General features: G+C 43.2%; 14 protein-coding genes and 5 long non-coding RNA genes across 60 annotated transcripts; 10 read left to right on the top strand and 9 right to left on the bottom strand.

Moving 5' to 3' along the window:
- Positions 1-17,853: 17,853 nt before the first annotated feature.
- Positions 17,854-38,830, bottom strand: LOC119841007 (receptor-interacting serine/threonine-protein kinase 2-like). Its single transcript, XM_038367863.2, has 12 exons — positions 38,653-38,830; positions 35,224-35,401; positions 31,540-31,693; positions 31,143-31,298; positions 30,808-30,950; positions 28,963-29,012; positions 25,707-25,868; positions 24,710-24,795; positions 23,289-23,357; positions 22,949-23,108; positions 20,978-21,184; positions 17,854-19,621 (listed from the first exon to the last, which is right to left on the bottom strand). Exons 1-12 carry the CDS (start codon positions 38,774-38,776, stop codon positions 19,350-19,352), a joined length of 1,761 nt encoding a protein of 586 aa, XP_038223791.1. The 5' UTR covers positions 38,777-38,830; the 3' UTR covers positions 17,854-19,349.
- LOC122456304 lies at positions 36,685-54,491 on the top strand. The gene is made up of 3 exons (XR_006275151.1): positions 36,685-36,696; positions 40,902-40,906; positions 54,256-54,491. It is a non-coding gene; the product is annotated as an uncharacterized LOC122456304 (long non-coding RNA).
- A 1,871-nt stretch (positions 54,492-56,362) lies between these two features.
- TMEM30B (transmembrane protein 30B) lies at positions 56,363-59,461 on the top strand. The gene has a single exon (XM_038368905.2). The coding sequence runs from the start codon at positions 56,417-56,419 to the stop codon at positions 57,473-57,475; it is 1,059 nt and encodes a 352-aa protein (XP_038224833.1). The 5' UTR covers positions 56,363-56,416; the 3' UTR covers positions 57,476-59,461.
- Positions 59,462-101,042: 41,581 nt separating this feature from the next.
- LOC122456301 lies at positions 101,043-129,708 on the top strand. Its single transcript, XR_006275146.1, has 4 exons — positions 101,043-101,187; positions 121,274-121,426; positions 128,843-128,955; positions 129,328-129,708. It is a non-coding gene; the product is annotated as an uncharacterized LOC122456301 (long non-coding RNA).
- LOC122456302 lies at positions 115,726-141,477 on the bottom strand. Of its 3 annotated transcripts, none has more exons than XR_006275149.1 (3): positions 141,422-141,477; positions 122,609-122,677; positions 115,726-116,854 (listed from the first exon to the last, which is right to left on the bottom strand). It is a non-coding gene; the product is annotated as an uncharacterized LOC122456302 (long non-coding RNA). The 3 variants fall into 3 exon arrangements; XR_006275148.1 differs by lacking the exons at positions 122,609-122,677; positions 141,422-141,477 and adding exons at positions 119,777-119,899; positions 119,994-121,096; XR_006275147.1 differs by lacking the exon at positions 141,422-141,477 and adding an exon at positions 125,664-126,459 and having other exon boundaries at positions 115,727-116,854.
- Positions 141,478-145,603: 4,126 nt separating this feature from the next.
- On the top strand, positions 145,604-160,688 carry OSGIN1 (oxidative stress induced growth inhibitor 1). The gene is given in 7 exon segments (XM_038368656.2): positions 145,604-145,757; positions 152,091-152,195; positions 156,138-156,274; positions 156,600-156,791; positions 157,144-157,235; positions 157,964-158,954; positions 158,957-160,688. Coding segments are annotated over 6 exon segments (1,506 nt in total). The 5' UTR covers positions 145,604-145,757; positions 152,091-152,128; the 3' UTR covers positions 158,984-160,688.
- A 14,729-nt stretch (positions 160,689-175,417) lies between these two features.
- NECAB2 (N-terminal EF-hand calcium binding protein 2) lies at positions 175,418-569,919 on the top strand. 3 transcript variants are annotated; one of them, XM_043495046.1, is made up of 14 exons: positions 175,418-175,495; positions 176,585-176,720; positions 263,220-263,244; positions 329,877-329,985; positions 388,420-388,445; positions 403,868-403,965; positions 490,971-491,107; positions 512,515-512,633; positions 521,439-521,518; positions 542,313-542,369; positions 554,212-554,324; positions 555,732-555,809; positions 567,199-567,290; positions 568,748-569,919. In XM_043495046.1, the coding sequence occupies exons 2-14, from the start codon at positions 176,640-176,642 to the stop codon at positions 568,774-568,776; spliced, it is 1,044 nt and encodes a 347-aa protein (XP_043350981.1). In that variant the 5' UTR covers positions 175,418-175,495; positions 176,585-176,639; the 3' UTR covers positions 568,777-569,919. The 3 variants fall into 3 exon arrangements, with proteins under 3 accessions (XP_043350981.1, XP_038224734.1, XP_038224735.1); XM_038368806.1 differs by lacking the exons at positions 175,418-175,495; positions 176,585-176,720 and adding an exon at positions 240,538-241,071; XM_038368807.2 differs by lacking the exons at positions 175,418-175,495; positions 176,585-176,720; positions 542,313-542,369 and adding an exon at positions 240,718-241,071.
- LOC122456303 lies at positions 201,490-207,023 on the top strand. Its single transcript, XR_006275150.1, has 3 exons — positions 201,490-204,866; positions 204,998-206,826; positions 206,861-207,023. It is a non-coding gene; the product is annotated as an uncharacterized LOC122456303 (long non-coding RNA).
- SLC38A8 (solute carrier family 38 member 8) lies at positions 569,908-604,450 on the bottom strand. Of its 4 annotated transcripts, none has more exons than XM_038368796.2 (13): positions 603,557-604,169; positions 602,706-602,867; positions 602,159-602,224; positions 591,688-591,878; positions 585,560-585,758; positions 584,007-584,166; positions 582,098-582,202; positions 580,458-580,515; positions 579,327-579,441; positions 578,196-578,343; positions 576,966-577,165; positions 574,374-574,425; positions 569,908-572,259 (listed from the first exon to the last, which is right to left on the bottom strand). In XM_038368796.2, exons 2-13 carry the CDS (start codon positions 602,734-602,736, stop codon positions 572,187-572,189), a joined length of 1,398 nt encoding a protein of 465 aa, XP_038224724.1. In that variant the 5' UTR covers positions 602,737-602,867; positions 603,557-604,169; the 3' UTR covers positions 569,908-572,186. The 4 variants fall into 4 exon arrangements, with proteins under 4 accessions (XP_038224724.1, XP_038224721.1, XP_043350980.1 ...); XM_038368793.2 differs by having other exon boundaries at positions 569,908-570,994; positions 603,557-604,158; XM_043495045.1 differs by lacking the exons at positions 602,159-602,224; positions 603,557-604,169 and adding an exon at positions 604,278-604,450 and having other exon boundaries at positions 569,908-570,994; positions 579,327-579,468.
- A 2,380-nt stretch (positions 604,451-606,830) lies between these two features.
- Positions 606,831-657,489, bottom strand: MBTPS1 (membrane bound transcription factor peptidase, site 1). Of its 6 annotated transcripts, none has more exons than XM_038368562.2 (23): positions 657,386-657,489; positions 649,061-649,560; positions 647,997-648,254; positions 646,177-646,380; positions 643,043-643,153; positions 641,743-641,852; positions 641,166-641,282; positions 638,025-638,092; positions 637,340-637,442; positions 635,358-635,509; positions 631,380-631,541; positions 629,586-629,730; positions 628,691-628,879; positions 627,850-628,022; positions 626,209-626,324; positions 623,556-623,712; positions 622,379-622,503; positions 621,145-621,222; positions 617,059-617,199; positions 610,998-611,129; positions 610,292-610,418; positions 609,402-609,532; positions 606,831-607,663 (listed from the first exon to the last, which is right to left on the bottom strand). In XM_038368562.2, the coding sequence occupies exons 2-23, from the start codon at positions 649,245-649,247 to the stop codon at positions 607,467-607,469; spliced, it is 3,183 nt and encodes a 1,060-aa protein (XP_038224490.1). In that variant the 5' UTR covers positions 649,248-649,560; positions 657,386-657,489; the 3' UTR covers positions 606,831-607,466. The 6 variants fall into 6 exon arrangements, with proteins under 6 accessions (XP_038224490.1, XP_043350976.1, XP_038224493.1 ...); XM_043495041.1 differs by having other exon boundaries at positions 627,820-628,022; positions 657,294-657,437; XM_038368565.2 differs by having other exon boundaries at positions 657,294-657,437.
- Positions 657,490-657,700: 211 nt separating this feature from the next.
- On the top strand, positions 657,701-661,996 carry LOC119841258. 2 transcript variants are annotated; one of them, XR_005288469.2, is made up of 3 exons: positions 657,701-657,779; positions 658,680-658,803; positions 660,574-661,996. It is a non-coding gene; the product is annotated as an uncharacterized LOC119841258 (long non-coding RNA). The 2 variants fall into 2 exon arrangements; XR_005288470.2 differs by having other exon boundaries at positions 657,702-657,779; positions 658,627-658,803.
- An 82-nt stretch (positions 661,997-662,078) lies between these two features.
- On the bottom strand, positions 662,079-680,871 carry HSDL1 (hydroxysteroid dehydrogenase like 1). Its single transcript, XM_038368554.2, has 5 exons — positions 680,752-680,871; positions 667,661-667,893; positions 666,591-667,036; positions 664,268-664,498; positions 662,079-662,812 (listed from the first exon to the last, which is right to left on the bottom strand). The coding sequence occupies exons 2-5, from the start codon at positions 667,878-667,880 to the stop codon at positions 662,711-662,713; spliced, it is 999 nt and encodes a 332-aa protein (XP_038224482.1). The 5' UTR covers positions 667,881-667,893; positions 680,752-680,871; the 3' UTR covers positions 662,079-662,710.
- DNAAF1 (dynein axonemal assembly factor 1) lies at positions 680,861-704,618 on the top strand. 4 transcript variants are annotated; one of them, XM_038368549.2, is made up of 14 exons: positions 680,861-680,958; positions 683,951-684,100; positions 684,552-684,683; positions 685,167-685,305; positions 687,718-687,809; positions 691,724-691,945; positions 692,735-692,901; positions 696,307-696,428; positions 698,250-698,464; positions 700,757-701,014; positions 701,680-701,789; positions 702,680-702,748; positions 703,055-703,436; positions 703,791-704,614. In XM_038368549.2, exons 2-14 carry the CDS (start codon positions 683,959-683,961, stop codon positions 703,892-703,894), a joined length of 2,154 nt encoding a protein of 717 aa, XP_038224477.1. In that variant the 5' UTR covers positions 680,861-680,958; positions 683,951-683,958; the 3' UTR covers positions 703,895-704,614. The 4 variants fall into 4 exon arrangements, with proteins under 4 accessions (XP_038224477.1, XP_043350808.1, XP_038224476.1 ...); XM_038368548.2 differs by having other exon boundaries at positions 680,919-680,958; positions 683,948-684,100; positions 703,791-704,618; XM_043494873.1 differs by lacking the exons at positions 685,167-685,305; positions 687,718-687,809 and having other exon boundaries at positions 703,791-704,613.
- A 19,466-nt stretch (positions 704,619-724,084) lies between these two features.
- HSF4 (heat shock transcription factor 4) lies at positions 724,085-758,669 on the bottom strand. Its single transcript, XM_043495410.1, has 13 exons — positions 757,910-758,669; positions 754,650-754,758; positions 751,282-751,409; positions 750,614-750,738; positions 748,097-748,172; positions 745,590-745,654; positions 741,396-741,495; positions 739,546-739,670; positions 736,249-736,473; positions 732,785-732,890; positions 731,672-731,737; positions 729,400-729,487; positions 724,085-727,422 (listed from the first exon to the last, which is right to left on the bottom strand). Exons 1-13 carry the CDS (start codon positions 758,030-758,032, stop codon positions 727,229-727,231), a joined length of 1,530 nt encoding a protein of 509 aa, XP_043351345.1. The 5' UTR covers positions 758,033-758,669; the 3' UTR covers positions 724,085-727,228.
- Positions 758,670-760,257: 1,588 nt separating this feature from the next.
- Positions 760,258-767,481, bottom strand: FBXL8 (F-box and leucine rich repeat protein 8). Of its 2 annotated transcripts, none has more exons than XM_043495408.1 (3): positions 767,437-767,481; positions 763,131-763,361; positions 760,258-761,262 (listed from the first exon to the last, which is right to left on the bottom strand). In XM_043495408.1, the coding sequence occupies exons 2-3, from the start codon at positions 763,292-763,294 to the stop codon at positions 760,287-760,289; spliced, it is 1,140 nt and encodes a 379-aa protein (XP_043351343.1). In that variant the 5' UTR covers positions 763,295-763,361; positions 767,437-767,481; the 3' UTR covers positions 760,258-760,286. The 2 variants fall into 2 exon arrangements, with proteins under 2 accessions (XP_043351343.1, XP_043351344.1); XM_043495409.1 differs by lacking the exon at positions 767,437-767,481 and adding an exon at positions 766,038-766,475.
- A 7,047-nt stretch (positions 767,482-774,528) lies between these two features.
- TRADD (TNFRSF1A associated via death domain) lies at positions 774,529-793,997 on the top strand. The gene is made up of 5 exons (XM_038367899.2): positions 774,529-774,890; positions 779,003-779,153; positions 784,059-784,336; positions 788,766-788,958; positions 791,876-793,997. Exons 2-5 carry the CDS (start codon positions 779,012-779,014, stop codon positions 792,184-792,186), a joined length of 924 nt encoding a protein of 307 aa, XP_038223827.1. The 5' UTR covers positions 774,529-774,890; positions 779,003-779,011; the 3' UTR covers positions 792,187-793,997.
- A 7,273-nt stretch (positions 793,998-801,270) lies between these two features.
- B3GNT9 (UDP-GlcNAc:betaGal beta-1,3-N-acetylglucosaminyltransferase 9) lies at positions 801,271-833,460 on the top strand. The gene is made up of 2 exons (XM_038367895.2): positions 801,271-801,482; positions 829,910-833,460. Exon 2 carries the CDS (start codon positions 829,978-829,980, stop codon positions 831,253-831,255), a length of 1,278 nt encoding a protein of 425 aa, XP_038223823.1. The 5' UTR covers positions 801,271-801,482; positions 829,910-829,977; the 3' UTR covers positions 831,256-833,460.
- A 9,708-nt stretch (positions 833,461-843,168) lies between these two features.
- Positions 843,169-891,054, bottom strand: PHAF1 (phagosome assembly factor 1). Of its 20 annotated transcripts, none has more exons than XR_006275278.1 (19): positions 890,985-891,027; positions 889,220-889,351; positions 883,563-883,645; positions 878,290-878,373; positions 871,787-871,830; positions 869,304-869,383; positions 864,730-864,824; positions 861,365-861,462; positions 859,364-859,476; positions 856,544-856,677; positions 855,249-855,332; positions 854,389-854,471; positions 853,046-853,089; positions 850,448-850,491; positions 848,850-848,908; positions 846,391-846,463; positions 845,691-845,866; positions 845,421-845,528; positions 843,169-844,006 (listed from the first exon to the last, which is right to left on the bottom strand). XR_006275278.1 is itself a non-coding variant. In XM_043495401.1 (18 exons), exons 3-18 carry the CDS (start codon positions 889,281-889,283, stop codon positions 845,777-845,779), a joined length of 1,272 nt encoding a protein of 423 aa, XP_043351336.1. In that variant the 5' UTR covers positions 889,284-889,346; positions 890,217-890,338; positions 890,728-890,948; the 3' UTR covers positions 844,079-845,776. The 20 variants fall into 20 exon arrangements, 13 of the variants coding, with proteins under 13 accessions (XP_043351336.1, XP_043351334.1, XP_038223819.1 ...); XR_005288384.2 differs by lacking the exon at positions 890,985-891,027 and adding an exon at positions 890,217-890,677; XR_006275279.1 differs by lacking the exon at positions 890,985-891,027 and adding an exon at positions 890,217-890,677 and having other exon boundaries at positions 845,421-845,866.
- A 53,443-nt stretch (positions 891,055-944,497) lies between these two features.
- On the bottom strand, positions 944,498-1,008,999 carry CBFB (core-binding factor subunit beta). 6 transcript variants are annotated; one of them, XM_043494826.1, is made up of 6 exons: positions 1,008,946-1,008,999; positions 1,004,447-1,004,533; positions 997,623-997,739; positions 969,144-969,260; positions 960,987-961,082; positions 944,498-946,750 (listed from the first exon to the last, which is right to left on the bottom strand). In XM_043494826.1, exons 4-6 carry the CDS (start codon positions 969,240-969,242, stop codon positions 946,685-946,687), a joined length of 261 nt encoding a protein of 86 aa, XP_043350761.1. In that variant the 5' UTR covers positions 969,243-969,260; positions 997,623-997,739; positions 1,004,447-1,004,533; positions 1,008,946-1,008,999; the 3' UTR covers positions 944,498-946,684. The 6 variants fall into 6 exon arrangements, with proteins under 6 accessions (XP_043350761.1, XP_038224595.1, XP_043350760.1 ...); XM_038368667.2 differs by lacking the exon at positions 1,008,946-1,008,999 and adding an exon at positions 1,004,730-1,005,008 and having other exon boundaries at positions 960,956-961,082; XM_043494825.1 differs by lacking the exon at positions 1,008,946-1,008,999 and adding an exon at positions 1,004,730-1,005,008.
- Between the last annotated feature and the right edge of the window lie 125,397 nt (positions 1,009,000-1,134,396).

Raw genomic sequence — 1,134,396 nt, 5'->3', positions numbered from 1 at the left:
ACAATGAACCAGACCCAACTCATTCCTATCCTTCTCGCCCATATATCTCTTCAAGAAATATTTCCCTATTAGGCAAATGGGTTACACATCTAAAACCCTTCCTTGTTATAAAGGAGTCCATTTTCATTTTTCTCTAAGCCCCTTTGTAGCATGGGACTGCACTACAGTAGGGATTCTTGTTGGGTTAGTGGTGTTGAGGAGAGCTTTAATTTCTAAACATTTAAAAACCCTCATTTCTACAAGGTCCAAATTTAGGCTGTCTTTAAAAATAAATTTTTACAAAACGTAAGCCCAACAGGCCTTTCTCTAAAGTTCTGACACTGTTTGCAAATCAAAATTTGTAGCATAGTGCTACTGCATGATAACCTGAACATGAAATTATTGGGATTCCTTCTCAGGCATTTTCCCAAGAACTGAGTTTGACTCTAGACTTCATTACCCAGGTATTTTTATTTGGCATACAGCAATGCTACGCTGAGTTGATTAGACTTAAATGCAGGGGGATGGATACAGGGGACATCACAGATTCATAGTTGCACAAATACCAGCTGTTTGTATATACATTTACACATCTCATTGCATTTAAAATACATAAAGCTATGATTTTGTCACGGAGGTTGTGGAAGTCACAGAATCCGTCACTTCCAAAGACCACAGTGACTTCAGCCCCGGCAGCTGGGAGCTGCAAGGTCCTGCTGCCTCCTGCAGTTGCAGGGAGCTGTGAGGTACCTCTGCTGCCTAAGGCAGCAGGCCCCCAAGCTTCCAGCCCCCATGGGCAGCAGGGATAGCCTGCAGCTTCCAGCCGCTGTGGCAGGGCAGGCAGACGCCGGCAGCTCCCTCTACCGCGGAAGGGCAGGGGGACCCTGCAGCTCCCCTACACTGCGGTGAGTAGGATGAGTAGCTAGGGTGAGTAGCTAGGGGTGAGTAGCTACACTGGAGCTCTGAGCTCTACTGGGTGATGGGGGCCCCGGAGTTCCCAGCCACCCTGCAGCTGCCCAGTCCCTTCCCATTTTATCATGGATATTTTTAATAAAAGTCAGGGACAGGTCACGGGATTCTGTGAATTTTTCATTCTTGCCCATAACTTGTCGTGACTTTTACTAAAAATATGCATGACAAAATCTTAGTCTTAACTATATATTGGTTCATTACTCATTTTTGGATTGGCTTGGTAGGGACTAATCCTTGTTCACACACTGTTGACACTGGACCTACTCTTTACTTCATCTTTACATTCCTGATTTATCTTGTCCATTATCTTGTTTGTAGTAAAGAGTTCCCTCAATGTTCCCCCTTTTATCTTGAGAGAACATTACATTCTGTCTCCTAGCTTACTTGCCCATTTACTTATCTTAGCACAAATAGTCCGTTTTCAGCCTGCTAACCAATTTACCTCCCTTCTCCTGTCTTCCAAGAAATGAGGCATCCCCCATGTTTAATTATTTATGCCAGGTCAGGCCTACAATCCTAAAGAAACTAACTACAAACTGAATATAAACAAAAGTGAAACTGACGAGTCTATACTCATCTTCAAAGCTAAATGATATGCAAAAAGTGAGCAAAATGCATAAATAATCTAAAGTCGAGAGTTTGAATTCTAAGTTTTAATAACTTGGGTGTTAATTGTAACATAAGGGAAAGTGTGGGTTTTCACAAATATAGGATTCAATCCTGAAGACTTTTTACTTGGTCCTTACTCAGACAAAGCTCCTCTTGACTTCAAGGAGTCTTGCCTGTGCAAGGATTTGACTTGTAGTGTTTAACCCAACAGTACCCCCTTTAAAACTCAAATGTGTAAGCATTTTGACAGTCTGGAAGATTAAGTAAATTCATTTTTTTAAAACCAGATGAGGATTTGTTGCCGGCCCATGTCATGTGCCCCTGCAGTAGGTAGCACAGTCATGTGAAATGGATCCAAATTTCTGTCTCCAAGCAGACATTTTTGTTCCAACTTCTGTTCTTTGCTAACATTAAAAGGCAGTCAGCCCTAAAGTGATAATTACAGATGACTTTGCTAACTTTCTTAATGTGATTTCCAGAGCTCCCAGCACTCCATTATGTATGGTCTCCCCTTTGCTCCTTTGTCCCACACTTGGCTTTTGGTTGCTTGATGCATACAGTGTGTTCCACTGAGCAAACCACAGTGGACTAATTAAAAACTACCTCAAGCTATGCAAGATCCTCACAAATATGAAAAGCCTTTACAAAGCCATATGGTTGTTTACTGTGAAGTGCCATAAAATTAAACTTTCAAAAACAAAGCTCTGTGCATATACTCCTAAATATATTTTAGTCCAAGAAAAAAGCTGTTACTTCTGTTTTAGGTTGCTACTAATCTTTTTTTCAGTACCTAATGGCCATTACTGAATACTACATAAAAGAGCTTTTTGAATACTGACAATTTGATTCCATCAGATGTGATTACATAAAATGGCAAAACTGGAGACATTTACCCTTAAATTTACTTGATCCAGAAAATATAATTGAAGTATGGAGCCAGCATTAGTGAGTTTATATCACAGTTCAGTCAATGTGACAAGGGAAACCAAACCTCATACCTCTGGATGTAATATGATTGCCTGTGGCGTTCAGGAAGATGTTTTTGTCTCCATATCATAATATAGCATAATTGGGGAACCTTGACCTTCTCTTGAAACTTAATGGCCACCACTGGAAGCAGGAAAATAGTCTAGATAGGCCATCAGAGTGATCCAGTATAACAGCATTTGTGGTCAGAGTCCTGCAAAGTTCAGGATGCTATTGGCTCACTCTGTAGGATCCGGACCTATGCTCTTAAAAGCCCAGACTCTCATGGTCCTCCTTTTAGTGTTTGGCTGTTACTGAAGTGCTTTTGGAACAGTGGGGAACCTCTCTTCCCCTCTTTGGATTCAAGTCAGACAGTCCTACACTGGTGATGATTTTCTGTTTTGTTTACTTTGCCAGTGTGGTTACAGCTCTACGGTTGTTGTTGTTGCCATGCAGCTACATTCAGTACCTATGAGATCTAGCAAACTCAGCCAAAGACAAGAGAGACCAAAAGATTTCATCTCATGTGGCCAAGCTACTCAAAAGTCACAAATTAAGATCAATTCCTGTGTGTCATCGCTTCCACAGCTAGCATAATTGGTACTAGTCAATGCAATCAGTTGACACTGTCACATTCTAAGAACTCTTGTAGCCATGTTGGTCCCAAAGTATTAGAGAGAGAAGGTAGGTGAGGTATAATATCAGAAAAGTATATGTGGAGATTAAGCTCCCCTCCCTTTCTCCCTTCCAGGTGATAATTGTAGGTAATGGGCTGAGCAAGAATGAGAGTTTACATTTCCGGTGCCCACTTTTGATTAATGGACTTTGGCCTCCTAGACTGCCAATCAACTACCTTTTACCAGGACTGAAAATTCATTTTCTTTTGTCTTAAAACCAGACAAAGAATTAGCTATAATTACCAAAGAGATTCCATTTTAAGACATGAAGGAGGGTAGCCAAGACTATTCCTCCCACTGAATTACAATAGTTCATTATCAGCAGTTCAAACAAATAACTACATTATGTATTGCATACAGAAAATTAAATGGCAAATCATCAAATCTTGGCCTAGATTTGTCAAGAAAAAGCCACAGATGCTCATGTTTCATTTACTTAAAGCTCGGTGTCCAAATGTCTGCTCTTCTGACATCTTTCATTTAATCTAAAGCTAAATAAACAAGAGCTTTCCTGATTCAGCTATAGTTCTAAGGTTCAGAATACAGTTCCTTTTCCTTTGGTGAAAAGGGCTTTATTCAGTGCTCAAAGATCTGTGTTTGAATTTGTTTTAGGATTCATGTGATTCAGACTGGGTGGGAGAAGGCAGGCGTACGTGCTTGTTTTTTCAGACAACTTCCATATGTTGAAATCTTTCTTTACCCTTAAAGTCTTCTTTTTCTTGTGAAACTTGCATTAAAATGACGCCATCAACCTAAAAACCACACTTCTGTGTGAGATCTTACCCACTAGAAACAAGTAATACCTAATTAAAGGAGGTTGGAGAAACATTTCTATTTTTTATTGGCTTTTGACAGCACTTCTTATATAATCAGTTTCTCATTTTGTTCATGTGGCTCCATGACACTGCAACAGTGAAGAGAAAAAAAAAATGAGTACTTGTGGCACCTTAGAGACTACCAAATTTATTTGAGCATAAGCTTTCAGCTCACTTCATCAGATGCTCATGAAAGCTTATTCTCAGATAAATTTGTTAGTCTCTAAGGTGCCACAAGTACTCCTTTTCTTTTTGCGAATACAGACTAACACGGCTGCTACTCTGAAACCAGAGAAGAGAAAGTATCTTTAACCCCCACCCCCCACCTCCAAGATACATCTGATTGTAAATCCAGACAAACTGACAGAGAAGTTTGGGGCACCTGCAGACCTGAATTTATTTTTAACTAGGGCTCTCAAGTGATTAAAAAAATTAATTGCAATTAAATATTTAAGTACAGTAACTCATCACATAACTGTGTAGTTATATTCCTGAAAAACGCTACTTAAAGTGAAATGATGTTAAGCTAATCTAATTTCCCCATAAGAATTAATGTAAATGGGGGGGTTAGGTTCCAGGGAAATTTTTTTCACCAGACAAAAGACGTGTGTGTGTGTGTGTGTATATACACACACATATATACACAGTATAAGTTTTAAACAAACAATACTGTACACAGCAATGATGATTGTGAAACTTGGTTAAGGAGGTGGAGTCAGAGGATGGAAGAGGGTGGGATATTTCCCAAGGAATGCCTTACTGCTAAAGATGAACTAGCACTTCTCTGAGCCCTCTAGTATTAACATGTTGTTAACGTAGCCTCACACTCTACAAGGCAGCATCAATGGAGAGAGGAGACACAACATGGCAGAGACAGATACACACACCATGTATGTGTGTGTGTGTGAGAGAGAGAGAGAGAGAGAGAGAGAGACACACACACACCTTGTGTGTGTGAGAGAGAGAGACACACTTTGCCCCTTTAAGTACGCTGACCCAACTGTAAGTACACTGCCTTTTTAAGTAGATCAGCAAGTTGAGACAAAATGAAAAGGAGTACTTGTGGCACCTTAGAGAGTAACAAATTTATATGAGCATAAGCTTTCGTGAACTACAGCTCACTTCATCGGATGCATGCAGTGGAAAATACAGTGGGGAAATTTTATATACACAGAGAACATGAAACAATGGGTGTTATGATACACACTGTAACGAGAGTGATCAGGTAAGGTGAGCTATTACCAGCAGGAGAGAAAAAAAACCTTTTGTAGTGATAATCAAGGTGGGCTATTTCCAGCAGTTGACAAGAACGTGTGAGGAACAGTAGGGAGGGAAAATAAACATGGGGAAATAGTTTTACTTTGTGTAATGACCCATCCACTCCCAATTTTTATTCAAGCCTAAGTTAATGGTGTCCAGTTTGCAAATTAATTACAATTCAGCAGTCTCTCATTGGAGTCTGTTTTTGAAGCTTTTTAGTTGAAGAATTGCCACTTTTCGATCTGTAATCGAGTGACCAAAGAGATTGAAGTGTTCTCCAACTGGTTTTTGAATGTTATAATTCTTGACGTCTGATTTGTGTCCATTCATTCTTTTACGTAGAGACTGTCCAGTTTGGCCAATGTACATGGCAGAGGGGCATTGCTGGCACATGATGGCATATATCACATTGGTAGATGTGCAGGTGAACAATATAGTGTGATATATAGTGATGTGTGTGGCTGATGTGATTAGGCCCTATGATGGTGTCTCTTGAATAGATATGTGGACAGAGTCGGCAACAGGCTTTGTTGCAAGGATAGGTTCCTGGGTTAGTGGTTCTGTTGTATGATTGCTGGTGAGTATTTGCTTCAGGTTGGGGGGCTGTCTGTAAGCAAGAACTGGCCTGTCTCCCAAGATCTGTGAGAGTGATGGGTCGTCCTTCAGGATAGGTTGCAGATCCTTGATGATGCGTTGGAGAGGTTTTTGTTGGGGGCTGAAGGTGATGGCTAGTGTCGTTCTGTTATTTTCTTTGTTGGGCCTGTCCTGGAGTAGGTAACTTCTGGGTACTCTTCTGGCTTTGTCAATCTGTTTCTTCACTTCAGCAGGTGGATATTGTAGTTGTAAGAACGCTTGATAGAAATCTTGTAGGTATTTGTCTCTGTCTAAGGGGTTGGAGCAAATGTGGTTGTATCATAAAGCTTGGCTGTAGACAATGGATCGTGTGGTGTGGTCTGGATGAAAGCTGGAGGCATGTAGGTAGGCATAGCGGTCAGTAGGTTTCTGGTATAGGGTGGTGTTTATGTGACCATCACTTATTAGCACCATAGTGTTCAGGAAGTGAATCTCTTGTGTGGACTGGTCCAGGCTGAGGTTGATGGTGGGATGGAAATTGTTGAAATCATGGTGGAATTCCTCAAGGGCTTCTTTTCCATGGGTCCAGATGATGAAGATGTCATCAATGTAGCTCAAGTAGAGTAGGGGCATTAGGGGACGAGAGCTGAGGAAGTGTTGTTCTAAGTCAGTCATAAAAATGTTGGCATGCTGTGGGGCCATGTGGGTACCCATCACAGTGCCACTGATTTGAAGGTATACATTGTCCCCAAATGTGAAATAGTTATGAGTGAGGACAAAGTCACAAAGATCAGACACCAGGTGGAGAGCCTAGTTCTCAGATTAGATGACAGTTCATACAGTCTCTAACTACAGTCATTCTACTGAGATAGCCACCAAAGGAGATAATTATGCTGCTTATTTACTCATTGCTCATTATGGGCACCCGAGTCCTATCAATAGCATCATGACAATCAGGAAACAGGGTGGGCAGGAGAGTTTTCCTACATGCAATACATTCATAGGGCTAGAGCGTCGACACTAGAGGGAAGTAGCTTTAGGCACTCCCCAGGATAGGGTTACTTTGACTTGGGTCTATGCACTGCAGTGTGGATACCAGAGCCTGAGGTTCAAGCCCAGGTCAGAAAATCCTCAAGCTATGGTTAGAATGCAGTGTAGATTCTCAAGGGTTCCCTGACATAGGTCAGCTGACTTGAGTTCCACTAACCATAGGCTTACATTGCTGTGTAGACATACCCACAGAGCTCTTCTTCAGGTCTGGGAAAGGAACTCCCAGCATCACAGCAAAATGCATGGTGGAATAGAGTGTTATAAGCTAATATAAATCAGATTCCAGTTTGAGAGTAATACACATTTAGACTCCACACTCTGTTATTCCTTGAAGAACAAAGGAAAATATTTCCTACCTATGCAGAGTTGACAAAAGATAAATTGTTAGAAGTAACTATTGCAATGAATTGACCTTTGCATGAGACCTAAACATTCTGTTTTTTTCTGGAGTTTCCAGACTGCTGAACACTTAACTTCTTTACCTTAATGCTATATTAACTCTGAGTAAATTAATCTTGGCTAAATTCTATGGACTAAATGGAAAATGCTAAGGCTAAAGAAAGTGCGTAACTTTGGACTTTGTGCACTATAGAACCCCTAACTGCCCTTCCTCTCTGCTGCTGGAAACCCATGCCCATCCATTAGTCCATTTTCCCTGCTATTGGGTCTTGAATCATGCTTTGGCTGGTAATCAGCATAAGGGCATTGTATCAGAAGCCAAGGGCAAGCAAAAACTAGCTTGTCCAAGCGGAGCTAGCAGAACTGTGAAGTGAGTGAACCCAGGGGAGGAGGCCACACTTGTCATGCAGCAGGGTAGGAGATCTCACCTTCTGTTGAGAGAGGAGGGAGAATCTTCTTCTCTTGGAGAGAACAAGATTTAACTTGGTTCAGATTAGACTGAGTCATAGCCCTGGTCTACACTTGGCGTTGAGGTCAAATTTAGCAGCGTTAAATCTATGTAACCCTGCACCCGTCCACATGACGAAGCCCTTTTTTTCAACTTAAAGGGCTCTTAAAATCGATTTCTTTACTCCACCCCCAACAAGGGGATTAGCGCTGAAATCGTTTTTCCTGGGTCGAATTTGGGGTACTGTGGACACAATTAGATGGTATTGGCCTCTGGGAGCTATCCCAGAGTGCTCCATTGTGACCGCTCTGGACAGCACTCTCAACTCAGATGCACTGATCAGGTAGACAGGAAAAGGCCCACGAACTTTTGAATTTCAATTTCCTGTTTGGCCAGTGTGGCAAGCTGCAGGAGCTCATCAACAGAGGTGACCATGATGGAGTCCCAGAATCGCAAAAGAGCTCCAGCATGGACCGAACGGGAGGTACGGGACCTGATCGCTGTATGGGGAGAGGAATCCGTGCTATCAGAACTACATTCCAGTTTTCGAAATGCCAAAACATTTGTGAAAATCTCCCAGGGCATGAAGGACAGAGGCCATAACAGGGACCCAAAGCAGTGCAGCGTGAAACTTAAGAAGCTGAGGCAAGCCTACCAGAAAACCAGAGAGGCCAACGGCCGCTCCGGATCAGAGCCCCAAACATGCCGCTTCTATGATGAGCTGCATACCATTTTAAGGGGTTCAGCTACCACTACCCCAGCCGTGTTGTTTAATTCCTTCAATGGAGATGGAGGCAACACGGAAGTAGGTTTTGGGGACGAGGAAGATGATAGCTCACAGCAAACAAGCAGAGAAACCAGTTTTCCCAACAGCCAGGAACTGTTTCTCACCCTGGACCTGGAGCCAGTACCCCCCGAACCCACACAAGGCTGCCTCCCGGACCCACCAGATGGAGAAGGGCCTCTGGTGAGTGTACCTTTTAAAATACTATACAAGGTTTAAAAGCCAGCATGTTTAATGATTAATTTGCCCTGGCATTCGTGGCTCTCCTGGATATACTCCCAAAGTCTTTGCAAAAGGTTTCTGGGGAGGGCAGCCTTATTCCATCCACCATGGTAGGACACTTTTTACCACTCCAGGCCAGTAGCACGTACTCAGGAATCATTGTAGAACAAAGCATTGCAGTGTATGTTTGCTGGCATTCAAACACCATCCGTTCTTTATCTCTCTGTGTTATCCTCAGGAGAGTGATATCATTCATGGTCACCTGGTTGAAATAGGGTGCTTTTCTTAAGGGGACATTCAGAGGTGCCCGTTTCTGCTGGGCTGTTTGCCTATGGCTGAACAGAAATCTTTCCCGCTGTTAGCCACATGGTGGGGGGAGGCAAAATGCGACCTTGTAATGAAAGCACATGTATGTAATGTTAACAGCAAGGTTTACCGTGAAAGAGTGTACCCATTGTTCTATAAAATGTGTCTTTTCAAATACCACTGTCCCTTTTTTTTTCTCCACCAGCTGCATGTGTTTCAAGGATCACAGGATCTTCTCCTTCCCAGAGGCTAGCGAAGATTAGAAGGCGAAAAAAACGCACTCGCAATGAAATGTTCTCTGAGCTCATGCTGTCCTCCCACACTGACAGAGCACAGACGAATGCATGGAAGCAGACAATGTTAGAGTGGAGGAAAGCACAAAATGACCGGGAGGAGAGGTGGCGGGCTGAAGAGAGGGCTGAAGCTGAAAGGTGGTGGCAGCGTGATGAGAGGAGGCAGGATTCAATGCTGAGGCTGCTGGAGGATCAAACTAATATGCTCCAGCGTATGGTTGAGCTGCAGGAAAGGCAGCAAGAGCACAGACCGCCACTACAGCCCCTGTGTAACCAACCGCCCTCCTCCCCAAGTTCCATAGCCTCCTCACCCAGATGCCCAAGAACGTGGTGGGGGGGCCTCCGGCCACCCAGCCACTCCACCCCAGAGAATTGCCCCAGTAACAGAAGGCTGACATTCAATAAGTTTTAAACTTTTAAAGTGCTGTGTGGCCTTGTCCTTCCCTCCTCCACCACCTCTCCTGGGCTACGTTGGTAATTATCCCCCTATTTGTGTGATGAATTAATAGAGAATGCATGAATGTGAAGCAACAATGACTTTATTGCCTCTGCAAGCGGTGATCGAAGGGAGGTAGGGAGGGTGGTTAGCTTACAGGGAAGTAGAATGAACCAAGGGGCAGGGGGTTTCATCAAGGAGAAACAAACAGAACTTTCACACTGTAGCAAGTCATGAAACTGGTTTTCAAAGCTTCTCTGATGCGCACCGCACCCTCCTGTGCTCTTCTAACTGCCCTGGTGTCTGGCCGTGCGTAACCAGCAGCCAGGCGATTTGCCTCAACCTCTCACCCCGCCATAAATGTCTCCCCCTTACTCTCACAGATATTGTGGAGTGCACAGCAAGCAGTAATAACAGTGGGAATATTGGTTTCACTGAGGTCTAACCGAGTCAGTAAACTGCGCCAGCGCGCTTTTAAACATCCAAATGCACATTCTATCACCATTCTGTACTTCCTCAGCCTGTAGTTGAACAGCTCCTGACTACTCTCCAGGCTGCCTATGTATGGCTTCATGAGCCATGGCATTAAGGGGTAGGCTGGGTCCCCAAGGATAACTATAGGCATTTCAACATCCCCAATGGTTATTTTCTGGTCTGGGAAGAAAGTCCCTTCCTGCAGCTTTTGAAACAGACCAGAGTTCCTGAAGATGCGAGCGTCATGTACCTTTCCCAGCCATCCCACGTTGATGTTGGTGAAACATCCCTTGTGATCCACCAGTGCTTGCAGCACTATTGAAAAGTACCCCTTGCGGTTTATGTACTCGCTGGCTTGGTGCTCTGGTGCCAAGATAGGGATATGGGTTCCATCTATGGCCCCACCACAGTTAGGGAATCCCATTGCAGCAAAGCCATCCACTATGACCTGCACATTTCCCAGGGTCACTACCCTTGATATCAGCAGATCTTTGATTGCGTTGGTTACTTGCATCACAGCAGCCCCCACAGTAGATTTGCCCACTCCAAATTGATTCCTGACTGACCGGTAGCTGTCTGGTGTTGCAAACTTCCACAGGGCTTTTGCCACTCACTTCTCATCTGTGAGGGCTGCTCTCATCTTGGTATTCTTGTGCCTCAGGGCAGGGGAAAGCAAGTCACAAAGTTCCATGAAAGTGCCCTTACGCATGCTAAAGTTTTGCAGCCACTGGGAATCGTCCCAGACCCGCAACATTATGCGGTCCCACCAGTCTGTGCTTGTTTCCCGGGCCCAGAATCAGTATTCCACCACATGAGCCTGCCCCATTAGCACCATGATGCCCACATTGCCAGGGCCCGTGCTTTGAGAGAAGTCTGTGTCCATGTCCTCATTACTCTCATAACCGCGCTGACGTCGCCTACTCTCCCGGTTTTGCTTTGCCAGATTCTGGTGCTGCATATACTGCTGGATAATGCGTGTGGTGTTTAATGTGCTCCTAATTGCCAAAGTGATCTGAGCGGACTCCATGCTTGCCGTGGTATGGCGTCTGCACAGAAAAAAGGCGCGGAACAATTGTCTGCTGTTGCCCTGACGGAGGGAGGGGCGACTGACGACATGGCTTACAGGGTTGGCTTACAGGGAATTAAAATCAACAAAGGGGGTGGCTTTGCGAGAGACTGAATGGCCGCCTCAAGGATAGAACTCAAAACCTCAAGGATAGAACTCAAAACTGGGTTTAACAGGCCGTTGATTTCACAGAGGGAGGGAGGGAGGAGAAAATGAATACAAAACAGATCTGGTCTATTTCTTGTTTTGAGCCACTTCATCTATCTTTATACATCTTGCTGGCAGTAGACTGTGCAGTACGACCGCTAGCCATCGTCACCTCCTGGGTGCTCGGCAGAAGACGATGCAGTATGACTGCTGGCCATCATCTTCTGCTGGCTGCAGATTAAAAGACAGTTCACTGCCGGTAGGACTCAATCGTCATGAGACGAAACAAGGGAAATGACCTGGCTGAGTCGCTCCCATGTTTGCCCAGGTGCCCGGCTAAAAGAGCACCCAGGACTACGTCGATGACGGCTACCAGTCATACTGCACTGTCTGCTGCCAAAAGGCAATAAACTGCTGCTATGTAGCAATGCAGTACCATATCCGCCAACACCCAGGAGACCTACGGTGACGGTTATCTGAGCAAGCTCCATGTTTGCTGTGGTATGGCGTCTGCACAGATAACTCAAGAAAAAAGGCGCAAAACGATTGTCTGCCCTTGCTTTTACGGAGGGAGGGAGGGAACGGGGGCCTGACGGTATGTACCCAGAACCACCCACGACAATGTTTTAGCGCCATCAGGCACTGGGATTTCTACCCAGAATTCAAATGGGCAGTGGGAACTGTGGGATAGCTACCCACAGTGCAAAGCTCCAGAAGTCAACGGTTGCCTCGGTACTGTGGACACAGTCCGCCGACTACATGCACTTAGAGCATTTGTGTGGGGACACACACACTCGATTGTATAAAAACGCTTTCTACAAAACCGACTTCTATAAATTCGACCTAATTTCGTAAGTAGACATACCCATAGAACCAACCAAAAATTATAGTCAGTATAAAGGAAAAGATGGTTGCTACCAATTGAGCAATGAAACTCCCAATTCTGAACTAGCACACTCTAACTAAATGCAGAGTGCAATGTTTTCCTTTCTCACCTGGGAACTTGGGTATGTATTTGAGCGACTAGCCCATGTTGCCACCTGTGCTGTCGTTGCTTCATTGCTGTTGTTATTTGAGTTAGTTAAATCAAAGCTAGGTCCGGTGTGTCAACATGTGCTGCAGTCACATCTTTGATTACAGTGTGGATATTCCTAACCTCTAAGTGCCACAGAATTGAATTAGTTCATAATTAACCTGCCTGTGTGCAGGGATGGCTCTAGGCACCAGCTAAGCAAGCTGCTGTGCTCTAGAATGTTAATCTTTGCAATCATAAGCCCTATGGAGAAAAGTCAGAGGAAATGTTGAAAATGAGTGCTCCTTAGAACACTTCAGGCCTCAGGTTTCTAAGAGTGAACAGGTTTTTATTCATGTAAATAACTAGCCACCATTTCATTTAATCTCTTCTTTTTTTCCATTAGGCAGGGCCTACCTGAAATCTCAGCAAAGCAAATGGCTGTATGACTCCCCATATCTCTGCAAACTGTGATCTGACTATTTTTGGGTGTGTGACCAAAAGGTAGGAAACAATTCACCACTAGATACCCTTCCCAACCCCACCTCTCATATTGGGACAAGAGTTGGAGGTAAATCATCTGAACCTGATCTCTCCCCCACCATTTTTTGCCATTTTGGGATCTCACAAAGCAAAAGGCTTGGACTGGCAGGAATCTTTTCTTAATAATAACACATACCAAATTTAACTAGATAGTAAATGTACCTGGCTAGTTACACTAACTTTAATATAACACAGATAGCTCATTAACTATTTGCCTTGCAGGCCTGTCAACTAGTTTAATTTATGATGGATTGACCTTCACATTCTAGGAGACTTGTTTAAGTTGGCCTCTGTCCACCTAAGCACATGCTAAGCAAAATGAGTGCATTTCCAGGCAAGGAGCTACTTCCACGGATAAAGAGGAAAGATGAAATAATACTGAGGCTACCTGAGCACCTATATCACTGTTTGCTACCTGAGCACCTATATCACTGTGGAAAAAATAAATAAAGGAATAGAAGGGCAAGATAATAAGACTTAATTGAAGGAGAATGTAACTAATAACTCTAGCGCTATACACATTATTAAATAATAGTAATCCAGTGTGTTAAATCTTTAGAGACAATCCAGCAGAGAAGGACTTTGCCTCACAGTCTAATACTCCCAATCCTGCTAATGCTTACATACATGCTTACCTTTACTCACACAGGTTCTCTCTGACTACTTGCATGCATAAAACTAAGCATTTGTGTAAATATTTACAGGAATTGAGCCTTAGATACTGGGGTGCAGGCTCTGGGAGGGAGTTTGGGGGCAAGAGGGGGTGTGTGGGGAGGGGATGGGGTGCAGGCTCTGGGAGAGGGCCAGCGGGGGCAGCACTTACCTGGGGCTCCAAGGCGGGGTGGGCCAGGGGGCCTCCGTGCGCTGCTGACCCCAGGCACTGCCCCTGCAGCTTCCCATTTGCTGCAGGGAGGGGCCAGCAGACACGTGGAGTGAGCAGGCAGACGCCACTCAGCTCCGCTGTGCTGCAGGGGCCACGGGCCATTTTAAATTGCCGGGGAGGGGAAGCGCGCAGGGGTGGCAGGTGGAGTGAAGGAAGAGACCTGGTCCCAAAACTGCTGGAGCCCCGCGCGCCGCATTGGGGCGGTTCGTGGGCCGCAGATGGCCCATGGACCATGAGTTTGAGATCCCTGCTCTAACGTATTTTGATAGAATATAACTTGGTCCCATGTATACTAGGCTTGTTGGGTCTATGATAACAATGGCTTTTTTGAAATATATGTAAATATTTTATCTTGAAAGTATCTACTTGATGCCTTGCCTAGTTGCACCTAGTGGGTTCTCTGCCTTGTTCTATAAGAGGTTTGCTTCCATAAGGAAAATTGAAGGGTGCAAAGTCATATATTCTGTGCATCAACCAGGAGGCAGATGATGAGAAAGGAGTCCCCTTGTGTGAGAGAGTCCAGCTGAGGAGGAATAGCTGGGCTGGATGTACAAAGGCAGGAAATTGGCAGTAGGTGTGCTGCAGAGAAGTCGTCTGCAATTGCTCCCTGGGGGAAGGGAAGTGTGTTTGGGGCTATAGAGATAGGTAGCCTACAGTTACTCCCTGGGAGGAAGGAGTTTGGGCTGGTAAACCCAGAGAGGGGGAAAGCCAGGATGGTAGGAAAGGCTCTGGGGAAAAGCAGCAAGGTATGGGATAGGGAACCCAGAGTAGGGGGCGGGCCCAGGTTCCCCTATCAGCTACAGGGGATAGGGGACCCAGAGTAGGGGATGGGCCCAGGTTCCCCTACCAGTCACAGGGCAAGTGACATGAAACAGAGAGTAGACTGCCTGGGACAGTTTGCCTTGGAAGACTTTGATACCCTGGAATGGAAGGACCATAGTGAGCTGGCAAGAGGGCCAAGTTGTGAAGCGGAAGCTGCAGTTCCTGGAGAAAAGAGAACCTCAGAGAGAGAGAGAGAGAGAGGACCCAGAATGGAGAGACTGCCAGAGGAGAGTGCAGTTCCTGGAAGGAGCTAATCCCCAGAGCAGCCAGAAGGAGGTGCCCCTAGCAGAGAAAGGATCTTGTGACACTGTCATCAAAAGATTTTGTCACGTTCACATGATATTGGGTGCCAATGTAATCAATTAGATGGCTCCACCACCACAGTTCACCTCCTTGAGTTCTTTGATGATTTTAAATGGCTATTCCCAGGAAGCGTGGAGTATATTCCTCCACACTGACTAGCTGACTTCTGAGCTGTTTATAACTTGTTTTCCTGTCTCTCTTTTTGCTGTTCCCTTCCTGAAAAGACTAAGACTTTTCTCTGTGCTTTTCCTTTCTATGGTACTTGCTTTCACTATTTTTGACACTTTGACAATTCACGCTGTCATAGATCCCACAGATGCTGCCATCATATGCTAGTTTCAAAGTAACTGCACCTGTGGTCCCTCAAGGGCACGCATTTAAAGATTTCTGACTCCCAGCAATCACCTCTTTTGGGTGGAGACACATATCTCATTCCCTCTGTATGGAGATTTTAAGGTTGTACAGCTCCCTGACTTACACTGATATTCCCAACAAGCCAGACTGCCTGAAAACACCAGCACCTGTGCTTTGCTTTCTCTCCGAGGGCTATGAACAGTGTATTGCCGGCAGTTATAAGATACCATATGGCTCTTTTTATTTTTAAGAATAAATGTGGTTGTTCAGAAACAGAGACAACAAATTAAAATAATAACAAAACCTACATGCATACTAAAAAGCTTATCCGAGGTCACTCTCAGTTCTAACTTAGGGCTCTGGTAAATTTCAGTTGTTCAAAACCCACAACATGGGTTTTCTGCATGGACCTGTCTTAGAGCCAGAACCAGAACTAAGGCTGGGTATATCAGCTGTTCCTCATGCAGCTCAGACCTTTGACCCCAGCCTTCTGTAACAAATAATCAGCAGACAATGACCCTCTCCTCAGGGGATAGCTTCCAAAGGCTGGGGTATTACATAACCAGAGTTGGGGAATTTGCATTAACCTCTCCCTAGGAATTCCCCCACTTAACACTTATTGTCCCAGAAGTCCATACATGACCAGCACATTTTGAATATAGTCTTTTGAACTTCCAGGTCTCACATCTACTACATCTTCCCCATAGAGAGGTTACATATAATCTTGGACTTGTACAATACATAAACTTAAAACAATAAGGAATTCCAAGGATATTGCAGGAAATTGCCATATCTGTCACAATACCCTCTTGTACCTGATAATCCCTTTTCCATCTTGGTGTTTAGTATTTACATCCTTCAGGTACCTGTGAACAATTATTTTCCCCCTCTCCCTCAGTCCTCACATCAATCCCTTTAACGTCAGTAGCTCTTCTCTGGACTCCAGGCCACATCTGTCCATTAATTGGATGCCCAGAGCTTAATGTAATATTCCAGTTGTGGTCACGCCAAAACCATATAGAAGGGAATACTACAGTCATACTCCATTACATGAAATCTGTGTACCCAGTCCCAAAATGCACTAGGGCTTCGTTTTGCTATATCAGAAATTCATAGAGCTCCGCAAATACACAGATAGCAGCTTTATATCCATGGAAATCCACATCCGCAGATCATTTTTGTGGATTGCATTCAGATACAAATTTTATATCCATGCAGGGCTCTACAAATTCATGTGCAATTAGGTGTCCACTACTTGGTCACTATTACTGCTTACCTGGTTTCTCCCACATTGCATCTCAGGGGTTCAGATTTTCAGCAGGTATATTAGACAGCATTTTTTAAAGATGAATTCTGTATTATTTTCCGACTATTTCTATCTACTATCTATCTGCTTTATTTCTGAGGACGCTAAACATTTAAAAGACCACTTAGGAAGTAAATCTATTATATTAATAGATATTTATATAATGGATTTCACTTAATATGCAGAAAATACAGTGTTAGTATGGGTTGCTGAGGTTCTCTGTAACTGCATGGAAGTAAATAGAAATGAAAGTTTTGTGCAAATCTGAAATCTTTCAAAAAGAAAAGGAGTACTTGTGGCACCTTAGAGACTAACAAATTTATTAGAGCATAAGCTTTCGTGAGCTACAGCTCACTTCATCGGATGAAGTGCCACAAGTACTCCTTTTCTTTTTGCGAATACAGACTAACACGGCTGCTACTCTGAAACCTGAAATCTTTCAGAAACTGATAGAGGATATGGGTGGACAAAGACTAAGCTATGCATTAAAATTAGGCACTCATTTCAAAATATATCATAAACTAGGGTTGTCTACTGCCCCATCAATGTTATATAGAATTTTAAAAACTCCAGTATAACAGTTGAATGGTTTCAGAGTAGCAGCCGTGTTAGTCTGTATTCACAAAGAGAAAAGGAGTACTTGTGGCACCTTAGAGACTAACAAATTTATTTGAGCATAAGCTTTCGTGAGCTACAGCTCACTTCATCAGATGCATTCAGTAGAAAATACAGTGGGGAGATTTATATACACACACATAGAACATGAAACAATGGGTTTTATCATTCACACTGTAAGGAGAGTGATCACTTAAGATGAGCTATTACCAGCAGGTGGGGGGGGGGAGAGGAAGAAAACCTTTTTTGGTGATAATCAAGGTGGGCCATTTCCAGCAGTTGACAAGAACGTCTGAGGAAGAGTGGGGGGTGGGGGAAATAACATGGGGAAATAGTTTTACTTTGTGTAATGACCCATCCACTCCCAGTCTCTATTCAAGCCCAAGTTAATTGTATCCAGTTTGCAAATTAATTCCAATTCAGCAGTCTCTCATTGGAGTCTGTTTCTGAAGCTTTTTAGTTGAAGAATTTCACTTTTCGGTCTGTAATCGAGTGACCAAAGAGATTGAAGTGTTCTCCGACTGGCTTTTTGTGAACAGTTGAATGGATTCCTGATATTTCAGTCTTGACAATTGTGCTTCCTTTCACAGAAGGAAGGAATACAGCGGAGGGACTCTTTCCTTTTTTGACCAGTGACAACAGTCCTATGTTGTACCAAAAGCTGTTCTATGGTCTGTCGGAGAAATAGAAGTCTCTCATTTAAAATGTAGCATGAAACATTAAACTTCTAGGAGCTAGAAAGTTGGCCCCCTTAATAAAGTAAAAAATGACATTTCTAACACACTTTGACACTGCTTTAAATTTTAGCCATTTTTATAGTCACAAAACAACCTTAGGACAGTTTGACTGAATTTTCTAAAATGTTTATTTTAAAACTTCTAAAGCATTGATTTCAAATTATATCATGTGGAATAAATAATCCCGTGTATAAATATACCTTAAAACACTCTACTGCTGCCTTTAAAATTCCAACACATCAAACCATAGGATTAATTGAACATCTTGGAAAAGAAAAGAACAATTGCAATGTAGTAAAACAAAACAATGTAGCTTGGCATCTGAAATATCTATATATCTTGTAATGATAATGTTCTTGAGCTTATCCAGTGCTGTGAATATTGCAGGCATCCCACTGTGTTTTTGAATGGAGACACCTTGTGCACTTCATTTTCATTTTAACAAAGATAATCTTTGATGTTAGTATCTTTGTTTACAGTTCAATGGAACTGTCCTTCCAAAGTGGTCAGTTTGGCATCTCTTATCTTACAGGTTAACGTCACATTCTATACCTGTAACATTCATAAACTGAACAACGTTAACATGCTGTATCCTGGTAACTTTAACCTGGTTAAGGCCATTTTATTTCAAAAGAGTCTCTGAATTTGCACCTGCTAAAATGTAAGTGTACCAGTTTACAAGGACAAATGAGCATTTGTACAAGAAAAATTTTTTAAAAATGGTTCAATTTGCAAGATGTTAAATGTAAGAAGCTCATTTGAAGAGATCCTGAAAACTTATTCCTTAATGATTTTCACTTTCACTGCAACAGCTTGCTTGGCTGTTCTTGGCTGTTGGCAAAAGCAGCTTATTTCTTCCTTCCCAGGCAACAGCCCATCTTTAAGTGCCTTTCAGACTTGGAAGAGCTTAGCACCAGCCTTCCTCTCGGCCATCCACCAATAAGTCACAATCAATTTACCTCCATTAAGAAACCGGGAAATAATAAGTGACATGTGACTTGAACTAGACTCTGGCATACTCCCATAATCCTACCATCTCAGAGGTCCAAGTTGGAATATATATTGCCAGGCTCTGTTATTTCTGCAGGCAATGGGTGTCTCGAACTCTTAGAGGACTAAAGTCAATGAGCAGTAGAAAAAGGAACAGACTTTTTAGTCAGTGGGTAATGAGAAATGAACATGAATTAATGTCATTCCACGTTACCAGTGCACCGATCCATGAAATAAGTCATGAAAAATAACTTAAGTCACTGCAGTCGTCTATTTAATTTAGCAGGGCTGTCTGTGATGTGGCTGCCTCATACCAGAGGGCTACATTTGCTAGTTGAGAGCACAGTCACTACAATCTGAGCTGCCCCCTCTCCAAGGCAGAGGCAAGTGTCCAACAAAGCACGAGCACGGCTGGTCAGGGTGGGGAAAGAGGTGATCATTTCATAGTCCATTTTAGACAACACTCGCTGGGAGCGAAGGACATCAAGGATGTGGTTGAGGCGCCCTTCTGTCATGCAGCTCAAGATAGTCTGTCGCCCACAGGCTAGGATCTGGCAGCAGTTGCCTTTGCAGCAAGGACCTTGAATAAAAAGGAACAAAATTAGATATGCCAAACTGTCAGACTTTTTCATTAAACTGTTAGCTAGTGGCAGCATTATTGTCAAGAATGAAGTGACTAATAGAAATGTAAATTCAGTGGAGCAACAGGAGCTGATGAAGAGTTCATTTACTTGCAGTCTTTGTTCAAAACTAGCATTGATCATAGATCCAGACCACAGAAAATAATATTTAGTGAGCAAGATGACTTAAGGGGAGGGGATTCCCAGGTCTGATCCTGGTAATCTATCATCTGTATAACTGTTATGTAAAGTAGTTTAGCTATGTCTAGAGAGTATTAGTCTACTCAATAGAGGATGGAAGAGCAGAAGGCACCATAGGCAGATCTGAAGGATTGTACTGTTCAATACTTTCATTGCTTCAGTGGGAGATGGGAGCATCTTAGCAGGTGCATACACCAAAACCAGATCTATGCAGAAACTCTGCATTAGGCTGCCCTTCCAGTAAGGGAAAGGAAATCAGAAAAGGTCACCTGCACCATGCCTCAGTCTTCCTAGTCTGTTACCAATTGGGCCATGGGTTGAATTGTCTTAGTTTGCAGGAAGTCTTTTGTTGGTTTGCCCAGAAACCATGTCCCCAGCATCCAGTAGATCAGAAGAATGTCCAGCTTGTTGGAGATCACCATGGTTCAATTTGTCAAAGTGAAAAACTTGTTTTTTACAAACTTTTTCATTATGGAAAAAAGAGACAGCTTTCAGAGACCAAAAGTCAGCCTTATTCACAGCTGCTCAGTAGGAAGATTGAAGCCTTTTATGTGTCTAGCCCAAAGAAAGTATAAAAACAAGGTGGAGGGGAAGTCTTTTTCCAACTAATCTTTTGCATCCCCAAGAACTAACTTGCTGGAGGTGTGAGAAATTGTCACAATGAAAGGTTAAACTGCATACAATAGATTTCCCCCCCATTTGTTATAAACTCAGTGGGCCTATTTCACCACAAAACTTGCTGTATTTTTGTGAGGTTTTTCTTTAGACCCCTTTCTAGTGAAAGTTGACTTCTGAACAATGTGCCTATTCTGAACAAAAGTTCGCTTTGAAGGCCAAACTCTGAGCTTTTAGTAACACAGGAATTGCCAAACGGAGCAGACTCATGTTCCATCTAGTCCAGTATCCTGTTTCTTACAATGGCAAGTACCAGCTTCAGAGAAGTTACACTAATTACCAGTAAATACACAAGAGTATGGCCAAAGTACAGTTTTTATCTGAGACATTGGGTAAAGTGTGGCAAAGTAGAATATTACTATACCACATTGCTATTAGCTTCTGTTTTTTGGACGAAACTCGACTTTAAGAAAGGATCAGCCTTTTCTTTGGAATCTCACCTGTTAATGTTCGTTCACACTGTGTGCTTTGAAATTGGCTATGATGGGGGCTGTGCTCAGGTGGCAGCAATAACTGTAGTGGCTGCTGCCGCCACACCTTTGGGTCCCTTTGACACTGACCACCATCTTCTCTGCCTACATGTGGATCAGAGGTGCAAGGAGTGGGAAAGGAATGCTGCAGAGCTGATTCTCTACTGCCTGGATGAGCTGTGAACAAATAAAGATGGGTGAGATAAGACTTTTAAACTGGACTAAAGCTGAACATAATAGAGATTCATCAATGGATAGTTCTGGATCTCTAATTAAAACAGAGTTTAGAGGACTAACTTGTCTGTAAATATTACATCCTGTGAACACTTGCTGCTAGATCCTCCCTCTTATGAAGTTTTGACATTTGTTATGTACATACTCCATCTCTCAAACTTTAAGAAAATTGTTTTATGCAAAAGTATGAATGATGAATTCCCAGGAGCGGAGCATCATCTTTTCATGCAGCATACCACCTCTGTTACACTACACATAATGGGACTGTTGTATAATGGCCAAATAATAAATTTTTATTTGTAAAATTAGAAATGTATAAGGGACACTAAATTTAAATCATATATTGCAAAAAGAATTTGCATGGGTTACTGAATTAAAAGTGGAAATTTTTTTTATCTTGTCAATCACTTTTTTTTAGTCAGCTTGTTGGTGCTGCAGTGTTTGGGTCTCATACTTTGTTCCTGCCCCAAAGAGCTACAATCTTTTTTTGTAATATGTTTGTTCAGCATCTAGCACAATGGAGCCCTGGTCCTTGATGAAGCATCCCTGATACAAATAAATTAATAACATTGCAGTCGAATGTCTAGCTCAAATGTTTCAACTGGATTTTAATTCTAGAAACTCTTCTGTGGGTTGTAGATTTTATAAAAGGTTTTTAAAAATGTAAACTTTGGGCTACATCGAAGTTGTGAGTGTCCTTTTAACTTGTTAATTATAGTTGTGGACTTCTGTAAATTTGTGGATGAAGTTGAGGAAAATCCTGTTCTACCCAAAAGGAACAGCCACTAATCTATTTCAGTACTAAGTATTAAGAAACATGTATCATAAGTCCCATGTATTCAGATGTCACCAAAGATAGATAATAGATTTTCTGTGGCTCAGATCTTGTAAACAAAACCATCAAAGAACAAAGAAGAAATGTTTGTCAGCACCTCCAGTCTGCTTATATACATGAAACACACATAGATTTAAATACTTTGTCAAACGTTTGCCAAGACAAGCCCACAGTGGAAAAACAGAAGGCTATGGTTAGGTAGGAATGGCTAACATGAATCATTCATGGACTTCTGAAGAGATGGGACTCTTCCAAAGCAATTACTTTCTAATGTGAAGACATTTGACAGCAGGTATTAGAAAGCAGAGAAAAGTACTGAGGTGATTGAGGGCAATATAAGTACCTTTGTAGAGGGCTAGATTCACTCATGGTGACAAAGACAAAAGAAATTGCACCTCTCTGTTCCAGCAGGGTCCACTAGACCCAGGATGGATTTGCTCTCTGGGGAAGAGCAGGCAGTTCTTGAAATGCCAGGGAAAGGCAGCTTTAAGTTATGGTCAGAGCACCACAGGTGTCTGACTAGTGGAGGGTGTTCAGAGTATACACTAAATCAGCAAATTCTATGGCTGCCTGGTTTAGCCCACTGAACCCAGTGAATGTCCACTCAGGTATGGGAATACACTGGCTAGCTATGAATTCTCCCAATAGAGGAACAGTTGCAAAAATCTTGCACCGCTGCAGTTCTCAAGGTAGACTCTTCAACTGTAGTGGACTCTGTTGCTCTGGTTATATCAAGAGTTATATCACAGTTGCACTCTGAAGAGGGAGACATTTGGCATGTTTTTATGGACACTGAGCCAACAAATAATTGTTTAATATTTTTATAGTACTTAGAGGTAAAAATATCTTAAGATGATCTCAGTCCTGCATACCTCTTTTTTGTGTTGTGTTTAGCACTGTGATATCTGCAAGTGCCATCTGATTAGCCTTCTCTCTTCCTGCAGGCCTGTCAAGAACAGTTGACAATCTCTGTGCTGTTAGAGGGACTCTCTTGTCGATAAGCCGGTTGCTGTTTTTCTGTGCACAGAGGACCTGACAGGGATGAAAATGGATAAGAAATTACTTCTATCTTCTTGATAGAAAAGACCTGCCTTACTAGGCAGCCTCCCTTAGGGAGTCTAAGTGCCTAAGTCACTTTTGATAATGGGACTTAGATACGCTTGGAAAATTTTCCTCCCCAAGTGCATATGTAAGAAAACGCAGTTTGCTTACCTCTAGATTGTGCACATGTGTCTGAAGCACGTGTGGAACTGAGCCTTTGCAGGCATTTACTGCTCTCTCCTGAAACAAAAAAAATACATTAACTTAGTAAAATATACACAACATTCAGTCCAAATGAGACTAAAAAAATCATACATTGAATATTCATGAAAAGAAAAGGAGTACTTGTGGCACCTTAGAGACTAACAAATTTATTAGAGCATAAGCTTTCGTGAGCTACAGCTCACTTCATCGGATGCATCGGATGAAGTGAGCTGTAGCTCACGAAAGCTTATGCTCTAATAAATTTGTTAGTCTCTAAGGTGCCACAAGTACTTCTTTTCTTTTTGCGAATACAGACTAACACGGCTGCTACTCTGAAACCTGTGAATATTCATGGAAGTACTGCCAAAATATCAGGCACATACACCACATGATCTGCAGCTAGGAATAAAATCACCCAGAGTACAGTTCTATTACCTACTGAAACAATATTGGGTTTTTTTGCCTTTCTCTACAGGTATTTATTTCATACTCATAGCTGTGGGCGTTGGGGAAATTAGGGCTTTTTTGGTGCCTTACAAAATCACGTCATAAATGTCATGCCACCACAAAGACCAATGCCTGGGAGCTCCTTCTCCTTTTCTGGGGTATTTCTACATCTGGTCTTCCGCAAATCACACATCCCATTTCTCAAATTGCAGCCTCTACAACTTTGAGTTTGGAAGAGGTATAAAAAAAATCTCCCAAAATCTGGATGTAAAACTATTCTCATCAAGTCAGAATCCAGCCCATATGAGGTAAAACCTGGAGACTTTTTGCATTTTCACTTCACAGACTGTGAGTTTAGTACCATGAGAAATCCCAGCTGCATCAGTATCCTGCGCTACCTTCCCTTCAGGCTGTACTGACAACTGATCTCAATCCTGACATCAGATATTGCTCTGTGGTCCCAGACCTGGACCTGATGTAACTGAGACTAATATTCACTCACAGTTGTGTGGTGGCCTGATTGACCTTGGTAATGGACACTAGGATGAAGCTGCATGTAACCTCAGACAGAAACTGACTTGGAGACTTCAGAGATGAAAGGCTAGTGCACTAACACATCTGGTTAACCTAGAACCATCCTTCTATTTGCTACTGCTGAAAGAACAGTGTAAGGGGGACCTCCAACTGTCTGTGACTCATGCATACTTATCAGTAATACAGTATGGAGAGTCTCACTTTTGAATCCTGTATTAGGCTTTTGAAGCTGAGTTTAACTCTTGTATTGACATATTTTAGCTCTATCTGCTTTTAGGGACTGATCTTGAAATTTTAACTTTTAGCCCTTTGAAGCAATAACAAAGAGACAAATTCATGTTTGATTTCAAAGATGATAATCACAGGCAATGCAATTGTATGGGACCAAATTTGAATTTTGCACTAACCTTTGCATCAATCAAACTGTAGATTGCACTGGAAATCTTCTCCTTGCTAAAAGTGTTCAAAATTCTCTTTAAGAGTTCTGCACATTCTTTGGAAAGAAAAATGCATTTTAAATACAGGATGTATGCGTATCCAAATAAGCAAATATCTATGCACCAATGTGCTTCCACTGATTTTATTATTCTGTTGCAATCATATTAAAATCTTTTAAATCACCTCTAAGTAACTTTGCCTTATATATTTTTATTTTTTGATCTAATATAAACAAATTAGGATCAGATTTTCAGAAATGTGCACACAAAAATCTGTATATTTGTACATAATTTATTCGTGATTGTACAAAGCAATCACTGTAAAAGCATGTGCGGATGACTAGTTGGACACTTCTGTGTACAGGTCTGAAAAATCTTGGCCATAGTTTATCATTCATGTTTCAGGGCTGTCTTTTTAGAAACAGAGGATTAGATCCTCAGCTGGTATAATACAGCTACTCTGTCTTAACCAACAGTGGGATTTGCTCCAGTGGGAATGGTGATTAATTTGAGATGGGACTGTTAAAGGTAAATCAGCCATTCTTCAAATACTGAATTTAGCTGGCAATCTCCAGTAATTTCTAGCCTTTATCTATGCAAAACTTACTACACTATATTTAAACTAAAAATCTTGAAATGACTAAACCACCGTATAGGAGGGCACGGCATCTGTATTAAAAAAACCCAAAACCAAAACACAACAGTATTCTGGTGACAGTGCCCCAACTGTTTCATCCCACGCTGGGGTTACAGCATTCTGTTGTGCCATCATTACTGTAGAATGATCTAGGACATTAAAGAGACAAGGTGGATGATGTAATATCTTTTTATTGGACCAACTTCTGTTGGTGAGAGAGACCAGCCATTGAGCTCACACATAGCTTCAGGTCTACAACAATGCTGCATTAATTAGGACACTCAAACTGTTTGTTATAACAACAAGGGGAGAGCAGATACTGAATGTTACCTGCAGTTTGGGGCCTGTAATCTGGGTCTTGGTGCCAGCACAGTCTGATGAGCTGTAACAGCCTGTTTCTCTGGGGCAAATTGCTCTGTATATACTCTGCTTCAGTCCCAGGCCGCAGGCCTTTACAGACTCCTGTCACAACTTCCAGCAGGTTTTTTTTGCCTGCAAGAGAATGAAAAAATGTTATTTAAAAAACCCTCAGAACTATTTTAAGATGATGTTTAGTACAGGTTATTTTCTGTATTTTAAAACTAAGACTACTCTTTAAAAACAAAAAATAAAAATCCAACAACACACTCTTAAGTAAAGCTGACCAGCTGTGACAACATTCATTTATACCTACTGGCAGCAGTCCATTTATTTCTGGTTAGAAGGGTTGTTTAAGCAATAAGTCACAACTGGGTATGCATGCATAACTGGTAATCTGCATGCACAAATTCCCTATTTGCAGTTATAGTTACTGTGTGAGAAGCCTAACCACACAGTTCTGTATGCAATTCTGCATGCAAATTTAAAAAATTATTCCCTTCATGCACAAAATAATCTAATTCATCTGGGCAGATAAAAAATGGCAGTGAAAAAATATGAAAGCACTGCCTTGCATGAGTATATTGTGCATAATATTTTTAATCTGAGCCTGTAAAGTCTGTTGAAATGAAAGCTGTTACATACATAAAAAACAGAGTAATCTGCTTGGTGACTTGCAATCAGCAAAGCCAAGACACTGGCTTATTCTGAGATCATGTATACATACACAACTCATGAATGTTATTGCAAAATTACAGCATGCTGCCCCCCTCACCTCTCCCTATGGCATATGCCTGCATATTCTGTACTTGAGAGCCAGCCAGTGGTTGAAATATACAAGTATGTAATTCTCATTTTCATCCATACTAGAAAATGAGAAGCTGAACTTGTGAAACATTACATATGGAAAATGAGGTGTACGGGGTATTTGTTGATAAATTTTGCAGGAAATTTTGAGAAAGCACTAGGGAAATCTGATGTAAAATCGTAAAATCATGGCACTCTTTGTAAAAATGAGGATGTTTGCTAGCCTTGATGTAATGGCCAGATTCTTGCTGGGGTAACTGCATTCTGCCTACCTTCATTCCCTGTGCAATTTTAGTTGGATACACTATCCTTCATTTTTTGTCCAAAAGGGTTGTGCAATGTTAGTGTGTGTTGAATAGTTATATGTTCCACTCGAGAGACGGTGAGTGAAGTGATTTTCATAAATAAATGGGTGTGTTAAATTGTAAAGAACCTTAGGGTCCTTTTGGATGAAAGGTGCTATACAAATGTAATGTGACATGTTTTAGAGTAATATTTAATAGAAATAGTCATTAAACCATTGACAGGAAAAGTTCCACATCTTGCTGCTTTCAAAATCCCTAATTCTTGGGTTCTGTAGTGCTTAGTGCACTATAGGCAAGCAGGTAGTTTCCTTTCCTTGGACCATGTAGTGAAAAAGAAAGTCCCATAGGTAGATAGACCTGGAGCCCTTGCCATTTTCCAGATAGAGGAGAGTACTAACTGTAATGTAGTTTGATAATCAAGTACAGAGGCACATACTCCTTCACATATGACAGCTCAAACTGAAATCTCATTGTTAAAGCAATCAGCTGTAAGAGAAGGAGTAAGAAGGATCATATTCAGGAACACGATACAGCACTGTCACTTTCATAGAACTCGAGAGAACAGAAGAAAGCGATCCATCTTTAAAGTATGTTTACTGTAAGTTAAAAGGAGCCATGCTTTAAAGGAATGAGAATGGAACAGGAATCAGCACTCCAGAGTCTAGTTCTCAGCTCTGGCTGTCATGTTAAACAAATCATTTACCACTGCCTCAGTTTCCTTATCGGTAAAATGGGGGTAATTTTCAGTCTATTATACAGTGCTTTAAAGATCTACAACTCTGTAAAATTCCTCATTTTCATTTTCTGGTATAAAATATGCAGAAAGTAGCATATTTTATAGTAATTTAAGTCTAGCAGGAACTAAAAGTTCCCACTTGAGACCTGAAACTCTCACTGATTTTTAAACATGTATAAAAGCTCAATTCTATTCACTGGACAAGTTACTTGCCACTAAGGGCATGTCTACACTGATGTAATTTCCATCTTGAGTAGGCATACCTGCACTAGCTCTGATTGACTGGGATTGTACTTGAGCAGGTAGCCCTTCCCACCACTCATGCTGCCATGGCTACACTTTAATTTTTAGCTTGTTAGTTGGATCAGAGCTAGCATAGGTGTGTCTCTCAAACTGGAAATTATATTCTCCAGCTCCAGTGTAGACATACCCTAAAATGCTGCCTAATGTCAGTATGCTGGATTGTGATCTTTAGTATGCTGGGTGTCACAAGCCAAAGAGCTGTTGCTATTGTAAGGGGCAAGGCCAGATGGCTATAGAAAAGTAGTGGGAGATAGATATACTAGCTTGTCTCTAAAGAGAGAAGGGTTACATGCAGGGTCACAGTGAGCCTCTGAGGCTAGCGAAATCTGCCAGGAAACACGGGACCCATGGAGGCAAGGACAGAGCTTTGTCACACTATGCATTAAAGTTAAGCAGAAAGTTCAAAATAACAATTTAATAGGGTGCTACAGTGAACAGGCTTAGATAGTACGTAGTAATAATTATGCCATTAAAGCTACCCCTGAGAAGGTGTCTGTTTCTTCTACAAAAAGAATCTTCATTTGGGGCTAGGACTCTCTTCAGGAGATGCAGAGCTATGGAACTGTGCATTATTGGGATACACAGTTGGCAGAGTTTGATTTTTTTTATAATTTTGACAGATAATACTGTTTATTTTTAAATTTTTCCCAATGTTCTTGAATTTTTACAGTTGCACAAAATTATGGGAGTGTCAGACAATTATTTAATGACAGTAGATGTTGAGGTTCAAAAAGTTAAAGTTTTAAAACCATTCAAACACAAATTGCCAACATCACATGTCAAAATATACAAAGTAAATATCTTTAAATCAAACTCTAATAAGTTATCAAGCAGCATTTGTCTTACTTTGCCTATCCGTAAATTTCAACTATCATTGGAAATATTTTTGTTTGTTTGTATGTGGACGCTGAAATCAATATTTACTGACACTTACTGATCAAAAATTAATCCTTCCAAGCACCGTAATAGGGACCTCGTAAAAGTGAGGTCTGAAAAGACAGGTCTGTTGGTATCAATGTTGCTTAGAGGAGGATAAATTCAGAAAAAGATAATTAACCATCAAGAGAGAAATACGTACCTTCAAAAGGTTTCTGTCTTCTTAAGCTTTCCCAACATAGCATGCCAAAGCTAGAGGCAAACAATAATGAAATTGTGCTTGTTAATTTGGAATCTGTGTTGGTGTTATGATTACTTACTGAAAAATTGAGTTAATTAGTTCAAGGGAAGGGTATTTTCCATGTTACGCTAAGTCAGGGGAGGGCAAACTATGGCCCGCGGGCCAGATCCAGGGCTCTCAGTTGGGCCGCGGGATTGCCAGCCCTATGGCACAGCTGGGCTAAGGCAGGCTTCCTGCCTGCCCTGGCCCTGCGCCGCTCCTGGAAGCGGCTGGCACCGTGTCCCTGCAGCCCCTGGAGGGAGGTGGGGGAGCAGAGGGCTCTGTACGCTGCCCTCGCCCACAGGCACCGCCCCCTGCAGCTCCCATTGGTCTGGAACGGGGAACTGCGGCCAATGGGAGCTTCGGGGGTGGTACCCAGAGGCAAGGGCAGCGCATGGCGGAGCCGCCTGCCTCACCCCCCCCCCCCCCCAGGAGCCACTGCTGGACATGCTGGCCACTTCCAGGAGCAGCGTGGGGCCAGAGCAGGCAGGGTACCTGCCTTAGCCCCGCTGCGTGCTGCTGCCACCCCAGAGCTGCTCAAGGTAAGTGGCGTTGGGCCAGAGCCCAAACCCCTCCTGCACTCCAACTCCCTGCCTTGAGCCCCTTGCTGCACCCCTCCTGCACCCCAAACCCCTGCCCTGAGCCCCCCCCACACTCCACACTCCCTCCTACACCACAACCCCCTGCCCTGAGCCCCCAACCCCCTGCCCTGAGCTCCTTGCAGCATCCCACACCCCTCCTGGACCCCAAACCCCTGCCCTGAGCCCTCTCCTGCACCCCGCTCCCCCTTCCACACCCTGCACTCCCTCCTGCATCCCAACCCCCAGCCCTACATTCATGGCCCTGCATACAATTTCCCCACCCAGGGAAATTGGCCCAGTAGCCCTTGGGCCAAAAGGTTTGCCCACCCCTGCACTAAGTCCTTCCTTATTGGCAGGATTTCCATTTTTGCATACTGTTATATTTCAGTTTCCAACTGAGCTGTCCTTATACAAAGACCAGCTAGAATTCTGTTTCAGGGGAAAGCCTTGCTCTTAAATTCTGTAGATTATTTTCCAATAATACCTCACCTAATTTCCGTTTATGGGTTTCAAAACTTTTCATTTCCTCCTTTTTTTTTTCCAGTAATTATAAAGTGTTTGGTAGTGTTGAGCATACTGACAAGGGAATGAACTAGTTGACCCACTAAAGCTTGATCCAAAGCCCAATGAATCTTTCTTTACATCAGTGAAATTTGCATCGGGCTCTACATCTTTTTTTTTTCTATTTGTAACTTCTAGATATGTCACTGTAACATTTAAATGTACTTAAATCAACATCAATATTGGTGTAAAAACACTTGGATATATATGCAAAACAAAAATTCAAGATGAGAATATACTTCATAGCATGTCATCGCAGCAGTTTTCTACTTTTTTACTGAAAATTAATATTTTGAAGCTGAAGTTTGGCAATTGCTTAACCTAGAGATATGGCCATAAATCTTAATTTTTAATATAACAAATTGTATTGAAATAATTTCCTTCAAACATTAGGAATTTCAAGTTTAACTAAATGATGCAATATTCCTAGTCTGGAATGTTATGCAGATATGATATGTGTAACAGCTGTTATTTGAATGGAACACTGTGACCGGTAGGTTTGTTTCATTGTAGTACAATTTTACAATATTTTCTTGAAAGAAACATTAAATTCAATTCTATGTGAATTGCTCTCAAGAAGTAGGTCTCCTTTAGCTATAACTTTCCTTTAAAAACCTGTACTAACCTGTAAATATCTCCTTCTTGTGAGGGCACACCTCCTTCAAGTATTTCAGGAGAGAGGTATATCAAATCCCAGCAGCTTCTATTGCAGTTCTGCAGGACTGATCTTTGCTGCTTCCTCCAGGAGGTTAGACCATAATCTGTTATCTGTAGGTAAGGGTGAATGGTGAATTGTAGCAACAATATGGCATTATTGGTATCAAATATTGATCTGATATTTTATGTTAGGATAGATGCCTGATAAATAATCCTATAATCAAGCATACCTTTGGAGAAATTGTTCTGGTTTCATGTCAAGAAAGTAATGAAGACAAAAAGCTAAGTTCAAAACGTCCTCACCTTAGCTCTGTATTGTGTATCCAAAAGGACATTGGAGGGTTTCAGGCTGTAGTGCAGAAGAGGAGGGTCTAGTCTATGGAGATGATATAATCCATCAGCCACATCTGACAAAATCCGCATGAGTAGAGGAAAAGGCAATTCTGGGTACAGGTGGTGCTAAAAATCAACATTCATTTCAGTGTAATATTCCATGATATGTATACATCTTTTAGAATTATAAAGCAGTCATTATTCACACTATCTATTGAGATCTACAAATGAAAAGTATTAGCAACGCTATTGCAAAATTAATACCCATAATTGAGGTACAGTTTGCTCTTTTTATTATTGCCCTAGCTTATAAACAATTTTAACACCCATAAAGGAGCCCCTCTAAAAGATCCCTACTCTTCCTTACCTCATGGATGAGTGAGTGGAGGGATCCATTGCACATCCATTCAGTCACAACCCCCAGAAGTCCCTGAGATTGGTAGATCCCAAGAGAAGGCAGGAGCTGTTCAGACTGAATGCGTTGTGTGTTTGCTACATCTTGGAGTAGCACCTTCAACTCACTGCAAACAGAGAACAAGGGATAAAGAAGTAGCATTTCAGACAGACATGCTGAGTAACAGTCATACTGTGTGATATGGAAAGATGGATGACTTGGTAGAGTTTTCCCACCACTACCATTATCTGGTGCTTAATACCAACAATGTTTTCTTGACTACAAAACATCTTTCACATTAAAACTGTAAAATGTACGAGAAAGAAGCTAGTTTCATTAGTATCAAATATATATTTATCAGGATCTAAAATGCAAGGGCAGGAAGAATGTTTGGGATAGTTAAACTAACTGAAAAAATTACCGCTCTGAACTGATTTTTTTTCCTGCCTTTCCCCTAAAAATATGCTTTCCTTATGCTATCAGTGATGTTCCTTCTACACTGCAAATTCTACCGGCTTCAGTCATAGTCTGTCTTGCCTGTATGGATGGGATCAAACCACATCAGAGAAAAGGTAAAGCCATGAGGCCAAATTCAGACCTAGTGTAAGTGGTAGGTGTAACTTTAGGGACTTCGTGGAGCTGCATATACTTCTACTCAGACTGGATTTATTCTTAAATTCCAGCGGGATGTATTTTAAGAAGTCTAAGGAAACCAGATTTTGCTAATCGGTAGAAGATAGAGACTATTTGAGAACTTCAGACAATAACTTCTTTGTTCAGTTGTACAATGGTAGCACTGATCTGTGGATCAGATCAGAATATTCAGTTTCAAGGAAGATAAATGAACTGGTTCTGCTACAGGATCACTCCTCCCTAACTTGCATTTAACTTTAAAAATATGATCCCATCTGCAATATTTTCTGAATTGCTGATTCTTTGCATGAAATCTTCAGCCCATAGAAATTAATGGTAAAATTCAATGGGACCAGGATTTCAACCCCTGTCATTATTTTAAAGACTAACCCAGTTAGTGTTTCCTGCTGAAAAACAAATCTGTATATTTAGGAAGAGGGTCCAGCTGATAGTTTGGCTTCTGATCCCAACTCTTCCAAAGTCTGGGAACTTAATTCAGTCCCAAACATTGCACACCATATAAATCACAGATTTGCTATTCTGTTCTTTATGTTTTTAGGCTGTAGGATATATTTATTGCAGTAGATACTCTTTGATAAATCTTAAGATCTTAACTTCGATTCCTCATGCTTCAACAAACTTCCATTGAACTCAGTGAAGGCCTCATTGACTTCAGTGAGAGTATACCTAAGTAAAAACTAGTAAAGACATCAGGATTTGGCCTGATGACACTATTGGTAATGCTAACACGCTGGACCCCTGTAGTATTTGCTTCCTAACTGTATGCAATGGCTCCTGGTCCTTGAACAGCCTCAGCAGCATGCAGGAGACTCTTTGATCCCTGAACTGATACCCATTTCCTGGTCTATCCGATGTACTTGTGTAAGAGATTGGGAGATATCTGACAACTCCTCAAACTAGCATCTGTTTTTCAAACGAGCTCCTGTTCCCACTCCCCCCTCCCCCGCAACTGCTAACAGGGGAGGGAGACTCTTAGAAAAATTCTCTAAAAACTATTTTAAGCAGGTGTGGATCAAATTTCTCACCTACCATTACACAGCCCAACACTGCTTGCCTGTGCCCAAGAGGCTGCTGGTAACTTCCCTTCTGCTGGAGCACAATACTGTGAAATACACGGTGGAAATGTAAGACAGGGACTAACTGCTGTAGCCCAGTCCTATCATAGTAAAAGTTGCTTCCTGTATTTTTGCTTTTTGTTGGAATCCTCTCTGGTATTCATGTGATATACAATTCAGGGAAGTATATAAAAATGCAGTTATAGGGAGAAGTGACTAAAAATTACACTGTGGGTTCCATATTTGGGGTCACTAATTTCCAGATCAAATATATTTGTGAATGGATATTGCACGGGCAATGGCAGGAACAGCACACTCAAGTTTAGATGTGCAGCTGTGCAAGCACTTTTCACGAATACAGTTGAACATGCATTGTTTAGAAAAATCAGGTCAGGTAGTCCAAGCTGGGTTCTTTTTTAAAGAAGGAAAACAGCCTTTCCATTGCAAACATAATGGATATTCAGTATGGTAATGCCCATGTTTATAAATAAACTGTGGCTCCAAAGTTTATATACAAATTGTGCTTATTTCTACCTCTTAATATCATTACTAACAATATGGATTTCTACCATTGGAACTAGATTACCAGTTCAAATGATGGGTAGGATAGAATCCATCTTGTTCTCATTGCTGGTTCACTCTACAGTGGTAATAGTGGGGGAAAAAAACCAAACAGAGACCTGACACTTAAAGAGCAGATATGAGTAAGAAGGTTCATTTTTCCATAATCACTTTTATAACTAGAGCAACACTTTAAATCCAGAAAGGAAAAATAAATTATTAGTTTTTGTTGTCTGATTTAACCTTTTTTTTTATTTAAACAAAAGATGGGGGGCACACAGGGGAAAGAGGGCAAGCCTTTTAGAAAAAACTACCAAATAAATATATTTCTTATTTTAGATTAGTAAATTGTTGCACTTCTATTGAATTTAAAAAATAAAAAAGCAGAACACTCAAACTTAATTCATTTTGGGCCTGATCCAACCTCCACAGAAGTCTTTCCATTGAAGTCAGTAGGATTTGGATCTGGGCCCTGAGCCCTATAGAGGTCATCACTAAAGACAGACTAGTTCTTGTTTCAAGATTCAAATTTGAATGCCATAAACGAAAGAATTTAGACTCAAGCACAACCAAAGACCAGACATGGAAACCTTGGATGCAAGCACCCACAGAATTTTAGGGGATGTTTGAAATCCGACTTGGATTAGATAAATTGTTCCTGTCTTTGTTTTGGAAAAACCAACCTCTCCATATACTACTTTAAGATATTTGAAATCTGAATTTTTCAGCTTAAGCATACCTCCTACAAAAAGCAGCTAAGGATCTAGACTTCTCAGATACTAAAAAGGCCATGTTTTGCTCTTGGATGCCCTTTCAAGAAACTGAGAGCCTAATGAGTGCATTCACTAGAATGATTTGGTCCCACACCATTAAAAAAATAGTATGGACTTGACCTCAAAATCCCTATATGCCTGTGACTCCAGTGAAATAAATTGAAGTTATGTGAGTGTTAGGCTGATGTCCATTTGTGACAGAGTCCGTGGTTATGACTAATATATGCACTCAATCCTATCTCTACTGCAATTGTCCATTCTCCCTTTCTTCTTGTATGTGTCCATTTATTCACCTATCATGTTTTGTCTAAAACTTAGATTGTGAGCTTTTTGTGGTGTTTGTTTTGTGCATAGTACAATGGTGCACTGAACCTGGATTGGAGCCCTTTGATGCAATCACAACAGAATTAATAATGACTGCAGGATCAAGCCCCATTGTCATTACATATGTCAAATTGCTCACCTAGTGCAATTCAATGTATTTCTTTCACTTTGTCTCTGTTAATCAGTTGGGATCAATGAAGTGGAAAGGTTAACTGGGGTCAGAAATGCTGGTACCCTCTTTGCACTACTGTCCTGAGCTGTTTATATAGTAAATCAAATATGACACCTACCTCTCTGTTGTATTCTGGCTGCTCAGCAGCTTCAGTGATATGTTAATGTTCTGAGGAGCATGAAAGGCTTTGAGGGCGAAGCCAGAACTTGTCCTGGTGAAGATAAAGTGATCCAGCTCTTCCTGGGCTATTACGGGCATCAGATTGGCCATTTTCTGCCGTTTATTGGGGGAGAGAACTGAAGAAAAACAGACCTCCTTAGATTTGCTTTTGCTGTCATTGCTAAGGTACACTGAAATTACACCACTCTTTGTTCCCCAAACTACTCTTCACCCTCACTCAGAAGGCTTTGTATTACCATGCTCTGGGTCAAATTGTCCTTTAAAGATAGGGAAAAATTTTACTTACCACACAGGGGCATCCTGAGGTTTACTTACCATTTGTAAGTATGAGGTGCTAAGTGCTCAATATTGTGGCCATTTCCCATTATAATCACCTGGAAATATGGGGGCACTATTTACATTAATATAATACAATGCTTGATTTCCCAGGATAATGTTATAATTTGGGGAAACAACAGATTAAAATTCTTATAGTTCCATGCTGGGCAGAAAGATAATTCCCATGAGAAACAGTAATAACGCAGTAATCCATTCCAATCTACCTCCAGAAGCATGCCCTTTACAGATGTGCCATTATTTACTAGGATACTGTATGTCGACAGAACAGCAAAACAAAAGGCCAAATTCACTGCGGCAGTATATTGGCAAAACCCTGCTGATGCCAGTGGAGCTGTGCCCATTTATAGCAGCAGAAAATTTGGCCCATCATTTATATATAGTAGATCTCTAGGGCCACGTGCATATGTGCCTTAATACCCATTGACTAGAGATAACAACCTCCCACACAGCCACTTTGTGTTAATGTCTGAGTCAGGTGTTATTAATAACAGGTGAGGATGTTTTAAAAATATAATGAGCTTAAAGCTCCCCTATACTTAGTGCTGAAAGAAAGCAACAAGAACAGACAGAGCTGAGACAAGGAAAACAGAGAGGGAAGAAAAGGGTCTTCAGAAGTCCGTTTATGAGACTACTGCATGGTTGGAGATCAGAGGGTCATAAGAGCTCAAAATGGAATGCTCCCCTCAGACTCAGCAGATTGCCACAAAGAAAGCCATGAAGGAATTAATGCTGCTTTAAACTGCAGATTTAAGTAGTGAGTAAGGGGTGTAAGTTGAGAACTCTCTTTTTAAGTTGGGGGTTCAGCTAAAGTGTGGTCTTGTGGTTAAGGCATTAAACTGGGATGCAGGAGATCTGGTTCTAGTTCCCAGCTCTGCCATAGAAAGCCTGTGTGATCCTGAGCAAATCACAATCTCTCAGTGACTCAGCCGAGCATCTACAAAATGGGGATAACCACACACCTTTATTTTATCCTTTGTCTATTTTGCCTAATTAAATTGCAAGGTCTTCCGAGCAGGGTGTGGCTGTTACACTGTATATTGATATCACCTAGCTCAGTGGTTCTCAACCAGGGGTCTGGGGTCCTCTCGGGGGCCACAAGCAGGTTTCATGGGGTCCGCCAAGCAGGGCCAGCATTAGACTTGCTAGGGCCCAGGGCTGAAGCCGAAGCCTGAGCAACTTAACTTCACAGGGCCCCCTGTGGCACGGGGCCCCAGGCAATTTCCCTGCTTGCTACCCCCTAACACTGGCCCTTTTATATGCAGAAAAAAACAGTTTTTGTGGTGCAGATGGGCCATGGAATTTTTATAGCATGTTGGTGGGGAGGGAGGGGAGCTGAGAAAGGAAAAGGTTGAGAACCCCTGACCTAAAGCACAATGGGGTCCCAAACTCAATTAATGCCTCCAAGTGCTACCCTAATTCATATAATAATCAGACTAAAATGTCCATTGGTTGATCAATAAAATTTCCCAGTCTAATGTAAGTTTGATGCAACAAGATGAGTTAGACCTTTTGCTTTTTATTTTAAACATCAACATTCTAGACTGAATCCGAAGGCACTAGCTGTAGTTCCTGCAGGAACTATTAGAACAAGGCACTCATTCAGTAGAGCTACATGATGGCCTCTGAGAATGACTTTGTTAGCTCACTTCAGAGGCAGGCAGGGTTGTGACTGATCCTCTCTATGCTGCTGTGAACGAATTATTGAGCTGGATGGCAACAACTATGTGGAAGGAAAGATTTCAGACATATGAGATCTCTGATGCCCAAAATGAAGAGGTTAAGTACATAATCTATTTTTTCAAGCTTCAAGCAGTGTACTTTATAAAGGACACATCCTACATCTGCTTCAAGCAGTGTACTTTGTAAAGGATACATCCAATATGGCATGAGACCAACAGAGCCAGGCTTGTCATTTTATGGGCAAAATTACACAAAGCTCTTCCAAATCAGAGACAGGCAAAAAAAAGAACCATTTATTCCTCAAATATTATGGGGATTGGATAAAGTGGAACCACCCTAAATTTAGTTTTGGTTTCTGTGGAGAAAAATAAACAATCAAAAGGTTTGCAAAACCAAAATTATTTTTCATCTCTAAAAATGTGTAAAACCAGAACCGTTTACTCAGATCTCTAAATGTTCGGGTTCAAAAGAATCTAATAATGACTCGGCTCCAAATCGCTCCTAGTTTTGCTTATTTTTATCTTAAAAAGAAAACTAGGTAAAATTGGAATCAATTATTGAAACTTTGGTGGCACAAATAAAATGAGAACCAGATCTGAATCACCCCCGTATTTTGGTTTTGCAAAATCTAACCCTGACAAAAGAGGTTTTGAAAACCAGAATGACATCAGTTTTCACTCATCTCTGTTCTAAACCACTTGTTGTTTTTATACAAATGAACTACAGCTGGAAGCAGGATTTCCTCCCATACATCTAGAGGTTTGGGCAAGATTCTCAACTCATCTGTAAATTGCCAATTTACATCAAGTGAGGATCTGACCTTAAAATCAAACCCCAGTTTTGCTACCTTTACATACACTGGGAACTAGCTTATTGCAGAAAGAGTCAGTGGGACTAATCACAGATTAAGGTACTATTTAATGTCAGCAAAAGTGGCAGAATCAGTCCCTAAATTGCATGCAAAAGGATTCTTGATTGGGAAAAAAGCTCTTGGTACTGCGCTACCAACAGCTCTGCTCTTCTGGGTAGAGAGATTTAACTCCTTCTTTTAAAATCTAGTATCATTTTACCGCCCACACTACAATGTGGTTTCTAACCACAGCTTCTCAAGGCTGGCAATTTGAATGAAGGGGACTACAGAAAGTTGTCAGAGGCTTTAAATGTCTCATTGAAATGCATTGGAAAATCCTGCATCATAAGAGCTGATCCTTTAAAAACTACCTTTACACTTCATTCACAGTGAAAGTGTTTCCATCCTTATGAGGGAAGTGAGGCTGGGGGTTTATTTTATGTTTCAGTATCCAAATAAAGAAGTAAAAACAAACATACAAAGAATATTGAGACTTACCTCCAGACGTGTGGGCATAGAGACTACAGGAGTGAGCAAGTGCGACTGCAACAAAGAGTGGCGATCTGCCTGGAACAGTGATGCAATCACAGTCTAAGCCTGGCTGGGTATGAGTCAGCTGCATTGTTTATCTCCTCTTTTATTGGCTGCCTACGCACATCCAAAATTTCCCCTAGTTGTGTGTGCAAACTGTAACTCCTTAGTGACTACAGTCATCTAGGTTCTCTTCATGGGCTGGCCAGTTAATTGCTGAAATAGGCAAGAAGAGGTTATAGAAAAGGTTAGAGAGGTTGAGTGGACATTGTGACGGCCACCGCCACCAGTACGAAGAGAAAACGATAAAACTGAGATGTATCAGAAACATCATCCTGGATCCAAGTACCTCCCAAAACACAGGGATGTTCAAATCTGGATCCAGACTTTGCAAACCACGCTTATCTCTACAGTGGGGTGAATCAAAATCCAGACATGTCTAAATAAAGACATGAAAAATCATTCCCTTTTGGGTTACAGTAGAGTGTGCACAGAGGAAATGGATATGTAGTAAGGGCCTGATCTTGCTAGGTGCTGGGCTGCATCTATTCTCATCAAAGTTAATGGAACTGGAGGGTGCTCAGCAACTAGCAGGAGGGGAACTTTAAGGAGAAAACAATCATATTTTTGAGTATCCAGCTTTATTTACAGAGTATAGTGTAAGTGTAGTTTTGTAAATGATACCCTCTAAAGGATCTAATCCAAAGCCTGCTGAAGTTTATGGGAGTTTCTCTGTTATCTTCATTTGGCTTTGGATCAGCCCCTAAACCAGGGGTGGGCAAACTATGGCTCGCAGGCTGGATCTGACCTGCCAGCCATTTTAATCTGGCCCTCGAGCTCCCACTGGGGAGTGGGATCTGGGGCTTGCCTCGCTCCGAAGCTCCAGCCGGGGAGCAGGGTCAGGGACTGCTTCATGTGGCTCCCGGAAGCAGCAGCACGGACCCTCTCTGGCTCCTACGCATAGGGGCAGCCCGGGGACTCCACTCTGCATGCTGCTGCTGCCCCAAGTGCCGCCCCCGCAGCTCTCATTGGCTGGGAACCGCAAGTAAGGGCCTGATCCTGATCCCATTGGCTGGGAACCACAGCCAATGGGAGCAGCAGGGGTGATGCCTGCGGACAGGGCAGCCTCCGAATAGGAGCTGGAGAAGGGACATGCTGCTGCTTCCGGGAACAGCGTGAGGTAAGCGCTGCCTGGAGCCTGCACTCCTGAGCCTCTCCCCATACCCCAACCCCCTACCCCAGGCCTTATCCCCCTCCCGCCCTCCGAACCCCTCAATCCCAGCCCACAGCACGCTCCTGTACCCCAAACCCTCATCCCCAGCCCCACCCCAGAGCCCACACCCCCAGCCAGAGCCTGCACCCCTTCCCACACCCCAACCCCAGCCCTGATCCCCATCCCGCACCCTGACCTCCTCATTTCTGGCCTGACCCCAGAGCCCTCACCCCCTCACACACCCCAACCCCAATTTTGTGAGCCCGCCATACAATTTCTATTCCCAGACGTGGCCCTCGGGCCAAAAAGTTTGCTCACCCCTGCCCTACATGCAGAGAGGAGGCAGAACCACTGAACATACTCCCTTCCCCCTTCCAGTGAGCCTGAAAAGCCTCTCTTCACCAGCATTATGTGGCTTCGGCTCTGTGGTTTCAGAGGAAGAATGCCAAGGATAGGAGGCAGGGAACAGCTCATCACATGATTTCCTCAAAGCTGCATGGCTATCCGAATAGAAATGAGTGTTACTAGAAGCAGCATTAGTATCCAGTCTGTGCCTACGTGCCCCTCAGAGAGTGAGAAATGGCACAGGAGCCTGGAGAGGAGACAATGGCAGCAAGGGTGTGGGCAACAACCATCAGGGATTGAGGAGACTGAATAGAGAGGGGTCAAGTTATTATGAGTACCTCTTCCCTTCACCCCTCCACGTTGATCTCTGTTTAACAATGCCCATGGCCTACATTTCTGTAAGCATGACATCAACAGTATGATAACTGTCTTAGGTATTTATAGACCATTAGTCATTGTCATAGACTCCGTGTTACATTTGTAATCACACATGAAAAAAAAAGAAACCCTTTATAATTAAAAAACCTGTCCTTAAAAATGCCTTTGGAGATTTTTTTTTTGAAGTGCTCACTTTCACAGAAATAGTGAAAAAGGATATGACTCCCTGAAACTCACACATGGTGTACACTCTGATGCACCTATTCAGTTTTCCATGGAGAAATGGTTTGAAATAAATAGGATGAAAAATCAATAAGGACAAATGCAAAGTACTACACTTAGGGGGAATAATCAATAATAGGAGGGAATAATCAATTGCACAAACACAAAATAACTACCTACGAAGGAGTACTGCAGAAAAAGAGTATAGTGGATCACAAATTAAATATGAGTCAACAATGTAATACTGTTGCAAAAAAAAAAGTGAACATCATTCTGGGATTATTAATAGCAGTGTTGTAAGCAAAACACATGAAGTAATTTTTCCAGTCGACTCAGCACTGATAAGACCTCAGCTGGAGTACTAGTCCAGTTCTGGGCACCACACTTTGGGAAAGAGGTGGACAAATTGGAGAAAGTCCAGTGGAGAGCAACAAAAAATGATTAAATGTCTAGAAAACATGATCTATGAGGAAAGATTGAAAAAACTGGATTTGTTTAGTGTGGAGAAGAAAAGACTGAGGAGAGACATAGAGAGACATAACAGTCTTCAGGTACATAAAAGGTTGTTATAAAGAGGAGAATGATAAATTGTTCTTATCCACTGAGAACAAGAGAAGTAATGTGCTTAAATTGCAGCCAGGGAGATTTAAGTTAGACACTAGAAAAAACTTGGTAACTGTAAAGGTAGTTAAGCACTGGAACAAATTACCTAGAGAAGCTGAGGAATCTCAGTCTTTGGAGTTTTTTTACAAACCTCCAACGATTTGACAAACACCTGTCAAGGATGGTCTAGATCTGGGATGGGCAAACTTTTTGGCCTGAGGCCCACACCAGGATTTGGAAACTGTATGGAGGGCTGGGTAGGGAAGGCTGTGCTTCCCCAAACAGCCTGGGCCCCCACACCCTCCCACTTCCTGTCCCCTGACTGCCCCCCTCAGAACCTCCGACCCATACAACCCCCCGGCTCCTTGTCCCCTGACCGCACCCTTCTGGGACCCTCCACCCCAACAGACCCCTGGGACCCCTCCCCCATCCACATCCACCCCCCCTGCTCCCTGTCCCCTGACTGCCCCCTGGGATCCCCGACCCTTATCAACCCCCCCACCCCCCGCTTCCTGTTCCCTTACCATGCCACTCAGAGCAGCAGGACTGGCAGCCGTGCCACCTGGCTGGAGCCAGCCACGCCGCCACGCTGCATGGCAGGAGCTTGCAGCCCTGCCGCCGAGAGCACTGGTGGCACGGTGAGCTGAGGCTGCAGGGGAGGGGGGACAGCAGGGAAGGGGCCAGGGGCTAGCTTCCCCGGCCGGGAGCTCAAGGGCCGGGCAGGATGGTCTCACGGGCTGCCGTAGTTTGCCCACCTCGGGTCTAGATAGTTCCACCTCAGTGTGGGGACTGGACTACATGACCTATCGAAGTCCCTTCCAGACCTACATTTCTATGATTCTACATGCTATGCACAGAGGGTAGCAAAACACTCAGTGTCCTTTGGTTGATGCTATCTTGCTTATTATTTTCAGCTTACATGACACAGTGCCAGCCAAACTATTAAAGCTTAATTTTAGTGCTGTGTTTGATATGACTAAATCATTATTCAATAAACAAATAAATACAACACACCATGGATACTGTTACATACACCAGGGATGGAATTGACCCTGTGTGTCTGACGGTAGTTGCAGGGAGAAATCTAAATGGGCAGCATGTATAATTACTCATACTGAGATTTATCCAGAACACTATAGCTAACACCCCAATTTTTGCAAGAGGTGCCATGGGACTTTTAAAGACTACAGTGATCAACCATTACATCTAACACAAAAGACAGAAGCTCAACAACTGCTAAGGCCACTAAGTTTCCAAGAGGTAAAAAAATTAGTTAAATTTTGAAAAATGACTTTTTCCTAGTCCCATCAAATAAGAACCCATAAAGAACCAAAAATTTGCCTTTTCAGTGCCAATTTACTTATCTGCCACAGCCACATCTCTAAAAATCATCTAAGCTGGGTTGTGTGTACAAAACACGCTAAGAGAAAAGCAATCCAAATACATAGCTAGCTGGTCTTAAATCATCCGTATTATATAAACAATATAGGAATTAAGACAGTAATGTCCAAAGGATGGTGCAGATTAAAGCTCTGGTGTTTTAAAGCTGTTTATAGGACTTCAAACAGGACAACTCTAGGTATGCTTGTATTAAAAAGTTGTATTAAATAATTAACTTGGTCCTACAATTAAGTTCTGATGTGTCTCTATGGCAGCAGTATTCAAGGAAGACCACAGAGTAACAGAGAGAGTATCTGAGCATGTATGAACAATACGAAAAAGTGACGCAGAGTATCAGATGGCAAGGCTCTATGTGCAGAGACATGCAAGTGACCCAAATACCACAGCTTTTGATGTACCGATGTTCAGTGAGCACCTGTGAGAAGTGGTCACATGAATTCTTCTTTGAAGTGTCAAGCTGGTTATTCCAGTTGAGCATCTGAACCTGACTGGCTTTGATGAAGAGTTAGGGCCTGATTTGCTCTTGTCTTGCCCATTGTGGAGTCATCTGTACCTGTGCAAAGTGGGTGTAAAATGCTATCATTCTCATCTGGTGCCAGGCAGTGGAGTTAATGTATGGACGTTTAATGGGTATTGAATATTGTGTTTTGTTATATTTCATGGGAATTGTAATTTATATGTATACATTTCTGTCCTCAGTTGTACCCATGAGACCATATTCATTTAAATGACTGGATACCAGGTAGGCACAAAAATACTCATGAAGTGTTGTTTTAAATGTCTAAATGCGGAATGCTGATGTGCATTTAGGACGGTTGTCCACATTTGAACTAAGGCATCCCATTTATTTTTCCAGGAAAGCATTTCCTCATTCCCAACAAACACCCACACATTGTGATGTTAGAAAATAGCTTTGGCTTGTCATCCTCTCACTAATCAGATGATTAAAAGAAAAGCCTCCTGGAGAATGACAGTGCTGAACAACTCTAATAGTGTAATTAATAACACCATGAATTATTTATTAGATGCTTTACCTAGTTTTTTAAAACTTCTTAATATATAGCACCCAATACATAATTTGAATAAACCTGAATAAATGCAGGGAACTCCTCCTAGACTACTGGAGGCTGAAGGTAGTCTCATAATTTATACAGCGTCCAATAGCATGCTAGATACTTTAAAGAACAAGTAAACCCCTCCCCACCACAGTCCCTGCTCCAAAGAGCTTGCTATCTAGTTTTAGATGCAACAAAAGTAACAAACAATGGAAGAGTGTGAGGAAGGACAAAATCACCAGGTTATTCAGTTATGGCATAATCACAGCTAAATGGTTCCAATAATGGCAAAATGACAAAGTAAGGGCTAGATTATGCCTGGTCCTTATGTGAATGTGCCGGGGGAGTGGGGGGCGATGGCACAGGAAGACATCCCACCCTTGCATGGCCTATGTAAGACCCAGACAAAATTCCAGCCCATGTGTTCAAGAGAATATAGCAGCTGCACCCTCTTTAGTCTTCTGGGAGTGCATGGCACCGCAAAAAGAATTGGGAGGAGGCTAAGCCGTAGCTGCACCCCCATATACACCAGCGAGCAAAACTGGCTGGCCAGGACAAAAGGCAGTAGTCTGCACCCTACAGCATTGTGTAGTACAAGCAACTCCACTGCCTCTATGTCCGCCTTCTCGACTCCCCCTGGGATACTGCAGTTCAGCAATGCCTCTCATTATGGTCAATGCCTAAAACTTGCCTTATGTCATTTGGAAACTGATTCTCCCTCAGGAAAGCAGGGTGAAGCACAGATTATCTAATAGAACTAATAGATGGTTAGTCAAAGCAGAGCTCCTCTCTTCTCCTCAAGTTGGCCTCTTGAAACTCAACCATCACTTTTCCTCAGCTCTCCCACCAATCTCACTTCCTCTTACATCCCTGCTTACCAATGCAAACTTAACTACGGGAGTCGCTACTGATGCCTCCATACTGTAGTAACAAAAACCTTTACAGAGTCTTTGTTTTGGAGTTACATTGTACATCTACTTGGAAATGGGATGGGAAATGATATAATTTCGTATTTTCTAAGAATTTTTGTACAGTGAATGTAGTAGACCAATACCGGTCATTCACTTCTTCTCTGATAGTGTTCAAGAGAAATTTCACTCTCTAACTCTGGAAGCCTCTTCTGCAGGTTCAGAAAGAGAGCATTTTCTTCATTTCAGTGTATTCAAGTAGTTTAATTCAATGACTAGTTCATTCAGAAGTAAGAAGCCAATTGGGAGTGAAAAAGCAGAAAGGCCTGTTTTCCTCTTCCAATCTATGAATAAAAACCAGGTATAAGAGGATGAAATCTACTAATTCTAAAATCTTGAAGGATGTGGTGACCAAAACCAATCAGTCCAATTTACTAACTATAAATAATACTTCCTCTGTTTAATAAAATAGTTGGGGGTTTTAAATGCAAAATATGTTTTGATAATCTTTTTTCCAAGTACCGCTTGACACAAATCAGAAGTAAAAAATATCATCTAGTAAATAAGAAATATATCATTCATCATTTTCTAACATAATAAAAATGTAAAAATTAAGAATCTGAGTAAATGTAAGTCAAGGTATATTTTTGCTTAAATAAATGTGTCCAGACAGTGTACCCTTCTGGTTAGCAAAAAGAAGCACCACATTTAGTGTAAAGGCTATATTTTGTGAAAATCAGCATGTATTAACAGTTACCAACCAATGAGAATCAGTCTTTCTTTAGAAAAATAATTGAAAATTACAAATGCATAACACTACAAAAATTGATGATTTAAATCATGATTACAATCAGTGATTTAAATCTATCCATTGTATCAGGTTCTCTTCCCAGTTCTGCCGCTGAACTGCTGTGTGCCCATGAACAAGTCACTTTACTTCTTTGTGCCTTTGTTTCCTAACTGTAAGCTCTCTGGGATAGGGACAGTTTCTCACTTTGTGTATGTATAGCACTTAGCACATAGGGGCCCTGATCTTGGCAGGAGTCTCTAGGCATTATTATAACATAAATAATAAAATAATAATAATTTGTGTTTTGTCTTTCTACTTTCATCCTTTCCTCTGTCTTCTTTCTCTTCCTCGTTGTGTTTCTTTCCTTCTCCCACCATCCTCTCTCATTTCCTTGCCTTCTGTTTCTCCTCCTCTCCTGTCTCCTCATCTGTTTGATTCTTCATCCCATGCCTCCTTACTCTCTCTTTATTTTGTTTCACACTCAGTCTCTCTCTCTCTTCTCCTCTCCACCTCATCCCTTCTCCCCTTTCCCGCCACTTTATCTATTGAATGTCTTTTCAGGAAGCCTCTGCTGAATTTTTAATGTCTTCTGTACTTTGAAACTCCCATCCCTGTTTTTTTAAAATCTCAGAACAAGGCAGAAATGTGTGAAATCAAAGCTAGGGTTTGAGCTACAAAAAGGCATCTGAACACAGCAAATTGCTTTTGGCTTCCTTTTTAAAATGTTTGTAATGTGGAACCCATTTGTAGGGAATTTGCTTATATGAAAGTGGAGTGAAAGTCCAATGAAATATACTGAAGCAATTAAGGACTTTCACTCTTATAGTAAGCTACTCTCTGCTTATAATTAACTTGATTCCATTAGAATCAAGTTCTGTCAAACTAAGCCTCTGGGAATTTAGCAACTGGTACCTACCAGACAGGAGTTAAATGCAGCATCCCAAAGAGATCATCACTTCCTCTTCTACTCCGCAGAAAAGATACAACTACTTGGGATGAACAAGAAGGAGGTTTCACCTTGCTGTCAGTCTTCCTACAGTTGCTGCTTCCTTGCTTGGTTTTCCAGTGTCCTCTCCCATGACAGTTGTCACTGCCCTCTGTAGGAAGAAAATACAAGTCTCCACACGTCTGCAAAGTTTTTGGACATGTCTACACTTGCAAAGTTACAGCGCCGGCAGTTACAGCACTGCTCAGAGAGCGCAGCAGGGAAACTGCTGTTGTGTGTTCACACTGTCAGCTACCTGCGCAATAGTGTGTTCATACTTGTGGCACTTGCCGCGCTATTCGGAGTGGTGCACTCTAGGCAGCTATTCCACAGAGCACCTCTTCCTCCTCTGCTACTAAGACTTGTGGGAAAGTGGAGGGGGTTGCGGGGCATCCTGGGTCCAGTCCCAATGCCCTGTTATGCATTACTTTGCATCCCATCAATCCCTGTGCTTCCGTCTGCATTTGGTGCCATCTTTCAACAGTTTGTATACTGTGCGCCCTGCCTCTTTTTGGCTGCAGGAATGGATCCTGAACTGTTGACCAACATGCTGCTCACTCTGACCAACACGTCACGAGTTGCAGTGGAGTTATTCCTTAAACTACAAAGGCAAGAGGTGTGCAATATTGATCTCGCCGCACGTAGTAGCTATGACATGAGATTGCTTGTGGCATTTACGGAAGTGCTGACCACAGTGGAACACCATTTTTGGGCTCGGGAAACAAGCACTGAGTGGTGGGATCGAATCATGTTGCACGTCTGGGATGATGAGCAGTGGCTGCAGAATTTTTGCATGAGGAAAGGAATAACTCCACTGCAACTCGATGATGAGCTCGCCCCAGCCCTGCGATACAAGGACATGAGAATGAGAGCTGCCCTGTCACTGGAGAGGCATGTGGCAATTGCACTGTGGAAGCAATTGCCCATTGTGATCCTGGGAGACCCTACCTACTGCTTAATGTTGTGGCTCATGAAGCTATACGTGGGGCAACTTGACAGCAGCAAGGAGCAGTTCAACAACAGGCTGAGCAAGTGCAGAATGACTATGGAGTGTACATTTGGCCATTTAAAGGCCCACTGGCTCTGCCTCTATGGGAAGCTGGACATGGCCAATGTCAATCTATGCTTATAGCCACATGCTGTACACTCCACAATATTTGTGAAGGGAAGGATGAAAGCTTCACTCAGGGCTGGACCACAGAGGCTCAGCGCCTGGAAGCTGACTTTGAATAGCCAGAGACCAGGGCTATTAGAGGGGCAAAGTGCAGGGCCATAAGGATCAGGGATGCCTTGAGGCAGCAATTTTAAGATGAAAGCCACTAATTGTTGTTGCTGTGCTCAGGATTGCAGTGATTGTAAATGCTAGGAGTTGATTGGTGCACATGATGCAAGAAGGGGCTGTGATAGACCCAGGCCAGTTGGGTACAGCAGAGTACTACAAGGCAGATGTACTGGCCACTGGATAAGCAGTTTTCTGTTCCCTGACTGACCAGAGCAAGGGCTGCTCCAGGCTAGGGTGGACACATGAATCCAATTAGCCTGCAAAGAGTCAATTGAAGCCATTAAGCTAATGTGAACATCTGACTCTAATTAAGGCCCTTCTGATACTATAAAAGGGCTCACTCCAATCAGGCCGAGGAGAGCCAGGGGAGAGGAAGTGCCTCTGAAGGACTGGGTAGCGAAGACACCCTCAAGCCACTGGAAAGAGAGCCCTAAGATAAGGGTGAAGAAGGTGTTAAGAGAGAGAAGCGGGGGAGCTGTGCGGAAGTGGCCCAGGGAAAAGTAGCAACTCTGGTAGGGAAAAGTCAGCTGCCAACAGCTGCTACTATTAGAGTCCCTGGGCTGGAAACCGGGGTAGAGGGCGGGCCCGGGTTCCCCCCAACCCACCACTACAGAAACACCTCCTGGGAGGGGAAGACAGGTCCCTGTCAGGACAGGAGGCTAAACTGTTCTGGAATAAGCCCATAGGGACAACAGAGACTATGGGAGTTCTCTCACCAACCTCCTTGCTGGCTTATGATGAAAAGGGCTCAGTAGACTGTAACCCTGACTCTAGAGAGAGAGAAGGGCTACGTGGAGGGTTGAAGTGAGCCTCTGAGCTAGAATAAACTGCCTGGAAGCGTGGGACCCATGGGGACAAGGTCGGAGCTCTGCCACAGGGCCTTAACATTACTGTATGTTGCTTTGCAGTGCTATTTTTGCTTTTGCTTAATAGAATAAAGATTGCTTCCAAACAAACACAATTCTTTTATTAAATGACAACAACTGGAGGAGAGAGTCAAAAGAAAAAAATCATCAGCAGGGAGGGGGAGGGAGTATGGGGGAAGGGAAGTTCTCAAGAGGAGGAGGGGTCCCGGGACAGCTACAGATTTGTGTATGTCCAGGGATCATACCCAACCTTCTCCTTTGGAGTACAGTGCTGTATTTCAGCAGGGCCAAACTGCTGAGGGATGGGTGTTGAGTGCAGTGAGTAGTGGGAGTCCACACTGCCGGACTGTGAGGAGGAAGAAGTGTAATGCTGCAGGTTGAGAGTGGAGCCAGGAGGTTGATAAGAGTGTGTTGGTGGGGTGTGTGTTGCGCATGGGAAAGAGTTTTGCAACAGCCGCTGCAGGGGAGGGTGGGCATGGAGCTGCTTGGTTTGAAGAGCTAGTATCGCCTGGAGCGTATCCACTTGGCGCTCCATAACTATTAGGAGCCGCTCCATGGCTTCTTTCTGGTGTGCCGCGTTCTCCTTTTGGTCCCTCTTCTTGCTGTCCTGCCACTCCTTCAATTCCTGTTTCTTGGCGGCCGAGTGCATCATAACCTCACGCAGAAAGTCCTCCTTAGTTCTTCTTGAACACTTTCTAATTCTGCACAGCCATTCTGTCGCTGATAAGGGAGGCTGGCCTCCCAAGGTCATCTCTGTGAAATTTAAATGCAACGTTTTACAGAAGCAGTATTGTTTGCAACATGGACAACAGTGATTCAATGCTTTAAAACACAGCCAGTACTCATACACCTGTCACTAACTGGCTGACCCCAGGCAAGCACACAGGATCCTCAAGCCCCCCAAAATGGTGAGTAGCCGCAGGGGCAGGGGAAATCACTCTTCCCGGGATCCTGCTATACACTTGGCACATGGCTCTTGGAGAGAGCCAGCACTGTAGGGTAGGCCTGATAATAATTTCAGTCCCCACACTTTCTAAAGGAGGTGATCATTGTGGAAGATAACTTGCTCCTGAGGGTGAGCAGGGAATCAAGGGAGGGTCTTCTCCAAGCCTGCTGCTTTCGCCCTGGCACCTATGCAGCTAGCCGTGTGCAGCAATGGTCACCGCTCCATCACATCAAAGTGGTGCGGGAAAGTTACCGTTAATGAGGCAAGAAACAAAGCAGCTCTGCCGAGGAACCTGCGGCAGCGGATTGCCAAGTATCTCCATGATAGATTCCTGGAGATCTCTGAGGGAGATTTCCGTGAAGTGAGGGAGTCTATCAACAGCCTGTTCCACCACTCTGACTAGGCATGGGGTGGGAGACAAGCCTCCTTCCTGCAACCCTCCTGTCCCCAACAACTCGCTTCATCAATCCCCAAATCAGATCCACTTATCAGGGGCCTCCTCTCCTGTTTGCGCTTCGCCAAGCTCTGACTACTGTGACTGGCTAGGCTAATCCGGGGTAGAAAAGAGCTCCCAACTGCATGCATCTTTGGCCTCCGAGTCATCTTCTGCCTCTGGGTTCCTCTCCCCCTCTTCATCCAAGATTTCCTCCTCCTGGCTTGGTCCACTCTCGACCAGCATGTGGGCCAACAAAGTATCAACAGGGGCCTTTGCAGTGGAGGTGGGGTCGCCACCGAGTATCGCGTCCAGCTCTTTGTATAACCGGCAACTTGTGGGCGCAGCACGGGAGCAGTGGTTTGCCTCCCGCGCCTTGTGGCAGGCATTCCACAGCTCCTTCACTTTTACCCTACACTGCAATGTGTCCCGGTCATGGCCCCTTTCTGTCACGCATCGTGAAATCTGTCCGTAGGTATCATAATTCCTACGGTGGAGTGCAGCTGGGACTGCACAGCTTCCTCTCCCCAAATGCTGATGAGGTGACTTGCCCCAGGTTACCCACAGGCAAACCAGGAATAGAATCAAGGTCCTGAATCTCAGGCCACTGCTTCACCCACTAAGACACACTGCCTTTCTTTTTCCATATAGTGGCTCTCTGTGCAGCAGTGAATTTAATGGATTTTTATCTGAAAACACAACACATTTATAAGAGAGTTCTATCCTATAATTCAAAAATAGACAGACTATTTATTTTTAATACTGTACAACACTGCTATAAACAGTACGTTGTGCAATTGTCTTTCCAGTGTAAGTCTTTGTATTCTAGCTTTCATCCCAGACTGACTTTTACATCCCAGTTATGGCCACTTAAAAACAGAGATCAGGAGCAAAAACACTGACAGTCTTTTAACTAGAGAACTGAACTGGGCTCTTACAACAACTTTCTTTTCAAACATACACTAATTTTCCTTAAAAAAAAAAAAACAAACAAAAAAAACCAACTATTTGAATTGAGTGAACTATATGGGTGTAAGAGGAAGTGACAGGATCTGGACTTTGCCCTGCTATTTTGTTAGCAGGAAGTAACACTGGAACATGATTACTTGTTATTTTATGAAGCATGTCCTACTAAATTCCTTCTTTGTACTGCAAGATTAGTCAATATGGGAAAACACAGGGGTTTACCATTCTTGGAAATGACACATACAGATATGCCCCCTACTTCTCCCAAAATTTTGGTGATAAACTATGATAAAAAGAAAACAAACCTTTAGAAATTATACAAGTGATTTGGTACTCACTGAAACAGCAAAATGCATCTTAAGTGACAGCTTCTAGTGCCCACCAGGATATGTGAATGCAGTACTCACTAGTACATTTAGGGCCCATAATGTGCATGAGAATGGCAGCTGGCAGTGTGTACCCATCAGAGTGTATGACTGCAGTAGCTGGAAGTCTGGTGGTTTTTTTTGGTTTTGTTTTTTGTTTTGTTTTTTTTTTACAGTGAAGTAGTCTGGAAGATGTTTTAAATTGTTTTTTATTTGACAATCAGTGTCCCTAATTTGGTTTTGTTCTGAAAGGGGTTACCTTAATTTAGAAATATAACAGAGTTACCGTTATGACAGAATGAGTGTTTCTTGGCAAAAGATCTATGTCTTTTTTATTACTGGAAGAAAGAACACACGGCAAGGGACCACAAGAACAAGTGGGAAGGACCATGTGGGAAGTAATTCAGAGAGAATGTCAGGTGTGTCTGTTTTGTTGCTTCTCTGAAGCCTTGTCTACAGCAGGGAATTTTTACCAAAAATATCCCATTGTAAATACACAGGTGTGGATAGGACTTAATGTAGATGGCTCTCTGGCATTAGTGATACGGTGCTGAAAAAGGCTGCTGGAGTCAGAAAGCTGTCTATACTGAGTTCCCACCTTTGCAAATGCTAGTGTCACAATCAATTGCAGTGTAGTAACAGCTTGAGAGAGAAAGTGAAAATGTAACCGCAACAGGAACTAAATTGCCTGTGTACTCTCTTTCAGCAATAAAAAGACATAGACCTTTTGTTTAACGAACTGTTGCCTGTACATGCTAGCCCACCAATAAACATACTGTGAGGTCACGAACCGGAGCTTCGTAGCTACCTAAGGGCATGTCTACACAACAATGACATCTGTGTCAGGGGACCCAGGCACTATCTAGCTGCCCTCAACCCAGTTACAACCCAGTTCAAAAAATTGTAAAGAGAGGCAACTTTAACTGTTTCATAAAAGACTAAAATCTTGAATATATCATTGGACATCCTATCATGGACAGGAGACTATCAGTTTCCCCAATGGGCATGTCAGAGACCACCTTAACCTTTCTAATAGACAGAAGTCATACTGCAAACTGCTGCACTTCGGCACCAGGCACATTGCCAGCTGCCACCATCCCCACATTCACTCCCCTCCCTCCCCAAGGATACTACCAGATGCCATGATCAACATCCCCCATGAATAACAGGTATGTGGATTACTTGCACGTAAGTCCTTATGGGTATTTGGTGCTGCTAAGTTGCACCCACATGCTTGAATAGACCTTAAGCCCACTGCTAGCTCCTGTGCTCATGTGTCCTGATGAGGTGTTAACTAGGATATATCCAATAAATTGGAAATGCTTTGTAATCTTATAATTTGATTTGATGTTTGATGATAACTGGTGAGTCCCAGAAGTTAGTTGTATGAAGTTGTATGGCATCTAATTTGTTTATACCTTTTTCCCACTAAGCATGTGAAACATTCCTAGCTGTGAAAAAGTGGAATGTGGAAATGCATTTATATTAAGCATGTTTTTTTCACCCTGAACAGCCCTGCTTGCAGGTAAAGATGGAAACATTTCTTTTGTATACAATAATATCACTGAAACAATAGCTCCCTCAGTAAAAAAAAATTAAGCTATTTTTCCAGATTTGGAAACTATTAGGAACAATCTCATTTTATCCATTGCCAATCATACCTCCTATTTTCCAGGTTGAATGTTGGTAATTTTAGATACAAACATGCCTAATGTTTCTAATTAACAAAAATCATACAATGCCTTTGACATCGTTAGTAGTCAAGGTGTTAAAATACTGGAATTGTGTTTCTATTAGGATTCCTTACCTAGCTATTTGTGGGATTCCCCTTAACTGTTTGCAATATAAGCAGTGCATTCTCAGAGAGTAGTGCCAAAACCTGAAAAACACCTTTTTTGAGCCTTGTATAAAGTCAGCCCTGGATAATCAATATTTGAGTTTGAATGACCTAAGTATTAAGGAAGCAGGCTGTGCTATGTTTGCAAATAGTGAGCAGACTGTCCTACCATGCTGTGCTGGATAGATTTTGGGCTGGACTATTTATAGTCAGTTTGCTATATGTTGTGTGTGTATATGTAGACACTATGCTGGGTTGACCAGATGCCATGCTGGGTGTATATGCATTTGTGTATATTGTGCTAGGCTGGATTGCGTGTGTGTAGATTGTGCATTAGGCTGTTTACATATAATACGTACTTACCTGCGTGTAGATGCTTTGCTGGCTACTGTAGATACTGCATCAGGATGCATCACGAAAGCTTATGCTCTAATAAATTTGTTAGTCTCTAAGGTGCCACAAGTACTCCTTTTCTTTTTGCGAATACAGACTAACACTAACATAGGCTGCTACTCTGAAAAATGCATCAGGATGGGCTCTATGCATTTGTGTGTATGTATCCTGCAGAACTCTGCATGTTTGTAGATACACTGCAGTACTGCACGTGTGTGCATACAGAAGGTCTGCAGGGCTGGTCTGGGTTGTGTGTGTGTGTATATCTTATTGTCTGTGCAGAGATGACTGGCTTGACTGGGCTGTTGTGTGTGTGGACAGCCTGCAGAACTGGGCTGGGGTGTGTGTATCTCGTGCTCTGTGTGTTTGCAGATTTAATCCTGAGGGCATTCTTCAGCAAAAAATTAAAAATTCTGCACCAAAATAATAAAAATTCTGCACACAATATTTTAAAATTTTGCAAAATTCTGCAAATTTTATTTGTCAAATAAATGTGAAGGTTCCAGCATGGCATTGGGGAGCACAGACCACTGGCTGTATAGAGGTGGGAGATCACTGTGGTGCTCCCCCACCGGGATACAGACTCAGCGGTGAGGCAGCATCCAACTCTGATACAGTGCAAGGACTGGGCCTGCCCCAGAAACACCTAAGGGCCCTGCCCCTTTGTGCCAGGTGCACCAGGTGTGGATAGGCAGGCTCAGCCCAACAGGATCCAAGTGTGGCGGGGCTTAGTATGGTGGGATCCAGGTGTGGGTTGAGATGGTTGAGATGTGGGGCAATCTGGGTGCAGGAGGATCTGAATACACAGGAGCTTGTGGGGGTGCAACAATAATGGTACTCTGCAGGGGGGGTCCAGATGAAGGTGGTTGGGGCTCAGCAGGAGAGGTCGGGGGGAACAGAGCTCGGTACAGGAGTCTGGGTGTGGGGGGCTCAGTGAAGGGTCCAGATGCTGGGGGAGTGGGTCTCAGTGGGGTGGGGATCCAGGTGCAGCTGGTTGGGGCTTGGTGGGGTGGTGATCTATGTGTGGGTGGCTTGTCGGGGTAGTCCAGGTGCAGTGGGAGTGGGGCTCATTGAGGGGGGGGGGTTCTGAGCGTGTGTGTGTGTGTGTGGGGTGAGGCTCAGCAGGAGGGTCTGGGTATGAGGGAGTCTGGATGTATGGGGGTTGGGCAGATAGGGGAGCAGCTGCTGGTACAGAGATCCTTCCACCTGCAGCTGCAGAGTGATGGTTGTAGAAAGTGTGTTGGGGGGTGAAAGGGGAGTTTGTAGAGCTTCCTGCACCTGGGGGAGAAATCTGGGGTGTGTCTGACCCGGCCCCAGATGCCGTGCAAGGGAAGAGGAAGTCCTGTGCTCCCTAGCCCAGCTGGGACTAGCAGCTGAGCCTGGCAGAGAGTAGGAGCCACTCTCCAGGTCTTCCCCACCCCCTGCCCCACTGTGATTTACCTCTCTGCCTGCTGCCCAGGGCCCTTGAAACATACTGCTGGGGAGGGGTGCATGACCGCCGCTCTTGTGGTTTCCCTTGACTTCCCCATCAGAAAGTCATTTTTCTGCAGGGAAGCAAAGAAATCTGTGGGGGACATAAATTCTGTGCATGCGCAGTGGCGCAGAATTCCCCCAGGAGTAATAGATGCCGGGTGGGTTGTGTGTGTTGATCACACTGATTTGTGGTTGCACTCCATTTTCTGGTGGTGTTAACCAAATTAAAGTGGGTACAGGTTGGCTCTTCATTCACAAGAAGAAGTTCAGCTGGGCAGGAGACTGGGGCCAACCTCTCCCTTGGCTGGAGGAGACCCTGGCCTGTGGGGCACGTATGGGTGCTGGAGAGCTGGGCTGTAGGGAACGCTGCCATGGGGAGTGTTGTCGAAGAGGTGAGCTCTCCCCGGCCTGCTCGGAGGGGATTGGGGGGCGGCTATTCCCCAGAGCCGGGCTCTCCCTGGGCTGTTTGGGACTATGCCCTGGGGACACGGTTGAAGAGCCAAGCTCTCCCCTGGACTGTCCTGGACCCTGCCTGGGAATGGGGCGGCTATGCCGGCCTCTCCCTGGGCTATGGGACCCGGCCTGGCGGGGGAGGAACGGGGGCAATGACAGAGAGCGGGGCTCTCGCCCGGGGGTGCCGGCTGGGGCCGGCCTGGCGGGGGGCAGCCAGCGAGGCCAGGGCCGGGGTGGGGGAGGCGGTGTCGGGGAGCCCGGGCGGGGCCGGCTGGGGGGGAGGGGGAGCGGGGCTCTCGCCCGGGGGTGCCGGCTGGGGCCGGGCTGGCGGGGGAGGGGAGGGGAGGGGGGGGCAGCCGGCGAGGCCAGGGCCGGGGCCGGGGTGGGGGAGGCGGTGTCGGGGAGCCCGGGCGGGGCCGGCTGGGGGGGAGGGGGAGCGGGGCTCTCGCCCGGGGGTGCCGGCTGGGGCCGGGCTGGCGGGGGAGGGGAGGGGAGGGGAGGGGGGGGCAGCCGGCGAGGCCAGGGCCGGGGCCGGGGTGGGGGAGGCGGTGTCGGGGAGCCCGGGCGGGGCCGGCTGGGGGGGAGGGGGAGCGGGGCTCTCGCCCGGGGGTGCCGGCTGGGGCCGGGCTGGCGGGGGAGGGGAGGGGAGGGGCGGGGGGGCAGCCGGCGAGGCCAGGGCCGGGGCCGGGGCCGGGGTGGGGGAGGCGGTGTCGGGGAGCCCGGGCGCGGGCGGGGCCGGATGCCGGGCCGGCGGCACCGCCCCTCACCTGGCCGGCTCGTCGGGGCGGGAGGCGCGCCTCAGCGGAGCGCGGGCACCATGGCCGCCGCCTCGCCCCGCGCCGAGCCGGCCGGCCGCCGCAAGCCGGACAACACGGCCTTCACGCAGCAGCGCCTGCCGGCCTGGCAGCCGCTGCTGTCGGCGGGCACCGCGCTGCCGCTCTTCTTCTGCGTGGGCCTGGCCTGCCTGGCGCTGGGGCTGGGCCTGCACTTCTCCTCGGGCACCGTCCGCGAGCTGGAGCTCGACTACACCGGGGCGCCGGGCAGCGGCCACAGCTGCTCCCGCTGCGCCAACGCCAGCCGGCCGGCCGGGGCCGGGGGCTGCAGCTGCTCGCTGCGCTTCGAGCTGCCCGAGCGCTTCCCGGGGCCCGTGTGCCTCTACTACCAGCTCTCCAACTACTACCAGAACCACCGGCGCTACAGCGTCTCCCGCGACGACCGGCAGCTCAGCGGCGACGCCGCGGGCCTGCGCCGCCCCGCCGCGGAGTGCAGCCCCTTCCGCACCGGCCCCCGGGGCCTCCCCGTCGCCCCCTGCGGGGCCATCGCCAACAGCCGCTTCAATGACACCTTCGCCCTCCACCACCTGGCCAACGGCACCTTCCACCGCGTGCCCCTGGACAAGCGAGGCATCTCCTGGTGGACCGACTCCAACATCAAGTTCAGCAACCCCGCCCTCATCAATGGCACCCTGGAGGCCAGCTTCGAGGGCACAGCCAAGCCCCCCAACTGGCCCCACGCCGCCTACCTGCTGGACTCCAACCCCAACAACACCGGCTTCATCAACGAGGACTTCATCGTGTGGATGCGCATCGCTGCCCTGCCCACCTTCCGCAAGCTCTACCGCCGCGTGCGTGAGGGCAACTTCTCCTCTGGCCTGCCCCAAGGCACCTACTACCTCAACATCACCTACAACTACCCCGTCCTCTCCTTCCGGGGCACCAAGAAGGTCATCTTCAGCACCGTTTCCTGGATGGGGGGCAAGAACCCCTTCCTGGGCATTGTCTACCTGGTCTTTGGCTCCGCCTGCATCCTCACTGGCTTTGTCATGCTGGCTGTGCATATCAAGTTCCAGCAACAAAACCAGATGGATGTGGAATAGAGAGGTGGAGTCCAAACGCCCCCCAAACTTTGGAGGAAGTTGAGCTTCAGATCCAAACTTTTCTGCTAGCATCCAGGCCTCATCCTTCTCTTTCACTGTTATAATTCTGATCTCAATGGGTTTACTGTTTAACTCTCACCAATGTAAGTGGGAGCAGAATTGGGCCTTCTGTGTCTGTAAGGGGCTGAATGAAACCCCCCTTCTCCTTGCCACAAAACTATGGGAAAGCTCAAATCTGGTTAAAACTCTACAGCTCCAACGTATTCAGACTGAGCGATAAGAGCATCACTTGGTGTATATATCTGTGCACCTAAAGGATCACTGTCAGATTTTCTTTTTGCCTAACAAATTACCAATGTTTCTAATGTCACCACAGACTTTTTTCTTTTTAGGAGTGGAAGAATTTCAACCTGTTTTTCATCTGACACTCTTTTCCTCTGTCTGGGTTTAACTTCTGTTTTTCTAACCTTTTTCTACCAATGAAAGTGAAGCTTGCTAGTCTGTTTATTGATAGATTCTAGTCAATTGCATATTCAGGTTACCATGTATTAGCACAATGACCTGTTGTTTGGATTGCAAACTTTACAGTGGATTGTCTTTAAAATCTAATCATATCATTTAATAATCTTAACATTTCCATTCGGTCTGACAGGATTTTTACAGGGTTTGAGGCCTAAGTTATTGATGCCTTTTTCTTTAAAGTAGTAAAAGGGACATTTGGCAATATCTTAGAAAGACCAAAGATCAGTAAGAGACCGTTTTCACAGTGATGAGCGCTACCATATTGCTCGAGCCCAAGGTGTAAAACACTCCCATAAAGAAGCATCGCTCTGCTGGTGGTTGATAATCCAATTGTCAACTGTTTTAATTTTAAAAATATTTTTCTTTAATTTTTGAAGAGTAGGAATGTATACTAGTCCTTATCGAAATGGAATAAATTGAACTGGAGGTGTCCAAAAGGATAAACTTTAAGCTTGATATTAATCCTTAGTGAGAGACTATCTTGTGAGATACCAGCTGGGTAAGTGGTAACAGTGATCCAAAGCCATTTCTCTTCCCTCTTTCCTTCCTCTCACTTGAGGTCTTGCTGGTAGATGCAGAGTGACTTTACTTATAAGCATCTTCTGAACAAAATTGACTAGTGGCGGTAGAGTCCACCTAATTTCACTTATGGCAAAAGGCTCCTTTCTTTCTCTGCTATAGATTTATCTTCCATTAAAAAGGATAGAAGGATCTTACTTCATCTATATGTTCTTATTCTAAAAGATATTGCTAAGAATGGCATTAAATAACTTAGACTAGAAACACTTATATGGCAATAAAAATTGGTCATCCAACTTGCTTATCTAAAATAAATAACTTCATAATATTTTTAACGAAAACATACCTAATCGTGTGTTCAAAAAAGTGACCCCAGCTAAGAGACTAGTCTGAGTTCTCAAATATGTATTTCCTTAAATGTTTATATTTTGTTTCTGTCCTTTGAGGGGTTTTTTCCCCTCTTAAAGAGTTGGATTGACAAGAAGTTAGTGACGCTACCTTGGGAACCATCACTTGATAGTAGTTGCTTATGAGAGGTAGTCTGGTTAGCCCTGATTAGGATTCCGTATTAGATGTCTGAATGTCTGTGGCATGTAGATGATCTCTAATTCACAATGTAACTGCTCCCCTTGTCACATCTATGTATATTTGAAGTCTTTGGGCAAGTGTGGAACCTCTTTTTAATTTTTCAAGTTGGGTGATTCTTACTCTAGAAAAGTTTCTTCAAACTGAATTATAAATGCAGGCTTATTACGACTTCAGAAGCAGCGTCTTTTATACCAGTGCTGTGAACTACATGTCAGTTGAAACTTGAAAAGTTATGTAAAGCCTTAACCAAATTGCTTTTAGTTCTTTGAAAATGCTTTGAAGTACACGAGTAATTGTCTGTCTGAGAAATGACTTCGCATATTAAATGAACTTTTTTTTTTTTTCAAGCTCACAATGGAACTGGCTCTGTGGAATGCTGTAAGTGCAAGAAAAGGCCTGCATACGAACACATATAATAGCAGTATGTTCGGCCTGTGGACCAAATTCTGCTCTGTTCAACCCATGCAAATACCATTGAGGTTGCAAAGGTGTAAATGATGGCAAACCTTGTCCAACCTTTATGTTGTTGTTAACATTATTCTTGCTAACAATTCTGTCTGAAAAATATATTCGCCCTGCAGTCTGATTCATCTGGGAAGTAGTCTGTAGGATGCGAATATACATAACTTTATTCTTACTTTATACTAACTGTTAGGAATGCTAGCTGTCTGGATTGTGAAATGGGAGCATCACCCCGCAAACTGGTAACGCTGCTGGTTCTGCCAGTATCTCTTTAGCTTAATAACTGATGTGGATCTTCTGGAAGCCAACTTTGAGTGGAAAGGGCAAGCTCAACTTCAGTAGGGATAGTGTAGGGCTTTTTGTGGAAAGAACTCAACTACCTAAACCTGCTGTAGTCCACATGCCTTTCAAAAACATTCACAAAGTGCAGGCCAGTTGAGCAAACCTGCCTTGAGAGGTGGTGACTAGATTATGCCTGCAGATGAAATGGAGGAAGACTTCATTGTAGACTGGAGGCATGATGCTTCTTTTACTTACCCTGGTGTGCATAACTCCATTGAATCCATGGAGTTCTACTCTGATGTAACCAACATAAATTAGAGGAGAATCAGAATCTCACTGATTTACGAGAGGCAAGTCTGCATAATTTTCAGTAACTGTTACTTGTCCACATTTTGTTTCCTCACTAAAGTATGTGTAGTTTTTACTCCTATATTATATATCTCTCCCAGAATTTTAACTGCAGAGAGAATAAAGAAATATTTTTATTTCCCATTACCACCTGATGGATCCTTTCTAGTCTAAAGGAACTGGGGGTGACCCTTCTTTCTCCTCTCCCCGCAGTCCATTTTGATAACTACCTGATTCCCCTATTAATAAAAACAGCTCATTTCCCCCATTGAAGGCATAGTTAAGAGTTTGACAACATGAATGAATATTGAATTACCCTCTAGAAAGAACCCCATTCACTTTGTAAACGTTTTTTAAGCTAAAAGGAGTTTATGGGGAGACTGTCCGTAATTATATTCAGAGTGCTTGGGGGCAGTCCAGGTCCCAATTTCTTAAAAATAGAAAACCAGGATTACTTATTCTATATGACAGCCAGCAGGTGAACTTGTAAAGAATACTTGCGACAGTTTCACTGGGTCACGGTTTAGATCAAAGCTTATAATGAACATTTATGATGCACAATAAAAGGACAATTAAACAATGCTTAACATATATCTCAGAATCTCATAAGGCTTTTCTTCTGTAGTAATGACAACAGGCACACTCAAACTTTCCGAGTACTGCACTGTATAGACTTGGGTGTGTATTAACTCTTAATAAAACACTCTGAATAGAGGTTTCTCTCTCTTTGATAGGATCAGTCTCCCCTGCTTTTGCAATGGAAACTGCAACAAATAGGTGGAAAAGGTCAATGGTATCTCCTTTCACTGTAGTGAAATACCTTTGTTTCCTCTGTTGAAATACTGGTTTTGTGACAAGAAGAAAAGGAGTACTAGTTGTACCTTAGATTAACAAATTTATTTGAGCATAAGCTTTCATGAGCTACAGCTCACTTCATTGGATGCTGTAGTTCACGAAAGCTTATGCTCAAATAAATGTGTTAGTCTCTAAGGTGCCACTAGTACTCCTTTTCTTTTTGCGAATACAGACTAACACAGCTGCTACTCTGAAACCTGGTTTTGTGACAAACATCTTCAGAACAGATGTCACTGCAACTCCTACAAAAGAGTTCCTTCTGGTTTCTTTTATAGCAGAAGCATGCTAGTGTCACAAAGGATTATGTTACACCAGGAACAGGGGTTAAAGTAAGGGGGAGCAGCAAGGAGCACATCTCCTCCTTTGCTAATATCAGAGGGGGAGCAGCCTCCCAACACCTGCCCCCCTCCTACTTGGGCTGGTGCACTGAGAGCCTGTTTTCTGTTTCACTTAACTCTAGCCATTAACCAGGACGTCAGGCCTTCCTCCTATAATGCTAGTAGTCACTGGCTGGGAACATGCACTGGCTTTTTCACTGGTGTCTATATTAAGGCTTGGTATGAAAATATCAATTACTATAATTGACTATTATGGTTCAAGTACTAGGGGCGAGGGGAGTTTATAGCTTTATCAAATTGATCGTACTTCTTAGTTAAGTCAATGTTAATGGAGGGGACAGTGATTCCCAATTGAGTTCACCAAGAGAGGAAGTGTGGAGTCTTGTTATACTTTGATATTTTGAGGCTTGGTTTTGTCCCATCTGTGTAACATTTAAAAACTAATAGCAAAGAAAAATGCATTGATGCTACTAATTTTAAAAATAGAGGGAGAGAGGTGTATGTGTGGGGGAACCTCCAAAAAAGTAATTAATTATTAAATGTTGCTGAGATTAATCAGAATTAAGGTTGAGATGTTCAGACCTCAAAGCCCATAGAGGATCCCTGAACTATATCTGGTAATCTGAACCTCCTCACATGCCTCCTGTACAATCTGTTATCTCAGCCTGCCTTTGAGATGTCCAAGCTACAATATCAATGCAACCTCAAGATCAACATGTTTAAAACTGAATTTATCTTTCTATCCCACCACACTCCTTTCACTACCTTTCCCCCATTCCTCCCACATACTCCTATACACGTTCTTGGCAAGCCTAGTGACATGCTCAATGAAATGCCTCAAATCCTTCCTCCTCTCTACTGCCAGCAGCCTTGCTCATCTTGCCTCAGTTATTGGATCCTCCTTTATGGCCTCTCCCCTCCAGTCTATTCAGAATACTGCTTCTAAGAGCATCTTTCTGTCCCTGCATCTGACTGCATCATGCTCTTCAAATCCTGTCACTGACTACTCCTCTTCCTCCTCCATCAAGCTCAGGCTCATTTTTTCCCTTCAAAGCCTTGAAGTACTCTGGCCACTCTTGCATTCCTGCATACATCTTATACAATATCCCCCCACACATACTTCCCCAACTTCCTTAAGATGCTATTGGACGTGCATATGCAAAGTGAGGGCATAATCAGAAGCTCAAAAAACTTTGCATTGAGTTCAATGGCTTTTTGCTTAAGGTCCGTGATGCATAAATGTAATCACACAACTGGTGTTAATGTTACCTGGTAAGTATGCATAGCTACATGAGCTTGTATCAACAGAGTTTCACTGTGAAGTGATGTCATTTTGAAGTAAAATGGAGGAAAATTAAAACTCTACTTAAAATGGGCTGTTGCCTGGAACTAAAACCTGTTTTGTTTCCTGAAAGGAAGAGGCAAGACTGTCCATTAATGATCAGTATCATATTTGTTTGAAAGGTCAGAAGAATATTAATGTTTTAATCAACGTATCCCTGGCAGATGTCCTTTGAAGACATTGGAGCTCACCTAGAGCATCAGAATAGGTATATAAAAGATGAATTGGATGGCTCAATGGTCATTTCAGCATCCATAACTGGGGAAGCATTTTCATTGTTCAGTAGCTTCTTGAGGTGACTATTAAAATAATTCTCTCCCTTTAGCCCTGCCAGGAAACCCATTCAGGACAGCTACATCTCCATTTAATTTAAGACAACATGCCCACTCAAATGTCTTTTAAAAAGCTTTTTTTTAAAATCTTCCAGGATAAAAAGTTATAGTAAATGACCATAGCTATGGCAGGATTATGGAGTAAATATCTTAGTGCTAAAACTGTGTTCCTCATTAAAGAGGAGATGAATCTATTCAGATGTTAGTAGAAGGAAAAAGTGTCAACGTAATAACAGCCATGAATCGGGGTAGTTGCTGTCTGAAATAGAATGTCAGCATATATTTGGGAAGATATGTTTGAACTACGTACAATTCCCCCAATCTGTAACTCTTGGCTCGAGTTACATCTCATCCAAAAGATGTGTAACTTCTTATAAATGAGGCCTACACCACTTGTGACTATTCAACATTCCATGGGTGAGCCTCATGACCAAATGCCAACATTGAGTAATTCATTTTAGTGGAATATATTATCATTCTTCACTTCCTGTCCTCAACTGTTATGCCACATTCTGAACTGTTCAACCACTGCTGCATTTCACTCTAGCATTTCAGTAACAGGGTAAAGTGATCTGGATACATCCCTTTCCTACTTCACAGGAATGCTGTGAGACTGAATCACGGTTTGCAAAATGTTTTGTGATTTTTGTCTCAAAGGTGGTATGTTCATGAAAATACTGAAACTCAAGGATGTTGCCTACCAAGCCAGGAGCTAAAATACTTTCAGGGGTTGCTGTTTTGTGCCTTCTCAGAATATCAAACCTTCCGATAAGAATATTGATCAGACATATGATTATGCTGAGTTGTTTTGGGAGATGAGCGGTATCTGAGCACAAAGAGTAAAACTGCCAGTTAATTGAACCAATGCTGTAACAATCAATTACAAAATAACACAAACAAATTTTTACTATAACCTGACTATGCTGAAGTTCAGCCATAGCTGCTGAATCACACATTGACAAGCAGCTGCTGAAGACATTTTAATATAAAATAGTAATCCTTCTGGACAATTCTATTTTCCTGCAAAGATCTTTACCCCAGGGATATGTGGTGAGATCGGTCTGACTGGCCCTTTCTGTAAAGAGAAGGAGGAGGGGAGTTCCACAATTGCGTCTGGTGTGTACACACCCACATCCTCCAATAGCAGTGTCTTTAAAACAAAGAAAGCCAAATGTGTTCTGTAATCTTACTCGGCCTTTAATATAAGGTTGGGTCTAATAGCAGGTTTTCATTTACTTTGCCTGTTTCTCTCATGTATTTTTTCTACTGATTATTTGTGACTATCTACTTTAAAATTACACACACAAACTAAATTAAAAGAGCTTTTAGGTTGCAAGGTCAAGCCTTCAAAAGTCAGGAAATGCCTGAATCAAGGTTGCCTGTTCATATCGCTGAGACAAAGGTCTTTGCAATCCCCTGGGCATGATAGAAGTGTCCACTGGGATTTCAGCTTTTTCATATTAAAATGAACTCAGCTGATGATAGTCAGTGTGTGATTCAGCAGGTAACGGACAGGTGAGAGGTCTCAGGAGAAGTGGCTGAACTTTAGCATATTGAGATGAAAATAAATGCATGTTGTTGTTTTGCAATTAGTTGTTACCGCATTCCTTTAATAAACTCTCAGCCTCCAATCATTTGGCTTAGGCCAGCAAGTTCTAGTCCCAGCCGCAGTTTCCCCTTCCAGCTTCTCATCCAATCTCTTTCTCTCCGCCTGCCCGCCCCCCAACGCTGGCCTCCAGTAATACCGCTGCCTACTCTCCCAATTCTCTGTCCCCACTGGCTCGCCATCCCAATCTACCTTACTGGGTTCCTTATCTAATCTCAGGATCCTCATTCTCCCTACCCTCCTGGCTCCTTGTCCCAGTCTTCCTGCCTACCAAATGCCTTCTTTTCGGACCTCCATCTTTCCCCCACCTTCTGGCTCCTAAATCAGTCTTCAACCCCCAGCTTCCAGTTAGTCTTGTCCCCTTCCTTCCAGGCTCCTTGGCTCAGATTAACAAAGGAATTTAGGCGCTGTGATGCTGAGTTTTGCAATGCCTAATTTTTAGGTGCTTAGAAAAAATCACAGGAACAACAACGTGGTCCACAAAGCCTCAGTTAGGCTGTTAAGCTCCTTGTACAATGAATGGGGAGAAACATGCACCCCTTGAATGCGATCCACAAAAGCCAGCATGCAATGCTGGGAGCCACCTAACATAGGCAGTGGGAGATGCTGATGAGAGGGGAGTGTCCTAATTCCTGCCCCTCTCACAGAGGTAAATGCCTAAATCCTGGCTGCAGGGAGACACTGATCTCTGTTTAGAAATCTACAGCCAGAAGAGTAATTGGAGCAGGGGGACTTGGATCCTGGGTCACCCACCTCTCCAATGGGTTCCCTACCCACCAAGCTACAGTCATTATCACATTTTCCCTCGTTGGCTTAATGGCTCTAATTGTTTATCCACAGGAACAGTTTCAACATGAGAGATTGAGGGAGACCCATGTCAGAATATCCAGTGGTTAGAGCACACACACCCCCTACAAAGTGGGAGACCCTAGTTTGAATCCTTTCTCCCTCTCTGGCAGAGATGGGGGGAATTGAGCCTAGGTCTTTCACCTCCCAGGTGAGTGTGCTAACCACTGGGATGAACATTGTAAAGTGGGCACCACCTCCTCCAGCCAGATTTTGAATGGGAACCAAGGCAGTGTGCAGCCTCTTATCACACCTCCTGGCTCAGGTGAATGCCTGCCTTCCCTGCTTCTTGGATTGCTCTGGGGCTTAGATGAGAGAGAGGTACTTGGACACTCAGAGTGAGGCAGCAGTACATATACCTAGAGGCAGAAACTTAGGGGCTGAGGGAACTTTTACACTGAAAATTTAGGCGCTGAATTAGTTTACATGCCTCCGTGATTCTGCAGAGTTTTGTGGATCACAGCAGAGCCTAAAACTGAGATTTAGGCTTATACTGTCCTCTGTCCTCACCCCTTATGCGTTTGAATCAGACAACTTCCTTCTTCATGTTGCCTAGGCTAATCAAGGGGGTCACTGAGAGCTTCCTGCTGTCTGTTCCAATGCCTGGACCTACACCCGTCATGGCTTGCAGCAGCCCAAACCTGCAATTGCAGGGAAAGTCCTGCTTGGTCCTGGGCTGGAGTATCCCAATGCATATAGGGACTTTGGAATTTAGCAGCTGTGACGGGGTCGGGCCAGATGTCTATAGGAGAGTAATAGAAGGCAGATATATTAACCCCAGGCTAAGTAGGTCACTTTTCCCTGGGTAAGGTAACAGGGAAGGTTCCAGAACAATCAGGAACCTTCTGGAGACAATTAAGACAGGCTGATTAGAACACCTGCAGCCAATCAAGAAGCTCTAGAATCAGTTAAGGCAGGCTAATCAGGGCACCTGGGTTTTAAATAGGAGCTCACTTCAGTTTGTGGCGTGCATGTGAGGAGTTGGGAGCAAGAGGCACTAGTAGCTGAGAGTGAGAATTTGGACTGTTGGAGGACTGAGGTGTACAAACATTATCAGGCACCAGGAGGAACGTCCTATGGTGAGAATAAAGAAGGTGTTGGGAGGAGGCCATGGGGAAGTAGCCCAGGGAGTTGTAGCTGTCGCACAGCTGTTCCAGGAGGCACTCTAGACACTGCATTCCACAGGGCCCTGGGCTCCGGAGTAGAGGGCGGGCCCGGGTTCCCCCCAAATCCTCCCAACTCCTGGTCAGACACAGGAGGAGTTGACCTGGACTGTGGGTTCAGAAAAACAGCCAAGCTGAGGGCTGCCGTGAAGCTCCAAAGCGAGCAAATCTGCCAATAAGTGCAAGACCACCAAGGTAGAACAGGAACTTTGTCATACCACTAAAATCTAAGAAGTCTCTATCTAATGAGTTTGAGAATTGCTATTGGTGTTTCAAAGGCTTATAACCTGGCCAAATTTTGAGCAGATTTTCACAGGGATGGCTAATGGCACATCCCTGACACAAAAGCTACTCCCTATCCCCCAAAAATGTCAAGGCCATTCTCCAAAGCATGGGGGTGCTATAACTTTGAAAAGAAAGTCACCAGACTATTAAAACATGGTCAAAACATGATTTTTCCCTACCCTCATTTTCAGACATAGCTGAATGATTTTGGCTGATTTCTGCCCACCCCCAAACAATTCAGCCAGAAGCGGACGGTTGGTATGGAAAATTCCAGCCCAAATGGTTGAAGCTTATAAGCAACTGAAAATAAGAACTTATAATAGGAAGTATCAGGAAACCTTACCGATAGCAATGCTACCAGCCCTGATTATAGTAAACAAACAATTTGTCTTGATTTGTTAACCAAAGTTTAAACATAGCTATAATCCACTGCTGAGAATGAGGAGAGGCTGTGTGAAGTTACAGCTCTCTAGAGCAACTCTTTAATTTCATTTTCTTCCTTGCTAGGAGAGAGCACTTACAACTGTCTATGCTCTGACTATAACAACATAAGATGAGACAGTTAAAATATGGTGGTTCCATAATTCAGCTCCTGTAGTTGTGTTAAAAGTGTAGACTGGTTTTACAGGGACCCTAGTAGGTTCCATCTAGGCTACAAGTCAAAACTGTGTTATAACTGGGTCCCCTAATTCAATTATAGTTGTAGTATAGATAGCGCAGAAAGTGCATTCAAACATGCTGACTATAGTAAAAGGCATAACTAGGTTACTAGATGTGGGACATGTATAATCTCATTAGGGATGAGTGAACATCTCAAACCATATTTTGGGTTCTCAGAGTTTGCAAAACTAATTTGAGGGGTTTTTTTAACCTTTTTTTCCCCTTTGCAATCAAAAGCCATTTTTCATTTTCCCCCAGCGAATCCCACTTCAGGTTGATTCCACCTTTTTCCTTTTATGGATAAGGAAAGAGGAGCCTCCTCTGAAATCTAGACGTCCAAATCTGAGTTTCTTGTATGCAGGCTTCTCCATATTGACTATACATATTTTTCCATTAGAATTTTTTCTTTGCTCTTCTTATTCAGTCTTTCCTGAGTAGAATACAAACTCTAGTATTAGCCAAACTTTTAAACTGCTAGAGCCAAATGTGTCTGTGATATAGCTCCATTGGAATTTCACAAGGGATTAATTTGCTCCAGAATCTGCACATTTAAGTTAGACAACTCATTTTGCCCATCTGTCATAGTCAGTTTATTAGGTTTTTCTCAAGATCCAGTCCTGAATTTCTAACACTGTACTTCTTGGTATTAGCAATTTTTGTCTGCATTTTATTCTAAAACTCTGACACTCTCCTGATTAGGGTCTATGTCAATGAATTATAGGTGTAGCTTTCCATTGCACAATAGGATTCTCTTGACAGAAAAAAATCCAAAATGTTTTGGGTAATTTTGTTTTCCTTCCTCTTCAGTGACGCTTGAGCCAGAAATAGCAGCTTACAACAGACCATGAACAGAGTCTCTCTGAATAAGGGAGATAGTATAAGCTAAGTAAATGTTTCACAAGTTAGGCAAATTTTAATTTCTAGAGGTAATCTGCCAAGAGAAACTTTCTCAATCTATTTATAAAAACATTGTCAGCAAGTAGAGGCGCAGTGGGGAAGTGGCAGCAGTCAGATGAAAAAAGGCTTCTACACACTAGTTCTAGTAGACGGGATTGGGATCCATTAAATAGAGAAATGCAACTACGTCCTTCATAGGCTACAGGGCACAGGGCTGTAATATTCTGTGAAGAAGGATGCATTAGTGTTGTGCAGGAAAATTCTGGTCGCTCCATCTGGGTTCACCACTGTGATGAAAAAGATAGGATGTAGCCTGAGAGTGGTTCCAGAAAATACTTTATATGAACTCTGACTAAAACCAAACCAAAAGCCTCTTTGGTGACTTGATAACTGGAGAAGGATCTTCCTGTGCATTAAGTTTCCCAAGGGTTCACCAAACATAATATGTTAGCTACATCTGTTCAATAATAGTTTGTATGTGTGATTGTAGAAACTACTCTCTCCAAGTGCTGGCAGAGTGAGTGTAGTGAAAGTAGAAAAATGTCGGTCATACAGTGAATGAAACTATCAAAATTGTAGGGCTGAAAGGACCTCAAGATGTCATCAAGTCCAGTGGTCTGTGCTGAGGGAGGACCAAATAAACCTAGACCATCCCTGACAGGTGTTGGTTTTTCCAAAGTGTTCTTAAAAACCTCCAATGATGGGCATTCCACAGCCTCCCTGGGAAGCCTATTCAAGAGCTAAACTACCCCTGCAATTAGAAAGTTTTTCCTTGTATCTAATTTATATCTCCCTTGCTACAGATTAAGCCCCTTACCACTTGTCCTACCTTCAGTGGGCATAGACAACACCATCATCATTATAACATATTTGAAGATATCGGGTTCCCCCTTTGTCGTCTTTTCTCAAGACTAAGCATTCCCAGTTTTTTTAATCTTTCCTCGTAGGTCAGGTTTTCTAAACCTTTTATCATTTTTGTTGCTCTCCTCTGGACTTTCTCCAAATTTTTCCGTGTCTTTCCTAAAGTCTAGCACCCAGAACTGGACACAGTACTCCAACAGAGGCCTTACCAGTGCCAAATAGAGCAGGAGAATTACCTCCTGTGTCTTACATAGCACACTCTTGTTAATTCATCCCAGAATATTAGCTTTTTGTGCAACTGCATCACATCGTTGACCCATTCAATTTGTGATCTACTATAACCCCCAGATCCTTTTGAACAGTACTACCACCTAGCCAGTTATTCACCATTTTGTAGTTGTACATTTGATTTTTCCTTCCTAAGTGAAGTATTTTGCACTTGTCTTTGTTGACTTTAGAGGAATTTGTTAAGGCTGTTTTGAATTCTGATCTTCTCCTCCGAAGTGCTTGAAGCTCCTCCCAGCCTGGGGAAGGAGAGACCACCTCTTACAAGCAACCACTTGTATTAACTCCCATGAATGGTCGTTCTTGGCAGGTTTTACTGTACTTGCCACTCCGTTATCCAAGTCGTTAATGAAAATATTGAGTAGCATCCTTTACCATCTCAAGGACAAGTGAAGATGTTTTAAGATTAGATTCTCCTTGATGTTCCAACAAGATGTAGTGATCCTATCTCACCACATGTATCCGTTAGAAGAGGGAATGACACACTAAATGAAGGGAAAGATCCTATGCAGTATCTTGCAGTGTTTTAAAAAGTCAGTGCGCTTAAGTATTAAGTTGTACGTTTACTGATACTTATGATTTCTGGTGCTGGAGGAGACATTCTTACAGAGTTGAGATAAGGACAAACAGCCATTTATTTTAACTATATTTTAAGGGTTTGGCGCTGGATTGACAGTTCTGAAAACTGAAGTACTCTGTGCATAGAATAGTCACAGCATGAGCAAGCATAGTGCAAGTTTCCCAACACTATCATGCTGCTATACCTAAACAACACTGTTGTTGTGGCACCTCATCTTGTATAGAGAGAATCATTATCTCCATGAACTATTCAGTTCTTAATTTCTCTGCTGAGACTGTCAGAGGTACATATTGGTGCCCATAGCAGATGCGGGTTTTTATTTTTATTTATCATGGTAGTGCCAACTGAGAGAGGGGCCCTGTTGTGCTAGGCACTGTGCAAACAGAATGGGAGAGATCCTGCCACAAAAAGTTTAAAATCAAAATAGATGACAAAGGATAGGCAAAAGGGATAGAACATACAAGCAGAGCAGTGGTTTGCAAATGTAATGTTACGTCCATAATTTTTTTTTTTTTTTTTAAATCCTTGGGAACTGAGAGAGGGTTCTTGTGATATGGATGCCTGTCTATTGGACCCTGCCCTGAAACTCACCAACTTATTTCACGTATGGTAGGGTGACCATATTTCCGTAACCTGAAAATGAGACACAGCTTGGTGTTGCCTTTTGCTCAACCCCCGCCACTCAGGCTGGCCCAAGCCCCGCCAAGCGGGGCCTATACGAGCTGCTTGGCATCGCTGCTCACCCAAGCCCCCCACTCCTCCCTCTGCCATGTGGGGCTGGCCTGAGTTGCCCAGCATCGCTGCTCACCCAAGGTGATGTCACAGCATTTTGGCAAAATTGGGGCTTTGCCCCCATTTGCTTTTGCCCAGAAATTCCTCCATGCTACCCTCGGGCAAGAGCAAATGGGATAAATACTCAGTTTTGCCAAAAAAGTCACGATGTCCAGGACAGAGCTTAAAAAGGGTACTGTCCCAGCCAAAATGGGATGTATGGTCACCCTATCTTTAAAGGAAGAGATGAAGCTAGGATTCCAGGACCTAAACCATTATAGGATTTTACAAATCAGTTCAGTGTCATTCCTTTCTTATAGTCTGCACAGGACATTAACAATACAGTTCAAGTACTGTTAAATTATAAGCATAGTATAGTGGCACCTCACTTATCCTCACTTTGCTGATCCATATGAAACTTGATTCTTTCCCCGACACTGCTTAGCAAAGATCTAATAGTAGAGGTTGTAGTGAGTTCCCATATTGCTAAGGTGTCCTTATTTTTATAAACTATACTACAGGACATTTAAAAATATAGTATGATGTATAAGTAAGACTGAACTAAATTTATCAAAATCAACAAATTGGTGATGTATAATTCAGGGGTTATTTTAATTAAGTTACTAATTCAGTAAGAGCCTGACCCAGTTCTCATTAAAGTCAATTGGATCGGGATCAAAAGTAATCAATTCACAATGAGTCTCCCTATAGATAGATAGATAGATTTTTTTTTTTTTTTTTTTTTTTTTTTTTACGGCCAGAAGGAACCATTAGATCATCTAGTGTGACCTTCTGTATAACATAGATCATATTTCACCCAGGTACCCTTTTATTTAATCTAATAATTTGTTTGGCTAAAGCATGGCTTCCCAAAAGGCATCCCATCTTGATCTGAAGATGTCAAAAGACATAGAACCAACTACTACTTCCCTTGATAGTTTGTTTCATGGTTAATCACCCTTCCTGTTAAAACTATTATTACTGTGAATTAAAATGTAGAAAAAAAGGTTGTTATAAAACCTATTTATATGATTTTTCTCTTCTCTTAACTCTTACTATAGTCCCCAGTTATTTGAACATATTCTTCTCCACTGTTACCTGGCAATTCTTCAGTGCTTTGAAAAGGAGCATCCTCATTAGGAAACTATTTGAACATCTCACAGGTTTAATGCTCAATAATCTCTTCTGAAATCCAGGGAATAAAGTTTATCATCTCTTCCATTCAGGGGCCCCATTATGGTATGTTCTAACTACATGTGCCTAAATCTCTATGGTTATTTCTCAAGGGCAGCACTAATCTTATATCTGCAGAGTTAAGTTCTCTGAGTACTTGAACAGTGGAAGGTGGAAATTCATCTGATGTTTACAGAGGTGACCTGAGAAGTTGTCATGTGAGAGATCTTCCTTTTCGAACTCAAAGAATACTTAAGGGGAAGTGGGAAAACATTTTCTAAAGACTGTTCAGAGACCTAGGAAGGAGACCGATCATAAGCAGGATGGAATGTTGGAGAGACTATTGCCTATCATCCTGATTAGTCTGGGAGTGCCATGAATGTATCTCTTTAATAAAACTATGATCATCTGAAGTAAGGGGGAAGTTGGGAAGAAAAAGGGTTTAACCCCTATTCTGACTATGTAAACGCCATTGACAAAGGGAGAGGACCCTTGGGTATCAAAAGTCATCTTTACATACAGGACCATTTTACTCTGGCAGTCTATTCAGCCTTTCCACAGAGCAAGAATTTCTAGTAACTGCTGTGTAGGATTAATGACAAATTGTCAATATAGGAACTTCAGATATAAATCCTTCCCAAACCCCATTCACTACTTGAAACAATATCTATGCTACACTCATACAAGGTTCCTGGTAATATTGTTAAATACAGGTCCTAGGCTGACACATCTTTCACCCAAGTCTTCAGTTAAATTGCCCTGGCACTGGTTCCTCCCATTCTCCCCAGGAACTCAGAGACACCTCACTCTACTTGTAGCGCTTCTTAGGTTAGCTTCAGTGCGGTCTGGCCTTCCTGGGCCCTTGCAGGACCATTTCTGGTCCTGTATGTTCTCATTATTGGGTGACCCTGGTCTGTTCTAGCTTGCCTCACTTAAAACAGCTGTGGTTTGGATTTGGCCAAGAATGCATAGCAAGTCAGTAACCAAATCAGGATTAGAATTTAGATGTTCCTGACTCTCAGCTTCATTTTCATGGCTCTAGACATTGTTTCTATTAGAGATTAACAACTTCATCTCCATTCATACTGACGTGGGTTGGTTACAAGTCAAAACTCTACAAGTGAACAGCTTCCTAATTCATTATGAATCCCAGAGCCATCCATTCTGTCATTTCAAAGGTTTTGAAAAATTCTGATAAAACACGTGAGTCTTTTTGGAGTTGGGACACCTGTACCACAGTGCTGTTCCTCAAAATGCTGGAAATGGCCATGCCACTGTTATGAAACTGGTACATAATGATAGCCCAGAGCAATATTAAAGCCTAATTGGATAGGATTTATTGCTTGAAGTTTCCTTCCAAATCCCTCTCAACTCTTTGGAAACACCAGACACTCCTCAGAGAATAGCAGAGAACATAATTTGTCAGAAATAATGAAAGTTTTGTTCCTTTTGTTGTTTATTAAACACTCTTGATCCAGCCAAAGCTCCACTGTGGTCTCATACCAACAGCCTTGCAAACCAGCAGCAAATTTCTCTGCTGCTGGCAGGCAGCGCTGCCTTCAGAGCTGACCCCCCTTGTGGCCGGAGAGCAGCGGCTGCTGCCCACTGCGACAGCTCAGAAGGCCGTGCTGACCACCAGTAGCAGTGGAGAAGGTTACATCTCCAGGGCTGGTGGGAGGCATCGCTGCCTGTACAAGTCAGGGAGAAATGCCCAGTTTGGGCAAAAAAGTAGGGACAGCTGGGACAGAGCTGAATAAGGGGACTGTCCCAGCCAAAACGGGATGTGTGGTCGCTCTAATGTAGGGATGGCTATCAGAAAAAGATTTTTAGGCACTCCTGATATCTACTTTTGAACCAGCCAAATAGAGCTGGAGGATCACTCATATTGATCTCTGGAGCCATCCAGTCCCCCCACTTTTACAAATACATTATATACATAGATATAGAAAAAAGCGGTGAATGCTTGAGAAGTGGCCAGCAACTTGCAGGAGGTCAGACTAGATCATCATGATGATCCCTTCTGACCTTAGAGTCTGTGCGTCGGAGTCTGACGCAGGCTCTATTGCATGAGGAGATCCAGGCCAACGTGGCTGCAGAGTTTAAATGCTTAATTTGAGGACCAGAAATAACTGCCAATTTCTAAGAAACTAAGAATTCAAGGGGCTTTATAACTTGAACTTTTAGGGTCTAAAGGAGATTTTTTTTAAGTGCTTTGTTTCATCCTCTTGCACCCATCCTCACTCAAGATAAACTATTTCATTACTACTACTTCTTGATTTTACTTTCTTGGTGTTGAGCTAAACACATTGGAATTATTTTCCTACTATTGCATGTGTGGGACTTTTCTGGCAGGTGTTTTTCTAATTTTACACAAAGCAAAACATCCTCTTTCACTCTGCTTCTAGAGAACCTCAGACTTATTTTTAACTACAATTCAGGGTCAGCAGGGAAAGAACTGTCCCTTTCAAAGTTGGTTAATGGAACACAATACAACGTAATAGCTTTCTCTTTACATAGCTTCTATCCTACAAGCTTTGTCCCGAGGTGCTTTCCAGTTCTGCAAACAGTATATGCTACACATTTACAACAAGAAGTAGCTTCTCCTTTTCCTTCTTCCTCCTGTTTGTTTGCTGTCTCTCATCATTTACTAAGATTGCAAGTTCTTCAGGGCAGCAGCAATCTTTCATGTGTATACTGTGCCTACTGCAATGGGGCCTTGAACTCTCAATGGGCCCTCTAGGTGCTTCTGCAATACAAATAATAACAAATAACTAATAAAGTAAATGATGGGGACAGACAGGAAAGCTGCTTGAGTTTCATCCCATTACTCCTGGCTGTACTCTAGTAACACGATTGCTGATCTGTACATAAGAATGCAAAATTCAAATTTTCAACTAACAGTCCTGTAAGCATCTAGGAATAACAAAAGTAAACTTAGGTTGTGCAATAACCACCATTTCCTTTTTTTAAAACCATGGTGTAATCCTGGGTTATTTCATTTTAATTGCCTTGGTAACAACAGCATGTGATCAGCATGATGATGTTTCCAGCCCCTTCTACTTTATATTCTTCTAAGAATCCCTTCCAGTTTTGTTCGTCTTTCTAGTATTGAACCCTGTAAGCCCCAGGGGTCATTATGACTCTTAGATCCCCAAGGGCCCTCTAGATTTCAGGTCAAGCCCTCAGCCTGCCCCCCAATAGAGCCATCAAGGAAGAACTCCACAAGGGGATTCTCTAGAGCAGAGGTGGGAAAATTAAAGCCCGTGGGCCACATCCGGCCCACGGGACCATCCTGCCTGGCCTCTGAGCTCCTGGCCCGGGAGGCTAGCCCCCAGCCCTTCCACTGCTGTCCTCCCTGCCCCACAGCTATGCCGCCGCGTGGGCAGCGCTCTGGGCAGCGGGGCTGCATGCTCATGCAGCTCTGAGCGTCATGGTAAGGGGGCTGTGGCCAGGGGGGTTGGATAAGGTGTAGGGAGTCTTGGGGGCAGTCAGGGAGTGGTTGGATAGGGGGTGGGGTACCAGGGGAGGCAGTTGGTGTGGAGGGTTGTTAGGGGATTATTCCTTCACCTGCTTACTTCCCTGGTCCTTCTTGCATGAACAGAGAGCAACAATACCTGAAGTCCAAAGGTGCAAACAATTCGATGTTTATTGGGGTGAACTTTCAATAAGCAATGATTCCAGTTTTCTTCCTTAGTGTCCCCCTTCCCAGCTCGGACACCACAGAGCCTTACCTGTGTCCCTGTTCCCCTTCCCCCCCCTTTAGCAAAATATAATTCCAATTTCCTCATCCCCTGTTCCCATTCCCCTCCACTTACTTCCTGATTGACTGCAGACTATATAGTAAAACTTGACTTCTTCTTAGCTATACTGTGACAAAGCTCCGTCTTTGCCGCCGTGGGTCCCGCATTTCCTGGCGGATTTCACTAGCCTCAGAGGCTCACTGTGACCCTCCACGTAACCCTTCTCTCTCTAGAGACAAGGGTCACAGTCTACTGAGCCATTTTCATCATAAGCCAGCGAGGGAGGTGAGGAGAAGTTATCCTCCCTCGCACAGTCTCTGTTGTCTCCCAGTCTGTGATTAATCAGGGGGCAAAGGTGTGTGTGTGTGTGTGTGTGTGGGGGGGGGGGGGGGGGGAAGCCCAGGCCCACCCTCTACTCCAGGCTCCAGACCAGGGATCCTAATAGTATCAGCTATGGTAGCTAACCTTTTAGAAACATGACATGTACAATTCCCTGGGCTGCTTCCCCCTCAGCAGCCCTCACTTCCTCATGCTCCACTTCACCCTTATCTCAGGGCCTCCTTCCTTGTGCCTGATATGGTGTGTACTACTCAGCCTCTCCAACAACACTACTTCCTCCCACAACTCCTGACATGCACCCCCACCTGACTAACTGGGAGGCTTTTAACTAGTTTCAGCCAGCGCCTAATTGGCTTCAGGTGTCCCAATCAACCTAGCCTTCTCCCTGCCTTCTGGAAAGTTCTTAATTGACCCCAGGTATCTTAATTCTGGAGCATCTGCCATTTCACTTATCCTGGTACCCAGGATTTGTTTAGCCTGGAGTGACTCTCTCTCTCTCTCTCCCTCCCACTGCTCTCCCATAGCCTTCCACCTTGGAGGAAGGTGGGAAGCTGCTACTCCTGCTGCTGCTAGGCCCTAAGCTCTCCCTGCTGCTCCAGCTGCTCCCCTGGCTGGGAGAGACACCCCCCCCTTCTCTACTACTTGGCTGCTGGACCCCCCACTCTCAGGTGCTGCTACTGCTCCAACTGCAGCCCTGGGGGGGGCTGCTAGCCCACTCCCCAGAGAGGAGGAGTGAGGGACCCCAGCCACTGCTGTTGTGGATACCACCACCAGCACCACCACCTGAGAGGGGTCCATTCTGCCTGCCTGGACGACCACCTGGAGTTCCTGGAGCTGCTGCTGCTGCAGAGGCTGCTGCCTGGAGCTGCTGAAGCCCGAGGAGGAGAAGAAGAGGATCATCTGCCAGTGGGGCAGCACCTAGAGACTTTGCAGACCACCGTGGAGGGGGCCCTAAGACTGAGTAATTTTCAAACTGTGCTCTTGTGGTGGGGGTTTTGACTGTGTTTGTAGGGACACGGGGGGTGTGGCGTGGAGCTGCCCCCCGATCCATCTGTGTGTCCCCCTCTACCCCCCCACTATTACCACCACTGCTGCCCCCTCCACCACCCCCACTGGCTGTATACCATCTGCCTCAGCTCCTGCCTCTGGACTCAGCTGCTTGCTTGGCTTGCCACGCCCTATTTCCACCCTTTGGGCCAGAAGCAGCAGCCAGCTAAAAAAGACTTGTGCAAGTGCACATGGGCACATGTGCCCCCCCCGGACTGCCTAACCCCCAGCTTTGCCCTTTACTACCTGCCCCATTTGCCACTTGCTTTGCCTCCTCTTTTGCTCCAGGCCCCCTTACTAGCTTCAGTTTGTTTGCCTGCCCCACCCATTTCCTTCTGCAGCCTTTGTTTGTTTGCCCCGCCCCAGCCTCTGAAGCTAGCCCCTTGGTTTCCCTGTTCTACCCCCAGACCGCTTAGCCCCTCGCTCCGTGTGCCCATGCCCCCTCCCATGCGCTTGTGCAATTCCCCTTTTTAGTTGTAACCTTCTTCACTGCACCCTCAATGTTTTTGAATCCTCCCCCCCCCCCCCCCCCGTAGTGCACCAAGAGGAGCCGGAATTTCCACCTTGTGGCGGTGACTGACCCCTAACCCCTGATTGCCCCCCGTCCAGCCCACCCCTTTTGGCGCCCTCCTCCCCTGCCTGCAGCCTAGCGGGGAGGAGTGGTCGACCTGCTTCCCCTCTCCCCTCCTCCTTTTGGTGTCCCCCCTTTTCCTCCTTGCTCATGGTGGTGGGGGATGAGATGGGTGAGACCTCTCCAGTAGCCCAAGCTCCCCCTCCCCCGCCTGCCCCTCCGTCACCCCCCCAAGCTTCTACCTCCGCTGCCAAACCATCTGCCATCGCCCCCGCTGGGGCACCAGCAGCGACAGGCACCGGGGTGACCTCCACTGCTGCCATGTCTCTCCCCCTCTCAGATTTGGGGGGAGTCCCCCCAGCCGGCGGGAAGGGCCAGGGGAAGAAGAAGGGGAAGGGCCCCGCTAAAAAGACCAGGCCCTCCATGGCAGGGGCTGCCCCCGATGCCCCGGCCCCATCTCCAGCTGGGGCGCCCCTCCCCGCTGTTCCCTCCACCAGCTCTGCAGGTGTCCCTCCCCAGGCCCCCAGAGCATACGCCCAGGTGGCGGCAGCCCCTTCGCCTGCCGCTACGTCATTTCTCCAGCCCACCGCCTCCGCTACCATCTATAGCGGCCGGGGCCCCTTTCCCACCATGACCAGGAAGCACGGCGTCCGTTGCCTCCTGGTGCCCGCCTCACCCCACGTGGAGACCTATGTGCGGGTTTTGGCGAGGGTAGTGGGGCTCACGGCCATTGTGGCGGCCTTCAAAATGTATGGCAAGGTCATCTTCTTCTTAGCATCGGAGGCCGCCGCCCAGGAGGCGGTGGAGAAGGGCCTGGCGGTGGGGGACGTGTTCGTCCCTTTAGAGCCGCTAGAGGATCTGGGCGTCCGCCTGGTCCTGACCTCCGTCCCTCCCTTTCTGCCCAATGCCGCCCTGTTACCCGCCCTTTCTGCCTTGGGGAAGCCCATCTCTGTCATCAGCCCTCTCCCGTTGGGCTGCAAAGACCCCGCCCTCCGTCACGTCCTCTCCTTCCGCTGGCAAGTGCAGCTTCAACTGCCGCCGGCGGCGCGCGATGGAGAGGCACTGGAGGGGTCCTTCCTAGTCCCCTACCAGCATTATTCCACGGGGGAGGCCCGGTGCTACCTCTGCCGGGCGATGGGGCACGTCCGGAGGAACTGCCCCCTGGCCCGGGAAGGAGGGGCATCCAGGACCCCCGAGCCCCAGCAGGGCACCGGCCCCGTCATCGCCGACGCCCCTGGCTGCCCGGCACCCGAAACTGCCCCTCCTCCTTCCCAGTCCACCATTGCTCCCGCTCGGGCCCAAGGGGTACCTCCCCCACTATGCCCAGACGAGCGGGAGAACCCCGCCCCCGCTGTTTGCAATCTGCCAGGGCCTGTGGAGGAGGGTGCGGCAGGGGCACCGCCAAGCATGGGAGAGGGCCCGCCCCAAGGGGAATCTTCCCTCCCTTGTGCTGCCCCACCGTTACCTCCCTGAGCCATCGCCTCTGCCCCCTGACACAACCCCTGCTAGCCAGCCCCTGGATGATGCCATGGAGGGCAGGACCCTAGTCCAGGGGAAGCGGGGAAGCGGAAGGCTCGAGCTCCACTCCTCCCATCTGACGCGGAGGCCCCCCGGAAGACCAGGAAGGGGGGCACCGATGCCGAGCCTTCCGCTCTACCCACAGGTGTAGAGCCCCGCCCCCGCTGCTTGCAATCTAGACACCTGTGTATCTAGGTCTTGTGGATCCCCCTTTTAGGCTGGTGGGGATCCTTTAGCGGTGGACAGGCTTCGCCTGCCCACTTCCCGGATCCCAATAAGACTACTTTTCTATCGCCATCTGGCCTTGCCCTGTCACAATACCTTAACCGATCATTTTACTGAAATTTAACTAACCAATCCTAACATATTGTAACATGATTATTTAACCAATTATATCCCACAACCTTAATTAGTTTACACCCGGCAAAATTTATTATGCAGCAGACAGAAACAATCACAGAACCAGACAGAGACCATACAAATAAACAATAGCAAAGTGGGAACTAGAATGATAAAACAATACAGAAGTGAGGATTTCACAACTACATCTATAAAGACATAAGGGTTTCCCCGCTGTGTCTCTTGATAAGTGAGTTCTTACCGAATAGAAAACTATTAAACTAAATTTCCTTTTACAACCTCTAGTCTAGGCTCTTCGTTTTCTCTGGAGGTGATAGATCAATGGGACTAGTTTGGAATATGAGGAGGTGACCGGTCGCTTCCCAGTTTATGGCCACCTCTGTTGCTTAGCCAAAGGCCTTAGCCTAAGAACAGGGCCTCAGACTGTCACGGCGAGAGGAGGCCCTTACACCAGCAGACAGTGATTTTGATTCTTTCTTTCTTTTATACCTCTAGAACTAGCCAAGTGATAAGAATACACCTAAATTAGAGTATAGGCCTTTACAGACAGGCCTGAATATCTATATCGTAACGGGGGTCCTGGGAGGGGGCGGTCAGGGGATGGGAAACAGGAGGTGGTTGGATAGGGCAGAGGTTCTGGGGGGGCAGTCAGGGGTTGGAGAGCGGGGGGAGTTAGATAGGGGAGTCCCGGGGGCAGTTAGGGGGAAGGGTCCTGGGAGGGGGGCGGTCAGGGGACAAGGAGCAGGGGTGGGGGGAGGGGGTTGGATGGGTGGAGGGTTCTGAGGGGGGCAGGAAGTGGGAGGGGTAGATAGCGGGCAGGGGCCAGGCTGTTTGGGGAGGCACAGCCTTCCCTACCCAGCCATCCATACAGTTTTGCACCCTGATGTGGCCCTCAGGCCAAAAAGTTTGCCCAACCCTACTCTAGAGACATCCTCCCCAGAACCCTTTCCTGCAGGTTTTCTACCAAAGGGGATATTCTGAATCCAGGGTTATCCCACTTGTTGAAAGTCTGTATCTTGGATTACCTTTCTACACAGATTTTTTTACCTTTGGTGTAATCTGACTGTATTATTTAAACCCCCTCTGCATTATTTTTTTGGCCTTATTAATGTTTGCCTTCCCACATTAGTAATATTTCCTGTTAGTTTCATTAATATGTTTACCCGTCATTACCACTCTTACCTTGCCAGGCCAATGTCCTGTAGGTCCCTTTCTCTCCCCAGCATCTCCTCAGCTCCTTCCAGTCTGACCCTACACTTGGAGAATCAGAGAAGGGAGGGCATTCCAAGCATCCTCCTCATCTTAATCCCAAACACCTCTTCCACACAGCTGCAAGATAGGACTCCATAATATTGGGTATTGGTAACTATAGAATATGGAGCTGTAGGCAATATGGTGATTCTGTGAAATTACTGCACCTTTAAGATCTGGAGCATTGTGTGTGGCAGAATTTGAAAGGTTGGCTAGTTGCTACTGAGTGGGCTGAAGACAGAACCTGAGAGTGAAATGGTGCTGGATGAAGACACTTACAGAAACTGAGTCAGTACGTATCTCTCTGGGGTTCTGATCTGCAATATATTCTGTGTGGGTACTGGGTTGGGGCCTTGATTACGGAAGATATCAAATCTGACCGACCAATAAGAGAGCTGTTGTAGGAGGGTATAACTCCTTTGAAGTCAAAACATGAGGTATACACCAAGGCCCGGTCTGGCCTTAATATTCTTTGTCATGGGCTAAAATTCAAGGGAAGTACATACATTGACTTCTAGAGCTAGTAATAACCCAGACTAATTTATCTGACAAGTTGTCATTGTGCTTTGAATAAATTATGCACAAATATATTGTTTGTTGTTTGTCCAGCTCTAATACCCGTTTTTTCTTTTTTATATTTCAGCAGCTCTTATAGACTCTGAACTGAATTGTGTGAGACTCTGTACCTACACATAGTAAGAGACAGCCCTTAGCACAAAGCGATTACAATATAAACAAACAACTCAGACAAAGGAAGGGATATTTCCCCCATTTTACAGATGTGGAAACTGAGGCACAGAGCCAAAGTGACTTGCCCAAGGTCACAGAGCTGTCAAATGATTTTAGTTTGCCTGAGTCCCAGACTAGGGCCTTATTTATAAAACCATCCTTCCCCTCTTCCTCACGGTGCTTTCCTTTGGCTGTGCATGCTTACCCCAGACCATTTGTGCGACAGTCTCTTGGGAGACTTATATTATTTTTGTGATTGTTGTTAGCTCAATTAGTAATGCACATTATAGGTATACTAAATAATAAGGTAAGAAATCTGTCACAGAACTCTGTACTCTTACAGTAAGTAAGGGTGGCAGGTGGATGGTAAAAGCCCTATCAGCTGTTATAACTCAGATGCTGTGCACTTGTTTCACCACATGGCAGCAGTGCTGGATTGCAGATCCCTGCCTTCATGCTCCATTCAGTTTATGCTACTGGAATGGACCAATGCACACAGCCCCTTTGCAAACCTCTAAAGGTAGGATGGAGAGGGATGGCTAGGGCTGGATTATCCAATAGGCAGACTAAGCACGTGTTTAGGGCACCAAAAAAAAAGAGATTTTTTTTTTTAAATTTGATATTTCAAAAAAAGCATCGAAGTAGTCATCATGGGAAAAATCAGAACTTTGTTAGACTTCCTTACACTCCACTACACACTCTTCCCCCATTTTTCTGTTCTCTTTTACCACACAACTCAAGCTCTCCAAGAAAAAGAATTGGATTTGAAAACATGTGCAGACCTCTGTCAATCATTAGCAGACCACTTACACACTTTGAGGAATGATTTCAAAATATTTGGAGACATATCAAAAGATATCTTGCCTGATACTAACTACAAAGAAGCCCAGTCCTGCAAGTGAATCAGGAAAAAAACAAGCAAATGATAGTAGTGCAACAGAAACAGCATTGAATCGTAGAGATAAATTTCGTATATCTACTTACTATGCTATAACTGATACACTTGAAGCTCATATGAAGAGGAGAGGTGAAGTGTACAAAGAAGTATCAAGTTTCAGAGTAGCAGCCATGTTAGTCTGTATCCGCAAAAAGAAAAGGAGTACTTGTGGCACCTTAGAGACTAACAAATGTATTTGAGCATAAGCTTTCGTGAGCTACAGCTCACTTCATTGGATGCATGTCAATGAAGTGAGCTGTAGCTCATGAAAGCTTATGCTCAAATACATTTGTTAGTCTCTAAGGTGCCACAAGTACTCCTTTTCCTTTTAAGTATCAAGTAGATTTTCTTTTCTAAACGATATGGACTATCTGACAAACAATATTCACAAGGTTCCCAAAAGCTAGTTGACTCATACCTGTTGAATTGAACGTGAATCTCTGTGGAGAAGTACGGCAGTTCCACTGTTATATGTGCACAAAGTTTAATGAAAGAGGAAAAATGAAATTCAGTCAAATTGATCTTCATGACACAATATTGAAAGACGGAATACAATGTGTATTTCCAAATGTAGAGATTGCAGTACATATTTTTCTAACACTGATGATTACTAACTGCTCTGCAGAACGCTCTTTTTCTCAGCTGAAAAGAATAAAAAACCCTCAGAGAACAACAATGTGTCAGGACCGACTTGATTCACTTTCCCTATTGTGTATGGAAGCGGACATGCTTCGTCGAGTCAGCTTCGATGAATTTATCCAGAATTTTGCAATCAGAAAATCTAGAAAGAAGCTATTTTAATTTTAGCATACATGTAATTTTGTGTCATTTCGAAAAATAAAATTTTATTTTACGGTATAGTATTGTTTTTATTTTGAATTACATATGGGGGAGGGCACCATAATCTTTTCAGTGCTTAGGGCCTCTAAAGGTCTTAATCCGGCCCTGGGGATGGCCTTAACAAAAACTAGGAGTTTGGCATTTTTCCATGACTTGTTTATCTGGATGGGCAAAGAGCAAGGATGAAAAGGTTTGGTTCAGAGAAACTTTCAAAGGTCAGGTTTCAGAGTAGCAGCCGTGTTAGTCTGTATCCGCAAAAAGAAAAGGAGGACTTGTGGCACCTTAGAGACTAACAAATTTATTTGAGCATAAGCATCCGATGAAGTGAGCTGTAGCTCACGAAAGCTTATGCTCAAATAAATTAGTTACTTTCAAACTTATTTCAGTTTATCCAAATTTTGTCAGTCTTCCTGTCCATAATCATCCAGAGAGTGATCTACCCAAGACCACTTAATAGCCCTCAGCGCACTCGGCGAATCTGAATTAGGCAATACCAAAGGCTAACTAGAGAAACTATTGAAAGGTTAGGAGTAGCTACTGGCAGAGAGCCTCAGTCACGTGGGGAGGAGGACAGTGGTAAAAGCGGTCCTTGTGTGATGCTGAAAAAAGTTGGATTCAGATCCAAGGATGGGCAAAGATTTGGCATACTTTTACATTTCCCCAAAGCTGTTTGCTCATGCTTCATCTGGCCACATCTTCTCTGCTTGTAGATAATGGGCCAGATCCTCAACTTGTGTAAATGGGTATGCCTCCATCGAAGTGAGTGAAACTGTGCTGATTTACGTCACCTGAGGATCTGGCCCGATATATTTACACACATGCGCACACACATTCCACGGTTGATAGAGTTTTTTTAAATAACTTAATTTTGTTGTGATCTCTTCTTAAGTGTTGGTTATGGACTTTGGAAGGAATGCAGTCACCCTTGTTCTTGACTGTACTACCTTGCTACAGCAATACAGGGATAATGCTATTGAGTTAACGGAATTACACAAATGTAAAAGTGATGTGAAATCAAAACTGGGAAGAGCAAATCAGTGGACGAGACACTAACTATATATAGTTGCCTCATTGTCAGTCATTCTGCTGATATAGCATAACATGGGAAGGAGAAGGATGATCTTGTGATTAAGGCACAGCACGTGGAATCAGGAGTGCTAGATTCTGTTGGTAAAAGCTGCTGACTCCTCTGTGACTTTGAGCATGTTTCTGAATTGCACTATGCCCCAGTTTACGCATCTGTAAAATGGGGATAATAACTTAAAAGGGTATTTTGAGGCCTATTTAACATCAGCAAATGACTTTGATATCCTCTGAAAGTACTATAGCAAAGATATAGTATTTTTTTTAATTAAAAGAGGAACTCCTTGCAGTTTGAAGGCCTGCTGTTGGTACAGCTGGAGAGGGATAATGTTATTATTTCAGCTTTTATCAAGATGCAATTTTGTTGTTGTTGTTGCTTCTCTGGGAAAATATTAATGACATTTAATTTATGAGAACAAAGATTTATCAGTTTCCTGATCTTTACAGTGAAGGTCATCCCTACATCAGCTATCTGGCAGACATTGCACTAATGTTGCTGGTTTCTCAGGAGAAAAAGTGGGCCATTCATAAAATGTAGCTGTATAGACAGAATCATAGAAATGTAGGGCTGGAAGGGATCTAATCTAACGCCCTGTGCTGAGGCAGGACCAGGGGAAGCAGGTTTGCAATCTGGCGGGGCCTGTGGAGGAGGGTGCAGGCAGGACCAGGTAAACCTAGACCATTCCTGACAATATAGTTGAAGGCTGTTATCATGTCCCCCTTTAGACTTCTTTTCTCAGGACTAAATTTATCCAGTTTTTATAACAAATGTAAATTGTAACTGAAAGATCAATCTTATGCAGGCAGATTTAACAGGTGGGTCTCTTCTTAGATGTTATTTTTTTTGGTTTTGTCCTGTTTTGTTTATAAATCTATGGCAGGAGACCATAGAACTTTGCCATTATTGTATGTAATCTTATCTATATCTTTTTCCTTTTATGAATAAACCTTTAGATTTTAGATTCTAAAGGATTGGCAACAGCGTGATTTGTGGGTAAGATCTGATTTGTATATTGACCTGGGATGGGGGCTTGGTCCTTTGGGATCGAGAGAACCTTTTTTCTTTTACTGGGGTATTGGTTTCCATAACCATTTATCCCCTTAACAAGTGGCACTGGTGGTGATACTGGGAAACTGGAGTGTCCAAGGGAATTGCTTGTGTTAGCAAGTGGGATAAAACCAAAGTCCTCTCTGTGTGGCTGGTTTGGTTTGCCTTAGAGGTGGAAAAACTCCAGCCTTGGGCTGTAACTGCCTGCTTTAAGCAATTTGTCCTGAATTGACACTCTCTCAGTTGGGTCCCACCAGAACCAGCATCATTACAGAATGTCTGTCCAATCGCTCCATATTCCACCCTGTCACAATCCATCAGTCCAGAGATACAGGATCGCTCCCAGGGTTCATTCTTATAGCTGTTTTCCCTGGAAAGTAGTCTGGCAAGTGTTCCCATCACAGTATGGGTCTGTAAATTTTCCATTGTTGAACACAATGACCCATGCTTTGAAGTTAGCAGGCTTCTTCATGCTTACAGTTCTAAGGCTTCAATCCCATTTGATGGGCAATTCAATTACAGAGACATACATAATGCATCTAGTTACAGCCACCCAGACAATCCTTCATTAGTTTTCATGAAGTTTTACAGATTAAGTAAATTCTCATCCTAATGCTAACACATCTTTTGATCTAGGGTTAACTAAGTGTCCAGATACACATAATGTACAACAACAAGTTACAGATAAGTGAAGATAAGTGAAGACAATATAATTTTCTTTTGATCTACACTAACAAGTGAATTGGCCTGGTCACATTACAATGCCTTTTGACACACCTTTAATTTCTATTAGCATGCAAGTGAATTAGCCTGCTGCCTTGCTCTGAGCTGGCAACCTGCTAGACAGTATCACAACCCCATCACAGGGTATGTCTGCATTTAGCGTTGGAGGTGAAATTCCCAGCTTGAGGACACACCCAGACCCTCCCCCACCCAGCTCTGCTGTGGTTTCCTCCCAGCCATGTCCCTGGCTCCCAGCCCTGGCCACTGGCCACGGCTCATTCCTCCATACCCACTGAACACAAAGTGCTCAATACCTTTCATGGTTGAACCTATGAAAACGGGTGGATTCTATCACTAGAATAACGGGTTTCAGAGTAGCAGCCGTGTTAGTCTGTATTCACAAAAAAGAGAAGGAATACTTGTGGCACCTTAGAGACTAACAAATTTATTTGAGCATAAGCTTTTGTGAGCTACAGCTATAGCTCACGAAAGCTTATGCTCAAATAAATTTGTTAGTCTCTAAGGTGCCACAAGTATTCCTTTTCTTTAGAGCTTTAGAGTGGAGCTTTTGGTGCTGTCAGCAAGCAATTCCCACACCCTCCTGCCTCTGGCAAGTTTAACTTTGATTAACTTAGATTTTCAGCAGATAGTGATCAGAAATCACTGTTGTCAATAGGAGAGAATTCCTAGAGTTAATAAACCAGATTGAACTAAGAAATCTTAACATGAGGTCTCTTACTTTCTGTTTTCTGAAGAGGACTAGGCACTTATTTCTGGTGTCAGAAGCTCTTCTTGTCATTGTATGATACTGTAGTCTTCCCTAAAAAAGAAAAGGAGTACTTGTGGCACCTTAGAGACTAACAAATTTATTAGAGCATAAGCTTTCGTGAGCTACAGCTCACATCCAAATGTGTAGTCTTCCCTGAATCCTGAAGGAAACTGGCCCTTTGTGTGACGAGTGGTTTGAGAATTGTTTCTATGAGTCAACACTGCTAATGTCTATTTCCTTTCTGGTACTTATCTAAGAAACACAATTGTTTGTTGTTTTTAATCTGGGGCCTCTCCAGTTTCTATATTACATTTACCTGTTTTGACTAGGGGAAAACAATAATCCATCTTGCTGGAATGTGCTGCTTCCTGTATCAGTACTAAAATGAGTGGAATGCAATGGCTTTTGGTAGCTGTATTTCATTGTTTTAGCAGAACTTTGCAAGTTTCCCAGTCTTCTGCAGCTGACTTCCACTCAGACCTTCATGTTGGACATTCTCCCAAATCCCAATCTATTGCATTCTATTTCTCAACTTCTAGTCTCCCTTCCTCCTGACACTTACTTTTTGTCCTCCTTTGCTGAGTTTTACTATTTTATGGCCTGATCCTATAGGGCACCAACCCACCCACAATTCACATTGAAATCAATGAGGGTGCAGGTTACCAGAACCACCTATGATCAAGTTATAAACTACTCGGGGGCAGTGACCTGTAGTTTGTGGTTTTTGTATTTGTTGGTAAAGTGCTATGCACACCCGTGATACTGAGTCATTAATAACCGGGCAGAACAGACTTGTCTTCAACATGACAGAGTCTGCAGCACCCAATCATCTAGTTCAAGTTCTATAACCTGGCCTAAACAGGTCCTTTGTGTCAATAATACAAATGGTTTAACAGTTTGAATAGCTTTTCTTGAAGTAGAGTGAGGAAATTGTGCTGGACTAGATAACGCCATCATAGCTATCCTAATGTAGAGCTCTGCATGGCAGAAAGTCAAGGACACTCTACTAAAATGTACAGGCCAAAAGAAGTTTTATAAAGACAGTTAGGATGGGGCCTAAAAAGTAGTTCTTAGAACAGAAAAACACATCCTTAACTATAGTCATGACCAGGTTATGAAAAATACAATTGCTTATAATATGCCAGTCATCTCACAGGGACCTCCCAGCACAGTTGATCTTCTGACTTTAGCTGTTGCCTAATCAGGCCCAGATAAAAATAGTGAAGACAGTGAAAGTGGGAATTTTTTTCTTAATCATGTACTCTGTGCGGCAACTTTATACCACACTGGGAGAATACATTCATAAAGGTCAGAAATGTGTGAAGATAATGGAAGTGATGACAAAGCAGAGGAGAAGTTTCCAATGGATTCAAGAAAACAAAAAAGCGATCTGTTAAGGAGTATTTTTTTGTGTCTCATGAAGCCTGCATAAGAATTTTCCTAGGTTCATGCCATAAAAATACAAACCAAACTTGTCTAGAAAAGCATTACAGAATCTGTGGCCCCCTCTTCCTTCAATAATTTATCCTCTTGGAGGCCTCCAACACCTTGGTAAAGTTTGAGGCTGGTATGAGGCTTTGATGTCTTGGGGGATCACTGTGGCAACCATCCTGCACTCTTACTAAGGACCCATGGGTCAAACACGTGCTCTGGCACATGCCATGCCAAGAGTCCTAAACCACTGTAATATCAGAGATAACTCAACCTATCACCACCCTTTCTCTAAAACTAATTTTCATGCAATAAATTCATTGTATGAAGGAGATTGCACAGATGGTGGATTACTTGCCCCACTTGCCACACCCTTACCACCCTCACACATCAATACATCTGCCACCCTCACACATCAATACAAATCTCCCAGTACCACGCCTATAGAAACAAATCAACGCAACCATCCACACAACAACACAACCAGTGTACACAGTAATCCTAAACACACGCTCCTTCATGGCACCAATTGCCCCTCCTTCGCTATCCACTCAAATCCACTAACTCTCCCAGCACAACACAGTCCACACATAACAATACAACCAGCACAGACAATAACCCAAACACACATAACCGCTCTCCGCAGCACACCCCTTCTCATTCTCCATCTGCACAAATCAACATAGATCTCCCAGACAACACAATCCAGGCACAAATCAACACAATCCACACACAACAACAATACAACCAGCACGCATAAAAGCTCCAAACATTACTCTGAAGGTGAGAATGTCTGTTGAGTCAATGTGAAGTGATGGCAACAGCTACAAGCATGGTTGAGAACTCTTTTTGTTTAGAATATCCCCAGGTTCAATCAACACTGGGACTTGTGGTCTGTTACTGTCCAACTGTTAAGTTCCCAGACATTTTTGGCTTTTTTACACATGACTCTGAATTATACCTGGGCAACAGCATTGGTTTTCTGCTACTGGTACAAATATAACAACGAGAAACTGTAATGACTCTTGTAATGGTTTAAAATCAATATTGCACACTGGCAAAGAAAGACCCAATCTGAATAATTTAGATCCACTTCCAAATCAGAGCTTCCCAAAAGATTTAGGGAGTCAAGTGTTGTGTTCTTGGACCAGCCCATCATTATTCATCAGATGATGTTTGGTATGATATCACCATTACTTCCCAGCAATGTGCAGCACTCACAAGGGAATGCCAGGGTTAGATTTACCTGTGCCCTATTCCTTTAAGGATTGAATTTCTGCTGAGATCAAAGGGGGGATGGCTCGGGTTGCAGCAGCAGATTTGTGTGTTGGCTCTGAAAAGACTTAGGCCTTGGCTACACTCGCAAATTGGAGCACATTAAATCAGCCCCAGGTTCCCTAACTCCACACTGGCAAAGCACGTACAGCACCCGGACTCCGCAGCTGCAGGGCCCCTGATAATCCACCTCCACAGGAAGCATAGAGATTGCTGCGCCCCGGCTGGAGCGCCGCAGTGTCAGTGTGGACACCCTGGTCCATTAGTGCACTCTGACTGGTCTCCAGGAAGTGTCCCACAATGCCTGTTCTAGTCACTCTGGTCATCACTTTGAACTCTACTGCCTTGCCCTCAGGTGACCAACCATCAGACCCGCCCTTTAAATTCTCTGAGGATTTTGAAAATCCCCTTCCTGTTTGCTCAGCCAGGCGTGGAGTCCTCTCAGCCAATCTTTCCAGGTGACCAGGTGATCCCCAGTATGGAGCAATGGCGAGGTGCTGGACCTCATCAGTGTTTGGGGGGAAGAAGCTGTCCAGCCCCAGCTGCACTCCAGCTGTAGGAATTATGATACCTAAGGGCAGATATCAAGGGCCATAATAGAAAGGGGCATGACCAGGATGCACTGCAGTGCAGGGTTAAAGTGAAGGAGCTGTGGAGTGCCTACCACAAAGGATGGGAGGCAAAACACTGCTCCGGTGCCACCCCCACGACCTGCCGGTTCTACAAAGAGTTGGACGAGATACTTGGGGGCAACCCCACCTCCACTCCGAAGAGCACCATGGACATTTCAGAGGCTGTGGCAGCCCAGAGTGCAACAAGGCAGGAGGAGTAAAGCAGGAGCGAGGGTGCTGAAGAGGAGGGGGTCCCAGAGCCAGAGGACAGTCTGGCATCCATAGATGCATGCAGCCAGGAGCTGTTTTCAAGCCAGGAGGAAGGTAACCAGTTGCAGCGGATGGTGCTTGCAGAAGAACAAACAGCAGATGAGGTGCCCAGTAAAGCAGCCTTTATTTTGAGAAGGGAGTTGTTGGAATCAGGTTGATGGGGCAAGGAGGGTTGCAGAAAGAAGGGTTAGGGCTGCATTCATGCCTAGATGCGGAATAGGGTGTTGATTTACTCTGTCGCATTGTGGTAATTGGCCTCAATGATCTCCTCGAAGGTCTCATGCAGAAGCTGGGCAATCCACTTGCGCAGGTTCCTTGACAGAGCTACCATGCTCCTTGTCCCAGTAAGGGTAACATACCTGCACCACTGGGCCGTGAGGGGCAGGGGGACCATTGCTGCACACAGACAAGCCGCATAAGGGCCATGTTGTTGTAGAAGACCCTCCCTTGCTTCCCAGGTCACCCTCAGCAGCGAGATATCTTCCTGGACAAACTCATCCTGTGGAAAATGTGAGGACAGTGTTGAATATAGGGGCCCCTGAAGCTGTTGGCTCTCCCCAAGGCACAGAAACCCAGAGGACAGTACAGCCCTGGAAAAAATTGGTCCCCGCAGTCCCTGTGGTTACTCACCATTTTGGGGCTCTTGTGGGTTATGCACACTTGCCTTGGGACAGGCAGTGTGTGCTATTGTGTTCACTGTGCTCATCTATAAGTACGGGGGAATCATTGCTCTGTCTGGTGTTAACAATGCTGCCTCTGTTAAATGTTGCATTTTGGCTTTACAGGTGCAACATTGAGATCCCAGCTGTCCCTGTTATCAATGGCTGAAAGGCTGCAAAGACTCAGGAAGCAGCCACGAAGAAGCAAGGAGGATCTTCTGCATGAAGTCATGCAGCAGTCCCTTACTGAAAATTAAAAAGTACTGGAATGGCAGGAGACCGAAAGGAGGGTTCGCCAGGAGAATGCGGATCGCCGGCACCAAAGCATGGAGCGGCTAATAAGCTTTATGGAGTCCTAGTGGACTTTATGGAGGTGCTCATAGTACTGCAGATGGAGCAGATCCACCCTCGCCCCGCATGCAGCCCTTGTCCCAAAACTTTCCCTTGTGGCCCCATGTCAGCGCCAGCCCACTTTCCCCAACATCCAGTTTCTTATTACCACCAGCTGCCTCCAACACCGGTAGTTTCACCACCCAGCCCTGCAAACTACGACCCTTACCCGCTGCAGTCAACCCCAATCACCATGCATTATAGCCACCCTGAAGTTCAACACTCATTGCACGGCACTCCAGACAGGAAGGCTGAATATGGTAACAGGACATACACAAATCTGTGGTTGTTCTGTTCCCCACCCCGCTCCCTTCCCCCCTCCCACACAGCACAGATGTGTCATGCCATGTGTGTTTCCCCAGCAGTTGTGTTTCTTTTCAATAAATGAATTTTTTGGTTTTGGAAATGTTCTTTATTGCATTAAGTAAAAGATAGCATAGTCCAGGAAAGCAACAGGCACTGCTAGTCAGTGCATCATACGTAGCAAATACAGATGCCTGCTAGCATTGGAACCACTCCCGCGCAGGGCAACAAACATTATTGGTGGCTTTCAGCATCAAATTGCTCCCTCAAGGCATCCATAATCCTTACGGCCCTGTGCAAGGCCCTTCTAATAGCCCCGGTCTCTGGCTTTTCAAATTCAGCCTCCAGGTGTTCAAGCTCAGCAATCCATGCCTGAGTGAAGCTTTTACTCTTCCCTTCACAAATATTATGGAGAGTACAGCACGCAGATGTAACTGTGGGGATGTTGTCATCGGCCAGGTCCAGCTTCCCACACCGACAGTGCCAGCAGCCCTTTAAACGTCCAAAAGCACTCAACAGTCATTCTGCACCGACTCAGCCTGTTGTTGAACTGCTCCTTGCTGCTGTCAAGGCTCCCTGTGTATGGTTTCATAAGCCATGGCATTAAAGGGTAGGCGGGGTCTCCAAGTATCACAATGGGCATTTCAACTTCCTCTATGGTGATCTTCTGGTCTGGGAAGAAGACCCGTCTTGCAGCTTCCTGAACAGGCCTGTGTTCTGAAAGATGTGTACGTTATGCACCTTTCTGGACGAGCCTGCGTTAATGTCCGTGAAATGCCCATGGTGATCCACAAGCGCCTGGAGAACCATAGAGAAATACCCCTTCTGATTTATGTACTCAGAGGCTAGGCAGTCTGGTGCCAGAATTGGAATATGCGTGCCATCTATCACCCCTCCGCAGTTAAGGAAACCCATTTGTGCAAAGCCATTCACAATGTCACTCACGTTGCCCAGAGTCACGGTTCTTCTGAGCAGGATGCAATTAATCACCCTGCACATTTGCATCAACACGATTCCAACGGTCGACTTTCCCACTTCGGACTGGTTAGCGACTGATCAGTAGCTCTCTGGAGTTGCCAGCTTCCAAATTGCAATAGCCACCTACTTCTCCACTGTCAGGGCAGCTCTCAATCTCATGTCCTTGTGCCGCAGGGCTGCGGTCGAACTGTGCGAGCTCAGCACACAGTCCCATAAAAGTGGCTTTTCTCATCCGAAAGTTCTGCAGCCCCTGCTCATCATCCTAGATGTGCATGACGATGTGATTCCACCACTCAGTGCTTGTTTCCCGAGCCCAAAAACAGCGTTCCACTGCGGTGAGCATGTCTGTGAATGCCACAAGCAATCTTGTGTTATGCGAGTCGACATCATCGTCGGACTTCTCACTGTCACTCTGTAGCTTAAGGAGTAACTCGACTGCAATTCGTGATGTGCTGGCGAGACCCATCAGCATATTCTTCATCAGTTTGGGTTCCATTCCCACAGACCGAAAGGGAAGACAGAGCGCGCAGTACAAAAAACATTGAAAGATGGCGCCGAATGTGGACGGAAGCACAGGGATTGCTGGGATGTGAAGCGATGCAACACGGGGCATTGGGACAGGACCCAGGATGCCCCGCGTCCCTTCCCACAAGCCTCAGTGCCAGAGTGGGAAGAGGTGCTCTGTGGGATAGCTGCCCATAATGCACTACTTTGAATCCTGCTGCAAGTGCCACAAATGTGGCCATGTCACTGCGCTTGCAGCTGACAGTGTGAACACATGGCAACACTTTCCCTGCTGCTGTCTCCGAGAGCTGGTTTAACTCCCAGAGCTCTACATCTGCAAGTGTAGACATAGCCTTAGAAGCAATGGGATTGTGCAAGCTATGTGTGTTTGTTTTTTGACATTAAATTTAAAAATACTCCAGAAAAAAATGGATTCTTATCTAGGAGTGTAAAGTGCTCTTTAGAATACACATACCTTGGATAGGTGGAAATGCCATCATGTAGATTGGAGCCCATTGAAAAGTTGCTGATGGTCTCATATCCAGCAATGAACATATTGCTAATAATTGTGAATAATTATTCTTTATTAAAAGGTGATCCTTCATTCTCTGACTGCATTTGTTTCACAGAGGATTTTGAACAGTTAATTTATACTCAGTTAAGTCATCATCTTCCCACATTCCCCCTTTCCACTCTACTTCAGTATCTTTCAGCTCAGGAAATCTGAGATTAAACTTGTTTCTTTTAGACTGTACTCCCCAAGCAGGGCAGCAGATGGGAATAAATTTCACAAATAGGATTTTGCATGTGAAGTTTATATCTAATTTCTACAAAGCAACAATAGCTGGGAGCTAGGCAACTGGGGCTAAATGAAAGACAGACCTGGGAACTGAATTATCTGAAAGAATGAAAGCAGATTTGACCAAATGTACATGTAATTGCTGTCTGTAGAAGGAAGGGTTTGTTGTTCAGATTGTTCTACAAGAACACATACCTATGGAATACTGTGGAACAAGGAGCCCAAGGTATTTTGCTTCAAGATGCCAAAGCAGCTGTTGTTGGATAAGACATATCTACATATGGTTGACCTGCCTGGGCCACTGTTAACATTTCTGGACAGCTGCTTGTTCCAAGATCACTTCTTACCAGTTGACTTTCAGCTCAGATCTACAGTATTTTTATAGGACACTGTTCTTATAAAAAGCTGACTTTAAACCAGAAGACAATGGCAAACTACCTCATTTAGGACAGCACATTGATGTGAAAGCAATTTTGCTACCCTACACTTTTGGATAATATTCTGCAAATGTTATTACTTTAAAAAATTGCACTTGGCTGAAATTTATCCTTGGACTGCATGTAAAGTTCAAATAAAATACCCACATTTACAAAGAGGAAGATGGCAAAAGAGATCACAGCCAATCTGAATTGAGATTGACATGTTAACTAAAGGTATTTAAGTATTTGTCTGCTATGGGAAAATAGCTCATTAAACCTGGCGAGTTTTACTCATCACACAATATTTTGATACACCTTGCCGCAGGATGTCAGATTTAGAATGAGTTTGGAGGTTACGCCTTATCAAAATATTCTGATTTCCCCAACCACTTGGTATTTGTCGGGGAGGCATACATCCTCTGTGTAATACTTAGCAAAAGTCAATATACTAGAGGAGGGGAGAAAATGTTTACAGATTTATTGATTTCAAAGGATAATTAGAAACATTATAGCTTAACTGACAGAGATAGCTTTATTTACTGATAGAATTGTGGATTCAGTACTGATTGAGCCAGGATTGAGGGAAAGGTTATTTAAACTAATTTGAATCCAAAATAGATATAACCCCTCTAAAGTTCAGTGGCTTGTATTAAACCTGTGCCTGTCAATAATGCTGTTCACTAAATTTTGGATATGTGAGCTGGAAGAGGAGAGGGTCACTTGGAAAGAGTTTATCAGCATGAAACCCTTCCTCTCCCTTCACCTATGACACTGGCATGAGAGCCATAGAATCTGAACCCTTTCTCTGTACTGAAATAAGATCATGAGAAGAAATGAGCCGGCAAACCATGACTAACATCCGCTGGGTGTGGTACCTTTTGTTTTTCTTCCAAATACACACCAATGAAGTTTCTTGGATCTCCTGGAACAAGGGTTACCTTATGATCTTTCAATTCCTTTCTGAAGAAACCTAAGTACTTTTCTGTATTCCTGAAGATGTGCCAATGAAGTACAGGAAGTGCTCTCAGTGTGGGCACCTCATTGTACATCTGAAGGCAGGGAATTGTGAAAGAGAAGAGTCAACATTATATTGTGTTTGGCCTTGTCCTCCATGACCAGGCAAAGTTCAAGTGATCAGTCACTAATAGCAAGCTCATGAGGTGGACACGGGTAAACCCATTACTGAAGCATGAGCTAGTAAAGACACGGATGTTCAATTCTGAGATCAGTTTTCACTCAGGTGGTTTGTTTTTGTTTTTTTCAGCTTTAGTCATTAAAGACTAAGAGGTATGAATAGAATGGGTTGAAAATCAAATACATTTCACAATTCTTGAAAGTATTTTCATTTTGAAGTTTTCAAAAAGAACTGAATTTTTGTTTTTCAAAAACATTCAGAATTTTCTCCTTTTGCCCCTCTTCCCTTCTTTGTCATCGAAAAAGAGGAAAGAAATCACAAAAAAGAAAAGACTGAAAAAAATCAGTGTTCACTGGAAAAAAATCCTGGAAAATAAAAGTTTCTATTAAATGTTCATTCTCCCTCCCTCCCCCATTTCAGCCCGCTGTATTTGTGAAGGAGCAATGATAAGGCTTGGGATGAGATACCCTTACTCCGAGTTGAAATGGAAAACATTTCTCAGAGATATATGGTTGGATTGCCAGCCTATTTAAAGATTATGGGCCATCTGCTCCCTTCCACTGCAAGGTGTGAATGAGAGCAAAGAAAAGTTAATCTGGGCAGAAAAGCCCCAAAAGGAGAGGAGAAGAGCAGCATCTCATTGACACAATCCACCCCACTCTCTGGAGTTCCCTCAGAAATCCATCTGATACTCTGCAATATTTGCAAAAAGAAAAGGAGTACTTGTGGCACCTTAGAGACTAACAAATTTATGAGAGCATAAGCTTTCGTGAGCTATAGCTCACTTCATCAGATGCATTCAGTGGAAAATACAGTGGGGAGATTTATATACACACAAAGAGAACATGAAACAATGGGTTTTATCATACACACTGTAAGGAGAGTGATCACTTAAGATGAGCTATTACCAGCAGGAAGGGCGAGGGGGGGAGGAAGAAAACCTTTTGTGGTGATAATCAAGGTTGGCCATTTCCAGCAGTTGACAAGAACGTCTGAGGAACAGTGGGGGATGGGGTTGGGGGGAGAAATAACATGGGGAAATAGTTTTACTTTGTGTAATGACCCATCCACTCCCAGTCTCTATTCAAGCCTAAGTTAATTGTATCCAGTTTGCAAATTAATTCCAATTCAGCAGTCTCTCGTTGGAGTCTGTTTTTGAAGTTTTTTTGTTGAAGGATAGCCACTCTTAGGTCTGTAATCGAGTGACCAGAGAGATTGAAGTGTTCTCCAACTGGTTTTTGAATGTTATAATTCTTGATGTCTGATTTGTGTCCATTCATTCTTTTACGTAGAGACTGTCCAGTTTGACCAATGTACATGGCAGAGGGGCATTGCTGGCACATGATGGCATATATCACATTGGTAGATGCGCAGGTGAACGAGCCTCTGATAGTGTGGCTGATGTGATTAGGCCCTATGATGGTGTCCCATGAATAGATATGTGGACAGTAGTTGGCAACGGGCTTTGTTGCAAGGATAGGTTCCTGGGTTAGTGGTTCTGTTGTGTGATGAGTATTTGCTTCTGGTTGGGGGGCTGTCTGTAAGCAAGGACTGGCCTGTCTCCCAAGATCTGTGAGAGTGATGAGTCGTCCTTCAGGATAGGTTGTAGATCCTTGATGATGCGTTGGGAGGTTTCAGTTGGGGGCTGAAGGTGATGGCTAGTGGTGTCTGTTATTTTCTTTGTTGGGCCTGTCCTGTTGTAGGTGACTTCTGGGTACTCTTCTGGCTCTGTCAATCTGTTTCTTCACTTCTGCAGGTGGGTATTGTAGTTGTAGGAATGCATGATAGAGATCTTGTAGGTGTTTGTCTCTGTCTGAGGGGTTGGAGCAAATGTGGTTATATCGTAGAGCTTGGTTGTAGACAATGGCTCATGTGGTGTGATTTGGATGAAAGCTAGAGGCATGTAGGTAGGAATAGCGGTCAGTAGGTTTCCGGTATAGGGTGGTGTTTGTGACCATCGCTTATTAGCACTGTAGTGTCCAGGAAGTGGATCTCTTGTGTGGACTGGTCCAGGCTGAGGTTGATGGTGGGATGGAAATTGTTGAAATCATGGTGGAATTCTTCAAGGGCTTCTTTTCCATGGGTCCAGATGATGAAGATGTCGTCATCAATGTAGCTCAAGTAGAGCAGGGGCGTTAGGGGATGAGAGCTGAGGAAGCGTTGTTCTAAGTCAGCCATAAAAATGTTGGCATACTGTGGGGCCATGCAGGTACCCATCATCGCTGCTTTGAAGGTATACATTGTCCTCAAATGTGAAATAGTTATGGGTGAGAAAGTAAAACTATTTCCCCATGGTATTTCTCCCTCCCACCCCACCCCCCACTGTTCCTCTGATATTCTTGTTAACTGCTGGAATTAGCCTACCTTGCTTGTCACCATGAAAGGTTTTCCTCCTTTCCACCCCTGCTGCTGGTGATGGCTTATCTTAAGTGATCACTCTCCTTACAGTGTGTATGATAAACCCATTGTTTCATGTTCTCTGTGTGTGTGTATATAAATCTCTCCTCTGTTTTTTCCACCAAATGCATCCGATGAAGTGAGCTGTAGCTCACGAAAGCTTATGCTCTAATAAATTTGTTAGTCTCTAAGGTGCCACCGGTACTCCTTTTCTTTTTGCGAATACAGACTAACACGGCTGCTACTCTGAAACCTGTAGTTATGGGTGAGGACAAAGTCACAAAGTTCAGCCACCAGGTTAGCCGTGACATTATCGGGGATACTGTTCCTGACGGCTTGTAGTCCATCTTTGTGTGGAATGTTGGTGTAGAGGGCTTCTACATCCATAGTGGCTAGGATGGTGTTTTTAGGAAGATCACCGATGGATTGTAGTTTCCTCAGGAAGTCAGTGGAGGCTCGAAGATAGCTGGGAGTGCTGGTAGCGTAGGGCCTGAGTAGGGAGTCTACATAGCCAGACAATCCTGCTGTCAGGGTGCCAATGCCTGAGATGATGGGGCATCCAGGATTTCCAGGTTTATGGATCTTGGGTAGCAGATAGAATACCCCAGGTCGGGGCTCCAGGGGTGTGTCTGTGCGGATTTGTTCTTGTGCTTTTTCAGGGAGTTTCTTGAGCAAATGCTGTAGTTTCTTTTGTTAACTCTCAGTGGGATCAGAAGGTAATGGCTTGTAGAAAGTGGTGTTGGAGAGCTGCCTAGTAGCCTCTTGTTCACATTCCGACCTATTCATGATGACGACAGCACCTCCTTTGTCAGCCTTTTTGATTATGATGTCAGAGTTGTTTCTGAGGCTGTGGATGGCACTGTGTTCTGCACGGCTGAGGTTATGGGGCAAGTGATGCTGGTTTTCCACAATTTCAGCTCGTGCACGTCAGCGGAAGCACTCTATGTAGAAGTCCAGTCTGTTGTTTCGACCTTCAGGATGAGTTCACCCAGAATCCTTCTTTTTGTAGTGTTGGTAGGAAGGTCTCTGTGGGTTAGTATGTTGTTCAGAGGTGTGTTGGAAATATTCCTTGAGTCGGAGACATCGAAAATAGGATTCTAGGTCACCACAGAACCGTATCATGTTTGTGAGGGTGGAGGGGCAGAAGGAGAGGCCCCGAGATAGGACAGATTCTTCTGCTGGCCTAAGAGAATAGTTGGATAGATTAAAAATATTGCTGGGTGGGTTAAGGGAACCACTGTTGTGGCCCCTTGTGGCATGTAGTGGTTTAGATAGTTTAGTGTCCTTTTTCTTTTGAGAGAAGCGAAGTGTGTGTTGTAAATGGCTTGTCTAGTTTTTGTAAAGTCCAACCACGAGGAAGTTTGTGTGGAAGGTTGTTTTTTTATGAGAGTATCCAGTTTTGAGAGCTCATTCTTAATCTTTCCCTGTTTGCTGTAGAGGATGTTGATCAGGTGGTTCTACAGTTTCTTTGAGAGTGTGTGGCACAAGCTGTCAGCATAGTCTGTGTGGTATGTAGATTGTAATGGATTTTTTACCTTCAGTCTTTTGGTATGATGTCCATCTGTTTGCATTTTGAGAGGAAGATGATGACTGTCTGTATCTGTACGAGTTTTTTCATGAAGTTGATAGATTTCCACTCCATACGGATAAATTCGGTGCCTTGCATAATGACAGGTTTCAGAGTAGCAGCCGTGTTAGTCTGTATTTGCAAAAAGAAAAGGAGTACTTGTGGCACCTTAGAGACTAACAAATTTATTTGAGCATAAGCTTTCGTGAGCGGGGGGTGGGGGAGAGGAAGAAAACCTTTTGTAGTGATTCTCTATGTAAAAGAATAAATGGACACAAATCAGACGTCAAGAATTATAACATTAAAAAACCAGTCAGAAAACACTTCAATCTCTCTGGTCACTTGATTACAGACCTAAGAGTGGCTATTCTTCAACAAAAAAACTTCAGAAACAGACTCCAACAAGAGACTGCTGAATTGGAATTAATTTGCAAACTGGATACAATTAACTTAGGTTTGAATAGAGACTGGGAGTGGATGGATCATTACACAAAGTAAAACTATTTCCCCATGGTATTTCCTCCCCACCCCCCACTGTTCCTCAGACGTTCTTGTCAACTGCTGGAAATGGCCCACCTTGATTATCACCACAAAAGGTTTTCTTCCTCTGCCCCACTCCCCGCTGGTAATAGCTCATCTTAAGTGATCACTCTCCTTACAGTGTGTATGATAAAACCCATTGTTTCATGTTCTCTGTGTATATAAATCATCTCCCCACTGTATTTTCCACTGAATGCATCCAATGAAGTGAGCTGTAGCTCATGAAAGCTTATACTCAAATAAATGTGTTAGTCTCTAAGGTGCTACAAGTACTCCTTTTCTTTTTGCGAATACAGACTAACATGGCTGCTACTCTGAAACCTATATTTACTATGTGTCTGATCACTACTCTCTTTATTTCATGTTCTGGTTGATGCTTGTACAAAACGGTGGTTTGTATCCTTGCTGTATTACTTTGTATCCAGGTATCACAGTCTAGTTTTGTTTCACTTTTGTACCGTTATGAAAAGTGCAATGGAGACATTAAATCAAACAGAAAAGGGAGAGGTAAACTGATGTGGGGGGATGGAAAAGAGGCTTGATGGGGTATTCTCAGCCATGATGCACCTTTAGTTGGAGCCCCTGAATTGATGTAATCAAGTGCAACTGAGGATAGTTAGGCTCAAAAGCCTTTTAATGAAGCTGAGCACTCTCATGCTGGCTTGGTCACCTAGAGGATCGGGCAGAGAGCTCTAGAGGTAAAAGAGGTAATATTGAAATTCCCTTGGCAAGCCTAGTGGAAAGGAGTTACCTGCACATTCACGGTAATGATCTATTCAAATACCATGCTGGGCCCGGGAAGGTGGGGGGATTAACAGAGTGCTTTGGATCCAAGAAATTAAATCAAGCTCCAGTCCACAAATCCTGCCACTGTTGTTGTCTGGAAGGAGGGTCTTACAGCTGCAATCAAAATCAACAGAAGGACAGGAAGTAAAAGGGAGGAGGAACACTTAAGGCCAGTAGAGTATGTTTCTAAGCAGCCCAGATGGGAGCCTAGATGGCAAGCACCCCAAAGGTGACAAGCTGGAAGGCAACAGGGGCTTTGATGGGGTGGGGGAAGGTCAGGGTACAGACTGTTTGCACATCTGTTGAGAAGGAGGGTGTAATTAGATCGCTGAGGCAAGGCAAAGCCTGTACTGTACATATATATATTTACTAGTACCAGAATTGTGACTCCACATTGGATGAGGATAAACTGGGTTGAGGTTACTGGGCAGATTAATCAAGAATTACCCCTCCACACAGCCACCCACCATGAGCAGTGGTTCACTCTCTAGCACCTGGAGAGGCTCAGCTGGTGTACTGGCTTTGGCTGCTGCGCACACAATCGTAGAGTAATGTCTGATACTTTTGCACCTCTCTAATCTCTCTTCCCAAGATTTGCTGGAGCACAGTAACAGAATAGGGCATGGGGTTCTATTCTAATTATTATTTACAAAGTCTTATAAGATAAGCAGGCATGAAAAAAATCCTTTTAAAAATTCTTCCCATAGCATTACAATTTCCAGCGGAGTGTGCTGAATAGTTTGTACTGCCTTCTATTGGACTGTAGATGTATGGTTGACCTGCCCAGTGTTTCTGTTCCTTCTGCTGCCTAAGCTATAGCAGCTACTATTTTAATTCTACAGATAGAGGCTTGTGTTTCTAAGCAGTGTTTTCCTCCTACTGTATCATGCATATGGTTAGCTCATTGCAATAGCAGTGTCACCTAAATTAACTTATCCATGTTTTCCTCAAGAGATTGTAGCAAACAGGTAGTCTCATCCAGAATCTTTTCAGCAATAGATTTCTTGCCCAGCCCCAAATTTCTGAGTACCACCAATGAAAATGGATGTTGTATGTTCCATGCTTGGCCATAGGGGACTCAAATTATGCTTACAAGAGGGCAGTGGAGAGCTAAATTCTTACATCAGATCCAGGAGTTAGATCTCAGATGAGTAGTCTAGTGATTGAAGCAGATGACTGACATACCTATTTATTCTTGACTGCTACTGACTTATTCTGTGGCCTAGGCAAGTCACTTAACTTCTCTGAGCCTCAGTTTCCTGCACTATATAATATTTATGAGAATTTTCAAGGAAAGCCCAATGTAAGTACAAAGTTATTTCTATTTTACTTATCTCCTTAACAAAGGGCAGGAACTCTTTCTTGATAGGGAGAAGACCATGCCTTCCTCCTTACCAGTTCCTCCAGAAGTTCCCTCATCCACCAGCATCCCCTCTATCTCGGGGGGAGGGGGGGGCTAGAGCATCAGCCAATGTTCCCTCATCCAGGCTCTGTGACTTAGTCAGATACTGGGAAAGTAATTGGTGCACTGTGACAGTAAGATGAATAAGAGACCTAGAGCTGTATATTGCCAGCAGGGCACAAAAATATTCCATCTCTTAGGTGGAATAGCTGATACATAGCATTCATCTCAGATGCAGAATCTACTAGGGAAATGTGTGGCCATAGGTCTAGTCACACAGTACTACACATAAATTGCTGAATACACTAAAGAGAGAGACTATAAAGTGGTTTGGGATCCTACAGGATAAATATGCTATGTAGAATAAAAAGCAATTAAGTTATCTTTCATTAAAAACTATCCTAAAATTCTTTTGAACATTGTTGTAAATAATACAACTACAGAATTTCTATAATGAACAAGAGCAAAATCAATGAGAAATTGAGAGGTACCGGCAAGGGAGAAAATTTTCAGGTGAGTTTTGAAGCAAAGATTTGGTGGGGCAGAGAGTTGAAGGAAGTCTTTTCCAGATGGAGGATGCTACAAAGAAGGCTTTTGTATCATGACAGTATAAAGGGAGTCAGACAATGTTGATTTAATTAAAAACCATCCGCCCATCGTCACCAAAAATTGAAGACAACACAAAATCTATTGAGAAACTTGTAAGTATTCTTTTGCTAGCTTTTCTTTTAATGACAAATTTGACATGTCAGTTTCAGGTGTGCTAGTAAATTTGACACCTTTTCTGGTTAGGACCTCTTTTGCTGCCGACAATCTATGGATGAAGACAGCAGGCGTCCTTCCCGAGTATAAGTTAAAGATAGCCCTGTATTTTTCTGCCAACTGAAATGATTGTTAATTCTTAGAATTTGCTGCAGTGGGAGTGGCAAGCCCAGCCTACTGTTGATGTTTGTATTATTGAAGTTCCTAGAGGCCAGAAAACCATTGTGCTTGTCACTGTACAAACATAAAACTAAAAGACTGTTCCTTCCCCAAAGAGCTGACCCTCTAATATAAGAGAACAGGTGGATACAGCAAACACCCTCTGCTCCTGACAAGATTATTGTGATCAATGTGATAAGCAGTGGTCTCGGCACACCAGCTGCTTACCCATTCCTGAGTTCTTTGTAGGCATCACAGAGAAGGGTTAAGATTGGATTTAAAAGAGGGCAATGTGGTGGTATAGTGAATTTTTATGGGGAGATGATGGAATTTGTTTGACTATCCATCCTTAACTAGTGGTGAAGTGGAACAGAATATCCGATTTTTATTTATTATAGAGGAAAACCAGGCCAAGGGAAGGTGTTGAGGAAAAAGGAATTTTAAAAAGGAAACCTGGTGAGCTATTTCTGTATTGACAATGGAGGTTTTCTTTGTTTTGTTAGGCTGGCACTTTAAAAAAAAACCCAAACACACTAGGGCTGTCTTTACTGTGAGCCTGATAGGCACAGGCCTGTATTGGAGGCTGTGTTGCTCTATTCTGTCCTAGGGGGAACTCTGAAAGGTATTGTGCTTCAATGAAATATCCTTGAGTTTCCTGGTATAGGAGGTAGACATGGCTACAACCTTCTTCTCCTCTGTCTACACTGTAACATTACAGTGTGATAGGCTAGACGAACTCAGTTGCTAATGTGTCCACCCCACTGCAAAGTCCGACCCACATTACTGTATCTCCACTTTTTCTGAACTTGCTCATATGTGTGGAAATGCTGTAGGATTTTTTCTTAGTTAATTGTGTGTGCTCATTTTGGATGGATTTCTTGTAGGTGTTTAGGAATTTGATTTAGGAATCGAGAGGAAGAGTGTGATCCTGCATTCCAGATGTTCCAGCAATCCAAAACTGACAAAAGGAAATACTTTTCATATTATGAATAATTTAGACTGTGGAGTTTATTGCTTCAGGATGCCATCAAGGCTAAGGATTTAGCAAGAGTCAAAGAGGGACTGAATGTTTTTATGGATAACAAGAATATCCAGACTTACAGTAGTTAATATTTCAAAAATATTCTTATGAAGGGATATAAAACCTCATGCTTAAGGGCTTTAGTCCATCTTCAACTATTTGGGGATTATGATGAGACCTTCATGGGGATGGATTATCCCACATCTGCCTACTGTAATGTTCTCACATCTTCCTCTGAAGCAGCTAATGCTGCCCAGTGTCAGACACTGTGTACCGGACTAGATGGACCATGGGTCTGATCCAGTCTGGCAATTTCTGTGTTTCTAGTAATATTCCTAAACCACCTCCTTTAAAGACTTCCTTCACTCCAATGAATATATATCTCATTCTAATTCCATTGCTGACAACAGGGGACCAACACTGAATCTTGCCTTGGTTTTGCTATATAATAAATAACTGACATGAAATGCACCGATCCCCTCCTCCTCCCGACCATATACATTACGTTAAGTCATTGTTAGACATTGGAAGGCCTATAGGAAATGGAGCCCTTACCCTATCTAAATTCTCATAGGGTTGTTCACATTCATCTGCAACAAGTTTCCAACAAATGGAAGAGCCCAAGGTCCTGTGGGGGAAGTCTGTGGGGTAGACATACAACCAAAGGTGTATTAAGAGTAAGAGAGAAATGGAAGCTTCCATGGTGATCAGAGCAAGAGGGATAAAATAACAGCTTGGATTGAATTTCAGATGCGACGGGCTGAGGAGTGAGCGTGCGCCCACAGATGCAATGCTGTGCTTCCTGCTGTTCTTTTTAAAGATGAACTTTGCACAGGAGAGTTCAACTCTGCAATCAATCTTTTTCAAGACATTTTGTGTGGGGTGAGTGTATGCGTGGGGGGTGTGTGTGTGTGAATCATTTGTAACTTCCTGTCATCGCTATGCGACTAGGAAAGGGAGCCTTCTGTTTCTAAATTAGAACTGGTTAGGCTAGCTGAAAGAATGCCGCCTGTTCCCAGGCCAGTCATGCCAACTGGCAGATGCTTAGGGGTATGCCTGTAGTTCGGAGACTGTACTGGCATAGTGATGTCAGCATAACCCTAGTGTAGCCTCAGCCTACACCAGTAGAAGGAATTTTTCCATTAGTGTCAGAACGCCAGCTCCTATGTCTAACTATATTCTGAGTAGTTTTCAGAGTAGCAGCCGTGTTAGTCTGTATTCGCAAAAAGAAAAGGAGGATTTGTGGCACCTTAGAGACCAACAAATTTATTAGAGCATAAGCTTTTGTGAGCTACAGCTGACTTCATCGGATGCATTTGGTGGAAAATACAGAGGGGAGATTGATATACACACACAGAGAACATGAAACAATGGGTTTATCATACACACTGTAAGGAGAGTGATCACTTAAGATAAGCCATCACCAGCAGCGGGCGGGGGGGGGGGAGGAGGAAAACCTTTCATGGTGACAAGCAAGGTAGGCTATTTCCAGCAGTTAACAAGAATATCTGAGGAACAGTGGGGGGTGGGGTGGGGGGGAGAAATAACATGGGGAAATAGTTTTACTTTGTGTAATGACCCATCCACTCCCAGTCTCTATTCAAGCCTAAGTTAATTGTATCCAGTTTGCAAATTAATTTCAATTCAGCAGTCTCTCGTTGGAGTCTGTTTTTGAAGCTTTTTTGTTGAAGAATAGCCACTCTTAGGTCTGTGATCGAGTGACCAGAGAGATTGAAGTGTTCTCCAACTGGTTTTTGAATGTTATAATTCTTGATGTCTGATTTGTGTCCATTCATTCTTTTACGTAGAGACTGTCCAGTTTGACCAATGTACATGGCAGAGGGGCATTGCTGGCACATGATGGCATATATCACATTGGTAGATGCGCAGGTGAACGAGCCTCTGATAGTGTGGCTGATGTGATTAGGCCCTATGGTGGTGTCCCATGAATAGATATGTGGACAGTAGTTGGCAACGGGCTTTGTTGCAAGGATAGGTTCCTGGGTTAGTGGTTCTGTTGTGTGGTGTGTGGTTGCTGGTGAGTATTTGCTTCAGATTGGGGGGCTGTCTGTAAGCAAGGATTGGCCTGTCTCCCAAGATCTGTGAGAGTGATGGGTCGTCCTTCAGGATAGGTTGTAGATCCTTGATGATGCGTTGGAGAGGTTTTAGTTGGGGGCTGAAGGTGATGGCTAGTGGCGTTCTGTTATTTTCTTTGTTGGGCCTGTCCTGTAGTAGGTGACTTCTGGGTACTCTTCTGGCTCTGTCAATCTGTTTCTTCACTTCAGCAGGTGGGTACTGTAGTTGTAGGAATGCATGATAAAGATCTTGTAGGTATTTGTCTCTGTCTGAGGGGTTGGAGCAAATGCGGTTATATCGTAGAGCTTGGCTGTAGACAATGGATCGTGTGGTATGATCTGGATGAAAGCTAGAGGAATGTAGGTAGGAATAGCGGTCAGTAGGTTTCCGATATAGGGTGGTGTTTATGTGACCATCGCTTATTAGCTGCAGAACAACTGTAGAAATGTGCATTTGGGCTCTTGAAAGGACAAGGGTTATGTGATTTCTCCATCACTGGCAATTTTTTTAGATCAACACGGAAGCATTTTTCTGCCGGCAAAGCTGTGTGTACATTGAGGGTTAGGCTGTTGCAACTATGTTGGTCAGGGGTGTGTTTTTTTCCAACCTAATTTTTAACTGTAGGCCACGCCCCAGGCTGTCCACAAAAGAACAAGCAGGCTTGGTAGAGTGAAACCAAGATGTGGTGACCATTTTGGGAAGGTCAGCCAGTGTTCCACTGGGAATGCTCACTGGGGGGAAATGGACAGAACTGGTAACCATAGTGAATATAGCACACATTCCTAGGGCTGTTAGCTGATGCCCTGTAAATGCAGATGGTTACTTCTGGGGGCATTCTATGCCCCCCCCCAATTCTGCATCAGAAAATTAAAAATTCTGTGCACAATATTTTAAAATTCTGCAAATTTTATTTGTCAAAATAACACTACATAATCACGCCACTTTCATTTATTTTGGTAATTTATTTCAAAACACCTGTCAGCAAGTATGTCTGTAATAATACAGACACACACAAAAATTCCCCCAGGAGTAGAGAGTTAAAGAAACCCCTATGGCAACCCAGTTCTTGTTTCTCTGCACCCTTCCTCCCCTCAGAGCCCAACTGGGAGGCCAGACACCCACAACCCCCTCCCCCCCCAGAGCCCACCTGAAGAGCCCCCCGCAACCAATACACCCAAACCCCCTCCTCCCCAGAGCCCAACTGTGTGACCCTCCCAGCCCAGATACCCACGCCCTGTCCCCCTCCAGAGCCCAGCCACAGGCCCCCGTGGCCCAGATACCTGCACCCCTCCTGCCCAGAATCCAGATTTGGGGCTCCCTTGTCCAGGCATCCATCCCCTTCCTCCCCCCCCACCACCTGAGCCCAGGGATCCAGAGGGAGAAACAGCCTGATGCTCGGTACCAGGCTTGCATGGAGTTTCCTCCATGCCGCCCTCTCCTTTCCTCGGGGCATGCTGGGAACTGCAGCTGCCAGTAACCTTCTAGTTCCCTCCCCCTCCTCCCAGCAGTGTCTTCTATGTTCAAGCTGGGCTTTGCCAAATCCAGTGGCCCGTAGTGGCGGATAGCAGCACTGCAGCCCATTTCTATGGGGGAAAGGAAATTCTGCGTGCAAGTTAATTTCTGCAAAATTCTGCATTGTGCACTGGCGTAGAATTCCCCCAGGAGTAAAATGGGGTGAGATAGAGATGGAGTCCTGCTCATACACACTAAGGAGGCAGACAGCTGTAGAAAACAAGCAATTTCTAAGTATAGGGTTTACCCATCCGTGTTTTGCTAATTGCAGTTTTCCAAGTAGACTTCAGCTAAGCATGTTCCATTGTTAAGCAGGTTTATTCAGTGACTGAGGATTGCTGAGGGCTTCTCTACACTTGAAACTTGCTGTGGGGTTTTTGTGAATCACCCTTAAGTTGTATGTAGGAAGTGTTGTGAGAGCACTGCCCTAAAAAATACATTATCTCGTGGGTAAGGTACTTCTTCTTCATGTCACTGTAGTCACACAGCACAGTGATGTTTTGAAACAAGTATTTTGCATTCTGGTCAGACACCCTATGGTGCATTTCTCTGCCACTATGCTGTATGCATTCTGGGATTTTTCATCCTATGCTTTGTAGTATACCTACTGAAGGCAATGAAATTCTAGGATTCAGGTCAGACTAAATAATTATCTATCTTCATCCCCTCATCAATCTGGATTTGTGAGCCAGCACCATTTTCAAAATGTTTGCAAGGCAGCATGGAGGAAGCATTGGTGAGTGCTGCAATCCCCATGGTGATGAATATAAACAGGCTACTGCAAACATAGCATGCAATGACTTCAGATCTGGGGTGATAAGGACATCTGAGGAGGAGGCTGAAATTGAGCAGATGCTTCCACATCTTTTCTTGGAGCAGCTTCATTTGGCTGACAACATGACTGTATTGTCATCTAACTAGCACTGACTGGTAGGACAGGATAATGCTGCAGACCTGGAATGAACAACCAAGGTGGCAGAATTTCAGGATGTCAGAAGCCACTTTGCTAGAAACCTGAGTGGAGCTCGCCCCAGAGCTGCAGTGGTGGAACACCTACATGAGAGTTCTCTTCAGCATGGAGAAACACATGGCCATCGCTATTTGGAAGCACATCTCCCGCAGTTGTTACTGATCAATAGTTAACCAGTTTATTCTTGGTGCACTGGCTGTTGTCATGGCAATGTGCACTGCTATCAAGAAAGTGCTGTTCCCCCAGGTCATAAGGCTGGGCAACGACCAGGAGGTTATTAATGGGTTTGTGTGGTTGGAGTTCCCAAATGGTATTGGGGACGTCAATGGGACACACCATGCCTCAGAGTTCATCAGGCAAAAGGTTTCAGAGTAGCAGCTGTGTTAGTCTGTATTCGCAAAAAGAAAAGGAGTACTTGTGGTACCTTAGAGACTAACAAATTTATTTGAGCATAAGCTTTAATGCATCTGATGAAGTAAGCTGTAGCTCATGAAAGCTTATGCTCAAATAAATTTGTTAGTCTCTAAGGTGCCACAAGGACTCCTTTTCTTTTTGCGAATACAGACTAACATGGCTGCTACTCTGAAATCAGCCAAAAGGGTTATTTCTCCATGGTGTTACATATGAGGTCTGGAAAAATCCATGAAGGAAGGATCTTTAGAAACTCTGGACTGTTTTTTGTTTTTTGCAAAAAGAAATAGAACATTCGCTCCAATGGTCACTATGGACATTGATGGTGCTGCCATTTCTCGGCCATTATGTGAGAACAAGCTTACCCTATGTTTCCCTGGCTTATAAAGACTTTTACTGGACAATTGGATGGGTGAATGGAACCCTGAGTAGCTGCAGAACAACTGTGGAAATGTGCATTTGGGAGACTGAAAGGACAGGGGTTATAGTGAATTCTCCATCACTAACAATTTTTAGATAAAGATTTGATCATTTTCTGAAAGATATCCCCTAGTTCAAACAGGAATTAATTCAGGGAAACCCCATGGCCTGTGTTATGCAGGAAGTTCAGACTAGATGATCACAGTGATTCCTTCTGCCTTAGAATCTATGAGGAGTCTGATATCCAGGCTGATGAGAAGGAATAGCTCCCTTTTATGATAACAGCTTGTATCTTGCACAACCTTTATGAGAGCGAGCCTGGAAGATAGCTTGGAGGAGAGGGAGGTTGTCAGAATATTTTGACCAGCCGGAGACGGTATCTGCCATGCTGCAACTACTTGGGGTACAGAGTCAGAGATGCACTGAGCTCCTACTCTGAAGCTAGGGGTCACTTGTGAACAATGTATATGCTTTTGCATCAGGATTACTGCACATGTATTAATGTATGTGTGCAGTGCTAAAAAGCTTATGGCCAGGCCATCTGTAGGATTCTAGTATACTTTACAGTGTTAAACTCCCACAGTGTATATCTGGATTTTATTATAGTACAGGTGGAGGTACTCTAGACACAGAGCCATAACTATAAAGACATTTTTAATAAATAGGCCAGTGTAAACATTTTTACCAGTTTAAAACCCTCATAAATAACGATGTGCAAACTGAAAAAAACAATAAAACCTTTCAAGTTATAAACGTGAAGCGTGCAGACAAGTTTCTGCTTCTAAGGTTACAAATGGGTGTATGTAAGGCGCTCAAAATTGTTCTCTGCAACTTGGGATATGGGATATTGGTAGCAGGACATCTCTTTCTTGTAGGTGAAGGAGTTAAGGGGGTCTCCCATTGTCCACTTATTACTCAGTTGTCCAGTGGGTGTAGAATGCCTAGAAAAGGCCCTGTTTCTGGGTGGTATTGCGGTTCATGGTGTGTCCCAGAATGCCAGGTATCAGAGGTAGGGAGCTGCAAGGGACATGTAGGCTGTGGCACAGTCCTTGACCAGAAAACCACCATATTCTCCAGGAGGATTGTTTGCCTCTTCATCATCTCCAGCAGTTGTGCTTGTGAGGACCTTCCATTTCCCTGTCTTTTTCTCCCTCCTCTTTGTCATGCTTCAGGAGTCCTTTCCTCCACACCTCTGTCTTTTTATCCCTTTATCTCTTGGGATGCACACAAAAGGTCTGTGAATGTGACATTCTATGTAGCTTGGACTTCAATGTTAGTAGCTAGTATTTGGTCACTGCAAAATGTCAGCTGCTGGTGTGACCTTGATTGGAGGAGAAAGCCTTGGTGTGGAGTGGGAGGGGAAGAAACTGAGTAATGAATACCTCAGTAGGGGTATGTGGTGGAGGACACAGCAAGCTTAAGTGGTGGTTGTGTGTTAGCATCATTTGAAAAAAGTGCCATAGACTTTGTATGTTCCCTGGTGCAGCAGCCACTTTGAGCAATGGGTGGGGATATTTCAAAGCCCAGGAGACCAAGACAGCATAGGCCAACAAAACAGGGGCTAAAAGAACAGGAGGCAGGGAGAGGGCAAACCAACATGGCAGCACCCTGATGGTATCCTGAACTAGGTGGTTTAATCCCCCACCCGGTACAGTTTTATTTATAATATTGTACAGACTTATTGGAAGTGATCCCATCCCAGGTGTGGGCCTCTGCCTGTGATCCTGGTGGTTCCCCCTGGTCAACATTGGTGGGAGTGTCATTAGTGGTGTCCACAAAGTGCAATGGTGGGATCTCTTGAAAATATACAGTCCAGTTCACAGTAGAAATTGAAGATACTGCCAGCTCTCCAGAGCACTATTATTGTCCTGTAGACTCTTTTAACCCAGCCAGAGATCCTTTCCCTTTTTGTGACACTGGCTTAGGTCCTGGTTTTATCCCCTTTTCTGTATTTGTTCAGACAGCTGCTTTTAGATATGTGCATTTCAGTAGCTAGAATTCAGATGGCTATGTACAGATGCCTCTCCCGCGAGGGCAATGAAGTCCAGGACCTCAGCATGAGACCATGCTTATGCAGGAAGCATGATTGATCAATAATCAGGAGTATAACTCAGGTATCTGAACACCACTTGTTTGGGAATTGCAAAAGACAGCACCTGTCTCTGTGCCAGCATTTAAACAAGGATGTGACATCTGGCCCGGGGAACTCCAGAGGAGTAGAGGGCATACAGCTAAGCAGTGTGGGATTCCAGTATGCAGACTTGGCAAATGCACTGAATTTGTTCCTGAGTGGGGCTCCACTCCTACCTTGTGGCACCTAATCTCATCCTGCATCTCAGTGAACTTTCTTGAATGTGTGTTAAATTGCCAGATGATTTACAACAACAAAAAATTGTTTGTGAACATAAGGCATTTTAATGCAAATTAACCTGTATAAGGATAAGGCCTTTGTCTGCAGCCATATTGTAAGGCCTAAAGCCTTCATCTGCAGCCAAGCAGCAGCCATTAGCTGAGAAGAAGGAAGTCAGATCCTCACATTCCACCTAAATTACATTAAAACAATGTAATATCAGGCTGTTAAGAAGGAGACCCCATCCTAGTGGCACCCACTATCACCAGATAAAGAAACAGATCTTAAGATGGTTAGAGAAAACTTAGTTTGATGGCATCTTGTCTGTCAAAAATCACTTATCAGTAGTTGTAATTGTGAAATCCTCATTTCTTTATTGTTTTATCATTATGGTCCCCACTTCCCTATTGTTTATCTATGTGGTCTCAGTCTGGTTCTTTAATTTTCTGTCTGTTACATAATTAATTTTACTAGGTGTAAATTAATTAAGATGGCGGAGTAGGAATAGTTAAAGAATTTTGTTACACTATGTTAGGATTGGTTAGTAAAATTTTAGTATAACAATTGGTTAAGGGATAGCTAAAAAGGACTCAAATTTCACTATATAAACTGGGATCCAAAAGGAAGTAATGTGACTTTACTTACATCAATTATTTAGCCTGAGCTATGGAAACTGCATTTAACATGACACAGAATTGTCCTTACTAATCATTTATGCTACAGTAGTTCCTAGAAGCCCAAAACAACACAGCTAGCCGACTGTGGTAGGTGCTATACAAACACAGCATAAGGCCCTGTCTACTAGAAAAATTTAAACTGATTTAGTTAATCCAGTGTGAGTGACTAACATAAACCAAATCAGTATAAGCAGGGCTTGTATCAGTTTAACTAGATCGAGTTTTAATTGTTTTAGCTAGACTGATGCAACTTTTCTTGTATAGAAGTGTCCTAAGTAGACAAGATAGGCAAACTGGCAAACACACAAGCCAAAGACTGGGGACTGAGATATAGCAAGAGTCATAGGCGTCAACTCCGTGGGTGCTCCAAAAAAATGAGTGGGAGCTTAGCACCCACCGGCAGCCAGCTCCTCCCCACCCCCACCTGCTGCCATGCTGATCAGTGCGCCCCCCCACTCGCTCCCAGCACCTACCATCCACTGTGATCAGCTGTTTCACAGCGTGCAGGAGGCTCTGGGAGGGAGAGGGAGGAGTGGAGATGGAGCATGCTGGGGAGAGGGGGAGGAACTGGCGGGAAGAGATGGGGCACGGGTGGGGGCTTGAGGGAAGGGGTGGGATGGGATGGGGTCTGGGGTGGAGCAGAGTGTTGAGCACCCCCTGGGCCCAGAGGAAGCCAGCACCTATGGCAAGAGTAAGGGCTTGTCTACACTTAAAACACTACATACCGCTCTCCCATCAGCATAGGTAATCCACCACTCAGAGGCAGTTACTAGGGTCAACAAAATCACTGTCTAACAGGGACTTAGGTCCGCTTAACTATGCCACTCAGGGGTGTGGATTTTTCACACCTCTGACAAATGTAGTTAAACTGAACTATTTTTCTAGCATAGACCAGACCTAAGTAAGTTGTTCAAGGACACGCAAGGAATCTGTGAGAGAGTCAGAACTGAACTCTGATCTCCTGAGGCCCAGTCCAGTGGCCTAACATCAAGACCATCCTTCCTCCCTATTATCATTCAATAATTTTTAAGTGAACAAAAGAAATCATCATGCGCCCTAAATTATGTGTATTCAAGAGCGGAAGAAAAGAACTAAGATGCTGTTCTAAACACTCCAGGCTTGTCTACATCTGAAATTTTTCCAAAATAGCGATTTCAGAATATTTATTTCAGAATAGGTTTTTTGGTTTAAGCCCATGAGTGGACACACTTATTACAGAATAAGAATGCCTTTTTCTGATTGGATTATCAAATATTGTGGAAAAATTATGTCAGAACTTGTCTATACTTGACATTTGTTGCAGGTGTTACCCACACGAAATTCTCTCTTACTCACACACTCTAGGGCACCCACCTTTACCCAGTTCCTAGGGCTCAAGGTATAACCCTCTTAATTTAGGCATTAAAACTCCCTTCAACTACCTCTCCTTAAGTAAAGAACTTTTGGTACATTAATCACCTGAATTCATATAGACTATGGCCCTGAGTCTGAGCTCAGTGAAGCTCAGAATGGGGAGGCAGGGTATTGCTCTCCTCTCTATGAACGCTGGAGGTGGCTGGGAACAGTTCTGCTCCCTGCATAAATTGTTATATAGCTGTTTGTGAAAGCTAACCAAGAGTAAATGGGTGCACAGTGTGATCTAGTCATCTCTTTTCTTCTGGCAGGGCAGTAAACTGTGGGGGTACAAGTGCGTGTATGCGCGCAGCGTGGTGGTGTTTAGGGTTGTTTCACTGGCTCTGCATCACCCCCCAGAAGTCACTTCTTTCAGGAAGATTTCCAGGTGTCCATTTCTGCAGGGTTTACAGCCTCTGTATGCTGGCTTTTCTGGTGGACAGGAAATAGAGGTAATCCAGAATCACAGCTCTTGTCTTAATTGTATGACACATCTTTGTGATTAAACATGGAACCAGGTGAAACTTGATATTTTCAACTGACCTTCATGTTGAGATTTGGGATTTGTTCAGAATGACTCAAGTTTGGTACAAACCTGCACAGGTCAGAACCATTGGGAATAATTCACATGAACGGATACATCATATACTATATGTTATCTCTGTATTAATATTACTTAACAAACACTAGGACCGTGGTGGGCATGCCTACACTTTGGAGCCTATGAATTTCACTTGCAATGGTAGGCTAATTTGTTTTTGAACAAGTGCTGGATTAGGTTTTAACATTTCTTTAATCCTGTACAAAACTTTGCATTGGCTCATCAAAAACAAATTCAATATTGAATGTGAAGTGATCTTTTAAACTGGGGTGGGCCACATCTGGGTATGGAAATTGTATGGTGGGCCATGAATGCTCACAAAACTGGGGGGTGGAGTGCAGGAGGGGATGAGAACTTCAGCTGGGTTTGTGGGTTCTGGGGTGGGGCTGGGGACAAGGGGTTGGGGGTGCAGGATGGTGCTCTGGGCTGAGACCAAGGGGTTTGGAGGGCATGAGGGTTGGGGCAGGGGTTTGGGGCGTAGTTTGCCCACCTCTGTTTTAAACACTACTGTTGTATGTCGGTGACATCATCAGCATCTCCGTTTAATTGGCTGTCCCAAGAAATCTCCTGTTGAGTGTGTGTATGTGTTTTAAGTGTGATACTAAAAACAACAGGCCAAATTCTGCCCCTGATTACAGCCATGAAATCCCATTGAAGCCAATAGGGTTGGATAGCTGTAACTGAGAGGAGTATCTCGCCAAGTGTGACAAATGTACATCTGTTATACTATTTACAACTGCTAATTTTCTACTTTTAAACTTGCTTACATAAGGGAAATCAAATCTCTTGCTCCAGGGTAAAAGGTCAGCTCTGTTAAGGTCTTCCCGCCCCAACACATTCAATATTGCACAAGTGGCCAGCTGCTCTTCAGACAATGGCATCAGGAATATCAGGAATGATGCCCATGCCAGACACAAGATACAGAACTTGATGTACCAATAATACAATCCGGTATGGGAAATACTATTCCTGTTTTTTGTTGTTGTTCATTGTTCTTTTCTTTTGAGAGTAAGATGTTTTCAGAAAAATCTTATTTAAATTCGAGACTTAACTTTTAATGCTAGAAGCCATTTTCTTACTCGCTTATACAGTGTATTCATAGCCTGCCAGTATTGCATATTTAAAAAGAATCATACATGAGATCTAACATAATTTAAAATAAAATGTTGCTTGTTCTCTCAATGTTTAATTTAAATAAACATCAGAAGCACTCCCCACCAAGACTAAGAAACTGAAATGGATTTGAAAGTCACATTCTGAATTACAATTGAAATTTCTGAGCCTCAAGCTGGCCGTGGGCATCTTGCTTACGCAATATATAACATTGTTTGTGGCACTGGCCATGGGGTCACCGGTGAAGTAGAAAACAAGCCTTAAATAATATTTTTATTGTAATAATATGTATGGGTCCCATTGTGCTAGACACTGCACAAATATACAATATATTAATCGTTTCATTGATTAAGATAATGTTAAAATGGGATACAGAATTTGTTTTAAAGAATATCTCCATTTTCCCTATGTCACTTTATAATAAGGGAAGTGTTTTTAGTCGAAGGTTCAGAAATTCTAGCTGTTAGTAATTAAAAATGTAGGCTTCAATTTTTAAATGTGAGTGCCTAAAGATATGCACTTAAATCTGTAGTTAGGCACTTAACTAAATGTGGTCTGATTTTTCAAAGTTTCGGAGCACCCACAGATTCCACTGAAGTGAATGTGGGCTATAAGGGTATAACTTCTGAAAAATCAGGGTACTCTTATTTGGGTGCCTAACTTCAGGCACCCAAGTATGAAAATGTCAATCTTTGACTTCAGCCATATTTTAATGATGTGAAGCTTCTTATGCTCTAGGCTTTCTGATTGCTGAGTTGATCAAATGATTAGAGTTATCCCTGAAAAATACATAATTAATGTAATACATAGTAAGGCAATATATTTGAAATGCAGATTATACAGGTTTACTACAAGTCAATGTGGAATAAACTTTTCAACAGTCTTTGTAGTATCTTTTTTAATAGACACCAGAAAATAATTGGTGGAATCAAAATCTTTGTAAACTAGACTTCCATATTCGAAGCTCGATTATAATAGCATGGGTAAGTGTGTAGCTTTTTTATTTCTTAAGATCTTCTGAGGAGAAAAACAGGTGCAATAACGTAATTGGAACTGGGGTAAGCTGTTCTTTTGTGGAAATCACATTCGTTCGATTACTGTGAAATGTTCTTACCCTCTTTGTATAAAAAGAACTTTGAAACTCCATATTTTTGAAGTCCTCCAGCATATTATTGATTTATTTTCTTGTCACCACCTCTGGATTCTTAGGATTTAAAAAATGCTAAATTCCAAGATCAGATACTGTACCTGTGCAGAGCACCTCTTCCCATTTGTTAGTCTCTAAGGTGCCACAAGTACTCCTTTTCTATTTTTGAAAAGATATGGTTGCTCTTTGTGGTTGGGAGAAAACAATGTGCATGAGCATCTCAGGGCAGAACTAGGCCCTTTGTGTTTACAGATTAAAACTCAGAAATCTGAATGGCAACAATGAACAAAAGATCCTTATCAAAATACATTGTCATAGGAATGGCTTATATTTACTTGGTAAATATTGCAAATTAAGAAGCTAATAGGAGGCAGACTTAATCAAACTTCATGAATCAGTTTTATTACATAATTTCTTGGCTTTTTTATGGTTTATGAAGTACAATAGTGTATATTGTTTGTTTTGTAGGTAATGGACCAAAACCTGCACTGACCTATACCTTGTGAGGCTCAAGTGAACTTACTGATACTGTGTGGTGAGTACATCAATGCAGAATTTGGCCCAATAGATATGTTATGTATGAAACAAACATCTCTTTCATATTACCTTTCATTCTGAAGAATCTGTAAGTGTTTTGTAAATATATAGGTCCAATTCTATTAATTTACATGCAACATATGGGCCCAAAGTGTCAAAGGTGTCAACCTGACCCTGTCACTATCCAAAATTAAAAGATTTTAAATGAGGTTCAGGGTTAGTATACAGCCTGCTTAGGACTATGGCAAACACAACGTCCTTTTAACCTTTTATTAAAGATAAGCATTTGAAATGTAAAATATTAGGTAAATCTTTTATTTTAACCACAACTCTTGTTCCTTTTTTTAAAAAGCTGTAGCATTTTCATAGGGAAAACTCCTTTGTATGACTGTCTTTTAGTCAGTATTAAAGATGGTAATAATTGTTCTTTTTGGGAAAGAGACAAAGTTAGTTGAAGTGGGCTTGAGCTGTCGTTGTTAAAGTCCAGTTCCTTTTCTGGAAGACCAAACAAGACAAACACATGCAAGAGGGGAAAGAGGAGCACAGCAAAGATAGAACATACAGCTTCTACCTCTGGTAGTGACTCTCACTTGCAAACTTACTGCTGGAAATACACAGGCACTCTGAAACCTGACAAACTTGTACCCACATTGAGCTGTTTAGGGCATTGCTGTTAGCTGCCTTTCTGGTCACAGGCTTATAGCAGTGTTGTAAAATATACAGTCTTGGCTGGCTAAACCAGACTCTTACTAAACAGAAAGCAAAAAGAGAGGTATATGAAAGAAGGAACCCCCAGCCCTCCAAAAAAAAACATAAAGTGGGGGAGAAAAAGGACACACACTGGGTTGGGAGGGTGGGAAGCAAAGTTTCATATTCCAGCTGGTGTTTGGGATTCACCCAGAGCCAGTGGAGGTGGTAATGTTATCTGGGTCACTCTCTTGGCCCAGTCTGGTCAAGACCTCATCATCAAAGCTACAGGGCGGGGGGGGGGGGAGGGCTGTGGGGAGGTGGAACGTAACTATCAAAAAGGAATTTTAGCAGCATGGTAGGTCTAATATCCCTACTCTTGCCAAAAGGCCTATGAGGTCTTCAGTGTCCCTACCTAGTCAATAACTTGGTTTGAACATCCATAAGTTGGTACCTCTAACAGCATAGTATTAGGGTACACCATGCTGGAGCACTAACTCACAGGGAAGAGTGATATGTACTAGATCATCTTGGATTTTTATCACTCTGAATTTTTCTTGGTGCTCTCACGCTTGTGTGGCTTAGTTCAGCCCTGCTTTACTTGTGAGGCTGGATGAGATCATAGCCTGAGGGGGTATGGCTTCAAGCCACTGAATACAAAACTTTGGCCAGCAATCTGAGTATCTCAGCTGGGATTAATGCTGATCTCTCTAAATTTACAGATAAGGCAATATTTTATGGACAATAATTTATTTGACTTATTGATTCAGTGAAGATTTAATTGACCATAAAATCAATTTAAACAACTAAAATGTGATTATAATATTCACTACACCTTCTATTTGGTATTTATTAAACCTTTGAGTGCTGGTATTTTCAAGGCTGCTAGACAAATGAGCATTTAGAAGGGTGTGTACTTTACATGCCATGTCTTCTTTGAGGGAGGTGATTGTACACTAATGTTCAAGTGAGATATTAGTTACTATAACTCCATCAGAATAGTTCACTTCACTTATTATTTGTACTACATTACTTCCTAGAAGCTGTAACCAAGATCCCATATCTTCCCATTGTGCTAGACAATGTACAAGCCTATAGCGAGAAATGTTGTATGTCCCTATCATCCCAACAGAATCAAAGGCTAGTAGGGGAACCAGAGCAGTGAAATAACTTAGCTAACGTCATCTGCCAATTCAATGGCAGAGCCAGCAATAGAACCCAGGTCTTCTGACTCCCACTCCAGTTCCCTATCCATTAGGCCACACCCCAGATTTAACTAATGAGCTTCATTAAACCATTTCTTGAAGCACACCAGTTTCCTGGCACTCACCTGATAGATTTGTGCTTATGTTATTTCTGTATGTCTGGTCCACTTGCCATGGAGGTGAGCTAAGCATGCCACAGGTGAGGCTGGACCCATCTCATGTTTAAGTGCCCATCGCTTATGAAAGAGCTATAACAAATTACACAACTGAGTCAATTCATGAGAAAGATGGAAATCTTTTTCTTTCTCTCTTAGGAGCAGGGGTCATTGCCCCATCACTTACCGTTGATCCAGCCTGGGGTGCAATCTAGTTAATAGGAAATAGTATTGCCAAGCAAGACGTGTGCTGTTGTCTGCTGGGTTGCTGTAACTTGTTATCCTGGAAACATAGTAGTGTACATAAACTAATAGAGTTGTGGTTATGCGAAGTGTGGATCATGATATCATCTCTCAAGGGTTTCATAATGTCTCCTCAGGGTATAAACGATTTGTTTGTTAAAATTTAAGATTTGTTTGTAATGGAAACACAATATGGTGATTATCTCTCCACATATGCAGATTATAAATTCTTTCCAAAGAAATGTGGGATTCAGCCTGTGAGGTGATGGGCATTATTGCGTCTATTGAAGTCAGCAACGTACATAATCGGACCCCATTTGTTAGCTTTCTTAAGAATACACTTATCTCTAGCCAAAGCTTCAACTCTGAACTAAACTTCTTTTCACCCCGTACTGAGGTGTTATATGTTGGACTCCCCTCAGGAGGGAGAAATTGGATGTCATAGTTCATCAAAACACACCTCTGACCAGCAGCTCAGTGTGATGGGATGTCACAATTGCAGATGAAGAATTTAAACCCTTTATGTAACCTCCATTATCACAATTGCAGATATTGTGTACAGATGTATTCACATGGGAAATGGCTTGTTATTACTTGCCATGGCAAAAGAACCTTCAATCGTGTATTGTCTCACCCATAGTGTGCTTGTTCAGTGTTTTTGTAGAAAATGCAAATAAAAGCCAGTCTGAAATATAAACAGGCTTCTCCGGACTCTGTTTTGTTTGGGATCCAGCAAAGCTACAGCAATTGCATGAAGAGTCAGCTCTGTGTGTTCTGATCTCACTCTGAATGAGGTAATAGGTGAGAGGGCAAGGTGAACTCAAGATTGGACTGGACTGATGATATGAGTCAGAAAGAAGAGAGGCAAGAATGAACTGAGCAATGAGGAGCGTGGTGAAAACTCCTTGGGTGAGAGTAGGCCTGCAAACAGCATTAATACACTAAAGTTCCTGAACTGAAGGTTGAAAATGTATGTCAACCTCTGACCTGGAACTTTCAAAAATATATATTTTTTTAATGGAGTAAGTATCGGAGGATGTCAGAATGGATGAAGTGAGCTGTAGCTCACGAAAGCTTATGCTCAAATAAATTTGTTAGTCTCTAAGGTGCCACAAGTACTCCTTTTCTTTTTGCGAGCTCCTTAGTGCCACTCTTAGCAACAGCTATTGGGGATTGCAAGAGGTCAATGGGAAACACTATTGACTTTCTGTTCATCCTTTACAGAGCAAAGAAGGACGTGCTCAGAACTCGCACTTGGTGGCCCCATGCAATGAAGTGCTACAAACCAGGCTCCCTTGCACTGAGCTAAACTCACTGAGGCTCATTTATACTGACTCAACTGATGTGTAAGGGAGATGGAAGAAGGGCTGAGAAAGTGTAAGTTAAAGTAGCTGCCATTCTATTTTATAATTCCTTCTACTCCTTATTGCATAACATACACCAGTTTAGGTTGTCTTTCACATGGGGATGTGAGTAGGTCTAAATTAGTCTAAGGTCAGTATTTAGAAGCGTATATACGCTGTAAGTCATTTACCTTTTTGTACTTTTCATTGTTTCTTTATGAAAATCAATAAAAAATTAATCACAACTGTCCCCCCTCAAAGAAACCCCAACAAAAACCAAAACAAAACCTTTTACTATTTAAACTGAATTTGAAAACAAAGGCTTGTTTGCAAAGATTAATGCATATTAACCCTTACACGCCTGGCTGGATCGCCCAATTATGTTGTGTTAATTTTGGAGATATAAATGGGCCCAGAGTCTCAATGGTGTTAACATGACTCTGTCACTGTATTTCAGAGTAGCAGCCGTGTTAGTCTGTATTCGCAAAAAGAAAAGGAGGACTTGTGGCACCTTAGAGACTAACAAATTTATTAGAGCATGAAGTGAGCTGTAGCTCACGAAAGCTTATGCTCTAATAAATTTGTTAGTCTCTAAGGTGCCACAAGTACTCCTTTTCTTTCTGTCACTGTACAGGATGAAAGAGGTTAACGTAATTCAGGGGTACTGATAAAATGAAAGCCTTACTTAATACTTTACACTTCAAATGCTTGAACTGGTTTTCCTCCTTTTTCTGTGCCTTTCATTAGAGGTTCTAAAGATTTTTATTGGTGATTGTTGCTCTGGTATTAAGCATGCTGCGGTCTCTGTGCTCAACCCCCTGAACCTGTGTGGTGGTGAACAGTGAGAGGAATGTTTTAAGACTGCCTCTCTGGGTTCTGGGCCTATTATTCCATTGAAATTAACACATCAAAGGCAATTAGGCCCAGCTCCACAAAGGTACCTAAACCCCAGACTTAGGCCCATGCCCCTTCTCCTGCTGGTTTGTGTGAAGCAAGGCAGGCACCCAACTCATTCTCACAAGAAATGCCCTAGGCACCAAAGCCGCTTGTCTGTCAGCAGCTGGTTCCTATTCACAGATCTCTAAACAGAGAAAGGTGCCTCCTGATGCCCAGACTTGGCCTTATTTTTCTTTTAACTCACACATGGTCTAAGTTATTAATGGTCATAAAACAATTCATCAATTGCAATGTGGTTTGTTGAGGCCCTTATGCTTACTCATGGCAGAACCAGAGAGCTAGGTGTGCCCTCTATCACAGAATGAATGGGATGGCAGATCATGGACGCCTGTTGGTGAAAAGGATTAAACTTCAATGGCCTAAAGATGAAATGACTCATTAGTGTAATTAATATCAGTCTGAAAATAAAGGTGTGGACAATAATTGTAACAAAGGCCAATAAGGAATTGTGAGATTTTAATAGAAATCAAGGTTTAAGGAACATTAGCCCAGCAGATTCAGTGACAGTCTTAGTTTCATTTACAGTGGCTGCCATTGACAAGATCGCCTTTACCAGTGCCGTGATTCCCAATATGAGTCATCAGCAGTGTTTGAACCAGAAACCACTAAAGCATAGACCTCTCCTATCTGAGCTGAGGGAGTAACTTTGTAAGATGGCAGCACTTGTAGGCAGTTGTCCTTTATGTGGACCAGCCACTTAAAGGGGAGGAAACACACTCTGCAGGCCTGTTATGCCAACAGTCACCACACAGAAGTATTTGAGATATTGCAATGTTTGCCTCTTTTTGCAAAATACATTTTCCGTAACCAAAGACAAGTTAAAACAAGAATGAGAGAGAATGAATATGAAGCAGAGCTGCTACACCTTGTATATGTGAGCATATGATGGATGTCTGTGTGAATCTTAATCACTGGTGCTCAGATACCACAGTGTCAGGGGCTATGACAATGATATTGGGACCATCTGGGAAAAATTACACTCAAGAACTCCTCTCTTTCCAGATCTTAGAGCTGCCCTCGTGATTGGGGCCTTGAGTGCTTCTGTAATATAAACAGTAAGGATTCAAGGATTAAACAGGAATGTTTAGCAGCTTAGAAGGTTGAGGCAAGGCTGCTGGACTCTGACTCTTCTTTGTCAGGCCTCTCTCATAGGATGTTGGCAACACTGCTCCAGGGCTAAGTAAATTCGCAAGGGATCTCATTCACATTACAAACTACATCAAATGTATTTAGGACCTTATTGAAGACAATGGAGAGACTCATATTGACTTCAGTGGATCTATCCATTGACTTCAATGGGTTTTGAATTAGGCCAACATGAAACACCCCCATTTCTGTCCAAAAGTGTATTTTCATGAAAACAGATGGGCTCTTCCGCCTACCCCAGACATATGAAGGACCAAAATCTCATTTGTGCAAATGTTCACAGCAAGCAAATAAAAATGGATGAAGTGGATTTGAGATTTGATGGTGTAGTTGTGCCATTTCCCCCCCTCTCACACACTGAGACTCACTGAACATTTAAACAGAACAAAACCAGGAAAGGGAGAATATAGTTAGTTGTGAAAGTGAGGAACTGTCAGCACTGCTTAGAGCTAAATAACCTTCAGGCAGATGCCATGTGAGCTTCCCTCCTACAGCTCTGCCAATTCACCTTTTCTCCATCCTGCTAATCCAGTTAGAGCTGGGGCAATCTCTTGTCATGTACCTGATACTAAGCCAAACACACCTCGCTTGGAATTTTGTTACAAACCTGAAATTCAGGCCAGCTTTGATATTCTACTTGGAACTTTTGTCAAGTCTTGGACCATGTTTGGAATGAACCTAAGCTGCTTTATGGTTCTGAGACAAAATCAAGCAAATCCTTAGTGCTTTGGCTGTGTTCCAGTGGACTTGGGCCGTCCTTTGAATCCCAAGTCTCCTGACTTCCAATCCTGTGCTGTACTCACTAGACAAGCTGGTCCTAAGTATTTTACCTATTGAAGATGCGAGATGGTCTCTAATAGAACATAAGAAGGGCCATACTAAGTCAGACCAGAGGTCCATCTAGCCCAGTATCCTGTCTTCCAACAGTGGCCAATGCCAGGTGCCCCAGAGGAACTGAACAGAAGAGGTAATCATCAAGTGATCCATCTCCTGTCGTCCAGAAGCACAGTGTAACACAACATAGCCCAGGATTTCACAAACTCTGTTTATAGCAACACTTAATGACCAAGATCCTGTGGAAAGGGACACAGCAAAGCTGAAGCTACCTGCTGTTGAAGGTAGCAGGGTACTTCTTAGTAGTCATTAAGGCTACTGTCTCTTCTCTCTCCCCCCAGCCTCCCACTGTGCTGGAAGTAATGAACTCACTGCTGAACTGGCAGTCCAAGTCTATTCAGATTCTTACAGGGAGCCCATCACAGGGGTGTCTGAACAGGTCACAGATGAGGAGGTCTACCTAAGAATTCTGCCTTACTCAAAAGTTCTGCTTGTTTGCTGAGAACCCTGAGTGTCAGCTCCAGGGCAACAGTGGTATGTTGCTTTTGGACTAGCTTCTACCTACACTGAAGTTCCCCCTCCCTTCCAAAAAATCTTTCATTTTCAACTTATGCAAATAATGTATCGTGTGTCTTGGCTAATGCCAGAGAGAACACATGGAAAAAAGAAGGGTGGATAAAATTCTGTATAGTATAGGAAAACGCCTTGGAGGCAATGCAATCACATTGCATGACTTGCCTGAAAGGTACAACATGAATTTTATAGCAAAGCCATCAGCCCGTTCCCATTACATTCAGTTAATAATTATTTCCAGAAGATTAAGAACAGTGGAAGAGATTGGATGGACATTTATGTTTAACAAAGTGACCTTGTAAAGTTCATGTAAGTCATATCACAATAGGGATTATAGATAAGGTCACAGCCCACAGGACAAAAATGGCCCTGGAATCAATGTAAAATATCAAGTTTTAAAACAAGGTAAAACAAAAACCTCATTAATTAAGTCACCTATAGGGCTGCACTCCTTTTACTAACTATTATTCATACATAAGTTTAAGAGTCAGATTTCAATGCACTGAACAAAAATACAAGATGTGTGGAGAGATTGGTTTGGAGAACTGTAAACATCCCCAAGAGCTATGGAAAAGTAAAAATAAAGTATCTTAAGGCTCAAGACAGATATGGGTTGTTCCCATATTTATCTATTACATATAGGGTGCTAGCAACACCCAGAATGAATTAACAAGGCAAGCTATAATTCTCAGTACAGGTTTGTTGACGCTACACTGTTGCTAGAAGCCTGCAGCAATACAAACACAAAGGTTTCTACTTACAAGAGAATGTGTCAGGACAGTGTCCGAGGAGATTATAGAATTCTAGAGCTTGTAAAGAAATTCAAGAATTTACAGAAAGCTTCTACAGGGTGCATATGCTAATTTAGCTCTGGTTCGTCACATGCAGCAATAAGAATAACAAGGCTGGAATTGTAAAGGTGTTTTTTGTTAATACAGTGTATTTGTATTTCTTCAGTCGGATACAGAATACTGTGTGGTCAGATGCAGCAAGGCTTAGCACTTGGCCTGATCCTTTCACTATTAAAAATAAAACAGAAAAGGATAATCTGTGCATAATACTAAGAAGAAGCAGTACAGACAGAGCACAGGACAGGGCATTAGGAGATGGGTTCAATTCCTAACTGTTATTTGCTATTACTCATTGAGCAGGTAAATTCATCTCTTTGTAGCTCAGTTTTCAGCCTTAAAGGTCTGAAACTTGCGCCCCCTTGACATCCAACCCTGCCCAGTTTTAAGTATGTTTTCTTATAATATCTTCTACCCCAAGTTTAAAACTTTTCCTTATGCATTGTGAGATTCCCTTTCTATTTTCTTTTTTTTTAGTTTTATGAGTACGGTTATCATAATATTGTATTTATCCTTTTCTAACATGCTTTTTAAGAACTGCTATGCATTTAGTCCAAGTGCATTGGCAGGAGGGCACTTAATAACATTTATTAATTATTAGTTTATATTTTAAACAATTTTTGATTCCCTTGTCAGGCTCAGAGATTTGATGCGGCATAGTCTTTAAGAATGTTTATCCCATTTCTTGATCTGAAAAAGTAATCTTAAATTATTTCTTTTTTTGATTCATCAAAGCAAAGATGAGTTTATATGTAAATTTATACATTGTCAAGATTTTAAAAAAGTGGATTAAGCAAAGCATTTAAATGTGCTTAATTTCTCTTAAGCATGTGCTTAAATGCATTGTTGAATCAGGGCCTTCTACCAGTATAAATTAGCTCAGCTCACATAGTGCCATGATGTGCAGCAGTATTAAACCCACCTAAAATGGGTAAGATAGGAGTAGCTGCAGGAAATTCAAGTCAATTACACCCATGTTTGGAGCCAGTGTGAGATCAGAATCCAGCCCCATGATTCTAACATAATACTTCTTAGCTGTATTACTTGTACCACCTTTGATTATTACGATAGAAATAATTTCAAAGGTGACATTTGCATTTTCCCCCAAAGAGGCCCATTCCCACAATGTGCTGAACACAACTCCTTTTACAACAGCACATCAGCATCCTCGACACCTTGTAGGATTTGGCCCTTATGGTGCATGTGCTTTGCTTTTTGCATTCTCTCACTTTGCACAATAAAATTTGAGTGAGTTTGTTTATTTATGGGCTTGATCCTACAAACATAGACATTCTGAGTTTGCAGGATCAGGCCCTATATTTAATTTTGGTTGCTTTGATTTCAGAATATAAATTATGGAAGGATACAAATCCTAAGCACTCATGACAGGTATCAAACATGCAGTCCAACAAAGACAGATGACAACCAAAGCAGCCACTTTTCTCTGCACACAAGAAATCAGGGCATAAAACTGTCTCAGCTCTCTTAAAATGCTAATCCTCTCTGGCCACAAATAAAATCCTCATCCAAACCTTCCTTAAATCTCAGTTCTAACCAAACAAATGGGCTTTGCAGCATGCTTTAGAAGTCAGCACACTTGAGCTACTCTAGACCAGGAGATGAAATCCAAAGTGTCACACAGAATGCCCTGCATGCAGGATGCCCAACTTGGGCCTGATTTGGAGAAGGTCCGAGCATCCACAACTGCATATGGCATTTAGATCACAGGTACAGCAAGAGGTGCCAATTAGTATCAGGACTCCATGGTGCTGGGCAACGTACAAACACACAGGGAACTACAGCTCCTCTTCTGGAGAACTTACCATGTAAAAAAGACAAAGCCTGGCGGAAAGGATACCAAGCAGGGTGGTGATGGGTAGGGACCAGGGTGGGAAGGGGGCAAGGCATGAGGGAGAGATGGAGGCAGAATTGACACTGACACCACACAGCAGAGTCAATGGTTCTGTAGTGCCCGCTGGTGTCTTAGGGTACGTTTCTGCTTCAGGCTGGGGGTGTTATTCCCAGCTCAAGGAGCCATCCCCCAGGTGGTTCTGATTGAGCTAGGGTGCTTAAAAATGGAGTGTAGCTGTGGTGGTGCGAGTGGTGGGAGGGGCTTTTCACACTGAGTGTGTACCCAGTGTCTTGGATCAGTATGCACGTGGGGCTAGCTCCTTTTGCTGCCATGGCTACACTCTATATCAGAGGTGGGCAAACTACAGCCCGCGGGCCCCTTGGGACCGTCCTGCCTGGCCCTTGAGCTCCGGCCAGGGAGGTTAGTCCCCTGCCCTCCCCTGCTGTCCCCCCGCCCCCACAGCCTCAGCTCGCCGTGCTGCCAGTGCTCTGGGTGGCGGGGCTGCGAACTCCTGCTGGGCAGTGCAGCTGCGAGAGCCACTGGGTGTATGTATTAAATTGCACCCTGTAGGAATGTGCTTCTGACGGAGCACCAGCACTGGCCGCCCTAAGTAGTACACCATTAGTAGCACATTCCTATGGGGAGCAATTTAATACACTACACCCATGTAGGGAAGGCTTTGCCACCCCAACAGCCTGCCCCCCGCCCCCTCCCACTTCTTGCCCCTGACTGTCCCCCTCAGAACCCACAACCCTTTCAATCTCCCCTGCTCCTTGTCCTCTGACTGCCCCCTCTCAGGACCCCCACCCCTAACCACCCCCAGGACCCCACCCCCTATCCAACCCTCTCTGCTCCCTGTCCCCTGACTGTCCTGATCCCTATCCATACCCCCAGCTCCCCTGGGACTCCCATGCCTATCCAACGCTCCCTGCACCCTGTCCCCTGGCTGCCCCCGGGACCTCCTGCCCCTTATCCAAACCCCCCACTCCCCGCCCCCTTACCATGCCACTCAGAGCACCAGGACTGGCAGCTGTAAGTAGTACACCATAAGTTGCACATTCCTATGGGGAGCAATTTAATACACTACACCCAGCCCTCCATATACTTTTGGAACCCCGATGGCCCTAAGGCCAAAAAGTTTGCCCACCTCTGCTCTATATTGAGTGCGCTAGCTTGATCAGAGTTAGTGCGAGGGTATATTTCCTTGAGCTGGGAATTACCTCTCCAGCTCAAAGTGCAGGTGTACCTTTAGAGCTGTCCATCTGCGGTGGAGGAGTGAAGCAGAGAGAAACACCCAGGTGGTATGCTGTTCCCAGCTACAGGGGCTTTATTACTCCACTCCTGGCAGCACAGGTGGGGACGGAGGTGGGGTGGGAGGGCAGGGCAGTGTCGCTGGACCAGAGCTTAGTGCTGTGGTAGCTGCATGGGTTGGGGACACCTTGCATGTCTTGCCCTCACCTCTGGTGTGTAGTTTCCACTGACTGTATCCTAAGACAGCTCAGGTTCTGGTACACTCGTGTGATACACGTGTACATCTTATTAGCATGTCATACAGACATATGTAACAGACACTGTTTCAAACTTTTAGTGCATGCCAGCAGGATCTTCACGGATTGGGGAGCTTTAGAATCCACACCCCTCTAGTGCACGTTACCACCCTGTGTACACAAGCCCAGCTGTGCCCAAGCCTTTTTAATTATTATTATTGTATGTCTTTTATGACAGACTCTGAGCAGACTTCGATGAATAAAGAAGTGCTGGGAGAGTGAAACCCAGCCAGAGAGCAGGGCTTGAGCTGGCTCTTTTTTCTGTCCAGGTTGTATTAGCAATAGGTCACCACACTTCCAAGGTAAAAAGTGAGAGTGGCACAAGATCTTCTGTCCGACTCCTTGTCTCAGTTAGTGAGTTGTAGGGCCTCTCCGTGGACATTGAATATCCAAACACCTCTAGGGTTTTCTGACAAGGGGACCAATAAACTTATTTCCATTTGTGACCCAAGAGAGGCTTTGAGCACATCTGTAGCTATCTATAAAAATCCACTAAGTAGCTCATGCAAGATGCCACTGCATCTAGCAACATGCCTGATGGGGTTTCCAACAATTGTCAGCTGATGGTTAATAAGCAAATTGTATCTCTGTATATAATAACTAAGCTATCTCCTGAATGAAAGAAAAATAAAACTGAGAACAGGAGCAAAACGATTATATTATTCAAGCACAAAGGGTGTCAATTTAAAGAGTATTAAACTTGACCTGAATGGGGAATGGCTAAGGTCTGGTAAAACAAAAATAGGGCTGAAAACAACACAAAATTTTTGGTAAGAAATTTAACAGTAATGATTTGATTAATTTCTTAGCTGTTTTTGGAGCACAGAAATTTCTCTTATTATGATTTTTTTTGTACTGCAGTAATGCCTGGAGGACCCAACCAAGGTTAAAGGCCTTATTGTGTTAGGTGCTGTGTACTTCTCTCCCAAGAGATTATTTCTATCCCAAAGAGCTTATGATCCATAATTATTTCTCAATGACCTATGCACAGATTTGAAATGGACAACGGCAAATACAAAAATGGATCTCATTTGGAATTATGATATTAATTTTTGTGTTTCTTTAAAAAATAAGCATTTGACTAGAAATTGGATAATTTTTATGCTACTGGATCTGTTTTTGTGTAAAGGTCCTCAGCCTTGCCTGCTTGTTCATACAAACTCAAAATGCCAAGCTTGTGAGATTTCACAGTGACTATTTTGCACATCCCTACACAATAAAATGGCTCAAGAATATATGCATGGATTTCAAAACTACAAAGTGCATTTTGAAAGCAGACTGCAGCCCAGATTTTCAACATCTGTGTAAACTGAATTGGTCCTCTGTTTTATCTCACCCTCCTCAATCCAAAAATCTCTTGTGTTATAGATGGGTCTCTCTTACTATGATATAGATCAGGGGCGGGCAAACGTTTTGGCCTGAGGACCACATCTGGGTATGGAAATTGTATGGTGGGTCATGAATGCTCATGAAATAGGGGCTTGGGGTGCGGGAGTGGGTGAGTGCTTCAGCTGTGGGTGCAGGTTCTGGGGTGCAGTAAGTGGGACCGAGGGGTTTGGAGAGCGGGAGGGGGATCAGGGCTGGGGCAAGGGGTTGGGGCATGGGAGGAGGTCGGGGTACAGGTTCCAGGCGGCGCTTAGCTCAAGCAGCTCCCGGAAGCAGCTGCATGTCTCGCCTCTGGCTTCTATGTGGAGGCGCAGCCAGGTGGCTCTGCATGCTGTCCCGTCCATAGGTGCTGCCCCTGCAGCTCCCATTGGCCCTGTTTGCTGGCCAATAGGAGCTACAGAGGTGGCGCTTGGCAAGGGCCACATAGAGCAAGCCCTGACCCTGCTCCCCAGCAGGAGCTCGAGGGCCGGATTAAAATGTCTGAAGGGCCAGATGCAGCCCCCGGGCTGTAATTTGCCCCCTCCTGATATAGATAGTAGTGGTTTTAATAAATAACTGTAATATGTATGTGACTGGCTATGGAGACTCTGTTCTGGCAAATAAGGTGTTAATGGCAACACAAGTTACAGGTGCTACAGGGAGAGACCATAAAATCAGCTGCCCTGGACAAGAAGGGAAAGACTGCCTATGAGAAAGCTATCCCGAAAATCTTAGAGCTGTGAGTTAGGGTTAAGAAACCCTGATCTGGGGAGTATGTTTGTGTTACTCTTTGATGTATTATCTTTTTTCCCCTATGACTAAGAGATAAGATCCTCTCTGGAAAAGGTGGGATCTGACTGGTTTACCCTCTGGTTTTGTGCTGAGCTGTTCAAATTTCTCTCCTTAGGGCCAGCCTGGCAGTCCAAGTTGCAGCACAAGGCACTGCAATGCCAGGGGAATTGGAATCTGAGTCAAAGCTATATTTGGCTGAATATTTGGCTTTCCTAGCTCTGGAAGTCCATTCCCTGCTAATCCACTTGGCAAATCCCATTCAGATTGTTGGGAGTTTTGTGCACCCATCAGCAGAAGAATAGACCACTTAGAATTTAACAGAAGCTAGAGCTGGCAAAGGTCAACCAAGGGAAAGGAAAAGGTTCAAGTTAGGAACATAGGAATTACCAGACTGAATCAGAACTGTGGTCCATCTCATCCAGTATCCTGTCTCTGAAAGTGGCCAATACCAGTTGCTTCAGAGGAAAATGCAAGAAACCCTTCAGTAGACAATAAGGGGATAGCTCCAAGATAAAGTCTCCTCTCATTCCCATTAGTTAGTGGCTAGAGTACGCCCTGAAGCAGGGAGGTTTATGTCCCTTCCAGAAAATCTGTTTGTTTTTTTTAACATTGACTTTATTATAACTGGGTATTCTTGCTAGTCATATAAATACCTAATCCTGCTAAGGTCTCAATCCCAATGATTTCCTGTGGCAATGAATTCCCAGGCTAATTAAGTAAAAATATTTCCTTTGGTCAGTGTCAAATTTGCTGCCCTCCATTTTATTTGAAAATCTCTTTGTTCTTATAGTCTGAGGAAGGGTAAACAGCAACGCTTAATCTACCTTCCCTATAGTAAATCTATAACTCCTTTGGTTCCACATAATGGTGAAAGGTGTATGTACCTATTGAATCAATTACTTCAGTAAATAAACCAGCATGTTTAACTACCGTAGGTACATTTCTTTCCAAGTAGGCTGCACTGAGTGAGGGTCATCATTTGATGCTGCTGATTTGATTAAATAACCAGGGCTGCCACATGCCATTATAAACAGAGAGAAATGAAGATAATTAAAAACTGAGGACGTGACTATGAAAACCACATTATGTTTTCAAATGATCATGCTTTTGAGCATTGGCCTGCTAAACCCAGGGTTGTGAGTTCAATCCATTTAGGGGGCCATTTAGGGATCTGGGGCAAAAATTGGGGATTGGTCCTGCTTTGAGCAGGGGGTTGGATAGATGACCTCCTGAGGTCCCTTCCAACCCTGATATTCTATAACTCTATGATTCTATGCTACCTTGAACTCAGAATAAATATTTATAGATATGCTGACCTCATGATAAGAGAGGAAAGTTTCTCTCTGGTCTCATTCTTAGTTCAGTCTCTGCCTAGCCATAACCTACAGCTAGTTTGTTTGAAATGAAAGTGTTTTTTTTTTTGGACAACATCAACATTGAGGAAATAGGGGAGACTAGAGCCTGGTGCCTGAGAACTGAACCCAACAAGGCATACTGCAGTTCAGAAATAATGACTCTGCGCACACACGGTTCTCCAGGAGGTGAGCAGGAGTGGCAAATGTGGCACCAGCCCAGTGCTTAATTTGTGCCAGGGCTTGCCAAGGCTGAGCCCTGACACCTCTGGTTTGGCAATTCATAGTCCCAGCACCTACATGTTTGCTGCATCAGTTATGAATGTAAAAAAATTGCTTGAGCTCCAGCACCTAATGTCTTGAGCCCAGGCACCTCCTTCATTACACATTAAGTACTGCACTAGCTTCCTGTGCATTGGGGTTGTACAATTAGCTTAAAACCAAGTGCAGGAGGCTCCCTACTGATTGTTTCTCATTAAAGAGGAGGAAAATATTTATATTTATTTTTAAGCACAAGAGGTGCAGTGAAAGAGGATGACACAGCCTAGCTGTGAGAGTGGCCAAGTAATTTCAGCTCTCTATGCCTGAGTTTACCCATATATAATGGGGCTGTAATACTTGGCTAACTTGCAGGGGGCATTGTGAAGTTTAATTATTTAAAAACAAAAAGGGGGAAAAACCCACCTTCATAGAGCTTTAGCTCAAAGGCACCCTTACTTACTTATCTATGAGGCCAAATTCATTCATATCCACAAAGTGCATTTTGATCATCTGAATGGAGGCATTATAGATTGGCAGAGTACTCTAAGGGTTTCCCTACACTAGGGATTTCAGCCATTGGTGACGCAGCCACTGGTATAGGTGCACTGATGCCAATCCCTCACGCTTGCAACTGGGGTAATTGCAGGGTGAAAACTGCAGTTTATTTCAGCTTTGCTTGTCTACTGGGCTGGAGCAGTTTCACTGATGGCTGTAACTGGGGATATCTCCAGTGTAGACAAGGCCTGTTTTACAGTGATTAGGAGTAAGAGAAAAGCATTACAAATAAAGCCTAAACTTCTCTTTTAGATGCATGAAGGGTGGGGGAACAGGAGGAAAGGGTCAAAGGAAAAACACAGACTCAGGGATTCTGTCTGAAACAGCCACTCTCCGGGTTTTCTCACAAATGAGTCACTTAACTGAGATGGCCTGCCAATCCCAGGGGGAGCTGAACAGTACTTAATACACTAGAAAAGGAGGACTTGTGGCACCTTAGAGACTAACAAATTTATTTGAGCATAAGCTTTCGTGAGCTACAGCTCACTTCATCGGATGCATTTCCACCAAATGCATCCGATGAAGTGAACTGTAGCTCACGAAAGCTTATGCTCAAATAAATTTGTTAGTCTCTAAGGTGCCACAAGTCCTCCTTTTCTTTTTGCGAATACAGACTAACACGGCTGCTACTCTGAAACCTAATACATTAGAGATACTTTGAGGTGCTCAGATAAGAAAGGAGGCCGTCTAATAAGAATGGCCTCTTGTTATAGGTTTCACTGTATGTGGCTGAAGGACAGAACCCAAGTAAAGCGGATGTGATCGCTGAGCCCAGGCAAAGCAATATTAATTTTGCACATGTAATAGTAGTCTAAGCAATAGAAGTAGCCATAGATGTGAGATGCTGGAGAGGTAAGAACGTTGCAGAACGAGAGAGCTTTCTGGCAAAATGGCTAATCTGTACAGCTGGTTAGAAATTTTCTGTCAGTTTTTTAAAAAAAATTTAAATAGCCTCTTTTCTCAAACATTTTTATTTTAGAAAAATTTTATTTCATTTGAAATTTTCCAATATTTGGGCAAACAAAAATGGAAATATATTTAGGTTTTTTGTAAAGAATTTCAGATTTTGTTGCTCTTCATGAGAAATTAGAATATTCCTGTCAACAATTCAAAAAAGAAAACAAACAAACAAAAATTATTTTTAATAAAACGTGAGGAAAATACATAGTGATTTTTGGCCATTAGGATCCGATGGGGCACCTAGATAGAAAAATGGTGGGGGAGGAAGAGTCACTGCATTCACTAGAGCTATGCCATTAGGATTTTTTTTATGAACAGGTTAATGGAAAAGATACTGACATTTTGATTGGTTAAAATAAACTTGTCCATCCCAGAGGAGGTTGCAGAGTAACATCTGCTTTATGTGACATGTGTCAGGGAAGAATCTTAATACCATGTGTAGGGCAATGGATGAGGAGGTTGGAGACCTAGATGCTATTCCTGTCTCTGCCACTGGCCTACTCTGTGACCTTGGGAAAGTCACTCTGCCTTCTTGTGCGTCTGTTTCCTTAGGTATAAAATGGGGGAAATGATACTTGGCTTTCTCTGTAAAGTGCTAAAAGATCTGCAGTTGAAAAGTGCTATGTAAGAGCTATTATGAAGAAGTGCTACTCACAACTGCTCTTGGGGTGGGGGACATCTGGAAAACACTGACTTGAAAAGGATTTAGGCGTCATAGTGGACAAAAACCTCAATATGAGCCCAGCTCCCAGTGCAGTGGTGTAGCAAAAGCTGGAAGCTTTTGACCACAAAACAAAGAAGAAAATGTGATAAACCCCAATAAATGCTCCAATTCCTTAAAAAAAGAGCTGGGTGATGTGGTTTGGTTGTCATTTAGTTTCAGCATTAATGCTGCTGCCCCCCCCCCCCCCCGCCACAGCCCCTTGCCTTTTTTTGTTTTTATTTTAAAGAGACAAACAATAACGGGGAAAACTTTATGATCATGGCAGCAGCAGAACCACCGCGGAACAGTGAAGATTTTAAATGTATCCATTACAACATCTAAATGAATAGGGAGCCCATCTGAATAAGACCAAAGCAAGGAATTCACACTCACTGGGAACTAGCTACAGGATGTGTCTTGGAGTGGCAAGTTGGGCTTAGGACTTTTTTTAAAAATTATTTTATGAAATGCAAAGCAAAGCTTTTCTTTTTTCTCTTTCCCTTCTCAACCATAGAATCATAGAAGTGTAGGACTGGAAATGACCTTGCAAGGTCTTCTAATCCAGTCCCTTGCACTCAAGGCAAGACTAAGCATTATCTAGACCATCCCTGACAGGTGTTTGTCCAACCTGGTCTTAAAAATCTCCAATGACAGAGATTCCACATCCTCCCCAGGCAATTTATTTCAGTGCTTAACCATCCTGACAATTAGGAAGTTTTTCCTAATGTCCAACCTAAACCTCCCTTGCTGCAATTTAAACCTATTGCTTTTTGTCCTGTTCTCAGATGTTAAAGAGAATAATTTTCCTCCCTCCTCCCTGTAACGACCTTTTATGTACTCGAAAACTGTTATGTCCCCTCTCAGTCTTCTCTTCTCCAGACTAAACAAACCCAATTTTTTCAATCTTCCCTCATAGGTCATGTTTTCTAGACCTTTAATCATTTTTATTGCTCTTCTCTGGACTTTCTCCAATTTGTCCACATCTTTCCTGAAATGTGGTGCCCAGAACTGCACACAATACTCCAGCTGAGGCCTTATCAGTGTGGAGTGGAGCGAAAGAATTGTTTCTCATGTCTTGCTTACAACACTCCTGCTAACACATCCCCGAATGAAGTTTGCTTTTTTTTGCAACAGTGTTATACTATTGGCTCATATTTATCTTGTGATTCGCTGTGACCCCCAGATCCCTTTCCAGAGTACTGCTTTCTGGGCAGTCATTTCCTATTTTGTATATGTGCAACTGATTGTTCTTTCCTAAGTGGAGTACTTTGCATTTGTCCTTATTGAATTTCATCCTATTTACTTCAGACTATTTCTCCAGTTTGTCCAGGTCATTTTGAATTTTATTCCTATCCTGCAAAGCACTTGCAATCCCCCCAGCCGGGTATCATCCGCAAACTTTATAAGTGTACTCTCTATGCCATTTTGTAAATCACTGATGAAGATATTGAAGGGAACTTGACCCAGGACCAATCCCTGGATTGGACCAATCCCTGGACCCCACTCGTTATGCCCTTCCATCTTAACTGTGAAGCATTGGTAACTACTTTCTGGGAACGGTTTTCCAGCCAGTTATTCACCCGCCTTATAGTAGCTTAATCTATGTTGTATTTCCCTAGTTTGCTTATGAGAAGGTCATGAGAGACAATATCAAAAGCCTTATTAAAGTCAAGATATGCCACATCTACTGCTTCTCCCCTATCCACAGGGCTAGTTACCCTGTCAAAGAAAGCTGTTAGGTTGGTTTGATATGCTTTGTTCTTGAAAAATCCATGCTTACTGTTACTTATCACCTTATCTTCTAGGTGTCTGCAAACTGATTGCTTAATTATTTGCTCCATTATCTTTCTGGGTACTGAAATTGAGCCGACTGGTCTGTAACTTCCTGGGTTGTCCTTGTTCCCCTTTTTATAGATTGGCACAATATTTGCCCTTTTCTAGTCCTCCAGAATCTCTCCTGTCTACCTTGACTTTTCAAAGATAATTACTAATGGCTCAGATATCTCCTCAGTCAACTCCTTGAGTATTCTAGGTTGTATTTTATCAGGCCCTGATGACTTGAAGACATCTAACTAGTCTAAGTAATTTAGGCAAGCTAGATGTCAGTAATTTAGACAAATTAGATATCAAAGGTTATGGCGCTAAAAACATTTTTATTATTTATCTGAGGGGAAGGGTGGTGCCTTTTTGAATGATGGGTGGGAGGGATAATCCTTTGTGACTCTCCTCTTAGAACCAGTTGCCTAAGGCACTGTGAAAAGAAATATGTACAGTGGCTAGATAAGGCCTTGGCTGGGAGCTTGACATAAGAGCTCATGGAGTCTCAAAACAAACACATAATTCTTCCCTTAGATGCACTCCTGCAACTGCATAGACCTGTGGGGGTGCACTGTTGTACTCTAGAGCAAAACTGGATCCTGTGCTTGCAAAATTCCCTTGGGCTTCTGTTACTGTAAAAGCTCCGTGACTGCGCTTGACTTTACTGGAGCTCTTACGGCTCAGTGATTCAGCACAATGGCTCACATAGCTCTGAGGTCCATCAACCGTCAGCAATAATGAGGCTACAGTCTTCTTGGAAGGATTTGACTCACTGGATGCCTCTGGGGAGTAGATGGTGACATGGAATCTTTCACCTCTAGACCTCAGTGTCCAGACCATGTTTGTGTTAGCAAATGTTGGTCCTGTTTGACCAAAGTGAAATGAGCTGGACGTTATTGTCTTTGTGCTCTGTGCTGCACAATATACAAAAAGAGAGAGTCCCTGGTCCTGAAAGCATTATATTCTTGAAGATTGATACCTAAGAAATGGGACAGAATAGGGTCCCCTGAGGTATGAGTACATTTTCCAGGAACCTTAGAGAAGAAACAGATTTTTTAGGAAGGTGTTGAATAAAGGCAGTGGGAGCTGGGCAAAATTGGGATAGGAAAAGCATTTTCTAAGTTTTAGTGGTCTTCTAGTACATAATAGCCAGGTTACATGTCATGGAAGCGACAACATTTGGCATTTAATTTGGGCTATTGTGAATAGTCTCAGCACAGACACCAAGGACTGATGGCAACTCAACTACTCCCTCACCTTTAGTGATGATATATCCAGGTCAGGGTTGAGCCACATACGCAGGGCACTGGGGGGAGCTTGTCCTGCTGTTGCCCATGTTATGATGCAGGGACCCTTACTTGTGATGCAGGTAGGGGATGTCTCTGGACTATGTCCGGTTCTGCAAATCAGAATGAAGTGCACTGAGTGTTTCCAAAGTCATCAGTTTCAGGCTGCATGTTATCATTCAATAAAAGGATGCAAGCTTTTGCTTTTTAAGTGGCTAAAGCCCATAGTCATGAGCATAAATTAGCCTACGCTATGTGAGGAGGGGAGAGGATGCATTTGGGATAACCAAACTAAAGCTTGGCATTATGTATTGCATAGAGCGGGTGTAGAACCAAGACGCTTGGGTTGGTCTTTGAGAGCTTCAGATGGAACAACAGTCTCAGCTGACTGCTTCCCAGGAGTTGGTGAGAGACATGTCAGCACCAATAAGAAATTTCCCTTGTCCAATAAAACATGCAGCCTTTTTATATTTATTTTTACTGGAATTAGATGAAACACTGAACAATAAAAGCACTGTCCTTGCCTGTGGAATAGATCACTCTGGGCATGTTCCAGTAATTACATAAATGGCAGGAACATGAAGTACTAACTTGTGAAACAGGGCAGAGTGCTTGGAGAGTTTGGCATGGAAGGTTGACCTAAACCTATACCAGAGGCATAGATGGAGGCTATAAAGATGCATATAAAAGTAAAGATTCTCCCCTCCTGTCATGAATGGCATGCAGTGTAAAGAGCAGAGAGAATTCTGACAATGAAGATGATATTTTGTTATTTAGGATCAGAACATAGCAGGACCAAATCCACCTCTCACTGGCTTCAAGCACAAGGCATGCATATAATGAAGAATTTGACCTGAGATTTTCTTTGTTGATGCCATTGAAACCTCTAGCAATAGTAAATAGTTCATGGGTAGGGCAGCAGATTTGTTTAGGACATTCTGCAGTTGTTCCACATGTGGAACATCCATGGATTTTCACTGGGAGCTCTGTGCATGGATTTGTACCCTGAGAAAATATATAAATACCCTGCTGTGCCAGTCCCAAGGAATAAACTGCCCTGAGTGACCAAGGAAAGAAAACATGAAACTGGCAGTGAATGCACTGGGGCTAGCTGAACCACTTTCTAAGAGGAGTGGTGAGGGGAAAAGGAACTACAGCCAGAGCGAAGTCTGTCCCAATTTCATCAGGCCACAGCCTTGTCATTAGTCCCAGGGCAAGACTTCCTTGTGCACTTTGGAGAAGTTTTGCTTAGTCACTGACACAGCATGAAAGGTTTCTTTGCATGGAGCTTTCAGGCTGCATTTAACTTTATGCCCAATATGGATGCCAGTAAGGCAAGAGTTAACCCTTGATGTGCCAAAACATGGTGCTCAAGATCACAAGCCCTTATTTCACAAACAGCTTGTTCTTTACGAAACACAAGCTCTCTAATGCCCCAGTTCTGCAGTGTTGGATTCAAGTGGGCCTCTGATAGATCATGTGCTGTTCTGGAATATTCTGGATTAATTCAGGATGGCATTAAGTCTCACATTCTGTTGTCTGTCTGGGTCTGAACTTTACTGTTAATTCCTTTTTTAATATTGAATTTATTTATTTCTAATAGCAAAATTTTGAAAGAGTTTAAGAGTAAAAAAAGAAGTCCTTGCAATTTACCACCTGCTTAATTACTGGACCTTCACTTTTGGTTTCAGAAATCTGCTTCCATCTGCCATGCTGCACAGAGGCAATCTGATTCTTTAGATGCTACTAAGATTGCATGCCATATGCCTTGCAGCAATGTAAATGGAGGTAATGAATGCCTACCTGTGCAAATGGCCTACAGACTAATAGTTTGTAAAAAATTAAGCTTTGTGCTGGAGAGAGTCTGGAGCTGAGCAAAAAGAGACTTCAGTGTACAGTTCTGGAATGTTTGTGCCAATTCTTAGCACAAAGTGAACTGAAGCTTTGGAGTTAGAGAAACCACCTCAAAACCCTGTTTGCTAGAGAATATGGAAGTCACACTGATGTTCTACACAAGATTTACATGTAAAGTTTTCCTCTGGGGCATATTAATCTGAATCACACTCCTTACAAGATTGTCAACAATGACTAAAAATGAACTGATGATCATAAATGTACTTTCAGACTAGCAGCCGTGTTAGCCGGTATTCGCAAAAAGAAAAGGAGTACTTGTGGCACCTTAGAGACTAACAAATTTATTTGAGCATAAGCTTTCGTGAGCTACAGCTCACTTCACTGTAGCTCACGAAAGCTTATGCTCAAATAAATTTGTTAGTCTCTAAGGTGCCACAAGTACTCCTTTTCTTTTTATAAATGTACTTGTGGTTCAAAGGCTGCTTGACTAACTGCAGATTATGCAATTTCTTCCTCTTCTGGAACATATCAGAAGACACAGACAGACTGCATTAGACTCAGACTGAGATCTGCGTTCAGTTCCACCCTCCCGTTTCCTGTGGGCAGAAGGCTCACAAAAAGAGGAACAGATCAGAACAAAACTTGAATGGAGTCAGTGAAATATTTATATTAGGAAAGTGATAACAAAAGCAAGCCAAAAATAAGCTATTTTCAATGGTCCTGCAGTGGAGGCAAATAAACTAAAAGTGACACTGTGTGCTATTGTAATATTAAGCCATTTTCCAGGGCAGGATCATTTTGTCTGCAAAGATAAAATAACGGTTGTAGATTGGAAAGAAATCCTGGATTTATTTACATGGCATGACATTAAATAAATCTGATTTTCCCTAAATGTAGTAGAAATTGTGTATTGACTCCTCATCTCTCACACAGAGGATGGCCCAAGCAATCTTAGTTTTGCAGATGTGGACACGTATGATATTTCCAAATCTCTTGCTTACTCAGATGGCCCAATAGCCCTGTAGTATCCTTTTGTCTCTCTCTAACAACAACAGGTATTGTCTGGAGGCTCAGTTTTGATGTGTCTTTGCAATATAATATTGTGTGATTTTAAAAATAATTTAAAATATATTTTAAAAAATTAGATATAGGGCAGCTCTGTTTTAATCATCTACCTGAACGATCTTGTTTCTTTGAGAAGTTTCATTTCTCTTAGGTGATTCTGATAGAGGGATTTTTTAGGAGTAAGAAAACCCAGATTTGGAAAATACATGAAAAGGTCTTGACTATTTTACTCTTGTCAAAGATTTAGGATAGTTTTCATACTAGATTTATACAAAATCTCATAATTCTCACCATGCTGGAGAGAGGCAAAGGCAACCTGAAAGAGAAGTACTGAAAAATAATCACTCAGACCTAAGTATTTAGTGAGTCACATTTCAAGAAAGATCATTTGATAGTTTTAATATTTAAAAAAATACAGTGAAACACTGGCTCCATATTTATTAAGCAACTGATTGTGGGTGTTTTAAACCAACGAGTTTGCAGTGTTCTTTTTCGATGCGGCTCCTAGGCAATCTAGAATTCTCCTCTCATGAGCTATCTTCGTCTTGCATTTTTCCTGTCCCCTTATCAGGTTTTTAAAAGCTATGAGCCTTGATTTAGCATCAGGAGTCACTCTTTATTCCCTGGATATCTTTGATCTGAAACAAATTCTTTCAGACTGCAAATAGAAAGTGCTGAATTGATCTCTAACTGAATTGCCTCCTTCATCTGGAAATCTGCTGGTTTTAATTGTGAAGAGAACATTGAGTTCAGAAAAGACCCAGTTCTGCTTGCCTTATGCATGCAAGCTGTCCCATTGACTTGAGAGAGACACTAGGATGAGCAAATTTTGCAAAGGGAAAACGGGACACAGTGTGGGGCTAGCCCAAGGCTCCTCCCATCCCTCCCCACGCAGGGCTGGCCCAAATCCCCCACTCCCTGCCGTGCTGGCCCTCTCATCAGGCTGGAGCTGGTGTCGCTGCAAGTTGCCCAAGCCTCCGCCTGCCCCCTGGCACAAGGCTGGGGCTGGAGTCACTGTTTGCTCAAGCCCTGCCTGCTCCCCACCACACCCCTGCCTCCCACCTTGTGCAGGGCAGGTATCGCCGCTTGCCCCCACCCCCTCCCACATTCCTCTGCACCCCACTTTGACAAAAGTGGCCATTTGTCCCGTTTGTTCTTGCCAACTTTTCCAAAAATGGAGGGACGGCTGGGACAAGGCTTAAAAAAGGGACTGTCCTGGCCAAAAAGGGGTATATGGTCATCCTAGTGAGACCACCCGAGGGCCAGATCTGGCAACCCTAAAGCATGTAAGAAAACTTTACTTTTAAAACTAACTTTTAGTGACTTAATTGTTAGTTTCCACAAGGGTTGCAGGATCTTCCCGTGATTAAGGCAATCAAAATGTGGCCCCACATATTTATAGGCTGGAGAGAAAGTAGTAACTTTCATCCATACACTATGAATACTGTATGAAGGAGACATTGCTTAGCAATGATGTAATTGAATTCTTATGGCAACAATATGTTGGGTAACATTACTATATGGGGAGAAGAGGTCAGAGTGGCAGTCCCAGGAATGGGAAAAGCGCTTCAAATAGCTGTTTAAAATAAATAAACTCTCTACATGAGGAATTAGCAAATCCCTCATTACTGAATAAGTAAAACAGAAATATTGAAAGTGACCATAAAGAGTGAAAATCTCTGTTCAGAGTTATGTAGAAATAAACACAAACCCTACGTTTTAAGAACCATTGAACTATGGGGAAACTCAGATTAGAGCCTAGATTTATATCTGAACTTTGTGACTCAGGTCCAGTTGGTGTTACATGAATCAGCATGGCCTGAAAACAACCTTCCATCCTCTCAAACTTAATTCAGTCACTTTCACTAGGATTTAACTTTATTGTATTTTTATGGCAATAAGTGTCACACATGTCAAGTTAAAGAGGAAAAAAATTCTTATGGGCCTTTGTTGGAGGGTTCAGTGTCTGAGCCTAGCAATATCTCCCAGTGGTGAGAGTCCATGGCAGTGTTGCCCAGCAGCGAGAGTCTACAGCTGGTGTTAGGGGAATCTGGGCCCACCATGCTCTGCTGAGGGCCCTGTGACTGGTCGGTCAGATACACAGCATGCCACCAGGGTCACTGCCTACAACTTTCTTAGTCACCTCCAAAGTTGCAACAAGGGTTGGCTCATGATCTCATGGCAGGCGTTCTCACGGACAGTGATCTGGAGGCTCTTCTCCTTCACTCGTGGCTCTCTGATCCTGGTCTCCATGGGGGCCTTTTGCAGCTGTGCAGCAGGGTCTAGTCCAGGTGGTGTAGAATACCAGCAGCCTGCTCCTGTGCTCTCTCCGCTCTGAGTGAGCTGGGCTGCTTCCTTGTGAGCACCACCTCCATTGTGAACATGCCCAGTAGGTGCAGCTGGATGGGGCCTTCTTGGCTCAGAGCTGCTTGTTAACTTGTGGCTCTCCACTGTGGGACTTATACACCCCCTCACATACCCTTCCCCTAAGGCTAAGACCCAAGAGTGCGTCCAGAAATTGGCATTTCTGTATATCTTTACTGGACAATGGAGTACCTGGAAGTTGTAGGGCTGCAGGGAAAGTTACCATTTCATGATCTGGGTATTGGTGTCCTTCATGGAGTTTAGCTAGTGGAAGGGAGTGTGGTGTGTGACGAGTAGAAAGGAGTTCCCTAGGAGACAATGGCAAAGTGCCTCTATGGCCCATTTCACAGCCAGGGCCTCTTTTTCAATCGTTGAGTAGTTCACCTGCCAAGGGAACAGCTTTCTACTCATGTAAAGGACTGGATGTTTCTCGCTTTGGAGGACTACTTCCGATGCATCTGTTTGCAAAATGAATTGTTTCGTGAAGTCGGGGTGTAAAAAACTGGCCCCTGGATTAGCTGGCTCTTTAAGGTTCTGAAGGCCCTGTCACAGGTCTCCATCCACTGTACCTTCCTGGGACTGGTGCTTTTACCAGGTCAGTGAGTAGGGCAACTACTGTGGCAAATTTAGGTACAAACCACCTGTAAGAGCCCACCAAGCCTAGGAAGTGTCGTACCTACTTTTTGGTTGATGACACTGGACAACCTGTCTGTTCTTGGACCTTGTTCACTGGGAGTGCATCTGAACCCACCCCACAGTATATGCGAGTCACGTCTCTCTGTCCAAAGTGGCATTTGGCAGAGTTTGCCATAAGCCCTGCCTTCTCCCAGCTACTAGTGCTGGACCTGCTGGATGCTTCCGTGGCATGTGCAACGCTGTGTCAGGACAGGCAGGAAGCCTGCCTTAGCCCCACTGCGCCACTGACCGGGAGCCATCTGAGGTAAGCCTGCTCCCGAGCTCCTGCTCCAGCCCTAAGCCCCCCCCCGAAACCTGGAGCCCCCTCCTGCACCCCAAAACCCCTCATCCTTGGCCACACCTCAGACCCCGCACCATCAGCACACAGCCCTCTCCCCCTCCTGTACTGCAACCCCCTGCCCCAGCCCAGAGCCAGCCCAGTGCCTTCACACACTCCTGCACCCCTACCTCTTGCCACAGTCCTGAGACCCCCAAACCCAGAGCCTCCTCCTGCACCCCAAACCCCTCAGTCCCAGCCCCACCCCAGAGACCACACCCCTACCTGGAGCCCTCACCCCCTCCCAAACCCCTGCCCCAGCCCAGTGAAAGTGAGTGAGGGTGGGGGAGAGCGAGCCATCGAGGAAGGGGGAATGTAGTGAGTGGGGGCAGAGCCTTGGGGTAGGGGCGCAGCATCAGGGAGGGGCCAGGGCTAGGGTGTTTAGTTTTGTGCAATTAGAAAGTTGGCAATCCTAATTGTAAATGGTGGTCTTGAGAGCCTTGGTCTTCAGTAGATTGCACAATACCTGCATCAGTTTGGATGAAAAGTTGGACCCTTGGTCTGCCAGGATTTCACTAGGGGACAGTGGTGTGTATATAATATGCACTAGTCAGCTTCTTACAATAAAGTGTGGTTGAAATTCAAACTATCAACCAGAAGGGGAGGACGTTGCAATCCCCCCTCCCCCCATTTTTGTTGATCAGCTGTAATTACAATACTGCTGACTCTACATAGTCCTAAAAGAGCCTTCAGTGTTAATGAAAGCATGCTGTGCTATCCTGCCGCCCTTGTTAATTACAATAATTATTGCTGTGTCAGCTAGGTGTTTTAAATAAGAATAAAACTCCAAACACCACCATAAAACTCAGATTAATTTACACAGGACCCTTAAGCTAAAAATAAAAAAGAATTAAATCTATTGAGTGTTGGATTCTTGTCATATGGGAGCAACAGAGGGATGGTTCCTTCCCGGCTGTTTTTCACCATATTCATTTCCTTTATGCTATCAACTTAACAGCACAAAGTGACTCTGCATCGTTCATTCATAAACAGGGTAAGCTAGGTAGTGTTGCTGACTCATGCTTATGAGCCATTTTCCTAGTCCCTCCCACCCAGGCTTCAACTCCACCTCCTTAAACTAGGAACTGGTTGCCCACTATATTTAACAGCTGCCTTGAAGCTGGGAACAATATACGATCAAGACGCATGGGGTGTTCTGCTTCTCTAGAAATACAGGCACTGACACACAGACTTTCCTTCTCATCAGCTTCATTTCCTGAGGTAAGAGGACTGTAGATGAATAAAGAAACCTTTATTAGCCAGGCATGAGTAGCATATTGCTTTCTAGAATGGTACAAGGGAATGCTTTTAGAAAGAAGGTGTCAGCTTAATGAACCACATAACTGGATTGTTCCTCAGTTGTGTCTATGGCATGCTTCTTATTGGAATCACAAGAATAAGACTGACAAGGAGGGTCAGGTGATATCTTTTGTTGGACCAACTTCTGTTGCTGGGAGACAAGCTTTTGAACTTGCATAGAGAAGAAATGCAAGCAGAAAGATTCTATTAAAACTTTAGAAAGATGCAGTAAAGTTTAAACTGTACTCAACTGTTGGAGTTTCAGTAATTTAAAAAAAAATGAAATTACAAATAGCTGCCTGAAAAATTAACAGAGAAAAAGAAAACAACTGATGGAAAGTACCGTGTTTGTGTGGCTCCTGTTACACCTGAATCTCACAGAAACACCTGCAAGCTGCTACATTATTTATAGCTGCACTGCCCTTCTTAAAATCTCTCCATGTGTTGTACTGGTCTAGTTTTATGGTCCTTACTTAAGTAAGACTCCTGTGCATGACTCTGGGAGCTTTGGTTGCATCAGGGCAGCAGAACTTGGCTCTCGCTACTAAAGTTACTCCAGCTCCGGTGTATTGCTAACAGATCACTGCGCGCTCTCTCTCTCTCTCTCTTATTTGGATTTTTAATTCATTTCAGTTGTGCAATCTGGAAATACTCGAGGTCACGCTTGCTTTACATGAGTGATACCTTTAAGCCCAATGGGAGTACATGTGTAAGGAGAGCAGGATTTGGCCCTAGATGGATAAGTTAGGCACTTCTCCTAGCCAGAACATTACCTAAGCAGTGAGACACATTGGTGGCAATGAGGGGGACGGATTCTGGAGCACAGTAATAATAGAAAAGAAAGCACTTCCAGATTGGGGCAGGAGATGGGTTGCAGGGAGAGGAACATTTAAGGTGGAATCCTAAATTAGAAGCCAATACTATGAACAGAATCATTGAGCTGGCTGAGTTTGAATACTGGGTATTGTGTTTTACATAAAGGAAGGTGAAAAGGAAAACAACCTAGTTTCTTTTATTTGATCAGCTTCTTCCCCCATTACACTTCCATAGCAATTTCAGTATAAACCCTGGGAAAACTCCCATGCACCTCAGTAGCATTGCACAAGTGCCTAAAGGTGAGTAGCATTTGACCTGCATCTGGATTTCAGTGGAGGGAATGAGTTCTCTCAGTTCTGAGAGTGAGCCAAAGGTTTTATCTTTGGCTCTAATGGCATGAGAGAATTTTTCTCCTGTGTCTTCAGCAGTTTCTAGTCGATTATTGAGCTAAATCCTGCTTTCCATTCATTTGCAAAGTTGTAAACTGGTGCAGAACCTAGCCCATTGGTGTTAGCTTTCCTCTTATAAAACAGGTAATTACTATAAACTATACAGGTAACAGCAGTAAAGCAGGGAATACTGCTTTAATCAGTAGAGCTGTGATAGCATAACGATTAACAACTGTGATGGAAAATAAGTTTGCATATTACTCTACACAATAAGAAAATAGTATCCAGAGGTATTCGTCACCTAACTTTAGCTAGATGCACAGCAATGAAATGGAATAAGGAGGTACACTTGGTTTTTATTTCATCTGATTTAGTGCTAGTTTTATCCAATCTGGGTTTGGATCTAAGACATCCCCACAGTATAGCCAGTGGTGCTATTCTTGCCAATAACTCTGGGTATAATTCCCATGAATGTCTCCTTCCTTCTACATATCAAAAGCCATAGAAGGGGGAATCGACTTATCATGGGTAGTCCACAGCTGCTGGGCCTCCGCTGGAGGGGTTGATGACAGCAGAGTAGAACAGCTAGAGGCCAAGGCAACCTGCTACTGACAGAGGCAGAATTACACAGCTGGTTCTGGCCCATCTTGCCCCACCTATGTCCCCTAAAAGAAGCATCTATGATATTATCTTATGCTGTGCTGCTAGTGGCTGGTTCATGGTCCATTGCCCATCTGCAGACAGCATGTGGCCATTTTATCAGCAGTGTTTCTGCAGAGTGTTGGAGAAATATACACTGTTGTCTTTTAGGGACTTTGTATCCCTCCTCTTCCCCTGCTTAATCTAAACGGGTCATTCTAGTCTGAAGGTGCATGGTTTGCTCTGCTAGGAAACATAACACGGACCTGTATGTTGCGTGGAACAGCCATGGAGTCAGAGCTACTGCCACTCTTTAGGCAGGCACTAACCAGGTAAATTGCATTATAATTTATGCTGCCTGAGAGAATATCTTGCTGTATAGAATGGCAGTTCCAACTCCCTGGGCTCGCACAGCCACCCCAACTGCTTAGAGCTGAACTCCTGCAATTGCATCTGGGGAGGTGGGAGAGATGTGGCTGCATAGTAGGGAGTTAACCATGTGCCTGTTTCTGATTAGCTCTGGCACATGGTTGGAATGCCTTATCCTTCAGCAGCAGGTAAAGTAGTTGTGAGTAGGAGGGTAACATGTCTGCATACAGTCCAGTGCTTTTTGTCAAGGCTACAATATGAGACACTGCCTAAAAGCTGCATGCATAGATGTGAAAAGGAAAGACTAAGGTGAGGTATCAAGAAAGGAAGCAATTTAGAGGCAGAGTGGGAGGGAAGATGCGTCCCGTTAGGCAGAAAGTCTCCATAGCTAGATTCCAGGGAAAGTTGTTGTTAGTTTAGTTTAAAAATTCACCATGCCACAGTCTGTGTATTGGTGCTGCCTCTAGGCATACTAGGATCTGAGCAACACCAGCTGTCCTGCAATAGTTAAAGTTACGACTGTTTTTTTTTTTTTTTCTATGACAGTGCCCTATTTATAGAGATTTATAATTTTGGTTATAAAAACAGGCCCTGGGATGATAAGTCTGAGACTTTACACTTGTGTTCCATGATTACTATAGTTAGAACGAGTGGTGAGCTGGAGCTGGTTCACACTGGTTCACGCGAACCAGCTGTTAAATTTTGAAACCGGTTTAGAACCGGTTGTTAAAGGGGTTTGGCAAACTCTGGCCTGCAGGCCACATGCAGCCTGCGGGACTGTCCTGTCCGTCCCGCCTGAGCTCTCGGCTGGGGAGGCTACCCTGAGAATTTCTATTCACCCGGCAGCCCTTCGGTTGCTCCAGGTCTTTGGCAGTGGGCCCTTCAGTGCCGCTGAAGACCCAGAGCAACTGAAGGAACCGTTCTTCAGCTTCTAGCAGCTCATTACTGGTTCGAACCCCTCCCTTTTTTTTTTTTTTTTTTTTTTGCAAATGCAAAATAACCCAAAATTAAACTGAAAAAGTATAAAAAGGGGAAAAACTCGCCTTGCAGCAGTGGCTACTGTGGTTCCTATCCTGCAGGGGTGGGTCTGGCTTCCCACTCTGGCCACTGCAACCTGGTGGCAGAGTGAGCAAGCTGCCCCACACACAATGGCTGGAACTAGTGGGGCTAGGGGTGCTGCTGCACCCCTGGTTTGAACTAGTAATAACTCACATAAATGGTTTCCGCCTTCTGCCCCCCTCCCTCCCCCATAAAAATTGTTCCAACACCAGCTGTCCCGTGAAGCTGGGCCCAGCTCCCTGCTTTGGGCTTTGTGAGTGGGCACCTGGGATTGAAGCATTGCTCAGGTTTGGCCTGGTTGCCCCTCCATCATGACGAGGCTGGGTCAAACCTGTGCAACACTGGAACCCCGTGTGGCAGGAAGCTGGGCCCAGCCATGTGGGATGAGAGCAGCAGGAGCCATCACTGTAGGGTGAATGCATGGCAGGCTCACTCTGCAATCTCTTCCCCCTCCCCCCCCGGGGCAGGACTCAACACTCCCTCTACCCCCAGCAAATACAAAATAAAAATAAATCCCCCCCCCCCCCAAATTATAAAAAATACAGAAGAATTTCACAGGCTGAAACTAGCTGAGCCTTTCCACAGGATCATCTGGTTCACCACTAAATGCTTCATGGTTAACACTCCTACACATTTAGTAGGCCGTGATCAAATGTTACTTAATGTCACAATAAATAATTTAGTTTTTCACCCATAAATTAATAACAGTTAAAGGCCAACAGATATCACTAGAGTTTTGATGCAGAAATATAGATATCTATGTGCTAATTCCTAATGACCAAGTAAGTGTGGACTCTTTGGCATCACTCATTTCCAGGTGGGTGGAATGCTGTCAAAAGAAATGGTACAAAGCAAAGTGTAGCCAGGACTTGATTCCTTCTAGAAGATCCATGATGCTTTTGTTTGCTCAGATGGGAGATGTTACAGGCTAAAACTGCATGTTTGTCTATTTTTCCCTTGCATGAAAACACTTGCTATTTTGTGAACGCTACCCACCAGTGTAACCTTCTTCAAAAAGTTAGTGAAATGCCTACTTTTTGACTTTACCAGTGCCAAAGCTGTCTTGCTTCTTGCCATTGATCTATCTACCTATTGTATTTAAAAACTGGTTTTTGATGCCCAGAAGTAAGATACTAACTTCCCTTCATCTTTCATGCAACATGGCTGAAATTCACTTTTGTGCAGATCTTCACCAGAAAGACTATACACAATTTAAATGGTACATAGGCCTTGCACCTGCTCAGGGGGGAATTTTACCCTTTTGGAATAGTTACCATCTTCTGTTCCAGAGCTGGCTACATTTCAGAGGCAAGTTATTCCAACACCCAGAATATGTGAGAATTAGCAACATGAATTGAGATCCTGCCAGAGGAAAGGCAGTAGGTAAAAGACTAACAATACAGTTCATTTATGGCAAAGGGATATATTGTACAGTACAGGAGTATCAGCTTCTCTAAGACTATAGTCAGAACCTGATTACTAGATTTTTTTTTTTTTTTTTTTTTTTTAAACTTCAAGGTAAAATTTGTGTGGCTTCTCATTCAATCTGTTGGGAATTTAGTAGATTCTTGCATTAAGTAGTGAAGTACACTTCGGTTTAACCGAACAGTTGCACAAGTTGGATGACATTTGTGGTGAGAGGATTATGTCAAACATTATGACCTGCCAAGCTTGTTTGGGAATGTACAACACACTTGCCAAAGATCTTTCTACACTCAATGAAGAGACGAGAATGCCCCACTGAGCCAAGTCATTCCATTCAATGGATTCTGATAGGCTTTCAAAATTATGACAATGTTAATTTATATTTAATTTTCTGGAGGCTAGCTGAAGTCTTCTATTGAGAATGTTTGTCTAGTCTTAGTAACCACAGAGAATTCATAACCCTTTCTGGACTCGGATTAGCAGCACTGAAAGTACAGATGACTAATACAAATTCATTCAAACAACTTTGGAATTATTTATTTACAGTGGAAAAGTCACTGCAGCCTCAAGATAGCAGTGAGTTAGGCATGGCTAGCTTGCACTTAGTGTACATGCTGGGTCACTGTGCTGCTGAATTCAAATTGACAAGTGACAGGACAGGTAAGGGTTTACCAACCAGTCTCACTCCTATTCTCCTACTCAGTCACTAGGAGATTGGATGGTAGGTTTGTTGTTGTTTGTCACTGGATGGCTTAACAAGCTCTGATTCAGAACTCTACATATACATGGGATCTCAGTGCTGCTAAGGACCTATGTCAGATTAACAGATGGACATAAATAGTTTTCCACTCCATGAATGTGACAGTAACACCTGTTGTTGCAAGAGAACAAGAATATTGCTTTTAAAAGAGCTTGTTAACAACTGCACCCAGGGGTTTAGTGCTTTCAAATTACTCAGAAACCTTTAGCATTGTTTTGGGGCTTTTTTTTTTTTTTTTTTTTTTTTTTTTTTTGCAAATGATGCCAACAGCTTTCAAGTCTTCAAGCAGAAGTTTAGACTCAGATGCAAACTCCAATGCTCCATAAATGTGCAAATGTCACAAGAACCTCATTGAAGAAATATTTTGTGTTAGCACAACAGCTTGGAAAATTACCAACTGGCCCTTGAAGTCACTGTAACAAGAACTTAGCCCCTGATATGTAGTGCTGATAGGAGAAGGGAAGATTTTCCTATGACCCATCTGCAACATTCCCCGTTGTTTGAGTCCTTGGCCTGTCTTGAGTAGAGGCTGACACTTGTCATGTGGACCAAAAATGTCCATGAAGGACTAAAATAAGGACATCTTTTGTTTTAAGGTCAAATCCTAATTATGCCATAGGTTTCCAATACAAAATTTACACCTATACTGTATGGGAGTTGAAATTGAACTCCATTGTATGTAAAATGAATGATATTTTAGATCAGCTGCTACTGAGGGCTATGAAGAGGAGAGAGTATTTCTTTTTGTGTTTTAAATAAGTTAATGGTTGCGTGTTTGTCTTTTTTTTGTCATTACAGGTAGATTTTTCTGGTCCTAAACTCTTTCAGATGTGAAGATGTATCCAGTGTTGAACAAAGTCCCAAATAAAAGTTATTCCAAACCACTTCCTGTTGTTGTTATAGGTAAGTAATATTTTGGCAATGCAATCCGTGTTCTCCAGTGCGGTAGTCTTACTAAGACTTGCTATAGCTGACATCCTCATGCATTGTTCCAAAAGCTGTAATTAAATCTAGAAATGTTCTGGGAATGATATCCCCTCAGTTTTTGCTACAGTCAAGAAAGGATAATTTGGCTTAAGAAAATAAGAATATCAAATTATAATTTATTTTTTAAAACAGAATTGTCTGACCTTTAGGACATTCAGTTGAGCCTGTTTGTCTCATGGGTGTTTTGGAGAGGTTTGAAATTTATTGTATTGTCTTTCATCTGGCAAGGAGTCAACTAGTGTTTTTTGTGAAGCTTAGTATTTGTTGAGTGTATGTGTTTAGGGCAGGAGTGGGCACGCTTTTTGGCCTGAGGGCCGCATCAGGTTTCTGAAATTGTATGGAGGGCCGGTTAGGGGAGGCTGTGCCTCCCCAAACAGCCAGGCATTGCCCAGCCCCCGCCCCCATCTGACTCCCCCCCAGCGATCATCCACCCCCCAGCTGCTCTCTGTCCCCTGACCGCACTCATAGCCCTTGCCCTATCCAACCTCTCCTCTCCTTCCTAACTGCCCACCACTGCCCCATCCAACCCCCCTCTCCTTCTTGATTGGCCTTCCCCCCCCGGACCCCTACTCCCATTCAACCCCTCCGTTCCCTACCTTCTGATCGCCCTGACCCCTATCCACACCCCTGGTCTCTGAGAACCCCCCCAAACTCCCCTGCCCTCTATCCAGCCCTTCCCTGCACTCCCTGCCCCCTTACCATGCTGCCCGGAGCACCGGGTCAGGCCAGGCTCTGCAGCTGCACTGCCCCAGGAGCTCGCAGCCCCACTGCCCAGAGCCTGGCACCCTGAGCTGAGGCTGAGGGGAAGGGGGAACAGCGGGGGAGGGACCGGGGGCAAGCCTCCTGGGCCAGGAGCTCAGGCTGGGCAGGATGGTCCTGCGGGCTGGATGTGGCCCGTGGGTTGTAGTTTGGCCCACCTCTGGTTTAGGGTCTGATCCAAAGCTACTGAAGTCTCTGAGACTCTTTACATGGAGTTCGATGGGCTTTGGTTCAGGTTTACACAGTGAAAAATATGTGAAGTAGTTTAATTTTTAAAACAGCTGTTTGTAGGAATGCAAAAGTTACACTTTTCTTTACAGTTTTAGAAAGCCAGTTAGTTTAGTTTGTTTGGTGAGTGAATCAGGAACAGGAGCTTCTCGTTTGCAAATGCCCTCTTGAGGTTAGTTAGACATGCTCACTCTTCATATCCAATGTGTCACTAACCCGATAAGCTATGACCAAGCAGAGGCTTCTCTGGCATAAAGGAGTCATTCCCTTTTCACTCATGCTTGTGCTTAGGTGCCTTGCTAAATTAAGACATTGACTCCCAGGAAAGTCAATGGGGCTCATGTGCTTAAATGCTTTGCTAGTGCTGGGCTTGTTCCATGCCCACCATCTAAACCAGGGCGAAATTCTCCCTGGTGGAGTGAGCCCGTACAAGGTTTATGCACCACAAAAGTTCCACTTAATCCTTTTGTATAGTCGTTTTGTGAGGTGGACTCTTGTCCCAGGGGGCTGAATCCTGAGAGGCATTTTTAGACAGACAATTGAGAAGCTTGTTTTTCTTGGGATGGGATTGGTAAATTCTTGGTACTACCTTTTTAAAAGGGTCCAATTTCAAAACAAGTTTAACTTTAAAGACCACTCTGAGTGTTGCCAGTGCAGAGATTTTCCGCCCCCTGCACAGGAGAAGGGAGGCTCTGATTTTCTGAACAGCTCCAGGAACATTGCCAGCTGGAAATTGCTGGAGAGTACTCCCGGGGTTGGCTGTACTGGTTCTGTGACAGCTGAGAGTTCTCTCATGCCAGGGCAGTCAGCTGATCAGCTCCAGCTGCTGTCTGGTTCCTTGTGCCATTAAAGTGGCATGAAGGGACACAAGGCAGGAGTGTATCTGGCCTACTTTATGGGACTTAAAGATTCATATTTATAACTGCAGCTTTGTCCATAACTCCACCTCATTTAACCAGATGTTTAATACTGGCCAGGAACTCTGATGTAACCCCAACAACAAAAGAGCAAGTTAAGGATGAATTGTATCCTGGTTCTGTTTCAAGTTAATTATTGCGGTTTTATTTCCATCATTATTTACTCTTGGCTTTTTCTCTAATCCTAAGTGAGAACAGTGTTAGGAATAGAATTGAGCAGTGGCCTTGGCTCCCCGCAGTTCATTGCTCCAAGAGCGGGGATTATGTCCACAATGCTATGAAAGTGCACACAGAATGTTACAGGCTGCTGTGTCACCCTGACTGATTTTCTGACACTGCATTATGTAATGGTGGTTAGTCATACTAAAGAGCAACAAAGCTTTGAGCTGTAGAGGCTGACAGCTAGTTTATACAGACACTAAAATGCTGGAAAACAGCCATGTGAAAACTTTCCACACACTACTGCACTGTACACTGACGTAGAGCTATGTATATTCGCTTCTGAAGCCAGTTGTTGGGTGGTCGGTAGGAAAACTTTAGCCATCCAGCTATTTGTTCAAAGTGTCATATTTTGAGGGATGGTGGTGGGGGAGGGAGAGCTCTCTGCCCAACCTCCAGCTCACTGCCTGCTTCCAGTGAATCGAAGGAGAGAACAAAGACAGGAGAGAACTAAAACTATAGGGCTGATTGGAGACCTAGTGTAATCCATAGCAACTCCATTAGCTTCAGTTAAATCAATCAGTCAACAGGTTAGAGAGCGTACAAATTTAAGGTGAGAAATTTGGCCAGTTTCAGAACAGGGTCTTTTGCAGAATCAGTGACCAGTATCCCAGTGACTTGAGAATTGGCATATGAGACATTGTGTGCCCACCCCCTGCTCCACATATCTTCTGTCACATAGTGGTAACTGGGAAGAGTCCAGGTCTGAATTCCTTGGCCCTATGAGGTAATACCCTGAAGTGAGCAATAAAGATCCTACATCTCTTCCTAATAACCTACTTGCTTCAGAATGACTGTAGACAGTGGTGTTGAGCAGTAGGCACCAAGAATTTGATCCTGCTGTCTGATGTAGGGCAGCACCACTTCAGATCTCAGAAATTAGCTATCCCATGTGAATGCACATCATAGCAGTGTCTGATTTTTTTTTTCCTTCAAAATTATGAAGTGATGCAAGTTGCATTTAGGCAGGAAAGAATGAAGTCTAAACTCTTCTTGGGTTTGAGCCCCCCCCCTTCCATCCATATACAAATCACTCTGACTTGGGTCAGCAAGCACTCAAGACGTGGGAATTAGGACCCTGCTAGCGGGTGGGTCAGAGCCGGAGTCCTACTGTGGCTTGGGTCCTGTCATTTTACAGTGTGGACTCAGGTCAAGCTGTCGACCTGAGTTGGAAGCACAGCTGTGATCTGGGTGCAGCAATTGTAAACCCAGGTTTACAATGCAGTGTGAGTGCTCAAACACAGGCTTGGAAACACAGAGCCCACAAGTGTGGGTCCCACAGCTCTGGGTGTAGTGTGTGGATGTACCCTCAAAGTCCAAGAGCAGGTTTAATTCCTGAACATCATCCTTTGAAAAATGCAGCTCTCTTCTGAGCCTGCTATTTTACCAGTGTTTGACAAAGCCCCAGCTTATTAGTGTCAGTACCGCTAGGAGGTCCCAACTGGGATCAGGGCTCCAAGATGCTAGGCTTTGTACATAGACCTTGTAAGAAACAGCCCCTGCCCTGAACAGCTTGTAATACAAATAGATATGACGGACAAAAAGGGAAAAAAAGAAGTGAAGTGATTTGCCCAAGGCCATGCAGCAGGACCATGGTTGACCTGAGACTAGAACCCAGTTCTCCTGAGTTGAAGTATATCCACTGGACCATATTGCATATCTGATGAGATGCTTTACAAAGGACTATTGTTCCAACCACAGTGATGCAATATTAATTTAATTGTGTTTTGTTCAGGGAATGGTCCTTCAGGAATTTGCCTCTCCTACCTGCTGTCTGGTTATATCCCTTACATCAAAAGGGGATCTGTTCATCCTCATCCTATTCTACAGAGGAAACTAGAGGAAACACCAGAAGTCGCCATTATAGACCAGGTTTGTACCAAATGAATTTGCCTTTTACCAGGAAGAAGTAGATAGAACACATCACCACCACCATCATATGCCCAGAGCATGCTGGCAACAGAAGCCTTAAGCATGGGTTAATTTGTTTCCCAAATCATCACGGTATATAGGGCCAGCACAAGGGCTGTGCGCTACTCAAATCATCCAGACAGGACTTGTGTGCCAGATAGGCCTTATTCTGACTAAGTGAAGTTCAGCTCTACTGAGCACCTAATGATATTGCGTTACTGCTGCATTTTGAAGTGATCTCGTGTGTTATATGATGCAGGCTCTAAGTATCTGTCCTGTCTTTTAGGATCTGGAGTACCTGTCTGAAGGTTTGGAGGGACGATCCCAGAGCCCCGTGGCTCTTCTTTTCGATACCCTGCTGCGTCCAGATACAGACTTTAGTGGAACTGCAGAATCTGTCCTCACTTGGTGGCACAAGACCAACAGAGCCATTCCCCATCTGGTCCTTGGCAGAAACTCTCCTGGGGGTGCCTGGCATGTATGTAGACATGAATGCTTAAGTTTATGTAATATGTATTACACAATAGTCAGTATCATGATTAAAGATGCAAAGGGCTGAACAAGCTAATCATCCAGACAAGCAGGATCCAGCAGGGCTCTGCTTTTAACCCACCAAAAAGTGAGCTGGCTTGAATGTGCAGGAGAGATTTGCCCTCCCAGCCCACTACTGCCGTTTATTCCAGCCAAACATCTGGATCAGCTGAGGTCCCTTGGCGACACTAAAGTTTGATTTACTGGAACTTAACAGAACAGTGTTCCTGCTCAATGTCCAGAGTGCTTATTTCCTTTCATTTTCAGTTGCTTAACTCATTCGCTGTTTGTTCTTTCAGTTTATTGAGGGATCTACGATCACTTTGAGCCAAGGGGAATGGATGGGACTTCCAGACCTTCAGCTCAAAGACTGGATGAGGAAAAAGAGAAGGTGAGGAGACTGATGTGACATTACTTATTTCCAAATAGCCAAAGGATTTTTGGGCAATATGGTATGAAGTCCAGCTGGCTAACTATTATGGCCAGTTTCAGTGAGTGGAAGAAATCCCCAAGAAAAATCTGGTATAAATTCAGAGTAACTCTCTCAACCACAGAGCAGTTAATTCTGAATGTACACTGGGGTAACAGATCAGCATGTGACCAGCAGTTGCATTTAAAAATCTGAATTAATAGGTGTGGAAACCATAATTTTTGGATAGTGTAGCCCACTTATATATTGTCCCATATTTACAAGTATTCTAATTGGACAGATGTACAGTGGGACAAAGTACAGTGTAATCATTCAGATGTTAGATTGCAAATACTTAGGCTACTTTTGCTATTGTTTGTTAGGTTTATAGCATGTACATTCTAAGTCTGGAAAAGCTCACGAGAAAAAATAAATTGGAAGTGATAGGGAGGGTAGTAAAGGAGTAAATAGGTTGCTAAAGTTTTTGTGGGGTTTTCATATCCGACCGTATTGCCTCTTCCAGTTATTCCTGATAGTGAGCCTGACTGTTCAGACTTGTGTATTGGGAGTAATTCCACTGAAATCAACAGGGGTAAAACTAGTGAAGAGAATGCAGGCCCAGTTTTTCCATGAGTGCCAGGATAGATAGCCCTTCAATACATGCAACTGAATTTCACTGTTCAACCATCATTTATAATATCCTGTTACAGGGGCCTCAGGAATAACAGAGCCACAGCAGAAGACATTGCTCAGTATTACCAACATTATGTGGCAAAGAAAGGGCTGCAGAAGAATTTTATCTGTGAGACTGTTGTGACATCTGTGAGGAAAGTGAGCCCAGATGTAAACTCCAGCTATGCACAGCAGGATTCTGAGGGGAACAGTGACTCCTTCTGGGATTTCCCTGAGAAAGAGAAGGAAGATGACCAGATTGCTAGTGGAAATCTTTTCCAGGTGGATGGACTCATCAAAAACATTAATGGTGGTCAGCAACCCTTCTCCATCTATGCAGAGAATGTGGTTTTAGCCACTGGAACATACGACAGTCCAACCAAGCTTGGAGTTAAGGGAGAGAACCTTCCTTTTGTCCATCACAAACTCTCTGCCCTTGAAGAAGCAGTGAAGAACAAGAGGGTTAGCATGACATCAGATCCAGTCTTGATTGTAGGTGCCGGGCTGACCGCTGCTGATGCAATTCTCTTTGCTCACCATTGCAATGTCCCAGTGATCCACGCCTTTCGCAGAAGGGTCAACGATCCAGGCCTCATCTTCAATCAACTCCCCAAAATGATGTATCCAGAGTATCACAAAGTCCACCAGATGATGAAAGAACAGTCAGTTGCTTGTCCCGGGCCATATGAATGTTATATCAGCCTTCCTGAACATCATGTCCTGTCCTTCAGAGAGGACAAGAAGTGTGTCTTCCAGGATAAGAGCGGTCACCAGAAAATCTTTAACATTTCTATGGCTTTTGTTCTCATTGGCTCAAACCCCAACCTTTCCTTCCTAGCAAATAATGGCATTGACTTGGCAATTGACAATGAGCAGCCAGTCAACTCCAAAAGGAACCCCATCAACGTTGACCCATTCACCTACGAATGTGTTCAGGAGAAAGGGCTTTATGCTGTGGGGCCATTAGCTGGGGACAACTTTGTGCGTTTTGTGCAGGGAGGGGCTCTGGCTGTTGCCAGCTCTTTGTTTAAAAAAAAGCAAACAAAAATCCTCCTTAACAAACAAATTGCCTTAAGCCAAAAGCATTCAAACAGGTGATTCCTATTCTCTTTGAGAAGTAAGGCATTTGACACGCGCACTTTCCCCTGTGGTACTCTCCAGGGCAGTTCAGAGTGACCAAACTCTCAGTGGGTTCATTTGGGAATAAGTCAGCAAGTACATGGCTTGAAATTTAGATCTCAATGTTGCCAACATTTCTACCTTGCTAAAAGGTTGAATGTAAGTGCAACCAAGGGAACAGCCCCATTCCTGCAGAGCTTTGCACTAAGGGAATGGGGAACTTGCATCCTAGCTTAGAATAGTTGGGGGCAAAGCAGCAGTCGCTTCACCATATAAATGTCTTTCAGGTTGCAGCTGGCTGAAAAGAGTTCTCATCCTTTAACTATTTTCTTGGTGGCCATATTGGCAAGCCCTGTGTTTAGTTAATCTTTTTCAAATGTTACTGGGTAAATACAGGTAATGCTGCACAACACACAGTTGTTGCTGTTTCGTGTGCTTATGTGGCACAGCTCTATGCTGTTCTTGCAATGCAAGTCCATTGAAAGCTGTGCTGCAAGTGTTCTATGCACCTAAACCAGAATTCTGCTATTAGAAATGGTCACAAAAGAATTGCCTAAAGGGCTGCTGTAATAGTCCTCTTCTCCTGCAACGAGCACCACTGCCATGTTCTGTGTGTCACCTCTTTGGATGCAGCACACTTGTGAATCTGTCTTTTTGGAAGACTCCTTTTCAAATAATGGTACAAACGTACTCATGTTGAGTGCACAATCTGTAAAGAGCTAGAAGGCAGAATGATAGAGTGCAACAGTGCTGCATTCTTAGAGACCTCTTTAGGGACACCAAAACCAAAGTATAAAGAATAATTATTGGTTGATGAGAACTGATTAATACTCTGCCCATGTATGATACTCAAATTCATCCTGCTCAGTGGAACTGAATGTTTTACCTTGGGAAGCTTTACATTACATATTGTAGTATGGATTCCCAATATAGGATATTTCTGAAAACGGATTCTGTAAATCAGAAATGGCATTCCACAAATTCTTCTTGAAAGAGAAGAATTGCACAATTGCTTTTAGTTGTTAAATTGCTTTAGTCTATTTACTTTATTTGAATTCTTCATAATGTAGAAGAGATCCTAGATTAATACCGGAAGAAAATGTTCACTATAGACTTCTGGGTAACTGTGTAACAAGATCTACCTGCATTTGAACAATGGCCCTGATCCTGCAAGGCCCCTGAATATAGACTTCAATGGGAGTTCCACATGCAGAGAGATCATAGGGTCAGGGTTGATTGTGTTCTCCGTGTAAGGCCTGACTCCACTCTTAGTGGGGCAAAACTTCCATTGACACAGCAAGATATGCAGAATGAGGCCCAAAGAGACCACTTTACTGTATGTGGAAGTTGATGTGAGCAATCCTTTCACATAGCTGCTTACCTGGAATAGTCAGCCACTTAGCTAAGTGCATACAATGCCAGCAAGTTTTTCAGAAAAGTTACGCACACAGAGAAAGTGTTAGTTTGTAACTGCCTGGTCCCAGAAGTTTTTAAGCAAGGCAGGTGTAAGGAACACATCTGGCCTTTGTGTTGCTGCTGTGTCTTAGCAATGTTGTACAGCACTCTGGAAACTAACTATTTTTGTATTTTCTAAGTTAGCTATATTTTATATGTGGAACATGTTTAAATAAAATTTCAAACTTACTCCAGATGAATTCACTTATTTGAGCTGTAGCTGAATCACTGACCAAGGTGGCATGACCTATAAGTCGGGAGTTATGTGAACCATTCATCACAAGGATTACTGGTAGGGTCCAGGAAACTTACTAAAGAGGATTTACAAACTACAAATTATCAAAAGGGAAGCACTGCTCTTGGTGATTTGACTTCGAGTCTCCCTTGGTCAAAGAGATGAAAAGCAACAAACTGAGAAGGTATTGATGATTTTCATAAGGTTATAAGAACCCTGAAAAGAAAGCAAGCGAGATCTTACCCCTGTGTCAGCCTAGTAAGTCAGCTGTGTACAAAGGAGTTTTGCAGGAGTCTAGCAGACATGGAATCCCTTGCCCGCTTAAAGCTTGACTAGCTGCTCGGTGACCACTACTAGTTCCCTCTTGCGTTTGCCAGTGCATGTATTGATTCACTGGTCTTAACAGTCTCTAGCCAGTTTGCCCTATGGCAGACCTCTGTGGCTGGGGTGGAGGGAGTCCCTACAGAGCACAACATGTGGGCTTCACACACCTTGCTCCCAACCACACACACAGGACTTGCACTTTTGCTGCTACTTTCAGGGCCTTCTAAAAATCAATTTCCACAAATAGATGGTGGCAGGGGGTATGGGGGTGTCATTCTCCACTTCACTGAAGTCTATGGAAATGGACAGGGGAGCTGAGAGCCATTGAACCAAACTGTAAACCCTGTGTATATAATAATTTCAAGCCAGGGGGTGCAGCAGCATCCCTAATTCCAGCACATATGGAAATAGGATGCACAGAAACTCAGAGTATCAGAGGTTAACGTTCTACACCTATCTTCCACAAAGGTATAGTAAAAGTAAACAACACTGTATCCTGTCAGGGTTCCTTCCCCACTCTGAACTCTAGGGTACAGATGTGGGGACCTGTATGAAAGACCCCCTAAACTTATTCTTACCAGCTTAGGTTAAAAACTTCCCCAAGATACATACTTTGCCTTGTCCTTGAACAGTATGCTGCCACCACCAAGTGTCTTAAACAAAGAACAGGGAAAGAGACCACTTGGAGATGTCTTCCCCCAAAATAACCCCCCCCCCCAGTCCTAGGTACCCCCTTTCCTGGGGAGGCTTGAGAATAATATCCTAACCAATTGGTTACAAAATCATCCAAGACCCAAACCCCTGGATCTTGGAACGATGGAAAAATCAGTCAGGTTCTTAAAAGAAGGATTTTTATTTAAAAAAAAGTAAAAATCATCTCTGTAAAATCAAGATGGAAAATACTTAACAGGGTATTCAGATTCAAAACACAGAGGATCCTCCTCTGGGCAAAATTTTAAAGTTACAGAAAACAGGAATAAACCTCCCTCTTAATACAGGGGAAAATTCACATAAAACAAAAGATAAACTAATCTGCCTTGCCTGGTTTACCTATACTGGTTGCAATATTGGAGACTTGGATTAGGATGGGTTGGAGAAGATGGATTTCTGTCTGGCCTCTCTCAGTCCCAAGAGAGAACAACCCCATAAACAAAAGTCTCTTCTCCCCCCCCCCCAAGATTTGAAAGTATCTTGTCCCCTTATTGGTTCTTTGGGTCAGGTGCCAGCCAACTTAGTGGAGCTTCTTAACCCTTTACAGGTAACAGGAGGGACTTTGTAGCACTGTATACAGAAAGGTGGTTACCCTTCCCTTTATATTAATGACCTATCCCAGTTAATGTGTATGGGGCAGAAGGCTCAGGGGTCCTGATGTATCACAGGGCCCAACCCCCAGTGGTCCCCATGGATTTGTGGGGGGCCAAGGCCATCTGTGTATTGGTGTCTCTGCATTGCCCCCTGGAGACCCTGACAGCATAGCTCTGATGAGATTGCACTGGCACAGCATGTTCCCCACCCCCTACTATGGTTTCTTCTGGGACCCTCCTTATATTCTTACCATGCAGGGTATTCTGTGAGGCAGTTAATAGAGCCCTACTCTATGCTTCCTTTTCTGGGCAGTTTCTGTGGGTCATGGCCAAGGAAGTGATAAGTATCTCTCCTGCCCAAGCCACTGCTTCCCACAGTCCCTTGCTCTTCACCCTGCACAGATCAGTAGAGAGGCCTCTGCAGTGTCTAGACAAAAGAGGCCAGAGCCCCGCTCTGCTGGGGGGAAGGTCTGTGCATACTCCCTCGCTGGCTTCTGGAGCCTTTGAACAATTTGACTGTCCTGTCATTGGTTCCTGGCTTCACTTGAATTTCATTGTCTGCACAGAGGTCACAGTGCTGTAAGTTTTCAGTGTCACGCTGTATCTGTGGTCCAGCTGAAAAGATCAATACACTTGGTAGAATGCACCTTTCTTAAAATAGACGTTTTGGCCAAGCCTAGCATTCCTGCATCAGCAGCAAATAGAGCAGAGTCCAAGAACCAATGGGTCATCTAAAAACATTGGCCTGCATGGGCAAGGAGGCTGGGAATAATGAGTATTTATAGGAGTGACGCTAGCTGAAACGCTGCAGCGATGCATGTCATTAAATCCAAGCTCATGGAGTAGTGCTCATACAGTACATTCCAGCCGCAGAGGCCATGTCACTAGGATCTAGTCTAGCATTTACGGGTCAGCTTCTCAGGATCAGGGTAAAAACCACCCCTTTCCAGTTGAGGGGGCTTATTTAAAAAGTATTAGCTGGCTTGCTTTTCCCAGTGGGAATCAATGTATTGCATGCTGTGGAGGATGAGAAAGGGAAGGAGGTTTAGCAACAGGTGCTTAGGGAATATCTTGTGTCCCATCCTGCTACAATACTGAGCAAATAGTCCCCTCTACAAGACAATTTACTGCTCAGTGAGTAACAAATCCCCAGGGGCAGGAGTATGTTGTGTAAATCAAAGCCAATTATCTCCCACTTCTTTCTCTGCAACACAGAAGACCATTGTAAAATACACTTTTACATTAGTCACTGGAGTCAATGGACACGCACCATTGCTGGGTAAAGGTGTTGTTAACCTTTTGTAATGCTGACGGATATCATGTGACAGGAGCCAGGAAACAAAGCTTAGTCTCTTAGCAGTAGAGAAACATTATTTCATCAAAGTTTGATGATTTGGCAAAATCAGAATGTTTTGCAGACAGTCCAAGAGACCCAGGCATGATTTCTTCCCAGCTTGCCTGCCCAGCTCCATGGCAGTCAACCTGCTAACCCAGGGAGCCCAGGGCTTCCAGAGTCCATGGCTCTGTGGTTCCATTCCCTGCTGGAGAACTTGGAAGTGTGTAGGGTTTGCTCCTAAAACAAAATGTCAAAGTATCCCCCATCACAAAACTTCTCTAGTACGTACTGTACAGAAGCCTCAAGTCCAAAATTAAACTACATGAGAAATTCTCCAGCTATCTTATTCTGAAGACCATTTTGCAAGAAATGTTTTTAAGCGTCCATTTCCCTTTCAACACTCAAAACTTGGGTCTCACCCTTTATTATGCTCTGCAATACCAGGGGCTCCTACAGGTCAGTCCGAGAACTACCAAACTGCAGCGCAGTGGCATTCAGTAAGTTTCTAACATTTATTATCTTAATTTAAATAAAGAGATGCCTATCCAAAGCTCCTGGTGCCCTAACACATTGATACAATAAAATCCCAGCAACCTTAAAATGATCCTTTTAAAGGAACTCAGAGTCAGCCCTCTCCAAAAACTCTGACTCATGGAGTGTGCCTGGAACTGCATCTCATGCCGGTTATTTTGGACCAAGATCTCCTTATCCTTATTCTCTAGATCTCTTTAGAGCCAGAGTGGCCGTTTCTATTACCCTAATGAAGTAAGATACAAAAAAAGGGCAAAACCTCTCTTACTTTTCACTTACTCTTAGGCCTAAAAGGTTTTTCTACACGTTTTTAGCTTAAAAGTATCAGGAATGCCACATCTGGTCCTTACTTTGGTGGAGGACCTACTGGGAGTTGCAGCATATTTATTGTGAATGTTTGCTCCTTGACTGAAGAGAGGAGTGTCATCTTTAACAGAAGACCTCCTCTTTTTAAAGTTTTCCTTGGCTTTCTGAGTTTAAATAGGTGTTCGAAAAACAGTTTTGAAATTGGCTGACTAAGAATACCACTCCCTGCTCAATGGCTTAAATTTCACTCTCTTGACTCTTGTCCCACCCACCCTGAGATACATTATGGTGTCTGCAGAACTAATAAAATCATGGCGACCAGTATTTCTATAGTCTTTAAAAGCAGGCACCCTCTCCTATTTAAAGTGGCTCTAGAATATCAACCTGCTTGTTACTGGAGGAAATATTACTTACTTTGGACTCAATCACAGAATCAATTTTATACGTCATTTTTCAACTGGGGCCAGATATGATGGGAGACTTCCATTTAAGCTATATGGCCATCGGTGCAGAAGGGGGATCATAGCATAGCACACCTGCAGAGCATGATAATATACTGATGTAAGCGACCCCCAACTGGATTATATAAAAGGCTTTCAAAAGGGAAGATTAGCAGGAGCACACAATGAGAGTGGGTCACTTACCATAATACAAGAAATAAGAGCTTTCTAGGAGTTAAGCTGCCTCCTTGGTTTGTTTTGACCCACCTCTGCACGCTCCCATTCATTTCAGGGAATTGTTGTTCTGATTTACAGACACTCCACAAGGGGTGGTAAATGATTCATAAAATTAAATGGCATCAGCAGTACAGTGCACATGCAAAGGGAGCGTGGACAATGCTCTGCAATCAACAGCAGCTGGTCAGCCATGCAGTTACACATCACCACAAGATAAAGGTATGAGTTATTTACCCAGGTAGGAAAGTATTAGTTATTTACCCAGATATTTACATCACCACAAGATGAAGTTATTAGTTATTTAAAATGTTTACCCAGGTAGAAATGTCCATCTGGAAATGCATTGTCAATAAAAAATAAAAAGAGGATAAAGTTACAAAGCAGTAACTGCCTCTATATAATCAAATCAACTTTATCACGATACTGTAGGAAAGCTAGCATGCCTCTATCAGATCAGTTGTGTGACTATGAATCCTTAGATCAATTTAAAAATAATCCCACTTAATGTACAACATAGACTTGATTCCCACTTTGCTGGAGTAGCCTAATTTACTTCAGTGGAGCTATATAGATGTAAAAAGCAGCGTAACACCCTAAAGTTTGCAGTGGTCCACTGATTTGGCACCAGTGTGACAGAGCAGAAAATAAGTCCCACACCTGTTTCATTAAAGGAATGCTGGCCAGGTGAGACTCAGTGGGACTCAACAGGACATGGCACGGCTTTGTGCCAGTCTGGTGACAAGTCTGCTGTAAACCTGGCTTCAGGCAGTTAAGCCAGGTTTATGGCCATTTTACATCACCTGGGCAGTGCAAAGCACCCAGAGACTATCAGTAAGCGTAGTCCCATTTTTAAGAGGCAGAGCTTTCTCTGTGTGGCCTGTTACCCTAGCAAACGCTTCTTGCAATGGGCAATATCATGAGTGTTTTCCTCATAGTATTCTGGGCCCTGGACGTATACCATTTACTTGAGAGTCCAACTCCATCATCCCTTGGGCCGGAGGAAATTCCCGTATTGCTCCCAAAGGGATGCATGCTGTTTTTTTTAGGATGTCTTGGTTCCAAGCAGGAAAAGCCATTTTTTTTAAAACTAGTGCTAGAGCCCTCAGGGAAAAGGATTCATTAGCAGCTCAGGTGGTAATTTACCAGATGCTTGTTTTACATACACTAGCGTAAATCTGGATTCATTTCACTAGTCAGTGGAAACAATGCAGATTTATAGAGGGGTTAGTTCAGAACGTGATCCATGGAACCTTCCTCAATAAAGTGCAGGGTGAACATGAGCGGGGCCTAGAAAAGACAGTTCCAAAAATGTCACTGAAAGGGGCTACAGAAGTGTAAAATGGTTCATTATAAATGGGAGGCTTGTGCCCTTAAAATGGATGCATTTGCAAATTTCTGTCATAATTAAGGAGGCCCACTGAAGGTTTTGCCTTGGAAGATGTAAGTTTTAGCCAGTGAGCAAACACAGGGACAGCAAGAAACCCCAATTAGCAATATTAAATAATCCCTTTAACGGGAATAAACTAAAAATGAAATTTAAAATTGGCAAGTTTGGGAGAATTGTTCTCTCACATGAGGCTACAGAACAGCTAAAGTCCTAGCAAGATCATTTGCAATGTCTTGGCATTTATCACACTAGTTATTCTCTATTACCGTAATGCTAAATCAAATGGAAGTCTCAAAGGACCAGATAGTTTTCAGAGTTAATAATGTGCCCATATGTCTTTCAGCTAGGAAAGCCACTGACAGTTTATAAACAACTCCTTGGTGTTGCCATTGAGTAATAGAAGTCCCTAATCAGCCATTATGCAAATTAATGTAAACTCAACCAAAAATTTTGTAATGAAAGTCCAAGTTCTAACACCCATGTGATGCATCTAAGACAAAGGCATCATCAATACATCCTTTCCAACAGCAGAGCACAGAATCATTTCCAAAGTTTATGGAACATGCAAACAGGAGGTTCAGTTCAGAGAGAAAATTCTGGAGTCTTATTTTTAATTTTGGATTAAGTTTGCCTTGCTCTTACATGAGTACAACTCCCATTGATTTCAGTGGGCAAGCACAGGGCTAAGGACTCAGTCGTACACCCACTGGTGTCAGGGGGAGTGTTACTATTAACTTCGGTGGATGCAGAATCAACCCTTACATGAGACAGAAATGTGGCCCTTGGCCCTATCAGTGGCTCCCTGCTGAAATGAAGGACTCCGGCGTACTGCACTGTTCAATGAGGAGAACAGTGTTTCGAAGTGCCTTACAGGATTGAGCTGTTGAACTATACACATGCAGTACAGTTCAGATTTCAATTAAGAAAACCCTGTAATCTGTCATTAGGATGTTTAAATTTCAAATGTGTAAAGTAATTTAACTGTACAGTGAACAAGAAACCCAGCATCACCAAAAAGCAAAAGCGTGTGTTCTTAAGGACATAGGCCCAGACCATGTAATGCAGCTCACTTCCTGAGCCAGCTTTGTGTCTCCCAAATTTGGGGCTCAGTCCAGGTCTGCCTGGTCCCCAGTGTAAGAGAAACTCTTGAGACTGCTCTATTGTATGGCCCAAAGCCTCATATGGGGCACACTGCATCTCAATGCTTTGACTCCATGTTGGGGGCTGTGTGAATGACTGGTATAGAGCTCCCATGTCAGCTTGATACCAGCTGGGGGGCTTCCTGCATGCTGGGGAACTATCTGCCGCTTTTACACCAGCTGGAGTATAATGCCGGAAAACCATGAAGGAGAATCAGGGTCATACCATTTTCGGATAGTAACAGAACTGGAGAGACTGCAAATTCACAATAGTCTATGTAAAGGATACTTGTGGCAAGATAGAGCATTGCAATGCCCAACTTTTAAAATCAACAGCCCCAGGTTAGGCACCCAGGCTCCCTGTACAAGGCATGGGGAGAGACAGGGGCCTAAGGATGGGACTCACAAAAGCCAGCATGCTGAGTGGGAAGCTGCCGAAGCTAACCACTAGGAAACACCAAAGAGAGGAGTATGGCCTAATCCCTGCTCCACAGAGGGAATTAAGGTGCTTCTCACAACTCAGGATTCAGAGCTGTGAACCCTCTCCTGCCGTCAGGCACCTAAGCCAGGTCAGCCCTTACTCTCAAGAAGCAGTAATGCTCCTGCCTGCCATCCACCCCTGCACTTATACTCAACAGTTAGAGCACTTAGGCAGGATGTGGGACACAGGTTCAGATCCACATGCTGTCTGATGTTCCTTGAACCCAGGTTTTTCACTACTACAGGGTATTCAAGGGAGGGGCTATCTTGATCTCTCCTGTTTTATGGGTATAATTCAATGACTTCACTAGAAGTTTTGTTTGTGGCAATGAGGCAGGACTGTAAGTTGAAAATTGAGAAACTGTCATACAACAATTAGCCAAAGGACAAAATAAAGAAGCAGGTAATTAATAGCAAAGACAGACACTTGCAAGAAAGCACCCACAAGAGAAACAAAGGCATCGCCTAAGTAGCACACTTGCTATGAAGTGTGCTTATCATTCTTCCCTGACACAGGATGGAAAAAGTGCTGTGTGTAGAGAGCGTTAGCCTTGTGGTGTTGATTTGTCCCTGCTTCGGACAACGTGAGTGTTCCTGAACCCTTCATTGTCTTTCTTTCCCCTTTACGAGGTAGTTCACCTTCCCTGTTCTTAACTTCTCTCAGGAGGACTAACAGGCTGGTGTGAATCCCTTTTTAGGTGGAGTAATTTGAAAGCTCTTTCTCTTAACAGAAAGACAGCATGCCACTGCATAGTTGCTTATTTTATTATTCCAGTAAAGTATCATATTAGTAATAGGAAAATTAACAAAATAGTCAAAAATAGGTAACCTAAAAAACTTCTCACCAAAGGCTGGCAGGGAAGGAGTTAACTCTCCCCCTCTGGGTAGATGGAGCATAGTTTGTCTTCCCACAGCTGCAGGGATTTGTAGAGTAGCAGAGCTAGGCCAGCTGCAGAGAAGTAATTACTGTGCCCCTCACCCTGCCTGCTATAAAAGGGAGGAGGCGGAGGCAATGGGAAAAGGTCTGCTAGGAGAAGAGTTAAAAGGTAAAGTGGGGGGCCTCCTTTTTAAAGCTGCCCCTACCCTGGTAGGGAGGAAGGTCCTGTTGTATTTGTGGCTGGGTCTGGGAGAAGCTGGCCTTTTCTGTGATTCCAAACTACTGCAGGGTGTTACTCCACCTAGCACCACAGAATCCTCCCTGGCTTTGACTAGGCAGCCATGCACCACAGTGAGGCTACCAGGAAAGCTTCTAGGTTAAGCCTGGTTGCAGGTAGTAGCAGGGGGTGCTCTCAGGCTAGGAATTTAGCTGTGAAATTCCTTATGCAATGCCCCCTACCTTAGACTGTACTCTTCTTTTGTGCCTAATATGCCCTTCTTTTCCTTTAGTGAAGGGATGATCCTGTAAGGTATAGTGTTCTTCCCCCCGCCCCCCCCCCACTGATATGCAACTGATTGTGCGTGCATTGCCTTTAAAGAGGGCCTGGGCAAGTGTGTATTGTGTTAGCTGAGGGTATGCCTACCTGGCAAAGGGAAAATCTGTAGCTAGCCTGTGCCAGCTGGCTTGGGCTGTCTCATTGCTGTGTCGACATCTGTGCTGGGGTGGGAGCTGAGACTGTAGGACCCTGTGCAGTGGGAGGGTCCCAGAGCTTGGACTCTAGCCTAAGCCCAGAAGTCTCCACTGTGGTGAAGTAGCTGGAACCCTGTGAGCCCATGTCAGCAAGCACAGGCTAGTGGTGGCGTGGTCTTACCTGTGTAGACCGAGGGGGATAGCTCTGTCAATACAGCTCAGTGCTGACCTGTGGCAGGCCTGCTATTCTGCTCTGCGGCTTCTTGAGAGGTGACATTGGTAACTGGGGGGGGGGGGGGGGAAGGGATGGTCACAAGGAGGAAGACTAGGATGAAGTCACCCATCTCAGTCCCATTATAGTTAGACCCATCCCTAGAAAACAGGCCTGGTGGAAAAAGGAGATAATCCTAGTGACTCCATGAAAATGTTAGTGTAGAACATACAACAAGGGAGAGACTCCCTGCCCCTTAAGTGTGAGGTAGAAATGTTGCCAAGTCAAAGGAGAGCTCTGCCTTTGCAGAGAGAGAGAGAGAAGAATGGAAAGTAGGTGGTAATTCCACTGTCTCTCAACCTCTTCCTGCCTGTTGCTGGCTAGCTCAGGTGTGTGTGCAGGTGACTCCTGCTGCTGGGCAGGGTAGCTGGCTTTGCCGGTGCTGAATTTCAGGAGGGAAAGTGAGGGGCCTGTTTGAGCTCAAGCCCAACTGTAGCCACCCGTCTCCATAATTATGTCTTAAGATAGGGGGCAAGAGTTCATGATGCAGGACTTGGTGACTGTGGGCTGCCCTTGTGACAGGAGACCCTCTGTTCCCTCTTCAGCCATGCAGTCCCCAGGGGTATGCACAAATCAAGGCTCAGAGAAACAGGGCTGTCTAGAGCCAGTAACTATTCTAGGACTGCAGCCATTTTGCTCAGAATACTTGCACTGTCAAGAAGGAAAGCTGAAAGTATTTGTTTAAAGTTTTAAGTACTCTGGGATCCTGTGTGTAGGGCCCTACCAAATTCATGGTCCATTTTGGTCAATTTCACAGTAAGACTGTTTTAAAAATGGTAAATGTCATGATTTCAGCTATTTAAATCTGAAATTTCAGGGTGCTGTAACTGTAGGGGTCCTGACCCAAAAAGGAATGGGGGGGGGTTGCAGCACTGCTACCCTTACTCTGCACGGCTGCTGGTGGTGATGCTGCCTTCAGAGCTGGAGAGTGGCGGTGGCTGCTGACCAGGAGCCCACCTCTGAAGGCAGAGGCAACACCAGTGCAGAAGTAAGGATGCCATGGTATGGTGTTGCCACCCTTACTTCTGCACTGCTGCCTGCAGAGCTGGGCCCTCAGTCAGCAGCTGCCACTCTCTGGCCGCCAGCTCTGAAAGCAGCAGTGCAGAAGAAAGGGTGGCATGGTATGGTGTTGCCACCCTTTAGCTCTGTGCTGCTGCTGGCGGGGAGCTGTCTTCAGAGCTGGGCACCTGGCCAAACAACCATCACCCTCTGGTCGGCCTGCTCTGAAGGCAGCGCAGAAGTAAGGGTGGCAATACTGCAACCCCCTTAACTCTTTTGGGTCAGGACCCCCAGTTTGAGAAATGCTGGTCTCCCCTGTGAAATCTGCCTAGGATAGGGTAAAAGCACACACAAGACCAGATTTCATGGTCTGTGATGTTTTTCATGGCTGCAAATTTGGTAGGGGCCTACCTATTTGTAAACCAAAAGTTGGGCCTTGACATACTTCTATAGGCTAGGCAGATGTGAGCCCTAATTCTTCCTTCCAGCGAAGCACAGCACAGCATGATGGTGGGGGAAGAGGACAAAATTGATCTATTTCCTTTGCTCTCCCAGAGAGGAAGAATGGGGTTAGGAGCACTCCCTGACCTAAGATATAGCAACCCCAGAGGCTGCTTTGGCGTAGCTTTTGACACAGCCAAAAGGCAATATGGTGTAGTGCATGTACAGGCCTGGATTAAAGGATTTTGGGAAATGGGAGGGAGGGGTCTCCACCTTCCATGAATTGGACAGCAAAGTGCCCCCCTTATCTCCAAATGCCCTGCTCTTCCCATTCCCCACATAGACCCCTGAATGCCACTCCCAACCCACACAACTCTCCTCCAGCCCCTGTATGCATCCCAAGAATGCTCACCACTGCCCCAACATCTCCCATTTCCCTCCCACAGCCCTCACAATTCCCACCACTTGCCCCCAACACTCCCCCCATAACCCACCAACAATTTGTTCCCAGCACCTCCCCCTCTACATCTTCCTGGCCATGCACCGGCGCCCCTCCCGCAAAGCTCAGTGCTCCATTGGTGGGCTAGGGCGGCTCCTCCTGTTCCTGGCCACCCAGCTTCGCTTGCTGTGCATTCACAGGGCCCTGTACCTCTCAGATTTGGCCCAGCCACCCCTCTGTTATGATGAAGTGGCTGGGCCAAATTTGGCATTATGACACCACACTGTTCAGTATTCTTCTCCCTCCCCTCCAGTTGTCTGGCTCCCTCCCTGAAGTGGAGGCTCTGTACAAGTGCACTTTGGCTAATCTGGGCCTGTGGATATAGCACTGATTGGAATCAGGAGGCTGGATCCTGTTTCTTGCACTTTATTTTTGTGCCTCTGTTTCCCCTCCTATCCTTGTCATTTAGACTCCAAGCTCTCAGGGGCAAGTACTGTTTTGGAGTATGCAGAGCACCTAGCACAGAATGGCTCTGATATGATCTAGGGCCTTTGGACACTGCAAATTACCATTATAGCCAGTTTCTCTGAACTGAGATCAGAGCATCTGATCAAAGTTGTAGTTGTGGTGTGAGTGGCTTTTTTTTTTAAAGTCATTAAGAGTATCCACTGATTGCAGCAAAACTCCTGGATTGAAGCTCTGTTATCTGGTTTATCAGATGTTTTTCTGCACATGGTACTGCTGCTTCTGCAGGAAGACTTGGTCAGTTGCCTAGCAAAGCTGTTTTTAATGAGCAATGTGAGACACCAGTGACAGGAACAAGGATGTATGGAACTGGGGACTAAAGAACTGCAAATTGCATTGCTTTGCAGTGACTTGTGTGCAGGGAAACATGGCTTGTTGCTTTCATAGCATCTTCTTGAATTTTAACAGTGGACAAAAATATTTTCAAGAGAATTAATATTCAGTTACAATTTCTTCTGGCTGGTTCATCTCAAGGTGACTGAATAAGGTTTAATTAAAATGGCATGTTAATACACACATTTAAATGCTATAGAGTCATGCTAAAAACAGTCAAAGATGCGTAGTAAGAAGGTGCCCATCACAAGTGTGCTTAGGTGGCACTAAGATGGCTTCCCTGATGAAAGCTTTGGAGATCTTGTATTGGAACAATGAAGACATTTCAGATATGGTGTGTCTGTGTAGTGACTCAGATCTGGCTTAGTTTGACTGCAGAAATTAGTCCCCTTTTTCCCCCTTATCAATCTGCACCAGGGATTAAGCATTGGCCCTGCTAAAGAATAGTCCTGTGTACAGCCCCACAGTCCCAGTTCTCTGGTGTCACTCCAATGGAGCCATGCTGCCTTGGTCAATGGCTGCTTTTAGAATTGAGGAAAGGCTTCCCTGGCAGCAATGTAGAGAACCAGAGCAGTACAGTACAATTGGGACTGGGGTGGGTGGAGAGCTCTAAATGAGAAGCTTAAATGCTAGGAAAAGAGAGGGGAAAGTCAATACAGGAGCTGATACCTTCTGGGCAGCGGGTAGGAAACATGAAAGCTGCTGTATATTTTTGGATGAGATTGAAAGGGGCAGGGATGGGAATTGAAAGCTGGAGGAAAAGGTCTATGGGTGGGAGATGTTCCTTGGCTCTTAAAGGGAGCTGTGAGGCATCTTTGGGCTCAAACATGCAATGTACTTTCTGGGGTAGAAATTTATGGTTTGTTTAGCACTCTGGCCATCTGCCTGGTGGGGATTGTCCACCAAGGACAGTACCTGATTTCCATTGGAGTGTGAATGAAACAGCCTTCACTGACAAAGCTTCTAGATCCAGTCTGCCCATTTTAGCAGGGGGAAACACAAATCATTACTCACCCTGATGGGTTTTGTAATGGTGCAGTGCAAAATGGGTTTCCTGGAAGGCCTTAACAGAGGGTAGGTGGGAAAATCTTTCTATGGCCAGTTGTCTTCTAATGAAGCTAGATTTATTCAAAGTTAAGTGCCCCCACCCTCCCCCCTGAACACTTGATAGTCAAGGTAACCTACAAAAGGGGGCACTGGGCGCTTTTTTTTTTTTGTTTTTTTTTTTGTTTTGTTTTGTTGCTTTGATGCAGCAGAGGTCCAAGGGGCATGGTAGGTGTTTGTCTGCTGTTATCTTAGAAATTTAGCTTTGTCAACCTGGGAAGATTCTGGTCTGCCTATGCTAGAAATTTTCTGAAACACTGACCACTGTCATAGCTTCCTTGGTGACAGCACTAGTGGAAATTCCACACTAGTGCATTAAGTGTCATCAAACCCTGCTCTGATCTCAAGTAGCATCTTTGGTGCATAAGCACTGGGCTCCCCCTTTGGCATTGGATGCCCCAGCAGAGCTCTCCGAACCATAGGCCTCTTGCACACTCTGGTCCCTTCCATAAGCACACCGTATGCCTGCCCACTGCTCACCCTCTTTCCCTGGGGAGCCACTGTGTAGGGGCTGGGGATGAGTAGGGAAGTGAAGTGGTCAGAAAACATTGGCTTTTAGCGTCCGTTTTGCTAAATTCAGATGCCTTAAGTTGTGTACATAAAATGCATCTAAAGCAAACAGTTGTGACTCAACTTGGAAAACTGTTAGTTTTGCCCCTTTCTAATGTAACTTTAGCACCCTCGTGGCCAAGATGGAGTCTGCTCTGCAGGCAGCTCTGACCAAGAGATGGCGCACACAGGAATGCAGCAGGAAAAATTCCCTCCACCCCAGGGGCATCTGTTCCAACCCCCCCAGAGTGAACCAACACACCCACCAGAAAAGTACAATGGGTATAACAAAGGGCGATATTTATTTAGAGGGATGAGAGGAGGAAAAACAATCAGGAAATGTAGGGAGAGCAGTAGAACAGGGCTGCATCCAAACCCAGCCCCCACAGGCCCAGGGGTAGCACAGCCTGAAAGGGCAGGCACCGAGCAATGGGTCTGCACACAGAGTTCAGGATGCCTGAGCCAAGTTCCAGTTCACTGGTGAGTCTTGGGTGCCCCTGGTTGTCTTCAGCGCCAGTGAACTTCCCCCAACAAACCCCTCCAGTGCCCTCTTCTGCCACTCTCGGCAAAGCCACACAGAGCGACCACCTACCTCCCCACTTCACTCGCTAGCTGCCTCCCTCCTTCCCAGTGCAGAGTCACAAGCCCCAGTACTCGCAGCCCCATGCAGCTCTGGGACCCAGTATCACTGCTGCAAGCTCTGGCCTCTCCTTGGCAATTCCTCCCTGGCACAGTGCTCCCCCTGGCCTGGGGTGTCCCCGATCGGCCACCCTGTCCTTCCCAGGCTCCAGGCGGGTGTTCTCTCTCTGTCAGGTTTGGTCCAGGACCTCCCGGCTGCAGCCCTTCTCTCTCCAGACCCACACCCTGCAACTTTGCCTCCTTTCTCTCCCTGCTCCCCCCTCCCCACTAGGAAAAATTTAAAGGGGCCATGCTCTCTAAACCCCAAGGGGTTACACTCTTTCTTCCTTTCATAGGTCTTTCCCTAAACCACATGGATGTTGTAGAGCCCCCTGGAAGCACTGGTCTCTGTTTTCCATTTCCTGACACAGGTAAGCCCTAAGACTAGCATCCAGCTAGCAGTCTCATCAGTGTAACTTAAAATGTATGTTCTATGACAAATGACCAAAATCTGGAATACCTGGAATTTTGCTGTGTATCATCCATAAGCTAACAATTCCCCCCCCCCCCCCCACTATAAAACATATTACAAAGGTTTGGTGTGTGATTTAAATCAAACTCCTTGATTTAACACCAGAGGAAATGTATCTTTTATGTGCAGCTTAGGGACAATGCCTCATGTCCTATGAGCAGGGACAGAAACCTGGACATTCAGCTCATGAAGTAGAAGTCTGTTGGGTGTGAAGGAGCAGCTCCTTACCTAGGTGAACAGCGTGGGGGACAAATCTCCCAGTGGGTTATGCAGCTAGCTTCTAGATAGCAGGAGAATGTTGGGGACCAGGACTGCTGGGCTCTCTTCCTGGCTCTGGAGGGAAGTGTGCTTTGTTGGTTAGACAGGATAACCAACTACATTAGGCAGGGGCAGAGCCTTTTTAGTCTGCCATGTTGGAGATTTGGATTCTGTTCCCAGGTCTGCCAGAAGTGACCTTATGCAGCTTCTCAGTCAGCTTATTTGTGAAGTGGGATGACTACTTGTCAGCCTGCTTTCTAAGATTGGAGAACGCATGGCTTTGCTCTTGAACAAGGCTCTGACATGCCCAGAGATGTAAAGAGACTTGTACTCATCTCCTGGGTCTCAGCCCCATGCACCTTTCCCTAGGGCATTTTGTGGTGGAGGGAGGAGGAGTATCTCTCACTCTTAAGAGAGGCATCAATGAAAACTGGCTTAAGGGGAAAAAGGACATTTCTCTTATTGCCATAGTACAGGTAGGAGTGACTTTGCCTCCTCAGACTTGTCTGTTTATAGATCTGTTAAATCTTAATTCCAAGAGAAACTATACATCGAGAATGCACGTTAGTATAGCAAGTATGCTATGCCCCTTCATGCCAGCTCCATACACTTCAATGTATGCTCCCCTTTCCTGCCCCATGGAGGACAAGTTACACAGAGGGGACTGAGCACTTTAAGGTAAGAGCCACTTACTGAGTTCTGTCCCTATTTCCTTCCCTTCCACTTTAACATACTGCTAATGGATCTCGCTACATAATGGTATTTGCCAGGCTTCAGAATACTTCATGATGGGAGATGTGGAAGGACAAGTTGACACTCCTGTTTTGAGTGGCATTGACTCAAGGGGGTACTCTTTTGCAAGTGAGGTATAGAACAGAGGTAGTCAGTTGAACCTGGTGTCTCTCTGAGTTTTGGCATGAACTCCATCTATTACTCATTCTTTTATGTATGATCCTGGTCACCTACATGCTGCTTTCTGCAAAGCAGCCTCTCTTCAGCATTCCAAGGTTTTGCCTATACCTAAAAGTTGGATCAACATAGCTATGTCAGAGTGTGAAAACCCCCCCCCCGGCCTGATATCTCTATGCTGATGGAAGAGTGCTTCTGTTGATGTAGCTAAGGGTATGTGTACACTATAGAGACTATCCTTGCATAGCTATGCCAGCATAATCCCAGAGTATAGGTGCCGCCTACACTGATGGAGAGGGGTTTCCTGTCTGTGTGTAGGAACAATACCTCCCCAGTCAAAGATGTCTACGTTGATAGAAGCACGTTTCCCCCTCTTCTCCCCGCTTCTTGCCCCGACCAATGTAACTGTCAACCTAACTTAAGTGTAGACCAAGCTTTACTATTTTTTGGGGTTGTGGTGTTCCTACAACAATAGAAATCCCCCCTCCCCCTTCTGTCAGCATAGGCTGTGTCCAAGCTAAGGTGGTTATGCTGGGCTAGCTATACTGGTATAATCATTGTGCTGTAGAGACTGCCTTAGATGTTCCTGAAATGTCCCCTAGCCACAGATTTGGGTTTTCCCCCCCTTGATTGTGATTTCATGGAGGGTGGGCTGAGATATGGCTAACTATTGCTGTATCACCAGGGCAGAGTTGCACATGCATGGCATTTTATAAATTAAGGTTCCTGCCCCAAGGAGGCTAAATAACCCTGTGCCCCTATAAATAGAAATAGTCCATAAATATAGAGTGCACATTTTGGCACCCACATTTCTTACAAATTGAGAATGTATCCAGTTAAAAAGCCAAATCTCATCTCTTGGCAAAGTGGCCTAAGTCTCTGACCAGGTCACATCCAGAACACATTTGGCTAATCAAAAACATGCAGATTAAAATTAGAATCTACTTGTTCCCAGGCTCCTTTTCCCATTAGATTGTCTTTGCCTCTTTTTAGCACAGCCTTTGCCAATGAAAAGCATGTGGGTTATCAAGAAATGAAAGCCCTAATCCTGCAGCCTTTCATGTGAGCATGAAAATCCATGGGGATAAGGACTATGGAAATACCCAGACATTAAGGGGATTACTTGTTTGATTAAGGGATGCAAGACTGGCCCTAAATTCATAGACAAATTGACCTTATGCTGCAGCTTGCTCCTTTCTGTTGGATACAGCTAAACAAGGTGAGAAGCCACTGAAATCGCTATCCAGATAATCTTTTTGTTCTGATTGTGCAGCGCCTAGCACAATAGAGTCCTGGTCTCCAACTCGGGCTCCCTTGTGATACAGTATATGAACAATACCACCCTAGGTCAAAGAATTAATGCCAAACACTTTTTCATATGAAAAAGTATTTCCCACTGTGGTTTTTTTTTTTTTTTTAAAGGAAGTCGTTTCCCACTATCTAGGAGTGGGAGATGAAGTGCCTTTGCAAAACTACATTATACATCCTTATTTTCAAATGATATGAAGTCATCTTGAGACTGAAGTTTGGTAACAATTAAGAACACGATAGGATATTGGTAAGGATGGGAGAGAAGACAAAGGGAAGGGGATAGTTCCTTAAGGAGAACATTATTTTCCAAGGAAGGCAGATAACATGTATTGGTGTGTGGGTTTTTTAAAATATAAACTGCTTTCTTATTATTCATAGGGTTAGTGGTCCTCCTATTTCACAAGCACATTGCAGCTTCCAAAGACTAACTCAGTGAACTTGAAATGTCCCATCAAAATGTGGATTGTAAAAGACGTACTGAAGAGAATCCTTTATTCTCACTTCTACCAAATAATGGATGTTCTGAGGCCCTAAATGAAGAGGCTACTAGCTGTTTTTTTTAATTGCCTTTCAAAACTACTCAGTGCTTCATGCTAATTGTGTTCATGTCAAGCTATTTGTTGAGCTTTCACATGGCTGAAGTTAGCATAATGCCCAAATTTAAATACATGAATGGATCGTTTGCCCTACATTGTTTCCCCTTCTGGAGTGTGGCTATCACTTCTGTGTGCAAGCTAGACTGCATGGTCTCTATTTACTGGCTGTCAAGGGAATGTGGTTTGCTTGGTATGTTAACCTCATGCCAGGTTTTAATTCTACAAATTCGAGGGTTGTCTAATAGACGTATGTATGGAGGAGGAGAACTGAAAAAGCTGTTCCCCAGGGTGTTCTGATTACTTATCCCTCTCTCAGCTGTAGCCTAGGGGACTTGGGCTTCTAGCCTTCAAACTTGGCTTACCACAATCCCTGGCTCTTGAATGAATACTACTAGTTCCCATTAAAATAATCCACACACAGATAGCCAGGTTCTCATCACAGCCTGGCTATCTGGATCACTTGCTATAATCCCCACTCTGTGCTTTCCCTTTTTATGAGAGCTTTTTAACCTCCCTCTTCCCCGCAGGAATTCTACTGACTATAAAAGGCCTTTGCTGTTTTGCCTTATAGGAAACTGGATTGCAAGCCAAACTAGCTCATTAAGCATTAAAGTGGGAGTAAGCAGACACAGGCTTATCTGGGAGATGAGTTTTATGTTTGCATTAATTATGGCCTATATTGGCTTTAACAAACAGCCTGTCTAAGAACAGGACCTCCTGTCAACCTGTGGGAAAATGAGTGGAGGAAGCCAAGGGATCAGAACTTGCTTCTGGGGGGAGAAGTGTGTGTATGTGTGAGAGAGAGAGTTGTTTGTGCAAATCAAGTTTTCCCAACTCTCCTTAAATTGTTGTTCCTGGGGGAATTGTTAGGGCTCTTGCATGGATAATGTACTACTCAACCGTTCACCAGTACTAATCTAGCCCAGACCAATAGCAGCTGAAAGCCATTTCTCCAAAAGCTGCCAGAGACTTGTTTCTAACATGTTCACATTTAAAAGTCACCAACACAGGTACGCCATTAGGTACTTAGGGCCAAGAACTGACTGGGCATTGTTAGCAGCCTGTGTCCTGAGTTGGTTTCTCCAGGTCAGACCTGAGGTGCAATGGCAGGGCTATAGAAATGAGACTATTGGTAGCAATCACTTGGCTACTGCTACTGCTCTTTGCAGAGAGGTCATTCCTCAGGGCTATTTATCCACCATTTATCAGCACCAAGGGGCTTTACCTGGGTGGGTGGGGGGCAGGAGGAGCCACTTGGTCCCTGTTAAATAGTTGCTGATTGAATAAAAGATCAAGAAATAGTATTCATCTTGAAACTGATTTTAAAAACTAACTCAGTCAGACCTTACCAAAGGTGTGTTGTGTTTTTTTTTTTTGAGTCAAAATATCAGTTTCTTTTCAAAGCAGCCTTTCTTTGATGAAAGAGAAGCTTAATTTTACTCTGTCATGAAAGGCATTCACTTATTCTGTTCTTAACAAACAGCTAGACACAAGGTGGAGGAGACAGGATAGAAAAGATGGCCAAAATATGGCGCTTGTTGATGTTTTGGGAACATCTGGACTGCAGATTATTTCCAAGTGGATGCAACTTGACCATGACACCTGCTGCTTGGAGCCAGGTTAATTGTGTTCTGGTCAGGACCATCCTCTGGTTGGACCCTTTCTCCATAGACCAAGCAGGTATGGATGAATGCAGGATGATTTACTTCATGATGGGGGGTGGGGGAACCAGGAGAGTGAGCCAGCTGGCCTTCCTTTTAGGAAGAAAGATCTTTAGATGAGTTGCAGTGCTGGCAGATTGAGGGATGAGCTGGGGGATGAAAATGAACTGGGATGCAGGGTGGGACAGAAGGAAGAGAACTGAAGTGTGGGTTCTCCTTCCACCCCCCAGTCTCTCTCTAAGACCCCTGAAAAGTAGGTGATCTAGTTAATCCCTTTCATTTTGTCCACCAATTAGGTCTAATATTTGTCACTTCAGTTTTGTACTGTTGGCTTCTGGTTCCACATCTTCTGTTTTTTACCAAGCATGATTTCAACAGTCCTTGAATTCTATCAACAAGTCTTTTTGTTTGGCCTAATCCAGCTTTTGTCTGCTTGTCTTACACTTGTTTATAATTGGTTTTTCAGAGTTAACTTCCAAATAGGTAAAAATTATAGGTTATTGTAACCTCTTATGAACTTTCTCCCTTTTTACATTTGAACTTAGAGTAGGGGGTACATTTCTGTAGGCCCAGCTGTCACAACAGTCTTTAGCTCTTAGCTCTAGTTTCAGTACCCTCAACTCTAGTTGTAATGTAAGACTTTTCAATGCAGTAGGTGACTAGAGCTCCCTGTACCAGTCCTGGAATCACAGCACTACACTTGTAGTGGCCTGTTCTAGCTAGAGAAATTGAACTACCTTAGCCAGCTTTCTGGGCTATTTTATCCCTGTAGGGCAACTCCTTAAGAACTTGCATGTAAAAATGTTGTGTTTTTTTAATCTAGTGTTTTTTTTAATCTATTTTATGTATTTATTATTATTATTTATGTACAGATTAGAATCTGAGCACTCAATTGTTAGGGTGATGGAGGGGCCACTCCATCACCGTAACAATTGAGTGCTCAGATTCTAATCTGTGCTTACCACACCCCTGGAGGGTAGATAGAACAGACCCATTGTTGGAGAATAGAGACTGAATGACTCACCCAAGATCACAGGAAGTCTGGGTAGCAATAGATTATTTTTAAAAAAGTCATAATGTTGTTTATTGTGGATGAGCTCCAATATGAGTCTCATGTGACTGCATCTTATCAAACTGCATATTTTAGGGCATTCCTGAATTTAATCACTCAGGATGGGTAATATTTATTGCAGGGGTGGGCAAACTTTTTGGCCCAAGGGCCACATCAGGGTTCCAAAACTATATGGAGGGGCCGGGTAGGGAAGGCTGTGCCTCCCCCAAACAGCCTGGCCCCATCCCCTATCTGCCCCCCTCAGAATCCCTGACCCATCCAACCCCCTGCCGCTCCTTGTCCCCGACTGCCCCCTCCTGGGACCCCACCCATAACTGCCCCCCAGGACCCCACCTCCTATCCAACCCCTACATCTCCCTGTCCCCTGACTGCCCCAACCCCTATCCACACCGTGTCTCCAACAGGCCCCCTGGGACTCCCACACCTATCCCCCCCCCATTCCCCAGCCCCTGACTGCCCCCTGACCATGCCGGAGCCCACCACACTGCCCAGCAAGAGCAGCAGGCCAGAGTGCTGGTGGTATGGCGTGCTGAGGCTGCAGGGGAGGACGTACAGCGGGGGAGAGGCCGGGGGCTAGCCTCCGCAGCTAGGAGCTCAGGATGTGGCCTGCAGGCTGTAGTTTGCCCACCTCTGATTTACTGTGCATCTGAGATTGAGACAACAGTTACAGAAGCTTATCACAACTGCTGGCTTGTTTTTAATAACATTCTGTGGAACCAGGGCCGGCTCTAGGCTTTTTTTTTGCTGCCCTAAGCTCAGGTGGGGCTGGGGCTTGCAGGTGGTGCTGGAAGCGGCAGGAGTGATGTCACCTTCTCCTAGTGTCTGCTGGGGCTTTGTGCGGCCGGGGGGGACGGGGGGACAGAGAGAAGCCCCGATATAAGGGGTGGCACAAGGCAGCACAGCAACCAGCATGCAGATGAGGCAGTGCAGCCCCAGCTCCCCGGCAGGACTCGCCCTCTCCTCCCCAGGGAGCAGCTGGGCCCTGGCAGCTCAGTATCCCAGGGCTGGGGCTTCCCCTTCCTGCTGTGGCCAGGGGCACGGCGCCCTTGCCCCATCTAAGTGGCACAGCTCCAAGGGCACAACTGCCCCAAGAGAAGGGGGGGGAACAAGGGGGCTGGAAAGCCACCCGTGGAAATGTGCCACCCCAAGCACATGCTTGCTTTACTGGTGCCTAGAGCTGGTCCTGGGTGGAACCTTCAAGCACAGATAACAAGCCCTTCAGAAAGAGGGAGGAGAGAATCCAGCTGGAGCAGCACAGCCAGTGTCCTACTATCTCATCTATATCCTGAAATCTCATTGGTATCAATGGGGGGGGGGGGTTTGTAAATGGACCCCATATGGCCAGTGATGAGCTGCCAAAATCTTAACAACCGGTTCCCTCCTCACCCCACGAGGGGGTCGTGGCCCACTCCTGCCCCATCCGCCCTGTCCCCTGACTGCCCCCAGAACCAGGCAGGAGGTCTTGTGGGCCACTGTAGTGGGTGCTCACCCCACCCCTAAGAGCCAGAGGCACCTGCCGGGGGGTGAGGTGGGGAGTCCCGGTGGTGCTTACCAGGGGCAGCTCCCAGGAAGCATCTGGCAGGTCCCTCTGGCTCCTAGGATGGGGGAGCATAGCTGGGGGGAGCGGGGGAGTGGCCACTCCCCCCCGCTGATCAGATCCTAAGTGGTGCCTTAGGCGCAGACTCCATAGGTGCTCCAGGGCTAGAGCACCCACGGGGAAAATTTCATGGGTGTAGAGCACCCACTGGCAGCTCCGTGCCCAGCCCAGCCTCACCTCCGCTCCACCTCCTCCCATGAACACGCCACCCTGCTCTGCTTCTCCACCCCCTCCCCTGGCTTCCTGAAAACCAGCTGTTCGGTGGAAAGTTGGGGAGGGCTGAGAAGCAGGCAGCAGCTTCATGCTCAGGCCCAGGTAGGCAGAGGTGAGCTGGGGCAGGGAGCGGTTCCCCTGCGCCCCCCTGGGTTACCTGCTGCAGTGCAGGCAGCCCTCCTCACGCTGCCCCCCACCCACATCCCAGCTCACCTCCACCTCCCTGGGCCTGAGCACAAAGCCACTGCTTGCTTCTCAGCAGTCCCCCCCGGCTTCCCGTGTGAACAGCTGATTTGCAGGAAGCCCCGGTGGGCAGAGGAGCAGAGCAGGGCAGTGTGCTTGGGGGAGGAGGCAGAGTGGAGGTGAGCTGGGGCAGGGCAAGGAGCTGTCAGTGGGTGCTCTGCACCCATCAAATTTTCCCCATTGGTGCTCCAGCTCCAGAGCACCCACAGAGTTGGCGCCTAAGGCACCACTTTTGGCTGGTTGTTAAATGTAGGGAGGGACAACTGGTTCTAAAAGGGCTTTTAAATTTAACAACCGGTTCTAGCAACCTGGTTCCAGCTCACCACTGCATATGGCTACTAAGTGAGTCAAAACTTAAGGATTCTGCATGGTTTGAAGGCAGCGCGTGTGTGTGTGGTTTTTTTAAACGCATTATAAAGATGCTTGATAGGGTGTACAGGTCTTGGCATGTTCTGAAGGGAACCTTGAAGCACTCCCTATCGACACCTAGTCCTCATGGTGTCCCTACGTGACACCTCCAAGCCAATGGCTTGGAGTTTCAAGAGTTCATTCCCAGATGGAGGTGTTGCGTACTTAATTTTCTTTGTGCCGTTTTCCAAGCAATTAAGTCTAATATGGAAAAACAAGTCCAATCCACACAAGATAGCTCTTATGTTTCCCCGTTACCACCTGGGATCTTACAAGGTGGGACAGTGCCAGTTTAGGCCTAACCTCTCTACAGGATCTGTTACTGACAGAGACACCCCATTGTGCAGCCTACTAAGATGTTGAGTCTGTTTGGGCTAAGCTATATGTTGGCTCCCAACTGGTACTGTAGAAATGCAAGAGCTACCCTGTGTGGATGGCACTTTATTTCTTTTTTTTTTTTCTTTCTCTTAGAGTTAGTTCCTTGGAAAAGTACATGAAGGAAATGAAATCCTGCACCCTGGCAATAAAACCCCAGAGAATGATTTGTCTCCAAACCTGAACCACTAGTGACCCCTCTTCTTTCTGCCCCTGCTATAGGTAGTTGATGCCTGTCCTGTTAAGATGCAACAGTTTGGGAAGTCATATATTGGTACTTCAGCATTTTAGGCTTGCTTAGCTGTTCTGTAAGCATGTCCCCAAGGTGTACAGTCAGTGAGATATTTGCTGAACAGTTTCTGTCTTGAAGGGTATGGGAACCTGAGGCATGGGAAGAATAAAGCTCTGATTTTTTTCAAAAGGGATTTAGGCTTCTAAGTGATTAACTCCCTTTCGAAAATGAGACTTAACCTCCTAAATCAACTAGGCAGGTCAATTGCCTGAATAACTTTCAAAATCTGAGCTAAGTAGCTTACTCTCCCTGTGTAATGTTGGGCATGGTACCACTGGGAACTGAATTCAGAATCTCTCAAGACCCAGTTTTGGGCCTTTGCTTTCTCATGTGAAATCAGGGGAGAGTGTATAGGGTTTCATCAAAACAGATCAAGGGATGCTTCCATAAGGATAAACATGGAGATAATTCCGTACTTTTGGACACCTGTGAAATTCACCCAGGCACGGAGAGCCCATGTAAGACCTGCACATTGTAAATCCTTCATTGCCCAGCTCATAGAGGCCCATGTTTCAGAAGCGCCAAGCACTGCCCTATGGAAAACAGGGCCATTGAGGTCTCACATACAGCACTCTAGATCACGAGGCTTGAGATGTTTCATAGAGTACTGTGCACAGTTTACAACTATTGGCAGTAGTTAACAGCCAAGATGACCAAGCTGGCTCTGCTGTGAAAATCTTCATAAATTACATCAAATCTCCTAGCTCTAGAACAGCAGGCCTCTTGCCCCCTCACAAAGGGCCTGCAGTTAAAAGCATGTGATATGAATAAAATTTCTCAAGAGGATATTTACCCCTTTCATCCCTAAGATACCTTAAAACAGACTTAACTGTTGGGTAGTTTTGGAAAATGGGGGTTCTGCAATTAGTCATTTTCCTCTCGGTGAATAAATGACTCAAAGTTTATCTGAATCTCCATTTAGGACACATACAACCGTGATCAGACACAAACTGCATTCTTCTGTTTAACAAGTGCCCTACTCCCAGAACTCGGAAACACAGCAGAGGAGCGCACAGCTCCCACATCGATGTGGAACTAGGTCTACTGCACCTTAATATTCTAAATCCTTGTTATGCTCACTTTTCTGAGATTCAAAATAATCCATGCAGGGACTACAGAAGACCATCTAAGCCACATCAATGGCCTTGTTCTTCCCCCTCCTGCATGGGAGATTTCACTGAGCTAATTAATTAGCTTCATATGTTTACAACAATCAATTTTGTGTTGCACATTACTCTGGTTTATGGGAGCTGCACAATAGAAAAGCATGGATTAAGGAATTGCTATATTTAATTCATTATAAATTTCTACTGTCTCAGTCCTTATTTTGCGTTGAGTGTCTCCCACCTACCAGAGAGAATAAGAGCCCATATGCTCTTCCAAAGAACAATGTGGTAGCCACCTGTGGTTGGTATGTAGTTTTCCCCCATAGACATGTTTTGTTATGTAATTATCTAGGTACAGCATGTTCAGACATTCTTTCAGTGAAATTACTAGTAATGCTACAAGTACTGTACTGTTCAAGGGTGTGGGTCTTGCATCACTTATCTGGGCTTGCACAGAAAGATAGAAACATGTCCCAGAGAAGCTTTTGGAGGCAGTTTGGGATTCTGAAGGTCTGACTCAAACTCCCCTTAGGAGCAGGAAGTGAAGACCATATGTAATTTGAAATGTAATCTGCAGTGGGTGCAGTCAGACTTCTATGATCTTGCCCTCCAGTAAGAAAGGTGTTGCTGTCTGAGCAAGTATCCTTGTTGGGGAATCTTACTGGAAATCTAGACTACAGTAGGGGAGAGGTTAAAGTGTGTTACACCGGCAATGCCTCAGACTTAGCCTGTGGGAAGGGAATGTGCTCACTCACCTGGCTCTTCTAGAGAAGAGCCTGTACTGCGCGCGCACACAAAAAAAAAAAAATCAAAAAAATCTATAGCTGGTTCTTACTGTGGCTAAACCTTTCCCTATACCAGCTGTAATGCAGGGCATATTCCCACTGGGGGAGGGGCTGTGCTAGCTTTTGTCCTTAGAGTCTGCAGTACAACTAGTGGGCAGTGGGAGGGTTTTCTACCCTGCAGCCCAGAAAGCCAGAGGTGGGAATATACAGGCTTCAGTGGAGGTAGTCCCAGGCAGTATAAGGGCACCTGTAATCCTGTCTCCATTTCTGGAGAAATGGGGCAGAGTGGTGGGTGCCTGGTAGAAGCGGGGGATGACTCTGAACCTAGATGTTTGTTTGGGTGTATCCTGAGCCCAGAGATGTCCATTGAGTGAGTGGATTTGAGCTGTGGGAGAGGATGACTTATCAGCCCAGGCATCAGTGTGGGGGTTGTCTGAGCTGGTGGGGCTGAGCAGGGAGCTGAATGCTTGGATCAAGAGATGCCTTTAGCCTTTTATCTATCAGTAAGATAGCTTACCCTGAACCAGCAATGCAGGGGGAGCTTCTCTGTAGCTTTCTTAAACAGCACTTGCTCAGGTGTTCCAGGAAAGAAATCCTCTAGGAATGCCCTGGAATCTCTAGGAAGTGGGTTTTAGCCCTCAAAAGCTTATGCCCAAATAAATTGGGTCTCTCAGGTGCCACAAGGACTCTTAGTTTTTTCTTTAATTAAAGATTATCATGTGATGAAACCTCAAGGAATATATCCAACCAAAATTGGTAACCCTACTGTTGGTGCTGCTAGGTGGCATTGCAACAAATTGCCCTTCTCTCATTAGAGATGAGCCCTTTTTCTGTACTGAAGACATGCCCCTATGTTGAACCTTCATTTGTGTATTTATTTATTTTATTTTTCTATTTCTGGTAACAGAAGGTGACTAGTCAAACCCACTCTGAAACAAAGCCATACTGTGCAGTAGGACAGTTCCCTCTTGTGACGGCAGAATATACTGCCTGAAGAATATTTTTGGAGACCTTAAAAGGAAAGGATTATAAACTGTCATGAAACAGGTTTCAGAGTAGCAGCCGTGTTAGTCTGTATTCGCAAAAAGAAAAGGAGTACTTGTGGCACCTTAGAGACTAACAAATTTATTAGAGCATAAGCTTTCGTGAGCTCACGAAAGCTTATGCTCTAATAAATTTGTTAGTCTCTAAGGTGCCACAAGTACTCCTTTTCTTTTTGTCATGAAACAAATTCACTTTCTAAATGTGATGCTTCCCTTACGCTTTACAGGGCTCTATTTCCTGCAGGGCAAGGGGCACTGAAAGAACTTTGTGTTGGGATGGGATGGGCAGGGACAATGAGAAGTGAGGCAGAGGGTGTGAAAAAGTAAAACACAATAGGAGAGACAATGAAGGGAATTACTTCTACTCTTTCCCTCTGGTTGTGCACCCAAGATAATGTGCAACCCCGCCAGAGATGCTTCCTGAAGCAGAACCAATGATTTGTCATGAAGGGGTGGCTGCTTCTGAATTTTAGGTAGCTATGGAATTCAGATTTTTTTTTTCAATCTCCCTTGCAATCAAAGCTACTTCCCCAATATTCCTTGGGTCAAAGCCATAGGAGCATGATGAGGGGTAAAAGTAACCACCACCATAGGCTGAAACAGGAGTAACTCTGCGGAATGTACTTGGATTAAGCTGCAGGGGGTTCCTCAGCCATGTCCTAAATTCCAGCAGCAGTGCATTGTTTGTTTCAGACTTGGGATATTGCACTGAGACCTTTCAGGTACCTGTATATGTATCTGATTTAACCACCCACTAGCTACATTTAAAGACTATCCTTATTTCAAAGCATTGATCAAGAATTTCTACTCTCAGTATTACTGGTACACCATCTATCTGAGCAATTGGCTGTGCTGCAGTCACAGAAAATCTTGCAAACATCATAGCCGAAGGTAGCCCATATTCTCAGGAAGTCCCATGAAGCTTTCAGATGTCTTGGAAACCTATAGAAGAAATAGTAATAGTTACTGTAGTTTCAGAGTAGCAGCCGTGTTAGTCTCTATTTGCAAAAAGAAAAGGAGTACTTGTGGCACCTTAAAGAACAAATTTATTTGAGCATAAGCTTTTGTGAGCTGTAGCTCACGAAAGCTTATGCTCAAATAAATTTGTTAGTTACTGTAGTGTTTTGACCCCAGGTATTCAAATCACTTCATCCACCATTAAATGCAACCATCTTCATCTGAAATGGAACATGACTTAACAGCAATGGCACATCAAGTTAGGGACAGAAAGGAAAATTGATATTTCATCTAATTAGAATTTTAGATATGCAGAAGTTGTCTTTAACATCAACATCCCTGAGAGACCCAGCTGCAGTTCCTGCAGAGCTGTATGTCATGAAACATGGTCAGACTCCCAGTGGAAACCTGCCTGTGTTTTGGTAAATGTTTATTCAAATCTGTAACAGATTTGGCAAAACATTTTGCTCCAGTGAATTGGCACCAGCTCTACTGAAATCATCCTTTTATAAGTATTTACATGCCCTGGGCTGACATCAAATTCCTTGCTATGTGTTGAGCACCTTCATTAAACATAAAGGTGCAAAATTGCTCAAAGAGATTAGCCTCAATACTGAATCACAATTAACAGATGCATCTTAATAAGAGCCACATTCTAAATTAAACATTGATGCCTTGCTTTCAACTTATGACCTAGTTTCTGTTTTAGTTTAACTTTCAGAAGCAAATTGCGATTACGTAGTTCTATTTACTTTTATAATGTGGGACTTTGTTTGGAAAGCTCACAGCAGAGCCTTAGTAAAATAAGGCTTAGCACTGGAGGTTATCTGTAGGATCCAAATCTTCACACATTATTAGCATCTACTGTAGTGCATTGCTTAGCTCTTTCCTCCTCCTTCTGAGAGCGAGCTGTAAGGATTCCCATGTTCCATTACAAGCTCTGCTATTGAATTGCCATATCACTTTAGAAGGGGGTGGGGGGAGCAGCTAGGTCTAAATTTTTAGAAGTGTCCACTCATTTTGAATACTCGGCTTAATACACATACTTATTGGATACCCAAAAATTGAGGTACCATCACATTTAGGGGAAGAATTTCAAAAATAGCTCTGGGATTTTAGGAGTAAAAGTTCCACTGACTTTCAAAAGCTGCTTCTGAAAGACTTCTCCTTATAGCTTATGGTCTCCTTGCCTCACTGCACCCTTCTGTAACCCAAGTTGCTATCAGCCTTGGAAGGGGCCTGTGATGCTTACAGTGGTAAAGAAGCTGGAGAGCTTTGGAGGAAAGGGACTATGTAGTCTGAAATGAATTCTTTTCCCTTTATGCTGACAAACTCCACAGGGACAAATTACAAGACATTGCCCCTGTATTTCTGACCTTTTCTTCTTGTGGTTGTTTTGAAAGTGGGGGGGGGGTTGATTTAATCCAGTAGCATCCATATTCTACAACTTGGATAAAAATGGCTTCTGAAAGCAGATATAACCCTGCCTTCCATTTCAGTATCTTTAAGTAGCATGACATTGTGAGCCTATGGAGAGCCTGTTCCCTCTTCAAACATTATCAACCAAACCACCCAATCCAGTGGGAAGCTTTTTTTTTCCCCAGAAACTAGGTTCTGGTCATGGAAGAAAGACGGGGATCTGAGGAATATTTATTTTGTTCATTTCTCTCACTGATTTTGTTCAGAACAGTCTCTTTAGTAGCCTTCTTAAGATATCCCCATTGATTACTCCTCTATCCAAAGCTTATGCTTCACCACTGTCTTACTAATGTAAGAAACCACAGGAACAGATGTTTAAGTAAGGCTCTCTCTGAAGTGATGTCATTCTAGACATAGGCCAAATGGAGAACTAGTTATGGCCCATTGAGCCAGTACCAACCCATCACAGATCAGCTCATTGGTTTTGCACAGTCTGAGCTTTCGGTTTTGAGTTGTTTATCCCCATTCATGGCAGATTAAACCCTTCTGGATGAGAGACCCTAGAGTACCATCTTCCCCAGTGTACAGCCAAGGAGAAACTGTTTAATTTTGGAGGGCATGTGCACTTAATTTAGAATGTTACATTAGATACCCCATGCAGACACCAACCCCTCCCAGGGGTCAGTGAAGAGAGATTGGCCTTCTCTCTAGTAGATGAGAGGTGACCAGTGTTTCTTGAAATGGAGTATTGACAATAATGCCGAATGACAACCCAAGCGTTAAGTAGTTTTCCCTTTTGCTGATTTCAGAAGAAGTGTCCATATATTCTGGGCTTTGGGGCAATTGCCCCTTTTCCTCTCACCTGCCCAGTCTGGAATTGGTTCAAACCCTACCCCTGGACTTCAAAGATCTGGATAAAATAGAACCTGGAGCCAAAACACCATGTGGAGATTTGTGGGCAAACCCAAATGTGAAGTTTTTCCAGCTCAAACCCTCCCCAGTTTGACATCTCAACAAGAAAGTAGCTGGGTCCCAGATCCAGTACCTACTGGAAGAGTAGGCCTGGGGACATATCCATATGGACACCCACCGTATGGCAGCAGAAGGCCCCACAGGCAGCAGAACCCATGTGTTTCTGCTATACAAGGCAGTGGTGGGTAGTATTTTGGGGAGACAGAATTGTGGTTATGCACCCACTGAAGGCTGGGCTTCCATGCCAGTCCCTGAACAGCAAGGTTTGGGGGACTACAGTGGTCTAAAGGAGGAGCAGGACTGGGGGGTTTGTTGGCATGCAGCTCCACCAGTCATTTACTCTGCAAACTATTGGGTAGGTAAAGGATTCCTTCCGTACTCCACACCCCTTCACTCCTACTCTCATCCAGCCTAGCCCCAGGAGAGTGGACCTCTCTTAGAGTAGGGTCCATGTATGGAGGCTGCCTGTTTGAAATAGCAAGGTCACCTAAAATACCCTGAACACAGTAGTGTGTGGTGATCCTGTACTCAAGTGTCCATGCATGTGGTGGCTTTTCAAGTAAGAAATTGTTTATTGGTTGCAGGTACCGGGACAACAGGAGAGGCTGCAGAGTCAGCAACTTTCTAGAGCTGTCATACCTGGCTCCCATTGTCTTCTTTATTCAAAGCATTTTTATTTTTATTTGGAGGAGGAGATGAAACAAATGACAAAATGTTGTGCAGAACAGACACTGTAAGCATCAGGTTTTCCTGCTGTTCGGATGAGGAAGGTAGGAGACTTCAGGTTGAAATGCTGGATGTGTGGAAAGATATAAATATTTTAACGTCAGTATTTGCATGTGAATGTGGCTTCAGCTGAGGATGTTAAACAACTGATATGCTTCAGGTACAAATTTGTGCTAAAGGGAGAAAAATGCACCTCCACTGCAGTTCGTATAACTGGATTTGTTTCCCACTGCAAGTCTGATCCATATTTTTATTTTAAGCCAAAGAGGTTTTGAAACAGAACCAGCTTGACTTATAATTTTAGAAGTGAAATAGCTGCAATGCCCATACAAATGATGGAGTGAATTGGAGTTAAGTGATGACAGACTTGGCAAGAATGCTAAACTTATGTGCAGTGAAGTTTGAAGCAATTCCATAGTCGGTAATACATAGGCTGTGCTCAGAAAATGTGCATTTCACTCGGTGACTGTGTGGAGCAGCTGCTGTCGTTGTACAAGGGTGTGACTGAAGAGACCCTCCATTTTGGAAAGTGGAGTTAGGATGCAGGGGCAGAATAGACTGTTAGGATGCAGTTTACAGCTGGGTGTTATGTTATGTAGCACATCTAGTATGTTAAACAAAAATTAAATCTCTCCAGGCCTTAGCACCACCATGATGACTGGGTGGCACTGGAGTGTCTGAGAGGAGTCATCCTTCAAAACTGTCCTACTTTGGGACAAAGTAGCTTGCTAATCTGCCAATCAAGAAAAGGAAATAGTACCATGTGACCATGGGGACCAATCCCCCCACAAATATATCAGACACTGGCTAGTCTGAAAATAGGGTGAATAAACACTCGAACAAGACACCTTAAAAGTCACAAAAGTATTACCCTGCCATAGAGTCTAACTCTATGATCTCTTCAGTTTTGCTACTGCAGTAGCATTTAAGGACCCTGAACCAGGATCAGGACCCTATTGGACTTAGCATTACACAACCAACATAAATAGTCCCTGGACCTGACTGCTCAATTGAACATTTAGACAATGTGCATCAAGGGACTATACAAAAAGGTTAGGCGGAGCTGAGGGGACAGGTAAGAACATAAGAATGGCCATAGTGGATCAGACCAATGGGCCATCTAGCCCAGTATCCAGTCTTCTGACAGTTGCCGATGCTTGAGGGAATGAACAGGACAATTATTGAGTGATCCATCCCCTGTTATCCAGTCCCAACTTCTGGCAGTCAGAGGCTTACGGACACCCACACCATGGGGTTGTGTCCTTGACCATCTTGGATAATAGCATTGATGGCCTATCCTCCATGAATTTATCTAATTCTTTTTTTAAACCCAGTTATACTTCTGGCCTTCACAACATCCCCTGACAATGAGTTCCACAGGTTGATTGTGCATTGTGTGAAGTATTTCCTTTTTGTTTGTTTTAAAACTGCTGCCTATTAATTTCATTGACTGAACCCTGGTTTGTGTGTGATGTGAATGGGTAAATAACACTTCTCTATTCACTTTCTCCACACCATTCATGATTTTATAGATGTCTATCATATCCTCGCTTAGTCATCTCTTTTTTTTTTTTTTTTTTTTTTTTTTTTTTTTTTTTCCCCCTAAGATGAACAGTCCCAGTCTCCTTTTGATCTCCTCCGGATGCTGTTCCATACCCCAGTCATTTTTGTTGCCCTTCTCTGTGCTTTTTTCTAATAATCTTTTTTGAGATGAGGTGAGCAGAACAAGGTGTGGGGTTTAGATTTTTACTGTAGGATGGATTTACAGCTGCTTATCTAGAGTTAAGCTTGATCACCTACTTGATTGCTTTGAAGTCATTCATATCCTACAGTTGAAAGCTTCCTTAGGTTAGTTGTTAATATCTCAGATTTTATTCAATATATTTATTTTAAGCCCTTGCCCTTCAGGATTTTATAACAAATGCACTATTCACTAGGCCTCCTGGAAAGTGCAAGAGGGTTTTGCTTAGACAGGAATGAACTGAATACTGATTTGAAACTCCAAAACTCAAGTAAATAATATGGTGTGATACACTACCATAAAATCCATCAATGTCACTTAGACTATTTTTTTTTTTAGGGGGGGGTAGACAAGGTCCTAGTCTGAGGGCTTAATTACTATGAATTGAAGCAGTGCTTCTTGAGTTATTGGCAATACTGATGGCTTTGGCAAAGCTATTCCCTGGTCCCATCAGAGTATTACCGGAGAGTTTCTAGAACCTTCTATTGCCAGTCATTTGACTTAGCTCCATATTATGCTCCAGTGCTTAACAGTGATCTGAAAGTGGGAGAATAGTGAGGTAGCAAAGTTTACAGCTGCAGCAGTATTTAGGTTAGTCAAGACTAGAGAAGAGTCATGAACCTTAGAGAGACCTAAGCAAGCTATGCCAACAGACGAGATTCCATATTGAAAAATGTAAGACTCATTGAAAGCAAGAAAGTAAACTACTTGTACACATTGTTGTGTGGTTCATTCTTTAGAACCCAGGAAGGACTTAAGGATCCTTGTGGACAATTCAAAAGCTTCTACTCAATATGAACTTACACTTCTGGACATTGTTCTCATTTGATCATACTAATGCTCTGAAATGAACAGGAGTGAAGCAATTACAGTTTTGTAAAAATTTATGTGATCATAAAAATAACTAGGAGAACATCAAGGACATGGTATTCATCTATTTCTCTACAATATGGCCCATGCAGAGCCCCAAAGAATTTGAGTGGCTTTGTATGTTTGAGCAAATGTAATGGAATTTTGCTGAGCAGCAGAGAAGCCTTTGGCAGAATGGACAGAAGCGTTCAATGGCCCGTTTACCTTGGATTATTAGTACTCCTATATCTTCACTGATGCAAACCTAGTGTAGATATGCTAAACCAGAGCACTACGGGGCTTGCACCAGTACAATTTACAGTTTCAAACCAGGGTAAACACTGTTTCCACTTGTGTGGCACATATATGCTGGTATTTGTACTGGTAGGTACAAATATCGCCATTAGAGACAGGCAGTAAGTCTGAGACTGTTCACACAATGGAATGGAAAGGCTTTTCCTCCCTTTTTTTTTTTTTTTTTTTTTTAAGGGACAGCAATTTATTTTCATTAGTGCTTATGCCAATATTTCATCTTCTGCTGGTTGAAGTTACCCATTTTTCATCTGAAATTGTGCTGTTTGGGGTCCATCTCATCCCCTTCCACATTTGTAAGTTTCAACCTGTCAGTCAGATTTCCCCCCTCCCAATTCCCTTTTGTAGGTTTTGATGAGTTGCAAAATGTTAGTTCCTTGCTTGGTTCAACAGCTGTCAGTAAATATCCCATTGCCCTTTTTTTTTTTTTAATACCCAGAAAGCTTGACTCACTTTGGACTAGACACTCAGCTGACACCAGTAATGCAATGAAAAAAACTTTCCTTTTAAAAGTTTGTTTAGATTTTTTTTGTTACGAGCTCAACAGTAGAAGCAAAAATGATTAAGGGGAAAATAGATCTAATTTCTGAAGGCCCTTTTTTCTTTTTGTTTAGATTTTTCTAAGGGGAAGAAAATGTCAAGTTTCTTCAGGGGTTTCCTTGAATTGATGCACAGAGAACAGTAGAAAAAATATTGTTACAAAAAGGGGTCTAATGGAAAGGTTTCCAAAGCCGCCACGTCCTATAGAAAATCCTAGAGTTGAGCTTCTGGCCAGCTCAATTAGTCATCAGCCATTCTTCAAATTCTGTTTTGAGATAGTATTAAAGCTACGCAAGAGCTATTGTCTGCACAGAGCTGGAAGAAATGTGGTGGTAAAGAGTAGGAAAGGAGTCACATAGAAGGGGATGTCCTTAAATTGCAGATAGCTTTTGTACAAGCACCCATGACCATAACATCAGGTCTCCTGATAGACAGGTAATTGAAATTATGCATTAGTTCCTTGAGGTTATACCCTCCAATTGTAGCCGTCAGTAAGGGCCCAAGTACCAAGCACTTATTGTGGGGTTCTTAATCCTCTCCATGTTCAGTGGCCTTATTGAAAACTGAGAGCAATTGGTACCATGTTGGGTTAGATCCTAGAGAAATACCACTAGCCAGAAAATTGGTAATGGCTCATTCTGCTTCTAGAGTGTTTAAGATGCTCGAAAGCTTTTGTTCAATCCCGAGACGCTGCAGCATATAGGAAGCCAATGAAACAGAAGGTATGGCAGAGAGAATTTTTAGCATGAGAGAGTAACTAGTAGTAATGAACTCTTCTGAAAAATGAACAAAAAGTACTATTTCAAACCAGCCAGGTAAAACTCTAAACAGGAGATAGCAAAACATTCTTTGCGTGCTGGTCCCTATGTGTATTCCACATGTGGGCAGGCATGCATACCATGTGCCTGAGTCTGGAAGTTTTTCCAAGCAGTGTCCATTGACCCACATATGCACAGTATCTTCCCTTGTGCTCTCAACTGAGGGTATAAGGGGTGATGTGGGTTGATGCCACTCTCGTTCCCTCTTACCACCACATGGCCTGAGTCACAACCCTGTCCTCCTTAGCTCTTCTAATCTCTCAAAGAATTATTGCATATGTTTGCTGTAAATAGTTCTATTGTAGTGTAGGAACTCCTTCCTCCACCCTGGTTGGGGGGGGGGGACCCTCTTTATCCCAGGTCCTATGCTTCAAGAACTGTCTCCTGCCCTTGCTCCTTTTCCATCTGCAGCAACCATCAATGATTCCTGTACCATCTGGGACAGACAGATGCTGCACTCTGCAGAGATGCACAAGTCCTTCCTCCCCAGAACCAGAAAGGCCCAAGAGCTCAGGCTGATGGAGGCTTTGAGGCCCCAATCTGACCCTGACATGGGAGACCCTCACGTACATTGGACTCAGCTGGCCAGCAGTATCCCTCTGAACCCCTCTGTCTCAAGTTGCAGTGGGGGAGGTTTAGGTTGGATATTAGGAAAAACTTTTTCACTAGGAGAGTGGTGAAGCACTGGAATGCGTTAATAAGGAGGTGGTGGAATCTCCTTCCTTTTGAAGTTTTTAAGATCAGGCTTGACAAAGCCCTGGCTGGGATGATTTAGTTGAGGATCGGTCCTGCTTTGAGCAGGGAGTTGGACTAGATTACCTCCTGAGGTCCTTTCCAACCCTGATATTCTGTGCTTGTGTGAACACAGACCATGGAGTGGAGCCCAAAGACTCAAGATGCAGGGTTCCCCATGAGAGTAAGAAACACTCTTGTGGCTATAAGGGCAGATGCCTGCAGTGGACTGCCCACAAGAATTGCGTTCTCTCCCCAAGCCATGCCGGGTCGGGTGAGACGTTGTGTACAAATCCTGTGGAACTGGCTTTGAAGGCCCCCAACCTAGAGGGTAAGATGAAGAAAAGGGATCTGCCAACAGTGACCATGGTACCAGGGCGCACAGGTCAATCCTATTCATGAGCACTGGTCTGGATGTACCATTGGTACAGCCTCAGCAATGCAGAAACCGGCTAGCTCCAATGGTAGAAATGGCTCCCTGTAGTGTCTCAATGGGAACCCTGCAGACCCAGGCCACACAGACTTTTCTGACACAGGAGGTCTTTCTCCCCTACCCACAGTCTCCACTTCTGTCAGGCCTGACAGTTTTCAGGGAGGTTCTTGCATCGGAGGATGAACCACTGCTATCATTGCAAGAGAGACCCCTTCCCTATCCATCAGACAGGGGCCTCTCAGTACTGACGGTACCACCGTTTCTGCTGCCGCTCTTGTCTTCCTCGGAAGAGTCAGAGGAGAGAGTGCACCCTGCAATGTGTCTGATGTGGCACAGGAGCCCAGACAGCTGCAGCAACCCTCTCCTCCCAGCTATGGTTCCCCCACCCCCAGGGATGCTTGGTATCACTTTCCATGGGGACCACTGTGACCAATTATGATGGGGGTCCCAGGGGAGCCACACTGAGGTTACTTAATTAGGGCAAATTGCAAAGAATGGGGTGGTCATTCCAGTACTTGGATCCACCAAGCCACCACAAAACAGCTTCTATAATGCCTCACTGGTTACCCAGAAGCCAAAACACAGATCTCTTAAAGCAACCCAGCCTTAGGCCTCCACCTAGACACCCAAGTGAAATATGATAATTACTGAAACTTATCCATCAGATAAGAAAGTTCTACCAATCCCAAAGGATCGGACACATTGCTTCCCAGGTTAATGAATACTCCAGATCTTACCCAAAGACATGCTTACAGCCAATTCTCATTAACTAAACTAAAATTTATTAAAAGAGGGAGTGAGTATTAGTTAAAAGATCCATATACATACATACATACAGACATGAATACCATTCTGAGATCAGTTTTATATTCGCGATGGTGAGCTTTGTAGTTGCAAAGAGTTCTTTCAGAATTAGTCTATAGGTTATAGTCCAGTGTTCAAATTCAAGGTGATCCAGACGGGATTGGAGATCTGTTTTATGACTCAACTTCCCCTGCATAAAGCATCAAGCAGATCTGAGATAAAAAGGATCAGGACCCAAGACACCTTTATACAGTTCCAGGTCTTCTCTTGACAGCATGGAGTCCTTAGGCGAACAATAGGCAATCATTGAGACTTTGAAGTAAACCTATTTCCTAAGCATCACTGGTAATTAACTACATGGATTAACATAAGGTAATTTATCCATTAAGCAGTTTATTGCACACTTTAAAGAGACAATAGAGAATGACATTTTTCCACCCAATAATTCATCTAAATGTTAATATTCCCTTTTGAGCTCTGATTCAATAGCTATAGTGAAAGGAACTATCTGTTTACATGGTTAACATCTAACAAGATATAAGTAACACCTACAATTAATATCATCTCTAAAAATGCAAATCTGTATTGTTAGAAAATTAAAGTTCTAGCCCATCTAACATGGAATAGCCTAATTTCTATTTACATACTTTTCTACCGTCTCTCTAAAGGTTAACCTGGGTCATTTAGTCTGCAAGCTACTTAACCTTTTCTGGCCATGTGTCACACTAATAGATCCCTCCTTCTGGCCATACTGGGGTCCTGGGATCCATCTAGCAGATGCCCAGCACCTTTGCAAGAGACCTACCGCTCTTCCTCCTCTTGTTAGCTGGTTCCATCAGTGTACGAGAAGGAAGACCCTGAGCTGGTACCACCGGTTCTGACCAGAGCCACCTTATCACTGAATGACACTGTCGTCTGTTGTTACCCTCTCTGCTGGATGACCACCAGCAATATCAAGATCACCTTTTAGAACAGGCTAGTGACCTGCAAATCCTGCTGGTGGAGGTCCAGAACCCCCAACGTTGTCTCTTGGACATCTTACAGCCACAGGGACTGTCAAGGGTGGCTCTTCCCATAAACAAGGTCGTACTGTAACCGGTCAGAATGATTTGGCACATGCCCCCATCCCAGAGCGAGCTGAGAGATGTTACTTTGTGCTGGACAGAGGCTCCAATTTTCTCTTTACGCACCCTGCCCCTAATTCACTGGTACTGCAAGTGGCTGCAGAAAGGGCTTGGCAGTACCTGCAGAAATCCACCCCACCAGAGAAAGGGTCAAAGAGGCTGAATCTCCTGGGCAGGAAGGTGGTCATCGCCACAGGCCTCCATTTTCATATAGCCAACTATCAGTCGTTTTTGGCTAAACACGACTTAATACCTACACCAGGCTGGCAGAATTTAAAGACCACTCCCCGTGCAAGACCAGGCTCAGTTCCAGTCGTTGGTGGACGAGTGGAGGCTGGTGGCAAAGGTGGCTCTCCAGGCCATGGTGGGCACTGCTGATACTGCATCCTGGTTCTTGACCACAGGGCTGGTTATGCATAGAGACTCTTGACTCCAGTCATCGGGCTTCCAAAGAGTGGTCCAACATACTATCCATAGCAGAAAGATGAAGGGGCCAAGCTGTAGCCTCACAGAGAATTTCTAAGTGGGTCTCAGAATGCATGCTAGTATGCTATAAGATAGCAAATCTTCCCGATCCCGGGGGGCATAGGCTCTGGCTTCCTCTGGGCCTGGTGTGTGCTTAACCCCCCTGCTCCACCCCAAGCCCTTCCTTCACCCAACCCCTTTCCCCCAAGCCCCTGCCCCGCCTCTTCCTGCCCAGTTCCGGTCCCATCCCCACTCCTCCCCCTCCCCCCCCAACGCCTCCTGCACACCCCAAAACAGCTGATTGCGGTGGGTGGTAGGTGCTGGGAGGGAGGGGTTGATCAGTGGGGGCCACTGGCAGGCAGGAGGCTCTGAGGAGCAGGGGGGAACTGGCCCCCAGTGGGTGCTACGCACTTGCTAATTTTTTTTCCGTGGGTGCTCCAGCCCTGGAACACCCATGGAGTCGGCGCCTATGCCTGGGGGTGTTACAGCTTGCTCCACGCAAGCACAAGCTGCTTCCAGGGGATCCTTATCAGATGCCTTGTTGCAGGAGATTTGCAAAGCCACAACTTGGTGATCTGTCCACATGTTTATGGCACACTACTCAAGTGACAGCTGTGGATGCAGCAGTAGGAATGGCCGTATTACAAACCGCTCTACTACACCCTCCTTGCACTCACCTTCTCCCTGATGACTGCTCGCAAGTCACCCATGTGTGGAGTATACATAGGGACCAGCACTTGAAGAAGAGGAGATTACTTTCTTTAACTGGAGGTTCTTCGAGATGTGTGGTCCCTATCTGGATTCCACTACCTGCCCTCCTTCTCCTTTGCTTTGGACTTGAGGAGGAACTGGAGTGGCGTCAACACACACTGCCCATTATGCCCTCGGTTGGGAGTACGAAGAAAGAAACTGCACATGTGCAGGTCAACAGACACTGCTTGGAAAAACTTCTGGACTTGGGTGCATGCCGCACATGTATGCCCATGTGCAGAATACAGATAGGGACCACATGCCTCAAAGAACTTCTAGTTAGAGTAAATAACCTCCTCTTCCCCAGTCAGGGACACATCACACCACTTCCATGTCCAAGTTAATCTTTCAGGATCCTATGTAGGCATATTCATGCCTTCTGTTCAACCCCACCTTATGTTAATAGGCATTTAGACATTAAACCAAGTGTTTTTGGACTGTTTTCCCGAGTCTTGTCTTAGCAGATGAGGCCAAACCAGGGAAACTCTAGACTGCCTTGATAATAACTAGATGCAGCTGAACCTTATTAGACTCAATCTTAAAGAAGCAGTCTGCCTTTTCAAGCTCTGGGGACTGCTCAGTTTGTCCTACTGCCTGGATCCAGACCCTGTTGCACAGATCGTTTGGTTCTAGAAGGTTCCATGGTCCGCAATCCCCAGGAGCTGACAAAGGAGGAAAGCCAAATATGCATGTTGAAGTCTAGTGAAGAGAGATTTCTCTGTTTTTAATTAGCAGCTGTGACCATCTTATCTTTAAGAGCACAACATGTTGGCATAGTTATAGGGTGCATAAAGCTTTTAAGAGTAACACAAACATTCAGAAATAGCTACTGCAGTGGAGGAGGGATTAAAGGTGACTGTCTGGTAGGTGTTTTTTAAAGTTCAAGCCGCTTGCTTGTGTTTTTTGAGGTTTTTTGTCTATTCTATTGCTGAATTGAGGATCTCTACAGAGAAAGTGCTGTCTCTGAGCTATGGCTGTTGTGCAGGTTGCTATGGAAACAGCAGATTTTCGTAGGCCAGGTTCTTGCCACTTCCAATTGAACCCAACAGGGCATTTTAGAAACCAGATGGTCAGGCACAATATAAAACCCATGCATCAAACTTCTCAAACTATCTGCATTTTAGGCGAGGACCCAGGACTAGAATAAGTTCATCCTATTCACATGCTGGAAGGTTTTTCAATTGGGTGGACAGCTGTACATTTTATCCTTTCTGGTACATACTCTAGTTCCATTGGAATCAGTCCTGGCCATTGTTGTGTTTTGGCACCATGTACTGTTTTGTTTGTTTGCGTGAATATAGACGGGGGGAGGGATAGCTCAGTGGTTTGAGCATTAGCCTGGTAAACCCAGGGTTGTGAGTTCAATCCTGGAGAGGGCCATTTAGGGATCTGGGGCAAAAAAAAATGGGGATTGTTCCTGCTTTGAGCAGGGGGTTGGACTAGATGACCTCCTGAGGTCCCTTCCAACCCTGATATTCTATGATACCTGCATGCATCAGCTCCAACTTGTAAGATGAAGACAGAGAAACCAAGGAAGAAGAGACTTCACTGATGTGCTCAAGATGGAAAACTGCATTACAACTGTACAGAATTCATCCTCTCACCCCACGAGAACTAATATACAAGCTCTGTTGACCTGAAGGCTGTTAAAGCACCGTTTGGTGGCTCCGAATAGTGTTACAGCTGGGACATTTATTGCTGCAAGGAGTCAAACCCAGGAGAAAGATGCTGTCCACAACAATCACTCAGATAAGTCTACTTGTAGTATAGGAGTCAGCAACTAGATGTCCCCGCATACCATGTAGAGTTGCAGACGGGATGCAGAAGTCTAGTCCAGAATTTAAGGGGTGGTAGCACAAGGTAGCTCGGCATGAACACGGACTAAATTGGCCAAGTTTAAAATCTGTTTGTCTAGACCAGACTTGAAATGTGTTAGGACATGTTAATTAATGCATGGTAACTAGGGCAGGCTGGAAACCAGAATTCCATTTTGCAAAATCTTGTGAGGTTTTGACATTTGTTTGCCTTCTGAAGAGGAAAGAAACCAAGACCCTTCCTTTTTTTTTTTTGTTTAAAAAAAAATAGAAAAAGAGAGAGGCCCAGCCCAAAGTAACCAATAGTCCAGTGGTTAGAGCACATCCCTGGATGTGAGAGGCTCAACTTCAAATCCCAGCTCCGCCTGATAAACTCAGGAGAGGCTGAGAGAGACGCACAGACTCTGTAGCCCTGTGCTTAAGGCACTCACCTGGGCTATAGGAGACCTGCAGTCAAATCCCTGCTCTGAATTTGGCAGAACATGGATTTGAACCTGGGACTACCAGCGAATGTCCTCTCAGTGGGTATTGGCTATTCTGAGGTGGGTCTCTCCCCCCACTCTCCTTCATTTTGACCAGAGATTCCATCCTGGACCCTAGAAATCTTTTTGGTGAAAGTTTTATCAAACTGATAAACTGTTTGTTGGTTCTGATGAAGAATTCCTGACTAGCTGTAATGCTGATTACCATCACGCCTTTAAGTCTTTAGTTAGGAAAGGCCTGTGTGACCAACTGACTCCTGGGAGGGGTAGAATGGATATTTTAAAACCATCTTCACAATGATATTGGTCAGATCCTCAGCTGGCATAGCTCAATTTAAATAGTAAATAGAGCTATGATGTTTTACAGAGGCTGAGGATCTGGTCTGTAAAGAGTAATGCTGTGGTTCATACTAGATAACTTTCTTGAGATGAAACAAAGTAACAAGTGTCCAAAGTATGCAGGCTTCGTAGGGCCAGGCTCCCATGGGAAGCCAAAGAGAACTCTGCTCCATTTAAAGCCCTGCCAAATTTGGCTCACAGAAAGGACAAGTATGAAGTCCTCATGAGAGATCAGTGACCCACCAGCATTCTGCATCTGAACTGAAACAAGATGGCAGCTGGCCTGGCAGCAAGCCAGGAGTCTCCTCTTCGTACATTGAAGGGTACCGTACTCCCATTACAGGACAACTCTGTTTTGCATACTGTAGTATCCAGAGCCTTAAAAGCCAAAGTGCAGTTCAGCTCAAATTAGTGTCAAGTTCACTGTAAATCTATTAATTTAGTTACTCTGGATTTACATCAGTAACTGAGCAGAATGTGGCCCATTGTTTGTCCAACATTTTCTGGTTCGCAGTGTATCTCAGCAGCCAGCATACTGTAACTATGTATGTTGCTTTGATATTAACTGGATAAAGAAACAATCATTTAATGTACTGTTTCTCATCATCAAATTGACATATGCTCAACACTCGACTGGTGTGTGTGTGATTATATATGCTAGTTTCACAAAAACTTCAGAAACTGGTCTACTTTTGGCTTTAGCTTTTCCTGTCTGAGCTGCTTTTCTCAGGGGAAGTTATGCACACAATCTGCTCTGCCCATCTTTGTATTCCACATTGAACTAAGTCCTGTGTTCATTTAATTATGCTTTTTTTTAAAATTTGCTGCTACCGTAGTGCATAAGCTTCTCTGTTAACTCTCAGTAACTTCAAAAACAAGACGGTCAGCTTTCAAATTGTAATGGTGCTAGAATTCTATCCAGTTTGATTTCAACAATTCTATACACATGGGAGGCGGGTGAACCACGGGCTCGGGGAGGTTGGCTCGGCCTGCCCCTTCTGCCCGAGGCCCCACCCTGCATGGCTGCTAGCCTCCCTTCCCCAGCTCTGGAGCTCTAGGCAGGTGGGTGGGTGATGTGCTCCTACCCCCCAGCCCCGGAGCACAGGCCAGCCCCCTTTAGCCCAGTTACATTTTATTCACACTCATTAGCATATTGCCATAAAACACATGGAGTGCAACATCACAGGTGGCAAATACAGCAGTATTTTAAAATGGATTTACATTGAGGAAGCCATGCATGTGCTTATAAAGTGAAATCCTTGTGGCTATTGGTAATGACACGCACTCTGGATTGGTGGAAAGCAGTACTGACAGGCCTACTAATGAAGATTTATTTGGGTGGGTTGAGTTAGTCAGATTTTACTAATTTCTGCTATTGATGTCTCTATGAGGGCAGTGAGTATTTAAAAGCAAAATTCTAAGGGACAAATTAAAGTTAATTTGCTCAGTTCTGCACCAATAAGGAGCATTATAAATTATATTGTTAAATGTAATCTTCATTTCATATATATAAAGACCCCATTCTGTCCTCGGAGTTGAGAAGATTAATATCATGTGCTGCTTTAATATAATATGTTTGTGGTAAAAGTCACGAGGTCTGTTCCTTTTGCTCCTTTCAGAATTATAGTGCAAACCTACAAAAATACCAGCCATTCTGAGTTGACCTGTAGAGCGTGTATAGCACAGGACATGCTTATGTCGAGCACTCTGTCCCTGAAACTGTGGGGGAAAACAGCCTGACTCTGTTTATATCTCTCCTTTATAGAATAAAGGATGCAGACAGGCACTGTAGCTAATTTAGCATTAATTTCCAGCTATTTACCTCAGTATCTGATGCATGAAGAGAGATTTAGCCGTGTGACTTCTGTAAGAGTCAGTGAGTCTCATGACTAGACCAGTGCATGATGCTTATACTATAGGAGTGAGAGAGCGATCTGTCTTACAGATTTAGGCAAGTAACAAACCTTTGTCTTCCTGACTACTCTGTTGGGAACAGCTTTGTGACTTCACTGAGCACATTAACCATCTGCACAAACAAAACCCCCAACACCTAGCATAATTGACTTATTCAAGCCCTCAAATTCTAGCTTGAAAGTGTTTCATTCTTATCTCATTAATTCCAAGGTAAAAAGAAAAGGAGTACTTGTGGCACCTTAGAGACTAACAAATTTATTAGAGCATAAGCTTTCGTGAGCTACAGCTCACTTCATCGGATGCATTTGATGGGGGAAAAAAAAGGAAGAAATAATTCCAAGTTAGTAGCAGTATAAAAACCTCAATTATCACAATTCAATTGGAGCAAGAGTCCTTCACTTTGATTTAGAAGCTGACAATTTGAGGCCCTGGCTAAAGTTTGAAATCAGAGTAGAAAATGATGAGAGAGAGTTTTACATTTGATCACAGTAGAATGACAAACCCAATACTACATCTTCAATCACTGAGAATTCAAATTAAAATTAGCTTGGTTTTCAAAGGTGCTGAACACCTGCGTTTCCCTTTGAAGTCCATGGGTTTTGTGGGTGCTCAGCACTTCTGAAAGTGAGGCTTTGGAAGCCTAACTTCAGGCACCAATTTCTGAGTGCTGGTCATGCTGTCATAATACATTCTCCAGTTGAGGTAGTAAGAGCTCTCTGCTGTAGCTGATGCTGGGAGGTTTAGTCCCCAAAACAACCTTATCCTCCATTTCATTAAGGCTTTTTTGTGCTGTTCTGGCAAGTTGTAAAGTAGGTTGAACGATTCTGTGTATGGGATAGTCTCAGAGAGCCTTCCCAGTCAGTGCACAGCTGGCACGTGGGTCTTATGCCCATCCTGCTCCCAGCATGGGTGGATTGAGGTGTGGCTAGAGTATAGTGCACATTTGCTGTTCGCTTCTTTTCATGGATGTTCTAAGGCAGTAGTACTCTGAAGCCCATGAGCCACAAGTGTCTCTTTAATGTGTCTCCTGCAGCTCTTTGTAGCACAGGATATTAAAACACTGTGACTTAATTATTAACCAATCGGGATGCTTTTATTATGTCATTAACCAATTAAGTCATCAACTTGCATTGCATTATTAACTTATTTGCTGTGAGAATACGATACTATTACTATAGTAAATGAAACAATGAATTCACAGTACGGTGGCTCTTTTGGGTAATGTTGAGTGCTAATTTGGCTCCTGAACCACTGAGATCTGAGTATTCCTGCTCTAAGGTTTCTCTGTGCTGCGATTCTAGGTGTGATGGGAGCACAGGAAGACACACCTGCACTTTCTCTGCTAAAAAAGAGTGGTGTCGACATGGTAGCACGGGCTTCAGTGTGGGCTATATAAGCATGCTGGGGGCCCTAGGTATGTTCTCGCATTGCTAGCCTGTGCTGAAGCACCAGCTTTGTTATTTTTAGCGGTGCTAGCATGGGTGAATGGAGCATCGGTATATGTCTGCTTGAGCTGCAATCACACGCTGGACTGAAGCGTAGACATGCCTGAGGTTGACACAGAGACAGGACAGGCCCCTGCACAGCCCCAAATGCAAAAGGTAACTTTATAGCTAAACCCACCAGCCTCTCCACCCAGTGCAGAAGCAGAGTAATTAAGAATCATGCTCCTGAAGTCTGTCAGCAGCAACAGGGATACAAATGCATACTGTGCAGTGATGGATGCAACTCGGGAAATAACCTGCTCTAGTTAAGGGCAAAGGCTCCAGATTTGGATGAGCGGCTGCGTGGCAGTTTGGAAGTCCCACAAGATTGCCCAGATTCCATCAGGGTCAGAAACAGCCTCTCGTCGTATTTCGGCATCTCTGCTTCAAGCCCTTGACTGAGGCAGGAAGTTGGTGTTTGGGGAAATTAAGCATACAGCTGGAAATAGGGCAAGGCACACAAACTGTGATATTTCTTTGGGCAGGAATGTTTGTTTCAGCCATATCCTCTACTCCAGGGGTTCTCAACCTTTTTCTTTCTGAGCCCTCCCTCCCACGTTATATGTGCTGTGCCACAACAACTGGTTTTCTGCATATAAAACCCAGGGCTGGCATTAGGGAGTAGCAAGCAGGACAATTGCCCTGGGTTCCACACCACAGGGGCCCCCTTGAAGCCAAGTTGCTCAGTCTTCGGCTTTAGACCTGAGTGGCAGGGCCCAGGGACCCGGACTTCAGCCCCATGTGGTGGGGCTTCGGCTTTCTGCCCTGCGCCCCAGCGAGTCTAATACTGGCCCTGTTTGGCAGACCCCCTGAAACCTGCTTGCTGCACTGCAGGGGGCCCTGAATCCCTGGTTGAGAACCAATGCTCTACTGCAAGCTGATCAAGGCACCTATCCCCTTGGAGTCTGCACATTAAAGCTTTGTACATCAACATTTATTAGGCTTCCCCTGGTGTACAAAATTCTAGCTCTCCCTCCCTTCACCCCCGCACCTCTCGCCCCCGCACAAACAATGCTGTCAGTTGGATAACTCGCCTCTGCTACACCTCTAAACAAAACACCCATTCATTAATGCAAATCCTAACTAAAGTAACTAGCATTCGCTCTTTCTAAGAGTATCCCGAAAACCTCATTTATCAGTTTTAAATGCATCATTGACTCCTAGCCATTAGGGATCCCCTACAGAAATCAACTGCCTGCCATTATTTAGAATGTATGTACACTAGGAAAAATTTGAGCTCCCTGAAACAGTTTGTCACAGGTGTCCCAAGAGGGTAGATTATATTCATTTGGCAATTGCGCCAGCAATCCATAAGCATGAATATAAAGAGTTCTTTGTCATTTGTAATTTTCATGTTAAACCATTCCTAGAGGCAGTTCACTTTAGTGTCTGGTGTAATGCAATTCAGTCATAGACTCTAAGAGGAGTTTTTCCTTCCAATACCATACAGTCTTCATAGACAGATTATTGTTCGGACAGACGAGTCTAATAAGTGAATAATAATAATATGTGATCTCAGTAGTTTGGGCCAAATTCTGCTGTTATGCCAATGTAAATCCAAAGTAATTCAGTGACTTTATTGGATTTAATCTGGTTTGACTGAAAGCAGGCTCTAGCCTTTTATGTGTAACAGAGGCCATGGTCCTCCTTACCCAGTGCAAACAGTCAGGCACTTATTAGACTCGTCTGTCTGAACAATAATCTGTCCGTGAAGACTGTATGGTATTGGAAGGAAAAACTCCTCTTAGAGTCTATGACTGAATTGCATTACACCAGACACTAAGTGAACTGCCGGGGGCTGAATGCCACAACTTGCCATTCAGTGGCCTAGATTTCAGAGTTTAAGCCCGAAATCTAGGCCACTGCATGGCAAGTTGTGGCCTTCAGCCCCTGGCGCATATTGGGGGCAATGCAAAGCCACTCTCTTGTAAAGAAGGCATTGCAAGCATGGCCCTGTCTCTTGCCTTCCCTCAAGTCAGGTGTGCCCCCCAGCTGTGCAGTGTGGGAGCAATCCCTGCAGCGACTGCTGTTGTCAGTGATACTTATTCAGTGTACTTTGCACATTCACCTGCAGAATGTCAGCTCAGTCTAGCTTCGCTCATTTTGCCTAATAGGGTTTGTTCAAAGAGGTTTGAGATCCTGTAAGTCTGGGGCCCTCGCTTTGCTGAGGACTTATCTTAACAGAGTAAAACATCCACAGCTCCTAGTTCTTGCTTTGTTCTTGCCAGCACTGAGTTCCCCTAGAGAGGCAACATCTGTCCAGTGGGTACAGGGCTGGAGGAACAGGTCAGTCGGTACGCAGAGGGAATGCTGGTAGAAGAGACCTCTGGAAATCAATGCAGGTGTCAAGCATGTGTTTACTGAGCCTTGTCAGATCTCTTGGCAAATGAGGATCATATTATCCATGTCCTCATTTAATATAGCTATAGAACTTGCCATTCGTGTTTTTATTTTGTGAGCAGCATGACAATAATACAGACAATTAGATTGCATAATACTCCCACGTGGCAAAAACTAAGCTGTTTATTACAGTTTTGCAAAAACACTAAATGCTTTCAGTGTTTGCCTTGAATTTTTCTTCTCTGGAAAACAAAGGGCAACACTCCCCACCTTGCATACTGTCGCTAGAAAACTCTTCTCTCCCCAAAATTATTTGGCTCACGTTGGGAGCAAAAAGCTGCTTTCACCAGCAGAGGTTGGCAAAGTTTCATTTGAGGGAGAGGGAGCAGCTTTGTGTCCACTTGGTGTGGTTCCTGGCATGATGGGACCCTGATCCTTGATGAGGCTCCTAGGTACTAACGTAAGGATCAAACTGGCAAATTCTAAGTTTCTGTGCACAGAGTTGTAGCAAAATAGTTTGTCAGGAAAAACCTGAGCCCATCTAATGATTGGTCCAACAGCAGTGCTGCTGTCCCTGTTTAAACAGGTGGTTATGTTTCACCCCAGAGGTGGGAGACACGATTCTCATGCACAAGGCCAGAGTCTACATTGTTCTGGTGAAAATTCAGAATAACTCCACTGGATTTACACTGGCAGAATTTGGCCCCCTTGAAAATATATTTTTTGGCAAGTTTTAAAATACCCCTAACAACTATAGCTGCAGATCCAGAGACAAAGAGCTCTGGGGTAGGTCTGCATTTGGGGTGGGGAGGTGAGGGTGGTTGTTTCTCTTTCTTTAACCATTCTATAACACTTGTCTGGATGGAGCACAGCTAACTAGGAGTTAAATCTGCTTCCCGACTAAACACATCCCAATTCTAACACTTGCCCACTCGCCACATCTTCCCTGCTTGTGCTTTTTCAGCCCAACTCCTTCAACAATCCAGCACCTCCTAAAGTCCTTGGTATGGCAAGCCACCTTGGTGGTGGTATGGGGATGGACTCCCTAGCATGCATAGAACAAGCTCGTTTGTATTTCTACTTTCACCCTATTTTAAAACTTACTATGCAGGTAGGAGATTGATACTATATCAGCCTCTTAAACAGGAGGCAATTATTGAAGAAGATGGCAGCTGACTACAGACAGGGTTCCACAGTTTGTGGTGCAGCTTTATCTTTTGTTTATCATGGACCACACTTTATCTGGAGCTTTTAGCAGTACACAGAGAGAGATCTAGTGCAAGTAAATAGTTGCATAAGCTACCATTTAACCTTATTTTTACAGATACTCAAACAGCACATGAACTACAGACTAAAAGAGGTTGGGCTTTCTGGATGAAAAGTTCTACATAACTGACAGTCACCATTGCTAATTTTTACCGTTTTATAACCCAGTGCCTATAGCAAGTAGTGCTGTCCTCTTTCCATGCTGCCTGTTGCATCTGTTGAGAATGCATCAGACCTCCAGAATGCACTGTTTTGCTTGCTGGTTTTAGGGGGAGCAAGGGGGAAACTTTTCTGACTTTCCTTATTTTAGGTGAATCCTTATTTCATCAAGTTATCCACCTCTCTCAGACTTGTATGTCCCAGTGCAAACTCCTTGCCCGAGTCCATCTGTGAATGAAGAGGACATAAATTTCTTTATTTATAACCTTCAGGAGTCCGCTAAATTGAAACTAGAGCATAATTGTTGTAATCTCCTATCTTGTCATCCAGGACAAACGATGTCCTGCTTTACTCAGTTGTCTTCACTCGGGTTTGAATGGTCTTTGCCCTTGGTTTATATTTAGCTCTCCTATCAAAATAAAACCCCACTCCACCTAGGGAAACAAGAGTCCAAGTCAAATACTTTCTTCATCCAGTCTCTAGATCACAGGTTCTCTAAAAGATGTGTGCAAACCTTCTTCCTTTGGTGCAGTGGAGTGAAGGGGATTTTCTGTTCACTCTTTACTGAAAGGTCCAGGACCGGGTTCTGAAAAAGACATTAAGTGTTCAGTCGGAGCCTCGAGGCCTTTATGCTTCCAAATCCATGGCACTTGCTTCATTCATAGATTCCAGGGCCAGAAGGGATTTTGATCATCTAATCTGACCTCCTTCCTGTACAACACAGGCTAGAGAACCTTCCCAAAGTGATTCCGAGAGCAGATCTCTCAGAGAAATATCCAATCTCGATTTAGAAATGGCCAGTGATGGAGACCCCACCACAAACCTTAGTGAATTGTTCCAAAGGTTGATTAACTCTCTCACTGTTAAAAATGTGCACCTTATTCCAGTCTGAATTTGTCTGGCTTCAACTTCCAGCTCTCCCTACCATATCTCTACCATCTGGGATTCCCAAACAAGTATCTCCAGGCTTTCTGCTCCACCCTTCTGGCTCCCTCTCCGGCTCCTTCCAATGTTCTTACTGGAGAGCATGTCTGCAACTCCTAGTACTTCCCAGCCCAACCTTGTATTGAAGAAAGGCAGCCATATATGTGTATTTGCCCCCTTCCCAGCATACCTTGCCTTGGAGCCTGCAAGACCCATCCGCTCTGGGAGCTACAAATCCCAGCATTCTTCTGATCTGGGCTCAAACTTGGAACAGTAGCACTAGACCTCAAGCATGCCTTAAAAGGCCAGCACATCCTGTAACTGGGGTTACAATCAAATTACTCAATGGCTGGGATTAGTATTAATCTCTGTATTGCCCCAAATCTTAAATTTGGGAAGCTATCAATTTTAAAAAAAGATGAACTATATTAGTGTCTTACAGGAGAGCCCATTAAAATCTAATTACACTCTGTCATAAATATAAAGAGAAGGGTAACTACCTTGCTGTATAAAGTACTATAAAATCCCTCCTGGCCAGAGGCAAAATCTTTTCAACTGTAAAGAGTTAAGAAGCTAAGGTAACCGAGCAGGCACCTGACCAAAATGACCAATGAGAGGACAAGATACTTTCAAATCTGAAGGAGGGGGGGAACAAAGGGTTTTTCTGTCTGTGATGCTTTTGCCAGGAACAGATCAGGAAGGCAGCCTCAGAACTTCTGTTAAGTTAGTAAGTAATCTAGCTAGAAATGCATTAGATTTCCTTTTGTTTAAAGGAAAAGCTGATAAAATAAGCTGTGCTGGATGGAATGTATATTCCTGTTTTTGTGTCTTTTTGTAACTTAAGGTTTTTCCTAGAGGGATTCTCTCTGATTTTTTTGAATCTGATTACCCTGTAAGGTATTTACCATCCTGATTTTACAGAGGTGATTCTTTTACCTTTTTTTAATTAAAATCCTTCTTTTAAGAACCTGATTGATTTTTCACTGTTCTTAAGATCCAAGGGTTTGGGCCTGTGTTCACCGTACAAATTGGTAAGGATTTTTATCAAGCCTTCCTCAGAGAGGGAGTGTAGGCCTTGGGGGGGATATTTTGGGTGAAGACGTCTCCAAGTGGGCTCTTTCCCTGTTCTTTGTTTAAAACACTTGGTGGTGGCGGCGGCATACGGTTCAAGGACAAGGCAAAGTTTGCACCTTGGGAAGGTTTTAACCTAAGATGGTAAGATTAAGCTTAGGGAGTCTTGCATGCAGGTCCCCACAGCTGTACCCTAGAGTTCAGAGTGGGGAAGGAACCTTGACAGACTCTTATTGAAGTAAGACTGACTATTGAATAATTAATAAATTTGGCAATTTTAAAAACCTCTGAACTGGGAGGATTTCGTTAAGATGGAAGTCTTCCCAATTCCAACTTGGTTAAGTCATTTTAGATTAATTTCCCCTCACATTTTCCTCCCTCCAATAGACATATAATATGTCTCCACTTGCACTTTCGCTAGTTATGGGTAATTCACTATAAGAAAACATTTGGCTTAGTGCAACAGGTGATTGAGAACTAGCAAAAGTAGCAATGTCTGTTCTTGGTAGTGTTCACGGGAAGCAATTTAAAGCCTGATCCTGCAATGAGCTCTGCATGGTGAGAACATTGGATTTGCACGGAAGCCCAAGTGTTCCATGCAAGCTCAGGATTTACCATATGGGACAATTTGCAGGACTAGAGTCTAGAGAAGGTAGTTAGTGGGAGCAGTTTCCTGCTGAATGTTGTAGCAACCAGGCAAGGTACTAACAAACAAACTTCAACGGGACTTTATTTTCAAAGTGGAAACCTCTTTACCAAGCTGCTGCTGTGCCCTCAGTAGCTCTCACTCAGCCTCCTCAACTTCCCCCGCCCCATTCCTGTTTTCTGTCCTTTCAGACTCCCAACAGCCAGTGCTCCCAATTCTAATAATTACAAGCAACATCTAAACACCACATTCCCTCCTCTCTTAAGAAACTCACCCAATTAAAATAAACATTGTTGTTCTAACCACAGGAACAAATATGAAACAAGACACTATACTGTTGGCAGAATTATTACACTGAAAACACTGTAGATACTACCTAACATAGTCTCTAGTCCAGACAGGTGGTCGTCTGGGTCTGACAGGCCGTCTCTCAAGCCCCGGTCCCAGTGCAATGTCTTGTTGTGTTGGTACTATGGTGAAGTCATCCAATGCAGACTGGGTGTTGGCATAATCTCCTCTTGGTACGTAGGCAGGTGCAAGATAAGAAGCATTCCATACCCACCCATCAGAAAGTCGATCAGTGTAAGGTCCCTTCTCCTCTATGATTTTAAGAGGAACTGTGAATTTATGGTCCCCTTTGCGTAAAATTCCAGATTTTTGTATTCCAACGAAGGAACCACACTCAAACTTTGGTTCCTTAGCACCCCGGCGCTTGCCTATGAAAGCCTTAGATTTTGCTTGGTTCTGTTCAACTGTTTGTTTGTTTTTTTTCCACATCATCCTCGGTTGGGGCATCAGGTCGTGCCTTTAACAATCCAGCAATGTTCAGTTTAGTATTCATCTGTTTCCCGTGCAGTAACTCTGTGGGTGATCTTTGCGTTGTGGCATGTCATGTAGCCCAGTATGCTTGCAAGAAATCAGTAGTGAAGGGTATCCACAATCGCCCTTCCAGTTTAGCCATTTGCAAACTCTCTTTCAAACTTCTGTGAAACCGTTCGATTTCCCCATGGGCTTGAGGGTAATATAGGGATGACCTTCTGTGTAAAATGTTCCTCTCTGCTAGAAAAGTTTCAAACTCCAGGGAAGTAAATTGACTACCATTATCTGAAACCAGTTCTTTGGCGTTACCTTCCCTGCTAAAAATGAAGAAAGGAACTTAATTACTGTAGCAGAAGAGATTTGCGATGTAAACGCTACCTCAGGCCATTTACTGAAATAGTCTATTAAAATGATGGCATACCGGCAGTCACTTGGAGCAGTATCAAAGGGTCCTACAATGTCAATCGCCACTTTTTCCCAAGCAGATTCAGGAAGAGGAACAGGCTGTAATGGAGGGGTACATGTCACTGCTGTCTTATCATGCATTTGGCAAGTGACACAGGATTTTATGAGTGCTTCAGTTTGAGAGTCCATCCTTGGCCACCAATACAGATCCCGTAGTCGTCGTTTGGTTCTGACAATTCCTTGATGAGTATCGTGTGCCAGGTGTATGAGTTTTGATGGTAATTCTTCTGGCACGAGGAGGCAGCGTGTACCTCGTAGCACACAGCCATCAAACAAAGAAAGTTCATCCCAAACTCTAAAATAAGGCAGCAAAACTGGGTCAAGGTTTTTAGGGTTACTGGGCCATCTCTTCATCAGAAATTCCCATAGTTTTTGTTGAATTGGACACGTTGAACAAGCAGCTTGAAATTTGTTCTCTTGTAACTGCAGTGAGAGTGCTTGTAATAAGCGCAACCACTACATTCTCATCCTCTGGTGGACCATCTGGTGAAGGCAAAGGCAGGTGAGAACGGCGATCAGCTACCACATTTTGGTGTCCAGGCTTATATTCCAGTTCATAATTGAAAGAGAGTCGTCTTCCAGACCATCGAGCAATATGGTATCCTGCTCTTCCCAGTCCTTTCGTGGTGAGCAACGTCGTCAAGGGGCTGGGGTCTGTGCACATCTTGAACGTGCAGCCCCACAGGCAAGTTCTCCATTTTTCAGTAGCCCAGACACAAGCAAGTGCATCTTTTTCGACGGTAGACTATTTTCTCTCAACATTACTTAGTGTCCTTGAAGCAAATGCAACAGTCCTCTCTGTGTTGTCCTCATGAAGTTGTGTGAGGTCAGCCCCAAGCCCATAATCAGAAGCATCAGTAGTTACAATTGTGGGCAATACAGGACTGAACTACGTACAATCAAGTCTTTCACCATTTTGAAACTAGCTTGTGCATCTGTTGTCCACGCTAAGGTTGAACTTCTCCATAGTAATTCTCGTAACAGTTCAATGACAGAAGCATAATTGGGAATGAATTTTGAATACCAGCAGGTAAGACCCAAGAAGGAACGTAAGGTTTGCAAATCCGTTGGAGGAGGAGCATTTGAAATTGCCAGGATATGATCTGGATCGGGTTTTAATCTGGCCTGTGAAATTGTATGCCCCAGAAAGGAGAGTTCAGTTTGTCTTAATTTGCATTTGGACCTATTGAGCTGAAGGCCTGCTTTGCTGATGCAGTTTAGTACAGACTGCAGGTTATTGTCATGCTCCTCAGAAGTATTTCCAAACACGATAATCTCATCGAGATAGCACTGAACTCTATGTTGATTCTTCAGAATCAATTACATGATTTTTTTGGAAGGCACTTGGGGCAAATGTGAGACGATATGGAACACATTTAAATCGAAATATTCCCTCGTGTAATAAATGCTGTGAGGTCTCTGCTATCTTCATGCAACATAACCTGGTGGTATGTGCTCTGCAAATCAAGAGTAGAAAATATCTTTGCTCCATGGAGTTCTGCAAATACTTCTTCTATGTGAGGAAGAGGATCGCTGTCAATCACAATAGCTTTATTTGGCTCTCTTAAGTCCACACAAAGGCGAATGCCTCCACCCTTCTTCTGCATCACTACACAGGTAAAACCCATTCCGAGGAGTCGATCTCTTCAATAATGTTCTTTTGAACACATTTTCTAAGTTCCTCTGAAACAGCTTCCCTAATTGAAAATGGTAAGTGCCGTCACTTCTGTCGTACAGGCATCACATTATTCCACATTTTAACTTTATGCAGAAACCCATACGTTTCTCCTCAACCTGGTGTTGGGTCCCAGCTGAAACTGGTGTGTGTATCGCCAGAGTGCTTTGCTGAGGAAGATCAATTCATCCATTAACTACCCTGAGATTTAAAGCAGCCAATAAATTTCTGCCAAGGATAGGAGTGCCTTTGTGGACAATGTAGAACTCTGCAGTTACACAGCAATCACCAAAAGTAACTATTGCTGGCAGGCAGCCATGTACTGGAATATGATTTTTCAAATAGCACACCAAGTGACGTTTGGGTTCAGTAAGAGGAACATCTTTAAAGTAATGCAGATAGATGGAATTGGGTAGTACAGATACTGCTGAGGCAGTGTCCAACATTAGCTGAATAGAGCGTAAAATATACGCTGCCCTTCTGCTCCAAGGCAGTGGATTAGCAGAGCACGCTTTCTTACTTCAGAAATCTCTGCAGCAGTGATTGCAAGCAGATAAGTCTCAAACATATGGATCCAGGTAGTAAAAGCAATTGGAGGCTCACCTGGGTTTTGCAGAAAGGGTACAAGTGGGTTCAGAGGCAGAAGATCCATCCTCTTCGCCAAAATGTTGTAACAACCAGGCAAGGTACTAACAAACTTCAACAGGACTATATTTTTAAAGTGGAAACCTCTTTACCAAGCTGCTGCTGCACCTTCAGTATCTCTCACTCAGCCTTGTCAACTTTCCCCCACCCTCCTTCCTGTTTCCTGTCCTTTCAGACTCTCAATAGCCAGTGCTCCCAGTTTTAATAATTAGAAGCAGCATCTAAACACCACACTGAAGTACAAAAGCAGACAAGATCGAGAGTTGTGTTGGATGGCATATTTGCTAAAATCCAGAAACAGCTCTCCCAACAGGGGCTTGAGCATTCAAACTGAGATTTGTTTTGTGTTTACTGTACTGTGCAAAATTAACCCCAAATTGCTTAAATTCATGATATGCTTCCAGACTAAAGTGGCTTCTTTTTAACGTTTTAAATATGTTCTATGCGGTCTCGCATCTGCCCCAAGTGCCTTCCAAAAAAATCATGTAATTGATTCTGAAGAATCAACATAGAGTTCAGTGCTATCTCGATGAGATTATCGTGTTTGGAAATACTTCTGAGGAGCATGACAATAACCTGCAGTCTGTACTAAACTGCATCAGCAAAGCAGGCCTCCAGCTCAATAGGTCCAAATGCAAATTAAGACAAACTGAACTCTCCTTTCTGGGGCATACAATTTCACAGGCCAGATTAAAACCCGATCCAGATCATATCCTGGCAATTTCAAATGCTCCTCCTCCAACGGATTTGCAAACCTTACGTTCCTTCTTGGGTCTTACCTGCTGGTATTCAAAATTCATTCCCAATTATGCTTCTGTCATTGAACTGTTACGAGAATTACTATGGAGAAGTTCAACCTTAGCGTGGACAACAGATGCACAAGCTAGTTTCAAAATGGTGAAAGACTTGATTGTACGTAGTTCAGTCCTGTATTGCCCACAATTGTAACTACTGATGCTTCTGATTATGGGCTTGGGGCTGACCTCACACAACTTCATGAGGACAACACAGAGAGGACTGTTGCATTTGCTTCAAGGACACTAAGTAATGTTGAGAGAAAATAGTCTACCGTCGAAAAAGATGCACTTGCTTGTGTCTGGGCTACTGAAAAATGGAGAACTTGCCTGTGGGGCTGCACGTTCAAGATGTGCACAGACCCCAGCCCCTTGACGACGTTGCTCACCACGAAAGGACTGGGAAGAGCAGGATACCATATTGCTCGATGGTCTGGAAGACGACTCTCTTTCAATTATGAACTGGAATATAAGCCTGGACACCAAAATGTGGTAGCTGATCGCCTTTCTCACCTGCCTTTGCCTTCACCAGATGGTCCACCAGAGGATGAGAATGTAGTGGTTGCGCTTATTACAAGCACTCTCACTGCAGTTACAAGAGAACAAATTTCAAGCTGCTTGTTCAACGTGTCCAATTCAACAAAAACTATGGGAATTTCTGATGAAGAGATGGCCCAGTAACCCTAAAAACCTTGACCCAGTTTTGCTGCCTTATTTTAGAGTTTGGGATGAACTTTCTTTGTTTGATGGCTGTGTGCTACGAGGTACACGCTGCCTCCTCGTGCCAGAAGAATTACCATCAAAACTCATACACCTGGCACACGATACTCATCAAGGAATTGTCAGAACCAAACGACGACTACGGGATCTGTATTGGTGGCCAAGGATGGACTCTCAAACTGAAGCACTCATAAAATCCTGTGTCACTTGCCAAATGCATGATAAGACAGCAGTGACATGTACCCCTCCATTACAGCCTGTTCCTCTTCCTGAATCTGCTTGGGAAAAAGTGGCGATTGACATTGTAGGACCCTTTGATACTGCTCCAAGTGACTGCCGGTATGCCATCATTTTAATAGACTATTTCAGTAAATGGCCTGAGGTAGCGTTTACATCGCAAATCTCTTCTGCTACAGTAATTAAGTTCCTTTCTTCATTTTTTAGCAGGGAAGGTAACGCCAAAGAACTGGTTTCAGATAATGGTAGTCAATTTACTTCCCTGGAGTTTGAAACTTTTCTAGCAGAGAGGAACATTTTACACAGAAGGTCATCCCTATATTACCCTCAAGCCCATGGGGAAATCGAACGGTTTCACAGAAGTTTGAAAGAGAGTTTGCAAATGGCTAAACTGGAAGGGCGATTGTGGATACCCTTCACTACTGATTTCTTGCAAGCATACTGGGCTACATGACATGCCACAACGCAAAGATCACCCACAGAGTTACTGCACGGGAAACAGATGAATACTAAACTGAACATTGCTGGATTGTTAAAGGCACGACCTGATGCCCCAACCGAGGATGATGTGGAAAAAAAACAAACAAACAGTTGAACAGAACCAAGCAAAATCTAAGGCTTTCATAGGCAAGCGCCGGGGTGCTAAGGAACCAAAGTTTGAGTGTGGTTCCTTCGTTGGAATACAAAAATCTGGAATTTTACGCAAAGGGGACCATAAATTCACAGTTCCTCTTAAAATCATAGAGGAGAAGGGACCTTACACTGATCGACTTTCTGATGGGTGGGTATGGAATGCTTCTTATCTTGCACCTGCCTACGTACCAAGAGGAGATTATGCCAACACCCAGTCTGCATTGGATGACTTCACCATAGTACCAACACAACAAGACATTGCACTGGGACCGGGGCTTGAGAGACGGCCTGTCAGACCCAGACGACCACCTGTCTGGACTAGAGACTATGTTAGGTAGTATCTACAGTGTTTTCAGTGTAATAATTCTGCCAACAGTATAGTGTCTTGTTTCATATTTGTTCCTGTGGTTAGAACAACAATGTTTATTTTAATTGGGTGAGTTTCTTAAGAGAGGAGGGAATGTGGTGTTTAGATGTTGCTTGTAATTATTAGAATTGGGAGCACTGGCTGTTGGGAGTCTGAAAGGACAGAAAACAGGAATGGGGCGGGGGAAGTTGAGGAGGCTGAGTGAGAGCTACTGAGGGCACAGCAGCAGCTTGGTAAAGAGGTTTCCACTTTGAAAATAAAGTCCCGTTGAAGTTTGTTTGTTAGTACCTTGCCTGGTTGCTACAACATTCAGCAGGAAACTGCTCCCACTAACTACCTTCTCTAGACTCTAGTCCTGCAAATTGTCCCATATGGTAAATCCTGAGCTTGCATGGAACACTTGGGCTTCCGTGCAAATCCAATGTTCTCACCATGCAGAGCTCATTGCAGGATCAGGCTTTAAATTGCTTCCCGTGAACACTACCAAGAACAGACATTGCTACTTTTGCTAGTTCTCAATCACCTGTTGCACTAAGCCAAATGTTTTCTTATAGTGAATTACCCATAACTAGCGAAAGTGCAAGTGGAGACATATTATATGTCTATTGGAGGGAGGAAAATGTGAGGGGAAATTAATCTAAAATGACTTAACCAAGTTGGAATTGGGAAGACTTCCATCTTAACGAAATCCTCCCAGTTCAGAGGTTTTTAAAATTGCCAAATTTATTAATTATTCAATAGTCAGTCTTACTTCAATAAGAGTCTGTCAAGGTTCCTTCCCCACTCTGAACTCTAGGGTACAGCTGTGGGGACCTGCATGCAAGACTCCCTAAGCTTAATCTTACCATCTTAGGTTAAAACCTTCCCAAGGTGCAAACTTTGCCTTGTCCTTGAACCGTATGCCGCCGCCACCACCAAGTGTTTTAAACAAAGAACAGGGAAAGAGCCCACTTGGAGACGTCTTCACCCAAAATATCCCCCCCAAGGCCTACACTCCCTCTCTGAGGAAGGCTTGATAAAAATCCTTACCAATTTGTACGGTGAACACAGGCCCAAACCCTTGGATCTTAAGAACAGTGAAAAATCAATCAGGTTCTTAAAAGAAGGATTTTAATTAAAAAAAAGGTAAAAGAATCACCTCTGTAAAATCAGGATGGTAAATACCTTACAGGGTAATCAGATTCAAAAAAATCAGAGAGAATCCCTCTAGGAAAAACCTTAAGTTACAAAAAGACACAAAAACAGGAATATACATTCCATCCAGCACAGCTTATTTTATCAGCTTTTCCTTTAAACAAAAGGAAATCTAATGCATTTCTAGCTAGATTACTTACTAACTTAACAGAAGTTCTGAGGCTGCCTTCCTGATCTGTTCCTGGCAAAAGCATCACAGACAGAAAAACCCTTTGTTCCCCCCCTCCTTCAGATTTGAAAGTATCTTGTCCTCTCATTGGTCATTTTGGTCAGGTGCCTGCTCGGTTACCTTAGCTTCTTAACTCTTTACAGTTGAAAAGATTTTGCCTCTGGCCAGGAGGGATTTTATAGTACTTTATACAGCAAGGTAGTTACCCTTCTCTTTATATTTATGACAGAGTGTAATTAGATTTTAATGGGCTCTCCTGTAAGACACTAATATAGTTCATCTTTTTTTAAAATTGATAGCTTCCCAAATTTAAGATTTGGGGCAATACAGAGATTAATACTAATCCCAGCCATTGAGTAATTTGATTGTAACCCCAGTTACAGGATGTGCTGGCCTTTTAAGGCATGCTTGAGGTCTAGTGCTACTGTTCCAAGTTTGAGCCCAGATCAGAAGAATGCTGGGATTTGTAGCTCCCAGAGCGGATGGGTCTTGCAGGCTCCAAGGCAAGGTATGCTGGGAAGGGGGCAAAATACACATATATGGCTGCCTTTCTTCAATACAAGGTTGGGCTGGGAAGTACTAGGAGTTGCAGACATGCTCTCCAGTAAGAACATTGGAAGGAGCCGGAGAGGGAGCCAGAAGGGTGGAGCAGAAAGCCTGGAGATACTTGTTTGGGAATCCCAGATGGTAGAGATATGGTAGGGAGAGCTGGAAGTTGAAGCCAGACAAATTCAGACTGGAATAAGGTGCACATTTTTAACAGTGAGAGAGTTAATCAACCTTTGGAACAATTCACTAAGGTTTGTGGTGGGGTCTCCATCACTGGCCATTTCTAAATCGAGATTGGATATTTCTCTGAGAGATCTGCTCTCGGAATCACTTTGGGAAGGTTCTCTAGCCTGTGTTGTACAGGAAGGAGGTCAGATTAGATGATCAAAATCCCTTCTGGCCCTGGAATCTATGAATGAAGCAAGTGCCATGGATTTGGAAGCATAAAGGCCTCGAGGCTCCGACTGAACACTTAATGTCTTTTTCAGAACCCGGTCCTGGACCTTTCAGTAAAGAGTGAACAGAAAATCCCCTTCACTCCACTGCACCAAAGGAAGAAGGTTTGCACACATCTTTTAGAGAACCTGTGATCTAGAGACTGGATGAAGAAGTATTTGACTTGGACTCTTGTTTCCCTAGGTGGAGTGGGGTTTTATTTTGATAGGAGAGCTAAATATAAACCAAGGGCAAAGACCATTCAAACCCGAGTGAAGACAACTGAGTAAAGCAGGACATCGTTTGTCCTGGATGACAAGATAGGAGATTACAACAATTATGCTCTAGTTTCAATTTAGCGGACTCCTGAAGGTTATAAATAAAGAAATTTATGTCCTCTTCATTCACAGATGGACTCGGGCAAGGAGTTTGCACTGGGACATACAAGTCTGAGAGAGGTGGATAACTTGATGAAATAAGGATTCACCTAAAATAAGGAAAGTCAGAAAAGTTTCCCCCTTGCTCCCCCTAAAACCAGCAAGCAAAACAGTGCATTCTGGAGGTCTGATGCATTCTCAACAGATGCAACAGGCAGCATGGAAAGAGGACAGCACTACTTGCTATAGGCACTGGGTTATAAAACGGTAAAAATTAGCAATGGTGACTGTCAGTTATGTAGAACTTTTCATCCAGAAAGCCCAACCTCTTTTAGTCTGTAGTTCATGTGCTGTTTGAGTATCTGTAAAAATAAGGTTAAATGGTAGCTTATGCAACTATTTACTTGCACTAGATCTCTCTCTGTGTACTGCTAAAAGCTCCAGATAAAGTGTGGTCCATGATAAACAAAAGATAAAGCTGCACCACAAACTGTGGAACCCTGTCTGTAGTCAGCTGCCATCTTCTTCAATAATTGCCTCCTGTTTAAGAGGCTGATATAGTATCAATCTCCTACCTGCATAGTAAGTTTTAAAATAGGGTGAAAGTAGAAATACAAACGAGCTTGTTCTATGCATGCTAGGGAGTCCATCCCCATACCACCACCAAGGTGGCTTGCCATACCAAGGACTTTAGGAGGTGCTGGATTGTTGAAGGAGTTGGGCTGAAAAAGCACAAGCAGGGAAGATGTGGCGAGTGGGCAAGTGTTAGAATTGGGATGTGTTTAGTCGGGAAGCAGATTTAACTCCTAGTTAGCTGTGCTCCATCCAGACAAGTGTTATAGAATGGTTAAAGAAAGAGAAACAACCACCCTCACCTCCCCACCCCAAATGCAGACCTACCCCAGAGCTCTTTGTCTCTGGATCTGCAGCTATAGTTGTTAGGGGTATTTTAAAACTTGCCAAAAAATATATTTTCAAGGGGGCCAAATTCTGCCAGTGTAAATCCAGTGGAGTTATTCTGAATTTTCACCAGAACAATGTAGACTCTGGCCTTGTGCATGAGAATCGTGTCTCCCACCTCTGGGGTGAAACATAACCACCTGTTTAAACAGGGACAGCAGCACTGCTGTTGGACCAATCATTAGATGGGCTCAGGTTTTTCCTGACAAACTATTTTGCTACAACTCTGTGCACAGAAACTTAGAATTTGCCAGTTTGATCCTTACGTTAGTACCTAGGAGCCTCATCAAGGATCAGGGTCCCATCATGCCAGGAACCACACCAAGTGGACACAAAGCTGCTCCCTCTCCCTCAAATGAAACTTTGCCAACCTCTGCTGGTGAAAGCAGCTTTTTGCTCCCAACGTGAGCCAAATAATTTTGGGGAGAGAAGAGTTTTCTAGCGACAGTATGCAAGGTGGGGAGTGTTGCCCTTTGTTTTCCAGAGAAGAAAAATTCAAGGCAAACACTGAAAGCATTTAGTGTTTTTGCAAAACTGTAATAAACAGCTTAGTTTTTGCCACGTGGGAGTATTATGCAATCTAATTGTCTGTATTATTGTCATGCTGCTCACAAAATAAAAACACGAATGGCAAGTTCTATAGCTATATTAAATGAGGACATGGATAATATGATCCTCATTTGCCAAGAGATCTGACAAGGCTCAGTAAACACATGCTTGACACCTGCATTGATTTCCAGAGGTCTCTTCTACCAGCATTCCCTCTGCGTACCGACTGACCTGTTCCTCCAGCCCTGTACCCACTGGACAGATGTTGCCTCTCTAGGGGAACTCAGTGCTGGCAAGAACAAAGCAAGAACTAGGAGCTGTGGATGTTTTACTCTGTTAAGATAAGTCCTCAGCAAAGCGAGGGCCCCAGACTTACAGGATCTCAAACCTCTTTGAACAAACCCTATTAGGCAAAATGAGCGAAGCTAGACTGAGCTGACATTCTGCAGGTGAATGTGCAAAGTACACTGAATAAGTATCACTGACAACAGCAGTCGCTGCAGGGATTGCTCCCACACTGCACAGCTGGGGGGCACACCTGACTTGAGGGAAGGCAAGAGACAGGGCCATGCTTGCAATGCCTTCTTTACAAGAGAGTGGCTTTGCATTGCCCCCAATATGCGCCAGGGGCTGAAGGCCACAACTTGCCATGCAGTGGCCTAGATTTCGGGCTTAAACTCTGAAATCTAGGCCACTGAATGGCAAGTTGTGGCATTCAGCCCCCGGCAGTTCACTTAGTGTCTGGTGTAATGCAATTCAGTCATAGACTCTAAGAGGAGTTTTTCCTTCCAATACCATACAGTCTTCACGGACAGATTATTGTTCAGACAGACGAGTCTAATAAGTGCCTGACTGTTTGCACTGGGTAAGGAGGACCATGGCCTCTGTTACACATAAAAGGCTAGAGCCTGCTTTCAGTCAAACCAGATTAAATCCAATAAAGTCACTGAATTACTTTGGATTTACATTGGCATAACAGCAGAATTTGGCCCAAACTACTGAGATCACATATTATTATTATTCACTTATTAGACTCGTCTGTCCGAACAATAATCTGTCTATGAAGACTGTATGGTATTGGAAGGAAAAACTCCTCTTAGAGTCTATGACTGAATTGCATTACACCAGACACTAAAGTGAACTGCCTCTAGGAATGGTTTAACATGAAAATTACAAATGACAAAGAACTCTTTATATTCATGCTTATGGATTGCTGGCGCAATTGCCAAATGAATATAATCTACCCTCTTGGGACACCTGTGACAAACTGTTTCAGGGAGCTCAAATTTTTCCTAGTGTACATACATTCTAAATAATGGCAGGCAGTTGATTTCTGTAGGGGATCCCTAATGGCTAGGAGTCAATGATGCATTTAAAACTGATAAATGAGGTTTTCGGGATACTCTTAGAAAGAGCGAATGCTAGTTACTTTAGTTAGGATTTGCATTAATGAATGGGTGTTTTGTTTAGAGGTGTAGCAGAGGCGAGTTATCCAACTGACAGCATTGTTTGTGCGGGGGGCGAGAGGTGCGGGGGTGAAGGGAGGGAGAGCTAGAATTTTGTACACCAGGGGAAGCCTAATAAATGTTGATGTACAAAGCTTTAATGTGCAGACTCCAAGGGGATAGGTGCCTTGATCAGCTTGCAGTAGAGCATTGGTTCTCAACCAGGGATTCAGGGCCCCCTGCAGTGCAGCAAGCAGGTTTCAGGGGGTCTGCCAAACAGGGCCAGTATTAGACTCGCTGGGGCGCAGGGCAGAAAGCCGAAGCCCCACCACATGGGGCTGAAGTCCGGGTCCCTGGGCCCTGCCACTCAGGTCTAAAGCCGAAGACTGAGCAACTTGGCTTCAAGGGGGCCCCTGTGGTGTGGAACCCAGGGCAATTGTCCTGCTTGCTACTCCCTAATGCCAGCCCTGGGTTTTATATGCAGAAAACCAGTTGTTGTGGCACAGCACATATAACGTGGGAGGGAGGGCTCAGAAAGAAAAAGGTTGAGAACCCCTGGAGTAGAGGATATGGCTGAAACAAACATTCCTGCCCAAAGAAATATCACAGTTTGTGTGCCTTGCCCTATTTCCAGCTGTATGCTTAATTTCCCCAAACACCAACTTCCTGCCTCAGTCAAGGGCTTGAAGCAGAGATACCGAAATACGACGAGAGGCAGCAGAATCTGGCAGCAGAGACATCCCCCACCAAAAAAAAAAAAAAATACAGTACTTTGTTAAATGTAAACTGTTACAAAAAAGAGTTTTTTTTAAAAAAAAAAGATTTGACAAGGTAAGGAAACTGTTTCTGGGCCTGTTTTGTCTAAATTAAGGTGGTTAAAAGTAGCATTTTTCTTCTGCATAATAAACTTTCAAAGCTGAATTAAGTCAAAATGTTCATTTGCAGACTTTTGAAATCACAATCATAACATTTTGTTCAGAGTTATGAACAACCTCAATGCTCATGGTGTTTTTAAGTCTGAGGTTCTACTACACTTTGATCTAATGCTGGTTGTTGGGCTTGGTGGGAGCCGGGAGTAGGTGAAAGTGCTTAAAGTGGTCTGAAAAAATATGTGGGGGTTCTATCATAGTCTGGGAGTAGCAGCTTTGGTAAAACAATGCTTAAAGTTCACCTCTTAGCGACCCAGCTTGAGGGGAATAAATATATATATTTTTTTGGCTGGGTCTCTGACCCCTGGTGGCTCCCAGACCCAATTTTAAGTATTGGGTGCTGTTTGGTGGTATCTTGTAATACACAGGAGATTGGACTGGATGATCTGGTGGTCCCTTATGGCCTCAAACTCTGTGGCTTCATTTCAAAGGAAAAAGCTGCTTAACACTTTAACATCAATTCCATTTTAAATAAGGCCATTCAAATTTAAGTGGGCTATTTTTCTCACACACACCCTCTCCCCCCGCCCCACAACTCACTTTGGAATGAGGGGTTGTGTGATGGGGTATACAACCTGCAAAAAGTGGAAACTAGGTCAAATTACAAAGGATGAATATAAACAAATAACACAAGTATGTAGGGACAATATTAGAAATGCCAAGGCACAAAATGAGCTCTTGCTAGAGACGTAAACGGTAGCAAGAAAACTTTCTACAAATTCATTAGAAGCAAGAGGAAGACCAAGGACAGAGTAGGTTACTCACTGAGTGGGGGAAAACAATAACAGACAATGTGAAAATGGCAGAGGTGCTTAATGACTTTTGTTTTGGTTTTCACCAAGAAGGTTGGCGGTGATGGGACATCTAACATAGTGAATGCCAGTGAAAATGTCGTAGGATCAGAGGCTAAAATAGGGAAAGAACAAGTTAAAAATGACTTAGACGAGTTAGATGTGTTCAAGTCACCAGGGCCTGATGAAATGCATCCTAGAATACTCAAGAAGCTGACCGAGGAGATATCTGAGCCATTGGCGATTATCTTTGAAAAGTCATGGAAGACGGGAGAGATTCCAGAATGCTGGGAAAGGGCAAATATAGTGCCAATCTAAAAAAGGAAAATAAGGACAACCTGGGGAATTAGAGACCAGTCGTCTTAACTTCTGTACCTGGAAAGATAAGGGAGAAAATAACTAAGAAAACAATTTGCAAACATCTAGAGCATAATAAGGTGATAAATAACCTTCAGGATGGATTTGTCAAGAACAAATTGTATCAAACCAGCCTGAGAGCTTTCTTTGACAGGGTAACAAGCCTTGTGGATAGGGGCATAGGCGGTGAGTTATATGTGTCTGTGCTCCACCAATATTTAAGAATGTGGGCCCGGTTCCAATGTTTGGGCTTACCGCGCTTCAGGGAACCCTGTGGTTCAGGTAGATGCAGGGTCCAGGGTGGCCTGGGGAGCTAGTGGGGGCCTGGCACCAGCAGCAGCAAGCGACCCAGTCTGCCCCGCTCCGCTCCGCCAGCTCCTGCGTTGGTTGGGGGAGGAGGTGGAAGCCAGAAAGAGGTGAGAGCGGGGGCTTGAGGGAAGGGTGGAATGGGGACAGAGAAGGGCCGGCTTGGGCTGGGTCACTTGCTGCTGCCAGCACCAGGCCACCCTGGACCCCGCATCCCCCTGAAACACAGGGCCCCCAAAGTGCAGGGTCAGGGGCAGTTGCCCTGGTCTGTCCTATGGACAGGACTGCTCTGGGTTCATATGCCCCAGTCCATCCTATGGATGGAATGGCTCTGCTTGGACCCATTCTGGGCACTACCTAAATTATATAAATCTGGTGCCCATGGATAGGGGGGAAATGGTCTATCTTTACTTCAGTAAAGCTTTTGATACTGTGACCTTCTTGTTAACAAACTAGGGAAATGCAACCTAGATGGAGCTACTATAAGGTGGGTGCATAACTGGTTGGAAAACTGTTCCCAAAGAGTAGTTATCAATGATTCACAGTCATGCTGGAAGGGCATAACGAGTGGGGTCCTGCAGGTTCAGTTCTAGGTCTGGTTCTGTTCAATATCTTCATCATTGGTTTAGATAATGGCATAGAGAGTACACTTATAAAGTTTGCAGATGATACCAAGCTGGGTGGGGTTGCTAGTGCTCTGGAGGATAGGATAGGATATAATTCAAATTATAATTCAAAATGATCTGGACAAACTGGAGAAATGGTCTGAAGTAAATAGGATGAAAATCAATAAGGGCAAATGCAAAGTACTCCACTTAGAAAGGAATAATCAGTTGCAAACATAGAAAATGGGAAACGACTAGGAAGGAGTACTGCGGAAAGGGATTTGGGGATCATAGTGGACCACAAGCTAAACATGAGTCAAGAGTGTGGCGCTGTTGCAAAAAAAGCAAAGATCATTCTGGGATGTATTGGCAGGAGTGTTGTAAGCAAGAGATGAGAAGTAATTCTTCTGCTCTACTCCGCGCTGATTAGGCCTCAACTGGAGTATTGTGTCCAGTTCTGGGCACAACATTTCAGGAAAGATGAGGACAAATTTGAGACAGTCCAGAAAAGAGCAACAAAAATGATTAAAGATCTAGAAAACAGACCTATTTGGGAAGATTGAAAAAATTGGGTTAGTTTAATCTGGAAAAGATTAGACTAAGAGGGGACATAAATTTTCAAGTACATAAAAGGTTGTTACAAGGAGATGGGAGAACAATTGTTCTTGTTAACCTCTGAGGATAGGACAAGAAGTAATGGGCTTAAATTGCAGCAAAGGGGGTTTAGGTTGGACATTAACCACCCTGACAATTAGGAAGTTTTTCCTAAACGCTGAAATAAATTGCCTAGGGAGGATGTGGAATCTCCATATTGGAGATTTTTAAGAACATGTTAGACAAACACCTGTCAGGGATGGTCTAGAAACCTAGTTCTGCCATGAGTGCAGGGGACTGGACTAGATGACTTCTCGAGGTCCCTTCCAGTCCTGTGATTCTATGAAATCCCACGCTGGGCAACACCAGGTTCATGAGCTAGTGTGGGTTCAGTTGGCCCTAACCTACCACCCCTGTGAGAGATGTCAGCCTTGAAGGAGGAACTTAAAAAGGGAAATAAACAGCACAATTGGTGGCAGACCAGAGAGAGAAAAGCAGCCCTCCAGTTTTTGGAGAGAGGTCTGTCTGAAGGCAAGAACTCCTTGTATGATCGGTGCCTGATGGTCCCTTCCTGAAGGAAGGGAGGGCCTGATTCTGATCGAACTTTGATGGCATTATTTCTGCATATTAGCCTGTGAGCCTAGTTATGGACACAGCTTAACAGAAGCTCTCTTTAAAAAGAGGGTCTTAACACCTGTGGGACAACTTATTTGTGTTAAGTTCTTTTAGTTAGTTGACAACCCTGGAAGGGGTGGACTGCCCAGGGCCCAGCCAGTGGGCTGAGTCTCTAACAACTGGGCTGTTGTGGTGGAACACCCCAAAATGGCAGAGTAGAGGCCTCGTGAGTGAAGGGGCTCTGCCCAGGGTCTAGGGGTACCCTGGGGAAGGAATCCAGTGGCAGATTGGTTTTGAATTCTCTCTCTATGTTTCCAGTGATAAATGGATTTTAAAATGTTAAGTATCTTTGGATAGGCTTATCTTTGTTGTGCATACTGTAAAGCTTGCAAAATTGACCTGCAAATACACAAAAATAGGTCATCTTAAGGGAGTTCAGTTTGGGCCAGGAGTATTGTGAACAAACTTTCTTGCAATCTTTTTGTACTTCCAGAGCCACAATTTAAGAAACATTGAGTTGGGGGGGAATAAGAGAACTTTTTTTGTGGAACCTCCATAGTCTATTTTGAGTTCACATCAGGCTTTGAGTGGGAGTTCTGGAGTACTCTTTTTATTGCAACATATTTCCAGTACACTTCTAAAATGTATCCAATTCTGCAGTATCCTGTCAAACTGTACTTGTTCCTCAGCAAGAGGATTTGGGATTGATACTAAAGTTTTCAAGACAAGGCCTAGGGAGGAACAGGATGAGGAAAACTTTGGTGAGCCGCTTGTGTGTGTGTTTTTGAAAAGATAATCTTGTTTTATTTCTGGAGATAGTAAACGTATATAATATACACACAATCTGCCTTCAGACTTCCTGTTTTTTCTCAGTTGCGCAACATAATGATAAATATGACTTAACCTTTGTATTAGTTATAGATTGATATTTTCAAAATTTGGTATTTGAGTAAAATTCTATTCCTTGCGTATGGTGGTTATACTAATGCTACCAACTGTGACATTGTATTAACCCAGGACCTTAAGTAGAATTTGAATCCGAATCTTTAAGCAAACAAACAAAATATTAGCTATAGGCTGTATAAAGAGTATGGCTCCCAATCCTACACACACTTGTGCAGTTGTTTAACTTTATCTCTGTGAGCAGTTCCATTGACATTTGCTAGACTGTTCATGCAAACAAAATAAAACATACAGTTAAGCGTTTGCAGGCTCTAGCCCTATATAGTTGAGTACTAGTTCCACTGTGCTGACAAATGGATCTCTGAAGCAAGAGAGAGAAAAGACATCTTTAATGATAAAATGTCTGTCTCCTAGAAAATGAGCATTTTTTTCAGTCAAATAACCATTTAAGTCTAGATTTTGGTTTTATGGCATCCAGTTTTCTCAGCTTCTTTGTTTTTCAAGGATCAACAGAGTAATTCGTATTAAAGATGTGTGCAAAATAACATTGAGTAACATGCAAGGAATTCCAATGATATAACAAACTGTGGGTCTGGTCCTTCTCCCATTAAAAGGAGTGGCAAAAATTCCATGGACTTCAGTTGGTGCAAGATTGGACCCAAAGTCTTGCTGCTTATTAAATCAATACTGGGCTCACAACCATATGGGACCTTGAATCCCAGTCTTATGTAAAAATCCTTCATGCAAAAGCAGTCTATGTTGTACTCTTTAGGGCAGTGGTTTTCAAACTTTTTGAGCTGAGCTCCCCCTTTGGGCTACAATTTTTGGTTGCAACCTCCTCCGCACCCCACAACCCAGACAAAAATAGACCCATGCAAAAGTATGCTTGATAGCCTACTCATAAACCTACCAGAGACCTTAACACACTTTTAAATTCAATTACCTACATCTGTTACTCTTGGGGGGAATCTGCAAACAATATTTAAAAATTCTGCATGTTTTATTTATCAAAACAACACAATATAATCATGCCAGTTTCAATTATTTTGGTAATTTATTTCAAAATATCTGTCAGCAAGTAAGTCTGTAACAATATAGACAACAAAAAAAGATTGACAAATAGATCCTTACTAGGCATATTAATACAGAAATTTTTAGTAATTTATTTAAATTACAATACAGAAACATATTTTTCGCATGCCTCAGAAGCAGTGCAAAGGCTTATGAGAGTCAGGGGTAATGGAGGAGCTGAATGAGAGAGAAGTAATTGCTGGGAAGGAGCTTGGGAGTGAACCTCTGGAGGGTTGTTGGGTGTGGGTGGGAAAATCATGAAAAGGGTTTTTTTGCAGGGAGGGATTATTAAGGAGTTGGGGAGCCTCCCCTATGCAGATCCTGGCTGACCCCTAGCCTCTCCCATTCAGTCAGGTACGTCTGCCCCATCCCCATGTGTTCCTGCACCCTTCACTCAGCCAACTTCCCCATGTGGCCCTGCACCCGCCACTCAACTGCCCCATTTCCATGTGGCCCTAACCCTGACTCAGCCACTATGTGGCCCTGCACCCCCACTTGCTGCTGGTACCACAGCAACTCCTGGTGGGCAAAAGGCATAACTGCAGAGCCTCTTCAGCAGAACGTATTTTCTGCAGAGAAAAAAAAAAGTCTGCAGGACACATTAATTCTGCACATGCACAGTGGTGCAGAATGTCCACAGGAGTAACCTGTAAGTTTCAAATACACAGATACTTACCAGTGGTACAGCAGCAGGCTTCCTTTGGGGAAGGCACAAGTGACAGTCTCTGGGGGTGGAGCCAGCACTGGGCATGGAGGCTGCCAGTAGTAGAAATCGGTGCGGCTGCAGCGGATGTGGACACTGACCCATAGGCTGGGTGACCCACTGAGGTGAGTTGGGGTGGAGTGGTGTTCCCTCCCTACCCTCTGTAGCGGGGGCTAGCCTGAGCCCTGCCATGCAGGGCTAGCACAAACTGCCTGGCATTGCTGTTTGCTCCCCTAAACGTTCCTCCATGTGCCCTAGGGAGGTGCATTCCACAGTTTTAAATCCTCTGCTTTAGGGAATCAGAGAAAAGTCAGGGAAGTCATGACTTCAGTTGTTTCTTGGTGAAACCCAATGAAGTCCAATTTTTTGTTTAAATAATATGCCTTTTAAAATGGCTGTGTATGAAACAAGTTTCTAGAATTTATTCTTAGTTTTATGGCCCATATTGTGTATAGTGCTTTAGACAGTGATGACGCTAACTTTTGTAGGCAAAAGAAATTGTTTAGGGTAGTCTACAATAAGTGTGGTATTGCCAAACAAGTTAGAGCATCAAACACACATGATTTCGTTCTAGAGATTGAGATCATCCTTGAATGGCTAAAGTTATCACCAGACCAGGTTTCATTAGGTTACCTGTTTTTTGTTTTTTTTAATTCCATCTCTGTGGTTTTGAATGCCTCCATTGCCTTGTGATCATGTTATCAACCAGGTAATGCTACTCATGTTCTCTCTGGCTACAGGTCTGATCTTAAAACACTTTCATGTTTGAGTGTTTGGAAGAGCTGGTCCTTTTTTCTTTTTTTTTTTGGTCAAAATAATTTTTGGTGAAAATGGCTTTTTAGCCAACATGGAAAATTTCAAGGCAAGTTTTATTTTAATCCTAACTTCCCTTTTTTAATGAAAAATAGAAAACTACAAACTTTTTGGGGTTTTGAAATCTGAAGTTTTTGGGTTCACTTTTGCTTTTGAAAAAGGGGCAGAGAATTGTTGTTTTGGGCTTAACCTAAACAATAAAGGGAAACATTTCAAACTAAATGAGATTTTTTTCAAAACTTTTCATAGAAAATAAATAGCTTTTTTTTTCTAATCATCTGTAGTGCTCTGCTTGATATCGTCGTGTTCGTATTCCAGGTTCATTCATTTATCTTCCCACGGGAAAGTCAGCAAAATGCTCACTATAGGCCATACGTGGAACTTAATCATACGATAGGCTTTGAGCTGACTCTGCCCTGGAATGAATTTCACACTCCATGCGGAGCAAGCCTGAAACAGCGTATCTCGGCTCCCTTTCCATCCTCCATCAGTCCAGCCTGATTCCTCTCACCCATTTTGTAGAGATAGGGCTGAAAAATGTCATGCTTGCTGAGTCTCGAAACAACAAGGGCTGGATGTAATTTAGGAGGGGCACAGAAAATGAAACCAAGGTACTATCTTTTCGCAGTCTGTAGATGTAGTCAGACAGTCCCTAAAATTAAGTTCAGACCTGGTCTCAGTTCTCCCATAAACTCTATCCTGAACCTCAAATGTTAATACTCATATTGCTTAGACAAAATAACATTGCATCCGTAGGCCCGTTCTTCCTAATGTGATGGTTGTCTGGTGTTTCTTCTTCTTGATACCAAACACTTGGATTAACCTTAAACTGTCAGTCATTAGCAAATATTAGTAAGTCATCTTTGACATTTTGCTCTAACTGAAACTGTAGGCTTTGCCTGTTGGAAGTTATTAATTAAAAAAACCTCCCTGCTGTGTGGAAGGGGGAAAAAGTATAACTCAAAAGGGGAGATGAAAGTCACCTTCTCTGTGTCTCATGCTGAAATGCAGGCGTTTCTTCTGATCTCTGTCTTGGACCTTTCTCTCTTCAGACAGCATTAGATTCTTCAGATAACCTATTCTTTCCAATTACAGTAAGTGCCCTTTGGGATAGTTTGATATCTGCATAACTTACCCAGGTAACAGCTACCTTGGGAAGTGCAGGGCTTGAACTGAAGGAAACCATTTCGTGCAATTCTTTCCAAGCGAAAAAAGATTTAACTTCTCCTTTTGCAGTACCTGAGGCAGCATTCGATTCATGCTGGAATGGTCCCGAGTGCTGCTCCATCACTTTTTTTGAGGAACCAGAATGGTGTTCTAGTACGTCTGAGAAACTGTGAAGGAAGCCATCCTGTGTGACATCCCAGCATGGTGTGTTTTTTTTTTTAAGGGCTCCAGCACTGAGCCTGGGTAATGTGAGTTTATAACAACGTAAGTGTGTAGGGTGCCGTAGAGTACAATGGGGTTTTCAATCTTTCGTATTTATATGCCCCAATACCATACTACCGGAGTGCCTCTCGATCTGTAGTGTGTTTATCCTCAGAGCACCTCTGCGAGATAGGGCAGTGCTATTATCCCCATTGTACAGGTGGGGTAACTGAGGTGCAGAGAGGCTAAGGGACTTGCCTTAGGGTCACAGAAGAAGTCTGAGAGTGAGAGGTGAATATAGTGCCGCTGACTGCCTCATCTAGGCGGAGTGCTGAAGATTCCACCGTGATATGCTCCCTGCAGGGTGTGGGCTGAATGTGCTAGTTCTGGGGTGGTGCCGCATCATCCATGCTCTGGGACAAAGCTGCTGCTGGGATGATAGTGCCTCTGACCTAGACACTTAGGAGAATGGGAGAGCTACTTCCCGTTACCTCCAGATGCAGTGCAGAGAGAGGAGAGCGCATTCATTTAACTTTGCTACCACTTAGTAATACTGTCAGGAGATATCCCTCTCAGGGACTGGGCATGGTGGTTTAGAGCTGTCTTGGGGACTAGGAGAGAAGTATTGAGTTTCTCCTGGTAGCGATTCTAGCCTAGCCAATGAAGCTAAGAGCTGGCACCTGAGGGAGAGTGCCCAGGGAGTGAAGATTCCATGTGTGCTTTGTCCCTTTTTGATATGTGGTTGGGAAGAAGAAAACAGGAGCTCTTGTTGCCCGGGATATCGGGCAGGACTGCAGCTATTGAGGATGGATGGTGGAAGATTTTCCACAGAAAAAACCTTGTGTGAATGGCCTCACATCTGGTGAAAAAATTGTCTGCTGGTTGCAGATTACAGACACACAATTTGAAGTGGAAACACTTTCTTGAGGATTTTAGGGAAAGCGGGTAAAATTGGGCTCATAATGGGAAAACATGTCTGTCTTAATTACAGAGGGACTACAACCTCTCTAAGGGTTTAGAAAGTCGGTCTGTCCTTGCATTGCCCTATTGTGTATTTTAGGGCTTCTCTTTTTTGGGATTTATTAATTTAATTTTTTAGGGTTTATTTTTAGCAATTTTTGAGTTTTTATGTAACTGTCAAAAATCAGGGTTTTCAAGGGCTTTCTTGTATATACTGTATTAAGTCATGTGTATATATAATATACATTAATCACAGTAGTGCATACTGTAATGAGTAATCTCTTTGTAATATTCTCTTGTGCACTTTGACATAGTACTGTTTCAAACAGCACTACATTAAAGTGCACTAGGGAATCTTTAGTGCCCACCAGCAGGCTTTACATAGACAATTAATGTGCAGCACTTTAGTGTGCATTAGAAATCACACCCCTGTAGTCCACATTGCTGCTCCGGTAGACAAGCCCTTAGACATTTCTGGTGGTTTTTGTTGGTGTTTATTGGATAAGCACAGATTTCTTTTTTTATAGGGCACTTTATCAGTGTTTATCACTTAAAATCTGAAATCGGAAGCCCTATGTATTTGCAATGGTCTGAGATCAGCATGTGATATTTCAGATTATACCATGTGTGTGCCTGGTTAGGGCAATAATAGGGAAGTTACATATAGCAAGTCAGGGAACTGAAAGTGGAGCCCAAACTGTAGCTTTTAAATGTCTTTTTGCTGGTCTGCACCCCTCCTCACCAGCACCCAGTATTTCAGGGTCCTGCTAGCTAAGGAACATGAAAAACAAAATGGCAGTTGATCAATCGGCTAACCTAAAATACTCTTAGAAGCAGAGCTGGCATCGCTATATTTTGATTTTTGCTACTTTTGGTTTACTGCAGGTCCTGTGGTCTCATAATTGATTGCAATAACTTAGAGGATGCTGCAGGAGGGGAATAGCTATTAAAAACCTCCGTGAGGACTCTGAAGTTGGCTGGCGTAAGAGCAGGGTCCATCAGGCTGAAATCAGTTCTGTGCATCTTGCTGGTTCTGCCTAGGTCTATAATTAACATTTGCTAATTTCATTGAAATGCATGCTGGCTACAGGAGGCTGGTCTGTTGGAAGATTTTACCCTGCTTTTTATTCTGTTTTATTTCCAATTAAGTGGTACTCTCCATCCATTAAGCTTTCAAAGCAAGCGGCAGCTGTCAATAATATTGCTCTCTGCTCTTCTGGTGAAAAAACGAAAAGTATGTCAGATACCCCTCTCCTGCATGTTGGTATCCCAAGAGAAAATAAACTGCTTTCTTGTTAAAGTGCCAGGTACTGTAAAGCAGGCAAAATGCACTGTCAGGTGCATTATAGTAGGCACATCAAATATTTGCTGTGAGATCAGATAATTATTGAAACATCAAGGTAATGCTTCCATGACAAAGATATTTGTGTAGGATGCATCAGCAATGAAACAGTTAATAGCTAGGGATGAGGGCAGTTTGTGTTAGGGTTCATTGGCCGTTTTATATTTCTTCTATATTATTCTTCTGACAGCAGCAGGAAGGAAGAAGAGATCACTGCCTAGCGTTCCAAAGAGTATGCAGATGTAGCCACATACCCATGCTAACTTTTATGGGAGCTGTTTGGCTAACTATCCTGCAACCCATTGGGAAATGTAGCTGTCTGGTGTCTAATTTCACTTTGAATTCCCTGCCTTTTGCCATTTAGCCATTGGTTATATACTTTATTTCCCTCCCTAATTCAACGCTCCCATGATCACTCTATGTGAAAAATAAATTGGCCCCCAGCTAAATTTAACTGCCCTGTGAAAATTGCCAGTGTTTTCCTAATGTCACTTCATATCATTGAAATATTTTTTTCTAACATGTTATGTTGGAAATGTTATTTTTCCACATGTATACAGAGCCCAAAGTTTCCAATGTGAATACTGATAACAAATTGCTAGGAAAAGGCGCAGAAAAACATTATTTGTAAATTTATTCATTGAACAATTTTGAATAATAAGTAAATGAGAGACCATCATAAGCTGGAAATGGGAAATAGGATAATGAATTGACTGAATTATTCATATATGTATTTAACAGAGATGGCATTTCTAAGGGATGGCTAAAGGGGAAGGATAAGCATATGAATATTTGGAGCAAATAAATACCAAGGAAAGAATGGAATCATGTAGTGTACAAGGGGGTATAATTAGGTATATGGAGAAATTTCTGGTATTTATCACCACGGCACAATCTAATGAGCTGTGGAATAATCTCTCTCGAGACGTGTCACATCTCTTGGCACATTTTAAAACTAGACTGCCAAAAAAGTGGGACAATTCCTCACTAACAAGGAGGGTTGGATTTGACCAAATAGATCTTTTCCAGCTCCAACTTCCATAATCTGGGTGGAGTTGAGAGTAGATTGAGCGATGCAGCCAATTGAATTCCATACCACAGCTGTTTTCTTTGGGAGAAATTCACTGCTTCGGAGAGAGCCAGGAGAAGGGCTGTGCATCACTTAAGTCCCATTTAAGCCTTGTGCAAAGAAAGTTTAAGATATGAACCTTATGCCTCATCTTCTGGTCTCTTTGCTATAAGGCTTACGTAGGATGTAGGTGGTGGGTGGTGTGTCGGCCTCGTGCTAGTCCTCTCAGAGGAATGAATTACACCATAAGTGAACACAGCCCCGTTAGTACACTGCATGCAGTTTCAATAAACCACCATAAAATCCCTGCAGCTTTTCAACTTTTTAATTAATTTTGAACTGCTGGGGGAAAAAAGTAAATACTGCAGCAAAGTCACTACCCCTCATTTAGGTAGTAGGATGAAAGCAGTATCCCACCGCCAGTCTTTATGTGCACTCTATTTATAACACACTTCCAGAGCCCAGAGCCATTATATGCTTCTTCCAGCAGAGAGAACTGAGCTCGCAATCACTTGTCTTCAAACAGCAGCTGAGCACCTACACTTCTGAAATGAAACAATAAAAAGTTTCTTCCTGGTTCACTCAAACAAAGAAAGATGCAGTAAGAATGAAGTGGAGTTCTGCATGTCTACACCTTGGATTTGCTCTTGGGTAACTGCACTGGTGTAGATAAACTATACAATCCTACATAGGAGCTTCCATTTTAATAATAATAAAGGATAAGGGAGAGAAGGAAAGAGCAATTAATGTGCAGGTCTGATCGGGCCAGTTGTGCAGAGGATGGATCACTTGATGATTACCTGTTCTGTTCATACCCTCTGAAGCAGCTGGCATTGGCTACTGTCAGAAGACAGGATACTGGTCTAGATGGACCCAGTATGGCTGTTCTTATGGTATTTTGGACTATAACACACTGTGACTCTCTAAGTGGGCAGGGGTTCAGGGCTTAGCACGGAAGCTTAGCAATGAAATTTTCACCAGTCTTGCTCCTCGCTGAAGTCCAAGACAGCTGCCGTCTACTTCAGTGGGAGCCTGACTTTAACATAAGGGTTAAGGTTGCACTGATGACCACCTGGAGGATGGCTAGCCAAGTACCTTCAAAGAAAGCTTGACATGTTCATACTATCCTAGTTGCTTAAGGCCAGTGGTTCCAAACAATGGTTTCAAAATCATGCTCTGTGGACTGCTAATGCTCTGCACTCCTTGGCAGTTTATGGAGAACTGGTTAATCATATACTGCTGGGTGGCTTCTTTCCTTCCAGCTACGAAGTTGCATTACAGCTGTTTAAAAATACACACTTTCCTAATATTACTCTTCCACGCAAGCAACTGCAGTAGCTGCCACAAATGTTTAATGTAGGTGGTCCCTGCATATGCAAACTGGAGGGGAGGTGGTCCATGCTATGGAAAAGCATGATATTTCTATTAAGATGTGGTCCATGCTATTAAAAGGTTTTGGAGCTCCCCAGTCTTAGAGGATCATGAAGCAAAACCTAGCTCTGTCTCAACTCAGGCAGCTACAAGCAAGATATCTTGTAATATGGAAGTAGGTAGCCTTGAGGACACCATTAATATTTAAAATATATATGCATATTTATATGATGTATGTATATCTATAATACCAAATCATTTTGAAACTGCATACTGACATATTATTAACCAAATAAAACAAAGTTCACTGGAATTGACATCAAAACACAGTCTGTGCTGCTTTGTGTGCTGACCCAAACAATACATTTCTAATTAGAGATGACTCCCTGAGGTCTACTTTGAGAGGGTCTGGATCTGCACTTTGCTGCTTGGGTCTATCTCAGTCTTAATTTTCTCCATTATTGTCCTTCCAATTTGTGTGCATTTTGTGTGTGTGCAGAGGGTGCTCAGAGGAAAGATAAAGTGGGCTATGGCACTTTGATACAAGGATTTATAAATATTATAAATAATACTCTTGGTCTGTGGATGTAAACAGCACAAAGCATGTCTTTTACAAGATGAATTATAGCATTAGGAATATTTGTCCAGTTGAGCCATGCAATTAGTTCAGCAACTCTAGAAAGAGCCAAATGAAATCAGCTGGCTGGTTTTGTGAGGGCTTTCGATAGGGTGGTGGAGGTAGGTTGTATTCTAGGTTGTCCTACCTAAACAGGGATTCAAATTTTTGGTCTGACATGATAATGATGGTGTGATAAGTGAAGGGGGGAGAGTAGCTCCCTTTTATGGACACCCAGCCAGGCAGTTATCTATGAAGACCCTCCTGGTGGCTGTTCTCTGCTTGCTTTACCTGTAAAGAGCTAACAAAGTCCCCCCAGGTAAAGGAAAGGGAGTAGGCACCTGACCAAAAGAGACAATGGGAAGGCTAGAACTTTTTAAAATGAGGAAAAAACTTCCCCTTTGTGTCTGTTGTTGGATTTTTGGTATCCTAGGAGGTTTGTGCACATGTTGTTTTTTTAGCTGGTGGCAACAGCTAATTTCCTTTGTTTTCTTTCTCAGCTCTTCCCCAGAGGGGAGGGGGTGAAAGGGCTTGAGGGTACCTTACAGGAAGGAATTCCCAAGCACCCTTCCTGGGTTCCAAAAAAAGGGGTTTTGCATTTGGGCGGTGGCGGTGTTTACCAAGCCAAGGTCAGAGAAAAGCTGTAACCTTGGAAGTTTAATACAAGCCTGGAGTGTCAAATATTAATTTTTAAAAATCCTTGTGGGCCCCCACCTTCTGCACTCGAAGTGCCAGGGTGGGGAATCACCCTTGACAGATGGAGACCAAGTAGAGGCGTTTCCAGCAGCTTGTGCCTGAGAAAGGATCTAGCTTCAGCGGCAGGGCCAAACAACCAAAATGGGCCAAATGTGAGTGGCATTGTGATCCTGTGTGCTAAGTCACACTACTATTCAGTCCAATTTGGTCCTGACATGAGTCAGGACCGCTGGGTTCTAATCCTTGTTGTGGCAGAGGAGCGGGGTCTAGTGATCCGAGCTGGGAGCCAGGACTCCTGGGTTCTAACCCTGGTTGTGGAAGGGGAGCGGGGTCAAGTGATCGGAGCTGGAAGCCGGGACTCCTGGGTTATAACCCTGCCTGTGGCAGAGGAGCGGGGTCAAGTGATCGGAGTTGGGAGCCGGGACTCCTGGGTTCTAACCCTGGTTGTGGAAGGGGAGCGGGGTCAAGTGATCGGAGCTGGGAGCCGGGACTCCTGGGTTCTAACCCTGGTTGTGGAAGGGGAGCGGGGTCAAGTGATCGGAGTTGGGAGCCGGGACTCCTGGGTTATAACCCTGCCTGTGGCAGAGGAGCGGGGTCAAGTGATCGGAGTTGGGAGCCGGGACTCCTGGGTTCTAACCCTGCCTGTGGCAGAGGAGCGGGGTCAAATGATCGGAGCTGGGAGCCGGGACTCCTGGGTTCTAACCCTGGTTGTGGAAGGGGAGCGGGGTCAAGTGATCGGAGCTGGGAGCCGGGACTCCTGGGTTCTAACCCTGGTTGTGGAAGGGGAGCGGGGTCAAGTGATCGGAGCTGGGAGCCGGGACTCCTGGGTTATAACCCTGCCTGTGGCAGAGGAGCGGGGTCAAATGATCGGAGCTGGGAGCCGGGACTCCTGGGTTCTAACAGAGTGGGGTTTAGCAGGAGCTGGGGGGCTATAAGCAGAGGGCTGCAGCGTTTATTATTTAGCACCAAGCTGCTCCCCCCCCCCCCACCCTCGCCGCCGCCGCCCGCATCTGGCCCCTTGGATCCGCCCCTGGCTGCTCCCCTCCTGTGAGAGTGTGCAGGGTGGGGTTTGCAGCGGTGCCAGCGAGCAGCTGTCAGGGGTGATGCGCTTGGGTGGGAGGGAAGACCCCCGGCTCCAGCATGAGGACTGTGTGAAAGATGTGTGAGCAGGCAGCGCGCTATTGCAGGGAGAGCGTCCACAAGATCCTCCACAAGCAGCAGCCACAGATCAGGGGACTGGACGGGCTGCTCCGCTGGATAGTCACCAAGATGAGCGACAAGAGCATCCTCTCCGACAGGGAGCTCCTGCAGGAGGGGCCGGCAGGCGCCGGCCAGGGATTCTTCCCCCCGGGGCAGCGGAAAGGCACCTCGGTGATCCTGGATGTGAGTCCGAAGCCCCTGCCCGCGGGGCTCGGGCCCGGGGGGGGGGGTTCGGGGGAGCAGCTGCGTCCGGGGCTCCCAGGTGCTGCACGAGCAGCCTGTGCGACTCTCGCCCGGCCCCCGGGCTGTAAAGGGGGCGCCTGGACTGGTGCAAAGCGCCGCAAAAGTGAGGGCGCTGCGAGTCGCACCCGCAACACCCCCCCCCCCTTTTGCGTGGCCCCGCTGCCTCCTCATGACCCCGCTCTCCCCTTCTCTGGCCCTGCATCAGCCCACGCCGGGGCCATGCCTCCAGCGCCCCCGAGCCGGCCGGGCAGGAAGCCCCCGGGTAGCGGCGGGGTGGGTAGGGTTTGCAGCCTAGGCAAAGAGCAGCTGGAGGCGGGGGGAGGCTCTCGCAGGGTCCCTGCACCCTGACACAGCGGCGCTTCAGCTCCGGCGAGAGTGGCCCCCGGTCTGTGCAGCTTTCAGCGCCCAGGAGAGTTCGGGTTTAAAATGCACCAACTGCGGGGTGATCTGGGGCGGTCTTTCCTCGCAGGGGATCTGCATCTCCAGGGGGAAGGCAGTGGGGGGTCCCTAGGAGCGGCCACGTGAGTGTTTTGGGCAGCCGGGACCCGGGTCTTCAGGGCAGCTTCTGGGAGCTCCGTTCCCTGCTGTCGGTTTCATGCCAGGTGTTGCAGCTGAGCCGCTTCTCTGGGCCATTGGCATCACCCTACAGGGAGAAGCTGAAATCCCCCTGGGCACTGTGCCCATAAGAGTATTCGGTGCCCAAGCCAGCGCAGGTTTACTTGAAAGAACCTCCTCATGCTCCTTTATTTGGTAGCAGTGTCCCCCCCCCACCCCCCTTGTGTGCTGGTACAGTCGCTGCTTTTCCTCTGAAACGCACATGGGACTGTCTTCTGAACTTGAAAAGTATCTGGCGTGTTTGTGTGGATCAGTATTGCCGGGAGAGATGGGAGCCAGAAAGGGCGATACCTATATGGACCGTCCATTTAGAGGAACATTTTAAGGCAAACATCTGCTCCGCAGTTTGAGATTAGATTCAATGGGCTTGTTTGCACTTCAAAACCCGCTGTTTTCTAGATGCATTTTATCCATGCAGTTTGGCTAGGTTTCAGTCAGTAGAAAGCAAATGGCACTTTAACAACACTGAAACGTAAGAATAGTTACAGTGTTCCTAAACCTGGCTCGATATGCTGATTTAGTGGTGTGATGCAATTCCACTTTGATTGTGGGAAATGAGATATCTCTTAATGTACAAGTGAATGGTAGGTATTCTGTGATGATTGTCCAATAGCTATTAACATCCAATATGTATTTAGGTTAAATAAAAAATAAAACACAGTAAATGATATTATTTCAGGCACATTTCCTTAGGTGAAACTGTAAAGCAGTGGCTCTCAACCAGGGTACACGTACCCCTGGGGATACACAGAGGTCTTCCAGGGGGTGCATCAACTCATCTAGATATTTGCCTAATTTTACAACAGGCTACATAAAAAGCACTAGCGAAGCCAGTACAAACTAAAATTTCATATAATGATTGGTTTATACTGCTCTATGTACTATACATTGAAATGTAAGTACAATACTTATATTCCAATTGATTTATTTTATAATTATATGGTACCAATGAGAAATACTGGAAAATTGCTTGACAGTGTGTTGTGGCACATTTTTGTACATTTATCAGATTTTGGAAGCAAGTAGTTTTTAAGTGAGGTGGAACTTTATGATACACAAGACAAATCAGATTCCTGAAAGGGGTATAGTAGTCTGGAAAGGCTGAGAGCCACTACTGTAAAGTGACTGGTTTCAGAGTAGCAGCCGTGTTAGTCTGTATTCGCAAAAAGAAAAGGAGTACTTGTGGCACCTTAGAGACTAACAAATTTACATTTTTTGAATGTTAAGCCTCAAATGAGCTTGATCATTTGGCATTTAAGGCACATTAAACTGGATGTTTCAACCTAAATGAAATCTATATTTGAGACACTTAATTTGAAGTGTGAAAGAAAAGTATGGGGCATATTAATGTAATTAAACCCTGTACGAGAGTATGAGACACATGAAATGAGTTCATTCCAACCTTTGGAGGTAGATTTCTTTTCTCAACTATGCAAGAAATTAGTTTAGCATATTTAAAATTCTTACAAAATTAATCAAAAGTTTTTAAAAAAAGTCCTAGAATAAAATAACTATTAATTCATTGATCTTGCAAGACTCTGGCATGTGAATTTCAGCCAAGAGATACAATTTCACTTGGTAACTAACTAAAGAGCTTGGGGGGAACATAGCCAGCCTGTACCATACACGAGAGAGACTGTGTGTGTCAAAAAGAAAAGGAGTACTTGTGGCACCTTAGAGACTAACAAATTTATTAGAGCATAAGCTTTCGTGAGCTACAGCTCACTTCATCGGATGCATCCAATGTATAAGCTGTAGCTCACGAAAGCTTATGCTCTAATAAATTTGTTAGTCTCTAAGGTACCACAAGTACTCCTTTTCTTTTTGCGAATACAGACTAGCACGGCTGCTACTCTGAAACCTGTGTGTGTCAGGCATGAATGCTGGATTGCTTTGTAAAACAAAGGTGATTAAACAGAATACCTTTTGCTGTGTTCTTTTCTTGAGATGCTAGGACATGCTCTCATTATGTGTGGCACGCTTGTTAATCATAATTAGGCTTGTCAAATTTTCTTCTCTGCTATTCTTATGATTACAATAGTCTCCGTTTTTAATCATAGAAGTCTAGTGAGAAAACTTTGGTAATTTAACAATTTTTACGTCTGATGTTTATCCATAATCCTATTTTGTTAGCTTGCACCTGTAGAGATTTTGCAACTTTTCTTCATAGTATCTTCACAAAAAATATAGAACCCTCTGAAGAGTAGTGAAAAGAATCCCTAAGCTATGCAATAGCTTGCACTGAGCTGTCTTTAGGGCATGCAAGTGATTTGTAACTTTTATGTCAATATTGTTAAGAAATGTGTGTTTAATACTTTATAATATTTACAGTTGGCTATTTTAGTAAATTCTTTGCATTTAGATGGAATTATAAGAGAACAAAGTTTGGGGGGAAGAAACAAACTCTAGCACAGCAACTCCTGAAGAAAATATAGTGCAAACTGTTATAATTACATATTCACTCAGACAGTGGTATCTAACAATTAAAAACATACACATCAGTTTTGCAGTCTTCCATCTTTAAGAAAACAAAACCAAAAAACTGTCGTTATCATAAAAAAATTAGCTACTGATGACACTAACTGGAGTCTGTTAATATCCCTAAGTCCAAACCAGCATTATTTCTTCTATACTAGTCCTTAGATTTCCTGACAAATCTTGTTGAATCATGCTGGAATCTGTGGTAGGCACTGGCACCTGCTAAAGACCACAAAACTCATTTCATTTGTGATCTAAGCCCAATTCTGAGCTCAGACCGAAAGAGGTGATAGGTTTATGAATTAACTAGTTCTTCCAAATTGAGCTTCTTCAGATTGTCTTGGTCCAACTAATACAATTAAATGTTGCTCCCAATCTAAATATTTTGGTGGGAAGAGACATGCTGCTGTTTAGAAATAATTGATGCATAATGAAGACATTGAAAGAGCCTATGTAACTAATGTGTTTTCGTGGATCTGACTCTTGTTTTACCTACTGAAGGTTTAACCAAAGATGGCTGGAACCTATGTTGCCAACATAGATGATACAGTTGTACAAACAGCAATATTTTGGCCTGGCCAGGTGCTCAATAGGTGGAAGATATTGTTATAGTGAAAAACAGCCATATTAATGTTAAGCTCTGTTCAACATGCCAGAATTTTTTTTTAAAATAGGAAAAGGAGAGATTGATATGAGAAAATGTAAAGTATAAACTTGAAAATTATGTAACCATGGGGAAACAAAATAAACTATAATGCACATCACATTCATCTGTATCTGAATCATCCCTTTGCTTTCCAGTTAGATTGTTAAAAATCTTTTTTTTTTTGCATTATCTCTTATGGATTGGAAGCAGAATTGGGTGAATGCTGCAAAATAATTTGAGAATTTTGTGGTTCTTTAAAAGTTTGCTTTACCTTTTTATTTATAACTACAGCAAGAGCTTCAACTGAGATTGTGACTCTGCTGTCTTAGGCTCTTTATAAACACCTACTGAGACAGTTACCAAAGTGCTTACAATCTAGATAAGAGAGACAAAGGGTGGGAGAAAGGAAGTATTATCCCCATTTTACAGATCTGAAACTTAAGGCATAATGAGAGACTTGCCCAAAAAGTCTGTGGCAGAACTGGGAATGCAATTTAGGGCTCCAGAGTCCTTTTCCAATGCCCTAATCACAAGACCATCCTTCCTCTCAACAGTTCATGGGCAGACATGCCAAACCTGTGGGAAAAAACACAGAAATTGGGCTTGTTTTTGGCTTAATTGGCTTGTGAGTTGCTTGTTGGATAGTTTTTGGCTTGTAGCTTGTTGCTGGTTTTTTTTTTTTTTGGATTGGCTCCCGGCAAGCAGGGGTAAGGGGCAGCAAGCGGAGAGGGGAGAGAGTCAGGGGTGCATAGTGGGCCCACTACAATCCCAGACTGCACGCCAAAGGGATTTAGTCACATAGAGTGTTGAAATTCTTAGGAATTGGCTTGTTTTGGCCTTGTTTTGAAATGGAATTAGCTTGATTTTAGGCTTATTGTGAAAGTCAGGGTGCTTATTTACTGCGTGAAAGTTGCCAACGGCCCTTTACGTCATTGCTTTCCATGAACATTTACTCTCAAAAATATTTGCTAAAAGCAAATATAGGATCACTCTCTCAAATTCTCATGGAAGAAACTTATTCTCTTTCCATGAGCATTAGTGCCAGAAACCTGAATGAGTTCCATTAATCCATTCAGGGAATAAAATATACCATGTGACTTATTTGACTAGTCACAACTAAGCAGTTTGAATTCTGGAGAGCAAACTATAGAATAAATGATCTGTGAAAAATTTAATCAAATATATTTGAATACCAAATCCAAGCAAACCACAACCTGTTCCAAGGCAGTTTAACACTCAGAAGAAGGTTAAATCTGTTTAAATTGTTGGTTATGAATTAGTCACTCAGCTCGAATGCCTGTTCTGAAACTTACAAACTATCTATGTTACTTATTTCCATTATCTTTATTCGTTCTCTTGCTCTAAATTTCTTTTGACTCATGCATCCCTAATACCTTTTCTTCAGGTTCAGAACAACTATCTAGGCATTTAAGAAAGAGGTACTGTACAGACAGCAGGATCAAAAAATGCATGTGCAAAATACCTTCCACACAGCATGGTGTTGGAATTTTAGATTTTCCTGCATGATTATTTGAATGAATCTACACATTTAACTTTTACTGTACACATTCACTGGACAATGACTTAAGAAAACCCCTGTCTGGAGTCTGATAGACTAGACAATACCAGTTTGGAAGCTGATATGATTTGTTGGCCTTAGTGGAAGGTCCCTACATAGCTATCCTTGTTAACTGGTTTGTTACCCACTAAAGGCCTCTTTGCTGTGCCAGAGTGACAGGAGTCCTGTAAAGACAATGGGGTAGATAGGGAAGGGGAGAGATGGGGATTGGTAAGTAACGGACAATGGTCCTTTGGTGTGATTAATGAAAAACATTGATGAGTTCTTAAGAAAGTGCTCATCCACAACAGAATAGTGACTCTTGGTCAGACCTTGAGGGTCAAGGAAGGATAAAATGGAGAAGGTAGGATAAGTGAGATCTCATGATCTCCAGGGACATGAGAAACATCATTTAGGGATAGAAACTACTCTGAGTCTAAATTTTCCTTGCACTATTTTTCTGTGTCTTGCACTGGTCTGCAAACAGGCTCATGTACGTTCTTCTGGGTGAGTAAAATAGATGACAAATAATGTTTAAAGGTGCAGTTTAAGATTCTGGTATTCCCGGTGTTAAAATATAACATGTAAAATTGCAGACTAGCTTTTCTGAACCCTATTAATAAATGAATGGAGAATATCTTTAAACACTGGGCACTTCCCAGCATAAATGGGGTTTTAAAATAGTGATTGATAGGTGCTAGGAAAGAGCATTGGTAGGTTATGCTGTGCTGATTTCTTGCACCAAGATACATGGAAAGCATCATTCAGCATTTAAAGCTAATTTGCTGCTATATCAGCAAAATCAGCCTAATGTGCTAGGATCAGACAGGGGTCTATATCTAAATAGTAGTCATCAGCATGGATCTCAATGCATTCCCACATCTTGAAACTCAACTACTTAACATGGCGCTCGTTTGCACACTGGTGCATTACCGCAGAATGCAGCATATCTGAGTTGTTAACTTTGTATAATGTGCCATATTTACAGCACATAATACTCCGTGATCTCTGAGCAGTCTGATTGGGGAGCACCCCTCGTTAACAGACACCAATTTGCATGCAGCTTTCTTGCCCTATGGATCAATTATTTATAGCATTTGACCACGTAGTTTATTAAACTGGTCTTTTTGATTCCCAGCTGGGGTGGTAACTAAATTAAAACTATACTGTAGCGTTCATACTGGCTATCAGTAATTAATCCAGTACTGCTAGACCCAAGCATTCAAAATTCATGAATCAGGCCAACCAATCAATGAAACTTCCTTAAAGATCACGAGATTTTAAAAATAATATATGTTGAGTTATTTTGATTTGCCTTCTGGATTATTTAGAGATGATGAGGACTAAAATGTTTTATCTGGAATTCTCGTATAATCAGGCACTGAGGTGTGTTTTTAAAAAACCCAAAAACCAAAACCACCAAATATTGTGAGACTATTAATAAAACTACAAGAATGGTAACACCATTAAACTGTAAAGACCAAGGGAAATAGTGCAAAGGAACTGTACCAAATCATATAATTTGTGTGTGTATGTGTATGTACACATACAATGTAAAACGTAAATTGCAAGAAACCCTGGGGATGAGAGTAGTAGACGTATCTAGAGAACCATTTATAATTCCATGTGGTCAGATCACAGACATCTATTTGCAGACCATTGCTGTCAATCACTTCCTGCTGCCCCGCTTTTTAATTAAAAGCATAACAGTAGTAGCTGAAATTAACACTGAAACAAAGCTATCTTTTGAATAAATCATATTAATAGCATAGCTTCATTCATAGATAACAGCAACAAAAGGTGATAATCAAGATTAAACTATAGGCAGGTGAGTCCCATTGGTTGAAATACACAGGGTCAGATTTTGATAGGCAGCCATCGCCTGTCTGGCATCCCATTACATGTCCATTTTTCGAAAGTGCTCAGCCAGGTTTCTGAAAAGCTCAGCATCCAAAATACTGAGCCCGCTCGAGAATCTGTCCCAGGAGGCGCATTGACTAGCGGAACACGTTCCTCTCCTTTCTCAAAAAGAAAAGGAGTACTTGTGGCACCTTAGAGACTAACAAATTTATTAGAGCATAAGCTTTCGTGAGCTACCTATGCATAGGTGGTTGAACTTTGTGACTTTGTCCTCACCCATAACTATTTCACATTTGGGGACAATGTATACCTTCAAATCAGCGGCACTGCGATGGGTACCCGCATGGCCCCACAGTATGCCAACATTTTTATGGCTGACTTAGAACAACGTTTCCTCAGCTCTCGTCCCCTAATGCCCCTACTCTACTTGCGCTACATTGATGATATCTTCATCATCTGGACCCATGGAAAAGCAGCCCTTGAGGAATTCCACCATGATTTCAACAATTTCCATCCCACCATCAACCTCAGCCTGGACCAGTCCACACAAGAGATCCACTTCCTGGATACTACGGTGCTAATAAGCGATGGTCACATAAACACCACCCTATATCGGAAACCTACTGACCGCTATTCCTACCTACATGCCTCTAGCTTTCATCCAGATCATACCACTCGATCCATTGTCTACAGCCAAGCTCTACGATATAACCGCATTTGCTCCAACCCCTCAGACAGAGACAAACACCTACAAGATCTCTATCATGCATTCCTACAACTACAGTACCCACCTGCTGAAGTGAAGAAACAGATTGACAGAGCCAGAAGAGTACCCAGAAGTCACCTACTACAGGACAGGCCCAACAAAGAAAATAACAGAATGCCACAAGCCATCACCTTCAGCCCCCAACTAAAACCTCTCCAACGCATCATCAAGGATCTACAACCTATCCTGAAGACGACCCATCACACTCACAGATCTTGGGAGACAGGCCAGTCCTTGCTTAGAGACAGCTCCCCAATCTGAAGCAAATACTCACCAGCAACCACAAACCACACAACAGAACCACTAACCCAGGAACCTATCCTTGCAACAAAGCCCGTTGCCAACTCTGTCCACATATCTATTCAGGGGATACCATCATAGGGCCTAATCACATCCGCCACTCTATCAGAGGCTCGTTCACCTGCGCATCTACCAATGTGATATATGCCATCATGTGCCAGCAATGCCCCTCTGCCATGTACATTGGCCAAACTGGACAGTCTCTACGTAAAAGAATGAATGGACACAAATCAGACGTCAAGAATTATAACATTCAAAAACCAGTTGGAGAACACTTCAATCTCTCTGGTCACTCGATTACAGACCTAAGAGTGGCTATCGTTCAACAAAAAAACTTCAAAAACAGACTCCAACGAGAGACTGCTGAATTGGAATTAATTTGCAAACTGGATACAATTAACTTAGGCTTGAATAGAGACTGGGAATGGATGAGTCATTACACAAAGTAAAACTATTTCCCCATGTTATTTCTCCCCCCCCCACCCCATCCCCCACTGTTCCTCAGATATTCTTGTTAACTGCTGGAAATAGCCTACCTTACTTGTCACCATGAAAGGTTTTCCTCCTTTCCCCCCCTGCTGCTGGTGATGGCTTATCTTAAGTGATCACTCTCCTTACAGTGTGTATGATAAACCCATTGTTTCATGTTCTCTGTGTGTGTATATAAATCTCCCCTCTGTTTTTTTCACCAAATGCATCCGATGAAGTGAGCTGTAGCTCACGAAAGCTTATGCTCTAATAAATTTGTTAGTCTCTAAGGTGCCACAAGTCCTCCTTTTCTTTTTGCGAATACAGACTAACACAGCTGCTACTCTGAAACCTCTCCTTTCTCTAACACTTCTGTTTCGGGGTTGTTGCTCTTCATTCTCCATCCATATTTCCCAGCTCTTTACTAATCTGCCCTGTGGCCAAATTCTACCCTAGATGACTCCTTCACGACTCCTTTTATTGATTTAAATGAGGTTGCGTGGATGTAACTTTGGGAAGAATTTGGCTTGGGTCTGGCAGTGACTTCCCAAATCTAGACCAAAGAACCAACATGTTTAGTAATTCTCTTTGCCTTAGTCTCTGTTCTACGTCTAGCTAGTAAAACAATCACATTTCCAATATTTTCTTCTTACTCCCGTTTTGCCTTACTCCGTTCCCCTCTGCTATTTTTAATGTATTCATTCTTTCTCTCCTCCTCTCCCTTTCGCCCGTGTACCTCTGCTCATTTCTCTCTCAGGATGAAAAATGGAAGACTGGAAATGACCCTTCTCCTCAATCTCCACTTCTAAAATCTAAAAGCTTTCCAGTATCTCAGAACGCCATGACCTCTAGAGTGTTAATATGACTCCAGTGGGGAGCAGAGGTTAGCTAAAGACTGGGCACAATATACATATTTAAGTATTGCTCAACTGCAGGGCCAGTCATGTACTCTGTAGAAATGACTTGCTGATCTCTGGCTAGTTCCTGGTTTACATCTTCCTGCATCACATTTGTCTTGGCTTTCTGGTTGGCTTTCTCGGCAGAGGCCAAGAATTAAAGGGATCTAGAGATTCCACAAGGTCAGAGTAGAAGTTCCAGGCTGGAACGCTATACTGTATGTATATTGGGATGTGGGGAGGAGAGAGAGCTTGCACTACTGTCTATACTGCATCTGTTCTGTGCCGTAATAAAAGGCCATCAGACCTTTACTATAATATTAAAGTAGAAATAAGAGTGCTCCACTAAACGATATAGAAGTTTGACTCCTCTGTATCCTGTCTGAAATTCAGTAAGGCTTCCAAAGCATGATCTAGTCACTTGTGATGACAGCTCCCTTTGAAAATCAATAGGAAGGATGAAGTATAAATGATCCCTTTCTACAGCATATCACCTGCTTTGGTAAAATATTGCCATGGCAAACTAACATTTTACACCGGCAAGTCAGTGAAGTTTGGAGCCGAAGTAGAGATGCTGTTAAACCATAGATATCTATGGGAATATTGTATCCAACAAATCTTTGTGTGGAAGTGGCTTCTTGAAACCTGCACTCCTGTCCAGCTGTAATGAAATTGTGCCTTTTGAAGTGTTACTTAGATCCTTGCATAGGTTGCCTCCCTTCCTCCTACACATCCTCCTCTCCTAAGAAAGAAAGAAAAGAGGATAGCATCCTGTGTAATCCAGCTATTAACATCCCTTTGGCAGATGCTCGTACCTTTGATTTAGCTTTGCCATGTTAGCACCATATCTCTCTCCACTAATAGCGCTTCTTGATACTTATCCTGTAAGATGCACACCCACTCAATACTTCAACAAGTATGAAGGAGACAGAGTTCATAGGTACTAACATTGCTAAGAAGACAACCAGAACTGATTGCAGTGGGAGCAAGAAAGATCTTTTAAAGACTACAGTGGGTGGAAAGTGTCTGTAACTGTATTCATGTAGAAAAACAAATGAGCGAATGCAAAAGAGTGTAAGAATTTCTTTAAGAAGCAAGCAATTGATTGAAGAGACTAGATTTCTAGAGGTCAGATTTCTAACCCTACTAAACCCCTTTGTGCTACTCTGGCTTAACTGGCTTTCTGAAGGTACCCCTGGCATGGGGCTCATAGCGGCATGGCTATCCTTGACTGCCAGAAGCCATAACCATCCAGATGGATCTTAGAGCAGCCCTGAGCCTGCCTTCAGTTGCACCAAAGGCCAAACTTGCCTTTAGCTGGCTCCAAATCATGGTGTACCATCCACCTTTTTATGTCTGCCCTGAGTCCAGGAGTGATCACATACATGTGAAGATCTCATCATCTATCTCTGAAATGTTGCCACTGCCCACCTCTTGTAGCCTTAATATTCCACCTTTCCTTCAAAGGATGTCCTGCCCTAGTGTATGAATTCCATTGATTAACAGTGAGTTCCTATAGAAAACACACTTCCATTCTGAAGGAAAGGTGTCTATTTTATGCTCCAGGATTGTCTCATAACCAGGTGAAACTGAGAGGGGAATATAAGTAAGCAGGGGATAAATACTGAAATAAGAACTTGGCCAGCATACCTTGGTTTGCAAGTTTGGAAGAAAACGAACTCCACTTTCAGGTTGGAAGTAACAAAATTAGAGACAGCTTTATTTGAGCAATTGCAAGGGAAGAATACAGCTGGCAGAAAGCATCCCTGCCTCAGTTTCTCCAAAGTACAAGCCAAATTACACAAGCATTTATACCTCTTTGTGACGTGCATTAATTAAAAAATCTGCATTTTATTTGGGCTATTTACTATTTATTTCAGTATTTTCTTACTTTGTTTTTTTAAAACATTGTTGTCTTAAGGCTAGATCACACTAACTATTCTGCTGTTTCCCACTTGTTTCCAACGTGAGCCCTGCTTCTACAAGTCTCGCAATATTAGGCTAAAGCTTAGCTCAACAGTTGCTCTGTCTCTAAACTTAAATGGCTGCACTTAATCCCTCTCTTTCTTTCCCTGCTTCCACACAAGCCACAGTCTTGTGAAAAGTAGGATCTTCAATGGGGTAAGATCTGCAATGACTTAGGGTCTGTCTACACGGCAGCTGGAAGCATGCTTCCCCATGCAAGTAGACAGACGTGCTACCTCTTTTGGAGCTAGCATGCTAGAAATAGCAGTGTAGTCATGGGTGGTGGCTGAGTCTAGCAGCCTAGGGAGTCCTTTGTGCTCAGGTGGCTAGCCTGACTTGCCACCCATGCTGCCCCTGGCTGAACTGCTATTTTTAGTGCCCTAGCTCTGCTTGAGCTAGTGTCTGTCTACTCACATGGGGAAGCATGCTCCCAGCTGCAGTGTAGATGTTCCCTTAGTAGTTTGATCTGAAAAACAGCATCTCTCCAGACCAGAGCCCCTATTGCCAGGTGGGACAATACTTCAGCACTCTGAGGAAAACATGCTATGTACTGAATCACCACCTCTCTCTCTTCAGTGGAGGTTGATGTTGGCCACCCATCTGAGCAATGACTATGTCCACCCGTGCTTAACTCACGAGAGCTGATGATGGTGGCATAGCTCAAAGCGGTGTGGCTGCAGGTACTTAGATTGTGTTATTGTTTTATATTAATGATGGAAGGAGCATCATCCCTCCCTGCAGTCATGAGACAGTCATTTACTAATGGTGGTCAGGGTTGGGGAGCGAAGGGAAGATTTACTTTGACACACCTAATGTAAGAACAGAACCTCATGGTGCCAGTCTCCATGGATCTGATGGGGAGTCAGGACTCATTTTGTAGGAGAGCCTGGGAAAGGCCTTGTCAGTATCATGTGTGGAGAGGAATTTAGGAATACGGACAACTATTGACCAGACTTTTTTATATAACTGAAAATTTTTGTTTTCCTTTGCCCTCTTCCCTAGAGTCTCCTCCTTCAACAGGCTTTGTCACACCTTGCTTATCCTTCTATTAGCAGCACAGGGAATGAAAACTGCTGTTGAATCATGGTTTTTTTTTTTTTTTAAAACCGTCAAATTAACCTGCGGCAGGAATAATAATAAACCCTACATGAAGTATAACAATTCTTTGACTTAAGGAAGTGATTGTGGGAAATGAGTGAAATTGCCAAGAAAACCACAATTAAGCAGCCTCCAGAGTTGCAGATTTGCATCCGAGAGCTTTGAGGACATCCCAGGAAGCGTTCAGCATTTAGATTATAAACCAGATTTTTCAAGGTTTTTAGTATTGTAGCTGTTTTAAACTGCTTGGGGGCAAATTAAATGAGTGTTTTAAAAAAAAGCTGTCATCCCAAATATTGTTTTAAGAAGCAGCTTTACCTATTTTAACAACAACAAAAAAAACCATTTCATTTCTGTTTCACCTGCGATTTTTTTGGTCAGTCTTTACTTCAAAGGCTAATTTTATTACAAAATAGCTTTTGTTCTCAGTTAATTGCTAAAATGGACTAGTGCCCCATTAGTATGTGGAAACAATTAGCTGGCCATGTTTATTTCTTGTGTTACACCCCTGAAATCAGTGGGTTTACATAATGGATTAACTTGGCTGACATTTTGAAAAACGTGTGTGTAATACATTTAGAAACGTGGATGAGATGCGTGCACTGGAGGTGGTAAGGACAGTATTTTTGGTTCAGGGATAATCTGCTATTTACTTCTTGAAAATGGTAGGTGAGCCTGACAATCAGAGAATCGGAGGTGATGGGATGGAAAGGACATTCCTAGTCATCTGGGTCCATGCCTAAGTAGTAGTGCAAGACTGTGTGCTGTGCAGAGCTCCCAGTGGTCAAACGTCTCCTCAGTCAGTGAGGTGAAGCTAATGGGGGTTGCGTGTCTGGTATTAAGGGCAGAATTTATCCATTAACATTTAATCTCCTCTAGTCTTTATGACCTCCAATGCAGTTGTCTTGACTAAGTCTAGGTGACTTCACTGCCAAATTAAAATGGCACAAACAATGTCGCTGCAAATCCAGAGAGATCACATGTTAGGGTAGATGTAGTTCTGCATTTTGCAGGAACTGACACTGAGGGAAAGGAGCCAGACTTTTCCTGCTTTGTAATATTTCTGGTTGGGTTAGAGTTCAAAATGCTGCTCGGGCTGACGCTCAGACTTTTGGTACTGTGGGAGCTTTGTGTAAAGGGGTTAGAGCTGAGTCTTCTGATCTGTGTCTTCCAGCCTATGACTAGCAAGGGCAGCAGGGCTCAAATACCATCTATAAAAAGCTGCTCAGAGTTCCTCCTTGCATTTTGTGTTCAGCCCGGCAGTTCTGCATTGAGTCAAATGAAGCACTCAGTCCAGCCATACTCCTGGTCTCTTCCCAGGGCTGAATTAAGGCAATCTGGGGCCCTATGCACATCATGACACAGGCCCTCTTTTGGCTCAATCTCTGCCTCCTTGCCCCGGCCCATTTTTGGTAGTGGGGTCCTCCTCCCATCCCAGACAGACTGGGACAATTGCATAGGGGCTCCTTCTCTCCTGAGGCTTGGCAGCAGGGCTCCTCTTCCTTTGGGAGCTGCAGAGGTGGCAGCGGGGCCCCCACAGAGTTTACCCCAGCAGCTGCGCCATATCTGCTTGGATGGCACTTCTCTCCTGTCACACACACTGTTGGGGTGGTGTCGAGCCATCCAAAGCAGTGCATCTTGAAGTTAATACTCCTGTGGTGGTTATGCAGCAGGGTTCCTCCCCTTCTGGGTCCGTGGGGGCCAGTCCACCTCACTACGTCTCTGGTCATCACCTATCACTGCCAGGGGAAGCCGATATCTGTTATCAGCCCTCTCCCGCTGGGCTGCAAGGACCCGGCCCTCCGTCACATCCTATCCTTCCATTGGCAGGTCCTTTTTTGTGTCCTACCATGGAGCCCTCTACTGGGTGCATTACTTCTTGGGGAGGCCCAGTGTTACCTATGCTGGGCAATGGGGCAAGTCCAGAGGGACTGCCCCCTGGCCCGGCATGAAGGGGCGCCTGGGACCCCCAAGACCAAGGATGGTGCTGGCCCTGCCCCCATAGCTGCCCTTTCTTCTTTCTCCATCAATCCTGCTTGGGCCCTGGGGGCAGCCCCCCATCGTGCCCAGATGAGCAGGTGAGCCCTGCCTTCATTGTGTGTAGTCTGGTGGGGCCCGCGGAGGAGAGGGCGGCAGAGCCATTGCCAGGCGAGGGAGAGGTCCTACCCCAGGGGGAGGTTTCCCTTTCCCCTGCTGTCCCTCCTTGCCTCCCAGACCCCCAAATTCATTACCCTTGCCCCCTAACCCCCCCCCCCCCCCCGCTGGCCAGCCTTTCACCTTGGAGGAGTTGTATAGTTGGCTCCACCTCCTGTATATTCTGGTGCTTGTGCTCCACACGTTTCACTTTCTCACCCTTGTGTCCTGATACCAAATGGTGGGACTATTGATCTATCTCACCTATGGAGGGTGAGGAAGCCCCGGTGGGCCAGTCTCTACTCCCGCACGGCCTGCTGGGGATATCTGTTGGCAGTTCCTCCATGGAGCCATGAGCACAGGCGTGTAGCTGGTGCGGTTCACCCCCCTTCCCGATGCCTGCCGCTTTTGCAGCGTGAGGGAGAACCTGGCGCAGGCTTATCTCGAATGCACCAGCTTTCAGCCCCTATTCCGGCTCCTCCAGAATCTCCTGTTGAGGTTGTGGCTGCACTTTCCCCCACACCTGTTTATCTTCTCACACCCTGTCATTGGCCCCATGAAGTCGCGAGACCGCCTTGTCAACCTCCTCCTGGCCCTGGCCAAAGTGGCCATCTTCAGCACCAGCGGGAGGATGCTAGGCGGGGGTGTGTGCTCTGCGACTGTGGGGCCTGTTTCCGTTCCTCCCTGATCTCGCACATCCAGGCAGAGTTCCTCTGGGTGGCATCCGCTGGCTCCCTAGGCGGCTTTGAGGGGTAGTGGGCACTGTCGGGGGTTCTCTACTTGGTGTCCCCCTCTGGATCCCTAGTTTTGAACCTGTGACCTTCACTCCTGACCCTGTTGTTTATTAGTTGTCCCCTGCATTCAGTTGGTTCCTGGGTCCAGTGGTCCCTCCCGCAAGGCTGGGGGAAAGGCCTTTAGATGTGGGCACCCACCTTCCAGGATTTCCAATAAGGACTCACTACAACCCCACTGAGGTGAATGGGGCAGCTCATTGGTTACTCTCTTGTCATATTGTCAAGCTCTTTCTTAACCATGAGGGTAAGGAACTTTCTGTTACAACATATAAAATCTTAACTTCTGATATAATCCCATGACTCCAGGATCTGGGGCCCAATGTGCAGGCCTTTAACCTTAATCCACCCCGATCCTTCTTTTTTGTAGCCATTTCCTTTCAGTCCTGCTCTCCATCTTGATTGTGTGTTTTCCTAAACGTTCTAGCCTGGGCTACTTTAACAGCTAATCCAATTCCACCTTTGGTGACTACTGCAATCAGTGCTGATATAGTGAAGAATTTGCTTGTAATGATATAAGAATCGGAATTGCTGTGTTATGAATCTACAGAGGCACTTCAAAAGCAGTTCTGTGCTATCAATATTTTCTGCAGTGTAGGATTTATGTTTATTTTATAAAAATGAGTGCATTTTCTAAAACCTTAACTCTATTTTGAATGAGTGAGCTGTAGCTCACGAAAGCTTATGCTCTAATAAATTTGTTAGTCTCTAAGGTGCCACAAGTACTCCTTTTCTTTTTGCGAATACAGACTAACACGGCTGCTACTCTGAAATCTATTTTGAATATAATTCCACAGAAAAGCTATAATGAGAATGAACAAATTAAATTAATGTCTATAACTAGTAAAGATGTAATGTATATTAAATTTAAAACCCTAAATCATATAGCGAATAGGTATGTCAAATAGGGTGAAATACATCCTGGTTTGGAGGGCCAGGGCAATACCCTTTCCACCACTTAAGCTCTGCAGTGGGGCTGCTGATGGAGCAGTTATGTGAAGCACTTCCCTCTGTGGGCACCTAGCATGCTTGCTGTTTTGCATCCCCATAGGTTAGCATGGAGAGGGTTAATGGTGGATTTGTGTTTACCAGTAGCACTAATTTACTAGACTTCACTCCAGTCTGCCACCCAGGTTGTGCTGGGGCCAGGGCTCTGAATTACCTCTGTTCCTTATTATACAATTACTTGAGTGTGAGGTGATCCCTCTGAGATGCAGGGGAAGGATGTGGTGCTGGAGAAAAGAGGCCTGCTGGCTTCTACTTCTGGCAGTAATCCAGCCTTGCTATGTGGCTGTGGGTAACTCATCCGAATTCTGAGCCTCAGCTGAGCATGAAAACCTGGGACCAGAAACTACGGTCCTGGTTCTGAAACCGGATCTGTATGCGGGAGCCTCTTTGCAGTCAGTTGGGGTCCCAGGCAGGCCAGTTGGGGTGGACACCATTGCAGTATTTGGGCTATACCTCCTTTGTGCAGGAGTTGGGAAGTTTGCTTAGTTAATGTTTGTAAAGCTCTTTGAAACCCTTGGACCGTCAGTTGCACCAAATTCCATTCATTTGTGACTGAGTGTAACTTAGCCCTATAAGTACAAAAGTGTTGGTTAAACCTCCAGGATGGGATTTGCACAGGGATTTTGGACATCCGTTTCTTGCTGAAATCCATGAGGGCTGGTGTCCAAGTGTTCTAGCTAGGTTTGAAAATTTCAGCCCTGATAGTCAATAGATGCAAGGTGATGGGTTCAAATTTCCATCATCCTGCAGTCTAAATATATCCCTTTCAAAAGATGCCATATCTCTAACTCTGCCATCTTCTCCAAAATTCACAGCCTGGTAACTAAAATAAGAGAATATTGTGGAGTTCCTTAAGAGTTTTTGAAGCCATCCTTTTTCTGCAGCAGAGAGTATTTCACAGGCCTTTATGTAAGCAGGATTCTTGGCAGCACAGCTGAGTAATCATTGTGTTACTTGTGCCTTCATCAGGATCTTGGTGTGCATTCCAGATGTTCATACGTTAACTTGCTTGCTGTCTCTGTTTACCAAGCATTTTATCTTTAATTACAGTCTCTCTTGGAATTACGGTCGGTTTCTATTTTTGAATGGGTCCAATTAAATTGATATAGTAAGTCTTGCTTGCCAGTAATGATGGTGGCACAGCTTGATACTGCTGAATAAATACATTCTAGTTGTATCATGGGTAGCATCTTCCCCAGGTTCACCTGATTCTGATGAGAAGTAAGTTATCAACATGATGTGCTGGCCCACCAGCAAAAACTCCACATAGAAGAAATGCTTGCAGGTTTGAGGATTGAGAAATTCCTTAGTCTGGTGTGTTACTCCCAACTTTATTAATGGCTTTGGCTGTTGACTCTTGATCTCTGTTTAGTGAAAGGAGACCCTCAGTGTTTGTATGTTTTTTCCATTGGCCCTAATAGGAATCTCGCACATTGATCAAGGAGGAATTAGAGCTTTTTAATGAATGAACAGTCTCTGCTCTGGTGACAAATTGCAAAACATAAAAACAAAAAGGAGAAAAGTTAATACATGCCCACGATCTGGGATCCTAGAAGTTCTGGTGCTTGCCAATTTCTAGCAGGGCTATCCAACTTTGCCAGTGTATATGATAGTGCATCATTTTTTCTAAAATTTTGCCACATGAGTGGCTCCTTAAGATACGATCCATAATTCAGCATCCCCCTCCCCTTTTTTTTAAGTTAACTCCTTCAGCTCCTTTGAGTAGTTTCCTTGTTGTTTGACTGAGCTAGGACACATTTTGTGTTTCATCTTGTCCTTGGCCATATTACTACTGTATGATAAGGTCCGTTCTTCTATGATGGGATTTTCCCCCTAGATTATACTCTCAGTAATGCATTTCTCAGGGTAGTAAACTGGAGGAAAATCTTTTCTTGTTAGGCTTTCAGTGAGATAAGAACCGAGCTCCCAAACAGCTCCTTACTTGTCCCAAAACATTGTTAAAAAGCTACATTTCTTACTGCTGATGATTTTCCCCCTCCGACCATCACGCTTTGAGAGCAGAAGGTCTCCGCCAACACGTTAAATAGCTTTTACTGCTTCTGCATTACACTTCGTATAGTGCCTTTCATTCAAAGCACCAGAGAACAATAACAGAAGGATGCAGCAAGGAAACAAAAAATTTGCAGTAATCAGCATTTAAAACAAAAAGATAACATCTGCTGATCCAATGTGAGAGTAAGACGAAAAGAGGAAAGGAAAAATATTGCATACAGAGGCAGCATACCGTGGGTATTGTTTATAGAAGTGTGTCCAATGGCCCTGTGAATGAACCTATTCCAGTCAAACTGAGGACATTAAATGGGGCTCTCTTGATTTATTCTTCCATTGTTTGTTGTGCGGCTCTGTGCTATAACCCAGATGCAAAGCAATGTTGTCCACTTAGCTACATTTAAAACTGAGTGGATTTACAAATAACTACTTCCTGATTGACATGCCCTTGGCAGGCTGTCCATATATGGCCCAGTCCTGCAGCCCTGAACATTTTTCACTGTTCTCATTGGGCTCACGGGGAGCACACAGGAATGGGAGCTGGAGTGCAGGAATTCTCAGGCTTGCTCCTTGTGGAGATCTCTCTTCAATTCACTCCATCTGGGTGTAGGGTTTGCCCCTCCCATTGGACCATTTCCAAGGGATCAATTGGTGTCTAGGTCCATTTACACAGAAACCCAGTGCCAGCTCTGTCCCCAATACACCCTCCCCACAACTGACGAAGTTTTAACAGCCAGCTGCTGTTCCAAGGTGCCCTGTGATGCAGTCTGTCAGGCCTTCTTTGGCCCCTTCTGAAGGCCTTGTCACCCTGACAACCCCTGCTGAAGGAAAGCCTACTCAACCAGGCTACCGACATGACTTCATACTCCAGAGGCCTAGACGGACCAGGCAGAGACACTGACCAATCGGGACCCATCCGGCCAGTTAAGACGACTTGTCTGATTCTTCTCGGGGGCAGTGTGAGGTGTCACTGGATGGGGAGGAATTCCTCAGTACTAGGCCAGAACCCCTAGGCCAGGCCAGGGCCTTGCCCTCAGCACTGCAGCTAAGCACTTGAATTTGAGGTTTATGCTCTTTATTTAAAGTCATAGACAGCCACATTTGGATTTATTTTGTTGATTTAACTGTTTAGAGACTGATGCCAAACGTATGGCAAGGGCCACTATACTCCAAACAGGTGTCCAAAGCTAATGCACGAAGGCAGAGAGCACCTGCGTTACAATGCTTGGTCCCACAGGGGGCACCTCCACCTGCCACACGCTCTCTTTAAGAAGGGTTGCGGGAGTGAAACTCTCTAATGCAGCCTGTATGCCTATCCAAATTATATCTAAACCTTTTCAGGGTTGCAAAAGTGGGTAGCAAACTCTTGTGAACAGGCCTATTTCCAGTATTCTCTGTGTGGTCAGGCTGGGGAGATTGCAAGAAGTGCCTTCTTTCAGTGTTTCACCGTTTTTTCCTGTCCCTTCTAGAAACGGGAATAGCAGGAGAGGTGAAGGGGAAGTTAGTTGAACTTTTGAACGTCTTAACAGCTTGGGTTTGGATTTGGGCTGGGTGTGAGTGAAGAGTTGGGTCCTTTGTTAATGCACACCCATTTGCCAATCACTACGCTTGTCTTGGGGAATGGTCTCTGTGGGTGTGCATACCCCCCCCCAGGTGTGTTATGTTCATTGCAGTGGCTGAACCTCAAAAGAGTAGCTATACTGAGGCTGAATGAACCTCACTGGGTCCAGCTGATGTTGGTTAAATAAGTCAAGCCCTGCAGGATCTGTCTGTAGAGACTGGCAGTGGGCCAACCTCTGTTGTTTTCTCTTGAAGGTCTTGAGTTCTGAGGTTTGTTTGACTTTTCTAATGGGTCTGATTGTATCGGAACTGGGGTGCTCATCCTTAAATATTATAAAATATTGAGTCATTGTCTTTGTACAGTATCCATTTTGAGCCTTATATAGGATAGGTGATACCCTAGGTAGAACATTGATTTAATGTTACTTAATTAAATAGTATTCATTTAAGTAACATATTGTGCAGTTCAATTTGCCTCCTGTGTTCCTTCTTTCATGCAGCATTTTCTCCTTTGATTTTTTTGAATGAATTTATGACCCAGAAAATAAGACTTCAATTTATGACTGATTCTGAGCTGCCTGCTGCAGCTTTTATTCCCTTCCCAATGCAATCTTTCTTTTGTTTAGCCAAATTCTCCTTTCTAGCCCAAAATAATGGGCTCAGGCTTAGAGGCGATGATAATGATGATGATTTCCCTTTTCACACTGAGCATGTGAATTGTACAGCAATATATGGGAAAACCTGTGCTAACAGTTATTTGTCTCAGTTACCTATCAAATCCCAGTCTTCACAAGAGTTCCTCATTATTAATTGTATTGTGCTGTGATGGCCAACTCCTTGGCACAAGCACCTTGTCTCCTCCTCTTTGATCCAGAGCGAAACGCAAAGTTGATGCTTAACAAATAGAAACAGGAACTCCCACATGGATTCTGATCCTGCCCCCACTGAAATGCTAAAGGGTTTTGTGGCAAAAAGTCTATTGACTCTTTAGTGGGGAGTAGGATTGGCTCTGGGTGGCTGGAGAGTCAGCACAAGGGTGTGGTATGGTACTTTGAAGTGAGAGCTGTCATCTTTCCATTTCCTTCTTTGAGCAAATACTTCACTATTGAAGTGGTAGGCTGGATGGCTTAGGACAAAATAGAGTATGTATATGAAGCCTGCTGCCTCTCTCCCTGATAGCAGTGACTGAAGGTTATCATTGCTTGATGCCCTCTAATCATTCTTAATAGAATGAGTTGGTGGGTTTCATTCATTTCTAGAGGATAAATATCTATACTTCAAAATCGGTCCTACTCTTGGATGCATTTTTGTTGGCAATCTCAAGGGAGAGAACAATGATTAGCATGGAAAGAACTTTCTCCCTTAGGCCTGGTCTACCGTAGTCTAGAGGAATTTTGCAAACATTTCACACTGTTAGCTCCAGTGAAGCTTAACTAGTGTTAGCAAATGCAGGAGCCCAGGCATAGACTGGAAACTGGCTGCTACAGTATTTTAAGCACCTGCTCTGAGCAAGGTTGGATGAATATTTTTAAAATACCAGAAGTGTAGAAATGTTTGCACTACTGCTACCTAAGATGTAACTTATTCTGCACATCAATGAAAATTCTAAGTCAGTCCAATAACTTCCTTCTCCAGTAATCATTTAAATTCTGGGGTGTGTGGCCCCTCCTTCATCAGGGAAGGGGAGGGCCTTTTCTAGTGGATGCCTCCCACCGTCCCAGGATTTAAATAGGCCAGTAATTTCTTTTTTCACAGTAAATACCCTCTAAAATCCAAAATAAAAATACCATCAGAAATGAGCTTTGACAGGCTAGAAATCTTGATCACACTGTTTAGGTTTGGAACTGGATATAATCTTGGTATTAATCGTTTAGTAAAAAAGAAATGTAACAAATCACAAAAAATAGTAAAAATGTCTCTCTCTTTTTAATTCTAGATTTTCAGACGCGCTGACAAAAATGGTAAGTCTGTATATTCATATACATTTATTTTGCTTTTCTTTTGACTGAGCCTAGAATGTTCTTGTGGATAATTGTATCTAATTCCTCCCCACCCTGAAGCCTCATACAATCCAGGAGACTTTAAGAAAGCAATACAGGTTAATGCTTTGAGAAGGTCATGTAATTCTATGACTGCGATATTCTTAGAATCAATGTGACACTAACCTGTAACTCTTAACAAGTAAATGTGTTCCTTAAGCAGTTCAGATCTACTCTATGCCTGAAAGCAGTGGTCTGTAAATTACACACATCTTGAAGGAACATAAACCAACTTCCTGAGAAACAGTAACTGACTGACTCTGTTGTAATTGTTCATCTTTGTGACTTAGTTCTGTCCCATTTGCAAAGCCACTTGTTTAGTGGTGTAAAATGGTTGGCGCTCTCATCATCAGGGGAAGAATTCAGAGCCACCCAAATCTCTTGTCAGGTCCTCTCCTCAGGGCGCATTTCACTGCCAAACTCACAAAATAAGGCAAAACAAAAGCTAAGTCCTTAGAGCACCCCGCTGCTAGGGCCAAGAGGCCCATCTATCTGGGGCAGGATGCACCTCTTCCTCCTAAAGCCCCACTGAGTCATGTTACAGACAGGTCTTACCCTTCCTTGGCCATTCCACTGTCACAGGTTCACGAAAGATTAAGAGGCTTTGTATGTGTTGAGGCTTTGGTAGTTTTGTGGAGTCGTGGATTTTGTTGCATTGAAATGGATTTTGCACTTATCCTAATGGGAAGACACACAACTGTAGTGAAGTCCAATATATTGCCACGATGCAATGAATTACAGAGATTATTCTTTCTTGGATGATCTGTTTTGGATTCCTAAAGAGAACTCTTCTGCTTTCTCAGTGAGAATCTCAGATGAGATGGGAGATATTTTACTTTATCCGAACACAGCAATTCATTTTCACTGTTGCTCTTGCCCTGTTTATTCTACAGTCAGTTTCCAGTCTAGAGATGTGTCATCGAATTGCTGTTGTGGGGCTAGGGTTGCAGGTTTAGAGGGGTATTACAGAGGTGACATTTTCAAACTTGGGGAAGATGAGAAGTGGGGCCATTTCCAGGAAACCTGGACCCCCCGCAAAGCAATTTGATTCAGGCACCTAGCTGCAAATTTTAAGATCCAGTGTCCAATCTTCTCCCAACAACACCATGAGATAATCGGTTCCGCACCAACAAGTGGTGTGTTTGTGGAGGAAGTTATTGGCATAATGAGTGGGGTTTCTTATTAAATAGGAGGCTGGAGAAAACCAGTTGTACCCTCTCCAGGGATGGGATTAATAGGGAGATTCATGGGTCCCAAAAGAGAGCTGTAGTGGCAACCACAACTGTGAGCATGAAGAGGTTATACACGCTATTGACCTGCCGGAGTCTGTGCAGTAAAGGTCACACCAGCGTTTCAACCTGTCCCTTATAGGGTAGGACCCTATAGGCTGAGTTACCTGTTTTTCTGTCCCTTGGCACAGAGGGAGATGCCCCAGGCTTGGGAGGAGGCTTTCCACGCTCAGCCAGTTAGATCCGCTCCTGCTGGGGAAGGAAGGCATCCTTTAATGTAGAGGGAACTCTTAAAACCCAGCTATGTATCTGCCAAATACCAGGGGTTGTTGCCTTGAGAGAACAAGTTAACCATTTTTCCTGGGATCAGAGAGGAGGTTGGGTTTGGGTTTGGATTCAAGAGCCCCTTTCTGAAAAAAGAGAATAAAGAAGGGATCAAAAAATGAAATAAAATGCCTGTATTAAAGAGTGAGATCAATAGTAACTTAAGGCCAAACTAGATAAAGAGCAGTACTATTATCTGTGCAGGATCCTGCCTGGGGAGAAACTGGGACAAAGACCTGATAATATCCAACACTGAAGGGGCCAAATTAGTCTCTGTCACTATTGGTTTCAGCAGAGTCACCCCAGAGGTGATTTAACCCTATGTTCTGTCTTCTGTTCTTGCTGGCTCGCTCTAATATTACTGGCAAGCCACCTCCATTTTGATTATGTCCTATCTGTAGCCAAAACACAAAAAACTTCTTGTTTGCATTCACTTTTCTCAAAGAAGAGGGTTTTTTTTTCATGAAATCTTGTGTACAGGGTGCTATGAACTAGAATGCTGTCGGTTCAATGGTATTAATTTATATTTTTCTATTTTCCCTTTAAATTGTCAATATCTTTCTGTTGTTTAAAGATAATAGGCCAAATTCTGAGCTCAATTATGCCTGTGCCAAACTTGTGTAGTTTCACATTACTCCAGATTTAGACTGGTGAAATTACTTCTGTCCACAGCAAATGTTTCATGTCCTCCTCTTCTTAGGATCACTAAAATCACTGGCTAATTTTCCAAGAGAACAAAATGATTACTGTCCTTTATGGAAAGTAATTTAATTATAGAGCAATAGTTACTGCAATAATGTGCAGTATCCTTTTTAAAAAAATCATTTAATCTTGATTTAACATATCTACCTTGATGTTGTCAATTTAAATGATTATTTTTCAGATCTAATCACTTACTTATTTTGCTAAGTGATGTCTTCAGTGCTTTTGTTTTAGTCTCCACCAACAAAATAATCCCAGATTAAGATGTACTAAATTCAATGATTCTGGAAATTTACAAACCATTTTCTTGGCTGATGTGCCAAGATTAATGTCTTTGCTGCTGAATGTGAGTGTAGCATCTGTGTGGTGGCATTCTTTAAACTTTGGTGTTCCACTGCAATTGCAGCATTTCAGAAGGAACATGCCAATCATCTGGAGGGCAGAAAGAGAAGTGCTTCCCTCTCACCCAGCAAATGAGGCAAAACTCTAGACATTTCCTGATTCTAGGTGCTAGGGCTTCAGATCGTGAAGATAAACTTTTGATGCAATTATCATCTCACAGTGGTATAAATAAGGAATAATGCCATAGAAATCAGTGGAGTTCTGCTGGTTAATGAGGAGGGAGCATGAGGTTGTACAGCACGTATTCTGTGCTGCTCATTGCATCCAGTAAACCTGGAGAAATTGTGTTCTGTAGACTTCAGATTCCTATGATTTATTGTGCTGATAAACTGTCTGCAGAGACGGAAGGATTTCATTATGCCAGCTTCAAAAGCTGATGATAGTGCCCATTCAGTAATGTGTCTGATTTATGCACCCTCTAAGACGTTTGGACTGTAAAACATTAGGTGTTGTTGAAGTAAATTTAGAAAGAATGTACTATGCTGATGGGATTTAGTTACTGCACATCAGTTATAGTTGATTTTCTTAAAGGACAAATATTAGTGTCCGGGAGTAAAACCTCTTTCCTCATTTCACATGTCTGATTGACTTAGTTTTTATTATTGAAACCTGCCTGATGCTTGTCTTTTCTCAATCTTATGATGCTCAGTTACTGGTGACAGGCAAGAGCTTGACATCCAATATTTTAATGTTAGTAGCAGACCAAAGGCCACACAAAGTATCTCCATTAGTAAGATTAGGCTGCTACTCTGAAACCTGCCATTAGCAAGAGTAATTCCCTTATTTATCTAATCACTAAAGCCCTGCTCTCCACCTCTGATCAAAATCTTTGCCCAAATCCTCTGCAGGCCTCTCACATGATATTTTATCCCTTAATACAATTAGAACTAGTGACCTGTAAGCTGTATTGATACAGCTGTATCAAGCTGTATCAAGTTGATACATTAAGATTTTGTAGCAAGGGGAAAAGGGCAAGCTGATAGAATGTGGCAGGACGGCTAAAAGCATTTTGATGTTGTGTCCATTTGACTGAAGAGGAGAAAAAAAATGTAAGAAATAGAATGAAGGGTATAGGTAAACTGCACTGAATGGTTTGTTAATGACATCTCTTTGCACAGTGAGCTGGGTTTACAAGTAGAACTCTATGGGTTTAAAGTGTCCATTCCTGATCATTTGCTTTCTGGAATACCAAGGAAGAGCCACTCTACATTGTATGTGGAGGGACAGCTACAGCTGATCAGTGAACTGATTGATATTGCTAATCATTGTGGATCTTTCAGGGAGAGTGCTATAGACCCTTCACACTTGATATCTCTTCCTTTCATGTATGCTGTGGATTTCTCAGGCATTAATGAGGCCAGCTTCTATTAACATCATTGCATTCTAAACATTTCTTGGCATTCAGTTAGAATCAAATCAATGGGACCAGGTTTATGACATTTCTCCAAGATAGGCTGGGACTGCAACATACATTGAATCAAGCATTCAACAGACCATACATACCGATCTCATGAAATTTGAAATGTCATTTTCAATACGCAGTGGCGTATTGTTATAGTTGTTCAGGAGCGGTGCTTTCAGAAGTACCATCCTCAGCCCTACTTTGTGGCTAATGCAGCTAGTCTGACAAGTTACCCTGTGTGCACGGGAAAAGTGAGCACAGACATGATGAAAGGATTTTGTGTTTGTTCTCCCTGGCTCCTAAAAACCCCTGTTTGTCTCCAGCCATCTCACTAAGACTTCTGCCTATCAAGAACACAGTTCTCTCTAGTTGTCACTTCCTCTATGCAGGAAAGAAAAGCTTTATTTTGAAACAAATCACCAACTTTTCCTCTTCTAACCTCTCCCAAGCACCATTTCAGACCCCTTCTGTCAGCACGCGAGGAAGTGCTTGCTGTAAAACCTCCTCTGATGCTCAAAGAAACAGAGGCCTCCTTCCTTTTTATGTCTCCTTTGCCTTTGTCATCCCACATGTTGACTAGTGGAGACTGCGTACACACTGAGACAGCTTTGCTAATCAGCATTTCACACAACATAACAAAACCTGTTAATAATGCCCCGATTTTGAGTGCACTGCTTGCCAGCTGTAACATCTGCTGTGAAAAGATGGATTATGTCACTTAAGGGAGAAGTGGTGCTGGCTTCTTAGATCTCTCATTATGGACTTGTGAGGTTTAATCCTGCAAAGTGCTGAGCATCCTGAGTTCCTACAGAAGTCAATATGAATTAAGGGCACTCACCCTCCCTCAGGAGTTGATCAGCCCATTTTAGGATCAGCCCCTAAATTCTTATTTCTTCCAAATAATCCATCAACATCACAATTGAAATTTAAGATGGAGGGAAACTTCTGATTGCTGTATTCTTACTATCCAAACTACTTGGGTCAGTATCCTTTCCTAACTAACATGTAGCCAAGTCGCTGTAATCCATTCTTTTCTTATTGACTGGTCTGTAATATTGAACTCTTATTGATCTCTGCCTGCCTGTTTCTCTCCAACTCTGAGAGTTAATATGCCAATATCAGTGGATGACCAGTAGCAGCATTCATATGGTTTGTTTTCAACACAGTCCTATTATTTAGGGCCTAATCTTCCAAAGTGACATAACATAGTGTTTAGTACCATGAGTAAGTGCACAATAACCTGGCAGTCTCATGGTACATTTACTGTGTGCTTTTATTAATTTCACTGTAGCCAGTTTTTCCCCTCATGCTCCCAGTGTTGTCCCCTGCTGGTTTCCATTTACTATGACACTCAAGCAGGCATCCTGCTAGGATGTCCTAATTACCATGGAGCCCCAGTGGAGCTGACAACAGGGGCTCAGAAAAGTGACAGTGATAGCTGCATATTTTTGCACTACGTATTTAAATATTAAAAACAACCCCCCACCCCCACCACAGTAGGTGCTGGGGCATGTTAGGCAATGTAATCTAAGGAATACTAGTTATTTAAGCCACTATAGGACAACTCCAGCCTTGGGCCAGAGCTCTGGTGGCTGTAATGTCACAGCATGGTGTATGCTGAAGTTGGAGACATCTGGAGTGACTTCTGAGAAGCTAAGGTGAGGAAAAAATGTTTGGTGGAAAAAATCACCAAATGCATCCGATGAAGTGAGCTATAGCTCACGAAAGCTTATGCTCTAATAAATTTGTTAGTCTCTATGATGTAAAGTGTGTTCAGTACCCACATCAGGCACCATGTCTAAGCACTATTTGTGAAAATAAATAAAGCTGTTAGACAATTCTTTGGGACATGCTTTTTAAGCACCCAATAAGAATACCCTAGTAATCCTTTTGAAGTAATCCTTCATCCGATGAAGTGAGCTGTAGCTCACGAAAGCTTATGCTCTAATAAATTTGTTAGTCTCTAAGGTGCCACAAGTACTCCTTTTCTTTTTGCGAATACAGACTAACACGGCTGCTACTCTGAAACCTTTCAGTAACAGAAATCAGCTTTTTCTTAAACTGATTTCAATGTTACGGACATCCCAAGTCACAATATGGGAATATTTTGCATATCATGTGTTTTAAGCAAACATTTTTTCCTCACCTTAGCTTCTCAGAAGTCACTCCAGATGTCTCCAACTTCAGCATACACCATGCTGTGACATTACAGCCACCAGAGCTCTGGCCCAAGGCTGGAGTTGTCCTATAGTGGCTTAAATAACTAGTATTCCTTAGATTACATTGCCTAACATGCCCCAGCACCTACTGTGGTGGGGGTGGGGGGTTGTTTTTAATATTTAAATACGTAGTGCAAAAATATGCAGCTATCACTGTCACTTTTCTGAGCCCCTGTTGTCAGCTCCACTGGGGCTCCATGGTAATTAGGACATCCTAGCAGGATGCCTGCTTGAGTGTCATAGTAAATGGAAACCAGCAGGGGACAACACTGGGAGCATGAGGGGAAAAACTGGCTACAGTGAAATTAATAAAAGCACACAGTAAATGTACCATGAGACTGCCAGGTTATTGTGCACTTACTCATGGTACTAAACACTATGTTATGTCACTTTGGAAGATTAGGCCCTAAATAATAGGACTGTGTTGAAAACAAACCATATGAATGCTGCTACTGGTCATCCACTGATATTGGCATATTAACTCTCAGAGTTGGAGAGAAACAGGCAGGCAGAGATCAATAAGAGTTCAATATTACAGACCAGTCAATAAGAAAAGAATGGATTACAGCGACTTGGCTACATGTTAGTTAGGAAAGGATACTGACCCAAGTAGTTTGGATAGTAAGAATACAGCAATCAGAAGTTTCCCTCCATCTTAAATTTCAATTGTGATGTTGATGGATTATTTGGAAGAAATAAGAATTTAGGGGCTGATCCTAAAATGGGCTGATCAACTCCTGAGGGAGGGTGAGTGCCCTTAATTCATATTGACTTCTGTAGGAACTCAGGATGCTCAGCACTTTGCAGGATTAAACCTCACAAGTCCATAATGAGAGATCTAAGAAGCCAGCACCACTTCTCCCTTAAGTGACATAATCCATCTTTTCACAGCAGATGTTACAGCTGGCAAGCAGTGCACTCAAAATCGGGGCATTATTAACAGGTTTTGTTATGTTGTGTGAAATGCTGATTAGCAAAGCTGTCTCAGTGTGTACGCAGTCTCCACTAGTCAACATGTGGGATGACAAAGGCAAAGGAGACATAAAAAGGAAGGAGGCCTCTGTTTCTTTGAGCATCAGAGGAGGTTTTACAGCAAGCACTTCCTCGCGTGCTGACAGAAGGGGTCTGAAATGGTGCTTGGGAGAGGTTAGAAGAGGAAAAGTTGGTGATTTGTTTCAAAATAAAGCTTTTCTTTCCTGCATAGAGGAAGTGACAACTAGAGAGAACTGTGTTCTTGATAGGCAGAAGTCTTAGTGAGATGGCTGGAGACAAACAGGGGTTTTTAGGAGCCAGGGAGAACAAACACAAAATCCTTTCATCATGTCTGTGCTCACTTTTCCCGTGCACACAGGGTAACTTGTCAGACTAGCTGCATTAGCCACAAAGTAGGGCTGAGGATGGTACTTCTGAAAGCACCGCTCCTGAACAACTATAACAATACGCCACTGCGTATTGAAAATGACATTTCAAATTTCATGAGATCGGTATGTATGGTCTGTTGAATGCTTGATTCAATGTATGTTGCAGTCCCAGCCTATCTTGGAGAAATGTCATAAACCTGGTCCCATTGATTTGATTCTAACTGAATGCCAAGAAATGTTTCTTTCTGTTACTGAAGTGTCACTTGGACCAACCCAAGAAAACGTACCTGAATGAAAACTTTCATTCTATTGTGACAGCAAGTTACTAAGGTGGCATAGAAATAAACCCTTAAATGAAGGTTTGGTTCAGAACGTCTCATCTTACTTTCTTCCAAGTAGGCGGTTTGGATGCTACCCTAGGACTCAGCCCTGGGTTCAGTTCTCCACTCTGCCAGACACTCCCTGTGTGACCTTTGGCAAATCATTTAGTCTCTCTCTGGCCTCAGTTCCCCATCTCTATAGTGGGGATGATAGCCGTGTCCTGCCTCTCAGGGCATAGATAGATTTGTTAAAGATTGTGAGGTGCTCTGATACTGCAGTAATAAGGGCCAGATAAGTGCCTAAGAGGCTTCAGTGTATAGAACAGTGAAAGGTGAAATTTAGTCTAGAGCAGCAGTTCCCAAACTTTGTTTGCTGTGCCCCAGTCACATAATAGTCCCACCCACCCCAGCTCTCACCCATCTGGGCAGAAAGTGACTCACTGAGGGGAGTTGGTGACTCATACCCTGTGCAGCAGCAGGACCTGGCTGGCTCCTTCGTGGGAGAAGCCCATGCTAGTACCTTCCCCAACCCACCCCTTCCTGACCCAGAGCCTCTTGCTCCTGCAGGCTCCAAAGGGTTTAAAATACAGAGGCTGTGGCTGGCTGGCTGGCTCTCCTGACCCCAGCAAGGCAGTAGCAGGGAGAGCATGCAGGGAGTACCCAGTGGTCGGGGGGGGGGGGGGCGGAGGGGAGACTGCATTGTGTTCCCTGTAGTCCTCTGTCCGTTGCCTACAACCGCTGGGGACTCCCTGCGTTCTGTCCTCACTCCTGCCCTGGCCTGGACACCTGGCTTGCTGCAGCCCTGTGATCTATCTTGTGTGCCCACCATAACCTCATTGTGGCTCTCCAGGGTGCTCCTTGCTGTTTGATCCTAGATGGAGATAAATGGCCTAGATCCTAGATGGAGATAAATGACTCATTTTATATGAAATCACAAGGATAACTTACATTGTCATAAACTTCAAATTTTCATCAAAGTCAGTGGAATTACTCTGGATTTTACATCACTATGACTGAAAGCAAAATCTGGCCTTCTTTCTTCATAGGACAAATAGAACCTGCAGTAACTGCATAGAAGTACAGTAACCCTTTTCCTTTGTAACTGCAATGACACAGGACTAATGGCTTAGCATCAGTTTTGTCACAAATTACTTTGAATTCTAAAGGACGCCTTGTGCCAATTTCAGCTGCAACTAGGTAGGATGGCAGAATGTGCATGACCAGTGTGGTTGTTTTTCAGTGTTTCCCTTATTACTCACTGTCTGTCATTTTTATGGCCGTTGGATGCTTCCTGGTGACTATAGTTTTGTGGCAACACTTCCAGAGCTTTCTCTTTGCCTGTGGTCAGCAGCTTCAGACTCTTGAGGGAACATCTGTCAGTGACTGGCTTTGGCAGACTTTCTGATTCACTTTCCTCATGACAGCTGGCTAGTTTTGTATGGTATGTTTAATAAGAGTGATTTCCTGCACCACTACTGTTCTCCCTGCACTGTACTTTCTGTATTCCTAGCCTTTAATTCAGGCACAGTATGAAATTCAACATCTTCTCTTACCAAGGTTGTATGCTGTTCGCTGTTGCCTGCCATTTTCATGTGTCTTCAAGCATGGGAGTTACCTGCCTTTTCCATTGCCCAGCTGTTCAGGGTGGTGTTTTGTTTTATTTTATTTTATTTTATTTTATTTTATTTTAAGATCTTACTAGTCTTCCTTTATGGGGAAAATTCTCTCTAGAAGCATCCTCTAGAATTTGATTCCATCTTGTCAGGGAGCATTTTAGGAAAATCTAGATCATTCCTGATTATTGTTATAATGTGCACATCAGAAATTCACTGGTGTCTTCAGGAAAGAGCTTTTCTGATGATAATGATCTCTGGTCAAATCTGGAATCCTCCATAGAATATTTGTCAACCTCTGAAAACTGCTCATGCTCCAGGCTCTTCAGAATTTAGTGATTAAGGGCTGGCAATCCACTCTTGGATCCCTGGAAGTAAAAACTTCCTTCCCAGAAGGTATCTTCCATTTTTTGCTTGTGAAGTAAGACTCTTCAGAAGTTCTGCTTCTATTCATGTATTTGCTTGAAGCTGCCTTCATGAAGACAGTTTTGCCCAAATATTCTGTCGTGTTTTTTTCCTCTCCTGCACTAACTTGACTGTAGAAATTATTCATTCTTAATTTTTGGTTTATTTCTCTCACCTTTTTTTAAGTTTGCATGAGTGAAACTGGTGTTGGAAAACTGACCGAGAGCTGGAGTTGCTGTGGGATCTGGGATAGTTGTTCTTTGTATATACAAAAAGCAAATTGCACACTGCCTGATAGTGCTTCGCTTTCTTATAGTGCAGAGACACTTCTGAGGATCCTTTCCAAAGGGAGGGTTTGAGAAGTGGCAATATTGAAGGTGTGGAAATGTGCTGTCATCACTGAATATTTCCAGGGGTTAGTAACTTTGAATTTGAAGATTGTAATTTGTAAGCCTCTTACATACATGACCAGTACTTCATTTAGCAATAGTATCCTCTCACTAACTATAACCAATAGCAGATGTTTCAGAGGAAGGTGCAAGACACCCCGGTGTGGGTAGTTATGGGATAACCACAGGAAGGTTTTCATACTGACCCCCATTCAGCAGAGGTTGGCCTAAGCCCTGAAGCTGGAGGGTTAATGTCTCTTCCAAACTCTTCTTTGTTTTAGTGTTGATGATTTTAATTCTGATTTTACTATTATAGCTCTGCTTATCTCTATTAATGTGAATATGTGGTGGAAGAGGTACATTCTTGGAGATTCTGTGGATGAAGCCATGATAGGCATTTTTAAGATCCCTTTCTTCCTCCATCCTACTCCACACCCATCCAAAGTATTTTAACAGAATTATGCCACTTTGCCAAGAGAACTTAAAATGCTCAGCTACTAAGCATGGTGAGAACTGAAAAAAGAAAGGAAACAGAAATGGCACCTGATGAATCAGCCACCCAAATTCCCAACATTTAAAAAGGCAAATTCTCAGATGGTTAAATTTTGTTTGAATCCCAGGAAGGGACCTAGAAGATTTGAAGTATTGAGAAAGGGAGACTGTTGCACACTAAGGCTAATGCCAAGTACTAGAAGATGTGTCGATTTCATAACTAACATTGCTGCAGTCCCCCAAAGTGTAAATCATTTTATCCCATGATAGAAGCATTTACTCTCTTATGCTGCAGCTTTATTGGTTAGTGAATGGAGACATGTCCTTATGCATGAATTTATTAAAGAAGTTGGGGGAAACAGCTGATGTCTCGTCTCAGGTAGAAAGAGTTCCCTACCAGTCCTAGATGCTGGGAAGAAAGCAATGTAGGTAATTGCTGACTTTCCTAGGTTGTAATACAACTGTTTGCATTGACAAGTGTGACCTATGACATCATTCAGGAACAGAGCAGAAGAAAACTTCAGGTTTTACTTTCTGGTTTAGCTAGGTGGCCAAGTGTGCAATGATCAGCAGATTAAAAGATCACGGAAGTAGTAAAACATGCTGTTGATAGTATCAAAGAAAGTGTCTTTGAAAGATCTGCTACTTAAAATCAGGTAACTATGCACTCCTCCTGACTTAATGACATGAACTGCAGAACATTTGTAAGATTAGGGTTTTTTTTTTTGCAGCTCAGTTATGCTGTTGATGTTGAGACTTTTCAGCTACAGTAAATACACACCATGCTTTTAAAGTTGGAATTCAGAGCATTAATACTTAAGCTACTATCTGGCTTGTACAATACTTAAGGGAATCACCTTATATAATATACAGCTACTTGCTACATTCCTGGCTGTTTCTTATTAGCAAAACACGTCCTGTTAAATCTGGAACCTTGCTCAGTGCCTTGATGCTTAAGCCAAGTAGCAGCAGAGCATCCACACGGACATTATGTAGCTAATGTGGAATGTGAGAAAACCATGGTGTTTGAACATAAGAGTTAAATACCTTCTTCCTCTTCATCCTGCTTCCACAGCTCCTATTGCAGGAACTGTGAACAACTGGAGAATCAGGAGCTCTTGGTGTGAGACTCTAAAATACATGAATGTTACTGCCATATTCAGGCACTAAGACCATGGTGATGAGCATGTGCCTACCAAGAGATTTTAATGGAGGAAATCCTTCCTGACAAGAAATTAAAACAGTAGAGAAAAGGCTTTTGTAGATTTAAGCGGTGAGGGGTGGAGTTGGCTAATTCTATCTCTGACATTCGTTACACCGATGCATCCGATGAAGTGAGCTGTAGCTCATGAAAGCTTATGCTCAAATAAATTTGTTAGTCTCTAAGGTGCCACAAGTACTCCTTTTCTTGTTGCACCAATTGTAGATCATCCTTTTCTCTCTCTCAGTCTCTGTTAGGCTGTTATAGTACCAGATGCAAGATGAAAGACGTGTGTGGCAGCACACTGCCAAATGGATGTGTGCCATTGTCAAGCCAATAACAGTATGGGACCTCCCGTCAGTTTAGAGAATGCCTGCATCAGGGTAAGAAGTTTCTGCCAGCCATTGATGATGCTAAAGGATGACGGTACCAGTTATACAAGCATAAGTAGGATAAAAATTGCTGGTGCTTTCTCATCAAGGGTTCCTTATATGAAAACTGGAATAAGACTGAAAACAACATGTTAACAAACTTCCATTAAACTGGAGCTAAACCCTTAGAAGAAACTCCTCCTCCTTACGTTTCTGATGAACAGTGAGATAAACCCTTTCTCTGATGCACCAAACATCTTTCTTGGCTTCAGTGGGGGTGAAGCAAAAATAAATGAAGGAATAAGATGCACAAAGAGACCAGTGTGACTGCAGCAGAGGTAGTTATTAATTACAGTGGAATCTTGATTTGAAGAACACCAGTCTTATGAACAAAAGTCACATAATGAAAGTGAATGTGTCACATAATGAAAGTGTCAATGAAGAACAAGTCGACATCCCCTCACGCTCTAATGCTTATTATGCATTGGAAGTCACTTTACATTGGTTGAGGGACAAGAAGATAATGACATGCAGTTCACCATACTGCAATCTGTACACTGCAACTACTGTAATTTTGAGATGTTCAGTGTTATGAACTTTTCAATTTATGGTGACAAGTATCAGGGGATAGCCATGTTAGTCTGTATCCACAAAAACAACAAGTAGCCCGGTGGCACCACCGGACTCCTTGTTGTTTTCAATTTATGAACTCCTCTATCCCCAATTAGTTAATAAAATTGGGGTTCTACTCTATCTGAAAGTGACAGTGAGTGTAGTATATCCTAAAGTACCATCCAGGAAAGAATTTAGCTTAAAATATTTATCTCCTCTTGTCTCTGTTTATATCTTTTCTTCATTCTCCTTAGGTTTCTGTGAGTGGAGGGTTTCTCCTCCATGATATGAACATTGCGCAGTATTTGGATGGTACTTGATGCAGATCCAAGCAGTCATTTTCCAAGTAATTTATTTGTGTACTAAGTGCCTGACATCAAGTTCTGGGGCGACCCGCATGGTTGGAATGTTAGCATTGACTTAGCCATGTTTTCAAATACTTATAAGTAACTGGTAAGGCATAATTATATTTCTGTCAAAACCCTTCTCTGGTGGGAAATAAATTGAGCCTTTACTAGTACCATCAAGTTAAGATTAGTAACTTGAGTTTTATATTACCTATTCGTTTTGAGAAGAGAGATCTGGTAATTTTGTTCCTGCTATTCCCTACAAGTTAAATAGAACTTGTCAAAAAGTGATTTGCAAATAACTTCACAGATAAATAAGGAATTGTGCTGTGATTGGTGAGGTTATGTTTGTTACTCGTAAGTATTCTTATGTCTACCAGTTTATACTGCAAGTTTAAATATTCACAGATCTCAAAAGCATCACCATTTTATTTTTTTTAAAATCAGGAATAAAGCTGAAAACTCACACAGGAAGCATAGTGGCTATTTGTTCTAACAGTTCACTGAGATTGTCTTCCAATTAGGGAACAGAAAATACACCCTGTGCCATAGGCCACTAAGCACCCACCATCAATAACAGAGAACAGTTGAAATAACCAGCACACAAACAACCCATAGGCTAAATCTTGTTTGAATAAACTGTTCAGTGAATACCCTTTAAAATGATTCAGATGTTGTAGAAATCGGGATGAGTTCGTAGACAGGAAAAAAAGGTTAAATTTGGGGGATCACTTTTTGGCAATGAATAATTCAAATGGCTCTAGTTGTTCCCCCAAGCCATAGGGGCAGGGTTGTGCTGGTCATTTATTGACACAAGATAAAGGCAATATATATTAATTTTATAGATTTCTAAAACAGACTTGTAGACCCCTGTAAGAGTTATATCCTATGCACTCTAATTTATATACATAAGCCGTTAATAGTTTCCTTTAATATGAGGATTAAATACACCAATATTCATTACGATTAAGAAACAAATTAATTTTTGTATAATAATCATCATAATTTAATTGGACACTGCTTGAAATTTTGCTTCATTAAAACACAAGCTTGATTGTCTGCTTATTAAATCTCAAATCATTGCTGTTAAACTAAATGCCGTAAATGTGAATTAAATCCCTGTTTTAAATACTTAAAAATTGTTTTCAAAGTGGAAAGCCATAAACTGAAAAGCTCTCACCATCTGTAGATAATCTTGCTGCTGTGGATGCACATAGAGAGGAGTACATTCACGGTTCTGCTATGGACCCAGGGTGTGAAGCAGAAACAAGCCATTATTAAACTTTTTTTGTCTGCTTCCCCCTCTCTAAATTGAAGTTAATAATAATTCATTGCCTCACAAGGGCATCTTGTGGACTAATTAATTAGTGGGATATCCCCAGAAGGCCAAGGTTATCTAAAATGACTGCTGACTTTGGACACCCAACTTGACGTATCCTAACGAGGCCTGATTTTAAGAAAGTGCTGAGCACCCCCGACCTCTAAAATTCAGACCCTTTAAGGTGTCTCCAACTGGGCACTCCATATCAAGAACCACTTAAGAAAATCTAAGCCAAAATGGCTGGAAAAGAGGGAAAAATTTCTCTGTTGACTATTTTGTCCATGTACTTTGTGCATTTGACAGCCCTTTCGGTTCCCCCAGCTTATGTGGGTCTTTGATACAAGCAAGGAGAAGAGAAATATTAAAGATTAAATGTGTGTTTTTAAAACTGCAAAAATGGCAGGAGTCGTCGTATGCAGCTGTAGCATCTGAACCTATTTTTAATTAACTTATTTGATAGAGAGGAAAATTTAAGTTGTTGGTATTGTGTGTGTGTGTGTGTGGTTTATAAAACCTTTTCACATTACTGTTACTGGGACTTCATGCCCAGGGTCTCCATATTGCAGAGGCAAGAACTGGTCCAAACTCTGTTGCATTGATCAGTGTTGCCTTATTTACTGTGTCTTGAGAATGCAACCAATTGATGGATTTTAACCAGCTTTATTTCTTCCAAAAAGCAACAATCGGGTTTATGGCTTAATAACAACCTGCAGAGAATACATTCAGAAGGGAAGAAATTGTGTGTCCTTCACTACTGTAACAAAATCTGCTGTGCAATGTGCTGATTTGGCATCTTGCTGCAAACAAGGTCATATCTACACCATTGCCTTGCAATCACATCCTTTTTTTCTCTCTAGCCTGTACTGCCTGGCCTCTTTTGCTGTTAGGAACTTAACAATCACATTATTTCATGCCTGTCCCACAAAGAGCTTCACAAAATTAATATAATCCATTATAAAGCCAATTTCATAGGGGCAATAACATGCTAACTGTAACCAAATACTTTAAAAATCAATGAAGAACCCATAGATTATTTTTTTTAATCCACAAGAACAGAGTAATATGAACACATTTAGGCAGAAGCTTTCCATAGCTGGGTGACTGTAAAACATATCTGATAGGACAAATAAAAATGAAGGCCGTCTCTGGGACCAAGGAGCTTCATTGTACTATTACACATGATGTTCTGGAGCAATACATGGGATAAATAGGACAGTCATCCTTAAGTTAGTCTTTTTTCAGAGATTGTCTGGATATTTGTCTGAGGCTACAGGTATGGACATGAAACTGACACACAGTGCAGTTTCTTGTGTGGTTTATGCTATCAACTCGGTGAAAATACCATGAGATTTGCCTTTCTTGTGATGTTTTGGTGATTCTGCTGCTTCTCAAAGGCTAAACTCCAGTCAAGGCAGAGATGCACCAACATGAATAAAAGGAAAACAGTCACTTTTTGACGCTTCTAACTGATACATTTTGTTTGTGTTTAGGGTGAATGTTGGGTACTTTATCCAAACTAGCTTTTCTATTCTTATCAACAAGGTTAAAAACAAAATGCAAGGATTCATCTAAAGTGCCAGATCCTCAGCTATCAGTTGATGGAGTGCCAATTAAGACAATGTAGCTATGTTAATTTACACCAGTTGAGGATCTGTCCCTTAGCGTTTAAATAGTTAAACACAAGTATCAGCTTGAACTAAAAGTGATGTACGGAATGAGGAGAGGTGTTCTATCCCAATGGTACAAACTTTATAGTAAGCACCTGACAGTTTAAGTGATATGAGTATCTGAAATGCTATTGTTCACAAACAGGTAACATCTTTACTTTGCTATATGTGACAGATATAACAAATCTCATTAGAGAATCTATCTAGACATACAGTACAAACATTCTGCCTATGTGAATCAGGTAACTCTCCATATATGTATATTTTAGTCGGCAAATTATTTTTTTCCTGGTTGCTTGTTTTCTTTTCCTTTCTGCCTCAGCTTCTTTCAGGCTTTTGTAATTTGTCAGTTCCAGGTACCAAGAAAGTACATAGGGCGTTGGTGATACCAGCAAAAAAGCAATTCAAAGTAAATAAAAGCTTCAGGTAAATCTCGCAGCCCAGGGCTCAATTTATTAAGTATCAAAGGTATGTTATAGGAACCTCCTGGATGGAAATTATAGCCTCTTTAATTACCTCGCTGATAAGAGTGAAAATTTGGCAGCTTGTTTTTCCAAGGTAGATTTGTTGATAAAAGTGGATCATGGAAGTTAATGAAAATCTGGCATAATATGCAGGGGCTTGACAGCTGAGTTATATGTATGGATGATGGCATGGCCTTCATCATTCATAAACCAATGCCTCATAGGTAAAAGAAAATTATATTGTACCTCAATTAGATTATTTTTGTGATATATACACCTGGGATAAAGATGTAAGAGTGCAGGCAACAAATGGATTCCTCATGTGGTCGTACAGCCCCTAGTACGATGGGGCCTAACAATAGCGTGTGGTGTAAGTTACCAGTCACATACCATAGACACTCCATGTGACCATCCTTAATTTTAAATGTATTGGTATAAACTATTCCTTTAGGTACGAACTGCAGAGCTAGTAAAAATGTATCCATTTTTGTAATTTTGACAGTTTTCTCACCATCTTTTTTGTGGTCTTTTTTGACTGGCTCTAATGAACTGCAAATAAATTGTAGAGACTGAGATCTGTACATAGATGAACATAAAAAGGGCTCAATTCACACTAATTAGTCATAACTACTTGACCAACGGTTCCCCATTTCTTACACCATGTCATTCCATTCACTAGTTTTTCAGTGTCTTGCTGAATCAAAGTTCTCCTCTTCAAGGCTTTACATATTTTTTTCGCCCAGCTACATCTCTGTTCTGATTTCCTCATCATCCCTATTTCACTCCTCACTTCCTACGCACCACATAATCTTCTCTCCACTGGGTCCACCAATCTATCTTCAGACTATATGGTGGGACCCTCCATCCAGAAATTTGTACAAACTCTGTGGTACAGCATTGGGCATTTCAGGCAGAACTTGCACTTCTGTAGCTGTGCCTTGAGGGAAGAAAGCAGGAGGTGGTGAGAAGTCCTAGAAATGGGTGCCTGGAAGAACAGATGCCTGAAGGTGCTACTCCTTTTGATCTTGAGGCTTGACTGGTACCTCAACGACTTCAGAAAAGATGAGAGCCCCTACAAATGGTTAGATCTAGTCTCCCTGTTTTGAGGATATAAACTCTGGCCAAAGAAACCCATAAAACAGCCACCTGCCAGGTTCTTAGGTGAGTATTACTAGCAGGCTTAACCATCCATCACAGTTTCTTTCGTGATTGATTCTTCTCTCTGTTAAACAAGACCCAATGACAATAAAAGAAACTTAAGAAAGAAGGCGGATTCCAAAGTAAGTTTGTGGCTGTACAAAGTAGTAGGGAAGAGATCACACTCTTGAAGGGGTGATCGCTGTTAATGTTGCGTTAATATGCAAATCAGGTGGAGGAAGCTGATAGGAAGTTTTAAATTCAGAGACTGATAATAAATAGATCTTATGATATATAAGGTCTTGGTTATATAACTTCCAGTCTTGTAATAATCTACATATTAAGAGGGAAGGAAGTACAGGTTGTCTAAATTTAGTGTTAATAGGTAGGTAGTCTTTATTAAGCTGAAATCTTTATTGTTCCTTTTCAACCAAGTCTTTAATGTAGTCATGGGATCTTAAAGAATGGGCTTGTGGTCTAACCTTTGATAAGATCAAAGGCAACTTGGATGATAAAACCAGATTCAATTTGCGTCCAAGATAGAATATTTGGGCCATAAATTCACTGACTAAAGAAATCAAAGGCCAGGTGATACATTTGAAGTTCAGGAATGGTTAAGACTTGAGTCCTGTCAGCCATAGAAAGCAATGTGATAAAGTCAGTACATCACATCACACTTTGTCTCCTTATGCTCTATATGTACCCATACCTATTTTGTACATTCTCTTTTCTGTTGCTTGCTCAGTGTCTTGTCTTGTATGTTTGTTTGCCATAATTTATCTTGAAAACCAAGAAATTAGCACCATCCTCATCTGCATTATAACATAGGGTACAAAAAATTCATTGTATCATTGTTCGGAGTTTAAAAATAGCAGACTTCTACTGCTAATTACACAGATTATTTATTGAAGTACTTTCAGAAAATTGCTTGATTTGAATTTAGTACAGTAATTGTTCTCTAGATAGATTTAAAATTTCAATTGCTGCTTTTTCTAATTTAAGATCCAATTGGAAATGCACTTGTATAGGTCTTCAGTGGTTGTAAGCAGCTGACACTTCACAAAGCAGAAGACAAATGCTGGAATGGAAATGTACCAAGAATATGAAGACTATGGAGAGTCTAGTTTTTTAGATCTTAGTTCTTTTATAGGCCATCTTTACCCAGTATTTGAGCACTGATATCAGAATGTATTTATTGAAAAGGGGCCAATCCAAGACACCGAGGCCACTGTGTTGTAAGTTGCAAATCAAAATTACAAACCACCTGTAGAACACACAGCTCACCACTCTTGTCAAACTGCAAGCCAAAGCTACAGACTCTATTAGACACACCTTGTGGTGTGTCTGGTAGTTCAACAGACCTGGGCTATTTTAGAGCTGTGGAGGAGCTTATTTCAGAGCTGAGCTTCCCTCATGAAGAATATTATACTATCTCAATGCCCAAATGCAGGACTTGGGTGGTTGTTCTGTTTAGGTTCTCACTCTGAGTCCATCACTATGGTATATGAGCATTTTCCGGTAGCACATTAAATGATATGACTAGGTTTTGTCACAGGGGGTTCTGTTTTTTCTCCCCAGGGAGGGAATTGTTTTGTTGGGTTATTAGTAAAGGTAAAAGGACATCTTGTGATTGGAAAAGGAAGTGAGGAGGTCAGTGATGGTTCTTTGTTCCTGTGGGAATTATTGACCTGTTATATTTTATGTTTATATTTTATATTTTATGTGCAAGATTGCTTTTAATAATCTAAAATAGCTGAAATGCAAATATGAGGACATATAATATGAGTATTTAGGCTTGGCAACAGGCTGAGACCTAAGCAAGGCCTAGTAGAAAGCTTAGGACAAGTGATTGACTTGAGGTCATAAGATTTTGCAATATGTAGCATATGATAAACAAGTACAACACAGAAACTTAGAATAACAAATTTTTGGGTATATGTAACCATGGAGAAACCACAATTACAAAACAGAACCGTTAGGAAATGTATAACACAAATAGTTTTTGCTAGCAATTGGAACCTGAATTATGGTCCCCTGGAATGACAAACATGGGTGAAAGGGCTGAGACCTAAATCAAATATGCTCCTGGTTGAGTGGGGGGATGTAAGGAAAAAGGTATATAAAAGATGGTCAGACTGAACCCTAGTTGGGATACCAGGCTACGACCAAATGGTGGAAACCTGAGTAAGAACAATCTTATGGTGATCTCCAAATTTTTTATTCATATTCTATTTTTTCTTCTGTCTTTGTTACCAGTCCCTCTAAGGGTTTAAGTGTGTCAGTGTTGGAGAATTGCTTAATCTTGTGCCAGCCTAATGCTGTAAGTATGCATGATCCAGGGGGTCTTTTGTTATATGTCTCTGTTTCTTGTTCAGTTGCATTAATGCTTTGGTTTACTTGGATGATAAATAAAGCCTTTACGTCTCTATTTCTGTGATTCACCAATCTCCTCTGTTAAATTATGCAGCTGCCAAGAGAGAGAACCTGTTCCTATGACTGGTGCATTTTACACCATAAAATTAATCCGAGGCACAGAGTGCATTTCACTGGCCCCTGAGAAATCTGAGTCTCCTTCACGAACAAGTGTTCTCTTTGTGGCAGAGGGGTTTAACTGTGCCTGAAGAGCAGAGGTATCAACTATGGTGCTCATCTTGGAACTTTAAGTGATCTCTAGATCATTAATCATCTTGGAGATGAGGACCAAGACCTTGAATTTGATGCAATATGGACTATCAAGGCACCCAGATCTGAAAATGATCCACCATACAGTGTGTTGCATAGCTACAGTATAGTGTTATGGTGACAAAAGGGAAGGATAATGAGGTGATAGACAAACACTGCTAACAGGCTGAAATATATGAGAAATATTGGAGTAAAAGGAGGATGGAAAAAGGGTCATCTGCTCTCTTTCATTACAGGTCAGATCCTAAAGTGTGCTGCCTGCTGGCAACTTCTGTTGAAGTTGAGGGGAGTTGTGGATTCTCAGCACTTCATGGGAACAAGCCTTGTATGAGTCCATACCTCCTTGCCTCCAGTCTACACTGTCTGGGTTGAGACAGTTTCTATGACTAATTGTTCCTCTAATTAGTTGAGCTGGTTAAAACTTTTCAAACTTCAATAAAAATTGTAATTGAAATGTCAAGTTTTGACTGGAAAAAAAAGGGGGAGGGGGGAAATGGATGAAAAGTTTTCCCCAAATCCTTCTGTATTTTTAGACTAGCTCCACAAAACAAAGAAAAGGGGATTAACCACTGAATTCGTTTATTACAGCCTGAATGACACATATTTAATATATGCTCTGAAAATGTATGTCTTCAGTTTCTTAGTAGAATAGTCTGGTTCTATGCAAATCAGCATAAAACGTATGTATTTTAAGGAACAGGAGAAAAGGAATAGGAAACATATGTGAACTAGCTTTTCACACACAATACATTCCTACAGCAAGATCCTGTGAGTTAACCCCTGGTTGGCTAAGGAAATTTAAAAAGACATTGATACATGTATATTATGATTTATCCTTGTAGAATCTATTGCCCTTTGTAATCCTACAGGAAAGCAAATCTTGTCTCCTCAAAGATCGAGTCAGTACTTGCCAGAACAGTCATGGCATTAGGTCACAATTATAATTTCTTTGCAGGAAGAGTAGATTGGGAACCAATCAACCAACATACATTTCGATTTTTTTTTTTTTTAGTAAAATGCAACATGTTTTGATATAATCCCCCAGACATTTCAAACTTCCTCTTACCTTGCTAGAGTGTCTGTAATTGCCACAATGTTCCGATACCTGGTGTGTGTTTTCCACCCGTGATACAATTGTGAAAATCCTAGAAGCCTCTAGTTTTCTTGGTTTCTGTAATGAAATACTGCTCAACAACAAAATACATAACTTCCAGAGCAACGCAGTTACCATTCTACTTGGTCATTGCCTCTCACATGTCTGAATCGGTCCAGATTTCCCCCTTTCACTGATGTCTGAGTTGAATCATTAGCCCTAAATAAAACTGTTTAAAATAGTTGTGTTACCCAACCTCCCCCCCCTGCTCCCAGTATTAGCAATCACCCACATAAAGTATAAGTAATGCAGTGATGAATCAGGCCATTTAAACATGCATAAATCCATTAGGACTGATGATTGCACTAGTGCTTCCTCAGTCCCAACCCCATTCTTCTCCTGTCAAAAGCATTATCTACATCTCTTGCTACCTTTTATATCCTTGTTTTTAGCACCGTATGATCAAGTCTAATTCACAGGAGAGTTAACTAACACTACCGGAAAGCGTGTCAGATCTAAAAGCTGGCTACACTAGGACTCCCACTTTTGCCAACACAGCTACAATTGAAACAGTGTTAACTCCAAGCTCTATGATACAACCGCATTTGCTCCAACCCCTCAGACAGAGACAAACGCCTACAAGATCTCTATCAAGCATTCTTGCAATTACAGTATCCACCTGCTGAAGTGAAGAAACAGATTGACAGAGCCAGAAGAGTACCCAGAAGTCACCTACTACAGGACAGGCCCAACAAAGAAAATAACAGACACCACTAGCCATCACCTTCAGCCCCCAACTGAAACCTCCCAACGCATCATCAAGGATCTACAACCTATCCTGAAGGACGACCCATCACTCTCACAGATCTTGGGAGACAGGCCAGTCCTTGCTTACAGACAGCCCCCCAACCTGAAGCAAATACTCACCAGCAACCACACACCACACAACAGAACCACTAACCCAGGAACCTATCCTTGCAACAAAGCCCGTTGCCAACTCTGTCCACATATCTATTCAGGGGACACCATCATAGGGCCTAATCACATCAGCCACACTATCAGAGGCTCGTTCACCTGCGCATCTACCAATGTGATATATGCTATCATGTGCCAGCAATGCCCCTCTGCCATGTACATTGACCAAACCGGACAGTCTCTCTGTAAAAGAATGAATGGACACAAATCAGACGTCAAGAATTATAACATTCAAAAACCAGTCGGAGAACACTTCAATCTCTCTGGTCACTCAATTACAGACCTAAGAGTGGCTATTCTTCAACAACAAAACTTCAAAAACAGACTCCAACGAGAGACTGCTGAATTGGAATTAATTTGCAAACTGGATACAATTAACTTAGGCTTGAATAGAGACTGGGAGTGGATGGTCATTACACAAAGTAAAACTATTTCCCCTTGTTTATTCCCCCCCTCCACTGTTCCTCAGACGTTCTTGTCAATTGCTGGAAATGGCCCACCTTGATTATCGCTACAAAAGGTCCTCCCCCCCCCGCTCTCCTGCTGAGAATAGCTCACCTTAAGTAATCACTCTCGTTACAGTGTGTATGGTAACACCCATTGTTTCATGTTCTCTATGTATATAAATCTCCCCACTGTATTTTCCACTGAATGCATCTGATGAAGTGAGCTGTAGCTCATGTAAGCTTATGCTCCAAATAAATTTGTTAATCTCAAAGGTGCCACAAGTACTCCTTTTCTTTTAGTGTTAACTGTGTGATGTTTCCCTTTAATAGAGCCAGAGAGTGCATACACACAAATAATCCGTTATGTGCACTAAGTGGCACAATATTAGTGGCCGGGAGACACTTTTACAGCCCTGTTTTGGAATAGCTCGCATGGTTCTGCTTAGAGCTTTTGTCTTGGAAAATATGGCAAGTAACATTGCTGTATTTGGTCTGGGGAGGCAGACCCTCTATTGCAGGTTAGGGCTTCGTTGTTAGACATGGTGGAAACACAGCTGTCATGCCTGCCTGTAATCAGCTAGTTGATGAACCAGAGCACTGGTGTGAACACCGGGCTTCACAATGCCCTCAAGCAGCACACACACAAGCATCTTATATACTCTGTATACTCAGTTTTTCATGCATCTCCATTGCCAGGATTTTTGCTCTACTCCGTTCTCTCTGTCCTCCCACCCTCCACTTCTGTCTATCTTCCTCCCTCTTTGATCTATTTTTTGTGGGGGAGTGAACTAAATATGTGAAAACTTGCTAGAAGGAACATTGATCCTTTCTCAGAAACATCGTTCAAATGTTGTTGTTGCCAGCGTCAGTGTCAGTCATTAATGGTCTGGCCAGCATTTGAAATCCTTTAAAACAGGAAAGAGACAGAGACTGACAACCGTGTCTGGATCTCCCCTATAGAACAAGACAGAAAGCGTGGAGCAGAGGTTGTATTTTAGCCCAGCAATTTGGAGCAGGCTATTTGATCTGGGGGCCAGTGGTTTTCAAACATTCCGGATTCACTTTGAAGTACACCAATTAAGGTTCACATATAATGTTAACCCAAAGCATCCAGTTTTTTCTTCCCTGTGTGTTGGTAGAAATGTTTTTTCTTCCCTAGCCCTCATTAGAGACTTCAGGAGCAATGGGAGCGAATGGGACATTGTTATGGCTGGCAAATTTAATGGCCTTGTTACCAGTTGCAGACGATAGGGAGCAAGGGATCATTTTTTCAGTTGGAGGCTTTGAAAAGCCATTTGATTCACAGGGTATGACTTTTAAAGAAATATCCTTTCTGAATGCAGAAGCTGGGCTGCAATGCTTAATTGGGCAATGCATAGCAAGTGTGTCTCCATTGCATGACAACAGGTAACAAAGGGCATTGTGAAACATTTAGGGAGCTGTTAGATACTTCAGATCACAAGCCAAAAAATGTGAGTATTATCACAAGCCATGGGACAAAACTGGTGGTTCTCAGACTGGGTTCCATGAAGCGTGGACTAATCACATGGCACTTGGAAGTGGCTCATGAAGCTACTGTTAATGGTGAAACACATTCTAATTTAAACCCTATAGAATAGCTGGACTGCCATGTGTTTCAACTGCATGTGCATCAATCTTTATGCAAAGCTCCCGTGCATTTCTGTACCTTCTTGGGTTGCTTCACAGGCAGAGATATATGTTAAGATAGTTTTTGTTGTTGGATATTTACACTGCTGCAAAGACTACTCTGATCACATTTGCCTGGGACACCAATAGTAGGGAACAGGAAATATGCAAGAGGACAAAGTTAAACTGCAAGGTGATCTGAAAAGATAATAGACATGAGCATCTCAGGCCAGAGAAGATCTGATATTAATGCTAAAGTCCCTCACTTGGAGAGAGGGAAATAAACGGCACAGGTTCAAGATGGGAGGGAATGTACTAGTACCCAAGCAGCTGCCACACCCATCACACTAAAGTGAGTATTTCATTTTGTCCAATTAACTTTGTCCAGATATTACTCGATGTAACCAAGCCCTCTGGTTGCAGGTGGGGCATGTGCAGTTGGGATTGGAATGTTAGGACAGGAAATGATCCACAGAAGGTTCCCTTTCACGGAGAAGCTGTCTGTGGCATGAAAAAGACTGAAAACTCCTGTTTTAACTGTGTCTCTGGGAATTGATTGACATGGATGGCTTAACCACAAGGCAACTTTTTGAGCTGCCTCATTAGTATCAAATGTGACAGACACATGCAGCATCTGTAGGGACAATTTGACTGGGGGCGGGGGACAAACCTGCTGAAGGGTTGGAAGGATTAGACTGGGGTGGCCAACCTGGGGCTCTGGAGCCACATGGGGCTCTTCAGAAGTTAATATGCGGCTCCTTGTCTAGGCACCAATTCCGGGGCTGGAGCTATGGGCGCCAACTTTTCAGTGTGCTGAGGGGAGCTCATGGCTCAACCCTTGGCTCTGCCACAGGCCCTGCCCCCCCCCAAACCTGCCGTGACCTCACTCCTCCCCCCCGCCCCCAGCCTCCTGCATGCCATGAAACAGCTGATGGGGAGGTGCGGGGAGGGAGGGGGAGGCGCTGATCAGTGGGGCTGCCGGCCGGTGGGAGGTGCTGGGAGTGGGGGGAAGGGAGGAGCTAATGGGGGGGGCTGCTGATGTATTACTGTGGCTCTTTGGCAATGTACATTGGTAAGTTCCAGCTCCTTCTCAGGCTAAGGTTGGCCACCCCTGGATTAGAACCTGTCAGGGTCACCATAGGACTGATGGGGGTGGTGGCTTACTGATGAGCCTAATTATGCATTTAAACCCTTTCATTGTTGTATGTGTTTTTCTGTAATGCTTTTATCTTAAAAGCATTTGATAGAATCTACCACTACAAATTGCTGAATATATTAAGATCTGTAGGGATTGACGGACGCGAACTCCAGCTAATAAAACAAACTAGAATCCAAAGGCAACTTTAAAGGGAGATGAAAATGAAAACCTAATAGAGATCAAGAGAGGAGTGAGACAAGATTGTGTAATGTCAGCAACTTTATTCAATATTTATAGCAAGTGTTTGATTAAGTTAATTAAGGTATTAAGATGAATGGAAAATGAGTGGATAACATTTGCTATGCAGATAACACAGTGCTTTTGACTGAATCAGAAGGCCTGAAGGTAGTGGAGATCATATTCTTTGCCATATCCATATACAGTCTACAGTTGATTGTGGACAAAGCAAAAACTGTGGTGGTATGCAAGGATCCTGAGAACACACACGATATTCCAGTGAATGAAACTGCCATATAGCAAATGAGAAACGATTGCTACTTAGGAAGCATTGTTACAGAAGGTTGAAGATAGGATATTGAGGCTGGCACTAGAACATCAAGAGTGAAAGTGTTTCAGAGTAGCAGCCGTGTTAGTCTGTATCTGCAAAAAGAAAAGGAGGACTTGTGGCACCTTACTTTCGAGACTAAATTAATTTGTTAGTCTCTAAGGTGCCATAAGTTCTCCTTTTCTTTGAGTGAAAGTGGTATTCTGGAAGATGGCAGAAGAATGAGGCAGAAAAAGATCTTGGATGGATGAGATATCCAGGGTGGATCATAAGGGATTATTCATCCACAAAGAGATTAGCAGAGGATCATACAGAATGGGCTACCATGGTTGCAGACCTCTAGTAATGGAGATGCCACATAAGAGAAGCTTTACAGAAAAAACACTTATCTTAAAATAAATGTGCTATTTGGTTCCTTGTAACCATTGGCATACACTGCTTACAGCCCTTGGAGAGAAAACAAAGTAGATTCTTAGTCACATCTGCTGGGACAAACACAGTGAGTACAAGCCTAAACCTATGGTCAGGAGGGAGTGGGTTGTGGGTCCCTGCCTAGAGAGAGGTGATGGCTAGGGACCTTAGATGAGAGAGGGCATTTCTTGAGCAAACCACAGAGTGGGTCAGAGGTATAACTGTGACAGTATCTAACGGCAGTATGTGTGCATTGCATGTGCATTTGAAAGTTTGTTCCTCTAAAAGAAAAGGAGTACTTGTGGCACCTTAGAGACTAACAAATTTATTAGAGCATAAGCTTTCGTGAGCTACAGCTCACTTCATCGGATGCAGTGAGCTGTAGCTCACGAAAGCTTATGCTCTAATAAATTTGTTAGTCTCTAAGTTGCCACAACTACTCCTTTTCTTTTTGCGAATACAGACTAACACGGCTGCTACTCTGAAACCTGTTCCTCTAAAGTGACACCTGTTGCAGAACTTCAGCCTCAAAACACTTTAAAGGGTTTTCATCTTGCTCCCATACTATGAAGGTCTTTTCTTTGCAAGCATTGTGTTATATTCCATACTATGAGCATGAAGTGGTGTGTGGAAAACCAAAGATGGCAGGTGGTCTACTCCTTACAGCTTTATTATACCTGCTGATAATCTGATTTTTTTTTTTAGTGAGCGGCATCAAACAAGCATATCTGTACAGTGCCATGCGACACAGTTAGCTGCCTAAGTACACAATCTCGTCCGACCCCCTGCTTATGTACTTGGGCATCTAGCCCAACGTATCTCAAATGTGGCCACCAGTGGCTTTTCTTACGGCCACAGCCTCCTGGACTATTATGGGGGTGGGGAACAGAGCAGCAGCCCCTTCCCCTCCTGGTACTCCTGGATGCACCACCTTGGTGTTGGTTGCTGGGGCCACCAGCAGGGGTTGCCCACCCCCACTCGTGCCCCTGGAGACACCTAGGACACAATGCTGGAGAAGCAGGCAGCTGGTGAGTTCCCCACCTTCCCAGGAGCGGAAGGGCTGAGGCTTTGGACTTCAGCCTTGAGGTTGCAGTGGGGGCAGGCTCTGGCCATGGGGCTTTGGGCTCCAGCCCTGGGCTCCTGGCTGTGTAGCTTCAGGCTCTGGCCACGGGGCTTCAGGCTGCAGCCCCCTGCTACCTCCCCCGGCCCTCCCCCACCCCGCCCCATTAAGGGCTTAGTTTGTCCCCAGGTTTGCCAGGGCTGAATAAGTCTGCTGTGAAAAGTGCTACTTGTATGTTTAATATCTCGTTTCACAACAGGCTTATTAGCTAGCAATAAATAAATTACAACGATTTGGATGTGTATATATGCATATTTATTTTTTCCTAAAGCTAATTAAGTATTTTGGGGAAAAGTGTGAGAGCGGCCACCAGCACTCCGAAGCCACCAAAAAATGTGTCCTGAGAACCCCTGATTTAGCCTGAGCTGATGTCTGAGCTGCCCTGCCGACACACTGCTATTTGTTGGTGCTAACTCAAGTAGAGCTAGTGCAGGTAAGTCTATGAGAGCTGGGAGGTGTGATGCACACTTTAGGCTTCAGAGGTTGATTTATTCAATACACCAATACACCTGGTGTATTGTTTCTTGCAATTTAACTGGGATCAAAACTGGGGACAGCACCGCCAGTAAAGGGGGACAGCAAACATGGGGGAGAGCAGAGCTAAACTGCAAAGCAAGGATCCCGTACAGAGGGAAAATCACCACCTCAGTGCACTTTCCTCCCCGCCATGTTTGTGAGCAGACAGTCCCCTCTGTTCTCGGATGTGGAAGAGGAGAAGGGGGGCTGTTGATGCAGTTGGAATCTTTTAATGTATGTATCCTGTGTTCATAATTCTTATTGATCAAAGCGCTTTTATTATAGCTGGTAAAAATTAAATAAAGAATAAAACGGAGTCCAGAACAAATAAGCTGCTGCAAATAATCCCTGAAACTCACTAGTAATTAGTGCCAGACAATTGTGGAAGAAATGTGTTCTCGGAGCCTCCATTTAGGAAGTTGGCCAGGAACAGCTATAAATCATCTATGTCTCTGTTTTCCCTCATTATCACTCGGGCCCTTTTCAGATCTGGGGGTTATCAAATAACATACATTGAGGGGATGTGAACAATTGTCCTTTTGAGTCATGTGATTTGTACAGTAGAAGATGAAATGCCAGCAGCTAAAGCAATGACACATCCATTTCTGTGACTTCCTGCAGGGATTAGACATAGGATTCAACTCTATGGTTTTCTGCTCAGTAGCTTAACTTTTCTGCTAAAATGATCATCAGCCTAACAGTTAATATTGATATTTATGGGTAGGATTTTTCAAAAACAACTAAGTGACTTAACTATTGAAAGATAATGGGACTTGTGTTCCTAAATCTCTTATGTGCTTTTGCAAATGTCATCTGATTTTGACATCATTAGCTGCCAAGGTTAATACCACATTGAGATGAATGAGCCACCATGCCCCTCCCAGGGAGGTTTTGTTTCAGGCAATCTGACTGCAGTCTTGGGACAATAGCACTGCAGTGGGTCACATTCAAAAGGTTTTCATTGCTTCCAGAAAGGGTTTTTATACTAAATGTTTAATTTTAAAGTTTTATTTAATTTTCTAAAAAGAAACTTAAAAGCTTAGCTTCTGCAAACCTGATGGAGCCACAGTAGAAGTGTTAGTGTGTCATAATGTCAAATTACTGGTTCAATTAAACCCCAGATCCAAGTCTATATAGACGAAACACAGATAAGAGTGGTTTCAAGCGAAGTAATTTCAGCCCCAAGGAATCAATTTACTGTGACTGGCTTATTAACACTGGTCCCTTCCCCTGGGGATCTAAAAGGAACCACACTTTTGCATACTGTTGTCATCTGTGATCAGAATGGCTGGTTTTCATGCATATCTGATACTGGATAATTTTATGCAGTGTTGCTGTCCCTCAGTACAATCCATTTTATTATAAAACCCCATACTGTACCTGCATCTCTTAAACGCATTGTTTGCTTTGCTTATTCAGTTATGTATTGTCTTCGTGTGGGAAGTGAGACGCAGTTTTGCACCATGTCCACTAATTAATATACCACGTGATTACTTTTCCTTTCTAGAAGGCTTTCTTTTAATCCCTGAAATATATTGCTCATCCAGTTGACTAGTTGTTGGCTCTCAAACATTTTACTGTCCATTAGGGAACGGCAATATCTTACTATGTTTGTTCCTTCTGTATTTCAATACCAAAACTTTGTCCTTTCCCCCGCTACCTCCTTACAATCTTTACAGTACATGAGAAGACCTCCAAGATTTTGAGACATCTGTCAGTCAAGACCAGCATATTTATCATAGTATCTTTGTGATATTAGTAAAACCTTGCTCTCCTGTTCTATATGAGATGTGCCTATCAGGAAACATTATGCATCTTATATTTAATTATGAAATGGTAAAATACCAAGAGACTGCTTCTTCTCCCAATAAGGCAAAAATCCCATTCCCTCCAACAGGGACAAGATCAGGCCTTAAATGTGTTTAACAGCTATAGTTGTCTACAGAGCCAGTTGCCTACATTATTGTTCATTCAATATTACAGTACTAAAAATAGGTCCGATTCTGCAAACTGCGGACTTCAATCGGAATTAAGCATGCATAGCAAGTACTGGGTCCAATAATATGTGGTGCTATCTGAATGCATGAAATAATCATATGCAAGAAATCCACAGATACAGTGCAATAGCAGCTGCTTTTGCTTCTATACCCATCATAGAGTGCTGTAAGCTTCTCCAGCGTTACTATTGTGCTTTTGCTGATAAAGGACAGAATAGTGCAGAAAGTTAAGGTAGCTTTCAAATCATGGAGGAGGACGTGTTGCCAACTTTTGTGATTTTACCACAAGACTAAGGACATTTGGCATTTTTATTTTAAAGCCCCAGCTTCTGGAGCCACGTGATTACACGAGACTCTGAATTTCCATTAAAAATATCTAGCCCCTCATGGTTGTAGCAAGAAGCTGCAAAATATGAATGCTGAAGGCTCAAAATCTAAAGACAAATAAAGATCCCAAATCTTTTAATTTTCAAAATCTCCTGATTTTTTTTTTTTGGGTGGGGATAGGACCCTGACTCATGATTTTTAAATGCTTGGATTTGGCAATAGTGAGCAAGAAAATGCATATGTTATGTGACAGTGGTTCGAGTGGGGTCTAGGACTCAGGACTTATGGATTCTGTTCCTGGATCTGCCACCAAGTGTCCTTAGTTATATCAATTTCTCAATATGCCTAAATTTATCCAGCTGTAAAATGGATGTAATCATATTTTTCTACTTCTGCTGTGATGGTTTGAGGCTTAATTAATGTGAATTAAACACTATACAGGAAAAATGCTTTTTATAATATGTGATAAAAATGGAAAGCATTTGGTAAAACATTGTAAATGTAAAAGATTAACTATTTTTCAGAAAAAAGGAAACAGGCTGTTGTATCTTCCCTGAACTCTATAATCTAGATGATGTAAAAGAGCAGAGTTTAGATCTTACAAAAAGAATTGCAGTCAAAAGTAATTTAATACAATGGCTGAAAACTGGAGGAAAAAGTCTCCCAATATTTAGCTAAAAGGATATTTAAAGTTAAAGAAAATTATAGACTGAGTACATATGGATTAAGAATGTAAGAATGTGGAATGACACACCATGTAATGGGAGCACTTTTAGCGGACAAAAATGATAAATGTTGAGATTTCTGTTGAAATAAAGGTAAAACGGAAACTGAACAGTGGGGGATGCATCTTGCAAATCACTTTGTCTGCATCTCCATTCTATTATATGGCTCAAATATCAAATGAATGCTTAAAACATTTAAAAAAATGCTGTTGCTTTTTAAATGAGAAGTCTGACATTTTAAAGGTCATCCTTTGGGAGTGGGGGTAAATCCCTGGACAAGTAAAGGCAATCAAAGTCCATTGTAACTGGTCTGGAGTGTCCTTCATAATATAGCAAATTATTGCCTAATTGGTTGGAAGTCTATTTCTGTAACCTAATTCCCTAATAAGGCAGGTTTAGAATATGCAGACCTACTAGGAATAATAGGATTTGGTATTTAGTATGGATCATAGTTACAGGGCTAGCTGCACCTTTGTCCCCTTTATGGTCTCTTTTAGTGCACCCCCTCAAACCTTTACCTATTTCAGGGCAGAATCCTCAATTCTTCCCCTCTTAGACCAGGCCCTGGGCTGAAGTAACCTGTGTATGGTCTGTGCTTACCTAGAATGGCTGAGTTTGGCACTGGTGGTTCTTCCCTTTGGGAGTCTGCCCAGTGGTGACTACAGTGATGAAACGGAGATTTATTTTCTTAAATCAAAAATATTGTTTATTTTGCTGTAGGAACAAACCATGAGAGAAAGAGAAATAGTTTTAAAGCAGTAAACGGTCTACACACAGGTCTATCTCACTAAAGCCCTATCATGCCCTGATGGTAACCTAGGCAGGCCTAACTTCTTCAGGCATCCCTATTGTGCTCTGGTTCTCCTGAACAACTACTGCTTCTCTGTAGTGTTTTTTAAACTGCCAGTATTCTTTTGTTCATGGGTTTTGGCTCTTCCGGTCAAAACAAATTCTGTAGGCATAAGGTGGAGTAAAATCAACAAAGCTAATGAAGTTGGTGTTGTCTCTTAACAGCTCTCAGGCTTCTGCTGAGAAGTGGTTTATCTTGAGCCATTCTTTCCTCTTCCCTTTTGCAGCAGACCCCTATTAAATTAAATCAATATATTTATACAGGGAACATCCCAATAACTGAATCAGCATAAAGTATTCCTAAATCATTACAGAACAGCACCAAAATCTGTAAATGTATGAAATGAATGATAGTTTTCTTTTCTCTGCCTACAATCCCCAATGTCTTCTGTGATTTTATTATTCACGGTATGAAAGTGCTATATTGTCTCTTTGATCTGAAATTTGGATACGGGGCCAAATCAGAATTCCTCACATGTAAAATCTCTTGGCACTTGTATAGCACAAGAATGTGTAATGAATGCCTTTACCATTGCAACTGCATCGTTACAGAGAATCCGTGTAGCTGCTGCCACAACACGTGCAGGTTGTTACGTGTCTGTGGAATGGCAGAGGCTAAAAGATCCTCCTTTACTGTGCGTGACCAGCAGAACTGTTCCAGGTGGGGAACCTTCTGACTTGTCATCTTACACTGTCTTTCACAGACAACTGTTTCTCACTGCAAGGAAATCTCAGTATGGTCTGTAGAGAAGATTAATGACATTTGGAATAGCCTCTCTTCAGCTAGGGTGGCAATATCAGGCAGGAACAAACACACACCATCTCTCCGCATGAGGTGGTATCCAATCATGCTATCAGAGGTCTTGTATATACAGAGCATGACTCACACAACCAGCTGTGTATGAAATCCGTGCCATCTTGATTACCAAAACCTCGGAATGCCTAGCCCTTTAATGGAAGGGACTGTTAATTATTTTGTGAAGGGAGGCTAAATTGCCAGCTATCTGCAAACAGGCCCTATTGCTGTGTTGTGATGAAGCATACATTTCTTTATGCTGATCAGAATATTGTGTTTTTTAAGTGGGCGGTACAGGATTTATGCAGCCAGCCTCTCCACATGTTGCAATGAAGTGTCACCCGTTCAGCCTTTCTCCTGAACCCACTTCCCAAATCCTCATGCCAATGTTCCATGGCAACACTCACAAAGCCACCCCTAGTGGTTTCCTAGTGGTCTGCTGCTAGGACAGGTCTTCCACGCTGGAGGCCTCAGAGCCCAGGCTGCACTGACGTGAAGAGGGAATGAGGGAGAGTGCAAAGTGCTACAAGAGTAAAGGAAATTCTCCAGAAATTCTTAACTATCCATGTCCTTGTGCTCGGGTTTTGTAAATGTGGTCAGTGTTGTCCACTTTAGCAATCTTAAGTGATTTTTTTTAAACAACTTTTTTTTTTAAATTTCCTAGATTGTTTTTATATCTTTTTTTTGTGTGTAGGTAAATGCTGACAGGAGACACAAATTTCAAGCCTAGGTATCTAAAGTTAGGCACTTAAGTAAGTCACCTAATTTTGAGAGCTCCTTAGAACTCCCATTAACGTCAATGATAACGGTGTGTATTCAGCCACTTTGAAAATCAATCCACTGCTGTTAAGATGCTGAAATATGGATATAGCTGCCTAAATTTAGGCACCCAGTGTTGGCCAGCAGAGTAGACAAAGAATAAAGGAGGGCCCAGAGGTGGTTATGTTTCCATTTAAACGTTCAATATGGTTCAGTTTAGACACATGTGGCAGTCTAGGTTTGGCTGTTTCCTGAACTGCTTTTCCCATTGTTAGTTTAACTCTGACATGAGAGCAGATAAATCCTCTATACTGGGAGACTTGGAAAAACCTCTATATGAACAGATCCTTTTGTGTAGCAATTAGTCAGTCTTGCTCTTGATGGAGGAACCTACTTCTCCAAAGAAGTCGCATCTCAACATTAATGAATTTCCTGTCCCTAAAAGACAAAGGGTTTGATCCAACATCACACAAAACTAATGCTGCGCTATGGTGTTTAGCATTTCAAGGAAATATTGGTGATGCCACAAGCGGTTCTGTTCTCAAAGCAAATGACCTTAGAGCCACATACACAGAATGAGGCTTGATTTTTTCTTATTTGGTGCAGCACTCGCATTAAACAATGTATCATTAAGGTTTTTGTTAGAAGTCTCTAACAGAGTGTAAGAAAACTCTACTGCAAATGTTCCCCTTCACTGATGGTTCAGCTCTTTGAAAGATAACAGGTTTCAGAGTAGCAGCCGTGTTAGTCTGTATTCGCAAAAAGAAAAGGAGTACCGGTGGCACCTTAGAGACTAATAAATTTATTAGAGCATAAGCTTTCGTGAGCTGTAGCTTATGCTCTAATAAATTTGTTAGTCTCTAAGGTGCCACCGGTACTCCTTTTCTTTTTGAAAGATAACGTGACTAATTCAGATTTCCCTTTAATAAGAAGCTATATTACATTTCTTGCAGAGTAAGCATCCAGCATTCCAGTACGCTGATCAGAAATGCACTTTAGTGAACACAATTTTTACACACACTGCACTTCCCACAACTTGTTTACATCCTTTTAGATTTGTGTGTGTGTGTGTGTGTGTGTGAATAAAAGCATCAGTGATTCCTATGTTCAGATTGCTTGCCTGACTGAAAATTCCTGGAAAATTTGGTTGGTTTTTGAAGGAAGTTTTTCCTTTTGACAGTAGAAAGATTTTAACGATTTTCTTACCAAAGCAGGGGGAAAGGGAACAAAAGGTGCTTTAATTGAGTTTAACTTTTGGCAATTGCAATATCTTCTGTACATTCTAAATGCAGCTGATCTCTGTTAGTTTTGTCCTGATCACAGTCCACATGAAAATCACTTAGTTACCTACTTTACAGGACTATTTTGAAAACTGTACAGACCTTTAAAGAGAAATTCCTTTTTTTCAGATCCCTCCCCAATCTGTTTGTTTTAATATGTGATTATAAGCTTGCAAAGCTTGACTGGAACTGTTTTTCACTGCATTTCAATATGCAGTCCCTAGAGAGACGCATGTTCCCCAGCAGCATCAAGCACTTCTATATAGTGTTAAAAAATCACAGTATAAACTAGGACTTGAGGGAGGAGGTTGCCAGCAAGTGTCAATGGGTCATCATGTCCCTGGTGTTTGCATATAGCTAAATGGGATGGGAGGTATCTGTAGGTCCTGGGTGGAAGGGAGTGATGTCCTGCTATGGAAAAGGTTCAGAATAATTAAATTAGCGTATAGTGGGCATATAGCATACCAATGTCAATTACTTGTAATTTTGCTTCTGAAGAGAGATTCTTTTGATTTGATCACTGCACTAGGCCTTGCTGAGTTCTAAATCCATGAAGAGCTTGAAGATTTTAAAGAAAGATGCTTTGATGTTATCAAATTTTAAAGGAGAAAGCATGGGGGGGGCGGGAAGGAATGGACTGGAGACAGTTATTTCACATGATTAGCTAGTTCAAAACAGAATTTATTCAAACCTTCAAAAAACAGTCTACTGTGGGCTAACAGCCCGAGTTAGTGATCTCGGCCCAAGGGCCAAGGGTTTTGGAAACCTTGTCTTTGCCCTCCCCACAGCCCCTTAAGTCCCCTTGGAACACAGGGAGAGTTGGTGGCCACAATGTCCAGACTTGTATCTCATATGTCAGTTAGTACAAGATCCTTCTGTTTGGCCTTGACAAATACATTCTTGACCTGCTCACATCCATTCAAAATGCTGCTGCAAAGGTAATTTTCCTAACCTGTCGATTTGACTATATTACTCCTCTCCTAGAATCCTTCCACTGCCCCCCCCCCTTCTTTATCACAGCAAATATAAGCTGCTTGTCTTCACTTGCATGGCCCTTATGGCCTAGCCGCATATTGCCTCTCACCTTTCATTCAGTGTCAACATGTCAGCTCCTGCCTCCGCTAGGCCCATGATGCCAGCCTCCATCAACCACTTCTAACATTTTCATACAGGTACCTTTGTGCTTTCTCCCTTGCTGCCCCACTCTTGGGAGGAGCTCATCATAAGTGTCCATGAAGCGACCTCATTATCCACCTTCAAATCCATACTCAAAGCTCTCCTCTGCCATGAATCCTACAAAAAAACTTGACTGCACTAGGCGGTTGGTATGCAGACCGCTGCCAAACATGTTGGCCAATATTGTTTCCTTGTACTCCTCCATCTGTCTGTATCCATCTGTTGTTGCATGTCTTATACTTCACTCTTTGGGGCAGGGACTGTGTTTTTACAGCACATCACACAGTGGAGTCTTGGTCCGCGACTAGGGCTCCTAGGTGCGATGGTAATCAAATAACACCAACAGAGGCTGAGAGAAGGGGGCAGGGACAAGCGAGCATGCAGCCCGAATGGCTCAGTGCTGAGGATGCATGTGATGAGGGGAGGTGAAGTTGGGTGAGATGAGGTGGCAGGCCAGTAGTGTGGGGTTGTTCATAGATTTTTAAGGCCAGAAGGGACCACTCTGATTGTGAAGTCCAACGTGCTGCGTAATACAGGCCACAGAGCCTCACCCTGTAATTCTTGTGAGCATGTTTTCAGACATCCAGTCCTGAGGTGAAGACTTCACGTGATGGAGGATCCATCTTGCTTGATGGGAAGTTTTGAGTGGGCTAAGGAGGCTCACTGAGAGAGGGTGGGGCTGATGCCAGGGTAGCGGGGGGAAAAAGGTTGCTGAAGTCCTGTCCCTGTCCTGTCCTGAGAATTGCTGGAGTGTTTGCGCATGGGGTGGTTAAGGATAAGAGCACTTTTGTGTCACATTAACTACCATAGATGAATTAAGAATAATCGTTCATGGTGACATTTCTATAATCTTCTTTATTTCCTTATTATGTAATGAGTGAGGGGAAGTGTCTAGTGGTCTAGGCACAGAACCAGGTGGCTGGGTTTGTGTATTGACTCTGTCACTGACTCACTATGTGACCTTGAGTAATACCCCACCTACATCTCCAGAATAAGTTCTTAAATAATTCGAGTGTATCGTATGGGGATGTCAAAGGGTCATGACTCACTGGTGTGGCGCCTCCTGTCGGTCGTCCTGGGAATTAGCTCTTCCAGCCAGGAGCGCCCTCTGCAGGCCGGTGTCTCGCCTGCCGCGGGCCCCCGTGTCCCTCCCGGACCCCGGTGCCCTTTACCCAGGGGTTTTGCCCACCACAGCAATCCACAATCTGGGTCTCCCCAATCAGGGGAACCCCCAAACCCCCATCTCCACCTCGTCTCAGTGGCTACTGCCAGTCACCATCTAGCCCCCGCTCAATGAGGCTGACTGCAGTCTGTAAAGGCCACTCATCATCGGCAAGGGGGGTTGGACCTGCTGCCTCTGCCTATCTCTGGGCTGCCCCTCTGCAGCCCCAGTACCCTTTGTGGGCCCTTAACTCAGCCTGCAGCCTGGGGCTTTGCTAGGCTGGAGCTCCCAGCTCCCTCTGCCCTTCCCCAGCCCTGCTCCACCCTAGGTACCCTTCTCAGCTTCCCAAGCAGCCAGGTCCTTCCGTCTCTAGAGCCAGAGAGAGAGTCTCCGTCCTTCTGGCCCACTGCCCTCTTATCAGGGTCAGCTGGGCCCTGATTGCACTGGCTACAGCCGTGACTGCTTTCCCAATTAGCCCAGCTTTCCTTGCTGCAGCCCTCTCCGGGGCTGCTTTATACCCTTCCAGCAGGAGCGGGGTTACCACCCCGCTACAGGGGACATAAAATATTATGGAATAAAAAAAGATTTAGTCTCCACCTTGGCTTAGCCAGAGATAAATGGTTCAGTGAAAAATACCAGTCCCCAAGAATGGCCTGGTGCTGGTGGTGGGCATTTGGCTGCTCGGAGATGGGGGAATACAGAGTGCAGCTGGCAAATAATTTTGGAACACCCCTTCAGAACAAGAGGTTTGGACTCGGCCATACCTTCAATCATGCCTATTTCATGCTCTTCATCCCAAGAGGTGTCCCATTACTCTTGGGGTTAAATCCAAGTACAAAGTACATTTAATGGAAGCGAGGAATTTCAAGCTGCTTCAAGATGGGAAGTCAAAGGAGCTGTAAGACAGGATTCAAATGGAGTCCTGGAGAGGAGATGGTGTGAGTTCTCACTGTGAAAAAAGACTCTCATAGTCACAATGGACCAGTTGGGCAATCGAACTGCTTTTGGGAGAACAAGAGATTGAAATGGGGAAGGGATTCAGGTCCTTAGGGCAGGTGTGAGAGGAGTTTATTTTGTGTAGACATTTGTTTTGTAATACAATAGATTCTGCTTATTAGTAGCCCCTCAGTTCCCAGGACAAAGTTGCGTTATTTAGAAGTTGGCAAAGGCACTGTTTTCAGGGGAATGCATGCAAGCAGGATACGTTGTTTAGTACAGGAGTTGTGAAATTGTTTGTTGACTTTCCATTCGCTACAATGTAGTAAAGAAGAAAACCAAATGTAACACACAGTAATGGATACGCGGTATAGTGTACCACAGTGCTCAGAGCAAATTTAGGAAATCTTGTCTTGCTGTGTCACAAAGACTACAGTGGCATGCACGCGTGCACACATAAGTGTCTGGTGTGCTTTGTTTTATAGTTTGCCACCTCCACCTGTAAATTTTTCTCAGTTTTGCATATGGTGTTGTAACTGTTCTCAAAGCCATGATATTGGCGTATCCTGTGGAAAATATCAACTGCAGATAGCTGTTCTGCAAGTGATGGGTTTTGGGTTTATTGTCCAATACACTATCCTCTTCTGGCTCATCAGCCTGAAGATGCTTTACAGATGCCATTGTCTCCAGAAGGTCAGCATCAGTGAGCTCGCCTTCTGTCGCCAAATGACTGCCAAACTCAACAATTGCCTCAAATTCCTCTGCTGGTAGAGTTTCAGGAATTGAAACAACAGCCAGCACATGGATGGTCCACTAGGTCAGCATTTTCTGTTGGTGCAAACCCTCCCTTTCTAAAGCAATTTAGAACGGTCTTGAGGACAATCATGGCCCATGGCTCCTTAGTGCATCAATCTGTTAGATCTGTTTGGCAACATCCACCACTTATAGGTGTAGGTCAGCATCAAGAGAGGCAATGATTTGTCCATTAAGATGAGCATTGTAGTGACCTTTGACATTTTTGATGACACCCATTTCCATTGGCTGCTTGACTGAAGTCATGTTTGGAGTCAGGAATTTTAAACCAATGGGCAATAGCTCCACATTCTCTGAATATAGAGGTGCATGGGGTTGTCTTGTAGGCGGAGCTTCTTGTTCCATTCTTTAGGCACTTTTCAAACAACAAATTTGTCATCCACGCATTTGCTGAGCTTCTATAGACCACTGGCAGCTCTGAGGAAAACAGAGAGGACACTTGCTCTTTCCGATCACCATAGGAGACCATTTCTTCATCCCATCCACATCTGCACAACACAACAATGTGATGCAGTCTAGAGCTTTTTTCCTACCTACAATCCCTTCTTTCAGCATGTCAGGAAAGCCTTAGTAGAAGAGACCAGTCTCATTAGTGCTGAAGCTGTCATACATCTGAAACTCCTCTAGAATGCTGGGTAGGGTGTACACCCTCCATTCAGTAGCCACCAGAGGGTCAGGATCTTGTTTCTCACCGTACTCCTTATGATGAACAATGTCATGCTGGCCTTTTCACCAACTGAGCCAGCTGTCCAAAGGGTTGACCTCCTTCCCCTGCTCGCTGATGTGCTTTCTGTTTCTCATTGACACAGAGAGTTGAGCACCTTGGCCAAGCTTATGCTGAAACCAGAACCATAGGGCTTCACCAGTGTCTGCTTCCTTTCTGTAGCATTGATGCTTGTGGTCTTCTTGGTGCTCCTCCCATGCTCCTGTTTAATGTCATCACTGTTCGTCAGTATGTGCAAAACAATGCACTTTGAGACCCCAGCTTTCTCAACTATTCACACTTGCTTAGCATCAGGTTCACGTAGCGTCTCCAGAACCAAAACTTTATTGGCAAGAGTCAGGGCCACACATTTGGAAGTCATGGCACACAGAAGAAGTGCTCAGCTGCTCATGCTTGGATCCAGGAAACTCATTACAGGGGGGACCTTTCCTCTAAAAAAGTTGCTGATAAATGGGAAGCCTGGTGCCAAAATGTGAATCCTATTAACATTGATGTTAATAGGATGGGATTAGTTCCTGGCAATGTTGCTATTAACCAGAAGTTGCTACTATCAGAATTGCTATTCAGCAGAATCTACTGTATATTGTAGTAAAATGGCAACTTTGTATGTACCTGCCTACCTCTCCTGCATAGTCAGTACTGCTCAGCTGTATGCCATAGATTATAGACTGCTAAAAGAGGGATTCTTCTTTACCATAAGCGAACCTTGGTTTTTCAAGCAGGTGTATGTGAATTCCCCCCCTGCTTTTGCCACAGAGTACTGAGTGTCTACCATATATAGAAGAGCACTCAGTCTCTAAAGTGAAGTCTGTAAATTTAGCCAGCCTTTTTGAGCACATGAGCAAATAGAGACCTTTTAAAAAGAAAAGTGGACTATGGGCCCGATATTCAGGAGAGCTCAGCACTGAAAATCAGGACCAGCTCCCATTTAGACACCAAAATAGATAGACAGATTTTCAAAAGAGCTCGGCACGTTGTCTCGAAGTGTTGCAGTGGGAACTGTCGCATGCTGAGCATTTCTGAAAGTCTGGCTCTTATTTCAGTGCCTGGATGGGAGCCTGAGCTCTCTTGAAAATTAGGCCCAGTTGTGGGAGTTGAAAATTGGGCTCTGAGAACTGAAGGAAATGCCTGGCAAGAGAAACCCAATATATAGCTACAAAATAAATGTAGTGAGAGTAGAGGGGTAACACAGGCTTTCCTAGTCTGCCTACCTTGACCTGAAGGGAACACATTTAAGAGAAAAGGAGTACTTGTGGCACCTTAGAGACTAACAAATTTATTAGAGCATAAGCTTTCGTGAGCTACAGCTCACTTCATCGGATAATTGGCTACTCAAGTAATTTCTTCTAGTCCTGTCAGTCTCAGTACAAGTAGCTGAATGTCTGATCTTATTTTTTTTATAAATTACAATGCAGTGTATGAACTTTTCCTTGCCTTCTGAGAGAGTTGAGAGATGCTGCTTTGAATAATTTAACTTGCTTTTTTAATCTCTGTACAGCTTTCTATCTGAATTTGAAAAATGTTGACATCTATAGATACAATATGGATACTATTTCATTAGATTGTAATTCTCTAATCCTCCATAGTTTGCTGATGGTCAATATACCCCAATAGTTGCCACATCATAATATCCAATACACCACTATTATTTCCTATCCTCCATTGTTGAAATAATAGTCCCTGCTGGTTTCTAAGCACTTTCAAAAGCAGCATACCACCAGTTTTATGGTTAGGGAAACTGAGGCATCGAGTGAGCCATAGTCACAAAGCAAGTCAGTTGCATATCTGGGAATAGAATCTAGATTTCCTGAGTCCCAGTCTTGTGCCCTGTTCACTGGACCACACACATTGTGGGGAAATCCTGCAGTATCAAAAAAACACTACATTAGTAATTGTTACTATAGGGAACTTTGCTTCTCTTTAATGCTACTAAAGTCTTTTGATTATATTCCGTATTGTAATTTGTTAAAAATTATTTTTGATAACCACTTCCTTTCTCTCCTGCCCCAAAAAGGGGAACAATGAGGGGGATGTTCAACATGGTGAAAAATGAGCAATCAAGTGCTGGGTGAACTTCAGAAAAGCTACTATGCTTGCTGTTTTATGGAGCTTAACACTGTAGTATCTGAGCACCTCAGAAACAATAATGAACGTAGGACGAGATGTCATAGATTATAAGGTCCATTCCTGTTTGATTTAGAGCATATTTTCTAGAAAAATATCTATTCTTGATTTTAGAAATTTGTATTGATGGGGATTCCACCACAACTCTTGGTAAATGGTTCCAAAGGTTACTTACCTTTGCTGTTAAACAATTATGCCCTTTTTCCAGTCTGAATTTGTCCGGCTTCATCTTCCAGCAATTGCATCTTGTAATATCTTTGTTTGCAAGATTTAAGACATTCACATTTTTGTTAGGGAACATATAACCCTCTTTTGGTTAAGTTAAACATATTAAGCTCCTGGAGTCTTTTACTATAAGGCATGTTTTCCAATCCTTTAACCATTCTCATGGCTCTTTTCTGAACTTTCTCCAAGTTATCAACATCCTTCTCGAATTGTGGACATCTGGACACAGTGTTCCAGTAGCAGCTGCACAAGAGCCAAATACAGAGATAATATAACCTCTCTACTCATGGTCCATATTTCCCAGTTTATCCGTCCAACATTCACATTAGCCTTTTTGATCACAGCATTGCACAATGGGCAGTAAGGGCCTAACTCCCACCGATGTCTTGGAAGAAACTTTTCCATGTTGTGAAATAGGGAAGTATTATCCCCATTATACCAATGGGGAAACTCAGGCACAGAACCAGCAATTTTCAAAGGAGGTGCCAAACTCCCTTAGGTTTCTTTGAAAATTCCAGCCTGAGAGGTCAATGGATTTTCCCAGTGATGTGAAGTGAGGAGAAGTACTGTATCCAATTGAAATGTTAGGGGGAATTAAAGTACAAGGAGAAATTACTCAAATTAGTCTTGCTAGGACTAAGGTTATTACTTTGTAGGCCACGCGCAGTCTCATGAACTTTTCCTTTTAAGCAGATAAAAGCTGGCTTTTCCTATCTGTGTTCCTTTACAGCCTGTCCACTTGCAGCCTTCATACAGCTGATATGATACAATTGTTAATTGAAGTTAAAGTAACTTTACTACCCTGCAATAAAAGTTCCCCTCATGCACTCTCTCTTTAAATGCACCTCACGCCCCTTTCCCTTTATACTTATTTAAAGGGTAAATTGTCCATACATTGTATATCTATCTCAATGCTTCCTCTGAGAATCACAGCTGAAGACATTTAGGGATTTAGACACAACTCTTCTACAGGTTTTGTTTGAAGTAGTAATTCTAATTTATCCCAACTTCAGCTCACTGGAGAAGAGGCAGAGCAGTTGCTGTTTATAATGTTACCTGCCAAGGTTATAAATGGACCTTTCACTTCTCACTTCAGAGAGGTGAAAATTATTATATTACAGGATACAGTAAAGAGCCTTCTTCCGCCGATCTCTGGTTCAGTCTCCATTTAGGGAACAACCCTTTTTTTTTCCCATGGATAACAGAGGCTCCCTCTTATAACCAAGAGGAAAAGAAGCCATGTGAACAACCTCAGCCTGTATTAGCTGAATCTGTGTGAACACAGATGAAGGTACACAGCTGCACCGAACCTCTAGCCCTAGGTTAAATTCACGTGGGTTTTAGGATCAGTGTGTATTTCACCCAGCGCTGCTGCTAAAGAATGTGGGACTGTTCTGACACACAGATTCCCAGGGTTTAGTGTGCTGAGTGCTGACCTAAGTGCTGGAACATGGATGTTCCAATCTGGTCTTAATGCTGGGAGGGCTGCACTTCTCAGGATCCTTCTCTCCCCTGGGTTCATAGGGTAGGATTTTCTACAGTGCTCAGTTGTTGGCTTAACTCCACTCCCATTGATGTTAGTGGGTGTAGGGTTAGGCCAACACTGAGCACTTTTGAAAATCCTGCCCTTAAGGAAAACTTTGACTGTCTCCACCAGTAAAATATCATCTTGAAAGATCTTTCCAGCAGCTAGTGATACCAAAGTTGTGTGAATGAGGTTACAGTGTGTTTGGATTGATGTAATTTTAAATTTGCATTGTCTTTCGTATTTGATCTAGGCATGCATAAAACCCGCAGAAATAGAATTTAATCTTAAAACAAAAGCTCTAGCCAGTTATATGGAGCATTCTGATTCTTGTGTTCCTTCATTTGAGAATATGGGGAACAGACTTTTGCAACACTTTTCTGTTTTACTCAATTATGTGCCTCTTCATTACTTACCCACACTTACCCACACTTACTTGTGTGTAATCTGCTGAAAGGGGGCATGTCCCACGCCTTTCATATGAAATATTCATATTCAGACTAAAGAAACAAAGCCCGTGAAATAGGCTGTCTAAGGTATTGCTGGCTGAGACTCTTAAGAAGCTGTATATCATGCTGCTCAATGAACATGAGGCTGCAAGAGGGTTGCCTTCAAGAAATCTGATCATAAACTGGGTATTTACAATGCTGCTGCAGCAACTGAGATTCCCTAATGTACCATATCTGTAGACGGAGCTGGTATTGCTGACTGTACTTAAGGTTACCTGACTCCACTATGCCCTACGCTCAATTTCTGCTGTTTTTTAAACAGACTAAAAACTGTATTGGCGTGTGCCCAAATGCCTATCAGACACTTTATTTATTGGACATTTTTAGAAATGCTACTAGACTTGATGCAAACAACTCTTAAGCTTTCTCTCTCTAAGCTAATTTCGTCCACCCTTTGATGGCATTCCATTGCCACCTCACCTCATAGCATCACAGTTGTACTCTGTGTAGTGTGACTATTCTCAGATCGGTTTGGGCCATTTCAGAGAGAACTTACACCCAAAATTTGATTGGGTGGAAAATGAGGTACATTGGTAGTGTTAGGCACCTACAACCCATGCAATTGCAGGGGGCCCTGAGGCAGTGCCGGGGCCCCCTCACATGGTTGTAGTGAAGCCGGAACGTGCCCTACCTGTACAAAACGACATCTTCCACGTGACATGACTTTGCATGCACCATGTGTGTGAGGTCACGCAGTACAGAGGGCAACATTTTGTAGAGCAAAATGGCATGCCCCACACAGGTAGCGACCCTGGAATTGAGTTTTGCAAAAGAGTTTTGTCCCCCTCTTGGACAAACGCCACCACTACTGCGGTGCAACATAGTCATCAGCATTGCAGCAAGATTATAGTAATGGCTTTCTTTAGTGCCTGACAGCACAAAGGTCTGTTGCACTGTGATCCTCTTACTGGGACCTCATAAGTGTCCACCAGCCAAGCTTGGTTTCTGCCAGTGTCCCACCATTGCCCTCCCAGTATTTCCATTCAGCGAAGGTTCCAGGGATTACAAGACAAAACTAACCATACAAAGAAGTGGAATGCTTTAAATTGTACAGCCACCAGGCTACCCAGATGTATCTGAGCTGTATGTTCATTAATTAGTATAGATGCTTTTATTAGTTCTTACTGTAAATTGTCAGAAGTTCTTCAGCTATTGGCCTGCAAGGGAAGGGTTAATGCCCCTCTCAGCAGAGAAACTGCTGCAGCTTTCTATCCTTGTTGCAGGGGTTGCTAGGAATCCCCAGCCATAAGGAAAATATGGCTAGGCTCAGCTGGAGGAAACTAATACGTCTCAGGGGAGAGTAAGAGGACTGAGCTCTGGAGGGACATTATGTAACGTAGCCTGACACACACACATGACAGCTGCTCCTCTGTCCTCCCCGTTAAGAAGGGAAATCCTTGCCTGTGACATGCCCCTTTTCTCCTGTTTTAGGAGTGAATGGGCCTGCCAGCCCCATTTCAGCTACAATGAAACCTATCTTAAATTACCAACAAAAATCAGCTCTAAAGTAGAGGTGGGTTCTTTTTACTAAACTTGTATTGGAAATCTGGGAGGGGCTTTAAAGCAGTGGGGGAGGACAGGTGTAGATTTTGGCCTTATAATGCAGCAGAGAAATGTAAGGTTTGGCTGCCTTTCACACATTTTACTGAAGTAGGGTCTTCAAAAGTACCTGTTCCAATTACTGGGATGTCTGAGCTCCAGACATGAAATAAACACAGTGAGAGCTGCCTGGGAGAACAGTTGATAGTCCTATTCTAAATTCAGTGTAGTGCCCTTAATTTGACAGGGATGTCAGTTCTGTAGCCCTTTCTTAGAGAATGGTGAAGATGAAAGAGTTATCTTGAAGCATGCCCAGAATAGGTGAGGAACTGTCTAAGATGGTGTGCCAGAGTTTTGGGCCTGCTGTTAAGAAGGCTGTCCTCCTCCCTCCCTCCATCAGGGTTCTGACAGGCCAAGGTTACCAGAAGATGACATCTATTATACCAGATTCCTGAAGAGAAATCTGGGCATTCTTGTGTACTCCTTCGTACATTCATACGAGAACCTCAAAAGGTAGATCAGGGACCATGGGGAGCTAGCATATGATGGAGTGCGAGCATGTGTTCTCTCTGGCTCATCCTATTTAGAAGATGGTCTGCTTTACTGAATACTAGTTGTAGCTTCTTAGTAAATTTTTGTCCAGGCTAAGGAAGAGAGAGCTGCAATAATCTAGCCTGGTCTAACGAATGTGTGAATTATTGTGGGCCCTGTCTTCATCCACGAGGAATGGATGGAGTCACCTTGTTAGCTGGAGATGGGGAAAGAAGTGCTTTTGATTACTGCTATTTGATTCCCCAGAGACAGTGAGGCATCCAGCATAAGCCAGAAGCTAGGAGATGTTGAGTGCAGAAGGGTTTGTGCCCTCAGTCAGGAGTGAGGTATAGTGTTTACCAGTTCCCCAGAGCATGTGCCTCTTCTCATTAGCATCACTTTGTTTTTTCCTTGGTCATTTTCTTGTACTGCTATGTATGAGACAGCAGTACAGCACTGAATGGAAAGGCTACGCAGAATGGTGTAATCAACACGTAGCTGGTATTATAGCTATTATTGTACCCTTAAGCATTGCACTTAGATATCGACTGGGGATGGTCAGAGAACTGAGCTCAGAGATGGTAAGGGAATTCCCTTACCTTAAAGCTCAGAGCAGTTGCCAATCATGACTTCGGGCCTTCTGGACAAGGGTGAATGAAGTCAGCTTTGTCTAACTGCCTGCTCCTGCCAGGATACATGGTCTTTCTGCCACACCTTGAGATGGACTGTGTGTTGAATGAAGCTGATAAATAAAGTAGCATCAGCATGTTCGTCTTACTTCTGTCCATCATGACCCAGTGGTCATACGTCAGTGTAGCCAGCGCTTCATAGGATGCCTGGCCTGAAGCTAAACTTGGAGGATCCAGGATATCTGCACATTATGAAGATGCTGGAGTCAGTTTGCTAAAACCTTTTTAATAATCTAGCCCAGGGAGGTGAGGTTGGAGAGTGGGTTATCATATTATCATGGTAATCATGTTATCATGGTTGTTTGTGTCAGGTGCTCACTAATTGAAGACTGGATGGACTCTTGTGTGTTTCAGGGTATCTGGTGGAATGGTTTACCTAATGGATATGTTGACTTTGTCAGTGGATGGAACCAGGTATCATTTGTTTGCTTTAAGCAGCTGACCGAAGGCATTTTGCTTACATTGCAAGTGGTACCAAAGACTCCTGTTCTCATCTCTGATACTTTCATCTGTTGACCTGGCCAAATCTGACTATGTGGTTTGTGTACAGTGCAGATTTGGGCTCAGGGTCACAGACCATTTTCCCCAAGCAAGATGTTGTGCCACACTTCCAGCAGGGCACATCTGTGAGATGAACCATTTTTGCATTGCGGAAGCAGTAAAATAGCCATGATACAATCTCAGCGCATACTGTAACTTTTGATGCATGGCAATTTTGGGGGAAGTTTCATTAAAAGCTATACTGGAAAAATTGTAGAACTGATGAACAAAATTAAATATGCTTCTGTGATTCCCAGAACTCCTCTGTTTCTGAATATCAATAAATGGCTACCTTTGAGGTGAATTAATTCTAGCCTTAGTGTTTCCTCAACATGTGAGCATGCACACTGTTGCTGTCACTGCTCTGGCATTCAGTACTTTAATGTATCTCTCAAAATGTTAATATATTCCTTCAAAACCTTTCTTTTCCATTTGGTTCACAGGATACAGTACCTCTTATTCAGAATATTAATTGTTGAGTTCCTAAAGGAGAAAAGAAACATACTTTTCTCTTTTAGCTGTGTCCTCATTCTTTTCAGATTTTGCCATCAAAATGAGAGGAAGTTTCTGATATGAAAAGTGCTTACAACCAGGCTTGAGCTGAGATTCTCACTGCTGTAGAATTCAGTGTTCTCTTATTGACCACAAACAGTGTTGTCGTTGTGCTTTATTTCTGCTTTAGAGTAAATATTTATACAGGCTGTCATTAAAGTGTGCAGTTTGAACGGAATTCTGATAATGGTAGGCTCGTTGCTGTTTTTAGATGCTGAGGTTCAGAAATCTGAGAAAAATGAACTGACACAAAAAGGAATTCTGGGACAGAGGAATCAAAAGTCTGAAGTGATGTTCTCATAGTCTTGCTTTAAAACAGGAATCCTAGTTTAGAGTTACAGGAGCAGAACTTCACACACAGTAATTCCTGTATGATGATAAATAGGTAATTTAGGTCTATATAAACCATCCTTTTAAAAAATCCGTTTAAAAAGTCAGAGATTCGTAGATTCCAAGGCCAGATGGGACCACTGTGATCATCTATCTAGTCTGACCTTCTGCGTTACACAGGCCGTAGAACTTCCCCAAAATAATTCCTAGAGCAGATCTTTCAGAACAACATCCAATCTTGAAATGGTCAGGGATGGAGAATCCACCACAACCCTTGGTTAAATTGTTCCAATGGTTAATTATTCTCACCATTGAAAGTATATGCTTTATATGACATAACAGGCTGCAATCCAGACCATTGAGGGGCTGTGTCACCCCTCCCCTGCCACCTTGGGTGTCTTACAATACCTTGCTGGTGGTAGCTCCCACCTGCGACTCCCACAAACAGCCTTGAGCATGCAAGTTGCACGCTGAGTGTCTGTGTGTAACTGCAGCCTCCCAGCCACACTTGGGTTATGCTCTCATTCATCTTGGTTACACTGCATGGTGACCGCTACACATGCCTAGTCTTGGATCTCCCCCCCCCCCGCAAATTGTATGTCTAGTAATGCCCATCCCTCTCCTGGACAGTCCAAAGATATTAAGTCCATTGTTCCTTTAAGGGAATAATATACACCAGTTTACCACCTTAAATGTAGTTACTCAGACACTTTAATTTAAACAACCTGGATTAGATAAAACAATAAAACAAGTTTATTAACTTCAAAGAGAGATTTTAAGTGAATACAAGTTTCAGTCCCTCTTTGGGTAAGTATTTCCAGCTGAGAACCAAATGACAGGGGGTCTGGTGGAGGAAGGAGACTTCATTCTGTTTCTTTGCTGAGAAAAGGATCTCATTGTCCCTGTCCCGCTTTTTTGCCAAAGAATGGCCACTTGTTAGGTGATGGCCCATCAGCTTTGTGGATACCTGGCTGGGCATCAGCTTGCCCTTTGTCTTTGAGTAACTAGTTTAACCACTTCCCAGATGTATCTGGGAAACACCCTTTAGCCATGATTTCAGCTTATGTTCATAACTTTATACATAAAGTTGCTACATGCATTTTACCTTGATATTGATCAGCAAGTTATGAGTTTTCAAATGATACCTCACAAAGCATGCCTTGTATAAAGATTATTACAGTAGTGTGTGAATACAGGGGTGCATTCTGTCACATCTTATTTCCAGTATCAATTTTTCTAGCTTCAGCTTCCAGCCATTACATTGTTATACCTTTCTTGGCTAGATTGAAGTGCCCATTATTAAATAATTTCCCCCCAAATAGATTTTTATAAACAGCAATAAAATCACCCCTTTTAACCTCCTGTTTGTTGAGCTAAATAGATTGAGGTTTTTGAGTCTATCACTATAAGGCATGTTTTCTAATTCTTTAATCATTCTCGTGGCTCTTCTCTGAATCTTCTTCCTGTATCAGCATCCTTCATGAATTGTGGGCACCAGAACTGGACACAGTTTTCCAGCAGTGGTCACACCAGTGCCAGATACTGAGGTAAAATAGCCTCTTTACTTCTACTTGACATTCCCCTATTTCTACATCCCAGGACTGCATTAGCCCTTTTGGCCACACATCACACTCAATATCACAGCTCATGTTCAGCTGATTATCTGCCATGATCCTCAAATATTTTTCAGAGTCATTGCTTCCCAAGGTAGAGTCCTCCCATCCTATAAGTATGGCTTGCACTCTTTGTGCCTAGATGTATACATTTACATTTAGCCATGTTAAAAGGCATATTGTTTGCTTGAGTGCAGGTTACTAAGCAATCTAGATTGCCTTGAATCAGTGACCTGTCCTCTTCACTATTTCCCACTCCAATTTTTATATCATCTGCAGCTTTATCAGTGATGATTTTATGATTTCTTCTAGGTCATTGACAATAATGTTAAATAGCATAGGGCCAAGAACCAATCTGCGGGACTCCACTGGAAATACACCTGCTCAGTGATGATTCCCCATTTACAGTTACATTTTGAGATCTATCAGTTAACTATTTTTTAATCCATTTAATGTGTGCCATGTTAATTTTATTTCATTCTAGTTTTTAATCTAAATATTGTGTGGTACCATGTCAAAGACCTTATAGAAGTCTAAATATATTATATCAACACTATTGTTTTTAAAACAAAACTTGTAATCTTATAAAAAAAGATATCAAGTTAGCATGACAGGATCTATTTTTCATAAACTCATGTTGATTTGTATTAACTACATTACTCTCTGTAATTCTTTATTAATCAAATCTCCTAACACCCCCTCCATTATGTGGCCCAGAATTGGTGTCAGGTTGTCAGGCTTATAATTACCTGTGTCATCCCATTTATCCTTTTTAAAAATTGGCACATTAGCTTTCTTCCAAACTTATGGAACTTCCCCAGTGCTACAAGACTTATTGAAAAATAGCCTTCATGAGCCAGTGAGCTCTTCGGCCAGCTCTCTTACAACTCTTGGATGCAAGTTATCTGGACATAAATAAAATGTCTGTCTTTAGTAGCTGATGTTTAACATACTCCAGATATAGTAATGGAATGGAAAGAGTGTTACCACCATAAGATGAGACTATATCACATGGTTTTCCCCCAACTGCAGAACAGAAATGTTTATTGAGCACTTCTGCCTTTTCTATATTATTAAGACTACCATTCCCATCTGTGATGGTTGTTGGGGTACTCGGAACTCTGAGTTACCTTCTGCCTCCAGTGTGAGGGAGTCTTGCCTGTGCCTGTCTGGGTGTCAGTTTCCTAACACGGCCAGCCTGTCAGTCAGTTACCTACCTATGGTACCTATCTATATGCATTATTAAAAATAACTCTAGATCACTTATAATTCTGGGAAGATATGGGGATAAAAGTTGAGAAGCAATGTAAAGATGTAGGAATGTTAACAGACATTGCCGGATGCTCAAACTATTTCCAGTGAGAGCCAAGAATAGTTTGCCAATTACAATGGAATTATTCACTTTCCCCAGATGAAGCCTTAAAATATGGACTGCCAGCCATGTGCTCTTGGTATATGAAGTATTACTAAGAATGCTAGATGAGAACTGGGGCTTAAATCAGTCTTCACCATCTAGACTGACTGATGGGGTAATTATTAACTGAAAGTTGCTTTCTTTCCATTTTTTGGAGGGAGGAAAAGTGTTAACTCTTGACTGAAAGGGATGAATTTGTATGTTCTGAGTGAATTCCTCATTTTATCAATTCTAGGAGTGGTTTTAATTGTCTATAAATCCAGTCTTGCACAACACAATTCTATATCCTGTGCTGTTTCTACAATTTTAGACACAAACACCTTCCCAGAAAAAGGTATTACAGTAGCAAAATAGGCCCTGCAGACTCCGCTTTGTTTGATCAGCTCTGTATTTATATAACAAGAGCAGTGCCTTAGAAATACTGAATACAGACCATCCTTGATTAACTACGGTATTCTGCTAGAAATGGATTTTAAAAAAAACCCCTTTCATTTGCCATATGCATCTTATTTCTTCACAAGCCCAGGACTGAATGCATGGTGGAGGGAGGACAGATGTTTCTCCTGTAAAGGGAAAAATCCTCAGGCATTGTAGTAAAGAATATGTATGGAACTGAATAGCTGCACACTTCCCCACGTGGCATGTTGGTGTTCTTTTCCATCATATGTTTATACCCATTACCACAGAATGATTCATTGGAGGATATATTGATAGCCTTTGTGACAGGTATTGCAATTTCCTGCAATATCTTTGAAAAATCTTAATGAATTAAGTGTATGTATGTTTGGGGTCCCTTGTATTAAATGAATGGTTTATGTATAATTGTGGGCTGGAGTTGTATGTAACCTCTCTCCAGGGGGGAGATGAGATGTAACTGTTGGGAAGTGTTATGAACTTGAAAGGACTATATAGAATAATGTCAAGCCAGGAATGGACTTTTGTTACAACCAGTGTGAAGTGGTTTGCCTGGGGAATCTCTAGGGGGAGGTGAATGCAAATTCCTCAGTTCTGGTTATGCAAAAACCCAGGCTTTTGAAGCTACGCCCAGAGGAGGAGACCATTGTCTGCTGATCATCTGTTCCTGGAGTCTGAAGACCAAAGGGCCAAGTGTACAAAGGAAAAACTAACCCATTCATAGAGTGCCAGTTCTGAGTTGAGTCTGTTATGAACTTGTAACCAGAGGAAAAACCCCTTTGTGGAGTTTGAAGGACTGACTCCTATTAGATCCCTTGTTGGAGCTGGGAGGTGATCTCTGGTAAGCTTATTAACATGTGTGTTTTTATTGTTAATGTTTTCCCTGTAATGCTTTCACCTTAAGAATAAATGTGCTTGCATAAAAAGGGCTGTGGGGTAACTCATAACTGCTGGCGACTACTCTGCTCATAAGCCTTCAGGGAGACAGCAAAGCACAAGTTGTTTAGGTAGTCTGGCTTGCTGGGAGCATCGTAGTGCAGGTAGGGGAACTGTGCAGCCTGGAAAAATCCTGGTCAGGAGGGAGAGAGATGTGGGTCACTGCCCAAGAAAGGTGATGGCTGATGAGCTCGGATTCTAAAGGGGGTGCCTTTGGTGGACCCCAAGCGGGAAATACAAGTACAGTTGCCCTGAGCTGTGACGGCCTTGTCTCACGCTGCAGAAATTCAAAGAGATGCTTGGAGATAGGTAATTCGGTACATGGCAGGCAGAAAAATCAGTTGGAGGTATCCTGAAGAAAGAATTATTGCATGAGGACAGCGGTATACTATACAGTATGAAACAGAAAGCAGTTCTGCCCTCCAAACACCTTAATTATGAAATAGGGGAAGTAGTATAGCAAAGAGTTTGATGTAGCTCCAAGAACACAAAACAGTTCTCAGTCTGGATGGACCATCAAAATGCTGTGCTAACAGCAACAAAGGAAAGACTCTTTTACAAAGAAGATAATACTAAATATAGACATTTAGTTTTAAATGTGAATGCTTGCATTGTCCATCAGCTATTATCCAGGGAAGGGAAAAGTTTAGCATTGATCTGAATAGAGCTAAAGCCCAACTCATGACAAACTGATTATGAATCTGTCCTTCTAGGAAACTTCAATTCTAGAGAACAAGATACTTTGATTTCAAACATTCAGATCAACACATCAATTCAATTAGTGGCAGTGAACCCATGCAACATTAAGAGAAGCACATGAGCATACTAGGGCTCTCAACCAATTAAAAACATTAATCGCGATTAGCTGAGCTGTTAAACAATAATAGAATACCATTTATTTAAATATTTTGGATGTTTTCTACATTTTCAAATATATTGATTTCAATTACAAAAAATAATGCAACATGTATAGTGCTCACTTTAATTTTGATTACAAACATTTACACTGTAAAAAACAAAATAAATAGTATTTTTCAATTTCCCCATTATAAGTACTATAGTGCAATCTCTTTAACATGAAAGTTAAACTTACAAATGTAGAATTATGTACCAAAAATTGCATTAAAAAATAAAACAATGTAAAACATTAGAGCCCACAAGTCCACTCAGTCCTACTTCTTGTTCAGACAGTTGCTCAGACAAGTTTGTTTACGTTTTCAGGAGATAATGCTGCCTGCTTTTTGTTTACAATGTCACTTGAAAGTGAGAACAGATGTTCACATGGCACTGTTGTAGCTGGCCTCGTAAGATATTTACATGCCAGATGTACTAAAGATTCATATGTCCCTTCGTGCTTCAACCACCATTCCAGGGGACATGCGTACATGCTGATGATGGGTTCTGCTCAATAACAATCCAAAGCAGTGCAGACTGACACATGTTCATTTTCATCATCTGAGTCAGATGCCAACAGCAGAAGGTTGATTTTCTTTTTTTGTGCTTTGGGTTCTGAAGTTTCTGTCTCCGAGTGTTGCTCTTTTGAGACTTCTAAAAGCATGCTCCACACCTTGTCTCAGGTCGTCTCTCAGGCCTGGTCTACAGTACAAGGTTATTTCAGAATTAGCTGAGTTACTTCGAAATAAAACTGATTCCATCCACACGACCAAACCAGTTTTTTCAATTTAAAGGGCTTTTTAATCCAATTTCTGTACTCCACCTCAGCAAGTGGAGTCGCGCTAAAATCGAGATCGCAGTTCTGGGTTACAGGTACTGCGGATGCAATTCGACAATATTGGCCTCCGTGAGCTATCCCAGAATGCTCCCTTGTGACGGCTCTGGACAACACTCTGAACTCTAGTGCACTAGCCATGTAGGCAGGAAAAGCCACAGGAACTTTTGAATTTCCTGTTTGGTCACCATCAGCGGAGGTCACCATCAGCACAGTCCGCCATCACAGGCGACCATGCAGAGTCTACCATCTCAAGAGACCACGCAGTCCCGGATTCTCAGACGAGCTCCAGCATGGTCCGAACTGGAGGTACTGGATCTCACTGCATGTTGGGGAGACAAATCTGTTATGGCAGAACTACGTTCCAAAAAAAGAAACGCAAATACATACGCTAAAGTCTCCAGGGCCATGACGGAAAAACAGGGCTACTCCAGGGATACAGAACAGTGTTGTACAAAAACCAAGGAGCTCAGGCAAGCGTACCAAAAAGCTAGGGAGGCGAACAGGTGCTCTGGGTCACAGCCCCATACATGCTGCTTCTACCATGAGCTGCATGCAATTATGGGGCGGGGGGGTGATGCCACCACTACCCCACCACTGTCTGTGGACACCTGCAAGGGGGGAGTAGCACGGAGCGAGGAGGTTGAGTTATTGGAAGACGAAGAGGAGGACAGTGCACAGGCGGTAAGTGGGGAATCTGTTTTCCCCCCTAGCCAGCAACTATTCTTAACACTGGAGCCAATAGCCTCCCCGCACTCCCAAGGAATGCTCCCGGATCATGACCCTGGAGAAGGCACTTCTGGTAAGTGAGAGCTTGATCCGAGTCACGCAATGGGGGGTAGGGGGAAACGCAGCCGTCCTGGGCTGTTTGCGTTTAGTTTAAAGAGTTCATCCCTGCTCAGAGCCTCATCAGAGCCACGTGGTGTGGGTGGGTGGGGGGGTGTTATGTGAAGCGATCATCCCAAAGTGCCAGCAAGCCCTCCTTTTATATGGCAAACCCACCATGCATTGCTTGCTATGGGAAAGGGGGCCCAGCAGTCGAAAGCATTGAAATGAATGTAGAAGAAGCAGAACGCCGCGTGCCCCTTGGGCTTACCATGGCTGCCTGCAAGTTGAATTCTGTTGCCTGTCCGCATGTGATGGCTTACTTACACCAAAGTGGCAGGCAATTCAGTATAAGAGGCAAAATGAGACCTTGTACAGAAAGAACATGTGCTGTGTACTGTGAATTGCCTGTTTCACTGAGAAAGAGTGTCCCCTTTGTTCTCTAAAATGTATATTTTAAAATACTACCCTCCCTTTTTCTCCTCCCGCAGCAGGTGCAAATGTTTCAACGCAGCCCCTATCTACTCCATCCCAGAGGCTGGTCCAGATTAGAAGGCGGAAAAAACGAACTCGGGACGACATGTTTGCTGAACTTATGCAATCCTCCCGCACTGATAGGGCTCAGTTGAATGCATGGAGGCAAACAATTGCAGAGTCGCGTAAAGCATTACATGAATACGAAGATAGGAGGGACGTGCGCTATGAGAGCAGGCAGGATGCTATGGTCAAGCTCATGGGGGAGAAAACTGACCTGCTCCTCGGTATGGTGGCTCTAATGCGGGAAAAGCAGCAAGACCACAGACTGCTGCTCCAGCCCCTGTATAACCGCACTCTCTCCTCCCCAAATTCCATAGCCTCCTTACCCAGACACCCAAGAACATGGGGCTGGAGGGGAGGCTACGGGGACCCACACAGTCAACCCCAGAGGATTGCACAAGCAGCAGAAAGCTGGCATATCCTAAATTTTGATTTGGTTTCTGGACTTGTCCTTCCCTCCTCCTCCACCCCCCAAACCCAATATCCCCCCCCCCACCGTGTCTAGCTTCTGATTTCTCTCAATGTTTTGTGCAACAAATAATAAAGAACATTTTTTAAACAATTGTGACTTTATTTCCTTTCATATATATATATATATATGGGGGCAGATAACTTTAAGAGAAACAAACACAACTGTCATACCGTACCCTGGCCAGTCATTAAACTGGCTTTCAAAGCTTCTCTGATGTGCAGCACGCCCTGCTGTGCTCTTCTAATTGCCCTGTTATCTGGCTGTGTGAAACTGGCTGCCAGGCAAGTTGCCTCAACCTCCCACCCCACCATAAATGTCTCCCCCTTACTCTCACAGATATTGTGGAGCACACAACAAGCAGCAATTACAATTGGAATATTGGTTGTGCTGAGATCTAACCGAGTCAGTAAACTGCACCAGTGCGCTCTCAAATGTCCAAACACACATTCTACCACCATTCTGCACTTGCTCAGCCTATAGTTGAACTGCTCCTTACTACTGTCCAAGGTGCCTGTGTACGGCTTCATGAGCCATGGCATTAAGGGGTAGGTTGGGTCGCCGAGGATAACTATAGGCATTTCAAAATCCCCAACAGTAATTTTCTGGTCTGGGAAGTAAGTTCCTTCAGGAACTCTGGTCTGTTTGAACAGTTGCAGGAAGATGCGAGCGTCATGCACCTTTCCCGGCCATCATACGTTGACGTCGGTGAAACGTCCCTTGTGATCCACCCGTGCTTGCTGCACCATGGAAAAGTACCCCTTGCAGTTTATGTACTGGCCACCCTGGTGTTCTGGGGCCAAGATAGGGATATGCGTTCTGTCTATCGCCCCGCCGCAATTAGGGAACCCCAGAGCATTAAAGCCATCAACAATGGTCTGCACATTTCCCAAAGTCACTACCATTGATAGCAGCTGGTCAATGATTGCGTTGGCTACTTGCATCACAACAGCCCCCACAGTAGATTTGCCCACTCCAAACTGAATCCCGACTGAGCAGTGGCTGTCGGGCATTGCAAGCTTCCACAGGGCTATGGCCACTCACTTCTCAGCTGTGGGGGTTGCTCTCATTTTGGTGTCTTTGCGCTTCAGGGCAGGGGACAGCAAGTCACAAAGTTCCATGAAAGTGGCCCTACGCATACGAAAGTTTCTCAGCCACTGGGAATCATCCCATACCCGCAACATTACGCGGTCCCACCAGTCTGTGCTTGCTTGCCGGGCCCAGAATCGGCGTTCCACGGCATGAACCTGGCCCAACACCACCATGATCTCCCAATCACCACATGCCATGCTTCTAGGAACGTCTGTGTCCATGTCCTCATCACTATCGTAATCGTGCTGTCGTCGCTTCCTTGCCCGGTTTTGCAGGGACTGCACATACTTCTGGATAATGTGTGAGGTATTTACAATGGTCAAAACTGCAGCGGAGATCTGATCGGGCTCCATGGCTATGGCGCCTGCATGCGTAATCCTGGAAAAAGGGCACGAAATGTAGGAGAGCAGAGTGGCAGCGGAAGAGGTGGTGGTTGGTTCCCGGTAGCCGAAAAAAGGCAGTAAATGGTTGTCTTCTGTAGCTTTCATGGAGGTGGGAGCCCAGGACAGACAACATGGAGACGCTCGGAAGTGTGGCAATAGCGCGAGAGCAGAGTTGGTGGCGGAAGCTTTGCTGCTCAGTTCATGATGGTCAAGCAGAGTTGGCAGCAGAAGCGTTCAATGAGGAGGAGAAAAAGTAGATAGTAGAGGTTACATAGGAAGATAAGAGGAAATGAGAGGTGGATTCATAGTAGCAGGAGAGCAGCGGTGCACAGTCTGCTGAAAGCAGTATGGCATCTGCACACCAAAAAGGCACGAAATGATTGTCTGCCGTAGCTTTCACGAAGGGAGGAGCGACTGATGACACACACCCAGAAACAACCGTGAGAATGTTTTTACCCCATCATGCACTGGGAGCTTAACCCAGAATTCCAATGGGTGGCGGGGTCTGCGGGAACTGTGGGATAGCTACCCACAGTGCACCGCTCCAACATTCGATGCTAGCCTTGGTACTGTGGACGCACTCTGCCGAATTCACACGCTTTAGTGGGGACACAGAAGATGGAATGTATAAAATAGCTTCCAAAAATTTGAATAGAATAATTTCAAAATAATTTCATACTGTAGACATACCCTCAGATTTTGGAAGGCACTTCAGATTCTTAAACCTTGGGTCTAACACTGTAGCTATCTTTAGAAATCTCACATTGGTACCTTCTTTGGATTTTGTCGAATCTGCAGTGAAAGTGTTCTTAAAACGAACAACGTGTGCTAGGTCACCATCCGAGACTGCTATAACATGAAATATATGGCAGAATGTGGGTAAAACAGAACAGGAGACATACATGTCTCCCCGAAGAAGTTCAGTCACAAATTTAATTAACACATTATTTTTTAATGAGCATCATCAGCATGGAAGCATGGCCTCTGGCATGGTTGCCAAAGCATGAAGGGGCATACGAATGTTTAGCATATCTGGCACATAAATACCTTGCAATGCTGGCTACAGAAGTGTGATGCGAACGCCTGTTCTCACTTTCAGGTGACATTGTAAACAAGAAGTGGGCAGCATTATCTCCCGTAAATGAAAACAAGCTTGTTTGTCTTAGTGATTGGCTGAACAAGAAGTAGGACTGAGTGGACTGTAGGCGCTAAACTTTTAATTTTTTTTAGTGCAGTTATGTAACACAAATGTAGATTATTTTTTAAATTGCACTTTCACAATAAAGAGACTGCAGTACAGTACTTGTATAAGGTGAATTGAAAAATACTATTTATTTTGTTCATCATTTTTACAGTGCAAATATTTATAATAAAAATAATAAAGATAATAAAAATAATATAAAGTGAGCACTGTACACTTTGTATTCTGTGTTGTAATTGAAATAAATATATTTGAACATGTAGAAAACATCCAAAAATATTTTAATACATTTCAATTGGTATTCTGTTGTTTAACAGCGCAATTAAAACTGCGATAAATCGAGATTGATTTTTTTAATCACAATTAATTTTTTTAGTTAATTGTGAGTCAGCTGTGATTAATTGACAGCCCTAGAGCATACCAAATGAAAAACATGTAATTTCATTTCTTTTCCCTAAATAGATCTATTAAAGGTAGTCAGACTGCCTTCCAAATAATGATTTAGCATGTTTGGTATGTTGTGTTGTATAATGCATTCATTTATTAGATAACTTCCATGGGGAGAAATTAATATAGAAGAGGAATCTTTAAGCTTCCTTAATGACAAAACTTTGTTTTATGAACATTAAGTATGACATCTTATTAACAACTATGCAATTTCTATTTTGCTAGTTTTCTGGATTGCAGTTGAGTGCCTAATCCCATTTGTACCTTTGAAATATCTTCCAGATCAAATCTGCATACAGTAAAGGTATTTTTCCCCCAACTGATAGCCCTGAAAACTCTAGGCATGATTCATCTCATTTAAATAATTAGAAGGACTCCCACTGACTTTAATGGGAGTTGTACTGGGTACCCATCCTGGAATTTGGAAGTCAATCTGTTTTTTCTTTTTTGGCTTGTGCATCAGTAGTAAAACAGGTTCTGTAATTGGAATTTAACTGAGAATTCTGTTGATAATGCATAAACCAAAATATAATCCAATGAATACTCTGGATTCATGTTGGTTCTTCAGCGCTAATAGAGGTAAAAAAGTAACAAATATATGTTAGTAAATTGGCAGATACAATTCTGAATACACATGGCAGGTTTACAACTGGGGGTGTAATTTGCAGCTCTTGTGGACTTATCTGCCCTACCTTTAATCTAGATAGCTTGCTCAAAATAGCAATGAGGAGGTGGTAGGATGGGCTTCAGCACAAGCTATACAAGCCTACCTGTCATGTCCCCGTCCACTCCAGGTATCACCTTGCATTCATTGCTAGTCCATGTCTCTGTTTCCTCACTGCTATATTTAGCACACTAGCTAGATTTAAGCTAGCGCAGGTATGCAAAACATGAGCTGCAAATCACTCCCCTGGTTGCAGTGTATATGTAATCTGAGTAAGGTGACATTTTTATATCGTCACTTTTGAACAGACTAGCACTATAAGTATTTGTACAGGTAGAAAGTAAAATCCTTAGAGAAAGAAACCCTAGTGGCCAAATTTGCTAAATTTTGGAGGATATATGGATTGCCTTGTCATCTTATTTCCATGAAGCATTAGAGAAAATGAGAACTCTGATCATATGCTCCATAACAAATAGACATTTGCTATAGATTCCTCAGCGTTTTACTTTGAGGTGGAACTGCAACACCTATACTGAAGCAGTCTTATTATGAACCCCTCTTTTCAATTATTTATAACTTTGGCAAACTTTTTAGGTTAAAATTGTCTTTGCCTGAGATTGATTTTTGGGGGGGAGGGTGCAAAGCGTGAGTAAAATGAGTACTTTTGTTTCTAAAGAGAATATTGAAAAAGAGTTAACTTTCTAATGTTACATTATTTCCCAGTCAGGCAGCTTTAATATTGCCAATTCTGAACATTTGGGTGCTCAACTTTGCAACCATAGATGTAGGAATCATTCGGGGAAATTCTGTGGCCTGTGTTATGCACAAGGTCAGTATAGATGAAAATGGTCCCTGATGGTCTTAAAATCTATGAAAATGTAGAGTTACTTTAATGTAGATTTTGTATGTAAATGTAATTTTTATGTCACAATATTAATCAAAGGGGGGACTTATTTTAAAGGTGGAAATGTCCCATATCCTTAAACAATAACTTCTACTGAGAAGAATGTAGGCAAAGTGGAATTCTAAGACTTCTGATACCATTCTGATATATTACATCACAATTCATTTGGAGAACCGCTACCTCTTGCACACAGGAGCATGTAACTAAAGGCAAGCTTCTTACATCCTTATCCATTCTTTGGTAACTTAGCAAATTTCTACTTTGTGCAACTTGTTTTTCTATGATTTTCTTGATAAGATTGTTACTAGAGTACAAAATCTTCAGAATACATCAACTCTTATCTTATCGTGTGCCAGTTGCAGAAGTGGGATATTATTACTGTGTTGGCCAGTCTTCTTTGGCCAGGATTTTCTAGCATTTTAATTTTAGATTTCAAATCCTAGCATGGTCTTGCTTTCTCTTATCTCTGAGCTCCTCACTCTCTCCAGACATTCTTGTCTAGTGTGCTCTATCGATATACAACCTAAGGCTGTTTTACAATTATAGATATATTGCTCAAGGATTTTTTTTTTTGTTACTTTGGAACACTTTCCCTGGCATATTTATGGATGTGTGTTCAAGTTTGCATTAAATATTGACCTCTTTTCATGGGATTTAGACTGATTTCTGTTTTAATGTATTGTAATTATTTGGAGGTGGGTGAGGATTTTAAATAATGTTTAGTTCCAGGCTTTTCACCCTCTCCTTGTAAAATCCCTCCTAAAGACCCACTTTTTCTGTGAGGTCCACGAACAGCAAATGTCAAATAACTCTCAGCTCCTCCTTCCTTTAAGTCCCCCTCTGTGTCCTGTCTTAGGATCTTGAGGCCATCTGTATGCCTGTTTTGTACAGCACCAACGTACCTTCAGCACTTCAGTAATACTTGGGGGTGCTTACATTGTGATAGGCGTTTATAAAAATGTCACTTGCTGTTGCTGCTGTGCTAAGCTATTGCTTTATTCCTTTCACATTTCCCCCTAAACATACTCATGCAACCAGGTAGACAGCTCTTCAAATAACCCACTAACACTGAATTTGAAGTGATGTGAACTACTGTAGAAAAATTGCTACCTACCTCTCTGTTCCTAGCCACACGCTTCAGAAGCTTTGGAACAGGAAAGCAGTTTGGCACCACTTAGAATGTAGACACTTAAGTTTCAGTGGGGAAAAAATAGTTTGTGACTTAAGAAATCAAGTAAAAGTGAAATGAGACATTCTCCTCTTGGAAAACATAAATTGGCTAAAAAAAATCACAAGTGCTTTTAAGTAAGCTTTCAGAGTAGCAGCCGTGTTAGTCTGTATTCGCAAAAAGAAAAGAAGTACTTGTGGCACCTTAGAGACTAACAAATTTATTAGAGCATAAGCTTTCGTGAGCTACAGCTTCATCCGATGAAGTGAGCTGTAGTTCACGAAAGCTTATGCTCTAATAAATTTGTTAGTCTCTAAGGTGCCACAAGTACTCCTTTTCTTTTTAAGTAAGCTTGTATCAAAATAGCTTTTTGAGTGTGCTGATTGAAAGAAAATTGTAAATGACATTCATGGGTTAAAATAATAATGTGTGCTCAGTTTTACTTTGCTTCCTTCCCACTAATGCTGCTTGAAATTGCTCTGGTGGGAAGGTGATTCTGCTTGACCTTTGTCCAGTGGGATATTATTGAGGCAAACAACCACCTAGTAAGTTTAAAAACTAGACATTATGTATAAGAACAGCCTCTACAGTTTATACTTGCTCGGATAAAAAGGTTATTTATCTGAATGCTTCAGAGCATAAACTAATCACCAACTGGGGTCAGGAAGAAATTATCCCTTCCATCTTGAGTATAGTATTACATAAGTAGGGGCATCATGGATATTTTTCATCTTCCTATGAAATATGCCGCCCTGGGCAGAGTTGGAGACAGGATACCACATGATCAAGTCTGATGCTCCAAGAGGTAGAGTGCTGGTTAATAAGGTCCATCTTTCAAACATGGATACTTTCATTTTCAATGATGATTCATTTACACAAAGTGCTTTTCCACTGAGACTTTCAATCTTGCCAATGAAAATATCAAAACCTGAATATGTCTGCTAACTGCTGCTGAGCGTTCCAGATATCCCGAGTTCATCTCCTGTTCTGCTGATCTTTATGGAATGGAACATAGAACTATTACAGCTCAGCACACGTCAGCAAAAAATGGGTAAAGTCCAAATTAATTTTGGGCCAAACCTAGAAGCCCTTAGTTGTTACCCAAAACATTTGGACTAATGGGAGTAAGGACAGAATAAAAGCTAAATTGGGAATTCTGCATTAGGCCTGTCAATTGCAGCCACTCTCCATCGAGCCCTACAAAATATAAATGCTTACCCCAATATTGATTTTATATTCCTTCTTCTGTCACCATATTTATATAATCACCAAACAAATAGATACCTTGTGCCAAATTAATTACAGCTCTAAATACATTGGCTTCAGCCCATACATACTGCATTAACACTTGGAAGTCCAGATATGTGGTTCAGGAGCACCAGACTTCTCTTTTTTTTCCCCAAGCCAGAGCGTGTTCACCTGTGTACGTGACGAGTCAGCTAACTTTGTCCTCCAGTATCATTTCCTGAAAGAGAAGCAACGTGGGTTTTAATTGATTTGATTAAATAATAAATGATACATTCTCGTATCTCAACCTAGGCAACATTTCCAGTCCATAAATCTAGGGCTTTGAAAGGAAGAGCTTTTAAATCGTGTATAAATTGCAGTAATTCCTCCACCTAAGGCACTGTTCTACAACAATGTTACATTATTAGTTGCTGTCTTCTAGCACTGAACAGGGAACTTTAATAGAATAAATAAAACATTGTTATCCCTTAAAGCTACCGTGTCTCCATCCTTGCTTCACTGCAGACCGTTTTGTACAGGAGCTTTCCCCAGCCCCTCACTATTTGGCTTCCTGCTACAGATAGGAAGAAACCTTCTCACAGTGCTTAGAGAGGGAGAATCTCTCAGTTTCATAGCTAGGCTTGTACCTTTGTTATGTCGGGGAACTGTCTTACAACTTTTCTTTCCTTACATGACTGCACATGTCTCTCTCTCTCTTCCCTCCCAGCCTTTTAAATAGGTAGAGCATGATTTTACAAAAGTAACCCAAAATATTATAGTAGCACTAAAATGAGATGCATTGCTTAGGTCCAATACAATAGAATATTGGTTGTTCTAGGTTCCTGGCATCTGATACTTCAGTCAATTAACAACGCTGGCAAATGCCCAGCCTCTTCCCTTCCACTTAACCCAGCACACATCAGTGCAGCGGGCTCGCATGGAATTATACAACTCAAAGATATTCAGCCAAATTTTCATAAATGGCCACTGATCTGGGGTGACTACGTTTCTGGGTCCCCAACTTGAAACCTGGGGCCAGATTCCCAGAAGTGCTGATCATTTGCAGCTGCCGTTGAGCTAACTGGAGTCGAGGATGTCTGAGTACTTCTGAAAATTAGGCCAAAAGGGCATCTAGTTAGATGCCCCAAAATCAGTGGCCATGTTTGAAATCAGTGTCAAGGGGGGATTTTAAACCTTTCTAGGTTATAACTCCTTCACTTGATCTGTAGATGTACCAACCCACGTTCAGCAAGGCAGATGCCTATGTGTGTGGCCAAGCAGATGCACAGGGTATCTCCTCAAGGTCTTTTGAAAGGAAAGTTTCAACATTAAGATGACGGGTCCTGTGTGTGCAAACAGTTGGTAACTCAAGTGAAAACTACCCTAAAATGTCCTGCTCTGTTGCATTCATGGCTTGAGCTATAGGATACAATATGTAACTGGTTGGAGAAGGGTGAGTGTTAGTCCTGTATACAGTAAGTAGTACATTGTTAATTACACTCTAGGGGCTTTCCTAGGTATCATGTAAATGCTGAATGTCTTGCACTATTTAAACATACAGCAGATAAAAGGGACCCTGAACTCCATTTCAGAAGGAACCCTGCAGGTTTCTTTTTTCCTTAATCCAATTGCAACAGGGAATTAAAAGCCTACTTATTTTCTGAAGGATGGTGCCACCTGCACAGTCCTTCTAATCCCTAGGGAATTGCAGCTTCACATCACTTCTTCCTTGGGACAGTTGCCAATGCCATAGTTTGACTTGTAGGCCCAGATCCAGCAAGCTACTCTGTGTGGATGGGCCCTGTGTTCTCACACAGCTCTCCTGACTCCACTGGTGCTCCCTGCAGGGTCAGGAGTCGTCCTGTGTTGCAGCATGCAGGATTGGGGCCTTAGATTTTTAAACTCCCCAAGCTAGGGACCTAGTATGTGAACTTGTTTGTAGCCTGCCTCATATATTTTGGTGCCAGATAAATAATAATAGTTCGCAAATGCAGATATTTATACAGACCTCTTAATGCATATCTGTACATTTGAAAATCTGATCCAGTCATAATTTTGGTATTTTGCCAGATCTATCGATCCAAGCCTGTTTGTTCTACGCATTATTCTGGATAATTTGAAAACATGCTTGATAGGTTTCTGGTACTTCCTGGTTCTGGCTTGGTTGGGAAAGACTATAAAACTATCCTTTCTCTTATAGCTATTTCCGCACTTTGATTTCAAGTTCTATATTGTGAAAACAAGAGAATGGTTCTAACTAAACTCTTTTGAACTTGAAATAAAAATTGTATTGAAGTCTGTTCTCTGAAGTGGTTTCAAGGGATTGTCAAGTATTTGAATCTTCTGACTTTTGTTTCTGTAATACATTGTGATGATGAGTCTAAAGCATATAAACGAATGAACTGTGAACATCTCCCTCAAATAGAGCTCCTTCTTTCTAATGCTCGTGTAAGGGTTTCCTTTTTATATGGCATTTGCTTTCCAGCTTAGCTCCGCTGCTGCCCATCAGAAGTTCCCCTTTAATTTGGTAGATCTGGCATTTGCACATGCCTCAGAGCACCATAACCATTAAAATTTGGCTGCCTTTGGCAACCTTCTTCTCAGTCTTTGTAATGCATTTGGCCCTGCCTTCTTAAGTGCATCCTGTTTGAAAGCCTGTGTTCCAAAAACAGCCATGTACCAAGGGAATGCCGTATTGGTGAATGTGTTGATTCTTTACAGGACAGATACTTGGAAATTCCAAGAATTTTCCCACTATATCTTTAAGCAGATCATGACCTTGTATTTCATTTGATTGTGCTTTCCTTCCATTAATCTTTTTATTCTTAACACTGATATCTTGCCATTCACAGATGATGGGAAGTTGTCCTTGGAGGAGTTCCAGGCTTTTTTTTCGGATGGGACTCTTAATGAAGAAGAACTTGAACAGCTCTTTCATACCATTGACTCAGACAACACCAGGTAAGCATATAAATCTTTGTCCATTTCTTTCCCACTGACATAGATTTTAGGACTCTTGATGTGCAACTGTTAAAGTTTTGCTTCTTAAAAGATCTAAACATGTGCAAGGTACACTGTGATTGAATTCTTCTGCCAGCCTAGAGGGGCTTCATTTCTTCAAGGTTTGACCTCCCGTGGTGAAGACCATTAGGGCTCCTTATTCTCCTGGAATAAGTTCAATATTCTTTCTGACACACGGCCTGTTTATAAAAATCTCTGAAATTATACATTTTGAATAATAGGGACAATCAGCTAACCTTTTGATTTTTTCCATTGTTTCTAGAAAGTTTTGCTAGGGTATCTAATCTAGCTATCCTGATCTGTCTGTGAGTTTCTAATGCAGCTGTTATTAGAATCCTAGAATCATAGGCCTGCAAGGGACCTTGAGAGGTCATCTAGTCTGGTTTCCTGCACTCATGGCAGGACTAAGTATTATGTACACCATTCCTGACAGGTGTTTGTCTAACCTGCTCTTAAAAATCTCCAATGATGGAGATTTTACAACCTCTCTAAGCAATTTATTCCAGTGCTTAACCACCCTGACAGGTGGGAAGTTTTTCCTAATGTCCAACCTAAACCTCCTTTCCTGCAATTTAAGCCAATTGTCCTATCCTCAGAGATTAAGAAAAACAATTTTTCTCCCTTCTCCTTTTAACAACCTTTTATGTACTTGAAAACTGTTATCATGTCCCCTCTCAGTCTTCTCTTCTCCAGACTAAACAAACCCAATTTTTTCAATCTTCCCTCACAGGTCATGTTTTATAGATCTTGAATCATTTTTGTTGCTCTTCTCTGGACTTTCTCTAATTTGTCCACATCCTTCCTGAAATGTGGCACCCAGAACTGGACACAATATTCCAGTTGAGGCCTAATCAGCGCAGAATAGAGCGGAAGAATTACTTCTCATGTCTTGCTTACAACATTCCTGCTAATACATCCCAGAATGATATTTGCTTTTTTTGTAACAGCGTTACACTCTTGACTCATATTTAGCTTGTGGTCCACTCTGATCCCCGATCCCTTTCCGCAGCGCTCCTTCTTAGGCAGTCATTTCCCAATTTGTATGTGTGCAACTGATTGCTCCTTCCTAAATGGATTACTTTGCATTTGTCCTCATTGAATTTCATCCTATTTACTTCAGACCATTTCTCCAGTTTGTCCAGATCATTTTGAATTATAATCCTATCCTATCCACCAAAGCACTTGCAGTTCCTCCCAGCTTGCTATTGTCTGCAAACTTTATAAGTGTACTCTCTATGCCATTGATGAAGATATTGAACAGAACCAGACCCAGAATTGATCCCTGTGGGACCCCACTCATTATGTTCTTCCGGCATGACTGTGTACCACTGAGAACTTCTCTCTCAGAATGGTTTTCTAACCAGTTTTGCACCCACCTGAGAGTAGCTCCATCTAGGTTGCATTTCCCTAGTTTGTTTATGAGAAGTCTTGTGAGACAGTATCAAAAGCTTTACTAAAGTCAAGATATACCACATCTACCACTTCCACCATATCCACAAGGCTAGTTACCCTATCAAAGAAAGCTGTTAGTTTGGTTTGATGTGATTTGTTCTTGACAAATCCATGCTGACTGTTACTTATCACCGTATTATCTTCTAGATGTTTGCAAATTGATTTGCTAATTATTTGCTCCATTATCTTTCTGGGTACATAAATTAAGCTGACTGGTCTGTAATTCTCTGGGTTGTCCTTATTTCCCTTTTTATAGATTGGCACTATATTTGCCTTTTCCAGTCTTCTGGAATCTCTCCCGTCTTCCATGACTTTTCAAAGATAATCGTGATGGCTCAGATATCTCCTCAGTCAGCTCCTTGAGTATTCTAGGATGCATTTCAAGACATCTTGAAGACATCTAATTTGTCTAAGTAATTTTTAACTTGTTCTTTCCCCATTTTAGCCTCTTCTGATCCTACGTCATTTTCACTGGCATTCAGTATGTTAGATGTTCCATCGCCACCAGCCTTCTTGGTGAAAATTGACCAAAAAAAAAGTCATTAAGCATCTCTGCCATTTCCACATTTTCTGTTATTGTTTTTTCCACCCTCATTGAGTAACGGGCCCAACCTGTCCTTGGTCTTCCTCTTGCTTCTAATGTATTTGTAGAATGTTTTCTTGTTATCCTTTATGTCTCTAGCTAGTTTGATCTCGTTTTAAGCCTTGGCCTTTTTAATTTTGTCCCTACATATTTGTGTTATTTGCTTACATTCATCCTTTGTAATTTGACCTAGTTTCCACTTTTTGTAGGACTCTTTTTTTTATTTTTAGATCATTGAAGATCTCCTGGTTAAGCCAGTGTGGTCTCTTGCCAGACTTCCTATCTTTCCTACGAAGTGGGATAGTTTGCTCTTGTGCCCTTAATAATGTCTGTTTGGAAAACGGCCAACTTATATTTGTAATGAATGAGCTCCAGTTCTTGACATGAGCTAACTGCAAACACAACCCAATGGAAGTTCTGTGGTTTGAAGGCTTAAAGGATCAGGCTCTTAATGTTACACCATACAAATATTGGCTTTTCATTAATTAGTAGGGCTGGATAAACTGGTTAAGAAATGGTAAGAATTGACCTGAACCTTTACTGCAGAACTACCATCAGATCCAAGTTTTGTTTTCTGTAGTTTGAAAAAATGTATCTAAAGGAAGTAAAAATACCAAAATATCTTGAGTGGCTCTCCTAGGATTGTCTTGTAGGGTCGTAATACATCTCGGAAAGAATTACAATAGCAATGTGAAGGATAGTGTGGGAGTAATGGGAATAAAAAGAAGAGGGCATTCAAAATCTGGACTGTAGCCAAAATCAGACTGACACTACTCTGCAATGGTAGCAGAGACACTGACTCTAGATTCCGTCTCAATATAACAGAGAGGCAGAACGTGGCAGGGTTTACACGATCAAGGTTGTGGGACTCAGGAATCCTCTGCTGCTGGTCTGAAATAATCCATATTTGCTAAATTTTATGGTGTTGCGCAATGTGTGTTAATTTTATTTGGCCTTTGCAGAAAAGTAAGAGGGCTAAAGTCCAGACTGCTGTTTGGAGTTTAGTATCTGGTTATGGGTTGCTGCTTAGTGGAAGTGGTGAGCTTGATTGTATTGCATTTTGCTTTTGTGACTTTAAATAATTGGCAATGTACTTAGAGACTGTGTATGGGCACTTTTTACTTCTAAACTAAAAAGAAATGAAGATGGGCAACTGTTCTAAATGTTTTGCAGTAGTGCGCATAGAAAACATGCCATATAATACTGTGCTATGCAAGTCACAGCACATTGTGTGCTTGACTGATGTCAGAATTCTTGCCCGGCCCCCAGCTGCTACACGTGTTGTAACTAGCTTTGGGTTCTAATGAGTTGTCATGTCTTTATGCCCACAGTTAAACGAGTGGGCATTGCATTAGAAAGAGGTCAATTTTAAACATTTTCCGTTTTGCTCCTAGCTGAGGATGTGAAACAAGCAGGCCGTGATATTTTTTATAACTATTTTTTCAACTTTTGAAGAACAGTTTCATCTAAACACTTGAATATCCAGGTGTTCTAATTAGATGTGTCAGATTCCTGCACTGTTAGTGGTGATTTGCTTAGACTCCTAGTGCTAGCAATATGACAGTATAATACAAAAAGACGTATAAAATGTTCAGCAAAAAAAAACTTTCCCACCCCATATATATGTATACATATAAAATATTTGAAAACTTATTTATCTAGTCATTGAAATCCTTAAGGACAAGATGTTTTCAGAGTGCCATCCTGGTTTAACATCTGGTGTTATTGGCTGAAGCAAAAACTTCAGATTTTGATCATAGTTCCAAGTTAAATCTTAGCATAAATTTATGAATTTTTAACATCAAGATAAATCTACCAAAATTGAGAGAGAGAACATTTTGTAAGTGGCAGAAACTTTGTCCCCAATCCCTAGCTCGCTAGTGCCAGGCTTCCCTCAAGCAAAAGCAATTTATGTAATCTGCTCTAGAATTGTGTGGATAGTTTTCAAGGTTTTAAATGTTTTTACATTTTTGGAATAAAAATTGAAGTAAATTTCAAAATAAACAGACATTTTGAATTGAAAACTCAAAACATTTCATTTTGAATATGTTGAAACAAAAGGTTTTTTTAATCTTTGTTTTTGATTGAAACAATTAATTGATTTTTTTGCCAAGAAGCTGCTTAAAGTTTTGGTCAACCTGAATCTGCATTTTTTGGTGAAATAGTTTCAGCTGAAAATTTTCTCCCAGCTGTAGTGTGCATTTTGCCACAAAGGTGAAAAGACTGTCAGACTACCAAGGAAAAGGAATTTGTGTCAGCTGCCCTGCACTGAGAATGCCTTCCCACCAGCTCCTAGATGTCTAAATCTATAGCTTGTTAGCACAAATGCTCCAGCTAATCTCAACTGTCATGGAGAGAATAAGGAGGGGAAAGTTAATCTCTCTAATCTGAGTTAGCCTCCATTCCTGGTGGATCACAGGCACCCTGCACTAGCTGTTTCTCTAGCGATATCCTGTTTTGTACCAGATCTAACTTCCAAGTGGGTCACCTCATGTAGATCATATAATAATCCAAATTAGGAATCTCAGAAGCATGTATGACAATGGCAAGGTCCGGAGTTGAGGGAAATGGTCACCTGACTAGGAAAAGTGATTTTAAACTTTTCATGTCCTCTTGAGATCAGTTAGGAAACATAGAGTACTGTAAAACTGCAGCACTTGAGTAAAAGGCATTGAAATCACTCAGCAGTGGGGACAGGAGTCACCCCCTCTCTGCCATTGTGATCTTTTCTCCTGACGTCTGTCTTGTTTTGATTACACCTTAGTTTTATTCAAATCCCAGCCTCAGCGAGGCACTAGAAAAAACAAGGAAATTGTGTCATTCAGATCTCATGAAAATAAGACATCGACTGTTGTCTGCATGCTGATGACATCAAAGCCCCATTTCCATTGGACCGGAAGAATTAAGAAGAGAACCCTGTGGAATCTCACATGAGATCTCTTTGGGCAGCTGTATCATCACAAAAGCAAAAAAAACACCCTGGAGATGAGGGAGGAACAAAAACCACTCAGATAATATTCTCTAACCCTGCTAGGACCTGTAAGCAAGCAGATCAACAGTGACCTAGCCTGATGACAGACCTGAAAGAATTATCATGCATGCCTGATCTTCATACACCAATGAGAGTAGGGCGCTATCCAGACTGACAGAAAAGGACTGAGGAAACCTTGATGACTCCAGCTGGCACTCCTGGGTGCCTTTTCTGTTCCTTCCATGAGGAATTTTGGTAACTCATGCTTTTTAAATCTTGCAAAATAAAAAATTCTCTGGCTTACTGGGACAACACTGTTCAGTATAGCATTTAATCATCTAACATTTGTAGTTGGGGACAATGCTAAATATGATTACTAATATTCCCTTTCTTGTTATCACCATTCCAACAAATATTACTCCCTTGTCCCTGCTTCTTACATTCTGTCTGGAGTCTGGTATGTTCTGAAATTATTGGTTTTGAATTAGTTTCTTGTCAGACTAATATTTATTGTCAGACATAACATTGTCAGGTTTTTCTTATAAGGAAATTGCTCTATACAGTAAAAGACAAAGGCTGAAATATCAGATGGGTACTGTGCATTTTCTTTCATATAGGAATACAGGGCATATTAACTTCATCTTTCTAAAGGCAATTTGAATTAAAATTAATTGCTGGTTGAAAATAGAAGTTAATTTATTTTCAAAGCTATTTTGGTATTTCATTTTAACTGTGTGCTTTTCTCTTACTCCTCCATCACGTTTGCTTAGTGTGCAGTTCTAAAGATTTTGTGACTTAAATTACTTTGTAGCTAGAGTAGTGCTAGATTAAGAAAATTATGTTCTTGCTGAATATTAATAATTGCTGTTACCAGCCAAATTAATAAATGTTGATTCCATTTCCAGAGTTCTTATAGGCACAGGGGAACTAACTTAGTTGAATAGGAACATCTAGTTTGGTTTCTTGACTTCCTTGAGACAATAAAGGGTCATTTGGAAGATGTTGGTTAACCTGAGAAAAATGAAGAGGAAGGTCACAATGCAGGGGGAAAATGAATACTTAATAACCCAAGAGCAAGTCTGTGCTACTGCCTATGGGTACCCAGCTAAAACATGCTACAGCTTGGCAAATTATTTTTTAAAAGATAAGAATCCCACTGCAAAATGTGTTTGTGTCATCAGGGGAGAGGCTTTAGGTGTTTAACTAAAATGAGATATCCAAAAATAGCCTTGAAACATTAATGAGGCTTGTTCTCAATACTACTTTGCCTAGAAAGTGTCATTTAAGAGGTAAATGATGTGGCACTATAGGCTTGTGCTACAAGAACTGCTTTGTATAACATGATTATGGAAAATCAGCAGCAGTATCTTTGTGGGTTTTCAGTCCCTTTAATACTTTGCTCTCTTTATATGCTATTTTTCTTTCAGAGCAGATTAGAGTTCCAGGACAAGCGAGATCTCTTTAAAAGAGCAATTCCCTATTCATATCTTCAATGGGCTAGCAGATGAACAAAGTTGTGTGTCCATAAGCAACTTCCCCTGCTTCTTCAGGGGATTCCTCGTCCTTTTTAATAATCTCTGCTCTGTTCTTGGCCTTTCTTTTGGAGTTGAAACCAACCTTATTCATCTTTCACTGCTCATACTGTTGCTTGTTGCTAAGGCACTCAGATACATGGTATAAATGAACTGTGACAAAGAGCAGAAGGAACATGTCCATCTTGCCCTCTGTATTCCTCCAGTGGTTAAGACTAGCAGAGGAAGCCTGCTTCGCTCAACCGAAACAACTTTGCATGTAAGGCAAATACTGCAAAATCCCAAATTGACTTCACAGAAAAGAAGAATGAAATCGTGTTTCTCTTATTAGTTACTTCCATAATGTCTTAGAGATATTCCAAACAGAGGAGATGCCATTCCTGTCCCCACTACCTTTTGTGAAACATGGAAGAAGATGGGAAGAAAAGAGATCCACCAATACCTTCTCCATCCAAAGATTCATATGCGAGACATGATCACTGCTCCTGGAGGAGAGAATTAAGCCTAGATATCCTTGCCACTATCTTCTGGTAGAAAGGCCTTCCTGACCCCAAATTTAACCATTTGGTTAGGCTTGAACATGTGAGTGTAAATCACCACACTTAAGCATCTACCCACTTTATACCCCTAATGCAAATTGTCTGTTTTTCCCCCTTAACATTTACTGATGGTGAAAAGCTCTTTATGTATAACAAGGCCAGAAACAGCACATCCACCTGAGGGGAGAGGAGAGCCAAAATCAGGGGCGCTGGAACAATTTGTATAATGGGGGTTGGGAGCCATTGAACCAAACTGTAAACCCTGTATATGATGGAAACCACTTCAAGCCAAGGGGTGCGGCCGCACTCCCTGCACCCCTAGTTCCAGCACCTGTGGCCAAAGTAGAAAATCACTGTGGTTACTCTGTTTGATTTGATTGTCACCAGCGCAGACTTTGGTCAAATCTGCCTCCAGAATCATCGTCTTCCACAGTGTATCTAAAGCAGACCCTGCTGCCGTGGGTTCCATCAGCATCTCTTGCCTCTTCCTGGGGCTGAGCAGTAGCATGATGGTGACAATGTTACTAACCTAGACATTGAATGGGGACCAGAAATTAATTTCTAATGGAGGAAGGAAATAAACATATTGGGTCAGGTGGTCAAGCACCTATATAGCTCTCTTAGAGCCAGGCAGAAGCTGTCTCAGAATTGTAAAAAGTGGTGACAGTCGTAGAGTATTTGTCAGGTAGACCTGAGGGTCACTGCACACAGGATGCAGAACTCTTCGTCAAAACAAGGTGCGGGGAGGGAAGGGAATGATCCAGGAAACTCCAGAGTCTGCTCTCAATTGTGACTTCCATGGGAATTGAGGGAGGTCAACAACTTACCAAGTGCAGGCCTGTAATGAGTAGGAGAGATTCTGTGATGCTCCACTTTCTGCTCTACAAACTCGAACACTCAGCAGCTCTTGGACCGGCTATTTCATTAGCTGGTTTTGATATAATAATCCCAAATGCAAGCAGCTGCATTAGCAAAAAGTACTAAGTCATCACACTGAAATTTTATTAATTGGTATCTTGGTAAGAAACTGCTATGAATGGAAATTGTCACACTGTCTGGAGTGGCTCACATTCTTCCCGGGCTGCCTGGCACTGCAATTGGGCCAGTTGCTTTGCAGTATCTGGGGCAGATAAATTCTCAGTTCCTAATCTGGGGCTTTCTTTTTATGGGATTTTCCCCTCTCCTTACATAACTTTTCAAGGTCTTTTATGTCAAAACCATCATATGACTGTGGTCCACTCCTTGTGTCTGTTCTTTAACCTTTAAAAATTCTCAATGTCAAGTTTAAATTTTAACAGTGCTGGGTTATAATCTATAAATCCAGTTGACTGTGGCATGTGAATCCTGCTGACTACGCCAATAGTCACATCGTCTGAAGTGGCTCACAAGCAAGAATACCAATCTCAGGGCAGGGCACAAACCCCAAACTGGTTGTGAGTTCTATACTTAGACTACCAACCCAGTAACAAATGTAAACTCCTCAGGCACTATACAGCCTTAACGTAGAGTCTCAGACAGTCCCCTTTGGCATTCTGATCTATCTTGCCACCCAGGCAAGTTTGACTCTGTGATAAATGGTCACTTTACACCAAAAATCACAAAATATTCAGGTTACTCCCAGTTCCAAAGGACCAGTCACTTACCAGGTCAATTTGCACCAAAGACAATGCTTATAGCCAATCCTGTAACACACTAACTAAAGGTTTATTAACTAGGAAAAAGAAATGAGAGCTATTTATAAAGTGAAAAGAGGTAAGCATACACTCACAAATAAGATACAATCTTAAATTCAAAAGGTAATAGAAACTTCTATAAAATCAAGCTTTTATGTCCTTTGGAACTAACCCAAGCCAAGCAGCTTGGGCATCTCTTTCTTATGTTCAGGAATCTTTGCCCCTCAGAGTCCAGACAGCAGAAAGAGACCCTAATTCCCTCTGGTCAGGGATTTTTATCCCCACCTTCCTAGAATCCAAGCTGATGGGACGAGCATTTCTGCATGTAACCTCTGCATGGGTGGGTGGGCGGAGCAATCGACAAAGTATTTGTTCAACAATGGGCCATTTTGATTCCATAGTCCTTCCTGATGGGCAGGAGATCACACCTTCTGTAGGAATCCGGCATTTTGCATTAGGTAAAGTTTTTTCTCCCTGTTTGGTGAGTTGCATAGTTTCAGAACAAACATTTTACAGTTATAGAGCAAACACGTAAGTAGTACCTATAGAATAGGATACAGATAGTATAAATAGGATTAATACATGCAGCATCCTTCAAGAGAAATAGAAGGAACTCTGACTGTGAAGAGAAGAGAGAAAGGAAATTAGAGAGAGGAGGAACGAGAGGGATCTAAATCTGTAAACTTGTATGTATGCTGTTACACAAAACATCGTTATAATCTGTGCAAGTTAAAATGTATGAGAGTGAAAGTGGGAAGAGTCTTAAATGTTGAATAAATAGATTTAGGGCAACATTTTCAAAAATGCTGAAGTTCCATTTTTAAAAGATACTTGGGCTTCTAAGGAATTTAGACTACTTGCCCAAGTCCCTTTTAAAAATGGCACTTATGCTATAAAGTTACTTAAGCATTTTTGAAATAGTTATCCCTCTGTTGCGCTTGAGCAGCCTGACCCAAATGTCTGAAAATGTTGCATTTGTATGCAATCAGCCTCTAATGTCTGTGCTCAAATTGGGGACTTGTGCAAGCTTTCTTAAAAACATGGCCTGAGAGCCTGAAGTGTGCTATGTAAAGCAGAAGACTCCCAGCATTTACTGCTTTTTAGGCTGCAGTAAAAAGCATCATTTTCTGAAGTCTGATAACACCATTCCACAGGGCTCTTTCTGTTGACAGCTAATTTTTCACACAATAATAGACCTCAGAGACTGAATTTTCTTTGCTTTCTTGTCTTTTTTCAGATGAACTAATTAGATTCACATCCACCTCTTTGTGTGATGTTGAAAATGCCCCTCGTTTGTGGCATGTCAGGAGTCTGCTGTAGGTGAAAATGATGTGAGCCTTTAAATTTAATCAGTGATCACAGTGCCTCATCTGCATTGCCACAGGAAATAATTTTCATGTCTAGTTTGTGGTGTTCTTCCCCCTCAGATTCTCTTTGCTAATGTCATTGCATTTGTTAAAAGAAAAGGAGTACTTGTGGCACCTTAGAGACTAACAAATTTCATATTGCATTTGTTGATCTCCTTGATAAACAGATCTTCCTAGTGGTAACACGGGCTTGTTTTGAATATCAGTGAGGGCAATTAGGGGACTGGAATCTTAGCTGATGTGACTGGGGTCCCAGTGAGGGCCAGCCGAGGTTATTCAATTAGGATGAACTGCAAAGAATGGGGCAGACAAACCCCAAAGCTGGTGGATAATTCAATACTTAGATTTACCAGGCCAGCATAAAACAGCTTCTTTATTACCTCACTACTTGCCCAAAAACCAACACCACAGTTCCCTTAAAGCATCCCAGCTTCAAGCCTCCATCCAGGCACCCAAGTCAAATATGATGAAGATTTCTGAAAATCATATTTCATCATAAAAAGAAAAGGTTCCACCAATCCCAAAGGATAGGACACATTACCTCCCAGGTTATTGAATATTCCAAATCTTATCCAAATACATGCATACAGCCAATTCTTATTAACTAAACTAAAATTTATTAAAAAATGAGAGAGAGAGAAAGAGAGTATGGTTAAAAGATCCATACACATACAGACATGAGTTTAGTTCTTGGGGTTCAGATACATAGCAGAGATGGTGAGCTTTGTAGTTGCAAAGAAATAGTTCATAGGTTATAGTCCAATGTCCAATATCATATTCAGGGCGGATCAGTCAGCACTGGAATCTCAATCCGGTGGTTTAAGCTTCCTCTGATGAAGCATCAAGCAGATCTGAGATGGACAGAATCAGGACCCAAGGGTCTTTTTATACAGTGACACTAACCCAGGAACCTATCCTTGCAACAAAGCCCATTGCCAACTGTGTCCACATATCTATTCAGGGGACACCATCATAGGGTCTAATCACGTCAGTCACACTATCAGAGGCTCATTTACCTGCACATCTGCCAATGTGGTATATGCCATCATGTGCCAGCAATGCCCCTCTGCCATGTACATTGGCCAAACTGGACAGTCTCTACGTAAAAGAATGAATGGACACAAATCAGACATCAAGAATTATAACATTAAAAACCAGTCGGAGAACACTTCAGTCTCTCTGGTCACTCGATTACAAACCTAAAAATGGCAATTCTTCAAAAAAAAAAATTCAAAAACAAACTCCAACGAGAGACTGCTGAATTGGAATTAATTTGCAAACTGGATACAATTAACTTTTAGGCTTTAATAAAGACTGGGAGTGGATGGGTCATTACACAAAGTAAAACTATTTCCCCATGTTTATTTTTCCCCACTACTGTTCCTCAGACGTTCTTGTCAACTGCTGGAAATGGCCCACCTTGATTATCACTACAAAAAGTTTTTTCTCTCTCCTGCTGGTAATAGCTCACCTTACCTGATCCCTCTCATTACAGTGTGTATGGTAACACCCATTGTTTCATGTTCTCTGTGTATATAAAATCTCCCCACTGTATTTTCCGCTGCATGCATCCAATGAAATGAGCTGTAGCTCACAAAAGCTTATGCTCAGATAAATTTGTTAGTCTCTAAGGTGCCACAAGTACTCCTTTTCTTTTCACAAGTAATTAGTTACACAAATTAACACAGGGCAATTTATCTATTAGTCAGTCTATTACAAACTTCAAGGAGACATATAGACAATGACATTATCTCACCCAAGATTCATCTAAATATTAATATTCCCTTTTAATCTCTAAATCAATAGTTATAGTGACAGACATGAATTGTTGGTTTACATGGTTAGCTTTTAAGATACACACAATTAGTATCACTTCTAACTTCTAACAACATAGGTTTGCATTTCAAAGTTCTAGCCTATTTAGCATGAATGGCCCTAATTACCATTCACATACCTTCTAACATGACTTTAAAGGTTGGCTCTGGATCATTCAGCCTGCAAGCTGTTTAACCCCTGCTAGCCAGGAGTTATATTTTATATAAGATTTGCTGCAATTATATAAAAGTGGTAGCAATAATGATTTGTGTGGTTATATTTTAATCAGACGTCACAGCTGAATTCAGGGAATCTAAAATCCCCCTAACCACAAGAGTGTATTCTGCTAAATAATTAACTCAGGTTCCCAACAGAGAGTTTTTTTTAAACCAAGCTCCTCTTCACAATGTTGGTTTTAAAAGAGCAGTCCAAAAAAGGGTAAGTAAAAGAGAAATATGCTTAATTTATTTACTTTAAAATGAGAGGGCAACTATCTTAGAATTTTTAATGTACCTCTTATTTAATTTTTAAAATTATAAGACCTGATATGGTACCCATTGAAGGCAATGGGAATATGTTCACTGGGCATGGGATCAGGTCCCATCATTAGCTTATTTTTAAAAATTTGTCTAGAAGCCACATAGTGGAGTAGATTGAGCATAGGATTGGAGTCAGGAGTGCTTACATTTTGTGATCAAAGAGAAACCTACGTAGATGCATGGAAGGACTTCTGTTTGAGGGACAGTGAAAGTATAAGACCAGTATTTTAGAAAATGGACAAGTAAGAGGGCCCATAAAATAATGGTACAGAGAAGGTGATTCCAGTGCTCAGATAGTTATGATGGGGGGGGACATACAAGCTTCTAGATACTGTGACGGGGTCGGGCCAGATGGCTACAGGAGAGTAATAGAAGGCAGATATATTAGCCCCAGGTTAAGTAGGTCCCTTTTCCCTGGGTAAGGTAACAGGGAAGGTTCCAGAACAATCAGGAACCTTCTGGAGACAATTAAGACAGACAGGCTGATTAGAACACCTGCAGCCAATCAAGAAGCTACTAGAATCAATTAAGGCAGGCTAATCAGGGCACCTGGGTTTAAAAAGGAGCTCACTTCAGTTTGTGGTGTGTGTGTATGAGGTGCTGGGAGCAGGAGGCGCTAGGAGCTGAGAGTGAGAACGTAGACTGTTGGAGGACTGAGGTGTACAAGCATTATCAGACACCAGGAGGAACGTCCTATGGTGAGGATAAAGAAGGTGTTGGGAGGAGGCCATGGGGCAGGAGCCCAGGGAGTTGTAGCTGTCGCACAGCTGTTCCAGGAGGCACTCTAGACAGCTGCATCTCACAGGGCCCTGGGCTGGAACCCGGAGTAGAGGGTGGACCCGGTTCCCCCCAAACCTCCCAACTTCTGGTCAGACACAGGAGGAGTTGATCTGGACTGTGGGTTCACGAAACTAAGGGCTGCTGTGAAGCTCCAAGGTGAGCAAATCCGCCAATAAGCGCAAGACCCACCAAGGTAGAGGAGGAACTTTGTCACAATACATAGATTCTAATAACACAAATGAATACTCAATGAATGTTAAAGGTAACAAATTTAAAACTGCTAACAGAAAATACTGGAATACAAAATTCATAATCAACCTGTGGAACTCACTGCTACAAGAGAGAAGGAGGCAACATTTTTTTAGTAGGCCTCACCAAGCTGTTTATCCAAACCTTCTCAACTTCCTTGGTCTGCAAAGCTCATCTGGAAATCGCATGAAAAAAAACTGGGCTGTATGGAGTTTCAGCATTTCTGCTTCTAGTCCCAAACAGAAGGCTCAAGATTGCTCATAACAAACCATTTTTGAAAGTCCAAAATGGTTTATTTTGGGTTTGTTTCAAGTTCTGGACAAATGTTCAGGTCTGTGTTATCAGAACCCATCCCATACCGAAGCTCAGATGCTCTAAGAACAGTACCGAGGCCCTGATTCAGCATAGCACATAGTCACATACTTAATGTTAAGTACCATTGATTTCTGGAAATACACACATTTAAATGTTTTGGTGAATCTGGGCCTTGAGGCCTAATGCTGCACTGTAGAGACCAATGGGATGTTTGCCACTGACTTCAGTAGATGCAGGGCTGTGTCTGACATAACGTAGCATGTGTCAGAGCTATTGCTATAAGTAGCAGGCTTTTTTAAAACACATACAAAATTCCTCACTCCTTGATATTTCCTATTTTAAAAAAAGTCAGCGAATGAGGACACTGAAGTGGTGCCATTGCCACTACAAACCAGTCTGGGCAGCACTTTGTACTGTAAACAGATGTTTTCCTCTTGCACAGAAATGTCAGAGATCTCCTTTAGATAATGGCATAGAGAGTACGCTTATGAAGTTTGTGGATGATACCAAGCTGGGAGGGGTTGCAAGTGCTTTGGAGGATAGGATTAAAATTCAAAATGATCTGGACAAACTGGAGAAATGGTCGGAAGTAAATAGGATGAAATTCAATAAAGACAAATTGCACAAATACAAAATGGGAAATGACTGCCTAGGAAGGAGTAATACGGAAGGGGATCATAGTGGATCAAAAGCTAAATATGAGTCAACCGTGTAACACTGTTGTAAAAAAAACAAAACAAAAAAAAACCCCAACCATTCTGGGATGTATTAGCAGGAGTGTTGTAAGCAAGACATGAGAAGTAATTCTTCTGCTCTACTCTGCGCTGATCAGGCCTCAACTGGAGTAATGTGTCCAGTTCTGGGCACCACATTTCAGGAAAGATGTGGACAAATTGGAGAAAGTCCAGAGAGGAGCAACAAAAATGATTCAAGGTCTATAAAACATGACCTGTGAGGGAAGATTGAAAAAATTGGGTTTGTTTAGTCTGGAGAAGAGAAGACTGAGAGGGGACATGATAACAGTTTTCAAGTACATAAAAGGTTGTTAAAAGGAGAAGGGAGAAAAATTGTTTTTCTTAATCTCTGAGGATAGGACAATGGGCTTAAATTGCAGGAAAGGAGGTTTAGGTTGAACATTAGGAAAAACTTCCTAACTCTCATTGGCCTCGTTAGCACTGACCCCCCACTTGATAAGGCAATTCCCATCTTTTCATATATATACAGCTTACTGTACTTTTCGCTCCATGCATCTGATGAAGTGGGTTTTAGCCCATGAAACTTATGCCCAAATAAATGTGTTAGTTTCTAAGGTGCCAGAAGGACTCCTCATTGTTCTCACTGTCAGAATGTTTAAGCACTGGAATAAATTGCCTAGGGAGGTTGTGGAATTTCCATCATTGGGGATTTTTAAGAGAAGGTTGGATAAACACCTGTCAGGGGTGATCTAGATAATACTTAGTCCTGCCTTGAGTGCAGGGGACTGGACTAGATGACTTCTCAAGGTCCCTTGCAGCTCTACGATTCTGTTATTCCTTCTGTGTTTTTAAAACTTTAAAAAGTCCCTCCAAGGATCAGCTTGGGTCCATTAAGTATCCTACAGAGCTGACAGTGATGCAGCTGCACTGTTGCAGTGCTGCTAGTGCAGACACTCTAAGCCGACGAGAGAGATCTCTCCTGTTCACTTACTGTTCAATTACTCCAGCCCCTGTGAGCGGCTGTAGAAGCTCTCCCACCGACATAGCGCTGTCCACACCGGTGTAACTTAGGTTGGTGTAACTTGCGTTGCTCAGGGTGGTGGCTTCTTCACACTCCTGAGCGACGTAACTTGTACCAGTGTAAGCTTTTGGGCTGCCCTATGCTACCACTTCAATTGATATAACTTACATTGCTCAGGGGTGTGAAAAAGACACCCCCCGAGCGACATAAGTTACATCGATCTAAGTGCTGTCCACACTGGAGCTATGTCGGCGGGAGATGCTCTCCTGCCGACATAGCTCCCGCCTTTCGCAGAGGCGGGTAATTATGCTGAGGGGAGAGCGTTCTCCTGTCAACCTAGCGCGTCTTCACCAGCTGCACTACAGTGGTGCAGCTGTGCCGACATAGTGCTCTAGTGTAGATGTTTCCATAATGTGTATGGTACACGTGTTAGCTTTCACCTCTGGACACCAGGGCTCACGTTAGGAAATGCGTTGACCAGACCAGACCAGACTGAGCAGCGTCCATTTGTCCACATACAGAACAACTACCTGTTTCAATAAATTTGTCAGTCTCAACCTAAGGGAGTCCAGGAATGGAATAACTGTGGAAAGTCAGGATGTAGATGCATTTTGGCAGCACTGTGGGCTGTTCAGTGTGTGCACACAACTTTTATTGACAGTAGTGAGTGACTATTTGTGTAAGCACCGAGAAAAGAACTTTGTGAGGAGGAAGCGTTCACAAGCCCATCATATAGTCTGGCTCTAACCAATGCTCTCAGTCCCTGGCTTTCCTAAACAGCCGATTTGCTCAAGCCATAGATCTGGGCAGTGTCTGACACTAAAATGTCCACGTTTCCAACGGTTTTCATTTAGTGGTGAGAGTGTATGTGACTTGAATGGTATGAGTACAGTGGTTAATTTCTGATGAATGCTGACCATGTTCCATTTAATGTTTCTCTCGGCTGCAGTACCACGTTTTATTTGTGGTATATAGCAAATTTTGTTCAACGATCTCAGAAGTGCTCTATGTATTTTAGTTAATTTGCATGCTCCTGTAAGGCAAAAGTAATGGTGTCCCCGTTGTTCAGGTGGTTTAGAGGCATCTTGAGTAGATTAAGATTTGCCCAAAATTACAATAGTCAGGGGAAGATCTAGGAATACAATCCAGAAGTTCCAATCACCGCTCTTCTGCTCTAACTATTAGACTACGTTATCTGTCTCTCACTAGTCAAGCAAAAAAGAATTGAATCAATTTGTAAAGAAGAGAAAGCAGAGTGCCTATCAATTGTTATAAAAAGAAGAGGAAATACAGAAATGGCTATTGGCCAACCTAATTTAGTACTGGAGAGAGATTTTTTTTAAATCCCTTTTTAAAAAAAAAAAAAAAAAAGATCTCATGCATTTTTCATAAACTAAAAGAACAATTCTCTGAAGAGCTGATCTGTCTATTGGAGCACAACTTTTCAGATGGGATGTCCATGTCCATTTAAAAGAAGCCAGGAAAATGGAATTAGCATTCTACAGTACCAGTATTTATCATCGTTTAGCTAGGCTTATGGTTATTATTTTAATTGCTTTTTTTCTTTTCTAAATGAGCCCTTGTCTCCAGTGGCAAACATTAAAGGGAATGGAAGTTGTAGGCAGTATTAAATTAAAAAATGTGGTATCTCTTCTCAGAGGTACTTTGCATTTCCCCCAGACTGTCCATAACGTCAATCATGGCCTATCAGACAGCTGGGAAAAAAGAGAAGCCAAAGAAGTTGGATTTCAGAGGATTTAACAAATTGACAGAGCTTCAGTGTAATGGTGCAGCACTGTACTCTGGCGGGAGCAAAGGTGGGGTATGTATTTTTGAAAAAGTGAAGAATATGGATGCCTGCCTCGCACTGTTGATTCAATTTCTTCTGCTGAAATTAAACTTTTGGAAACTTTTGAACTGTTGCCTTGTGGATATCCATTTTCCCCAGCAAATCCCAGTTGCCCAGATACCACAGAGGCATATTATCAATAGACTAATTCACTTTTACTTGTGGAATGGGAATTACAAAGGAGTGGAGGGTATCAGCAGGGCTGTTGAAAGTGTTTTAGCAGAGATGTGCCTGAGTCAGTTTGCATGAAGAGTTATGGGAGTAGGTGTTCAGATATTCTGTTCTGCTGTGGACCCATACGCTCCAATGTTCAGTAGCAGTCATGTGGAGAGAGTAATACCAAACATTAAAGGCCTTTTCCACTGACTTCAGTGGTCTTGGGATTAGATGCTTCTATGGCAGCAATGAGCCATAACAGAGAGCAAAAAACACCATGGATTATGTACAAATTAATTAGGGTTAAATCTCAAATGGTACAGCAATTCTTTTGGATTCAGATACATGCCTCAATGTCTGACTGCCCACTCTGACCTCTTGAGTTGGCAGAATTCATCTGCCAATCACATAAGAGGCTGCTTTCCCATAAGACTTGCAGTATTTTCCACTTTTATTCAGATTGGAAATGCCACCTGAAATGTTCTTGTGTTGTTTTACCATTTATGCTTCCAATTCTGGCTAGTCCCTAGAAAAGTGTATCTGTATAAAACTAAGAATGGTAGAAGGTTTATTTAAATTTTCAAACCTTGGAAGGTTCAAGTCATGTTTTGTGAAGGATTGGGGCTGGCACTTAATTTATTCAATTTACTGTTTTGCATATCTAACCTTAGCAAAATGAGGGAGAGAAAGGGAATAATAATTGCTAATTGACAGAACAAGGAGTAATGGTCTAAAGTTGCAGTGAGGGAGGTTTAGGTTGGATATTAGGAAAAAAAATTTCACTAGGAGGGTGGTGAAGCACTGGAATGCGTTACCTAGGGAGGTGGTGGAATCTCCTTCCTTTGAGGTTTTTAAGGTCAGGCTTGACAAAGCCCACGCTGGGATGATTTAGTTGGGGATTGGTCCTGCTTTGAGCAGGGGGTTGGACTAGATGACCTCCTGAGGTCCCTTCCAACCCTGATATTCTATGATTCTAATAATCTTTAAAGTACTTCCAAGTATTAACACCTCATTCCTGCTTTCTCCCCACTGTAATCCCCATTTTACAGATGGTGAAACTGAGGCACAGAGGTGACATGACTTGCTCAAAGTGTCACAATGGGGATAAGTGGTAGACCTAGGGTTAGAACATGGAAACTCCTGGCTCCCAGTCAGGTAGTCAGACCATGAGGTGTCTCCAAATATATCAGAAGAGAGAAAGAGAGAAACTGACCACAAGAAAGAGAAAGTCTTACATACAGAGAGAGACATGGAACCAGACACCTGTGTTGCTTTCATCCAAGACTCTGCAAATTCAGTAAAGAGAAGCATTGGCCATGGGATACTGGGGAGGCAGAAGGCATCAGAGAACTCGGTGTATTTGGCTTTTTCAGTTACAGTTGGATATTCCACCCAACTCAGAGAAATCTGCCTCTTAATGGCAGGTTGAAACCAGTAGGGTGTCTTGTTGGGTCAGTAATAATGTGCTAGTTTGAAATAGTAGAGGAGGTCCAGGCACTTTGCCATTCCCTGGCTGGATCCAGAGACATGAGGCAGTCATGTGTGGTCCATAGTGGTTTTCATGGTTTCAGGCATTGGTGGGGTATGTTACCCATACTGTGCTGGATGGGAAGTTCTGGGTAGCCTTCAGTGCATTTGAGTTCTTGTGCTGTGGCTATATCTCAATGGATAGCTGGAGGTTCAGTCTTTGCTAATACAGAAAGAGAAGTTGATTTTAATGTTCCCGTGATGATTTGTGTGGTCTGCTTTAGCTGCCTCTCTACGAGATGGGCATGGCAGCTTCTTGTCTACATCGATGCACAGCACTCTGCAACTGAGTACACTAGGACTAAGGCCAATGTTTGTAGCATCGGGGCAGTTGATCCCCAGCTTGTTCCCTCTAACTTTTGAACAATGTTGTCGAGAGTCTTCACGTTAGAGGCTACTTTCTTGCGGTGGTCCTGAAAGGTCTGGGTGTGGTCAAGAATGACACTGAGATATGTTGGCTTTGAGTCCAAAGGCACAATTTCACCACAAAACTAGACAGAGTGTTTTGTGCAATTTTATTGTCAAGGTGGGAAATAGATGCTACCTATTTGCGTGGATTTAGTCTTCTGAAAGTACTCCTCCATGATCTTAAAGTGAGATGTAAGGGTCACTTCAAGTTCTTCAAAGCTACAGGCCTGAGTTGCGAGTGACAAATCATCAGCATATGTAAACTTCTCTGCTCTTGTTTTCAGCATATCACTTGAGTATACATTGAAAGGTGTCGGTGCAAGTACCTAGCCTTGTGGTAGCCCATTATTCAAAGTGTGCAGCTTGGACCTCTGAGGCATAGGTACATCCTTTGGTCACTGAGCATGGTGTTCAGCAGGCTGAGACTCCACACACGGGGGATCGCTTTGGCCAGTTCCAATAGCAGATCGTCCTTCCAGTCTGTGTTATATCCTGTTGACAGAATGACAAAAGCAATACTGGTCTTGAGTTTTCGTTGGAATCCAGCCTCAATGTCTGTAGTAAGAGCTAGCACCTATTTGTCACAGAAGCTTCTGTGGAGTCGAAAACCAGCTTGCTCCGTGATTAGGCAGGCATCCCCATTGCTCCCGATTCGGTTCAGAATCATATGCTCCCTTCTCTGTTTGTTTATCTTTGATTGAAACAGAGTAAATAAGACAGGAAAACTATATATATCTCAGTTCATTGTGTGGAGAAACTGTTAATACTGTTTTATAGCCATGTTAATGCTACTCCGGTAGATGGGCAAGCAAGAGTTTTCTAGTGCAATTGTAACCCACATCATTGTCAATGTGTTATGCTCTCCCTCCAGTACCTGATCCACAGAGGACGTGTGTCTCCCAGCCAAAAAGCCTTGGTTCTTTGGTTCAAGCTGCAGAGGCTCATTGTTCTAGTTCCAGAGGTTCCCCCTATCAATTCCCAGTGTTTGTCAAGATGGCGGCGATCACACATTCATGTTGTGAAAATCGTACGGCCAGGATTTCTCCCCACTTGTCCCTCTCTAATGGGCAGGACTTATCAGGTCCATTGAGCTTTATAGAACATATGGGCTGTTCCTTACCTGCCCTAGTCTTGCTCCTGGGATTGATTTGCTGCTGTTCCTGAGCAATGGCAGATCATTATCCCTCATCCCTGTGATGGCTGAGTTATGCTGGCTTGCCGGTTGAGAGGCAAAGCCAAGCCTCCACTTGAGCTTTGCTTAATTGCTGGGGCAATGAGGGAGGGGGAGTTTTGAATGCATAGGCCTTGCTCCCTTCCCTACCCCGACAAGTGTCTGCAGTAGAAATGCAAGGAGATGGCATTGGGGGCCGGTGGGTGTTTATCACTTGCTACCCCATTGCCCCTGCATGGCAGCGGAGAGCTTGGGGTACATTCTTAGGTAGAGCTGTGTCATATATCAGCAAAACTACATTGTTCACTGAATGCTAACTTGCTTTTTGGCTAATTATTTAGGGTAGATGCCTTCAAAAAAGTGTAATAAATCCCCAACTGCCAGGGAAGTGAGCATATTAATGTGTGGTCATTTTGTGACTAAGATCATCCCTAGGAATACGCTTCTCATCTAATCTAGTCATCCTGCAGGTAGGAATAATTTACCTGCAGACCTATGCAGAAAGGGCCTGATTTTCAGAGGTACAGAGCACCGGTAGCTCCATTGAGTTGACTGCTCCTACTGGGTGCTCAGCACCTCTGGAAATCAGGCCCAGATGCTATTATCAAGGCAAAGCATTTATGGACGTGAATTATTTATTATTTGTATTGTGGTAGCACCCAGAGGCCCCCATCAGGCTCAAGGCTCCTTCGTGCTGGGCATTGTGCAAACATGCAAGAATACAGTTCCTGCCACACAGGATCAACAAGCAACACACAAAGAGTGCAGGAGTGGATACAGTCAAAATGAACTACTGTTACAGATGGGGCCTTGAGACTGAGTGACTTCCCTATGGAGATTCAAAATGGTTAAAGTAAGGGCAGCCAGATTCTGCCCTACACTCTCAGACCCAGTCCACAGGTTTTCTAGATGTGTGCCGTGCCAGCTGCTCTATATACCCCTATTTTGCTTCCCTAGGTGGGAAGATTGGAATTCTAATGGGGTTAGACATAAAGAAAAATTAAAAGGGCCATCCAGAGTTAATGATCTATTCATGAATATTAAACAGAGCATCGTTTTTAAAGACGTTTGGTGTCTGCAAGTTAAAGCTATATCTGTGCTTTCAGCACTTACACTGCTGGTGAAGAAATGAACCTTGGCAGCATAACAAGGGCAATTCCTACGCAAGGAAGAACTGTTATTGTTGAATTGCTCAAAGAACAGGATCTTGTTCCAAAACCAGTTTTTAAAAATGATTTCTTGCCTCCAGGAAGGTTAAATAACAAAGTCATAGTGCATTTCTGCATCTTTAACTCTTTATTTTCCTAGGTGGGAGAAGATCCGTCTTCATTACTAAACAGGTCCTGCTGGATATCTTCAATTCCTCCTTCTCTCCACCCCCCTGCCCCCACACACACTTTACTTTCTCGAACCTGCATCATGCAGTTTTTTGACTAAGAATCCTGTCCAGACCTCCTGTTTAGAATCAGGAATAGGCAATATTCAGATGACATTCATATTCAGTAGTCCTATATTTATGTTTCCCTAGATCTGAATAGAAATTATTACAGCCACACAAGGTGGGGAAAATTATATTTTTATGATTCCCCCCTGAGTTTAACCAGTTCTAACCATGAGCATCCACACTGGAAATGTGACACTAATCTGTGCTTATCTAGTCTAGGGACAGAAACCTATCATCCAGTGCTATATGTGTCCAATGAAACCAGCTCAGCTTTTGAATATTGAACATGCTCAACAGATGGCTAATGAACCGAGCTACACACTATGAATTATTTGCTGAAACTTTGGTTAACAAATTCAAGAGATGTGTGGTCTGTTCTGAAAAGGGCAAAATTATTTGTTACAAATTATTTACCCAGCCCTAGTCATTAGGCTGTCAAGCCTGTGGCTAACTGATTGATTGTTGTTCTTTCTGTTTATGTTCAGGATGCTTTTAAAGCACTTCTTAAGCGTTTATTCTTCTCTGTAATTAGATATACAACAGTGGTTAACATGTCATTTATACTGTACTACCATGTGGTTTTCCTTTGAGTGCAGAAATATTCTTGGCCAGAATTTGCGTTCAGCAGCTGTTTACTAATATAAGCACAAAAATAGCACAGTCTGTTACTTTCTTTTTCTGATATTATCTTTTGGTTTATTGGCCCATCAGAAAATATTTTAGATTATATCATGAGCTATAGCTCTAGGCATCCCGCCTAGTGCTAAAATTTAATCCCTTTCCACTGTATAGGTGATCCTGAGTTTTCTTGCTGTCAAGAGCTCAGCTCTTTTTGCTTTTACCGTCTGTTTCATTTCATTCTTTCCTGCAGGGTTATTGAAAGTGGGTTATGAATGGTAATGGAGTTGAGGGTTTTCAATCTCTCCAAGTACCACACATATTAAAGGGGCATGTTTTTACCCTCAGGATAATGAATGGACAGCCTTTGGAGCGTTATTGCTTGACACAATTTTCTTAATTGAAATGCAGAGGATGAAAGTAATAAAAAATAAACTCATTGGTGTCATTTATATGCTAAGTGGTGTTTGTACTCTTCAGCACAAACATGGAGTAATTTCTTTCTCCCCTTGAAATCTGCTCATTCAAGAAATCATTGCTACGGTTTTATCTCAAGCCTTTTCCTTGGATTGCAAGACTGATTTTGTTTTCTCTGAAGAGTCTCAGTCATCTGGGACCTTGCCTAAAATGAACAGCTCTCATTACAGGCAGTTGGATAATTTATGAGAGCAGAGTCACAGAGCCAAACTTACCAAAGTCACAATGGGCAGATAGATTTCTTTCCTCCTCTTGCAGAATTTCAGTGCCTTGGTGACCTGCTTGTTCGTAGTTTCTCTACATTCCATAGAAATGTAATTTTCAACAAGCCCAGATAGGTTACTTTGTAATGCAATGCCCATTTCACAGTTACATGAGGATTTTAGGGACTGACTCATACTGAGTACATCACAATGATGTGCTCTTGTGTATGGGCACTGGTGGTTAAGCCACACAGAGATTTTATTTGCAATGGAGTTTAGAAATAACCTTTTGGGAAATCATTCTCAAGCACATTGAAGAAAAAGATCTAAATAAACCTCCAAAAACCAACCAACAAACAAAAAACCACATTAACACACTACTACCACCCCCAAAAATGCCTCCTGGAAAAAGTCTATAAAAAGTAACAACCTGAAAAATTGCATAGAAATGTGTAAATCCCATATGACTGAACAAATATCTGAGAGCTTTTTTTCAGTTTTAATAATATTTCACTGTTTTCAAATACAACCTTTCTGCTGAGTCTCCAGAGACAGCACCTACTTAATGCTTACAACAAGATGGATTTGGGCCTAAAAGAATAGGCTTTATGTGTACTGTGGAGAGCTTGTAGTGAGGGGACAATGTTCGGCTGTGGCCACAAAGTCCCATACAATTTTTTCTAGCCAGAAATGAGGTCCTGCTAATCATTTTTCAGTATGTATATTGTGTTTTGTGGGCATAGTTAATCTTTTTAGGCCATGGATGGCCAGGATGATCTTGTAAACAATTTTCAAAAATGCCTAACTGACTTAGAGAGTCCAGGTGAGTGAGGTAAAATTTTTTATTGAACCAACTTCTGTTGATGAACAAGCCAAGCTTTCGAGCTACACAGAGCTCTTCTGCGGGTCTTCATTATGTCTAATGGGACTTTGCTGTCTAAGTCATCTAGGCACTTTTTAGAAAATGTTATCCCTCTCCTTAGGCACCTAACCTGCAAACTTATTCATGTGCTTAATTTTATATACTGCAAGTAGAGTCAATAGGGCCACTCACAGTGCATAAATATTTGCAGGAACAAGCCCTGAATTTGTCCTGTTAATTTATTTCAGTGTGCAGAGAAATATTTAATGGCAAGTGGTGCCTATACTTATAATGAGCTGTGGGGTTCTTTTTTTAAAAGAAATAGTGGCAGGAGAAGGGAATTCATGGAAAGCAAAGATGCTGGTGAAACGTACACCACAGAAAATAGAGTATCAAAGAGGTTTCTCACTTTTTTAATTCTCTGTTCTAAGTTTCCGGCATTGTTGCCTATAGCAACAGCCACTAGCAAATCCCAGTGTAGTATATTTATCTTTTTGGTGTTTTCCTTTCTGAAGTGCTGCTTCAATGATTATCAAAATTAAAACAAAAAACCCCAAAAGAAAATCGTTAAATTTGCATGATCTTTTCAATGTCTTAATGTTTGCAGGATTTGATGCTCTTGCGTGAAATAAACCACTGTCCAGAGGTGTTGGAACTAGGCATGCTGGGGGTGCTGCAGCACTCCCTGGCTTGAAGTGGTTTCCATTATATGCGGGGGGTTTACAGTTTGGTTCAATGTCTCTCAGCACTCCCACAATACATATTGTTCTAGCCCCCCTGCCACTGTCAGACAATGGCATACACTGACAATTACTCGGCAGAGCTCACAGCTGTTAGTTTATTTGGACTCTGACACCCCTGGCTGGCTCATAATTCTGGAATACCTGTATGTGGTATGACTGAATATGTTCAGTGACTGTAAAATTCTAAGCTATCTCGCTGGGGTTGCAGCAAGTAACAAGACATCTGAGAGAGATGTGAAAAGTAGAGGTGCAATAACTTTATAATATAGCTGCCATAGTGGAGACAGCTTTTTATAGTCTGTGAGAGAGATTATGCATATATATATATATATATCTGTATGTCATGGAAGCACCCTGGTTACTCCATAATGAAGATTGTGTTGAGTTTCCCACTTAAAGCAAGGTGTAAATCCCTTAATTAAACATAGTTCATAGAAATCATTCTCTCGCATGCAGACCTTCCCCATTGAGTTTAGTTTGACGTACCAAGACAGACTTTTCTGGCTGCGCTCCAGACTGATGGTGTTCTGGTGTTTTGCCCCTAGAGGTATCTGCCCCCAACACAGAGCTGCAAACTGCATTTATCAGGCTACTTTGGCTGCCCATCTCCCTTTCTCACTGCACTACACACTATTACCAGTGGGGTGTGTGTGTGAAGGTGTAGAGAGGGGAAAACTCAGAGAGCTGCCAGAGAAGTGAAGGAAAAGCATGAGGGCAAAATTGCAGTTCTCAGGTGATTGTGAGGAACTGGGCATGTGCATTGTGGTACAGCTGAAGAATCAAAGTACATGAGGGTTGTTGATGATTGGGTAGTAAGGCCTGTTGTGAACTGAGGTCGTTTGGGGTGCCAGTGTTGCCTTAACTGGTGACATCCTTGATTTTTTTTGTGATTGCTTTGGCAGAAAGATGCACATGAGCCACCATAATTTTGTGTTAATAAAGATGTAGGAATCTGTGTATAAGTACTTGCACACAGGCCCGCTAACGGGGGGGGGAGTAGCAAAGGGAACAATTGTCCAGGGGCCCGGGTGATTTAAAAGGGCCCGGGGGCCCCTGGCCACCACCGGCAGCGCAGTGGAGCTAAGGTGGCTTTCTGCCTGCCCTCGCTCCACGCTGCTCCTGGAAACAGCTGGCACGTGCCTGTGGTCCCTGGGGAGGGGGTCTCCGCGTGCTGCCCCCGCCCCAAACGCTGACTCCACAGCTCCCATTGGCTGGGAACTACAGTCAGTGGGAGCTGCAGGGCAGTGCCTTCGGGCAGAGGCATGTGGAGACCTCCTGGGAGCCCCGCATAGGTGCTGCTGCCAGAGGAGTGTGCCAGTTGCTTTCGGGAGCTACCCAAGGTAAGTGTTGACCCCCCCAGCACCCTCCTGCACTCCAACTCCCTGCCCCTGCTTAGAGCTCGCACCCGCACCCAAACTCCTTCCCAGAGCTCGCACCCCTCGCCCCCTCCCTCACCCAAACTCCCTCCCAGAGCCCACACTCCCTCCCACACCAAAACTCCCTCCCAGAGCCTGCACCCTGCACCCCCTCCCGCACACAAACCCCTGCCCCAGCCTGGTGAAAGTGAGTTAGGGTGGGGGAGAGCAAGCGACAGAGGGAGAGGGGATGGAGTGACCGGGGGGGGGGAGCAGCCTTGGAGAAGAGGCAGGACAGATGCTTGGCCTCAGGGAAGAGGCAAGACAAGGGTCTTTGGGTTTGCACGATTAGACAGTTGGCATCCCTACTGGACGGGCAGATGGAAGCCAGAAGAGTGCACCCAGCAGCGCAGCCGGCAGCTCGCTGGGCACCAGCCAGCACAGGTGCAGCATTGCCCAAATGTCATGTGGACCGCGTCCACGTGTGGGGGCCCATTGACAGTTCTGCCCTGGGGCCCAGAAATGCTGTCGGCAGGCCTGCTTGCACAGCTCCTTTAGGTTTCATTAATATTCATAGTGCCCATGTATTCCTATAAAGCAAGGAATGCTGAATTTTCACTATAAATTGTCCAGAGTCAGAGTGCAAAATTTTTTCTTAAGTACATGAAATAGGTGGTACCTGGTAAAATAAAATCCAGTTAGTTATTTGTCTATGCTGTGAACAGTGTGCATATGTTTCCCTCCTTTTAGAACCCCTGTACCTTTCTTTGTCACAAACCTGCTGTACTATTATTAAATGATTTCCATCGGAAATACCGAGCATCTGGGAAAATGTTAGGTATGCCAAGTATATTAAAAGCTTCCTCCACTACTGTTTTCTTTTTTACCTTTTCTGTCAGAGAAGGTTCTGTGTTGTTGTCCACGTTTGATTCTTTGTTATGGAAGTACCAGGAGTTTGTTGTGTTCAGACAGTATTTATAATTATTACACCTGGGAAGGGGTGAAGTACTGAACATTGTTTGTGAGTGACATTTCATAACCTCTGTCCTATCTGCTTAGGATTCACTTGTTGCAGCTTTTGGCATGCTGCACAGTAAGATCATATTGTATATTCAGATTGTGAATGAAGCAGTTGCATCTGAATGCTGCTTTTGTTTTAACAGTCTTTTGTGCTTCACAGTTGCAATGCCAATCACCACATAGTTGGCTTTTAACAAAGCAGTGGGTAAAATAAATTAATCTAGCCAGGCTGGAAACAATTTTGATAGATTCAAAGCAGGATGTTTGTATCTTTTGCACTCTGAGCACTTCCATGCTTTTCTGATCTTCTGCAAAAAGACTGATGCTTTGCTAAGAAGACTGAGATGTCATTCCAGGAGATACTTGGCAAAGACCAAATTTAGTGTCAGTTTAATAGCTAATATGTCATCTTCCTAGAATAAGGATTAAATTCTGAAATCCTGTGACCATTTTACCCACTTCTTATCTAGTTTAATGATCCTATGGCAAACCCACAAAGAGCGTATTTATATGTATTTTTATTAGCATGAACTGGTTCAAGGTTGGTTTTAGGATTTTAGGGAGCAATCATGAGGTTAGCTTTTGGGGTGACCAAAATGCAACCCATTCTTTTCCACCTTTTTCCAGTCTCTGGCATTGAGTAATGTCGTCAATGCCTCATTTATTGAAGCAACATCTTGGCACTAGGGCATGACATCTCCAAATGAATAGGAAGCTTTCCAGTTGATCTACAGGTCAGGCTTGCCGGATGAAGACTTTAACTGATCCATCAATGTCAGAAATGGTTTTAGACCTGATTGTGAGCTCCTCAACCAGGGGTACCGAGATGCATAAAGTCACCTCTGACTGCCTTCTACAATTCTGGTCTATTTCTGAAAGAGTTTATTGCTTTCCTGGAACTGACTCAAGTTAAGATCCATATTTTTGCTATGTTGTTCTGTTGGAGGGGTTGAATATTAAACTGATACTCACTAAGTAATAAGGAATGTATGATGTAGTTTGTTTGTGTTTAATTTTAACTTTGCCTTAATAAAAAGTTTAAAACAAAAAACACACCTTTGCACTTTGTCTATGGTTGTACCTCTCTCTCCCCTCTTCGTTAGCTTCACTTAGTTGCAGAGAAAGTTCATTCACATCATGTAGCTGAGTGATGTTTCTTTCTACAGTACCTCTCTGGCCACTGAGCTAATAACTCTTTACAGAAACTAGAGGAAAACCGTCCTTCAGGCACACACAGATTGATGTGAATCAATAGCAGGCATGTTTGTTGAAGGTTCAGTCTGGCAACGCATGGTTTGTCTCTTTTATGTGACCCAATTCTTCTCCAATAATCTTTACTTCCTATGGTGAAATATTTGTATAAGATACTCATCCTGTGGGTTTATAGTTGCCTGGGAATTGCCATTTTCATGTTAAATATGCCAGTTCATGTTACCTAGAACTGTGTGAAATGTCTCACACCCAGAGCAAAACATCTCAATACTTTTGTGACTGGAAGTAAAAATGCACTTTTCATTCAAGGCTCACTTTACCAATTTCACTCTAAGATGGGGAGAAGGGGGGTTTTGGACAGTGAAAAACTCCTTTTTCTCTTCCTGAAATCTTAGGGCCATATCCTCAGCAGTAAAATCAGTGTTCCCTCCCATAAGATACTTTGTTAAGCTTCTTGGAATCCAGTATTCTGCTGGATGACTCATGGGAACCATAACCTTTTACCCCAAACACCAGAATTTTGGGAAGTCTATTTGGCTAGTGTTGGATTTCTCTGTTAGTGATGGTGAGGAAAATGTCTTTGTTCTGATGAGGGAAGTACATTGGAAACAGAGTATTCTGATACCAGCCCGTTTCCAGTTTGACGAATTCTGATATAAGAATTAACTTGTTGCATTGTTGTTTGTATCACAGCAGCTTCTAGAGGTCCTAACTGACATTGGGGCTCTATTGTGCTAGGTGCTGTACACACCGTAGGAAGAGACTCTCTCTGCCGTGGAGAGTTTGCTGTGTAAATAGATACAGATTGATGGTAGGAGGGAGAGGGAAAGAGACTTGCCTAAGGTTGCACAGCTGGTCAGTGGCAGAACCAGGAACAGAATTCAGGTCTCCTGATGGTCCCAGTGCCTATTAACTGGACTATGCTGCCGATAATAATTAAAGGACAAATATATGATTTGCTTTACGCTGAAATCCATTATTAAAGCAGAGGGTGAATTAGTAAAAAGTCAGAGAAAGTTGCTCTTGATTAAAGCAACCACAGAGGCGTGTGATATCTTTTTAAATGAGTGGTGGGGAATTAGAACAAATACCTGAGAAAAACAGAATTAGAATGTAGTCAATCTTGAGGATTTTCTGAGGGGCGGGGAGAAGTTGTGCAGTTTCAATAAGACATATTTGAAAATAGTTTAAGGATCTAATAGATACATCTGAATGTGAGGAACTTGTGTAAGATAAATGAGTAGTGTCACGGTTACAGGGCTTGCTGCCCTTCTGTCCCCTTCTGGTCTCTGAGTGAACCCCCTCCGGTCATAGGCCTTGAGCCTTTACCCATCCTGGGTGGAATCCTGCAATTCTTCTACTCTTACACTAGGTCCTAGGCTACAGTAACCTATGTATCATCTAATCATTATCCCATGGGTCCAACTGAGTTCACATACCTGTGACCCTTCTCTTTGGGATCTGTGAGCAGTGGTCTGTAGTAATCAGACAGCCTTCTTAAACCAAAAGTATTATTTATGTTAGCATTAGAAACAAAGAATTAGTGAATAAAGGATTTTAAAATAACAAGCAAATAACAAATCTCCATGCATGTTTGTCTTACCTAACGATTTACCATTCCCTGATGGTAATCTAGGCAGGCCTAGCTTCATCAGACACTTGCGGTCTGGTTACTCTGAGCAACTCCCCTCCTCTTGAGAGAGAGAGAGAGAGACCCTTTTTTAAACTGCCCAAATTCTTTTGTTCTTCTGTGTTTCCTGAGTTTTGGCCCTTCTGGTCAAAACCGGTATTGTAGATTGGCTGGAGAGGAGGCAAAGACATCAAAGCTCATAGTTCTGCTACTGTCCTTTGACAACTCCCTAGTGCCTGCTGAGAAGTGGCTTATCTTGAGCCATTCTTTCCTTCGCAGTTTGTTTTTTCCTGAAGCCTCCTATTGAACTAAACTGATATATACAGAGGTGCAGTAAACAACCTAATAACCAGGTCAGCATACAGTATTCATAAATCCTTACAGAGCAGCTCCACATCCATCACAGGCAATGTGTGTTAAAAAAGCATAACTTGAGTTGCTCATTTCGAGCAGCGTGACAGCAAAAGTGATGGTGCCGTGCTTCACTGAGATGCACCTGCTCATCCCAGTGACCAGGAACTGTGTTTGAAAGATGGAGTGAGTTTACAAGTGGAGTGGGATGCAGGGCCCAAATTGAAGCGAGTGGCATTCGACAGTACTGTGTGCCAAAATGAATTGATCAAGTATCTGTACAAAGCACGGGTAGCCTGAGCTAACTACGTAGTTACTGAGAAAACTGGCCAAATACTTTTGTTTATTCTCCTGTGAATATTCACCAGCAGGAATGTTTATGAAACTGCGAAATTAGGCTACTATTTGAGTAAATTTCAAATTCATATTTGCAGTCCATACTGGAAACCACCTATGTGGCATTTTGCTCATCCAGTCAGGGAACAGAAATGGACCCTGTCTGGAAGCCATTCACAGTGAACAGTTCACAAGCAGTTTGTTGGCTGAAATGTGCTCACTCAGCTCCTCACTGGATAATCAGACAATTAACAAATTCAGAAAGTGGGAGGGAAAGGACTAAATTCAGCCATCACTGCAAATAGGAAACTTGGTACCTGTATTCTGTGGGTATACATGGTAGCTTACACTAGTGCTGACTTGTGACCCAGCTGGAATATTAATCCCTTTGTTGATGTTTTCTCCTTTGGCACCATTTTGTTTCCAAACGACATTGCAATCACCGCTGCTGTTAACTAGCATGTGTTGCGTGTTGGGTGCCTTCAGAAGCATTTACCTGGCTCACGCTGCCACCATAGAAATCTCACAAATGCTTCAAGAGCAGAATAGATCACCCTGCTGTGACACTGGCTAAGCCTCTTTGCTAGCAATGTTATTTATACTGTGTACCCTGCCATCCTTGTCCAGTGTTCATGTGAAAGCGGAAGGAGCATAAATCAGAAACTAAAGTTGTAGAAAACCGTTGTTAAGCTATAAATGTCAGAAATGAGTTATCTGAAGTAAGGTGGTAGAAACTTATCAAAGTTGGAATGTTTATTTCCTTCTCACTTAGCGTTTAAACTGTTGCAATGTTTAGGCCCCAAGATAGCCCCAAATTTGTACTTTGTGACTACATTAGAATTTTAGAGTTTTAGGAGATAAACTGAAACATATGTCAGTGTAACACAATGGGAGAAGCATTGAAGACTTCGTTAGGCACTTCACTGTTGATTTTAAATAGTGGTCAGATTGGTAGGCAGCAGTATAACACATCATGATAGGTAGAGTGTAGACCTTACCAAAGCCGTTCCTTTGCTCAAAGTGAATGTTAACAACACTTGGTCAGTGTTTCGTGACAACATCATTCAGAACACGGGCCCTAGAAACATCTTGCAGTCCACGAGAGATACTATGTGGCTGAGTCAGAACTGGCAGTGACATCCCCAGCATACAGTTTATAACAGTGCCCTATTGTCTTCTCTGTGAATATTTCATGACCCTGAAAAATGTTGCCACAAAAGTACCCCAGTTCTTGATTTTAAAAATATGGCCACCTTCACTGGGTTTGGAGAAAAACTCCTTCTGACAAACTATCCTGGCATTTAAAAAAGACAGTTGGCACTAATGCGTCACTAAATACTAATAGTGAAGCAAGGATTTCACATGAACCTGGTGTGAAGCCAGTTCTGTTTAAACAAAATGCTCATTGATGTAATCTTTTTGAAAATACCATCTAGCCTGCCAGCTATATATCACACAGGCCCTAATTAAATCCAAATGATCTTTTCATTAATTTGTTTGTAGGCACAATGATGTTTTTAAGATCTAGGCACCTATCCAAAAAAAGTTGAGGACTTAAATGCAATTTACTAAGGATTTGGCAGAAATTGATTGTGAAGTTGTTGTTATATTATACTAAATGTCATTTTTATCTAGTGGCATGACCACATCTGGGTACCCTTTACTGGGTTAAACCTAAGTATTGTACTGTATCAGTATGTGGGACAGACCTATGTTTTAGGAATCTCAGTTGTGCTGTAAACAGGTACTTTATTACATTGTCTCCTCTTACTCAGAAACACTTCATTTTTTATGAGCTCGTCAAGAAGATTTTTCTCTTTGGCTGGGGCATCTCACAAGCATGCAGCCAGAGATCTGATCACCTGTGACAAAACAGAGGAGGAAAAGTTAGGCTTGCTAACAGCCAGGTATAGCAGGCTGGGAGAAATAGTATTTTAAGGGAACTGGTGAAAACCTCACCACTTAGGACTCTTAAAACTAGACAAAGCTCTAGAAAATACACTGGAGGGAACAATCCCATGCAGACAGAGGGCGGATCTTTTAACTTCCATCCAGTCATTTTAATGCTGATATTCACTCACAGCACCGTGCAGGAGGGTCAAGGTCACACATTGTAGCGTTTCAGGGATATGGAACCGTACTGCTTGCCCACTGTCCTGCTAGAACTGGAGCTGTGTTCAGTTTCCTCAGCTGTGGAGCATATACTAGCAGGGGTCTAAGTGGGGAGTACATGCAGGGAACGTATGCTGAAGGTGCACTCTGTGTGGTGCTGGGTTCAATGGGCACTGAAAGTATTCAGTATCCCCACCAAAACAGGTCGTTAAACGTTGTTCAGACGAATAGATTCCTGTGCTGGAAATGCATGATATAATAATAGTTTGGGCTTCTGTACGAGGTTTCCAGCTGAGAATTGCAAAATGCTTTTCCAGTGCTAATGCAGTAAGCTTCACAATAGACTTATGGTTCTCAAATTGAGGGTCAGGACCCCAAAGTGGGTTGCGACCCCATTTTAATGGGGTCGCCAAGGCTGGGGTTAGACTTGTTGCGGTCCAGGGCTGAAGTGAAAGCCCAAGCCCCACTGCCTGGGACCAAAGCCGAAGCCCTCAGGTTACAGGTCCCCTTGGGCTTTGGCCCCCCCTGCCCAGGGAAGTGGGGTGCAGGCAGGCTCAGGCTTCATTCCCCCCTCCTGGGGTCGTGTAATAATTTTTGTTGTCAGAAGGGGTTCGTGGTGCAAAGACATTTGAGAACACTTGCAATAGACCATGACTAGGTTTCCTCATGGGCAAGTATGATTGTCCTGCTTTATAGTGGCCCAAGTCAGTAGCAGTGCCAGAAAAAAGAACCTCCTACTCCTAGACCTGTTCTTTAATCACCAGATTATTCCCTCCATGTATACAAACCAGGGCCAAATTCTTGATATGAAGTTGGTCCCCAGAACAAACGTGTGTGCGTCTTTTGAAAGCAGAGTTGTTGCACACTCATAATGTGGCTAGCAAGAGCCTCTGCCCAATGTCCCCCTGCCCAGATGATTTCTGTGAGGTGCAATGCACAGAGGGCATATATGTACAAATGTAGATGCCACCCTAGGACTCACTTACACAGCTTCTCATTGAGGGCCAGTGAACTGGCCTCTCCATGGCTTTTGGGAGGAAACAGCATAGGGATGGACAGCTCCCACCTTGTACTTCTGGTACTGGCTGCAGGGAGTTTGGGGCATATACCTATGTTCATTGCCTGCCAGCAAGTTGCTCTATTATTTTATCTTATAACTGAAACGGGGGAATAAAGACACAGACCACACACCTCTTAAACACACAGCCCAGTTGCGGTATTTTGACAGCCTTAAAATACCCTAACAGAAAATTCAGTAAATTACGGCACTGAAAGTTCAGTCCACCGAATAAATCCTAATTCTCTTTCATTGTTTCTTCATTGAACATAGCTCTGTGAAGAAACAAGATGCTCTAGCAGCAAGTAACAGACTGACGGCCCATTTTGTGACTGTTGATGAATGAATTACGGATGTCTGCTACTCCAATGGTGCCAGTGTATACCCTATCTGTTGTTACTGTGATACTTATTTCTCTTTTAACTGGCAAGATCTTACAGGGTTTTTTTATGGGATCCAGAATATTTGTTTCACTTTTGTCCACTAGCTTCCTGTATTTCAGTATCTTTTCTTAGATTTACTGTTTACACAAGTATCCTTCATCTGGCTAGTTTAAAAGTGTTAATAGTGAATAAAGAATCCCTGAAAGGTGGAATTCATCCCTGTGCAGAAGACTAGCACACAAGGTCTGTGCACTGCTAGGTGCCGTCTACATGAAGGTTAATCTCACCCTGAGTGAATAGAATGATTGCCTTGGTTACATGCATGCTTCTATATATTATGTGGGAATCTATATCCTCAAAAGCCGCTTTTATTCTCATTCCCTTTCCTCTTTAATAAGCCAGTAACTTCTGTGGTATTGTCTCCACACACTCCGGGCCAGTTTGACATGTAACTAGCTATTTGTATGGACTATCACAGTAAGTATGCATTCCTTTCCAAAAATCTGGTCCCCTTGTGTTTATTTTGCTCTAATTAATATTACTTTGGTAGGGGGTGGGAGTGGTGGTTCATAAATATCTGAGAGACTGTGCTATGGTGGGGTGGCCAGTGGGAAGAAAACTAACCCTGTCTATAACCAGCCACTCACTGTTGGGAATCAAAAGTGCTTTAGGGAGATGGAAAATCCTGGAGGTTAATTAGCTCACCAGGAAGAAGTGGTGGCAGTCTAGGAAACTCCTGTATGGGCCCTACTAGTCCAGCATGTTGAGGATTCTGCTTATGCTACATAGAAGATTGCTTCCTGAAGGAGCAAGTTTGTATGGAGGGCTGTAGTATCTGGAGTGGCACATAACCAGTGAGACTGACAAAGAGCTTGGGGAACTGGATTGGTGTATACATGTTTCTTTTAACAAATATGCATTACTGGACCACTCCTTGAAGTCTGCAGTTCTCAACTTCTCTATAGAATGTTGCTAAGTCCCTTAAGCAATTATTTACTGTAGCCAGTAGCTGGTTTTGGTTCACTTGCCACTGACTATGTAAATAGATATTTAATATTGTGTGTTGGTGCCTGGAGCAGGCAGAAAAGCTTCTGGGAGATCTAAACTGTTCTGCTTCAGACAGCATTTAGCCAGTATAGTTAATTCTCTGGTACAGTACAGTCCGATGACAGGGTGTCAAGGTTCCTTACCCACTCTGAACTCTAGGGTACAGATGTGGGGACCTGCATGAAAGACCCCCAAGCTTATTTTTACCAGCTTAGGTTAAAAACTTCCCCAAGGTACAAACTTTGCCTTGTCCTTGAACAGTATGCTGCCACCACCAAGCGTTTTAACAAAGAACAGGGAAAGAGCCCACTTGGAGACGTCTTCCCCCAAAATATCCCCGCAAGCCCTACATACTCCCTTTCCTGGGGAAGGCTTGATAATAATCCTCACCAATTTGTATAGGTGAACACAGACCCAAACCCTTGGATCTTAAGAATAATGAAAAATCAATCAGATTCTTAAAAGAAGGATTTTAATTAAAGAAAAGGTAAAAGAATCACCTCTGTAAAATCAGGATGGAAAATACTTTACAGGGTATTCAGATTCAAAACACAGAGGATCCCCCTCTGGGCAAAACCTTAAGTTACAGAAAACGGGAATAAACCTCCCTCTTAACACAGGGAAAATTTACATAAAACAAAATATAAACTAATCTGCCTTGCCTGTCTTACCTATACTAGTTGCAACATTGGACACTTGGATTAGGATTGGTTGGAGAAGATGGATTTCTGTCTGGCCTCTCTCAGTCCCAAGAGAGAACAGTTATGTAAGCAAAGAGCACAAAACAAAAGCCACCCCCCCCCAAGATTTGAAAGTATCTTGTCCCCTTATTGGTTCTTTGGGTCAGGTGCCAGCCAGATTAGCTGAGCTTCTTAACCCTTTACAGGTAACAGAATGTTGCCTCTGGCCAGGAGGGATATTATAGCACTGTATATAGAAAGGTGGTTACCCTTCCCTTTATATTTATGACACGAGGGAAATCATTTCAGCAGAACAAGTCAAGCAGAAGGGAAATAACTCTCACTCACATGGGCCAACAAACCATTTACCGAATGCACTGGCTGCCTCCACAGTTTATTGGATCACATCAGGAAAGGCACTAAAGGGTTGTAATTCTGTGTGATGAATAAATCAAGGTAGTAATGTAGGATAAAAGGGAGCATATTAATCCCCAGATGTTTGTGTGTAAACCTCTTTGTCATGTGTTGGACCTGGGTACTATGTATTCCTTTAAATAGTTTTGGAACTCGCAAGTGGGCCTCCATATCTTCTATTGTGGAACTCACTAGGTTCTAGCAGAACAAAAGTGTATATGTGTCGCTAGATCTTGTATGTTGGAATATAGTTAGTGAATATGGTTATTTGGAACTAACTGTGTCTTCTCCTTCCTTATGTTTTGTGGGGAGCAAAGGCACAACACACTTAAAAATGGTAATTCCCTTTCGGCTTCTCATAGTTGAGAAGTACTAACTTCAAATGATGCTGGCTGTTTCACGGCACTGGGGGATCCAGGTAATAAAGATTAACTTCACAGGTCCTAAAAGGAATAATAATTGGGTTGAATTTATGAGGCTAATAAAAAGTGATTGATACTGATCTGAACCAGAGGAGTTGAGTGCTCTTATGGGAGTTGTATGCTGCTCAACAGATGGAAATGGCAGAATTGAAGCAACACATGTCCCCTTTGCTCCATCCCCTTTTGCATTAGTATTACAATATGCAATCTGAATATAGCTGGGGAATGAAGCAGGAAGGTTTGTGTAGGGTGTAGTGAATGAAACAGAACCAGAAAACAATGAGAATAAAAACAGTTAATACTGAAGAGCCATTTCATGTACTGAGAGTTGACCATCATGCCCACTTAATGAGACAAAAAATAGTTTGTGACCATTTAAGTGAAGACTGCATCATAGAGAAGATACACAAGGGTTAGGGTTCAAACTGAACAGCAACCTTAATTCTGAGACTTCTGGACATGTGAGTGCTTCATATAGTAATCTCAATGCTCTCTTAGCTTCGTTTGTATATGTGTCATTATTGTCACAAGGTAAACGCAAATGTATTGCAGTCCATCTTCTGCAGACTACATCTTTTCCTCATTTATAATTAGCACCAGCACTAGACGCTATAGCAACAGCTTGTATACAGTGTGGTATAAATCAAGACATCTGCGTTCCAATATAGCACACGCTTTTTAGACCCATGTTTCTTATAACTATGATAATTTGACTGTGGAATTCATCTCTACTTGCCATAAGTAAGGCTACATTTATGTCACGGATGTCATGGAAGTCATGGATTCCGTGACTTCCAGGGACCTCAGTGACATTCTCTGCTTCAGCTCCAGGGGCTGCAGGACTCTGGAGCTGACAGCCAGTGGGGCCCTGGCAGGGTTTGAGGGACAGGTGACAGCAGTGTCAAGAGATGGAACTCCCTGCAAAGTTCCAGTGACAGATGACAGACTCCTGAGGGGGACCCAGTGACAGCCTCGGGCAAGCGGCTGGGGTGTCCCGTTTTTCTCTTTGGGAAATACAGCCACCCTACAGCTACCAGCCACCATGGGTGGAGGAGGAACCCCACAGCTCCCAGCCACCACAATGGCGGGGGAAAACATGGAGCCACAGCAGCAAAAGTTACAGACAGGTCATGGCTTCCGTGAATTTTTGTTTATTGCCCATGACCTGTCCGTGACTTTTACTAAAAATAACCAGGAAAAAATCTGAGCCTTAGCCATAAGTAATCAATTACTAATTAGCAATCAATGTTAATCATTCTCATTTCCTTAGAAACAGAATTGAAGGAAATAGACTTCATAGTATATGTAAATTCTCTCTCCTAAAATCTATATCCCTTCTACTGTTGAGAAGAGAAGTTGAGGACACTGCTCCAACCTTTATCTCACACCTCCAGGCATATTACCAAGTGCATAAGCAGCACTGCTGATTGTCAACAGTGTGGTTACAGTTACAGGATTTCTTCTCTAAACCAATATTTTCCAGTGTAGTGATTACTGCAAAACTGTACTCTGGGCTCAATCATAGTAGTAAAGACAACATTTTTCCATCCATGTTTTGATGGAAAATCATATTCTTAGTTTTAAGTTGCTCAGAAAGACTTTTTTTTCTCTAGAGTTCAACTTTAAAAACTTTAAAATAGCTTTAATTTCTTCAAATTAGACTAGACTTTAAAAAAATAGATTGAAAAAATACAAAGTTCACAAACCATTATGGGGGAAATCCATTCCACTCTCACACAGCTCAGTAATCAGACACTGTGCGGGTGGAGTGCTAAAGCACTGGAACTGAAATGGTTGTTCCTACACCATCCAGGGCCAGGGTATTTTATGGTTTTAACTTTTAGTATTAGTGTTTCTAAGCTTTTCTCCACAACTAATGGCCAGAAATTATTTAAAAAAAATGAAAGTAGAAATTCTCATGTAATCATCTGACTCCAGAAGCTGGGGCTTTAAGAACACCACCAAATATCATGAGAGTCTTGATAAAAATCACAGCGTTTGACAACAGTGATGCTGTAGGGATCAACCTTCCATTGACAAACGAATAAATTAGATAACCTCAGAGCCAGGTCTCACTAACTTCTAACATTATTATTTAATAACCTAAGTTGATAGCATATAAATATGTAATGTTGTCTATGAAATTTCAGTTTGAGCAAAGCAAGCCTTTTTGGAATAACTGAGATAACTGTGAGGGAATGCACAACTGTCCCGAGGCTTGGGGTGTAATTCAGACCAGTGAGGGGCTGTGCCACCACTTGCCCTGTAGCCCTGGGTGCCTCACAATGCTTTGTTGCTGTTGCTTCCAGCCTGGGATGCTCCCAGCCAGCCTACCAGCATGCAGATCACACCCTGAGTGTCTGTGTGCTAGACAGCCCTGGTTCAGCAGCTCTGACCGCAGCTGCCTGTGTACAGCCCCACTCTGGTTTCCACCAGCCTTGGTTACAACCAATAAGGAGACCCCAGCACACTTCCAGTCCCAAATTTCCCAAAGCCGTGTGCTCGGCAATGTCTAGCTGCGTCCTGGGCAGTTCAGAATAATAATAATAAAATTTGTATGTTCCTTTAAAGAGACAGAAGCACATCACAGCTTATTAATTTAACTGGGGTAAATACACCCTTCCCTGCAAACGCAGCACTGAGTTGGTTTATAGTTAATAAATTTGTTTTATTTTAAGAATAGGACATACGTTAACTTATGCCAAATAAAAGGAATAAAGTTAGAAAGGGTCTTAAGCAAATGAAAGTCAAAACACACATCAAAAGTCTAAAACTTAATCTAGTATGGTACAGGTTTTGTTCAAGATGGTTTCTCTCACCAGTCCTCCTTCTTTGCAGCCATGGCTGAATTTCCTTCAGTCAGGACCTTCCATAGAAGTACAAGATGTGGGCTTCCTTGTCTTTCTAGGTGAAGGATCTTTGCCTAAGCAGTTTCTTACCTGTATTCAGTTTCCAGAGGTTTCAGCCCTTCTTTGGTTGAAGGACCCAGTTTTCACAGCTTGCAAGAGCTCATGTGTCTGCCTGTCTGATAGATGCCAAAGATGGCTTCTGTCCTTGCCCACATTTTCCAAAATTCAAGAGGCAGGATGACCTCAAGCTATTCTTCCCTTCCTGTGAACTTCCTATCCCCTTGCTGATTTCTACGACAATGGAGTTCCATTGTTTTTGGTCACAACCTGCTTCATCTCATTGCAAACAGGTGCCTTCTCTCCTGTCTGGGAGGGAACCTGTTTCTCCTTGCTTGGCCACAGACTTTAAAGCATAATATTATTAAGTATCCATATTTCCTCAAATAGTATTAAAACATACATTTCAGAATGATATTAATCACCAATTTGTTAGTAGCTTTCAAAAAACCTTCACTCTGTACTTTTATAATGCAGTGATATTGTATACAATCAGTTGATTTGGTTACTTATTACCTGAGGTTCAGCTCCCCTGGCTCTACAGACTAGTAAACCTTAGCAATATGTTCTTTGAAAAGTAAAACCCAGACCAAACTTCTCTCTTTTGCTAGGGCATAGACACCATGCTGTCTTCTCCCGCACTTGTTAGCTTGAAGGCTTTGTTTACCTGATATTTAAATATACCTTCGTAGTCTCTGCCTGATGACTGGGCTGGTCAGAGAAGCATACAAAGGTATGTGTCTAAGGCAGACCTGTTTACTAACCTTCCCCCCCATATGCCTGATTTAAACACATTTTAGTCATAATCCCTGCATATATCCATAACTTTTAATATGCCCTGTATACATACATTACACAAGAAAATTAATGATCAGTGAGTTATTACTTTTCCCTGAAAAAGCACAAGAACAAATCTGCACAGACACACCCCTGGAACCCCGACCTGGGGTATTCTATCTGCTACCCAAGATCCATAAACCTGGAAATCCTGGACGCCCCATCATCTCAGGCATTGGCACCTTGACAGCAGGATTGTCTGGCTATATAGACTCCCTCCTCGGGCCGTACGCTACCAGCACTCCCAGCTATCTTCGAGACACCACTGACTTCCTGAGGAAACTACAATCCATTGGTGATCTTCCTAAAAACACCATCCTAGCCACTATGGATGTAGAAGCCCTCTACACCAACATTCCACACAAAGATGGACTACAAGCCGTCAGGAAGAGAATCCCCGATAATGTCACGGCAAACCTGGTGGCTGAACTTTGTGACTTTGTCCTCACCCATAACTATTTCACATTTGGGGACAATGTATACCTTCAAATCAGCGGCACTGCGATGGGTACCCGCCTTGCCCCACAGTATGCCAACATTTTTATGACTGACTTAGAACAACGCTTCCTCAGCTCTTGTCCCCTAACGCCCCTACTCTACTTGCGCTACATTGATGACATCTTCATCATCCAGACCCATGGAAAAGGAGCCCTTGAGGAATTCCACCATGATTTCAACAAATTCCATCCCACCATCAACCTGAGCCTGGACCAGTCCACACAAGAGATCCACTTCCTGGACACTAAGATGCTGTAAGCAATGGTCACATAAACACCACCCTATATTGGAAACCTACTGACCGCTATTCCTACCTACATGTCCCTAGCTTTCATCCAAATCACACCACACGATCCATTGTCTACAGCCAAGCTCTACAATATAACCGCATTTGCTCCAACCCCTCAGACAGAGACAAAGACCTACAAGATCTCCATCATGCATTCTTACAGCTACAATACCCACCTGCTGAAGTGAAGAAACAGATTGACAGAGCCAGAAAAGTACCCAGAAGTCACCTACTACAGGACAGGCCCAACAAAGAAAATAACAGAACGCCATTAGCCATCACCTTCAGCCCCCAACTAAAACCTCTCCAACGCATCATCAAGGATCTACAACCTATCCTGAAGGACGAGCCATCACTCTCACAGATCTTGGGAGACAGGCCAGTCCTTGCTTACAGACAGCCCCCCAACCTGAAGCAAATACTCACCAGCAACCACACACCACACAACAGAACCACTAACCCAGGAACCTGTCCTTGCAACAAAGCCCGTTGCCAACTCTGTCCACATATCTATTCATGGGACACCATCATAGGGCCTAATCACATCAGCCACACTATCAGAGGCTCGTTCACCTGCACATCTACCAATGTGATATATGCCATCATGTGCCAGCAATGCCCCTCTGCCATGTACATTGGCCAAACTGGACAGTCTCTATGTAAAAGAATAAATGGACATAAATCAGACATCAAGAATTATAACATTCAAAAACCAGTCGGAGAACACTTCAATCTCTCCGGTCACTTGATTACAGACCTGAGAGTGGCTATCCTTCAACAAAAAAACTTCAAAAACAGACTCCAACGAGAGACTGCTGAATTGGAATTAATTTGCAAACTGGATACAATTAACTTAGGCTTGAATAGAGACTAGGAGTGGATGGGTCATTACACAAAATAAAATATTTCCCCATGTTATTTTGCCCCCCCCCCACTGTTCCTCAGACATTCTTGTTAACTGCTGGAAATGGCTCACCTTGATTATCACCATATCAGGTTTTCCTCCTTCCCCCCTCCCCTTCCTGCTGGTAATAGCTCATCTTAAGCGATCACTCTCCTTACAGTGTGTATGGTAACACCCATTGTTTCATGTTCTCTGTGTGTGTATATAAATCTCCCCACTGTATTTTCCACTGAATGCATCCGATGAAGTGAGCTGTAGCTCACGAAAGCTTATGCTCAAATAAATTTGTTAGTCTCTAAGGTGCCACAAGTACTCCTTTTCTTTTTACTTTTCAAATGATAACTCGAAGGGCTTATTTGGTACAAAGATTATTACAATAGTGTGTAGGGTGTGAATATGGGGTACTTCAGGTCACAACAACTTAATGTTAGGCTTAGCTGCATCCCTGTAAACTTTATTGCCATGTGATGGACTTCTAAAAACAAGGCTGATGCTCGCATGTCTCTGAATTGTAGCAGTCTGAGTTCTGCTGCTGCTGTTTGCAATACTTAACATTTGATGTTTAAAATTGGGGAAATTCTATGAAACTCCTTAGTTATCTCTTAGAGAAATCCTCATACTCCTTCTCTGATGCTGTACATAGAGAAGACACTTTCAAATGTCACTGTCACTTCCAATTTCATGTGTGCTTGACCTCAAACTTAAGAACGTCCCACTATACATGTGAATCAAACTAAAGTGATTAAGTTCTGCAAACGTTTCAGCTACAGGCTTTCCAGAGCATTGCATGGTTACAAAAACTTCTTGGCTAGGTCAGCTCTAATCTTCGGAGTGATCAAAGCTACCTCAAGTAACAATAGCAATGAAGTGACAAGTTTGCCACTTATTGGAGCAATGGCACCCCACAATATTGTATTAGTTGTACTAGATCATACACAGTATGGTACACTTGAACCTCAGTGCATGAATCTTTGTATTATTGCAGTTGAAGTACAGGACAAAGTACCTCCTGAATTGATTTTATACAGGAAGCGGGGCTATTTGGTAGCAAATAAGGGGTACTCTTTAAAGTAAGGGATAGCTGGTTACCAGAACGATGAGGGTCAATTTGCCATGGTTAAATGAACAAAGGTTTAAACTGGAATATGTTATGAATACTGACTATGTGCTCATAGGACTCAGAGCTGCAGGTGACTGACTGCAGTTCTGATCACTGGAGAGGCCTGTATCACTCCTTGGACTGTTTGTTGATATTGGCCAAGGTCTTTCAAAAGTGACAGTGATTTCTGGGCAGCTCAGTTTTTGAGTGTCTGACTTGAAACTCCTTTAAAGGGCCCTAGGTGGCTACTAATAGGAGTTGGTGCTCAGTACTTTCTTTAGGAAGATTTGGACCTTTTAAGGATGTCAAATTGAGTCATACAAAATCAACAGTAACTAACCACATTGTCTGGGGCTTTGCTAATATTCTCACCATCTCGGGGAAGCAGAAGGGCAATCCTTTTTGCAGCACACGATAGGCTGCACAAAACAAATGTTGCATTGACGAGGGTTTTCCTACAAATGTTTTAAGCTGGGAAGTAATTGCAACTGCAGCTGCCCGGGAGGTGTTAGTGGTAGCTACATGTATCGTTTACTAATGTCTTAGTCCCTTGCCATATGGGATAATGATACAGTAAGCGGTAATAGTGAGATCCAGCAAAAAATGTTAAAGTAATAATTTGCAAAAAGTGTGTTGTAGCAACAGTAGCAATCGGAACAGAGGGACAGAGACAGCCTGGTGAACAGCAATTTGGGTTATGGAACATATTTTGAAAGCAGGATATTTATTCCAAAAATGAGCACATTCCTTGGTCCCTGACCTCCTCCTAAGGAAAATGAAAGAAGGAGGAATAGAATGGGAACACAACTATGTCAGCATGAGAAGGAATGAACTTGAAGCAATTGGAGGAAAAATTTCTACTTCCATCCTCAGGGACCTTCCATTTGCCTTCATTGTCTTTTTAGCATTGCACCGAGCTTTCCATGAAAGTTCCTGAAGTCTATCTAGGATACTGTGCTAAGCAACCACATTTGTCTAAGATTTTGTGCTTTGTTCAATTTTAATTTCATTCATGGATATCCTGGCTGTGATTGATTGGCATCTCCATGGAAGAAGCCATAATTCTTTTCGCTTTATGCTAGTTGTTTACTTTTTCCCAACTTAGGTTGAACAGTAAAGTTGCACCTGGTCACTTCTCTTACAATCTGGCCCTAAATCTATAAAATCCTTCTAACCCCAAGGTCTCTGAGCACATGTAGTGTGGATGATATTGGGAACTCAGCTTTCCAATACTTAGGTTGGGAACTACTACAGTAAATTTAACTAATTTAAGAACTTATCTGTCCACCTTAGGGTTTTATCCTGCTGCTCAGACCATAGTATCTAAGCACCTTCTACATACAATCAATAGCTAAGTTCCTAGTGGACTTCATGGAGTCCCTAGCCCTTCTCCTTTTTCAGGGTGAAAACTCTGCTTGGGGTTTTGTTTTGATTTGTGTGGGGGTTAGATTTTATTAATTTACTGTTTCAGTTCTGTAAAGGTAAATGTTAGGATTTTTAATACCATCTCCATATCCAATTCTAATGCTATGCAAATTGTACAAGGCTACAGCAAAAAATAGCCAAATCCTCATTCTGCTGAAGACAGTGGCAAAAGTCCAGTTGCTTTTGAATAAGACTAGGATTTGGCTCACTATCTCTTTGTCTGTGTCATAGAAACAAGGGGAAGGAAATAGCTGTACAGTTTTTGATATACTGTAAAATAAGCTTGCAGTGCACCTTGCTTTGGTATCAATATTATGGTATGTTAAGAGACAATTGATTTCTTGGATCCAATTCAACATAACATCACATCACAGGATTTTGGTTTACGCATTTCATTTCAGAATTATGAAGTAGGAGTAACAAAAAATTGGATTTGTTGAATCTTGTGACAATACAGAGAGCAAGCTGCAATCAATGCACAATGAAGCTGGAACCCTGGCATATTGCAAATGAGCTGTAACTGCTCTAGGGCTCTTTGCATTGCTGCTTTCACTTTGAAAAGCTGCATGAAACTGAAGGGAGTGAAGGAAATAAGGTGGGGAGGAAGGAATTAGATAATACCTATTAACCGTAATTGTACTGCACCAGTGCCAAGGCACCCAGCCAAGGCTGGGCCCCCACTTATTATGCATATGACATGGAGTAAAAGTCCCTGCCCTGAAGAGCTTGCAGTCTAAAGACACAAAACAGACTAGGTGGTGGCAGAAAGATGCATCACAGAGAGTGAATAGAATGGTGATGACTGGCAAACATTGTTAGATTTAAAAATAAAAATCGTTGTGGCTTTTAGATTTCAGCTTTTTATATCCATATTTATAATGTTTTATGGCAGATTGGGTGAGAAGGGGAGGTAGGAAGGGACTACTTAAAGGGAAGCTGAAAGAAAACTCAGGGGAATGGGCGGAAAAAGTAAGGAAAGATGGAGGACAGGCAGAGTGAGGCTGAGCACGGGTGCAGGGCATGGGACGAACATGGCTACAACAACACTGTATACAGATCTCTAAACAGTTGGAGAAGGGAAGGAAAACAACAAATATTTAGGTGTGTTAACAAATATAAGTAAACAGAACATAGAAAATTATACCAAGTTACTCTCAAGCTCATCCATTATCAAGCTCCTTTCTCTCTATATAAGCATGAGTAATTAAAATATTAAATTGCAAGGATTTCAGGATGACACAGTAGCTCATCTTGCTTATTCCATGTTAAGCCTGCTGTAATGTACCACATCCTATGGAGAGGCTTTTTCCCTTAGCGATTTCAGTGTAAGGAATGCAGGTGACACTCTGATCCTGACTGCAGAATTAGTGCTCCCCTCTCCAGCTCCTTGGATGGGATTTTCAGGCAGAACCTTTCACTCCGCTGGGGCCCTGTTATGAATTGCTGGTCCAATTATTCTTTCCACTGAATAATTGAGTTGTGGTTTTTATATAGCTCTGGCTAGCTGAGCATTCTTATCACATTTAAAGTAGCGGCAAGTGTTGCTGTCTAAGACCAGGGTGCTACAACGTTTTAGGAAATATCTGAAGTATTATCATTAAACTTTAACTTAAAAGAAAGCTGATGGACGTATGGATAGACAACTTCTGTTTAACCTGTCTAGCATGTATTTCTCAAAGGCAGACTTTGGCCAAGAAAGAACACCTTTTCCCTTCAGAGTTGCACGTTCAGCTGCAATTAATTTCAATGGTATTTAAACATGACCATCTGATGCACAATCTGGCTCTAGAATCGAAAAAGGTGAGACAGTATGGTCTGGGGGTAGGGTGCTGGATTGGGAGTCAGGGGACTGGAATGGCCCAGCCTGGCCTGGCAGGTGATCTTTAACAAGTAATTTCCCCTCTCCATTTCCCTTCCCACCCGATGGATGTCTTGTCTTTTGAGACTGTGAATACTCCAAGGCAGGGACTGTCTTTTCCTATGTATTTGTTCAGTGGCAAGTATGTTGGGTCCAAGTTTTCAGTTGGTGTCTCAAAGTACTTCTGAAACACAGATAACATTAATAATCATTAATAATAAGTTAGTTCTGGGTAAATTGTAGGTGGTGTGATATGTTTTTTTATTTCATAAAATAGTTTGACTGGAAAACCAGAGCATTTCTGAATTGTGCTCCCAACAGCCATAACCCACCATTTCTGGAACTGGTCAACAATGAATTATCCTATGAACAATGACACGCGTGCTCCATGACAGGTAGCAGGAGACTGGAGAAACATTCTGCTCTTGTGTGTCTAACCAGTACCTGATTTATTTTTAAAAAACACATAAAGAGAAAGTCAAACATCTAGCAAAGTAATTTAAAATGTAATTTTGGTCTCGTAGCTAAGTGACGTGATTAGAACTTCTCCAGCTAATAATGAGGTCTCTAAGCCTTATTCCCACGAGTAGCTCACTGACTTCAGACATGTGAGGACTCGTGTAATTGTGCAGGATGAGGATTTTTGAAGGAAAACTGGGGGAAAGTTTTGTTAGGGTGGAATGCCAGAGTCCTGTGTGATTGAGAGACCTGGAATTCTGAAAAAAAATTTGAGGCAATTCACCCATTGTAGCTTTCCTTTGAGCATATAATTTGTAGGATTTAGACTTAAAAAAAATCATTGAAGAATCCAAACCTGGAGGTAAGAAGTAAAGAGACTTGGACCCTTTTGATATTTAATTACCATCTGTCTAGAGAAGGAACTGCCCTTCCAACTATACGGACCCCAAGAACTTTGAACTACAAGGTTCTGAGCAAACAACTTCTGCAGCACCATTCTCTATAATCTTTAAAAGGACAATCATTTGGTAGGAGGAAACTAGCATTAGGTTGTTTTAGAAAAAAGGTCTGTCTATCCCACTTTCACACCTGGTTTGTAGAAAGCCACATCTTATAGCAATGGTGGCTGTGCAAAGAAACATTTACTGTAACTATTGCTTGAATTACAGTATGACCTAGAGGCCTCCACCAACATAAGTGCCCCATTGTGCTAGGCAGTATAGACATATATACTAAGCAGCAGTGCCTCTCCGAAGAACTTAGTCCAAATAGGCCAGACAGATAAATGGTGGGAGAAAAGTAGTACCATTTCCATTTTTCAGGTTCGGGGAATGGAGTCACAGAGCGGAAGTAACTTGCCAGAGGTGACCCAGGAAGTCAGTGGCAGGGCTAGAATCTAAATACAGTTCATTTGAGTCCCAGTCCAATGCCTTCACTGCTAGGACATCATTCCACTGTGATGTTATATATAAATCAATTATGGGTGTCCAGCAAGATAAGTAAAATAAAGCTGTTACTTTAAAAAACTCACTGTAATCTTAGTGTGAAGTCTGCCGGTTGGACATGAGCGTCACATTGGGTCCCATCGGGTCTTTAAAGCAGAATCAGAGGTGCTCAGGGGTAGGAGGATGAAAACCATGGCTCTAACTTCTCTCTGTCCCTGCTTGGGATGATTTATGCCTTCTTGCAGGGAGCAAGGTGTGTTCATAGAGGGAACAGTTTAAGCATTCTTATGGAGGGGAGGTGCAGAAGTTAGGGATGGCTTGTTCCCCATGCACTAGGTCCAGAGGCAATCTGGCTCAGCGCATTATGGCTGCTGCTATTTTGACTAAAAGGATCATCAGAAACAATAACGTTTTCCAGCTGCACCTGATGGTTTTCGGTCTTCGCCTCTAAAAGCATTGGATGGGCTTGAAAATTAATTTTTTCTATTCTCAGGTGAAATGGAACAAGAGGCTTCCCAGCAAACAAAGCAAAAGCTGTGTGCTGGAGATGCAAATAAAAAGAGAGAGGCAGCTTCTGAAGACCTTCCTTTTCCTAATGGGGAAGCCTGCCTTGAGGCAGTGGCAGGCTGCTGCAAGGCTTTCATCTGCCAAAGAAGAAAAGGTTATTAACTTCAGCTGAAGCTGATCAGGTCTTGATTGACCTTTGAACAGCCCATCCAGACAGCAATTTGCATGAGAAATGCGCTTTGAAGAAGAGTCTTTGATGTATTTGTATCTTGTGAATTCACATTATTTTTCACTCACCCTTCCCATTTTCATACGCAACAGCTCCTTTCCATTGATTATTTAAAAAACAGAAATGGGGAATTTCATGCTCCATTCTTCCATCTTATTCCTTCCCTCTGAACCAACTTTTTCTGTTCTCCTTAGTAATAGAAGAAAGGCCAATAAAAATGCAGTGATAAAAGTGAACAGAAGGACAGCAACCTTTGACAGCCCTAGCACTGTGTAGGAGATTAGAGAAGATGGCTATAAATCAGAAGAGAGAAGGAATGCAAATGCAGTAGTGCCCGGAAATATGAGGAAAAGAGATGTTAAGTTATCACACAATGAGTTAGTGGTGTAGACAGGAATATACAGTCCCCTGTGCCAAACTCGAGAAAATTTTCACATCATTGGCAATAACGCAGCAAATCTCCAATCCAGATGTGGTTTAGTATTCAGTTTGCAGAGAAACTGCGTACAAGTGATACATGATGTAAAGTTTCAGAGTAGCAGCCGTGTTAGTCTGTATTCGCAAAAAGAAAAGGAGTACTTGTGGCACCTTAGAGACTAACAAATTTATTAGAGCATAAGCTTTCGTGAGCTACAGCTCACTTCATCGGATGCATTTGGTGGAAAAAACCACCAAATGCATCCGATGAAGTGAGCTATAGCTCACGAAAGCTTATGCTCTAATAAATTTGTTAGTCTCTATGATGTAAAGTGTGTTCAGTACCCACATCAGGCACCATGTCTAAGCACTATTTGTGAAAATAAATAAAGCTGCTAGACAATTCTTTGGGACATGCTTTTGAAGCACCCAATAAGAATACTCTAGTAATCCTTTTGTCAGAATCATTTCAGAGGAGGAAAATAATATGTGTGGAGATATATGCTGGGCTTTGCCTCTGGCAAAACATCAGCATTAATCAATATTTAGCACCTAAATTCAGGGGAAGAGAGAACCCTGATCTGTACTAGTTCTTCAGTTGTTGTTCAGATTTCTCAGTTAAAAGTTGTTAGGTTAGAATAATGAAGAAGAAATGAACTATGAGGCTGGGATATATAAAATATATACAAAATCAAGTATTTGTATTCTGAATGGAAAATTAGTGAAGTTAAATACCTGTGACTCTATTAATTTAAGGTATGTACAGTTCCCACAATGTTTAATGTATTTATGGTCACAACGCTCTGTCAGGTAGGGCAATGCGGTTATCCCTGTGTTACGGATGGGGAACTGAGACAATAAGTGAGTTGCCCAAGGTCACATGGGCAGCATTTGGCAGAGCACAAAATTGAACCTAGTTCTCCTAAATCCCAAGATAACACCCTAACCACTAGACCATTCTTTCTTTTTCTATTGAAGATGTGATGTTGTACTTACCAAAGCAAGCAGTAGCTAGAGGCAACTCCCTGCCATTTTCCACCAACAGTTATTCTCAGCCAAGCCCTTAGAACATTTGTTATAAGCCTTTTTTCTCTTCTCCCTTCCTCATTACCAACCTTTCCAGAGACAGCATGAACACTAGTCCTCAGTACTCATCAATGAGCCTATTCTTGGGCAATGGAGGACTGAAATTTGGCTCCAGGTGTCAAACTTTCAGACTGGCAGTGGTGCACGCACACATGTTCTAGACATAGGCATGCAAATCTTCTGCTATTGTGCACTCATATAGACATGCATATGCAGAAACCATGACTTGTGCACATGCATCAGTTGCATCTGTATACCTACATTGGCTAGGTGCACTTTTGCATGCACCCGTTTGAAAGCTTGACCCTGTGTTGTCTGCTGCAGAGCTGGAATAACCAAGAGGGAAATGTCAAATTTTCTAGTGACTTCATTTTCATAGCTCGACTATGGATCAGGAGATCCTACCCCACATTTGTGATGTGGAACTAAGTATGCTCTGAGAGAGATTCATGGAAAATGCCTTGGACGCTAACTTCACTGGATGGGGGGAAGTCACAATTACACAAGCTATACAAGAAAGCTTGACTCTTAAAAGGTTTGAAAGATCACTTTCTTTATTGTGGTTTGCACTTTGCCTAGATAAACGGGAAGTGTTCCCTGCAGAGAAAAATCAACTAGATGAAAGCTACACTAAGGAGGAGAGCTGTGTAATACTCCAGTCATTTAATAATGTCTTCTTACAAAGTTCTACACGAATATTATAATATTTTTTCTCATTAAGTCTGTGTTATGACTTCAATAAATGCTTTAATTAAATACGTTATTAATGGGAGTATGGTTAAAATTATAAGCAGATTCTCAGACAACCTAAGAGCTAGTTTGATACACTTTAAAGTTTTATTTTCCCCTAAAAATGAGAACGGAACTTTCTGTGAGGAACGGAACTTTTTTGAGCCTTTTGGGTGATGAGGTTGACTGGAGGAATTGTTCTTCATTATGCTCAATTTTTAAAATCCTGATTCTGCAACTACGTTCTTGTTAGATCTCAGTAGCTTAGCAAGGTTAGGCCTGATCTGTGCTCAGATGGGAGACCTTCAAGGGAAAAGCCTGTAGTGCTGAAAGAAATGAGTGGGTGGTTCAGAGGTAGCAACCTTCTCTCCAAATCATCACTGCGCCAGCATGGGGCTAGGAGGTGCTGCACTGTTGGAGGTGCCATCTCTCCTATGAAATGTAAAACCCAGATCCTGAAAACTCATTTTTCACAGGCTCTGGGGTATCAACATTGGCTTAATAAAACACTAAGGTAATTACATTCTACCTAAATAACTTCTAGGTGCTGTTTGTTGATATACTGTACTCTTCACTGTTCCTTCTAGGTGTTAATATTCCACCCCAGAAGTGGTTACATTTCAATGATTATTCAGGATATGCCTTGCCATACACGTTGAGACCCTTCAGGATGAAACTATTTTTACAACATTAAGGTTGAATATGGCAATGCAAATGTATTGGGGTATACAAAAATTAAAGGCCTGTTAGTAACACCTTGCTTAAATTGTGAATACTATGCATGCTTAATTATATATTTGAAAGCCTAACTAGTAGTTGAAAAATACTATTTACGTGCGGAGTGGATGGTGTGAAATTAACTATTGCACATACATATTAGAGAATCAGTTGATTTCACAAGATATTATTAATCTGTGTTTGAAAGATTTTTTTACGAAATCTACATAAGACCAGGGGTGCCCCAACCTATTCAGATAAAATAACTAACCTGAGCTTAACTGATCTTTTGAGGAATGGAAAAGCTTCTGCTAACTTTTCATTTTCACAGCCCTCTCTGTAGGGACTCATAGGGGAAATGAATATGGTGAGAGGACTTTTCTGGTCTAGTCAAAGATAATAACAATAAACATCTCAAGAGAGCCCACTCTTGCTAGATTTTCAGTCTGTCTGTTGCTCTAAAACATTTGGGTGAGCCTCTGAATTTTTAGGTGCTTATCTGAACCTGGAACCTTTTGAAGTTGGTCCATCAGTATTTCCTATCATCGGGTGTCTTGTTTCCAGGGGGATCTGTTCAGTGTTTGTTGATATGCATATATACATCAAAGATTAGAAACACGTGGTTAGACCACTTCTGACATAGCTTATGCTATTAGGAGTCAGTAAATACATTTATTCGTCTCTAAGGTGCCACAAGGACTCCTCATTGTTTTTTCTAGTAAAATAATTGGCTCTGTTCCTGAGGCTAGTAGGTTTCCTTTTTGATAAAAGATGGTGTGATCTTTGGGGGGTTAAGGACTGTGTCCACCACTCAGTTTGGAAAGCACGTCACACCAATTGGGTGTTACCACAAACTAATTATAATTGAGGTGTTAATTCACTGTTAATCTCTTACATAATACTTAATTCTGGCATTTATTGAAAAGTATTCTGCAGTCAGTGCATGAATACCATTTGGACCAAGACTAAAGGAGGCAGATGGAGGGTTTTCCCAAGAGAGAAATATTACTCCTCGTATTGGATTTGATACTGAGAGTTATGTAGAAAAAATGGCATGGTGCTGCATGCCAGGGACACCCATTGGCTTAGATCCAGGATGAAACTCAGGGTGTAATTTTCAAAAGCATCTAAATTCCATTTTCAGAAGTGATTTAGGAGCTTAAATCCTGCTGTGACTTAGGATCCTAAGTCACTTACATGCTTTCGAAACCCTCCCCCACAAATATTACAGTTGTCCCTTCAGGAAGCCAGAGCTCCAGAGATGAAAAGGCTATTTAATTAACTCACTGCATCATCTAGCCTGCTCTGTTGAGCTTTCAGTACACAAGGGCTGCGCTTGCTACATCCCTTTTGAATTATTTCTGCACTAAAAAGACTTCTCCTATTTTCTATTTGAGTTTTTTCTCCAAGTGAATTGTTAAGACTCCAATTAAGCAATTACTTGCTCCATAAGTATTTTGGACTATTCTCTCTAAAGTAGGCTAGACCATGCAAACAAAGCCTCACATCTGCATGTTTAGCATTTCAATTGCAATTTTTTAATGAGAAAATAAAATGAGTTCATGGAAATTAACTCTCCGTAACCCTGGAAATTTTATAGGATTCAGTGAACTAGTCTCACACTTCAGGAGAGATGATAAATTTCAGAAGGAATTAAGATAGAGTGACAACTTTTTAGCAGAAGAACCATTTTTAATCCCAGTAATAAACTGAGGCTCAAAAGGTTTTCATAAATCTGTTCAGCAAGAAAATAGAAATTAATCTCTCTCAAGACACTTGCTGCCCAGAACAAATTGAGACCAAAACCTGTGCTAAAAATATTACAGGATTCAAGGGAAGATGGAAATATGCTAGTTGCTCATTTGGCTGATAACAAATGAAATCTCCTTGAAGAGATTATCTGAAATGTGACTTCTCAGGACATACACAGCAAGATGCCTTGGCAGAGATTCAGCTTACCAAAAAAAAAAAAAAAGGCTCAGATACCCTTCATGACTCTAGACTAAGTCATCACTAAGGTGATGTCAGTATCTTCATCGCAAGCACCTTTGGATGAGGTTTATCATTTTTATAATTCACTCATAAAGATCTGTATTTGAGCACCAGGGCTGAATCTGGAGACAATTCTTCTTTATAAAATAAAACCACACTTTTAAAAACCAACAAACAATATTGTTATGTAGGAGCATATGCTTAAAATGGTTAAAATAAGACAACATTATTTGTGTGAATTGAAATCACTTTGTTTATGAACATATAGAAAGGAGAAGCAGCCTGTTCCTGCTATTCAGAGAGTATATTCAAATGTACCATGGAAAGTAGCACCAAAAACAGAGAAAGTTCTGATTCTTCAGTGATTACCTTGTTCACATATGTTGACTGAATAAGAGATTTGTGTCTCTCACTGTTTATTGAATAGAAGGAATCCAAAGACAGGAAGCAAAAAATTGCCAATGGGAGAGAAAATCAGAAAAATATGGCAAGTGGGGGACGTACATGACATGTGGAGAGGAAAAGAGAGTTATAGTTTAAAGTAAAATCCAAGAATGACATTGATTCCAATGTTAGTTAAGAGTTAGTACAGCTCAATCCTTCTGTATGTATCTACAAAGCAAAACATAGAGCAAGTATATATGGTGGAAAAATCCAATCTGGAAAACTGAACCTACGGAGGAGAACTGGTATATCTTTGGTCTGTAGCGAGAGGCACATGGACCATATGTTTGCGTCGTGGCCCCAATTCAGTACAGCATTTAAGCACATGTGTAAGTACATGTGTAGTCAGCAAAGCACTTGAACACATACAAAAATCTCATTGAAGTCAATGGAATTTAAACATGTGCTTAAAATTAAACATGTGCTTTAGTACTTGACTGAACAGGGCTGGACTGCTGAACTGGGCTCCTGAGAGAATTGTTTGGACACCTGAGTGGCAGTCAGGTATCTGTAAGGACTAGTGTCCTGATACAGTATGGGGGTGGATCCAATTCCAGATGCTGGATCCAAAACCAGAGGGTGAGGGGCCTACGGGAAGACCAAGCTGAGAACTAGAGTGAAAAGAAAGGCTGATAGCCTTCTTTCTCCATTTGCCTTGCAAATGTAAAAAAGTTCATCTGGAAAGATTAAGGGCCATATTTTCAATAGCTTCCCTTTTGCAGGTGCAACTTGTCCCTTTAACATTTTGCATCCACAATCAAATTGCAGAATTGGAATATTTTTTGCCTCTATAAGCACAAATCAGGAAGTTAGTGGTGAAAACTTACACCCTTAATTTCTGTGTTTAGCTTTTGGGGAAATGTAGGAGCAGATTGCACTGATTCTTTTCAAAGTTAGTCCCTAAATATCATCAGCACAAAAAGAGTTACACGCACACAAATATGTTCCTAGCTGTAACACATCAAGCTAGAACGGAAGTGAACTCCAGTAAAAAGACAGCAAGATGCCAAAGCTATAGTCATTTGAATTCCTACTGGTAGCCCTGTGAAGTGGTGATAGGGTGGGGGGAAATTGCGCAAATTAACCCTTATGCAAAAAAGAGGTGCTTGTGGAAATAATTATCGTTAACAAATAAACTTCTTTAATATGTTTCAATACGAGGCTGTCTAGTTAAATCTTTAACTTCTGTACTTAAACAATTAAGCCAAACCATGTGTACTTAGAACTGACCTAATAATGCTGTCTGAGTACAGAATGTGAACTGATCCACAACTTGCAGTGCAGCTGATTTTATAGTCCAGTGTTTTGTTATAATGTATGGCTGATTTACTCATTGGGGTTCTGATCCTGTTCCCACTGAAGACAATGGCAAAAATCCCATTGATTTCAATGGAAACAGGATCTTCCTGGATTTCTTGGTATCTAATAAAAATAGATTTGTGCAGTATGAGCAGAGTCCTCTGTCTTATGTTGTTATCAATGGCTATAATCAGTTTGGTCTTTACTATTAAAAGGTCAGCTAGTTTATTAAGACTTTAACATCATTTTCAATAGGATCTGACACAGTTGATGACCCTGACATGATACAGGACAAAATCAATATAGCCTTTTATAATTTCAAGGTAAAAACAAGGACTTCAAAAAGCAGTAACTTTAGATTCAACTTACTGTAACAGGTGCAGAGGTCTGTATTTTGTTTTCCACTCCCCTAAGTTTAAAACAACAAAATGCAATTTTTTTATAGTAAGTAGAGCTGTTTGAAAAATAAGAACCTATTTTTGTGACAACTAAAATTTTAAAGTGTTTAAAATAAATCTGCTGTTTTTCAAAAAAAAAGTTGTGCCTTCAAAAAAAAAAATCCAAAATTTTTATCCCACTTTTATTGTGTTTAAACCGAGTTTCTCGTAAACAAAAAATTCCAGTAACCATTTACAAAATGTTTTTGATTAATTGTTTGCCTTTTTTATTTTCCCCATAAATTATCTGTTGGCAACACCCTAAACTTTTTATAAAAAACTGCCAGTTTGAAAGGTATTTTTGATAAAAAGCTGTTTGAACAATTTTCACCCATTCTAGTCCTAAGTTGTTGGCTGATATCTAAGTACAATATTAAAGTTTGGTTGTGCTGTTCTTTGGGAAGTTCTTGGTTAGTTGACTGAGCTCAGGGGCACTCCTTGAGAAAGTTTGTTCTAATGTTAAACAGTCTCCCAAGGAAAGTGGTGGGTGTTCTGTAGACTATTCAACTCTGGAGAAATCTCCACATACACAGCTAGAAAACAGGGATGGATGGCCGGAATCAAGATTCCCTTTCTCTTCTTCCCACACCCCCTTCCAAGCTTTTACAACTTCATTTCCCCCCCCCCCCCCAATCATTGCTAAAGTGGGAAACATGTTTGGGACCTTTCCTGTTCTCTCTGTGCTCCTGTAAAGAGGGCTGTCACAGTAGCTGTCACAGCCGCGCTAAACACCTGGAGAAAAGAACAACAGTGAAAGGTCAGGAAAGCTTCAAAGCAGGGAGAAGGGAGGGCCTCAGTAGCAGGTATGAGATTAAAAAGGTGTTGGGGAAAGAGATGGGAAAACGTCAGTGATCCAAAGGAGAGTATGAGAAGAGAAACCTACCAACAGCCAGGAGACCTGAACCCCCTTTTGTTTCTCAGAATCCGTGAAGGAAAAACAGAATTTCGAGAGAATGGGAGAGACATGTGGGAAGCGCCAGATGCGTGTTACTGCATGGCAGAGATGGATGCCACTCTTTGTTCCATTGTGGAGCTGATGTTGAAACTATAATGCCATATCTGCCAATGGCTGCTTCTATTTGAAGCCTTCCCAGGGCTCAAGATACCATCTGTACTTTCAGAGAGCTAGTAGGTGGTGGCAGTAAGACAGAGAGAAACCTACAGTAATGAAATGAGTGTTTAAAAATCTTTCTCCATATTCCACTTACACTGACAGGTCGGGCAGCTCAAGAATGAGTTCAGTTAAGCAAATAGCTTTCCAGGATATAAGTGGATTGATAAAGAATAATTCTATTAAAATGTTTCAAATTCCTTTCAAGTCTCAAATGGGGATTGCAATTGTAGAGGGATTTGAATGACAAATAGATTAGGTGCAAACTTTTATTCCTGATCTTGTGCTCTACATGTGTGCACACACTGTTTACATACATGTAGTATGTGCATGCATAGGGGACTGCATTGTGTGCAGTAAGCTCAAGGATTGTAGTTATACCTGGCTTCTATGCAGGGGGACAAAGGGTAGAGGCTCTTTGCTCCCTCAAGCATTCAGAACATGCATAGTCTGGACCATCGTTCTTATGAAAAGAACGTTTTACAAAATGTAAGACTAGAAATGTGTCCATTGGTTTTTATTTTTATTTTTTAAAATCCATTAAAAGCTGTTATTGCTAAACAAGTAGGAACATAGGAATTGCCAGACCAGACTGGAGGAATGATCCAGTAGTCTAATATTCCATCTGAGAATGGCCAGCACTAAATACATTAGAGGAAGGTGCAAGAATTCCTGTAATGGGCACTTGAGGAGACCAGAATGGGAAGCTGCTTATATAGTCACACTCTGGCAAATCTCACAAAAGTTCAAATTGAGAAGAAAGTCCCAGAGATGGTAATGTGTGCCTTATAAATGCTTATAATTATTAATAATATCACAGCTCCTTCCAGACTTGGCAGCCGAGGGACCTCTCACCACTGAGCCTGTATTATGTGTATCCAGATTGTATTATGTCTGGCACCGGCACTGCTCTGCTGTAAGAACTTATTAAAGACTTGAAACCACGAAAGACTGTTAATAACTAGCTGGAGGGTGGTTTATCAGAAGTGTATGTATTAAGCAGAGATGGGATTGAGCTATAAAGTTGAGATCTGGATCAGAACTTCCCCAAAGTTTATGAGCATTTGTTCCATCTCTAATGATAAAATAGGAAAATTCTACATAAGTCCTTTATTTTTCCTTTACATTAAACGCTCGTTTTTCTGCTTTCTCCCTATACTTGCATCTTCCGTCTGACAGCAATGTGGATACAAAGGAGCTGTGTGGTAAGTACCCTTTCGCTATCTCGATAAAAGCAAATTTTAATGTAGTCTTTTCTTAACTTTATTTTTAACAAGGCTCACACATGCTTCACTCCAATACCGAATGGGGCCAAGATTTTTAAAAACAGGGGATTAAAGTTAGGCACATGAATAAATAATGGGATTCAAATAGGTTCAGGATCTGCACTTTCTGTTGACTTCAGTAGGAAAAATTGGGTGCTTGGCAATCAGGTTGATTGGGGGAAGAACTTTAGGTTTTTAAAATCTTGGTGTAAGTGAATTAAAGAGCGGGGCATGAGGTGGGATGGAATATAGTTAATCATGCCCCCTTTTTAATCACTCTCTACCTTTCATACAGCAATATTCACTTCAATTTTGGATCCCTTCCAGTGAAAGTAAGAACTCGCCCTAGCCCTTGTGCTTTAGCATAGTTTATGGTTAACGTCACTACACAAAGTTTCCCATTTCCGGAGAGGCTCTTGATAAACAGGTTCCTCAGGTATCAATGGAGCCTCAAATAATGGAGGGGCTGGGGCCATTCCAAACTGACTAGTCAACTGGACGGATCTTGCACTCCAAAGTGAGACTTTAGGGAGCCAAATACTGAATCTGGGCTCTGCATAGGGATTGGTTGCTGCCACCCTTCTTTGATCATAGCATAATAAAATGTCCCCCAACTCTCCTCACTAGAGCCTCATGTTAGTTGATCAGGATTCCACAATCTCTATCAGCCTATGCATTGGAGATGTCATTAATAAACTGGAATCAGGGGTTGTATAGAATGTGTCTTGCCGTTCCCGAGCTGTGAATTCTTAGAATATATTGTACTGGCTTTCTTGTTCAGCAATGACGCTGGGAAAGTTTTACTCAGTTTCACAATATAGTTAATGAGCACAGAACTGTACCCAAAAATAAGCAGATAACATTCAGTAATGTGTGGTTAATTTCAGGCAATACCTCATCTGCAGGCTTCAATAAAACAGCATTACTTTATAGTACCAATTACATACTTGTCTTTAGGCAAAGCTTAATGTTTTACAGCGGGTATCCTACAGTACATATAATCACCAGAGCAGCCCCCACTGTTCATAGAAATTAGAGGTAGAAAATATCTATAAGGACATTTTATCCAACTCCCCAGCTAGAATAGAGTTGGATTATTTCCTACAGTGAATTCTCAAGTGCTTTGTCTAGATTTTAAATGACTCATGCAGTGGGGCTTTTGCTACTTCCCTTGGGAGATTATTCCTCAGTCTAATAGACCCCTTGCTGTTAGGAATTTTTTTCTGCTGTTCAGCCTGGAGACGTGAGAAGAAGTTTGCTTTTTTGTTTTCCAGTACCTTGTCAGCTGCATTCCCCATACCTCCTTCAAGATAGCACAAAGGAACAATTATATTCAAAAAGGATCCATGTAGAACAACCTTTACAATGCATCCGTGGCTTTACCATTTTAGGGTTCACAGATCCCTCCAAAGACAGCAATTGTGTAGTTAAAAATCCAGCATCTAGACTCTAATCAGACTCCGGCAATCAGTGCTGTGCTCTCCAGTGGGTTTGAGCTGATCTTATGGAAGTTAGTTTTTATTTTGAACAGTGTTAAAGACTTGTCTGTCCTTATTTAGAGTGCCAGGCCTTGTCGACCGACGAAATTGCAATAGTCTGGGTGGGTGCTAATTTCAGTTGAAGAATGGCTGGCTTATTTTGGTTTAGTTTAAATCAGTTCCTAATTCATTTGTACTACACGTAAGTAAGACACTTTTCAACTGGAGTTAGTGTCTGCAAAGCCTTTTGCAACAGTTTTAAACTAAATCAGTTTAAAATCACACCTTAAATTAGAATGGTGCAACCTTTTCGTGTCAACAATCCCATGCTTGTAATCAGACTAGGATACCTTTGGGAAAAACCTTGAGCTGCTTGTCAGGCATGGTTTATTATTTAGCAAAGTGGAGTAGACGGAGACAAACCCATGATTCTGGCATGGAGTTCAATAGGGGGAGTCATACTAAAGACAAAAAGAAAAGGAGTACTTGTGGCACCTTAGAGACTAACAAATTTATTAGAGCATAAGCTTTCGTGAGCTACAGCTCACTTCATCGGATGCATTTGGTGGAAAAAACAGAGGAGAGATTTATATACACACACAGAGAACATGAAACAATGGGTTTATCATACACACTGTAAGGAGAAAGAAAAGGAGTACTTGTGGCACCTTAGAGACTAACAAATTTATTAGAGCGTGATCACTTAAGATAAGCCATCACCAGCAGCAGGGGGGGGGAAAGGAGGAAAACCTTTCATGGTGACAAGCAAGGTAGGCTAATTCCAGCAGTTAACAAGAATATCAGAGGAACAGTGGGGGGTGGGGTGGGGAGGAGAAATACCATGGGGAAATAGTTTTACTTTGTGTAATGACTCATCCATTCCCAGTCTCTATTCAAGCCTAAGTTAATTGTATCCAGTTTGCAAATTAATTCCAATTCAGCAGTCTCTCGTTGGAGTCTGTTTTTGAAGCTTTTTTGTTGAAGTATAGCCACTCTTAGGTCTGTGATCGAGTGACCAGAGAGATTGAAGTGTTCTCCAACTGGTTTTTGAATGTTATAATTCTTGACGTCTGATTTGTGTCCATTCATTCTTTTACGTAGAGACTGTCCAGTTTGGCCAATGTACATGGCAGAGGGGCATTGCTGGCACATGATGGCATATATCACATTGGTAGATGCGCAGGTGAACGAGCCTCTGATAGTGTGGCTGATGTGATTAGGCCCTATGATGGTATCCCCTGAATAGATATGTGGACAGAGTTGGCAACGGGCTTTGTTGCAAGGATAGGTTCCTGGGTTAGTGGTTCTGTTGTGTGGTGTGTGGTTGCTGGTGAGTATTTGCTTCAGATTGGGGGGCTGTCTGTAAGCAAGGACTGGTCTGTCTCCCAAGATCTGTGAGAGTGATGGCTCGTCCTTCAGGATAGGTTGTAGATCCTTGATGATGCGTTGGAGAGGTTTTAGTTGGGGGCTGAAGGTGATGGCTAGTGGCGTTCTGTTGTTTTCTTTGTTGGGCCTGTCCTGTAGTAGGTGACTTCTGGGTACTCTTCTGGCTCTGTCAATCTGTTTCTTCACTTCAGCAGGTGGGTATTGTAGTTATAGGAATGCATGATAGAGATCTTGTAGGTGTTTGTCTCTGTCTGAGGGGTTGGAGCAAATGCGGTTATATCGTAGCTCTTGGCTGTAGACAATAGATCGAGTGGTATGATCTGGATGAAAGCTAGAGGCATGTAGGTAGGAATAGCGGTCAGTAGGTTTCCGATACAGGGTGGTGTTTATGTGACCATCGCTTATTAGCACGGTAGTGTCCAGGAAGTGGATCTCTTGTGTGGACTGGTCCAGGCTGAGGTTGATGGTGGGATGGAAATTGTTGAAATCATGGTGGAATTCCTCAAGAGCTTCTTTTCCATGGGTCCAGATGATGAAGATGTCATCAATGTAGCGCAAGTAGAGTAGGGGCATTAGGGGACGAGAGCTGAGGAAGCGTTGTTCTAAGTCAGCCATAAAAATGTTGGCATACTGTGGGGCCATGCGGGTACCCATCGCAGTGCCACTGATTTGAAGGTATACATTGTCACCAAATGTGAAATAGTTATGGGTCAGGACAAAGTCACAAAGTTCAGCCACCAGGTTAGCCGTGACAGTATCGGGGATACTGTTCCTGACGGCTTGTAGTCCATCTTTGTGTGGAATGTTGGTGTAGAGGGCTTCTACATCCATAGTGGCTAGGATGGTGTTTTTAGGAAGATCACCAATGGACTGTAGTTTCCTCAGGAAATCGGTGGTGTCTCGAAGATAGCTGGGAGTGCTGGTAACGAAGGGCCTGAGGAGGGAGTCTACATAGCCAGACAATCCTGCTGTCAGGGTGCCAATGCCTGAGATGATGGGGCGTCCAGGATTTCCAGGTTTATGGATCTTGGGTAGCAGATAGCCCGTTGCCAACTCTGTCCACATATCTATTCAGGGGATACCATCATAGGGCCTAATCACATCAGCCACACTATCAGAGGCTCGTTCACCTGCGCATCTACCAATGTGATATATGCCATCATGTGCCAGCAATGCCCCTCTGCCATGTACATTGGCCAAACTGGACAGTCTCTACGTAAAAGAATGAATGGACACAAATCAGACGTCAAGAATTATAACATTCAAAAACCAGTTGGAGAACACTTCAATCTCTCTGGTCACTCGATCACAGACCTAAGAGTGGCTATACTTCAACAAAAAAGCTTCAAAAACAGACTCCAACGAGAGACTGCTGAATTGGAATTAATTTGCAAACTGGATACAATTAACTTAGGCTTGAATAGAGACTGGGAATGGATGAGTCATTACACAAAGTAAAACTATTTCCCCATGGTATTTCTCCCTCCCACCCCACCCCCCACTGTTCCTCTGATATTCTTGTTAACTGCTGGAATTAGCCTACCTGCTTGTCACCATGAAAGGTTTTCCTCCTTCCCCCCCCCCTGCTGTTGGTGATGGCTTATCTTAAGTGATCACTCTCCTTACAGTGTGTATGATAAACCCATTGTTTCATGTTCTCTGTGTGTGTGTATATAAATCTCTCCTCTGTTTTTTCCACCAAATGCATCCGATGAAGTGAGCTGTAGCTCACGAAAGCTTATGCTCTAATAAATTTGTTAGTCTCTAAGGTGCCACAAGTACTCCTTTTCTTTTTTCTGATATTCTTGTTAACTGCTGGAATTAGCCTACGTTGCTTGTCACCATGAAAGGTTTTCCTCCTTCCCCCTCCCTGCTGCTGGTGATGGCTTATCTTAAGTGATCACTCTCCTTACAGTGTGTATGATAAACCCATTGTTTCATGTTCTCTGTGTGTGTATATAAATCTCTCCTCTGTTTTTTCCACCAAATGCATCCGATGAAGTGAGCTGTAGCTCACGAAAGCTTATGCTCTAATAAATTTGTTAGTCTCTAAGGTGCCACAAGTACTCCTTTTCTTTTTTCTGATATTCTTGTTAACTGCTGGAATTAGCCTACGTTGCTTGTCACCATGAAAGGTTTTCCTCCTTCCCCCTCCCTGCTGCTGGTGATGGCTTATCTTAAGTGATCACTCTCCTTACAGTGTGTATGATAAACCCATTGTTTCATGTTCTCTGTGTGTGTATATAAATCTCTCCTCTGTTTTTTCCACCAAATGCATCCGATGAAGTGAGCTGTAGCTCACGAAAGCTTATGCTCTAATAAATTTGTTAGTCTCTAAGGTGCCACAAGTACTCCTTTTCTTTTTGCGAATACAGACTAACACGGCTGCTATTCTGAATACTAAAGACAATTAATCAGATTTTATTTCCTAACTTACTTTGAGCCAATTCCTAGTTGCACTGAAGTTAGTTTGTCCCATTCATTGAAACTGACATATGAGAAATTGAGTCTATAATAATATCTCTTGTATTTGCCAATTACATGTTTTTCCACTCCACCTTCCTTGTTTAATTGGTCTTCCTTGTTTCTCACTCCGTTAAACTAGTAACAGCAGATCACATTATAAACTTAGATTGAAAATAGAGCTAAAGCAGCATTGTTTGATGAGACCTTTCTTTCTCTGACAATCCTATAAAACAGAAAATTATACAGCTGTTGTCCAGGGTGAGATCACATTACTAGGGAATGAAGAGTATATGTGGGATTGATCAACAATCCCTGTAATTAATCTACTTGGAAAAAAGAGTTGTAGGTGTCTGTTTATTTGGGGGTAATAACATGTTCTGATGAAGATGGTTTTGCAGCATTTTGCTAGGCAAACTGATGAGCAGAATTTATGAATAGAAATAAAATCTCATTTGTGTGTTGCAGGGGGCTTTTTGGGGCTATTTTACAAAGTCCTACATTAATACACAAAATGTTCTTATCTGTTCAGATACAGGTGGATCATGATGTTGCAACTAGCTTGTGTTTTGTGTAGTTTTGGTTCATTGGATGGCCATGCTTTGTCTGACTCACTGGAAATAATTATTTTGTTTTAAATTATTCTGTTTTTAAAGGAGTAGGAGGGTGGTGAAGAAACAACCATATGAAATGTACAATAGGGTTTCCTCTTATGAATAACTTGATTGCAAGGGCGCCAATTGGGAGGTGGCGGAAGCCTCCCCTACCCCAGTTTCATACTGGAAGGCGCACTAGCTCCCAGGTGGAGCCCTTAACTATGGTACAGCATTACTGTGAAATGTAAATTCTGCAAAGGGGAGGTGCCCCTGGGGCAGGGAGTCAGGATTGTGTTTACAAACAGAGGCAGGGTGATTAAGAGAAGAAAGGACTAGTGATTAAATTAAGGATATGGAAGTTTAGCCTGTGAAAAAGGAAGGGGGGGGAGAGGGAGAGAAGGAAGGAAAGAAGGAGGGGTTGTTTTAGAGAGAACACAGTGGACTCTGAAAAAATACAGAAAAGCACTGAGCCAAGGTTACATTTAGAAAAGGGGGAGATTTGGAGGCGTAGGTGGAAAGAAGGGGCCAAACCCCGGGAAGGGCTAGCAGTGTATAGAGAAGTTTCCACTCTACCTGTGGTACTTATGTGGCCCTATCACCATAGTATCCGAGGCTGCACCTCACAATGTCTAACCTATTTCTCCTTCCAGCCCCTCGGTGAGGTAGAGCAGAGCTATTATCCCCATTTTACAGATGGGGCACTGAGGCACACATAGACTAAAGGCCAGATTTTCAAAGATATTTAGGCACCGCTCAGATTTTCAAATGCACTTAGAAGGTTAGGTGCTTTGTAAACCCTATTAGATGCCTTGCTGCATCTTTGGGTACCTAAAAACCTTTGAAATTCTGTCCTTAAAGCACTGGCCTGGAGTCAGAGAGGAAGTCCATGCGGGGAGTAAACCCAGGTCTTTCAGGGATAGCTCCCTATCCTGCAGACCAGCCTCTCTCTCTGCTGCATGCTGAAAAAAAAACCCAAAGAGGACTCTGATAAATGGGAGCAAAACCAAGGCAGCTGGTTCTCTGAGACTCCAGCAAATGGTTCCAGGATGGATGCCATGATTGACAGCATGAAAAGCAGCCCTGTGGTTAGGAAAGAGGATGGAGAATGAGAGTCAGATGAGAGGAGATCACTTAACTCCCAAGGGGTTCTACCCCAGGCTGGGTTGTACAGTAATGGCTGCTGGGCAATTTTACATTTTAACTGAAAACTATTTTGTTCAGTCATTTTTTCTTCTGAGTTTGAGAAAAGGAAGGAATGAGAAGGTGTCTTATAAGTATTCGATGCGTTTATAACTTAAATTCTTAGAGTTTCAGCTGCATTCAGGCCAATTCCAGAACAAAGAACAGAAACTGCATCCACAGAGTCCATAAAGTCGACGATTATTGTCATGATTTTCATTATTCATGGGCACCATCTGTGTGCTCAGCACTGTTCAGAATATGCCAAAAAATCCAGTCCCTGAGCTAAGGCATACAATATGTGTAACTCTGGATAAGATGGCTCAAATATTTAAGTATGTGTATATTTATTGACCACTCGTTATCACATGTTCACTGTGATGTTTATATCTATGAGTGGAGGCACTGATGGCAATAGAAGTTTTACTTAAGGACTAGAAGATTTGACCCTCCAACTTTCTTTCTAAAGGAAGAGCTGCACCCCCATCCCCCAGCACCCCATGCCCCCCTGCATCCCAACACTCTGCCCCAGCCCTGACCCCCCATCACAGAGCCAGCATGCTGTACCCCTCCTGCATCCCAACCCCCTGCCCCAGCCCTGACCCCCCCATCCCAGAGGCAGCACCCATCCCCCTCCTGAACGCCAACACTCTGCCCCAGTCTGGAACCCCCTCCTGTACCCAAACTCCCTCCTAGAGCTTGCACCCCCTCCTCCACGCCAACACTCCCCAGGGTCAGCCCAGAGCCCCCTTCCATCCTGCAAATCCCTTGGCCCCAGCCCAGAGCCTGCACTCCCTCCCTCCCTCCCAAACCCAACCCCCCTGCCCCAGCCCAGTGAAAGTGAGTGAGGGTTGGGGGAGAGCGAGCAACAGGCGGGGGGGTGGAGTGAGTGGGATGGGGCATCGGGGAAGGGTTAGGGTAGATCCTGGATTGCCCTTAGATTCAAAAAGTGATCTTGGATGTAAAAAGGTTGGAGACCACTGATCTAATCTGTCCTCGTGTACAGCATAAGCCACCAACACCATCCAACACCTGCACACTAACCCAACAACTGAAATGAGACCAAACTATTACAACCCACAGGAGACTAGACTATTATATGACACAGGCAGAGAATAGGAGGGACTGAGATTCACCGGAGCCTGAAGCCCCACAATGGCAGGGAAATGATTAAGTGAGATATATCCACATAATCATTAAGTGAAATATACCCAGATAATCCTGGCAAGTGACCCCCCACCCACATGCCACCGAGGAAGGCAACCCCGCAGTGTCACTGCCAATCAGACTTGAGAGGAAACTCTCTTTCCCAACCCAATGTCAGTCAGTTAGACCTTGAACTTGTGAGCAAGAACCAGCCAGACAAGCACCTGAGAGAGAGAATGCTTGGAGCCACCTCAGAGCCCTGGCGTGTATCCACAATGTCCTATCTCCAGGCCATCTCCAGGCCATCTCCTGGTGCTTCAGAGGAAGGAGATAAAGAAAGAGACCAACCCTGCCAGAATACACGTAGGCACATAGGACATAAATCTGAAGTGAGTCCCAGAGCTGTTGAGTCCAGCCCCATCCCCAACCCCACCTGAATAATGTCCCTGGACAGCTATGCAATAAGAGAGAACATTTTTTCCTTGATCCCTAAGGTGACCAGCTTAATTCTGAAGTAGGAGAAACAATGAATCAGCAGAACATCCTGGATGTGTCATTGCTCCTACTTACTTCGGTGGGAGGAATTAAGTAGAATAATGCAAATCAACTGAAAACCTAAAATTAATTACCAGTAAAATCTACTTAAAAATGAAAGTAGGAGAATAGTAAGAAAATAATAAAGTATAATAACCTCATATTGACAATGTACAAATCATGGCCCCAGTCCTGCAAGATGTTCACAGGATTGGAGCCTATAAAGGCACATTGGGAACATCTTATAATTAAGGCTTCAAGTCTTTCACAGGGATCACGGATTCTGTGACTTTCTGGGACCTCTGTGACTTCTGCAGCTTCAGCGGCTGGCACGGCTGACTCCAGGGCCACCCGGGCTGCCCCCAGCCGCATCAGTGGCAGTGGGGCCCTGAGCCACCCCCCGCCTGGAGCAGCAGCATCTGCTTGAGCACCCTCCCTTCTCCAGCACCTAAGATTTAGTTAAGGGTATTTTTAGTAAAACTCATGGACAAGTCACTGGCTGTGACTTTTTGTTTATTGCCCGTAACCTGTCCATGACTTTTACTAAAAATACCTGTGACTAAATTGTAGCTTTACTAATAATGGATCCTATGTCTGGTGCTCACCTTTTTGGTTCCTGTGGCTTTCAACACAACTTCAGTAATTCCCACTAAAGACCAAGCAATGTATTACAAATGTTTTTCAAATTATAAAAGAGTCCAGCAATCTTGATTTAAATAAAAAAAGTTATTGACTCACAAACCCTTAATATATTTGGCATATGCTACCAGTGATTTATACTTTCCTAAATAATGAAATCTATTATTGTACTTTGGGGGATCAAATTTAAGATCAAAATATTGGAGGCGAAAGAGACATTCTAGGATTTTAACTGCTTCTTAGAAGACAGCTTTTGCCATCAGAACAGCTCCAGCATGTAATGTATACTGGAAACTTACAGTCACAATTAACAAACCCCATCTGTGGCATGACACTTTATGTGAAGCCTATTAACATCACATTTGATGCATATCAGTTCTACAGTGTATATATATACCAAGACTATATTTATATAAAGTCTTGGTAAGATCACGCTAGTCCAGTGTGTTAAATCTGTCCCTAAAACTGGAAAGAGGCATGTAGATTAGCAAAACAAGAATTCTTGAGGTTCTGCTCTAACATATACCCACAATTCCTGCAGGGCAAGTGACAGTGCTGTGGTGTGGCCCTTTGTGGGAAGTCCTCCCATTTTATGTGCCTGGCCCTATTTTGTTGTGGCTGCCCTTCCATTGTGAGTGACCTCCATGGATCTTGACTTGCATGCTGAATTCATAAGCAGAAACATTTAGAATAGAGGTAATTTAAATTGCTTACGAGTGAATCACACACAAAACCTAAGGCTACACAATTCATACCTGCTGGCAAAATTTGGCCCATGTAACTCCAAGCCTGGATACAAACCTTTCTATTTCTTTGTGCTCTCAAAAACATTCTCTTGCAATTATGAGTTCGAACCAAGCACAGTATACACATTGTTTAGAGCTATCCCCTGCCACTAGTAGATTTTTTGTTGTTGTCCGTGGAACTTAAGGACCACATAAGAGTTTCACTTTAGCACCTATGAAATGGATTTACTTTATCTTGTCTTTGGATGTCTACTCCTTAGAATGATTTATTTTTCTTGCTCATGTGAAAATACAATCTGCTGCTGCTGAAAATGAGCTGTTTGGTTTATCTCTGGTTGAGCGCTGAGGTGCTGTGTCACTTTGCTATCATTCCAATCACTGCCACGCAAGCCACTTGGCGATGTTCCTGGGCTGCAGACAGATATATGCAGTTTTAATTGAGCCAGAAGAAGCTAAATAATGGAATTGTCTCCTGGGATTTATTTATAGCCAACTTCTGCAGAAATGTCACTTCAATATTAATTTTCATTTTTTGATGCTGAGGAATGATACTAGCACCGGGTTTTGCTTTTAATCCTAGTTCATGCCAGTTACATGGAAACTAGTCAGCTTTGTGCCTAGATTTCAAACTTATGCCATGTGTAGTTGTGGCTGCTGCACACAAGTTATCGTTTCTGTTATCTATGTCTAATTTCAGGAATTCACCACTTATGCATGAAATGATTTCAGGGCTGAAATCTGTCATAGAACTGTTGCCTGTATATAAGCATATCTGTTTTAACCACAATGAAATAACTGAGGCTTAAATCCAGCGTACATATGTGAAAATGAGTTGGATAGTTCCAGCCCTCTTCCTGGTGAATGTACGTCCCAAACCTGCTACCCAACTTGACATGAATTGTCACCTCTTGTGATCAAAAGCACAGGGTTGCAATAGCAGAAGCAAATGGCAGCTGAAGAATTGGGAGCACTCGTCACACTATCCCTGGCTCCAACAAGTGCAAGTCCCTCATTTCTTGAGCATGCAGTCCCTGGGTTTGTTTTTCCGGGAAAAAGAAGTGTTAACAGGTGTCACTCTGTCTCGAGTGGCTCATCACTGTGAGTGACTATCTCAGGGCAGACTATCTGAAAACGGGCAGACACCCCAAACCGTGGTGGTATGTTCTGTAATTAGTTTTCACTAAGCCAATAACAAATGTAAACTCCTGGATCACTGTACCAATCTTACCATGGAGTCACAGACGGTCCCTTTAGCCTCTCCAACCTATGTTGCCACCCAGACAAACTGAACTTTGTGATAAAAGGTTACTTAAACCTAAAATCATTTCACATTAGATTGCTCCCAGTCCCAAAGGACCAGCCCATTACCCCAGATCAATTGATACTCCAGATCTTACATGAAAGACAACACTGGCAGCCAATTCTATAGTAAACTAACTATAGCTAAGAAAAAAGAATGAGAGCTATTGAGAGATTAAAGCAGGTAAAACATAATTGGTAAATCAAAGTTTGTAAATCCAAAATGATAGCAGAGGTGTAGTAATCTGCCAGTTTCCCAAAAATCTTTTCAGGGCTACTCAGAATAACTCTGGGGGATCTCAATCTTCTTGTTCGGTTATTCTACTCCATTAGAATCCAAACAGTCCAGAGACAAAGGATCGGTGCCACAAGTACTCCTTTTCTTTTTGTGAATACAGACTAACAGGGCTGCTACTCTGAAACCTTTCAGTCAGTACTTATGGCTTCTTTTCATAGACAACAATCTGGCAAGTGTCTGTACCCACACAATGGCTAGTTGCTTTGAATTTAGCACTCTTCTTCATTTGAATTCAATGAGTTATTTAGTTACAGGGATATAGATAATGTAAATGTCTGCCATTACATTATCATAGGAATAGACAAGTGAAAACAATACAAGTAATATTCCATTAGTTTTCTTGAAGTTCTAGCACTTGAAGACACTCTGACATTAACACGCACTTTGGTCTAAGGTTATTTAATTACCAGGCATGCATAATGTAAATGTAATGTAATAGTAAACAGCAGGATAGAGAGAAGTGAAAACAATTCAATTAACATCTCCTTTGATCTCTATTAACACACAAGTGAATTGGCCTGAACATATACTAATACATTTAACTCCTTTGATGATCACACTCAAGGGAATTGGCCTATGGCTCTGGTCTGAGCTGGTCTGTCAGCATCACAACAGGGAAGTGCAAAAATAAGTTAGAGGTGCAAGTTTTCAGGTACTGTGTTGTGCTTTTGTAACTTATGCATTTTCTGTAGTGCCGTGAGGCTGCCATGTATGAGACAAAGCCATAACGTGGACAACTGCCTTTGGGGTTCTCAGGGAGCAAGGAGGGGGCTCAGCACATTTAAAGAATTGACACTGCATATGAATACCTTTCTTTCTATGGAAATTTCTCAAGGGTGATAATGTTGAGAGCTAAGGGCTGAAACTGTCCATGATCTTACACCTTGTATAATCATTTACATCTTACAGGATGGGTGACAAATAGTGCTACCGGGTGTCAATCATACTTTGCACATTTCAGAGTAGCAGCCGTGTAGTAGTAGTAGTAGTAGTTAGTCCGTGTAGTAGTAGTAGTAGTAGTAGTTAGTCCGTATTCGCAAAAAGAAAAGGAGGACTTTTGGCACCTTAGAGACTAACACATTTATTTGAGCAAAAAGAAAAGGAGTACTTGTGGCACCTTAGAGACTAACAAATTTATTAGAGCATAAGCTTTCGTGAGCTACAGCTCACTTCATTGGATGCATTTGGTGGAAAAAAAAAAGTTTTGTTTTTTTTTTCCACCAAATGCATCCGATGAAGTGAGCTGTAGCTCACGAAAGCTTATGCTCTAATAAATTTGTTAGTCTCTAAGGTGCCACAAGTACTCCTTTTCTTTTTGCGAATACAGACTAACACGGCTGCTACTCTGAAAACTGTAAGGAGAGTGATCACTTAAGATAAGCCATCACCAGCAGCGGGGGTGGGGGGGGAAGGAGGAAAACCTTTCATGGTGACAAGAAAGGTAGGCTAATTCCAGCAGTTAACAAGAATATCAGAGGAACAGTGGGGGATGGGGTGGGGGGGGGAGAAATACCATGGGGAAATAGTTTTACTTTGTGTAATGACTCATCCATTCCCAGTCTCTATTCAAGCCTAAGTTAATTGTATCCAGTTTGCAAATTAATTCCAATTCAGCAGTCTCTCGTTGGAGTCTGTTTTTGAAGCTTTTTTGTTGAAGGATAGCCACTCTTAGGTCTGTGATCAAGTGACCAGAGAGATTGAAGTGTTCTCCAACTGGTTTTTGAATGTTATAATTCTTGACGTCTGATTTGTGTCCATTCATTCTTTTACGTAGAGACTGTCCAGTTTGGCCAATGTACATGGCAGAGGGGCATTGCTGGCACATGATGGCATATATCACATTGGTAGATGCGCAGGTGAAGGAGTCTCTGATAGTGTGGCTGATGTGATTAGGCCCTATGATGGTATCCCCTGAATAGATATGTGGACAGAGTTGGCAACGGGCTTTGTTGCAAGGATAGGTTCCTGGATTAGTGGTTCTGTTGTGTGGTGTGTGGTTGCTGGTGAGTATTTGCTTCAGATTGGGGGGCTGTCTGTAAGCAAGGACTGGCCTGTCTCCCAAGATCTGTGAGAGTGATGGGTCGTCCTTCATGATAGGTTGTAGATCCTTGATGATGCGTTGGAGAGGTTTTAGTTGGGGGCTGAAGGTGATGGCTAGTGGCGTTCTGTTATTTTCTTTGTTGGGCCTATCCTGTAGTAGGTGACTTCTGGGTACTCTTCTGGCTCTGTCAATCTGTTTCTTCACTTCAGCAGGTGGGTATTGTAGTTGTAGGAATGCATGATAGAGATCTTTTAGGTGTTTGTCTCTGTCTGAGGGGTTGAAGCATATGCGGTTATATCGTAGAGCTTGGCTGTAGACAATGGATCGAGTGGTATGATCTGGATGAAAGCTAGAGGCATGTAGGTAGGAATAGCGGTCAGTAGGTTTCCGATATAGGGTGGTGTTTATGTGACCATCGCTTATTAGCACGGTAGTGTCCAGGAAGTGGATCTCTTGTGTGGACTGGTCCAGGCTGAGGTTGATGGTGGGATGGAAATTGTTGAAATCATGGTGGAATTCCTCAAGAGCTTCTTTTCCATGGGTCCAGATGATGAAGATGTCATCAATGTAGCGCAAGTAGAGTAGGGGCATTAGGGGACGAGAGCTGAGGAAGCGTTGTTCTAAGTCAGCCATAAAAATGTTGGCATACTGTGGGGCCATGCGGGTACCCATCGCAGTGCCGCTGATTTGAAGGTATACATGGTCACCAAATGTGAAATATTTATTTGAGCATAAGCTTTCGTGAGCTACAGCTTAATGGGGGTTTGGACCTTTGTTGCCCTGATGAGGCAAACCTCAGACTCCGTCAGCATGGAGCAGAGTGTGCCTTTGACACAAAAACAGCCCCGTAGTTTGTTTGCCCGTAGCCACATTGGCACACTCACTTCCTTGCATGGCATAATATGCTAAAACAACTGAAGATGCTGAAATGCTGTCAGAAGTCTTCACAAGCAGTGATTCTATTCACAGATTCTGTTCCAGTTAGAATGCAATGGGTGACATAGGGTCAGAACTGCAGCTGTTATGAATTGATATAGAGCCATTGAACTGAATGGAGTCATGCCAATTTATACCATCTGAGGATCTGGCCCATATTCTGACCGTCTTTGAACCTTTTTTGTGGTGAGGAAGCTAGGAATCTCATGGCAGGGGTAAGGAGAGTTGTGGACAGACTGGATTTCTATGACACTTCCAGTACACTCTGGTGTTGGCAATAATTCAGATAAAACCTGGCATTTTGGTAAAGTGTGGAAATAGACATGAAAGAACTTTAAAACTACCACCAAATTAATAGCTATTTTCAATGGTAATTTCTTTGGCTTGTGCCTCTCTTCACAATGGGCCTGGACTTCACAGGACGTTCCACCACCCACCCGTTTATTGTGAATTTAGCTCAGGGTTCTCAAAGCAAAGCATAGTAGAAATATATATTTTAAAATGTAATTAAAATCTTCATAACCTTGTCTCTTCACCAAAAAGGCTCTAGCAACATTGAACAGAACTGGAATATTAAATTAACCTAGAATCTTCCCTTTATGTCCTCCATTGGTTCTCCAGATTATTTTGCTGATCATATGGGAGACTATGAAGATGTTTTGGCTTCGCTGGAGACCCTTAACCTCTCCATTCTGAAAGCCATGGACTACACCAAGCGGGTGAGTCGTTGTTGTTATTATTATTGTAGCTTATGCTATGCACGTGAGTGTGGCTAGATAAGTTTTCTCCAAGCTCGTTGGTCTAAAGTAGGCATGGTTAATACTTTTCTTGTAGTCATTTTCACTAAGGGTAGATAGGATAGTAGCAGAAACATTATCAAAGTAACAACACCAGAGACATTGTCATCAGAGTGAACAGTGTGTTTTTGAGATGGCCTTGTAAGAAACAAGTGCTATTTTGTTATGTTACCTTAGATAAGGAGATCAAGAGACAAATCTTAAACGCCCATGGGATAAATTGTAAGCCTGATGATGCATGCAAATTATGAAAATATTGCCTAAAAATAATTTATCAGTATAAAATACCTTCACTGGGTTATCTCCTCTGTTTTAGAAAGATCTGTCTTATACATTAGCTAATGATTGTCTTTATATAAAGTGTCTGCCTCCTACCAATATCTAGAAGGCATTTGGCATCACAAGAATATAGAAAACAAATGAGTTTATAAAAACCATTCATTTTTATTCTAAAAAGCCCTTAATGGCCAAACCATCAACAGTTTAGATATCAGGGTTTTAAAATGGAAAATAAATTATCAGCTTGTGTCACCAAATGGCTATATATGTATAGGCTTACGTATTGCCAATGCTGCAAGCTATATTGTAAAAGCTGATGACTGCAGTTGTTTCTAAACCCTAGTTTAGAAACAGTCTTGAATTCTGCAGCATGTGAAAAATTATCTGTTAGCATCTCAAAGACAGAACTCTTTACAGTGTCGCAGACAAAGGTCCATTAAACTTCTCCCAGTGGATTTCTTCCTTCTGCTCCATTCAAGCACATCATTTTATCACCATCATCCTAAACTCTTGCTCAGAAGACTGCCTGAATAATGAAAAGATTAAATTTGATGCATCAACTGCAATGCATGCTTGATGTCAGTGGAGCAACTGATTGGCGAGGTCTCAGCCCCACTTAGAAAGATGGTTGTCTCTCGCCATCTGATTTAAAGTAACGGGAGCTTTGTAATAACATGTTCAGAGTGGCCATTTCCTGTTAACATCTTGTAAATCTTGAAAGCCCTAGGACAGTTTATGAAATCAAGGTGAAAATTACACATGAAGTAAATGATGGCATAAACATTTTGTTGCATAGAGTTGTACCTTTTCAGCAATCTTTCTGGAAATATATGAATGGTCTCAACTGGACTATGAGTTACTTTGTTTTTCCAGCAGAACATAAAATGCTGCAGTTGAACCCAAGGAGCAGGTAATTAGACATCTATAGTGGGATTTTCAAAAGGGCTAGCATTGGCCTAGCTCTCACTTCATCAAAATCACTACTTGAAGTCCCATTGGCTTTTTTGGGAGCAGAGTTACACCAACTCTGAGTGCTGTGGAAACCTCACCTGAAATTCCATTCTTTGATCTTTCAGTTAATAACTACTGCAAAATTAGAAGCCAGAATTGCTTTCAAAAGTGTGGCCATTTATGCCCTCTGTCTATTGCAATAGAAGCCAGAGTGCTTTGTGTTTAAAAAACTGATGACAATGGCTTGGGAAATAAGTACCATTGTGCATGAATTGCCAAAATTGAATTAAGCATAAAAGCTGATGGCCACAGAAATATACATTTTTGTATATGCAAGTGGGGCTCCATTTTGTATAAATGTGTCCCACAATACTTTGACAGAGCAATTAATAAATAATAGATTATTAAAAAGTGTAAATAATCTTAAAGAATCCTAAATTTTATTTATAAATATCTGGAAAACCTGATCTATATAATACAAGTCTCAGAGAAACACATACATACAGAAATGAGTCATTTATCTAGCATTTTACTGTGCAATAGAGAACTATCTAGAGATGTGGTTTTCCCTTTAAATCATTTCTCTTGTCTTCCTTCTAATAAACCAGAAATGACTATTATTTTTAAAATGTATTATCCTTCTACAGTTACAAACTTCCCCATTTGAATTAATAGAATCATAACATATCAGGGTTGGAAGGGACCTCAGGAGGTGTCTAGTCCAATCTCCTGCTCAAAGCAGGACCAATCCCCAACTAAATCATCCCAGGCAGGGCTTTGTCAAGCCTGACATTAAAAACCTCTAAGGAAGAAGATTCCACCACCTCCCTAGGTAACGCATTCCAGTGTTTCACCATCCTCCTAGTGAAAAAGGGTTTCCTAATATCCAACCTAAACCTCCCCCACTGCAACTTGAGACCATTACTCCTTGTTCTGTCATCTGCTACCACTGAGAACAGTCTAGATCCATCCTCTTTGGTACCCCCTTTCAGGTAGTTGAAAGCAACTATCAAATTCCCCCTCATTCTTCTCTTCTGCAGACTTAATAATCCCAGTTCCCTTAGCCTCTCCTCATAAGTCACGTGCTCCAGCCCCCTAATCATTTTTGTTGCCCTCCGCTGGACTCTTTCCAATTTTTCCACATCCTTCTTGCAGTGTGGGGCCCAAAACTGGACACAGTACTCCAGATGAGACCTCACCAATGCCAAATAGAGGGGAATGATCACGTCCCTCGATCTTCTGGCAATGCTCCTATTTATACAGCCCAAAATGCCATTAGCCTTCTTGGCAACAAGGGCACACTGTTGACTCATATCCAGCTTCTCATCCACTGTAACCTCTAGCTCCTTTTCTGCAGAACTGCTGCCTAGCCACTTGGTCCCTAGTCTGTAGCAGTGCATGGGATTCTTCCGCCCTAAGTGCAGGACTCTGCACTTGTACTCGTTGAACCTCATCAGACTTCTTTTGGCCCAATCCTCTAATTTGTCTAGGTCCCTCTGTATCCTATCCTACCCTCCAGCATATCTACCACTCCTTCCAGTTTAGTGCCATCTGTCAATTGTAAATTTATTACATAAATTCCAGGGAGAGAAATAATCTGCCTTTTCTCCTATGAGAAGTTATTCAATATGCTGAAAGTTGAGCAAAGTAATGTTCTACTTTTTTTTAATAAAGTATCCTAACCTATTCAGGTTTCAGAGTAGCAGCCGTGTTAGTCTGTATTCTCAAAAAGAAAAGGAGTACTTGTGGCACCTTAGAGACTTCTCTAAGGTGCCACAAGTACTCCTTTTCTTTTTGCTAACCTATTCACAGACTGAATTCCAATCCTCCTCTGAATAATCCAAATTGAAATCTTCCTTACATTTATCTTTAGAGTTAGAGGAAAACTTGAATCATGTAATGTTATAGATTTGGTAACAATAGGACATTTTAGGAATTGGAATAGGGTCAGGGAGCATCAGTGTGTTACTCAGCATTGTATCTTTCTTTGCTCTGGCTACTAAATAAAAGTCATGAAAGCAAAGACATTTATTTGATATATTTATGTTAAAATGAGACATAACCTTACAGCCAGACATGTTGCTAGCATTTACAAGATTTTTTGTATTAATATTGGTAGCTCATAGAGCAAGGTGAATAATGGGAAAAAATTCAGCAAAATTGTAATAAAATGTTTTAATTAATTTGCTTCAACTCTGTGCCTGCATCTCTTTTACATTTTCTCCTGGCAAATGTTCAGGCAAGCAAGTTTACCAGCAGGAATGTGTGCTGAAATGCAAGTTCTAGGTGAATGTTAAAGTTCTCATGGAAAGCAATTTCAAAGTAATTTATTTTATCTATATACTCATGGCTCTCGTTCGGTGCTTAATTTGTAGTGAAAGAGGTGCTGGTGCTCAGTCAAATAGGTGTTGGGGCAACAAAGCAACATTTTTATGTTCATAAGAGACGCGGCAAGCCCAGAATTGCTGGGCTATCGAATGCCAAGCTTAGAGGTGCCAGGGCTGAGCCCTGGCACAAATTGAGCACTACTCTTGTTACAGATCTGAATGCATATTTGTCGATTTATCCTCCCAACACCTTGTGATGTAAGGAAACATTTTACAAGGTGAGGAACTGAGGCACATAGCGATTAATTGATCTGCTCGGGATCATACTAGGAAATGAACCCAGTCACAGACCAGCACATTAACCAGAAGACCATCCTTTCTCCTGTTTGCAAATATTCACACCAGAAACTTGAGTCCTAAGAGTTTTGTTCATTTGATCAGGTCACATGCTATGTTTCTCTTCCCAGGGTGTCCAGTCAAAACAATTCATAATTTGGGCATCAATTATTGGAACGGCTGATGAGCAAACACAACATACCCAGAAAGAGCTCTTCACAGAAATGATTTGGTGAATAATGAATGAAATTAAGAATAACATGAGCTCCTTGCAGAAAATTGGTGAACTGAGAGAAAAGCAAAACTCATCAATGAATTATTCATAAAATATTCTCTCAGCTCTAAGTTGTTTTCTAGATAGATTTAAAAAACAACACTATCCTGCAGTTTCTAAAATATTAGTCTTACAAACTGGTTCAGACTGAAAATAAAATCCTTTAGAAGCTTTCCCAGAACTCAAACCAATTAACATTTTTGAGACATTTTAAAAAATGTGTTTATTTGTTTGTTTGTTTGTTTTAGTTGGTGCTCTTCCTAGTTTCATCTGGGGTCAGCATCAGAATTGCCAAAGCACTGGGGGTCAAATTCCCCCTGTACAGAGGGCTAGTACAAGGTCCTGACTCACGTAAGCCCCAAAATCGGGCATATGGGAGACTTAAGTGGCGCACAGGCATTTCATTTACCCTCTGCGTAGATCGGGACAGGGTATTAGTTCCAACAAAACAAATAATGAAAGATGTGACTGGAGGACTGGCTTGTGAAATTTCCAGATTTCTAGACTAAGAAGGTTCAGGGGAAAATTTGAATAAACCCCTAAACTTCCAGATCCTTATCCAAACCAGACCTTATGAGCGCTCTTGGAGAATCACTGAGCATGAATATGTGTCTCAAGTTCACAGAGCAGGAAGGGCACAGCTGCTTTGCTATGTTTATAACTGAGCTTGTTAATTTTGTTGTTTTCTGGGATTTTTGCTGGGTAGTGTGCTGTGGTTCTTATAACTGTATTGGAGTCTGGCTGGGTTTTTCGAGCCTGTCTCTGTGGATCCCACTTGTGGTGGTGGTTCATGCACGTGAGATGGAAATCTTTTGACCTCCCCCTGGCATTCCTTATCTAGGAATTTGAGTAGGGCCTGAGTACGAAGGTGATACTAGGTATTTGTGAGGAGCACAATGTGAGTGTTCTGTGAGGTGAAATCTCCCTTTGATTGCCAGGAATTCAAGCTAGAGCCCACTTTGAAAATTGCACTAAAAGAGCACCTGGACACACTCCTCACAAATACCCAGTATTTCCCTGGCAGACATCGCCCTGGCACTCAGCACCTGCCTAGACCTAACCATGCACACCATCAGTGGGACCCACATGACAAACCATCTCAAAGAAGCACCATCACTGTAAAAAGAAAAGGAGTACTTGTGGCACCTTAGAGACTAACAAATTTATTAGAGCATAAGCTTTCGTGAGCTACAGCTCACTTCATCGGATGCATAGTCTCTAAGGTGCCACAAGTACTCCTTTTCTTTTTGCGAATACAGACTAACACGGCTGCTACTTTGAAACCCATCACTGTAAAGTAACTGTTCTTTTTTGTGCTGCCTGTATGTATGATTTGTTGTGGTCGTTTCTTCTGTCTGAGACTTTGATTAGAGAGAAATGTCCCAATGAAAGTAAGGCCACTCCAGGAAGAGGTACCTCTGGCTGCCTCCCTATCTGTGTGCATGAACTGAGATATGCCCTCTAAAGCAAATTGAGTTGGTGAAAATGCCAGGAGATGAATTTTTATGCCTTCAGTGACTTGTTATGACCAGTTTAATTGCAGGGAAGCTCAATTACATTGTAATGTTCTGAAGGAGGATTTCAATGCTAACAAGGTTTCAGAGTAGCAGCCGTGTTAGTCTGTATTCACAAAAAGAAAAGGAGTACTTGTGGCATCTTAGAGACTAACAAATTTATTTGAGCATAAGCTTTCGTGAGCTACAGCTCACTTCATCAGATGCATTCAGTGGAAAATACAGTGGGGAGATTTATATACATAGAGAACATGAAACAATGGGTGTTACCATACACACTGTAACGAGACAAAAAACCTTTTGTAGTGATAATCAAGGTGGGCCATTTCCAGCAGTTGACAAGAACATCTAAGGAACAGTGGGGGGGGGGAATAAACATGGGGAAATAGCTCACCTTAAGTGATCACTCTCGTTACAGTGTGTATGGTAACACCCATTGTTTTATGTTCTCTATGTATATAAATCTTCCCACTGTATTTTCCACTGAATGCATCCAATGAAGTGAGCTGTAGCTCACGAAAGCTTATGCTCAGATAAATTTGTTAGTCTCTAAGGTGCCACAAGTACTTCTTTTCTTACTGCTAACAAGGTTTTTGCATTGCACCAGTGTCTCTGTACACACTTGTTACCCATTGATTTGCTCCTGCATAGCTGGTGCGAGTCATGTCATAAAGTTAATAGAATCACATAAAAGGAGAGATGGAAAGGATCTATTGGCTTATCTAGCACATGCCCTGCTAGTACAAGTGTATTTCTTCCAGCATATTTCCAGTGCCTGGTCCAGTCTACTTTTAAATATTCCATGAAATGGAGCTTCCAGAGGTTCTGCTGAGAGACTCTTCTAGTAAATAGGACTCACTGTCAGTAGATACTTAATTTCTCCCCATTACCATGATAGTATAGCCTCGTTTCACCCTTTATCGTTCTTCCTGAGTCTTCGATGTTTCACACAGTTGCTATATTTATTTCTAGTCCTGAAGTTATCAAATGTTATATGAACACACACATTATTGTATGAATGTCTGGTGCCATAATTAGAAAGCTTCCCCACCCAGGAGTATAAAAATCCCCAAGATTAACTACTGTCAGCAATAACAGAGGGCTTGAATTTGCTGTCTTTTTGCACAACTGTATCATGCTTGCAAATGAGTGCAGGACTGGACAGTGTGTGTTCTAGTGCATGGCATGTCCTATCAGGAAAATGGTTCTTCGATGGAACAAGAAGTCAAGTTAGACTAGCTTGGCAAATGATGGTCACTTGCCCAAATTATGCCTTCCCATTCGGTAGTTTTGTTAATGTTAATTTCTGAGCTGGAGAACCATTCTGAGTAATGAGATCCTCCTTGTGAGTTAAGCAAGGTCAGTGTTAATTAGCACTTGGTTGGGAGACCTTCATGAAAATCCCAGATTGGTAGGTTCCGAATTATAATCTATGGCCCATCTGTGGAGCAGATCACATACTGCTGCTTCTCCTTGTTTGTTTCTAGCTGCTACAGCTAAACATACAGGGTGAGACTTTCAATGGCATAAATGGTAGTCAGATGCCTACCTTTCCTAGTATTGCTTTTCCATGTAATCAATTGCTGTGAGAGCCACAGACAGGTTGTTTCATTGCTGATGGAGGGCAGGTGTCCCCACTAAGAAGTGGTCCACACTATGGAAAAGTATGAAACCCTCATCTGTTTGACCCAGGAGTTAGTACTGAGCCCACAACCCAGTGTGGTGTTACGGGACACTGTTTTGTTGTTCAGATGATGTATGCACCGAAGATCTTGAGCACTTTGGTTAGAGCTCCCTGGATGCCTTTCAGCGTACAGCTGAGATTTCAGCAACATTATTTCTTTGCTGACCTTGTACGTTTGGCGTTTCCTGACACTGTGATTTAAATTGTGAAGCTTTAACATTGCATCCAGAAAATATTTTTTTTATTTAATAAATGCAGACGAGGCATTGCAGATTTCCTCTTTGGAGACAGACAGACAGACAGACACAGACCCATCACTGTCTTGAAACCTTCTTCAGAAAACTGGTTATTAGAACGATAGCTGGGTTTTCTGAATGTGTTCACTGATTCAGAGTGAATCGATTGAAGCCATGCATACATTTGATATCCCTTCATTGCTCGTTAATGTTGACATTTTATCCTCCCTTGCTGCACTGAGTACAGGAAATGCTATTGCTTCCCTTAGAGGAATAAGAGAAACAGAGTTCATTCTCAAAAAGAAAAGGAGGACTTGTGGCACCTTAGAGACTAACACATTTATTAGAGCTTTCAGAGTAGCAGCCGTGTTAGTCTGTATTCGCAAAAAGAAAAGGAGTACTTGTGGCACCTTAGAGACTAACAAATTTATTAGAGCATAAGCTTTCGTGAGCTACAGCTCACTTCATCGGATGCATTTGGTGGAAAAAACAGAGGAGAGATTTATATACACACACACAGAGAACATGAAACAATGGGTTTATCATACACACTGTAAGGAGAGTGATCACTTAAGATAAGCCATCACCAACAGCAGGGGGGGGAAGGAGGAAAACCTTTCATGGTGACAAGCAGGTAGGCTAATTCCAGCAGTTAACAAGAATATCAGAGGAACAGTGGGGGGTGGGGTGGGAGGGAGAAATACCATGGGGAAATAGTTTTACTTTGTGTAATGACTCATCCATTCCCAGTCTCTATTCAAGCCTAAGTTAATTGTATCCAGTTTGCAAATTAATTCCAATTCAGCAGTCTCTCCTTGGAGTCTGTTTTTGAAGCTTTTTTGTTGAAGTATAGCCACTCTTAGGTCTGTGATCGAGTGACCAGAGAGATTGAAGTGTTCTCCAACTGGTTTTTGAATGTTATAATTCTTGACGTCTGATTTGTGTCCATTCATTCTTTTACGTAGAGACTGTCCAGTTTGGCCAATGTACATGGCAGAGGGGCATTGCTGGCACATGATGGCATATATCACATTGGTAGATGCACAGGTGAACGAGCCTCTGATGGTGTGGCTGATGTGATTAGGCCCTATGATGGTATCCCCTGAATAGATATGTGGACAGAGTTGGCAACGGGCTTTGTTGCAAGGATAGGTTCCTGGGTTAGTGGTTCTGTTGTGTGGTGTGTGGTTGCTGGTGAGTATTTGCTTCAGATTGGGGGGCTGTCTGTAAGCAAGGACTGGTCTGTCTCCCAAGATCTGAGAGAGCGATGGCTCGTCCTTCAGGATAGGTTGTAGATCCTTGATGATGCGTTGGAGGGGTTTTAGTTGGGGGCTGAAGGTGATGGCTAGTGGCGTTCTGTTGTTTTCTTTGTTGGGCCTGTCCTGTAGTAGGTGACTTCTGGGTACTCTTCTGGCTCTGTCAATCTGTTTCTTCACTTCAGCAGGTGGGTACTGTAGTTGTAGGAATGCATGATAGAGATCTTGTAGGTGTTTGTCTCTGTCTGAGGGGTTGGAGCAAATGCGGTTATATCGTAGCGCTTGGCTGTAGACAATGGATCGAGTGGTATGATCTGGATGAAAGCTAGAGGCATGTAGGTAGGAATAGCGGTCAGTAGGTTTCCGATATAGGGTGGTGTTTATGTGACCATCGCTTATTAGCACCGTAGTGTCCAGGAAGTGGATCTCTTGTGTGGACTGGTCCAGGCTGAGGTTGATGGTGGGATGGAAATTGTTGAAATCATGGTGGAATGCCTCAAGAGCTTCTTTTCCATGGGTCCAGATGATGAAGATGTCATCAATGTAGCGCAAGTAGAGTAGGGGCATTAGGGAACGAGAGCTGAGGAAGCGTTGTTCTAAGTCAGCCATAAAAATGTTGGCATACTGTGGGGCCATGCGGGTACCCATCGCAGTGCCGCTGATTTGAAGGTATTTCAACAATTTCCATCCCACCATCCCACCATCAACCTCAGCCTGGACCAGTCCACACAAGAGATCCACTTCCTGGACACTACGGTGCTAATAAGCGATGGTCACATAAACACCACCCTATATCGGAAACCTACTGACCGCTATTCCTACCTACATGCCTCTAGCTTTCATCCAGATCATACCACTCGATCCATTGTCTACAGCCAAGCGCTACGATATAACCGCATTTGCTCCAACCCCTCAGACAGAGACAAACACCTACAAGATCTCTATCATGCATTCCTACAACTACAGTACCCACCTGCTGAAGTGAAGAAACAGATTGACAGAGCCAGAAGAGTACCCAGAAGTCACCTACTACAGGACAGGCCCAACAAAGAAAACAACAGAACGCCACTAGCCATCACCTTCAGCCCCCAACTAAAACCCCTCCAACGCATCATCAAGGATCTACAACCTATCCTGAAGGACGAGCCATCGCTCTCTCAGATCTTGGGAGACAGACCAGTCCTTGCTTACAGACAGCCCCCCAATCTGAAGCAAATACTCACCAGCAACCACACACCACACAACAGAACCACTAACCCAGGAACCTATCCTTGCAACAAAGCCCGTTGCCAACTCTGTCCACATATCTATTCAGGGGATACCATCATAGGGCCTAATCACATCAGCCACACCATCAGAGGCTCGTTCACCTGTGCATCTACCAATGTGATATATGCCATCATGTGCCAGCAATGCCCCTCTGCCATGTACATTGGCCAAACTGGACAGTCTCTACGTAAAAGAATGAATGGACACAAATCAGACGTCAAGAATTATAACATTCAAAAACCAGTTGGAGAACACTTCAATCTCTCTGGTCACTCGATCACAGACCTAAGAGTGGCTATACTTCAACAAAAAAGCTTCAAAAACAGACTCCAAGGAGAGACTGCTGAATTGGAATTAATTTGCAAACTGGATACAATTAACTTAGGCTTGAATAGAGACTGGGAATGGATGAGTCATTACACAAAGTAAAACTATTTCCCCATGGTATTTCTCCCTCCCACCCCACCCCCCACTGTTCCTCTGATATTCTTGTTAACTGCTGGAATTAGCCTACCTGCTTGTCACCATGAAAGGTTTTCCTCCTTCCCCCCCCTGCTGTTGGTGATGGCTTATCTTAAGTGATCACTCTCCTTACAGTGTGTATGATAAACCCATTGTTTCATGTTCTCTGTGTGTGTGTATATAAATCTCTCCTCTGTTTTTTCCACCAAATGCATCCGATGAAGTGAGCTGTAGCTCACGAAAGCTTATGCTCTAATAAATTTGTTAGTCTCTAAGGTGCCACAAGTACTCCTTTTCTATTTATTAGAGCATAAGCTTTCGTGAGCTACAGCTCACTTCATCGGATGCATTCTGAATCTAGGCCATTCGGCCCAATCCTACAAGGTGTTCAGTATTTCCAGGAGATGGTGAGCACCCAAATCTCCCAATAGGAGTTGAGGGTGCACAGCACCTTGCAGGATCAGGCCATTAACACAGCATGTTGCTTTCCTTTGGCTTTGACAGCCTTCCCATAAACTGCAGCAAGGCAGAATTTTGCTAATGCTGGACCACCTGCCGCAGATGTAAATTTCCTTTTCTTTTATAATGAAAGGAAACCGTCTTTAGATTAAGGGAGGTTATTTTTTAATACTCCTGATGTTGTGCTGAGTCCCCAAATGGAAGTGTTTTATTTTCTGGGTCAAGGTGAGTTTGTGCTGTCCTCCTTTGATTATGGTATTTTGGAAGTGGAAAAACCTATGTGTGTGTGCATCAGAAACAACCCAGTTTTAGGGTTAGGATTAGGAATGCAACAGAGAAACACAGATACAATTTAGTGAATGATCACTTTAAAATGAAAATCTAATCTGTTTTATTTCAATAGTTACACCTATTAAGCTGTCTTTTATCAGGATACTTTGTCCTGTTCATACGATAAAGGAAAAGATCCCTGGGAAAAATTACAGAATAATTCTGTTCAGACTCTAATTTCTGGAAGTATTCCCTTCTATAGAATGCACAGAAGAATGGTTCCAACTTGGTTTCAGAGTAGCAGCCATGTTAGTCTGTATCCGCAAAAAGAACATGAGTACTTGTGGCACCTTAGAGAGTAACAAATTTATTAGAGCAGGGGCTTGTTCACCTGCACATCTACCAATGTGGTGTATGCCATCATGTGCCAGCAATGCCCCTCTGCCATGTGCATTGGCCAAATCGGATAGTCTCTACACAAAAGAATAAATGGACACAAATCTGACATCAGGAATCATAACATTCAAAAACCGGTAGGAGAACACTTCAGCTTCTCTGGCCATTCAGTAAAGATTTAAGGGTGGCAATTTTGCAACAGAAAAGCTCCAAAACCAGACTCCAATGAGAAACTGCTGAGCTTGAATTAATATGCAAACTAGATACCACTAACTTGGGTTTGAATAGAGACTGGGAGTGGCTGGGTCATTATACATACTGAATCTATTTTCCTAAATTATTATATTTCCTAAATTTCCTACACCTTCTTGTCAACTATCTAAATGGGCCATCTTGATTATCACTACAAAAGTTTTTTTTCTCATGTTGATAATAGCTCATCTTAACTAATTAGCTTCTCACAGTTTGTATGGCAACTTCAAACTTATCTGTATATGTGTGTGTGTGTGTGTATATATATACTCTACTTTCTATATGTTCCATTCTATGCATCTGATGAAGTGGGCTGTAGTCCACAAAATCTTATGCTCTAATAAACTTAGCTTCAGTTAAGGGGTACTGTAAAGGGGCAGGGAGAAAAGCTAATCCCTGTCTCCATAACTACTCTTTAACTGGGGCTGGGATTCTCTTTGGTCCCAGTTTTTAACTAGTGTTGGGCGCAAGATGCAAAATTCAGACACAGGGTGGATGAGTTTGGGGGGCTTGTTTTGGTCCACCATGAAGATGAGGCCCCTTTGCAAAACTCTTTCTAGATCTGGATTGTAAATAACCATGAACAACTAGAAAGTTCCTAGCACAAAATCCCATTTTGGAGTTCATTTACTCAGACCTGATGTACAAGTCTGAATGAGACCTTCCAGCCATGTGATTGTCCTTGTCTCATTCTCAGAATTCACAGGACAGGCTGTTTTGTGCTCTTCTATTTTACATATACCAAGATTCAGATTAGGGTGTGGATAACAGATAAATAGTATTGGGAACCTAGCCTATGTTCTCCTACACAAGCAGCTGGCCATGTCCGTTATTCACAATCCTTATACCAGGCTACCAGGTAATGACACCTTCACCCAACTTGACTTGCAGAATGCTGCTGACCCTCCGTTACTTTCCTGAAACTACCCCTTTGGTTTGCTGCTCCTGCAATGCAACAAACCAGAAAGAATCTCAAGAATGAGAATCGTGGTCATGCTGGCACCCCTGACTAGCATCTTGTCAGCAAGGTAAATGTCTCCACCAGATACTCACATAGAGGAACTTCAGCCCCAGAAAACCTGGTGGCCCTTTAGTCTCCCACTCTGACATGCCATAGGAGTCAGCCCTTTTCACCACCCATTTAGAGTCAGGCATGAAACACCAATCTATGTGGTAAACTTTCAGCTAGGGGATGGAAGAGGTTACACATTAAACTACAATGCCTGTGAGGTGATAATGTAGAAGTCCTCATTTGGATCCAGCAGCCTGCTAGCTCCCTGCTCAGCGTTCTGGGGGCCCAGTGCTGTCACTGATGGTAAATGCTTAAGCTGATGATGCATGTCTCCTAGATAAGGGCAATCAGGAGCGAAGGTCTTACAGCAAAGAATCCTATAAACATGGCTCATTCATAGGCAAAAGGAGAATAACTGAGATGAGCAGGTTAACCCTTTAGGTGTCTAGGGACAGACCTTCACAACATATTCTAAAGAACTCCTTTTGTCGTTTTGTGCTTTGTTTTAAAATACCTTTGACTCATGACAATAAACACTTAAGAAAAAGACTGTCAGATTCTAACTGTAATTACTGTACTGCACTGTCTCACTCTACCTGCATGCTCAGGTCTAGTGCATAGTAGAGCCTGTTTAGAAATAACGCAAGGGTGTCCTTAGTGAAAAGGTCTCTTAGGCCTTTACTAGTGCCTTCCTCTGTGTGTGTTTATAAATATGTGTTGGCTTTATAATCTTGGAGACTGCCAACCAAATGAATGTGTAGGGCAAAAAAATTATGTACACACACACTCAGAAAAGTTTGTGTGTTTATGCATGGATGTGGGCATTCATATTTCTGTGCCCAGAGCATGCAAAGATTTAAAATGAATCCCTAAACCTGAAAGAACTAGGATTTTAGATGATGAAACTAAACTGAAAATCACAGCAAATTATAAACTAGTTTTTAAAATATTAAACACAGGTTATAAATTAAAACTAACTGTCATTTAAGTTGAATTCCTAATAGGAATTGCTTCATGTTGTACTTTTGAGCGTCTATGTCAGGGTTGGGCAAACTTTTTGACCCAAGGGTCACATCTGGGTGGGGAAATTGTATGCAGGGCTACGAATGTTGGGGTGCAGGAGGGAGTGCGGGGTGTGGAAGGGGGTGCGGTGTGCAGGAAGGGGCCCAGGGCAAGGGGTTGGGGTGAAGGAGGGTGCGGGGTATGGCAGGGGGCTCAGGGCAGGGGATTAGGGTGTGGGGTGCAGAAGGGGCTCGGGGTGTGGGCTCCCACCCAGCGCTGCTTACCTCAAGTGGCTCCAGGGTGGTAGCAGCGCGCAGCGGGGCTAAGGCAGGCTCCCTGCCTGCCCTGACCCCGTGCTGCTCCCGGAAGTGTCCAGCATGTCCGGCAGTGGCTCCTGGGGTGGGGTGGGGCAGGTGGCTCTGCTGTGCACAGCCCTCGCCTGCGGGTACCACCCCTGAAGCTCCCATTGGCCACAGTTCCCCGTTCCTGGCCAATGGGAGCCAATGGGAGCTGTGGGGTGGGCCCTGCAGGCGAAGGCAGCACATGGAGCCCTCTGTCTGTCCCCCCGCCCCGGGACATGGTGCCGACCGCTTTCAGGAGCGACGCGGGGCCAGGGCAGGCAGGGAGTCTGCCTTAGTCCCTCTGGCAATCCTCCAGGCCTGATTGAAAGCCTTGACGGGCTGGATCCGGGCCGTAGTTTGCCCTCTCCTGGTCTGCATAGCCATTTTGCTTAATCGCTATTTATAGTTCACATCTTAAATGACAACTGATTATTTCTTATGCATAAAGAGACAAGTGGCGATTATTTTGTGCTGAGGAAGCTCATAAAGTATCAGCAGTAATTAGACTCAATGGTGGAATGACTCGTACAAGCAAAACAAAATTTGTCATTGAACTTATTTTGCAATTTAGTGGTGTCCATGTTGCATTAAAATCATTGTCAGCTAGTATGATAAATGCACAGTTAATTGGAAACAAATTAATTGAACTTTTATGCCTTAAATTACAAGTGTGCCATGTTATGTTTCCACATTGTAAAAGATGACACCTGGACATGTTATAGGAGCCCCATTTACTGTTTTATAGTAAAATCAGCAATTGTCAGTGAAAGCTTAACCAGAAAGAGAAGCAGTCTAAAAATTCGAAGTCAGCTGTAACTTCAGAGAGGAATGATGGTTTTGTGGTTAAAGTTCAGGACTAGCAGTCAGAAACAATGCATCTTGTACTCCTAGCTTTGCCACAGTTCTCCTTTTATGACCTTGGGCAAGTCACTGAGCTTCTGTGCCCTGTTTTCCCCATCTGTAAAATAGTGATAATACCTATGTCATGGCGAAGGTTAACCCGTTAGCATCTGTAAAGCAGTAGGAGATCCTCAGAGGGAAGGCAAATGCATAAAAGTATTTTTTTGGGGACAAAGACCCTGAGGTCATACAGGCTAATCCAGGATCTATATCCGTGTGACTGCACACAGTGGTTCGATTTACCTACTCATACTGCAGAGCTGACTGATCCTTTTTCAGTAAATGTCATAAGTCCCATCATTAGGACAATGTCAATTGCATGAATGTAGCAGGAAATACACTCCGACTCAATGAATGAGGCATACTGTAACTTTGGCACTGTGGATCTTAGATATTCTATATCAGGGGTGGGCAAACTTTTTGACCCGGGGACCACCTCTGGGTATAGAAATTGTATGGTGGGACATGAATGCTCACAAAATTAGAATTGGGGTGCGGGAGGGGGTGAGGGCTCTGGCTGGGGGGTGCAGGCTCTGTGGTGGGGCCAGAAATGAGGAGTTCAGGGTGTGGGAGGGGGCTCTGGGCTGGGGCAGGGGGAGTGCGCATGGGGTGGGGGCAGGGTGCGGAGCAGAGCCCCCTGCTTGACCCTACGTGTAGGAGCTGGTGGGGGGGCATGTCACTGCTTCCAGGAGCCGCACGGAGCGGCCCCTGACTCTGCTTCCTGGCTGGATCACCATAGCAGGGCAAGCCCCAGACCTCACTCTCCAGCGGGAGCTCGAGGGCTGGATTAAAATGGCTGGTGGACCGGATTCAGCCCGCAGACCGTAGTTTGACCACCCCTGCTCTATATTCTTCCAATGCTTTTGCTACAGAGGGGCTTTCATTGTCTGCTATGTTATTGTTACATGGAAGAAATATTGAAAGTTTATTTTTTCCCCCACTTCCGCTGAATAGAACATTTTACAGAGTTGAGCAAGAAAATGTTACCACAGTTGAATTTTAAGTGCAATTCCAAAAAGAATATCATTGTACCAACAAATCCATAGAAACAAAGAAAATCAAATTTCAGGTTGAAGCTGTATCCTGAGAGTCCCATATTGTAAGATTTGCAACACATATGTTATCAGCCAGTCATCTTTCTTTGACATCTTCCAAAATCTCACTGGGAGGAAGAGGCTTTGAAAGCAGTAATGCCAAAAAGATCGATGGCATTACGTTGGACAAGTAATTTGATATAAGCTTGCAATAAATACACACAAACAAAGAAACTCAATGTGGTTACAGTGTGCATATATGTAAACATTGAGCAGAGAAATAATCCCTCTCTCTTTATGTTGGTGGGACCATGACTAGAATACTGTGTACAAGTCTGGTCACCTCAACATGTGAAAGATATTGGCGGGAATTTGGAGACCAACTACAGAGATGAATTAGGGCTTGTCTGCCTGATGCAGAATGAGCGCTCCAGTGGTATGATTTTTAAACCGCACTTACATGTGCACTTACTGGTCTGTGCAGACCTTGCTGGTGAACACCAACAATGCCCCAGTGCGCTTTAACATGCTACCATTTCTTTAGTTACCTTCTGCTACCAAACATGGCAGAAATTATATGTAAAGAATGGTAACCCGTAGGAATATAGTTTAGTTCTAATAGAATATATCCATCTATCTTAAGGTTTTATACTGCTGCCCACCACCGTACTATCTGAGCACGTTCCATATAAAATCAATAGCGATAGCGAAGTCCCTAAGGGACTTCACAGAGTCTCTGGCACTTCTCCCTTTTTGGGGTTAAAACTTTACTTGGGATAGGTTTTTTCTAGGTGGGCTGCCTTACATACATATTGTATTTAATGTTCAAATGTTAAATTTATACTACAAAGGTTGATAAATAAATGGCTGCTACATTTAGCAGAAGCACCATACATGCACTATAATAATATTACAAGGAGGTAAGACATCTACAATTCTTAATATAACACAGGGTCATAGGTTTCAGAGTAGCAGCCATGTTAGTCTGTATTCGCAAAAAGAAAAGGAGGACTTGTGGCACCTTAGAGACTAACAAATTTATTTGAGCATAAGCTTTCGTGAGCTACAGCTCACTTCATCGGATGCATTTGGTGGAAAACACAGTGGGGAGATTTATATATTCAGAGAACATGAAACAATGGGTGTTACCATACACACTAAAAAGAAAAGGAGTACTTGTGGCACCTTAGAGACTAACAAATTTATTTGAGCATAAGCTTTCATGAGCTGATCAAGTGAGCTGTAGCTCACGAAAGCTTATGCTCAAATAAATTTGTTAGTCTCTAAGGTGCCACAAGTACTCCTTTTCTTTTTGCGAATACAGACTAACACAGCTGCTACTCTGAAACCATACACACTGTAACCAGAGTGATCACTTAAGGTGAGCTATTACCAGCGGAAGAGCGGTGGGAGTGGGGGGGGGGACCTTTTGTAGTGATAATCAAGGTGGGCCATTTCCAGCTGTTGACAAGAACGTCTGAGGAACAGTGGGGAGGGGGAAGGGGGGATAAACATGGGAAAATAGCTTTACTTTGTGTAATGACCCATCCACTCCCAGTCTATTCAAGCCTCGGTCATAGGTTCTTCTAGAATTTGTTGGACTCTCCCATTCTTTGTTGGGGTTTACAATGTAAGATTTCCATTATCAGGCTATTGTATTTAGATGTAACATATGTAGTAGGGCTGATTGAAACCAGAAAACTGATGTGCTGAATAACTTGTTTGATGTGATAAATGGTGCCTTTATTTACTGTATCCCATGGAGAACATTTGGCTAGGTGTAGTGCATATATATAAGAAGTGGGTCAGTCCACTGGTGGTTTGCTCAGTAAAATCAATCTGCAGTACAATATGCTGTCTTTGCTGTGTTCCAGCAGTACATTCACTGTTTCCATGAAAAAAGAAAAGGAGTACCCGTGGCACCTTAGAGACTAACAAATTTATTAGAGCATAAGCTTTCGTGAGCTACAGCTCACTTCATCGGATGCATTTGGTGGAAAAAGTAGAGGAGAGATTTATATACACACACACAGAGAACATGAAACAATGGGTTTATCATACACACTGTAAGAAGAGTGATCACTTAAGATAAGCCATCACCAGCAGCAGGGGGGGGAAAGGAGGAAAACCTTTCATGGTGACAAGCAAGGTAGGCTAATTCCAGCAGTTAACAAGAATATCAGAGGTTTCAGAGTAGCAGCCGTGTTAGTCTGTATTCGCAAAAAGAAAAGGAGTACTTGTGGCACCTTAGAGACTAACAAATTTATTAGAGCATAAGCTTTCGTGAGCTACAGCTCACTTTACTCACGAAAGCTTATGCTCTAATAAATTTGTTAGTCTCTAAGGTGCCACAAGTACTCCTTTTCTTTTTAAGAATATCAGAGGAACAGTGGGGGGTGGGGTGGGGTGGAGAAATACCATGGGGAAATAGTTTTACTTTGTGTAATGACTCATCCATTCCCAGTCTCTATTCAAGCCTAAGTTAATTGTATCCAGTTTGCAAATTAATTCCAATTCAGCAGTCTCTCGTTGGAGTCTGTTTTTGAAGCTTTTTTGTTGAAGTATAGCCATTCTTAGGTCTGTGATCGAGTGACCAGAGAGATTGAAGTGTTCTCCAACTGGTTTTTGAATGTTATAATTCTTGACGTCTGATTTGTGTCCATTCATTCTTTTACGTAGAGACTGTCCAGTTTGGCCAATGTACATGGCAGAGGGGCATTGCTGGCACATGATGGCATATATCACATTGGTAGATGCGCAGGTGAACGAGCCTCTGATAGTGTGGCTGATGTGATTAGGCCCTATGATGGTATCCCCTGAATAGATATGTGGACAGAGTTGGCAACGGGCTTTGTTGCAAGGATAGGTTCCTGGGTTAGTGGTTCTGTTGTGTGGTGTGTGGTTGCTGGTGAGTATTTGCTTCAGATTGGGGGGCTGTCTGTAAGCAAGGACTGGTCTGTCTCCCAAGATCTGTGAGAGTGATGGCTCGTCCTTCAGGATAGGTTGTAGATCCTTGATGATGCGTTGGAGAGGTTTTAGTTGGGGGCTGAAGGTGATGGCTAGTGGCGTTCTGTTGTTTTCTTTGTTGGGCCTGTCCTGTAGTAGGTGACTTCTGGGTACTCTTCTGGCTCTGTCAGTCTGTTTCTTCACTTCAGCAGGTGGGTATTGTAGTTGTAGGAATGCATGATAGAGATCTTGTAGGTGTTTGTCTCTGTCTGAGGGGTTGGAGCAAATGCGGTTATATCGTAGCTCTTGGCTGTAGACAATGGATCGAGTGGTATGATCTGGATGAAGGCTAGAGGCATGTAGGTAGGAATAGCGGTCAGTAGGTTTCCGATATAGGGTGGTGTTTATGTGACCATCGCTTATTAGCACCGTAGTGTTCAGGAAGTGGATCTCTTGTGTGGACTGGTCCAGGCTGAGGTTAATGGTGGGATGGAAATTGTTGAAATCATGGTGGAATTCCTCAAGAGCTTCTTTTCCATGGGTCCAGATGATGAAGATGTCATCAATGTAGCGCAAGTAGAGTAGGGGCATTAGGGGACGAGAGCTGAGGAAGCGTTGTTCTAAGTCAGCCATAAAAATGTTGGCATACTGTGGGGCCATGCGGGTACCCATCGCAGTGCCGCTGATTTGAAGGTATACATTGTCACCAAATGTGAAATAGTTATGGGTCAGGACAAAGTCACAAAGTTCAGCCACCAGGTTAGCCGTGACAGTATCGGGGATACTGTTCCTGACGGCTTGTAGTCCATCTTTGTGTGGAATGTTGGTGTAGAGGGCTTCTACATCCAAAGTGGCTAGGATGGTGTTTTTAGGAAGATCACCAATGGACTGTAGTTTCCTCAGGAAGTCAGTGGTGTCTCGAAGATAGCTGGGAGTGCTGGTAACGAAGGGCCTGAGGAGGGAGTCTACATAGCCAGACAATCCTGCTGTCAGGGTGCCAATGTCTGAGATGATGGGGCGTCCAGGATTTCCAGGTTTATGGATCTTGGGTAGCAGATAGAATACCCCAGGTCGGGGCTCCAGGGGTGTGTCTGTGCGGATTTGTTCTTGTGCTTTTTCAGGGAGTTTCTTGAGCAAATGCTGTAGTTTCTTTTGGTAACTCTCAGTGGGATCAGAGGGTAATGGCTTGTAGAAAGTGGTGTTGGAGAGCTGCCTAGTAGCCTCTTGTTCATACTCCGACCTATTCATGATGATGACAGCACCTCCTTTGTCAGCCTTTTTGATTATGATGTCAGAGTTGTTTCTGAGGCTGTGGATGGCACTGTGTTCTGCATGGCTGAGGTTATGGGGTAAGCGATGCTGCTTTTCCACAATTTCAGCTCGTGCACGTCGGCGGAAGCAGTCTATGTAGAAATCCAGGCTGCTGTTTCGACCTTCAGGAGGAGTTCACCCAGAATCCTTCTTTTTGTAGTGTTGGCAGGAAGGTCTCTGTGGGTTAATATGTTGGTCAGAGGTGTGTTGGAAATATTCCTTGAGTCTGAGACGTCGAAAATAGGATTCTAGGTCACCACAGAACTGTATCATGTTCGTGGGGGTGGAGGGGCAAAAGGAGAGGCCCCGAGATAGGACAGATTCTTCTGCTGGGCTAAGAGTATAGTTGGATAGTTTAACAATATTGCTGAGTGGGTTACGGGAACCATTGTTGTGGCCCCTTGTGGCATATAGTAGTTTAGATAGCTTAGTGTCCTTTTTCTTTTGTAGAGAAGCAAAGTGTGTTTTGTAAATCCATTGTCTACAGCCAAGCGCTACGATATAACCGCATTTGCTCCAACCCCTCAGACAGAGACAAACACCTACAAGATCTCTATCATGCATTCCTACAACTACAATACCCACCTGCTGAAGTGAAGAAACAGATTGACAGAGCCAGAAGAGTACCCAGAAGTCACCTACTACAGGACAGGCCTAACAAAGAAAACAACAGAACGCCACTAGCCATCACCTTCAGCCCCCAACTAAAACCTCTCCAACGCATCATCAAGGATCTACAACCTATCCTGAAGGACGAGCCATCACTCTCACAGATCTTGGGAGACAGACCAGTCCTTGCTTACAGACAGCCCCCCAATCTGAAGCAAATACTCACCAGCAACCACACACCACACAACAGAACCACTAACCCAGGAACCTATCCTTGCAACAAAGCCCGTTGCCAACTCTGTCCACATATCTATTCAGGGGATACCATCATAGGGCCTAATCACATCAGCCACACTATCAGAGGCTCGTTCACCTGCGCATCTACCAATGTGATATATGCCATCATGTGCCAGCAATGCCCCTCTGCCATGTACATTGGCCAAACTGGACAGTCTCTACGTAAAAGAATGAATGGACACAAATCAGACGTCAAGAATTATAACATTCAAAAACCAGTTGGAGAACACTTCAATCTCTCTGGTCACTCGATCACAGACCTAAGAGTGGCTATACTTCAACAAAAAAGCTTCAAAAACAGACTCCAACGAGAGACTGCTGAATTGGAATTAATTTGCAAACTGGATACAATTAACTTAGGCTTGAATAGAGACTGGGAATGGATGAGTCATTACACAAAGTAAAACTATTTCCCCATGGTATTTCTCCACCCCACCCCACCCCCCATTGTTCCTCTGATATTCTTGTTAACTGCTGGAATTAGCCTACCTTGCTTGTCACCATGAAAGGTTTTCCTCCTTTCCCCCCCCTGCTGCTGGTGATGGCTTATCTTAAGTGATCACTCTCCTTACAGTGTGTATGATAAACCCATTGTTTCATGTTCTCTGTGTGTGTATATAAATCTCTCCTCTGTTTTTTCCACCAAATGCATCCGATGAAGTGAGCTGTAGCTCACGAAAGCTTATGCTCTAATAAATTTGTTAGTCTCTAAGGTGCCACGGGTACTCCTTTTCTTTTTGCGAATACAGACTAACACGGCTGCTACTCTGAAAACTGTTTCCATGATATCTTCCCAACATTCTTAGATGCACCAGTGCTGCTATTGTTTCACCAAGTCTAAGGTAGTGTTTGAAATGAAATAAGGAGTCTTTTCCACAGGGAAATCTGTGACTTTTGACAGGCAAACCTACAAACTGTCAATATTTTGGCGCTTACTGAACTGTATAGCGTTACGCACTAAGAATGTACTTTTCTGTTTTCCTGATACTAGCACACAGCAGCTGCTGTGCCAGGTACGTGGCAGTAAAAATGACACAACATTAGACAGGCTATAGTTAGAGATGGGAGAACAGGATCAGGATAAACAATTAATTTGAGCTTTCAATCAAACCTAAAATGAACCAAACTTTTTATCTGAAGTTTAAGGGTGTCCAGGCTTTTTAAGTATTTTTCAGTTTTGCCAACCACTCTGCTTCCCTCCTCTGGGACTGGAAGCTGAAATACCACAAAAAAAAAAGATAGTTCATAATAAATGTTTGGCCTGACCTGAAATAAGAGCACAAATTTCATGAGAGAACCTGCTCTTGCTCAATTTATTTCTAGCCTATTATTTGAAGATTTGGGTGGTTCAGATAAGTATCTAGGCTGAACATCTAGAGGTCCAGGTATTACGTTTAGGCATTATAGTTGTGCGCTATACTGAAACGAGTTTGAAATGGAATGTGTACTAGGGATGGAGACCACTCCAGTGCTATCGGTTCTTCACCCTCAAGAGTACATTAATAACATACATGCCAGAAAGTAAACAGTTGTAATTATATTGATAAAAAATGTCAGTTGATGATTAGTCAATGGCATTAGATAAATAAGGTGCGTCTATAGTAGGATGGATGGGGTTTAAATAAGATATTTGCAAAGGTAAGATTTTCCCAGGCTAGTATATCTTGAGTTTTGTACCCTACGTGGCTCATCACAGGACAAAATGTCAATGTCATATTGCATATGTCTTCTGTTTTAACTCACGGGCAGATAACACTATTGAGACTAGAGTTGTGCCAAGTTCTGCAGCTCGTAAATTTTGGTACTGAGTGACCTTCTGGAGACTAGGATGGGAGATAAGGTGTTTATGATGGCGAGACATGAAGCAATGACTGAGATAAGCAGAACACTAAATAAAATCCTTTTAAATCATGGACATATGTCCCTGTAGCAAATAATTTAATGTAGCTAAGTGACAAATGGGGAGTATGGAGATTTGCAGCCTTTGGGTTCACCTGATTTCCAAGATAACCGTTTCTCATATGGGGTATGTTTACACAGGAATTAAACACTGCTGGCTGGCCTTTGCAAGGGGGAAGGGTCCCAGAGCCCGAGCTCCAGCTTGAACATCTACACAGCAATTTCACAGCCTTGCAGCCTGAGCATTTTGAGCCCGAGTCAACTATCCTGGGCCAGCTGCAGCCATGCCGTGGGTCTTTCATTCCAGTGTCGATGTACCCATCGTGGGCTGTGAGATCTAAGCAGTGCATGCCATGAAAAGAATCATTAGTAAAGCAACTAGGAAAAAGATTTTTAAAGTCTTAAATGGCAATTAGGCTCCCAACTCCTGTTGAAAGTCATTGAGAGTTAAGTGCCTTAACTTGCCATTAGAAAATCTCTTCTTAACCATCTTCAGAATGTTAATATCTAAATATAAAACATTGTAGTACGAATGGATTCCTGCAAAGGAGAGTTACTCACAACTGTTTATAACTACACTGGATTGTACTAAGAACAAGATATAGAACAATTATTCCAAGTTAGTCAGTCACATTCCAGTTAAATATGGAGGGAAGGGTGATATTTCATGTCATGGAGCTGTACAGCGGGGACTTGTATGCTCTTGATGAGAATTCTCTTGTTTTGCTTGGTCAAGTGAAGAAAGCTTGATTTGGGAACAGCTGATTTCCACACGGATCCACTGGCCAATGGAGCTTTGATCATATTATGTTAATTTATGTAAATTAAATACATTTTAGAATCTAGCTTTAATTACTGCTATTCATCATCATGATGCTTATAGTAACTCTGCCAAAAAGGAGGCGTTAGACACACTATTCTTGATATTAATTGTTAAGTAAATAACAATGTTTGCTTAATTTTCATCCAGGTCTATTATCAGATCCAAAGCACTCTAACTGCCTTTCATCTAACGTAAGGTTATGACACATTTAAACTTGTCTCACCTTTTCTATTAAGCCCTGTCTAAAAACCTTCCAATTATTAAATTCACAGCATAAATTAATGACTTCCAGTGTCTGCTTTAAATGCAATGCACTGCTCAAGAAATCCCCATCTGGACTGAAGTTTGTTGTTAGTATTGAACACAGAGGGAGAAAAGTAGTTATAATCTCACAAATACTTATCCAGAATAATAATGTTACGCTTTGCATCTTTGTAGCTCCTTTTTTGTCAGGAACAAAAGTTGTTTCATAAATATTTAACTAAGCTTTACAACATCCCTCATAATAGGTAAAAGATTTAATAATTTTATTAAGATAATGTTGAAATAGAAAGAAAACGGTAAAGACTTTAGGCATAGAAGTTTCTGGTTATCAGGGAATAAGGTACAGATTATCAAGGGGTGCGAAATTCAGTTTAGGAGCGGGTGGCGTAAGGAATACATAATCTGTAATCTCCCCGATTGAGGGTAAAAGTTTAACGGGTCAAAGTACAGACATTGAGATATGGAGGTATGTTGTCCATATGTTGAGCGGGACGCAGTTGAGTCGGGTGCGATGGATGAACCGCCAGTCAGCGAAACGGATGAAGATGCCCCCGGCGAGGAAGTGGTTGCTGGCATCCCACTTGCTGGTCTGTTCAAAGGCTTTACCCTGGTCCAGTTTACACTTCAGGGTTTCCATGTACAGCGAGTGGATGGCCGCCTTCAGAGTCCTCTCCAGCATGCCTCTGGCGCTCGGGGTGAAGATGGTGTTGTCGTCGGACCTGATCTGCGGCACCAGGACTCCCAGCTCTTGGCGCTCCTCGCACCACTCCCAGCGGCAGCCAATGCAAACCCCAGGCGACGCGTGACATTGTGAGCGTGGGACCACAGTGAAGCGAAGTCGCCACCATCCCGTCCAAATTCACCATCCAGGGAACCGCTCAGGAATCTGGCGGTATCTTGGTTGGAGGGGGCTCTGCCTATCCGCTTCTTCTTTGCATCATGAAGGGCATTTGCTGCGATGTTCCTTACCATGGCGTCGGGACACATCAGCAGGCAGAAGGCGTGGGTGATCACGGCGAAGTCACACAGGTCATCTATGCAGGGGACATTGGCACCGCCATGCCTGTGGGTGATATAGACCAGCTCATTGCTGGCTCTCTGGGGAAGGAACAGCCACTTCTTCACCAGCTGCCGGACGATCTTGTCTGCCTTGTTGAGGGATACCTGCCACGGCGGATCCCTTTAGGATGAACAAGATGCGGGGGATCAGGAAGGTGTTCAGGGCGTTTATCTTCTGCCATGATGCTAGCAGGGATGCGTTGATCTTGGCGGCATCCTGCAAGATCTCCTGGATGGTGTCCTCGGGTGTCTGCTGGACACAGAAAGCTGTTGGCGTGCTGAGGTACCGGTATGCCTGCCCCTCTGCCAGGGGGATGACGGGCTTGCCCTGGATCTGGAACCCTGTCATCTGCACCGAGTCCCTTTTGCTGCCGTCAGTGTGGAGAGATGTGCACTTCTTTGCATTGAAGTGGAGCCCCATCCAATCGGCAGCTTGACTGGTGGCATCTAGCATACGTTGGAGGTTCTTTGGGTCATCCGTGGTCAGGACCAGGTCATCCGCGTAAGTCAGGACGCTCACCCTCTCACCGTGGAGGTTGAAGCCATCTGCACCATTGGAGATCGCTCGCAGCAATGGCTCCATGGCAAGGATAAAGATGATGGGGCTGAGGGGACCGCCCTGCTTAACTCCACTCCAGATCGGGATCCCCAGAAATCCAGTTTTACTTAATTCTGTCTTCTTCCATTCCTCCTGCCAGCAGCTTTCACTATTAGGCAAGATCTGTCAATCATCTACAGTATTTAAGCCCAAGTTCAGCTCCTTTCACTAAGTTAGAGAGACTTCCGGAACAAGACAGAGTAAAGAGACTCCCTGAGGGAAGGTGGGAGATATGATGAGTTGGGGAGAATCTGTCTATACAATTTATGAGTTATGGTTGGTGCTATGAAGTTGTTATAAAACTGTTGTATCAGGAAATTGCCCCTATGTGGATGTGGAATCCATGAGTTGCTGCCCTGGGCTGTAGCATGTATCTCCCAGACCAGGGACAATGCAAAGTCAATCGGCATGACTGTGTTCTGGACCAAACAATGGGGTATACTAAGGAGGTTGGGTGGAGCTGGGAGACACTACTTCCTCCAATTTATCTTGAGGGGAGAGAGTGGAGAATGAAAAATTGTCAAACAGGAAAAAGATGACAAAGCTGGGGTTTTAAAAGAACCCACAGGAGGAACAAAGAGGTCTTTTGGAGGGACAGGAATTTTGGGGCAGGAGAGGGGAATAGATGGTCATGCTTTTGTAGTGGTGTGTGGACAGAGGGTCTGGTTTAATTGTGGGACCAACCAAGGTCAGAGAATGTTAGCTGGACTGGAAAGACTTCATGCTGAGGTAAAGAAGTCATGAGCTGCAGGGGAAGGATCCTGGACACCTCACAGAGTTCTGCCAAAATCCAAAGAACTCTCCAGACTGGTGAGGAACCTGAGGCAGGGAATGTGTATAAGTGTGTGTTGTTTTGAAAAGATTAGTATATTTCTTGTGCTACTAAGTAAAGAGAAACGGTATCTTAGAATCCTGTGCAAAATCTGCCTGTGTGTGTCTGTTGGCTTTTATTCTTGTGTATTCTTGTGTATTTTTATTCTTGTGTGTCTGTTGGCTCACATCTTTGGTGGGATTCTGAGGAATGTGCACAGGGTGCTGGAGAGGCTTGGGCTAGATGGCACTAGTTTCAGGGCCTAGGCAATTGTGCTGTCCCACTGACAAGAGGGGTTTCAGACACCAGGTTTACACCTGGATTTTGTACCTAGAGGCCCAAAGCCACAGACAGTGCCTAAACAAGTGCCAGCCACGGACCGTGCCTTAATGGTGCCAGTCCCGTTAAGCACATGGGATTCAGCAGTTGGATTCACACCAATCTGATGAGTGTCCAGCGGAGAGCGCTCAAGCAAATCTGTGATAGGAAGCACATAGCATGAAAAGAGAACACCATGACAAGCCCAGTTCTGTGAGTATTTCCTCTTCTCTTACTTTCCTCTTCTTCCACGATACCCAGCAACAGCCTGGACTATCAGCAGATGCAGCCTGTAGTAGAAGCCCCAGAGGATGGTTTAACTACAGTGGAGTTTATAGGGCTACGCTTCCAAATATGGAATCTGTCACAAATGTTGGGTTCCTGTGATAGCAGTGAATGTATGTGAGAGTGAGAGGATGACATGGCCACCTTGCAGAGAGGAAGTAGGTAACTCATCCTTACCTGTCGATAAAGTTGACACGCTACAGAAGGAATGACGTGACACAACTTGGAAAGTGGCCTATGGGATTTAAAACCCGACAATATTCACTCCTTCAGCCAGTGGGCAGCAGAGGTTCTGCATGCTTCCTTGCCCTTTTCACAGCCTTCAAAGCAGCCAAATAGCTGCTCAGATTCCCTGTATCTACCTTTAACGTTGGAATGTACACAGGTTGGATGGCTCTAGATTTAGGAAATAAATGGCAGAAGAGGAGGAGACAACAAGGGAACTTGGTTCTCTCACCCTCAAGCCAAACTCATGACAGCTAAAAATATCTCCATTAGGTTCATGTGGTGGGTGGTAGGAGGTTGAAAAAGACGTTAGAAGTACAGAAAGGCCTCTGTTTAGGTGAATGTAAAGTAAGAGAATGAAACAGCCCCTTGGATAAAGATGGGAGCTGATATCCATGCTCTGGGTAACACTATGCAAGTGCAAAAATTACCAAACCACACAATTCCAGATCATTGAGCTTAAGGCTTCTCTTGAGCTTTGTTGTTAAAAACTGAGGATGTGTTGAAGGCTGCAGTAGAAATCTTCAATGCTCTGATCTCTTGCCCCCAGCCTCAGAAGATATCACAGGCCCTGCAATATGTAGCAGAAGTGGGCTGCTCTTGGCTCTCTGATAGGCACTCGGATAGCTCCTTAGATATCCTGGTCATCCAGCCGCCAAGCTGTTAGCAGTCAATGTTCTAGATGGGCAGATGGAATGGGGCCTGACTCAGAGACAGCTTTCTCAGTAGGGTGATGGCTATACTCTGTTGGTCAGCAGTACCAACCTTTGACAAATCTCCTGGAATATCTGGGAGAAGGGGAGTCCATCTGCTATGAAATTTCCTTGCCCTTGAGGCAGAAAGCTGAGGGAAGCAAACTGGTGGGAAGAAATCCTACTGAGCAGGGTTGGGGCAGTACGGAGCATGCCCAGTGACTTGGTGGCACCTATTCTTGTATCTGGAGAGTCTCTCCTACCAAGCTGGTGAGATAGAAAAGAGCAGTGAGGCAGACCAGGCAGACAGATGTACAGGCAGTTGGCAGACATGATCTCAGCTTCCTAGATCCCTCCAAGGCTGTCCACTGGCAGCCTGTTGTGTGATAAGCCTCCAGAGACAGAGTCTGAGGCAAAAACCAAATCAGTTGGCTGGGCTGGCTCCCTCTTCCATCTGCACGGTAAAGTCCAGCTGGGTTGATACAGCGTGACATCCAGAATGACTGGTTGCATTTGCAGAGTGAGGGGACCCCCTGTAACCTTTGTGGTCGGCATTAGGTAAAGAAGGTGATAATTACGAGGGACACAGAAAGCTGCCTGTTAGGATGAAATTCACCCTTTGCAGAGAACCCCCAGGACAGGCCTGTTTACCATGTCAGCCTGCAAAGTAGGTCCCGTGGGATGAAAGAGATGCCCCTGCACGGGAATAATTTTCACCCTGTTTGCAAAGATGCGCATGAGACCTTCCTTGACGCCATCCACAGAGCAACAGGAATAACCCAAAGGTAGATACATTACAACTCTATACTTCAGAGGAACCCCCCAAACGCCTTTACCCTTTGGATTAACCACTCTGATATACTGACCAGAAATGACTGAGTGCTCACAAAATAACTCTGAAACGAAAGCTGTCAACCATGTATTTTATACAGATTTTAGTGTTACTGCACCCCATGTGCTGATGAGTCAGGAGGGATGAAGTTTATTTAGAATCATAGATATCAGGGTTGGAAGGGACCTAAGGAGGTCATCTAGTCCAACTCCCTGCTCAAAGCAGGACCAATCCCCAATTTTTGCCCCAGATCCCTAAATGGCATCCTCAAGGATTGAACTCACAACCCTGGTTCAGCAGACCAGTAATATTCCATTCATGAATATTGAAGTATGCTGGTAATTTCCATTCTCTGTCTGAGCTAGAAGAAAATGTATTCACGCGTTGAAGGATCACATGCTTGGTTCTAAAAAAAATAGAACAGGAGGACTTGTGGCACCTTAGAGACTAACAAATTTATTAGAGCATAAGCTTTTGTGGGCTACAGCCCACTTCATCGGATGCATAGAATGGAACATATAGTAAGAAGATACACACACACACACACACACACACACACAGAGATAAGTTGGAAGTTGCCATACACATTGTGAGAGGCTAATTAGTTAAGATGAGCTATTATCAGCAGGAGAAAAAAAACTTTTGTAGTGATAATCAAGATGGCCCATAAAGACAGTTGACAAGAAGGTGTGAGGATACTTAATTTAGGGAAATAGTTTCAATATGTGTAATGACCCAGCCACTCCCAGTCTCTATTCAAACCCAAGTTAATGGTATCTAGTTTGCATATTAATTCAAGCTCAGCAGTTTCTCTAAGTCTGTTTTTGGAGCTTTTCTGTTGCAAAATTGCCACCCTTAAATCTTTTACTGGGTGGCCAGAGAGGTTGATGTGTTCTCCTACCGGGTTTTGAATGTTATGATTCCTGATGTCAGATTTGTGTCCATTTATTCTTTTGTGTAGAGACTATCCGATTTGGCCAATGCACATGGCAGAGGGGCATTGCTGGCACATGATGGCATACATCACATTGGTAGATGTGCAGGTGAACAAGCCCCTGCTCTAATAAATTTGTTAGTCTCTAAATATCAGCAACAATCTTTAGTTTCTGTAGGCGTTTTCTTTCCTCTAAAGCACTGCAAACTATGCATCATCTTAGAATATTTACACACTTTCAGAAATGTTCAGCATAACTGATCAAAGTTAGCCTCTGATTTGGCCAATGTACATGCCATCATGTGCCAGCAATGCCCCTCTGCCATGTACATTGGCCAAACTGGACAGTCTCTATGCAAAAGAATAAATGGACACAAATCTAACATCAGGAATCATAACATTCAAAAACCAGTAGGAGAACACTTCAACCTCTCTGGCTGTGGTCTTTACGTCCTACTGTCTTCCTTCTCTGTTTCTGTTATATACCACTCAGATTTCATTGAAGATCACAAACAAGAAAACAAACCAACACAAATTAGTGTGTTTCAAGAGTAATTTTTTGCTTGAACCTATCTCAGCTGTTGAGTCCAGAGACAGTGGATTTAGAGCCTTGTAAATGAGTAGGTTACTCTTGAGGAAGAGCAAAGGGCTGCAGGAAGTTAGTATAGCCAAAATTTTGCAAAGTGGCCATTGTATTTGGTTGCCTTGTTTTTGGGAGCCCACCTTGAGACAACCTACACCTGATTTTCAGAGATGCTGAGCACCTACCACTTCAGTTGAAGTCTGTGGGTATGCTTGAAAAGTTCCCATACTGTTTGCAGGTATTGGTCCTGCTGGGGGAAATGTTCATGAGTTCTCTTGACTCGCTGGGGCGGGACGTGGGGGGGAGTAACTCGTTGCCATGTGAATATAAGAAAGGTAGTCCTCTGAGGAGAAAGATCTAGTGTATGGGCTGAGCAGTCCAGACAAAAGAACAGTAGCAGCTGTCCAACCTGTGGAAAATGTGACCTGATCTTTTGTTGTTATAATGCGTTGTTAGTTAATACAGCCAATGTCCACGACAGGAGATGTGAGGATTTTGCACGCTCTGTGGGTGGTTCATAGAGCACCTTGGGAAAGGAATTTGCTCTTGGGTTCCTTTCTTTTTCCCCTCCAGTGGCAGTGGGAGTCTTCTAGGGAATGTTTTCTGATTTTTCCAATCTTTGTTGAATGTGTAATTTTGTGATAGAACAATGCCCTGCAGTGATTCTAAATTGCACTTACTAACTGGGGTAATGTTTGAGTCCAGGATGAAATATAACTGTGTAGCAATGTGAGTCTGAACAATTGCAGTGTCTCTTAAAACATACACCTCTCCAATCTCTCTGCAGTGCATCCATACACACGTCTGTATCATGGTACTCTATTAAACAATATATGTTACTGTAAAGACTGGGAAACTCATTTTTAGCTCACTGGGATATTGTATATTTCTCAACTGTACAGAATCATTACATTTTAAACATGCTAATAACTGCCTCTTTTCCATGTAGTCAACAGATCAGTAATGGAAACTAATTAACTAAAACATGCTCCTTTTCTAATAGCTATATAAAATGTCAGAAAGCATATCTCCATCTATGTCTTACGTATTAAAAAAGTCTTAAATTCTAAGCATATCCAATCCCTAAAGTAACTTTGCCTGGCAGAAATGTTATTTAGCACATTAAAAGTTGCAATCTGAAACAGGAGCAAGAAATGAGTTCTAATCAGATCGTTGTTTCAAACTGCAAACCTCCATAGAAAATTAGTGTACATTTATATGCAGCTTCATTCATCACTGCATTGCACCCCTGAGTCTAAACAATGAAAGTAGATGAGCTGGGAAAATACTGAAGGAATATATATATATAAAAGATTCCTGGCATATGAAATTTGTGACATACATGAGCACACAGCAGCTTTTGATTTAAAATGAAATAGGTTCACAAGGGCACATGCAAAGACCTCTGAAAATTGTGCTCCGGAATTCCCTATATGCTTAAAAAGTTTGTCCTTGCTGCATAGACACCAAGAAAATTAAATGATAAATACAAGAGGAGAATAATATGTCATGTCACAGCATTCTGATTTTGTTTTCTCTCACCAATACTTCATTTCCCTTGTTTCTTTCAAGAAACTGCATCATAGTTTTGCAGAATCATTAGTGCTGTTAGCTCGCATCTTATTAATTTATGTTTTCAGCAGAGAGATACTTGAGTAACCTGCCAGAAACATTTATAAATATTCATTGAGCACAAGCAGGGCAGGTAGCAGATATTTCAGTCCCTGCCATCTCTCACCCTCCAAAATTCCACCCTCAATATACATTATTGATTGTAAAGATATGTATTTGCAATACTAGACTCCCTGCTCACTGCCTGTCACAGTAGCAGGCTGTGGCATGACAGGTGTGTCTGCCTCAGTTTCCCTTCAGTCCAGCCATGAAAAGAACAATATCTCTCCCTGTCCCATTCCAGTTCCTTCCTCAGGGCATAATTTATGCAGTTGCTGGTGATAGCTGTTGTCTTGTCCTGTGATGATCATATCAAGCCATGATGTTCGAGAATAAATTCAGGAAATCGTACAGCGTGCTTTGTAAGGGCTTGATCTAAGGCGTCCAAGCTGAAAAGCTTCACTGTCCTTGAAATATGACACTCAAAATCATGGGCAGGTGCTAAAACCTGGCTCCTGACACATCTTGCAGAGTGGCTATATCTTGGCACTGTCTCTGTTGATTTTTATTACTGCATTGTGCCCTCTCTGAAATTTCATGATAGTGGATATTGTTTTCTGAGATGCTTTGTGTAACAGTGTGACACCCACCTCTCATGAGCTCACCCTTCTGATTGGTGTGTCTGCAGTTTTTAAACCATCCTGGCCCTGGTATTGGGCTGTACCCTCCAGGCTACCTCCCTGGAGGCAATGGTTTTGCCCTCTTGGTCTGTTCTGGCCCCAGCTCTCCAGCTGGGCCTCTTAACAGTTCAGTTCCCCTTCTGGGGGTTTATCACTGTACAAGAGGTAGGCCATTTCCCCAGTGGCCTATTGGGTGGAGGGGGAGCAGCCCACTCACTACCCTAGGTCCCAGCCCAGGGACCCTAAGAATAACAGCCACATGCCATCATGTACACTGCTTTCAGTTCCCTGGGCCACTTCCCTGTAGCCCCAGCCTTCGCCAAAGCTTCACCCTTACCTCAGGGGTCATCTAAGTTCAGGCTCAATAACCAGCCAGGAGCTCGTTCTCAGCCCCCCAGTCCCTGCCAGCACTAATCTGTTCCCTCTGGCCAGCCAGGAGCAAAGTGTGCACTCCTCTAGCCCCAGCAAGGAACTAATTGTATCTGGCTCTGCAGCTCTTTTTATATGGCCCTCTTGATCCCTCCTTTTATATGGCTCTTCCCCGCAGCCATGCTAGGATGTTTGGAGGACTCCTTTACTGCTCCTTTCCTGGGACGGGGGTGGCAGGACACTGAGGCTGCCAGAAAGGGGCTTCTTGGCCTAGTCCATCCCGTCACGTTTTGATATCAGAGGATCTTTCATTTTTTGACCATTTATTTCAGCTAATATTTCCCTTGATACGGTGTCAATATTCTTAACTGTTGTCATTCCAACCTGAGTTTCTGATCTTCCAGTTTGGCTCAGGTCATCAGCTACCTCACTCCCGTGTACACTGGAATCCATTGAAGAGTCAATGTATTGCCTTGCTTTCCAGTACTCCGAGCCTTCTTATGAATTGCATTGTTGATTGTGTCCCATATTCCCACCATGAAGTTATGGAAAAGAGTTTGGAAAATTTATTCACAGACACATACAATAGAACATTAAACTCTCACAGTAAAACAGTTCTCCCAATTTCCACAGTGATATTTCATTCCCCTCTCCAGGAACACCACTTCAAGGTTGTCCACCTCTGAGTCCACCAGAACTCTGTTCCCAGTTCCTTTCTGCCCTTGATTCAGGGCCCCGCTCTTCAGTGAGTGACTTGTCTCATGACTTTTCTATCCAAGACACAGTCCAATGACTCAGACTTTTTCAACCTCCTGGGACTGAGTCTTGGCTCAGAAAGGTTAGCAGCCCCTCCCCTGGTCTTTGGACAATTCCTTCCTATAACCAGGAAGGCCATGCAGAGCAGTCCACTCTTTGTAGCATCCTTTTTTCTCCCAGGCAGCTCTCATCTGCCCGTCTTCTTGCTCCTCTCAGGCAGCTCTCAGGCTCTGACTCTCCAGCTCTTCAACTCACCGCTCGTCTTCCCACTATGGCCCAGGTGCCCTCTCTTAATCGTAATAGGGGATCAGCTGACCAGTCACAGGTGCGTTGGTCTCTTCCTTCTTAAAGGGCTGTTGTCACTTTATGACACTGACAAATTCTGTGTCTTACAAGACTGTGCAATTGCCACTGAAATCAGTGCATGTTGCATGCAGTGGCAGATTAGCCGGGGAGTGGGGTCAGGGTGCTGGGGCTTCCCCTGCTTCCTGGCAGGACTGCCGGGTGGGCAGGGCAGGGCAAGCCCTGTGCCCCGACCCCACTCCTTGGCAGGAGCACCGGGCAGGCAAAGAGGGAGAAGCCCCCATCCCCAGCCCAGCTCCCCGGCAGGAGTGCTGGGCAGGGGTGGGTTGGGGCAAACCCCCACACCCTGACCCCATTTCCTTGGCAGGAGTGCTGGGGGGGGCAAGGGAAACTGCAAGCAGAAGAGGAGGGGCCCCCACTTGCTGTGGCCCAGGGCCCCACAAATCCATAATCTACCTGTGGTTGCATGTACGTATCTGAGCAAGTAACTTGGCCCACTGTGCATAACATCATTCATAATGTTTTCTGCGCTACCTTGGATAGCATGTCATAGGGACATAGCCCAAAAGACTGAGTTCACGTGAATCCTGCCTCTGTTAAAGCCTGACCCTCCATCCATTGAAGTTAATAGCAAAGCTCCTATTGACTTCAGTGGGAGCAGGTTCAGGACATTGGTGACTAATACCTGTGTTTCTGGGAGAACCAGACAAAACCAAACCCAACAGAACCTAGCCAATTGTGCAGCACTGGCTGAGATGGGATGGGGGTGATGTGTAGAAGTGTCTGTCTAAGCCTTGTATGTGAAGAGTTCACATTCTGAACCATTAGATTTGACTACCTAGCCTGTACAACTGTGCATAATCCATCTGAGACTAGCTGCACAGAGCCCCGTCTAACAGAATGCTGAGGACAAGGTGTTGGGGTGGGAAAGGAAATGACTAGAGAATGAAGACATTGAATCACCCTCCTTTAAATGCTTGTCACTGTTGAATATCATTTGTGTCCCCTTCTCGTCCTGACAGGAAAGAGCATCTGCTCTTGAGGTCCTGTTCGTAGTCGCATTACTTGCAGAGCCAATCGTTGCATGATGTGACACTGTTTTTCTTCCTTAATCCACTGTCTTCCCCTCCAGTTATTCCCAGGGTTTAGAGAAGCCGTTTAGAGAAGGAAATGTATCAATCAAACAGGAGTGCTCAAATAGCAGCTCAGGGAATTGAATAAACTACCCAGAGGAAAGACAGTAGGCAAGACAAACAAGCAGACAGATGCTAAATAAAGCAGTAATATGTTAACAGCATTGCTCTGCAGTTTGAGACCACGCACTGCTGACCAGGCCATAAATCCTAAATCTTTAAATCAATGGATTCTTTAAAATAGAGTTAAGTCTGATAAACAAAATCTGTGCTTTCTTGGAGAGTGGAAATAAAACATTTATTAATTGTTTAGAGGCTGTTAAAGAGGAATAATTCAGAACTTGAGGGAGGGAAAAGAGAACTATGGCCAAGATTTTCAGAAAGTAGAAGCCTGAACTTAGCCTCCCGGGTCCACACTTAGGCTCGTCAATAAGTTGCTTGCACCCTGTACCCAGCACCTCAGGCTGTAGTCAATGGGGTGTACGCTTTTGAAGAATAGACGATTTATTTCAGAGCCTAACATGAAAGTCAACATCTCGCGCATGCCTAAGTCACTTGAAAATCCCACCCCTAAGTCCAGGTTGCCTAGAGACACTAGGGATGCCCATGCAGTCTGTCGTCCTCAGGAGCACAAACTGTCCATCAGAGGATGTGGACTTAGTGCCTGGAGGGCTCCCTCCCTCCATCCCTGGAAGGAGAGGAAGAGACAGGACCTTGGACATGCCTCTCCTCGCACTTGCCCATTTAGCTGGCAGGGCGCTCTGCAGGGAGGAAGCAGCACCATCCTAAAAGTGGACACCTTCTTTGCACTGGGTACCCCAGGGACACAACCTAGCTCCAATTGTCCAAGGTTTAACTTGGCCAGTCTTGAGGTTTTCAGTGAGTCACCTCTGTACCATCACACCTACCCAGTCACCTCCCAGAACCCCAAAGTGCCAAAAGTCAGAGTTTAACAAGATAAAAAATCCTGGACTCCATGACTCCTGAGACAGGTATGTGGGAATGATCACCTGGGCTGTGTGATGATGCACTGAAAGGTATTCACATACCAGGGAGGTGAACACAGGAGAAATAAAACTTTGCAAAAGAGAGAAACTTTAGATACTTTTTTCAAATAAGTCTGAAATATCTCATACAGAATGAAATCTGCTGAAACTGTAACTCCCCAGACAGCCCTTAAAAAGAGAATTTCTGGCAAAAAAAACATTTATAAATAAATGTGATAGCAGCATTTATCTGAACAGGTGTCTCTTATTGTGTTTCGTTTAGACCTCTTCCAGCAAGACTGAGGCTCTTTCATATGTTAATCCCTTAATTTATCAAATATTTAATTGGCTTTTCTCTTTAGGTCTCTGCTGCTGATTATGTGCCAAGCAATCAGGACATGGGCACCCACTTTCTGCAGGATTTGAGTGGTAGGGGAGGTGGGGTCTGCATGTGTATCTTAATTATGAGAAATTTCTCTTGGAAGAAACAGGCAGTTATGAGCAAAGAATTTAAAACAGCTCCTCCAGTTTGCATTTCACAATATGCCTAATTTCTATAGCAGTGAGTAGGTGAAAGATGACCCAAGGAAATTCTGGAAAGAGGTTTGATGGAACTAAGTATTTTGTGTCAGTGTCTGTAGGGTTTTTTTTAATTGCAGGAAAAGCTTGAGGAGCTGAAAGTTCACAAAATTTGGGTTAGTGAGAATATTTTCTCATCCAGAGACTGACAGTGGTGTTACTCTTTGCTTTGCAGTAGTTGAATGTAGGTTTGGGCAAAATGGAGCTGGATCTGATTTTGGTTTTTGAAAACCTAATCAGTCAGAACTCGCTCTTGCAAAACCAAAGCAAGTAGAGTTTTCGTTTTGAGTCACATTTAAAAGAAATCAGAGGCACCCTCACTCCGTTAGTTCAGTTCAATAAATGGTTCTGGGTTTGTCCCATCTTGGTTTCAGACCAGTTGGTAAGAACAAGGTAGCTTTCAGATTGCAAAGTGTTGTCAGTCAGATTGTAATTCTGCAAGGACAAAACCAAGGGCAGTGAGAAAGAACTGTTGCTATTTGTGTATCGAATGGTTAGCACAGTGAAGTCCTGACCCCATTGTTGCCAACTGAAGCATTCAAATATTATGAGTTAGGCCTCAAAAATCCTGAGATTTGCTTAAAAATATTACATTTTGGTTTTTTATTTGCCTTCTGGTTTGTGAACCTGTGGGGGTGCACTTGGTTCATGTTTCCAAGGATTTTTCCACAACCAAGAGGGCTAGAAACTGTTTAAAAAGAAATCTGAGATCCTCATGTCATCACTGGAGACTGCAGGAGCTCTGACTTTAAGAAAAGCAAAAAATCTGAAGAGTTGGCAACATAGTTAGATTCTTCATTTGGGACCTCTACAGGCTACTGTAATACAAGCGATAGTGCAAATGGTCAGTATGTACAAAAATAGGAGCCTAAAGTTAGACTCCTAAGTCTATAGTTAGACATTTAAGGGTGGAATATTTAAAAAGCATCTAAGTGATTTAGGAGCAAAATTCCCATTGGTTAATTGAACACCACGTATTATTTCATGACTGGAATATAGTTTCTTAAAGTGTGAATTGAATTTATTTCCAAGAAATGTCAAACAAAGATTGTTTACCAATTTTTACCTCTGTTAAACTGGTTTATAAAGCATTATCCCCTAAGCTTACTAAAACTACATCATGCTTATTAAAGCACAGTTAAGTGTGCAGGTGCTAAGTATCTGCAGCTTCCCTTGAGTGCAATTGAGGTTTTGGGTACTCACCCTTTGCAAAGTCAGGCCCTTGAAAGTGAGAAAAACAAGGAAAACCTGCAAAGAGTTTATTGACAGACATTTCACTAGTACTTTGCAGTTATGCTGAACATTTCTGAAAGTGTGTAAATATTCTAAGATGATGCATAGTTTGCAGTGCTTTAGAGGAAAGAAAACGCCTACAGAAACTAAAATTGTTGCTGGTATTTAAATCTGATATTCATAACATACCTCAAGGGTATTTCCATTAATCTGAGCTAGAATTTTAAGCTATTCAGAGAATAAATGTTAATAGCTTGCAGCTATTAAAAGAGAATACAAGTATGCTAAGGAAAATTTTAAACTTTAAGGATTATGTTCCAGATAATCTAAATAACTAGGACAACAATCCTGCAATTGACTCTGTGCAGATAGATCTCTGCACTTGCATGGAGCCCTATTAACATCATTCTGTCCACAAGCAACAGGGTGAAAAATCGTGTCTCAGTTTAAGAAGGATGTTCATTCCATATGAAAGTGAAAACTAGTGATGTGCCGTAGCTGCAAGATTTGTATCTGATTTTGAACATTTCAATACTTGGATGTGTTAAATATGGGTATTTGGTTCAGCTATTATATATAGAGAGACCAGCTGCAGAACTCATAAGGGTTCAATTCTTCCCACTTCTGGGTGCTTGTGGATCCAAAGTTCTGATCTGGACCCATATTTTGTTTACTCAACTTTGATCGGGTCTGCATAATCCACAGTCACTGTGGCTCACTGGTTCCTACTCAGAGTAGTGACCCATCAGGCTTTGTTGTGAACCATCACCACCACCATAAATTTCCACTGGGGTGTGGAGCTGGTCTCCAAAGGGCCAGGATAAGCAGTTTCTTAGAACCTTGCACAGTTTGGTAAAAGGAATTTTTAATAATTTGTGGGATATAAATTCACGATGATCGATTGGTCCATCATCCCTCACAGAGAGAGTGCCGATCACAACACATCATTGATGTTGTTCTAGCCAGTCCTTCAGCCACCGCTGGCCAGGCTGTCAGACACCCAATTGGCATAGCACACCGCAGCCCAGAACCCCTGAGCGATCCACCAGCCTCAGCCTCCCAACTAGCTGGGATGGCAGGTGCATGCCACCACGCCCAACAGGATATAAATTAGGAGTGTTAAAACTTTACAAAACCATACAGTAGTATAATTAAAAGGCCTAAGTGTTCCCATAAAGAATGGCTCCAGCATCCAGTACTGTTTGATTGTAGGGTAACTAGGGAAACATCTCTGGCATAGACACTGCTAGGGCCATGGCACTAAACAGGGGCAGAAGATCATTAGCAAAATGGACTGTATAGCAGTGAAAAATTGAAAAAGATTTAAGTTTTAGTTTGTTACTTTTTTTTTAAGCCTAGTGATTCGGAGCATTCAGCCCATAAATTCCAGATGTATTCAAGTTATTTTTCCAGTACACCTGCTGGAGTGATTTAGACAAACATTTTGGGGAAGTCATTTTCGATTTGTAATATTTTGGGAAATATTTTCATGCTTCAGATTCTACAATAATGGGCACCATAGAAATCCCTAAAATAGACGGATTGTTTCACATGGGTTGTCTGTTTCACAACTCTGTATTTTCTCATTACAAAGGCAGTGAATCTTTCTTTTTATTCTTAGTTGGTTTTCAGAGGTTAAGCCAAGTCTTGGCTTGTGCATTTCCTTTTTATTTAAACCTATAAAAGTTTATCTAGTAACTATTTGACCATGGAATTGGCTTGGAAGCTGGGTTGAAAGGGAAGTGAACCTGCAGGGAAATTTCATACCTGGTGTAACAGTGCAATGCTCATGAAGAAGTACCAAAGAACTAACCATTAGCTGTAGTGTCAAGCACTATTTTACAATTTGCTAGTGCTGAAACAAGTTTTCCTTTTCCTATTTATTCTTTTCTTCTTGTTTAAGTAGCGATGACTTTAATGCCTCCTCCTCCTATTTATCACATTATGATTTTTAATGCATCACTTAATGCCATTCATTGTGTTAGAGATTCTCAGGACCAAATTTTCAGCAGGGATTGCATACAAATATGCACATGCAAACAGCATTTTCATGCATAAATTGGTAGATGCTTTTCCACCAAACTCTGGGCATGTGAATGCTGTTGGCACATTTAAAATACTGTTCACAGAAATTTGTGGAAGCAAATTTGGAGGCTGTTTTTGAAAGCGTGTTCTTTACTTGGAGAATGGAGGAGATGAAAATGGACAGCAGCTGTATGACTTCTGATTGGCTCCCTGCCATATATAAACCCAAGGGGCATTCCAGAAAGTGTCCAGGCAACAGTGTGGATCTTCTGTAGCTGCGGGACCATTCCTGTGCCTTGAACTTGAATTCCTGGCTTGACCTTGGCTTGATTTGGGCATTGCCTCCTGACTTGGACTCTGAAGCCTAACTCAGACTCTGACACTTGGTATTGACCCGGCCTGGACCTGACTGTGAAACTCCTCTGCTACTCCCAGCCTCAGGTTGCCCCTGCTCTGATTCTTGGCCCTGACTTCCCTTGTTGGGATCTTGATATTGGGGACAACTTTTTGTTTCAGAAGGTGGAGGAAGTAACCAGGGGAACAGCCATTTTAGACTTGATTCTGACCAACAGGGAGGAATCAGTAGTGAATCTGAAGGTGGAAGGCAATATGGGTGGATGTGATCATGAAATGACAGATTTAATGATTCTAAGGAAAGGAAGGAGTGAGAACAGCAGAATAAGGACAATGGGCTTAAAAAGAACAGACTTTAATAGACTCAAAGAACTGGCAGATGAGGTCCCATGGAAAGCAAATCTAAGGGAGAAAAGGAGTTCAGGAGATCTGGCAATCTCTTAAGGAGGTAGTTTGCAGTTGTGCCTTTATGGTTATCTGCATGTGAAGAAAAGCTAGGGAGAATAGAAAGAGGCCAATATGGCTCCATCAGGAGCTCATAAATTCTACAAAAAATGGAAACATGGGAGAATTGCTAAGGAGGAGTACAAAAGAATAGCACAAGCATTAAGGGACAAAATTGAGTTACACCTAGCAAGGGACATAAAAGGCAGTAAGAAGAGGGTCTTTAAATACATTAGGAGCAAGGTCCTCTACTTAGTGGGGAAGGAGAGCTAATATCTGATAACTTCAAGGTTTAAGAAGGTGTTTAATGCCTGTTGTGCTTCAGGCTTCACTGAAACGGTTAAATGGGGACCAGATACTCCACACAATTAATATGAACACCAAAGGGGAAGGAATGGAAGCCAAAATAGGGAAAGAGCAGGTAAAAGAATATTTGGGTAAGTTGGATGTAAGTTGGCAGGATCTGATTAAATTTACCTTAAGATACTTAAGGAGTGTCGTATGTAAGACAAGGGAGGTAATTGTCCCACTCTATGCCACACTGCTGAGGTCTCAGCTGAAGTGCTGTGCCCAGTTCTGGGTGCCACACGTTAGGAATGATGTGGACAAATTGGAGAGAGTCCAAAGGAGAGAAACAAAAAATGAGAAAATGTTTAGGAAACCTGATCTATGAGAAAAGGTCAAACTGGCATGTTTAGACTTGAGGAAGGGCAACCGAGGGGCAACCTGTTAACAGTCTTCAAACATGCTGAGGGCTGTTATAGGATGGTTATTACTTGTTCTCCATGTCCAGTGAAGGTAGGACAAGAAGTACGGGGCTTAATGTGTAGCAAGGGAGAAATAGGTTAGAGATTAGGAAAAACTTTCTAACTATAAGGGTAGTTAAGCACTGGAATCTCCATCACTTGGAGGTTTCTAAGGACAGATTGGACAGACACTTGTCAGGAATAGTCTATGTTTACTTAATCCTATCTCAGCTCAGGGGGCTGGACTTGATGACTTCTTGAGGTCCCTTCCAACCCTACGTTTCTATGATTCTTTAATAAACACTCTTGCTATCTTAAAGGTTCTGCTGTCTCCAAAGTAGTTTATATATAGAAATTACTATTTTAAATAATTACATTGTTGAAGAGAACTAAGAGGAGGGTGTATTAGGAATCATGAGATGAAGCTGAGCAATCTGAAGTTTCGATTGAAGGTATGGGAATTTATTGTGGAGTAGACTCCCAAGAGAAGTGGTGAAAGCCCACTGAAAATTGGACTGGACAAAAATATGGGCAATATAGTATAAGGAATAATCCTGCATTGACAGAGTGAAGGGTTGGACCAGATGACCTAATAGATTTTTCCATTACTGATTCTCTCATCCTGTGAAATGCAACTACCACTGTGACAGTACATGCATAGAAATGCTTTTGTGTTGGCTCACATTTGGAATATGAGATGCATTTGCTAGACATTTTTAACATGAATGATAGCATCACAACGTAGTTACCTTTTTCTTCTTTGTCATGTCAAAGACCTCTCCCTGTACTTTCAGAGTGTTGCACTGGATTTTATAAATGCAATGCCTGTTAATGTCAATGGGAATCTGTGTGGCTAAAATAAACTCTACCCAACTTTCCAAAAATGGTCCTTTGCCACTTCTTAGTGTAATGTAAGTACACATTTTAAGTACTTCCAATCCCTTAACCTGGAAATCTCTCCACTTCTGAGAGTGATCAGATCAGTGAAACTTGATGATTTCCTATGTTTAATGGAATATAAGATATGCATAGATTTTAAAAACAACCTAGTAAAGTATTCTCCATTCCCACTTTAAATGCCTCTGAGATCCAGCAGAGCTGTTAACTTGTTTTCTAATGTCAAATTAAAGGAATTTCATTATGATGAATATTTCTAATACAGCAGAAGCCTTTCACTACTACATGCAATATCACTTAATCACTCTCAGGCTACATGAAATTCCCATAATAGAAAAGTTTCAGAGTAGCAGCCGTGTTAGTCTGTATTCGCAAAAAGAAAAGGAGTACTTGTGGCACCTTAGAGACTAACAAATTTATTAGAGCATAAGCTTTATCCGATGAAGTGAGCTGTAGCTCACGAAAGCTTATGGTCTAATAAATTTGTTAGTCTCTAAGGTGCCACAAGTACTCCTTTTCTTTTTCCATAGTAGAAAAGACACTCCATTCTCACAAAAGCAGAGGAATTAAACAAATGGGTGTTTGAAATGTAGGAGGGAAAGACGCATTTACTATATGCATCAAGTTATCATCTAGAGACCACAGTTGAGATCAGAATCTCATTGTGCTAGGAGCTGTACAAACACACAGTGAGAGAGTCCCTGCACTGAGGAGATTATATTCTAAATGGACACGGCAAAGGGTGGGAGGAAGGAAGTATTAGCCAGTGACCACCCCCATATTGCAGATGGGTAATTGAGGCACTAAGAGTAACTGACTTGTCCAAGTCCACCCAGGAAGTCCTGAGTCTCGGGTCAGTGTCTTAACCCTCTTTCATGATATATTTTTCATTATACCAGTTTTACTGTCCTTGTGTTTAAGGTCAGAAGGGACCACTAGATCATGTAGTCTGACCTCCTGTGTAGCACAGGCCACCAGGACCCACACACTAGCCCAACAGCCAAAATGAGACCAAAGTATTACACCCCACAGGAGAATAGACTATGATGTGCCACAGTGAGAGAATGAGAGGGACCGAGGTGCACAGTTACTATTTTTTGCCTATCTCTTTTTAAACCCTAGAAAATAGGAATATCCCAAAGGATTAAAAACCTGCATTTTATTTTTATAGAAAACTGCCTGGCCACAAACATTGTCTGTGATATCAAAGGAAGAAACCTGATGAGGCACCTACTACAGGAGTTTAAAGATAATACAGAGCACTGGATTGGAAGGCAGGAGACCTGGTTCCTTCTCCCAGCTCTGTGGGAAGTCACGTCAGCCTCTGTTTTTCCCATCTGTAAAATGGGGATAATGCTTCCTTGCTCCTACTCTGTTTTTGCTCTGTTGCAATTATAAGCTCTTTGTTCTTTATGGATGAAAGTGCTATCCACTGGGATGTATCATCATTATATCTTTGCATCCCATAGTACTAAATAGCTTAATAGTGACCCCTAAAAATTACTGCAAAGAAGCTGCAAGATGCTAGCACTTTTGAAAATCTGGTAATTTATTTCAAGTGCCTAAATATGATTTTAGGAGCCTAACTTTAGGCACCAGTTTTTTTAAAACTTGGCTCAGTGTGTATAATCTGTGCATATGTGGGCATACATATATATTGCTCTTCCATTATGAGCACACAATGCATGTGGCAGGAGGGGGAGATAAAGGCTGTTCTATTTGCATGCTCAGTCAATCGCTCTAGCATAATTGCCTATATGCTGAGCTTGGTCCATTAGAGAGAGACCACCTGGGACTTCCCCAAACACTCTGTCTTTGCTTTGAATTTTGGCCAGTCTTCCAATCCTCTGCCTTTCTCCCAGCCACCTTTGCTTACACTTTTCTCTAAAAATTTCCATTGTTGAACTAAAAAAGAAAAGGAGTACTTGTGGCACCTTAGAGACTAACAACTTTATTTGAGCATAAGCTTTTGTGAGCTACAGCTCACTTCATCGGATGCTATCGGATGTTGAACTAGTTATTGCTGCTGATACATGTGGTCATTTTAGAAATAACCCAGACTGACAGCTGCATAGCTCCAGTACACAGCAGTAGACTTGACGCAAGGGAAGTGCTGCTCCATGGGGCTTGTCCCTCATTAATTTTGCAGGTAATACCCAGTGTGTCATCTCAGTGAGACTTCAGCTGAGAATTCCTAATTGCCGCCCTTGTGGTAGAGGGCTGAAGAGGGCATCAGCAGCCTAGCAAGAAAGTTAAGGCAGAAAACCCCGTGATAGAAAGTAACACTTTTACACTAAATAAACCATGTTCTCCTAAGAGACCTAGGGGAAGGCCGCACCACTTTAAATCAAATGATTCCCTTAAGACTTCTCTTTGCTGCCTATAGATGAAGGTGAGGTTGCATGGCTGAAAAATTGATCAGGCATCTTTCTGTTGGTCTAACAAGCAGATACAGCATCCTGCCCTACTGTGAAGCAAACGTGGAGAGGACTAATCATGCAGTCAGTCTGTCCAGGCCAGCCAGGACGAATGGTTCCGGTTGGCAGCTTGTTGGCTCACTGGGATAGCACACTGACCTTTTACCTTTAGAGTCTTCAACTAAGTCAAGACCTCATTGTCTAGCCTGGTCTATAGGAGGCATTTGTCAGTGTGTCTACACTGCAATCAGAGCTGTGACTGCAGCACATGGAGAGATACCTGAGCTAGCTTTGCTCTATGAGCTCAAATAATAACAGCAAAGCTGTGGCAGTTCTGCCTAGCTGTTTGAGTACAGACCCAGGATCCTGGGCGGGCTCATAGACCCACAATCCCCAGCGTGTGCTGCCCCCAAACAGCTGGCTTGCCCAATAGCAATGAACCTGAGGCAGCACGGGCTGAAGTCATGCCTCTGATTGCAGGGTAGACGTACCCCAATGCATCATGCAGCTTAGCATGACTGGAAACAGTTACCAGCCTTGGTTCAACGGAGTGCTGGGTCTGTCGTGCAAAGCTGTGAAAAGCTTGCACAGCCACCTGAGTGCACTGTACTGTCGCTTCAAGCTCATGTGCGAGAAACATTGCTTAGAGTCACAAATAAGCAGGGAACGCTGCGTGGGGCGCTGTTTCACTTACCTTGCAGAGTTAAGGTGGTTGTGGTGTTTTGTGCAAATACCTGCAGTACCGGGGAGGCAAGGGGAGAAATCAATCCCTCGTGACGTCATCTGGGTTGGCAGAGCTTCCTCACCTACTTCAGAGAATGCCACACTGCGCCAACCTCAATCACAGACCTTTGTTCTCAGCCTGAAATGCAGGCAGGTCAGAGTGGCATTACCCACAGTCGGAATAACCTTTCAAGTCAACCATTTAAAAGCTAATAAATTGCAGCAGGTGGCAGCCTTAGGGGATCAAGGTTCTGCGTCTTAGCCTCTGGCATGGCAAGGAAGAAAATTACTGTTACTAAGAATGGACCATCTTATGTAAAAAGAAAAGGAGTACTTGTGGCACCTTAGAGACTAACAAATTTATTAGAGCATAAGCTTTCGTGAGCTACAGCTCACTTCATCGGATGCATCCGATGAAGTGAGCTGTAGCTCACGAAAGCTTATGCTCTAATAAATTTGTTAGTCTCTAAGGTGCCACAAGTACTCCTTTTCTTTTTGCGAATACAGACTAACACGGCTGCTACTCTGAAACCATCTTATGTAAATGTATGTTTTCTTGGCAGTGAGACTTCTCCCGCAGGCATTGAAATGTAAGCTGCCCTTTAATATGCCTGGCTCCAGTCAGAAAATTGGTCAAGATGAGAGTTTCTGCGTTGCTTAATTGCATGGCCATAATTTTCTCTTTGTGCTGACTCTGAGCACAGGCCATCAGTGACAAAAGCCCAAGAGCACCATTTCCTCTGATTAGCCCCACAGCCTTTCAGTCATGTCCTGGCCTTTGCTCTCACATGTTGACAATCTCATCCTCTGTGTGTGTGTGCACAGCACATTCAGGAGGGAGAACCAACACCACAACAGTCTCTGGGGAGCTCAGCCCCTGGACCTTGCATTAAAACAGACTTGGCTTCATTATATAGCATAGAAGTTGAACTTTCCTTTTTTTCAATCTTCTACCCTCCAGAGGGTAGAGAGAGAAACTGGGAACCCAGGCTCTGACTTGCTTGCTGGGCAGGTTGCTTAACTTCTCTGTACCACAGCTTCCCCTGTCAGTAAAATGGATAGACTATACTTCACAAAGATGCTGTTAGGCTTAATTCACATTTACAAAGTGCTTTGAAATCCTCAGATGGCAGATGCTATGTATGTGCAGTGTTGTTTACTGGGCCAGTAATGGTGCCATGTGATGTCAGAATAGAACCTACTTGCACACCTTTCCAGGGCTTCTTTTTGTCTGTCAGTCAGTTGGATGGCACTCGATCTGCAAGGGGGTGCGGCCCTTTGGGATTTGCCACAATGACAATCACTCTCTAGATACTTTTATGGCCCCTATCACCCTGGCATCAAAATGACATTTTATTGTTTGGTATCCTTAAAGAAAGACTTCTGGCCGTGCTGTAGAGATGATGGTCATATTCTTTTTACTCTGCATTATGGTACATAGTATGCTGCTCACAGAAGGACTGTGTAACCTTGAGAAGCAGCATCTCTATGGAGCAGGTCCTTGTACAGTACCATGGAAAGCTCATGTATCTTATTTCAATGTCCCCCTCCTACATTCTCCTCTTCCCTTACCCCTCCCCCCCATCACCCCCTCCCCCCACCAGCCCAGCTGAATAATTGCAGAGAATTTCGGAGTAAGCCAGGCTCCAATAATCAAAGCAATTACCTTATTATTGGAACAAACATGAGCTTGATAAAATGGATTAGGGTTCAATTTTCTCTTGTAAGTTTTTGCCTTTTAAAAATCTAATGTACACATGGTTTTATTGTTAATTAGTATGATCAAACAACGCTTGCCAATGTAATTTTCTGCAGTCGTAGCAGTATCAGGAATGCCAAATAGCATAGTTCTTTTTAGACTTGAACTATTGATTAGTTGGAAGAGAAGGAAAGGAACTCTAGATACAGCCCTGCATGATTTTCTGTTGCAATGGCTTAATTGGGCAGCAATTATTATACCATCTCCATAAATATTTTAGTTACTTTAGCAAAACAAGGAGGAAATAATTGTTCAGGGCAGAATTAATCAGAGCAAACCTCATTAAATCTCCCTAGGACAGGCTGACAAATGTGTTAATAAGACTATGGAAAGGATTCCTTTGGTGCTGGTCTTCTTAATGACTTGCTTTTGCAAAGCAAAATAAGACACTTGCTACAGGAGGTCCTGGGGGATTATAGAAATGTGTCTGTGCACACACATTTTGGAGTGTGCCACTGTGCCTGAATATCGGAGCTGGTCAAAAATGGAAAAATGAGTGTAATGAAAAATGTGAATGTTATTTTCATGTTGAAAGCTTTGAAATGAACCCATTTTTGGTGTGATTATTTTTGTGGATTTAAAAGAAAATTATTGCAAACATTATTGAAACAGCCATAGAAAAATTGTTTACGGAAGAACCCAGGTTTTGTTAGTCTTTTTGATAACGCTTTCAGTAATATTTGTGGTAACTTTTTTAAAAGATGAGACCTCCAATGTCACTTCTTTATGAAAAATTACATTTTTGAAGAAATAGGCAATTTTTTTATTGAAAAATGTTGACCAACTCTAGTGAGGCTGCACCCATCGTGTGCAATGTTTGTTTTAAATCCCAAACTCGCCTCTGTTCCCAACTGGGAGCTCAGAGTGAGGAAGTTATTCCAGCTCTTAAGACTGGCAGAACTCCCTGTGGACTGGACTGTGCCAGCTGTGAAGGCAGGCTGGTGGGGAGCTTCTTCACCTGAGCTTTCCACTACCCAAAAAACTGATCCACATCTACCCACCTCCAGGGTTAGCGTTTTATTCTCAGCAATATGCCCCGATAGTCCAGTGCCCTGACTCTGCATAAAGCATCTAGCACACAATGCTACGGTGATAGGCACTATAGGTAAGCCTTGATAGATCGATCCACTAAAAAGCCAGTATTCACGGCTTGTACAGCTCAGAAAAGACCATGGAAATGCTAAAGCAAGTAGTTGATTTTATAACCTGCAGTTTGTCTCAACATACTTCTCGTTTTGATGTTACTGCTGTTGCATCTTTGGGAAAATAATGAGCATGCCAGGGAAAGATGAAATAGAAAGAGAACTATTACCAAATAGTCAAACTCCTGCTGCTGATACCCCTCTGTACTTTTCTGTGGCAATGCTGCTTTTAGCCTGTTTGAAGTAAGGGTTTGGGGCAGTCCTGGGCTACGGAGTCATAGCCCCAAAGAAATGAGGGCTGATTACTACAAACCATTAGGACCTATTGAAGATGAGCTAGTGGTCAGATGCTGTTGCCTGAGGCATTGAGCTTCTCCAACAATAGCTGAGGCGTTGGAACTGTTCTAGACTGATTGTCTGAAATACAATTTGGTAAACTAATCTTTGATTTGCTTGTAATGCAGCAAGATCCTAATTCTCTTACCAGCCATCATCCCTAAACAAGTTCAGCTTTAAACATTTTCCCGTAAAGCTAGTTCACTTTAACTTAAACTTACCAGTTTGCCTGTATTTATCTTTTCATGTAAAAATTCAGAGCCTGATCCTCAGCTGCAACGACTAGGCACAGCTCTCCGAGCCAATGGAGCTATATTGGTCCGAAACTTCAGCATTGACAGTTTCCCTATATGAAAGGACACCGATATCTATGACCTTTTCCTCAGCTCCTCACATACCTCCACCTACCTACCCTTCAGTAAATACCTAGCATCGCTAACTCCGTATCCACACTTAGATTTTATTTGATTCAGACAGATGGCTAGCTTCATCTCTGGTGGGACTCCATCAATTAAAATGGGATTAAGCCAGTGATTAATTTAGTGCCCTAGGCTCCATTGTAGCTCACATTTGAAAACTCAGGACCTGCTCCTGCTCCCACTCCCTTTGAAATCAAGGGCAAAGTTCTCATTTTCTTTTCCAAGGCATCAAGGTTTTATTAAAAAGTCTGATTAATAATAAAGAGGATTTGATTGGGGATTTTACTGAACTGGAAAAAAGCAACCAGAAGGGGAATCAATAGTGTCATTTTTTTTTCAAAATTCACTTTCATAAAGTAAAATATTATTTTTGCCTACAGATTGGCTAAATGATCACTAATCACTTTCCATTGCCGGCAGGAAAATGACATAATCCCAGAGCAACTAATAACCAAAGTATTAAGTACCCTGATTATTGGTACAGTACTGTCTTGTGGCATGTGGGGCCCAATCCAGTTCTCACTGAAATTAATGGGGCTTGGATTGGGAACCATAGGGAGGAATAAGTATGTAGTATTCCTGGCTGGGTCTGTTGAGATATTAGACATACTCACAAGGGTCTCTGATCTGCAAGATTTGTGTCCCTAGCGACTGCACCTATCATCTGGCTTTATGTGCTAGCCTGGGACAGTGCTTTTTGTATCAGGACATCCATCAGACTAATGCTTTTTGTACCAGGGACATTGGTCAGGCTAATGCACTGCTAGAATAGCTGCTATGAACTAATGAAGGAGCCTTGCAGAAAGCATGTCCCGCTTCATATCATCTACCTAGCTACCTGCATCTCGTGCATGAGTCACCATTGTATCTAAAGGAGTCTCTAAGTTCCATGGGGTAGATGTTCAGATCTGCACAACAAACCATCAATGTCTCTTCTTCTTTGTCTTTAAAATATTTATATAGGATTAAACTGCTGTTGCATAACTTTTGGTTATTTAAGGGTGGATTCATAATCACCCATTCTAAGTCTATATCAGCCCCTTAGCAAATACAGTACATTTAATTCACTAACTAACAATTAACTCTTAACGCTCAATTCTGGTATTGCAATAGTGCCTGCAGTAGGGCACAGAGCATGTATATTTAAATACATGCAGCGGTAACCATTAAAATAACACTTGCATCTGTGATCCTTTGTCTGCTTTCCTTTCTTCTCACCATCAAAACTGCTTGCTGGTATCATACTGGATTCCAAACACTAGTGCATGGAATTAACCTATTGTAAAGGCATATTTCATCCAGTGACGGTAGTGCTGAAGAGTAATTTTCCATTAATGTCTTGTACTGTGTGTTCTGTGACACGGTTGCTTTCTGCTTCTCTTCTCTTACTGAATTTTACAGTGTTTCCTCAGAGCTCATGGTCTGATTTATAGACACTTTATGCAGTTTATCCCGTATTAGTTTTCCCTTTTCTTTCTTTGGAGGAATGCTGCAAGTGCCGCTTTTACATTTCAATTCAATATATCAAACAAGCTGGATAATCTGCTACTTCCTTCCAGTTGGCAGCTCCTCTACGAAGCCTCACACTGTCTAGTATAGGTACTAGAAATTAACTCTTAATGCATCTTTCTTATGTGTTCTGTTGGCTCAGTTTCCCCAGAGTGAAAGGTTGTTCCTCTGTGGATTTTAAACTGTAGTAAGACAGATGTAAGATATGACAGGTCATGCTGTATCCACGTACACTGAAGAGTGGCATTCAGTAAAGGCCAAAAATTACCTGTTTAAAAATGTATTTGGATTTTATATACTCTACGTGATATATTCTATAATCTGTACCCAGATTTTAGAATAACATTTTATTCACAGTTATTCTCCAAATTAATTCAAATTGGCTTAATTCTTTAAATTGAGAATTTCTGGAAAAAATAGATATTAGTTATTAAGCAATGATACTGAAGCTGTTAACTGGGACAAAAGGACACCAATATTTCCATTACTCTTTGAAGACATGTTAAATTGAGGTCCATTCTGGTCGCTGTCCAGTGGAAGTGAATGGACATGTGGCATTTTTAGAAAGCAAATAGGAGGTGTAATCCTCTTCAGGGTTCCCTCTTCCAATAAAATAGATGAGTGTCCAAGGTTCTGCAAGACTTGTTGCTATTGTACTATCATGTAATTGAATTCTATATTTGACTCTAATGTGCTCTTCAATTAAGATAGCAACATGCACATCTTGATTGTCTTCTCTTTATGGCTACATGCTGTGCTGTACCCTGGGACTTGAGATGAACTTTATTGCTTAGTGAAAATACAGAAAAGTGATATTCAGTTATTAAGACATAAGTCAGCTCACTTGGGGTATTTCCTTAAGGTTTTTCTCTCAGCACAGTTCATTATAAAGGGCCTATTTCAATCTTCCTCCATAACTCAGACTTTCCTTCTGGTGCTTGAAACTAAGAAGTCGTAATCCTCTGTTTATGACATCATAATCCCAGCACTGAGGAAACTGTAGACAAATTGCATATTTGAGGATTATGACTCTGTTCCACATTGACAAAAGACAGAGGCAGGAAATGAGAGAAGTGCTCTTTACTGTCAAACTTCTACGGAGGGGCAAAAGGGAGATCAGACTGGATTCCTTTTCTTTCAATATCCGCAGGATGTTATTTTCTGTAGCCATAAACTTGGATTTTATCACACTCTTCACCAAGCAAAATTAACCAGAATTGGATGGAAAGTCTCCAGAGAACCACAGGGGTGTGTTAGTAAGTAGTAATCTTCCCTCTGCCATGGTATTTCCTCAGTGCCCTCCAATCTGGTGCTAGTGTGAAGTCTCAGGCACCGTGCTGATGGCAGCAGCAGGGCCCTGAATAGAGCTATGCAAAATATTCACATAACCCGCTTGAATTTAGCCTGTGGAAAAGGTTGATCACATTTGTCCACTTAGACTCGTGGTCATGAAAGGCTTCCAAAATATAAGCTGAGCTTTCCAAACCCTCTGTCTTGTTTCCCCAACTCTTGACTTCCTCCTCCAACAAACACAAGCCTACCCCTACAGGCTGACTGTCAGCAAGCCTGCCCAAATCCTGCCTTTTTCTGGAGCTGTGTGGTGCCTCTTCAGTAGATTCCAGACACCAGGTATCCCCTACTAGGAAGGCTCTCCACAGGTCAGCCTGGTATGTGAACATACATTACATTCATTCCCAGGTTATTCATAATTATTTGGCACTAGAAATGGAGTAGAAGGACCAGTGCTAAGTAAGGTCTCTGTTTTCAGTCAGGCCTGCCTTGATCTTTTTAAAAAGTCAATTACTTCATGAATACTTCAGTGGGACTCCAGATAAGCCCGATTGCAGGATCAGCAATCCTAAAGTGTTAAGCATAAGCCAGGTGATGTATAATGAGTATTTTAATATTTGGTAGTTCTCATGGGTGGAAATGCAGGCCATAGTATCGTTCCACCCTCCCAAAGGCTTGTAAGGGGCAACTGAGTTCTTAGGGCTTGCACCTCCTTTCCATTGAATACACAGAAAGTTGCCCTTATTTGTTTAGAAAAAAAGAAGCAATAGAAAGAAACCTGAACAAACTCAGTGTTATATGATTTTAGATTGTAAGCTTCTTGGGGCAGGGACTGTCTTAATAGGTGTATTTTGTGCAGTACTCAACAACAACAAAAACTGTACATAACCATCTTTAAATAACTTACTTTGAGATACAGAGACATGCAGATAACCTTATAGATTCATAGATACTAAGGTCAGAAGGGACCATTCTGATCATCTAGTCTGACCTCCTGCACAGCGCAGCCCACAGAATCTCACCCACCCACTCCTATGAAAAACCTCACCCATGTCTGAGCTATTGAAGTCCTTAAATCATGGTTCAAAGACTTCAAGGAGCAGAGAAGCCTCCCTCAAGTCAACCAGGCCCCATGCTACAGAGGAAGGCGAAAAACCTCCAGGGCCTCTCCAATCTGCCCTGGAGGAAAATTCCTTCCCGACCCCAAATATGGCAATCAGCTAAACCCTGAGCATATGGGCAAGATTCACCAGCCAGATACCCAGGAAAGAATTTTCTATAGTAACTCAGATCCCATCCATCTAATATCCCATCTCAGGGGATTTGGCCTATTTACCCTGAATAATTAAAGATCAAACTTAACTGCTAGCAAAGAAGGAGAATAACTGTTACTTATGTAAAAAGAAAAGGAGGACTTGTGGCACCTTAGAGACTAACAAATTTATTTGAGCATAAGCTTTCGTGAGCTACAGCTCACTTCATCGGATGCATTCAGTGGAAAATACAGTGGGGAGATGATTTATATACACAGAGAACATGAAACAATGGGTGTTATCATACACACTGTAAGGAGAGTGATCACTTAAGATGAGCTATTACCAGCAGGAAGGGGGGGAGGAAGAAAACCTTTTGTAGTGATAATCAAGGTGGGCCGTTTCCAGCAGTTAACAAGAACGTCTGAGGAACAGTGGGGGGGGGGGATAACATGGGGAAATAGTTTTACTTTGTGTAATGACTCATCCACTCCCAGTCTCTATTCAAGCCTAAATTAATTGTATCCAGTTTGCAAATTAATTCCAGCAGTCTCTCGTTGGAGTCTGTTTTTGAAGCTTTTTTGTTGAAGGATAGCCACTCTTAGGTCTGTAATCGAGTGACCAGAGAGATTGAAGTGTTCTCCAACTGGTTTTTGAATGTTATAATTCTTGACGTCTGATTTGTGTGCATTCATTCTTTTACGTAGAGACTGTCCAGTTTGACCAATGTACATGGCAGAAGGGAATTGCTGGCACATGATGGCATATATCACATTGGTAGATGTGCAGGTGAACGAGCCTCTGATAGTGTGGCTGATGTGATTAGGCCCTATGATGGTGTCCCCTGAATAGATATGTGGACAGAGTTGGCAACGGGCTTTGTTGCAAGGATAGGTTCCTGGGTTAGTGGTTCTGTTGTGTGGTGAGTATTTGCTTCAGGTTGGGGGGCTGTCTGTAAGCAAGGATTAGCCTGTCTCCCAAAATCTGTGAGAGTGATGAGTCGTCCTTCAGGATAGGTTGTAGATCCTTGATGATGCATTGGAGAGATTTTAGTTGGGGGCTGAAGGTGATGGCTAGTGGTGTTCTGTTATTTTCTTTGTAACCGCTCCAACGCATCAACCTATCCTTGCAACAAAGCTCGTTGCCAACTCTGTCCACATATCTTTTCAGGGGACACCATCATAGGGCCTAATCACATCAGCCACACTATCAGAGGCTCATTTACCTGCGCATCTACCAATGTAATATATGCCATCATGCGCCAGCAATGCCCCTCTGCCATGTACATTGGTCAAACTGGACAGTCTCTGCGTAAAAGAATAAATGGACACAAATCAGACGTCAAGAATTATAACATTCAAAAACCAGTCAGAGAACTCTTCGATCTCTCTGGTCACTCAATTACAGACCTAAGAGTGGCTATTCTTCAACAACAAAACTTCAAAAACAGACTCCAACGAGAGACTGCTGAATTGGAATTAATTTGCAAACTGGATACAATTAATTTAGGCTTGAATAGAGACTGGGAGTGGATGAGTCATTACACAAAGTAAAACTATTTCCCCATGTTATTCCCCCCCACACACTGTTCCTCAGACGTTCTTGTCAACTGCTGGAAATGGCCCACCTTGATTATCACTACAAAAGGTTTTCTTCCTCCCCCCCCCCGTCCTGCTGGTAATAGCTCATCTTAAGTGATCACTCTCCTTACAGTGTGTATGATAACACCCATTGTTTCATGTTCTCTGTGTATATAAATCATCTCCCCACTGTATTTTCCACTGAATGCATCCAATGAAGTGAGCTGTAGCTCACGAAAGCTTATGCTCAAATAAATTTGTTAGTCTCTAAGATGCCACAAGTACTCCTTTTTTTAAAGTGATCCGGTAGCTTCGTCTCCATCAACGATTCAATCTCTGACCTTCCTGCTGGCATCCGATCAGAGATTCCAGTCACTGCCAGTTGAGGTTGCTTTTTTGTGATATGGACACCTAGATCCATTGCCAGTTCCTGCTGAGTACAATTTACCCTTCCCGTCTTGACCCCCACCTAGCGCAACTGTCATAAATATAAAGGGAAGGGTAAACACCTTTAAAATCCCTCCTGGCCAGAGGAAAAACCCTTTCATCTGTAAAGGGTTAAGAAGCTAGGGTAACCTCGCTGGCACCTGACCAAAATGACCAATGAGGAGACAAGAGGCTTTGAAAGCTGGAGGGGGTAGAAACAAAGGTTCTCTCTAACTGTGTGTTGTTTTTTGCCAGGAACAGAACAGGAATGGAGTCTTAGAACTTAGTAAATAATCTAGTTAGATATGCATTAGATTCTGTTTTGTTTAAATGGCTGATAAAATAAATTGTGCTGAATGGAATGTATATTCCTGTTTTTGTGTCTTTTTGTAACTTAAGGTTTTGCCTAGAGGGATTCTCTATGTTTTGAATCTGATTACCCTGTAAGGTATTTACCATCCTGATTTTACAGAGGTGATTCTTTTACTTTTTCTTCAATTAAAATTCTTCTTTTAAGAACCTGATTGCTTTTTCATTGTTCTTAAGATCCAAGGGTTTGGGTCTGTGTTCACTTATGCAAATTGGTGAGGATTTTTATCAAGCCTTCCCCAGGAAAGGGGGCGTAGGGCTTGGGAGGATTTTGGGAGGAAAGACGTTTCCAAGCGGGCTCTTTCACTGTTATATATTTGTTAGACGCTTGGTGGTGGCAGCAATAAAGTCCAAGGGCAAAAGGTAAAATAGTTTGTACCTTGGGGAAGTTTTAACCTAAGCTGGTAAAAATAAGCTTAGGGGGTTTTTCATGCAGGTCCCCAGATCTGTACCCTAGAGTTCAGAGTGAGGAAGGAACCTTGACAGCAACCAACCCCAACCTCTGTGTTTAGGCCCTGAATGATGTCAAACCTTTTTCTAAAACAAATGCAGCAATATCAAAAATGGTATGATCTCAGCAGTAGAGCACAGGGTAGCTATCAAATCATTCTTTGGACTATCGCCATTCTAATCATTTTGGCAAGATAAGGAAAGCAGCTAGCGAAGCAGGGGAGAAATAAGTTCCAGGCACCTTTGCTGCCTGTGAGCTGGCTGGGGAGTCTTGCCCTACTAGTACAGAAGTTAAATTCTCTCCACATTTTTCTCCTCCAAAGGACATTTTTTTATTTCCTCCCTCCCCAGCCCATGTCCATTTAAGATGTCACAGAATCACTCTCCAAATCGTAGGGCTTGGTCCACATGCCAAATTACTATGAGGCAAGCCAGGATGAGAATCGATGGGGCAAATTCAGTGAAAATCCAGGAGTGTGGCTACTGGAAAGCATAGAACGCCAAGCTGCACTCTGGGACTCTGTGCTGTAGCAGTGTCCACACAGGACATTACTGCACTGGAGACGCACACCCCTGGCTTGCAGCACAGTAACTTGCCCTGTAGACAAAAGCCATCTTTCTTATGGTGCTGTTTATACAAAGCTGCAGCTGGGGTGATATTGGTATTGATATGTTAGCTGTAACCAACTAAATTCACATCAGGAACTCACTTGGTTTGAGGTCGGTTACAATATTGTGGCCACAGTGCGGTGAATTGAATGAGTTTGAGCTTCGTGGCATTGGGTTCAGTTTATGCTTGGTCCCAAATATTGCTACTCCCCTGATGTTTATCCAGAAATGCTGTTGCTAGGTTACTTCTTATCAGATGCACTTTACAGGACTGTGATGAAGCATCTTTCTTTCCTGTCACATTAGAGTACGATTCTCACTGAACTGCAGTAATCTGCCCCTGACAAGTGATTAGCACCGTGCGATTGCTTCCAATCTTTTAAATTAACTAACAATAGCACCGTTAAGGGACTGGGCTATTGCTCTGCTCAGGCTCAGAAAGCTGGCTTTCCTTTGCTAGTCCAGTTTTTTTTTCCCTTTAATTTCAACCCTTCAAGAGATCCAGCTCTCCTGGTAGTTCACTCTATCCGCCCGGATTTCTACCGTGAATGCATTTCACCACTCTATCCTTAATCCATGTTTCCGTTCATGCACTTCCTACATACAAACTCCTTGGCAGGTGTTTTGGTGCTCCAGATTAGTTGGTTCTTTGATTCCCCTGGGTTACTTTCTTTAAATGGAGACCATCACCCTTGCCTTTTCTCTTTATCCCAGAGCTCCTGGTACATTTTAAATGGTGTAATATTTAGGCTCCAACTACAAGAGAGGGGTTTGATTCCCAGCTCACGTAGACATATTTGCACTCACTCTCATCTAAGCTAGTGAGCTAAAAATAGCAGGGTAGCAGCTGTAGCATGGGAAGCGGTGGCACAGGCTAGCCTCCCCAAGTACATGCCAACAGGGTTCAGGCAAATTTGTATTTAGGACGACTAGCCCTTGCCCCTGCTACGCCGTGGCTACCCTACTATTTCCACTGCTCTGGTTCAGACGAGAGCTAGCACAAGTGCATTATCATGAGCCGGGAATCACATTCATAGTGTAGATGTAGCTGGAGTATTTATTTCAGTCTTTAATTTCTGCTTGGTGACACTGCAATTTAACTTGTCACTAAATGTGACACGTGATGTGAAACTGACTGAAAAACTGACTGAACGTTGTTCTCGCTCTGCTCCTGGGGAATAAGCCTCCAGTTCAGCTAGCAGAGTATCCTCCAAATTCTTCTGGGGGACAGTGGGGTTGTCTACTCCTCCCAACCCCCATTGAAATGGCAGAGGGCTCAGGACTCGGAGCCCATGGACCGGGCAATTTGCCATTCCATGACAACAGAGCTGCTGCCAGGGCTGCCATAGAGTATCAGGGTTGGAAGGGACCTCAGGAGGTCATCTAGTCCAACCCCTGCTCAAGGCAGGACCAATCTCCAACTAAATCAATAGTGCCAATCCCATATGTGCTGCTGTGCCCCAGAGCCCTCCTCAGGAGGACAGTCCCCATGGCACAAAGTGGGGCAGCTGAGCCCACTGCTGCAGGGGGCAGAAATTTGGGTGAACTCATCTGTCCCCATTCCCTAACCCTTTTGCCCTCTCAGCCTAGCCTTTCCCCAGAAGAGAAGCTTCTGCAGGGTCACGAGGAATGGAGAGGGGGGACTATAATGTGGTGGAATTACCCGCTCCTCCGTGCTCTCCCGGCTGGGATCTGTGGGTTTTAGTACCCTTGTTTTTCAGGAGAAGAGAGCATAAGACCCTCAGGCAGTGACTAAGCAGTGTCTCTGGAACTGATCAATGATTTACACTCTGTAAAGAAATTTGTGTTTCAAAAAATAACAGGCAAAACAAATATGCTGCAATTTAAAGAAATGTTTCAACCTCCATTTTAAGCAGTGGTGGCAGGCTTCCTCTAGACTGTGTTCCTCTATGGAGGTCTCATGCCCCCTAGCAGAAACCGGAGATCAAATGGGAAATAGCCCCCTATCACTGCTTTCCACAGGAGCAGTATCCCTCTCTCACACTTCATCTCTGCATTATGAGTTGGGAGCAGTTGGCAAAACCCTCTATTTCAATCATCTCATTAGTCTCACTAGGTACAGATAACTCAGTCAGACTTCAAATGCTCATTATCAGAGCACCGGTGCAGGGAGGAGGCTGCCTTTTATTTAATCAAAACCATTCTGTAATTATAGCAAAACCTATTTAAACACCTGATGAATAGACTAAACCTTCATTATGCACCAGCTCCCACTTACATTTACCTCATACATATAATGGAACCTCAAGAGATGAATAGCAGAGAGGAGGAAACTATTTTTTAAAATCTGTGTCAGATGTTGACATGAGATGTCTGACTTGGCTGAAAAGGTGTATTTGATTTAATAACAATCTCTCTTGCAAGGCTGTACACAATGAAAGATGTATTAACTGATTACACGATAAAATAATTGACCTGTTAACGGGACAGCTTTAGCCTAATACAGAATTCTTTCAGTACAGTATCATTGAGGGAAGATAAGAAGGTTTTTCCTTTAAGGTGATTTTAACTCATTATATACACAAACCTCTTTAATTGTGAAAGGTGTGTGTGAATAGATATATTTTGCTTGAAATTTTCATGTATTAATATGTTTGTGAATAATTTCCATATGATCTACATAAATATAGCCAATTATTCAGAATAATATATTAATTTCATTACACTTTTTCAGGCAAAATATTCAGCTGATATTTTTCCATTACTTTTCCAGTTCTGTTTGTATTGCAGCAACTCCTACAACCTCAATCAAGTTTCAGAGTAGCAGCCGTGTTAGTCTGTATTCGCAAAAAGAAAAGGAGTACTTGTGGCACCTTAGAGACTAACAAATTTATTAGAGCATAAGCTTTCATGAGCTACAGCTCACTTCATCGGATGCATTTGGTGGAAAAAACAGAGGAGAGATTTATATACACACACACAGAGAACATGAAACAATGGGTTTATCGTACACACTGTAAGGAGAGTGATCACTTAAGATAAGCCATCACCAGCAGCAGGGGGGGAAGGAGGAAAACCTTTCATGGTGACAAGCAAGGTAGGCTAATTCCAGCAGTTAACAAGAATATCAGAGGAACAGTGGGGGCTGGGGTGGGAGGGAGAAATACCATGGGGAAATAGTTTTACTTTGTGTAATGACTCATCCATTCCCAGTCTCTATTCAAGCCTAAGTTAATTGTATCCAGTTTGCAAATTAATTCCAATTCAGCAGTCTCTCGTTGGAGTCTGTTTTTGAAGCTTTTTTGTTGAAGTATAGCCACTCTTAGGTCTGTGATCGAGTGACCAGAGAGATTGAAGTGTTCTCCAACTGGTTTTTGAATGTTATAATTCTTGACATCTGATTTGTGTCCATTCATTCTTTTACGTAGAGACTGTCCAGTTTGGCCAATGTACATGGCAGAGGGGCATTGCTGGCACATGATGGCATATATCACATTGGTAGATGCGCAGGTGAACGAGCCTCTGATAGTGTGGCTGATGTGATTAGGCCCTATGATGGTATCCCCTGAATAGATATGTGGACAGAGTTGGCAACGGGCTTTGTTGCAAGGATAGGTTCCTGGGTTAGTGGTTCTGTTGTGTGGTGTGTGGTTGCTGGTGAGTATTTGCTTCAGATTGGGGGGCTGTCTGTAAGCAAGGACTGGCCTGTCTCCCAAGATCTGTGAGAGTGATGGGTCGTCCTTCAGGATAGGTTGTAGATCCTTGATGATGCGTTGGAGAGGTTTTAGTTGGGGGCTGAAGGTGATGGCTAGTGGCGTTCTGTTGTTTTCTTTGTTGGGCCTGTCCTGTAGTAGGTGACTTCTGGGTACTCTTCTGGCTCTGTCAATCTGTTTCTTCACTTCAGCAGGTGGGTATTGTAGTTGTAGGAATGCATGATAGAGATCTTGTAGGTGTTTGTCTCTGTCTGAGGGGTTGGAGCAAATGCGGTTATATCGTAGCGCTTGGCTGTAGACAATGGATCGAGTGGTATGATCTGGATGAAAGCTAGAGGCATGTAGGTAGGAATAGCGGTCAGTAGGTTTCCGATATAGGGTGGTGTTTATGTGACCATCGCTTATTAGCACCGTAGTGTCCAGGAAGTGGATCTCTTGTGTGGACTGGTCCAGGCTGAGGTTGATGGTGGGATGGAAATTGTTGAAATCATGGTGGAATTCCTCAAGAGCTTCTTTTCCATGGGTCCAGATGATGAAGATGTCATCAATGTAGCGCAAGTAGAGTAGGGGCATTAGGGGACGAGAGCTGAGGAAGCGTTGTTCTAAGTCAGCCATAAAAATGTTGGCATACTGTGGGGCCATGCGGGTACCCATCGCAGTGCCACTGATTTGAAGGTATACATTGTCACCAAATGTGAAATAGTTATGGGTGAGGACAAAGTCACAAAGTTCAGCCACCAGGTTAGCCGTGACATTATCGGGGATACTGTTCCTGACGGCTTGTAGTCCATCTTTGTGTGGAATGTTGGTGTAGAGGGCTTCTACATCCATAGTGGCTAGGATGGTGTTTTTAGGAAGATCACCAATGGACTGTAGTTTCCTCAGGAAGTTAGTGGTGTCTCGAAGATAGCTGGGAGTGCTGGTAACGAAGGGCCTGAGGAGGGAGTCTACATAGCCAGACAATCCTGCTGTCAGGGTGCCAATTCCCATCCATTCTGCTTCAAAAACAGACTCCAACGAGAGACTGCTGAATTGGAATTAATTTGCAAACTGGATACAATTAATTTAGGCTTGAATAGAGACTGGGAATGGATGAGTCATTACACAAAGTAAAACTATTTCCCCATGGTATTTCTCCCTCCCACCCCAGCCCCCACTGTTCCTCTGATATTCTTGTTAACTGCTGGAATTAGCCTACCTTGCTTGTCACCATGAAAGGTTTTCCTCCTTTCCCCCCCCTGCTGCTGGTGATGGTTTATCTTAAGTGATCACTCTCCTTACAGTGTGTATGATAAACCCATTGTTTCATGTTCTCTGTGTGTGTGTATATAAATCTCTCCTCTGTTTTTTCCACCAAATGCATCCGATGAAGTGAGCTGTAGCTCATGAAAGCTTATGCTCTAATAAATTTGTTAGTCTCTAAGGTGCCACAAGTACTCCTTTTCTTTTAACCCCAATCAAGTTTGTCAATACAGGTGGCTGAAACAGAGGAGGGTCAAGATAGTGAAATTACCATGTTTTTACTAGGGCTGTCAAGCAATTAAAAAAATTATCTCAATTAATTGCATGATTAATGTGCTGTTAAACAATAATAGAATACCATTTATTTAAATATTTTTGGATGTTTTCTACATTTTCAAATGTATTGATTTCAATTACAATACAGAATACAAAGTGTACAGTGCTCACTTTATATGTATTTTATTACAAATATTTGCATTGTAAAAAATCAAAATAAATAGTACTTTTCAATTCACTTAATACAAGTACTGTAGTGCAATGTCTTTATCATGAAAGTTGAATTTACAAATGTAGAATTATGTACAAAAAATAACTGCATCCAAAAATAAAACAATGTAAAACTTTACAGCCTACAAGTCAACTCAGTCCTACATCTTGTTCAGCCAATTGCTAAGGCAAACAAGTCTGTTTACATTTATAGGAGATAATGCTGTCCATTTCTTGTTTACAATGTTACCTGAAAGTGACACCAGGCATTTGCATGGCACTTTTGTAGCCGGCATTGCAAGTTATTTACATTCCAGATATGCTAAACATTCATATGCCCCTTTATGCTTCAGCCACCTATCCAGAGGACATACTGATAACAGGTTTCAGAGTACAGGTTTCAGAGTAGCAGCCATGTTAGTCTGTATTCGCAAAAAGAAAAAGAGTACATGTGGCACCTTAGAGACTAACAAATTTATTTGAGCATAAGCTTTCGTGAGCTACAGCTCACTTCATCGGATGCATTCAGTGGAAAATACAGTGGGGAGATTTATGTACAAAGAGAACATGAAACAATGGGTGTTACCATACACACTGTAAGGAGAATGATCACATAAGGTGAGCTGCTACCAGCAGGAGAGCGGGGCCGGGAGGGGGGAACTTTTGTAGTGATAATCAAGATGGGCCATTTCCAGCAATTGACAAGAACGTCTGAGGAACAGTGGGGGTGGGGGGGAATAGTTTTACTTTGTGTAATGACCCATCCACTTCCAGTCTCTATTCAAGCCTAAGACGGCTGAATTGGAATTAATTTGCAAACTGGATACAATTAACTTACGCTTGAATAGAGACTGGGAGTGGATGGGTCATTACATAAAGTAAAACTATTTCCCCCTCATCCCCCACTGTTCCTCAGATGTTCTTGTCAGCTGCTGAAAATGGCCCATCTTGATTATCACTACAAAAGGTCCCCCCACACTGTATTTTATTTCAGTATTTTATTGTTTAACAGTGCTATTAAAACTGTGATTAATTTTTTTGAGTTAATTGCGTGAGTTAACTGCAATTAATCGACAGCCCTTGTTTTTACATATATAAGAATTAATCTGTCTGTTCAACGTTATCCTTTTTATTTAAAACTGATACATGATATAGAATTTTATAATGGCAACATTCTGAGTTATTAAATAAGCTTTTGGTGTGCTGAAATGAAGGGGCTACGATCATGCATGACTTGGGTGAGACCCAGGCAAAGCACAATCAAGTAACCTCATTCAGTAAATTAACACACAGGGAGACAGTTTCATCTGGGGTGCAATTAGGTTGGTTGGCTTCTGTGGCATTTCCTGGGGGTAGAAAGCAGCCCTTGGCCATTTGGTGAAATTAATTATTCTGTGATATACCCAGGGCTTAAATTCTGAAAGTATTTCCCAGAGTCTCCTATGCTCTTCCCCCCAACATGGTAAGAAAATTCCAGGGTGGGGGTTGAAAATATTTACCGGAGCTCCGCTCCAGACAACTCCAGCTGAATTTAAGCCCTGTATATACCATGCCATTCATGAATTATCCAATATCAAACAGCCAGTATAGTAATCTTGTAACCGGGCACTAATCAAACATCCTCTTACAGATGAATTTTGAATAACTCCAGTACATCTTAAGTCTTACCAGTTCCCTATGTGACATTATCTCAAGCTGATTTTTAGCATCAATAAAGGCGGACATTAGCAGGAAAGAATCAAAGTGGTATCTTGTTGGCCATAGGCTTGCTCATCTTGGAATCTGCATTTGTTACATTAAAGTCCCTGAGAGGGTCCTTGATGCAATAGGTCCTCTTTGTTCTTCCTGTGCATATGGATAGTCACTTGGAAGCTAGACATGAAGGAGCTCACTGCAGAGCTTTAGCCTGGTCATCATGATTTTCCAGCTGTTAAAGATTTAATAACGCACAAAGCTCAACCTTATTACTGGATTCAGAGTAGCAGCCGTGTTAGTCTGTATTCGCAAAAAGAAAAGGAGTACTTGTGGCACCTTAGAGACTAACAAATTTATTAGAGCATAAGCTTTCGTGAGCTACAGCATCCGATGCATCCGATGCATCCGATGAAGTGAGCTGTAGCTCACGAAAGCTTATGCTCTAATAAATTTGTTAGTCTCTAAGGTGCCACAAGTACTCCTTTTCTTTTTGCTTATTACTGGAGGAAGAGGAGGCAGAAAATGCAATAAGCATGGAGAGGACATGTATTTTCCTGATCCTTCACCTGCCAGACAACTCCCATAAATGTGGACAGACATTCATGGGAAATAATATCACAAATATCCTTTAATTCATAAAGATGAGCCTTCCCTACATGAGAGATGGATTACCTCCAGCTACTTTGTTGTTAGGACACAGTGCTCCCTGGAAAGGAAACATTTCTGCCTCCTGTCATCATCCCCTGCTCCCTCATATGGAAGACTCAGAATCTTGGGCCCTACCTGATTGCTATCATTGTGTTGCTATTTCAGAGAATTATACATGTTAATAATATTAACCAAGAAGAAAATGTGTTTTTCTGGGCAGATTAACCTTGTTTTCAAATATTGCCATCAATCTTTGAAGAAGGAAGATAACTCTCAGGTGAAAGATGCATAAACTCATTTTTAAGCAATAAGTTTCTGAGGCTTGACTGAACACCAGGTTTGATTAGCTCTGAAGATGTATCTTCCTCTGCCCCCTCCCGTTGCATTCCAGTCTGGTTTTACTCTTCCTCTTAGTTCTTTGTAGCTCCCTTAGTTTCTACAGCCTCTTATTTTGCTGTCGTGTGTTCAGTAAGTGACTTTTGCAGCTCTGAGTCAATAGTATCTGTCAATCACACCCTGTGGCCTTGAGTTTCCTTCATTTGTAGCTTGTTAACTCCTTTGACTTCACCAATGACACAAAGAGGAGGTATCTGTCTGTCTGGGCTCCCTTCTTCCTGTCTTCTTTAAATATTTAGTGTTTTTAAATTAGTTTCTGTGAAGTGTAGGTAGTTTATATTATATCGAGTGGCTGAGAGTTCACAAGATAAGTGTTGCAACATATCACTTGACAGGTTTCAGAGTAGCAGCCGTGTTAGTCTGTATTCGCAAAAAGAAAAGGAGTACTTGTGGCACCTTAGAGACTAACAAATTTATTAGAGCATAAGCTTTCGTGAGCTACAGCTCACTTCATCGTGAAGTGAGCTGTAGCTCACGAAAGCTTATGCTCTAATAAATTTGTTAGTCTCTAAGGTGCCACAAGTACTCCTTTTCTTTTTGCGAACATATCACTTAGCATTGTAGACTGAATAACAAACCTGGCCTACCCACCTCCTCTGCAAAGTTGTCACTAGCAATACTGAGATACTGAAAACTCAAGTGTTCAAAACTCACACAACTCCCAAAAATCATGATTCTCCTAAGAATCTCAACATTTGTTAATAAATTAGGATTCTTTTCATTTCTTTCTGGTTTTTGAGCACTTAGAGTATGTCTACACATTAAAGAAAAACCTGTGGCTGGCCCATCCCAGCTGACTTGGGGTTGGGCTGTGGGGCTATTTCGTTGCTGTGTAGACTTCCAGGCTTGTGCTGGGGCCTAGGCTCTAGGATCCTGTAGGGCGAGAGGGTCCCAGAGCTCAGTCTCCAGCCTGAGCCTGGAACTCCACACAGCAATGCAGCCCGAGCCCTGCGAGTCTAAGTTGATTGGCACGGGCCAGCTGGGAGGTTTTCTTTGCTGTATAGGCAGATCCTCAGAGGTCACATTTTCAAGCTTTTCTGCACAGCCATTGGAGCTAGAATACTTAGAAAATGAATGGTGAGATACTCGCATAATAACAGGACTCCAGGAATTGAGGCTTTAAGGAAAACACAATTGACAATACAATAGCCAAATTTTGCTCTGCTGGCATTTATTACATGAGATTTTTGGGTGAATCTGGTGTTAAAACTCTATGTAACAAAACTCTCTATAACTTCATTCCTTTTAATCAATCTCTTGGAACCCCTTAACATTCCACCAAATGAATGACTGTTTTCAATTTACTAGTTATGTTGTGAATACTGAAGTTCCTACCATGTGGAAGTTACAACACAGTAGTCTCCCATGTAGGTTAAAAACACAGCTCCAACTTTAGCAGTCTGCAGTGTGTTCAGAGAAATGGTTAAAGCACAATTAGACCCTGCTCTTACAGGGAGGAACTGTGTGTTAACTGTGTTTGAGGACACTCGTGTTGTATCTGTGGTCCCCAGTGCAGTCAGAATTAGTCTAACAGTGTATTAAGTATATCCATGGTTTATTACATTTTATTTTGAACTGACTCCTGTTTCCATGAAATACTAAAATGCATTACTGTGAAACAGCAAAACAACACATGGAGCTATAATGCTGTGCCTGTTACCAACTCCCCCCTCACCTGGATCACCCAAAACAAGAGAACCCCTCCTCTAAACAAGCCTTTACAAGGTCTTTTTAGGGAGAAAGGGATGAGGGCAGATCCTGCTGAGCTCTGAGTGTGTTTGCCTGCCCGTGTGAGAGCACGGAGCCACAAGGAGGTAGCTGTGATGAGAGAGTCCAGCTTGATTTTAAATCCATTCTCTGACGGAAACTTGAGCTTCCTACCCCTGTGCAACAACTAAAGCTTTCAGGTGTGTGTATATATGGGGGGGGGGGGATACCTGTCTTAAAAGCACCCTGATATGCATTTGTTATAAAAGCAGCCTTGATGCTTAATTTGTGCCAAGCTCGCCAGGGCTGAGCCCCGGCACCTCAGAGCTTGAGTCCCAGCACCTCTTCCATTACAAATTAAGCACTGAGTAGCCTAACACTGTTGAAGATCCTGTATTGTAAGCACTCAGTTACCGAAAGAGACAATATTTTCATTCGCTCTCCCCTAATCAAAATATCTGCCTTATTCATGATCAAATCATAGTAAAAGGAGTAGGCTTTTTTTCTCTTTAACAGCATTACCAGAGTTTGGTTCATATCACATTAGCAAACTCCTTAGTCTATTAGACTGTAATATTGTTATGATATACATGTATCTTAATTTACAAGAACGTTACAGAAGCCTCAGATGTGAACCACTGCTGCCCACTTCTGAATGATGGAAGCAGCTGTTCCACTCAAGGGTGTTGCCTTCAGCCCCGTAGAGACCTACTAAGGAGGCATCTGTTTAATTTAGTCTCTTGTGACTGTTGCTTTGCTTTAAGAGCAGGGCCTGGTGCTCCACGTTCTTCAGTGTTTGCTGACGTGATCACGTCGTATAGGAGATCATTAATATGATACGTTAAATGGTGGTTTTCTCCAGCTTCACCATCAAAGATTATCACATGAAGAAATGCACGCTGCCCCCAAAGTATTGCATGCCTTGAAAGATGACTGTGGACCAGCCAAGTAGGTGTACAAAGCTCTGGCATACAGGGATGTAAAGCTCAAAGGGGGGAATTAGAGATCAATGTGATCTCGCTCTGGGTGGCTGCGAGAGGACCTTTGTATCATTCTGTTAAAATGAGAGCCAGATGAAAAATTTCAGAATTCTTTTTGATGGGAAAAATAGAGACAGATATTTTTCAAAAATCATTGTGAAATCTTTGTCCCCTGTTTAGATCAGCTGTGCATAAAACCTCCTGGCAGAGGCAAGAACAGTGTAAAGGGGGGAGTTCTGAAATTCAGCTGTGCTCTGCTACTCCATAGTTAAGTGCAACTGAGTTTCTACTTAATTCGCTCAATAAAGCCACTAATACCTCATGGAAGCTTTAAATGAGATGGATTTCAAAACCACCCTCCCTGTTATGTACTAAATCCAGTGATCACCATTAAAACGTCAGCCTTTGCCAGTCATTGTCACTCACTGGTCCCTGAGATGCTTATGCTTGGAATAGGATCCAAGGATAACTGAGTGGGAGGATGGCATTTGTCAGAACATATCTGCATATGGATGATGGAGATTTTTACTAGAGTTTGGCTTTTGCTCATTGTTCAACCCATTTTGAACATGTGGCCTTTGCCATTAGCAGAGGTTTTCCTTCTGAAGGGATTCTGCCCTTTTCCCAACAATGTCTCTGATTCATGTTGTTCTCTTAACTGGCCTCTTCCTGAATCCCTGCTTTGGGAAGATGACGCCGCTTCTCTGAAGCAAGGGGAGATAACTGTAGATTAGTAAGAACCTGGGAATTCCTGTCACTTCACATGTTCAGCTCTTTTCCTCCCCCACCAAACTGTCAGTTCTTAACAGATGCTAATAGCATAATGAAAGGAGTGAGGGAGAAGGTCCCCAGCTCTCTGCCATGTCTCAGGTATAAAATAGGGAAATTGCATTTCAGATTTGGTCCCTTTGCTGGTTCCGGGCATTTCTACTGAGCTTTTCAGCTGTGCTGTTTAGCAGATAAAAGGATGAAGAGGGGTTTGGGGCAGCATTTGTGGAAAGACTGATCTCTGCTTAAGGCAAGGAAAATAATGGCTCGTGTCTGCATCATGATGTGGTTTAGAAGAAACTTTCTTGGGAGTCAGGGGGGTTTGAGGAACTTTATGACCTTGTAGACTGGACCTTGCTGCGAGGTTTTCTTTGATAATTTTGGGCACCATTCCACCAACACAACCCCCAAGCTCTAGAGCTGAACACTTCCACAGTGTATCTTAAATAATTGTGCATCTCAATCCTTTCTCAAAGATTACCCTTCTCCTAGCACCTCTTAATCCACTTAACAGAAGAGCTTAAACTTCACTTCACTCTCAGAATGCTTGTGGGGCAGGCAAGCATTGGTAGACCCTTCTCCAGGGGATACATTGAGAAATGCAGCGACTGAGGGTCTATCACAGAGTCAAGAATTGAGCTCAAGAGTCCTGTATGACTCAATCCTCTCACCCCTTTTTTTAACCACTAAATCAGGCTGGCTCATTTTATTGTTCCTATTCTGAGCTCCTAAGGTACTCCTCTGCTTGCCTGCCTGCAACAAACTGCTGTTGAACTTGACAAGTTGCTCCTGCCCCCAGAAAATGGGCCTATTTTTGGAAACCAATGGCAAATTTATAATGTATTTCTTTCCTCCAGGATGACACCTTCATCATGTTTAAGTAGTTGTTTTCCTTTATAAAAGCCCTTGTTATTTCACTATGTATGCAGCAGTTCATTATGTAGCTGTCAGTGGGACTCTGGTGTGTTAACCCACTGTCACCAATTTGTAACCCCTCTCTCTATTAGATTTAGGATTTTCTGGTAGAGCACACGCATGCATCCCTTGTTAATCAAAGCAAATGTCCACAAGGAGTTCAGCACCATTAGCTTGAAGTTTAATAGATAGAAAAGAGCTGGGAGTAAAAATCTGTTAAAGTTACCAACTTCCCAGTCAGGATTTTTAACCTTGGATTTCACTGGGTCTTGAACAGAATTCAGACTCCCCTGATTGACACACATTCAGTCCACAATTCTAGGCTCTTAATTTTAGGAAAGAATCAACCCTGTATTCTCTGACACCAAAGCAGGATACAACACAGCCTATGCTGTTATGACTTTTAGCGTAGGAATTTCCTCAGTCACCTTTCCAGTTTGTCTATCTGCAATCACCTGTTCCCGACTAATGCATCTTCTGTCATCCCCTAATCCTAGATGTGCACTGCCCTCTGAAGAGCTACTCACCTGATGTCTCTGAATGGCTGCTGAGCAGCTCCCTTTAAAGTCTGTTCTGTTTTACACCCTCAATTCCCAGCTTTGCCTCAGACTCCCTCTGAGTGGTTGGGTATATCAGGGAGCAGGATAGTCTCTTGGTGTATCTGTAAAATGGCAATAATACACCCACCTACCCCCTTTGTCCAGCTTGCTCGTGTGTTTAAATTGTAAATTATGTGGGGACAGAGATTGTTTCACACTGTATCCATACAGCATCTAGCACAACTGGGCCCAGATCACAGCTGGGGCCTCTAAGCACTATTGTAATACAATCAATAATTGTTACATATGTTTACATGGACACTACTTGTCTTCCCATGGTGGCAATAAACCACTCTGATGAAGGTGGAGGTGGTACTCAAGGTCTCAATGACTTTCTAGTTGTATTTTCATCTTTGAGGAGCTGCCACCACCCGAGTTCTGCTAATCTATGAAGACTCTTTTAAATTAAAGGTACAAAGTCCTGTGAATTTTCATGGTCTTTTCTGTAGGTTTTGGTCTTGATGCTGGATGAGATCTGATTAATTTTGGTAAAGAAGAGAGGCATCGGATCTTTTTCAAAGCTTTAAAAAGCTCATTTATGGAGAAGGAGGCTATGAATAAGATGTGGCCTTTTTTTCTCAGAGGATTTTTTTTAAAATCTCAGTCGCCAGATATAAATGATGGATGGCTTGAGGGGGCTGTTTGGATATTATATTTTATTGTGAGATGAGGAAGAAGATATTGGCTTTTCAACCAGTTTCTTCATTACCTTTTTTTTTCCATTAGTGGGTTTGGGATTGTTTCCTTTTTTTCCTTTTCAACTCGGGTGTGGGAGTGTGTGAAGTCCATTCAGTTCTTCTGAGATCTCTGAACCACTTTGGTTGCCATGGAAATAGACCCTAGTTAATCTTTGTCATAAACCAAGAGAAATTTGCTTGTATGGAACTTCAATTATTTGAATGTGTGTTTAAATAAATTGTAATGAGTGATATCTCTGGGCCTGCACTCTGTTTTTATCTCTTTTTTTAGTAATTAAAAGTATCTAACAGAAACACAAGTCTGCATTTATCATTTGTCCCTGATTGTTAAAATCTTTTTACGTTGACTCAGCATACGAGGTAAGGGAAGCCTGTCTTCCTACGGTTCAGTGCTGCCCTTGCCCTGCTGAAAGCTGCCAGAATTAGTTCTTTCTCTCTCCCTCTTTGTATTTGCTGAACTCTAATCATATATGAAAGATACAGGTGGGAAAAGGTTGATAGAAAAACCAAAAACTTTCTAAGGGCCTGCTTAACTGGATTGATGAACTGTGCCTGTCAGGAAAATGGCACCAAAGGGGATGTGAAGGGATGTAAGTAACATCAAACACATAGTCCTCATCCACCACTCCTGACATCAGCTTGTGCATGGCTCATGGCTGCTTGCAAGATATGTGCATGTGAGATGTATGGTCTGCTAGCAAGGATTCATGTGGTGTTTGGAAAATCCTGGGCACCTCATGCGGCACCCTAGCCAACAGAAGCTTTAAAAAGATACATATAGACAGCACACCTCAAAAGCTTCCTCATTCATCCCTTGTGACTTTCCCCCCTCAGTGTTGAGCTCCACAGAAGTAAGAATAGTTGGATAAGGACTGGTGCCTATCCAGTCAATCATATTGTCCAGCTTAAGGTCCACTTCAGCCCATTCCGCTCACTGGACTTCCCATCTGTAATACTTCCCTTGTGCCTGTGGTCAACTGCAATGTGAGGTGCAGCAGCTGAAATCTGTACATAGCAATAGAGGAGAACTGCTGGTTATTGAAAGCAGAAGACCTTGACTGAGCACAATAAATGAAATTGCTCCTCTTGCTGCTTGCACAGAGTGAATCTTAAGAGATATGGCAGGTATCCTACGAAGCACATGAACAGTCTTTTTTGGCCATTCACGTTACTTCTCCCATATAGTGCTGTCCATTGTTCTTGTGCTGTGGTCTGGTATTTGGATTCCAGCTGCTGCAGGGAATGATATTGGTGATTGACTTACTCTTGAACCTGAGTTCCAGCATGGTGTTACAGGGCACTGGAGGTGCCATCTTTCAGATGAGGTGAAAAAATTAATCCCTGGTTAAAGAGACTATGGCATTTTTTGCAACAGCAGTGGTGCAAAATTCCAGAACTGCAGCGAAATTCCAAATTGGATAACTACATCTTTAAAGTTCCCCTTAAAGTTTCATCTGCAGAATGTCTTCACTTAAGAATTGTTGTGTAACGCTTCTGTGCTATTAATTAGTTTAAACCTAAGAGGCTGATGCATTTCAGTGGTGCACCTTGGATAGGTGGGCCAATGGGAGCTCAAAATGTGAGAGAAGCACTAGTAGCACCCAATGGGATGGCGGATGGGGTGTGTATGTTGTCAAGGAACGGGGTGCACAGTGTACAGTGAATGGAGATATGTTGGGCTTGTCCTGGGTCCTTTAATGAGAATCTAACTAATAAATGCTAAGAGCTCTGATCATGGGCTCCTTCAATACACTCTAGATGGATAATATATATGTTCCTAGAATGGATTATTGGAACAGCTACTATTGAGGATTAAAATCCACCTTCCTAGTAGTGATTGTGCAACAATGGCAATTTAAATCAGTCTTCTAAGTCACATGCATTAGCCTCAGCTAGAGATGGGTCTGACGTGAACACCCTCAAATGTTGGAAAAGTTCAGATCAGGATCTGAACATTTTGCCCTAGGCCCATCTCTGCACAAAGCCAACAAAATATACATCTTTTCTGATATCAACATTTTGAAAATGAAGTCTACATTTCTACTACATTGGGGCCCCATTGGCACAGTTTAATACAGAGCCCAATACTGTCAGAGGCTGAACATTGTCTTCAAGTTCTGAGCACCCTGGACCCCCAGTAAAGTCAGTGGCATTTGAAGATGCTCAGCACCTTGCAGAACTGAGCTCCTAATGGAGGGCCAATGGAAAAAGTTGAGAAGAGCAAATTAAAGATCCATTGGGTGGTGAACTGAAATCTCTTTGTGTGTTTGTCTGCAAGGATTATAGTATTCAACTAACCCTATGTACCTTGTGGGCACTTGAGTGTTCTGTTTCTATTTGCACAAGGCTTTGTAACACATGGGATGTTATTGCCTTCTCTGTACTGCAATATTATTAATCAGCTTCTTTGACTCAATTGTGTGAAGCAATTTAAGTCTTGTTACTAGAAGTCGAAGGAGTAATGAGGGCAGATGAGTATCTTTCTGGTAATGCTGTCTTTAGTTTCTTAGTAGCATTGGGTGAAACTTACCTAGATGCATGGGAGAGACCCCGTAAGGACCTCTACATCACTCAAGACCCTTTGTGGAGGGCTGTGCAGATGACAGTGGGTCAACCGGCCATACAGGGGAGCCTCTGTACCTCCATGCACAACACAAGGTACTGTACAGCACAGTTAGCTGTGGGTTTCAAATACCCTACCCTATTAATGTTCCAAATGATCTTCCAGATTACCTTATGCCATTTTCTTCTATAGTGCCAAGCAAAATTCTTGGTGTTGGTTCCATTATGGCTGTGTATTCTGAAGACTATACACTCGACAATGACCTGTTATGATGTCTATAATCAAGCACTGCTAAAATATTGCTAACACTAGCTAGAAAACATGAAGATCAGGAAGATTCTTAAAAGCAATTTATCCTCTATTTTTTGTGTGGTCTCCTTATCACTGAGATTTACAAGTATCTGCCCTAATGGCACTGCACAAGGAGTGCATGACCCACATCATATCTAATTTTTAAAAACTTTAGGCACACAAATGCACAATCGTTTTGCCTGAATGACTAGTTATGCATGGCCACATGCATTTTTGCACCAAATGGCTACTTGGGCATGCAATTTTCATATGTAATTGTATTAACAATACATGCAAAATAAATGCAAGATTATTGCACTGATTCATTGATGTCAATGGAATTATACCAGATTAAAACTGTTGGAAGGGAGAGGGGAATCAGGCCCCATGGTTATTTGCAACCTAAACATTTTGCATATCTGACCCTAAATATACAGCTCTTTGGCATATAGCTCTTTGGCCTGCAAGGTCTAAAGTTATATTGGTGATTTGGTAGGAAATGAGACAACTGTCCAGTGCTTTAAACAGAATCATATTTCCTGAAATGCAGGGGATATTGTTGTTCGAAGATCTTGTAAGTCTCTGTTCCCAGTGTAGGAAAAGCATCTTGTTCATTTAGGGATAGATTCTACTACCATTCAAGTAAGAAGGACAACTCTCTTTAACGTTGCAAGATCAAGCCTTTTTAACAGCAGAATAACTTGCTTTAAAGGCTTCATGCTTCTGTTTGTCTGAGAACAATCTAACTCTTATTGAAAGCACAGAGTTGGAATTTTTCTTTAACCAAAGAGCAATGGAATGTTTTATAATATTTTTGCTAGAGTGCCTGTTTTTATATTTTCAGAGACTACCTATAAAAGTCAAGATTTTTCTCTCCTATTTCTAATCTAAGAATAACTGGGGTGCTTCCTTATGCAGAAAGAAATCCTAGTTTTAGTGGGTATCTCTGTCATAAAGTGCAGGAAATAATTTCTCAGGGAAGCCTGTTTTCCCAGACAGGGGGTTATTTATCATTGATTGATTATCTCTCATCTCAGACCACCTTTATTTTCAAATAAGAGCAATATCCTTTCATGCTTGAATCAGGGGAAGTTAGAACCACAGACAGAGTGAGCTTTGTTGAAGGAACAGTGGGGTAGAATCATTGCTGGCCTCAAATATTTGTCACCAGCTCTAGAAAACTTCTCTGGGGGAGAGGAGATAGCTGCTTCGGCAAATGTTTCAGTTTCTTTGTTTCACCAGGCTGAAGGACCCCGATTCTGGCCCAGCATCTTGTATGTTTTAATTATCCTGATTCCAGCCAGGCAGCTGGCATATTTTAATTACTTGCTGTGTAAAAAGTGTTTGTGACTGAGCCAATATGTGCAGAACAGAAGAGGGATCTTCTCTGTAAATGTTCAGAGCTTGTTTGAAAGCTCTTTGAAGTTTTCCACTGTGATCCTCTCTCTCTTTAAACTTTGTGGAAATTCATAGGCCCCATGGAAAAAATGGGGGTAGGGGATTGTTCCTCCTTATCTATTTGGGTAGTGTTTAACACTTTGTGGGCACTAGTGGACATAATACACAGGAGTGGTGGGGAGGTGCTAAGTACGTTGTATCAACTCTTTTGCTAGTTATTGAATTCCCATGACAAGACAGTGTACTGTTTTTTATTGCAGTAGCACCTAATTAATGCATCCAGCCTAAGTTCCAGGTTACAAACTCTAATACTCTAAGTTCTCATCTCATTCTGCCTACTTTCCCACCTTTGCTTTTGTTTTGTAAAGTCAATACGTGTCTGGGGAAATAGCTGGCAGCATCTGGAAATGACACATTCAATTATGTGAACCAACTGCTTCAAATTGATAGCAAACCAGTGACGTCTGAAAAGCCCTACATAATATGACAAAACCCATAGTGTCTTCATGCTTTCATTTCTCTGTGAAAAACCATTTAATGCCCTATCTGTTGTGAGCATGAGATGTGCCAATGAACTCCATTTAGTTCATGCAGTTTCACTGAAATTATTGTAATGAGCTTATCCCACATGGATTAAAGGGTTTTTTGGCATGTAGTATCTCATTAAATCAATGTTAATTGTGTTAATTCCATTTTACTCTAAAAATAAGTTGTGTGTTTCAGTTTTACCCATCGCAATAAAGCAGGAAGAGGTGAAAATTGTGTTTATGAGCAGTGTGTTAGATTCATACATTTCAATGGGTAAAGAAAAATATGACTGTTTTCAAAGAGTTGTCTTTTCATTGTAAATGCAGTGATTAAAATCAAGCTTGGTATTTCTGTAGTGTCTTTCATCCAAGGATCTAAACAATTATACCTTGCAATACTCTTTCAAGGTAGGTTGTTATTATTGTCATGCCAATTTCACGAGTGGGGAAGTGAAATAATTTACCCAGCATTATATAGCAAATCACTGGAAAAGCTAGGAGCAGATGCCAGGAGTCCTGAGTTCTGTTTCCCCCTTTGCTCTAACCATTGAACTACTTTGTTAATTAAGATACTGGATAAGGTACCAAACATGAATGCTTTATTTACATTTTTTTTTTAAATAGTGAGACCATCACAATATTTCTGGGCATTTTCTCTCTCCTCACATTCATCATGGTAGCATTTAAATATCTTTCCAAATAATACAAAATGTAATGCTGCAAAAACAGACATTCCCTAAAGAATACAAACATAACCCAAACTACTTGGGAGGTAGCATGGTCTAGTAGATAGCAGCACTGAACTGGAAGTCACCTTTGGTTCAGTGCCTGGCTCTGCCACTGACTTCGTATGTGACCTTGAGCAAGTCACTTTGCCCATTCCTAGCTCTGTTTTGTCTATTTAGATTGCAAGATTTGGGACAGGGGCTGTTCCTTATTTATGTGTACGTATAGTACCTACCACAACTGGGGCCCTGATCTCAATTGGTGCCTCCGAGTGCTACTGTAATACAAATAATTAATAATAAGACAAAAGCCCAAACAATCTAGTGCTTGAAAATATCAGGCACTATGTACATAATCCAAAACCCATTCAAGACAGTGAGTCTTTCCATTGGCTTGAATGGGCTTTGAATCAGACCACATATGAAAGCAGGGTACTTTTTAAAAAAATTCCTCTCTAAAGAAACTTTTTCTTAAAGAGAAAATCCCTAGGATTAGCAATGTATAAAACAGATAATGCCTTAAAGTATTTTGCTCCCAAAGACTAGATTTGCTGTAATTACTGTTAATAAAGAAATGTGTTAGTACAACCAGTAGGAATAGCAAAACTTTTTTTAAAATTAACTTCATAGTAAACTGTGAAGGGTGTTCCATTGAAAGACATCTCTGCTATGGATTCATATTTTATTTCATTTTTATTTCATTTCTCCTCCTTCATTTGTGTAAAGTATTTGTGTGAAAATGTAATCTTGGTTCCCTAAAAGTTCCCACCTGAAATCTTCCCTCCTGCAATCTGTACCCACCCCTACAAGTGCCATGCAGGTTGCTACAACTTGAAGAAACAAAGAGGCTGCTTTCCTGCAGTTATATTTGGGAATACAAAAGACAGAACTGTTTTTAAATTTCACCTCTTTGCAAGTTTTTCATTAAAATTCAACAGCTCTTCAAAATGTTGGCTGCTACTAGTATCCACTGAAAGTATTTATTTCATGGATACCTTGAATGTCTTTCATAGGATTGCTTTAATACTGTGTTGCGTACTGCACATGAGGTTTGATAACCCAGAGGTATGTTTGCTATGGTCCATTAGTGCCAAGGCTGCATGAAAGGGGGAATGGTCTTGTGGTCAAAGCATTAGACTGGGGTTCAGAAGATGTGGGTTGAAATCCTGCTTCTGCCACAGGCTTCCTGTGTGACCATAGGCAAATCCTGTGGGATTGGATTTTCAAGTGCTCAGCATCCCCACTTAGGGGCAGATTTTCAGGAGAGCTCAGCTCTCATTTAGGCATCTAAATAAGGACAGGTTTTCTTGTGGTGACTAGCACGTGGTGACTAGATTTTCAAAGGAATTCAGGATTAATTGTGCTAAGCTCTTTTGAAAATCTGTTCACTTTCTGAAATGCCTAAATTGGGAGGTGAATTCTTCTGAAAACTTGTCTGCAATTATGGATCTCAAGACTTTCTGAAAATTCCACCCTCTGCTCCCTATATGTAGAATGTGGGTGTTGATGATCTCTTCTCTTCATCCCTTTCTTGATTTTAAACTCTCTGAGGTATGGGCTCTTTCTTACTGTGTATAGTACATAGTACAATGGGGCCTGTATCTTGGTTAGGTCTTTTAGGTGCTAATACAAATAAGAATGCCTTTAGTGGGCCCTGAAAATGCTGCATTGCACCTGTAAATTTTGTGCATTTCTGCAAAGTTGTGATCAATTTGGAGATGGGGTGGCCTGCACATCTCATCAATTAGAGAAGGCATGGAGACAGTATTGTTTAGTCACTGTATTTGAGATTAACATTCTGAATTCACCTTAACCTTGGGAACACCTGGGATGACTCTTTTCTACAAGAAATCAAATATACTGTATAGTAGTAACCAGCGTATCAACCACAGCTGGAAGTTTGAAGATTTCCTAACGCAGAGTAGCTTGAAAGAGGAGGACAGATGTCTGAGGCAACTTTACCTGAATTATAAAATGCTGCTGCTAAAACAAACATCTTGGTAGCTTGTCAAAAGCAAAGAGTCTTGTCATTTGGTGATCTTGGCTTCCAATACATCTTCAGTCCCAGTTAGGCAATAGATAAAAGGGCGAGAAGCTTAAAGGGCAGAGAGATCAGAGAGGGTCCCCAAAGGAACATATTCTAATGTGTTAGCAGCACCCAAGGAAATGTCTGTAGATTTATTTCAAGTTGGATGACATTTAGAAGTTATTCAGGGCTTTCAACGCTCAGAACCTAAAATACTCAGAGGGTAGGGGTGGCTAACTGAATCAGACCCTTAGAAATTAGGGTAAGTACCTTAGTGAGGGACATCTAGGTAGCTTTTATTTAGTAAATTTATAAATTGGTGTATTTTCTTGCCCTGTTTCTTAGTTACTTAATTGCTATTAATGAAGACAAGCTAGTCTGCTAAATATATTTTATATGCATTATATTTGTGCATGTTTGGGGCTAGAACATGGGATGGGTGCTTATGGATACCTTTACAGATCGAAAAGAGAGCTAAGATTTTTCATAGCCACTTGGGGGATCACACTGTTTCCATTTACTTGAATGGGAATTGGTCATCCAGTCCTTAGTGCACAGACCTTTTTCTTAGGAGATCTGGGCTCCAAACCCACTGGGAGCAGATAGTGAAAGAGTGTGTGTGTCAGTGGGTGGGTGTAGAGTAGTCTTATCTGGGTCATTTGTGAACATCACCAACCCCCCTGCAAGTCTAGTAGCATTTGTAGTCTCTGCTGAAGTGGAACTCAGCCCTGGGACAAGATCAGAAATTGTCTTTAGTCCTGTTTCAGCAATGGAGATGGGAGGGCTGAAGCTGGTGACTGTCCCATATCTTCATTTAGAGAAGAGAAAAGGTATGGCGCTCTCTGCCAAGAGCCCACATCGCTGGAATGCTCTTTCCCTTTATGCTGGAATCCTCCTTGTGATGAATGGTGCCAGGCTCTTGAATGAGGTCAGGAGAAGACTCTAAAGGGCAGGGCATTCTAGGCTGTGGGATCTGGCTCTGGTACTGCTTCCCAGACAGCTGGCTATCCCACTGTAAAATCTATGTGGGGGCAAGCCACTGGAGCTCTATTGTGAGGTTCACGAGACAAGGTCAACTTCCAGCCAGTGGGTATAGTGTTGACTTTGTCTAGTCTCAGTTATTCCACTCCTAACATGCACACCCCCACACCCTTTTTGTCGGGAAGATAGCCTTAGATACCAAACAATGGGCACATTAGGACACGTGTTGGAGAGAAAGCTGATCAATAGACCAGAGGCACTCCTATACTATGATAATGGAGCGTATGTAATGATCTAAGATTGCCCACAGTCAGGATGACAGTGAAGGGGATACCCAGAATACTCAGCGGTTTAAAAGTGTCTTGTTTCCAAAATGCACTAATGTAAACCGTCCAGTTTTATAAGTTTCAGAGTAGCAGCTGTGTTAGTCTGTATCCCCAAAAAGAAAAGGAGTATTTGTGGCACCTTAGAGACTAACAAATTTGTTAGTCTCTAAGGTGCCACAAGTACTCCAGCTTTATAAGTGACTGTAGGGCAGGTGAAGGTGCTGAACTGACAGCCACACTGAATGATAGCCTCTCTTGGTCCCTCTGACAGAGCACAGCCAGGAGCAGAGTAAGCTAGCTTGCCCACCCTGCCCTGACAGTATGCATCTTCGAGAGCAGGGGAGGCCAACCTGTGGCTCCAGAACCTCAGGCGGCTCTTCAGAAGTTAATATGCGGCTCCTTGTACTGGCACCGACTCCGGTGCTAGAGCTACAGGCACCAACTTTCCAGTGTGCAGGGAGGTGCTCACTGCTCAACCCCTGGCTCTGCCACAGGCCCTGCCCCCACTCCACCCCTTCCTGCCCCCTCCAATGAGCCTGCTGTGACCTCGCTCCTTCCCCCTCCCCGCAGAGCCTCCTGCACACCACAAAACAGCTGATTGGGAGGGAGGGGGAGGCGCTGATCAACAGGGCTGCTGGCGGGTTGGAGGCTCTGGGAGTTGTGAGAGGAGCAGATGGGGGGCTGCTGACATGTTACTGTGGCTCTTTGGCAATGTACATTGGTAAATTCTGGCTCCTTCTCAGACTCAGGTTGGCCACTCCTGTTCTAGAGGGCCTGGCTACCATAGGCACCAACTTCTGCTGGCGCTGGTGGATACTCGCGTCCCCCCAGCCCCGCCCCGACTCCAACCCTGCCCCCCCTCTCATCCACACCCCGCCCCCATTCCAACCCCTTCCCCAAAGTCCCCGCCCCAACTACGCCTCCTCCCTGCCCTTACTGGACTCCTTCCCCAAATCGCCCCCCGCCCCACCTCTCCCTCTGAGTGCACCATGTTCCCGCTCCTCCCCACTTCCTCCCACAGCTTGTTATGCCGCGAAACAGCTGTTTCGTGGTGGCAAGCACTGGGAGGAGAAGCAGGGACGCAGTGTGCTCAGGGGAGGAGGCGGAGGTGAGCTGGGGGGTAGGGAGGGGGAGCTGCCGGTGGGTGCAGAGCATCCACCAATTTTTCCCCATAGGTGCTCCAGCCCCGGAGCACCCACGAAGTCAACGCTTATGCTGTCTACCTCTGTAGATGGGTGGAGAATTCAGTCTCATGTCCACATACATTTAGTTCTTGATTCTTTGGCTCAGACTGGATGCGAATTGTGGTGGTGTTTTTTTATGATGAGGGGACTAAAGTGAAACCACCAAACAGCCTTCAGATTGGTTTGGTTTCAGACCAGCGGCCTCACAACACAGAACTCCATAGCCTTTTAAGTGTTCCCTGAGCCATCCAGTTGAATCAGGTATTTAAATACCTACCAGTTGACCTGGTAGAGATTATTTTTACTGCTGAATGTGTTCTCATCCAGTCAGTCCCAATGTTATTGAACTCAGATGCTGTGCTTGTGTTTCAAATTATCTTAACAAGCCAATAACATTACCCAGAGATGCCAATGTCTTAAAATAAAAATTTCAATAAAAATGACATTTAAGCCCTGGAAAGTAATTACATTCAAAGAGCAGTCGATTTTGAAATTAATGAATCATAAAACTCCTCGCTAAGCTTAATCCTCCTTCAACTTTTCACTTCAAAAATATAAATTATTTTAAAGAAAAGTAAAAATGCAAGTGTCTGAGCTTTTTTTGAAATGCCAGGCTGTCATCCTCAGGGAGCTAAGAAATCAATTGGTCATGTAGAAAAAGATCAGAAACTAGATCATGTCTGAGTGGTCCAGATTTTCAGAAGTGCTCCCACACAATTGCAAACCTAATGATTTTCATGCAAATGGAATGTTTTTGGCATTCACAAATAGTCATTTGTGTCCAACTGGTTTATGCATTCAGATAAACGAGTTTGCTGTGCAGTTACCTTAGCTCTATATGTACATTAGAAACTTACTTTGGGGTATTTATTTCACAGTCACTCGTAAAAACATGCCCCTATATTTTGTTTCTACTGTGCCCATCCCTGTAATATTGAAATCAAGCATTGTTCTGTATAGATCACATACTCAGTTTATATATCAGTTTGAAGTCAACCTTAGATTATACAGAAAATGGTTCCTCTGTAGACAAAGCCTTAGCTTCAGCCACATCTTTTTAATCTATGATCCAATTTCCCTCAGGTCTTCTCTGCATGGAAAACCTTTTTGAATAGCCTGAGATGTAAATTTAAACGGTGGTTTAGCTTCTGTTGCATGGGAAGAGTTTTAACAGATTTAATAATTTTATTAAGATGTTAAAATAAAAAAATATTGTACAGAGTTTAAGCGTAGAAGTTTCTGGTTATCAGGGAAAAAGGTACAGATTATCAAGGGGTGCAAAGTTCGGTTTAGGATCAGATGGCATAAGGAATACATAATCCGCAATATCCCCGATTGGGAGTAAAAGGTTAACGGGTCAAAGTACAGACACTGAGATATGGGGGTATGTTGTTCATATTATGGCTATGTTCAGGTGTGGAGTATAATGAGTGGATACGATTTAAAACCCAGAAAAGCCACTCTTATCCCAAAGAAGTGTCCACACCAGGGAGGTGGGGTGTGTGTGTGGGGGAGGGTGTTAATACATGAATAACAGTGTCTGTAGAACTGGTAATGCTTTCATGTTCAGACAAAGCCTCAGACACTGAGTCAACTGGAAGACGACTGAGAAAGCGATGTGGAGATATCATCAGCATGCCAAGTATACAGCCTTTCACATTCTATCCCAGCAATCCCACAGACATTGACTAATAGAGGTGATAGGATTGAGCCATGCAAGGGGGAGAGCCCTGAGGGGAGCAGCAGCCTATCCATCACCCTCTGGAATTTCTCTGACAAAAAGTGAAGTCAGCAGAATGCAACGGGGTCCACCACTGCAGCTATCTTTTTTGATCTGAGGCTGAAGGACATTGCTGGTTCCAACTTGATATGCATGGATGTCTGCCCTTTGTTCATGGCCAGGAGAACATCATCCCCTAGCCAGTACAACTCAGATGTAAACATTATAATTAGTAGCTGTTTTCAACAAAGTGCCTGGGCTTGAAGCTTTTTTGCAGGCTGCTCCAAAAATATCTATACTACTGTGTGCGTGCGTGTGTGCGTGAAGAGGAATAACCCAGTAATGTCGTCCACTTGGCTGAGTGGAAGAACAATGATGGTCAGGGCAAAATTGGGGAGTTTATAGAGAAAGAGCCAAAAATCGATTTAGAAGAAGGCTAATTTTGACCTTTAACATTTACGTTGCTCCACTGTGTCACTAAGCTATGACAGTTTTTGCCTTGCATCCTTTAACAGGTCTGTCTGGTACAGCAGTTTCTCATTTGAAGGTTGGCATCTTGGAACATGATACCTACTTACTCATGAAAGTTTCTGGAACCTGGATTTTGAGTTATGCCTAGTGCGGTCTAGTATTTTGAGTTTACTTCTTGTTCATAGATACTGGATGTCATCCAGCCCTCAGTGTTAACAGAAAAAATTGATTTTTTGGCCTTTAATTTTCTTTGACTTTCCTTTCTGATGAGCTGTTTTAGACACAAAAGCAAAGAAACAAGACAACTTTTTGGAGAGGAGAAATAAAGCCAATATTGTGTTTGACTTACTTTTGTCAGTTCAGGTTTCAGAGTAGCAGCCATATTAGTCTGTATTCGCAAAAAAGAAAAGGAGTACTTGTGGCACTTTAGAAACTAACAAATTTATTTGAGCATAAGCTTTCGTGAGCTACAGCTCACTTCATCGGATACAAATAATAAATGAATTGAGCTGTAGCTCATGAAAGCTTATGCTCAAATAAATTTGTTAGTCTCTAAGGTGCCACAAGTACTCCTTTTCTTTTTTGTCAGTTCAGTGGCTTCTTCTCAACACAGTATACATGCATGGAACAAGCACTGATTCTTCTGGAGGGAAGGGACTGTTTCATTATTATATGAATGCACAGTGCCTAGCTCCGTGCGGTTTTGATCTCAGTTGGGGTCTCGAAGTATTAATATAATACAAATAATAAATAATCTATTGGTGTGTAACAGTATAGCAATTCCTACATTTCTAACCTGAGTTTTCCACACGGTAAGGTAGCATTGTATGAACTTTCTATTTTAAGATGAGTATAACTCCTGGCAAAAATGAGGAGTTCTTTTATGCTGGGTGAAGCGTAGCTATGATTTTAGGTTATCAGCCTTTTTTTTTTTTGTAAGAACATACTTCTGCTGACGTGATCCATGCATCCTTTGATATGAAGCCTAATGCTCAAAGTCCTCTTGAACCGGTGTGACTTTGGGAAACGGCAACATACGTACAGCATGTGTGTAGTAGGGAACAATATTTACAACCCCAAAAGTTCAAAAATTATGAGTCAAATCCCCCCCAGATCGTGACATTATCTATTTGTCTGTTAGTATGTCTTGGTCTGGTTTTTTTATTTTTGAACTCGGTTGTGTGTTTGTGTGTGTTAGTGCTGCCAGTTCTCTCAAATTATCTAGTAAGATGATTTTTTCATCCCCACTGCAGACTGCCAGGTGGAGTGGAGTTTCCAGCTTCAACCCAAAATTCTAATTAATTTTGTGGTCACTCCCCCCACCTCATATGCACCCATCTTCCCATCCCCCAGCCCAGCTATTAACTATACCCTCCTGCCCCCCGTGTACAAACCCCACACTAGAGAAAGGGTCAAGGAGCTGCTCTGGGCCCAGGCAGTCCCACCCTTGCAGTGGATGCACAGGCTGAAGGAGGAGCTGAGAAGGGGGCAGGCAGCCAGTGTAGGTGAACGCACCTCCTACGCTCTGAAGCTCTGTAGAAGAAGTATGGTGGGAGGCCCACCTGCTGGGGCCCCTGGCTAGTGATGGTCTATCTGAACTGCTGAGGAAAAAAGGACTCTAGAGATTTGCAAGATTGGAGACTTCCTGCTTAATTTATTTTATTTACATGTCTCTGCTGCTCCCTCTTGCAGGGGGAGGCTGGTAGGAAGTGATCCAGGGAGGGAGGTAGTTGCATAGCACTCCAGGATGCAGGATTCATATATAAGAATGTAACTTAAAAGACAATATTCATTCATCCCCGCTGACATATTTCTCTGTCTGATGAACAGCTATTGACCACAATAAAGGTGTTATGAGAGCAGAAAGAGACAGCAAACTATACACAGAGAATAACCTCATGCCCAAAGGCCCCTCAGTCTGAGGCCCTACAGGAACGAGTGAACCAAGAACTGAGTTTAATTTCACTTCATGGGGGAATTGGGGGGTGGAGCAAGTTGTACTCCCAGGTTGAGACCTTATATGTCACGTGTCAGATCAAAGCAAATGAATACAGCTGGGTTGGAACCCCTTGGAGAAAGGAGGTATATTTATACTGGAAATGGTGACAGATTCTGTAACTGTATCAGCACTGCCCATGTGCCACTGAGATAAGTGATTACTGCAAGCGGGGAGAAGATGCAGACTGTTATATAAGTATTTGAGTCAAACTGGGGAGATCCATGGCATACCACTGCAAGCCTATAAATCACTGTTCCAAAGGGCAGGGAAATTACAGCACCCAGTCCATTCAAAGGATTCAACGCTTGCAAGTGCTGCCTTGTCAGTACCTCTTGTGCAGCACCCCTTTCCTGCGGTGACCATTTGCATTGCAATAAACTAATCAGTTTCCCAGGGTGACAAGTTAACAGCTGTGTTGTCTTCTTGCTCTCTGTCCCAATTAACTAACAGGAGAGGAGGGGGTTCTGCTCTTTCCCCGGGCAAATGCTGCCCGCATTGTACAGCCCTAGTACACTGGGAAATTCACCAGGGGAGGAGGACTCAGGATGCTTCCCATCCCAAGTCACAAGATGGCTACAGACAGAACCACTTCGAGCTGCTGCTGCAGCCTCAGGGCTACAGTAGCTCTGTTGCTTCTATGGCTGCAGGGTGCCCCTTTGAGGGAGGACAGAGGTATTGGCCCTTCCCCTGCGTGGGTTCTAGGCTGGGACAAGAAATTCCACTGCACCTTTTCTCTGTGCACAAGCACATCTGCACATCCAGCATGGGTTCCCAAAGACTTGGCTGGGGCATAAGAACCACACCAGTTGCACAAGCATCAGGGCAATTGCAGAAGGCTGTGAAGAGAGCAAAGAATAAGAAATCTACAATTGTATCTAGAGAGGCTATTATATCCATTCAGATAACTGCCAGTCAGATGGCTGCATTGATTGGAGGGGGAAGTCAAAAAAAGTTTCCTGGCAGTTGAAGTAACTCCCAAAAATGACTGCTTTACATGCAGCAACCAGATACTTGGAGACCCAATATGGATATACCCAGCTCATCAAACAGATGTACATTTCCTGAGTTCATTCAGTAATTTAGAAAATAGAAATATGTGGAGAAAGACTCTAGTTAATCAGAATAATGTAACTTTTTCCATTTTTATTTTAAATAGGTCATTACATTATTTCAGAATTTCAGCACTTGACTAGCATAAACCAACCAGTCTTTTTCTTTTTTCTTTTTTGTATAATCCTGTCATGAAGCTTCCATTGAACCTGGATATATAGCAATATATTTCACTGTGAACTTTCCATTCCTGGTATAACGTTTGGGCCTGCCCTCAGCATTCACAGGGATGAATTTTCTGCAAGCCAGTGTCACACATTGAGATGCGCAAAGTGAGATTGCCATAACCAGAGTCTGAGATGAAAGGGCCACAGTGTGATTAGGTGGACTCTTCTGTGAGCTCTCGCCCCATCACTTAGACGGAAATTGCTGAGCATGATCTTACATTCCATTTATGTCCAGTGTGAGAAGGTGGCCTAGGGTTTCCATGTAAGTGGAGAATAGGGTGACCAGATAGCAAGTGTAAAAAAATCAGGATGGGGGTGAGGCGTAATAGGTGACTGTAAGACAAGTCCAGAATATCTGGACTGTTCCTGTAAAATCAGGACATCTGGTCACTCTAGGTGAAGGGAGCAGGATTCCTGGTGGCCAGTTTCTACAGATACTTTTTTCCCCAAGTTGTTGGCACTTTATCACAGAGCTCTGCGCCTTTCCTTTTAGGTGTACGAAAGCGGGACCAACGTGGACCAGTTTGTGACCCGTTTCCTATTGAAGGAGACTGCCAACCAGATCCAGTCTCTGCTGAGCTCTGTGGAGAGTGCCGTTGATGCCATTGATGAGCAAACCAATCAGATCAGGTTGGTAATATCTTCTTGTCTTCGGCATTCTGCAGCCTACTGCTGCTCTAATAGACTAATCTGTTGTGTTTTTGAACCAGCCTTTTTTACTACCACGGTGCTGCTGGGGATTGTTTATGTATTGTGTGTCTTGAACTGGTGTAGCCAGTTTACTTCAAACACCGTTTACTTCATAGTGTATCATGGAACAAGCGGGCAAGTGAAACTAGAAGCTCAAACTAGAAATAGGAAACAAAGTTTTCATTTTGATAATTTGGAAATATGCTTCAAAGAGTGAAAAGTATGACGTTCAGCCTTGTGCAAAGAGCCATCACCAGGAGGCCAGACACCACTTACGACCTCAGGGCGATCCTTCCCAGTGTGCTAGGGAGAACAGCATGTCCTCCTCTCCATGGCTGGCCAGCGCTCAGGGCATGTCCTCACCATCTCACTCCATCTCTTTCAAGGTAGCTTATGTCCCATCATGTGGAAAGGTCCTGAGCTCAGGAAAGCAAAGAGATTACAGTGGATAGGTCCCTGTACTGTGCGGAAGAATGAAGGAAGAGGGGTCCATGATCCCTTCACACCCACACAAGGACCTGCCAAATTCTGGCCATTGGGATTGCATGCAAGAACTGAGCTGTGCAAGGTAGCTTGTTTTGGTGGTGTTGGACTGTGCACATTGGCTTGGAAACTTAGAGATACTGATGAGGACTGCACTGCAGGCATTAATCTTCCATAAGAAAAGAAATAGCATTGAAGCAGCTGCTAACACAGAATTGAATGGCACTTGCAAATAAATGTAATAAAAATGCAGGTCATGTCTGAGACCTCGTCTATCTTGACAGCATCCCTTGCAGTCTGTTTATAAATAAGTAATGATTTTTAAAAAGACCTCAGGAGCTGCTACCCAGCATTTTGCTGAACCCAAAGCTCTTGGTAATTTTACTCTTTGCGAGGAGACGTCAGGAAATAAATCAGTGGGGAGACAGCCGTATGGCCAATAGATAGTTGATGCAATCAGGCAAACAAAAGTGCTTTCACTCAAAGCTTCTACTTTATTTAGACTCCAGCACTTACACATGTCCACAACAGGTTAATAGAGCACCCCAAATCACCCCCAGATTCATATTTACCCAGGATCTTGAGGAGGTCTCGAGTGGATAACCATAGACTTCCAGTGGCCAGCCTTCTGTTTGCAGGGGAACTTGAGAAGTGTCCAAGTGTTGGAGTGTCCACCGAGCTCAGATTTCTTCCTCTCTCTATATCCAATTTGTAGTATTATGTAGCTTTCTCATCAAAAAACCTGCTGAGTAGAAGGTAAGTTCAGGGTGGAGATTTCCAGCCTGTAGTTTCCAGTGTGGCAGGCAGAGGGTTTTCCATCAGTTTAACCAGCTGTATTTCACACAGCCATAGGTAACTATTACCAAACTTTCCATCTTGCAAAACCACATGCTTCAGAAAAACAATTCAAGTCAGAAGGGCAAAGGGTCATGTTTACTTCTCAAGGTCACTCCTTCCCCCTCCCATCCTGGTCTGTTAGTTGTGCTAAGGTTTCAGAAAGGCCTCCTTTTTGCTGCTTTCAACAATAAGCATAACAACTGGTATTTCAGTTGTGGGCAATGGTTCACGCATGTTACTGGGCTTTGGGCTATCAAAAATCTGCCCCTACAAAGCCCCAAACTAAACCTCATCCTACCTTCCTCTCGGCTTTCCTGCCCCCTTACGAATATTGAATAGTCATCCATTTTGGAAAGTTTTGGATTTAAGACGACTTCCAACTGCTATAAAACGTAACGATCTGTAATTTCTGGGCGTGCTAACCTGGCTACTCTTGAGTCAATTCAGCATGTTTCACCAACACATACTTAAAAATAGAAATTTCTTCAGGCACTCATGAGCACTGTTAGATAATCTGTGTTTCATTGCAAGCTTATTTTGCTTGGAGAACTGGTTTAAGCTAAATTGACAAAAACTTTGCTGGTATAGCTGCAGCTACACTTGGGGGCCTTTGCTGGCTGATCACATCCTGGACCAGCACACCTATGCAAACAGAAGTCTGTAGATAGGCACAGTCTTACTGCATGTGTAATTTGATATAAACTAACTGCTGGGTATCTGTGAGTTATCTGGGCTTGGGCGTGGCAAATGTAAGTAACTTCGGGCTCAGTGTAATTATTCACGTGGATGAAGGTACTCACGTGTGTAAGTGTTTATTGTATCAGGGCCTTAATTTGGAAGGCAGTCTCAAGGGGGAGAACTCTATTACTGAGATAAGTGTTACCTAATTTTACATTCTCTTCTTCAGCTCTCATGTTTGAGGACTCTTGTAGTCTTCACCATTATTGCATGTACTCCACACTGCTCTCAAAACCTCTTCATGGCTACTTTGTGCTAGGGTGCTTTGTGCTACTTGATCATTTTCTGTTTTTCTTTTCTAATAACTTTCTCTTTGAAAAAACAACATCCATTGAATCTTCCTGACACTGATGACCTCAAGCCTTTTCTCCTAACACCCTCGCATAAGTGTGTCTCTCTATCTCTGGTTTTTTGGCCCCATTCTCTGAAACCCAGAAGACTTTGTCTCAGTTCCTCATTCTCTTTTCATTTCCCTTCCATTGGAAGGTTCCCAGTCTTGAGAGGGAGAGGAGACTCCCTGCCTTTCATTTCTACCCCAGAGAATCAGAGTGAGACGCTGACTTTATATTTAAAATGTCTGTCATTTGTGTGAATCTCTTTGGTCATCGACTATAGCTGTAAGATGTTATGACTTGTAGCCACATATGTGTAGCTTTTAGTGGGAAATTCTGTGAGCTGTCTCCTGTCTGTTGCATAGCTATCCATTATGGCATTCTGCACCTTCCTCCAAAACATCTGGTACAGGCCACTGTTAGACACTGGACACTAGGGCCAAAATAGCCATTGTTCTGACCCAGTCTGCTATTTCCTATGTTGCTGTATTTCTCTATTGCCAGGCAAAGGAAATCACGTAATAGACTCAACTAATAAAAGTAAATACTTAGCATTTATCTAGTGTTTTGTATCTTCAGTGCGTTATACAAATATTTAATTCAGTTGTTCCGAAATATTTCAGTGAGCGTTCAAAGCTGGAACAGCCTACAGTAACTTGCCAACGGCTACCCAGCAAGTCATCGGTGGATCCAAGATTATAATCTGGCTCCCAGTTCCTTGCTAGAATATGTTGCATCTCTTGAGGCATTTTTTGGTGTTATAGATGTACATAAATGGGAAGTTTCTACCCACTCATTTTAGCAGCTAAGATGCCTCTGGATCCCTTAAACAGATCAGAAGAGGCCTTTTGAGGGCCAGAGGGGGGCAAATTGACAGACATTTTGAATGTTGCAGTGGAAGAGGGTTTGGATAAAGATGTGAGAAGCAGACTGTTCTGGATCTCTATAAGAGGATATGAAAAGGGCAAACCCTCCAGGAACCAGCCTATATCTGTTCTGGTGCAAATTACACCACTTACTACCTTTAGTGAAGAGTTTATCTTGAAGAGTAACATACAGATACTGAACTAGATGCTCAGCTGGGGTAAATCAGCATCGCTCCAGCTGAAAACAGTGGTAGCATCTGAAGACCCCTACTAAAGATAACAATGTGTTAAATAAAAACACACTGTAAGGGACAGTCTCTACCCCAAAGAGCTTACAGTCTAAATGGACAAGACCAACACAGGGTGAGAGGGGAAATAGTGGAGTGTGTGTGTCGGGAGGTAGTGCACCCCATAGTGCTCCACTCTCACAGGATTTGGCTTTTATGGATTCTCGTTGTTATTTTATGAATGGGGAAACTGAGGCACTGTGATGCAGAAGCTTCCTCAAGGTCAAATGCCTTATCATGGCTCTGCCATTGATTTGCACTACAGAGAAGGGTAAAGCCTTCTTCAATGAAAACACCCTCCTGTTTGCCTTGCTATATTCTTCTCTTCTGGCCCACTGGGTTCAGAATTACTGCCAAGCAGTATTACTAACTACATCGTATATCGGAATCACTTGCACTATTGCTAAACTGCAGCTGCCCCTCAGCTCAGGCTCCCTCATGTTCAATTAACTTTAGTGGCCAAATTCAGATGCGGTGCATATCAGGGATTAAATTATATGTAGACTGGTGGGGTGTGAGTTTCAGGGATGCAAGTTGAAGGGTAGATGTACACTGGAGCTGGAAGGTGTAATTGCCAGCTCAAGGAGACATACCCATGCTAACTCTGATTGAGCTAGCACACTAAAAATAGATGGGTGGGTGTGGCAGCATAAGTGGTGAGAGGGAGCTAGCTGTCCCGAGTATGTACCTAGTGTCTTGGGTGGCATTGTTCTTGAGGCAGCTAGTACCTCCCGTTGGTATTTTTAGCCAATATGTCTCCTTGAGCTGGAATTTATACTTCCCAGCTCCAGAGCACATGTACCCTAAGTAAATCTGGACGGACTCTAGGAGCCTGTGTGGGTAGAACATACACCTTGAGGGTGGCAAAAGAAGGTTGCAAGTTCCACTTTCTTGGGCAGCCTGTAGGCTTTGCTTGGGCTCAGCTTGACTTCATTAGGTTCTTGTCTGAATGTTGCCTGGTAACTCTACCAGCTCAGCATTGTTTATTAACTTCTAAAACCTCTACTTAATGTCAGTGCTCATAGCCAGCAACCACTGCAACCCCCGCCAGACCACTGAGGCTGCTTTTTGTCCCAGAAATCGCAGCATGGATATTTCATACTCTTCTTTAATTTGTTTTCCTCCGCAGTGACCTCTGGTCTTCTGATGTGCTAATAAGTATGATCCAATGTAAAAATGGCTGAGGAGGCCATTATCTGAGGTGCCATATAAGTCATGGAGAGCGGGTGTAGGAAAAGAGACCAGGGCATTGTACCCATGCCAGTGAGCTGGCAGCACTGATTGGTACCGATACCCTGTAAATTCTTATGCAGTTCAGCACATGGCAGGATCAGGCCATAAAAAAGTGACTCTTAAATCCTGGTCAGGAGTTTTTCGTAATCTGCATAGCACAGTGTAGTGCTCTCTGTCCTGACAGTAAAAGATGGAGGACAAGAAGGGTTTCAGGTTTTCTTTTTTAAAGTATAAGTAAAGACAAATATAAGAGAGACCCTAAAGCACAGCCCGAAATTTAACATAGAAAGTCCCTGGGTATCAATGTCATGCATCTCCATGGAGTAATGAGCTCACTTACTGTAACCAAAACAGGTTGCCATAGAAACTGTATTGGGAAAATCAAAAGCTCTTTTCTCCTGATACATATAAAAGCCAGCAGGGTGAGAAGATGTTAATGGGGCAGATTTTTTTTTCAATCTGTTGAAGATTTATAGGACTGAGATACTGTTTCAAATGTTTTAAATGAGACCGCTTTTAGCTCAAGTTTTAAAGCAGTGAAAACTGCCCTTCAATAAAATAGTGTTTTAAAACTCCTGCTTTATTTAATTTGTGAGCAGTATTTTTGCCACAGTAAACTTATCAGTAATTGAGATTTCCAGTTGCAGATACCCTCTGCCAACCATTTCTCTGAACGTACTACTAAATCAGAGTAAGAAACGTAAAAGCCAAAGGATATTGGGTCAGTTTCATCTCTGCTGCAGCTTCCTCTGAAAACATTTCTGTACTTCAGGAATGTATTTGTCCTTGTATTTCTTATGAATCCCTCCACACATAGACTGTTATCTCTTCATATTTGGTCACCCAGTGAAGGTTAGTACATGAGCTGCAATACAAATGGGTTTCTAACACCAGGATTCTACATGTGTGAATAGATAATAAAGAGGAAATTATTAAAACGCAAAAGGCAATATTTTTCTCTTGTATTTCCATGGAGTTTCGTTGGCATGTAGAGAGAGCAGAGCAGAATAGCTAAGTCAAGGTGCACAATGATGATCAGAGGGGAGCATTTTGTTCTAAATTTCCAATTCTTTGAGTCACTTGGAGAAAATCAGTTAATGCTTATGGATGTTGAAAGGCTAAAATATTCCCGAGTTTACATTTCACTTCTTGGCCCATTTGGTTGCAGGACTACAGGTGTACAAATGTGCACCTATCACCTGCTTTTCAAAGTACCTGCAACTCCTATTCACTTGAATGGAAGCTACCAGTGCTTAGCACCTCTGAAAATCAGGCCACTATTTAGCTCAACACAATCTAATGTATGTTCGCAAATTTGGGATCTGCATTGGCACACGAGAGAGAGCAAAGTATGTTTGACCATAAACAAATACGTGCCTGCCTTCTAGCTGAACAATAGGTTGGCACTTTGACTGTAAACAACAGGTCCCATCTTTTAATGAGTACAGGTTCTTATATTGAGAATCAGAGCGTTGTTCGTTTGGCAGATCAGAAAGGGAGCCTTCAGCAAAGGGATGAACACTTCGTGATAAAAGAGTTTAAAGTCAATCTCACTCATGGTAGAAATGTGGGGGCATCAGCATTTCATGCCTGGTGCCTTCGATGAATAGAAGAGATTATTTAATTTTTTCCTTTTTATGCTTTTTAATGTAAATATGGCACATGCTAGCACCAACCGAGATGAAAACTGGCTTTGTGAGGGTCACATGTTCTCCGGCACATTCTGTCATCATGCTGGCAGTATATCAGATGCTGCAAATTAAAACAAGAGTACCTGCTGAGTACAGAATGCTAGAAGAAAGTCTCTTGCAGTTTTGGAAGCAGTGCAGTTTTGGGGACATAGTCATTCAGAAACTCATTTTCCTGTGCTTTGGGTAACAAACTTTTGGGTTAAATTTTTTGTTGTTTTTGCTAGTCTATCCCCTTCCCCTCTTTGTGTCTTTCCTCCTCTACAAGAGCCCCACTCACCCAGCATTTATTTATTCGGCATATGCAATCTGGTCAAGCCAAAACACAGTGTTCTTATCAATGATGTTCAAGGCAGGAAGATCTCCAGGAAATTGAGTCATTTTGCAGTCCTCAACACTATGTATCATGGTTTGTGGCTGCCCACATTGAGATAATGGATTGTCTCTAAAATGCTACCAAAATTCCACTGCAGCACAAATTCTGGTACAAAACCGGTTTGGAAGGCTCCATTGCCTTTGCAGTAAATCAAACCTGGGTTGACACTGAGTGAGGTCCAAGACAATATAATTATTTGTCACTTTCTCTGTGGATCATGAAGCATATCACATGTCCTTTACCATAAATCCATCACCCAATAAACTTATCCACAACGGGTGATGTGAGGGCAGATGACCATATGGTGCATTAAACAAGTCTTTAATTAGCAGTAGATGTGGCATATCACACAATTTTGTCACGAAATTGCTACACTTTCCTCTCTATGAGCAGTGGGTGAAGCAATATTGTAGAGAACCAGTAACCATGATAGAGGAATAGATTTAAGTGTGCCTGAAGTAATATGCATGGTGGAATTAAGTTGTGTGTTGATCTTCATTGTGTGAGACAAGAGAACCCACTCTGGAGCACAATACTCTGCTGATGAGTAACAGAGTGCTAAGGCTGAAGTGCGTAATGTTTGTGTTTTGGTGCCCCATGTCATTCTGGCCAGTTTTCCAAGCAGGTTGTTGCGTGTTTTGACCTTAGTCACTGTCTTTGTAAGATTGTCACAATATATAAGAAGTCTGTCCAATGTGACCCCTAGATAAACTGGGTGTGAATCATGCTTTATTCGCTGACCATTGAGAACTATGTTCAAGTCTGCCCACTTGTGCATGATGTAAATGGAAGACACTTGATGCAATCTTACTTCCACTTGATACCATAGAATCATAGAATATCAGGGTTGGAAGGGACCTCAGGAGGTCATCTAGTCCAACCCCCTGCTCAAAGCAGGACCAATCCCTAACCAAATCATCCCAGCCAGGGCTTTATCAAGCCTGACCTTAAAAACTTCAAAGGAAGGAGATTCCACCACCTCCCTAGGTAACGCATTCCAGTGCTTCACCACCTCCTTGTGAAAAAGTTTTTCCTAATATCCAACCTAAATCTCCCCCACTGCAACTTGAGACCATTACTCTTCGTTCTGTCATCTGCTACCACTGAGAACAGTCTAGATCCATCCTCTTTGGAACTTCCTTTCAGGTAGTTGAAAGCAGCTATCAAATCCCCCCTCATTCTTCTCTTCCGCAGACTAAACAATCCCAGTTCCCTCAGCCTCTCCTCATAAGTCATGTGTTCCAGTCCCCTAATCATTTTTTTTGCCCTCCACTGGAAACAATAATGGACCATAGCCACCATATTTGCGTTCAGAACACTCTCAAGTATGTCAAAGGAGTGTGACTGAGTGCCGAGGCATATGTCGTCCTCATAGACAAACTTGCGAGACCCAGTAGGTCATCTGAATATAAGTTGAATAACATTGGGGAGGGGGCATTCTTCTGGTGCCTACAAGCACTTGTTCTATCACCAATATGCACCCGGAATTGGCGATTTCTGAAAAACCAGAGCAATCACACATATTAACCAGCTTGGCATGGTTATAAACAATTTCAGCAAAAGGCCCATGCACCAGCCCATTTCGTGTGGCGTGATCAGGTCAAGGAAGACTGAACCAGTCTTCAGCTTATGTTGGAATCCATTTCTGATACAAGTTGTAAGTGCCAGCACTCAATCACATGTACTGTGACTGCAGCGAAAGCCAGCTTGCTCTGGTGCCAGCATGCCTTCCACAGATGGTGAAATTCTTTGCAAAATCAGATGCTTAAGCATCTTAAAGCAGATGCTTAGAAGTGAAATTGGTCTATAACTCGAAGGCAACTGTTGGTCTTTCCCAGGTTTCAGCAAAGCAATGACCTTCGCTGGGCGCCATATTCTAGGCAGTCTGGATTCCCACAGATCTCTGTTGAAAAACTGAACGACTCATTCCTGAGCGTGAGGATCCAATATCAAATAAGATTCTAGCAGTAAGAAACAAAAACAAAGGAGTTTAGTGTTTCTCCTTTCTTTTTCTCCTACTCCTTTGCTGCTGTGATTTTCATTTAGCTGTTGCCATCAGGGTCCAACTGAAACATATGTCCATCAAATTGCTTAATGGGTAGGATAGAGTAGTTCTACATTCGCAGGCAGACTTCATGCATCACCTCCCTGGAAGCTTGGAAAGAAAGTAAATTTGCATGTCAGCTTGGTTACTTTATTTGCAAATATACTACGGATGTGGAGGGTGCCAGATTAATAGCTTTGGAAAATGAAATCCTGTAATTAGTCCAAAACAGGTACAGCATGGTTAACAGCAGGACCACATTTCTCCCTACTGCCCTGCCAATGTGCCTAACTTTGCCCAGTCCGGAGTGTAATGTAGAGAAGCTACTATATTCTGTTTTACACCTGGCTATGCATGGCCCTAGGGGGTTGTTCTGGCAGCTAGATACAGTATCACTGGAATGGAGGGATGCTCCAGCCATATGCATTGCCTCCCAGACACACCACTTGTACTAGCAGCTGGGAAGGGGTGAGGAGCTGGTGCATTGTCCTGTGCCACCAGAGGGAAGTGTCAAGGAGCCTGCTCTACCATGCTGAAGGCAGCTTTGTGTCAAGGGACTGGTGCTAAGGAGACTTGATTAGAGTTACCATACATCTGGGTTTTCCCGGACATGACCTCTGTGTTGGCAGATTTTCAAATAAGAGGAAATGTTCGGGATTTTTCCCTGTGGAGCCAAAGTTGCAGCTCAAAGAGCTGTCTCTGCACCCCGATTGGTCCCTCCCCCGCATCCGCAGCTGCTGGATCCCACCCACCCTAGCCTGCTCCTCCAGGTAAGAGGAGCTGCCGCAGGGCCTCAGAACCCGACCAGGAGGGGTGACAGGGCCAGGGCCTGGATCCCTGCCCTGGGGAGAGGAAGAGCCCCACAGGAAGGAACTGACCAGGCTGGTGCTTCATCTTACCACCTTACCACCATGGCAGGGAGCATGACACTGCTCCCACCTCGAGAGTGAGGCTGCAGGTGTCCCCTCCAGCACCCCCAAACACCCTCTCCCAGTACACACACACACCCTCCACCACCCCCATATACCCTCTCCCAGTACACACACCCTTCCAGCATCCCTCCCTATACACACACACACACACACACACCCCTCCAGCACTCTCCTCTCCCAGTACACACACTCCTCCACCACCCCTCCCAGTACACACACACACACCCTCCACCACCCCCAAATACCCTCTCCCAGTACCCCTCCCTACACACACACACACACACACACATACACCACACCCCTCCAGCACTCTCCTAAAAACCCTCTCCCAGTACACACAGTCCTCCAGCACCCCTCCCAGTACACACACACACCCCAAACACCCTCTCCCAGTACACACACTCCTCCAGCACCCTCCCAGTACACACACACACACACATCCCTCCACACACCCCAAACACCCTCTCCCAGTACTCCAGCACCCCTCCCAGTACACGCACACACACACACACACCCCTCCACCACCACCAAATACTCCCTCCTAGTACACACACACATCCCTCCACCCCCCATCCCTCCTCCCAGTACACACACACCCATCCAGCATCCCCAAATGCCTCCTCCCAATACATATACATACCCTCCCCCCACGCTGGCAGTGTCCTTTATTTGGGAACTTGAAATATGGCAACCCTAGACTTGAGAGGCATGAGAATCAGGCCCTAGATATGACAGATTGTAGTATTTTCTACTGTTCCATTTCCCATTTGTTTGACAAAAGTTTTCTATCATCTCAACACCTAGATGTGTGAAGCTTTCTTGGATGCTGACTTCATGATCTCTCACTCATTCACACCCCTACTAGCTTCTCCATTCCAAGTTTGTAACATTAAATATTTGGCAATTGCACCAGAGACAAAACTAATCTATCTTCAGCCAAGGATGCTGAAAATACACACCTGCTAATTATCAAAAGCCCACAGCCTGCCTTGCACTTTCAGCAAATGAGTTAAAGAATCAGGTTTCTTTAAGCCTAATTGGATTTTCAAGCTATTTTGCTAATATGAATAAAGTCTCTAACTGGGCAATGCAGTACAAAATTCAGATAACAGAAGATGTGTGCACACAACAGAAAGTGTAGTTGCCTGGGTTTAGGTAGCTCAGATGATATCTTGCAACATTTTCCAGGTCAGGTGGGAATATTGTTAATTTCCATGACTAAAAACAGAATTCCTCTCTGTCAATTTGGTAGCCACGTAATGGCCTTCAGCAAAGCATTTTATAAAGCACAATATGAAATGTGGGTAAACACGAGAGCTCAGTGGGCACAATGCTGAGGAAATGAGTCTTCAGATGGAGCAATCAGAGACCACTGAAGACATCATTTTCATTTATACGCCTGTGTACGAGCCCCATATGTAATGTTGTTTTCTTATTGTTGTATGCTAAGGAGATTTCAATAATAATCCAAAAAAAACCAAACCTCTGAGTAAATTATCTCACTATTCTGTATAAAATCGCAGAGATGATCTAAAAATTATATAGAGGGCTATAAAATGAAGTCCAACAGCAAAGATACCAAGAGACACATCATTACACATTTTAAAAAAATTCCGTCTCTTCTTGCCTAATATCCTGAATATTGACAGGGTATTATTTAGGGACTGACAGTGGAATTATTCAACACATTGTAATCATGTGTCTCTCTTTTGGTACTCTTGCCATTGTTCTCTATTTTTAACTAGTGTCTGCTTTTGGGACCATCTGTCAGATGCCTTTGTCATCCCCTATAGAAATCTTGAAATATCAAGGATATAGTGGCTGATCTCAGGGACAATAGCAGGCTGGAAATTGCTCCCTTGACAATTAACTCTGCTCCATGTCTGGTTGTATTCCCTTTTACAGACTAACAACTTCAAGGTGGCAGTAGACTATTATCAAAGTGTTGAAATATCCACAGCGGCCTGGGTGTTTCATTTTATGATATACTAATTTCAGTGCATGGTGCGTGCATTTCAATTACATTCTGGCTAGAATTTGTAAAAGAGCTTAGCTCCCATTTAGGGACCAAAATAAATGGCCAGATTTTGAGCCTGTTGAATGCTGAGTTCTGTTGAAAATTTGACCGTGTCACAATGGGAGGTGTTGGATGTTCAGCACTTCAAAATCTGCTCATTGTTTAGTTGTTTAAGTGTAAGCTGAGCTCTGCTGAAAATCTGGCCTGGATTGTGGGTGCTGAGCAATTGAAAATTTGGCACATGATCTACACAGTATATCACCAGAAAGTATGTATTATGTCTTGAACAGCCTTTCATAGAGATCATTTAAAATATTTGTCAGGTTAATGAATAGGAGGACAGAGAGTGGGCATTTAGTGTGTCTTTGAAGTATTGCGAGTCACTGTTGTCCAAAATTTATTGTATATTCTAGTATTTGCCAACTGGTAGTTCATCTGATTGTCTTTAGTGGACATTCACATCTTCATGAAAACTCTCATCCATCTCTCAAATTGCAGGACAATGCCAACTTCAATATTTTTACTTACAGATTTGTATTCTAATTACCGTGTATTATTCCAAAACAATATATCTGCTTATGGTGCTTCTCTCTAGCTGGTCTTTCCTTAGTTCTGTTCAGGAGTAGCAAATCCTCTTTCAAACATTCTTAATGTTTTCCATGTTGCTCGTTCATTTAGCATGCATTGCTAAAACTTCCTCGGGATGCACAGTGTACATAAATTTGTACAGCTTTGAGAAGTGTTTTAAGTTTTAAAAAAAGTGAATTCTATAATTTGAAGTCTAAAAGTAGGTTAAATGATAATGACTTTGGGCACTTGAGATATTATGCAGCCTATCTTACAAGTTGTTGCACATGGATTCGTGTCCATTGCATCCAGCATTGAACATGCAACTAACCTCAATCTCACTTCAGTGCTTTTCTCTGTTAGTTTCAGTTTATTTTATTATTTTTATTTTTATTTATTTATTCAAAGAGTAGAAAGAGAAAGTTTATAGGATTACATTGAAATATACTGTACATTCTGCCACTTTTAGAAAAGATATGGATTCATAGAGGAAGAAAAAACACATGCATGCATTGTTTATGAATTAAAATAGTCTGTTAGTCTAGAATCACGGACACCAGTCTATTGAATTCGTGCCTTGCGATAAAAAGAGTGTGATAGATTTGCCAGTGACCCCATCCCTGTGCAACTGTGTCCATTGTGCAAACCATTGCTGATTCCCACATTGTTTAATACTTTGTCTCACACTACAATTAACAACCCGCTCTGAGTGGTGGTAATGTCCTTGTCTGTCTGCATTTAACCTCCCAGGTGATTGCAGAACTGGTCACTGACATAAAACACATAGAGCAGATCAAGGAGGAGCATAGGAAAACGAGGGGGCAAGGTTAAAGAATAGTATTTTGTGCTGGGTGAATTGTATGTGTGCTAATACTTTTAAATAGAGATTGAGGTAGTGGAAGAAGAGATGGTCAGACCAGCAGTTCTCAAACTGTGGTCCACAGAACCATTGCTGATAGTGAGAGGAGAGCTGGCAGGTCACATGACTCTGGTCTACATCCTTGTTATCAGGGATCTTGTGGGAGATGTGTGGGAGGTGAGGTGTCCTGCACCACGGCACGTGGGAGGAGAGGAGGCTCGTGTGACTGCAAATGGGAAACAGGGTGTCCACACAACAGTCTGAGACCTGCTCCTTGCAGTGCACTAGTTGAAGAACTCCTGGAGTTGCCAGTATGGGGGGGGGGTAGGGGAAGGAAAGGGGGTTTTGAGGAGACAAAGGATGCTTGGCACAGTGGAAACGGAATGTCATTCCAGGCATAGGATTCAGCTTGAAAAAAGCATGAATGGGAGAATGGGAGGAGAAGATGAAGGGAGCCAAAGGATGGGTTGAAGAGCAGGAAGAGGGGAACTGAGAGAGTATCTGGGCCCCTGTGATGAAATGGGAATATTTTACAATATTTTTGTGAGGCCAGTTTGTGCCTCAGTTTCCCCTATGTGCCTTGGGTGCAAGGGGACTCTTTGATCTCCCCACAGGCTGAGACACATAGGTGTGGGTATTGCCTAGCTGTCTGGGCCTTAGTTTCCATATCAGTGAAACATCTGAGAAGACAATGGCAAATCCAATCCCCAGCACATTGACACCTAGCAACCAACGACCCAGAGGGATATGGATTTCCCCGCTGCTCCTTAGGGAAGCTGAACAGCAATCCCGCAACTCCAGACCAAAAGACTGGAGATATGTGAGGTGGGGGGTAAGAGCTGGCTGCTGGAAGGAGTCAGGGCTCACGCCTGGAGTTTGACAAAAGAGATGAGACAGAGACACAAATAAAGCTTGAACCCAGGGGTTCACTACAGCTTGGCTGAGCTCTGGGCTAACCAGAATGGACTCTGCTTTAACCTTCAGTTCTCTGTGTTACCCTAGGGACTTCCTATGCTGTGTTCCAGTTAATAAATAAATGCTGCTCTTTTGACAATGCTGCGTGAGTGTCACTGCAAATGCTTGGCGAGGTGCATCAATCCCTGAAGAGTGGACAAGTCTCCATCAGGAGTCTGTCTCAGTTGGACTTGCTGAACGGCACTCATGGTGCGAGTGAAGTAGGAGTGCTGCAAGCCTAGAGGTCCAGTCGAAGGAGGCAGTGAAGCTTAACCAGGAGGAAAAGCAAGACCCCCAGTGGGTCTGGCACACTGAAGGAGTTCCTCCTGGAGACCATTCCAAAGTTGGGGCCATAGCACCAATCCTGTGGATCCCTTTAAAAGTGAGAGCAGGGCAGTTGATCTGCATGTGGAAAGAGACCGGGAGGCAGGAGAAGGGGGAGTGACATGTCAGAGCAGCAAGCAGGGGGAGAATACTGTATTGACTGAAAGCTGATGAGATGGAAGAGGAGGTTACAATGATTTTAGTAAGAAAGGACATGGTGTGATCCAGTTTTGGCAGTCGGGGGAAGGAGGAGGGGGAAGATAAAAAACATGGAGAAATGACAAAATTTGTCAGGAGCCTGGGTGTGAGTGGAGGCCAAAGAGAATCCTGGGGCTGAGTGTTCAAGGAGAAGCACAAAAGGGAAGCTCAAGAAGGCATGGCGGGGAGACAACATTTCCCCTCTGCAATAGATAGGAAGAGCCTTTGTATTTGTGAGAGTATGTTAAGAGAACATCCTCAGTAAATCTCTTAAAAGATGCTTTTGAGCAGGGCATTTCCTAGCCACTAATTCAGGTGGGGCTGGGTAGCTTAAAGTGTGTAGGGACGTGGGTTTTACAGCCCTGGAGCCTGAAGCTGTTTGTCCGCAGTACAGGCAATAGCCATGCAGACTTCCCCAGATTACCCCCTCATTGTGCTTCCCCATGGAGTCGTTCAGGCATCAAGTCCACTCAATCCTTGCCGAGTCTGCCACAGAGAGAGCCAATTGCGTGGATCCTTTGCGTGATACGGACGCACAGGACTGGGCAGAGGTCACTTCATTTCACACAGGGCTTTGATGAGGTTTTTGTTATCAACTTAGTTTACGTTGCAAACGACAAATGAAATGGCTGACCTAGGGGTGTGAGTATTCCATTACCAAACCCTGGAGACATCCAGAAATTGAATAATACTTTAGGCAAAAAGCTTACTTAATTTTTGAACATTATTTTTTTCTGTTGCTATCGGGCAAGTACACTGAATCTGTGGGTTGTTCTTTGGTTGGTTGGTTGGTTTTTTATGTACAATATGGCAGTTTTGCTTATTGCCAGTAAGGAGGGGCTTACCAGAAGTGATGTAGTATCATACATTTCTAAATATACTACACAAAGCTCTCAAGTAAGTGAGGCAGGCATTGGTAATTATGTATTCAAAAGAAAGGAGCCTGCAAACTATCAGAAAAAAATGCCAAGTGCTGTGATTCTCTGTGTAGTGTTTCTTCCACATTCGGTCATGGCTCCACTCCTTCTCTAGATTGCAGGAACATCCACCGTATCTGTTTCTCCCCCCTCTCCCCACGTTGCATGGGGCAGGGGTACAGGCTCCAGGGAAACCTAGAGAAATGGGCTGGAGGTGGGAGTGAGAGACCACAGCACTGCAAAACAGAAGGACGAGGTGGAAGGACTTAGAGAACCTCCACCTTCAGCAAAAAAAAAAAAAACAGGTTGATGCTGCTCAGAAATAGCCTTCATGCCACTTGCATCCTCTTCCCTGGAAAGGAGTCCCACTGGATGCTGGGAGGCTGTGGAAGATAATGGTAGTGAGATGGAGGACACAGAGAGAGAGAGTCCAGAGAAACTACGCAAGTGTGGGGGCAAGTGTTGCCCTGCTTTATGTGGCATGTGACAGGGGACTTGGGTCTAGGTTTGTTGACAGCCTGTCTTGTCCATACCTTGACTCACAGCAGGACCTAGTCACTGTCTTTAGCCGGAAAATACAGAGCCATGAGGGATCTCTCAATACCTATCTGGTCTTGTTTTACATTTAAAAAACCTCCAAGCTGTTCAGCTCTGGGATGGCCCAGTAGTCTAGGGCAAGCTGTTGAGCAAGGGGTCTGAGACTTCAGGCTGGCAGGGCCTGGGGGTGCTGTGAAAACACCACACTTGGACCTCCAAGGAAGGCAGCACCTTCTAAACCCATCCCCCTCCAAGGCCCATAGTCAAGCCAACCCTTCCTTCTGGGTATGGTTTCCTCAAGCGTGCTCATCAGTGGTGCATCTGCAGTAAGTCAGCCAGTGCAGGGGCCGAAGAAGCTTGAGAGAGGCGTGTTGCACTCCTTTCCTCAGGCAGAGAGTAAATGGAGATGATCCGAGAAGTGAATCACCCACACGTATGCCAGAAAAGAACATGATTTTACTGGGGCAGGCAGCAAGGCAAAGTCTGCCGGCACGACTCCATTAAACTGGAAGTCGGTCAAAAAGCTGCAGAAATGGCTGTGTAAAAATGTTTCTCATTGGTCGGGTCCCAGAATAGTTATGGAACCTGTCCCCCTCTCTCCTGCAATGCCATTTTATGGACGCTTTTCAGAGGAGGTGGGTACGTGAAGAGAAAGCGATTTGCTTGAAAGCAGCGCTGTGAATATTGCTTATTCTCAACATATTTAACATGACAGGAAAACATTTAGGAGCTGGTGAGTGGGCTCTTGCAATATATGCTAATTGTGACTTGAACGAGTGATGGAATGTGCCTACACTATCACTTCCAAGATGAGTTTACACAACTCCCTTCCATAAACTATGGGGCCAGTGTTAATATTTAGGCACTCTTTCATAGCTGAAGCTCTTGGAATTTGTTCTTCTTGTCCCACAAACTGTGGAAACATTTGTATGCAACATTTCTGACCAACTGTGACCATATTATTCTGCCAGGATGTATCAGTGTAAGGTCCTAAACATGGAATTCAGATGGCTATATTTTATGTAATCAATATTGAAATGAGGTTATTTCTTTGTAATACAGTAGTACCTGGGGAGGACACCAATGAGATGTGCTAGGCATTGTACAAACACATTAGGGAGACCCTGCCTCGATGAATTTACAGTCTAAACAGACAAGACAGACCCAGGATTGGGAGAAAAGTATTCTCCTCCTCCTCATTTTGCAGAAGGGTAACAGGGGCATGCAAAAATTAAGTCATTTGCCCAAGCCAAGGACACACGAAGTCTGTGGCAGAACTGAGAATAGAATCCAGAGTGTCTGAGTCCAGTCCCTTGGCCTAATGACTTTACTTCCCACAGGAAGTAGATCTTTTTTGCTACAGTGTATTCTTTGAAGAGCCAGGCTTCCAAATTGAACATTGTGGGTCAGTAAACTGATGACTACAACAGAGTAAATTGTGAGGAAAAACTTACCATGAATATTTATTAGTTTTCAAATGGGAATGTCAGTTCAACCCATTCAGGTTTTATTTCCTCAACCTTTCGAGTGGTCAAGCTTTACATACTCATGAAAAGCTAATTATGAGCTTGAATATTCTAAGTACTGCATTTGGGATAGTAATTCTTCTATGCATGTTAGTTACTGATGTTATCCAATCGGGGAACAAAAAAAAAAATCCCATGTCCTAGGTTAGTAACCAGTTGGGAACAATTTTTGTAATGTGAATATTAGATATTTTCAATTAACTGTTAACCAGATATTCAGATAGTGGAAAAATTGCAAAAGAATTTCATGAATAAGTTGGAATAGCAAATTGTGACCGGAGGCCCAGGGGAGCCAATTGAGGTCACTCAATTAGGGTGAACTGCAAAGAATGGGGCAGACAATCCTCAAAGCTGGTGGATATTCCAAAACTTAGATTTACCAAGCCAGCACAAAACAGCTTCTATAATATCTCACTGGATACCCAGAAGACAACAACACAGTTCCCTTAAAGTAACCCAGGCCTCCATCCATCGAAGTCAAATATGATAAAGATTACTGAAAATCTTATTCATCATATAAAAAAGTTCTGCCAGTCCCAAAGGATTGGACACATTACCTACAGGTTAATGAATATTCCAGATCTTACCCTTACACGCTTACAGCCAATTCTTATTAACTAAACTAAAATTTATTTAAAAAGAAAAGAGAGAAAGAATTGGTTAAAAGATCAATATACATACAGACATGAGTACAGTTCTTGAGATTCAGATTCATAGCAGAGATAGGGAGCTTTGTAGTTGCAAAGAGTTCTTACAGAATTAGTCCATAGGTTATAGTCCAATGTTTATATCCAGGCTGGTCCAGTGAGAACTGGGATCTCAGTCCTTATGGCTTAGGCTTCCCCTGCATGAAGCATCAAGCAGATCTGAGATAAAAAAGGATTGGGACCCAAACATCTTTATACAGTTTCAGGCCTTCTTGTGACAGCTCAGAGTCCTTCAGCGAACAATAGGCACTCATGGGGACTTTGAAGTGGACCCATTTCCTAAGCATCACCGGTAATTATTCACACAGATTAACATAAGGCAATTGCCTGTTTGTCCACCATTCACAGATGATTTGCTGTACGTTTCAAAGAGAGATGAATTCAGGGATATCTTATGTTTACAGTTCATTTAAATGTTAAGATGTCCTTTTGATCTCTGAATTAACAGAATACAGCATAGATAGGGACTGATTACATTGTTGACCTCTACTAATATATATGTAAAAATACAAACATTATCTCCCCATATGTCTTTAAGGGTTGAATTTGAGTCATTTATCCTGCTGGACGCTTAACTCTTTCTAGCCAAAAAGAAAAGGAGTACTTGTGGCACCTTAGAGACTAACAAATTTATTAGAGCATAAGCTTTCGTGAGCTACAGCTCACTTCATCGGATGCATTTGGTGGAAAAAACAGAGGAGAGATTTATATACACACACCATGGCTTTCTAGCCATGTGTCATATTTCAGGAATATGTCATGAACAGGAAAGAAGGGTGAAATCTGACAAATAATTGAGGGAAAATTATTTATTTTGGCACAACACTGATTTCTCAGTAGCATACAGTACCACGGGTCTGTTCAGAAAATACTTACTCTGCTGTTTCCTGACTTATCAGCAGGCTCTTTTAAAAAAAATAAAATAAATAATCACAACCCGAAACTGTCTCATGACTGTTTTGGGGAATAAGTGTTGAGTTTGTCTCATGGTGTCACATATTATTGATTGATTATCAGTATTCAGACAACTACTTTAATATTTTCACAAATTTTAGCACAAATATTTGTCTATATCAAAAGTTCTGTCATCCATTCCAGGGAGCAGAAATGGTACCAAATTGCTCAGGTGATCAATCATCCACCACCAATAAGAAATGCCCAAGAGTCAAAATATGTGCAGTTTGAACAACCAGTAAGCGAAGAAAGATAGAAGCTATTCAGCAAGCATATATGAATAACGAATGCATTTGCAACTGGAATTGGTTCTGAATGATTTATTAACCAGAAAAAATGGACTGAATTTGTAATGAAAATTATTCAAAATAAATAGTTCAAGAAGCTCTGCTTATCAAGCACATCCTGATATTCAAATAGACTTCTCATTGAAAGCTTATGTTTGCCATCAGCAGAGTTAAGCATGTGTGTATAATTGCGCTCATTTCATAAATCACCATTTAGATGCATGTTTTGGGACAATAACACAAATGTAACTAATTGAACTGGGTTCAGTGATTCTAATAAAAGACTTTGAGCCCTAAAAGTGAATTCTGGATCCATTTATTTTAATCTTTTTCCATTCTCTGTGTACCTAATAGAGATTTTTTTTTCTTCATCTCACATACAGTTTACAGCTTCTTGCAATGATTCATAAAAGCCACATGACTTTCATGACCTTCATATAAGCCCCATATAATATAAAGGAATACACATGTCCTATGTGCTAGTTAAGGCTTCTTTTTTGAAATGTGTGTGTCCCTAGAGATGATTTAAATGTTAAATTCCCCACCATAGCTGATGTAATATTGCTTCTTGTAAACATTTTAAACTAGCCATCCCAGAGGTCTGCTCTTCGAGGAAGTGGGGAAAAGCCCATAATGCACCTGGTCTGTTGTGGCGGGTTTGCACATAGGGGGAGACAGAAGGAATTCCTTCCTGTTTTCTGTAGCAACTAGTGCATCTCTTGCTTGTTTTGATCGAGCCCAAGTTTTCTGAACTTAAGGACACTCTGTAAGATCCATCTCTCTTTTCTCAAGCTTCTGCTTGGAAGATGAGGGGCAGAGAGGTGGGGAGGCTGACTTTCAGTTCATTTGGTTGGATGAGCCCATTTTTTCTTTTATACCTCCGTCCCTAAGAGTTGTATGTGGTGGTCATTGGTGTGTGTGCCCTGAAACTTCTGCAATATCAAAAGATAAAGGTGGGATTTTCAAAAGTGCTCAGCCCTGGCCTAACACTGCTCCCAGTCAATGGGAGTGTACTATAGACTTCAAAGGGAGCAGAGTTAGATTGCTGCTGTGCACTTGTGAAAATACTGTAATTCACTGGACACTGAATTTGTAGCCAGATAGAGGAAACAAGAAGCTTTTTATTTGCTGAGGTCCTGTCCTATGACCGTTCAGCAGGGAATGTCATGGCAAATGCCGTAAAACCTCAGCGTTATGAACACCAGAGTTACTAACTGATCAGTCAACCACACATCTCATTTGGAACTGGAAGTACAGAATCCAGCAGCGGAGATGGCCAAAAAAAAAGAGAAAGAAAAAGCAAATACAGTACAGTGTTAATGTAAACTACTAAAAACATAAAGGGAAAGTTTAAAAAAAAAAGATTTGACAAGGTAAAGAAACTTTCTGTGCTTGTTGCATTTAAATTAGGATGGTTAAAAACAGCATTTTTCTTCTGCATAGTAAATTTCAAAGCTGTACCAAGTCAATGTTCATATGTAAACTTTTGAAAGAACAACCATAGCGTTTTGCTCGGAGTTATGGACATTTCAGAGTTACAAAAAACCTCTATTCCCAAGGTGCTCATAGCTCTGAGGTTATACTGTGTTTGAAACATATTTTTCTGAATAGAGGGAGGTGACAGGTTACCTAGAGTGTGTTCTATTATCGTCTCTTTAATTATCTGTATGTTCTTGAATTGCAGACACTACCACAGTAAATCTGGCCATGGTGTAATGGATACCTGGTATGACAACCCTGTGCCTAGTTATTCCCCCAATAACAGAATCATGACCAAGGAGCACAGGAAAAGCTTCCAGACTGGTGAGTATTTTATATGTTCTTTGCATTTTGAGACTCTGTCGTATGGGCCTTTGAAGGTCGGACTCACTGCTAACCCACCTCTTCGTGGCTGGGAATAGTGTAGGCATTTCTCTGCTTGTTACAGGCATCCCACACAACAGAGTCATAAAAGTCCTCCCCCATAAAATTCAAAGAGCTTGGGCTTGGATCAATGCTCATATTTTTAGTGTTGATTTAGAAGCTGAATTAAAGGCTTGGCATCCATAATCTATAACTGATTTTATTAATGTCCTCAGGGCTGGCTCCAGGCACCAGCATTCCAAGCAGGTGCTTGGGGCGGCATTGAGAATGGGGCGGCAGTCCGTGTCCCGTGGCGGCAATTCGGCGGCGACTGCTTGGGGTGGCAATATTGGTAGAGCTGCCCCTGAATGTCCTATACAGCACCAGCAATGTGTTCTTATCTGCACCCCATTTGTTCCCAGCAATACTTTTAAACAAATGCATCCTATCTTTACATTTAGTCATGATATTATCTAGATGAGCCTTCTAAGTTAGTTTATCAAACATAACTCCTAAGAAAGTAAAATTTTGAACTATCTGTATTTTTTCTGCATAAAGGTTCCATTCTTCCCCAATCATCTTTCTTGTGAAGATTTGTTTTAGCCAGTGAGAACTTAAATCCCCAAGTATCTCCCCATTCTGAAATCACCCTGAGCACTTCCTGGGTTCTCTCCACAACTATGTTAAGTCTTCTGTGTTCAGCCTGTATAGCACAGTCAACCGCAAATAGAGCAATACCTATTCCTGCCCGTATACTCTCTGGGAGATTATTAATCATAATGTAAAACAGGGCAGGGCTGATAACACTCGCCTGTGGAGTGCCATTAATAAGTTTATATATAAGGTTAACATTCTGTCACAGGTACTTTTCATAAAAATCAGGGACAGATCATGGGCAATAAACAAAAAGTCACAGAATCCCGTGACCTGTTGCTGACTTTCACTAAAAATACCCTGGAGGAGAACTGATTTAAACCCAGCTGCTGCTTTGGCGGCCTGGGGACTGAGGCTCCAGCAGTCAGGCTGCCCACCAGCTGCTCCATCATTTCTGGGGTTGACAGCTGCTCCAACCCTGCCCCGGAAGAAGTCCCAGAGATCCCAGAAAGCCACAGAATCCGTGAGCTCCATGACACAATTGTACCTTTATTTATAAATATTCAGTGTATTGCAATTGCCAGATTCTATCACATAAGAAATATCTTATGCACCAGAACATTCTTCCTTTTATTCCAATTGTGGCTGGTTTATACAGCAAGTCTTCCCTCCATGGCATGTCATATGCTTTTTCAGTGTCCAGAAAGACAGCTACCATAAACCCTCTGTTCCTTGTGGTTTTTTGTATTTCTGTTTCTGATCTTACAATATGATCAACTGTGCACCTACCTTTCCTGAAACCCTTTGCACAGTTTACAATTTCAAGAATGCTACGAATCTCTCATTTATCACTCTTTCCATAATTTTGTCCACACTTGCTTCCTTTCTGCCAGTAGTATTCCTTTTCTCTGTGTATTATTATATAATTTCAATAAAACTCTTAAACTCCCTTCTGCTAAGTGCTTAAGCATTGCATTACTTATGCTATCTTGACCTGGGGCTGTATTTTTACTTTTGTCTATAGATTTTTTTAGTTCCTGGATGCTGAAATTTTCATTCAGTTCATTTATGTTCTATCCAGCCATGTAAGAACTCACCATTTTATTCAGCAAATAATGTTTTTCCCTCCACATTTGCAGGAGACAATGCTGCCCGCTTGTTTTTTTTTGTTTATAATGTCACCTGAAAGTGAGAACGGGCGTTCTCATGGCACTGTTGTAGCCAGAATTGCAAGATATTTGTGTGCCAGATGTGCATACTTCAACCACCATTCCAGGGGACATGCGTCCATGTTGATGACGGGTTCTGCTCGATAACAATCCAAAGCAGTGCAGACCGACACATGTTCATTTTCATTATCTGAGTCAGATGCCACCAGCAGAAGGTTGATTTTCTTTTTTGGTGGTTCGGGTTCTGTAGTTTCCGCATCAGAGTGTTGCTCTTTTAAGACTTCTGAAAGCATGCTCCACACCTCCTCCCTCTCAGATTTTGCAAGGCACTTCAGATTTTTAAATCTTGGGTCAAGTGCTGTAGCTATCTTTAAAAATCTCACATTGTGAATTTTGTGAATTCTGCAGTGAAAGTGTTCTTAAAATGAACAATATGTTCAGGGTCATCATCCGAGACTGCTATAACATGAAATATATGGCAGAATGTGGGTAAAACAGAGCAGGAGACATGCAATTCTCCTCCAAGGAGTTCAGTCACAAATTTAATAAAACATTATTTTTTTAACAGGCGTCATCAGCATGTAAGCATGTCCTTTGGAATGATAGCTGAAGCATGAAGGGGCATACGAATGATTAGCATATCTGGCACGTAAATACCTTGCAATGCGGGCTACAAAAGTGCCATGCAAATGCCTGTTCTCACTTTCTGGTGACGTAAATAAGAAGAGGGCAGCATTATCTCCTGTAAATGTAAACAAATTGGTTGTCTGAGTGATTGGCTGAACAAGAAGTAGGACTGAGTGGACTTGTAGCCTCTGAAGTTTTAAATAGTTTTTTTTTGAGTGCAGTTATGTAACAAAAAAAATTTACAATTGTAAGTTGCACTTTCAGGACAAAGAGATTGCACTACAGTACTTGTATGAGGTGAACTGAAAAATACTATTTCTTCAGTTTATCATTTTTACAGTGCAAATATTTGTAATCAAAATATACACTTTGATTTCGATTACAACACAGAATGCAAGATATATATGAAAATGTAGAAAAACATCCAAAAAAATCCCTACATTTCAATTGATAGTCTCTTGTTTAACAGTGCAATTAAAACTGCGATTAATCACGATTAATTTTTTAATCTCAATTATTATTATTTTTTAGTTAATCATGTGAGTTAACTGCGATTAATCGACAGCACTAATCATTTACTATAAAACCAGATATACATTTGTTTTTACTCCGTATCCCATTCATTCTTTTAACTTGTTTCTCTCTCTGAAACCTCAGAATCTTTGTTCAATTTTCCACAATGCATTCTTCAACTCTCTTACATGGCCTTTTTAATAATTCTTTGTGCCACTGCTTTATACCTGTTATAATTCATTAAGTTCTTGCTATTTATTGTATTTTTGCTTGTTTGTATGCCTTATTTCATTCTTTAATTGCTGCTTTACAATCTTCATTCCTCCAGGGACCTGGATTTCCAAATTTTTGGCAATTAGATGTCTTACATATAGCTAGGTTGGCTGCTGCAACAACTCCCTTTATTATATTATCATGAAATTCCTTTAGATGATCACTTATTCAATGGTACTTAGAAACTCTGCACACTTACTCTTAGAGAGTTCCCAGTTTGCTTTTCTAAGGCTCCAGGTAGGAATCCTTTCAGTGTTTTCAACACTACCATGGTGTGGATATATAATTTAGCATAGGGATTCTTTATCGATTTCCCAGATGCATTTACTTGCTACATTACTTGTTGCGATTCCCAGATCTAAACATGAAACTGTTCCATCCACCGAATTAAAGCTAGCAGTTACTCCAATATCGAGCAATGCCAGTTTGTGCATGTCAATGAACTGTTTCAGGCATTTGCCATTATAATGAGTTTTCCTACTTCCCCATAATTCATTATGGCTATTAAGGTTTCCACAAATAGTATACAGGCCTTTGGTACCCTTGGCGAACTCTTCTTGTTCTAGGTTGTCTAGCATTTTACATGGGTGTAATGCTAGACAACCTAGAATATAAAGGTGCTCTTATTCTGCAGAGGAATCTCAACAGCATTGCACTCAAAACTTAAGTTCTGTACTTCTATGTTACCATAACTACGACCTTCCTTTATAAATATACAGATCCCACCTCCTCTTGTTATTTCTCTGTTATGTCTGTGTCCCGCTGTCTGGAATGGCTCACGATTGTGAGTGCCCACATTAGGACTAGTGTGACCAGATGCCCTGATTTTAGAGGGACAGTTCTGATGTTTGGGGCTTTTTCTTATATAGACATCTATTACCCCCGTCCCAATTTTTCAGACATGCTATGTGCTCACCCTAGTTAGGGCAAACTGTCCAAAGCAGGGCAGACACCCCCAACTGCTGGTATGTTCTATCATTCAATTTTACCAAGCCATTAACAAATAGAAATGCCTAAATTACTACAACAGTCTTATAATGGAGTCACAGACAGTCTCCTTAGACACTCCAGACTCTATCTTGTCACCCAGGCAAACTAGAATATGCAATAAATGTACGCAGTGTAGTTGTGACAGTGTTGGTCTCAGGATATTAGAGAGACAAGGACCCACTTCTATTGATGAGAGAGAGAGAGAGGCTTTCGAGCTACACAGAACTCTTTCAATAAAAAATATTACCTCACCCACCTTGTCTATGTGATAAATGGTCACTTACACCAAAAATCACAAATCCCAGTTACAGCCAGTCCCAAGAGACCAGTCACTCCCCCAGATCGATTTGCATCCAAGATCTCACACCAAAGACAATGCTGGTAGCCAGTTCTATAGTAAACTTACTAAAGGTTTATTGGCTAAGAAAAAGGAATGAGAATTATTGAGAAGGCATGGTAGTAAAATATATATGAACAGGTGAATCACACTCTATAATTTCAAAAGGTAACAGAGATGTAGTAATCTGTCAGTTTCCCCAAAATCTTTTAGGGCTACTCAGAGTAACTCTGAGGATCTGATCGTCTTGTTCAGTTACTTTGCCCTGTTAGAATCCAAACAGTCCAAAGATGAAGAATTTTTCCTTGTGTCCATACTTATAGTGGCTTCTCACAGAAAGCAAGCTCCAAGGGTAATTACATCATTACATGGGCTCTTTGAGGACAAGAGAGAGGAGCGCATTTAGAGTCTTTGATCTCCGTTCATCACGCACACAAAGACCACTTGCTTTGAAATGTGCTAGAATTACTACTTTCCTATTAAAGATCTTCATTTGCATTATACAAGGCTTCTTTCTCATTTGATGGGTTATTTAGTTACAGGGGAATATGCAATGTAAAGGTTTGCTATTCCATTATAACAGGATACAGATAAGTGAAAACAATTCATACAGAATCCCATTGAAGTTGAAACACAAACATGTTCTTATACATTGAACAGTCTATATTAATACACAAGTGAATGGGCTTGGTTTCCAGCTGTTCTGCTGTAAGTGGTCAGTGAGGCCTGGGGCTTAGGCATGAGCTGGCACCTGTTCTGCGAGAGCATAGTCTGTTTACATCATATCCTAGAAGTCTAATTGTAAGTTTTCTCACTTACCATGTTTCTTGTACACATATCGCACCAGGTCTGTTTTCCATTTCAGACGCTGTTTTCTTTAACTCCTGGCCATGTGGTGTTACACTATGTGTGTTAAAGCAGAAAAACTATTAGAACCATGTTGTTTAAACTACATTATTACCTTCATTTAAAATTGCAGGAATATGATCTATTGGGAGATTGATTATATGCAGTACTTTTCTGCCACTTTTGTTATAATGTTCATTCTTTCAGTCTTCTTCTCTGTCTGTAAAGTACAATTAATCACTTGTATCATAAATGCTATACATTTCTCTTTGCCTACAAACAGGACATCTTCATCTGTTTCCCTTATATTATCTGTCCTGCCCTGAATTGCATGTCATTGTCCCAGCCGCTCTTCTCCATCCCTGGCTCTTTCCTCCTCCTCCACATTTCACTGTGAATATCTTTCGGTGGCTTCTGCATAGGATATTTTATGGATTGTTTGAATTTTCTGTATCTCTCTAGTTCATTCCACTGCCATGCACCCTTTTAATGCTGCACTGTGCTTATCCCCACAGCTGCTGCATTGTAGTTTTGGTCCTTACATACAGTTCTCATATGAGTGTTCTCCTCTGCAAGTACCACACCTCATTTCCCCCTTTCAGGCAGCTGCCACCTGCCCAAACCTTTGACATTTATACCATCTCAAAGGACCCGGGATACGTGGCTTAATCCGGAAGAGCTGATATCCTATATTAACCCTATCAGGTGGCATTGCACCTTTAACTGTTACTCGAATCGTTCTGTTCTCCACATCTCCTGCTAATCAATCACTTAGCAAAGAGCACTTGGTCCTCCTCTTTTGCCCTTTCAATTTCATCCTCAGTCATGCCTAGGGGAACCCCATACATTACGCCCTCTTGCTTCTGTCATAAATTTAGGTAGCTAGCAAATTACTTCTGTTTTCCCTAAAATTGTATTTTTAAGAAGCTTCTCAGCCTGTTGCTTATGTGTACATTCTACTAATGAATCTCCACTCTGCATTCTTTTAATATATCTTAATATATCTCTGATACATCACCGAATCCATTCCACTGTTTTCTTGGGATTAACATCTCCCATCTTTACGTCTTCAGCCAGTAAATTGATCATTATAAAATGTCAGTCCTTTTCCTTACTCTTTTTTCCATCCCTGCCTGCTCTCTCTTCTCCAGATACAGATACTTCTATTCTTTTCTTCTTCTTCTTCTTCTTCTTCTTCTTCTTTTTCATCCTAATCTGAAGCTTTTCTTCTCCCTCATTTTCCAACATAACTTCCAGCCTTTCCCTCTCAGACTATATTTCCAGCAAGCCAGTCACCAGCCTAAGCCATGGCTGAGTTCCAAGTCCCAGCGCTCAACCCCTCTCAGCCTACACTGCCAGCCTGGAGCCTGGCCAGCAGCTGCCCTACCCCAGCCAGCCAGCCATCAGCCTCCACTTCAGCTCCAGACTTCTTTTCTTCACAGCACCACCCAGCTGCTCCCCAGAGGGGCTTCATCTTTAATTCCTCTGGTCCACCCTGCACATGCAGCCAGGAAACATAATTGCCCAAGGCCCACCTTAACCTTTCCTTGCCTGTGTGGGGTACACACATTATCACAGGACCCCTCCAAAACTACAACCATGGTTCAGAACACTCCTGAGCTTTGGGGAAACTCACATGTGAACTTGTCCTTCATCTCTCTAATGAGTCAAAGCTCAACCTCTGATTCAAACATTCCTGAACCTTAATACCCCAAAACTTTGGGCAAGTCGGGATCAAATTTTTGCTGCTTGACCCCATCTCTAACTGCTGTGTATATTCATGGGACTATACGATGCAGTGATCTGCATCCATCTCCATGGTGCTTTTGTCAACATAATCCTTTCCACATCAGTTAACAAATAAGCTTGACAAAATGTTGATATATGAGACATATGGAGAATGCTTCCTCAACCCCATCGCTCCACACTTTCTAATCATCAGTTCACAGAGACCCTAACTAAACTGGTTCTCAGGGAAGAGTACCAGCAAAAGCAAACGTGTTTGTGGTACATGTCTATTTACTGCCAATCCCTGGCCACAGCATTTAACAGTAGCAATGTCACAAGCAGTCCCAGGGTTGTTGCATTCTGTGTCCTCGTCTTTTGGAAAAGGAGGAATAAATGTTCTGGGCTTGGATCTTTGCAGTAATATTTGGAGAGCAAAGGACAGAGCAGCTCCCCAGATGGGAAATGCTTTCCCGGAAGATAGTGTTTGGACAGGAGGTCGCATGCTAAGCTTATCAGAGGCAACGATGCATCCCAACTTTTCCTTCTGTTTGGAGCCAGTGCTTTAACAAGAGTCTCCAAGAAACTCTCTAGAGCCTCACTGCTGCTCCCTTCTAAAACAAGTGACAACAAGCCATTCAGCTGGTCAAAGAAATGACCTTCCTGAGGAGCTAGTCCAAAAATCCTGCATGGCAAAACCCTCTGGCAAGCAAGGCTGAGAACTGAACTCATAGTCCCAAATGTCCATCAGCATCAGCATCATGGTGTAAACATGGCCCTGGTGATGCTGGCAAAGTGTTTCTCAGACAAGAGCTGATTTCTGTAACTGAGACGAAACCTAAACCTTACTGGCAGGTGTTCTGCAAGCTATCTTGTCTGTGTATGCCTGACCCTCAGCTTCTTCTGCAGTGCTATAAGTGAGATGTAAACTGCCCAGTGGCCAGGCAGCTGCCAAAGGATGTCTGGTAATGGCAGGTTACAGAAGGAACAATCAGAGAACAATGTGTAATATCTGCCTGCTGCAGAGAATAATTGTTTCTATAAGGATTGAAGTGTGACTGTTGACCCTGGGAAGGCCCTTCCGGCACAGACTGGGTATTCGTTATACATGCTGTGTGGGGATTCATGCAGGGAATCAGCATGAAGTTAACTTGAATAGGACATGAATGCAGTCCCCTGCATTTCCTTAAGAAGGGAAGCTGATCTCCTGCTGAAGAACTAAAAATGAAATGAGATCAAATAAGACCATTACAATTATATAGAGACACAGACCTGAACCAAAGCTCTACATCCAGTCTTTGGGAAAATTTGGATCTTGGTGGTAACTTTGCAGCCACCAAAGCCACACTTCTATGTTAGCGTTTGAGCCTGAGCAGAGCTAGCGCATGATGTCTACCTGCGCCAGGAATTGCACCTCCCAGCTGCTGTGTAAACATATCCCTTTTTAACAGTAATTTCTATTCCCTTCTTCAATTTAGGCTCAAATATTGGTACCAGGCTCAAACCAGCACTAAACTCAAATGTCTTTCCATTGACTTTCTGGGAGAGTTGGATCATGCCCTTTCTGAGAGCAAACTAAGAAACCAACCTGCTTTTAAGCACCTTCATCATATGCTCAGAGCATATATGTATGTGTAGGCTTGGTTGTTTTGTTTTTTTTTTGCTGTATTTATACTTGGCTTCTTACATTAGGTTCCTCAGAAACCAAGGAAGAAGGTCTGGAAGCTCAGATTAACAGATTAGCTGAACTGATTGGAAGATTGGAAAATAAGGTAAGACGCTTCTTCAAGGTTTTGGCTAGAAAATCTCAGTCTAGATGTTCTTCAGTTTGGGAGACTTGCGGATACAGACTAACACGGCTGCTACTCTGAAATCTGTTGTGAGTGCTGCATTCTTAAGCCAAGGCCTGCCCCGCCATTTTCCCTCATTATTTGTTTACGCGTTACCACGCCCAAGCGTTTACACCAGCTACCGCACTGGGTCTGAGTCAGCAAAAATGTTCACACCCCACAGAAAAGGGCATTGCCAATTAATGCTGGTTCAGAATATTGAACGGGACACTATCAATTTAAAAATCATATTCTTAAAAATAACTTTTCTTGCTTGTTAAAAGTGATACCTTTGTTGATTACTACTGAGGCATCTAATTTCCTGTCACCATTTATGGTGTGTCTTTACTAGGTATGCTTACATTTTGCACTTTGCTGACTTTGGGCAATGAAAACAGACAAGTTTCTGGCCCTTGTGCACTAATACATTGCTGCAGCATTTGGGTTACAAATGCTGCACTGGAATTTTTATATCCAAAAAACAAACAAACAAAAGAAAGAAGCCTGTTTTGGTCTTTCATTTTGGGGCAAATCCTCTGCCCCAGGAGTGGGCAAACTACGGCCCACAGGCCGCATCTGGTCCTCCAGACATTTAAATTCGGCCCTCGAGCTCCCACATAGGAGCCGGAGGGGGGACATTCTGCTACTTCTGGGAGCTGCTTGAGGTTAGCACTGCCCAGAGCCTGCCCCACTCCCGCACCCCAACCCCCTGCCTCAGCCCTGATCCCGCTCCCACCCTCCGAACCCTTTGGTCCCAGCCCAGAACACCCTCCTGCACCCCCAACCCCTCATCCCCAGCCCCACCCCAGAGCCCACACCCCCAGCTGGAGCCCTCACCTCCCCCTGCCCCCCGCATCTTAACCCCCTGCCCCAGCCTGGACTCTCTCCTGCACCCTGAACTCCTTATTTCTGGCCCCAGCCTAGAGACCACACTCCCAGCCAGAGCCCACACCCCAACCCCCAATTTCATGAGCATTTATGGCCCGCCATACAATTTCCATACCCAGATGTGGCCCTCGGGCCAAAAAGTTTGCCCAGCCCTGCTCTACACACTGCATGGCCCAAGTAGCTGGGCCAAATGCTAGGTAAACATGCTGAGAGGGGCAAGGATCTGTGGATCCCTACGTGCTCCTCTCCCCCCAAAAACACTAGGGTGAAGATGCGGCATGCGGCAGTGGATCCTCTGGACCACCCATACCTCCCTGTCCCTGCCCTCTGTAATATTACCTCCTCCTTCTTCTTGTCCATTAAAACAGCTCTGGATCTGCTGTATGGATATGTTTACACTGCAATTAGACACTGTGACAGGTTGGCTCACAGAAACTCCCTTGCGGCTGCCAACTGATGTGCCAAAACTACTTCTGCCCCTGCTTTCCCTGCCAGTTTGGGACTCCAAAACCCTGCCTGGTTGTGCCAGAAATGCTTGCTGGCTACAATCACAGACCCAGGTCTGAACCACGTGCCACAAACTGCAGGCTTAACTGAAAGCAGCTTAAGAAATGTTCCCGTCTCGAACACTTAGATGCCCAACTCCCAGTGGGGTCCAAACCCCAAATAAATCCGTTTTACCCTGTATAAAGTTTTATACAGGGTAAACTCATAAATTGTTCGCCCTCTATAACACTGATAGAGAGATGTGCACAGCTGTTTGCCCCGCCCTGCCCCCCCCAGGTATTAATACATACTCTGGATTAAATAATAAGTAAAAAGTGATTTTACTAAATACAGAAAGTAGGATTTAAGTGGTTCCAAGTAGTAACAGACAGAACAAAGTGAATTACCAAGCAAAATAAAATAGAATTAGTCTATGTCTAATACAGTAAGAAAACTGAATACAGATAAAACCTCATCTTCAGAGGTGTTCCAGTAAGTTTTTTTTTTACAGAATAGTCTCCTTCTAGTCTGGGTCCAGCAATCATTCACATCCCCTATAGTTACTCTTCTTTGTTCCAGTTTCTTTCAGGTATCCTTGGGGGGTGAAGAGGGTATCTCTTGAGCCTGCTGAAGACCAAATGGGGGGGTCTCCCAGTGGTTTAAATAGACTTTCTTTTGTGTGTGGATTCCCCTTCCTCCCCCTGTGTAGAATCCCAGCTACAAGATGGAGTTTTGGAGTCACATGAGCAAGTTACATGTCCATGCATGACTCAGAACTTACAGGCAGCAGCCATGGTTCACATGCTACCTTGAACATCCTCAAGTAGACTTCTTATGTGGATTGGAGCCTTCCAAGATCCATTGTCCATTAAGTGTTTCTTGATTGGGCACTTAACTTGCACATTCCTTTCTCAAGAAACTGACCAAATGCTTTACTAAGGCTACTTAAAATCAAGCAAGTACACAGCCAATATTCATAACTTCGAATACCAAAATTATACATGCATACAAATAGGAGGAACAGATTCAGTAGATCATAATCTTTACAGAGATATGGTACATGGCATATGTAGCATAAAACATGTTCAAGTTATGTCATATATACATTCATAAGCATATTTCCATAAAGCCTTATGGGGTGCAACGTCACAGACACCTATGGCTGGTCCATGCCAGCTGACTGAGACTCTTCAGGCTTGGGCTAAGGGACTGTTTAATTGTGGTGTAGACATTTGAGCTGTGGGACCCTTCCACTCCGCAGGGTCCTAAAGCCCGGGCCCGAGCCCAAATGTCTACACCATAATTAAACAGCCCGTCAGCATGAGCCCCACAAGCCTGAGTCAGCTGGCACAGGCTAGCTGTAGGTTTTTAATTACAGTGTAGACATAAGCTAGGTGCTCAGAGAAGGCCTTGGATTTGCTCGGCATAATCCTTCAAACAATTACTATTGCACTGCTTGCACACACTGTCCCTAGTAAATACTCACAGCAGTAAGTGTTTGCAGGGTCAGGCCTTCAACTTTACCACCTGAATAAACTATACAGAATGTCAGCACTTTTTAATTCAGTAACATCCCTAACAGCTGTGTGCCCCTTACTCTACTGTGCTTACAACAGATCTACAGTCATTCATTTTTAAAAGCAATCTTTAAGCATTCCTTATCAATTATTCTGTCTGTGTGCCACTATCATTATAATCAGCATTCTTTCTAAGTGAAATAAATTAGCCCTACTTTAGACACTGCTAGATATCCAGGTTCTAGAAGCCTATTGATTGACCAGTATATTTTAAAGCAACAGAAGACTGGCTTGTTTAAACCATCTTTTCTTGTCAACCTCTGTGCAAGTTGCCGCCAGCATTTCTGAGCTGAGCTTTCTTTTAGCATTTCATTAGGGGTGTTGAGCTAATACAATAGCTCCCCCATCAGAGATCTCTTGCATGCTGAAGTATTTGATGGTGATTGATTTTGAATCTGCTAACAGACTTTTCTGAAGGATTTTAGTGTGTGTATGTGTATGTGTGTGTACACAGTATAAATCCAACCCACACAACGTATTCAGAACTTTTTTTTTTTATAATCGCTTCAGGAAATATCATTCCATCAGTTTATATGAAGAAGTTCTTACTTAATTCCACATCACATTATGAGCCTACATTGCTATGAATCAGTTTGTGAAGTTTGTACAGCATTTTAGGGTCCTTCTAGATGAAAGGCACTATTCAAATACAATAATCCTAATTCTTGGGAATAACAGGAGTCATTAAAAAATAGTGATGGTAATGAACAATCCAGAAGGACCAGAGAGAAATAACACAGGGTGACTCTGCAGTCGGAAAATCCATCCTTTTTAAGTACTAAGTAAGCAAGTTTGCTACAGATTCTCGACAAGACAATACACGTGGAGCCCCATGAACCTGTTTTTAGTAACTTACCGGAGTAGAGCCACACTTTAAATTCTAGTGAGTTCAAAAGAATCTTTCATCTAGATCCTGGTTTTGGTGCCATTGATAACCTCAGGTTCTAACATATAGATTGATTTGAACAAAACATATTGATTTGTTCCCCCATCTTCTTCTCGGCTGGTGAGTCATTTTCTTTAACTAGCACCATGGATACGTGCTTGATGCTTTCAACCTCCCTTGTTTCAACTGATGCAGTTTTGCCTCGCGGTCTGTAGCTCCTTCTCAATGGCTGGTAGCTTATTCTGGGGCTTAGAAAGGCAAGGCGCACACGCCTCCAATTTAACATGCATTCATCCAATTTAACAGTGAATTCACAGCAAATCAATGTCAGGCTTGTTCTGGATGGCTGAAAATGTCATAGGCAGACTACTCCCATTACAGCCTCAAGAAAACTAGGAAAACTGAAAAAAACATATAAAACATATATCTACAGAACTGTAAAGTGAGATGACATTTAACAGTAACTTTAAAAGGGAAAGTCCTTGATTCTGACTCCATCTATAATGACAGGTTTCAGAGTAGCAGCCGTGTTAGTCTGTATTCGCAAAAAGAAAAGGAGTACTTTTGGCACCTTAGGGAGTAACAAATTTATTTGAGCATAAGCTTTCGTGAGCTAAAGCTCACTTCATTGGATGCATTCATGGAAAATACAGTGGGGAAATTTATATACATATAAATATATACATACACGGTTTCATGTTCTCTATGTATATAAATCTCCCCACTGTATTTTCCACTGAATGCATCCGATGAAGTGAGCTGTAGCTCACAAAAGCTTATGCTCAAATAAATTTGTTAGTCTCTAAGGTGCCACAAGTCCTCCTTTTCTTTTGACTCCATCTAGTGATTGAAAAGTAAAACTACATCTTTACGTCACTGCAGGAAGTATTTATTTAATAGAAATGTAATAATTTTACAGTAACTTAAAATAGTCTTAGAACCCAATAAACAGATACATTCCATGACAAAGGAATAGAGGAGAATAGAGGAAATACTCCCTTTCAAAAGTAGCCTCCTCTATTACTAGATAAAGTAAAAGTTAAGCCTCAGATAAAGATCTGCCAAAGCAGTAGATTGATACTGCAAAAGTACTGCAAATGTCAGTCTCAGTTTAAATGCAAAAGCAAATAATCTCAGTTAAAGCATAAGTATAACAGTTTAAACTATTTTGGCAATCTCTATGCAAATACTGTGCTTCTCTAGAAAAGAGAGGTCCACAGACCTAGCTTCTGCATCCCCATAAGCAATTAAAACATTTACATCCATTTCCAGTTATCAACTGAAGCATCCTCTTTGTTTTTGTAAAGTTTTCTTTCTACGTTTATAAGTAGTCAAATCTATTCCAAGCATAGTCTTATTCATCCCAGCTATAGTGATGGAGAAATACCCTTTGATATGGATAGAACGCTTTTATAGATGAATCTCAGAATTGTTTGCTTTTTATTCCACTGGTGTTACTTTGTGCCACAGCATCTGAATTATGTCTCAGCCTGATACTTTCCATAGTGTCTTGTAATACAGCCATCGGTTGCCTTTTTTATGTGCTTTTTTCTTTGTCGACTAGCACGAGCCACACATTTGCAAATGGTCCTGATTTCTGGAAGTAATTGTGACACCTAATGCAAACCAGTTCTTCTTACTAGTTGCCATCTGAGAGTTTGCCGCCCTGTTTGGAATGCATTGGTGGCCTCACTACATTTTGCTGGAACAGTTGCAGTTTTCATGGAGAACTTTGGTTTCTTTCAAAACTTGGTTGTTGTTTTTCCAACCCTAACCAAACACTGATTTAAAACATTTTTTTTTTTTTGGTAAAAGGAAAAAAATGAGACTTTTACAAGTCTGAATATTAAGGGACTCGAGAAGAGGAATCACCTTCCGTTGAGGTTTGGTCATGTGAGCTATCAGCCCCTTCTGAATATAGAAATGGCAGAGGACTGATAGCAAGGCATTCTCTGGGGTTTCTCTGGCGCTGGAACTCTCGTTCTTCCTTGATCTGCCAGAGATCCAATAAAGGCCTTGTCTTCACTGCTAACAAAGGTGCTTTTTTATCTCAAGGTGCCTGATATTTGTGAGCTGTCCTGAGGTAAAAACGCAGTGAAGACCAGGCACTTAAGTTTTACCACCAGGTAACTCATCACCACTAACCCTATTTACCTCTCAGTAAAACTGAAGTGCCTGGTCTTCACTGTTTTTATCTCAAGATAGCTCCATTCATGCTAATTACCCTGAGGTAAAAGACACCTTTCTTAGCAATGAGGACAAGGCCTTTAGTGATTGTTCTACAGGATTTATTGTCACAGCTTTCCTTGGGGTAGGAGAAAGATGATTGGGGGCTGATTGCAGCACTGAATTATTGTTGTGATGGAAATGCTGGTGGGAACTGATGTTCTCCAAAATGCTTTTTTCCCTTTCCTTGTAGTTCTAATAAGCTGTGAAGGTAGCAGTTTGTGTGGGGAGCAAATCCCGTTGTGGTCCTTCAGCCTATTGAATTACATTGTGGTTCTTCTAGTCCAACACAGAGTGCCAGATGCGTGCTTCGTACCAACAAATAAATAACTCTTTAGTTTTATTTGCATTTTTTACAATGGAGGAGACTAATTAACACCCACACATACCTAGTCCCCTGCATGCTATTCACTGAGCTGGGTAGGAAAATAGAGACTTATAGCGATGGAGGCCTCTGCAGAAGGATGGTAGTACCACATTCTTGTGTTTGAAAGTGAGAAACACAAAAACTGCTTTCAAGAGGAGAGAGAAAGCAATACGTCTCTTTGAGAACGCAACACGCCTCTGTTTTCCTTATAAATTGGTAAATTTCACAAACCTAGTTTGTTTGTTATTTGAGACTCTCTCAAAGGAGCTGTGTTCCCAAAGAGGGTTTAGCTTTTCCTCAGTTGTCAGGTCTCCCTTTAAGGTTCCTTTCACTGGTTTGTCCAATTTTCCCTGGCATTTTGCCATTCCTGTAACGTTTGTGAAGAGGCTTCTTGAGAAAATGAAAAATATTTATGAAAATAGCCCATTTTAATTTTGGGGGGGGAGGGGCTGGAGAGGAGTCCAGAATCTGGCCCAAAGGATCGCAGTGTCCATTAGATACAGCAGGTATAAATAAATCCCCAGAAATCAAAACTGGCCCCAAATATCTACCTAGTATTTGAGAAAATGATTCTACTTTTGCTCTGGAAGAACACATTTATTTTTCTGAACTGCTGTGGTATATGGATTGTACTAAATAGAGAGCAACAATTGAGATTGCTATTAGTGATGACAGCTCTCCATACTTCTTCTTGTTGCTGGTTTTCTTTTGGCAGGGTTTTTATTTTTTCCCTTCCCGTCTTCATAAACGTGTGTATACATGGCCAATTGAAAAGATAATTGTTTCAGTTTTCTTTTCAAATTGTTACTGATGTTTCCATTTTTCTCTTTATAAGCTAAAAAATGCTTTTAGAAAAAAACAGTAAATAGAATTCCAAACAATCACAAACTCATTCATTAATGTGGGCAAACAAGAGATCTCTCATGTCGATGGTACGGTATGTCACACACACTTTTAAAAAGTTTTGTGGTACATTTATTTATTTAGATGTATATAAATGCTAAAAATGGGCACTAGTCTACACACACCAGGCTCCCTTGAAGTTACTTAAAAATACAAGGAAATTAATGCGTCAGCCTCACTAAAGTGCAGCAGTATAACTCATAATTCAATATAGCTAGAGCTGGCTGGACAAGAGATTTCACATACACACAAACAAATACGAAATTTGAAAGTTGTTTCTCTTTTGCAGAGTTTAAAACTCACCAATTTTTGTATTTTCTAAAATATTCATGCAATTTTAATAGCAATTTTGAATGAAATCATAAGAATGCCCATACTGGCTCAGACTAGTGCGCCTTCTAGCCCAATATCCTGTCTTCTGACAGTGGCTGGTGCCAGATGCTTCGGAGGGAATGAACAGAACAGGGCAATTAACGATTGCTTTGGTTCAAGCACACCTGTTGATCTGCACTGGGCCAGCATGATCTGGGGAGAGAGGGGTCTGTCAGATGGGTAGGTAAGTAGGTATATAGAGCTCTTCAGGTTGTATTCTAGCCAAGCTGAAGGAAATAGATGATATGGTACATCCTTTATATCCTGATTTTCAGAGAGGAGCTCCAGGTACCATTTGTTGATGAATGAATACTTCAGGGCAGGAAACCTGAGAACCTTTGTTAGATAGCAGGAGATCCTTAAATAGAGGTCAACAGCAGTAAATTGGAGAAAGCCATATTCTGAGGATTCTACCTTGGGAAGGTTCCCTTCAGGGAAGAATGTAAGGATGCATCAGATCTGGGCCCTGTAGTCAAACCAGAAATAAAACCATTAAGAGCAGGATGAGGAAGACATGCCCTTCCTTCTTCCCTTCCCTCCAACGTTTTACTTCCTGGCAATGTCCCTTTCAGTATGGTTGCAGCACCCAAAGCACTTTCACTCCAGCTCTCTTTTCTCTCTCACACACATCATTCCTGATGTGGTTGCAGCTGCAGGTGGCAGTCTGTCACAGAGGAGGAGACAGCATGGCACACAGCTAACTGTAACCAAGAAGGCACCTGCTCTCTGTTCAGGACTCAGAGAGGAAGCCACACATTCTGGGTACTGTCCCCCTTGTTTCCCCCCCAACTATTTCATGATGACCCATCTGCAAAGGTGCGCAGTCACATGACTCAGACTTGGTCAGAGTATGTCTGATAGCCATGGAAACTGGGCGGAGGAGATGAAGTGTGGCAATCCAAAGTCTCCACTTCTGGAACCCTTGTATTTCTTTTGCGTATTTGTTATCCATGGGTGATATTCAGTCCTGTAGGGAGGGCTGCCAGAAACACTGTGCACCATCTGTGCCTTCAAAATAGGCTTGGGTGGACTTAAATGATTCATATACCCTGTATTGGCCCTCTGCACACTGGTGCAGAGGGCCAATTACACCCCATCTAACTTCCTGGGCAACATAAGACTTAAATACATACACGCTCTCTCTCCCTGCTAGCTTCAGTCTCCACTAACACTTGTACCATTGTATGCAGATCCTTTTTTCTTTATTTAGCTTGTAACTCTGACTCTTCTTGAGCAGCTTTTCATTAGCACAAACAAACACATATTAATGACAGCCGAATGGCAGTGCCAGTGAGATTTCTTCTCATAGAACGAAGTGATGCAACCTCATGATTGCTGTGAGAGCGCGTTTTGATTAGCGTTTAAGTCAAGGAGTTACTAGTAATTAAACATTGCCACCATTGGTGGGGAAGAGGTCGGGTTGCTTGTTGAACTGTTAATATTATTGCTGCATTGTGGGACTCCTGGCAGGAAGGATTTCTGCAGTGATGAGAGGGGTCAATAGTCTCAAACCGCAAGGTGCTAAGTGCTAGTAGTAACCATGACCTGTGACTAATGTTGACTGCTCTGGAGTCTGAAATGGAGTGGAGCTTTCCACAGCTGAATTGTTTACCCGCCCATTGGAATGCAGCAGGATCTCCCCTTAAAGCCAAGGCTGCAGCTGCTACTGGAAAATATGCTGCCGCCCACAATGGCTTCCCTTTTACTCCTCATCCTCCTAGAAAAGGGAGGGTTGATTTCTTGTTACCTCTAAAGCTGTTCAGATGTAAACTGCCAGTTCCCGGTTTCAAGGGAAATTCGTGGCACTCTCAGCCTGTGAGGGGAATGTAGGGGGGGCCACCTGGAGAAAATGTATGGCTGATTCATGTGGAAGGCTCAGGGCTGCCTTGCCCTGGTGCTGGAACAATTTTTGTAGTGGGCATGCTGAAGGCAGAAACCATGTATTTGGGTTGTTGTTACTACTTCAAGGCAGGGGGTGCAGTAGCACTCCTAGGTCCAGCACCTATACTGTCCTGAGTAAATGTCCAGAACAATCACTTATATTACTTGAAGGTGTGATATGGGGGCGTCTTTTACCTGACTGATTTCCCAGCAGTGATCCTGGTAAATTCAGTGTCTGAGGGATGCAGTGATTGGGTATACTGGATAGTGCTGGCAGACCTCTAGAGGAAAAAGTACATATCCAGCCTTCTTCCCGGTCTACACTTAAAATTCAGATAGACCTAGCTATGTCATTCAGGGCTGTGAAAAAAGTCATGTCCTGAGCGCTGTAGTTAGGTTGATCTAACCCCCAGTGTACATGCAGTTAGGTTGATGGCAGAATTCTTCCGTTGACTTGGTTACTGCCTCTCAGAGAGGTGGATTAACTCGATTGATGGAAAAACCCTTTCCATCAATGTAGAAAGTGTCTGTGCTACAGAGCTACAGTGTCATAGCTGCAGCTGTGCCGATGTAGCACTTGTAGTGTAGACATGCCCTCTGAAAAGGTGCAGTACAGGCAGCACCAATGCAAACTTCTCCTCCTGCTGCCTCCCCTTGACCTGAATAAACCACCTCTCAAGGTGAAGGTAGGTCAGTCTATAATGGCTATTCAGTCCTTAGGTTTCAGAGTAGCAGCCGTGTTAGTCTGTATTCGCAAAAAGAAAAGGAGTACTTGTGGCACCTTAGAGACTAACAAATTTATTAGAGCATAAGCTTTCGTGAGCTACAGCTCACTTCATCGGATGCATTTGGTGGAAAAAACAGAGGAGAGATTTATATACACACGCACAGAGAACATGAAACAATGGGTTTATCATACACACTGTAAGGAGAGTGATCACTTAAGATAAGCCATCACCAACAGCAGGGGGGGGAAAGGAGGAAAACCTTTCATGGTGACAAGCAGGTAGGCTAATTCCAGCAGTTAACAAGAATATCAGAGGAACAGTGGGGGGTGGGGTGGGAGGGAGAAATACCATGGGGAAATAGTTTTACTTTGTGTAATGACTCATCCATTCCCAGTCTCTATTCAAGCCTAAATTAATTGTATCCAGTTTGCAAATTAATTCCAATTCAGCAGTCTCTTGTTGGAGTCTGTTTTTGAAGCTTTTTTGTTGAAGTATAGCCACTCTTAGGTCTGTGATCGAGTGACCAGAGAGATTGAAGTGTTCTCCAACTGGTTTTTGAATGTTATAATTCTTGACGTCTGATTTGTGTCCATTCATTCTTTTACGTAGAGACTGTCCAGTTTGGCCAATGTACATGGCAGAGGGGCATTGCTGGCACATGATGGCATATATCACATTGGTAGATGCGCAGGTGAACGAGCCTCTGATAGTGTGGCTGATGTGATTAGGCCCTATGATGGTATCCCCTGAATAGATATGTGGACAGAGTTGGCAACGGGCTTTGTTGCAAGGATAGGTTCCTGGGTTAGTGGTTCTGTTGTGTGGTGTGTGGTTGCTGGTGAGTATTTGCTTCAGATTGGGGGGCTGTCTGTAAGCAAGGACTGGTCTATCTCCCAAGATCTGAGAGAGCGATGGCTCGTCCTTCAGGATAGGTTGTAGATCCTTGATGATGCGTTGGAGAGGTTTTAGTTGGGGGCTGAAGGTGATGGCTAGTGGCGTTCTGTTGTTTTCTTTGTTGGGCCTGTCCTTTAGTAGGTGACTTCTGGGTACTCTTCTGGCTCTGTCAATCTGTTTCTTCACTTCAGCAGGTGGGTACTGTAGTTGTAGGAATGCATGATAGAGATCTTGTAGGTGTTTGTCTCTGTCTGAGGGGTTGGAGCAAATGCGATTATATCGTAGCGCTTGGCTGTAGACAATGGATCGAGTGGTATGATCTGGATGAAAGCTAGAGGCATGTAGGTAGGAATAGCGGACGGTAGGTTTCCGATATAGGGTGGTGTTTATGTGACCATCGCTTATTAGCACCGTAGTGTCCAGGAAGTGGATCTCTTGTGTGGACTGGTCCAGGCTGAGGTTGATGGTGGGATGGAAATTGTTGAAATCATGGTGGAATTCCTCAAGAGCTTCTTTTCCATGGGTCCAGATGATGAAGATGTCATCAATGTAGCGCAAGTAGAGTAGGGGCATTAGGGGACGAGAGCTGAGGAAGCGTTGTTCTAAGTCAGCCATAAAAATGTTGGCATACTGTGGGGCCATGCGGGTACCCATCGCAGTGCCGCTGATTTGAAGGTATACATTGTCACCAAATGTGAAATAGTTATGGGTCAGGACAAAGTTAATTTAGGCTTGAATAGAGACTGGGAATGGATGAGTCATTACACAAAGTAAAACTATTTCCCCATGGTATTTCTCCCTCCCACCCCACCCCCCACTGTTCCTCTGATATTCTTGTTAACTGCTGGAATTAGCCTACCTGCTTGTCACCATGAAAGGTTTTCCTCCTTTCCCCCCCCGCTGTTGGTGATGGCTTATCTTAAGTGATCACTCTCCTTACAGTGTGTATGATAAACCCATTGTTTCATGTTCTCTGTGCGTGTGTATATAAATCTCTCCTCTGTTTTTTCCACCAAATGCATCCGATGAAGTGAGCTGTAGATCACGAAAGCTTATGCTCTAATAAATTTGTTAGTCTCTAAGGTGCCACAAGTACTCCTTTTCTTTATTCAGTCCTTAGCATCTCTGATGCAGTGTAACTTCTAGGATGAACAGTGCAGAAAGGAAGAATTTTTTAAGGCCCGGCTTGACAAAGCCCTGGCTGGGATGATTTAGTTGGGGTTGGTCCTGCTTTGAGCAGGGTGTTGGACTAGATGACCTCCTGAGGCCTCTTCCAACCCCGATAGTCTATGGTTCTATGAAGATCTCCTTTGGGTGTACTAGGAACTCCTCCTCTTCGCTCCCTCTAGTTTTGCTGGATATCTTCTGTCCTTGCAATGCCCTTTGAATTTGCCAGTGCAGAACAGTCACAGATATAACAATATATCACAGATAGAATGAGTCGTGGAACACCTGGGCCCTGCTTTAAAAATGCCACAATGGCTTATGTTATGAAAAATTAAAACAAAAAATGTGTAGAATTTTTCATCCTGATTATTTCCAGCCCAGTGGCTTAAAGAAAGTTACATAAGCAGAAAGACAAGGTCAGGGAAGTAATATCTTTTACCAATTTTAAAGTTGGTCTGGTAAAGATACTACCTCCCCCACTTTGTCTCTCTTATAGCCTGAGAACAACATGGCTACAACAACATTGCATACATTAAATAAACAGAAACATTTTAAAGAAGCCTATATTCCTATATCTGTGAACACCTGTGGCCTGCCTTTCAGACATGGCAGTTATACCATACTTGCTGTATCCTAAATTATGTAAGCAGAATACAGAGCAGGGCTCTATGGAGTTAGTGTCATCTAGGGCTTGGGCAACATTACGTGTATGTTGATATCAAATAAAAAACCCAAACATCAGAAAAGTTATAGCTTAAGTCTAAGCCGAAGGTTCAATCCAGTTGTGGCCTCTGGACCACTGGAACAGATGGACTATGCCATAGGGAAGATGAGAGCTTGGAATGGGGAGATGTACCATTGAGTGGTTTGAAATGAGGATCAGGTTATGAAGTGATCCACAGAATGATCATATAGTTGAGGATGGGGGGATCTCAAATTTAGTCTAATTAAATGAATACAGGACAGGATCCTCAGGACTTCCATTGGATATCTACATTACACACTTGGTGTAGTGGATATCAATACTGGATTGATCAGTCCCCTTGTGTTGTCATAACAACTTAAGGCAGCTCTGTAAGTAATGTTCATCTTGACAATATTTTTAGAAAATTGGTTGTCAAGGCAACAGAATGCAGTTTTTGAATGCCCCGCTGCTGATTCTTCTACAATTGCTTTTATTCACTTTTTTTCATTCTCAAAGAGCAAGGTTGACTCCTCTATCACATACTAGGAAGCAACAGGGGAAACTGGATGAACTGATAATATAATGCCTGCATTTCGATGGGTTCTTCCTTGTTGTCTTTTACTCTGTACATTTCTGATGCCTTAATTTGGGGAAGTGAAGGTGTTGGAGGAGAGAAACCCTGTTTCTTCTTCCTGTTTCCCTTATTTTGTGCTCCATTCTTAAGACCTTATTTTGATGCCACTATTTCCCCTCAGTCTGGAAGGACTGCCCAGGTTTCTTTCGAGCTCTGAAGTTGTATGCTCTTTAACTGGCTGGAGAACTCAAAGTACAGTCTTGAGAAGATTAACCATTGGAACAAACTACCAAGGAAAAGGATGGATTCTTCATCCCTTGAAGTCTTCAGATCAAGACTGGATGCTTTTCTGGAAGATATAATTTAGTCAGATTCAAATTAGTTGGCTCAATAAAGAAGTAACTGGATACAATTCTCTGGCCTGTGTTATTCAGGAGCTCAGACTAGATGATCTAATGGTCCCATCTAGCCTTAAAAATCTCTGAAACTGTAATACAGGATTCAGGCTTTTCTCTTCTAAAAGCCCTTTCCTTTTTACTATACACATGGTTTGCTGGCAGTCTCCTATTGGGCAAAAGTCTGTTTCCTTTTTGTGCCTGTTGGGTTTTACGTCTGCAGGGCTGTGTGTGCTGTTGCTGGGGAGCTGGGATATTGAAGCCCAGTTTCAAGCTGGTATTTGTTTTCCAGTCTATCTTGTTTCTCCCACTGGCTTTGTTATAGTTAGATTTTTGTTGGGTGGCTGGTGTTTCACATACAAGTATCTGTCTGAATTACAGTAAAATTATAGGTTTCAGAGTAGTAGCCGTGTTAGTCTGTATTCGCAAAAAGAAAAGGAGTACTTGTGGCACCTTAGAGACTAACAAATTTATTAGAGCATAAGCTTTCGTGAGCTACAGCTCACTTCATCGAAATGCATCCGATGAAGTGAGCTGTAGCTCACGAAAGCTTATGCTCTAATAAATTTGTTAGTCTCTAAGGTGCCACAAGTACTCCTTTTCTTTTTTAGTAAAATTATGTTTTTGCTAGTTTGTCTAGGGAGAAATCTGACTTGAAAGCCCAGATCATCAAACACTTGAACTCTGAGGAAGTTTCAAGCCCAATTGTGTGACTTGAGTTTCTCTCTTATAACGAGGCACTTGCTTGTCCTTGCAGCCTGTGATGAGCGCACTGCCTTTTCAGCACTTCCACTCCTTGCCAACCTGGGGAGTTAAGGATTGGAGCTGGAACTCTGTAACAAAACAGAGCACTTTGAACAGCTAGGATCCAGGCATTTTTCCTTTAACTGATTCTACTTTTCCCTCATTCCAATTTTCTATCTTGAAAAGTTCCCGAATGAAAGGGAGATGGGAAATAGCATGGAGTACTTGCATACAGGTCAGTCTTTCCCAATGCACCTACTTTAGGTGGATTTTTTAAATTTTAATTGCATTGCATTGACCTGGAACTTTGTAAATGCTCTTGAGGATAACTAGTGACAACCTAAAGGGTGATATTTTTTAGACTTATCCTCCACCTTTGTCCTTGCAATCCTGCATGATGTGAGATGCAATTGCACATACTGCTACCCAATTTGCACATTTGCAGGTGCAAATGCAGGTTTTGTGCACACAAAATGAGAGTGTACAAATATGGAGGCTGGCTTGAGGCAAGCTAAGGCTTTGGCCCGGGGTTAAAACTGTGTGCAAACTATAGACCTGACTCAGATCTTCTTATTACAGAGTGTCATATCAAATTAGCTTCATTGTACATTCACCCATCTGTAATAGCTGATTTCTATCCATGCTTATTGCATAGAATATCTAAAATCAGATTCTGTTCTGTTCCAGACACAGCAAAGCAGTGTTAATAGGAACCTTAATGTGGCTGGTCTGTAAACCAAACTTTACTAAAACACAGTAGCCTTCCAGATCTAAAGTCACCCAGTATCTTTCTCTCTCTCTATTATTCTATCACCAAGATAGTGCTTGTTAAGTGATGAATTGAAGGCTAGATTGATGAAGAATGATGCTGACTTGCTGCAATCATGCCCCTAAAGCCTGCCTACCTCTTTCACATAACCCTCCAGACCCAGAGAATCCTCTGAGATGCAGGTTTCAGAGTAGCAACTGTGTTAGTCTGTATCCATAAAAAGAAAAGGAGTACTTGAGGCACCTTAGAGACTAACAAATTTATTAGAGCATAAGCTTTTGTGAGCTACAGCTCACTTCATTGGATGCATACAGTGGAAAATATAGTGGGGAGATTTTATATACACAGAGAACATGAAACAATAGGTGTTACCTTACAGACTGTAACAAGAGTGATCAGGAAAGGTTAGCTATTACCAGCAGGAGAGCAGGGAGGGGGACACCTTTTGTAGTGATAATCAAGGTGGGCCATTTCCAGCAGTTTACAAGAACAGTAGGAGGGGAAAAAACAAGGGGAAATAGTTTTACTTTGTGTAAAATGCATCCGATGAAGTGAGCTGTAGCTCACGAAAGCTTATGCTCTAATAAATTTGTTAGTCTCTAAGGTGCCACAAGTACTCCTTTTCTTTTTGTGTAATGACACATCCACTCTCAGTCTTTATTCAAGTCTAAGTTAATTGTATCCAGTTTGCAAATTAATTCCAATTCAGCAGTCTCTTGTTGGAGACTGTTTTTGAAGTTTTTCTGTTGAAGAATTGCCACTTTTAGATCTGTAATTGAGTGACCAAAGAGATTGAAGTGTTCTTCGACTGGTTTTTGAATGTTATAATTCTTGATGTCTGATTTGTGTCCATTTATTCTTTTACGTAGAGACTGTCCAGTTTGACTAATGTACATGGCAGAGGGCATTGCTGGCACATGATGGCATATATCACATTGGTAGATGTGCAGGTGAACGAGCCTCTGATAGTGTAGCTGATCTGATTAGGCCCTATGATGGTGTCCCCTGAATAAATATGTGGACAGAGTTGGCAATGGGCTTTGTTGCAAGGATAGGTTCCTGGGTTAGTGGTTTTGTTGTGTGATTGCTGGTGAGTATTTGCTTCAGGTTGGAGGGCTGTCTGTAAGCAAGGACTGGCCTGTCTCCCAAGATCTGTGAGAGTGATGGATCATCCTTCAGGATAGGTTGTAGATCCTTGATAATGTCTCTTTGGTCACTCGATTACAGACCTAAAAATGGAAATTCTTCAACAAAAAAAACTTCAAAAACAGACTCCAAGGAGAGACTGCTGAATTGGAATTATTTTGAAAACTGTATACAATTAACTTAGGCTTGAATAAAGACTGGGAGTGGATGTGTCATTACACAAAGTATACTATTTCCCCTTGTTTATTTCCCCTCCTACTGTTCTTGTAAACTGCTGGAAATGGCCCACCTTGATTATCACTACAAAAGGTCCCCTACACACTCTCCTGGTGGTAATAGCTCACCTTTCCTGATCACTCTCCTTACAGTGTGTATGATAACACCCATTGTTTCATGTTCTCTGTGTATATAAAATCTCCCCACTGTATTTTCCACTGTATGCATCCGATGAAGTGAGCTGTAGCTCACGAAAGCTTATGCTCTAATAAATTTGTTAGTCTCTAAGGTGCCACAAGTCCTCCTTTTCTTTTTTCTCTGAGATGCAGCTTCTTATCTGAAAAGTCTTCAAACACCCCTTCTTTTAAAGCACCTCATGTACCTATTACAGCTTAAACCAACTGAAGGCCAAGGGAGAAATAAATGAAAGTCTTCTTTACAAACACCTTTTGCACTTCTGTTCATTCAGTATGTGCCAGGTTTCCCTCGTTGATTGGTTGGTTGGTTAACAAAGCAAGGACACTCAGGGGGAAAGGGGTTGTATGTGGGATCGTGGAAAGAAGGGCTGCTCTGAGCTGTGCCCTGGCATCCCAAGTCATGGCTGGATCAGTAAAATAACTTCCTGAAAATTTTGCTCAAGGTGACTTTGCTGTTCAGCAAGCAACATTTTGAGTTATACAGTAAGAGCCCCATTAGAAAGTCTGCACAGTGAAGAAACTTCCTTGTGTTACTGAGTTCAGTATCTCTGTTCAGTGTGCTAGGAAGGGATTAAAAATGCCAATCACACACTGATACATAAAACCCCTGCAGCCTGGGATAATGCTATGTAGGCATTACTCTGGCTTCAGAGATTTTAAAGATCTGGTAGTTCTCCTAGCAAGAGGAGACAACTGTGAATAGGGTTGTATCCACCTCACTTCCCAATGCCCCTGTTCCACAGTACCGGATATATTTGGGGTAACTTAACCCACTACTGTACATACATATGCTGTAATACATAATGTATCTCTGATTTTAATTTTGTAACGTTGGTTGATACTATACATCATATTTCTCTGTTGGCAAACAGCACTGACTGCATTTTCAAATCTCACCATATCTACAGGCCATTAATAAAAGAGGTTACGGGAAAAAATCAATTCCTTCTTTATTGATCTTAGACTGTATAGATACGTGAAGGGTCCTAACTTTCTTTCATATGAAAAATCTCTAATTCAGGACACCAGTTAAGCACACAGCTGAGAGATCATTTAGAGACAAGATCAGTTGCTTTCATACAGGGTTCAGACTGGGGTACATGGGGGAAAGAGGGAATAGTGAAGGTGACCTAATTTAAATGTTGTGTAAGATGCACATTGCACCAGGCAGCAGTGCGTGAGGAATACCTGTTGTTGTTGGATTCCTGCCTAGTTCTATATCAATATATACATCACATATGCGGCGATTATGTTTGGGTGGTAAATTGCATTTATCATGCACCTTTCACGTCCTCACCTGCCCTCTGCCCATTGAGCCAACTATGGCTAATGTTTCAAGCCTTAGTCACCATTTTATCTGAAATCAGCCTACCACAGAAATGGTCCCTTGGATCTCCCGAATGTGACATTTCCCTCCTACATTTACAGTGGCCCCATCCAACATTGGGAGACTATCCAGTCTAGCATATGCGCTTTTAAGGGCTTAGATCTCCTGACCCTTTGGAGATAGAAAAGGGAGGTTTTATACCATTTGAAAGGGGAGATCCCCAGCAACCCAATGTGGGATGCAGGAGAACACATTGCCAGCCCTGATGCTCTCTTGGTAGACAAACAGATTCAAGACATGACACAGTACCATAGTTTAGCCAAGGGAAGGTGTGCAGAGATTGTTAGTGAGGAGGGCAAGGTGCTCAAAATTCCTGGAAGAAGTAGGTTTCAATAGGGAGGCTTTATGTGAGTTTATACTGAGAGAGGGGGCCTTAGGCACCAATCACAGGTGCTTAACTTTATTGAAGTTTATTGAAGCCAGGGCCTCAAGAAGCAGCATGACTGAAGTTATGGAGCGGAGATGGAGAGGGAAGGAGGGAGGAGCATACACAACGAATGGGGCAGGAGGTAGAAATGAAAGCAGGGATGATGGCAGGGGCAAGTTTGTGCAGGGCCTTGCAGGTGAGAATGAGGAGCTGGAATTATTGAATGCAGTACAGCCCAAGAAGCAATGTTAACTGCCTTCCCCAGCTGATGTGTCGTTTGCACTCTCGACTCCTGTCTTATTTTCTCCTCTCCTAGATAAGGCAATGAATATCAATTCTCTCTGCTGCCCTCGAAGGACAAATGATGTGCTCAGAAGTTTGGTCCTGCCACAAAAAATAAAAACATTCTAATGTCCAAATCTGTGTTTGCAACTTGCAAACATGTAGCCCCGACATTGGTCTCAAAACAGCTGATTGCACATTGGATTTTTCAGATTCAGAAGCCTAGAGAGTTGGATGGCTGTCACTGGCAGATAACATTATGTGCAGTGTCTCTATGTACAGTGTCTCTATGTCTCTCTTTTGTGCAGATCACTGGGAAATGACTTCCACGGCTCACATTGGGGAAATGTTTTTGGAAGTGCTAAATGTCCGTAGGTGTTGAAAGTGATAGATAAAAGACACAAGAAGGGTTCCATTGCTTACACTCCTGCTTTAAATACTCCATTAGTATTCATGGTATTAAGGTGATAAAATAATTTCATAACTTTGAATTTTAAGATGCGTTGAATTAATTTGTTAAGTTTGTTATTGTGAGCTAACAGTGTGTGCATGCAGATTTACTTTTGATGGTGCGACTGGATGGTTCAGAGATATGGAGCTTTGTACTTCTGTGTGGCAGAAATCTAACCCTTATTGGTTGTGACTAGGAAGTCAGCTGTTTGGTCCCTATCAAGTGAATTGTGGCAGTGTGTGCAGCTATTCTCTAGGAGTCAAGTCACCACATCATAGGAGAGGCTAAAAATAATATAGTAATATCTGGGCCTTATCTAGTGCTTTTCATCTGTAGATCTCAAAGTGCTTTACAAAGGAGAGCACTATCATTATCCCCATTTTACAGATGGGGAAACTGAGGCACTGAGAGAGGAAAGTAGCTTTCCCACGGTCACCCAGTAAACCAGTGGCTGAGATGGGAATTAAACACAGTTCTCTTGAGTCCTAACCATCAGCCCACACTGCCTCCAGCCCATGTCAGCACTGACACAACCCAGTGCAACTACTCTTCTGTGAATACATGGAGAACTTTCCTCTCCAGGTCTGTCCATCTTCATTATAACATGCAAAAGATCATAGATTCCAAGGCCAGAAGGAACCACTGTGATCATCTAGCCTGCCCTCCTGTATAGCATAGGTCATAAAACATCCCCAAAACAATTCTTACGGCAGAGGCCCTGCCTAGGTCACCATCCTTGATTGCTAGGGCTGTAGGTTAGATAGCCATGTGTGTAGACTGTTGTTTTTAAATCCTTCTTTCTCTCAGTTCTTTGTTTTTACTGTGAGAATAAGCAATGCTGTACTTTTAAGAAGGCTGTTTGGCTGTATACATCACTGGTTACTGACTCTCGCAGGGAAGGACTGCAGATACTGAACCCAGTCAGACCTTCTGGTTAAGAATAGTTGATATACAGGGTGTGGTAGCCCCTGGTTTTGGCTAAGAGTGGGAGAACAGTGAAATTCCAGTCCAGGAGAGGTAAAGAACACCTGAAGGGGTGCACTCAGAACAGGACAGCTAACCTTGCAACCCTGACAGAGACCTTTACCGTTCATTTTTCCTTGTTTATTGCAATTATAATGGTGTTTATATTTTCTGCACTTTTTTCAGACTCTCTGGTTTGACCTGCACCAGAGACTGTCAGACAGCGAAAGTACAGCTTGCACAGTGAGTACGCACAAATGGGATTGGTCCCTGCAAATATGAATGCCTCTGTTTGCATATGCAAATATGAATGCATGCATGAGCATATTTGCATGTCACACTCGGCCTCTTCCTGCTAAAGCTGTGGCTCTAAAGGTCAACTTAAACCAAGAGGAAAGTCTCTTCTTTTGGACCGCTTTGGGTGGTTACTGTGTCATGTGATGTCACTCTTCAGCAAGATGAAGCATTGGCTCAGAAATACCATCTGTTATCTGTTTTTCTTCGCATGAAAACTTTCAGTTAGCTCAGTGGTTCTCAAACTTTTATACTGGTGACCCCTTTCACACAGCAAGCCTCTGAGTACGACCCTCCCTTATAAATTAAAAACACTTTTTAATATATTTAACTCCATTATAAATGCTGGAGGCAAAGTGGGGTTTGGGGTGGATGCTGACAGTTTGCGACCCCCCCATGAAATAATCTTGTGATTCCCCGAAGGGTTACAACCACCAGTTTGAGAACCCCATAAGTTAGCTGTAAATGGGCAAAGCTTTCTTTTCCAACAACTCCACACTTACGAGTTGTGAAGAGGGATTCCCACTTCTCTTTATTTTCAGGATTTCTCAGAGAAGCAAACATTAACCTTTTCTGGAAATCAATAGAGTGATTAACTATATCAAATGAAGTTGCTCATTAACATTTCCTTGAATCAGCAGTGCTGTTTCTATAGCACTGTGAATTTAAGCAAATGGATCCTTCCATGGGAAAAAATGGATTATTTAGAATTCCTGAAATGATTTGGTGATTGAATTGGGAAATGACAATTAAACATTTGCATCCTGAAGAGCTTCATGGACCTCTGTTGCTTTAGTTAACTTCATGGCACTAATAGTTTTCTGTTTGCAAGACAAATATAGATTTGCACCTTTTCTGTATCTGCCGCAGCAGATGAATGAAAGTCCATCAGTAGAGACTATACAATACATTACACTGAAAAATATGTCTGTTTTGTCACAAGTTGTTTTGTGTGCTAAGGTAGGAGGCTAACCAATCCTACCACTGTCAAAACCTTGTTATCAGAAACTGCTGCCATTCAGCTTGTGCCATGAAGGAATGGGCTCTAGACAGTATGCAGAAGGAGACTTTGTCTTTAGAAAGGGAACTCGGCCGGGAGAATAAATACACCTTGTGGCTAGATGCTGTGGGTTTGTTTTTCCGTATGCTTGTCACTAGTGTGGTGTTTTTGTGCATTGATACCAACATCAACAGTAGTTGTGTGAGCAAAGAAATGATTTGAATGTCACTTCTTTTTCGGCTTATTGACTATCTGTGAGTAGGTTGTAGATTCTTCAATTTATTAGTTGTTTGGATGCCATTGGTACATAGCTCTTTGCGGTAGTTTTTTTTGTTGTTTTTTTGTTTTTACTTGAGGGGTTCCTCACAATTACTCAACATTCAAAATATGAACTGTGCTGCTTAGTCAAGACTGGTGACGTACTTCTAGGGTGACCAGATAGCAACTGTGAAAAAACGGGACAGGGAGTGGGGGTTATAGGCGCCTATATAAGAAAAAGTCCCAAAAACGGGACTGTCCCTTTAAAAACGGGACATCTGGTCACCCTGCGTACTTCACTTGCCATTGTGTTTATTTTGTGATTGGATGATCATGCAAGCCTTCTGAACACAATTGTTTATGTTTGCAAATGTAGAACTCTGTTTTCACAAATACTCAGACAGGCAACTTTGAAATTTGTTTCCCAAGCCCATATGTGCCAGAATAGCTTGGAGGGTCAGGTCTTCAGGGCTGAGGCTGTCTCTTACTATGTGTTTGTACAGGACCCAACACAGTGGCATGCAGATCTAATAATATTTGTTTGCAGAAAATGAACCAAAAGAGGTTGTGAAAATGGCTGTAGGGAAATTCACGTTTTAAAATAAACAAAAATTCCCATAAAATGCACTATTTGCTCAACTCTGCTCGATCGTGCATTGCAAACCACTTGTCTTTTTTTTAAAACATGCAGGTGATAAAAATGCTGGAGTCTGCTGCATTCTGGCTGAGGAGCATGGCGAAAATAAGCACATACATTTACTTATTAGTAACTAAGATAGGCTTGAACCAAACCGGAGCCAGACTTTGGAGTTTGGGTTCAGCTCCAAGCTTTGTGGTTTGGATCCATTTGTAGTTAATACTCAAAAGCAGAGTAGGGACCTGGCTAGAAGCTTACAGTGATGCTGGAAGTCTCCCAAGGCTTAGAGAGATCTGCAGTTCATGAGTGGGATTTATGATGTTATTGGAGAGAGACTTTTTCACATTGGCAAAGGTATGAAAGTTAGGGGGTCAATGTGGTGCTGAGAGAGAGCTCTGGGGAGGAGCTCACACTGCCAGGAAGACACTACAAAATCCACAGCCCGCCAGGGGTGTGGTTAAAAGAACAAGATTGTGGCTGGACAGCCTCTGCACTCCAGCCATTCCCAGTTCCAGGAATGGTCCCTCAGGGCTGTGAGCTACTATTTGGTTGCCAGTAGACACCAAAATCCACCGTATGTCCACTGAGATCTCCCCATTACTGCATGGGTTGGGATAGGTCATCCTCCTCCCAGGACAGTCTGGCTCCCTGTGGCTAGGGAGGCTTCATCCCATCTCCCTCCAAATTTCATGGAAACAGGAAGCAGATAATGTGGAGATGAGAGCGGTATAAGAACCAGTATAGAATAGCATAGACTGCATTAACTTTTTCTCTGCCCTACCCACCTTACCTTTCATTCTGGTAAGTCCTCCTTTAACAGAGGCACCTGAGGACAGCCAGCAAACAGGGATTCCCCGCATGGCACCTCTTCAAAATTAAGTGAAAATCCAAGATGATAAGAAGTTATGCTTATGGTGAGAACAAAACCCTATGACATTTTACGTCTGGACAAGCACATACCAGTGCAGTCTAATCAGCAGATTGGCATGCAGTCTAAAGAGCCACAGTTTAAATATTCGCAAAAAGAAAAGGAGTACTTGTGGCACCTTAGAGACTAACAAATTTATTAGAGCATAAACTTTCGTGAGCTACAGCTCACTTCATCGGATGCATTTGGTGGAAAAAACAGAGGAGAGATTTATATACACACACACAGAGAACATGAAACAATGGGTTTATCATACACACTGTAAGGAGAGTGATCACTTAAGATAAGCCATCACCAACAGCAGGGGGGGGAAAGGAGGAAAACCTTCCATGGTGACAAGCAGGTAGGCTAATTCCAGCAGTTAACAAGAATATCAGAGGAACAGTGGGGGGTGGGGTGGGGGGGAGAAATACCATGGGGAAATAGTTTTACTTTGTGTAATGACTCATCCATTCCCAGTCTCTATTCAAGCCTAAGTTAATTGTATCCAGTTTGCAAATTAATTCCAATTCAGCAGTCTCTCGTTGGAGTCAGCCCCCAACTAAAACCTCTCCAATGCATCATCAAGGATCTACAACCTATCCTGAAGGACGAGCCATCGCTCTCTCAGATCTTGGGAGATAGACCAGTCCTTGCTTACAGACAGCCCCCCAATCTGAAGCAAATACTCACCAGCAACCACACACCACACAACAGAACCACTAACCCAGGAACCTATCCTTGCAACAAAGCCCGTTGCCAACTCTGTCCACATATCTATTCAGGGGATACCATCATAGGGCCTAATCACATCAGCCACACTATCAGAGGCTCGTTCACCTGCGCATTTACCAATGTGATATATGCCATCATGTGCCAGCAATGCCCCTCTGCCATGTACATTGGCCAAATTGGACAGTTTCTACGTAAAAGAATGAATGGACACAAATCAGACGTCAAGAATTATAACATTCAAAAACCAGTTGGAGAACACTTCAATCTCTCTGGTCACTCGATCACAGACCTAAGAGTGGCTATACTTCAACAAAAAAGCTTCAAAAACAGACTCCAACGAGAGACTGCTGAATTGGAATTAATTTGCAAACTGGATACAATTAACTTAGGCTTGAATAGAGACTGGGAATGGATGAGTCATTACACAAAGTAAAACTATTTCCCCATGGTATTTCTCCCCCCCACCCCACCCCCCACTGTTCCTCTGATATTCTTGTTAACTGCTGGAATTAGCCTACCTGCTTGTCACCATGGAAGGTTTTCCTCCTTTCCCCCCCCCTGCTGTTGGTGATGGCTTATCTTAAGTGATCACTCTCCTTACAGTGTGTATGATAAACCCATTGTTTCATGTTCTCTGTGTGTGTGTATATAAATCTCTCCTCTGTTTTTTCCACCAAATGCATCCGATGAAGTGAGCTGTAGCTCACGAAAGCTTATGCTCTAATAAATTTGTTAGTCTCTAAGGTGCCACAAGTACTCCTTTTTTTTTTGCGAATACAGACTAACACGGCTGCTACTCTGAAACCAGTTTAAATATTGGCTTTCCTGTTTGATTTAAGTTGCTTGTCAGAGTTGGAGCAATTGCTGTCTTCATGTGGCCTCACCTCGACATCCTGTCTAATGAAGGGCCGGGCGTTTATCCTGTGCATCACAAGCCCACCACTTCAGGGCTTGGCGTAGTCAGACTTTAAAGGACAAAGGAATACAAATGGAGACACTTCATGAACTGGGCAAGTTTCAAGTTTGCTTTAGGGAAAAACAGCTTGAAAGTCTGGGATCATCTGTCCTTATCCTCTATCAACCTGCAACAGAGGAGAAGCATTCCTCAAATACTGATTCATGGTCCTTGTTAAGTCAGAGCACTGAGCGCAGGGACTTATTAAAAATGGTGGTGTCCTAGTATAACACACAGTGCTTTGTGACAGGAGTATGCTTATCACCCTGGAGAAAGACCAGGAAAATAGCTCACACAGTGTACTGTGTTTGGGATATCTGTGGCAATTTCGAAGGAGGGCTGATGTATCAAACGTCTATGAAGCTGCCAGAAGCTGGGAATGTGCGACAGGGGATGGATCACTTGAAAATTACTTGTTCATTCCCTCTGGGGCACCTGGCATTGGCCACTGTTGGAAGACAGTATACTGGGCTAGATGGATCTTTGGTCTGACCCAGTATGGCTGTTCTTATGTTATGTTCTATCTGGAAACTTTTGCTTTTCTCCAAAGAACACAGACAAAAAAATGATTTTTTTTCTTTTACTTTGTGCAGATTTAGCATGTGGAACTCATTGGCAGCTGACATAATTGAGGGCCAAGAGTTTGCTGGGATTCAAGAAAGGATTGGATGTTTATATGGCTAATGAGAACATCCACAGTTACATTAGACAGGATCTGAATTATTTTATTTTAAAGGTAGAAGGGCTATAAACCTTCATGCTTCTAGGTTCTAAGTGAAGGGTGTTAGGAAGAATCTTCCCTTTGAATAGATTTTGCCATATTTGTAATATGAGGTTTCTTTCACCTTCCTCTGAAGTGTTGAGTCTCTAGAACTAGAGATGTGATGCTGAATAAAACCACCACTGATCTGAAGCAGTCTGGCAATTTCTGTGGTCTTTTACAAAGCTTGCATGTCTTCTAAAGATTTCGCTCCATTGGATTAGCAGTGCAGCATTGAAATGGACTCGAACAAGCCTTTCTCCTTTGAAACGACTCCTGCCTGTGTCCATGGTGTGAATGACTCTGCTGCTAGTGGTTTACACCTCTGTGTCTGGAAAAATGACATTGAAGATGATTTTTCTCCATATCTTTCTTTGCTCATAATTACCAGTGGAGCCTAGAATCCAATTATCCTGTAATGGTTGGCAGTCCTTCTTATGGATTTGAATAGGCCTTTCTTCTTTCCCTCAAGCCTCTTGCAGTCATTTTTCTATTGTCAGGGGAGTGTGATGTAAGTAGGAAGGTGCATTGATCACAGTTATTTTAATTAAAACAGAAAAATGAAGTGGAAACTGCCTCTCTTAAGCTGTTGCTTGGAATCCCATAAGCCCACAGAACAGATTTATTGTACTTGCTATCTTAGCCAGGATTTTAAAAAGCAGGCTCTATTTTAGGCATTCGAATGCACCATCCATCTCAGCATTACCCTAGTTAGGAATCAGGAAGGCATCAAGATAAACTTTCTTTTTTTGTTATATGTTTAGTTTCTCATCCAGATTCAGATTTCTACGGGAATAGATATTAAATCAAATTGACAGCTCTCTTTCTCCACATGTGAAATCCCAACCCAGATTTGACCCTTATTTCATATTTGTATTACAGCAGAACTTTTGGGGCAGGGACTAACTTTTTGTTCTGTATTTGAAATTGATTGGAATAGCTATTGCAGAATAGCTCCCTGCATGGATACTCTTATTCCTGAATGAGCATCCGTGTGGGGCGTTATTCCAGAATAGCCATAAGCATTTTAAATTCACACCTTACCTTTTTCCAAAATAGTTTCTCCTTGAAGACAAGCCCGTTCTACCTTGAGGGCAAGTGTGGAGTGTTACAGCAATTATAGTGAACATTCAATTCCCTGAAATAGAGATGCACCTGTACATGAGCTCTTGGATCTAGAGGCGGCCTGTGGCTGTCTAACTGGAAACCGAAGTGGCATTTCAAGGAAACTAATGCACTGCAAACAATTATATGTTGATGTATCTTTGCTATGAGCTGGTGATGTTGCTGTGGTGATGCATGCCAGTCTTTGGACCCCAGGCCTTGCTTATAGAACATTATAAAGCATTGCATTGGGGTTGCCAATGTAAAACAATTACAGTGAGCTGTTTAGGAGAGAAGGGAGCAGTCCTGGGGCAGAGCCAGAATGAAAGGCAGGATAAAATAAGCAACGTGACACCGAGTAATTCTGTCATGTTGCTGAATGAACCTTAGAACACTGCTTGTTCTGGGCCCAGTGATAGTGGTTTTGTGGCAATATGGAGGGGAAGGTGCCACACACCAGCCAGCAGAATCGAGGAACATCAGAGAGACGTTCCGCTCGGGGGCGGGGAGAGGATGGGAGTGCTTTATGCTAGGCCAAACAGCTGTTGTTTAATCTGGGTGGGATGCAAAGGGGCTGTCATAAAGGACACAGGTATAGTGTGAGCGTGACGCAGGCATAGAGGTGGTCCCATGATGTTCCCTATTGGACTGAAACAATCCTAAATGGATAGAGAAGTGGAAATGTTGCAGGGGAGGAAATGTCAGTCTTCATGAAGCAGAGAATCCCTGACTCCCTCGCAGAAAGGCCTGGGGTTTTTGTCCCTGGAAGGATGCCCACATAGTGAGGCCACATATGATGGACTCAACTTCCCTCAAAAATCCTTTTCCACGCAAGCCAGCAGGTGATTTTCCTTGGTGACCATTTACACTGCCGTTCTCCTGCAGTGAGCACCAGGGAATGCCCAACACGTACCCTGCAGCTGTGACATTAGTCACCGGGTGCAGAATAGCCAATGTGTCTTCCCCCGACTTTCTGGAAATACCAGCACTTTTGGATTGTGGCTGAAGGGCTGGGTGCTGGGGAAGGCATATTGTTTCCGGGGGCTCAGCAGCATCTGATCTGGCATTAAATAAACACTGCATTAATTATGGGGATGCCAACTTACTCCTGTCTAGTGAGTAGCTGGAGAGGGGCAAAATGGGAAATGTGTAGGAAAGTGCCTTCAGACACACCCATTCTCTGCCCTTACCTCGCTCTTAAGAATAGAGGAGCAGTCACTCAGTGGGTCTGAAACTCACTTCCACTCAATGAGGTTTATACATAGTGCTTATCCTTTCCATTGCAAAGCCTCCACTGTCACTTGTGCTGTTCTCTGTATATGTCACGTTAAGCGTTACATCGCTCTGATAGTAACAGAACATGTCTGTTATTTCAATCCCCTACAATTTTAAAGGGAGGCAGAGATCTGTGTCATCACCTAGAATGTTGCACTGGTAGAGAGACAAAATAAGCAGGGCAACGTTTAAGGAATGTTTGGGAATGTATACATTATGAAACAGAGGCACGACCAGTTGATCTGAGCATAGGGAGCTGAAACAGAAACTGGTGGGTTCTAATCCTCACTCGGACACAATTTTGCCCTGTGACCTTGGTCACGTCATGTACCTTCTCAGTGCCTCAGTTTCCCCATCTGTGAAATGGAGATAATAGCACTTCTCTGCCTCACAGAGGTGTGAGGAAGATTAGTTGGTTATGTTTATAACATGCTTCAGATGTGTTATCTCGGGGTTAAATACTTTATTTCTTAATTTTGTGCTTTACCCTTCTCTGTTCCTTCAGTTGCTAAATGCAGAACTAGCTGTTGCTGCTTATTCTGAGACGTACTAAAATGCTGAAAATTACAAACCCGGTGTTTAGGTATAAATAGATATTTTTGCACAGGAGGATATTTTACATATGCCTATTTATGATTGGAAACTTGAAGGCAGGACAGATCTGTTGAGGTAGGAGGCACTAACATGTGCTCTTGCTTGTCTTTTTCCAGTCCGTTAAAAAAAAAAAACACCCTCAATGCTTGTATTACATAGGCCAAACCCTGCCTCTGAGCTCACTATTTTTATTCTGGGAGTTGCATATGTAAAGCCTCATCTATTTTTGTACAGCCTCCAACCTCCCATTTACTGAGAAGGTGGGGATGGGCAGCTCCAGACATAAAAATGAACAAATCAGTGGCTTATGCATTTCAAAACCATTTGCCTTTGGACAAAGAACTTGCCTGGAAAATTTCACCCTGATATGAGAAGGTTTCAGGAAGCTATTAGTGACTGAAAATAGGGGGTTATTGTGGAAATACTTGTATATCCTTAACTATATAGTTATCACCAACATTTCAGCTATTAAGTATCAGAGAAGAGGCTAGTGAGTTGCTTCTGTTTATCCTGCTTCATGTAACATGAGAACTAGGGAGCATGCAGTGAAATTATTAGAAGGCAGCAAAATTAAATGCAAATAAAATGAAATAAATATTGACACAATGGATAGTTAACTGTGGAAATCATGGTTGCGGGATGTTATTTAGGTGCAAACAGCTTAGTTTCAAAAGAGAAGTAGTCATCAAGATAAGAGTAGCTATCAAAAATTACTATGTTGTCATGAACCAAGGAATAAATTGGTCAGTAGCTGTTTTCAGGAACAATTTTACCCTGTGATAAATAGTATTGAAAAATATATTGTGGGATGTTTTACTGAGATGGCTGCTTTATGTGGCATGAGCTACTGTCAGAGACAGGATACCAGGGTGGTTGCACCCTAATTCCTTTCTGTTATGTCAATTCCTATTGTCATATGATGTGTGTGAAAAGTGGTAAAATGCATGGAAAAATGGCTTTTCATGTTCTTCGTCGCTCTCTTCATTGGCGGTGACTCTGTTTGCTTTGAAAGGCAAAACAGGTTAATCAAGAGAAGCTTCACTTTTAATGAAACAGTGCAACTGATTATTAAAAGCAAATGAGTATGAAAATTGAACTGCCAAAAACTCATTTGCATTCTGCTGAAGAGCAGTTTAGCTTTCTTTCCATGGTGTGTCTATATCCCATTGGTCTCTGGGGAGAAAGGGTATTTTAACTTAAAAGTGTTTAAAATCGATGATTATGAATAGAAATTTGGTTTGGGAAAAAACATCCTTGTGGGATGGTTATTTCAGTGCTTTGCATTGGTCTCTTGTATCTAGAACAGGTGTTTGTAATAAAACATGGAGGGCTTTGGCAAAGCCCTCACCCCTCTGTCCCTAGCAGTCTAGTGAGAGATGGATGCTGCCATGCCTAGAACCTCAGCAAAGTAATGAGACTCAAACTACAGTAACTGCGGGCCCTTCATTGCTGCATAGGATTTCTGAATAGGGGACAGAGCCACACCTTCCTCTGTTGGACAAGGCATCCCTTTGGTCATCTAGTTTTATCTTCTCTACCCAATGGAAAGAGTGGAGTACGCAGAGTCTTAGCCCACATATCGTGGACCAACTCTGCAGAGTACAGCTGAGTTCTCTGCCCAGCCCTACAGACTTTAAACCACCCATAACCCACCTACAAATGCAGGTGAAAACATCCCACTGAACTGATTTAATTGGGACAGCATCAAATTCCCAGGGAGTAGACCCCATGCCACCATGAGAGTTCAAGTTTAAGACCATTTTTTCACCCCCTTTTTGGATCAAAAGAACCCCAAACCTTGCATATAGGGAGGTGTCCTCCTCTTGCTTCTCAGTGGAGTTATGCCAGGGATGAATTTGGTCCCAAGTCTATCATTAAACGCCCCAGTGGGGAGGGAGCAGAATGCATGCCAAGAAGCGACTTCTACTTGTAGAGCGACTGGTATTCACTGCAGCAAATTAAACTCACTGTCTTCTGTTCCATGTTCCCTTTCCACTACACATGCCTAAAACAGATTGCCTGTCCAATGAGATTGGACAGGCACTGTGCAAAAATATTGTTGCCAGAGCTTAGCCTGCCCCTTGCTGTTTCCATTCATAAGCAGTTAATGGGCATTACAGGAAGGTATTCCTGAGATGTTCGCCTTGCTCTAGAACCAAAATACCTTTTAAATAGGCCTTGTTAGTTGTTTTTCCTCCCTCCTGGCTCAGGTCTATTGCTTGCATCTTACGTTACTCTGTGGAGTGGGCTCTCTGGTCCACTTTGAGTTTGCTTACAGGTCTGTGTGTATTACAATAACTGGCAGACAGTGGGGCGAGACAACTTTCAGATGCTGCCCCTGAAATCCTACTATTGTGCACAGCGTGAGATTTGGGTAACATATAGTGGCTGTTAAAGAAGACAAGTCACGTACCGGTATCAAAACAAGATGCACTTGGTCACATCACAGCTTTAAAGCATTGTGAGCCGCATAGCACACCACTGGCCTAGATCCAAATATGGGGCAATACGTGTGGCAAAGACACCACATGAGGGACACTAGAAGAGGAAGCTTGAAATGCCAGTGGCTTGAGCTCTGTAGAACATGCAAAGCTTTCCACCATTGTTGTTGCTTATTCATTGCTGATATACAGTGAGATTACACCACATTTGTGCGGATGGATGTACACTGAACTCTCATGCGGGTGGTTTTTCTCAGGTCAAATGAGGCAGAGTTGAGAAGGGTTGTGTCTTGAACGAACCAAACTCCAGAATCTCTGATATGTTTTAGCTTTCCCTCCCTCGGAGACCCAAGAAAATGATGCTCTTCTAACACAGATTGGCTTGTCACCGCCCTTTAGCCTGGCAGTACTCCAACTCAGAAGTTGCACTCCATGATCCTTTAGAAGATTGGGACACACCTGTTCACAACACCTTCTTTATAAAATTTGATTAATAGTCATAACCTTTTGAAGAAGCTTTCATTATAGTTGTCTGATGTACACACTATCTCGTTAGAATTTAAAGCAAAAAAATATTCAGTGACTTACTGCTCAGTCTTACAACTACCAGATTAACTGCTTACTAACTGAGAAAATCCAAATAACATCAACAGAGAAATTCTCTTTATGTTTATTTTTTGTATTATGGTGGCACCTAGAAGCCCCAACTGAGCTTAGAGCCCCATTGTGCTGGGCAGTGTACTCATGTATGGTAAAATACTGCCCTGGCCGCAGGAGCTTACAGTCTAAATAGACAAGACAAAGGGTGTGAGGTGAACAAAGCTGAAGTGACTTGCCCAAAGTCACACAGCAGTGAAAGAGCCAGAAACCGAACCAAAGTCTCCTGACCCCCAGTCCAGTGTTTTATCTACGAGATGGCGCTTCCTTTGCTGCAGTTTTGTGAAATCAGGCCCTCGGTGACAAGTAATTAAGTAGATCCAGAGAGCACAAGACAAATGTAAAAATGACAGCAGGTGATTGCCAAGATTGCGATTGTGACCTAAAACAAAGAAATCCACCAGCTTTACTTTCCAACTGCATTAGAACTCCCCTGTTTTATTGATTTGTTTTGCGTTGCCTTTTCAGTATCTCTTTTTGGTACGGAATGAGATGACAGTTTCCCAGAAGCACCTGGGGGAATTCTGTAGCTCCCTTAAGCAGTACCTGAAGAATGTGGCAGGACAGAGGGACTGTTTCCAGTAAGTATGATTCTCCATCTCTCTGAAGGAAAATGGGAGTAACTGTTTCAAAAAATGAATCTCTTCAAGTTTTACATATAGCACCACTATTGCCATAGCTACTCAAATGCCTACCGCTTTGCCAGTTACAAATGGCACATACGGAACACAGATCTAAGTTTAGTCTAGATATAGCCCCAGCCAAAATCCAGTCACCCTCAAAATTGGGCAAGATGAGGCAAGGACAATTTGAAATCCAAACCTGGATCGGTATCTAGATTATGTCTTCGTAATGGATCCACCTAAAACCCCAGATCAGAAGCCTTGCAGTTTAAGGGTGCTCAGATCTGAGACAAATGTTTCCATCTGAGTCCTCCTTCAATGTAATCCAATCACTACTGAGCTGGCCTCTGTGTGCTGCAGTTTACATTAGTCTGAGCCATGGGGGTTGTGCATCAGGGATGTTGGCCCACAAAGGAGAAGTGTGGGTGCTAAACAGTGTCGGGTATATCGTTCACTATGCCCGGGGATAAGGGCATGTGTCAGCACTTCTTAGAGGGCAGGAAAAAGCAGTGAGAGTTAGGCGCCCTTAGCTGAAAGCACAAGACCCAAAGCAGAGTCAAGGGAAGCCACGTGCTCTACAGCTGCATTAGGTAGTGGCTTTCCTCTGCAATTCTGAGGTCAGAAAGTGCTGTGGCTGTTTGGAACGACGTGAAGTCAGTGAATGGAAGCTCCTGAAACAGACTTGCTAGCTCATTCGAAGCCAGGTTTTCCTCTTCCCCCACCCCCAACAGAAAAGTCAGACACAATCCCTGCTCTTATCGGATGCAGCTGATCTCTCCTCGGGCCTTGGCCAGATAATCTTGATTGTCTGTAGTTTGCCTCCCACTAAATTATTTAACGCTCATGCGCTAAGGAAAATACAGCCACACTGTAACACTAGCTCCATGTTTCAGGCTTTTAGAGGGAGTGGTGTGATAGTGCAGTAGGTTAACAGTTGGCTGTTTACACAGTGTGTTGATTCATTCTTGGGGGTGAGGGTGATGGAGGCTTTTGACGCATCGGCAGTCTCAATAGTGGACTCAGACAGAAGCTACAAGCTCATGCACCCGTGAGATGGAGAAATCCTGAATCCACCATCCAATCACTGTGCTGTGCAGCCTTCGGTCCTGCTTCTGAAAGGTGCTGTACATTCCAGTATCTGATTAATCATCATTACTTTCATGTCTGTGCCTGACATAGCTGGGAGCTGGGATGTGTGGCACTTCTGGCAGCTGAGCGTCCTGCTGCCCGTGAGTTTTATGCAAGCTGACAAGTCATCGCTTGGCGCTCCCAATCCAGTGGTGTGGCTGGAATAGTTCATCTTGCGCAACATATATGTGTGTGTGTTTGCTTTTGATTTCTCTCTCTCTCTCTCATCCCTTTCAGTGTAACTGCAGTGAGGCTCCCAGATGGAGTCACTTTCATCGTCTATGAGTTCTGGGAGACTGAGGAGGACTGGAAGAGGTAGGGTAGCAACATTTAATCTTACAGGTTAAAAAAATTATACATCAGAGATGGGCCTGACCTGCAGATTGAGGGTGATCCAACCCCTTTGGTCTTGGTTTGGGACCCTCCCTATTATATATATATATATATACACACACACACACACACACAGATACAAATATTTCATATTACATGGGAATCTTTTCATAGCAGCATCTCAAAGATCACGGTCGCTGCAATGGTATTTGACATTCATTTTGCTATTCATTTGGTTGGATGGGAACTGTTTCAAGCCTAGGTTTTGTGAGACAACTCTGCAATAGCTAAGGTCTGTTGAGTTCAGAGCCAGACAAGTGCCCTGGCCCACCATCCCCTCAAAGCAGAAGTGCTGTGGCCGGGAGAGGCAGCAATAAAACTTATCCTTTAGAAACAGAGGGATGGAAAGGATGAGAGCAGCAAGAGTCTCATGGGGAGAGAAGTTAGGAAAGGAGCTTCATTGGCAGGAGAAGGCTTAAAAGAAACAACCCACTTATTCCTCTTCCTTTTCCACCGATTCTTGTGCTTTCTCTCAGAACACAGTGTAAGCGCACCCTGGCTGCATCTGACTCTAGTGTGAGTGGTTTGGTAGAGGTGAGAGAAATGGCAGAGGGGAGGGTATGTGTATTTCTTTGGCTGGTAGGTTTCCTTTCGCTCCTCCACATATTGTGTAAAGCACCTGTAGATGAGGGGAGCGTGACTGAGTTTCAGGGTGAGGAGGAGTTTGATCAGAGCAGAGGCTGATGGCCCTAGTGCCTCAGACAGGCTTGTGCATCTATGTTCTCTGTTATTGCACAGTTTAAGCCCATTTTCCCAATCAACATCCTTTCAAGGATCTGTTCCTACAAGAGCCTACCGGGAAATGTACAGAGCAGTATGCAGATGGCCAGCTGTATCTTTCAGCTGTATCCAAAAAGGAAAGATGCAGCTGTGCTTCTATTTACGTACAGTTAAAATTAATCATACTAAGTGATGGAGAGTTAGGTCATTGAAAAGAGCCATATATAGACAGTGCCTCTATCAGAGGAACTCCAAGCACTTCAGAAAAGTGGGGATCCTCCCCATTTCACACATGAGGAAGCTAAGGTTCGGCAAGCGAGTCCTGAGGAGGACAGGTCTCTGCTGTCCGAATGCAACATATTCCCCTGTGTGCCATGGAACTCAGGGCTTGATCTGGTTCCCTTGCTAGCAAGGGCTCGGGGAGCTGTGGAGACAGCATGCTCAGCCTTGAAGAGGAAGGTGCATCTTGTTGTAGTCTTTTTGAGCACTAAAGGGTAACCCATCAGCTAGAAAAATGTATAGGCTGCATTGCCATATATTAGGCACATATCTGGTGGTCATCACCAGGGTGGATATAGATGCTTGAAGTTGTGCCGTTTTTCTATATCACATACTGTTTAAACATTATTATCATAAAATCTCAAAAAGGGCCTGTGACTGGTTCAGTCACAGAAACCCCCTTGGGACTGTCATGTGATGTGCTGAATTTACCTCTGAGCCCGTTTTCCCAGCCAGCTTGGGATTTCAGAACCATGTCTTGTTGAGCCAGACATGCTAAACTGGTCCACTCCCCCAGAGCTGCAAACTTTAACCTGCTCAGTAAGTCACCTATCTCCAGCACCCAGACACCCAGCTACCAAGGGGATCCAAACTCCAAATAAATCCATTTTACTTTGTATAAAGCTTATACAGGGTAAACTCATAAATTGTCCGCCCTCTATAACACTGATAGAGAGATTTGCACAGCTGTTTGCTCCCCCAGGTATTAATCACTTACTCTGGGTTAATTAATAAACAAAAGTGATTTTATTAAGTATAAAAAGTAGAATGTACTGGGATCAAGTAATAACAGACAGAACAAAGTAAGTTACCAAGTAAAATAAAACAAAACATGCAAGTCTAAGCCTAATACATTAAGAAATTGAATACAGGTAAATCTCACCCTTAGAGATGTTCCAATAAGCTTCTTTCACAGACTAGACTCCTTCCTAGTCTGGGCCCAATCCTTTCTCCTGGTATAGACCTTGTTAGTTCCAGCAGGCATCTTAGATGAAAAGCAGGGGCTTCCACATGTCTGGGTCCCTTTTGTTCTGTTCCACCCCCTTTTATATCTTTGGCACAAGGCGGGAATCCTTAGTCTCTCTCTGGGTTCCAACCCCTCCTTCTAAATGGAAAAGCACCGGCTTAAAGATGGATTCCAGTATCGTGTGATATGTTCACATGTCCTGTGAGATTTCATTACCCACTCACTGGCATACACATATACAGGAAGGCTTACAAGTAAACAGAGCCATCTACAACCAATTGTCCTAATTAATGGTAGCCATTAGGATTCCAAACCACGGTTAATGGCCCACACTTTCCATACCTACAATAGGACCTCAGAGTTATATTTCATATTCCTAATTTCAGATACAAGAATGATACATTCATACAAATAGGATGACCACACTCAGTAGATTGTACACTTTGTAAAGATACCATACAAGAGACCTTTTGCATAAAGCATATTCCAGTTACATCATATTCACACTTATAAACATATCTTTATAAAACATGTGGAGTGCAACATCACAGGGCCACAACTCAAAGAAACATAGGCTAATTTTGCCCAAAATTGGCAGAAAGCTTCTAAATACAATTGGTAATGCAACTATGTACTCAAAAGAGTAGTGGTTTTGGAAAGTTTGGGAAATATTTAGACCCAGGTGATACATTTTATGCATTTTCCTGTACTTTTTTGCCTTTGTTTAAAGCAAAAGTCTGTAGTCACATGACAGTATGAGCTTGTTTGTACCAGGTAATACATCAAAATATTTGTCATTATTTGTAGAATGGACTTTTCTGAGAAAGTTTTTGTGTCTGTTATTTTTATGAAGTTATGCAGATAAGACCCTTGACCCTGAATTATAAAACATATTTTTATGGGAGACACAAGGTGGGTGAAGTAATATCTTTTATTGGCATAGACTTTTTGTTATCTGCTTGGCCAGAGACATAAGTCTGAAGCACACATGGTACAATTGTAATTATCTTCTATCATGGAATACAATACAATGACAATACATATCAACGTTATAATTCAGTAATGACTCTTAATAGAAGGGCTGTAGAATGTCTTGCATGACTATATTGTGTGACTAATAAAGTATAACTACGTACTCTTATGTAACCCCCTACATAGAACTATGAGCTACTGAATGTCTAATGCAACACCCCTTCAAGCTATATTTACTCACAAAAATAGTCAGTAGTTTGTAGATATTTGAAACATTTCTACATCCCCTCAGAATCTGTCTGGTGCATTCAATACTCAGTTACTACACTTGTCACTGTTGTATGCATCGGAGCACACCAAACCTTCCCTCGGCATTTGCATCTCCTTGTTGCACAAGTGCTCTCACAGCCACACTGCACAAAGGTGAGGATGGCTTCTGGCACAGGGGGCAGCACCATCATTTTAAGAACAAGCTGCCCCCTGGTATCTATCACCTGTTCCTTGTTAACTGGGGACACTTGATGAGACTGAACTGTTGCATGATTCCACAGGCCTAACTGATAGTTTGCACATTTCAGGTGCTGCCTAAAGGAGGGCATTGTTAGTGGAAGTTTCTCACTTGTGTTGTTCTTAGCAAACAACCTGTAGCCACATTAGCTGGAGATGCTTCCTTCTTGCCACAGCACAATAGGGATACCTGCGAGATATTGGCTGCTGACCCTGAAAAAGCTGCAGTTGGGTTGGACTGCAGTTACCTACCTTCAAATCTTGCTAGTGATACTAAGCAAGGATTACTTGATTCCGCTACTGCTTGATTCTTCATTAACTCTCGGGTTAGGTCAGGTCTGCCCATGACATGAATTGAAAGTAATGGTCCTAATTTATAACCCCATCGACAGACAGAGACGTGGCCACTGCTAGAATGTTGTACCCACTTTGATATGTGACCATATGTTTTTCTGCTCTTTGCTCACACTGTCGATAACGAGAGCAGGCTGATAAATGACTGCATGCGGTTAGGTTACTGACACACCGTAGCTGAAATTTCACGTGTTCTTGGGATGGGAAAGAAATCTTTTCTTTTGCACCAAGCTAGGGAAAACATGAGCAGTATTCACACACTGTATCTCACTCGTCTTCCCTTGATCTCGCAAATAAAAGCTCCCAAACCCCACAATCTAGGCATTATTTGATTTTCCCTTTGGAATGATGAAGTGGTGCTGCTGTGAGCAAGCCAGGGACTGCTAACAGGCCCAAGGATACACACAGGCTGCAGTAGCATTTCTGTTTAAAGGTGAACGTTCAAAGTGCTCTAATGTTCATAGAGTCAGATGGGCTTGGAAATTGGTATGCTTGTACAGTGCCTCTTAACCTTTTTTCATTTGCAGACCCCCTAAACATTTCAAATGGAAATCTTAGACATATCTATGAACCGCTAGGGGACGGGGAACACAGGGTGAAAACCACTGTGCTAGGAGCAGGGTGTGGGTACTATTTGTGGTGCAAATTTGGGGTCATGGTCAAGGAGTACCTGAGCGATAGCGCTTTTCCCCTACCAGCACATGAACTGTATTTAAAGTGCTGTAAAATGCAAATGCACAGCCAGAGAACTGGTATGCCAGTTTAAGACCCAGAGTTGTGTTTGAGGTACAAGTTTGGGGTCATTTGGTGACTAGAACCTCTCCTTTCTCCTGACTTGTTTTTACAATGGGGAAAACTACCCCGGGAACTCCAGTACAGTGGTGCTAGAACAATTTTTGTAGTGGAGGGAGAGGGGGTGCTGATGATGGTGCTTGTTATTTCTACTTCAAGCCAGAGGGTGCGGCAGCACCCCTAGCTCCTGCACCACTGCTCCGGTTGGGTGGCAGTCCAAACAGAGCTGATGCAGCAGGCGTGCAGTTCTGAGCTGGGGCGTGAACTGAAAATGAGCGTGCTCAGTACATGCCACATGACATATGGGTAATGTTGAGTTAACTCTGCCTTCAGCTTGCTGAGAAGGGATTTGAACCTTCATCCCTTCCATCTCACGTGGCTGTCCTAAGCGCTGCACAAGAAGGTATTCTGATAGGGCTCCCTCCCTCTTTTCTGATGAATCTATTCCACTTTAACTACATATTAATTGGGCCAAAAGAAGCCTCAGAAGCCCTTGTGGTATGGAGATTAGGGGATTCAACTAAAGCGTGGAAGACCCTGGTTCAAATTTGGCCTCTGCCCGGGCAAAAGGCGGTAGCAGAGGGGATCTGCCCCGGAAGTGAGTGCCCGTGTCACTGAACAATGGGCTGTTCTGTGAGGGGCTGTTGCACTTTTAATTAAATGAATTAGAAAAGAAAACATCTGAATCACTCTTCTGTCCCCACTGGTTAGGTGGGAGATCCCAGGTCAAACCCTTTGCAAAGGGGTTTAATCAGGCGCCTCCCACCTCCCAGGGAGGGTCAGAGGTGAGAGATCTCTGTCCAAACCCCTCTCTGTCCCAAGAAGACAATGGCCTCCAGAGAGGCTTTGGACAGGGTTTGTCCCACCTCAAAGGACAGTCACTGGGGAAGCAGAACAATCCCTCTTCAGCCCCATTCTTAGCAGGCAGAGGTGGGATTCAAACCAGGATGATGGACTCATAGGGCCATAGGCTTAAAAGGAGCAGCAATACTCATTTAGTCTAACCCCTGTCAAGGTGCAGGATTTGTAGTGTCTAAATGATCCAAGACAGAAGGCTCTCCAGCCTCCTCTTGGAAACCTCCAGAGAAGGCACTTCCACGCCCTCCTGAGACAGGTTGTTCCATTGTCCTGCAGGTCTCCATTACTCCAGCCTGAAAATCAGGGCACACACCTCAGTGCTGGAGATCCATCTTCAATCCCCTTTTAACAGGCAGTGAGGGAATATGAACCAGCCTCTCCTATGCCCCAGGCAAGTAGCCTAACCATGGGGCTAGCAAGGGAGTCTCACTGTGAGCTGGGCTAGTTAATTAAACAGCTTCAACAGCAAGATTGCCTGCCCATTAACATAGCCCACAGGCCAATGATGAGGGTGGTCAGCTGAGAGGGGACAAATGAAATCCCTTAGCCTAAAGGTTACACAGGAGAGCTCTTCCCCCTCCCCCAGCTGTTTTGTGTGGTATTCGACATGTATACAATCTCACAAGGAACAGTTTGGGCACCTAAGTCACCTGACTCCAAGCAAGGGGTTCTTGGCTGTGGCTCACAAGCTGAGCTAGGCCCCGCACTCCCTGACAGGAAGGGCGTAGCACAACTCCCCTCATCGCCAGGCGATAGCTTAGGCGGCTCCCTGCCTAGTATGCTGGCTTTCGCGCAGCCCTGTCTTCAGTGCCTGGCTCTCCCCAGCCATTGAAGAGGGAGCCTAAGTCCCTAACGCCAGCTTTGCGGAGCCCATTGTTGTGCCAATGATTTCAAAATTTGACTTTGTTTTGCCAAGTTATGGCCATTTTGGTTTGGCTGTCCGATTATTGGGGGGGGGGAGAATTGCACCATGGCCAGCATGTCCATCCACCCTACTGCTGACCACCAGCTGTGTGCCCAACATACGGTAGCAATGAAGTTTTTCTAGCTGATGGTTACCCAACTTATCTTAGGTGCCTGTACACAAATGTAAGAAGCCTGGGAAACAAGCAGGAAGAATTGGAAGTCCTGGCACAGTCGAGGAACTATGATTGGAATAACGGAGACTTGGTGGAGTAACTCACATAACTGGAGCACTATCATGGATGGACATAAATTGTTCAGGGAGGACAGGAAGGGGAGGAAAGGTGGAGGAGTTGCACTGTATGTAAGAGAGCGGTATGATTGCTCAGAGCTCCAGTATGAAACTGGAGAAAAACCTGTTGAGTCTTTGGGTTAAGTTTGGAGGCGAGAGCAACAAGGGTGATGCCGTGGTGGACATCTGCTGTAGACCACCGAACCAGGAGGATGAAGTAGACGAGGCTTTCTTCGGACAATTAACTGAAGTTTCCAGAGCACAGGTCCTGGTTTTCCTGTGGGACTTCAATCACCCCTAGGAGAACAATACAGCAGTGCATAGAACATCCAGGAAGTCTTTGGAAAGTGTTGGGGACAACTTCCTGGTGCAAGTGCTGGAGGAACCAACTAGGGACCGTGCTCCTCTTGACCTGCTGCTCACAAACAGGGAAGAATTGGTAGGGGAAGTAGAAGTGGGTGGCAACTTGGGCAGCAGTAACCATGAGATGGTCCAGTTCAGCATCCTGACAAAAGGAAGAAAGGAAAGCAGCAAAATACAGACCCTGGACTTCAGAAAAGCAGACTTTGACTCCCTCAGGGAACTGATGGGCAAGATCCCTTGGGAGGCTAATCTGAGGGGGAAAGGAGTCCAGGAGAGCTGGCTGTATTTTAAATAAGCTTTGTTGAGGGTACAGGAACAAACCATCCCGGTGTACAGAAAGGATAGCAAATATGGGAGGCGGCCAGCTTGGCTTAACAGAGAAATCTTCGATGAGGTTAAACACCAAAAGGAAACTTACAGAAGTGGAAACTTGGACAGATAACTAGGGAGGAGTATAAAAATATTGCTCGAGCATGCAGGGGTGTAATCAAGAAGACCAAAGCACAATTGGAGTTGCAGCTAGCAAGGGATGTGAAGGGTAACAAGAAGGGTTTCTACAGGTAAGTTAGCAACAAGATGGTCAGGGAAAGTGTTGGCCCCTTACTAAATGGGGGAGGCAACCTAGTGACAGATGATGTGGAAAAAGCTGAAGTACTCAATGCTTTTTTTGCCTAGGTCTTCACAGACTGGGTCAGCTCCCAGACTGCTTCACTGGGCAGCACAGTATGGGGAGGATGTGAGCAGCCCTAAGTGGTGAAAGAACAGGTTAAGGACTATTTAGAAAGGCAGGACATGCGCAAGTCCATGGGGCCGGACGCAATGCATCCAAGGGTGCTGAGGGAATTGGCTGATGTGATTGCAGAGCTATTGGCCATTATCTTTGGCGATCAGGGGAGGTCCCGGACGATTGGAAAAAGGCAAATATAGTGCCCATCTTTTAAAAAGGGAAGAAGGAGAATCCAGGGAACTACAGATTGGTCAGCCTCACCTCAGTCCCCGGAAAAATCATGGAGCAGGTCCTCAAGGATCCATTTTGAAGCACTTGGAGGAGAGGAAGATGATCAGAAACAGTCAACACGGATTCACCAAGGGCAAGTTATGCCTGACCAACCTGACTGATGAGATAACTGGCTCTGTGGATATGGGGAAAGCAGTGGACACAATATACCTTGACTTTAGCAAAGCTTTTGATACAGTCTCCCACAGTATTCTTGCTAGCAAGTTAAAGAAGTATGGATTGGATGAATGAACTATAAGGTGGATAGAAAGCTGGCTAGATTGTCAAGCTCAACGGATAGCAATCAACAGCTCGATGTCTAGTTGGCAGGCGGTATCAAGCGGAGTGCCCCAGGGTCGGTCCTGGGGCCAGTTTTGTTCAACATCTTCATTAATGAGCTGGATGATGGGATTAATTGCATCCTCAGCAATTTTGTGGATGACACTAAGCTGGGGGAGATACACTGGAGGGTAGGGATAGGTTCCAGCGTGACCTAGACAAATTGGAGTATTGGACCAAAAGAAATCTGATGAGGTTCAAGTGCAGAGTCCTACACTTAGGACAGAAGAATCCCATGCACCACTACAGGCTGGGGACCGACTGGCTAAGTGGCAGTTCTGCAGAAAAGGACCTGGGCATTACAGTAGATGAGAAGCTGGATATGAGTCAGCAGTGTGCCCTTGTTGTCAAGAAGGCTAACGGCATATTGGGCTGTATAAGTAGGACCATTGCCAGCAGATCGAGGGAGGTGATTATTCCCTTCTATTCGGCACTGGTGAGGCCACATTTGGAGTGTTGCATCCAGTTTGGGGCCCCCCACTATAGAAAGGATGTGGACAAATTGGAGCAAGTCCAACAGAGGGCAACAAAAATGATTAGGGGGGCTGGAACACATGACTTACGAGGAGAGGCTGAGGGGACTGGGTTTATATAGTCTGCAGAAGAGAATAGTGAGGGGGGATTTGATAGCAGCCTTCAACTACCTGAAGGGGGGGGTTCCAAAGAGGATGGAGTTTGGCTGTTCTCAGTGGTGGCAGATGACAGAACAAGGAGTAGTAAGGGAGGTCTAGGTTGGATATTAGGAAACACTATTTCACTAGGAGGGTGGTGAAGCCCTGGAATGGGTTACCTCGGGAGGTGGTGGAATCTCCATCCTTAGAGGTTTTTAAGGCCCGGCGTGACAAAGCCCTGGCTGGGATGATTTAATTGGTGTTGGTCCTGCTTTGAGCAGGGGGTTGGACTAGACACCTCCTGAGGTCTCTTCCAACCCTAATCTTCTATGAGTCTATAACTCATTAATAATGCCCCATGTTAATTCTGGCCTGTATCCTAGCACTTTCCTGTAAGCCCTCCCACTGATGCTGGATCTAGAGTAATAGCTCTAGACGGAGGTACACTAGGCTGGAAGGAAGGTCAATGAGCGGAATTATAGGCAATGGTGCATTCTCAGGGTGCTTGACAGGACTTTGAGGCCCCCCACCATGTACACATACACACACCCTTCAAGCATATGTCAGGTAGGAGGAGGAGGGGGAAACATTAAGGCTCCATTAAGGTTGCTATGGCTTTTTCCAGTGCCCACAGCACTGCTGAACTTAAAGGACCGTTTGACTCTTTCGTTCAAAAGCTCTAATTGCAATGGCTGAGTTTGTGCAGTAGAGAAATTTATTTGAACATAAGCTTTCGTGACCTACAGCTCACTTCATCTGTAGCTCACGAAAGCTTATGCTCAAATAAATTTGTTAGTCTCTAAGGTGCCACAAGTACTCCTTTTCTTTTTGCAAATACAGACTAACACGGCTGCTACTCTGAAACCTGTGCAGTAGAGGGTGACGTTAGGCAGAGCATCACAATAGTTGCTGTGCAGTGTAAAGAGAGGCCAATTTCAGCCCCCGTGCAAACACTGCCTCAGTCGTGTTTTCCATGCTAACAATAGTTGAACAACTCTGACCATTAATCTGCCCCAGCTCCTGTTGAACTGGTATTGCCCCATAGGCTGGCTTTGGTTACGTGGGCTTTCAGCAGAGGCAGGCCCTGCCCCAGTACTTGGTGTGAGCTAGCATGAGAGCGGCCAAAAGTCCTTTGCTGCCAGCAGAGGGAGGGGAAGGTTTGAACAGCAGCCACTGAAGCAAAACCAGGGTCCTAGCTCCAGCCCTGCACTTGTGGGCAGGGATGGGGGCAGGGAAAGTGAGGGGAGGAGCAGGGGAAGTGGCAGGGAGGGAAACAAAGGTGACAGCAGGTTGCGGGGAGGGGGTGGCTACAAAAAGCACAGAATTAAATGAGTGCCTGGAAAAGAGAGAGAAATGTTTTAAAGTCTGGCCATGCCTGCAGCTGGGAGGTTGGGGAAGAGCCAGTCTAAGTGCAGACGTGGGCTGTGTCTACACTGCGCCCCAGCCCTGGGAGACAGATACTCTGCTTGAGCTAGTGTGCTCCAAACTGGAGTTTGGATGCTGCAGCATAGGCTAGTAACCTGAGTAGAAGCCCACCTGACACACACCCTGGGGTCCAAATTTGGAGGGCCTGGGCTAGCTCTATTACAGAGGCAAAACCAATGATCAACTAGCCAAAATGAGAAACCAGGTTCCAAACAGAGCTGTAGGTGCTCCACATCTCTGCAAAGCTGCTGCTTCTATTGAGGTGCCTAAATATGGCAAGTAAGGGTCTAATTTTAAACACCCGTATGAAAATTTTGGCATGGATTTAGCTTCCTATTTATTGCTAATGGGCTCTAATTAACTGACACCCACATGAAATGAATGTATCTTCTAAATCACATTAATTAGCCCAGTGTCTCTTCCCACTCAGACTGTAGTGTGTTTTCCAGGATCTAAGGCCCCAGTTAAGATCCCAACCCTTTCAGCCTCACAGATCTTCCATGATCAGCCCCTGCAATTTTCCAGACATGTGCTCTCCTCTCTACTGTTCATTTCTTCTTTCCTTCCTGGAGATCTGGGTGAAAGAGCTACAAACCTACCATGTGCTGTGTATGAACACATCTGCATACCCCAAGACCAATTCTGTTGATATACAGAATGATTAAAAGTGAGCCTGATAGATAAAGAAGGAGCAAACACTAGGCATTACTGGAAATGGACATGAAAATCCCTACAATATGGTGGGACCCTCATATAGCAAGCAAGCAAACAAACTGCACCTGCGTATCTCCCTGCAAAAGTCCAAGTCTTTCTTGATCCCCATGAGTCATTCCTGATTGCAATTCCCAGTAGCAATGGGCAACCCCAATACAGCAGTCTAACACATGAGAATTTATAGGCCACGATTAACAATTTCTCAAACTTTGTTTCAGACACCTGCAGAGTGCTCCCTGTAAAGGGTTCCAGCATGTTAAAGTGGACACTCTGACTCAGCCTGAAGCAGTTTCCAGTGTATCTGTGCCAGGTAAGGGCAACGGCAGTTAAAGGATCTTAATACCTGAAGGGACTTGGAAGCAAACGCTCCTGCTTCAGCCCATTTCAGGCAGATGGCTGAAAGTCCTCAAGGGACTAAGCAGCAGGCTCTCAGTTGAATTACTAGTGAGCTCTGTGCCCTAGCAAAAAAGCTGTCTTGGAGCCTTAAAGTGTACCAGTCTGCACACACCCTGCCCTGCCCAGTAAATTCCATTGAGCGGTACTTTGTCCTGCAGGACAGGAATGTAAAGATTCCAGGGGTTATATTTTTAAATACATTACGCTCTAGGCATTGAAACAGCTTGCAGTGCCACAACTCACCATCCACACACCGTGGGGGCCTGATTCTTCATGACCAGATACCCTCTGGAGTCATTTAAGCCTACACTGGGTATAAAATGCTACCCAGCTCAAATGATGGTAGCACTTGGCGCGCCCCCCAGTGTAAATGACTGTATCAAGTATAACACACTGGAGAATCAGGCCCATTGTGTTCTTCGCACAGAGGTTACTCCTCCATGAGAGCAGCATAAAACATTGTGTGTTTAAAGTGGGACTGCTCAGTCATTGTGGATTTTTTGCTTGTATATGTCAGGAGTTTTTCACTTTCCAGGGTAAATATTTGTATGCAACTCACTGCAAGACAAAATGAGTCCACATTTCTCACTGCTGAACAAAGAAGCTCAGCTGCTGATTTTTCAAGTTTATAAAAGCCCCAGGACTGGAAGCCCACACACACAATTTTTTTGCTGGTGTAACTTGGTTGGTTAAGAATGTGATTTTTAAAAAAACCCAATAGAGCAACACCGCCTACCATGGATGCGGCAATGCCCTATGAAGGTCCTTAGTCCCATATGGGAATAAGCTATACCAGTATAACACACATCCACACAAAAAGGGTTGTACTACTTTAACCAGTATAGATAAAGCAACACAACTTATGAATGAAGACAAGGCCTTATCCATTGTGTGCCTCAGTTTGCCCCTGCAGCTAATAACTACTTACCTCCCACAGGCTCTGTGAGAGTTTAATTAGCTTGCAAAGTACTTAGGGGGTCTAATGGATGTGCTAGCAACATGCAGCATTTAATTACTTAAACAATTCATTTTTTAGTACACCTGTAAACAGCTGAATTCTGCTCTCATTCTCACAGTCATAAATTCAGATTGATCCGAGTGAGGGGGCTCCCGCTTTACACCAGTGTTACCAGTACAGGATTTGACCCACTGTGCCTATCCCTCAACACTTTAGCTGTGTGACAAGATACCTGCCCTCTGAGTGATTTGTTTTGCAAGTTCTTCCCATTTGTGCTGCAATGAGCAGTCTAGCTCTGACACAGCCTCCTCCCACCTCACCACCCCAGGGAGGGTTAGCCATTGCCCACACAAAGCTTCGTGGGGGGCGGGGGGGAGACTGAGCTCCTGCCTTGACTGGTTGTTCTCTTGCAGCTGCCTGGTGCACTCTGAACAGAGATTGAATCCTCGGCCAGCACGGAGTCAAGCAGCAAGGTGACCCGTTGCACTTCCAGGCTCTCTTGCCTTTTCTGTCCAATGAATTCTCTCCCCCTTTGCACAGGACTAAACTCCTGTCTTTTCTAATGCCTGTTACAGGTGATGTCTTTTGAGTTCACTACTAACCAAGAATGTCAGCAATGTATTTGCTAGGTGTTTGAAGTGAAGGAAAAAACATAACCACCCCGCCCCACTGTCATAGCTCCTAAACGCTCCCCTTAAAGCTTGGGATGGAGCTGAGTCTGCCAGTCTCCTGCCCCCAACAGCCCCATTGCAGGGATTCATGGGTTTAGTCTTGGCTCTGTCCCAGACTTGCTCTGTGACAGTGGGCAAGTTGCTTATCCTTCCTGTGCCTTGGTAAAGTGAGGATAATAGAACAGCTTGGCCAGAATGGTCAAACCTGCCTGCCAGCACGTAGGGCCTTATTTTCAACACAATAGTAAGATAGTGACAGACTCATACTCGAGCCCCATCTCATGTAGGATCCTGTCTAAGAGGGGCCAACACCAGGTCACCTCCATTAAGGAGTTTAAATGTCAACACTGGTGTTAGTTTCTTTGTCTAGTAGTTTTGAAAGAAAATAAGTTATAGCAGGGGCAGGATTATGCTGTAAGAGTTCGCCCTGAGGTTTCACTAGTCCACTGCTGCATAGCATAACAGGCCTTACTCCTGGAGAGAAGGAGACATTCTGCCACTGCCTTAGAACTAGATACAAAGGGTTCACCATTTTAACTTGTTCATCAGGTTTCTCCTTCCCTCCCCCGTCCTACCTCTTGGCTCCATAATTAGTTTCCTTCACATTAACACCAATGCATGCTAAATAAGCCTTGATGTACTAGAGATGCCTTCTGGCTGTAGAAAGTAGCAATCTGTTCCTTTACTAAGTTTGGTGCATTTTGTATTTGTTTCTAATGGGGACAGAAGCAGGGGAGACTAGTCTTTGGGATGCAGGCTTGCTTATTTCTTCACTTTGACTGTAACATTTGATATTATTCTATCTGTATGTTCGATATCATCTGGCTCTTAACCCATAGTACACTGTAGGAAATTCAATATTAGGATATGTACAGTTAGATAATACAGAGACTAAATAAAACGTAACTGGGAAATGGTGGTGGTTTTATTCTAAATCGCTCCTTGCTCTTCAACAGGGAAACAGAATGGAAGTAGTTTTGTGAACTTGTAATGAAAAACACATCAAAATAATTAAGAGTAGGTGGAAAATAAAGGGCAATTATGCACAAAATCACTGTTCTACATAGAGGGAACTCCATGATCCTTATATTGAAGATGAGATGCCACAGTGCCTGTACAGTGAGGGGAGGGGTAACTGCAGCTGTACAGATAGGACCAAGCTTGCTCAAGTAACAACAGCAGTGAAGCCCCAGGAGCGTAGGTGCTACCCTCGCTTCTTGAGCTGCTGTGTATACATGTGCATAAAGGATCTAGGTGTTGAACATGCAAGTTTAATACTTATACAAGTCTAACTCTGGTAATGGACCTTCTGTCTCTATTCTAGCAATACCAATATGAATACAAAACATGATATTTCAAAGATTTGCCCTTTTTCCAGAATGCACACACTCATCCATTCTGTGTTTTACTCCCACTTTGCACAGATGTAAAGGGGTGTCTAGTTATTGCCTTGAACAGGGTGTGTAATAAGGGTAACACAATGGGAAAGCTGGAATTTGAGATGACAGTAACAGACCATAGTTTGAAGAGGAGAGTATCAGGGACACCTTGGATTGCCCTTTCTCCTCCAGGGGTTGCTCTAATGAAAGGAAACCATGTACCATCAAACATCAGAAGGGAAGAATATATAAAGGTGTGAGGAGGTACAATGATCTTAGAGCATCACTTTGACAGGCACCCTGCTGCATGGTAATGCTCGTCATTTAGCCAATTTACCCCTAGGATTTAGCAAACAGGAGAGACTGTAAATACATTTTTTTTTAAAGCTACAGTGAATGCAAACAGGGAAAGGCTGAGAAACATCCATCAGTCATTTGGAAACCATGCTGTCCTCCAGTAAGATGCATTGTTCTTTGCAAGCACGGCTGCTGGGTACCTGTAAGCAGCTATAATTTGTAGACCAGCTCCATGACAGCAATGGTTGTGCTCTGACCAAAGACAAAAGCTCCACAGAGAATGGAGATGACACCCCAAGCAACCAAACAGGACCTAGAAAATAGAAGAACAGTGCAATAGAACTCTAGGCAATGATTTAGTTTCCCAGGGGGAGGCTGATTTAAAGAGAAATGTTACCATGAATACAACTCTTCCCCTGGACATTGCCAAAATGAGAAATCAACTTTTGTTCATCGTGTTTTTTAAACCCAAGATCTCAAACTACCACTGGTCCCCTAACTATACTGTTCTTCATACTGAGCTAGCTCATAGTGATGCAGCCTTAACACCGTATTTTACTGAGAGGGGGAATGTTGCCCAATGACACCTTGTCAGCTGGTTGGAGGGGGGGGAAGAGAAGTGTATAAGTGCCCACTACAAGTTAATTAAGCCTGACCCCCATTTCTCTGTCCTTCCAGCCCCAGTGTAAGGTTCTCCTGGAGCAGCAAAGTGCTGGGCCCTGTAATTTCTGCCCCTCTCTACTAAACAGCGGTTATCAGAAAAGACAACCCTTGTTGGGGGAACACGGAGGCAGCAGCTCATACATACAATCACTTTTCCCTGTAGAGCCCACACCCTTTCAGGGGATGAGCTGGGTTCAGTTTCTTCCTGTGTAATGAGAGACTGTTGAGTGGCTGTAGTCAAAATATCAGTACTGATGCACACATCAGAAAGAACCCAGCTTGACTTTCAGGTCTGAGCTAGAACTTCTGCCAGGGACACGTGCGCTAGTAGCCAAGGAGAGACAAAAGAACATGGACTCCTCACCTCATTCATGCAAAGTCAAACCATACTTCTAAGAGAAAAGCATCCCATTTTGCACAAAATAGTTGCAGGGCTCTCACTTATGAGAAGTTGTCAATACAGCCTCTACTACACAGAAACGTGGGCCCCGCTGAAGAATAAGAAACTTTCCTTGTGCTCCTGTTTCCTCACTTGTTAGTATGGCTATAACATTGCATTAAACTAGCTTTGCTATTTTTTCTTAGCCCAGGGTCCATCTTCCTGACCAAAGTAAAAACCTTCCAGACTTTTGACATTTTAGTCAAATAAATTCCATGACAACACTAATAAAGAGGAGCTGGACACTGAAAGACCCTCAATCGTAGAGGCTTTAAAAACATCCTAGTTTGCTTTCAGGGTAGTTATGAATATTTTCTTTGAAAGAGAAGGATGTTTGAGTAAAGCTACAAGACTCTGTCTGAAAACATGCCCACAGAACCTGTCAGCTGAGCGAGTGGTTTGTTCATTGCAAGGCAGGAGAAGCGATAATCTGACAACTCTCTTCCGGTGAGCAGGACTGTCCCTGTCCATCTGAGCTATAGTGAAATGCAAAATTCAGTTTAAGAAACTTACATTGAAAGATACTTGTGAATTTGGTTGTGTCTTGACTTACGTAACCAGTCTTTGAAATTCACAGAGACCCAAAGCTCTGCTTATTCACCATTTAATTTGCTTAGGGCTTAAATGTGACTTGTGCTGGCTCTCTCTACAGGCCCATTCATTTCCCCCATCCCAGATGCGATAGCTGAGAGACCTGAACCCATGACCTCCAGCATCAGAAGTGGGAGTCTTAGGTCTAAACCTACCAGGCAGCTGCACAGGGGTAAACAAACTGATTCCTCTCCAGCCTCTTCTTAAAGCCAACTCCAGTCTCACAAACCCTCCATCCCACCCTGCCAAAGCCCATTAAAAAATGATAGGCCAGCATGGGGTAGTTCATATATTACCTCCGGGCTTTGGACGTTCTTGAAATAAGCTCAGGAGGGAATTACATCCAGCCCTCTTTGGCCAGAAGCACAAATGGTTACAACATGGAAACCAGCTAGTGGGGCAGCATTATTTCAGGCAAAGAATCCTGGGAAGAACCAAAAGGACTTGCGGGGGAGTGGGGAGCGGAGAAAGCAGACTCCAGCACCCGTGAAAAGGGCAAGTTATAATCAAGCAACAGCAGTTACTGCTTCAGGTTGTGTTGCCAGATAATAGATGACTGCAGGCCAAGTGCCAAAGCTCAAAGGAAAGGCTGTGCAGTCTGCCACGAAAGGGGGCTGCTGTTGTCAGATTTAGTCACGGATTCTCAAAGGTATTAAGGCACCTAACTCCTGTTGATTTCAATGGGAGTTAAATATCTTGGAGGATCTGGGCTGAAGGGCTCAGTTCTGTCACCCTTGCTTGCGTTGACTAAGACCATACTATACAAGTAGTTGCACCAGTGTCAGTTAATGTGCCTCCATCTCACATGTAAGAATAGGAGAAATAAACCCACTGAAATTTTAAAGTACTTACAAGGGTGAAGGTGACAGAATCGGGCCCTTGCTATTTTAAGTGACTTAATCTGCATTTAGGTGGTGGTCTGACTGAAAGATGCATGGTAGAAGCTTAGGCTGTCAGCACTGTAGAATAAGCATTGATCAAATCCAAACAACAGAAAACCTGCCTGCTTGCTCATGAATTGGAAATTAATCTGCCTGTTTTCCAGACCTCTGGGCCTGATAAATTAAGGCCTTTAGTGCACAATTCAGAGAAAAAATACATTAAAATTCCTTACTAACAGCTAGAGCTGGGTAAACATGCAAGCAGTATTCATTCCAATACCAACGACATGTCCATTTTGACTGTATTCGTGACCCTTATTTGGCCATGTTTACACAGGGATTTTTTAAAAATAAGATTGCAGAAAAGGGTCTCATGAGCAAACAAATATGTCCCTATGGCCATGTGGGCAGTTCTTCCATTGCTCATGGAGCAGAACCACCACTACATGGCTTAGGTGACCAGTTGCACACCACATAGTGAAGAATCTGGTTAAAAAGAAACCAAAACCTGTGAGTGCGGAATTTAAATAGGAGAACCAACTACATTTGCCTAATTTGTCAAATTATTCCTTAATAGCTCATCTAGCTCTACAAACACCTCAGCTTACAAACTGAAATATTTAAGATCGAATTTCTTACCATTCAAATGCTTTCAAAACTCTTTTTCACTTTACACAGCTTAGGCAGTGAAACTATACTGTCTGTTCTCCTCTCTTTCAGAATAATGCTGTTTGGGTTCTCAACAGGAAGGGAGAATTACTGTATATTTATAAAAACAACAAGGAGTCCGGTGGCACCTTAAAGACTAACAGATTTATACACACTCATCCTTTTGGCTTTAACTGCTATGATTATGTCCCTCTAAATGTGTTATTTGATATCACATTTTGAAACTGCAAGAGCAGTGGAGTTTAGAAAGGAAAACCGACACAATTATTCTATGTTAAGTTTTCATGGGCACTTCTGATGTGTGGGAGATGAAGATAGAAATGGAGGGACCCTGCCATGTTTTTGAACTGATCATCAGGGACAGCTCCACTTACACATGTAGTGTACTAGGAACGTCTCATAATATTTATATGCATATATCCAGCTCAACATGGTATATGGAAGCTTACTTTTTTCTTGGTTCGATGGGTTCCATTTCCATTGCACATACTAGACATAGACCTGCAAATCAAAACATACATATGTCATTTAAACATGTCCCCAAATATTCCTCCCAGTAACCATGATAAGGCAGTGGCAATTTTAGACAGAACCACACACTAATGTGTTTAATTGCCAAGATCTTGCATTAGTTCGGTCATGCATTGCTGATCAGCACTACAGCTCTATTAGAACATGTATGGATAAAGTCAGCTATTTCCCTTGGATGCCTGAACTTAAGACTTTTTTCCCCCATTTTCAGATGTTTAGCAGGATTTCCATCATTTTCTGTTGTGGCTTCTGCTCTGCAGGCACGTGAACTCACTTCTAGTTGTTACTTTTGTATGACACCCAGCTACATTTAGAGGGTTGTTACATAAAATCATTCACATGGATTCATTTTACTTAGGAAAAAAATGACGATGGCTCAGATTTTTAGAGGTATATAGGCATTGCTTTGCTCAGCATTGCAACGCCTAAATATCTGGGCCTTTGTCACTTCTAATACCTGTGACAACTATGAGAGGTATGGAAATGTGACAGAGCATTGAAGTAATGTAAATGGAGAAGGGTAAGGAAGGAATGGTCTTTTTTGTTTCGTTTTTCTCTTTGCCCACAGAAAGCGTGTTGCCAGGAGCATCTATTATATTTCATATCTACCTCCACCTACATTGCATCCCACCAAAAAGAAAGTGTGTAGATTACAAGATGCTGCTAGGATCAGACCATATTTGGAAATTCACACAGGCCGTTGTTCTGCAGCCACACACATTGCTCTGGAATGACATTTGTTTTTGAAATGTTCTCAATACGTGGGCAACCTGATCAGGTCTTCCTCCTGATCTCCCCCTTTCCCCTTCCCCTACATACACTGGGAGGAAGATTTCTCCAGTGACTCCATTTTCCACTAAGCTTATACCCCTCGGATGACTATAGGCAGGGGTGAAAGTAAGGTGGTAAGGGCCAGTACGGCGTACCGGTAAAATGTGGCCGTCGGTACCGACCTCTACAGCCTTACTTTAAAGCGCTGTCGCTTTTGCGCCCCCATGGGTTCCTAGCAGGAGGGCCGATGACGGGGGAGCACAAAAGGGGCAGCGCTGTTAAAGTGCTGCCGTTGCAAAGGACCCTGCTTAAAGTGCTGCTCCTGCAGCACTTTACCCTCACTGCCCTTTTGCCCTCCCCCACCCCCCCCCAGGCTGTCAACTGGTTGGGGGGGGACAAAAAGGAGCAGCTACCCCAGGGCTCCGGTCGCTGCTGTGGCAGCAGTGGCCAGAGCCCCAGGCCCTTTAAATCTCCACTGGAGCCCAGGGCATGTGGAAGGGCTGGCTGGGGGATGCTGACCCCCAGCCCCACACCTTCCACCCGAGGCCCCACCCCTTGTGGGGTGTGGGGGGAAGAGCCAGGCCCCATACCAGTAAATTTTCAATTTTACTTTCTATTGGAATTACTGCAAGAAAGTTCATGACCACCATTTTGGAACACTTGAAATCTTAATTGCCATGTTGATAACGCCAGGCCAGAGTTAGCATTATAACTGGCACCTACAAGTTTATGTGAAGAGGTTTTAGCCCAGAGGCTCAAAGAGGAAGGGATTTTGTAAAAATTTCAACCAGGGAATTTACAGTCCTGAGACAAAGTTTGAAATAAAAGTAAGTAAGTGACGCTTCCAGCTGTAATTACCTCTCACACCTTCAGTGAAGGAACCTACAAAACGTTTGCTCAAGAGGGTGGTGGCTGAAAACAGCAATGAACGGAGAAACACCACACTACTGAGTGCCTTGCAAAAGCAGCTCTAGAAACATTCCTTTAAACAGAAGACTCTCCCTTTTGCTAAAGAATGAACAGTCCCCCACCCAAAAAATATTCAAACCTAGAGTTTTTAACCTGTTCCATTGCATTTTACACCTACTCTGTGTAGGTTAAGGGATTACAAAAAGATGCAAGGCTGCAGCGAATCAGAACTTGTGACTAAGGGACACACTGATAAGTTACCAAACAAAAATTCATGAACATGTATTTGTATCCAAAACTGCCAGATTGCAGCCATAGCAGGAGATTCTTATCTGAAGGCTACTTTAAAGAGCCTGTGGATTCTTCAGCCTTTCAACCTGGCTCTTTGCTCTAGGAATAGGCCCAAGCAGAAAGGCAAACTAAAAAAACCCATCCTCTTTCCCCCTCCAGCTCAGAGCCCCCAAATGAAATCTTGGGGAGAGATGATGTTGGGTTGGGTTTTTTTTTTTGTTTTTTTTTTTGTTTGTTTTTTTTGTTTAAAGGGGCAAATGGAGCAGTGATCAATGAGAATTTTTTTAAACTTGCACATAGCTCCCAGTGCACCTGATCAGAGAAAAATCTGAGCAGGAGCCCCGCCTCCATGTCAATTCCCTTCTGTCACCCCAGTTTTCAAAGGAAATTAATTCCCAAAAAGCATTTTCATCCCAGAGGCTCAGAGCATGGGAAGGAAGTTTGGCAGCCTCACTGATCAATTGTAATTAATGCAACAAATCCTTCCCAGGCTCAGCTTCTGAATTAAAATATGCACACATCTGTTAACAAGTACATGCCTGGAAAGATGAAGATGAAGAAGGCGCTGATGCCACCAATAATACTGATCACCTCGCTGATGTCAGGGACAAACAGAGCAATGACGAGCGTCACGATGATCCACGTGATAGTCAGCACAATCCTTGTACACCGCTCATAAGGCTCCGTAAGCACGAGAGACCTGCACTTGTCATTCAGGCAGACATCCTGTAGGACAGACCTATCAGACAGACACAGCCAGGTTACATACAGCACTGTGCTGGGTTCAGAACTCCTTGCGCTGGATTGTATTGTTTGAGCAATGCACTCAGTAGGGGGCAGTGCAGAGCTCAGCTCCACCACGGCAGGGAGTTGCTCGTGGACCACGTGTTCTGCGTAGACAGACTCATACCTCCCGCACACTCGCTGCCCTTTCCCAAGCGTCTCTGTGCGCAGACGGAAAGCACCACCTTTTGGGATGGGACAGGCAGTTTTCCCCAGCACACTCCGCAAGGGGAGAGGCCATGGCTTCACCACCTCCCCATCCCTTTTGGGGCAACATGTGCCCAGAAGTTCCTGCCCCTGCACAAAGGCCTGGGACAACTTACTATTTGTATGACAGATGCACCTAGAGGCTCGAGCCAAGACAGGGCTCAGCGAGTTACACTCACCTCAGCTTTGTTACAGCGAGGGGAAGATACTTCCCTGCTAAAAAAAAAATCTCACTTTCCCCTCTGATCCACTTGGTCTGGCTCCTCAAGACATACCCTCCGCCAACGAGTGGCTTTTGATGTGCCAGCTCATCCGCCTACACCCCCTTCCCCAAGGCTGCTTGCCCGGGTGTTCGGTTTTATAATCTCAGACAGCCCCTGCCCATCAATCCCTTGTGGGGAGGTTGTCACTGCCTTCCATACGGTGGCCACTGTCTTTATGACCCTTCTTCGCACTTATTATGCCTATTGTCCTTTCAGAACTAGACCTTTCCTGGCTTTCTTCCTTCACCATTGTGAAGGGATGCCCAGTCGGTGGCAGATTTTCAGCCACCCACATTTGGGTCTCCGCCTCAGGCGTTAACCTTGAAACCAATTCACTGTTTTGGAGGTGGGATGCGTTTTGCCATTAGTAATATCCCTTTCCAAATCTTCTCTTGATGAAATCTACGTCACTGACACCTACCACCGTGTGAGCGTGGGCATAAGCCCATTCCTAAACACTGCACCTCCACCCATTTCAACAGCCATGCACATCTTCAGTCTCTCTCTCTGTCTTACCTGCCCAGCAGGAGAACAATTGGGTAGATGGTAATGATGGAGATGCCAAAGAGTAGCCGGGCTATAATGATGACCACGTCATTTCCTGGGTATGACATCAGAATATCAGCAGCAACATCAGCACCAAAGGTTAAATAGCCATAAAGCCCTAGAAACAAGAGAAGCAGCAAAGATCATAGGCATTAAATGTGATATTGAGCTACAGTCGTGATACCATATGGGGAGGAGTTTGGAGGAGGAACCAACTACGAAGAAAGTTATTAAAATGAATGTGTATTGCTCATTATAGCCGGGGCTGCTAGTAGTGCCTATTTCCAGGTCCCGTGGATCCTCCCCTTAGACTGAGAAGGGGTTCTTTAGCAGGGGGCGGGCTCTGCCCACCCACTTCTTGGATCCCAATAGGATTAAGGTTGCTCAACGTGTCCCATATAAAAATCTGTTTATAACTTGGCAAAACTTTAGCCATTTGGGCTGAAAAGTTGCATGCTAGGTGTCTGCCTCAGGCTGATTTGGTGGGCAGGGGGCAGGAGTGTAAACGATTTGAAAGACTGGATAGTGGTCACTTAATGCGGAGCTATTCTGTTAAGTGAGCACCATCCATTCAGTGCCCTGACCGAGGCTGGGGTCCTGTGGGAAATATAGTTGCGGATTACGTCACTGGAGACTGTATTATAATGCAGACGCAACAGAGGGCCAAATCATGATGGTGCAGGCAAACTTAATTCTGGCATTTCATAACTTCTGAACGCTTGACTTTGCAACTGTAATAAAGTTATTTTAACATAGTTTGTGCGTGTGTATTTATCACTCATGTGGGAGGAAGACAAATTTATAAAACTTCCTTGCCAAATGACTCCCTTCTAAGGCAGCTGAGCTACAAAGAGTTAAAGCAATCTTTAGTCAAACAACTGAAAGGCATCCTGAGCACAATTTAGCTGAGGGGATGCTAATCAGGAAAGCCCTTGTCCACACCGAGTGCTGTGGCATGTTTCACGTTGTATATTAACATGTGGTCTGACATGAAGTCATTGTCCAGTGTCAACAAGGCCTACGCATGGAGTGTGGTTTCTGGGTCACAGGGAAGGGGGGAAAGTTTCAGCAGGTTGGGATAAGGTGAGAGGGAGGGGTTACCTGTAAGAGAATAAATTAACAGGCAGAAGAGCATGGAGAGCACAGACACCACGATCCAAAGGGAGAGTTTCTTGTTGTGCATGCTGCTGTAGATGGCAATGCAGGCTTCATGACACTGAAACACATGAGAGAACACTGCATGCTTATGAGCAGGTGAAGGGAGGATGAAAGGCCTCGGGTCCTCTCACTTACCCTCTGTGCCTCAGTCCCACCACCACCCTGCCCCCAAACCACTCCGCCCTTCCCCCAGGCCCCTGCTTCAGCCAGAGGCAGACTGCTAGGTACCTCCTGAGTCCCCTCCAGAGACAGAGTGATTCTCCCCAGTCACCAAAACAAAGGGCCGGTCCTTCCTCCTCCCAGGAGGACACAAGGGGATGTTCTCCGCCTCTGGAAGGGGTCACCGCCACCCCTCTCAGGGCCAGAAACAGAGCTGTTCCTTTCTCCCATGGTTCTTGTTGCCCCCACCCCTTCCGTGGGGCAGGAACTGAGCCAGGCAGCTACACTGCTATGGACCCGAGTACAGGGGAGCTCGGATCTGGGTTCCACTGGTTCTGCCTGCTCCAAGACCGGACCAGAACACAGATCCAAATCCTCACTCCGTGTTGACCCTGTGACTCATGCAGGGCTCTTACTGTATCAGGCTTCCTGTGTAAGGTAGCCTGATTAACACTGCTGCTTATAGAAGGAGTGCCCATTACTGGAAGCTCCTTAAATCAAGCCCCGTCCCCCCAGACTCACTAATAAAGGACACAACTCAACGTTGGGATTACGCCTGCACTGGACAGGTATGTACACTGCACTCCCTAAACTCCCAGGGTGAAATCCTAGCCCCATGAAAGTCAAGGGGAGTTTTGCCATTGACTTTCCTGGGGCCAGGATTTCACCCCAGTGTCCCACCCTAGCAGGCAGAAGCCTCCGTAGATTCTGGGATGCATGGTCTTGCGAAGGTGGGAGTCCTCTTTGCTTGTTCCTTGTCCTGGTCAGGAATCCCGGGACGGGGAAGGGGGGGAAAAGAGACCTTCCCTAGCCTGGGGCATCGTGTTAAATGAGAGCTTCTGCGAAGGCAGCTGTAGTAGCAACCCACTGGACTAGCCCACAGAAAAGGACAATTGAAATCCACAGTGCAGTTACCTGAAATCCAAAACAGATTGTTGGGATGACACTGAACATGGAAGCCAAGGAAGACACTCTGCAGATGGGGAGAGGAAGGGGAGCACAGGTGATCAGTTGAAGAAAAAGTAACTCAATGGGGCAAGAAGAGAAATACATTCACAGCCTTATCTGGCACCAAAGCGAAAAGCTGCCTCCCTGGGAAAGTAATCCAGCAGCATCTACTGGCTATTCCAAAAGGAAGTAAGTTTGCACCCACTTACACAACAGACAATTCAGCTTCCATTCTTGCAACAGACTCTGCGTGCCTGGAGCCCCGCTGTCTTGCAGGAGGGTCAGCCCATGTGGAGTCAGTTGCAGGACTGAAGCCTTCGCTGCACACAGACACCCTAAACCCTGGTCTACCTGAGGGAATAATTCCCCACTGGCAGCCCCACACATTTGCCAGTGAACCCCTGGCACAGACAGCGCTCCCACAGTCATACCCATTTTATAGCCTGCCGCAAACCTCAGCAGGTTTAAAAGTGGTAAAGAGTCCCAAAGCCACCAGCCCCCTGCCTAGGCCAGGGCTCTCACTCATGCTAGTTCCGCTGAACTGGTGTTGGTGCCGAAATGAATTTATTGCACAATTGCCTAATGTAGACAAGGCCCTGGAGTCTTTCGGAGTTGACAAGACTGGAATTTCTAATGTAAGAAAGCAGAAAAAGCCTCCCACTGGGGAATTTTGGGGGGCGGGGCGGATTTTCTAGCCTTCTTTATTTATCAGACTGAAGCGAAATAAATAAGGGAAAAGCACAGACGCCCAGTTCTCCCTCACACCCTCCAGGCACAGTCACCTTTGAAGAGCACACTGCCATGACAGACCCTGAAACACACACTTCTCCCAACCCCCAGGAATTCATCATCTTCCAATGATGCCTACATGCCTCAAATACCCAGATGGCTCACAGACCCTTTGTCATAACTTATCCTCTGGCCTTCAAAAATAGAGGGCCAGATCATCTGAATCGCTCCGCTGAAGTCATGCACGTGGCATTGATTTATGCCAGCTGAGGATCTGACTCTGAAGTTGCTATTTTATACAACCTAAATCCATGTACAACCAATTTTTTAGCCACCTCTCTGTTGCCCATATGAGGTATCTGGTGTTTTCCAATACATAGAAACCCCCTGCTTAGACATCCACATCCCAGCCATAGCAGCAACAAAAAGGTTACTACTCTAACCACTCTGCAATGGCATTGATTGCTTAGCCTTGTTTCAAAGTGAGCAGCATGCACTTTGGCTCTCCTTGCCCCTATAACTAATCCAACAATTACTCCTTAAGGACGTGAGACTGCAGGTTAGCACCTCCAGGCATGATTGCAGCTGCCCTGGCCACTAACTTTATTGTCAGCCGATCCAGGACTCCTCCAGGACATTAGCACAGCATGGCAAGTCAAGGAGGAGGAAAACAAAGGAAAAAAAAAAAAAAAACACAGGCAGACTTGCCTGCAGTTTTAACAGCCTGGCACGGCATAAAAACAGCCCTGACATTCCAGCACATTTGTTGTGTTAGCATCCTAATTGCCACTCAGTACATTTGTCTCCTGGGTTTAGTGCCAAGTCAAGGATCCCTTGAGTCCCTTGAAGCAGTGATAAATGGTTGCACCAATACTTACCTTGAGGAATAATGTTGCTCATGCATGATAACATGCTCTGTTCTTAGGTAGTATTTTATTATAATCACCAGGGTCAGGTAGCAAGCAGCCAAAGTACCTAAAATACTAACACAAAGGATTGGAGAGGAAAAGTGTTAAGCTTTTATCATACCAAATGAAGATTCAGCCATGCTATGTTGGCAGGCTGTAATGTTCAATGAGTATGCGTTACAAGCCTATCAGAATATACTGCGATTTATAAGGGCAGCAACCTGGCTACTCACAGAAACTGGTAAAATACTGCACTTTTTAGTTCATCTGACCTCAGCCAGACCCCCAACATGCACCAGTATCCAGTACCTCCCTGTCCACAGACAGAAGTGTTTTAACTCTAACAGGAGTGTGGCCCGGAGTCTCCCCTCTTACTTGAAAGCGACAAAGAGTCCTGTGGCACCTTATAGACGTATTGGAGCATAAGCTTTCGTGGGTGAATACCCACGTCTTCAGATGCATGCATAGTATTCTCCCATGAATGCTTATGCTCCATTACCTCTGTTAGTCTATAAAGCGCCACAGGACTCTTTACCGCTTTCACAGATCCAGACTAACACGGCTACCCCTCTGATACTCTCTCGCTTGGTTTACACTGCTGTGGCTCCATTGACTTCATTTGGACTTGCTCCCAATTCACTGAGGGGAAAACAGGAGCACACAGTCATGCCCTATACACGTTTTCTGTAACACTCACCACTTCTTAGCTTTACAGAGACTGTAGATACAGGAATGAGCTCACCTGCCACTGAAATGCAACCTTCTCTGGGGTGGAACGAGAGACACGCTGCACCAGCAGAACAACGAAGGAGTTTGTGGGAGTGAAAGGGAAAGATTAATATCTTGGACTGAAACTGCAGGCAGTGGGATTTAGGTAGAAAGAAAATTACCCAAGATGCAGTTTGGCCAAGACTCTGATTTAGCACCCCTATTCTTGGGAGATTGTTATGGGGTCTGTAGTGTCATTCAGAAACCTCTGCTCGAGTGAGAGCTGCTGAAAGGACAGGACATCAGAGAAAGTCAGATTAACATGTTCCCAGTCTCTTCTTACGGTGTCTATTTTAGGTCACACCCTATTTATTAGCCATTACAAGTGATATTATTGGCTGACAGCCAGCTTGTCTTCTCAGCTCTGCTCTGACACTAAGGATTCACTTGCCATGTTGTATTTACCATGTTCACCAGGAAGTTTCTTAATCTTTTCTGAGAAGCGAAACCAATTCGCCAAGTCCCAAACCCAACGAGAGCTCAGCTAACACACATGTAGGGCTCAGTCCTGCAAGCGCCCAGTGCTGCACACAAAGCCAAAGCACTCGCCCTGATTCAGTACCTGTGGACAGGTGTTTCTGTAGCGTGGTCAGAAGCTCGCAAGCGCTTCACCTGCACTGACTGGAGCAGCGGGGAGGATGGGCAGCAAGTGGCAGAGACTGGGCGTGGCCAGGATTTGGGTGGGTCGATGAAATCTGCGGTAACGCAAAAGCTGTGCATGTGCCCGATTTCAGCTCCTCCTCCTGCGAGCCAGCCATGGGGAGTGGCTGACTTGAGAGCATTTAAGAACAGCACGTAGAAGAAAGTGAGACCAGGGTAGGGAGGAGGGCCAGCTGCTGACCTGGGAGTATACCTGAAGGCTACCTGCAGCTGCTCAGTGCCTCACTGGGTATTTATGGCACAGTGATCTTGGTGCACACCAGCCTGCACCTCCCATGTCCCTCCTCTTAAGTCCCCACATTGGGTGAATTGTGGTGAGAGAGCACCAGGCTCGGCTGCCCTGCCAGTGGCTCAGCACGCTTCTCACCCCTTGCTTGCAGGGCTGGGTGCATTTGGTCCCAGTTCAGACTATCAACCTTCCGCACAGCTCTGTCGTTAGCGCCAAGCGTACCTGGTGTATTCCTGGAACCCGATCTCCCTGGGAACAGACAGAGGGAAGATGACCAGGGCACATAGGGCAGTCAGGGTGAAGCGGTAATCTGTATACCAGTGCTGGGGAGGAGGAGGCTCTTCTCCACTCAGAGTCACATTCATGTAGAGGGAGTCACATACTGAAGAGGAGAAATGGAAGAGGAGGTTCAGGGGGGCATAGGAGATCAGCGTCAGCTTCTCTTGTGTCGTCCTAGTGGTCAGCAGCAATGGGGCCAGCAACAGCATGAATTGCTTTTTAGATCTCAAACAGGAACTGCTCACGAGCAGCCAGGAATTAAGATCAAGTTTCAGACAAAGGGCTCCAGGGCCATAAGAATCACACATGCAGCATGCAGTCCTATCAGTAATACAGCTCCGTAGACCCTGGACTAGCCTCAGCTGGAAACAGGAGTTTACAAAAGGTCTGGGAGGGATTGATCATGGAGAAAATGGCCTGTTGCAGGATTGACAGGATGGCCGCCTTTCGCCAAACTCACAGGCAGCAGGGTGTGCCAAAACACTCTGCCTCCCTCAAAATTGTCTCTGTGCTGATAAAGTTAATGGCCTAATTTTCCAAATGTGATTAGTGATTTTGGGTGCTTTCCTGGAGACGCCTTAAAGGGGCCAGACGCTCAGCACTTTCCAAAAACCGGGCGTCTTTATGATATCTCAAGTTGGGCACCCCCGCCCCAAAATCAAGCCCAACACATTTGTTTTGGGAGTCTCTTATGTGTGCCTCGGGAGCTGTTTAAATACATGCAGAGAGCCTGAATGATGCAGACTGCAATAGCTCATGCTATTGGCACAAACATGGATGGCCACTTCTGCTTTGGTGGGTCTAGGGCAGAGGAGGGCAAACTACGGCCTGCGGGACTGTCCTGCCCGGCCCCTGAGCTCCTGGCTGGGGAGGCTAGTCCCCCCTCCTCAACTATCTCCCCTCCCCCGCCGCCTCAGCTCACCATGCCACCATCGCTCTGCCCTGCCGCTCCTGCCGGGCAGCACGGAGGCTGCAGTCTCCGGCATGGTAAGGGGGAGGGCAGTCAGGGAGTGGGGGGGTGGTCAGTGAACAGGGGACGGTTGGATAGGTATGGGAGTCCCGGGGGGCCTGTCAGGGTTCGGGGCAGTCAGGGGACAAGGGGGGCAGTTGGATAGGTGTGGGAGTCCCGTCAGGGGGTGGGGTGTGGAAAGGGGTCAGGGCACTCAGGGGACAGGGAGAAGGGGCAGTTGGAGAGGGGGTGGGGTCCCGGGGGGCGGTTAGGGGTGGGAGCCGGGAGGGGGTGATCAGGAGACAAGGAGCAGCAGGGGTTGGATGGGTCAGCGGTTCGGGGGGAGCAGTAAGGGGGTGGGAAGTGGGAGGGGAAGGATGGGGGTCAGATTGTTTGGGGAGGCACAGCCTTCCCTACCTGACCCTCCATATAGTTTTGCAACCCCGATACGGCCCTCGGGCCAAAAAGTTTGCCTACCCCTGGCTAGGGTCATGGTCAGAACAAAGGGACTCTGTGCCAGGTCCATTCTCTAAGCAGGGACACTTACATTTTTCCAGCTGATCGCCCACAACTCTGAGAAAGGCTACGGAAATCATGAAGAGATTTAAAATGAAGCAGATCTCGCAGAGCTTCCCAATGGCCGACCCACAGATTTCTCTGACTACGCCCTGGTACGTGGACTGGGTGCTGATGGAGGAGGCATATCCCAGGATCACTAGGCCGCTAATTAGGAATATTAAGGAGCCCTGCAGAGATGGAGGCCATAAGAAAGAAAACTGCCATGAGTTTGCATTTCCACTGGTCCTCTTTTAAACAGTGACAATTAGAACTACCCATGTTATGTTGTGAAAGTCTTTCCCCAAAAAGCCCTGGAAGTTACATGGCAGCTCTGTAACATAAGCATAAAGCACCCGATACCCAAGACAAACACATCACAGGCTTTGGCAAGAGGAGGCTGCTTCCTTTTGATTGTTCTAGTAAAGTGAATGCCTCTGAACCACTAGGAGATAGAGAAGGGAGAGAGCAGAATCCTGGGCATCACTACATTTATTATTTGTATTGCCGTAAAACCCAGGTGCCTCGGCATGGACCAGGACCCCACAGCACTCGGCGTCGTACAAACATAGAACAAAAAAGACAGACACTTTTGAGGGGTAAGATAGAAAAATCTAAAACAGAATTGGCAACGCCCAATCTTGTATCCGACCACCGGATGGCAGAGGGCAATCTAACCGCCTACTTTAATGGATGCATTGTCATTTCTACTGCAGTCGGTTAGCCCCGATTCATAGATAGATCTCAAACACCCCTTTCTATCAATGTAGAATGTAACGGATCAATACAGGCTTGAGTACAATGAATATGCAGGTGTAAGGGGAGTCTTTAGGTTTGGTGTCTCTAGTTCATTTCCCAGTGGAACCTGGGCCATCGTGGAACACAGGCTATCTGCCAATGCTATTCTGAAGGAGACACACCTAGTACGTCAGTCCAGGGTGGTGGTGGTCCTTTTTATACGCTAGCGGCCAAGATAGGCTACAAATGAAGGATCAAAGGTTAGCAAATTTTCCTGTCAAAACACCCTCCAGCAGCATCACCTCAGTGTTATCTTCTTCTCCCTCTTGCTGGCAGCTGCCATGCAAAAGAGTGAACCCCAACAAGAAAAGAAATTGACGGACTCTGCAGAGGAAACAGTGAAACTGACAATGCAGAAGTGGGACAGACGGGGAAAGGATTGCAGTTAGGGAAGGACTTTTCTTCCTGCCTCTTTGCGCTGGGAAACCTGAGCTATACATAAGAGAAATACCACTACCTAGCACTTGTCATCAGGAGATCTCCAAGCGCTTCGCATAGGAGGTCAATCTCATTATAAAAGCAATCAAACTGGTTACAAGGTTCTCGCCACTACCCTGCCACCCTACCTAAGGCCTGCTTGCTGAACTTTTTGGGGTACTCCAAATGTATTTCATGTGGTAACAGGGAAAACAAGCAGCAAAGTAGATGCCTTAAGCCAGATCCTCAGCTGGTATAAACCAGCATAGCTTCACTGAAGTCAATGAAGCTATACCAATATGCACCAGCTGAGGATCTGACCCTGAAGGTATGTCTACAATGCGAAGAAAAATCTGCAGCACCCAGTCTCAGGGCCCAGGTCAATTGACTTGCGCACGCAGGCTTCAGGCCACAGGGCTAAATAGCAACATAGACATTCCCACTCAGGCTGGAGCCTGGGCTCCGAGACCCTTCCTGGTCACTGGGTTTCAGAGCCCAGACTCCAGCCTGAGTGGGAACATCTGCACCACTGTGTTTAGCCCCGCAGCCTGAGCCACTTGACTTGGGCTCCGAGACTCAGTGCTCCGAGTTTTAATTTGTTGTGCAGATGTATCTTCAGTGCCTTCACTCAAATCACCATTATACAAGCACAGAGCAATAACAAGGGAAGTCTGATATTTGAGATGGAAGAGCCAAGAATCAGATTAAGTTTCTTCTGGGGGGGGGGAAGGGTTTCAGAGAAGATCTAGAAGTTCCTAAACCTGCAAATTCACCAGCAAGCATTTACAGTGGCACCAACTGCACCCCTCATGAGGATGACGGGAAGAGATTGACACACCTGAAAAAATACATCTTACAGGGGAAGTCTGCCTTCAAGGAGGAAGTGAACCCAGAGGAAATCTCTTAATTGATGCATACCCATTAGTAATCTTATTTAAAATAACATACGTTAAAAGATTTAAACCTGTGTTTATTTTCATTTAGACTTCAGTTAAATCCACTAGAACCAGAAAAAAAGGCCAAAGAACTAGCTATACACACTCATTTCCAGCACAGTTTAGCTACCCCCACTTCCTTTGACTTCAGTCAGCGTTGTGGGGGCTCAGGTCTCTGGGTACCAGGCCCATATGGTAAGATTTCCTCAGCGTCAGTTCAAGGTCCTGCTCGTGCCGCCACGCAGAGCTGCGAGAAGTTCCACCGAGCCCATGCGTGCTGAAGAAATACTAGAGTCAGTAACTCCCGGGAACCACTCGCCATAAGGAACAGGGCCACAGGGTCACAGCCCAGCGGGCAAAATCAAGGCTGTAAATCACGCCAATGTGCACTTTAAGGAGAAATTGGAAAGTCAGGCCACTCCACTTAGATGCACATAAGTCAAGAGAACATTTAAGAAAAAAAAAAGCCACCACAGAATCATCCTTGGATTTAATTATTCTAATGGTGACATTAAAGCTCCTTATTGCGTATTACGGATCAGCCTTACAATATGTGGCAGACTTTGCACAGGCAGGCAGACTCTGCTTTGTGAGCCAATGGGCCCTGCTTGCAGCAAGCTGAAAGGACTAAGTAACAAATTGGTCACATCTGGTACTTTATACTAGGGGTGGGCAAACGTTTTGGCCGGAGTTCTGAAACGGTACGGTACGGTACGGTACGGTACGGAGGGGCCGGGTAGGGAAGGCTGTGCCTCCCCAGCCTGGCCCCCTCCCCCATCTGCCCCTCACAACCCCCGACCCATCCAATCCCCTGCTGCTCCTTGTCCCCTGACCACCGCCTCCCGGGACCCCTGCCCCAAATGCCCCCCTGGGACCCCACCCTCTATCCAACCCTCCCTGCTCTCTGTCCCCTGATCCCTATCCACACCCCTGGACCCCACGCCCTATCCAACCTCCCCTGCTCCCCATCCCCTGACTGCCCCCCCGGGATCCCATGCCCCTTTCCAACGCCCCTGCTCCCCACCCCCTTACCATGCTGCTCACAGCAGCAGGAGCTCACAGCCCTGCTGGAGCCAGACATACCGCCCACACTGTCCAGGAGGAGCCGTGGGCCAGAGTGCTGGTGTCGCTGGGAGGGGCTGGGAGCTAGCATCCCCAGCCGGGAGTTCAGGAGCCGGGCAGGACGGTCCCGTGAGCTGGATGTAGTCCGTGGGCTGTAGTTTGCCCACCTCTGCTTTATACCATTATCCCAACCCCATTCACTTCACTGGGCTTTGGATCAGGCCCTCAGTCATTTATACTTGATGCAGGAAAGGTAAAATGGGGCTCAGATCATAGTCCTCATAAAAATCAAACGGAGAGAGTGGGGCCCCATTCTTTTCATGTATGCCAGGGAAGCTGGATTGGTTTCAGTGAAATTACTCCTATTGTATAGCAGTGAAAGGAAGAGGAAGGATAAGGTCCAGTGCCATCGACGTAATAGAGGTCCAGGAAGGTTCATATTCCCATGAGGGGAAGATTTTCAAAAGGCATAAAGGGCAGGTGGGCACCCCAGTGTCTTTGAAAATTCCCCTGTAACCTTTTGAACCTACTCCTACATCACTCAGTGCCTGTAAATCCTAGAGACACAACGGTTTCTATGCTGGAGGCATCAGGTTATTTGTGAGGACATGGCTGCCCATCAGTTGTGCTTCTGTGTGTTTTCATATTTGATTTTAATGGTTGTTGTCTCACCAATATTAAGCCACAAGAAAATTTCGCACAATAAATTGCAGAGTCTGTTACACAAGTTGTGTGATCTCATAAGAACTCTTAGCAGCTGGAGGATAAGAAATGCACATTAGACCAATAAACATGATTAACACATAAACAGCACCCCATTAATGGGTTACTTAAATTCTGATTTTGTACATCCTACACTGAATATCTTTATTTGTTAATGTAAAAATGCTTATGCAACAAAAAAAATTGTTTTCCTCCTTTACCAACTTTTAAAACATGCTCAATAGTTGTTAACAATTCTATTAGTATAAATGAAAATTAGGTATGTGTCTTACGCTTCAGAATTTTTGTAACTTAGTACACTTCCATCACCCTGTAATTCATTCATTTGGCTCCCATTCAATATCTTCATATCATGATCACTCTCACTTCAGATTCCTTAAATCCTGCATTTTGAAGTTGAAGACTCTCCAATTATCTTAAATTTATTTTATGCTGATGTGAGGCCCAACCCAAAGACCCATTCCGCTGAAGGGAGCCTTTCCACCGATTTCTATGGGTGTTGAAGCTAACGGAGAACATGGAAATTTTTTGGTTACTGGTTGGAAACTTCAGACAAGAAGGTAATTGTGTACCTCTAACTGAAGGAGAATTAGATTATTGTGCAAAGAAGGCAATGTTATTTTAATCAAACTTTGCAGAAAAACGTGGCATTGGAGTCGGTGGATAATTGATTGGAAAAGCTTCAATTAATCAAGAAATCTCACTGGCAAAGTAGAAGACTCTCTCTTACATATTTCAATTACCGGCAATATGAACAAATAATTTAAAATTCTCCAATAGACAGGTCATACCCACGCACAGCATCCCCACAGATTTCCATACAGGAGTGCCATCTCTGTCCCCATAGCTATCCACATCACCTACCACAAGTCTAATGTAGTTCTTATTCATTAAATATTCTAATGCGGAGCATCCAGAAAAGGTGAATTCAAACAAGATTTAGTTGCATCAGTCCTATCACTAGGAAGTAGCATCAGTGCACACAAGTTGGCCATGCTTAATGTTGCCAAAATTAAAATTATGGCTTCCCCCCCCAGTCCACTGACTTTTAATTATAAAAATCTATAATATCCTTGATAGAAGGGAAATTATATAGATACGGTCTTTATTATAGAAAAAAGTAAAACAAACTGAGAAAAATGTTGCAAATTTGAATCTGTGTCTGTCAGATCTATCGAGTGTTTTTACCATCAAAGGTTAATGTACGTTTGGTAATATATAAACTGAAACTTATTGAATGCTTGAGCCAATATCTCCCCATTTATTATTCAAATCTAAGAATAATTTGTTTTTAATATGAGAATGTTGTATGAGAGTTATGTATACACCTCATTTCTATCATCCTCATTCACCTCAATTACCAACCCAATTAATTCGTTAATTGCTTTTATGATCATGTATTCCTTGGAAAGTTTTGTAAAAATTGTTATTTCTTCACAAGTTAGACAAGTACATTTTGTTGGGGGCTTTATGTAATATATTCTCCCATAATAATTGTACCAAGTTGATAGGAGCCTCCATTCTGATTACTTGGTGGCAGTTAAAGGCTCCAGGCCTCAGTTGGAATTGGAGCTCTCTTGTGCTGGATGCTATGGGGTCTGCCCCAAAGAGCTTACAGTCTGAGGCCCCAGATTCCAAACACTCCCGTGCTTTGCTTGGAGCATACGCTAGTTTGTTGGCAGCACTGGGGTGTAAAGGAGCTCAGTGACAGACACAGGGTAGAGGAGAGGCATAGGATACGCAAGCACAGCGATCAGCACAGAGTTAGTCACATATATACATGGACACGCAATCCCCAACAGGGACTGGCTATGGACTATTTTTAACTCCCTGCCCCCTACCCTAATTACAGAGTAAACCACTGAGCTGACCAAGTGCAACTTGAACTCACCTCTTTTCTCTGCCTTTGCTCTACAGTTACTAGCTAGTGCCACTGCTAGATAAGAGATGGAGCATAGAGGGCAGGGGAAGAGGGCAGTCTCACAGCAAAGAGACACTCTGTAGGACCTGAGAGGGACAGGGAGCGTGGGAGGAACAGGGGGAAAATACAGAAAGCCATTTGTTACCACTAGAGAAAGATTAAGCTACAGGATTTCTTAGCGCCACTAACGCAGAATCTTTGCCCAGTCCAGTGCACTAGTCAATCACTATACAGAAAGCCCTGGGATATTTACTTGTCACTTACCAGTTCCACAAGAACAGCTGCAGTGATCCCTCCAGCCTTATTGAAAGCCCATGGGAAATTAAGAAGTCCTGCTCCGAGAGATGACTTCAGCATAATAAAGACAGCCCCGGCAGAGGATAGGTTTGGGCTACCTGACTCCAGAGTAGGCTTGGCTAACAAGCCGATGCTCTCTCTAGCCAACTCCTCCATCTCTAAAAGGAAAGAGGGCTGGGTTTAATTGTCTCAGCGTGGACAGATCTATCTGACTAACAAGTCTCTGGAATAACAGCTCCTTGGGAAGGTGACTCCACTCACATAGCTCTAGAGCTGGATTCGGAGTAGCACATCTTCCTTCAAACAGTTTATTCCCTGCTTTGGCAAAGAACATTAAAATAAAAGGGGGGGCCTCAGAACTTTCACCCCCAATCACAGACCTGCAGGGGGAGGAATTGTGGGAAACCAGATTCTTCTCAACCAATCAAAGGTCAGAAGAATGTGAATCAATTAACTGAGCCAAGTTGTGTTCAGTCATTTCTCAGTGGCTCATTTAATTGGCAGTCTCTCTGGAGAGGATTAAACAGGAGCAAAGTAAGTGGCAAAGCTGTGTCAGATTCTGCAGAGAGGTGTGTGCAAAGATGAAGAACAAAGAAATGGGCTTTAGGGGAAAACCAGGGCCAAGTTTAATACGAGTGTTGTATCTTCTATGCAATCCAAACTAGTTGTCTACAGGTTAGAAAACAACCACCTGGGCCTGATCCATAGCTCACTGACACCTGTGGAAAGACCCACCCTATCCACTGATTTCACAGGATTTTTGTCAGATCTTATTGACCCCAGTTCAGCAAGTCCTGTAAGAACAGGCTTACCTTTAAATGTGTGCTGAAATGCTCTGCTGAATCAGGGCTTACGTGTATTGTTACTTTCCCTCTGTTGAATGACAAGGATTCTAAGCACCTCTGCTCTTTACTTAGCACAAGAGATGCCCAAAGGTACACAAAAACAAACTAATAGTCTTCTCCCCTGCCTCAGTTTCCTCACCACTGTGGAGTGTTCTCTGGGCTTGGGCAGAGCCTTCTGGGGTGTCCAGGATCCTTCCCCTACAGCTCAGGGCTTCTCTTCAGAAACATGGAGCCTTCTCTGACCTCGGCTAGTCCACAGGTAAACAGGATTCCCCTGCTAACCAAAGCCTTCCTCTCTCTCCAGCCCAAAGCTTTCTGTGTGGCTCAGTGAATCTTCCCCTGACCCACCCAGCTTCTGTGACTACTCAAGAATACCTGGGATTCTTTCTTGCAGGTCTGCGGATTTTCCACTATCACAGATACACTTTTAATCCTTTGGAAGAATACTAAACATACAATATCAAATTTCTCCAATGTTTCTTGGGTTTCTCAGCTCCGGGTTACAGTTTCATATCAAATCAGTGTTAATAACTAGATAAACAGACATAGCAGGCATATATAGAACAGAATTGTAGAATGTTGCAAATAAACATTTAATTAAGGATTTCCCTTATCCCCTTTTCATATTGAATCAACTTCCACATAAACTCTTTTCTACAGTATGGAGAAAATGGATACATGAGCCAGATTCTACTCTTCCTGGCCCAGTCCAGTGGCTTCAATAGAGTCACTCCAAATTCACACCAGTGAGACAGGAGAATCAGGCCCACTGTGCCCAGTCAAAGTCCACAGAACCAAGGGCCAGATTTGACCTCAGTTACATTGGAGTAAAGCCAGAATCATTCCAGGAAAGTCAATGGAAGTTGTCTATATTTACACATGGGTAACTGAGCAGAGAGTCTGATGCTCAGTGAGGCTAGTGGCTTCACTCAAACTCCTCTCAGATTAAACATCCCATCATGGTTGACATAGAATCCTGTTTTTCCCCCCAGCAATGGGACAATCTAATTCTCTCAAAAGCTGCGTGGAACTTAGAAAATGTCCCCACCAAAGGAAAGTGTTGATTTGCCCAGCAGAGTTTGTTCGGTCTCTTGTGAGCACTAAGCTAGGCACATGATCACCACTGCAGAGGAAGGGACTAACAAATGTATATGAGTCGTCATAGTGGCTGGTACACTTATCTCTGAGTCAATAGGCTGAGACTGCAAGTTCCCTGCCAGGACAGAGGCTCATCTTGGAATTTCCATTTCTGCAACTTACCCACAAATGGAAGTGGGTTTGCGAAACCGCTAGTGGCAGTGAACGGAGAGAGGGTGTTTAAGTAGCTGTGGTTATCTCGAATTTGGGCTGCTTTAGGGGTTGTCATTTCTGGTAAATGACCCATTTGGACTCATTCCTCTGGCCCGGGGGTCACGGCTGGAGGATCCATCAGGATTTCAGTAGCCGCCCATGTGCAATGAGGAAGTTCAAAGCTGCAGCTGTCAAGGAGAGTGCTTGTTGGCATTGTCAGCAGAGGCCAAGGATTGAGTAGCCATGAACAGTCAGCTCTCCTCATACGCCTCAGGGGTGGCCCCTTCTGCTCAGGGGGAGGCATGTTAGTGGGGCAATAGGGGCTGTTTGCACAGATGCTGTCCCGCTTTTATGCGCCTTAGGACTTCAGGCTCCATGGCTGCTCTACCTAGAATCTTTCATGAGCACTAATGGCCTAATCCTACATCCAGCCCCCAGTGCCAGGGCTGAACTCTGGGGATATCCAAGCAGGTAATCCCGCACTCTCTCTGTGGCTGTTACTGCATCAGCCTGCATATTGTTGCCCCTTGCAGAGTTGGGAGTACAACCAGCGGCCAATGGACTCAAGCAGCGATGGATGCACAAGCTCCTCACCCCATTCTGTTCCTTAACACCCCTCTGACAGCATTTCCCTGGAGTGGGGCTCCACACCTGGAATGTGCTCCCCATCAAGCCTCCACAGATCCTGCTCCCAAGGCATCAGAACAAGCGCACAAATTAAAAACTGGCGAAGTCCATTCAGCCAGAACTGTAACTCACGCAATCAATTTAGAAAGGAAAGAAATTTGTTGTTAAATAGCTTTGCCTTCGCCATCTAAATCCGAATGTTGGGGCATGCACTGGGCTAACAGACTGTTCAAAGGAAAGGGTTAATCCCGATGCATTACAGTGGACAATTTGGCCCTCATGTTATTTTAGCTAGGGTGATGCCTGGCTGCTTTGTCTTGATTCCTAGTTGCTTGTAACCAGGGTCTCCAAGGAAAGCACACCTTAGTGTAAATACCACGTGTGAATGACTCCCTGGGACAGTCTGACAGTCCCTCATTCATTTTATATTTCCCAAATATGTGACCTTCTGATCTCAGTAAGAAGGATAAAGAGACTTTAATCAGCTGCTCTAAGGAATTATGGATGGCTAATTGTGCCTGTCACCTCAATTATATCTTTGCAGCCTTTGGTGTTCGTAACTATTTAAAAGATCCTTTTTGGCCTTCATTAGCTGTACACAAAAGAATTCAGAAATAATTAACATGTATGATTTAGAAATTGGCCAGTGGGCTGTAAAATACCAGCCAGTGGGAAAGTCTTGCAATTCGGACCAGCGCTTTGATACGATTTCATTCTGGTCTCGAGGCTGTGGAAGGGTTTTGTAACCGTTCATTAGTGATGCTATGAGAAAATACAGCTTCCCCATTAGCACGGTAAGGCTTTCAGGAATCCCTTTAATTAAAATGCACACAAATCAGAGTGACAGGAGGACCAGTCAATCACTCCAGATGTCAGAGAAGACCAGAGCCAGAAGGCGAGATGAAGGATTGGGATGGCCAGAGTGCAGCCCACAAGACAAAAGAAGACACTCAGGTTTCTTCAGCATGGCTCTCAGCTGCTCTCTCAATATGAAGGGAGCTTCACAGAGGCAACAGGTTCCAGCATGGAACACTCCATCTTGCTCCCAGCAAGCTGGCTGCTCAAGATGGGACACTGCATGATGAGACAGGGCCCACCTCCATATCGTTAAGGAAGGCAGCTGCAGTCTGCTTTGGCATGCGCCGAGTGCCCTGCATTTTGTGGCAAAGCCCTGCCTCATGCTCCTTAAATCTTGCACGCCAGCATGGTTGTCCTGAACATGGCGTGGTTTCCCTGGTATCTATATCTCCTGGCACTGGAGCAGTAGGGTTGAGTGGCTATAGGCAATTCCTCCTCCCCCGGCCCTCAGTGTTATGGACTCTGGGCTCTGTGCAGTGAACATGCATATTTCTTCGGCGTGCAAGAATCAAAGCAGAAGAATGAAGAAGTTACATGAGTGGTGCCAGCTGTCAGTCCTGGATGCCTTATTCACCCCCGCCCTTCCTAATGGCAAGTTCAGTTCCCCCTGTACAACTAGAGATGGGAGTTTTACATCACTGGAAAAGAGCGATTCCCCAGCTTTCCAAAGGGGGACAAGCAGCGCTGCTAGCCTTAGATGGTCCAGAGCTACCATGCTGATAACACACAGATAGACAGCATGTGCTATCACATTCTGTCTATACAGGGAGGGGAGCAGCAGTCTCGTACCAATGATCCCTTTCTCCAGGACAATTCCTTCAGGCCCCAGCTGCCTTTCCTGTCTCATCCCCCTTCTCTAGTCAGCTGATCCATCACCTGTCTCCCCAGCCCCCAAAGCCATCCATCTTGTCTAGAAGTCCTCCATTGCTGCGGCCACGCTCGGGGCAGCTCTGCTCCGCTTGTCATTGGCAGTATTTTAGGCACTCTCATCTCTGCCTTGCTTCCCTGGTGGTGGAGACACTATATAAAGATGCAGTAAGGAAGCCCTGTGGAAATGCCTGTTCCCAGAAAGCTACAGAAATAAAGAACAGGATCAGTGGCTTGGCTTAGACACAACTGGGTTAGAAGATAGAGAGGGTATCGGAGAGGAAATGGGGAGCTGCACAGGAGGAAGGGCCAAGATCCACGGTCTTGGAGAAAATAAGGCTGACTGCGTAGATGATGGGATAGATGATAGGACAGGGAGCAGCCGTCACAAGGAGAATCGGGGCACAGATGAAGCAGGCTGCACAGTAAAGCAGAAGGACTGGGCCAAGGGGAAATTATGATAGCATCTAAAAATGGCTCAGGGTTTATGCAAAGAAAGTTCTATTAATGTTTTCCTGTAAATAACTTTCACAGCAGCTTTGATCCACTGACAGCCACAGACATGGTCGTTTTCTCAGGGACACACGGAGAAAGCCCTGCACTCTGGCATGGTGTCTTTAAGTCTGTACTCAGCAATGCCTCCATTTCTTGGTTCTGTGAACAGTTGCACCCTCTGGAGAGGCTGGTAACGTCTTCAAAGCGAATACTGAGCAGGAATGCCAGGAAGGGGAAGTGACTCTAAGCCTGGGAGGCTGCCAGCTGATGAAGTCATGTGACCTTATTTGCAAAAGGGTTGATCCACTGTAGCGTGGGCTGAGATCACCTGCCTGGTTCCCACATTCTGTGATCATCAAATAGCCCGGTTTGGAGGCAAAGATATTTTCACACAGTATTTATTCTGCTGGATTACGAGGTTATTACATTTTTTGCAGACCACCGTGTACGATAGCTATGAAAGCCAGCGGTATATACCACCAAGCAGGTTTGGATTTCTTTGCTACACTGATTTCCTTCCTGCCCTGGCTTCTGTTTTCCCACCAGTTGCTTTGGAGTAACTCATGCTAATAAGTAACACTGGAAGGCTAGTATGCTGCCATGATTGTTGAAAGCCAACACAGGTAGAAAGTAAACTGCAGTCTGCCCTTCTTAGGGATATCCATGACCTGCCAGATCAGATCAAACCAAGGTCCTGTCTCCAATACCTGTCTCCACTTCAGAGGAAGTGTCAAGAAACTGCAGAAGGCAGTTGTTAAGTAGCCTGCATCGTCAGTTGCTGGATTTGCGTGTGCTCTCTCTCTGTACCCGCCCTGCAGACCTCGCTAGTACCGCCCAGAAAGACGGCAGATTTGGTTCAGTGGTGAAGGCGCTCAGCCAGGTTTATTGCCCTCAAGACACACGACTAGCGCCCGGCCGACGGCACGGGGACACTAACACACAAGTGCCCAGTGGCAAGGATTCTGCTCAGTCAGCGGTGGGGACTCTCCACTGCCCCCTTACCCAGACAAAGACGTCCTTTCTGTGACCCTTCTTTTATACACAGATACAAACAAACTACGCATTACCATCTGACATGGTTAGTCTACATCCTGTACCTTTTGGTTTGAACAACATCCTGACCTTATCTCTTTGGGCACTACTCCATTATAAACAACAGAGCAAGGACTTGAAATCAGGATTAGTAGGCTCCAATTTCAATTGTGCTATAGACAAGTCGCTTAACCTGCTCATTCCTCAGTTTACCCATTTGTATAACCAGGGAGGCAGTGTGTTATATAGCATATAGGGTACTAGACTGGGATTCAGGACATGTGGGTTCTATTCCTAGGTCTCCCTGTGTGACGTTGGGAAAGCCATGTAACCGCTCTATCTCTCAGTTTCCCCATCTGTAAAATGAGGCAAACAATGCTTACCACCTTCATTTGGAAGCACTTTGAGTCTATAGATGAGAAGTGCTAAGTGGACAGTGGGGTTTTTTGTTTTTGTTTCTTGGACTAGATTGATCCACCCCTCCTGTCTTCCAACCTTCCTCAGAATCTACACTACCAGTGGTCACTACTGCCCTAGATAACACTCCTGAATGGAATGATGGATTATGTTCAATAAATACACTGTAAAAGCCAGAGAACAAAACAGTCACATTTCCTTGGTAAAAGAAGCCATTGTGAAATGAAGAAAACTACCCACCCACAGGCAAAACTTACAAGAGCCACCTCTGTGCTAAATAATAGAGCTCTAAAAGCCTTACTTGGAATACAGTGCAGGTCAAAGAATTAGTTCAGTTCACTCAGGAAAAAAAAAAAAAAAAATAAAAGAAGAGGAGACCTGGCAGCAGTCACACAGGAATCCTGGTTCTGTTGCTATTCAATTGGGAAGGGCCCATCTAGACACACCTTTTGTGCTGCTTTAACCATAGCAGTTTGAAACCAGTCTAGTTAGAATGGTACCACACCCCCTAGTGCAGATGCACTTATACCCCTATTAAGGTGCTTATACCAATATAGATTATTACTGCAAATTGAGGGAATAAGCCATACCAGTATTATTGTGTCCACACTAGCTTCTGTACTGGTTAAACTATTTCAGTTTAAAAATAAAGTCTCAAACCTAAACAAAATAGTTACATCAGTATAAAATGTCCCTGTAGACCAGGTCAGCATTATGTACACTGGCCTTAATTTCCATGTCTTCATAGAATCAGAGGGTGAAAAAGGACTGCAAGAATCATCTAGTCTAATCCCCAGTTAACTTCTTAACTGGCCAAGCAAATCAAGGTTTAACACTCAACTCGTTGGTATTTCTCTGTCTGACTACAATGTGATAACTCTTGAATGACACATCCAATCAATTCCACAATTTCTGGGAATGTTCTTGGCATCAATGGGCACAAACCTATCGATTTTGATGGGGAAAAAAATACAGGAATAGCAGAAGGGGGGAAATGGAGCCCTGGCATCTGGATAACCAGCAGCTTTAATCACCTCTAATGGTCTACAGCTCAAAGCAATGGTTGGTGGCAGCCATTAGCATCTTTCAGCAAAACAATACCCCACATTTTAGCTCTGTCCATGTCCTAGTTTAATTTAAAATGTTTACACACAGAGGAAAAAAGAGATGAGAAATGTGGGGGAAGAAGTGGCACTCACAGAGCCCCTGGCATGGGGTGAAAATAAGGAACCCTGGCATGGGGAGAAAGGGAAATGGGGAGGCACACAGAGCCTGTGGCATGGTAGAGAAGGGGGGAAAGGAGGCAAGGGGGGGAAGGGTTGAATGAGCGGAGAGAGTGGGAGACCCGGTATAGAAGGGGGAAATAGAAAGAAGGGGGAATTTTGGAGGTCACGCATATCCCCTGGTGTGGGAGAAAAGGGGGGAGCATAACATGTGGGGGAGGAAAAATTTGGAAGGCACACAGAGCCCCTGGCATGAGTGAGGGAGTTGAGGGGTAGGGAGTCCTTGAAATAGAGGAGAAGGAGATAGTTGGGGGAGGGGGGAATGCTCCTGGTGTGTCCAATGAGCTTAGCTTACAAAAGCAAGAAAGCATGCAACTGTCTAGTATTAAACATGGTTTAATGTTTTAACCTGAAGATTACTGCACTTCATTTACCTGATTTCACCTATTAACCATAATTATTTCCATACATAAGGAAAATCACTCCCCTAAAAGTTCTTGCAAGTTCTTAATAGATGTGATATCAATCAGAGACCAGGGGAGTGAGGTAATATCTCTTATTGAACCAACCTCTGTTGCTGAAAGAGAAGATTTTGAGCTACACAGAGCTCAAGTCTGATATCCATGCCATTGAAACTTTTAAGTCGAGCTTGTGACCTTTTTATTGATGAAAAGGGTTTTGTTGAAAAATGGTCTTTCTTCGATAAAAAAGTTCTGTGAAAAACTGTCATTGTAGAAAATTGTTATAATTTCTTGAAGGGGGGGAAAGGAGGAGGAAGGGGCAGGGGGAGAAGAACCGGCTTCCCCTCCAATCCCATCCATTGTTATTTATCAACATTTTTCTTTTACCCAAATCATAATTTTCAGGAAACAAAATAAAGTGTTGATATCAAAAGCATGATGAAAATGGCTAACAAAAACCACAAATAAAATTTATAAAAAACATTTCCATCTCCTTGCACCAGCTTTCAGATTCTAGCTCAAGATGTTTTAAGCATTTATATACTTTTTTTTTTAAATCTCTAAGTATCATCACACAGCGTTATAACATTTTGTCCTTCCAACAACAGACCTGGCATGACAATGAAGGTGCACAGCACCCGTTATTTTAGTGTCTGTGTGGGGGTAGCACTTGAGCCAAAATACTCAAAAATTGGCCCCTAAAGTCAGGCATAAATACTGATTGAGTCTATCATGGGGCAAAGCTTCCCCAGCTTCCAAACACTTGCTGCCAAGACCAGTTCCCTTTAAGAAGGTTTAATCTCTTTTCACACAGGCAAGTAAAAAAACAAACAAACAGTCTTTAAACTCACTCTTTGCTCTCAGGCTTTGGGGGCACCCCTCCCAGGGTCTCCAGTGCTTCTGCTTCCTGGCAGTTTCCCTCCAAGTTCTAGTCAGTTCTGGGAGCAGTAACCGCAGGTCTGTTTCCCTGAGCACCTTGCCCCTTGCTCCAGGGACTCACCAGAGGAGTTAGCTCTGCTCTGCCTCCCCTTCACCATACCGAGCCTGTCCCAATCATGTCCTTCCACCTCCACATTGCCTGCCCTCTGGCAGGACTTTATAGACCCAGGTGTAAACCAGTCCCCTTTAATTAGCTGGATTGGACTCATCTGCTCTGAGACAGGGGAGCTGGGTCCAGTGCTACTCACAGGAACCAGCTGCCAGCTTTCCACTGAACAGCTATAAAACAGTCAGAGTGTAGTTGCACCCGCTAGATTTCAAACATGTAATTTTTTTAATCAGGCTGTTTCCCTCCCTCCCCAGTTATAGGCAAGTCTTTTTATTGTACAATTTTAGCTCAGCTACAGCAATAGAGATGGAGTTGGATCTTTTCATCACAGTTCCCACAGGGAGCTTGGTGCATCAGCTATTTATAATTGCATTGGCTTGAAATTTGGTATGTAAAGTGTCAGCCCAATTAGAAATTATTTTACAGAACATCTTTCCCATTGGTTAAGCTGTTTAACCTGGGCTCTAATGCTGGCTAAGCCAGTGACTCACTGTGTAACCTTTGACAAGTCCCCTGACCTTTCTGTTCCTCAGTCAACCCAGCTGGAAAATTAGGTAAAAAGCAAGGTCTGGGGTTGAGGGAAATTGGTGCCTCTGAGCCGAGATCTTTTGGGCAAATACATTACAAAATTTTGCGTTCTGAACATAGCGCAGCAATGACAAGTTGCTGACATGGTTTGAGAGTTACATTAAAATGTCTGGCTTTAAAAAGATAACCTAGCTAAAACTAAAGCAACAAACTATACTGATGACTGGTTGTAACTTTAGTACCCACTATCCCAAAGTATATTTTGCCTTTAAAAGATATTGGATATACACAGTAGCAATTCATTATCCCGGGAGCTTGCATTCTTATGGGCCACTTGTCCATGTATAACCCAATATCCAATTGAAATGAGCAATAGAGATAAAAAGAATGTCTGCTGAAATAGCTGTTGTCACACACTCTTGACTAAAGATTCAGGGCATTGCCATCTGGACTACGAGATCATGATTTGTAAAGCGCTCTAACGTGTTGCACTCTAACTGCTCTGTATCTAGTGCACTGTTAACATAGTCCTATTTGAAATAGGATTACATCAACACAAACTAGGTCCCTTTCAGTTTGCACCAGCAGGGTCTACATAGGGTAGTTAGCACGTAACACATTAGAGCACTCTACAAATCACAGCCCTGTAGTCTGGACTGCAGCACCGTGTAGACAAGACATCTGATGTCACAGTTGTGATGTGCTTGTTAGCAGGAGGTAACATGTTACAGAAGTCACACCTCTTACCGTGAAAGACAGCATTTCCAGTCCTTGTGCGATTGCTCATTTTCACGAGGAAGCTTGTCAGATCATCTATTAAGATGTGAAATATTTCTTAAATGTAAACTGCAAAATTAAAATTGATCATTTCAGGCACAGTGTGTCTATCCTCATCAGTCCAAGAGGGGACATTGAACAGAGAAAAATATAGCAGCTCATCTTTTAAAAAAAAAAAAAATAATACTTTTCCTGGCTTTGAAAGTCTCCTGCCACAGATGGGATCTCCAAAGGGCAAGTTGCTGTGACCTCACTGAAACAAAGTCTCATTGCAACAGATAGTATCTGTGAGTTCACAGAACAAAGCACTCTGGGGACACCAGCAAGTGGCAAGAATTATTTCAGACAGGGCTGCTGGGGAAGCAGGGAGAAAGTATTTTTAAGAGGGTAGTTAAAATGCATTACTGTGTTGAAAGCAAAGGCATTCAGCACTCAGATCTGTACTTCACTTGATTTTCATTAGTTTGCCTTTAAGATGGCACATACTTAGTTCACGGTTGGTAGTAATCTTACTTACCTCTTAGCCAGATCATAGGTTCAAGTCTCATCTCTGGAGATTTAGGCTCAGTCTAGATGACAACACAAAGAAGTGTAGTAACACTAGGAAGCTGCTGCCTGGTTGGAGCTAGTTTTTCCCCAACTTTTGGTGCCACTCAGGTTTAAGATCCCATGACACTTACTGTAAGAGCAAAAGGATAACCTTAGGTGTCCTAGCAAACATTCACACTCTCAAAACAAGTTCAAACATCCAAGGCACTCTGAGAGCTATTGCTGAGCAGTGAACAGCTCTCACATTTCCAGAAACAGTGCTACAGGTATGTGCAACTCGGCACACAGAAATGGTGTTTTTTTGCAACCACATTTAGATCTGTCTCTACTAGGCAGAATATGTCTATACACAACCATGAAAGAGAACCAGGCAGTAAAAACAGCATTAAAAGAAAGCAGTATTCGGCTGGAATCTCCCCTCACCAGCAGTTAGCTGACAAAGTTCAGCTTCCCTTTCGGGAATATGAGCAAAACCAAAGCAGAGAGTTTTTTCACTTCAGGTTATGAGTATTATTTCTTTCCAGTAATGCCGCCCCCCACTTTAGTAGGTGCACTGGCAGCAAAGTCCCTGCCCAGAAAACATCACAGATAAAGAATAGACAGGTAACAGAAGAAGAACAACAGACAGAGATAAATTAGTAGCTCTATCTATATGTTAAATAATTAAGAAATGTAAACAAGACCTAAATTATTCCTCAACTGTGACACTGTTAGCCAACAACTTTCCCATAGGCATCACAGACACAGATTGCAGGAGGGGCACAAATGTGGAGAATGATTTTATAAAATTATAAATAGGTAAAAATCAGTCAGACTCACTCTGGAGATTAGGCCAGGAAATGCAGCTTCCTCTCAGGTTGTATCCAGGTTGCCCCACCTCCTTCCTGCAGTTGCTGCATGCCAGCTGTACCCTATATTTTAATGAACCTCAGCTGCATCTACTTTCCAACCACTTAATCCTTGACAGTTTGATTCCATCCTCTGCAGATAAAAATGTGTTGTGGGTTTTGTCCCTGCCTGGGCAACCGGCCTAGGGAGTCTTTGTCAGGATATTAAAGCTTTAATAGATTACCCTGTAATTAGGTAAACAATTTCTTCCCAGGTCTGCTAATTACCAAAGCATTTAAGCTGGGGCTTGCTCCCTCATGAGCATCTTTTCTTGTTTGAGCTCATGGTAAAACCAGAATGCTAATTTAATCCATCACTAACATTTCTAGCATCAAGCAGAAGGAAGAGCTCAAGCTGGGGGCTCTTATTTCAATAAGGGTTCAATAATAGCAAAAGTGATGACCAACAGAGTGCTGCATAATTTTTAAAGTTTACTTGCGTGCTTAAACCCTCTGTACAAAAGGAATCAGGCTGAGAAATTAGATGTTTGGGCCCTGATCCTGTAAACAGTGACTCATGCTTAATTGGGTTCCATGGCCCTGCTCACATACCTGTGCTTAACTTTATGCACAAGCATTTGCTGGATCAGGACCTTTAAGACTTTATGCCCTTTGGGGTAGGGATTGCCTTTTCATTATATACAAGTACCTACCACAACAGGGTCTCGCTTTCATATGAGGCCTCTAGGTGCTACTGCAGTAGAGATAATAAATTAAATACAAAGACCATCTGTTATGACATCAATCTTATTTCCGAGTACCACAACTCATATAGTCTAGAGCAGGTCATTCTGAAGAAATTCTGAGATTCTGAAATTTGGGTTTGTCCTGAATCAAGACAAAAAGTGAAAATCTCAGCGTTTTTTACAAAATGATTAATAAAATATTTCATTTTGACCTTATTGAAAAGTTTCCTTTCAGTAAGGTCAAACATTTCAACTTTTAGATTATATTAGAGTTTAATATAACAAGTCAATGATAAAGAAAAAATGAAATGCTTCGATAATTTTCTGTACAAACTGTCAACAAAATCACTGTTTCCACAAAAATATTTCAATTTCATCAAATCAGCATTTCCCAATGCAAAACTGTTCCATCAGAAAATTTTCAAACAGCTGTTCTATAGGCCCCTCAGACCAATGACATTTTGTATGTATCTAGCACCTGTCTTCTACAGATCTCAAAGCATGTTATTTGTATTACCATAGTGCCTGGGGACCCCAGTCTACGATGAGGACCCCATTGAGCTAGGCACAAAACAAATGTGGAATAAGAGACAGTCTCTGCCCTGAAGAGTTTACAATCTAAATAAAAACGAGTTAAGCCTCACAACAGCCCCACAGGGATAGATAATATTCCTATTTTACAGACAGATTAACAGAATCCGAGTGCCTTGTTTGCCCAGTGTCACACAACGAGTCATGCAAGAGCAAGAAACAGAACCCAAGCTCTCTGTTTCCTGCTCCAAAACTGGAGAACAATGGTTAAAATGCTACACCAATCGATGCAAGGCCACTTGTCATAACCTTCTCTAAAACTCTGGGGTTTTATATTGGTATAACTATTTTGGCTGGGGTGTGTGTGATTTTTTACCAATATAGTTATACCAGGACAATCACTAGTGAGGACCCAGTTTATACTGCTATAAAGGTGTCTTATAGTTTATTCCCCTTCTGTACAGGAATAGCTATGCTAGTACAAACCACCTAACCAGCATAACTTTGTCCACACTAGGAGGGCATGGCTGTACCACTCTTTGTTTTAAAATCAATCAGTATTAAAATGCTTCCAAGATTGGAGGCTGAGATCATAACAGCTAGGCAGAACAGCTGATTTCAGTGAGACCAGGGAGCTCGAGAAAGCATGCTGCCTCTCACAAGGAGGAAGAGGAGATCTGGGTATCCTGTATTTGTGAGGAGTCCAGGAGCAGTCTACAGCTGTGTTATACTTTGACAATGGATGCTGGTATGGTGTTCGCTGTCATTTCTTTTATTATCTGTACTACAGTAAGTAAAACTCAATTAAAAACTCTGCCCCACAGCCCTGAGGATGATCCCACACATCCTCTCTTAAACATGTCTTCTTACACCTCTTTTCTTACCGAGACAATAGAAAGGTCCACGTCCAACTCCAGTCTCAAAGCAGAAATCAGATTTAGCAAGTAGCCTCATACTGGGGAAAAATTATCATTAACTTGCACTCTAAGAAGATGATACTCTCTCAAAAAAAAATACTTCCTATATTTTTAGCCTACATAATGACAAACATCTTAGATTAAACTAAACCTTTCAATGCTTACCTTTAAAGTAGTCCTTGCCTTGTTGTCTGCTCATACTGGAAGGAGTTTCTTTGTATGGACATTGTCCAATCCGTTCTTTCTGTAAAGCTGTATTTTTATTGCAGAGGTGGGAGCTCTGAACCATTTCTCCAATAGGTAGGTATATTTTAACAACAGCAAGAGTGTTAATCAAGTGTATGTCATACAGCCAGGTGCACTGTGTGGTTGGGCCTTAATTCTAACTGGTACCAAAAACAGTAGACCATAAATTAGAAAGAACAAAACTTCCACACAGTCAAGGTTTCAGTTTGGCTGTTTACCTCAGTTACCATATGGTTAGATCCTATGCACACTACAGATTGTTAACTGAGTTGTTAACTTGAGACAGCATATTGTAGCAAAGTCTCCTGGTGTGCTTTTGTGATTCAGGGCTCGTCTACATGAACATCTCTGGTTTGCACGAACAATCAGTTTGTGGCAAGGTGGGATGTGAATCTACTCCACACTAGCCTGTGCACATTAACTGTCTGTATGGACCTGCTGATACACATTATTAGCTCATTAATGTGCCTTCATCTAGTCCCATTTCAAAGGGGACTAGACGATTAACACACTGTTAATGCACATGGACAGAATCCACACAGACAGTCCATGTCAGCCTAGTGTGGGATGGAGTCACACCCTAGTTTCCTGAATACTGACTGTTCATGCAGACAAACCCTGGCTCTATAACATTAAACTGAATTTTCAGAAGATAACAAACGTGTGAGGCTGTCAGGTTAAATACTTAAAAGCAGAAACCCCAGTTTTATGACACTGCTCACTAATATGCAAAATGGCAGGCTGAGAGATTGGGGCGGAAAGAACATAAAATGGGCATCATAATTACTCTCCAGGCTGGCCTGGGAAAGAACAATTACTGGGCACATTTTTTTCAGCTTCATATAGATAACATATTTATTGAAAATTTGCTCCACCAACAATGGTGAAATCATGACCAAAAATTACAAAACATCATGGTGTTTGGCTTTATAAAAATAAACTAATGGATATGTCTCGTTGATTTGTACCAGTTTCCCTCCAATTTCAGTTTCTCTTACATCGTTAAAGGAGTACGATGTAATTTCTACTCTTTGTCACAATACAGTATTACAAAATTGCATTCCATCTGAAAAAAATGATTTTGCTTCCAAATAGCAGAGGTCCTTAAAGTGACTTTTCTCCCCCTCCCCCAAAATAAATATAGAAAATACCCTTTACAAACAAATTTTAGTTTGGTCAGTTGGGGGGAGGGGAAAAAAAAAGGGTCCTTTTCCCCCTCTTGTAGCGACTGAGCAGGCTTTTAAACAGTGTTCCAAGTCTTTGGTGAGGTTAGCTCCTGAAAATCGTAGTTTTATGTATATACGATCAAAAGTCCCTTTTGTCAGAAGCCAAAGACTATGAGATGATGTCACACGTGAATCACTGGTTACGATCACCATATATGATGCATCTTCATCAGGAGCGACCACCTGTCCAATAAAGCAGCCAATAAGAGAAGGACATCTTTGGCAAGCATGGTCTGTCAAACGGAAGGCGTCTTTGGTGGATGAACTTGTTGTATAAGTTGTGGTCGCTTGACTCTTGGTTTCCGTCTCTTTGGCCTGCTCTTAGCTTTGTTGATCTGCACCACAAAGAATGCAAGAACCACCATTGCACCAAGGAAAGCAAAGACAGGTATTGTCTGTCCCACATCCTGGTTATAGCGGCCAGGCATTATACCTGTCAGAGGAAGTGGTGGAGAAAGAGAACTATTAAGAACTGTATGTGTTTGTATGTATGCATTTACATTCTTTATCTACAGAAAATTCCATACAGTAATTATTCTTAATTAAAGCATAGACCAATTCACTCAGATTACATTTTTAAAAGGCAGATTAATAAACGCAGAGCAACTAGTGCAGAAGAGGAGGATCGAGAAATCTGCAAGAGAATACAAGAGATTTCATCCGGAGCTAGTTTTGACAAATGAAGACTAGCTTGCATCTGTATATAATTTTTCCCCAGAGATAGCAATGTCTTGCCTCTTATCAAAAGAAAAAGCAAGCTTAAAAAAAAACAACCCACCTTAACCTTAAATTTACTATCCGATATATATTTTAAATGGAAACAATTCATTAACTACAAATTCTGATGCAGTGAAAGGATGGGTTTTGCACTCAGCTCAAGCTGGTGTAGAGAGATGAACAGAAGGACAATTTTGGGCTAGGTTGTTTTTTTTTATACCCTTAGTTCTAGAACCCGGGAACTGAAGACTGTGTGTGTACTCCACCAACAGCAAACTGCTTTGAAATGGGCTCTTTCAGGGCATATGATGTCACGCTGAAGGCAAATCCCATACACTATATTCAAACTGAAGACTCTGCTAACTACTCTACAATTCCTCACCAGCACCTCTTTCCCAAACCACAATTCATGCAAACTATCTTGGAGTCAATTTTCAAGTCGGTGCACTCGGTTCTTTTTATCTTAACGGGAGCTGCTATCCACAAATTTTGAGTACAAAACAGACACCAAAATATGATTTAAAAGGCTCCTCTATAGACTATCAACATCCAGCAGCTAGCACCCAGGCAAAATAATCTAGGCACTGCAAAGAGCACTTATCATATAAAGTCTGATTTCTACTTCGGTACATTGTGGTCAATGGGTATTTCAGCAGAAAAAGGTCGAAGATAATCTATTTTTACTTATGTAAAAAGGGTCTTTTCTGATTTGAGAGGCACCACTAGTTTCCAGTGGAGGCCCAGGACAGGGTGAATGCCAATGAACATGGTACAGTTAACATAATATGTTACAGAAAACTAGACTACTGTGAATTTTTACAGTATCAGATTCTGTATGTGTTTGCTTAAGCTATACTAAATGTTTGCTGCTGTTTCAGTTCTATGGGTGAAGAGTTCGTCCTAGTAGTTGCATATTATGAAAATGCTTAACATTAATTGCATTACATAACATAGCATGAAGTCACTGAATGACAGTTAAGAATATACTTACAAAATCTATTAAAGTGCATACAATTTCAAAAGTACCCCAAGCATATCCAGTTGCATTCAGATCACCTTATTTTATGGTAGGTAACATAAAGATCTATTATGATACTAGTTAAATCTTAAAAATAGCATCTACTTGTTAAATTTTAAAAGTCAATATTGAATTGTTTCTAGCCCTATACTGAAGGTAGTAAAACTCATGAACAGCAATTCCTACACAATCTGAAAGCCACAAAGTCATTACAAACAACTGTCAGTATTACTTTGCCTCCAATTAGCCATCTTTATTAACATTCACTACAAGCTTATTTTGAACAAATCACAAAACTTACAAAAGTTAGTTTTAATTTTCAACACAAACTTTTTATACTGTGGCAGTCACTGACATTTCTGAGCGCTTTAAACATTTTTAAGAAATCATGTAAAATCTCTGCGTCTCTCTGCCCCCCAGGCAGATTGATATTTACCTCCTGGAATGTCCCATGCTCCACTTTCTCCTGGGGATAATGGTCTTACTTGGGGTCGGTTCTGTCGAAAGCTGGGTAAAGCCACTTTATCCAAATCAATTGACAATAATTTTTGATGTTTCCAAAGGTTGCTGGAAGAAATTAAAATATAAAAGCATTTACACATTGGTCCAAGAAGTCCAAAGAATTCTGCAGAAATGTTATACATTTAATTATATAACATTACATAAAAATGTATAAAAATTATATAAAAAGATAATCTGAATCAATAAATAATTCACTAAATTGGGTGCACAGATTACTTACTGTGCAATTAATTTTATTGGTTTCAAAGTTCACAAAATCATAAAATTCAAATCAAATGCTGTAGATATGAAGTCTGTTAGGTATCTACTTACCTAAAAATTTATTTCTTGGGGTAGCCTACCAAAAGTTACTCACAATGGTAGTGGACCATTAATAGATATATTGGTTTGTCTACCTCTAAACTACCAACAGATGACACACTTGAAAGTAGAGTTAATCAAAAAGTGATTTAGAAATATTTCTCTGATAAAACATGAATTTTCATTGCTGTTATTTGCAAGATCGTATTAATTGTAGTTTGGGGGCACTCCGAAAACCACCATTTTATTTGTCGAAATGTCTGTGAAGTCCCAAACTTTCATAAATTATAGTATGAACGATGAGTTAGCCAAAAATGTGCATCAGGAGCGCAGTAACCATTATTTCCTATTTATTATTCACCTTTTGTTATTCTCCTATTTGAGAAGTTTCAGTCATCCACTCAGAAAGCAGAGACAATACCATTTGATTTAAAATGACTTTTTGATCAAATTCAAAACTGAAAATTTCTTATTAAAAACATTTAAAAGAATAAATATAATAACCTGGGTGCAGTTTCATTCAAAGGCTGTGGTTTTGCCCAGGACAAGTGAGGACAAGCTGGAAGAGAACGAGGTTTTGGGTCTCCCAAGTGAGCCTCAAGCACCTTTGAATACCGATGAAGATGGTTACCTGTAATTCCATTACACAGACAAAGACAGAGTTACACAAATTTTATGTCCTCATAGTTTCTCAGGTATAAGATTTTCAAATATTTGTATTATACCAAACAGCACTGTGATTAAGAAAGGGAGTTTCTTATATAAAATGCCTTACAGCTAAACCTCATTCTTATAAATAATTAAAAAGTATCTTATAAAACAGAATTGTGAATGTACAATCAGTTGCCAGGCAACTTTAAAATCTCTAGCTTTTGATAGCATATTAGATAAAACTGAGTGCTTTAAATACACACTGTATCTATCAATTGGTGTTTGAACTTAGAAGAACAGTATACATTAGGAATATATGCAAGAGCTACTACTCCAAATTCTGTTTGCGTACAGTGCTACAGACAACAAAAACTGTGTATTTAAAATTACTTCATTGTAATTTTAACAATAACTGAAGTCTTTAAATATGTTCATACTCTGAAAATGCAATGTTAAGAAAACAGGAACATTCGGGGAGCCACTCCTATTTCCTGCAGTAACTCAGGATTAAGCTGGTACTAAATACTAGCAGGCTCTGTTAAGTAACCAACACTCTCACCTTCCATCCTCTCTGGAAGAGAGTATCCTGCTCCAGTTGGTGGTCGTTGTCTGTTTTCAGAATGACTGAGACTTGGTGGCATCACCCCATAGGAAGTGTACTGAAGAAGAGAATCTAGTAGCCAAAAGCAGTCTGTGTGGATTTAATGGCCCCCCGACCCCCCAAAATAACATACATTATGATACAGTTTGGACTTTAAAATAAATAAATAAGTAAATAAATAAAGAAGAAATCTGTTAGTTAAAATTTCTATGACTGAGTTTTAAATAGAATACCTAAAGCTTTAAAACCTGGTCAGTTTCTCTTTTTCTTTTTGCTTTACAAGTAGTAAAAGTATTAGGGTTGTTTCTCTTGGCATACCTAAGAAAAAATATCCCCATTTTCACATATGGGGTGGGTTTTAAAGTGTCGAAATTACAGCAAACTGTTCAATTTTAAAGGAAAATATTTTCTTCTTTTCTGAACTAAACAAACGTTTAGTTTTTAATGCTGAGAGTAGGTTATTCAGCAACTGCGTCAAGCAAGGGAACTTTGGTTTAGGCAAGACTTAGAGCTTTTGATGTCTCAAGTGAGGTATTCCCCAAAACAGCAAGTTATCTGCATGTATATGAAAGTTATCAATTTTACTGATGTGGAAATGTACAAAGCACAAAGCTTAAAACTTTGCTTTCATCATTTAGAGTCACAGCTGCAGCTGTTCTTACATGAACAAAGTATATTTTTGGTGGGAGATGATTCTGAAGGGCAGAGGTTCTCAACCTGGTGGTATGCCCCACAGAGGTGTGCCAAACAATTATCAGGGATCCCAACCACTCTGCTCTTCCCATATTGCTAAGTAGGATGGGGGTCCTGCCTAGACCCCAGCATCCCAGTTATAGGCAAGGCAGCTCCCACAGTGATCCCAATATAGAAAAGGGAGTTGTGATATGGGAAAAGCTGGGAAATGCTGCAGTAGCAAATTTCTTTCTGAGTGTTCTTTACACTTTAGTACTGCTCATGAGCACTGGTTTCAAATGTTGCTAAAACTGTCCTGGTCTTGCTGTAGAGCTTGCTGTTGCTAAAATTATGATCACAGGTCTCAAGCTCTCTGAAATTTTAGTTTGTAGAATAAGGACAAGTGAATCTTCTCATTCATTTTTAACATAGAGCCCCCACCACCTCAGAAAATAACCTCAGAACTTCTTTGCTTGAAGAGCTATTTGGTGGGAATGGAAGTTAATCTTCATAATCCTGATATCACTTAAACCCTCACCTTTGATTTTTAAAGAGGTCAGTCAACCACATTTTAAGGATTTGTATTCATATATGTGAAGAATTTAACATCTTAAGGTCAATGATGTCTTAAGCAGGAGATACAGCTCTTAATTCATAACTTAAAGGCAATTTAATGGAATTATTTAAAGCTTTCCAGTCTGCTTCCTACACAGAGTTACACCAAATATAACAGCATCAGTGTTCAAAAGGCACAGCATTCTATTACTTATATCATTGTTAAAATACCTGTCCTTGCAGGAAAGGCTTTTAATAACCTTTAGTGAACCTGTAAAGCTCTGGTGTCACCACAGTGTATTAATGATAAATTCTGGGCACCATATTAACAGAAAGATATCGAAAAAAAATAGAGGAAGTGATTTATGAGGAAAGATGGAAAAAGACCTTCATTAAGTGACAATTTTACATAAAACATGATAATCTACAAATATTTGTTGGGTTTGAAAATTTAGTCAGGAGATGAATTTTTTAATGTTATATACTGATGTATTACTTGTATTAAAAGGGATAAAATTAATAAAATGAAAATTAGGCTGAATATCAGGAAATATCTCTTGATACTGAGACCTACCAGACTGTAGCTTAGTCTCACAAGGGAAATCATAGAAAAACAACTGCTTCAGAATTTTATAATCTAGACTAGACAAAGCAGGGTTTGCAGGGAAATAGACTGTGTGATCAGATAAGTCTTTTACACCTCTAACTTTTATGATTCTATGAACCTATTACCTATCAATTTAAGGTTTCAGAGTAGCAGCCGTGTTAGTCTGTATTCGCAAAAAGAAAAGGAGTACTTGTGGCACCTTAGAGACTAACAAATTTATTAGAGCATAAGCTTTCGTGAGCTACAGCTCACTTCATCGGATGCATTTGGTGGAAAAAACAGAGGAGAGATTTATATACACACACACAGAGAACATGAAACAATGGGTTTATCATACACACTGTAAGGAGAGTGATCACTTAAGATAAGCCATCACCAACAGCAGGGGGGGGAAGGAGGAAAACCTTTCATGGTGACAAGCAGGTAGGCTAATTCCAGCAGTTAACAAGAATATCAGAGGAACAGTGGGGGGTGGGGTGGGGGGGAGAAATACCATGGGGAAATAGTTTTACTTTGTGTAATGACTCATCCATTCCCAGTCTCTATTCAAGCCTAAGTTAATTGTATCCAGTTTGCAAATTAATTCCAATTCAGCAGTCTCTCGTTGGAGTCTGTTTTTGAAGCTTTTTTGTTGAAGTATAGCCACTCTTAGGTCTGTGATCGAGTGACCAGAGAGATTGAAGTGTTCTCCAACTGGTTTTTGAATGTTATAATTCTTGACGTCTGATTTGTGTCCATTCATTCTTTTACGTAGAGACTGTCCAGTTTGGCCAATGTACATGGCAGAGGGGCATTGCTGGCACATGATGGCATATATCACATTGGTAGATGCGCAGGTGAACGAGCCTCTGATAGTGTGGCTGATGTGATTAGGCCCTATGATGGTATCCCCTGAATAGATATGTGGACAGAGTTGGCAACGGGCTTTGTTGCAAGGATAGGTTCCTGGGTTAGTGGTTCTGTTGTGTGGTGTGTGGTTGCTGGTGAGTATTTGCTTCAGATTGGGGGGCTGTCTGTAAGCAAGGACTGGTCTGTCTCCCAAGATCTGAGAGAGCGATGGCTCGTCCTTCAGGATAGGTTGTAGATCCTTGATGATGCGTTGGAGGGGTTTTAGTTGGGGGCTGAAGGTGATGGCTAGTGGCGTTCTGTTGTTTTCTTTGTTGGGCCTGTCCTGTAGTAGGTGACTTCTGGGTACTCTTCTGGCTCTGTCAATCTGTTTCTTCACTTCAGCAGGTGGGTACTGTAGTTGTAGGAATGCATGATAGAGATCTTGTAGGTGTTTGTCTCTGTCTGAGGGGTTGGAGCAAATGCGGTTATATCGTAGCGCTTGGCTGTAGACAATGGATCGAGTGGTATGATCTGGATGAAAGCTAGAGGCATGTAGGTAGGAATAGCGGTCAGTAGGTTTCCGATATAGGGTGGTGTTTATGTGACCATCGCTTATTAGCACCGTAGTGTCCAGGAAGTGGATCTCTTGTGTGGACTGGTCCAGGCTGAGGTTGATGGTGGGATGGAAATTGTTGAAATCATGGTGGAATTCCTCAAGAGCTTCTTTTCCATGGGTCCAGATGATGAAGATGTCATCAATGTAGCGCAAATAGAGTAGGGGCATTAGGGGACGAGAGCTGAGGAAGCGTTGTTCTAAGTCAGCCATAAAAATGTTGGCATACTGTGGGGCCATGCGAGTACCCATCGCAGTGCCGCTGATTTGAAGGTATACATTGTCACCAAATGTGAAATAGTTATGGGTCAGGACAAAGTCACAAAGTTCTGCCACCAGGTTAGCCGTGACAGTATCGGGGATACTGTTCCTGACGGCTTGTAGTCCATCTTTGTGTGGAATGTTGGTGTAGAGGGCTTCTACATCCATAGTGGCTAGGATGGTGTTTTTAGGAAGATCACCAATGGACTGTAGTTTCCTCAGGAAATCGGTGGTGTCTCGAAGATAGCTGGGAGTGCTGGTAACGAAGGGCCTGAGGAGGGAGTCTACATAGCCAGACAATCCTGCTGTCAGGGTGCCAATGCCTGAGATGATGGGGCGTCCAGGATTTCCAGGTTTATGGATCTTGGGTAGCAGATAGAATACCCCAGGTCCTGGCTCCAGGGGTGTGTCTGTGCGGATTTGTTCTTGTGCTTTTTCAGGGAGTTTCTTGAGCAAATGCTGTAGTTTCTTTTGGTAACTCTCAGTGGGATCAGAGGGTAATGGCTTGTAGAAAGTGGTGTTGGAGAGCTGCCTAGTAGCCTCTTGTTCATACTCTGACCTATTCATGATGACGACAGCACCTCCTTTGTCAGCCTTTTTGATTATGATGTCAGAGTTGTTTCTGAGGCTGTGGATGGCACTGTGTTCTGCATGGCTGAGGTTATGGGGTAAGCGATGCTGCTTTTCCACAATTTCAGCTCGTGCACGTCGGCGGAAGCAGTCTATGTAGAAATCCAGGCTGCTGTTTCGACCTTCAGGAGGAGTCCACCTAGAATCCTTCTTTTTGTAGTGTTGGCAGGAAGGTCTCTGTGGGTTAATATGTTGGTCAGAGGTGTTTTGGAAATATTCCTTGAGTCTGAGACGTCGAAAATAGGATTCTAGGTCACCACAGAACTGTATCATGTTCGTGGGGGTGGAGGGGCAAAAGGAGAGGCCCCGAGATAGGACAGATTCTTCCGCTGGGCTAAGAGTATAGTTGGATAGATTAACAATATTGCTGGGTGGGTTACGGGAACCATTGTTGTGGTCCCTTGTGGCATATAGTAGTTTAGATAGCTTAGTGTCCTTTTTCTTTTGTAGAGAATCAAAGTGTGTTTTGTAAATGGCTTGTCTAGTTTTTGTAAAGTCCAGCCACGAGGAAGTTTGTGTGGAAGGTTGGTTCTTTATGAGAGTATCCAGTTTTGAGAGCTCATTCTTAATCTTTCCCTGTTTGCTGTAGAGGATGTTGATTTCCCCATGGTATTTCTCCCCCCCACCCCACCCCACCCCCCACTGTTCCTCTGATATTCTTGTTAACTGCTGGAATTAGCCTACCTGCTTGTCACCATGAAAGGTTTTCCTCCTTCCCCCCCCTGCTGCTGGTGATGGCTTATCTTAAGTGATCACTCTCCTTACAGTGTGTATGATAAACCCATTGTTTCATGTTCTCTGTGTGTGTGTATATAAATCTCTCCTCTGTTTTTTCCACCAAATGCATCCGATGAAGTGAGCTGTAGCTCACGAAAGCTTATGCTCTAATAAATTTGTTAGTCTCTAAGGTGCCACAAGTACTCCTTTTCTTCTATCAATTTAAATAATTAATGGTTCTTCAAGGAACAATCTTTAATTTCTCACAGAGTTACCATAGCTGTTCTGTGTGAGATGCAGAGTAAAATAGGGCAGCACAGCTGGGAAGTCCAGTTATATTATAAATCTACACTGAAACATGCTCTGAAAAGGATAAAGGCTAATAAGTCCTTAAGTTTTGCTAGACCTACTGATAAACAGTAATGCAAAAATACACTTTAAATGACAATTATACTATGCAAATGGCATTATAAAAATAGGATCATGGAGTACTATATTTGTGTCTCAATGACTCCAAATCAGACATGCCCTCAATTTACAAGAAAAAAAAAAGTTTTTTAACCGCTAATCCTGGAAATCCACCCTGATATATCAAAGTAATGCTATGTTCTATTAGAAACAGGTTAAGAATAGAGACAAGAATCTGTATAAGTACAAGTTTCAGAGTAGCAGCCATGTTAGTCTGTATTTGCAAAAAGAAAAGGAGTACTTGTGGCACCTTAGAGACTAACAAATTTATTAGAGCATAAGCTTTCGTGAGCTACAGCTCACTTCATCGGATGCCATCCGATGAAGTGAGCTGTAGCTCACGAAAGCTTATGCTCTAATAAATTTGTTAGTTTCTAAGGTGCCACAAGTACTCCTTTTCTTTTTGTATAAGTACAAGGATCAGAACAACTGGATATAATGAGGTCATTTTACAAAGTTACTCTTCTAGCCATAATTGGATTTTACAAATATACTAGATAGAGCATACTCAATACAGCTATGAAGAAATCAAATTGTCCTGTGATTGGTGGCATTCAGATTTTTTTTCTTAGCAAGTATAAATTTTGCTGATGGGAGCTGTAAACCAGCCAACTCCGCAGGTGTCAGTATATAAAAGCAAGTCATTCTGCATATCACAGTTCATATACCTTTTTGCCGATGACTATCATCTAAGCAGTTAGAGTCTCCATACAGAACTAGTCTGCCTCCACCTTCAAAAGGAATTTGGTACAGTCCCAAAATGGGGACATTTTCAACTACAGCAGTCTCCTGCTTTAAAACTTCCAGACCTAGAACAGAGGGAGAAGGAATTTTAAATTTTGCTAAAAGCCATATGCAATTTAAACCTTCCCCCCCTCCACGATACACAATCCCCCACACTTTACAAGTTATAAATAATAAACATTCAAGAAATGCAGTTTCTTGGCTCTTAATTTGAGATTACATTCATGAGAAAATTTCCTAGACAAATTTGGCAACAAATAAAAACACTCCAAGGCCTTGGTTTTGTAATTCCCCCACTGAGTTTATTTTCTTTACTTTAGTGCAGTTGCAGCATCAAGACTCAAGTGTTTCACTGTCTTGAATGTTCTTTAATGATAAATCCTAAAATTTCACCTACAATTCCCCTAATTTCCCAAGTTTTAAAATAGTAGATAATTAAGGTTTTCTACATAAGATTTTTTTTCCATTAGAAAGAGTGAATTTTTTTGTGAAGAGTTTAAAGGGACTTTATGAAATTAATTTCTTGCAACGGCGTGCAATATCTACTAATTTAAACACTGACCATTACAACACATATTGCTTAACATCCACATACATGGCTGCTATGTTTAAATATTATTAGAAGCCAAGCACCGTTCAAGCAAGAACCAAGAATACAGTAGTCTCAAAGTAAGGAATTCCCTCTCTTTGTAAAGAGCAACAAAATGGAATTTCTAACTGAAGAATGTTAATATACGTGTTTAATAGTAGGGGTTATGAGGAATAAAGGTAATGGCTTTCCAGTGTGTGCATCTCATTGTTTATGCACTACAAACTTCTGGTGTATTTAAACTCCTGTTAAACTTTCAATTTATGAACAAAATACTAAGTTTATAATGGAGAAATATGCCAAAAAAAATTTTTTACCTAACTCACATGCTTTCCCCCTATTTTCTCTTTTGTTTTAACTCTTACCTACTTTCACTTTTTTCTGTTTCTATTTAAAAAAACAAAACAAAACAGATTTCATTGTCAAGTTCTGCTATGGCTCAATGATGTCTTATGAGGCAGTTGCAATAACAATCTAAAAAGCAACTTTATAAGGATATTCAGATGCTTGTCACTTACAAGATTGAGAGTCTCCTAATGATTAATGGCTATTTAAATGGATGGCTTGTAAACAGAATATTTGCACCTAAATTGAAACTAGTTGTATATGGAAAGGAAGAAAAACCAAAGAGACAGGTGGTGGTATGGATACATTTATCAAAAAAGCAAAAACTATTTAGTTTAAAATCAGGCACTCGTAACTCAAAAGGCCACTAACTCTACACTGTAAGATACATTCAAACTTTTAGTTAATGATAAATAAAAAGGAAAAAAAAAATTCATGATCCATAAAGAAACAAAACGTATTATAAAATATGCATAACATTACTTTTTGGTAAAATGCTTCTCTGCTTCCAATCTGAGATTATTTGAAGAACTGAAACAGCAATGTAAACTCCAAAAACCCAATGATTGCAAATTCCTCCAGTTAACACATTATCTCCAGACTAGACTAGAAAAACATACAGCAATGTCTTTCTTTTGAAGGTGAACTAAAAGGGATTCAGAAAAATAAGAAGACCTAACAAACTAATTACCAAACTTCATGCATCTCTGAATGATGCTGAAATATATGTCAACATAAAAAACGACAACACAGAGCTCCTGAGTACTAAACATCTTCCAAAATACCCACACAACTCAGCTTTTCTCCACTGTGGCAGAATTCTAATGGAAAGTTATTATATGCCTCTTTTACATCCTAGTAATCATCAACAAAATAAACTCAAAGTCCTAACTTCATCTGAAGAGGACAAAGACATGTTAGTTACAACACACACATCTTCTGTGACTGCCCACAGATTAAAACACTCTAGTCATATATACATAAAAATTCACAGGAAACTTCTGACAAAGTATGATAAAAAAGGAATTTATTACATCCTGGAAGATATTCTGCTGAATCACAGAATCATAGAAATGTAGGGCTGGAAGGGACCTCCAAAGATCATCAAGTCCATACCTCTGTGCTGAGGCAGGATTAAGTAAACCTAGACCATCTCTGACAGGTGCTTGTCCAAACTGTTCTTAAAAACCTCCAATGATGGGGATTCCACAGCCTCTCTCTGAACTCTTCCACAGCTTAACTACTTTATATGTGGAAAGTTTTTCCTAATATCTAACCTAAGTCCCCCTTATTGAAGATTAAACCTATTACTTCTTGTCCTTCCTCCAGTGGACATAGAGAATTATTGATCACCATCCTCTTTATAACAGCTCTTAACATATTTGAAGAGTTACCAGGTCCCATCCCCATCCCCAATCTTCTTTTCTTAAGACTAAACATACCCAGTTTTTTAAGCCTTTCCTAATAGGTCAGGTTTTTCAAACTACTTATTTTTGTTGCTCTTCTCTGGACTCTCCAATTTATCCACCTCTTTCCTAAAGTGTGGCACCCAGAACTGAACACAGCATTGCAGTTGAAGCCTCACCAGTGCCAAGTAGAGCAAGGCAATTACCTCCTGTCTTACATATGACACACTTTTAAATATACCCCAGAATGATATCAGTCTCTTTTTTGCAACTGTATCACACTGCTGACTCATATTCAATTTGTGATCCACTATAGCCCCCAGATCCCTTTCAGCAGTAGTACCACTTAGCCAGTTATTCCCCATTTTGTAGTGGTACATATGATTTTTCCTTCCTAAATGAAGTACTTTGCACTTGTCTTTATTAAATTTCATCTTGTTGATTTCAGACCAATTATCCAATTTGTAAAGGTCATTTTGAATTCTAATCTTGTCCTCCAAAGTGCTTACAACCCTGCCCATCTTCGGGTCATCCACAAATTTTAGAAGCATGCTCTCCATGCCATTATCCAAGTCATGAATGAAAATAGTGACTAGTACTAGACCCAGGACTAACTCCGGCAGGACACCACTAGATATGCCCTCCTAGTTTGACAGTGAACCATTGATAACTAGTCTTTGAGTATGGTCTTTCAACCAGTTATGCACCACCTTACAGTAACTTCATTCAGACTACATTTCTCTAGTTTTCTTATGAGAGTATCATGCGGGACTGGGTCAAAAGTCTTATTAAAATCAGGATGTATCACGTCCACGGCTTCCCCCATCCACTAGGCCAATAACTCCATAGAAGAAGGAAATTAAGTTGATTTGGCAGGATTTATTCTTGACAAATCCATGCTGGCTATTTCTTATAGCCCTATTATCGTCTACGTGTTTACAAATTGATTGCTTAATAGTTTGTTCCAGTATCTTTCCAAGTATTAAAGTTAAGCTGACTGGTCTATAATCCCCTAGCTCCTCTTTAATCTTGCTTTTTAAGATAGGTACTGTTTGCCTTTCTTCAGTCCTCTGGGACCTCACTTGTCCTCCATGAGTTCTCAAAGATAACTGTTAACAACAAAATGTGATACTTGTTCAAAACATTAGCTATAGCTGTATGACAAATGCATCACCAACTTATGGCTTGGAAAAGAAAATGCTACAACTGAGCTATAGCTAAAGATAATATAAAAAAATAGAAAATACAGTCAAATTCGATAGGACCAAGTCTGAGTTTAAAGACATTTAGACTTCAGCTATCACACAGTCTGAAGTAAAACTGCACAAAACCACACGCAGAAAGGACACTAATAATTACCTATGCACCCAGATGCACACACAATTTCTGCTGCATCTGTAAGTGTATATACAGATATACAGAGACAGCAGTATTACAATAAATATTTGTGTATATAGTTGCATATAACTGTCTTGTATTAAAAGCATGCCTGTACCTGTGTCCTAAGCTGTGTGTAAGAACGCTATACCAAAAGAAACAACCTATCTATTGAATTACTCTGTATATTTTTGGTAACTTTTGCACTCAATTATAAATGTTTACCTGTATACCGACCTAGAAATACCATTAATAATAAATAAAAATAAAAATAAGGAAATGCAGCTGTATACCTTGGTCCTTAAAAGTGTGTGAAATTACAATGCCATCTTCTGGAAACTTAGCAATACTGCATCCTGATGCATAATTCACTGAAAAAACAGACATATGAAGTTACAATGCACAGACTAACAATGAATGCTCTTTCCCCCCACCCCATTATTCAGTTAACTGTGAAGGTCAATAAAGAAAAGAAATGCATCAATCAAGCTTATATGAGTTCTCATATTCTGATTAAAATCACCATATAATCTGCATAAGGGTTTTTTTTTTCAATTAACTACTAAAGAATATCCAAGAAAAGCTTTCAAATATTTAATTTCATATATTTCACTCAAGTGTACTTTCATTTTAGAAGTTACAATGTTATAATCTTTTCCAAACCCAAAAGAGAAGCTTAATTATTTTATCTTTTACAAGCAGCTGTTATCACTATGAAGGATAATTATTATTTGTATTCCAATGGCCCCCACCAACAATCAGGGATTGTACAAACAAAATTAGAGGCAGTCCCTGATCTGAAGAGCTCACAATCTAAATAAACAGAATAGACAAAGGATGTGAAAAAAAGGAAACAACACACAAGTAGAAGATTGGAAACTAATGCAAAGGGAGATTAAGTGACTTGTTCAATGTCAACCATAAAGTCTGTGGCAGAGCCATAAAATGATTCCAGATTTCTTGAGCCCCCGTCCAGTGTCTTTCACCACAAGACTATCCATCATAATAGCTATAACTTCAAACAATGAAAAATATCAATCAATATGGGTAGACATATTTAAATCAATCAATTATGGGTAGAGAATTCAAAAGTCAAGAGGACAAGATGTGCTAAAGAACATCCAAAATTTATATACACATGTCAAAAGTGGAATGTTTTGAGGAGTGACTCCAAACATGAATTTTTTTTTAAAGAGAAAACTTCAAAATTCAATTTAAAATATTAAGTTAAAACAGGACAAACCTGAAACTTGATATCTGTATATTTATAATTAGTAAGTAATTATAATTTAAAATTAGAAAATAAATAAAACACTAAGCACTACATCTGGAATGCAAGTACAAAGAAGACCATAGAGTTTATTATACAGATATTAAACTAAAATCTTCTAATAGATTTTTTCATATAATTTCATAGGGGTGTTAGAGTTGCAGCATCTCTGAAAGTCACATGTCCCATAAGTATAACTATTTCCCCAAAGAAAATACTATTCTTGGAGTAATCAAGTATTGTATTCCATGACTTACTTTCATGGTTTGCCATGGTAAAATCTCCTTCGTACAGCCCATCACTAAAGGCCATGTTCCAGACAGAGAGAAGATCATTGAGAGCTGGAATATTAGCACCTCCAGTATCTGGCATCCACCACTGCCTACAAAAATTAAGAGCATGACACAGGTTATTAGTATAGGAGATCCAAAATTTTGTTTCATGACAGAAGTCCAGTATCTCCCTGGATGATATTCAGAATGCACCAAAGCAATCAGTAAATTCAAGGACATAAATGTTAATGTTTATTTGGTGGTGACAGTTTGAACACTAAGACTGTGATTTTCAAAGAGGTCTGAAGTGCGTTATGTTCCCAAATCCCATTGCATTTCTATGGGATATAGGCACCTCACTCCCTTAGGCTCCTTTGAAAATCCCAGCCTAAGTTAATTAACATTACAAATGTGAAATTCTCAACGTGGTCCAGCTTTACAGTGAAACGAAGTGTGCTTTAGCAGAACAGGACAAAAAACACCTTGAAATAAAATATTTTGACACGTCTACTTGGTTTGGCAAGGAAGGAAAAAAGCCAATGGCCCAAATCATTTAAAAGCTGTCTGAGAGAATAAGGAACTTCTGATGTCTCCAATAACAGAAAATATTGTTTGTTAACAATTGGTTGGATAATTTCTAGGTTAAAAATAACACAAAGCTGACTGATGAGTTTTCTAATCTTTAGTTATTTTTAACCCACAAATATTAAATTTTCCATTATTAGTGATGCTAACGTATTTCCCCTTTATAAAATATATAGGAATTATTTCAGATATTTGAATACTGGGTCACTTAGCTAACTGATACCATTCAGAATTATGCTCTCCTTCCCATTCTCCTCCCAAAAACTGACAACTGAGAACTTTTTTTTAAGTAGACATTGCTTTTTCTAGTCTCCATATTTGTGATATATGTTGCCTTAATATTATATATACATTTACAGCAATTGCTGTTAAAAACGTGCCATTTGATAAAGACAAAGTGAATTTAGCATCTGCAGTATTCCCTTCCTTATACATATTATGGGAAAGAGTGCAAATACTAAAATAATGTTACTTCATTATCTAAGACAATTGACAAGTTTATTTTTTTTTATGATGACCTCCTTATAAAGAGCAATTAAGTTGTGGTTCCCACAGGCCCTCCCCCACAAACTGATACCTTGTGTTTTCATCGTAGAACTTGACTTTTCTCATCACTGAAGTGTTGTACCAATCACTGAACACTATTAGCGAGAGTCCATTATCAACATCCCTCCTTAGCTTGGTGATTTCTTCAGGAAAATATTCTTCCTCACTGTCCACCATCAGTAAGGTCCCTACATAAACAAAGCAAACAGAATTCATAATCTCTGAAGATCTAACCAATGTATTGTTACCTCTATCTACAGAACTCATGCAGAAGGTAGCATCTGTGCAGTGTCCCCATGCTGTCCTAACAATATGCTCCAAACTGACTTGAAGGAGCCATCTTTAAGGGTGTCAGTCTCATTTCCTTTCAATCCCTAGTTTCTTTCAAAAATGCCAATAATAAGTGTCAATTTTAATAATGGTTTCTAGGATGTAGGTACTGGATTAAGACCACCAACTCCTTTAATGTGTCATGCTACAGAGGAAGTTATGGTAAGGAATAAAGGATGCACTGATAGTGACTCTATAGTTATGTTTTAGCCAAGATTTTCCCTTTGACAAGACCTTAAAATCTCTCAAACAAAATCAGTGACTTGCCAGCATAAGCAGGAACATACAGCCATTAAAACAGGAAGTGACTTGCCAGCATAAGCAGGAACATACAGCCATTAAAACATATTCTTTCAACAATATGTGTAAGAAAATACCAACATGAAAACAACTCAGTAGTGAATATTACATGGATCAGCGTTTATTTTGAAGCTGTGCATATGTAGGGGAAGAAGAGGAATTCTGTAACATCTCTAATGTAAATTCACAAACCAGTGATTAAGTCTTTACATGAGACAGATTGGGTATCCTTTAATATGTAATGCTTCTTACTTTGATGATAAGTTTAATTTTTATGCTTGATAATACAAGAATGAAGAATAATCCTGGCCAAAGACACAGTAAAGATTTGAATAGTAATTGCTTGCTTTAATACAGAAGACTATAAGCTTAGTGATCTATCTCCATGTTTTCCTTCTGTTCAAATACAATCTTTTATTACTCTAGCTGCTGTGAAGTCGTAATAGCCAGATTAAAAAAAATATTGAGACTTCTTGTTGCTTTTTTGATGCAGAAAATTAAAAAACGGTCTTGGTTATTTCATTTAGATATGCCCCTGAGTATGTCACAATGTTATTATAAATAATCAAACAAAATAAGAAGGTGATTTATTTGCCCCACAGGAAATGTAATTGGAAAAATATACTTGTATACCCTGGAATAAACAACTGACATGTTAACTTGCTACTAGTTATCGAGGCACCTTAATTCTTCACTCTCTCTGTAATAAAACATTTCCTAATAAGAGGTACATTAACATTATTATTTCTTTCTTCCGATATTGCGAGAGCTCTTCTTTCAAAGCTGTCTATTGGAATTGTTTTTCCCCTCCTATTTGCTTTGTTGTATATAAAATGGTAATAGGACAAAAGCATTTCAACTGGAAGTGTTAACAAACTGCAGCATCACCAAGAACACAGAAGAGAATCCCATCGCCTCCTACCCCTTCTGCAAATGAAGTCCTTATACAGAAAACGCTATTCAATATATATTGGACAGTTGAGTAGAATGAACATCAAATTCATTTCCACTTTTGACTGAAGGTAGTTTTGTATATTTATCCATATGTGACAGGATAACATTTATAGTTTACACACTTATGCAAAAAAACAGTTCTAGTCCAATTTCTGAAAGCCCAGCAGGTCATTTGCTTTTTCAGTGAATGCTGTTACAGTTTAACTCATATAGGGATTTCCATTAACAACCCAATTTGAAGAATTTAATATTTAGAGTATTTAAATGTATGAGGCTGAAACAAAATTCGCTGTCATGCAAGAGAACCTTGTTTGGCAGCATCCATGTGACTATGTCACCAGAGACCCATTCATGATAGGGGTCCCTTTCAATAGGCATTTATCTGAGCTACGCTGGCATTTGTCTTAAGGGCTTCCTATTCTCCAGCAACTAAATGAAGACAGCATGCAAGGTGGTTCTACTTATCATTATAGCAAACCCTATACTAAGGTTGCCTAACACTTCCCATTACAAAGGATTCTTGAGACCTTTTCTTTACGTTCTGACACTTCCCTTATTTGCAGCAGTCCTTTGATATTTGGCAGGGGGGGATGCCCGAAGGCTACCGAGGTACCATCTCTTTGTCCCATGAAATGTAAACTGTTGAACGTGGCCCTTTCACTTCCCTTCCTCGGGAAGATTTTGGAAGCCTGCCATAATATTAATTAAACCCATGAACAATGTAAGACCAAGATTCACCATCAAAGCAACAGTCACAGACACTGTAGTGAGAATATATTTCTATGATTCAATATATAATGCGATATAGGGGCTAGGGAAATCAGAACATTATGGCAGATTGAATTATGAGTTTTCCTCCTTCTCAGCCCATTAAATATTTTTGGATACAACGAAAGGGGAACTGACTAATTGTACTGCTGAAAATGGAAAACCATAGAGAAACTTCCTTTGTAAAATTAAAGACACATTTATAATGTATGCAGTTATTTTTCTATTAGCAGGTACTCTCTAGTATTTTTTCAGATCTTTTCAATCCCTTACAAAGATAAGAAAGCTTCTAAAAGAAATTAACAGAACACAAACAATGCATGACCACTTACCATACTGACTAGCGTCAAAACATGTAAATGGTGAACCAAGAACTTCAACAAAATATCCCATGCTTCTTAGATGCTGGTACATATCTCTGAAGTTTGTATGAATGTGGTCACCATTCCTAATACAAATAAAAGTAAACAAAAACAGTGGTCAAGAAATTTAAACATCACATGCACAAACCTAAATTACATTATCTTGTTATAGGGTCAATTTTTATTTTATTTTCTAAAAGATACATTTTCAAATAATGGCTTCTAATTGTTCATGCATAATCAACTCTATGTACAATTCTGTGCAAACTCTATCATCTGTAAGTGCAGATAATAGAGTGCAATGAATTACACAAACAACACTAAAGGCTGAGTTGAGGCCTCTTATGAAATACATTAGTATTTGTTTATTACATATTTCAAACAGAAAAATTAACCCCATATTAAAACCAGCTGAGATGAAGCAAGTAAGTGGGACTGACTCTGGAGAACTGCTGAAACCAGTGGAAACAGCTCCTTACCATTTGCCAAGAGCCATTCTAGGGAGACGAGTAGCCCTGTTCTCCAGGCAGCTATTCAGAAAAAGACACCCAGCACCTGTAACCTGCTTGGTTCCCATTGCTTTCTCACTGAGTGCTCCCTCCTACACAGTGCCCACAGTCCTTGTCTCCACCCAAGTCAGACTCTGGAGTAGGTTCCCTTTTTGGCACTAACATCAACTTCTTTAGGAGTGAGGGACCAATATGGAGACATTTCTGAAAAAGCAGGGGCCCTAGTCTGGGATCTCTCAGGTTGCTTTGATGTGTGCCAACACAGACAATAACGTGTATACCAGTTCTCTTTCACGAAGTGAATAGCGGAGCTGAGAAAATGCCATAGTCAATCTGTAATTAAACTAAACTATTAAGTTATTTTTAAAAATGAACCTTCAGTTTGAGTTTTATGAATGAATCTAGCTGAATTTGTAAAGGTGTTTTGTTTTTTAAATAAGAGCAAAACACTTTAAGAAGATGAAGCCTTAGTTTTCAAGTACATTTCACTCTTTAGAGATGTCAAACTTTTCTTCAGAAATCCAGGAAATAATTTAAATAAGTTGTTAATAAACCACAGATAAAGCTCGAGAACTCCATCCAGAAGCTATATTGTTTTCCATGAAATTATTAGAAAATAAAATTCTCCATGTTATATGCTGGAAGTGGGATTGTGTTCCCTAGACAATAAAGATACAATACACCCTCGCTATAACGAACCCCTGGGGATCCAAGCCATTTGGTTGTTATAGCCAGTGGTTCGTTATAAGGAAAGAACCTTACTGTGTGTGTGGGGGAGAAAGGGTGGCTGACACCTGGAGCTCCGCAGCACAACTGAGAGCTCCCCTGGCCCCGGGACCATGGCAAACAGCCCCTCCGACAGCCAAAGGAACTGTGTGCCCCACCCCCCCGCAGCCCTGAAGCCAGAGGAATTGTCAGCCCCCTGCTGCAGCAGGCAAAGCTGGAGATGGGATCCAAGGGCCAGATTCACTATAGCCCAAGGTTTGCTATTATGAAGGCTATTATAGCGAGGTTGTACTGTAATGCATGTCATTAACATACAGTCAAGAAATAAACTCAAGAAATTAGTTACAATTTCTCAGATAAAACCGAAGAGACACACCAATCTAAAGGATCATTCTTCATCCTCAAATTATCTCTGGGGAAGTATCCTGGTGGATAACGAAGATTGTGATACTGATCCCAAAGGACTCGCTTGCTACGAGGAGGGGTAGGAATAATCTTTACTTTTATAGGGAGCTTCACAGTAGAAGTCTGCTCTGCACCACTTTTAGACTGGAAGAAAAAACAGAACACAAAAATAAAGAAATGCTTTTCCTAAAATAGTATTTACAATTTCATTTAGGATTATAAAGGTCCAGAAATACTGAAGAATGATTTTTGATTTTTATTTGCCAAGTTTACCCACTAAATCCAGGAACAGGTTTCCAGTGCCAGCAACCAAATGTTCAGAGATGAAAGTCTAACCCCATAAACCACACAACTATTGTAACCCCATTATAAAAAATCCTTTGTATATTCAGAGATTTACATTTATGCTCAGAATTTAAAATATTTTTAAAAAAAGCTTCGATGCTACAGGTGCTTTAAACATTTGAGACTTTAGAAGGTTCTCCAAAACAATGAGTTCTTTTTATGGAAAGAAAAATAATTCTAATTCATTATCAATCTGTGAAGATTTCCTATACTACACCAGTTTACTTACAATTTATATTAGCCTCATCTCTCTATGGAGTTGGCCATATGAATGGGGTTTTTGTTTGTTTCTTTGTTTGAGTGCATTAATTTCCTGGTTAAATCCCTCAACTGTTAGATTTCTTGCTCAGACTACTAAACCTTGTTCCCAAATTCAACTGCACCCAAGATTATAAACCTAAACCAACCACTTGGAGGGATATTCATTTATCACTACACGATAAAACACTGAAATGAGGTAAACTTACTTCATTTTCTGCAGGGGACAATACTGTGATCATGACATGACCTTGAGCAATGCCTTCCCAAGATGCTGCTTTCTTTGCTACAGAGATAGAAATTGCTAGATATCCTGACCAAGGCCATAATACCAGGGAATAGGAGAAAGCCACTTCAATGTTATCTCCATTCTGTGGTAAATAGGGCTGCCAGTCTGGCTGCAGAGTAGAAAACAGAAAGTGTTGGTAATTATTTTAAAATGTTGATGAAGAAATATTTGTGGGAAACAGAGTTAAGGTTGACTATCACCTGGTAATTAGGTCACTTACTTAGGACATGGGAAACCCAAGTTCAAGTCCCTGATCCAATGACTAATACCTCATAAAAAGTGGAACAGCTTCAGTAGGAGAGGTTGAGCCCAGTGGTTAGGGTGCTCTCCTGCAATGTGGGAGACTCAAATTCAAATAGTTTCTCCACAGCAAGCAGATGGGGGACTGAACCCAGGACTCCCACATCCCAGGCGAGAGCCTTAAGCACTGGGCTAAAACTGATAAGGGAGCCATCCCATCCTCTAGACACGTTACAACTCCAGTCCTCCTTTGCTTTTGTCAAAATTCCCCAAACTGAAACAAAATCTTTTGAGTTGGGTTGAAACTAAATGTTTTAACCCAGCTCAACATTCTCTGACTTTTTGAATTGCTGAAAATTTTTTTGTTTTCAGTTCAACCCAAAACAAAACAGGTTTTGACTTTTCAGAATTGCTAACAATTCAAAAAAATCCATTATTCACACAGCTCTAGGTGTACCAGATTTGTGCTTACTTTTTTATTTGGCACGATAAAGTACTACCCTCTCTCCAGTCAGAAAAAGCAGCTCATCAGTGGGAAACACTATTGTTCCAAGACATAGCTACTACTGTCTTACCTTGTCTACAATTCTCCCAGTGACTCCCATACCATTAAGGATGGTAATATTAACAATAGTTGGCATTCCTCCATAATAAATAGGTTGGGAGCAATAGGGCCACATGTAGGGGCATTCCGTCAAGTCAATGTAACTTGGACTCAAACTGAAAAAAAATTTAAAAAATACAGTAAAGGAAAAAAGTGCATACAACACAATCATGTTAAAAAGTCAGAGGTAAAATTAGCAAGCTATAGTCACTCTCACAGCTCTGATCTTTCTTTCCAATGAGTCTGAGACTTAAAAACCATGATTAAATTAAAAATATAACATGAGAAAGTTTTATGGCACAGTTGGTCTGGTGATACTTAATCCTGCCACAGCATGGGGGATGCACTTGATGATCTTTGAGATCCTTTCTAACTCTACATTTCTATGTGAAATAAAGTTATTTCATTTTTAGAATGAAAAAAAAAAAGAAAAGAAAAACTAATAAAAATAATCTGATGTTGGATAACTGAAATTGGATTATTTGTCTATTTAAGTGTTAAATTTTCCACTACATACCCAGGGGATTAAACTAAGGAAGGAAAGAAAATGTAGAAGCCTTCATAATAAAGAGGTGACAGATTCACGCCCCTATTCTTCTCTAATTTTAAGTAACACAGAATCATACAATATCAGGGTTGGAAAGGACCCCAGGAGGTCATCTAGTCCAACCCCCTGCTCCAAGCAGGACATAATTATGGCTTCTGACAAGAGGCTTTTCATTAATCTCTTCCATTTGAATTATGTAACCCAGGGGTAAGCAACCTATGGCACGCATGCCAAAGGCAGCACAAAAGCTGATTTTAGGTGGCACTCACACTGCCCGGGTACTGGCCACTGTTCCCGGGGGCTCCGCTGCTGGCCTGGGGTATCGGCCGCCAGCCGGGTTCCGGCCGCCGGCCCCGCTCAACCCACTGCCGGCCCTGGGTCCCAGCCACCAGTCTGGGGGGCTCTGCTGCTGGCCTGGGGTCCCGACTGCCAGCCGGGGCTCTACAGCTGGCCCCATCCTGGGGCAGTGAGGGGTGCAAATAGTGGATGGGTGTTGAAGATTTCGAAATGCAGCTCATTCAGTTAAAAAGCTCAGAATTGTGGGCATCAAAGTTTGGAGATCTGCGGAGTGCACTTGATGCTACCAAGAGAGATCATGGGGCCTCTATTCTGACCTGCTGGACGTCCCTGCCAGTGAAATTTAACTGTTTGAAGAAAATTGCATTTGCAATGCTTTCAGCATTTGGATCCAGATACCTATGTGAACAGGTATTTTCACACATGAAATCCGTCCTCTGTCCCTCTCGGAGCTGGTTAGCAACTGATCACTCAGAAGCCTGTGTGCAGCTTAAAGTATTCCAATATGTGCCAGACATTGCAAAACTCAGCAAGGAAAAGCAAGGGCAAGGATCACACTAAATTGGTAAGATCTGCATTTTAATTTAATTTTAAATGAAGCTTCTTAAACATTTTAAACACCTTATTTACTTTACATACATCAATAGTTTAGTTATATATTATAGACTTAAAGAAAGAGACCTTCTAAAAAGGTTAAAAAGTATTACTGGCATGCGAAACCTTACATCAGAAAGAATAAATGAAGACTTCTGAAAGGTTGCCGCCCCTTGCTGTAACCTATATGCGAGTTCCTTTCACATGTGAGCATGCAGACTGCTCAGCTGAGCAAGATGTGTGACTTTCTTTTAAGAGAAATATTCAGAACAACATGAACAACATTAACATGAATAGATTATTAATTAACAAAGAATTAACACTCACCTGGCCTGTGGCTTATAGCTATTAAGGATCTGGTAGGCTCTAAGAAGATCCAGTTTGCCATGTCCTTGCTCAAACATGTTAACGCCAGGAACCCTACGTGCTGATGCAATCAGGGCCTGCTTCATGCTAGCTGGATTCACCATTTCACGCTTCTGAACTGTGCTAAAAATGACAAATGTTTATTAGATTACATTTAGGAGGCCCTGTTCTTGTCTCGGGCTAGGCATGGAATAAGAAATGAGACTAAGGCCAGGTCTACACTCAAAAGTTAAGTCAGCTCCACTCCATCGCTCAGGAATGTGAAAAATTCACACCGCTGAGCAAAGTAGCTCAGCCAACCTAACTCCCAGTATAGACAGCAGTAGGTCGACAGAAGAATGGCTGACTTAGAACAACACTTCCTCAGCTCTCATCCCCTAATGCCCCTACTCTACTTGCCCTACATTGATGACATCTTCATCATCTGGACCCATGGAAAAGAAGCCCTTGAGGAATTCCACCATGATTTCAATAATTACCATCCCACCATCAACCTCGGCCTGGACCAGTCCACACAAGAGATCCACTTCCTGGACACTATGGTGCTAATAAGCGATGGTCACATAACCAACACCCTATATCGGAAACCTGCTGACCGCTATTCCTACCTACATGCCTCCAGCTTTCATCCAGATCACAACACACGATCCATTGTCTACAGCCAAGCTCAAGATACAACCGCATTTGCTCCAGTCTCTCAGACAAAGACAAACACCTACAAGATCTCTATCAAGCATAAACTACAATACCCACCTGCTGAAGTGAAAAAACAGATTGACAGAGCCAGAAGAGTACCCAGAAGTCACCTACTACAGGACAGGCCCAACAAAGAAAATAACAGAACGACACTAGCCATCACCTTCAGCCGTCAACTAAAACCTCTCCAACACATCATCAAGAATCTACAACCTATCCTGAAGGACGACCCATCACTCTCACAGATCTTGGGAGACAGGCCAGTCCTTGCTTACAGACAGCCCCCCAACCTGAAGCAAATACTCACCAGCAACCACACACCACACCACAGACCACTAACCCAGGAACTTATCCTTGCAACAAAGCCCGTTGCCAACTCTGTCCACATATCTATTCAGGGGACACCATCATAGGGCCTAATCACATCAGCCACACTATCAGAGGTTCGTTCACCTGCGCATCTACCAATGTGATATATGCCATCATGTGCCAGCAATGCCCCTCTGCCATGTACATTGGTCAAACTGGACAATCTCTACGTAAAAGAATAAATGGACACAAATTAGATGTCAAAAATTATAACATTCAAAAACCAGTCGGAGAACACTTCAATCTCTCCAGTCACACGATTACAGACCTGAGAGTGGCTATCCTTCAACAACAAAACTTCAAAAACAGACTCCAGCGAGAGACTGCTGAATTGGAATTAATTTGCAAACTGGATACAATTAACTTAGGCTTGAATAGAGACTGGGAGTGGATGGGTCATTACATAAAGTAAAACTATTTCCCCATGTTATTTCTCCCCCCACCCTACCCCCCACTGTTCCTCAGACGTTCTTGTTAACTGCTGGAAATGGCTCACCTTGATTATCACCACAAAAGGTTTTCCTCCTTCCCCCCCCCACTTCCTGCTGGTAATAGCTCATCTTAAGTGATCACTCTCCTTACAGTGTGTATGATAAAACCCATTGTTTCATGTTTTCTGTGTGGGTATATAAATCTCCCCACTGTATTTTCCACCGAATGCTTCCGATGAAATGAGCTGTAGCTCACGAAAGCTTATGTTCAAATAAATTTGTTAGTCTGTAAGGTGCCACAAGTAATCCTTTTCTTTTCTGTTAACCTAGCAACCACTTCTCAGGAAGTGGATTTACTATGACAACAGGAGAACCCCTCCTGTCACAGTAGTGAGCATCTATAGCTGTGCTGCTGTAGCACTTCAAGTGTAGACAAGCCCTAAACTTATTCTAATCCATTCAATTTAAGCAAAATGTAACTGACGTTAATCTGTTATATGCATAACCTATGGTTAAAAACTGGAGACTATCACTTAAGTGACTTTTCAATGGAAATGCTTAAGATGCACTGTTAAACAATAATAGAATACCATTTATTTATACGTTTTTGGATGTTTTCTGCATTTTCAAATATACTGATTTCATTTACAACACAGAATATAAAATGTACATGCTCAAATATTTGCACTGTAAAAAAAAAATTATTATTTTTCAATTCACCTATTTCAAGTACTACAGTGCAATCTCTATCATGAAAATTGAACTTACAAATGTAGAATTATGTACAAAAATAACTGCATTCAAAAATAAAACAATGTAAAACTTCAGAGCCTACAAGTCCACTCAGTCTTACTTCTTGTTCAGCCAATCGCTCAGACAAACAAGTATGTTCACATTTGCAGGAGATAATGTTGCCCACTTCTTATTTACAATGTCACCTGAATGTGAGAACAGGTGTTCACATAGCACCGTTGTAGCTGGCGTTGAAAGATATTTACGTGCCCGATGCACTAAAGATTCATATGTCCCTTCATGCTTCAACCACTATTCCAGAGGACGTGTCCATCCTGATCACAGGTTCTGCTCGATAATGATCCAAAGCAGTGCGGACCGATGCATGTTCATTTTCATCATCTGAGTCGGATGCCACCAGCAGATGACTGATTTTCTTTTTCGGTAGTTTGGCATCTGTAGTTTCCACATCAGAGTATTGGTCTTTTAAGACCTCTGAAATCATGCTTCACACCTCTTCCCTCTCAGATTTTGGAAGGCACTTCAGATTCTTAAGCCTTGTGTCAAGTGCTGTATCTTTAGAATTTCACATTGATAACTTCTTTGCGTTTTGTCAAATCTGCAGTGAAAGTGTTCTTAGAATGAACAACATGTGCTGGGTCATCATTCAAGACTGCTAGAACATGAAATATACGGCAGACTGCAGGTAAAACAGAGCAGGAGACATACAATTCTCCCCCAAGGAATTCAGTCACAAATTCAGTTAATACATTATTTTTTTAACGAGTGTCATCAGCATGGAAGCATGTCCTCTGGAATGGTGGCCAAAGCATGAAGGGGCATATGAATGTTTAGCATATCTGGCACGTAAATACTTTGCAATACCAGCTACAAAAGTGCCATGTGAATGCCTGTTCTCACTTTCAACTGACATTATAAATAAGAAGCAGACAGTACTATCTCCCATAAATGTAAACAAACTTGTTTGTCTTAGCGATTGGCTGAACAAGAAGTAGGACTGAGTGGACATTGTTTTAGTTTTAAGTGCAGTTATGTAAGAAAAAAAATCTACATTTGTAAGTTGCACTTTCAGTATAAAAAGAACAGGAGTACTTGTGGCACCTTAGAGACTAACAAATTTATTAGAGCATAAGCTTTCGTGGGCTACAGCCCACTTCATCAGATGCATAGAATGGAACATACAGTAAGACAGACAGATAGATAGATAGATATACACACACACATACAGGTAAGTTGGAAGTTACCATACAAACTGTGAGAGGCTAATTAGTTAAGATGAGCTATTATCAGCAGGAGAAAAAAAACTTTTGCAGTGATAATCAAGATGGCCCATTTAGACAGTTGACAACATAACTTAAGGAAATAAGATTCAATATGTGCAATGACCCAGCCACTCCCAGTCTCTATTCAAATCCAAGATAACGTTATCTAGTTTGCTTATTAATTCAGGCTCAGCAGTTTCTCACTGAAGTCTGTTTTTGAAGCTTTTCTGTTGCAAAACTGCCACCCTTAAATCTTTTACTGAGTAGTTAAGATCTCAAATGGAAAAACTGTGTTTGTTGTTCTTCAGAGAGTTAGTTTTCGTAAGTGCAGAAACAAATATTTTTAATTGGTAGGCTTTTTAAAAGTCAATTTACAGATCTTGTTAATCAAATGCATTTGAGATACGTGTTCTTCATTTAATTATTACCTTACTAGCAAAGTGACAGCACCTGCCACTACAGGAGAGGCAACACTTGTCCCAGAGAGGGAGCGGCATCCACCCTTCATACCAGAACCTCTCACTCCAGAGCCATAAGTAACAATGTCAGGCTTCACTCTACCATAACCTCCTGGCAGTTCCTATAAATTAATTAAAAAAATGGTTTATGTTTATATCAACATATCATTTACTGGTGCTGGCCTATGTCAGAGACAGGATACTGGACAAGATAGACCCCAGGTCTGATTCCGTAACATAAATCCTATGTTATTAAAACTATTTTGTATACGTTTTAGATTAACAGTTCCTATACACTTTTCACTTTTTTTTAAGTAGAAAAAAATATATATTCAGAAAATTTTAATACTTCTTCAGGCACCTTAAAATCATAAGTCTTAATCAGTCACATGTAAGACAAAGGAGGTAATTATTCCACTCTACCAGACAGTGTTACCTATAATTTTTCCCACCCATGTACAGAATGAATTTTGTTATGTGCACCAATATGGAGGTGACATATTGGTGCAAATAACAAAATTCATGCGGTTGGGGTGGGGCCGAAGGGTTCGGAGCATGGGAGGGGGCTTAGGGCTGGAACAGAGGTTTGGGGTACAGGGGTGTGAGGGCTCTGGCTGGCAGTGCGGGCTCTAGGGTGGGGCCGCGGATGAGGAGCTTGGGGTGCAGGAGGGTGCTCCGGGACTATGGCGGGGAGAGAGGACTCCCCCCAGCTCTCTCTCCCCGCAGCAGCACCTATGCTGGGGGGGAGAGGTGCCTCTCCCCACCGCAGCAGCTCCGGGGGTGGGGCTGCAGGATAGGCACTCCACCCCCGGCAGGCTCAGGCCTGGGGAGGGTTGCCATGGCAGGTCCGGGCTGGGGGAGGGCCACCCCGGTGGGTCCGTGCCTGTCCAGGCTGCCCCGGCAGGTTGGGGGCCAGGCTAGGTTGTGGCCGGGGCACCCCTCCCTCGGCCACTACAGGTCCCTGGGCAGGTTCCCTGAGCGCCTGCGTGGTGCTAAGAAGGCTGCTGTGTGGACGTGCAGCTTACAGGGAACTTAGCTACCAGGTAACGATGAGGCCTCAGCTAGTATTGTCCTGGACTCTGGGTGCCGCTCTTTAGGAAAGAGATGGACAAATTGGAGAGATTCCAGAAGAAAGCAACAAAAATGATAAAAAGTTTAGAAAACCTGACCTATGAGGAAAGATTAAAAAACCTGGACATGTTTAGTCTTGAGAAAAGAATAAGTGGGGACCTGATAATCTTCAAATATGTTAAGGGCTGTTATAAAGAGCACTGTGATCAATTGTTCTCCATGTCCCCTGAAGGTAAAACAGGAAGTAACAGGCTTCATCTGCAGCAAGGGAGATTTAGGTTAAAAAAATTTTCTAATATCCGATAATAAGGGTAGCAAAGGGTTTGCACAGCTTCTAGAGACAAGCACTAAGACCATATGTGCTTCTCAAGTTAACAGACTGCTTAACGATAGTGCCAACAGTGGGGTTAGGATCCCACAAAGGGAATGAGGTGGAATGAAGCAGTAACCACAGCATCCTGCACAGTGGCTAACAAATCTGGGTGATTTGAGGGCAAAGACATGATGCAACCTAACAAAAGACATAAAAGGATCCCTCTGGCTCACTTCCATGTAGCACTGAAAACCTAAAGCCCATTAAAATAAAGTTCTGTTCTGAGGATAAAATGGCTATTTTAAGGATTTACTTTTATCACCTAAAAAGGAACTTCATTAAATTGAAGCCAGTGTTTAGAGACTGCATTCTGTCAATTCTCATGTACCTATTACAGTTTAATACTTTGCACATTTTACCTTTTCATCCACATTATCTAATTTAATCCCAGATGACTGGACCTACCAAGATTTTAAAAAGCTAACATGGCAGAGACGGCATCTCTATTAGAATTGGAAAGTTCATGTTAAATGTTTTGAAGCCATGCATATTTTATATTTGAGCTTACCCAAGTAGTCATTCCCCTCGATGAGAAACGAGCTATATTATCTTCAAAGTCAATTCCTCCTACTCCAATCACATCCATCTGGTCAGCAGGGTTATTGAGAGTGCTAAAACGAGTGAGCAGAGGGGGGGTGGGTGGGAAGGAGACAATAAAAATAACGAGCACACCACCATCAGGTTCTCTTTGTCTGTCTAGGGTTTGCGGCTTTGACAGCTGACACCCTTGGGTGAATTATTTCTGACAACTTCATTTATAGCAACTGTTCAAGCGATCCCTTAAAATATCAAAACATATACCAAGAAAAGGAGCAATATTTATTTCAGTATTATTACATGAGGAGCCAAAAAGCAGTCAACATATTTTTTAGAGATTTTCGCATTCCCTGAAGTTTGAGATTTGCATGCGCAAAGTTTGTTGATATTGACAGGCACAGGTCAGTTTGAAGGACTCACTGACTTCTTTTATGCATTTACATACTATCAAAACTGCTGAATTAAATAGCTGCAGCTCATCTAATTCAAGAATGTGCTCCTCAGGTAAAAGAAAAATCTACAGTGGGAAAAAACAGCCTGACTCGTTCTCAAAAGACAGAATAATCTGTGATTTTTTTTTTCCCCAAGAGGAGGTAGGGGATTATACCTAAGATACTTCAGGAAATTTTTAATTGAACGCTTTTAAAGAAACTTACCCATATAAAGGGCCATCATTGCCAATAGCAGAAACCATGATCACGTTGTTAGCTGTCAGTTCCCATACCTGCAAAGACAAAAAATATAGACACATTATTTAAAGCAATGTACCGAGGCCAGAAAAATAAAGAAATAAATTATTTATACATGTACTGCACTGGTCTGACTACAACAATTTCCTTAAATCCACACTTTTTATTTTAATGGTAATTGCATCACACAAACCATTGAGAAAAGGAGTACTTGTGGCACCTTAGAGACTAACAAATTTATTAGAGCATAAGCTTTCGTGAGCTACAGCTCACTTCATCGGATGCATTTGGTGGAAAAAACAGAGGAGAGATTTATATATACACACACAGAGAACATGAAACAATGGGTTTATCATACACACTGTAAGGAGAGTGATCACTTAAGATAAGCCATCACCCACAGCAGGGGGGGGAAAGGAGGAAAACCTTCCATGGTGACAAGCAGGTAGGCTAATTCCAGCAGTTAACAAGAATATCAGAGGAACAGTGGGGGGTGGGGTGGGGGGGAGAAATACCATGGGGAAATAGTTTTACTTTGTGTAATGACTCATCCATTCCCAGTCTCTATTCAAGCCTAAGTTAATTGTATCCAGTTTGCAAATTAATTCCAATTCAGCAGTCTCTCGTTGGAGTCTGTTTTTGAAGCTTTTTTTGTTGAAGTATAGCCACTCTTAGGTCTGTGATCGAGTGACCATCAACCTCAGCCTGGACCAGTCCACACAAGAGATCCACTTCCTGGACACTACGGTGCTAATAAGCGATGGTCACATAAACACCACCCTATATCGGAAACCTACTGACCGCTATTCCTACCTACATGCCTCTAGCTTTCATCCAGATCATACCACTCGATCCATTGTCTACAGCCAAGCGCTACGATATAACCGCATTTGCTCCAACCCCTCAGACAGAGACAAACACCTACAAGATCTCTATCATGCATTCCTACAACTACAATACCCACCTGCTGAAGTGAAGAAACAGATTGACAGAGCCAGAAGAGTACCCAGAAGTCACCTACTACAGGACAGGCCCAACAAAGAAAACAACAGAACGCCACTAGCCATCACCTTCAGCCCCCAACTAAAACCTCTCCAACGCATCATCAAGGATCTACAACCTATCCTGAAGGACGAGCCATCGCTCTCTCAGATCTTGGGAGATAGACCAGTCCTTGCTTACAGACAGCCCCCCAATCTGAAGCAAATACTCACCAGCAACCACACACCACACAACAGAACCACTAACCCAGGAACCTATGCTTGCAACAAAGCCCGTTGCCAACTCTGTCCACATATCTATTCAGGGGATACCATCATAGGGCCTAATCACATCAGCCACACTATCAGAGGCTCGTTCACCTGCGCATCTACCAATGTGATATATGCCATCATGTGCCAGCAATGCCCCTCTGCCATGTACATTGGCCAAACTGGACAGTCTCTACGTAAAAGAATGAATGGACACAAATCAGACGTCAAGAATTATAACATTCAAAAACCAGTTGGAGAACACTTCAATCTCTCTGGTCACTCGATCACAGACCTAAGAGTGGCTATACTTCAACAAAAAAGCTTCAAAAACAGACTCCAACGAGAGACTGCTGAATTGGAATTAATTTGCAAACTGGATACAATTAACTTAGGCTTGAATAGAGACTGGGAATGGATGAGTCATTACACAAAGTAAAACTATTTCCCCATGGTATTTCTCCCCCCCCACCCCACCCCCCACTGTTCCTCTGATATTCTTGTTAACTGCTGGAATTAGCCTACCTGCTTGTCACCATGGAAGGTTTTCCTCCTTTCCCCCCCCTGCTGTGGGTGATGGCTTATCTTAAGTGATCACTCTCCTTACAGTGTGTATGATAAACCCATTGTTTCATGTTCTCTGTGTGTGTGTATATAAATCTCTCCTCTGTTTTTTCCACCAAATGCATCCGATGAAGTGAGCTGTAGCTCACGAAAGCTTATGCTCTAATAAATTTGTTAGTCTCTAAGGTGCCACAAGTACTCCTTTTCTTTTTGCGAATACAGACTAACACGGCTGCTACTCTGAAACAAACCATTGACACTTTCACCAATATAATTCTCAGTCTCAAAGAGTAAGAATAAACAGAACTGTTAATGCAGGCCAAGATTTTCAAAAGAGACTAATGATTTGCATGCCTTCAGCTGAGACATGTAATTTTTAATATTAAGTTATATGCTCAATAATCCACCAGTAATTGCACCCTTGCATAACAACATGTACATACTAGACTGTTGAGCCCTTTCCACCCAAATTTTCCAAGGACAACAGTAAACTTTTGATTGTCAAATTAAACTGAATTAAGATAATTTAGAGAGTGTTTGGAACAGTACAAATTATTTTCATGTGCCAAGCTACCTACTTAGCCCTTTCCAAAGCAGGTTTTTAGTTTTTGGTTCTTTTAAAACATTGTAATGAATTTAGTGCTTTTGAAAGATTGGTTCCTATCACTATCAGTCTAAGTCATATTTCTTCAAAATTCAGGTACAGTTCTGCAGTTTTTACTACAGATGAATGTGGGCTTAACAATTTTTAAAGAAAAATGTAACTGCTAATTTTAAAAAGTTATTTTTCAATGCTGACTTACTTTGAAAAAGACTTGTAGTCACATATTCCATCCTATTAACTCTACTTCTAATTAAATCAAGTTTCCTCATATAAAATTTTCAATTGAACTTCTGATTAATGGTTTCTGATTACAAAATTAACAAACCATTCAGGAGTAAATTTTTTAAAAGCAGCAATGCATTTTAGCCAACAACTTTCCATTTAAGTTGGTGAGAGAGAGTCACACTACTAAAACTTCACCACCTAGCACTTTAAAAAAAACTTTAGCCATCAGTCTGTATACTATTCTATTTTTTTTAATAGAAATCATTCTAATAAAAATAGTGGTCAGTAAAGCACTGATCTTTTAAGCTGCTCTGCAAGGACAGATGCCTGAATCTGTGTAGAACTTCACTGATGCCAATGGAACTCTGCACAGTCATAAAGGTCTGCCCACACAGAACACATTTTAGAATTGGGACTCATGAGGTGACCATGCTAAATATATATGTTCATAGTTTTTGCACTTACCTTGTCAACAAAAGGATGATCCATAAAGTCTGGACCACCAATACTAAGGTTTAATACATCTATCTTCTTTAAGATGGCATAGTTAAAGGCATCCAGAAACCAAGATGTATAGGAGACCTGTTTATTAAAGCACAACAAAAGCAACCATTTAGAAATCAAATGAGAATGTAACAAAATAAAGTTAGGTATTAAAAGAAATAGAAATTTAAGGGTAGGAAACAAACAAAAGTAGAGTGCTGAAACAAAAAAAAACTATTTTGTTTTTTCTTTGGTATTTAAAATAAAAAGTTAATTTGATTTTTTTTTTAATCCTTCATTAAAATAACACTAAAAGTAAGAGGTAGTGGCCCTGCATGAAGTTGATTGTAATACCAAATTCTTATTTGAAAATAAACTCCAGGAGGCAATTCTAAAATCTGTGTAAATGTACATAATTCTATTAAAAAAACAAACTCTTTCTCTTTACAAAAGGAAATACTTTAAAGTTCACGGGAATTAATAGTATTCGTAGTTTAAGGGTTAATAATGTGCTATTCCAGAAAGGTTTGAATTAAAATAAAACATTTACAATATCTACCTGATTATTTGTGAAGACCCTAAAAATGTGCAGCTCTGCATTTGGAGCAAATCCCTGGCATTCCCGCATGCTGGCTATAACACCAGCCACAAACGTCCCATGGCCCAGACCTGTTGCAAATTAGTAGTAGTATAAAATTAATAAAATAAAATGTTAGAGGCCAAATCATTTCACTGTAAAATTTAAAAAATCCAGACATTTTGTATGCATATCCAATTGCTTCTCTCTTTCATCCTTAGGAACATTTAATTTTATTTTAAAAAGCAACAGAAACGTTGGTCCAAGTTGAGAACTTGTTTCACTTTGATCTAAATTACTTTGCAATAGATGTTAAATGATTCCTACCAACAAGATTTTCTACAATTGAAACTGCATATATATGGGGTGAAATCCTGACCTCACTGAAGCCAAGTTTTCCTACTGATTTCAGTGGGGAAAGAATCTCACCCATTAAATATATGATGTGCAGAAACAGAGGGAAAATGATATCCTATAGACAGGAAATATTTTCTATCCCTCAAGTTTACTTGTTAAATATTTTGGTCAACTCTAAACAACACCTTTTTCCCCAAGTGTTTTGATTTGGCTGTTTTGGGTGGTTTTCAACCTTTGTGCGTGTGTGGTTTTGCTTTTGTTTTTTTAATTGTCCAAATTTGAAATCAAAATACCATTTTGAATAAAAAATGGTTCATAAAGTTAAGTATTTGCATATCTGCAGCACTGGTGTATAAGATGGGGCAAATACACAAAGGCAGATAAAAAGAAATGCAGAATATTGGCATGGATCTGCAGAGTTTATGTTGGTGCCACAATTTTACTTTTCCACTGAAAAATTATGTGGATTACTAACGTTTCAAGGAGAGCTGCCAAAACTGTGATAACTCACTAGCTTACCTGAAAATGAATCAAAATATTATCCCTGATAAATGGAAAAAATTAATGCACTAAAATTAAAAAGGGGGGGGCAAGAAAAAAAGTGCCTGGGAGTTGCCTCACCCCCAGGTATTTCTACATTGTATTTCTGCTTGGATCACATTTGGTCCCCTAGCCCTTTCTTAAAATCCTTGAAGAAATATGGTATATGACTCAGCGGAGACAACACAAAATCCTGGGAGGTGTTGAGCCATCCAGTGAATTTTGTGAGAGTTCAGAGCACTCAACATATTGCAGAATTAGGTCCATTATCTGGGAAGACATGTAATTCTAATCTCAAAAACAATTTTGCTTCATAATCCAGGATGCAATACATGATGTAAAATACATAATCTATAGTTTCAGCAATGTTATACATTAAACCTACCATCATCCAAGGTTCTCTCATTAGTCCAGTTTGTTCTTTCTTTTACGTTTTTGAAATGTGGATGTTTTTCACTCAATCCAGTATCAAAGACAGCAACTCTTACGCCAGCACCTATTTCCATAAAAGAGGATTGGTATACAAATATATTTCCTTGATTTAGCATTTGTATCAGTTTATTCTGGTATGTAAAAGGAGTCTCCTGTGTGCTTAATGCACTGTATGGTCTACACATTTCATGTCTTCCAAAACCAAAAGTCCTAGTTCACTCTAGAAATTCACCTAAAGAGCATTAGTTCTTTTCAGTTTCATAAAGGCAGAGACTAATTTAACGGAGTCTGGGGGGAAAAAAGTAAAGCCAATTCTGACCCCATGAGGGACTTGGATCAAGGTAAGTAGATCAACAAATTGATCTCCTTTTCACTTTTACCTGCATACAAGTATAAATGAAAATTACACTTATATCTTGGTTTTTCAACAAAAATGATTTAGTATATTTTTCTAAAGAACTACTTTAAAAAAAATATTAAGTTTACAAAGTGAAACACTTGAAAGGTCAGGAAATATAAAATATAGTTGCCTGTGCAACCTTAACTTTTCCTACATGCATGTATGTACAGTAAAAGCTCTTTCATCTGACACTTCACCAACCAGCAAGTTCTATAAACCGGCATTTCTGATCTTCACTAAAAGTCCAGTTTATAGTGCAGTTGATGCGGGACCGGCAGGGGGCTGGAACGTGGGAGGGGCTGTGGGGTGCACTCTGGGAGGGAGTTTGAGTCTGGGAGGGGGCTTGGGGCACCAGATTGGGGGTCGGGGGGGGCTCACCTCCGGCAGCTCCCTGAAAGCAGCTCCCCATCCCTGCTGCAGGCATGCTGCCTCCATTCCCCCTCCCTGAGTGCTGACTCTGCAGCTATCAGACCACTGGCCAGGAACTGCAGCCAACGGGAGCTGCAGGGGGCGACGCCTGCAGACAGAGGTAGCGTGCCTGCTTGCACAGCCGCCTGGCCACACCTCCACCAGGAGCAACAGGGCCAAGGAGCTGCTTGCAGGAGCTGCTGGAGGTGAGTGACCCCCCACATCCAGCACCCCGAGCCCCCTCCTGGACCCAAACTCCCTCCTAGAGCCCGTGCCCCGCAGCCCCTCCCACGTCAGTGCCCTGCACCCCAAACCCCTCCCTCTCAGTTAACTGGCATTTTTAATTTACCGGCATCCCCCATTCCCGCAGCATGCCGGTTAAAAAAAGCTTTTACTGTACTATGAGAAAATACCTGCACAAAAAACTTCCTTAAACTTCCAACATAGAACCAACTGCAATGCCCACATAAAATACCTCTATATTACATCCAGAGCACCTACAAAATCCTCTGTATCAGTGGTTCTCAACCAGGGGTCCAGGGTGCTCTGGGGGGCCACGAGCAGGTTTTATGGGATCTGCGAAGCAGGGCCAGCATTAGAATCATTGGGACCCAGGGCAGAAAGCCAAAGCCCCATTGCATGGGGCCAAAGCTCAGAGCCCCACCACCTGGGGCTGAAGCCAAAGCCTTATCAATGTAGCTTACCCGGGGCCCCTGTGGTGTGGGGCCCCAGGCAATTGCCCCACTTGCTAACCCCTAATGCTGGTCCTGGCTTTTATATGCAGAAAAACAGTTTTTGTGACACTGGTGGGTTGTGGAGTTTTTATGGGGGGGTGGCTCAGAAAGAAAAAAGTTTAGAACCCCTGCTCTATATTACATCCAAAATCCAGCCATGGATCTCTACAGCAACAGCTAAATTATAATATATTTTTCAGATGTATAGTAAAGTCTCTAATGTTATTTCCACATGAAAAATTGTGAGACTGGAATAAGGGTTGTGCATTTTGAATGCAATGTGGAGAAAATTTTGTGTTTGAATTACAGTTGGCTAGATTCTGGAACTGCAAGGCAGCCTGTTGTGCAGATGTACTGTGAGAACATTTGAGTAGTGTAAAGTTTGGGTGTTTAAGGTAACCTTCATTTGCATGCCTTAACTTGTGATTTCCTCGATTTTTTTAGTGATTGTATTGGTATTTCAGTGTTGACAATTACTGACATAAATAGCTATCAACATTGATATTTGTTAACCTCCTTAGCTCACTACAGAAACTCAATGTCCCCTACACTTTCCACAGCTGAATTCCTTTCCCACATCCCCAGCCCCAACTACCCCAACACAGACATGCTCTCTACCTTACATGTAACAACTTGCTCGTCACCATCTCCCCCTACCACATTAAGCTTTTAAAAGTTGATATATATCAACATTTTAAAGTTTAACATAGCACGGAAGCTGGGAAGGAAGGAGGAAGGATGTTGAGAAGTGGGATGTAGGGGACAGAAAAAAGGAGATGACATGGGTGGAAGGAAGAATTTGGAGCTGTGGGAAAAATTTGGGCTGTGTGTTCTCTTGCTAAATGAACCATTTAAAAATAACTGATTTTATTTTTCAGCTAAAGAAAAGCTACACCAAGTCAGGTCTGCATAAATTCAAACAGTATATAGCACTTTCCATCAAGTCAACAATGTTCAATAAATGTATCACAAAACTAAGTACCTCTCAGGCCAGGCCTGCACTACAAACTTTTGCTAGCATACTGCATAATCAACCATATACTGGTTACAGGTGGGGAGAGGTGTGAACAGTGACCATCATGGCTCTGCTGGCAAAGCCCCTAGTATAGACAGTTATACCAGTAAAACTGCACTTTTGCTGGTATAGCTTATTTTGCTCGGGGGGGCTGGAATAAGCTATGCCAGCAAAAGTGCAAGCGTTCCTAATGTAGACCTGGCCTCATTCTTTAGAGAATACAGAACCATCTGTAATGTATTAATAAATATAAAAAGGGAGCTGGTTGTGTCTCCTTATTACTACATGAATATTTTTTTCTCATTGACACTCCATTTTTTTTGTTTTCTAGCCAGGCAGTTCATAGAATAGCAGGGTCATCTAGTCCAACCCCCCTGCTCAAAGCAGGGCCAATCCCCAACTAAATCATCCCAGCCAGGGCTTTGTCAAGCCTGACCTTAAAAACCTCAAAAGGAAGGAGATTCCATCACCTTCCTAAGTAACGCATTCCAGTGCTTCACCACCACCCAAACCAACAGAAAAAGGCATACCTGTATAACCCATTTGCCAGAGCACATCTGCCTGCAGGGTTTGAGCAACTTGCCGTGGTATAGCTCTCAGTAAACGCCTGCTTGAATGCCTGCCTGTTGCATGCCAAAATCCAGAGCCTAATGATAGGCTTGCTCTTCTCAGAGGACGAGATGACTGCCATTTTTGAGTCCATCTGGTTTCATTGCATGGCAATGTAGGATCAGCTAGATACGAATTGGATGGAGAAAAGAAAAGTGCAAAACATTTTATTTTCTATACTATGAAATATATGAACATGTTATTAGTACTCTTTAGCCCTACTGTAAACAAAAATTTTAGATAGAAAAATTTTCACTTTTCAGACATTTGTCTAACCTAAATTTTATTTAAATCCTTAATATATCCTCTAAATACAAAAGCTCCATTTTAAAAGCTAATTACTACAGCTCCTATACTGAATTACACACGTTTAACTTAAGCATGTGAATAGATTAACTGAAGTGAGTAGGTGAAATCCTGACCCCACTGAAGTCAGCGGGAATTTTGCCCATTAAATCCCTAGTAGATTGAATCTATAATATACTGTGTTATGTCACTACAGAAAATACAGCTTTTAAACCAACTTGAATCCTTGATCACACCTCAGAATAGGTATTCTAAAACAGGGATAGTTTCACAATTAACGGGACGAGCTTTATCAGAAATAAATCATAATGTCCAGAAGTCACTGCTTCTCATTTGTATAACATACTCCTGGGTTTCTGAGTAGCAGCCGTGTTAGTCTGTATCTGCAAAAAGAAAAGGAGTACTTGTGGCACCTTAGAGACTAACAAATTTATTAGAGCATAAGCTTTCGTGAGCTACAGCTCACTTCATCGGATGCATCCGATGAAGTGAGCTGTAGCTCACGAAAGCTTATGCTCTAATAAATTTGTTAGTCTCTAAGGTGCCACAAGTACTCCTTTTCTTTATACTCCTGGGGGAATTCTGCACCAAAAAATTAAAAATGCTATGCCAAAAAATTAAAAATGCTGCACACAATATTTTGAAATTCTGCAAAATTCTGCATTTGTCAAAATAACACAATATAATCTCTTCAGTTTCAATCATTTTGGTTATTTATTTCAAAATACCTGTCAACAAGTATGTCAACAATACAGACAACAGCAAAAAAGATTCCCCCAGGAGTAGAGTTTAAAGAAACCCCTACTGCAAACCAGTTCCGGTTGAGGGTTGCTGGAGGGAGCTGTGTGGGGCCCTCAGAGCCCAGATACCTGTACTCCCATCCCCCAGAGCCCAGCTGCAGGCACTCCCCCAGCCCAGACACCCACACTCTCTTCCCTCCAGAGTAGAGCCACGGAGCACCCCCTTGGCCCAGACACCCACACACACCTCCCCACAGAGCCCAGCTGCAGGGCAGCCCCCGGCACAGACACCAGCGCCCGCAGAGCCTTTACTCCACCCAGCTTTTTTATTGTCCCGCCGGGGACATGGTGTGGTGCAGCCCTGCCCTTCCTCATCCTTTGCCAGAACTGGCTAGGTCTCCCAGGACCACTCCCGTCCCCAGGAGAACGAGGATCAAAGAGCATGCAGCCTGCAGCCCTGCCAGGCTGGACGCTCTGCTCACTGCGAGCTGGGATCTGCAAGTCCAGCAGCCCCTAGTGCGGCCATAAATTCTGCAGGGCAAAAGGGAATTCTACAGTCTGCAGTGACGCAGAATTCCGCCAGAAGTAATAACACTAATTTTGTGGGACTGGAATAAAGCTTACTGATTTTTTAAAAATGAATTTAGTGCCACCAGAGATTAGGAACAGCTCTTTTGAAGGATGACTTTACTTACGCTCTGAATACTTGAGAGAGCGAAATACTTTCCGCTGGGGGGTTACTCGTTTGATGTTTGGGTGGTCTTCTAGTGTCATTACTCCATCCTTCTGTTTCTCTTTGATCTGGATCACCTCAAAATCACTAGGGTAGTCACTGGCTGGGTTGTTGCGAGGTACAATCCTCCAGTTCTCTATATCACTGTTCTTCAGTGCGCTTGAAATAAATTTACTTCTAGCTTTAGCTGTAAAGTATCCATTGAAAGCCACAATATATTCTGAAAGCAGAATACCACACATTAGAAATTACATTTCAACCAGACATTACAATAGGCACATCTATACCTCCACCGAGATCTGGATCTTCCTCCTTATTATCAAAACAAATGTCTCAATCTCCCAAATGAAAATATTATGATTCCATTATTAAGATTATTATGGTAACTTGGATTTACGATTTATATAGGTTATGATTTTCAAAATAGTCTAGGGGTTTTAAAACACATTAATTTTAATGGAAGATACCATATTTGTCTAAATACGCTCAGACTGTTTGGAAAACCTCATACATAGATTAGTTCAGAAACTGTCACAAAAAAATAAAATAGTGAACACTTTGTTTTATATGGCCTTTTTGCTGTGGAATTTGTAAAACATCCAGAAAAAAATATTTAAATTGACTTTATATCTGCATTTTGAAATGTATTAAAAATAAGCCAACTAATGATGATGTCAGAGACAAACCCATCCTCTCCAAAAAAACCTTTTTAACAATTTGGAACCATCATATTGTGCACATTTTTAGCCTACATAATCCCATGATATTTTTACCATTATCTTGTCTTCTACTCCCACCCCCTCCTATTATTTGTCATGCTTTCTTTATGTATATTGTTTTCAGTTAGACTGTAACTGAAGGGGAAGGGGACGGGCTCTTCCTATATGATTGTAAAGGACTTTGCACAACAGGACCCCATATCTGATTGGGGTCGTTAAACACTATGTTAACACAAATAATACATAAACCATCAGCAGCATTTATCTAAGCTTTAAACACATTTTAAAAAACTGGATTCTTTATTACCATGTTCTACTACTGTCGATGAGAATTCCACTTTCAAAGTAAGACGAGAGCATCCAGGACATAGGTGGGCCTCATGAGAGGAATTTCCTAGTCTTGTACCCAGGTGTTTTTTGCCACAGAGTAAAATTACAATCAGGATCAACCAGATGTTTGCAAACCTCATGGTCATAAGAGAATATGGTTTCATTCCAAAAATTCCATATATTCAAATGACACGTTTTCTCTTTATAAATTAGTTCAAATTTGTATCAATAAACTTTGCCTTTGCTGTGCTGTTCAATTGGATAGTCTCAAAGTTTTGTCCAAGTTAAGCAAAAATCTAGATTTCATGGTTTTTTGAAGTTAAGCCTAGTAAACAGGCTTATTTCTTTCTACGTTTTTTCTCCATTTTGGATTAAAAGATTCTCTCACTCAGAATGTGATAGCTGAGTCCTGTACTCCATTTTTTGATGGGAAAGGTAAGCCCAAGGTAGAATTAAGCAAGTTTTTTGCAATCCAACCTGTAAAATAAACAAACCCACCAACGAAAATCATTAGATTTATCAAACATACAAAAATGTATATTACCACAATAACTGACATTCAGCAATTATTATCGGAGAAAAATCATTTAATTCTAGATTATGCTTCTCTTTGATTTTTAATTTTAATTTCTTTTATTTTTGTAGTTTTCAAAGCTGCTGACAAAGTCATTATAGGATATGTTTTGTATGTACTTATTAACAATTGTCTCATCATTCATTTTTGTACAACACTAAACACAATTGGACCCAATCCTGACTGAGACTTACGGGCACTATCATCTAATATTATTATTATTATGTGTATTACTGCAGCACCTAGTAATAACAGTATAACATGTATTAAATTGAGAAGTGTTATGGAAAGGATAGTATGAAGATATAAAATAAGATATTTTTGTTTTATCAACAGGATTTTGCACATACTGAGTTGAAAGCATAGGCAAATTTCACATCAGACATTATGTTTGATGGAAATTGAGGCTAAAGGAATGTAGTGATGATAAATCCAGCTTCATGTTGTCCACTCTTAGGCAAGAGCAGACCTTGGCTTATACTTTTGAGTGGAATTTTTATGGCATTTGTCTGTCAAGAGTCCCCTAAAGGAATTATTACTTCAAGGTATTTGCTTGTTTTTCCTGAGTGAAGGTGTTATATAATTCCAAATGACAATAATTTAGTAGAGAGTATCATGGGGGGATTTCAGTGTAACAGGGACTCTGTGAAAATGCTTTTCTTCTGAATCTAGGCCAGCTAGGCACTATAACATACAATACATTAGTATGAATTTGTTATTCAGAAAACTCACTTTAAAAGCAGCTAAAATCCTAAATGCTACACTGACATTTTATTTAGGGATTGGATTTAGGGATGAAGTAATAGGAAATCTTGGATGGACAGCTCTGCTGTCCCAACCAGAGATAGTGAGAAGCAAGTCATTTCAGGACATCCAACATCCAAAATTTTTGATCTGAGCTGAGTTAAAATACAACACAGTAAGTGACAAGCTACGACAATTCCATGCTGGCAATGCAATTTGTCCTGCTCCAGGCGAGTACCACAGCTCAGGATAACAGTCTTCATCTGAAAAAAAGAAAAGGAGTACTTGTGGCACCTTAGAGACTAACAAATTTATTTGAGCATAAGCTTTCGTGAGCTACAGCTCACTTCATCAGATGCGTTCAGACTCCAACGAGACTCTCGTTGGAGTCTGAACGCATCCGATGAAATGAGCTGTAGCTCACGAAAGCTTATGCTCAAATAAATTTGTCAGTCTCTAAGGTGCCACAAATACTCCTTTTCTTTTTGTGAATACAGACTAACACACCTGCTACTCTGAAACCAGTCTTTATCTGGTACAAATAGCACAGATGCATCGTATCTTAACAGATCAAGCGGAACATGGCAACAGGAATCTACTGAGATTTCCAATAAAAAAGTAGTTTAATAGTATAGCAGTTCATCAAAAATGCAGTCTAGAAATACCTGCTGCACTCAATGCAGGGAGCACCAGATGACACACAAAGCAAGAGGACAGAGACCCATCCCATCCTCACTGCAATGAGCCATTCAGCACTCATGGAACCAAGAGGCTGAAACAGTTCATTATTTCCAGTTCCTTATTCACCATACCATCTCCTAATTCATGGGTTCCCATTACCTCATTCAAATAACACAATAATTTAAAAATATATCAATATCAGATTAATTCTTTGGAAATTTCATCTAATTAATGTGATAAAATTTTAAATTAATAATTATTTATCAATTAAATAATCAAATACGGATTTGGGTTTTGACTAACTATATGTGACAAGATAAGTCTTGGTCACCCCAAGTGAAGGTAGCCTTAAAGGAAGAACTGACTGCAACATCTACCAGACTGCAGTAACACCCAGGCAAAACAACATGCCTCTGAAATAATATCATGTAATATAGCCCATTTGCAGTACTTTGCTATTTCACCTTTCAAAAAGCATATGTACATGAAAGCTCAGCTGCACCTAATATTGGTTCTTCAGAGAGTGGGTGTATGTAACTTACACCTCGATGTTACAGGTTAAGGCTGTGAGTTTGATTCCGTGACTTTCCGTGACTTCTGCAGCGGCTGATGCAGCTGCTTCCGGGGCTGCCCAATGAGCTCAGGCAGCCCCTGGGCCAGTCGCACCAGCCACTGCTGGGGCAATCTCAGGCCACTACCCGCCCCCAGCAATAGGAGGAATTTGAGTGGGGGACTCGGGGGTCAGTGCTGGGGATTGGGGCATGGGAGGGGCAGCGCTTACCTTGAGGGAGATCCCGCGAAGCAGCAACATGTCCCTCCCTCAGCTCCTAGTGCTGCCTCCACCTACAGGCACTGCCCCCGCAGCTCCCATTGGCCACTATTGTTGGCCAATGGGAGCTGCAGAGCTGGCAGCATGCGGAGCTAGGAGCTTAGGGAGGGACATGTCGCTGCTATCCGAGAAGCCTGGGAGGGAGCCTGCCAGCCACGCCAACCCTCTGCCCCAGCACCAGCGGGGGTTCCGGGTTGCTCACACATGCGGCGCTTCCCGGACCCTCCACCAGCACCCGCAGCACTCCCAATATTTACTCAGGGGGAATAGTACAAGTCATGGATGGATCACAGGCTGTGAATTTTTGTTTACTACCCGTGACCTGTCCATGACTTTTACTAAAAATACCTGTGCCTAAAACATAACCTTAACTATGGTTAGCGGAGATGCTAACAGCTGAACAAAGCAAACATTTCACATTAGGTGGCCTTACTTTCTCCACGTACTAAGAGTAACTGGTCATCAGCTGAAAGAACAAAAAGCTGACTATGACTTTGGTTGGGCTTTAATTCTTGCTATTACAGAAGTTATCAGCCAGATGACTCCTATAAGTTATCTCAATGCTTGTTTTAAGTATGTACTGGGAGAGGGCAAGTGATTTTACAATAATACACATTTGCATAGTGCATATGATTAAAATAATAATATGTGGACATTTAGCTAAAGTGAAAGATTTCCACTGATTTCTTGTATGCTTCTGCATTCTGTAAAATGGGAAAACAATGCATGAATGTAGTGAAATGATAGCAGACTCAGCATAATTTTCAGTACAGCATATTTTACTAGACTGCACTAAAAGAGGTAGCACAATGTGTACAGAAAAAACAGATATTCGTCACTTAAAACATTCTTGGATTTGATCCTGAAATAGTGATTGAGTGAAATGAGGGAGCAACTTGCACAATTCAACTTTTGTTAAATTGATTCCATCACCTAGTCTCGAAAAAGATGATCAGGAGAATGTAAATTCTCCTCCAGCCATACATTAGGGTACTGAATTTCAGAAATACTGTTCAAGTATGTCTCAGTATGACCATTATGGATTGGCAATGTGCTATATGCAATAAAATGGCCACTAATAAGGGACAGTAATACCACTATTGAAAACTGGTTCAGAATAGTGAAAAAACAAGGTCTGAATGACAAACTCCTTGAAGAGCTTCAGAGTTTGTGGAAATTATGAAAGACACAATTAAAGATAAACTATGTGCAACTGCTATAGGCATCTTGAATAACTGTAACAGGAAGGAGAAGTCCCAAGAAGAAAGTAGCGGATGTTGTTGCTGATTTAGATATTCCAAAGCCTCATACTCAAGTTGAGACCTGAAATAAATGTCCACATTCAACACCCAAGAACTGAGACAAATATTTTAAGGCTCCTCAAGGGCAGCTGTATAAACCAAAACATTTATTGTCCTGTCCTCAACAGAGTGGTGTGGCCAAACTGAAGAAAGGCAAGGTGATATTCACCAACACATGCCCAAGGGATAATCTACTGTACATCATTAATATGATAATTAAAAAATATCAGGCAGGTTATACTATTGAGGTTGAACTATTTCAAAATAGAGATGAAGTGCTGCAAAGGCTACTTACAATGAGTGAGGCATTTCACAACAACGGGAATGCAGGGAAATTATGATAGCTTACAGTTTCAGAAATTTACAGGAAGGAGTGTGTAGGATTGCTATGGAAGGGAAGGAGATACGTTGACTTCCCACCTCTCCTATTTCTTTAGTACAACACGGTACTCTACATGTTGTAGTTCAAATTTCCCCCAAAAAGAAAATGAAATAAAGCTACCTAGTGTTTGATAGATATATATTCTCACATTATATAATGTCCCTCTACTAAGCACCAATGATAGAAATTTACAGGTAATTTTTCAAAGACAGACTTTCATTTGTATGCAATTGATCATTGAAAGATGACCCTTTACTTGCAAAAACCTGCATATGCTCCAACCTGTACACATGCACTTTCTGAGTTAGCATGTGTCTGCATGCAAGTTCTAGAATTTTTACATATAACCCTGTTAGTCTTTGTGCACATGGGCAGGTTTTGGATTCTTCAAATTGCACACACAGAAGTGCTAGATTTTTTTTTTAAAAGTGTGCTGGTGTAATTTTTTTTTTTGAGCGGGGGCCAGAGAGCAAGTTTTTATGAAATATACTTAATATTGTAAATACTGTAGTATTTCTTCATTTTGTTATATTATTAATTATATTAAATTTGCCCTATAGCTTATACGGTATTAAGAACATTAATTATATTTTTAAAAATCCTTGGAAATTATATATAAAATACACAAAGCATGTGATAATGGTTTAATATCAACAGTACATTGGACTTATGAATAAAGCTTGCTGGGCTTTTTTTTTTTTTTTTTTTGAAAATGCGAATTTGTGAAAACAAAAAATTGTGTGAAAGGGTGAATTCCAAAAAAGTCTTTTTGAAGATTTCAGTCTCGCTTTCTCTTTGCCTAATGAATATAATTATGCAAGTGGAACAGCTTCAACAGGAGAGATTAAGAGAGAGATGCTGACTCTACAGACGGGTGGTTTGGGCACTTGCCTGGGGTGTGGGAGACCCAGGTTCAAGTCCCTAATTCAGAGTCAGACTCTCCCCTGTGAGATTTGTTAGTCTCTAAGGTGCCACAAGTACTCCTTTTCTTTTTGTAGCAAGGTAGACACTGTGTTACTTACATTGATTGTTATTGGCCTCTGGGAGCTATCCCATAATCTCCCCCGCCCCCCACTTGCTCTGGGAACACTGGAGGTGTTGGATCTCCTGGGTCTGGGGGGGAGAGAAGAGGCAGGCACAACTCTGATCCAGCCATAAAAACACTGACATCTATGAGCAGATTGCTTGGGGCATAGAGCAGAAGGGCTAAAAGAGGGACCACCAGCAGTGCTATGTGAAAACCAAGCTGTGGCAGGCAAGGGAGGCCAACAATCGATCTGGTATGGAGCCACATATATGCTGCTTTTACAAAGAGCTGAATGCCATCCTCTACAGGGATCCCACCTCCAAAAGCCCCATGGATATTTTGGAGAAGCCTGAGTCACAACTCCCTGCCGTGAACAGTGAGGAGAAGCTGGACGAGGAAGAAGAGTATAGGGGACAGGTTACCAGGGGAATCCAGCTGGGCAGCAAGCCAGGACATGTTTTGACTCCACTGCAGTCTAGCCAGTCCTGACAGTCGAGCATGGGGGAGCCTGATGCAGGGGAAGGAACCACTGAGAAGTATGCAGTTTTCTTTGAAATTACAGAGGTGGAACCTGCAAATTAGCAAGACACATCTGTCGATTTACTCTCTTTTACTTGTGCTAAAAGAGGTAATGAAACAAACAAGAGAGGTAGTATTGCTTTCTGCTTTTCAGTCCCCGCTAGAGTTAGGCAGAGGGGGCCATGCAAAACAATTTGTTTGTGTGTACTGGGATGTCCTGCGATATATACAACAAAAATAATATGAAGAAAAAGCATAGGCACATTTGACCCCCCAATAACCTCGCTTATTAACCATGTACAAACATACAAAAATTAGCTGAATGCATGCTGCATTTCTGATTGGTTTCTGATGGCTTGCAGAATGCAGTGAGCACATCTAGAGGAATCTCAATTCTCTTAAAAAGATATTACCCTATTGTAATGCACTACAATTAATTGAACTAGTGAGTGACTGTAGTGTTGCTTTGAGATCTGTACAGTTGCAGTGTGGCTTGGTACACTTTAATTTTTTTAGAAATGGGAGAACTCTTCATTTGTGGCTGGAATATCTCCACTTCCTCAGTCATATCTAAGACTTTGTGTCTGTCACGGAGGTCATAGGTTCCATGACTTTTGCAGCAGCTGTTGCGGCTGGCTCAGGGGATGCCCGAGCCAGGCAGCTCCTGGACCAGCAGCAATAGTTTGGGTGTGGGAGGGGGCTCAGGGCTGGAACAGGGAGTTGGGGTACAGGGTGGTGCAGGGAGGGGGGGCTCCCCAGAAGTGGCCAGCATGTTTCTGCAGCTCCTAGGCAGAGAGCACTACCCCCGCAGCTCCCATTGGCTGTGGTTCCCAGCTAATGGGAGCTGTGGAGCCAGTGCTCGTGGCCGGGGCAGCACACGGAGGCCCCTCAGCCTTTCCTCCCCCAGTAGCTGCACGGACATGCCGGATGTTTCCGGGGAGCTGCGTAGGGAGTCTGCCAGCCCCACCAACCCTTCCCATCCCAAGCACCCACAACATCCCCCGATCATCCACCCTGAGCACCTGTGGCCCCCCAGCCTAAGTTGTAGTTACAGGTCACGGGCCATGAATTTTTGTTTACTGCCCATGACTTTTATTAAAAATACCCATGACTAAAAAGTAGCCTTCGTCATAACAAATGTCTTACACATTTAAATTTTGATAAATGTAGCCATTTTTCCTGTTCTCAGTTTGTTCAGGAACCTTTATGTGTAATCACAGACTTCCTAATATCTAGTTGTCTGTATAATTTCTGTGAGAACATTACAGATGGATTTGTGACAAACTAGTTAAATACTTTAGCAAAAGGGGTACAACATTTGGGAGAGTTTACCTCAGAAAAGAAGCTTTTGTTATGGATACAACTTATCCCAGCTCCTTGAGAACCATCTGCCGGTCACTGGGATGGGTCACTTTGGGTGACCCAATATTTGGTTTGTCCCATAGAATCAAAACCCAGCTCCATATTCAAGCACCACCTAACTGTAAAAGTGGGGTGAAGGAGTGATTTGGCAGCATACTGGGCAGGAACAAAGCGTTGGGATGGGGGGGTGGCATGCCCCACCTCCTTCATGACAGTCTGACGCTGTCGGCCACAGGGCCACGTCACTTGAGGTGTCCCCACGAAGCATTTTGTCTTGTGCATTCAGCTGTTGTTAACTAGCCAACTACTGATTCTGATTATCCCCATGTTAATTTGATGACATTTCTATAGAATTAACCTTACCCTGATACACTTTTAAATAGTTTGGGCCCTTGAATAAGGAGCTGGGGAAATGGAACCAAACCCACTTCAGACTCGTTGAGAACTGTATGCCCCTCCCCCCAAGCCGCCCCTCCTCCTAAGAGCAACCCTACATGCCCCCACCAAGTAGCTATGCAGCTTCCTCACCCCCCTAGGGCTGCGCTGCAGGCCCCTCACCTCATTAATGTGAGACCCCCTTGCTCCCCTACATGCTCCCTACGGAACTGGGGTCACCCCCTCTCACACATACCCCCCACCTCCATAGCTCTCTCCTACCCCTCGATGGCCCCCCACACGTTGAGCTCCATCACCCCCACGCCCCGGATGACGCGCCGCCTCTCGAGGCGGGCCAACGCTCCCGCCTCCACCGCAACACCCTCCCTACGTCACCGCCCCTCGCCGCCTCTAACCGTCTCTCCCCCGAAGCGCTGCCTCCAGGGCCGCCACCCGCCATTTTGAGCGGTGTTTACTAACAACGTCTCGCGAGAAGACGGCGGCCAACCTGAGTTGGGAACTTGACCGGACGCTCAATGTCGGGGGAAGGGGAGAGGAGAGGCGCATGCGCAAGACTCCGGCGCCAGCCACCGGGCTTTGCGCCCGCATGTGCGTCCGGGGTCTCGCGAGGCTGGGGGCGGGATACCGGAAGCGTGCGCCGACGGGTCACGTGGCGGCCTAGGGCCGCTGCGCCCGTGTCCTCGCTGGCGCTGGTGCGTTCGCCACGCTCGCGCCGCCCAGGGTGGGAGGATCCAGGCCCGCAGCGATGCCATGCAGGGGACTGGGGGCGGGGACGGGGGGGGGGGAGATTTGCGGGGCGTAACGCCTGTGGTTGGTGCTACACGGACGTCGAGGCAACCGGAGCGCTGGAGGGGCATCTGTGACTGGGGTTAGGCAGACCTGTAAGTTACTCTTCACCCGGCCTCCCAGGGAAGAGACCCGGGGGGCACACGGCCAGAGAACACGTCTGAGAAAAGACTAGTGAATTCCTCAAGCAGACGAGGGAGAGCCTCTCACAGATCATAAAAAGAAAAGGAATACGTGTGGCACCTTAGAGACTAACAAATTTATGCCCATCTGTTTGCATTTGGAGAGGAAGATGATGTCTGTCTGGATCTGTACGAGTTTTTTCATGAAGTTGACAGATTTCCACTCCATACGGCGAAATTCAGTGCCTTGCATAAGGACAGGTTTCAGAGTAGCAGCCGTGTTAGTCTGTATTCACAAAAAGAAAAGGAGGACTTGTGGCACCTCAGAGACTAACAAATTTATTTGAGCATAAGCTTTCATGAGCTACAAATAAATTTGTTAGTCTCTAAGGTGCCACAAGTACTCCTTTTCTTTTTGTGAATACAGACTAACACGGCTGCTACTCTGAAACCTGTCATAGATCATAGAATACCAGGGTTGGAAGGGACCTCAGGAGGTCATCTAGTCCCACCTCCTGCTCATAGCAGGACCAATCCCCAATTTTTGCCCCAGATCCCTAAATGGCCCCTCAAGGATTGAACTCACAACCCTGGGTTTAACAGGCCAATACTCAAACTACTGAGCTATCCCTCCCCCCCCTTACAGCTTGTAGTGTTAAATCCAGTCCCGTCTCTTGAGGAAATGCACTTGTATTCATTCCCTAATTTTCAAAAAGCAAGCCCACTAGAGTGGCTTGACTGATGTTAGGAATTTTGAATAAAGTTAGTCTTCCAGGAGAGGCAGCTGTATTAAATTTTCTATCTTACCTTTAACCGGCAGGGTCTATACGGCCATGCAAAATAAGACCTGCGTTGTTCTCTTCTGACTCCTAGGGAGTGAAGGCTCCTGCAGATGCGTATGATAAACAGCACTGCAAGCTTCTCCGCTGCCACTATACTTTAACTCTGAGCTGGAAGGACCACTTCTGGAAATGAGGGGAGCCCTGTAAATACACAGGTATCTGCTTTAGATCTGTGGATGCGGATATCCATGGGACCATTTCTGCAGATGCGGATACAAATTTTGTATCCGTGTGTGGCTCTGAGGGTAAGAGTGGGTGGGCAGCTTAGAGGAACTGTGGCACGGAACCTCCACCTGCCCTAGGTGAAGGGCCTGGGAGGCAGGGACAGGGCCTGCTTGGGCCCCACACCCAGGGCAGGTGGAGGGTCTGCCACGGCTCCCACAGCTGCCTGCCCAACTCTTACTGTGGCTGGGCTGTGTCTCCCAACTGCCCCTGGCAGCTGTGGGGAGCGTGGGTTGCTCCACCTTCCCTGGGCAGGGGACTGCTCGTGCCCCCCCTCAGGGCAGGTGGATGGTCTGCTGCAGCTCCACACAGCTGCCTACCTAGCTCTTACCATGGCCTGCTGCAGTTCCTAGCTGCCCCTGTCCCTGGCCAGACCTGGGTCGGGGAGAGAGTTGTGCTGGCAGCTGTAGGGAGCCTGGGTCCCTCCACCTGCCCTGGGTGGGGGGGGCTGCTTGGGACCCCCACCCAGGGCAGAGTCCACTGCATCTCCCCACAGATGCCAGTTCTTTCCAACTGGGCTCTGGGGGCAGTCCTGCTGGCTCAGAGCCTCAGTCTGGCCTCCAGCATAGGGCCCTGCAAATTCACGGATATCCACAGATAATTAGCCCCTCTGATGATGCTAACACTGATGGCACAGTTAGAAACTACTATAAACAAACAGTTGTGGCGTATTGTGCAGTTTAGACCCTTAGTCATAGCAGAGTGTGTCACAAATATTTTAATTATTAGTCCTGCAGCTTCAATACACCTTAATAGAGCAAGCTCGATTCTACTGTGGTTCACACATAATCAGCTAATTATATTTAAGCTAGCAATGATGCACAAGCTGAGGGAAAGGAAATAACTTCCAGTCAAGACTCATGTAGAAGCTGATAGTAGTTAAGAAGAAAAAAGTGTTTTCTTCAGTCAATTGAGCACATTTGATCTGGAATTACAAATAGCGAGCTCCTCGGTGGCAATTTTAGGCACATGACAAAGTATATTATATAACCAATGAACACATTAGACAGTTTTTATTTGACAGTATAGTCAGTTTCATATACGTTGTGTGTCTTGAAAAGCTGTACGAAGATGCACTATATACAGTGTGGTTAACTAGAAAGCTTTCATTTCACTATCACTTGTAAAGGTGGATACCCCTCTCCCCTTTAAATAATTTAGTGATTATTTTATTTAATTATTTAATTCTTTTAATTCTGATGAAGGTCAGAAATTGATGGCACTAGCTAAAGCAGGAAATCACCTTAGAAAAAAAGACACAGTGCAAAGTTCTTCACAGTCCTATCCTAGTGCAAGATGTGCATTATTTTGCAATACATATAACAGCTACTTGAGACCACCAAACTCATGTCACAAATGATCACAACTGAATTGGGCTCAAAAGGGGTCCATTCTTAACATACAGTTTCTCTCACTTATATCTAATTCTTTGTTTTTAAGTTCTCTGACTTGGCTGTTTAAATTTCTATGGAACCTTTATTTGATGTTGCATTCACATGATATTTATATCACATTCCTTTTTTAGTAATTGATACTTGTGGTATTTAACTTGATTTCAATTACTTTTGAAAAGTTTGTAGCCTTTAGATGCATTGCCATTTGACTTTTATAAAAATCAGTACCGTAAGTTAAACTTCTGATTTAATATATTTTTACATATAGTTTGAGAGTGGGCAAAATTAAAAGAGTTTGTTTATTCACAGGTCACTGACTAGGACCCCAATTCCTGCAAAGACTTATGTGAATAGTTTGAGTATCGGCCTATTCATATGCTGAAAGTTGAACATGTGAAAGTTTTTGAAGAACCAGTCACTTCTATCAGTGTTTTCTTGAAGACAAAAGTTTGTCTTTCTTTAGTAAAAGGTGTAGTTTGTGTACACCATTTATGCATGTACGCAGTTATCTAAATTAATCTTGTTAATGAGCACATGAGTCAATACCCAAACCATATAGGCTTATATGAAACAGACAAATTAGAGTTGTTAGAGCCAACTGAATTTCACTCTTGGCAGTAACTCAGAGTCTGCCAATCACTAAATTAGCATTGCAAATATACTAAACTAGCATTGCAAATATACTGAGTCATAAAGCACTTCATAAAAACCTGTGTGAGTATGAACTGTCTGTATATTGGATTTTAAAGGGATCTGATCAAAAATACCATAAGGTATGTTTTAGAATTAGCCACCTTGTAACAGATTTGTAATTAGTCACATCAGCACCCATTCTTTATTCAATTGGGGCTGAATTCTAATCCCCTATACAAAATAAATATTCAGGCTTTGCACAGGGCACCTATGGTAAATGGAGTTGGGGGGTGGTGGTGGAGAATCCTACTTTACCAACCTGCAGCTGGCATGAAGGAGTCAATTCTATTTTGCAGCAACAACTGCATCATCTGGGTTCTATCAGAGGCTATAACCTGCTATATGCCCTCCACTGGGGGGTTCTGGGCAATGGATAGATGTAGTTGTTGGACCTATGTGAACTCTCTCCCTCCATGTTGCTGCCATGAAGCACTGCTCTGCTGTGCAAGAGGTGCAGAGTACTCCTGCATGGCCTACCTCCCTCAGTGGAGTTGTACATTGTACATCTACTGCTCTTTAGGCCTGTATCCCACACAAGAGGTTGGCACTGAATACAGGGCAAATCATGTCCTCATGGGTAGCAGATCTATTAACATAAATTAGAAGATATCCACTGCTCTACCAGACACTACATGAAGTTACTTCTACATAATTATTTTATATTTTTAATGGTCTCATAACAGTTAAGGGGGTGGTAATACAGAATCCTAATGATATTACATTGAAAACTGAGTGATAAATCTACTGTGCATAATTCAGATTCTGGTTTAACATGGGATTTATATCTAGACAACAACAAAATAGCACATTTGACTCCCAGAAAATTTAGTTTTTGCAGTGAGTATTAACACCATAGTATATGATAACAAGGTGGACAGCAAGTAGTAAAAAATGCTACTAGTTGCATAAAAACAAATGTTATAAAATTAAATAGGATTTTCCACTTAAAGAAAGAAGACCTAAATATATTTAAAAAACTCAAAACTCCACCTTAAATCGGACTTTTTAAAATAGTTTAAATATCTGATTAAATTCTTCAGACATCACAGATTATTAATGGAGTATCCACTTGAAAATTGGATCAAAATCTTTCATACTTTGTACAGGAAAGCAAGCAAACATTTTTATTTGAACTTTATTGCTGCTCTGTCATAGCAATACAGAACACACACAAACAAAAAATTAGCTAAAAAGGCTTAAATGTCTTCTACCTTTTTCCCAGTTTTGAAAAGTAACCTTACACATTTTTCAACATAACACCTGCAATGACAAGATTGGAAAACCAACACAAGATAGTCCACTATAGAGAGATTTATAGTTCATCTAAAATCTGAGATTGTCTTTATAATACAACATGATTTGGGATCCCCTTCAACTCTTCCAGTGCCCAATCCTGCAAAACACCAGGCTATCTAAATTCCCATTCATATTATTAGGATTTCCATACAGAAGCCAGTCAATTTCATGCAGGATCAGCACACTGCCCACTCTCATTCAGTTACATGAGAAACTCAGATTTAACTAGCTGAACTAAACTTGACAAAAATCAGTTATGTCCTGCTTAGCTTTTGCTTTGGGCCCAGTAGTACAAAGAGAGGGGCAGGATCCAGACTTTTCTGGTAACTATGATACGTATATTGTTTGTGATGAAAACATACTAGCAAACTTTGTTTTTTCTAAAAGAGTTCTTCCAATGCTGAAAATTAGGTTAGTGCAGTAATTTAGCACATTGGTTATTTCCTAGATGATATTCCTAATATATTCTGTGGGATATGGCATCCTGACGTAGAGCACTGTTGAGAATCTGCATTCCCCAAACCCAGAGCCATTCTGGTATGTACTGTACAAGCAGAAACTACAAAAGGAAAAAGGGAAAGAAAGGTTAAAGGATCTGTTCTAAGTAAACTTGCAGTTTTTCAAACTACCATGGAAATTCCACTCCTTTTCTGATCAAGAATTATTAATTTACATTACATAGAACAAAAATACAGTATATGACAATTAAAATTAAAAAACAAATGCTGTAACTAAATATAATGTTATGCACCTTAGAACCACCTTAGTCATACAGGTGTAAGATCAGGTTCTGCAAATATATCTTTATGAATAAACAACTAACTCCATTTCTCTCTTTCATTTTTTCCCTAATCTCCACCCCTTACGTCCCTCCTTCTTTCCCACTTCACAAAATGATCCAAATTAGCCAGGAGGTGTCATTAGTGCTCACACCAGTCCCTTTGCAAAGTGAGGTTCTGGGCAGATACTGTGCAATAAAGGAAACTACATTAAAACAGGGACACATTTTCAGGTAGTTGTGGCTAAGGATGTAGATTTTGTAACAATTTTTTTTTAAAACACTACAAATATTTTCAGGAAATTTTAAGTGTAATTCAATGAAAAACAGTTATTGAACTGTGAACAGCATGCAATTAGAACAGACACATTCAAGTTAAAAGAAGCGCAAGATGTTGTGTAAGAACGGCCATAGTGGGTCAGACCAAAGATCCATCTAGCCCAGTAACCTGTCTTCCAACAGTGGCCAATGCCAGGTGCCCCAGAGGGAATGAACAGAGCAGGTAATCATCAAGTGATCCATCCCGTCAACCATTCCCAGCTTCTGGCAAACAGAGGCTAGGGACACCATTCCTGCCCATCCTAGCTAATAGCCATTGATGGACCTATCCTCCATGAACTTATCTAGTGCTTTTTTTGAACCCTGTTATAGTCTTGGCTTTCACAATATCCTCTGGCAAGGAGTTCTGCAGACTGACTGTTTTATGTGAAAAAAAAAAAACAAAAAAAAAACCAACTTCCTTTTGTTTGTTTTAAACCTGCTGCCTATTAATTTCATTTGGTAACCTCTTATGTGTTTTTAATGCAATTTGCTAAAATTTGGGCTGCAAATTAAAAGTAGCAATCAGATTCTCCCTCTCCTCCTAAAGCAAAATATGTAGTCAAGTCATAACTTGATTAAACATGGAAGCGGTCAAGAAATATGGAGCAGTGCCTCCGGTTTAGGTTAGGGTGACCAGATAGCAACAGTGAAAAAACGGGACAGAGGTTGGGGGTAATAGGCACCTGTTTAAGAAAAATCCCCAAAAACTGGACTGTCCCTTTAAAAATGGGATATCTGGTCACCCTAGTTTAGGTTGACTGGTTTGTGCTGCAGATTAGAAAGAAATGTCCAAAATGTTGCACTTGTTTTAGCTTCTCAACTCCCATGAAAATCAATGGAAGCCAAAAGATTAAATTTCCCCCTTTGAAAAGGTAATGAGATTTACTAATGTAAACTAGTTGGATTAATTGTTACCTGAATAGAATGGATCCAGTATCCTGTAGTCCTTCTGGATATCCCAAGGGTGGAAACAGCATGATGTGCATATACTTTAGCTGAAGGCACAAACAAAAACTTGTTTGACAGAATGCGATCACCAAATTGTGTCATGTTTGTGGAGATGAAGAATGGGATTAAACTCTGAATAAAGATTCCTTTTGAAGCATATTCGTAATGTAGTGCTCTACTCAAGTGGTCCAAGTAGGCCTGGTAAGATAAAAGCAGAAAATTAGGATTCCTCAGTTTTGCATGGGGGAGAAGGGGAATAAAGTCTTGGTGTAAAGTATTAAAACTATTATCTTGGAAATTATACTACTATTCTGACAAAAGGGTTATAAAAAAAGAACCCATATTTTGACAAATACTAGAAAAAAAATCCAAAATATGTTTTTATAGCATGACCATGGTCCCCCGTTTTCAGCATCTGTTTGTTTTTTTCAGAAAATTGTAGGAGACCCAGTTAATTAGTTTAAAGGTATATCAACTTTAAAGACACTTACTTCTGGCTAATTTTTGTTGTATTGAAGCCTACTATTGTTGCAAACACTACCTGAATTTACAAGTGAAATATTTTTTCTTTAATACCTCCCCCTCCACCCCCCAGTTTACTTGATGCATTTGCCAGCACTGTGTGTAGTCATTTAGATCCTGCTCCTGCAAACATTATACATGTGCTTAACTTTTCATATGCATGTAGTCTCACTGAAGCTAACAGAAGTACTCGTGTGTAAAATTACACACATGCATGTTTACAGAATTAAGGCCTAAATTTGTGGGTATGGCCCAAATACCTTCCTCAGCTCATTTAACTCCCCCAATGTAAAAACTAACCTTTGGCATCATAAACCTGATAGCGGGGACTATGGAAATCAAGCACAGCACAATAAATAAGTTTGGCAAACTCTTATCATAGTAGGTTTCAGAGTAGCAGCCGTATTAGTCTGTATTCGCAAAAAGAAAAGGAGTACTTGTGGCACCTTAGAGACTAACAAATTTATTAGAGCATAAGCTTTCATGAGCTACAACTCACTTCATCGGATGCATAGTAGTAACATTACTGTAATGTTGTATGCTGCAGTGCTACAATGGTAAATGGTTAGTAAGATGCCTGCGATATCAGTGCAGTGCTGGTAACTCAGTGGCCAGCCAGTACAATCCTGGATTCCCAACTTGCAGATACTTCCTGCATTGCTCCACTGCTGGATAATGACTCATGGGATTCTCTCCCACAATTGCTTATGGGGCGTAGTGGGAAGAAGATAGTCATCTTCCCTTCCCAAACTCACTCTGCTTGTGGGGAGGGGAAACAAACTAAACATTAAAAACAGCCCCGCCCCCAAACTTTAAAAATAAAAATAATTTGCCTGAAGCAGAAACTGAACCTGCCATGTCCATAGCCCCACTAGTGCTTCTCTATCTCCTAGCAGCCTTGGCCCTGATCCTGCAAACACTTAGCCTGTTAGTAGTTCAACTGAAGTTAGTGGGATTACTCACATGCTTAAAGTTAATAAAAAGTGTTACAGGATTGGGGCTTTAGTAAACCTACCCCTTCACGGGATCTTGTATGGAGGAGGCAGGAAGTCTGATACTAGTTCTACTGCTATCACAAAGATTTGGGTCACTTCTAAAACTTCTAGGTACTGTACTATTAATATATGAAATTCCACATCTAGGTAAGTGAGACATTAAGGCATATCCTTTTCTCTAAATATTGCAAAAAAATAGCACTTTACTGTTCTGAAACTAACATTTAATAAAGGATTAATTTAACAACAACAACAAAAAAAACCTACCGGCAAGTAGCTATGCTCAACTTCTTTTAGAGATTTACTAGTTTACTGTAATCCATAGCAAATTACTTGGAACACTTTGCCACACACTTGAAAAATAAGCATTATATGAGAAGAACCTTAAAGCCTCTTATGTTTTAGTTAGGTAGAATATATCTTAAAACATCTGAAATGACCTGGGACTTGCCCTGTGTGGGTGCCTAGAGGGGAGAGGCAAAGAATGAAGTCCAGAGCCTTCCCTCTCTCTTGCATCCCTGTGTAGAAAGAAGGCCCAGTCCTTGTGCTTCAGAAGACTCAGGCTAGCATCATTTGTAACACCAGCCACTCTAAATGGACCAACAGGTAAACCCATTTTTTTGTATAGCATTTACCAAATGGTGCCCTGATCCATGACTGAAATTCTGAAACACTACCACAATACAAATAAATATCCTCATGCCCCTTTGCATGAGCTAGTGAAGCTCTCAATTGGCATGGTAAGATTAAGCACATTCTGCACCCTGGCTTACCTTGGAGGCTGAATACGCTGCCATCTGTGGTGTGGGTTTGCAGCAGGATCCAGAAGAAACATTCACAATCGCACCTCTTTTCCTCTGTACCATTCCTGGCAGCACTATATGCACCATCATGTTAGCAGCAGCAATATTTACATTGACAATTTCCCATAGTTTGTCCTCAGACAACCTGGTAAAATATTCCGGGTAGGAATAAAACACTCCTACATTATTCACCAAAATCCCAATGTCTTGGTCTCTGAGGGCTTCCTTAATGGAAGAGTAAACCTCACGACCTTTGCTGAAATCTGCTACTATAACAGCAGTTTCAACTTTATAGGTTTCGGCTATGTCTTTAGCTACGGCCTCCAGCTTCTCTTTGCTCCGGCTGATTAAGATAATGTTGATGCCACGGCTTGCCAGTTCTTCAGCATAGGCTTTTCCAATACCAGCTGTGCTACCTACAGTAGAAAATAAGATAGTGGTGTGGGGTTTAGAATACAGGACTAGAATACTGAGGAAAGTCTGGTGAAGAGAGTATGTCAGAGGTGCAAATTTTACCCTGAGCCAAATCTGAGTGCGTTGTGTAAGTTGTTATACAAAGAGTATGAACAAGATAGTGGGTACATATCTGTCTGCCATTCTGCTACTCCAAGTCACTTTTCAGCTAGAGGTCTCTGCTCATCTTCTTGGATGTCAATGGCTTCCGAGTCTGATCAGACACACAGAAGCAGCAGAGTGGCTAAGTAAAGAAAAAAGAATGGCAGAATCCAGTAATATTTGCATGGAAAGAGGTGGTGTCAGATTGTAAGAGCACAACTGAAGTCAGTAGGACCCCCTAAGCACTGAGAGAGTGGATCCTCTGTTTAAAAGGGATGAAAAGTGCTGGAGAGTTTAATTGTCAATGCTGTTATTTCAGGGCCAGTATTTACTATGAAAGGTCCAGATTCATCTGAAAAATAGCTCCACAAAATATAGTACATATATCACCAAAGGGTAGATAATTACTAAGCACAAGGAGGGGGAAAGCATCTTTCAAATAAAATACAGATGAAAACAACAGACACACTGTTTTGTTCTCTTACCAGTGACTACAGCCCATCTTCCATACCTCTTGACCAAATCAGCCCTGCTCACCAGCTTGGGAATGAAATGCAGCCTGATCAAGCTGTAAGAATCATATACAAGAGTGAAGCATTTTCTGGCCATATACCAGGCTCCAACTAAAGCCAGTGCCTCCACATAACAGTGGCAAGAACGACCAATCTCCCTGTACAAGAGGTAGAAACTGTCAACTGCAGCCATGGCAATCAGAAATCTAAAAAAGAAAACACAGGTGATACATAGGCGATTATTAAAACCCCTCTGTTTAGCAGAACACAAATATTAAACTGACCATAGCTTTAGAACACACAATAATCTGATTAAAATTCCACCTCATTTCACTCTTTTTGTACTGATGTTTAGTAAAATTTCAAGATGGAAGGAAGTCAGGATACCAACACAGAACCATGCAACTGTCTAACATTTGGAAACTCCACTGTTAGCAGCAGCAGCCTGACTTTCCTTTTCCCATAATGTAAGGAAGTTTATCACCATCTCCCCACAAAATATGATTGCTTCAAATCCACCCTACTTAAAATCCTGATCCATAGTTAATCTTTTCTTCGCTTCTTTATTGCAACTCTTCCCCCGACAGCAGCAAAAATGAAAAAGGTTTAGAAAACCTGACCTATTAGGAAAGGTAAAAAATCTGTGTGTATTTAGTCTTGAGATAAGATGACTAATGAGGGACCTGATAAGAGCCAGTTACAAAAAGAGCATGTTGATCAATTGTTCTCCATGCCTAGTGAAGGTAAGGCACTTAATCTGAAGCAAGGAAGATTTTGGTTAGATATTTGGAAAATCTTTCTAATAAGGGTAGTTAAGCACTGGAAACACCTGCCAGGAGAGGTTGTGGAATCCCCATCGTTGGAAGTTTTTAAGAACAGGTTGGACAAATACCTATCAGTGATAGTCTATGTTTACTTGGTCCTGCCTCAGGACAGAGGGCTAGACTTCATCCCTTCCAGCCCTACATTTCAATGATTCTTGGTGCCTCAAGTCCTATCTCCAAACTGTCACATGAATGATGATTTCACCCATCCTACTGCATGTTCCCACACATGGGCAATACCCTACAACACCTCTAATTCCCTATTACTCCAAGATCAAAACTGCAGTCCTTGTTTTGAAGACACTACATGGCCTTGCACTGGCCTCATGCTCATTTTCTTCATGCCTGCTTCTGCTTATTCACAAAAAGAAAAGGAGTACTTGTGGCACCTTAGAGACTAACAAATTAAATTTGTTAGTCTCTAAGGTGCCACAAGTACTCCTTTTCTTTTTGCGAATACAGACTAACACAGCTGCTACTCTGAAATCTGCTTATTCAGCACTTCTCTCTTCTTTCTGTCCCAGCCCCCCACCAATTTCACCACAGTTGGTGCAAAATCCTTCTGCTTTGCTACTCCAACTACCTAACATTGTTTCCCTTTATCTATCTCCTCCCCACCCCCGCATTTGGCTTTTTACCCGAGATTTGAAAACAAATGGAAAGTTCACTTTCATCCCTCCTATGTATTATTTAAATTTCCTCTCTGCTATTGTTGCAGATTTATCTCTGTAATTGTATTATTTACTCCTCTGAAGCATTTGGGCATGGGAGATATTCAGGCTTGGCAGAATTAAATTTTTATTTTTTTTCTAATTTTGACAGATAATATCAATGTTTATTTTTAAGCTTTTTTCTATTTTTATCAATTTACATTTTCATAGTTTCACAAAATTTGGTGTTCAAAGCTTTTTTTTATTATCTATTTATATTTGCACAGTTGCAGGAAAGCAATTATTTAATAACAGCCTCTAACAAGTTCTCAAGAAGAATTTATCTTACTTTGCTTATCTTTAAATTTCAATTATCTACAGAAATACTGTTTAGTCAGCGCGTGTGGTGAAAACGATACCTACATTTACCAATAAAAATCTAATCTTTCCAAGCCTAAAGATGCTACATACAGCATATAAACATATTGCAACATATTCTACATTTTCCACTCCTACACGTCCTTGTAAAATGTTTTGATATGAACATTGTTCTCTGCTGCTGTGATTGCAACACATAGGAATTGGCAAGAGATTAAGATTAGAAACAGGGAGTTAGAATTCTATAACAGAATAAAGAAGTTTATGCGAACCAGTCCTCTCCATTAATTAAAAGACATGCACAGCTCAGTGTTTGTATAGTTACTTGCTAATTGTGGGATCCTTATATTGTAGCCTGGATTCAGAAAATACTGTGGAAAGTGCAGCCCACATGCAATCTAACAGAATTCATTGCTAGTTTTGTCAATGACTTCAATATGATCATGAAGAAAAGCTATGAGATTAATATAGTTCTACTGGTCAGATACACAGGGTGAACAAAAAAAGCAAGCTTCTGAAAACCTATAGTTACAGTCATAAAGTACAGTATTGCCCGGGGGGGGGGGGGAATTAATAAAAAGGACTGTCTGTCCCAACTAAACTCCAGCTCTGGCCATTCTGTTCTGACCTATCTATCTTTCTCCTATTGTTTCAGTTGAAGATATTCTTCCCTTTCTCTCCTAAATTAATATGCAGTATTCCTAGCTTTGGAATATTAAGTTATATGCCACATACTACTCCCGAAATGACTACATTTTAGTGAAGGGTCTAGTGACCTATGTATTGTCTATAAAGGACATTGCAATTTGCTTCTTTTGGATAAAATATACTAATTGTGAAGTTTAATAGGCATGTGAAAAATCATCACTTTGAGCTAAATGGAACAGCATATTTCTTATTTTACTAGATCAAACTACAGTCCATCTTCTTAGTCTTCAGAAACAAGCAAAAACACATCACAACATAAAGGTTCACATGTTCAAAAGTGCATGCCCAACGTCCAACGTACACACAACTAATTTGGGGATTTGTAAACTCTCCAATGGCTCCAATTGTGCATGTACTCTGGGTTGACTACAAAACACTTGGAAATGTGGGTCAAAATGGTTCTCTCAAATTCTAGTTTGTTGCCCAAAAGAACATAAAGTTCATGCAGTACTAATGTGAAATTTAGTTTTGTGCATGTGAATTGTCACCATATAAAAAGCTGAATTCAGCTACTTGAGTCTTTTCAATAGCCTATTGTTATTTATTCTGCAGCCATTAATTACTCTTTCACTGATAAGTGACCATCAATTTACAATCTAGTCATTTCAAAAACTGATTTTGAAGTCCACCAAACCGCCACCCTCTCTGCATTCAAATGCTGCCTTAAAACTTACCTCAACTGCAACACCTATAAGTGATTCAATTATAATTATTGAAAACAACTTGGTTTTCCCACCCTTTGTACCTATACTTAAACTGAGTTACTCTATGATCTATTTACTTGCATCACTCCACTGCCATAGTATCCAAGTACCTTCTGACTATTTCAGAACAGAAATAATCTCTCTCTTCTCTCTCATCCTGAAGGAGAAATAACGTGGCTAGTTTGCCTGTTAACCCTTGTCCTTCCCCTCCCTACTATTTGTACCCGCACTCACCATATCATATCTATTATAAATTTGTAAGTTCTTCAGGACAGGGACCTTATCTTTTCATTTGTTCTCCAAATCATCCACTGCACTTCTGGCCATTATGAAATAAATGATAATTCTTTGAAGTCATAAAAATCTTGACTGCCTGTAAGAGTCTGAATTTATTTTTTCCAAACTAAGTAAAATATACTTTGCATTCATTGAAATCTGAAAACTGAAATTAACTTCACATTTTTAAGGAGGAATATCTTCTATCAGATGCTGCTGTGAGGGGCTCTAACTGAAAAGAAAAATCATTTTAATTTTAAATTGATTGCACAAAGGCAGTGGCAAAACTAATAAGATAAACTTCCAGTTTTAAGGACCAATCTGTGGTGGTGCTTTCAACAAAATATGTTAAAACAACTTCAGGAATGACTGAAGGATTAGCCCCTTTTGAATAGTATTAAACACGCTGAAGTCTGCATGAGGAACATGAATGTTTTACTGGCATTGAACATCAAACAGAAAAAAAATTTACTCCCTGTTAGGGTTACCACCTTTCCAGGTTTTCCCCAATATAGTCTCTTTTTTGAGGTAGTTGTCCCAAGAAACCTGTAAGGGGGCTTAGCACACATTGGCAGCTGTCCAGTTTTATGGGCTCAGGATCATCCTGGCTGTCCTTTTTTTTTTTTGTACTCAGGAGGTGGCAACCCTTTTTCACTGCAGATTGGAAGGATTAAGGGACTGGGGAAAACAATACCTTGTCTTAAAAAAAAAAAAAAATCTGGTCCTTAACTGACCTAAAAGGGTCCCTTTAATCTAATGCATGAATGAAGCTTTCAGTACCAAAGGCATCTGGTAACCTCATTTTAAGAGAAAAAAAAATTCAAGATCAATAAAATATAAAAACCTCTGTTTATTAACAAAATTCGCCATAAGACTCTACCAAAGCCTGCCCAACCTAATAGCTCTTACACTATGTCCAGAAGGCTGCCAAATGTAGATTCTGGTGAACTGCTGAGAACAGCAGACTATACAAGCGTGCATCTACTGTGAATGCACTGGAAAGTAATCCCAGAACTGACCTGACAGATCTCAACTTCCATGGTGGGACATTTTCATTTCTGCACCGTAAGTGCAGAACACACAGAAGGCTTAGGTCCTTGTCCTGAAGGGGGTACACTCTAATTTAAACAAATACAATACAGTATATAGCACAAGTACACACAGAAGAACCATTGTGGAGGAAATTAATAATGAAAGATTACAAAAATAGGGTTTAAAGCGATGAAGGAAGTTGCTTGGTGTGCAGGAAAGGGGGCTGCATGAGAGATGGTGAAAACCAGGAGTAAGAGGAAACCAAAGGAGAAGTTAGAGAGGATATGGAGGACAAGAGAGGGGAGTTTATGATGAAATATTTGAGATGTATTAAAAATAGTAAATGGTCAAAACTCCTTAATTCTCTTTTTAAAAGTGGGTGGTTCTATCTTTATTTCAATCATTGATATTAACATTGATTTATTTTAACAATTACCTTCTGAGTAACTATATTCAGGATAAACTGCTTCTATTTTAATCTTCATGTTCATAAATTATCCAGCTAGAACAGCTGTCATCAGTCCTTATCTATACAAAAGACACTGTTGCTTATTACTGTGTTTCATGTTATTACTCTACAGAAAACACAGAACCACAGAGTCACTGGGCCAAGGAACTCACAATTTATAGAAACATAAAAATACAAATCAGATAGAAAATACGAGTAACCAGAGGATGGATTCTGCACAGTGCAGGTTTTATGTAAATAATATAAAAGTATAACAGATTTTACATCTACAAATGTGACAGCTAGAAACTCTCACATTCATGGCTTAAAAGGAGTATCACAGAAATGCTGGGGGTCTCATCACTTCCTGGGATTTTATTCGTTCTTCAATATGTTATGACTGGCTCAGCCAAACTTGCCTAAATGCAACTATAATGTTACTGCAGCTTTGAGAGGGCATATGGACGTATTTTTAATCCTTGAGATCAGAAGCAACATATCTTGGGATGCCCTACAGCCATATTAGCTATTAAATGGAGATGAGCCCAGAAAAGTAATGTAGCAGAGTCTAATGTAATGCTCCTCAGTTAGCAAGTGGCAGGATTGCCATGACCAATATAATAAAGAGATTTACTTCCAGCCTGATGCACACAAGATCTATTCCCTGCATACACACACTCTTGTGCCCTATGAGTTCAGTAAAGCACCATCATGTTTTGCATAAGCCAGAAAGCTTCCAGGAAAATATCCTGGGACAGTCAATGCTACACTCTTTGCAAATCAGATAATCTTGCTTCAAAATTGGCCATGTTTCTCCTCCCCCACCACTCCAGTCACAATCTGTAACCCCATGTCTTTTGCTCACAAACTCTTCAGTCCCCACAATTCTCTATTTTATCTTCCAGCCCATTTGCAACCTTGCATGCATATATTATATCCCAAAATTCTGCTTGCTTGGCTGCTTTAAGACGTTGTACAGACACATTTAATGCACTACTGACAAACACCTCCCGAAATTTCTCTTGGCTTCTCTGTATTGTTCTTCCTTGTAGGCTATTGGCTAAGTCAACTCAAGGTCTTTGCTGGCAGCAGCAGATGGACATCTCTGGCAGCACACAGAATGGTAGGGGGCTGCAGGTGGGTAGCACTGGTTGAAGAGGATGCAGGGTCAGAGCAGCTAGGAGATGTGTTGATCCAGCGCATCCTATACCAGCAGGGTTCCTGACATAATTCAGAGCTGCCTTTTCCCAGTGGCAACTGCGAGGGAGCAATACTACCACCTGTTCTCTGTGGTTGAATCACCCCCCAGCTGATCACAGCAGGAATGAATCTGACCATATGCCTACTTTTGGTTCCCTCATCAGTCACTCAATTTACACTGAAATTCACACAGCACTCTCTCTGGAATATTAGTTTCTCTGCTTCTCTCTATTTATTCACTTGTATAAGTCAAGGCCATTTAGGTACAACCCCCCCCCCCCAAAAAAAGTATCCCCCTTTTCACTCTGAATGATTTCCCTTTGCTAACCCTATCTTCTCTTTAGGCCAGTGGTTCTCAAACTTTTATACTGGTGACCCCTTTCACATAGCAAGCCTCTGAGTGCAACCCCCCTTATACATTAAAAACACTTTTTTATATATTTAACACCATTATAAATGCTGGAGGCAAAGCAGGGTTGGGGTGGATGTTGACAGCTCACAACACCCCATGTTATAACCTCACGACTCCCTGAGGGGTCCCAAACCCCAGTTTGAGAACCCCTGCTCTAGGCCATTTTCTCATTTCAATACTTTTCTATTCTACGCTTTTTGACCCTGTCAGTTTCCTACCTTGCAGAATTTTTATCTCTAAATTATTTAAAAACAAATGCCTCCCTTCCAGCTTCCCATTAATAATTCCTTCCAAAAAGAGGCTGATTGCAGGTGGCATAAACATACTCGCTTTATTTTTAATAGGCTTTTTTCTTACCTGATAAGTCCAGACATTACATTAGAACACAAGTCAAGGAACCCATGAATTTTACACACACTGTGAAAAACTTGTCCAAGATTTCTGGTTATACGTTTGAAGGCATTTAAATAATAAACCAAGCAGCAAATCCTCTCCTAAGTTCTGCTCATTGCTTTAATAGTTTCAGCGTGAGAAGCTTCAAGATCAGAGTAAAACCTGGATAGTGGATTCTCATATTGCCTGGCAAGTGTATCAAGAGCATCACTGGCAAACTACAGGTCATAAAGATCCAAAATCCAGGTTTTCAGTTGTTCAGCTTTTAAAGAGGAGCAGCAGGTCTGATATTTCTAAGTCCTGCATATGCTATAAAAAAGGTAAGCTGCAAAATTATGTTTGCAGTGTAATCATTGTGCTATACACTGATATTATTTGGAAAAAAACCAAAAACAAACGAGGAGTACTTGTAGTACCTTAGAGACCAACAAATTTATTTGGGCATAAGCTTCCGTGATGAAGTGGGTTTTAGCCCACGAAAGCTTATGCCCAAATAAATTTGTTAGTCTCTAAGGGGCCAAAAGTACTCCTCGCTCTTTTTGCTGATATAGACTACACGGCTACCACTCTGAAACCTGATATTACTTGAAGATTTTAAGGCTAGGACTCAACCATAGTTCAGTGGGGATTTTCCCCACCTGATTTCTTTTGGGGAATAATAGTATTTATATTACCATTGACGTAGATACCTTAAAAGGACCTGGATATAAAAGGGGTAAGCCCACAACAGAAGCATCGGTCGCAAGGCAACACTGGGGCATATTTATCCCTACTGAAAGCCAGAGTAATTTCAGAGACTTCAATTGAATTATCCTTTTTCCCAGCCACTCTAAATTTGTCCCATTACTTTTTTTGCTATGGAAAACAAAATGCTCACTCCAACGATGGAGATGAAATTTGTGAGCATCATGACAGTAGGGACAAACAGAGAACGATGTTCATTCTTTTTATAGAGAAAAATGAGAATTCAAGAGACAAAAATCCTACTTAAGTCAACTATACATTACAAATATCAAGAGCAGGGGTATAACAAACAATTTTGTTATGGTTCCTAAATATTTTGAGCAGTCAATACACAATGATTATGAATGTTAAGAAATTATCAACAAATAGATCATCATTATTTGTTTAATACTAACAATAAAACAGTGCTCTATGGAAAGAGCAAAGTATTATTATATACCATTTTCATCCATGGGCATGGAAGTAATTTATGAAGTGGGGAAGAGTATCTCAATCCCTGTTTGGCAGATGGGAAAAATGAAGCAGAAAGTCATCTCCTGGGCTTCCAATCCAGTGCTCTACCCACTGGACACTAAGGCTCCAATTCAGTAAAGCACTTATGGATGTGCTTAATTGTATAAAAAAAAAAGCGTGCAAGTCCATCTTTGTCAAGCAAAACACTAACTCATGCTTAGTGCAGCACACAGTATCTGAATTATATAAATACTACATGCAAAGCACAGTCAAGCACTCAAAAGCCAAGAAAAGCCTAATTATTATCACATACACAGGCCTAACTCTGCGAGGCTGAAATTGGTTCCTTATCTGTGCTTCCCAGTTCCCCCATATGCTACATGTGGATTAGGAGGCAGTTGTTAATCACATACTATTAATTCAGAATGATCAATTCCTTATTCAGCACACAAGATGCATGATGCACAGTGAATGAAAAAGAGTTACAGCACTTATTTTTAAACAGCTTATTAAAAACAGAAGCAAAGAGGAAAACAATTGCTTTCAAAGAATTTTAAAAATAATTTTCCCAGTGGGAATTAATATCTACTTATTTTTAAATATTTTAATAAATGAAATATACTGATACATTATTATTTTAATGCATTACTGCATCTTCCCTGTTCAATGAACGCATCCCTGCTTCATTCACTAAGCCATCCAACCTGAATGAGGCAAAGCAATTACCAAGAAGTAGTGACTGTAGAATGCTGTAATATATGTTCTCCTCTCCCCCAGACCTCCTCTCCCCACCTGCGTCCAGAACTATCAAGGTTATAACCTAATTATTCAGGATTGAGTGGGAAAAAGGGGAAAGGGAAGTAACACTCCATGTCAAAAATGACATTACCTGCTTCCAAGTCACTGACAACTTGGAAGAAAATGATTTTGAATGCTTATGGATCAGTGTCCTAACACGGGGGTTCTCAAACTGGGGGTTGGGACCCCTCAGGAGGTCTTAAGGTTATTACAGGGTTCACGAGCTGTCAGCCTCGACCCCAAACACCACTTTGCCTCCAGCATTTATAATGGTGTTAAATATATAAAAAAGTATTTTTAATGTATAAGGGGGTGGAGTTCGCACTCAGAGGCTCTCCATGTGAAAGGGGTCACCAGTACAAAAGTCTGAGAACCCCTGTCGTGACAGATAAAGCACAAGATAGGGTACCAGTTGGTATCTGCCACAAACCACTCAGATTTGAACAGGATGACCAGCTCCTTAGGAACATATAGAAAAAAAGCTGTATGATCATGGGGGACTTCAATCTGAGCAACAGACACTGGAGGTTTCATATGCTGCCAGTACTAAAACATCCTCAGTATTTTAAAATATAGACAACAATTTCCTATCTCAAAAGCATTGCAACCAACATGGGTGAATTCAATATTAGACCTTCTCTTGATAGAAAAAGGAACTGATCACAGAACTAAAATTTTGGGGTAGCTTAGATACAAGTGATCACATTTGTATGTGCAACACAAATAAAGTTCAAATCAGTAATACATATACTTGGTGCTTTACAAGGACTAATTTCATAAAACGAAAACTATTATGAGCCAAATGACATTTAAACAGAAAAATGTGAATAACTGGAAATTGTTCAAGAACATTTTACTGGAGGCCCAAAAAGCCACACAGTCACACAATTGAGAAAGAAGATTATACTGGCTAAAAAACAACTTGGCTTAGAGGGGAAGTAAAGGCAGCTGTAACAAATAAAATATAACAAATTGAAGGGAAGATTGAGAATCAGAAACTAGGAATTGTAGAACATTGATAAGGGAAGCTGAAAGAAACAAGGAACAATCTATGGGCAGAAGAGTTAAGGAAAAGAAGAAGGAGAGGATTTTTTTTTAAGATTAGGAACAAAAAGAATCCTAACAATGGTATCAGTCCATTACTAGATAGAAATGGTAGAGCCTTCAATAATAATGCAGAAAGTTCAATAAATATTTCTGTTCTGTATTTGGGGTAAAAAAACAGAGATAATGTAGTTATCTTATAAGATAAAGAAACACTTTCCATTCTAATAGTAACACAGAAAGATGTTAAACAACAGCTACCGAAGTTAAACATTTTAAAATCAGCAACTCCAGGTAACTTGAATCTAACAGATTTACAAGAGCCGGTCAAGGAGTTTGCTGGACCATGTGTGTTGATTTTCATTAACTCTTGGAATATTGGGGTAATTCCAGAAAACTGATGTGCCAACATTTTAAAAGGGTAAACAAGATGATTCAGGTAACCATAGGCCTGTCAGCCTGATTTTAATCCTGAGGAAAACAACAGAGTGGCTGATACAGGACTCAAACAATAAAGAATGAAAGGAGAGTAATATAATTAAGGCCATTCGTCATGCATTTATGAAAAATAGATCCTGTCAAACTAACTTGATATAATCTGTTTGTTTTTTTAAATGAAATTACTAGTTTGGTTGATAAAGGTAATAGTGTTGCTGCAACATACTTGGACTTCTGTAAGACAGTTGACTTGGTACCACATGACATTTTCATCAAAAGATTAAAACATTAAAAAACTAACCTGATACACATTAAATGGATTAAAAACTGGCTAAAGTACAGGTTTCATAAAGTAGTCGTAAAAGGGGAATATCATTGTGCGGGTGTGTACAGTGATTGATCTTGGGCCTATGCTATTTAATATTTTTATCAATGAGCTGGAAGAAAACAAATAACTGAAAAAAGAAAAGGAGTACTTGTGGCACCTTAGAGACTAACACAAGTACTCCTTTTCTTTTTGCGAATACAGACTAACACGGCTGCTACTCTGAAATAAATCACTGAAAAAGTTTAAAGATAACACAAACATTGGGTGCATGGTAAATAATGAAGAGAACAGGTCACTGATATAGAGCGATCTGGATTGCTGGAAAACTGGTTGAAAAACAGTATACATCATATTAAAATGCAAAGTCATTAATCTAGGAACAAAGAATGTAGCCCATACTTACAGGATCAACTGAACATGAGCTTGCAGTGAGATACTATGGCCAAAAGGGCTGATACAATTCTTGGATGTATGAACAGGACTCAGGGCTGGGGCAGGGGTGAAGGAGGGGGTGAGGGTGTGGGCTCCTGCCAGGAGGCGCTTACCTCAGGCGACTCCCGGTTGACTGCACAGCAGGGCTAAGGCAGGCTCCCTGCCTACCCTGGCTCTGCACTGCTCCCAGAAGCGGCTGACATGTCCCTGTGGCAGCGGCTCCTAGGTGTGGGGGGGAGAGGGTCTCCACACACTGCCCGCGTTCACAGGCACCGCCCCCACAGTTCACATTGGTCACAGTTCCCGGCCAATGGGAGCTGCAGAGTTGGCACACAGGGCAGGGGCAGTGCACAGAGCCCCGAGCCCCCTGTCCCCACCCCTCCCCCCACCTAGGAGCTGCTGCCAGAGGGATGTGCCAGCGCTTTCGGGAGTGGCACGGGGTAGGGGAACATAGGGAGCCTGCCTTAGCCCCACTGCACCCCCAGACTTTTAAGGCCTAAAATCTCCCGGTTTGGCTTCAATAGCCTCTGGGAGATAGGGCCTGATTCCGGGAGACTCCTGGTGAAACCAGGAGGGTTGGAAACCCTAGCAGAGAAAGGTATAACAAGCTCCAACAGCCAGAAGTTGAAACTAGACAAGTCTGAAGATAAGGTGTACATTTTTAACAATTTACCAAGGTCATGGTGGATTCTCCAACACTAGCAACTTTTAAATCAAAGTTGGATGTTTTTCTAAAAGATATACAGTATTCTAGTTCAAACAGGAATTAGTTCAGGAAATCCATGACCTGAGTTAGAAGAGGTCAAGACCAGAAAACCATAGTGTGGTTCCTCCTGGTCTTATTGTCTAGGAAACTCCATCTCCCACCCCCTACTTAGACCCCCTTCGCCTCACCCACACCCTCCTCCAAATATATCCCCTAAGACAGACCCCTTTCCCATTTTCCCAGACCCCCCTTACCCAATCCCATCTCCCTAGACCCTCACTCCCCCCATATCCCACACCCTGTCCAGACCCTATCCTTCCCCTCACCCAGACCCTCCTCCTCCTCCACATATACCCCCCTAAGACAGACCCCCCTTACCCCATCCCATTTCCTTAGACCCTCACTCCCCACATATCCCACACCCTGTGCAGACCCCCCTTCCCCTCACCCAGATCCTCCTCCTCCTCCTCCACATATACCCCCTAAGCCAGACCCCTCTCCCCAGACCCCATCTCATCTCCCTGGACCCTCACCTCCCCACATATCCCACACCCTGTGCAGACCCCCCTTCTCCTCACCCAGGTCCTCCTCCTCCATATATACCCCCTAAGCCAGACCCCTCCTTACCCCATCCTATCTCCTTAGACCCTCACTCCCCACATATCCCACACCCTGTGCAGACCCCCCTTCCCCTCACCCAGACCCTCCTCCTCCACATATACCCCCTAAGCCAGACCCCTTTCCCCAGACCCCATCCCATCTCCTTAGACCCTCACTCCCCACATATCCCACACCCTGTGCAGACCCCCCTTCCCCTCACCCAGACCCTCCTCCTCCACATATACCCCCTAAGCCAGACCCCTTTCCCCAGACCCCATCCCATCTCCTTAGACCCTCACTCCCCACATATCCCACACCCTGTGCAGACCCCCCTTCCCCTCACCCAGACCCTCCTCCTCCTCCTCCTCCACATATACCCCCCTAAGCCAGACCCCATCCCGCCTCCCTGGACCCTCACTCCCCGCATACCCCACACCCTGGCCAGACTTTCCTCCTCCCCTTTCCCTTCAGCCCAGCCCCTGCTGACGCCCCGTACCTGCGCGCGCGGCGGCCGGGGACGGGGCTGTCCTACTTCCAGCTCTCCTCCAGCACCGGCCCCGCCCACTCCCCGCCCACCTGATTCCTGGTTGGTCAGGTCCGGGGGCGGGACGCGCCGTGGCGCGAGCGCGCCGCGCAGGGGCTTCTGGTCCCGCCGTTGAGTCGCCATGGTTACGGGAGACGCGGTTGAGGCGGAGGGAAGCGGGTGAGTCTCCGCTCCGGGTAGAGGGACTGGCCCCGAAATAAGCGAGGGCGGGATCCCGGCCAGAGAGGGGCGTTCATGCGGCTCCCCCATGATCAGTCCCTCACAGGGTGCGTTTGCCCCCCCCCGCGTCATGGGAAAGGGGGGCAGGGTGACACCCCATAAGGGGTGGGAGAGGGTTATGCACCCCCCCACGCAGAGGGGAGGGAATTTGCGTGACCCCCCCCCCCCCCACGGACGGGGTTCATGTGACCCCCCCGGGCGGGGCTCTGTACCCTACACACACAGGGGCATAGTTTGATTTCTATATGGAGGGGGGCAGCTCCAGTCAGGCCCATGGGGTTGTGCGCGTGGGGAGCCAATTCCGTGCCTGGCCCCAGGGGCGCCATTTCAGGTGGGGGAGGGAGGGGTGGCAACTTTAACCATGATTCCAGGGACCACTTAGCCCACTGAAAACTCCACTTTGGTGTTTGAAGATATCAGAGAATTTCTAAGTTAGGCGCACTGTATCGAATTCCTACAAAAAGAAAGAAAATTAAATATTAAAAAAAAATTTAAATTAGACCCACTCAAGTTTAATACTAACCCATCTGCCCTAGAGTTCAGAGTGGGGAAGGAACCTTGACAACACCCAATTCTCTCTCTTCCTCTGTCGCTTCCACCTGATAAATCCCCAGTTTATAGCAAAAAAGTTTTCTTGTTCATTCTTAAATTTCATCCCATTTCTATTACTTGCTTGCTACTAATTCTATTACTTTAGAAGGTCATCCCGATGTTCTTGTAGGATATTCCGGTCCTTCTCCATATTGGCAATACTCCCAACTTTGTGTCATTTGCAAACTTTATTAACACACACCCACTTTTTGTGCTAAGGTCAGTAATAAAAACGCTAAATGAGGAGCTCCACTAGTAACCTCCCTGCATTCTGACAGTTCACCTTTCAGTATGACCTGTTGCAGGTCTCCCCTTTAATCAGTTTCTTATCCACCTTTCAGTTCTCATATTAATCCCCATCATCTCCAGTTTAACTAATAATTTCCCCTGTATAACTGTATCAAATGCCTTATTGACATCCAGGTAGATTAGATCTACTGCATTTCTTTTGTTTAAAAAAAAAAAATCAGTTTTCTCAAAGAAAGATATTAGTAATTTTGTTACTACCTCTTGAAAACAATTGAAACAATTGTAGAAAAATATACAATTACTTTCTGTCATTAGGCAACTTATTTTTTGCATTTCACCAAGCTTGGAAGAGGTCATTTAACTTTAGGAAACGGCCTAACAGCCCTTTCTTATCTTAATCCCCTGTTAATCTGTTTATAAAGAAAATTCTGACTCCCTGCTTCAGGGCGCAAGCTGGGAGCAGTCTCCTCTCTCCTCTGCAGAACTCTTTATATTGCACACTCAGGCTGCCTTGCGCCATCCAAAATCTGTCTATGATGACACCCCCATGTGTGGATGAAAGCTGTTCATTTGATACCCCCATATAGGAAGGAGGGTTTGGTTCTCCCACCCACAGGGTAGGGAATTTGTGTGACACCCCATACGGGAAGCAGGAGGTTAGGTGATACACCCCACAAGGGAGGGAGATGGATGGAACCCCCACAGAGTAGAGGATCTGTGGGGGATACCCCCCCCCCATGAGGCAGGGGCATGTATAAGGTTAGTGTGAGTGAGATTCATATGACACGCCCAGCTGCTATTAGAAATAAATAAGAATATTAATTTCAGGTTCAAAATGACCCAGCAGCCTCTATGAAGGACTCAGACCCATAGTAGTTCACATCTTCTGATACCAGAGAAACATTACAAGCTCAGAGCTGTGTATGGTTTCCAGGCTTCATATTACCACTCATCACCATATCTAAGCATTATAATTCAGCCAAGTTTTGATCAAGAAGTCAAAATGAACCTGGCCTGACATTTGTTATTTAATATTTATGCTGTGGTAATGCGCACTGCCACCATTTTGCTGTGCATTCTGCAGATACAGAGAAAGATATGGACCTGCACCAAAGAGTTTACAATCTAAAATGATAAAAGATAAAGAGTGGGGAAAGGGATCCACATACAAGCAATGGGTTAAATTGTCCCTGGCATTTACTCAGATACACAGAGGAGTAAGATTCCACCCTCTTACTTCCCCATGTGACTGAGTTCCTAGCAAATCAGCTTGTTGCTCTGGCCCTGGAAGTGTGGTGAGGGGAGAGTAGAGGCTGTTTATCCAGTAATCCCTCCAGCAAGTGAGTGGTCAGAGGAAAGTTGGAGAGGGATAGAGAAGAGGGAGGAGCCTTTGGTTATTCCCCAGCCAGAGTAGCCACGCAAGTACATAAGGGGCAGTCAATAACATCCTGAAAAAGGTTGAAGAAACTTACTTCCTCTTAGGGCAAGAGAAGAATTATGTCACTTGGAGACAATTCTTTCCTGTGCTCCTTTTGGGGTGGTACAGTTTAAGCTCTGCCCCCTCTGGGCTGAGCCTAAGGGCTCTATCTAGCATTAAGTGACCAGGGTGCTGACAGGCACACAATTCAATAGTTATGTATTGTATTTATGTTGATAGGCTTGGGAGTTTTGTTTTTTAAATATAACCTTACCATGATCTTGTGTGACTACTGCGTTTGTTTAACTTCGTTTGGTTTAAACCTTTCTTATTTACTCTGTTTTAGTGCTTGCTCTTCTTCATCCTTCTCTCGAAAAAGAGACATCAGGATGGTTTTCAGGAAAGATTTTGAAAATAATGCATTTTTTTTCCACTGTATGTTTTTTCAGTCTTGTTTTAGGTCTCAATTCTGCAATCAGGTCTTTGTGATTTTACCTTCCTGCCCACAAAGTCAGACACAAGTGTCTGCCCACACCAATCCAATTGCAGTACTGGAGTTTTGGTCCTTACTCATGAAATACTCCCATTGAATCCACTGGAAGTTTTGTATGAGTTTAAAAGTAATAGGATTGGCTAATAGGTCATGCCCTAACTTGTCTTCCATCTAAATAGCAGAGCTTAAAATGCGACCACCATATGGAGAGACTGGTCCAGAGAAGGGAATCAAGGAGGAATTTAATGATCAAGATAGGACAGAAAAGTCTCCAAGTGATTGCAGAAATGGAGATATCCAGACAAACAATGAAAATAGTCTTGTAAAAACAGGTAATTTTTGGAAAAGGAAAAGCTACATTAACACTTGACCATAGTGTTTTCTGCTAGTAAGAATTTAGTGATCATGTGGCTACTTAATTTGTGTTTTCTGAAGAAGGTGATATTTTACCAATTGAACTCCATGTCCAGTGCTGCCCTTACTCACATGGATACAACTTGCACTGGGCTATATTCTGCTCTTTTATGCTAGTGTAATTGGGATCAAAATATGATCCAATATGAGCTTGTTCCTGCTCCCACTGAACTCTGAGTTTTGCCCTAACTGAGGCCAGAACTGGAACCTTAATGACCTTCCAGTTTTTACTGTGTAAATAATTTTTATTTGTAATCGGACAGCTTCCATGAACTCCCAACTGGTGTAACCGAAAGCATAATTTAGCTCTGTATATTTAAATATTTGCTGATATTTCATCTTGTTTGTTTCTTTCTCTCTAAATGGCAGAACTACAGGCCCAACCACAAGATGTAGAGCCAGAGCCTGAAGAGAGAATCAAAGATGTGACTGTACAAAGGAAGTCAGAAGAGATTTTGAATGATTACAGCACTGGAGATACCATGATAGCTGTAAAAACAGGTAGTTATACGGAAAAGCTACACTAACAACTAAGGTGCCCTGTAATAATATGGATGTACTATTATTTTAGTTTCTTTACATGCAAGGTTGGCAGTCCTATACTAATACCAAATCACCAGTAAATTAAGAGGATAGCTTTAATATGCAACAATCATATATCATTGCAACAAGAAACTACAAGAGCTCTGATACTAATGCTTCCATTGTTACCATTTATTTTTGGAGTCAGATACTACCGTATCAGAGTTTATCTAGAGGTAAGCAGTAAACAAAATATTGGAATATTCATTGTCTGTGATTAATAGCTACTGCTTCTAAAAAAAGCTGCAATTTTCTTTAAAAAAAGAAAAGTTTTTTGGGACAGACTGCTTTTACTTGAACATTTTCATGGAAATTGACTTTTTAAAAAATAATATTTCTCTTTAGAAAGTAAACAAAGAGAGTGTCACATTCATATGGCAATATTTTTTCTTACATAACAAGATGATACTAAATCTGAAGAGAAAACAGTGTACACTGTATCCAAAACATATCAACAGAATGAGCAGCCGTCAGGTGGTGATCATAAACCAGTGACCAATTCATCCAGTCTCAAGGCAGAAGAAAACAAAGGTTGCCTTCGGTAATTTAATTTAATATTATTAATGAGTGAAACTGTGGTTCCATTGAAGTCAATGGAAGTTTTGCCATTGACTTTTGTAGAGCCAGGATTTCGCTATCTGTGTTTATCTTAAATGATGCAGCAAAATGGTATACAAGATGAACCTGATGCCAATCAAGAAATCAAAAATTGTCCTTTACATTTTACAAAATTCATACTGCTTTTTGATGGCCGTAGTAGCAAATTGCATTTTGAATTCACCATGAAGGGTTATTTAATGGCTTCAGAGACAATTGTGCACACTTAATGGAAGCGTTGTCTGTAGGATTGGACCCTAGGATTGGACCCTTTCTCAGTACCACTGCAGACAATACACTGTTTAGCAACCCGAGTATGAATATTTCTAATGCAGAGAAAAATTTTAACAAAGAAAACATGTAGTAGGTGGCTCAATCGGGTGGGATGTAAATCTTCTCTTTTTCTCTAAGGATTCTGGTTCAAATCTGTTTTGGGTTAGTATAGATTTTTACCATCTGAAGGTTATGCAGTGGCAAATGTGAAATGGGCTAGTTTTCTCAATCCATTTCCCAGTGAACAAATGTGCATGTCACAAAAATCTGCCACTATACCAATTAGTACTAGTTAATCTTGTTGAAAGTTTCAGCAGGCAGACCAATTACTGAATGGACATGATATATGAATTACAGTTGTTAACATGTTGGTAGGAGATAATATGGGGGAACACTGTATTGCTGTTAGAGCTAACATACCTGTTCTGCTGCATTTTTTAAAGTCAAAGGAAAAAATCCAACTGACTTCATCAGGATGTGGATCAGGCTTTAGATATATACAGAATTTCAGTCCCTTGGGTTACTAGCCAACTCCTTTCTGAAGAACTAAATTCTTATGAAAAATCTTGGAAGGGAACATATACTGTATATAATGAGATTATTTTGTTTCCAAAGGAAGTAACATATTTTATTATGAGCCTATACATTGCCTGGAGGTGCCAAGAATTTAATTCAAGGGCTTCAAATAGTGTAGATTCATAGTGAAAAGCAATGAAATGTTACAAATAGATCATGGTGTTTTGTTTTACCTATCATGCATAAAATAGTTAGTATATGCTACTAACACTAAAGAATTATTTAGATGTAGAGACTTTGCTTAATGTTTATAAGACCCTTCAGTTTTTATTGAATCTTCAGTCCTTCTGGGATTATTCCAGCCACGTGATGTTTATAGGGACTTGCATTCTGACAATTACCCATATTTTATATTGCCTCATGAATTCAAGGGACCAGTCAGTTGTGTCAGAACTGTGTTTCTCAGAAATATTAAATTTCAAAGTAATAAGTAAAAATCTAAATACAGTTTAATTTATTAAGGTCCCGATTCTACCAGTTTTTCTCAGCTTTACTGTGTTAGTTTGGGCCTGCCTTCCTGCCAAGAAAATCTTACTATTTTAAGCCCCAATCCTGCAAAAATTTAAGCAATTGAGTAGTCCCATTCAATGTATAAAGTTAAAACACATGCTTAAGTCTTTGCAGGACTGGGGCTTTGAGGTTCAACCTGTGCATTTTTTGTATTAACAAGACTATAGAGCGTTAACACTGAAATATAAATTTTGTAATGTCTAATACTTGTTATAAACTAATCCCAACAAAATTAGATACAAGTTTGTACTGTAGGTAGGGATAAATTACTAAAGTTTTCTTTTAACCTTTTATACATGTTTATTTTAGTAAAATCTAGTCTCCTCAAAGACTAACATATTTTCAGCTTGTTTCAAATATATTTATACATGTTAAATATTTAAGTTTAAAAGCTTACATATTAAAACAGTTCTATTTTTGATAACCAACATGTGTTAGGTGATACACAGATTACTAAAAGAGACATGAGCACTGATCTGCATGTGGGGCGCCATATGGGTTAGATCACTGTGCCCATGCAGAGCCTTATTTACTTCAGTGGGAGATGTACAAGAACACTGGGGTCTGCCTTCCAGTCGTAGGTTCAGGAGCGAAGTAACAAAAAGACAACAAATGGAAACAAGAAATTAAGGGTTGGGTAGAGGAAGAGAAAAAGAAGGTCTAACAAAAAGATCATGTGGTTGCTTAGCTAATTAAATTGATGAGGAAATATTAATAGCCGATGTAATCTTAGTTTGTTTTCCTTTTTAGCAGCATAGAAAATGATAAGCTAAACATCTGCACTCTAAACAAACAGAAATAGAAAGCAGTTCTTAAATAACTACTATATGATTACTCTGAGTAAAGTTCTGAAAGGTTAAAGCAGCTAATGAGTTAAATGTCATTGAAGAAGCAGGTTGTTCAGCTATTTGAAGTCAGGCAGATATTAAAGCTTTCAGAATGTGTTTTATACTTTAAAGGTTTTTTAAGTTGTTCATACTTCCTGTTAATATTTTAGAATGACAAAAAAGCTCCTGCGAGACATCTGCAAACAGCAAAAATTATACATGACCCCATGTTTGAATGACACACTATATTTACATTATAAAGGTAAGCCATACCAAACCAAAAACAAAAAAACCACATTTCAGAATTATTGTTCTAACTAGCAATGTAGCAGGGGATCTGGATACAGTTCATTGAAGGAAGGTTTCCGAATATTGTATTAGAAATATAATTTAATTTGATGGAAAAATTTAATTAGGGGTGGAGCTGAGTCAATAGCAATGTACAAAAGTACTTCTTCCATGATCAGGCCTTAACACTGATGCTGATCTTCCAGCTTCCATTAAGTTGACCGGGAGCAGAGGATGTTCAATGTTGTGCAGAATAAGATTCTAATGACCAAAGCTAGCAGATTCAGTGTCAACTTTGATTAATTTTGTGGCACTTCTGTGTCAGCCGGTTATGTGATTCTTCATTTAAAGACAACAAATTTAAAATTGTTATCAGGAAATACTCTTCTTTACACACTGTTTAGTGAGCTGTGATATTCATCAGCAGAAATCAATTGGGTTTATGGCTTTTGTGGAATTTTGAGTGTAAGTTTATATACATGTATGAAAAAAATCCAGCATATGTAGTAGCTACATGAGGTAGCTAGCTAGGCAAAACATACTAAGGTTATTATGCCTCATGCACAGTTGCCTAGGTGCCTTTTTGGAGTGTTTTCAACATATTTTGAAACATGCCATTATTGGCGGTAAGATACTGAAACTGAGGGAGTACTGATATGTTCTGGTTTGACAGTTTTGATGTTGCTACAGACAACCAGTTAATCTAAATTTGAATCTTACTCTTTCAAATGTACTTTTAACTTCTAAACTGTGACTAACAATATTCATGAAAAACAAGTTACTATAAATCAAGGTGGGATCTAGGTGGCACATTAGAAGTGTGGAGCTAGTGTTTTGATTCAAAGACGGTTTAAAATATTGGTCCTGAATACCTCATGAGCAAAAATGTACCTTATTTCTTCTTAAAATATTCTTTTAGAAAAGACTTTCAGCTACAGGAACCTCTGTATTGATGAATAAAGACTGCCCAGAAAAAAAAATGTAAGCACATTGCATTCACATACCATCAGTTTTGTTATTAGTGAGCAATACCCAAATGTGGATCCTTCACTTCCTGCGTTCTCATATTAATAAAGGGGGAAAAAAAAAAAAAGTTCCTAGAGCTAATGTGAATGCTGCCCTTTGTTGTCTTTAAGGACATTTTTATGTGGTATAGCTAGCCTTTCCATAACAACTTAAAAGTGGTTTTTATATATATATAAAAATATATATAAAAAATAAATAAATGACCATGCTAAGTCTCCAGGGAGCCCATCTCTCATTCAGTGGCACTGTTTGTGCCATTATGCCAACTTATTGTCTTTGACATTTAAAATAATTACCTTTGTGAATCTTTAAGCTTCCTTCTTGATGGGTGTGATGGGGTCAAGACTCACCACACTGGCACCTCCCACTGGTTGTTCCAGGAATTAGCTCTGTCCACTGCACAGAGCATCCTCAGCACGTGGTGTCTTGCCCATTCTGCTGCCCTAGGACCCATATTGCTCCCCACTTGGCAGCATCTGCTTCGGGATGCTGCTCTCCAGCAGTGCCCACTACTCTAGACTCCTCCCCTTCCAGGGGGGTTGTTAACAGCCATCTTTGGGACTTACACCTGCATCAGGGGTCAGCCACAATCCAAAGTCTATCCCCTTAGCTCAGAAGCAAGTTGCAGTCCATATTGGCCACCGTCTTCTGTAGCCAGGTGTACTGTAAGGGGGGATCCAGGCCTGCCCGCTACTCTGGGTCCCGACCCAGGGGCTCTCTAGCAGCAGCCTCCTTTGTTCCACTCTTGTCTGCCTTTTCTTCCCTGGGCCACTACCCTATGGCCCTGTGCACCTTCTTGGCCCTTTGTAGCAGGGTCTGTAGCCTGGCAGGTAATAGGACTGGAGATCTCTCCTGCTCCCACAAGCCTGCCCAACATTGCTGTGTCCAAGGTGCTGGCTCCTTGCTTCAGGAGCCTGTCCTTCTCCCTCACTAGTCAAGGAAAGACTGCTTTCTTCTCTGATAGGCTGCCTTTATATAGGGTCTCGCCCAGCCCTGATTGGCTGCCTCTTCCTTCCCCTGATTGGCCCTCCACAGGCCTTTATTGATTGACTGCCTGTCTGCGCAGCCTCTAAAGGCCTGTTCCAGCGCTTTTCTCAGGGGGTGGGGTGACTGCCCCACCACACAGGGCCTGATTCTTGAATTCACTGGGAGTTTTGCCATTGACTTCAATGGGAGCAGTTCATAGATTCCAAAGCCAGAAAAGACCACTGTGATCATCTAGTCTGACCTCCTGTGTAACAAAGGCCATATGACTTCCCTGAATTAATTCCTGTTTATTTGATTCCAATCTTGATTTTAAAATTGCCAATAACGAGAATCCACTACAACCTTTGATAAATTGTTCCAGTGGCTAATTACACTTGTAGCAATTAGTTTATTTAATCATTTAAGAAAGATTTATTGTTGTGGCTAAGTATAATTAATTAATGTGTGATGGTTAGATTTAAGTAGAATAGGATCATAGGAGTATAAGATTGGCAAGAATGCATGAGTGATGAATGTGTATTAGATATATAAGCAAAGTAAAGCTATAATGCTAGGCCTACACGCTAACCTGAAATCTTACAGGCTTCAGCCATACTGGGCCTAAGGAGAGATGACATAAGTAGGTCAAGGATCCAGAGTAGCAGCCGTGTTAGTCTGTATTCGCAAAAAGAAAAGGAGTACTTGTGGCACCTTAGAGGCTAACAAATTTATTAGAGCATAAGCTTTCGTGAGCTACAGCTCACTTCATCGGATGCATTTGGTGGAAAGGAATAATCCTTAACCAATAAAGTTACAAGATTACTGTAAAGAATGTGCCAATGGGCGATGTTTGGGAAAACCACAATAATAAATCTTCTAATAAATTCTTAAATACACTACTTGACTAAAAGTCCCCCTCTATGATGGGATGAATATTATGGAAAAATAAGAACCCCGTCACACACAAATTATATATCAATACACAGCAAGCACTATAACTCACTACAAATATAAAACTTTTATATGTATAATTAAGGGCTCGGGGGATTGATATACTGTTTCTACAGGCTGTTGGTGACATACAGAAACATATGGAGGTTCTGGTACTTGATATGGTTTTATGCTATGCATGTCTTCATAAATACTCTCCTCTACTGTGACTGTGGGTATTGATGTTGGATTAACTGTGGCTTGAAGAGGGATAGAAACAGGTTGGACTGAACCAGGCTGGTCTCTGGGCATTTCTTGGATTAAAGTTCTAATCTTTCCTCCCATATAACATATGGCAAAAATAATGCCTGTAGTGAGGATACTTTGGACAACAATCCATCCCTTCCATCTCTACAGGGGTGGTTAATACTGCCTCTGTTCCATCTAATAATTTGTTCAATGTTTGCTTCGCTTGATATATATTACTAATGTCAATTAAATGTGAATTTTTCCTTTCTAACAACTGTTTTAGCTATAAATCTAATGGTCATATGTGTGCAGAATACCGTGCTGGGTACTGCATGGGCTCTTTCAGGTTTTGTATAGATGTTGGTGGTTGTAACATTGATTATCTGCTTAGTGGACAGAATTCCTTACTTGTGACTGTGTTTGTGACCATTGTATTCATTCTTTTTGTGCTCCTAGAGTCTCCAAACCTAAGAAAATCTGTCAGGGTAACTCTCACCCTGCTGATTTTAAAACTGTAGCTGCACAGGTGACAGACTCACTCACTAGTGGACTGTGGTTTAACACAGAACTATTGATTACTATGTCCATTCAATTGAAATACTGTAAAAGTTATACCCTCACTGTCATGGATCATAGTCTACATCAGCATCATTAGCTGAAAATGAATATAGAGAAAAATTAAGCAATCTCTTCTTATTTAAACCTTGTTTTCTGCAGGATTTGACCGCCTTGAGAATCTTGAAGAGTATACAGGATTAAAGTGTCTATGGCTTGAATGCAATGGTTTAACAAAAATTGAGAACCTGGAGGCTCAGACAGAGTTGCGCTGCCTGTACTTGCACCTCAATTTAATTAATAAAATTGAAAACCTGGAACCTCTGCAAAAGCTGGATTCGCTCAACCTCAGTAACAATTATATCAAGATAATTGAAAACCTCTGTAAGTATTTCTAGTGTAGTGTGTTTCATTTATGTTGCATTCATTTTTCCGTGCATCATCTTACTAATAATTAGTGAACATATTTTGCAGACTTTTTTTTAAATTGGGTTAAAATATTGCAAAAAGTGCAGAAGCAATTTCAGGAGGCTTTTGGATGGAAAGTCAAACCTATGTGTTTAAAATTTAAATTTTGGAGGGGTTAATTGATCAAAAGAACAGGTTTTACAATTACTTACAATGATGACTTGAACAATTTATATGAAGTTATTCCTTACATTGGAAAACTTAAACTTAAACTAAAACTGAATCCTTTGGTTTCATTCCTCTTTTTGTAGCACTTTTTCATTTGTTTTTTAAGTTGGATGAGCTCTAGTGGCCAAGGACATGATAGCCAAATTTTTTCTGGACTGCAGAGGAATTTATGCCATGTTGAGGTAGCTACACTTGACACAATAAAGAGGGATTTCTGTGCACCACCACTTGTGTGTTTTAGGTGTAAGTTGAAATAGTAACTCTTACTTTTGTGTAATTGACTAGTTCAAAAGATAAATATGCATTTAAAACAAACTCAAGCATTCTAGGCTTTGAGATAAAGAAACAGAAATAGTGTCTGTGGGGGGGAAAGGCTTGGAAATACATTGCCAGACATCAAATATATATGAAACAGTCACAAAGTGAAAAATAGTCACGATATTTAAAGCTGCAGTTTTCTACTCTGTCCAGAAAATTCTCCTTGCACAGAAGGCTGTGAATTAATTTTCCTTTCATTGTATTGTTATTGTCCAACAGCTTGTCTGAGAGTTCTGCACACTCTGCAGATTGCTCACAATAAGTTACAAACAATGGAAAACATACAGCACTTGCAGGAGTGCCCAACTATCTGTGTCCTTGACCTTTCTCACAACAAGTTAGATGATCCAGATATTCTAAATGTCCTGGAGACCATGCCTGATTTGGTAAGCAAAATATACATGAGGGGTTTGTATATGTTCACCTACATGAGTTTGAGACTATAGCCTCATTAAATTGTCTTATCAGAGAGACCTGAATGCACAATAATAGTAGAACTTAATCTTCATTAGAAGAAGGTGCTTTAGAGATAGAGTATATGGTTGGTAGCACTGGGCAAATAATTGAATTTTTGGTTCACTGAAAAAGGAAAATATCGTTTTGGATTGAACAAAATGTTTTGTCCCAAAATGATACATTTAGACATCAGGTATTTTTTGGTTATTTTTAAACACACAGCTCCTCCCTCCCCCTTTATTTTTGAGTTAAACCTAGCTAAAATTCAAAAGAAAATGTTTCAGCTTCTTCTGAATATTTTTTCCCCAGATGAAACTGTTCACTGAATTCAACCCACTTCATCAGATGCATTTGGTGGAAAATACAGTGGGGAGATTTATATACACACACAGAGAACATGAAACAATGGGTTTTATCATACACACTGTAAGGAGAGTGATCACTTAAGATGAGCCATCACCAGCAGTGGTGGGGGGGGAAAGGAGGAAAACCTTTGATGGTGACAAGCAAGGTAGGCCATTTCCAGCAGTTAACAAGAACATCTGAGGAACAGTGGGGGGGAGAAATAACATGGGGAAATAGTTTTACTTTGTGTAATGACTCATCCATTCCCAGTCTCTATTCAAGCCTAAGTTAATTGTATCCAGTTTGCAAATTAATTCCAATTCAGCAGTCTCTCCTTGGAGTCTGTTTTTGAAGTTTTTTTGTTGAAGGATAGCCACTCTTAGGTCTGTGATCGAGTGACCAGAGAGATTGAAGTGTTCTCCAACTGGTTTTTGAATGTTATAATTCTTGACGTCCGATTTGTGTCCATTTATTCTTCTACATAGAGACTGTCCAGTTTGACCAATGTACATGGCAAAGGGGCATTGCTGGCACATGATGGCATATATCACATTGGTAGATGCGCAGGTGAACGAGCCTCTGATAGTGTGGCTGATGTGATTAGGCCCTATGATGGTGTCCCCTGAATAGATATGTGGACAGAGTTGGCAACGGGCTTTGTTGCAAGCATAGGTTCCTGCATTAGTGGTTCTGTTGTGTGGTGTGTGGTTGCTGGTGAGTATTTGCTTCAGGTTGGGGGGCTGTCTGTAAGCAAGGACTGGCCTGTCTCCCAAGATCTGTGAGAGTGATGGGTCGTCTTTCAGGATAGGTTGTAGATCCCTGATGATGCGTTGGAGAGGTTTTAGTTTGGGGCTGAAGGTGATGGCTAGTGGCGTTCTGTTAATTTCTTTGTTGGGCCTGTCCTGTAGTAGGTGACTTCTGGGTACTCTTCTGGCTCTGTCAGTCTGTTTCTTCACTTCAGCAGGTGGGTATTGTAATTGTAGGAATGCATGATAGAGATCTTATAGGTGTTTGTCTCTGTCTGAGGGGTTGGAGCAAATGCGGTTATATCGTAGAGCTTGGCTGTAGACAGTGGATCATGTGGTATGATCTGGATGAAAGCTAGAGGCATGTAAGTAGGAATAGCGGTCAGTAGGTTTCCAATATAGGGTGGTGTTTATGTGACCATCGCGTATTAGCACCATAGTGTCCAGGAAGTGGATCTCTTGTGTGGACTGGTCCAGGCTGAGGTTGATGGTGGGATGGAAATTGTTGAAATCATGGTGGAATTCCTCAAGGGCTTCTTTTCCATGGGTCCAGATGATGAAGATGTCATCAATGTAGTGCAAGTAGAGTAGGGGCATTAGGGAACAAGAGCTGAGGAAGCGTTGTTCTAAGTCAGCCATAAAAATGTTGGCATACTGTGGGGCCATGCGGGTACCCATCGCAGTGCCGCTGATTTGAAGGTATACATTGTCCCCAAATGTGAAATAGTTATGGGTGAGGACAAAGTCACAAAGTTCAGCCACCAGGTTTGCCATGACATTATCAGGGATACTGTTCCTGATGGCTTGTAGTCCATCTTTGTGTGGGATGTTGGTGTAGAGGGCTTCTACATCCATAGTGGCTAGGATGGTGTTTTCAGGAAGATCACCAATGGACTGTAGTTTCCTCAGGAAGTCAGTGGTGTCCCGAAGATAGCTGGGTAGATGCGTTCACCTGCACATCTACCAATGTGATATATGCCATCATGTGCCAGCAATGCCCCTCTGCCATGTACATTGGTCAAACTGGACAGTCTCTACGTAAAAGAATAAATGGACACAAATCGGACGTCAAGAATTATAACATTCAAAAACCAGTTGGAGAACACTTCAATCTCTCCGATCACTCAATTACAGACCTGAGAGTGGCTATCCTTCAACAAAAAAACTTCAAAAACAGACTCCAGCGAGAGACTGCTGAATTGGAATTAATTTGCAAACTGGATACAATTAACTTAGGCTTGAATAGAGACTGGGAATGGATGAGTCATTACACAAAGTAAAACTATTTCCCCATGTTATTTCTCCCCCCCACTGTTCCTCAGATGTTCTTGTTAACTGCTGGAAATGGCCTACCTTGCTTGTCACCATCAAAGGTTTTCCTCCTTTCCCCCCCCACCACTGCTGGTGATGGCTCATCTTAAGTGATCACTCTCCTTACAGTGTGTATGATAAAACCCAAATAAATAAATAAATAAATAAATTTGTTAGGCTCTAAGGTGCCACAAGTACTCCTTTTCTTTTTGCAAATACAGACTAACACGGCTGCTACTCTGAAACCTGAATTCAACCCGAATTCATAAACAGTTTCAGTCAACCTGAAGTTGCATTTTTTGGCAAATAAAGTATTTTCCCCAAAAAATTCACCCAGCTCCATTGATTTGTTATAGTCTCTAAATATTTTCTCTGATTCTTTCCCCTGAACTTTTAAAAGACGTTCCATAGATGATTTGAATTCTAGGAAAAATAACCAAGTATGGTACAGTTAGAAAAGCTCCAGATTGTTACCAAAGACCCTGATTGTAATCTTAATGCTACCTACTCTAGTCTCAGGGACATTTTTTTCTCTGTATTGTACCTGCAAGCTTGTTTTATTTGTAAAAAGAAAGATAGCCCTGATGATATGGAAAATAATTTTTATACTGTAATTTAAACTGGACCTTAACTATGGAAAAACTGCTTGGAGATAGCTAAATTGAATAGGAAATTAGTAAAATTAGATCTGTGATTATCAGCAAATACTATTGTAGCAGTTTAAAAAAAAATCAAATATTATTAATGCAACTTTGTCCATGATTGGAGGTTTTCCCCGTGTTGTTTGCATGTTGGGGTATATCACTCTTTTTTTTTTTCTTCTTCTTCTTCTTTTTATTTGAAACCTCCTGGATTCACAGATTATAGAGAAAGTGCCTATCTGGAGTTAATTTTTACCTCTTTTTAAAAAAACTATGTACCTTGCTTTTATAGCGTGTGCTGAATTTGATGGGAAATGAAGTGATTAAGAAAATTCCTAATTATAGAAGGACACTTACAATTCGACTAAAACAGTTAAAGTACCTGGATGATAGGCCAGTTTTTCCAAAGGACAGGTGAGAAATAGTGAAGTCTTCTTTACATAGCAATGCAGATTAAATACTAATGATCATACATTCCATTTTTATCAATATTTTTTCATGCGTGGAGAAGAAGAATCTGACCAAAGTAAGCAGTCAAAGGATAAGAGGGAAGGTCCTCTCATGGATCAGTAACTAGTTAAAAGGCAGAAAACAAAGGGTGGGAATAAATGGTCAGTTTTCAGAATGGAGAGAGATAAATAGTGATATCCCCCAGTAGTCTGTACTTGGACCAGTGCTGTTCAATATATTCACAAATGATCTGGAAAAAGGGGTAAACAGTGAGGTGGCAAAATTTGCAAATGATAAAAAAAATTACTCAAGATAGTTAAGTCCAAAGCAGACTGTGAAGAGTTACAAAGGGGTCTCACAAAACTGAGTGATTGGGCAGCAAAATGGCCAATGAAATTCAGTGTTAATAAATGCAAGGTGTAATGTACATTGGAAAACATAATCCCAACTACATATACAAAATGATGAGGTCTACTTTAGCTGTTCCCTGTCAAGAAAGAGATCTTGGAGTCCTTCTGGATAGTTCTCTGAAAACATCCGCTTAATGTGCAGCAGCAGTCAAAAAAGCAAACAGAATGTTCGGAACCATTAGGAAAGGGATAGATAATAAGACAGTAAATATAATAATGCTACTATATAAATCCATGGTATGCCCACACCTTGAATACTGTGTGCCGTTCTGGTCACCCCATCTCAAAAAGTTATGTTGAAATTGGAAGAAATGCAGAGAAGGACAACAAAAATGATTGGGGTATGGAATAGTTTTCGTATGAAGAGAGATTAAAAAGACTGGAACTGTTCATTTTGGAAAAGAGATGACCAAGGAGATATGACAGAGGTCTATAAAATTTTGACTGTATAATGAATAAGGAAGTGTTATTTACTCCTTCACATAACACAAGAACTAGGGGTCACCCAATGAAGTCAATAGGCAGCAGGTTTAAAACAAACAAAGGGAAGTACTTCAGACAATGCAGTCAACCTGCGGAACTCATTGCTAGGGGATGTTGTGAAGGCCAAAACTATAACAGGGTTGAAAAAAGAACTAGATAAGTTCACGGAGGATAGGCTATTAGCCAAGATGGTCAGGGATGCAACCCCATGCTCTGAGTGTCCCTAGCCTCTGTTTGCTAAAAGCTGGGAGTGGAAGACATGGAATGGATCACTCTTTGATTGCATGTTCTGTTCATTCTTTCTGAAGCACCTGGCATTGGCCACTGTTGGAAGACAGGATACTCGGCTAGATGGACCATTGGTTTGACCCAATGTGGCCATTCTTATGTTTTTATGACCATAGGTCATAAGTGAGGGTAGGTGGCCTTGTAACAATAGTATCTTACAGTTAAGAGCTCTGCATTCTAAATTCTTAATATAAGGAAACACAATATCTTTCTCAGAATGTGGTATATTCCTATATACAATTGCTTTTCTCCATAATCAGTAGCCCAAACTCTGCTCATGATGTCAGAGTGGTAGCACAGATGTCATAGAGATCAGAATTTGGGATTTTTAAAAAATTTTACTAACAAAAGATGCAAACTCTGGTTTTGTATTTACTAGCCTTTACAAACTTGTGTTTCTTATCTGTTCTATTTCACCTACAAAATATCTGTACCTTATATAGCAGTCCTTGCTGCTCAGGGGAGCATATTTTCTGATGCTCATCTGCTCAGTAACTTTTCTTCCCTTGCAAATAGACATTTGAAGTCTCCCTTTCATCGTGAACACACTATGCCACTAGTATTTACAAAACTGTGTTACAGTGGTCTTGCCTATTGCCATTAGAGCCTGTGCAGAAGCCTGGGCCATGGGCGGACGTGAAGCAGAGAAGAGTGAAAGGGAAAAATGGGAGAACAGAGAGAGAAGGAAGATCCAAGACAGCATTGATGGGCTAACAGTGATCCGGCGAAAAGCTGAAGAGAAGAAAAGACAAAGGGAAAAGGAAGAAAGAGATATACTTAGAAAGTGTGAAAATAGAGGCACAACAGAGGCCCAGGAAGGTTTGTGATTAAGCTTTTGGATAAAGCTCCTGTTTCTCTCTGCTTTAAGTCTAATTGAATTTCTAACTGCCTAATATTACCTTACTTTGATATTACTTTTTATCAAGTCTGTAGAAAATGAGAAGAGAATTTGGCTCGTTGACTATAGCTTAGAGGATTTACTGCAGCCCTGATGCTGCAATAATAAAGATTATATCTTACACTGACGTAGAAAGAGAAGGTGGGTTAGGTAATATCTTTTACTGGACCAGCTCCAGTTGGTGAGAGAGACAAGCTTTTGAGTTACATAGGTCTGGGAAAGGCACTCCAAGAGCACCAACAGAAGGTCTAATAAAAGATATTACCTCCCCCACCTTGTGTCTCTAATATCCTGGGACTGACACGGCTACAACAAATACTGCATACAACTGATCTAGAAAGTGATTTTAGAAGGAATCAAGCAGTTATTTTCCCCATATATTGATATTTTAAAATAAATCAACATTCCCAAAGGTTCCCAAATGCACAAGAGAATGATTTCCCCAAGTCATGTATTATATTAATCTGGATAAGTTATACATTAAGGTAAAAAGGATCTTTTAAAAAAAACAGACAGTTTTCTGTCCCACGTCTCAGCTATCATTCTCTTCTATATTAATTGACAGTCAGGACTAGAGCCTGTAACTTATCAAAAAGAAAAGGAGAACTTGTGGCACCTTAGAGACTAACAAATTTATTTGAGCATAAGCTTTCGTGAGCTACAGCTCACTTCATCGGATGCATTCAGTAGAATATACAGTGGGGAGATTTATATACACAGAGAACATGAAACAATGGGTATTACTATACACACTGTAACCAGAGTGAACACTTACGGTGAGCTATTACCAGCAGGAGAGCGGGGTGGGGGGAACCTTTTGTAGTGATAATCAAGGTGGGCCATTTCCAGCAGTTGACAAGAACGTCTGAGGAACAGTGGGGTGGGGGGAAATAAACATGGGAAAATAGTTTTACTTTGTGTAATGACCCATCCACTCCCAGTCTCTATTCAAGCCTAAGTTAATTGTATCCAGTTTGCAAATTAATGTTCTCCAACCAGCAACCACACAACAGAACCACTAACTCAGGAACCTATCCTTGCAACAAAGCCCGTTGCCAACAGTGTCCACATATCTATTCAGGGGACACCATCAGAGGGCCTAATCACATCAGCCACACTATCAGAGGCTCGTTCACCTGCACATCTACCAATGTGATATATGCCATCATGTGCCAGCAATGCCCTCTGCCATGTACATTGGTCAAACTGGACAGTCTCTACGTAAAAGAATAAATGGACACAAATCAGATGTCAAGAATTATAACATTCAAAAACCAGTTGGAGAACAAGTACTCCTTTTCTTTTTGCGAATACAAACTAACACGGCTGCTACTCTGAAACCTGTAACTTATCAGCAGTTACTGTTATGCAAGCTGTGTGTGGATGATTTTAACAACTCACTTCATTTTCTGCCATGGAGTCTCCTTCCACATTACTTAACATAACCAATATATGAATCATAAAACTTCCCAGCTGAGACTTTGGGTAACAGCAAATAGGTTGCAAAATGGCCAAAGCACTGCCCACAAACCAAGTGTAGCCAGAGTGTTTGACTACAAAGCATATTTTCAGGGATCTACCCACTGATTAAAATTTTAGAGATTAGAAGCAGTTTTACAACAAATAGGTGAGATCTCAGAGAGTTATGGAATTTATGTAAGGAACTCCCTCTTTGGCTCTTATCCAGCAAAATGCTGAACCATGTACTTAATTTCAGGTACATAAGTAATCCTTTTGAAGTCAATGGCTTAAATTCAAATACTTAAAGTTAAGCGTAGCAGCCGTGTTAGTCTGTATTCGCAAAAAGAAAAGCAGTACTTGTGGCACCTTAGAGACTAGCAAATTTATTAGAGCATAAGCTTTCGTGCATCCGATGAAGTGAGCTGTAGCTCACGAAAGCTTATGCTCTAATAAATTTGTTAGTCTCTAAGGTGCCACAAGTACTGCTTTTCTTTTAAAGTTAAGCATTTGCTTAAATGTTTTTCCTGGATCAGGTCCTTTGCCTGGGCACTGGCAGATGGGCAAACCATTTGCACAACATGTCTATAGCCACCTGAGGGATATTGATTCCTGAATGATAGACCAAATACAAAAGAGCTTTTGGTGTGTGTTTGATAGCTAAGGATGAAGACCATGCGTTACAGCCTGAATACTCTTAACCAGAAAGAACTTGCTCTACTGCTTTACCTTTATCAACTTTCCTACTGCTTTAGGAGAGGTTCCACCCACAAGTTACAGCAGCGATGTGACTAACAATACTTCAGGGATTTCAAATGCTTCTGAAGAGACAGAAACTCAGAAGATTAAGAAATTTGTAAATGAAAGCATGGAGGCCCATGATGAAGTTTTAGCTGAAATATCAAGTAAAGAAGATCTGGATAGCCTACATACTAACATTACCGGTAATATTCAGAAGGATGTGCAAGAAGCTAATTCTCACAAATGCCCAAATTTCAGCACTAATGAAGAAGGTAATGTACATTGTAAAGAGCCACACAGAAGTAAAAAGAGAAACAGAGATGATGAGCCAAACTTTTTTCTATTATACATCCCCAGTAACCTGATTGAATTAATTGGGGTTGCCTGGGATGTAAGAATGAGGAACTTGGCTTAGCATTTTTCCACAGTATGTAACTGAGGAAAATGGAGTTTTGGGTAACATGGCATTAAACACCAATAAAGTTTAAAAAAAGGCCTGATGCTTTCATGCCGTATAAATTATAAGTGAAACAATTACTTTGACCTATATTTCAATTTATTTCTTTCAAAATGCAAAAGTTTAACATATAATTCAAAGGAGTTCACAGGTATGATGTAAAGACAGAAAGGTGAGCTACAGATGGATTGGGTACAAAACTTTCGAAATATATAATGAAAGAAAAATTCATCATGTTGGGTCTGATAACACTTTCCTAATCTTAAACATTTCTCATGTACTTTGGACCCAAATCTGCAAATTAGACATACCCTAACACATTGAGTTTCATGAATGCAGAAAAACCCAAATTTCCTTAGTGTAGACAAGAGATAAGATTAATTTAGATCAGTGATAGCTTTGAATATCATAAGGGAGACAGATTTAAATGAGGGACGTAACAGACAAATAACTGACTAAATATTTTCCCTTATTCCTTAGAGATACTAGTAGGGAATATGGCTACCGAAGGTGCCCTGGTTACTGAACTGGATGAGTCTGCAGAAACAGAGCAAATTAAACTGGAGATACCAGAGAAGCTTTTCATTGATGTATGTATTAGAGCTGAGTATGTAATCATTTGTTTCGTATTTTGAGGGATCCAAATTTAGATTACATCAGTTGCCCACAAATTCACTCCTTTTATATCCTGGCTAAACAATTGTGTGTGGCCGAGGTTTTGTAGGATCTTTCCATTGCCAACAAAAATTCCCTGAAAAAAATATAAAGGACAATGTAACATCACCTGCCTGGGGGCTACGTGGCATCTGGTGAGGTTTTCTGAAGTTCCCTGTGTCAAGAAATTTACCAATCTTCCAGATCTCATCTGCTCTGTTGCACACAGTCAGGCTCTTTAGAACTCTGAAATCTGCTTTCATTTTGTGAAAAAATTACTAATGGTTTTCAATTTTAAAAACTCAATTACAATATAATTATTTTCATTGGAAAAAAATGTATCCAAGAGTTAGCCAAAACCCAAATCTAATGTACAATGAAAAATATAAACTACTGAACAAAAAATCATGAGGAATAAATAGCCATCCAGTCATTTTGTATACATATTATTTGAGTCTAGAGCAATAATTAATATTCCAACAATAGTTATCTTTTTAAGAAATATACATTAGCCAGTATATATAATTAAAGATTACCAGATCTAATACCCTTTTTTCTGTTATTTGGGCTCTGAGTGTGTAGATAATTATAATTATGTATTTGTTTAACTTTAAGGACATGAGTAATCTCACTGAAAAAACCCCCTCTGTGTTATAGAATAGAGGATCTAAAGTAACTAAAAAAGAAAAAAAATCTGATTTAAACTTTAAGGGATGGAGATTTTGCCCCTACCGACTAACTCAGAATTCTGAAACTGTGGGGGTTTGTTTTTTAGGCATTAGAAATTGCCTATACCGTTGATAAGCTATTTTGTGATCTTCTTTAGGAACTGCCTGATTTAGAAGATGTGGATGTTAGTGAATTCTCACCAGTAGAGGAAAACTCAATCAGAAAGGTGAGCTTCTTGCTAATTATTGTTATCCGCCTGGTGCTCTTCTACTCACACTTACTAATACATTATAATATGTACAATAAAGTAAAAATTGTGCATTTCTGTTTGAGTGGTGGAATAGTTATTTAATTTATAAAATGTGATCGGCAAAATTTACCAGCACATTTTCTATACATTGAAACAATGAGTTGCATGTTACCTCACATGGATCTGAGAGCAGAAGTTTGCCTTTGAATTGTAATAGTCCATCCCTTAGTGGCTACTTCAGTAGTAACAGATTATTTTCAGTTATCTTGTCTACCTTTATAGCAAGCATGTCATCTGAAGATTGAAATCATTTCTGAAGTGAGTGCTGACAAGGATTGTGCATCAGAGGAAAACAAAATCTTATTTGGGAACTCAGTAACAGAAGAGATCCCAACAGCCATCTTTTCAAAGACATGTAAGGTACCTGAAGACAATCGAAGGGAAATCACAAGACTCCTTCTGGAAGGCTTAGCAGAGCCTGGGAGTCCAGAGAGAGACTTAGAGATCAAAGTTAAACAAGTCAAACCTTTGAAACCATTGATACAAGAGATTATTGCTGAACCAATAGATGATATACTGACATCAGCAGCCTACAATAAAGTGGATGAGCTAACCCCAGAGGAATTGGACAACAAAGATAGTCACATTAAACCGTCCTGCCCTGGTAAGATTATTGTAACAGAATTTAAAAGAAAAACAAACAGGTAAACATGGGGGAAATGGGAGATGCTGGCTGTATTTTGAAAGAAGGAGTTTGTTCATCCATTGTCAATGACCCTAGCTAGTTAAGACGGGGGGGGGGGAGGGGGAGGGAAGAAGGGACTGAGAAAATCCCTTAGTTCTCTCTTCTCCCCAGTTTGTTGTACCCAACTGGGATCCCAAGAGGTTGAGACAGAGTATTTTTCTGTGACTATTTCCATGCAAACGTTCATTGTAGGTTTTAATAATTGGGATTTGTTTCTTTTTCCAGTAATAAAAACAATTAATCACAATTTCACTTGTCTTCATGCTTTAATAGAGAATAGCACTGAGGACAAAAAGGTGCAGTGCCTGGCAGAAAATGGAGGATCCCCTCATAAACCACAAGACGATAACGAGGACATCGAGTATGGATTAGATTAAGTGATGAATAAAAATGGACCAAATCTGGAACTCACCATCCAGCCCACTATTTGTGGTTACTCCCAAAATACCCAGAATAACTATGGGTCCCTCAGTAAAACACCTGAAATTACACTTCGGGTGATGGCATTCATAAAATGACTGCCTTAATATAAGAACTTTGTGTTCTATCATAAAGTCAGCCAGTCATAGCCAACATAACAGTATAGCTCTCAGAAGCACTGCATTAAAGTGCAGAAGAGAGGGGCTAATTGCCAGCTAACCCACAGGTACCAAGTGCTTTATGGTCTGATTTTCAAAGGTGCTGAACACCTATAGCTCCCATTGCAGTCAATCACTTGCGAGCACTCAGCACGTTTAAAAATCCGGTCAGTAATGTTTAAAGGTTGAATTGAGGTTTCTTTTGAGAAGTTATTTCTCATGTCTTTCAAAAAATAGGGAAGTTAAATGTTTATAACTTAATATTTCATTTATTTCTGTAGTTTTAATCTGCTGTGTTACATTTATTTTTATTCGGTCTAAAGAAAATCCTGTTATTACGGTGCTGCATTGTTAATTTGTACAATTTCCATGTGTGTATATTCCAGCAAATACTTACCAAACATGCTCACTGAAAATAAAGTTAGTTTGCTTCTTAGTAAGATATGCTAAGACTGTAAAACTCAGATATTCGTAATTATATGCAGAAAGTGTACAGAAATACTGTGTTCATACATGCAAATTATGGGTGTACATTTTTGCACACAGCGTTAAGGCCACTTGTACCTAACTTATCAAAGAATTGTGATGAAGATGCACCCCCCACAACTCACGTTTATACATGGAACAAGTCTCAGTCCAGAGAATTAAGACTTTTCAGTTCATTTAAAAAATTAAAACAGATGAAAATATTTACCTGTTAGGAACATCTGAGATGAAGAGAGCACACAGTTTTGTTATTGGTAGGCTTTCCCTAAACTGCCCAGATTCTGGGACCAGCTCCACAAATCTTTTAAGGAAATAACAAGTCAGTCAGCAACAACAGGCCTGAAGTTTCTGCTATTACGTTGGAGGCCAGAAGAAAGCTGTACTAAGTGGAACTATTTCTTCTCTTCTAGGCTTCTCTTTTACCCTATAGTGGCAGCCTTGTGCCAAAATTATGTGTGGGCTCAGCTTAGACTCTGAGTTCTGGTCCCTCCTCATTCAATCCTGCTGAACCAGGGGACAGGATTGCAGGAATTTATGTAAGGGATTCACTCGAGAGCTTTGCTTCCTTTGTGCCACTGTGGAGGGGAAGTTTGGGAGAACAACCAGTGGAAACACAATTTCATGGATCCACTGAGCTTGTGGCCTCCAAAATCTATGTGGTAAGATTCCTTCTTCACCCCCATAGTCCCTCTGTACCTCACCACACACACTGAATTGCCGCATAAAGTGGGGCTCTTACAAATCCCAATTTGGTGCAGTGCAGGATGTGAAGCACTACACCCAACTAATCAGAAGCAAATTGTTGCACAGAAACAGCTAAGTTCCTCTTATGAGCGGAGGTGGCAGGGCACCTAGAAAGCCTGTAGTAGGAAACTGAAAAATAGGGAAAGGGAGAGGTTGCTAGAAACTCCATCAAATTCCTCCATATACCACCTTGTATAAAGCATTCCCACTTTCTTCTTTGAGTGATTGCACATGTCCATTCCACTTTAGGTGCGTGTGCCCTCCCAGTTCACCCAAGCTGGATAGTTTTTCCTCATGGGGTAGCAATTTGAGCGCCCATGAGTTCCCCACTTGCTTAGGCTTCTAGCTGATGGTATAAAGGGGAGGGGCCTCCCTGACCTTTTCTCAGTTCCTTCTCACGACCTGTGGTCAGTAGTCAGAGTGTGTGTGCCTGCTCACACAAATTCCTGGGTCAGGTGTCCTCAAGTGATACTTGCAAGGCTGCAACCTGTACATTGATACATACTTACACTAGTCATTATGCTATTTCCCAAGCAACAAGCATCAAGGGCTGATGCTAGATTTGGACAAATTGTGTTGCAGTTCCTGTTCAGCCTCCAAAACCCTTGACTTACTGCTTGTGAGTTGCCTGAAGTGGAATGGACTTGTGCAATCACTCAAAGTCTAGCAAACTGTCTTTCTGTGGAGTCTCCTCCTCCCTGTGAGGTTAGCCTCTGGATGGTTCTTTGTCTCTCCATTCAGTTATGATCTCTGTAGGTTCTCTGGGTGTTGTCTGCTGGCTTGTAAATGTCTCCTGTTCCTTTGGGTCACTTATCCCTCTTGTGTAGTCCCCTTGTATGACCTGGGTCACTGCACCCCCTCATGACTCCTGTCCACTCCTGGTATCTCTAATAGCTGGATCCTCATAGGAGTGCCTGTGTCCAGGGCCAGTAGCTCCTTGGCTGAACTTTCATCTATCTAGGAACTCTATGTGAAGCCCCCCCATAGTCCTGGATTTTTCAGACACACGCCTAGCAATGTACCTGGTGGAAGGAGGAGTTAGAGGTGTATGCAGATCTAGCCCTTGGAACATCACAACATGGGAAAGTAAAACTGCTATTTTACTTTATTGGGGAAGAAGCCAGAGATGTCTGCACCACTCTGAAGCTCACCACTGCCTCAAGTATCACCAAAAAGAAAAGGAGTACTTGTGGCACCTTAGAGACTAACAAATTTATTAGAGCATAAGCTTTCGTGAGCTACAGCTCACTTCATCGTAATGCATCCGATGAAGTGAGCTGTAGCTCACGAAAGCTTATGCTCTAATAAATTTGTTAGTCTCTAAGGTGCCACAAGTACTCCTTTTCTTTTTGCGAATACAGACTAACACGGCTGCTACTCTGAAACCTGTCAAGTATCACCGCAATTCTAGGAACCCTCGGGACTTATAGCTCCCCAAAGCAGAATGAAATTGGAATGACACAGGTTTTTCACTAGATACCAGTCTGAAGTGGAGGGGATAAACCCCTCTGTAACTGCCTTATGCACATTGGTTGGTACATGCAACATTTGAGGACTTGACAGACTCCCTAATTTGCGACAGGATCGTTTGCAGAACTTGGGCTCACCACACACAAGGGGCTGGCTCCAGGAAGGCACTCTCACATAAGACGGATGTTTAGACATGGGGCATGCAGTGGAAGCCTCCAGAGAGGCCTAGGAGGCACAACTCCTGTATGTGCAGTGAAACAACAGTAAAGGCGAGCAAATGGCCAGGTTCCCATAAATTCATAGATTCCAAGGCCAGAAAGAGACCGTTCTGATCTAGTCTGACCCCCCCACCCCCCATGGCCTGTGCTATACAACATCTCAAAAATAATGTCTAGACTTCATCTTTCAGGAAAACATCCAATCGAGTTAAAAATGGTCAGAGATAGAGAATCCAACATGACCCTTGGTAAATTGTTCCAATGGTTAATTACTCTCACTCTTAAAAAATCAGGCCTTATTTCCAGTCTGAATGTGCTTCGCTTCAACTTCCAGCTATTGGATCATGTTATACCTTTCCCCGCTAGACCGAAGAGTCCATTATTAAATATTTGTTCCTCATGTAGATACGTCAAGACTGTAATCAAGTCACCCCTTGACCTTCTCTTTATTAAGCTAAACAGATTGAGCACTTTGAGACTCTCACTATAAGGATTTTTTTAATCCTATAATCATTCTTGTGGTTCTTCTCTGTATCGTCTCCAATTTATCAACGTCCTTCTTGAATTGTTGGCATCAAAACTGAACATAGTATTAGCTACATGCTAATGTGGGTTAGGTCTGGTCACTATTTGGATAGGGGACCACCAGGGAAAACTGAACATAGTATTCTCAAAACTGAGAACATAGTGGGTAGCACATGTTCAGCTGATTACCCATCACAACCTGCATTTCAGAGTCATTGCTTCCCAGACTAGGCCTCCAGCCTGTAAATATGGCCTGCTTTCTTTGTTCCTAGATGTACATTTAGCTGTATTAAAAGCCATATTGTTTGCTTGTGGCCCGTTTACCAACCAATTACTTTGGTTGAATTACTTTGAAATCAGTGACCTGTCCTCTTCATTGCATACCACTCCCCCACTTTTTGTATCATCTGCAAACTTTATCTGTGATGATTATATGTTTTCTTCCAGGACATTGATTAAAAATGTTAAATAGCATAGGGCCAAGAACCAATCCCTGTGGGACCCCACTGAAAACACACTAGCTCAGTGACTATTCCCCGTTTACAGTTACATTTTTGAGACCTATCTGTTAGCCAGTTTTAATCCATATAATGTGTGCCATGTTAATTTTATATCATTCTAGTTTTTTAATCAAAATGTCATGCAGTCCAAAAGTGAAATGCCTTATAGAAGTCTAAGTATATTACAGCAACACTATTATCAACCAAACTTGTAATTGCATAAAGAAATATCAAGTTAGTTTGACAGGATCTATCTTCCATAAACCCATGTTGATTAGCATTAGTTACATTACCTTTCTTTAGTTCATTATTAATTGAGTACCGTATCCGCCACTCCATTATCTTGCCCAGGATCAATGTCAGGCTGACAGGCCTATAATTACTCGGGTCATTCTCTTTACCCTTTTTAAAAATTAGCGTCACATTAGCTTTCTTCCAGTCTTCTGGAACTTCCCCAGCCATCCAAGATTTACTGAAAATCAACATTAATGTTGAGTGTGCTCCCAGCCAGCTCCATAACCATAGTGAGATGAATTTATTGTGGGAGATAGCTTGAGCAGGTAAAGGAGATGTGCCCTGCATTAGGACAGGATTGCAAGGAATGTGACAAGTTGAACCATATTAGCCATGTGTGCAAGAGCAGTGGAAGATCTCAGAAAGATTCAGTCAGACTTGCACAAGAGGGGGATGCCACGTCAGACAGTAGTGATGACATCATGACTCCCCTTGAGTTCAAGAGCATATCAAGTTAAAGCCGGACAGGAAAATAACAAGGGATAGTACCAACTTCCGTGCATGCAACAATGTTAATAGGGGAACCACCCTTTGCAATTTCAGCAGGATAGCAATCTAATAATGTACAAAGAGAGCTTAATGCAGCCCATAAGAAAATGTGACCGCATGGTAACTAACCCAAAAAAATAACAGTTCCCCCCAGGGAACGTTGGCCTCTAACTAATTCCACAGGTCAAGATATAATGTCCATTCTACTGTGCCCCAGGTGCGATGACAACAGATTGAGAGACAGGAATAGTTTTAAGCCTGTGGGGTTTTCTTCTTGACACTATTAGCTACATGCTAATGTGGGTTAGGCCTGGTCACTATTTGGATGGGGGACCTCCAAGGAAAACCCAGTAGCTGCTGAAAATGGACTTGGTGATTCAGCACATGACCTTGTTCCTTGTCAGCTGGTACTGGAGCAGCCTGGTGTTGGGGGTGCTGCTATCCTTTGGCTTAGATGTCAGTCATGGTCAAAGAGAGCAAGTCGTGGCAATTACAGATCCCATAGAACTGTTCTTTACACCCGGGGATGTTAATCCCAATGTCCTTGCTACGATCCACATTCCACCTCCCTAAAATGGCAAATTACCACTGGGGCCTGCTGACCTAAACTCTTTCAGAGTCCAGGAGGCATTGTGCCTGCTGGATGCTTTTCTGCACCCTTGCATACCACAGGGAGGGTTGAGGGAGGCCCTCACTGTATAAAGTCAAGTTTGGGATGAAGTCTGCCCTGAGGGCTGGGAACAGGTTGAACAACTCTAGGTATATTGTTCCATTCCTTTCCTGTGTGATGGGGACTTAATGGAAACTTGCCACTCCCTTTAAGTAGACAGGTCTCAGGAAGACAGCAAAGAAAAATCCAGTGTTACATCAGTACAAGAGCTGATCAGGCACTTAGTGCCTATAGTTCATGCAACAAGTATGACAAGATGGCTTATATTTATACTGGTCAATTACGTGGCATTAGGTAAGTCTTGGACTTAAACCTTCATTTGAAATTGAGCACAAAGCCTTAGAAATTGGAATGAGTAAAGGCCTGTCTCATTTCATGCTCCTGTTATTATACATTTATGAAAACAATCAGAGGGAAAGGCGTCAATTTTGACATAGACGGGGCAGCCCTTCTCCAGAAGGGGATTATGTCAGCAGTGTCAGCCCAGTTCAAAACAGGTCTGGGATAATTTTTCTTGGATCTGATTTGCATGTGTTTGTTCCTGCTGTGTTTGCTTAAATGGTTCGGTAAAATGAAACTTAGGTTGAAGTTGACACGTTTTGTTACGTTCTCTGCGTGAAATTGTTTCGTTTGGATCAATGTCAGAAGTTGAATAGCCGCCATTGTGGAAAGTGTTTTTGTATGGGTTGATGTTTGGTAGGGAGTCTTGACTTCCATCCTGTGACTTGTTCTACTGAACATGACTCAAACTCAAAGTACAGCTACAAAGGACAGCCCCAGAAAGCTTGTGGATATCCATACAGAGCGAAGCACTTGCATCCAGTTTCAAATAATGGATGAAAAGTTCACATTAACCACTGTTGATTCATGAATGCAGATAAAACACAACCCTAGGTTCATTAGGAGGGAGATCAAGGGTTAGATTGTTCCGTTATTTACAATATTATTTTTTGTGAAGTTCTGATTGCAGCCTGTGATGGAGGGCAGTCACTTCCATGAGCCCACCTGTCAGCTGGATGCAAATCTGCACTCTCCTCCACACCCAGTGCCCCCTGTTGGCTGTTGCCCTGGCTGGGTGGGACTTCAGTGGCTCAGCCCTCCAGCTAAGTCACCTGGTTAATAGGTGAATGGATGAACCTCTTCTGGGGTAACAAAGTTCAACATATGGTTGTCCCTTAACAGGGTCTTTGGCCCCAATTCTAGGCCTGTTTAAACTCCAGCCCCTTTCTCAGGCTTTCAGTAGAGAATCTTGTCCCCTTTTGGGATGTAGGTCACTTTCTCTGTGGCCAGTAGTGGAACTCAGCCCACCCACTACTCCAGGGCCCAACCCAGAGACCCTATAATAGCAGCCTTGCTTCCCTTAATAGTTGCTGCGGCTATTTTCCCTGGGCTGCTTCCCACTCAGTCCCTTCACTTTCACCAGTTACCTTAGTGTTACAGTCCTTGGGTTCTCTCTGTCTAATCCCTGGTCAATCAGGGTCTGTCCCAGGTCTCCTTGCCTGGAGAGTTTCTCTGTTTTCCAGCCCTTCCTTAGCTTTCTGGTTCCAGCCAGCAACTCATGTGCTCAAGTTCTGCAGCTCCTTTTAACTGAGCCTGCTGCGCTCTGAGTGGCCATGTCCCTGCAGCCTTTCTCAGCAGGCCTGGAGGACCCACCTTCAATGCTCCTTTCTTGGGGTGGGGTGCCATAGGACCACAAGGCTTCCAGCAGGGGCCCTCAAAGGACTTGGTACCCCATCACACAGGCTAAATAATGACTAGCATTCTTCAGGAAATACAATTGCTATGTTTTTCTTTTTTGATCCATTGTAGCCCCATATATAAGAAATATTAATACATGTGGACATAAATAAATATGTAAAGCAGGGAGATATCTTATCTTTGGAGAGTAAGGCTAGGATGAAGATTTTGCAGGGTTAGGAATGATTGAAATGTTGTAAATAATTATAATTATGCTTCTTTCACAGAGGGTATTTTGCAAGTGCATCCATTTGATTGCCCATTTTGCTGGGAATACAGAATGCTCTAATGCTGGAGCATTACCAGCTGAAGGCTGTTGGGTGCCTTATACAAAACTAGATGCATGCTGTCCATTTGAGAGTTCCAGGATGAGAGCCCAGCCATCCTTGCCAGGAGTACTGAAAGGCCCCTCTCTGTTTCTCTGGGAACAGGTCTGACTGCCAGCCAGGAGCTCTGCAGTTATTGGGATGTGATGAATAACCTGAGTATTGCAGATGCTAATCCTCGCCTGATGAGCGTGCGCCCAGTCACTAACTGGAGAGAGCCCTCCATCGTCAGAATTGATGTCACCTTACATGCCACCCTGGACTTGGTGACGGACTCTGCCAGTGCATGGGTGAAAATTCTTGCATCTCCTTGTCTCAACTCAGGGACCACTGACATTGCACCACTGCTATTCCCAAGAGCAGAAGCGGCCTTAATTTCTCTATGCAACAGATCCTTCTTCCTTCTTTTCGCCAGCCTGTAATACAATGTGAATACTCATAACTTCTTCTCTAACATCACTCAGCCATTAGCTGCTAGTATCTCAACTTCCTTCCAGGTCTCACTAACCAGTATCTAGCAGTCATTACCGATGCAGGAAATGTTCTGCATCTTTATTAGAGACACAATAGATATGAACTCAGTTCTTTCTCTTCCTCTAGGATGAGAAGTTACAAATCCTTACATCACTAGTGAGATTCCAAATGGTGAGGGTCATGTTCTTAATTTACCATGTCACTTTATCACACTCACTAAATGTGAATCTTCCCCTAACAATCCATTTCTTTTTTCAGAGCTGGAAAAATCTGTTCCTCACTTGGGATCCCCAAAGCTTCTGTGGAATCTCTAAGATCTCCATCCCTGTGGACTCTGTATGGAAGCCTGACCTCTTTGTCTCTGAAATGTAAATTCTCAGTATTAAGTTGAGGAGTGGGGTCGAAATTGTGGGATGAGGTTGTGAATGGCTGGTGAATAACATGTGTGAGTAACATGCAGTAATTGACTGGGACTCTCGTCAGCGTTTGTATGAATGAAACTACACAAAAATAAACTGCATGGAATTGCTCTTCTCAACCAGCATTACATACTGCAACTTACTGCAGGGCATTACCTCATAGAACAAAACAAATTCATCCTTTTCCCTCTTCCTTCAGTTGCTAGTTGCTATCATTTTAGGCAGCAACATCGATTATTCGATATGAGTCATGGCAGTTTGTCTAAACACTCATCATTATTACATATGCCTGGACCACAGGCAGAGCTGTGTTAACAGTCTAGAGGCCCAATGATCTATTCCCTCCCACCTCTCTGTCTCCATTGGCAGTGCATTGGCAAAGACCTCTGCGTTCTTCAAGGATCCAGTGTTGATATTTCCAGTGCATTTTTTCCTTCCTTAGGACTGAAGATCCTCAATCCCTCACAGTTCCTTTCATGTCCCTCTCTAGTGATGGCACCATCGACCAATGGAAATCAATCAGGATAGTGAGCACTTGCAGCTTGGATATCTACAAATTTCCATTTGACACCCAGAAGTGCAATCTGACTTTTGGTCCCTATGTGCATACAGGTATGTGGGTTGGTGCAGGATGCTGGGGGCTCCATTTAGCATCAATAATCTGGGAAGGGCTGGTGAACAAAATTTTCACCCTTGGAGACTATTTAGCAGAAATCTGACTGTCCAGAGGTCACTTACAGATAGCTCCCTGGGGACACTGTAGACAATTCCTAAAAGGGGTGTGGACTTTGTTCAATCCCCTCCCAACCAACCCAGAGGATACCCTTCCTGAAGACACAAAAGTGCTTTGCCCAAACTGGGAATTAATGATGGGCTGATTCAATAGGCGTGGGGCTTCCATGAGATACACGCACAGCCTGATAAAATGTTCTGCATGAGTCAGCTTTCAGTCTTGCTCAGCTCCTTATTTCCCACCTTCCCATTCTTCTGCTAATGGTTTAGAGCCAGATGGTGTCCAATCCTTGCATGAATGTGCGTGGGGAAAAGGGGCAATGGCGCCTGTGTGAGTGCCAGGCACAACTGCATGCCACGCTGAAGAAAACATAGGGACTGCTCCTTCCTGGCACCCGCAAGGGATGAAGGGCCCTCAAAGATGGAGGGGAGGAACCATTCCCCTTCCCACCAATGGGCAGACACTGGGACCATCGTATTGTACTGTCCTTCATGCTGGGGAACTCTGGGGTCCTAACTGGAGCTCCCCCTGGCAGTGCTGCTCCTCACTATCCAGCACAGCCCTGTCACTTTATCTGCCCTTTAATTTCTCAATGCCATGCTGACTGTAAGCGAGCAGGATGGTGCCAATGCTCTTAGACTATTTGAAGAGTGACTGCTGGGTGATCAAGCCCTCCACTAATTGACTGAACATGCCATCTTGGGCAGCTGCCCATCATGATCCCTGTGGAATATCTCTGCAGGAACGTGCAATGAGATTTTAACTCACACACCTAGGTGATCGCTGAGCACATGGCTGTAATGGTTTTTCTCATTGGAAGAAGCCCTTCCAAATGCATCAAAGCAGAAATGGGTCATATTCCCTGGGAATGGATTGACCCATATCATTCTCCTTTCTGATTTAAAACAGTTCAGGATATAGTTGTGGTGCCCAAGTCCAACTCCTCTACAGTTACACAGTCTTCCCAGAAGAATTATGCGAAAAGCGAATGGATCCTCGAGAAAGTGGATGTTCTGAGCAATAACATATCTGCTGAGGAGAAAGAATGGAGTCAAGTCACATATCAGGTAGGACTGGAAACAATACACACTGCACACATAGCCTATAGCTAGGGAATCTGATCCCAAATTATGATATGTATTTAATAATCCAGTTAGCACAACTGTTGTCTATCGTGCATTAGCCTACTTAAAATCCATCCTACTCCTAATCTAGCCTTTCCACTTGACTTTCTTCTTAGAGAGGGAGCTCGGGGAAATCTGTGTATCACAATCACTTTGGAACACAAAGCTGTGTAAAGGAAACTACACAGATTTCCTTATATCATGTTATATTTCCTTTCTTGGCTGGTTGATGTTAGAAAACATCTTATTTCAATAGATTTTTTTATAACTTGCTGGCTTGATGCAAGAATAGGACTGTTTGGCCTTAAAGCCCCACCACGGTGATACTTTATTTATAAAATTGTGTGTTTTTTCAGACTTGTCACCCAAGAAATATTTTTGCCAAATCCCTTGTCCAGCCTTGATCATCCTTCATCTTGACTGTTCCAGGTACCTAATCCCTGGTTTTCCTCCTCTTCCCTCACCATCTCCAATCTCTACCTGAAGTTTCTAGTCTCTTTCACTTCTCCAGTCACAGCAATGATCATTGGTTCCCTTCAGTTGACTGCCTGTCTTTCACTGCATCAAGTTTGAGCCACTCACTCTTTCCTTCAAGGCCTCATATTATTATCTGACTCTGGTTTAACCTACATCTCTGCTTTCACTGAGGTGTATTTTTCCTCCATTTTTTGCTTACTTCATCACCTGCTTCTGCTCTCAGTTTTGTGCCTGCTGTATGACTGTCCCTCACTCTGGGAATAACGTTGCACCTCCTTTCTTCCCCCTTTCTCTTCTCCTTCAAACACTCCTTTATACTCATTTTGCCAAGGAATCCTTCCTAAACCGATGTCCTCGCAACATTATCTCCACAGCTTCTTGTGCTGAAATGTTCCTTTGTGGTTTGTTTTTGTCTATTAGATAGTACATTCTCCAGGGCAGGAATCCTGCCTTCTTATTTGTCTTCTAAAGCACAAGGTAAAAAAGGTACATTTCTGGGGCTATATAAACAAACAACAACAACAACAAAGAGAGACCCAAGCAAAGTCCCATTCCAGTAGAATGTGTCCATCTTTCTGTTAGATTAGTGAGGTGGAACATTTTAGTGCACTGCTCACAAGTGTTGCTCTTTAACAGATAACCATACGGAGGGTACCAATCCTATACGTCATCAATCTCATAGTCCCTGCCGGTTTCCTGGTGCTTGTGGATGTTGCCAGCATGTTCATACCGATGGAAGGAGGTGAGCGGCTGGGGTTTAAAATAACAGTTGATCTGGGATTCTCTGTGCTCTTGCTGATACTGAATGATTTGCTTCCCAATTCAGAAGTCACGCCAATCTTGGGTGAGACCCGCACCGTCTGTTATTACTATTGTGGTTATTTATACTGAAATGGCACCTAAAGCCTCCAACGGAACTCAGACCCCTATTAGACTATGCAACTGTACAAACACATTGTAAGAAACAGCCCCTGACCCCAGAAGTTTACAATCTCAAGCCAGGCAAAGAGGGAGGGGGGACACAGAGGCACAGAGCGGAGACATGATTTGCCCAAGGTCACACAGTAGCTTGGTGCCAAAGATGGGATTTGAATTCAGGTTTCTGGAATCCCAGTCCAGTGTCCTATCAACTGGCCCCCACAAAAGACTTCATGAAGTACCCTAGGGATTTTGTAGTGCAGATGTAGGTTACCATTCAGTATTTTTGATGGCCACGATACAAAACGCTAAGATACACAGCTATATTGGGTGGGATCCAGGAAGGGAGGTTGCAACACTGAGCGTCGCAGGTGCCTAGAAAAATCAACACTACAGTCCACACAGCTGAGGCTCCCTATGCTGTGAATGGGGAGGGAGCGGCACCTAAGAATGCAATGCTCAAAAGCCAGCACACTAGATGTGGAGCCACCTAAGCCAGCCAATGGGAGATGGTGACGACAGGAGCGTGTGCTAAGCCCCGCCCCCACTCAGAGATCAGCACCTTCCTGCAGCCCAGTTTTAGGTGCCTAGCTCTGCTTTACCATCCACGCCCAGGAAGCAGCCGCCTGGAGCCAGGCAGCTTAGGTGCCTAAGGAGTTTCTTGCAGGGATGAGTTAGGCACCTGTCTTGTGCCATACAAAGTGGTCAGAGACGGAGGAGATGCTACTGCTGCTGCAGCTGGACATTACAACTTTTAGCCGAGTGGTTAGCGCACTCACCCGGGATGTGGGAGACCCCCCTTTGCCAGAGGTGGAGAGAGGATTTGAACAGGGGGTCTCAACTCTCAGGAGTATGCTCTAACCGCTGAGCTATGGGATACTCTGATGTGGGATGCCCACCAGCTCTCTGCTGCAGCTGTTCCACTGTGGCTAACTAATGGAGACTTGACTGAAGCAGGGGCCTGGTCCTGGGCTCTCTCTCCCAAGTGGATGCCCTTACCCCGGACTACAGAGTCATTCCCCCACACACATTCATTCTCTCTCTCTCTGGTCCAATGACTATTCCACCGTGCATTCATACTTAAACAGTCACTGGGCTAGAAAGACAGCGCGAGTAAGTGACTCCGTAACTCAGTGATTAGAGCACCCTAAAAGGTGAGACCCACTGTTCAGATCCTTTCTCCTCCTTAAAAGAGTGGGGGATTGAACCTGGGTCTTCCACATCCCCAGGTGAGTGCTATAACCACTAGGATAAAAGTTATAAGGTGGGCTGCTCCTCTTCTCCCCACTTCCCTTGGATTTTAAATTGGACCTGATCTGGTATGCACTCTCTGCACACACCTACTGGATCAGGCCCCACATTCATGTTAGGCAGAGGAGCACACGTCTTTAACTGGTTCATGGATTGCTCTGGGGCTTCGGTGGGAGATAGGCATGTGGATGCCTAGAGAGAGGCAGCAGTGCACAAACTCAGAGGCAGAACCATAGGTGCTTAGGGAACTTTTATCCTGAAAACGTAAGTGCCAAGTGAGTTAGGCACCTACAGGCTTTGGTGGGAGTTTTATGAATCACAATAGAGCCAATGCTGGGACTTTGGCACATATGTGCCTTTGTGAATCTGAGCCATTGAGGGTAGGTAACATTCATGATCAAGGAGATGTGCTTATTCTATTGCAATTATTTCCAGGTGTTTTCTGTGCTGTGTGCCTGGTGATCATGATAATCAGCATTGTCGATTCCATCTTTATCTCCTACATGCTGCATCTCTCAGCAGTGCAACCGGATATGCCCCAATGGCTGAAGATCTGGGTACTGAAGCATTTGGCTTTCATACTTCGTATTGACACAGCAGAAGTTACTGAAAGTAATGCTGCGGGAGTCAGGAACACGAACAAAGGTACCCACTGTTATTAATCCAACAGCAAGGCCACACTGGGCACCTAACTCCCTTAGGCTCCTTTGTGCATCTCACTGACCAGGATCCTCCCCCTCCAGGATGACTCTGGACTGCAGCTAGTTGTAGATAATGTTTCATGGATGAGGGAAATTTGTGTTTCCTGCCCTGCGGGGCTACTCATTACTTTCCCTTGTTACGAGGAACAGTTCTCCCAACCCCTAGATGGCAGCAGAGTCCAGCACATTAAACAACCAACCTTGGTTTTAGCAACAGTATGTTATTTTCACAAAGAACATGCCCAGTGATGGGATCTGGTGAGCTCTTGCTGATTTTGTATAGAAAAGAAACAGTGAGATCCAGGTAAGAAGTGACTCGCATGAAGTGAGTGAACTCACTTCAGTAAGCAGACTCTGAAATGGGAGGCAGATTTTATTCACCAGTCACCCATTGCATGTATGCAGGTTATTAATTGATTAGTTGATTTTGTTCATCAGTAACAACTAGTTGCTGTGCAGACTAATGGTTAGAGCACAGGCATGCGGAGGTTCCATTCCTTACTCTGCCCCTGTCCGGCTGAGGGCAAGTTACTGAACCAGTCTCTTCCTCGGAAGAGAATCAGCATTTCCCAAACTATGTCTAATATATTGGAAATAATTGTCCCCCCATCAACACCTCTACATACAATTATTTTTCTGGTTGTGATTGTAGCTACTTCTGCGGTGGGAAAAGCAGCAGACATACAAAACAGGAGGTGCTTACAAAAAGAACACGACAGTGCGGAAATTAAACTGCTGAAGAAGGTGCTCCTGGAGCTCTTAATGATCCGTCGTCACATGATCATGAATAAGCGAGAAGAGGAGGCCAAATCAGAGTGGCATATGGTGGCCTTTATCCTTGACAGATTCATCCTGATTTGCTATCTTCTAACAGTGTCCATTATTTTGATAACAGTTCTGATAGTTTGGGCTTTCTGAGCTGTTTAACAGGCCACACTTGTAATTTGGGAAAGGCGCTACTTTTTCTGTGATGTGTATATAAATCCAAAGTCAATAAGTAAATCTTAGATGAACTTGTAAACAGCAAGGTGATAGCTCAATAGCTCTGATTACTGCCCGGAGCTACCTGCGGGTCTCAAAGGTTTCCATTCCGGTTTCTAGAGGGTCTTACTATAACAGGCCACAACAACCCACTCTTGTCTGCTGTGCACCTGGGAAAACACAGCTCCTGTTCCAGTCTAGCTTGAATTACTACCCAACACAAAATAAGTAACCTGGCAGAGGATATCCCAACACTGGCACACAGTGATCAAAGCCAACTTCAGATCTCGGAACGCCTAGCTCAGCCTGGCTCTCTGCATGAATGGTGACCTTTTCGCTGTTCGTCTATGCAATGGGGCAGCTATCCCAGCAAAGCTCCAGGAAACCTCTGGTAATAAGGGACAAGCCCCAGGACCCTTGAAGCTGGTGAATATGCTGTGGTTCTGGCCACTGCAGGCACTTTTTCCTGGGTCAGTGGGAGATCCATTCCTCACTAACAACGTGTCTCAGAAAGAGTTTCCCTTTAGAGTAGCTTGCACATTGCAGGGCTGAGCTTTAGGTTTGCTCCTGGAAGCTACTCTAGTACATTACTTGCCCATTCCAGTGCTGTACAAGAGTTCCTGTTCAGATCAGCATGTTGTCTAAGTACACAGACCCCTGAAAAGTGGTGGGTTGCCCAGGGCCTGCTTCATTAATGGCTCAAATGTAGCTGGTGCATTATGTCATCCAAACAGCATGACACTGAACTCCCACAAGCCCTGTCCCTAGGTAAAGGTGGTCTTCACATGGGCTGACTCCCCCCCCCCCTTGCCAGCACCACTTGTTGGTCCAGTGAAGAGAACCATTTGGATTCCGCTCATGTCTCCAGCATATTGTCAATGCGGGGCATTAGATCTGAGTCCTTGAGGGTCACCTCATTCAAATGTGGGTAATGGACACAGATCTGTGTTGTGCTGTCTTTCTTGCCACCAGTACCAGGGGGGATAGATAATCAAGGACTTCTGGATGGTTCAGTAATTCCTGAAGTCGCCATCTCATGAATCTTCCATTCAGTTTCCTCTTGGTGGACCAGAGGCAAGTGATGTGGGTCTTCCTTAATAGGCCAGGCATTACCTGTGTTGATCTCATGCTTAACTAGGCTGGTTTGACCCAAATCGTATGGCCCCTTGGAGAATACCCCCTATAATTTCACACCAACTGCCATAAAATCATCCTCTGACTTTGTGGCAGTTGGGCTCCTGCACACTGATGCATCTCCTCTAACACACCTGTCAGAACCCCCAGGGCCTCTGTTCCTGGATAGCACATACCTTCCTTCCCAACTGTATTAAACCCACCTGAAATAGCTGACCTCAGTTCCAACAGTCAGATACCCAACAAGACCTGCAAAGAGACTGTTAAAGTTTCAGACAGTCCAGACCCAGACTCCGAACTCCAGCTACCCACCGTTCCTGGGCCACCTTCATTTCTCCAATTCTAGTTTTCAGCAAGGCATGACCAAATACTGGGGCCACCTCCTCCATTTCATTCTTCCATTGCTAACTGGATGGACCCAAACTCTTTCTTCAGGAAGTATCCCCATTTGTCCAGAACTGCAGTCACAGTATAGTCACAGATGACCCTGTATCAATTAACCCGTTACACCAGTAAACACCAGTATACCCTGCTTCTATTGGCTTGCATAGGGGATCATTTCATCACCATCCATCCCCACATGAATGGAGCAACACAGGGTCCCAAATAAATGAGGCAAGATCATATAATCAAAAATCCAACAAACATTTTAATGCAGGCAGCACCCCCTCGAGACCCTTCGAAGCTCTACCCGCAAAAGAATGCTTTGTTACCGTTCGCATTCCCCAGCCTCTCTCAAACCACACTCATCTATACGCCCAACCGGTGAGGGAGGCGAAGCCTTGTACAATACCTTTTGAGTTTTATGTTCCATTGACATCTCTGCTCCAATTTCCATAAAAACAATGGCATCTTTAAAAAGAGAGGAAGTGTGCTTCCATGGAGGGAGGGAGAGAGAGAGAGAGAGAGAGAGAGGAGGGGCCTGAAGCTAGATCCCATGGGTTCTATTCTTTATGGTGTCTGTCTGAATTGTTGTATGTTGTTGGGCAAAGCATCTAGGATAAAATTTTCAAGTGTGGCTAAGTGACTTTAGAGCTTAAGGGTTTCAGACACTTCTAAATGTATCTGTCTTTGCCCATCTTTAGCAAAGGCACTAAATTATACTTATCTAATTAAAGGTTTTTAATATGCATGATGATCATTGGAAGCCATGTAAATTGTAAATGCAAAGAAGTGATGTGGCTGAGAAGGGGAACACTCACAGCTAGTGCCACGCAGTGGTCAGGAGGGGGTGGCAGGTTGTCTTCCTCCCAAGCATTCCCCTTTCTTACTACAGTTCTGCCTTGCAGTGGTCTGTCCTTTCAGTGACACAGCCCTCTGGCCAGGTCACACTTTCAAGTTCACCCTTTTTGGGGTACATATAAAGAGTCTGATAATAGGGAATGCTTCAGAATTCAGTGAGGGTTCAGGGCTTCCTTCTTGGGCTGGGGTCTTGTGGTCCATAACCCTTGTACCTTCAGGGTCTTCTCCCAGTTAAGTCTATCCCTCAACGGGGAACCTATGTCATTGTCCATCTTTGGGTCTGGGAGGGGAGCCCGAGCTCATCCTCTCCATCGAGCTCCCATCCAATGGTAGATAGCTAAATCCTGCACCTAGGGGTCCTATACGGCTACCTCCCTGATCACTTCTACCTCTCAAGTCCCTTTTTTGTAGGCTAGGTCAGATCACTATAGCCTGGCCAAGGGCAGCACGAGCCCCTTGTGGTGGTCCTTCTCAGTAGCTCATAGTGCAAGTCAGTTTACCTTCACTGTCTGCCATCCTCCTGAGCTGGACTGCTCTTCTTTTGAGCTCCTCTTCCAAGCCATGCATGCTTTGAAGATATGCAGGGTGGGGCTGCTTGGGCCCAGAGCAGCTACTGAACCCCTTCCTTATTGGTGCGGGGTTTGTATACCCAGTCACAGTGCCATTTTCACAAAAGAAATTTGGGATTAAATAGTTTCCCACTCTTTCGCTATAAAATTCATTCTTGGTCAGAAGAACCAAACAATAGAGGCCTCAAATAAAGCAAAACCTTTAAGCATTAAAATAATTACTTAACTTAAAGACTGAAGTCTATGGACTTGTTTAAGCACATGTTTGAAGTGTATTTAAGACCCCTTGATTTAAGTATGTGCTTAAGTACTTTGGTTCTCTCTCTCTCTTACTAACAGAAATTGGTCTAATTAAAGATATTACCTCAGCCACTTTGTCTTGTTAAACAGGAATGGACTTAAGCATGTGATTGAAATTAAGTATGAGCATAACTGTTATGCTAATTCAGAGCAATACTTATTACAGTAGCTCATGCTGTAGCACAAGGCTAAGGCATTCCTTCAGAATATGAAATTGGTGAAGATGTAACCCTGAAACTAAATGTGAAACACTGGCCAAGCTGGACTTTTAAGCCATAAACACTGCACACTGAGCATGCTCAGTACATTTCTTGTTCCTTAAGCTGTCAGTTATTTATGATCATTCCCACACTTTCCTTAGTTTTCTGCAGTTTATGCACCTCCCATCAAAATAAGCAGCAATTGTCTGAACTTCGAGGGACTTCTGGCCAAAGTAACAGAACCAAAACCAAGCCATTGAAAAACATATCGAGGACTCACTATGCACTATAATTGTCAGAGTAGAGATCTATATTGTAACATGACTTTGGGCTGAAAAGAGGCTGCTGGAAAGGAGAGCTGCATATGATCAGCATATAATCTAGGTATGGCTCCAAAATAAAACAAATACTTTGATTTGATTTTCAGTAAGGATGATAATATGGAACAAGGGCATGAAGGCAGGATGGCTGATGGAAATGAATGTATAGTAATGGAAATCATGTGAGGTGGAATTAAACTCAAAGAGCTTAATGTGTTCAAATCGGAGAGAATGGATAATTTCCATCTCAGAATACTGAAAGAACTGGTACATGAGATTGCTAGTCCAGTAGCAAGAATTTTTAATATATCGATGTATTTGGGTGTAGTACTATATGACCAGAGAATGGCTAACATCGTATCTATATTAAGAAAAGGGGGAAATAAGTGATCTTGGCAATTACAGACCTGTTAGTCTAACTTCAGTAGTAGGCAAGACTTTGGAACACATTATGAAGAAAAGAATAATTAAATTCATGGAGGTAAACTGAAAAGGGGATGTAATGCAACATAGGTTTATCAAAGGTAGATTGTGCCAGACTAACCTGATTTCCTTCTTTGAGAAAATAACTGATTTTTTTTTAGATAAGGGACATGTGGTAGATCTGATATACTTGGACTTCAGTAAAGCATTTGACACAGTACCATATGGGAAATTATTAGTTAAATTAGATAAGATAGGGCTTAGTACAAGAATTGTAAGGTGAATGAGGAACTGAAAAAGGGGAGATGGCAACAGATTGTGCTGAAAGGTGAATTATCGGACTGGAGGGAGATTACTAGAGGAGTTCCTAAGGAATTGGTCCTGGGACCAATCTTATTCAATAGTTTTATTAATGTCATTGGCATAGAAAGTAGGCACGCGCTAATGAAATTTACTGGTGATACAAAGTTGGGAGGCATTGTCAATACAGAGTTGGATCTGAATAACCTTACAAAGTGTAAGGGTTTTGGGGATTTAATAATAAGAATTTCTGCTACAAGCTGGGGGCTCATCAGTTGTAAGTGACAGAGGAGGAGAAAGAAGTGGGTATGTTGGTCAATTGCAGGATGATAAGGAGGCATGAACCACCAATGTGATGTGGCTGCAAAAAAAAACCAAATGCAAGGATGTATCAGGCAAGGCATTTCCACTAGAAAGAGAGGAAGTATTAATCCCATTGTACAAGACACTGGTAAGACCTCATCTGGAATACTGTGTACAATTCTGATCACTTGTGTTTAAGAAACATGAATTCAAACTGGACTAGGTGCAGAGAAGAGTTACTAGGATGATCAGGAGAATAGAGTGCCTATCTTATGGCAAGAGACTAGAATATTTTAATGTTCCAAACAGGCAGTAGGCCTTTTTTCAAGTGGGATATCCCTTTGCTAATAATTATTATTTCCCATCTTCCCTCCACACCACCACAGTAAAAGGCATTGACTCTGAATATCAAATAGAAGAGATAACTGGAAAATGAGAAAAATTTAGTCTAAAAAATCCTACTGGCATAGAGCTGGTTAAAAAACGAGAAAAGTTATTAATGTGAATTTCAGCAAAATTCATCATGTTTTATAACAGTCCAATTTTTTTGAATTTTGCATACAATTGTTTATTTAGAAATTATTTTTGAAATTAGAATTTTAGAAAAAATTGCTGCACAAAAAATCCCACCATGTGACTAAACCAACTAATCAAAATTATCAGAGCAAAAAACAAAACAATACACCCCACAAAACAACAAAAATCTACTGATGATAAATGAACCAAAAAACAACACCTGCCTCCTGAAATGACCAAGAGGCAACATGATTCCCTAAAAGTTTTTGTCAAAAATTTTTTGAAAAGTGGAGAATTTTGAAGCAACTGGAATATTTCCACAAAAAAAGTGTTTAACTGTTTAAAGAACAACAAACAGCCAAATTTCAGTAACTAACCAGATTTAGACACTGATTTTCACTTTAATGGTCCTATTCACTGCGTATAAAGTTAAGCACATGTATAAAGCTTCTCAAGATTAGGGTCTTAGTTTGAAAAATTCATCCAGATTTACTAGCTTTGTGTTAGTATTCTTTTCTCATTTATTTATTTGGAGCCAATTGTCTGTTTGGAAAAAAAAACAATTAGATTTCAGTGCAGTTGGTCCTATCCCACATGCAAGCCCCTTGAAATAGGAAGTTATTACCACTTATAAATGAAGAGGGAACAGGGAATGGAGAGATGCCAAAGCAGGACTAAACGAGAAAAAGGAAATGTATTTAATTAGTGTTCTCTGTAAAACTTTACAAATGTACAGCATAGTGCAAAAATGCAGTCTCAATGTATCAACTTCAAGTAAAGTTAACGAAGTGTAAAAAGCCAGGAAATACAGTCACACTTCCTTGCAGGGGAGATTCTAGAAAAATATTGCTAGGGGTTCCTTTCTACCATGAATTTCCAATCTAATGCCTATAATAGAGCAAGAGGTCTAAAGAAAAAGTAGCAGCTGGCAGTGGTCACAGTATGATGTTTGGCAGTATGGAGGCTGGAATCTAACTGTTTATATAAGCGCTTGTTTGGAATTGCTCATTCTTTTGGATTGTGTTTAGTCTATTCCTATTTGCAAGTAGCTATCCTAATATGGTTCATTTTCCTACCACAAATGGATTCCGATTCAGAAAGGTACTTAAGCACATGCCTAACTTTAAGCATGTGATAGTCCCATCAACATCATTGGGATTACTCAAGTGGCTTAAATCAAGCATGTGCTTAATTACCTCACTGAATAAGGGCTTTAGACTACCGCACAAAGACCAGTTGCAATGGAAGTTGTGTGTAAAGATCCAGGTGATTAAATAGTCCTTGAATAAGGAAACCATAAGTTTGTCCAGTGGAACAAGCCTCCAGCCAATTTTAAGTTATCTAATAAAAGAAAGAAAGTAAGTAAGTAAACGGAATAAAAATCAACTCAATAAATTTCAGCTCAATTCATTGCTGAAAATGATATACAGATAATCAAAAACATCTTTACTTCCCAGTATAGATGAATCATATAGGGATACCTGGTCCAACTGGGTATATTTTCTAAATAGTAAGCCAGTGGGGACTGCCATGGGCTTCCCTTAGTCACAAGCACAGAAATACTGGATGGAATTTATAGAAATGCTGCATCAACATCATTTCTTAAAGGACTGTACCTTGTGGGATAGTGATAGAGGTACTCAGTGAAAATCACAATGGTAGCACCCACAGTATAAAGTCAGATGGACAAAATTTGTTAACCAGCACAATGTTTCTCAACTATTGCAGCTCTTTATTGATAAATCAATGGAGAAAATGGCTCTGAGGGGAAGTCCATTTCAAATGTGGGGTGTTTTTTCCATTAAGGAGAATTTGACTGCAGTTATACTTTATCTCAATAAATATTTTGGGAAGGATGCCATTTGACCATTCAAATTGCTCAGAAACATGGTTCAGTACCATGTATCGTCATGGCAGTAAGAGGAGGCAGGGTGCTTCTTTCATTTGACATTGGCATGGCTTATGCCTTTCCTTTTTGTTTCAGCTTGAAGGCCTAAGTTAGGTCTAAATTGCTAGGTATTTGGGTCAGTAATTTCTCTAGGGAAATGCAACTTATTTAGAAAATACTGAAACAACTGATATACAGTAAATCTCTGATTCTCCATACGAAATCCCTTGTGTAACACTAGAACTACAGTATAAAAAACAAAGCTCTGCTTTGTTGAGAAACGTAGTCTTCAGAAACCACATAAAAGAGAAGGCTGATTCAAAGTTTGGACGCTGGTTTAGGTTGGACAAAGAAAAGAAGAAAAGATAGTGGGCAGAGTACACTGTACCTCTCAGCGCTCCCATCCCCACCCTCAGCAGGTATTTGCACTGAAAGTCTCACTCAATCAGGATCCCATTAAAGAAATCTGGGTCCTCTCATTTGTGTATATGAACAAAGCAACAGGCTAGTAAAATCTTATTCAGGGGACTCGGAATAACCTCCAAGTCAATGCGAACACACAGTAGATTAGACTGGATAAGCATGCAAGGTATTGAAACGCCACTGAAAACCAAAATTATATCCAGCCCTTTGTCCTATTTTATCTACTATACTATATAGGTTATTATACTGCCCTCATCACAGTAGTATCGGAGCACCTTCCAGAATTGCATTAAGTGATGTGACTAACGTGTCACATGTGGTTCGTTCCTTCTCATCCCCTTCCCAGGGGGGGAATTTTGTGTGCAGTGGAGTGTTGTGGTTTGGTAGGTTTTTTAAAAAAAATTAAACGTCCATGCTGTTCAGTGTTGATGTTGAAGAAGGCAGGTCAAAGAAGTGCATCTTATACTGGGAATGGAAGGTGGTAAGATTTATGATGGTCCTTAGTTTCTATGGGAGTTTCTTTTACAGTCTAGGATGGGCCTTCAGAAAAAGTTCCATCTCCTGCACAGACTGACGTCAACTGAGGGATATGCAAATTCAGGATGTTCTGCTTAAACTGTGAAGATAAGGGAGAGATACGAGTATCTATCATCATATCAAAAGAAGGAAATGGGTAAAAAAGAAAACACTTTTAGGGGTGGACCAGTTGCAGAGCTGATTTCCTGTAACTAGGCACTCACAAGTTTGTTTCTTGGAAAAAGACTGCCTATTGTAAAATTTATCTGGGGTAAGCATGGGAAAACAAGTGCAGCTTGGGCGGTGCAAACAGGTATGGAAGCTGAGTTTTCCATCAATTCAAAAAGAGCAACAACCACCCTTTCGTGTGTTTCTAAGTCACTGTTGTTCCTTTACATTCAAAACTGTAGATTTTTGTAAGGGAGTAAAAGGCACAACTGTCTTGTAAAGCTAAATAGATCACTAGTTACTTTCAGGGGGAGAGCTCAGGTTTAATGGGATATCTCCTTGGAGACCCACAGAAGACAGATAGGAAGCCATATTTTCTGATGGAATATAAAGAGCTAAACTTTCAGGCAGGTTTACAATGTTGCTCCTGAAGTCTGCTTCACGATCAATGAGAAACTGCTGGGTGCTTTCAAGAATGACATCTTTCCCTAGGAATGCAGATAGAAAATGGAAAACGTGGTTACCGACAGGCAAACTACTGGTCTTTATTAACTAAGTGCTGGATCCTAGGAAGTGCTGAACTCCAATAGGAATTAAGGGAGTTCAGAACTTTGCCGGAAGGGATTGGAACTGGGACAGTCCAAAAGCCCATTAAAGTCAGTGGGAGTCTTTCCATTGGCTTCAGCTGATTTTGGATTATACTTCAATAGCTGAGATGTATGGGAATAAGGGAATGGAAAAAGAAGTAAATGGCCTGAGGCCTTTGAGGACTGGGTAAGAGCAGCTGCTCTCCCCCGCTTATACATATGCTTTCAGCTTTTTTTCACCTCCGCCACTAAAGGCGCCCACCAGTTCCAATGTCTCCCTTATTTCACCCCTACTATCCTCATGCTGCTATGTGTACAATAGGGACTTTGCAAAGAAGAGACTAGACTCACCAGGCCTTACTAGTACAGACATGCATATTTCATGCAACATCACCTACGGTGCCGAGGAATTCTGCCTTCAATACATCTGTTTTTTAATGAATCTGTTGCCCATGGAAGCTCCTGGGCTGAGAGTAAAGTCATTGATGTATCAAAGCGGTTATGTATATATGGTGGGGGACACTACCAGAAAACCAGAAGGCTCTGTTTAGAGCAGGGAAACAGACTGTTTTAAAACATGCTAGCTAATATATTTCAACGAACATATTTCATGCACCATTGGGCACCAAGCATGGGGTCATGGCTGACCACCTAATACGTTTTTAAAACCCTGTCTACACTAGGTTGTAAGTGGTGTTTTAAACATATTTTAAAAACCTCTTTCTAGACAGAGTGTAAGGATTTGTTTATATGGGGAAGATTTTTCAATATAACATAAGCTGTGAATTTAAACCAATATAGTTACACTAGCCGCTCTATGCAGACACTGATTCTGTTCAAAGATTGTCTTTATTTTGGTTTAACTTATGATATTAGGGAAGGAATTTAAACTAAATTGAAAAAAGCCACTAATTCCAGAATATGAGTGTCCACATGAGAGGTTTATGCTGGTATAATTATAACAATATACTTTCCCAGGCAGACAAGTCCTATGATAGAAAGAAAGGTACAGCACAGACAGCAGTAATGCAAGCATCGTGACACTGCTGAACCAATGTGATTCAATCATAGTCTGGAAAGACCAGGTCCAGGGATAAAACAGAACTTAATTTCCATACCCATTCAGATGTTGGCCTCTCTGCTGAGACTGCTAACAAGGATTTAAATGAGTGGTATTTATTTTAAAAATAGGGCACGTCTCTACTAGATCAAGAAGCCAAGGTAGATTGAAAAAAAGAAAAGGAGTACTTGTGGCACCTTAGAGACTAACACATTTATTTGAGCATAAGCGTTTGTGAGCTACAGCTCACTTCATCGGATGCATCCAATGAACTCTGAAACCTGTTATTATGAAAGGTAGATTGAGACTATCAACATTTCACCTAGGTCACCACATAGCAATTAGATGGCAATGAACAATCAAAAGGAGACTGGCTACATTCTGACAGACACCACAGATGTTTGCATTGTTATTGTAGCCATGTTGGTTCCAGGATAATAGAGAGACAAGATGGGTAATATCTTTTATTGGACCAAATTCTGTTGGTGAGAGAGACAAGCTTACATAGAGCTCTTCTTCAATTGGTCCAATAAAAGACATTACCTCATCCATCTCGTCTCACCATAGATGTTAGCAGGAATAGATAGAGGTTGGTCATATTTAAATATTGGCACATCTCCAATCTTAAACTGTTATCTTAAAACATCATTGAGTAATAATCACTAAACTGAACCACAAAAGTTGCACTACTATAATAAGCCTCTGGTCTGTGAAAGGATCAATGCCAGACATTTCATCTAGCCATTAAAAATGCTTAACCATTAGTTTCATTACTGAATTCCCATTCCTGTGTTTGCACGAACAGCTATTGCTGGTACCTGGGCAGGTGGTGTTAAAGTGAGGATTTAACACTTTGGGAGACGGTTCATTTACATTCTTCTCCAGATCCACTGAGAGTTGCTGCATCTTGATGCAAAAATACAAACTACAATGTACAATTATACAAAGACAGGGAGATGGTTAGAACTAGGCTGTTTGTGAAGATCAGTGCTTTATTCATATAGCAAATGATAACACACAGAATTTATTATCGCTGGCCTCTGTTCTAATAAGCAAAATTATGTACACAAGAGGAATCGATAGCAAATTGCCATGTTCGTGTCTACGTAAATGTTAGGTTATCTCAGATTTGGCTTCCTCACCTGGCAGAGCTACCCAGCACCAAGTATGAGATGTCCTTGAGGAAGCTTTAAATAAAAAATTACCTGTGGTTGCTTTTTTTATCCTCTGCCTCTCTATTCCATGCAGAACATAGAGCCAACCTGTGATTGATACTTACAGTCAATTGGGGTGGGAAGGTGGGATTACCCTGCGCAATCCCACCCTTTTCAGGCTAATTTTGGAAGGTGAAAAATGGTACCTCCAAAGATGGGACCTGATTTTATTTTAAGAGAATCCTAATGAGGGGTTAAAATTCCTGTGCAACCAAGCATCACTAGCTGGGTTCATAGAGCCAGCGGCTACGATAACAGGAATCTTTCTCTTAATCACATTATACCATCTAACTAAGGGTCCTTATCTAAAGCCAAATACAACGTGCCATCAAACAGAGGTTTTTCTATTTTCTAACTTTTTTTTTTTTAAACAATTCCAAGAGTCCTCTCACATTTTCTAAGTTGCAAGGCTGGAAGTTGCCAGGAGATAAGTTAAAGTTGTTGTTGGAGGCTTAACTTTGAATTTCTTCTCTTTTGGAGCCATCCTGCGAGGTGAATAATGCCCTCTCAACTCCTACTGACTTCACTGTTCAGTAGCCCACAGACCATTAGATCGGGGGGGTTTTGATGTATCCCGGGACCCCTTCTGTGTGCTTGAAGGTGCTTTGACTAGATTTTGTACTTGCTTGCACTATCAGTCTGGCAATACAGCTGATCATATGACTATATGCTCTTTCGTATGCTCAGGGCGTCACCTGAGGAGGCTGCTTGAGGTACTGGAAAATTCTGTTGAGCTGAAGGATTGAACTACTAAGCATACAGCCTTCTTCTGCGTTTGGCCGAATGGGGAAAGCAACCTGGGAGTATCTGTTGGCCTTTGCTCTTATACAGAGTCCTCCATTTTGAAAGCAAGCTCCCACTCCTGTGGAGCCTTTGCATTACCAATTGGGCCTCCAGAGGCTCTATTGCCCTTCTGACAGCCAGGAGAAAAAAATTTACCTCAGAAAATGGCCAGTTATGAAAGAAAAAACAAAAGCCAGCCAAGGACATTGTTATGACGATGGAAAATTGCTGCCTTAGCAGCACTGACACAGAGGAGTGAAATCCTACCCTCTGAGGAGGCAAAACAACCTGACTTGCAACTCTGCAGATAAAACTTGTCTGGAGGGTGATATTGTAGCTCTGAAAGGCTGCCCCTGGTATCAAGTAGGAGAAGAAACCCCAGTAGTGAAACCTAACATCCTCTGATGGTTGCATTTCCATCTGTGTGTAATATTATTTCAGTGATATTAGCCCCAATGTCAAATTCCAGTCTCACCCTGCCTAATCACATTCCCCCACAGTTTCAAGTGTATATATAGTCTTTATTTTCTTTCCTAAATTGTTGTGTTACATGGTTGCGTGCTTTTAAACAATGACATTATTACAGCCCAGGGAGGGCTGCATTTCACATACATATATTTTGTAAAGCACTTTCACACACATGGCACTATATGCATTTGAGATATTATTTTTCTTCCTTTGAGAATTGTTGCAATTAAATCAGTTTTCCAAACTAAAAGTTAATTAACAGTGGGTAAATTTCACCCCTGTGCAGAGGGTCAACACAAAGACTGGTACTTGGGTAACTGGTTTCAAATGAAGACCACATAAAAGGCAACTCAGATTCCAGCACATTGCATTTTCATTATCCCAACCAATCCTCCAAATAAACTCAGATTTCTTTTGAGGGGAAAATAGAGGTTTGGGTCACATGTGAAGAGTATTGGTATTCTCAGTTTCATCCCTGGTGAATGCTTACCCACTGTAAAATTCTCCTCCTCCTTCCCATAAAACAATTATTCATTCTTCACTAATGTACCAGCTCTGTTAACAAGAAATGCTGTTTCATGTCTATAGTATTGTTTTCACACAGACCCAAATATGCATCCCTTACCGGTGAAAAATTGGCTTCCATGTCAGTCAGATTCCACTCACTCACTGAAAGATTTGGATTAAAGACCTGTTGGAAACGAGACATTTATTTTCCTGGTAGAGAGTAAAAGGATTCTACAGTGACTTTACAATTCATATTCTTTTCGGAAGGACTGTCCTAAGACTTTGTAGCCGAGGGCAAGATTTTCAGAAGAGGCCAGCATCCAGCTGCTCCCAATGTGACACTCAATTTAGGATGCTAAGCTCTTTTGAAAATCAGGCCATTGATACTATGTTCTGATTCACTCAGAGAGAGAAGAAAGAAGTTGTATTATTAGCAGAAAAACTCCTACCAAGGAACAAGAAGAAGAACAAACAAACAATGATCACTGAATCTTTCCATTAAAGTCAAAGGAAGTCACAAGTTCTAGCACCTCTCAAGATTCCGCCCCAAGAGAATAAAGGTGTCCTACTTTGATCACCCATTCTTAATTATCCACACGTTTATTAAAAGGATAAATATGAAGCATCTATCAAAGAGATCAACTCTCTTCTGACAAATATATTATTTCCCTATATATGGAGCTATTTGACCACTGGAATAAAACATAAAACCCCATTGCCAATTTGCAATTAAAAACATCCCAGGAATCCCAGATTGGTGAAGACCTCAGTAGGGATAATGTGGTCTCAGCAGCACTTCTAAGAACTGGAGGAAATGGCAAAGGTGTAATAGGTCCAGACATAATCTAATTGGATGAGGTGGGACCATACAGGATGCAGAATACTATGAAAAATATTAACCAGACTACTAAAGAATAGTATTAAAACTATTTTTATGTAAGAGAGCGTTAAAACAATTCTAGATCTTATGACCTTGTCTTAGCCAAATGAATTGTGTTGTGTGATCTTAGGGTATAAGACCTAAGTATATTTGCCTTCACGAGAAATGAAAATGCATGACAAAGTCTGAAGCTGCTCAAACTCGCTCCTATGAGAGTACTCTACAGAGGCGATGTCTGTATATATGTTAATAGATAAGGCGCCAGTAGATGGTGCATGCCTCATTGTTCACAGTTTTTCTAGGAACAATCAAAGTGACTGTCACATTCAAAAGTGTGCTCTTAACACTCACATCCAAAACGCTGGCAGGTTCCAGATTATACTGCTGGCTCCTCAGCAGCATCTGCAGGCCTTCTAAACTCAAATCAGAGCCATCCATGGGGTCAGAAATTTCTGTTCTGAGGAAAGAGAAAAGGAAAATGTGTCATCGATATGAAATATACACGTTTATATAGAAAATACAATTTATTAACTTCCCAAGATAAAGCATATGCCCAAATTTTACTTGGCAACTCTATGGGCTATGCTCAACTCTAGGTTATACCAGCTTTTATGGACTAACCCCAGGAGCACAACACACCAGAATGGGGATAATTCTATTGTGACACTAAGCAGCGGAGCCTGCTGTACGCCTTCTAAATGGCCCATGCGTCTGGGAATATATTAGTTGGTCACATCCTCTCCCTGGCTCCCAAAGACTGCGCTCCTATGGTGTCTCTGGCAGAATTAAAGCTACCCTTCCTGGAGGAAATTCCAAGGGAGGAGCAGGTGGCTATACCTCTCTCCTTCCTGCCCCCTGGATGGATCCCCTCTAGATCTGAAGTCAGTACAGTGCACACATTTCTATACCAGGCTCAATTAATCTGATCCAAGAAGTTTGAACTCCTGTGACTAAATGGCATTAAGAGAAAGAGCCCATTATAGAAAGAGTTTTACAAGCCAACAGAGAGCGACACCCAGCTAGGGAGGGAATCGTAAACAGCAGCCAAAATCAGGGATTGCTTCACTCCACACCTGCCCTCCAATCTTCTCCTTCCCTGCCCCATCCTCCCTTCTCTTTCCCTTTAGCTGATCCCCTCCTAATTATCCCCTCCCTCCAAAAAACTCATGGCATTTACATGACTTTTGCTACCATCACATTGTTCACTCTGCTGGTGCCTTCTACTCCTTTCCCCACTGTGTGTGTCTGTCTTGTCTGTTGAGATAGTAAGCTCTTCAGGGCAGAGACTGTCTGTGTTTGAACAGTGCCTACATAATGGAGCCCCATTCTCAGTCAGCTCTCAGGCACCAATAAACAGGATTTGTAAGAATAATAATATAGTTGATCAATTATTATTAACCCTTATGCAAAAGTTCTGTAGAATACAATAGGGTTTAAAATCAACAAGGTTCTAGAGAAACCACTCCACAAACCTACAACACATAAAAAAAAATGAGTTCTTATTATAGACATTTTTAATTATCCTATAGAATTCTATAGCAGGGATTTGATTTTCTATTAAATTCTATAAAATTGTGCTCCGCCCCATTTTCTGTTAAATTCTATTCGACTTTTCTATAAGAGACCATACAGAAAGGTCCAGGGTTGCAGCCATTCCTGCTCTGTCAGCAGGTGCCATAAACGAGATTTCCATGGGTGCCACCATAAACAAATGCCTGAACCCTTATATGGTCACCTTTGAAAAAAACAGCCCGAATTATTAAGTTTGTGTCAGTGTGCCATGGGTATATCATATAAAAGGGAAGACAAATAGACTGCAATATATTCTAATTAGAGGGAAAATGAACCAAACAGATTACAAGAGGGAACAAAATTCCAGTAGAGAGTTGAAATAAGGGAACATTCTACATGACAAGAAAGCACATAGGCCAAATGGCATAATTAGCTTAGGTACACACTTTGTGGCAGTCAAAAAAATAGAAATGAGAGGATAGTTCTGTCTCTAAAATGTCTTCATTGTACATTGTGTCTACATTGTAGAGTAGACTCATGAATCATTAGGGTCTGAGGAGTGGAGTTATACTACAATCTTTACGGATATTTAAGAGGGTAAACATCTTCATTCTGAGCAAAATTCTAACCTTGAATTTATATTGGTGGCTAATGTAATCTCCAACGGAAGCCTTATCGGAGGGCAGAATCTGGGACTATACATTAAGAGGAGCTACAGAGTTGACAGGATGTGTTAAAATGTGTTCAATACAAGGAAAGTGTCCTCAGAGGTATCAGATTTTATGTAGACCCTTGTTTACAACAGTGGGTCAGATTCCCCTCTCTGAGGCTCCACTGAAGTCAGCAAGTTACAACCGGGATTCACTTAACCTTCTCTCTTCCCCTTTCCCATGAGAATTTTCATTCAGCCCAACATGTGGTAAGAACTTTCTTCTCTGGGGTTGCCCAAGTCTTCTCAGATTCACTCAAAACCCCTGCTCCTTTCTGTTCATTTTTTTCTGCTCTGTCTACCTTGTGGTGGTCAGATGTGACAGCCAGGGCAGTTCTCTTTCTGCTGGTTGAACATGCTGTGTGTTTACTGCCATATCATCCTTGCAGCTGAGATTCAAGCCAGAGACCCTTATGGACCATATACAGCAGCTCTCTGAAGGGAGCTACGCAGGATGTCCCCTCTGGTTGAGCCAGGAAGAGTTGTGCTAATGCCCCTTCAGCAGGGCGCCGGTCACTGTATATCTTACAGGTCCTAGTATATTTATTTGCAATGACTCCAAGATTCTCAGTGATCCTTCAGAGTACAGGAACAGAACTGCATTCCTCTATACCTGGACCTCTTGGATTCATTAACACACAGCTTTCTTCTCCATCCCCATTAACAATTTGGCTTGTCACTTCATTGTTTCAAAATGTGTTTCAAAACCCAGTTATTTATAAGGTAAAAACTACTTTTGAGTAACTGTGCCTCGATTTTAATAATCTCTTCCAAATAAAGGATAAAAGACCAATGAATAAATCTTTGGTCCCTTGCATGAGGCTTGAGCTTTAGTCAAAGATGGGGAGGAATTAAAACACTCAGTCTGCCTGAGGACTTGTGGCTACCCACAAACACACTCCGAGGCAAGAGTCAGTGGATGAAGTTATCTTCCTAAAAACACATGGGCTGAGTGCATGGTATCCAAAAGAATAACCTCAATAATGACCTAGGATTGGATCAATTATTGACTTGTGAGCATTGACTTTTTTCCCTGAGCATGGAGAGATGTGCCCAGCCATCAGGAAGGTGATAGATGAGGTGATGAAAGGAATGCAAACTGAAGGGGGAAGAACCCACATGAGTTCACAGAGCTGGAGAAGGGAGGAAAAAGGAGGACGACGTAACTGGCAGCTCTTTGCTAATGAAACATTCTTCCCGTGATCTAAACCTGTGTCTGACGGAGGTTTCTTGTCATCTCTTACCAGATCTATTCCCTCGTATGACACAAGAGGATACAAGGGGCACAGCATGCTGTGTGCAGCCAGTACCATGTTCCACCGGTTTCAGCATTATATGCTGGCCTTAAGCCATTTGCCACATGGAACTTGCATCACTACAGATGTTATTAGCCACAAGCCATTCTGTGTCATTGGGTTGCCACCTCTGAGGTACAAAAAAACAGGACATCTGGGATAATCCTGAGCCTGGACAGCCGGCAGCGTGTACTGAGCTACCTTACAGTTCTCCCAGGACAATCCTGGGAAAACCTGGACTGGTGGCAACCCTCATGTGAAATGCAGTTGAATGTGCATAGCTGCTATCCTCCCCTCACCTGTCTAGAGGTGCCCTTCTGCCTCTTCTTTCGGGTTGCTGTGAACTTGCAGACTGTGGCGCCCCGCAGCTCCCTTTGCCTTCTAAAACAGACTGAACCATTGCAACTGGTAACACAGGGGGTTCAGCACAGGCACTACAGCCAGGCAGAGAGACATCTGGCTCAGCTGTGGCTTTCACTCCAGGGCTAACTGGTTCTTCCTTGATCAGCATGTGGCATTTTTTCCTGAACCAAAGAAAAGTTTCAGCACCACACTCACACATATGTGCACCAAGGACTTTGCTATTTGCATGAACGGGAAGGGCAGTACTGGCAAAGGGGCTGTTTCTGCTTTTGATCCAACTGCCATGCAGTGTTTATTCCCCACTGTGTCCAGCTGTTTTGTAGCTGGACACATGAACTCTGTTTACACCCAAGTGTAATATTTTAATTTCGAGCCTAATGAAAGTCAGTGGAAAGACTCCCATTGACTTTAGTGGGCTTCGGAATAAGGACCGGCTTTTCTCAGAGATTTTTCCTTCTTGTGCATGCACATGGCTCTTCTTATTTCCTCTGCCAGGAGCAAATGGGATGGCCTCTTTTAATCAGCAAGAGCTGTCAAAGGCACAACCACACGCGACACATGCTGTGCCAGAAGGAAAACACCAACTGGGGAGTCTTAAATTTCAACTGTCAGATCAAGGGAAGGGCATTGACATTTCATTTAACCTCATACATATGTGGGAAATACTACAGGGCATCCACCCTGGTGGTCCTGACCTGTACTACCACTCTGGCTATGCGGCTCTTTCTGTGAGACTGTGTGTTTTACATTTCAGTTCTGTCTCAGATACTGAGGCCACACCGCTAAAAGGATTAAAGGAATCCCGGATTATGCTGGAGCCTGCTGCGTTATTGATACTGTGTTAACCTCCCATCTGGAATGCTGCTGATATTGCATGTTACCTACAAGCAAGCGTGATCAAGGTGCACCACATTTCCTGGAGATGTAGGACCAGCTAGAAGGAATTCTTGGTTCAAGGTGCACGAGAGGATCATTAACATCAGCAGGTCATTAATATCCAGGGAGTGTCCTGCATTAAGGTTGTTATTAATTATAATAATAATTATTATTATTATAGTTGAAAATAGGCATATTGGGCCAAATGTTTTGCTGGCATAACTCCATTCATTTCAACAGAGTTATGCCAGAGGTGAATATGTCCCATCAGGTTTCTTACATATGTGGAGAAGGTGGCATCCATATGGTACATCTATTTATCATGCTCTTTGGACCACCTCACCTGCACTCTGCCCACTAATCCATATCCTCAGCACTCAATCTAACATTCCAACCCCCTGCGAAGCTTCAAACAGTAGCCCTGTTTTAATATTTCCCTCTTCTCCTCCCTACTGTGTAACTTCCTTCAATCTAACCCCCGTCTGAGGCCCAGGATGTGGGCAAGATTCGGACACAGCCCAGAGACAGATGTTCTATCAGTAAAAGTGGCTCTGTTCATTATCTTGTGGCCCTGCAGGATTATCTTGTGGCCTTCTCAAGGAGGTGTAGGTTTTCAAAACTGACTACAGGATTGAGACACCATTCTCATTAACATTCCCACTAGGTCATCCAAATCCCATAGCTGCCTTGAAAGTCTCAGGCAGAAGCATTATCCCATTGGGAATGGAAGATTTCACCTTTTCCAATGGAATCAGCCTTCAATTCTAGCCCTTAAAGAATATAAGCCATTAAACTTCCAAATAGTGAAATTTTTATGAGTAAAAATGCTATGTACCATTTTTAGAAGTTTTTTATAAGCCTTGCACAGCTGGACTCAGAAAGTAACTAAGGCAACTAGCTCTACAGGCAGAGGGATACAAAATCGAACAATGATAAAAAGTGATCAGACTCCACAACTTGCTGCTGTAACACATCTGACATGGACAACACATGTGATGGGGTGGGATGTTACAAAGGAGTCATCAGCACAAATTTGGGATCGTCTGCAGAACTCATGAATGGTGAGCACCCACCAGAATCTCATGCTGATAAAATCGTTATCATGCACCACACCATCATGTATTCATTATATCTCGGTCTTGTTATGAGACTTCTCTACAAAAGAGCTGTCTCTATATATGTAGATAGTTTATTAATAGATAAAGTGCCAGTAGATGGCACTCAAGAATAAGCAGCATTGTTATATACCGAAAACTGATTTTAGGGAGCAGATCTTACCTGGAGCACTTAATATGCTTCTAACTAATTTTAGGGATAGCACAGTTTCAATCAGCATCTTTTCTAGAGAGTCTTGTCTATTAGCTAGGGAGATTGATTACATTGATTACATCATTCCATTCAGTTTGCATGGATGTAATTATAGCATATTTCGTCACTGTAACTCTAAAGTCTCTGAATATCTAAAATGACCAATAGGAAGAGATAGCTATATAGCCTAACTCTGAAATATCTCTGTGTATTTGAATGTTGTAACTTTCTGGAATCTTTGCAAACTGACCTAAAAGTTCAAGAGCACTTATGGCAGTCTTCTCTATTTTCTGGTATTAAGGATGATGTTCCGTTTAGTGCTTCCTCATTTAAGTTCTTCCTCATCAAAACCAAATAGAAGCTCTTGCTTTCTTTTTCACTGTCTCAAAATAAAACCAACAAATCCAGATATCTTACTCTCTGATTAAAACTGAGACTTCTATTTTCTTGAGGAGAAAGTATCAGTAAAATGTTCTGGATAACTTTTCAAGGAAGTGTTTGATAGCTCCCAGCACAAAACCTATGACTGATTATTGCAATTTGTGCGTATGCAGGGTCACAACCTGTTTTTTAAAATTACCCACATATGGCATGTTGCAAACCAGATAAAATACACAGCCACTTTTTAAATATGTGAGGCATGTAGTATAGACTGAGATGAAGACACCATAGTAGAATTAAGCCTAGACAATATTCCTATGTAGTTATTTGCGTCCTTGCACAGATCTCTAAGGGTGTCTCTATATTTTGAGCTAGGTATGTAATGCTCAGCTCAAGGAGACATACCCACTCTAGCTTTCATGGAGCTGGTGCGCTAAAAAGAGAGTGCAGCTGCAGTGGTGAGAGTGGCTAGCCACCCAAGTATGTGTCTAGTGTCTTGGATGGGTATGTAGTTGAGGCAGCTACCCCATCCTACCATTCGTGCTGCTATGGCGAGACTATTTTTAGCACACTAGCTAGCATGGGTAAGTCTCCCTGAGCTAGGAATTACACCCAGAGCCCAAAGTACAGACGCACCCTTAGTTTACGATCACAATAACGTTCTTTACCTGTTACCCTCTGGAGGAGATTGAAGCGACACGACATTCGGTGATGATGCTTCAGTAACGTCCGATATGACTGGCCCTCCAGCAATAGCAGGACTGGTTAAGCATGAGGCAGTTTCTGTAGATGGCTGCAAAAGAAAATACAAAAGAATCAGTTTGCGATACACCAAGAAGAATTAAAGAAGTTTGTTATGTTAGTTATACATTGGCTCAGCAAGCTTGTAACAGAGATTCTGGCTCATCTCCACCAAACTCCTTGAACTGCCACACATTGCCTAGTTGAACCCAGCAGCTCGGGACAGAATGGGGCATTCGATCTCCTGGACCATCCCCTGAGGAGGTGCAGCTAGACCACTCCTACAGGGGGCGGTAGCTAATTGGCAAAACTAGTCCCTCCTACTGGGCATAGTCCCATTGAATTCAGTGGAACTACATTTGGTACTAAGCACCATCTTTGGTAGTAAGAGTTTACAGGATTGGGCCCTGTGGACAAATACCGGCTTCTGTCACTCATGGGAGCAATTCTCTTGCAGTCAATGAGGTAGCTGGTGGAACTACTCGCACAAGGGAAGTGCACACAGCATCATAATCACCTCAAACCCCTCCCCCATCCAGAGGCCTACTACAATATACCTATAAAATAACTATGCCAATTGGAATGACAGCTCCAGAGGGATTTTAATGTAGGCAGAATGGGATTAGCCACATTTAAATTTTCCAAGACCCCTTAACTTCCCCTTGGTTGAAGGATCCACGAGACCTTTAAATCACTGCAAGCAACCAGGACCTTATTTTTATGTCCCAACAACTCAGCATAACCCTTTCTCTCTCCAATTACGTATAAAAAAAAAAGGAGTACTTGTGGCACCTTAGAGACTAACAAATTTATTAGAGCATAAGCTTTCGTAAGCTACAGCTCACTTCATCGAAAGCTTATGCTCTAATAAATTTGTTAGTCTCTAAGGTGCCACAAGTACTCCTTTTCTTTTTGCGAATACAGACTAACATGGCTGCTACTCTGAAACCTGTCAGTTACGTATAGTCTTTGCTTACAGCACCCAGTGCCTGGAGAATTCACCTTGTTTAAACAAATGGCATCTGTTCTGCGCTGGGCAGGGTAACCAAAGCAATCACAGGAGTTATGAGGCTATGGATTATGCAGGGCTGTTGTCGTCTCATCTGGCCAGGAAGCCTCTGTTTCTAGCTGCTCTCTGAACTTCTCCTGGCTTGGAGAGCTAGGAAGAGGGTACGGGCTACATGTCTATATGTAGCGCCGTTTTAGGTGGGATCTTTATACTCAGAGTCCAGAGGTGGGATTTTGGGACTTGTGCTCCTTAGTCATTTAGGTTTCACCCTAGGTTATTATGAAAAGATTCCCCACTGGGAGGACTCTTACCATAGATGTAGCCCAAAACATAGTCCCCCCAGGTTACCCATGGCCAAAGACCTGGCTAGAATGACAGCAGATTGTGTTCCAGCTGTCTCTCCCTCCCTGATCACATGAACCTGTGAGTAGTAACCAGGAAATAGCATCCAGAATCTCTCTCCCCTGCTCCAGCCAGAGCCTCTTCACACTTCATCCAGCCAGGGAACAGCAGGGAAGGGCAGCCAGAGAGCGGGATGGGCCCTCTTTCACTGCGGCATAGTAAATATTCAGATAAATAAAATGTAACTTTGCAAATCTCTCTCTCCACAATGCATTTTTGCCACATTGGGTCCCTTTTAAACATTTACTCTCATTTTAAAAAGTTACCTGTGCTAATATTCATGCACAGAAATGTCACCTTTCTCACAATGACACCATGGCAAAAAGAAGGAATGAAGCCAGTGTCCGTGTTTGAAAGCGAACCTACCGACTGAATGAAATAGGAATCATGAAGAGGGTCCACAGACAAATTTCGGCTGAACTTGGACTCTTGTGGCACTGAGCTTCCATCATCTAGCATCAGAGGTCTGTAGAGAAGGAGAAAAGATATTTTATCTCAGCCTTGGATTAACTGTCTGCCACCTAAGTATGAGTGCAAGAAACATCTGAATCAGTGGTTGGTGTCAGCATGAAGCTTCTCAATGTGCGTGTCTTTATTTTCTTCTGCTGTCAGGTGCTTTCCTGTCTTTATCATGGACGGTAAAGTGAAAAGATAAAGTGTAATAGCAGCTTTTGATAGATCACCAAGCACGTGGGACCTTTCATGTCCATGAAGAGGACACAGGACCTTGGTTTTCCAGGTCTTATCTGAAAGATCCACACAGGGTAAATGACTCATGACTCAAAACTCTATTTATAGCCCACAGAAGACAGAAAATCTGAAACACCCCTACCAAGATTAGAAGTTCCAGTTCCACAGAGGTCTAAGTACAGTACTTCAAACCTGAGGCTTGAACCACCAAACCATCCATCCCATTGATTTTCCTTTGCACAGGCTGCAATATTTATGCTTTTAATAACTCAAATTAAGCGCTGGGAGGGGTTATATGACTAATACTAGAGAAAACCTATTACCTCAGCCATACTATTAAAGGGAAGTTCATTCTTAGTGAAATCCCTGTCAAGCTACCAGGTTCCAGTGAGACCCAATGATCCAGTGGAGACCTTCCCAAGAGCAGCTTTCACCTTCTCACCAGAGGTTTGAAAAGAAAAATCTTTTCTCCATTTCAACTTTGTGTGAATTTCTGCAATTTGCCTATTCGATCCAGTTGTCTCTTCTACATTCTGTGCTCCGTTTTGGAGTCTCATCCCCATTCTGCCCAGACACGCAACATAACCCAATGCCCAAGTATTTCAATAAACCAAATTTCAGCTCAGTTAGACTGGAGTCTAAATTTCACTGTGTATTACATACACATTTCACTAGAAAGGTGGAAGGCTGATCAGAAATAAGGTATTTATTAATGAATGGAATAGAGAAAATGAATAGAATACATAGGAATGCAACTTTCCAGATAAACTGCAAGCTTAATTTTGGAGGACTGGGGGTTAATGCCAATTGCTGTTCCCCCATCCTCAGTTAAGCTTCCATTCTATACGATGCACAGTACCTAGGCCCCTGAGTGCAGATGACACTCAAGAATTATTTAGAAAGTGACAAGTGATTATGGATATCTCAATTTTGCAAGGGATGGGGGAAATGAAATACCTTAACAGGGCTGAGGCCCCATCATCTGAAAATCAGGTCCCTTTTAAGGGGTCTCAGGTTGGGACCTTGAAAACTGAGGCAACTAAAACCACTAGACGCTTTTGAAAATTTTGGTATAATTGATCTCTCTTGGGTACTAAGATATAGCCTTCATCACCATAGTACTTGAGCACCTCACACTGATTTAGCCTCACATTACCACTGTGAAATAGGGAAGTATTACCTCCATTTTGCAGATGGGGAACCTAGTCACAGAAAATTAAGTAACTTGCTTAAGGCCACACAGGATGTTTGTGGCAGAGCTAGGAACCAAGTCCCTGTCGACTACCCTAACAACAAGGCCATCCAACCTTCCACCCCTAACAGCCTCTGTGCCTTTCTTTAGATTGCAACTGCCATGGGGCAGGGAATGTCTTTGTTCTGTCTTATATGGTGTTGACCACATTGTCAGTGCTTGATAATAGTAACAAATAATAAATGAGAAAAAGGCCAATGGGCAGCTGGAAGTCCAAGTGGAGAGATTTCTTAGGTGGAGTCCAGTTGTTTTACTCTGGAAAGAATAATTCGGAATGTTTTGAATTGGTGTACAGGAAACTGACTATTTCAGGAACTCTTAGCACATTATTTTTTAAAAAGCAGCCAAGCATATTAATCTCCTTGAAAACCAGAACCTGATGCTGAATGGCAGACAGCTGAGCTTGCAAGGGGTTACAAATCCTCCTAACAATGAACTGACCTATAGGTCTAACTTTATAGGTTAGCCCATTCTTTCTGCATCCTCTTTTCATTGAGTTTCCTCCTCATTGCTAATATTTAAAACAAAACAAAAAAACAAACAAACAGTAAAACCCAACACGTGCCTGGCTTCTCCCTCTCATTTTCTTGTTTTAAAGAGAAATTGGCTCTAGTTCTCCTAGATCAGCTGATTGGTTAGTCAAGTAGAGCTCAGAAACACAGGAGGCCTATAGGGTTATACCCATTACATCTAGCAATAACAAGTGTGTCTTTATCTTTGTGTATTTCCATGCACCATCTAAACTTTGTAGTAAAATTATGTTCAAACCAGAGAGGACTACCATCTTCTAGAGGTTATGGTCAGTGCCTGACTTTAATAATGCTGCAGCCTCTGTGCTTTGCCTAGGCTTGGTGTAGAATATGCAATTAGCTTCCCAGACCCGAAGAAGAGCTCTGTGCAAGTTCAAAAGCGTCTCTCTCACCAATAGAAGTTGGTCCAATAAAAGACATTACCTCTAATATCCTGGGACCAACATGCCTAACACAACACTGCATACAACATGGAAGCAGGCAGAGAGTGCTTACCACAGGGCTCAATATTTTAGTACTTCTTCGACAGACTCCATGACCTTACCGCTAGCTAACTGCAGCTCGAACCCTTAATCGGCCAGATCCCCTGAGTGGCTGAACTGCATTGCCAGGACTGCTCTTAAGCCCAGTGATAGCACTTGGGCAGCAGCTGTCCAAGGCTTATGCCTACATCTGCAACCATTCCTGTGCCTGCCTTGTGCCCAGCTTGCTCCACCACTGTTCCTGCTTTGTTCTGAGTCCTGTGGCTGCCTTGCCCCTGCTCTGCTCCCGCCCTGCTTCCCAGCTTGGTTCTGGACTCTTGGGTCCTGATCCTTGGCTCTGGCTCCTGGATCTTGACTCTGGCTCTGACTACCAGGCCAGTCCATGACACATTTAAAGACAATGTCCTTTTTAACAAGATGCTTTCATTTAAGAACCACAGCAAGCTGCAAAGCAGAGAGCAGAGCCCCTTCCCATGTGCTTGGATTCTCATTGCCAGGAACCATAAAATATCATTTCCTAGTAACTTCAATTCATCCTAATACACAGAAGTGCTTCCTCTCGTGTCTGAATGCGGTCACTGCAGCTACCATAGATTATAAATAGAGATGAGTTCAAACTGGAAGACAGGATCCACCTACCCATGAACTTGGAGAAGTTTGTGTTTGGGTCTGGATCCAAACTTGACAACTCAGGACCATCTCTGATCTTGCACAGACTTACACAGAGGGCACAGACATGCAAGTTACAGAAGCTCTCAACAAGGGGTGAATTCTCAACTAACACTGATAGCCAAGAATTGATACACCAGCTTCTCCTCTCACTCACTCCCCCGATACAGTGGTGTACCTTAACTGACTTCAGTGGAGCTACTCCAGATTTATACTGATTTAAGTTAGAGTGAAATCAGGCCACGTCTCTTTTCAGCCCATCACTGTGGTATCCAAGCACTTCGAATGAAATTCACCTCTGTGCCGAGGGCCAGCACGCAGCCCATTTAAGACCTCAAGATAAAGCCTGAATTTGACCCTTTGCACAGGGCTGAATTTTACTCTAACAACATATGCTTATTCCCAAGGATCTATTACAATAATAAAGAGCAAGTCCCACGAGATGTACATGCCATCAATGACTTCCACACAGCTGTAATTTACCCTTAAGGTTATAGATGTAGAAGCAGCATCGGTAACCTAGGTGCAACCTGAAATATTTTAGATGCATCTAAGTTCAGCGACCCTATTTTAATGAACTGATTATTTTAAATGAGCTAGGGCCCATTCCTGCTCCCATTGATTTTAATGGGAAAATGTCCACTGGCTTCAAAGGGAGCCGGATCAAGCCCTCAGTTAGTTAGGTTGTCCCTCTTTCAGCTCACTCTGTATTACGAAAAGAAAGGTCAGAGCAAGCTGACGTGGTGGTTCTCTAAAGGCCACTGAATGAGGACTGTCAGCAGGTCTGACTCAGCAGTTCTGCCCCATTCATTTGCTATCGCCATGGTGCCTGAGTCAGGTGACCTCCCACCCCACTCTGAGCTGAGCTGGTGTTTTTAATGAAGTGTGAGCATTATCCATCCGTGTACATGTGTGCGCGCCACACAAGGGTACGTACAGTTTTCTCTTTATCCCAGCGCCGCTGGGGTTTGATTGGAGCTGGCCGAACAGAAACTGAATCAGCTGTTGGGGAGATCAAAGTCAGGTGTTAATCAGCAGTGGACCAGCATTCCATACTCCAGAGCACCTTTCTTCTCATGTACATTCCCCCATTTTACCGAAACCCCAGAGAAATGGGATCTGCCATGCAGAATATAGAATCATAGAAATGGTGGGCTGGAAGGGTCCTGTGCTGAGATAGGACCAAGAAGACCATCCCTGACAGGTGTTTGTCAAACCTGTTCTCTAAAACCTCCAATGACCAGGATTCTCCAGCCGCCCTTGGAAGCCTATCCCCGAACTGAAACTACTCTTAGAGTTAGAAAGTTTTTCCTAGTATGGGGTGGAATATCCAAATCAGAATGTATGAAATGTCCTAGCCTGAAAAGGTTCAGGAGCAATCTGCTTACTTAAAACTCCTGGGCCTGATTTTCAGGTAGTGTTTCTGTGCATGGAATTATGCACCTTCTTTGTATGCACACTGCCAGATGCGCATGAACAGGACTAGCTAGCTCGCCATGTGCATACACAGTTCCCAACAAGCCCCATCATATCTGGTAGTATGCATGCAAACAAGCACATAATTGCGTGTGCATCAATGCACACAGATCTGCTTGACCAGAGTCCATCTCTATATAAGGTAATGGGCTATTTACAGATTAAAAGGCAATACCCTACAGGTGGTCATCCTGGACTGGGTCTCTCAGCCATTTCTGCTGGATTTTTAACCCTGTTGAGCTCAGAATCGACATTTCAGGACACTAACCATAATGCAAGAATGCTTTTGTAGTGAGAAATCCTTCATCAGAAGACAGTTGACTCAAGCCTAATGTAGCACTTTTACCGCGGGCCAATTACAAACTGTTTATTAGCATCATGTCTTGCATCCATCGCTTGCTTGTTTCTTGCAGTACAAGAAAGAGAGCAGCGAAAATGCAAGTGTGTGTGGAGCTTCTACCACACCATCGTGTTAGAATCAGAGTGCAACTCCTCTTTGGTGCAGAGGGAATCACTGTGGGCTTCGCTGTGCCCTTTACATGCAGCCCCATGGTGGGGGCTTTGTGGTGCCTCCCCTCCCCTAGGGAAGCTCCAGGAGGAATTCTTAGATATTAAGGCCATTGTGATCATCCAGTCTGACCTCCTCAATAACTCAGACCCTAGAATTTCACCCAATAATTCCCTCAACCAGACAGATAACTCTGGAAGCAGAATTCATCATGGAACTGCCAGGCAGACTGGGGAGCAGCCACCTGTACACACCCTGGTGCAACAGGCCAGTTCTGATGTCCAGCGTGGAGGAGGAACAGCTGGTCGGTGCACCTCAGAATTCACACTGAGAGACCAGAGACTTCGGCTGTGTCTGCATGCACCAGGTATGGAGAGGCTCTTTGCCTCCTTTCACAGCCTTCTCACTGATGCCGCTGCAAGAGGGCTCAACGTGGGCCTGGAGTCTTTGACATCTGTGGAAAAATGTGACCTTCCCATCTCCTGGACTGTGCATAAAACATAATGTGAACCCCTCGACAGAAAAGCTGATGCCGTTTTTAACTGAGAAGTTCAAGAAGGACAAGCACAGTGCCTCAGTGCAGCGACTGCCGTTAGAAACCATACAGTTCTGCCTATCCACGGAGATAACATTGCTGCAGTATCTGTGATAGTCCCTGTTCTTCGCATTGACTTCAGCGGGGGCAGGCTCAAGGATCTTATGCTTAGGACTAGGTAGGGCAACCTTTTCTCCCCTTGGTGAGTCCCGCCTCACTCACTGACCGCAGTGGCGCTACTGGTGTGTGTAAGCACTCACCGATGGGAGGGAGGGTTGCACAATCTAGGGAATGTACAGGCTTTGTGATGATTTTACTGTGACTTGCACAAAGAGCTAGGGAGAAATTTGGGCAAGCCCAAAAGTCTGTAGTCGACACCCATAGTCCAAGGTATTACTGATGAGGACTATCTCCATACAAAATGGAAATATAAATGATCCATCTTCCTCCCATTGAAACCAATGAGCACTTTGCCCCTGATTTCAATGCAAGCAGGATCAGACTCAAGGTGCCCATGACTCCCCTACATATATTGTGTCCTAAAGTCACTGTGATCACTAAGGAGCAATACAAATTCATCTGCCTAAGGGTTTTACCCTTCTTTGTACGTGGGCACAGAACTAGATGCTGAGTCTGAGCTTCCCCAATGCTATCCCAGGGCTGCATGGCTGTAAAACCAGATATAGCCAAAGGTGATACAATTCTCTGCCTGTCACGCAGAGCTCCTATTAGCACTCAGGGGAGCCATGTGCAATGCAATTAGGAAAGAGGGCAAATACATACACGACAATGACATAGACTGAACAAAATATAATGTAGGCTCTGGATAGGAATAGGGAGACTTAACTACATCTATCTGACAGTCTGCATAACACAGTTCAATACAACTTTACAGTTATCTGAGCCGAGCTAGTCTGATCACTACCTTATTGATCACTTTCTGTTGCTGAGAATGATTCTGCCTGAGAGATACAACTTCCCGCCACAGGACTTCATTCTGTCTGAAAGGAAAACAGAAACATCCCCTGAACACACAGACATCCCCACACACAGGCGTTGTGTTTGCTGCTATGGTCGACTGTGTGTGATTTTTATCTTTTCTTAAAACCCCAGATGCTGGAGACATGATTATCTGAGCATCTCAACCTTCATATTACATATATTTAAAACAAGTAGTTGGCCTTCATGGTTGCAGAGAAAACTTGAAAATACAACCCCCAAAAGGTTCAACAAATGTAAGGCAAATAAAAAGAATATAAAATCTTTGTGATTTCTGACTGGTTTGGGTTGGCAATACTATACTTCTTTCCACTTCAACTGAAATGGCACTCCTGTAAATTCAATCCCTCCCAACCCCAATGAGATATTATTATTAAAGGGTCATATTTCAAAGGAGCCTCTAAAATTGTGTCTGCAAATCAAATTGTCCACATACACACATAGCTTGTATGCAAACAGGTTTTATGTGAGCCGTTTTATAGGCTCTCTCAAAAATTTGGCCTCAAGGGTCTTCTTTTTAACACTAAGAACTAGTGAATTCAGCACGGAGGCTCCATCCTTAGCTGATGTTTCTGTACCTTCGTTGTGCAGCGGTCTCAGAACAGCCATCGTTCTCAGTGCCTTAGAACTTGGCACAAGACAAGTTATAGACAGAGCTGGTCGAGTAATTCATTGGGAAAAAATACCCAGTGAATACAGCCCTAATATTTGCCCACCACTCATTTGTGACTGTATCCTGATACCATTATTTGTAGGCATTTGTGGAACAGTTTGGAGGTACAATTTTTCAGCCTGTGGGCTGTGTGCAATCCATTCATGTTGACTGTTCGTTTCTCATTATATGTGGTATGTGATTTTAATTCATTTAATGCAATTTTTAAATTCCTTTTATAAATTCAAAATGGAAAGGAAGACCAAAACCCAATACTTCATTGGACATAAAACAAATGTTTATAGCACAGAAGGGATTCATTTTAAAGATCACTTCATTGGATACACAGAATGGAACATACAGTAAGAAGATATACATATACATACAGAGAAGGTGGAAGTTGCCATACAAACTGTAAGAGGCTAATTAATTAAGATGAGCTATTATCAGCAGGAGAAAACCTACTGACTACTAAACTTACCTACATGCCTCCAGCTTCCATCCAGGACACACCACACAATCCATTGTCTACAGCCAAGCTCAAGATACAACCGCATTTGCTCCAATCTCTCAGACAGAGACAAACACCTACAAGATCTCTATCAAGCATAAACTACAATACCCACCTGCTGAAGTGAAAAAACAGATTGACAGAGCCAGAAGAGTACCCAGAAGTCACCTACTACAGGACAGGCCCAACAAAGAAAATAACAGAACGCCACTAGCTGTCACCTTCAGCCCCCAACTAAAACCTCTCCAGCACATCATCAAAGATTTACAATCTATCCTGAAAAATGATCCCTCACTTTCACAGATTTTGGGAGACAGACCAGTCCTCGCTTACAGACAGCCCTCCAACCTGAAGCAAATACTCTCCAGCAACCACATACCACACAACAAAAACACTAACCCAAGAACCTATCCTTGCAACAAAGCCCGATGCCAACTCTGTCCACATATTTATTCAAGTGACACCATCATAGGACCCAATCACATTAGCCACGCCATCAGGGGCTCGTTCACTTGCACATCTACCAATGTGAAATATGCTATCATGTGCCAGCAATGCCCCTCTGCCATGTACATTGGCCAAACCGGACAGTCTCTACGCAAAAGAATAAATGGACACAAATCTGACATCAGGAATCATAACATTCAAAAACTGGTAGGAGAACACATCAACCTCTCTGGTAATTTTGCAACAGAAAAGCTTCAAAAACAAACTCCAACAAGAAACTGCTGAACTTGAATTAATATGCAAACTAGATACCATTAACTTGGGTTTGAATAGAGACTGGGAGTGGCTGGCTCATTACACATATTGAATCTATTTCCCTAAGTTAAGTATCCTCACACCTTCTTGTCAACAGTTTAAATGGGCCATCTTGATTATCACTACAAAAGTTTTTTTCTCCTGCTGATAATAGCTCATCTTAATTAGCCTCTTACAGTTTGTATGGCAACTTCCATGTTCTCTGTATGTATGTGTATATATATATACACACACATATATATATCTTCTTACTATATGTTCCATTCTAAGTGGGCTGTAGCCCACGAAAGCTTATGCTCTAATAAATTTGTTAGTCTCTAAGGTGGCACAAGTACTCCTTTTCTTTTTGTGGATACAGATTAACATGGCTGCTACTCTGAAACCTGTCATTTTAAAGATTGTATTGGATGTGCAGGATATAATTCCCAGAGATCCATAGGTCTTACAAATACTCCCCAGGGTTTGCAACTATGTCATGAAGCAGACACGTAGGAGCAATGTGCATGCGATCAACTCACTGCTTCATGTCCTGCATTTGACACTCCATGTTCTCCTGCTGACTTCTCAGAAACTGGACTTCGTAGAGCAACCTGCTGAGATCCTCCTGGCGCATCTTCGTTTCCTCACTTTTCACAACAGATACCTGAGAAGAGCACATGAGACAGAATTTATTACTGCAAGATCTTATGCACAGGGATAAGAGTTTTGCAATGGTTTCTAAGCAGGAATATCAGCTACAGCCTGGGCTATTAAATGATGATATATTGGAACAGGAGACACAGTTTTAAGAGTCCGGGGTGGCCCCAAAGAAACATAGCTAGGGGCATTGGAAAGTAAACAGAGGCTGAAGAGCATAAAAAATACTTTAATAGTGAGGTCTATTAGGCTAGGGACTAGCATCCTAGTAACTGTGGTGGAAGACCCATCACTGGAGTTATTTAAAACTGAACTGAACAAAAAGGTACTTTAAAGGATCAATACAGCACTAGCACAAAGGAGATGAACTAGATGATCTACTCAGGCCTTCTACATCCCTAATGTCAGCGATTCTAGGAAGTGAGGTTAGCTAATGGTGCAAGCTTTCTAGCAGCCTTCCATCACCCTGCCCATTCCTCTAATGACACCATTAGACCCCACGCACATCAGTGCCCCAGGAGAGGAGGTGCAGCTGTCACTCAATTCCCACCTTCCTTCTGATGTGTTCCAAGAGGTGTTCGTGGCCTTGTAGGAAATAAAGATGCTGGAACTCAGTATCATCACGTTCAGGCTTGACAAGGCCACCCTGCTCTATATTTACCACTTTCCTGAAGCCATCTAAATGTAAACAGAACTGGTGAGAACCATGTAGAGCATATAGATTGGGAAGAACAAAGAATCCCAATGTTTGAATTAGACTTCCCCGCACTTACCCACTGATTTTCAAATGTAGTTTCCCTTTCCCTGCTCCTAATTTCTGCCTGAGTGTTGTCCTAGATATTGTAAATATGCTGCAAGGAGCAAACCCTTCACTGGTTAGCTCACATGGTCCTTAATATGCCAGTCACAGAGATGGGCCCGAAACAGTAATTTGTTTGGACAAATATACCTCAAACCCCAAACAGGAGGCACCTGATGCTGAGATGGTAGTACAGTCTCTACAATCAATTCAACCCGGCACCTCTATGCTGAATGGGGCTGCTAATTAGTGCCAGTTGTAATGATGGTGGCCCTTGTTTGTTACCAACTTGCCCATTAGCACTCATTCCACGTGGACTACTGAATGGATCTTGGATAGAAACAATTTTTTAACCTAGGCTGAGTTTAAACTGCTAGCCTGCAGTCGAAAGAGCCATTTCTAATCCTCATGCAAACATCTGCAGCCCACCTTTACTTTGTAAAGCTTGTGTGAAAAATAAAAATGTAATTAAGGCTGGAGTTCATCACCAGGCAGAGGGCCAGCACAAGGGCAAAGCACCTCTTACATTCTATTTAAGACCTCAAAATAGGACATACACAGTGCCTAGGTGTTGTGCTGGCCTCCTCACAGGGGTGAATTTCACCCCCTAAATCCAGCACCTACTACTGGGATATTTTATTACCCAAAAAACACTCACGACACAGATCACATGTTCTGTAGTTGCTTGAGGATTTTTAGGAATGGGACATGTGAAATGCTGTGGAACTTCAACCGGTGCTTCAAAATATTAATACCTTTCCGATGCATTAAAAACAAAGACAGCAAGTGATAGCGTTGCCCCTAGCAGCTAGTAACTGCTTGGGGCCTTGTGAGTGTTCCCAGCTGGAAGATGAAATTGGAGATAAGCAGGTATTTCTCTGGTGCAGTTTATTTACACAGAATTTGCAAAGTCCCGTGTCTCTGAATGCAGCAGGAATCAAATGGCAGGAAACAGCTTCTTTTGCTCACAGTACCAAGAGCACCCTTTTCAGCCTGCACCCCAGACCCATAAACCTCTCTCCAGGTTTCTTTCGGGTCAGCTCTCAGCTGGTCCTTCTGGACCCCTCTCTCTCTCTCTCTGTCTTTTCGTTGGTTCTCAGTTTCTTCGTTTTCTGCCTTCCATCACTTCCCCCTCCCCCTGCCATATACCCAGAGGTGAAAGTAAGCTGGTACACCTCAGTACGGCGTACCGGCAAGAGCCGGTGTGCCGTACCAGGGTGGATCGGCTTCCCAAGGCGCAATTTAAAGGACCTGCGGCTCCCAGCAGCAGCTGGAGCCTCTGGCCCTTTAAATTGCTGCCAGAGCCCCGCTGTTGGAGCCTTGGGGTGGCGATTTACAGGGCCCAGGGCAGTAGCGATGGCTGAGCCCCGGCCCCTTTAAATCATTCCCGGAGTCCCGCCGCCACCTCCCCAGGGCTCTGGCAGGCTCCGGGGACAATTTAAAGGGCCCGGGGCTGTAGTGGCGGCTGGAGCCCCATCCCTGGAGCCCTGTTGCCGGAGCCCTGAGGAAGCGGCAGCGGGGCTCCGGGGATGATTTAAAGGGCCCAGGGCTCCGGCCGCCGCTACCGCCCAGGGCTCTTTAAACCACTGCCAGAGCCCCCAGCTGCCGCTGTTACCCCGGGGAGGGGGAAAGAGGCACTTGCTGGTACAGGGTGGGCCAGGGCTGGCTCTGACCTTCCCCAGCCCCGCTGAGCCCTGGCACCTCTACGCTTGGCAGTTCATAGCCCTGGTGCCTCTGGGCTTGCTGCATCAGTTATGAAAGTAAAAAAATTGCTTGAGCCCCGGCACCTAATTGCTTGAGCCCCGGTACCTCTTTCATTGCAAATTAAGCACTGCACATACCCTTCCCCAAAATGATATTCAGCAAACTCCTGGACAGATTGATGCACTCCTTTTGACTTAGGTCGGGCTTATGCTTACAATTGTGTTAACTATAGGGTGAGTTCACACTAGAGAGTCTCAATCCCATGACAAGGTGTCACCCAGCTGATAACAATAGTTTACCTGCCATAGTGAAAAATACTCAATAAATCTTCAAATCTGTTTTTCTTTTTCCCCCAGGAACTGCTGTTCTTTATAGTTTTGGCAGGCCTGGAAGTAAGAAAATACTAGGAAGGGCTAGACCAGTTCTTACAAAATCTCCACTCTGATTTTTTGACTACAGAAATTTAGTAGGAGATTTTCAAAGGTAAAAATCAGGTAGGTGCCATTGACTTTCAGCAAGAGTTGGGCACCTCACTGCCCTTTGTGCCTCTGGAAATCTTTCCCTTGGGTGCTTGTGTTCACTTATCTAAACCATACCTGGGACTCTTTGATATTGGCCTGAACTATAAGCTATGCCATAATATGCTATATAACATAGGGAAAAGTGTATTAAGTGACCAGTCAAGGGGCAAATAAAAACTGGTTTTCTAACAAAAATGACCTCCTACTAATGACGGAAGAGAACTGTCCTCAGCACAACCAAACCCTGGGCACGGGTGAAGATCGTGCTTTTAAGATTCTGCTACAGGGCAAGAATGTCCAATAGGGTTTCTGAAAATTCTGATGTAACGTGTTATATAAAGCAAATGACAAATGATGAGTCATCAGACTGAATATAAGCCGAAAACTTTGGAATGGAATTTACAACGTATAATTTAAAGTAATCTGTGTACTCTAATATAAATACACCACAAGGAAATCTCACCCCTGCGTTCCGGTAACAAGCCTTTCTCATGACCTATGAATTCATCAGAAGCCTTTAATCAATCTGCAGCCTTCTATAACAATTTATCCATAGGGCACAGCCTTCTGTCTTTACAAGGGAAGGCCTTCATTTAGACACATAATTCAGGCAACACACAGTTGGCTTTATCTCATTTATATTATTGTACGTTAGTTGGTGCAGAAATGCTAAACCTTAATATTAAGGGTAAGGCAAAATTATTTAAGAAAAAGAATTTAATCCATTTCAGTTTTCTTGTATCCTTCACTTTGAGCCTGTGTGGAACACGGAGTCATATCTGGGTCTTGGCTCTTATACTTAAATGTATCTATTATTCTTATGCTTATTTTATTCCCTTCTTTCCCAGATGATGTCTCCATTATAGTGCACTCAGGCATTGGAGTTTTACTTACACATGTTCAGCTGCCGGACGAAGCTGGCCATGTTGTTGTGTTTGAAATATTTAGGCAGCACCTCCTTGGCAAACTGACCTTGATCAAAAACATGGAAGCTGGTGCCATTCTGCAGAGAAGATAGGAAGAAAATAAAAAATTCACACGGTAATTCTGGAATCCCCAGAGGCATGTGCGAGCCAATGAAATGGGAGGTGGACAGATGGAGTTAATTAGTTAGAGACATGACTGTCAAGGTGTAATAAGGTGATCAGATACAATGGGGTTGAGATGCAATGGTGGCGAGTATGGGGTAGTAGTGTGATCTAGTGGATAGGATACTGAACTCAGGAAACCTGGGCTCTATTCTGGGCTCTACCACTGGCTTGCAGGGTGACCTCGGGCAAGTCACTTCCCTGCTCTGTGCCTCAGTTTCCCCAACTGCAAAATGGAGATAATGATATGGACTTCCTTTCTAAGGTGCCTTGAGATGGACTGAGGAAAACTTATATATTATAACTGCACGGTAGTTATACCTAGACAGATTGCTTCCATGGGACTTCGACTTCAAGGCTTCCTTTCTGTGCAGACATGAGTATGGCAAAGCCATGCATGTTGGGACACAAAGCTGAGAAGGTGGAGGAAGTAACCAGGGTGACAGCCATTTTAGACTTCATTCAGACTCACAGAGGAACTGGTTGCAAATCAGAAGGTTGAAGACAGCTTAGGTGAAAGTGACCATGAAATGACAAATGTCATGATTTTTAGGAAAGGAACAGCAGAATAGGGACAATAGATTTCCAAAAGGCAGACTTAAACAAAGTCAGAGAGCTGGTAGGTAAGGTCCCCTGGAAAAAAAAAATCTAGTGGAAAAAAGGAGTTCAGGAGAGCTGGGAGTTTTTCAAAGAGAATATTAAAGGTGCAACAGCAAACTATCCCATGCAAAGGAAAGATAGGAAGAATAGTAAGAGGCCAACATGGCTTCATCAGATTAAAGAATATTTTGGTAAATTGGATATATGCAAGTCAGCAGGGCCAGATGAAATTCATCCTAGGGCATTGAAGGGACTAGCTGAAGAGATCTCAGAACCGTTAGAGATTATTTTCAAGAACTAATGGAGGATTGGTGAGGGGCAAGAGGACTGGAGAAAGACAACATACTGCCTATCTTTAAAAAGGAAAACAAAGAGGACCCAGGGAGTTATAGACCAGTCAGCCTAACTTCAATACCTGGAAGGACACTGGAACAAACAATTAATCAATCAATTGGTAAGCACTTAGAGGATAATAAAGAATGGACAGCATGGATTTGTCAAGAAAAAAAATCATGCAAAACCAACCTAATTTCCTTTTTTGACGGGGTTACTGGCCTAATGGATGCAGGGAAGCAGTGGACAGGATATATATTGATTTCAGTAAGGCATTTGACACAGTCGCACGTGACAATCCCATATGCAAACTAGGGAAATGAAATGAGATGAAATTACAATACGGTGGGTGCGTAACTGGTTGAAACACCATACTCAAAGAATAGTTATCAATGCTTTGCTACCAAAATAGGGAGATGTATCTAATTGGGTTCTATAGGGGTCTTTCCTAGGTCCAGTAATATTCAATAATGACTTGGACAATGGAGTGGAGAGTATGCTTCTAAAATTTGTGGGAGAGGGGTTGCAAGCACTTTGGAAGACAGAAATTCAATTAGAATTCAAACTGACCTTTACAAATTGGAGAATTGGTCTGAAATCAACAAGATTAAAGACAAATGCAAAGTACTACACTTAGGAAAGAAAAATCAAATGCACAGCTAGAAAATGGGGACTCACTGGCTGGGCAGTAGTAGTGCTGGAAAGGATCTGGGGGTTACAGTGGATCACACATCAAAGATGAATCTGCAATGTGATGCAGCTGAAAAAAAGGCAAATATCATTCTGGGGTGTATTATCAGGAATGTCACATGTAAGACAGAGGAGATAATTGTCCCACTCTATTCAGGACTGGTAACGCCTCAGCTGGAGTACTGTGTCCAATTCTGGGTGCCACACTTTAGGAAAGATGTGGACAAACTGCAGCCTAGAGGAGAGCAACAAAAATGATAAAAGTTTTAGAAAACCTGAACTATGAGGAAAGGTTAAAAAAACCGGGTATGTTTAGTCTTGAGAAGACTGGTGGTGGGAGGGGAGGAATTTGATAAGTCTTTAACTATGTTAATGGCTGTCATAAAGAGGATGGGGATCAATTGCTCACCATGTCCACTGAAGGTAGGACAAAAAGCAATGGGCTTAATCTGCAGCAAAGGAAATTTAGGTTAGATATTAAGAAAAACTTTCTAACTATCTGGGTAGTTAAGCTCTGCAATAGGCTTTGAAGGGAGATTGTCATAGAATGTCAGGGTTGGAAGAGACCTCAGGAGGTCATCTAGTCCAGCCCCCTGCCCAAAGCAGAACCAATCCCCAATTTTTTTGCCCCACATGACTAAATGGCCCCCTCAAGAGTTGAGCTCACAACCCTGGGTTTAGGAGGCCAATGCTCAAACCACTGAGCTATCCCTCACTTTCTGTTTAGAGACAGAAATGCAACTTACATCCCATCCCAGGCAGTCTGAATGAAAACTGTGCTGAACAATGTTCCAGTAGCTAAAAACATGACAAAGAGGCTGGCATCAAAATATTTTTTTTTTAAAGTCTGCTTTAATTATAGTTCCTTTTGTGGAAAGTGAGTTTATAAATACATCATCTTGGATAATTCTCTGCTGAAAAATAAATCATGTCTATTTGTAACAACTGTTAATAAAGTCAAGTGCACAATAGGATTTCAAAATGCTATAGAGTCAAACAATGTTAGTCCTTTAATTGAACTTAGCGTTTCAAAGCCACAAATGATAAACAGTAAGAAACATCACAAAAATAAAAACAAACCTCTTAAAAATAAAAATAGACAAACTGCCAATAGATATGCATGTCACCTTGTCCACCATACATACTAGTTCAAGTGCTTAGTAAAAATGATTAGTGATTTGGGGGCCCAACTTGAGATGCCCCCCCCCCAAGTTATTAGTCACTTGGAAAATCTTGGCCTCTTTAACACAAATGTGTATCTATAAAAGTCTCTCTAAAGAACATTCGGTCTTTTTTAGTTAACCAGCCAATGCTGGCAAGGTACTTTGAAAATGTAAAGTGCTAGATAAATGCTACAGAATATCATCTTTTAGATACTTTGGACTTGTTTTTGTCCTGCTAACACGTGCGGTTTACGTGACCTCCGGTATTAGCTGTACTTACAGTGCTCCAGCAAATTAGATGGTTTGTTTCAGGATCTTCCACCAACGTCCACAGTTTAGTCAGGAATGCTGGCACATTACTGGAGTATCCATCCATTGCCAGGGAACTGGGTGAATCTTGCATAGCTTTTCAATGTTTTAGTTATACTAACTCCATCTCTTTCAATATTCCTGTCTCACCATGCATGTGGGTCACAGGGAGACTGAACCATTTAGTTTCATCCAGGTCCAGCTGAGAGTAGGCCCCCACTGAGTCACATCAGCAGTGCTGTTCGCACTCTTAAAAACTCAGCACAATGCAACGGCATCACCAGCCCCAGAGAACAATGCACAGAATTAAAGTGCACTGCAGCCGATCGCACAATGCTGTGAATAAACATGCAGCGTCATGCAAAGAGAACACACACTCTACACCTTGGCTGGGAGGCTAGCAAATCACTGGAATGAATTAAGAAAACACCTGGCTGGCATGTTTCTAGGATGCCAGGAAGCAGCGACACCGGATTGTGAAGGTACTGAGTTTAAACGTTAGTTAGGAGACTCCTTGTTCTGAACGTTGGCAGCCAGAGATGGGCAAAATCAAGGCTGGTTTTTAGTGTGCCAAACCTTAGTCAGGCTGGGAAAAACCAAAGCGGAGTCCCACACTACCTGAATCCTAGAGTTCAGCGAGCTTTGGATAAACAGCTCTGGTTTGGGTGAAAATAGATGACGAAAATAGATAGGCCCCAGATGCCACAATCTGCTTTATTATTATTCCAGGGGTTTCACCCACTGCTAATTATGAGCAGCTGGATTCATTTGGTCCAGACTCTGAAGCCCTTATTCATGTTGGTGAGCACTTACTCACACAAGTACTCTCATTGGCTTCCATGGGACATGACTTGTTGCTCACTTGGGTAAGTAAAAGCACCACAGTCTCACCCTTTATTTGTTGTGTTAACACAGTCCACTACATGTTGTTTCCTGGGCACTTGATGACAATGTAATCAGAGCCCAGGATCATTTCAAACCAAATCAAGCTTTAAAAATCTCTCTCTACTATGTACCAGGGATCTCTGACACATTCGACTGATAAATACAAACACACACACACACACACACCAGCTCACATAGAAGTGGGATTGTGGGACATTTTGTTGAAGTGAGAAGTAACTATCACTCCCTAGAGGGTGAAAGCTCCCTTGTGAAGAGAATGAGGAGGACATGAGTGTCATTAGCATTAGTGCTTTTCCAAAGGTAATGAAGGCACAGTTAGCTCAGGAATGTTTTTTTTTTGAGGTCTTTGCATGAGATACTCAAACCATCATCTGGAAATTGCATTTTGGAGCAAGGAAAAGAATGCTCAGCCAGGAAGATCAATCAGGCATATGCGTTACTATTTGAAAGGTTTTTCCCCTGCCTTAATTTTACATTAGAAATTCAGGCCCTGTCTAGGATGGGAGGTTTGCTGAATGGAGAACTAGTGAAATCCTGTTACAAGAGCCGAGACAGGGAACATTGGGATGTTAAGATGAAAATGGATTTTTAGTCACACTCTTTAAAACTCTTCAGTTTTTGTACATTTTTGCTAGCACCTATTTAACTTAAATGCCTAATTAACATTTTGGATAAATAAAGCCTTTGTTAATGATTCAGCATCCTCACCCCTTCATTTAAGGTGTTATACAGCACCTAATACAATGAGACTCCAACCTGGTTGTCCTGTGGGTGCTAACACAATGTAAGTGATAAATAAATAAATAATCAATCATCATCATCTCTGAGGTCCTCCAGAAAAACCCAAAAAGAACAAACATGACATTCCTGATATTTCTAAGCGAATTGAAAAACCGGGGGGGGGACCCCCATAAATATCATGCTTTCTTTATATGTAATAAAGTAACAAACAAACAAAAAAAAGCACTAGCCCCTTTCTTTTAAAACCCTTTGCAGATCATCTTTAAGTCTAAATGCTCCGTTTCTACAGCAAAGCGAGAGAAATTGTGCTTTCTACTGCAGCTGGGCTGGGGTTGGAGGGAGAAAGTTCCTTTGTGTGTCTGAATGCGAGTGCGTAAGTAATATGGAAGTAACAGAAAAAGCATGCGACAGCCCGAACCAATACCCCAGGTTCACCCACCCTGCTCGAAAACACGTCAGTCATGTGGCAGAGTCTGCGGCTCCAGAACAGGCCTTATCAGCCATCAGCGGATCCACAGATAATTTGAAATAGACAATCCATGAAAAGACAATCATCCTCGACTTTGAGGGATTCCTAATGACGACGACGACGTAGTATGGGATGTGGTTTTTGAGGCATTACCCTAAAATTTCAAACTCCATTCACTTGGAATCTTTGTATCCACTTTTTTCCCAAACTGGCTTCTAGTCAAACAGGTACATCACTGAACTACTGTCGGTTTCCAGGGGTGACGTTCTTTGGTAATCTTGAGAGTGTATCGTTTCAGACTGAGGCAGTGTACAAGGAAGCTATCTACCACTTCCTGACTAACCACACAGTAACAATGAATCTCTGTTAGACTGACACACTTCCTTGCCAGGTCTATTAGCGAGGAGTTCAAATCATCCGAGGGGGTTGTGTGGAGCACCAGCCTGTTTAAGGTCCTGCTGTAACTGCTTGTGACAAACCTAACCTGGTTCACCATATACGTAAAAGTATTCAGTTGTAAAGTACCCACGGGTATATTGGGCTTTAGGATTCGTGGTATCTTCCAGGCAGGGACTGTGTGATCAAACTCCAGGTCTACGCAGAGTTGAGGATGCTTCTGGATCACAGCAGCCCAAAGCTCTTCAGAGATGACTGGAATATATTTGTCCAAGCGCTCACAAAAAATATCTAAGCGTGTGAATGCCCCTCTCTCTGGCTTGATCAATTCTGCAAACACATCGTTAGACAGGCTGGCATAGTAGACTCCCAAGGTAGACAACTTAGGACATACAGTCAGAACCTCTCGGATGGTTTCTGGCTTCACGTTACAAACCAGAGTGCGATTGTTGATGAACAAGCTATGCAGGTTTGGGCTGCTGGCAGCAATGAGTCCAACAAGCCCATCATCCAGGGTGAACGGCATTCTCCGGAAATCAATATGCTGAAGGTCTATTTGGTTTTCTCTCTGGCATATATTTCGTATGCTCTGCAAGATGTCCTGGCCGGAGTAGAAATAAGGGTTCTCCCCTTTGCACATGATGCATAGCTTCTGCAGCTTGTAGTTCTGCCTGGCCAACATGTCTAGAATGTGGGTGACGTTCTTCCGATTTATTTCCTTGGACTGATCAAACACAATCCTCAGGTGTTTGATCTGGCTCAGGAACTGGTGTAAACTCTGCAGCATGCCCTCCTCGTTCTCCGAATCACAACTGGAAGAGCATTATAAACACAGTTAGCTGTTTTGCTGGAGCTGCAACAAGTGAGCACAATGTCTATACTTTGGATCACTATTATTTACTTATTATTTATCTTCTCCACTGCCTTAGAGATTTGTTCTCACTTGGTTTAGAGGATCAGGCACCAGGCTGGAAGTCAGGAGAGCTGGGTTTTACTCCAAGCCAGCCACTGACTTGCTGTGTGATGCTGGACAAGTGACTTCCATGCTCTATGCCTCTGTTTCTCCTCTCAACCTTTATTGGTCTTGTCTATTTAGATAATAAGATATTTAGGATGGACTCTGTCTCACTGTGTGTGTATGGCACAACAGAGCCCCAATCTCTGGCTGGTCCACTAGGTGCTATTGTAATACAAATAATAAATAGAGAACAACAATACAGTTAGTTACGGGACTTGGTCACTATGTACAGACTGAGGTGAGTCCGGTCCCATGGAGCTTACGTTCAAACTCCCTTTTCACTCCATCTCATACACTAGAGCTCAGATCACCAGCTTCAACAACACCATGATAATCATTCCAGTGACCTTGGCTGAAGCTTTCTCTTTGCACCTGAATGTGGCCTAGTGTTATAGAGCATAGGAGTGGAATTCAGGAGACCTGGGGGCTATTCCCAGCTCTTCCTGCTGTGTGACCCGGGGCAAGTATCTTCCCCTTTCTGGGCTTGTGTTTCCCACTCTTTAAAGTGGGAATAACGACACTGGCCACCTTTGTAAATGCCATGAGATCCACGGACAAAAAGCGCTACATCAAAGCTAGGTGATGATTAGGATGATGGTATCTCCTTGACACTTTTCAAAGCACATCTAATGTCATGACTTATCCCTTTCCTTGATTTATGATTCTTAATGCTTTCTTTAAAAAACAACAACAATCTAACCCTATTTTCTCTACCACATACACAACCGCTACATGTAGGAGGTACTGTTACTTACATAGTTTCATAGATTATAAAGCCAGAAGGCACCATTGTGATCATCTAATCTAGTGGCTCTCAAACTTTCTAGACTACTGTTTCCCTTTCAGGAGTCTGATTTCTCTTGCATACCCCCAAGTTACACCTCACTTCAAAACTACTTGCTTACAAAGTCAGACATAAAAATACAAGTGTCACAGCCACTTTTACTGAAAAACTGCTGACTCTCTCATTTTTACCATATGATTATAAAATAAATTAATTGAAATATAAATATTGTACTTACATTTCAACATGCAGTATATAGAGCAGTATAAACAAGCAGGGGCGCTGGAACAATTTGTACAGTAGGGATGCTGAGAGCCATTAAACCAAACTGTAAACCCAGTATACAATGGAAACTACTTCAAGTGAGGGAGTGCGATAGCACCCCCAATACCACTAGTTCCAGCACCTATGTAACAAGTCATTGTCTGTATGAAATTTTAGTTTGTATTGACTTTGCTAGTGCTTTTTATGTAGCCTGTTGTAAAACTAGGCAAATATCTAGATGAGTTGATGCACCCCTTGTAAGACCTTTGCTTGCCCCATGTACCCCAGGTTGAGAACCACTGATCTAGTCTGATCTGTATAACACAGGCCATCAGACTTCCCTGTATTAATTCCTAATTGAAATAGAGGAGATCTTTTAGGAAAACATTCAATCTTGATTTTAAAATTGCTAGCGCTAGAGAATCCACCACCACCGTTGGTAAGTCGTTCCAATGGTTTATAAATACTCACATCTATAGGCTGTAATCAGCAATGCAATTTTTGAATGAAGAACACTACTTTAAGATAAATAAGTTGTACTGCGAGATTTATATGAGATGCTGTATGCTTGACTGCACAGACACCTACGAACAGTAGAAACTACCTCCTCTCACCTGATCTCTGTGAAATGCCACACGGAGCTAGTGGAAACAGCTGCGGCCCAATGTTTGCACACTTGGAAGGCTGTGTATCTATCTCGGAAAGACAGGTAGTAAAATATATGGACGAGGATTTCTTCCGGGACATAGTTCCAAAATTCTGATGTTGGAGCAGGCATCTTTCTGACCCAACAGGCTGCTGCACCGAGACCCACCTTCCAGACTGCAAATAATTCCCTAGACTCCCTGTTGCAGAAAAAGGAAACACATCAACCCAACCTATTACAGCAGGTCAGAATTTTTTCTTACATTTTGAAAATTTCACCATAATTTTGACATTTGTAAAACAAAACAAAAACAGTGAGGTGGCAAAGTTTTCAGATGATACAAAATTACTCAAGAGAGTTAAGTCCAAAGCAAACTGTGAAGAGTTACAAAGGGATCTCACAAAACTGGGTGACTGGGAAACAAAATGGCAGATGAAATTCAGAGCTGATAAATGGAAAGCAATGCACGTTGGAAAACATAACCACAACTATACATACAAAATGATGGATTCTAAATTAGCTGTTACCACTCAAGAAAGAGATTTTGGGAGACATTGTGGATAGTTCTCTGAAAACTTCCACTCAGTGTGCAACAGCAGTCAAAAAAATCTAACAGAATGTTAAGAACCACTAGGAAAGGGATAGATAAGATAGCAAATATCATAATGCCACTTTATAAATCCAGGGTACTCCCACACCTTGAACACTGCTTGCAGTTCTGGTCATCCCATCTCAAAAAAGATATATTGGAATTGGAAAAGGTACAGAGAAGGGCAACAAAAATGATGAGGGGGATGGAATGGCTTCCAGATGAGGAGCAATTAAAGAGATCTCGGGCTGTTCAGCTTGGAAAAGAGACGACTAAAGGGAGACATGAGAGAGGTCTAAAAATCAGGAACGGTGCGGAGAAATAGTTTTATGTACCTCTTCGCATAACAGAAGACCTAGGGGTCACCCAATTAATAGGCAGCAGGTTTAAAACAAACAAAAGGAAGTACTTCTTCACACAACACACAGCCTGGGGATGCTGTAAAGGCCAAAAGTATATCTGGGTTCCAAAAACAATTAGATACGTTCATGGAGGATTGGTCCATCAATGGCTATTAGCTAAGATAGTCAGGGATGCAAACCCATGATCTGGGTGAAGCCTCTGACTTCCAGAAGCTGGGACTGGATGATAGAAGAGGGATCACTGGATGAATTGCCCTGTTCTGTTCATTCCCTATGAAGCATCTGGCACTGGCCACTATTGAAAGACAGGATGTTGGGCTAGATGGACCATTGGTCTGACCCAATATGGCCGGACTTATATTCTTAAACACAAAAAAGGACGTTTAGACAAACTTTGGCCAATTTCCTTCCCCACCCACTCCATTTTTTGACCCAACATAGAAGCTGGTTGAAATTTTTTGTGAATTCCAGATTTCAAAATTCTGGAAAAAAAGTAAAACATTTTAAAAAATGACAGGTTTCAGAGTAGCAGCCGTGTTAGTCTGTATTCGCAAAAAGAAAAGGAGTACTTGTAGCACCTTAGAGACTAACAAATTTATTTGAGCATAAGCTTTCATGAGCTACAGCTCACTTCATCGGATGCATTTGGTGAAAATGCACCAAATGCATCCGATGAAGTGAGCTGTAGCTCACGAAAGCTTATGCTCAAATAAATTTGTTAGTCTCTAAGGTGCCACAAGTACTCCTTTTCTTATTTAAAAAAATGTGATTCTTCTCCTCATTACCAGCTCTAAACACGATAAACTTTATATAATGCATTATTTTAAAATAACAATTTTCTATACTGATATTCAAACAGATGGAGGGATTTACCTCAAACTTGGGGGTGGGGGGGAGGGAAACCCTCGTTTTGGGGACAGAAGCCAAGCATGAAGAATTTAACTCAAAAGTTGAATTATCCAGAGTATGGCAAAACAAGGAGTTATAATGAAAACTAATTTGTTATTTTAACCACAGCAATTAGCTGCAGTTGCTAATATAAGAGATGGCAGATTGGTATAAGAATTTTATTGTGATGTTCACACGAACCATACATTCATGTATGTGTGTTGCATATTAACACGGGACCTTTTCTTTAATTATGCTTCCGTGTAAATTATGATGCAAGAGAATGAATACATGGGAAGTGTACTGAAATGTAAAGCACAAAACCACACGTACATCTCTGCAAAATTACTTCTCAATTCTGTTTGGAGTATACTCTGTATCCACCACTGTACTGCTACACAAATAAAATCACCAGCTGTAAGTTTTTATTTGATTCTCTTCAACTTTCTCAACAACGAAGTGGTAGACTTTAAAATGAGAGGCTAAAGTCTTTAAAATCTGCAGGTTATTTCCCTTAGAGATTACAGCAGCAGAACTGCCAAGTCTCATGATTTTATCGTGAGTCTTGTGATATTTGGTTCTTTTCTTGATGCTCCAGCTCCTGGAGTCATGTTATTATTTTGTGAGAAATTCAGCTTTCATGTGAACAAAAAGGGAAATTTTTAGTCTTAAAAGTTCAAAAACCAGAAGCCAGAGAAAGATCCCAAAATATATATTCGTTTTTAAAAAATCATGTAATTTTTAAGCCACTCATGATTTTTGAATGCTTGAGGGTGGCAATACAGCAGCAGACATACTCTCGTCAGATTTCCCATCTGCTTATGCCCTGCCTCTCACCCCATTACTGACTGCCCAGCAATGTGCTCCTGCTTCCTGCCTGGGAGATGCCTTCTTGCTGTCCCTGTTTCCTGCATATTTCTTCTTTATTACCTCTGACAGTGCCTGCTATAGCTCACCCTCAGCTCTCCGACTTTTATCTCAGATTTCATAAACTTTCTCATTATTTCAGCACTTGCCTAAGTACTAAACTATTCACCATCACGCCTCCCCTATACACAACCGTTGTGATTTTATCATGAGTGGTGGTTTTCTTAAAGCCCCAGTTCCTGGAGTCATGTGAACATCCCAGTTTTCATTTAAAAAAAAAAAAAAAGTCTAGCCCCCATGATGGCACAGAAAAGCTTGAAAGCCTGAGCTAGGGGCCCCCTAGAGACTCAGAAACCAAAGAGGAAAAAAACCCCACCTCAACTATATTATTTTTATAAAAAAAAAAAAAAAAAGGACTTGTGGCACCTTAGAGACTAACAAATTTATTAGAGCATAAGCTTCCGTGAGCTGGGGGTCAATGCATCTTCCCATAGGGGCCTCGAGTTGCTAAACTCCCCCCGCTGCAAAGGGACATCCCGGCTGGAGTCCCTCCGCTGGGCAGGGAGGGGAAGGACCCCGCAGGCCTGTCCGAGTGCGGCTCTTCTTCCCCTCCGCCTCACCGGCAGCTGCTCCGGGGCCCGGTCTGGTGCATCCGACCAAGTGAGCTGTAGCTCACGAAAGCTTACGCTCAAATAAATGTAAAAAGAAAAGCAGGACTGGTGGCACCTTAGAGACTGACACATTTATTAGCGCGTAAGCTTTCGGGAGCTACCGCTCACTTCATCGGACGCATTTGGTGGGAAAAAAACAAAAACAAAACTTTTTTTTTTCCCACCAAATGCATCCGATGAAGTGAGCGGTAGCTCCCGAAAGCTTATGCGCTAATAAATGTGTCAGTCTCTAAGGTGCCACCAGTCCTCCTTTGCTTTTTGCGAATACAGACCAACACGGCCGCCACTCTGGAACCTGTCCTTATTTTCCCATAATCTCATTATTTTGGGGCGGGGGCTGAGGCAGGGCTTTTGAACTCTCGGGGTTGGCAAGGCCATCTGCTGGCGCCCGTCCGGCCCAGTCTCAGGCGTTATCGGCCTGTGCTCAACTCCCGACGCAGCGAGCCGCAGCCCGCGAAAGCTTCGGCTCAGATAAATGCGTCGGTCTCGAAGGGGCCGCCAGTCCTCCGCTCCCGTCTGCTCTCAGGAAGGCTCGGCCTGGTTGAGGGGCCTTGGCTGCGGAGAGCCGCTAGCCCTCCCCCCCCAGGCTGGGCTCATCCCCCCCCCCCGGGCTGAGCAGCCGCCACAGCTGCTGCCCCCCCCCCCCCCGCGGGGTGGGTAAGAGAAGCCAAAGCGCCTGGCCCAGCCCCCGGGGAAAGCCGGGCAGCACGAGCGCTCGGCGGAGCGCGCGCGAGAGGGAGAACGGCGGCACCCCGCAGCCGCCTTGAGTCCACCCCCTCCAGGGGCGGCGGGGGGGTCAAGGCATCTGCCCAGAGGGGCGCCGAGCTGCGAAACTCTCCCCCCGCTGCAAAGGGAGACCCTGGCTGGAGTCCCTCCGCCGGGCCGGGCCCGGCCTACCCGTCCGAGGGCCGCTGTTCTTCCCCGCCGCCGCCTCGGCCGGGGCCCGGGTGGAGCGAGGCCGGCCCGCGTCGGAAGGGAAACTCCCCTCCCCTCGGCGTGCCCGGCCTCCGCCCGGCACTTCCCCGCCCACCCGCGGCGCGGCTCAGCCCAGCCCGGCCCGGCGGGCGGCCTGGAGCCGCGAAACGAAACGGGGGGCACCTGGGAGAGGAAATAAACGGGTTGGCCCCAGGGCCACAAATCCTCCTTTTCTCCCAGCCCAGTTAGTCGCCCCGTCGGGGGGTCCCTGGCTGGGCTGAAGGCCTGGGCGACACTTCACTGGCCAAGGAAAGAGCTGCCAGGAGCCAGCCTGTGGGTGAAGAGCAGCTCTGTGGCGCTGGCAGAAGCGGGGCGCTTTCACCCACACGAGCTGGTCCAACCGGAGACCGCTCTCAGAGCGACAGCCGTGTTCGTCTGTAGTCGCAGCCGTAGCTCACGAAAGCTTACGCTCAAATAAATGTGTTAGTCTCTAAGGTGCCACAAGTCCTCCTGTCCTTTCAACCGAAGATATTATCTCACCCACCGGGTCTCGCACGTCATCGCGGTGTGCCTCAGTTCCCCCCTCTGGAAAACAGCAGTCACTCGCTAGATCAGTCCCCTGCAGCTCTGCTATCTCGGCCTCCTTTTTCAAGGAGCTGCCTGGTTCTCTTAACCCCTGACTATCTGAACTCACACCACTTTGCACAAGCAGTTTTTAGACCTGGGGTGTTGCTGGATTGCTGCCTTCACAGGGCTGCCATATAAAGAATTAGTGTCTGGTAAGCCCTTTGAGATCATCAGACGGAAGGTATTAGAAAAAGACAAATCATAACTAGTTCTGAAAAGGAAGTGGCAAACTACGGATCAACTAATTAAAAACTCAGACATTAACTATTGTCTTCTTTTCTCTCCTTTTATCTTGTCTTTAAACACAGAATTTTACCTGCTCAGCAGATCTCTCTGAAGAGAAAGTTGATGTTTGACATGTGTTGCCAATATTCCTGTTGAAAATTCACCTTTACTTATCAGGTGGAAACAATAGGCTAGTCGAGTCTGCACTCATTCATGAACCCAACTGTCTTAGCAAAAACAACAAGGAGGCCTTGTGGCACCTCAGAGACTAACAAATTTGTTTGGGCATAAGCTTGCGGGCTAAGACCGACTTCATCAGATGCATGGAGTGGGTCTTAGCCCACGAAAGCTTATGCCCAAATAAATTTGTTAGTCTCTAAGGTGTCACAAGAACTCCTCCTTGTTTTTGCTGATATAGACTAACGCAGTTACAACTCTGAAACCTGTCACCAACCGTCTTAGTTTCTTATGCATAAAGCACAGAACTCCTGGGTTCTCTATCCAGCTGTGACACATACTCACTCACTGTTTGACTACTGTTAAATCATTTAGACCCATATTTTCAGAAGTGCCCTATAAGTTTGGGTGTCCAGCTTCAATGCCTAGGGATCTGATCTTCAGAAATGCTAAGCACCCACAATTCCAGTAGGTGTATAGGATGCTCAGCATTTGAAAAATCAGGTCCAAGATTTCTAAACTGGGGCATCCAAACTTGAGGCACCCAGAAAAGGTGGCCACTTTTGAAAGATGGGGCCTTACCAAGGTTGTGGCTTAGTGCCCCCATCTGTGAAATAGGGATGATAATACTTACCCACCCCTCACACGAAGCTCAGTGCTCACGTGTAGCTTGCAGGATCAGGGCTCTACATTGTAAAGTGCTTTGAGCAACTCAGGTGGCTGCTGCTGTAGAACTGCAAGGATCTACTATTCAGTGTCTCCAAATTCTCTCTTTGTGTGCCAAGAGGGAGTGCGTTTCCTGGGATGAGGTTACTCTATGGAAGGCGGGTCTCAAGAAATCCAGTCAAGGCATACAGGCATACTAGGGATCCCCTCATCTTGTATTAGTACAACGTCCCACACCATGGGCCTAACCCTTTCGAAAACCTGGTGATTATGTTTAGTCTTAATCTCCAAACCAAGACTGCTGCTGCTGCCAGGCCAACCTACCATATGGGCAGAAAGTACTGAAACAAGAACTTGCACCATCTTTCTATGATCGGAGGCTAAATAATGTAGTTGCCACCTATCCTTCAAGTACAGTTAGGTTTTAAAAAGATAGACATGTGAACAAAAAAATCAGACCGGACTGCTACATCATATCAGACAGCAACAGAGGAGCCATCTATGAGCCAGAGAAGGTGAGAGTGTACCTGGGCTCACTTTTACAAGGTTCCCTCTTGGGCTTAATTGGGATAGATTAATAGGAGGGCTTAGGTCACTTGTGGGGTGTTTGGACTCTGCTTGCAGGAGCTCAGGAAGTTTTCCCTTGCAGAATTTTTGTCTGGCAGGCTATTCCCTACAGGCTCCTTTTCCTTAGCAGAGAAATCTGTTAGTTCTTTTGTTGTTTATTTGAAGGTATGTTTCATTAGGACTGAAATATTTCTGGGATTTTTTTTACTTTTTTTGCCAAAAAGTCAAGATTTGCAGTGGAACCTGCCCCCCATTTTCTGACCAGCTCTACATACAAGCAAACATGACTTCTAAAGTTCAACCATTCAGCCATCACTTCAGCAATATGAATAAATGCTCGGAGGCCACCTGAATGTTGTATGTTCCAGTGCAACTCAGATCAGTATAGCAACAGTACCAAATGTCTCCTACAATGGTAATTTGAAAAACATGCTTATGATCAACATACAGTTAAACCCTTTTCCTAGGCACTTAGCCTCAAGACAGCTCGTAAGTAATTTGCGCACTGCTTTTAGAATAAATGCTGTACATTTCTATAGGAGAAATATGAACATATTTATATATCATGCACATAGCAAAGCACTCCAGTTAGGAAGAGGTCAGATTGTTCTGTGATTAGGGTGCTACAATCACACTTTAAATTGAAGTGTAGATGTACCATAAGTGATTCGGTACATCTACGGGAGGTCTGTGGCAGAGCAAGGAACACTGGAGACCCAACTTTGGTTCCTGGCTTTGCCACGAACCTCCTATGTGACGGTTAAGTGAATCACTTGGGTATGTCTACACTTCAATTTCAGGTGTGATTGTAGCACATACTCCCATTAGCTTTAATCTAGTTAATGAGGGGGAAAATAGCAGAGAAGATATGGCATCATGGGTTTCAGCGCAAGCTACCTGCGCTGAAGACTGGGGTTCCTGGCCCGTGTCAGGATCTGTGCTGCCATGTCTTCACTGCTGTTATCTACACTCACTAGACTAAAGTACGCCTCCCTGTGCTACAGTTACATCTTAACCTGCAGTGCAGCCATATCCTCGGGGTAGGCCTAGACGGCAGTTGCTGAGCATACTGGAGCTAGATGGCATAGCTGAGCTTTTGTCAAGCTAGCTTAGGCACCAGACTTGGCAGCGGGGCTGGCCCTGTGAGTATCATGGAGGGATCTGAGTGAGTTTGAAGAGCTTGCGCTGAAGCTCGCACTAGCGAGATTAAAGCGAGCTCCGGTACGTCAGCTCGAGCTGCAATCACACGCTGTGACCGCAGTCTGGATGTACACGCAAGTCTCTCTGTGTCTCAGTTCCCCATCCGTACAATGGGGATAACAGTACTTCCCAACCTCACGGGGTGTTGCGAGGTGCTCAGTAAAGGGGCGGGAGGAAAAATACCTGAGATAAAAGCCATAGTAAACAGGCATGAGCTTTTCTCCTTGTCAGTTACACAGACAAATTTAATCAGCTGCTAGCTTATCCATCCTCTATCCTTCAAAAGGAGCCCAAGCAGTGCATTCTTACCAGCTCCTCAGGCTTTGCACTACGGGGCTTTCCAGTCACTTGGGATGGTCCAAAATGTTTCCTGGTCCTTTGCTCCCCTCCATTTGCAACTGGTTTTATAAGTGGATTGCTGAGTCTCACAGCTCTTTCCCTGTGGCTGTGTCTCTGGGCTGACTCTTTCACTGCGCTTCTGGTCTGCACAGATCTGGCAAGCTGCCCACTTCTTTCAGAAAGAAAAGATGAGATTCCTGACCGCCACCAGGTTAATTTCCCTGACTTCCTGGGTTAAGGGAAGTCTATCTTCATCTCCGTTAGCAGATATTTCACAGATACTGAAACCCTGCTAGACGTCTGATGTCTTGGGCAGTCATTATTTAAATGATATCTAGGGCAAGGGAAAGTATTCAAATGGAACTTCCTGCTTCAGTCACTGTATGATCAGCATCTTGCCTGCCAAGTTCCCTTACATCTTTTCAGTCTGTACTAACAGTCTTATTCCTACAGGAGCGAGTTCTCTGCAAAAGCCAACCCACTGGCCAGAAACTGCTGCCCTTATCACACAAGCACCCGAAGGCTGGACTAGTCGGGGGCCGGGTCTTGCAAGGTACTAAGCCCGCTCTGCTCCCATTCAGGCCACCAGGCAATAGGAGCTGAAGGCACTTTGCAAGAGGTGCTCCATGCCTTACAGGATTCAGAGCCTAGTAAGGCAAAAAGAATGTAGCCCCTCCTTAGCAAACTACCCTCTCGTATCCTCTCATTGTCTCAGGCTGGAGTTCTCATATAGACTCATAGACTTAAGGCCAGAAGGGATCATCATGATCACCTCATCTGACCTCCTGCACATTGTAGGCCACAGAACCTCACCCACCGTCTCCTGTCATAGACCCCTAAACTCTTTCGTTATAAATCAAGCACTGCCAACTCATGATTTTATTCTGTGTCTTGAGGTATTTGGTGCTGCTCTGAAAGCAAAGACCCAGCTGCTGAGGTTATATGACGACATCAGAATCTCAGGTTCCATGCGAAAAGGAGAGGAAGCTACTTGCCCTCATGAGTTTAGGGAAAAGCCCAACAACCAGCAAGCAAATAACTCAACATGTATTTTTTAAAAAAAAATCTCATGATTTTTAAGCCACTCCTGATTTTTTGGGCTGGTCTCTCGATTTTTGAATCATGGTGTTGGCACTACATCAACCCTACAGCCTTACCTTCTAATGAAGAGGCCAACGAAGCTCCTCTATCATGACATAGAGAACAATCCATCAGGTGCTCAACACCCATCTTCTGCTGCCTCGTTCCTTAGTGCTCCAATGTGTGTGCGTGGGGGGAGAAGAAAGAGGGGACTACTTAAAACAACTGTATACAGAGAGAGAGATTACAGGATTCTCTCCTGAATCCCATGTGCACTCCTATCCCACTGTGACCGGAGTCCCAGGGGAGCCAACTGAGGTCACTCAATTAGGGTGAATTGCAAAGAATGGGGAAGACAATCCCCAAAACTGGTGGATATTCCAATACTTTGATTTACCAAGCCAGCACAAAACAGCTTCTATAATACGTCACTGGTTACCCAGAAGCCAACAACAGTTCCCTTAAAGTAACCCAGCCGTAGGCCTCCATCCAGACACCCAAGTCAAATATGGTGAGAATTACTGAAAATCTTATTCATCATATAAAAAAGTTCTACCAATTCTAAAGGATCGGACACATTACCTCCAAGGTTAATGAATACTCCAGATCTTACCCAAATACATGCTTACAGCCAATTCTCATTAACTAAACTAAAATGTATTAAAAAGGAAAAGAGAGAGAGTATTGGTTAAAAGATCCATATACATACAAACATGAATACAGTTCTTGAGATTAGATTAATAGAAGAGATGGTGAGCTTTGTAGTTGCAAAGAGTTCTTTCAGAAATAGTTATAGTTCAATGTTCATAGTCAGGGTGATTCCAGATTAGGACTAGAGATCTCAATCTTGGGTTTAAGTTTCCCCTGCATGAAGCATCAAGCAGATCTGAGATAAAAAGAATCAGGACCCTAGACATTCTTACGCAGTTTCAGGTCTTCTTTGTCAGCTCGAAGTCCTCAGGCGAACAATAGGCAATTATGGAGATTTTGAAGTAGACCTATTTCCTAAGCATCACCGGTAATTAGCTGCACAGATTAACATACGGAAATTTATCCATTAGGCAGTCTATCACAAACTTTAAAGAGACATATAGACAATGACATTATTTCACCCAAGATTCATCTAAATGTTAATATTCCTTTTTGATCTCCGAATCTGTCTGTTTACATGATATAAGTAAACACATAAAATTGGTATCACCTCTAATACAAGTTTGCATTTCAAAGTTCTAGCCTATCTAGCATGGAATGGCCCTAACTACCATTTATATACTTTTATAACATGTTTTTAAAGATTGAATCTGGGTCATTTATCCTGCAGGATGCTTAACCCTTTCTGGCCATGGATCACACTTTGTATAAGATTTGTTGCAACTATATAACAGTATAGCAAGTATAGTAGTAGCAACAATGATTTGCATGGTCATGTTTTAATTAGATAACATTACACTCACCCAAAGAAATAGAGCAATTCTGCTTTTTTGTTAAATTAATTTTTTTGTTGACAAACCACTTTTTAGTGAAAAATGTCATTAAACATAGGTAAAAAGAAAAGGAGTACTTGTGGCACCTTAGAGACTAACAGATTTATTAGAGCATAAGCTTTCGTGAGCTACAGCTCACTTCATCGGATGCATTGGATGCATTAAACATAGATGTGCGCTTTTTTCAATATTTTCCCCAAAACAGCATTACAAAATCTTCAATTGACCAAAAATCAAGTTTTGAGCAAATGAAAAATGTCAATAACCAGTTTAATACAAAATCTGGGGGAGGATTTAAAAAAAAAAAACTCATGAAAAACTAAAACAAAATTAAGGGGTCAGCATCAAACCTTTTGAAACGAAAACAACTTCAAAATCTGGAATTTCTTTCCCCCAAATAGGCTTGCATTTCTCACAATCCTGGTAATTTTTTGTGGCTCTTCAAAGAGGGCATGATTGGGCCCAAGACCAGGAGTAGGGGATACGCTTTTCTACAGGTTGTGACTTGTATGTTATATTTTTATGAGGAACATAAATGACTATACCTTGGTGCACAGCTCTGCATTCACTGTGAGGCACGGAAAGCCATTTCACATCAGAGCAAAGAGATCTCCTTAAACTGACAACCCTAAACCCACTTGATTGGTTCACGGAGTCATCTGATGAGATCAACAAGTCCTTCTTTAGCACTCAGTTACAGCCTTCTGCGGCTAACCCAGGCACATAGGACTGGCAAGTGCTCTGGCCAATAACATTGATTCCTAAACCTGAAGGGGAGGTACAACCCCAGCACATAGGGAAATGTACTTTCTCAGACATAAGTTTGATTTGAGCCTCAGTGATTTACCATCATGCCAGATTTTACCTTTTCTGTTTTAAACTCCTTAAAGTCCTTGCTCCTGGTATTAGGATTACAGCAGTGCTAAATTGGGGGGCTGGTTTCTCGCCTTCAGCTGCCTCTCAGTAAAGCCACATGACCAGAAGGAATTTTTAGTGACTCTTTCCCTGCTGCTCTGAACAGAGGCGGAAGTGAAGGGCATCTGAAAGCGTGAGAAGGGGTGTCTGGACAAGGTAAATTACTATGAGTTTTTTGGTGGGCGTGACATTTAATGTGGTTTTGCTCTGATCAATCAGCTGTGCTTGCTGCAAAGAAAAATCTGCTGCCAAGAAAGTTCTGGCTTCTGAGAGCTTAGCCTTTCGCCCCCCAAATTCCATCAGCGTGAAACTTGCCACATGAGACCCAAAACAAATGGGGAATTTGTTTTTACAAACTCGTATAATTTAAAATTAGCTCAATTTTCCCCCTATGAAATCATAAATTAAGAAATAAAACCAAAAAACAAATTGAAACAAGCAGATTTCCAGGGTCACCCGCCTGTAGGCTAACTTTCTGGCCTTGGGGAAAAAAGAGAGTTTCATCTTTTGGAACAAATATTTTGAGATCTATCAGCCTGACACAGGGGTTTGAGTCTTTCTGGTGCTGTGTCTATTGTTTATAAAATATAGGGCCAAATTAGCTGCTGGTGTAAGTAGGTGAAATGCTGTTGAAGTCAATTGAGTGGCACTCATTTACAGAGAATTTGGCCCCCAGATTTTAAAGCATGATAGGTAGTTATTGCACATGTGTGATATTGACCCAACTGACCTTTTCAGTCAAGGAAAAACAATGCTGGTGAAAATGGGTCAAATTAACAGCCCCAGATCTTCTCCATTCCACAGAACTGGCATTGAATGAGCAAATCCAGTGCAAACTTCTCCAAACAGCCCCAGAACCTGTTTAACGTCTGTCCACCAGCTGTATGTAGCAAGAGGTGGGGCTCAGTCTCCATGAATCAGTTCTTTGCTTCCTACTGGCAGGCCAGCAATGCTAGCTGTGGGATGGCTTTCTGAGAGGCATTTGTGTACTAGGAACTAAGCTGAGACTCCCAAAACTCATTTCACATGGGCCATTGAATTCATAGAGATTTTTTAAAGTCAACATGCGTTACTGAAGGAAGTCTCTGCCCTATTTTCACATTACATTTTTTCACATATTAGTAAACCAAATCCCACTGATTTTAATAAGCCATTCTGCTCTGTATCGCTGATCCTAATGGGTTTGCTAGAGTTGTTACTATGGCTACCTTTCCCTTCCTGAATCTGTGTATTAACAGGATAGGATTAAAAATATTTTCATTGGACCAACTCCTAGAAAATGAAATACCACTCACTGTTCATACTTGCAGTTGGGATACTATGCCATTTGCGGGGATTATGGAAAGTTAGGATTATTACATTATGCAAAAGCTATTAACAGAGCATCCTGCTCCAGGGAATATTATGATGCGTAGAAGGAATACTACTCCAAGTGAATGGCCTCACTATAGGATCAAAGAGAGAACTATGATGATTCTGTTTGCATTTTTGCTCTGTTTGTACAGCACGTAGCCCAGTGGGGTCCTGGTCCAGGACTAAGGCTCCTAGATGCTACAATAGTACAACCAATATGTAAAATAGTAATAAAGACAAATAAGATAGTTTGATACCTAATTTACTATCCTGAAACACAGTGTGACAAAATTCAGGTCAAAAATCTTGTGTCACAATAACTGGAATGGGTCTCTGTTGAAACTGACTAAAGCAAAGAACCGAGTCAGTGCTAGCATCATTTCAATTCAGTAACTAACTTGATATTTAAACTAAAAATGACAGCCTGTGTTAGTTTTTTCATAAATATGAACTGACAGGTGACAGATGCAAAAGGTAAGAGACGAGGCAGGAAAGATGATGAATTCCATATTGTTCAGGTGTACATACTGGGGGGGGGGGGGATTTTCAAAGTGCTCAGCTTTGGCTTGACTTCTATTTGAGCTCAGTGACGGAAGTCTAAATGACTTTACTGAGCGCACAGGTAGGCCAACACGGAACGCTTCTGAGAATCCCACCCACTGTTGTTAATAAGTTTTCTGGTCATGGAAGTGTGTTCCTTGAAAAAGACGCAAGGTCACTGGGATGACAAAGTGCTGCTTACCTTCAGAGTTGTTTTTGGCATCTACAGTGTAATTCCCAGATGCCCCTGTGGAACTTGCATGACAAACCAATCCTTCAGCCCAGGAGAAAGTTTAAAAATCCCACCAGCTGACTTGTGCTGAGAGCCAAAATAAAGAAAACTGGGTACATGCTCTGTCAATGGCAGCAGAGAGAGCCAGGATTAGAGCTGGGGGAATACTTTTGACTAACTGTAAAATTGCTGAAAAATGCTTTTTTCAGGGCATCAAAACTAATCACAAATTCCAGCTGAATTCCCCAGAGAGCTTTGGCTGGAAAAAATATATGATTTAAAAAAAAAAAGTCAACAGATCTGGTTTCAACCATTTCAAATCAAATGTTTTGCCTTTTTGTTTTTAAACAGTATTGAATTGAAATGGTTTCATTTTTAAAAGTGAAACCAAAAAGTAAAAAACACCCAGAAAGAAACACCAAGCAGATTTTGTTTTGGGTTGAACTAAATCGGTAGACTCAAAATGATTTTTTTTTTCAATTTGGAAACAAACCCCAAACAACTTCAGTTTCAATTGAACCATTCACTCTCTCTCCCCCCGCCCCCCCCCAGTTCAGCCCCTGAACCAAAAAATCTATTGCTTTTTCAACTCTAGGCAGGATACCACACTCCTTCTGCACCTTGTTTTTGTTTGGGGGTTTTTTTAGTTCTTTTTTGTGTGCATGTGGAAGGTGACCTATTTCTCTGCAGTTTAAATCACACTCTTCTTTTCTCTTCCCTCCCATATACCTAGTTTTCTAGGAAACTCTCTCTCTTTTGCTCTCCTTCTCTTAGACACTAGGAGACAGACATGTACCTGAACCAGAATTGGGAGCATACAGAACCAGATCTGAACTTTGCAGCTTGGACTCATCTCCTCCTTTTGCTCCCCTCTGGGTGACAGTTTCACAAGTACCTACGTGACTTAGGAACACAAGTCCTTGGGATTTCACTCCTAAGTCACTCCGGCAGTTCTGAAATTTCCATCCAACTTACACACAGATATGCACCTCTAGACAGATCAATAGATATTTCAGCACAAATCTCAGGCCTGGTTGTTGTTATTTATATTTCAGCAGTGTCTGAAGGCCCCAGTTGGGGACGCTTTGTACAAACACATGCTAAGAGATGGTCCTTGCCTTTGCGTTTGCCTTGGAGAGCGTATGTATCCCGCTGATTAGCATGTGGTACATGCACCATTCACCCCTTGCACCCACGCCACAGAAGGTGAGACACTGTTACAGCCCCCAGCTAGCAAGCCTGGCTCTTTAGCGTCTCCAGATTCATGGTCCCAGGTTCTATCCCTGGTGTGTTAGAAAAAGTTAAACTAGTGGCTACAGAAAACAAAAAGTTCAGTGTGCCTCGATCAGGTTATTATTAGATACACCCTCTCCAGTAGCTGAGGGTTCCTTTCTGCATTGGCAGGGGCTGGACTAGATGATCTGGTAGGAATTTTCCATCCCCAGCACTTATGATTTGGGGATTGTTTTGCCTGGAAGTTTTGGTGCACATTTTGGTGTTTGGTATTAATGTTAGAATTAGCCAACCAAGCTATAGTAGGGATATGAATAAGGTGGGTGACTAAACAGTCTTATCATTTGAATATATATGAGACCTACCAGCCATCTCTGCGGAAGGCTGATAGAATACAATGCAAAGGAACTTTTCTAAGTATCCTGGTGATGCTGATCAAAACGCACCAGTGTGGAGACAGGATCCAAATTGCAACTACGTCCATTTATAAAACAGTCTGTGCAAAAGGAGGGAGCCTGTTGTGTCATTCGGAATTGATCCAGCCCCCCCACTGATGTGGAGGCAGTATTTCCACTGACCTCAGGTGGGGTTGGAGCAGGCCTCAACGTGCCAATACTTGGAACATCCACAACTGTCAGGTATCGTGCATCTCATGTGCAACTGATGTGATGAAGCTATAAACTGGCCACTTACCGGCTCTTCAGACTGCCAAGTTTTCTTCATTTTATCGGAAACAGGTTCACTAAGGAGACTGTGCCTGACAATGATGGAGAGATGTTATCAAATTTCCTCTCTGTGGTCTTATCATTTGAATATATATGAGACCTACCAGCCATCTCTGGGAAAGGCTGATAGAATAAATGCAAAAGGAACTTTTCTAAGTATCCTGGTAAAATACCTGGTATTTTAGGTGCTGAGGATGGCAGACCGCTCTGATCTCTGGATTGGCAGCGCTTATCTATTCCTCCAGTCGACCTCTGAGAAGATTGTCCTGCCCTCTCTTTATGAAAACTCCCACCAGAAGTCTAGCGTGTTCAAGGCCCTCAAGTTGGCTTTAGCAGGTATGTGACATTGCACTGAATACAAATGGAAACATCACAATGTCTTATTTCTTTACTTGCTACATTAATTTTCAAGGGATTTGGTGCTTGGAGAAAGGTGACAGATTCACAACACAGGGAATTTTTTAGAAATCTTAACTGCAATTTCATGGGTCATATCCCATTCTTTCCTATTAATTTCATTGAAGATTGTAGACTTCTCAGGGCTTTTACAAAGAAGTTCAAGCCATGATCTTCCAAGGCTTGAATTCAAGCACTGGGACAATCAGAATCCTTGCACCTGCTGGACAGCTTTCTGCCAATAGTAAAGTTAATCTTTCTCTCTCCATTTCATTGCAGCACTAGGTAAAACTGATGTCACACTGGTTAAATCAGAGCTCTGCACTGATAGCAGCAGACATAGACATAGATAAGTGCACTCTGGATATATTATTAATAAATGATTTGTGCTACAATAGCACCCAGAGGTCCCAAGTGAGATTGGTTGCCATTGCGTTATGCTTTGTATAGACACATAGGAAGAGACTGTAAACTCTTCAGGGGAAGGACTGTTTAAAGAGACAAGAGACAAGGGTGGGAGAAAGGAAGCATTAGTCCTATTTCACAGATGGGAAATTAGTGCACTGAGAGATTAGGACTCCAATGGGGCTACTCACGTGCTTAAAATTAAGCAGCTGCTCAAGTGTTTTGCTGGAGCAGGATCAGAAAGCTGAGCACCTTGCAGGATTGAGCCCTAAGGGTTGTGGCTAGTGGGGAATGGAACCCAGCTCCAATCCAGTGCCTAAGCCACAAAACCATTCTTCCTCTCATATGATCACCCTTCCCAGTATCTTAGCCATTGATACCCTAGAGGGAAGAGATCGCCACTATTCTCAGGTTCCAAATCGTTATCGTTTACACTTGGAGCACAAAGTTAGCAAATTGCTTAGAGTCCAGATTTTTTTTTTTGAATAATCATTGAAACCAAGACAGGACAATTTTAGCCCCTCCAATGTCAGTGGAGTTTCAACAGAGAGGAATTTGGTTCAGTCTAACTTTTCCTTGCAGTAGACTAGAGCGGCTGGCTACAATAGCTGACCCAATTTTTTACTCCTGGGTTCACAATTGCAGCCCAGTGATGAAACTTCACTTACCCTGCATTAGCAAACTAGACTTGTCAAGTGTGGGAAATTCTGGATATGGGAAAAATTACCAGTGAAAGAATACATGGGGCAAAGGACAGATAATTCGCTCTCAGCTTCCTTTTATCAGACATATTGAGCCAAATCCTTTACTGGTGTAAATGGGCTCAACTCCAACAAAGCCAATGCAATGTTGCCCCCCTATACCAACACAGGATTTGAGCTACAAATGGTAGAAGCATCTCAGCTTGTGATCCTTTGCAGCATATTGACTCCCTGGGTAACTAACAATAATTTAAAACAGCTATCACATTTGTTTTCTCTCCCCATAATGAATATCTTAGGGTCAATCATTTACTGTACAACCAACTCTCCAGTGTGTCCTTTAGCTGGGTTTCTATAAGTACAACCTGCCTTTTCTCACCAATCTAACCATATGGGCCAGATTCATTGGCACGCTCCAAATGCTTTGTGCTCCTCCAGTGATACAAAGCAGCAGACAACCTGGCTTGATTGCCTGGTTAGGCCAGATTTATGGCTGCTTTGCATCACCAAGGTGGTGCAAAGCAGCCAGATTGTACTGGTGAATCTGGCCATATACGTGAACAAGAGCTCTGCCCATTTCTGTATTGCACTACATTCTGCACTGTACAGCCAGACCTAAAGAAGGAATGAGACCTGGGTATTCAGAGCAGATAAGCACAAAGTCGTCTCCTATGCAACAGCCATAAAGATCATTTGTTCGCAGTTCATTACAACTTTCCATGTTTGTACAGTACCTGTTTACCCAGATCAAACTCTTGTGCAAACTTCAGTTGAATCAACCTCTTTGTACTCCTGATAAATGGAATGAGAAGGCAGAGATACAGAGCAAAGGGCATTTATTTATCAGTAATAATAGCAAATTTGAATACCTCTCTCCCCAGATGTCCCAGTCTTACAGTCGTTACAAACTTCACCTTGTGATGCAACCAGTAATGCATAAAGGATCTCAGTAGTACATCACAGCAGGGCAAAAGCCTTGTCATACACGTAAAACAAAGAGATCCTAGAGATGCCGGGGCTGAACTCAAGTTCTCTGGACTAATGAGGCACAAATAGATCCACTTTGACATAGGACATAGGCTGCTGAGCCGAGACATGGCACAGATATTTTTTACCTCAATATAGCTGATTGAAACCAACTGTGACAGGTTAGATCACAGAAACCACCTTGGGACTGCCAACTGATGTGCTGAGACTGCCCCGAGCCCATTTTCCCTGGCAGCTTTGGACTCCAGAACCTTGCCCTGTTTGAGACAGACATGTTAGCCTGCTACAAACACAGACCCAGGTCTGAACTACATCCCATAACTGCAGGCTTAACTGAAAACAGCTTAAGAAGTGTTCATGTCTCCAACCCTCGGGTGCCCAGCTCCCAATGGGGTCCAAACCCCAAATAAATCCATTTTCCCTATATAAAGCTTATACAGGGTAAACTCATAAATTGTTAGCCCTCTATAACACTGACAGAGAGATATGCACAGCTGTTTGCCTCCCCATCTCGCAGGTATTAATGCATATTCTGGGATAATTAATAAGTACAAAATGATTTTATTAAATACAAAAAGTAGGATTTAAGTGATCCCAAGTAATAATAGACAGAACAAAGTGAATTATCAGGCAAAATAAAATAAAACACGCAAGTCTATACCTAATACAGTAAGAAAATGATTACAGATGAAATCTCACCCTCAGAGATATTCCAGTAAACTTCTTTTTTTACAGACTAGCCTCCTTCTAGTCTGGGTCCAGCAATCACTCACACCCCCTGTAGTTACTGTCCTTTGTTCCAGTTTCTTTCAGGTATCTTTTGGGGAGGAGAGGCTATCTCTTGAGCCAGCTGAAGACCAAATGGAGGGGTCTCCCAGGGGCTTAAATAGACTCTCCCTTGTGGGTGGAGACCCCCTCCTCTCTCCTATGCAGAATACAGCTCCAAGATGTAGTTTTGGAGTCGCATGGGCAAGTCACATGTCCATGCATGACTCAGTTCCTTACAAGTTGGAGTCATTGCCTATATGCTACCTTGAACATCCTCAGGTAGACTCCTTATGTGGATTGGAGTCTTCCAAGGTTCCATTGTCCATTAAGTGTTTCTTGATTGGACACTTAACTTGCAAATTCCTTTCTTAAGAAGCTGATTAAATGCGTTACTAAGGCTACTTAAAATCAAACAAATACACAGCCAATATTCATAACTTTGAATATAAAAATGATACATGCATATGAATAGCATGAATACATTCAGTAGATCATAACCTTTGCAGAGATAGGTTACATGGCATATGTAGTATAAAACATATTCCAGTTATGTCATATATATATTCATAAGCATATTTCCATAAAGCATTGCAACATCATACCAACCCTACATTGAGAGGTGGGTGAGGGAGGGGGTTGACTTTGGCTAACTACATTGAGGTAAAAAATATCCTTGCCTTGTCTCCATTAGGATTTTACTTCGAGTTAGCTATCTCTGTGTAACAGATACATCAGTTTGCAGTAAAGACAAAGTCTCAGACAGAGAGGTTTTAGATATAGGGTTTATTTACACTGGCTGAGATTTTCAGAGCAGCCTCAGGGATCTAGACACAGTTCCAAAATCTCAGCCACTATGTATGAAGCCAAACACAAGGGAGGGAACAAGGGAATAAAAGGATAATTTCATCAAAGGTGCATGACTGAAACCTTACTAAATGTTGGTCTACACTAGAAACTTTTGCCAGTACAGCAGTGTCGCTTCGGTGGGTGATTTTTAATGACATTTCTATTCCGGCAATAGCCCTAGAGTAGACATGGTTATTCTGACACAGTATTTTTGCTGATATAGCTTATTTTGTTCAGGGAACTGGTATACACTAGACTGGTGAAGCCAGTCACATTGAATAGCAATACTGGCAAACTCTTTCTAGTGTAGACAAAGCTGAAGGAGGATTGGGGTTGCAAGCAGGAAGCGGACAGGTAAAATGTTCTGTGGAACCTCACCTATAGCTTTACCTTGACAGCAATCTGGCCATGTGGGAGAGGAATACTCCCTCTTTAATCTCGTCTGAGGTAAAGTCTGCCTGCCCCGTAGTTAGATCTTAAGGTTAATTAATCAGTTTAGCGTAGTTAGTTTCTCCCGTTGGGCTTGTGACACCAGCAGAATTACCTGTTGCTGACACCTGGTGCAGCTGCATATGGATGGTTTAACTGCAGATTGAGCACATAGCATTGTTACACTTGATTTCCCCGCTGATTTCAGCTCCTCTCTTTTCAGCAGATTTATTTCTTCCATTGCTGACCCCTGCTGTTACTACTGGGTAATTGTGCTGATGCAGATAAAGCACCAGAGTGCACCCTGCATTCTACATTAGATATAATGTGAATGGTCTCTCCCTGTTGCAGGGAGTCAGATAATGCCCCCATCTGTGAACTGCAATATTAATGGATCTCTAACAGATTCAGCTGTGGGATAATTTGGACTGAATGCTTCAGTTCAAATGGGTTCCATGCACAGCACAGAGTCAGTTAAAGCTTACCTCTTTCCTCCCGCTTTCAAATACAAGCTCCCCAACCCAGAATAATTTATAATACAGTAAAAAATAAAAATTAATAAAAACAAACACACACAGAGAAAGGCTATCCAGGCACAGATCTGTCACCAAAAGTTCGAGGAGTCAGAGCGAGTCACCACCCAGGTAGAGCTCATGTGGACAATCTGTTTCATGGCAAGAAACTGACACTGCCTGCCCTTCTGTGCCAGATTCCACCGGCAGCCTGCATGGCGTCGACATGCTCAAGGTGCACTGCAGTGAGCCACACCTGATTATCCAGCTTAAATTCTGCATGCGAGAGAACTGCCGCAAATTCCTTCGGAGCTACCGGGCCGGGTTGTTTCGGGAGTCTCTACAGAAACACCTCCAAGTCACCCTGTCAATGACAGCCGTACCTGTTCAAGTGGAGCTGAAGGCTGGCAGTGAGCAGCTGGACCACATGCTGAATGAGGAGGAGCGCTGTTTGGAATGTATCTACAAAGAAAAGGTACATTAGAAGGAAGGATGGTCCAGTGGTTAGGGCCCTAGGCTGAGACATAGAAAACCTGCGTTCAAGTTCCTATTTTGCCATGTATTTCCTGTGTGATCCCAGCCAAGTCACCTAAGGCCAAATATATAAAGATACTTAGGACCTAAAGATGCAGGTAGATGCCTAGTGGGATTTTCAGCAGTGCCTAGGTGCCAAACTCCCATTGAAACCAATGGAAGTTTAGTGACATTTTCAAAAGTAAGGGGCTTTTGAAAATGCCACGAGGCACTTAAATACCTTTAAAAATCTAGGTTTCAGAATAGCAGCCTTGTTAGTCTGTATTCGCAAAAAGAAAAGAAGTACTTGTGGCACCTTAGAGACTAACAAATTTATTTGAGCATAAGCTTTCGTGAGCTACAGCTCAATGTTAGCCTCTCTTGTGCCTCAGTTTCCCATCGGGACAATGGCAATAATAGCACTTTCCAACCACACGCGGTGCCATGAGGTAAATACATCAAAGGATGTGAGGAGCTCAGACGTTATGGCAATGAGGACCAGGTAAGTAATAAATGACAGCCAGAATATTAAATATTTTGCATGTAATACTTGGCACTTCTCTAGATCCTGGGGTCTCAAAGTGCTGAACAAACATCTATTAAAGCTCAGCACTGCTGTAAGGAAGGAAATTCTATTATACCCTGTATATGGAGGGTAAACTGAGGCACAAACAAGGCTGAATTGCCAGATAAGTGAATCAGTAAGAAAACCCAGCAGGGCCATGTTACACTCATGAGACCATCTATTCCAGTGTTGCTTTTGCCTCCCCTTACATCTCCTTTGAAAGTAGCATTTGGAACAGTTCCTAAAACTGGGGCAAGCACAACCACTATGCATCACAGGTTGTCAGCATGGTTTGAACTGGGACCTTCAGCACCAGAACATAGACCTCTAAAACCTGAGCTGGCAGCAGTAGGTGGCTGCTATCCTTGATGTGGACCCACTCCAGTTGAGAGAGATACAAGTTTTACATGTCTCATACCAGCGACTGGCTTTAATGGTCTGGCAAATGTTTGCTCAACATTCCTGAATAGTTTCCAAACCTTGCTAATGATATTAGAGGCTGCTGTCTTGGGATCCGCTTAGCTCACTAGAGTATAGGGCCTCTGAAATAGATTAAATAATTGAATTCCGTCTCCTGTTCCTTGCCTCTGTGCTGTCTTTAGATGCTTGTTTCACCTGGAATTTAATTTGCCCTAGCTCAAAATGGTAGCTATTAAACATCTTCAATGTCCCCAAAACCAGATACCTGTTGTACCTACTGGGGGCGAGTGCATCTCTGGATTGATTTTTTTTTGCCAGGAAATGAAAGGCAAACATGTCATTATGGGAGATAACAAGAGGCTATATTATGCATCCCGTCTGTTTTTGCCTGCTGCTCCTTTCCTAGTCTTTTTGCTGAATTAGCAGACAAGCCAAGAAAAGATGGACTCTTTCTCTGCTCCCAAAACTGATTCAATTGGTGTAAATCTGAAAAACCCAGCAACAGAGCATGCTCTCCCCTGTGTGTTTGTCCCTTACGCGGTACTAAGGGTCATTAGCTAAAGGGAAAGACTTGTGCAGTGACTAATCTTCACTCTAATGTGTAAGCTGGTGGTTAAAGTAGGGCACCGGGAGTCCGAACTCCTGGTTAACTCTGGTCAGGAATTTTTGGCCCGAGCGTCACACTGTTTCATTATAACAGAAAACAGGAAACACTTTGGTTTAGAACAGACAATATGACGTTTCAGTCGGTACTAAGTAGCTGCTGCCCTTAATGATTTTTAAAATAAAATAGAATATTTCAGCTATTAAATTATGTCCAACTCTGACATGAGACAAGGTGGTTGAGATCCTGAAGAAAACAAAAGAGAACTGAAGAAGAGGTCTGCGGAGTACAAAAGCTTGTTCCTCCCACCAACAGAAGTTGGTCCAATAAAAGATATGACCTCACCTTCCTTGTCTGTCTCATACCCTGGGGCCAACATGGCTGCTATGATACTGCAAACAACATATCATGACATGTCAGTAGCAGTAGTGACTTCTGACACGGTATGAAAAAATGGAAAAATGACCAAAAATAATATACAAATGAAAAAATAAATTAAAATAAATCTGGAAATGAAATTTTGCCATTTTGAAACAAAAGATTTCCTCAATCACAATTATTTGGAAATTCTGTTTCACAAGAAATTTCAAAAAATGTTTATTGACAGGTTTCAGAGTAGCAGCCGTGTTAGTTTGTATTCGCAAAAAGAAAAGGAGGACTTGTGGCACCTTAGAGACTAACAAATTTATTTGAGCATAAGCTTTCGTGAGCTACAGCTTACTTCATTGGATGCATTCGGTGGAAAATACAGTGGGGAGATTTATATACAAATACAGAGAACGTGAAACAATGGGCTTTATCATACACACTGTAAGGAGAGTGATCACCTAAGATGAGCCATCACCAGCAGCGGGGGGGGGGAGGGGGAAGAAGGAAAACCTTTCATGGTGACAAGCAAGTTAGGCTATTTCCAGCAGTTAACAAGAACATCTGAGGAACAGTGGGGGGTGGGAAATAACATGGGGAAATAGTTTTACTTTCTGTAATGACTCATCCATTCCCAGTCTCTATTCAAGCCTAAGTTAATTGCATTCAGTTTGCAAATTAATTCCAATTTAGCAGTTTCTCGTTGGAATCTGTTTTTGAAGTTTTTTTATTGAAGGATAGCCACCCTCAGGTCTGTAATCGAGTGACCGGAGAGATTGAAGTATTCTCCGACTGGTTTTTGAATGTTATAATTCTTGATGTCTAATTTGTGTCCATTTATTCTTTTACGTAGAGACTATCCAGTTTGACCAATGTACATGGCAGAGGGGCATTGCTGGCACATGGTAGATTCGCAGGTGAACGAGCCTCTGATAGTGTGGCTGATGTGATTAGGCCCTATGATGGCGTCCCCTGAATAGATATGTGGACAGAGTTGGCAACGGGCTTTGTTGCAAGGATAGGTTCCTGGGTTAGTGGTTCTGTTGTGTGGTGTGTGGTTGCTGGTGAGTATTTGCTTCAGGTTGGGGGGGTGTCTGTAAGCAAGGACTGGCCTGTCTCCCAAGGTCTGTGGGAGTGATGGGTCGTCCTTCAGGATAGGTTGTAGATCCTTGATGATACGTTGGAGAGGTTTTAGTTGGGGGCTGAAGGCTCATTCACCTGCATCTACCAATGTGATATATGCCATCATGTGCCAGCAATGCCCCTCTGCCATGTACATTGGTCAAACTGGACAGTCTCTACGTAAAAGAATAAATGGACACAAATTAGACGTGAAGAATTATAACATTCAAAAACCAGTCGGAGAACACTTCAATCTCTCCGGTCACTCGATTACAGACCTGAGGGTGGCTATCCTTCAACAAAAAAACTTCAAAAACAGACTCCAACGAGAGACTGCTAAATTGGAATTAATTTGCAAACTGGATACAATTAACTTAGGCTTGAATAGAGACTGGGAATGGATGAGTCATTACAGAAAGTAAAACTATTTCCCCATGTTATTTCCCATCCCCCACTGTTCCTCAGATGTTCTTGTTAACTGCTGGAAATAGCCTAACTTGCTTGTCACCATGAAAGGTTTTCCTTCTTCCCGATTCCCCCCCCCCGGCTGCTGGTTATGGCTCATCTTAAGTGATCACTCTCCTTACAGTGTGTATGATAAAACCCATTGTTTCATGTTCTCTGTGTGTGTATACAAATCTCCCCACTGTATTTTCCACCAAATGCATCCGATGAAGTGAGCTGTAGCTCACGAAAGCTTATGCTCAAATAAATTTGTTAGTCTCTAAGGTGCCACAAGTACTCCTTTTCTTTTTTCAAAAAATGTTTGTTTTTGTTCTGATTCATAACCAAAATTAAATTGCGAAGTGTCGATATTACCCATGAAACAAATTCTGAGATGCAGCCTGCTCTATTCCTGGCCTTTTATCCCAGGTCTGCCACTTTCTCTTTGAGCCAGATCCTCAGCTGGTGCAAGTCAACATAGCTTCATTGACTTCAGTGGAGACTGGAGTTCTGGGTGCTCCTAGAATATAAGTATCTATCAGTAATGAGCTTCCCTCCACTTTATGATTTATTTATTGCGTCCTTGTGTGGGGAAAAATAGTATAGGGGAAAGTTTTGGGGAAAAGAGCCTTTTAAAAAATGAGGATTATTTAGTGCAAATTCATAGCCTGTAAACCCATAAGGTTCTATTAGCTCATCTAGTCTGTCCTTCAGTATATCAGGCCATTGATTTCATCCAGTTACAACCATATTGAGCCCAGTAACTTGTGTTAGGCAAAGCATATCTTTCAGAAAGGCATCTGGTGTTGATTTGACAACTTCATGAGAAGGAGAATGCACCACCAATGACTGGCACTGTTTGCCTTACAGCCCGACCGCCTGAGGGACGAGGAAATTGCAGAGCTGGAGGAATCTTTCAGGAGCCTGACTTGTCGACAGGAGAGCAACAACTCGACCCCTTCAAACAACTGCAACTCTTTGAACTCCTCCTCTCTGCCTTATTGTTCTGGGGGGAGCTCTCTGCCCCCTGGAGCCACCTTCATCTTTCAGGAACAACAATTTGGTGAGTGGTTAGAACTGAGCTGTTAAAATCTTAAAGTCCTGGGTCTTCCACTCTTCAAACCATAAAGGAGAAAGTCTAGGGAACCAAGGACTGGTTCTGGATGAGTCAAGAATAGGATTTCCCAGATTATGATCATAGGAACATAGAAGCTGCCATACTGGGTCAGACCAAGGCAGTCCCGTTTCTGACCGTGGCCAGCATCAGGCGCTGCAGGGTATGTCTAGATTGTAGTCAGGAGGTGTGATTGTAGCAGGTGTAGCCATACCCAGCTGGCTTTGATGGAGCTAGCCTGTTAAAAACAGCCACATGGGCTAGCCACCCAAGGACAGTCCAATCCAGGGCATATTAGGCAGCTAGCTTGTGCCATCGCATCTACACTACTCTTGTTATTTCAGCTAACTCCTGCTGGAATCACACCTCCTGACTGCTGCGTAGATATTCCCTCAGAGGAAGGTACAAGAAACCCCACAGTAGGCAGCTGTGGGATATAATTTACCCTGAGGGAAAGGTTCTTCCCAATCCCATTAATGAGAGGCTGGCTTACAGTCATAGAGTTAAAGGCCAGAAGAGACCACTAGGTCATCTAACCTGTCCTCCCGTGTACCACATGCCAGCACCCGCACACTAAATCCAATAACTGCTCTGAGACCAATGTATCACAGCCCACAGGAGACTGGACTATTACGTGCTATGGGCAGAGAATAGGAGAGACCCAGGTGCCAAGCACCTGAGAAAGAGAGAAAGAAAATGCCTGGTGCCACCTTGGAGCCCTGGCCCGTGCCAGCCAGTGTCCCATCTCCAGCCATGGCCTTACCTGATGCTTATGCCCTGAAGCAGGAGGGTTTATATCCCTCCCAGACTCTTGGGTGCTTTAAACGCCGCACTGCTCTAACTCCGGGTCACACTTGCAGCAGCAGAAAAAGTCTGAATGAAAAACAGACTGGGTTTTCCTCTGCAACACACAAGTGAGGTCAGTCAGTGGCCTGACTCAGCTCTGGGAACAGGAATAAATCACCTCCCATGAGCAATGTAAGTTACCCGGACATAAGCACTGATCTGGACAGCTTCTCCCGCCGACATAGCTACTGCCGCTCGTGGGGGCTGGAGTAGTTTAGCCAACGAGAGAAGCTCTCTCCCATCGGCTTCAAGCAGCTATATTAGAGAGCTTACAGCTGCACAGCTATATTGGGGCAGCTGTAAACACTCCACTGTAGCCATGCCCTGAATGGACAAGTAAGAGGAAGAAGCTTCCATTTTTCAAGACAAACCCATGCATGAAGGTAGGGCCCCTGATAATGAAGGACGAATGGCACTGACTGGGCAGACAGCCATCCAGGGTTCCCCTCATAGCTCTGCCAGTGTACCCCTGCTGTGAAGCTGCCGCATCCCCACTGTTCCAGTCTAGGCTCTCTCCTGAGCAGAGATATTTGTGAATGGTCTCAAATTGCAATATGGGTTTGTGGGCAGAGCCCACCTGGGTCACTGTTGATTATGATTTAGCCCCATATAAGGATTTTACAGGTAAAAAGCAGGGTGGGATCTGCCCTCCCTGATTCACTATTTCAGGAGAAAACAGATATAGAAGGAAGCTGAGAGTGTTTAGAAAAGGAATAGAGGAAAAGATCAGAAAGAAGAGACTGAGGGTTTTAAAAAGGCAAGAACTGATAGCATAAGTTAAAGGGGAACATCCAAGAGAAAATTAAACCCCATGAAACAAACGTATAGTTCCACCCCAATGTGAGACAGCTTAACAATATGTGCAGCCAGGACTGGCCTCACGGGGGCACTCTAAACACATGGCTGCCTTGGACATCAAGCTGGAAAGGTCTTTATTAAGTACAGACTCTCTCCCTTACACAGGTCGCTATCCTCTAGTCTTGAAAGCGGGTGCTAGATAACCAAAACCAGAAGATGGCACATTTTAACAGTCATAAATAAGTTTCTACTAATTGCCACTTAGTGAAGATAGCACTGTCCTTTGGAATGACTGGATGCGGAATGTTCATTAGTATAAATTGTGGACTTCAAACCCTTCCCTGCTCAGCAGTCTTTGTAAAACATGCACCCTGCTCTCCTCACATAGTCACTACCTGTAGATCTAAGTTACCTAGGATGTGACCTCTCATATTCCCAGACAGGGCGAGGGGAGAAGCGATTCTCAACAATAATGATTCTTCTGCTGATAGTGAAACACTTATACTTCATTTAAAATCAACATTCAGGATGAATCATAAACGCATACAAATTATATCAGGTCTGCTAATAATACCGCAAACAGCAGCATCCCTTTATAGTTTCTATTACAAAAGTACAAATGAAAGGCAGCTAAGAAGTGCTAAGAGCAATTACACACAGTGCTTATAGAGATCCCCACAATCAGATACTGTATGGTGGATTAGCACTAATGTAAGAATCTGATATGAACAAATTTCTATTGCACTGATTTCAAAATCTGAAATTTGTAACTGAAATCAGCTAGCTTTTTACCCTGGAGGATGTGGGGAAGTTGGTCACAGTATCAGCATTGCTGAATGATTAATGCAGGTCATTTCAGTTGTCATGGCTTCCCTTTCCCCGTATATGCTGATTTGGATGTCTTTTCAGTGAGCACAGATCTCTGTGCATAACTCCCTCTTCATGCAGAATTTACTCCTTTAAATTCAATAGTATCACTGTGTGGCACAAAACGCACAATGCTTCTTCCAGGAGTGAGTTAGTGAAAACTCCAGCTAACAAAGGGTGGGTACAACTCCATGACAGAGTTTAATACATTACACACGTACTAAGTTTTGTCCTTTACCATACTGAGGTCTCTGCTCCACAAAATATTATGTAGACCTTAACATGGCCTTGTGTTGTGTCAGTGCAGTGATGAACTGGGACCCCAATGTGTTAAGCACTTCGTGTTCTCTTTAAGCCAACAGAACACTCACGCCAGATGACCATCAAAAATTTGCCACGCTCGTGTCGAAGAAATGGAAGCAGGTGGGTAGGTCTTTGCAGAAGAACTGCCGTGCCCTTCGGGATCCTGTCATTGACAACTTGGCCCATGAATATGACCGAGAGGGATTGTACGAGCAAGCGTACCAGCTCCTTCTCAAGTTTATCCAGTCAGAGGGCAAGAGAGCCACGTTACAGAGGCTGATTGTAGCCCTGGAGGAAAACAGTCTCATAACCTTAGCAGAGGAACTCCTGGGCCTCCACCCTAGTGAAAACGACATGTCATAGACCAGGGATGGAGAAGCCAGAGGAACTTGAATCTTGCCCGTTTCAGACAGTTTCCAAGACTCTTGCCAGCGTTCCAGGAATGCAAAGCTCAGTTAACCACCATGGTATCCTACTAGCGGAGAATGCCCAAGGAAAAGCCACTGTGCATTTACAAAGTCAGCCTGGGTACTGCATTACCACAGGACTGACATACTTCATTGCTCATCGTTGCCAGGAGACAGTGCTGTTTACGAGCTGGGGAGAATGGCTTCCAGTCACTACCCCCTGGGGTGACATGTTGCAATGCACCTAACAATGCTACAGCCCAGGCCTACGGATTATGCCAACATGGTGAATGTTAAAGAGCAGCTGTGGTTTCAGGAAAGTCCTTTGGGAAACATTCTACAGGTGTTTAGAAATAATTCTGTTCATTGAATATATAGTACACACTTGGAGGGGTATTCCCGCCCCCTTCATTCTTCACAAATAAGGACATTTCATGTAAACAGTAACTCCTCCACTAAAAAGCTTGTCTGCTCTTTTTTTTCTCTCCCCACCTGAAGGCATCCTCGTTACTCTAAGAAAGTTTCAATTCTCCATGCAGCAAACAGCTGCAATGGAACAAACTGCAGGTGGTAAATAAGCAGGAAGAGCAGGTGAACTCTTCTTAAAGGTCAAAACCAACGTCAAAACCAACTCAAGCCCCTACCCACGTGCTGAGTGATGCCTCTAAGCAGGCCGCAAGGTCCATTCATCACATCACTGGCTCTCTTTAAAAACTGTCCTTGGCTTGGCCAGAGATGCCCCAGAATGCAGCACTCTGGGACATCACATACCAGGAGAGTCAGGACCTGCACAACATCTTTCTTTGGCATGCTGAGATTCTGAGACAGCCAGGAACCAGCTCTGCCTGGGGTGCCAGGTTCACATATTCTGGATTTCAAGTGTAAAGTTTGGGAAAGTACAAAAAAAAGAGGTAGGGTCAACTTCTGCTCTCTGTTAGATCATGACAACCCCACTGGCTTCAGTAGGTGTGCCCAGGCTGTAACAAGAGCAGAATTTGTGCCTGAGCCCATAAGGAAATACACAGCAACATATAAGAGAGCATAAGCAATCACGTATCATGTAAAACGTGATCATCCAGCTTGCTTTCCTGCGGCATGTTTCTTGTGGCATCCTGGCTGGTTTTTACCTATCTTTAGGCCTTTCATTGACTCCATTTAGCCTCCCCCTCTGTAAATGATCATGGAATAGCAGATAGTCCATGGGGGTCATTTCAGATTTGAGGGGAGGATGGATCTGCCAGTGTGTGTACTCATGTAAAGTTGCTCACTCTACCTCTCAAGGGCAGTGGTTCGCCAATGGGCAAGAGCAGATGTCCTTTTAAACCCAAATCATGTTTTATCCTATTCCTATAAGCAGTTCTATAACGTTTGGCTGAGACAAAGAAATTCCCTGATAAGGAAGAGCTCAGCCCTGGGATCCAGATGTAGGTTCAAATCAGAGTTCACAGGAATACCACTCCCTGCCCGTTAAAATGATACTATGTTTGTCCCAGAGGTATCAGAGTGCCTAGAACAAACTGAGCCTGACCATTCAATTGGAACCTGAGACAGTTTGCCTTTGGATCTGATTCCAAATCCCCAAGGTTGTGTGTGTTCACGTGCAGGGTTTGTTAACCCAAAGAGGATATGTGACATATAAAATTTGAATATGGGATTTTAGGGTATGATGCTGCTCCCATTATTTTGCGATTGGCTTCAAAGGGAGCAGGATTGGAACCTCATTTTGGGCCCGTCTCCACTAAGACAGTCAACATTCCTGCTGGTCCCTGGCAGGAGAGCTGATGTTACAACAAGCCATTTGACGAAGGGCATTTTAACTAGCAGAAGATGGAAAATCTTTTTTTTTTTTTTTAAATATCTACTTTGCAATTGCATTTTACAGTAATGGTTCTTAGAATACGAGATGATATGCATGCTGTCCTGTCATGTTTTAATCCAACATTCTTATGCTATTAGTCTGTAGTGTTACTTAACTGTATGCACAGTCTTCTACTCAGATCAGCGCTAGCCACCCTGGGGAGAAAAACCTGCCAATACTCTGCAGTCAAAAATCGACCATTCCTCAGAGTCTGCCTTAAGTCGGAGTTTTTTCATTGCTGTTGCCATTTTACATCCATGGATGGAGCATGCATGAATTTACCAACCCTGTACTTTTTATTCCTCTGCCAGTGCTAGTCATGTGTGTTCCCTCTTACTCACAGATTTCCTCTCAAAAGTGCATTAAGTGTTCGAGTTCTTGGCAGCGCATATAGCATAACAATTTTTAATAGCATTCACAGGTGTCCTCGTTCAGAGAAGTGAAGTAAGAGGGTTTTCCAGTGGCATGACATAATGGTGCTGTCAGGAGTATGCACAGTGGGTTAGGATCACTGGGAATGGCTGTATGTTCTAATATCTTTTCATCAATCATTCCTTCTAGAATCAGCTGCCATGCCCTAGATATGGTGAATTCTGGCCTCAAAGCAACACCTGCTTAACCTCCTATCCCACAGCTGTTCTGACCATGTGACTTTTAGTACCATCTAGCACTTTGAGCCAAATTCAGACCTAGTGTCAGCAGGTGTAACTCTCATGGAAGTCTCTGGGACAAATTCAGCATGTGATGTAATGGTACAGAGTAAGCTGCATTAATTTGGCATTCAGTAGCGGTCCAGTTCTGCTCTCACCTCTGTTTTATACCCAGGTGACTTCTCTGAAGTCTGTGGAATTACTCCTGATTTACACGGATGTGCAAAAAGAGTGTAACTGACACAATGAAGGGGAAGAAGAGGTGGCAGAAGGAAAAGAAATTAACAAAAAGGTGTAGAATACAAGAGTGGGGCTGCTTTACCTCACTCTACAGTATGATGAGTGGAACTGGAGGAAGAGGGTCAGGTTTCAGGAGGGATCTAGTTTGGTGAGGCTCCAGGGGATCAGTAATATAAGCTGGGACCAGGCTCACAGTCACACACAGTAGACCCTCAGCGTGCAAGGCTGGCCTGTCAGCAAGAGTAGTAAAGTTCTGTTTCCTATAACTCTGCCTGTCTGCCATGTCTTTTATTGCTAATGAGATACACATCTTCCTGCAAGTTATTTTTTCCTGGTTAACTTCCTTCTTCTCCTTTGGTGTGTTAGGTACACACATTTTTTTTGCACACACTTAAATACCAAATAGGCACAAGTGGAATACTTCTTTACCACTTACACCAGTCATCTAATGCCCACTTGTGCGGTGTACACCATGGTTTGCATCACTACTGAATTTTTCCCTGCACCTTGACACTGGTCCTATATCAATGGGAATCTGTGAAGATGTACTTGTGGTTTCCTTCAAGGTCAAACATGCTATTATTTTGAATGCCACAGAATGTTAAACACAAATAAATCAGCTACACAAAAACAAAATAAATGGACAAAATATTAAGCAGACAACAGAGATGAAGCCAAAGTAAATTCACAGGGGAAACTCCAATAGGGCTTTTTTTTGTGATACAGATTGTTTTTGTAATGTTTGCAATGTCTCAAATTTGAAACAGGCTCTTTTCAGTCTGGCAGAGGGAGGAAGAGATTGATCCAAACGGGGCTTTATATGCCTTGTTTTGGCATAGCTGAGCTAAAGAGTTTACATGGCTGTTAAAAGAGGAGGATGAAATTTTAAATGGCCACCATGTCCACTTTGGCATAAAAACATAACTAGATTTATATGCAGTGTTTTTGTAGCCATGTGGGTATCAGGATATTAGACAAGGAGGATGAGGTAATATCTTTTATTGATATTACCTCACCCCATTGTCTAACTAGATTTATGACTTAAGTAAATCCAACTTTGTTTAAAGGTGTAATGAAAGAAGATATCAATTGGAGAGACAAGGTGGATGAGGTAATATCTTTTATTGGACCTGCTGTTGGTGAAAGAGACAAGCTTTCAAGCTTACAGAGATCTGAAGGAGAGCTTAATGTAAACTCAAAAGATTGTCTCTCTAATGTCCTGGGACCTACACAGCTACAACACCACTGCAAATATCAAATTGGTCATCAGAGGTGTGATTTTCAGAAATCAGTGAGAGTTTGGCATTCAACAGTGCTGAAAAAATCACACCCTAGATTTATTCTTTCACTGGGAGGAGAAATGACACTATGGTGGATGCTTTAGAAACCATGGTAGATGACAGAAAGATACCCCATTCCAGCTTCAGTCCAAACCCATGCCACATACTCATGATGGACTGATTTATAATCCAAGAGCTGTGAACAATTCCAAGAATACTGAAAAGTTTTCAGTATTGCCAGTCACAAGTATTCAGAAATCATGAGATTTAAAAAATAATAAATTTGGAGTTCTTTTTATTTGCTAGCTGGTATGTGCATTTTTAGGGTTTTACATTTTCAACCTTATCTGTGCAGTCATGAGGGCTAGAAACTTAAGGTTTGGAGGGTTTGGGTTTTTTAATGTATGCTGAAATTCTGGTATAGTCACGTGATTCCGGGTCTGGGGCTTTAAGAAAAACACCAAATATGAGATTTGTGATAAAAATGAGAGAGTTGGCAACACTGGGTTTTATAGCCAGGGAGTCTCAGAACTATGTCAAAATAACCCAGAAGTCAGAGGAAAACATGGCTGAGAACAAGACATATCTTGCACCATTACTAAGAGGTAGGTTTAGAGTTGAGGGCTTATTCCAACACAATAAAAATCAGGATGCTCAGATTTTGAACTACTAAGAGCTGATGGTACTGTTAGGAAAGAGTGGGGGATGATCTCTTAGACATTATCGGTGCCTCTCGCATCAGCATTTAGGTGACAGAAATAGAAGGTCACCTTGAGATGCCATGGCCTCCTTGTAGGATGGACAAGTCTTCTCCAGTTTCAAAGGGGAGCCCAGAATATTTGAGCCTTAATCCCACCCCAATCCATACCCTCACACACATTCCACTTAAAATTTGAATAAAAAAAATAGATACCATGCGTGTGGCAATGAAAAGCATTTGAATTCTCTCAAACCGCTTGTTTACTTGGATTAGAAACTCTCTTATAAAAATGTGTCTTTGAAAGGATCGTAATGTTTTGTGCCTCAAGCCATTGAGACATTAGAAAGACACTGGAAAGGGAAAGAACAGGGTTTCTTCACCATAAGCCAGGGCCTCAGAGGTTATAACTTCAGTGGAGCTACTGCTTTAGGATCTGGCCCTGTGTCTTTTGTTTAAAAATGGGCCCAAATTTTGAGCAAGTTCAGGTCTGGATCCAAGCTTTGTAGGTTTTCCCTGTCTCTACTAAGTGCTAAACCATGGTTGAGGTTTCCAAGCCAACTAGGGGAATGAGCCACGCAAAACTTAGTCATTTCAATAAGAGCTGTGTGGCTCAATCCCCTAGTCAGGTTTGAAAATCTCAAGCTGAAACTCCAGCTATGGATTCCCTGGAAGTTCAGCTCCAGATCGAGATTAACAGTTTGCAGCTCCAGTGCTGAGGGATTTCAGCGCTGCAGCACGTGCACCCAATTTACAGCATTAACCTCAATAGTATTTGTCTTTTATATCAGAAAGCATTTTGTTCTATTGTTTCTGACTTCTTCCATAAAGAAACATGTATTTTTGGTGAATATTGATAGATCAGATAATATTTTTACAATGTCTTTAGAAAGCGAAATAAATTAGTTTGGCTTTCTTTGCCTCAGCTTTTATTTCTTACTCAATAAAACTTATTAAAAAGAGGAATATAATCAAGTATGGGATGTTGCAACGGTAAAAAGAAATGAGTGCACCATGGGAAGCTCTGAGCATATAACTGTCTTCACCGGCTCTGACAACGTATCTACCTGAAAGATCCTGGAGATCCTTAGATTGTCAGTTCTTTAGGGAAGGGACTTTTTGTTCTGTGTTTGCACAGCAGTTAGCACAATGGGGTTCTGGTCTGTGACTAGGGCTCCTAGGCACTGTGGTAATACAAATAATAATATTAAGGAGAATCCTGCTGTCCAGAAACAGGGACGTGCAAAACCATGGGGTTTGGATTCTGGTGACAGCTGTGCAAACTTCAATGATTTTTGGTTTGCAAGGTTGCTTCCTCCCCCCCGCCCCCCGTTAAATGCTCTGGTTTCACATCACAACCAAGCTTCACAATCAAGTTCCATAGAGGTTCCACCTATAACTCTGATGGGTCTGTCAGCAAATATGACCAGAAATTGAGGTTTGTTACAAAATTTGAAGACAGGCAAAGTTCCCTTCATTTCAGTGCCACGATATAAGTTGTGAACTATCTGTCCAGTTACATGGCCCTCATTGATCACAGTATCTGAGCATTTTACAAACGTTAGTGAACTTGTCCTGATCATTCCCTACCTCTCAGAGATGTTATCATCTCGGTTTTACAAATGAGAAACTGAGCCATGAGGGGATTAAGTGGCTTTCCCAAGGTCACACAGGAGGTCTTGGAACTGAACCCAGGGGTGAAATCCTGTTCCCACTCAAGTCACTGGGAGTTTTACCATTGACTTAAGTGGAGTCAGGATTTTACCCAGTCCTCCATAGTCCAGTACCTTAGCCACAGGACCATCCTTCTTCCACGTATCACACTGTTCTAATACTAGCCCCATGGATCAATGTATCGAGGTAGGAGCTGAGAGTGCAGGGCTCTCTGCCCTAGTGATGAATGAGAGTGATGTTTGACACATCAGCCAGATCTGATCATGAGCAGTTCCGGTTCTCTTTCAGCGGGGTAGGACTTTGCTCATTTAAAAGCTTCACATGCCAGACTGAGCCTTCTGCCCAACCTTGTCCAGTGACCCTTGAGGGACAAGATGCCATGCAGTGGGTTGGAGAACCAGTGCCAGCCCAAAGAATACCCTGTACAGCCCACCACATATGACGGGAAACAGTAAATCTGCAAATAGCTAATAAAATCAAATTCTTCTTATTCGTTCCAGTGAGGCCTTTAAACAAGCCCAGCAGTGTGTCAATGTTAGCACCGCTCTCCATGCGCTGAGTAACAGAGCTTCACAAAATTCCTTTGCCTATCTAAAGCTCTGGGTGAATCTATTGCCCCTTTGGCCAACAGGCAGTGCTCCTCTGGGTCTTCCATCTGCAGAACGCCTTGGAAAAGCCATGTACTATTAATTATCTGTACCACAGTAGCACTGAGATCCCCTAGCTGAGATTGAGGCCCCCATGGTTCTAGAAGCTATATGCTCACATTAGAAAAATATGACAGTCTGTGCCTCAGAGCACATGACAAGAGACAGCTGGAGAAAACAGACACATGGGAGAGGGGAACAAGGTACAAGGGAAACAATGAATAGGTAGCAGTGTCAGGAGACAGGGGTCCATCCGTGGCCACTGTTCCTCTCCTTATCTTCCAGGCCCCACTGCATGGGTCTCGAAACAGCAGCAGCAGCTACCCCAGCAGAGGAGAGTTAATACTTAGGAGGCTCCCTGTTTATCTTCATTCTGTGGAAGGAAGCAAAGGGACAGGGAGGCCCCAAAACTCACAGGAGGGGAGGAGCAGCAAGTCTATGGCATGCTTCCGTGTCCACTCTGGGTGGCTGAGGCCCAGAGGGAGCATTGTAAAAGTAGGGGCAGAGCTAGGGAGCTGCTGCTCTGTGTGGTAGTTCGTGCCTTCTTCCACAAGTGGCTGGCTTCAGGCTGGAAATGCAATGCAGTATCCAGCAGGTATCAGACTCCAGGGCAGACTCCCAGCATGGCTGACTATATCCCCTGGGGCAAAATGAAGATTAAGCCCAGCCCTTTCTCGGATTCACAGCTCAGTTCTGCTCCCGCTGGGATCAGTGGGAAGTTTGCCATTCCACAGGGAAAGAATAAGGCCAGTAATGCTAAAGGCTGGGGGAGGGTTGCCTTGGTCACATTACTTGTTAATAAGCTGTTCTGTTTCAATGGACTAAATATTAGCTGAAGTTGCTCAGTTGTACCTGTCCCCATTAGAAAGCTTTACGGTATATCACTTTCACATCTTTGTGGTCAGTATTGCTGGTGAAAACGCTTTGGTGGAAATTATTATTATTCCTTTTTTTTTAAAACCAAAAAATTGGGTTTTTTGGACAACATGAACGTTTTTTAAAAAACAGTATCGTTCCAAATTTTCTGTTTTGTCAAAAATGAAAAAGTACTGCTACTAATAAATACTTCTCATATTCCCTAGCTCTTCTGTAGCACTTTTCATCAGTAAATCTCAAAGCACTCCACACAGGAAGTCAGTATTCTAATCCCCATTTTACAGATGGAGAAACTGAGGCACAAGGAGACGACATAACTCACCCACAGTCATTCAGCAGGCCAGTGAGTACATGAATTTAGATGCCATTCTGAAGTTATGGTTTTGGTTTAATTCCATTTGATTCAAATCAAAAGGGAAAATGGGTTTTCATGGGTTTTGGTCCATCATTCATGGAGTCCCCTGCATTTTTTTTTCCCTACTGGAGAAACCAAAACCAAACGTCAATTTTTTTTTCTCTTTTTCATTTGAATCCAACTGAATCTAAATGAAAATTGTAAGTCAGAAATTATGTATAAAAATACTTGGGCAAAAAAAAGAAAAGTTTCTGGGAAAATGTTGAACAACCTGAACAAGGCTTTGTTGCCTTCAAAATTCTCATGGGAAATAACGGCTGTTTTTTAATCAGACCCAATGTTCAGGGAAGTGCTTCACTTCACTTGAGCACAGAGGGAAGAATTAAGTGGTCATAAGAAATCACCACTCTGGTACCATGTTTTAGTCCCTAGCAATTTACATTCTCTGCCCCTTTTATACGAGGCGTTAGCTCTATTGTTCGAAGAAACATACAAGTAATGCCTTCCAGACCTGACACGGGCTGTGTGATCCATCACTGTATGTACAGTCAAGCAGCCAACCCCTGTTTGGTGCGAGCCAACATCTGCACTCAGAGCTCTCTCCAACTTCCCACAGCCTGTGTGCGGAGACATCTGCCTAAATCACATGACAAGCACTTGGAAAACTGAGCTCCTTTCACCACTACAGAAAGTGTTTGGAAAGAAGAGATGTAGAGTGTTGTCACAAGTCACATTAGTGCGCACGCATATACATATACACACACACACACACGCACGGAAGAACTTTGGTGGCTTCCGTAACAAAAATGCCCCCAAATGCAGGAGACTCAGCATTGCTTTGCTCAGCAAGGATTTCCTCGGTTTCAGTTAGAGGCTAAGGAATGTCTCTGCTAACTGTCTCCAGATGTGCCTACTTGGCAACCCACTGATGAAACGTTACTGAGGGGACACAGGATCTACACTATCAAATTGGATGTAAGTATCTAGCATTTATGTTTGATCAGGGGGACATGTTATACTAAAGGCAACACGAACGGGAGACTCTTATAGTCAAGCTTTTATTTTAGTCAATCCTACAGTTTATTGTTCCTGCCGTGGTTTATACAAGAAGCTATGCAGCTCATTTTACCATGATTTAATATGCAGCAGAGCCAGTTAAAATGAACTGTCTCTGGCTAACTTTGCATAGGCTTGGGCTTTACTTCACAATAGAATCTTCTTTACATGTTTTTAGATGTTGTTTTTTGTGCAAGACATTAGGGCTTCTTTATGGGGAGTCTTAGAGCTGCAAGAAGGGCTGTTACAGTCCAAATGTAATCATGTAAAAATATGGGCATGTTATGCTTACAAGACCTTCTTTTTTGGGTTACACTCACAATTTTTATGCAGTCCTCTTTACCAGAGTTTCAGTGGTGTAATCTTTGGAGCTCAATCCATATATACATAATTTTGCAAACTGGGTATCATTGTAAATATATATATATATCGTTAGAATTTAACAGAACGTCACATATGACCATTTAAACAGATTTTTGTCAGACTGTGATACTCTTACTCACATTGTGTCTTACTTCAGGAGTATCCCATTCAAATTGATGGGGCATACTCCCAGAGTAAAAGTACTATTATATATATGTATTTAGGGACATTGCAATATTTGCATCACGAACTGTAATAGCATTGTAGATCGTTATGGAAGATGCTAATGCGAGAACTTTAAATGAATTTTAGTTGCTGTTCGTCAATGGCAGATCATCAGAAGAAACCAGATTTATCATTTCATGGGGGATCAGGGAAAGAGGGAGAAGGAAAGAAAGCAAGTGACGCAGATTGTTGGGGGGAAAACAGAGGTTTTGTAGATGTTGTCTCTTATTTTGAGTATCAAGAAAATCCTACACTGGCATGCTAACTGGTTTTGCGACCCCTGAGCGGTCAGTGTCCAACTTCTTAGAGGGATAAGTGGCGTTCAGCCACCCGAGATTGAACAATAACAGGTCTGCGATGTCCGGGGCTGCATGCTTGCTACACTAACTGTTCACTATACTAGAAAGGCTGTAGCATTATTCTGGAGCTTAGGGGACATGTGGGTCAAAGTTTTCAAAAACAGGAAGCTAAAGGCAGGTTTCTAATTCTATATTAAGCTGTGTGGCAAGGCACCTTCTTCGTTTCGCCAGACTTAGCACTTCCTCCCCTGTTGATGGTGGGCCTGGGGTAATCAGCCCCACTCAGGGCAGGGTTCGCCTTCCCCCTTTTGTGCTCCCTTGGTCATATTTTCAGAGCAGGCCTGAGGGTCGGCCTGTGGGGTGACCCTCCACCAAACAGTCTCAAACACAAAAACCCAGGGGGTACCTTTCGCTGCCTCCTCGCTGGTGCAGGGTGTCATCCTGTTGGTTGCCCTGGGGTGTCAGTCCTTCCCCTAGCAGGCACTCAGGTTTGGCTGTTTCCCCTATGGGAAGGAGCACTGCCTCTCACCCTGAAGTAGCTTATTTCCCTGCTGCCTCTAGCCTGGTAGCTGCTTGTCTCTGCCCAGAGAAGGGCTTTTTAAAGGCCACAGGCAGCCCTTAATTGGAATCAGGTGTCCCTAACTTACCTGAGGTAACCCCTTCTCAGCTTGTAGGAAAAGAGGCCTTTAACTTTCTAGGGCTAACATCTTGGCCTTCCAAGACCCTCTTGCATTTCCTCACCCCCGTGTCCCACCTCAAAACTAAATGGTGGGACCTAATGTCATCTGTTGAGGGTGAGGAACCCCAGTGGGCCAACCTATACTCCACCTTGGGGATATTGGTTGGCGGCTCCTTCATGGAACCATAAGCACAGGCACGTACCTGGCGCGGTTTGCCTCTGTTCCCGATACCTGGCCCCTTTTGCAGCGTGAGGGAGACCCTGGCGTACACCTATCTTCAGAGTGCTATGCTGCAGCCCCTATTCTGGCTCCTAAACCTCCGTTGATGTTTTTGGCTGCACTTTTCTCCCCCCATCTTCTTATATATGCATACCCTGTCTGTGGCCTCACAGAGTCGTGGGACCTTCTCGTCATCTTCCTCTTAACAATGGCCAAAGTGGCCATCTATAACACCAGGGAGAGGAGGTTGGCTGAGGGAGTTCTCTGCTACTCTGGGGCCTATTTCTGATACTCCCTCGGCTCATGTATCTGGGCAGTGTTCCTCTGGGCAGCGTCCACTGGCTTCCTTGACACCTTTGAGGAGCAGTGGGTGCTGTGCAGGGTTCTCTGCTCGGTGTCCCTTACTTTTGACCCTTTGATCCACACATGCGTCCTTGTTATTTTTTTCAGTTGCCCCCCATAATTATTTGAGTCTCAGGCTCAGTGGATCCTACCCATAGGCTGGGGGAGGGTCCTTGTGACTGCTAACCTCTCAGAACCCAATACGAAGACCCCCTTGCAGCCATCCAGCCTGACTTTGTCACAGCGGCTATAACACGTGGCCCAATTTTCCAAAGTGCTGAGCACCTTTGGGCATCAGCGGGAGCTGCTGGGTGCTAAACAGGTCTGACAGTCAGGCCATCGTTCCTACGTAGGAGCCCAAATTCAGATTTACGCACCCACCTCTAACACTGACATTTATAAAAATCTTGGCCATATGCTGCAAACCCCTGGACTTCTCTTACATTTCAGGTTAGCAAAACAAACAAACAAAACCAGCCCACCTCTGATGAAAGGAACGGCCACTGTGAATAATAGATGGATCTGGAATTTATTCTAATATTACACACCAAGGGCTGGATTGCGAAGGCTCCTTACAGGGTGATTCACAGCATAAGAGACTTTCCCTTTCTCTCCCACTCCCCATTCTTCAGTAGCCTGCATACGTGCCTGTCACAATTTCAGAATTGTAGTCCTCTGTTAGCATGCCCCCTGCTCCAGGGCACATTATGCCCCCAAAAGGATAGTGGGGGATAGGGTCATAGCCTCCCAATCTGCACCAGCCCATGCACTGGACTGTGACTGGCTGCTCAGAGCCTGCCCTCTCGCTCTGCCACCAGGGGCACCGGGTGCTCCGAAGATTGTGGAGGCAGGTGAGGAGGAGGAGGGTCAATTGCCCCCCACCCAGTCTGGCACTAATCCACAGGGTGGGCCAGCCATACTATGGGCAGAAAATGCAGTCCCAGACCACTTGTAGGAGAAGGTGGTTGTGGTCCCAGAGGCACAATCTCTCCTCAACCTTCCCATGCAGTGGATGCTCAGGGCGTGGTGAAATACTGTAATAGCCCCTACAGACCAAGGCCTGTGAATGGTACATGTCAGAGACACAGAAATAGCACCTGATCCTGTAACAAAGCCTACCTGTGTGAGCCCAATCCCTTGTGAGCACCCTGAATTGTGGGAACTTCAGTGGGAGTCATGGGCCCTCAGCAAATGCAGATCCAGGGCTCCAGGGTTGGGCCAAACAACTGCAACTTGGGTCTTTTTCCCCATTTAATTTTTGACTTGTTTTACAATATTTTGCAGTCAGAAAACTGCACTGGAAGCAGCAACTGCTTTCCAGCTTTTTCACTTGCTAAGTTGATTGAGTACAGCATTTGGAAACTACAAACAGATAGCCAGAGAGCCCTGCCTCCGAAACCATTTTAGAGCTTTTCTCAAAGTCTAATTTGTGTATCAGTGGCACTGAAAAGGAATGGCTAATAGAACTGATAGGTGAAATGAGAGGGTCTGTGATGAAATCTGACCCAACAGGAAAAGAAACTGGCTTGAAAACTAATGGGATTAATTGCACTTTATAGGATTATTGCCAATGGACAAATTAATGAGAATTGTAGCAATAATCCTGCAATAATCTTGATCATGTCCATTAAAGTGTGCTAGCATGAGAGGCAGCTCACACAAGGGTTTTGTAAGGTCTTGGGGGCAGGCAATCTCTCTTTGTTCTGTGTTTATACAACGCTTAGCCCAGTGTGTCACAGCAATACCAATAGTAAATATCAGCAACAACAGTTGTACATTTTAAAGACCCAGAGCTCTGCAGAAGGGTCATCCTGGACAAACCACATCTCCTTTCATGGGTGGAGGTTTAAAACTTCTGGCCTGCTCATGCGTGGGGTTTAATAGTAACAGCACAATGCCAATACTATCTGCCATAGTGGTGCCCACTGCCAGGACTATAGTCGTAATCCTTATTTGTATTGTGGTAGCACCTAGGAGCTCTAGTCATGGACCAGGATCCCCTTCGTGTTAGGAGCTGATCGCCCACTGAAGTAAATGGGAGACTTTCCTCTGAGTTCCCAGGGCTTTGGATAAGGCCCCAAGCTTACTGAAAAAACTGTTTAAAGATGTTCAGCTAAACAAAGCACATTTTCAAAGTTTGGTTATGGATTTATAAACTTCTAGGGACCTTCATAAGTTAGTTTACTGGTTGTTTTTGTGACTTCCTTTGCCAGGGCTTTATACAACATTTGCCTGGCTTCCCACCAAGCTATATTACACAGCATCTCATTCCTAACTCAGCCGAGATCAAACCACAATGCTTTGCTTTGTAACGCTATAACTTCATATTAGACTACCTCCCGAGGTACCCTTTCATGCAAGTAGAGAAGTCCTCATGGCACCACAGCCATTTGTATTATAAACTTTGAAGAGGTTTGTGACTTTGCATGAAGAAACCCAATCAACACTGGGACTTGGCATGTGAGAGTCAAGGCCAAGAATGGAACAGGTTTTCTTTTTAAAAAGCGTACTGGCATTTTTGCCAAACACTCCAGACACTGTACAGAGATTTTAATTTGGGAGCAGCAGTTTAGTTTGCAGAAAAGACCATTTTGCCATTTAATATATACATATATAGTTAAAATTTGCTCCTGCCAAAGAAGTTTGAGCTACCCATGTCAGAATTAACACTGTGCTGAGAACTGAGGTGAAACGCCTCAGAGCTTCTCGGAAGGGGCCAAACATGGATGTCATCTGAAATAGAGGGAAGGTCTCGTCCAGGTGACAAAACTTCACTAATGGGACTAACATGTGATTTGAAACCAATGTGAATCAGGCTATTTACAGACTCTTATCTCAGTATAAACCAGGCTTATTGTGGTTTAGCTTAAGTCAATTAGGAATCCAGTAAGAATCTGTTTAACCTAAACCAAACCTGCTCCCTAACAGTGTGTCCACACAGGGGTCTCTACTGGGTGAGAACTAATTTAAGTTAAACCAGTGCGACTGTCTGTGTAGACAAGACCTAAGTCTAATCAGAGAGTGGGATCAAGGTACAGGACATAGTTATACAGATCTGCTCCCCAGAAGGTGACTGATGCATAGTTGAGGAAGGAGGGTTTGAGGGAATGGTTTCTCTCTTTCTCCTGTTCTGAGCCCACTCACTGTCAACCCCACCAGTGCGGTTTCCCCCACTCTTTTCTTCTCAGGTTGCTCCCTCAACCAAGCCATGGTGCTTTCCTCAGACTGGAAAGGCAAGGGAGAGGAAAGTATGGCTATGTTCATCCATGGCATGAAAAGTCTGTCTACTAGGTTACAAGGGAATACCCTCCTGGGTTCTTATCTGTCCTAACTGGACTAAGGAGCCCAAAGCTTTTCTCCGAGAGGATGTTTGGGTGTGGAGGGGAGGAGGTATAAAGACTTCTGAAGTGGGCTGTGCAGAACAGCGCCACCTGTGGGGCATTGCTGGTAAGAATTGAAGCAATGGTTGATGGGGAAACCGAGGCTGGGTGGGAACTATAAAGGCCTGTGACAGGGCTGATGAGGTGGTCTGACAGTGCGGGAGGGGAATCTGGCTAACTGATAGGTGTCAAAAGGCAAAACAGGGAATCATCATTGAGTGGATGGGTTTCCAGTGAGGTCCCACAGGGATCGGTCTTGGCCCTATGCTATTTAACACCTGTATCAATGACCCGAAAGGAAACAAAATCATTACTGATTAAGTTTGCAGATTACATAAAAATGGGGGGGGAAGGGAGAGGAAAATGGTAAATAACAAAGAGGAAATGTCACTGATTCAGAGCAGTCTATATCGCTTGGTAAACTGGACGCAAGCGAACAATATGCATCTTAACATGGCTAAATGTAAACACACATCTGGAAACAGAATGGGGGACTCTGTCCTGGGAAGCAGTGACTCAGAAAAAGATTTGGGGGTCATGGCAGCTAATCATCTGAACATGAGCTACCACGTGTGATGCTATGGCCAAAAGAACTGATGTGATCCCAGGACGCATAAACAGGAGAATCTCAAGCAGGTGTAGAGAGGTTATTTTACTTCTAAATCTGGCACTGGTACAACCATTGCTGGAATACTGTGTCCAGTTCTGGGGTCCACCATTCAAGAAGGATATTTATAAACTGGAGAGGGTTCAGAGGAAACCCATGAGAATGATTAACAGATTAGAAAACATGCTTTATAGTGAGACCCAAGGAGTTCAATCTATTTAGCTTAACAAATACAAGGTTAAGGGGTGATTTGATTAAAATCAATGAATACCTACATGAGGAACTAATAATTAAATAATGGGCTCTTCAATTGAGCCGATAAAGGTACGGCTTGATCCTCATGGCTGGAAGTTGAAGCTAGGAAAATTCAGACTGGAAATAAGGTGTAAATTTTTAACGGTGAGAGTAATTAACCATTGGAGCAATTTACTAAGAGTCATGGTGGATTCTCCATCACTGACAATTTGAAATCAAGATTGGAGATTTTCTAGGAATTCTTTTGGGGAAGTGCTATGACCTGAGTTATACAGGATGTCAGACTAAATAATCCCAACGGTCCCTTCTGGCTTTAAAATCTATGGCTCCAGAGAGAGGCTCCATCCAGCCTGTTCTGGGAAATGTTGCATAGTTCCATGGGTTGTTCTTATTTCTGGCCAGGCTTTTATCTATTGTGACGGGGCAAGGCCAGATGGCTATAGAAAAGTAGTCTTATTGGGATCCGGGAAGTGGGCGGGCAAAGCCCGTCCACTGCTAAAGGATCCCCCCCAGCCTAAAAGGGGGATCCACAGGACTAGATACCCAAAGGATTCCGGGGGACAACTAATGAAATAACAGGGACAGGTCAAAGGGTCAAACGAAGGGAACTGGACGGGGACACCGAGCAGAGAGCCCCGGACAGCGCCCACTGCTCCTCAAAGGCGTCAAGGGAGTCAGAGGACGCCGCTCAGAGGAACTCTGCCCGGATACGTGAACGGACTGAGGATCGGAAATAGGCCCCACAGTCACAGGAGACTCCATCGGCCAACCTCCTCACTCTGGTTTTGTAGATGGCCATTTTAGCTAGGGCCAGGAGGAGGTTGACCAGGAGATCCCGTGACTTTGTGGGGCCACGGACAAGGAGTGCATAAATGAGAAGATGAGGGGAGAAGTACAACCAAAAACGTAATAAAATATTGGTGAGGAGCCGGAATAGGGGCTGCAGCCTGGCACACTCCAGGTATACATGTGCCAGGGTATCCCTCACGACGCAAAAAGGGCAGGTGTCTGGGATTGAAGTGAACCACGCCAAGTACACGCCCGTGCTCACGGCTCCGTGAAGGAGCCGCCAACTGACATTCCCGGCAGGCCTTGGCACTAAGGTGGAATATAGGCTGGCCCACCGGGGCTCCTCACCCTCCAAAGGTGGCAGGAGGTTCTGCCATTTTGTATCGGGGCGGAACACGAGGGTGCGGGCGTGAAGGGTGTGGAGCACAAGTGTGTAGAGATGTTTTCTTGGCGCGGTTTGAAAAACAGACCGGCTGCATCTCGTGCAGCCGGCTTCTAGTGAAGGGGTGAAGGGATCGGTTGGGACCACGGGGCAGGGGTCCAATTAAAAGGTCCGGAGGGCCTGGGGTAATGGGTGGGCGGGGCATGCCCTCGTGCAGGACCCGGTCGAGATGAACCCGAACAGCGGGCGGCAAAGCGGCCTTCACCTCCTGAAGTATGCGTCGGGGAGTACAAGGTCTGGAAAGCCCCATGCGCTGAGCGAGCATCAGGGGATCCAGCCAGTCTCCCCGGTCATAGTCCAGGAGGTCTCCGACTCTTGTGACCTCTGCCAGGACCAATCTCTGGCGCACCGAGCGGGACTCCGCCACCTGCACACGGAGCTGGGGGTTGTATAGCAGGGGCTCCGCGAGGAGATCTGCCCCCTCGGTGGCCTCCACGGACCTGGTCGTTGAAAAGAGTTTCCAGGTCCGGAGAAGGTCCTGGTAGAAGACCGGCAGCCCAGAGAGGTCTCGCGGAAGACCTCTCAGATGGAGATAAAGGAGCTGCAGGTCGTATCGGAGCCCTCGGAAGTGGCGCAGGAAGGTGTGCGCCAGTATGCTCCACGCCGGACTACCTGCACCATAAAGGAGCCTCTGCAGGGTTTGGAGGCGGAAGACATGGACCTGAGTAAGCAGACATTTGAGGCCCTGCCCTCCCTCCTCCAGAGGTAGATGAAGAACCCCTGCAGGGACCCAGTGCAGTCCTGACCAAAAGAACTCCAGAATTGATGGCCGGAGGTTGGCCAGGAAACCCGGGGCTGGGACCAGGTGTTGAGCCAGTATCAGAGCATGGACAGGACTAGTTGATTAAGTACTAGCGCTCTCCCTCGAAGGGAGAGGCACTGGAGTAGTCCTGTCCATTTCCGGAGCCACTCTATCACCCCGCTCTCTAAATTCTGCCAGTTCTCCGGCGGAGAAGGATGCGTGGCAGAAAGGTAAATGCCCAGATAGAGCAGCGGACCCGTGCTCCACCGGATGGCCTGAAGCGCGGGTGGGAGGGAGCTCGCCTGCCGCCAGTCCCCTACCACCTAACCAGAGCTCTTGACCCAGCTGACCCGTGCGGAGGAGGCAGCCGAATAGATGGCCTGGCAAGCCTCCACCTGCGCCAAGTCGCCCGGGTCTTGGACCACGAGGAGCACGTCATCAGCGTACGCCGACAGGACCAGCCGCAACTCTGGCTCCCGCAGCACCAACCCTGTCAACCTCCTTCAGAGGAGACAGAGGAAGGGCTCGATCGCCAGAGAGTATAGCTGGCCCGAGAGGGGGCACCCCTGCCGTACTCCTCGCCCGAAGCTGACCGGTTCGGTCAGGGTCCAGTTGACCCTGACCAAACACTCTGTGGAAGCGTACAGCACCCGGAAAAAATTCACAAACCTGGGTCCGAAGCCAAACACCTGCAGAGTGCTCAGGAGATACCCGTGATCCACCCTGTCGAACGCCTTCTCCTGATCTAAGGACAGGAGGGTGAACGACAGACCATCCCTACACCCAAGTTCCAATAGGTCCCGGACCAGATATAGGTTGTCGAAGATGCTGCGGCCCGGGATGGTGTAGGTCTGGTCTGGGTGGACCACGTCCGCCAGCACGGACCCTAGCCGCAGCGAGATGGCTTTTGCCACGATTTTGTAGTCCGTGCTGAGGAGCGAGACGGGACGCCAATTTCGTAAATCGCGGAGGTCCCCCTTCTTCGGCAATAAGGCGAGCACGGCTCGCCTGCACGAAAGAGGGAGGACCCCGCTCTGCAAAGATTCGGCCCAGACGGTGACTAGGTCTGGGCCCAGGACGTCCCAGAACACGCGGTAGAACTCCACGGTCAGCCCGTCCATGCCCGGAGATTTATTGGTGGGCATGCGACGGAGGGCTTCCGAGAACTCGGCCAGAGTGAGGGGCAGCTCTAGCCGGTCTCGGTCGCCCACGCTGACCGTCGGGAGCTCCTCCCACAGCACTCTGCAAGCGTTAGGATCGGTCGGCTCCGGGGAGAATAGGCTTGCATAGAAGGCTCTCGCCCTCTCGCACATCTCCACCGGATCCGTGAGGGGGGTGCCATCTTCTGCCAGTAGGCAGATATGTTTCTTAGCCCCCCTCTTTTTTTCCAGGGCGTAGAAGAAGCGGGAGCCGCAATCCATCTCCCGAAGGAGACGGATGCGGGATCGAACAAAGGCACCCCGGGCCCAATGGTCCTCGAGGGTCTGGAGCTCCTCCCGCTTCTCCCGGCACGCTCCGCAGAGGGGTGGATCCTCGGGGCTGGCGGCCAGACGCCTCTCCAGCTCTAAGACCTCCCGTTCCAACTGCTCTATCGCTGCATCCCTCCGTCGGCTGGTGCCCCGGGTGTAGTCACGGCAGAAGAGCCGGGCGCGCACCTTCCCTACGTCCCACCACCTCCGTGCCGAGGGAAAGGCACGCCGCTGCCCTCGCCAGGCCAGCCAGAACTCCCGGAAGGATGCCACGAAGCCCGCATCCTCCAGCAAGCTGTTAAAATGCCAATAGGCCGGCCCCGGCCTCTCCGCGCAGAGGGAGGCTGTCACGGTGGCTATGTCAGAAAATGGGGCCGGCCGGATGCTGGAGGAGTGGGCTCGTGAAAGATGAAAGCGTGATAAATAAATGCGGTCCAATCGGGAGTGGCGCGACCGATGGGCCTCCACCCGGACAAAGGTGAACGTGGAAGTGTCATCCGGGTGGTGGTCGCGCCAGACGTCCACCAGGAAGTGGTGTTCGACTATCTCCTGGAGGACGGCGACGGCGGCCGGGCTCTGCTCGGTCCCCGAGCGGTCCCATTCCTCAAGGGTGATGTTAAAGTCCCCTCCCAGGACCAGGCGCTCCTGAGGATCCAAGGTGCCGAGGAAGGCGGATGCCTGCTGATAGAATTGCAGCCGCTCCGGGCTCGCTGCTGGGGCATAGATGTTGACAAGGTTGACTACGAGCCCCTCCATGCGGACCCTGAGGTGCAGCAGGCGACCCGGCACAGCCTCGGCGACCCCCAGCACCTCGGGCCGTAGGTCGGGAGAGAACAGGGTCGCTGCTCCACCCGTATGAACTGTGAGGTGGCTAAAGTAGACCCTGTCCCCCCAATCCAGCCGCCAGCTGTCTTCGGCGGTCGGATCCGTATGGGTCTCCTGCAGGAAAACCACAGAGTACCTCCCGTCTCGAAGGAAGGAGAGCACCTGGGACCTGCGGAGACCCATCCTACAGCCACAGGTGTTCAATGTTGCGATGGTAAAGGGTGCCATGAGGAGGGCTGGGGGGGATCCTCGCGGGCAGGGGTGCTGTGGCTCCCGGCGGGCCGCGCAGCAGTCCGTGACCCACCCCGTAGGTGAGTAAGGAGTCAGGGAAGTGGCGGACCCGCTGGTAGGCCGCGGCGCCCTGTCTCCCGGTCCTTTTCCCCTCCCCCATGAGGGCCCTTGCGGCCCGGAGGATTTGATTAAAGTCCCCCCATCGCTGGAGGACAAGCTGGACTTTGTTGCGGGAGCCACGGACGTCTTGTAGGAACTCCCGCAACTCCTCTCGCAGCGCATGGGGGGCTGGGGTTATGGTCTGGTTGCTCCCCGATGGGGCCCTTAGTACAGCCCCCTGGCCCAGCGAGACGGGCAGACAGGGTGCGGACCCCCGACGGGGCTCCTGATGGGTTGACCTGAATGCTGGGGTGATAGGGGGCGGCGGCGGGAGGATAGCAGCCCCTGGTGGGTCGGGACGGGCAAACACAAAGGTCATTCCCTGGGAGTCATCTGTTGGAAAGGGGAAGGAGACTGTCCCAGGGGTGGCATTAATATCTCGGGAGGTGGGCGGGAGAAGGGCAGGGGCAGGGGTAGAGGTGAGATTCTGGGTCGGGAGAGGGCTCTCACCGATGCCGGGCGCAAGCTGTCTGGTGGATTTGGCAGCCACGGCATCAGGAGGTGGACTTTCTTCTGTAGGGTCCTCTCCCGGAAAGGAGGTCGAATGCTCCTCACCAGCGAGGGATGCCCCTGGTGGCTCAGGTTCCAGCCGCGTGGCACTGGCCATCGCCTCAACTGGCTCGGTGGCTCTCAGCAGGGTGCCCTCCGCAGCCGGGCCGATGGAGGAGTCCAGGGGCTCCTCGGAGGTGGGAGCAGAAGCAACGGTTACGGGGAGGGAGTATGGGGAAAGGGGGGCTGGAAAGAAGTCACCCAGATCGAGGCCCGCTGGCATAGGATCGTCCTCCCCCTGGGTGACCGGGGTCAGACCCAGGGCCTCGATCTCCTCATATATAGAGGGGAAATTGTTTTCCGCTACCCCGGGATTCTCCCCGCCGGCACCTGATGCGACTATTACTTCGGGGCACACTGGGGTTTCAGATGGTGCCTCGGGGGTCTTGGAGGGGAGGGACTCCCATGGAGGGGAGATACCGCCTTCCAGTGCTGCCACGTTTTCCCCAGCCGGCTCTGGTGGATGGAGCACACCCATGGGTAGAGCGGAAGGCTCGGCATCGGTGCCCCCCTTCCTGGTCTTCCGGGGGGCCTCCGCGTCAGATGGGAGGAGCGGAGCTCGAGCCTTCCGCTTGCCCCGCTTCCCCTGGACTAGAGCCCAGCCCTCCATGGCATCATCCGGGGGCTGGCTAGCAGGGGTTGTGTCAGGGGGCAGAGGTGATGGCTCAGGGACTCGAGGGGGTAACGGTGGGGCAGCACAAGGGAGGGAAGATTCCCCTTGGGGCGGGTCCTCTCCCATGCAGGGCGGTGTCCCTGCCGCACCCTCCTCCACAGGCCCCGCCAGATTGCTAACAGCGGGGGCGGGGTTCTCTCGCTCCTCTGAGCATAGTGGGGGAGGTGCCCCTTGGGCCCGAGCGGGAGCAATGGTGGACTGGGAAGGAGGAGGGGCGGTTTCGGGTGCCGGGCAGCCAGGGGCGTCGGCGATGACGGGGTCGGTGTCCTGCCGGGGCTCGGCTGTCCTGGATGCCCCTCCTTCCCGGGCCAGGGGGCAGTCCCTCCGGACGTGCCCCATCGCCCAGCAGAGGTAGCACCGGGCCTCCCCCGTGGAATAATGCACCCTGTAATGGGTCCCCTGGTAGGGGACTAGGAAAGACCCCTCGAGTGCCTCTCCGTCGCGCGCCGCCGGCGGCAGTTGAAGCTGCACTTGCCGGCGGAAGGAGAGGACGTGACGGAGGGCGGGGTCTTTGCAGCCCAACGGGAGAGGGCTGATGACAGAGATGGGCTTCCCCAAGGTAGAAAGGGCGGGTAACAGGGTGGAATTGGGGAGAAAGGGAGGGACGGAGGTTAGGACCAGGCGGACGCCCAGGTCCTCTAGCGGCTCTAAAGGGACGAACACGCCCCCCACCGCCAGGCCCTTCTCCACCGCCTCCTGGGCGGCGGCCTCCGATGCTAAGAAGAAGACGACCTTGCCATACATTTTGGAGGCCGCCACAATGGCCGTGGGCCCCACCACCCTCGCCAACGCCCGCACATAGGTCTCCACGTGGGGTGAGGCGGGCACCAGGAGGCAACGGACGCCGTGCTTCCTGGTCATGGTGGGAAAGGGGCCCCGGCCGCTATAGATGGTAGCGGAGGCGGTGGGCTGGAGAAATGACTTAGCGGCAGGTGAAGGGGCTCCCGCCACCTGGGCGTATGGTCTGGGGGCCGGGGGAGGGACACCTGCAGAGCTGGTGGAGGGAACAGCGGGGAGGGGCGCCCCAGCTGGAGATGGGGCCGGGGCATCGGGGACAGCCCCTGCCATGGAGGGCCTGGTCTTTTTAGCGGGGCCCTTCCCCTTCTTCTTCCCCTGGCCCTTCCCGCCGGCTGGGAGGACTCCCCCCAAATCTGAGGGGGTGATAGACGTGGCAGCAGTGGAGGTCACCCCGGTGCCCGTCGCTGCTGGTGCGCCAGCGGGGGCGATGGCAGATGGTTTGGCAGCGGACGTAGAAGCTTGGGGGGGTGACAGAGGGGCAGGCGGGGGAGGGAGAGCTCGGGCTACTAGAGAGGTCTCGCCCGTCTCATCCCCCGCCATCATGAGCAAGGAGGAAAGGGGGACACCAAAAGGAGGAGGGGAGAGGGGAAGCAGGTCGACCACTCCTCCCCGCTAGGCTGCAGGCAGGGGAGGAGGGCGCCAAAAGGGGTGGGCTGGACGGGGGGCAATCAGGGGTTGGGGTCAGTCACCGATACAAGGTGTAAATTCCGGCTCCTCTTGGTGCACTACGGGGGGGGGGATTCAACAACATTGAGGGTGCAGTGAAGAGGGTTGCAACTAAAAAGGGGAATTGCACAAGCGCATGGGAGGGGGCATGGGCACACGGAGCGAGGGGCTAAGCGGTCTGGGGGTAGAACAGGGAAACCAAGGGGCTAGCTTCAGAGGCTGGGGCGGGGCAAACAAACAAAGGCTGCAGAAGGAAATGGGCGGGGCAGGCAAACAAACTGAAGCTAGTAAGGGGGGCTGGAGCAAAAGAGGAGGCAAAACAAGTGGCAAATGGGGCAGGTAGTAAAGGGCAAAGCTGGGGGGTAGGCAGTCCAGGGGGGGCACATGTGCCCATGTGCACTTGCACAAGTCTTTTTTAGCTGGCTGCTGCTTCTGGCCCAAAGGGTGGAAATAGGGCGTGGCAAGCCAAGCAAGCAGCTGAGTCCAGAGGCAGGAGCTGAGGCAGATGGTATACAGCCAGTGGGGGTGGTGGAGGGGGGGGGGTGGTGGTAATAGTGGTGGGGGGGACACACAGATGGATCGGGGGGCAGCTCCACGCCACACCCCCGGTGTCCCTACAAACACAGTCAAAACCCCCACCACAAGAGCACAGTTTGAAAATTACTCAGTCTTAGGGCCCCCTCCACGGTGGTCTGCAAAGTCTTTAGGTGCTGTCCCACTGGCAGATGATCCTCTTCTTCTCCTCCTTGGGCTTCAGCAGCTCCAGGCAGCGGCCTCTGCAGCAGCAGCAGCTCCAGGAACTCCAGGTGGTGGTCCAGGCAGGCAGAAAGGACCCCTCTCAGGTGCTGGTGGTGGTGGTGGTATCCACAACAGCAGTGGCTGGGGTCCCTCACTCCTCCTCTCTGGGGAGTGGGCTAGCAGCCCCCTCCCCACCCCGGGGCTGCAGTTGCAGCAGTAGCAGCACCTAAGAGTGGGGGGTCCAGCAGCCAAGTAGCAGAGAATGGGGGGTGTCTGGCTCAGCCAGGGGAGCAGCTGGAGCAGCAGGGAGAGCTTAGGGCCTAGCAGCAGCAGGAGTAGCAGCTTCCCACCTCCCTCCAAGCTAGAATGCTATGGGAGAGCAGTGGGAGGGAGAGAGGGATTCGCTCCAGGCTAAACAACTACTTGGTACCCGGATAAGTGAAATGGAAGCTGCTCCAGGTCAATTAAGACACCTGGGGCCAATTAAGAACTTTCCAGAAGGCAGGAAGAAGACTAGGTTGATTGGGACATCTGAAGCCAATCAGGGGCTGGCTGAAACTAGTTAAAAGGCTCCCAGTTAGTCAGGTGGGGGTGCATGTCAGGAGCTGTCATAAATATAAAGGGAAGGGTAAACACCTTTAAAATCCTTCCTGGCCAGAGGAAAAACCCTTTCACCTGTAAAGGGTTAAGATGCTAGGATAACCTCGCTGGCACCTGACCACAATGACCAATGAGGAGACAAGATACTTTCAAAGCTGGAGGGAGGGAGAAACAAAGGGTCTGTCTGTCTGATGCTTTTGCCGGGGATAGAACAGAAATGGAGTTTTAGAATTTAGTAAGTAATCTAGCTAGAGATGCGTTAGATTCTGCTTGTTTAAATGGCTGAGAAAATAAGCTGTGCTGAATGGAATGGATATTCCTGTTTTTGTGTCTTGTTATAACTTAAGGTTTTGCCTAGAGGGATTTTCTATGTTTTGAATCTAAGTACCCTATAAGGTATTTACCATCCTGATTTTACAGAGGTGATTCTTTTTCATCTTTTCTTATATTAAAATTCTTCTTGTAAGAAATTGAAATCCTTTTTTCATTGTTTTTAAGATCCAAGGGTTTGGGTCTGTGGTCACCTATGCAAATTGGTGAGGATTTTTATCAAGTCTTCCCCAGGCAGGGGGGTGCAAGGTTTTGGTGAGGATTTTGGGGGGAAAGACATTTCCAAACAATGCTTTCCCAGTAAACCCAGTCAAACATTTGGTGGTGGCAGTGGAAGTCCAAGGATAAAGGGTAAAATAGTTTGTACCTTGGGGAAGTTTTAACCTAAGCTGGTAAAAGTAAGCTTAGGAGGTTTTCATGCAGGTCCCCATATCTGTACCCTAGAGTTTAGAGTGGCGAAGGAACCTTGACAGGAGCTGTGGGAGGAAGTTGCGCTGTTGGAGAGGCTGAGCAGTACACACCATATCAGGCACAAGGAAGGAGGCCCTGAGGTAAGGGTGAAGTGGAGCTTGAGGAAGTGAGGGCTGCTGTGGGGGAAGTAGCCTAGGGAATTGTACGTGTCATGTTTCTAAAAGGTCAGCTACCATAGCTGATGCTATTCGGGCTGGAGCCCGAAGTAGAGGGTGGGCCCAGGCTCCCTCCTTTGCCCCCCCTCCCTGATTAATCACTGAGCCTGGGAGACAACAGAGACTGTGCGAGGGAGGATAACTTCTCCTCACCTCCCTCGCTGGCTTATGATGAAAATGGCTCATTAGACTGTGACCCTTCTCTCTAGAGAGAGAAGGGTTACGGGCAGGGTCACAGTGAGCCTCTGAGGCTAGCGAAATCTGCCAGGAAACGTGGGACCCACGGAGGCAAGGACAGAGCTTTGTCAGACTATTTAGTTATTTTTAGTGGAGGGAGAGGTGGGAAGGGAGGACGAGATGCTGGTGAGAGGAGAATCTAATAATCTGCTGTTTTAAAATCAACGACACTGGCTCCTGCATGGAACTTTTCCCAACCCCCAAAATCTCATATACTCTGCAAATAAAGCATGACTTGAAACCTGTCCAAGAGTCACATCAGGCGAGATTGCTCACGCTCTGAGTAAACAGGCTGTGCACTCAGGAAGGTATGGGGCTGAGACACTGAATCCTGACCAGGTAGTGTAGAGCAAAGCAGAGGCCACTGTTACAGGGCTCATGAGGACAGAGCAGTCACTGCTTTGACATGTGCTTGTGCCAACACGTTAGCACAAACACTCTCTCTCTCTCTCCTCTCTCCCTTCCAGCAAAGAATCCAGCATAACTGGAGATGAGCTTATCTTGCCTCTCTTGGATGCAGCATCCTGCCACCCTTCCCCTGGGATTACTTCACCCACTTGAAAAGAGCTAGAAACTTTCTGGACCCTAGTCCTAGGATGCTGTGTCTGATCACAGTCTGCTCACACACAGGTTAGCAGGGCACAGAACCTGACCCTTGGGCAGGCTAGAGAGACAGTATCTTCTGGGAAATAGTAAAAAAAAAAAAAAAAAAAAAAAAACCACCACCCTGATTCTTTGCTTTAAAAAAAGGCCCTGGCTTCCAGTTCACAATAAAAATCTACGTCGGTCTCTGCTGTTCCTTATTTGTTAGGAAGATTTTGTTTGTTTTAAACAGATTTGGGCCCAACATATTATGAAGTGGTTGTTGCCCAGAGAGCTTTCCATGGGAGCCTTTTCCAGATCTTCACTTGAAGTGCTGGGCGGGTTGGTCCCAGTCTCAAATGGGCCAGGACCCTGCTCTGCAGTAGGATTGTGAAAGGAGGCATTTGTATACCTTTGAAAGAAGCCTTGGGCGTGCCAGTGAATGGGACCAGAATTGCTAGAGTTACAGAACAGCGGTTTAACAGAAGTCCCAACAGCTCACAGGTTGCTGCACTGAGACGAGAAAAAGGTGCAATCCATTTCACAGCTGGAAGGCCCCTTTTAGAGCAAACACAAACCGTGAACAAAACAATAATCAGCATTTTAATTCTCAACCTGCTTTAACAGGCAGATAATTCTCGTTATCTCCATTTTACAGGCAGGGCAAAGTGAAACACAGAGAGGGCACATGACTTGCTCAGGGTCACCCAACAGGTCTGTGGGAGAGCCAGGACTAGAACCCAGGGTTGCTGAGTCCTGGTGTAGTGAAATGAATCAGCATTTCAAGGCAATGATTACACAATCCATTTAAAAGTGTAACTGTGAAGTGCAGCCTGGTGGGTGATTGACAGCTCCGGGGGTTCTTTTTGCATGGGAATCTGGCTGCATGCTGTGGGCCTCACACTGAAATCCTTCCACACCTAGAATCTATAGGTGCTCAGTTCCTGTACAGGTGGGTGCAGTATAGAACTCCACAGGGCCGCCAGTTCAGGCCACGCATCCAGTGCACAAAGTCACAGCAGTGTACAACTAAGCTCCACAGCTGGATCTGGACAGGGCTGTTTATTAACTTGCTCGAAGTAATTCCTCCTATTGGTATTTCCGTTCTTTGAGAAGGAGGGTTGCTTTCTTCCACCTCTTTGTCCTGGAGGGACAAACTCACATGGGTTCTGCTTTTTGCTTTGCTGCTTAAGGGGAATGAGACTAACCAGTGGATGCGTTTCTGACTGGTTTTAATGTAATGCGACAACAAACAATGCAGTCTGGTTTCCTCATAGTTTAATGTGCTGTAAAACAATGCATGTTTTCTTTAGAAATTTTAGAAGGAAATTAAGACTCACCAGGGCCTAGGACCCACCAGAACAGGAGTGTTCCCTTCCTAAAGCCAGGCTGCACATCACTGTGTTTAGCAGCAGCCCAGGGTTAATCTGCCCCTGCAAAGACATATACAATCTGCATCAGGGCAGCATATTCTTTTCCTTGTTGGAGGGCCTAGCAGTGAAAGGTGGGTGACAGCAGCCTCTGTGTAATTGGGAACACAGCTGAATCAACTAGGTAATTCATACAAATCACCTGCCAAGAGAAACCTCTACAAACAACTCTGACTTCCTAGGCAGCAGTTTCATAGCTCAAGCTGGTTACAGGCACGGCACCAAGCGGGCCAGTATTGTACTAACACATGCCCACAGACTCCATGCGGTTGCAATAAGTCTGGTGTGGCATTCCAGGTGCTTACTCTGGACCTGGGGTGCAAGTTCTAGCTCTCGCCACAGAATTAGTGTCTTCATGACTATGGGGTCCAGTCCTCAAGTGACTCCATTTGACCTGCAGCGCCTTCTTCTATCCTAAGTAGAGGGGGAAAAGAAGCTGACAATCAGAGGCACTGCTGTGGGTCCAGGGAGATATTGGAGTACAGCACTCCCACCATGACCAGAGGCTTTGGAGACTCAGAGAAGATTAAGATGGGCTCAGTAGGGGGTACGTGAGGGTTAAAAGAGAAGCTGCCTCTATAAGGAAAAGAACAGGTTAAGAAATATTTAGATAAGTTAGATGTATTCAAGTTGCAGGGCCTAGTGAAATTCATCTTAGGGTAATTAAGGAACAAGCTGAAGCCATCTCCAAATCATTCATAATTATCTTCAAGAAATAATTGAGGATGGGTGAGGTCCCAGAGGACAGGAGAAGGGCAAGCATAGCACCTATCTTTAAAACAGGGAACAAAGAGGACCCTGGGAATTATAGACCAGTCAACCTAACTTCAATACCTGGAAAGATACTGGAACAAATTATTAAACAATCAGTTTGTAAGCAGCTAGAAGATAATAGAGAGATAAGGAACAAATCATGCCATGCAATGCCCAGCTAATTTCCTTCTTAGACAGGGTTGCTGGCCTAGTGGATAAGGAGGAAACAGTAGATGTGATATATCTTTATTTTAGTAAGTCTTTTGACATCTCATATGATGGTCTCATAAGCAAAGTAGGGAAATGTGGTCTCGATTAATTCACTATAAGGTGGTGCACAACTGGTTGAAAGACCATACTCCAAAGGAGTGGATATCAATGGTTAGCTGTCAAATTGGACGGGCGTATCTAGTGGGGTGTTGCCGGGGTAAGTCCTGGGTCTGGGACTATTCAATGTTTTCTTTAATGACTTGGATAATGGAGGGGAAAGTTTGCTTATAAAATTTGCAGAGAACACCAAACCGGTAGAGGTTGCAGACACTTTGGTGAACAGGATTAAAATTCAAAACAACCTTGATGTATTGGAGAATTGGTCTGAATTAAACCAGATGAAATTAAATAAAGATAAATGCAAAGTACTTCACTTAGGAAGGAAAATCAAATGCACCACTACAAAATAGGGAATAACTGGCCAGGGTGACAGTACTGCTGAAAAGGGTTTGGGGGTGACAATGGATACATATTGAATACGAATCAACAATGTAATACAGTTGCAAAACAGGCTAATATCATTCGGTGATGGGTTGGATCACAGAAACCCCCTTGGGGTTGCCAACTGATGTGCCAAGACTACTTCTGCCCCAGCTTTCCCTGCCAGCTTGGGACTCCATCACCCTTTCTTGCTGAGCCAGACTTACCAGTCTCCTCCAACACAGACCCAGGGTCTGAACCACATGCCCCAAAGCTGCAGACTTAACTGAAAACAACTTAAGAAGTGTTCCTGTCTTTAACACTCAGATGCCCAACTCCCAATGGGGTCCAAACCCCAAATAAATTGTTTTACCCAGTATAAAGCTTATACAGGATAAACTCATAAATTGTTTGTCCTCTTTAACATTGATAGAGAGATATGTACAGCTGTTTGCCCCCCCCCAGGTATTAATACATACTCTGGGTTAATTAATAAGTAAAAAGTGATTTTATTAAATACAGAAATACAGAGGATTCAAGTGGTTCCAAGTAGTAACAGACAGAACAAAATGAATTACAAAGCAAAATAAAATAAAACACGCAAGTCTAGGTCTAGTACAGTAATACAACTGAATACAGATAAAATCTCACCTTCAGAGATGTTTCAATAAGTTTCTTTCGCAGACTGGACGCCTTCCTAGTCTGGACACAATCCTTTCCCCGGTACAGCCCTTGTTCCAGCTCAGGTGGTAGCTAGGGGATTTCTCATGATGGCCGCCCCCTTTGTTCTGATCCATCCACATATATCTTTTGCATAAGGCGGGAATCCTTTGTCCCTCTGGGTTCCCACCCCTCTTCTCAATTGAAAAGCACCAGGTTAAAGATGGATTTCAGTTCAGGTGACATGATCACATGTCACTGTAAGACTTCATTACCCACAGGTATACAGGAAGACTTACAAGTAAAACAGAGCCATCTACAGGTAATTGTCCTGGTTAATGAGAGCCATTAAGATTCCAAACCACCATTAATGGCCCACACTTTGCATAACTATAATAGGACCTTAGAGTTATATTTCATATTTCTAGTTTCAGATACAAGAGTGATACATTTATACAAATAGGATGACCACACTCAGTAGACTATGACTCACAGTATGACTCACACTAGCTTTATAATGATACTGTACAAGAGACCTTTTGCATGAAGCATATTCCTGGTTGAGAACCACTGATCTAGTTTTCCTTGGTCCTGCCTCAGCATAGGGGCTGGACTTGGCTTCTCAAGGTCCCTTCCAGCCCCACATCTCTATCATTCTATTATTTCAATTTCTTCTGTCTTCATCATTCTTCATACTCGTCCCTCTCCATTCTCAGCTCTTTAAAATGCCCGATACAAACACTTAATCATTTTTCCTGTTCTCTCTTTGCACTGTTGTGTTTTATAGTCATCTCCAACTACCCTAACCCTGTGTCCCTTTGCTAGCCTGATGTCCTGGAGACTGATTTCACTGCTATTCAAGCAGAGTCCATATAACTCATCCAGCCCCCTTGTGTCTCAGGGGAAACTCGATGCTCTGTCATCCCTCCCAGCTACTGGTTCACCCCTGCAATCCTGTGGCTTCTTGCATCATTTGACCTAAGGAATGGCAGAGCTTCTGAGCTCACCTATACAGTTCTCTCCCTCAGCTCCAGATGCTCAGGTCTCCATTGCCATCTATGCCTTTTGCCAACAAGCTGCTGGCCTTGTTGCTGGCTCTGGTGAGAAAAGCACCTCTCCCCAGCAGTTGTCATAAAACCATCCAACCTCACGGTCATGCCTTGAGTTTGCACTCCCAGGATGAAGTCTGGGCCCCACTGAAGTCAATGAGAGTTTTGTCATTGATTATTGGGAGGGCTAAGATTTCACCCCTGATAGGCAACATTCTTCCCTGGTTGCAGGAAATACAGCCAACCCCACATTTAAACAAATGCCCTCAAGAAATTCTACACCAGATGCGCTGATTCTCTTCCAATGCCACCTGAGGAGCAGCAAGGGGGAAGGCTAGCAGATATCCCTTGACCTACCTTTTTCACAGCAGTGGCAGGGGTACTGCAGGTCCAACAGCCTGTCTGGTGGGACCCCCAACCATCTATTTCAAGGTTTCGCATTCATTGGGTGTGGGAAGGGGAAGGTTGCAAGAAATCTGACTGGGAAGAACTTGGCAATGGACCCTCAGGCCTCTCTAGCTTTTCCAGCGAGCCATAGAGGGCTGGAGGGGTCTGGTTTTGTTGGCAGAGCAGCCTGAGTGATACAAAACCATCCCTACTGTCATGGCTTGAACCTACCAGCTTCAGCTAGTCCTAGGAGTAAGAAGCTGGACCCCGGAAAGCAAAATCTGCTCTTCCCAAATGGTAGCACATCGTACTATTCAGTGTGTTACCCCACAGCCACGCTCTTGCTGCAGGCCTGTGCAGCAAGGGATAGGGATTTTCTGCTTGCTTTGATATCACCCTAGTTTTTCCTGATGCTGGGTGGTGATGAATACTCAAGACATAGAAAGGGATTTGCAGAACTCATCAGCATCTTGTTGGCCAAGTTCAGTAACGGAACCTCGAGAACTTTTCCCACACTGACAAATTCAAACAGAGATGACTCCTGGCCAATAGTCAAGGCCAGGATGAGTGCTGTAAAAATATCCAACATTAACACAAAGGTCCATATAATTTGATATAGGATCAAGGTTAGCAACTCCTTTTAAATTAGAAGTTTATATTCAGCAATCTGTTTTATTTGAGCATTATATTGCTGTATTTCAGAGTCCTTTCTTTCAGTAAATGAAAACACAGAAAAGGGATTGGGCCATCAGCCCATGCATGCAACAATCCAGGATTTTTTTTTTTTTGGCTCCTTCACAAGGATTCTTTTGCCAGACTCCACAGATTTGGTAGGATAAATCTGTAAGTCATGGAAACTTCTAGCTTCATGACATACACATTTTATTCCAAGTCCTAGCTGATAACATTTAATGCAGTAAAGAGCCAGTTTTTTATCCAAGACCTTAATTAGCATCTGGAATCTGAGAGCTGATGTAAGATCAGACATTTAAACAAAAGAAAAAAAATTCTCTCTCAAATAGGGAAAGAGACGGGATTTTATGAAAAACTCTGCTGGCTTTTAACTTGAAGTGAGATACGTAATCACTTGCCAACATATCTTGGATTTTCTCATAGAGGGACTAATCCTGGAAGGCACTGAACTAGCCTTAACTCATTCTAAAGTCATTAGTTTTGGAGCTTAAATCCCATTGGCAGTCAATGGGGTTTAGGCACTTTGAAGACTAAAATCCCTTTTAAAATGGGTAGCAATGGCTAAGCACCTTCAAAAATCTGGGCCTGCAAGGCTTATAAGTCAGCACCAGCACCTTAAACTGTCCCTGGAAACCCAGAGGCAGCCAGCGCAGACCTCCAAGCACTAGAGTAACACGTTGACAGTGAGATCACCAGTGACAGGATGATAAATGGGCTGCGGCTTTCTGCACCAGCTGCAGCTTCCAATTGTATTTCAGGTTTCAACCCACACAGAGCACATTGCAGATGTCTAGTTGCAAGGTGATAAAGGCATGGATGAGGGACGGGAGGTCTACACACAGCGGAAAAGGGCATAACTTCAAAGCCAAACATGGATGAAAAAAAAAACAAAAAACCCCATCCTGGCCCCTGCAAATACTACCTGCTCTACGCACAGTAGCTGGAGATCTTGCCCAACCCAGGATTGTGTATTGATTGACCAAATGCAGGTGCACATCCTGTCAAGGGACAAATATAATCTCTCCCATACCTCCTACCCACCACTATCACCACCACCTCAGATGTATTTGGTCTGAGCCTCCACCAGATCATTCTCACGCATGCTGTGGTCTCCAGACAAGTGCTTGACTGGCTCCCATGGGTCAGAGGAGATGTAGATGAAGACCTGGGGTGTCCTTCAGCATACTGCTAATCATGCCGTCTCACTGAAGGCTAATGGCCCCTCTTTGAAGGAGACGGGTGATATGGTGGAACCAGTGGCACCCTAACATGAGAGCACCCTTGGGGAAGAAAAAGAACTTCCTCCAGATTCCCCTGAGATATCTCTGACAGGAAGGGAACAGAACCACTTAACAACAGCCCCACCCAATCCTTGGAGGGCCTGTGAGTAAACTGGGGCTTGATGCAAGAATTACTGAGTGAAATTCAAACCGAGTGGCATATGCTGGAAGTCTCTTGTTGCCAGTACTAAAACATCCTTCGAATTTCTGAACATTATAGATGACTATTTCCTTAATGCTCTATATTGGACCACTTCATGACAGATAAAGAGAAACGGATCATAGAAGTAGGTGCATGTGATCATGATTTGATTACATTTCTTATGTGCAAACAATAAAGTCCCAACCAGTCATATATACATACACACACACTTGGGGCTCCAAAAGGGCCAGTTTCACAAAGCTGAAAACATTTGAGTCCAATTAGCTGGCAGAAAAAATTTAAACCGAAAAATATGAATGATAACTGGGAACAGCATCAGAACATTTTACTAAATTTCCAAAAAGCCCCAACAAAGAAGGAAGGCTATACTTGTTTAAAAACAAACCAACAAACAGCCTGACTAGGAGGGAAAGTGAAATAAGCAATTTAAAAACCAATGTATGACAATAAAAACGGGGATGCTGATAGCAGTGAATATAAATAGAAGCTAGAATCCATAGAAAATTGATAAGGGAAGCAAAAGGACACAAGGCAACCTTTATGGCCAGCAAAGATATGGAGTTTTTAAGTATATCAGGAACAAACGGAACCATAACAATAGTATTTGTCCATTACTAGATGAAAATGGTAGACTAATCAACCACAATACAGATAAGACAGACGTGGTCAATAAATATTTCTGATCTGTATTTGGGGAAAAGTCAGAGGATGTATATATAGGATGATGGTGATCAAATAAACTCTATTACAACTATTACAATTCTATTACAAGGATTTTTTAAACACCAGCCCCTAAAGTGACATTTTTAAATCAGAAGGTCTGGATAACTTGCATCAAAAAGTTTTAAGAGAGCAGGCTGAGGAGCACTATGAGCCATTAATGCTGATTTTTAATAACTCTGGAACACTTGAGAAGTTCCAGAGGACTGGAAGAAAGCTAATTTTGTGCCAGTATTTTAAAAGAGTAGACGGGATGACTTGTCAGCATGACATCAATTCTGGGCAAAATAATGAATGGCTGATCCAAGATTTGATTAGTTTCAGAGTAGCAGTTGTGTTAGTCTGTATTCGCAAAAAAGAAAAGGAGTACTTGTGGCACCTTAGAGACTAACAAATTTATTTGAGAGCATAAGCTTTCGTGAGCTACAGCTCACTTCATCGGATGCATAAAGGGTGAAAAGAGGGTAATAAAATTAATGCCAATCAACATGGGTGTATGGAAAATAAATCTTGTCAAACGAAATTGATATTATTTTTGATCAGCTTACAAGTTTGGTTGATAAAGATAATAATGTTGATGTAATAGACTTCTGTAACGATGCTGGTTCTGGCGGGACTCAACTGAGAGTGCCAATTCAGGACAAATTGCCAAGAGCAGGGCAGTTACAACCCAAGGCTGGGGTTTCTATGCACACCAAGGCAAATCAAACCAGCCAGACAGAGAAGACTTTGGTTTTACCCCACTGGCTAACCACAAGTCACACAAGCAATTCCCTTAGACACTCCAGTTTCCCAGTATCACCACCAGTGCCACTCGTTATGGGGACAAATGGTTAATGAAAACCAATACCCCAGTAAAAGAAAAAAGGTTCTCTCGATCCCAAAGGACCAAGCCCCAGACCCAGGTCAATACACAAATCAGATCTTACCCACATATCACGCTGTTGCCAATCCTTTAGAATCTAAAATCTAAAGGTTTATTCATAAAAGGAAAAAGATAGAGATGAGAGCTAGAACTGGTTAAATGGAATCAATTACATACAGTAATGGCAAAGTTCTTGGTTCAGGCTTGCAGCAGTGATAGAATAAACTGCAGGTTCAAATCAAGTCTCTGGAGTACATCCACAACTGGGATGGGTCATCAGTCCTTTGTTCAATGCTTCAGTGTAGCAAAGTCCCTCCAGAGGTAAGAAGCAAGATTGAAGACCAGATGGAGGAGCTGCAGCAGATTTTTATATTCTCTTGCCATGTGATCTCTTTCTTTCTTTGTTCCAAAGACAAGCTGTCCATCACGTGGCCTGGAAAAACCTCAGAGTTCTGTCCATAGGCAGGTCCCTGCATACCTTGCTGAGTCACAAGGCGTGTCTGCCTTCTCTCAATGGGTCAGTTGTATAGCTGATGGTCCTAAATGGGCCATCAAGCAGGCTAGGCAGAGCTGACACCAACTTGTCTGGGATATCACCCAGAAGCATAGCATAAATTTGGAATACAGACAGTATAGAGCCAATACTTACATCTTTAAATACAAAAATGATACATGCAAACAGATAGCATAATCCTAACCAGCAAACCATAACCTCGTCTTAGACCCCCCTTTATACAAGATTTGGTGCCACTACAGGACCTTGGTTGCAACAATGTTCTATACGGTCTCAGTTCAAGTCAATAACGTCACAACTTCTGTAAGACATTTGACTTGGTATGCACAACATTCTGATTAAAGAACTAGAATGAGACAAAATTAACATGACACACACTAAACGGACTAAGAACTGGCTAACCAATAGGTTTCAGAATATGTTAAATGGGGAATCATCATTGAGCGTGTGTGTTTTTAGAGGGATCCCGCAGGCATCAATTCTTGGTTAAGCAGAAGGTCAGACTAGATGATCATTCACAATGGTACCTTCTGGTCTTAAAAATCTATGAATATAAATTATGGCAGCTATAGGATTTGTAATCAGATATCATTTTAATATTGTATGTGCGAGTGTGTGTATCAATCATAATGATCTTTTAAAAAATCCCACTGGTGTAGATAGTTCTCAGATTCTGATCACCACCTCCCCTAGGGTGTGTAGGGCTTAAATAAATAGATACACCCTTCTCTAGGGAGAAAGAGAACCAATTGTTTCTAAGGATAGTTGGAACAACTCTTGTCATCAGTTTGCTTCTGTTCCACATAGTTATTTAGCTACTGTGGGAAACAATGTAGTTACGTGTACTGTGGTGAAAAAGGATCTGTGTCCGTTCCAGCTATAGACACGTGACCAATTCTTTCCCTGGATTATATTTAGATACTGCTTTCTGCATACTTGTAACTCTTATTTTTCTTCTTGCAGTTTAGTTACTAATCTAACTGAATAGCACAGCGGTTCTCAAACTGTGGGTCGAGACCCCAGAGTGGGTCACGACTCTGTTTTAATGGGGTCACCAGGGATGGCGTTAGACTTGCTGGGGTTTGAGGCTGAAGCCAAAATCTGAGCCCCATCACCCAGGGCTGAAGCCCTCAAGCTTTGGTGCCCCCCCAGGATGGCAGGGCTAGGGCTTTGGCTTCCCCAGCCTGTGGGGGTGGGGCTCAGGCTTTGGTGCCCCTTCCTGGGGTCGTGTAGTAATTTTTGTTGTCAGAGGGGTCATGGTGCAATGAAGTTTGAGAACCCCTGGACTAGAAGATCTCTGGGAGAAGCATATGTGGGCAATCACATCTCCTTGTAGGAGAAAAGGAATAAAACATTCTTCCCTAGCTCCCATCTTTGTACAGCACTGCATGATTAGCTATGGGCATAATAGAGGCTCTTTTCTGTACCTCTGATGCATTGGATATTGGTCATTTGTCACAGGCAATGTGTCCCACTGGTCTGATCCATTTTGGCAGATCTCCCATCTCTAAAATGATGTTGTATCCATCTAACGTTATTATATTGCCAGAAATAACTTTTAAAAACTCAGATATGTTTAACAGTTTATAAACACCAATGGAAACAAAGGGCCAAATGTGTGTATTCAGAGGTGCACCTACTGTATCCCACTTAGATATGCAGTTACCACTGTGTGCATGCAGATGTCGGGGTCTGCACGCAGATGTGTATATGCATGCACACAATCCCACCCTGCAGTTGGATATTTCTGCTCTTGTTGGGCATGCTCAGAAATGCCGGCCTACTTTTGGGCATGGCTATTTGAAAATTTTGCCTTCAGCTGCCAGATTTGTCTCTTTGCTTTTGAATGACATGGAGGGGACTGAAGAACTAAAGAAGCCACTTACTATTATCAAGGGTTTTATTTATACGAGACAAGAAGAATGGTTTTGATCATAGTTTTGCTCTATGTTCTTCTAGGACACAACGGTGGGATCTTTTGTGGTTTTGGAGTGGGGGCGAATCAACCACTGTATCAGCAGAGAGGTTTTAAGAAAAATTTGGGTTTCTTCTTAGGTAACTTGAACAGCAACATGGTCTAGAGATCAGAGCAAATGACTGGAAGCCAGGCCCTCCTGAATTCAACTCCTAGCTCAGTCACTGGTTTGCTGTCTAGCTCTTGGTAAAGCACTTAATGGGTCTCAGCATTGCCATTGGTAAAACAAAAATATTAATACCTCCCCTCCCTGGTGTCTTGTGGTTATTAAATTAATTTTTACCAGTGTGCTTTGAAGATGTTAAGTGCTCTGCACTGATGTACGATGTGTTTATTTGCAGATGGACATGGGTTTTGAGCAACTCATCAAGCACAGCTTTTAACACTCCTTACAAGAAGTGTGGAGACAATGAGAGTTCGGCTGAAAGGGGATGCGATCTGCACCCTTTTCCTGGTGGTAGTGCTTTGCTCTTTACTCTATTCCCAGTTGGAGCATACTTCCCCAACAGGAAACGGGGAGCAAACGCACAAGAAACCTTCACCAACACAGAGAATCTTCCCAGGCCCTGAAGCCCACAAGTGGCATCCTCAAGCGGAGGTGACATTTGGCCGACCCAGAATCATTTTTATTGCTAAAGATACGGAGGTGGCAAGTAAAAAGGCCCAAACTACCACTTCACCACCGCTGACTCATTCTGCCTTTGACTTCAAGCGCTACCTTCTAAACAAGGACAATCGGAACTTTGATCTTCTCATTAACCAGCCCAAGAAATGCCTGAGAACACCAGGAGGTCCCTTCCTGCTTATAGCCATCAAATCGGTGGTTGAGGACTTTGACAGACGTGAGATCGTCCGTAAGACCTGGGGCAGGGAGGGTTTGGTGAATGGGGTGCAGGTTCAAAGAGTTTTCCTCCTAGGAATACCAAAGAATAAGACGGCTCTTGCAACATGGGAGATTCTTGTCCATCAGGAGAGTCTGATGTACCAGGACATTTTACTCTGGGACTTTCTGGATACTTTCTTCAATCTGACCCTGAAAGAGATCCACTTCCTGAACTGGGCTGACGAGTTTTGTTCCAGTGTGAAGTTCATTTTTAAAGGGGATGCTGACGTTTTTGTCAATGTGGAGAACATCATTGACTTCCTCGAGAGACATGACCCTGCAGAAGACCTCTTTGTTGGGGACATCATCTACAATGCTCACCCAATCCGGGTGCAGAAGAGTAAATACTATATCCCAGAAACAATGTACGGGCTAGGCACATACCCACTCTATGCAGGGGGAGGGGGCTTCTTATTGTCCAGCAGCACCATGAAAAAGCTCTTCCAGGCTTGCAAAGAGGTGGAGCTCTTCCCCATTGATGATGTCTTTTTGGGCATGTGCTTGCAGAGAATCAATCTCAAACCTGTTTTGCATGAAGGATTCAAGACATTTGGCATCGTGAAACCCTCAGCTGCCCCGCACATGCAGACATTTGACCCCTGCTTTTACAAAGATCTCATGGTAGTCCACAGTCTAAAAGTAGCCGAAATCTGGCTAATGTGGAATCTGCTTCACAACCCACGGCTTTCCTGCACCCAGAAGAAGCAGGTGAAGAAGCCTTTCCAATGGAAGAGGAAAAAAAATGAAGCAATGACAGACAGCAGCCTTCTGATAAAGCAGGCTAAGCATGGCAGAAGTACGTGATGAACCAAGCTCAGAAGAACCTTGGGTGGTTGCAACGTAACACGCTGATTTAGCGCATCTCGTGTAAACTATTGGGAGACAAGGCCACCCTATTGCAGACATTTGCCAGAATTCCATGTCAGCACACACTATATGCCATAGGATTTTTTCCCTTAACCTGATTCCAAGTAATTCACAAAACTAGATTTAATTTATTATTATTTATTAGCATTGCAGTAGAGCTTACAGACCCCCAGCTAGGACTATTGTGCTATACAAACACACAGTAAAATACAGCCCCAAAGAGCTTATAATCTAATTTGAGACTTAACATGATAAGTGAATGTGACATAAAAGGAGCAGGGTAGGGTGGGAGATGAGGAGGGGTCGTGAAGATAAAAAATCATTGCTCATAGGCTGGGATTACTGAGAGTCAGCAAGAACTACCAAATTGCGCAATAGCTAAAGTAGTGAAAATCAGCTCTCCCCAACTGATGCACAAACCAAACCACCATCGGCTGGCTCCTTGGAGGTGTTACAGCGGAGGTGGGTCTTGAAGCAGAATAGGGCAGTGGCATTATGGATTAATTCAGAGAGGGGGCTCCATGCAGAATGGGAGGAGAGGAGACAAAATTGGAAGCAGAAGCTGGCTTTGCCAGCAGACCAGAGGATGGGTGAGGGGGCCACATGATCAGAGACCTGCAAGTGAGTAGGAAGAATCAGCGCTGTGAGGGGCCTTGAAGGTGAGGATAAGAAGTTTCACTGTTGCCCCTCCCTATGTATTGACGTCTCATTCATAGCAACATGTCAGTGAAACTCCTGCTAAATGGATGCTGAGTCAGGAGAGAAGTTGGGCGGGTTCATGGCAGCTTTCAACAATTTATGTTGTAAATTGATTTACAGTCAATGGAAGCTGAAAATCCTGACAACAGCTGATCATCTTCTCACCTTGACGGTCCAGATTTCAGACCTCAGCTGGCAAGTAGAGCAATGGCCAACGCATACTTCTGCCCCATGTGTCTCTTACTGTGTTCTTTGATCTGGAAGAACTTACTGACATACAGGACTAGTTTATAGAGATTCAGGCCTTTTGTGTATTGAATGCAGTCAAATATGAGAAGCAGCTGGGCCTTTTCAGACACTGGGGGGGGAAAAATACCCTTCAGATACAAAGGCTTTGAAATAAAAGCTCTTCAGGACATTGCAGCAAAAAAACAAGCAAACAAAACAAACAACTTTCTGCCATTAGGTGACATTCAATTTATCATTCAAAGTTTTTGAATAAGCCTTTAAACTTTTGGAGAGGATCACTGGATTGCTTGATTCAACACAGCCTGGACAGTATTTTAGCACTTAAAGCATTTATTTTCTGATCATTGGTAACCTTAAAAATAAGTACTCACTGGCCAGCACAAGTAGGGAGTGAATCTCTTTAAGAGGGTTAGGAAAGGCCTTTTGATCCAGGAAGTTATAGGTCCGGATGCACAGCTGAAAAGCTGAAACTATGATTGCTAATTTAGGCACCTAACTCTCTTTGAAATCAATGGGAGTGAGGCCCCTAAATACCTTTCAGGATCTGAGCCTTAAGCATATACTTAAATCCATCCTTTCTGAGGAGAGAACTTAAGAATGTGCTTAAGTCCCATTGACTTTAAGCCTGTGTGAAAGTGCTGTCCTGCAAAGGGCTGTTTTTCCTGATTTGGGGCCTATCATGTAGGTCCCTTTCACAGCTGCAGGATCATACACAGTACCAGCTTTTCTTGTTTTTCCATTTGCTATACCAGGGTCTCAATTCTAACTTTCACTGTGCAGCACAGTTGGTGGAGAGGGAGTCTGTTAACCTCTGTTGATGCACCATAGTGCTTACTGATGAAGTGCAGTGACGTGTTATCTCTTGGTTAGAAAGGGACCTTATAATAATGTACTTTCAGGAGAACTGTCAACTGTGGATCATCGTATGATCCTTCTGTTTCTGTGATATGTTGGCAATCCTGGGAGTAAATACTTCATGTATAAAGTGTTCACACAGAAAACATTGATGAAATGTACGGTAGCTCTGTAGAGACTGGAAATCAGTCCCAGTCTTGGCGGGGAAACCATCCTGCGAGGTTGGTAAATGTGCCATATGTATGCATTTATGAACTGTACAGAAAAGCTTTATGTGGTGATTAGTTTGCTAGTAGGGAAATTATTTCTATTGCAATTAAAAGACAGTATATGAACGTGCATGCCCACTTATCAAGATGAATATGGGGTGGGTGGTTTAGTAAAACTCACATATTCTTGTATTTCTGAGCAGAGAAAGAACCTGAGGTCATGTTGGATATCACAACAAATTTTTTCTAATGGCAGGTTTTCATGCTTACAAAGGAAATTTGTGCTTAGCTTACCTCATGATTTCTTACCACATAACTAGTCAGGGTCCAGCAGTCCTTTCCTTCAAGCTAGGATGCAGAAGTAGACTGGCTCCTTCCTCTCATACACTGTTTCCATAGCTGTAGCCCACTTGTAATGTAGGGACTCGGTATCCATTGGATTCAATGTAAACCCCTCCCCCTAATACGATGGAGGCAGAATTATAAGGAGGGTTTTGCAGAGGAAGGAGCTAGGCCACAGCCTTGACAGAATGGGTCTTGTTTTGGCCCTAACTGAAAAGGAGGGCGAAACGCAGCTAGAAGTCTGGCAGAGTTGCCTGGGACAGAGAAAGGCTCGCATTCAGCAGCGGCACAAGTGCCCTAAGGGCTGGCAGGGGTAGAACTGGCACATTCTCCTGGCCTCCATTTTCCTAGTCTTTGGAATGTCTCATTTCTTCACTTAAGAAACACTAGGGCTGTTATCTATAACAGGGCCAGAAAGTCCTTTTTATTTGTCAAAGCTTTCTGGGTTGCCCATTCAGTCTGAGTTTAAAGCAGTGCATATGCTTGTAAAATGTCAGCATCAAGATACAAATTTATACCAAAATAAAAAATCGCCTTAACAGTGTAATTATCACAAATTCCCACATGAAAAAAATAGATCCAGTCATCCATTATCAAACACATCTATTAACCCCCACTAAGGCTGTAACTCTTCTACTTGTATTAGGCTGCTGAGCCTTTAATAGCAGACAGATCCCAGACCCCATGATTTGTCTCGGTCAATATTTTGCCCTGCAGGGTACCTGGAAGAGTTCTACCCCCCGCCCCATGGCAGTTTAAGGACCTCAGGTTGAGAACTGCTCCTAAGGAATCTGAGGACCAATTATTCTGAAAGTGAGGCCTTAGGTCCATGTGTGAGAATAATGCACTGATGGAGACAGCTTTAGGAAAGGAGACAAGTTTTTGGCTTGGAAGAACGTAGCTATGGTAAGTAAAGAGAATCTGTTAGTTTGAAGGTGCATACATCAATAGTAGAGTATACGACACTTTGCTAGGCAGCTGAGGTTCGAAAGTTTAGCTTTTGTTTTAAGAGGGATGTGGGAGGGAGGAATGTACGAAACCTACTGAATTATATACATATATGCGCGTGCCCCAAAGTTTTTAAGCTAGTGAATCTACCTAAAATCCATATTTAGGTGCTTAAATTGGGCTGTTTCCAGATAGAGCATCAGCAACTCCCATGGAAACTAAGGTGAGTTCAGAGATGTTCAGCAACTTCCAAGAGAAAATGGCTTCCTTTAGGTGCCTAAATGTAGATTTACGGTGCTTAACTTCAGGCACACAAGTTTGAATGTTTTGACCGTACATTTCCAATGAAGCCAGTTTCTTTCTGGTGTTCCCCTGAAGTGCTGGAGCCCTAATCCCCTCCCCCCACAAGGTGCATGCAGTGCACAAGAATCAGAAACTGACTCTTCCACTTTCCCTCTCCAAGCAAAACAAAAATGCAGAGTAAATTAAACACACACACACACACACACACACACACACACACACGGTGAAAGACAACAAACTTTTTCAAAATACCATCCAAAATTAGACTTTCAACATGGCTTTGTTTTACTAAAAGCCACTTGAGTCTCTGAAAATGGACTGAATGCACCAGGGCGGCTTTTGCTAGCAAAGCCTTTCCCCACATGTTTGAAGACGGGCAAGACTCTTGGCAAGGGATGAAGTATACGGTGAAAGGTGGGTGCTAACACTAGCAAGAGATGCAAGCTGACTTCCATGAGACCAAGGCAAACACCTGAAGTTAATATAGTACAAAGGGTTTTATTGAGTCTCGGGAACCCACACGCAGATCAACCCTTTTCACACTATACGTAAGTATCTAGGCTGGGCTTGTAAGAGTGAGCGGAGTGGGGTTGGACTCCACATTCAGCATCTCTAAGTCTGCCTGTCTCCAGGGCTGTATAGAATCATAGAATCATAGAATATCAGGGTTGGAAGGGACCCCAGAAGGTCATCTAGTCCAACCCCCTGCTCAAAGCAGGACCAAGTCCCAGTTAAATCATCCCAGCCAGGGCTTTGTCAAGCCTGACCTTAAAAACCTCTAAGGAAGGAGATTCTACCACCTCCCTAGGTAACGCATTCCAGTGTTTCACCACCCTCTTAGTGAAAAAGTTTTTCCTAATATCCAATCTAAACCTCCCCCATTGCAACTTGAGACCATTACTCCTCGTTCTGTCATCTGCTACCATTGAGAACAGTCTAGAGCCATCCTCTTTGAAACCCCCTTTCAGGTAGTTGAAAGCAGCTATCAAATCCCCCCTCATTCTTCTCTCTGCAGACTAAACAATCCCAGCTCCCTCAGCCTCTCCTCATAAGTCATGTGCTCTAGACCCCTAATCATTTTTGTTGTTGTAAACTGGATGTGGAGGCGCATGCCAAGACCTATCACTGGGTTGGGTTGATTGTTGCTTAGATGTCATACAAAAGAAAGCCAGAGAAGTTTCTGAAGCGAGCTGGTGTTATAATTCTCTGCTTTGTGTCTATTTCCTATTTTCTAACTGCTGGTCTGTCTCAAGCAAATAGAACAGAACAGCCTCTGGAAAGTATGAAAAGGACAATCAGGTTTAAAAAAATCATTTAAACGTAAAACCCATGTGGCCCAATTTTCAGAGGAGCTGTGAACCTCAACTGGCATCTGCTTCAGGTTTTGAAAACCAGCCCAGCAAGCTTCCTTCGGTATGTTACTAGTACTACATTCAATGATAAAAACAGTAGGACTTGTAAAATCTAACCTTCTTTTCTCTACTTCTGCTGTTTATGTCCATTGTGCAAGCTGAATGCAATGCAAATATGAGTCAGTCTCAGGCACTAGCAAAGCGCTGCTGGGTGTAGACAGCAAACAGTAAAGGGAACTGAAGAAATACAAAACAAGAACTGCTTTCACTGGAGTCCTTTGAAGAACAACACTCACTCATGGCTTCTCCTTCCGTTCTATACTGTCTAACCCGTCCCTTCAACTCACCCCCCCACTAGGCTCATGGATTGTGTCTAACAACTCCTTCCTGTCCCCCTTTGGCAAGGTCAGCCACCAGGCCAATAGAAGAACCAAGTTGATGCACATCCCGGGAGATGTCCAGACCCTAGGGAGCCTGCCAGTGTCCAGGTAAGCCATCCCACGCCCCTCTTTAAGACAGGAGGGCAGCATGGACCTGGTGGCAGTAAGATCCCAAAAGGGTCAGTAGGGTAGAAGTGGCTTAGGGTGGCCACAGCAAGAACTGCTTAGGAAACAAGGGAGTGACATAGGAAGGGACAGTGGAAGTGGGGCTGGGATGGAGACTACCTGTAGCCTCAGAGACTCTCACGTGAGAGGAGGAGGAAAAACCCTGCTGGGTATGGGGCATAAGTAACTTTGGGCCTAGCACAATGTGGCTCCAGTCCTGACACAGACAAAAGTGGGAGTGGGTTAAAGCAACCAAGGGTTGGCGTGAGATGGGCTTGTTCCACCAGTCTAAATTGATTTTATTACACCCGTACAAACTCCCATTATAGAACCCTTAAAGGGATTTAAAAAAACCCACTTAAACCTATTTAAATCTGGTAATTTATTGAATTAAGCTAACCTGGTATAGTGCCTCTACATTAGGAGTTCGCACTTGCATAGTGAAAGCTGTTTAGTCACATCAGCACAGGTGTTAGACGTCTACACTGAGAAGGGGTGTGATTCCCTGCTCCCGTAGACATACTTATGTTAGCTTTGATCCAGTTCGCATAGGAAAACCAGTGTAGCTGTGATGGGACGAGCAATAGGAGGGGCTAGCCACCCAAGATGCTAAGTATGCACTCAGAGCAGCGAGCCCCTTCCGCCACACCAGCTACGTTACATTTTTACCACACTAGCTCCAGCCCAGCTAGTGCAGACATGTCTCCTGTGCTGGGAATGACACCCTCAGCTTGAAGCGTAGACATACCTTGAGAAAGCCAAGTCCTGAGGTTAACTTAGAAGCAGGGAAACCATCCGTTCAGCAGTATCAAGCTCCACTTTGATAAGCTGGTTTCTCATCCCGAACACCAGCCATAATTAAGGCTAAGTTTTTGCCAGGATATTTTTTAGTAAAAGTCATGGACAGGTCACGGGCAATAAATAAAAATTCACGGAAGCCCATGACCTGTCCTTGACTTTCACTAAAATTATCCCTGACAAAAGGGGTAGGGGGGTTCAGCATCCACTGTGGCTGGGGCTCACGGGTCCCCCACCACTGTAGCAGAGCAGCTGTGGGTCCCCCCACCAAGGTGGGGGCTGGGAGCTCCAGCCTGGGGCAGAAAATGTCACGGAGGTCAAGGGACTTCCGTCACATAATCATAGCCTTACCCATAACATTTGGGATGCCTTAAAAAAAAAAGGAAAATTCTCTGTGAAGTGCGTTATCATGGAATAAGACTGACCATACAGATCCATTCGAAAAATTACAATCTAGATTGGAATTTTTAGAACCCTTACAGTAGATTCCAAGGCTTTAATCATACATAGTGCTTTAAAATGGTTAAACTGAGTGTGCATATATACACGTAAATAGAACTGGGGGGAAAAGACGAATTAAATTTAGGGCACACATTTTGACCCAAAGCAGAGGTTTAACATTTTAACCCCACTTTCAAACAGGGGTAGTTCTGTAAGGGAAATGCCACCTTGCCTTTAAAATACTGCAGTCCATGAGCTGGGAGGAAATGGCTGTGACCCATCAAGAGAAATAGTTTGCTGCTGAATAAAGGATAGACTAGTGTCAATTGGGGATGTGGAACCAGGTTAACAGCTGGGAAGCAGCTTTACATTCCTTGTGGCTGAAATTCACTCAGGTACAGCAGAGAATGATGCACCACTTAAGTCGCAACCAAGTCCTCAAAACAATGCATAGATTTCCTGCAGGCCATTTGCACAGGTGTACATTTCACCACGTGAATCAGTTATTGCTTGGGATTGATCAAAGTCCCTTTATCTCATCCACTCTTTGTCCTGTTTCAACACCGAAGACAACTTTTCTAACTTCCTTTCCCCTTTCTTCCTTATTTTAGGTGATTATATTTAATTCTGAGGCATCTTGGAATGTAGTTTGCATGAAGGGAGTGACTTGGAATGGAGTTGTATTATATTTTATTGCAATTACCTCACTATTTATGCTTCCACCACACAGAACCATGATATTTTGCTCTGACTTGGTTGAAAAGCCCATGAGATCGCACCACAGTAAACAAGAAGATTATTTGTCTCGGTGCATAAGATGCAATACTGGTGCTTATGAAAAGTGATAACACTCAATTCCAAGCATGAGACTAAATACTGTTACAAAGAACAGCTTTTTCAATAAAAGAGTAGCAAAAAATTCCTCCACTAAAGAGCTGTAAAATGTCACCAATCTGTAAATGCTTTTGCTACATTAAATAGTGTCTTGGAGCTAGTCTTCATATTCTAGAGCAAAAAAACTTTAGATTAAAGAGCAGTCTAGGTCAGGTCCAAAGGCAAGACTTCAGATGTGCAAGCTTATGCTTGTGCACAGTTGGTGGATTGCTCAGGCAAGCATAAAATCTTGATAAGGAAGGCAGGCTTGGATTTGCAAAGGAGCCTAAATGAGTTAGGTGCCCAAATTCCATTGAATTTCAATAGGAGCTGGGAGCTAACATGCATAGGCTCCCTTTGAAAATGCCAGCTGGCATCTGTGTTTTTTGAACCAGGCTCTGATAATGATGAATCACCATCTGACCATGATGTTGAGCTGTAGGAAAGATTTATGCAGTTCTGAAATGGGAGCAATCATTAGTGCATCTATCAGTTAGAACATACTGCCTGAATATTCCATTTCAGCATGAAATCTGTTTAGAACTAGAGGTAAAATGGACCTTGGCAACAGAAAGTTGGGTTTTCCTGATGGGAAGCACATGGCTGGAAACAGAATGCACCGAGTGCACACAGATCTATGAACCCTGCTTGTCTGACTCATGTGAATAGTCTAGTGAAGTCAATGGATTGCTTGCAGAAGTAAGGAGTGTAGGATTTGGCCCCATATCTGATGAGGACAGGAGGATCAGCTTTATAAAGAGAGGAGGAACTGGGAAAAGGTCAGCACTGTGGGAGCTGCTACACACGTCAGGCAAAAGGGCTACTCATAAAACAAGGCAGCAACACACGCTGGAGAGGGCTGCACATGGGGACTGGTTTGATTAGAGAAATAGGTTTATATTTCACATTATTTTTCCAAAGAGAAAATATATACAACTAAAATAAGATAAGGGGCTAATTTATACCTCTTAAGCAGCAGTGTGCTGTGGGGGCCAGAGAGTGCAAGGCCCGTGTAAAGGCATAAATGTCTCCAGAGACACCAGGGGGAGCACAGCCTGAGACGGACTTGGATACACATTTAAGATGTAGCTGTTTTCTGCAGCACAGCCATCAGGGTGTTGTCCTACACAGACACCCCCCCCCCCATATACTTTGCGCACTAGAAGACAAATTATGACAAGATGCCACGCCATCTCCTCTCATGCACCTACATTAGGGACAAGCATCTTTTGGCCCAAGACAAACAGCAGCAAATAAAGAAACAGATATTCAAGCAAAAAGGGTTACAACCAGCTACTACAAAGAAAGCTGCTTCATTTTTGGCCTCCCCCACACCATTTTTAAGGCCTCTCTCCCCACATCCAGCCAAACATCCTTAACTCAGCTTGCTCATCAGCGGTAGGCGCCTGATAAAGCCAAGGAAGACAACTTGCTGTCCCCATCCGCACTCATTTTAACTATTTGGTGTGAGCGTCTCTACAGCAGATCCCTCCGCCTGCAGATCAGGTCATTAAAAGCGCTCCTGATGAACCCGTACTGGCCTCTTACTGTTCTTCCTATCTTTCCTTTCCTTCAAGATCGTTTGCAGTGGTGCCTTTAATATTGCCTCCTTGAGAAACTGCCAGCTCTCCTGAATGCCTATTTCCCTTAGATTTTTTTTCCATGGAACCTTACCTACCAGTTCTCAGAGTCTGTTAAAGTCTGCTTTTTGGTAGTCCATGTCCCTATTCTGCTAGTCTCACTCCTTCCTTTCCTTAGAATCATGAAATCTGTCATTTCAAGATCACTTTCACCCAAATTGCCTTCCACCTTCAGATTCGCTACCAATTCCTCCCTGCTGGTCAGAATCAAGTCTAAAATGGCTGTCCCCATGGTTACTTTATCTTCTGAAATAAAAAGTTGTCCCAAATATATTCCAACAACTTATTGGAAATTTTGTGTTTTGCCTTATTACTTTTCCAACAGATGCCTGGCAGTTAAAGTCCCCATTACTACTATATTGGGTATTCTGGGTATTTTTGTTATTTTTTCTAGTAATATCTCATCAACCCCTTTTTCCTGATTTGGTGGGCTATAATAGACCCCTGCCAATATTAACCCCCCCCTTTTTTTTAGCCCTTTTATCTTTATCAAAGACTCTCAAACTAGTTTGTCTCCCACTTCCTTCTGGGCCTCAGACCAAGTGTATATATTCATGTATAATGTAATACGTTCTCCCTGTGTTTCGTAAACAAGCTATACACCTGTATACCAATAGTCCAGTCATGAGATTTATCCCATCAAGTCTGTGTCATGCCAATTAAGTAGCTTATGGATGAATATTTCTAGTTCTTTCTGTTTATTCCTCATACTCCTAGCATTTGCGAATAGTCACATAAGACGTTGAGCAGTTTCTCCCACTGATATCCCTGTTGTGGCTTATGACCATTGTGATGGGGATTGTCATCCCCGGGGTGCAGTCTGGGAGCTGTGGGAACCTCTATGCCCCTCTAGCCACCCAGCTGGGCTGGCCCTGCTCACACTGCTTTGTTGGAGATAACAGAGCCTGGAAAAGCTGGCTGTATCACCCAACACAACAGGTGGTGCCACACACCCAACTGAGTTACCTGAGTGCTTTACCTAAGCCTCTCAAAGACAAGCAGCCAATTTCCCAGCTCCCTGAATATAATAACCCAGAATTATATTCTCTTACGCTGCACAGGGATCTCTACAATGTAAGCTCATTAATGAAGTTCGCCTTTCCCTCGAGGTGGGAAAGATAAGTAACAGCCTTTGCTCACAGAGCTGAGATTTTCCCCAGACACTTCACTTAAAGGCACACTGGTTTAGATAAAGCATACAAGTTTATTAACTACAGAAAGACAGATTATAAATGATAGCAAACAGATCAAAGCAGATTACCTAGCAAATAAACAAAACCGCAAACTAAGCCTAAAATACTAGATAGGATTTGAATTAGCAATTTCTCACCCTAACTGATGATACAAGCAGTCCACCAAGTTTCCATACACAGGCTAGAAATCCCTTTAGCCTGGGTCCAGCACTACCCCCAGTTCAGTCTTTGTTCCTCAGGTTCCAAGAGTTCTCGTGTGGAGAATGAGGCCAAGAGATAATGTCACACCCCACCTTATATAGCTTTTCCATATGGTGGGAACCATTTTTTGAAACTCAGTTTTCAGTCCAGCTTGTGGAAAAATACAGGTACCAAAATGGAGTTCAGTGTCATGTGGTCTGGTCGCATGCCCTGCTGAGTCATAGCAGCCATTACTCACAGGCTGGCTGAAACATTAACAGGAAGGCTAACCAGGTGGGCAATATGCTGCTCCTAAGGCCTACTGTTTCCCCTAATGGCTCATTACCCTGAACAGGCTCTTTACAACCAGTGTCTAGACTAGAAGCACTTTGCCTAGTGGTTGTCACACAGGTGTAACCACATTTGAAATACAGATACATAGTAATTATTCATAACTTTAGATACAAAAATAATACATGCACACAAATAGGACAATCATTCAGCAAATCATAACTTTTCCAATGAAACCTCACAAGACGCATCTTGTACCAGATGTATCATACATTATAATCATATCATAACCATACAACTATGATGAATATGGGGTGCAGTGTCAAAACCATAGTGTAGTTTTCTGTGCTCCATTCCCCCTCCCCCAAACATCTAGCCTTCTGTTAAGGTCGGGTTTTTTTATGCTTACCTGTGGTCTGCTGTCACCTTCCCCCTTTTAATCTAGTTTAAAATCCTCCTCACTAGCAGGCAAGTTGGTGAGCAAAGATGCTTTCCCCCTTTTTTAGTCAGGTGGACTCCATCTCTTCCCAGCAGACCTTCTCGGAACAGCATCCCAGGGTCAAGGAAGCTGACATCCTCCGGTTGACACCATCTGTGCAGCCATGCGTTCATATCCAGGATGTGTGTGTCCCTGCATGAGCCTTACACTCAACCAGGAGGATGGATCAGAACACAGCCTGTGTCCTCCCCTCCCCCTTGTTCCCAGGACACCATAGTCACTGCGGATCTGCTTGTGGTCAAACTAGGCAATATCTGCTCATAGATCATAGAATACCAGGGTTGGAAGGAACCTCAATAGGTCATCTAGTCCAACCCCCTGCTCAAAGCAGGACCAATCCCCAATATTTGCCCCAGATCTCTAAATGGCCCCCTCAAGGATTGAACTCACAACCCTGGGTTTAGCAGGCCAATGCTCAAACCACTGAGCTCATGTGGATGAGCAGCATGGGGCAGTGGCTAGAGCAACAGATGAGCCTCGGCAAACTTTCTGTAACATCTGGGACGTGGGCACCTGGCAGGCAGCATATCTCCTGAGACATGTCAGGCTGGCAGAATGATGCCTCCGTCCCTTTTAGAAGGATGAGCCATGGAAGAGCAAAAGTCTATATATCTCTATAAAATGGTGAAAATTCTGCTAATCCCCACCCCCAGGAGAGAACTCCTAATCTGGAGTCTCATGAAGGTCAATTTTCAAAAGAGATTTAAGAAAATTAACTAATAATTAGCCATCATATTTTAGCTTTATATTTAGGAACAAACATGAATTTATACCACACCTTTTATTCTAATATCTTGAAGTGCTCTATAAATACTTACGTTTCAAAACTCTGTGAGGTAGCTAAATTCTGAAATAAATGCATTTTCATAAGGGTAAACTAAAGCGCAGATAGTTTAAGTGACTTGTCCAAGTTTACACAAGCCAGTGCTAGAGATTGGAGCAGAACCCTGGAGTCTATTTCCAACTCCACGGTAAAATTAATCTGCATATAATAAGTAAATGATATGAAATAAAGCAAAAGCATTCACCACTTTTTTACAAAAACACCCAGCAACTGTATGCAACACAAAACAGTAACTGAGAGTCACATTTTATTTGTCTTTCAGTGTACATGCTCATTATGTATTCTGTTTAATTTACAGAAGGTCTATGTAAACCAAAATGAAAATGAGAGAGGAAACAAAGAAATAGATTGAGGTGTAGAATTTTCTCAGCAAGCAATGATCACAGGAAACAGCACAGATTGAACAGGAATTCAACAGGAGTAACACCTAAGAATAACGAAGGTAAACAATAACTTTTTCTTTAGATAGATTCTCAACAGGGCTTTTTTGTTTTAGTAAAACACTCCAGAATGTCACAGTATACAGGAAGACTAAATGGCAAAGAATATCATATGCACAAACTCTCACACTCACACACACACCAAACCACATTTATCCCTGCTACTGGTCCAGGATCCAAAACACTAGTTAACATTCTATTTCCTATCTCCCATTCACTGATAAACTATACAGGATTACACTGTACATGGCGTTAATTACAAAAATGTCATATTTACAAAATCTGTACACACATCGTAAAACTCACAAAATCGTTGCCTATGTATCACAACTTGCTACACCAAAATATTAAAAATGGGACAAAATTATGCATTTCTCTTTCCATTTTTAAAAAGGGTTAATATTTCAAAGAACACACACTATTTTCCCCAATAAGACTGTAAGACAACTACAAACCCAAAGCATCCACTTGAGATAAAATGCAGTGAGCAGCATTTCCTGACTAGAGAAAAGCCTATATCCTGTTTCCTGGGGGTGGGGTGTGCAGTTAGATTATATATACAGAGATGGTGAAACTAGATTGAGGATGTCTTTGGCTAAAACTTTGGCATTAAATAAAAGTTATAGTTCAGAAGACATGGGAAGAGGTTTCTTGATGCTGGAGGAGTTGGGGAATTTTTCTTTCAATAATCTACATACTCACTACAAATTCTCTTTCCTTTCTCCTTTTCTACAGGAAATAGGGAGGAGCTAGGGGTTTGGAACAAACATATTCCAGTACATCTGTAGATGAGACAACTGCATTTTCTTTTACAGGATGTAGTTTTTTTAAATTTTTAAGTATGAAGAAAAATGGTATAAAAAAACCCTCTTTCAGTCATAGGAATAATCTCTTCCAGATTTTTGTTTTTTTGGGAAACGGCATATGAAAAAAAAGTTAGTAAACCAGGCATGGCAGAAAAACAATTGCTTCAGCATGTCAAGTAAATATTAGTGCAGGAAGGTGGACTTTTCATCAATCCACCACATAAATAAGCTTACTGCACAGCGGACATTAAATAACCATCACACCCCGTACACAGATGCTCCTCAGTGAAGATAACGTGTATCAAGTAATTAAAGTGTATGTAGTGCAAATGTTACACAACCAAGTATTATGCACATGCTACTTGCTTGTTCCAAAGTTACACAAAGATGTGGTGCCTGAAATCCTGGACATATATACACCCTTGTCACACTTGGTACCGTGTTCTCAGCCACAGAAATATCGACGTGTTTATATTTGTGTGTGTGTGTGTGTACAGACACACAGACAGACACACACACACACACACACACACGGTTTCGTAAAATAGGATCACCACATCAATACAGTAACACAAACACAGACTAATATCAATACCTGTTTCCAGATGCTCCAAGGCTCAGAAAGTTTGTGCTTCTAACTCTTGCAGTCATTAATGCTCCTTCTGCCAGCTCAGGAAGGATAGACAGTCTCTTCAGGTCTGTGCTGCGTAGGAGACGGCCAACCGAGAGGAGTAAAATGACAACACAGGCATCTAGCTGCTTTCCTCCATCACTAGTTCCATGCCTTATGATGAAGGGTTGAGAGAATTTCCCCTCCGCACCACGCATGGACGGGAGGAATTTTATTTTGAAAAAAAAATCATACCATGCTTTCCATATAAGTGGCAGTAAATCAAGGCACGCTGTACTAGTTTTGTAGCATTTAGATTAGCTGATTTTGAAGGTGATGCTTCATTGAGGAAGGTCCGACGTTCTCAGCTGGCTGCTGGGCCTTGCTGGGCCATACAAAGTAACAGATGCGATGTGATTATTCTGCATCACCTGCAAAAGGATGGCAGAAAAAAAGAGAAATTAAAAAAAAATTCCCATATGCTAAAAGGAACTCAGAAAGTTGCAAGTGACACAGTTACAGTATTTATATGCTTGAATGTAGAGAGATAAAAAAAATTAAGCAACTGATAGGTGGAATTAAAACACTTAAAGATCTTTGCCAATTCTGAAAAATTACTATTAAATTTCCAGGCTTCATTTAGAGTCACACTTGTTTTTAACACGGGCACTCACCACCGCCCAAAAGTATTTTGTGAGAACTAAGCATGTCTCCCAATAGTATGAGTCATGGATGACAAGACAGATGCACCAGCCTTAAACACAAGAGATGGATTAAACCTGGGGAGAGGGTTGGCAAATGTCTCACTTGTGCCATGTTCCCTGATATTACAGATGCTCTTGAATGCTGGCTCTCGTAGGTATATAGGAAAGACAAAAAGCTGCATTAAAATCCAGAAGCAAACACCACACCATCTTCTCCCACCCAAATGAATTTGAAAGTTTTTTTTCCTAACCTCAAAGATCATTCGCTGCAGTCCAAAACAAAACGTTGATCCAAATGGGTTAGTATTGTTTGGAGAGGATGACCTTAAAAAAGAAAAAAAAAAAAAAGGGTGCATAAGAGGTTGAAATTTCTTCATGTGAAGTAGCAGCCACCCATGATTATGTGGCAAGTTTCTCACATTTCTCTTATGCCAAGATTATTTAAATTGGGAGGGATTACATTCATCTGTACTATGATGCTATGCTGCTTTTGGATTTCAAATGGGTCACTCCTCAGAGTGGTGCTGAAATATGGGGGGACTTAGGAGGACCTAGTGGAACAAAATAAGCAATTATTAGTGACTGCAGGTGACCGCTCTTATTCAACCAAGGCTGGAGAGGAAAAACTGAATATAAACCAAGTAACACAGAAGAAGGAGCTCAAAAAAACGAGGACTTTTTAAACGAGACCTTTCTGTGCATGCATACGTGTGCATCTCTCCCCCACTCCTTTTTCAAGTGAAAATTACTAGGAAGCCTATTTTTAAAGGTATCTTCTGCACCATGTATGTTAATCTAGTGATTTTAACATATTGAATCTCTAGCAAAGTAGTTATTTATGTTTGAAGTGACATGCCTAATCAAATTTAGTTACCTTTAAAAAATTAATGCATTTCTTGACTTTCACATACGCTTCATAAACATTTAAGTTATACAAGAACTAAACGCTGTTTTGTTTTTAAGAGAATTGCAGCAGCCAGTGAATATGGGCCCAATCCAAAGCCCCTGTGAAGTCAAAGGAAAGACTCCCACTGACTGCAATGAACTTTAGGTCAGATCCTTAAAACACCTGGAAAAATATAAATTTTAAAGACTTGTTTATACTGTAGTTTCAGCGTAGTTAGGACTGATTTCTGGGTATAGTCTTCTTCCAGATATATTCTATTCTTAAAGTTCTGGCTTCTTCTACAATTGGAGAATTTCTTTAACTGAATGTGACATAGCAAATGTGCCTTATAAAGCAAGTTTAGTTGAACTATTCTGAACAACCCACATTAAAAATGAAAGAGCTTGATTCAACAGTGCATTACCATAGTTCTATCTTGATGCTGCTCTAGTGATTTTACAGGAGCAAACTGGAGTAATGCAGTGAGGAATCAGGCCCACAATCATTTAAAAACAAACTCAATAGTAACTAGCATAAGCCTGGTGAAAATAGGGCCACGGTTAAGCATTTCTGAAATTTATGGAAGATTTTTCATGGCCATGACTTTTAGCCTCACACTGCTCTCACTCTTGTACTTGACAAAATTACTCACATTTTGTAAGTGATTTCAGTGCTGGTGAAAGCTTCTAGAAATGACAGCCATGCAAACTTGTGGCCCATGTTTTATCCACAGAACTGGCATAATACAAGTAGAAGTAGTGCAAATTTCACATACTTCTCCACCCATGTTCTTCAACCCTGCATGGAGGAGCTACCTCCAGAAAGAGTGAGGAAGGAAGTTTTGACTCCAGGCCCATTCAATCCTTTGAGATCAAGTGCTAACAAGGGTACTAAGTATGTGGATAATTTGCATTGTGGATACCTGCCCACTGGAATTGCTTCACATAGGCCATCACATCATCATCATCAGATGGTAATGCATCTTATATTGATTTGAACCAGTGACCTACGATGAAAGGGTCCATATGTCACCACTAATTCTCTGGGTCATCCAATCTCTCAACTACTCATTTTACACTGGAAAGATAGGATTGTATCCAAATTAATTAAATGTAATAGGGGAAAGCATCCACAAAGACAGTAGGTTCCTTAATTTAAAAAGACAACCCCAAATTTTTCAATAAATAAATGAAGTCTAAATTATTCTGCCTACCACTGAAATGCTTATATTAGTGAATATGGTGGATTACAAAAAGATACTGTCAAATGAATACTTCTATGCACTTTCAGACTCAAAATTGTGCAAAATTACTTATATTCCAGAACTGGATGAAAACTACTTAAACTGACACTGCTGTGTAGATTTATGTACATTTACAAATCGAACATGTGCGTGTGTGCATGCTAGATTGCAAGCGCTTGGGAGCAGAGACTGTGTCATGCCATATGTTTATACACTGCCCTGCAGAATAGGCCGCTGCTCTTGATTAAAGTTTTTTGGGCACACCCACAATACAAAAATAATTTGTGTTATTTATTAACACACACACACCCACTATGTTCTATATATACTCTCCACTATGCAACAGAGGATGGATTTTGGCATTTAAAAGAATTGCTGGAATTCCATTGTTACATATTACAGATTCTTGATTTCCCCAAATGGTAGTGAGCTTTCCTAGCTAGTGGCAGCAGAACTGATGCTTCAGCAGCAGACGTAAATCCTGATGATAATTACTACCAGACCTATCCTTGTGGTAATCATCTGTCATCAGCTCACTTCCTGCCAACGATACAGGATAACAAGACAGACAGCATCTTTACCTATGAAGTACCACTGGCTTTTCCACAGGATGTCCCAGAAGATCCTGAATACTATCCCACTGTAATTACATTAAAAGGATGTTAGAATAAGAGAGTGACACGAAAGCTTTTCTTTATACAAAGGGGGAGGTTCATGCACATTTTGGTTGTAGTGTTGGTGCAAACCACAAGGCAGCACAGAGTGCCATGAAGCAGGAAAGTTATGTTTAGAGAGTGTTTTGTGACTGGAGATAGCTTTACTTAGCAGAACCTACAGCTAGGAGACTGCTCCGAGTTTAAAACTAGTTTCCATTTTAGATGGAAAGTGGACTTTAATTGGGAAAAAAAAAAGAATGAAATACTATTATAAACCCTGTGGGTTTGATAGAGAAACACAAAACAGTGTCCATCATTTTAAGGAAATATTTCAAAGAAGAAGTTTCCCACAGGAAGGCACTCTCTTAGAGATCAGAGATCTTTGCTGAGATCAAGTTAGCATCACTGCCTTTTCTCAGTTACAAAAGCCTTTGGTTGGTTCACCATGCAAGAAAGGCACAGTGTTTATTTGACTGAGAATTCCCAGTACTATCCACTTCTGTGGCATGACAGCTTATGAAGCTAGCTTTATACTGAAGGGGTGTAACAATGCAGTAAAAGACTGAAGTATATCAAACAATTCAATCAGAAAGCAAAGAAGGATACAGGCCTCCTGCCTTCAGTAAAGCAGTCAATACTCTGCACCAGCATTTAGATATTCCAATTACCATAACACCTGGATTCATCTCACGAGCCCAGTCTCATTCCCTAGGCTGGCAGGAACTAAAAAGTGCTGCAGGGTAGAAGTGTGTGGTGTTTCTGCCCACCTGAATGTCAAAGGCATCTCTGTATGTGTAGTGGAAGCTTTTCTACTTAGTGTTTTTCTTGCCTTGCTTGGTAAAATACACGATGTATTTAACCAAAAAACCTGATTTACTGTCATCCGGTGGATTTTTTTTTTTACACTGTTTTCAGAAGGTTTGAATGATGGGTCATTCATTATGCAACAGAAACCACTGTCGTCAAGTTCTTTACGAAGTGCAGACAACCCCCAAAGCAAGTGCCAAAAAAAAATTCACAGGTGTACTCTGAAAAAAGTACCTGGGTAAATGAAATTCCTAAGAATGCAGAATTATCTTGTCACTACTCTATAGATATTTAATTAATCTGTAACAGTTACTGTCAAATCCATCCATGTAAAATTATTTCTAGCTAAACTCCTGATTTTCACCATTAATATTACATTTCAAAGGTATCTCTAATCTTTCTAACTCTTAGCTGCCTTAAAATGGGAAATGTAACATAATTTACTGGTAGACAAAGCCCAAGGTTTGACTGCACTATATTTCTGACCGTGTTAAGAGTAAAAAGTTTGAACTACAACAATTTCACTGAAGAAATCCAAATCCATAAAAAAATTAAAATTAAATTTTGGTGGGAGGAGAGTAGTTTGAACTCCCTTATTTTAAAAACCATCTTTCTATATTGCTGTTATTTCTGTGACACATGGTCAGAGTTCTGCACACTCAGCAGCCAAGGAATTTATATTGGCAACTGTTCTGGTTGGTTTTATGAAGACTCACCTTGCTGTACGTTGTGCATGTTTCAGTCTGTGAATCCGCACTATCTGTGGAAGGTAAACAGAAAAGGCTCTTCTGGAAATTAAATTTGAACTGGTACTTTCTTTGAAATGTATCCAATATGAGAGTTTGAAAAATGATTTCAGAGATCAGGGAACATGAAAACATAACACTGGAGCAGTAAAATTTACCAGTAACCAAAGCGGTCAAAACAACACAAAACAAAAAAATCCCACTGATTAAACATAAATCCACTAGATTAAGCAATAACTCTGGAGACACAGATTTGCCCATTCACTATTTTAAAAAGTAAGCTTTAAAGCTTAAATGGCTTCTAAGAGAAAAAAAGAAAATATAGGCGTGAAAGAAACAAGAGATTATTTATTTCTCTGTGCACTGAATTGACTTGTCAAAACTGTATAGTGTCCGGTAATACGCATACCGTAGTTACAAATCAACTCTTGTGGATGAGCTACTTTGCAAAGACTGGTTTCAGAGTAGCAGCTGTGTTAGTCTGTATCCGCAAAAAGAAGAGGAGGACTTATGGCACCTTAGAGTCTAACAAATTTATTTGAGCATAAGCTTTCGTGAGCTACAGCTCACTTCATTGGATCTGTAGCTCATGAAAGCTTATGCTCAAATAAATTTGTTAGTCTTTAAGGTGCCACAAGTCCTCCTTTTCTTTTTGCAAAGACTAGGCACCGTATGCATTTGAGAAGCCAACAAACCCTCAGATTTGACCCAATCACTCCCAAAGCAAAATGGTTTAAGTACTCCTTACAAGATAAAAACCGCAAGGCACACCTTGATGGAACACTCCTCCCCACCCCACCCCAAAACCATTATGAATATATATATGAGCACAAGTTGTGCCAACCTCTGCTTTCCAGACTGGTTCCATTTATATGAGCTGGCAGAACTGAAGTGTACAAGAATTTTGCTCTCTGAAGAGCAGAGAAAGCAAGAATCTTGAAATTCTGAATTTCTTGTTTCTCACAAGAATGAAAAAAGACAGAATGGAGGAACAGCATCACATATGGTTTGCAGTTCCAACAAACGAGGCACTCTAAATTGCTTGCTGGCCATTTTTCCAGCCTATGAATGTATTTCCTTCCATCTCTGGACTTTTTAAAATGGAAAACATCTTCTCTGGGGTCAACCATAAAGTGTTCTTTAATCCGACCGAAGGCTCATTTATATTGTCACTCACCACCAAGCAAGTGGTTTCTAATACAGCGGGGTTCAGTGTTTAAGTAATATGCCCACTGTACACCAATGAACTGTCAGCAATAGAATTGCACTGCACATTGCCAGCCCATGGAAGGGTATACAGACTCTTCAATGGACTTCATACTATCAGTGTTGTTAAGTTTCAGTCTGGTGGGTGCATGTTGGGGAAAGAAAAGGGTGAATAAAATAAATCAAATATATCCATAATAGAGGCACAAAACAACTTAGACTGAATATAAGTACTCAAAATGGGAGTGTGAAAAACTGCAGAAGAGCCTGAGGAAAACATATTTAAATAGGAAGTGAAGGGAAGTAAGTGCTGGTATTCTCAGGTACATCATAAATTTGATTTTCATTTAAACACACACAAGTGTACACCCCATCCCCTTTCCTTTCCCTTATTTTCATCCCAACTCAGATTCTCGCAGATGTGACTTCCATCAAAGCACTGTGCTTTATGCAGATGAATGCTTTCAAGGGAGACAATCAATGTTGTCAGTGGTTACAATGACAAAGGGATCTCTGGCAGCAGGTTAGCCAGCATCCTATATCTTGTCTAGGGTATTAAAGCCCCAGTTCAACAAGGTACTTACACACATGCGTAGCTATGTTATGCAGGAGGTTAAACTAGACATAAAGGACCCTTTTGGCCTTAAAATTTATGATTCTTTAAGCAAGTGAGTATCCCCGCACTTTAAAGAGATTAATCACATGCTTAAAGGTTAGGCACATTTTTGAGTACGTTGCTGAATCAGGGCCTGTGTGCAATAAGAGACTTAGGAGACAAAGTCCTAAACTCTTTCCTGAGCCTGGAGATTCCCAGATGATAGTTAAGTAGAGGCATATACCACATACTGTAGGGTCATAGTTATTCTTATGAATAACTCAAATTACATTAAATATAATAAACAGACCTTGTGAGTGGTGAAGGGAAAAGAGTTTTATAAGTGACTATCAAGATAACAGTTTAAAAGTTCAACAAAGGTAGATTGGAAGGATCAGATCAGATTCACTTTGCCCTACAACTTTTGGGCCTTAACGAACAGCATAATTCATGTTAACAACGGATGCAGCAGCACTCCTCCAGGAAACTAGCAATGCTATGTTATAGCCACACACCTGTAGGCCTGCTCAGGGTAAGGAAAGTTAGCCTAAGAATGAAGCTGGAGTGGCCAGTGAACTAAAATCTTTAAATATTTTCCTTACTACACATACTAGAAAACTGTTCAAAAGATCTCTCTTTCCTACTATCGTCAGCACTTCTATTATCTTCTGTTGTTTGAGACTATATTTGAAGTGAAAATTGGTCCACTCTTTTCCCTTTTGTATTTTCTTTTACAAACCCCTGGAGCAGGAGGATGGATTACTGACCTCGCTTAACGGCTAGTGGAATCTTGAATTCACAACGATGGTATCTAGAACATTGAAATTGTAAAGCTGTTACAAAACACAGGAATCAATAGAAACTAGGTAGCACAAATGGACCTAGAAATGCTTTAGTGAGCAGTTCACTGTGACTAAGGGCACATCCACACTGCCCCACAGTTCAGACACGGTGTGCAAATAGCAGTGCACGCCACAGTGCTGCACTGTAACACTCCCATGTGGATGCTGCGGGCATGAACACGACTGTAGTCAAGATAGCTAGAGATTAGAAGCGTGGGGGAAAAACCCCACACCACTAACTGAAATAGCTATATCAGCAAAAGCCCTAGCCACAGTTATAATTGCAAAAAAATCCTTTTGCTACTCCAGCTTATTTCATTCAGCGAGCTGGTACAAGCTATATTGGCAAAATAACTGTTGATATAAACTGCGTGTCCCCAAGAGGGTTTGCTTGTATTGCTATGCCAGAAACCCTTCCTAGGGTAGACAAAGACTATGAAATCATAGACTGATGTGGAAAATATGATGTCGGAGGCTTATATCATCAGTTGGGGAATAAACAGTGGGAAGTTTTAAGAAACAGTCTTTGCAAATCATTCTCTTTTGTCATACAGAGAGAGGGAATGAAAAATGCTAGAAAAAAATTACAAATAAAACATACCCGTTTCTAAACAACATTTGCCAGTAGGCATCACCAGCTCTTCAACGAAGGGGAAAAATACTGGGGAAATTTATGGGAGAATACCATGTTATTGGTTAGATTATGTGACCTCACTGTTCTCTGTCTTCTTGTGAACAGCCACTGAAATATCTACAGGCTCTCTACAGACTATTGCAACATCCACCACACTCCAGTGTATTCACTTTTATAGTTTTAACAGCTAAAACTTCCCAAATGCTGTTTTGTTTCTACTTGCAAATATACTAAGTCCACCTTGTACAAGCACTGCTTATAATGAGTGAACTAATAACTAAACTATTTGGAATTAAGTTTAAAAGTTTGCTAATGCTCATGACTATCCTCTCTAAAAATGTATGTACTTCTTATCTATGCTGTGATGTTTTATTATTAAACATTACGTGGCATGTGACTTTGAAGTAGTGCTTTCTGTCCCCTCATAAGTCTCTTTCTAATGTATACTTATTAATGCACAAGCGTTAAAAACAAGAGCTAAGAAGTGTCCTAACAATGGTGGCCTGAAATCCTTCCGAGTTCCCACTAGATGAATCAAAGCTGCTCAACAGAAACTACAGGAACTATAGAAGGTTGACACAGGATTTACTAGTCACAGAGTTTGCATTTTCCTAGACTACCTCTCTGTACTCACATGTTAAAGTTGTAATGACCAGGATAATTTGTATGCAGGACAAATTTCTTCACCTTGTGAGTATTTGCATCAAAAAGAATATCCTGTTGAAAACAAAGGAGATAGACATGAGCAAAACAGTTTGGTGAGGGAATGTAGTTTTTCCTCAATATGCAGTAAGGAGAGTCTAATTATATATTAAAAGTAAAAACAAACAAAACAAAAAAAGCCTTTACAATATAAGAGGGGCATTTTATGTATAAATTCAAATCTGTATTTCTTCCAGCAAGTACATATGCAACTATAAGGCTAGTTTGATGGTGAAATTGCTAATGTTAGCAGTTTCGCTGAGCAAGTCTATTTTATCTGCCTATTAGGTAGTTCACTTTACATTGATGCAAGATGGAAAGCCAACATGCTTATGACACAAATTACTTGAGGTGCTAAAATGAAGATGAACATGTTACAAACGCCACAGAAATACAAAAAAATAAAAGTCAGGCATGTGAATGGCGAAATAGTATCTGGTGGGATAGAAAAGGCTAGATTTCGGAAACAAGGGCCTCCGTTCCTACACATTAGGGGTGTGATAAGAGTGCTGTGATAAGAGTGCTGGGGGGGGATGCCAGACAAACACTCAAGAACCACTCCATGGATTGTGGGGAAAATGGTAAAATATGATTGTTCAAGTCTGACTTAATTTGAGAATTTGCAATCCCATTTTTCATATTCAAAGATTCTTGAGGCAGCCACTGAGAGTTCTGCACAATGTTAGTACTTGTATGAAACACCAACGTGAGATACTTAGTCATTCTCTAAAGGGTACATTGGATGGCTGATTCAAATTAAAAATGGCTTATTTATGGAAGTCTTCAACTTACCACTCCAAGTGTGAAGTAATTAAAAAAGTAGTCATTGCACTTTGATGGAACCTGCTTATGGGGGGAGGGTGAATGAATTTTCATCTGCAAAGAAACCCACATATAGATTTATCAGTGCTTACCATAGCTAAAGTATTATCAATACATTTACTTTAAAAACAATTTTCCAAGGTCTGGTTTCACACTAGCGTCCATACATTTTCCCTCAGATTCAAATTCTAAATTATCTTTGTGAAAAAGTATCTTATATTTTAATACTGTGAGGAGTCTATACAATCTGGGCTATGTACAACCCAGACTACCAAGGGGTTCCATTTCAATTAGGAGATAAGGGAATTTTATCAAAATATTTATGTAGTAGTCAGCTCCAAATGTCTTCAACAGGAGGAGCTGGGATTGCCTAGCACAGAAATAAGATTATACTAGTGGCATTATATAAATAGCAAATAAAAAGATTACTCTAAATTAAAGGAATCCATCTTTAAATACTCTGTTCTTATCGTGTTAACACACCATATATCCCTGCACCCAGAAGCGAGAGATGGGCAAAGACCACTGAAAATGCCTCCTCCTGGCAGCAAAGTGAGAAGAATAGATATCCAAGTCCTCCAGGTATCTGTGAAAAACTTCTTCTATTGCCTAATACAGAAAAAGGTTCATATGCCTTTATCTACACCTTTCAGTGACATAAAGGAGGAGGCAGGAGGAATTCACAAGAGTTTAATAGTGAAAACTGCTGTGGAAGTAGCTTTAAATAAATATAAATGATAATTAGTTTAAAAATGTAAAGCCTCATGCTTACTGCAGGATGACCAGCTGCTGGCAATAGTTTGATCTGACATGAGGCGTGTGTGTGTGTATGTGTATTATATACATAAATAATGAGTGTGTGTGTTTTCATATTATAAACATAAAGAACAAACAAATTTTACCTAAAAGGTACCTTTAATTTTAATTAAAAAGAAAAAAATAACCCAGAAACCAGTGTACAGTTGTTAGGACTTGTCCATATTCAAAGTTGAACCAGTTACATTGGTTTAGAAGCAGATTAAGTTAATTCAGTGCAAGACAGTGTAGGCACCTGTAGTTTGATTTAAATTAGATGTATACATCAATTACTGATTCCTTTCTAAATTAAACTAAACCCATATAAACCAGGTTTAAATCAGATTAAGAGAATGTCCAGCCTGTGTTTTGCACCTGTTTAAAATCAGTTAAAAACCCCCACACCACCTTTAAACTGCAGCAACTCTGAATATAGACATGGCCCTAGACTTAGGAGTGCCTTTTCCTACCTTGTCTTCTGACTTGTAAAAGACTTTGTGCGGAGACCCCAAAGTGCTCAGAACATCTTGGCATGAATCACCAAAGTACACACAGCGCTCAAATACCCGCATCTTGGCATCAGCTAATACACCTGGGCCACAGCCTGAAGAATGGGGAACAACAGCCTAATGTTCATAACTCCTCGATCACAACACTACACAAAGAATGAATAATCACAAATCCCAGCACCTAGTTAGTTAAGGGGATGGAATGCAAAGAAGTTCCTTTGAGACAATTTTGCTGTACTGAATTCAGTTCTTAACTCTGATGGCAGTTTACACACAAAAAGGTCTCATCTAGGTAATGTGGTTAACTGTCATAGACCCATACCTTAATGGCTAAATTAATTGAATACGATTCCCTGAGCAGTGGATTAAGAACAACTCTTCCCCTATCTCTTTTCATTTTACAAAATGCAGTTTACTTATTTGCACTGTCGGTCTCAAATTTGATCAATTGGTATCAAGTATAAGTGAGAGCAGTTAGCTATGTCTGTAAGAGGTTTAACTGCAGTAATGGAAGCATTGTGGAAGTTGTATGGTTTTAAAGATTTTAAAATAGTGTGTAATCAGACCAGACAAAAAATAAGGCCCGTGCAACAGAATTCTTTGTCAGTACTGTTTTAGGTCAAAGAAATATATATTACATTCTCACCGGAGAGTTTCTAGCTTTTATTAGTTACACGGTAAGTAAATTCATATATACACACAATGCTTATTTAAATAAGTGCACTGAATCACAGCTACATAGATGCATGGTTGAAACACTGTTTGAAATTATGAAACGAGTCACTGTATATATAATGTCCCATTGCTCTACCTTGCTGCATAGGCATTACAACTCAAGGTATTTTTCAACCAAAGTAGCTTTAATCCAAAACAAATAAACAACCTCTCCCAAACAAAAATCAGATTAACAAATCAGGAAATTAATTTCTTTATATATTAGATGGCACTGAAGTGCAATATATCAGAATTAAAGTTTTAGCTGAGCTGGTTACTGGATAGGTATAAATGGGCAATTCACAAGGCAAGATTAATTGTACTATGTTGCCAATGGCTCCAACATGAATCCCATGACCAGAAGTTCTCTACAGTTCTAGCCTTTCACTGCCAAAAATCACCTAACTAAGGCAATCATGGTGTGAAAAGGTGCTGAACCACAGCACAGAGGCCATAAAAGTAGTATTTGCCTATTTGACTATGTCTTCACAGGCCTCATGGGGAGCCTATGGTACAACATGGCCAGCTAACATGGCTTCCAAAGTATGAGGATGCAACCTAACAGGGCTTTTCAAATGTGTTAACATGATTTTCTCTCTCTCTCTCTCTCTCTCTCTCACACACACACACACACACTTTTTGCCCATTTTGATATACCCGCTATGTCTAGCTAGTGGTTGGGCAGCGATGTAAGTCAGGGATAAACATGGCTTGCCTCTAAGAGAAAAATTTTAAATGTAATGCTGAGAGCATAATTAGTATTTTTATTTATGATTTCCAGAAGTAGTTTTTCAATTAATGGAGAATTCAGTTTTTCTTATCAAACAGCTCTCTCACCGTAATTGAGAAAGTTTTCCTGAGAGCCAAAAGGTGGCTAGCTAGTGCTGCCTCCTGGTCTGTGGTATCTTGTAAGTATTATAAAGAGAAGGAAACCCAATCAAGCCAGCTTTGATTTCTTCAGCAAGAGTTACTGTAACTTAACTCACTTACACAGAAACTAATTCTAGAAGGGGTGGAGAATGAATTAACTGGAGGAACTAAGTTCAGCTAGGAAAAAATGATACATGGCAAGTTTGTCCTTTAGCAAGTTCTAGAAGTCTGACAGCTAATATAACATTTTAATAAAGATTTTTATTGCTAGCATCATTTCCTTTAAGTCTCAGGTATGTACGTTATCTAGACATGACACTCTACCTTAAAAGTATCCAATTTTTCAAAACCATTTATATTATCTGGATAATATAGCTAACTCCTTCCCTACTACACCAGGATATATGATCCCTGTCCTAGGCAGCTCTCCATTATCTTCCTCTGTAAAGACAGAAGCAAAGTAACTTTAACAAATCTGCTACATTTTTATTCATTGTTTCTTACGCCTCAGTTTTTTAAAGCTTTCCCTCCCTCCATTTTTTACCTTGTGTGTACTAAGAATATATGAGTTCTTGCAACATGACCATGTCTGAAAAAGTCTTAACACTGAGAAAATAAGCCCTGCTACTCAAAAGAAGAATTTGAAATAAACTGAATATGTGTTTTGACAATATTTTAAAGCCCTTTAAAGGAGCAGTCACCTAGTAGCATCTCTGAGCAGGCAATAAACCTTTCTTCTTAGTCTAGATGTCCAGCCATCAAGAGAACACAGGGTAAATACCAATCAACTCACGTCACTTGTAATGCCACCTCCACTGAATTTAGAATGAAAGTGGCATTGTGTAGGGCTGGTATTACAATGTATAGGGCACACACCTACCTGAGGTTTCATTGTTTCTGAAAGGGTTTTCCTATGACAGACACCATCTGTTTATTTTTCTGGGCATATACACAGAATAAAACAAATTCCACTGCCAGCAAGAAACTCCATGAACTTGGAATTGAAAAAAGTTTCCACAGCCATCTGTGATTTCTCCATGAGTGTGGATATGCAGCAACGGTAAGATACTATTTCATAGAGGGTTTAAAAGAAGATGTACAAAACATTTTGAAATCCACCTATGAAAATACAATTAGTTAGCTAATGCATATTTCATTCAAAAGTGAGGGCAACACAACATCTGTTCTCAGTGATACCTGCAGTGAGTAAGCGGAGCCGTAAACCTGAGGGTCCAGTTCCATCTCTCAGAACATCAACATTCTCTGCATACACGTTACCAAGGAAACAGCTGAGGGGCATGAGGGGAGCCCTGGAACAGTTAGATCAGATATAACAAAAACAAACACTAGAAATGCTTAAGATAAGAATTTTCTGCTAACTCTTCAATGACGGAAGCTAGAACAATACATGTTGACATGGAAGAGCCTAACTCACCTAGAAGAAAGGGGCTGAAGTAATTTTTGAGACGGTCAACTCAAAAAAAGCTCACATTGTCTACTGCCTTGTTAAGCAGCACAATAAATAAAAATGCAACATGAAAGATTGGGTCCTTTACTAACTAAAAACCAATTCAAAAAGATCTAGAAATTACAGCAGCTGCATCCAGCTCTTAGGACTTCATAATTATATATCTCATATTATACCAGAACATATTGTTTCAAACAGTTTTTGGTTTCAAATGTATTTCTTGTGAAAATAAGGGCCATATTGTGCTTATACATGTTTAACTCACAGCTGCCGCTAGAAATAAACAACATGTGTGTGCAATGTGGAGGCTTCTACACATGACACTGCCAGCACTTCTCATTCTCCAGCTCGAGTATTCCTGCTAGTCCAGTCTTGGACCATTCCTGAATACAGATGGCTGAATGGACTGATTTCTGCTGTGGTTTGTTGATGTGAGTTAGCATCTAAAGTCTATTTTAAGATCATAAAACATGTGCCTCCTAGTCCCTAGATTTTAATTGATTCACTTCATCAGCATCATCAGCATGAACTCTAGAAAATTAACATTTTTTGAAGAAGTTTAAGCTGCACCATCTGTTTGTCAGTTCACTTGCCAATTTTCCTTTTTAAATCTCTTTCAGTTATAATCACCTAATTAATTGCAACAGTAGCAGATAAGGAATTTACAGAAAGGTGATATACTTTTAAGAGAATATGTGTACGATCCTTAAAGTTATTTTTTCCAATAATGTGAATTTTTCTGTGCCTGAGTGAATACATGACTTGCCTGTGAGCTGAGGCTTTTATGCATGCACACATATATTAAAACCCACTATGCCACAGGTGGGTGTAGGAAAACTTTCCCAAAGCGCTTGATTCTAATTAGACTACAGTGTCCATATAAACAAGGTCCATTATAATGTATCCCCTTCTCTTGCTCATTAATCCATCCGGGCATTAGTCTTCCCCTAGCATTAATAACAATACTTTCTTTAGCAAAACAAATGGTGTTATCAGTGTTGGTATGTATATGTATGAGGAGAAAGCAACAATTTACAGAAATCCCTTTGTTTCCCATCTTGTCTAAGAAATCCCCAGGAAGAAAAATACTTTCAGAAATACTGAACCTTGAAGTAACGGTAATAGTACAGTATTGCTTAACAGGGGACAATGAAATGCCATGTCAAATATGAATGTAACAGTTCATTCAGATAGGAAAAAAAGACACAAGGATTCATTCTCCTATTGATAAAGGATTTATACAAGTAATTCCCATTCATACTCATGGAAGTTAGACACACAAATCCCCTGAGCATCAATCGGATAGAAATAAGCCATATATGACATATTATTCATACGTTAAATAAGCACAGAGATTGCTATATTATTTGCATTGCAGTAAAGCTTAAGGGCCCTAATCAGAAATTGAGGCCCCATTGTGATAAACACTGTACAAACAAATAGCAAAAATATTGTTCCTTGCCCTAATCAGCTTGACTTAGTTAAATAAAGGGCATTAGTGTACATGCAAACTGTGTAAGTACAGTGGCTTTTCCAAATACAGCTCGTATCCTCACTCTTGGAGCATGTAACTTCACTTTTGGAGAAGCGTTTTCTTCAGTCTCACTTGCTTCTTCCATACTACCGCACCTATCCTCCAAGCTTAATTTTGATCTTCGTTGATTTAGGAAAAGGAGAAAAAATCATTTTAGATATTGGTTAACCACCCTTGACAATTCAGCTATACATACTTGGTATCCTGCAGGCTGTTTCCATTGTAGATGTACATTCGTTTCACAGTTGCACCATGAGGAATTTGCAGAGAAGCTAGGCCATGAGCAAAGTTAGGCTGTGGATATATAAAAACATTCAAACTGACTATTATATACTGTATGACAAACACATACATTACTCTAAAAACACACATTTCCATTCAAAATATTGCACCAGACAACTGTATTTGTAAATACAGACTGTACATCTCTAGGTATAGTTAACTTGAATGTCTGTACACTACAACTGCAGGAAAAAAAGCCACTGGAAAATATTAGCTTGCACTACACTGTTCATTGATGATCATGGTGGGGTGGAAAAGCTCAATTCTTTAGACTACCCTCTGCCAGATGGCTATAGTTTTTCAGTTCCCTAACATAAGCCATACATATACCCAAAAAGAAAAGGAGTACTTGTGGCACCTTAGAGACTAACACATTTATTTGAGCATAAGCTTTCGTGAGCTACAGCTCACTTCATCGGTTGCATTCATTCACTGAATGCATCTGATGAAGTGAGCTGTAGCTTACGAAAGCTTATGCTCAAATAAATGTGTTAGTCTCTAAGGTGCCACAAGTACTCCTTTTCTTTTTTGCGAATACAGACTAACACGGCTGCTACTCTGAAACATATACCCAAGACACTCTAGTTCAGGACTAGTGTTTGAAAAACTTTATAGTCTTTGAAAGCATTTGTTCTGGTATACTACAGTATTTATGGTCCTGGAAAATTGTAGAATATGGGGCCTTTAACATGTGGGTGACTTTTTTTTTTTAAATCTTATCAATCTTTTGTCGTATTATTCATACTTGCTTTCTAAAACCCGTTAATAGCTCCCCAAAAATTTAAGAATTAATGTTTGTACCTCTGCTGGTTTGGAGAATGTCTTTGTCAGAGAAAATATCTTGACTTATCTGGTTCCTTTCAGTATTCTTTCCTTCTCCAATCCCTCCAACACAATTCAATGTTATTTATGTACGGATAATTTTTACAATGATTTTAAAATCCTGTTGTTAAAGAAGCGTAGTGCTGAAGAAGGAAATCTGACACTGTCCTAGGTGAGTCTGTTTATAGGTATGCATATTGAACATAAACTTCACCTATAAAAGATTGTCTCCACAACACTATTCAAACACACACCACTAGCTTTGCAAAGGAAAATAATTTGTCGTGCTATGTTGTTCCCTGGCATAAAACAGAGACACAGAAACAACGCACAGAAAAAATAAATATGCAAAAGTCTCCTACTTTAACTGTTTTATTTCAATAGGACTTCACCTAAACTAAACATGTCAACGTTTTTTAATACGAAATAATATTTTGTAAGAAAGAACAGGAAGCATAACAGGAATAACTGAACTTCACTATACCTCTATCATTTCACACACTGTCGCCTTTCTAACGTAATTAGTCCTAAATCCTAACAATCTGGAAGTCTAAGATAAGAGAAAACCAAATTAATAGTATTTAAGGAAAATGACTGTCAATGTCATTTTAATATGTTCAGTATTATTCTCTAGTCATTTCTAAATACAGACGAACTTCTTGTTTGCCTTTTGACTACACTGAGCCGAAGTTTTCATTGTGTTTTCCCACAAGGAGGCTTACAGGTGTTCTTTGAACTTTTGATGCACATTGGGTAAACTGTTCTTTACAATATGTAGTACTTTGTAACAGACATGACATTCATTGCTTTGTGAGGTCTTTCTGGATTTCCATACAATCCTTCCTAATCCTCAAACAAACAACTGTCATCTGCAGATTTCACTACTTCACTGTTCAACCACTTTTCCAGGATGTTTTGATGGGGGAATTCCATTGCTGATCTCCTTCCATGCTGACCATTTATTCCTAATTTTTGTTTTCTACCTCTACAACAATTTATAATCTATGGAAGAACTTTACCTCTCATCATAAGAAAACATAGTAACCTTAATAGCCTCTTGTGAGTAACTTTGTGAAAGGCTTAGAAAGTGAAAATTAATTCTAGCGTCTATTTGGAGACTCTTGTTAAACAACTCTAATAGTGTTGAGAGGCACAATTTACCTTGTCAAGACATGCTCTTATTAGGTGTTTTGTAACTACCCTTAATTATTTTTCCAGTTAGTCCGTCAAAGTTGGTACTGAAATAAGATGCATAGGTCTGCAATCGTTAAGTTCTTTCCTAGCAGCTCTTTTTAAAAAAAAAAAAAAAAAAAAAAAAGGCACAACATTGGCTATTCTCCAGTCTCCTAGTGGAATACTTGATAAAAATAAAATCTTTCATTAAGCAGTTCAGATAGCTCATTCTCACATGCCTTCAGAACTCTTGGGTGAATACCATCTGATCCTAGGGGTGTATTGCTATTTAGTTTATCAATTTGTTCCAATGCTTTTTCTGATACCTCATTTGCGGACACTATCAATTATCTGCAAAGGGTACCTTTTGGGTAGGTATCTCCCTATTCTCTTACTTGTTGAAGACTCATACAAAAGTCATTAAGCTTCTTTGCAATGACCTTAGCCTCTAAATGCTCTCTCTACACATAGCTAGCCTACTGATCTAGGAATTAGCTGATATAATGAGAACATTGCCACTATATTGGCTAACCTATCCCCCGCCCTTTCCAGTTTTTGTCATGGAATCCAACACTGTACAATATGTATTGTCTTTAGGTGATGAGAATGGATCACACAATAGAGGGTATTTTCATTAACACAGAAGTGAGTTATACAGCATTACCATAGTAGGTCTGATCTTGCTTCCAGTGAAGTCAGTGTGATATATGTCACCAGCTTCAATGGATATAGTATTAGGCCCACTTATGCTTTTAGTAACCTATCAAAACATTTAGTGAACAAGGAAACCTATATAGCATAACACATGTAATTTTGATTTCCAGACTCTCCTATCTAGCAAGCATATTTTATGCACTCTATTCTAGTTAGTTGCACAATCACTTTGAAGGAATTCAAACAGAATTTATAGATCACTTGAGATTAACTAAAGCAAAAGCAAGGCTTACTTTAACTGAAATATTTTAGATATTAGTTGGGTGTTCACATTTGAGAAGCAAACTTTAGAGATTCTGCTCAATAATGAAAATGCTACTCCCTATTTGTTTTGGAAACAAATCCTCCATCCACACCCTTCTGCTAAAAGCCAGGCATGATCTTTGGCTTTGAAATGATTATGCTTAAGGTAAGAAAATGCGTCAGAGCACAATTTAAGACTTAAATTTCACCCAGATGAAGTGTTTGTTTTGCTTGCAGGCAAGGCAGACTATAGGTGATATTTTGCAATGGTTACCAAGACAAAAAACAAACAAGCAGAGTATCTATTAACTAAGAATGATTCCTGACCTCGTACTTTGGAGTTTCAGCCCATGAGTCCAATTGAAAAGAAAAAGACAGCCCTCTGAAATTGAGGTGAAAGAGTTGTTCAGCTGAGTTGTACACTGGAAAAAGGAAGAAAATGGAATTACAGAAAGAGACAGTAATTTCTCTAGTTCAGATCTAGCAGCTCTTTATATCACTTCAGTCTGCTGTTTCTGCATGCTCCTGATTCAGCAAAATATCTCAGAAGAATAAAATACCATGACATAATATGGAATTTTAAGATCTCACATCACAGCAACGTTCGCCGTAAACCGCATGCACATGGAACAACCTTGAATATGCCGTATATCACAAATATTGCTGCTCAGCCCCAACTCAAGTGACAGGCACCCAGCCACACTCCCTACAACAAACATGATGGCAGGAGAGTTGACTCTGGACCATGTGAATGCCAAGGCCACAGCAAGAAGAGGCTCCATGTGAGATTTTGCTCCCTGTCCCGAGAGGAGGAAGGTTTCTGTGGTTACAGGGCATGTGCCAGCGAGAGGCAGCATGTCACTTGCTTCTTCCCCTACCTTGCATGAAGGCAAGTTCCCCGCCACCCCCAGCACAGAACAACTTCATGTCCATCTTGGCCTGCTGCCCTCAGGAGCTCAACAGATCCCAGGAGCAGGAGTTGTATCCCTTCTGATCTTTCCCAGGGACCCTGCCCACCATCATATACATTCCAGGGAAGACCAACACCCCAGAAATTGTCCTGATGGCTCCTCCTGCCACATTCCCCCTTGCTTGCCTCTCACACACACACCCAGCTCCCTGAGAATCCTCCCCAAATTACCCAAAGTGATTCTCCTTGGGTATCCCCAAAATCCTCCCTCCTCTCTCTCAAATGCTCCAAATACCCCCTCCCCCATAATATACATTGCCAGTCCTGGCAGTGGGGTTGATTCTGCCTCCAGGATCCCTCTCGTTCCATGGGGCTGAGCAGAGAGGATGCGCCCTTCCTACTATTGGCCCCGCAGGCTCTGCCCCACCCCTTGCTGGTGCACAGGCTCATGTGCTCTCCTGATAGTCTATGCCATGCAAAGCCAGAAGTCCTGATTTCTAAGGTGGGTGGGGACTGGATCTTCCTCATTTTTCTGGGGCTGCTCATGGCACTGGTGAATGGGGCCACTGTCAGCCAAGGGAATTGGTCCTGGGGTGTGCACGGTCAAGTATGGTTTCAGCCGGGGGGATAGGGTGAGTGTGGGGGCGGAGGAGGAGCATGGATCTAGGTGCCAGCCAGGGGAGCAGGGCTTGAGGGAGGAGGTGGCGGCTGGCTATGGTGTCTCCCACAGTTTTTTTTTTTTTTTGAAGTCTTCTTACACTGAACTAACTTACTCTTGTGTCACTACACCTGTCTACAGTACATCCCTTGTTTCCAGTTGCCTATTCCTCTGGCTAACACCGTACCAGCCACCTCACCCAGCCTCAGGACCAGCTCCCTGAAAAGCGTACATTTGCCCAAAGACAAAATCATTGTGTAGTGGCATTTGTAGCCTGCTCAGGCCAAAGACAGTTTGGAGGGAACTCTGCTGCATCACAGTAAACAAATAATAAGTGAAGTGTCTCAAAACAGGGAGTGGAGACGAAGGTAATGCTTTCACAGGGAAGTCAAGTTATCTTAAGAAGTAATATATAAAGAGAAATAACTAAAGAAATGGCTATCCAAAACTCTAAGCACCCTAACACAGTGTTAACAATACAATTAAATCTCAATAGCATTAAAATAGTTCATTCAACAGGAACTCAGCCAGTCAGTCACCAACCCCATCCCCCTCCCCAAACCCTCCTTCCCACCCCTTCTTCATTATAGGAAGCATGACCGTAGCCCATACAAAAACCCTATCAAACAGACATTTTGCACTGTGCCCAGATAGTCATTAAATTCATGACTTTGAACCAGGGGTGTATGTCTGTTTGTGTACACAAAATCTCAGGGCCATCACAATGAAGACTCTGCCAGTGCTTCCTTTCAAAGTGGTTCCAGCTCAAGCACTCCTTCCTTATCTGTAAAATGGGGATAATGAGCACTTTGTAAAGTGCTTTGAGATCTACTAATAAAAAGCACTCTTGAAGAACTAGCTATTATTACAGACCACAGCTGTGGTGGTATGGCACACGGAAAGAGATAATCCATCAACTATAATTGTCCCAGGCCATTTAGGACTTTATAGGGCATAACCATGGTCATTAAAAGCAGCATCAACCAGAAACAGTCTACCAGTAAGTTTGCATAGGATGTTACGAAATATGGAACACAGAAGAATTCTGGCTGTCATGGACCCTAATTTACTGCAAAGAATTACTTCATATTTGCATCTGATGAAGTGAGCTGTAGCTCACGAAAGCTTATGCTCTAATAAATTTGTTAGTCTCTAAGGTGCCACAAGTACTCCTTTTCTTTTTGCGAATACAGACTAACACGGCTGCTACTCTGAAACTTAATATTTGCTGTAAATGGTGAAGACAACAATAGTGGCAAAAGCAAAGAGGGAAAGCTCAAAGAAAAGAGAAGCTTTTGTCTTTCATCACCTTCCTGTTTACTGTCACTGGATGATGATCTTATGAAAATTAGCACCAAACAAAGCTGGTGCACAATTTTTCTTAAGCATATGACATGCATACAAATATGTCAGAAAGGTCAAGATGTGTTGTTATGCTGCAATTTTAAAGTGCCTGAATGCAGATTTACATGGCCACACAGCAAGTTAGATAAACAAGTCTTACAGCTGTATAAATATTGCTATGGTCCATGGTATCACTTCATAGGTTTGCGAGATCTCTTTTTCTCCTTTAAATATTTCCCAGTAACTGCATTCGTATAGTGTTACAGCTTGATTTATATACAGAAAATCAAGGACATTCACAGTGTAAAGGCTACAACTCTCCTAGCCTTCACTTACTCCAGTTTGGTATCCAATTACTGCAGGGTCTCTATCCAATTATATCCCTGGCACCATTACCGGGTTAAAGGAATATAATTCAATACAGACCCTGCAGAGCCTTCCACACCCCTCAATCCCTGCAATATGTTGTCCAAGAAGCTGCCTGCAGAGCGGTAATACTGCAAGAGATGGAGATGTACATCCCTACACACCATAGAGTGTCTTGATACTAGCCAATGGACGACCAGCCTGGAGCGCAGCAACTGGATTGAACACAAGACCAAAAAGAGAGACATGAGAAAGGATGTCATAAATGGTATTTTGCCTATTCTGACACAAGCCCCAGTCCCCAGTTATGGGAGGAATTATTTCACTGTTATGGCTGCATTCAATTTTGGTTGTCCAAGGATTCTCCCCAACAGGTAATTCCACTCTAGTTACCCTTTGCCCTAGGAGTTGCAGTAAATTATTGTTTCTTTTCATCACCTATCAAAAACACTGGGTAATGTACTTCTGTTCTGTTGGATTTCCCTTTTCTTCAGTGATTCTATATAACAGAAGGTTGAGTAAATGATCAAAGAAAGGAGCAAGTGCCTATGGAGAACAAACTATCAAGAATACAAAGGGGCAAACTTATGAGATAGAACTCAGTTGAGCAGAAGTTTGAAGGGGTATTGGCCCATTTGGAGAATTTATCTGTTTACAGTCTGTACTTTATTTGTCTCATTTCTTCTGTACACTGTTTGTACTTGTGTTAATAAATTAGAACGCCACACCTTGAAGCCAGTGTGATTCAAGCTGGGAGTGCTGCGGATGCTGCTGACCATATCACATGACAACACGGTCTGTTTACATGGATCCAGTGACACCTGTGCAGGTGCTGAGAAGGTCTGGCTGCTGTTCCAATCTCCAGACTGAAGAGTGGCCATAAGGAGCTACTGAAGCAGTCCGGTGTTCTTACCTTGGGTCTGGGGGGCATCTCACTCCCCATCTACTTTTCTGCATTTATCCAAACATAGTCCAGTTAATCAGACACTGTGACTTAGGACGTCTCTACGCAAACACTTACTGAGTGGGAAGCTCAGGTGTATATATCTACAGCACTCCAGCAAACAGCCTGCGTGGACTTGCTGATGCATGATAAAAGTTCCCCAGAGCACACGGACATACTTTTGCTTGAAGCTTGTAGCACATATCAGCAGGGTCCACACGGACAGTTAGTGCATGGCATGCTAGAGATTTACACCCCAATTTGCTGCACAGTAAGAGTTTGTGTAGACATGGCCTGAGAAAATTCTCTCTCCATCTAAACTAGACAAGAATAAAGGAAAGACCTCAGAAGTTCCTTGTTATTGTGGGTTCAAGTGAGTCCACTAATACTATCTGAACATACTATTATTGGGCCACATATATTTCACATTATTTTAGTTAACTAAGTAGGCCACCATTCAAATTTAAATATAATGGGAATATCTTGTAAAGTATAAGAATGTGAAAAAACTCTGAAAAACAATATAACTCATGTCAATTAAGATCAGAAGGCTCTATCATCTTCTCATATGAAAATACGGCATATTCTTTAGAACAGTTTCTCATTCTTAATGTTAACTAAGAGATGAATTCATTTGGAAGAAGCCAGTAAGTGATGATCTCAGAAATACCGTAGCCTACCTCCTGGATGTGTTGCTCCAAATGACTGATCAATCTGTTCTATGGTTGGAGCAATTGCCTGAGAGTTAAAATGGACACCACTGAAAAAGAAAATGAAAGCCACTGAATCATCACTAAGGAGCGGGCTATTAGTTGGGGTTCATTAGTTAAAATCGTTTAGATACAAAAATAAGAACACTCAGAAAACTCATTTTTCAAGGGAAAATTATGTTACATTTATCTCACATAGCAATCCAGTACTAGAGAAAACACCTCATGTTTTAATAAGGTACGGAGAATCAAATATACTTTGGGGTCACTCGATTTGTTGCTTCTGTCAGCCAAGCTCATTGCACACACAAGGGGCTCCTTACATTGATCCTCGAGCCACCCTCCCACTTCCTTCTATTTTAGGAGGCTCCTTGCAACCCCCTACCCTCTCCCTCATGTCAGGGGCTCTGTGTGTCCCCATTCTCCCCCAGCCAGTGTCTGCCACTCATATTCTCCTTTTCTCTCTTTTTCAGGGTGTCAGCATTTGCAAACCACATCGGAGGATGGGCAAATCTAAGATGAGGGGCTCTATTAAAGATTCGCTGTAATTTTGGAATTGATTGGATTCTATGTTCAAAAGTTAGTGTGCCATCTAAACAGAGAAATGCCATCAAGTTGAGTTTTTGGCCTCACAAGCTCAGCCAAAAAACTGTATGACTTTTTTGTAACAGAAGGGAAATAATTCTTAAAGCCAAATTCTATTCTTTGTTACTCTTTCATAACTCTACTGATGTCAGTGGAGTTACTCTGAATGAATATCAGGAGTAAGAAAGCAGGGTTTGGTCCTTAGGCTTCTATAAAAAGATAATAAGGGATTTATAAAATCAGACTCTACCTTAATACACATAATATGAAAACTTCCCAAATCCACGAGTTGTAGCTTTTTTGAGTTTTGCTTTGGTGAGAAAAATTTGACCCCTTGATTTCATCATTTGATACCACTGCTTGGGGGGTTAAACTAAAAGACCCTTGCGGTCCCTTCTAACCCTATAATTCTATGATTGCTACAAGAAATTTGGAAAGAAGGGCATTACAGCCATTTTATATAACAAAGAGGTTTGAAGGGACAGCCATGTGGGAAAGTGAGCACTGATATCTTTTCCAAAACAAAAAACAAACAAAAAGATCTTTTGGTTAAATTGAACTATTGCAAACGTCTGTGGGTATTTCTACAATCATTCTATGTATGTGGCTTTCCAACCTTCAACTCCCATTACAAAAAAAGTCTTGATAAGTTCTGTTTCAGGGTCAGCCCTGGAGCTCAAGAAACTACTCAAGAGGAAAAATATAGACATTGACAATTCCATATTCATAAGGTGGGCTTTTGAGAATAAGAAAATGATGTACTTTTTATTTTATCAAAGAAATCCTGCCTTTGGTTTGCATAAACCATTACAATAGTATGTCAATTAAGATATTTCAAAAGGATCATTTATTATAACTAACCTTTGATAATTATGGGATACAGGCTTTCTAAAAAAAAAAAAAAATCTAGATATAATACCACATACTGTACGTGGCAGTGGGATGCTGTTCAGTTTATTTTACCTAATTAACATTCCCTACCAACACATTTACACTTGCAAAAGAATCAGTGAATGGAACACACAAGATGAAAAATTGACGGCAACCAGAATAAAGCCAGATTCCCAGTAAAATGGGAGTCTCTGGCAGTCACTAACACAAGCACTATATACCACCCAGACTTCTACATCCACCTAGTACATCTCCAAATAACTCACATAATGCGTGTCTGTGTGAAACATGAAACCTCAATTGTATTGTGTAAGCCTTCTTCTCTCTCCCCGCCCTGATGTAATATCTGCCCCTAGATTTTGAGGGTCCTTATGGATGAGATTGAACCTTTATTCTATTTGTAAAGGTCCATGCCCACCTTTCATGCTACATATAAATATTTAATACCATAAGTTTAGAGCAGAAAGTCTACAAATCTTAGAAGAGACAGGGGATTGGTAATCTACACAGGGAATATGCTTAGGAAGATGATCTGAATTTTGTTCTCACTGTTAGAGTAGCATATAAATAATTGAAAGCTCTTCCCCAGCTAAACAGAATAATTATAATAAGCATAAGCAACAAAATACAGTATAACTGACCCAAACAAATCCTACTGGCACCACAAAAATACTGATCCAACATGCATCATGCCTACCACCTTAAACACTTAGACTTCTATTCAAAATATACCCAGAACTCATTTCTGTTGAGAACATGTTCTTTAATTTGATATATTATGAGAATAACACCTATAATTTTTACTTCTGAATAATTAAATTAACTTCTGATGAAAAAATACCCAACTGTTTTCGTGAAGAGAAATTAATGAGACAAAAATTCAGCGCAGTCTAGTAATTATGACTGGAGTGAAAAAGAGAAGGTAACTAATAAATCATGTGTGACCCAATGACACAAGGTAATCTTAAATCACTTACCAATATTTTAACTTCACCTTAGTCAAGTCATAAACTTCAATCACCTGAAAGACAGAAAATAGAAAAAATTATTGCAGTTTCACAGAAGTTTGAAATAGGATATTTAGGTTAAAAGTTAAAGTTAAAAGTTATTACTGCAAGCTCACCTTCTCAAGTGGAAATCTGTTTGATTTTAACTGAATCAAGACAGATTAGATCAGTGGTGGGCAACCGGTGGCCCATCAGCGTAATCCGCTGGTGGACCACCAGTCAGTTTGTTTACATTGATCGGCCACAGGCATGGCCGCCTGCAGCTCCCAGTGGCCGCGGTTCACCGTTCCCGGCCAATGGGAGCTGCGGGAAGCGGTAAGGGCTGCAGGGACGTGCTGGCCGACGCTTCCTGCAGCTCTCATTGGCCAGGAACAGCAAACCACAGCCACTGGGAGCTGCGCGCAGCCATGCCTGAAGATGCCCACCGGTGGATTACTCTGACGGGCCGTGTGCGACCTGTGGGCCGCAGGTTGCCCACCACTGGATTAGACACACAAGATGGGTGAGGTAATATTTTTTTTTTTGGACCAACTTCTGTTGGTGAAAGAAACAAAGTTTCAAGCTACACAGAGCTCTCCTTCAGGTCCTGAAGTTGGTCCAATAAAAGATATTACCTCACCCACCTTGTCTCTCTAATATTCTGGTACCAAAACAGATATAACAACACTGCAAACAAATCAAGATAAATTAGTGAAGAGTTTATCACAGTTCGAAAACAAGCACCAAACAACCCCCAGTCCGTAACTGATTGTGCAAGGTTGGATCCTTGCATCTGCATGAAACCTGCTGACTTCATTGGGGGTCTGTATGAATGGATCATTTTGTCAGATTGGGAGCTAAAGCAGTATCTACAGAGCAACTTCTTTTAAGCAATCTCTGAAGGGAGTGACAGTAAATGGTTACCAAATAGAGGTGGTCTCCTAACGGAAGTGCTACAGATGTGCCTTCAATACATTTGAAGATTCTTTGGGTTGGACTCTTCAGAATGCCTAAAAATGATGGTTCCTTGTACAACTTTCACTATATTCAAACTTCTCTCTCATTTTTTCACTAAGCAAAGTGATTTGTGGCAGATATAAACATACAAGACGCTTATCCAAAGGCTTTAGGTGCTGTAACAGACACTTACAATAGCAATCCATAAAAAAGGGTAACAGAAGACCAAAGGCATAATAATTCTTAATATTTTTGTTTTATGTATATATCGTTTTCGTTTAAATTTAGAGATCTCTTCAGAACCTCCTCTATGAGGGCCTGATCCTGCATACATTAGTGCAGACTCTTGCACCTAGATGGATTCCTGTTGATCTCGATAAGTCTCCTTGGGAAATAGGAATCGGCACTAATGGGTCCTGATGCTAGACTGGGCCTAAAGCGTATTTTCAGTGAATAAAAAGGGATTAATCTTGGCCCCCTCCATCCCCACAGGCTTTCTCCCAAATCTGGATACCTTTCTTCCCGTGCCAGCTGCTGCAGAGAGAAAGAGAGGATGGTGTCTAACTGCTGTGGGGAAAACAGGGAGCCTTGTGCTGCTCTGCATAATCCTTAATGAAGCTTTAAACAGAAGCACTCCCTCTGTGGCTGGAGGAAATGTTGCATATTAACTGAACACACATGGTTTTAAATTCATATGAATGCCACCAACCAAGAAGGAAGTCTTGTTTTAGTAATTTGTTTGGCGAATATCCCTATCTCATTAAAATATTATAATGTACATTTAAAACTACACACAATAGCCTGTATAATAAGTACTTCATGTTTAATGGTATACCGTTGACTCTAAAGAAAATGAAAGTTTCCTCAAGCAAAACGGCAAGTATGTAGGGAAAAGCCCATGCACTTTAGACAACTAAGAAACTGAGCACAAAACACATTTTTATTTGGCAAACTCACCTTCAGAAAAAACAACCAACCAATCAACCCCCAATGAACAAATGTTTCTCTCCTGTCCATTAAAGCAAGTTTATATATATATAGTTGTCCTAGTTCTGCTTCTTAAAATCCTGGCTACTTTGTATTATGAGAATTTGGTTTAACTCTTCTAGACTTCCTGCTACGATCGAATAGATGCCTCACTAAGAATGAAGATCATTTAAATGGGGTTATTGTGAGTCAGTACTGGTCCTATTTTTTTTTCCCCCAAATTCCATTTTCTCAAATCCTCCACACACTCTTATTTTGCACATGGACATCTCTGGAAGTGAGGGATAAAATATCTAGCCTAACCCCAAGAATGGAGAAAACTCAGAAGCTTCTTATGAGTGCTGGAATCAATAAAGGATGGAATCCAGGAATACAATAAAGGATGAATCAAAGAACACAGAAAGAGAATGCATCCGATGAAGTGAGCTGTAGCTCACGAAAGCTTATGCTCTAATAAATTTGTTAGTCTCTAAGGTGCCACAAATACTCCTTTTCTTTTTGCGAATACAGACTAACATGGCTGCTACTCTGAAAGAAAGAGAACAGTCAGCTAAGGGAACAGTGTGTTCAATAAATGAGCTCCAGGCATTGACAGCAGTCAAAAAAGTTGGGCAAAATTATGGGTTTTAAGTTGTTTTTCTTTTTTATTGATTTAAGTTTTCACATTATGGGAGGAGTTAAACAAGTATTGAATGACAGACATTGAGAATCAACAAGTTAAAGTTTTATAACCATTAAAACACAAGTTGTCAACATCACATGTCAAAATATACTAAGTAAATATTCTTAAATATCAAATTTCAATAAGTTCTCAAGCAATATTACTCTTACTATGCCTATCCGTAAATTTCAATGATCATTGATAGAAATATGTTTTAATTGGTTTGTGTGTGCATTGTGAAATTGACATTGAAAGATAAAAATCCTATTCTTCCAAGCCTAACCAAATCATCATCCCATTATTCAAACTCAAAATCTATTCATGTCTAGCACACACTTATTAACTGCAGAAACGAGAAGGAAACAGGCTCTATTTTGGAACATTTACAGATAATTATGCAGTCCACCAATACCCAGTGAATTTACAAAAGCTCCTAGCCACTGCAGACACAACCACTGAAGAAACACTGCGATAAGCCATAAGGTTTTTAAAAACTAGCTTAGCTACTATTGAGAAAGCAATCATGGCATTTATTCCACTGCCCACAAAAGCAAATGTGTAATCAGCAACATTCAAACCCAATTATTGATCAATCTCTGCATAATCAAGAAGCTTTTGGCTTAAATTTGAGAAAGATCAGTAGTTTACACAACTTACTCTAATCTAATTTAAAAGAATTTTAGAACATTTACAGGTCGAATATTTAATACTTTATAGGGCTTGTAGAATTTGCAAGGCAACAGGAAACGACAGAATAGTGGAAGTCTAGCTCCTCCCATAGCTGAATGGGAGCGAGGGGAGAGGGGAAAGGTACTTGAACTCATACTAGAGTGCGATCCCTAAAACTTGGTCCAGAGCACCATGCTTCATTTCAGCCTCTGGCTAATACATGCAAAAGACTTAAAGACCCCTGCATACCTCTGGCTGCTGGAAGGTACAGAGCGGTCTCTTCTCACCCACACAGGCACAAAAAGCATTTCATGGGTATTGCCACTATTCCCTTAGCCTCTTAACTCTGCCATTCTACCTTCTAGAAGACATTATTTATTGTCATCTTCCTCATGACCAGCTCTAATAGCTGCATACTATTCAAGTAACAGCAGAGCGAAGTGACATGATTTTTGTCAGTTTCACGGCTGAACTTTGGGTTCTGAACCATAGAGAAACTAAAATGAATCATGCCATCTTTACAGCAGGCTTTAATAACCCCCACCTAAAACAAATTCTTCTTAAAACAAGTCTTATTACTCCACTAAGAAGTGATCTGCAATAAATGTGTGCGCACACAGAATATGTTTCAAAGCAGCTTTATAAATATCAGTTAAATTTCACAAAATACTTATTATATCTCTTTACAATTGTACATTTTGCACAATTTACAACAGAATTGTTGACCATCTAAGATTAGAGACCAAAATGTATTTTTGCTGGACCACTAACCCAGATCAGTTTGTTTAACCCTTCTATTTTTAAACAAATGGGCTGTAGGAGGATAATTTAAACACATAAGAGTGAGGAAGAATAGAAGGGAAACTTCTGAATATGTGCAATTGGTATCCAAATGACATTGATCCCACTCGCTCAAAAACTGAAGTGAGATTTTGGGGGGGAGGGTGTGGGGGGTAAGAGAGGGAACTGTTTTATTCATTAAGAAATGCGATTCAAAGGCTCAGATAAATGGCAGGAAATGAGATGTATACTTGAAATGATTATTCCAATCTTATCAAGCTCAGTTTCTTTAAAGAAATTATGCTACTGAAGAGTTTCTACAGTCAAGCAACAGACCACAGTGGGAAAATGCAGCTCCTTCTGACAGAAAAACAGCTTTAAAACATCCTGTTAAAAACCCTAACTTCACTTCCGCTGTCTGAATATCAATAAGACTTCTGTTTTAAAGACAGCAAGATCCCATTAGTACAGGAAGGATTTCATAAACAGAAACCTCCACAATTCAATTATAAACTATAGTCCGGCCCATTCTGAAGAAGGAAAAATATCTGACCACATCTCATTTCATTTCCATTGACTCTTAATGGAAAATTAGTCTGCAAAATGCCCATATTAACTTATTTGTAACATTTAAGGTATACATCTAACAATTATAAAATATATGAATGCACACTGGTACTGAACTACAAAGAAATCTTAAATTTAGTTAAAATTTACAATCCAAATTAATTGCAATTCACAAATATTTAGTCTATTAGAATATCTTACATTTCAGTTGATTAACTTCCTCCCCTCAGCCCTGTAGTGGCTTTAAAGTGATTTTTGTGCTCCTGAGAAGCCTAAATTGAAAGCTTGTAGAGTGCAGTTCTCTATAGACAGAACAGGTACAGAAAAGGGTAGAAAAAACAAGGTTCCATATATCAGTAGTTCTCAACCAGGGGTTTGGGGCCCCTTAGGAGGCCTCAAGCTGGTTTCAGGGGGGCCTCCAAGCAGGGACAGCATTAGACTTGCTGGGGCCCAGGGCAGAAAGTCAAAGTCCCACTGCTTGGGGCTGAAGCCCAGGTCCCTGAGCCCCACCACCTGGGGTTGAAGCTGAAACCTGAGCAATGTAGCTTCCTGGGGGTTCCTGTGGCATGAGGCCCCAGGCTTGCTACCCCCTAACACCACCCTGGCTTTTATATGCAGAAAACCAGTTATTGCAGCACAGGTGGGCCATGGAGTTTTTATAGCATGTTGGGGTGGCTGCAGGGTGGGGGGCGCTCAGAAAGAAAAAGGTTGAGAACCCGTGCCATATATCACCCTTAATCGTGGTTTGGAAGGGTGATGTAAGGCACCCTCTCCTGGAGGAACCACTGTCAGGGTTGACAGTGTAGATTCACTAATCATGTTCACACAGTACTTCTCTTTTGTACAGGTGATGCCAAGTAGCATGTCAATTTGTGCCAGATGGGTAGGGGTTTTCTGTTACATCACACCTTGTCCACTAGAAACAGGATGTGATAGGGTGTCACAAAGTTGTTTCAGAAAGACTACTGAACAGCCAACACTAACTGCTGGTCAGAATTTGGGCCAGAACTTCAACTGGTGACTCAGTGAAAGGCTCAGTACCCCACAACCAATACACAGCTAAGGTGTTTTAATTTTGTAATAACCTAATCAAATCTCTACAGAGTCACACACCTGTACTTGTCCATTTGCTTGGCTGAACCATGTCACCTCAAGAGCAGCATTTTCTTTGTTTCTCCTAAATTCTATGAGTAGGCTAGTTGTAACCAGCCTATCTTCTTGTAAATGTGATGAAACTGCAAAGTATTCGTGGGAGATGCACCGCACTGAGACCAGCATCACTTAATGGATACTGCTGGGAGCATTGTTGAACTGATGATCTCAGTCTTTGGTACAAATGCCAATTCAGTGTAAGCTGAACTCCATGGAGGAGTACCTGTTTATTTGAATTTGGTCTTCTGAGATGCCACATGACTACAGGTGTACTAGTGGCTATATGAGTATACCATGAACTTAGTTCAGCTGAAAGCAATAATTAGGGGATAAATAAATGTTTATATGGATAAAATGGAAGCAAAAAATAAAAGGGTAAATGGAAAAACCCTACCACCACCAAACATCCACACAAACTGCAATAATGCAGGATCTGATCTCAGCCATTTTTAGCATATGACCCAATTTGGAACAAAGTAGAGAAGAGAGGTCACATTTGGATCACTGGATCACTCTTGAAAATGCCCAATATATTTCAAAATATTAAAATATTCTCTATTTACAAACAGTTTGACCATTGAAATACAGAAATAGTCTTGTACTGCAAAAGTGTGTTAAAGTTGGCATATAAACACGATGTAAAAATAAAAGGATTTGTTAACCTAAGTAATTGTAAGAATAGGTTAGAATCTATCCTAATGACTTTTTTTTTTTTTTTTACCTTAAGTCTCTGATTGAAAGCATCAAACAGCAGTTTGATTCCGTCCTGAGTCAGGTTAAGGATGAGGTCATGGCTAAGAGGAGACTGTAAAACAAAAACAGTAGAATCATTTAGATAAAAAGCTGATTATTGCCACATATACAAAAACCAAAGAAAAATATTTTTCCCAAATGGTCAATTCAATTGGCATGGCAACCAATTGTTTTGTTCTATGTATATGCCTAAACCAAAGTACATGTGGCAAACCCCCTTCAGTTTTCCTATTGAATGAAACAGAAGTGTTGTTGATAAGTTCACACCTTGCATGAATTCACAACCAAGTAGGAATATAGCTTTCTTGCTGCTTTTACAGATGGAAAAAGGGCAACTGAAACTGACATTTCAGGCTTAGAGTGAAAAATTGGAACACATCATGTAGGAGAGTTCGTTGCACTAAGCACTGGTAGGCCCATCTTGTGAAGAGAAAACTGAAGAGCCTCTCCTCAGCAATGATTACATATTATACTTAAGAAAGTGGTATGCACTTCAAATATCAAAGAATACCATAATCAATCTGGGTAAGGTTCTAAATGGAATATTTCAGACCCTTATGCTGCAAATTTAGGTTTTCTTAGTTATTGTGAGTCATAATAACTAGGGGCCTAAACAAAAGCCCACTGAAGTGAACAGATTAGACTGGGTTCAATGAGTTTTGGATCAGACTCTAAGGCAATTTTGCCTTAGATAATAATGCCTCTATTTTCAGAGGCATACCTTGGTAGCAGTTCTCTACTGCCAACAGAGTCCAGGCATACTCAGTAAGTTGCCTCTAGCACAGTCAGTCTGACCACATACCCCCCATTCCCCCCCCCACACACACACACTGAAACCCACCTTTCCAACTTTTCCCTGCAGGGGAAAAGGTTGGCAGATAGGCAAAGGCAGCCAACACCACTAGAATTCACAACCTAAGATAATGCACAGCACCGTAAGTCTTGCTGTGAATCCTGCCCCTCTGGAGGAACTCAAATGTGGGGACAGTACTATAAGAAGTTGACCTAACATGAACAGATTGTAATGGCAGCAGAAGGGAGAGCTATATTCACAGCATATCTATGATTTTTAGTCAGATTCAATAATTAAAGTAAGCCAACTGTACAGGCCTCCAGGTGAGAGAAATCAATACTATTTTTGTAAAATATAAGTAATGTTTTCTATACATCAGAATTTTATAGTTTTAAAGACAGATTTCTCATGAACAACTGAGAATAGATGCTTTATGCCACTGAAAAACTTCAGGGAAGCACTTTCATTGCTATGCCTGATTGATATCTTGTAATCTAACCTGAAAACTGCCATAGGTCCACAACTGAATAGAGCGAATCCTGGACCTCAGAACAAGGTGATTTTAAATCCTTTCGCCTATTTAATCCAGGCTCCTATCTAATCCACTTTTTAAATAAAAGAAAGTCGAAGGTGCAAAATAAAAGCGGTTTATTCCATGATTGTTTTGTAGTTAGGCCAAAGGTGGTTTGAAATATTGTATGTACTGTACATTTTCCCTGTGATTTGTTTTAACTGCTACTATAACAATATACAAAAGTACTTTCTCCAGAAATGCCACAGAGGATTTGTTTTCCTTTATGGAAAGTACATTTGGAGGCCTTTAATCAACTGACAATGCTCCTTTAACTATGAGAAGGGGAAATGGTAAATACTTTAGCATGAGAGGGGGGAGAGACAGACTCAGGAATGCAATCAAACTCCAACAGCAAGCATTCTTGCTTTTCAGTCCTCAAATGATAATAAACATAGAAATATCTTTATAGTATCATGTTTCCTGAGGGAAAATTTTTGACAGGTACAGTACCAAAGATAAAGATATTTTGAGCTTTGGGAATGGTGCTAAACACATTTGTGTTTAGATTATAACCACTCCATACAAAGCATCTCATCCACCCTTACAGAAAACCAGTTAAGTTCTACCCAAGCAATAAGGTAGCTAGCAGAAAGTAAACATGCAAATGTGCAATGTTGTCTAGAATTAGGAGGTACTTAAGCATGTCATACATCAAGAGAATGACTCTAATGCTGGCACCAACAGTCCTTTCTGATGCCTTAGAAAATTAATTCAGAGAGCTTATGCACACAGTTAAGAACATCCACTGTGTTATGATGAAGACATACTAAATAACTTTCCTGAATATATGTGATGGGGTCTGCATTATACTGATTTTAGTAGCTCATATCCAGGAGATTAAGCAAATTGAGTTCTAAGGTTCTAGGCAGGATGTTTAAAAATTTAATTCAGGATTAGTGTGAAAGTTGAAAACATTATTAACGAAGGAAAACAAAGATCTGAGAGAAGGCTTGGTAATTACCACAGCCTGCAGCTCATCTTCCCTTCTGGCAGATTTTATGGCCAGGAGAAAGAAACTTGGGAGACACAAGTTAAATTAATGTGATTTTCAGTACTCTAAGTTTCATTTTGAGTACTAAAAAATCACACTAAGTATGACAGAAAATCCCAGAAGGTGGTTGGGATGAACCCTTCCCAAAAGGAGGGGATGCCTATACAATACCACTCCACATAAGTCTATGGGAAATGGAAGATATTACTATATTCTGACGATATAAGATGGAGGGGGAGATTTATAAAGGCACAAATGGGAGTAGGGGCCCAGCTCCCACTGACAGTTTAGAAATAAAGATATTAAATATCCATAGATCAAAATTCACCAGCAATAAAATCCGAGAATTAAGCTTTTTCCTCAATTTACAGTTTCAGAGACAGGTTCATAAAGCTTTCCTGCTGCATTTCAGGCTTCCCAAGTATGTTAAGATCAGATCCTTAATATGAACAATGCTGGCTGAATTTGAGAAGTCTTTTTAGATAAGTTTTTAAAGAATTAACACATGCTCTTGGAGTTTCAGGATAGCAGTCCAGATCAGGGGTGGACCTGGGGCTCCGGAGCCACATGGGGCTCTTCAGAAGTTAATATGCGGCTCCTTGTATAGACGCCAACTCTGGGGCTGGAGCTACAGACGCCAACTTTCCAATGTTGGGGGGTACTCACTGCTCAACCCCTGGCTCTGCCAAAAGCCCTGCCCCCACTCCACCCCTTCCCACCCCCTCCACTGAGCCTGTCATGCCCACACTCCTCCCCGAGCCAGCCTCCTGCATGCCATGAAACGCTGATCAGGAGGTGCAGGGAAGGAGGGTAATCCGCAGGGGTGAACTGCCAGTGGGTGGGAGGCACTGGGAGCTGGGGGGGAAGAGATGATGGAGGGTCTGCTGACATATTACTGTGGCTCTTTGGCAATGTACATTTGTAAATTCTGGCTCCTTCTCAGGCTCAGGTTGGCCACCCCTGGCCTAGATGATCAAATATTTTAAACTATTATGTTCTGTTGTTTAAACATACGTTTTAAAAAAGGTCATGGGGAAGATGAGTTATTCTTAATGTTTAAATTGAACACAACTCTTTTTGACCAGACAATATAAAAGGGACACTTCATTAAGGCCCTGAAACCAATCTGCACCAGCAGATCCCGGCACCCATGATGCCCCACTGAAATCAATGAGGATCTGCCCCAAGACAAGGTTGAGTCCACATGCAGTCAGTTGTAGGGCTTAGTATGGAGTGGTTATAATCTAAACCCATGTGTTTAGCACCACTCCCAATGCTCAAAATATCTTTATCTTTGGTACTGTACCTATCAAACATTTTCCCTCAGGCAACATGATACTATAAAGACATTTCTATATTTATGATAATTTGAGGAGTGAAGATGAACAAAGGTCTTTGAGGAAAGATCCCTGGTCAGTCTCAGGATAAGCTTTCTAAAATCACAAAGCTCAAGCTTCTATTACACCACATCATAGAATGAAACAAGGATCACATTATTCTTCTAAATAAACCAGAAGGTATTCTGCAGTGCACTGCACTGTACTGCCTGGGGTTGAGAAAATGTGGGACACAAACTAATGCTGTTACTAACCACGGTCATACAGACGGTCTAGTGTATTATTTGGAATGGGCTACATTTCTAATTTGCAAAATCAATATATCGCCATTATGAAAGCCATAAATCTATATTAGGTAGAAAGGAAAAGAAGGATAAAAGTCATTTAATTAATGAGATATGCATCTGGCAGTAAACCAAAGAGTCAGGATTCTTCCTTGATTATTTTTGTACTCATATATCAGAGGATCTCTTGCTCAGTCTTTAGATTATTTATACAAATTCAAATTGTAACAGATTTAGTTAAGGACAATGTGAAAAAGTCTTCTAATCTCCTGCTTCTTAAAAACAACAGGACACATAACAAGCTTATTGTAGCTGAGAACTGGCAACTCATATGTATTTTCAGGGTATTTGGTATCCCCACCTCCCTTCCTCACACTCCCCCCAGAACTAGAGAAGTTCAAAAACGTATTTTATTGCACCTAGTTAATAGATTTGCCTCCAGCACACTATAGCATACAAAGCAGGAGGGACATCAAAAGCATAGGAACTAATGTAACACTGGATAACGTTTAAATCATGCAAAAGCATGATTAAGACATCTAGGTGTTTTAAATTACTGCATCTGCTTTTGCAAGCAGAACTGCTGATGCACAGAAGAGCAGGAGCAGCATTTCCAATGGGCTCATCATCATTGCATCAGACAGGAATGGAGAAAGTGAGAAGCATCTCACCATTACAAAATATTACAACACTTGACAGAAACAATGCAAAAAGACCGGATGATCACTGCCCAGCTATTTAAAGAGCAGAGCTGCAGAAGTCCTTTCCTATACTATAAAAACTAAACTTAGTTTCAAAACCGCCATTACTTGTTTAAATCCTTTTATACCAATAGAGCCAGAACTACTCAGTATAGCAACGTTAGCAATAAACTCCCCTTTCTCAACACACTATTTTCCAGAGCTCCCCATCCTACTAAAACATGTCAACATAAAAAAGTAGCATTCACCAAAGAAAGAATGATTGGTGCCTGAAAATTCCAAGCTATAGCAATATCATGCCATAACAACGAATCCTAGGAGCTGATAAAATATTTTGATTACCCTCCACAAAGAGTTATTCAAAAAAACGCACAATATTTAACTAGCCACTTTTAAAAGCCACACACTTCAGGATGAGTGATATTAGACAACAGCCACAACACGTGGCTGAACAATACGCAGCGTGTAACATTACACAACATTGACACACCTTCGTATCTTATTGCTTAGTTATCACAAAATTATTACTTTAACAACCTGGCCTGGTCATTCTCTACTCACCTGCTCACTGTAGAGAACCTGGACGTTTTTGATAATACGACAGTGTTTCTGAAGAATTGCTACAGCTTGAGCCAATGGCATTCCTGTAAATAAACACAAGTCATATTTCTCTAATTTGTCCACACAGATAATAAATTTGGCCAACAGGCAGGTTAAAGGTGAGGTAAAATTGGATCATCACCTAAAAGTAGTAAGTTGCAACATAAGGATTTGCAAACAATAACAAAAGCCTACTTCACTTGTGACCTCAGCAGTGTTTCTGGAACAGAAAGGTCTGTGCTTATCCACCAAGCAATAAAGTTTTTTTACTCAAAAAATACAGACCGATTATCTCCAACAAAGGCAAAATAAAAAGCCAAATTTTATGCAGTCCATGTTTTTATTACATGTGTACAGCAGCTTTCTATATGAATCATCTTTATTGGTGGATTTAATTCACCAATAATGTGTCTAAGGGCCTGATCTAAAGCCCATTACACACTATTATTTCTAAAATAAACTCTTTTTGCAGAGTCAAGTAAGGTATGCAAGTTAAGGTAAGTATGTGGTTTAATGGTAAGAGTCTGCTGCAATTCAGTTTCTAACAAAGCTCATTATAGACTTTAAACTAAATAATCTCTTGTTTTCGCAGTTGATGTTACATAGCCGATACTACATAGAGAATAGTGTAGCGTCGGCTCCCCTTCAGCAATGTGGTCAAAACTTTTGTTCTATCTTTTAATGAAATGTGATCATGTGTAAACAAGATGTACATATATTCCTGGTTCCAATATCACAATTTGGCAGCTAAAAAAAGGTTATAAACCCATATAGAAATGTAATTGATTGCTACATGTCAATTTAGCTTTTATAGTTCTGATTTGTTATTTATTTTAGCTCCTTGTCTCTTTCTAAATTATTTTGTTATTTCTAATTTTTAAATTTTAAATAAAGCAAAGTGTCCCTATTCAGGAAAATATACCATGGTATGTGTTATTTTGGTCAGATTATCTCTTATACTATAATAGGGCCCCAGTAGCTTGCCGTGATCGTATAGTGGTTAGTACTCTGTGTTGTGGCCGCAGGAACCTCGGTTCAAATCCAAGTCACAGCATTGCTTTGATGGTGATATCACGGCATTTGGGCACAGATAGCTTTTAGGGGGAGGGATAGCTCAGTGGTTTGAGCACTGGCCTGCTAAACCCAGGATTGTGAGTTCAATCCTTGAGGGGGCCATTTAGGGATCTGGGAGCAAAAATTGGGGATTGGCCCTGCTTTGAGCAGGGGGTTGGACTAGATGACTTCCTGAGGTCCCTTCCAACCCTGAGATTCTATGAAATGTAAATTTTTAATTGACAGATATAAGTTACATCTTAAATTTAAGTAAGGCACTATTCTCTGTATAGAATCAGCTATGTAACATCAACCCCTAAAACAAGAGATGAGAACTTTTCTATATTAGAAAAAAAGCTATATTTACAGTAGAACCTCAGAATTATGAGCACCTCAGGAATGGAGGTTGTTCGTAACTCTGAAATGTTTGTAACTCTGAACAAAAGGTTATGGTTGTTCTTTCAAAAGCTATAGCTGAACATTGACTTAACTTTGAAACTCCACTATGCAGAAGAAAAATTGTACTTTTAATCAGCTTAATTTAAATGAAACAATCACAGAAACAGTTTCCTTACATTGTCAAACCTTTTTTCAAAAACTTTCCCTTTATTTTTTTAGTAGTTTACATTTAAAACAGTACTTTAATGCATTTGCCCTTTTTTTCCCCCCTCTGTCTCTGCTGCTCCTGATTGTGTACTTGCAGTTCCAAATGAGGTGTGCGGTTGACCGGTCAGTTTGTAACTCCGGTGTTCGTAACTCTGAAGTTCTACTGTAATTTGTTGCCAGGACAGTTCCACCATAGCAATAGTGGAAGCTGTAGCAGAGATGTGATGCAGACATTTTTACCACCATGCTGTCAAACCCTTTGTCTCAGTCCTCTCCCCACTGCTGCTTTCATTGGTGGAGAATTATGGATGCAAGATTTTCCAGAATAGGCAAATTTGAAGATGACTGATCAAACATAAGTACTGGATATAAAGTTGTTCCCAGGAGTACGTCAGTGAGAAGAACAAATTTCTTCATAAATGACAGATTTTACTCCCAGGAGATAAAGAAATACTCACTCACTTTTAAATTATTTTAAATAAGAAAAGACAAGCTGACCCACAGTGGCAGTGCTCTCAGCTGCTGTGTGGGATATTCAGATTGAACTCCAATCTTCATGCTCTCTCCTATGATCATCAGAGGCTGGGTGTGCTAAAGAGGCTGCATAATCAGTCCTTGCATTGAACAAATAAGGTTTTCCAACACTTAATGCACAAAAAATTAGTAAGTTATATGGGGGGTAGAGTGGGAAGAAGTTTCTAAGACCCACCTCTGTGTGTGGGGAGGTGAGGTGCGGGGAGGGAAAGCAAAGATAACAAGCGGAAATAGACACTGAGGTCAATGTAGGAAAAGATGCACCATGATTGATAGAAAATACATGAGTGAAACTAAGAAGGGAAAGGAAGTATAACAAAAGCAAGAGAAATGTAAGTGATTTTTTTTTTAAGTATATCAAATAAAAAGTTGATGACAATATGGTACTTTTATATGCAGTACATGCAGGAACAGAATCCACACTCTTGTGTACACCAGGAAAATTGTGTAGAAATCTCACACTAATCATCTCTACTATGGTTTAACACTCAGAGCCCAAGTCATCAGCCTTTCAAGAACCACGTAATCTAATTTTGCCCAGAACAGGTATAGACAACATGGTGCTCAAAATATCAGGAGCAGCCAGCAATCCATTCACAGTAGGGGTCCCAACATTGCTCCAACTGGTGGAACCAAAATAATTTTTAGCAACAGTGGGAAATTTGACAAGATATCCCCAAAGCAGATAGAGCTTAAGTGTCTTGACTGCCAGTTAGTCCCCTACTCTAATCTACCTGGCCACACTAATTATATATTACACATTCATATGTCAGAGCTATGTTTAAACTAGGAACTATAACTATGAATTTCCTGTTGTGTCTGCATGTATATGTAATCTCAACTTTAAAGTGGCATTAGCAGGTTTGTTTGCATTTTATTTCCTTGTGCTTGTTTGTTTTTATAAAGGAAAGAAAAACAATGAGTGCCCACACACCGAAATAAACCTGTGCAGTGTTGATAACTATTTTCAAGTAGCTTTTATTGAACTTCAGATAATACAAACACAAAAAGATCAGTTAAGTTATGCAGGGCTGAACCAGCAATGAGCTCGCTATACCAACATGTTATTTAGTATAGCAAGAGCACTGATATCTAAGCTCCAACAAGGAGAGTCTTAGTCAGAATACGTAGCAAGTAACCTGAAGATGACAGCCATGTATTTACTTCATGATAAGATTCAAATCGTTGCACACTGAATTAAATGCACGACAAGTTTATTTTTGTATTTTCAGGTATACAATACATCAGTGGTCACCAACTGGTCGATCCTAGAGGATCTCCCAGTCGATCCTAGAGGATCTCCAGTAGTGCAGCAGGGCAGCCGCTAAGGCAGGCTCCCTGCCTGCCCCAGCCCCATGCCATTCTCGGAAGCGGCCAGCACGGCCCCAGGCTGGGGACACAGGTCTCCCTCCGCGCGCTGCTCCTGCCTGCAAGTACCGTCCCCGCAGCTCCCACTTGCCAGGAAAAGGGAGCTGTGGGGGCGGTGCTTGCAGAGAGGGGCAGCACGCAGAACCATGTGTCATCCCACACACCCCCAGGGGTGCGCGGGCCCCTTCCGGGAGCGGCGTGGGGCCAGGGTAAGCAGGGAGCATGCCTTAGCCTTGCTGCAATGCCAAATGGGAGCCGCTCAAGGTAAGTACTGCCCGGTGAGAGGCTGCACCCCAAGCCCCAGCCCTGAGCGCTGGCCTGGAGCCAGCAGCCCATACCCCCTCCTGAACCTCAACACTCTGCCCCAGCCCAGAGCTCCCTCCTGCACCCAAACTCCCTCCCAGAGCTTGCACCCCTCACCCCCTCCTATACCCCAAACGCCCTGCCCCAGGCTCAGCCCAGAGCCTGCTCCCACACTGCGAACCCGTCGGCCCCAGTCCAGAGCCCACACCCCATCCTGAACCCCAACCACCTACCCCAGCCCGGTGAAAGTGAGTGAGGGTGCGGGAGAGCAAGTGACAGAGAGCGGAGGGGATGGAGTGAGCGTGACTGGGCTTTGGGGAAGGGTCGGGGTAGATCCTGGGTTGCCCTTAAATTCAAAAAGTGATCTTGGGCATAAAAAAGTTGGAGACCACTGCAATTCATGTAACCACCCTGAACTGTGTGTGTAAATGCATTTATTTCAGTGATTATTTGGATATATAAATATTCTGTTAATCAAATTAGTTGTACAATTAAAATAGTAAATGGTGAAATACTGCACAAGCTGCTAGTTTTCAGATGTAGGAATCTGAGCCTTGCAAACTGAAAGCTAAGTATATGCCAAATCTTTGAGCTTTTCAAGGTTCACAAACTGCAAAGAATTACTCACTTTATGCAATGTAGGTCTATTCACAACTCATAAAATTAAACATACGCACAAGTCTTTGCCAAATTAGAGCCAAAATGAATTAGCTTTTGACTTAGTAGAGCAAAAAACAAATACTGTTTACATCTTTTCTTCCCCTCACCCCATATACTAGTGACTTCAAATGGTCAAGCAGAATTTTATGAAACTTTATAAAAAAGAACTTCACTCTCTGAATTAAGAATAAGTATGGAAAATGTCAGCTTTCAAGAACAGTTCAGAAAGACAGTGTATTGAGAGGCAATTGTGGTTTTGAACAGGCTTAACTGCACTGCTGCTACCATAACCATAATATATACATTTGAGAGCTGCTTACCGAAAAGACAATTGCCTAATATAGGCACGAAACCAAAACCTTTTCCGCTTATCAGTTCATGTCTGAAACAACAGCTTCTGCACTGTTTAGATTAAAAATGGTGCCGAAAACGCAGGCTCCCATCTGCAGCTCTCTCTTTACCAGTACTCCCACCATTGTTACCCCAGCGGTTCAGAACCAGCAATATTGGGAAATTACAGGCAAAACAGTATGTGCAGAAATTCCTAATTCTCCCCCCCACCCCCCGTAGAATAACCTCATAACTGCTTTACAATTAGGACAAACTGTAGTAATGTTTAAATGCTGATCGCTTATTATTAAAATATAGGTTTGAAGAATAAATCATTTGTAGGAGGACCCATAACATATAAAAATCTACTGCTACACTTAAGTGTCTCGGATTAGTTCTGAACACCATCAACTAAATTTGGATTGGTTGTAAGAGTTCTAGCAACTAGAGGCTTTGGAGGAATTATGAATATAAGGAAACGCAGATGATAAATAAAACATGAGTCAGTCTAAGAGCATCCTTAAAAACAAACATGAAGTATTCTTACATATATACATTAATATTCTCAGTACTATGTAAAAGTTAGCATTACTTTGCCTTTTTAAAATAACTGCCAAAAACAAAGGAGACAAAAAAAAAAGTCTTGAGGAATTCCATCTTCAGTAATTCAAAATAATGCTAGAAGCACTAGGGAAACCTCTGGCCATCACTATTACAGCATGGAAAAATGTGATGACAAGGCAAGTGCCAAGCACAGGACTTACCCAAGGTGAATTCCCATTGTTCATTCCCAAGAGATCGCTCGGGAACCACTTCCAGATCTAGCATTGGCTCTGCCAGAGTATCGGCCCAGTAGTCACACCGCAGATCACAACGTTACTGCAGCTGGACCTGTGCTGCAGCACGACAAAAAACACCTAATTTACAATCCTCATCTGACTCTCAGGGAACAACCCAAAACAACATGCAATTATCCCCCTTCAAACTCTATGGAGAAATCACTGCTCATGGCTGGCTTTGTGATCTTATTCCATTCCCTCCCTTGTCAGTTGTCACCAGACCCCATGCAAGTCTAGCTAAGGCCTGGTCTACACCTAAAACTTAGATCGACTTAGCTACATCAATCAGGGCTGTGAAAAACTGTGCCCCAGCAATGCAGTTAGGTCAACCTAACCTCCCTTGTAGAGGCAGCTAGGTTGATGGAATTATTCTGTCTCTTTAGTTATTGCCTCTCCGGGCAAGTCTACACTACAAAATTAAGTTGATCGGTTACATCAACATACAGCCACTGCAGTAATTGAATCGGTTTTATACTCATCAGTGGCACATGTCTTCACCAGAAGCGCTTGCACCAATTTAGCTGCCAGCGTGGGACGTTGTGGGATGGTTTCTGATAGTCGATGTAAGCAACAGTGTCTACACAGAAGCTGTATCGACCCAACTACAGTGACTTAATCATTACGCCTCCCATGGAGGTGGAGTTATTAAGTCAGTGTAGTGGGTGAGTTATATCGGTGGGAGTTACATTTTAGTGTAGACGCGCAGAGTTAGTTTGACCTAAACTGCCTTACGGTAGCCTAACTGTGTAGTGTCAAACATGCCTCAGAGAGGTGGATTACCTATATCCACAGAAAAGCCCCTTCCACTGACAGGAAGCATCTACACTGCAGCACTATAATGTAGACATACCCTTAGATCGAAAGCTTTTGGGGATAGGACTGTTTGGACAGTATTTTTATTTCCCTAGAGTGCCTTACATACCTATGACACTTTTTAAGCTATTAAATAACAGATACTACAACGACGTTCATAAGAAATTCACAGATAAAAGCCGCTGGAAAAGAGATGAGAAAAGCTGGGCTGTCTCATTCCTTCTGGTTTTGCTGCAAGGATGAGAAGAAATCCATCGCTGAATCGTAGCCAGCCCACAGGGCTCCCACAGACTGCAAGCCCCCAGTTTTAAGGCTACCCCGCTGATCCTTCTGCGGGCCCCATCCCCAGGGTCCTTCCTGGCACCCTCCACTCCCCTGGTGGGCCCTTGCCCCTGGAGAACAGCCTTCCCCCAGGTCTTCACGGGGCGCCCCGAAAGCAGGGCCACGACCCACCACCCCCTATTACACGGACAGCGCTTTGGGGCTAGGACTGTCTGTACGGTGCCCAGCCGGCTTAGGGCTTTTGGGGCTACCGCCGCAGAAGCGTCGGCCGGACACACAGTCACCCCGCGGCCTTCGCCAGATCCCTCCCTCCACGCCAGCCCCCTCCCGGGCCTCACCGCCCGCTATAGCGGCGCCCGGGAGACCCTCACACCGGGGCCAAGACCCTGGGGACAGCGGCTCAGGGGCCCCCCGCCCGCAGGCGCAGCGAGAAGCAGCTCCCGGCCGCCGCGCTCAGCCCGCTCCGGGAAAGGGGGGGGACGGGGATGAGGCGGGCCCCCCCCCCGGCCCGCAGCTGTGTGCGCAAGGGGTAGAGGGCGCCCCCCGCCGGGGCAGTAACACTTCCTCCCTCCCGCTCCGAAGAGCCGCGACTCACCTCACTTGCGGCTGCTGAAAAAGGCCTTTGCAACGGCCGTCAGGCGAGACCGCCCCGGGTGGGCGGGGCCGGGGGCGAGGGGGCTGGGGCCTGTGCGCGCGCGGGCGAGAGGCGCGAGGCCGCGGCTTAGAGCCCGCCTCTGGAGCTGGGGAGCTCTGGGTGCGAGTCCCGCCTGTGCCACAGATGTCCTGTGGAGCCTTGGCCAACTCACCTAGCCTAGGCACCCACTGGGGGCTGTGCCCCCAAACCAAGGGAACCACTAGGGGCAGGAGCAGGCAAGGCTGGGATAAGGGGAGGGAGGTGGGGCAAAAGAGGCAGGGACAAGGGGAAACAAGGCGTTGTGGGGCTAACAGAGAAAGGGGGCCTGACCCCTCCAATATCAGCAGGTGAGAGGGGGAACCATGTCCCCTCTTAGGGGATGGTTGGACCAAGGAGGGTGTCATGGCAGTATGGTAGGGGACTGGGGACAGCACCTCATTTTAGCATGGTCAGCTCCCCAGCTGTTAAAAATCAGGGTTCTGCCCCCCCCCAAATCCTGAGATTGCCTGATTTTTAAACCAATATATCTCTTTACTTGCCTTCTGGGTTTTGGGACTTTGGGGTGCACTTGGGTCACATTTTCAAGCTTTCCTCAGCAGCCGGAAAGGCTAGAAACCTACGTTGTGTTAAAATGAAAGTTGAGAGGCTCCTGTGCTCTCTGCTGTGCAGCACTCAGGGCTTTAAGAAAAACAGAAACAAAAAATATCAGGAGACTTGTGATTTTGGCACCCCTGTCGTTCTTCCAAACCGAGCAGATTGCTGGAGCTGCCCTTTATTTTAACAGAAGAGGAGGATGGAGGCAGTGAGCCCCAGCAAGCAATGATCCAGCTTCAGGGAAGCCGAAGATTTCATAGTTAGAGTTGTTTCTGAGATCATCTTTAGCCAGGCTTGTTCCAATGTTACTGCTCCCTTAGGCTATGGCTACGCTGTGTCCAGGAGCGAGCCTCCCAGCCTGAGGTCACAGACTTGGGTTAGTGTGCTAAATATAGCTGTGTAGATGTTGTAGCATGGGGGAGATCGGAGACCAAGCTCCAGTCCAAGTTGTGTTAGTTATCTTGTGTTAGCTAATAGGAGGTAAGAACACATCTTTTTTCCTAATGTGGGTGAACACTAGATTGGTTTAAGATTATGCATGTAGTTAAACCTGTGTAACTATGACTGTGTTTAGGAAAAAGGTGGGTTTTAATGATGAGAGAGCCAACCTGTGATGGCTAAAATTGTAAAATCCTAGCATAGACAGGGAAAGGTGAGTTGTACTTAGATGTAGCTGGTTGAGAAGAACCCTAGGCTCCCAACTTCCTCCTAAATTGGAGGAGGTCTTCTGAGGACCCTTGTTATCAGCTCACTTTAACATGCACAAATAGACCAAGGCAACAGACAAGGATTGCAGGCTGTGTGCTGATAGAAGCCCTATGGAAAGGAGAGTATCATGATATTATTCCCTGTACTTCAGGGGTCAAACCTCACCAGCAGATTGATCTCCAACCTTCACAAGCTCTTTCTGAAACAGCAAAATCTAGAAGAACCAAATAAACAAGGTTTCATTCTATCTTTTCAAAGTCAGTGCAAGGTGAAAACAAAACAGTTCTACAGCTTCGTCTACTTCTGTATCTGCGCTACAGAATGTGTTTATAAAAATCAAATGGATTTCAGGGACTAATCCTGCACTAACAGGGAGATGGACTAATTAACCTAATACTGTAGGTCTTTTCCACCTCTTAATTTGCATGATTTTGTGACATCATAAACCATTCCACAAAGTAATATGCATCTTTTCTTACCATTCCAAAAACGTATTTTTTTTATACAGCTTCTCTGGAGAAAATACCCTGGATGTTGTGCTTGCTGACCTCATGTTGACCAGAATTTCAGATGCCCAGAGGCAGGACTTTTAAAATGCTCTTTGATGTGCATATAGGGTAGTAAAGACATGCTTTTGAAGAGAGGTTTTTATTTTAATTCTTCTGGCAGTACTTAAAATGAGAGGAGCTGAGCTCTAGATTTTTTCCTAGCAGATGGTACGTAGCAGCAGTTAAAACAAACAAACAAACAAAAAAACCCTAGCTCCTTTGAAATAAAGTGTAGATATTATATAATTTAAATCTCTGGGCTGTTCTGAGAATTTTCTTTCAGAGTTTTAGTCTAAAATCAAAACTTTGATAAAAGTGTTAAAAGCAGCTGACATTTCAACTGTGATCAGCTGACTACCAGTGGTTCAGGGAGCTTTTGCAGGCTGTCCACCTAGCTGGTAGGTCATACTGACTTTTCCTTGTTTCTAGCAATACTACATATATCAGGTTCATCACTGCAAGAGAAAAGCAGTTGGAAGTGGGTGGATCTAGGTGCTATTAATACAGGAGATTCCCCGAGACAGAGTAATCCACAGGGGAGGAGCTGCTAGTGGAAGAAGAATGTCTAAGAGGAGAAGGAACCCAGGCCACATATCCAGGGTTAGCAGGAAAGAAGGGAACCAGGCAGCATGCATGGGGGAGGGAGGACAAGGTGGCAAGGGGCGAGAGGAACAACACAGATTTAAACGGGCTGAATAGGCAATTCAGGTTCAGTAAGATTATACATTATATTGCTTGGAGTACTATCCTCTTGTGAGAGGGAAATGGGTAGGGGAAGATCTATATGCATTTCTTTGAAAATCTATCCCTTATAGATAGTGGTAATTATTGTAATAGGGCTTACTGCATAGGGACGAGTGCTGTCCTTCAGATGAGACATGAAACCACACTCCCTTCTGGGGCTAAGTAGAAGTTAAAGGAATAAAGTGATAACCCCATTGTCTTAGCCAGAGTTTCTTGATAAAACAGGTACTAATGCCCAAGGCTGGAAGTTATTAATATTGAACTCATAATAGCTGTTCCATTTGCTTCCACAGTCCTACACTACCACCAAAACCTCATTAATTTGTAAAGCACTTTGAGAAGTTTTTGCATTAAAGGGTTTGTAGAACACAAATGCTCCATTCTTTTATTCCTTTAAGGAACAATAGGCACGATGAAATTCCTCTTCTTCCTACTGTTGTATCAAAAGTTACTCATAAAACAGATTCTGCTGATGAAACCATAGTCTAGACAACAAATCATTAGATTAGGGTGTCATAAATCATGAAATTTTTCACCAATGGCCACACTAGGATCAAAACATTTGAAAGGGACTCACTGAACCAAGCAAATAAGGAACATATATTGCCCATAAAATAATAATGCTGTAATTCATAAGCAAAGATCTATTGAACAAAGATTAGATGGTGACCAACTGTGGAATGGAAAATTCAAATAACTTTGACTAAATGTTATACAAAAAGACATCCAGCAGAGAGTGTAGACTTGGCTACAGCAAACAAACATAATTTAAATTCAAGAACTGGCATGAATTAAAAGGTCTCTCTTGGTCTTTTCTTCATGCTAGCATCTGCACTGCACCTGTCTCTTTGGTTCCAGCTAACCTACCTAGCTCTTTGGATACACACAAACACAATTCCCAGAACTTCATATCTTTAAATAAGACTCTCTGCAAGACAAATTGTGCATGAGTGTATATCCATACACACCTACACCTCTTGCTCTTTCCGATTCTTGACATAGGCAAGATTTACATCTCACTGGATGGACTGTTCCAAAATAAACCACAGTTAAACTTTATTATTAAAAAAAGATGCACACTTTAATGTACAAGAGAAAGAGTGAGACAGAGACATTAACCCATAGGTTAATCTATAAGGTTACTGGAGCTACACTAGGAAAGAATCTTGCCAATGATTTCAGTGGAAGCAAGAATAGGCCCATAGTTGACAAATATATAGACAAAGCTCAGGCAGTTAATTTTTATCCTGGTGGAATCTGCATCTCCTGCTGCTGCTCCTGGCTGGTCAGGTGAGACTGAGGCAACTTCTTCTGTCACTGCAAAGCTCTGTTGCTATGGCTGAAGTGGGCATATCCCTTTGCTTCTCTCAATATAGAGCCTGAAGAACTCCTGCCTCCGACTGTACCTTGTTAGCTATATACCCCTTCACACCCAACTTCCTTCCTGGCATGATAGGAAGGGATTGATTGCTCTCTCTGGTAGACCATTTTCACTGGGCATTTCAAGATATATTTATTAGAGCTGGGCAACATTTTCTAACTGAACATTCTTCTGTCACAAAACACTGATTCACTGAAATCAAAGTGTTTCACAGGAATGTATCTCGACAAAATTGTCTATGAGAAGTTCTGAAAACATTTCATTTTGCCTTTATCCTTTTGACTTATCATAATGTCAACATGATATTGTCAAAAGAAAATATTTCAAAATATTTCTTTACCTGAAGAATTCTGTGATTTCGACTTTTCATTCCTGTCCGGACCAAAACCAAATTTTGAAATTTCCTGCAGAATGGAATATTTATGATGGCTTCAGTTCACATGGTAACAAATGTGGTAATTTTGGTTTTAACTTTTTTTTTTTAATTTCTGTGCGTGCCTCAGTTTCTCTCTGTGTTTTGCATTGCTATGCACCGTGTAAAAGGGTTAAAAAGTTCCTTGGGGCAGAGCAGGAAACAGGAGGTGTTTGTGTCAGATAACTGCCTCGGGTAGTATGAATTGGTCTCTAAAGGTCTGTCTGAAACTGACCCATATCAATGGAGGATCCAGAGACACAATGGGAACCACCCCATCAGTATAGCAGGACATGTGAAATAAGCATGGGTCTACAGGAGGAAGACAATGGCCCAAGGGGTGATAGGAGCGTAGGCTTAGAGCTGACCTTTGGAGAGTCACAGGGTATGTCTACTCTGCAATAAAATACCCACTGCAATGATTCTCAGAGCCCAGGTCAGCTGACTCAGGTTTCCAGGGTTCAGGCTGTGGGGCTATAAAATTGCAGTGTAGATGTTTGGGCTCGGGCTGGAGCCTGGAGTCTGAGACTCTCCCGCATCATAGGTCTCAGAGCCTGAGCCAGAATGTTGACACTACAATTTCAGAGCCCCACAGCCCAAGCCCCACGAGAAGGAGACAGCTGACCCAGGCCAGCCATGGCTGTGCCATGGGTCTTTTATTGCAGGGTGTAGACAAACGCAGAAAGCTCACCTGGGACTGCCAGACAAAGGGACAAAGACAGAGAAGAAACCAAGAGGTTTCCTTTAGCAGAAGGCTCAAGGAAGCTCTGGCTTGTCCAGTACACACTACGTTGTCACCTTTGCTTCTCTGTGCTAAGGTAAGGAGTTCCTGGTGCTGTGTTCCATAACTATACACCCTAGGCTGCCTGGTACCACTGCAAATACTTGCTGAGCTTCTCTGAAGAGAGCAAAAAAGTCTCTGACCAGGAGTCTCTCTCCGCTGGACTCGCTGGGCGAAGCTCACGTGGTGAAACAGGAGTGTTGAAACTTAGAACTCAGTCTCAGAGGCACTGGTGCCATCACATGGCCTACCGTTAAGAGTGGAACCCCTTGGAGGTGGGGCACAGATCCTGTATCTGCCCTTTCAATATGTATATTGAGGTCATGCCCAGCCACTAGACTATGTCCATTTTACCCATTGTCTTTGGTAGAGCCTGAATGCTCCCCCCATTACCATTCCCACAAGGATCAGGGCCTTGATTGCTTTTGTGTCCCCAGATAATTTTATTCTGGGGCATCTGTCTGCTGAATACAAAAGAACGTGTGTCTGTCCATGCAGGGTGGGATTTTCAAAAGCACTCAGTGTTGGTCTAACTCCGCTGGCATTGAAGACAATGGGAGTTTTACTGTTGATTTCAGCAGCCGCAGCGTGAGGCCAATACGTGGAACTCTTATTGCTTGTTTGTAAGACACACATTTCTGATGCTTCTGCTACATTTTTCAGCCTGCTTTATTTCCACAAAAGGCCTATAAATCATGTCTGACGAGCTTGTTGTTGTATTATGAGCAGACAGATAATCTCCCCACAATCAAGCTAGTCTGTCTCAGTGGGCCAACAGGTGGTTTATAATCCAACTGTGTTTCCAGTAATCTGGTTCTGTCTCCAATCTGATTTGATGCCCACCATATTCAATGGTGATTAGAAAGAGAACATCCCACTTTAAATCTGTTTATACTCCCTGGGCATACACTTGTTCACAGTATTTAAGTAGCATTGTTCTTACGTTCAGGATATTGGAGCTATGTTCTACACTGTTCCCACTTAGTCTACTGTATGTGATGGTTAGAAACGCCAGAATGCCAAAACATGCCTTTGAATGCTAGCAAATTATGTAAATATCATTATGCTCCAACAGAATATGCATGCACTATTGAATAGAATGGTTGTAACTAAAAGCACCTTTTCCTAGCTTTTGGGTTTGAATGGTCATCTGGGATAAGCACTGGGCCTGTAGTTTTCCTTTGGAAGCAAAAGACCCAGGTGTCACTGAGGTGTTTATATTTAACAATATACAAACAACATGATGGAGGAAATCAGATCCAGTATCTTATTCAGAGAACCCCTGCACCAAGGGTGGCCAACCTGTGGGTCCGGAGCCACATGCAGCTCTTCAGAAGTTAATATATGGCTCCTTGTACAGGCACCGACTCCGGGGCTGGAGCTACAGGCGCCAACTTTCCAATGTGCTGGGGGGTGCTCACTGCTCAACCTCTGGCTCTGCCACAGGCCCTGCCCCCACTCTATCCCTTCCTGCTCCCTCCCCTGAGCCTGCTGTGCCCTTGCTTCTCCCACTCCCCCCTCCCAGAGCCTCCAGCACACCACGAAACAGCTGATGGAGAGGTGTGGGGAGGGAGGGGGAGGCACTGATCGGCAGGGCTGCCGGAGGTGGGAGGCACTGGGGAGCGGATGGGGGGCTGCTGACATGTTACTGTGGCTCTTGGCAATGTACATTGGTAAATTCTGGCTCCTTCTCAGGCTCAGGTTTGCCACCCCTGCCCTACACCCTGTCTGCCCCACACCCTGTCTGCCCCCATGTCTCTTGCTAGTCCATCTCCTGTTAGATACCTGTAGGTTCCACAAGATGGTGCAATGAAGCAGGTTTGTTACTGTATGCACACACACATTTCTTTATGAATCCTGAGCCAAATATCTTCCTGGGCATGGCTGGGTATAACCCACTGTATTTTCTGAAAGTGTATTGACACCCAATTTTACTGTTTGAGCCTTGGCTTGCTGGGCCCATAGACTTACCTGCCTTTAGCCCACATACAGGTTTTACATCTTGTGTGTGGATTTATCACAATAGTCTGGGAGGATACAAAGACCTCTACCTCCATGTGTGGGGAGAGGGGGCAGGGCATTGAGGGTGAGGAAAGGGTCTGACTATCCTTAGATTCTCCATAGTTCTCTAGTAGTTCTCATTTCCTCCTAGGAAAACATTTCTTTAATCAGAGTTTCAGGGGCCATCTTAATGGAATCCATCTCAGTATTAAGTCAGTGAGAGGTTCTAAAAGGGTGTGGGTTCACTGAGGTCAACATCAGTTTGGTCCCCAGTGAAATGATCTTCAAGGCATAAGTGGCCATCTTCTCTAATTGTGACTCCATCAAATTAGCAGTTATAGCTGTGAACAGCTTTCCCAATTGGTTCCACTGCAGGAAGTGATACACAGGTGGATCAGGAAGGAGAATGAGGAGATTTTGTGAGGACACCATTACCTGTAGCCTCATTCCCCACCACTTTAAAATCACTTGGGCTGACCCAGTTTTCCGTGGTATGCGTGCTGCCTGCCAGCAATGAGATAAACAACAATAATCCTGACCCGCACAAAGCAAATCCAGCAGCAGAGAAGTGTGGTTCACAGTTCACAAGGGAAATTCAGTTCCCCATCAGCAGCACAGCCAGCAAGTTTTATTCAGTGAGTCTGCAACAAGGCTAGGCGGTTTTGTTGTCTTGGACCACTCCTGAGGGAGAATCTCTGGAAGTATCTGAGTTCTGCCATCGGTACCAAGAGATTGCAATAGGAGGCCTGTTTCAGAAAATTCGGTGGCCCTTTTTTTGGTTACAAACCAAAAAATCAGCCTTGCCTAATCCCCTCTATTTTAGGTGAACACACAGAAGAGGTTAATTGAAATACTGGCTCTAATTTTGCTGTGTTACAACAGTGCAGCTCTCCTGCATTGCAGCTGTAAATGGAATAACTGCAGTAGACCAGGGAGGAGAATTTGCTCCCTTATCTTCGAGTTGCTACAAACCGATAAGAAGCAAGAGAGAAAAAGTCCTGCAAGGTAAAAAGTCTCGTCCCTCACTGAGTAAAATCTGAGTCTGGGAGCTAACAACTTCCAATTGTTACAATGGGGGTAGCCCTTGAGATTGTAGTTGCCAGGCCTGATCCTCAGCTGGTTTAAATGGATGTAGCTCCATTGACTTAAAGGGAGCTGTGTCCATTTACAGAAGCCGAGAATCTAGCCTAAACTTTAGTTAGTGGTGCCACATATGGCATCAGGGGGTTGAAGTTAAATATTCTCTCGCTGACTGTACATCACATGTACCTAGTCTGGGGGAGGAATTTTTCCCTCTCTAACAGCCTGCCGTGCAAACTCAACCTGAGAGTCAAGCTGGGTTCTTCCCATCCTGCTCATCACCAATAATAGAGATAATGAACAATTCTGCTGCTGACACGAGCCTGAACAGAGCTATATATGTTGTTCTTCCAGAGCAGCATTAGCGCTGCAGGGCTAATGAAAGCAAAGCGGAAAGAAATCTTAGTTTAGTCACTAACATAAGCACATTTGACTGGGATTTTCAAAGGCATTAGGCACCCAGCTTCCAAAGCTGAACTCCCTTTGAAAATGCCAGCTTGTGTACTCAGAGGTAATGATGTTTTTACGCAGTCCCTTTGCTGACCAAAGCTGCCCCTTAAGTACTTTTTCAAACAAGGTGGACTCTATAAATTGAAAGATCCCCAAAAGAGGGTTTCATTTGCTTCCCCCTTTGTCAGAGATGTTACAGCCACCTTGGTGAGAAAGAGGGAGGCAGTTGGCAAAATAAGAGGCACAGCAGATCAACAGTAAATGCCAGAGCTGGACATCATAGGCTGAGAAAATGGCTTTGTTCTAATAATTGTATTTTAAAATGCCTGTCCTTAGGTTGCAGAGCTGTCAAAGCAGAGTGGTTTTGAATATACACAGTATGGAGTGAGCCTCTGGGAAATTAGCCTTTCCTTGAAGTCTGCTGAACATTGTTCCACTTATTATTCATGTCTCACTTTTGCATTGAAAACTAGACTGAGTGTGATAAAAGGGACTAAGGTGCTACTTTTTTTATTTTTTGGTCAACCCTGTGGAAGGTGTTTACTGGATCAAAAGAAATATTTGCCCCTCCCTTCCTAATAATAAAAGAGTTGACCGTCAGTGATCATTCATTCTGAGCTGTGGTATGGTAGTCAAGCAAATCAGAACACAGGCTGGCAATACCTGTTGAGTTAACTCATACAAGTAATTACAGAGTTATATATCAGATGTCTAAGCTGCATAGTTCCATGTGACCATCCAGGCCAAGTGATCAGTGATTTTGAGTGCCTCATTTTTCAAGGACCCAAGTGGAGATCACTTTAAGTGTTTGTGGTCGTGATTGCCAGTTAACCAGCTTTTACATTCCTGTTAGTTTAGACACACCACAGATGTTCCAGGGCAGAAATGTTTGTGGTATACCCAACGTGAGTATTCTTTCTCCTAGTTTATTCCTCTTCTCGGCTGACTCTGTGAGGTTCCACTGGAATAGGCTCAGTGGGCTGATGCTAGCTTCTTCCAAACAAGAAACAGCAAGCGCTTAAAGAAAAGGAGTACTTGTGGCACCTTAGCGACTAACAAATTTATTTGAGCATAAGCTTTTGTGAGCTACAGCTCACTTCATCGAATGCATCCGATGAAGTGAGCTGTAGCTCACGAAAGCTTATGCTCAAATAAATTTGTTAGTCTCTAAGGTGCCACAAGTACTCCTTTTCTTTTTGCGAATACAGACTAACACGGCTGCTACTCTGGAACCAAGCGTTTAAAGCATCTAACCTTTCATTGGAAGTGGAATCACCCCTGGTCATGACTTCTTGAGTAAACTGCGCAGCTTTGGTAGCAAAAGAATAGAAATCCGTGAATTAATCTGACTGCGATCAGGGCCCCTGCAGAGGATGGCGCCAGCAAACAGACCCCTGATGTGGCGCTGCAGAATGTGCGAGTACCATCCTGAGCTATGCATCCCAGCCTCCAAGATCTTTTCACATCTGAGTAGCTCCGCTGTCTCCAGGCATCACGCTATGCCATCTTTTGCAGGGACACTTTTCTGGCAGGTCCACATATGCCTCTGCATGTGCTGCCGAAAGCCTGGACAAGAAACACACATTGTTCTCCTTGTCTAAGGGACGGGCAGCTGATTCCAGAAAGCACTGTGAGGTGCTGCTTTGAGTCCGCAGCAGGGAAAATCCTAAAGAGAGACAGGACCCATTTTGTAATCAGATCGATAGACTTGACCTTACATCTGAATGAATGCCATACATGTCTGCCTGGAGTTATCTGCTTGTAGGAAGAAGGTTCTTGTAAGAAGCTTGATTCTAATCTCCAATTACTTTTCATTACACTGAGTGAGTACAATGGCCATTGTGGGGGGAGAAGATCATTCACTGTTATCAATTCCTTGTGGAGGATCACTGCACTTTTCATTTGTCCCCCCTCCCCCCTTTAGGTTTTTGCTTTCATATCTGCATTTCACTCCTTATTTATAATTGCTTTCTGCATCCTGAATTTGGTACCCATGTGATACACTCTACACTGTATATACCACATTACACACAAATAACTACACTATATATTATTAAGGGTGCAAAGGCAAGCACTCAAAAGTTAGGAAATGCCACTATTAAGGCTGCCCGTGCGACATTAATGTGTGTGCATGCATTATGATATGGTCCTTAATTATGGGGTCATATGCTATTTTTTCTTCAAAGCCCCCTGCCTCATTCAGCACACACGACGGATGGTGCTTACTTTCTGAGTGGCTGTTCAGTATTTTGTTTTCTCATTATTCAAAGTGGGGCCTCAGGATTTATTTACAGCACACTACTGAAATCCTGCTTTGAAGACAGAATTATTAATTTTCTCATGGGTTTTTCAATGATGCTCATGACTATTGTATCTGAGTTCTTCAGAGACAGTACTGAATGTATGTTCATAATGCCCCTGTGAGATGAGGGAGTATTATCTCCATTTTACACATGGGGAACTGAGGGACAGAGATTAAGGTCAAAATAGGAGCGCTGTGGCAAAAGGAAGAATAGAATGCACTTTTCCAGGGCCACATTCATCTGCCTTAAGCGTGAGATCATTCTTTCTTTTCCTGCGATCCTCTGCCTCATTCACTACCCACCTTCCAACTTCTGCGACAAATAAGGCAGAGGTCCTACAGACAATTGTCTCCTTCACTACACAACCACGATTCATCCTCAGAGCCAGTCCATCCTGCACACTGACTCACTCAGGGGTCCTGTTGAAAAAAATAGTTTGTGAATCTATAATTATAGACAGTTGTAAGTGTGAAAAGGGGCCAATGTATTCATCTGCCAGGGTGCCAGTTAATTTTTAAAGCTGAAATCAAACAAACTACGTTTGCCAATACAATAGAATCCAATAGGATAACCCCTTTTTATGGAGTTCAGGGAAAATTAGCTTACTCATTTAAAATTGAATTCTTTTCAGGTCAACTTTTAACTTGACAGTATTTCTCAAATCAGGACACTCGTTTATTTTTAACCAGCTAACAATTTATTAATTCACCCAGAATCAGATGAATATATAATCACCTGTTCACCACTCAAAATGTAGACAAAGCCAATTGTGTACTACACAGACCATATAGTCTTGCAAGCAAGTATCACAGACTCGAGATGAAGCTCAGTAGCTATATCAAAGAACAAACCAAATTACCAAGATTTCTTATTACATTCACTTATGAGCAACAATTCTCAATTCTTTAGAGCCTAACATATTTACCATACTTCCCAAGGGTGCACTTATCTTTAAGGCATTTCGTAGAGTATGGTTGCTTCTTTTTGACTAGACTGGTCCGAAAGGAAATACTCTCAGTTAGCCATTTTAGTTTCTATTCTTGGGGAGAGGAACGACCAACCTTGGCTGATTTGTTGGTCCTTAGACACCGTATCTCACATGATGTGGACCATTTTCTTATTGTCTTTATAGGTGGATCCTATTCTGGGATAAAAAGAGGTGGATGGTTTTTCTAATTCTTTTTGAGCCAGAGAAGGAATCATTGGTTATTAATCATCCAAGGCATAGCTGTTCCATATATCCCTTACACTGTGTCATAATGCACACACACAAGTCTCTCTCCTTTTGCATAGTGCTAATGAAATATCTTGTTAATGAGTTTTAGAAATCACAGCCCTAACATACACTCCCAAACCGGAATTGTCAAAGCAATAGTATGATTTTGGAAGACCCGATTCCTGATTTTTAAACACATGGGTTGTCAATACTGAATGCTACATGCTGAAAATAGATTCCTGACTGCTGCCCAAAGCACCTTTAAGAAGTGGCAGTGCCCTTGAAGTGCAGAGGCTGCTGATTGCACTGTAGTGATTCCCATCCAGCCCCCTGGAGCCTCCATTTCTCAGTGCATTAATAACTCTGGCTAGACCAGGAGGGTGTTGTGAATCAGTGTGGACACAGAGTATCTTTTCTATTTCTGCAAAGCTGGAAGCCTGCCTAGTTTTATACAGACAGAGGAACGATGAGCTCCCTGCCCCAGAGAGTTCACAGCATATAGCTAGGAAAGCAGCCTCTCCCTTGAGCAGGAACCAAGTGAAGTAAGCATGATGTGTTGTAACTAGATGTCTGCAGATTCCACTCCCTGACCAACTGCTCCTTCATGACTAAAGCCAAATATCTGAGTGTCAGCAATATTTGGGACGCTGCTCCCAGGAGTCGGCCTGATTTTGGGAAATGTTACTCACAAGTGCACTGGAGGATGAGGGAACCATTTGTTGCAGAGGAAGAAGAGGGTAACCACCTCTATGGCTCTGATCAGTCCAGCATTTTTCTGCAAAGAGCAGTAACTCAAGGGGAGGGGTAAAGGGCGAGCATTCAGCTTGCATTGTGCAGATTGGGCAGTGCCAGCTGCCCAGTGCCTGAGGAGCAGCCGCCACTGGAGGCAACCCACCAGAACCATGAGAAAGCAGCGTGGCTATGCAGGCACTATGGCAGCGCAGCGTGCTGGCGTCTGGCAGGTTGCTAAGGGGAAAAAACGCGATTTTAATTTGTTTCTGGAACTCGGAGTGTCACTCCTATGCATGAGGAAGAGATTCTAGCGTGTCTCACACAGAGCACGAGTGTGGGCAGGCAGTTGTGCCATGCTGCACTGAGGCTGGGAGAGAGGTTGGGTGTCAGGCTGTGTCCACCATATTCCCTTTCTCATGTCCTCTGTTCTTTTCTTCTCACCTCATCCCCTTCACACCATTCCCTTCACCCCCATCTACCCACAGAACCTCCAATCAACACCGATTTTTTAAATGAACAGGTTTTCATGATGACCTGAACATTCAGCTAAAGTCACAGTCGCACACATGGAGCTCACATCACCCTCCTTCCTCTTCAGGTTTGTGTTCTCATGTGCTGTCAGCTCTTCCTGTGGCGTGCAAGGTCTTTGGGGCAGGGACCATGCCCCTTACATTTGTGAAGCACTGAACACACTTTGGGTATTGTGGGGGTAGGTATGTGGGTGCTCAGCACCCATCACCCAGGCTGGATTTCCAAAAAAGTTCAGCTTCCTTTTCCAGCACCAAATCAAGTGGTCACATTTTCAGGAATGCTCAGCGTCGAGTAGCACTTGTGACATCCACGGCCAGACATCAGCACTCAACACAGCACAGGTCTGTGGACACATCTGGCCTTATTCTGGTGCCCAAAGAGGAGCTGGGCCCCTCAGAAGAAAAGTGTCTGCCACCATTAAAGCTGAGTGAAATTGAATAGGAAAATTTTTTCCTTTGGAAAGATTTTGATGAAAATATTTAAATTGTTTTTGAAGTGCTGAGGATTTTAATTAAAAGAACCCTGAGAACTTTTGCGTTTTGGTTACTGTTATCTTTTATATCTGAAGAAAGTTGGCAAGAATGGATTTTGGGGGTGGGGGATCCACAAATTTACACTTCCCAGGTAACCTATGCCATTCTCTCTCCTATTAAGGAAAGAGACATCAGAACTGGTTTGTTGCTTCTACATCAATAGGAGGACACCTTGCCTGGCATCTGGCTGGGGCAGGTGGTATAGCTTGGCCTTGCACAATGTATTTTCCTGTTTGCATGCTCTGGCTCTCACTTTCTTCCCCTAGTCCACATTGAGGTGATTCTTATTCCACATTCCTGGAATGCAGGCACATCCCCACTCTCCCGAGACAAAGATTTCATTGTGCCTCACGGCTGATTTGGACCCCACTCCCCAGAACATTCAGACGTTGGGAGTTGTTGAATTACAATAGAGAAGGGAAAATACAATAGAGAAGGGACACCCCCACTCAGCTGCTGCCAGATGGCTAGATGATTAGTGGACAGTGTTCTAATAGATTTTGAAGTGTGCCCCTATTGAGCTGCTGGTTATGATATTAGGAGTGTGTCAACTTGATGTCCATCCAGGCATGAAGGTTAATGTAGGGTCTAACGTCTGTCATAAAGAGCACGGTCTCTTTCAGACAAGAGCCTCTAACAGCATGTATGTTGTTAAAATAATGATGATTCTGATTCTAGAACATAAGAACAGCCATACTGGGTCAGACCAAAGGTCCCTCTAGCCCAGTATCCTGTCTTCTGACAGTGGCCAATGCCAGGTGCTTCGGAGGGAATGAACAGAGCAGGTAATTATCAAGTTTCAGAGTAGCAGCCGTGTTAGTCTGTATTCGCAAAAAGAAAAGGAGTACTTGTGGCACCTTAGAGACTAACAAATTTATTAGAGCATAAGCTTTCGTGAGCTACAGCTCACTTCATCGGATGTGATCCATCCCATCGCTCTAGTGTAAGATTAGGACACAACCGAGTACAAACAGCACAGCCATCTGCCTCCAAACCCCAGGTATTAGTAATGGGAGATGACTCACCAAGGCATGCACCCCTTAGCAATGGATGTAGAATGGAACCTGTCTTCCTGCCCTTTGTATTTAAACAATACATGGAAATCAACGGATGAGACATCTGTAATTAGAGCACTGCTGTTTCTGCAACAGAATGACAGGGAGCCAGCAGGCATGCACTGCTTGGACAGAATAGCACCCGCATTTCACTCACGTTCTTCTATTGCTGCATGCTTTATAACCTCAGGAGCTGTGGCTTCCATTGATCTCCCTTGAAGAGTTTTACAATGGATGTTAAGCAGTGAATCAAGGCTGGTCTTGAGAGCGGTTACACACACAAAGACAGTGACTTGAGACAAGTGTGGAAAGTGCTTTCTGCTGCTAGGAAGAAGGGTCCTTGTGCCCGAGCTGCTGAATGGAGACCGCTGCTTGGCTGTTGTCACATGCTTCGCTACTCTGCAAGGGACTCACAAATTCTGCTGCTGCTCTGCACATCACATTGCTGGGAGTGATATTCCTCCCACTGACTAGTCCCTACCTGCCTCTGGAATCACCGCAGCAAATAAGCCACCCTTCCATCCTGGGCTTCACACGCTGATGCTGAGTAAGCCATGTGTTGGCTCCAGGGCTGATGGCTTTCAATGGCTCTGCGCCTGTAGCCATAGCACACTGCCACGGGAGAGGTTTAAGAAATGATGAGAGATGCCCAAGACCTGCTGCTTGACTGTGAACGAGGGTCATGGCAGAGATTTGACTCAAGTGGTAAAACCAGCCACTGGTGACAACCTTACCAAGGACATCTTGCAAAAGATATTCACCGCTATGTCTAGGTTCCTTTGGGGCTGGTCTCTCCAGGGTTCCCTTCCCAGTCACTCCCCCCCCCCCCGCAACGTACTTCCTACACTGCAAAAGCTGTCGCAGCATGGGGCGACTCTCATCCAGGAGTATTGCAAGGCCACTAAACCTTCCTTTAGCTTCACACACAGAAAGCTGCCTTGGGTTGGTCCACAATTCATTCAGGATGTAGCCTGGATTTATATAAATCTTAGACCTGAGCGGCCTTAGGTAACCTGCCTGTGCAGAAGAAAGGTCACACTCTGCCAGCCAGCTGCCAAATGCCAGCTCAGTCTCAAACACCAGCTCCCTCCAGCGTTACACTAGCTTCTTGCCAGCTGGCTGTTCGTGAGTCCAAACAGGAGCATGTGGACAAACCAACATCTGCTGCCTCTGTTCTCCCCAGACCTCATTCTGCAAGCCAGGCAGATGGATGGAGGTAGATGGGAACCGACTGCCAGCCAAACAAGAGGGCACTGCTTGTATGCACTTTCAGCCACCCGGTTGAGTTTTAAATACAAAAGCAGTGTTCCCATTGGCCACCTGCTCCCTGTGTAACCTGGAGTAAAGTCAGAATTGTAGACCTCAGGGGGTGCATGGATGGTTAAAGCAAATGGTGCTTTAAAAATACCAGCCTGCTCCTTGGGTCTGGCCCAGCTCCTCCATTCAGTGTAGGACCAGAGTGCAGGAAGGGGCGACAGGGAAGGCAGCCATACCCCACCTTGGGACTCCACTTCCCCAGCATAAGTTAAAGACTGAGGATGGCTAGTGCAGCCTGCTCGGCTTATGCCCTGCTCACCAGGAGGAGGAAGGGAGGTGGGCTCGCTGTGCCAGCTGGGAATTCCCCTCCCGACGTCAGCTGCCTATTTAAGGCAGGCTCGTGGTCTCTTTGTGCCACCAGAACACCACCGAGGAGCCAAGATGTGACCCACAGGGCCGGGCTGTTATTTCAACAGTCATTAAAGGGGCCCATAAGGAAAGGGTGCTGCTGCTGTGGCTTCTAGCAGTAAAGTTGCTGTAACACAAGAGTTCCCGTTCAGCGACTGAGCTATCCCGTCAGGGCTGCACGCCTAGCCCCATGCAACACTACAATAAAGGTCCCCTCCACAGTTTCGGCTGCAGTCGCTGCCGCTGGGTTTCCTGTCCCCACGTTAGAAAACGTCAGCGTCAGCGCTGCTCATCTGCGCGGGCTGAGTGACGAGAGATGGACGCAGCTTAGCCGTCCAGCACCTTTGTCTCTAAGCCCCGAACAAAACCCAGTCGTCGCGTCAGGGCGGATAGATTCGGAGTGGCTGACTGGAGCTGTTCAGTGCTTCGTCTTGTGGGGCGGGAGGGGAAGAGAAGAGGTAGATTTGCGGTTACCGGTTTTGTCCACTATCAACAGAAATGCCCCTTGGACATTAGGGTCTAGCTGGATTGAAATAAAAGTTGGCGTGGGCCAAAGAAGGAGCACGTGCAGAATATTGAGGGTAGAAGAGCCATTCAGGGAAGCAGTTGGGCCCTGCTTGTGTGCTAGCCTCAGCTAGTATGCTGCGTGTTAGTCTAAAGCACCTGTCCCGAACAACTCCAGGCACCTGGGCCTGTATTTACCATATACACGAGACAGCGAGTTGCCTGTAGAAACCCATCTCCACAAATAACCACCTCCCATACCAAACCACTCTACCTCCCTGAGCCTTCCCCTTCCATACAAGCCACAGCAGAGGAGGCCAGCACCACTTTATACATCCAGGCCCCCCGTGCTCTCATCTCCCGCCTTCCATTCCAACAAAGGCCTGTCAGAAAAGAGAGAAGAGTTGGTAGAAAGGAAAAACCTACTCACCCCGTTGGTACTAATGAGGCAACACGTTGCAAGTTACCTTCCGGTAGCAGCAGTTTCTCTCAGAAGAAGTGTGAGGGAGGAACTTCTGATTGCTGCCCATAGCTCAGAGATCTTGGTTATTATTTGTATTCCTTAGTATTACTATAGCTCCTGCCAGCCCTGGTCATGGCCCAGGATGCCATTGTGCTAGGCGCTGTACAAACATAGTGCCTCTGAGAGCATTTGTGGCTACCCACATGGGGCCAGGTGCTCAAAAGACCTTGGCACCCAGGTTTTCAAGAACTTGGCCCTCAGTCAGGCACCGTACGGGCCATGTTTTCAAGAACTCAACATCCAACATATCCCCCAGCATGCTGAGCTCTTTCGGGGACTCCGCAGGTGCGTCAAAGGCATTGGTTTGGGGACAGCAATAGCAGTGCTGGCATCCAGACTCATAACATTCAATCTTGCTGTAAAGGCTGAGGTTAGTCAGGCTGTCTGTGAGATATGTGACCCCCAATTGTGACTCACCTTGCACAGCTGGACAGGTGGCCCAATTCTTTGTTTTGCCACCGGCTTCATCTGGGAACTCCAGCCATGTTGCATTCAGTAGGCTTCAAGGGGAATTGGCTTATTGAAGAGTAACAAACCATGGTGGCTTGCCGGGGGATAGGCATGTGAATTTAGTGCATCTTCACCTAGTCCAGATGCTGCTGCCAGATCTCAGCTGGTTTCTGCTTGAACCACCTAGAAGTCTGTAGCTACATATGCTACAGCTAAGAGCGGACAAGGAGGTGACAGTGAGTCCAGTTGTCCAACTGTTGGGTTACAAGGATAGTCTGACAGCCATCCTGAGGGGTGGACCAGTGTCTGTTTCTCTAGGATGGTCAGTGGCACCCTCCCACTCCCCACTTGGTAGGGGCAGCCCAGCCCAGTTCTTCTAATGGTGGCAGTTAGAGGAACTGAAATAAATCTCTCACTGAGTGATCGACAGGCACCAGCTGCAGCCCCCCACTGCCACTACCCTACATCATGTCCTGCGGCTGAAACTATGTTTTTTGGTGCACAAGGAGCTCCCATGCTGGGACCCCTCAGCGCAAGCCTTGGCATGGCAGAGAACTCCCCAGCCCCCGGCAAGATGAGGACCCATCAGGAGGCCACATGCCCAGAGAGAAGTAGGGGAGCACTGAGAGAGGGAGAGCCAGTCTCTCCCCAATCATTTGCACCAGCTAAGGTACAGATGGGAGTGACTGGAAAATTAGTTACTGCAGGAAAAAACTACAGCCAGAGGGATTCCTGCTGATAACTCCCATCTGCATCTGCTGAATGCACTGCTGTCAGACTTACTGGGTTCTCCCTCACACCATCCAAACCAATACACAGAGGAAGTCCTTGTTCAGCTCTGGTTTTGCTCTATCACTCAATGCCCAGCCTGCCGTGCTTGCCTTTGGCTTCCTCTGGCTGTCACCAATAAAACTGCCTATTAGCAAAGCCATATCTTTTCCAGCGGATGAGTTAAGCCAGCACACAGTTGTTACACTGGCTGCCCACACTCTCCTCAGAGAATTGCTTCCTGGAGGAGCCAAGCACCGAATGCTGTGGCTATGTGGACCTCCAGTGGCTATTTGGATTCCTCACAGCTATTAGGAAGTTGTCAGTGGGAGATGTGACCAGATTACTCCTGTTCCTGATGTCATCCACATGCTTCCCTGGGTTCTGGTTTTCACAGATGCCTAGGGCTATGGAAGTGATGTAAATGCTGTCTGAGGTGCAAGCACCCTAATTAGCGGACATTTTCAAGGTCACACTGAAGTGGGGAGTAGACCAGAGACAAAGTATTTTACTGATCTGTTAAAAATCTCTTCTCCTGGGTGGGTGGACAGGTAGAACTTTTCAAATATAGTCTCTATGTGTACATACATGGGAGAGGATTGATTTGAATGTGTGACTTGGTGCCAGGAATTCTGGAGTCTGAGCCCTAACTCTGACACTAACTCACCTTACGGCACATCACCTAACCTTTCTGCTTCAGTTTGCCCATCTGTTAATCTGTTACAGGGAATATCTCCCTGGGCTGCTGAGGATGGGGTGTTAACCCTGCAATATGCTTTAGAGACAGCGCTGAGTATGTGCTTGTCTTCAGTTGCATTGTATGAAAAATCTCACTCCATAAACTCTTTCCACATCAAAGGATTTGCTGACTCAGATCCTCCTACAGTTTCAGCCTTGGTTCAGTAACATATTTTCCCATTTTCCTCAGTGAAATTGGTTTCTCTGCTGGCACCCAAACTGAGTTCAACTGAGTGAGATTAGAAGCTCCAGCCACTATCCCAGATGGAGGCAAACTCAGTAGTTTCAATTTAGGATTTTTTATCTTAGAAAATGAGAATTTTCTTTCCGTGTTCCTCAAACAGCTGTGTAATAGGAGGGAGAGAGACACTGGAACTGGGTGGCTGAGCCCAGGTGCATTATGGTAATGTCTGTCTTTAACCCTGTGCTCTCACTCCTTATAGAAGTGAGGTTCAGACATTCAGAAGTAGTCTCAGGGCCAGATTCTTTCCTGCTCTCCACCTTATATCATCCTTTCTAGCGACACACAGGGGCTGGGGAATGGCAGCGGCACGCTCTCAGTTTGCACTGGTGTATGTGATTAGGCAAGAGGAACATCAGACCATGGGGCTTGAAAAAAAACCACCACCCCATCTTTAGAATTCTTGTTTACATCCTTGTGGGCTCGTCTGTTTCACACCCTGGACTGGCCTGATGGCTAATGGCCCACGTTCAGGCTGCCCCTCTCCTCCCCAACTGTGCCAAGTGCAGCTCAGTTGTGACCCAGCCAATGTGTCATGATGTCCCCTCGTGTGAGGTAGGTGTAAAATGCTACCCCGGTATAAGTGATGAGAGCATTCTGAGAATTTTCTTTCCGTGTTCCTCAAACAGCTGTGTAATACGAGGGAGAGAGACGCTGGCACTGGATGGCTGAGCCCAGGTGGATTATGGTAATGTCTGTCTTTAACCCTGTGCTCTCACTCCTTATAGAAGTGAGGTTCAGACATTCAGAAGTAGTCTTGGGGCCAGATTCTTTCCTGCTCTCCATATATAAAAGCGATGGGAGCATTTTAGCCCCGCTGTTTTCCTGGCTGGGAATGACACATGGGGCAGGGAACTTCCTGCCCTGGGAGCTTAGACCAAGATCTCCAAAACCGATTAGTCATTTTGGATGCCTCAGTTTTTGACACCTCCAAGAGGCCTGATTCCTCCTATTGGCTGCAATGGAGCAGTGATGGTTTATAGCAGTGGAGGACCTGGTCCTTCTCTATGTTTGATTTCCCTGCACAGGTTTTACCAGGTCCCACATTTAGAGCTGTTGGGCCAACCTGGACCTTCATACCCCCAGCTGCAGCAACACACCTAGGGGAGGGAGACTCGATACCCAAAGGAACTTGTGGAACCTTTGCTCTCCAGGGTCTCTCTGAAAATCCCAGATGGAAGAAAACGGTGAAAGACTTTAAATGTTGGGAGCCACCTTGTGGCAAAACCTGATTAATCCTCAAACTTTAGACACTGTGGGCCTCTTTCATTACACGCAAGGCACATGCTATTTCCTTTGTCCCAATGCCTGGAGAGAAAATCATGGGCCAGATCCTCAGCTGGCAGAAACTGACGGAGCTCCATTGATTCGAATGGCGCTATACCAATATACACTCGATGAGGATATAGCCCCAGGCTTTTATTTGGTAGTGCTAGCAGATTAGGTCTCTGTTTTGGAAGAGGGATACGTCACCAGCTTAACAGGAAGCACGCTCCATTTCCCCCTTCCTCCCTCTGTCTCCAGCCCCAGCGTTACCAATGCTTGTGATTTTGGTGGAAGGCTCCTGATATTTGGTGGTCTTTTCCCTTAAAGCCTCAGTTCCTGGACGTGAGAACCTCAGCTTCTAGCAATCGCACTTGTGGACAAACACTTGCAAATGTGACCTGTGTGTATCCTAAGGGCCCAGAAACTAGAAGTCGAAGGAAAAGACTCTGAAATGTGTTATTAAAAACAAATCTCAGGATTTTTTGAGCCTGATTCATGATTTTTGACCACTAGGGGCTGATGTTACTGCATCCAGGCAAGCTGACGGGAGCAGGAAGTATGCAGTGTTGTTGTAGCCATGTTGGTCCCAGGATATTAGAGACACAACCCACCTGGTCTCCCTAGAGCAGGATGGTTGATCTGGGATGTTCTGCGTTCAGCACTGCTAAGTGTTTGCCAATCAAACACATTTTGAGTTGTGATTGTTAGTTGTAGGGATCTGTGGACTTTTTTTTTTTTCATTGCCTTCTAGTTCCTGAGCCTTTAGCTTATACACAGGTCTCATTTGCAAGCTTTTGTCAACAACCACGAGGGGTAGAAACTTACTTTCTTTAAAAATGTAAGCAGAGAGTCTCACTTACAAAAAAGCGTCAGGGGCTCTTCGAGCTGGCAGGACTGAGGTTTTTGCAGGTTGTTCTTCTTTGCTCAGGAAGATTCTGCCACTTTATATGCCTGTCATGTGCTATGCGCTCGAGGCCAAGGTTGCTCTATAAATAACCATCATCACTGGAGAGACAGCCGAGAATATCAGTTCGGTGCCTACTCTGAGGGAAGAGCACCACCTGCTGAACACCAACAAAAGTTATTCCTCAGACTAAGGTATAGTAATGGGAAAAGGGAATTCATGTTTGGAGATAGGGCTGCCAGGCATCTGGGTTTTTTTTTACCGCTAAAAGTCCGGTCAGCTAAAAGTCAGGTTAGCAGTGCAGCAGGGCTAAGGCAGGCTCCCTGCCTGCCCTGGCTCTGCGCACTCCCTGAAGCAGCTGGCATATCTGGCTACTAGGTGCAGGAGTGGCCACAGGGGCACTGCATGCTGCCCCCGCCCCAAGAGCTGCCTCTGCAGCTCCAATTGGCTGGGAACCACCCAGAGCCCCCTGGCCCCTCTGTCTAGGAGCTGGACATGCCAGCCACTTCCGGGAGCCGCCGGAGGTAAGTGCCGCCTAGCCAGAGCTCGCACCCCTCACCATCCTGCATCCCTACCCCTTGCCCCATCCCTGAGCCCCTTTCCACACCCAAACTCCCTCCCAGAGCCCACACCCAAACCCCCTTCTGCACCCCAAACTTTTGCCCCAGCCCTGAGCCCCCTCCTGCACCCCAACACCCTGCCCCACGTTGGAGCCCCGTCCCACACCCTAATTCCCTCCTAGAGCCCGCACCTCAACCCCCTGCCCCATGTCAGAGCCCCCTCCCACACCCAAAGTCCTTCCTGGAGCCAGCACACCGCGCCCCCTCCTGCACCCCAAATCCCTCATCCCCGGCTCCACCCCAGAGCCCATCCCCCAAGCTGGAGTCCTCACCCCCTTGTGCACCTGAACCCCCTGCCCCAGCCTGGTGAAAGTGAGCGAGGGTAGGGGACAGCAAGTGACAGAAGGAGGGGGGATGGAATGGGGGGGGGACAGGGCCTTGGAGAAGGAGTGGGGCAAGGGGCAGGGCAAGGATGTTTGGGTTTGAGCAATTAGAAAGTTGGCAACCCTATTTGGAGAAATGAGGGAAGCCCCCTGATAAATAAGTGTCCAGGTGGGACTTTGGAAATGTGCATCAGCTAGTGGCAGAGCTTGGATTACACCATGAAACAGCCTCATGAGTTATTCAGGCTTTGGGCTTTAGTCAGAACCAGCCTGAAGAGCAGATCTTTACTTACTACTATTCTTTGTATCACAGGAGCCCCTTATGGCCTCAGCTGAGACAAAGGGACCCTTTGTGCCAGATTCAGGATGCAGCCCCTCCCCCAAATAGCTTACAATTTAATAGACATGAGGGGAAACAGAGGCACAGCAAGGTAACATGACTTGCCCTAAGTCATACGCCAGACCAGCGGTATAGCTGGGAATCAAACCCAAGTCTCCCGCAGGCTGGTACAGTGCACTGAACCTCACTGCCCCTCGAGCGATGGTGCTTTTGTAGCCACGTCACTTATGCTGGAGGCAATGAATGTAATGGCATCCACATCTCTGATTCAATGGGAAAATGCTGCTTGGAAGGAGCCCTGTTACTCCTAGAGGAGCCACCTTGGCTGCATTTTTTACTAGCTCTGCTTCCCCCTTCCCTCCCTTTGAGCTGAAGGTAAATACCACCTGGATGTTTTCAATCTGCCAGGAACAGTTTCCAGTCTCAGCCACGGGCAGAATTTCCCAAGTAAGCACCCATGGGAGGTTGTGGGGTGGGAACTAGCGGCTACCTAGCAATTTGCCTTGACAGCTCTGCCACTTACTTATGTTTTAATTTTTCAAATAAAGTGGTTGCTTTTTTTGTTTTGTTTTTTGTTTTTAAATGAAAGAACTTTTGCTCTTTTACTAATGGGAAAGCCAGACTTCACCAAGCTGGAGCCAGAGTCCGAACACAGCTGCACCCCCAAATAGCTAGAGCTGGTTGTCAAATAAGTGAAAATGGGGGAGACCTTTTAAAGCTTTAGTATGTGGAGTGTGCGTGCACACATGTGGGTCTGGAGGTGTGTGTGTGTGGGTGCAAATATGCATCGAGGGAGAGGTTATGTTTGTGTTCGGATATGCATGGTGGGGGGGTTGCACAGAACTTGGGTATGCCTGGGTGGTTCTGCATGGATTCATGTGTGTATGTATATGTATGCACACCGGTGTTCACATGCATGTGGGAAGGATCTCTTTTAAATTACCTAATGAAGACCAGCGCTGCCTCTTCTGATGAATATTTCCTGCTCTCTGGGATCTCGCTCCCTGCCATCGAGAATTTTAATCACCCCTTCCCCACACCTGCATTAGCTTTTTCAAAGAGCAAAACCACCGAACCTGCCGGGGCGGGGGAGGGGGGGCGGGAGAGGCTGTCTGTGAGCACGAGGACAAGGGAGCAGATCCTCCTTACAACAGGGGCAGCTGGGAAGATGTGGACAGAAAAACATTAGGGACCCAAGGGCCACATGTTGCCAAGCAGTCCACAGCCCGTATGCTGACCTTCTCTGTAGGGATGGGGGAGAAAAATCCTCTGCATGCCAGGCCTTAAACAGGACTAGAGCCCACGTTTACTGACTCCCAGTCCAGTGCTCTGTGCATTAGTCCTTGATGCCTTCTGAGCTTTCTGTTATAGCTCCATATTTCCTTTTGCCCCACAGCCCCATCCGCTCCCCAACAAGTGCTACCCCATTGGTCGTTATTGACATTGGGCCTGCTGATTCTCAAAAGGTGGGATTCCATACAGTGTAATAGACATTCAAGAGCTCGCTCCCCCATGGTTTCTTCTCCTGGCATGTGTGTCATTTTGGATCTGTTACACCCATGACAACACCTCTAAGCTGTGGCTGCTGAGCCCTATATGTTCAGTCCCATCCTGCAATTAACATTGCTTTGCTGGGGAAGGAATCAAGTCTGATTCAAGACAAATCCATTCTTTAAATCCCACAGTCCCAGCAATCTTGGGCCCGAGTACGGATAACACCCCCCCCCACTAATCTGCAGTCATCAAAAGGGCCTGTTACCCAACCAATAATGGACTCTCGGGACTCCAGCAGTTTCCAGCTTGTCCTGAGCCTTCACTTGGCTGGGCTATATTGAATATGGCCATTGGCTCCCAAAAGGCTGAAGAAGAGGGACTGATGAACAACTCCTCTACAATTCACAGAGGCTCGCTGCTGTTTTACCGCTCGCAGTATTCCAGATCTGAGCTCGACCTTCCCACCATCAGCATGCCTGAGAAAAACAGCCTGGTGGCCCAATCCTGGGAGGGGCAGAGTACCCGCAGTTCCCACTGACTTCAACTGGCATGGAAGGCACTCTGCCTTTTGCAGTATCAGGCCCTTGATACTGAAAATTCAACCACTTGGTTGAGTTGATGTTTGGACTGCTTCAAGGGCAGGCGAAAAAGAGCTTGGGCTAAATTCAGCTCTCAGGCTCTGACTCAAGATAGCACCAAACTATGTGCTTAAGCATCAGTGAAGGAAAGCACAAGCTTGATTTCTTTGTTGAATATGGACAGACTTGAGCCCGTGCTCAAGCGCTTTGCTGAATCAGGGCCTTGGAGACAATCGTGTAAATCCACAGCAACATTATTAACGTCACTGGATTAAGAATAGTTTAACTGAGAGTGGCACCTAACCAGCTGAGTACATGCCTGGCCCTTGTCTGGAGCTGAACGTGGGTGAGACAAGCTGGAGACTAGACTGTTATGCATCAGAGAGACTGGGAGAGAAGCCAGGGGGGAAGAAGGTTACAACACTGTGTGCTGCTCCCCCAAACATGAGGAACAGCACCAAGAGCCTGAGTTCCAGAAAACTGCGCCAGGAACTCTTCCATGCAGGCTTCATGGCTTCTTTTCTACCGGGAAAGCGGCCATTCCATTATGGGCACCACAGGAAATAAACAAACTCAGACAGAAACTCATTAGAAGTGTGCCGAGTCCCAGCCTGGCAAGATTGTAGGCCTTTTTAACCCCCTCACGGGGCTAGATCCTGCACTTACGTACATTGATGTAAATCTAGAACAACCCAGCGGAGCTGCCTCTGGTTTATCACCTAGATCAGAACCTGGCCTCAGGGGATATAATGAAATAAAGCCAAAGCATGTGCATCCAAAGATTCCCAAGGGAGCTTCCTATCTGTTTAAGTAGGGAGCTTGCTTGACAGCTGGGTTCCCTCTGCTCTCCCATCTCCTCATAAGAAAGCCTTTTGCATTGGTCAGATTTAGAAGAGCTTCCAAAGCAAGTGAGTGTCTGTTTGCATTCCGTGGAACTGAAATTGACAACAAAAAGACTTCAGACGTTCCCACAGGCCGATGGCTCCAGCAACATCAAAACATCTGGGAGCAAATGTAAATCAGCAACATGCATATCAATAATGCTCTATTTTCAACAAGTAACATTCCCAAAGCCCGCTCCATGGCCAAGGCATTTAATCATCTACAGCAGATCACATGCATTGTAGGTATGAACATCAGCTCAAAGGAGGAGAAATAAGGGGGCAGACTTGCTGGCCGGGGGACAGTATTGGCCAGACAATTAAATGATTCAATTGCAAATAATCCCTGGCTGAAAAATTTCCCCAAATACGCTCTGAACTTGACCAACTCTTGCCAGGACAGAACATGGAGATGATGCCCTAGATGGCCGTTTCTTTACTAAGCTACTTGTCCATCCAGCTAAGTTTTTAGACTATGCTTACTCCCATACCATACAAATATTATCATACATTCTACAATAGCACCCCCAGATCCCCCTTGGAGCAGGGCTCTCCCTATACACCATCAGAGACGCCTGTGCTCTGAAAAGCTGACATTTTAAGTTGACAAGACAAGGGTGCTTATCCCCATTTTGCCCAGCGACGTGGGCAGGCTCACCCCGTTTGCAATGGAACCCCAATCTCAGAAGCCCAAGCCCCGTGCCCACAGCGCAAGACCAACCTTCCGCTCTGTGCTATGAGTATAGTGCCACAGGGAAATTAACACCTGTCAGAAGGGCAGGCAAGAGGCTTCCAAGTCTCATTCAAAGACCTTCTTATGTCTTTTGCCCCTCGAAACAGAAATCTGTGATCGTATTAAAGGACAATTAAATCAACGGCCGAACAGGAATCAAAAAGGCCGCGGAGGAACTTTAGAGGTTCTGCTCAGCAACTGCCCTGTCAATCTGTTTCCGATTTAAATGGAATCCATCCTCCCACCCGTCAACGGGCTCAGGCAAACAGAATCCGACCGCTCAGGAGCGGTAGCATCCACATCTGCTTATGAAACTGTTTAGATCCACCATCTCACCCTGGGCGCAAGCTTGGACTTTGTGGCGGGGGGCCAAACATGAAGACTGGAATCGAAGAAGAAAAATTTCTAAGAAGTAAATCATAAAAGTAATAAAATAGCTGTGGGCGTGGCTTTTAACCACAAAATAGCAGTTCCTCTACAATGCTTGCTGCTATGCTGATTTCCTCTGTAATGCTTTTCCACTCATGGCCATTGCAATTATATCAATTTCACAGAACTTGGCCCCTCTAGATATATTTAAAGCTATGAGTCATGCAGAGTTAGAGCTAAATTTGTATGTTTCATTAGAAACAGATGTACAAGTTTCTCTTTATTTTAAAGAAAGTTTACTTTAGAAATAATACATATTGCCTGTGGGCTCAGATACGATCCGCTCGGCGCATATTAAAGGGGAAGTGTGGGTACAAAATTCCATCTCCACTTCTAGCTGTCTTAAATAGACTAGAACTTGGTACAGCTCACACCCAGACATCAGGTCTGACACACTGTGAAACTAATTCAGGTCTCTCTGGATTACTCAGTACAAACCCACCGAGAGATTTGTTATTGATATAGTGAGATGTTCCTTCTAGCAAACCAACACGCAGCTCTTTACTCTCTTCTGTAGCTACTGAGGTGTTTTCCCTTATCATCAGGTCAATGCACAAATTCACTCCAATGCAGAGGGTCAGAGAACAAGGCATATGCACTGATTACTGTAAGTCCCACTCGGGTCCCCTTATTTTGAAAACTTAAATGAGACTCAGGAGGTTCATAGACTTTATGCTGGTCCTCTGCTCAAGGGTGAATTTCCTCTGTAGTGAGTTTCCTGCAGACACGTTCCAGCATTAACATGGGGGAAACACAGGAGAACTTCAAATCTGGCATGTGCATCTTTAACTCTCTGACATTCCAGGGTACAATATAATCCAGTGAGGGTCTGTGTCACCCCTGCCCTGCAACCTGGGGGTACCTCACAGTGTTTTATGCTGTAGCTCCCATATGGGCCAGTCACAAACAGCCTGCCAGCATGCAGATCACACCCCGAGGGCTTGTCTACACTACCGTGAGGGGTTGATCTAAGATACGCAACTTCAGCTACGTGAATAGCGTAGCCAAAGTTGACATATTTAGATCTATTTTCGCTCTTCCGTCGAGTCCGCTTGCGCTCCTCGTTCTGGTGGAGTACCGGAGTCGACGGGAAAGTGCTCAGCAGTTGATTTATTGCATCTATCGACCCCTGCTGGATCGATCACTGCCCGTCAATCCGGCAGGTCGTGTAGACCAGTGGTTCTCAAAGCCTGTCTGCCGCTTGTTCAGGGAAAGCCCCTGGCGGGCTGGGCCAGTTTGTTTACCTGCCGCGTCCGCAGGTTCGGCCGATCGCAGCTCCCACTGGCCGCGGTTCGCCGCTCCAGGCCAATGGGGGCTGCAGGAAGTGGCGCGGGCCAAGGGACGTGCTGGCCGCCCTTCCCACAGCCCCCATTGGCCTGGAGCGGCGAATCGTGGCCAGTGGGAGCTGCGATCGGCCGAACCTGTGGACGCGGCAGGTAAACAAACCGCCCCGGCCCGCCAGGGGCTTTCCCTGAACAAGCGGCAGACGGGCTTTGAGAACCACTGGTGTAGACAAGCCCTGAGTGTCTGTGTTATAGCCACATCCCTGGTCCAGCAGCTCTGAGCCCAGCAACTTGTCAGCAAACACCAGCCACATGCTGGCTTCCAGCAGCCTTAGTTACTATTTGCAGAGTGATCCCAACACACGCCCAGTCCCAAATTCCTCCCCCCCCCCCCCAATCTTCTTCTGGACAGTTTGAATACTTTAAGCCTATTGTCCCTGTAAGGGAACAACATACAACAACTCTTTTACAGAGAGTTACCATGCAGCCCGATTTAACCACAACACTGGATTAATTTTGATTAAAAATAAAACAAGTTTATTTAACCCAATAAGCTGGGATTTTAAGTGAGTGCAAGCACAGACATTCAAGTTAGAAATGATTACAAGAGAAATCAAAATAAAATGCTTCCTTAGACCAAAACTTTACAAACGAGGCTTGGTTCAAGGTAAGATTCTTACCCCGTTCTCCCAACAGAATCACTGACCAATCTGCAAGTCAGGATCCCATTCAAAGTCAAAAAGCTGGATTTTTTTGATCATCTTTGGTGCAAGAGAGATGGATAGGGAAGAGATACCTGGGGAGGTTTTACCCCTCACTTTTATAGTTCAGTCACCCTCTGAAAAGTATTTTCCTGAGATCCCCTCATTAAAGTTCTTTCCAGCTGAGAGCAAGGAGACATGGAGTCTGGTGGAAGGAGAAGGCCATGCCATGTTATTTCTTTTCATCTGTTCATGCTGAAATGCAGCTTTTCTTTCTTTCCCCTCTTGCTGTCTGAGGACTCTGTTTACAGCTTATATGCAAATTGAGGTAAACACCCATCCCTTTGTTTAAGGCAGGCCTGCTTGACCTAATTGGGGCAACATGAGTTTGAACATATGCCTTTAACATCATACAGGGGGGATTTATATCTTTGACCATAAGGTTGCTACACACATTTCACTATGATATTATTGACCAGTGAGGAGTTAGTTTTTCAAATAATACCTCACAAGGCATATTTTGCACAAAGATTATTACAAGGGTGTGTATGGTGTGTCACACGGTCTGGAGTAGCTCATGACTGAGTGCCAATCAGGGCAGACTGTCAAAAACAGGGCAGATACCTCAAACTGGTGGTGTGTTCTATAATTAGATTTCACTAAACCAGCAACAAATGTGAACTCTTGGATCACTATACCAGTCTTACCATGGAGTCACAGACAGTCCCCTTAGCCTCTTCAGTCTATACTGCCACCCAGACAAACTGGATTTTGTGATAAATGGTCACTTATACCAAAAAAAAAATCACACAATATTCAGATTTCTTCCAGTCCTAAGAGACCAGGCATTTACCCCCAGTCAACTGGTACCCAAGATCGCATACCAAAGACAACGCCTGGAGCCAATCCTGTAATAAAATATCTAAAGGATTATTGACTAGGAAAGAGAAATGAGTGAGTTATTTACAGGTTATGCAGTGGTTCTCAAACTTTTGTACCAGTGACCCCTTTCACAAAGCAAGCCTCCGAGTGCGACCCCCCCTTATAAATTAAAAACACTTTTAAATATATTTAACACCATTATAAATGCTGGAGGCAAAGCAGGGTTTGGGGTAGGGGCTGACAGCTCTCAACCCCCTGTAATAACTTCGTAACCGCCAGTTTGAGAATCCTTGAGTTAAAGCAAGCAAATATATACACAAATGAGTTGCAGTCTAAATCCTAAGAGCAACGGAGTTATAGTGATTTGTCAATTCAAAGCGTCTTTCAGGGTGACCCAGGAGGCACCCCGTATGGATCTCTGGCTCCAGTTTAGTATCTCTGGCCCTGAGAGAGTTCAAACAGTGAAGAGATGGAAAATCTTCATATCAACTATTTTTATTTCCCTCTTCCAGCATTCAAAGTGATGAGACGAGGCCTTCTGCACACATTGCTCCATGGGTGGACGGGGCATTTAACAAAGCTTTTGGTCTTATAATGGCCCACCTCTCCTCCTGGATGGCTGGGGAGGATGGTTTCCACGCCTGGGTTCTCATGTTTAGAGCAAATATTTTCAAAGTTATAAAGCAAAACGTACATATTTTCTTATAGCCTGGAACACCGACATCGCAAGTGAGATAAATGCATGCATCAATTTACAAGCATTTCAGAGAGTCTAAATGCTAAATACATTCTTATAAGACCAAACCTATTTGGAGCAAAACTAACGTACAGCTATGAGTTTGTCAGGTCTTAGCTAATGACTGCAGCCTGGGCAAGAGGAGGCATCTGGCCTACCAGCATCACAGGGTGACACTAAAGTGGTGCATTTGGCCACAGACTCCTCCAGGAAAATTTAACAGAACAAGGTCTCTCATTGTCCTGCATGAAAAAGATGCAACATTAGCAATGTAAGTCAACAAACATAATATTTTTCTACCCCTGGAATCTAAGGCCTTGTCTAAACTAGGGGATTTTAGCAAAAAACCCTCCCACTATTGTTATCACTCCAGTGCTACCGAGGGTAGCAACTTTGGGAGCTCTCACGTAGGTGGGGGTAAAGAGTGAGGTCCGGCTTGGGGAAAGGGAAGTCCCCATCCAGCTGCCGTGCCCCCAGATAATCCAGAAAATTAGCCAGTTTCCTGATGACAGCACCGTGGGTACTGATGAGTTTCCTGAGGGGTTAAAATGACACCACCCATTTAAAGGCGTTGTAGGAGATTTCGGATCCTGCACCAGCCCCAGACTCCCCTGGACAGTTTTACAATCATGTGACCCTTTTCCCTGTGTCACAGGATTGCTGGCCCCTTTAAGGGGAATCTGGGCCCAGGCTACCTGAGATGATTTAAGAAACTAATTTAAGAAGCCCATCTATGCAGTTAATTGGATAACAAGTACTTGGGCCTGATAAAAGGCCACCAGGGCTCAGTTACATGGGGTATTCACAAAGAGAGAAGTTGTCCTAAAGGAGCGATGGCCCCAGGATTGAGAACTGCTGGCCCAAGGAGGAGGACTGTGCAAGCCTGGGAAGAGATTGTAGTTCAAGATTATTTTAGATTTAATAAAGTAAAACCCAGTAGTGGAATTTTTTGTCTTACATCCATTTGGACTGTGCGGAGTTCTTAAAAGAGCCCAGAGAGAAGGGAAACTGAGGCAGGGAGTGCTTGCAGTGCCACATGAGTTCAGCAGGGGGCTCTACAGGGCAGGCATGGCCTAGGCTAGGGGACACAGTCTCCACAGGTGCTGAGAGCCACTGAACCAAACTGTAAACCCCGCACACTCCAAGTTCCAGCACTTATGCCTGTCTCTGGACTAATATACATACATACATACATAAATAAATAAAACAGTACAAACCACAAGAGAAACTGACTGATTATATGGGGGAAAACAACGTAACTGACTAACCTGCTCTCAAAGGCACGAAACACATTGAGGGGGGAAAAAAAAGATTCTTCTTCCCAGCAAATCTCTTCCACTTACAGTCATCTGGATGCTCCTTGTGGGCCAAAGGGTGATTTGTAGGTTGATAGGGTCCCATTAAGAAGTCAGCCAATCGCATGCAAACAAGGGCATCTGCTCAGCCTTAGTCAGCAAACACTGTTCTGTAAAACCATCCTTCCTTGCTGTGCTTTTCTCCTGCGTCCCGAGAACCTTGCACCTACAGTCATTTATGGAGTTATGTGGCAGGGAATGAAACTTTCTGAATGAAAGGCCAAGCAAAGGACATGACATCACAACCAATGAGATAATCTAGCAACACACACTCAGGCTCAACCATTTACAGCTCCAGAGAGACCAGGACTGACCGAAGGAGAGCTAGCCAAGAGCACAGTGGCAAATGCAGCGCCAGATTGTGGCTTCTCAAGCCACTGCTACTGCTGGAGTGTGTGGGGAAGAGATGCTGCTCCAGTGCTGGGGCTGGAGGCATGGTAGAGACCACATGCCAGCAGAACAACTCTGGGTGAGCAGATGCAAGAGCAACTACCACTACGCCCCGTAACAGAGCGTACCACCCGCTTCCCTGCGCCACCAGCCCTGATCTGCCAGCCAGTGAGGAAGTGGGGTGGCAGGACCCCGCCATCCACCCCTTGTGCTCAGGGAGTGCAAGTAGGGGGAAAGGGATTCTAGTGGCTCAGTGTGCAACAGCACCAGGGGAGAACGGTCACGGTGCCTTCCGTTCTCCCACACCCACCCAGGAGAACCAGAATCTGACCTTGGGACTTACGTGACCTGATTGAGAGTCTGCAGCAATAGATGTGTTTAGATTTGCTGAGAGATCCTGGCATTGAGTCTCCACGGCTTTATCCCTCGTGCAGCCATTCACTCCTCTACAAAATACCGCCACTCTGGTTTACCCCGACGTGGCAGAGGTGCGAATGACTGCACAAAGGATAAGGCCCTTTTTCTCCCAGTGGCCCTATCACATGGGCAGTTTCACCCAAGGCACTGTAGAGATTTGGCTGGGTAATTCCCATTAATTTCCACTGGAACCTGGACACCCAAATCACACAGGTGACTTCGAGAATCTAAACCTTAAGGTTGACTTAAGGGGGGAAATTGCTTATTAAATGTTATTTGCACATCTTAGCCTGGTTTTCAGAGAGACATTGCACCCTGCAGCATGCATGTGGCTAAAGAGGTACTTACATGCCTTTTTCTTTTTTTGTTAAAGTAAAGGTAAAACAATAGTTTGAGATGCTCTCTTAGTTGGCACTCTCTCTTTTGACTGCAAAAGAAGTCAGTGAAACGTCTGGTGAGATGCCATCAGTGCACTATTCTAAAAGCAGCTCATTCAGGCCAGGAATGTGCACGTTTCCCATAGAAGCAGAATTTGCCTTTTTTTAATACTGGTGAAAGGTGCTAGATCAACACAGAACACAAGCACTGGTACACACCTTGCCTTTGAAGGTCCACTTCACCTGGTGAGAGGATCAGTTCAGTCTCCATGCAGTCTCTCTGCTGAGATTGCCACCAAATGTACCAATGGCAACAGTGGCTTCGTCACGTGGCCACCTCTCCTGCAGTCCAGTTGAAGTGAGGCCACCAACTCCTTGTACTACATAGTTCTCAGATAACTTTCAATCATCAGTGACCAAAGCCAGAGTTGAGCAGAGGATGGAACCTGAAGTGGGGTTCCAAAGAGGATGGAGCTTGGCTGTTCTCAGTGGTGGAAGATGATAAAACAAGAAGCAATGGTCTCAAGTTGCAGTGTGGGAGGTCTAGGCTGGATATTAGGAAAAACTATTTCACTATGAGGGTGGTGAAGCACTGGAATGGGTTACCTAGAGAGGTGGTAGAATCTCCTTCCTTAGAGGTTTTTAAGGCCCAGCTTGACAAAACCCTGGCTGGGATGATTTAGTTGGGGTTGGACTAGATGACCTCCTGAGGTCTCTTCCAACCCTAATCTTCTATGATTCTATTTCAGGGCCAAACCAACACCCACTGAAGACAGCAGGGCCTTTCAATGGGCACTAGATCAAATTCTTGATCACCAGTCTCATGAGCAACCCAGTCCACCAATAGAATACTTATAAAATATCCATAGCCACTTAAGAATTGTTTCTATAGGAAATGGACCCCTTATAATAAAAGCTTTGGTCTCCTTGCAAATAATTAGCATTTATCAATATTTTTCAAGAGAAAGTTGTTTAAAAGGGCAGGAAATTAAAAGAAAGGGGAGCTTTTACCATAATAGAGCAGAGGACATTAAATGAATAGAACATGTGAGCAAAGTTGCTCCAGAGATCTGTAAATCACAAACCACGCCATAAATGTGAGGGTTAGCAAACAAGAGATCTCTGTTCAAATGCAAAATCTAAACACAAATGAGACGATGCACATCGGTCACAGCTGTATTAAAGTCAAGGCACTAAGCAATGGAGCAATCACACAAGTGAGTCTTTGGTTCAATTACACTAAGTATAGCAAATTAAAATGGGGCAGATCATCAATACAATAATGAAGAAAGATTTTCAAGGGGACTATTATGCATAACAAGCAGAATGATCTGAAGCACTCATTACAGTATAATGCAAGTCAAGAGATATTCATAGCACAAGATTTATTCTGGTTACAATCAACAGTCTTCATTACTTGGTAGCTAATGCTGCCCCTCTCCAGATTCCTCTAGCAAAGACACGGAACAAAATAGTGCTTATGCCAGTCAATGTTGTGATCTCATAGTGAACACAGCATGATGAGATATCCTGCTCGTGGCTGCAGGATTCATGGGCTTTTTCATTTGCGCACACAGAGCAATGAGCAAGCCCCAAAAGAACTGGAGCCAGCCAAAGCTTATCTTAAAGTATCCACACCCTACTGCCCAGTGGCCCAATTCTCCCATTGAACTTGCAGAATACTCAGTGGGAGTTGCTCCCATTCCACAGTGAGAAAATGGGGCCCAGGAATGGCTCAAATGGTCACCAACTCACGGCTTAATTTGTGCCAGGGCAGAGCCCCGGCACCTCTAGGCTTGGGATGTTCATTGGCCCGGCGCCTCTGGGCTTGGAAAGTTTATTGGCCCGGCGCCTCTGGGCTTGGCGTGTCAGTTACGAAAGTAAAACAATTGCTTCATCCCCACCACTTCCTTCATTACGTACACTTCTAGGGCACGTCTACACCACAGCTGGAAGGTCCATCCGAGGTCGGGTGGGTGGCTAGCCTGAGCCACTAAGGCCACACCACTACAGCCCATGTGGCTATTTTTAGCATGCTAGCTCGAGAGGATGTCTACCCAAGTTATAAAAAGAAAAGGAGTACTTGTGGCACCTTAGAGACTAACAAATTTATTAGAGCATAAGCTTTCGTGAGCTACAGCTCACTTCATCGGATGCTGTAGCTCACGAAAGCTTATGCTCTAATAAATTTGTTAGTCTCTAAGGTGCCACAAGTACTCCTTTTCTTTTTGCGAATACAGACTAACATGGCTGCTACTCTGATACCCAAGTTGTGACTCACATCTTCCAGCTGCTGTGTAGACAGACGTCTAGCCCTTAGCTGGAATAGACCTGCAATATTAGGCCATGCAATTCAACTCCCTGTCAGCAGAGCCCTCACTTACCTCGCTGCATGCACTCGCTGCTGAAGTTCTGAATCTTAATCAGTGGTGGGGTGGGATTTTAGCACCGCTAGGGGAGGGGTGAAAGGGAGAACAGTTCTTCTCTCTCTAATCTATTTAATGTGCTATCACTATGGTGTCTGATAACTTGGTATCTTTTTTTAAAGCCTGCCATTTTAAAAATCCTCACTCTCGCTTTTCAATGGGAGCAAGCATGTCGTGTGCAGGGTACATTATGGAAGAGAAGATGCAGGACTCGGTAATAATGAATGTAAGGTGGATGCTTTACAGAGACTGCTGGACTCAGACTCACTCGGTGGTTTTTTCTGGCTCTCTAGCTCAGACTAACACAACTTCTGCTTCCTAGTGTCACCACAGTGGGTTTCCCCTCAATCTTGGATTATGAAGCTATGAAAGGATGACTGTACTATAGTATGAAAGAGTATCCTTAAAACAAGCATTCTTTAAGCTAGTACACTGCACCTGCTGGACTTTTCACTTCACCACTCACTAATCAAAATAGTTTGCAGCTTTATGACTGAATTAGGCCAGAAATACATTTCAGCCTAGAGCAGATCTACAAAGTTACAGCTGCTCTTTCAAGGTGGAAGGGAAGGGGCAGGACAGAATAACCTAATAGAGTATGACCAGAAAGATTTTGGCCTCAAGTCTCCTATACTAATAGAGGATGTGTCCCTGAAACTGGGGACTGTGGGTTTGTGTAATGAGGAATCTAAGGGAACCTACTGGAAAGTTACATGACAAGTGTAAAAATGCTTGCAGTTAAAGATTTTCAAAAGCACTTAAGTGCATTTGGGGTGCACAATTGAAGATACCTGAGAGGGGCCTGATTTTCAGAGGGGTGGATGCTCTGCACTTTCTGAAAATCAGGACTTGTAGAAGTGTCCAGCATGGGGGCACCCAGAAGTGGAGGGTCTAGTCCAGGGGTGGCCAACCTAATTCGGAGAAGGAGCCAGAATTTACCAATGTAAATTGCCAAAAAACCACAGTAATATGTCAGCAGCCCCCGATCAGCCCCCCACCTCACTCCCAGTGCCTCCCACCCACCAACAGCCCCGCCAATAAGCATTTTCTCCGCCCTCCCCATCAGCTGTTTCCTGGCATGCAGGAGGCTCTGGGAAGGAGGGAGGGCACGACAGGCTCAGGGGAGGGGGCGGGAAGGGGTGGAGTGGGAGCAGGGCCTGTGGCAGAGCCAGGGGTTCAGCAGGGAGCCCCTCCGGCACATTGGAAAGTTGGTGTGTGTAGCTCCAGCCCCAGAGTCGGGGCCTATACAAGGAGCCGCATATTAACTTCTGAAGAGCCCCATGTGGCTCTGGAGCCCCAGGTTGGCCATCCCTGGTCTAGTCACTTTTGAAAATCCTGGCCAAATCGCAGCTCTCTCAGATCTGTGAGCCTAGCATAAATATAGACCATTTCCCCAAGCCACTGAATTCTGAGCCTTTAATGAGTTTTAAATAATGAAAGAAAAGGTTTGTTCCAGCTTGCTTAGTCTGAAAGCATGGCTGTGGGGCTTCAGTGCTTTCTGCAGCATTGTGCTCTCAAGATCTGAGGTCACTCACTTGTTCCATCAAACTTCAGTCCTTGAACATCTCCCTTGCTGCCGTGATTTTAAACACATTAGTCATTGCTCACTCGTAGCACCTAATTCTGGGTCAGCAAACAGCATCAAAGTCCTATCTAGTGATTTTAGTTCCTTAGCAACCCCTCATGGTCCAAATTCTTTGGAACATTTTCCAGAGATCCTGGCTGACACTGAAGACTTGCTAGTAACAGATGTATTGATGAGTTAGTTGCTGAACAGTGGACTCACAGGACTGTTATTGGAGGCAACAGGATGGTGGTAGTTGGGGCGGGGACAGGGGAGGTGATGATTTCCATTGATGGAGTTCAACCCAGCAGCTCCCCCTCACAGCTTATCTTGTAATTACTTATGGAAAATCCTCAACAAATCATAAATCACCATGTGACAACTCAAATAAAGGAAAACTGCCACAGGAAGTACAGTCTCGCAGTCAGAACAAGGACCTGAGAGTGTAGACTTCTGGGTTTCTAGTCTTACCAATTCCCTCCAGGACGTCAGGAAAGTTGCTTGGTCTTGGTAAACTGGGGATAATAGTAACATCGTGCATCAACTATGGGAAAGGGACTGAGACACTTTTTTTTTTTTCCATTGGACCATATGAACTGGAACCATAAACTCACTGAACATTAAATCCCACCAAATGAGGGTAGATCCATCCTCATCATGGCATCCACTCATACTCCACACCTGAACATAGCCATTATATGGACAACATACCTCCATATCTCAATGTCTGTACTTTGACCCGTTAAACTTTTACCCCTAATCGGGGAGATTGCAGATTATGTATTCCTTACGCCACCTGCTCCTAAACTGAATTTCGCACCCCTTGATAATCTGTATCTTATTTCCTGATAACCAGAAACTTCTATGCCTAAACTTTGTACCGTTTTCTTTTTACTTCAACATTATCTTAATTATTAAATCTACTTCACAGGGTTGTCATGGGGCTTAACCTTTGTAAAGTACTTGAGACTCCTGGTGAAAGGAACAACAGCTCTACCAAGTGTTATCACTTTAACCAGATGCTGGGCTCCATTACTAATCAGAAGACAACATTTGCAGTGGCGGAGGTCCATGCCCCAAAATGAACTGGATGAGTTCTCCTGGGAAAAAAGCGGCACTGTACGTTACAATTGTTTTAGAAAGGGAGTCACGTGCTTCACAAGCCAACTGGTAGTGTGTCCTTGTGGTCACGCAAGACGCGCTTTTGCAAAACATAACCGAAAGCAGAACTAAAAAGAGGATGTCTCTTCTGTGTGGGAATATCCTGTCAAGTTGTTCAGTTACGGAGGCTTATACCATAGTGGCTGCAGCGTATTTAGGAATCAATTCTGCACGTCTAGGTCGCTCAACAATAGCTAAGTAGAATCTTAGCCAACTGTCAACAACAACAAAATCAGGTCTGACCTGAGGCTGAGAAATCTGAGCACAGAGGAAGACTCGAGCAGAAAGGGTGAAGAACCTGAAACAAAGGGTTAGTATGAAAATGCTTTCTCGGCTTCTGCCATTTCTCTAGCACGATGCTCTGTATGTATCAGAGATTCACAGATTCTAAGGCCAGAAGAGAGAACTACGATCATCTAGTCTGACCGCCTGTATAACACACATCAGAGAATTTCCCCCAAATAATTCCTAGAACAGATCTCGTAGAAAAATACCCAGTATGGATTTCAAAATGGTTAGTGATGGAGAATTCACCACGACCCTTGTTAAATTGTTCCAATGATTCATTCCTCTCACCATTAAAAATTTATGCCTTATTTCCTGTCTGAATTGGTCTAGTTTTATTATTTAGCCATTGGATCATGTTACACCTTTGTCTGCTAAACTGAGGAGCCCTCTATTAGCAAATCTTTGTTTCTAAGGTAGGTGCTTATCGACTGCAATTAAGTCACCCATCACCTTCTTTGTTAAGCTTTTAACAGACTGAGCTCCCTGAGTCAAAGTGCATGCAAAACAATGCACCTCTTGATGGATAACAAGCTATTTGATTGCTAAGATTTTTTTAGGTTCCCATTTCTCTTCTACTTGAGCATCGTTAAAGTTAAACAACACAGACACTTTACTTAATCATGAAACACATTCTGCCCCAAGCCATCTGCTACCTGCTAACCCACAAAGCACACCTGACGGGGAACCCTGCAATTAAGAAAAAGCTACAGGAGGGAGGAATCAGAGTAGCAGCCATGTTAGTCTGTATTCGCAAAAAGAAAAGGAGTACTTGTGGCACCTTAGAGACTAACAAATTTATTAGAGCATAAGCTTTCGTGAACTACAGCTCACTTCATCAGATGCATTTGGTGGAAAAAACAGAGGAGAGATTTATATACACACACACAGAGAACATGAAACAATGGGTTTATAAAAGCGTTAGAGGCAGCAGATTCTCATGGAGCAGCCAAAGGAAGGAAATTCCAGAGACATACAGGCTCCAGCAAGGATGCTGTACTGCCAGTTCCCCAGTGTTCAGCCTTGGGGACAGACAGCAACGGCTACTTCTGCGACAGGTGGAGGGAGACTGGCAGGCCTGGAGAGTTACACAGGTCTCAGGACACCTGGGGCTTCATAGAGGAGAACCAGCAACTTCAATTGCGCTGGGAAGCTGATGGGTAACCAGCCTCCCTTTTGCAGTAGCATTGTTACTGCCACAGGTGTCCCAGGGGAGAAGGGTTAGATTTGGATGCAAATCATTTTATTTTCAGTGGGAAGGGAGGGGAGCTTTTTGCTCGCTCTTTCTGGGAAAATGACATGTCATTCTATGAAATCAAATGTGCAATCTCCCCCCCTCCCCTGCGAGTTTCTCCAGTCTTCTCCAGACTTTCGGATATCTAGGTAGAATTTCATCCTGAACCAATTGGTACGGCGAAGAGCTTCCTCTAAATCTGACACCATGACTACGTCATGAGTTCCACCATAGAAAAACTATTCTGGGCACATTATTTATAACTGCATCAGCCAGAGGCCCCAGATGAGATGAGGGCCCCATGGTGCTAAGCTCTGCATGAACACATAGTGAGGGAGTCCCTGCCTAAAGAGGGTACAGTCTAAACAGACATAACAGATAAATGGTCGGAGGGAAACAGACATAGAGAAGGGATGCAACTTGCCCCAGGTCATCCATCAGGTCAGTTACAGAGCCGAAAAAAGATCAGGACTCCTGACTTCCAAGGCAGTGCCCTACCCAGTAGAGATCACTGCCTCTTCCCTCCCCACCCCCCAGCTCAGAGGGCCAGGCACATTATACCCATGTAACTCAAATTCACACCCTACACACTTCTGCAATAATTTGAATAAAATATGCCTTGTGAGGTACCATATGAAAATGAATACCCTGCTGGTTATTAACAATTGCAAAGTGCATGTGTCAACTGTATATGTGATGTTATGGATTCCCTCTGTATGATGTCACTAGACCAGACAGCCTGGCCTAGGGAAAGGTGATAAACAGGCCTGTCCTAGAGAAAGTGACATATTACCAGTGAAAAAGCCACCGAGATGAACTGGTGGGGGTTATCCTGAGTCAGAAACAATCAAGATGGCTTCTGCATCCCAGAGAGAGAGAGAGGAGACAGATTCCCCAGCAGGCCTTCCTGATGTGTAAGACAAAACATCCCTTTGGGGATATAAGGAACACAGAGACTCTCCATCTTTACCCGTCACCTAACAAAGAAACCAAGCCGTTTGGTCTCTGTGATGGGTCCCGGTTTGGCCTGCAATGGCTAGAAAAGAGACTAGGGGTGAGAGAAACCATCTTGAACAAAGATTTTAAACTTTTAGATGATTTTTTTCCCCCACTTCTATTGGCTTGTAACCATCTCTACCTTTTTCTCTCACTTGGCATCATGTCGTCCAAGCTCCTCTGTTCATAAACTTGTTGGGTGTTCATTATAAATCATCAGGGCTGCGTAAGTTTAAGTAAAGCATGTACTTCCAGAAAGCTGACAGCTTGGAGTGTGTCTCTGTAAAGGCAGTGAACCAAACCCTTTCTCTAGGAGGGTCCAGTGAGAGGGACTGGTCCCTGCAGTAGGGCGCTTTTGGGGTGAATTTGGGGCTGGAAGGGTACTAAGATCAGCCTGCAAGGAGTAATCAGGTCAGGTAAAGCCTGGGCGAAGCTTGTGGACTGCTGGCAGGATGCTGGAGTCAGAGCTCTGGACCAAAGCTGCACAGCCACAAGACACCCAAGGTTACACGGCAGACAGTGACCGAAACCTTTATTGGCCTGGTTGAGCTCCAAAACGTTACACCCCAACATCTGAATCTCACCTACCCTGGGGGAATCTCCTGCTGGCATGTACATGTTCCAGCAGGCAACTCAACATGCCACCACAGCTTTACTAGTCTGATACCGCAGCCATCACCTGTCTAAGAATTCCAGTTTGGGGTGTGTTGGGTGGTGTCTCCCTGTTGCGTGTATACACCCCTCTGGATGATATTGTGTACACTAAATTAGATCTAGCAGACCACTGATAACAAACAAGAAGCCAGAATTGTTTGATCATCTTAGGTACATAGTGCAATACCAAATAGGATGCAAAAGGCATTCATTGACTTAGCTCCTCTGACAAATTTGAAATTTTAGTTAAATAATAATAACAAAAAAAGATTGTTAATTGATTGGCGCTGCTGTTTCCTGTGAGGATTCCTGTTGAAACAGAAACACACACCTCTGGCCTGATTGCCTTCTCACCTTTCCTGGGTTTTACATCGTTGTCACTCTATTGACTTTGAGTTACCCCAATGTAGCTGAGTGCAGAATCAGTATATAAGGGACTTTTAAGGATCCAATGTTGCACTCAGGAAGAGTCTAACAATGAGTTTAGCACATTTCTACAGATCGGTGTATCACAAATGTTCTACAGACACTTCCCAGTAGATCTTATTCAGCCCACTGCAAATAATTCAATCACTCTTATTCCAATATCACTGTCTGTATCTGGTCAGAAAATGACAAAACACATACAGGGGGTGTGTCACATCAAGAAAGACAGGGGGAGGGATAGCTCAGGGGTTTGAGCATTGGCCTGCTAAACCCAGGGTTTTGAGTTCAATCCTTGAGGGGGCCATTTAGGGATCGGGGGCAAAAACTGGGGCTTGGTCCTGCTTTGAGCAGGGGGTTGGACTAGATGACCTCCTGAGGTCCCTTCCAACCCTGAGATTCTAGGATTCTATGACAGGCAAGTGATGTCTCCAAATACTGGATAAGAAAGAAATGGGAATGGGGGGGGAGAGAAAGAAACCCCGGAATGTGCATCAAGCTATGAATAAACTTCCCCATCCTCCTACCTGAGCTTTAGGGAGACAAGAAGCAGCCCAGATTGCCAGGACTGTATGAAATATTAACTGAATATTGCACTTGTGAGTTACAATGATGAACCCAACTGAAAAAAACCTAGAAATGCAAAAAAACATGGCTTACCAATTCTTTCCTGCTTCTCTCCACTAACTCTTGGTGTGAACGCCTAGCCATCCCAGAGAAACTTCAGTGGCAAGATGCTGTCTTTCACACATGAACATCCTCCAAATCATAAATGGAGCACCCGCGTAAAGGTTATCAGCTGTCAATGCCAGAACCCAGCTTGCAAGCTCAGGCTTTAAATCTTCCCTCTCTTTTTCACCGGATGGCATCTTTAGACTAAAGAATATTTTAAAGAACTTCCAACAGCTGTGCACAGTTTCTATTTTTCTGCTGCCTTTGCTTTTAATCAGTTTATTTTAAATCATGAAATCAAGTTGGCTGGAAGACAGCGTAACCCAGACCTGTTACCCAGATAGCCTCCCTCCACAAAACCTGGCACAGCCAGGGAGTAACTGTGGGCCAAGGCTTTCAAAGACTGGCTATATTTAGCACCTAAATAAATGGCCTTAATTTGAAGAGTGGGAAACACTCATTAACTTTAATAGGAGAGGCCGGGTGCTCAGATTCATGGAATCTAAATGTGAAGTTTCTTTTTTTAAAGTCTTGGCCCAATGAGCAAGTTGGTGCATTGTTTATGGTGCTAGTTTGGAACGTGGGTGACCTTGGCTCAATCCCCTGCTTACCACAGGATTCTTGGGTGCTCTGGGGGCTAATCCTTAGCTGCGAAATGGGGATAATACATCCTACTCTGGGTGAGGATAAAGCCATCAAAAATTGCAAGATGCTCAGATACTATGATAACAGAAACCATGTAAGTACATAAGAAAGAATTTCTGAAAATTGTGGAGGCTAATATTGTCTGGCCTTAAACTTCCTTTTCAGCAGTACAAGCCATTAATCATACCACCTCACAATTCTAAAGAGCCTTTTGTCAGAGCATCTTAAAGCACTTACATCTACCAACAAATAAAACGTTACCATAATCCTGTGAAGGTTACATGGTAGAGGTGCACTGCCCAGTGGGCCATTTCTGGGCTGGAACACAGCTGCTGTTAGAAACAGAGAGTCGTGGAAAAATTAGGACAGAAAGTGAAGGTCATCACCTCCAACTGAAGATACGGGAAGTATTTAGTTAGGAAAGATGATTTCCCTAAGATATAGGGGGGCCCTGACATTTACATCCCTCCTTACTTGGAAAAACTAACCATCCTTCTACATACAAAATATACAGGTCATGCTGATGGGAGAGTGGCACTATATGTGAAAGAAAGCAGAGTTAAAAAAAAAGGTAAAAATCGTAAATGAATCAAACAATAGAAATTCCATGCTTGAATAAGAGTACAGCAGTAGGAATATACTACTGACCACTTGACCAGGTGACTGTGAAATACTCGGAAATATGAGAGGCTACAAAGACAGAAAACACAATAATAAAAGGGGATTTCAACTATCTTCATATTTACTTGGTACATGTCACCTCAGGACAGGATAAAGAGATAACCATTCTAGACACCATTAGTGACTGCTTCTTGGACATGGGTGAAAGTAACTTAAAGGACTTACTGGTACGCCGAAGTCCTGACCGGGGAGGGGGGCCTCAACCGGAAGAGGCAGAGCCTTTAAATTCCTGGGCCCTTTAAATCAAGATTTAAAGGGCCTGGAGCTCTGACTGTGGTAGCGGCAGCTGTGAGCCCCGGGCCCTTAAAATAACCACCGGAGCTACCAGCTGCAGAGGCAGCTGGAAGCCCCGGGGCTCAGGGGCAATTTAAAGGGCCCTGGGCTCTGACCGCCGCTACCACAGCAGAACCCCGGGCCCTTTAAATCGCTGATGGAGCCCTGGAGGCTCCCGGCTGCTGCTGCTATCCCAGGGCTTGGGGCTCAGATGGAGATTTAAAGGGCCCAGGGCTCCATTGCGGTACCGGCGTCTGGGAGCCCCTGGCCCTTTAAATCACTGCCAGAGCTCCGCCACCACTACCCCAGAACTCCGGCAGAAGGGCTTGGGCGGCGATTTAAAGGTCCAGGGCGCCCCACAGCAGCCAGAGCCCCGGGCCCTTTAAATCACTATCCGAGCCCCGCTGCCGGAACCCCCGGGGTAGCAGCGGCAGCTAGGGGCTCCGGAGGTGATTTAAAAGGCCCAGGGCTCCCGGCCGCCACTACCACAGCGGAGCCCCGGGGCTCCTGGCCGCCTCCACTACCCGGGGGCTCAGGCAGCGGGGCTCTGGTGGCAATTTAAAGGGCCCGGGCCACTGCTGGGAGACAGAGCCATTCTTTTTTGGTGACGGATTTGAGGTGTCAATAGAGAAGGTTTTGGAACAAGTTGATAAATTAAACAGTATTAAGTTTAAGAGTTATTCACCCAAGAGTGAATATGAAATTCCAGCACTACTAATTGTGGTATGTAACCTATTGCTTAAATCGGCCTCTGTACCAGACGACTGGAGGAGAGCTAATACAGTGCTGTTTTTTTTTTTTTTTTTTTTAAAAAAGGCTCCCAAGGTGATCCTGGCAATTACAGGCCACTAAGCCTCACTTCAGTACTAGGCAAATTGGTTGAAACTATGGTAAAGAAAAGAATGATCAGATACATAGATGATCATAATATGTTGGGAAGAGTCAACATGGCTTTTGCTTCACTAATCTATTAGAGTCCTTTTAGGGTATCAACAAGCTTGCAGACAAGGGTGATCCAGTGGACATAGCATACTTGGACTTTCAAGGTCCTTCACCAAAGGCTCTTAAGCAAACTAAGCAGTCATAGGATAAAAGGGAAGGTCCTCTCATGGATCAGTAACTGGTTAAAAGACAGGAAACAAGGGGGTAGGAATAAATGGTGAGTTTTCACAATGCAGAGAGATAAATTGCTGGATCCCCTAAGAATCCATACTGGGACCTCTGCTGTTCATAAATGATCTGGAAAAGGGAGTGAACGGTGAGGTGGCAAAATCTGCAGACGACAAAGTTACTCAAAGATGTCCAAAGCAGACTGCGAAGAGTTACAAAGGGATCTCACAAAACTGGGCAACAAAATGGCAGATGAAATTCAATGTTGATAAATGCAAATTAATGTGCACTAGAAAAAACAATCCCAACTATATAAAATAATAGGGTCTAAATTAGCTGTTAATTCTCAGGGAAGAGATCTTCTAATCATGGTGGATAGTTCTCTGAAAACATCAGCTCACTGTACAGCAACTTTGAAAAAAGCTAACAGAACATTAGGAATCATTTGTAAGGAGATGGTTAATAAAACAGAAAAATATAATAATGCAACTATAAATCCATGGTACACCCACCTCTTGATTGCTGAATGCAATTCTGGTCAATCCATCTCAAAAAAAGCTATATTGGAATTGGAAAAGATACAGAGAAGAGCAACAAAATGATGAGGGGGGTGGAACAGTTGCCGTATGAGGAGAGATTAATAAGACTGGGTCTGTTCAGTTTAGAACAGAGATGACCGAGGGGGGATGTGACAGAGGTCTGTAATATGTAAAGTGTGGAGAACGTGAATAAGGAAGTGTCATTTACCCCTTCATGTGACACAGGAACCAGTGATCACTCAATGAAATTAATAGACAGCAGTTTAAAACAGACACAAGGAAGTACTTCTTCACACAACACACAGTCACCCTGGCCTGCAGCACTCATTGCCAGGCGATGTTGTGAAGGCCAAAAGTATAACTGGGTGTTAGATAACCTAATGGAGGATAGGTCCATCAATCGCTATTAATCAAGATGGTCAGATACACAGCCCTGTGCTCTGGGTGCCAATAAACCTCTAACTGCCAGAAGCTGCGACTGGATAACAGGGGATGGATCACTCATAATTGTCTTGTTCTGTTCATTCCCTATAAAGCAACTGGCACTGGCCAGCATCAGAGACAGGACTAGAATGATGGACCACTGCTCTGAGCCAGTATGGCCATTATGTTCTGTTCTCTACACACCCTCTACCCCTAAAATAAATTGTTGTCATTAACCCAAATACAGGTTTCAGAGTAGCAGCCGTGTTAGTCTGTATTCGCAAAAAGAAAAGGAGTACTTGTGGCACCTTAGAGACTAACAAATTTATTAGAGCATAAGCTTTCGTGAGCTACAGCTCACTTCATCGGATGCATTTGGTGGAAAAAACAGAGGAGAGATTTATATACACACACACAGAGAACATGAAACAATGGGTTTATCATACACACTGTAAGGAGAGTGATCACTTAAGATAAGCCATCACCAACAGCAGGGGGGGGGAAAGGAGGAAAACCTTCCATGGTGACAAGCAGGTAGGCTAATTCCAGCAGTTAACAAGAATATCAGAGGAACAGTGGGGGGTGGGGTGGGGGAGAAATAACATGGGGAAATAGTTTTACTTTGTGTAATGACTCATCCATTCCCAGTCTCTATTCAAGCCTAAGTTAATTGTATCCAGTTTGCAAATTAATTCCAATTCAGCAGTCTCTCGTTGGAGTCTGTTTTTGAAGCTTTTTTGTTGAAGTATAGCCACTCTTAGGTCTGTGATCGAGTGACCAGAGAGATTGAAGTGTTCTCCAACTGGTTTTTGAATGTTATAATTCTTGACGTCTGATTTGTGTCCATTCATTCTTTTACGTAGAGACTGTCCAGTTTGGCCAATGTACATGGCAGAGGGGCATTGCTGGCACATGATGGCATATATCACATTGATAGATGCGCAGGTGAACGAGCCTCTGATAGTGTGGCTGATGTGATTAGGCCCTATGATGGTATCCCCTGAATAGATATGTGGACAGAGTTGGCAACGGGCTTTGTTGCAAGGATAGGTTCCTGGGTTAGTGGTTCTGTTGTGTGGTGTGTGGTTGCTGGTGAGTATTTGCTTCAGATTGGGGGGCTGTCTGTAAGCAAGGACTGGTCTATCTCCCAAGATCTGAGAGAGCGATGGCTCGTCCTTCAGGATAGGTTGTAGATCCTTGATGATGCGTTGGAGAGGTTTTAGTTGGGGGCTGAAGGTGATGGCTAGTGGCGTTCTGTTGTTTTCTTTGTTGGGCCTGTCCTGTAGTAGGTGACTTCTGGGTACTCTTCTGGCTCTGTCAATCTGTTTCTTCACTTCAGCAGGTGGGTATTGTAGTTGTAGGAATGCATGATAGAGATCTTGTAGGTGTTTGTCTCTGTCTGAGGGGTTGGAGCAAATGCGGTTATATCGTAGCGCTTGGCTGTAGACAATGGATCGAGTGGTATGATCTGGATGAAAGCTAGAGGCATGTAGGTAGGAATAGCGGTCAGTAGGTTTCCGATATAGGGTGGTGTTTATGTGACCATCGCTTATTAGCACCGTAGTGTCCAGGAAGTGGATCTCTTGTGTGGACTGGTCCAGGCTGAGGTTGATGGTGGGATGGAAATTGTTGAAATCATGGTGGAATTCCTCAAGAGCTTCTTTTCCATGGGTCCAGATGATGAAGATGTCATCAATGTAGCGCAAGTAGAGTAGGGGCATTAGGGGACGAGAGCTGAGGAAGCGTTGTTCTAAGTCAGCCATAAAAATGTTGGCATACTGTGGGGCCATGCGGGTACCCATCGCAGTGCCGCTGATTTGAAGGTATACATTGTCACCAAATGTGAAATAGTTATGGGTCAGGACAAAGTCACAAAGTTCTGCCACCAGGTTAGCCGTGACAGTATTGGGGATACTGTTCCTGACGGCTTGTAGTCCATCTTTGTGTGGAATGTTGGTGTAGAGGGCTTCTACATCCATAGTGGCTAGGATGGTGTTTTTAGGAAGATCACCAATGGACTGTAGTTTCCCAGGAACCTATCCTTGCAACAAAGCCCGTTGCCAACTCTGTCCACATATCTATTCAGGGGATACCATCATAGGGCCTAATCACATCAGCCACACTATCAGAGGCTCGTTCACCTGCGCATCTACCAATGTGATATATGCCATCATGTGCCAGCAATGCCCCTCTGCCATGTACATTGGCCAAACTGGACAGTCTCTACGTAAAAGAATGAATGGACACAAATCAGACGTCAAGAATTATAACATTCAAAAACCAGTTGGAGAACACTTCAATCTCTCTGGTCACTCGATCACAGACCTAAGAGTGGCTATACTTCAACAAAAAAGCTTCAAAAACAGACTCCAACGAGAGACTGCTGAATTGGAATTAATTTGCAAACTGGATACAATTAACTTAGGCTTGAATAGAGACTGGGAATGGATGAGTCATTACACAAAGTAAAACTATTTCCCCATGTTATTTCTCCCCCCACCCCACCCCCCACTGTTCCTCTGATATTCTTGTTAACTGCTGGAATTAGCCTACCTGCTTGTCACCATGGAAGGTTTTCCTCCTTTCCCCCCCCTGCTGTTGGTGATGGCTTATCTTAAGTGATCACTCTCCTTACAGTGTGTATGATAAACCCATTGTTTCATGTTCTCTGTGTGTGTGTGTGTATATAAATCTCTCCTCTGTTTTTTCCACCAAATGCATCCGATGAAGTGAGCTGTAGCTCACGAAAGCTTATGCTCTAATAAATTTGTTAGTCTCTAAGGTGCCACAAGTACTCCTTTTCTTTTAACCCAAATACAGTAGAACTACTTTTTATTGTCTCAAAAATAACTAATGATGTTTTGTACCACCAGCGTAATTGCATAAAACGGCATTTTTCAATAGCTTGACTATTTTTTTTTTTTACTTTTGATCAATTGTGACAGATTGACAGTATCCTATAATAGCCTGGAGAAACCATATTGAGTTTAATATCTTTGGATTCCATTGTATTAGAAGTACAATTGTCTGAGAGTTATTCAGGAACTTTATGCATTTCCACTGGTAAAGAAAAGAACAGCATTACGGTGACTAGGCAAATTCTCACAGGTTGTAAAATCTCTAGAGAAACACCACCACCTGGAGAGGTCTGCCTATACTAATTCAAACTCGATTCCCTAGGGACCAAGAGACAAAAAATATTTTTGGATGAATAGCTGGGTTTTAAACTGATCCAGCAAACAGACAGGACTTCTGGTCTAAGGGGGTCCCAATCTTAGGGAAAACCCAGAAGGACAAATCACCACCCAGAGCCCTTGTCAATGTGGCCAGCAATCTCTGGTAAGCTTATTAGCATTTGTGTAGGTTCTTTTGTTTTTAATGCATTTTCTATATGCTTTCTACCTTAAGAATAAATCATCTTGCTTAGATACAGTAATGTGGTAGCATACAGCTGTAGCAATCACACCGTGTACCATCTTTAGGAGAGAAATGAAGCAGGCCTGTTTAGGAATGTATTTTTTTTGCTGGGAAAAGTCACAGTACAATCAGGGAGCTGTGGAGCCTGGAAATACCCTGGGCAGTATAGGGGGAGAGATGCCTATCTCCGCCCAAGAAAGGCAATACCTGGAGAGGCCACAAGCCTGGGAGCGGGTTCCCTTGCTGACCAATGAAGGGGGAATACTAGGGTAATCACTCTGAACTGATGATGTGGAAGTTGGAACAAAATTAAAAAGCTGTAATTGCCATGCTTTCAATAGATCTCCGACAGTATATGGGCCCAGTGAGATGTCAGGGTAAGGGGGGCTGGGAAGGAGACTGAGGAATCACTTGGTCCCCATTGACAGCATAAGGAGCAAAAAGCTTGAATCATTCTTAAGATATACAGGTAGTTACTAAAAATATCAGTATCAGCCACATGCCACAGGTGTATATTGAGGCAGGAGACTAAAAGCCAAATGCCTCCAACAACCAAGAAGTTGAGCTGTCTCCCACTACTTGACTAACTAGAACCTTCTCCTGAACTCATACATAGAACACAGCTAGGACCTGATCCAAAGACTGCTATTGACTTCAATGGACTTTGGATCTGTTCCCATGAAGAATATTCTCACCTTTGTCATTGAAACTCCCTCCCCCCACTCCCAGCATGTAAATGTTTGGATTTTTCATTTTGATGCTCATCTGGAAAGGGATTTAAAGCATATCCATCTGCTCCAAGATTTCTATTAATGGCTGTGTTAGCTGACAGCTGACCTGTCAGTTTGAAATGTGTGAGGGGGAAGGTTATGGGAGTCTGCAATGTTAGTTTCTCATTGTTAAAGCCATTAACTAACATGTTTTTTAAAACAGGTTAGCCCAAGAAGTTTCAAGCTATGCAGTGGCTTATTGATACTTCACTGTGTACATCTCAAATGGTCATTGGTCAAATTGCAGGACAAAGATCCAAAACAAGGAATGAGAATAGCAGTGCAGAAAACTTATAGTGATACTGCATTAATTACATTTACACACACATTTTCTACAACTCATTTTCTGGATTCTGCATTTAGGATGCAAATAATTTACAGTAATAAGTGGTAAAATTAATGAGTTAGTTAAATAAATTGCCCCCAGATAAAAATAGGATAGACTATTAAATACACAGGATAGTGTCCCAAATTTATGCAGCAAGAAAAAAAACTGGAAAGAGACCTAAGTATGTGACAGACTATGTGACATCATCTCAAAATTGATTTTGTATTGGATTATCCAAGTATGCTTGGACTCTTTCAAAAACTAGTTCTCCCCATTAACTTCCGAGTCCTTCATTTAAAGGAAATCGAAGATCAACATCATGTAAAGGATGGTTTAAATTCACAGAAGGAACAGTTCATTGTTTTCATTGACAAAGAGCAATTTTACTAATAGCCTAATTAAAAGGTAGTTAGGAAAAGTAAGATCACACAGGGCCAAGTGTTTAAACTGCCAACCCTTCAAAGGAAGCTACGGCACTATACATTTACAAACTACAAACAAACAGACTAGTAACCAAGCATTCTTAACTCTCTCAGAGCAGGAGGATGTAGTGACTGGTAAGACCCCTAACATGGAAAGTTAAAAATTATCTGATTAACCAGTAAACTTTGCTTTTTCAGATGGACAAATTGTTCAAGACCTCCAAAACCAATATTCTTGCTCCTCCTGCCCCGACTAGTAATATCAACAGCCCTATTTTCTGCTTTTGGGAACAACTGGCCTTTTTTCCCCTCTACATATCTCAGACCTGCATTAGGATATCTTTTGACATCCTCCTGCAGGAAACTTGCCAGTGGATCTTCTACATACAGTAGAACATCCAAAGAGTAGGCTAAATATACCAAATTTCACTCCATAGTTGAGGATGCATTGAGATTGTCACAAAGCAGGAATTAAACAGCTTTACATATGAACAACATTATGTATCCTTACTAAAGCTGAGCAAGCAAATGAATTTTTTTTGGGGGGGGGGCTCACTGGCAGTTAAAAATAATAAAATTTGGTTCTGGTTGAACAGAATGTGAAAGTTCTGAAAAATTTTGTTCCAAGCCAAAACATTATTTTCAAAGGGCTAGATTCACAAAATGCCCAGAGGACGAGAATGTCCCCATATAAGCTTTCGCCCAGCGGTTAGAGCATTCATCTGGGATGTGGGAGACCCAGGCTCAAATCCCCCCTCTACCTGATGTGGGAAAGAGATTTGACACTGGGTCTCCCTTGCCCTAACCACCAGGTGATGGGATATTCTGATGAAGGCCTCTCTCAAACTCTCCTGTCGAAGCTGTTCTACTGTGTATAAACAATTACAGTGTTGCCAACTCATGATTTTGTCAAGTCTCATGTTAATTAGTTTTCCTTAAAGCCCCACCTCCTGAGCTCAAGTGGATGTGTGATGATTTCAGCCTTCATTCTTAAAGAAAAAGTAAGTTTCTAGTCCTCCTGGCTGTGAAGTAAGCTTCAAAATGTGACCCCCAGTGCACCCTAAAGGCTCAAATAGAAGGCAAATAAAAAAAAGCCACCAAATCTATTATTTGTACATGTCATCATGATTTTTGAACATTTGGGGATGGCAATACTGATTACATAATCACTGGAGCTGGTGCAGGAACTTGGGACTTCCACCTCCCAGCTGAATGCCCCACACACCAGGCTATACAGCCTCTCTCTCTGGCCTTTAAACTTCCAGATTCTCCTACGGCACTGTACTACTTTTAAAACGGATCCTGCAAGCTGCAAGGTATTTTTTTTTTAAAGCCATTGAATTTAGCTGTATGGATTAATGGTTCATACCAAAGTATGCATGCAAACGATCTGCTGTCATGTGTGTGCAGAGCTTTTTGCTGGGTTGGAAAAAGTCATGTTTTTAAAAAAAATTATTTGCCATTGTCTGACGTTGTAGTATATACTATTAGAGTAAATCTGGCTGTCAAACTACATGCAAAAATACCCTTTCAAGAAAAGTCAGTCAAATTTTCAACCTTGACAGCGTCCCCTTACAATAATGGTAAGTACTTTGGGAATCTTTAATATTTTTGGAATATCAATACTAAAAGGGAATTTTAGGATGAGATGAAATGACCACTGGATGTCACTGTTGCTTTTAAAATGGACACTAAGTTTGGAAATGACAAATGATAGCAATTTGGAAACAAAACTGTTAGCGTCGATCAATAAAATGGTCAGAAATAAAATTGACAGCCAATTGTTTTCACTACACAGAAGTTTATTATGAAAGTTAAACATACAACACAAAAGGTAGCAAAAGCAATCCTGTAGCTTAAGGCAACTCTTAAAGGAGACGAATTCAAGAAAGGATGATGCAACTTCTGTTTAAATAGAAATTATGAAAAATATCAAATTGCATCAATAACTTAAAACGTACTTTAAAAAGTCTGCACTAACCAGCAGAGGGTAAGGGTTTCTGATCTTAATGCCAGCATTAAGATATAGTAAGCAGCACAATGCTAAATGATGATAGGGAAAGTTCAGTATTTACACAAAGATAGTAATGTTTGTATGCTATAGTATAATTTCCTGTGTACTTATGATTTGGAACCATGATCTGAAACCATTAGGAAAATTATTTAAAATAAATCTTCATACTATTCCATCGACAATACAGGGGATGCAGAGAGGATCCAGGACTAGAACGATGGGTACCTTAAATATCACATTAGAGAAGCTTTTTAGAAAAAAATGCTTCTTCAGGGAAGGGGAGAGGAAAATAACATGAGCCACAAAGAATGTGAAACCTTATCTGTCAGATTAGCCCAATTTAAATTTATGTATCAATATCAAAATATTTCCATTTTATGTTGTCACAGCAGTTATAGACAACTGTCTTAGCGAACTATTAAATATTCATGGTATTAACGTACAAGGAGTCCCAGTTACATTTCCATTATTTGTTTATACTTTTGCAAGACCTCATATAATTTCAATTCAAATGTTTTGCCATCAGTAAGGGCACCATATAAAAATAAATATTTAATGATCCTAATCATACACAATTTCAGTTCATTTTCAAAATTGATCATGAAACCATAATTTTTTCTTTAAAATAAGTGGTCTAGCTTCAGCGTTTTAATATTAAAGATTATTTCAAATAACAAAAAATTAAGCTATACAGAAAGCATCAGCTTCAAACAATGCCAAATGACACTGCTGTTTCCAGTTTTTTCTTTAAAGTAATGGATGTTGGTGGAAAATTGGGAATAAGCCTGTTTACAAAAATTATTCATACAAATGAATCCATCCCCAAATCTTACCCTGTTGGAAAATGCCATATATACTGTAAATTAGTTTTATATGTAGACAATTTAATAAAAGAAAGTGTCCTATGGACAGTATGAGAGATTCTACACACAACCCCAAATCTCTCCTTTCATCATTCAGCATAAATTTACAAAAAGCATAAGATATAAAATACACTTAAAGCAGATATCTTGAACATGATTTTTAATACATCACCACCATTGCAGCTGATCACCTTTGTCCCCAGTCTGACATACTGTCAAATCCAATCGTGAAGTCACAATATCCCTTTCCAGAACTATTTAAAAAAAATCCCTGAATAAAACAGAAGCCAGCCTGCAACTTCCTAGGAGTCTCAGTAGGTGCTATATACAGGGCTGTATTAACCCACCCAAACTCATTTAGTACAGAATAGAAGCTAGGTTAGATCCTGGGGCAGAATGCACTGACATCAAAAATATTTTAAAAACATTTTATTGTAAAAAATGGAACCAATGAATTGCTAGCAGTTAAAAGGATATTGCAACTTTAACAACCAAACATGCATGTTAGAAAGTTGATTGACAGCTCGGTGCTACTGGGTTTAGCTTGTAAATAATGCAAAAAAATGTCAGCAGTCTTTAAAATGTGAAGATAAAGAAAATTGCAAAAAAAGATAAGAATGCATATCTAAAATAGAGCAGGAGCACAATAATGACAACCAAAGCTTCCAAAAGCCCATATAAAAAAAATTAAGCTTGGAAAGCCTTGGCTTCCAGCAATTTACCAAAAACAAAAAAAATTATAATCTGCAATGTCTTGACCTATTTTTAAGTGACAATTTTTTTTATTAGAGTTGAGGAAAATGGTTTATAGCTGCTTAAGTTTCCATTTCACTAAAATAGTGCCAACAAAAATAAGCTTGCATAGAAAAACAATCTCAAATTGCCACTGGCTACATGCTTACAATAGGAAATGCAGATATTGTAACATAAACATAGTGCAAACCATGGCAGTTCATGCTGGTTGTGACTGCCGCAGGTCAGGAAATAGACCATAGTAACCCAGTTATCACAGTTTCTGGTCTTTTATTTAATCTTTTGCCAAGTATAAGCAATGCATATGTGCAGACCCATGGCATGTCTGCTGCTGCTGTTGATTAACGCAGTTTGAGGTCATCACCACTTCCTAGGTTAGATCCAGGACTAGGGTCTTGTCTTCTTGCCTGCATTAATAAATATATGTTCAAGGTTAAAGGTATGGTTTGGAAATATCAGTTTAGTTCATTTTTTAAATGCATTAATTACAAGCTTATGACCACAAATAATTCCATGACACAAAATTTACACTTCATACAGTTAAATACATACTATAAATACAAAAATACCATCAATACCCCCTACTTAATCACCCACCTTCATGAGTAAAAGCAAGACTTCACACAATCCTTTGAAGGTCTGATTCTGGTTTTGATGGACCAGCAAAGGAAGAGCACTCTGGAGTAGAAGACCCTACACTGAAAATGCTGTGTCACAAGTTCCTGATCTTCAAATCTAAGGACTGTTAAATTACTACTTAATTTATTTCAACAGATTGGAGAGGTCAGAGGTAGCAGAGTGGCTACTAAATATAGTACAGACTCCAACCATCTAAGGCTTCATAGATCAAATTCAACACCTTGCACTGTTCTTAGAAGGCAACTAGAGGACAGTGAAGTCTACAGAGTACAGGTACAATAGACTTGCACCAAATAGGCAAATGGCAGCATTCTGTCAAAAAATGAAGTGTCTAGATGTCTTCAAGTGTAGCCCTATGGAGAGTATGTTGCAATAATACAATCTGGAGCTAACAAAGGCATGGATAAGTATGGTTAAGTCTGCGTCTGAGGACAGACCTTTATGTAGTCTCTGAAGCCAAAAAGTTGCACGCCTCATTTTAAAAGGATAGAAATATTCCTTTAATTGGAGGTGCAGATATCAACCCTGCTGTTTCCTGCAAATTCATCCCCTACTCACCAGCATCACCTCCCTCTTATCTGACTTGAGCTTCTGCTGACCTTTTTATCCATGCCTTAACTGAGGCCAACCATTCAGAAAGCCAAGTGACTGCATTGTCTTGGTCAGACAATAATGCAGAGCTGAGTGCCAGCCACACAATGGTGACAATACAGCTCACCCTGTCTCACAATCTCCCCTACCAGCCACATACAAAAACTGAACCAAAGTCAGACTAGAAGCCTGCAAAAATGCTTGCTGGGGGTAATGAGAAACTGCCCATCACCAGCCTCTGGAATCTCTCTGACAGGAAGGAATAAGAGTCACTGAAGCACAGTCTGTCCACTCCTGCTAGATACCATGTGAAAAATCTCCATAACCTCAGAATCAATATTATAGTCAAAGATTGATAACAGCGCTAGGAGTCTCATCATGGATACATGGCCTCTGTCTGTACCACAAATTTTCCATGACAAAAATCTAGATCCTCAGTCTGGCACATCCACGTCTGCTGGGGTTCTACCTCTCAACTGGACAAGCAGTCTGGAGACAACAGTCAAATCATGACAAGGATTTGGCCTTCATTCTCCCAGTATCCAAACTTAACATTTTGTTTAAGATCTGTAGTACATCCATCCACCTGTACACTGAGTTCTCTTTTACCTGGAATAACTACCATGAAACTATAGTATTTCAAACCACTCTGCAAGAGCTTCATGCACTCAGAACTTTAAGTCTATCAGAATGATACATCTCAGTGTCTCCAATGACAGGCCAGAGAAGAAAGCTGTTAACTTGGGCCTCAATCCTGCAAATACATACTTGCTTGACTTTATGCATAAGTAGTCCTATTCAAGTCAGTGGGACTATTCACATGTGTAAAATTAAACATGTGTAAGCATTTGCAGGACCTTAGATGGGATGTCTACAGTATAACAGGGCAGCTTTACACACAACCATTAATCCCAAATAAATCCTCTCCTGAAATTTATTAATATGATGGATGTTAACTATAATCCTGTTTTGGAGTGAAGAATTTACACACACCCACGAAATATAAATAAATCCATTAAAACTGTATCAGATTTTCTGCTACATAAGGCATGAGTAATAATACCAAAATTTGAGACAGAGATCCAGTAAAAACATCTAACAGTGCATATGATGTATTTTCTTGTTCTGTGACAGAAACAGGACACATTTTTAATGTCAATGCTTCTAAAAATGCAAGAAATGAATCTGTTTAAATATTTGAGTTAATCACAATACCAACTCCATCAGGATTAAGACTAACCAAAACAATTAGAGAAGAAGCTGTTCAGCTAATATAAAATGTTACTTTTCATTATGTTGATAACACAGTAATATGGCAGGTCTGTCCTCTTGGTGGTGTGTCAAACTGTCTCTCTTGCCTGACTAGTTAAGTTTTTATTTCCTTATTGTGCAAGCAGCAACAAGCTCAAGTAAAGTATCACTGCACAGAATAATAGGATTCAGAAACTATGAAGAATATTCTATTTTCGGAGGTATTTGCCTGCAGGTATAAAAGCTGATACTTTTTTTGATCTGTTGCTAGAGGAATCCATTTAAGGCTGACAATGGTCAAACTGTTCATAATTTTGAAATCATATATACTCTGGTGAGAACGTTTTAAGAGTCTAAAAATAAATAACCAGCCAAAAAAAAAAACCCCACAAAAACCCCCAAAAACACAACAAAACCCAAACACAACAAATCATTAACCTGCAGTTAGGGTTATAAATATAATCTTAGAAGATAAACATCTGAATAAGATGATGTAGTTTTCATAAACACAAGTGTCCAAAAATCAAGGAATTTCTAAATTGAAAATTAAAAAATATAAATCTGAAAGTGGAGAGTTAAGTTCTCTAACCTTAGTTCTCTTCTCCAGTATATCCTCACCCTGTCTACTCTCTTAATGACAAGTATCACAGCAAGTCTACATGTAAGCCCTGGAAATCTTACCATTTGTCCTGGAACACTGGTAGTTGAGGACAAATTAAATCCCATATATTTTAGTGTTTCCGCCACAGCTATATAGCCATTTGAATTCCTTATCCACCATCGATTTATGCAGCAAAGTATACATTGCCTAAACACAAAATTTTTAATGGCTGCTACTACAAGGAGCTCAACTCCTGTGGCTAGTAAAGTGTTAAAAAATTATGGTTCTTTTTCCATCTCAGCTGACATCACCATCGTTCAGGCCCAGGATCTGGTAGGTTTTCTTGTCTGGTCCCTCTTCACCCATCCAGGCCATATCTAAACACTACCACTATTTCTTCCTGAACATCTCTAAGATCTGTCATTTCCCCTCTGTCTCTATAGCCAGCTCTTGAGTTCAGGACCTCACTAGATATTGTCTAGACTACCATTCCTCTCTGGCCTCCCAAACACACAAACTGACACCCTTCAGTACATACAAAATACTGTTCCGAAACTCCTCTATCTTGTGCAGTGACTTATTCATGTAACTCCCTTTTTTGGATGGGAAGCTAATAGCGGGATTCATATTCTATCAAATTTAAACTTCTTGTCTGACCACCTCCAAAGCTCTCTCTGTATAACTGCCCCTCCTAACTTATCCCCACTTGTCAAGCTTCACATTGCCCTCTGCACCTTATGCTGTGCCAATGCTCTCCACCTCATCTACCCATCTGTCACTCTCTCAATCACGCCTGTGCCTTCTTCCATGCAGCCCCATATGGATAGTACAACTCCCTCCCAGCGCTCCTTTGTTTTATTTTCATAAAAAAAAATGTCCACAGTAGTTTTATTGTCAAATCTCAATGAAGACTCAAAAGTACAAGCATATGGTTACATATATAATTTTCCTTATGTGGCCTTTTCTTTTAAATTTATGAAAGTACCCACATGATTTATGACATCATAGCTAGTTGTAAGTCATACCTAGTTGTAAGTCACAAGCCACTGTGAAACTACCACCAGCTCTGCTCTTTCAAATAATGTGAAAGGAATGACAAATTATGCTCAAGTGTACTGAAAAGCATTCATTACAGTATCTTATTATCTTACTAGTAAATATTGACAAAGACTTAATTTTGCATTTCAACGAGTGGGGATTTACACAAGCAATTCTGATAGTGAAACAACAGCTCAGCCGAATTGAGTCATCGCCATTTATTTGTACTGACCTGTACATGTATAAATGTATGAAACATGTACATGTTCTATCAATCACCATTCTGCCAAACCATGTAGGCCACTGTATATAATACATAAAAACAAAAACAACAACAAGATAGTTTTTTAGATCCTAGGAATATGAAGGAACCTATATATTATATATAAATATATATGTGTGCATGTGTGTGTGTGTGTATAAAAATACAAACACACGTAATTAATTAAACACTTCTTCACTAAAACTTAGTTACTTCTCAGGTGGAGAGTAGAAACCAAGCAATGTGCAGGTGGCAAGAACACTGCATAATACTGGGCAAAAGTATGGACATTTTTGGCCACAGCCATGGGCTAATCTACAACTTTTATGGGATCTTTAGTATTGACACAGGACAGAGCCTCAGTTTTCAGTAAGGCTGTATCTGGAAAACCTCCACACAGTATACTATCAGGAATTCAATTTATCCACCACAGAAACATAAAAAGCGTAAGTCAATTTTGCCAGGTTTAAAACTTATGATTCAAAGAATGCTCTGTATTTTAAACCTGATGCTTCTATACCATTAAGCAATCCCCTATGGGACTGGTGTAATAATTAGCCATAAGATGCTTATTTCAAAAATTAAAGAAAATACTAAAAAGTCAAACACATGCAGATCTGTCATTAAATTTTGTGCTGTGAGGTTTTGAACATTGAGGGAGACTCATTTAAACAAAAAACTACATCTGCCTTTTTCAATTTAGAAACAAAATATTTTTTCAATAAATCACACACCAAATTTGAGGGAAAAAATCATCATCTTACTACTGCATACTCCACTTTTCAGCAGGATGCTGAAGTTAAATTTGAATGAGAGATTATTTGAAAATCCTAGGTTTGATGCTCAGGGAATTGCTTAACAATCAATATAAATGTATTACAAGAGTTTGGTACTTTTCACTACGAACAGATGAATGACAATTATTCAAATTTATTCAATCATACAATTATTCAAAGTCAATTTGTTGACTTTGCAAAAATATAGACAGAACCTAGTGTACTGATGTTTCTTAAACCTAATGTTTTATGATTAACAGTGACAGTTTCATTCTAAATATCCTGAAATAGAACAATTAATACTGTGGAAACACAGGGAGTTTCCAACACCCAAGAAACTTCACTCAACTTTCAGCACATAAAACCATGCAACTCTTTTGCAATATGGAAGGAATTATAACTGGCAACAAGCCAACTAAAATCTCTAAAGAAAGTAGGAGATGGTATGATGACTGAAAGAAATGCAGGAACCTATTTGGCAGAAGACGTTTGAAATCCTCCTCATGACATGTTAGTCTAGACTGTTATTTATACTGAACTGGTCCAGACGCAGAAAAGAGAAAAAAAGAAAAGGAAAAAAAAAAAAAAAAAGGTGTGTGTGGGGGGGAGAAAGAAGAGTAGAGAATGTACTATGATTAAGTCCTACAAAGAGACTTTAAAGCCGAAATAATCGTCATTGTTCTCAAAGATCAACAAAAGAAAGGGTGTTTGGAGTCAATTTTGCTGCTATGCTCGTCTGCACACTCACTTTGGACAGCTATGTCAAAACTTTACTCCAGTATACGTATAGGTCAATGGATAATGACTAGGTAGTAGGCTAGTACAGAATACATTTTATTTTTTGTTAATTTGTTACTTAAAAACAAAAACCGTGGCTGACTCAAAAGCAACTACTCTTAGTTAGATTGTAAGCAAAGACCATCTTTTTGTTCTATGTTTGTAGAATGTCTAATACAGTGGGGCCCTGGTCTGTACCTTGGGTTCCTAACTGCTGGCACAATACAAATAATAATCTAAACTGTACATATAGCTAATCTATGTAACCATGCATTATCGCTGTTACTTATCCCTCCTCCCCCATTCTTCCATTCGTAACACCTCTTTATGCGGTCTCGTTTTAGGCCCTGATTCCGTAATAAGCTCTGTGTGACAACTGGGCTCATTGCAGGATTAGGGCCTTAGACTGTGAGCTCTGCAGGACAGGGACTGTCAGATGTTAACGTCCCTGATTATCACCCATAAATCCAAGCAGAGAGAACCTTATACACACAAGCCTCCTGTCTCTTTGGCACTGTGACCTCACTTCCACTTTGGAGCTTACAGAAGCATCTCTATGGATTCAGAGATTCTTGGAGAAGGAGCTGGGAGAGGGGTATGAACAACTCTCCCTTTAGCGTACTGGAGTTGTCCCAGAAAAGACACTACAGCCCCAAGCTGCTCCCCCTCTCTAGAGATCCTGGGGGCAGCTATGGGTAAGGGGATCCAGAAGCACGTGGAGACCTTGCTGAGGGTTAGATTTGGGGAGGGGGGGGGGAAGGGAGAGGACTTCCATGAAGATGGCCCTGGCTTGTCAGGAACCACTGGGCATTAGCTAGGTTTAGGGGCAGAGAGAGGACAACGACGACAACTGAACACTCCCCTCTCCACTCACAAGATGGAATCACGTGCATGTGGGGCAGAGGGGAAGAGAATAATCTCAGAGGGAATTTTAGATGACACTGTCCAACCCCAGAGTCCTCCCCAGGTTTTTCTGGTTATGGAGATGATCTGGCTAACACCTACTAAAGTACTAGCACAATGGGGTGAGAAAGAATGTGCAACAGCAAAGGACAATTTTAGAGTCCATAAAATTTTCCCTCAACAGCATTGTGTTTAGTAACTAGAAATTACTTTGCTTACAATTTCCTTTCTTCTTAGCCAATGGCACAAAGTTACTGGAAAATTGGTAGACACTGTTAATTAGGTATTTTCCTGGTGCAGAGGAACCCCTGGGTGGGATAAAGCTAGAATAACCTGCCCTAGTCCACCCTACTTTTCACCACCTGAAGGCATGTCAGGGCTGTAGATCAGCAATCCTTTGGGTGCCAGAACAAACCCTTGGGAGTCATGACAGCCATCTACAAGTTTGCTCCAACTTGCACTGGAGGCTAAAGCAGTCCCTGGAAGGTCCCATGACTAGATGTGGATAGATAAAATGTATATAGGGGCACCATTATCTAAGTTTAAAGGTCAATTAAGACCAAATATTTGAAAGTTATACCTCACTCATTCAGCTATCGAGTCCAGAGTTTAGGATCCCTTGTTTGTACACCTCGTTTGGTGCATGAAAGCTCATCAATAGCTGCCGGGAGCAAAAATGTTAAGTGCAGACCTGTCAGGTAATTAAGTTGGGACCTAATTTTAAATAATAGTCTTAGAATATGCCATTTAAGTAAATGAGAAGTAAGGAGTTATGGATCTGACATTTTGCTGACATATGTCTGCCTTGTTTATACCGTAAGCTCTTCAAGGCAGAGACCAGTTTATTTGTTTTGACAACACCCAGAACAATGGGGGGCCCTGATACTGACTGAGCTTTTGGGTTCTCATAACAAATATTAAATATTAATAATCATGGGTATGAATTTAGGCCAATTTTTCCAAAGTAGAAGCCTAAAGCTAGGCTTCTAAGTCCATATGTTGGATCTTAAATAGGTAGCTTGATTCTCCAAAGTGCTGAACACTGTGACAGACCCAGACCAGTGAGGTACAGGAGTCTGGTAGAAGGCAAATATATTGGCGACTGGATGAACAGTTTTCTGTTCCCTGAGTGATCACAGCAGGGGCTGCCCTAGAGCAATCAGGAACCTGCCAGAACCAATCAAGACAGGCAAGCTAATCAAGACACCTGGACTTTCTAGATTCAATTATGGCAGGCAGGCTAATCAGGACACCTGGTTTAAAAAGGACCTCCCATCAGTGGCGTGCCAGGAGCAGGGAGTGAGAAGGTATGTTGCTGGAGGAATGAAGAGTTCAAGCGTGATCAGGCTTCAGGAGGAAGATCCTGCAGTGAGGATAAAGAAGGTGCTGGGGGGAAGGAGCCCAGGGAGTTGTAGCTGTCACACAGCTGATACAGGGAACATTGTGGACAGCTGCTAGCCACAGGGCCCTGGTCTGGAACCCAGTGTAGAGGGTGGGCCCGGGTTCCTCCCCATCCCCCCAACTCCTGATCGGACATGGAGGAGTTGACCCAGTCTGTGAGAAACGCCAGAAGGTATGGTCTAAATTGGAAAGGGACCTGCCCTGTCCCCGACCCACTAGGTGGGACACAGAGACTGCGGAGATTGTTCTCCGTTTCCCCCAGGCTGGCCAGTGATGAGGTTAGCTGAGTGGATGGCAGGTTAGTGCCACTAACAAAAGGAGCCAAACTGAGGGCTGCCGTGAATCTCTGAGGCGAGCAAATCCGCCAATAAGCACAGGACCCACTGAGGCAGAGGAGGAGCTTTGTCACAACACCCAGTGACTTCAATAGGAGCTACTGGGTTGAACACTTTTGAAACTTTTGTGCACCTTTCCTTTAGGGTCCTATTTTGGAAAATCATGGCCTTAGGTATCAATATTTTGATTGCTGACAAGAACATATACAGTATTAATTTAAATAGAAATGAAGCTACACGTGGTATTTACCACTGATTACCAGTAACAACAACAAAAAAATTAGTTTTTTAGCTGGTTACATTTATTAGGTCATATGACCTCAAATGTCTCCATATTTAAAGCATACATTTCCCATGGAAAGACCAGAAAATCTAAAACAGGATGAATCAAGAAATGGTCACAGAAGTCTCTTTCATGGGCAACTGTAATGTGATTCTTAATTGTATTTTGGCAGCTACATACTATGGGGATAAACAGATTAGATATGCTATATTCTTTTGCATCAAGTATCTGCATCTATTTACTAAATAATAAATGAAAAATCAAGCTACATTATGAACAATAAAAAACCCTGAACAATGAATGGCAGTTAGTTGCTTTTAGGACTACCTACCTACTGACAAGCTTTTAAAATAATCATTGGGAACATAAAATTTAGCAGCTTTCTTGACAAAGATTATATAAAGCATTTAACATCAACCTCCATCAAGATTCCATTCTGTGTTTCCTATAAATTTTATTTTCTAAAAGACACTGTTTCCTTTACTAAAAGCCCACAAACAGTTCAACTTCTAATAGATTAGCTGGATTTTGTGTTTAAGCGCTGAGCGTAAGAAAGATCTGAAGCTGCACTACCGACTTCAAACACAGACAATACAAGTGAGACTTTCCTTCTGGATATATGCCAAGCTCATCCAGAAGCGTCAATCATGTTGCAACTTATTATACATTGGTAATGTGTCTGGTCCAAATGACAAATTGGATCTTTCAAGTCTAATGGAAGCCATCACATGGATATAACTGATCTTTTATTATTTTACTGTATTTAACAAATTTCAAATTGAACATAACTTAAAAAAATGTCCAAGATCATAAGATGTGAACACAGTCCAACATTCCAATAATCATTTCGCCATGTTACTGTTCCACAAGAGGTTCAAAACAGCTAATTTTAGCCTACAAGTGCTACAAAGTGCATATATTAAAAAAAAATCCCAACAATTTATGTTCTGTACACAATCAATGCTGAATATAGTACAGAGAAAATCAATTTTGCAAATCAGGAAATACTGTAATATAAGCATCTTCTTTCAGTCAATGAAGGTTAGAAGGGGGCTGAGCAATGGAGAAATACTGACAAAAAAATCAATACTAATTATATATTTATAACAGCTATACTAGCCTTTAAACAATACTTCCTCAAAAGAAAACATTTCAGATTTTATCCTAGAAAAGAACACTTTCACATCAATATAAAATCTCAACTATTTTAGATTTAAAAACTTTTCTTTAAAAAGTTACACTGCCACAAAAACTGACATTTCACAACAGAAAACATATAGGGTTGGGTCAATTTTCAGCATAAGATGCCAATAAGTTGCAATTTCATGCTACCTTTTAAACAAAGAACCAGTTATTGTGATGGCTCTAGGCAACAGTACAGATCAGGAATTCACACAATCCAAATTATGAATGTAAATTAACAACTCTTGGCCTGATCATGATTTAGAGCTCTTTGGGGGGGAAGTAGGATCATAGCGGGTAAAGAAGCACATGGCCTCTCCATGGGTGGCCCTTATACATCCCTGGAAACTTTATGGATGGGATCCAGAGCCAAGGTTTTATCCTGTACATGTAGAAGGATTTCCTTCAAAATTTCTGGGATTTCCCCCCCACTCTCCCCAGGGTGAGGAATGAATTAGGAAGAAATCAAAAAGTAATGAAGTTTCCTTAAATTGGGAAACTTGGAACTGTGAAGATCATTTATTTAGGAATTACAGTATAAGTAAAATGGAGTAAAATTTAGTGAGAATAAGCTGTAAGAGAAAAATCCTCGTGGGGGCATTACCAGAGAGGTATGTTGGAAACTCATTTGTCATTGTGTGTGTATCCTAGATTTAAAAACATGCAAATATTTATTTGCAGGACACCAAACAGACAGGACTATTTCAGGGAAGAGCAAACTCTACTTCTTTCCTTGCAGCGTTGCTACAGAGAGAGAACTGCAGTAATATGCAAAATGAACAAACAAGAAAAAATAAATTTTTAAAACCACTGAATTTTTTTTTGCATGAAACATATTCAGAAAGCTTTGCACAACTCAATCTCAAGAAAATTAGACTCAGCAGAACATCTCTGGCCAAGCTCATGCACAACAGAATGGGCTGGGAGAAAAATTTAAAATTTGAGCTTTTGTCATAGAATGTATACAATCCAAGCTTTCAAAAACCTGTTTCCATTATATAACCAAGTCCCACAATACAAAGCTAACCCTCACAAAAATTATTTGTAGACACCATGAAACAGGAGCATATACTGTAATTTTTCCATTTCACATTACCCACTCCTTGCTGTAAGACCATCATTTTGGTACCTCCTGTTGCACTAAACAGCTGGCAGAAAGTAGATGATTGCAGCTTTCTGTGACTGAATAGAGACCCATGTTACTTCCAACATATTCTGACTCCACTAGCCTGGGGTCCTGCAATCATTTCTTCAACAAAGTCTTTCTAGCTGGCACTGTATTAGAAGCTCAGTTAAAATACAAAATGAAATTTCTACTGAAATAAACCGTATTATGTCCACACAGCATGGAAAGATACTCTTGGAACTACATCTTAATTTCTTCAGAAGCCAGAGCCCTCCAACCCACCTCTCTGGTGTGGAAATAGACTCCTGTGAGAGAGACAGCAGGAGCAGCAATATCACTTTACAGCTGAGAACCTCCTGCCAGCTCCAAGACTTCAGCAAAGACTCAATTCAAATAACTGCTGCTTTGTCCAACCATAATTATCAGATCTCTAGTATCTGAAATAATCATCATGCACACATTTTGGCACCTTACCATCCACCTTTGCCTCCAGATCTTTAAATAAATACATTAAAGAAGAGTCCTAGCACTAATCCCTGGGTCATCCATATTGAAAACAGACCATGACAGGAAGAGACTGGAAGAAGATACAAATAATCTCAGATATACTGTATAGATCCTCTAAAAAGCCTTTATTATGCCTGTGGGTGTAAACAGATTTTTTTTAAAAAGCACTGCTTTTCTACTATTTCTATTTTCTACTATTCTATTATTCTACCAAAAGCTTCATTATTATGCAGTCATTGCAATCTCTATTTTATGTTTCCGAAAGTACCACTGTGCCTAATCTTATTGTCGTTAAAAAAATAATACCCTCTCTTTATTAACAAAAAAATAGTTGAACTGTTAAATGCCTAGTATAGGGATCGTTCTTTGGCAATGATCTACCTGTTTGTTACATTTGAAAAATAATCTATGTAGAGACTTTAAGAATAAGCAAACATCTCTACTAAGAAAGAAAGCTGTATAAATAAAGGACAAAATCTGTGATCATTTTCATATGCTGCCAAGCTCTGGATGACTATTTCCAAAGAGCTGGCGCCTCTCTTTTGGGTAGGAGTGGGTGGAGTATTACAAGATTTCTCTCTCTCAAACTAGAATCTGGTCTCTATTAAAGCTATTTCAACTGTAGTACTACAGTCTGAAATTTTCTAATTTTATACAGACATTGTTGCAATCCATAGGAGAACTAACTGATGAGATGTTAAAAAGTCTAGTGGTTCCCAGATTTGCTGATCATGCCATGCTAAGCAGTATAAAAGAAGTTTAAAGATTTCCAAGTTTTTAATATTAATTAAAAGTGTAGCTTACTCTCAAAAGAAACCAATACTGGTATTGGTGGAGTTCCACCCTTATGGTAATTCAACAACTACAGATTAAATGTGCTCAGTTTCCAAGAAGTCAATTCTAAGATGTTTCTTTTGTCAGCCCTGTGAAAACTCAATGAATAAGATGTTTGCAGGCCAAATTATGCTCTTAGTTACACCTCTGAACTCATCCACCATTAGACTTCACTGGGGCTGTACAAGCTTAACAGTAAAATCTCAGTTTTCATGAAAAAAAAAAAAAAAAAAAGTAGCTTTCTAGCCCTTTATGGTTGCAGAGAAAACATTGAAATTGTGAACCCTAAAGACTCCAACATTTGAAGGTAAACAGAAAGTACCCAACATTTATTTTATTTTAAATCTCATGACTTAAGCCTACATCATTTTGGGGGGGGTGGGGGGGAGTGCTAGGGGACTGATTATGCATTTTTAAACATTTGGGGTTGGCAAAACTGCATGGCAGTGCTAGAAGTTCATAGAGTAGAGGAAGCGAAGGCACTCTCCCGTAATTAACCAAGTAAATTGCCTGAGGCCTTTCTAACCAGCTTTTCCTTAGAGACCAGCCCAGCGCAGCTCTTCCACATGCCTTCCACTCTTAGCTTACTGACTTCACCAGTCTCCGTAGGCCTGTTCCCCAGCTTGACTTACTTTCTGAACCAGCCCTTCTTCTTGGTCTCATCCCCAGATCTTACCTTTTCACTTAGCAAGGAGACAGAGCTCTGCATGACCATGAAGACAAGAGGAGATGAGATAGTAGATTTTTTTCCTGTATCACTCAACCCTAAAGCTTGAGAGAGGACTAGTCATGGTGCCATTATGGGGAGCTGAATGGGCAGCTACAGGTGAAGCAGGGAGTAGGAAGTAAAAACCTTGCATGGCAAAGGAATTCAAATAAACAGTCACCACCTTGGTTCCCTTCTTATACCTTTTGTTGCCTGCAACATCTTCTCTAGCTCTCCAACACTTCCCTTATCCACATTAGCAGTCCTCCCTCAGGCTTCCCCTTCCTGGCCTCCCTGAGCTCCTGCTTTCCACCTTCCCTTCAGGATCCTTAGTTTCCTCAGGCTCACTTAGTTCCTGCTCTCTTCTCACTGAGAAGAGAAGGAGCTAGGACCAAGAGAAAGGACAGAGCAGGCCAGAGAAGCAAACCCAGTGAGAAAAGATGAAGATGGAGCTCGGGAGCAGGTCCAAGGAGAGGGGAAGGTGAGAGTGGAATATGGCCAAGCCACAGGGGAAAATAGTTAGCAGGGTCTGAATCAGTGTTGGTGTTGCTATCCATAAAGAAAAGGACTGATGGTAACAGGAGCAGCAGCCAGCATTTCCCGGCCTCTATAGCGTCTGTGGAAGAGGCAGAAGGTAGCAGACCTTTATTACTGCTTCTAAAATGCCCCTTCTTCAGAGCTGCTAGCATTTATTTAATGATTAAAGAAAAAGTCAGCCTTTATGTCATGAGTAGGGTCCATTTTGGTCAATTTCACAGTCATAGGATTTTAAAATAGTAAATTTCATGATTTCAGATATTTAAATCTGAAATTTCATGATATTGTAACTGTAGGGGTTCTGACTCAACTCTGAAGGCAGCAGCACATAAGTAAGGACGGCGTGGTATGGTATTGCCTTCAGAGTTGGTACAGCAGCTGATGCTATCCAGCCACCCAGGTCTGAAGGCAGTGCAGAAGTATGGGTGGCAATACTGCAACATCTCTACAATAACCTTGCAAATCTCTCCCTCCTCACCACGACCTCTTTTTGTCGGGATCCCCAATTTGAGAAACGGTGGTCTCCCCGTGAAATCTGTATAGTATAGGGTAAAAGTACAGAAAGAGCAGATTTCACGGTCCATGACGCATTTTTCATGACCATGAATTTGGTAGGGCCCTAGTCATGAGTCTGCAACAAGTAATTGGGGCCACCTACAGGGAAAATGGTAACACCAACCTACATTTACACAAATAAAAACATGTTTTCCAAGTGCCTTTTCAAGTTTTAATAATGTAAGCAGGAGATTAAATCATGCTTTACTATTTTCTTAACAGCAAAATTAAAACAAACAGGAATTCCCGATCATTGTACATACAGACAAGTTATAGGAAACAATCTAGATTTTTGGTAAAGTACTAACCAGTTACTGACAGCAGCTGTGAAACCCTCACCTCCATTTCCTCCCGATGAGACCTGTCTCTGTCCTCGAATTCACGAGTTCTTCTCCGAGCTTCTTCAAAGGCTTGCTGTGCCAATGCATCCTCCTGCTACCAAACCAGAAGACAAAATTTTGGCTGACCACAGGGAGTAGGGGAGAAAAATCTGACCTCTAGAATCTATTACTAATGATGACACAGAAGTCAGAAAGGACACAACTTGACCTTCAGACTGAAGAATAAATGTGCAGGTTTAGCAGTTAGACAAGATATCTATTCAGATGGAAATTGAGCAAATGGGATATGAAATCATCTACACAAATCTGGAGCTATGCGATGCCACTTTTAAAAGTCATGTTGCAGATCAAAACTGCTTTTTAAAGAATTAAAAATATTGTTTCAAAGTGGAGTCTGACTAAGTTTCTTAAACCAAGAAGTTAAAGGAAACGTCAAAGCTTGTATTAGAGGCAATATTTTTCATTCTTGATGTTGACAAAGTAAGTAGTTTTGTAAGATAGATGACAGCACTAAATAAATTAATGATAACTGTAAATGAGATAATCAGGTTCTTTACATTCAACTTTTATGCTCTAAAACAAACATAATTTAACAGATTAGCAGTAAAACTCTTCATCGCTTTGCCTCTAGAGCAAAATCTGACCAAAAATGAATATTCACATCCCTTAGTATATCATTTAAAATTCAAAATTGTATAAGAAGGTGTAAAAAGCTAGAAAATATTCCTCCCCCAATTCTCGTGTACACAAACATCCACCGATATCAGTGGACTTTCATGTTTTGGGTGAAAAAAAAAAATAAAATAAAAAAAACCCCAAAACAAAAAACCCCCAAGAGATTTTAGTACATCTTTACAACAAAAAGGATGGACAGTAATCTTTATTTGTTTTTATAAAATTATTCAATATTTTCTATTTAAAATGGTAACATTTTGGATTTAAGTTTTATGTTGTCTAAGCCAATATTACCACAATAATAAATCTACATGCACCCTTTATTTAAAGGGACATGTTTAGTCAGTTTAGAAGAATCTGTGCTAATTTAAAATAAAAAGGTGAGTTCTTGTTTCCCCCACTGATGCCTCTAAGGATCAGCATGAGATGAGTTGACCATAAAGGTCAACAGTGAAACAGAATGAAAAAAAAAATCTCTTTTCACCATTAACGTTTTTCAATCACAGTAATTATAGATTGCACTAGTAACTGTCGTATGTTATTTTCAAGTGGGTCTCGCTCTTTAAAAAACAGAAATGTAAATCTTGATTTACAGAGGACAGAAATGTTCCGCTCCCAAGAACTCAGTTCAGTTTTTATATACCAAGGGATTAAGTGCATTAACTTTTAAATTTAAGAGAACATGTCTTTAGCCTAAGAGAATGTCAAATTGCTTTTCTTGCCTGAGGCACTATCCTACACCCTAAAGCTATTTTGTGAAATGATGCAAGAGTGTGTCTCTTGTGACCTAACACAGTTTATTACAAACATCTGTCAATCAATACATCTTCATAGCTCAGTCTCCAGAAAGATATATCAAAGGACAATTTCAGAGTAGCAGCCGTGTTAGTCTGTATTCGCAAAAAGAAAAGGAGTACTTGTGGCACCTTAGAGACTAACAAATTTATTTGAGCATAAGCTTTCGTGAGCTACAGCTCACTTCATCGGATGCATCCGATGAAGTGAGCTGTAGCTCACGAAAGCTTATGCTCAAATAAATTTGTTAGTCTCTAAGGTGCCACAAGTACTCCTTTTCTTTTTGCAGAGGACAATGTTTACAGCTGCCATTAAGATATCATTTTGCCAGTAACTTCTATTTTTAAATGACAAATTTGTCTGCTTTTGGCAATTTTTATATTGGTGTAATATAGATCAATTATGGTGGGACAGTGGAAGGGAAAATAGAGTTCATTTCTTTTAATTGAGAAAGACAGAACTAAAAGAGGTGATCTAGCTGATTACTGAGGACTAAAGAAAAGCTCTCATTTTTTAGATTTAGGCAACCCATGCAGAATTTCATAATTACCTACTTTACCAATTTTAATGAAAATGGATTTTTTTTTAAAAAAATAAGAGATCGGCAGTATTTTAAGCTAAGCAAAGCCAAGTGGAAAAACAAGTTTTCTAAGATAGCCTACAAATTTTAAAAATACAGCTATGCATATGCTGATGTGTATGTGTACTGATGAAGAGAAGTGCTCCCCCCCTCCCAAAGAGTATCTTTGATCCAGAGAACAGCCCAATAATTTTGTCATTTAGTTTTCAATAACAATTTGGTAACCATTTAGACGTGGAAATGTATATACAAGTCTTTTTAAGCATTTGTCTGGACTCAAGGCTGGAAAACACCATAATTCTAAGAAGTTAAGTAATGACAGTTCTGAAAGGCTCTACGGGAACAAAAATAATTAAATAACTATTCCATCTTCTCAGGCAGGAACTCTGTTTCAGGCTGGAAGTCAAGGTTTCAAAAGGTGGAAAGTGATCACAAAAAGGTACCTTAAATCTTTTAAGCCATGGGAGGATTTTGTTCAATAAGCAAAACTAGAAGATGAATCAGTATAGCTTCTTTAAGTTCTAGCTTCAGCCAGATTATTTAAAAAACAAAAACAAAAACAAAACCCCTAATAAACCTGGAATAAAACCCAAATTAAGACTTCAGAGAAGGGAGAGAAACAATTTGCTGATGTCCAGACTAGCCATGTATGTTGATGACTGAAAGGATGGCTCACCAACGCCTGGGAAAAAAATGTGAGATTATCATTTTCTTAAATAAAAAAAAAAAAAAAATTCTGCTTTCAGGCTATTGCAGCCCATTATAAAGTAAATTAAATGAACATTCATCAAGAACTTTTATAGACAGTGGATTTGGGGTGACAGCTGAAAAAAGTTAACAGTTTCAGCCTGGAGAATTGTACAGTACAAAAAAATATAACCAAACACCTTGTTTTTAGAATGAAGACAATGTATCTAATAACAAAATACTGAAAGTATCAATGAGAAAAGCATGCAAAACATTTCTGAGGTGTCAATACAAAAGCGTAGGAAGTAGTAGAGGCTGCCGTGAATAAACACAGTTCTGCTTTAGTAGGCATTGTAGCTACTTGATCAGAAAAGTCAGGAGGGAAATAATCTAGATCTACATAGCAAATATCAAGAGCTAGAAGGAAAGGATCTAGTGTAGGGCTAATATATCAAAAAATACACAAGCACTGAAGCACAGACAGATGTGAGACAGAAACAGCAAAAGTCTATGAATTAAAATAGGGGAATTTTGGTCCCAGTTCAGTGAAGTACTCAAGCAAGAGTAACTAAGTACATGAGTAGGTCCACTGAATTTAATGGGACAATATGCAGGTTAAATTTACAAAAGTGCCTGAACACCATGCTGAATGGGGCCTTTAATAAGGGTAGTGTGCTATAGGCTGCTTAACAGTAAATGAGAAGATTGGTACATTACATATCAAACAGCAAAAACATTAAAATACTTCAGTATAATTTTATTTTTTAAATTAATTACCATGGTATCTTTTGAAAAAAGCATATATGAAATCATTTCAAAAGACTGATTTAGTAGTAGATAGTTTCTTATTCCAGAAAGGTGGAAGAAAAGAAGATCAATTAGTCTGAATCCAGTATTAACTAAAATAGTGATGAAATCAGAAAATGGAAGAGATTTCATTTTTATAAGGTAAACTTTCCAAAAATGGAGGCTATGTAAATTACAAAATTGTTTATATAGTAGCTGTGTGTGTAATATGTACAGAGACCACTTAGTCCTCTGAAATTAATCACTTCTGGGGTGAAATATAGCAGCCAGTCATCCTTCATTAACAACATTACACAAGAGTTTCAGAAGTGGAAGTGAATTATGATTTAACCAATTTAAAATTACAAAGGAAAAAGAAATACAGGAAGAAATAGCTCAGTGGCTTACAGTACTAATACACGTTAAAATACAAGAAAATTAGAACGTGTCTTCTGAGGGGTTGGTAAAACGGAAAGAAGAATTATATTGCTCAAATGGCACACTTTCAGTAATGGGTAATTTGCTTTTAAAAAACAAATTTAACCTCTTCTTTAAATGGAAGATGCAACACAACATAACCATGTACTCATTAATACTAAGATACAGAAGAGAAGAAACTGAAAAGGAAGGTTACTCACCTGTAATTTTGAGTTTGCATAGGTATATACCTATGCAGATCCACACTCTTGGTGTGATGCTTCCACCTCAGCACCCTGAGCTCAGAAACTTCAAGAAAGCACTGATATTAGAGGCTGCATGTACATTCCCTCATGGATTTAAATGTTCAGTGCGGGGATATATTCCAAGACAAAAACATTTGTTAAAATGGCGTTAAGGCTGAGAGTATGCATCAGTAGCTTAAGGGTGAAAACGAAGTGGTATAAACTGAGGAAATTCAGAGTTAAGGCAAGGCTTAAAAGAAATCCAAATTTGTTAGGGTATGCAGAGAGACAACTAAGGCACCCAAACAGTTTTAACTCTGGCCCATAGCAATGGTATGCAACAACAGATGGCGATTCCAGATTATATTGATTTTTAAAAAAGACAATTTTTTCAGTTTTCCTTTCATGGTATCACTACAGGACAGGGATAAGTTTGATTGGGCAACTTAATTGCCCATTTCCAGATCTTATTTAAATGATAAAGACTAGAAATCATTCCCCCTCGCCATGAAAGCATAGCTTTTATACAAGTTGATGGCATCAGTCACCCCTTTGTTCACGCAGGACTGCTTACTCACCACAGGCAGTATTAGTTAAATTACCTGGACAAAATAAACTGATACAGTTAAAGGATGTTCCCAACATCACTACCTACAGCAAAGGGTAGGTAAGGAATCATGGACCTAACATCAAGAGCTCAGATCAGTGTGCTCAGAATGCACACAACCCCAAAGTTCATTGCTTTCTAGAAGTGTCTGTGATCATGGTGCCAAGAGCATGCAAAACGCCAAGAGTTTGGTGATTCGCAAAGGAAGTTCTCCCTGGAGTACCATCAAACTGCTCATCATGGAATTAAAATGAAGAATTCAAAACAAAATGAAATAGTGCTAGCTATGAAGTGAAACAAATACATGATTCTACACAGAAAAACATTTATACTTCTGCTTCTAAGTTTTTGTTTGTTTTAAGATTTGAAGAAGGATGGTGCCAGCACTGATGCTCTTAATTGTAGACTGTGTGCCTATCACAACTTCCAGTATTTGGGGAAAGATTGGAGCACCTTACATAACATGCTGTGGCAGAGTCCATAACTTAAGTTAGTCTAATCGGGCACTCTAACAGCTTTTCAAGGAAAGCACATTCAATTAATTTTGAAGAAGTCTCATGCGTTATATGACAAAGTGCCATCCCCGTATGAGAGATCGTATCACTCAGAAACAAATGTTCTCAATGGAACTAGCAGATTCATGTTCAGAACAGCTATGAGGTCTTGAATGAGGTGAAATCTGAGGCACAGAGATATTTAGTAGTGCTCATACATTATAAAGGCTTGCTTCTGAGCTGGTAGTATAGTGGATTTGTTCCAAGGTAACCACAGCCCCTTCTGGAATAACTGCAAATTCTTATCAATCATCCATGTAAGGATAGACATAACATCTTTTTACTCCTGAGAAAAGCCATGTCACTAATGCTAGGCATTTCATATAGACACATGGTGCTGTGGACATTCCAAAAGGGAAGGCCAACTAGTGACAGTGCTTCTGTCTGACTCAGAAATATATGAATTCACAATGACATGGCCTCTCTGAAATGTGGAAATATGCATCTCTCAAATTGAGAGCCCCGAGGACAAAGGGATTATAGTATTAATATCGCCATATGGAACTTTAAATAAATTGCTACGTTTAAAGACTCCATTCCAGTATAAGACTTAAACCCCCCCTTCCTTTTTGGAATAAAGGAATAGAATCCCTGACCTAAATGTATACTGCTGTGGAACCCATCTGCCTGAAGTAATTCCAAAAAAAGAGTATCCCCAAAAGAAAACAGGAAAGGCAAAGGGGAAAGGTTTGTCAAATGTGCTTTGAGGTTCTCTGCAGTAGCGTCAAATTTACTGTCTTCAAGACAGTGAGAAACAGGTTCCAAGCTACTGCAGAATCCAACCCCTCCTCCCTTTTCTAATCTCATGGATCATTCCATGCATGAACAAGGAGCTTGTGGTCATAATGGTCACTGTTTTTAAGATGATTCTTGCCTTGTATTCAGAGGAGCATGTATCCCAGTGATGGGGATTTGTAAAAGTAATTCTTGGAGAAAAATAAGTTTATTTCTTCCAATATTCAGAAACTGCCCATCTGAAATGATGTACCAATTCTACTGAAACAAAATCTAAGCAAGAAATATGAAGCCACACTGAACCAGGAAGAGCACGAATAAGCAATAAAAATATTAACTGGAAAATATCTATCTAAAGTAGAATCTTGAGAAAGTAGTAAATACAATTTTGCAGCAACATTTTGCAAAAAAGAGTCAATGCTATTCTATGATTTATATACAAGAAGTCACATAAAGCTATGGAGGCAATACTACCATTCAAAATGGCCTTGTTTCAACCACATCTGGAACAGGGGGTAGTTCTGGGCCCAAAAGTTTAGGAAACCTATAGGAACGAGTAGGAAAGATACAAAGAAGGGCAGCAAAAATAATAAAATGACAGATAAAAAGATGTAAATAGATTAAGGCAGATGCAATGACTGTACATAGTTGTAGAGATGAGAAACTCAGGGAGAACAAGACCTTCAAGTTAAAAATAGCAATATAGAAAATGAAACATTAGGCAAAGGAGCAATGGCTTCAAGTTAATGAAGTAATGTTTAGGCTAAACATGAGGAAAAAGTTTTAAACAGAATGAGTAAACGGAGTTAATCAAGGCACCATCACTTCACATCTAAAAGAACAGATTAGAGAGATTTGCTGAGATACCTGATCCCCCACATGGGGCAAAATATATGCTTAACATATCTGTTCAGTCTTTCTGCTTTTTATTTCATCTTTTCCCCTCATCTGCTACCTCCCTCTTTATTCAGAAGCTCTTTGGGGCAGGGACCATATCTTCATATATCGCTAATGCAGCTACCACAATTTTGACACTATAAAAATAAACACTGAATAGTTCTGCAAAATGCAGGTTGATAATGGATGATTGCAATGATCTTTACTGGTATTATTTATCACTGGATACCTTTGAATTCTTTTTCTTTTGAAGCAAAGGTAGACTCAGTCAACAGCTGTGACAAATTGCTGCATCAGCTTTCTGATATAAGCAGAGGAATTAAATTCTGAATTTATGCTTTTTAAGCACATGGTTCTGTCCTCGAACCATGTCTTTAGTAAATAATCTTGCAGAGATGCAATCAAATTTTTATGTACAATTTGTATTTTAAGAGAGAGTCATCTCCCCATCTAATGAAACCACAGATTGTAAATGTTTGCTACAGTCTTGTACGCTTCAGAAGGACTTAATTATTCACTTTACACTAGTAACATTGTCAGATTTCTCAGAAGATGTCATACCTATACAAAGCAGATGCTCACAAAGAAGATAAAGAAAAGCAAAGTAATAAGACAAAACTGTTCGGGGGTGGGGAGACACGGATGGACAACAATAATCAATTGGAATGGGCTTTTTTGTTTGTTTGTGTTTGCTTTTAGGTGAATGGCATAAGTCATTGAAAATTTCCATAAGTTTTAAACAGAATTTGCACTATTTGGTGTCACTAGTAGTTTGGCAATCCTTTCCTGCAGAGTGGAGAATTTTTGTTTTTTTAAACAGTACTCAAAATTTGTGCTGTGCACCTCTCAGCATGTGTAAATGGCCCAAGATCCACGCCTGAAATAACTCTCAATCTCATTTAATAATGAATTTAATTGGAACTACAGATTTTTAAGTCAATGAATTCCCACACTAGAAGTTTTCTGTGAATTTTTTTTTTTTTTTTTTACACATAGCTGAAGGCAGAACACAAAAATGAAAGGGTGTGATTACTTTGATGACTAATTAAATCCGAAGCCTCATAACTGCACGTATTCTCTCTCCTGAAAGAAAATGCACTTGTTTAAAAAGTAGTAGTCGTCACACTTATTACAGATTCAGTACATGGGTAGCCCACAAGGTTTGAGACTGCCTTACCTGTGCTCTCTCTTCATCAAATTCCAGGCAGCCCATACCATCCAGTCTCTGCAGGTCTATCCAGCCTTTCCAGATAACACAGACACCATTCAGAATCATAGGTGCCTTTAAGTACACCTGAAATATAGGCAGACACATGCATCTGAGTTCAAAAGCGTTTGTATATACAAATGGTTACTGTATTTTTTAACTATATTTCTATAATTACTACTCTGATACAAGCAATGCTACATATAAAACATGATTGAACTAGTTGGTAACTTGACATTCCCCTTAACGTTTTTCCCCGCCAACTACATTTTAATCAAAAGCCTGTAAATACTATAATTAATAATCTGGATATTGTATTTTTCACACTATACATAATGGAATTATGTTATTTCCCCAGTTTATAAACCAGTATGCACCAGTGTTTGGTGAAAATTTTGTTGCTGCTTACGCTTAAAGTCACTTGTGTTTCTTGTCAGACCACCTCTTACGTTCATTTGTTTTATGTGTTATGTTATTTGTTTTATATATATAGTGGCACAGTATCAGCAATGTAAGATTTATCACAAATTTGTTTTAAAGTGTTAGACAAATGTTAGAGAAAACGCTTTTCTACACTCAGAGGGAGTTTTATTTTGCTTTTGCCACAAATTTATTTTTCTTAATACTAAAAGAATAAACACCAATTTCTCTTCCTTCTCAAGCCTAAAATAAACAAATGAAGACTAAAAAAAGAAAAAAAAGGCAGCGCTTACTGTAATACACTATCCAAACCACAAAGACTGTGTGTGGCACGTCTTAATTTACGGAAGACTGGGGAAGCCTATTTTCTTATGTTATTTTCTAATATTTGTAAAAGGTAAATTGACAGGGGATTAAATATTTCTACCTAACCACACTTTGCATGGTACCTTACACAGTAATAAGAGAAACTGTAATTGTCACTAAGAGCCTATAGTCTACATAGTGGTACATGATACTGTGATTTAAAGCTGAAGTATTTCCCCTCCAAATAACAGAGATGAATCTCCTCACAGAAAATTTAAAAAGAAATGGATATTGTGTTAAAGGGGTTTGATAGCTGAAGTTTGCTGACTTTTTAAAATGTCAAACACAGCAGTGTGGTGTAACTCATGAAAACGTTAAGCAGATTTCAGTAGTTACTATGTAATACTGTCCTGCTCTGTAGACATATTATACCCAGAGTAAAAGTTTATCCGCTTTCCTTCCGCCACATCTAAACTGGGGTGGATAGCTGTTTTTATCCATACTCCATAAGCTCCAATCTCAGCAGAAATTTATGGACCTCTTTGGGACTTGCAATTCTCTCTCTTTTTTTTTTTTTTTTATGAACACAATGTCAAGAACTCTAAATTCAGGATTTTGGCCAGGATTGCCTAGATTTTTATAGTCCTTCCCGAGTACACTCTGTCCCAACAGAAGTTCCAGCCAATCAGCTACGCGTTTTAAAAAAAGTTGTCCTTCCTCAACTACAAAACACCATATAGAGCAAGTGGGAGGCATGAGGCTGTGTTCATCCTCTCTCCATACCTCAGCCAACTGTGGCTGATGGGACTGGAGAAGTCAATATCCAACCAGGCACACGGCTGGAAGGAACTGAGGTAATGAGGCTGCTCTGCCCCCTATATAGTCTCACCTGTTAGGATATAGATATTCAGGCCTGTTTGTAAAGGCCTATACTCTAAGAATGTAGGTGTATTCTTATCACTTGGCTAGTTCTAGAGGTATAAAAGAAAGAATCAAAATCACTGTCTGCTGGTGTAAGGGCCTCCTCTCGCCATGACAGTCTGAGGCCCTGTTCTTAGGCTAAGATCTTTGGCTAAGCAGCAGAGGCGGCCATAAGCTGAGAAGCGACCAGTCACCTCCTCACATTCCAAACTAGTCTCATTGAAAGAAGTTGCTATTGGGCTGTTACGATACAATCCCATCCTGATAATGCCTATCACCTCCAGAGAAAGGGAAGTGCAGAGAAGATGTAAAAGGAAACTTAGTTTGAAAGCATCCTGTCTGGCAAGAACTCATTTATCAATAGATAAGATAAAACCAGTCGGAGAACACTTCAATCTCTCTGGTCACTTGATTACAGACCTAAAAGTTGCAATTCTTCAACAAAAAAAACTTCAAAAACAGACTCCAACGAGAGAGTGCTAAATCGGAATTAATCTGCAAACTGGATACAATTAATTTAGGCTTGAATAGAGACTGGGAGTGGATGGGTCATTACACAAAGTAAAACTATTTCCCCATGTTTATTCCCCCCCCCCCAACACCGTTCCTCAGATATTCTTGTTAACTGCTGGAAATGGCCCACCTTGATTATCAGTACAAAATGCTCGCCCCCCCACCCTCCTGCTGGTAATAGCTCTCCTTAAGTGATCACTCTCCTTACTGTTTTCAGAGTAGCAGCCCTGTTAGTCTGTATTCGCAAAAAGAAAAGGAGGACTTGTGGCACCTTAGAGACTAACAAATGTATTTGAGTATAAGCTTCAGTGAGCTACAGCTCAATTCATCAGATGCATTCAGTGGAAAATACAGTGGGGAGATTTATATACACAGCGAACATGAAACAATGGATGTTACCATACACACTAACAAGAGTGATCAGGTAAGGTGTGCTATTACCAGCAGCAGAGCGGGGGGTGAGGGGGGAGCCTTTTGTAGCGATAATCAAGGTGGGCCTTTTCCAGCAGTTGACAAGAACGTCTGAGGAACCGGGGGGGGGGGGGGGGAGAGGAAATAAACATGGGGAAATAGTTTTACTTTGTGTAATGACCCATCCACTCCCAGTCTCTATTCAAGCCTAAATTAATTGTATCCAGTTGGTAAATTAATTCCAATTCAGCAGTCTCTCGCTGGAGTCTGTTTTTGAAGTTTTTTGTTGAAAAATTGCAACTTTTCGGTCTAATCGAGTTGCCAAAGAGATTGAAGTGTTCTCCGACTGGTTTTTGAATGTTATAATTCTTGACGTCTGATTTGTGTCCATTTATTCTTTTACGTAGAGACTGTCTAGTTTGGCCAATGTACATGGCAGAGGGGCATTGCTGGCACACGATGGCATATATCACATTGGTAGATGTGCAGGTGAATGAGATTCTGATAGTGTGGTTGATGATGGTGTCCCTGAATAGATATGTGGACAGAGTTGGCAACGGGCTTTGTTGCAAGGATAGGTTCCTGGGTTAGTGGTTCTGTTGTGTGGTTGCTGGTGAGTATTTGCTTCAGGTTGGAGGGCTGTCTGTAAGCAAGGACTGGCCTGTCTCCCAAGATCTGTAAGAGCGATGGGTCGTCCTTCAGGATAGGTTGTAGATGGGTCATTACACAAAATAAAACTATTTCCCCATGCCACAAGTCCTCCTTTTCTTTTAACATAAATACAAATTCTTAATTATTTCAGTGTTGGATCATTTTAGGCAAAACATCTAAATTAATGTACTTATTCCACATTCCTTAATTGTCTCCGACACCTTCCTAATTACCAAGAGCCCAGCTAGCGAAATCTCCTGTTTCTCCCGATAACTTCAAAGTTATGCACTCAATATATAAACTGCAGCATAGTGAAAACTCGGACAGCACAAAGTAGACTGAATTTAATATCAAAACAAGGCTTCGTGTATGGACTGTTTACTCATTTTGGTTAAATTATCAATTAAAAACTTCCATTTTGGGATTTACCTTAGCTTCTGCACCAAAGTGATAGCTAAACCTTAGGTCCATCTTGGCACCAATCCTCATTTTTATTTTATAGACTCATAGAAGATTAGGATTGGAAGAGACCTCAGGAGGTCATCTATAGTCCAACCCCATGCTCAAGGCAAGACCAACACCAACTAAATCAACAATTTATTGAGCAATACTGTGTTTGGTGCTATACAGTATCCCAAAATGAGGACAGTTCCTGTCCTGACTCATTTGGGATTCTAGCCCCACCCCTGCCCTCCCAGCCCCAGTTCCTCATTTCACAGTTAAGGAAGGAAACCCACAGAAAGGGTAGAGGTACACACTCTGGGAGGTACAAGGAAAAACCCAAACTTCCCCTACTTCTGAGAGATTGATATGAAGTCTTTGTTTACATATGAGACTGACTAGGGATGGGAGAGAAAGATTAACATACCAAATGACTGCAGAGGTTCTATTCTCCATCCAAAGAAAATTAATGCATTTGTGAACTCTAGGCTTGGTTACTGGAACTCAACATACCTCAGTATCAAACCACAAGGCCTGAAAAGGCTTGAACTAGTACAAAATACAGAAGTTCATCAGCTTAAAAACAAAGGTTGCTGTAAACACACATCACTCCACTTCCTGCACTGGCTCTCCACTGAATACAAGAGGTCAGTTCAAGGTCTGTCCTTTTATTCAAAACCTAGCTAACCTGAGATGTTGCCTCTCCCTCCATGACAATGTCTTCCACAAGAGCTGCATTTCACCTAAGTAATTGAATTGCTGACCAAGAGGGGAGCTTTTTGAGTGCAGGAGACCGAGCTGGACCTAGAATCTAGACTATGTAACTTGCTCCAAGAAATAAAACAGGCTACTAATGTCAAACACATTTTAAATACAACTTCGCTTTCCCACAACACGGTCTACTACACACATGTACAGAGTGCCAAACAAACATTATTTCACCTACACACTGAGATAGAAAAGAAAGATCTTGTTTCAGGTTTTAAATATAGTAAATCAGATACTATGTAATGGGGACCAAAGTACCTAGAGAGAGAGAACAAAGCAGCAGTTGTAAACAGCCCATTCAATGAGCACAGAGACAAAGGAAATAAGGGAGACAGTTGGAGACTAGTAGTATCAAAAGTCAGCTTTCTGAGGCCTTGTCTACACTGCCACTTTACAGCGCTGAAACTTTCTCACCCAGGGTTGTGAAAAAACACCCCCTGAGCAATGCAAGTTTCAGTGCTGTAAAGTGACAGCATAGACAGTGCAGTAGCACTGGGAGCTTCTCCCCTCGTGTGGGGTGGGATTATTTTTTTTTTATTATTATTTTTTTTAAAACAGTGCTGGGAGAGCTCTCTCCCAGCCATGGTGCTGCAACTACACAGCCCGGTTAAAATGCTGCCATGCCCTGAGAGACAGGCAGAGTCAGGAGTCAGCTTTTTTGAGGATAGGAACTAGAAGGAAATGAGAGGTTAAGAGGATATCAATTGTGTCTATTTTAGACTCATTAAAATATACAATTATTTTAAACAAAAGCACCACAAAGCTAACAAGCTTTCCCAATCCCCAAAAGGCCCCTCTTTCACCAAGCCTCCCAATCCCTCCAATTAACTGCACTGATCAATCACAAAAAGCTTGGGTTGAGAGTTGTGTAGCACTTCCTGAAAGTCACCAAATCTGGTCTTAGACAGACAAAGGAAGTGAATTCCAAAGCCAAGGAGCCCACTCTGATAATACCTTGCTTGCCAACCCCCTCCCATTGACTCTAGAAGCTGTTTATGCAGAGTACCTCTGATGATTCCCTGTGTGATACCATGGCGTTCCAAACAGACAACTAAGCAGCCAGGATGCAAACCATTTAGGGCTTTACAAATCAAAACCAACGTCTTAAATGTCATCTGGTAACCAGAGAAGCTCAAGAACAATGCATCTGATGAAGTGAGCTGTAGCTCACGAAAGCTTATGCTCTAATAAATTTGTTAGTCTCTAAGGTGCCACAAGTACTCCTTTTCTTTTTTCAAGAACAATGGTTCTCAAACTTTTGTACTGGTGACCCCTTTCACATAGCAAGCCTCTGAGTGCGACCCCTCCCCCCACAAATTAAAAACACTTTTTTATATATTTAACACCATTATATATGCTGGAGGCAAAGCAGGGGTTGGGGTGGAGGCTGACAGCTCGCAACCCCCCCATGTAATAACCTCACGACCCCCTGAGGGGTCCCAACCTCCAGTTTGAGAACCCCTGCTCAAAAAGTTCTGGGATTCCATCTTTTAAGCCTCAGTTGTACTGCTTTCAGAGGCATACATCACAACAACTCAGAAGTGAAAACTAATTGTAATTTGAAAGGGGGGATTTTTGAATGAACTACAAGTATGCTAGAAAGACAAGATGGGTAAAGTAATATCTTTCATTGGACCAACTTCTTCTGCTGAGAGAAAAAAGCTTTCAAGTTACATATCGCTCTTCCTCTGGTCTGAGATAGGTACTCAGTGTCACAATTAAATATAAAGTAGAACAGACAGTTTCACATAAGTAGTTAGCACATATGTTAAAGTGAAGTTAGTCCAATAAAAGATATTACCTTCACTCATCTTCTCTCTAATATCGTGGGACCGATGCAGCTACACCACCACTGCATATAAATACACTGATAATTTTCAAATTACTTGTATAAAAAATAAAACCTTATTCTTATTGGAAGCTCTATGTATTTATGTCACCCTCTTTCCCCCTACATCGAAACACATTTCTCCCATCAAAACATCCAGCCAAGCATATTGGTGCAATTTCCTTTATTTTAGAGAAAAACGTAAAGGCTCCTTCTTTCTCCCCTCTTTCTGGAAGAAGGGAAACAGCTTGCCATTGTAGCCTAAACCGTTTAACCACATATTTCCTTCTTTTTAGATACAACTCTTCTGGTTCCCTTTCAATTTCCAAACCTTGACAAATTTTAATAAATTCCTGTTGCAGAGCAATTATCACCAATCCACCTCTAAATCCAAAGGCATGGCATCTTTTAAAATCTGATATTAGCACTCCAAAATCATTTATTCAGAAGTTGCTGGATTGTAGTAAGGCAGTCAAAGACTACAGTAATTCTGTTAAGACCCCAAGATTCTCCTTTCCTATTACAAAGTTATTTTTACAGTTTATGATTAAAATTAGGCTGAAAAGTGTAGCTGTTATGAACAATACCATCAAAACTTAAGTGAGAATCTATTTTCAAGCTAAAATGGTTTACTCAAAATTTTTCCATTTCCCCCCCTAATGTGGCTTGTAAGGATATCTGAAATTCATTCTGGTTTGTGAAGCTCAGATATTATCGCTATGAGCACAGAAAAGATCGTAAGGCAATAAATTCCATATTCAGTTCAGTGTTTGAATAATGTGCAGAAAACCATCACATGGGACCATACAATGAAAAATGAGATTAAGACGAAATATTAAATAGCCGCCTCATATATAGAGCAGCCTGTCTTGAATGAAGCAGGGATCCTCCGGTGAAGATAGCAGCTGATCATGTCACTAAACACTGTATAGCTATGTATACACACAAAGCAGAATTCAAGTTGCATAGGCAACCATAACCTGCTACTGTATTTTCTAACTTCTGAATGCTTAATTTTGTAATTTAAGTAACAGTCATATGTAATTTTTCATGTTTTTTCAAAAAACATAAAACTCAATCTCTATTATGTGTACCTGTAACAACCCTCCTCTTGTGCATCTGTAGCAGATTTTGAACCCTAAATGTTCAGCACTGCAGCAGCCCCCCAACATGCCAGCTAAAAGATAAGGCAGATTAGCAAGCAGCAAGAGAAAGCGAATATCCTTGGGGACTACTTATTAGAGGATGCTGCCTAACAATCTGAAACAGTGGATTACATATGCAGTATAACAGCCAAGAATAAATATTTGGCAGCCTCAGAGAGAGTGGGGCTAACTGGATGAGACTTGGGTCTACCATGTTAGAGATCTGGGTTCTATTACCAGCTTGTGTATGTAACTTGTGAGGCCTTTCTCAATAATAAGGATTGTGAAGGGCACAGAATTAATTTAATTTAATAGAAGAAACAAGTGCAAAACCCATCATCTTCTGGCTCCCAGCACAGCACATCTTCATCTAAGCCAAAACATATTTTGATGGGAGAAACCACTTCTCTGTACCTACCCAGAAATTCCTGCTCCTTATGTGGACTGCTGAAACTGTGGACTGCTGAAACAAGGAATCAGGGTGGTATTATGCATAGTGTTACTGGAAACTTGAGTGTTTCTGGCAGTAAGCCAAAAACAGTGCCATATGAAACAAAAATTTTCAATGGAAATTTTCAGCAGCTTGTAATGCAGACAACACTGCATAGAACTTCATGAGGCCAGCAAAAGGCACTTTATTGCCCCCTATAACTATCCCTCTGCTACATTTCAAGGTCCTGCTGTAAGACATAAGAACAGCCATACTGCGTCAGACCAAAGGTCCATCTAGCCCAGTACCCTGTCTTCCGACAGTGGCCAATGCTAGGTGCCCCAGAGGGAATGAACAGAACAGTTAATCATCAAGTGATCCATCCCCTGTTGTTTGTTCCCAGCTTCTGGCAAACAAAGGCTAGGGTTACCATCCCTGCCCATCCTGGCTAATAGCCATTGATGGACCTATCCTCCATTAACTTACCTTGTTCTTTTTTGAACCCCGTTATAGTCTTGGCCTTCACAACATCTTCTGGCAAGGAGTTCCACAAGTTGACTGTGCATTGTGTGAAGAAATACTTCCTTTTGTTTGTTTGAAACCTGCTGCCTATTAATTTCATTTGGTGACTCCTAGTTCATGTGTTATGAGAAGGAGTAAACAACACTTGCTTATTTACTTTCTCCACACCAGTCATGATTTTATAGACCTCTATCATATCCCCCCCTTAGTCATCTCTTTTGCAAGCTGAAAAGTCCCAGTTTTATTAATCACTCCTCATATGGAAACTGTTCCATCCCCCTCATCATTTTTGTTGCCCTTTTCTGAACCTTCTCCAATATATCTTTTTTGAGATGGGGTGACCAGAACCGCACACAGTATTCAAGATGTGGACATACCATGGATTTATATAGAGGCAATATGATATTTTCTGTCTTATTAGCTATCCCTTTCTTTAAGATTCCCAACATTCTGTAAGCTTTTCTGACTGCCACTGCACATTAAATAGATGTTTTCAGAGACTCCAAGATCTCTTTCTTGAGTGGTAACAGCTAATTTAGACTCCATCATTTTGTGTGTATAGTTGGAATTATGTTTTCCAATGTGCATTACTTGGCATTTAACAACACTGAATTTTATCTGCCATTTTGTTGTCCAGTCACCCAGTTTTGAGAGATCCTTTTGTAGCTCTATGCAGTCTGCTTAGGTCTTAACTATCTTGAGTAGTTTTGTATCATCTGCAAATTTTGCCACCTCACTGTTTACCCCTTTTTCCAGATCATTTATGAATATGTTGAACAGGACTCGGCCCAGGACAGACCCCTGGGGGACACCACCACTTAACCTCTCCATTCTGAAAACTGACCATTTATTCCTACCCTTTGTTTCCTATCTTTTAACCAGTTACTAATCCATGAGAGGATCTTTTCCCTCTTATCCCATGACAGTTTACTTGGCTTAAGAGCCTTTCGGAGGGACCTTGTCAAAGGCTTTCTGAAAATCTAAGGACACTACATCCAATGGATCCCGCTTGTCCACATACTTATTGACCCCCTCAAAGAATTCTAGTAGATTGGTGAGGCATGATTTCCCTTTACAAAAGCCATATTGACTCTTACCCAACAAATTATGTTTATCTGTGTGTCTGACAATTTTGTTCCTTACTATAGTTTCAACCCGTTTGCCCGGTATTGAAGTCAGGCTTACCAGCCTGTAATTGCCGGGATCACCTCTGGAGCCAGTTTTAAAAATTGGCGTCACATTAGCTATCCTCCAGTCATTTGGTACAGAAGCTGATTTAAATGATAGGTTACAAACTACAGTTAATAGCTTTGCCATTTCACATCTGAGTTCCTTCAGAACTCTTGGGCGAATATCATTTGGTCCTGGTGACTTCTTATTGTTTAGTTTATCAATTTGTTCCAAAACCTCCCCTAATGACACCTGAATCTGGGAGAGTTCCTCAGATCTGTCACCTAAAAAGAATAGCTCAGGTTTGGAAATTTCTCTCACATCATCAACCATGAAGACCGAGGCAAATAATTCATTTAGTTTCTCCACAATGGCCTTATCCTTCTTGAGTGCTCCTTTAGCATCTTGATCATCCAATGGCCCCACTGGTTGTTTAGCAGGCTTCTTGCTTCTGATGTACTTAAAAAATGTTTTGCTATTACTTTGAGTCTTTGGCTAACTGTTCTTCGAATTCTTTTTTGGCCTTCATAATTATATTTTTACATTTCATTTGCCAGAGTTTATGCTCCTTTCTATTTTCCTCACTAGGATTTAACTTCCACTTTTTAAAGGATGCCTTTTTGTCTCTCACAGCTTCTTTTACTTTGTTGTTTAGCCACGGTGGCAATTTTTTGGTTCTCTTACTGTGTTTTTTAATTTGGGGTATACATTTAAATTGAGCCTTTATTATGGTGTCTTTAAAAAGTTTCCATGCAACTTGCAAGAATTTCACTTTTGGCACTGTACCTTTTAGTTTCTGTTTAACTAATTTCCTCAATTTTGTGTAGTCCCCCCTTTCTGAAATTAAATGCTACAGTGTTAGGCTGCTGATGTGTTTTTCCCCAGGGATGTTAAATTTAATTATATTATAGTCACTATGACCAAGCGGTCCACCTATATTCACCTCTCAGCTCAGATCCTGTGCTCCACTTAGGACTAAATCAAGAATTGCCTCTTCTCTTGTGGGTTCCAGGACTAGCTGCTCCAAGAAGCAGTCATTTAAGGGGTCAAGAAACTTTATTTCTACATCCTGTCCTGAGGTGACATGTACCCAGTCAATATGGGGATAGCTGAAATCCTGCATTATTACTGAGTTTTTTTATTTTTATAGCCTCTCTAATCTCCCTGAGCATTTCACAGTCACTACCACCATCCTGGTCAGGTGGTCAGTAATATATATCTACTGCTATATTCTTATTATTAGAGCATGGAATTACTATCCATAGAGATTACATGGTACAGTTCATTTAAGATTTTTACTTAATTTGATTCTATGCTTTCTTTCACATATAGCATCATTCCCCCACCAGCACGACCTGTTCTGTCTTTCCGATATATTTTGTACCCTGGTACTACTGTGTCCCATTGATCATTCTCATTCCACCAAGTTTCCATGATTCCTATTATATCAATATCCTCATTTAATACGAGGCACTCTAGTTCACCCATCTTATTATTTAGACTTCTAGCATTTGTATATAAGCACTTTAAAACCTTGTCACTTTTTAGCTGTCTGCTATTACATGATGTAATTGAATGGGACTATTTAATTTGACTGTTTCTCATCAGATCCTACCCGTATTTTGTCGTCTTCCATTCTCTCCTCTTTAGTAGGACATAGAGACTTCTCCATTAATAGATCCTCCCCTAGGGGATATTTCAGAGTAGCAGCCGTGTTAGTCTGTATTCGCAAAAAGAAAAGGAGTACTTGTGGCACCTTAGAGACTAACAAATTTATTAGAGCATAAGCTTTCGTGAGCTATAGCTCACTTCATCGGATGCATCCGATTTTAGTCTCTAAGGTGCCACAAGTACTCCTTTTCTTTTTTCCCCTAGGGGATGTCTCTGTCCAAGCCATATGCTCCTCCGCACTGGCTGGCTTTCCCCCAACCCTTAGTTTAAAAACTGTTCTATGATCTTTTTAATGTTAAATGCCAGCAATCTGGTTCCATTTTGGTTTAGGTGGAGCCTATCCTTCCTGTATAGGTTCCCCCTTTCCCAAAAGCTTCCCCAGTTCTAATAAATCTAAATCCCGCCTCCCTACACCATCATCTCATCCATGCATTGAGATCCTACAGTTTTTGCCTGTCTAACTGCCCCTGTGCGTGGAACTGGAAGCATTTCAGAAAATGCGACCATGGAGGTTCTGGACTTCAATCTCTTACCTAGTAGCCTAAATTTGGCCTCCAGGACTTCTCTCCTATCCTTCCTATGTCCTTGGTACCTACATGCAGCTTGTTCCTTTGTTGAGGCTTTGATCCCACAAACACACTACAGACAACAAACTTATCCCAAGGGTCATGTAATTGCTCCTCCTTCACCTGGAGAGCTCCCTCACAGAACTCCCCTGTCCGCTGCTCCTGTCTGCTAGCTCCTTGGGTCGCTTAGAGGTGGGCTTTTTAAAGCCCTGGTCTTCCTGAGTAGCCCCGTCACCTAGTTAAGGGTTGATGGGTGCTGAAGGGCTTAGGGATCAAAGCCTGTTTAAGAAGCTCTCAGCCTTGCCTAGCAGGCCACTAGGCTCAGCACACGGTCCCCCAAATAAACAGACCACATGGTATATTTCAGTCAAGCAGCAAGCACGCCACAAACACACTGTGTATTTTAAAAAAAACACTGCACTTTTAAAAAAATTTCTAACAAAATGGAAAATGTTAAGCAACCTAAACATAAAAGTGTTACTATTACTCCCCTCATAATTTACACTGTAAAGTGTTTTTCCTCAAAATTCATGCTCATGCAATCCACTGCCCTATCATGACCAATTCCCCCTCTGAAAGGGCAAGGGACTGATTGTAAAAGATTCAGTACAGTGCATATTGAAGAACTAAAATATGACCAAGTCCCATTGCATTTACTAACTAGACAAGAGGAGAGTTCTGAATTGTTTTGAAAGAAAGAGATAAAGCATCAATTTATTTGTATTCAAGACACTAAACCTAGTTCCCAGTTTCTCATCCTATTTAAGTCCTCTTGTAAATCCTTATCACACAATACCAGGGTGATTTACCAGATGTGATTCAGATGTTATCTGTACACTTTATCCACACATCCTGCAGTTACAAAAAGAAGCGTTGCCTCTCCCTAAAGCAACTGAGCCATTTCCTCCCCCACAGATTGCACACAGTTCTCATCACCCACTGACTAATGAATCAGCACACTAAACAGCAGCCACAGCCACCACTGTGACAAACTTAATCCCCCAGGAAATAACAGTCCCCAGTGAAACAGTATGTCCCCCTCTCTTTTGTTTTCTATCATATTCCAGCACACTGGACCAAGATACATTCTTTTAAAAGACACTCAGCTCTGACTCATTGTCCCAGTCTCATCACATGCATCTCTTCATTCGTAAGTGTTTGGTCAACTGCCTGTTTGCTGGTTGATCACAGTAATTAAATTCCAGTGTTGATCCCACCTGTCTCTGAATCATACCCAACACTAGCTATTTAAAAACAGCAGTCTCTCCAATGGTTTCATTTACTAAACATTGTCTCCTGTGTAAGAAATATTTATAAAATGTTTGCTCCCAGTCAGAGGAATTTCATGAGGGTAAGCCTAACTTTTTATCATCTCATTTACTCAAAACCTGGTTTATGTACAGGGCCCACTAGTTAAAAGGTGCAAACTCTGTTCAAGAGAAGCAAGTAAAATTTTCAGTTAGGAAGTTATGTATCCATCCTTAGCTTTCAATTACCTTACCTCAGAAAATCTAAACTTTTTTATATATGTTTACTTGCATTATCTGCTATTTAACTTCTACTAAAGTCCTCAAATATAACATGTGGCAACATCATTAGAGAGTCACAAAGCTTCTTACTTTACAAGTTGGAGAATATGCTCTGGAGGCCACTTGTGAGGTGAAAACACATTAACACTTTGTATGATAGCATTTATGGCACTAAATGAGGGGATGGGAACTTTCTCCTCCAATATTTTAATAAATTTTAAGATTAACTTGTATATGAAAATGTAAATTAGGAAAAAATGCCCTTTAACTTGTTAAATTTTTATTTTAAAAAGTAGTACTTGCATATCATTAAAAATAAATCCTTTTGGTAAAATAGGATGGGCTACAACAGTAATTGTGACATGCAGATTAATTAGCAAAGTTTAAAACAAGTTTATAGCTTAAGAGCAGTCAACCTAAAACTCCTGCTTCAGATAATACTTTTACATATTGATCATTCACATACATCTGTTCAAAGAAACTAAAGAAAAAATAATCACCCAGTTACAGGTGACACAGAACTAATCAGAATGTCTGTTAGTTTCATTATGCTCTCTGTGCCAACTAGTTTTCTCCAATAAAGAAACAGTACATTAAGGTTATATTAGCAATCACTAAAAGACGCAGGCTTTTACATTGTTACTATAATCAACACACTAAGATCAAGTTCTCATTGGACTCACTTCAAATGGATGATATAAGTCTCCAACAAATTTTTAAACACATTATGAACCAGTAAGGGGCACATGATTTTTTAATCTTAGAGCTAAACACAGTTTATTACTTTTACAAAATAGTTTTTTTTTAAGTAAAACAGATACATTTTAATTTATGAAGATTTGTAGTCAACCCTTAAATCATCATCTGGGAAAGAGTAATTCTGGCTATCAATACTGCAGACTATGGTGATAAGAAAACAAAAATAAAGAACCAAGATGGCACACTGGACTTGTACACAATACACCACGATCCAAATACTGATTTAGATCAAGTGTGACTATGTAATTGACTAGTGACTTATACAATACATCCTGCTCAAGACAGTGCTATTAGTTTTTCCACTATCATTATACCAAGTGAACTCTCAAATTGCTAAATTATGTCAATATGCAAGGTATTTTTTTTTATCTTATTTTATTTGGTATTCCTGGACAAAAGGCTGAAATTAATCTCTCTGACCTCAGATTCTTAGATATATATATTAATTGGTGACATTAATGCAAAGTTTCATATAAATATTGTCATATAAATATTCTAAATTCTGGGTTGCTTACCTAGTTCTTTCTAAACAGAGGTGTTACATCATGGGCACTCTGAATATACATTATATTAACAAGTTCATTCTCTTGAAAGTTGTCTGTTTAAAAAGAAAAAATAATCTATTTTAACTCTCAATCACCTAGAGAAAATTCTTAAAACAAAAAAGTCATCCTTTTGAAAGCTAAATTTAGCCAAATTAGTGACTTAAATTTGGTCTTAAAAACAAATCTCATGAAGATGAAAAGGAAGCTACTCAATGCCTGACAAACTAGGCCCTATCTCCAATGGGTATGACTTTTTTCCCCACCCAGTATATGTCACCATGCTTTGTAGACAAAACTGCAATCATTTTACCATGGGTATTTTCCCCCTTTTTATTGAGCTACAGTAAGCCAATGAGTCTTTTGGTTGTTACTTATTTGAACATCTTCCATGATCTTGTAGTACAGTGCCTCCCACTTGGTTAAATATGATTGCAATTCTACCATTTCCCCCCTTGCAGTAGGTCACCTACACCTCATATCCAAAACACAATATTAATTTTGTAAATCACATTCCACAATTTTTAGAAAGCTAGAGTTCAAAATCAAGGTTTATATTTACTATGTGCCATTAGCCTTGGGAAACTGAGGAAACCCTGAAGAAACATATGGAAGTGAACATTATGGTACGTTAGCATTTAACATTTACATGCTGGACTGTATAGTAGAAATTTTACCATTTTATATAAAATAAGAAAAATTATGTATTTTTAAAAACAGCATTTCATAATTCAGTATTTCAGGGCTAGAAAAAAATCGGACATTTTGAGTTTTGCTGAATTAAAAAAAAGGGATAAAATACTCTTTAAACAACTGAATTGCAAACTTTCCAGAAGTCCTTATGAATTGCTAATAAACTCTAGTGCAGTTTTGCTAAAATTCTGGATGGCCAAGTATTAAAGATATTTGAACCTAGTATTAAATATTTAATCTGTAAATTATTTAGACAGCTCTTTATAATTAAGCAAATCAAAGTGTTATTTAACATTTATAAACTCCGGTGAGTTTTCCCTCTCCCACCACAGAGCAAAGTATCCTTTGCTCATTCTGTTTTTGTACCTTGGAACTTGTTACAGCTAAATTAAGAAACAAATGGTTTCCAAGAATGATATACGGTGAATCAACTCCACCCTCTACATTCTCAGAAAAGTGTGTCATTTAGTTTTAACTTCAGCAATGAGTCTATCACCTGCCATATTCAACACTCAAGAACAAGGAAGGAAAACAGTGCTAATTTTCAGTAGTTTTAGGTGTGTAATGGGAGTCTTCTCACACACAAATGAACAGATTCATAGCTGACCATTTAAATGAATACTGAACTACTTTTGATAATCAGGCTCAAAATGCTAACTCTTCAGAACATTCTGCTGCTAAAATGAATATCGAAAAATGCTGCAATAATTTCTATCCAAGAACGCCAACACTGACTACATCTATATTTTAGCTCTCCAATTTTGGAAGAATTATTGGGCAAACAAATAGTAGCATTCCCTCAGTATAGCCACTCAATATAAAAATATGGATTCAGATTCAGAGTAACTAAGTCTTGTAAAGGGGATATTTATTCCAAATCCTAGAGCATCTTCCAAAAGCATGTTCCATAGCAAAAGCTGATGGATTGTCATTAAGCAGCTTAGCAACATTTAAATGGTGCCTGCTTTAATTACAAACAAAAAAATAATTTTTCAGGACATTGTTTTTAAAAAGTATTTAGCATTTCAATATTAATGGAATGCCATTCATTTTTACTAACACAATTTGTCAGCTTCAGCTAGAAAAACACTTGCTTCGAAGTTCAAAACTATGACAGACAACTTTCAATACTGTAGTATCTGGCTGGTGAATCTTGCCCATATGCTCAGGGTTTAGCTGATCGCCATATTTGGGGTCGAGAAGGAATTTTCCTCTAGGGCAGATTGGAAGAGGCCCTGGAGGTTTTTCGCCTTCCTCTGTAGCATGTGGCACGGGTCATTTGAGGGAGGATTCTCTGCTCCTTGAAGTCTTTAAACCATGATTTGAGGACTTTGATAACTCAGATATAGGTGAGGTTTTTCGTAGGAGAGGGTGGGTGAGATTCTGTGGCCTGCATTGTGCAGGAGGTCAGACTAGATGATCAGAATGGTCCCTTCTGACCTTAGTATCTATGAAGCTATGAAAATACTGCTTTCCATATTGCCAAAGTAAGTCACTGATACATTTAAGTTATGAAACTGTAATAGGGTTCAGAAACGAACTAAATGAGTTGATGGAGCATAGGTCCATCAATGGCTATTAGCCAGGATGGGCAGGGATGGTGTCCCTGGCCACTGTTTGCTAGAAGCTGGGAATGAGCAACAGGGGATGGATCACTTGATGACTGCCTGTTCTGTTCATTCCCTCTGGGGCACCTGGCATTGGCCACTGTCCGAAGACAGGATACTAGGTTAGATGGACCTTTGGTCCAACCCAGTATGGTTGTTCGTGTTCTTATGAGTTTGCGTTTGAGACATAAGGAAATAACAAAAAAACACTTTTCCTGCTACAGTGAATTGCATAGAATTTTCTAATGTAGCTTTTAGAAAAGTGAGAGTCATATTGTATCTTTTGCTACTACAGTGACTAAGTAAACATGATACCTTTTCCAGGATTGTTAAATATTTGATTACAATAAACAAACAATTAGCAGTTTTAATGAACTACACAGTTGGTCTGAAGAGAACTGCTAACAATAACAGAACAGACATGATTAATAAAATTTTCCAGTACTACAGGTTTTATTCCTTGATGAAAAATCATCAGTGCTGTGTTTAGAAGTCAGTGGAGAAAAATTAAAATTTAATTGTACCGAAACTGTATTCTTAAATGAGAGATAGTTACTTCCCCATAATTATTTTCTGAAGAGATACAACCTGATACAGTAGCATTCTGGAATACAGGTACCAACATGCAAACCTGGAGTAATTCCCATAATCAAAAATTCTGAACTGTTGGACTGGGCATGGGGCATACGTTATACTTGACCAAACCCTGAAAAGGCTTTTAAACTTAAACCTTATCCTCTCTACTACGCAAATGGCAGTTTTTGAAAAACTGCAATTCTTTAATTTTAACGAGGCGCAATACATATGTTTTTAAAAGAACAATGCTGTCATTTTGACACAATATTAAAAAGACAAATGCTTCTGCACTTCTATAAAACTAGGCTTGGCAGAATTTGATTTTTATGTTATATAATTTCAATTTCATATAATTTTATTTTATATAATTTCATGTTTATTTTATCTATTAATTTTTCTCAGAAAATTAAGGAGGGTGTCAATGACAGATGTTGAGATTCAAAAACTTAAAAGCTTTATCACCACTAAAACGCAAACTATCAACTTCACAAGTCTAAGTAAATATCCTTAAATCAAACTGCAGTAAGTTCTCACACCGTATTTTTCTTACTTTGCCTATCTGTAAATTCTAATCATCAATGGAAATATTTTTGTTGGTTTCTAAGTGTACGGTGAAATCAGCATTTACGGATAAAAATCCAATATTTCCAAAGTCTAACTATAACTATGCATGCATTTCACTAACAAATCATACTAGCACAATTAAAATTGTGCTGTTTTCTCCCATGTTTAGACACATTATATGCTTTCCAGATGGAAAATTACAAAAAAAAAATCTGTGAGGAAATTTATTTTCAATATTCTGAGATGGTATGAAAATACAGAATTACAAGTACAAAAAGCGCTTCCTCTAATCTAAATGTAGACACAATACATGGTAAAATGTAACCTAAATAGTGGCCGGGGGGGTGAGGGGGAAATTAAATTTACAAATAAATTGCAGCGCTCCCCTTAAAGCATTTATACATGGCAAGGCCACCATGCTTGCCAATTGGAATTCTGCCACACATCTGGGCAGCAGACTAGGGAGGAATAATCAGTGTTCTGCACTACTCTGGAATAAGGTAGTACTCAGGAACAACAGTGCTTTGGCTACTAGGAATAAAATTGACTAGGATGGCATTATGGTAGCTAGCATTTGCTCTCAAGGGTGGGGAGCGGAGGGGAAGAGATAAGGCAGGCAGCTCAGAAACACAGCAAAAAGATATAACAAAGGGATAAACAAGAGATGAAGAATAACTGATGTAAGTGAAACAGGAATTATCCCAAAACTGGTGTTATGTGTTTTTTTCCCCACCAAGAACATGGAGCACCAAGGTTCAAAGGCGAGCGATTACATATTGTTAGTCTGTTAGACTACCATTTCTGAATTGGTGAAGTGAACTCAGAAACACGTAGCAAGAGTGCATCCATTAGAAAGCACCTAATGTTTGAAAGAAAAGCAGCAACTATGGATGCTACTAGGACCGAATGGGGCAAGGAGAGCAACTCACTTCCTCTGCCCCTTTAACCATCATCCAATCCCTCAGCAACTTTTAAACCCCCCTTCTTCTTCCCATGTACAACTCGGTTCCAGAGGGCACGAAGCAATACTATAATAAACCATGCAGCCAGTTCCACCAGGAAAGCAGACAGGAAGAGGAGAGAACCCTTACCTATCCATCCCTACAAAACAGCACAGAAAAACTGATGGCTGGAAAAGCAAGTTCAACTTTTAGACTGCATGTATTAGTTATTTTTCTCCCTCAATCAATTCGTTTTGGTTTATTTAAATTTTATTGCATTCATTTTGACAAACTTGCAATTAATTTTTCACAAATCAGATCATGGGACAATTTCTTTTTTTTAGCTTTTGCGGTTTGCAGATCAAAAAAGGTTGAGAGCCACTGTAATAAATACAATGAAATACTATTATTTTTGGCACCTTAGAGACTAACAAATTTGTTAGTCTCTAAGGTGCCACAAGTACTCCTTTTCTTTTTGCGAATACAGACTAATACGGCTGCTACTCTGAAAACTATTATTTTTGTTAACCTTTGTTAACTAAAATGGTCATATATATGGAAATGCCCCGGCTTCTCAAGGAGATGGGCAAAAGATTTATTCAAGCCTCCCTGTAAACATGCTTCAAACATTTTTATTTGGGAGGGGGGAGGGCGAATGTGTGGTCTATAGCCTTCATATCCATTCAAATCCTTGGCTTTTCTGCTGAGACGTCCAACAAGAGTACCAATTATGGTGATTGTGTCATTTGTAAAACTGCCCTAGAAAATGAGAGAAACTGAAAATTGTTTCACATAGGCCACAGAAACAAATCAATGTAAATGTTATAGTTTAGGCTGAAAAGAGAGAGAGTTAAAAATAACCTGTTTTTCTTATAATTGTTGTACTATTTTACCCCACTTCCAAATCTTATATACTGTTGAATACCTGGTTAAATAAGGAACTTTCTGAAGGAAATTGAGCACATATGGTACACACAGTGCTGTTAAGAATCTAATGTATGAATAGTTATTCAGTAAATAGTATAGTATTAAGACAAACTAATGCAAGTTATTCAATTTTTGTCTTTTGTACTTTTTGTAGCTATTTAGCTTTCATCACCCAATAACATTTTACAGTATCTTCCTTATTCTGCATAGAAGACAATCAGCTTCTAATGAGGAATATTCCCAACAATGACTAGAAATGTTCTTTAGTAAATCAACAAAGTAGTTTTTTTTTTTTTTTTTTTTTTTTTTTACAAAACTGCCTTAGACGCCAAGCTTTTTATACCCCAAATTCCTGAAAAATTTACTCTAGTCAAAATAATAAATTAGATTAATTTCAGTTTTGTATAGACAAGAGATGGTCTGAGGAGAATTTCCCAAAAGTCAGACACAATTAACAAATTTTTTGGGCGGATTGATTTCTTAAACTTACCACTTCCTGACCTCCCCACCAACCACTCAATTCTTGATGTTAAAATAAACTGACACAAACTACACTACCTCAAAAACCTGTTTAAACTAAATGCACTTAATAATTGGGTCTTGAGTTCCAGACAAGTTGAAGATAGATTGAGAATAGGACAAAATGTTTATCCTGATTCTTCCATAAAGGAAGCAAAGGACCTGCCTGTACATAATCTGTTGTATTGTCTGATACCTGTGCCTTTAAGATCAGCCAAAGCAACTGGAAATCCTAGTTTTCTTGTCTACTCTTATCTTCTCTACAAGCCAGGATCTTGGGGAAGCAGAGGAGATATATGGATAGTCTACTTTTAGCCCAAACATCTGAAAATATAATAACCAGTAAACAGGAGATATGATAATCCTTACATTGGCAAACACCTGTGGTTGGTATAATAACCCTGAGTACAAGAAAAGTTATTTTGTTCCTATATATCAAGCACAAAGTATGTTGTGGTAGGCCAATAAGCCAACCTGCTTGAATTTTTAGCTGAATATCTACTAAGCATTTAATTGCTTATATCATGCAAGAGATCTTTATTTACTAAAGGCTGGGCTACACTGAAAAAAAAAAATCCACACCCAATCGATGCAGCTATGCTGACCTAAACTCCGCCATAGACAGCGCTAGGTTGGTGAAAGAATTCTTCCATCAATCTAGCTTCTGTCTCTCGGGGAGGTCGATCAACTACAGAAGGGGTAGGCAAACTTTTTGGCACGAGGGCCACATCGGGGTGCGAAACTGTATGGAGGGCTGGGTAGGGAAGGCTGTGCCTTCCCAAACAGCCTGGCCCCTGCCCCCTATTTAACCCCTCCCACTTCCCACCCCGACTGCCCCCCTCAGAATTCTCCACCCATCCAACCCCACCCTCACTCCTTGTCCTCTGACCACCCCCTCCTGACACCCAGGCCCCTAACTGCCCCCTGGGACCGCATCCCTTATCTAACCCCTCCTGTTCCCCATCCAGTCTGCCCCCAAACCTGTGCCCTATCCAACTGCCCCCTGTTCCCCGTTCCCTGAGCACCCCCCACCCCGAACCTCCACCCCATCCAATCACCCCCTGTCCCCTGACTGCCTCCTGGGACCCTCTGCCCCATATCGGACCGCCCCCCGCTACCCCCCACCTCCTTACCATGCCACTCAGAGCAGCATGTCTGGCAGCCCCGCCGGAGCCAGACATGCTGCCGCACCGCCCAGCATGAGTGTACAGCCCCGCCACCCAGAGCGCTGCCCATGCAACAGTGTGGCTGCAGGGGAGGGGCCAGAGGGTAGCCTCCCCAGCCAGGAGCTAAGGGGCCCGGCAGGACAGTCCCGCGGGCCTGATGCGGCCTACGGGCCATAGTTTGCCCAACTCTGAACTACAGTAATGTGATAAACCCCTCCCTTTCACTGTAGTGAGTGTCTATACTGAAGTGCTACAGCTACAAGCACAGATGAAGCCTTAGAGTTCTTTCCTTTAAAATGATATATCCTCAGAGGTAATCTTTTTACTTTCCACATCAGTGGCATCCCTTTGCTATCAGCTTTGCTAATATTCAATAGCTTTTACCATCAAAGAACATGAAAAGGAAGATTTTTGAAGCAGCCAAACAGTTAGGCATCCAGTTTCCACCAACAGTCGCTGGAAATTGAGTGCCTAAGTCTCCTAGGCTCCTTTAAAAATCCCAACCAAAATAAATGAACATATACCAATTAAAGCTTATCTGGAAAATCAGTCCAGTTCTAAGGCCCAATAATTATCACAGCTACTCATGTATTCCAATACTCAATCGGGATGATAAAATAACTTAAGATGCATTCCAATAATTTACAGAAAAATCATTTTATGTTACCAAGATTTTTAGTAGCAAGTGTCTAGATAACTCATATGTTTGCACAATTCCTTTTAAAAACATGGAGGAATTCTTTTACGTGAATTTCACAAAGAGCTAGACTCAATCAAATCTTTAAGGAGATTAAGCTTTTACTTCTCTCTTGCATTGAAAAAAAATATGAAACCACACAACTGCAACAATTCAGTCTAGTAAACAGAGGCCAAAGTGTGAACAAAGGAGAATCACAAAAAAACCCAAAGATTGGATATTCCCCAAAACCTATGCTGCAAGGACTTCAGAAACTACAGTAATCCATGCAACACTCATAAATCGTATAGCTGGCTCCCCACTATAAAAGTTAACTCATACAATTATTCTATTTTCATTCTCACTTTGACAAATATTAGGAGGTTAGAGGCTAGTATTAGGAAATTTGACATCTTGCCTCTACAGCGTGGATGGCTGAGTTTAGACCTCTAGAAAAAGATGAAACATATAAAATGCTACTGAATAAAGCGACGATTCTGCAACATGTCATAAAAGTTCAAGTTAAGGAAAAAGCAGTTTTACAAATTGCAGACGAAGTACTACAGGGACATAAAAAAGGATTGATAGGAATCATATGAATCTCAGTAAGTATGGAGATGCTAAAAAAGTTGCTAACCTAAAGTTTTTGTTCTGAAAGTGCATCAGGCTGCAATGACGTTAGAGTTATGCATAAGGCGTACGTAAGAGGAAAATCAGGAGGATAAAAATGGATTTAAGAGCAAATAGGTATAAAAACAAATTATTTAAATGCAGGAAGCATTGGAAAAAAAATTGATGGGTCCATAGGATTACCAAAGGTTAAAGAGCAGTTAAGGAAGATAAGGACATGTCCGAGAAACTAACTCATTTTTTGAATCAGTTTACCACAAAGGATGTCAGGGAAATACCTACTACAGACCTGACCTTTTTTGGCAAAAAGGATGAGGTACTATAAGAGACTGAGGTGTCAGAAGAAGAGATGCTGGAACAGACTGATCATTTAAAAAGAAATAAGTCACCAGGCCCAGATATACCACCAAGAGTTTTGAAGGAGCTCAAGCACGAAGCAGCTGAACTGCTAGCAAAAATACGAAACCCCATTAAAAAAAAGCCACCATACCAAAGGATTGAAGGACAGAAAAATATTCTAAAACTATTTTAAAAAGGTACAAGGGGCGATCTGGGGAATTATAGACCAGTAAGCGTCACCTCAGTAAACTGGTTGGAAAGGTAATTAAAAAGTGAACATCAGGACATGACTGAGTCCAACCAGAATGCGTTCAGTGAAGAAAAGTGTGTTTTGTTAATGTCTAAGAATGTTTAATGTGCTAATAAAGTAGTGGATAAAGCAGAACAATTTATACATACTTCCAGCGGGACTCTGAGAAAGTTTCTTCAGCTTCTTGTTAGGGCTAAGTCATCATCTGAGAGGCACGGTCATGCATGAAAAACTCGGTAAGACACAGAAAACAAAATAGGAATAAATGGTCAATTTACATCTTGGCAAAAGGTTAACAGCTGGGTGCCTCAAAGTGCCATACTCCGTCCAGTGTTTAATATATTTATTAATGATGTCAAACACAGCATAAGAGTGATGAATGTCAGAGGGACCTAAACTAGGTGAATGGCAGACAATGGCAATACTAATTAATGCAAAATGGAAGAAGAGATTTCAATTATTCAAACACTTTAAAAGGGTTTAAATTTACTATGTGAACTCAAGAAAAGACACAGGCATCTTGGAGGCTGGCTGTGTGGAGGACCTCTGATCAATGTGCAACTGTCGTCAAAAAAAAGCAAACAAGAAGTACATAAGGAATGAAATGGAGATTAATATGGGGAAAAATATAAAGTTTTATATAACTCAGCGGAACAGCTTCCTCTGGAATATTGGGTGCAATATTTGGTTGCCATACATCAAATACAGTGTTCTAAAATTAGAATAGGTTCAGAGAAGCATGACAAAAATGATTAGGGACATAGAAAAACCTCACATGGACAGAGATGGAAAAGAGTAGGATATTTTTAACTTTACAATAATAAGAGTATTTAAAATAATATCAGGGGCTTTTATTTTCTCTCTCATAATAGAAAAACAAAAGGAACACTCAATGAAATTAAAAGGCAACATTCAAAATTGATAAAAGGAAATACTTTCTCGCAATATAGACCACACTGCCATGGCATGCTGTTGACCTCAAAAACAATGTAAAAGTTGAATCTGTCTCTGAATATTGCATAGACGATAAAAATATCCAGAGTTACAATAGTTAATGCTAGCAAAGGGAATCTGAAAAGAAATAAAACCTGATGTTTAAACCAAATTGTAACTCATAGGGATGAGGATGAGACATTCGTGTGGGCAGATTACCTTACATCTGCCTACTGCTGGGGTTTTTTGAACCTCCCTGTGAAACATCTGTCAGACAGGACCCTGGACTAGGTAGGCCACAAGTCTGATCCGCTGTGCAACTCCTACTCGTCTTTTGAGCTTTTTATTTTTAGAAGATTGTTGAAAGATTTTGTTTTATGATCTTTAGGCTCTAGAAAATTTGCCTCTAGAATGTATATATCCTTGTAGGTACAAAATAACTCAAACTGCACTTATCTGTCTGTGAAAATCTATCCCCCAGAGTCCCAATATCTATTAAGGAATTTGCTATCCTGAAAAAGGCCTCGTATGTCATACTCCTATTCTGTGGATAAAGAACAGGATGCTAATTCATTATCCCTGGACAACAAACTGGTCTCAACTATGGAATTTTTTTAAAAGCTTCCTTAGAAAACTGTTTATCTGGAGAATAAAATTACATGATTAAGGATGTAACTGTTTATAGATGGCAGTAATGCACTTACAAATTCTGAATAAACTATTTCTGGGACATTAGTTGGTTAACCAAACACTCTGAAACAGTAAAGAATTCTAGAATAAAAAGATTCCAGTATTTGTAAGCTTAACTTTATCTACGTTCAGGATCTCAGAGTTACGCCTAGAATAATAATTAAATGACAGCTCCCTCAATAGCCTATATTTTATTCATATAATTAAAAACATGCCTTGCTGGCACAGCTCCAATGATGAACAAACACACATTATGCCGCTGCCTCAAGAGTTAAAGCTTACAAAAAATTGTTGCATGGAGCTACAGAAATCACATCTGAGTGTAGACACAGTTGAATATGTGCAAAAAAAAAAAATCATAATAAAACTCCTTACAAAGTTATATAAAGCGTAAGTGACAGACAACTAAACTACAAAACTATAATGCCATCAGGTGCTTTCTGTTGATATCATAACGCACTTCGACCCTGTTTGCTTCTCTTCTCAACATGCTACGGGAGTAGCTTCACTTTAAAACAAGTCTGTATAGTACAAGCTTGATGTCCCATGTGATTTATAATAACTTTAATCACACGCAGGAATTAATGATTTGTTCAAAGTACAGTACAATATCATTCATGTTTTATTGGATGATCTTCTACTTCTAAATGGCCTTAAATGAAAAAATACGGAAGGAGACTTATTTAGCCAAATATTCTGAAAGTTTACTATAAACTAACATGTAAAAAGCAAGAAGTAGCAAACAGTGATAAGATCAATTCTATTTGGCTTTGCAGTAGCATATACTAAATTCCTGCAAATCTGATAGCTAAATTTGCAGACAGTACAAAATTATTCAAGATAATTAACTCCAAAGCCGAATGCAAAGAGTTACAAAGGGATCTCACTAAACTGGGTGACTGTGCAACAAAATAGCAAATTAAATTCAGTGCTGATAAATGGAAAGTAATGCACTTGGAAAACATAATCCCAACAATACACACAAAATTAGCTGTTACTACTCAAGAAAGATCTTGGAGACATTGTGGATAGTCTTCTGAAAACATCTATTCAATCTGCAGCATTTCCCTCCCAACCCCCCCCCCCAAAAAAAACAAAGTTAGGAGCAATTAGGAAAGGGATAGATAAGGTAATAAATAGAATGCCACTCTATACATTCATGGTATGCCTATACCCAAAATACTGTTTATAGTTCTGGTCACCCAATCTCAAAAAAAAAATATATTAGAATTGGAAAAAATACAGAGAACAGCAACAAACATGATTAGGGTTATGGAACAGCTTCCATCTGAGGAGAGATTAAAAAGACTGGGACTCTTCTTAGAAAAAGAGGACTGAGGGCAGGGATATGAGAGAGATCTACAATATCATGAATGGTATGGAGAAAGTGAAGAAGGAAGTGTTATTTACTCTACACAATACAAGAATCAGGGGTCCCCCAATGAAGTGAATAGGATGCAGGTTTAAAACAAACCATAAGAAAGCACTTCCTCATATGATGCACAATCAACCTGTGGAACTCGTTGCCAGGGATGTTGTGAAGGCCAGAAGTACAAGTGAGTTAAAAAAAATTACATAAGACATGGCAAATAGGTCCATAAACCGCTATTAGCCAAGATGTTCAGGGTCACAATCCTACGCTCAGGGTCTCCCTAAATCTCTGACTGCTGGAAACTGGGACTGGACAACAGAGGATGGATCACTTTATGAATTAACCTGTTCTGTGCATTCCCTCTGAAGTATTTGGCACAGGCAACTGGGCTAGAAGTACCATTGGTCTGACCTAGTATGGCCATTCTTAAGTTCTTAGTTCACCACTTTAAAAATTCATTCCAAGGAAACAAAGTTAAAAACAAAATCATGGAAGTAAACAGAATTGTTTATTTTTGGAATAGGCAAAAACAGACTTCAGTTTGCTATGTTACAAGAAAAAATGCCTCATTCAGTTATGAGCCAGAATCAATATTTTTCAGTAAGAGCCAAACTCAATTCATCTTGTTCACCAGAAAAGCCAGTACCTAGCCTTCCCCCGCTGCTCCCTGCCCAAAATGTGTTTTTTAAGAACTTTTGCAGGCTTCCACACTACAGTAGAATAGGTTTGCAAAATACAAACATGATACTATCAACTTGAACTCCAGTTAATTTCAAAATATGAGTTAAAAGAAACTTCAGGTACCACATTTGACCCCGAGTAAGTCCTTTGAGAATTTTTGTGCTTTTGCAATCGGATTTTCCTATTTATACTGATGTGGGAAAACCCAAAAAGACTACTTTATGAAGTATTTCCTCGTCTTTCAGTTTTTTTTAATGTTAATAGTTACTTGTAACAAAAGAAGGTTGAAAACAGATAGTGTGAGTTTTGAGTTGAGGAAGTCCCTTTAAGAACCTTTCTAAAAAGAGAGTTATTAGAAAACTAAAGTACAGAAAAGTTACCCAGCCCCGGGGGAAGTCCAAGAGTACATACGCTGTCTGACCCAAAGCCCATGGTCAATGGAAAAGTCCCATTAACTACAATGGCTTTGGATCAGGCCCCTATAGCCTACATAGTATAGAGAAACATATCCATTAAGCATTGTTTTTAAAGTGTTCTTCCTATACTGTGAAACCATACATTTAAAAAAACAAAAAACAAAAAAAAACCCCAGGAAAATTTATCAGTGACCTCTCAAACAAGTTTTCTGAGATGAAAGATGTAACCTAAAACACTAATAGAGTACCACTGTGCCATTAAGGAACTTTAGTCTGTGGATCAACCATTTCAGAACAGCGAAACAGGCAAAGTCAGCAAGTATTATTTATTCTTTATAATTTTGTGGTGGTGAAAGTCAAGCACAAATGTCTAGTAGAAGAACAAGAGCAAGCACTTCATATGAATTGCCAACCTGAGCCCTGACAAGGGAATGTGCTCAGAGAGAAATTTTCATTAGTCTCAAAGATAACTTGCTAGTTAAGGTTTGTAATTTTAATGTAGTCCCAAAAGGTGTGTCTACTGTATATTAAAAACTAACAAATTTCAGTTGTTCCTAAGCATTTTATTATGAAGAAGTGGGCTTCTGCCCTCCAACATAAATGAAAGTTAATAGAAGGAAAGAACCAAGTATTACCCCACATACCTTTCCCCAAAAAATATAAAAAATATTTTAAAACAAGTTACAATTAAATTTAAACAATCCCTTAGAGAAATTCAGACTTCATCTTAATAATTTTCATTGGTATTTTTTATAACTAACTCTACTATGCATTGAACTGTGGAACATTAAGAATTTCGAACAATACACAGTTTATATTAAAAGCCCACAGACAATGCACATAAAAATCTTTGAATTGCAACAATTTCCTTCTTACCTTGCCTGCCTCTCTTTCAAAGTCAACATATTCCCGGGTCGGTGTCTGTCGCTGCTCCCCCTGCCAGCTGGCCGGAAAAAACTGGAGAGACAGATTGGTTCCTGTGGCCACAAAAGCCTTTTAGAAAAATCAATACAAACAGGATCAGGGAGCAAGACATTACATAAATTATGCAGGCAGTCATTTATTTTTACATCAGTTTATGTCTTAAGCCAAGCAGCATAGAGAATACTTAAAGTCAAAAACATGCACTCATCATTTTTCTTAAGTATTAAGTTACAAACATCTGATTCCATTTTGACAACATTTGCCATTGGCTGCTTCGGATATAAAATACAACATGGAATCAATACTTTCTTTCAAATCAGTTTTTGCTGACATTAGAATCTGTTACTTCAGAATTCTGTCAGGAAATCCCGTACCAACAACTCAGTACCAAAACCTACTAAAGAAGTGCTTACATGTTGTAAAAAGTAGCATTTTTCCCAGTTAGAAGAACTTTCAGAAGAAAGTGAGCTGCAGAGACTTGTTACTGGGAGCACAGATTTTGAACAAAAAAATCCTATCTGTTTTTCACAGATATATAAATCCAGGAGGCATATTACCTGAGATCTAAAGACAAAAATGCAAGGAAAATATTTATTTATCCTTATTTTGCATGTGACAGACAGGTGAGCGAACGCACCATCAATGTACCCCTCCATATACTATATAATATTACGCTGTCAAGTTGTGAAATCTAATTGCCACCATAGCTAGTGTGTGAGTGAGCAAACATTTCAGAGAAATCCAGATTAGTAGATGTTCCATGTATGAGAAATCTCTCTCAAAAACTCTTGAAGGTACATTAACTTAACCTTATCAGAAATGAGTATCCCTGTATTCAAAAAAACCATGACCTTCAACTGAAAATAAAGTTTCATTTTCATTCATAAGAAGTTTAGAGTCATGCATATCACAGCAATTCAAACAGGGAAAGAGAGCTCCAACTTGCACAGCTGGGAGGGGGAAACAATGTGGGTAGAAGTAGAATTCTGATTCACTGTTTCAGTTATGCTATAGTACAGTGTGTAAATATGCACACACGGATACACACTTATACCAGAACATACCGTTAAAATACAGTTATATCAAATAGAATGTCTTGTAATCAAATTTCTGGACTGACTACCATTATTCACTTAAAATTTAAAAGAATACTAATCCAGAAAACAGTTTATTCATAAAAATGCAGCTCAAAATAAGCTGAATTTATGGAGATGATTTATTGAGAGAAGCATAAAATAGATGTTTCCTCTAAGCCAGTGGTTCTCAAAGCCGATCCGCCGCTTGTTCAGGGAAAGCCCCGGCGCGCTGGACCGGTTTGTTTACCTGCCGCATCCACAGGTTCGCCGCTCCAGGGTAATGGGGGCTGCGGGAAGCAGCATGGGCCGAGGGATGTGCTGTCCGCCCTTCCTGCAGCCCCCATTGACTTGGAGCGGCAAACCACGGACAGTGGGAGTCCCGATCGGCTGAACCTGCAAACGCGGCAGGTAAACAAACCGATCCGGCACACCAGGGGCTTTCCCTGAACAAGCGGCGGACCAGCTTTGAGAACCACTGCTCTAAGCAACACAGAATTCAGCAACTTAGTGGTAATAAAAAAAAAAAAAATCACTCTACTGCACTATCACTTAAAATATAGTTCGCTCTGCATCATTTTGTACAAGTCATTGTAGTAGAACAGTGTCACAGGATCAATATCTCTCACATTGAAAATGAAACCTGCTTTGCCCTGACATTTTTGTAGCAGAAGGAGACTAATATCCTGTGATTAGGTTTTAGCTATTGACTTTCTCTTATAAGCAGTTTTTGAGCATTCCCATTAAGCTAACACAGACAGTCATTAAAATTGACGACAGCGGTCATTAGTATCAAGGTGATATTGCACCAGTATATTAATCTGTTTAGAATACAAAACATATAAAGAAAAACATTTTAAACAGTATAAATGTGTAGTAAAAAGCTAGACAGGAGTGTAACTTAAGGATGTACTCCATCAACAGGTTCCCCTAACATGTAAACCATAAGAATAGAACTAGAGCCATTGTCATCAGAACTCTGGTGGAGCTTCCTTGCATTACATCATTTTCCCACTTTGTAGTTTTTTGTTTGCTCATATGTAAATACAATATTTTGAAAAACAATTTTCTAGATTTAAACACTGTTCTGAATCAACAATGCAGTACCACCAACATGGCCAAGCAGCTTTACTACCATCCTCTCAGCTAAAAATGCTTTAAAAACTAAGGCTGTTATTAAAAACAAACATGTACACGCTAATATAAAACATTGAAAGGGCTGACCCAGCTGAATTTTGCAGCTTTCCAGACTGCACAAGTTTCTGAAGGCCCATGGATGCTAGCTCTGCACTAATATATTCTATTCAGGGAAAAGTCAACCTAGCATGCAGCACCAAGAGAAGAAATTGTTACATGTATCCAGGAAATCATAGAAAAGCTTGAAGATGGGGAAAAGAATAGAAAAGATGACAGAAAATATGAATGCACGCCAACGCCCACTGGAACTGTGCAGCCTTAGTCTATAGGCCAGATACAGACCATCTAAAAATACTGAGACTTTTACCATGTGAATTTTTAGCAGCACTGTGTTCCATACCCCCAATGAATTATATTAGATCAATAGTTCATGTACAAAATCCAATAGCCCATCTAACGTATCATGTAAACGTGGCTGTTATTGCCACGTTTCCCCAACCCACACACATACACACCCATTCACCCCCTATTGTGTGTAGGCTGGAGATGCCTCTCCTATTCTCCCAATCAGCAGATATGCATGTCTGACTACTATCGGTATGTATGTAAAAAATCAGAGATGTATTGACCATCCATCATCATTAGTGTTTTGTAGGGAGCTAGCAAGCTACAGTCCCATAAACCCTATTTCTGGCTTTCTGGTTGAGCTCTAGAAAGGAGAGAGAGGTGCCTGTCAATAAAGGGCTTTTCAAGTTATTCCCACATTGATTAGATATCAGCCATGGAAGGAATTCCAGTCTTCCATCCTCATCAGGATTTCATTCCCATGAGTTTGACTGCCATAAATGACAGAGCAAGTGAAAACCTGATGGTCATGTAACATCTAAACCGATATTACGCAGTCACAACAAAGAGGAGGAACAGGCCACCACATCAGCACTCCAAGATACCAAGGTTATAGAGCGACTTCAAAATAGGACAGACTTTCTGCAGGTCAGGCAGCCAGCGGTTGTTTTAGTTTGGATATGGCCCTTTAAAGCTCTTGGCTTTTGTCACAGTGTTCAACATTAAAAAAAAAAAAAATTTCCATTTGAACTTAAAAGATTTACCATAAAAGATTTATAGGTGATTATAAAATATGTATACGCAAGAGACCAAGACTATTTAAATCTATCCAGAAAAATATGCTTAACACAGGGTTTGGGGGGTTTTAAGTTTCAAAAGTAGTTTTATGGATCAATAGACTGTAAAGGTTATTGGTTACATTTATTTTTCTTTTCCAAAGGGCTTTTCATTACTTAATAGACGAGAAGAACTTGTTCAGAACCATTCTGGTTAACTGAGTATTTATGTACAGTGAGTGTGTCAGGGGAGTTATTGCACATGCACAACCACCACTTCTGGAAGATTATTGTGGCTGTAGGTAGGCTCTCTCCTCAAAATACTCAAAACAATATACCACTGATAATTTAAGACTACATCTCAGTAATGACTTGTTTGATTTTAAAAAATTGTTCATGACATGATCACTTTGATCTGAAGTTAGAGAACAGTGACCTTTGTATGACGCATTTATGTCGTAACTCCATCTTTATATTACTTTTAGACTACTTCTGGACACACTGCCATCACAAGGAACAAACCTTCCTAGGTAGAGATGAGAATAAATTCTTTATCTGTAGCAAATCATCTACATAACTTTTTTTTACTGAATTAATTGGTTAGTTTTTAAGAACTTTGATCATACAATACCCTCACTTTCTAAATGGACGTGTAACAAGCAATCAGTCTTACTGGACCAAACCAGATGTCTTAGGTCAAGAAAAGAAGAAGCCATTTCCTAGTATTATAATAGACTGAAAAACTGTGTGTAACAGGCATCACTGGAGATTTTAAGGGGCAGAGCTCTGGCAAGGAGAGATGGCAGGCATAGAAATGAGATGGTGAAGAGACAGTAATTTCCCATTTTACAAAAACAACTCTTCACAAACCATATTAGCTGTAACTAATTATAAGCTTAGATCTGAAGTTTTCAGTGAAGTGGTCGGTTACAGATGTATACTGTGCATTGTCACCGGTCCAGGAACCTTAAAAGCTAGTAAAAATTTATGTTTTTCTCCATCCATAATTGTTTTCAACAGTAAACTTTTTAAAATTAAAAAAACAAACAAACAAACAAAAAAAACATGCTCAGTGACACAGTAATTTAAACAAACTCAAGAGATTTCCTACCCAAGGGTTTGAATATCTATTTTTTTTTCTACAGATTTTCTATAAACTTTGCTCACTTAAAATACACTCTAGCTGTATTAGACAACTGCTGAAAATGGATGATAATTAGTATAATAGGAATCTGCTATATTAGAATACTCCCCTCTTCTATTCACAAAGTAAATATAGTAACTTATTGTAATCATTTGTGTAAAGGTATATTCCACTATGTACACTGTGCATAAAAAAATCCCTAGTTTTTCTATGTAGTAATGTAGGTTTACGATAAGCATATGGAAGTCTTTTATTAAGCCAAATATATGCCACAACAAATGAAAATTCTTACAAATATCAAAAATCAGGTAAATCCTCATCTCACTTGAAATAAACCCTTAACGAAGAGGAAAACTCTGCCACCATTTTCATTTAAAAAAAAATAAAAAATCGGTGACTTTTCAATATGAATGTTTTAAGGAACTGTACAAATAACCACATCACTAACAAGCACGCTACAAAATACAGATCTTATTCAAGAAGCATCAAGCAGAAATAAATCAGGAAATAAATTCTAGTCACTTTTTGACTACATGGAGCCATATGAATCTTCTCTTTTATTTCATGGATCATAGTGGTCTACTAGTACCATCACCAAGAAAAAATCCAATATTTCAAATGTTAAAGTTTAGTTTGAAATGTGCCTTATTTGGTTTAGAAAAGATTTACTCTATTTCAAAGAGCTTTTGGTGACTGCATTTTTTCCCCCCCATTTTAAATTTCAGTATATCAAGGTTATTTACTAACTCATTTTAACCAAATGATAGGCTAGAGTTCAGAACAATTTCATATTAGTCTTATTTATTCCTGGAAGTCACCACTTCCTTGACAAAAGAATTTAAAGTTGAAATAAGTAGCTTATAATTTCAATATATGCAATGGCGAAGGAAGAACTGCCAATATACTCTCATAGATCATTTTGTTGGCTATAAAGTACTTTTTCACATACATAACACTACTTTTAAATCCTAATGTAAAAGATACATATGTTTTTATTCCTCTAGTAATAGCAGCATTAGCTATTACTATTAGGCAAAAAAAGTTTTCTAAAATTATCTTTTATAGAAACAAATACTGATATATGGAGAATATTAAATGTTAATGAAAATGCATCTTCCCTTTCTTTTCTAGAGTACAGCTATAACTAAAGCTTTCCGCAACTGGGTGCTACACTTTAGAAGCACAACCACTGTATGTTCCAATGCAAGGCCCATTCCCTAGGGGACAGATAAGTAAATAACTGTTTAAATCAACATTTGATGCATTTATATTATAGTACTTATTTTTAAATAAATCACGGGATACTTTGTAAACAGGTCACAGAATACATATTATGAATCCTACATACTGAAGCTGATAGTTTCTACAAAACATCCCTCAAACAGCATCCACTCTGCCCCACCCAACCATGAGAGTTTTAAATCAATGACTTTAAGAGTTAAAGGTTTCAGAGTGGTAGCTGCATTAGTCTGCATCAGCAAAAACAAGGAGTCCCTGTGGCACCTTAGAGACTAACAAATTAATATGGGCATAAGCTTTTGTGGGCTAACGCCCACTTCATCAGCAGATGCATGGAGTGAAAAATACAGTCAGCAGTATGTATATATGTATGGATGGATTTATGTGCTATAATATATATACCGCTGACTGTATTTTTCACTCCATGCATCTGATGAAGTGGGTCTTAGCCCACGGAAAGCTTATGTCCAAACAAATGTGCTAGTCTCCAAGGGGCCACAAGGACTCCTCGCTGTTTTTCCTCTTCCTTAAAGTAGTTTTGAAACGTTACTACACATTTTAGTTCAGCTGCTGGAGAGAAAGACGCACGTATTTCTGTAAAGAAGTGGACCGCTGGTTTAACTTGGTTTTCAGTTTCCCTTTTTTATGCCCTATAAAGTGAAAACGCGGTTGTCCCAACACTTTTGCTGGCAGCAACAGCAGTGAGTTACACAGCGGGGGGGGGGGGGTTACGCAGCCTACAGAGGTGGTGGTGGTGGGGTTGCTAAATTTGGGGATTCAGCGCCCGGCCGCGCCAACAGCAGGCGAGTTACATCAACAACCGCTGAACCTGGAGCTCTCCCGCTCCGGGCGCTGGAGCGGGGCAGGCAATAAGGAAGTCGCTCCTGCCGCGGCCGCGTTCCGCGTCCGCAGCTTTGTTTCGCAGGCGGCGGGCGCTAGGCAGCGGGCCGGGCTCGCCGCAGTTCCGGGTTGCTCACGCGGGTGGCGGGGTCCGTGCGGCGCACGGGGGGCCAAGCGAGCGGCCCAGGTGGACCGGGAGGGTGCGGGCGGCGCGGCACTTACGATCTCGGAGCGGCCGTCCCTGCAGGCGTTCTGGAACCGGGCCTGCCGCTCCTCGTGGGGTCTGTCCCTGAAGCCGGTGTATTTAATCTGCGGGGCACAGGAGGCAAATCAGAGGCGGAATCCCGCCCGGCCGCGAGAGATAAGGGGAGGCGGAGTGCGGCGAGAGCCCCGCGGGCGGGCGGGCGCCACCGGCCCGGGACGGGGCGACGCTGGCAGCGGCTGCCCGCCGGGCTCCCCGCGGCGGATGCGGCTCCCCCGGGGGGGGGGTTCCCCCCCCCCTCACCTCGCACTCGCGGCTCAGCTTCCTGAAGAACTCCTCGTTCTCGAACTTGCTCCGCTGGTCGGGGACAACCCGCGGCATGGTGGGGCCGCCGCTGCCTCCCCAGCCCCGGCGGCTCGCCCCGCTGCCCTTTGTTCGCGGAGCCCCCCCCGACCCGACCCGACCCGACCCGACGGCTCCCAGCGCCCCCTCCCCCGGCCGCGCCGCCTCGCGCCCAGTGCAGCAGCAGCAGCAACCGCCAGAGCTCGCGCCGCCCGCCGCCGCCGCCGCGCGTCTCGAGCCCCCTCCCCCCCGACTTCCTCCCCGGCTCGTAAACTCCGGCCAAACAGCCGCACCATTCACAACTCCGGGCTGATGCCCGCCGCGCATGCGCGGCGCGAGCTGGGGGCTCGCGCTGCCGCCCCTCCCTGGCGGGCGTCTGGGCGGGCGTGAGTCACCGCCCCCGCGTGGACCTCGGGAGCGGGGCCGTCGCCCCTCGCGCAGCCCCGTCTCGCCGGCTTCCGGCTGAGCCCCCCCCCCCGCAGGACGGCCGAGAGCTGCCGCCCTCCGACTCCCGGCCGCGCTCCTGCCCGGGCGCGCGGGGATCGGTCACGCTCCGCTCCCCCGCGGGAGGGAGCTGGCGCCTCGGGGCTGGGCAGCGCTGGGGCCTTGGCTGCCCCGTGCCAAGCCCTGCGGGTGCTCTGGCTTGGCAGCCTCCAGCAGGGCGTTCAAAATCGGCTCAGGTACTGCACCTGCCCCAGAGTCCCTCTGCAGCGCTGGGTGGGGGGAGGGTGTTAATCACCCCCCCCCCCCACACACACACACTGGTTTTCTCTGGGCTGTGGTGTTGGGTCGGGAAAAAACACCCTCCCAGGCAAGAGAAGCGCCTGCAGGGGAAAGGGCTGCCCGATCTGTTCCCTCTCCTCCCGTGAAAGGAACTTTTGTGACTCCTACCAACAACAGATTAAAACAAAGCAGAAAGGGATCGTTAAATGGACCGTGGCCTTGGCAAAAACAATCTCTTTGGAAACAATATGATGGCCTGGATCCCACAACCAAACAATCTACTTGTGCGATCACCTTTATTTCAAGATCCCAAATCAAAACAGCTTTTGAGCTACGCTGCTCAGGGACCTCCACCTAGCTGAGGTGACGCAGGCAAAGTGGGGTTTCGCCAAAACTTTCAAGAGGGGTCACTCATTTTGAATGCCCAAGGTGGGACCCTGTAGGCCCAATTTTCAGAGGGGCCATGCACCCACAACTTCAGTTAAACGGAATGGGAGCTGCAGCTGCTCTGTACCCTTGAAAATCAGGTCCAAGATGTTTCCGGTTGGCCACTCAAACACCAAGGCATCTAATCTTAATTTTTTTTTAATTGGCTGTTAATGTCTGAATCAGTTCTTGTTCAAAGCACAGTGCTAAATCCTGAGTCCGAATCCTTGGCTCTTACGTATTATTACCCACATGTATTTGCACAGTCAGTCCCTAATTTAATCAAAGAGTGCCTGAGAATGTATGTCAGAGCTCCCTAGCTTCTCTACTAGTGAAATATTTTGAATGAGCACTAAGATTTTTCTATGAATAAAAGGAAAATGCTATCTTTGTAGTTACTGATTGTGTTGAATATATGGGGTGGGATCCACACAGGTACTTAGGTGCTTAAGTCCCATTTTTCCCTTCACCTTGATCTACAAAACTCATGCTGAATCCTGGGGGTGCCTAACCTCACAGCCTAAGTTTCTGCCTCTGGGCATGTGCACTGCTGCCTCGTTCTAGGCATCTGGAGACCTCTCTCCCACCTAAGGCAGGTCTACCCTACAGCCCGGATTGACATTCTGAGATAGATTCACCAGTGGTCGATATAGCAGGTCTACTGAAGGCCCGCCAAATCAACAGCAGATCCCTCTCCAGTCGACCCCTGAACGCTACCCCCGACGAGAAGAGTAAAGTAAATCGACAGGAGATTTTCTCCCGTTGACCCCCCCCCCCGGCGGTGTAGACCCCGCGGTAACTCAGCCTAAGGTACGTTGACTCCAGCTATGTTATTCACGTAGCTGGAGTTGCATAGCATAGGTCGACTTACCACAGTAGGGTAGACATAGCTTGAGCCCCAGAGCAATTCACAAGCCAGGGAAAGATAGTCATTTGGCCACCTAACTCGCAGGGCCTAATCCACTAGGCAGCTTCTGAACACACCTACTGGATCAGGTCCCATTCAAAATCCCGACAGAAAAAGAGTTGTCACCATCCACTTTATAACTTTATCCCCATTGTTAGAACCCTCACTTGGACTGTGGAAAACTTAGGCTCAATCTCTCCTTTGGCCCAATGACTGTTCCACTGTAAATACTTAAGTAGTTAGGCCACAACCCTATATCAGAATAGTTCACAGAGTATTCTCCTGATAGCATTTGAACAGGGGTCTCCCACATTTCTCCCCCCGGCAGAGAAGGGGAGATTGAACCTGGGTCTCCCATATCCTAGGAAAGTGCTTTAAGCGGTGGGCTAAATGTTAGGAGATGGGCAATGGCATCCCCATCCCATTTTGTGGAGTGCCTAACTCAGTCCTCCAAGAAATCGCTTAAGCTCCCAAGCCACCTGACTCCAGGAGGTGGGATCCCGTTTAAACAGAGCTAGGAGCCTTCTTGCAGCCAGGAAACTTAGGTGCCTATTTCTGAGAGAGGGGCAGGGCTTAGCCCACACCCTTCTCCTCAGCATCTCCCATTGGTTAGCTTAGGCAGCTCCCCACCTAGCACGCTGACGGATTGCACTCTGAGGTGCCTGTCTCTCCCCATTCATTGTATAGAGTGCCTAAGCCCCTAACATGGCTTTGCGGTTCACAATGTTGCCCCAGTGATTTCCAGGTGAGATGATGCTCAGCGTTGCAATGCATAAGTCCCTTCGTGGATCCCATCCACAGTATCTTACATAAATGTAAGAATATGTAGACATTCCTGATTAGTACATTTACCAACCGATATTTGACCATTTCTATTTCAGCAGCCTTTCTATTAAAGTTATAGCTAGGCTTGTCAGAACTCAATTTTGATTTATTTATAATATTGATGAATACTATTGATGTTTGTTTAAGCATTTTTTCCAATTTTTATCCACTTACATTTTCACTGTTGGGGGGGGAGGGGGTCAGACCATAATTATTCAACAACAGTAGACAGCAAGATTTGTAAAGTTAAAGCTTTATAACCATTAAAACACAAATTGTGAACTTGATGGCAAAATATATAAAGTAAGTATCCTTAATCAAACTCTAAGAAGTTCCTAAGTGACATTTTTCTTACTTTTCCTGTTTGTAAATTTCAATTATTATCAATGGAAATATTTGTCCATTTGTGTGTGTATGGTGAAATTAACATTTGCTGACATTTACCAATAAAAATTTAATCCTTCCAAGCCTAGTTAAAGCATATTAAATATATAGATCCCTTGGTAAGGAAATGAGGTTTTATAGTCTCCTAGTAACATGTTCTTAACTTTACATATACTCATGCAAATTAAGAAAGAGCAAAGTTAAGCCTGGATGGGAGTCATGATTTGCATGCAGTCCTTGTAAATTAAGGAGGAACAGGTGATATGAACAAAGTGGCTGTATCCCTTAATTGTTTGGGGGGGTTGCAGTAGAAGAATTATTCTATGGAAAGTTTAATACATTTTCGACTTTCTACATACTTACAACTTTACTAATAATCTTTTTATTAATTTCTTATTTTTAGTATGACTGTACCTTTTCCCATAACAATTTTCTATGTCTATCCTGTTTAAAGGTTATATGACAACAAAATAATTGGACCAACTTCTATTGGTGGAAGGGACAAGCTTTCGAGCTTCACAGAGCTCCTCCTCAGGTCTGGAGAAGCTAAACAGTGTGTCCAAGCTAAATACAAGGTATACCCTGTAAATACCTTTTATCTTGGACTCTCTGGTTACCTTCTCCATATCTGAAGAAAAGCATTGGTCCAATAAAAGATATTACCTCACCCACTTTCTCTCATATCCTGGGACCAACATAGCTACAACAACACTGCAAACAACAAAATAATTGACAAATATTTGTTATTATTTCTTCTAGTTATGGTCAAAGTGAAGAGAAACTATATTTTGATTGATGTAATAATAAAATAATGATAATGAATAGTTATACTCAAATTAGTACTTCTTAAAGTAAGTGAATTTCTAAGGCAGGCAAAACATATTTAAAGGACCAAAGAAAAAGGTTATATACATGTCTCTCAGCAGGATCAACAGCATCTGCTAACAGGGTGGCCTCACAAGAGAACTGCCAGTTTTTTACAGTAGCGATCCAGCTGCTTCCTGATTGTCAGTAATCCTTCACCACTTACTTTTACCTCCCCCAATTTATGTCCCTCTCCCAAACTTAACATTGCCTCCGAATAAACTTTCAAAAAATATATGCCAGGTCAAAACAAATTTGATTACTGGATATGAAACCCTTAAATAAGAAATGGGAATTTATAATCACCTAACAATTTGTTATTTTCACCTTGGCACATATTTTTCAAAATTTTATTTGGAGGCAAAGTTAAGTTTGACTGATTTCTTCCCTACCACCCTTTACATGTCGCTTGTCTTCTTTAAGTTTTCATCCTCTCTTCTCTGCAATGTTTTTGTTTAAATAAAACTAGGCAGTAATATTAGTGGACTGCTCACAACAAAACAAAACAAAACACCGTCTCCCCTTTGTTGCCTCCGTTACTCTTAATACAGAAACAGGGCAGGAAAGTCCCCTGACAACTACTGATTGTGAAACACTGGCACAAAATAACATCCATTACTCCAGGCATTTTTTCTTTGTCTTTAAGATGAGCTGATATTTTAAAATTCACTTCTACTCTGAAAAATGACACCTTCTTACTCAACAGATCTGGTTCCTCTTTATAAAAGCAGATAAGACTCTTAACAGTGATAAAACTACGTTTTTCTGTTTTTACTTTAGGGCACTGCAGAACTATCAGCAAAGAATGAGCTAGATTTGGTTTCTTCTTGTGCATAACCAATATGATTGCTTCCTAAGTTTCTGTCAGTGACACCTGTGCAAATCTTTTGAAGACCCTGGGGTTGCACAGGTGTCACTGAAGGTCTAATTTGGACTGCAAATTCTTTTGGTGTTGATTCACAAGTTAAGAATTGAGCCTGCCTGTTAGCTCTGTAATGGAGTGTGCATTCAGAAAGTAGAAATAATTGAGCATCAATAAACATGTTGCTTTTACAGTCACTTTTCAGAGCAGAACTGCTTTTCAAAGTAACTTTTATAGATTTTTAAGGTATATGAATAACTTGAATTATGATGGCACTTTAATATTTACAGAGAGGTTATTTCTGAGCAAGGGAATTTTATTCAAATTAGAGGTTGTATATATGCTGTGGTTACTAAATTCTCTTCCACAAAGAATGCCTTCATTCCTTAGGTTGCAGTTACTGATGAGCATTATTTGAAGTGCAAGGTACAGGTGCTGTGCCCCTTTTTATCTAAATTTCATGTATTGTGTACATTAATCAGCAAGATGTCTGTGTACACTAAACTATTGATGTGTGTCATTTGGAGCATAATCAAATACTGCTGGTATGCATATACAAGCCAATCGCAGTTCAATTAATATAACAGACTATTTGAAAGATATAATCATGAGCACTAAGTGTGAAATTCAGTCCATTCACATAAAGCCCTAGTGATCGAGTTCTCTCCTGTACCCCTAGCCAGCCATTTCTACACACGTACAGCTGGTGCTCCCTCTGTAGCCCCTTCACACTAGTTGAGTAGGGAATTGTAGATCCAGTGACCCCATGAAAACCGTGGATCCAAAGCCTCTTCCTTTGACTTCCCCCCAAACCATTCCAGCCCACTTCCAAAGTGCTCTTCTGTGCCAACCCAGCATCAGCTAAATCTATCCTGTGGTCCAAAGACCCCCTACATAACTCTGATGGGGATCTTAAGTGGTACAAAGGGCCTTGGTCTAGTCTTCTGTACCAGGGTGAATTTCAGTCTGCTAGAATATATATATCTAATGAATCAAAGCAACTGCTTTGTAAAGAAAAAGTTATTTTTATTTAAAAATATATGTGCACCATATCTCTCACCAAATCAGAGCCTGCATAGTTTGTTATAGCTAGATGGGAGGTAGTGTTTCCTAGTGGACAGAGCACTGGAATGGCATGCAGGAGACCTGGGTTCTACTTTGCCATTGGCCTACTGTATGACTGTGGGTAAGTTATTTCCTTCCCTGTGCCTCAGTTTTTCTTTCTGTAAAATGGCTATAATGATACTGACCTCCTTTGTATAAGAGTGAGGTGGTGTTATTATTTTAATAAACTTCTCAGACATTCTTTTACCAGTAATTATATGGTTTAAAAAAGTTAAGGACAGGTAGAGGCACAAAAAGCTACATTTTTATATCCAGTAGCATTAAGTTTGTGCTGCTACAAAGAGGGGCCCTGATTAGTGAACTAGGCAATACCATAGGCAAACAACCCATCATAAAAACAACAAGAGGTCTGGTGGCACCTTAAAGACTAATAGATTTATTTGGGCATAAGCTTTCGTGGGTAAAAAACCCACTTCTTCAGATGCATGGCGTATTCTTCAGATACCGGACTCCTCATTGTTTTTGTGGATACAAACTAACACAGCTACCCCTCTGATACTTTGAACCCATCATAATAAGTTGGAAGTCAGTTCAGATTCTTTCAATTAGCAAAGGGAATGTAGACATTTTTCTAGAAACCAGCATGGAATGCAGACTTCAGAACATCAGAACCAATTATTCATTTGATGATGCAGTGTGGATTGAATTATACAATTAAAGAATTAAACAGATATTCCCAGAGGGCTACCTGACTTTTTCATACCTATTTATTATTAAAAACATGATTTGCATGATCCTACACCATTTATGTACAGTTAGACAATGGAACCATGTGATCTGCCTATTGAAAAAGCTTTTCCTTTTAAAGGTTGTGGCATAAACTGAGAAAAGGAAGAACATCCAGAGTCTTGTTTCTAAAACTCACAAGAACATCATTTTAACAGGGCAAAAGGAATAATTCACACATGCCTGCATACATAAAAAAATCAGTATTTAGAAAAATGATAATAATCTTGTCATTGTCAACATTATTTGTATTTGTATTTGTATTTTCTTTGAAGGGAGGATGCTCTGGTACAGATAATCACTAAGAATCTATTCATGTACTCAGGAAAAGAGAAATATTAACCGCTTAACATAAATATTCATATTACATCTAATATACGAAGCATAAAAGTGCCATACAAATTGGAGACTGTGACCCACAGAACTTACAGTTTAAACTGTGCCAGGACTTTTTAAAATAAAGACTTTCAAGCAGTGAGAAAAATGGACCAGATCCTCAGTCCCAATATAGCCCCTTTAGGATGTCCTGACAGTTCAGAGGGGCTGTAAAGCTGCCCTAACCCGGCATGGAGGAATCTGTGGGTGGCATAAAGTTGGCATAACCAGGAGGACTGCCTGGAGTGTGGTCAGAGTAGGGCTCCAGCAGTGCCCATCTGATGTTACAGTCCCCTTGGAGTCTATTACCAGCCAGAACCAGTTAGAGCTGGGAGTGGGAGTGGAAGTAACAACTCCTGGCCAGTCTCGGAATGAGGGCGTGGGCCCTACACCAAGCAGGTTGTCTGGATTTGAGGATTAAGGACATTAACTCCATTCCCTGAAAGGACAATGGGTGTAAAATAGGATTAACTCCATGTCAATTACTTGAGTTACAGTGGTGTCAAGCTAGAGACTCAAATCCAATGAATGTAATCAAATATCCCATCATTGCAGTCGTCTTGAGAAAATATCATCCTGAACACAGCACAGCTTAGAAACAGGAGTTATTCTATTTTAGCCCTACTTGCATTGACAGTTTTGAGGTATTTCAAAAGTCATCAGTGAGGGGGAGAAACCATAGATCCTGTCTTGCCAGGAAAAGGGTGGTCAGTGGGCTGCCATAAATTTAGACATCTGGACAGGTTCCAGGACAGCAGAAGGTCCACATTTCATCAGGGCTGGGTAGTCTGCCAGCTACATAGGCCCTACAGCAGGCAAGTCTGCTCTCTCTAAATATGCTTGGGAGAAGCTAAATATAGTTTCTGCAATTTCAAGTCTCAGCCTTTAGATTCCTATACTAGCTAGATTTAAATGTAACAACACTTCCATTTAGTTATTTTTTATTTATGTTTATCTTATGTCTCTTCCTCTGGGTTGTTAATATCAGTGTATCATTAATATAACTCTAAAAATATTCTGTGCTTTGACTTTGTTGATCCAAACTAAACTTGTGGCTAACATCTGAGAGGGACGAGAGAGAAAGAGGTTGTGTGTATAAATCACATGTATCAGGTCCTAAAATCACTCATCTCTCCTCCTGCATGACCAGAAGAGAACATTTTCAAGTCCAAGATGTGTGAGCCAAACATTTGGAGGAGCCAGCTACTATCAGAGTGCTAAATTGAGATGGCAGGGGAGAGTGAAAGTTACAGCGGAAACTAACGAATAGGGCCTGATTCTGATCTCTCATGTTTAAACTCATGAAACAGCACTGGTTTCAATGTTAGCCATCGTTACTCCATTTAACCCAATAAATTACACTTAATTCACACCACTGTCAGATCAGAATCAGGCCCACAGATTATGACCTGTGTGCAGTCACTACTCTCTAGTTCTCAAATTGAGATAGGAAACAAGGGTGTTTTCACAGTGACAGCATGTGCAAACACTCCCCTTTCTATTGTGTTTGATACTGTGATGTTTGTACTAAGTGACAGCATAAGGCAAATAACTGTAAAGAGGAAAAACTACAAATTTGCATGTATAGAAATAAGACATTTTAGCTATACAGTATATTTAGTAAACAAACATTTTCAGCTTGTGTGCCTTCAAATAACTCTTAAATGATAACTTATTAGAATGAACAACAACAGCAGTCTTGTTCAAACAACATTAAACGCACTTCTTTTCTCATTTTCAAGAAGTTTTTAATCTTCATGTGATTTATTATTTGGGGGTTGAACAAGATATCAATCCGGAGCTTCTAGAATCTATAATACATCAGAGTCACACATTGCTTGTATTGCAACCTATACAAAGGAAAACAATACAGAGATTATTTTTGGTGGCATAGCATTTCTCTATTAATGATATACTCACTACATCAGTTAATTGAAAGATTACAAGCGACATCATTCTTAAAACAGGTAGTGTACAGAATTATGGCTACTCTCAGTATGAGTTTTCAGATTCTGAAGAGATTATTCATGTCAACTCCATCTAAAATTCTCTCCTCTTAAGCTATGTCTACATGACAACCTATGTCGGCAAAATTTATGTCGCTTAGGGGTGTGCATATTCCACCTCTGGGCACCTAGGGGTGGAATATTCACCCACACCAACATAAGCGTTGTGTGCACAGCGCTAGGTCTGGGGAAGAAAGTCTCGTGGGACATCTGCACGGCTGCAGTACTGTATGAATAGGCATGGCCTTAGGGATCCAACACTGAACAGCTATTGTATTTAAGGAGCTGTGGTAGCTGCATCATAGTTAAGGTTGAAGATAACTTCCCACTATAATATGAATTTTTAAACTTTTCCGATGCTCAGCTTTCTCCCAGCCCCAACCCAATTCCTCTTAAAATGGCACATGCTGGATCTCAGCCTAGGTGTTTTTCTGGGAAGTTTGGCAAAAAAACAAAAAGGAGTATTAAAATATGGGGGGGAGGGGTTTGAAATTTTACATCTTTTAAAAATACAAAAAGAGAAACTGAGATTTCCAAAGCTGACTAGGGGATATAGAAACACAACTCCCATTAACATCCACAGGAGTTGCGTGTAGAAGTCTCTGAGTTGGCTTGGGAGAGATCATCTTGAATGTGAGGAAGTGAATATTTTCCTACTGCCATATAATTGTCTCCGCATCACCATCACTTCACCTGATTGAATGTACATCCAACTTTAAAGTTGCCCCACAAAAATCAGCAAAAAACTCAAATTACAAATTAATAGATTATAAAATCAAATTTTTACTTTGGAGTCCACATAGCACTAACATATAATTACCTTGCTCAATAAAAAACTGTTATACAGCATAGTTATTAAAAATAAAATCTTGCAGTGTCTACATACACTTCCATAAACCTACAAGTCCACACAGTCAACTCGCTTCATAACACCAATCGATTTACTTTATTTATTTATCATTTGTATTACAAGAGGCCCCAAGTGAGACCAACACCCCATTATGCTTGAAGCTGAATTAACACATAGGAAAAGACAGTCCCCTGCCCCAAAAAGTGTATTATCTAATTACACATTCAGGGCTCATACAGGAAGTCTGTGGCAAAGTCAAAACTGAACTCGGATCTCTTGAATCCAAGTCCACATTTATCTATTTATAAAAGATATTCTTCATCAACACATTGTACTGCAAGCAAACTCACAGAACTCTGACCAGAGGGACTATATACCTTTAGCAATATTTACTGCACATTCTACAAACAGTATATAAAAGAATGCTGTTGCTGAAATGGAGATTCTTTATCTAGTTCCACCTGACTTACATCAGTACTGAGAGAGTAAAGAAAAGCTCATTCCTTGGGTGTGTATCTGCCTTTCCGCCCTCCCTCCCCTTATTTTAATATAGTGCTGCAGTTTTGTTCTCACTGATTTTTTCCTTTGAGAATTTGGAAGTGATTTCAAATTTGGAATTTGGAAGTGGGGAGTGGTAGTCTCTTTATTCTCAGACTTTTTTCTCTGTTGCTGCAGTTGTTTATCTGTATTGAATGTAAATGACTATGGTCCCAAACCGGGAACTGGATCCAAGTGGGCAGAGTGTGTGTTGCACCAACACAAAGTTCCCATTAACTTCAATGTGGCTCTGGGAGAGCACAAGAGTCCATCCATGCAGATCTGATTGCAAGATCAAGGTCTAATTGTGTACTCACAATATTCTACCTTTCTTTGCTTATGTCCAAAGGCAGATTCCCCAGTGCACCCTGCCATAAGATTTTTTCTTCCTTTAGGATTATAACCTCTAATCTGCCTTTTTGTGCTTAGCTCCCCCCTCCAGGATTATGTTTCCTAAAGGAAGGGAGGAAATGTAGAAAAATTCATATCAATTGGCATTACTACAGCACTACAAGGAGGGATAAATGATGACAGGAGTAGGGATTTACCCTCCCACCCTTCACCTTTCAGTTGCCTTGCTGGTCTATTTTGGCCATTCAGCTTTCGGGAAAGTCCAATTATGCTAGAAATTGACACTCTAAATAAACTGGGGGGCACTTCAAAAGTTTCGCAAGAAAGAATTCTAGTGGCTATTCAAACCCTACAATCTAAATTTTATTCATATGAATCAAAGTCGGATCTGGTTTCATCAGAGATTCTAGCTCTCGAACAAAGAACCTCAACTGCTGAGTAAAAGCATGTGAAAATTCTGTGAGGAAAGAAGAAAAGGAGTACAGGTGGCACCTTAGAGACTAACAAATTTATTAGAGCATAAGCTTTCGTGAGCTACAGCTCACTTCATCGGATGCATTTGGTGGAAAAAACAGAGGAGAGATTTATATACACACACACAGAGAACATGAAACAATGGGTTTATCATACACACTGTAAGGAGAGTGATCACTTAAGATAAGCCATCTGGCTTATCTTAAGTGATCACTCTCCTTACAGTGTGTATGATAAACCCATTGTTTCATGTTCTCTGTGTGTGTGTATATAAATCTCTCCTCTGTTTTTTCCACCAAATGCATCCGATGAAGTGAGCTGTAGCTCACGAAAGCTTATGCTCTAATAAATTTGTTAGTCTCTAAGGTGCCACCGGTACTCCTTTTCTTTTTGCGAATACAGACTAACACGGCTGCTACTCTGAAACCTGTGAGGAAAGAGTAATGCAGCTCAGATCAAAATGAGGCCCCCTCATTAATAAAAGGTATCACTTCTCTATACAGAAATGTTGAGTTTTATAGAAGACTATAATATCTACAAACATAAATACTGTAACTCAATGCTAGTAGAATCACACCTGAATCTGTCTCATGAGAAGTAACTCAATGTGTCTTGTCCTCAAAAATTCATGCATTGGAGAAAAAAGAACAGTTTTATCGTTTCCCCCATTAAGATAGTTAAGATACATACATATGTATAGTATTATAGTCCTAACAGCAGGTGGCAGAACTTTCAGCAGGTTTTCTTCTGAAACTTGCTGATAGCTGTATTGCTCATTACAGTTTATTTTCCCATAGGAAAGGCTGTAGGTACCTGAAAAGTTTAGTATCCCAGGGAAGTCAATTCCCAATGAATGTATGAAGATGGGAGAAATCTGTTTCTTCCCCACTAGAAAAATTCCTGGCCATTTCAGTCTATGAATTATTTGCAGTCCATCAGGCATAAAGCTACTACTGGCTACCCCTGTTGACTACATCAAAATAAAACTAGCACCCTTCATTTTTGGTTTTTATTTTATTTAATTTGTCCCGGGAATTTATCAGTGTTTATTACTACAACAACAAAACCAGGTGAAAGTCAGTGCAAAAAATCGTAATAATTTTTCTGGTTAAATATCACGGTTTATTTTGGTGGACGGAAGGACAGGGTGGAAAAGTATCCAGGAGATGAATGCTCTGATGAATGGAATTCACTGTGGCTTGCTGCAGAACTAAAACACAACTCCAAACACAATGCCACCTCTGAGTTTCAGAAAACAATATCTCTAATCCCCAAATAAAACGTTTCATTTGAATAAAAAGTTTACTGTCGTAGACTTGTTTCAGAGTAGCAGCCGTGTTAGTCTGTATTCGCAAAAAGAAAAGGAGTACTTGTGGCACCTTAGAGACTAACAAATTTATTTGAGCATAAGCTTTCGTGAGCTACAGCTCACTTCATCTTATGCTCAAATAAATTTGTTAGTCTCTAAGATGCCACAAGTACTCCTTTTCTTGTTGTAGACTTGTAAATGTTTATAGGCTAATAGTTCTATTTAATAATTGGGCCACACCATTTGCAGTGCATACATTCAACTTCATCCTTTTCTCCTGTTTTTGTTTTCTCAAAAAACTTCAAATACTTCCTTGTGTTCTGGAATATATTCTAATACACATTTTCGTTTTCTTCCCATGTTAGTGTGTCAGATCTTTAAACCATTATCTGCTAGCAGTTTGAAATGTGGTGGGCATGAGATTCACAATATGTTCAGATGTGCACGCATTTCAGAGCTTGCCTGCATGCCTGTTTGTTTATTGGGTGTATCTTCTAGACTAATACATAGATGTACTTCACCAGGCAGCTTTGTATATACAAACAGAGAAATGTGTTATTGTAATACATCTTTCTCATGCAAGGCATTGTATTTTCTCAATAAAACAAGTTATTTTTTATACATTTGAATGATACAAAAGTAGGCTGAAAATAGGAAAAAAACAAATAATGCTTTTTTGTAAAGCCCGGGATTTTTTTCTGTAAAAATCGGTTTAAACTGAAAATGAAGGGGCTTAGATATAATTAAAGCTGGATGACTCAGTCTCCTCTTTTGATCAGTGCTGAAACTTCAGATTCCCACACCAAGCTACAAAAATACTGTAAGAGCTAATCATAGTATACTGTGAGCCCATTTATCCTTCTAAGTACAGCATAAGTAACAACAACATCCTTAGAGAGAATATCTAATAAGAGACAGGTAGCTCCTTGGGGTACACCACCCAGCAACTCATCCCTTTCACATGTCTACCAGGATGCACACCAGCTGGTTCACATAACTTTTCAAGTAAATGTCTCTGTCTGTTTTTCTTTTTTTTCCTTTCCTTTCCTTTAATGCTTCCGTCGGTTTCTTTTTATCCCCTCTATCTCTTTGTTACCTCACTTCCCTGCCATTCTCTGACATTTCACCCTGCTTTATAATAGCACTTCTTCCTCTCTCCACTTTCACTTTCCAGGCCTCCCAAATGTCACTGATCCCAGCTGAAACACCACTCACAGCCAGGGCTGCAGGGAATGTGCAAGGTTCTTCCTACAGCTCCTGCTTGTGGTTATTAGAGGCTGCTGCTATGCAAAACTTGGGATTCCACATGGTCCTTCTCACCCTATCTTCACTCAGTAGGCCTCTCGGGGTATGTCTACACTGCAATTGGGATGGGATGTGCAGGCATACTGAGGTAGCTCTGATCAAGCTACCTCTCTAAAAATAGCAGTGTAGCCATCCAAGGACATACCAACGATCCTGGGCAGGATTGTATTCAGGTGTGTAGCTCATGCCGGGGCTTGTGTCACTGCAGCTACACTGCTCTTTTTAGCAAGCTAGCTCAATCAAAGCTAGGCCTCGTCTACACTACAAACGTAGGTCGATGGAAGCCACGTTAAGTCGATCTAATCATGTATGTGTCTACATTACCAAGTCCCTTATGCTGACCTAAATATGCCTGTAAACAGGTTTCAGAGTAGCAGCCGTGTTAGTCTGTATTTGCAAAAAAGAAAAGGAGTACTTGTGGCACCTTAGAGACTAACAAATTTATTAGAGCATAAGCTTTCGTGAGCTACAGCTCACTTCATCGAATTTTGTATTCCACTTCTGCGAGAGGTGTAGCGCTTGATTCAACATCCATGGATTGACATGAGGATAATGTAGACACTGTGTTGTGTAATTCAAATGAATTGGCCTGCATTAGGCTCCTCTGTGACCACTCTGGAGAGCACTTTCAACTTCACTGAATGGCAGCCAGGTACACAGGAAACAGCCCCTCCCCTGTTAAAGCCCTGGGAACTTTTGAATGTTCATTTCTTTTTTGATGAAATGAAACAAATGAAAGGGGGGAAGGATAGCTCAGTGGTTTGAGCATTGACCTGCTAAACCCAGGGTTGTGAGTTCAATCCTTGAGGGGGCCAATTAGAGATCTGGGGCAAAAATTGGGGATTGGTCCTGCTTTGAGCAGGGGGTTGGACTAGATGACCTCCTGAGGTCCCTTCCAACCCTGATATTCTATGATCAGCATGGAGAGTTCACCAACACAGCTGATCATGGACACTCAAGGCTGCAAACCCCTCCAGCATGGAGTACACAGAAGGTGTGGATCTTATCGCTGTGTGGGGAGAAGAGTCCGTGCAGGCAGAGCTCTGATCCAGCAGAAGAAATGTGACATCTATGCCAAGATCACGCAGGGCATGGGGGAGAAGGGCTACACCAGGGGCACGCATCAGTGCCATATGAAAATAAAAGAGCTTCGGCAAGTATTCCCGAAGACCAGGGTGGCAAACAGTCATTCTGGTTCTGTCCCACAGACATGCCACTTTTATAATGAGCTGCATGCATTTATATATGTATAGCTACCCACAGTGCACTGTTCCGTGCATCGATGCAAGCACTGCTAGTGAGAACGCACTCCGCTGACACAATGAGCATGGTGTGGATACACAAGATCCACTTGCTTAGTTTGGAGGCTCAATATCGACTTACATAAAGTTGACTTAACTTTGTAGTGTAGATATGGCCCTAGTTTTGGTATGCCTACGTGGAAAAAAAACAAGTCCTCACTCTGTGTTTGTTAGCAACAAGTCAGAGACAGTTTATTACGAGCAATTGCAAGGAAAGACTGCAGTCGGATGGGGGTCCCCTGACCTTAGGCAGATCCTCCCCTTACAAGCAGCATAAGACAAGTATTTATACTTTCCCGTTACATACATTAACAGCTAACGGTTATCCTTTGTTTATACAAATTCCCTCCAGATGCTACCTTATCTCAAGGTTTCTGCTTAAGTCAGCATTTCATCCCTCTAAACTAAAAGCAAGGAGAAAACAGCATCTTTTACAACTCTCGCGTTGTTAGGGTTAGGGTTAGGGTTACTTTTTACTCTATTTTTAAACTGATTAAGACATTTAGCCCAGATCCTCCTTTTTCTCTTTTTTTGCTTCCACACTACATGTGCTACCCAGTTGCTGTGCAGTGTAACATGGGGGAATTGAATGTAGGCAGCTGGAGAAAAAACTCAGAACCAACTACTTCATACTCTCTCAAGCACCTTCCTTGTGGCCCTGAGCATTGGGAACACATCCCACACCTGGGAAGGTATGATGAGGAGGCAACATGCATGCATGAGTGGGAACCACTACACCTGAGTGAGAGATATGTTACAGGAAGAACCAGGTGATGGACTGGGGAGCATTGGGGCAGGAAGGCAGGAGAGTGGAAGGTGAGCAGGACAAGAGAGGCAGGTGAAGGAAAGGGTGGAGGGCAATGAGACTAGATCATTGTGAGGGAAAGGGCCAGTGGAAATGGGAGCTGGCCTAGGAAGAATCGTCATCAGAGAGTGACACTGGTGACGGGAAAAGGAGATAAGGGAGAGACTGGGACATAAAGAAAAAGGATTAAAATAAAGGGAAGGTTGCAGGCAGTAACTCCTGCAGCTAGTTCACACGCGGGAAGCAGAAAATCTGGATTATGTTCCCGTCTGTGTAACTGCCTCATTGTGTGACCTTGGGCAAATCATGCCACTACTTGTGCCTCAGTTTCCCCATCTATAAAATGGAGATAATATATTTCTCCAGCATATATAGGTGACAAGTGCCCTATGATTCTTGAATGAGAGGTGTAGCAAGCATTTATGCTGCTTATATTTATTATTAGAATGGGGCAGAAGCTGAATTAGGAAAAGCTTACTCGCATCCATGAAAATGCCACTCAAAAGCTTGGTTTTACTTACTCTGTTTGTAGATACCTAACCAGGTACTGAGTGTATAAAGGACAAAAAAGGATCATGACACATTCATATGTACCCCATTACACACCCATTTCTGAGCCATACAGTCACACGAGCAGCCATGTGCAATATTTCGATCCCATTTGACTGTTATAGGCTTCTAATTTCTTGTGCTGTTGCCAGTACATGAACTTTCATATGTAATTTCTTGGAAACACTGTATGGTATTTTGAAAATCAAACCCACAAATTTAAGTCTGAAACTGTCTGTAATTCACCCTGGGGCATATTATTTAACTACACTGTACCTGGGATTTTCTTTTTTTGTCCGTCGAAAGTGTATTGTTAATATTTGATAAGTAACAAAAAACAGAGTGAGCTCTGAACTATTAAACATGCGATTCAGAATTTGAGGAATAGTTCAATCAAGAGGTGTACAGTATCTTTTCGACGGAAATATCTGGGTCTCCAAAATACCTGTCTTCTGAACTGCCTTTGAACTTGAGAAGAGCTGCCAGCAATACAGGATACAAAGCTGATTATGCTTTTTCTCTGTAACAAAACATATGTTACAGGGAGGGAACATGAGTCTTCAGAAAGTTAGTTTATAGGAGAACAAAATTCAGCACTTCCACCTTCACTAGCACTTTCAGAAAAGTAGCCCCGCTTCGTTTTCTCCAATAAGAGTATAGTTCTTTGCATTTTCATAGCACTCGTTGTTCAAGGACCTCAAAGCATTTTACAGACATTAATGAAACCTCACAACATCCTGTAAAGTCGAAATCGTCTTAGTTTTACAGTTGGGTAGACTGAGGTTGCGCATTGCTCAGGTCACAACATGATTTAGCAGTAACTAGAACCCAGAACTTTTGACTCCCAGGCCTGTGTTATAACAACGAAACCACTCTTCCCTACCTTTGCCCACAGATAGGCCACTTTAGCCTATGGCATCACGACAGTGGGCTGGAATTATGACACAGCATTAAATCCTATTCTATCCTGCTCAGTTCCCTTTTTCCTCAAGTCAAGTATCCTTTCAGAAACTCTCAAACTGTCCCAGACAACTGCTACAGAGCTACCTACAGAACTACTGAGAAAGTAAAGTGTTGGATTCACTGTTCACAGAAACATACACACATTTCTGTGGCTTAAGCCCCACCATTATTTTCTTCAATTCATTTACGTTCCTGGGGACCCACCAGCCTTACCTCGGAATGTGGTCCCAAATTGTTCCCCGGCTACATCAAGTTCTTGCTGGCATATTGTTTGGTGTGGGCAACCGTATGAGGAAAAACGATCATCAGTATAGAACAAGCAAAGTGTCTGATAAGGGGTAGAGGCTATTTTAAGTCCTCGTGGTTGTTGTACTGAAAGATGTCTGTAACCAGATGATGTTTCTAGCCCATTTGTAACAGAATACACATACTCTACTCTATATAGTTCAAACATAACTTCTTCGGGGGAATAGCTTTATTACTAACTTCAATATCAACAAAATATAAGCATCAGCCTAAATTTTCTCTGCAGACATGGTTATTCTTAGGAGTTTTTCCTGCAAGACCTCCTCTCTCCCAGCCCCTAGGGAGTGGCTTGGCATGCAGAACTTCTAAAGGTTTCAGAGTAGCAGCCGTGTTGGTCTGTATTTGCAAAAAGAAAGGGAGTACTTGTGGCACCTTAGAGACTAACACATTTATTTGAGCGTAAGCTTTAGTGAGCTACAGCTCACTTCATCGGATGAATGCATCACAAAAAACTCACGAAAGCTTACGCTCAAATAAATTTGTTAGTCTCTAAGGTGCCACAAGTACACCTTTTCTTTTTGAGAACTTTTAAAGTTACCCCAACTCGTAAGGACAGAAATAGTAGTTCAAAACTAGTGGTTGTGTTTAAATTGTCAGTATTACATTCTAAAGGGCTTATCTGGAGCTCCCACTGTATCCTGAGTTGTATGTATTGCACTGGATAAATACGGCCTCAGTTCAGGAAAGCTTCTGTATTCAGGAAGGGCCCTTAAGTATGTATTTAAGTCCTATTGACTTCCGGGAGGTTTAAGCACATGCTTTAGTTCTGTCCTGAATCAGGGCCTGTAAGACTGATTTAAAAAACAAACAAACAACAAAAAGCCCATGAGTATAAAAAAATAGAATTGCTATAACATATTAGAAGGTTGCTTAATGCAGCGAAGGAGAGCATCAGCTAACAGATCTTGTAGAGGTGATGTCTTGTAATAACTGGGGTACAATCTGGTGTTTGAATTTGCATCTTTTCATAACATATATATATATGAGTCGGAAGGTGGATTATAATGTGTAAAGTTTTTCAGCTCTGTATCGGCTTTAGAAAATATTCCTGGAAGCATGTGGCATTTGATGAACTCTTTGAAATGTTTTCCTTGGATTGGATATTGTGTTGAATTTTGATTATGGAAATATACATGAGTAGATGTTATGCAATGACGGATTAACAATTTCCTATCATTTTGTTAGGCTTATCATTATTTTAGCTGGAATACGTTTGTGCCAATTAAATAATTCCATAGGGGCATTGATTTATTTGGAAATTAAAAGCATTTGAAAGTAAATTTTGAAACAAAGACAGTGTTAATCAGAAAAAGTAACTCCAGACTTTTCAAAGCAGACCAACTATTTTCCAAGCTGGGGCAACTTAAAAGTCTTTCCACTCTGTCAACACAGTTTGGGTTGAAGTGAGTGGTTTCTAAAATCTGATGCAGGCTTCTGCAGTGCAGTTATTAGATGTATCACTACACCACCAAGCTAGCCTAGGTTTCCTTCTTCTGTAATCATCTGTGGCTGAGCTGTCCTGATTAAGAATGTCAGAAACGATCCCTTTGTGACTTTTTATGAACTATTTAAATCTTCATTGCGGCAGGGACTGGAACCTGAATCTCCCAGGTGAGTGCTTTAACCACTGGGATAGAGAGTCATTGACATTCCCCCTCTCTCTGGCGCAATGAACATTTAAGTATTTTATACAAAATGGAACAGCTTCTGCAAGAGAGATAGAGACTCACCCCAGAAAACCCTGTAGGCCAGTGGTAAGAACACTCACCTGGGAGGAGGGAGACCTGGGTTCAAACAGCATATCCCGGGTGAGCCCTCTAACCACTGGGTGTAAAGAGGGCACTGCCTCCTCCTCATGTAGCTGTGTTTTATGCAGGACCTGATCCAGTAGGTGAGGTGGGGGAATGCCTAGTTTGAGGATCCCTCTAGGGCTCAGGCACTGAGCATCTTAGCAGCATCAGAATTTAGGTGGTACCCGCTGGCAAAAATATAGGTACCTCGGGGATTTTACTGGTGGAAACTTAAGCATCTAGAGAATTCAGGTGCCTACGAGGTTAGATGACAGCTGAGCGGCAGTTGCTTTGAGGATCTAAATCTTCGACCTAGGCATACAAAGTGGCAGTTAGGCACCTAAATCCCTTTGTGGATCATCTCCCAAGCACTTTTGAAAGCCTCACCCAAATTGTGCATATGAAGTAGAGAGCAGACTGGACTAGACATCACATGGATGAAATATGGTCGTAATCATTAACAAGTACAACTGCCAACTTTCTAAACATCTCATCTACCCATTCTAAAACCCGCCGAGATACTCTATTCAGCTTAAGCTAGTTGCAAACTTAGATTAATGTCATATCGTCTTGTTCCTTATACACCTGCCACTGGAAAACAACATAGTTATTCATGGAGATATAAATTTCAGAGAGAAGGGATTGTTGATTCTATAGATTTAAAGAGAGATTTGAGTAATATGCGGTAATTATAGCATCTGTGGGCTGCAAATATCGTAGTTAAGGTTGCTTTCCTTTGATTAATATCCTGTATCTTTTTTGCCTATTAAATATCTCCACCTGAAGAATAAACATTCTATATACACTGTCCAACAAATACTGCCTCAGTGTTACATATTTAGTACTTTCAATAAATAAAGCCATAATTGCATTCACTAGCTTATTATGAATGGTTGTTTAAAATAATAAACAACCAAAGACAATTATCCAAATCAATATTAAAATAACATTTCAAATAAATAAAAATAACTAGTAGAGAACTCAATGAGTGGGTCTGAACACTGTTGGCAGATGGATATAGAAGCTTTCACTTGTGGGTCACTGGTTCAAATTTGACCAAGATGAGTAACGACTCAGAGTAATTGATCTCAGATGGAGATTTGGTGGTTGGCATAAAATGAATGTTGTGGTTTGAATTCATTTCCCACTGGACAGGTGTCCATGTTATAAACATTGGCACCACTGAGACCAAGGTCTGAGTGAAGACAGGAAAAATGAACTACCCTCTGATTCTCAGAGGTTTTCCCTTCATGTCAAGGCTGGAGCATGTCGATGGGAAGGAGCTGAAAAGTTGGCCCTTAAAGAGAATCGTAGGGTATGTCTGCACTTGGAGCTGGGGGTGTGATTCCCAGCTTGAGGAGATACACACATGCTGGCTCTCATCCAAAAGGTGCACTCAGAATAGAACCTAGCCATGCCAGTGCGAGTGGTCCGATGGGCTGGCTTCCCTGACCATGTCCTCATCAGAGACCCTGAGCATATACTTGGAGCAGTTAGCCCATCCTGCAGCTTGTGTGCCACAGCTACGCTCTACTTTTAGCACAGTAGCGGGATCAGAGCTAGTGCGAGTACGTCTCCCTGAGCTGCTTCATTATGGATGAGAAACTACAGGCCTGCTCCTAGTCTCATGGTGGCTTCACACCAATGTAGCTCAGTTGGCTTTGGCAGATTTACTCCTGATTTATGTCATTTGCAGTGACAGAAAGTCAGGCTCATTCTGAAACAGGGACAGCCTAAAAACAAGAATCCTAGATCCTGTTGTGCTTTGCAACTGGACCCCAGCACAGAGAAGCAATCAATTGAGTCTGCTACCTATGCAGTAGCTTCACTCCTTTATCACATTGCTGAGAACTGTCCTTGTGGGCCAAAGGCAAGAGCTTTTCCAAACCAGTAGGATTTCTGCTTAACTAGTCTTGAGGAGGTTGTTCTTGGAATACATTAAATATTCCAGCAAGGAAATCTATAATTAGTGAAAGCTGATGAGATTAAGTGTTTGCCTCATTCTCTGCTGTGTGACCATAGGTAAAATCACTCACATCCTGATCTTAAGCCAGAAGGTTCACACACTTTGAGTGCAGAAGTGCATACCTGCTGCTTTGCATGAACACCCCAATTCTCCATGTATGCATGCAAGCAGCTTGTCAGGCAGACAGCTACCCAGGTGTGCACACAACCAGGGATTTAATCATTCACATTTACTGTTATACATGCAAAGTAAGTGCACAAATGTACAGAGGCAAAGGTGATAGGGCCAGGGGCTGAAAGATCAGGCCCTTAATTTTGCAGAGCCACACTATTTTCATAGACAAAATGAGCATAATATTTATCAACTTTGTACGCAGGCTGTGAGACTTCATTCATTAATGCTGGGACACTGCACTGAGATCCTTGGGAAGAAGGTAGAAGAGAAGCGCAAAGTATTATTTTCTCATCTGCTTTTAAAGGAACTCAGTCACCCAGGAACCCAAAGGAACAGCATTTTTCTCACTACCCTCATCTGTTACGGGCCATCAGAACCAGGAATCAAAAGGCCAGACGGGATCCCGCTTTTTTCCCTGTCTGAGAAAGTCTGGCCCTGATCTTTATTTCTCCTGCATTCTGGCCTCTTTGCTCTCTTCCTCCAGTGCAAACTGAACCTAAGTCAGGCATAGCCAGCCATGGGAAAATCCTTTGGAGGCACAGAGCCAGCACAGCAGCTCCTACATTACTCCCCTCCCTGTGGGGAATGTGAAGAGCAGTGACCGGGGCTTTTCAACAACTAGCCAGCAGCCCCTGGGCGGGGGTGGGGGTGGGGAGGGACTGGCAGCTGGCACAATTTCAGGTTGCTCTAAATTCCACTAGGGGACTGGCCTGGGGCACTGGTAGGCCTGAATCAAAAGCCATTTTTGCACTGGAGCTCCTGTGCTTAACTGTGTGATTCTAAGACCCACTTGAGGACCAGGGCCCATGTTTTTAACTTTATTTTCTTTGTGTGGAATAAGAAAAATGACCAACAAATGCATGGCAAAAATATACATGCAAAAACTAGACACAGGGTACAAGAAATCCGGTTTTTATTTTTTTAAGGAAGGACAGTTTTTTTGGTTAAGGCACTGAATTAGGGATCAGGACTTCTGGGTACAATTCCTGACTCTGCCACAAATTTCCTGTTTGACCTTGGGCAAGACACTTTGTTTCTTTGTGCCTCAGCTTCTCTGTGGTACAATAGGATAATAAATAATCTGTCCTTTCTCTCACCCTGCATCTGTCTTGTCTATTAATTTGCCTGAGCACAAATGCCAAGTTTAGACCTGATTTACAGCGTGCTTAAAATTGCTTAAAATTTGTCATGCAAACTAATTAACTAAATAAAGCCAATAAGCAGGGAACAAAATCTTAACTTGATGCCAAAACCACTTGACAGTGACTCAACTGAGGTCAAAGACCCTGATCCTGCAACTGTGCCCACCCAGAAGTCAGTAGGCCTCTGAGGCGGGGCCGGGACCTACATGCACAGACACAGTTGCAACACATGGGCAAGGAAGACATGCTCTTGTTAGTTATGAGAATAAGGAGAAGTGCAGCCTGAGCTTTTGCCAGCCAGGTGGTCCCTTGAGACCGACACCGGGAGTCTGCATTTTGTATAGATGCTAGTCATTTTCAGAATCTGCCCTCAAAGCACTTTTCTTCCTGTCAGTTTGGATACTGTTGCATTCATACTAATGAATCGTGCCCTGTGCCATTTAGTCTTTCTAAGTCCTTTGGGTTTATTTGCTTCCACAAAGGTTTCATCCAGTATTAGGGTGCCACATTCATGAACAGATACTTTCGATGGCCAGGCTGCATGCATGATTCACATTTAGATATCAACCTAGTTAGCTATTTTAGTGCTTAACAAAAGCTAATATGCTTCTCTGACTATTCCAAGCCACCTCTCACGTCTCCTTGGGTTCCAAAAGTCCTTGCTGCCCCCTTGCCAGCTGTGAAAACCTCCATCATGATCCACTATCAGAAAAAAAATCCAGGGCGCACTCCAAACTGAAAATGCACAGACAGTGTAAAATACATTGAAATGAATATGAAGATATATAATACAAGGATGGCTGATCCAATTTAACTTATATCTTAGAAATCATATATGTTCCCCTGATCTAAACAGTTTCCTCTTACCAGAATGTTAACCACGCTCACATAGTTCCCCACTATACAGAGTTAACAAAGAAGAACAAAACACACATTTGCAATGAGTCAAATAAAATGCCAATCTTTAATTATCCCAGTGGAACATGAAATGTATAAGGGTATGACCCCATGGATCACTTACTGAGACCTATTCCTAAGGGTAGGCGATAAGTGTCCCAAAGTGGTTTTCATCCCACATCTTTTCTTCCCCACTTCTTCTCCTGGTAGATTCATTGTGTGTCAGAAGCATGTGGCTGTGGTTCTATAGTCTTGTCTGGTTCCTGTTGCCACAGATGGTCAGTCCACCCTGTTGAGTCAGAACATTGTTGGAGTTGATTGAGTGGGGTGCCGCTGATCAGTCAGGCAAACTCATGACTGAGATTAAGGTTAGAGAGCAAACCAAAATGTGTTGGGAATCTCAGAAGAGACATGGAGGAGCTTTCATCCTAGGGAGATTTATTTAAATATTGTTTGGATCATCTGTTTCCGAGAAGGCTTTAGGAGAAATTGCAGTAATTGTGGGCTTGGTACAGTATGTTCCAAAATAGAACTCTCAAAGAACGGAGATTCTCTTTTGTGTTTCTGTCATGAGGCTATTTTAGAAAACATTTGTTTAGAGCCATGGTCAGCTTCCTCTGTGATCATCTATGAATTGCTGTTCATCTCATCTATAGCTACTGGTGCTACATGATGGAATAGAGACTCTAGCACATTGCTTATTAGCTAGGAGCCCTTTTAATTTATCTGGATGTCTTTTCTTTCCCTTTTCTAATTTTGTTGGTGTTGAGAGACAGTGGCCCAGGCTCAGATAAAGACAATAAGGGAGACTTTTTTAGGTTGATAAATGGTATTGTATTCATTATTTATTAACTTTTACATTGTAGTGATAATCACACCAGGGAAGCTGGTATTTTATACTAAACAGGGATGTTATCTAGAATAGTGTTGCCTCCTTTTCACCCAAGTGGCTAGTCAAAGTTTGGGCCTTTCTTGGTGTTCCAGTTGGGAGTAGAAATTGGTAGTAGGCAGGTATTTCTTGGATGCAATCTTGTTTATTTACACAGAATGTACAAAGTCCTGTGTCTCTGAATGCAGACGGAACAAAGAACAATAAGGAGTAATTGCTTAGCTTATCAGCCCCCGAAAGCACCTTAAGTCAACAGAAACGCTCTCTAGCTTTCTCCAGGGTGACGCTGTGCTTACAGGCTCCTGCCTGGCTTTTCTTGCCTCTGTTTTCTCTGTCTCTCTCTTCTTGTCTGTGACCTCAGTATCTGTCTGTGTGTTCTCTCAAACACCCCCACCCACCTGGTCACAATACCGAGGTGAACCCTCTGCCCTCATGGTGTTAGTTTCTGGGAAAACTCCCCTAAGCTTTGTTTTGGTGTGGCCCCTCAACTGTCTCTTACAGCTATCTTAAATGGAGGACTTGTTCATGCATCAGAATGAGTGAAGTTTTAACTCAACCCATAACAAGTTCATAACAGTAGTTGTCTATATATATTTAGATAAATCATCCCTGTGATGTATTTAAGAATTGTCCCCATTTTACAGGCAGGGAAACTGAGGCACGGGAAGGTCAGCAGAGGGGTGTATAATGAACCTGCTAAGGGTAAAGCTGTTGCTCTCTTCCTCCTGGTCAGAAGATAGGTCACTTGGAGGGAAAGGTTCTGGGGTAACTGGAAGGCAGGGTGGCTGGGGGCTTTGGAAGGAATATGGTGGTTGGATATACTTGGCAGGGTGCTATCTGGGACCTGCCATGTGCTAGAACTTTAAGGTCTACTAATTGAAGTGCTCACAGGAACTCTGTCTGAACTCATAATACACAGAGCAAACTAGCAAACATGCACAGGGTCGTGTAACACAACAGCAGAGCTAGTCGGGAATTCTTTGGCAAATCATTTTCAGCCAAAAATGCCGATTTTGTTGAAACCGAGTCTCTTTGTGAATCCAGGTCAGGCTCAATGAATTTTCAAACTCAAAAAAAAAAAAAGTTAAGAAAGAAAAGCATCACAAATGTTGAAATGTTCTGTTTTACATTTCTTGGACGAAAAATCCTGGTTTTCCTTTTCAAAATGACTTTTAGTTTTGAAAGGTAAGTTAATTAGACTGACCAAAAGGCTTTAATAAAAAAGATGTTGACATGCTTTGAGCAGGGGGTTGGACTAGATGACCTTCTGGGGTCCCTTCCAACCCTGATATTCTATGATTGAAATAGAACATTTTGATCTACCTGAGATGAAAAAACAGCTTGGCTTTGAGAATATTTTTGAGATTTGGACTCTTCATCCCAATTCAAGATGGAGAAAAATTTCACTCTTGAAAATATTTTCTGGATGGAAAACTGCTTCATGCCAGGCTCAACACAGTGCTCTAGAGACCCCCAAAAGGGTTGATGATTGTAGTAGCTAATAATTATGCCCATTTTGCAGACATGGAAATGAAGCACAGAATGCTTAAAGGCCAAATTCTGTGAGGAGCTAAGTGGTTTCGAAAAGATGCTTATATCCCTAAGCTCCTATTGATGCAGCACAAGTTGAGAGCGCTCAGAACCTCACAAGAGGCATTTAGAAGACTAAGAGTGCATGGGTATTTCTACACCACCGCTGGGAGCCAGCCTGGGTCCATGGACTCATGCTGGCAGGGCTGGTGCTAGCATGCTAAAAATAGCTGCAAAGAGAAACCAAAGGTGCTTGTCAAAAGCAAACTTATAAAATGCATCCGATGAAGTGAGCTGTAGCTCACGAAAGCTTATGCTCTAATAAATTTGTTAGTCTCTAAGGTGCCACAAGTACTCCTTTTCTTTTTGCAAATACAGACTAACACGGCTGCTACTCTGAAACCTATAAATAACATTGTGGTTGATATTCTTTCAGCTTACAAATACACCAACTAATGCCAACATTTTGGGGGCAAATATTCTGCAGACGAAAAACACAATCAAGGAAGCAGATCTAAATTGTGAGCTCTCTCTTTAGCCTAAATGGAAAAAAAAAATCATGACACATGAGGCTGACTGGGCCTAGCTGTTATTGGAGAACACTGTTCTGCCCTTTGATCCACTATTCTTCTGCTAGACTGTCTTCATTTCCCACGGTGTTGGCTGTTGAACTGTCTGCTCTTTATAATGCTGCTAATGACGCCGCATACATTTGCAGTCTCATCATCAAAGCAGGGAGCCCAGTTCTGTTGCATATTTCGCTGAAGCAGTGAAGAAGAAAACCATTGTTGGTTTGTTAGCTATTCCATAGCACTCTGTGAATATGTCTGGATTTTCATGACAGCCAAAGTTCTGCTGTTACTTCTTCCAGACGCCAAACGGAGGGATCCCCAGTGTACAGTGGGTTAAGGCACTTCGCTGTACTGTACATGGGGCAGATCCCATTTGCCTAACTCATGTGAGCAGTCCCATTGCAACCAGTGGGAGTAAGGCTAGCCACATTTGGCCCATGACGAATGCAATCAGCCTGAACCAGTTCCTAAAGCCACTTTTTTTTCTATGCCTTGCATGTTTTTTTCTGTGTTCCCATTGCTAACTACTGAGCAAGATGTATAGCTGACAAGATGGTCCTTTTGTTCTAGCACAATAGGGTTCTGGTCCACGACTGGGGCTCCCAAATGCAACAGTAACACAAATCAGTAATAATATTAGTATTGTATTGTATTGTTAAGGTACAGATAGAAGTTTCTGCTTATCTGTGTATTATGATATATGCTTATATTCATGAGCTCGGAGAGTTGCTCACAGACAGACACACATGCTGGATGTCATAAATGGTGGGATAGGTCAGCCTCATAAGAGAGCTGCAAGAAAACATAAAAATACATGTCTGCCCCTTGGAAAAGATGCACTCTTGCACCATGCTCTAAACCAGCTAGGTCTTGTGAAATTTTACAAGTGATCAAAACCATAGGGAAGTTTTTTTAAAAACTCCCATTGAAAAGACATGAAAGATGACTCATCCCTAGTCATTCAAATCAAGAGCAGAGCAAATGTTTCAATTCAGTTTCAAAAACAAAGATAGGGCCCAATCCTGGGCCGCAGAACTCAGTGGGGGCTTTGTGAGACCAGTGCGTAAGCACACGGCATGTTGTTTGCAGCTTTCCTCTAGAGTATCATTTCATAGAACCTGCATAAACTGTTTGATGTTGCTGTAGCTGGCAAAAAGCCAGCCTGATACAGGTGAATGACGGTCGTAACCATTCGCTCCAGTCAAAGTGCTAGAAGTTTTGCTACTGCCAGGGGGCTTATTCTGATCTCGCGCTGCTTTAGACCAATGTAATTCCATTGACTGCAAAGAAGTTCCTCCTGATTTGTACGTGTGCACGTGAGATCAGAATCAGGCCTGTAATATCGCTACTGAGAAGGTCTGTGGGTCTAAAGAAGAGCATCCGAGTGGATTTTTATTTGGTTTGCAGGAGAGAGAGATTTGTGCCAGGTTACGGCTCTCAGGAAACGCATGAGTTAACATGTCTAGTAATTGTTTGCTGAGTCCCTGGGAGCATTGTTTATGTTTTTCTCCGGTAGGTTACTTGTGCCCAAAACTTCGCCGAGGCAGAGCAATGTTATAACTACCATAATTTCATCTGGCATGACTGAATTTATTGTTACTGCCAATTCTGCCTCTCTCAGCATGTATTACTCGAAGAGCTGGGAGTCAGCATGCCTTGAGAAAGCAGGAGCCTCAAAATATGGTGTATAAGCGTTAATTCTCAAAGGAAAAAAAGCTCCAATACTTCAAAAGCTTCTGAACATTTTATACCCGTAATCTAATAGAAAATTACAGGAATTACCTCAAGTAATGGGCAGAGTTTGGCTCTGACAGTGCTTTTAGCCCTCAGCTTTGTAGTAAGTAGTAGGCCAAAGCCACAGAACCACTACTAATAGATTATTGCTTAATAAAGGAACCTAACCTATTTTCTCTATAGATTTCAGGGTAATCAGCTGCACACCACATTCTTGGAGAGAACCTGTATGCAAGCAAAGGCGTGAATCTTTCAGTAGGGGAGCACTGTGGGCTTGAGGGGAGGTGGGAGGGTCAAAGTGTTTGGAGAGTCCAGTTCTCATTACGGTAAGGCTTAAATACTCATTTTTACACCTGGGGGACTCTGCGGATAGCTGTGCTTGCTGGATGCAAAGGCTTTGTTTATAGATACACCCCTGTTCGAAAACTGGCCGACGAAATAAGCACATTGGAAAGACGGCACTATGTTACATTAGTTACTAAAGGTCCAACTCAAGTCTCAGTTACACCAGATAACTGCTGACTGCAGAGGAGTTATTTGGATTTACCCTGATGTAACTAAAGATCTGAATCCAGCCCCCCCTTTTTTTTTCTGCTAAAGATACATAGGAGTCTTTTCAGGGCAGGGCCTGTCTCCTACTATGTGTACAGACGGCATCAAGGACAATGGGTCCCCGATCTTGACTGAGGCCTTTTAGGTGTGTGGCAAGAGTGATTTCTCAAGAGCAGCATTGAGGGAAGCTGGATAATAAGAAAAAATACATTTGCAAATGTAGCTGCCTTAGAAGAGTTTTCACTTGCAAATCGTATATGGGAGGAACTGTGCTGACCCTGGTGAGGTATAGAATGAGTCACCATTTTATTGCCACTAAAAACTGATTCGTTCTCCTTTGAAGTGAGCAGCAGGGAGGCCATTTCTCTATGAAGAAAGCTAGAATATGGTGACTATGGAGGCAGAAATGAGAGAAGATTAGAAATCACTCATAAAAAGAAACACCCCGGCAGATGGAAAAGTTATTGCCAGGCTAGGCAATTCACTACCCGAAGTCATCTACTTTGCCAGTGACAAAAAGCCAGTCCTGCCAGACCTTGAACAAACACAAATTATGTGGAAAACATTCCACAGTTCATACAAAAAAAGTCTCCTTTTTAAATTCTAAACCTATCCAGTGAAATCTGGAGAAGAGACCACCTTCAGTAAACAACTGCCTGTTTGAAGAGACTGCTGTGAAGTATCTTTAAATGTACCCAGTAGTTAGTATTATTTATACTGTGGTAGCGCCGAGAGGCTCGAGTTGATTTTGGGGCCCATTGTGCTAGGTGCTGTACAAACACATAGTGAGAGAGTCCTGGCCCCAAAGAATTGACAGAATAACGAAACAAGATGGGCAAAGGGTGGGAAGGAAAACAGCCAAGAAGTAAAGTGACAGCTGGCTAGTGGGGGACGCACTGTGGCCCAGTGCATGGACCTGGGATACAGGAGACCTGGATTCTGTTCCTGGCTCTGCCACTGGCCTGCAAGTGACTTCAACTCTGCCTCAGTTTCCCCATATGTAAAGCACTTTGAGATCTACTGATGAAAAGCACTAAAATGAGGTACTATTTTTAGTGCAGAGCAATGAAAAGAACCCACTTCTCCTGACTCCCACTGCAGTGCCCTCTTCTCTAGACCAGACTATACCTCAGTTTTGCCTTCCCTTTGCTTTCCCTTTATTAAGCCACCAGTCTTTGCAGGGTCCTTGATTGTTCCCTTAAGAAAGCCTTCACCATCTGGCTGTGTCTTGCTTTATGATCAAGGTTCTTATATCATGCTTATAAGCATGGTATGTGAGTACCTACGGTTACTGGATGTTTCTAAGAAAAATGTAATACACAGAGAGTTAATGTAACTGTCAGCAAACCTTGAATGGCGGGTTTAGTAATTTTCCATGAAGCCCTAAGAATCCAATTTTGCTTTTAAATTTGCTGCCTCTAGGCAAGATGCAGCAAGTTTTTATACACATGGTGCCTCCTTGTCTGTGTAGTGGTCCCATGCATAACAAGGAGAGGAAAAACAAAGTCTATCTATATAAAGGATGCTATTGTGCAAAATTATTAAGTAAACATTGTAGCTGAGGCTATATTTACCGACGCCCACATATTGGGTTTTACTTTGCTATATGGAGTGGGGAGGGGGGTGAGTGAGCTGTGTTCGTTTCCCCCTTTCAAGCAATATATCTTTTCAGCCCCAAGTTTCATAACAGCTTATTTTCACATACATCCATTTTTTAAGCTCATGCACAGACCTCCTTCTTGGCAAAGAGGACCCAAAACAACATCTTGATACACTAGTGATCTTCTTAAGCTTTTGAACTGGAGCCTGCAGTCTGCTTACTATTATTTGGATAGTGAGTTGTTATCCCTGGTAAACAACAACCACTTCTATGGGCAGGAGAGAAACACTGTGTTACTGGGTGAGGTGGGTTATTGCCTCTCACAGCTGATCTCCACTCAGCAGCGTGAGGATGACTGGTAGGGACAACTGGCCTCTCTCCTGTTGATGCCAGTGACTCACCCTATGATAAATCGATGGGATCTATGAAATGGCAGGGAGTGGTTTAATTAACGTGCTCTTTTTAGGCAACACATTGTTTCCACTAAGAAGAGTAAATAGGCTCTTGGACTTTTAATATTTCTTATTGAAAAAAGGGCATGTGGAATTAATCTACATCTGTAACCCATGCCTATTACCCAAGGTGTTCTGTCTCCCTCTACTGGCTGGGTGACACAGAGCACTTGATGAGCCCGCTACAGCCTGGGTTAAGAGACCTGGCTCTTTTAATTCAGACAGCAGAGGTGCATGCTTCTAGACCCAGCTGTCCCAAGTTTTTTCCTGGTATAGATGGTAGCCTGAAGGGCAGCGTTCAAAGAGCCTAGGTTCATCCCCCCACCCAGAGCTGTACTCCAGGAAACTAAAATTGAACCTCCTGGCTCCCTTTTCCAGGTCTTTTTTTCCCCACTTCCAAGCACACATATGAACCACTACCACCTGTATCCAGGTAAACACAAGCAGCAGATGTTTACCTAAAATAAAGTGGGCAAACCCCACATAGTGCATGCAAAACCATCTCACAGGCTTCATTCTCTCCTCCACTGGTCAAGGGGGAAGAACTCCATCCCACCATCCAAACCTCACTCACTCAGATCTAGTGGGTGGTTAAGCAGATGGTTTCCCTGCCCATCTGGTTTACGGTGTCACATCCCACTCCACTCTGCCTCCACAGCTCCAATTCTACAACATCAGGTCCACTCCATCACCACTGGGCCAGGCCCACAGAGTTGAGTCCACTCTACCAGCTGCAGAGAGTCATGTCTACTCTGTCGCCAATCTAGTGCTGTAAGGTCCAGTTAGAGAATCCACGACTCGCAGGACTCCAGAATGCCTGCGTGGGAAATCCAGGCCGCACCAGGACCCCAGGGAGAGTGTCTCATATTTTCCACACAGAGTCCTTCAGCTCTCCCTGTTCCTTGGGTTTTGGACTCCATGCTCACAGTCTCCTATCTTTCGATCCGGGTGACCCACTTTTCCCGAGGCTATTTCTCTCATAATCTCCCTGTTTTACATAAATGTACTTACATGCACCATTAAATAGAAATTCCAGAAAGAGACCACAACCAAACACAGAGCAATAAAACACTGAGAAAAAGAGAAATGCACTGAGGTGAAATGATATGTAATTTAACCTCTTTTACAATAGAGGAAAGTAGAGACTTTCACCCCTCTAAGCTTCCCAACTCTGGAGCTCACACATCCAACTGGAAAAATGCACTTATGAGATAAGATACAGGACTAGAACTCAGAAGAGTTCTTTAGAACTCACTTGCCTGCTGGATGACCTTGCACAAGTCATGCCCTGTCCCTCATTGTTTCCCCATTGTCTATTTATTTGTAAGCTATTTGAGGCAGGGACATCTCTGTTACTGTCCTGTACAGCACCTATCACAATGAGGCCCTGATCTCACCTGGGCATAGGCGGTGAGTTATACAGCCCGTGGTGCCCATGCTCCACTAATATACAGGAATGTGGACCCCGCTCCGCCAATGTTTGGGCTTATATTTTCAGAGCCGTCCCATCCATAGGACAGACCAGGGCAACCACCCTGGGTGTGTGCTTTGTGGGGGATCACACTTCAGGGGAATGTGGGGTCCAGGGCTGCCTGGAGGGTTAGTAAGGGATCTGGTGCCGGCAGCAGCGAGCGAACTGGCCACAGCCCACCCTGCTTCACCCCCACTCCACCCCTTTCCCCAAGCCCCCGCCCCACCTCTTCCCACCCCTGCTCCACCCAAGCCCCCACCCCTGCTCTGCCCCCACCCCACCCCCATTCCACCCTTTCCTCCAAGCCCCCTTCCTTCCCCTGAGTGATGCCAGGAGCCGGCGGGGCAGGCTGGGGCCAAGTTACTTGCTGCTGCCAGCCCCAGGCCCCCCGTTAAGGCCCCAGGTCATCCTGGACCCTGCGTCCCCCTGAAGTGTGGGGTCCCCCAAAGCATGCAGCCCAGGGCAATTGCCCCAGTCCATCCTATAGACAGGACAGCTCTGCTTGGACCTGTTCTGGGCACCACCAAAAATTATACAAACCTGGCTCCCATGCACCTCGGGCCTTTAAGTGCTACTGAAATACAATTAGAAGAGGAGATATTCAAAGGCACAAAGCGGGTTAAGTGCCCAACTCCTGTTGCTGTTCAATGAGAGTTGAGTGGCAAACTCCCCTTCGTGCCTTTGGAAATTCCCCCCAGTCATATCGTTGGGCTGAAGTCCCTAGGACATTCTTTCGGGAGATTACGCCTTGGGAGCAGAATTCTGCAGAGTACAGCTACCAGAGGAGCTTCTTGTAAATGTTTCCGTGTCAGTTTTAAGCTTTATAAAAGCTTTGTTGTTGCTGGTTGTGAAATCCAAGGAGGCTTAAATTCTTTAAGGTGCCCAGGGGGAAAAAAAAAGACGATAACTGAAGATTTCTTTCGGCTCAAGAAACCAGCCTAAAAAAGCGATTGGCTATGTTTGGGCAAAGCATGACCTCACCAGCACTCTGAGTGTCGGCCCTTACTGGAATTAGGGCGGGGAAAAGCAACTTGGTGAGAAAAAGAGAGAAAAAGGAGACAAAAGGAAGCAGAACATGTTGTTGATTAGCTGAGCCGCCAAGAGAAAAAGCAATGATGGGTCTTGCCAGGTTGGACTGCTTGACAGTTTGCTTTGTCAATGAAAAATTGCTCCTTTCAACAGTAACTGGGGATTTTTAGATTCTGGAGGTAATTGTTAGAGACAAATTTTCAGCTGGCTTGGAAGCAGCCTCTAAGTCAGCACCTGCAAAAAGAACCACTATGCAATCTCTCTGCAATTTACATGCACCCCCACTTTGTGCATTCAGATTGGGTACCCAGTTATGTGATTAGCACACACAAAAGGGGGGCATGTGTAATGGATGTGTGGATACCTTTGAGGGCACAAATATTTACAGGCCCATTGTTTTCAAGCTCTAAATTGGAAACTGTCACTATCTAAGTTGTGGCCCTCAAAGTTCTGAGTTCCTCCCACAGTCCCCAAAATAATACTTGTTGCAATTAATGATCTTCCCCACAGTGAAACAAAAGGAATGGCCAGTGGGCAGGGAGCAGGTGTGGCAAAGAGGAAACTTTTAATGGAACGTGTGCATTTGTTCTAAACCTGAATTCCATGAGACAGGGCTGTCTCCTAGAAGAACCCTGTGCATTTAGTCAAAAGAAAGGGACTCGCATGGCTAAAACTCCATCCAAAGCATTCCGCATATACCCCTAAACATACAGTTCAGAATGCAGAATGATAGATCCAGTAGAAAAGTCCCAGCAAGAGGTCTATGAACATTTGGATGCCTCTGTTATTAATTTTCTTACTATAGGTGCTTTATGGTCCCCATCTCCGCATTAGCAAAGACCTTCACATACATTGTCTTCACAACACCCCTGTAGGCAAGTGTTAAGGAGACAGCATGGCCCAGTGGATAGAGCACTGGATTCTATTCCCACCTCTGCCATTAGCCCACTGGGTGACCATGGACAACTCTCTTCCCCCTCTGTGCCTCAGTTTCCCTATCTGTAAAATGGTACCACCCTCCTGTGTAAAGTGCTTCAAGATATATGGGTGAAAAGTGGTATGGGTGAGCTAGGAATTATCATCATAATTGTATCCATTTTACAGATGAAGGACTGGGCACAGAAAATTTAAGGGAGTTGCTTGAGGTCACACGGTGAGTCTGTGGAAGAGCCAGGAATTGAATCCACATCTACTGAGTCCTAGTGCAGTGCCCTAATCCCAATACCATCCCCCCCCCACCGCCCGTCTTCCCATTTTGCTGCATCTTTAAAGCTCAAACAACATGAAATCAGCCTCAAAGAGATTTCTTTGTTTGGGTGGATTTGGCAACAGCTTCAGCCCAGACAGTTTTTCCAGGATACTTTGTCAATGAGATGTTTGTCTCCCAGTTCTTCACAGTTTATCCAGTGAAGTTTATTCAGTGGGTGCGCACAGTATTTGTACTGCCACGAACCTGGTAGTTAACCATGGGGAATATAGTTCCGTGAGACAAAATGAATCACTTCACTTAAAATTACATCTGTGCACAATGATCATGACAGAACCCGACCCTACACAGAACTCACCTGGCTTTGGGGTTTGTGCCAAACTTGCAACAAAGGCCATATTTGGCAAAAACTTAGTATTGACTTTGTTTTTGAGTGAACCTGGGTGGGGATATGAGGCCTGTATTGAAACTGAGCAAAACTCAGAGATCAAGGGATATTAGTGTCATTAGCCCAGGTTCACAAGCCCAACAAGCCTTTACTGAGTTATGGGGTTTTTTAACCTCATCCTGCTGTCTGTGCTCTAGGGATGGACTCCTCTCTTGAATAATGACAGGTTTCAGAGTAGCAGCCGTGTTAGTCTGTATTCGCAAAAAGAAAAGGAGTACTTGTGGCACCTTAGAGACTAACAAATTTATTTGAGCATAAGCTTTCGTGAGCTACAGCTCACTTCATTGGATGCATTCAGTGGAAAATACAGTGGGGAGATTTATATACATAGAGAACATGAAACAATGGGTGTTACCATATACACTGTAACTAGAGTGATCACTTAAGGTGAGCTATTACCAGCGGGAGAGCGGGGGGGAACGGGACGACACACGACCTTTTATAGTGATAATCAAGGTGGGCCATTTCCAGCAGTTGACAAGAACATCTGAGGAACAGTGTGGGGAGGGGGTGGATAAACATGGGGAAATAGTTTTACTTTGTGTAATGATCCATCCACTCCCAGTCTCTATTCAAGCTTAAGTTAATTGTATCCAGTTTGCAAATTAATTCCAATTCAGCAGTCTCTCGTTGGAGTCTGTTTTTGAAGGTTTTTTGTTGAAGGATAGCCACTTTTAGGTCTGTGATCGAGTGACCAGAGAGATTGAAGTGTTCTCCAACTGGTTTTTGAATGTTATAATTCTTGACGTCTGATTTGTGTCCATTTATTCTTTTATGTAGAGACTGTCCAGTTTGACCAATGTACATGGCAGAGGGGCATTGCTGGCACATGATGGCATATATCACATTGGTAGATGTGCAGGTGAACGAGCCTCTGATGGTGTGGCTGATGTGATTAGGTCCTATGATGGTGTCCCCTGAATAGATATGTGGACACAGTTGGCCACGGGCTTTGTTGCAAGGATAGGTTCCTGGGTTAGTGATTCTGTTGTGTGGTGTGTGGTTGCTGGTGAGTATTTGCTTCAGGTTGGAGGGCTGTCTGTAAGCAAGGACTGGCCTGTCTCCCAAGATCTGTGAGAGTGATGGATCATCCTTCAGGATAGGTTGTAGATCCTTGATGATGCGTTGGAGAGGTTTTAGTTGGGGGCTGAAAGTGATGGCTAATGGCTATCTGTTACCCAACATCCATAAACCTGGAAATCCTAGACGCCCCATCATCTCAGGCATTGGCACCCTGACAGCAGGATTGTCTGGCTATGTAGACTCCCTCCTCGGGCCCTATGCTACCAGCACTCCCAGCTATCTTCGAGACACCACTGACTTCCTGAGGAAACTACAATCCATTGGTCATCTTCCTGAAAACATCATCCTGGCAACTATGGATGTAGAAGCCCTCTACACCAACATTCCACACAAAGATGGACTACAAGCCATCAGGAACAGTATCCCCGATAATGTCATGGCAAACCTGGTGGCTGAACTTTGTGACTTTGTCCTCATCCATAACTATTTCACATTTGGGGACAATGTATACCTTCAAATCAGCGGCACGGCGATGGGTACCCGCATGGCCCCACAGTATGCCAACATTTTTATGGCTGACTTAGAACAACGCTTCCTCAGCTCTCGTCCCCTAATGCCCCTACTCTACTTGCGCTACATTGATGACATCTTCATCATCTGGACCCATGGAAAAGAAGCCCTTGAGGAATTCCACCATGATTTCAACAATTTCCATCCCACCATCAACCTCAGCCTGGACTAGTCCACACAAGAGATCCACTTCCTGGACACTACAGTGCTAATAAGCGATGGTCACATAAACACCACCCTATACCGGAAACCTACTGACCGCTATTCCTACCTACATGCCTCTAGCTTTCATCCAGACCACACCACACGATCCATTGTCTACAGCCAAGATCTACGATACAACCGCATTTGCTCCTACCCCTCAGACAGAGACAAACACCTACAAGATCTCTATCAAGCATTCTTACAACTACAATACCCACCTGCTGAAGTGAAGAAACAGATTGACAGAGCCAGAAGAGTACCCAGAAGTCACCTACTACAGGACAGGCCCAACAAAGAAAATAACAGAACGCCACTAGCCATCACCTTCAGCCCCCAACTAAAACCTCTCCAACGCATCATCAAGGATCTACAACCTATCCTGAAGGACGACCCATCACTCTCACAGATCTTGGGAGACAAGCCAGTCCTTTCTTACAGACAGCCCCTCAACCTGAAGCAAATACTCACCAGCAATCACACACCACACAACAGAATCACTAACCCAGGAACCTATCCTTTCAACAAAGCCTGTGGCCAACTGTGTCCACATATCTATTCAGGGGACACCATCATAGGACCTAATCACATCAGCCACACCATCAGAGGCTGCACATCTACCAATGTGATATATGCCATCATGTGCCAGCAATGCCCCTCTGCCATGTATATTGGTCAAACTGGACAGTCTCTTCATAAAAGAATAAATGGACACAAATCAGACGTCAAGAATTATAACATTCAAAAACCAGTTGGAGAATTCTTCAATCTCTCTGGTCACTTGATCACAGACCTAAAAGTGGCAATACTTCAACAAAAAAACTTCAAAAACAGACTCCAACGAGAGACTGCTGAATTGGAATTAATTTGCAAACTGAATACAATTAACTTAGATTTGAATAGAGACTGGGAGTGGATGGGTCATTATACAAAGTAAAACTATTTCCCCATGTTTATCCATCCCCCACTGTTCCTCGGAGGTTCTTGTCAACTGCTGGAAATGGCCCACCTTGATTATCACTATAAAAGGTCGTGTGTCGTGTCCCCCCCCCCCCCGCTCTCCTGCTGGTAATAGCTCACCTTAAGTGATCACTCTGGTTACAGGGTGTATGGTAACACCCATTGTTTCATGTTCTCTATGTATATACATCTCCCACTGTATTTTCCACTGAATGCATCCGATGAAGTGAGCTGTAGCTCACAAAAGCTTATGCTCAAATAAATTTGTTAGTCTCTAAGGTGCCACAAGTCCTCCTTTTCTTTTTCCTCTCTTGAAGTTTCTTGTAGCCTAGCCTTGAGGGTATTATGCTGACTGCTAAGTATGGCCTTGTAAAGTTGGGTTTGGGAGAGACTCAGATATAGCCGCCTGAGTTGGTTTGGAGTTTGAATCGTGTGTGTCTCTTGTGGGGGAAACATAAATGAAGATCACTTCCTAAAATGTTAGCCTGGGAAGATCTGGATCTTCAGGTAAATGAGATCTGATAGCCATTTAAGCCTCTCATAAATCATATTAAACTAGTTTGTTTTGTGGCAATTAAACGTAGAGAACCAATTGTTTGTCTCTTAGAGTGTGGCTCGTTGGTGCATGTGTGTCTCCATTACACCTGATTGGATGAGCTGTTAGATGTGCAGAAGTTTTTGAGATCTCTAGTGACTGATCCTAATCACATGACAACTAATGGCATTTTTAAGCCCAACAGATTCTGCTTTAGCTTCAGCAGTAGCAGCTGTGTCTTTGGAGAAGACGGTCTTATATTCCATCTCTGCTTGTGTTTGTGAAGTCCATGGGGTCACAGTGTGCAGACATGAGAAGTCTGCGCAGCAACAGGATTATTCTGGTTTCTGTTTAATACTTGTGCCAAATCAAAGCCTTGTAAACTTCCTGAAACTGGTTATTCAAGATAACAAGTCACAGGTAAGCTGCAAAAGCCCATCACGTCACCTTGCTCAGCGAAGTCTCAAAACATCATCCGTCAAAACCATAATAGGCTCTAGTAAAATCAGGAATTATTTTGGAGAAGTTCTCTGGTTTGAGTTGTCCAGGAAGCCAGCCTAGATGATCACCAGTGATACCTTCTGGTCTTAGAATCTATGAGTCTATAATGGATTCCATAGAGATTGAAGAGTCTCTTTTTTTCATCAGGTCAATGTGCTAAGTGAAAATGTTTGTGTGTTTGCAAAGCAATATTTCTTGCCCCTTGTGGACTGCAGCTAAGAATTGTGACATCCTTTGGCCAGCCAGAGAGCATACTGCAATGCCCAGAGCTACCCTCTCAATGGGCATTATAATTAGGGAAGCCAAGAATGACAGATTCCCAGTGAACAAAAATGGGCCATTTGTCATTTGGAGGCTCAGGTGGATGGATTTTACTAATTGCCTCCATTTACTGTATAACCTTGTTCTGTATACAAGTGCTTCTTTCTGTCTGACTCCTCGCGTGACATGTATAGTGCTGCTCCAGCAACAGACCTGAGTAATGTGATGAGTTCTGAAATGGCCTCTTAAGTGTTTACTTGACTTAAGAAAACCCAAACAGAAAAAGAACTAGTTACAGGAACCCTGTTGTCCCATGCAAAATTCCTGTAACATCCACAGCTCCCGAAAATCCATTAATATTCTGCATCATTAATATTAATGGCAGGAGAACAGGCCAAGATTTAGTGTAGTATCAAGTTGCTCTCAAAAGCTTTATGCATTTCATTTGTTGCTGAGCAACATTAAGATGTACATCAAAAATAGCGGCAAAGCTGTAATGTCAGCAGTGCAAGGCACTTTCCTAACAAATTAGAAATGGATGTTGATGACCATCATGTAAATGTGCTTTCCTGCAGTCATTCATCATTCCAGCTGGGCTTCAGAATAAATACCAGCCTGGTTCCTTTACTCTCACCCTTTTAAATAATTGTGTTGCTATGGCTGTCTGGAGTTATTTGCATAAGTTGTGTGCATCTCTCTGGGTTCTATTTTTGGTCACAGAAAAGGAAACGGGTTGTGTTCCTGCTATACACTCAGAGGAGTTGGATGAAAATTTGTTTGCTGGAAGGTTGCAGCCTAACACACTACTTTTGCTCTTAGAACCCACAAGGATAAACACACAGCAACCAAAACCAGATATACTCTAGTTCAAACAGGAATTTTGAGGGTGGGGGAAGTTCTATGGCCCGTGTTACACACGAGGTCAGACTAGATGATCATGGTTGGCCCTTCTGGCCTTGAATCAGTTTCTCCTGAAGCACGTACAAAGTGGTATTTCTCGCAGGCCTATTCTAGGCCTTTAACCATCCAGTCTTAATCTAGGAACCCTATCCTTGCTAGGCTTGGATTTCCTTCCTATAGAGCAGGACAGCTATGAATCTCTTTAAGAACATGTAAGCCCTGAATGAACTTCCTCCAAGCGCTTCCATGTTGTCCTGCCTTCCTGTTGTTAATTAACAAAAAGATACATATTTCAATAAAAGCAAAATGTAATTTATCTGTAGTTCAAAGCAGAATCTGGATTTAATTCTAAAAAATCCACAGATTGAGAGTCAAGCGTTTTGGAAGGATTATATAAGGCCATTTTATGTGGGTGTTATTTCACATCAGCTAACTTTCTTCATGACCCAAACTGCTAGAGGCTCCAGATGTGCTCAAAGATTCATCTGCATTGTACTTAATGCTGCATACAATATGGGCTCGATTCAGATTATATGTAATATACACACGCACATCTTAATAAAAAAATCAGACCTGGATACGATAGGAGTGTACAGTGTTTAGCATACAAGCCCTGATTCAGTGAAACACTTAAGCATATGCTTAATTTTAAGCACATGCTTAAGTCCCATTGACTTCAAAGGGATTTAAACACATGTTTAACTTTAATTAAAGTGCTTTTTTGAACAGAGGTGACCTTAAGCACATGGTTTAAGTTAAACACATGCTTAAGTGCTTTGGTGACTCAGGGCTACATTTACTACTACATCAGAATCTAGATGGTGTTGGGCTGGCTACTTATGGACTTTAAATGTGGCCACAGAGATTCCTCTAGACAGACTCACAGGGCCAAATCCTCCATTGGTGTAAATTGATGTAGTTCCATTGGAGTCAATGGAACTTCACCAAAAGTACACCAGCCAAGGAACTGGCCTATAGAAGTCAAGAGATGGAAAAATCACATTCAGTGCAGGTCATTAAAATGAGGCATTTGTTACCTATACATATACCAGTAATTATATTTCTCTCTAAGAAAGGTACTCACATGGCCTCCATCACTGTACTAGCTGAGGTCCTCACAATCTTTCCCCTCACAACACCAATGTGAGTAGGCAGTGCTATTATCCCCATTGTACAGATGGGGAACTGAGGCACAGAGAGGCTAAGTGACTTGGCCAGGGTGACAGGAAATCTGAGTGGAAAGGGAACTGAATCCATGTCTCTCAAGTCCTAGGCTAGTTGCCTAACCACTGGACCATCCTGCCTGTCTAGTTCATAGTCTAAGTACTGTATAGGGGACACTGCAAATACTGTGGTAAAGGTAAGTACCGTGGTTCAGTAAATGTCAATATTTAAATAGTGTCTGTTACAGTTAGTCTAGTTAATCCCTCTTTGGCCATTGCAGGATTGTTCCTTCTTTTCTGACCACAGATGAGAAGAGTATAAACTCCAATGCAAACTGAAAAGAACAGTGTGTTCAACCAGTCTCCAGTGAACACACAGATGCATTAGAGTACTAGCACTAAGACATTAGCTTCGGAATATACCATTTAAGTGACAATTGTGCCTCTCTGCTCTGAACATTCACAGGCTCATCCAAGAGATGTTTTTTCAGAGTTGGGATTAAAAAAAAAAAGAGTGTTGTCTATTTAGAAAAGAGGAGACCTGAAGTCAGGACTCCTGGGTTCAGCGCCCACTTGCCACTGATTTGCTGTGACACCATGTGAATCACTTTGGTTTTCAGAAGTTCTGACCTCCCACAACTCCAGCAGAAATAAATAGGCACTGTGGATAGTCAACACCTCTGCAAATCAGGCTGTTAGCTCCTTTGCATCTGAATTTCCCTATCTGTAAAATGGAGATAATAATATTGATCGATCTGTCAGGAGCATTGTGAGATTCAGTTAATTAATGTTTGTAACTTTTTTTGAGATCTTTGAACAAAATGTGCTATTGAAGTTCAACATAATAATAAATATTACTATCAATAAATCCCACAGGAACTTGTGCAACTAAACCATGTTTTTAATTTATATAAATTACTTATAAATTCTATATTTAATGTAACTTGTTCTTCTGATCCTGCTCCCGTTTTATTTTCCTTTTCTTAGCCTATATTTTTGAACTTCACAGTTCTCATCACCTTGTGCAAGAAGAGAAGCCTATCTCACATCAATTTAAAATTAGACATAAGACAGGCATTTCATGAGCTTCTGGCATAAATGATGAAGGATGTCTCCCCTTCGAATAAGGCACTGTTTTGGCCTCTTGCTGTATGAAATGAGATTAGGCACCCTTATCCAAAAGCAATATCTGATTTTTAGCACATACTCAAGTACTTGTGGTGTACTTGAATGTATAATGATGCTTTTTTAATGAGGGCAGAAATATGTCCTGAAGTTGTCAACGGGTTAAGTTACAAGAAATTCAGTAGCACTGGAAAAGAACTTCTTGAGAATGGAGCTCCACTGGATTAGTCCAAACAAAACACAGGAGATGAATTAAAAATAAAAATGGTATTAAATTCTTTCCGGATGTGATATTCAACAAAAGGGCTGTTGTGCACAAAATGGGGAGAAAGCAAGAGAAACTGGAAAGCGCCAAGCGAAGCAGTTTTGGAAGGACCACCGCGGATTTCTTTTTGGTTGTTTGAATGTAAATTTAGTTTGTGAAACGATATATTAAAACTTCTCCTTTATATTCCCATGGTCCTTCGGTTCACTTTTTCCTTAGTGTGCAGAATGTGAAAGGTTGAACAACCAAGACTCACAGTTACAGGGCTGCTTTGGATAGAGCGGTGTTAAAAATATGAAATGTCCTTTCATAGGAAATGCCTCCCCATCCCTGGGAATGAAAAGTCAAAATATCACACATTTCCATGAAATGAAAAATTCCAAAGAGTTTTGAATTGTGAACACAAAATGTCAAAGTGAAACAAAATGATTAGACGGGTCAAAATGAAATTGTCACTTCGTAGTGACATTGAGAAATGAAAAATTTTGGTTTGAAATGAGACGTTCCATTTCAGTTCTCCAGATCAGAAAGTGAAAAAGTTTGTCCAAAAATCGACCATTTTGCAAGGAAAACTTTTATTTCAGTAAAACCACATTTTTGAAAATGGTTGAAATGTCAACCAGCTTTACGTATAAGGAAGCCATGAGATAGGCAAACCTCAGCCCCCACAATCACAATCCACATCTCTTCTAAACACCATTGTTTATCTACCTTCCTCTACAGCTGCTCTATGCACTTAAGTACTCTAAGCCTACAATTCATATAATCTACATGGCTTTTCAAGGCTGGTTAAGACAAGGCTGCTAAACCTACAGTTGAAAGGAGCCCCAGATCACAGGGTCCCAACCAGAGCTAATGTGATGTTTACTATTCAAAGCCCCATGCTGGAAGCAGTGGAGCATGAGCTGCTTTGTGCAGAGAGAACTCTGGGTGGATGGGAACTTGAGACATGGAGGGCAATCAGGATTACTTGGTTTTTATTGTAGATGCAGGGGCACATCACAAGTTCCTCCCTTCCTCTTGTTTAACAGGAAATCTTGACCCACCATGCCCTCCACAAATACACTCAGCAGTTTTGGATTCATTGGGCCTGATTCTCCACTGCCTTGTAGCTTGAGTGCACACTTGAGTGTGTATTGCTACCACCAATGTGACTGCGTGGAGCATATGGACTTGGTAGCATTTTACAGGTGAATAACTGCCCAAGGTATAAGGCAATGGAAAGTCACATACTGTTACCCATTCCCCTGATCTGTTCCCAGGCTGACAGCTGGCCTGGCATAGGGGCTTGGAGAGCAGAGAGTGAAAAAGCCACACACAGCATCTTAGGGCCTCAGCCTGTTCTAATTGTCTGACTTTGCAGGGATCCTCAGTCTGCGTAAACCATCCCTGGTTCTTTTGGTGTTGAACTAGCAACCTTTTGGTTGAATTCTGGCTGGTTATGAGACAGCCTTTCTATTGCCTGCAGATTTGTCTTGTTGATAAAGAACAAGTACCCATATAGTATAACATCTCCTCATCTGAGGATCTCAAAGCACTTTACAAACTTTAATGAACCAAGTCTCATACCACTCTTATCAGATAGATACATTTCATTACCCCATTTGATGGAGGAGTAAATTGAGGCACAAAGAGCCAAATTCATCTCTGGAGCAACTCCAGTGATTTTCTCAAGGATTTGCTTAGCATAAAGAATTTAAGCAGCAGATTTTCAATAGAACTCAGCTGTCATTTAGGCTCCAAATTTCAGAAGCCAACGTGTTGAGCTGTTTGGAAAATCAGGCCCTTATTTTGGTGCCTACATGAGAGGTGAGTTCTTCTGAAGATCTGGCCCCAACACTTGGTGGTGAACTCTTGAAAACCTAGCACTGAGCTCCTTTGGAAATCTGGCCCCATATGACTTATTCACACAGTGAGTCAATTACAGAGCTGGAAATAGAGCCCTTTTGTGGGCTCTCCACAGTGCAGTGGCAACAGGGGGTTTTGGGAGATGTGCACGGGTCTTGGGATGAGAAGGAGCTGAAATCCTATCATAACATAGCTCTTCCAGGCCTTCAGAGACTGCTTCTTCCCATTAGAACAAATCAGTATGTGTTCAGTGAGCATTAGTGTGATCGTCGTCTGTTAATGGGCTGCCACTGGCCTAGTCACTGGATCGCACTTCCAAGAGCAACTGGTTATAATTAAATATCCGCTGATTATTCAGAATGTAGGTGTAACCATTAGGTAATAAAACGGGGGTAGTCGACAGAGTTGCCAAGCCTCAACACTGGTGCGTCTGTGGTCGGTCGCTGTTGTGTCATGTACAATAGCCACCCTGTGAAGTCTGTGTTAAAGCCAGTAGTGAAGTACATTTCGGGTACTTTGTTTGCGAGGCTTGCAACATAATTAATGATTCATTAATAATTAATGCCAACTGGGTAAAGATTTCAAGTCACGGGATTTATAGCTATTTTGTGAGTGACTGACCTTTATAGAGGATACTGTCTGTTGGAGTCTGATGCAGGATACCTATTATTTAAGCACAGCGCGATAGTCCATTTGTATTGCTGACACTCAGCATCCCCAGCCTTGCCTAAGAAATCAGGCCCTTTAATCCTTTCGGGATCTGATGTGCCAAGCAGCTGAAGATCCATACCTCCTCTTGACATTAGCTGCAGCTGCGGGTGCTCAGCACTTCTGCAAATCAGTACCTTGGGCCACGGTTGAGTAAATGCATAAACACATGCTCAACTTCAAGCATGTGAATAAACTTATGAGCTTCAATGGGACCGTTCATGTGCTTAAAGATCGGCACGTGTTTAAGTACCCTGCTAAAGTGGGGGCCTGGGCCCAGATTTTTAAAAGGTATTAAGGCACCTAGTGGGATTTTCCAAAGCATCTAGGCACCCCACCCCCATTGAAATCAATCCCACTAGGTGTCTAAATACCTTTAAAAATCTGCCGCTTAATGTTTTTCTAGTTTTTGCGTATACAGGACGAAAGCCAAGATAACCATTGCAGCAGCCTGACTGGATTTTAGCAGCTGTTAGATAAAACATAAGAAGAAGTCAAATCTCCAGACCATGCTGTACTCTGTTGATTATTGCCTAAAGAATCAGCTACAGTGCAGCTGGCAGGACACACACCCAATATCACTGTGTATGTCAGATGCATCTGGTAGCCAAGCAAAAATGACTACCGATCTGCCAAGAATATCTGGCCGTTCCACTGATTTCAAAGGGAGTATTAGCTGAAGGTGGGCGCACAACCGGCCAAGAGGAATCAACAGCAAAGGGATTAGGGAGAGAATTAGACTCAAGGGCTACACAGGAGTTTCTTGGCTCTTAACCTTTGTGGTGGCCTCAGTATTAGTTTGCATTTCTAACACTAGGAAGGCACTTCCCCTGGGGGCATGTTATGCCATAGCTCCCCATTGTCAGAAAAGCATACCGGCCCAGATGGAGCATTGGTCTGATTCAGTCTGGCAGTTAATATGACCCCTACGTACCAGAAACTAATTGCTCTCCACTTGCAATCTGGATACACTTGCCATGATGTGAGTGACAGATGCCCTTCCAAACACTTGTAATAGTAATTCATAAATGACAATTATGACCTTGTAGGCCTGATAGTAAAAAAAAAAAAAAAAAAAAAAGGAAGAAGTGCAGTTCTATGCACAAACGCTTATGGCAATTGCCAATGTAAATGAGATTCCTGTGCATATAAGCAGCCAGTCGGGCATCTAGCTGGTCAGTTCCCCAGTGGCACACACAGTTGCAGCGATGGTGTGTGCAAATCAAGCACAGACGCTTGAAAATGAAGTCTTTCGCGTTGTTTAAAGGGAAATGACACCAAAGAGGCTAACAAAAACCTTGAGCTGCTGACACCAGTCTTAAGTAAAGGTGATTCATCTGAGACTTTTTAAAAATCCTTTCTGTTTAAATGCTTTGTGTGCATTTCATGCGTCTGAAACATGAAAGAATGATGGCTCTGAGACATGAGATGGCTCTCCTTATTCGTACAGCAGGTACAGCATGGACAGCATTGCTGCAAGTTTCCTAACGCTGCTCCACCCCATGCCTCAAGCGTTACCTAGAGGGGTAACTTCTCAACTTCAGAGAACAATCAACTCTTTTCCCTCTCTGCTGAGACAGCCAATCAGATAGCTTAACAATGTGCATGTGGCTTTTCCATTGGGCACGAGACTAGACCACCAAACCCATTCGCAAAGGCCGGTCACACTAATAACATTTGCTCACAACCTACCTGGACTCAATTCATGGCTCCATAGTCCCAGTTCTGCCCTCCAGCCCGCCATTTCCCCTCAACCAGAATTCACACAGGAAAGGCCTGGTTCTTGTCTCCCGTGCTCATGTACATCAGGAGCAGCCCCACTGGATTCAATAGTTACACTGGTGCAAGTGTGAGGAAAACCAGACTTCCTAGGGTCCATCTACACTGCAGTCGGAGATGTGAGAGCAGCATATGTGGACATACCTGAGCTAGCTTTGATCTAGCTTGCGCAAGTACACTAGCAATGATGCTTGTGGCAACTTGGGCTTCGCTGCAGGTTATACAAAACCGTATGGGACCCTGGATACTTACTCAAGGACTAGCCTGCACTGAAGTCCATGCTGCCACAGCATCACTGCTACTTCACTTGCACTGGCGAAATTAAAGCGAACTCTGGTATGTCTACACATACTGCAATCACACCTCCGACGGCAGCACACCTCCCCACTGGCTTTTGCTGTTGCCAATAATTCAGCTGTTCTTAGGAACAAAGGGGAATCTGAAATCGTTGGTCACACAACACAGACTACGTAGGGTACAAATTGCATTCGTTTAGATTAGAGTCAAAGCACTGAGACAAACCTGAATCATATGCTGCACAGGGAATGTAACAATGTTGGTCAAAATGATGTCAAGCAGTTTTCCATTCCGTTTGCATATTGGCCGTAACAGGAGTGTCTGGAACATGCAGCTCTTTGGGTTTAAAAGCTTCTGAGTGCATTACCACTGTGGGCATCATTTAGCACTTGTGTTTTATGGATACATCGTTCCAGCACCTTCAGGTAATTGCCTCATTTTATTTAAATAGCAATCATCTCGCACAATCTTACTGGCATGTTTGGGTTAGTTGGGACATGGGTTTAGGGGAAGTGACTTTTCTAGTATGGGTCCATTTTGTGTTAAAAACAGGAAATCTGTTTTATATTGATTGGTGTTTCTCTTAACATATTCTCGCAAGTGCTCATTAAATTTTCATTTGATTATCCCATGTCTTGTCATATTTTTCCCATACTTTTCAGTGGGAATTCACCATAATGGACAAACAGCTCAAGATACCATTAATTTAATCAGAGAGAGGTAAATCTGGGGGAGTAATAGAAGAAAGAATTCATACTGGGACAACTGGGGTATAATGACCCCAAAACTGAACAAACAGAACAACTGAAGCTTGTATAGTGCTATTAATGTTTGGTATTTCAAAGCACTAAGTACCAGGAAAGGGGGAAAAATAATTAACTAGGATACTCCTCAAACTGTAAGGGAAGGAGTGCTTATAAACAGATGATGAATCTTCTGGGCAGCGGCAAGAATAAGAATAAATAGTTACCATTTGGCATTTCTATAGCGTCTTTCATCTAGGCACAGGGATGTGAAATGACATCCAAAGTGTTACAGTAGTAGAGATGGGAATGGAAACCAGGAGTCTTTATTCCCACTCCACTGCCTGACACAGCCCAGCCCAAGCTTCCTTTTCCAGACAATTTATGGTATGTCCTTCTCCACTCAGTATAAACATACTGCTGGTTGAATGTGGCCCTGTCCAAAGTCTGCTAACAAAGGTCCAAATTCTCATCCATGCAACAAACATGAGGAGCTGGGCTTGGTGCAGCGATATTCTGTGGTGCCTGGCGATGAAGAATCATCCCTTTTACTCTGTCTAGATACAGCTAGTTGAGCCACTCTGGCCACTCCTACAGCCCTGAAGATCCATCAGCTCCCAATACTCTTGCTCAATATGGCCCAGTGTCTTGTGGATCAAAGAGCAGTGGAACCACTGGCCTCACTCTACTCCTCCCTTGCCCTATGTTTACTACAGCTATCGTTGTGTGTTTGCAATCTGTTTGTGATATTCAGCTCACCTGGCTGCAACAAGCCCAGGTGAGTTGTGACCACACTTCTGCTTTTTGCACAACATGAATGTGTCAACTACATTCGTGTATCCACAACTACATCATTGCCTAGCCGTGTGTGTATTGGGGTATCCTTGGAAAATCCAGTTCAGTATCTCACAGTGCCTCAGGCAGACAGAGTGCCCAAAGCATTTACACGCAGAACAGCACAAGGGGCAAGGCACTTTGGGATGTCCTAACCAACCAGAAAGCTGGGAGGAAGGTGTACAGGCCAAACTGGTTACAGACAGACCAATAAGCATGTCCTGTTCATGCAAAAATGCCAAACTGGACACAGGAAGAAACCAGGTGCCGGGCTCTAGTTAGTAACATGGCAGTAAACATCCTGCTATCTGTGACTGCAAACCATTTCTTCAACTGGGTCCCAACTTGGTTAAAAGTTAGAGTGTAGCCAGGCCTTAGAAATAACATGCTTCAAAATGGGGGATAACCCTGGTTTTCTGCCATATCCCCCTTTCCTGTAAAATGCAGTTTCCATCATCCAAGGCTGAGAGTGATCAGTTGCTGAATGCTAGTGGCTCCTACAGTGGCCAGTATGGTATCTAACTGATTATGGTATACTTTGGGATGCAAGTTATGCAAGGTTTACTTTCTGTCTTGGTTTCTGAATAGAGTCAATTCTTGAGGCAGAGTTGCTTCCTAGAGACTAGATGTTTGTGCTGGCCTGAGATTCTGTAAAAAGGGATTACCTGCATACTGTTTGACCACCTCAGTTCCTGGATGGTTATGTATGTGTAACTAGTTACAGTTAGAACGGATGTCCCTGATTTCTCCTCTGGTAAGTCATCGATCTGCAAGGACTCAGACATCTGCTACTGCTTGGCAGAGCAGCAGCTATATATATATGGCTTTTTATATGAATGGATTAACACATAGGAACAGCCTACAAATTCATAGCTGGCTTCAAATGTAAGGAGAGCGCTCCTGGCGTAATCTCTTCAGCATGTCTGAGTGGTTACATGCAAAGTTCAGAACAGCAGTGCATATGCCACAGTTTATCTGGATTTCAAGACAGCCTTTGATAACGAACCACAAGGCAGACAAGGGCTGCAGCTGAAAAGGATCAAGGTAGTGAATAAAGAACTGGCTTGAAATCAGAAAGACATTGAGCCAGGCAGCTCCCACTCAGGGTGAGCTGCTGCCCACTGATTTATATATGTGAAGCCTCTTGGTAAAAGGACAAAAAGTGAGCAGGATTTTTATCTCTGAACAACTTAGAAACAAATCAGGCCTTTGGAAATCTGTGTGTCTCACTTTCTACAGCTTGATTTTTTTTTAAAATCACTAAATTATCTATAAAGGTAAACAGAAAATTGTGTGTCTGGGGATGGGAGGGAGAATAAACGACCAACCCTCTTACAATCTGCTTAATGCCCAAAAAAACGAGCTAAGCACATGTCGCATCGTGCCTTACCGTGTGCTTCACTATGTAGGTTAGTCAACCAGACTCTGTGAAAGTTATTGATATGAATGGGACACAATATACCATATTTACAACAGCTGAATTGTAACAAAAGGAAATAACAGTAAAAATGTACTGGCGTATTTAGGGCTTTGGCATTAAGACTCCGATTCACAAAACACTTAAGCAGGTCTTAAATAGTTTCTTCAGTTGGAGTCATAAGATGAGAATTAAGGGCTTGATATAAAGGCCATTGAAGCCAATGGAAATAAACTTCAATGGGCTTTTGATCAGGCCCCATTAAGATCAGAATTGGAACCTTTACAAGTACTTTGTGAAGAAGCAGCTTGTGAAATACTGAAAAAATCCTGTCCTGGAACTGAAAAGGAAAACAAACTATCCTGTTGACTGGAGAGCACATGGATTATGACTAAGGCCCTCATTCAGTAAAGCATCCCTATTTGACTTAGACACACAGTCTTGCCCAACAGCACTCAGTTCCACTGAAGTCATGCATGCACTGAAAGTTAAATGCTGTGTTGAACAGGGATGAACCTAAGCACATGCTTAAGGTTAGGCGTGTGCTTAAGTGCTTTGCTGAATCCAGGTCTTACCTTATTCAATTACATACATTGAAAATGAAGTAACATCAAAATTCTAAGGGCAAAGCTTTTAAAGGTGGCCTCTGATTTCAGGGCCCCGATCTGAGACCCCCTGGGCCCAATTTTAGCAGGAGCTGAGCCGCTGCAGTGCCCAGAGGCGTGTAAGTGGTCAGCCCTTCTGAAAAATCAGACCTTAGTTGTTTCCCAATCAGTTGTGCCCTAAGTCACTAATAGTATGTTGGGCCACCATGCGAGTGTAAGAATACCAGGATGAAAAGAGCATTACAATTTGCTGCAAAGGTGTAGAAACCATAGCATATTGTATTCTATTGTTTCAGAGATAGTATGCAATCTTGTGATTAACTACTATTTCACCTTTGGCATGTTCTGATTTGAGTGCTTAACCGCACAGCATTAATATAGGCAGCTCTCCAACACCACTTTCTACAAGCCATTACCCTCTGATCCTACTGAGGGTTACCAAAAGAAACTACACCATCGGTTGAAAAAGCACAAGAACAAATCCACACAGACACACCCCTAGAACCCAATCTGCGGTATTCTATCTGCTACCCAAGATCCATAAACCTGGAGATCCTGGACGTCCCATCATCTCAGGCATTGGCACCCTGACAGCAGGATTGTCTGGCTATGTAGACTCCCTCCTAAGGCCCGATGCTACCAGCACTCCTAGCTATCTTCGAGACACCACTGACTTCCTGAGGAAACTACAATCCATTGATGATCTTCCTGAAGACACCATCCTGGCCACTATGGATGTAGAAGCCTCTACACCAACATTCCACACAAAGATGGACTACAATCCGTCAGGAACACTATCCCCGATAATGTCACGGCAAACCTGGTAGCTGAACTTCGTGACTTTGTCCTCACCCATAACTATTTCACATTTGGGGACAATGTATACCTTCAAATCAGCGGCACTGCGATGGGTCCCGCATGGCCCCACAGTATGCCAACATTTTTATGGCTGACTTGGAACAACGCTTCCTCAGCTCTTGTCCCCTAACGCCCCTACTCTACTTGCGCTACATTGATGACATCTTCATCATCTGGACCAATGGAAAAGAAGCCCTTGAGGAATTCCACCATGATTTCAACAATTTCCATCCCACCATCAACCTCAGCCTGGACCAGTCCACACAAGAAATCCACTTCCTGGACACTACAATGCCAATAAGCAATGGTCACATAAACACTACCCTATACCGGAAACCTACTGACTGCTATGCCTACCTACAAGCCTCCAGCTTTCATCCAGATCACACCACAAGATCCATTGTCTACAGCCAAGATCTACAATATAACCGCATTTGCTCCAATCCCTCAGACAGAGACAAACACCTACAAGATCTCTATCAAGCGTTCTTACAAGTACAATACCCACCTGCTGAAGTGAAGAAACAGATTGACAGAGCCAGAAGAGTACCCAGAAGTTACCTACTACAGGACAGGCCCAACAAAGAAAATAACAGAACGCCACTAGCCATCACCTTCAGCCCCCAACTAAAACCTCTCCAACGCATCATCAAGGATCTACAACCTATCCTGAAGGATGATCCATCACTCTCATAGATCTTGGGAGACAAGCCAGTCTTTGCTTACAGACAGCGCCTCAACCTGAAGCAAATACTCACCAGCAACCACAACCACACAACAGAATCACTAACCCAGGAACCTATCCTTGCAACAAAGCCCATTGCCAACTGTGTCCACATATCTATTCAGGGGACACCATCACAGGGCCTAATCACATCAGCCACACTATCAGAGGCTCGTTCACCTGCGCATCTACCAATGTGATATATGCCATCATGTGCCAGCAATGCACCTCTGTCATGTACATTGGTCAAACTGGACAGTCTCTGTGTAGAAGAATAAATGGACACAAATCAGACGTCAAGAATTATAACATTCAAAAACCAATCAGAGAACACTTCAATCTCTTTGGTCACTCGAGACCTAAAAGTGGCAATTCTTCAACAAAAAAAACTTCAAAATCAGATTTCAGAGAGAGACTGCTGAATTGGAATTAATTTACCAACTGGATACAATTAACTTAGGCTTGAATAAAGACTAGGAATGGATGGATCATTACACAAGTAAATGAAGTAAAACTTCTTCCCTGACCCCCACCCCCTACTGTTCCTCAGACATTCTTGTCAACTGCTGGAAATGGCCCACCTTGATTATCACTATAAAAAGTTGTGTGTCGTCCCCCCCCCGCTCTCCTGCTGGTAATAGCTTACCTTACCTCGTTACAGTGTGTATGGTAACACCCATTGTTTCATGTTCTCTGTGTATATAAATCTCCCCACTGTATTTTCCACTGAATGCATCCGATGAAGTGAGCTGTAGCGCACAAAAGCTTATGCTCAATTAAATTTGTTAGTCTCTAAGGTGCACAAGTACTCCTTTTGTTTTCGCTATGTGTAGGTACATAGGCCCCAGTGGGGTCCTGAACTTGGCGGGGGCCTAATGTCCTGTGGAAGTAGCAATAGCAAATAAGTTTCTCTTCTCACAAGTAAAGACAAGGAAGAAGTTTCTTGCCCTATCTATGTTTCACTTCTGCAACAAAAACTCTGGGACTGGCTCCTGAATAAGATGGGCTGTTTCATGACCACGCAAGTTAAAATGGCCACAAAATACTTTCCAGTGTAACAGGGATTTTCTCCACACCTTTAAAATATGAGGTTTATAATGAAACTGCCAGACTTCCCACTCAATAGATTGTCACAAACGTGTCCTTATAGTTCTGATTTATTTGGCAATCTGTTGTGAGTTAATGTCTACCATCTGGAGTACCTCTTAGGGGATATGGCGAGCAATGTGTGTCTCACGACTGCCAAGCAAAGCAAAGCATTCCTTGCACCCGGACTGCAAGCCTGATGATGGTTCACACCCTACAACAGACCACAACAACTTATTATAAACCATTTCACTAGGTCTGGCCTGAGTAGCAGTCAAAACTGAAGGCCCACATGGGACACCCAGATGGGATACTGTTTTCTAGAATGGAGCCCCAGCAATGCTCCATTTCACACCTTTATATTTGACCTTGTATTCATTTCTTTTCAAGCTAGACCAGTGTGTATGCATGTGACACGCAAACACACACAACACTACTTCTCCCTGGTGGAAAGGTTATCTGTGGAATAGTCCACTGGGAGCAAAAACCTCCTAACTCTGCCCTCAGCATTCCCCAGCTTTGTGAATAGTTTATGAGACCAGCTTTAGCAAAACAGGGGGATTCTGTTTGCTGAGAAATCCTGAATTGTGTCAGGGGAGCTGGGGAGATTAATCTAATCAGTGAAAAGTACTTTGCTTTGTTCTTTCTCTTCCCCTCTGCATCTGACGGTATGTACACTATGCAAGGCTTATTTTCATCTCCAGAGGTTGCATTCCACAGTAACAGTGATTTGCCCTGCACACAATTTAAACCCACCCAGTATGAGCTATGGGATGCAGGATTCAACGAATCAAATATTGCAGGTTAAGGCAAGGGCTTAAAATGCCTCCATTATTGTATTTCCTTAAGATACTACAGTTCAACCAAGACTGGAATTTACATTTGAGCCTCTAAGCTGAGTGGTGGGAGTGGGGTTGGCATGTGGGTTAAGTATTTGCATTTTAAGATGGTTCAGAAACCGGGGTGGACTCTGGTTAAAAAGCCGCTGATCTCACCTGAGGATAACTTCAGACTGTAAGAAGATATTCATTAAACATTCATTTCCTAATCAGATCCCGTATGTCTTGCCAAACTTTTACTCATCGCTTGAGACACAGGATTATTTGAGTCAATATACATTTCATATCTTTTCAGATTTCCCCATTCAGAGCACTGCTGCAGTCTTTCCAGGCTATGTCAGATGTTCTGGGCTTAAGGTTTACCTGTGGCTTTACAAGGGTAGAAAGCCCCAGTAGCAAACAAAGGACTCAATCCTATAGGGTAGGTAATACCTCCTGTGAGATCAGTACATTCAGAATGTCACAGGACTAGGTTTATCTACATAAGTCTGCAGCAGTCTAGTCATTGGCTCAGACTAAGTAGGGATCATTATTATTATTTTACTGTGATAAGCAATTAACTCCCTGGTCCAAACTGGGTTTCTGCACTGGATTCTGCTTTACTGAAGCAAAAGTTAAACCAACACCACAAGCGTTATCAGAGACTCACATGCAACAGGGGAATGTCGCAGATCTCCACCCTCTGACCCTAGCACCAAACACTCAGTCTCACTTCCTCTTCCCCTACCAGGCAGCATGACTTCTGCAGAACACTGCTTCCTCTTTACTTCTTGGGCCCCTCGGGGAGAATTCAGAGCAGCAGCTCAGCAGGTGACTTCTGGGCAGGAGATGTGTGATTATTCCAAGAGCGTAGAAGCTGCATCCCTGCTCCCAAATCCTTATGTTAAGGTAGCAAAGAGCTGAGAAATGAATTTGCCATGTTTCAGAAATTACCATTGGTCCCTGATCTTTATTTATGATCTCACAATGCAGGGGGTAGACTAGATTACCCCCTCTTCTTCAGAGTCCCCTTCCTATCCTGTGAATCTACAATTCTGTTTGCTCAGGACTTGGGCTGATTCGCTTCCCAGAGTATCTTTCAACCCCCCAACCCGCACCTTCAATGTAAAGGTCAGTTAAATGCCTCACCACGGCTACTTTGTGGGGCTGAGGATGTGGGTGGCTGGGAAAGGAACGGAAGGACTCGCATATGCCATCGTGCTTGTTGTTTATGCCCCAAGAGAAAAAGATGAGAAGGCACCATTTAGGGAAACTCTTTGTTTCTTGACTGATTGCAGTTGAATAGGCAAAAAAATAAAAAAAGATCCTGAAGCAAATGAATGATAGAAAGTGGTGGTGGGGACTGGTATTGATCCTGGAAGATTTGGTATCCATTCTGTAAGGGGATATTGATATTAAGAAGGTGCTGGGCTGTTTATAAATCTTTAATGGAGGCCACTGGGGCAAGTTCAGTATCATCTTTTAGCTACATCAAAAGCCAGGTATCAGAAAGTATTGCTCAGGTATCCATGAAAAAACTATCTGTTGAAGTATTCTTCAAATGTTTCATAGAGATGGCTGCAATTTTAATGATGAATCACTCTTTATCAGAGCATCTATCTGCTACTTATATGGCCCCATTCATCACAATATCTGAGCACCTCACAGCCTTTCATGTGTTTCTCCTCACAATAGCCCAGGGAGGCAGAGCAGTGCTATTATCCCCATTATACAGATGAGGAACTGAGGCACAGGGAGTATGTCTACCCTGCAGCTGGCTATGAGTGAGCCTTCCAGCCCGGCAGAAAGACTTTCACCAATGGGGCTGGAGCTAGGGTGCTTAAAAATAGCTGTGCAGCTGAGGCTGTCAAGCCTAGGGGTTTGGATGGGCTTGAGAGCCCAGGCTGCAATGGCCACATTGCTATATTTAGCATGATAACTTGAGCCCTGCTGGTGCCAGTCTGTCTACCAAGCTGGGAGGCTCGGCCCTAGCTTCAGTGTAGACATGCCAGAGAGTCTAAGTGCCCCATAGGATGTTTGTGGCGAAGCAGCAACTGACCCCTGGTTTCCCACTGCTCAGACTAGCCCTCTAATCACCAGGCCATGTTTCTTCTCACAGTGCTTTCATTTTCCCCCTGCAATTGTTTTTTTGAAACCAAACGTCTAGATGACAGCTACATTCTTTGTGCTTTAGACATTTGTCCATAGCTGGGAATTAAGGGTCTGGTCCTCTCCATTTCCTTTGGTGTTTGGTTTCCTCTAGGAAATCAGAGCACGGAGCAGACTTACAGGGCGGGATTTTCATGTGTGCTCAGTGTCGGCCTAATTCTGCTCCCACTGATGTCAACGGGAGTTGTACCCTTGATTGGATGAGAACAGAGCTAGGCTAACAAAGAACACTTTTGAAAGTCCCGCTGTAAACTACAGGCTGATCCACCTGCCGGGGAAAGCAATGCAAACAGTCTCACCGCTCCTCAGAGCTTAGCCTCAGCACTTGGGCTTCACATACCCGACAGCCTTCCTTTCAGGGCTTCATCCTCCCCACTGCATAGCTGAGGCTTCCTGTCAGCCAGCCCTGTTCACCACAGCTGTCTCCCCTCAGCCTCACCATCTTTGCAGAAAGCCCATCCCCCCAGCCTTCTTCTTCTTCTAGGTCTCTCCTGTCTTCTCTCTGTCTAAGGGTATGTCTTTCCTGGAGCTGGAGGTGTATTTGGTGCAATTTCCAATGCAACTAGACACTCACCTGCTTTGCTCAAGCTAGCAGGCTAAAAATAGCAGCATAGCCACACTGGTGCAATGGGCTAGCCGCTTCATAAGTACCGAAGATCCCAGTGCGCTGACACTCTGGGCAGTTAACCCTTCCTGCTGACTGCATTTCTGCGTCGACATCTCTATTTTTAGCACACTAACTAGGTCACCTCGAGCTCCTGTGTTGGTGTACCCTACAAGGCAGGGAGCTTTATATGCAATTTCCTGTAAGGCACATTACTAGAAGCAGCTACAGCTGTCAGTTTTAAAGTTCCCACAGGCCAGGACAGGCATAATGGGATGTGTGCATGCGCCGCAAGGTCCGTGCCCTGTTATATCCACCTCCAGGCTTTAGTTGTAGCCATTGCCTGGTACACAATCCATGCACGGGAGTTTTTAGCAGTAGATGTGTATTGTTCATGGACCTGCTGTGCCTCGTGCCAAAACACCCATCTGCAGGGCACCAAAGAGCTGTCCGAAAGCAGTGCTTCATGGTGTTAAGGGATATGAGATCTTTGACTGGCGGCCTCTCCCTCCCACCTGATGGAGTCGAACTGCAGCCCTTCAATTATTTCATGAGTGGCAAAGATTGTATCTAAAAATAGGGAACAGTGTAAGCTCTCAGACCATTACAATTATTTCAGCCTGGGATGCGGTAATCCTGTGGTCTCTTTAGATGCGCTATTAAAAAAAAATGTTCCTTTAAAAAAAAGGTAGCATATATTCGGAAGTATTAAAAGCAAACAAACGTATTACCTAAAGTGGCAACAAGGCTCTTCTCTTAAGTGCTTGCGGTAAAAGCCATTACTGGCTGTGTTCCGTAGTAGTTTTTCCCTACCTTTTGCTTTGCTCGAAGGAGAGATCTTGAATGTGAAATTGTAGCTGTCTTTCCTACTGCAAGTATTCTACAATAATCTTGAAATGGACTCTAATTAGGAAAAGTAAAAAGAGCATTTAATTGCAGTGATTAGTTACAATATGTGTATAATTCAGGACTATGCTAAAGGAAAGTGGGCACATCCAAAAGCCAGAACCACTTACTGAGTTGTATCTTTTCCCAGCAAAGTGAACTGAAGCCCTTCGTCTTGGAATGGGCAGGAGCCAGGGGTGTTTACTTTTATTTTCAATAATAATTAAGCTAAAAAGTGTTTGGTGAAGTACTTGCAAACTTTAAATAATGCACTTTACGAGTCTAATCCAACTAACATTGAAATCAATGCACAATGAATAATTGGCTTCCATAACCCAGACTCTGAAGTCATTGACAGGGTATATAATCCCTTTAATACTGCTTTAGGAATGATTTATTTAATCTAATAATTAAATACATTCTTTCAGTGCAGTGGTAAAGCAGATTTTGTCTGGCTTTGTGCTCCACATACAGGATGATGGAGCTGTCTGGAGATTAAGAGATTTTGGCCAAACTTTTCAAATCTGGATGATTATAGTTATGCTCCCAAATCCATGTTTAGGCACCTACGTAAATTTTCAAGGGTTCCATTGACTTCAGTGGGATTTGTGGGTGCTTTAGCCCCTTTGAAAAAAAATATCAGGTCACTTAGATGTCTCAATATGGATTTAGGAGATTAACTATAGATACCCAGGTTTGAAAACCTTGGTCTTTAAGGCCTTTCATTGAAAGGAATTTTAACTGGGCCTTCAGTGAACCCATTGCACAATTTCCTACAATTTAGACACTGATGATCAGTCTTTTAGCCCTATGCTGTTATTGTGCTCTTTATTCTGAGTAGTTCAGCTGCTATTGTTGCTGGTTAGAGAAAGACTAGTTCTCCCACACTGGAGAGATGGCTCACAAAAGCCTGAAAAGTCTTAGCCATGGTGGGGGAGGATGGGAGGTGGTAATTGTCAGTCTTCAGAATGAGCATGAGCACATGAGCAATTGTTGAATATGTGGCTCCTTTTTATTGCTTATGCCTAAAGAACAAACTAGGCTAAGAAACCAACATCTCTAATGTACTTTCCACCACACTAAGACTTCGTCTATTATCATATGCTTTGTGTGACGTATTTACTTTTCAGACTGTTTTCTTTTAACCCCCAGTGTGTACCGTAGAATAGTTTTTGCAGCTTCAGCATTTTTGGTGTGTCTGTGATCCATACTATGGCCCTGATTCAGCAAAGAATTTAAGCACAAGTTTCAGAGTAGCAGCCGTGTTAGTCTGTATTCGCAAAAAGAAAAGGAGTACTTGTGGCACCTTAGAGACTAACAAATTTATTAGAGCATAAGCTTTCGAGAGCTACAGCTCACTTCATCGGAATGCATCCGATGAAGTGAGCTGTAGCTCTCGAAAGCTTATGCTCTAATAAATTTGTTAGTCTCTAAGGTGCCATAAGCACAAGTATATGCTTACGTCCCATGGAGTCCCAAAGTTAAGTATGTGCTTACGTCTTGCTGAACAGGGTTGGACTTAAGCACTTGCTTAAAAGTTAAGCACAAGCTTAGGTGCTTTGCTGAATCAGGGGCTATCTGACCATCTTGTTTTTTATCTGTTTGGCTTGCTACCCTCTAGATATGGGAAATGCTGGTTTTACTATTCATGTGTATCTGTTATAAACCTTGACTTTTCAATTACATTTTTAATCAAGTGATAATCTTTTCCAAGACAAGAATATTTGACAAACTGATCGGCTGCCACATCTGCTGCCATATCAAGAATTAATCAATTACAGTGTATGTTTTACATTCTACAATATAATACCACTGGCAAAATCATTCACCAGCAGTTAATTTACAATTTCATAGAACCCAGGAGCCTACAGAGGGACTAGATCAGTGGTGTTAGATGCTAGGTTGTTTTAAAAATCTGGCCACTTATTTTGGGGCAAGTTAGAAAAAAAAGCACATAAATTTAGGCCCCTACGTGATTCAGGAACACAAGTCCCATTGAGGTCAGTGAATGCAGAGCTCCTTAATCACTTAGGTGTTTTTGAAAAATCTCATCCTGAGGTGCCTAAATATGAATTCAGGGGCCTAACTTAAGGCTCCTATTGTTGACTACTTTGGCCTTGGTTCCTAAATGGGAGCGGAGCTCTTTTGAAAAATCAGGCCCTGAATGCGCCAAGTGACCATTAGATGGTCAGAACTCAAGTCTGTGAAGATTTTTGTTTTATTTTCTAAGTTACAGCACACTTCTTTCGGCTGTGGCTCTGCAAAAGCAGGGTAGGGTGGTTATTTGGTACACAAGGATGCCTACAGGTTTATTTTGTACCTTTTATTGTGGAATGGGGGACGGGACAAGCAAGAGTAATGAGGGGCCTGGATTTGGCCCAAACTACATTTTTCCTCTATTGATAAAACCCATCTCTCCCTCTGTTCAATTAAAGCTAGCTCTGGTATTTCTAAGGCATCAGTAGTGTCATAGGTAAGCACCCTGTGCATTCTAGGCTGAGGCTATTGTAGCATGTTTCAATCCAGGGAAATTTTAATCTGATTAATAATGGAAATGTCCTTTTGGCATAATTTGGGTGGAGCCAGTATGCCATGATATCAGATATGCATGTTCATAACAGGGACTATACACATTATAAAGAGCACATTGAGAACAGATAGGTAAGGAAAGTGAGCAAAAACCCAACAACTTTTTTCAAAGCAATACTGTCATCTTGACACCTAGTCAATTAAAAAAAAAGGTTAAAAGTTAAATTTCACGAACTGTGTCTCTTGCTGAGTCTCCCTGCCAATGTGTGTGATTTTACAGCCACAATTCCCAGAGCTGTTAAATGGTTTCCTCTATCTTATGAAAAATCCACCCAAACAACAGGGAAAACTAACTGACTATATGGGGGGGGGGAATGGTGAAACGGACCATATCCTTCAATGCTGTCAAATGTACAAATTAAACAAACTGGAAAATTATTATTCTCTCTGATTTCTTTCAGTTATGGTCACCTTAAGAGTTACGTGTATCAGCAGGGTGTACAAAAATGTTTAAACAGAAATATGGTTTTGTAAAAAGGGACAGGTTTCAGAGTAGCAGCTGTGTTAGTCTGTATTCGCAAAAAGAAAAGGAGTACTTGTGGCACCTTAGAGACTAACAAATTTATTAGAGCATAAGCTTTCGTGAGCTACAGCTCACTTCATCGGATGCATTTGGTGGAAAAAAAACCAAATAGTGAGCTGTAGCTCACGAAAGCTTATGCTCTAATAAATTTGTTAGTCTCTAAGGTGCCACAAGTACTCCTTTTCTTTTTTTAAAAAGGGACAGAATCACTTTACAGCAATATTATTGTTCCTTATCATTATCTGTATTACAATAGTCCCTAAAGGCCCCAACCATATCATAGCACCGCTCTACACATACAAAATAAGAGACAGCCCCTGCCCTGTAGAACTTATAAGACAAATGAAGTTGTAGGAGAGAGAGAGAGAGAGAGCGAGTGAGCCTGGAACAAGATCTGAGCCCTGAACCAGAGGCTGTGAACCAAAGTCAGGCCATGTATTAAAGGAGACGCTTACAAATTCACTGTGCAGTACATGAACATTGCAAAGCTGTTGCTAGCATACTAGGCACTAGATATTTATATAAATATATTCCAGCTAGTACAGATACATCCCAATCTAGTACAAGATAAAATATTTAGACAAAACACCCCTGTTCATTATGTTGTCAAAGATATCAGGAACAAGGGGAGGTAACAAACAAATGTCATGAACTATGTAAAGTGGTGTGTAAGTTGTGTATGTTAGTTTTTTCTTTTAGCCTATAAATACTGAGGTACTTCACCTTAATTCTTTGTTCAGCCAAGAGGGCAGCAGAAAGTCCTGCCACTGATTGGGCCGATCCTTGTCACAAGGCACTTGTGTTAGCATACTTGTAACCATGGAGCCAAGGTGCTACGACTGTGCCTTGACAGCAATAAGCCTGGTCGAGAGCCTTTGTCCCTGAACTGTGCCAGTGGTCTTTCTTTATGAGTAACATCTCAGCCTGCTGACCTAACATGCGGCTCTATCTACTAATAACATTAAAGCTCCAAGGACAGAAGTGCTGAGCAGCCTGAACAGCATGACCGAGGCAACGATATTCCAGCCTCCCGCACTTAACCACAATGGGTAGTACTATCAAGGTCTGCTGAACCAGCTCCCTGTTCAGATACAGCATTACAGGTGTCACACGGAAAGAACGCACACACATGCAAGCCAACTGACAACAGAAGTATTATCAGATGGGGAACTGAGACACTAAGTGATTTGTCTTAAGTCACACAGGAAGTCTGTAGGAGCCCAGTTCAGTGCCTCAACAACAAGACTACCTCTCCTTTCAATATGGATCACTGTTTCTCACACTGTGCTGCATGGACCCCACCAGTGGTGTACATACAGAGCAGCACAAGATCAGAAGGAAGATGTGGGAAGGGAGGTGGATCCATTACCTTGGTGGCTCTTTCATTCAGTTGTCTGCATATTGATAAAGTTAAATGATCACTGGCTTACTTGTTATTAGATTTTGTGTAATGTTTTATATAGTTACATTACATCCTTCATCTGAATCTCTTAGGTGATTTGCCAACATTAATTAGACCCTGTGATACCATGTTATTATCCCTGTTTTACAGCTGTGGAAACAGAAACACTGAAAGCTACTGCAGCAGGGCAAGTACTAGAACCCAGAACACCTAGTCTTCTGGCTCTGAGCACGGGACAACACACCTTCTCGAAGCATGGAAAGCTTCACGACTGTCACATCATCCCTGCACAGGGGTCACCATGCTAATCACCTTTGTAATTGTCATAGTGATAGGCTAACTGCACCTCTGTCCCTTTCCTGGTCTGAGTGCATCCTCCACAGGTCTTAGGCCTACCCTTAGACCACAGCCTGGACTATATTACTCTGTGTATCAGCTGTCCTTATCCATCCTGAATTTGGGGCACCTGCAGTTCTTCCTTTCAGGAGGTTGTAGTCAGTGGTGAATACAGCAACTGGACAGCCTCTGTTTCAAGCCTCACCCACATAGACTTCCCAGCTCAAAACATTAAGAGACAGCATTGCAGCATTCTCTTCAGTTTGCCTATAACAATTCGTAGCCTATCCAGCCACAGTCCAAATCCAAAGACAACATCCAAACAAAAACATCTCTGGTCCTGCTGGGATCAGCCTGCAGTCATCTTCCTTACAGGCTGGCTCCCAGCAGCAATGGACTGTCTCACTGCCTACTGTCCTACCACGGGTCTCTGGCAGGTCCTATCTCTCACCAGTTGCTCACTCAAGGCCAACTTCTTGCCTCACATCACAGCAGCTGGCCTGCTCTCCTCCCTAGCCATCTTTTCCTTAAGCACTCACCTCCCCACTCTCTCTTTCTCCTTTTAAGGCTCATATTCTGCACAGGTGTAGCAGAGCAGGGCTCATTGAACAGGATTGACCGGCCCCAGGCCCTCGAGAACAAAACATGACAGAAATAAGGATTTTAAAACAACCGTCTACACACACATCTCTCCTACCTAGGCAGGCCTAACAACTCCAAACCCACGAGTGTTTCAGTCTGGTTCCTCCAGACAACTACCGGCCCTTTGAGAGGGTGTTCCTTTTTAACACCCGTGTTCATGGGCTTTTTCAGGTCTTGACAGTGTCTCCGAGGTTGGTGAGAAGTGGCTTATCTTGAGCCATTCTTTCTGCTCTCCCTCCTCCCCAACAGCCCCCTACTAAATTAAACATCCCAATAACCTGATCAGCCTACAGTATTCCTAAATTATTACAGAGCAGCTCCACATCAATTACAGAAATCAATCTTTTTTCCATACTGACTATGTGCTGGCTCAAATCTCTGGATCCCCTGAGATGTTATAAAAGCTTTGCTGAATCAGATTTAAACCAGAGCTTTAAATTCCTTTGGCATGATTCAGGTTGGGGATTTTAAACCACATATAACTTTTTCATTAAAAGGCTGCTATTTCTGTACATGTTTTATTTTGTCTTCTTTGCAGCGTGGTATTTTTGTAAGGGAACATTGCGAGAGACACAGCTGTAGCTGAAAGTCATCAGTTTGGGGGCCCTTCACAACCCCGAGGGTCATATGACCGCAATGCCAAAGTGTTCGCTTCCCGGCTGGTAGGACACTAATAGAACGCAATTGATACGTGCGCTCTCTTTGGCAAAAGCTATTGAATTTTCATTTCCTCCTGGAAAAAGTGGGCGTTTATTGGGCATCCCCAAGTTCTTGTGTCTACACACAAATTGGGGCAGAGGAACCCCTCGAATGTTTTCTGCTGCCCATTCCAGAGGTGGGATCGGAAGGTCTGTATGGAGCCTCTTCTTTTATGGCATTGGTGTGTAATCCTCCCATTCTCCTGGTGAAGCTGTTAACTTTAGAGATGTCAGTTCCAGTGGAAATAGCTATACAAACCACTCAGGCTTATTTTAAGAGAGAGTTCTGTCCCTCACCTTCACTCTCTGTGCTGGTTTTCCTAAATGTCTGTTATCAGTCAATTGAATTGTATTGTGTCGTGCTCCCTGAACGTATTAATGTTAGCGAGGACTGAGGCTTAAGAGAAAAATGTAAGACTTCTTGCCTTCTGAATCTTATCAGTTTTAAATCTAACAATTAGAGCCTTAGATACCTCCAGGAATCTTTGATTCAGGATTCTGCTCAAGAGATAAAGCCCCTCTGTATTCTGTCATATGTTCTCTTCCACTTTTCCAAGGGAAAGTTAATAGTATCCCCCTGCTGGGGCTGCTGAAGAGATTGGGTTACACTGCAAAGTGATGTTTCCCCAGGCTATATAACTGGAGCCCCCCCCCCACATTTAACTAGAGTGGCAAATCCACTAATTACTGGCTGATGCCAGAACATGAGGAGCTGTCAGCAAACAACTCTGAATGGGTCTTCTTTGGGGGAGGGGTTGCCTTTTGTTCTGGGTTTGTACAGTGCCTAGTACAAGGGGGTCCTGACCTGAGCAAGGGTCCTAGGCACTAAAATAATAATTCATTTGCACAGCCAACTTTTGAAAAACTGTCAATGGCACCAGGTGTAGGAAATCCTTCTGGCACCATTTTTTAAAGGAGGCATTTCTCTGCATGGCCATCTGACGTGGGAACCTGGAGAAGAATAACCTGGCCTTATTGTTGGACTCACAAGAAGGCCTATGCCTGCTCATCTCCAATCCAAGGTCATCCTCTCAGAAACCCGCTGTCTCAGCGTTCTCTTAAAACCTCTTTCCTACACTGAAGGGCGAGCGTCCCAGTCATACTCTCTGAAAATCCCCCTTCCTTCATTTTTACCTGGCCCCAAGAAATCAGGCATTCAGGAGGGTTATTCATTTTGGCAAGTTGTAGAACTGTGTTGGTCATGACTGCAGTGAGTCAACAATTTATCTGAATGGAGGGTGTAAGGTCATTTGGCCTGTTCTTGGACAGGAGCTCAGCCTCCCTTTAATACTGTGAGGAAGTGAGATAATTCAACTTCTGTGACCTCATTTCAGGCTCCACCTAATGCAGGACTTGGAGGCGGCATCCCAGGGCACTCCAGCCACCTCGCTGATTCTAAACTGGGCCACGATCACTTTGGGAGAGCCCCACATTTATTTGCATAAGGCACCAGTCCTCCCAAAGGCTAGCCCTGCCACCTCTAAGGTTTCACTCCCTTATTGAACCCCCATCAAGAGTCCTTTTGCCCTAAGCATGGACTATCCATCCTCATGTCTAATCCTCCACCTTCCATGGGGCAAAGGCCAGGGGAGGGAACCTCTGCAAAAGGACTTGAGAGCTTGTCCATAGCGTTATTTTCAATTTCTCCTGCAAACTGACTATGTGGCAAAATCAGTTGGAGCTTAAAGTGGACTAGATTTCCCTCCTTGCCTCTTCTCCCTTTCCCTCAGTTACCAGAGAGGAAATGCAGGGATATAAATACTCTCCCCCATGTTTTCTGAAATATCTGGCAGTGTTGGGTAAAAGACACAGAACAGCGGTGGCTTTGGAGATCATGAGGAGTTCTGAGCCTGATGGCTGTGCCTGATGGATTGCCTTGTTGATACTGGGCAATGGAAGCATAAACAGGGATTCATTATTTTTCATGTGAGAAACCTATATATTTATGGATCAGTTTAATCCACTCACTGTTCGGTGGACCTGCGTTAGTCCTATGTGTTGAGCTGAGCGCTATTCCATTCTGTTCAGCTCAGGTGTCCCCAATATGCAGTGTCCCCCTGTCCGAGATTTTACCTTCACACCCCCACTTTGGCTGAAAGATATGGAAAAAGCCAAACAGTTCCCTATGAGCTACGCACAGAGTCTGAGTTAGCCTAAAGGCACACAAATCCTTTTAAGGTCAATTGCAATTTATGCTTAATGAACTGGCTCAAGTTCTGGCTCTTTAAAATGCTAGAGTATAACTTAATTTGATCCTTTTGCTTAAAAAGCCCATTTTTGGCCAAACCATGCTCCAGATGGCTCCTCGCCATCTCAGATGAGAAGGACGCGTGGCTTTGAGCAGCTGCACTTTTGGAGGATTACAGAATACCATTCTGCTGTAATTTAAGCATGGGAGCTGCCGTAAACCCCTCGAAAAGTTATTACGCACATTGGAGATACTTAGTGTAATGCTGACGGCAGAGTCTGGCTCTTATTGGGCTCTAGGCTGACTCAGTCCATTCACACAACTCCCCTCCTCAGCCACTGGAGCTCTTCTGTGCCCAAGGGTAGAGTCCAACCTATATTTGACACCACCCCAGCAGCAGATGGATCAATGATCTCCCCCTTCCTTCCAAGCAATGGCAGGGGAATCTCACCAAGAGCAGGAGGACTGATCTGAGCTGGCAGCGGGTGTTGGGCCAGGCAGCTTGATCATTGCTTTTAACAGCTGCTGCGCCTCCTTCTGCCAGCAGCTGTCTGCAGACTCAGGCATGTGCCACAGCATTGGCTAGGCTAAGCATGAATTTTCAACTTTTTCTTTGCAATCATGAGGGCAAGAAACATCATCACTTAGATTTGGAGGTCATCACAGCTGGGATCCCGGGTCCCTGTTGTGCCAGCTCTGGTTGTAGATCGATAAAGCAGTTGTACATCTGTCACTGTTCTCAGCCCAGCGCCATGGTACGGGCAACGTCTCCTCAGCACTTCTGCCGAAGCACATAATAGCCTCCAGTGTATATATTTGTATAGAAAACATTACATTTGATGCCCATTTGATGGCCTTGGCTCATTGCCCTGCCTGGGAAACCTCAAAGGCAAATCTTGGCTTCTGGAGAGGGAGAGGTAAACAATCCTGGGTTAGGGTTAGCAATGCGCAGAATATGAGAAATCACAGACGACATGAAAGACTAATCAGATCCAGAGCATCAGGAGTCAGAAGCTGCAGACTTTGGACATTATTTTTCTCAGCAGTGACAGTTTAACCAGGATTTGCATCATTTTGATGAATGTCAAGCTTAGGCCCTACAGGCATGTGAAAAGCCGAAGAGGGTTCTTCAAGACGCAGACAGGGTTTCCGAATGGGACTTCCCCTCCCTTCACTTGGGTTTGGAACTAGCAAGAGTTAGGAACTGCCCTTTGAAAGGAATTGAGTCTTTCCGCGGGAGGATTAAGGTAAACCAAGGCTCAGCACCATCAGAACTGTGGCACTCTCTGACTAAGGCTGGGCTGGGCTAGAGAAGTGCAGGGCAGGGGTGCTTAGCAGCAGGCTAGGGCGCTGATCCAACAAAGCACCACTAATAACTCCATCCCCTTGTGTGCCTCTCTTGTGCACGAACTGTCCCTGCTCTGTGTGCGGAGGGGAGTCCTCAGTGGTGACAGAACTAGCTCCCATGATCCCTCCCTCCCTGCACTAGGAGCTGTGGAGGGGGTATGCCAGGAGCACATTGCTTTTCAGCTGTGTTCAGCTAGCACATGGTCCCTTGGAGGCTGTTGACAGCTAGCACAAGTGAAAGCAGCCCTCGGGCTGCTCTAATCTCAACTCAAGGCAGAAGAGAAGGGAGCCATAAATAGCTTTCTGACACCCAGCTCTCTGGTCCTCATCTGGGCTTGCATCTCTATGAGACAATGAATGAATGCGGATGAAATAACTGAAGATACCTGAATGGAGAGCTCCACAGACAGAAGTTTTTGCTATGTGGGCAGTCGGTTTCAGAGTAGGCTGGTTAGCAATTCCCGGTCCTCCATAGATAGTTTTATTGTTACAAAATCATTTCACTTCACTTTCGGCAACACACGTGGGACAGAGCAGTGGCTGGGGAAAAATATAATAATTCCACATGAACTGTAGAGCGGCTGGATGTAATTATGTGGTGAGATCTAAGCAGGCACATAAGCTGAGCCAGAGAGAGCAGGAGAGCCGGAGCATGGGGAGAGATTGTCTATGCTGGAGTGCCAGTGCAAGGGGCAGTTCTGCTGATTTACCAAAACATGCCACAGCATGATGCCCTAAATCAAATATGCCCGTCAATTGAGCCCTGGGATGCGCAGACTGCAGCTCCCAGGTGAGCATGAAAAATGCTAACATCTACACCTTGTAGAGAAGCCCAGCATATGCAATTTCAGTCAGGAGGGAAAGCTCTTGGCCTGCCAATGTCCATGATCTATAGGAGTGTAGACCACAAACTAGGAGAAGTAATACAGGCTCCCGCCCACAGACCATCCCTACAAGTCCCACACATGCATGGTGCTCAGTGTATAGGCCCGTTGCAGCCTTTGAAGCAGCTCAGTGTCGGCAGGGATTTTCAAAGAGGCCCAAATGGCGGGAATGTAGAGGAGCTGACTCTCTGCTGGAGCGCTCCCTTGGGGGTGGGCATCGCAGCTCTTTCCTCTCCAGATCCCCCTGCTGATGATCACTCCGTTCCTGTGCTGGTCTGATTCTCCCTGGGACTCAGCCCTCCAGCCAGATCATGGCTCAGTTCCACCCCTTCCATGGTAGCAGGAAGCCCAACAGATAGTAGTCCTAAACCTTACATCTGGTCTTCAGCCCTCAACTGTGGGCCCTGTGGTCCTCCCTCCTTTCTAAGGATTTTAAATCACCCTTATGCCCTTACATCAGAGGCTTCCCAGTGGCTGGTAGGGGAACCCAGGCACACTCGCTACACTGGGTTCCAGGCTAGGGACACTAGGACAAGGAGCCAAGCCTGCTCCATCAGACACCTGGCTGCTGCCTCCTTTGGTTGCCTTCCTACCATTAGCCTTTCTCCATAGCCCCACCTATGAGTCTTTCCCTTGGGTCAGGTTCAGCCACAGGAGCTTGCACTAATCTCCCCACTCTCTCCAGGCTTCCTTCTACCCTGCAGAATTCTTCCTCTTCCCCTCTGGTTTCTCTACCACCAAGAGAGTGCCTGCTGAATGCCTGCCTACAGGGTTCATCTCTTTAGAGCACCACCCAGCTCATCCCAAGCTGGGTTTCATCTGTAATTAGGACTAGCCCACTCTCCAGGTGCAACCAGATGTGTTAGTTGGCCTCTCAGGCCTTTCACTTCCCGCATGCCCCGAAATGGGTGGTTAGGGAGGAATTTTCAAAACCACCATAGAGACAGGAGCACAAATTCCACGGACTATCAGTGAGACTTGTGCGCCTAAGTCTCTTACGAGCTTTTGCAAATCCCATCTTTAGTCACCTGGCTCCCATGGAATCAGGTGTCTAACTCCCCTAGGCCCCTTCGAAACTCTCAGCCTCAAAGCCCACATCTACAATGGAAAGGTGGCTTTTCTGAGGCATATGCGATATGTGATTTACAGGGACAGCCCACCTGCTCAGCACTGAGGGGAGAACACAGTATATCATCCATCACCTTTTCCTGCTTGGGAACTTACACTTGGGGCTAGACTGCACCTCTGGGCAGAGCCCAGAGCAAGGGGTGATATGGGAGTCTCAATGGGGCAGTCTGGGAAGCATTGTGCCTCAGAGACAACCTTCTGAGGTGCAGTGCCTCCTCGCTTCCCCCTTGTGTCTGTGCTGTACCCACAGCAAATTATGATACTCCCAGTGCAGACTTAGGTACACTGGCCAGCACATTTGAGGGAAATGAAGCCAAGACTCTGCTCACCCTCTCCTTGTCTACCTGCACCAAGGAGGGGAGACGGGAATGGTACTTATTCCTGTGAGCCCAGACTCAAAGTCTGAGTAGCCCATGCAAGGGCCAAAAGAGGCAGGTTCTTACCCTCCTGTGTCGGTGTGAAGGCCAAGTGACAATCTAGCCCTTTGACAGTATTTCTAATCCTGCTGAATCCTGAAGCACTTTATAGAAACACAGAGAGAGAGAAATTCTGTCTCGTGGGGATGCTGGAGGGAAAGCTTACCAGCACAGTGTCATGCTACACAACAATTGAGTCAGGAAGTGAAGAAGAATGCAATATCTAATGAGTACATCAGTGTTATCCGGTATGGTAGAAAGCCAGGGAACACCCTTTTATCCGTTCACACAGAGTGTATGGTACTGTTAACTTTTTCACACTCTAAAGTTCAGTCATTTACTGAGCTCTGAAAACTGAATACAGATCTGAACTCCATTATGTGTGGAATATAAGTGATGCAATGGAAACGTGGCTTTTTCTTCTTTTTCTGCAACAGCTAGGTATTAAACGAGTGGAATGGACCAACCCTGTGGGATTCTATGGGGCAGGTGCTTCTTTAATTTATACTGCTGTCACTCCATTGACTTCAACTGGAGTTTACTTTTGCTTGAAACCCGCAGAAGGAAAGAATGGTCAGACCCTATTGTCTTTATCAGAAAGGTGAATCCTGCAGAGGCTATAGGAATGGGTTGGGTTTGTTTGTGTGTCCACCCAGGCTAACGTGTTTGTGAACGTTTTCCTTTTTTACATACTGTGTGGCTCTCCAAACCTCTCTCCTCTCTTCTACAATAGTCTCCATGGAAAACACCTTTGTAGGAAGATGTTGAGAGAGTTTTTAACAGCAAGTTCAAAGTTTAGATTGGCACTGCAGCAACTGAACTGGTGTTTTGAGCCACACTGTGTTGACCATTTATTTACCCGCCTCCCCAGAAGTGAGAAAATTAAAATGCAGGAGAGACTTCCCTCCTGTATTTGGAGAGACATAGAAACTGCTGCCCCCCAACTTCAGGACAAACATAATTTTTAATGTTTAAATTAGATTTATTTTCCATTCAGACTACAGAGCTGGCTATTGATCAAACTAGCTGATTCAGAAATAAGTCAAAGTTTTATAGACCACGTTGTTCAATGAAGAGCATCATTTAAAGAAATCCTTACAGAGCAATAATTTTGCTTTTTCCAATAGCCTCCTCTATTTCTTACTTTCTCCTGGACATTTGTTTGAAACTCACGGGAGTCCATATTCCTTCGGGCATCTCTCTGGAGAATTAGGATGGTATCCTAGAGTGAAGTCAGCAAACAGAGATGCCCTGAGTACTGAGCATGGCACTGAGTTGCAATTAAAACCTTTACAGTTGTCATTCGTAATGAATATTATGGCAGTAATTAACATTACCCTGTGCTAAGCACAGGGAATACCACAATGAAGTTGAGTTGGCAAAATGTAGCAACACAGGGGTTTTAGGAGCAACCACCATGCACGTCACTTTCTAAAGCCCAGTAACAGGTTACAATAGCAGATGGGGATTCTGAGAAGTAACCCAACTACTTTTCAGGCTCAGAAGCAAGAAGTGGTGAAAGTGACCATGGCACTTTATGGAGCTATAGCAGGGGTGGGCAAACTTTTTGGCCCGAGGGCCACATCGGGGTTGCAAAACTGTACGGAGGGCCAGGTAGGGAAGGCTGTGCCTCCCCAAACAGCCTGACCCCCGTCCCCTCCCACTTCCCGCCCCCTGACTGCCCCCCTCAGAATCCCCAACCTATCCAACCCACCCTGCTCCTTGTCTCCTGACCGCCCCCTCCCGGGACCCCTGCCCCTAACCATCCCTGGCACCCCACCCCTGATCCAACCCCCCCTGCTCCTTGTCCCCTGACCACCCTCTCCCGGGACACCCCACCCCTAACTGCCCCCCAGGATCCCACCCCCTTATCCAACCCCCCCCGCTCCCTGTCCCCTGACTGCCCCCTCCGACTTCTATCCACACCCCCCGCCCCCTGACAAGGCCCCCCGGGACTCCCACCCCTTATTCAACCCCCCCTTGCTCCCTGTCCCCTGATTGCCCCAACCCCTATCCACACCCCTGCCTCCTGACAGGCCCTTCGGGACTCCCACTCACAACCCTCCCTGTTCCCCATCCCCTGACTGCCCCCCCAGAACCTCCGCCCCATCCAACTGCCCTCTGCTCCCTGACTGCCCCGTGGTACCCCCCACCCCCTTACCATGCTGCTCAGAGCAGCAGGAGTGCGTCGCCCAGCCGGAGCCAGCTGTGCTGCCCGGTAGGAGCAGCGGGCCAGAGCACTGCCCGCGGCGGTGTGACTGTGGGGGAGGGGGGACTAACCTCCCCAGCCAGGAGCTCAGGGGCTGGGCAGGACGGTCCCACGTGCCGGATGTGGCCCGCGGGCCGTAGTTTGCCCACCTCTGAGCTATCGTCTCACTGCGCTTTCCACATGCACAAGGCTAAAGTAACCCAACAGTAGTCTGTACCAGACTTTATCGTCACCATTTACATAGGACTGTTGCTTTCTCTGGGCCAGATTATCAGGCCTTACATTGACATGGAGGGAGGGGTGCATAAGAATCCTTCCCAGTGCTCAAATTATGGGGAGAAAAGTGGGGTGGCCCTGAATGTGAAGTGGCTTGCTTTCCTTTCAACACTAGGGAAAAGTAGGGGGGCCATAAGTCAGAAATGAGGTAGCCCCTAAAGTAGTAAGGGGGCTCAACCCACAGAATTTGAGCACTGATCCTCCCCCTGCCCTTTTTGGGGCTAATACAAGGCCCTGAATACAACAGCAAACCCTGTGAGCAGCGATTGCTTGCTTGTTCCTCCCAGCATGCAAATCACCCAAGACAGAGAGGGGAGGAGGCCATGGCCCCATCCCTCTCCGAGTGGGGCTGGTGCAGCTGTGAGCAGATTGTACCCTTTATGGAGAAGTTGGGTAGCAAGTGCACAATCCAACCCTTCTTTATTGCCCAGAACTAGTACCCATATCCATTTATAGGTGCAAATCATGGACTGTGAGTGACCCAATTTGCACGTGCAAATGGACCTGCCTACATATATGTTAGATATGGTTTGGAGGCTCATTGAAAATTCGGCCCTTTTATGCCAGCAAATGGTGTCTTGGCAATTGAGTCAAAAAAGGATCCCAAACTTTTGCTTAAAAGTTTGGCTAATAAACATCTGAAATATCTGGCCTTATCAGTACTGAGCCAGTTTCAGGACCTTTTGATCTTCACCCATCAGCTAATTTAGAAGCATTTTGCACATGAAGATTAATCTCAGCTGACTGCACTGCTACGGTTTTCACCTCAGAGCTGCTTTTAGTCTGTGCAGAAAATCGTGCACCACAGAGCTTGTGAGTGCTGCACTCTCTCTGAGAGGTGAGGTGAAAATCACATTTGCTTAGCATTAGCCAGAGCATCCACACTGACATGTGGAATGAAGGCTGCATCCCCCTTCCTCTGGCTGCCGGCTGCATTCAGCTTTCCGTTCGATGGCTGGCACTGATATGAAGAATGCAGAGGAGGTATCCCCTGGACCTGCGCATCCCGGAGACTGCCAGTAAGCCTCAAAGGTGCATTCTAGTGCTGCTGATTCTACACAGCTCAGCCGTTTAGTTCCGAGAATGGTTTCGCAGTCCATGTGCTGTACTTTAAGCAATGAAACAGATTTAGATCATCTTTGGCACTGGTGGATCTTGGCAAGGTTTAGGTTTGGTGATCCTATATCCTTTTAGTTTACTGGGTGGGGTGCAGTAACTCTCCATCTATCACATTTGGTGACAATGTATACCTTCAAATCAGCGGCACTGCGATGGGTACCCGCATGGCCCCACAGTATGCCAACATTTTTATGGCTGACTTAGAACAACACTTCCTCAGCTCTCGTCCCCTAATGCCCCTACTCTACTTGCGCTACATTGATGACATCTTCATCATCTGGACCCATGGAAAAGAAGCTCTTGAGGAATTCCACCATGATTTCAACAATTTCCATCCCACCATCAACCTCAGCCTGGACCAGTCCACACAAGAGATCCACTTCCTGGACACTACGGTGCTAATAAGCGATGGTCACATAACCACCACCCTATATCGGAAACCTACTGACCGCTATTCCTACCTACATGCCTCTAGCTTTCATCCAGATCATACCACTCGATCCATTGTCTACAGCCAAGCTCTACGATATAACCGCATTTGCTCCAGCCCCTCAGACAGAGACAAACACCTACAAGATCTCTATCATGCATTCCTACAACTACAATACCCACCTGCTGAAGTGAAGAAACAGATTGACAGAGCCAGAAGAGTACCCAGAAGTCACCTACTACAGGACAGGCCCAACAAAGAAAACAACAGAACGCCACTAGCCATCACCTTCAGCCCCCAACTAAAACCTCTCCAACGCATCATCAAGGATCTACAACCTATCCTGAAGGACGAGCCATCACTCTCACAGATCTTGGGAGACAGACCAGTCCTTGCTTACAGACAGCCCCCCAATCTGAAGCAAATACTCACCAGCAACCACACACCACACAACAGAACCACTAACCCAGGAACCTATCCTTGCAACAAAGCCCGTTGCCAACTCTGTCCACATATCTATTCAGGGGATACCATCATAGGGCCTAATCACATCAGCCACACTATCAGAGGCTCGTTCACCTGCGCATCTACCAATGTGATATATGCCATCATGTGCCAGCAATGCCCCTCTGCCATGTACATTGGCCAAACTGGACAGTCTCTACGTAAAAGAATGAATGGACACAAATCAGACGTCAAGAATTATAACATTCAAAAACCAGTTGGAGAACACTTCAATCTCTCTGGTCACTCGATCACAGACCTAAGAGTGGCTATACTTCAACAAAAAAGCTTCAAAAACAGACTCCAACGAGAGACTGCTGAATTGGAATTAATTTGCAAACTGGATACAATTAACTTAGGCTTGAATAGAGACTGGGAATGGATGAGTCATTACACAAAGTAAAACTATTTCCCCATGGTATTTCTCCCCCCCACCCCACCCCCCACTGTTCCTCTGATATTCTTGTTAACTGCTGGAATTAGCCTACCTTGCTTGTCACCATGGAAGGTTTTCCTCCTTTCCCCCCCCTGCTGTGGGTGATGGCTTATCTTAAGTGATCACTCTCCTTACAGTGTGTATGATAAACCCATTGTTTCATGTTCTCTGTGTGTGTGTATATAAATCTCTCCTCTGTTTTTTCCACCAAATGCATCCGATGAAGTGAGCTGTAGCTCACGAAAGCTTATGCTCTAATAAATTTGTTAGTCTCTAAGGTGCCACAAGTACTCCTTTTCTTCCTACCTTGCTTGTCACCATGAAAGGTTTTCCTCCTTTCCCCCCACTGCTGCTGGTGATGGCTTATCTTAAGTGATCACTCTCCTTACAGTGTGTATGATAAACCCATTGTTTCATGTTCTCTGTGTGTGTGTGTATATAAATCTCTCCTCTGTTTTTTCCACCAAATGCATCCGATGAAGTGAGCTGTAGCTCACGAAAGCTTATGCTCTAATAAATTTGTTAGTCTCTAAGGTGCCACCGGTACTCCTTTTCTTTTTGCGAATACAGACTAACATGGCTGCTACTCTGAAATCTCCATCTATCGTTTGTTTCAATTATTGATAAAATAAGTAAATAAATAGGAAAAGGAGATTCCATGATTCATGACCAAGTACTGCTATAAAACAACGCCCAGTCTCCAGAATATTAATATAAGGTGATATTAATTTCTCACAGGTATGCAAATATATCCCGCATGAGTGGGTCTGATACATTGTAGTGGATGAACACATATCTTCTCTCACTTTCATACACACACAAGATGTAATGAATACCTGATGGGAATTTAGATTAATTTCTTACCACTAAATTATCTAGCCCCCACATGCTGACCTCTGGGGGGCTAAAGCTCTATTTAGATTGTAAATTGTTTGTAACAGGGACCATCGTTTTGGTACATGTGTGTACAGTACCCAGTATAGTGGGACTCTAATCAATGGTTAGGGCCTACAATAATCATCATCACCTGGACTGGCCCTCAGGAGACCTGAGTTCTCTTCCTGGCTCTGCTACTGATCTTCTGGGTGACCTTGGACAGGTCATTTCCCTGCTCTGTGCCTCAGTTTCCCCTCATTTGAAAGTGCTTTGAGATATGCATGAAAAGCGCTACATAAAAGTTAGGTATGAAGTAAGTATCATCATCATCACCATCATCATCTCAGGCACTTATATTTTCAGTAGCCCTTCTTGCTCACTGCCAGAAACTAGCAAGGTGGAGGATACCATAGGACCTGATTTCTTTCATCCAGAGGTGACTCTCAAAGCATAGAGCAGAGCATTTATGAAGAAATGGAAAAAAAAGGCTGTTTAATTTTTTTTCCCCAAGGCCAAATTTTCCTCTCCATGGAATGGATTTTGTCATTGAAAACAAGGCAGCAAAATCAAAAACAGTGCTGACTGATTGCAAGAGGGAACAGATCGCTGCACCAGCAAGGAGCCTATTCATCTTGCCAGAGTAACATGGGTGAGATAGACGTATGGCTTGAAGAGCCAAAGCATCCGGTGCAGATTGGACTGAATACCGAATGTCCACATGTGAGAAATGGGACATTTAGACAGACCTGCTGGAGACTCTGCTGTATTCTTATGTTTGCCTCTGAGATGCTGGCCAAGAGAGTCCATTGGTCGGTTCTTCTCTGGGTGACATCTTTCAGTGACACGACACTCTACTAAAACCTGCGTAAATCCTAGTAGTGCAGGGAAGTAAGAATTTTGGAAGCCAGAAAAAAAGCTATATTTCACTGCAACAACAACAGGGGGGAGGGGGAAGGGAAGAGAGAAATCTTTCAGTTGCTATGCCATGGAAAGATTTCCTTGTCGAGTGACAAATTTGGCATTGAAAATATGGCAGTGGAAGTAAAAACAGTACATGTTATTCAGATAGCGATAAAAAGGAATTTAACAACACACAGGCTATTTCAATCTTCCCAATAGCTTGCTAGATAGAGATTAAAGGACAGATCTTGGGAACTGCTGAGCATCCAGAACTCCCACTGAAGGCCAAGGGAGTTGAAGATACTCAGCATTTATCAGGGGACGCTCAGGCCACTAAGACCTTGGGAGCTGGAACATCCTAACACAAAATACTGTCATCGTTTTCTACGGGGACTCTCCTTTAGGGAGGCTTTTTGGCTTAACAAATAAAACACAATTAAGATCTCAACTGACCGAACAAAAATCAATATTTATATATCTCTGTACTGCATGACAATAAATGTGTGTGCGTGCGCACACATGCATCTCAAATGCAAAGGCCAGCAGTTGGTTCATAGTTTTAACATGTTCCTGTCTTTTTCCTTGGGTCCACTGATCTGCTATCTTGCACCAAGCTCATACTTTATGGGACCTTCTCATGTGCATGGAATACTCTAATAAGTATTGTGACGGAGCAAGGCCAGATGGCTATAGAAAAGTAGTCTTATTGGGATCCGGGAAGTGGGCGGGCGAGGCCCGTCCACTGCTAAAGGATCCCCCCCAGCCTAAAAGGGGGATCCACAGGACCTAGATGCCCAAAAATTCCAGGGGACAACTAATAAAATAACAGGGACAGCAGTGCGGTCAAAGGGTCAAAAGAAGGGAACCGGACGGGGACACCGAGCAGAGAACCCTGGATAGCGCCCACTGCTCCTCAAAGGCGTCAAGGGAGTCAGAGGATACCGCCCAGAGGAACTCTGCCCGGATACGTGAACGGACCGAGGATCGGAAATAGGCCCTACAGTCACAGGAGACTCCATCGGCCAACCTCCTCACTCTGGTTTTGTAGATGGCCATTTTAGCTAGGGCCAGGAGGAGGTTGACCAGGAGATCCCGTGACTTTGTGGGGCCACGGATAGGGAGTGCATAAATGAGAAGGTGAGGGGAGAAGTGCAACCAAAAACGTAATAAGATATTGGTGAGGAGCCGGAATAGGGGCTGCAGCCTGGCACACTCCAGGTAGACATGTGCCAGGGTATCCCTCACGCCGCAAAAGGGGCAGGTGTCTGGGATTGTGGTGAACCGCGCCAAGTACACGCCCGTGCTCACGGCTCCGTGAAGGAGCCGCCAACTGACATCCCCGGCGGGCTTTGGGACTAAGATGGAATATAGGCTGGCCCACCGGGGCTCTTCACCCTCCAAAGGTGGCAGGAAGTCCCGCCATTTTGTATCGGGGTGGGACACGAGGGTGCGGGCGTGAAGGGTGTGAAGCACGAGCGTGTAGAGATGTTTTCTTGGCGCGGTTTGAAAACAGACCGGCTGCATCTCGTGCAGCCGGCTTCTAGTGAAGGGGTGAAGGGATCGGTTGGGTCCACGGGGCAGGGGTCCAATTAAAAGGTCCGGTGGGCCTGGGGTAGTGGGTGGGCGGGGCGTGCCCTCGTGCAGGACCCGGTCGAGATAAACCCGAGCAGCGGGCGGCAAAGCGGCCTTCACCTCCTGAAGTATGCGTCAGGGAGTACAAGGTCTGGAAAGCCCCATGCGCTGAGCGAAGGTTAGGGGATCCAGCCAGTCTCCCCGGTCATAGTCCAGAAGGTCTCCGACTCTTGTGACCTCTGCCAGGACCAAACTCTGGCGCACCGAGCGGGACTCCGCCACCTGCAAACGGAGCTGGGGGTTGTGTAGCAGGGGCTCCGCGAGGAGATCTGCCCCCTCGGTGGCCGCCACGGACCTGCTCGTTGTAAAGAGTTTCCAGGTCCGGAGGAGGTCCTGGTAGAAGACCGGCAGCCCGGAGAGGTCTCGCGGAAGACCTCTCGGATGGAGATAAAGGAGCTGCCGGTCGTATCGGAGCCCTCGGAAGCGGCGCAGGAAGGCGTGCGCCAGTATGCTCCACGCCGGACTACCTGCACCATAAAGGAGCCTCTGCAGGGTCTGGAGGCGGAAGACATGGACCTGAGTAAGCAGACATTTGAGGCCCTGCCCTCCCTCCTCCACAGGTAGATGGAGAACCCCTGCAGGGACCCAGTGCAGTCCTGACCAAAAGAACTCCAGAATCGATGTCCGCAGGTTGGTCAGGAAAGCCGGGGCCGGGACCAGGGTGTTGAGCCGGTACCAAAGCATGGACAGGACTAGTTGATTAAGCACTAACGCTCTCCCTCGAAGGGAGAGGCACCGGAGTAGTCCTGTCCATTTCCGGAGCCGCTCTATCACCCCGCCCTCTAAATTCTGCCAGTTCTCCGGCGGAGAGGGATGCGTGGCAGAAAGGTAAACGCCCAGATAGAGCAGCGGACCCGTGCTCCACCGGATGGCTTGAAGCGCGGGTGGGCGGGGGCTCGCCTGCCGCCAGTCCCCTACCACCAAGCCAGAGCTCTTGACCCAGTTGACCCGCGCAGAGGAGGCTGCTGAATAGATGGCCTGGCAGGCCTCCACTCGCACCAAGTCGCCCGGGTCCTGGACCATGAGGAGCACGTCATCAGCGTACGCCGACAGGACCAGCCGCAGCTCCGGCTCCCTCAGCACCAACCCTGTCATCCTCCTTCGGAGGAGACAGAGGAAGGGCTCGGTCGCCAGAGCGTACAGCTGGCCTGAGAGGGGGCACCCCTGCCGTACTCCTCGCCCGAAGTTGACCGGTTCGGTCAGGGTCCAGTTGAGTCTTACCAGACACTCTGCGGAAGCGTACAGCACCCGGAGAAAGTTCACAAACCTGGGTCCGAAGCCAAACACCTGCAGAGTGCTCAGGAGATACCCGTGATCCATCCTGTCGAACGCCTTCTCTTGATCTAAGGACAGGAGGGCGAACGACAGACCATCCCTACACCCAAGTTCCAATAGGTCCCGGACCAGATAGAGGTTGTCGAAGATACTGCGGCCCGGGACGGTGTAGGTCTGGTCTGGGTGGACCACGTCCGCCAGCACGGACCCTAGCCTCAGGGAGATGGCTTTTGCCATGATTTTGTAGTCCGTGCTGAGGAGCGAGACGGGACGCCAATTTCGTAAATCGCGGAGGTCCCCCTTCTTCGGCAATAAGGCGAGCACGGCTCGCCTGCACGAAAGAGGGAGGACCCCGCTCTGCAAAGACTCGTCCCAGACGGTGACTAGGTCTGGGCCCAGGACGTCCCAGAACACGCGGTAGAACTCCACGGTCAGCCCGTCCATGCCCGGAGATTTATTGGTGGGCATGCGACGGAGGGCTTCCGAGAACTCGGCCAGAGTGAGAGGCAGCTCTAGCCGGTCTCGGTCGCCCATGCTGACCGTCGGGAGCTCCTCCCACAGCACTCTGCAAGCGTTAGGATCGGTCGGCTCCGGGGAGAAAAGGCTTGCGTAGAAGGCTCTCGCCCTCTCGCACATCTCCACCGGATCCGTGAGGGGGGTGCCATCCTCAGTCAGTAGGCAGATGATATGTTTCTTAGCCCCCCTCTTTTTTTCCAGGGCGTAGAAGAAGCGGGAGCCGCAATCCATCTCCCGAAGGAGACGGATGCGGGATCGAACTAAGGCACCCCGGGCCCGATGGTCCTCGAGGCTCCGGAGCTCCTCCCGCTTCTCCCGGCACGCTCCGCAGAGGGGTGGATCCTCGGGGCTGGCGGCCAGACGCCTCTGCAGCTCTAAGACCTCCCATTCCAACTGCTCTATCGCTGCATCCCTCCGTCGGCTGGTGCCCCGGGTGTAGTCACGGCAGAAGAGCCGGGCGCGCACCTTCCCTACGTCCCACCACCGCCGTGCCGAGGGAAAGGCACGCCGCTGCCCTCGCCAGGCCAGCCAGAACTCCCGGAAGGACGCCACGAAGCCCGCATCCTCCAGCAAGTTGTTGTTAAAATGCCAATAGGCCGGCCCCGGCCTCTCCGCGCAGAGGGAGGCTGTCACGGTGGCTATGTGATGGTCAGAAAATGGGGCCGGCCGGATGCTGGAGGAGTGGGCTCGTGTAAGATGAAAGCGTGATAAATAAATGCGGTCCAACCGGGAGTGGCGCGACCGATGGGCCTCCACCCGGACAAAGGTGAACGTGGAAGTGTCATCCGGGTGGTGGTCGCGCCAGACGTCCACCAGGGAGTGGTGTTCGACTATCTCCTGGAGGACGGCGACGGTGGCCGGGCTCTGCTCGGTTCCCGAGCGGTCCCGTTCCTCAAGGGTGATGTTAAAGTCCCCTCCCAGGACCAGGCGCTCCTGAGGATCCAAGGTGCCGAGGAAGGCGGATGCCTGCTGATAGAATTGCAGCCGCTCCGGGCTCGCTGCTGGGGCATAGATGTTGACGAGGTTGACTACGAGCTCCTCCATTTGGACCCGGAGGTGCAGCAGGCGACCCGGCACAGCCTCGGCGACCCCTAGCACCTCGGGCCGTAGGTCGGGGGAGAACAGGGTCGCCACTCCACCCGTATGAACTGTGAGGTGGCTAAAGTAGACCCTGTCCCCCCAATCCAGCCGCCAGCTGTCTTCGGCGGTCGGATCCGTATGGGTCTCCTGCAGGAAAACCACAGAGTACCTCCCCTCTCGAAGGAAGGAGAGCACCTGGGACCTGCGGAGACCCATCTTACAGCCACGAGTGTTCAATGTTGCGATGGTAAAGGGTGCCATGAGGAGGGCTGGGGGGGATCCTCGCCGGCAGGGATGCTCGTGGCTCCCGGCGGGCCGCGTAGCAGTCCGTGACCCACCCCGTAGGTGAGTAAGGAGTCACGGAAGTGGCGGACCCGCTGGTAGGCCGCGGCGCCCTGTCTCCCGGTCCTTTTCCCCTCCCCCATGAGGGCCCTTGCGGCCCGGAGGATTTGATTAAAGTCCCCCCATCGCTGGAGGGCAAGCTGGACTTTGTTGCGGGAGCCACGGACGTCTTCTAGGAACTCCCGCAACTCCTCTCGCAGCGCATGGGGGGCTGGGGTTATGGTCTGGTTGCTCCCCGACGGGACTCTTGGTACAGCCCCGTGGCCCAGCGAGATGGGCAGACAGGGTGCGGACCCCCGACGGGGCTCTTGATGGGTTGACCTGAATGCTGGGGCGATAGGGGGCGGCGGAGGGAGGATAGCAGCCCCTGGTGGGTTGGGACGGGCAAACACAAAGGCCACTCCCTGGGAGTCATCTGTTGGAAAGGGGAAGGAGACTGTCCCAGGGGTGGCAATATTATCTCGGGAGGTGGGCGGGAGAAGGGCAGGGGCAGGGGTAGAGGTGAGATTCTGGGTCGGGAGAGGGCTCTCACCGATGCCGGGCGCAAGCTGTCTGGTGGATTTGGCAGCCATGGCATCAGGAGGTGGACTTTCTTCTGTAGGGTCCTCTCCCGGAAAGGAGGTCGAATGCTCCTCACCAGCGAGGGATGCCCCTGGTGGCTCAGGTTCCAGCCGCGTGGCACTGGCCGTCGCCTCAACTGGCTCGGTGGCTCTCAGCAGGGTGCCTTCCGCAGCCGGGTTGATGGAGGAGTCCAGGGGCTCCTCGGAGGTGGGAGCAGAAGCAACGGTTAGGGGGAGGGAGTATGGGGAAAGGGGGGCTGGAAAGAAGTCGCCCAGATCGAGGCCCGCTGGCATAGGATCGTCCTCCCCCTGGGTGACCGGGGTCAGACCCAGGGCCTCGATCTCCTCATATATAGAGGGGAAATTGTTTTCCGCTACCCCGGGATTCTCCCCGCCGGCACCTGACGCGATGGTTACTTCGGGGCACACTGGGGTTTCAGATGGTGCCTCGGGGGTCTTGGAGGGGAGGGACTCCCGTGGAGGGGAGATACCGCCTTCCAGTGCTGCCACGTCTTCCCCAGCCGGCTCTGGTGGGTGGAACACACCCGTGGGTAGAGCGGAAGGCTCGGCATCGGTGCCCCCCTTCCTGGTCTTCCGGGGGGCCTCCGCGTCAGACGGGAGGAGCGGAGCTCGAGCCTTCCGCTTGCCCCGCTTCCCCTGGACTAGGGCCCAGCCCTCCATGGCATCATCCGGGGGCTGGCTAGCAGGGGTTGTGTCAGGGGGCAGAGGCGATGGCTCAGGGACTCGAGGGGGTAACGGTGGGGCAGCACAAGGGAGGGAAGATTCCCCTTGGGGCGGGTCCTCTCCCATACTTGGCAGTGTCCCTGCCGCACCCTCCTCCACAGGCCTCGCCAGATTGCAAACAGCGGGGGCGGGGTTCTCCCGCTCGTCTGGGCATAGTGGGGGAGGTACCCCTTGGGCCCGAGCGGGACCAATGGTGGACTGGGAAGGAGGAGGGGCAGTTTCGGGCGCCGGGCAGCCAGGGGCGTCGGCGATGACGGGGCCGGTGCCCTGCCGGGGCTCGGGGGTTCTGAGTGCCCCTTCTTCCCGGGCCAGGGGGCAGTCCCTCCGGACGTGCCCCATCGCCCGGCAGAGGTAGCACCGGGCCTCCCCAGTGGAATAATGCACCCTGTAACGGGCCCCCTGGTAGGGGACGAGGAAGGACCCCTCGAGTGCCTCTCCGTCGCGCGCCGCCGGCGGCAGTTGAAGCTGCACTTGCCGGCGGAAGGAGAGGACGTGACGGAGGGCGGGGTCTTTGCAGCCCAACGGGAGAGGGCTGATGACAGAGATGGGCTTCCCTAAGGTAGAAAGGGCGGGTAACAGGGCGGCATTGGGCAGAAAGGGAGGGACGGAGGTCAGGACCAGGCGGACGCCCAGGTCCTCTAGCGGCTCTAAGGGGACGAACACGCCCCCCACCGCCAGGCCCTTCTCCACCGCCTCCTGGGCGGCGGCCTCCGATGCTAAGAAGAAGACGACCTTGCCATACATTTTGGAGGCCGCCACAATGGCCGTGGGTCCCACCACCCTCGCCAACGCCCGCACATAGGTCTCCACGTGGGGTGAGGCGGGCACCAGGAGGCAACGGACGCCGTGCTTCCTGGTCATGGTGGGAAAGGGGCCCCGGCCGCTATAGATGGTAGCGGAGGCGGTGGGCTGGAGAAATGATGTAGCGGCAGGCGGGGGGGCTGCCGCCACCTGGGCGTATGCTCTAGGGGCCGGGGGAGGGACACCTGCAGAGCTGGTGGAGGGAACAGCGGGGAGGGGTGCCCCAGCTGGAGATGGGGCCGGGGCATCGGGGACAGCCCCTGCCATGGAGGGCCTGGTCTTTTTAGCGGGGCCCTTCCCCTTCTTCTTCCCCTGGCCCTTCCCGCCGGCTGGGAGGACTCCCCCCAAATCTGAGGGGGTGATAGACGTGGCAGCAGTGGAGGTCACCCCGGTGCCCGTCGCTGCTGGTGCCCCAGCGGGGGCGATGGCAGATGGTTTGGCAGCGGAGGTAGAAGCTTGGGGGGGTAACGGAGGGGCAGGCGGGGGAGGGGGAGCTCGGGCTACTGGAGAGGTCTCACCCGTCTCATCCCCCGCCATCATGAGCAAGGAGGAAAGGGAGGACATCAAAAGGAGGAGGGGAGAGGGGAAGCAGGTCGACCACTCCTCCCCGCTAGGCTGCAGGCAGGGGAGGAGGGCGCCAAAAGGGGTGGGCTGGACGGGGGGCAATCAGGGGTTGGGGTCAGTCACCGACACAAGGTGGAAATTCCGGCTCCTCTTGGTGCACTATGGGGGGCGGGATTCAACAACATTGAAGGTGCAGTGAAGAGGGTTGCAACTGAAATGGGGAGTTGCACAAGCGCATGGGAGGGGGCATGGGCACACGGAGCGAGGGGCTAAGCGGTCTGGGGGTAGAACAGGGAAACCAAGGGGCTAGCTTCAGAGGCTGGGGCGGGGCAAACAAACAAAGGCTGCAGAAGGAAATGGGCGGGGCAGGCAAACAAACTGAAGCTAGTAAGGGGGGCTGGAGCAAAAGAGGAGGCAAAGCAAGTGGCAAATGGGGCAGGTAGTAAAGGGCAAAGCTGGGGGGTAGGCAGTCCGGGGGGGCACATGTGCCCATGTGCACTTGCACAAGTCTTTTTTAGCTTGCTGCTGCTTCTGGCCCAACGGGTGGAAATAGGGCGTGGCAAGCCAAGCAAGCAGCTGAGTCCAGAGGCAGGAGCTGAGGCAGATGGTATACAGCCAGTGGGGGTGGTGGAGGGGGCAGCGGTGGTGGTAATAGTGGTGGGGGTTGGGGGGGACACACAGATGGATCGGGGGGCAGCTCCACGCCACACCCCCAGTGTCCCTACAAACACAGTCAAAACCCCCACCGCAAGAGCACAGTTTGAAAATTACTCAGTCTTAGGGCTCCCTCCATGGTGGTCTGCAAAGTCTCTAGGTGCTGCCCCACTGGCAGATGATCCTCTTCTTCTCCTCCTCGGGCTTCAGCAGCTCCAGGCAGCGGCCTCTGCAGCAGCAGCAGCTCCAGGAACTCCAGGTGGTGGTCCAGGCAGGCAGAAAGGACCCATTTCAGGTGGTGGTGGTGGTGGTGGTATCCACAACAGCAGTGGCTGGGGTCCCTCACTCCTCCTCTCTGGGGAGTGGGCTAGCAGCCCCCCCCCCCTCAGGGCTGCAGTTGGAGCAGTAGCAGTACCCAAGAGTGGGGGGTCCAGCAGCCAAATAGCAGAGAATGGGGGTGTCTGGCCCAGCCAGGGGAGCAGCTGGAGCAGCAGGGAGAGCTTAGGGCCTAGCAGCAGCAGGAGTAGCAGCTTCCCACCTCCCTCCAAGCTAGAAGGCTATGGGAGAGTCGTCTTATTGGGATCCGGGAAGTGGGCGGGCGAAGCCCGTCCACTGCTAAAGGGTCCCCCCCAGCCTAAAAGGGGGATCCACAGGACCTAGATACCCAAATAATTCCGGGGGACAACTAATAAAAGAACAGGGACAGGAGTGCGGTCAAAGGGTCAAAAGAAGGGAACCGGACGGGGACACCGAGCAGAGAACCCCGGACAGAGCCCACTGCTCCTCAAAGGCGTCAAGGGAGTCAGAGGACGCCGCCCAGAGGAACTCTGCCCGGATACGTGAACGGACCGAGGATCGGAAATAGGCCCCACAGTCACAGGAGACTCCATCGGCCAACCTCCTCACTCTGGTTTTGTAGATGGCCATTTTAGCTAGGGCCAGGAGGAGGTTGACCAGGAGATCCCGGGACTTTGTGGGGCCACGGATAGGGAGTGCATAAATGAGAAGGTGAGGGGAGAAGTGCAACCAAAAACGTAATAAGATATTGGTGAGGAGCCGGAATAGGGGCTGCAGCCTGGCACACTCCAGGTAGACATGTGCCAGGGTATCCCTCACGCCGCAAAAGGGGCAGGTGTCTGGGATTGTGGTGAACCGCGCCAAGTACACGCCCGTGCTCACGGCTCCGTGAAGGAGCCGCCAACTGACATCCCCGGCGGGCTTTGGGACTAAGATGGAATATAGGCTGCCCCACCGGGGCTCTGCACCCTCCAAAGGTGGCAGGAGGTCCCGCCATTTTGTATCGGGGCGGGACACGAGGGTGCGGGCGTGAAGGGTGTGGAGCACGAGCGTGTAGAGATGTTTTCTTGGCGCGGTTTGAAAACAGACCGGCTGCATCTCGTGCAGCCGGCTTCTAGTGAAGGGGTGAAGGGATCGGTTGGGTCCACGGGGGAGGGGTCCAATTAAAAGGTCCGGCGGGCCTGGGGTAGTGGGTGGGCGGGGCGTGCCCTCGTGCAGGACCCGGTCGAGATAAACCCGAGCAGCGGGCGGCAAAGCGGCCTTCACCTCCTGAAGTATGCATCGGGGAGTACAAGGTCTGGAAAGCCCCATGCGCTGAGCGAAGGTTAGGGGATCCAGCCAGTCTCCCCGGTCATAGTCCAGGAGGTCTCCGACTCTTGTGACCTCTGCCAGGACCAACCTCTGGCGCACCGAGCGGGACTCCGCCACCTGCAAACGGAGCTGGGGGTTGTGTAGCAGGGGCTCCGCGAGGAGATCTGCCCCCTCGGTGGCCGCCACGGACCTGCTCGTTGTAAAGAGTTTCCAGGTCCGGAGGAGGTCCTGGTAGAAGACCGGCAGCCCGGAGAGGTCTCGCGGAAGACCTCTCGGATGGAGATAAAGGAGCTGCCGGTCGTATCGGAGCCCTCGGAAGCGGCGCAGGAAGGCGTGCGCCAGTATGCTCCACGCCGGACTACCTGCACCATAAAGGAGCCTCTGCAGGGTCTGGAGGCGGAAGACATGGACCTGAGTAAGCAGACATTTGAGGCCCTGCCCTCCCTCCTCCACAGGTAGATGGAGAACCCCTGCAGGGACCCAGTGCAGTCCTGACCAAAAGAACTCCAGAATCGATGTCCGCAGGTTGGTCAGGAAAGCCGGGGCCGGGACCAGGGTGTTGAGCCGGTACCAAAGCATGGACAGGACTAGTTGATTAAGCACTAACGCTCTCCCTCGAAGGGAGAGGCACCGGAGTAGTCCTGTCCATTTCCGGAGCCGCTCTATCACCCCGCCCTCTAAAGTCTGCCAGTTCTCCGGCGGAGAGGGATGCGTGGCAGAAAGGTAAACGCCCAGATAGAGCAGCGGACCCGTGCTCCACCGGATGGCTTGAAGCGCGGGTGGGCGGGGGCTCGCCTGCCGCCAGTCCCCTACCACCAAGCCAGAGCTCTTGACCCAGTTGACCCGCGCAGAGGAGGCTGCTGAATAGATGGCCTGGCAGGCCTCCACTCGCACCAAGTCGCCCGGGTCCTGGACCATGAGGAGCACGTCATCAGCGTACGCCGACAGGACCAGCCGCAGCTCCGGCTCCCTCAGCACCAACCCTGTCATCCTCCTTCGGAGGAGACAGAGGAAGGGCTCGGTCGCCAGAGCGTACAGCTGGCCTGAGAGGGGGCACCCCTGCCGTACTCCTCGCCCGAAGTTGACCGGTTCGGTCAGGGTCCAGTTGAGTCTTACCAGACACTCTGCGGAAGCGTACAGCACCCGGAGAAAGTTCACAAACCTGGGTCCGAAGCCAAACACCTGCAGAGTGCTCAGGAGATACCCGTGATCCATCCTGTCGAACGCCTTCTCTTGATCTAAGGACAGGAGGGCGAACGACAGACCATCCCTACACCCAAGTTCCAATAGGTCCCGGACCAGATAGAGGTTGTCGAAGATACTGCGGCCCGGGACGGTGTAGGTCTGGTCTGGGTGGACCACGTCCGCCAGCACGGACCCTAGCCTCAGGGAGATGGCTTTTGCCATGATTTTGTAGTCCGTGCTGAGGAGCGAGACGGGACGCCAATTTCGTAAATCGCGGAGGTCCCCCTTCTTCGGCAATAAGGCGAGCACGGCTCGCCTGCACGAAAGAGGGAGGACCCCGCTCTGCAAAGACTCGTCCCAGACGGTGACTAGGTCTGGGCCCAGGACGTCCCAGAACACGCGGTAGAACTCCACGGTCAGCCCGTCCATGCCCGGAGATTTATTGGTGGGCATGCGACGGAGGGCTTCCGAGAACTCGGCCAGAGTGAGAGGCAGCTCTAGCCGGTCTCGGTCGCCCACGCTGACCGTCGGGAGCTCCTCCCACAGCACTCTGCAAGCGTTAGGATCGGTCGGCTCCGGGGAGAAAAGGCTTGCGTAGAAGGCTCTCGCCCTCTCGCACATCTCCACCGGATCCGTGAGGGGGGTGCCATCCTCAGTCAGTAGGCAGATGATATGTTTCTTAGCCCCCCTCTTTTTTTCCAGGGCGTAGAAGAAGCGGGAGCCGCAATCCATCTCCCGAAGGAGACGGATGCGGGATCGAACTAAGGCACCCCGGGCCCGATGGTCCTCGAGGTTCCGGAGCTCCTCCCGCTTCTCCCGGCACGCTCCGCAGAGGGGTGGATCCTCGGGGCTGGCGGCCAGACGCCTCTCCAGCTCTAAGACCTCCCGTTCCAACTGCTCTATCGCTGCATCCCTCCGTCGGCTGGTGCCCCGGGTGTAGTCACGGCAGAAGAGCCGGGCGCACACCTTCCCTACGTCCCACCACCGCCGTGCCGAGGGAAAGGCACGCCGCTGCCCTCGCCAGGCCAGCCAGAACTCCCGGAAGGACGCCACGAAGCCTGCATCCTCCAGCAAGTTGTTGTTAAAATGCCAATAGGCCGGCCCCGGCCTCTCCGCGCAGAGGGAGGCTGTCACGGTGGCTATGTGATGGTCAGAAAATGGGGCCGGCCGGATGCTGGAGGAGTGGGCTCGTGTAAGATGAAAGCGTGATAAATAAATGCGGTCCAACCGGGAGTGGCGCGACCGATGGGCCTCCACCCGGACAAAGGTGAACGTGGAAGTGTCATCCGGGTGGTGGTCGCGCCAGACGTCCACCAGGGAGTGGTGTTCGACTATCTCCTGGAGGACGGCGACGGTGGCCGGGCTCTGCTCGGTTCCCGAGCGGTCCCGTTCCTCAAGGGTGATGTTAAAGTCCCCTCCCAGGACCAGGCGCTCCTGAGGATCCAAGGTGCCGAGGAAGGCGGATGCCTGCTGATAGAATTGCAGCCGCTCCGGGCTCGCTGCTGGGGCATAGATGTTGACGAGGTTGACTACGAGCTCCTCCATTTGGACCCGGAGGTGCAGCAGGCGACCCGGCACAGCCTCGGCGACCCCTAGCACCTCGGGCCGTAGGTCGGGGGAGAACAGGGTCGCCACTCCACCCGTATGAACTGTGAGGTGGCTAAAGTAGACCCTGTCCCCCCAATCCAGCCGCCAGCTGTCTTCGGCGGTCGGATCCGTATGGGTCTCCTGCAGGAAAACCACAGAGTACCTCCCCTCTCGAAGGAAGGAGAGCACCTGGGACCTGCGGAGACCCATCTTACAGCCACTAGTGTTCAATGTTGCGATGGTAAAGGGTGCCATGAGGAGGGCTGGGGGGGATCCTCGCCGGCAGGGATGCTCGTGGCTCCCGGCGGGCCGCGTAGCAGTCCGTGACCCACCCCGTAGGTGAGTAAGGAGTCACGGAAGTGGCGGACCCGCTGGTAGGCCGCGGCGCCCTGTCTCCCGGTCCTTTTCCCCTCCCCCATGAGGGCCCTTGCGGCCCGGAGGATTTGATTAAAGTCCCCCCATCGCTGGAGGGCAAGCTGGACTTTGTTGCGGGAGCCACGGACGTCTTCTAGGAACTCCCGCAACTCCTCTCGCAGCGCATGGGGGGCTGGGGTTATGGTCTGGTTGCTCCCCGACGGGACTCTTGGTACAGCCCCGTGGCCCAGCGAGATGGGCAGACAGGGTGCGGACCCCCGACGGGGCTCTTGATGGGTTGACCTGAATGCTGGGGCGATAGGGGGCGGCGGAGGGAGGATAGCAGCCCCTGGTGGGTTGGGACGGGCAAACACAAAGGCCACTCCCTGGGAGTCATCTGTTGGAAAGGGGAAGGAGACTGTCCCAGGGGTGGCAATATTATCTCGGGAGGTGGGCGGGAGAAGGGCAGGGGCAGGGGTAGAGGTGAGATTCTGGGTCGGGAGAGGGCTCTCACCGATGCCCGGGCGCAAGCTGTCTGGTGGATTTGGCAGCCATGGCATCAGGAGGTGGACTTTCTTCTGTAGGGTCCTCTCCCGGAAAGGAGGTCGAATGCTCCTCACCAGCGAGGGATGCCCCTGGTGGCTCAGGTTCCAGCCGCGTGGCACTGGCCGTCGCCTCAACTGGCTCGGTGGCTCTCAGCAGGGTGCCTTCCGCAGCCGGGTTGATGGAGGAGTCCAGGGGCTCCTCGGAGGTGGGAGCAGAAGCAACGGTTAGGGGGAGGGAGTATGGGGAAAGGGGGGCTGGAAAGAAGTCGCCCAGATCGAGGCCCGCTGGCATAGGATCGTCCTCCCCCTGGGTGACCGGGGTCAGACCCAGGGCCTCGATCTCCTCATATATAGAGGGGAAATTGTTTTCCGCTACCCCGGGATTCTCCCCGCCGGCACCTGACGCGATGGTTACTTCGGGGCACACTGGGGTTTCAGATGGTGCCTCGGGGGTCTTGGAGGGGAGGGACTCCCGTGGAGGGGAGATACCGCCTTCCAGTGCTGCCACGTCTTCCCCAGCCGGCTCTGGTGGGTGGAACACACCCGTGGGTAGAGCGGAAGGCTCGGCATCGGTGCCCCCCTTCCTGGTCTTCCGGGGGGCCTCCGCGTCAGACGGGAGGAGCGGAGCTCGAGCCTTCCGCTTGCCCCGCTTCCCCTGGACTAGGGCCCAGCCCTCCATGGCATCATCCGGGGGCTGGCTAGCAGGGGTTGTGTCAGGGGGCAGAGGCGATGGCTCAGGGACTCGAGGGGGTAACGGTGGGGCAGCACAAGGGAGGGAAGATTCCCCTTGGGGCGGGTCCTCTCCCATACTTGGCAGTGTCCCTGCCGCAGCCTCCTCCACAGGCCTCGCCAGATTGCAAGCAGCGGTGGCGGGGTTGTCCCGCTCGTCTGGGCATAGTGGGGGAGGTACCCCTTGGGCCCGAGCGGGACCAATGGTGGACTGGGAAGGAGGAGGGGCAGTTTCTGGTGCCGGGCAGCCAGGGGCGTCGGCGATGACGGGGCCGGTGCCCTGCCGGGGCTCGGGGGTTCTGAGTGCCCCTTCTTCCCGGGCCAGGGGGCAGTCCCTCCGGACGTGCCCCATCGCCCGGCAGAGGTAGCACCGGGCCTCCCCGGTGGAATAATGCACCCTGTAACGGGCCCCCTGGTAGGGGACGAGGAAGGACCCCTCGAGTGCCTCTCCGTCGCGCGCCGCCGGCGGCAGTTGAAGCTGCACTTGCCGGCGGAAGGAGAGGACGTGACGGAGGGCGGGGTCTTTGCAGCCCAACGGGAGAGGGCTGATGACAGAGATGGGCTTCCCTAAGGTAGAAAGGGCGGGTAACAGGGCGGCATTGGGCAGAAAGGGAGGGACGGAGGTCAGGACCAGGCGGACGCCCAGGTCCTCTAGCGGCTCTAAGGGGACGAACACGCCCCCCACCGCCAGGCCCTTCTCCACCGCCTCCTGGGCGGCGGCCTCCGATGCTAAGAAGAAGACGACCTTGCCATACATTTTGGAGGCCGCCACAATGGCCGTGGGTCCCACCACCCTCGCCAACGCCCGCACATAGGTCTCCACGTGGGGTGAGGCGGGCACCAGGAGGCAACGGACGCCGTGCTTCCTGGTCATGGTGGGAAAGGGGCCCCGGCCGCTATAGATGGTAGCGGAGGCGGTGGGCTGGAGAAATGATGTAGCGGCAGGCGGGGGGGCTGCCGCCACCTGGGCGTATGCTCTAGGGGCCGGGGGAGGGACACCTGCAGAGCTGGTGGAGGGAACAGCGGGGAGGGGTGCCCCAGCTGGAGATGGGGCCGGGGCATCGGGGACAGCCCCTGCCATGGAGGGCCTGGTCTTTTTAGCGGGGCCCTTCCCCTTCTTCTTCCCCTGGCCCTTCCCGCCGGCTGGGAGGACTCCCCCCAAATCTGAGGGGGTGATAGACGTGGCAGCAGTGGAGGTCACCCCGGTGCCCGTCGCTGCTGGTGCCCCAGCGGGGGCGATGGCAGATGGTTTGGCAGCGGAGGTAGAAGCTTGGGGGGGTAACGGAGGGGCAGGCGGGGGAGGGGGAGCTCGGGCTACTGGAGAGGTCTCACCCGTCTCATCCCCCGCCATCATGAGCAAGGAGGAAAGGGAGGACATCAAAAGGAGGAGGGGAGAGGGGAAGCAGGTCGACCACTCCTCCCCGCTAGGCTGCAGGCAGGGGAGGAGGGCGCCAAAAGGGGTGGGCTGGACGGGGGGCAATCAGGGGTTGGGGTCAGTCACCGACACAAGGTGGAAATTCCGGCTCCTCTTGGTGCACTATGGGGGGCGGGATTCAACAACATTGAAGGTGCAGTGAAGAGGGTTGCAACTGAAATGGGGAGTTGCACAAGCGCATGGGAGGGGGCATGGGCACACGGAGCGAGGGGCTAAGCGGTCTGGGGGTAGAACAGGGAAACCAAGGGGCTAGCTTCAGAGGCTGGGGCGGGGCAAACAAACAAAGGCTGCAGAAGGAAATGGGCGGGGCAGGCAAACAAACTGAAGCTAGTAAGGGGGGCTGGAGCAAAAGAGGAGGCAAAGCAAGTGGCAAATGGGGCAGGTAGTAAAGGGCAAAGCTGGGGGGTAGGCAGTCCGGGGGGGGCACATGTGCCCATGTGCACTTGCACAAGTCTTTTTTAGCTTGCTGCTGCTTCTGGCCCAACGGGTGGAAATAGGGCGTGGCAAGCCAAGCAAGCAGCTGAGTCCAGAGGCAGGAGCTGAGGCAGATGGTATACAGCCAGTGGGGGTGGTGGAGGGGGCAGCGGTGGTGGTAATAGTGGTGGGGGTTGGGGGGGACACACAGATGGATCGGGGGGCAGCTCCACGCCACACCCCCAGTGTCCCTACAAACACAGTCAAAACCCCCACCGCAAGAGCACAGTTTGAAAATTACTCAGTCTTAGGGCTCCCTCCATGGTGGTCTGCAAAGTCTCTAGGTGCTGCCCCACTGGCAGATGATCCTCTTCTTCTCCTCCTCGGGCTTCAGCAGCTCCAGGCAGCGGCCTCTGCAGCAGCAGCAGCTCCAGGAACTCCAGGTGGTGGTCCAGGCAGGCAGAAAGGACCCCTCTCAGGTGGTGGTGGTGGTGGTGGTATCCACAACTGCAGTGGCTGGGGTCCCTCACTCCTCCTCTCTGGGGAGTGGGCTAGCAGCCCCCCCCCCCTCAGGGCTGCAGTTGGAGCAGTAGCAGTACCCAAGAGTGGGGGGTCCAGCAGCCAAATAGCAGAGAATGGGGGTGTCTGGCCCAGCCAGGGGAGCAGCTGGAGCAGCAGGGAGAGCTTAGGGCCTAGCAGCAGCAGGAGTAGCAGCTTCCCACCTCCCTCCAAGCTAGAATGCTATGGGAGAGTCGTCTTATTGGGATCCGGGAAGTGGGCGGGCGAAGCCCGTCCACTGCTAAAGGGTCCCCCCCAGCCTAAAAGGGGGATCCACAGGACCTAGATACCCAAATAATTCCGGGGGACAACTAATAAAAGAACAGGGACAGGAGTGCGGTCAAAGGGTCAAAAGAAGGGAACCGGACGGGGACACCGAGCAGAGAACCCCGGACAGAGCCCACTGCTCCTCAAAGGCGTCAAGGGAGTCAGAGGACGCCGCCCAGAGGAACTCTGCCCGGATACGTGAACGGACCGAGGATCGGAAATAGGCCCCACAGTCACAGGAGACTCCATCGGCCAACCTCCTCACTCTGGTTTTGTAGATGGCCATTTTAGCTAGGGCCAGGAGGAGGTTGACCAGGAGATCCCGGGACTTTGTGGGGCCACGGATAGGGAGTGCATAAATGAGAAGGTGAGGGGAGAAGTGCAACCAAAAACGTAATAAGATATTGGTGAGGAGCCGGAATAGGGGCTGCAGCCTGGCACACTCCAGGTAGACATGTGCCAGGGTATCCCTCACGCCGCAAAAGGGGCAGGTGTCTGGGATTGTGGTGAACCGCGCCAAGTACACGCCCGTGCTCACGGCTCCGTGAAGGAGCCGCCAACTGACATCCCCGGCGGGCTTTGGGACTAAGATGGAATATAGGCTGCCCCACCGGGGCTCCTCACCCTCCGAAGGTGGCAGGAGGTCCCGCCATTTTGTATCGGGGCGGGACACGAGGGTGCGGGCGTGAAGGGTGTGGAGCACGAGCGTGTAGAGATGTTTTCTTGGCGCGGTTTGAAAACAGACCGGCTGCATCTCGTGCAGCCGGCTTCTAGTGAAGGGGTGAAGGGATCGGTTGGGTCCACGGGGGAGGGGTCCAATTAAAAGGTCCGGCGGGCCTGGGGTAGTGGGTGGGCGGGGCGTGCCCTCGTGCAGGACCCGGTCGAGATAAACCCGAGCAGCGGGCGGCAAAGCGGCCTTCACCTCCTGAAGTATGCATCGGGGAGTACAAGGTCTGGAAAGCCCCATGCGCTGAGCGAAGGTTAGGGGATCCAGCCAGTCTCCCCGGTCATAGTCCAGGAGGTCTCCGACTCTTGTGACCTCTGCCAGGACCAACCTCTGGCGCACCGAGCGGGACTCCGCCACCTGCAAACGGAGCTGGGGGTTGTGTAGCAGGGGCTCCGCGAGGAGATCTGCCCCCTCGGTGGCCGCCACGGACCTGCTCGTTGTAAAGAGTTTCCAGGTCCGGAGGAGGTCCTGGTAGAAGACCGGCAGCCCGGAGAGGTCTCGCGGAAGACCTCTCGGATGGAGATAAAGGAGCTGCCGGTCGTATCGGAGCCCTCGGAAGCGGCGCAGGAAGGCGTGCGCCAGTATGCTCCACGCCGGACTACCTGCACCATAAAGGAGCCTCTGCAGGGTCTGGAGGCGGAAGACATGGACCTGAGTAAGCAGACATTTGAGGCCCTGCCCTCCCTCCTCCACAGGTAGATGGAGAACCCCTGCAGGGACCCAGTGCAGTCCTGACCAAAAGAACTCCAGAATCGATGTCCGCAGGTTGGTCAGGAAAGCCGGGGCCGGGACCAGGGTGTTGAGCCGGTACCAAAGCATGGACAGGACTAGTTGATTAAGCACTAACGCTCTCCCTCGAAGGGAGAGGCACCGGAGTAGTCCTGTCCATTTCCGGAGCCGCTCTATCACCCCGCCCTCTAAATTCTGCCAGTTCTCCGGCGGAGAGGGATGCGTGGCAGAAAGGTAAACGCCCAGATAGAGCAGCGGACCCGTGCTCCACCGGATGGCTTGAAGCGCGGGTGGGCGGGGGCTCGCCTGCCGCCAGTCCCCTACCACCAAGCCAGAGCTCTTGACCCAGTTGACCCGCGCAGAGGAGGCTGCTGAATAGATGGCCTGGCAGGCCTCCACTCGCACCAAGTCGCCCGGGTCCTGGACCATGAGGAGCACGTCATCAGCGTACGCCGACAGGACCAGCCGCAGCTCCGGCTCCCTCAGCACCAACCCTGTCATCCTCCTTCGGAGGAGACAGAGGAAGGGCTCGGTCGCCAGAGCGTACAGCTGGCCTGAGAGGGGGCACCCCTGCCGTACTCCTCGCCCGAAGTTGACCGGTTCGGTCAGGGTCCAGTTGAGTCTTACCAGACACTCTGCGGAAGCGTACAGCACCCGGAGAAAGTTCACAAACCTGGGTCCGAAGCCAAACACCTGCAGAGTGCTCAGGAGATACCCGTGATCCATCCTGTCGAACGCCTTCTCTTGATCTAAGGACAGGAGGGCGAACGACAGACCATCCCTACACCCAAGTTCCAATAGGTCCCGGACCAGATAGAGGTTGTCGAAGATACTGCGGCCCGGGACGGTGTAGGTCTGGTCTGGGTGGACCACGTCCGCCAGCACGGACCCTAGCCTCAGGGAGATGGCTTTTGCCATGATTTTGTAGTCCGTGCTGAGGAGCGAGACGGGACGCCAATTTCGTAAATCGCGGAGGTCCCCCTTCTTCGGCAATAAGGCGAGCACGGCTCGCCTGCACGAAAGAGGGAGGACCCCGCTCTGCAAAGACTCGTCCCAGACGGTGACTAGGTCTGGGCCCAGGACGTCCCAGAACACGCGGTAGAACTCCACGGTCAGCCCGTCCATGCCCGGAGATTTATTGGTGGGCATGCGACGGAGGGCTTCCGAGAACTCGGCCAGAGTGAGAGGCAGCTCTAGCCGGTCTCGGTCGCCCACGCTGACCGTCGGGAGCTCCTCCCACAGCACTCTGCAAGCGTTAGGATCGGTCGGCTCCGGGGAGAAAAGGCTTGCGTAGAAGGCTCTCGCCCTCTCGCACATCTCCACCGGATCCGTGAGGGGGGTGCCATCCTCAGTCAGTAGGCAGATGATATGTTTCTTAGCCCCCCTCTTTTTTTCCAGGGCGTAGAAGAAGCGGGAGCCGCAATCCATCTCCCGAAGGAGACGGATGCGGGATCGAACTAAGGCACCCCGGGCCCGATGGTCCTCGAGGCTCCGGAGCTCCTCCCGCTTCTCCCGGCACGCTCCGCAGAGGGGTGGATCCTCGGGGCTGGCGGCCAGACGCCTCTGCAGCTCTAAGACCTCCCATTCCAACTGCTCTATCGCTGCATCCCTCCGTCGGCTGGTGCCCCGGGTGTAGTCACGGCAGAAGAGCCGGGCGCGCACCTTCCCTACGTCCCACCACCGCCGTGCCGAGGGAAAGGCACGCCGCTGCCCTCGCCAGGCCAGCCAGAACTCCCGGAAGGACGCCACGAAGCCCGCATCCTCCAGCAAGTTGTTGTTAAAATGCCAATAGGCCGGCCCCGGCCTCTCCGCGCAGAGGGAGGCTGTCACGGTGGCTATGTGATGGTCAGAAAATGGGGCCGGCCGGATGCTGGAGGAGTGGGCTCGTGTAAGATGAAAGCGTGATAAATAAATGCGGTCCAACCGGGAGTGGCGCGACCGATGGGCCTCCACCCGGACAAAGGTGAACGTGGAAGTGTCATCCGGGTGGTGGTCGCGCCAGACGTCCACCAGGGAGTGGTGTTCGACTATCTCCTGGAGGACGGCGACGGCGGCCGGGCTCTGCTCGGTTCCCGAGCGGTCCCGTTCCTCAAGGGTGATGTTAAAGTCCCCTCCCAGGACCAGGCGCTCCTGAGGATCCAAGGTGCCGAGGAAGGCGGATGCCTGCTGATAGAATTGCAGCCGCTCCGGGCTCGCTGCTGGGGCATAGATGTTGACGAGGTTGACTACGAGCTCCTCCATTTGGACCCGGAGGTGCAGCAGGCGACCCGGCACAGCCTCGGCGACCCCCAGCACCTCGGGCCGTAGGTCGGGGGAGAACAGGGTCGCCACTCCACCCGTATGAACTGTGAGGTGGCTAAAGTAGACCCTGTCCCCCCAATCCAGCCGCCAGCTGTCTTCGGCGGTCGGATCCGTATGGGTCTCCTGCAGGAAAACCACAGAGTACCTCCCCTCTCGAAGGAAGGAGAGCACCTGGGACCTGCGGAGACCCATCTTACAGCCACGAGTGTTCAATGTTGCGATGGTAAAGGGTGCCATGAGGAGGGCTGGGGGGGATCCTCGCCGGCAGGGATGCTCGTGGCTCCCGGCGGGCCGCGTAGCAGTCCGTGACCCACCCCGTAGGTGAGTAAGGAGTCACGGAAGTGGCGGACCCGCTGGTAGGCCGCGGCGCCCTGTCTCCCGGTCCTTTTCCCCTCCCCCATGAGGGCCCTTGCGGCCCGGAGGATTTGATTAAAGTCCCCCCATCGCTGGAGGGCAAGCTGGACTTTGTTGCGGGAGCCACGGACGTCTTCTAGGAACTCCCGCAACTCCTCTCGCAGCGCATGGGGGGCTGGGGTTATGGTCTGGTTGCTCCCCGACGGGACTCTTGGTACAGCCCCGTGGCCCAGCGAGATGGGCAGACAGGGTGCGGACCCCCGACGGGGCTCTTGATGGGTTGACCTGAATGCTGGGGCGATAGGGGGCGGCGGAGGGAGGATAGCAGCCCCTGGTGGGTTGGGACGGGCAAACACAAAGGCCACTCCCTGGGAGTCATCTGTTGGAAAGGGGAAGGAGACTGTCCCAGGGGTGGCAATATTATCTCGGGAGGTGGGCGGGAGAAGGGCAGGGGCAGGGGTAGAGGTGAGATTCTGGGTCGGGAGAGGGCTCTCACCGATGCCGGGCGCAAGCTGTCTGGTGGATTTGGCAGCCATGGCATCAGGAGGTGGACTTTCTTCTGTAGGGTCCTCTCCCGGAAAGGAGGTCGAATGCTCCTCACCAGCGAGGGATGCCCCTGGTGGCTCAGGTTCCAGCCGCGTGGCACTGGCCGTCGCCTCAACTGGCTCGGTGGCTCTCAGCAGGGTGCCTTCCGCAGCCGGGTTGATGGAGGAGTCCAGGGTCTCCTCGGAGGTGGGAGCAGAAGCAACGGTTAGGGGGAGGGAGTATGGGGAAAGGGGGGCTGGAAAGAAGTCGCCCAGATCGAGGCCCGCTGGCATAGGATCGTCCTCCCCCTGGGTGACCGGGGTCAGACCCAGGGCCTCGATCTCCTCATATATAGAGGGGAAATTGTTTTCCGCTACCCCGGGATTCTCCCCGCCGGCACCTGACGCGATGGTTACTTCGGGGCACACTGGGGTTTCAGATGGTGCCTCGGGGGTCTTGGAGGGGAGGGACTCCCGTGGAGGGGAGATACCGCCTTCCAGTGCTGCCACGTCTTCCCCAGCCGGCTCTGGTGGGTGGAACACACCCGTGGGTAGAGCGGAAGGCTCGGCATCGGTGCCCCCCTTCCTGGTCTTCCGGGGGGCCTCCGCGTCAGACGGGAGGAGCGGAGCTCGAGCCTTCCGCTTGCCCCGCTTCCCCTGGACTAGGGCCCAGCCCTCCATGGCATCATCCGGGGGCTGGCTAGCAGGGGTTGTGTCAGGGGGCAGAGGCGATGGCTCAGGGACTCGAGGGGGTAACGGTGGGGCAGCACAAGGGAGGGAAGATTCCCCTTGGGGCGGGTCCTCTCCCATACTTGGCAGTGTCCCTGCCGCACCCTCCTCCACAGGCCCCGCCAGATTGCAAACAGCGGGGGCGGGGTTCTCCCGCTCGTCTGGGCATAGTGGGGGAGGTACCCCTTGGGCCCGAGCGGGACCAATGGTGGACTGGGAAGGAGGAGGGGCAGTTTCGGGCGCCGGGCAGCCAGGGGCGTCGGCGATGACGGGGCCGGTGCCCTGCCGGGGCTCGGGGGTTCTGAGTGCCCCTTCTTCCCGGGCCAGGGGGCAGTCCCTCCGGACGTGCCCCATCGCCCGGCAGAGGTAGCACCGGGCCTCCCCAGTGGAATAATGCACCCTGTAACGGGCCCCCTGGTAGGGGACTAGGAAGGACCCCTCGAGTGCCTCTCCGTCGCGCGCCGCCGGCGGCAGTTGAAGCTGCACTTGCCGGCGGAAGGAGAGGACGTGACGGAGGGCGGGGTCTTTGCAGCCCAACGGGAGAGGGCTGATGACAGAGATGGGCTTCCCTAAGGTAGAAAGGGCGGGTAACAGGGCGGCATTGGGCAGAAAGGGAGGGACGGAGGTCAGGACCAGGCGGACGCCCAGGTCCTCTAGCGGCTCTAAGGGGACGAACACGCCCCCCACCGCCAGGCCCTTCTCCACCGCCTCCTGGGCGGCGGCCTCCGATGCTAAGAAGAAGACGACCTTGCCATACATTTTGGAGGCCGCCACAATGGCCGTGGGTCCCACCACCCTCGCCAACGCCCGCACATAGGTCTCCACGTGGGGTGAGGCGGGCACCAGGAGGCAACGGACGCCGTGCTTCCTGGTCATGGTGGGAAAGGGGCCCCGGCCGCTATAGATGGTAGCGGAGGCGGTGGGCTGGAGAAATGATGTAGCGGCAGGCGGGGGGGCTGCCGCCACCTGGGCGTATGCTCTAGGGGCCGGGGGAGGGACACCTGCAGAGCTGGTGGAGGGAACAGCGGGGAGGGGCGCCCCAGCTGGAGATGGGGCCGGGGCATCGGGGACAGCCCCTGCCATGGAGGGCCTGGTCTTTTTAGCGGGGCCCTTCCCCTTCTTCTTCCCCTGGCCCTTCCCGCCGGCTGGGAGGACTCCCCCCAAATCTGAGGGGGGTGATAGACGTGGCAGCAGTGGAGGTCACCCCGGTGCCCGTCGCTGCTGGTGCCCCAGCGGGGGCGATGGCAGATGGTTTGGCAGCGGAGGTAGAAGCTTGGGGGGGTGACGGAGGGGCAGGCGGGGGAGGGGGAGCTCGGGCTACTGGAGAGGTCTCACCCGTCTCATCCCCCGCCATCATGAGCAAGGAGGAAAGGGAGGACATCAAAAGGAGGAGGGGAGAGGGGAAGCAGGTCGACCACTCCTCCCCGCTAGGCTGCAGGCAGGGGAGGAGGGCGCCAAAAGGGGTGGGCTGGACGGGGGGCAATCAGGGGTTGGGGTCAGTCACCGACACAAGGTGGAAATTCCGGCTCCTCTTGGTGCACTATGGGGGCGGGATTCAACAACATTGAAGGTGCAGTGAAGAGGGTTGCAACTGAAATGGGGAGTTGCACAAGCGCATGGGAGGGGGCATGGGCACACGGAGCGAGGGGCTAAGCGGTCTGGGGGTAGAACAGGGAAACCAAGGGGCTAGCTTCAGAGGCTGGGGCGGGGCAAACAAACAAAGGCTGCAGAAGGAAATGGGCGGGGCAGGCAAACAAACTGAAGCTAGTAAGGGGGGCTGGAGCAAAAGAGGAGGCAAAGCAAGTGGCAAATGGGGCAGGTAGTAAAGGGCAAAGCTGGGGGGTAGGCAGTCCGGGGGGGGCACATGTGCCCATGTGCACTTGCACAAGTCTTTTTTAGCTTGCTGCTGCTTCTGGCCCAACGGGTGGAAATAGGGCGTGGCAAGCCAAGCAAGCAGCTGAGTCCAGAGGCAGGAGCTGAGGCAGATGGTATACAGCCAGTGGGGGTGGTGGAGGGGGCAGCGGTGGTGGTAATAGTGGTGGGGGTTGGGGGGGACACACAGATGGATCGGGGGGCAGCTCCACGCCACACCCCCAGTGTCCCTACAAACACAGTCAAACCCCCACCGCAAGAGCACAGTTTGAAAATTACTCAGTCTTAGGGCTCCCTCCATGGTGGTCTGCAAAGTCTCTAGGTGCTGCCCCACTGGCAGATGATCCTCTTCTTCTCCTCCTCGGGCTTCAGCAGCTCCAGGCAGCGGCCTCTGCAGCAGCAGCAGCTCCAGGAACTCCAGGTGGTGGTCCAGGCAGGCAGAAAGGACCCCTCTCAGGTGGTGGTGGTGGTGGTGGTATCCACAACTGCAGTGGCTGGGGTCCCTCACTCCTCCTCTCTGGGGAGTGGGCTAGCAGCCCCCCCCCCCCCAGGGCTGCAGTTGGAGCAGTAGCAGTACCCAAGAGTGGGGGGTCCAGCAGCCAAATAGCAGAGAATGGGGGTGTCTGGCCCAGCCAGGGGAGCAGCTGGAGCAGCAGGGAGAGCTTAGGGCCTAGCAGCAGCAGGAGTAGCAGCTTCCCACCTCCCTCCAAGCTAGAATGCTATGGGAGAGTCGTGGGAGGGAGAGAGGTTAGCTCCACACTAAACAAATCCCTGGTACCAGGATAAGTGAAATGGCAGCTGCTCCAGGTCTATTAAGACACCTGGAGCCAATTAAGAACTTTCCAGAAGGCAGGGAGAAGGCTAGGTTGATTGGGACACCTGAAGCCAATCAGGGGCTGGCTGAAACTAGTTAAAAGCCTCCCAGTTAGTCAGGTGGGGGTGCATGTCAGAAGTTGTGGGAGGAAGTTGTGTTGTTGGAGAGACTGAGCAGTACACATCATATCAGGCACAAGGAAGGAGGTGCTGAGATAAGGGTGAAGTGGAGCTTGAGGAAGTGAAGGCTGCTGTGGGGGAAGTAGCCCAGGGAATTGTACATGTCATGTGTCTAAAAGGTCAGCTACCATAGCTGATACTATTAGGGTCCCTGGGCTGGAGCCTGGAGTAGAGGGTGGGACTGGGCTGCCCCCCCCCCCACACACACACCTTTGCCCCCTGATTAATCACAGACTGGGAGACAACAGAGACTGTGCGAGGGAGGATAACTTCTCCTCACCTCCCTCGCTGGCTTATGATGAAAATGGCTCAGTAGACTGTGACCCTTGTCTCTAGAGAGAGAAGGGTTACGTGGAGGGTCACAGTGAGCCTCTGAAGCTAGCAAAATCCGCCAGGAAATGTGGGACCCACAGAGACAAGGACAGAGCTTTGTCACAATATTTATCACCTATTGAGTACCTATAGAGCAAGTACCAGTCTATGCACATAGCCAGCATGCAGCCCATTTCAATGGTAATGACTAGAGATATTTCAGATTGAATAATTTAGGCATTGCCCTGAGGGCAGTTCTTTCTGCACTGTTGGCTGCTCCATGTGTAAGTTGCAGCAGTAGAATGTGGCACAAAGAAATATCCTACACTATAGAAATACCTTCAGGTTACTTTGTGTGTACAGTAAATGCAATCAATGAGATGTGTATTTAACACTAAAGTGCAGTCTCCTTCCCCAGTTTTACTGTAACTGAAATGACTACTGAACATTCATCATCTTGGTTCAATGAAAAGGTAACTTGGGACAGTCCAGCCTCTTTACCTCTTGAACAAAAGAAGATGCTATTAGCTGGAGTTGTACCAGGATTTATAGTTACTCCATGGGGCAGGTCAAAGAATGATCAGAAGTCATTATCACCTGGTGATTGTTCTTTGGCCCACATGAAATGTGGTAAGGACCTCAGTCTAGTTCCCAGTGGACAGGTGTTCATATCATAAAAATCACAACTGGCACTCATCAAAATAGGTACAGATACAGAGCTACCCTCCCATCTCAACAAGTGCAAAGGTCTCCAAGCCAAGGGTGAGGCATGCTGGTGAAGTATCCAGGGAAGCTTGCACTGCCCTGCCTGGGTAGGACCTATCCTGTGGATAGGACTTCAAATCCCAGTTCTTTCAATAGCACCTCTTCCACATAATGATTCACATGGAAAACAATGGTCTGTCTTTACTCAAAAGGACCATCATGGCGTTGGGGAAGCTGCTCCTGTGCTCTTTCACAGGATTTTCTTTTTTGCTTCACTTCATTGTCATATTATCAGACACCAATGAGATCTACAGCAAGGCAATTCAGGGACCTCATGGAAACTTACTCTCAGTGCAAAGTGTTATCACTAATATGTCACTATCCTGTGCCTTGGTGCATAGAAGGGGCTCTCTTTCACCCTGTTCACACTGCACTTGCACCTGTCTCCATAGCATAGAGTTACAGTGCTCTCTTTGTAAACCAGCATCACGGGAGCCTTAAGCAATATTTTCTCTGTACTCAGGCACCCTGGTATTGGGTGACCCTGTAAGGAACTCCAATAGATCCCTCAATCCTTAGCTATTTCAAGGAGGGTGAAGAAAGCAGTGTTCACCACAGCACAGAATTTCCGTACTTACGAAGGTTGAAGAAAGTTGCTTAATGTTCCTTGAAGGCAAGGTGAGTTTTTGCGGGTGTGTGGTTTAATATTATTTTTGGATCGTATCGCATTAGAGTCTGTGCCAAACCACTTGGCACTAATTCAGGTATCTCTGACCTTAGGGATACCTTTATAACATTGGATTCCAGGGTGACATTTTCCCTTCCCACCCAACCTGCTACTGGTATTTTCCCTATGAAAAGGCCTTAGTGTTCATGTTGGCCTCCTTAACCGTTCATAGCTGGCCTGATTTTTTTGGAGATGGGGTGTCTTCATCTGCCAGTCACAAAATGAATAAAGGACCCAGAAGAATTTGTGCCCAGGCTCAGTTTGGCAACCCCCTGATATTTCACTGCTGATGAAGTAGCAGAACTCCTCCAAGGGTGCAATTTGATATCCCTGTGTTGCTAGGGCTCTGCGGATAGGAGTCAGATGACATATCGAGAGCTATGAACGGGTTCCATTTGCCCCGGGCATTTCAGACAGAATAATGTTACCTTTGGAGTGAATGTCATCCAATTCACACTCTTCTTGAATCAAAGCTTTCTGGGGTCTTGACTCACTTCTCACATCAGTTTTATACCATTGGCTTTACTCGGATCACTCCAGATTTACATGCACATCAAGGAAAGGAAAATCAAGCAGTTGTTTGCTAGAGCACCATTAAGCCCACTACACTACAGTTGCTCGCCCTCATCCCACCTGTTACCTGTCTTGAAATAAAACCCAATTCACTTGCACTCAGAACTCATTTCTATTTAGTTAGCCCAGAGCTTCCTCTCTCCACCCCTTGAGTTTGTCCTAGTTATGTCACATACACCCTGCAAAAACTTGGGATGACACACAGGGCCAAATGCAGACTACGGCAAGTGGATGAAAGAGCTGCAGGTTCAGTGGTGAGCTAAATGATGGTTACACACTCGGTCCAAGCCGGCCAGATAATAAGTGTAAGTGGCAAAATAGTGTAATTTGCACCAATTTGACACTTGGTAGTTTGTGCACAGAGTGTAACTGGGAGAGCATTAACAGGAAGTTGTAAGTTAAAGCAAAGACCCCCCCTACCTCTGAGTGTAACTTACATGCCATCACACCAAGACTGAACTCTCATTGATTTCAGTTGGAGTAGTGCCCACTTATACCAGAGACGGAATTTGATCCCCACCAAAGACTAGCTCTGCTTAAGCTGCACTCCTTTTGCACCATTGGCATCCACACAGAGTTTGGTCCATGACGTGCAATCTCACAGCCGCACCCCTCCAGAGCAAGGATGCTACCCATCTTCTTGGTTCTATCTCCACTTATGACTGGAAACATTGATTTGCTGGGGCCGCAAGGCCATTCCTGAAGAGCTGCAGGCATTTTTGGGGCCAGATGTCAGATCCTGGTTGGGATACCCAGGAACAGGGATATTGGTAGCCACCCTGGCCTTGGCAGTAGCACTTGCTGCAGTTTTGACCCAGGTTAGAGCCTGCAGCTGTGGTGTAGCAGCAAAGAAAGCTGTCCTGGGGAGGCAGGGGTCTCCAAATCTGCCCAAAGCCGGCAGCGGGTAGGCGGTCAGAGAAAAAGGAGGTGAAAAGAGACTGTGCTGGGATCGAAAGGGGATCTGCTGAGGAAGCTGGGGAGAGGACTCTGGACCTTGAAGGACAGTGTGCAAGGAGCCCGGCCGCAAGGGGCATAGAGCGCATGACCGGTGAGGTTGACCCCAGGACACAAACTGAGGGAATACAGTTTGGCACTTTGGGTGGGGAACAGGCGTGGCCCTGCAGGGGCGGAGCTGTCATTCACGGGTGGGCCTGTTGGAAAGAGGTGCGGGCACTGACGCATGGAAGCAAAGCTGGAGAGACGCGCAGGCAGGACAGCCGGCGTAAAGCTGGACTGCAGCCTGGGAGCGGGGGAGTTGATTCCCGCTTGGGGTGACACAGCATGTTGTGGCAAAACTTCTTTTAGGGTGATACAGTTTATTATTTTCCAAAGCAAGTACTTGATGTTACTTTACATTATATTATTGGTTATTATTTATATTCTATTTCTGTTCCTGCCAGATGTCTGCGGGTTTTCCTTTATAAAGTGTAAAATATCTGGTTATCTATCTCCATTGTGCTGATTTGCCTCTGCCTCTCCTCACAGGGGAAATAGCCTCGCCGAGGCCTGGAGCACTGCATATTAATCACACATGCTGGCCTGCTGAACAAATAAGGTTTTATGTCTAAGCTCATTTCCAAACAGGGTGTCTTATTTGGCCATCCCCTTGGTTCAGTGACCATCCCAGCTGCTGGGTAGAGGCCTTGCCCTGCACCACATACTCATTAGAAGTCCCTGTGTGACAGAATGAGCCGTTGTCTTTCGGTGACATAAAAACTTAATTATCACAGAGAAGGGCCGAACAAAATGCAGCTGTGCCTGCTGCCTAGCTTCAGTCTTTGAAATAAAGAAAATGCGTTCAAAGGGATTTTTTTGGCCCTCTAATTAGTTGTTGATGATTATTTCCTATTGTCCTTTCCAGACATGCATCATGTTGGCAGCTGGGTGCCAAAGAACCTATCCCCTCCCGGGGGCATAGGCTACAAAGTGTTCGTAGATCTCCATCTAAAATATTTCACATCCAGAATGTGACCACTTGCTGGTAGCAAATTCCTTTTAACATCTCCCGTATAATTTGTGGTGTACAATCCTTGTTTGGCTTTGAGGATTTAGCACATTTTTGTTTCCCCGTTTTCGAGCAAGGGATTTGAGCTATTCAGGCTCCGTTTTGTGTGGTCTGGCCACCCCCGGTGCTCGCTGCTACTGCTGCTTGCTAACGAATGGTGTGTGTCCAAGGTAGGTGCTGCTAACTATCTCGCTGGGTGAGGTCAAACCTGGGGATGGGAGAACCCTAAGAGGGTCTGACTCCTATTAAGGAGGACACAGCAAAATATGGTACAGTTTGGATTTAATGAGAACCTTCTATAGATGCTTCCCCTTATACATAAGGAATAATAACTGTGCTTTGCACTTCTCCAGCGCCTTTCATCAGAGGCTCTCAAAGTGTTTTACAAACACCCTTGCTACTAAAATAAGACCCACAGTGTCCCCTCCAGTTCCCGTCCTTTACACTGGCTAGTGCTTCTAGCTGCCCCTTCTTGCCCCCCTCACAGAAATGCTTTTAAATGTGAAGTGATTTTTCATTTTTAGATCACGCTCCCTGGGCCAGATCCATTCAAGCTGGTGCAGAGGGGTGTAAATAATATCACAGTCCATCCCCTTTGCAAGGCTAGATCTCTGCAGCCGCCGGTTGTCATAGTCTTTCCTTGGGGCCAACCCAGGTGTCTGCAAAGGCAACAGAATCGGGTGTACCCTCTCCAGTCAGCCTCACCCACTTTTGAGGATACCTCTTATCTGAGGGGGGGTCTCCGCTGTTGCTGCTTTCCACTGCTACCTCTGTGGTGATTTTTCCTTTGCTGGGGGTCTCTCCCAGGGCCTGGGCCAGTGGAAGACGGCACAGACCCCTGTCCCCCGGCTGAGTCTTGAATAGTGATAGGCCACTTTGGAGTTTATGCTAAAGTTGTATTTTATATGAAGCAAGCCCCTTGGCTCCTGTTTGCCACGCAGCACTGATGCTGACAAACGGAAGTGTGCGGCTCCTGAGCAAGGTTATGCATCAGCGACTCCTGGCTTAGCTCCCTCTCCCCTCAGGCGTGTGACACCCATCCTCTGGGATGTGCACTTGGGGCCTTTTTACAGTGAATGTATTTCAGAGTCTCAGCCATTAATATTTATAGCCTTGAATGACGCAGGGCTTGTCCACCCGAGCAGCTATCTGCTTCCCTATGTCTTGATGCAGGAATGGAGGTTGGCAGCTAACTGCTGAGTGTCCAATGCAGGCAGAAGAAGATGGCAAGCAAAGCGCCCATGAGTGTGGCATGCTCCCTCTCGCTCTCTGTGCCCATGTGCATCTGAGGCTCCAGTCAAGACTTTCTTGTTTCCTTTTAAATGGTATGTGGTTTGTGGGTATATAATGGAAGGTGGATTTTTGAGGATTTTGTGTTCGTGCCAACCTGAATAATTTATAGCGCCAGGCCGTGTTCTTAAAAAAGAGAGTTTTTTCCCCTTTTATTAAAAGGTTTTATGGAAAATTTTCAGCACTATCAGAAGTGCAGTCATACAGGATAATGGTTAAACATTAAAGGAGCACAAACCCAGACCAACCAGGGCAGGATAACATGAGCCAGTCCAGAACGCCTGAGTTTAAATCTTAACGGTTCAATTTAACATGCTGGCACCTCAATTACATTCCACATGTGAGAAAGCCTGGGTAAGAGCAAGTCTCTTTGATAGTGTGTCTCATCAAAGCACATGAGTGTTCCAGTCCACAGCAGCTAGAAGCTGTCTGCTTTGGAAATCAGCCAATAGCTTATCTATCACTGGTGTGCATGATGCTGATATGGGGAGCAGAAAGGCTTGGTTCTGATCTGGCTGGTGCCAGTGTAAATCTGGAGTCATTCCGCTGCCGCCAATGGCATTATACTGGGGTGACATCGGTGCGGAGCAGGTCAGGCTCCTTCAAAGTGGAGAACAAGAGGCTAATTCTCTGTGCTTCTCTCACACTTTTGTGTTGTAATAGCTCCATTGGTTGTAGGCCACAAGGACCAAATCCAGCCCTTGGAGTATGCAGGTTAAACACCCAGTGAAGCCAGTTGGGGTCATGCCTGCTTGCACGATACACAAATTTCACCCCAACCGTCTGTGAGGGCATCTCCTCTATCACTTTTGGTTACAGGTGATTTTTCCATAGCAAATACCATTTGAACAGATGTGGAGCTGAGACACAGAGTGTAAGTCTACACTGCAAAACTGCCCTCCCCCCGCCCCCCGCAGCAGTGCATCTCAAAACCCAGGTCTACAGAGCTGGGCTCATGGGGCTACTATGATGGCGCTAAAAATAGCCATGTAGACATTCCAACTCGGGCTGGAGTTTGGGCTCTGAAACTCCACCTGAGGCATGGGTATCCCAGCCCGAGATCCATCCCAAGCAGGAATGCCTACATGGCTATTTTTAGCCCCACAGTGCAAGTCCAAGTCTTTAGAACCAGGCTCTGAGATGCTCTACCATGGGTTTGGGGGGTTTTGTTTTGCAATGTAGATGTACCCAGACAGATTAACTTGACCAATGTCACACAGAACGAACCAAGTCTCCCGAGTTCAATGCCTTAACCACAAGGACATCCTTCTTGCTTTTAAAGCAATGTTTTGTTAGGATACTGGATGCCTTCAGGAAGGGATGTCTTATTAATAAAAAGAAATTATTATTACCATTATTATTACAGCAACAAATGTGTTGGAGTTCGCACACTCACAGTGGGTTTCCGTGAAAGAAAGGCAAGGAAAGAAATATACAAGCATGCAAGGGAGCTCTGACAAGCTACATCCTGACACACAGTAAGCTCTGGAGGACTGTACTTTTCAGAGTAATTTCAGAATAATTAGCTAGTGAGACAAAGAGTGAGTTAGCTGCAGAGAACAACTCCTTAGCATTTTTCAGTTGAAGCTGTTCCTAAGTTGTCACTATCTGAAAAGTGAAAGGGTGATTTTAAAGGACACTTTTATAGTCCATGTCCAGAGAAACAATGTGTTCAGAGACAGAAGGATAAGTAACTATTTGAAATGGGTTTCCTAGATTCCTAGATTCATAGATACTAAGGTCAGAAGGGACCATTCTGATCATCTAGTCCGACCTCCTGCATAGCGCAGGCCACAGAATCTCACCCACCCACTCCTATGAAAAACCTCACCCGTGTCTGAGCTATTGAAGTTCTCAAATCGTGGTTTAAAGACTTCAAGGAGCAGAGAAGCCTCCCTCAAGTCAACCATGCTCCATGCTACAGAGGAAGGCGAAAAACCTCCAGGGCCTCTCCAATCTGCCCTGGAGGAAAATTCCTTCCCGACCCCAAATATGGCAATCAGCTAAACCCTGAGCATATGGGCAAGATTCACCAGCCAGATACCCAGGAAAGAATTTTCTATAGTAACTCAGATCCCATCCATCTAATATCCCATCTCAGGGGATTTGGCCTATTTACCCTGAATATTTAAATATCAATTACTTACCAAAATCCCATTATCCCATCATACCATCTCCTCCATAAACTTATCGAGTAGAATCTTAAAGCCAGATAGATCTTTTGCCCCCACTGCTTCCCTTGGAAGGCTATTCCAAAACTTCACTCCTCGGATGGTTAAAAACCTTCGTCTGATTTCAAGTCTAAACTTCCTGGTGGCCAGTTTATACCCATTTGTTCTTGTGTCCACATTGGTGCTGAGCTGAAATAATTCCTCTCCCTCTCCTGTATTTATCCCTCTGATATATTTATAGAGAGCAATCATATCTCCCCTCAACCTTCTTTTAGTTAGGCTAAACAAGCCAAGCTCCTTAAGTCCCTTTCATAAGACAAGTCTTCCATTCCTCGGATCATCCTAGTAGCCCTTCTCTGTCCCTGCTCCAGTTTGAATTCATCCTTTTAAAACATGGGAGACCAGAACTGAACACAGTATTCTATGTGAGGTCTCACCAGTGCCTGGTATAACGTTACTAAAACCTCCTTATCCCTACTGGAAATGCCTCTCCTGATGCATCCCAAACCGCATTAGCTTTTTTTCACAGCCATATCACATTGGCAGCTCATAGTCATCCTATGATCAACCAATACTCCAAGGTCCTTCTCCTCTTCCGTTACTTCTAATTGATGCGTCCCCAACTTATAGCTAAAATTCTTGTTATTAATCCCTAAATGCATAACCTTACACTTCTCACTATTAAATTTCATCCTATACCTATTACTCCAGTTTACAAGGTAATCCAGATCCTCCTGTATAATATCCCGATCCTTCTCCGAATTGGCAATACCTCCCAGCTTTGTATCATCTGCAAACTTTATTAGCACACTCCCACTTTTTGTGCCAAGGCCAGTAATAAAAAGATTAAATAAGATTGGTCCCAAAACCGATCCCTGAGGAACTCCACTGGTAACCTCCCTCCAACCTGACAGTTCGCCTTTCAGTAGGACCCATTGCAGTCTCCTCTTTAACCAATTCCTTATCCACCTTTTGATGTTCATATTGATCCCCATCTTCTCCAATTTAACTAATAATTCCCCATGTGGCACGGTATCAAACGCCTTATTGAAATCTAGGTAAATTAGATCCACTGCATTTCCTTTATCTAAAAAATCTGTTACTTTTTCAAAAAAGGAGATTAGGTTGGTTTGGCACGATTTACCTTTTGTAAAACCATGTTGTATTTTGTCCCATTTACCATTGCCTTCAATGTCCTTAACTAATTTCTCCTTCAAAATTTTTTCCAGGACCTTGCATACTACAGATGTCAAACTAACTGGCCTGTAGTTACCCGGATCACTTTTTTTTTCCTTTCTTAAAAATAGGAACTATATTAGCAATTCTCCAATCATTCGGTACTATTCCTGAGTTTACAGATTCATTAAAAATTCTGCTAATGGGCTTGCAATTTCAGGTGCCAATTCCTTTAATATTCTTGGATGAAGATTATCTGGGCCCCCCCGATTTAGTCCATTAAGCTGTTTCAGTTTCGCTTCTACCTCTGATATGGTAATATCTACCTCTATATCCTCCTTCCCATTTGTCATGCTACCATTCTCCCCAAGATCCTCTTTAGCCTTATTAAAGACTGAGGCAAAGTATTTGTTTAGATATTGGGCCAGCCTAGATTATCTTTAACCTCCACTCCATCCTCAGTGTTAAGCGGCCCCACTTCTTCCTTTTTAGTTCTCTTCTTATTATATGGCTATAGAACCTTTTACTATTGTTTTTAATTCCCTTTGCAAGGTCCAACTCTACTCGACTTTTAGCCTGTCTCACTTGATCCCTACATGTTCTGACCCAATTAGGTAGCTTTCCTTGCTGATCCCTCCCATCTTCCACTCCCTGTATGCTTTCTGCTTCTTCTTAATCACTCTCTAAGATGCTTGCTCATCCAGCTTGGTCTACAACTCCTTCCTATGAATTTTTTTCCCCTTTCTTGGGATACAGGCTTCCGATAGCTTCTGCAGTTTGATTTAAAGTAATCCCAGGCCTCCTCTACCTTTAGATCCATAAGTTCTTCAGTCCAATCCACTTCCCTAACTAATTTCCTTAATTTTGAAAGTCAGCCCTTTTGAAATCAAAACCCCTAGTTGCAGATTTATTTTTGTTAATCCTTCCATTTAGTTTGAACTGAATTAGCTCATGATCACTTGAGCCAAGATTGTCCCCTACAACCATTTCTTCTATGAGGTCCTCGCTACTCACCAAAATAAATCTAAAATGGCATCCCCTCTAGTTGGTTCAGCAACTACTTGATGAAGGAATCCATCAGCTATCGCATCTAGGAAAATCTGAGCCCTATTATTATTACTAGCACTGGTCCTCCAGTCTATATCTGGGAAGTTAAAGTCTCCCATGATCATGCAGTTTCCATTAGTATTACTTATTAAAGACATTAAAAAGGGCTGTATCCATATCCAAATTAGATCCCGGAGGTCTATAGCACACCCCAAGCACTATCGTAGGAGAGGCTTTACTAGTTTTCTTCCCCAATGTAATTTTTGCCCAGACAGACTCTGTCTTATCCATTGCATCGCTTCTTATTTCTTTACATTCTACCTCATCATTGATATACAATGCTACTCCACCCCCTTTACCTTTGTTTCTGTCTTTCCTAAAGAGCACATACCCTTCAATACCTGTAGTCCAGTCATGACTACTATTCCACCATGTTTCTGTTATCCCTATAATATCTGGTTTCACTTCCTGCACCAGTAGCTCTAGTTCCTCCATTTTGTTACCTAGACTTCTCGCATTGGTGTACAAACATCTTAATTTTTGCTGTTTGGCCTCGCTCACATTTTGTACCCTATTAGGCACAGTCATTCTACATCCAGTATAACTTATTAGACTAGTATCCACACCGCCCTCACTCCTTATATACATTCTCCTACCCACGGCTGTATCCATTCTTACTTCATCTTCTTCCCTCTCAATGCTAAAATCTGGCATGGAGATTTTCTGGACATCTCCCATCCATCTCCCCCCAATTCCTAGTTTAAAGCTCTCTTTATCGGTTGTGCCAGTCTCAATCCTAGAAGTCTATTTCCTTCCCTACTCAGATGAAGTCCATCCCGAGAGAACTGACCTCTGTCCGTGAATGCCTCCCAGTGGCCATACATCCCAAAGCCCTCCTTATAGCACCACTGCCTAAGCCATCTGTTGACAGTCATAATCTTGTCAGACCTTTGTTGCCCTTCTCTAGGAACAGGAAGGATCCCACTAAAGATCACCTGAGCCTCAATTTCCTTAAGCGTCTTCCCCAGCCTAGCATAGTCTCCCTTAATACTTTCCAGCGAGAATCTAGCCGTATCATTTATTCCCACATGAAGGATAATTAGGGGATTCTTTCCCGCTCCCTTTAGGATCCTTTTCAACCTCAGGTCTACATCCCGTATCTTAGCACCGGAAGACAGCACACCCTTCTATTCTCAGGATCAGCTCTAGTACAGGCCTGTCTATTCTTCTCAATAAAGAGTCCCCGATCACATAGACCTGCCTTTTCCTGGTGACAGTTGCTATTCTCCAGTGTCTCCCCTGTTCTCTCTGGCTGCAAGTTCTTTCCATTCCTATTTCCCTTACAATCTTCTTCAAACCCATCCTGTATCCTCCTGGGGCTCATATTTGGTGTAGTCTCCCTTGACTCTTCCCCTTTTTCTATAGGACTAGCCTCTCTTCTCTTCTTCCTTACCCTTCCACCTTCAACAAGTACCTGCTGAGCCCCTTCTTCATTTTCCAACTCTGCAAACCTGTTCCTAAGCTCTATTTCTCCTTCACTAGCCGTCTTTTTCTCTGCCTGGTTCTTTGAGTCACATGTTTCCACTGACCACTTTCCTCATCCAGTCTCTCCTCAAAATTCCCCAGCCCTGGTTCCATCTGTGAGTCTGAGCTTTTCCCTTCAGATACCTCAGATCTTTGCTCCATCATCTGCTCAAACCCCTTCCTAAACTCAACCAGACTTTCCACCTGCATCTCCAAACCTCGGATCTTTTCCTCTATCAGCTCTATCAGACGGCATTTCATGCAGAAAAAACTCTTACCGGTTCCCCCCTCCAGGATCATGTACATACCACAGCTTCCACATCCAGTCATCCTCAATGTGTCTTTCACTGCAGGAGTCACTCCCACAGCTGCCTCTGTATCTGTCATCTCCTTCCCACCTAAATCCTGTTAATCTGGGAAACACAAGCCACACCAAAAAGACCACAACCCCCCAGCAAAAGCAAACCCCACACAAGCACCACAATCCAAACTCCCACTCAAACTCCCCTGTTTAGAGCTCTGTTTGCTAGCTCCTAGATTCCTTAGGAGCCCATTAAATTAAACAGTATTCCATTCACAATAAGATAATGGCCTGCAGCTATGCCACCTTGCATCACGATCCCATCAACTACACCAATTCAATGTCAGGACTGGGATATGGGCAGTTTGACCTAGTGATCAGAGCTAGAAACCAAGTCTGGGTCAGAGCCCAAATCAGAAACCAAGGATCAACAAGAGTCAGGTCTGGAGCAGCAGCCAGTCAGGAAGTCTCTCAGTTGCTTGGACAACTTCTTGTGCCTCCTTCTGGCTTAAATAGTCTGGTCCAGCCAATCAGTATGGCCAGTCATCATCACCCAATCAGGATACTCATGGGTGGTACCTCTGGAAGGGGTCAGAGTTTAGCTAGCTCCTCAGTTGTAGACATTCTGGGTAAGCCGTACAGAGGTGGCCAGGGTGTGAGGGCTGCTTGGGAACCCGTGAGTCTGGACTCAACAAGAGCGGGCCCTTAAAGTCAAGTCTGGTTAGTGCTTGGATGGGAGACCTCCAAGGACACCTGACATATTGTTTGTGATTCACTAGGTGACGCTCTTCAATTCTGAATCAATACTGAATGAATGCCCCAACAGGATACTAGGGGTCCAACCAAAGTTCTGGTCCTTTAAGATCGCATGGCATTATTTATAAGTTTTGGGGTGTTAACCCATGTGTCCTGGCCACATTTCAGCTCTGATTATTATTAGTACTATTTAATAGTAATGCAATAGTTCATAGAGGTGTCCAGTAAGGATTGGGGCCCTATTGTACTAGGTATTGCACACAAATAACAAAAATGGCCCCTGCAGCAAAGAGCTCACAGTTTAAGGATATGATGAGAGGCAACTGGAGGATACAACAGACAGACAGGTGGAGCACAAGGTAATTGTGAAACTGTTATAAATTGTGTATTTTGCTTGCCTAAAATTCACTCTGCAGCTTTAATTAGATACAGTGTTATTATTATTTATGTGATAGCATGACTATGTGCAGGACACCAGGCAAGGCACAAAAGGTACATTGTTATATTGTTCCATCCTAGGGATGGATACATTTCACTAGCATGATTTTATGCTTAATTAGGCAGCATTGGATCCTGAGATTCCTACTCACATACTACAACGGCCAAATTCCCATTGACCTCTCTGAGAGTTTTGGCTGTGTAAAGATGTAGGGAAAATTGAGTAACAACTTCAGGATCAGGCCCTTCATTTTTTGTAAATAATATTCTAAGATATAGGGAGCCAAAAAAGGGCAAAGTACAATTATCCTGTCCTGAAGAATATATATGTGTGTGTGTAGATGTGTTTTAATTAGCGGAATAACTAATGACAATCAGCCATTCTGCAGTTACGGAGCTTTCTCAAAGCACCGATTAACTAAATACATTCTATCTGCCTAAATTAGATCTAGAGAGACAAGGTGGGTGAGGTAATATCTTTTATTGGACCAATTCTGTGGATGAGACAGAGAAGCTTTTGAGTTAGTCCAATAAAAGATATTACCTCACCCACCTTGTCTCTCTATATCCTGGGACCAACATGTCTACAACTACACTAAATTGAATCTCTTCATGTTAACTGCAGCACATGACAACCCATTGCATACAGTAGCAGGTGGTGTCCACGTCTCCGTTAAACAAGGCAGCTATCGATAACGCAGCATTTCTATGTCCTATACTGATTCCATTCAGACTAAGGGGAGAGAGGGCTGTATCTGAAAACCCTAATGCTGCTCGGCAGAAGAATGGAATTGCAGAGGGTTTATGTGGACAGGAGGAGGAGTGAGAGCTGACAGATGTTCACACAGCATTTGCATTTCTGTCAGTGCGGTGCTTTTTTGAATCGGGGGTTATATTTTGAAATAATATGCTCTGCATTCCTGCCTATAGGCAGCAGCCAGGTCTGGGTCAGCTGTGGTGGGCCTTGCGTCTGACAGCAGAACTGCTATGACAGAGCCAGCAAAGTGCTGAAGCTGCAGTGTAGCATTCTGGTCTCCTCTCCAAACCATAAAGGAAGACATGGGAGCAAAAAGACCATCAGGAGCATGCCGTAGGAGGACGGCCCTCCATCTAGAAGTAGAAACCTAGCTGGGGTAATGAGCTATGTGGTTTGAAGCTGGGCAAAGCTAATTAAGCTGGAAGAGCTGTTCCTCACCTTGTCTCTAGTGGTTATACTCTGACCCCAGAGGACTGAATTCTTACGAGTTCCACCAATTATACACATATCCAAGTTAAAGCTGCAGGGGTTATATACTTTAATAAGTGAGCATAGAACTGGAGAAAAGTGAATTGTTACTTTTATTAGAAAAGATTCACATGGAAAAGAAAAGCAGTGGATATTTCCAAACATTAGAATATCGGCTAAGGAGCCAGTATAATGCTCTAAGGGATTATTTTGGGGGAGGCTCTATGGCCTGTGTTATACAGGCCAGACTAGGTGATCACAATAGTGCCTTCTGGCCTTGCAATTTGTGGATTATTTAACAAACAAACCCAGAAGACCACCAGCAGAAGCCCTATTACAGTAAGCAGGTTTCCTATGGCATGTGCCTTTCTCCCTACAATAAATATTAAAATAAAACAACAAAATCCTGGTCTCCGCCTTCCCCAAGTGTTCCATCATACATGTATGTAAATAGATACTGATACAGTCTGGCTACTTTCATACCCGGGTATTATTTACCAGCAGAAAATACTTCAGTAACACATTCTCTGATTTTATATACATTCTGGGTTCTTTCACACTCCATTAATATATACTCAGCAGAACATAGGTAATACTTGCTCAAATAGAATCTGCACTGGCTACTTTTCACATTCAGGAAACACAGACAAAGCAGAACATACTTGATAATACTCAAGCAGAACATTACTTTACTACTTACTACTTTACTACTACTTTATTACTTTGCATTACTTTACTACTTTCATACTCAGGTAATATATTTTTACACTCAGCAGCACATGCTTAGAGAAGACATTCTCAGGTATTATGTATTCTGGCTACTCTAAATGCAGTTAAGCATAAATAGTTAGTTGATTTTTTTCCAAGCTATTGACCCTTTAAATACTTTATTACTGATCTAAAGCTTTAATTCACCTCTTACTCTGGGCAGCACCATTCCCTTTACCCATGTGGCAGCCATAGTGAGGTGTCACTTTTCTGGGTGCTGTAGACCTCTTTTTGCCTCTTCTCACAGCTCAGACGAAAAACCCCGAACATGTCACAAGGACGTTTTCATTTTGATATGAAGTAAATGTAGCAATGGGAGTATAAGTCACTGTGTCCATTGCAAGGTAAGAGTTGAAAAAGCTAAATTAATTCACAGGATTATAAATACTATCTTGAGTTTTTTATTCTGGAAGGAAGTTTTACCATTTTCACCACATGTGACATGGAAATGACAACATTTTGCTGTGGATTAAACCCACAAAGTTCGATATTCTCTCCTGCCTGGTTTCATTGTCTGCCTCTGCCACTAGATATCTAGAAGAGACCCAGAGAGACTATGAACTGCCAATAACTGTCCCCTGAAATGGCAGGGAATGGAGCAAGTGGCATTGGTCATCTGTAGGTGCTCAGATACTATGGTGATGAGACAGAGAAATTGTCAAAGGCATTTAAATGAATTTGGTTTCTATGTCCCACTGACTGTCAATGAGATTTAGGCTCCTAAGTGCCTACGCCATTTTTGAAAATTGAATGCAAGTTCCTAAATCACATAGGCCTTGCAACGGTAAACAAAGCAACACCTAAACACCTTTAAAACTCTGGGCGTAAGTCCCTTTGGTGCTTTGAAAAATTGTACCCAGCCACTAATTAATGACCTTTGCTGAGTGCTCTGGCAGAAGGTGAAAGAAAAGCAACACATGGTCCCTGCCGGTATTAAAGAGTAGAAAATTCACAGCACCATGCATGTGAAGAAGAATCATCATGGTTCAGCAGCTTAATCCCATTTATACCTTGAGATACCACTGGTATCACAATAGGGGGGTATCTTGCATGTTTGTGGGATTTTAAGAAAACAGTAACTACAATTGCTAATACAGGCCTCCTTGCTTTGTTTCTCATTCTGCATACACAAACACACCCGGTGATCCGGGGTAGTGTAGTTAAAGAACCATTTCTGTACTAAGTAGACAGAATATTCAGAAGATTAAGGGCCAAGGGCCCTACTCTGCTTTTGTGACCTCTTGAATACTCGCTCAGGAGCTCCTTGCTCCAACCCTGCAGAAGTGTGTCTGAGTGTCTCGGCTCAGCTCCCCCGATATGAAGGGGACAGGCTGTGGACATTGTGTGGCTGGTTGTGCTCTGCCACATTCCCCTAACACAACACCAAACCTGTGAGACAAACACCACTAGCCAACACTGACAGAGTCAGCATTCACTGCCATGGCATCCCATGCTGAGCTATGAAGAGCCCTTGAGACTGGCATGCTGGGGAGCTGAGTCTGAAAAGGGCTGGAACCCTCCAGTGAAGCTACAGTGAAGTCACTGGGCCTTTGTGCAGATGGCTTATGCCTGCAGGGCCTCCCTGGGACCAGTGGGGATCTCTGGGGCATCAGTGAGCTCTGTGATTGAAACCCTTGCAGGTAACACAGGTGGATTAGAACCCCATTCCAGCAGAAAAATCCCCATGTGCAAATTCAGTTCCCAGCCCTATGCAGGTCATTTTCACATAAGGGAACATTGGGGCCTCAGGGCACAGAAATTGCTATGTCCCTCTCTACTCTCATTTGTTACATGCAGCTTTATTTCTTGCAGCTCAAATATCCCTCCCTTTTCTAGACTGTACTCACATGGCCTCACTGAGAGATCTCCTTTCTTGGTGCTGGTATTTCTGCACTATGCATTGCGGGAGATCTCAGTTCCAGCAAAAGTGTTGCTTTTTATTTATGTCCAGCACTCATTTAAGATCCATTCCTTTAGCCTCAATGACTATTCAGATAAAACAGCATCTGTGGAACCAGCTTATTATAACTGAATTGTCCTGTCCTTGCATTCAAGTCTGCCCCTTGGAAGGAAATTGATTCTCCATCTAGAAGCAGTCCTGAAGGAAAGAAGTGGTCTGATAGCAATTCAAAGGCACTCAGGCAATTACTCACTTACTTCTTTATTAGAGCATAAGCTTTCGTGAGCTACAGCTCACTTCATCGGATGCATCTGATGAAGTGAGCTGTAGCTCACGAAAGCTTATGCTCTAATAAATTTGTTAGTCTCTAAGGTGCCACAAGTACTCCTTTTCTTTTTGCGAATACAGACTAACACGGCTGCTACTCTGAAACCTGTCACTTACTTCTGAAACTCTGCTCTAACATACAGATGTACAGTTTCCCATGTGTTTCTTTCATGAGTGAGTCCATTCGTTCTCACCAGCTGACTTGGGGATGGAAAACTACCTCATCGGGGTATTTAGAAACTAATTCTAGAAATGGCTGCAACCCATAATATAACGCCCCCCCCCCACCTCCCTGCCTGCAAACTTTGGGCAAACTTTCAGATCTTGAGATGAACTTTGTGGCCTGAGGTCATTTCTGTATCATACTAGACCTGGAGACTCAGCCCACCAGAATACAGAACTTCTGTTAAATCACATCTTAGTGCTCAGTCTTTTCATGTGAAATCATGGCCACTTTTGTTTAAATCTGCAGGCAGCAGAAGAATATGGTGTCTTTACTCCTCCTATGTGGGAATATTAATGTTCCCTGTTTGAAGCCATATTGCGTACCCCTAGGTACCATGGTGATGGCTAAATCAGGAAATTAAGTCTAATGCATAGGGCTCTGGATTGTGAGACCTGGTAGGTCTGTTCTCAGCTCTGCCCCTGACTTCCTGTGTGACATTAGGTAAGTCACTTGACTGTCTGTGACTTAATTTCCCCATCTGTGTAAAGGAGATATTCGTGCTTTGAGATCTATGATGGAAAGGGCTATTTATATGCTTAGTATTGTCACAGTTCAGGGCAACTGCACGTGTATTTCCCCCCTGTGGATCAGCTAGGGCACCTGCTCGCAGGATTCCAGCTCCCTTTCTTGGGTGGAGACCCCTTCTGTCTGGGGTATTTCCAGGCTGCATAGTTCCCTGCCTTCACTGTGGTATTCCCAGCAGAGACAGATTGCCCAAGCACACCTGCTTGCTTTCTCTTCAGAGACTGATACCAGAGTGTCAACAGTGATAAGTTCCAAACAGTTCTTCTTATGCACACCCATCTTATTCTTAAGGTAAAAGCATTACAGACAAAGCATATTAAAAACAATAAAGAAACCTATAGGCATGCTAATTAGCTTACCAGAGGAACTCCTCCCCTGCAAATCCTAACATGGGCTTTGGCAGGAGCAAGCCTTCAATTCCCCCATCCACCAGATTTTCTTTGTGGTCACAAGTTCATCAGAACTTCAGCTCTGAACATGCACATAGGCTTATGGGGCCTCAGTAGGCCCATCCTTCCAACCCTTCCCTAAGGACTGGGGCCTTCCATGTACCAGGAGTTCTGTCTGTTTGCTGGATCACGAAGAAGGCCCTGAGCCTGTTAACACTAATTTATTTATCAAAATACCCTGTCTGTCTGTTGGTCCCTGGAGCATCTAGTTTGAACTAGTATATGCACACCTCTCCAGGGTGGTGGCTCAAAGGTCTGATAACAGAGGAAGGTACATATAATTCCGCAACAACACATACGCAATGGCATTTTTAATATAATGAACTCCAAAGATGTTAAAACTAATTCAACAAGGTTTAGTTTAATTTAATGAAGTTCATCTTAATTCCATAGGGTTTGTCCAGGATATTTTAGGATATTGTCAGTCTGTGGCAAGTATTTATTTATCATCATCATCTTTTAACATTCAAATGCTATAAATGGCTCTGGTGGACATGATCTGGAGCAAATTGGTAACAGAAAGATGCACATAAACGATATGAAACTCCGAAATGAGCTACAACTATAACTTGGAGCTTGAGGGATTCACTGATAAGAAAAGAATAAAAGAATTATATATCTTTATATTGGCCCAATGGCAACTCTAGGAAAACTTGCTGTAGATATTTGGCACTTGGGAGACGGATGTTTAGGATGGCCCAAAGGGTTATAACTAGGAATAATGGGGTGGCATTAAAGAAAAGGAAAATATAGGCTGAATTTCAGGACAATAAAAATTGTCCCAAGAGTACAAGGTTTTAGAAGATTTAACAGTTTCCTCAAGGAAAATAGCAGGAACCCCAATGCTCAAGGTCTTCAATATTGGACTAGACAAGGCACTGGAGACTATAGTGTATATAATCTGGCTTCAATTATGGGTGCTGAGCACTTAAAATATCTGGGTCCAAGAGTGCCAGCACTATTAACAGTATACCATGCAAATAGGCTCCGTCTTTACACTAAAATTATAGTGTGTGCCTTCCAATCAACCCCAAATTCTGTAAGCCAGAGAGAGGGCGTGTACATTTTTGAAAATACCTTCAGCGAGGTTTTCTATTTTGGCAGCCCTTTGAGGAGACCTAGGGTCACTGAAGTCCTAATCAACACGTTTGGGTCTTGTTTATTTCTCTGGAGAGATGCTGCTTAGTAGAAGGGTTGAGCTGACTGGGGTTGATTTGGCAAGTTTCAATAATTGGCACACTACTCGGAGCCTGTGCTTGGGGCCTTTTGATCATTTGATATCAAAATAAAATAATGGCATGGCTACCGATGTACCGCCATGATTGGTGGAGCTGTACTTACAAAAGTTTGTATGTGAGAGAACAAGAGAGAGAGACAGAGAGCGTGCCCTTGGGTAGCTTTTCATGTCATTAAAGTGTGATCAAAAAATGGTGTCAGTATGAGATGCACTCCACTGTGGGGGACTTTGGTGCTTAATTGATGACCCAGCACAATAGTGCTTCTCTGTTCTTGCCTTCTGTGATTGATCCTATAGGTAGTCAGTAGCGAACACCACTTGTCAATTAGCTGCTGCATTTCTTTCTTTCTTTCTTTCTTTCGAGTCTCTCCTCCCCATCACCAACTCTCCCCTTCCATTGGAACAGCTCATTAAATACTTGGAGATTTATAAAACCGATAAGCACAGAATTAGAAGCTCTCTTTACAGCTAGCGTATTGCCCCTGATGTGTGGGTTGTTTACGTTTACCCTTCTTGGATTATTAATGGGATGACAATTTAAATCCACTCTAATTGGCCCTTCTTCTGCAGAGTCTCTTAACAGCTGGGATAATTGCAGCAGTGGGAGAGTAGAGGTCATCAGGCCGTGTGTACTGTACCTTCTCTAATGCACTCTCAGTATGTTTGGACATAAGATCACTATAGAGCTTTATTCTGCTTGGATTTCTTTAATTTCCCTGGGAAAGAACAATCTGACTAGTCTGTTGCTCAGGGTTTTTATCCTTTAAAGGATCTTAGGGTACCTGGAAGGCAATGAGCTGCAAAACATGCACCACCCTCTGACCAGGAAATACTTGCTGCGGTGTGTTTTTTGCCAACCACCTTTCTTCTGTCAAATCAGGTTATTGCTCTAGTGAGCAAACTACTCAAACAAGAGAATACTTGTTTATCCAAATCCAAACTGAGAAAAGAAGCATTCGGAGAAGGGAGAAAAGCTATAGCAGCTCAGTGAGCAGTCTCTTCCTTCCCTAAGACAGACAGACAGGCTGATTTTCATTTACACTACGGCCACTTTAAACCACTCTGCTTTACATTTTCACCTGCTTTAACACTACTTTAGACTGCCAGAGCATTCTAATTGGCCTTAGCATTAATGAGAATCAGGAGCCAGGTCTTCAGCGTTGGTTTCTGACTGGAGCGAACTGATATTTCATGATGATGGATTTTAAAAACTGGGAAAATTATAAAACTGCAAATGTGGTGATTCTGCTACCCATATCTGTTAGGTAGCCTATATACATGTAATCCAGGCTCCTGCCACGTTGGACTTCATAGCCTGTTGCATAATTTTCTGAAGATTTTTTTTCAATAACTATAAATCAACAGTCATGGGACCATGGGAAATCAGTGGTGAGCTCAGCCAGTTTCCAGCAGCCACTTGTTGACATCACACCGGTGGAACTCGTGCTAGCTGGCTGCTTTGTTGGCAGTCTGTTAAGAAGCTAACCGCTGAATTGGCAGAGATGTGTCTTACCCACTCTCTGCCCTAGGTGGCCCATCCACCTGGGAAGTGGAGCGTGAGTGGTGCTTGGGTATAGTCCAGCCTAATGGCTAGTGGATTGAGGAGATCTGGGTTCTATTCCTAGCTCAACCTGCTCGCTCACCTGCACAAGTCATTTCCCCTCTCTCTTCCCTATGTGTAAAATAGGGATAATGATACTGACCTCTTTTGTGAAGTGCTTGCAATCTACTAAGGATATGAGCTGTACTTGTACTCCGTGAAATAAGAATTTCAGCCTCCTTCCCTCATGCTATGTTTTTAAACAAACATATTTGCTGCAAGGGTCAGAGCATATGCACAGACAAGTTATGCAAACAGGATCAAAAGAAAACTGATTGTACTGCACTAATGTCTGAGAGGGCACTTCATAACTGTTCTCTTTGGTTTAAAATCAGACCAGAGTCGATCCTCATCCATCCACACTTTAATAACTCAGATTACCATATTAAATATTTAGATCGTTTTGGAAAGACAACCACTAATGCGGACCACTCACCAAAAATCACCTCAGCAGAAAGCAAACATGAACTCTGATCACGCCACACCACAAATGCTGAGACACGACATCAGAAAGTCACCTTCTTGGAACATATAACAGCAGATCTAAACCCTTCATAGCTTTCAAATATTTGACTGCTCTATTTATATGCAAATCCTGCCGCAAACACTCCTGAGTATAATAAACAGGATTCTGAGGTTTGCCGTTTTGGCTTCAGATAAACCCCAAATAGGTGTGTCTGGAGATCCTGGGCATGATTGTCCAAGCCCAGCAGCTTGTGTGGTCATTTATACCAGGTCAAAATGAATGTTTTGCCTCCAGCAATGGCCAGTAGCAGCTGTTTCAGAGGAAGAACATCCTCAGTGGGCAGTTATGGGATAACCTCCTCCCGGAGAATGTTTCCTCCTGACCCCCATTAGTGAGAGGTAGGCTTTTGTCCTGAAGCATGTTTAATATCCCTTCCAAAGTTCTTGTTTATTTGTTTAATGTTGACTATTATAATTCTGGGTATCTTTGATGTCCATATAAATGTCCAATTTCTTTTACTAATTACTTGGTTTTTGTTTCTTCTGTGTATAGTAAGTGACTTAAGTACAGTGAAGAGTTTCCATGCCTGGCATGTTCAGCCTACCTCCAGCTACATCTAATTCAGAATAACAGATGTAAACATTGCCGATGTAAACCCCACTGTTCATCAGGGACCTATCAAGAGGATCAGGTAGATGAATGAACGCCTAAGGGTATTTATTTAAGGGTCTCCTCCTTGGATCAGAAGGAAAAGCAGGACCAGTGACACACTTATCATATGGTTTAGTCAGTCAGATAACAATAGGCTCGACTCTTCCCTTGAAGCAGAGATGCCCAGACTTTGCTACAATGATCTCCACGCTGCATCTTGCCAGGGTCCTGAAGGCAACATCTAGTTTGTCTAAAAATATACATACCTAGCAACTAACTACACACAGCCATGTTTGCTGGTACTTGGTCTTGCTTAAAAGATGAAGGGAAGCCTGTAAACTCTTTAGAGCAGGGGCTGTCTTTTACTGTCTGCATGTACAGCACCTACCACAATGAGGTCTCAACTGGGACATCTAGGTGTTACCATAATATAGAAAAAATATTAATACCATCATAGCAAAGTTCCTGGTTGGCATGAATTCACCAGCAGTAGAACTCTACAGGGACTCTGCTTGTCCTCAGCCAGTGTTTTCAGGACTCTGTGTACCAGCCGCTGTTACTTCCCCATCAGTGGAGCCTTTATGCTGCTCCAGAGCATAAAGTGGCCATAACAGGGGTAGAATGACACCCTGGGAAATACCTCCTGGGTAAACGGGTCTTTGTCAGCCCTGCTGTAGCCCCCTCACACTCTCTGGTGCAGAGAGTCAGCTAGCGGAAGCATGTCCCTTACAATGCCATCACCAGAATGCTCCATGCTCTGGTTTTTGTGTGATACAATAGCACAGAGGCGGATGTGGGAAGCTGCTGGAATTTAGAGCAACCCTGTGTGCTAAGGGCCAGTTGCAGAATCGAAGTGATACAACGGAAGCGTCAAGCCATTTTTGCCCCCTCGCCCTCACCAATCAGGAATAACTGTTCTGGTCCTTTAGGGTGCACTTTGGGCATCACTGGCCTACACAATCCAGGAAAGGACAGACTGAAAAGCAGTAGTCATGGGTGATGGGACAATGTAAAAAGAAGACCCCAAAGACGGCACACTGTAATCTGGAGAAGTGCAGCACATTATCTGGTAAGAGGTGCTGAGGCTTTATAAAATCAGAGTACGGGATCCGAGTTCATACTGGTTGAGGTTAGGAGCACTGCAGAGTTGGGAGCTCCCTTCAGTTTACTAGTTCCATCCAGCCAAAGAAGTTGCCCTGGCAACGTGAAAGGATCCAGATTCCACATCTATCTGTACTAAGCTGGTCAGTCTGCTGCTGGGGTAACAGGGAAAACAGGGCAGCATCGTTCCCAAGGATTGTTTAAAAAGGCTCCGATTAAAGGGGGAAGATACGGTGTAACTCACAGCAGACTGCCACTGGAGCCCAGTTATCGGAAGTAGCTGCTCTTCTCATGGTAGGGCTTCACTGCAATTCCTCAGCAGTGTCGGGCTCAGTGGAGGTGTCTGAGCCCAGGGCTGGTGGTCTCGAATGAGCGCTGCTCAGCTCATCGTTGCTCCGGCGAGCCACAGCTGGAGGGCGCAGCCCACACAACCAGCAGGACATTTGAGTCCCCTGACGAATCCTTTACGAAAAGGGCTACCTCTCTAGAAGAATGAAAACTCTGGAAGCGTGGAGGACCCAGGGAACACAGACATGAGCCGTAGTTCATGGCAAGAGGTATGAGTAGGCATGTTAATAGATCCTGTTGAACCAAAGAGGACAGTTAAGAAGTCTAAACCTTGAAGAGTAAAATAAACCCAGTAGCAACAGGCAATAGAATTATTGTTCTTTTCCTCTTTTCAGTTACATATGTAAGCGGGGGAATAGTCCCGCTCCTGTGGGGAACTTTCCTGGCTTCTGCACTACCCCGGTGAAGTGGGCTATCAAAAGGATCTGAGTCCTCGCTCCCACTTCCTTTACCCAGTGGCCTCCCTGCCCTTGAGGACTCCCCTTCCACTCCCTGTCTGGCAGAGTCCTCGTAACCCCAACAAGGCTGGGCCCAGGATTCCTGGGGTCTCGACCCCCAACCCTGCTGTGGTCATCTAGGACAGGGGCTAGGGTGTCCCCACTCCAGGGTACTCTCTCTGCACTGGGCACTTCTCTGACCCACTGACCATTACATACAAGTTAAAGCAAATGCAAGTTATTTAATCAACAATTAATTTTAAAAAGAATAAGGGAAATGGGAAAGGTTAAAGGAAACACACCAACCTTCTCTGTGGCAGGGAACATCACAAACAGTGTCTCTGGGATGTCAGGGCAGTTCACAGTCTGTTCCTTGTCAGTCCCAGGCCGTGCTGCAGGGATGCTGTTGGTTGGACACTTGCTCTGGTGGTGGCCACACGCTCTCAGGCTCTCAGTGGTAGGACCCCTCTGCCCAGTGTCGCCCCCGCCCTGTCGGGGTTACGATCCTCGCCTGGGCTGCAGAGCCTCTTGGCTGAGGCGTCTCCCTGTGCTGGGCCTGCTACCCAGGGTCCCCCTCGGTCTCCCCAGCTGCTCACCACACCCAGCTCCTGACTGCTCCAGCCCCAGCTGCACCACTCGGTCTCTGCACTGCTACTGCTGCTGCTCTGCCTCCAGCTCCCTGGGCTGCTTCTTTGGCCCCTCTGGCTCTGGTTGCTGCAGCTCTGCTCCCAGGACAGGTCTGCTCTGCAGGCTGCTTCTGTGACTCTGCTCCCAGCACTGACCTGCTTCGTGGGCTGCTTTTCTGGCCGCTCTGGCTCTGGCTGCTGCAGCTCTGCTCCCAGGGCAAGTCTGCTCTCTCTGGGCTGTGCCTCTGGCTTTGGGGCTGCAGCTCTGCTCCCAGGACAGGGTCTGCTCTCTCTGGGCTGCTTTTCTGGTCCCTCTGGATCTGGCCCAGCTCTGCTCCCCAGCTTAGCTTGGGCCCCTGCTTTCTCCTTAGCTCAACCCCACTCACACCCCCCAGGCAAATCCAGCTCACACTGAGGACGGGACCTCCCTGGCCTCCTGACTCTCTGATTAGCCTGCCCATCCTGTAATTCAGGCTGACCTGGAGCATTGGCCTCTCCCCATTGTTCCTAGGGACTGTCAGTCTCAGGGTCCTGATTCTCCATTGACCCTTCCCCTTTTAGTACTGGGAGCTAGCCAACCAAAACACCCCCACTGACTGTTAGTAAGGGGGCAACAGTCCCCTTACACATATAGTACAAAATTGTCTGTAGTGTGAAAGTGTCCTTTCGCAGTTCTCTCTAAGGGATAGGAAGCTAGTTGCAAACTTGAAGTTAATGCTCTCTGAATGGAGTAAAGCGGCCAAATCTCTGCTAGTGTAAGTTGGCACTGTTACATTGACTTTGCTGAATCAGGCCCCAAGCAGAGAATTTGTCTCCTCACCATTATTATTGAGGGCAGGGTTATGGCCCTTTGGCTACAACCCTGAGGTTGCTGTTGTGTTGCGTATTCAAAAATATATTGATGTAAAAAGTACAAAACCAAATGACTAGGAGAAAATATACTCTGGAAAGAGCAGAGCAGGAATGAATTAGGGGAGTTTGGATGGCTGAGGGATTTGAGGACTGAAGTAATGATCAAAGTTCTGGGAGGAGAGACTACTGGAAAGCCATAAATAATAAGCAGAGTTTTAAATAAAAAGCAAAAGTGTCAGATCAGACTTTCCTGGCATTAAGAGATGAGATGGGTGTGACATTGGGCCACTCTGCCGGAGAAGAGCACATGGGAGTTGTGGGTTAGGTAAATCACAATGAATTGTGACTTTTATCTTACAATTTTTCTTCTTTGCAAAGTTCAGCAGTAAATCCTGGCAAGAAGATCACTTGCAGGCACTAAGGGACAGTTAGCAGCAAAATTTACACCTAAGAGACAGCAAAGTAACGTTGTAAATATAGAAAGTATACAGCTTAGCTACTGAGACTACCTACTTCATAGTCACATAGAAAAAAATTGCACTCAGAGCTTTCAGCCTTTCACACAGGGCTGTGTGGATGCAGGGCAAAAATCAGTGAAGGAACATAAGCTAACGGGCAGACTCACCAGCCAGGGCAGTCCACATAAAGACCAAATGCTCAGATCAAGTTCTGCACCCCTTTCCTTAGGGCAGGTATTATTAACTGACAGAAGATACAGAAGGCTGCGAGTAATAAAACACACTTAGCAACAAAGAATAAAGTTCTGGCTCCATTGAAATCAATGGGCATTTTGCTATTGATTTCAACCAAAGACTTTCCCAATTTCCACAAGGTAGGCCAGCACACCATCTTCTCACCCTCTCTTGAGAGCCCTTCCTGGCTATTTGTAAATCCCACCGTTCTTCCCTGACACTGGGTCTCTTCTGTCTGCTCCCCTACTTAAGTGGCAAGAAACCTTATATCTGGCTTTCTGTTGGTTACCTGCTTGCTCCTAGTCACATGACCTGCAACTACAGCTTCCATTTTTAAAGGGTCATAACCGGCACATGTGCCCCAAAGCCCAGTGCCCTGTTACAATGAGAAAGATTGAAACAAGGCAAGCTTATATAGATGAAATATAACTTCCTTATCTAGAACCTCCATTTCATGGGTCTAGCATTGTTTTCTTTTCCTTTCCCTTCTGCAGAATGGCTTGGGATCCTCTATGATTCCTGTCAGCATTCCTGATGGCAGTGGTGCATAATAATAAACAGTGACATCATACAAATCTGTATAATAAATATTAATAAGCTAGCACTAGTAGTAGGAACATATGGCCCTTAAACAATGGGTCATGGGGTTTGTGGATCAGAGCTGCTTTTATTTTACGGAATCAGTTTGCTCCCTCTACATAGTTGTAACAAGAGTTAAGCAACTGAAGGCCAAGGACCAAATTCTGCTCTCATTTACAGTGATGTAAATCTGAACTAACTCCATTGACTGCAATATAGTTATTCCAGATTTGCCATAGTGTAACTGTGAGCAGAATTTGGCTTGCTGCTCCTTTGGGCCTAAATGGTGCTAGAAGTTCATTTCAGC

Source organism: Dermochelys coriacea, chromosome 12 (assembly GCF_009764565.3).
Source record: "Dermochelys coriacea isolate rDerCor1 chromosome 12, rDerCor1.pri.v4, whole genome shotgun sequence".
Taxonomy (NCBI): domain Eukaryota; kingdom Metazoa; phylum Chordata; order Testudines; family Dermochelyidae; genus Dermochelys; species Dermochelys coriacea.
This window is presented reverse-complemented; position numbering and strand designations above follow the sequence as displayed.

Bases quoted from the DNA above. Each gene is read 5' to 3' on its own strand.
- MBTPS1 (XM_043495041.1), bottom strand. From the start codon at position 649,247: ATGAAACCATATTCTCTTATGACCATGAGGTTTGCAAACATCTGGTTG. The intron at 626,325-627,819 runs GTAACTAATTTC...TATTTGTATTAG, and splicing joins TCGGTTTTATCTGAGAAATT to GAATGGTGACCACATTCATA. The intron at 607,664-609,401 runs GTAAATATCAAT...TTCCTCTGACAG, and splicing joins AGCATGGGACATTCCAGGAG to GTATAATGCCTGGCCGCTAT.
- HSDL1 (XM_038368554.2), bottom strand. From the start codon at position 667,880: ATGGCTGCAGTTGACAGTTTCTACCTCTTGTACAGGGAGATTGGTCGT. The intron at 664,499-666,590 runs GTAAGCCAGGGT...TTATCTTACCAG, and splicing joins CAGCGTATTCAGCCTCCAAG to GCCTACTTGGACCACTTGAG. The intron at 662,813-664,267 runs GTAACAATTAAT...TTCCTTTTGTAG, and splicing joins ACTGGATCCATTCTATTCAG to TTTCTGCTTGTACAGTACAT.
- TRADD (XM_038367899.2), top strand. From the start codon at position 779,012: ATGGCAGACCGCTCTGATCTCTGGATTGGCAGCGCTTATCTATTCCTC. The intron at 779,154-784,058 runs GTATGTGACATT...CTTCTGTGCCAG, and splicing joins CCTCAAGTTGGCTTTAGCAG to ATTCCACCGGCAGCCTGCAT. The intron at 788,959-791,875 runs GTGAGTGGTTAG...GTTCTCTTTAAG, and splicing joins CTTTCAGGAACAACAATTTG to CCAACAGAACACTCACGCCA.
- LOC119841007 (XM_038367863.2), bottom strand. From the start codon at position 38,776: ATGCAGCTGACTCATACCCAGCCAGGCTTAGACTGTGATTGCATCACT. The intron at 25,869-28,962 runs GTACGTATTTCT...ATTCTCTTGCAG, and splicing joins AAGACAGAAACCTTTTGAAG to GCAAAAAAAACCTGCTGGAA. The intron at 19,622-20,977 runs GTGAGATTCCAA...TTTTTATTCAAG, and splicing joins GTGTGAACGAACATTAACAG to GTCCTTGCTGCAAAGGCAAC.
- NECAB2 (XM_038368806.1), top strand. From the start codon at position 240,847: ATGTGTGAGCAGGCAGCGCGCTATTGCAGGGAGAGCGTCCACAAGATC. The intron at 241,072-263,219 runs GTGAGTCCGAAG...TTTTAATTCTAG, and splicing joins GCACCTCGGTGATCCTGGAT to ATTTTCAGACGCGCTGACAA. The intron at 329,986-388,419 runs GTAAGCATATAA...TCCGTCTGACAG, and splicing joins ATTGACTCAGACAACACCAG to CAATGTGGATACAAAGGAGC.
- DNAAF1 (XM_038368548.2), top strand. From the start codon at position 683,959: ATGCGACCACCATATGGAGAGACTGGTCCAGAGAAGGGAATCAAGGAG. The intron at 685,306-687,717 runs GTAATTTAATTT...TTAATATTTTAG, and splicing joins GAAAACAAAGGTTGCCTTCG to AATGACAAAAAAGCTCCTGC. The intron at 692,902-696,306 runs GTAAGCAAAATA...TTGCTTTTATAG, and splicing joins TGGAGACCATGCCTGATTTG to CGTGTGCTGAATTTGATGGG.
- SLC38A8 (XM_038368793.2), bottom strand. From the start codon at position 602,736: ATGAGACTTGAACCTATGATCTGGCTAAGAG. The intron at 578,344-579,326 runs GTAACCCCTCCC...TCTTGTTTCTAG, and splicing joins GTTAATTTATTCTCTTACAG to GGCTTTATGGCTATTTAACC. The intron at 577,166-578,195 runs GTAAGACAGAGA...TCTGTCTGATAG, and splicing joins ATTGTTCTCCTGCTGGGCAG to GTCTGTCCTACAGGATGTCT.
- CBFB (XM_038368663.2), bottom strand. From the start codon at position 998,326: ATGGAGGGGTACATTGATGGTGCGTTCGCTCACCTGTCTGTCACATGC. The intron at 997,740-998,083 runs GTAAGCACTTCT...TTTTTCTAAAAG, and splicing joins AATGCTACTTTTTACAACAT to GCTTTTGTGGCCACAGGAAC. The intron at 969,261-997,622 runs GTAAGAAGGAAA...CCTATATTTCAG, and splicing joins TTGAAAGAGAGGCAGGCAAG to GTGTACTTAAAGGCACCTAT.
- PHAF1 (XM_038367891.2), bottom strand. From the start codon at position 889,283: ATGCTAGATCTGGAAGTGGTTCCCGAGCGATCTCTTGGGAATGAACAA. The intron at 878,374-883,562 runs GTGAGTAGAGAA...TTTGTTTTACAG, and splicing joins AGGTTCTCTACAGTGAGCAG to TCTCCTCTTAGCCATGACCT. The intron at 853,090-854,388 runs GTGAGTACAGAG...TCAATGTTCTAG, and splicing joins GGTCATTACAACTTTAACAT to ATACCATCGTTGTGAATTCA.
- FBXL8 (XM_043495408.1), bottom strand. From the start codon at position 763,294: ATGCCTGCTCCAACATCAGAATTTTGGAACTATGTCCCGGAAGAAATC. The intron at 761,263-763,130 runs GTGAGAGGAGGT...ATGCTCTTCCAG, and splicing joins TGGCATTTCACAGAGATCAG to TTGTGATTCGGAGAACGAGG.
- TMEM30B (XM_038368905.2), top strand. From the start codon at position 56,417: ATGGCCGCCGCCTCGCCCCGCGCCGAGCCGGCCGGCCGCCGCAAGCCG.
- HSF4 (XM_043495410.1), bottom strand. From the start codon at position 758,032: ATGCAAGATTCACCCAGTTCCCTGGCAATGGATGGATACTCCAGTAAT. The intron at 754,759-757,909 runs GTAAGTACAGCT...TCTTCTCTGCAG, and splicing joins ATCTAATTTGCTGGAGCACT to AATGGCACCAGCTTCCATGT. The intron at 739,671-741,395 runs GTAGGTTCGCTT...TTTCTTTTGCAG, and splicing joins ATTCCTATTTCATTCAGTCG to CCATCTACAGAAACTGCCTC.
- B3GNT9 (XM_038367895.2), top strand. From the start codon at position 829,978: ATGAGAGTTCGGCTGAAAGGGGATGCGATCTGCACCCTTTTCCTGGTG.